Source organism: Bacillus rossius, chromosome 2 (assembly GCF_032445375.1).
Source record: "Bacillus rossius redtenbacheri isolate Brsri chromosome 2, Brsri_v3, whole genome shotgun sequence".
Taxonomy (NCBI): Eukaryota; Metazoa; Arthropoda; class Insecta; order Phasmatodea; family Bacillidae; genus Bacillus; species Bacillus rossius.
In genome coordinates, this window is record NC_086331.1 from 40,138,457 (window position 1) to 41,291,889 (window position 1,153,433).

The following is a 1,153,433-nucleotide window of genomic DNA, read 5'->3' on the forward strand; positions in this document are numbered from 1 at the left end:
TTCTTTAAGTATGGTCGATACTTTCACGATATGCGAGTAGTTCCCTCTACGAACAGTTGCCACCATCAGTCTTAGCCGGTCAACCAATATGTTTGGATCTTTCCATGATGTGGAATCAATCTCTTCTGCAACCATCTTCATTGCTTGTTTATTATAAATATTATGATCTCTGGTGTCTTCCGTTTTAACACTAACCTCAGGGTTACTTTCATCATCTAGCCAGCGATCATCACAAGCTTGATCAGATTTATTTATTATAACACGACGTTTCCATCGCTTCGGTCTCAGGACACCACCACAGTCTTCTGTCTTGTCCGCTTTAGGTTCTGCATCTCAGTCTTCGATCACGACGACAGTTTCAGAGTCACTGTATCAATCACCGTAGAAGACAACGTCTTCACCCAGATTACCGTATGAACTCGTTATCGTTGATGGTGAAGTGTCTTCATCGCCTGTATGCTTCCTTTTCAGGAGTCCATCATTTTTACAAAGTACGGTCGATCTGCAAAATATAGGCTTGAATGTATTCCCACTTTTCACGGTGTTGATACCTTCATTAGCTTCAGTCTTCCCGAAACCATCAACATCCTTCAATATTTGTTTCTCGTCACGATCGACGTGCTACGGCTTCCATCTTTTCTACATTAATAATATTATTTGTCTTAAAATCTCCGCGTCCGTGTCACTATCACAGATGTAAATCATCATCATAGCTGTCATCAATATTATCATGAGCTGCATCAATATCACTCATTTTATGATATCGTTTCCACATTTCAGTTGTCAGTGATTAACCACAATCTATGATCTTGTGAGCTCCATTCTCATTTTCTTATTTAATCCTTCAACCCATCATCCCAAACACAATTATATCATCTTAGTATATAGAAGAAAAAATCATCAAAGTTCCTTTCATTTAATCATAGGAACCGCATCATCCTTTCCACCTATAGTATATTTTCTTGAGCCCAAGAGTCTTTCATTATATAGGGCCTATACCATGCAGTGTTCTTCAAGAGATGTGGTATACTACCAGTTCTACATACAAATCCATCCTATCAATAATTTGTTTACTCAATAGAGAAAAAAATCATCTCGTTATTTTTACGTGTTTTACTAAATTATCACTTCGACTAAAATAACTACCACACCTAGTAATTTATACAAAGGACACTTTGTCCAAGACATTTTAACCATCATCTGTCTGAAAACAACCATGTCCCATCTATATCACAAAGTAAACGAGGGTTAGTGGAGATAGGTCAAACAAGTGCTAGTCACTCATAGGGTAAGAACCATGTGTTCGATACCTATCTCAGTCAATGTAGCATCTATGTATTTTTCTTACCTCATGTAGAAAAATATGTTCCAATGCATACGAATTTAAACTTATTCACGTACGACCAGGCAAAGAATTTAAATTCAAACACGATAACTTCAAAGAAAATTTAAAAAAATTCTCAAGGATAGAGGCAGAGACTTCTCGATCGAGACACGCATACCGCCACCTGCAAATGAACATTGACCCCTCGCGCAGGAGTTGCAAGCTTGCAGAATGCTGCGGCAGTCATATGTTTGCTCGAGTCATACACACATCACGACGCTAGTCTTCCCACTCATTTCACGTAAAACTCCAGTGAAATCGTAATCGAGCATACGTAAAGTACTTGCTGGTACCACTTCAAAGTATGCATCACTGAACCAGAGCAGAAAATCTGCCTACGAATGTATAACTCGATACTATAAAAAAAATTTGTAGTGTATATAACAGATTCAAACCCAATAGCATACTCCTTACTCTGAAAATTATAAGCGACAAAATATTTTAAATCATGACCCCGGCTAGTATACATTTTTTTCGTGAACCCTAAATTCATGTTAGTAATCAGTACGAATGTGTGAGTAATTCGGACGAATAATCGCTTACCAAGTATCCAGAGTATTACTGTTACAGCCCAGCCAGTGCACCAGCTTACTCCGAAGTGTACGCAATTGATTAACATTATTCAATTTTTTAATATCACCTCCGTAGTGTACACCAATATATGACAGGTTACGATTTAAGACCATAGATTTCCCACAAGTATGTTATGTATATTTCGGGGAGTAATAAATTATTATTTTTGAAATAATAAATCAAGTTCCTATCAGATTTGCTCTAATGTTACGGCATTACCTGTACCTGCACTTTAAAAAAACATCTCCCATAAAAATCTTAAGAATGCAGATGGCATACTCAGACTGTAATAATTTTAGCACAAAAAAACTGTCTTCAGCATTATTGGTAAACAAAATAATACACACAAACAAGACAAAACGGACATTACAAATCCGACCTAAATTACGTGTCACATGAAGTTTATTACATTAAGATAAACGATGTAGGTTAAGAAAAATAAATAAAAAAAATTCTTTAATACAATAATTTATTTTAAATTGTACATTCATACACAATAAAATCTGACACTGTATGTATATATATCGTATACATTTTCTCAGTCCTTGCAACATTAATTTTTATTAAAATAAATTATTATATTTCGTTTTAAGAGTGACAAAATACAGCTAATTCATACAGATCACGATACATCAGATCAGGAGTGTAACACCTTAGAGGACCAGAAATTATACTAGAAACCCGTCTTTACAAAATTGATAATGTTTTTTCAAGTAAAATTTTCGTGTAACCTGTACACCGCACTTCTCACACAGAAATTTTACACGGTCATGATTTCTTCTGCAGCCATGCCTTTCATGGATGCGTGTACTTCGTAGTCGTTCAAAACGTTTACCACAGTAGCGGCATTGATACAGATACTCATCGCAATTATCATCGCTTCCCCGATGTACAACTTGCAAATGAACTTTACTTTTACAATGCCTAATCAAATTACTTTTGTTTGTGAAATGTACACCACATGGATCACACGGAAATGTCAAACGATTAACGTTTCTTCTACAGACATGATTTTCATGTCTTCTTGCATGTTGTCGGTATTTAAAACTTTTGCTACAGTACGTACACAGATGTTCGTTAGTCGTTCTTGAATCACCAGCCATTGAAGTTTCCTTCGAGGACGAAACGAAGTTCGTAGAGTTTTCCTGTGTAGCCAGCACCACCGGCATTAAAGTCTCTCCTGCTGACGGTATCGCGACTGTTGAAGTCTCCTCTTGTGATGACGTCGTCGTTGCCGACGGGATCTGCACCTTCTCCGTCATAGCTGACGTCAGGGTTCCCGTAGTCGATGGTACAACATCCATCAAGTTCATCGTTTTAGATGGTACAGATGCCATCGAGTTCACAAGAACAGGTAATTACGCGTCTTATGCACCAGAAGAATCAAACTAGGTGATCCTTACACCGTCGTCGTCGCCAGTAACAAACTGAGCGACCTGCTGTCTAGGACTCGCTTATATACATGCAACGGTTGGAATAATACGCTAGTCAAATCAAGAACCAATTACTATAATACTCGAGTTAATACATCATCCATTGCTATTACTAAAAAAAATTAGGAATTTCAAGGAATAAAAGTTTAAATTATATATTGAAACAACTAATCTCTCATCCTACATACACGGTTCATTTAGACTTACTAGAAGGATTAAGAGTCTCTGAACAATGGAACTTTCAGAAACCAAACATAGTTTTAACTACTCAAATTTAAATTTTATTATGTACAGCTACACATAACCTCCAACTGACTCCAAATGTCTACAACACATTTCTAAAATAATTTATACAATACCGGGCTAGGTCCAAAGTCAATTATTTTTGTACCTCTCATCTGCAGTTCAGGGGTTCTTCAGTGTTGATATAGCTACAGACAAGACATGCTCAGTACCATACATCTTCAAAGCCTTCAGAGTCGATCCTTGTTAAGCCTTATGACAAAAGTTTCCGAAACAAGAGTCCTACTCTATAAGTTTACTATACACTTTTATGCTTTTCATAGCACACATCGATAAATATCTTCGTAAATAACCCAAAATATTATCAGACCACTAGCATTCTATTTATGCACATACAGTAGGACACCAACATATCCATCGAAACAAGTCCATTCTGCATTAAGCTCCTCACTTATTTTCATCAGTCTACTCGGCTACACTCAGCACACAAAAACTAAAATGAAGTCAATTAACAACCTAGTATTTATATACATCCAGTCATTTAACAGCATACCGATGGCTAGTTAAATAAGATTGATAGTGATCATGTTAGCAAAGTTTAAATTTATATAGGACCAGGGACCCATTGAACCTTCAGAACCGAGCTACACATACTCAGTGCTGGATGCAAGTTTTTTCTACACTCATTTGCCATCACTCATATTACATCATAGACACTTGAGTCAACACTCATTTTCCATCAATAACATGCAATCAAATGCAAATTAACGATCATCGTCACTCAATTGGACACTCATTTTACATCATTAACATGCAATCAAATGCAAATTAACGATCACCTACACTCATTTTCCATAATCGACACTCAATTCGACACTCATGTTCCATCATCGACACTCAATTTGACACTCATTTTCCATAATCGACTCTCTATTCGACACTCATTTTCCATAATCGAAACACATTTTCCATCATCGACACACAATTAAACACTCATTTTCCATCACCGACACACAATTCAACACTCATTTCCCATCATCAAAACTTAATTCGTCACTCATTTTCCGTCATCGACACTCAATTCAACTTTTTTTTCCGTCATCGATACTTAATTCTAGATACTCTTTCCTTCTTCGACACTCATTTTCCATCATCTACATACAGTAAAATGGAAACTTTCTATCATCCACACACACACAGATATATATAAATATATTCATACTCATCTCAATTCTTTAAAGTAGCAAACACATGAACTTTATTAGGGCATGAATAACGACACATTTTAATAACAATTTTTAAAATTATATTTATATCAAAAATACAAAAGTATAAAATTTCATCAGTCAATAAACTTTACTAACTTATTATATATACCCTGAAATTCTAAGTTCATCAAGAATAGTCCACGTTTCTTTGATAACTGATAAAATTTCGTCATCTTGCGAAACAAGTAAAAGTCGCAACCTGTTCGTTAACACGTTCGAGTCTTTCCACGATATATAATCAATTTCACTTGATGCCACCATCTTCTTCGAATGTTTGCTGAACATATTCTGAAAATCGTTGTAATAATATTTATGATAATCTGTATCATCATCATCGGTGCTGTCCACATCTTTATCAAACACACTGACATCTTCATCTTGCATATCACAGTATTTCTAATTTTTTGACATTGGAGTACCATCATTGGCATCAAGCTTACTTGCTAATTTTCCAAAAAATTATTCCAAAGTCCGTAGAAGTCTACTATAAGACGACTTGTCACTTTTTCTGGAGATGTTACTTTCATTATCTTCTACCCTACTTATATCTTCGACACCAATTAAGCTATTTCCTTCCTCAAGACCTGGAGATATTTTTAACACAATCGCTTTTAAGGCTAGGTGGATCAATTTCATTGTAAGACATACTGTCCCCGAGCATAGAGTCTTCATCTACGTACGTTATCTCCTGCGCGACCTTGGCTTTACAAGTTTTATCGTGTCTTTTTAAATTATCTCTTCGTGTCAACCGCCTACCACACTTGCAACAAATTAGTATTTGACGGAATGGGCTTTTAACACAACCATTCTTTTCATGTCTACGAGCAATATAGCTTTTATCAAAGAATTTGCTACAGTATGAACAATGGCCTTCAGATCGAGATCGATATCTGAGTATCGTACCTTCACTACACTGTACGTAGTCCATAATGGATGAATAGCCACTAAAAGTATCTTTAAGGTACTTCGTATTTTTATGTATGAACATTCATCAATTATTTACGAAAAAAGATTTTTTATCCCCTCAATTTGAAAAAAAAATCATGTTCCACGTAGTTTTACTACCCACCTTCATATTTCCTCATATGTTATGTTGTAAAAGCAACCAAAGTTGGTTGTAGGTAACGGAATGCTCACTCACGATCTGTTGAAAAAGGTGTGCTTCCCTAGATCTCAAGAGGAAGAACATTGACATTATTTAAAAATTAGTGAATAATATCATGGCCTAGCAAGAATCACAAGATAATCTATTCACATATTAGGAACCATCATGTATCAGTTGTCTGTATAAGTAGTCTCTGTTGTCTGTATAAGCAGACAATGTTTTGTGTGGGATGCGGGATGCTCCCTAACGATAGCAACAGGAGTCGTTATTCATGCCCTAATAAAGTTCATGTGTTTGCTACTTTAAAGAATTGAGATGAGTATGAATATATTTATATATATCTGTGTGTGTGTGGATGATAGAAAGTTTCCATTTTACTGTATGTAGATGATGGAAAATGAGTGTCGAAGAAGGAAAGAGTATCTAGAATTAAGTATCGATGACGGAAAATGAGTGTTGAATTGAGTGTCGATGACGGAAAATGAGTGACGAATTGAGTTTTGATGATGGGAAATGAGTGTTGAATTGTGTGTCGGTGATGGAAAATGAGTGTTTAATTGTGTGTCGATGATGGAAAATGTGTTTCGATTATGGAAAATGAGTGTCGAATAGAGAGTCGATTATGGAAAATGAGTGTCAAATTGAGTGTCGATGATGGAACATGAGTGTCGAATTGAGTGTCGATTATGGAAAATGAGTGTAGGTGATCGTTAATTTGCATTTGATTGCATGTTAATGATGTAAAATGAGTGTCCAATTGAGTGACGATGATCGTTAATTTGCATTTGATTGCATGTTATTGATGGAAAATGAGTGTTGACTCAAGTGTCTATGATGTAATATGAGTGATGGCAAATGAGTGTAGAATTAACTTCCATCCAGCACTGAGTATGTGTAGCTCGGTTCTGAAGGTTCAATGGGTCCCTGGTCCTATATAAATTTAAACTTTGCTAACATGATCACTATCAATCTTATTTAACTAGCCATCGGTATGCTGTTAAATGACTGGATGTATATAAATACTAGGTTGTTAATTGACTTCATTTTAGTTTTTGTGTGCTGAGTGTAGCCGAGTAGACTGATGAAAATAAGTGAGGTGCTTAATGCAGAATGGACTTGTTTCGATGGATATGTTGGTGTTCTACTGTATGTGCATAAATCGAATGCTAGTGGTCTGATAATATTTTGGGTTATTTACGAAGATATTTATTGATGTGTGCTATGAAAAGCATAAAAGTGTATAGTAAACTTATAGAGTAGGACTCTTGTTTCGGAAACTTTTGTCATAAGGCTTAACAAGGATCGACTCTGAAGGCTTTGAAGATGTATGGTACTGAGCATGTCTTGTCTGTAGCTATATCAACACTGAAGGACCCCTGAACTGCAGATGAGAGGTACAAAAATAATTGACTTTGGACCTAGCCCGGTATCGTATAAATTATTTTAGAAATGTGTTGTAGACATTTGGAGTCAGTTGGAGGTTATGTGTAGCTGTACATAATAAAATTTAAATTTGAGTAGTTAAAACTATGTTTGGTTTCTGAAAGTTCCATTGTTCAGAGACTCTTAATCCTTCTAGTAAGTCTAAATGAACCGTGTATGTAGGATGAGAGATTAGTTGTTTCAATATATAATTTAAACTTTTATTCCTTGAAATTCCTAATTTTTTTTAGTAATAGCAATGGATGATGTATTAACTCGAGTATTATAGTAATTGGTTCTTGATTTGACTAGCGTATTATTCCAACCGTTGCATGTATATAAGCGAGTCCTAGACAGCAGGTCGCTCAGTTTGTTACTGGCGACGACGACGGTGTAAGGATAACCTAGTTTGATTCTTCTGGTGCATAAGACGCGTAATTACCTGTTCTTGTGAACTCGATGGCATCTGTACCATCTAAAACGATGAACTTGATGGATGTTGTACCATCGACTACGGGAACCCTGACGTCAGCTATGACGGAGAAGGTGCAGATCCCGTCGGCAACGACGACGTCATCACAAGAGGAGACTTCAACAGTCGCGATACCGTCAGCAGGAGAGACTTTAATGCCGGTGGTGCTGGCTACACAGGAAAACTCTACGAACTTCGTTTCGTCCTCGAAGGAAACTTCAATGGCTGGTGATTCAAGAACGACTAACGAACATCTGTGTACGTACTGTAGCAAAAGTTTTAAATACCGACAACATGCAAGAAGACATGAAAATCATGTCTGTAGAAGAAACGTTAATCGTTTGACATTTCCGTGTGATCCATGTGGTGTACATTTCACAAACAAAAGTAATTTGATTAGGCATTGTAAAAGTAAAGTTCATTTGCAAGTTGTACATCGGGGAAGCGATGATAATTGCGATGAGTATCTGTATCAATGCCGCTACTGTGGTAAAATTTTTGAACGACTACGAAGTACACGCATCCATGAAAGGCATGGCTGCAGAAGAAATCATGACCGTGTAAAATTTCTGTGTGAGAAGTGCGGTGTACAGGTTACACGAAAATTTTACTTGAAAAAACATTATCAATTTTGTAAAGACGGGTTTCTAGCATAATTTTTGGTCCTCTAAGGTGTTACACTCCTGATCTGATGTATCGTGATCTGTATGAATTAGCTGTATTTTGTCACTCTTAAAACGAAATATAATAATTTATTTTAATAAAAATGAATGTTGCAAGGACTGAGAAAATGTATACGATATATATACATACAGTGTCAGATTTTATTGTGTATGAATGTACAATTTAAAATAAATTATTGAATTAAAGAATTTTTTTTTATTTATTTTTCTTAACCTACATCGTTTATCTTAATGTAATAAACTTCATGTGACACGTAATTTAGGTCGGATTTGTAATGTCCGTTTTGTCTTGTTTGTGTGTATTATTTTGTTTACCAATAATGCTGAAGACAGTTTTTTTGTGCTAAAATTATTACAGTCTGAGTATGCCATCTGCATTCTTAAGATTTTTATGGGAGATGTTTTTTTAAAGTGCAGGTACAGGTAATGACGTAACATTAGAGCAAATCTGATAGGAACTTGATTTATTATTTCAAAAATAATAATTTATTACTCCCCGAAATAAACATAACATACTTGTGGGAAATCTATGGTCTTAAATCGTAACCTGTCATATATTGGTGTACACTACGGAGGTGATATTAAAAAATTGAATAATGTTAATCAATTGCGTACACTTCGGAGTAAGCTGGTGCACTGGCTGGGCTGTAACAGTAATACTCTGGATACTTGATAAGTGATTATTCGTCCGAATTACTCACACATTCGTACTGATTACTAACATGAATTTAGGGTTCACGAAAAAAATGTATACTAGCCGGGGTCATGATTTAAAATATTTTGTCGCTTATAATTTTCAGAGTAAGGAGTATGCTATTGGGTTTGAATCTGTTATATACACTACAAATTTTTTTTTTTATAGTATCGAGTTAAACATTCGTAGGCAGATTTTCTGCTCTGGTTCAGTGATGCATACTTTAAAGTGGTACCAGCAAGTACTTTACATATGCTCGATTACTATTTCACTGGAGTTTTACGTGAAATGAGTGGGAAGACTAGCGTCGTGATGTGTGTATGACTCGAGCAAACATATGTCTGCCGCAGCATTCTGCAAGCTTGCAACTCCTGCGCGAGGGGTCAATGTTCATTTGCAGGTGGCGGTATGCGTGTCTCGATCGAGAAGTCTCTGCCTCTATCCTTGAGAATTTTTTTAAATTTTCTTTGAAGTTATCGTGTTTGAATTTAAATTCTTTGCATGGTCGTACGTGAATAAGTTTAAATTCGTATGCATTGGAACATATTTTTCTACATGAGGTAAGAAAAATACATAGATGCTACATTGACTGAGATAGGTATCGAACACATGGTTCTTACCCTATGAGTGACTAGCACTTGTTTGACCTATCTCCACTAACCCTCGTTTACTTTGTGATATAGATGGGACATGGTTGTTTTCAGACAGATGATGGTTAAAATGTCTTGGACAAAGTGTCCTTTGTATAAATTACTAGGTGTGGTAGTTATTTTAGTCGAAGTGATAATTTAGTAAAACACGTAAAAATAACGAGATGATTTTTTTCTCTATTGAGTAAACAAATTATTGATAGGATGGATTTGTATGTAGAACTGGTAGTATACCACATCTCTTGAAGAACACTGCATGGTATAGGCCCTATATAATGAAAGACTCTTGGGCTCAAGAAAATATACTATAGGTGGAAAGGATGATGCGGTTCCTATGATTAAATGAAAGGAACTTTGATGATTTTTTCTTCTATATACTAAGATGATATAATTGTGTTTGGGATGATGGGTTAAAGGATTAAATAAGAAAATGAGAATGGAGCTCACAAGATCATAGATTGTGGTTAATCACTGACAACTGAAATGTGGAAACGATATCATAAAATGAGTGATATTGATGCAGCTCATGATAATATTGATGACAGCTATGATGATGATTTACATCTGTGATAGTGACACGGACGCGGAGATTTTAAGACAAATAATATTATTAATGTAGAAAAGATGGAAGCCGTAGCACGTCGATCGTGACGAGAAACAAATATTGAAGGATGTTGATGGTTTCGGGAAGACTGAAGCTAATGAAGGTATCAACACCGTGAAAAGTGGGAATACATTCAAGCCTATATTTTGCAGATCGACCGTACTTTGTAAAAATGATGGACTCCTGAAAAGGAAGCATACAGGCGATGAAGACACTTCACCATCAACGATAACGAGTTCATACGGTAATCTGGGTGAAGACGTTGTCTTCTACGGTGATTGATACAGTGACTCTGAAACTGTCGTCGTGATCGAAGACTGAGATGCAGAACCTAAAGCGGACAAGACAGAAGACTGTGGTGGTGTCCTGAGACCGAAGCGATGGAAACGTCGTGTTATAATAAATAAATCTGATCAAGCTTGTGATGATCGCTGGCTAGATGATGAAAGTAACCCTGAGGTTAGTGTTAAAACGGAAGACACCAGAGATCATAATATTTATAATAAACAAGCAATGAAGATGGTTGCAGAAGAGATTGATTCCACATCATGGAAAGATCCAAACATATTGGTTGACCGGCTAAGACTGATGGTGGCAACTGTTCGTAGAGGGAACTACTCGCATATCGTGAAAGTATCGACCATACTTAAAGAACTTCGGAACGCTGGCTACATACAATAATCATTTGATTAACTGTCAAGTGTGTACTAATGAAAAATAAAATGAATTATTTATATTTTAAAAAAGTATGATTTATTTCTTGTATCCTGATTTCCAAATAAGCCTGTGTTTCCGCTACTGTATGTGTGATCATTCCGTATCCTGTGTGTACTGTGTGTACGTTACGATTTCCTGTGTGTACATTTCGTTTTCCTGTGTGTACATTCCGTTTTCCTGTGCGTACATTTCGTTTTCCTGTGTGTACATTTCGTTTTCCTGTGTGTACATCCCGTTTCCTGTGTGTACACTCCGTTTCCTGTGTGTACGTTCCGTCTCCTGTGTGTACTTTTCGTTTTCCTGTGTGTAAATTCCGTTTTCCTGTGTGTACATTACGTTTTCCTGTGTGTACATTCAATTTTCCTGTGTGTACTGTGTGTAAATTCCGTTTTCCTGTCTGTACTGTGTGTTCATATCGACGTTTCCTGTGTGTTCTGTGTGTACGTTCCGTTTCCTGTGTGTACATTCCATTTTACTCTGTGTCGGTGTGTTCATTCCGTTTCCTGTTTGTACTGTGTGTACATTCCGTTTTTTTTCTGTTTTTTTTTTTCTATGGTTGAATGTGTTTTCTTTGTTTAATGTACGTAGTAAAAATTTTTAATTGCTGTATATTGTTTGTATGTCCGGAGCGGTGTCTTCGGCGCAGCGCTCTCTGCCGCGTCCAACGGAGGAATGATAATAGATTTCCCCCTCCATGAGGCCCTGGTGGAGGCGGGGCTAGCGCTTCCGCCGGTGAGCGGACATGCGCGCTTGCAAATTTTTCCCTCCTCCCCTGCTCCACTCCCACCCTGAGCTGGTACCTCGTCACGGTCGAGCGATCTCTCGCCGCCTCTGTGCTGGCTTTTTGAAAAATTATTCAGTATCTAATCTGAAAATTTTTTTCATTAAACTTAAAATATTGAATTTTTTTATAAATGTAGACAATTTTTATTTTAAATATCACTTTTTATACATGTAACGCATTATTATTTAAATTATCAATTTTTTTATAAATGTAACATATTATTGTTATTTCAAATATCAGTTTTTTTATAAATGTAAATAACTTTTAAATTGTAAATTTTTTCCCTGCTACTTTTTTTTTATAACTAATAGCATTTAAAATCAAACAAGAATATTTAATATTTTTTTTAAACTTTAATTTAGTATAGTGATGGCGGATTAATATAACATACACACATAAATTGGATTTATTTTATTTCCAAGAATTCCCCGTCCGGTACCAGACGATTACAGAGGACGCATTACAATGATGAAGTGTAGTTCATTACATATAGTTCTGATTGTATATTTTCTTTATAGTCTTACACACCACATATAAATTTTTATGGGTGATAAAAAATATAACACGTAATTTTGAGTCACTGATGATTATGATTATTTAGTTCACACTTGATTCAAATAATAGTTTTTATAAAGCTACGGAACAATAACTGACGCAACAGGAGTGACAAAACTTGAACACTGTAAATATTTCACGCTATACTTGTCGTCACGTAGATCACTGTTCTTCTGTGGACTCTGGTATAGAGCGATGGCTATCCGTACATTTCGACACGGGATGATGATGAGGTAGCAATGACGACGGTGTAGACATTGTAGAACTTGACATTCGGCGTGATGCAATTGACGATAGTGGCGTTAATGGTCTCGACGGTGTGGGAGATGACAAAGATGGAGATCCGTCACGAGATGTATCAGGCTCTCGGGCAGCACCAGCAATGGTTGTGTGGGACAATGACACCTCACGTGATGGTCCATGGTTCACGAACTGACGAGAGCCCGCCTCTCCAAACACTTGACGGGCAGACTCCACTGGTGAGAGGTCACGATCGGAGGATCGACCCCATGGCTCCTCTCGCGACCAGCGTCGTCCCTGTCGTCTGCAGCACTCGATGTCATACCAGTTGTGAAGGTATGTTTCCTCATCCTCTGCTTCACTTGGTATGACCTCTAAAGGTATGGTCCTAATACACCACAAGCAGTTGAAATAAATGTCATGGCGCGAAGACATAATAACCACACGAGCCCTTCAAATTTCTTCTTAGCTTACAAATTCAACTGTGTGGAGTGAAGCGGTAGAGCCTACATAGTAGAGAGCTGCAGGATGTGTAACAATGATGGTTAACGTAGGTGGTGTTGTGAATAAACCCGTGACACTGTTCCTTCCAACTAATAACTGCCTCCGGACCGGTGTTGCGCCGCAACTCGCACCTTACTGAGGAGTAGTCTGGTTCCGAGCTTATAGTTTCAGTCGCTGATGCAGCCTTAAGTGTTTCGAATGTTGTAGGGAATGTACTGTCAGGTCTTAGATAATGGACGACACAATCTACCTTGTTGCAGGATGTCTCGATGATGTCCGGAGCCTCCTCGTCACAATCACTGGTCCAGTGATGACCGAAGTTGCAGACCTCTAGTTGGAAGTATCCATCCTTGGTGATGTAGTTCACACGGCGGAATCCCGGCGTTACTTCCGCGTACTTTGCAGACGGATCGAACGGCATTTGCTTGAATTTGTAGCAGTAGCTCTATACCCACTCGACTATGTGTTGACTGCTGTGTCTAGGGTGTTGACCTCAATTTATACCGATAGGACCCCACTTATTACGTGAAAAAAACAAAAATCCGTCTCCTCGACACGATGTAAGTACTCGGCGTCGACGGACGTCTCCGCGGCAAGAAGTAAGTACTCGAGGAGGAGGAACTGCAGGTAACCCGGGTCCGACAACAGGTGTATTTATACTCTACACAAAATAGGGGAGGAGGAGGGTAGGGGTGGGAGAGAGATGGAGGGAGGGGTGGGAGAACAGCAGCAGTAGTAGTGGTGGTTGGTTTTTTTACGATATAAAATAATAATAAAAACAAATGGGTTGGTGAGGGGGGGGGGGAGATATATGTGCTATGAAAAAAAGTGGTGGGGGTAAGTCAGTCTGCCTGCAGCCACCATTGAGGAAGGAGCCTGTCGCCATTATTAATTTTTTTTGCACCCGTCGGGTTCGAACCGAGGACTTCGAACTCCGTGTCTAAAAAGTACGTTTTTTAAAAAAAAAATATATTAAAATTTTATTAATTTAATTTTTTTATAATTTTTAAAAAAAATTAATTAAAATCGGATAATAAATAAAAAAGTTAAAGATGGAGGACGTAACAGAAATTGCAACGGTGACGTCATAATTCAAAATGGCGGATCCAAAATGGCCGCCGGGGTCAAGGTCAAAGGTCAAGGTAAAGGTCATCCAAGATGGCCGCCGTGACGTCACAATCCAAGATGGCGGTCGGCACCACAGGCACCACAGCCTGAAGCCTGCCGCAGAAGGAACTATTATATACTACTGGTACTGTTTTTTAAAAGTGATGTTGAATATTTAAATACGATTTCGACGAACAAAAGAATAAATACTTGACATTATACTAGTAATCAGATTTTAAAACGCAAGAGTAATTAACATTTATTGCCCAAAATTCTAACTCTCTTTCCTGTAACTCCTCTCCTGGGAGTAATAATAATTTGATGACTGTTTATTTATATGAAAACTTGTTCATAATTATATTTAAACTATAAGTTAATGTGGTTTTTATTGCTTATTACAACAAAAATTTCGGCAATAAAGGTTAATTATTCTTGCATTTTAAAAATCTGATTTTTAGTATCATTTCAAGTATTTATTCATTTATTATTAAAATAAAAATGGTTCCATTATATTCATATAGTATGCAATCATTTCATCAATGTTTTGTTATGACGTTGTCACGTTAAACTATCGTCCGTAAACCGACTTTACAGACAACCAATTTTTTACTTTTTTAGTTTGGTTTTCTATCAAAGCATGTTTATTTACTTTTTTTAATCTATTTATTTTAAGAGAAGTACACTTAATACAAACAAAGGTAATTACTTAAATTAGATAACTTACACTGATCTATGGCGGTATTAGCCACTTCAAAAAATGTATAAAATTACACATACAGATTCTTGCGATTTTACAAATAAATTATAGCTAATTATTAAAACAAAAATATATTTTCTTTCGACAATTCGACAAGATTATGATGCTGGTAGACCACACACAAATTACTTGTAAAATTTATTGTAAATCATGTGTATTTTCACCAAAAAATTCTTGCCAGCTAGTTTCGAACTTTTTGTAAAAAAAAGTATACAAATTTTTTAATGTAGCCTATCTATTGTTATACAGTATAGGCTGTTCACGGAAAGTTTAGATCTTTTGAATTCAACATTAAAAAAATGTCCCTACCTGACTCTGTATGTCCTTAAAATTTAAAGTAGGTACTCGCCGACTGTTATAAAATGCGTTGTGTTAATATTGAGGAGGCGAAACTAGTTGCACTGTGTTGTGCATACTTTGGTAGACACACGCAATCTAGAATTTAAGCAATGCCTTACAAAAATTGTCTATTTGAACACCCTCTTATAAGTCTTCACTACTTTATTTTCCATTGAGTGCTTGCCTTAGGATCTAAATATTATTTTACTGGAACTTTGCCGTTTTACGCATCTTAAAAAAACCTATTCCGGTTCCGGTTATGTTAAACTGTCCTTAAACTTGTGAAGTATATGAATAATTGCAAATTGTACCAGCGTACTGTTTATTGTATTTTAAAGTACTTAATAGCAACCATATAAATATATTGTTTTGTATTGCACTTCGCAGTACACATTTATCATTGCCCATATATGGTTCCCTTTGCTTTTTTCCAGAAACATCAATGACACCACGAGTACACAGAAATGTGCATATTCCTTCAAAGGGAGACGTATTGTTGATATCGGCTTCCTTTTCCAACACTTAAAAGACTTAGTTTATCACGTTCCCTTTCATTGTTCATTGAAAAATATGATTCCCATTTCCGAGAAAAGAAAAGGCCTGAATTCGGGAATAGTACTGAAATGCCAAATGGGCGATTTGAAATCCACCATTTGGACTAATATAAAACGGAGCTCTACATCCATGGATGTAAACAGTGCTGCTGTGTCAGCATCATTAAGTACTGGTGGAGGACAGTCTCAGCTAGAAGAAATAATGACTACAATGGATATCCCATGTATGACACCTAACACATTAAAAAAATATCATGACAATTTGGAGGAACATTGGGTGAAGGCTGCGCAAGCTGAAATAAAAACAGTTGTGAAGGAATAAAATGAAGAGGCCAAGAAACGTGGTCACATAGGACATGATGGCATTCCATTACTCACAGTTGTAGCTGATGGTGCCTGGGGGAAGAGATATTACAGAAACAACTATACTTCACTTTCTGTTGTAGTAAGTACCAAATCTGTACGATTTTATTTCTTAAAAAAATATAAATAGTATCGAATTTGTACTCCCGCTTTACTCCATGAAATGCAGAACATTTTCATTCTCCCTTGTTTACAGCATGACATTTAAGTGGATGAGTTTAGAATATGGTTCTTTTATGTTTTACATTAAATCGGACAACTTTGTTCATTTAAAGAGTAACTTGCTTTTATGTTTACATTATTTTATTGTAAATTACTGTGTTTTAAAACTGATTATACAGAAAACTGAAAACGTTTGCATACATCTATTTGTCAAGAGGCCTGGAGACGTAGAGCTTTTTAGTGTGAATCAGCTTGTATGCGTACCTATGCGCGTATCTCAGGAAGTAAACGGTGTGGGATTATGTTTTTTTTAAAATAAAATTTAAACATTTAATATCTAGGGATGATATTTTTAGTTTTTATTCTATTTAGTATATGAAAAGAAAAAAATTGTGAAAATTGTCAAAAAGCGCATATTTAAATCTTACCTGCCTAGTTTCCTTTAAGCGATAGAATAAAAATACAAAACGGAATTAGTTTAATCTGTCAGCTCTTATAGTGTGTATTAAAGTGATATAGTTACTGATATAATTCTCATTATTGGTGTTTGCGTGAGAGCTTGTCGTACTCGCTGCGTCCTACTCGCCAGGCTAACAGTTAGGGGCTACGAGCTTGGACGCGCTGGCTCCACAGGAGACTTAATTAAAATCAGTAAATGTTACGATATGTCCAAGTTTAACATGTAGGTCACATTGAAACGAAAAGTAGCTTAGATTGTGGTATCTTTAACATTTTGGAACAAAAACATTTGTTTAACATTTTCTTCAATTTTATGGAATTTTAATTTTAAGAGTGTTTTAAGAAATAACTTGATAACTTTTCATCCCATTGTCATAGTTTGTATATTTCGGGTTAAAAATATTGTAATCAACGATGTCATTATAGATGAGAAATTAACCTGCAAAGCATAATTCAAGAAAACACACACACACACACACACACACACATATATATATATATATATATATATATATATATATATATATTCACCTTTAGAAATTTTGGAAAATTATTGTAACCCCTGATCAGGCTGGTCGAACTGGGAACTGAACCTTTGCCCGTACAAATGCGAGCTCCGTGGGCTACAAATCCTCAGTCTCGTGTTAAAAACATTAACTAATATATGTGTGTTTCATGTTCCACGTGGTAGTGTAGTTCAGTTTTAATGCCTGATCTAACCCCACATAGCAAAACCATATGATTGAAATAATGTACGACCGAAAATTGTTCGATGTGTATTTCACACTCAATATTTATATTTCCCAGAACCACAGCACTGTTCTGAAGCCGATACTCATACTTCGCTTGGGCTAATAGAACGTGAGGTTCCAGATTTGACTACCATGTATCCTACAGAATGACTGCGAAATTTGTGTTATAAACATCACACACACCACAAATTTACTTTTACTGAATAACTTACGAATTCGATAAATAAATTAAATAAATAAAAATGGGCACACAATTTGCTTTTCTCCACGACAAACTGAGTTCAATTCCCGGCTGTATTAATGTTGGTGCTCCATTTCCTCTTCGCAACATTGTTGTTGTCACATTTAACCTACTAAGCACAGCTCAAATCTCTAAGTGAATTGTTATATTCTTAAGCATTCTCTGGTAAAGACGATCTATAAAACTTTATGATACTTTTGTTTCCACTTTTTTTTACAGGCGGCACTTATGGGCTTTTACACAAGAAAGGATATTTTCATCGGTGTAAAAAACAAGTTTTGTACAATTTGCACCAGGGCTGAATCAAGAAAGACACCACCACGTGATCACACTTGCAGCAAAAATTGGAACCAGAGCTCCTCAAGTATGGAAGCAGCTATAATTGTGAAAGGATTTTTGTCTAACGAGGCTCTTTACGGGGTGAGGTATGCAAAACTAGTAGCAGATGGTGATATTAGTGTTAATAAAAGAATCCTTGATGCAAAACCTTATAAGAACATTACTGTAGAGAAAATTGAGTGCAGGAACCATTTGCTGAGAAACTATTGTAAAAAACTGAGAGATGTTGTAAAAATTAGTGATGGAGGTCGTTATACAGTTGGGCTAAGGAAAGTCTTTGGGGATAGCCTTATGAGACTAAGGGCTGCAGTTACGAAGGCGGTGCAATACAGAAAATCTGAAGATTTGCAATGGAACGAAACAGTAGATCAACTGAGGAAAGATATTTTAAATATATCGCGACATGTCTTTGGAGAGCACACATTATGTAAGAAACGCAACTATTTTTGCACAAGCGAAAATAAACCAAATGAGATAAATCTAGTTCCTGAACTAAATAAATATGGCCTGATGGAAAAGCTTGAAGTGGATGCCAGATATCTAAGTCGTAATACTTCTAGTTTCTTGCAAGATGTAGACACTAATGCTGTTGAACAGTACAATAGCATAGTTTCCAAGTTTGTTGGTGGGAAAAGGATCAATTTTTCACTCTCCAATAGTTACAATATTAGATATACAGCAGCAACTGTGCAACATAACACAGGTGTGGTACATTATGTCCTTCATAAAAGCATACTTGGTAGAAGTCCTGGCATATTCTGCAAGACAGCCCAACTGAAAAGGAAAAGAAAAGTTGCGACTGCAAAGAAAATACGAGACACAAACCCTAAAGTATCGCGTTATCTATGTACTAAAATAAGAAAAAAAGTGACAAATGATCAGGATAACGGAGCAAATGCCCAAAGGCCAGATATGTCTGCTGAAGACTACGAGAAAGAGAAGTTAGAGTTCCTTAAGAGCTTGCAAAAGACCAATGAAGAGAGAAAATCACTGGAACGTCTTACGGTTATGGAGCGACACAGTGGTGAATGGATAGAACAGAGAAGAAAACTGTTAACAGCTTCTCATTTCGGAACCGTTTGCAAGAGAAAATCAACTACAGGATGCGAGAATCTCGTTAAAACAATCTTTTCCAGTAATAATGTGCTTGTGCCAGCAATGCAATATGGTCAGGGACATGAGCAAGATGCTATAAGAGATCTTGAAAGAAACCAGAATATCAAAATTACAGAATGTGGCTTATTCATTGACAAATATATTCCATTCATCGGCGCTACTCCTGATGGCATAGTAGGAAACGACACCATTATCGAAGTTAAGTGTCCTTCATCTATTGCTGACATGAAACCTGAAGAAGCTATAGCAGTAAATAAATTGCAGTGTATAATTAAATCCGAGAAAGGTTTCGAAGTTAACAAAAAAAGCAATTATTACTACCAAGTCCAAAGTCAGCTTCACATTACCGGAACGAGGTATTGCCTTTTCACAATCTGGACAAAGAAAGGAATACTGGTGGTACGTGTTGAACGAGACGATGCTTTTTGGAGCAATGTTATGGAAAAGAAGTTAAAAACATTTTACTTGAACTGTCTTCTACCAGAGCTAATTGATCCGGGGCACACGAGGTCAATGCCAATCAGAAATCCGGATTACATTCTAAAGGCTCAGACTGACCTAAAAATGGCGCTACAGAAACGGCGCTGACCATATCAGCATTGATATATTCACATAACAGTGTAAAAGATATAAAACTATTGATAAAGTTTGAAAGTTCTGTTAAACAAAAGTTTTAAATATATCTGTCATAAATTAACGGAATACTAATTTTGATATATTAACTATGCTAAGTTATCTGTCTTCAGCTTATAATTTAGTTCTTAATTTTTTGTGCATGCTAAAACAATACTGAAATATATAATGTATTTAGTTTGACACAAAATGTTGGTTTATTGACTGATACTAAATGCACATAATATTGATTTTTTTTTTTCAATTTTAAAATATAACGTGACAAAACCACTTAAAAAGAACTCAAAACATTTATGTGTATGAAAACATAAACAAAATTAATCATTACTTTTAATCTATATTTATTGTTACAGACGTTTTTATGTATTGTAATTTACAAGTAATTTTTTTATTTTCTAAGAATTTATGTATCTCAGCTGAAATGCTTTTTTTCCACTGTACAGTGTACACACACACACATGAACGTTGATCCTGACTGTACTATGCTTGTGTGTTATACCAATTTGTTTTGTAAATATATTGTTATGAATTTGTATGAATATAGTGTACCATTGTGTTATTAGGCCCCTACATGTCTACAACCCTACCGTAATATTTTTATTGACTATGGATTTTGTTTGTCTAAACTGTTTCTCAAGCAGAATTACATGTGTAGAAAATTTATATATATATTTGGCTGTACTACTCATAGCAGTAACAAAGAACTTACTTCATTGTTATTTTAAGTCGAACAGGTCAACGTAAAGCAGAATTCCAGAAATTCAGTGTAATGAAGGAATTCAATAAAATAAATATATAAAACTTAAATTAGAAATAAAAACATCTTCAAAACCCAAATTTTTCATTGACTTACCTGAAAACCTTACAACGCAAATTTTATGTAAGTAATTTAAAGTCTTTTTAATGGCCGAATTTGACGTGTTATGAAAATTACGTGACAACGGTACAGTGTTTTCAAGAAATGCAGTGTGTTTATGTGTAACAACATGAGTGATGACTATGTGTTACACTTTTCAGAATATTTGTGTTCGTGTAAGTGGAAGCATCTCAATCAACTTAAATTATATTTTAGTTTAACAAGAAATTATATTGTGGACCCCTATATGATATTACTGTCAATATACCAGCCGATTTGTTGTTTGGCAGTGGTCAAAGTAAACCTCGCACTTACAGATTGTAATGTCTGGAGTATGAATGCAGCACAAGGCTAGCCAAACAATATCTTATAAACACCATAATTACTGAAAATATTATGAATATCTAATTTTTTATTTTTTTATTATATAATTATTTTTTCCCAATATGTTATTGAAAAACTATTTATACTGATACACTTATCCATAGCGCTGAGATATAAAAACAAACCAGCTATAAAACCAGGGAAAAATCCTGTGTTACTAGGTCTATACAAACTAATGTCAAAGCAGAACAGAACGACACACAGACAACACCTTCTGATTGGCGCGGTGTGTTACCGATAGTAGCCGTGACAGATCACATGTCTGAAATGCGAGGCTACTGAGCCTAGGCCATACGGAAGAATTTTCCCTCCCGGTCGCCTGTGAGATAACAACTTCGTTGGGAGAGGGGGAGGGGTGAGGTTCATAAATACCGGTTCCATGCATGGTCGACGGGTGAGGGGTAACCAAGGGGTGATGGAAATCCTCACTGGTCTAGAGAGGGAGTAAGGCATTGTACTTGTGTGTAAGTGGGGCGCCTGGCTCTAGCGCGTGGTGTCGGTATCGAGCCACCATCTCTGAATGTGACGTCACGGCCACCATCATAGATGAGCCTAACGGGACACAGCGTAACGGGACACAGCGTAACGGGACACAGCGTAACGGGACACAGTGAAACCGGATAAGTAGAACATGGCGGCCATATTTGATCCGCCATATTTAAATCGAGCGCCCCACTGATTATGGGAAATTTTCGTCACTGTCGGCATATTTGTTTTTTATGTTCCTCTGGAGGCCGCCATTTTGGATACGGTCGTCTTTGTTTCTGTTGTTTGTTCCTAGACAGCGCCAGCGTCGCTCTGTCTAATCACATAATGTCGATGTTCCATTACCTACCATAGCTATAATGTTCCTTATCGACATATAAAATTAATTTTTTTATGCAAAATACTTTGGAAGCGTTGTGATTCTAACCAGCGCAGCTCTGATCGCTAGGTTGGAAAACATACGCCTTTAACCGCTCGGCTATCGAGAAATTTACCAGACTGAGAATTAAATAAGGTATATAAAAAAATAACATGCATATTCGGAATTGAAATTTTGTTTTTATTTTAAGTAATAGAGCACTACCTGTTCGAGACAGAACTGCCATCTTGGATTATGAGGTCTCCGTTGCAATTTCCGTTACGCCGACAATCTTTAAAATCCGCAATTTTTATGTTAGAAAAACGGGAAAAAATTTAAAAATCATAAAAAAAATTAAATCATCGAATTGAAAAATAATAATTTAATAAAATAATACTTAAAAACCACTGTTGCACTGATCGTTACAGTCACCATCTTGTATTATATATATGATGCATGTTTCGTTTCGTCCAGCCATCTCGGTTGAGTACGATGCCATCCTTACACTTTACGTTACGACCACCATATTGGATCCTATTAATGTTGCATTAATCGTTATGGTCGCCATCATGAAATTTAGACACCATTTGGGAAAACTCGTAATTTTTATGTTTTGAAAATCGGGAAAAATTCTAAAATTCATCAAAAAATTAACTTATTAGAATACTGATTGATTAAATAGTTTTCCGTTCTTGGTTCGAATCCGCTAAGAGTAAAGAAATCAACAGATCCTTTCTACACAGAAGCCACCTACAGACTGACCTACCTGCACCAATAACAAGGTATACATCGTCAGCTGGTATGACGTCATATCCGCCATCTTGTCTTCGCCCGCTGGAGACCACCTGCTTGTTTTGGTCTGCTAGAGTGGTCAGGCGACATGTTAGTATAATTTTCTGTTCACCATACATTTAACTTTCGACTGTTGGAATTAAACTTTGACCTTGAACTTAGACCTTGACCTTGAAATTTGACTTTGATCTTGACATTTAACCTTGACATTTGATCTTGACCTTGAAATTTGACCTTGACCTTGAAATTTGACCTTGATCTTGAACTTTTACCTTGACCTTGAAATTTGTCCTTGGCCTTGATCTTTGACTTTGACCTTGACGACCATCATGGATCCGTCACTTTATGTTCAGTACATGCTACCAGAAGCTGCCACCTGCTAGTGGTCATTGCCACCATCTTGTTTTCGTCTGCTAGAGGACACCATATTGTGTGTACTCGTCTTTCCATCATGCTAGTTTTATTCTAACCTGCTACAGTGCAATTATTTATTTTTACTGACGTGCCCGCCATCTTGAAATTTGGGCGCCATCTTGAAATAATTTAGTTATTTAGCTAGAAATGCGGGAAATGTTCCAAAAGTCTCCGAAAAAATCAATTAATAATATACAAATTGAATCAATGGATTCCTGTCCATGGTTCGATTCTTGACCAGTGACAGTTGTGACTTATTATTAAATAAATTTTAGGTTCTGTTTTCCATTACTTTTAGGGGAAATTATTAATCATTCACTCTACGAAAATCAACTCTTGACAATATTCCAGACCAACGAATAAAATACAGTGCTAATTAGCCTAACATGCAAGTCTCATTTTACATTAGTGTGAATAACACATAAGCCGTTCATGTACAAAGCCACACATACAGGCCAATTGTCTTCAGACCATGAGACCGAGTCATGTCAATATCAGACGTATAGGCTAGTAATTTCAGGACCGCATAACCTTCTTCGTCTTTAGCTAATTATATTAAATTAGTCCATCGTGACATTTTTTAGACATACTAAAAGACCAAGTGCCCTTGAAAAATATTTAAGTAACAGCAAGAGGTTTTGAACTAGTAAATATTCAGTCACTACATTTTCTACTACGAGCAATCAACAAAAAAGAAGCACTGGCCACGAAAAGACAGCACATTTGGAAGCACCGTCAAGGAAAAGGCAGCACCGTCATCGAAAAGGCAGCACATTTGGAAGCACCGACAACGAAAAGGCAGCACCGACAACGAAAAGGCAGCTCATTTGGAAGCACCAACTACGAAAAGGCAGCACCGCCACCGAAAAGGCAGCACATTTGGAAGCACCGACAACGAAAATGCAGCACCGTCATCAGAAAGGCAGCACAATTGGAAGCACTGCCAACGAAAAGGCAGAATATTTGGAAGCACCGACAACGAAAAGCCAGCACCGTCATCAAAAAGGCAGCACATTTGGAATCACCTACAACGAAAAGGCAGCACCGTCATCGAAAAGGCAGCACATTTGGAATCACCTACAACAAAAAGGCAGCAACGTCATCGAAAATGCAGCACATTTAGAAGCACCACTAACGAAAAGGCAGCACATTTGGAAGCACTGACAACAAAAAGGTAAACCGTCATCGAAAATGCAGCACATTTGGAAGCACCGACAACGAAATGCAGCACCGACAACGAAAAGGCAGCACATTTGGAAGCACTGACAACGAAAAGGTAGCACCGTCATCGAAAAAGCAGCACATTTGGAAGCACCGACAACGAAAAGGCAGCACCGACATCGAAAAGGCCGCACCGACAACGAAAAGGCAGCACCGCCAACGTAAAGGCAGCACATTTGGAAGCACCGACAAAGAAAAGGCAGCACCACCAACGAAAAGGCAGCAAATTTAGAAGCACCGCCAACGATAAGGCGGCACATTGGGAAGCCGACAACGAAAAGGCAGCACCATCAACAAAAAGGCAGCACCATCAACAAAAAGGCAGCACATTTGTCATTGGCTCTAATATAATTGGCTCCAATATTCATTGGCTCCAATATTCATTGAGTCCAATATTCATTGGCTCTAATATTCATTGGCTCCAATATTCATGGGCTCCAATATCAATGGGCTCCAATTGCTCCAAATGCTCCAACAGGCTACAAACGGCTACATCAGTCTTTTGGCTCCATCAGCATTTTGGCTGCAACAGTCTTTTGGCTCCTATAGTCATTTGCTCCAATAGTCATTTGCTACAATATTCATTGGCTCCAATATTTATTGGCTCCATCAGTCTTATGACTCCACCAGTGATTGGCTATAAGACTACAAAGATTCCAGAACGCACGGTCAGGAGACTGCATAACTAATTGGCCACGTGGCTACGAAACTTTATGTCTCTATTTGACCACAATAGCACCATTCAGTATACTACGTGACTACGAATATTCAAGTTTACGATACTGCGAAGATACAGAGCTACGAAGCCTCTAGAAAACGAGTTTACGTGACAGCGAGGATACAGAACTACAAGTCTGCATGAGTACTTGACTACGAAGCTACTCGACTTCAAGGCTCCATTTGCCGCATCTGTCTTCGTCGAAATTTTCTCTTTTGCTCCAACTCCACCAGCAGCATTATGTTATAATATTACAAGACTACTTGCTTACGTAGCTTCAAGTCTACGAGGCTACTTGGATACGTAGATACAATTCTACGAGGTCCCAAGACTTCATGACTACACGACTTAGAGCCATGAGGTTACGAGATTACTTGACTAAGAATCTTCAAGTTTACGAGACTGCGAGGCTACAGTGCTAAGAAGCTTCTAGAACACAAGTTTACGTGACTGCTTGGATACAGGAATACAAGTCTGCATGAGTTCTAGACTACAAAGCTACTCGTCTACAAGGCTCCGATTGCCGCATCTGTCATTAACGGAATTTTCTGTTTTGCTACATCTGTACCATCAGCATTATGTTATAAGAATACAAGGCTTCTTGCTTACGTAGCTTGAATTCTACGAGGCTCCAATGCATCATGACTACGAGTCTACGAGCCATGAGGTTACGAGACTATGCGATTGCAACTCTTCAAGGTTACGTGATCGTGAGGCTATAGGACTACGAAGCTCCCAGAACGCATGGTTACGAGACTGCATAATTAATTGGCCTCGTGGCTACAAAACTTTATGTCTAACTGACTACAATAGCACCATTCAGTGGACTACATGACTACGAATATTCAAGTTTACAATACTGCGAAGCTACAGAGCTACGAAGCCTCTAGAAAACGAGTTTACGTGACTGCGAGGATAGAGAATTACAAGTCTGCATGAGTACTTGACTACGAAGGTACTCTACTAAAAGGCTCCAATTTCCGCATCTGGCTTCGTCGAAATTTTCTCTTTTGCTCCAACTGCACCAACAGCATTATGTTATCAGATTACAAGGCTACTTGCTTACGTAGCTTCAAGTCTACGATGCTACTTGGATATGAAGCTAAAATTTTACGAGGTCCCAAGACTTCATGACTACGAGACTTCGAGCCATGAGCTTACGAGATTATGTGACTACTAATCTTCAAGTTTACGAGACTGCGAGGCTACGGAGCTACGAAGTTTCTAGAACACAAGTTTACGTGACTGTGTGGATACAGGAATACAATTCTGCATTAGTTCTTGACTACGAAGCTACTCGTCTACAAGGCTCCAATTGCAGCATCTGTCTTCGACGGAATTTTCTCTTTTGCTACATCTGTACCATCAGCATTATGTTATAAGATTACAATGCTACTTGCTTACGTAGCTTCAAGTCTATGAGGCTCCAATGCATCATGACTACGAGACTACGAACCTTGAGGTTACAAGATTATGCGATTGCAATTCTTCAAGGTTACGTGATCGCGAGGCTATAGGATTACGAAGCTTCCAGAACGCATGGCTACGAGACTGCATGATTAATTGGCCGCGTGGCTACGAAACTTCATGTCTCTAACTGACTATATAGCACTATTCAGTGGTGAGAGTTAATTTATATCATGCAAAGGTACTTGCTGCAAGTAGTTCCGCTTTTCAATATCAGATGACATAACATGTTTCTTTTATAGCGGGATGCGGGATGCTCTCTATCGATCGCATAAGAAGGATGGCTTCGATAGTCTCCAAGGAGAAGGAAGTTCGTCCTTCCTGTTAGTGCTTCTCAGATTTCTTACGGTCCTACATATTGGATTGCGACGTAACGGCAGCCATCCGGGATGGGTGTGACCTTGACCTTTGACCGAAACCGCAGAAATAATCGCAAGCACACGGATTAACCATCAAAATATGATTAGAATAATCAGGAGCACACGGAGAAAACCACCATAATATTGACATGGGTAATCAAATGCACTCGGGGAAACCACCACACGTTATCTCTGATATCATAAAATTACAGGGAAAAAAATATTTTATATAAATAAATAATAAAAAATTTAAAATGAAAAAAATACAAAATTACATATCATTCTGACTTGTACTAGAACTCTATTTTTGTTCAACAATAAAAAGTTCATAAGCTAGCAAATCTCTTGGTGTTACTAAAATATTTTCAAGGTCACTTGTTCTTTTAGTATGTCAAAAAAAATTCACGATGGACTAATAGAATTTAATTAGCTAACGACGAAGAAGGTCATGCGCTCCTGAAATGACTAGGCTATACATCTGATATTGACAAGACTTGGTCTCATGGTCTGAAGACAATTGGCCTGTATGTGTGGCTTTGTACATGAACATCTTAAATGTTATTCAGATTAATGAAATTTTAGTCTTTCATGTAAGGCTTATCGGCACTGTATTTTATCCGTTGGTCAGGTATATTGTCTTGAGTTGATTTATGTAGAGTGAATTATTAATAAACTCCGCGAAAGGTAATGGAAAACTGAACCTTAAATTTATTTAATAATTATTTACAACTGTCACTGGTCAAGAATCGAACTGTGGACACGAATCCATTGATTCAATTTGTATATTAATAATTGATTTTTTCGGAGACTTTTGGAATATTTCCCGCATTTCTAGCAAAATAATTACATGATTTCAAGATAGCACCCAATTTTTAAGATGGCGGGCACGTCAGTAATAATAAATAATTGCACTATAGCAGGTTAGAATAAAACTAGCATGATGGAAAGACGAGTACACACAATATGGTGTCATCTAGCAGACGAAAACAAGATGGTGGCAATGACCACTAGCAGGTGGTAGCTTCTGGTAGCATGTACTGAACATAAAGTGACGGATCCATGATGGTCGTCAAGGTCAAAGTCAAAGATCAAGGCCAAGGACAAATTTCAAGGTCAAGATCAAAGTTCAAGAACAAGGTTAAATTTTAAGGTCAATGTTAAATTTCAAGGTCAAGTTAAATTTCAATGTCAAGGTCAAATTTTATGGTAAAGGTCTAATTTCAGGGTCAAGGTTAAAGTTCAAGGTCAATGTCAAAGTTCAAGGTTTAAAGTTCAATGCCAACAGTCGTGGTTAAAGGTATGGTGAACAGAAAAATATACTAACATTTCGCCTGCACACTCTAGCAGACCAAAATAAGCAGGTGGTCTCCAGCGGACGAAGACAAGATGGTGAATATGACGTCATACCAGCTGACGATGTATACCTTGTTATTGGTGGAGGTAGGTCAGTCTGTAGGTGGCTTCTGTGTAGGAAGGATCTGTTGATTTTTTTTGCTCTTAGCAGATTCGAACCAAGGACGGAAAACTATTTAATCAATCAGTATTCTAATAAGTAAATTTGTTGATGAATTTTGGTTTTTTTCCCGATTTTCTAACATAAAAGTTACGAGTATTCCCAAATGGCTTCTAAATTTCAAGAGGGCGACCATAACGATAATTGCAATACACACCGCGCCAATCAGAAGGTGTTGTCTGCGTGTCGTTCTGCTATGACATTAGTTTGTATAGACCTAGTAACACAGGATTTTGCCCTGGTTTTATAGCTGGTTTGTTTTTATATCTCAGCGCTATGGATAAGTGTATCAGTATAAATAGTTTTCCAATAACATATTGGGAAAAAATAATTACATAATAAAAAAATAAAAAAATAGATATTCATATTATTTTCAGTGTGTTTATAGGATATTGTTTGGCTAGCTTTGCGCTGCATTCATACTCCAGACATTACAATCTGTAAGTGCGAGGTTTACTTTGACCACTGCCAAACAACAAATCGGCTGGTATATTGACAGTAATATCAGATAGGGGTCCATAATATTATTTCTTGTTAAACTAAAAAATAATTTAATTTGATTGAAATGCTTCCACTTACACGAACACAAATATTCTGAAAAGGGTAAAGCATGGTCATCACTCTTATTGTTACACATAAACACACTGCATTTCTTGAAAAAACTGTACCGTTGTCACGTAATTTTCATAACACGTCAAATTAGGCTAATAAAAAGAATAAATTACTTACATAAAAATTGCGTTTTAAGGTTTTCAGGTTAGTTAATGAAATATTTGGGTTTTTAAGATGTTTTTATTTCTAATTTAAGTTTTATATATTTATTTTATTGAATTACTTCATAACACTGAATTTCTGAAATTCTGTTTTACGTTGACCTGTTCGACTTAAAATAACAATAAAAATAAATAAAAAAAATTTAAAATGAAAATAAAATTCAAAAACAGATAAATAGATTCTGATAGCTTAAGAACTTTTTATTGTTGAACAAAAATAGAGTTCTAGTACTAGCCAGAATGTAATGTATTTTTGTATTTTTTTTCAATTTCAATTTTTTATTTTTATTAAATAGTTTTTTCCCTGTAATTTTATGATATCAAAGAAAACATGTGGTGGTTTCCCCGAGTGCATTTGATTACTCATGTCAATATTATGGTGGTTTTTACTGTGTGCTCCTGATTATTCTTATCAATATTTTGATAGTTAATCCGTGTGCTTGCGATCATTCCTACGGTTTCGGTAAAGGTCAAGGTCACACCCATCCTGGATGGCTGCCGTGACGTCTCAATCCAAGATGTAGGACCGTATAAAATCTGAGAAGCACTAACAGGAAGGACGAACTTCCTTTTCCTTGGAGACTATCGAAGCCATCCTTCTTATGCGATCGATAGTGAGCATCCCGCATCCCGCATAAAAGAAATAAATGTTATTTACCTGCAAGCAACACGTTATGTCATCTGATGTTGAAATGCGGAACTACTTGCAGCAAGTACCTTTGCATGAGATTAATAAACTCTCACCACTAAATAGTGCTATTGTATTCAGTTAGAGACATGAAGTTTCGTAGCCACGCGGCCAATTAGTCATGCAGTCTCGTAGCCATGCATTCTTGAAGCTTCGTAATCCTATAGCCTCGCGATCACGTAACCTTGAAGACTTGCAATTGCATAGTCTCGTAAACTCATGGCTCGTAGTCTCGTAGTCATGATGCATTGGAGCCTCGTTGACTTGAAGCTACGTAAGCAAGTAGCCTTGTAATCTTATAACATAATTCTGATGGTACATATGTAGCAAAAGAGAAAATTCCGTCGAAGACAGATTCGGCAATTGGAGCCTTGTAGACGAGTAGCTTCGTAGTCAAGAACTCATGCAGACTTGTATTCCTGTATCCACGCAGTCACGTAAACTTGTGTTCTAGAAGCTTCGTAGCTCGGTAGCCTCGCAGTCTCGTTAACTTGAAGATTCGTAGTCACGTAATCTCGTAACCTCATGTCTTGATGTCGCGTAGTCATGAAGTCTTGGGACCTCGTAGAATTGTAGCAACGTATCCAAGTAGCCTCGTAGACTTGAAGTTACGTAAGCAAGTAGCCTTGTAATCTTTTAACATAATTCTGCTGGTGCAGTTGGAGCAAAAGAGAAAATTTCGACAAAGCCAGATGCGGCAATTGGAGCCTTTTAGTCGAGAAGCTTCGTAGTCAAGTACTCATGCAGACTTGTAGTTCTGTATCCTCGCAGTCACGTAAACTTGTTTTCTAGAGGCTTCGTAGCTCTGTAGCTTCGCAGTATCGTAAACTTGAATATTCGTAGTAACGTAGTCTACTGAATGATGCTATTGTGGTCAGTCAGAGACATGAAGTTTCTTAGCCACTAGGCCAATTAGTCATGCAGTCTCGTAACCATGCATACTGGAAGCTTCGTAGTCTTATAGTCAAGACTGATGAAGTCACTAGACTGATGGAGCCAATGCATATTGGAGCTAATTAATATTTTAGCCAATGACAATTGGAGCCAATGATTATAGGAGCCAAAAGACTGTTGGAGTTAAAAGACTAATAGAGCTAAATGACTGATGAAGCCCTTTGGATCATGTAGGAGCATTTGGAGCAATTGGAGCCCTTGAATATAGGAGCCAATGAATATTGGAGCCAATGAATATTGAAGCTAATGAATATTGGAGCCAATGAATATTGGAGCCAATGAATATTGGAGCCAATAAATATTGGAGCCAATGAATATTGGAGCCAATGAATATTGGAGCCAATAAATATTATAGCCAATGAAAATTGGAGCCAATGAATTGAACCATACTGTGCGCAAGGTATGTTCAAAACGTCACAGCATCCTTCAAGCTGAACCAGCCAAGGATGATTTAAAAAAAAATGGTAAAATAGGTTTCTTAAGAAAGAAGGAGGTGTAGGGGTAATTACGGCGCACCATCTAAAGAATAACCCAAGATCTATGCAAGACTAATATTTATTCACATTAGCAACAACCTCTAACATAACAAATATATAAACCGATGTCTCGAGCGTAACAAAGTATTAAGGTTAATACATTAAGGTGTATTCTTAGTAGTCCATCATGATTAAATGATCAAAGAAAGTTATCCTAGCTTTTACCATAAAGACACACATACGATACGCAAGACATAGGTGTATACAACTAGGCATACTTTAAACAATACATCTAGATCATGGCGCCAAAAAATAACATCAGGTGGTGATGCAATCGGTAAACGAGATTAGAAACCAATATCTGTAAACCAGCCTACTTTAACCAGGTATTTATAATGTTTCCCAGTGACCTGCAGTCAGACCAGATATTTAAATCAAATTCACAACACACTAAATATTGACGGCGCGCAAGCCATATGGTCATGGGCGAAGAGAGAACAACTGATTATAAACGAGAACTTAGAACGTGGCCAACGAAAGGGAAAAAATGACAAACACAACTTTAGGTTAACTAGCCACTGCATACCAACACACACTTTATTAAAGTTCTATGTTACTTACGCCCATGACCACGGCTTCGACGTCACCAAGTGCACAAGTGCACACACCAAACGTCAAGGCAGACTGCAGGTAGCGACACCGCTAGTAGCGGGTTTATATAATAATTAACTAGGGGCGGAGAAAGCACACATAGGAGAGGGGAAGGAAGGGGGGAATTAGCCCGAACCGTCCAGACTGAACTGGCTTGACCGAGCACACTCCAGCGGAGGGGTGGCAAGGAGGGGCAAGGGAGGTGAGAAGGAAGCAACCACAGACACAGAGAGCGCAGTCACGTAGCAGTCGGAGGACAGTGAGACGTGAGTAGACACGTAGCAGCCAGCGGGCAGGTGAGACATGCGTAAGCAAGGCTCAAAACCCCCCGCTCTACGAAGACTTCCAGGCGAAGAACTTTAGGCAGATGTAGTAACTTCTATCCACCGAAGTAGCCGACGTGGATATGACCCAGCATGTCCAGAGTCCATGCGTAGAAATTCAGCCATCCATCCGGGGTTCCGCCTTCCGGTAGAAGCTCTGCAACTCCCAGAGTCCAGCTGACTAAACAAAACTTGTGTGTGTAGTCAGTTCATAGTCTATTAATCTCTGTCCGGCACCAACACATAAATTCTTCTAGTAGTCACATAACGGGCCGAGGAGCATCGGAGCAGCCAAAAACTAACCAGTCCATTATAATGGTCATACCCAGCTCACTCGACGAAAAGATGCAGGAGTCTGAGCTGGTCCGCGAATATCCGGCTGTCGTGATGAGTCCATCAGCGAACCAGTCTGGTCCTTGCGGCAGCAAACAGAATCTCCACTGCTCCATCCGGAGCGGAACCCCACCAGGCACATGAAGAGAGCCAAGTAGCTTTGGCTGCCAAGACAGTATCCCAACTGCAGTGCCTTCCAAGGCGGGCCCAGCGAAAGAAGAAGCGCTGCAACAAACTCGAAGAGGGATGTGAGGAGGGATAACACAACGGGGGTGCTTACCCCTCAGACATATGAACACCTATCTATATCAAAACACTAACATAAAACATAAGCATATTACAACCTCACAATAAAATGAAGATAAATATATACTCACAAGTTAAATAAGTATAAATAATGCACAAAGGATAATCTTCATATCTTTACAGTTACGCATGGTAAAGCTTCAAATGTGAGACATGACATTTTCTCTGCTTACCCCTACGGCCTTGCTGCGACAAAAGTACTGTGTTCCTCCCCAAAAAACGCGAAATGACGTAAGGTCCTACGTAGGGCGGAATAAATTTGGATCCTACTTGATTACTTTTAGAAGGGAGAGAAAAATTCCTGGCCAAAACTATATCTCCAGTGGTAAAGGGGGGATCTAACCTACCACTGTTATACCTGTCACAAACAGATTCTCTAGCTTTCTGAAGATTACATGCTACTGAATCTAACACTTTCTCCATGGCATCCTGTTCCAATGGACTGTCAATGGAGAGTAAACCCCAAATACTTAACAGGGGATGGGTGAGCTCTCGTCCCAAAAAGGGGATGGAAGGTGAGAATCCTGTGGAGGAATGTACAGCACTATTGAGAGCTATGTTGATGAATTCAAGATCACGATCCCACAAGGTGTGGTCGTGGCGGTAGTGCACTGTGAAAATGGACTTTAACACCTTCTTAACTCTCTCAGACATGTTGCCCTGAGGAAAGTAAGCACTGCTGAAGACAGGTTTGATGGCCCACTCAAGGCACATCTCACTCCACTCAGAAGATCTAAAATAAGTGGCGTTATCTGAAACAATCACTGAGGGTGCACCAAAAACCTTCCAAATATGACGTCGCAATGCTAAGGTTATTGAGGAGGCTTTGAAATTACGCAAGGGAAGCAAAAAAATAAATTTAGAAAATATATCCACCACAACAAGCAAACAAGTGTTTCCTAATTTAGAACGTACCAAAGGTCCAAAGATATCTACATGCACCGTATGCCAAGGAGCGATGGGTGGATCAGCATCATATAATCCTAATTTACTATTTTGAGGTGGTTTGGAAACCTGACACTTATGACAACGCCTAACATACTGACGCACATCCTCTCGTAAGCTAGGCCATGCAAAACGGTTGGCGATCTTCTTGAAGGTCTTTTCCATACCCAAATGGCTACCCAAAAAGGCATCGTGATAGTAACGAAGTACCAATGGTCGTAATGAGACCGGAACAAAAACCTTTCTAGCATGTCCTGATTTACTGGTGTAGTAAAGAAGACCCTGTTCACTCAGGTAGGGAATCCTGCTTCCTGATTCTATCTGCTGTTTCAGACTCAGACACTCGTCATCGGATGCTTGTTCCTCTTTAATATTAAGATAGGACTGAGGAAATACACGACAAACATTAGTCTCAGCGATGTCAGGAGATGGAATGACGCAGAACTTATCTGGATCAAACATGCGTGAGAGGGAGTCGGCTACGATGTTATCCGTCCCTCGTACATGGTGAATTTTAAACCTGAAACGAGACAAACGAAGGATCCATCTGCCTAGTTTTCCTAACTGGTTAGGATGATTAAATAACGAACTCAGAGCCTGATTGTCGGTAAAAAGGTCGAATTCTGAGCCCTCTAGATATGACTGAAATTTTTCAACTCCAAATACACAAGCCAACACTTCTTTCTCGTACACACCCAGCTTTCTTTCACTGTCTGAGAGTGTGTGGCTGGCATAGGCAATAGGATGGAAGGTATTGTTGATGTGATGGCCTAAAACGGCTCCTAGCGCGAGTGAGGATGCATCCACGTACAATGAAAACCTCACGTCAAAATTAGGCAGAACCAGAATAGGTGCAGAAGCTAAACAGTTTTTAATGTATTGAAAGATTTTTCCTGTTCAGAATTCCATTCAAAAGGTGCGTTCTTTTTACGCAGTTTATTCAGTGGGGCTGAGACTTGGGCAAGATTAGGAATGGAACGGGCATAGTAGCCTAACAAACCTAAAAAAAACTCTGTACTCCCTTTACGTTCTTAGGGCGAGGAAAATTGACTATAGGGGCTACCTTGTCGGGGTCCATAAGCAAACGGCCATCGGAAACCACAAATCCTAGGAATTTAACTGATTTCTTTCCCAGGGTAATCTTGTCAGGGTTTGCAGTCAAGCCTGCATGCTTTAAACGAGTGAAGACTTCTCGTAGATGAATTAGATGATCATAAAAATTGTCACTATAAACTATGATATCGTCTAAATAATTGAAAGCATACTTAAATTTGATATCATTCAACACGTGATACAGAACACGGCTTAAGGCTTGACTTCCAAATGAAGCTCCCATGGGAATCCGGTTATATTGAAATTGCCCCCAAGGGGTGGAAAAGGCAGTAAAACCTCTACAGGTAGGATCAATTTGACACTGGTGAAAACTGGCATTTAAATCGATAACTGAAAAAATGCGCCTTTTGCCTAACTGCTGCAAAGTCATCTTTACAGTAGGTAATCCAAAATTGTCCATAATTATTTTCTTGTTTAAAGGAAAAAAGTTATGTACAAGGCGGTAATCAATACCATTCTTTTTGGCTACCAGAAAGGTGGGCGTACTATAATTAGAAACAGAGGAGGAGAATACATCTGCTCGAAGAAGCTTATCTAGAATCTCTCTCATTTTAAGCTGTAGAGGAGGATTGGGCCTAAAAAATTTGGAATGCACAGGTATGTTGTCTTTCAACTGAAATTTGTAGGGTACCACATTGCAACTCCCTATGCGAGTCGTAAAGACTTCCGGAAACTCGGCTACTAAGGCCTTCATTTTATGATCCTCATCACTGACATCATCCGAAACCAGAAGCTTAAACGCACTACGATCACCTGATTCTAATTTCAATGTTAAATTAGGTTCAAATCCAAATCTAAGTTCGTGATGTGAGAAATCTATGACTGCCTGTGAGTGCCCTAAAAAGTCTAATCCTAAGATGAAGGGGTAGGACAAATTAGGAACTACAAGGAACTGCCAATCCCACGACAGGCGATCTATCTTGAAGTGTAAAACAACCATGGAATTGGAGGTGATAATGGAATTGTTAGCTACACAGATTTTAATCTCAGCCTCATGCTGAATGTGACTTTTCAAACCCGGGGTAGAGCTACTTAATTGCCCTAAAAAGGACTCACTAATCAAACTATTGGTGGAACCTGAGTCAACAAGAGCCGAAACGCTTTTATCTCACAGGGAGATAGACACAAAGAACAAACGTGAATCAGAAGTGGCTTTCATGTTATGAGAAGGATGGGTGCGCCGACCACTCACACGGGCTACCCCAATCAGTTTCCCGGACACTGATACCTATAGTGCCCCGCTTTCTTACACCGAAAGCAGGTTCGAGAAGAGCTGTCCCTAAGCGGCTCAGTACAACATGAAGCCATATGTCCATACCGACTGCAATTGGCGCATCTAACCGATATATCTCTGGTGACTGCCCCAAAAGGCCTCGGATTAACTGTCGTGATCCCTGGTTGAGTTACACCATCCGATGAACAAGTACTAACCGCATTGACCTGAGTCAACCTGCCCCGCGATGACTGACGCCCAATTGGAAAGGTGGAGGGACCTGGAGAGGCTGCTGAAGGAGTAGAAAATACTGAAGGAAATTGTTTTACATAATTATTCATAGCTACAATATTGCTGTCTACTTCGCTGCTCCAACGACGCAAGTCCAACATATTTGTAGGAGCGGTTAACATGATACTATGCTGTAAAATCAATGGTGAAATATTGTTAAGGATGACCTGAACTAATTGCGCTTCTGTTAATTTTAGCTCTAAAGCCTCGGCATAGCTGGACACTGAATTGATAAAATCGGAAAGACTTTCTTGTGGTCTCTGAAACCTGTAGACTAGTTCCTGTTTACATGCTTCTAAAATGCGCGGAGGACAAACCAGGGAAACCACACTAGCCTTAAAGGCGCTAAAAGTAAGCTGAGATTTAATCGCTTCCGCGAGTAAAGGTAAGAAGGCATCACCGCATTTCCCCAAATATGCCTTCAAGAAATCTGACTCACCTAATAACATTAACTTGTGTACTCTAGCCGCTTCATGAAGCTGAGACAGAACCAGTTGTGGGGAACTACCTTCTAACCTAGGCAATCCCTTTAAAGCATTAAGGAAAACCTTTTGATCTAGGCTAGAGGGAGCATGAGTCTTGGTAGTGGCGGAAGAAGGAGCTGCGGATGTATCTACATTGGCCCTTAAATGATTTATTATTTTAACTCTAAGTTCTTTTACTGTTTCGGAATCATCATACTCTATTTAATTTTCATTCAAATAATCAATAAGATCACTACGTTTTAAAGTATATACCCAACCTACAGGGGCCGCAGAAGTTGCCATGTCTCCCGAGTGCGCACACCACCAAAAAATATCCTGATCCTAAATCCTTACACCTCCACTATAATTGCTCTTAAGGAGCAGAGTGGCGCAGCTTGAACCATACTGTGCACAAGGTATGTTCAAAACGTCACAGCATCCTTTAAGCTGAACCAGCCAAGGATGATTTTAAAAAAAAATTGTAAAAAACAAGGTTTCTTAAGAAAGCAGGAGGTGTAGGGGTAATTACGGCGCACCATCTAAAGAATAACCCAAGATCTATGCAAGACTAATATTTATTTACATTAGCAACAACCTCAAACAAAACAAATATATAAACCGATGTCTCGAGCGTAACAAAGAATTAAGGTTAAAACATTAAGTTGTATTCTTAGTAGTCCATCATGATTAAATGATCAAAGAAAGTTATCCTAGCTTTTACCATAAAGACACACATACGATACGCAAGACATAGGTGTATACAACTAGGCATACTTTAAACAATACATCTAGATCATGGCGCCAAAAAATAACATCAGGTGGTGACGAAATCGTAAACGAGATTAGAAACCAATATCTGTAAACCAGCCTACTTTAACCAGGTATTTATAATGTTTCCCAGTGACCTGCAGTCAGACCAGATATTTAAATTAAATTCACAACATACTAAATATTGACGGCGCGCGAGCCATATGGTCATGGGCGAAGAGAGAAAAACTAATAATGAACGAGAACTTAGAACGTGGCCAACGAAAGGGAAAAATTTACAAACACAACTTTAGGTTAACTAGCCACTACATACCAACACACACTTTATTAAAGTTCTATGTTACTCACGCCCATTACCACGGCTTCGACGTCACCAAGTGCACAAGTGCACACACCAAACGTCAAGGCAGACTGCAGGTAGCGACACCGCTAGTAGCGGGTTTATATAATAATTAACTAGGGGCGGAGAAAGCACACATTGGAGAGGGGAAGGAAGGGGGGAACTAGCCTGAACCGTCCAGACTGAACTGGCTTGACCGAGCACACTCCAGCGGAGGGGTGGCAAGGAGGGGCAAGGGAGGTTAGAAGGAAGCAACCACAGACACAGAGAGCACAGTCACGTAGCAGCCGGAGGACAATGAGACGTGAGTAGACACGTAGCAGCCGGCGGACAGGTGAGACATGCGTAAGCACGGCTCAGATTATTGTAGCCAATGACAAATGTGCTGCCTTTTCGTTGAAGGTGCTGCCTTTTCGTTGTCGGTTCTTACAAATGTGCCGCATAATCTTTGGCGGTGCTTACAAATCTGCTGCATAATCTTTGGCGGTGCTTCCAAATGTGCTGCCTTTTCGTAAGCGGTGCTGCCTTTTCGTTGTCGGTGCTTCCAAATGTGCTGCCTTTTCGTTGTCGATGCTTCCAAATGTGCTGCCTTTCTCAATGACGGTGCTGCCTTTTTGTTGTCGGTGCTTCCTAATGTGCTGCCTGTTCGTTGGCGGTGCTTCCAAATGTGCTGCCTTTTCGATGACGTTGCTGCCTTTTCGGTGTCGGTGCTTCCAAATGTGCTGCCCTTTCGTTGGCGGTGCTGCCTTTTCGTTGTCGGCGCTTCCAAATTAACTGCCTTTTTCGTTAGCGGTGCTGCTATTTCGTTGTCGGTGCTTCCAAATGTGCTGCCTTTTCTATGACAGTGCTGCCTTTTTGTTGTCAGTGCTTCCAAATGTGCTGCCTTTTCGATGACGGTGCTGCCTTTTCGTTATCGGTGCTTCCAAATGTGCTGCCTTTTTTTGGTCGTTGCTTCCAAATGTGCTGCCATTTCGTTGGCGTTGCTTCCTTTTCGTTGTCGGTGCTTCCAAATGAGCTGCCTTTTTGTTGTCGGTTCTTCCAAAAGTGCTGCATTTTCGATGACGGTGCTGCCTTTTCGATGTCGGTGCTTCCAAATGTGCTGCCTTTTCGTTGGCGGTGTTTTCAAATGTGCTGCCTTTTTGATGACGGTGCTGCCTTTTCGTTTACGGTACTTCCAAATGTGCTGTCTTTTCGTTTCCAGTGCTTCCTTTTTGTTGATTGCATGTAGTACAAAATGTAGTGACTGAAAATTTACTAGTCCAAAATCTTTTGGTGTTACTAAAATATTTTTCAAGGTCACTTGGTCTTGTAGTATGTCAAAAAAAATTCACGATGGACTAATTGAATATAATTAGCTAACGACGAAGAAGGTCATGCGGTCCTGAAATGACTAGGCTATACATCTGATATTGACAAGACTTGGTCTCATGGTCTGAAGACAATTGGCCTGTATGTGTGGCTTTGTACATGAACGGCTTATATGTTATTCAGATTAATAAAATATTAGTCTTTCATGTTGGGCTTATCGGCACTATATTTTAGTAGGTGAGTATAGACGGTATGGGGGCGTGGGTGGGGGTGGGGGATTCAGGGATTCGAGGCGGCCATCTTGGATTATGTCACTTCCGGCGGCCATCTTGGATTACGTCACTTCCGGTAGGCATCTTGGATTACGCCACTTCCGGCGGCCATCTTGGATTAGATCTTAACCTTTGACCCCGGCGGCCATTTTGTTTTAATCCGCCATTTTGTTTTCCTGAACATCCCGACTTTTCGAGTTTCATCCGCCATCTTGAAAATCTTTATTTATTATCCGATTTTAATGGAAAAAAAATTTAAAATTTATAAAAAAATAAATAATAAAAATTTTAAAATAAAATTTAAAAATATATTATTTAATAAAATTTTTATTAAAAAACCTATGCATCGAGTACCCCACTCCTCTACATTACGAATACACCATCTAGTCCTCACTCCTCTGTTACAATGACATCGTCATTGAACACCCCACTCATACCTGTTACAATTTTTCGTTACATCCACCATCTTGGTAAATCATAATTATTAACTTAGAAAATCAGGGGAAAAAATATATACCATTGTTGTCTGCTGGAGGCAGCCATCTTATTTAGTGGAGACTGCCATCTTGATTTCATCTGATGGGTGTCGTCATCGGTTGTAGGTTTATAAAGTATGTTAGTGTATGTAAGGTCGAGTTACAATTCTCTACCAACATTGTTATGAACCTTATAGACCAAAATCCACAGAAAGCACAAAATCTAGTCATTTTGTTGTTATAACCGACATTCTTTCTTAAAGTCTTATCATTTATAGGTTTTAACTAAAATATATTTTATCAACACTATCGTTGTGGATGCGTTAGTAAAAGTAATGATAATTAAAAAAAAAACATTTATTACACCATCTTAGCGGACCAGAAATTTTTCAGAGTCCTAACTCACAAGTATTATTCTCTTCTCATGTTTGCGTACTCGTGTTTTTAAAGCTGCATGGAAGCAGATATTTTTAATGTCTACGTATAATTACATTCCTAATCAAGTCCATGTTTGGGTGCCCGTGTTTAAAAGCTTCATGGAAGCAGATATTTTTAATGTCTGTGTATAATTTAACTTTTATAAACAAGTTCATGTTTGCGTACTCGTGTTTTAAAGGCTGCATAGAAGCAAATATTTTTAATATCTGGGTATAATTATATTTTACCATTCTCTAAGACATTTATAAGTATTAGTACCTAGGATGATATAGGTGTTATGTTAAAATAATAAACAATTTGACGGAAGCACATTCATAGAAAAGGACGCACAATCGGAAGCACAATCAACAAAAAAGGAAGAACATTTGGAAGCACAATCAACAAAAAGGAAGCACAATCGAACATTTTATGTTTCAACTTAATGTCTGATCACTATAGTGTATATGATGCAGTTACAACACTCACCTCAGCCATTACCCACTGTCGCTAAGAGCAAAGCCATTACCTACTGCCACTAATAGATGCACTTCATATCAAATGAAAATATTATTTTTTTAAGTCGTGGCAAGAAGTCGAAGTAAATAAAATATTAAAAAAAAATTACACTATTTAATAAAAAAACACACACACTCCTTCACACCATCTTCTCCCCCATTGTTAAAAGAATACAATTCAGAAGGCAATACCGACCCCCTTCACAACACCCCGCTCCGCAGTAGGTACTTTCCATACTAGCCATCAATTACTCTGCCCACACAAGTATACAAGCATCACGCAGCTCCAAAGCTTCCCTTCACAGCAGCAATATCCTCCACAGTCAGAGTGGAGGTGTTCACAGGTACATCTGCGATGTCTTCCCTGGACTCTTCGTCTTCATCCATCGCAAGAGTTTCTTCCTGGCCGCTAACCTCCTGACAGTACGCATAGAACTCATCCTCAACAATCTTCTCATATGTGGCCCGACACATCTTACTAGCTCTGTTGATAACTACGAAAGATACATCCTGAGGCTGCAATTGTTCAACTGTCCCCACCCCTCTACCCTTTCTATTGCAGTCCTGTTCGTGCGTGCCAAGCACACACGTCACTGACGCACGGCCTTTGACGTCAGCAGACCTACCCCCTTCCCCCTGCGAATCAACAATCCACACCCCAAATAGCTGCATCATTTAGACCTGTCGCCACGCGTCCCCAGCCCCTTAATACCATTTTAAGCACCTTCGACCAAAATCCCGACACCTGGTAACTAGTGAAAAGTTTCAAACAGCACATTAATAAATACATTTTTTATTTATTTTAGACTTGCATTTATTAATATAAAAATCACAACATTTCAAAACATTAAAATTTATATGGCATCAGTCGATTTTATTCAACTGATTTTCACATTTATCGAATCCTAGCCACTTCACAAACAAGACATCATCTTTCTAATATATCAATTTTTATACTTTATAATCGCTTGGGTACTTCGTAGGCTGAATTTCTTCCCCATAGAATCTGCCACATATCACCGAAAATCGTAAATATTCCAAGTAGTAACATCTCGGATGGTAATTACGTATTTTAACAACACGGCATATTTATGTCAACCATTTATAAATACATACAAAATATTCCATTCTGGCTCTAAGTTTTACTACGCCTAGTTTATTTGCATCAAAATAAACAGTTACAGGAGTGAGTTCTATTTTACATTAACAGGCACCATGCCAGTTTTTCTGTATTTTCTGTAACATATAAATCCACATATAACTCCCTTTTGCTGCGAAATCCCTTCACATGACTTCCTTCAGAGCAGGAATAAATCATTCATCCACCCATCCTTTATCTCGGTGAACATAGTTGAATTATTTATTTCGAACAAGGCTACAAGACTACTTGGCTACAAAGTTAAAAGCTACTAGGTTCCAATCGGCTACGTGTCTACAATACTACCAGGCTACAAGACCACGAGGCTACAAGGATACATCAAACACATAAAAAAAAATCTGGGTATAAAAATACCAATTCAGCAAATTTAAAGCTTACTTTAGAGCCGAAACATCCCTGAAATATGTATTTTATGCTTCCTACAAGACCAAGGGGTTTTGATCCATTAACTATTCAGCCCTGGCTACGGACCTGACAACAAACATTCAATGAAACGGACACACATTTGGATAAAACATTCAACTCAGTAGGATACGATATCTAGGATACATTAGTTAAAATACTAAACGAAACGATAGAATCCGGCTCAAGCCGGCTACAATGCCTCCATCCACATTTGGCTCCAAATGATTTTAGCTACAATGTAGCACGTACCCGCCAAAATTGCCGGAAAGACGTTAATATGAATCTCCATTTTGTTAGTCATTTATTACGAATTTTACATCTTTAAGTTAGAAGTTGTACTACGAGAACCCAACCTTAGCTAGAAATTAGATTACATTAAAAAAAACAAATTTTTTTTATCCAAAGTATAATTTGGTTTTTCACTTTTATACACATGCAGACAAAACAAATTATTATTTTATGTTGCATACATTTCTTATTTCACGAAGTATAGAGCATATTTGTTTGGTATTGGGAAAATTTTCTTAATTTTTGCGAGGCAAGTAGAAGTCTTAACCTATCTTTAAATATGTTAAATTATTCCCATGTGGCATAATAAATATTTTCGGCTTCTAGCATCTTACGTAAATTTTCATTAATAATACTTTTAAGACCTCTAAAGTTCCGTTTTTAATACCAGCCTCAAAGCCATTAAAATTGTAACCACCCCACTGACCATCATAGGCCTAATCTGAATAATTTAGTTTAATGAGTCGTTTCCATCATTTTGGTTTAACACTTTATCAGAGTATTCGATCTTGTGAGCTTCAAGTTCTTAATCATAGTCTTAGTTCTTGTAAGCTCCAGGTGAATCATAGCAGTCTTTGACCTTTTCAGCTGTAGGCTGTTCTAAAGTGCTCTGAATTTCATGGAGGCGACTAGATCTTGGTGGAAATTTTGTTAATTACCCATGAAAATGCTACTTTCTTCGTTAACTTTTAGTTCCAAATAATTAGCAAGACCTGGGATAGTACTATTAGAATCATCATCTTCACATTTCTCGTGATCAATATAGTCGTCTAATATTTTGCTACCATTTTACTTCCTTGCTTTTATAGTCACACAATTCTTAACATTACCCAGCCTCGTTTAACCAGACCTCAAGGAGGGAAAGAATCATGTTACAAACGAGTGTTTCTCGGCTGTACTTAGCCTATTTAACGAATGAGTAATGGATAATTTTATTCAAGTACCACCTGATTAAAATGCGGAAATTTCTTATTTGGTGTCAGGAATTCACAATTAAAACGGAGATCTCTCAATATATTCCAAGATCCACACAATTCACAAAAACCGCATATTTCAAGACCAAGAACAGGAGTTTGAAAGATGTTCTTTTCTCTTCTAGAGCGACTCGTGATGTTACAATCATCTGGTTTTCGTCGATGCTATAGATGTTTATGCAGGCGCGAGGATTCTGTTTCTCGAACAGAGGTATCTAGCGAAGTGGATTGGGAAACTCGTTGTTAGTGAAGTTGAACTTCCCCTCCAAGTCATTGTAGCACTGATTAACATGCTCAGATGCTCACCCGCATCTAACTTGACCAAAATTGCACACTTAAAACATATGTGCTCATCTAAGTATTTACAGATTGACCACCACATATTTTTCTTTGATGCAGGTAGGTATTTCGATGTAGGAGCTAGATCGAATTGGATCAAGCTTGTTAATGTGTAGTTGTAGTCGCTTAACACCAGACAAAGACCATCCGAACCCCTTTAATAATTAGTATTCTTCCTCTTTACATATCTTAATGATGTATTCAGTAATGACATCCTCCACATCACGAATTGCAAAGAGTGGAACATTCGAGGATTTGAAGGCTCTCTTGTCTTCACACGTACCCATTGGCTTTTCACAATTGCACTCAAGCGCGATGAAATACTTGAGTGGACCATCCTCTTTTTCCTCTAGAAGTTAGCTTATTAGTTTAACCTTGATAGAGTCCAAGTATGTACATGTGTCCTTGACAGAACTGGTGTTATTTTCTACCACACAAGTCTATAAGTTACCCCAGATCCCCACTTCTGCAATGATGAAGTAGTGGATGTTGACCAAAACCCGCCTCTGTCACCAGCAATGTTCGGCTGGTGCTTGGCTTAGGTATGACTACAGGCTTAAGCGCTGCCATTTTCTGCTTCTTAGTTGATAGTGGATCAGGACCCTTGCACGCTTTGGTATGTGCATTCAGCTTACCAGCCTTGGCGAACACTTTAGCATAGTTCCCACACGAATACATTTTATGGCTAGGGTTGAGACCGCAAGCCGTCTTCTCATGATGTGTGACATGGCTGGAATTTTTCGAAGGTTTTGAAGCAGAAGCTACACCAGGTGACTGAAGTCGTGAGGGCAGCACCAGTACATGTTGTAAGATATTACCGCAATTTATCACTGCGAGCAAACATCTTTCCACACAAATGAAACTGCTTGAAGTCATGCTGCTGGTTGCCAACACACTGACGTTCATAACGGTAGCAGTTATTAGCTGCCGTATAGGTAGCAGGGCAGAAACGTCATTTCTGCATGGTTGTTGTCATCACAACAATCGGTAGTCTGTGCTCAATGCACGGAACACACGAAGGAAGCCCGACGTACGGAGAACTATAACAGAAGTCTTAAGAAAGCAATGTAGCTACCCATTACATGAAAATGTTTGCATACATAACTTCAAACCTACAAAATACAGCTTTAACAAACCAATCCATTTAAGCACTACCTTACCCCGAAAAAAAATCTAAAAAATCACTAAAATGTTAAAGTACTGTAACTGACAAGTTACACAGAAGTAGTCAAAAAATATTCAAGGTCCTGGTAACTGGTAACTTTTACAAATTTTTAAGTACAGAGAAGCATTTAGCTGAAAATATTCAAAGCCCTATATAGTTACTTTTTCAAACAAAATATTAAGTACACAGAAGCATTTAGCTCAAAAATATTCAAAGTCCACACAACTCCCTCTCCACACAAATGTTTAAGTACAGAGAAGCATTAAACTGAAAAATATTTAAAAGCCAGTACAGCTACATTTTCACACAATAGTTTTAAGTACACAGAAGAAGCTAGCAGAAAAAAATGTTCAAAGTTCTGATAGCTAACAAAATTATTTAAAAGATCATATAGATATCTATCTACAAAAGGAAAAAAATTAATACACAGCCTCAGATCCACTCATTTACACAAAATCCAAAAAATTAACCCTCAAACTACAACTAATCATACTACCACTCAATATAACAAAGAAGCCCCTTGCTTGAAACCAACCAAACTTAAAAATTGTTACAATTTTAGCATAAAACGTAGCTCATGTGCAGGTTTTCATAACTCCTGAGTTTCGGTAGGTCTGTGATGTGTGAAGGGGTATGGTGTATAACATGTAGCAACCATGCAACAAGTATGATTAACCTCTATACCTTGGACCAAGTATAACCACTATTGGCTTTCCCAATTAGAGATGGGGTCGCGAGGTACTTTCACAAACATGACTCATCTCTCAAAAATGTCTGAGAGCGTGAGCTATCCACAAAAGTCTCAAGCAATTCACGGCATCGTGGACCCATGAGTCCATCAGCACACAACCATTATCTACACACACAGTTAAACTTCTACATGACAATACTTGACATGGTAAATGTTATAGTTGTGAAAGTAAATAGTCAGAAAAATTGAAATCCAATACTTATTTGGATTCAGAACATACACATACATGTGCGAAACTAAGCATGGGACTTGAGCGAAAACATTAGTTGCTCACGAAACATTTTGTGTAAATAACTTCATACCTACAAACCCACATTAAATCCATAATTCATAGTGATAAATTATCAAACCAAACCACAACACCATCAAATTAATCCACACATTAGCATATTGCAGCTACCCCCACCACCCTTTGAATTCAATCTAACATAAAAATCACTCAAATACCACCAATGTAAAAATTACAAGTCGAAAAATTATGCTTTAAGAAAAAATGACGGTTACAACAACAAAATGACTGTGGATTTTGTGGAGATGGAGTAATAAATGTTTTTTAAATTATCATTACTTTTACTAACGCATCCACAACGATAGTGTTGATAACATATATTTTACTAAAACCTATAAATGATAAGACTTTAAGAAAAAATGTCGGTTACAACAACAAAATGACTGTGGATTTTGTGGATTTTGTGGATTTTGTGGATTCTGTGGATTTTGGTCTATAAGGTTCATAATAATGTTGGTAGAGAATTGTAACTCGACCTTACATACATTTACATACTTTATAAACCTACAACCGATGACGACACCCATCAGAAGAAATCAAGATGGCAGTCTCCACTAAATAAGATGGCTGCCTCCAGCAGACAACGATGGTAAATATTTTTTCCCCTGATTTTCTAAGTTAATAATTATGATTTTCCAAGATGGTGGTTGTAACGAAAAATTTTAACAGGTATGAGTGGGGTGTTCGATGACGATGTCATTGTAATAAGAGGAGTGAGGACTAGATGGTGTATTCGTAATGTAGAGTAGTGGGGTACTCGATGCATAGGTTTTTTAATAAAAATTTTATTAAATAATATATTTTTAAATTTTATTTTAAAATTTGTATTATTTATTTTTTATAAATTTTAATTTTTTTTCATTAAAATCGGATAATAAATAAAGATTTTCAAGATGGCGGATGTAACTCGAAATGTCGGGATGTTCAGGAAAACAAAATGTCAGATAAAAACAAAATGGCCGCCGGGGTCAAATGTTAAGGTTTTATCCAAGATGGCCGCCGGAAGTGACGTAATCCAAGATTGCCGGCTTGAATTCCTGAATCCCCCACCCCCCACCCTTGCCACCATACCATCTATACTCACCTACTTATTTTATCCGTTGGTCAGGTATATTGTCTTGAGTTGATTTTCGTAGAGTGAATTATTAATAAACTCCGCGAAAGGTAATGGAAAACAGAACGTAAAATTTATTTAATAATTAGGTACAACGGACACTGGTCATGAATAGAACCGTGGACAGTAATCCATTGATTCAATTTGTATATTAATAATTAATTTTTTCGGAGACTTTAGGAATATTTCCTGCATTTCTAGCTAAATAATTACATGATTTCAAGATGGCGCCCAAATTTCATGATAGCGGGCACCTCAGTAATAATAAATAATTACACTGTAGCAGGTTAGAAAAAAACTAGCATGATGGAAAGACGAGTACACACAATATGGTGTCCTCCAGCAGACGAAAACATGAGGGTGGCAATGACCACTAGCAGGTGGTAGCTTCTGGTAGCATGTACTGAACATAAAATGACGGATCCATGATCGTCGTCAAGGTCAAAGTCAAAGATCAAGGCCAAGGACAAATTTTATGGTCAAGGTCAAAGTTCAAGATCAAGGTCAAATTTTAAGGTCAAGGTCAAAATGCAAGGTCAAGGTCAAAGTTCAAGGTCAATGTAAAAGTTCAAGGTCAAGGAAAAAGTTCAATGCCAACAGTCGAGGTTAAAGGTATGGTGAACAGAAAATTATACTAACATGTCGCCTGCACACTCTAGCAGACGAAAACAAGATGATGGTCTCCAGCAGACGAATACAAGATGGCGGATATGACGTCATACCAGCTGACGATGTATACCTTGTTATTGGTGGAGGTAGGTCAGTCTGTAGATTGCTTCTGTGTAGAAAGGATCTGTTGATTTTTTTTTGCTCTTAGCGGATTCGAACTAAGGACGGAAATCTATTTAATCAATCAGTATTCTAATAAGTTAATTTGTTTATGAATTTTGGATTTTTTCCCGATTTTCAAAACATATAAATTACGAGTTTTCCCAAATGGCATCTATTTTTCAAGATGGTGACCATAACGATAATTGCAACATTAATAGAATCCAATGTGGCGGTCGTAACGTAAAGTGTATGGATGGCATCGTACTCAACCGAGATGGCTGGACGAAACGAAACATGCATAATATATATAATCCAAGATGGTGACTGTAACGATCAGTGCAACAGTGGTTTTTTAGTAATTTTTATTACATTTTTATTATTCAATTTTATTATTAATTTTTTTTATTTTTAAATTTTTTCCCGATTTTACAACATAATAATTGCGGATTTTAAAGATTGCGGGCGTAACGGAAATTGCAACGGAGACCTCATAATCTAAGATGGCGGTTCTGTCTCGAACAGGTAGTGCTATTATTACTTAAAATTAAAACAAATGTCAAGTCCGAATATGCATGTTATTTTTTATATACCTTATTTAATTCTCAGTCTAGTAAATGTCTCGATAGCCGAGCGGTTAAAGGCGTATGTTTTCCAACCTAGCGAACCGAGCTGCGCTGGTTCGGATCACAGTGCTTCCAATGTGTTTTGCATAAAAAAATTAAATTTAATATGTCGATAAGTATCATAATAGCTATGGTAGGTAATGGAACATCGACCTTATGTGATGAGACAGAGCGACGCTGGCGCTGTCTAGGAACAAACAACAGAAACAAAGTCGACGGTATCCAAGATGGCGGCCTCCTCCGGAACAGAAAAAAATAATTTGGGGACAGAGACGAAAATTTCATCATAATGAGTGGGGCGCTCGATTTAAAGATGGCGGATCAAAGATGGCCGCCGTGCTCTACTTGTCCCGTTACACTGTGTCCCGTTACGCTGTGTCCCTTTACACTCATCCAAGATGGCCGCCGTGATGTTACAATCAGAGATGTTGGCTCGATACCAACACCACGCGCCTGCGCCAGGTGCAGTAGCCCCATTTACACACTACTTATTGTGTTGTGAATTCTGCTCATCTCTCCACCCCTCAACGGCCAAAGTGCCGCAAGGCCAATTTCTCATCACTGAGACCGAGCCTTAAGATGATAATTATATCTAGTTTGAGTTATAACTCACCTTTAATAATTTTATTGTTTATGAATTTAATACAGAGTAGTTAGGTTATCAAAATTAACATATTGTCTCTGTTTGCACCTCTTGCAATGGGCTCCGCCTTTGAATAGGGAGTAATGTGCCATTATTTGGTGAAACTAAATACGCACTTGAATATTTTTCAGTTGGGTGTTAAAATAGTTTTTACTCTTCTCATGGTGGTAAGGGCTGCTAACCAGGCTGGTCAGCACCTGAAATTTTTCCTCGAGGGATATTCCTTTCTTATGCTGCCTCGGCAGTGGATTATGATTTATTCTCCCTGCACTCATGTACATGAATATAATTATTTTTTTCACCTCCTGCGGCTCCGACACGTCCCGTCAGCACGCCTGAAGCATGGCCGCATTTGGTTTCAGGAGGGCTTCTGCAAATTTTGTCTTGGCTCTCGGATTCAGTTCCGGAGCACTAAGGAACGTTTGGCGCAGAATTTCGCACCGAGTTCGTGCCACACCACCAGGAGCTCAAACACAGGCCGTCTGTATTCACTATTTTCTGCTGTTCTGATAACGCAGTGCCAAGGTATCTGATGTGTGTTTACCGCCATCAAACCTGGTGATATCTTTTGGTCCACGCCCACGCTTGTGGTGCCACTTTAATACACCATTTGTTGAAAGCCCTACAAACTAAATTATGCCTCCCAGCACGATAGTAATCGAATTTTCCGCTTAGGGCCCCAGCTCCCAAGATATCTTTCTTTAGGATTTAGCTAACGATATTTCTCCTCAGGCCACCACATAGATGCCCCAGATCCTCCCCTATACTACTCGGTGCTTTGGCGACCATCTTGCAGCTTCTCAGCAAACTTGTTGTTTTCTTAGTTAATCTCTTCATTCATGCCTCAGCACCACTTCCTTGGTGGTAGGCCTCCAACATGGCCCCTCTCTGGAGCTCATCCACGTAAAGAAATAATCCCTGCCACTGGCACATTCTGGTATACTTCCGCCATGTCTTCGGGCCAGGGTTTAACGACACGTTCTCTCTAGACAGCCAGGCCAAATTCCGTCTGCCTTCACGCCTGTTGGAGTAGCGTCTTCCGCGAATTTAATGCCAGCACTTGTCCAACACCGTGGTTGAATCGAGTTGCCCGGTTATTCAATGGGATGTAATCCCAGCACAAAAAAGATTCTCTCATTTTTAAACTTTTAAACTTAGGTCTTCACAACATATAGGAATCTTAGTATTTCCTTTATTTTTTTCTTGCCTTTTCGGGTTGCAGCAGTTGATTTCTCCCCCACAGCGGTAAGTTGGGTGCGAGACCTGTTTTATCCTGCTTTTTTTTGTTTAATCTTTTTCATTAGTTGATTTTTCCCTGATCGCTTTCTTGTATTATCACTGCGTTACCTTCGGTTTCGCAGTGGGGTTAAAACCTACAGCGCAAGGCTACGGGTCCAAGAGTATCACATCTTTCGGCACACCACATCACCAATACGCCATCTCCCCTTCAGATGACATGGCTTTCGCCTTCTGTTCTGCCCTGTTCCCCAGCGCAGATGGTCTTGTGGGGGCACTAGTCTTTGCTCATCTCCGCCAGCTGTGGACGCAGAGATATAAGTCTCTGCAAATGGTATTTTCGTAGTTATTTTGCAAGAAATTATCTACAGCTCAAATCATTGCATCACCCAAAAGCACAACTTCCAGACATTTAAGCTTGAAAAAGAAGAGTAATTAGAGTGAAAAAGTACTCACTCAAATTGTTTTCATATTTGTTTTATTTTTAGGTTTTATGTTTCGTTAAATCAATATATACATCATAATTTAATGAATTATGACCAAAGGCTTAAATGTTTTGTAAATTAAATTACACTGGCTGGTCCTTAGAAAAAATATATAGTTTAAACTTTACTGTATTTAACAAAATGAATTTATTTATTATCTTGATCTTGTCCGTACTCTTTCTGTAATTTTAGCAAAAATTAACCAAAATATAGTATTCTACTGATAAATTCTCTACAATGTTCAATTCATAAAAGTCAAACAGATTTCCCTAATTTTTATTATTTTATTTTGTTTTTTTGTTTTAAGATTTCATATTTCCGAGTCATTCCACATTTATGCTCTTCCGGTGATGTTGTTTCCACAAAAATTAATTCTGCTCCTCGACTTTACACTTCTGGATTTGTTACTTTAATTGTATTCGCCAGTACGCCTTCCAATATGTAATATCTGTAGAAGCCCTACACCAAAATGGTAAAGCCACGCATAAGAATGTATTTATTTTAATAATTTATTAAATAAAAATTACACAATAATTTTTATTTATCATGCAAATAAATTATATAAGTAGTATATAATAGGGCATCCGGGGACAGGGTCAAGGGGGTGGATTGTGTGGATTGTTTAAATTGTTCCACCGAGCGCAGGGTCCAGGGTGAGGTGCCGAGGTGCCGACCGCCATATTAAGTTGTGACGTCACGGCGGCCATCTTGGATGTGTGTGACCTTGACCTTGAACCCGACAGCCATTTTGGATCCGCCATCTTGGATCCGCCATCTTTAAATCGAAAGCCCCTCTCATTATGATGAAATTTTCGTCTCTATCACCATATTGATTTTTTTCTGTTCAGTTGTTTTATTTCTGCTGGAAGCTGCCATCTCGGATACTGTCGACTTTGTTTCTGCTGTTTGTTCATAGATAGCACCAGCGTCGATCTGGATTTTATTTATGTTCTACTGGAAGCCGCCAACTTAGATACCGTCGATTTGTTTATGCTGTTTGTTCATAGAGAGTGCCAGCATCGCTCTGTCTCATTACATAAGGTTGATGTTCCATTACCTACCATAGCTATTATGGTCCTTATCGACATTGTATTAATTTAAATTTTTTAACAAAATACATTGGAAGTGCTGTGTTTCGAACCATCGCAGCTCTGATCTCTAGGTTGGAAAACATACGCCTTTAACTGCTCGGCCATTGAGACATTTATCAGACTAGAATAAAATAAAGTACCTATATATAAAAATAACATGCATATTCGGACTTGTAATTTTGTTTTAATTTAAAGTAATAATATCATCACCTGTTTAAGACAGAACCACCATATTTTATTAAGACGTAACAGTTACAATTATCGTTACGGTCGCCATCTTAAAAATCCATAATTTTTTATGCTAGAAATTCCGAAAAAATTCCAAAAAAAAAATTTAAAAATTGCTTCTTCAAAATGTTTAGTTATTAAAAAGATTTCGGTCCTCGGTTCCATTTCCGCCGAGAGTAAAGCAGTAACTTATTAATATATTTAAAAAATTCTCAATAAAAAAGTAATAAAATATCTTAAGTCACACCCGTCATTTTGAATTATGTCAGCACTGTATCAATTATCGTTATGAACGCCATCTTGAAAATCTTTAGTATCCGATTTTAATGAAAAAAATCCAAAATTCATTAAAAAATGTACTTATTAGAATACTGATTGATTAGATCAATTCCCGTCCTTTGTTCTAAACCGGTAAGAGCAAAAAGAACAACAGATCCTTCCTCCACAGAAGCCACCTACAGACTCATCTAACGCCACCAATACCAAGGTATACAGGTATATACCGTCAGCTGGTATGACGACATGTCCGCCATCTTGTCTTCATCCGCTGGAGACCACCATCTTGTTTTCGTCTTCTAGAGTGTGCTGATACCATCTTGTGTGTGTACTTGTCTTACTATCACTACCATCATGATAGTTTTATACTAACCCGCTAGAGATCAGTAATCATTTATTACTACTGATGTGCCCACCATCTTGAAATTTGGTCACAATCTTGGATTCGAGTAATTATTTAGCTAGAAATTAAGGAAAAAATCCAAAATTCATTAAATAAATCACTCATTTATTTACATATTGAATCGATGGATTCCTGTCCTCGGTCTGATTCTTGACCAGTGACAGGTGTAACTAAATATTAAATATATTAAATATTTTATTTTCCATTACCTTTCGTGGAATATATTAAATATTCACACTAAGAAAAACCACCAGATAATATACCTGACCATCGAATTAAATACAGTACCGCTATGCCTTACATGAAAGTATAATTTTTTGATAGTCTGAATACCCTATAAATCGTTCGTGTACAAAGCCACACCTACAGGCCAAGTGTCTCCGGACCATGAGACCGAGTCATGACAATATAAGACGTATAGGCTAGTCATTTCAAGACCGAATGACCTTCGTCTTTAGTTAATTACAATCAATTAGACCATCGTGAAATTTTTAAACATACTAAAGGACCAAGTGACCTTGAAAAATATTTTCCTAACACCAAGAGGTTATGAACTAGTAAATATTCAGTCACTACAGATTTTACTACACGCGATAAAAACAAAGGAAGCACCATCAACAAAGAGGCAAAACATTTGGAATCACCAACAACAAAACGGCAGCACATTTGGAAGCACCATCAACAAAAAGGAAGCACATTTGGAAGCACCATCAACAAAAAGGCAGCACATTTGGAAGCACCATCAACAAAAAGGCAGCACATTTGGAAGCACCATCAACAAAAAGGAAGCACATTCAAAAAAGGCAGCACATTTGGAAGCACAATAAAAAGGCAGCACATTTGGAAGCACAATAAAAGGCAGCACATTTGGAAGCACCATCAACAAAAAGGCAGGACATTCGGAAGCACAATAAAATAAGGCAGCACATTTGGAAGCACCATCAACAAAAAAGCAGCCCATTTGAAAACACAATCAACAAAAATGCCGCACATTTGAGAGCACCATCAACAAATATTCCGCACATTTGGAAGCACCATCAAAAAATGTCTGCACATTTGAAAGCACAATCCACAGGCAGCACATTTGGAAGCACTATCAACAAAAAAGGCCGCACATTTGGAAGCACAAGTTACGAGAACTAAGTCTTAGTTAGAAATCAGAAAACAAGAAATAAAAACATTAAATTTTTACTTTAAATATTTAATTTATTTCTTAAAATTATACTAATGCTTGTAAAACAAGACATTATCGTAGGTAGCCACCTTTTCTTAGTTCTTTGAGTATGAAGGATATTTTTTTAATGCACGAATAGTTTCCTGCACAAAGCGAGCCATGTAGAAGTCTTAGTCGGTTATCCAATATGTTTAAATCTTTCCATGAAGTTTAATCAATATCTTCTACCACCATCTTACTCGTTTGTTTATTATAAATTGTTTTAATATCGCAATCGTCCCAGTGATCAGAATAAGCTTTATCTGATTTATTTATTATAACACGTCGTTTCCATCGTTTCGGTCTCAGGTCACTACTACAATCAGTTTTTGTATTTTTGTAATTTATTTATTTAAATTTTTTGTTTGTAAATTTATGTTACAAAGAAAATGTGTGGCGGGATTCTCCGTGTGCTCCCGATTACTCATGTCAATGTTATTATGGTTTTCTCCGTGTGCTCCCGATTATTCTTGTCAATACTTTGATGGAATTTTCCGTCTGCTTGCGATCATTCCTGTGGTTTCTCCAAGTGCTTATGGTTATATCTGAGAAACCGATCTCTCCATGAAGGAGTTTTACTCTTAATGAGACATGTCATTTTATTTAAGGTTACATTTAATTAGTGAATTTCTGCTACTAAATTATCACTTGCAATATTTTTTTATCAAGTGGAATTTAAAAAAAAAACATTACTCAGTCAAATAATATACCATGAGACATCTTTGAAGCACTAACGTACAAGACGAACTTCCTTCTCCATGGTGTCTAGCGAAGCCACCCTTCTTTTGCGATCGTTAGTGAGCATCCCGCATCCCACATAAATAACTAAATAAATTATGACTCAATACAACATGTGGCGACATGTCGTGCTAATAATCGGAACAACTTGTAACAAGTTCTTTTGTATGAGGTAACATTAATTCTCGCTGATGAAATATTAAAAAAATTATATTTTAGTAATGGATCTAATTTAAAACACTCAGTTTTGCATCTGGCATTAGTCTCATTAACTAATATGAATCCTGATTCGGTGTCTGACGTTGTATTGAAAGGACACAGGTGTAAGTTTTGCAATAAAGAATTTATCTTGAGAAAGAATGGAAGACAACACGAGAAGAATGACTGTGTTAAAAATCCACTACGCAATATGATAAGTTGTGTTCGATGTAGCAAGTCGTTTACGTGGAGAGAGAGCTCAAAAATACATGACAGAACTTGTAATGCCAAGCCTGCGTACAAGCTAGAGGACAAAGAAAGTTATACTAGACTAAGGAAGAGTGATCTGCATTACGACAATCCTTGTCTTGGGAGAGATTATGTAAGTGGCTCTTCCGATCTCGACAAAGAACTTCAATTGAAGAACGTTGATGATTTATGGAAGAATGAAGACAATGGAAGAATCCTTAACGTGAAAAATGAGAATACATTCCAGCCGAATTCAAGTAGATCTTTCCTACTTTGTAAAAATGATGGACTCCTAAAAAGGAAGCATGAAGACGATGATGACAACTTCGACATCATCGATATCGAATTCTTACGGTAATCTGGGTGAAACGATGCCTTCAACGGTGATTACTACAGTGACTCTGAGGCTGATGACAAAGGCATATACTGTGATGAAGGACCTAAATCTGACAAGATCGAAGAATGCCGTAGTGACCTGAGACCGAAACGATGGAAACGACGTGTTATAATAAATAAATAAGATAAAGCTTGTTCTGATCACTTGGACGATTGTGATATTAAAAGTTTTTATAATAAACAAGCGAGTAAGATGGTGGTAGAAGAGATTGATTACACCTCATGGAAATATCCAAACATATTGGATAACCGACTAAGACTTCTACATGGCTCACTTTGTGCAGGAAACTATTCGTGCATCAAATAAATTTCCTTCATACTCAAAGAACTAAGGAAAGCTGGCTACCAACAATAATGTCTTGTTTTACAAGCATTTGTATAATGTTGAGATATAAATTAAATATTGAAAGTAAAAATTTAATGTTTTTAATTCTTGTATTCTGATTTCTAACTAAGAATTAGTTCTCGTAATATGTGCTTCCAAATGTGCGGCATTTTTTTTTATTGTGCTTCCAAATGTGTGGCATTTTAAGATTGTGCTTCCAAATGTGCTGCCTTTTAGTTGATGGTGCTTCCAAATGTTGAAATATAAATTAAATATTGAAAGTAAAAATTTAATGTTTTTAATACTTGTAATCTGATTTCTAACTAAGACTTATTTCTCGTAACTTGTGCTTCCAAATGTGCGGCCTTTTTAGTTGTTGGTGCTTCCAAATGTGCTGACTTTTTTGATTGTGCTTCCAAATGTGCGGCCTTTTTGTTGATGGTGCTTCCAAATGTGCGGCATTTTTGTTAATGGTGCTCCCAAATGTGCGGCATTATTTTTGATTGTGCTTCCAAATGTGCTGCTTTTTGTTGATGGTACTTCCAAATGTGCTGCCTTTTTGTTGATGGTGCTTCCAAATGTGCTTTCTTTTTGTTGATGGAGCTTCCAAATGTGCTGCCTTTTTATTGGGCTTCCAAATGTGCTGCCTTTTTTGATTGTGCTTCAAAATGTGCGGCCTTTTTGTTGATGGTGCTTCCAAATGTGAGGCATATTTGTTGATGGGGCTCCCAAATGTGCGGCATTTTTGTTGATTGTGCTTCCAAATGTGTTGCTTTTTTGTTGATGGTACTTCTAAATGTGCTGCCTTATTTGATTGTGCTTCCGAATGTTCTGCCTTTTTGTTGATGGTGCTTCCAAATGTGCTGCCTTTTATTGTGCTTCCAAATGTGCTGCCTTTTTGTTGATGGAACTTCCAAATATGCTGCCTTTTTGTTGATGGTGCTTCCAAATGTGCTTCCTTTTTGTTGATGGTGCTTCCAAATGTGCTGCCGTTTTGTTGTTGGTGATTCCAAATGTTTTGCCTTTTTGTTGATGGTGCTTCCTTTGTGTTGATTGCGTGTATTAAAATCTGTAGTGACTGAATATTTACTAGTTCATAACCTCTTGGTGTTAGGAAAATATTTTTCAAGGTCACTTGGTCCTTTAGTATGTTTAAAAATTTCACGATGGTCTAATTGATTGTAATTAACTAAAGACGAAGAAGGTCATTCGGTCCTGAAATGACTAGCCTATACGTCTGATATTGTCATGACTCGGTCTCATGGTCCGGAGACACTTGGCCTGTAGGTGTGGCTTTGTACACGAACGATTTATAGGGTATTCAGACTATCAAAAAATTATACTTTCATGTAAGGCATAGTGGTACTGTATTTAATTCGATGGTCAGGTATAATATCTGGTGGTTTTTCTTAGTGTGAATATTTAATATATTCCACGAAAGGTAATGGAAAATAATATATTTTTTATATATATAATATTTAGTTACACCTGTCACTGGTCAAGAATCAAACCGAGGACAGGAATCCATCGATTCAATATGTAAATTAACGAGTGATTTATTTAATGAATTTTGGATTTTTTCCTTAATTTCTAGCTAAATAATTACTCGAATCCAAGATTGTGACCAAATTTCAAGATGGTGGGCACCTCAATAGTAATAAATGATTACTGATCTCTAGCGGGTTAGTATAAAACTATCATGATGGTAGTGATAGTAAGACAAGTACACACACAAGATGGTATCAGCACACTCTAGAAGACGAAAACAAGATGGTGGTCTCCAGCGGATGAAGACAAGATGGCGGACATGTCGTCATACCAGCTGACGGTATATACCTGTATACCTTGGTATTGGTGGCGTTAGATCAGTCTTTAGGTGGCTTCTGTGGAGGAAGGATCTGTTGTTCTTTTTGCTCTTACCGGTTTAGAACCATGGACGGGAATCGATCTAATCAATCAGTATTCTAATAAGTACATTTTTTGAAGAATTTTTGATTTTTTTTATTAAAATCGGATACTAAAGATTTTTAAGATGTCGTTCATAACGATAAATAATACAGTGGTGACATAATTCACAATGACGGGTGTGACGTAAGATGTTTTATTACTTTTTTTATTGAGAATTTTTTAAATATATTAAAAAGTTACTGGTTTACTCTCGCCGGAAATCGAACCGAGGACCGAAATCGTTTAAATAACTTAACATTTGAAGTAGGCAGTTTTTAAATTATTTTTTGGAATCTTTTCTGAATATCTAGCATAAAAAATTATGGATTTTTAAGATGGCGACCGTAACGATAATTGTAACAGTTACGTCTTAATACAAGATGGTGGTTCTGTCTCGAACAGGAGATGATTTCATTACTTTAAATTTAAAAAAAATTACAAGTCCGAATATGTATGTTATTTTTATATATAGGTACCTTATTTAATTCTCAGTCTGGTAAATGTCTTGATGGCCGAGCGGTTAAAGGCGTATGTTTTCCAACCTAGAGATCAGAGCTGCGATGGTTCGAATCACAGCACTTCCAATGTATTTTGTATAAAAATTTAAATTTAATACAATGTTGACAAGGACCATAATAGCTATGGTAGGTAATGGAACATCGACCTTATGTGATGAGACAGAGCGACGCTGGCACTATCTATGAACAAACAGGAGAAACAAACTCGAGGGTTTCCAAGATGGCGGCCTCCAGTAGAACAGAAAGAAAATACAGAGCGACACTGTCGCTATCTATGAACAAACAGCAGAAACAAAGTGGATGGTATCCAAGATGGCAGCCTCCAACAGTACAGAAAAAAAATCAATATGGCGACAGAGCCGAAAATTTTATCGATTTAAAGATGGCGGATCCAAGATGGCGGGTCCAAAATGGACGTCGGGTTCAAGGTCAAGATCAAAGGTCAAGGTCACACACATCCAATATTGCCGCCGTGATGTCATAATCCAATATGGCGGTCGGCACCTCGGCACCTCACCCTGGACCCTGCGCTCGGTGGAACAATTTTAACAATCCACACAATCCACCCCCTGGACCCTGCCCCCGGATGCCCTATTATATACTACTTATATATACTTGAACATGAACTCCCTTATATAAATACACTTGAAAATACTCTTGAAAATGTTTATAGACACAATTTATAATACTTATATTCAAAATAAATGTATGCTTTAATAGACATGGACCACTATTCAATATCAATCATTAAAGTATATGATTTAAAAGCACGTACATAATTTTTATTTGTATGTAGTCTTCTTTTCATTCTAAGAAAATTTCGTGGCAATGTGCACGCGCATCGTAAAAATTCACCATTATATATTTTCCATAACGCGCTTTAAGTACTATAACTAAAGAAAAAAATTTATTATTTCCTGAAATTTCCAATATATATTTGTCCTCAAATATAATTTTTAATGTAAGGTCAAAGTAATTTAGATTTAAAAAGGGGCTGGAGAAAAATTCTCCCGAAAATGTCACTTTACCAAAGCCAACCGTTAGACACCTCACCCATGGCCCTATCTATAGGCATAGGTACTTATATTCCAGATGGGGTAGAATATGTTTGGCAGTTATACAATTGTTAATGTGTCCTTTTGCAGGTATTCTTACACCAAAGCATATATTTAAATATAAATACACCAACAGGTGACTTCCCCAGCGGTCAGTTCAGTTTGTTTACATTCATCACGTCTTAGTAAAATATGTGTAAAATAAAGTCAACTTATTCACAGATTTGTTTCTAGCATATTTGTATATTTTAAGAATAAACAGTTATTTAATTATGTTGTGTGTTATGTAATTGTTAATGTTGTATATTTTGCCTTTTTGACGTGACAACGTCTAATAAATCGATGAACGCCGGCTGCACGCACGAAAAAGGATGACTCATTGTCCCGTTACTCACATTGTCCCGTTACGCACATTGTCCCATTGCGCACATGGTCCCGTTACGCGGTGTCCCGTTACTCTCATTGTACGCTGGCGCCGCATCTATCTGTCTTTCACTCGATTGGAACAACCATCGATTTGACTTTTTCGAGGCACATTAAACTTGAAACACTCCCATTCGTTTCCTACTTTTCCTATCATCGTCCTATCCTTAACAGAATAACACAGATTGGAAGAAGTTACATGTATAAAAGTTATTGTTAAAATAATTTATTCGTTAAAGTATTAAACATATTTGAATTAATGAGTGCAAATAAAAGTAAATTTATCAATTAAATTGTAGATTTCATTTCACTCATTTGTATCCATACAAAATAGTGATAATTCAATAAAAAATATTTAATTAAAGAATGCAATCATTTCATCAATGTTTTGTTAAGATGTTGTCACGTTAAACTATCGTCCGTAAACCGACTTTACAGACAACCAATTTTTTATTTAATAAACATGCCTACAAACTTTCTGACCATTTCTGGCAAATTAAGTCATAACTCCAAACAAATATCAGATGAAAACATGTGTCAAAAGAAATACAAAAATATATCGCCACAAATAGCTGCGGCTATAATTAATTTCCATTTATTGAGTAATTTATTATTCCGGCGTTGTGTGGTGTGCATACCTGTATATCACTTGTCAAAATAGTTTTAATTATTAGATTGGTCATAACTAAACGTTTTAGTGTAAAATTATGTTTGTGGAATGAGGTGCATAATGAATCAAAGACTCATAGAAATTTTGTTGGATAAACTGCTATGAGACGAAAACTAACATGCTTTGTTTCGTACGATATTTTTTGCCTCTGTTTCCAACTGTCAGAAAAATTCCAGTAGGCAAGGTTGCGTTACAACAAGGTCCGGTTGGTTTCCTTATCTGCGTTGTTTTCCGGGGAATGGTCCGGTCAACGATACAACACAAAATGGTGCTTCATCAAGTAAAATGGCGAAATTCTGGGTGAAATCGCCTAAAGTTGAATAATTACATCCAGAACATATATTTGCACTAAAATATTAGTACGGAGTACTAAACATTGTTTATTGGTATTTTTAAGCTGCTGAATTACCGTTTTGGTATATATTTTTTTGTTTTGTTTGTTTATAATTACGTCTCGTAAGTGTTAAGTTTTCTCCATAACTTTTTTTTTTTTATTTTAAGACTCCGTGTATGTTAATTTTGTTCATATTATTTGGTTTTTCTTAGTTAAAAGACCGTTTACTGTTTCTACAGTATTTTCAGTTGGCATAATGTGATTGGTTGCCGAATCGGCTTTCAAAGGATCTAACTTTTTGATTGTTTGAAATTTTCGAATGTTAAGTCCGTTTCATTTTGGGAATTAGATTGGAAATAAGGTCGTGGATCAAGGTATAGAAATAATTTGCGTTACTTTAGCCAAGTGCGTCTTTTCCTGGCCCGATTAACTGTCAAAAGTTGATTTTCGCACAAAACGTCGTGTACTTGTGATGTAATGTGCCATTACGTAAATTGTATGACTATTTGTGCAACTATTGGGGCCATAAATAAGATTTACATCGAATTAAGTGATTCACAAGTATAAGTTTGAGTTAGGGGAATACCTTTAACAGTAATAACATCTATTACACATTCTTAAGACGTGATGTATTTTTAATTTTCAATTTTTTTTACAATATTTTACTATTATCTAAAACTGGCTATGAAATGTATTTGTTACTTAGTGTAAATGTTTTACTTTCGAAAATAAGACATAATATATATGCCACTATAACATACGATAGTTTCAGCCAAATTCAAAGGTATACTATGGTTTTTATTCCATAAATAATCCTTACAGGTCCGAGTTATAGAAGAAAAATCTGCTGTCCAAAAAGGGCCCTTTATCTGGAATACAGTATGCTATCACAGGGTAAGACAGTTTGGCTGCAGGTTCATCACGGTAAAATAAGTCGTAAATATGTAGAAATGACTTATAGGTCTAAAGTACTTCCCAAAGCTGTTAAAAGCCACTTGATTTTGGAACTTGAGATATTTGTATATTGAAGATAATTGAGACTGTATTTAAGATTTTAATGCTAAGCGCCTGGATTATTTTTAGTTTAATAAATTTTTACATCAGCCGCAAAATACGTCACAATTTTAAAAGTAATTTTATTAGAGTAATGAGGGGTAACAACACTATTTCTCACACTTGTTGAGGTGTAAACTATACATTTGTTCGAATGTCAAAAATTACGAAGAAGGTTCTTAACTTAACCGCAAGTTTTCTATAAACGCTAGAATAAAATATAGAACGAAGAACTGCAACGCCTAGCAGGTGGCAACACGCACAACACCCAGTATGCTAACAGATGCAACAAATAAGGGGGACTTATTATAGAGGAAGATACACAACTCGAAGATAACCTGAAGAAAATACTTAGATACAATTGAAATTAAATTTACCACAAGATAATTTTGATGCACAAACTAATAAATGCTAAACAAACACTACGTGTCATGAATCACCGTTAAAAAAAAAAAAAATGTCGCAACTTAATATTTAAAAAAAAATCTTCTCCTAAAACAAAACTTCATTCAGAAGAATATATTGCATATAGTCTCTCAAATATGACGGTTCTACAAAATAGTTACAGTGGTTACTATTTTCGAACTGTCGCCGTTGCATATAATCCCTTATAATGTTTGTTTACGAATGCTTAAAACCACGTGAAACTCTTGGACAAAACTGTCGACAAACAACAGTGGCAGGACACGCAGAGCACAAGGTTGGTCCCCCTGATACTTTAACGGTTGTTTATCGCCTTTAGTAGGTGTATATAGTAGGTATGGGGACACCAGAGGCAGGAGGGGGAGCCGGGGAGCCACGGCAGCCATCTTGGATTGCATCACATCCGGTGGCCATTTTGGATTACATAACTTCCGGCGGCCATCTTGGAGTATGTCACTTCCCGCGGCCATCTTGGAGTATGTCACTTCCGGCGGTCATCTTGGATTTGACCTTACCCTTTGACCCCGGCGGCCATTTTGTTTTTATCCGCCATTTTGTTTTCTATAACATCCCGACATTTCGAGTTTCATCCGCCATCTTGAAAATCTTTATTTATTATCCGATTTTAATGAAAATTATTTTTAAAATTTATAAAAAATTAAATAATCAAAATTTCAAAATAAAATTTAAAAATATATTATTTAATAAAATTTTGATTAAAAACCTGCGTATCGAACACCAAACTCCTCTACATTATGAATACACCATCTAGCAACTCACTCATCTGTTACAACGACATCGTCATCGAACACCCCACTCATACATGTTACAATTTTTCGTTACACCACATTCTTTAAAATAATTTATTATCAAAATAAAAAATATATACCATCGTTGTCTGCGGAGGCAGCCATCTTATTTAGTGGAGACCACCATCTTGATTTCATCTGATGGATGTCATCATCAGGTGTAGGTTTATAAAGTACGCCAGTGTATGTAAGGCCGAGTTCCTATCCCGTACCAGCATTATTATGACCCTTATAGACAAAAATCTACAAAAATCCACAAAAAACCTCAAAAATCCACAAAATCCATAAAATACACAAAAATCCAGTCATTTCGTTGTTGTAACCGACATTTTTTTCTTAAAGTCTTATCATTTATAGGTTTTAACTATAATATATGTTATCAATACTATCGTTGTGGATGTGATAGTTAAAGTAATGATAATTTAAAAAAAAACATTTATTACACCATCTTAGCGGACCAGAAATTTTTCAGAGTCCTAACTCACAAGTATTATTCTCTTCTCATGTTTGCGAACTCGTGTTTTAAAAGATGCATGGAAGCTGATATTTTTAATGTCTACGTATAATTACATTCCTAATCAAGTCCATGTTTGCGTGCCCGTGTTTACAAGCTGCATGGAAGCAGATATTTTTAATATCTGTGTATATTATCACTTCTATAAACAAGTTCATGTTTGAATACTCGTGTTTTAAAAGCTGCATGGAAGCAGATATTTTTAATGTCTGCGTATAATTACATTTTACCATTCTCTAAGACATTTATAAGTATTAGTACCTTGGATGATATAGGTGTTATGTTAAAATAATAAACAATTTGACGGAAGCACATTCATAGAAAAGGACGCACAATCGGGGGCACAATCAACAAAAAAGGAAGTACATTTGGAAGCACAATCAACAAAAAGGAAGCACAATCGAACATTTTACTTTTCAACTAAATGTCTGATCACTATAGTGTATATGATGCAGTTACAACACTCACCTCAGCCATTACCCAATGTCGCTAAGAGCAAAGCCATTACCTACTGCCACTACAAGATGCACTTCATATCAAATGAAAATAGTATTTTTTAAGTCGTGACAAAAAGTCGAAGTAAATAAAATATTTAAAAAAATATTTAACACTATTTAATAAAAAACACACACACTCCTTCACACCTACTTCTCCCCCATTGTTAACACAATACCATTCAGAAGGCGTTACCGAACCCCTTCACAACACCCCGCTCCGCAGTAGGTACTTTCCATACTAGCCATCAATTACTCTGCCCACACAAGTATACAAGCACCACGCAGCTCCAAAAGTCTATATCCCCCCTTCCCTTCACAGCAGCAATATCCTCCACAGTCAGAGTGGAGGTGTTCACAGGTACATCTGCGATGTCTTCCCTGGAATCTTCGTCTTCATCCATCGCAAGAGCTTCTTCCTGGCCGCTAGCCTCCTGACAGCACGCATAGAACTCATCCTCAACAATCTTCTCATAGTTGGCCCGACACATCTTACTAGATCTGTTGATAACTACGAATGATACATCCTGAGGCTGCAATTGTTCAACTGTCGCCACCCCTCTACCCTTTCTAATGCAGTCCTGTTCGTGCGTGCGAAGCACACACGTCACTGATGCACGGCCTTTGACGTCAGAAGACCTACCCCCTCCCCCCTGTGAATGAACCATCAACACCCCAAATAGCTGCATCATTTAGACCTGTCGCCACGCGTCCCCAGCCTCTTAATACCATTTTAAGCATCTACGACGAACATCCCGACCCTTGGTAACTAGTGAAAAGTTTCAAACAGCACATAAATGAATACTTTTTTTATTTATTTTAGACTTGCATTTATTAATATAAAAGTTTACGCATTTCAAAACATTAAAATTTATATGGCATCAGTCGATTTTATTCAACTGATTTTCACATTTATCGAATCCTAGCCACTTCACAAACAAGACATCATCTTTCTAATTTATCAATTTTTCTACTTAATAATCGCTTGGGTACTTGGTAGGCTGAATTTCTTCCCCATAGAATCCACCACATATCACCGAACCTCGTAAATCTTCCAAGTAGTGTTATCTCGGATGGTAATTACGTATTTTAACAACATGGAATATTTATCTCAACCATTTATAAATACATACAAAATATTCCATTTTAGCTCTAAGTTTTATTACGCCTAGTTTATTTGCATCAAAATAAACAGTTTCGAGGAGTGAGTTATCTTTTACATTAACAGGCACCATGCCAGTTTTTCTGTATTTTCTGTAACATATAAATCCACATATAACTTCCTTTTTGCTGCGAACTCCCTTCACATGACTTCCTTCAGAGCAGGAATAAATCATTCATCCACCCATCCTTTATCTCGGTGAACATAGTTGAATTATTTATTTCAAACAAGGCTACAAGACTTCTTGGCTACAAAGCTACAAGCTACAAGTTTACAATCAGCGACGTGTCTACAATACTACCAGGCTACAAGACCACGAGGCTACAAGGATACATCAAACACATAGAAAAAAATCTGGGTATAAAAATACCAACTCAGAAAATTTAAAGCTTAATGTAGAGCCGAAACATCCCTGAAATATGTATTTTTGCTTCCTACAAGACCAAGGGGTTTTGATCCATTAACTATTCAGCCCTGGCTACGGACCTGACAACAAACATTCAATGAAACGGACACACATTTGGATAAAACATTCAACTCAGTAGGATACGACATCTAGGATACATTAGTTAAAATACTAAACGAAACGATAGAATCCAGCTCAAGCCGGCTACAATGCCTCCATTCCCATTTGGCTCCAAATGATTTTAGTTACAATGGAGCAAGTGCCCGCCAAAATTGCCGGAAAGACGTTATTATGACTCTCTATTTTGTTAGTCATTTATTACGAATTTTACATCTTTAAGTTAGAAGTTGTACTACGAGATCCCAAACTTAGCTAAAAATTTGAATACAATAAATAAAACAAACTTTTTAATCCAAAGTTTAATTTGGTTTTCACTTTTATACACATGCAGACAAAACAAGTTTTTATTGTATGTAGCATACATTTCTTATTTCACGAAGTATAGAGCATATTTGTTTGGTATTTGGTAAATTTTCTTAATTTTTGTGAGGCAAGTAGAAGTCTTAACCTATCAACCAATAGGTAGAATATTTCCATGTGGCATAATAAATATCTTCGGCTTCTAACATCTTACGTAAATTTTCATTACTAATTCTTTTAAGACCTCTAAAGTTCCGTTTTTAATACCAGCCTCAAAACCATTTAAATTGTAATCACCCCACTGACCATCAAAGGCCTAATCTGAATAATTTAGTTTAATAAGTCGTTTCCATCATTTTGGTCTCAACACTTTATCACAGTATTCGATCTTGTGAGCTTCAAGTTCTTAATCATAGTCTTAGTTCTTGTAAGCTTCAGGTGAATCTTAGCAGTCTTCGACCTTTTCAGCTTTAGGCTGTTCTAAAATGCTCTCAATTTCATGGAGGCGACTAGAACTTGGTGTAAATTTTTTAATTTACCCATGAAAATGCTAATTTCTTCGTTAACTTTTAGTTCCAAATAATTAACAAGACCTGTGTAAGTACTATTAGAATCATCATTTTCACATTTCTCGTGATCATTATAGTCGTCAAATATTTTGCTACCCTTTCACTTCCTTGCTTTTATAGACACACAATTCTTAACATTAACCAGCCTTGTTTAACTAGACCTCAAGGAGGGAAAGAATAATGTTACAAACGAGTGTTTCTCGGCTGTACTTAGCCTATTTAACGAATGAGTAATGGATATTTTTATTCAAGTACCACCTGATTAAAATGCGGAAATTTCTTATTTGTGTCAGGAATTCACAATACAAACAGAGATCTCAATATATATTTCGAGATCCACACAATTCACAAAAACTGCATATTTCATGAACAAGAACAGAAGTTTGAAAGATGTTCTTTTCTCTTCTAGAGCGACTCGTGATGTTACAATCATCTGGTTTTTGTCGATGATATAGAGTATTATGCAGACGCGGGGATTCTGTATCTCGAACAGAGGTATCTGGCGAATTGGATTGGGAAACTCGTTGTTAGTGAAGTTGAACTTCCCCTCCAAGTCATTGTAGCACTGATTAACATGCTCAGATGCTCACCCGCATCTAACTTGACCAGAATTGCACACTTAAAACATATGTGCTCATCTAAGTATTTACAGATTGAACACCGCATAATTTTCTTTGATGCAGGTAGGTATTTCGATGTAGGAGCTAGCTCGAAGTGGATCAAGCTTGTTAATGTGTAGTTGTAGTCGCTTAACACCAGACAAAGACCGTCCGAACACCTTTCATAATTAGTATTCTTCCTCTTTACATATCTTAAAGATGTATTCAGTAATGACATCCTCCACTTCACGAACTGCAAAGAGTGGAACATTCGTGGTTTTGAAGGCCATCTTGTCTTAACACGTACCCATTGGCTTCTCACAATTGCACTCAAGAACGATGTAATACCTGAGTGGACCCTCCTCTTTAATTTCCTCTAGAAGTTGGCTTATTAGATTAACCTTGATAGAGTCCAATTATGTACATGTGTCCTTGACAGAACTGGTATTATTTTCTACCACACAAGTCTTCAAGTTACCCCAGATTCCCATTTCTGCAATGATAAAGTCGTGGATGTTGGCCAAAACCCGCCTCTGTCACCAGCAATGTTCGGCTGGTGCTTGGCTTAGGTATGACTACAGGCTTAAGCGCGGCCATTCTCTGCTTCTTAGTTGATAGTGGATCAGGACCCTTGCACGCTTTGGTATGTGCTTTCAACTTATCATCCCTAGCGAACACTTTAGCACAGTTCCCACACGAATACATTTTATGGCTAGGGTTGAGACCGCAAGCCGTCTTCTCATGATGTGTGACATGGCTGGAGATTTCGAAGGTTTTAAAGCAGAAGCTACACCAGGTGACTGAAGTCGTGAGGGCAGCACCAGTACATGTTGTAAAATATTACCGCAATTTATCACTGCGAACAACAATCTTTCCACACAGATGACACTGCTTGAGGTCATGCTGCTGGTTGCCAGCACACTGACGTTTATAACGGTAGCAGTTATTAGCTGCCGTATAGGTAGCAGGGCAGAAACGTCATTTCTGCATGGTTGTTGTCATCACAACAATCGGTAGTCTGTGCTCAATGCACGGAACACACGAAGGAAGCCCGACGTACGGAGAACTATAACAGAAGTCTTAAGAAAACAATATAGCTACCCATTACATGAAAATGTTTGCATACATACCTTCAAACCTACAAAATAGTGCTTCAACAAACCAATCCTTAAGTTAGCACTACCTCACCCCGAAAAAAATCTAAAAAATCACTAAAATGTTAAAGTACAGTAACTGACAAGTTACACAGAAGAAGTCAAAAAATATTAAAAGTCCTGGTAACTGGTAACTTTTACAAATTTTTAAGTACAGAGAAGCATTTAGCTGAAAATATTCAATGCCCTATATAGTTACATTTTCAAACAAAATATTAAGTACACAAAAGCATTTAGCTCAAAAATATTCAAAGTTCACACAACTCCCTCTCCACACAAATGTTTAATTACAGAGAAGCATTAAACTGAAAAATATTCAAAAGCCCGCACAGCTACATTTTCACACAATAATTTTAAGAACACAGAAGAAGCTAGCAGAAAAAAATGTTCAAAGTTCTGATAGCTAACAAAATTATTTAAAAGATCATATAGATAACTATCTACAAAAGGGAAAAAAATGAATACACAGCCTCAAATCCACTCATTTACACGAAATCCAAAAAATTAACCCACAAACTACAACTAATCATACTACCCCTCAATATAACAAAGAAGCCCCTTGCTTCAAACCAACCAAACCTAAAAATTGTTACAATTTTAGCACAAAACGTAGCTCATGTGCAGGTTTTCATAACTCCTGAGTTTCGGTAGGTCTGTGATGTGTGAAGGGGTATGGGGTAAAAACATGTAGCAACCATGCAACAAGTATGATTAACCTCTATAGTTTGGACCAAGTACAACCACTATTGGCTTTGCCATTTAGAGATGGGGTCGCGAGGTACTTTCACAATCATGACTCATCTCTCAAAAATGTCTGAGAGCGTGTGCTATCCACAAGAGTCTCAAGCAATTCACGGCATCGTGGACCCATGAGTCCGTCAGCACACAACCATTATCTACACACAGAGTTAAACTTCTACATGACAATACTTGACATGGTAAATGTTGTAGTTGTGAAAGGAAATAGTCAGAAAAATTGAAATCCAATACTTATTAGGATTCAGAACATACACATACATGTGCGAAACTAAGCATGGGACTTGAGCGAAAACATTAGTTGCTCACGAAACATTTTGTGTAAATAACTTCATTCCTACAAACCCACATTAAATCCATAATTCATAGTGATAAACTATCAAACCAACCCACAACACCATCAAATTAGTCCACACATAAGCATATTGCAGCTACCACCACCACCCTTTGAATTCAATCTAACATAAAAATCACTCAAATACCACAAATGTAAAAATTACAAGTCGAAAAATTATGCATGAGTTCAAGTATGGAGGTGATCTCATCCATATCAGTATAGGCTCCTACACAAAAAGAAACAATTAAATATATCACCCCGGCCACCAAATCATTTAGACCATCCCAAGACACATATAATATCTCTTATGCTGCCATTATTCTGAAAATCACAAGATTCTTTGTTTTTAACACCAGATACATAGTCAATATCCTCATCATCTTCTCAGATATCATCGACACAGCCATCATCATGATCAACATACTCATCCAGATTACTGTCATATTTCGTAATCTTAGGCGTCTAAGCTTTTTCTTTGTCTTGAAGCATCCTTTATAAGTGTCCATCCATTCTCAAAGTTCGAAGGCTCTGGAGAAATGGGCTGAAACATATTCTCACTATTCACAATAATGATACTTCCACCATCTTCAGTCTTCCTTAAACCTTCCACATACTTAATTTCAAGTTCTTTGTCTAGATCAGACGAGCTACGAACATTCATCCCAAGGAATAACATTCATCAGTGAGCATAACTTTACAAGTCTTGCAATGTCGTTTTAAGCTCTTTCTTAGAATAAAATACCTGTCACAACGATCAAAACTTAACATTTTATATAGTTGCTTTTTGACATCATTCCTTCTCAATGTAAAACACCTTTTACAATAACTACACCAGTGACATTTTCACGACGTTAATAGCATCGATCCAGAATCCATATTAGTTCCTACGACAATTGTTAGAAGCAACCTGAAAGTTCAAACGCAAATACTAAACTTAAATAGAACATTAAAATAACTATCAGCGAGAGTTAATTCCGAATTTTAAATAATACATGTTTAAGTAGTTCCGCTTCTCACCAACATATTTTGCAGCATGCTGATTTAAAGTACTTAATTATTTATTTCTAATGAAGTAAACCTTATACAAAGTACATAATATTAGTTAAGTAAACATAAATGTTACCCACACATGACTACAAATGTAGTCAATTCGGCAGCGAATGTAACCAATTTTCTCCATCTGTCTACAAATGTAACCCTGTAGCCTATGTATTTCGATCTTCAACCCACTTCGTTTCAGAGTATGATGGGTGTATTCATACTGTTTATAAAGCTATGTTATTATGTAGCATGCAGGATGTATATTTGATGTTTGCAAGAGAAGTAAGGATTCAATAGGTATCAAGGGAAAGAAAATCAAATTTGTGTTGTCCTCATAACAAGCTACCTTTTGCTTATATGTAACAAAATAGTGAATTTTAATCAAGTGTCATCGTTATTTTCATTTGTTTAAACTAACCGAAATTCTCAGCACATAACCAGACACATGTAGAAATAATCTGACTATGGTGGATTATTACCACAGAATTCACTAAAAAATGCTATGTAAGAATCAATTTTATTTCTAAATAAGGTCACATTCGCCAGTTCTAAGAGAGAACATTATGGAGGATGTATACTTGGTGTTCGCAAGAGAAGTAAGGATTCGATAGGAGTAGATAGAAAATGTATGTATGGCGCCACCGGCTCCCGGCTCAAGATTGGAATTGACTAATCGATTGTGAGCCAACTTCGGTAGGATCGATATATCTCGTCGGGTAACTTCGGGCGTATTCGTTGCGGAGGGGGAGGTGGATGGTGAGGGTGTGTGTGTGTGTGTATGTTTCTAAATGAGGGAGGCAGGTAGCGCTAGTGTCGCGCGCCGGAATTATTTTTACAAGTTTAAAAATGTGAGTGGGGGCAGCGGTTGGATTCGAACCTTCGTTTCTGGATCGTTAGTCCGTCACGCTAACCACATTTTTATTTTTTTTTTTTATTTTTTATTATTATTAGTTTATTAGTTTATTGTGATATCATGTGCATGTACATAACATTACAGCTCACATCAGATTACAGTCAGCACAAATGGGTTACACGATACTGATACCTCGCCCCTGCGGATTAACACAGTCCCACACCATCTGTACAAATTTCAAAACATGAAAAGGTAATGTCCAAACCTCCTTCTTAACGTATTGTTTTTTACCATAGACCATCTGTCACGTCGTAGCTGGGATATGAAGTCCCGCAAGAAGTATGGCACTTGAGTTTTGAGCACAAAAGCTATCAAATTCGCCATCAGCCACACAGCCGCCCGCCTCTTCACGGTAGGGAAGGCCGTGATGTCGAGGTAGCACATGCGGTCCGCGCACACGTCCCGTGGAGGTAGGCAGAGCAGTCTGGAAAGTTTGGTTTTACACCACTCCCACAAGGGGCGCGAGAATGAGCAAGCACATATGCGATGGAGGGCGGTGTCACGGTAGCCACAGAGTTCGCAGTGGTCATCCTGGGATAACGCAATGCGTTTCTTGCGATAAAGGGTGGGTGTCAGGTCGTTGACAAATGTGAAAGCTTCGGCACGGAGATGAGTAGGTAATTCAGGATCAGAAACGTTTTTCCATATGTTCAGCCAACGCAAAGAAAGGATCTTATTCTGAATATTCGGCACAGAGGGTGTTGCTCGTCGCTGGAAACCATACAGTTGTCTTGTGGAGACATGCGTACCTTCGGGAAGTTCGGAAATCGTCGTGCGAAGGTGATCGGCGGCGGACTTGTAGTGTCGGGGTAGGCGCTCCCTGGCGCCCCATGCGGCTGTGTACAAAGCCGAGGAGCGACCACCCTGTAAGACACGTTGTATGACGCATTTCTGGAACAAGGCTCGTACTTTTTGCTCATGCTCATTGAGTCCGAGACCACCTTTACTGACAGGCATCGTCAGCTGATCGCGGCTGACCTTGAAGAGGAATCCTTTCCAGATAAACCATCCAATGTATTGCCTGATTTGAGCTGCAATCGCAGCTGGCATGGGGAACACCTGTGCCATGTACCAGAGTTGTGAAAGGGAGTACATGTTAACGATATATACACGTTGGATGATGTTGAGGTTTCTAAGGTGTGACTCAAGCAGGCTACCACGAACATTCCGCACCACTCCGTCCCAGTTCTCTTGAATGGTATGACCGATGTCACCCGTGAAAAGTATTCCAAGTGTCCTGATCGCATCCGTAGACACGAATGAATGCTGTGGCACAATCACATCTGGCGCTGCTTTCAGATTCAACACTTTGGTTTTCGCGAAGTTGCATTTTGCATGCGTTGCCTTGTGGAAGGCCTCAAGAATAGCATGAGCGGCCGTGAGTTCATGGTCACTACGCACAATGACCGTAACATCATCTGCATACCCAATGCACGTTAAAGGATTCCCTTGAATACTCAGTCCTGAGAGAGTAGAGTTAAATTTCCTTATAAGGGGCTCAATATAAAGGACGAAAAGTACCATCGAGAGCGGGCACCCTTGTCGGACAGAGGAGCGAATCGGAAATTTGTCACCAAAACAACCATTGATGGACATCTTCGAGGTTAGGTTCTCACGGAACGTGCGTAGGACAGCTCGAACTGTCGGAGGGAAGCAAAGGTGCTCGAGCACCCTGTCGAGGAAGCTCCATTGCACCCGGTCAAAGGCCTTCTCAAGATCAATGTTCAGGAGGGCGACAGCGCCCGGCGTTGTGCGCGCCAGGAGCTGCACATCGCGGAGCGCAGAAGTGCCATGTGTGATGGACGTCCCCTTCACAATACAATGTTGGTCCGGCCCGATGACATCAGACAGCGCTGATTTAATACGATTGGCATACACCCGTGCGATGATTTTGTAGTCAGCACACAGAAGCGTGATAGGCCTATAGTGGGCTACTTCACGTGGCTGTGGTACCTTGGGTATGAGCACAATGATTCCCTCTGTTTGCGTGCTGCACAGACGCCCTCGTCGAATGACCGTGCGCGCCATTTCGCAAAATTCCTCTCGAATCGTTGGCCAATAGTGCTGGTAGAATTCGTAGGGGATACCGTCCACACCAGGGGATTTGGTTTTTGGGGCTCTCCGAACGATGTGTGTGATCTCTTCGTCAGTTGGGTCGGCCTCCAGATGGTGCTGTGCTATGTCGTCAAGGCTGCTGTCATACACATCGAGGAATGACGTCCCTTCATCATAGTCAATGTCGTGGTCCGCATAGAGTTCCTCGTAACTACTTGTAAATGCTGCGAGGATGGTTGTGGAATCCCTTACGACCGTGCCATTCGCGTCCACAACCGAGCTGATGTGCCTTCGTGTACGCCTCTTCCGATCTCGCATGAGGGAGTGAATGCTAAGCCTTTCTTGCTGTAGCGCACTCTTGGTGTTATTGAATACAATGCGACTTTCCATGTTCGCTCGGTGTATGGCGATGATCCGTTCCTTAAGGCGACGGGCTTGATCCCTCGGATTGGTAACTGCGGTTGGATGCGTACTTAATTCCCGCAGGGCCCTCTCGTGCAAATAGAGAAGGGAGTCCTGCTCCCGTCTACAACGCCCGCCATGGTGCTTAAATAATTTGGCCAGACCTGGTTTGACGCAGCCATCCCACCAATCCGCTGTGTCCGCGTACCTCTGTTTACATCGCAACCAATGAGACCAGCGCCGATGAAAATCATTGTCCACTTCAGTTTGACCCAACAAGCGTGTTTGTAGTCTCCAGTAGTTACGCCCAGGTGTGGGTGAAACCTCCGGAGCAGCCACAGTACAAACGACCATGTAATGATCTGTGACAGCCACTGGCACCACATCATATGATCGCGCGTTGTGTCGATGCGTGCGGGACATATAAAACCTGTCTAGGCGCGAACTAGATGAATAGGCATGAAAGGTGTAATGTGGTGTGGGTACTTGAAGAATGTCGACCATGTCCTCCACATCAATGGCAGTAACGAGCTCATGCAGTACCGTGTTAATGGGGTAGTGTCCATCAACGTGATCACTGGGTGTAATTATACAATTGAAATCTCCACCTAGAATAAGACCCGTGCCATCATTCCTTATAAATGGAAGGATTTCCTGGCGAAAAAATTCCTGGCATTCTGTTCGACGCTGAGAGCCAGAGGGGGCATAGACATTCACACATTGTCCGATAATGCTCCTGCCAGTAGCGCTGGAGGGATTGAGCGCTATGAGTGTGCCAGAGATTATCCTCCCAGATGCGTGCGCTCTGATGTGCGTGAGTTCAAGATGGTTCTTTGTGACAACAATGGTTCCTCTCCCTTGAGGGCCGATGTTGGGGTACACATTATATTGGTCAAAATATGGTAGCCGCTCTAGCGCACACTCTTGTAAAAATAGTACGTCGATAGCGTGCGCACGTACAATGCTGTGTAAAGCATGAAATTTGAAAGGAGCTTCAATTGCACAAATGTTGACAGTGGCAATTGTTAAAACTCTAGTCATCCGCTACGTCTTTGCTACTAGCTACGTCATTCCCTCCCCCACTCTGTTCCGTTATGCTGATCGCGCCCCCCTTGATTTGCTCGATCGCATGTTGGGCAATGCGGAGTGAATATTTACGTTGTGAACGCGGGCTGTCCGGTAGGGCGGTGTCGCGACTTGGACTGCGACTCGCATGACGGGCCTTTTTGTCCTTGCGCCCGCTCGGGGGCCGTTCACGCCCACCGGACTTTTTGCCTGAGCGGGGGTTGGTGGAGTGCGCCTCCTGTGAGCATTCGGACATTCCGTCATCCTCCATGTCAATGGGCGTATCGAGTCGTATATCCGGGGCGGGCATGTCCTGTTGAGTCGGAGCAAGAGGTGATGCGGTAATGGTGGACAGCAGAGTTTTGAGTGGGACCGCCTCATAAGGCCTCTCCTCCCTGTCTTCTGACGTCAGAGTATGTGCCGGCGGATGTAAGCTCGCCCCAGAGGTGGTGGGCCGGTCCCGCACTTCGTGCGGTTCTGTCGAGCGACTGCTCTGCGCGCCACTCTGCAGTGTCTGCGCCCACGTGCGCGGCGCGCCCGACCGCTCGCGCGGAAGAGTGGGGCAGGCCGCGCGGTGGTGTCCCGCCTGCGAGCAGTGACTGCAGGTCTGGAGTTGTCCGTCATACACTACGAACCCGTGATGCCCATCGACTACCAGCTGTGAGGGAATATTTTGATTGAGTTCCATTTTCACTATTCGTACCCCTGTCTTGGCTTTGAACTTGCGATACACCCCCCACATTTCGTCCACGCACGTGTGTATCTTTCCGTACGGAGTGAGCGAGTAAACAATCCGTTCATTTGGTACTTCCACGGGAATGTTTACGACCCTGACGGTTTTCAGGTTGTCTAGCGCCAGTTCTATGTCTACTTGTAGTGACTCACCGCTCGCTGCGTGTATCTGAGACGTTCCGCCGGTCTCTCGGATGATCCTCTCGCAGTGTAGTAGTGATGTCAACTTCACAAAGATGCACCGTTGGCGTCCGTCGACCTGTACAGCAATCACTTCGTCATCCTGCAGCCCAAGGGTCTCGTCGAGCCATCGGAGTAAGTCCAACGCGAGCGGTTTGGTTTGACACTTCACGCGAAGGGTATTCACTCGTGGGGTCGGTAAGAAGCCTTTAGAATACGTTACGTGTAAGCCGCACGACACTTAACTCGCTCTCGCACTAAACCAGGAGAGTAACAGCGCACGAGACACGTCGCGTCGCACACGTCCGCTCACCACGCGAGCACGGGGCGGACTGCCCACAGGACCACGACCACAGTTGATAATATAAATACTAAATAAGGAAGATATTATTCCACTAGCGCCACATTTGAAATTTAAAAAAAAAATATTTAATAGAGGGCGCCGCCATGTTTATTTATTTTATAGTGGTAGACGGTAAATTTAAAAATATCTTGTCGACTGCTAGGGTCCGCCATCTTTTTTATAGACGTATACATTGATTTAAAAGAAAAAACTTTAAGTCTTATAGTAAAGCCCTTTTTGTATAGTACTTGCCGCCATATTGGTTTTTATAGTACAAGCGACGAATTCAAACACCAGAGATTATTTTGTTATAGTGTTAGCATATGTTTTTGCTATAGTACTAGTGGTTTTTATAGTGTTATGTTATTTTTGCTATAGTGAAAGAATAATGTTTCGTTATGCTGCTATAGTACTAACAAATAATTTTTATAGTGGTTGTTAAAAAATAATAATTATAGTAGAATCTATGTTTTGTTTGTGTAAACTTGCCAGCCACACTCCCTACAAATGTTTTTTTTCGGTGATACAATTGTTACTGAACATAACCTAAAAATGTCAAGCGACACCACAGATATAAAATGTTAACATGTGTTATGCGGAGCTCCATCACTCACCTATCCTGGTTGAAGGTCCGCAGGCAACTCAAACAGTAAGCTACTTGCAGTCAGGTAAATACTGCCAAATAGAGTCTGCTCTGTGAAAGTCTACCCCACCCCCACCACCAGTATGCTTAAAACAAACACCACCATACTAGCTATGACTAAATACCCGGAGCAACATAACCTCAAAAAATGCACCATACTAGCTATGTCTACCCCACCACCAGTATGCGTAAAAGCCCCGCCATACCAGCTATGACTAAAGAAACATAACCTCAAAAATCCCGCGCAGAGAGAGCGAGATGTTGTCTGCTGGAGCGTCACTCATAAACTGCGCAGTTATAACCCCACACATCATATTAGAAGCATAATAATGTCTTTAAAAAAATGCTTTAAGTAATAAGCATAGTTAAATTTTATAATATTAGGAAAACAGAAAATAAAAATAGTTAGGACCCCTACAGTTAACACGTAGCGTTAAGTAATTAAAAATAAAATGTAGATGCGGCACGATCGACATAAGTTACCGAAGTAATAAAAAAATATAAAATAAGCATACATAAAAGAAAAAAACTCACGGGAATGCACACCCCACCCACCATGGCGACGTGTAACAAATAAAAACGCAGACGAAAAGATATATTAAAAAAAAAATAGTAACACCTACGTACGCTGTGTAGAGTGCAATCCGCACAACCGACAGCGTTTAACGATAAGTTAACTTATAAAATAGGTATATTACAAAGCTTGAGCGGCCCACTCACGAATATGTTTTAGTGTTATAAGCATAGTTAAAACTTAAAATAATGTAAAGCAAGTTAAGTATTAAGCATAGTTACTATTAATAAATATTATACAAACACTGTGTAGTAAATGGCTCTCGGCCAATGTGTTAAGTATTACCTTACGTCGAGTTACAAACGCCGTGCTGGAAACCTCGCTCGTGCGACCAGGAATGTATTAAGGAACCCCTACAGGTATCACGAAGCGTTAAGTTATTAGCTGCGGCACGAATGCCAGAAATAAACTATATAGGCATAGTTAAAAAAAAAGTACGCAAAGTTAAAATGAAAAACAGTTCTATTCCTCCAAATAGAGCTCTGAAACATGTACCAATAAGCATACATAAAATAAAAACTCACCGGAAAGCATCCCGCCAACCCCGGCGATATGTAACAAATAAATTTAAATAAATGTTGTACAAACATCCGTGTAGGAAAGAGTGTTGAACGAACGCTCGTGCGCCGCTCGTGCGCCGTAGCGTTAAGTAATAAACAAAATAAAAATAAACTGTAGATGCCGCACGATCACCAGAAACAAATTACGTATGTTACCGAGGTAATAAAAAAAATAAAATATAGGCGCCACCCCCACTCCTAGTATGCTTAAAACACCCACCCCCAAGTATGCCTAAAAGAAATCCCACCATACTAGCTATGCCAAAATCATTTGCAACCATGCTTAAAAACCCCCACCATACTAGCCAAGAATAAATGGAGTGCCACATACACACACCGCCATCTTTAATGTCACAGAGGAGAGCGAGAAACGTAACATAAAATATGCTTGAAGTAATAAGCATAGTTAAAATTATAATATTGTAAAGACATAAAAATTAGCATAGTTTAAAAACGTAGATCATCATTTAATAGTACAGGACCAGATAACATATACCATAGCGACAGCATGAATAAGCATAGTTAGGACCCTACGTTGCAGCAGTTTTGCGAAGCGCTAAAAGCAAAAATTAAACGCTACAGTCAACACGTAGCGTTAAGTAATTAAAAATAAAATGTAGATGCCGCATGAACGCCAGAAACAAATTACATATGTTACCGAGCTAATAAAAAAAATAGCAAATAAGCATACATTAAAAAAAAATTAACCGGAACGCATCCTGCCCACCCCGGCGACTTGTAACAAATAAATTTAAATAAATGTTGTACAAACGCCCGTGTAGGAAAGAGTGTTGAACGATCGCTCGTGCGCCTTAGCGTTAAGTAATAAACATATTTAAAATAAAATAAAAACCGCACGGAGTGGGCGAAGACCCAGAAAAAAACAAGAACACCGACCCGCTCAGCTGCGACACGAAGAAAATAAGCATACATAAAATAAAAACTCACCGGAACGCACCCCGCACACCCAGGCGACGTGTCATAAAAAATAAAAAAAGTGCAGACGAAAAGATATATTATTAAAAAAATAGTAACACCTATGTAAGCCGTGTGGAGAGCAACCCACACAACCGACAGCGTTTAACGATAAGTAAATTTATAAAATATATTACAAATCGGGAGCACACGTCTGTACTCCGTACACGCACTCTGAAAACTGTTGACAAAATTTCTCGTTCGACGAAAGCCACCGAGAAAGTAAAAGCTGTTTTTCGACCCTGGCCCGCGCGCTATAGTAGCTTACAGGAGAGCCTAAGCGTGGAACACAATAAAAAACGTACAGCCCAGTAATACATGAAACCGCCGAATGCATGTGACAAAAACCTTAAATCAAGTGTAAATAACAACCAAAATGATATAGTAGACATTCAGAAACGCAATACTGCGCAATGCAGATAAAACCTCAGCAGCGAAAACACCCATGAAATAATACTCGCTTAATGAGACACCATGATGCAAAGAGTAAAAAGACATCCCTATACGTAAAATAAAACAAACGCGGAACCGCGAAAAAACATTGATATGACATAATAAAATAAACCATCGACAGCAAGAAAGGTTATAAAAATACTAATTCAGTTACACATTGAGGAAATAAATAAGGACGGACCCCCCCAAATACCACTAGGCTAAACACAACCCATAATTTAATCACAATAAACCAAACCCAGTCTTTAAAAAATCTATCTACGAGAACAATATCATGAAAATACCACACTCTCAACACACCAAATGACATGGCCCGATAAATGACAACACAAATAAATATCAATAACCATAAATACCTACATAATCAAAATATGTTATTAAGCAACCGAAACATACACCACAGCCCACATAAGACCTCGCGAACGAACGACACAACACCAGAGACAAAACATGCTATTCCCATTTATTAAAAAGACACACATACGAGTCTTGAGTGCTAGCCGAGCTAGTATACATTCATTAATAAATAAAATCGGTTATAGTATTTGTGTAGGCAATATATAGGTAGTACAAAGCGATATAACCACAAGACGAAATTAAATATAGTAATAAAGTGTATGTATAGCTATTAAATAATAATATAAGTAAGTAAAACGTGTTATACCCTAAACTAAATATGTTAATGTTTAAACTCTTATGGTCATACTTTGTAGGAATATAAACGGTCTGTGTAATACAAATGCTTATCATCAGCTCTGAGTAATTTGTCCTTCATATAAGTAAACATAGCATGTTATTCTAATAAACTATGTATCATTATAAAATAGTTATACCATCGTTACTAAATAATCATACAAACAAACATTACCAGCTATCAATCCCTCCCTTTCGCTCATGACATAGTGTGTGGTGTTCTAAATAAGGAGTGTTGACACCCTGAATATTATATGAGTCATGTTGTACAGTAATAATGCTTATAAGATTATTGTGAACTTTCCGTCAAGGCTAGATAAAACACAATCTCTATATAGTGGTAGATGAATAATCAGAGACCAACTATAGACTTCATACTAGTATATAATAATAATTATGGATATATCGGGGTAAATAAAAAACCTATATAACTACATTCCAATAAGCATAGGAAGCTCTAGCATTAATAACAAAACGTAAAATAAAAGTTTACTAGTTCAGTTAAGAATCTATATTCTACTACTATGCATTCCATTAAGCATAGGAAGCACTATAATTCCATTCCGACGAAACCTGAATAGGACACACCAGTAATGTTTGTGAAAGAACACACGATGATATTCGTATAAATAACCACTTAGCCAAAATCGTTTACAGACATAGCAAACACCGCTTCAACGATGGTCCAGGACACGACAGACGCCTCGGCGGACCACTAGTAACTTTCACTTGCCTGGAGGGCAGACGTAAATAACACAAACACGCAGCGCCCTCCAAACACAAGCCTCCAGCAGGATAAAATAACCTATTAAAATATGTAAAAACACTAGGATGCCTTGCAAACTATTAATTACACCACCCATGCCTTTAAATCATATATCGTGAACGACGAAGCCCGACAACAACTTTCAAGTGACAAGGAGTAAAGAAGGAAATAATAAATACATGAATGTAAACATGTGGTGTACGAATACTCATTGCCCACCAACTATGTACTACCTACTAGTGCGAATCCATTTATTGCCAGACATAAAATAACTAATTTTTTTTTATAGAAAATATCTTTACATTAAAATAAATAAGTATTGAAGTAACTGAAGCGTGTACACAAACAAAACTGTATATTTCTCATCATAAACGTCCCTTGAATTTGTACCCCCACATATATAATTCGTTAATATTACCGTAATAAATAACAAGACAACTCGAAAAAACCAACCATTGCCTACAGGCATATTGCAACCTACATCGAAACGAGCACAAGACGCAAACCCAGATACTTCATAAACCCACAGAGATGGCCAGGAGAAATTACTTTCCACATACTACAGATGCTGTACTAAAAAGACACAATATGCCAATGAAAACAGGTGTAACCGCCATAACTGAAAGTATTATATAAAAGAAACAATACATTAATACCACAACCTCAAAAAAAAAACACAAAACAGGAGAATGAACTAAAAGAGCAATTTCAAAAGCCTAAACTAAACAGAAAATTAGGTAAATATTGACGTATACACATGAGAGTACAATTAAGTAGAAATATATATATTCAAAAAAATTACATTACCTAGCGTAAGAAAAAACGCATTCAGAAAGACCAGACATCGCTTCCCCCTCGCAAAAATGTTCAATGGCAATAGTCACAATCCCTAATAGCATACATGTGAAATAGAAAGAGTTAGACACCGACTTTAAAGAGACAACTACTCGTTAAAGACGCGTTAAAGTTAAAGGACTAAGCTAAATTAATATAATAAAGCCACATATACGTTTGCGACAAAACACGTTTCCTGTACTAAATGTCACATCCCAAATAAATCAAATTCATCATCTAAAAGAAAAAGGTTTGTGTTCACCTAAACGAAATCTAAGTTAAAAAAAACCCATATGCAAGAGATATTCCGCATTATAATTAAGTATATTGAAAGGAATTGCGAACTCTAGAGACCCATGGTCTTCGCACAAGTAATTTTAATTATGTATGTTCGCACACAAGTCGAGGAAAAATGGATAAGTGTAAGAAATTTGATGTTTGCTTAAGTGCTATGTAGTGACAAGAAACGATAAATACGGAATTATGTATATTTAGATACCAACCATACAATTATAACAATTTAAATACGAAACATATTAAAAAAAAATCCTCGGGTATGTCGTATATCTAGAACCATACTGTCACCACTAGTTGCCTGTACACATAATGAAGTATTAATAAAAACATCTAGTGGTTACAAACAGAAATATTACAAAAAAATATGCACTTAACAATGACTTAGGTTATCCAGAAGCATATAGATATAAATATACAATTAAAAAGCAAACCAAATTACCAATAATATGGAATCACTTCAAAAAAGTAAACAAAGTTCAGACATTACAAACACAGATAGGTGAAAAAAACGCAAATAGATCAGTAAGATGAAGCTTCAAAGACCAATTCCCTCGCGGATAAAGGATGATAATGATTGCAGTAGCACACATTGTCCCACATATATATCGATACACAAGGTTAGATCGTAACACACACACACACACGCACGACTTCCAGGATGTTTCCACCATCATGTTTGGAACCTTTATACTTATTTTAAATCTAAATTTACATTGATTAACAACGAGAACTGTAATATATAAACAACAGAACCGATAGTAGCTAAACACAAGAACACTTAAAAGAATATTCTCCATCACTGTCACAAATCCATCCGTGAAATAAAAAAATGAAGCAGCCAAGAAAAAAAGTATCGATATAAAGACCTTAAACTCTGCCGGCCACCGCAGCCCAGCACGAGTTGCAGACGTGTCCTTCACAGACAGAAGGGGTTGCCAGTGCGCAACCAATATTTAATTATAGTAAAAGGCGCATCTAAAAAATCAAACATGTACGTTAAACCAGGCTAGCAGTCTCATAGTTTAAGTGAAAACAGGCCGGAACACAACATGGTAACATAATATTAGCTATTCCTAAACCTTAAATACATACAATGTAAGAAATCGCACTAGCCAACTTAACACTCATATTCCACAAAACGTAACTTCGCCGAGTTACAATGACACACGAATATATGCATGAATGGTAGATAAATACTATACAAGACACAAAAATTCAAAACATATTTATCAAAGTACCCTTTCAATACTAACCCCAATGAAGCAGCAAATTCCATTACACCCCAAGCATTGTATATGAAAGTAAGCACATATCACAATTGAACTAGAAAAAATAAATATAAAAAAAAGCTAGCGAACACACAGACAAATATTCATCATAGCACCATTGGGTGGAAATAAGATAGTACCATCAATTTCATTCTTTCCACCCAATGGTGTTATGATGAATATTTGTCTGTGTGTTCGCTAGCTTTTTTTTTATATTTATTTTTTCTAGTTTAATTGTGCTTACTTTCAATGGAATTTGCTGCTTCATTGTGGTTAGTATTGAAAGGGTACTTTGATAAATATGTTTTGAATTTTTGTGTCTTGTAGAGTATTTATCTACCATTCATGCATATATTCGTGTGTCATTGTAACTCGGCGAACTTACGTTTTGTGGAATATGAGTGTTAAGTTGGCTAGTGCGATTTCTTACATTGTATGTATTTAAGGTTTAGGAATAGCTAATATTATGTTACCATGTTGTGTTCCGGTCTGTTTTCACTTAAACTATGAGACTGCTAGCCTGGTTTAACGTACATGTTTGATTTTTTAGATGCGCCTTTTACTATAATTAAATATTGGTTGCGCACTGGCAACCCCTTCTGTCTGTGAAGGACACGTCTGGCAACTCGTGCTGGGCTGCGGTGGCCGGCAGAGTTTAAGGTCTTTATATCGATACTTTTTTTCTTGGCTGCTTCATTTTTTTATTTCACAGATGGGTTTGTGAAAGTGATGGAGAATATTCTTTTAAGTGTTCTTGTGTTTAGCTACTATCGGTTCTGTTGTTTATATATTACAGTTCTCGTTGTTAATCAATGTAAATTTAGATTTAAAATAAGTATAAAGGTTCCAAACATGATGGTGGAAACATCCTGGAAGTCGTGCGTGTGTGTGTGTGTGTGTTACGATCTAACCTTGTGTATCGATATATATGTGGGACAATGTGTGCTACTGCAATCATTATCATCCTTTATCAGCGAGGGAATTGGTCTTTGAAGCTTCATCTTACTGATCTATTTGCGTTTATTCACCTTTCTGTGTTTGTAATGTCTGAACTTTGTTTACTTTTTTGAAGTGATTCCATATTATTGGTAATTTGGTTTACTTTTTAATTGTATATTTATATCTATATGCTTCTGGATAACCTAAGTCATTGTTAAGTGCATATTTTTTGGTAATATTTCTGTTTGTAACCAATAGATGTTTTTATTTTTACTTCATTATGTGTACAGGCAACTAGTGGTGACAGTATGGTTCTAGATATACGACATACCCGAGGATTTTTTTTTTTAATATGTTTCGTATTTAAATTGTTATAATTGTATGGTTGGTATCTAAATATACATAATTCCGTATTTATCGTTTCTTGTCACTACATAGCACTTGAGCAAACATCAAATTTCTTACACTAATCCATTTTTCCTCGACTTGTGTGCGAACATACATAATTAAAATTATTTGTGCGAAGACCATGGGTCTCTAGAGTTCGCAATTCCTTTCAATATATACTTAATTATAATGCGGAATATGTCTTCCATATGGGTTTTTTTAACTTAGATTTCGTTTAGGTGAACACAAACCTTTTTCTTTTAGATGATGAATTTGATTTATTTGGGATGTGACATTTAGTACAGGAAACGTGTTTTGTCGCAAACGTATATGTGGCTTTATTATATTAATTTAGCTTAGTCCTTTAACTTTTACGCGTCTTTAACGAGTGGTTGTCTCTTTAAAGTCGGTGTCTAACTCTTACTATTTCACATGTATGTTATTAGGGATTGTGACTATTGCCATTGAACATTTTTGCGAGGGGGAAGCGATGTCTGGTCTTTCTGAATGCGTTTTTTCTTACGCTAGGTAATGTAATTTTTTGAATATATATATTTCTACTTAATTGTACTCTCATGTGTATACGTCAATATTTACCTAATTTTCTGTTTAGTTTAGGCTTTTGAAATTGCTCTTTTAGTTTATTCTCCTGTTTTGTGTTTTTTTTTTTTGAGGTTGTGGTATTAATGTATTGTTTCTTTTATATAATACTTTCAGTTATGGCGGTTACACCTGTTTTCATTGGCATATTGTGTCTTTTTAGTACAGCATCTGTAGTATGTGGAAAGTAATTTCTCCTGGCCATCTCTGTGGGTTTATGAAGTATCTGGGTTTGCGTCTTGTGCTCGTTTCGATGTAGGTTGCAATATGCCTGTAGGCAATGTTTGGTTTTTTCGAGTTGTCTTGTTATTTATTACGGTAATATTAACGAATTATATATGTGGGGGTACAAATTCAAGGGACGTTTATGATGAGAAATATACAGTTTTGTTTGTGTATACGCTTCAGTTACTTCAATACTTATTTATTTTAATGTAAAGATATTTTCTATAGAAAAAAATTGGTTATTTTAAGTCTGGCAATAAATGGATTCGCACCATAGGCGTGCGCACGGTAGGTGCCACAGGTGCCTTGGCACCACCATTTGGGTTAACGTTATTTTATTATTTACAAGCAGAAATAATACATACTTACAAAAAACCATATTATTTCCAAAAAAAAATATGTTTTCCAGTCATGTCGAGTTACAGATATGTGCTCATAACACTATCAGTATATCAATTATCAATCGAACCAACTATACACACGGAAACAAGCCAGTTGCAATTACTTGTGTTGTACACGCGGGCCGCGGCTACGAAACTTCTGAAATGTAAATACTTCTCCTAGTTCTCCTCGAATTACATAGAATGCGCGCTCGGTGTCCACTGTTCACTCCACTCGGCAGGCGCACGGAATAATAGCCGCCGTCCGCCAGGTAGCACTACTGTGTAGAGTACACGAGTACAGCCTGTATTTGTTACGTGGATCACTCATTAATTAATTATCATTTTATTTTCACTAGTTGACCGTTTTTATGGTTCGTTAGTTGCTGTATATATCTGTCTGTATGATGTATAAATGGGTGATTAAAATTAAAAAGTCGGATCCCGAAAAGGATTACTCGATGACTTATATGCAGTCGCCGACAAAACATTTTCGTTGTATTCCAAAAGTTAAAACTTTTGCCCACTCTTATTTGTGTATTTTTATTATTTTAATATTTAACATATTTGGGGTATGTTACAAAAACTCCCTTGATTTGTTGATTTTAAAACTTAACATTTGAGAATGTTTTTTCCAGCTTTTAATTGGCGTCTTCAGAAAACATGTAAGTACGGTTTTTCAAAGCCACCAGCATGAATTCCGTGCAAACAATTTGTGCAATTTACTTTATGGCTCAACAAAGCTTTAAACTGTAAATAGTTTAGTAGTTTTCCTGGCGATTAAAACCTTCAAATCCATAATTTGTCATAAAAAATGTTAAAATTTTTACATCTGTGGATTTAATGTTTTTGTTCGGAAACACCTTTAATAGCACCATTTTGCGCTTTAAAATTCAAATTTTTCCGGGGGAGGCCCCCCGGACCCCCCGCTTTGGCTTGGGTCCGTGAATGACAGGGCTGTTGTGTAATCTGGCACCACCAATACTGAAGTCCTGCGCACGCCTATGATTCGCACTAGTAGGTAGTACATAGTTGGTGGGCAATGAGTATTCGTACACCACATGTTTACTTTCATGTATTTATTATTTCCTTCTTTACTCCTTGTCACTTGAAAGTTGTTGTCGGGCTTCGTCGTTCACGATATATGATTTAAAGGCATGGGTGGTGTAATTAATAGTTTGCAAGGCATCCTTGTGTTTTTACATATTTTAATATGTTATTTTATCCTGCTGGAGGCTTGTGTTTGGAGGGCGCTGCGTGTTTGTGTTATTTACGTCTGCCCTCCAGGCAAGTGAAAGTTACTAGTGGTCCGCCGAGGCGTCTGTCGTGTCCTGGACCATCGTCGAAGCGGTGTTTGCTATGTCTGTAAACGATTTTGGCTAAGTGGTTATTTATACGAATATCATCGTGTGTTCTTTCACAAACATTACTGGTGTGTCCTATTCAGGTTTCGTCGGAATGGAATTATAGTGCTTCCTATGCTTAATGGAATGCATAGTAGTAGAATATAGATTCTTAACTGAACTAGTAAACTTTTATTTTACGTTTTGTTATTAATTCTAGAGCTTCCTATGCTTATTTGGATGTAGTTATATAGGTTTTTTATTTACCCCAATATATCCTTAATTATTATTATATACTAGTATGAAGTCTATAGTTGGTCTCTGATTATTCATCTACCACTATATAGAGATTGTGTTTTATCTAGCCTTGACGGAAAGTTCACAATAATCTTATAAGCATTATTACTGTACAACATGACTCATATAATATTCAGGGTGTCAACACTCCTTATTTAGAACACCACACACTATGTCATGAGCGAAAGGGAGGGTTGGATAGCTGTTAATGTTTGTTTGTATGATTATTTAGTAACGATGGTATAACTATTTTATTATGATACATAGTTTATTAGAATAACATGCTATGTTTACTTATATGAAAGACAAATTACTCAGAGCTGATGATAAGCATTTGTATTACACAGACCGTTTATATTCCGACAAAGTATGACCATAAGAGTTTATACGTTATCATATTTAGTTTAGGGTATAACACGTTTTACTTACTTATCTTATTATTTAATAGCTATACATACACTTTATTACTATATTTAATTTCGTCTTGTGGTTATATCGCTTTGTACTTCCTATTTATTGCCTACACAAATACTATAAGCGATTTTATTTATTAATGAATGTATACTAGCTCGGCTAGCACTCAAGACTCGTATGTGCGTCTTTTTAATAAATGGGAATAGCATGTTTTGTCTCTGGTGTTGTGTCGTTCGTTCGCGAGGTCTTATGTGGGCTGTGGTGTATGTTTCGGTTGCTTAATAACATATTTTGACTATGTAGGTATTTATGGTTATTGATATTTATTTGTGTTGTCATTTATCGGGCCATGTCATTTGGTGTGTTGAGAGTGTGGTATTTTTATGATATTGTTCTCGTAGATAGATTTTTTAAAGACTGGGTTTGGTTTATTGTGATTAAATTATGGGTTGTGTTTAGCCTAGTCTTATTTGGAAGGGTCCGTCCTTATTTATTTCCTCAATGTGTAACTGAATTAGTATTTTTATAACCTTTCTTGCTGTCGATGGTTTATTTTATTACGTCATATCAATGTTTTCTCGCGGTTCCGCGTTTGTTTTATTTTACGTATAGGGATGTCTTTTTACTCTTTGCATCATGGTGTCTCATTAAGCGAGTATTATTTCATGGGTGTTTTCGCTGCTGAGGTTTTATCTGCATTGCGCAGTATTGCGTTTCTGAATGTCTGCTATATCATTTTGGTTGTTATTTACACTTGATTTAAGGTTTTTGTCACATGCATTCGGCGGTTTCATGTATTACTGGGCTGTACGTTTTTTATTGTGTTCCACGCTTAGGCTCTCCTGTAAGCTACTATAGCGCGCGGGCCAGGGTCGAAAAACAGCTTTTACCTTCTCGGTGGCTTTCGTCGCACGAGAAATTTTGTCAACAGTTTTCAGAGTGCGAGTACGGAGTATAGACATGTGCTCCCGATTTGTAATATATTTTATAAATTTGTAGCCAATTTCAGCAAGCCCCGGCGGCCCGCCAATACTTTCCCCGCCTTCCCCTTCTTAAACTTGCCCGCCCCACCTCTAGTCCAGCGATGCCGCCCCTCCTTCCCCTCTTTTCTCCTCCTTTCCCCTGTGTACCGCGATTTTAGCGCCCCTATCGGCTTAGTTTGTGCTGGTATTTAAGCCCCTGGCCTGAGGCTATTCCTTGCAGTCATCGCTCCCTCTGAGCTAGGCTGTTTACCGACATGTGCACTACGAGCTCGTTCTGACACCGTTACTATGCCCGTCGGTTCCTTGATCGCCCTTATGGCAGTGGTTGTAAGCCGTTACTATGTTTGAACATAGAGCCGCGTCTTTATTAGCTGCGCCTTATTAGCTGCGCCTTTTTCCTTTTTCAAACACAGCAAGTGGTCTGTGTTCGGGATTTGCGGATTTCTTCGGGCGCGTTTTCATTAGGTGTTTTTATTTTGAGGTTGTTCTTGGACTTTCCGTTTTTTGCGGTGTCTGTCTTTGACGGTCTTTGTGCTACACATGTCCGGTGTTTCTATTGTAATTTCGGGTATAGTACCTCCTTACGTTCTTAAATTTGCTAGGGGCTGTTAGGCTCATCTAACTTTAGTAGGAGATGCATTCTGTTTTATTCGTGTTGTGTATTAAGAGTTCTTAAGGGGCCCGCCTCGTGGCCGACTTTTTCACCGCTCGAGCTCAAGAGTTGTAGTTGTTCCTCCAAGCAGGGTGGCGAGTCGAAGAAACACACTGCACAGGGAGGAGTGTTAGTCGGGTGGGGGGGGGGGGACACAGCTCCGGCCACCTTCCTCTTCCTTTCTTTCTTGACGCAACCTTGAGCGCAGCGTGGCTGGAGGGGAGAAGGCAGAAAGGCAGACGCAGAGAATGAGAGAATGATATCAGGCCGTGGTGATAGGAACGTGTAGCTGGCGACCGCTCGCTTCCCTGTCCCCAGCAATGCATATTTGTGTTCTGTATAATCTATACGCTAGGCTATCCGTACAAGACGCACAGTATTAGCCTGTATTACGCCAACAGTTTCCCAAATTATAATGCTCTATCTTCTTATTATAGAAACACAAGTTTTGCATTTTTTAAGATCGATATAACATTACCTAAAAGTACAGACCTACTAAATTACTGGTAACTGAATGATACAATTTTTTAGCTCTGCTTGAACCCATAAACATGCCCGGTTTAATAAATTTTCCTGTCATTAAACTTTAGCCTAGATTTAACTTACATCGGTTTAAAAAACCTTGTTCTAAAGAGGTAAAAAAGGTAAACACAATTTATGATGAAAAATAATTTTTTGAATTGGTTTTTAAAGGACTTTGAAGAAAACTATTTTTTTTTTTTTAAATTTTGTTGATAACCGAATCTGGAACATATGTTTCGTACGTTGGCGTTTCAACTTCTTATACTTCAGAATTTAATTCTTCAGTTATTGTTTGTGTAGGTTAGGTACGTTTATTCTTCATTTAAACTAAGCCCATCACACAGCTGCCAAATTTATGCTATACCTTCAATTATACCCATGGGGATAAAAATGAGCAAAAGTTTATCCAGCAGAAGTGAAGAAATAATTAGTTACTCCATACACACGATACCTAGAATACTAACAGAAAACCAGCCAACGTATTTGCCGACAAATTATGCTTATTGGGCTAGGATAGACATGTTAATGTCCATTCAACCAATTACTGAAAATATATAAAAATCTCACGGTGTATTTAAAAATAATGTAACCTGGTGGATGAACTTGGTATTTAATCTTCCTGACTTCACTTGCAAAAAATTAAACAAATTTGTGCGGTGTTAAAAAAAACAGAGCAATTTTAAAATTAATGAAGTTTGCTTAAATTTAGTTTATTTATTATATATTCGTAAGTTTACATAAATAAAACAGCTCATTCAACTAATTCACAATATTAAGTGTGCTATTTTTATTGTACTAATTCCAAATGGTCCCGATTCACATATTTTATACGCACGTACATACTGATTGGTTACTAACTTATTCTACTACTTAAAGAAAGTGTAACTAACAATTTTCGTTAACAAGTGAGACAAAGAAACACGCTCAGTTTAAGGTAGTAGTTCGCATAGTAAACTTAAATCTGAAGTGAAGGAAAACCATCTCGCATTTTCGTTTAGACTAACAGGCATGGGCGTCGCAACCGGGGGGGACGGGGGGGGACACGCCCCCCCCCCCCCAATAATAAAAGTCTTCAATTTCGTCCCCTCCAATAATATATTTAGTTTCGTAGTTATATTATTAATATCATTTCTGTGATATAACCCATATGTTGCGCATGGTGCATTTAATCCAATCGTGGTAATGTGAGCACTGTTTTTTTACAAATTTGTTCTCTGAAAATATTTTTTATAAAAAATAAATTACATATTGCAACCAACTATAATTTGAATATTTAGGAAAGAAAGATGCCTATAAACCACCCTTTTGCACCTTCAAACCCCAATTTTTCCCGGGGACCCCCCGCTTTTTTGCCAGGGGATGGATATTCCTCAACAACTAAATCAATTGCAGTCCCCCCCAAAAAATATATCCTTGCGATGCCCATGCTAACAGGTGTGGGATTTCTATGATTTGCTAAGTTTATTCAGTAATAATATATGGAGAATAATTTCCTAATAAATATAGATAATTAATTATTTGTTAAAACTACTTGTATGAAACAATCAAAACAAAAAATAAGCTATAAATTTAATGTTATTATAACAATAGGATAAACAAATAAAATATATTAGTAGGTATTTGCTGTAAGCATATTTTTTGAATCAGTAATATTTTATCGAAAAAAAAATTATTTTCCATTACCTAAGTTGAAAAATAGCGCGCTTTATAGACCCACAACCAAGTCTATGGAAACTTTAGGAGGAGATTATGTTTTATCAGTAGAGCAATGCTATGACTATTTAAGTTTACCAAATATATTTCAGAATAGTCCAATACCATAAAATTTAATTTGGCAAACTAATACGTTTCCTAATGTTTGCATATGTTAATATGTACAGGTTTATGTTCTTACACGCGGGTCAATCATCTTGACAACATTGGCTCGTGATTAAAGCAGAAAAAAATAAAACACGCTATAGAACGGTTTTAACTAATATTTCCGGTAAGAAAACCTTTACTCCAAGTGTCAAACCTCTTGAAAGGGTGCTGAAATGCTACCCACACGGGAGCAGGCGCGCTAACACAAAATTTGTATGGAAACTGCTAAGGGAATGGGTATCTTAAGGGCCTGGCATTATTTTTACGTCATTGAACAAAATTATAATTATGGACCGCTTTAAATTCACAAAGTATTAATACATGTGCCCTCTTAAATTGTTTTTATTTGAATGCTACATGCTGAAACTTCTATATGTAGTCGCAATCATCATAAATGTATATATACATTTGATATGTAAATATATCTATGTATTTACACATATACACATATAAATGTGTGTGTATATAAAACTAGATTTATTTTTGTTCATATTTTTTCCCATGTAGAGTTGGTTGAAAACCAATGATTTTAAACGAGGGATCTTACAGTACAATAAGTTCAAATTAAAGTTAAACGGGAATTATCCTGGTCTCTGGGTTGTAGCCGCGTCCTTGGTGAATAATTCACCGACGTTTCGGTCGACATTTTAGTCGCCATCATCAGGGAGAAGTTACCTACAGTTGAACGTACCAAATTTAGACCAAAGTATCACTCACTCAGATTTACTACACATGTAATTTACGTAATAAACAGTAGAAAATCAGTCATGGCATATCTCATTTTTATGGTTCATGCTTTTCCCAAATGTATGTTTCATAAGGTATGTGGAAATATTGTTTTGTTGTTTACTACATAATTGACAATCTACAGGGCCCATTTCTGTATGGTTCTAACAGCTACAACGACAAATATAATAGGTGATTACGCTAATTGAATTGTAATTATTTCGTATGCTTTAGCCCGAATCAAAAAATAAGGAACTTGTGTGTCGCTGTCATATTAGCACTTTCTTAAGCTTGGCCAAGTTTTTGGGAATATACACTTTTGGCTGATATTCGTCCACATGCTCGTGTGAATACTACCGCGCAGACTGATTGTACATATATACCCTAAAAATATGTGTAAGGAACGTGCGGAAATCATTTTCTTGTTAACTTTTGAATTGGTAAATGTTAATTTTCAGAAAATATACACATACAGCATTGTACAAAGAGAACTATAAACAAAGATAAAAAATTGGTAAACACATATTTATGTATTTATTTGCACAACAGTATGTTACATAAAGGGAAATAAGAAGCCATTTTTTTTAGTAAGAACATAAAAGAGTTATTTTATTAGGTCTATTTGCCCACGTAAACAAATTAACTAATGATGTCTAAATTGGTATCAGTGACATACTAAAGTTTTTAAAATTATTTATTCTGGTCCTATTTATAAGATCACTTAGATGCCTGTAAAGATTAGTTTACATACGTAAAGCAATTACACCTTAAGATAAATTTGGGCGTTCTTTTTTTCTGCCAACAATTTGTAAGATTCATTATTTGATTTAATAAAAAAATTATCTTTTCTTAAATGAAATGTCTTTTGAATTATTGCCTAACTATCGCATATTCCATACACAAAATGTACATCGAAGTATAACTTGTTTTTTTCTTTCTGAATTTACGTTTTGTAGGTAATGGTAACAAAAGTCACACACTTCAGACACGAAAATGTTTTACTTTATAATTTTTTATGCAAAATCAAACTTCATTTTTTGAATTCATATGCTTGAATATAACACAAACACTTTTTTATCTATCTCAAATACGATGTAATTTTTATTCCAAATTAAAGATTAAAATTAATTAATACCACTCTGTCACATTTTCATGTAAAAAAACAAGGTTTAAAATATTGTTTAAATCAATATTTAAATTATGATGAATCATTGTTTAACATCCTTTGTATTTAGTATATAGTAGTTGAATACGTTATTTTATTAAATGTTTCCAATAAATGGAGTGATGTGCTATTTATATTCTTATTAATAACAGGGACATAATTGTGACAAAGTAGTCAGTAAAGTGACAGAGTGGTAGGTAATTAAGTACCTGACATACAGACTTAATGTTTTAACATTTTGTTGAATTACTACGACAACAAAATATAATATATTTTTTTAAAAGCTACTTAAAACTTACTTGTTGTAGAATCAATCAGTCTCATTATCTCTCTTTAGCCTAATAAACTTGGCTGATCAAACTCGTAATAAACGCACCTTTATCTTTTGACTTCCTTACGATGTGGAATTATTGTTAGCAAAGTTAAAAACATCACGTCTCTTACATCAGTGTCACCAATAGTTTTGTAAAACATCACTCTAACATCTCAGTCTTCATCCACACCGCATTTTAGAACACATGCTGTAAGTAACTGTAATCGACTTTTTTATTAGGAATTTCCACTAAAAATTTGAGTACCATTATTTATTAATAAGTGGTGAATCTTATCCCTAGTCAGTTATAATGAAGTACCTAGAGTTATGTCCCCAAATTTTTCCAGCTTAACAAAAGGTTGTTCATCTTCATTTTCTGAAGTAAAACTAAACACAGTGTCATAAAATCCCTTTGTGGGGCCTCTAATTATGATAGTTTTATCATCCAAATCTGAGGTTGGAATGTCGACTTCTGTCCTTCAACAAGCTCCTGTCACTTTTTTCAGGTAGTAAACGTTAAGTTTTCATATTGCAACATTAACAAAATTTGTTGCAAAAGCAGCTCAACATCCGGTAATTCGACGTTCAGGCTGCTGCTGAGTGGAACTTGCAAATGTCATCAAAAGCTGGACGATATTGTCTTTACTAACAAAAAAGAGCTTTGTATTTGTGAATCATCAACACTGTCATATATATATATATATATATATCCTTCTACGTCGTCAGCAACTAACTCCATAGCTATCACCGAATTTAAAAAATAATAATTTGCAGGTCAAACTTTGAGTCCGTATTATTCAAAGAATCTTGTAGTAATGAGATGAAAATTATATTTTTGTTTGTATATAGTTGCCGGTCCATCAGAAGAAAATGTGGACAGACTTGACATACGGCGATTCTTTTCGGACATAATCAAGTACCGGATGAAGGTGAGCCCAGATAGTGGTGAGCCATGATTAAGGTCAGAAGTCACAGTACAAATGGAAGTGACAGAATTAAAGTACTTCAATACTGCTGTATGCAAAGTTACTTGCTTACGCGATCCTCTAAAATACACTGACTGAATTTCTTCACGGTACTTACAGGCATAGTTTTCGCTGCAATCAATATGTAAAACAATTTCGGTTTCGGTCAATCCATTTATACAGAGAGCTAAGATGTTACTCGTCAAAAATATAACTCGATCACGAAACATACTACTCAGTCAAACTTGTCTTGATAGAGGTGTCCCACGACAGAGGTGTAAAATAGCATAGTTCGAGATTCTCAGCCTTTACCTAATTATAAAGTGTACATCAAACTCGACACATACGACAGTTTTAGTTTCAACAATAAAACAATTCTGAGTATAAACTACAAAACATTACAAAGTATTAACTTCCGTGACAGAGCGGTAGCCTAATAAACACCACCTGCTTCCACTCTCTCCTAGCGACTGGCTCGACTCCCTAGGTGCAGAGATGCACGGCACAGTGCAAAGGGAGACAGGGAAGCCGCACTGCTACCTAGCACTCAAGGTCAAAATAGCTAAAGCGCATTATTTGTTTTGTAAAATGAGTGACAGAAGATAAAAACAAAAATCATATACAGCAGAAACACCCGGTAAAAAGATCACAATAAGTGAAAAAAATAATGTAAATAAGAATGCCATTGTAAGATATTGTAAGGGTATATCTTAATGAGATTTTTTAAGAAAAAATGATTAACTAAATATTTTGGACGAATACAGATTTTTTTGGTGAAGACGCATCATTATCAATGGAAAAACGTCCCATTTACAATTTAAATTTTTAATAATAAAATTTTAGGTTTTCCATACCATGAAATATTATAGTGTTAAATTAAAACGGAGTTTATATAAATCAATTTAATTGTCATTAAATTTTGAACACAGGGGTGTGCCATATTACAATCCTTATAATATAAAAATAAAACATAGTCACTATCTGTTCAGCAGTTTAGAAACCTTGAGCCATAGGCGTGCGCACGGTAGGTGCCACAGGTGCCTTGGCACCACCATTAGGGTTAACGTTATTTTGTTTTTACAAGCAGAAATAATACATACTTACAAAAATCCGTATTATTTCCAAAAAAAAAAAAATATGTTTTCCAATCGCGTTGAGTTACAGATATGTGCTCATAACACTATCAGTATATCAATTATCAATAGAACCAACTATACACACGGAAACAAGCCAGTTGCAATTACTTGTGTTGTACACGCGGGCCGCGGCTACAAAACATCTGAAATGTAAATACTTCTCATAGTTCTCCTCGAATTACATAGAATGCGCGCTCGGTGTGCACTGTTCACTCCACTCGGCAGGCGCACGGAATAATAGCCGCCGTCCGTCAGGGTTTATTTAAAAAAAGAGAGAAAGTTTAGTTAGTTAAAAGGATAGGCTTACTCGATGACTTATATGCAGTCGCCGACAAAACATTTTTGTTGTATTCCAAAAGTTAAAACTTTTGCCCAATCTTATTTGTGTATTTTTATTATTTTAATATTTTACATAATATTTAAGGTATGTTACAAAAACTCCCTTGATTTGTTGATTTTAAAACTTAACATTTGAGAATGTTTTTTCTAGCATTTATTTCGCGTCTTCAGAAAACATGTAAGTACGGTTTTTCAAAGCAACCAGCAAGAATTCCGTGCAAACAATTTGTGCAATTTACTTTATGGCTCAACAAAGCTTAAAACTGTAAATAGTTAATAGTTTTCCTGGTGATTATAACGTTCAAGGCCATAATTTGTCATAAAAAATGTTAAAATTTTTACATCTGTGTATTTAATGTTTTTGTTCGGAAACACCTTAAATAGCACCATTTTGCGCTTTAAAATCCAAATTTTTCCGGGGGAGGACCCCCGGACCCATTTTAGGCTCGGGGTCCGTGAATGACAGGGCTGTTGTGTAATCTGGCACCACCAATACTGAAGTCCTGCGCACGCCTATGACCTTGACACTAGTGACGAAGCAGTCCACTCATGTTTGTAACTATGGGCATAAAAATCTGTTGTATCAGGGTCGGCAAAAGCTATTATGCACTTTCAATCACTTTCTGAGGGGATTCTCTTATGGCCATACCTCGTGAATAACGAGGATCGATTACCTCTGGTAGTAAACATTCCATAAAGAAATCAGTGAGTTTTTCTTTCATTTGTTTTTCCCAAAATGTGTCGTCTGTATGTGTTTTCTGCACTGATATTCCCTTCGGTGTCCTTACTACAAAATAGCAGTACTGTCGTTGTGAAATATGAAAGTTGGCCTTGCACTTGGTACATGTATGGGTGATGTTCCTTAAGTTGGAGTTGGTTATCCTTGAGTGTACAGTAAGTCACTTTCTTCTCTTCCACTTCTTCTTGGGGAGTGAGGTTTCTTGCAGTTACTGGACACTTCACTTCAACTATTGCATCGCTCGCTACCAATCAGGCCATCAAGTGTCGCAGCAAGCCATAGTAAATCTGGATCAACTAAAAGACCAGCTGGCTCTATTTTCATCTCCAGTAACATCTGCAGCTATGTAATTGCTAACTGCTCGTTAGCTATGCCGTAGTTGGTCACTGCACATTCTGAAAATTCGTTATACAAAAAACAAGTGACAGTTTTAGCACGTGGCGTGCTTGCCCGCAATCTGAATATTTTTCCAAAAATTGATGCAGTTATTAGCTTCGATCTTTCAACAATCCACAATGGTGAATTTCTCTGCGATTTTGTTAAATGCTCTAACTTTTGTATTTCTGCTTTATTTAGTGTTAATTGCGCAAGAAAATCTTCCTTCCTTTTTTCAAACAGGACGTCATCGATATCTGGAACTGGAATTCCAGACGGTACTTTTCCGTAATGTATATCTGATCCTGAAAATTCTAATTTTCTGCGTCTTGGCTTCTCATTAATCTGTTTCCTGAAACGCCGTTTCTTTGTAGAACTTTCTTTTGATGTTCCTGTTGTTTAATAAACTTGCCCGGGCTACTGCATGTCATTTTCTTGTGAATGAATCGTTGCGATTTGCCACAAGTGTTATGTGAAATAACGGACAGTTCAGTTCTAGTTTGATAACTACCCCTAAGGGCGAAGTTTACCCTTTTGCCTCCAACATGTTTACACAACACACTGTTAAATCCTTCAACCATGTTAGTATTTACATTATGTATGAGGCTGTTAGCGTGATATGCCACAATATTTTTAGCAGCAAGTTTATCTTCCCAAATCCCAACACTTTGTAAATCAGGTAACAGATTATTTTCTTCTTGCTTAGGACCATTACAAAAGTAGTTCCGGTCATTGCAAATAAATTGGTCCCCAAATAAATGATACGGGCCATTATCGATGTCTTTCCGAAGACTGCGTGAGGATAAGTTTTGACATGTGGTGGAATGACACAGAATGGCTGAAACAAGTTCTAAAGATGAGGGTTAATATGCTAAATTTATAGTGAATGGCCTTAAAAAATTCGTATTATCGTAGTGCACTAATATCTCGCGTCACTTCACAGGAAAGAATAAAAACAAGTATTTTCTCGCATATCTGTAACGATTCATGGAATATCTCTATATTTTAATATCTAAATGAGGAATTACTAATATTAATGTGCTGTGATGAGGTTGAACCCAAGCTAAATGATAGATTCTTATTCACTTCAGACACACACAGAACGTGCGCGTAGACCCCCTGAACATTAAGTAATGATATGAGCCCTAAAATGAGTGATGATAGACTGCGATGCTAACACGCAAGAGAATATTGCAAGAAAACCCACGTTTGAATAATGAAGAAAATACGGCGACAACCTCATTCCGATTCCAGCCTGGATTATATTGACGGGGTGCTTTTGTACTAGCCATTCTGAATATTGTGCATGAGGTGCACAACATTTTTGTTTGTACATTGAACTTTATATGATAAACACGATAACATTTTAGTAATTACTTCAATTTGTGTATCGACATTTTACGAATATTTCATGTTCAAGAGAAACAAAGTGGGCATATTTTCTTTTAACTACATGGTGCGTGCAATAAGCAATATGTATCTCGTAAGACGTATTTTCAAAGTGCAATTGTCGTTACTTACTCTAATGGTTTCTTCTCGGATACTGTTGCTGTAGAACAACTAGGGTCGGCGTTACATTCTACATCAGCATACAGTATGTGCGAAAGATTTATCCTCGGATCATCTCCCTTCAGATACACATTCCTAAAATAAATTCATTACTAGTAATAAATTTTAATTACACGTTTCCTTTTAATAAGCACAGCAAGTTTAAAAAGGAATGTTACCTCAAATTTGCAAGAATTTAACGAACAGTTTTTTCGTCAATAGGCCCTAACGTATTATTACATTAAAGGAAAGTTTCACAAAAAATGCTGATAATCCTTCTATTATTTAATGTTAGTTATATAGTATTCATTATACATAAAGCATATAAAAAGACAGTGTTCAAGAATATCGTAAATAGATTAAACGTGGTATACGACAATTGGCCAATTTTTATCAAAGCTTTAAAACTGTTATTGTTATGAATATCGATGTTTAAGATGGTAACATAAAAAAAAAGTTTTTAAATTTGAGATATTTGCTAAATATTTTCGTTATAGTGTTTTGGGTGGAAAAATTGTTTTAAGTATAATTCACAAGTAAAAATTAACAAGCAAAATTTAGGATTGCAGCTAGCGTAGCATCGGTAGGCAATTCATAGTTGACGGTCAGCAGCCCGGAGTCGCCAGTCAAAATTACATAACATGACCAAGGGAGTGTTTTATTAAACATCATAGTGAAAGATTTTCCGATTGGTGAGAATATTTTGGGAGCTGCCGTTCGGGCAGTCCGAAATGAAGTTCGATGATATCCCACTGCTCGACTGGCGACTGCTGGACTGCTGTCTGTGGAACAATTTATTTATCTCCGACTGCCGCTTGCCGGGTGCCGGTTGTCAAACTGCGGACTGCGCATTGTAAAAAGACGTCGAAACGCCCGGCGTCGCCTCTTCACAAGCAAAATAAACTAAAATGTGAACATTTATTTCCAAATGGTTTTATTCTGCGGGCTATAATGTCAGGCATGCAGTCCGACTGCCGGGCTCGGGTGCTTGATGAGAATGTAACGAGAGACGAGTATGCACAGACGATAACTTGTTTCCGCTATGCATAACACGCTAGCGCAGAGAGAGGTTTTGGTGACACGACTTCCAGAACCACGTGTTACCCTTGCACGAATGTTGCTAGACTCTGACGTTTCTAGCTTGAATCACTGGAAAAAACATAGACGTGTTACTAATCATACGGCCAATAATAACATGCAACAAATGCTTATTATGACTCTTATTATTCTTGTTAGCTGTATAAAAGTTTTCAAATGTGTAGAGGTGTTCCCACTGCAAACTATCACGGTAAGCCACGGGCAGCCGGCAAAAAAAAAATTGTGACTGTAGTGACAAGCTTGTATGTCCAAATAAAACTTACACTGTCTAAAATACTGCAATGCTAAAGCACGTTTGCAAACACAGAACAGTTTGTAGACTAGCTAATTGCTTTGGGCACCAAATTCTGCTTACCAAGTACACCCCCACCCCCGGGTATAAACACAAATGCACTTCTTATTCTTAAGTTCATTCGCCATTGCATTTTTTAAATACTTTTTCCATTTTACCTCAAATTCTTTATTTCAATTTGACGTTTTTAAAATGGTGAAATGCACCTTTTGGTAAAAGTATTAGTTGCATATAAATTTAAACCATTAAAAATATTAATGGGCACATATAAAATAAAATAAATACATAACTGACAAAGCCATATAATATTTGATTTGAATATAACACATAATGAAATATTATTTACTTATTCCCCACGATTTGGCGTTTCCTTCCTTTAATAATTTTGTTCTTCTTCCGAGGTACATTCAGTCGTAACCTGTCTTATGACCCCGCCTGCAGTCATGCTGAATTCCCGTGCCGTTCGGCCGCTACACAACTGTGGAGTACGCGTGTACTCAGCCCGGTGTGGTGTCCACAGGCCCGCCCTAGCCGGGGTGGGTATTCAGTCCGGGCGAGCGAAGCACGAGTGAAAGAGGACGGAAAGAAGAGGCAGCGCGGAGACCCCCCCTTCCACCCGTCGTGCCTTCCAAGGTCAAGCGGCCGTGGCGGCGCCACATGCCGGGAAAAACATTCGCGCAGCACACGTCGTAGAAATCACGGTTTTTCTCAAAATTTTCCGTTGTGACCTAGTGCAAATTATATACGCAGCGAAAGAAAAAGGATTGGTGCACTATCCAAAAGTGGTTTTATGCAATAGTAATAAAAACTTTGAGCTTGGCGTGCCTCTGAAAATACGCTAATTAGGCGTATTCGGCATGCATTTACTAATCGACTATATGTCTGAGACATCTTAAACAACTTTAGGATCATGCCCGGTACCTTAATCTCTTTTATATCTGAAATCGGTAATCGCATGTCAAATAGTTTAGATAAAAACAATTGATTGTTAAACCTCTGCAGCTCACTTAGCACTGCATGTAGGCGGGCCCCTTAATTACAGATATTTATACGGGTATATTTATAATTGTTTATGATAATTTACTTAGCTACCAAACACTTGAATGGCGTACATAAGTATGCGTTTAAGGCATGTACTGTTCGTACAAGTGCGTTGATTTGTATATGCGCTCTAACTTATCGTATTACTAACGTTATTAAGGCTAAGGTCTAGAGGAAGTAAGTCAGATTTTGCAGACATATATGTGTGTTGCATTTGTAATTCGTATGTGACTGTGCGCCCGTAATTATAGCGCAATTCATATAGACATGGGCGTTTAACATAAATTTGTTTTATATGAATGTATCTATTTCCACTATATAAATATCTTATACATTTGTTATTTGTGATGATATTGTTCTGAATTGTTATAAAATAAAATATATATTTTGGTACCTCTTGTATTAAGTTTGTTCGTTAGGGTCAGCCCCATTACGTCTTTAACTCACACTTACAGTGCTTGCCGAACTAGTGTTTCACTAGTGAAGTGTATAAGGGTGATATGTCCGCTTAGTGGTTGTGGCCGACCTGGTGTGTCCGGATCGGTTACAATTACTGCGCAACTCTGCTCGGGCAGCTCTTACAGTGTGTGTTCTGTTTTTTGTTCCATGGCAACTTCCGGGCGTGGCGAGGGTACTGGATGGGTCTATCGATTGCATAAACCAGACCTAATCCAGTATCTAGAAGAAAATGGGCTGCCTACAGACCCCGCCGAAACCATGGCCGACTTACGTTCACGTTTGATTACGTATATCCGAGACTCCCTGGCGGACACTCCTGGCATCCAAGTCGGAAATCCCAGACCTACTGATATTGAAGTAAGTGTCACTTCAGACCCTTTTTCACACAAGTTATTCCTGTCCGTTCTTAAGAATGTGCCCACACTAGAGTCCAGTGACCCTAAACAAGTTTTAGACTTTTTCTTACAAGCGGATAGGTTACATAAGTTACAGCTTATTCCGCATGACTCATTCCTTAAGGCCCTATTGTCGAAATGCACTGGTGTTTACGTCAGTGCGTTAACAGATACAATTGTTAAGAAGGAATCGTATGCAGCTTTTAAAGCCGCTATTCTTCAATTTGTGTGTCCACCCCTGGTAGTTGAACATTGTAAGCGAGATTATGTCTTGCGCCTTCAACTGTCCAACGAGACAGTTTCACAATACGTTGACAGTGTACTATCGTATGCACAGGTGTTAGATTTAAGATACGACGAAAAAGAACTCGTCGAACTTATCTTGGGGAATGTGTGGCCTGAAGCCATTAGCTTGGCAAGTATGTTACCTCTGCCGATTACGTATGAAACTTTACGTAAGTGGGCAAACGACGTGGACACACGGTTTAATGCTCGGCGAAGGTTTTACCAGTCTGCTTCAATCGGCGGGAACGTCCAGCTTATCAATAGTGACCGTAAAGCCAAGGCTGCGGCTACGTCTATGTACCACGATAAAACCCTGCGGCATACTGTAACTCCGACCCCGGAGCGGTGTGTTATGAGCGATCATCGCGAGCCGCGCGCCGCGGCTAGGGTAAGGGCGCCCAAAGCTGACTCCGGCGCGCGCTGCGTCACCGCTGAGGTGGCGCGGCAGGGCGGGCAACCCGACCTAGAGTTTGTACACCGTAGATGTGCCAACTGCACGCAGTTTGGTCATGCAGTTGTTAACTGTTCGGCTCCCAGGGTAGAAATAAACAACCGCACGTGTTTTAAATGTAAACAACCAGGACACTACAGGGCTTTGTGTCCGGAAAACCGGCCTTGACGGGGCGCAAAAGAGGTCGCCGCCGTCGTTTTCTCCGCAAAGCCTCTTTTCATAATAAAATCTATTTACATTTCCTTCAAGTCCAAATTCAGAATAAGTATTTCCCGGCCCTGGTTGACACTGGTGCCACGTGCTCCGCCATAAGTTTAAATTTTTTGAATAGTCTAAAGGCTTTATTTCCAAAATTAATAAACTCCACGTCATTTGTGCGACAACCTACAACCATATGCGTTGCTAATGGTAATTGCATATCCTCGGAAGAGTCCGTAATCTTGCACTTTAAAATCAAACACTTTTCGTGGTCGTGGTGTTTTGCTGTGGTCCCCGGGATAAATCCCGACTTCATTTTAGGCTTGGATTTCTTAAGTCATACGTGAGCCATATTGGATATAAACAAACATGAACTTTTTTTTTATTTTGCTCAAACTTGTAAAATTCCCTTACAATTTAAACAGGATTGCGAAACTATATTTGTTTGCCCAGAGGTACACAATCATGTACCCGCTTGTTCTCTCGAAGAAGTGGTTTCGCGTTATCCTGACGTCATTACTAAGAATATAGGCAAATGTGACGTGTTACCGTATCGATTCTACCTTATGGATGAAGTCCCGGTGCGGAGTAAGGCATACCAGGCCTCACCCCCAAAGCTCCAGGCTATGCGTGAGATTATTGAAAACCTCCTTAAGGCTAAAGTAATTACAGCATCAAATTCAGATTTCAGCTCGCCCACATTTTTAGTGCGTAAAAAAGACGGGATTAGTTGGCGTTTGGCTCACAATTATATTCCATTAAATAAAAAAATTATTTACAACGACGTATATCCCCTTCCGACAGTAGAATGTGCACTGCAACATTTGGGTAAAGCCAAAATATTTTCCATCATTGACCTTAATAATAGTTTTCATCAGCTTCTGTTAGACCCGGCTTGTAGAAAGTATACAGCGTTCTCAACCCCCTTTGGACATTATGAGTTCAATAGGATACCCATGGGGGTAACATTTGGGTCTCAGGCCATGAGTAGAGTCTTAGATCATATATTAGCCGATATCAAGTATAAATTTGTGTTTAACTACATTGATGATATAATCATATATAGCAATTCGATGCAGGAACACATTACTCACGTGACCGAGGTCCTAGATCGTTTGCGGAGAGCTAAGTTGACCATTAATCCCAAGAAGGTGGAGTGGGGTAAGACGTCAGTCACCTTTTTAGGGTACGTTATTCATCAGGGACAATTGCTTATGAACCCAGAAAAGATTGCCCCAATAACACAATTTCATAGGCCTATAAATGTTAAGGGGATTCAACGCTTCCTAGGTTTGATAGGATATTTCGCTCGGTTCATTCCTAACTATGCCACCATTTCCGCTCCCTTAAACGAGTTACGTAAGAAAAAGGTAACGTTTAAGTGGGAACAGGCACAAGAAGAAGCCTTTAATAAATTAAAAAAGGCCATCAGCTCTCCTCCAGTCTTGATCCTTCCAGATTTTGACAAGAGATTTGCCGTACATGTGGATGCCTCAAGTATAGCTATGGGCGCTGTATTAGGACACTTGGAAGGGAATAAAATGCGACCTATTTGCTATGCGAGTAAGACCCTATCAGAATCAGAGCGCCGTTTAGGGGTATATGAGAAAGAAGCCCTAGCGTGCCTATTCGCCTTGGAAAAATTCGAGTCATACCTGGATAACCGGGAGTTCGATTTATTCACGGATAATCAGGCCCTAAGCTGGTTATTTAACCATCCGCAGCAGTTAGGCAAGTTAGGTAGATGGATTCTGAGGTTATCACGATTTAGGTTTGTAATACATCACCTTCCCGGTAATCAGAATATTGTTGCAGACACCCTTTCTCGTATGTTCAACCCTGACGAGTTCAATATAAATACAATCTCAGAAACAGATAATGTGAATAGCATTAACGCTTTTAGACTTTTTCCAGAATCCTATATAAATATCCGCCAGTATCAACAAGATGACTTATTTTGTAAGGAATTAATACGTGATATTAAGGCTAAGAAAACAAATGAATTTATAGTTGAAAATGGATTGATATATCATACAGGTAAAAATGGTAGGGCACGAAGGGCGGTGGTACCTAAGGTCCTGCGCCCTATGATCCTGCAGTATTTTCACACTTCTCTTATAGGTTGTCACCTAGGGATTGATAAAACACTTCAACGTATTTCTTCTCATTTTTTTTGGCCCGAGATGCGCCAGGATACACGAGAGTTTGTGAAAACCTGTATTGATTGTCAACTCTCTAAGCCCCCCCACAATACTAAGAAGGGTTTGTATGCGGCTGACCCACCTAAGGCTCCATGGCATTGCATTCATGTCGATATCTTTGGGCCACTAACACGGTCAAAGAAGGGCAATGTGTGCCTTTTAGTAGTTATTGATATCTTTACCAAATTTGTTATCCTGCTACCTATGCGTAACATGAAGGCTGAAACCATAGTAAGATCTTTAGCAGATTACGTTTTTAAATTTTTTGGACCTCCAAATTTGATAGTTTCAGACAACGCGCCTTACTTTCAGTCCGCTATTTAAAAAGACTTTGCTTTCCAGTGGGCCATTAAACCTATTTATAGCTCTCCATACTTCCCGCAAGGGAATATGGTTGAACGGGTAAACAAAGTGATCAAAAGTATTCTTATTTATTTTTATCGACATGATCAAACCTTGTGGGACACCGACATCCCATTCCTTAATATAGGGCTCAATTCCACTCTTCATTCTGCTACTGGGTTCCCTCCCTGCGTTCCATTCCTGGGCAGGGAGGTGTCCCACCCTCTCCTTAACCAATGGGGTCTTCCTCCCATAGATTCAAACTTGGATGCCAGGGAGCTGGAAGACATTTTAGATTCTGTTTCTTGCAACCTTACCAAGGCACGCCTAGATGTTGCCCAGGCTTATAATAAGAATAGGAGTGACCATGCTTATCAAGTAGGTGATCTTGTTTTAGTTAGGAGTTTCAAATTGCCTAGTTTAGCTTCGCAGCTCAATGTTAAGCTTATGCCCCCTTATGCAGGTCCTTTTGTTATAGATCGTTTTCTTGGTAAGAACACTGTTCTGCTTAATGATTGTAAAAATCCTAGAAAATCTCGCAAGGCCCATGTGGAGCAGATAAAGCCCTTCTATGGCAATAAAGCAGTTTAGGAGCCCCTTTTTTTGTATATGTAGGTATAAGAGTGTTCTCTCCATGTTTGTTCGGTGCTGTGCGGCTCCCCCCCACCTCTGTTACCTGTTTTAGCCTGGTCGCGCCCGCCCTTGTATTCTTCTTCGTCCTTTCCTGGCGCAGTGACGCCGGGGCTAATCTTCGTGGGATCGCCTCGTCGGGACAGTGACAGAGACGTCTGCTTGATCCCGTTGTTCTCCCTCCTGCTAGAGTGTACCTCGCCTGCGGGATGGATTTCTCGTCGAGATCAACACATCGGTCCACCCCGGAATGGGTGGCGTGAGTGGATGCAAGATTAACTAGATTCTGGCTTTCTGCGTTTCTCCGACTTCCCGAGTCTGGTGGATGTCTGGAGGCGTTTGATTCGGGTCAGCGATCGTTTTCTGTGCCTTTTCTTGCAGGCCTCAAGAGGGGTACCGGTGGGATGGTTAGCCGCTCCTTGGCGCCCCCATGAGATGATTTTGGTACCTGTGCCTGATATGTGTTATGACTGACCCTGCTACTGTGAACGTTTATCCATGCTGAAATGGGTCAAGCTCAATACAACTTCAAACCTAGATGATGTGAGAAAATTCGACGTAGTCTTACCAGTCACGCTTCAAGATTAATGATTGCTCAGAGACTGGACGTTGCCAAATCTTTTTGCACTGACGTTCCCCGCAGGCTTGAGGAGCTTCAGGAGGGGGGGGGGTTGTAGCCAATTTCAGCAAGCCCCGGCGGTCCGCCAATACTTTCCCCGCCTTCCCCTTCTTAAACTTGCCCGCCCCACCTCTAGTCCAGCGATGCCGCCCCTCCTTCCCCTCTTTTCTCCTCCTTTCCCCTGTGTACCGCGATTTTAGCGCCCCTATCGGCTTAGTTTGTGCTGGTATTTAAGCCCCTGGCCTGAGGCTATTCCTTGCAGTCATCGATCCCTCTGAGCTAGGCTGTCCACCGACATGTGCACTACGAGCTCGTTCTGACACCGTTACTATGCCCGTCGGCTCCTTGATTGTTCTTAGGGCAGTGGTTGTAAGCCGTTACTATGTTTGAACATAGAGCCGCGTCTTTATTAGCTGCGCTTTATTAGCTGCGCCTTTTTCCTTTTATAACACAGCAAGTGGTCTGTGTTCGGGATTTGCGGATTTCTTCAGGCGCGTTTTCATTAGGTGTTTTTATTTTGAGGTTGTTCTTGGACTTTCCGTTTTTTGCGGTGTCTGTTTTTGACGGTCTTTGTGCTACACATGTCCGGTGTTTCTATTGTAATTTCGGGTATAGTACCTCCTTACGTTCTTAAATTTGCTAGGGGCTGTTAGGCTCATCTAACTTTAGTAGGATATGCATTCTGTTTTATTCGTGTTGTGTATTAAGAGTTCTTAATTACAGATATTCATACGGGTATATTTATAATTGTTTATGATAATTTACTTAGCTACCAAACACTTGAATGGCGTACATAAGTATGCGTTTAAGGCATGTACTGTTCGTACAAGTGCGTTGATTTGTATATGCGCTCTAACTTATCGTATTACTAACGTTATTAAGGCTAAGGTCTAGAGGAAGTAAGTCAGATTTTGCAGACATATATGTGTGTTGCATTTGTAATTCGTATGTGACTGTGCGCCCGTAATTATAGCGCAATTCATATAGACATGGGCGTTTAACATAAATTTGTTTTATATGAATGTATCTATTTCCACTATATAAATATCTTATACATTTGTTATTTGTGATGATATTGTTCTGAATTGTTATAAAATAAAATATATATTTTGGTACCTCTTGTATTAAGTTTGTTCGTTAGGGTCAGCCCCATTACGTCTTTAACTCACACTTACAGTGCTTGCCGAACTAGTGTTTCACTAGTGAAGTGTATAAGGGTGATATGTCCGCTTAGTGGTTGTGGCCGACCTGGTGTGTCCGGATCGGTTACAATTACTGCGCAACTCTGCTCGGGCAGCTCTTACAGTGTGTGTTCTGTTTTTTGTTCCATGGCAACTTCCGGGCGTGGCGAGGGTACTGGATGGGTCTATCGATTGCATAAACCAGACCTAATCCAGTATCTAGAAGAAAATGGGCTGCCTACAGACCCCGCCGAAACCATGGCCGACTTACGTTCACGTTTGATTACGTATATCCGAGACTCCCTGGCGGACACTCCTGGCATCCAAGTCGGAAATCCCAGACCTACTGATATTGAAGTAAGTGTCACTTCAGACCCTTTTTCACACAAGTTATTCCTGTCCGTTCTTAAGAATGTGCCCACACTAGAGTCCAGTGACCCTAAACAAGTTTTAGACTTTTTCTTACAAGCGGATAGGTTACATAAGTTACAGCTTATTCCGCATGACTCATTCCTTAAGGCCCTATTGTCGAAATGCACTGGTGTTTACGTCAGTGCGTTAACAGATACAATTGTTAAGAAGGAATCGTATGCAGCTTTTAAAGCCGCTATTCTTCAATTTGTGTGTCCACCCCTGGTAGTTGAACATTGTAAGCGAGATTATGTCTTGCGCCTTCAACTGTCCAACGAGACAGTTTCACAATACGTTGACAGTGTACTATCGTACGCACAGGTGTTAGATTTAAGATACGACGAAAAAGAACTCGTCGAACTTATCTTGCGGAATGTGTGGCCTGAAACCATTAGCTTGGCAAGTATGTTACCTCTGCCGATTACATATGAAACTTTACGTAAGTGGGCAAACGACGTGGACACACGGTTTAATGCTCGGCGAAGGTTTTACCAGTCTGCTTCAATCGGCGGGAACGTCCAGCTTATCAATAGTGACCGTAAAGCCAAGGCTGCGGCTACGTCTATGTACCACGATAAAACCCTGCGGCATACTGTAACTCCGACCCCGGAGCGGTGTGTTATGAGCGATCATCGCGAGCCGCGCGCCGCGGCTAGGGTAAGGGCGCCCGAAGCTGACTCCGGCGCGCGCTGCGTCACCGCTGAGGTGGCGCAGCAGGGCGGGCAACCCGACCTAGAGTTTGTACACCGTAGATGTGCCAACTGCACGCAGTTTGGTCATGCAGTTGTTAACTGTTCGGCTCCCAGGGTAGAAATAAACAACCGCACGTGTTTTAAATGTAAACAACCAGGACACTACAGGGCTTTGTGTCCGGAAAACCGGCCTTGACGGGGCGCAAAAGAGGTCGCCGCCGTCGTTTTCTCCGCAAAGCCTCTTTTCATAATAAAATCTATTTACATTTCCTTCAAGTCCAAATTCAGAATAAGTATTTCCCGGCCCTGGTTGACACTGGTGCCACGTGCTCCGCCATAAGTTTAAATTTTTTGAATAGTCTAAAGGCTTTATTTCCAAAATTAATAAACTCCAAGTCATTTGTGCGACAACCTACAACCATATGCGTTGCTAATGGTAATTGCATATCCTCGGAAGAGTCCGTAATCTTGCACTTTAAAATCAAACACTTTTCGTGGTCGTGGTGTTTTGCTGTGGTCCCCGGGATAAATCCCGACTTCATTTTAGGCTTGGATTTCTTAAGTCATACGTGAGCCATATTGGATATAAACAAACATGAACTTTTTTTTTATTTTGCTCAAACTTGTAAAATTCCCTTACAATTTAAACAGGATTGCGAAACTATATTTGTTTGCCCAGAGGTACACAATCATGTACCCGCTTGTTCTCTCGAAGAAGTGGTTTCGCGTTATCCTGACGTCATTACTAAGAATATAGGCAAATGTGACGTGTTACCGTATCGATTCTACCTTATGGATGAAGTCCCGGTGCGGAGTAAGGCATACCAGGCCTCACCCCCAAAGCTCCAGGCTATGCGTGAGATTATTGAAAACCTCCTTAAGGCTAAAGTAATTACAGCATCAAATTCAGATTTCAGCTCGCCCACATTTTTAGTGCGTAAAAAAGACGGGATTAGTTGGCGTTTGGCTCACAATTATATTCCATTAAATAAAAAAATTATTTACAACGACGTATATCCCCTTCCGACAGTAGAATGTGCACTGCAACATTTGGGTAAAGCCAAAATATTTTCCATCATTGACCTTAATAATAGTTTTCATCAGCTTCTGTTAGACCCGGCTTGTAGAAAGTATACAGCGTTCTCAACCCCCTTTGGACATTATGAGTTCAATAGGATACCCATGGGGGTAACATTTGGGTCTCAGGCCATGAGTAGAGTCTTAGATCATATATTAGCCGATATCAAGTATAAATTTGTGTTTAACTACATTGATGATATAATCATATATAGCAATTCGATGCAGGAACACATTACTCACGTGACCGAGGTCCTAGATCGTTTGCGGAGAGCTAAGTTGACCATTAATCCCAAGAAGGTGGAGTGGGGTAAGACGTCAGTCACCTTTTTAGGGTACGTTATTCATCAGGGACAATTGCTTATGAACCCAGAAAAGATTGCCCCAATAACACAATTTCATAGGCCTATAAATGTTAAGGGGATTCAACGCTTCCTAGGTTTGATAGGATATTTCGCTCAGTTCATTCCTAACTATGCCACCATTTCCGCTCCCTTAAACGAGTTACGTAAGAAAAAGGTAACGTTTAAGTGGGAACAGGCACAAGAAGAAGCCTTTAATAAATTAAAAAAGGCCATCAGCTCTCCTCCAGTCTTGATCCTTCCAGATTTTGACAAGAGATTTGCCGTACATGTGGATGCCTCAAGTATAGCTATGGGCGCTGTATTAGGACACTTGGAAGGGAATAAAATGCGACCTATTTGCTATGCGAGTAAGACCCTATCAGAATCAGAGCGCCGTTTAGGGGTATATGAGAAAGAAGCCCTAGCGTGCCTATTCGCCTTGGAAAAATTCGAGTCATACCTGGATAACCGGGAGTTCGATTTATTCACGGATAATCAGGCCCTAAGCTGGTTATTTAACCATCCGCAGCAGTTAGGCAAGTTAGGTAGATGGATTCTGAGGTTATCACGATTTAGGTTTGTAATACATCACCTTCCCGGTAATCAGAATATTGTTGCAGACACCCTTTCTCGTATGTTCAACCCTGACGAGTTCAATATAAATACAATCTCAGAAACAGATAATGTGAATAGCATTAACGCTTTTAGACTTTTTCCAGAATCCTATATAAATATCCGCCAGTATCAACAAGATGACTTATTTTGTAAGGAATTAATACGTGATATTAAGGCTAAGAAAACAAATGAATTTATAGTTGAAAATGGATTGATATATCATACAGGTAAAAATGGTAGGGCACGAAGGGCGGTGGTACCTAAGGTCCTGCGCCCTATGATCCTGCAGTATTTTCACACTTCTCTTATAGGTTGTCACCTAGGGATTGATAAAACACTTCAACGTATTTCTTCTCATTTTTTTTTGGCCCGAGATGCGCCAGGATACACGAGAGTTTGTGAAAACCTGTATTGATTGTCAACTCTCTAAGCCCCCCCACAATACTAAGAAGGGTTTGTATGCGGCTGACCCACCTAAGGCTCCATGGCATTGCATTCATGTCGATATCTTTGGGCCACTAACACGGTCAAAGAAGGGCAATGTGTGCCTTTTAGTAGTTATTGATATCTTTACCAAATTTGTTATCCTGCTACCTATGCGTAACATGAAGGCTGAAACCATAGTAAGATCTTTAGCAGATTACGTTTTTAAATTTTTTGGACCTCCAAATTTGATAGTTTCAGACAACGCGCCTTACTTTCAGTCCGCTATTTATAAAGACTTTGCTTTCCAGTGGGCCATTAAACCTATTTATAGCTCTCCATACTTCCCGCAAGGGAATATGGTTGAACGGGTAAACAAAGTGATCAAAAGTATTCTTATTTATTTTTATCGACATGATCAAACCTTGTGGGACACCGACATCCCATTCCTTAATATAGGGCTCAATTCCACTCTTCATTCTGCTACTGGGTTCCCTCCCTGCGTTCCATTCCTGGGCAGGGAGGTGTCCCACCCTCTCCTTAACCAATGGGGTCTTCCTCCCATAGATTCACACTTGGATGCCAGGGAGCTGGAAGACATTTTAGATTCTGTTTCTTGCAACCTTACCAAGGCACGCCTAGATGTTGCCCAGGCTTATAATAAGAATAGGAGTGACCATGCTTATCAAGTAGGTGATCTTGTTTTAGTTAGGAGTTTCAAATTGCCTAGTTTAGCTTCGCAGCTCAATGTTAAGCTTATGCCCCCTTATGCAGGTCCTTTTGTTATAGATCGTTTTCTTGGTAAGAACACTGTTCTGCTTAATGATTGTAAAAATCCTAGAAAATCTCGCAAGGCCCATGTGGAGCAGATAAAGCCCTTCTATGGCAATAAAGCAGTTTAGGAGCCCCTTTTTTTGTATATGTAGGTATAAGAGTGTTCTCTCCATGTTTGTTCGGTGCTGTGCGGCTCCCCCCACCTCTGTTACCTGTTTTAGCCTGGTCGCGCCCGCCCTTGTATTCTTCTTCGTCCTTTCCTGGCGCAGTGACGCCGGGGCTAATCTTCGTGGGATCGCCTCGTCGGGACAGTGACAGAGACGTCTGCTTGATCCCGTTGTTCTCCCTCCTGCTAGAGTGTACCTCGCCTGCGAGATGGATTTCTCGTCGAGATCAACACATCGGTCCACCCCGGAATGGGTGGCGTGAGTGGATGCAAGATTAACTAGATTCTGGCTTTCTGCGTTTCTCCGACTTCCCGAGTCTGGTGGATGTCTGGAGGCGTTTGATTCGGGTCAGCGATCGTTTTCTGTGCCTTTTCTTGCAGGCTTCAAGAGGGGTACCGGTGGGATGGTTAGCCGCTCCTTGGCGCCCCCATGAGATGATTTTGGTACCTGTGCCTGATATGTGTTATGACTGACCCTGCTACTGTGAACGTTTATCCATGCTGAAATGGGTCAAGCTCAATACAACTTCAAACCTAGATGATGTGAGAAAATTCGACGTAGTCTTACCAGTCACGCTTCAAGATTAATGATTGCTCAGAGACTGGACGTTGCCAAATCTTTTTGCACTGACGTTCCCCGCAGGCTTGAGGAGCTTCAGGAGGGGGGGGGGGTTGTAGCCAATTTCAGCAAGCCCCGGCGGCCCGCCAATACTTTCCCCGCCTTCCCCTTCTTAAACTTGCCCGCCCCACCTCTAGTCCAGCGATGCCGCCCCTCCTTCCCCTCTTTTCTCCTCCTTTCCCCTGTGTACCGCGATTTTAGCGCCCCTATCGGCTTAGTTTGTGCTGGTATTTAAGCCCCTGGCCTGAGGCTATTCCTTGCAGTCATCGCTCCCTCTGAGCTAGGCTGTCCACCGACATGTGCACTACGAGCTCGTTCTGACACCGTTACTATGCCCGTCGGCTCCTTGATCGCCCTTAGGGCAGTGGTTGTAAGCCGTTACTATGTTTGAACATAGAGCCGCGTCTTTATTAGCTGCGCTTTATTAGCTGCGCCTTTTGCCTTTTTCAAACACAGCAAGTGGTCTGTGTTCGGGATTTGCGGATTTCTTCGGGCGCGTTTTCATTAGGTGTTTTTATTTTGAGGTTGTTCTTGGACTTTCCGTTTTTTGCGGTGTCTGTCTTTGACGGTCTTTGTGCTACACATGTCCGGTGTTTCTATTGTAATTTCGGGTATAGTACCTCCTTACGTTCTTAAATTTGCTAGGGGCTGTTAGGCTCATCTAACTTTAGTAGGAGATGCATTCTGTTTTATTCGTGTTGTGTATTAAGAGTTCTTAATTACAGATATTCATACGGGTATATTTATAATTGTTTATGATAATTTACTTAGCTACCAAACACTTGAATGGCGTACATAAGTATGCGTTTAAGGCATGTACTGTTCGTACAAGTGCGTTGATTTGTATATGCGCTCTAACTTATCGTATTACTAACGTTATTAAGGCTAAGGTCTAGAGGAAGTAAGTCAGATTTTGCAGACATATATGTGTGTTGCATTTGTAATTCGTATGTGACTGTGCGCCCGTAATTATAGCGCAATTCATATAGACATGGGCGTTTAACATAAATTTGTTTTATATGAATGTATCTATTTCCACTATATAAATATCTTATACATTTGTTATTTGTGATGATATTGTTCTGAATTGTTATAAAATAAAATATATATTTTGGTACCTCTTGTATTAAGTTTGTTCGTTAGGGTCAGCCCCATTACGTCTTTAACTCACACTTACAGTGCTTGCCGAACTAGTGTTTCACTAGTGAAGTGTATAAGGGTGATATGTCCGCTTAGTGGTTGTGGCCGACCTGGTGTGTCCGGATCGGTTACAAATTTACTTATCGTTAAACGCTGTCGGTTGTGCGGGTTGCTCTCCACACGGCGTACATAGGTGTTACTATTTTTTAATAATATATCTTTTCGTCTGTATTTTTTTTTGTATTTTTTATTACACGTCGCCGGGGTGTGCGGGGTGCGTTCCGGTGAGTTTTTATTTTATGTATGCTTATTTGCTTCGTGTCGCAGCTGAGCGGGTCGGTGTTCTTGTTTTTTCTGTGTCTTCGCCCACTCCGTGCGGTTTTTATTTTATTTTAAATATGTTTATTACTTAACGCTAAGGCGCACGAGCGATCGTTCAACGCTCTTTCCTACACGGGCGTTTGTACAACATTTATTTAAATTTATTTGTTACAAGTCGCCGGGGTGGGCAGGATGCGTTCCGGTGAGTTTTTTCATGTATGCTTATTTGCTATTTTTTTTTATACCGCGGTAACATATGTAATTTGTTTCTGGCGTTCATGCGGCATCTACATTTTATTTTTAATTACTTAACGCTACGTGTTGACTGTAGGGTTTAATTTTTGCTTTTAGCGCTTCGCAAAACTGCTGCACCGTAGGGTCCTAACTATGCTTATTCATGCTGTCGCTATGGTATATGTTTTCTGGTCCTGTACTATTAAATGGTGATCTACGTTTTTAAACTATGCTTATTTTTATGTCTTTACAATATTATAATTTTAACTATGCTTATTACTTCAAGCATATTTTACGTTACGTTTCTCGCTCTCCTCTGTGACATTAAAGATGGCGGTGTGTGTATGTGGCACTCCATTTAGTCTTAGCTAGTATGGTGGGGGTTTTTAAGCATGGCTGCAAATGATTTTGGCATAGCTAGTATGGTGGGATTTCTTTTAGGCATACTTGGGGGTGGGTGTTGTAAGCATACTAGGAGTGGGGGTGGCACCTATAGTTTATTTTTTTTATTACCTCGGTAACATACGTAATTTGTTTCTGGCGATCGTGCGGCATCTTCAGTTTATTTTTATTTTGTTTATTACTTAACGCTACGGCGCACGAGCGGCGCACGAGCGTTCGTTGAACACTCTTTCCTACACGGATGTTTGTACAACATTTATTTAAATTTATTTGTTACATATCGCCGGGGTTGGCGGGATGCTTTCCAGTGAGTTTTTATTTTATGTATGCTTATTGGTACATGTTTCAGAGCTCTATTTGGAGGGATAGAACTGTTTTTTCATTTTAACTTTGCGTACTTTTTTTTAAAATATGCCTATATAGTTTATTTCTGGCATTCGTGCCGCAGCTAATTACTTAACGCTTCTTGTTACCTGTAGGGGTTCCTTAATACATTCCTGGTCACACGAGTGAGTTTTCCAGCACGGCGTTTGTAACTCGACGTAAGGTAATACTTAACACATTGGCCGAGAGCCATTTACTACACAGTGTTTGTATAATATTTATTTTTTACTTGACGTAAAATAATAGTAACTATGCTTAATACTTAACATGCTTTACATTATTTTAAGTTTTAACTATGCTTATAACACTAATACATATTCGTGAGCGGGCCGCTCCCGCTTAGTGCAAACGTAGAAATCCATCGAAATGTCACGTGAAAAAATAGGAGCACTCAGAGAAAACCATCAGGGTGAAGATGTCGTTTATAAACATCATATATTATCAATTTTTTTAAAAAGTTCAAATTTAATCCTGCAAAGAGTTCACAAGCTGACTTGTGCCAGAACTTTCATGTTCCTTAAGGAAAGAGTTCACAAGCTGGCTTGGGCTAGAACTCTCATGTTGCTTACAAAGAGTTCACAAGCTGACTTGTGCCAGAACTCTCATGTTGCTTAAGCGAAGAGTTCACAAGCTGACTTGTGCCAGAACTCTCATGTTGCTTAAACAAAGAGTTCAGAAGCTGACTTGTGCCAGAACTCTCATGTTGCTTAAGCAAAGAGTTCACAAGCTGACTTGTGCCAGAACTCTCATGTTGCTTAAACAAAGAGTTCAGAAGCTGACTTGTGCCAGAACTCTCATGTTGCTTAAGCAAAGAGTTCACAAGCTGACTTGTGCAAGAACTCTCATGTTGCTTAAACAAAGAGTTCACAAGCTGACTTGTGCCAGAACTCTCATGTTGCCTAAGCAAAGAGTTCACAAGCTGACTTGTGCCAGAACTCTCATGTTGCTTAAGCAGGATTAAATTTGAACTTTTTAAAAAAATTGATAATATATGATGTTTATAAACGACATCCTCTCCCTGAAGGTTTTCTCTGAGTGCTCCTATTTTTTCACGTGACATTTCGATGGATTTCTACGTTTGCTTCAACTTTACTGTGTCAGAATTTTTTTTTTGTGTGCTTATGCTTTTTTACTTGACTAGAATTTGATGATTTTCTCTTGATACCTATCGAATCCTTACTGCTCTTGCGAACACCAAGTATACATTCTCCATAATGTTATCTCTTAGACCTGGCGAATGTGACCTTATTTAGAAATAAAATTGATTCTCACATAGCATTTTTCAGTGAATTCTGTGGTAATAATCAACCATTGTCAGATTATTTCTACATGTGTCTGGTTATGTGCTGAGAATTTCGGTTAGTTTAAACAAATGAAAATAACGATGACACTTGATTAAAATTCACTATTTTGTTACATATAAGCAAAAGGTAGCTTGTTATGAGGACAACACAAATTTGATTTTCTTTCCCTTGATACCTATTGAATCCTTACTTCTCTTGCGAACACCAAGTATACATACTGCATGCTACATAATAACATAGCTTTATAAACAGTATGAATACACCCATCATACTCTGAAACGAAGTGGGTTGAAGATCGAAATACATAGGATACAGGGTTACATTTGTAGACAGATGGAGAAAAATGGTTACATTTGCTGCCGAATTGACTACATTTGTAGTCATATGTGGGTAACATTTATGTTTACTGAACTAATATTATGTACTTTGTATAAGGTTTACTTCATTAGAAATAAATAATTAGGTACTTTAAATCAGCATGGTGCAAAATATGTTGGTGAGAAGCGGAACTACTTAAACATGTATTATTTAAAATTCGGAACTAACTCTCGCTGATAGTTATTTTAATGTTCTATTTAAGTTTAGTATTTGCGTTTGAACTTTCAGGTTGCTTCTGACATTTGTCGTAGGAACTAATATGGATTCTGGATCGATGCTATTAACGTCGTGAAAATGTCACTGGTGTAGTTGTTGTGAAAGGTGTTTTACATTGAGAAGGAATGATGTCAAAAAGCAACTATATAAAATGTTAAGTTTTGATCGGTGTGATAGGTATTTTGTTCTAAGAAAGAGCTTAAAAAGACATTGCAAGACTTGTAAAGTTATGCTCACTGATTAATTTTATTCCTTGGGATGAATGTTCTTAGCTCTTCTGATCTCGACAAAGAGCTTGAAATTAAGTATGTGGAAGGTTTAAGGAAGACCGAAGATGATGGAAGTATAATTATTGTGAACAGTGAGAATATGTTTCAGCCCATTTCTCCAGAGCCTTCGAACTTTGAGAATGGATGGACACTTATAAAGGATGCTTCAAGACAAAGAAGAAGCTTAGACGCCTAAGATTACAAAATATGACAGTAATTTGGATGAGTATGTTGATAATGATGATGGCTGTGTCGAAGATATCTGAGAAGATGATGAGGATAATGAATATGTATCTGGTGTTAAAAACAAAGAATCTTGTGATTTTTAGATAAATGGCAGCATAAAAGATATTATATGTGTCTTGGGATGGTCTAAATGATTTGGTGGCCGGGGTGATACATTTAATTGTTTCTTTTTGTGTAGGAGCCTATACTGATATGGATGAGATCACCTCCATACTTGAACTCATGCATAATTTTTTGACTTGTAATTTTTACATTTGTGGTATTTGAGTGATTTTTATGTTATATTGAAAACAAAGGGTGGTGGTGGTAGCTGCAATATGCTTATGTGTGGACTAATTTGATGGTGTTGTGGGTTGGTTTGATAGTTTATCACTATGAATTATGGATTTAATGTGGGTTTGTAGGTATGAAGTTATTTATACAAAATGTTTCGTGAGCAACTAATGTTTTCGCTCAAGTCCCAAGCTTAGTTTCGCACATGTATGTGTATGTTCTGAATCCAAATAAGTATTGGATTTCAATTTTTCTGACTATTTCCTTTTACAACCATAACATTTACCATGTCAAGTATTGTCATGTAGAAGTTTAACTGTGTGTGTAGATAATGGTTGTGTGCTGACGGACTCATGGGTCCACGATGCCGTGAATTGCTTGAGACTTTTGTGAATAGCTCAGGCTCTCAGACATTTTTGAGAGATGAAACATCATTGTTAAAGTACCTCGCGACCCCATCTCTAATTGGAAAACTAAACAGTGGTTGTACTTGGTCCAAGCTATAGAGGTTAATCATACTTGTTGCATGGTTGCTACAAGTTTTACCCCATACCCCTTCACACATCACAGACCTACCGAAACTCATGAGTTATGAAAACCTGCACATGAGCTGCGTTTTGTGCTAAAATTGTAACAATTTTAAGGTTTGGTTGGTTTGAAGCAAGGGGCTTCTTTGTTATATTGAGGGGTAGTATGATTAGTTGTAGTTTGTGGGTTAATTTTTTGGATTTCGTGTAAATGAGTGGATTTGAGGCTGTGTATTCATTTTTTTTTCCTTTTGTAGATAGATATCTATATGATCTTTTAAATAATTTTGTCAGCTATCAGAACTTTAAACATTTTTTTCTGCTAGCTTCTTCTGTGTTATTAAAATTATTGTGTGAAAATGTAGCTGTGCGGACTTTTGAATATTTTTCAGTTTAATGTTTCTCTGTACTTAAACATTTGTGTGGAGAGGGAGTTGTGTGGACTTTGAATATTTTTGAGCTAAATTCTTCTGTGTACTTAACATTTTGTTTGAAAATGTAACTCTATAGGGCTTTGAATATTTTCAGCTAAATGCTTCTCTGTACTTAAACATTTGTTGTGTGGACTTTGAATATTTTTCAGCTAAATGCTTCTGTGTACTTAAACATTTGTTGTGTGGACTTTGAATATTTTTCAGCTAAATGCTTCTCTGTAATTAAAAATTTGTAAAAGTTACCAGTTACCAGGACTTTGAATATTTTTTGACTACTTCTGTGTAACTTGTCAGTTACAGTACTTTAACATTTTAGTGATTTTTTAGATTTTTTTGAGGGGTAAGGTAGTGCTAACAAAAGGATTGGTTTGTTGAAGCTGTATTTTGTAGGTTTGAAGTTATGTATGCAAACATTTTCATGTAATGGGTAGCTACATTGTTTTCTTAAGACTTCTGTTATATTTCTCCGTAAGTCGGGCTTCCTTCGTGTGTTCCGTGCATTGAGCACAGACTACCGATTGTTGTGATGACATCAACCATGCAGAAATGACGTTTCTGCCCTGCTACCTATACGGCAGCTAATAACTGCTACCGTTATGAACGTCAGTGTGTTGGCAACCAGCAGCATGACCTCAAGCAGTGTCATCTGTGTGGAAAGATGGTTGCTCGCAGTGATAAATTGCGGTAATATCTTACAGCATGTACTGGTGCTGCCCTCACGATTTTAGTCACCTGGTGTAGCTTCTGCTTCAAAACCTTCGAAAACTCCAGCTATGTCACACATCATGAGAAGACGGCTTGCGGTCTCAACCCTAGCCATAAAATGTATTCGTGTGGGAACTATTCTAAAGTGTTCGCCAGGGATGGTAAGTTGAAATCACATACCAAAGCATGCAAGTGTCCTGACCCACTATCAACTAAGAAGCAGAGAATGGCCGCGCTTAAGCCTGTAGTCATACCTAAGCCAAGCACCAGCCGAACATTGCTGGTGACAGAGGCGGGTTTTGGCCAACATCCACGACTTCATCATTGCAGAAATGGGAACCTGGGGTAACTTGAAGACTTGTGTGGTAGAAAATAATACCATTTCTGTCAAGGACACATGTACATAATTGAACTCTATCAAGGTTAATCTAATAAGCCAACTTCTAGAGGAAATTGAAGAGGATGGTCCACTCAAGTATTACATCGTTCTTGAGTGCAATTGTGAAAAGCCAATGGGTACGTGTGAAGACAAGAGGGCCTTCAAAACCACGAATGTTCCACTATTTTAGTTCGTGAAGTGGAGGATGTCATTACTGAATACATCTTTAAGATATGTAAAGAGGAAGAATACTAATTATTAAAGTTGTCCGGATGGTCTTTGTCTGGTGTTAAGCGACTACAACTACACATTAACAAGCTTAATCCACTTCGAGCTAGCTCCTACATCGAAATACCTACCTGCATCAAAGAAAAATATGCGGTGGTCAATCTGTAAATACTTAGATGAACACATATGTTTTAAGTGTGCAATTCTGGTTAAGTTAGATTCGGGTGAGCATCTGAGCATGTTAATCAGTGCTACAATGACTTGGAGGGGTAGTCCAACTTCACTAACAACGAGTTTCCCAATCCACTTCGCCATATACCTCTGTTCGAGAAACAGAATCCTCGCGCATGCATAAACATATATAGCATCGACGAAAACCAGATGATTGTAACATCACGAGTCGCTCTAGAAGAGAAAAGAACATCTTTCAAACTTCTGTTCTTGGTCTTGAAACATGCGGTTTTTGTGAATTGTGTGGATCTTGGAATATAATGAGAAATCTCCGTTTGTATTGTGAATTCCTGACACCAAATAAGAAATTTCCGCATTTTAATCAGGTGGTACTTGAATAAAAATATCCATTACTCATTCGTTAAATAGGCTAAGTAGGCTACAACCGAGAAACACTCGTTTGTAACATGATTCTTTCCCTCCTTGAAGTCTGGTTTAACAAGGCTGGTTAATGTTAAGAATTGTGTGTCTATAAAAGCAAGGAAGTGAAATGGTAGCAAAATATTTGACGACTATAATGATCACGAGAAATGTGAAGATGATGATTCTAATAGTACTATTCCAGGTCTTGTTAATTATTTGGAACTAAAAGTTAACGAAGAAAGTAGCATTTTCATGGGTAATTAAAAAAATTTCCACCAAGTTCTAGTCGCCTCCATGAAATTGAGAGCACTTTAGAACAGCCTAAAACTGATAAGGTCGAAGACTGCTATGATTCACTTGAAGCTTACAAGAACAAAGACTATGATTAAGAACTTGAAGCTTACAAGATCGAATACTGTGATTAAGTGTTGAGACCAAAATGATGGAAACGACTTATTAAACTAAATTATTCAGATTAGGCCTATGATGGTCAGTGGGGTGATTACAATTTTAATGGTTTTGAGGCCGGTATTAAAAACGGAACTTTAGAGGACTCATAAGTATTAGTAATGAAAATTTACGTATGATGTTAGAAGCCGAAGATATATATATTATGCCACATGGAAATATTCTAACCTATTGGTAGATAGGTTAAGACATCTACTTGCCTCGCAAAAATGAAAAAAATATACCAAATACCAAACAAATATGCTCTATACTTCGTGAAATAAGAAATGTATGCAACATAAAATAATAATTTGTTTTGTCTGCATGTGTATAAATGTGAAAAACCAAATTATACTTTGGATAAAAAAGTTTGTTTTATTTATTGTAATCTAATTTCTAGCTAAGGTTGGGTTCTCGTAGTACAACTTCTAACTTAAAGATGTAAAATTCGTAATAAATGACTAACAAAATGGAGAGTCATAATAACGTCTTTCCGGCAATTGTGGCGGGTACGTGCTACATTGTAACTAAAATCATTTAGAGCCAAATGTGGATGGATGCATTGTAGCCGGCTTGAACCGGATTTTATCGTTTCGTTCAGTATTTTAACTAATGTATCCTAGATATCATATCCTACTGAGTTGAATGTTTTATCCAAATGTGTGTCCGTTTCATTGAATGTTTGTTGTCAAGTCTAGCCAGGGCTGAATATTTAATGGTTCAAAACCCCTTGGTCTTGTAGGAAGCATAAAATACATATTTCAGGGATATTTCGGCTCTACAGTAAGCTTTAAATTTGCTGAGTTGGTATTTTTATACCCAGATTTTTTTCTATGTTTTTGATGTATTCTTGTAGCCTCGTAGTCTTGTAGCCTGGTAGTATTGTTGACACGTAGTCGATTGGAACCTTGTAGCTTGTAGCTTTGTAGCCAAGAAGTCTTGTAAATAATTTAACTATGTTCACCGAGATAAAGGATGGGTGGATGAATGATTTATTCCTGCTCTGAAGGAATTCATTTGAAGAGAGTTCGCAGAAATAGGGAGTTATATGTGGATATATAGCCTATGTTACAGAAAATACAGAAAAACTGTCATGGTGCCTGTTAATGTAAAAGATAACTCACTCCTCGAATCTGTTTATTTTGATGCAAATAAACTAGGCGTAATAAAACTTAGAGCTAAAATGGAATATTTTGTATGTATTTATAAATGGTTGACATAAATATGCCGTGTTGTTAAAATACGTAATTACCATCCGAGATGTTACTACTTGGAAGATTTACGAGGTTCGGTGATATGTGGCGGATTCTATTGGGAAGAAATTCAGCCTACCAAGTACCCAAGCGATTATTAAGTAGAAAAATTGATAGATTTGAAAGATGATGTCTTGTTTGTGAAGTGGCTAGGATTCGATAAATGTGAAAAACAGTTGAAAAAAATCGACTGATGCAATATAAATTTTAATGTTTTGAAATGTTGTAAACATTTATATTAATAAATGCAAGTCTAAAATAAATAAAAAATATGTATTCATTAATGTGCTGTTTGAAACTTTTCACTAGTTACCAGATGCCGTGATGTTCGTCGAAGGTGCTTAAAATGGTATTAAGAAGCTGGGGACGCGTGGCGACAGGTCTAAGGCCCGAATTCAGAGTTGACCTTCGAAAGCGCATCCAACTCTCATTCATCTGGCAGACTCTCCACCTCTCATACTTCAAAAACGCCTTTCGAATGACTGCCAGCTGAAAGCTTGTTCCCATCCACTTTCAGTGAAGATCTGGCAAAATGGCACAAAAATTTTCTTAGATCAAGTACTTGGAGTGTGTGTGGAAAAGCGCCCTATTTCATTTCGATTGTCTTTTGTTTGCTCTCCCGCTGAAAATAATATTTTGTTTGGATTGGACACGAGGTTAGGGTTACCAGACACTGATATAAAAAAGGACGACATTCATCTCGCAAAAGGAGGACATTTCACTAAAAAGGAGGACAATATATATTTTTTTTAAAAAAGCCATGAATTAATTACAATGGAGTACGATATTTTACAATGTTTTGGCATTTAATACAGTTTCAGTATAAAGAATCAAACAAACTACGCATCGCATATACAGCAAATTAAAAACACGTGCTTCTGCATGTGCTGCTACCTGTCAAGCTGTCATAGAACTACTTACTAGTGTGATGACTCTGCGGACAGCGCGCGCTTTGCCCAGAGTGTAACTGCAGGAATTATCTCACTTTATAAAAAAGCCGGACATTTTGGAGCATTATGGAAAATCCAGCCGGACGCAAAAAAATACATAAAAACCTCCTTTTGCCGGACGTCTGGTAACCCTACACGAGGTTGAGAAATTTTCTTAAGATGGATACGTTGCCTAAAATTATAGTGTTTTCTCCAGATGAAAAAGCGATTATTTTTGATCTCGTGAAAAAGCACAAAACCGTAATCGAAAACAAAACAAAAAAAAACAGATGCAGTTTCTTACAGAGAAAAAAAATTGTGTTTCGAACTTTTGATCCCGACAAAAATCAAACGGGTCTGCTAAATTTCTTATATACCTTCACGGAACTGGATTTGCATTTTTAAGATCATCAAAAAATTCTAAAACCTCGTCAATGTGATTTGGAAATTCATCCAAATATTCTGCAATCGCTACAAAACACGTGTCTGATGCACACTTTGTGGGCGAAACGATTTCTTTAAAAACGCATATATAATTCCAAAACATATTTTACATATCTGCCATATGACAAAAATGTTTTAAACAATTACAAACATACATGAACACGTTTTTATGTGGGAATTATATATTAAAACCATCAACTGCTCCGCCAATTTTCAACTGAACAGGCATTCGAATGAGCTTCAGACCACATTCACTTTCAAGTGGTTGGCTCTCCTTATTCAGCAGTCAACCAACCACTGAAAAACGTCTCTGCCGAGCAGCTTCAATGGAAAAGCCTTTCGGTGTGTGGATAACTGTCGAAAGAGCTCTCTGAATTCGGCCCTAAATGACGCAGCTATTTGGGGTGTGGATGGTTCATTCGCAGTGGGGAGGGGGTAGGTCTGCTGACGTCAAAGGCCGTGCATCAGTGACGTGTGTGCTTGGCACGCACGAACAGGACTGCAATAGAAAGGGTAGAGGGGTGGGGACAGTTGAACAATTGCAGCCTCAAGATGTATCATTTGTAGTTATCAACAAATTTAGTAAGATGTGTCGGGCCACCTATGAGAAGATTGTTGAGGATGAGTTCTATGCGTGCTGTCAGGAGGCTAGCGGCCAGGAAGAAGCTTTTGCGATGGATGAAGACGAACAGTCCAGGGAAGACATCGCAGATGTACCTGTGAACACCTCCACTCTGACTGTGGAGGATATTGCTGCTGTGAAGATAAGGGGGGATATAGACTTTGGAGCTGCGTGATGCTTGTATACTTGTGTGGGCAGAGTAATTGATGGCTAGTATGGAAAGTACCTACTGCGGAGCGGGGTGTTGTGAAGTGGGTCGGTAACGCCTTCTGAATGGTATTGTAAAAACAAGGGGGGAGAAGATGTTGTGAAGGAGTATGTGTGTTTTTTATTAAATAGTGTTAAATATTTTTTTAAATATTTTATTTACTTCGACTTCTTGCCACGACTTAAAAAAATACTATTTTCATTTGATATGAAGTGCATCTCGGAGTGGCAGTAGGTAATGGCTTTGCTCTTAGCGACAGTGGGTAATGGCTGAGGTGAGTGTTGTAACTGCATTATATACACTTTAGTGATCAGACATTAAGTTGAAACGTAAAATGTTCGATTGTGCTTCCTTTTTGTTGATTGTGCTTCCAAATGTGCTTCCTTTTTTGTTGATTGTGATTCCGATTGTGCGTCCTTTTCTATGAATGTGCTTCCGTCAAATTGTTTATTATTTTAACATAACACCTATATCATCTAAGGTACCAATTCTTATAAATGTCTTAGAGAATGGTAAAATGTAATTATACACAGACATTAAAAATATATGCTTCCATGCAGCTTTTAAACACTGGCATGCAAACATGGACTTGATTAGGAATGTAATTATACGTAGACATTAAAAATATCTGCTTCCATGCAGCTTTTAAAACACGAGTACGCAAACATAAGAAGAGAATAATACTTGTGAGTTAGGACACTGAAAAATTTCTGGTCCGCTAAGATGGTGTAATAAATGTTTTTTTTTTAATTATTATTACTTTAACTATCACATCCACAACGATAGTATTGATAACATATATTTTAGTTAAAACCTATAAATGATAAGAGTTTAAGAAAAAATGGTGGTTACAACAACGAAATGACTGTGGATTTTTGTGGATTTTATGGATTTTGTGGATTTTTGTGGTTTTTTTTGGATTTTTGTAGATTTTTGTCTATAGGGTCATAATAATGCTGGTACGGGATAGGAACTTGGCCTTACATACACTGGCGTACTTTAGAAACCTACACCTGATGATGACATCCATCAGGTGAAATCAAGATGGTGGTCTCCACTAAATAAGATGGCTGCCTCCGCAGACAACGATGGTATATATTTTTTATTTTGATAATAAATTATTTTAAAGAATGTGGTGTAACATAAAATTGTAACATGTATGAGTGGGATGTTCGATGACGATGTCATTGTAACAGAGGAGTGAGGTGCTAGATGGTGTATTCATAATGTAGAGGAGTGGGGTGTTCGTTACGTAGGTTTTTAATCAAAATTTTATTAAATAATATATTTTTAAATTTTTTTTTTAAATTTTGATAATTTAATTTTTTATAAATTTTAAAAATAATTTATTAAAATCGGATAATAAATAAAGATTTTCAAAATGGTGGATGTAACTCGAAATGTCGGGATGTTCAAGAAAATAAAATGGCGGATAAAAACAAAATGGCCGCCGGGATCAAAGGTCAAGATCAAATCCTAGATGGCTGCCAGATGTGACGTAATCAAAGATGGCCGCCGGAATTTATGTAATCCAAGATGGCCGCCGGAAGTGACGTAATCAAAGATGGCTGCCGTGGCTCCCCGGCTCCCCCTCCTGCCACCGGTGTCCCCATACCTACTCTATACACCTACTGCCTTTTCAGTGGAACTGGTCAGCAAGTTAACACATTGTCGCGGTTAAAAAATTTCCAGTGGTAACGAGTTGCCTTAGTTTGTGATGTAGTCGTTTTTAAGCTCACTCTGACGGAGGCTATGAATGTCATCAGTGGTAACGAGTAGCCTGAGTTTGTGATGTTGTCAGTTTAGGCCTACTGGTCGTGATGCTGCCCGACTTGTTAGCAAGTCGGTAGTGTCATAAATTAAAAATGTAAATTTCGTTTGTGTTTCCAAGGTTAGGAGAGGCCCCTATGTTAGTTTTAAAGTGAATGATCCAGAAATGGTTAGCTTATTTCAAAATGTGACTACAGAACTATCTTTTCGTAGCTGTAATAATTAATTCTGGTTTTATATGCTCTTGAGTTAACGTATTAGAAAGGATTAGGTAAAGTTTGGTGAATCTCTCTCTCTCTTGTTTAGTGATTTTGTAGTTATTATGTTAGTCATAATTGTGATATAGTGGTTGTGAATATAAATTTCAATTTTAATCATGATCTTTATAGACTGCATGTTCCTTGAGAATGGTTATGCTTATTAGAATTGAAAAATAATTTTTATTTTTTAAATTAGTGTTAAGTTATTTTTAAAAATCTCCCTTAATTCATCGCTTACGCTGTTAGAATAAACAGTAAATTTACGGACATTCCAACGAAGAAACACCCGTAAATAAACTGAACGCTCTTCGTATTTCTGTAAAACGGAATCTCCGTAAAATTACGGTGGAATTAGAGGGAGAGAGAGATAGCTGTGCTGTCGCCCCTCTCTCTCATTCACCGTTTAGTACCCTCTACGCATGCGCGTAATTTACTTCGGCGTACTTCGGCCTACTTTGTGAACTATCGTTTGTTTTTTACCCATGTATTCCGTGTTTTGTTTTGTTGCTGTTTCTTAAGGCGATTGGTGCACGGTAAAAAACGGTCACAGGCCCGAAAACAATGAATTTTGTATCATATGACCACTAAAGAGTCTAGATGCCTATGTGGGTGACCGTTACTATGTAGGGAGGTCAGGAGCTTAGTTCCAGCTCGTCAGTGGCGAGATGGCCTTCATACGGGAAGGGTGTCGCTGGTGGTCGCTCTGCGGCCTGCCATCTAGCGGGAACTAACAAAACCTCGAAGGTTGTATCTCGCTCTCCCTCTAACACACAGCCGATAAGGTTCTAACGTGCCCGGAGGAGGGGAATGTTTATCAGTTTTCTCTTTCACTCATTCTTCGCCATGGGGAGGCAGAATGGATTATTTTTTGTCCGCAACTGCGCAGACGTCATGTGGCCACTCCCGCACTCTTCTCACTCAACTCGCTCATTCTCTCACACTATTTCAATAAATCTTTTCAAATATTCAACATCAATACTTCAAACCATTGCGCTTCCTACGGATTAATTATATTTCATGCAAGTGCCCGAATTCAGCTGCAAAAAAAAAATAAAACGCGTAGTCAATTTTTTTTTCTTCAAAAACCTTCCCAAACACTGTGTGTTAAAAAAAATTCTGAAAGCCCATTTTTTTTAGATAAATGGAAATTATAAATCACCTACGCCACAAGGAAACATTGTGCTTTAATATTATGTAAAGAAAACACCTCTTAGTTTAATAGTTATGTAAAGGTGGTGTGATATGTTTTAGATGTCGCACCATCTTATCATCCATGTAGAAGAGTTACCCGAAAAGCTAACAAGACTATTGCCATGGAAATGGAAATATGTTTAAGGAAATATTTTTCAAATGTTTGTAAACAGTAAACAACATATAAAAAATCTTATAACTGTAAAATTAAAATACAAACAACCCTATAGCAAATTTAATTTCAATATGAAAAAGTCTACAATAATGTTTACAAGAAACGAAATTGCAATAGCAATACAAAAATATCGCAATTTTGTTACATTGTTAATATATATATTATTTTTAATAAAGGCAATAAAAATGACATACTCAATATTTGGAATACAATATATACCTTAAGCCCTACATAATTGATACGATATTCACAATAAATGCTTTTCTTAAATATAGTAATTAAAAAACATCGTAAATAAATTATGAACATACATATTATGGTGAAGGAAAGTGGACACTATCACACTGAAAATTCTTAGAGGGTAGTTTTCCTCATCTTATTTCTTTCTTTGCGTTTTTGGTCTTGTTCGTTAAAATATTTCATGTTCAAATACTTGATACGCATGTACGTTCTTGTCCTGACAAAACAGTATATAACTTCTTCTGGATATTTATTTTCAGTAGTTCCGCAAATAATTTTAGTCAGTGATTCAAAAATCCGCTCATTTTTGCACAAATTGTTGCCATGAATATTATTAAAACACATTTCAGTGATCTTTATTAATTCAAAAAATTCATTAGTGGGACATTTTAAGTTACCCTTTGATTGTACATGTATCCAGCTATCGTCCTCCGAATTGAAATCCGTAGTGCCAAGGTCAGGATATTTATTTCTGAAACGGTGAGCTATATAGCCAGAAACATATTTCAGCCCTTCAAGAGAAATTTCGTCACTTGAAAGGGGCCTGGCCCTAAATCTAAGTCTATTTATTCCTTGCCAGCAAGATCTATTTCATTTAAAGGTGATTTCTCTTGAAATGTCTTTGTAAAATACATTTCCTTGCACAAAAGTAGTTCTGTAATTTCATTCTGATAAGCACTGTCCTGTTACATTTCATTTGACGAAAAATCACTTACCAAACACATTTCGTCTGTCTTCTCATCCGTGTTTTTCCGTTCAGTAAAAACTGCTGCAGAATGTTTTCACAATATGTAGTTTATAATTCTGTATTTAAAGTAAATGGGCGACAGATGCGTATTTTATTACATGCTTTATATTAGCTTCACCTGTATGTTTGTTTGTCTGTCCGTCTGTAACTCTTTCGACTAAGAGTGAACGGCTTATCACTGTAAAATATCCCTCTAATTTCATCACGTTCGTTAGCCGAGTGGTCAGTCCGCCCCGTGCTCGCGTGGTGAGCGGACGTGTGCGACGCGACGTGTCTCGTGCGCTGTTACTCTCCTGGTTTAGTGCGAGAGCGAGTTAAGTGTCGTGCGGCTTACACGTAACGTATTCTAAAGGCTTCTTACTGACTTTCGCAGGACCATCATGGCGACTTGCCAACCGACCCCACGAGTGAATACCCTTCGCGTGAAGTGTCAAACCAAACCGCTCGCGTTGGACTTACTCCGATGGCTCGACGAGACCCTTGGGCTGCAGGATGACGAAGTGATTGCTGTACAGGTCGACGGACGCCAACGATGCATCTTTGTGAAGTTGACATCACTACTACACTGCGAGAGGATCATCCGAGAGACCGGCGGAACGTCTCAGATACACGCAGCGAGCGGTGAGTCACTACAAGTAGACATAGAACTGGCGCTAGACAACCTGAAAACCGTCAGGGTCGTAAACATTCCCGTGGAAGTACCAAATGAACGGATTGTTTACTCGCTCACTCCGTACGGAAAGATACACACGTGCGTGGACGAAATGTGGGGGGTGTATCGCAAGTTCAAAGCCAAGACAGGGGTACGAATAGTGAAAATGGAACTCAATCAAAATATTCCCTCACAGCTGGTAGTCGATGGGCATCACGGGTTCGTAGTGTATGACGGACAACTCCAGACCTGCAGTCACTGCTCGCAGGCGGGACACCACCGCGCGGCCTGCCCCACTCTTCCGCGCGAGCGGTCGGGCGCGCCGCGCACGTGGGCGCAGACACTGCAGAGTGGCGCGCAGAGCAGTCGCTCGACAGAACCGCACGAAGTGCGGGACCGGCCCACCACCTCTGGGGCGAGCTTACATCCGCCGGCACAAACTCTGACGTCAGAAGACAGGGAGGAGAGGCCTTATGAGGCGGTCCCACTCAAAACTCTGCTGTCCACCATTACCGCATCACCTCTTGCTCCGACTCAACAGGACATGCCCGCCCCGGATATACGACTCGATACGCCCATTGACATGGAGGATGACGGAATGTCCGAATGCTCACAGGAGGCGCACTCCACCAACCCCCGCTCAGGCAAAAAGTCCGGTGGGCGTGAACGGCCCCCGAGCGGGCGCAAGGACAAAAAGGCCCGTCATGCGAGTCGCAGTCCAAGTCGCGACACCGCCCTACCGGACAGCCCGCGTTCACAACGTAAATATTCACTCCGCATTGCCCAACATGCGATCGAGCAAATCAAGGGGGGCGCGATCAGCATAACGGAACAGAGTGGGGGAGGGAATGACGTAGCTAGTAGCAAAGACGTAGCGGATGACTAGAGTTTTAACAATTGCCACTGTCAACATTTGTGCAATTGAAGCTCCTTTCAAATTTCATGCTTTACACAGCATTGTACGTGCGCACGCTATCGACGTACTATTTTTACAAGAGTGTGCGCTAGAGCGGCTACCATATTTTGACCAATATAATGTGTACCCCAACATCGGCCCTCAAGGGAGAGGAACCATTGTTGTCACAAAGAACCATCTTGAACTCACGCACATCAGAGCGCACGCATCTGGGAGGATAATCTCTGGCACACTCATAGCGCTCAATCCCTCCAGCGCTACTGGCAGGAGCATTATCGGACAATGTGTGAATGTCTATGCCCCCTCTGGCTCTCAGCGTCGAACAGAATGCCAGGAATTTTTTCGCCAGGAAATCCTTCCATTTATAAGGAATGATGGCACGGGTCTTATTCTAGGTGGAGATTTCAATTGTATAATTACACCCAGTGATCACGTTGGTGGACACTACCCCATTAACACGGCACTGCATGAGCTCGTTACTGCCATTGATGTGGAGGACATGGTCGACATTCTTCAAGTACCCACACCACATTACACCTTTCATGCCTATTCATCTAGTTCGCGCCTAGACAGGTTTTATATGTCCCGCACGCATCGACACAACGCGCGATCATATGATGTGGTGCCAGTGGCTGTCACAGATCATTACATGGTCGTTTGTACTGTGGCTGCTCCGGAGGTTTCACCCACACCTGGGCGTAACTACTGGAGACTACAAACACGCTTGTTGGGTCAAACTGAAGTGGACAATGATTTTCATCGGCGCTGGTCTCATTGGTTGCGATGTAAACAGAGGTACGCGGACACAGCGGATTGGTGGGATGGCTGCGTCAAACCAGGTCTGGCCAAATTATTTAAGCACCATGGCGGGCGTTGTAGACGGGAGCAGGACTCCCTTCTCTATTTGCACGAGAGGGCCCTGCGGGAATTAAGTACGCATCCAACCGCAGTTACCAATCCGAGGGATCAAGCCCGTCGCCTTAAGGAACGGATCATCGCCATACACCGAGCGAACATGGAAAGTCGCATTGTATTCAATAACACCAAGAGTGCGCTACAGCAAGAAAGGCTTAGCATTCACTCCCTCATGCGAGATCGGAAGAGGCGTACACGAAGGCACATCAGCTCGGTTGTGGACGCGAATGGCACGGTCGTAAGGGATTCCACAACCATCCTCGCAGCATTTACAAGTAGTTACGAGGAACTCTATGCGGACCACGACATTGACTATGATGAAGGGACGTCATTCCTCGATGTGTATGACAGCAGCCTTGACGACATAGCACAGCACCATCTGGAGGCCGACCCAACTGACGAAGAGATCACACACATCGTTCGGAGGGCCCCAAAAACCAAATCCCCTGGTGTGGACGGTATCCCCTACGAATTCTACCAGCACTATTGGCCAACGATTCGAGAGGAATTTTGCGAAATGGCGCGCACGGTCATTCGACGAGGGCGTCTGTGCAGCACGCAAACAGAGGGAATCATTGTGCTCATACCCAAGGTACCACAGCCACGTGAAGTAGCCCACTATAGGCCTATCACGCTTCTGTGTGCTGACTACAAAATCATCGCACGGGTGTATGCCAATCGTATTAAATCAGCGCTGTCTGATGTCATCGGGCCGGACCAACATTGTATTGTGAAGGGGACGTCCATCACACATGGCACTTCTGCGCTCCGCGATGTGCAGCTCCTGGCGCGCACAACGCCGGGCGCTGTCGCCCTCCTGAACATTGATCTTGAGAAGGCCTTTGACCGGGTGCAATGGAGCTTCCTCGACAGGGTGCTCGAGCACCTTTGCTTCCCTCCGACAGTTCGAGCTGTCCTACGCACGTTCCGTGAGAACCTAACCTCGAAGATGTCCATCAATGGTTGTTTTGGTGACAAATTTCCGATTCGCTCCTCTGTCCGACAAGGGTGCCCGCTCTCGATGGTACTTTTCGTCCTTTATATTGAGCCCCTTATAAGGAAATTTAACTCTACTCTCTCAGGACTGAGTATTCAAGGGAATCCTTTAACGTGCATTGGGTATGCAGATGATGTTACGGTCATTGTGCGTAGTGACCATGAACTCACGGCCGCTCATGCTATTCTTGAGGCCTTCCACAAGGCAACGCATGCAAAATGCAACTTCGCGAAAACCAAAGTGTTGAATCTGAAAGCAGCGCCAGATGTGATTGTGCCACAGCATTCATTCGTGTCTACGGATGCGATCAGGACACTTGGAATACTTTTCACGGGTGACATCGGTCATACCATTCAAGAGAACTGGGACGGAGTGGTGCGGAATGTTCGTGGTAGCCTGCTTGAGTCACACCTTAGAAACCTCAACATCATCCAACGTGTATATATCGTTAACATGTACTCCCTTTCACAACTCTGGTACATGGCACAGGTGTTCCCCATGCCAGCTGCGATTGCAGCTCAAATCAGGCAATACATTGGATGGTTTATCTGGAAAGGATTCCTCTTCAAGGTCAGCCGCGATCAGCTGACGATGCCTGTCAGTAAAGGTGGTCTCGGACTCATTGAGCATGAGCAAAAAGCACGAGCCTTGTTCCAGAAATGCGTCATACAACGTGTCTTACAGGGTGGTCGCTCCTCGGCTTTGTACACAGCCGCATGGGGCGCCAGGGAGCGCCTACCCCGACACTACAAGTCCGCCGCCGATCACCTTCGCACGACGATTTCCGAACTTCCCGAAGGTACGCATGTCTCCACAAGACAACTGTATGGTTTCCAGCGACGAGCAACACCCTCTGTGCCGAATATTCAGAATAAGATCCTTTCTTTGCGTTGGCTGAACATATGGAAAAACGTTTCTGATCCTGAATTACCTACTCATCTCCGTGCCGAAGCTTTCACATTTGTCAACGACCTGACACCCACCCTTTATCGCAAGAAACGCATTGCGTTATCCCAGGATGACCACTGCGAACTCTGTGGCTACCGTGACACCGCCCTCCATCGCATATGTGCTTGCTCATTCTCGCGCCCCTTGTGGGAGTGGTGTAAAACCAAACTTTCCAGACTGCTCTGCCTACCTCCACGGGACGTGTGCGCGGACCGCATGTGCTACCTCGACATCACGGCCTTCCCTACCGTGAAGAGGCGGGCGGCTGTGTGGCTGATGGCGAATTTGATAGCTTTTGTGCTCAAAACTCAAGTGCCATACTTCTTGCGGGACTTCATATCCCAGCTACGACGTGACAGATGGTCTATGGTAAAAAACAATACGTTAAGAAGGAGGTTTGGACATTACCTTTTCATGTTTTGAAATTTGTACAGATGGTGTGGGACTGTGTTAATCCGCAGGGGCGAGGTATCAGTATCGTGTAACCCATTTGTGCTGACTGTAATCTGATGTGAGCTGTAATGTTATGTACATGCACATGATATCACAATAAACTAATAAACTAAAAAAAAAAAAAAAAAAAAAAAAAAAAAGTGGTCTAAGGCGCGCGACTTCTGAGATGTCAGCTTACGGATTCAGCGATCGTGGGTTCTACTCCCGGCCACGCCGGAAAAAGAGAATGTTTTTTTTTTCTGGTAAATTCTAAGATTATATCCATACATCTAACTGTAAATGATTCGGAGAGACTTTACCATTTCTTTGTGACGTTTCAACTCCAAATAGTTATCTCAGATGGTAATAGGTAGTGTCGGTAACTTATTTCCCTATGATAATTATACATAAATATAGTTTAAAAAACTAAAAAAACATGCTTTTAAAGAATATCAAACTAAAAAGTTAAAAATAAATATAGTTTAAAAAACTAAAGGAACATGCTTTTAAAGATTATCAAACTAAAAAGTTAAAAATAATTTTAAAATTTAATTTATGACAATAGTATATAAGCAATACTAGTATAAATGAGAAACAAACCTTGGGCCGCTTAATATACAAAAAATATGGCACAAAGCGCCTCAAGCTTTTTTTCTCATTTATACTAGTATTGCTTATAAATTATTGTCATAAATTAAATTTTAAAATTATTTTTAACTTTTTAGTTTGATAATCTTTAAAAGCATGTTTCTTTAGTTTTTTAAACTATATTTATTGATGTTCCATACCTCTAATATACGGACAGAGAAAAAACCACTCTAACACATCTTAGTTCAGTTTAACTGTTAACAAATATTTAGGTTAACAGGTCCTATACATATTTCCGAATGTTTTACTGACTGAGTTATACTGGACATTAATTAAATTGATCGCTGATATTTATACTTTTGAACGAAATTTTGAATTTATCATTTTATGTAAACTCTAATGCGTTAAAAAGTGTAACGCAACACTACACACAGGTAGTGATGTCTAGTGCACTGCCCTATGCACATTAGTTAACAAAAAAATATAATGAAATATTAATTACTGATAAATAACACCTTGATGTCGTGATACAAGTAACACATGCTTATCTGATATTTATCTCAATTAGAATACGAAATAGGAAGATAAAATAATTAACTGATTTTAAGACTGATTTAATACTTACACAGTACAGTGCATTTTGAAGACAAATGGGTCATAAGAAGCGAAAATCGTACTCGATTAAAGGACGGTATGGTGTTCGGTATATTAAGGTTTCCCTCAAAGTAACGGTTTCAGAATGCTTTTAAGATATTATTTACATCCCAATATAAGTTTAAAACATTCTTCTTAAGAGTGTGCTTCGTAGCATTAAAAAATGTGCCTTAATTATTTTGCAAATTTATCATTGTTATGGTGACGATGTCAGGGGTTTTCGTAATTTTTTTTTAGAAATATAGTACAGTATTAGCAACTACGTTAAGAACTGTTATTTTATTCACACAGAGAAAAGAAATACAAAATGCTAAAATTTGGCGTTTGTCTTTTTATATACTATATAGGTTTGTTATTATATGTGTGTTGTAACATGTATAAAAATGTTAAATATATTCAACAATATTTGGTAATTATATATATTAAAAAACTTTTATGTACGCGACTTGAAACTACGTGAAAGGTTTTCAGTCTATAAAGGCCTTTTCTTTTTTTTAAAAATTATTTTTTCTTATGCAAAAAATTAATAAAATTGGAAGTTTCTTACATTGTCAGTATATGCATAGCATTACAGTTATTCCAAACAATTCTCTACCAGTGTTTACCTAAGGTTTGCATGTTACGTTGGTTCTTATACTAATACACGTATATTACAAGAGGTTTGTAATAGATTAAATGAGGTAAGTAAGAATTCGTTTTTATAAACGTTGTGTATGAAATTATAAATTTTGAGATGTATAATAACAAAAAGAAGTGCGTTCCGAAGACATATGTCGGTAGTGTTACCCACTGAAACATTATTCCCACTTCAACTCTCTGTAAAAATAAAAGTATGGGGTTGAATGCGTCAAAAGGGGTATATAAATAAAATTTGAGGCTTCCTCCTTATTTCATACGCTAGTGTCCCCCACTTACAATTGCAAACAAAAATTTTTCCTCGATGTTGTAATTTACTCTGCGCAATCACAAAAAATTTTGGCAGTAAATAAGTATTTAATTTTTAAATATGAAAGCATTCATGTTTCGAAAAAAATATTAAAGCGATGTGGGGAAAAATGTTTATAGATACTCCAGTAAAATTTTCAGTTTGATTGTTTTGATAGTTTTGGAGCTGTTGCGAGTTTAGTTTGGAGGATTCTCGGCCGCGCGAGGCGAGTTTGGCTCTTTTTCATTTTCTTCCAGCGTAGGAAGCCGATACCCGGCTTCACCTCGCATTCTCTGCTGGCCTTCCCTTGTCCTCTCCAGATGTATTACTGTATATTAGCTCCATGAGCGCGACCTTGAAGGCCCTCAGCGCCACGTCGCGGGGACATTCTTCCCGGCGGCGAGAGTTTTACACGCAGCACTAGAACTGTCACTCCAGAGGGCATGTTTTGAGTCGGATCGTATCAAAAACAAAAGGATATGAAAATATATACATAACTCAATAGTGTTCTGCCAATTATGTTTTCATTTTCATTTCAATTTATTCTTTAAATCGCTCCTGAAGTAGTCCAGCAGTGATCAATGGAAATTGTCAATATTAAACTGTAATTTTGACGATGAAAATTTTTTCTTCTTACTATTCGTACACTCGTTTCTTGAACTATACTTAAGTTTAACATAATTATGTGTTTTCTAAATAATTCTGGCTTGGAATAAAAATAAATGCATTTAAAATGACATAACTCAGTAAAAAAAAGTTTATAAAAAATATCCTAGGTATATTATGTCTTAAAAAGAAGCATCAAAAATTAATATGTACAGTTAAATTAGTTTTGTCGTAATATTTTCCATGCACCAATCGCCTTAATTCGCATATATATGGAATTGTTCAAGAGATATTCTTAGTGATTTTATATTAATTATTTTTGAAATTAAGTTTACTATTTTTAAGATTGATAAAATACCAGCTTACGTAATGAAAAAATAGCTGAGTCTAGAAGTTTACCGTGGTCAGCCATGTGTGGAAGAGAGAAAGCAAGCAATTTTTCGAAGTTTTATACAATCGGAAGAATTTTGTGAGTCCATGCGCAAGGTAAGTTCAATTAGAATATCTGTTTTTATTTAAATAAATTATATTATATATAAGTTTTTAATCCCATCAATAATATAACCAGGTTAAGCGCATGGTGTTCAGACACGCAAGTTTCGGTAAATATGTAGTTTAGCGGTATTTGCGAAAAAAAAAATGTTAAAAATCCGAAAATACTTTTATCATTATGCATATTATGCTCTTTCACTTCCTCTTTTCATTAAACCCGGCGGAGATAAGAAATTCCAAATACTTTAGGAGATGTAAAAATTTTTAATTTTCATAGTTGAACGATATTTGTTAAAAAAACATTTAAAAATTCTGAAAATACTTTTATTCTATGCTCTTTAACCAAAAATGCAACTTTTATTCAACTTACAATCTTTATTTATTCTACCTGAAGTTTCAATTATGTTCAGGATCTAATGATGTACTTAATTGAAACAGTAAGCATTGTGTACCACAGGGTCAAAATGTACAGTTTAATGCCATCAAGATCAAGAGCTCAACTTAGATACGCGATACGGAACTTTTACCATTAAAATTGAACAACTTGAAGTATCAAATATCAGCTTAGAAAATGATTTGAAAACAAGTCAGGAAGTAAAAAAAATAGCCATTTGAAAGTTTTGTTTTCTTATGAAAGTATCCTTCAGTATTATCTAAGCATGTCTTCTTTGCTCTAATTTATTATGCTTGCACATGTTCAAAACAAAGTCAGTATGCGATGAACATTAACAATGTACTTTCTGATGAACAAAATTTGTTTCTGGTTTTATTAATGTAATTTTTATGTACTAATGGATTTTATTTTGGGACTATGGACTTTTTTTATGCATGCACTTAAAAGCTTTTGTTTCGTACTAATTTACCCAACCAAAATTGACAAATGGGGTTAAAATAATGTTTATTGTTTCCTGGCCACCCGCTGTACTCTGTTGGCAATGTGCTAAAGCAGGTGCTCTTCAGAAAGTATAAAACTATAATTTTGAGATTTCTACTTTTGTGTTCCTCTCATTATGTTTAGCATTTTAAAAATTTCAATTTAAAAAATGCTGTTGTAATTGGTAAAGTGCATTCAGAAGGAAAAAAGTTCATCATTCACTCATAAGAAAAATGTTCATTGTTCCAGAATAAAATCTAAACAACGTAAGTCACGAAAATAAATGCAGAAAAGGATTTGGCTTTCTTAAAGTATGTTGAAATGTTCATCACATTCATTTAATTTTTTGAAATTTGTTATTAACAAAATAAATTAAAGAAATAAATTGTATTTCAGTAATTCTGAAGGAAAGATGCTTTCATTCCTGAAAACAAAAGTTTTAAAGATGCTTTTTTTTTTTAATTATTCTCGTGTTTTCGAAACAATTTCTACGAGGGTGGCTGCAAATTGGTGTGAATAGGGGTCACATTAGTTTGTGAAAAACATTAAAAATAATTAACTGTGTTTTTCTGTACCTTCTTACCGGTAACCCTGCTGAGATCTGATTATAAGAGGAAAATGTTAATAATTCTCTTTAATAGATTTTTTCGGTTAGGTCAGCTACATTATTAATGTAACCGAATGAACATAACCAACTTTTCATCTAAGTAAATTTTTGCCTGATTTCCCAAAATTCACTACTCTACATAATTACCTTGTTGTAAGAATTAATGTACAGCAATTTAAATATCTAAATCAATATTTGTTTCATGGTAATATATCAGAACTAGCCATTTCTCTCGACTTCAAAGGTCTTAAAATTTAAAAAGTTTTCAGAAATCAGGGGATAAAAAGGAAGTTCTTTTATGATAATGTTAATATTGACAATTTTACAGATTTCAAGTATGGCTGATTACATAAGAAACCTTTCACTTTCCTCTCAAAAACACTTAAATTCCTCCAGAAAAACCCTTACTTTTACTGGAAAAACCTTTACAATATTAAAACCACAACCAAATGGGACAGGGGTGCCTAGCACCCGAAGAAAATTAAAATTAGGGGTAGACTGAAGGTCAAATTAATCTCACCGTGCCCCTGGGGCCGGTTCCCTACCTCAAAATGTGGGAGGTTAAAACTAAGTTAAAAGGGGACCTAGTCCCCACAAGTCACTGACTTACTACAGCTAAGTGAATTTAAGTGAGAAGTCAGATCTAGTCTGCCTGTACATCAAATTAATACAAAAAACTTGGATGGACTATGTTTTCAGGGAGCCTAGCTCCCTGCGGTCTTTAAATATATTCAAACTTAACCATTGTACTCAAACTATAATTCGGTGAACCTGGGAAGTAACCCCTTCCTAACTTTACTTAGATACATAATAATAATTTTTATAGGCAGGCTGCCTGTTCCGAAGATAACCCAGTCATAGCTGCCCTCCACCTGATACTTTAAGTGCCTCAGAACTGCATTCTTAACAAAGCTATTATTATTAACTAGTAGTTTAATACACGTTATTCTTAAAAATTTAATACTTCACCATCTCCATAAAGTAACAGCTAATAACAATTAAACCAATTTTGAAATTGTAATATTGAAAGAAACATTATAAAAAATGTTGTCTAAATGTATAGTAAATGTGTAAATTTCGCTGTGGGTATTTCAAGTTAAATAAGACCACACAATACAAAGTTCTGCTTTCTTTTAAACGGGTCTCCTTTGTCAAAACATTTGTTGATTCGTATAAATCGATTTGACTTTGAAAAACTCGAGTGTACTTAGACCCATTCTAATGGATTTATAGAATAAAAGCAAAATAACTTATCAGTTAATATAAATTTGTGGGCGCCAACAACTTCTAAGAAGTTGTAATTGTAAGTAAACAATAAAAATGTGTTAATACGTAGACTTGAATATGAATGACACAATATACGTATCGTGATCGGAAAATAATAGTTATCAATTTTCAGTGATATTCAATTACTACCAACTGACATTCATAATTTGTTTCATACCAGTAAAATAGCATCAACCTCATTGAACCTGTTTTATTGTAAGTCTCCAATCAGTGAGTGTTTACTATACAAAATAAATTAAATTTTTTTATTATCCTGACCATTCAGTAGGTAGAGCTGGGTATGTCGTGGTAAAATTCGCTAGTTCGTTATATTAGATTACATACAACATTTAAACATTAACTCAAGTTGTACTCGTCTTAAGCATTCTGGTATTGGCGAAAGGGGTATTTACTGATTTTACGTGATTTTAACTATTACGGTGTGTTAGTTTTGCAAAACTAGTAAGTTTTACTAGATTCCTTTATAAATATATGACCGACCTGTAGGAATAGTTCATTGTACTAGAACTATGCATTACGGTTTCTGTCTTCTTTATACGGGGTCGCAGCAACGAATATTCCGCGTCTTCATCCTTGAAACGCCTCTCCGCTATTCCGTGTCTTCGTCCTGGAAACGCCTCTCCGCCTTTCTACGACTTCGTCCAGGGAACGCCTCTTAGCAATTCCTCGTCTTCGTCCTGGGAACGCCTCTCGTTGATTCCAAGTCTTCGTCCTGGGAACGCCTCTCGTGGTTCTTCTTCGTCCTGGGAACGCCTCTCGTTGTTTCCGGATGGTCTCGTACTGTCGATTATTCGGTATATATCTTTCTTCGTCCTGGGAACGCCTCAATATTTCTTCCAATCTTCGTAGTTGTGATTCATATTCTTCATCCTGGGAACGCCTCAATGTTTCTTATAACCTTCATATAAATCGTAATTCTTCATCAGGTCAATAAATATTTCCAAATTATCAATATTATCAATTTCTTCTATTATTTCATGCTATTTTTCAAAGTATTTAAATGTCTTAATTCAATTTATTTAGTAATGTAATTTCAGGTCTTGCTTCTACGAAGGTTCCTATATGAATTCCCATTTTCGTTTTTTTCACTTAAAATTCCAAACAAACTTTTATTTTCCAGCAATAATTTTTGTTCTACCGTCTTAGACCAATACCAGATAGTTTTACAAACTTTTAGTCATTTAATATTAAACATGAAATTTGAAAATACAATCCATATTGGTTAAACAAAATATCTCATTCCTTGAACAAATAAGTTTTACATTAAAAATATATACCTACACAATTATTGACTTATGGTTCATAGAGAAATAAAGACATGTACACTGAAGTGAAATTATAAAATATGACACATTAATTTTGTTCCTCCATCTTGTTCTATAAAGTTTCCAAGTCCAACCTTTATAGAATGACCCTCCGAAGAATGTCTACATTGGGTATGGTGACACTATACACTGGAGGTATTCTTCCAACAACAATAATACATTATTTACAAAATTGTACTTTAACACATATCATAGTTAAATATTTACAAGAATTAAATACAATTAACACTCAAACAAAAAAACAACAAAACAATTCTCAATTTAATATGTACATGTTTTCTAGTTTAATTATAGCTAAACAATTGCATGACATTTTTGTTTTGTTTCGTACGAAGTACATATATCAACATTTCACGTTATACAAATATTATGCATTAATATCATCAGTGCGTGTGTAATCAAAACAATTATTCAAATAAACAATTACTTTGCCCCTCCAAGCTTTAATTAAGGGTATGTTTGTCAGTCAAGATGAAAATTTAACTCTCTATCATCTTAGGGACTTTATAAATTCTTAATTGTGTTACATTGTAATGACCTATTATTTTTCCTGTGTCAATATCTGCTAATTCGTAACAGTTTTCTCTTATAACCTTAGTTATGCTATAAGGACCTTCATATAGTAAGAAAAGTTTCTTTGTAACTAATTCCCAAAATTGACTACTGTAGTTAGTTCTCTTTAACACTAAGTCGCCACAAGATAAATTAATTTTGTTTGCCGATTTCAGTCCTCTTCTGCGCGCGTCGGCGGCAGCTACTAAACGAGCTTTTACCATGTCTTGAATTCCTTTCAGTGTTTCTTCCAGATCCTTTTTCTCGTTACTCGGTAGTGCTGCAGTATGTTTAGACAATATCACTTCAGGAATTAGAGTAGATCTCTGTCTGGTAAGTATTTCATGCGGTGTTAAACCTGACGAACTATGCACTGTATGGTTTATCACGCATTCAATGAAAGGAATTTTATTCCTCCAACCAATATGTGATTCGTGGCAAAACGACCTCAGCATGTTCCCTAATGTTCTCATTACGCGCTCTACTGGGTTTCCTTGAGGATGGCTTATAGAAGATGTGGTAGGAATAACATTTAATTTCTTCAATCCTTCCTGCCAAATTTTTCCTGTAAATTGTGTTCCTCAGTCTGACAAAACGGCACACGGTTGTCCAATTTCATTTATGAATTGCTTGACTTTTGAATATACAATTTTACCGGTGGCGTGAACGATTGGATATAACTTAGTATATTTTGAAAATATATCCATCATGACAAATATGTATGTTACTTTGGCTGCAGAACTCGGTAGTGGTCCAAACAAATCCACTGACACTAACTTCAATGGCGCTTTGGGAATAATAGATTGTATTTCGCCTACCATTGTCTTGTGTGAACTCTTGGTCCTCTGACATAGATCACAGGAAGATGTGACCTTGGCGACAGTTTTCTGTAAGTTTGGCCAAAATATTTGTCTACTCAATGACTCTGCTAATTTTTTTGATCCGATGTGTCCCCAAATTTCATGCGTTTCTCGAATTAATTGTAATATTACTTGCTTAGGTATAATGGGTTTCCATTCGTCTTCAAATTTCTTTTTGTTGCGATTTTTATAAAATAGAATACCATCCTCCGAAATACAATATTTAAAATGTATTTTGTGAGTTATTTCGGTATCTTGTAGCTTACTCGTTACTAATTTACAAAAATCATCTTCAACTTGTAATGTTCCTAAATTTTGGACAATGATTGTAAGCAATTTATTTTGTTTAAATTTATCCGCTAGCATATTCGCTACTATATATTCCTCCGTGCGATTCTCGTGTGAAGGTACATCGGAAGATAAATCTGGTATTCTGCTAAGGTTCTCAGCAACCAAATTTTCCTTACCCTTAATATGTTGGATGTGTATGTCGAATTCTTGCATGAGCAAACTCCATCGAGTTAATCGACTGCCAAAAAGGTTTCCAGTTTTTTAACATGTCAGTGCTTGGTGATCGGTTAGTAATTTAATTCGTTCGCCTAAAAGTAAGTCTCGAAATTTTTGTAAGGACCAAATGATGGCTAAAGTCTCCTTTTCGGTGACAGTGTAATTTCTTTCAGCGCTGTTTAACGTCCTACTGGCCATAGCTACCGTCTTTTCTACTCCAGTTTCGTCCAATTGTGCTAATTTCGTACCCAAAGCATAATCAGAAGCATCTGTATATAATAGGAATTCTCATCCTTGTACTGGATGGTATTTAACTTTTTCTTTAAGAAAAATGGCTTTCAAATATTCGAATGCTGTCTGTTTGGTTGTTTCCCATTTCCACACTCTATCCTTCTTCAACAAGCTAAATAGTGGTAACGCCACCTGTGCGATTCGGTTATCATAGTTTCGATAGAATCCGATAACTCCTAGGAACGTTCTTAGTTGATTTACATTTTTCGGAACAGGAAAATTTGTTATGGCGTGTAGCTTATCTGAAGATGTTTTAATGCCATCTGGAGTAACTATATGACCTAAGAATGGTAACTCCTGCCTACAAAACACGGACTTAGATAGTTTAACAGTCATGCCTGCTTCCTCCAAGCGAGACAAAACTAAGTGTATGTGTTCCAGGTGTTCTTCAAAACTGGTAGATGTAATCAGTATATCGTCCACATAGGCTCGTGCGAAACTTCTACATGCTGGACCTAGTGTTTCATCTAAACATCTAGTGAATTCTGCAACAGCATTACAAAGTCCGAATGGCATCACTTGAAAAACATATTGGTAGTTCTTGAATAGAAAAGAAGTATACTTTTGAGAATTTTCTTGAAGTGGAATTTGCCAGTAGCCCGCAGATAAATCTAAGGTAGTAAGAAATTTTACTCCTTGATATAGTCGTAGTATATCACTCGTAGCATGTGGACTATCTCGATCTCGCCACGTAATTTTATTAACCTCTCTAGCATCTAAACATAATCTAACCGTTCCGTCCTTCTTTCTAATACAAATGATTGGGTTTGCATAAGGGCTAGCTGCTCTTTTTATGACTTTCCAATCTAACAAGTACTTCTCAGCTTCGTCTAAATATTTGGCCGGAATGGGATATGATTTCTTGTGAAAAGGCTCTCCCTCCTTAATTTCAATTTTAGCTTGGTATAATTTGTTTATTCCGGGTTTGGCAGAAAAAGTTTCCCTATGTATTAATAAGACTTCAAATAAACGTCTTTTTAATTTTTCGTCATTTAATGATATCCCTAATGTAGCATTTTTCAAATCTGCCTCTAAAGCTATTAAATCATTAGTGGTAATACAACATATTTGTGCTTATTTTTTTTCCTTCTTTAATATGCATAAACAATGATCAGTAAATTGCCAATTTTCCGCAGTGGTTGATGACAATCCGTCGTCATTAGTAGTAACTAGCCATCCTCCAAAATCTAATATAACTTTGAATTTAGTTAGGAAATCAGTACCTAGAATAATGGGTTTCGCCAATCCTTTCACAATTAGTACTGGTACTAACTTAGTTGTTCCAAGTCCATTCACTTCTAATAAGGTCTGTTTGTTGATGATCGGGCTAAATTTAGTAGTCACACCTATGATCTTTAAGTTCGGTACTGGCAGAATAGGTAATTTTACCCCTGTACTTTCAATCATTTCAACGCAGTCAGAACTGATGCAAGAAATTTCAGCCCTGCTGTCTAATAATACCGGAACTTTTACTCCGTTTATCATTAAAGTGATTTCAGGACATAAAGCTTCTTTGTCGTTAATCGCGGTTTCTTCGCTTGTTTCATCGCTTAAAAATTCCCTGTCGATGTTATTTAACATTATAGTGCATAACTGTTTAGGATTCCTTCCCATTGACATATTCACCGTTTTCCCGCTAGAGTTATTTTTGACTCCATTCTCTAATTTTGGGTTAGACGTTCGGAGTCTATCCTCTCTAACCCTACTTAGTTTAACGGTTGTGTATGTGGGTTAGCCTCTTGTGAATGCCATGTCGCGTTGGGATTAAAATCACGGTTGTTAAAACCCATTACATTACTTCCTCCTTGTACGTTCTGTGTTGAATTTTCAAACATAAGTTTCGGGTTTGGTACCCACACTGGTGTTTTACCTACATTACATGCGAATTGATCCCTTGGTTTGTTTCTTTGTGTAGGAAATATTGTATTTGTCTGTTCCTGTGGAGTATTTTCAACTGCATGTACGTCTTGTGTCATCTGTGTCACAGCCCATCCTGCGTTCTGTGTGTTTTTACAACAGTCGTCATTTCTTCTCCAATTTCCCCTCGTTTGTTGTCTTGAAAATTTATATTTCCTATCTGATTCCTGATAATTATTCTTATTATAATTCTGGTTTACCATATTTCCAAAAATTCCTCCTATTGTATTGATTTCTGTCATACCAATTTCATTTATAATTATTGAATCCCAATGTGTTAACTCGCAGTGGTCTCTGTTCTCCTGTATTTTCAAATTTTCTTTGGTGCCAATTTGAATACAGAGGTACATTTTTTTTAATATTATGACGAACTTAATGTGGTTCTCTACATTCGTATGTTTCCCTGTTTGCCGTCGTTCTATCTAGCTTTTCAAGTTTGTCATACACTAATAGTTGTTCCTTAAATTCTACAATATTTGAAAATTGTCTACCCGCAAACTGTAATTGATATTTAATAGGTAGTTGTGATAATATTAGTGCAACGAACTCCGCATCCACCATTCTGCAATCTAAATACCTGGTTCGTTCGTACATTTCACTAACATGTGCTTTTAAACTTTTATTTTTCTTGTCGAATTTTTCTGCATGTAACTGGTTTCTTAGATTACTCTGAAATTACTTATACTTACAAAATTGTTGTGTGAATAATTTCCTAAATATTTCATACTCTGTAACAGTATCTTGTAACATTTCCCACCAAAAGAAAGCTGTATTCTTTAAACAATGTCTCACACATTTCAACTTATCTGCTTCGTGTAAGTGCGAAAGTTTTACAATATTCTTCAAATGCTCTCAAAAATCGCATGGGGTTTTCCGTGCTAATCCCGGAGTAAGTTGGTATACTGTCTAACCATTTCTTAGCTGGATGATGTAAAGCTAATGTCGGATCTGTTATAGCTGTTTGAACGATGCTATTATTCATATCCGAACCTCGAATGATTCCTACGGAATTAGTCAAATTAATAGTTTCCGGTATTGTAGTTTGTGAATGTACTACATCTACTTCTCTATGAGTTCTGACGGTATTTCGCAACTGCATTTCCTTTTCTATTTCACCGATTCTTCCTTCTACTCCCTCAAATCTTACTTCATTACGTCTGTTTGTCATGTCTATCTTTTCCTCGACTATATTTACCGCTATATTTTTACATCTACTTTACATTCTTTCATTTTTTCGTCTACTTTCTCTTTTACTTTAGATAGATCCTTCTAACCTATCACATACTATAGAAAATTTTCTTTCTGTGTCAGTTATCATTTTACTCATGGCTGTATTAATTTGCCAAAAATTTTCCAATATTTCCTGTTTTCCTGTCTACGTTTCTCCTCCTCTTCACGTTTTTCCTGTCCACGTTTATCCTCCGCTTCGCGTTCTTTTTGTTCCCGTTTCTCCTCCTATTCACGTTTTTCCTGTCTACGTTTCTCCTCCGCTTCGCGTTCTTTTTGCTCCCGTTTCTCCTCCGCTTCGCGCATGAACATAAATATTTGTTCCATCCCTGATGGGGTAGTTTCCCTTATTCTGGTATCTACTTCGCCTGTTTGCAGTGTTGGTACGTCGCCCTGTCTGATGTTCATGTCTATTTCAATTTGATCTGCGTTTTCAGATGGACCTGTTTCTGATGTAGCCCTTGAGTTATTTCCCCTTAAGAAATAAGTGTTCCTGTTTTCGTCAGACATCATGTGTGTGGGACCTCTAAACTTGAGTTAAAATTTCCACGTTGTTGTAGTCAATATACTTTGTGCTAATCCTTTGAGCTATAGCCCCGCGTTGTGGTAGCCAATCTAAATGGGTCTTCTTTGTCAAAACATTTATTGATTGGTATAAATCGATTTGACTTTGAATAACTCGAGTGTAATTAGACCCATTCTAATGGATTTATAGAATAAAAGCAAAATAACGAATCAGTTAATATAAATTTGTGGGAGCCAACAACTTCTAAGAAGTTGTAATTGTAAGTAAACAATAAAAGTGTGTTAATACGTAGACTTGAATATGAATGACACAATATACGTACCGTGATCGGAAAACAATAGTTATCAATTTTCAGTGATATTCAATTACTACCAACTGATATTCATAATTTGTTTCATACCAGTAAAATAGCATCAACCTCATTGAACCTGTTTTATTGTAAGTCTCCAATCAGTGAATGTTTACTATACAAAATGATTTAAATTTTTTTATTATCCTGACCATTCAGTAGGTAGAGCTGGGTATGTCGTGGTAAAATTCGCTAGTTCGTTACATTAGATGACATACAACATTTAAACATTAACTCAAGTTGTCCTCGACTTAAGCATTCTGGTATTGGCGAAAGGGGTATTTACTGATTTTACGTGATTTTAACTATTACGGTGTGTTAGTTTTGCAAAACTAGTAAGTTTTACTAGATTCCTTTATAAATATATGACCGACCTGTAGGAATAGTTCAGTGTACTAGAACTATGCATTACGGTTTCTGTCTTCTTTATACGGGATCGCAGCAAACGAATATTCCGCGTCTTCATCCTTGAAACGCCTCTCCGCTGTTCCGTGTCTTCGTCATGGAAACGGCTCTCCGCCTTTCTACGACTTCGTCCAGGGAACGCCTCTTAGCAATTCCTCGTCTTCGTCCTGGGAACGCCTCAATATTTCTTCCAATCTTTGTTGTTGTGATTCATATTCTTCATCCTGGGAATGCCTCAATGTTTCATATAACCTTCATATAAATCGTAATTCTTCATCAGGTCAATAAATATTTCCAAATTATCAATATTATCAAAATCTTATATTATTTCATGCTATTTTTCAAAGTATTCAAATGTCTTAATTCAATTTCTTTAGTAATGTAATTTCACTTCTTGCTTCTACGAAGGTTCCTATATGAATTCCCATTTTCGTTTTTTTCACTTAAAGTTCCAAACAAACTTTTATTTTCCAGCAATAGTTTTTGTTCTACCGTCTTAGACCAATACCAGATAGTTAAACAAACTTTTAGTCATATAACATTAAACATGAAATTTGAAAATACAATCCCTATTGGTTAAACAAAATATCTCATTCCTTGAACAAAGAAGTTTTACATTAAAAATTAATACCTACAAAATTATTGACATATGGTTCAAAGAAAAATAAAGACATGTACACTGAAGTAAAATTATAAAATATGACACATTAATTTTGTTCCTCCATCTTGTTTTATAAAGTTTCCAAGTCCTTTATACTTAACACCATAATTTTTCTTAAAATATCAGCATGAAATCTTGATACAATTTTGGACATGCCCCATTGCTGGTCATAAGAAACCTTAAATTTGGACAAAAACATTTATTTCCAAAAAAAGATGAACTTGCAAACACAGAAAACAAGCTCAAACCAGCCAATGTAAAAAAAAAAAAGCACAGAATTCTACTGTATTTTTTGTACTGTTTATATTTTAATTCTTAGCACTATCTGCTTTTATTTTGTTTTCTGTGTGTTTGCACATTTATGTATTATAATTTTTCTCAGTTATTTTCAGGTTTCTTAAGACATACAGTTATACAGCTATGGTTTATGTTCATAATTTTTTTTAAATCAATCTTACCCAATGCAGTAACCATTCATGTATGTATGTAGGCTACACACACAAAAAAAAAACTACAAATGAAAAGATACATTGAAATTTTGGCATTACTTTATAAAAAATGTAACTTACCTCCACAACCATTCTTATCCCTAAACATCATCTACTCAAAGTAACTTTATGTAACTATAATACATATGACTATACTTGACATAGCAACCAAGTTTATTTATATATAATAACACTGATTTACATATCCCATTATTTGTTTATTAATTTTATAATTATAAATAAATAATTATTTTTCTCTTCTTTTTACATTTTGTTGTATTTTTATTTCTTTTGTCTTACTTATATTTATTCAATTCCTTCCCATTTACTTTATTTTATAATAAATTTGCATCTAAACAACATTGCCCATGTTATTAAAAAAAATTGCCAGTTTCACCCATTGTAGCCATAACTTTACATCCCCCACCCATGATCCAGTTCTACCAACATAAAATACCTACCCCCTGGCTTAGAATAACTTTCCACTGATAGCCTAACTTTAAACTAAACTAACTTTACTCATTACCTGCCGCTTTGTTAATTTCTGCCAACTAAATAGCCTGAACAACCTACATTTTTTTCCCCCATATTTTTTTTCCCAATTATGTTGAATTTGCTTCTTTTTTCTGCTAAATTCTTCTGTTCTTGCCTTCCCTGCTGCCTCCCACTTATTATTATCTTCATAACCATAACAACCGAGTTAAATAATATACATCCCATAACTTTTTGATTTATTTTTAATTGTTTTCAACCTTATCATTGGTTTTTTTTACAAGCAGACTTTTTTCACATACTTTATTGTATAGTAAATTTACTTTTTAACTACCCTGCCAATGTTATTAGAAAAAATTTCCAGTTTCATCCGTCGTAGCCATTACTTTACCTCTCCCCCACCCATGATTCAGTTCCACGTACATAAATATATATGATAAATGCTGTTCTGCTAAAGTCTGCCAACTAAACCGTCTGACCAATCAGCATTATTATTGTTATTTACCTCAATTTGCTTTACTTAAGTTTTAACTCTTGTGCTGCTCTTATGTTTTGTTTCTGTTAAATTCTAAAGTTTTTACACCCCATGCTACCTTCTGCTCATAAAAACTAGACAATAACTACATAAACACAAAATTTTAATCCAACCACACTCCACCCAGTTAAAATAAAACCTACACAATTCCAACCAAACTTGTCCCCCCCCCTCCCCCCCACCCAAATTAAAAAATCTTAAAAAAAATTATAATAATTGCAATAAACTTCACCTTTTCCATTGTTTTATTTTCCTTATTATTAAGTATCTTTCCCCACCATCTGAGGTAAAGTCTTGTGGGTTTTAGACACTTAGTTGACCAACAATTAGTTTTATAATGTTTAGCTGTTTATTTTTTTAACCATCAGCTAGTGGCCAAATTTTCTATCTGTACTTGAAATATCTTAAGCTTTGAGGGTATTAGACACCATTCTTTAAGCATCATGCAAGCTCTTCAAGCAAACCAATACTTTTCTTTTTTCAAAGTTTTTATTTACTCAGTTTTTGTTTGTTTTTTTCTTTTGCAGGTCTGAATTTTTTTAAGTTTGTGAGGGTTAGACCTTATGAATATTGGCAAGTGTTTTATGTACTAGTATTTATTTTTCTTTCCAAAGTATAACATGAGATACTTAAGGCATGCTTGGATTTGCAAAAAGATTAGGCCAGTGCCAATGTCTGCTCTGAACTTTTAACTCCAATTTCTCCATTGCAATAACTGAATGCTTGTCCACAAGATTTTTTCTTGCTTTGGCATGTTTACTCTTCCAAATTAACATCTAGCATCACTTGGTTTGTGTACAGGACTGACCTGAGGTGTCTGGGTGGTAGGGTCTGCCATGAGCAGACTTTTAGTGCGCTCAAAGGCTGCCACCCTTTTTATCTTCATTTTATCTGTTGTTTGCTTTTTGAAATAATGCCTGGCCAAAATGGCAAATTGAACATAATAATTAACTTAACTCCCCTAATTATTTAAAAACCTAATGAGGAGTGGGAAAGACACCCCTACCCGGTTCAGCCCTGCATACAACCATACAACAGGGCTTGTGCATTAACTGTAGGCCAGCATTCAGAAAGATTAAACAGTCAGGTTAACTAATATGCTCCTGCCCCTGTCGTACCGCTTCCTGGAGTTGGCTGGGGGGAAGGGGGTCGCGGCGTACATGACTGTACCCTGGCTGGGGCTTGTAGGAACTTCAATACATCCTGGTGTCGAAGCTTGATTGGTCTCTCCGAGGCTGGTCAAATGTGCTCACCCTCATATGGCGGGGCATCCTACTTAATAAAAAGGAAAATAAAACAATGAAAAAGGTGAAGTTGATTGCAATTATTTTTTTTTTTAAGATGTTAAGGGGGGGGACAAGATTGGTTGGAATTGTGGAGGTTTTATTTTAACTGGGTGGAGTGTGGTTGGATTAAAATTTTGTGTTTATGTAGTTATTGTTTAGTTTTTATGAGCAGAAGGTAGCATGGGGTGTAAAAACTTTAGAATTTAACAGAAACAAAACATAAGAGCAGCACAAGAGTTAAAACTAAAGTAAAGCAAATTGAGGTAAATAATAATAATAATGCTGATTGGTCAGACTGTTTAGTCGCAGACTTTAGCAGAACAGTATTTATCATATATATTTATGTACGTGGAACTGAATCATGGGTGAGGGAGAAGTAAAGTAATGGCTACGATGGATGAAACTGGCAATTTTTTCTAATAACATTGGCAGGGTTGTTAAAAAGTAAATTTACTATACAATAAAGTATGTGAAAAATGTCTGCTTGTAAAATAAGCAATGATAAGGTTGAAAAGAATTAAAAATAAATCAAAAAGTTATGGGATGTAAATTATTTAACTCGGTTGTTATAGTTATGAAGATTATAATAAGTGGGAGGCAGCAGGGAAGGCAAAAACAGTAGAATTTAGCAGAAAAAAGAAGCAAATTCAACATAATTGGGAAAACAAAATATGGGGGAAAAAAATATGTAGGTTTTTCAGGCTATTTTGTTGGCAGAAATTAACAAAGCGGCAGGTAATCAGTAAAGGTTATTTAGTTTAAAGTTAGGCTATCAGTGGAAAGTTATTCTAAGCCAGGGGGTAGGTATTTTATGTTGGTAGAACTGGATCATGGGTGGGGGATGTAAAGTTATGGCTACAATGGGTGTAACTGGCAATTTTTTTAATAACATGGGCAGTGTTGTTTAGATGCAAATTTATTATAAAATAAAGTAAATGGGAAGGGATTGAATAAATATAAGTAAGACAAAAGAAATAAAAATACAACTAAATGTAAAAAGAAGAGAAAAAATAATAATGTATTTATAATTATAAAATAAATAAACAAATAATGGGATAGATAAATCAGTGATATTATATATAACTAAACTTGGTTGCTATGTCAAGTATAGTGTTATGTATTATAGTTACATAAAGTTACTATGAGTAGATCATGTTTAGGGATCAGAATGGTTGTGGAGGTAAGTTACATTTTTTTATAAAGTAATGCCAAAATTTCAATGTATCTTTTCATTTGTAGTTTTTTTTTGTGTGTGTATCCTACATATATACACAACTCACCACTTATTCATGTATTAATATATACCTCATGGATGAAGACAAGATTGCATGGTTCAGTCTTTGAATGGTTACTGCATTGGGTAAGATTGATTAAAAAAAATTTTATGGACATAAACCATAGCTGTATGACTGTATGTCTTAAGAAACCTGAAAATAACTGAGAAAAATTAAAATACATGTATGTGAAAACACACAGAAAACACAATAAAAGCAGGTAGTGCCAAGAATTAAAACATCAACAGCACAAAAAATACAGTAGAATTCTGTGCTTTTTTTTTACATTGGCTGATTTTAGCTTGTTTTCTGTGTTTGCATGTTCATCTTTTTTTGTAAATGAATGTTTTTGTCCAAATTTAAGGTTTCTTATGACCAGCAATGGGGCATGTCCCAAATTGTATCAAGATTTAATGGTGATATTTTAAGAAAAATTATGGTGTTAAGAAAGCAGAATTTTGTATTATGTGGTCTTATTTTACTTGAAATACCCACAGCGAAATTTACACAGTTACTTGAGGGCGTACCGGTGTTGAGATGGGAATATCGGTCGAGATTAATGGCGCCACCACGTGAGTGGGCACGTGGACCCGGCTGGAAAGCTCTTAACTCAGGGCGTTACGTGGCCCGTGTGCGGCGAGATATTAGCCCTCCTGACTTTTTACGTATCACCTGTCCCTAACTAGGCCCGCTCTCAGCGTCGGGCACGCTCCTTATTATCGCAGTGGGCTCTTAGGGCGTCCCACACGCCGCTGACCAGGTTAAGGACCCACGTGGTCCCCCGAACACAAAACACGTAGTTAATTGGTTTTTATTTTACCCACGGTACACGTCCTTACACGATCCTCCGTTGATACAGCTTTAAACGCCCGAGGCACGAATTAGATTAGGTGAGGAAGCGAACCACGCACGTGGCCGCCTCAAGGTACAGACACATCCGCCCTCGGCCGGCGGGAGAGAGAGACTGGGCTGAGCTCATGGCTTGCGGGTGGCAACATGGCGCCCCTTCGCGCCAAACACAATTACCGTTACACTTTGCTGTAGCGTGCCCCGGGTTACTATTAGAAAATACATAAATCCTTTTACAATAATTATTAAATTACTTCCATGTCCAGACCGTCTGTAATAATTACTTATAAGCATAAAACATGGTTCAAATGAGTTGCATGCTAGTTTCTCCGTCGTCCACTAGGGAGCGTCCTTGTTCGTGCTTGGACTAATTAAATAACAAAAGATCATGAAGTTATTAATTAAAAGACACTCACATGCATAGCCATCGTTACACTGTTTTGGGGCGGAAAGAAAAAGGATTACAATATTAATTAATATATATTAGGGGTGCGGCGCACTGCATCTAAGCGCCCTCTTGCCGGGCTAGCAACACACGCACACACGAGCGGGAGGTTTGAACAGAGATGGTGTTTGGGGCGGTGGCATATCGGGCTCAAAGGTAGCCGCAGGCCCGGACGACGTCATACTTTACACCTAGACAACATTTTTTATAATGTTTCTTTCAATATTACAATTTCCAAATTGGTTTAATTGTGATAAGCTGTTACTTTATGAATATGGTGAAGTATTAAATTTATGAGAATAACATGTTTTTAAACTACTAGTTACTCTAAACTTGATATAGTTAAAAATATATGTTGGTACATATTAGACAGATAAACTCAGACACCAATTGACCGATCATCATGAAAGTTGGCATATCAAAGTGTTTTTTCATGGAGAGGGTTTTTATGCTATCCATTCTAGTAACTATTCACCAGACAGCACTGTAGCACACAAACTTCTAGACTTTTCAACCGTCACCATGGGTGAATTCATTTTTATAACAGAAAATCATAGATCATAGACATACAAACATTAATTGTATGTCATTTCTCAGTGTCCACCAGGAACAAATTTTAAAAATGGGGGCAACCATTGATCGTAGTATGTACCAGGATCAGTAATTTAACAAGTTGATGATAAAAGCATGATCAATCAAATTAGGTAAATAATTTTTATAATAAAATTAGTACATTGTTTGTTACCAACTACTCACAAAATCTCTGACATACATTGTATAAAAATTAAGGAATTAAATTTAAATGTTATTGGTAAAGGGTTTTTAAAACATTATTTTATTTAAGTAATTGACTTGTATTTTTAATTCAAATGAAGTATTGGCTCCACGTTGTGTTATGTTTTATTGCAATTCATCGTATAACTTGTTCCTTTGCATGCATTCTTTTTGTATTCTTTTATTTCTATTTTGTTTCAATACAGCTTGTGTTTGCTTTTAGTTTATTTTGGGACATGAGGCGAAATGCTTATTTCTTAGGGATGTGTGCTTAGTTTAAACTTATTGCTACTAATTCTCAGTAAATTATTAAACTAGGTTTACTTTTCATCTTATTCCAAGTCTCCTGCACAGATTTAGATAATAAATAGTCAGCTTTTGGGGGTTTTAACATTGATAAAAAATTTAAGACTGGCTGAAGTAAGATGGCTTGCAAAGTTACATAAAATGGTGAGTGAGTGGTTGTCATATATTTTTGCCACATCCATCAAGTTACCCGGGCAAACCTAGCACTACAAATTTTTTAATTCTGCGTTTACCCATTTACACCTAGGTCTACCCAATGTTGACTGGGTTATGTAAGAAAAACAAAATATTTGATAAATTCAGTTCATTGATACCTTAACGAACTTAATCCATCCAACTAACCTAATTTAACCTAACGTAACAATACCTGACATAGGTAGTACTCAAAATAATGATGCAGCATCTAACAAGTATATGTGCAGTATGCTTACACAGTTCTATAGGAATTCTGAGCCCACTGCTACAGTTAGAGGCAAGCTGCAATGTTTTTTTTACAAGTGATTGGTTTTTGTTCTATTAGTATTACCACTTAAAAGTGAGGGTGAGATATACCTAACAATTTTTTGTTGTTGTGAGAAATGCTAAGCACAATCTTTTAGATATTGCAGCCTGTTGCCTAGGTAACAATGCTGTTGCTTGTTTGCCTCTACCACATGGATACCTGGTGTAATTCATAAAGCATTCACTCTGTATACAAAAAGGAAATTTAACAAGCCATAAAATCATTTCAAGCCATTTAATTGTGGGATAAGGCTTATTCATAAAATTGTTAAGTAGCAAACTTACATTTTTATTTTAAATCCAAGTTATTCATACATTTTGGGTATTTATGTCAGCAGTTAAACTGAAATCAAAATACATTTACAGCATATTCTTACAGAATATGGTTCTTTTATAAACTTTTTTTTTTCTTGTGGTTACATTGTCTAAATTGGTGTAGATTAAAGTATGGTGGTAAATCAGTCATGTCTATCAACTAATTTATCATTATTGTGTTCAGTCATGTCTATCAACTAATTTATCATTATTGTGTTCACACTATTTTATTTACATAAAGTTAGGAATGGGATTCAACAATTATATGACAGTAAATATATTATGTTATAATATACTATACACATTACTGGTATTAATTAATTATAAATTTACTTTTTATTTTTCTGAATGTTAAATTATTAATTGTGTCTGAATTTCAATATAGTTCTTTTGTCTTCCGGTTATCAAATTTACTTTCCTGTATGCGATGTAATTATGTTTCTCTGTGATGGAATCTATGGTGACTGTGGTCATCACTGAGAGAATGTACTTATGTGGCAAGGGTTGGGACAGATGTGGTACCTAGTAGTTTGACTTTCATGATTGTTGTAGCTTCCCATCGTAGCCAAGTTTATTGTTACTGCTAGCCTTTTGAATTTTTGCTCATACATATATTTACAGTATTTATGTCCTTGTTTTCCTTGTGTGCCTTTAAGATTGCATAAATTTATAGTTGAAATAAGATGCATTTTTTTAAATTGAGAGTTAAAACATTTACAAGGATTGGTGGAAAACATGCATTAACTATTTGCCTAAAATGTGAACTTGCAGGGTTTTTTTATAAGTTTTGTGGCTTTTAATGATTTATATGGTATTATTGTTTTCCAGGGCCATCTCCCTACTTCTCGGAAGTTTATCTTGTTTGTGGACAAGAAAATGTCCCTAGTAACATCAGACATAGTAAGTGCTCTCTGTAGTATTTGCATTTTTAATATTCAATATCCTATTTCAGTGGCAAAAGCATTGGAATTCATTCAAAGGTACATTATAAAATCAAATTAGTATTATATTAGGAGTTGTGTGTTAATGTAAAATATTATCACTGAAAATTTAAGAAATGATGTTACTGAGCATTAGGAAAACCAGGTGTAAATTATTTATAGTTATTTAAATTTCAATTTGATTGTAGAAATTATTGCAGATATTTCAATGAATTCATATTAAATCGTTTCATTTTATTATCATCATTATTATTATTCTTTACACTTGCAGTTGGGCTTTCACCCGGTGGCAAGGAGCTCCCCTCGCTATCTCACTCTCCCAACTCTTGAAGTCACCTGAAGTCCTTTCCTCCTTTCCCATCCAGTACCCCTCCCTCATGCCCATTCCACTCTCGCCCCATTCTCACTAGAAACACCTGCCTTCCTCGTTCAGTTTGTCTCCACTCCCTCGGAATCTTCCATTGGTGATCCCTTCTCCCTCTTTGTACTCCCCTCATTTCTGACATTAATTATTTCTTAACAACTTTTCCTAAAACTACAATAAATTTTTATTGAATTTAATCCCTTGAATTATATATCTTTGCTAGATACAATATTTTATGGTTTTATTTTTAAAGATGATTTAGATTTTGAAACAGGAGACTTTAATGTCATTGTTAATTAATTTTATACATAGAGGTGGTATGTTTTACGACAATTGATACATAATAAATACATACTTCAATATTTATTAATCCTATTTTGACCAATATAGGATGCTTTTTTACATAAAAATAATTATTTAATATTTATGCCTTAAACAGAACTATTCTGAAAAAAAAAAATTACAAGGGATTGTGTGATTTGGAAATGTACAAACATCAGGAGTTTAAAAATGAGTTACTAATAAGAGATGATAGCACAAATATGGTAAAAATAAATTTTTGCGATGTATTTTGATGCTAAATTTTGCAACAAGCTTTACGCTGACAAAATGATATTAATTGAATGAATATATTTACATTTTTGTGATTTACTAAAGTTTTGCTAACAAATTGATTTCTAAATGAAATTTGGAGATTAATGACATTTCATGTTTGATGTTTCATGGTGAATTGATATGCTTTCTGGTTTCATCCAATTTTACCATATACGTAATCTTGTCCGTAATCATTGCTAAAACACTAATTGTTAACAGTTTTGATTTTCAAGATATTGAATACTTAATTTCCTTTAAAAATGCTTGTTGAAAAATATATATATTTTTTTCTATTTTGAATTTATCTACCTCTTAAAATAGTATGAATATTTTTGTATCATCAAACTCTTCCTGCGAGCAATGAAATGATTTTAAGCTTTCTTATCATAATAAAATAAATGGCAACCTAAATGAATGTACCCAAAAAAAAATTAAAGAAAGAAATGTTCTTGTAACTTTAACATTATCAAATAGTACTTGAGCATAATGCGAGATCGCATGTGATTTTGATTGATATCATGAGCATTTAAGTCTGAAACAAGCTATCTAACAGGTGTTATTTGCCTTACTTTATTAATTAGCAAAACTAATTATTTGTGATATTGACATAAGAACATGTAGTCAGCAAACTTATTTGACTAAATTATATGTTTTTGATAGAAATCTAACATATAGAGGATGTGTCTGAATGTGACTGAAAACTTGGGCTTTATTTTCCACATACTTTTGTGATTTGTTGCTACCCCCTAATTATTTCAGGAAATATTTACAACAGTGACACAATTCATGGTTGTTGTTGAGCTCATACCCAGTGTTTCATCTTAAATACTTTCACTATTATTAACAATAAAAATATTGTTCAGCCCCAACCAAAGTGACGTATACAAGCCTTGAAGCAAGTCAGAACATAAGTCGTACAAAGGTTATTTTGTTGTAATGAACCTGTAGCTGAAATTTGTTGGTCAGATACAGACACATCCTGTACAAAAACTTGTTTTTATTTATGTATAATCATAGAACGTTATGACAATCTACCTAGTAAATAAATACATATGACACCTTTAATCACGTGCCAATGTGGTGAATAAACAGGTGTGTGCTTGCTCTGTCAGCTATGAAAACATATTTTTTTTTATCTTTCAGTATCATTAATTGCAAGTCTTATTTGACAAACACTTTTCTGTACAACCCACATTTTATTTGGATAGATAATTTTATATTGATTTTTATCAGTTTATACAACCTTCCCCTGATAGTCATAAATTATGATTTTATTATTTTTCAGGTCCATGATGAAGATTAATCCTACTGGATAAAAAAAAGCATCAAGGAAACCCTAGAGTTGGAACTTCGAAGAAAGTAATAGATACAATTACTAAAATTGTTGAATTGTCAAAGCTGTTGGATTATTTGTACATGCAGATCTGTGTGGTGTTTCAAAATTATTATTTTTTAATTATTGTGATTAAAAAATTCTAATAAGAATATTTTACATTTATATTTATTTTAAATGTTGGCTTATATTAACAATGCATTTTGTAAATAAATATTTATAAAGGTATAGCTCGTTTATTTATTTTAATTTTTGTAAAATTGACCAGCACATAAACCAAGGAACAGTGTGCTACGATATTGGTTATTATGTCTTACAATGGCATATTCTGTACGTTAATCAAGTAGCAGTGCTGCTAAGTATTATGTTTTTTTTTGTTGTTTGATGTTTCAATTCTGTAACAGAAACTAACATGTCTAAAACTTACTGTGGGAATTTTTAGCAAAAAAACTTTGGGATTTACATATCATTTTAAGCTCTATTAGTGTGTTTTTGCACTAAAATAATAATAAATAAATTTTCATTGATTTGCAAGATATAATGTATATAGATAAACTGAAGCGTCATTCAAATGTCAGGAATATAAATTATTTAAGAATAGTAAATGGATATTTATTCAAATCTAGATTATTTAAGTACAATATCTATACTTTTTATTACTTCACTAGTTAACATACTTTTTCATTGTAGTATAAACACTGGTCCTACTTCCTACAAATATATAAACTTTAAAATTTTAAGGTTCATATGCTTTGCAATTGTGTCTTTTACACTTAACCAATTTGGTTACAGTTTGAAACATAGGTAGCCCATATACTGAATTAACACAATTGCTATAGAGTAACTTCTCATTAAAAAGTTTCCAAAAAAACCCATACTTTGGTACTTTTTATACTTTATGCCTCAAAGTGTGTTGCTTTGTAATGATTTTTCACTGATAAAAAATTCCACCCTTCAGGGAGGGGTGATAAGTATCATAAAAATACCTCACAAGTAGGCTAAATGAAGCATAAGGCAAGGCTGGGTATCCTACTAATCTTTAAATTACGTAATTTTTTGAGCTTAAAAGTTTATTATGTAATGAAGTCTTTGCTACTTACCTGATTTTGATAAAATTTAAAATAGAGGATTTCTATCTTATAGATTATAGTCTAACAAATAATGGAGTTAATGTAAGAATGTAAGTAAATAGAATATTTTCAACTATGACATTTGATCATATTAAGATAAAGAATCCCAATTTTTAATTGGGAAGAAGTCAGGGCTTAGTGTATTCTAAATGGCTCTTTCTGACTTCTTATACATGCAACAAAATAACAGATTTTATTTAACTGGATTTTCCACACAAAACCCTCAACATACACTGTATATGATTAAAAATTCCACCTCTGAATTGGGTTTATAATAGAAAATGGTATAAAGTAATTTATTTTATGTGAATTGTAAAATGTCCAAGTAAAACATGTAGTGCCTTAGAGTTATGTTATTGCTCCAAAAGTAAGCTATATAGTTATTATAAGCACAAACATTAAGAGTGCTATGTATGTAATTGCATTCTTAAATAGCACGACTTTACTGTAAATATACTGGTTACAAATTACCCAGAGAATTTCATAAATTTACATGTACTACACCATGGAAAATAACTTTATCTTTGTAAATTTTACATCAAGTGCTGTAAACATATTGGTAAAACCATATTTTTATGCTACGGAGTTTCAGTAATTATTACAGAACTTTTGTAAATTTGAGGAACAATCTGTATTCGAATATTACGAAGTTATCGTATATTTACTGCATTGGTTTTGAAATTTACGAAGAATCCGTATTTGAATATCACAAAGTACTTGTATATTTACGGTATTAATCGTAAAATTTACGAAGAATACATTTTTTAGTATTACGAAGTACTAGTATATTTACGGCATTGGTCATGAAATTTACGAAGAATCCATATCTGAGAATTACGAAGTACTAGTATATCTACGGCATTGGTTGTGAAATTTACGAAGAATCCGTATCTGAGTTTTACGAAGTACTAGTATATTTACGGCATTGGTCGTGAAATTTACGAAGAATCCATATTTAAGTATTACGAAGTACTAGTATATTTACGGCATTGGTCGTGAAATTTACGGAGATAATGTTTTTTTCTTTAATGAAGTAACCGTAAATTAACGAAGACCACCGGAGAATTTTTAACCGGTACGTTCCGTAAATTTACGGTGAAAATTTCTAACAGTGTACTAGACGTACCGTACGGGATGACGGACATATTCGTTTCGATCCCAGAATGTAAACTATTTTATCAAATTATGTGGTATTGTAAGAATAAACCTCTTGTTACCCTAAGCGAGTATGTCCTCTGAGTTACCGCATCCCCCCCCCCCCCCCCCCCGGCTCAATGAAGTTAAAGGAAAGTCATTATAGATTTGGATTAATTGATTTCTGATTAATTTCTTTTATTTATTTATTTGAATTTTTATTCAAATTTTGAACACCGCGTTATATTTTGTGGAGGCGCCGCCGGGTAGGTTCTACCTCTGGAGAGAGATGGAGATTTTTACAAGTGATTTTAAGGTTGATTATTAAAGGTAGTTTCAATTTCTGATAGTGTTTACTTCAGGGTTACGATTTTAGTCTGTTTACAGGTCCTGTATGTATTGAAGTGAAGGAAGTATTTAATATTTTCTTTTGCTAAAGTACGTAACAGGAGTTTGTTTACAGTGTGTTTACTTTTGGTTGTGATTAAAGTTTACATGTTAAGGTGTTTAACGTCATTGAGATTTATTGGAGATTTATAAGGGTTAACTACGCAAGGAGAATACATTTGTTAAAAATAATAATCAGATCAGAATACAGAAGTTATTTATTTTAAAGAGTTTATGGGATATTATGTTAATATTGAAGTTATAACAATAGGATGTAGGTAGGAAAAATTAGTGAGTTATAATGTTAAGATTGAGTTCGTAAATAAAGATTGCATTTTAAGTACTCAACTGTAGGGAATGGTCTAATTTATAATTTACGTGCTTGATAAACTTAATACAAAAGTTATTTATTTAATTAAAAATTATTTTAAGGCAATAGGTTAAGATAATTTAAAATTTCAATAATTTATCTCCTAAACGGCAGTATTTAAATTGAAGTTTGTTTTTGTGAGCATAGGAGATATTAATATTTAAGTCCATTTAAAAGTATGAGGTAAAGCATTTGAGAAGAAAATAGATACTAAGAACGAATTAAGCGTAAAAGAGGGTTTATTTGAAAGATATATGTTACAAAGGAACAGCATTAATGTGTTTTAATAAGAAAATGTTGAGAGTTGTTTCAGAACGACGGGTCCGTGAAACATTCTGCAGAGTGAACACGAGACCTGGATGTGTTGCTATCTAGCGGTAAACGGCAGAACTGACGAGCGACGGTTGGAAGACCTGGGGCCTGTTTAACAATGTTTACAATTTACAAGTTTACAAGTTACAAGTTACCGGTGATAGATATAGAAGTACTTGTAAAATGTGTTCCACAATAAAATACTTAATACTTGTAATCTTTGGCTAAGTTTACTAAACAGCTGATCAAATTTTACAATTTAACATCATGAACATAACATCAAAGATAGGATCATAGTTTTGCCTACTTTGTTTCTGGATTCACGTAAAATATGCCACCTTATAGCGTAATAAACGACAGAAAAATTGCACTATTGATGAAAATCAAATAAGAAAAGGAAATATTGTTTGGTGCATTTTCTTCTTCTCTTACTAAGCAAAGTAAGGCTGATAAATGGAGAGAAATTCATAAAATTGCACAGTCTGTTGACTTAGTACCACATCAGAAGGACTGGACATATACAAGAGATGTACTATGGTCAAATATGAAGTTAGCGCGGTAGTGACCAGCGCGTTTACAACGGAAACATTTACGTTGCAAAATGTCTGTAGCCGGTTGCGTACACTCAGACGTGGAGTGTTCATACACGCAACAGTTGGCACACCTCCCACAAGAGTCTAGCGGCAGAAATACTACCTTCCTGCAATTGGCTGCAAATGCCGATCCTCTCCGAAGTTGGCCGATCAGGAGCGCCTACCCCCTGGATGTTTTTTATTTTTACGCGCGCGTTTCTTCTCTCCAGTATAAAAATGCCACACAGACTGTTTAGTGGATGGTTGGTTATATTAGGTAACTATAGCTACATTAAAAATACTGTAAAATTATTTTATGGTTGCTTAGCAAATAACTTTTTAATATGTAGCTATCCAGCGCTAGTAAACCGTTTACATGATTTCCAAGTTTCTTTAATGTAACTATCCTAACCAAATCAACCGTCCACAAAGTTTTAAAGTATTTATAATGTAGCTAACCTAACCTAATTGACCATTAGTTATCATGTCCTTACCTAAAAATTACAATTTAATTAATTAATTTACTTTTATTTGCATTCATTATTCAAATATATTTATTACTTTTGAAATGTAACGTGCTCGTATTTATTTTTACAAGTACAAAAGAAAATACGCACCTGCCGGGATTCGAACCGTCAACCTTACGAATAGATGATAGCGCCGCTGAGCGCTCAGCTACGAGGCCAATATTTGATAATTAAAAGTTTCAGATGACATATAATCGTGCCGCCGGCCCCGGAACGAGCCTGAGCGGTGCGGCAGCCGGCCCCGGAACGAGCGTGAGCGGTGCGGCATTTGCAGCCAGTTGCAGGAAGGTAGCATTGCTGCCGCTAGACTCTTCTCACCTGAACCTGACAGTACCAATCGCGGGAGCATTAATTGGCCCCGCGTCGGGACTCGTAACACATGACGTAGTAACAGGTGAACGAACTTCGCCAGGATGGGCAAAGGCGGGTTCACGCCTCGGGGTGCGAACTGAATCTGAATTCGTATCAGATGTTAACAATTCTTTATGAATGGAGTGACGTGCGGGTATAACAGTTGATAGGCAAAAAGTCAAAACATCCTCATGATATTTTTTTTCTACATCGCCACTCCACTTCCGAAGAGCTTCTAGACTCTCGGGGGGTGACAACATCGCACAGTTCTGCAATACTAGAGGCGAAACATTCCCTAAAATGATCTGCACTTACTCCTGCTCTGGCAAACCGAATTCCAACACTTCCGCGTTAGATATGACGGAGTTAACAAAATGAAGCAGGGGCTCGTTAGGGCCCTGAAAACTGAATACCAAGTCTCTTTTGCATGTCTCCATGACTCGAGGCGGAAACACGAAATGCAAGACAGACTTCTTAAACTGATCAAAGGAATGGCTGTTTGAAATAGCATCAGTCAAAATCTGGACATAGGCATATCCACACAGGCTTAACATTGTCTTCACGAACTCGCCCTCACTGACGATCTGTAAGCTCGCAACCCGACTCGCCTCAATCAAAAAGTCGATCACCGACTTTTGAACTTTACCCTCAAGACGTGGAAGTGCCTTAATAGAGGAAAAAAACCATTTCAAGTTAAAATGCATGTTAGTGGGACTCACGGAAGCTGGGGCTGCCGCGCCTGGGCGGAGTCCGACGCTCTGCAGTTCTCCCGAACATAGAGAACCAACATCGCCCTGAGCTCAGCTACGGTGTTGGACTCACTGAACTCTATGGAATTCTCGGTCAAGTACTCCTGGAGATCGCCTCGCCACAACGTATAGATCCAGGAGGTAGCAGAAGTCCCCAAGGCTAATAAAACAAAAGATCAAGACACACCAGAAACAGACTCTGCAAGCAGAGTAGCGCAGAAGTTGAAGTGTGCCGGGATCAGTCCCAACCCAGCAATCTCCGACTGTGCGTTGTAGCCACGCAAACACAAAAAATAATTATAAATAAAAAACGGCTCTATGCTGGAATAGAGACCAGGTAATGTGAAATGTATGTGTAACTGTCAGTTTCAAAATAAACCACTGATGATAGAGTAAATTAACAAAACCAATGAATAACAAATTAACAGTGTAAATGAACAGACTAAGAAACTAAACAAAGTACAGAACCGAAACGACAAGGAGGCAGGGCTCTCAGGGGCTTAAATATATGAGTCTATAGCGCAATACGCATGCGCGAGAAACCTGGAGGGAGGTCAAAGGCGAGCTAGGGGAAGGGATGACGACAAAAGTAAGTCAAGAGTGGAGAGGGGAGGAAGGTGACCGCCATGCCGAGACGTCTTCAGATGATGACGGTGAATTCACTTCAAATTTTTTTGAACATATGATTATCCAATTTATAAAATATATAATATATTTGTAACTGATAACTTCTAACTACCCGGGCCCCCCTTATTATTATTTCTAATAATAGTAATTTTGTAATTTCAAAGATTATCAAAAGAAAATAATGCCAATATTAATAAACAATGTAACGGGTAAGCTTTAAGCAAACATATTTTGTCTTTCACTTCAAATACGATCCAACTTTCTAGTTTCTACTGTAAGAACTGTGCCGGAAATTAGGTATTTCGGCACGTTTTTTTAAATTTTTATTATAATTTTAAATTATTTATGGAAATTTGATTTTCTATATAATTTGGTTACAATTGGGTGATTTACAATTTGTTAGGCTGGTGTACTCTACGTACTTACTTTGCTACAGTGGCCCGAGGCACCTTTTCTCAGGGACCAATCTGATCTTTTGCAAGTCTAAGACGTCGTTAGCAGCCCGGTTGACATTTCTCCTGCTTGCAGTCACGTTCCCAGCCTGTAAGATTATATACCTTCATGACTAAATTTGCGCACAACAGCTCTGGACGCGTTGTTACCCTTTCTCAGAGACGAGCTTAGAACAGCCATTCCCATCACGCATACGTCTTAGGTTCACTCCTAGAAAGTCAAGTTAGGACACTCGTTCCCAGCCTCGTTGCGTTTCTTGTCAACCCTCACCCCCCCAAGCACCCCACCTTGGTTCCCAGAATTTAGCCCAGGATCATTGCCCTGACGTGAACCCGGCAGGCAGTGGCCGACTTCAAGGACTATTTGCCACAGAAAAAATATGTGCAAAGATGGACCACACACGTCATCTAGCGGAAGAAATAGTAACTTCTTCTCTTGTCGTCAGCGAGTGGAGCTGACGCCCGCGACACCTGGTGGCGACATTGCCAACCTTCCTTTTTCTTTCCTCTGTAGGCCGCCAAAAAGCAGAACCGACTGCGCCATTAGCCCCAGGCTGTAGCAAACGTCTCGGGCAAGTCGATCCCTATTTGTTTCACTACAGTACACAGTATGGTAGTTATTTTTTTTAAGTTATTTTTTTGAAATGATGGAAACGTCGGCGCCTGCCGCGTATCCGCGATCTTCAGATCCGGACTTGCTACGCTTCAGAAGCTATACGGCAACTTCCCTGTCTGGTGAGTTACTATCAGCTTTATTCCACGACCTCCACTTATCTTTTTGCGGGCATTTTCTGCTCAGTTTGATAACTGTCTGTGCACTAGTTCTGATCATCTTTGATTCGGACTGTTCACAGACAGGGTCCAAGAGCCGGATGCAGACTTAGCATTTTCACTTTCTTCCTCTTCAACAAACAGGCGCCCTGGCACCATGTTGACTACTGAACTTCGGGCAGCGAACCACCGACCTCCGGTGCTACAGTATTTATGAACCGTTTTTGAACAATCTTTAAATTACTACGTTCGAATAAATAAGAATTATATAAAACTTTCGTCCTGGATTTTAAGAACTGACACTGGGATGGTTTATTTTTTTATTGGTTTATTTATTTTTAATGTAATTTTTTATAATCTAATTTAGGGCCGGCCCATATTTTTTTTAACAAACCGAGAGCTCTTTAATTATTTAATTGAAATTGTGTTTTAACACATTTTAATATATGTTATATGTTTCCTTAAATAAATATGGAGTAATAATATTAAGACGGAATCACACCTTCTTTCTGTTCATTCCTCATGTCCTTGTGAAACTAAAAGATCCACCGTTACAGCAGTGTATAATGTTAATGGTATTATTGATGTATTTAATCTGATTTACCTACACTGCCACAAAGTAACAAAAAATGGTAGTATTTAGTGTGATTAACTTTTTATCTGCTTTGTTTTGATTAATGAACAATGTTGTAACAAAAATGATAATCAGAGCGCAGTGCTGTAACAGAACTAATAAAATTTTAATTAATTTTCCTTTGTGTTTTCTGAGTATACAATTGTTACTATTTCGCCCACTTAAAGCAGCTCCTAAAACTTTTATAACTAAATTAATATAAAGTTTTTATTAACTACACAAAGACAGTAACAATATAATAATTCAATCAAACATATTATTGATAAATAATAATGCGTTTTATAAAGTCTTCCAGTTCTACGTAACTACTAACAACCTGTGTTTTAAAACCAAATAAATAATATCCATAAATTGGTTTAAGCTTGTCGTGTTCAATCATGCCCCATCGCTCTAGTTTTAGGTGTTGAATGAAGTCGTGCTTCTCCGGCAGTACCGTCGCACACAACGTGAACTGTAGTGCTTTTGTGAGAAGCTACAACCATCCGCACTGGCACATTCGTGGGAACAACTTCATCCAAATATTCACAATATCGTCGTCTTCTATGTCGATGACTGCGATGTTCATAATTCTTGCAGTTCGCAGATTTACCCAGTGCCATATTGGTCTGTCATAAGTGCACAATATTATTCTGTTTTAATGTTACCACGCCAATTAAAAATATCCGTCCTTTCAATGTGTATCTTCTTGTATGCCATTGCTATAATGTAATTTAGAATTCATAATCAGGTGTGAAGGTAATTACGTATGGGACAATTGCTACAATTGATGTAGCCAGTTTACATTTAATTGCAATACTCGCTTAGGCAGTAGGCAGTAGTATTGTTTCTTTCTTTGGAGTGTTTTGTAAAGTCGGCTTGCTGTAATGTGTCTGACTTCTGGGTGTTCCTGAACTATCGTGGGTACAGTCTGGTATGGCGTCCAATATTGAGCTGGTAGTATGTCAATACCATTAAGTACTTCTCGCTGCAGTAATTTCTTTGGCTCGTCATTGTGTAATATGTCATTCATTACATTTACAGAATAAAAAGCATTTACATTGTCTTAAATGTAAATTTGTCCGAGCCCACCGTCACTTAAAAAAATTAGTTTTTCAACGTGTGACACGTAAAATATGTCTTCAGTAGAAACCATCCAACATAAATTGTTAGACACACTTGTAAGATATATCGCAGTGAAAACATGTGTTCTAAGGTACAAAAGTTTTGACAGAATGACTGTATTGATTACTTGAACTCATGTGTATAAGTCAATTTTCTTTGTACATGCGTCATCGGCATATTGTAATTTTATGATTCCAATTTTCTTGGATTGTACAGTGCTTAGAAGTGATAACGAGTATTTTTATTTGTTCCATTGTGATAAAGTGCGAGGCGTATTACCATCATTCCTGTCACAGTATAAATGGAAAATTGCGTTTCAGATACGTATTTTATACGGCTTGAAATTCGGCGATATAGTCCAAAATAGCTTGAATATCATGGTTCTCTTGCACTACACATGTTACATCGTCTACGTATACTCTTAACACTAACCGGCCATGCATATGGTGCATGGTTTATAACTTGTCATGTAGCTTTCTGCAAAGGAGCTCTAACCCAATATCAAACAATATCATGGGATAACAGACATCCTTGCCGTACAGATAAGATAATTTTAACAGGAGCAGTGCAAAACCCATTTATCTATACATGACACCCTACTGCAGTGTATGTCATTTATATCCAGTTTATAATAATTTCTGGGAAATCCACACGTTGCAGCACAACACAAACTCGTGGCTTCTTCATTTTAATGCATAATCAAAGCCTAAATGCATAATGGCCACATTTATTTTGCTTGTTATCGTTAGCACTTGCTTGTCCCTAATTGCACTGAGACTATGAATAATTGTGCGTCTGGGTATAGAACGGTTTTGACCAGGCACTATTACCCTGACCCTACCAAGCCGTTTAGCATTTAAACACATTATGATCTTCAGTCCATCCCCTACAAAGTCTATAGTCTGTTATATTAGTTTGCGGATCGTGTCTTTGGCACTATAAAAATAAGACCTTTTGGTAAAGCACTCAATCTTAATTTTGCAGAACCAATATAAGTGACATTTTCATTACTCGCCAGTGATGTTTAAACATCTAAACTCGGTAAAGAGCAGATTTATATGTTCTCAAGTTGAAAATAAACGTATAATGCGAAACTCCTAAATGAAATTAAACGCAAAATTCTTTAAAATAATGCCAAGCGTGAGCTATACGAAAAGTATTAATTGTAGGGAAAAACAGTAAAACATATCCCCTTTTTAAAAACAATATATAATTTTGTTACAAAGATGGTTATAACCTAACCAAACCGAATCCAACTCAGGTAGATTATGTTAATATTTGAAGTTATACTTCTTTAGGCGCGTTATGAAAAATATGATGAAATTGAATTTTTTCGATGCGCGCGCATCTTTCAACCGAATTTTCACAAAATACGATTAAAAATTATATCTATGCTTTTAAAACGTAAACTTTAGTGATTGATATTGAAAACTGGTCCAAATCATTAAAAACATTTACTTAGTGTGCATATTAGTGATTTAGTGACATAAATTATGTTCATAAAATATTTAAAGTGTATTTTAAAGTAAATTTATTTAGGTAAGTTTAGGATATACTTTTTTATACGCGTTAAGAAAATATGACGGAAGTGAATTTTTATGATGCGTGCGTATAAAGCAACAAAAAAATTGACAAGATGGAAAATGGTCACAAACAAATAAAACTATATAATATGTGCTTTAAAATCATATACTTTAGTGATTAATGTTGAATACCTGACCATATAATTCGAAACATGTCTTTATTGTGAATATTAGTCATCGAAGTTGATTTATAAACTTTTTCAATTTTTTTTATATAAGTAATATTATATTCCCGTACGTTTAGTAAAAAATTAAAATTAATAAATTGTAAAAAACATTCAGTATTTTCATTTATTTTCATTGTTAATCAAAATGAAGCTTGAATATTTCAAAAAATTAATAATTTATTTTATACAGGTGTTTATACTGTCACGAACGAGAGAGACCGGACCATGATGCCAGGTTCGGAGCTGGCTGGTGGCCCCGCACGGTCACTGACGTCATGCGTCATCCATTTTCGTAAGACATGCCATGCGTGTCTGGCCGGAATACAAGGGTCGTCGCTACCCCGCATCATCTCCCCAACCACGCGTGGCACCAGGCCTCGCGCGATCGGCCGATGTCCTTCTGGACGCTTCGGGCATCGGGTCGGTGCGGGATGACTTGACTCGTCATTCCGGGTCGTCACGTGAGCTAACAATGCTCTTCTCGACACTTCGGGAATCGGGTCGGCACAGGATGACGCGACTGGCCCCAGCCTTACTCGTCACTTCTAGAAGGGCGCCAGGTTCTATATAAGCGTGGACGCCGGCCTCCGCAACGGTGGCTCGGCAAAGGGAAGTGCGGCGGTGGCGACGGAGTGCCTCGGCAAGATGGAGTGAGCTCCTCGGCGAAGGGAGTGCGACGGCGGTGACGGAGTATGACGAGAGTTCGGCGACGGTCCACGAGGAGTGCTGCGGTAAGAGTTGCGCGAGGGGTGAGCCCCAGCGAGGTGTACGGTGTGTATGGTCTTGAGATACTGAGTGCGGTTAATTGATTAGTAGGCATTTTAAATAAGATTAAGGATTATTGTTGTAATTATTATCAGTCAATAAAACTGTGCAAAAATTATTATTAATAATTGGGCTATCCCTATACGAACCCAGTTTTAGTAACAGTAGTTAGTTTTAAGTGGAATAATTTTTAAATTAGTGTTAGGATTTAGTTGTGGGTTAGGTTAGCCCATAGGGAATATTACAGTTTAGTCATAATAGAGTAGTGTTAGGCTTATATCATATGTTGACAAGGAATATGGCCGCCGACTTACTAAAAAACGTAATGGCTTTCTTAACTAAAATCAATAATAAAAATGAAAGGGGCCAATAAGAAAAGAAGAGCCCAAATCAATAACTGCCAAAAGAAGATGAAGTATAAAATGAAGAACTGCCAAGAAGAGATGAAAAATCAAATTGACAATAGCCAACAAGAGATGAAGAATGAAATGAAGAGTGAAATGAAGAAAAACCAAAATGAGATGAAGAGTTGTCAGGAAGATATTCGTAATGGACTTATGGTTTCTCAAGAAGAATTATAGAAAAATATGGATGAAACCAGTATTCAATTGGAATGGAACGTGCAGTGTTTGGAGCAGCATCTTGCAGAACAAGAGCAACAGCTAGTTGAACATGAAGAAATGGTGGCACAACAGCTAGCTCAGCTCAAGCAAACCACCGAACAGCGTGTAGTAGTTGTAACTGAAGAGTGCCGTTGGATGATCAAGGAAGCTACATCGGTTACGAAAATGAGCAGTTATTCTGGAGACGTGAATGTGAAAGGCACAACTGGTCACCCAAAAATTTAAGCCACCTTTGATGGCCAATTGTCATGGGCTGTCTACATGTGACTGTTCGAGGCAGCTGCTGAAGTGAATAACTGGGACGAGGAAGAAAAGGCTACGTAACTCGTATTGGCCCTGCTAGTATCTCCAATAGAGCTGCTGTAGACCATACCAGTTACAGAGCAGAAAGACTATGGAGTATTGGTACAGGCCCTTGAGCTGAGGTAGGGCGACCGACACATGGGCGAGGTGTTAGAATAGCCCTGAAGACAGGTCAACAGAGATGTTTTGAAATCCTCCAAGAATTCGAAGCCGACATTGAGCGGCTCGTGCACCTCGCCTACCCAGAAGGACCAACAGAGTTCTGCCAGCAGCTAGGCACTAGTGCTTTCATAGACGGGCCAGAGATGCGGAAGTTCAAAAATCTCTTCTTCTAGCCCGCCACAAAAATATCCGTGATGCTTTTGTTCACGCCCTGGAAATGGAAGGTGCCTGCATTGCCTCAAGAAACATGAGAGTCAGAGCGAGACAGCCTGTGATAGATCCTTGCCACCAAGCGAATGGCCGCTCGAATACATACTAAGGGATTATACTCGGCACACTAACGTAACTTTTGAATGGATCTCAGTTTGGGGAACAAGGGGACGACAGCGGTTCTTCGATTGTAAATAAACTGAGACACATTCAGCTCGTGTATTTGAATCGTGGTAGGAAATCCAAGAGAGAAGGACAATGCTATGAGGCAGCGATTGAACCAGAAATAATTTACTGGTCCGATGTAGAAGAGGTCGTCCACAATATTTCGCATGTCGAGAGAGAGAGAGGGCATGTCCAGCATGACTGCACGAATTTTGTTAGGAAACCGAAGGAGGAAGGACATCGATGCGACGATGGGATAAAGGAGGGTGACAAATCGCAGGTTAAAGGAGCAGAAAGTAGCCTACGGTGTTCTGCGTATCGACAACGCCATATTCTATGGAGACGCCCGGAAAGGGAACGGGCTCATCAGGGTTGCCTGATGGAAAGGAAAGCACCACAGCAGCAGGTGCGGAAGAGCGAGACCCATAGTAATCGCGGAAGGTGATCTATGGTCCCAAAGAGTCGGAGGACGTCCATGGTGTTACATCTGCCAATAATTGGGCCATATAAAGTACACCTGTCCAATGCATAGAATTGTTTCGCAGAATAGCCTAAAACTGCACAGTGTGTCCTGTTCGGGACGAACAGGTTCGAAGAGGAGGCAATGTTACGAACGCGAGAGAGCGGACCACGATGGCTGGTTCGGAGCTGGCTGGCGGCCCCGCACGGTCGCTAACGCCATGCGCCCATCCATTGACGTAAGACATGCCACACATGCCTGGCAGGATTATAAGGGTTGTCAGTAGTATATAAAAGGGGCTCTGCAGACTGGGTTCTGGGAGTGGTGCCGTGGTACCGATCGCATTCTTGGATTGTGATGTCATGGCGACCATCTTGGATGACACTGACCTTGACCTTTGACCTTGACCTTGACATAAACTTTTACCTTGACCTTTGACCTTCAAATTTTGCTCAAAATTCGCCAAAATCAGCCAAAATTTCCAGTTTTATGAAGAAGAAAAAAACCAACAAAAAACCCTCAAAATTTTGAAAAATTAAAAATGCTTATTTTTGAGGAAAAATTACCATTTCGAAAGAAAATTTACGTTTTTTAGTTCTCAAAAATACCTTCGTCTTGAAATGTCCCCATAGTAGCATAAGAATCCATGTCTACAGCCTCCCATAAGCTAGTGATGGGGAGCTTTGACATCGACATCGACAGCCGCACATTTATTTACGACCACCATCTTGAAAATCCGTAATTTTTATGTTAGAAATTTGGAAAAAAAATTTCAAACCCATAAAAAAATTTAATCTTTCAAATTTAATAAAACATTTTATTTGAAAAACGAAATTACACCATGCAGTCCTCGGTTCGAAATCGGTGAGGACAAAAAAAAATTGCGACAAATCCTTCCTTCACGGAAGCCGTCAACAGACTGACCCCCCACCACTCATGACATAGTATATATATATATATAAACAGCTAGTATGATGTCATGTCCGCCATCATGAAAATCTTTATTTGTTATCCGATTTTAATGAAAAAATCTAAAATTCATTAAAAAATTAATTATTAAAATACTATTTTAAAATCTTCTTACATCATGAAAGCCTCGACTCTAACTCGGTAAGAGCAAAAATAAAAAATAAAATGTCGTTTGATCCTTCTTCCATGGGAGCCACCTGCAGAATGACCGCATACCACCAATACCAAGGGGTATATTGCCTGCTGGTATGATTTCATGACCGCCATATTGTTTTCGTCTGCTGGAGACCATCATTTTTAGTTTTACACGCTGGAGTACAGTAATAATTTATTATTTCTGTGGCATCCACCATCTTAACATTTGGATGCCATCTGGAAAACTCGTAATTATTTAGCTAGAAATTCGGAAAAGAATCCAAAATTCATTAAATAAATTTACAATCAACATATTGATTGATTTGGTCAGTAACTGTCGAAGCAATACTTGATCAAAGCAATATATTTTTATTTTATGTAAAAAAAATGAATTTAAAAAATCATGTTCAAAATTCTAAAAGTGGCATAAAATCCTCTACTAAAAAAATCCTATAAGTCACAATGACCAGCATCTTGGAAATTCGTAATTATCATCCTAGAAGTTCAGGAAAAAGTTCTAAATTATAATTTGCAATCAATATACTGATAAATTAGATTAACGTAGGTCCTTACTACGATCCTGGATTATGCAAAAAAAAATACAGTTTATCATAATAGTGACAGGTTCGCGAAATAAAACACCACAAGTTCTTTCACAAAATAAGATTTATTTAATAATTTATATTCTAGGATCACTTGCGAAGGTTAGTAATCTTATAAAAATTTATGTCTGCATAGGCGTTAAATGAGTAATTATTAGCTCCAATCGGTTTATTCTAGACAGAGTCCAGCCAGAACATTTACTGACACAGTTCTCCTCCTCATGACAGAGTTACTCGACAACATGTTTAACAGTTTGCTTCACATCGTCAGAATTGTAAATTACTGCACCCAATGTCTTGAATCCACATTTCTTCACTTTGCCATCCAATGGATATGGCTTTTCATATATAAGGTCCAACCACAAGATTTATTTTAATGGGCTGTTAGTTGTTACGTGATCAGTAAGCTGATTGATTATATCCTGTCTGATATCAAGAAAACTACAAATGTATTTCGACCCACTTAACGTATTTAGATAATAGTAGTCTTTCAATGTTCCGCGAAATGCAGACTGCGCCAAGTAGAACCCATTATCATTCACTTGTAATGAATCGAACATAGTCTTAGGTTATTTTCATGTTCAGCTGTATTAGCAATCGGTTGCTGCACATCGATTTCTTTGCTTGTACGCGTACGAGTCTACAATCTAAAGCGAGGAGTCGAAATTTCTGCAGGTAGTTCAGCGGTAGGCGCACGGTTTCACCTTTTAATTTTTTTCATGTCGTCGCAGACTGTTAATACGTGTAAACCAAACATGGCACACATCGCAGCGAAACTCCATACGAGAAGGATTCTTCATGCATTTACTCCGCTCATGTGTTCTTGCGTCATGGGAAAATGCGAACGACATATCGCAGTAGCTGCATGGATGTCTAGTTGATGAAGTCGAACCTTTCAGACCCGAACCAGATGCTGTTGTTGCAGCAGTTGTACCAATTCCCGGTGTACTCATATGCAAATCGATGCATAGTTGTTGTATAGAAACCTTTACTTTGTACCGCGCAGCAGGACCTCTGCATGTCTTCAAGTGTCTTTTCAACTTATCAGGCCTTGCAAATTGCTTGCGTCATTTATTATAGCTAAAGATTTTGCGAGGGGGATTCTTAGCACATTCTCTCTTCTCATGTCGACGAGCATTGCTGTTTGAGAAAATCTTGTCGCAGTAACGACACCGATAAACGTTAGTTGTTGCCGAACTACCAGCCATTGAAGTCTCCATCGAGGGTGAAACAGTGTTCGTCAAGGTTTCCTGTGCAGCCATCACTACCAACATTAAAGTCTATTCTCCTGGTAGTACCACGACTGTTGACGTCTCCTCTAGTGTTGTCGACGACGTTGTCAACGGGATGTGCTCCATCTTCGACGTCGCTGACGTCAGGGTTCCCTTAGTCGTTGGTGTAACCTTCATCGAGTACGACATTACAGACCGTAAAGATAACATCGAGTTCAAAAGAACAGGTAATTACACCACTTATGCACCAGATGAGAAAGGTGATCCTTACACCATCGACGACAGTAACAATCTGAAAGTCCCTACGTCTGGAGGACTCACTTATATACCCGCGGCCAATCGATTAATTTAAAACAAGAACCATTTACTATAATACACCTGGGTTATATACACCATGAGCACTGTAGGCACAAAAACATTGAAAGTACATATGTGCGAATGATATTTAATAAAAGACGTACTAAATTCTATATTTATTCCCAACAATATACATAACATGAAAAAATACTTTTTATTCTATAATCCTCACAATACATATCACAGGTTTCGTAGATGTATAAATTTTCGCATTTTGCGAACCAAGTAGAAGTTTTATCCCATTCACCATACGTTCGGAATGTCTCTTGATGTACAATATGTCTCGTAAGCTACTAATTCCATCCTATTTACATATGTGTTATTAATATTCTTAAAATCCCCGAACCCTTATCACTATCACAGTCTCAAAGTCATCATCATTAAAGTAGCTATCGTCAATATTATCATGAGCTGCATCAATATCACTCATTTAATGATATCGATTCCACATTTCAGTTGTCAGAGATATACCACAATATATTATCTTGTGAGCTTCACAATATTCTCTATTGGTTTCAAGAAATGGCTAGCTCCATTCTCATTTTTTTTAAAGCCAGTGTGTCCAGGTTTATTATTCAGTCATTCAACTCATCATCCCAAACACATTTATACCATCGAATTAGAAAAAAAAATTCCTTTTATTTAATCTTAGGAACCGCATCATCCTTTCCACCTATATTATAGTTTCTTGAGCACAAGAGTCTTTCATTATATACCATGCAGTGTTCTTCAAGATATGTGGTATACTACCAGTGTAGTATGTAAATGGGCATCCTGTGCCAGGCGCCAGGCGCTGGTGCCGGGTGCAGAGTCAATGACCGATTCCTCTGACGTCACGGCGGCCATCTTAAATGACCGTGACCTTGAACTTTGACCTTGACCTTGACCTCGGAGGCCATTTTGTATCCGTCATCTTGGATCCGCTAACTTTAAATCGAGCGCCCCACTCACTCATGATGAAATTTTCGTCACGGCCGCCTTAATGATTTTTTTTCTGTTCCGCTGGAGGCCGCCATATTGGATACCGTCGACTTTGTTTCTGCTGTTTGTTCCTAGAGAGCGCCAGTGTCGCTCTTGATTTTTTTTTGTTCCACTGGAGGCTGCTGTCTTGGATACCGTCGACCTTGTTTCTGCTGTTTGTTCCTAGAGAGCGCCAGCGTCACTCTGTCTCATCACATAAGGTCGATGTTCCATTACCTACCGTAGCTATTATGGTCCTTATCGTCATATTAAGTGTAATTTTTTATTCAAAATACATTGGAAGCGCTGTTATTCGAACCATCGCAGCTCTGATCTCTAGGTTGAAAAACATACGCCTATAACCGCACGGCCATCGTGAAATTTACCAGACTGAGAATTAAATAAGGTGTATATAAAAATAACATGCATATTCGGACTTATAATTTTTTTTTATTGGAAGTAATAATAGCACCACCTGTTCCAGTCAGAACCACCATCTTGTATTAAGATGTAAATGTTTCAATTATCGTTACGGTCACCATCTTGAAAGTCTGTAATTTTTATGCTAGTAATTACGAAAAAATTCCAAAAAATATTTTAAAAATTGCTTTCTTCAAATGTGTATATATTTAAACGATTAAGGTCCTCAGTTCGATTTCCGACTAGAGTAAACCAGTAATTTATTAATATATTTAAAAAAATGTCAATAAAAAGTAATAAAAACATCTTACACCACACCCGACATTTTGAATTATGTCACCACTGTATCATTTATCGTTACGGTCACCATCTTGAAAATCTGTAATTTTTATGCTAGTAATTCCGAAAAATTCCAAAATTCATTAAATAAATTTGTAATCAATATACTGATTGATTAGATCGATTCCTGGTCTTGGTTCGATCCCTGGACGATACAAAACAACTTTAATTAAAAAAATACTACAAAAGTGACGTGTTTTAGAAAATAAAAACACAGCAATTACTTTTAAAGAACAAAAGTTTTTATTGCATAAATTCTACACTACTACAAGTACAAAAAAAAAACACAGTCAAATTACTAAAGTCTTGTAGTTTTCTCGATTCAAATAATCTTCTTATGGTACGAAGTATGTCCTTTACATGACTGTAAATGTCTATTTAGTTTATCAGGTCGACATATTGGTACACCACAATTTTCACACAAAGACGAATTATCGACTTTATTTAAAGGACAGTGATATATTTCATATCGTTTGCACATTGAATATTTGCTAATGTTTTGTTACAAAATATACAGCTTGATTCTGATGAATGTACAGCCAGTCTATCACAATTCCTGAGGTGTCGTTTTAATCTTCCATAGTGTATAAACTTGCTTAAACACCTGTTTCACTGATATTTAATGGGTTCAGAGTAATTACTACAATTGTGTATTACATAATCCCGTAATTTTAAGTTTTTGATCTTCTCACAGTACGTACAGTTGGGTGATGGAACACCGTTGGATGCTCCTTCCTTCATCAATGTCACTGGAACTGTTGACAACCATTGTGACACTGCTGAAATGTTAACTTCTGAAACCTTTGAGGTCTGCTCTGCGGAATATGTTGCACGCGTCGAAATCTCCTGCTGTGCTGAGAGAGTAGGTGTAGCTGTAGACAACGTTGTCTTCGGGCTCTGCACTGATGATGGTAGACCTTCGTACCAGGTCGGTGTTGATAGTGGTAAAGATGCCATCGAGTTCTCAAGAATAGCAAGAAACTGGTCTATTACATGAGTGAAGTCTGACTATCCGATCCGTTCATCGCCACAGCCAGAGACGGACTGAAGTTCATATCACCAGGGTCTCACTTATATATTCTCATTAGCTGGTACAACACATGGGTCAAAACAATGACCATGTTCATTATACTTGCACTTAAGTTTCTCGGAAAATTTTTATAATGACGATGCAAGCTATCGAGACGTGAAATTTGTTTACTACACTTCTTACATTGAAACTATGTTCTTTTCAGTAAATTATTCGGACAACTGCTTCTTTTATGTCTGCGCGCGCTTGAAGTGATAGTAAATGATGCACAACAGTATTTGCACTGACGCAATGATCGCTCTTAATTAATTGAAGTATTCAATGCTGATGTTGAAACTTCAGCTGATGGTGGAACAGCACATATCGTTGTCTCCTTGGCAGCCGGTATCGGGATCTCCGACTCCATCATCGTTGCTGTCATCGAGGTCCCCGCTGCTGTCGGTAAACAGTCTATCCCGGTCGACATTGGAGCAGTAACTAAATCTAATGAAACTTTATGAAGAGAGCCGGTCCGTACTGCACCGCGGCCAGAGGTGAACTTAGGGTCCAGTCTCTGAACCTCGCTTATATACCCGCTGTCGAGCGGTTTAATACTTGAGTCAAAATATTGTCTGTATTTAAAAATAATTTTTATTAACTTCCTGAAAAATATAGAAATAAAAACAGACAAGTTCAAGTTTAACACATTTATTTATAAAAATTACACAAATACATATTAGGTTAAGGAAATAAGCATTTTCGAAAGCAAAGTCTTTAATGCCGCACGAACTGCCTCGTCGACTCTGGTTCCAACTGGTTCGCAGGTCACGGGATCAGGAACACAGGTTTCAAGCTGGTCATCTTCTGCGACGTCGATATCTCTAGCGAGACATGGTCGATGACATCTGTGACTACGTCTGCGCCTGGGCTTTGACTCAGTGCTAGTTGGGACAGATTTACTGCCTGAACTTCGACGACGAGTCGCACGTCGTTTGGATGTCTGCGAAGAAGCATCACAGGTCGAAACAGGTTGTAACACGCTCATGTTTGGTGTTGCACGTGCAGATGAGGCGACTACCTAAGCGATGCTAGCAGGAAGGATTGTGTGCGGTCTCATGTGATAGACGGCGCAGTTTCCATGTTCGCAACAATCTGATAGCTGCTGAGTCGGTTCGTAGATCACAGGAAAGTGCGCAAACCGCCAATGCTGAGCACCTCCATCACAGGTTTCTCTATATGTACGTAGATACCCGGCATCCCAGTAGCTCTACTTGACACTGATGAAGCTACGTCTTACGCTCACTTACACGTTAGCAGGATAAAATGTAAACATCTTCGTGCAGGTCGAACATCAACTGAAGGCACGAACGGATGTACGCCTTTTAAATATGAAGGCTCCTACTAACACTGTATGTGCCATTTCTGCATTAACTGCGAGTTTGTACCGGCACATACTCGTTCAAAATTGTCACGTGTCTGTACATCATATATTGCACTAAGCTTGCGCAGGGCAGTACACCTGTAGTCGGTCTGTAGGTCTACAATTTCAACAGGAGCTTCACACAACTTGTTCAGCCATTTAATATGTTCAGGTCGGGCAACATAAATTATTTCGTTTTGAAATAATAAATCTTCAATAGTGTTTTTCACTTGGTGGTATGGAATTTTACCTTCGTCCCACTCCAGGCCATGGTAGTATTTACATAACCATTCGTTTGTGCGTTTACTTTTTTCGTCTAGTAGTTTCCAGGGATACCGAGGTCGGAACATGCGAGTTAAAGTCTTGTCTCCGGAGGTGACGCTAATTTCCTTTAGCACGAATCCATTTTGGCTCTGGAAACCTTGCAGGTTGCAGTCATCTTGTCGCTCACATTGCTCGGTCGTAACTGAATTATTATCGAAAACGAAACAGTATTAATGTCAGGACTTTCACAAGTTTTTCTCGACAAATGTACGATGCAAGCCAATCGTGAAGAATCAGACAAAAAAAATATAGGTGTTTGGTGGAATATTTCCGCTAATTGTTATCTCGATCCTACAGTCGATGATGTTTGAATTTATTCGAGCATCCTATTTGTAAACGTCAAACACCATTAACAGAGCCTTGTTCTTGAAACTGTCGGGACTCGGTATCGCTGACTGTCTCCGCCCATAGTAAGCTTGCTGAAACTTGGCGTATATTTGATATGCGAGAAGAAATCTTCCACTTTCAAAGTCCATGTTCATATCAACATATGGATAGCTTCCGCTGTTTGAAAATATTTTTACATTACGTATTTGACAGTTATCAAATACGGAGTGACTTACTCCTGCATTTATCTGTCTTCTCGTTTGAAGCCAGACGATGATGTATCTTGGTTTTTCCGTAGCGAAGCTGGACTTTACTTTGACAGGTCCGCCCAACTGTGGTAAAAAGTGCGTTCTACTGAGTCTATTAGAGGAGCCAAACGGTCTTAGATTCAAAAATGTTTACCTCTATTCCAAATCGTTGCAACAGCCAAAATACCAGCGCCTAGCTATGGTTCTACAATCGGTAGATGGTCTGGAGTATTTTCCATTTAATTATAATGCGGATGTGTTACCTCCAAGCGAAACAAATGTCAATTCTGTGTTTGTTTTAGACGATGTAATGTGCGAGAAGCAAGGCATACAAGAGTACTTTTCCATGGGCAGACACGCCAAGGTAGACTGCGTTTACCTGTGTCAGACGTACAGTCGTATTCCAAAACATCTCCTACGAGACAACGCAAATGTCATAGTACTTTTTCGCATGGATGAACTTAATTTACGCCACGCTTTTGACGATCACGTAAATACCAACATGACATTCCAGGAATTTAAAGACATGCACTCCTTGTGTTGGAAAGACGAACACGGATTCCTAGTTATAGTCAAAGACTGGCCTCTATATAAGGGCAGGAACAGACGAGGTTTCGATCAGTTTATGGTCAAACATGAGTCATAGCATTTCGAGAATCGGTCGTAGCAGTCGAGACTTAGTGACTGCTCTCAAGTCTCATGACGACGATATCTGCAAATACATTATACTACTGGCTCAAAAGGTAGAAAGTGTGAAAAACGAATTACTAGAGTATCTCGTTGCCTTCGACCTGCGTGTGGAAGCCTCGGATTCTCGCATTCGCGACATGATCGAAGTATCGAATGCACAAAGACGTGACGATTTGAGGTTTTTTCAAAGTAGTCTGAAAGCATCACTAACTCACTTGTCAACAAATTCAGATTTAGCCAAACACAAGAATGAAGTTCCTGCGAACGAATAAAAAAGTATAATAGGAGGTCTTGCAATAATTTTTCAGCCAGTAAAATGTCGGACCTGGCCAGTGACCTTCATCGAGCTATACAGTCTGTTCGTGAAAAATATCTACTTGCTAGAAGAACCAGACTTGTACGTGAGATGGAAAATGAAGAGATATTTAAACCAATCACTAGTCGCCTCGACGAACTTAAAAATAAGGAAGAACCAGTCATCATTGTGAAGAGAGAAGTTGAAGATGAAATGCCAATTGTAAAGAAGAGAAAGGATGAACCAGATCGACAAGAGGACATAACGAATACAGAATCCATGCACAAGAAAAAAATACCGAAAAAGGGACACCATGTTAATACAATGGTCCGGCCATACCTGATATCGCTTACTAGTCGGAATAATGACACGACCTATAAAGTGTACAGAAAACTTAATAAGTGGTTCCTCGATGCTAAAGAAATAGACTTCTACCAGGAAATATCGTGTGCGCAGAAGAGTTTAAAACGCGTGGGACTCAGGGTCTGTACGAATTGCTGTATCGCAGGGAGCCTAAAGGATATTCTCACAAAGACTTACAAGAGTACAAAAAACTGCTAGAACTAACCAATGCACATTTTCGCGATAACGAACAAGAGAGAGAACAAGAGACGAAGATCATGAAAAAATCGACATTCTCGCTAATCTCTTCAGTGAACAAGAAATACATGGTGAAGGTTTAAAAAAGCTAGAAAGTGGTCAGATATTTGACTATGTATATTGGGACGACCCCTATGAATAAGTTGATCGCCTTTGAATTCAACATGCTTTGCTTAGTGTAGGAAACTATTCGCACATCAACGAAATAGTCTCCACACTTGAAGAACTGAGGGAAGCCGGCTACATACAATTGGTGGAACCGGAATAGCTCGCGAACTTCATGCTCCTGCTAGACGAAAATACCTTCGTCGCGAGGTTACAGTTCGTGGAATTGATGATTTATTCCAGGCGGACCTTGTTGAGATGATACCGTATTCCTGATTAAATAAATGTTTCAAGTACATGTTGACAGTTATCGATGTTTATAGCAATTTCGCTTGGGCTAGACCTGTAAAATCAAAGACTGAATCTGAAGTAGCCAAGGCCATGGACAATATTTTGCGTGATAGTCGTGTACCGTCGCACCTGCAAACGGACCTCAGGAAATAATTCTACAATGCAACCTTCAAGGCTTTGATGAAGAAGTATGGTATTAAACACTTCTCTACATTTAGTAACGTCAAAGCCTCCAATGTCGAAATTTTAACAGAACTTTGCTTTCCAAGATGTGGTGACTGTTCACGGCTAACGGAAATTACAAGTGGCTTGACATCTTGCCGAAACTAATAAGCGAGTATAATTCCACGGTGCATTCTACCACCAAAATATACCCAAAGGACGTAAAACACAATGGCCTGCTTCGTACAGTGTTTTCCAACACGAAGAAGAAAGATACACGAAAGCTTAAAGCTAACGTCGGTGACATTGTGCGAATCTCCAAACAGAAAAAATGTATATTCGAGAAAGGTTTCACTGCGAACTGAAGTCCCGAACCTTTCCGTGTGACACATGTACGTGAATCAGAGCCTAGGACCTACTAACTAGAAGATTTGGACCACAAACCTATCCGTGGTGGGTTCTATGTCGAAGAGATTTAGTCTATGTTGTATCCCGATACGTACTTGGTGGGGGAGATTATAAAACGAAGAAATAGTTGATCCTACATCAAGTGGTGGGGCTATCCACCTCGCTTTAATTCGTGGGTGGCAGATGCAGAAATAGAGAAATCCAGAAGACTTTAGTAATTTGTCTGTGTTTTTTTTACTTGTAGTAGTGTAGAATTTATGTATTTTTTTTGTTTTTTATAAGAACTTGCGGTGTTTTATTTACTCAACCTGTCACTTTTGTGGTATTTTTTTAAATTAAAATTGTACCGTATCGTCCAGGGATCGAACTAAGGACAGGAATCGATCTAATCAATCAGTATATTGATTACAAATTTATTTAATAAATTTTGGAATTTTTTCGGGATTACTAGCATAAAAATTACAGATTTTCAATATGGTGACCGTAACGATAAATGATACAGTGGTGACATAATTCAAAATGTCGGGTGTGGTGTAAGATGTTTTGACGTGTCCCGGCAGCAGCGTCGGGTGATGGAGTGGCATGAGGTGGGGCGACAGGCCCCACTGGTAGGTTGGCAGCTGCTCCTTGACGCACAGATATTGGTCTAACCTGCCCTCTTGCTTGGTATGAGCGAAGATAGGGGAAAGGGGGGTAGTAACAGGAACCTTGAGCGAAATCCCCGAAGGGCCGCTCCGAGGGGGGGAAAGGAGTCTAGAGCGTAATCCCGAAGGCCGCTCCAGGGGAAGAAGGACGCTAGAGCGTAATCCCGAAGGCCGCTCCAGCAAAGGATTCCAGAGCGTAATCCCGAAGGCCGCTCCGGAGGAAGAGGAGAGAGAGAGAGAGTAGGGAGAGGAGAGGAGAGCAGTAAATAAACACCAATTCAATAATACTGCTATATTTCCCCAGATTTCTCTGGGGTAAGGATCTCTGGCTAGGCACATTTCGACCTAGCTTAAATACAGCTCCTTCAGACATTGGTCACTGACAAAGCGACAATCTTTCCCCAATACAGAAAAACAGGCCATCCTGTGCCCTCCCCAGTAATTCACACACTAGGATATTATTTACTTATAACATATATAGCACTGACACACATTTTATATTATACAGTCATTAATAAATCTATATGCACTGCTATAACCATTCAAAAGATGCGTGCTGCCATCTATGATATGTTCGCAGCACCACTCGTAGCCTATATCCCACGGCTGGTGTAGAGAAGCCTGTTGGGATACGGCTTTCTTGGCGCAGCGGCCATGTTGGTTGCAGAGAGAGGCCGAGGACAAATATAGGACACAACAATTCGCCCCCTCCCTCTGTGGCCTCGGCCTGGATCGTTGCACCTGCCAGAGGTCAGTACGCTGGGCTTCAGTCCCAGGGCTGACCTCCCTACACTGGCCACTGCACTATGCGGAGGCTAGTCGGTAGCGGGCCGGTCTGACCAGCCGGTCCCGTGGTCTGAGGATTCTGGAGGCACAATCTTGTCCCGGTGAGGAGGGACTAGCAGGTTCCTGGGGTTGCGGGGTATTGTTGACAGATCTGTTTTCTGTCTCCATGGCTGCAGGTGAATCTTGTTCTGGGGAATCCATAATCCTCGGTCTTGTAAGGACTCCCTATTCCAGTTGCACCCTGCTTTTAAGGAGGCATCGCTCAACGACTGTCTCCACGACTGCATGGTGGATTTCCCCTTTGGGTTTCCTCCTTTCTGACGCCATTGAAAACCACTGCCTGAGTTATTTTGGCTCAGCTTGGTTGTGGCCGAGCGTGGGGAAGGAGTTTCTTGGGGTCGCTGGTCTCCTTGCGTCAACACAACCATAGGTTGGTCTCTGTGTTGTTCAGTGCAGATTCCAGGATTAGGGTTAACACCACTTTGATTAGGGGCGTTCGGATCACCCATTCCTTTGGTGCCCCAGTTAAGAGTTCGGCGGGACGTTCGTCCGAAGTGTATAGTTTTATCTTCGAAGTCCAATGTCGCCTGCTGCTGGGTGAGCCAATCTTGGCCCAACACGAGTTCTTCTCGAAGGTCCTTCGCGACCAGACATGGGATCTCCATCTCCACATCGGCTATGCAGCATTGTACCACAGCATTGCCCAGTAAGGTCATGGTGGATCCCTGGGTGGCAAGCTGGGCCATTTGGGGTTGGGACTTAATAGGGGTCCCTGTTCTCTGCACAATACTCTCGTGCACAAAATTAGTGGTGGCGGCTGAGTCGATAAGAGCCTGAATGGGCTGTGAGTCCACTTGCACCTTGACTCTTGGCAGTTCTTGTTGTGGGTGGTGCTGTACGCACATAAGGCTCGGGGTCGGTCTACTTTCGAGCCGAGCTTGGGAGTTGAGGTTTTCTACCTTCGGTGTAGGGGTAGGGCTCGTTGGCACCACCCTTTCCCTCCAGGGGTCTACTGTGTTGAGGCTGTTCCTTTCAGACTGTTGGCAGCGGAGCACCGGGCAGTCTTGATGAAAGTGCTGTTCAGGACAGTGCCAACACTTAGGCAATCTTTTGTTGGGGGTAGCATATTCCTGTACCGGGGTTGGTGGTGACCACGGTTTGCGGGTTACAGAGCCCCTAGTTTCGAGACAGTCTCGCTGCACGGTAGGGGCTCGAACCATAAGTTCGGATAAATTCTCGGGAGGTGGATGCCGCAGAAATGCCCGAAGGTTGGGCCGCACCAGCTCCAACAAGGTAGGAAGAAATTCATTTGGGTCTCTCCCTGGGTGTAGCCTCTTATAAAGTTTTCTTTTCTGTAGTAAGAAACTTTCGACATCCTCTCCTTCCTTTTGTTTGGTACCATATAATTGGGCAGTAAGATTTGCCAATCTTGATTGGTTTCCAAACTGGTTCAGAAAGCTCCCTGTGAACTCTTCCCAGGTGTCATACAGCCCTTCATAGTTATTCCACCATCTAGAGGCTTCCCCAAGTAGTAATGGACCTATCTGGTCCACCCATTCGGTGGGGTGGATTGCATGTGCCCGTAGGGCTTGCTCCCATTGGTGTACAGCTTGCACAGGGTCCTCATGATCCTGACCCCTAAAGGGCCGAGGTACACTTGCAGATCTTGTACTTGAAGGTAAAGTGGGATTCACTCTACACTGGGCGCAGGTAAACGACATCCCAGCAAGGTCCAGTGGTGTATCTTCCCAGCCTAGACAGGCGAGATGGTAGTCGCGCTGGCAGGCCTGGCAGGTGACGAGAACTAGGGCTGTCCCAGGGCAGTTCGGCGCAAAGCAGCGCCGGGGAGCTGGAACTGTTGGCTTCTTCTCTACCAGAAGTTGTCTGCAGGGCTGGCATATGTGGATATACGCCTGTTCAATGACTTGTTCCACGATACCAAGGCATTGTAGGTGAAACTGGGCATTGCAGCATACACAGGAAACGCTGGGTCCATCCGGTACACTGCAGCGGGGTGCTGCACAGGATCCAGAAGACATCCTTCAGTTGGGTTGGGCGCCACCAGGTGTTTTCTGCACTCCTGGAAGTGGGTGTTGGTCCGGCAGTGATGCGAAGCTCTAGCAGCGATAGGTCGTGGTCCTCAGCCTATCCAGACTGTTGCTGGCCCCACGTTGGGCGCCAAATTGACGTGTCCTGGCAGCAGCGTCGGGTGATGGAGTGGCATGAGGTGGGGCGACAGGCCCCACTGGTAGGTTGGCAGCTGCTCCTTGACGCACAGATATTGGTCTAACCTGCCCTCTTGCTTGGTATGAGCGAAGATAGGGGAAAAGGGGGTAGTAACAGGAACCTAGAGCGAAATCCCCGAAGGGCCGCTCCGAGGGGGGGAAAGGAGTCTAGAGCGTAATCCCGAAGGCCGCTCCAGCAAAGGATTCCAGAGCGTAATCCCGAAGGCCGCTCCGGAGGAAGAGGAGAGAGAGAGAGAGAGTAGGGAGAGGAGAGGAGAGCAGTAAATAAACACCAATTCAATAATACTGCTATATTTCCCCAGATTTCTCTGGGGTAAGGATCTCTGGCTAGGCACATTTCGACCTAGCTTAAATACAGCTCCTTCAGACATTGGTCACTGACAAAGCGACAATCTTTCCCCAATACAGAAAAACAGGCCATCCTGTGCCCTCCCCAGTAATTCACACACTAGGATATTATTTACTTATAACATATATAGCACTGACACACATTTTATATTATACAGTCATTAATAAATCTATATGCACTGCTATAACCATTCAAAAGATGCGTGCTGCCATCTATGATATGTTCGCAGCACCACTCGTAGCCTATATCCCACGGCTGGTGTAGAGAAGCCTGTTGGGATACGGCTTTCTTGGCGCAGCGGCCATGTTGGTTGCAGAGAGAGGCCGAGGACAAATATAGGACACAACAGTTTTTATTACTTTTAATTGACATTATAAAATAAATTAATAAATTACTGTTTTAATCTCGTCGGTAATCGAACAGAGGAACGAAATCGTTTAAATAACTACACATTTGAAGTAGGAAATTTTTAAAATATTGTTACGAACATGACATTGGTCGGGACAAGTGCAGGTGCAGAGCTGGCTGGCGACTGCCGCAATATATGCACCGCGCGCGCCTGGAAGATAACAAGGATTGTCCTCTCCTTCCCACAACTCCCCGCGCGGCGCCCTGCCTTTGACACATAACTGACACCGGACAGCTGGGAGTTGCGGGCCGTCGACATGTGTTTTCGAGAGATTTCTGCCGTCGGGACGGCTCAGGTGACGCGACTGGCCCCGGCCGCTCTCGTGAGTTCTGGAATTGCGCCGGGGCCTATATATATGCCCGAGGACGCCGGCCGGGGAGAGTCAGTGGAGTTCAGAGAGAGAGTTCAGGCGGGAGCCTTCCCGCAGCGGAGCTTCTGGGGTGGTAGAGCCGCGGGTGCGGCAGAGTGGCGAAGTCCTTAGACGAAAGTTCCAGGGCATGAAGTGAGTACGTTCAGTGGAGTCGGGAGTTTTCCCACGGCGGAGTTTCCGGGCAATTGTGTCGCGGGCGCGGCTGAGTCCCGAGCGAAGTTCCGAGCGAGGCGCCGAGCGGATCCTCGGCGAAGGCAAGTGTCGGTGGCGGCGGAGTGCGGCGACGAAGTCCCGTGGCGGAGACCCACGATGGCTGCTGCGGCGAGAGTTCCGCCAGAGGTGCAGCCCAGCGAGGTGTGTGGATTATGAAAACGAGTGACTGGGGAAGCAACATTTTTAAGTGAAATTTATTATTTGCCATTTTTAATTTTTTGTAAGTGACATAAGTAGTGGCAATAAATAAAACAGTGTGTGTGATAAAAATCTTTAATTGTGCTATCCTTTACGAACCCGCAGTTAATCGTTTAAATATTTTTTTGGAAATGTTTCGGAATTACTATCATAAAATTTACTGATTTCCAAAATGGTGACCGTAACGATGATTGCAACATTTACGTCTTAATACAATATGGTGGTTCTGACTGGAACAGGTGGTGCTATCATTACTTCCAATAAAAAAAATATAAGTCCAAATATGCATGTTATTTTTATATATACCTTATTTAATTCTCAGTCTGGTAAATGTCACGATGGCCGTGCGGTTATAGGCGTATGTTTTCCAACCTAGAGATCAGAGCTGCGATGGTTCGAATAACAGCGCTTCCAATGTATTTTGAATAAAAAAATTACACTTAATATGACGATAAGGACCACAATAGCTATGGTAGGTAATGGAACATCGACCTAATGTGATGAGACAGAGTGACGCTGGCGCTCTCTAGGAACAAACAGCAGGAACAAAGTAGACGGTATCCAATATGGCGGCCTCCAGCTGAACAAAAAAAATCAATAAGGCGGCCGTGACGAAAATTTCATCATGAGTGAGTGGGGCGCTCGATTTAAAGATGGCGGATCCAAGATGACGGATCCAAAAAGGCCGCCGGGGTCAAGGTAAATGTTAAAGGTCTTCACGGTCATCCAAGATTGCCGCCGTGACGTCAGAGCAATCGGTCATTGACTCGGCACCCGGCACCAGCGCCTAGCGCCTAGCGCATGATTCCCATTTACATACTACTTACCAGTTCTACAGACAAATCCATCCTATCAATGATTTGTTTACACGTTAAAAAAAACCTTCAATTTATTTTTCTTCATTTATTAAATAATAAGTTCGACTAAAATAATTACCACACCTAGTAATTTCTACAAGACTTTTTAACCATTATCTCGGTAAACAACCATGTCCCATCTTTATCACAAAGTAAAAGCTGGTCAGAGGAGATAGGACAAATGACAAGTGCTAGTCACTCATAGGGTAAGTAACATGTTTTCGATACCTTTCTCAGACTTTGTAGCAACTATGTATTTTTCTTACCTCATGTAGAAAAATATCTTACAATGGATACGAATTTAAATTTTTTCACGAGCGGTTAGTCAAAAGTAACTAAATTCAAGCACGTTAACCTCAAAGAAAATTTTAAAAATTCTTAATGCTAGAGGCAGAGACTACACGATCAAGACACGCCTACCGTCACCTGCAATGAACATAGACCCCTCGCGCGGCAGTTGCAAGCTTGCATTATGCTGCGACAGACAGATTTTTGCTCGAGACATGCATACATGACGTTGCTAGCCTTCCAACTCATTGCACGTAAAACTCCAGTGAAATAAAAAACCAGCACACGTAAAGTACTTGATGGAACCACTTTAATGTTTGCAATACTGAACCAGAGCAGAAAACGGACCTAAGAATGTATAACTTTCAACAACAACAAAATATTTGTAGTGTATATACCAGAGTCGAACCCAATACCATACCCAATACTCTGGAAATTATAAGCAACAAAAATGTACACGAACCGATCTGCTAGTATACAGTTTTTTTTTTTCATTTATCCTAAATTCATGTTAGTAATCAGTAAGATCTTTGAATATATATACTGTATAGAAGTCGCGAGTGGATAGGATTTACTCTACGTTTTTCAGAAGCGTATGATGAGCAGCTTGGGAACTTCACCGCTGCAGTGCGCTGCCGTAACGCCCTGTATGGTCTTAGTTGTTATTTACACGTTAGAACGCAGCTATGTCGCCCGCTGTCATTCCCCGCACCCCCCATCCATCATTCACTGCAGCTCAAGGTCGTTCAACAGGAGGGGGAAGGGGTGTTTGAAGAGTTCGACACTTGTCCGCTAGGGACCACCACCAGTCGATGCCCTAGAGATGGTGGCGATTGCGGCGGTGAATTAACCAACTACCTCAAAACCGTATTAGAAATTTTAACTTGGGCTGGCGACTTCTATACAGTATATATATTCAAAGGTAAGATGAAGTGAGTTACTTGGACGAAGAATCGCTTACCATGTATTGAGAATCTTACTGATACAGTCCATCCAGTGTACCAGCATATTCGATAGTTTGGTTAATCGGTTACCATTTTCATTTTAATATCACCATCATAGTGTATTTCGATATATGCCAGACTATTATTTTAAGGTCATACAATTCCCAGAGGTCTATTAGTTTTATTCCGAGGAGTAATAAATTATTTCATAGAAACAATAATAAAACAAGTTCCTATCAAGTTGGCTGTAATGCTTCGTTATTACCTGTTCCATCACTTCACCAGCTTCATCACACACTCACACAAAGTACGTGCTTAACACTCAATTGTTACGAATCTGAATATCCCCCCAACCAATTCACATAAAATTTTTTAAGAATGCAGATGCCATACTCAAGCAAAAATTAATGATGTTTGCAAAAAACTGCCTTCATCATTATTGTAAAAAAAATACTCCTACAATTTTTTAAAAGTTTTAATAATTTGGTGCGCTTCGGGTAGTTTTGGAACAGTTATGATGCAGTTTATGCGATGGTGTAGGCAGGGTTACTTAAAAGAACAAGTAGTACAGTTAGTGCACTTGATGCACTACAGACAGGTAGTTTGGGAACAGCTACAATGCTTTGGTGCGCATAGTGTGGGCAAGTTGTGTCGGCAAAGTAGGATAGTTCTGTTATTCTATGCCATGTGACTGTTTCGAATATGTCCTTGTGGTCGGTGGAAAAAAAAAATGATTTTAGACCAATAATTTTAAATATCCGTATTTTTCATAAAAACAAATGACATGTAAGTACAGAATAAATAAAACGTACAAAAGGAATGAAAAATAAATTGTATTTACTCGTGAAAATAAAAATAGAATAAAGGAAGCATATGGGTAAATGAAGGTTAGGCCTACCTTGTAAAGCTTGGTATACATACAAAAACCGCATCGTTGGTATCAAACCAGGGGCTAAAACTTCAACACGCAATAGTTATTAGACACCTACAGGCACACAGAAAAAAATATATTTTTATTTATGCTGTTTAGGTACACTATTAATCTATACTAATATTATAAAGCTGAAGAGTTTGTTTGCTTGTTTGTTTATTTGAACGCGCTAATCTCAGGAACCACTGGTCCGATTAGAAAAATTCTTTCAGTGTTGGATAGTACATTTATCGAGAAAGGCTATATTATATTATCAATAACATTAGGGATCCTTACTAAAAGTCCAATTTAGAATCCAATGCGTTGGAAGGGGTTAGATACAACATGCAGTACACGTACGAAGTGTGTGTTGACAATGCCGCAGCCACATAGAAGTTTATTTCCTATTGCCTATTAACATTGTTGCCACGCACTAGATGCCTTATCATTCTTAATTTCCCCATACAAGGAAAAACCCCCGTGTGATATTAACAACGAAGCAATCAGTACCCTCATAAGAGTTCAATTAGTATTTAAATACTTTTTATCACTTTCAATCGCAGACCTAAACTATTGTTTTTTTTCCTCTCTCTGTGTTTAATTTGTATTTTTTTAAAGCCCTTTTTTAAAAGTTAATATAATTTTACAGACTTGAAACTTCACAGTAATGTTCCTTATGTTACGCAGGATGACATTTTCCGAAAATTAGATCCCATGGGTTGTTAAAACCAGGCAACAGTGGGTACTTTGTCTGCATGAGAACACGATTTTGCATTGTTCATGCCTTCTGCGTCTCCATGGCAACGGGCATCGCGCGGCAGTGGCGTACCCACAAGGAGGGGCATGTATAATGAGCGGTGCAAGAGTGATCTGCCTGTAGAATGCCGTAGCGAAGTACGAGTACATCAGTTGTACGTTGCGTGCACGAGTCGGGAAACGATAGGTGCTATTCATTTTCTCTCCGGTACATTAAACAGCATTGTAATAAATTTTCACTGAATTTTTTTTATTCACCTTAACTGTAAATTGGAGATGTGGCTTAATTTTTTCTCATTAGTATAGCCGTGCGAAGCCGGGTCGGGCAGCTAGTGATATATATAAATATATATACATATATACATATATATCTTTAATTCAAAAGTTGTTTCTAAATTATCTAAGTCTTTGATAGACACCTCTTTTCAATCGTTACCTCCAGTCCGGAAGGGCGGGAGGACAAGGGGTGGAATCTCAGAAAGTGGTTCTAAAGTTCGTGAAACAAAAGTGCTTTTATTAACAAAACTTGTAATAACAACATCACATCCTTCAATACACGCATGCTCAGATATGACAACCTTCTGATTTATTTTTACGATTACAGCAAGTGCCCACGATGTCTGTGAACAAAAAATATAATTAACAATATTGGATCACAAATTTATTTTACACACATTAAATTAACGCCTTATTATAAAGCAAACAGCAAATTATATTAGCAGAAAATATGAACATCAAATCATTTGGTTTTTGGCACATTCAATATTACGTTAAATAACTGTACTAACATGAATATAACATTTGCCAAACATATCAAATTACAATTAGAGAATAAGAAAAGTGAAAGAAAATAATTAAGGAGAACTGACATGAAATCGCTTATAGTACAGTTAAATATTATCTGTAACTAGTTTACCCAGATAATAAAGAAATATCGATTAAACTTGAAATACATTATCCCTCATCGTGGTCTGATTCTTTAAAGTTATTAAACAGTGTTTCTGGTGTAAGTCTCAATACCAAATTTATGACACAAAATGTTTACGTTCTTACACACACTTGTAGTCAGCGAGTCGTATTCAAAAGTCTCCTGATTACTGACAGCGGTAAGCCCCGCCATTATTGCGGCGAGAAGTCTGTATCTTTACTCGCCTCGTCAGTCGTTCTACGAAGTAGCTGCGTACTGAAGTTTACACAGGAGTGCTCGTTACATTGATCGTGTAGTCCGGGAACTTATAACAGTTCAGTCGAATCCGTTACGTAAAACTACGTTGGTTACGTTACGGTAAGCTTCAACGTATTGCAAGTTGGTACACTTTACGTTATGTGGTACTCGACCTCTCCTCCGTCTCTTGCCAAACTACCCCACTGCCGTTTTACTTTCAACACCAGTCAAACATTTACTTATCCCGTAACCTTTACGAGACAGATCCCTTCATTCTACAGACGAGGCAAATTTTCTGTTTCCTCACTCTGCGAAAATTCTAAGTCCAAACTAATTCGGCTTGAATTTATTCTAAGTCCCTCGTGGACTTGTAATATTTCTACTGGGTTGAAAATTTTTCAGAGTCCCTTAGGGACTCAGATTCTGACGGCGTCTCTTACCGTTTTCTTCCTGAAGAGGTCGGCACTTCGTCGGGCGGCGTGACGGAGGAGGCCGGTGGTGTAGATCGTCGTCACTGCAGGTTCATGCTGCTGGGCCAGTTGGAGACTGCCTGCAGAAGCTTTTCTTTTTTCCTAACCTAACTAATTACAGTAGTATAGGAATGGGGCTCCGGGCACACGGCTTCTGGCTGTGGTGTCTGTGGTGTTTTCCGCCATCTTGGATTGTGACGTCACGGCGGCCATCTTGGAGGAGTGTAACGGGACACAGCGTAACGGGACAAGGTTGACCTTGACCCCGGCGGCCATATTGGATCCGCCATCTTGGATCCGCCATTTTGGATGACATCATTGTGTGTTCTCGAAAATTCCGGCGATGTGTTTTCCGCCATTTTGAATGATGACGTCAACGTTGCAATTTCCATTACGGTCGCCATCTTTAAAATCTTTATTTATTATCCGAATTTAACAAAATTTTTTTTAAAAATTATAAAAAAATCCATTTAATAAAATTTTTAATAAAAAATATTTAAAAAATATACTTTTACGGCATGGAGTTCGGAGACCTTGGTTCGAACCTGGTGAGGGCAAAAAAAAATTAAAAATGGCGACCGATCCTTCCCTCGCAGTGGACGCAGGCAGACTGACTCCCACCACTTTTTTTCAAAGCATATATAACATCATCTAGTATGACGTCATGACCGCCATCTTGTCTGCGATGCTGGAAGCCATCATCATTGTATCGTCGGCTAGAGTGCACCAACGCCATGTTATTTTAATTCTTACCCGCTAGAGTGCAGTAATCATTTATTACTAAGGTGTCCGCCATCTTGTCATTTGACCGCCATCTTGAAAATCCTCAATTATTTAGCTAGAAATTCGGGAAAAGTTCCAAAATTCATTAAATAAATCACTCATTAATTTACATATTTATTAGATCGAATAAGGTCCTTGGTTCGATCCCTGGCCGATACAAAACAACTTTAATTTTAAAAAATACCACTAAAGTGTAAGGTTTGAGTAAATAAAAACACCGCAAGTTCTTTTAAAAAATACTTTTATTACATACATACTACACTACTACAAGTACAAAAAAAATACACAGACAAATTACTAAAGTCTTGTGGATTTCTCGACGTCTGCATCTGCCACCCACGAATTAAAGCGAGGTGGAAAGCCCCACCACTTGACGTAGGACAGTCCATTTCTTCGTTTTATAATCTTCTCCACCAAGTACATATCGGGATACAACGTAGGCTGAATCTCTTCGGCATAGAAGCCGCCATGGATAGGTTTGTGGTCCAAATCTTCGAGGTAGTAGGTCCTAGGCTCTGATTCACGAACATGTGTCACACGGAAAAGTTCGGGACTCCAGTTCGCAGTGAAACCTTTCTCGAAGATACCTTTCTGCTTGGAGATTCGCACAATGTCGCCGACGTTAGCTTTACGCTTTCGTGGATCTTTCTTCTTCGTGTTGGAAAACACTGTTTGAAGCAGGCGATTGTCCTTTACGTCCTTTGGCTTCATTTTCGTGGTAGAATGCACAGTGGAATTATACTTGCTTATTAGTTTCGGCAAGATGTCAAGCCACTTGTAATTTCCGTTAGCCGTGAACTGTCGCCACATCTTGGAACGCAAAGTTCTGTTAAACCTTTCGACAACGGAGGCTTTGACGTTACTAAATGTAGAGTAGTGTTTGATGCCATACTTCTTCATCAAAGCCTTGAAGGTCGCATTGTAGAATTCTTTCCCGAGGTCCGTTTGCAGGTGCGACGGTACACGTCCATCACGCAAAATATTGTTCATGGCCTTGGCTACGTCAGTTGCAGTCTTTGATTTTACAGGTCTAGCCCAAGCGAACTTGCTATAAACTTCGATGACTGTCAACATGTACTTGAAACCTTTATTCAATCGGGAATACGGTATCATCTCAACAAGGTATGCCTGGAATAAATCATCAATTCCACGAACTATGACTTTGCGACGAAGGTATTTCCGTCTAGCAGGAGCATGAAGTTCGCGAGCGATTCCGGTTCGACTCATTGTATGTAGCCGGCTTCCCTCAGTTCTTCAAGTATGGAGACTATTTCGTTGATGTGCGAATATTTTCCTACGCTAAGCGAAGCATGTAGAATTCTAAGGCGATCAACTAATTCATTAGGGTCGTCCCAATATACATAGTCAAATGTCTGACCACTTTCTAGCTTTTTTAAACCTTCGCCATGTATTGTTAGTTCACTGAAGAGATTAGCGAGAATGTCGATTTTTTCATGATCTACGTCTTTATATACACCACTATCTGTATCGTTATCGCGAAAATGTGCATTGGTTAGCTTTAGCAGTTTTTTGTACTCTTGTAAGTCTTTGTGAGAATATCCTTTAGGCTCCCTGCGAAACAGCAATTCGTACAGACCCGGAGTCCCGCGCGTTTTGTACTCTGCTACGCGCACGATATTTCCTGGTAGAAAGTCTATTTCTTTAGCACCGAGGAACCACTTATTATATTTTCTGTACACTCCGTAGGTCGTGTCATTATTCCGGCTCGTAAACGATATCAGGTATGGTCGGACCATTGCATTAACTTGATGTCCCTTTTTCGGTATTTTTTTCTTGTGCATGGACTCTGTACTTGTTAAGTCCTCTTCTTCTCGATCTGGTTCATACTTTCTCTTCTTTACAGTCGGCATTTCATCTTCAACTTCTGTCTTCACAATGAAGGCTGGTTCTTCCTTGTTTTTAAGTTCGTCGAGGCGACTAGTGATTGGTTTAAATATCTCCTCATTTTCCATCTCACGTGCAAGTCTGGTTCGTCTAGCAAGTAAATATTTTTCGCGAACAGACTGTATAGCTCGATGAAGGTCACTGGCCAGGTCCGACATTGTACTGGCTGAAAACTTATTGCAAGACCTCCTTTTATACTTTTTTATTCGTTCGCAGAAACTTCTTTCTTGTGTTTGGCCAAATCTGAATTTGTTGACGATTGAGATAGTGATGCTTTCAGACTACTTTGAAAAGTCCTCAGATCGTCCCGTCTTTGTGCATTCGAAACTTCGATCATGTCGCGAATGCGAGAATCCGAGGCTTCCACGCGCTGGTCTATGGCTACGAGGTACTCAAGTAATTCCTTTTTCACCCCGTCTACTTTTTGAGCCAGTAGCGAAATGTATTTGCGGATAACGTCGTCATGAGACTTGAGAGCAGTACGTAAGTCTCGACTGCTACGACCGAATTTCGAAATGCTATGATTCATGTTTGGCGATAAACTGATCGAAACCTCGTCTGTACCTGCCCTTATATAGAGGCCAGTATTTGACTATAACTAGGAATCCGTGTTCTTCTTTCCAACACAAGGAGCACATGTCTTTGAATTCCTGGAATGTCATGTCGGTGTTTACGTGATCATCATAAGCGTGGCGTAAATTAAGTTCGTCCATGCGAAACAAAACTATGACATTTGCGTTGTCTCGTAGGAGATGTTTTGGAATACGACTGTACGTCTGACACAGGTAAACGCAGTCTACCTTGGCGTGTCTGCCCATGGAAAAGTACTCTTGTATTATGCCTTGTTTCTCGCACATTACATCGTCGAAAACAAACACGGAATTGGCTTTTGCTGCACTTGGAGGTACAACATCGGTATTATCGCTAAACGGAAAATACTCCAGACCATCCACAGATCGTAGAACAGTTGCTAGGCGCTGGTACTTTGGCTGTTGCAACGACTTGGAATACAAGTAGACGTTCTCGAACCGAAGACCATTTGGTTCCTCCAGTAAACTCAGTAAAACACACGTCTTGCCACAGTTTGACGGACCCGCCATTATGCATCGTACGGCAGAAGGCAACAGTAAGCCATGTCGTGATTCATGCGCACTAAATACATCGTCTTGCGTAATGCGCACGGGCAAACACACGTCTTGCTTGACGACCTGCATTGTACTAAAGTAATTGTATAAAAGAAGCGTATTTATACTTTCTGGTCAGTTGTGCGTAATGATTTGAAGAGGTAAGAACAAAAAATACGTCGGTGCAGGACTTGTGAACTCGCTGATAAACAATCTACCATTCGAGCTACACATTCCCGGCTACAGATTTTGCGGCCCCGGGACTAAACTAGCGAAAAGGTTAGCTCGAGGTGACGTGGGCATTAATTCTCTCGACGAAAAGTGCAAGCAGCACGATATCGCATATTCATTTAACAAGGATCTGGAATCTAGGCACAGAGAAGATCAGATATTGGCACAGGAAGCCGAAGATATAAGCAAATCGCCGGACGCGGGACTAGGAGAGAAAATCGCAGCGTGGGGCGTATCTAAAATCATGAAGGCAAAGACGAAATTAGGACTGGGTGCTCGTCGAACCAGCTACATCAAGTCAAAGACTAACTCACGCAAGACCAAGAAGCGCAAGATCGGTGCAGGCGTGCAAAAAGCCAAGCAAAAACTACAGACTCTCGACAAGAAGATTATAGGAGGATTTCTTCCTTTGCTTTTGCCTGCATTGGGTGCTCTCGGTGGCCTCATCGGTGCAACGAGCGGTATAGTGCGGGCAGTCAACACTTCGAAGAATGAGCGCAAGCAGTTAAAAGAAGCACAGCGACACAATGCCAGCATGGAAGCCATTGCCATCGGTAAAAAAAACGGCGCAGGACTGTACTTGCATCCTCACAAGACAGGACGAGGCATGAGAAAGAAACGTGTAAAGAGAAAATCCTAAGTTCCCTACCGAAACGACCGCTCACCAACGTAGATTTAATAAAGTACGCACGCAAACTGAAAATACCAAATTTCCGCGGCGTGTTTATGCGAGACACTTTGCCCACCAAGCCAAAGACACGTGAGTGCGCCATAATTAATTTAGACACGTCAGCGGGTCGAGGCACGCACTGGGTGGCCTATGTAAAGACTGGAAACATGGCCGAGTACTACGACAGTTTCGGCAATTTGAGGCCTCCGCCAGAACTGCGACAGTACCTGGGCCGGTCCACTAAATTGTTTTACAATTACGAAACGGAACAGAAGCCTAATCAAACAAACTGCGGACACTTGTGTCTTCGCTTTTTAACAAACAAAAATTAGCTGACAAATAAAAAAAATGCTACTTAAAGGTTGTGCAGTGATGATAATTTATTAGTCATGTCGATAACACTTACCCTGACAGGTCACGCATCTGAGCTGCGGGCGGTTCATTTCCCGCCTCTGGATTTAGTCGGAGAATGGTGTATCGGACTCGTAGATTTTCAAACGTATAATGCCATACCTAATATCGACGAGGAAAACTGCAAGATCTGCTTCCTGAAAAGCGATGGGACCGCTCATGAAATACAGTTACCTGTTGGCTCTTACGAAATTGACGACATTGCAAATTACATCAGGGATATGTTACCACAGGATGTAGACTTTCAACTGCGTGGAAATCCAAACACTCAAAAAAGTATTCTAACATGCAGTGAAAATGTCGACTTTACGAAACCTGGCACCATAGGTACCATGCTCGGATTCGAATTAAAGGTGTATGATACAGGAAGAACGTACGAATCTACGCGCGCAGTAAACATTTTGCCTGTGAATGTCATAAGAATAAACTGTAATTTGGCAAGTGGAACGTATCTCAACGGAAGACTAAGCAACATGCTGCACGAGTTTTCGCCGATGGTCCCGCCAGGATATAAACTGGTAGAAGTACCGCAAAGTATCATTTACGTTCCAGTCGTCGTGAAGTGCGCACACGAAGTCGTCGTCCGAATCGTTGACCAGCGAGGACGATTGGTGAATTTTCAAGACGAAGAAATTACATTACGTCTGCACTTGAAGCGATGAGCATAAAGTTCGTAACACCGAACAGTTATAAAAGAAATCGTATTGCCTTGAATAAGAACAGTTCTCTACCAGACATCGGTGCATTAACACCTGACAACATAAAGTATCTTTTCAGTATTGGACAAGTGCCGAATAAATATGGAAGACGATATCCTCAACGTGGAAGATCCGGTCATTTTTGAAGACAGCATTACGAAAATGGAATTGCACGAGTACCAGCCTTTCCTGCTCGGACCGTACGCACTACCATCGGAAGTACGCATTGCAGTACAACACCAAGATATTTGTACTTTACCTTCGCAGTCATTTCTACGTATAAGAGGCACGCTTACAAAAGCGGATGGTACGCACCCGACAACGACATCAATATCCTGCAATGGTATTCTACACCTAATCGAGCGCATTACATATGTACTCAATGGTGTCGAGGTAGACCAGACGAGAGATGTAGGCATAACATCTGCTATGAAAAATTACCTTTCGCTCACTCTAAATGAACTGTCTGCTGCAAAGATGGCTGGTTGGGCTCTCGAGGATGAATATAAGCTTCCGGTTTATGCCGAAGGGAAGTTCGAAGTTTGTGTTCCTCTGTCCATGCTTCTTGGATTCGCTGAGGACTACAAGCATATAATCATTAATTCGAAACAAGAGCTCGTACTGCTTCTAGACAACACGTACATTAATGCAATTGTCACCGCTGCAGAAAACCCTCAAGATGTCTCGCTAACACTACAGTCTATCGAGTGGATGCTGCCCCACATCCAAGTGAGCACCGTTGAACGAGTCAAGATGTTGAAGAACATAGAAAATGGCAAGAACTTCGATGTGCCATTCCGATCCTGGAGCCTGGAAACTTATCCTGGCTTGCCTCATAGTCAGCGTATCAATTGGATAGTAAAGTCCAGCTTCGCTACGGAAAAACCAAGATACATCATCGTTGAGCTTCAGACCGGAAGGCAGCTCAATGCAGGAGTAAGTCGCTCCGTATTCGATAACTGTCAAATACGCAATGTAAAAATATTTTTAAACAGCGAAAGTTATCCGTACGTTGACATGAACATGGATTTTGAAAGTGGAAGATTTCTTCTAGCATATCAAATGTACGCCAAGTTTCAGCAAGCTTACTATGGGCGGATACAGTCACCGATACTGAGTCCAGACAGTTTCAAGAACAAGGCTCCGTTAATGGTGTTTGACGTTTCCAAACAGGATGATCGAATAAATTCAAATATCATCGACTGTAGGATCGAGATAACGACTAGCGGAAATATTCCCCCAAACACCTACGCTTTTTGTCTGATACTTCACGATCGGCTTGCTTCGTACAATTGTCGAGACAAACTTGTGAAAATTCTGACTTAAATACTGTTTCGTTTGCGATAATAATTCAGTTACGATCGAGCATTGCTAGCGACAAGATGTACTGCAACCTGCAAGGTTTTCAGAGCCAAAACGGCTTTGTTCTCAAAGAAATTGCCGTCACCTCTGGAGACAAGACTCGAACCCGCAGCTTCCGACCTCCGTATCCTTGGAAACTACTAGACGAAAAAAGTAAACGCTCGAACGAATGGCTATGTAAATACTACCATGGCCTGGAGTGGGACGAAGGAAAAATTCCGTACCACCAAGTGAAAAACACACTTCAAGATTTACTAGTTCAAAACGAAACAATCTACGTTGCCGGACCTGAACAGAAGAAATGGCTGAGCAAGTTGTGCGACGTTGGAGCAGCTGAAATCGTAGATATACAGACCGACTACGGCTGTCCTTCCCTGCGCAAGCTTAGTGCAATATATGACATGCAGCCACGTGACAAGTTTGAACGTATCTGTGCCTGTACAAACTCGCAGTTAATGCAGAAATGGCACACACAGTGTTAGTAGGAGCCTGCATATATAAATGGCGTACCTACGTACATGCCTTCAGTTGACGTTCGACCTGCAAGAAGATGTTTACGTTTCATCCTGCTAACGTGTACGTGAGCGCAAGACCTAGCTTCAGCAGTGTCGAGTACAGCTACTGGGATTCCGGGTATCTACGTACATATACAGAAACCTGTGATGGAGGCGCTCAGCATTGGCGGTTTGCGCACTTTCCTGTGTCCTACGAACCGACCCAGCAGCTGGTAGATTGTTGCGAACCTGGAAACTGTGTCGTCTATCACATGAGACCACACACAATCCTTCCTGCTAGCATCGCTGAGGTAGTCGCCTCGTCTTCACGTGCAACACCAAACATGGACGTGTTGCAACCTGTTGCGACCTGTGATGCTTCTACGCAGACGTCCAAACGGTGTGTGTCTCGTCGTCGCAGTTCAGGCAGTGAATCTGTCCCAATTAGCACTGAGCCAAAGCCCAGGCGTAGACGTGGTCACAGACGTCATCGACCATGTCTTGTCGGAGTTGTCAACGTCGCAGAAGATGACCAGCTGGAAACCTGTGTTCCTGATCCTGTGGCCTGCGAACCAGTTGGAACCGGAGTCAACGAACCAGTTGGAACCGGAGTCGACGTGTCAGTTCGTGCGGCATTAAAGACTGTGCTTGTGAAAATGCTTGATTCCTTAACCTAATATGTATTTGTGTAATTTTTATAAATAAATGTGTAAAACTTGAACTCGTATGCTTTTTATTTCTACAATTTTTAGGTACCTAATAAAAAAATAATTTTAAATAGAGACAATATTTTGACTCATGAGGTATACCAGTAGACCGTGGGTATATAAGCGAGGTTCAGACGACTGGACCCGCAGTTCACCTCTGGCCGCGGTGCAGTACGGACGTGCTCTCTCCAGTAAGTTTCGTGAGATTTAGTTATGTCGACCGGAATAGAATGTTTACCGACAGCAGCGGGGACCTCGATGGCAGCAACGATGATGGAGTCGGAGATCCCGATACCATTTGCAGAGGAGACCACGGCAGCGGAGAGCTCAATGGCTGAGGTGTCGACAGCTGTGGAGATCCCGATACCTGCTGCAGAGGAGACAAAGATACGTGCTGTTTCACCATCAGCTGACATGTCATCATCTGCATTCCAGACATCAATTAATGAAGAGCGTACATCGCGTCAATGCAAATATAGTGGTGCATCAATAACCTGCAGTAGGTCTCTGACAATCTCTCGAGAGACATATAAGTGCGACAAATGCGATAAGGTTTTTTCGCATTGTAACAGTCTGGACAGTCACAAGATTATGTGTATAGGAAACGAATCAAGTGATAGTATGCTTCCATACCATCAGACATCATCATTTATTGCCTTACCTGAGGCGATAGTCAACAAAAGAGCAGTAGTCAATTGCCAAAACTTGAAGGACCAGTTTTGTTTTAAATGGAGTATTTTGGCAAGATTTGTCGAGGGAAGTCATCAAAACCGTGTTGATAAGAGGTATTATGCTTTGGAGAATAAGTACAACTTCGATGGACTGTGCTATCCGACACCATTAAATCAGATAAAAGTTTTTGAGAAAAATAACTCTGAAGTCTCAGTTAATGTGTATGCGCTAAATGAGGATAATAAGGTGTGTCCGATTCGGGTAACCAAACAAGAAAGAAAAAATCATTTCGATTTGTTGCTTGTGACAAATGAAAGCGGTTCTGCACAGTACTGCTACATCAAAAACTTCTCCCGACTTGTGAGACCCCAGGTTACAAAACATCAAAAGAAGATTTATATGTGTAAGATGTGCTTTAAGTATTTCGCTAATCGACCTCGAAAATCAGGACTCACAGCTATACAGTGTCTTGAACAGCACAGGATTAAATGTGGAAATAAATCTTAACCAAAACTTTAGAAATTTGTCTGTGTATTTTTTTTTGTACTTGTAGTAGTGTAGTATGTATGTAATAAAAGTATTTTTTAAAAGAACTTGCGGTGTTTTTATTTACTCAAACCTTACACTTTAGTGGTATTTTTTAAAATTAAAGTTGTTTTGTATCGGCCAGGGATCGAACCAAGGACCTTATTCGATATAATAAATATGTAAATTAATGAGTGATTTATTTAATGAATTTTGGAACTTTTCCCGAATTTCTAGCTAAATAATTGAGGATTTTCAAGATGGCGGTCAAATGACAAGATGGCGGACACCTTAGTAATAAATGATTACTGCACTCTAGCGGGTAAGAATTAAACTAACATGGCGTTGGTGCACTCTAGCCGACGATACAATGATGATGGCTTCCAGCATCGCAGACAAGATGGCGGTCATGACGTCATACTAGATGATGTTATATATGCTTCGAAAAAAGTGGTGGGAGTAGGCCTGCCTGCGTCCACTGCGAGGGAAGGTTCGGTCGCCATTTTTAATTTTTTTTTTGCCCTCACCAGGTTCGATCCAAGGTCTCCGAATTCCTTGCCGTAAAAGTATATTTTTTAAATATTTTTTATTAAAAATTTTATTAAATGGATTTTTTTATAATTTTTAAAAAAAAATTTGTTAAATTCGGATAATAAATAAAGATTTTAAAGATGGCGACCGTAACGGAAATTGCAACGTTGACGTCATCATTCAAAATGGCGGAAAACACATCGCCGGAATTTCGAGAACACACAATGATGTCATCCAAAATGGCGGATCCAAGATGGCGGATCCAATATGGCCGCCGGGGTCAAGGTCAACCTTGTCCCGTTACGATGTGTCCCGTTACACTCCTCCAAGATGGCCGCCGTGACGTCACAATCCAAGATGGCGGAAAACACCACAGACACCACAGCCAGAAGCCGTGTGCCCGGAGCCCCATTCCTATACTACTAATTACTAAGTGTGTTTGGGAGTGGTCTGGGTAGGGAAGACTCTAAGTGCGTCTCAGGCCGAAGCCTATACGCTCTAGGCATGCAGGTTATGAACCATGCTGGAGAGGAAGCATGCATCATGGGCTAGGAGGGGATTGGCCATCCATGGCAAAGTTTTAGCCATGACTAACTCCCCTCACTGACTATTCTAAGTAAAACTAGATAAGTTGGACCCAGGTAAAACCTGCATAGACACAGGGAAAACCCTGGGCACTGACATGCGGGATGCAAAATTTCATGCATTAATTACAAGCAGGTTGGTTACAGGAACAGAAGGATGGTTCTGGAAGAAGAGTTGGACAGAGTAGAAAGGCTACTATGCAAGTGGGCGGGAGCTTGGACATTTTGTCCGCATTTGGATTTGGTGGAACTGGTTGTTTTGGGGGCGACTTTAGTCGTTTCCCGCCAGGCTGCCAGCCAGCCGAATAGTTGAAGAAAATATGATAATTAATTATACGACCGCAGCACCCAGGTTGCCCCAACTGCCGCGGTCGTGTATGCCGACTCATTGTGCTGCCAGCCAGGGCATGTCAATCATCGGCTAGTCCAATGTTGCTTATTTGCGCCGCAGGACGTGGTCAGGCACATGGTCAGACACCTATTAATCTATGGTGAGTCTACTCACTGAATAATTATATATAGTTTAATCTAAGGGTCAATAAATGTCAGGATACATGTGTATAACGTTTAAGTATTCATTAGAGCCCCACTGGGCCAAAACGCGACTGGTTTCATTAGAGCCCCGCTGGGCCAAAAACACGACTAGATTCAGCGAGCGGCTCGGCGAGTGTACTGGGGGGTTGTGGGAGGCCTTAATTCCGACACATTATGCTGCCAGCCTGGGAATTTTCGCCGCAAGACGTGGTCAGGCACATGGTCAGAATCCTATTGATTAATACTTAATGTTATAACTTAATAATAATATTCTGAAAATAATAATATTCTTAAAATTAAATTGGACGAGCTGCCAGAAATACGAGTGTCACTGTGCGTGCTACAGCTTAGGCAGAACTTTCTCGCCAGTCCGCAACCGCAGTGTTGGGGTCTGGCCTCGGCCGCGCGCGCGCTGCGCTGTGATTGGCCGGAGCCTCTAGCCAATCGCAGGCCACTACGGCGGCGGGTGCGCTAGAAGTGATTTCGGTTGTTTATACTTCTGATCTACGTTCGGATCATAGTTTCCTAGAGAAGTAATATGTGGATTCAGACTATTTACGCATTTATCATAAAAAGTCTGAGTTGTGTGGATGTAAAAGTCTTGCAAAGTTTCCGATCTGGTTTCACGATGCAATGCTTCGACAGGGCAGTACACTGGGGAGTCTGTGGCGATTCGAATGCATCTATTCTGAATTCGCTGTAGTTTTATTAAGTGTGTCTTTGCTGCAGTGGCCCATACAGGGGCTGCATACGTGATTATTGGTCGTATGAGGGCTTTGTAGAGCAGTAGGCCGGTTTTGACTCTGCTGCCACATCGTCTACTCATAACTGGATACAAGGAGCACAGTCTAGTCTGAACCTGTGCTCGCTTAATGTCTATGTGATGGTGCCATGTTAATTTCCTGTCCATGTGTACACCTAAGTACTTTAATGCGCCACGTTGTGCACCACTGTTCTATTTCAGTGAGCGCAACTTGCAGCCTAGTCGTGGCCAGCTGTAGGTTATGTAATCTGCTATATAGGACAGTATCGTCCGCATATCAGCCTAACTTGACGAGTCTATGTGCGGGGCGTGAGTAGGAGTAACGAAGGGGTTCTGGCTCAATGTAAACATAGAAATGTAAACACAGCGCCAATACCCCCATGGGCGCCGCCATCTTGTTTCATGGGGGCCGCCATCTTGTCAAGTGGGGACCGCCATTGTTGTTGACATTGGTTACCAGGGCGCGCCACCGTCTGCTGGAGGCCGCCATCTTAGTTCAGCCTTTAGTTACGGGAGCGCGCCACCAGCGCTCCGAAGGCGGGAATTGTATACAAAAAATCCTGGGCGCTAGGTGGATTCGATCCCGGGGACGCACCAACGTCGTGGTTAGGAGACGGACGCCTTGACCACTAGACCACGGGACCATATGAAGTATGGGGAATTAAATAACGAACATATGCTTTAAAGAAGCTATGCTTAAAAGAAGCTATGTCGTTAAAATTTCGAAAAGTACCCGCCATGTCTTAAAAAAATATATGCTTAAAGACCCCACCATACTAGCTATGCCTATAGACCCCACCACTCCACAATCGCCGCCATGTCTAAATTTCGAAATATAAATATGTATATAAACCCACACCCACCCCCACCCCCAAGTATGTCTAAAAGAAACCCCCGCCATACTAGCTATGCCTAAACCGCTATGCTTAAAATACCTGCCATATTGTATGCTTAAACCGCCATGTTTAAATGTCAAAAGCCCCGCCACTTGGGAAACACTTTTGACCATAAGTCGTATAGAGGTTGTCACCTTATTTTTTCCTTATGAACCTGCAGCCGAAGCTTGTCTGTCAAATCTAGACTAATTCTTTATAGCAGGGAGCCATCCCAGAAGTTGCCTGCAGTGAATACGGGAAGAAACCACGGGGAAACTGACATCATCCTGACACAGGGACTCGAGTTGTGTGCCTTGCCACTGTGCCACCTCGTGCAGCGAGTGAAGTGATTGGCTCTCGCTGATTCTTAATGCCTACCCAGGAAAACGCACGGTGTGCAGAACCTCAAGAAAAAAAATCAAGCAATTTAAAAACTGCTTAAGTATCGTGCTTGTGTCTATTTACAAAAAGTATTTAAGAATACGCTGAGGGCGGAAGAGTAGTTCTGTTTCGGTGTTCCGTTTTTAAACTGTATTTTTAGGAGAGTAGAAAGACTTAGGCGTGTGTTTTCTGAATAAGGTTAAGGCATGAAACACTCGGTAGAGATTGGGGAAATCACTTAAGGGACCATCATTGCAAATTGATATTTATTTCTCCACAATAAACTTAATGTAATGGTTACCGCTGAAATATCACAATTGCACTGTGTACTGTGCTAGTGGGCTCGGGACTGGAAGAAAGAATGTAGGTGTAGAGGGAGTTCCAGCTTCTGCACAGCACGCCAATATGTACTTCAATGAATATGCGAGACATGTTTTTATTTCTCTCATTTTAGACAATGGTGAAATCCGAGCCGAAGTATGAGATATCAAGGTATTTTTCTTGTTGCGTGTTTCTCGACATCGCACCTGGGTATAAAATGTGAATATGAGACTAGATAACAATTTTAAACACATATTTATTAAGCATGTCAAGTTGTGTCGATGTGGTTACGTTTACTAGAAAGAAAAAAAAGTAAGTTTTATTATTCAGTTTACACTCAAAACATTATTTTCACATTTTAAATTAACGGAGCAAGGATTTCAAAATGTTCCTTCTCTGTGAAGAGCACACCCATATGTCATGTAGGCTACCTGCAAATGTTCCTTGAAAGGCGTGTATGCTTTTATCTCAATATTTAAAATATTTGTGAAACACAATCAACTTTCTACCAGTAAATTAAAAAAAAAAGACATTACCTTGAATATTTTTACATAGCTTATTTTAACAAGATTTTTGACTCTAGTTTGTAAGTATAGGTAACCGTTAGAAGACTAATAAATTTCTAACGATTTAAATGTTAATGTTAAAAAATTAATATTTCAGGCCACTTCATTGTGTACTTTTAATTTCTCGCTATTAAATTAACTAAATATGATTTGTGTGTCAATACAAAGAGTTTTACGAATTAAAAGGTCTGTAGTGCAATCTGAAGACCCATAGAGACCATGAATAAATAAATGTAAACCGAAAAATAAAGTACTTCCATATCAGAAGTAATAAGAGTAAGTCAAATCTCACTTACTGATGATATGATTAAGTATTTTACTAAATATTATTTGAATATATTTATCATGCTCGCAAGTAACTTGTAATTTGTTTGAAGCATATCTTAATATATATAAATCTCGTGTCACAATGTTTGTCCTCAATGGACTCCTAAACCACTTAACCGATTTCGATGAAAATTGGCATTTATGTGTAATTTTTTCCAACTTGAGAGATAGGATAGTTTTTATTTCGATTAATGGTCTTAATCTGATAATTTTAGAGTTTTCTAATGTGATGTATGTATGAGTTGGCAGAAAATCACCACTGCAACGGCTGTAGCATTGTTGATGCTTCATTCGTCTCCATGGCAACGACTATTTCATTGTTAGTGTAGTCCTCATCACTCATTAAATACAGACCACCAATTTTTAGATATATACACTGGTAGAACAAAGTCGGTCGGGCTTTGAAAGTGATATAAATTATTCAAATTAAGAAGACAATTACTAACTACATCTGATTTCTAAAAAGGTCCAGTGAACTCTTTACCAAGTCAACCGATTTCGATGAAAATTGGCATTTATGTGTAATTGTTTCCAACTTGAGAGATAGGGTAGTTTTTATTTCGATTAATAGTCTTAATAATTTATAATTAATAATAAACTGATTATCAATGTTGATTGGTGTTTAAGCCCGGGAAACAGTGGGTACTTCGTTTCCATGACAACGTTGCGTGCTTGAGAGTCGGGAAACCATCGGTGCTATTCGTTTTTTCTTCGGTACATTACAAAGCATTGTATTAAGTTTTTGTCAAAATTAATTAATTTTCATTTTATTTCATTTATTATAACTGTAAATAGGAGATTTGGTCTCATTTCCCCCCCCCCCCCCCGCGACACCAATAAATACAACCGTGCGAAGCCGGGTCGTGCAGCTATATATATATATATATATATATATATATATATATATATATATATATATATATATAAGCGAAATACCACTCACTGACTCACTCATCACGATATCTCTAAAACTATACACCCGATTGACTTGAAATTTAGCATTGTTACTCATTTTGTGATGTAGACGCTCACTAAGAACGGATTCTGCGGAAATCCGATCCCAAGGGGAGTTTCGGGGGCGTAATATATCAAAATTTCCAGTTTTTGTTAGGAAATCACCATGGCAACGGCTGTTGCTTTGTTGATGCTTCATTCGTCTCTATGGCAACGACTATTTCATTGTTAATGCAGTCCTTATCACCATTAAAATTTTGCGGGTACTTTAAATATCAAAAATTGCCCTTTTTTCAAGTATATATATTTTCCAGACTTGAAACTTCACAGTAATGTACCTTATTTTACGCAGGATGACATTTTCCGAAAATTAGATCCCATGGGTGGTTAAAACCAGGCAACAGTGGGTACTTTGTCTGCATGAGAACAGGATTTTGCATTGTTCATGCCTTCTGCGTCTCCATGGCAACGGGCATCGCGCGGCAGTGGCGTACCCACAAGGAGGGGCATGTATAATGAGTGGCGCAAGAGTGATTTGCCTGTAGACTGCCGTAGCGAAGTACGGGTACATCAGTTGTACGTTGCGTGCACGAGCCGGGAAACCATCGGTGCTATTAATTTTCTCTCCGGTACATTATACAGCATTGTAATAAATTTCCACTGAATTTTTTTTTATTTACCATTACTGTAAATGGAAGATGTGGCTTAATTTTTTTCCATTAGTATAGCCGTGCGAAGCCGGGTTGGGCAGCTAGTATATAATATATTTGGAGTTGAGGTGCCAAAAGTCCCTAAATATAGACGTGATTGATATTTTTAATTAGTTTCCGGCTTGATCTCTCATTGGAAATAGCGTCACAACATCCCCACGCAGCGGCCCGATCCAGCCCGGACGTCTGTTTCCACCGTGGAAGTAGCTCGCTGGCTCCACAAAGTTGGCAGCAGTGGCGGCGGGCGGGCGGCCCCTATCTCGGTTTGTTTCTGCTGGTCACCGCTGATTAGCGGCATTCACTGTGAACAGCAGCAACCGGAGAAGCATAATGCACTTGTCAGTGGCAAATATAGTTGAATGCCGCGTCGTCGTCGCCGCACGGGGCAGGAACACGCGGGAACGATAATCGCCGCAGTATCGCGGTGCTCGGATTAAACGAGTTCAATGCGAAGTGCTTTTATTGGAGTCCATTCATGAAGCGCTTTGATTGGCAGGGGATTAACGCGGCAAGTATCGGGTTTTTGACTACCTGAAGTAACAAAGCGAGTAAAGAGCCGTTATTGGAAAAAAATATTGACATTTTGCTGCCTGGCTTTGCTTCGAATGACATTTAACGGGAATAGTATCCTAAATTATTTCAATACTATTATTTAATGAATAAAGTCAAGTTTTTTAATAGTTTAATAACTTACTCTCTTGTTTTGTGAACATAAAATGCCAGTTTATTCATAATGAATTAAAAACACGAAATTATATAATAAATAGTTTAAATAAAATCTTTTCATGTTGCCTTTATATTTTTGATGTGTTAACATCTTAGCTCTCGGTTACTGCATTTGGTAGGAGTATTTTCGTGCAAATGGAACGAAGGTCGATGAACGGCAATGTGGAACGAAGATAGCGGACCCATGTGTAGTATATAGCATTTTTGTAACAATTTTGTTACATATTAAACTTATAAGTGTGCCAAATGAAACTTTATGTTAGTAAATATACCCTGAAATATATTTATAATGGAGTGCAAAGTACGCACAACGACTCACCTTTATATTTTATACACTGAAAAATTTAACTTGCGTACGTAATCTCAATACAGCTAGATATACATGTCTCAATGACCTGAATATTAATGAATAATGAGCTGTTCCTGATTAAGACTAGCACTAGAGTGAAAACTAGGAAATAACCAAAAAGTTATGAATGTTTGTTTGCAGTGGTGTATTTGGAAGGTAGAATATGCACTGGATAATACGACTTATGAAGTAATAAACATGTATTATACTAGATCCAGACTACCTGTGCCCCACCCAGAAGACAATCCTGGATTCGCCCTAGTTTATTTGGCTAGATTGGAACTTTTTAAAATAGATTAAACATGTCGTTTTCTTAACCATTATATTTACCGAGATTTTAAGCCATAGATAATTGGTTATAATCAATATTCTTACCAACACTAATACAAGAACATTTATGTGACTTTGGATCAGAAACATGAGGCGTTTTGCACACCTCCATTCGCTTTAGTATATATATATATATATATATATATATAATATAAAAATGTTGTAAATTGTTTTTGCTATAGGTCTTGTGTTAAATTCAAGAAAAGTTTCTCTTGGTCATCGGTTCTACAGAAAAGTGCTTTCAAACGCCCTGTAATGCGCCGCAGCAAAACAAACGCTAGCGCTTCGCTGTTTTTGTTTCAACTCGCGATCACCGCACAGCGCGCTGGGCAAACTGACGTCACGGGGTTGACATGTACGAGCCAGCGGCGGCGGCCGGCGGCGACACTCGTGTAGAAATTCTCTTGAGCAAGCCATACCTGCGTGCTGTGGGAAGACTTATTGTTTGGACTTTAACTACATGCAGCCTGTTTTTTTTTTGTGTCACGAATAGAAGACATGCCGGGTCTGCTTTACAACGCAGCGTTCTGACAAGTAAGTGTGGGCCTACCCTGATTCTCAACCAAGCACCGGGTTGAATGTTATTGGACTAGCGGCGCGGTGAAATACTGTTGGATTTTTCATGAAGTTTCGTGTAAAGCAAACTCATTAGAATAAAATATAAACAGTTAAAACTCGAAGAATAGTTTTCCTAAAAGCACGTCAGTTGTGGCAGTAATAGTTCTGCGTGCTTGTTGACTTCAAACCTTAAACTACGTCATCCTTCTAGAGTACGGTGCGACGGCTGTGGGTGCTGAGACCTGCCTCGCTGAGCTTAGCCCAATTTGAATACTTACGCTCGTTGAAACTGGACAAACAGACCTAGTGCGCGGAAACTTTCTTAATATCAAGGAGGAAAACCAAAAAAGATAAACTGGACGGTTTAGTTGGTCCGGGGTAACAAAATTAGGACTCTGTTTATATTTTTATTTAAAATATATATATTTCTTACATTTTATTCCCATCTGTTGTAAAAATTTTGTTTGGTAACAAATTAGTTGTTTAAGTATTCTTTTTATTAGTATTATATTTTTTGTACTGTTTTTCGCGAAGGCTGCAGCCCGTAAATTAACGTGAAGTTGTGTTTTTGTAAATTAACTTCAAGTCCATGTCATGCCTCAAATATCGTGTGATTAAACATGCTCAGGGCAGTAATATATTATCTTATTTCTGGCATCATCCTGTCCGGTTTTTGTTTCATAGTTTCCACGCTTTTTAGACATCATAGACGACTGCGCACCCTGACTCGTGGTCGGAGTACCTCGAGCTACGCCTCAAACACTCAAAAAATACACAATAAACTACTAAGTAACAAAATAACTTCTATATCCTCGGTTGGTTAAGAAAGCACATGCACATTACAATAATATTTACGAAAGTTCATGGGTGTCTTAATCAAAAGTTGAAGTAAGATATAGTGTTCAGAAAATATTAGTCATCAGTATTTATGGTCCCTAAATTTGTAAATTCATAGTTTTTATGCGCACCTGGCTATCTATCACTCGGTCTTGCAAGATAAGAACTCTTGGGACCTCTGAGTTTAGTAGAACATAAAAATTTTAAAAATTCGTTTCTAAATTTGGATCAAATATCACAGACGGTCTCATCAAATAGTATATAAAACCAAAATTAAATGTGTGGGTGTAATAGTTTGTAAAAAAAACATTAATTCAGAGATTAAATTTTCAAGTAAAAAATATATAAGGTGAATTCAGTCAAATTAACATCACAAATCACCGTATCCGTTGTAAAATATTATAGTAATTGATGTAAGCAAGCTAGAACTGTCAATTCCTCTTATATCGTATACTCTTCTTCAGTCCATCAATACTGAATTTAAATGGTATTTGAAACCAATAGTGATTGAAAATTCCAATACTCGTACTTTAACTTCAGTCATATCATATTACACATTAATTGTGTCAGCATTATATATAAAACTTCCAGTAATTTTTTTTAAATCTTGATTTTCTAGTACATTTTCATTTGACTAACCAACTAAGTTACACATAAATGCATTAAATCCAAATAAAACATAATTTTTCATGTCCATAGACATAACATTCTGTTATGCAGTTTCGCACTGCGTAACTATACGACTACCAGGCAGCGCCCCTGGCTATCTGATGGATACCACCCGCAGCACAGGGGCGCGCAATGTTCGATTCCTGCGCGCCGGACGGCAATGCATCGGGGCCGCTCGGGCCGCTTCGACTCCGCCCGGCTTCGCGGGCTTCGTCCGGAACAACCAACGATGACGCACTTCCGCCGGCGGGTATCCAGACTATTCCTCGGTCGGGACCCGGCGGACTATATAAACCAGCCCAGCCAACGCTTCTGCAGGAAAAGGGGAGAAAAGAAAGAGGTGTTCCAGCTGCGCTTCGGTGGAGGATGGCGGTGTCCCGAAACTGCTCTACCAGATCTTCGCATCAGCTGTGGCTAGCACCTAGTGCAGCCCAGCGCTCATCACCCAAGCTGTGGTTAGCACTTATTAGTGCTACCCAGTGATAAAGATTGGTGCCTGTGTGCTAAATGCACACAGGCGGTAAATGTTGACAGTGTGTAAGTGAAAGTTGACGACCGACGACCTTGGCAACACCCGGGGAGTTAGATCCCCTGTAGCCTAGCCCGAACCCGGCTAACTAGCCCCGGGGGACGGTCAGTGGGTGGACCCAAGTGGTAGGCGACAAAAGAACAGGACAATGACCAGCGAAACTGTCGACATGGCAGTGAGCGAGGCCCCTTCAGGGCCGAGCTCTGACGACACAAGTGGGTGGACAATGGCCACCGGCAAGCGCGCCAAACGCCTGCACACGGAGGTGTCCGGTGCTGTCAGCGACGACGAGGCGGGCCCCTCCCCCCGCCCTCAGCAGCCAACCACGACCGAGGCCGCCAAGAGGGCGCCACGCATAAAGCCCCTGTTTGTGTTCCTGGATCAGGGACACCAGTACCCGCGGGTGTACACTGCCCTGAAACAGGCAGTGTTAGAAAAATTCACGTGCCAAAACCGCCGCCGTGATGAAATTCAGGTTAACGTGGCATCAGTCCCCGACTACCACAGGGCAGTCAAAGCACTGCAGGCCATCGGTGTCCAACACTCCGTCCTCCTACAGAGGGACGAAGTGCCTAAGAAGTTCGTGTTGCGCGGGGTGCACCGCCACACGCCATCCGAATTCCTCCAGGAGGAATTCAGTGCCCTGAATCTGCCGGTCCAGAACCACTGGTTCCTGGAGAACCGGCAGCGACGCGAGAAGTGCGATGCACTCGTGATCGAGGTGCCTCAGAGCTGCGACTCTGAGCGCATCTACGGCCTTAAGGAGTTCGCCGGCATGCTTGTGCGTGTCGACGACTACCGTCGCCCCTCAGGCCCCTCTCAATGTAGCGTCTGCCAGCGCTACAACCACGTTGACAAGGCCTGCCACGCAGCCCCTGTGTGCCGGTAGTGTAGCGGGCCACACCGAGCACCCGACTGCCCCAATGGGGGCAACCTAGAGTTTAAGAAGTGCGCGCACTGCAAGGAGGCACACTGCGCTAACTACAAGGGCTGTCAGGTCTATAAAAAAGAGACCCGCAGACACCTTCCGCCCCAGGTGCGCAAGCAGCGCGAGCAGGAATCTCGCCGCGACTTGCGCGACAACAGGCGAGCTGCAATGCAGCCCCAGCCGCAACCGTCGCATAGGGCCAAAAGGCTACTTCGGCCCCCCAAGGCACAACCGCTGGGGAACACCGAGGTAACCCCCTCCTCAGAGCTTCGGCGACTACCTGCAGCAGGCAGGTGGCAACCGATTTGCGCCCCTGGAACAACACTGCGAGCCCAGCTACAATGAGCTGGACTACCCAGTGCTGGCAAATTAACCCCTGGCAGCGGAAGGGGTCCAAAAAGCATCCGATAAGCCACAAACATGGCCAAGGCAAGCCCCCACGACCCACCCAGGACAGGCCCCCGCAGCCTGGGCCGGACAGGCCGCGACAGCCCGCCCAGGAGAAGCTCGTGGCACCCAAGGCTGCGCCAGCTCTGGCGAGGCGCACGACCGCATTCTCCCGGCCGCAGGTAGCCCCCGCACCTCAGATTAGCATGGCGGTAGACGCAGCTCCAGTGCTGCCAACTGCACCGCCCGCGCCCCAACAGCAGCCAGCCACGAAACCAGGCTTGGCTGACTTCCAGAAAGTGCTCGAGCAGTCGCGCACTTTCAACACGGATGCAAATCTGGCGGCCACAATTGTCCCCATGTGCCAGCTCATGGTTATATGGTGCGACCCAACTGTTGCCCTGACAGAAAAAGTCCACGCAATGATGGGCTTCGTCCAATCCCTGGCTGCCAAGCTCAATGGCAGCCACTAAACAGGCCCCGAGTTGCATTACAACCCCGGCCGATAGGTTAAGTCTACATTCCCTCCTTTTCTGGAATGCACGAGGCATAAAACATAAATTACCGGAATTCATCCACCACCTGGAAAAATATAAAATTTAAATAGCTGCGATTAACGAAACACACTTGCAGCCGACCGACCGACTGACTATACTAAACTATACAGTTTATAGGCACGATAGATAACAAAATAGATGGGGAGGAGTAGCTCTCGTAGTTCACCGTAGCATTAAACATACTGTATGCCCACTACCCATTTTTCAAAATTTAGAAGCTGTTGGAATAAGCTTAAACATTAACCAACAAAACATTAAACTCATTTCAATGTATGCTCCACCAGGTAGGTACCTCAGTATGGCGGATCTGGATGCCCTGTACGGGGCCACTCCGAACTTCCTCGCTGTAGGCGACATTAATGCGAAACACCTGGAGTGGAATTGCAGGCGCGCGACGGCAAATGGCGGGATTCTCTATGCGCATCAACTTGATAAAAACTATCAGGTTCATGCTCCTACTGAGCCCACATTTGATTCAGGCAGACTGAACCAGCTGCCAGACATCCTAGACATCGTGCTTAACAAGCGTATCACCTCGGGATTCTAACTCGAGGTCGTAGAGGACATGTCGTCCGACCATTTCCCTGTACACTTACATTTCGACAATGCGAACACGGAAACCAACCCGCCACGTAAAATTCGGGACTACAAACACGCCGACTGGGAAGGATTTAAAAATTAAGTCGCGCAAAATTTGTCAGACATCGCGGACATTAATAATAGTGAAAGTTTAGACACCGCAATAACTAAATTTACTGCGGAAATCCAGGATGGTATTAACCAGTGCATCCCAGAAAAGGAAGTTATGTTAGTACACGACGAGCTGCCAGTATACATACGCGACTTGATATCGCGCAAAAACAGACTGCGTCGTGAATACACACGACGACGCACTATCCAAACAAAACAAAGAATAAACGAATTACAAATAATTATTTCAGACGAAATCTCACTGTGGCAAAGCAGCCAGTGGGAAGCAAATATCGCTCGTTTAAATATTCAGGACGGGAGTGCCTGGACTATGACGAAGCGATTTTTAAATAAATCTGAAAAAATTCCGCCCCTTCAAACCAATAATGGCCTAGTCTTCAAACCCCTCGACAAGCACAAGCATTCGCAAATACGCTGGAAACAGCCTTTCAGCCAAACATGGTGCCTTGCGATAGGCAATACACAGCGCAAATTTACCGCGAATTACGCGAAAAATTGCGCCAGCCCACTATTTCTGAGCCTCTATTAACTCAGGCACAGCAAATCAATCGAGCTATTAGGAAAATGAAGCCGCGAAAAGCACCTGGGAATGACGGCATACAAGCTTTTGTTCTCAAACAGCTCCTAGATGAAGCCCTGGAATATTTAGCTGAATGCATTAATGCAATGCTCAGGCTCAGAAGTTTCCCCTCCCAGTGAAAGGAAGCTAACGTAATAGTTTTCCACAAGCCAGGCAAAGATAAAAAAACTGACCCAAAATTACAGACCAATAAGCCTGCTTAGTACTGTGTCAAAAATAGCCGAAAGCATAATATTGCATCGACTAAATTGCCACATACACGGAAACAACTTGCTGCCAAATGAGCAATTCGTCTTTCGTGGTGCTCATTCAACCGTCCACCAGCTAGTGCGTCTAACTGAAGAGATTACTAGTGCATTTAACGTTAAAGACTATGTTCTCGCGACGTTCCTAGAAGTAGAGAAAGCCTTTGACAGAGTGTTTCATGCAGGGCTTCTCTATTTCTGATTTCCCTGACTGCTATGTCAAGCTAATCATGTCATACCTAGCAGGCAGAACCTTCAGAGTATCAACCGAAGGAGCCACATCAGACCTAAAACAAATCAGAGCAGGAGTGCCACAGGGCAGCATCCTAGGCCCTGTTCTATTCGATGTTTACGTGCGTGACATGCCACGCCAGTAGGAGTAACGAAGGGGTTCTGGCTCAATGTAAACATAGAAATGTAAACACAGCGCCAATACCCCCATTGGCGCCGCCATCTTGTTTCATGGGGGCCGCCATCTTGTCAAGTGGGGACCGCCATTGTTTTTGACATTGGTTACCAGGGCGCGCCACCGTCTGCTGGAGGCTGCCATCTTAGTTCAGCCTTTAGTTACCGGAGCACGCCACCAGCGCTCCGAAGGCGGGAATTATATACAAAAAATCCTGGGCGCTAGGTGGATTCGATCCCGGGGACGCACCATCGTCGTGGTTAGGAGACGGACGCCTTGACCACTAGACCACGGGACCATATGAAGTATGGGGAATTAAATAACGAACATATGCTTTAAAGAAGCTATGCTTAAAAGAAGCTATGTCGTTAAAATTTCGAAAAGCACCCGCCATGTCTTAAAAAAATATATGCTTAAAGACCCCACCATACTAGCTATGCCTATAGACCCCACCACTCCACAATCGCCGCCATGTCTAAATTTCGAAATATAAATATGTATATAAACCCACACCCACCCCCACCCCAAGTATGTCTAAAAGAAACCCCCACCATACTAGCTATGCCTAAACCGCTATGCTTAAAATACCTGCCATATTGTATGCTTAAACAGCCATGTTTAAATGTCAAAAGCCCCGCCACTCCACAACCGCCGCCATGTTGTATGCTTAAAACAATTGACGCCATGATGTATGCTTAAGGCAAACCCCACACCAATATGCTTAACCGCCATGTCTTTAAATAAAAAAAAATATGTCTATAAACCCCCACCACTCCACAACCGTCATATTTAAATATGCTTAAAAGAAGCAACCGCCAAGTTTTATTCGAAAATAAACATCTCCAACCCACCACAACAAGTATGCTTAATCGCCATATGTAATATCGCTATGCCTATAAACCCCCCGCCACCCCACAACCGCCGCCATGTTGTATGCTTAAAACAATTGACGCCATGATGTATGCTTAAAGCAAACCCCCCACCATTATGCTTAACCGCCATGTCTTTAAATTTAAAAAAAATATGTCTATAAACCCCCACCACTCCACAACCGTCATATCTAAATATGCCTAACCCGCCATGTTGTATTCGAAAATAAACGTCTACAACCCCACACTCCGAGAATGCTTAATTGCCATATCTAAATTTCGAAAAGAAATAAAATACCGATATATTAAAATTTAAAAAAATACAGTCATACTAGCTATGCCTAAACAGTTAACTTTCGAAAAGCAAACCACAATGCTTAATTCCCAACCGCCATGTTTCAGTATGTTTAAAAGCCCCGCAATACCAGCTATGACTAAAACAAACATAACCTCAAAAATCCCGCGCAGAGAGAGCGAGATGTTGCCTGCTGTAGCGTCACTCGTAAACTGCGCAATTATAACCCCACACATCATAATATAAGCATAATAATGTCTTTAAAAACAACACTGTGTGTGTGCAACACGCCAAGTAATAAGCATAGTTACTACTACTTTACGTCGAGTAAAATAAATAATAAAAATAAAGAAAATAAGCATAGTTAAAAGTTTCAATAATATTAAGCATATTTAAATGTAATAAAATTATTACAAACACTTTGTAGTAATTGGCTCTCGGCCAATGTGTTAAGCAGTACTTTACGTCGAGTTACAAACGCCGTGTTGGAAGATTCGCTCGTGCGCCGGCGACCAGGAATGTGTTTACCTGTTGGGTGACAGTGAAAGTGTTTTCCACAGAGAAACAAGGTCAGGCCATCGCTGCGTACAGGAAAGGAGCAAGCACAAGGAATATACAGAGGTGGAAAAAGAAATAATGTAGACAACACACGGGTAAAAAAGAATGCTGGTTTTATTTAACTTTATGTATAAAACATGTGTGGCGGACAACTCCAACCCAGAAGGCCCCGCCAACTCTTCAACTCCCTCGGCGCGCGGTCGAGCCATCGCTGCGGCCAACTTCAGGCTCACGTTCCCGCGGTGGCTGTGACCCTCCCTCCTCCGTAAAGAACAGCTCAGCTAGCTCTCCCGGTATAAGGGCTGACATATCAGCACAAGTTGTTACAGCCATCTCGTGTTGGGGAGATCTGCAGAACAATACATATGCAGTAGCCACAGCATACCCCAAGTGTGTAAAACATTTACGTTAACATTTCTAAAATAAATTACATTAGCCTTTGTAAAAGAGGAAAATAAAGTATATAAACATGTTTAGATAATAAATTCCATTTTTAAAATAGATTACGTTAAGACTTGTAAAGAAGAAAATTAAATTACATAAGCCTTTGTAAAAAATAATTATATAAATTATATTAACATTTCTTTTTGTTAAATAAATTACTTGTGTAAAAGAGATTACGTTAAGACCATTCTAGCTTTAAATGAAAATGAAGTATGTGTGTATAAATTATGTTAAAGACATTCTAACTTTAAAATTAAATTATATAAACAGATAAAAAATTCCATTTTTAAAATAGATTACGTTAAGAAATGTAAAGAAAAAAATTACATTAGCCTTTGTAAAAGAGGAAAATTAAATTACATGTTTAAAACAAATTACGTTAAGATCATTCTAACTTTAAACATGTTTATAAAATACGTTAAAATCATTCTAGCTTTTAAACAATTATGTTAACATTTCTTTTTCTTACTGTGACATACCATTAGGTTATTCTCCACGTGCAATGGTGGGATGATCGGAGCGCTAGGCCACCCCATCACTCGGAGACGACAGCATAGCTGAACGTAACAATAGGAAAGGGCTAATCATGGTCCGGGGAAAGGCGTAGGTCCTTATGTCCCCAAGGTAGAGTGCTGACACCGTCTTCAGAAAGCCAACACTTATCATCTCCTGAAGACAATGCTACCTTGGTCACACACTCCGTAAACACAGTGTGGCCTCGCGATCGGAAATGGTGTTGGGTCGCGAGAACCCGTGAATTTTGAAGCAAGCATTCCAGGTATTGAGGAAACAGGAGTGAACGCAGTGCGCTGGCCTTGATTCCCTTCGCCTTACACGTAGAATAACCGTCCTCCATCTTAAACGCGTAAAGTTTCGGGCGAAGACCAACAAACTCCGTGATGACATTGCCAGCGGCCTCATCCTTCATCACCCCCGTTACACCCTTATTAACCAAGGGGAAGCATTGCTCATTACCTGGAGCATAATTTGATGTATTGAAACGTGAAGCTAAATCGGGACGAATCGAATCGTAAATGTCGTCACACACAACATGGTAAATTAAAGAATCCGTGTCCGTGTACAGGAGATGCAGTGACTGTGGAGGGAATCTCTTTTGCATGTATTTATGGTGAAAATCGTAGAGGACTAATTTTGATAAATCTAAAATGGCGACACCTGTGTACAACGGTCTATCAAAGGTAATCGTCCCTTTAAGCATCTCTATGAGGACTAAACTCTCATCGATGATTCGCCGAGCCTTGAATGTCGGACGACCAATCAGCTCAGCCGCCCCATAAATGGAATCGTATCGTGAAACAATGCGTATATCCTTATGCTTTCGCGTATTTTCCAAACTTTTTCCGTAAACCGAGTTCGACAGTAATTAAAAAAACGATTTCTCAAAGGGGTTCGCAGCCTGGGCACGACGCTCAGCATTAAAGGCTATATAGTCCCTCATCCAGGCCGCCTGCGCAAACTGCAGCACGCGGTGAACCTGGCCGATGACCGCCCCATACTGAACGTAGTGCCGCAGTGTTTTGGCATGAACAATATATTTAGTACGCGGCACGAGAGTTAACAGTAATTTACTCATATGCCCGTTTGGCGGTACGCCATTCACAGGGGCCAGAGGCAGATCTGATAGGCGATCGTGACAATCATCGGGAAAGGTCAAATCTACTTCCGCGAAAAATGATGTATCACCATCGATGTCAATGGTGTTGAAATCCCAACTCGTATACTCATCCCTGGGAACCCATTGGAAATTACCCACAGGAAGCTTATCCAACATTGTGTGAGCATACAGTGCGTTAACATCGAAATAACAGATGTACGAAGACGGAAGGCTCGGGTCGTGACTGGACATGTACACATTGTTAGCTTTCGCGTTTGTAATACCTCCACGAACGGCAGACTCTAGGAAGAGGTATATGTCCGGGTCGGTCACAAGTTCAAGACGCACACCGGTTTTAATTAAAAGTGCATCCCATGCCAGCGAGGGAGCGGTAATGTAATGAGCGGGATCAAGCAAATAATGCTGTAGGCAAACGAAACGGAAAGACTCGAATATATCGGCCAGCAAACAAGTATCCACCTTAAGGTAGCTAAGTGCGTACTCTTTCAATGTGGCACAATAGAATACGTCCCAAGCCTTTTGAGCGTGAGTATAGTCCAGATCACTCACGTACGTGCCACTCATTACGTTATGGAACGCATCCTTTGGTGGTAGCGAGGCAGTCTGCAAATGCTCACTAGACTTAACAAAGTCATAGGGAAACACACCTTTACGCGTAGCTAACTGAAACTGTGCGTCATCTGGAAACATTGAACGGGTGAGTTTCAACTGATCCGGCGTGAGATTGCCAGCGAAAGTTTCCAGGGATGAATTTAAAAAGTTAAGTGAATCAATAAATCGAAGACGCACAGCGCGCACGCCTCCTTGCGCATTATCTGAGACATGTATGTATTTAGTAATACATTTGTAACTCTTTAGAGTTACGCCTAATACTTTGACCTCGCCGGGATTCTCCACAACAAAGGAATCGTCCGGCTGTGCAATCCGCCGCGAAACTAAATGCTTCATTAAAAAGTGGGCATCATAATTTTGTAAATTATGGAATACCGCGACAAGCTGTTTCTTTTGCATCCTGAACGCCAGGTTGCATTTCGAATGGGCATAACCACGTATTTCACCAGTCAAATGGCAGTGATCGAGCACCTTCTGCCCAGCCAATACCTTCTTACAGATATGGCAATGTGTTTGACTCGCAAGCCTTGCAGAGACGGCTGGAGTCGGCGTCTTAATAGGAATGGTCTTTGAATATATATCACATACCCACTTTGTCATTGAAACTAATTCGGCGACCATTTCAGCAATACAATTATCACCCTCGAATTGCACATACTTGGTCAAAGAGCTATCGTATCCACACACTAACAAAATGCTGCATGCATATGGTACATGTTCGTTTACCCGTGTGGTATTAGATGTCTCATCACCGGGTAAACAGGTGGATATCGGCTTGAGGTATGACTCAGTGTCACAGTACGCAATAAAGCCGAGGCGATCCTGTTTTGCAATATTTGTAAACTGTAAATATTTGTTCTCCTCTGTAGGGAAACAGGAACGCACTGCTTGATGCTGGCTGCAGAGAATAGTGTGTGAAGTTAACCTGTCTTCACTTGTAAAGTATTGAAGACAGCGCTCGCAAATCCATTTCTTACAATTACCTCGGGACAGTTGTGAATACAATAATCTGGTCAGACTCTTAATTGTTACACAGTGTAGGTGCTCTGCAGCGCCACTAGAACGAATCGCTAAAACATTTACATGTCTCGCTCTTCGCTCAGAGGATACGCGAAGAGGTTGGATAGAGGATACAGATTTGCCACTAAAACATTCATCAACAATACTCCCCTTACTGTCTACGCAAGCATAAACATTAACGGAAATATTATTGTTCCTCTCGAATGTCTTAATCTGATGGAGAGTGGACGGGAAACTCAAACCAGACGTATTGAAAGCCACAAGTGGATTCGGATACGAACTGGCTCGGTTAACATTAGCTTCCGCCGGCATCACACCCGCCATAACGGCATACAGAAAGCAATGCTGCTCGGGACATTCAATATTGACACAAGCTTTCCTATTGGATAAAAACATCGGTAATTTCGTGTGCGGCGCCCCAACGGTGAAAGCCCTATAGCTTGAAACATGTACATCCATGTTAATCAATCGCTGTAGAGCCCACCCACTGCCACGAGCAGCGAATTCGCTAACGTTCCTATTGACTTCCGGAATGAATACTGAATCGTAGATTTCCCCTACCTCATCAGAGAGCATCACCGCGGCTGAGTGTGTTGTAAAATGAAATGTCTCACTCTCGCCTCCCTCCACAGATTCCTTAACAAATGAAGCCGAGAGTGAAATGTAGACTTTAAAAGGGCGTACCAAGACGGAAGTTAAGGCCAGAAAGGGAACCCTACATCTCTGTAGAAACCGGTCCAAATCGGGATCAATAGACTCAACATCATTTCCGATCCGAAAGTCCACTATCCGGTTAGCAAAAGCAGAGTCCAAGATAACACTCTTCACGCGGCTCCACCCCGGACGCCCGCGTGCTGTCGCGAGTGTCCGATGTGGAAGCCTCACTGGGACGGGGTCGCTTCGCCTCGGGGGGAGTAGACATGGCGAGGAGGGGATAGACGGGAAGTTACGTTCAGCGGTACGAATAACGTTCTGGAAACATAAACAACATTTGTTAATATTAAAGGAAAGGGTCTTGAGCGAAGCCCAAGCTACGTGAGCGCAAACTATGTGTCGCTGTAAACATGACTGAACGACTGTGAACATGTTACTCTGCGCGCGTCATAAACGCGACTGAGCGTACTCCCCTCCACTCCGTGTTGTCATGGCAACAAGCCTTTCCCCGCCCCGCAGTTGGGGAGGGGAGCCTGCCCAGCCCAGCCAGTGGGAGGGACCATGTAGAGACGTAGAATTAACACTAGCGGATGAGACTTACCTCACGTAGCATGCGCCGACATCAAATGCAAGCAATCACCTCCCGACGGCGGTATTTATACATGCCCAGCTAGGTCAGTCCGGGTCGGACACACTTTCACCACACGTCCGTAAACATGTACGTCACACGGACGTTTTCCGTCTTAAGACAAAATTTAGTGTGAACACATTTAAAAAAATACTTATGTGGTTAGCAAGGTCACGAGTAAACACATTAGTGTGGTTTGCAAGGTCAAGTGTGAAGACATTTTCAAAAAATATTTATGTGGTTTGCAAGGTCAAGTGTGAACACATTAGTTATTTATTTGGTTTGCAAGGTCAAGAGTGAACACATTAGTGAGGATGTCAGGGTCAAGAAGACAGAAAAATACATCGAGACATTTTTTGTTTGTTTTTAATAGCCCACACCCGTTGGAATAGAGTTACAAACTTGTTACATATAAAAGTTACATTGAAATTAAAAGTTACATTGAAAACAATTTTATGTATTAAAGTTACAATTTTTTTACGTATAAAATAATACAAAACGTGAAAACAATTTACATATAAACGTTACATTGAAATTAATAATTACAAATTTACGTATATAAACAATTTTATGTATAAAGGTTACATTGAAATTAAGTTTCAATGATATTACGTATAAAATAAAAGTTATGTATAAAATAAATTATATTTTCTTTAAAAGGTCTGTAAGTACTTTGCGCAGTGCGGTTCTGGCAATGTCTAACACTCTTTCGTCCATTGCTTGGTCACTGCTCACCGCTGGACCCAGGTCGCCCTCATCCAGGCCTCGCGCTCTGCGGGCGGAAGGGCGGCGTCGGCGTCTCGGCTCTACCGGCGGCGGTGAAGTCTGGCTGCAGGCGGGCAATGGCGGCTGCGTCTCGAAGGCGTGTGCGTAGACCTCTGCACTTGTTGCGGGTAGAGTTGTATCGGTGCGTAGCATACTAACGCAGCACTCGCCGAAGCCGGGGCAGGGAATCACTTCTAGAGGCAGGTCTTCCGGTCTTGGGTTGTGTATATGTTTCTTGTGCACGGTAGAGTCACAATCTTCCGTAACATGTCTCAACGCGCCCTGACTCCACTTGCTACACTCTACACTGCCTACGCTTGGAGTTACATCTGGATACGTGTTCCGGGGATTAAAGCTAGCCATCTTTACACCGTCACTGTTTCCGCACTACTGTTCACGCACGGACCTGCGCGTCTATTTAAAACAATATTTACCAGATAAATAATTAAATGTATTATGCAATCACGGCATTCGGAACAGTTCATTGCATCATCTGTTACTTGGGTATTTAGATACGAAGGCATTGGGATGTTGTTTACTCTGGACCACCGAGCTATATTTATACCGACATCTCACCGCTTGCGGTGACCTTGAAGCCTACCCCTCCTCCTCTGACATTTCCGCCTTATCATTGCTCTCGGCAATGTTTTCAATCATCCATGCTCTGAGCAGCGCTGCGTTGAGGCGCGACAATACCGGTCTTGTGCCTCTGCGGTTGTTGCTGTACGTTTTATCTAATAACTTTAATGATGGGCAGCCATATTCACTTTGAACGTTCACTATGCGCACATGTTTGCGACAATGTTTAGCTAGCCAACGTTTCTGTTCAGCCCCGGCGACCATTATAGTTCCACTCAGGTGCGCCGTCAATATGTTTGGCAGGCTTGTGTAGGGAAATATTCCGTCTTCCCATTTCAGATTGTGGAAGTTGTTGGTGAGCCACGTGTTTGTTTGTTGATGTTTTCTAATCAAATGTTCCCACGCAAATAGTGGTTGAAACGAGCGCGTAATCACGTTCCCTTCCGCGTCTGCGATGCTAACTTCCTTAACGATAAACCCGTGCTGTGAGAAGAAGCCTTGGAGGTTAACACACTTCGCCATGGCGGCTGAGACACGACTGAACATACATCGCGTTTAGCTCATTATTTTAATACTTTGATCCCTCGGGTTGTACGATACTAATCTATCGTGTAGAATAATTGCGTATGCCTGTGTTAGCGGCGGTATATTGTTTGCTGCGGTAATGTCTATTTTACAATCTATGACGGTTGAGGTCAGTTTTTCGTTTTGACGTGACACGTCGAATACAAAGAGAGGGGCCTTATCTTTAAATCCCTCCGGGTCAAGTAGAGGCGTATTTAGTCTACCGTAGTAGCTCGCTTGAAAGTCCGAGTACATATTATATGCAAGTAGGTAGTATCCATTCGTAAAGTTTATTGCTAGGTCCGAATATGGATACGCCTCGGAATTAAGATAGGCCTTGATATTTTGTAAATTACAATGGTCGAATTTAGATTTGTTTGCGGCTAGAACATTATGCCTGCCGGTTTGAAATGCCACTATTATATAACGAGGGCGTTCGCTGGAGAAACTAGATTTTACAGCCCAACTGACGCTCTGTGATGGTGGTAAACTCGGGTAAACTTCTACTCCCCACGATCTGAAAGTCATATCTATGTCGCGGCCTTTTTCAATCATTTTCAACAGCCGTGTGCGCTGGGCGGGGCTTACCGTTACATGCGGAACAAGCCAGTTGATAGATTGCAAACTTAATGTCACTTGCTGTGGCTGATCGCTTGTGTCCATTATAGCGTTAATATAACTGTTTGCGGTGATTATAACGAGCGTTTGTTTACAATTTATTAATATTTGTTTATAGTCTTCTGCAAAGCCTAGCAACTGGTTCAACGGAACGCATATATCAAACTCGCCTTGCGCTGTAAGAGGTAAACTGTAGTCGCCGTCCGGACACCATCCCGCCATCTTATTTACGGATTTTTCATCACACGTGCGCGATAAATAGTTTTTCACAGTTGTCACAATTCCAATTTCACGTACCTCGTCGATTGTCACGCCGTTAAGTTCGAATGATATTCGATTTATCATATGTAGTATACCATTGTTTACGATTTTTGCATTGTCTGGTTTCTGCCCGTTTGGTTTCGTGAATGCACCGCGAATTCGCAGAAACGATTTAGCAATGTGCGTATACACGTCAGAGTTTTGTATTGCTATAACTATCTCGGAGCTTGGCTCGTACGGTCCCGCAATGTATGGTTTGTACGTGTGCATTTCACATTTTGAGACTGCATCGTCAAACTGCGGTGATTGTTGCACATCTAGTATACTATATTCCATTTGGAAATACTTTGAAACCTAATTTTTCTAGGAACCTCACGTTGGCAGGTGTTAACCGCTTGATGTTTGCTTTCGTACTGGCTCTATGCTTGCTCACCCCCGCCCCTTTATGCAAACCAAAGTATCTTACCCCCATACTTTTTTCAAATGTAAGCGTAGTGTAATCACCTCGTTTCTAAAGTTGATTAATTTACCGTTCTGGTCTACCACTCTAATAACCAACTCTCGTATTTGTTGCTCGGTAAACGGACTGTAAATGAGTGTTTGGGGTGTATCACTGAGCTTATATCCTGGAGGAACGTTCGGGGAAAATTCGTGTATCGTACTGTTTGGTTTTCCATTAAGGAAGCTGTGGCCAATAATATTCGCCGTGATTCTAATCACGTTTACCGGCATCACATTTACGGGCTGGGTCGACTCGTGAATTTTATTCGCCTCGTAGACTTCCGGTTCGAATCCAAGCATCGGGGCTAGGGAACAGTCGCCGGTGCAGTCGATTTGTGCATTGCTGTGCAATACGCATTGTAGAGTGTTTGGATTACCTTTCAACGAAAACATTACGTCTGTGGGTAGGTGTTGTTTAATATACGTTTCAATGTCTAAGACTTCGTAGGAACCTATAGGTAATTTAATTTCTCGCGTCATCTCTTCGTTCTTCAGCTTGTACCTAAACATCCGGTTGTTTTCGTCCACGTTCGGGATGGAATTGTATACGGTAAAATCCATGAGAGCGAGCTGCCATAACACGTCACTTATGTCGATCGGTGGGAAGTGTGTTGAACACAGTTCCGATGTGTTTCCACTTAGTATTAGCGTGATGGACATGTTCTTTCGAAGCCGGTTCTCTTATATACCGAGATGAGAAACTTTATGCACAAGTGTCCGCAGTTGAATGAGTTTAACTTTTGCTGTCTATCGTAATTATATGTTATTTTGCAGCCTCTCAGGTATCGCTGCGTTTCTAAAGGGGGCGGCAGGTCTCCAAAACTATCGTAATACCGAGCCGTACGACCGGTCTTGGTATACGCTACCCAATGCGTTCCGGGCCCCTTACTCGTATCTAAATTAATAATACCGCTCTCGTTGTGATATGGTTTTGTGGGTAATTTATCCTTCATAAACACATTTCTAAAATGTGGAATTTTTAATTTCCTAATTGCTGTCTTTATGTCTGTGGTGGTAAGGGCTCGCTTTGGCAGGTTACTCAGTATCCTCATTTCCTTTTCCCGCCCCTCTTCCTTCTTCTCCGCTTGACCCCTCCCCCTGACTTTGGGTAGGGACGCAGGTATAGGCCCGAACCGTTTTTTGCAAGCGCCCGCATTTTACTATTGTGCTGTGCGTTGTTTACGGTCTTGGCTATACCCGCCGCTCCGCCAATCAGACTGCCTAGCGCTGCCAGCGCTGGGAAAATGAAAGGTAGTAGCCCGCCTTTTTTCGCGCGGTTTTTCTTTGTTGAGACACCGCTGCCAATCTTACGTTTTACTCTCATTATCTTATTGACTCCCCACGCTGCAATCTTTTCACCGAATTTCGTTGCGGGATTCTTTGCTATTTGTGCGGCTTGGTTCGCTAATATACCGTCGGCTATATGTCTGTCACTTTGGTTATTACTTTTAGAATAGCTAATATCGTGGAGATGACACGCCTCGTCAAGGGAGTTGACTCCTGTATCTCCGCGTGCTAGCCTCTTGGCGAGTTTCGTTCCCGGACCGCAGAAATTATATCCTGGCAGATGTACTTCTACTGGCAGCTTGTTAATAACAGAGTTTATTATTCCTCCACCTCTTTGTACCTTCTTTCGTGTACAACGCATAACACTATACTGATTCGAGTTGGTATAAGTACGCTGTTTTTATAGTTTTCTGTTTAGTTGCGTAATGGATGTAGTGCCACAGCGCGAGTCGCTGCCTGTGCGGATTACACAGGCTGATGAAGCCAGTGCTCGCGAGTCGCGGCATGGTTCTTTATTACCGTCGACAATAAGATGTTTGATTGTTGGTCCGTCCGAATGCGGAAAAACGTGTGTCCTACTTAGTTTACTCGAGGAACCGAACGGTCTTCGGTTCGAGAATGTGTATCTATATTCAAAATCGCTGCACCAACCAAAGTATAAACGGCTGGCTACGGTTCTTAGAGCCGTGGAAGGTTTAGGATTTTTCCCGTATACGGAAAATGCTGATGTGGTACCTCCTAGCGAGGCCAGGGCCAATTCAGTGTTTGTGTTTGACGATATAATGTGTGAGAATCAAGGAATCATACAACAGTATTTTTCTATGGGTCGACACGCACATGTTGATTGTTTTTACCTAGGTCAAACTTATGGCAGAATACCTAAACATTTGCTTCGTGATAATGCGAATGTTATCGTGCTTTTCCGCATGGATATGCTTAATTTGCGATATGCCTACGATGATCATGTAAACAGTGATATGGAGTTTCGCGCGTTTAAGGATATGTGCTTCTTGTGTTGGAAAAATGAACATGGTTTTCTTGTTATCGTAAAGGATTATCCTTTACTTAATGGCAGGTATCGTTGTGGTTTTGATCATTTTATTGTTGCGAGTCATTGAAGGATGTCCTACAGCGTATCAAAGTTTGGCGGTGGTCCTCTGAAACGTCAGCTTGACTCGTGTATATCTCGCGATCTTGATGGGAATTGCGATTTGGGCGGAAAACGTTTAAAGCGTGTGGGTATGCCAAAGGATGCTGGGGATGGCGCGAGTAAACATTATATCGACTCGGTCGCGAGTGTAATCACTCGCAAGGTGACGGAGGAGCTGTTGCGTCGGTTTACGGAGCTCAATTTGTCGTTAGTCAATGTACGGGATGTGCAGGTTGGTATTATCGAGTTTTTACGTAATATGGAGGTGAAGGAGCAGCGGTCTGTGGACCAAATCAATTCTCGTCTGTCGGTACTGCCAACAAAGTTGGGTGATATGTATGTTACTTTGTTGGAGAATAAACTCGATCTATTTGAGAATGCGATTATAGAAAAGGTAAATGGTATCTTGGCGGAACTGATATTGAAACTTACCGCTAGTGGCGCTGACATTTCGCAACGTGTTTCTCAATTGGCTTGTACTATTGGTGTTGTTAAGAATGGTGTTGATGGATTGGTTTCTGCATCGACTGCGAGGACTGTTGCTAAGCGGCCCACACCTCCGAGACCGCCTCCTAAAACTTAGACATTTTGTATATAAAAAGGCTTTATGCCGTATGGTTATCTTCAGTCATGTCTGCCGAGGCAAACGCTTTAGATCATGTCATACGGAACATACGTGCCAAATATATTTTGGCTAAGCGAGCGCGAATGGAGAGGGATGCGATTGATTAGGAAATGTTCAAGTCTGTTAATTCGCGTTTGGATAGTCTTGGACAGTCGTTTGTGCAGTCTATCCCGCAACGTGATATCGTTCCGAAACAAGAGTCTTCAGAGGTGAAGCCGGAACCGGTAATGAGTGATGGTTATGATTCTGACACTAGTATACGTCGCAATGTTATGAATGATTCATTGGGTGAATTACAGTCTTACTTACGGAGCTACAACCTTCGCTCGGGTGATGGGACCTACGGTCTCTATAAACGCAACAACCATTGGTTCTTAGGGGATACGGAAGTATTTTTTCACGATAATAATTTAATTCGCGTCAACGAAGAATTGATACAGCCTGCTCCCGGCTTATTCGAATTATTGTTCCGCCGAGTGCCGCACACCTACTCCGATTCTGCCTTAAAACAATACGGACATTTACTAGATATTACAAATGCCTATTATAAAAGAAATGATCCTGCGACGAAATGATATAAAAGCAAAACGCATGCAAAGTTTGATATCATTAAAGGATTGTTTCCGAATATTGACTCATCTCAGCGAGGAAGTGGCTTGTTACCAAAAACATTGGATTTGCAACGCACAAAGCAATTTATCTATTGGGACAACCCGAACCAACTTATTGCTCGCCTCAGATTACTAATGGCCTCGCAAGCTGCTGGCCATACCGGACATAGCAACGAGGTGATATCTATTCTTGAAGAGTTGAAGGAAGCTGGATATATCGTAAAATGAGTGTCGCACAACGTGGGATTTCTAATGAACTGCATCGCGGAGTTCGCAGAATTTTTCCTCGTAGACGTGTGTTGACATATGGGCTTCGCGATTTATTACAGATTGATTTGGTGGAGATGATTCCGTACAGCAGGTTAAATGGCGGTTTCAAGTACATCCTTACTGCTATAGATGTTTATAGCAAACGTGCTTATGCGGTTCCAGTTAAACGAAAGACGGGAATATTAGTCACCGCGGCCATGAAGAGTATTTTAAATGAGGCGGGAAGTTTTAAGAATATTCAAAGCGACGCTGGAGCGGAATTTTACAATAAACATTTTCAAGCCTTAATGCAAAAGTACGCAATTAATCATTACTCTAGTTATAGCGAAGTAAAGGCGTCTGTTGTAGAACGTTTTAATAGGACTTTAAAGGATATGCTTTACCGTGAGTTCTCGGCGCAAGGCAATTATAAGTGGCTTACACTTTTACCGAAATTACTTTCTGTCTACAATAATAGGTTCCACCGCACTATAGGCATGGCTCCGAATGCTGTGAGGGATAACTCTTTGCTACAAACAGTTTACAGATATGTTAAGAAAATAGATTCTAGACTGTTAAAGGCTCGCGTGGGTTCGTACGTACGTATATCACAACTCAAGACAGTGTTTGAGAAGGGGTTCAAACCGAGGTGGTCGCACGAAGTTTTCAGAGTGGTCAGAGTTATGAATAATTTTCCATGTGTGTTTCATTTGAGTGATTTGGACGGTAATGAAATTAAAGGCGGATTTTATGGTCCTGAGATTCAGGTAACTGCATATCCCGATAATTATTTAGTGAATAAAATTCATAAAAAGTGTGGCGAACGTTTCCTAGTGTCGTGGAAAGGTTTTACCGTTTCCGTAAATACTTGGGTTAATTACCGTGATGTTAGCCGGTAGGTTTGTGGGTCTTTCCCCCTCCGGCTTTGTTTTTCGGCCTCGCCGCCTGTGTCCGGCATAACAACTTGCCCCCTGGGGCGTTCGCGAGCGCGTCCGGGAGTGCGCTTTCACTTTCCCCCTCCGGCCACGCGCCGCATCGGTAAACAATTTCACTTGCGCCAGACTCTGTCAACAGGTCCCCTCAGACGCATCGCGGCCACCGGTGTGAGAACATGCTTCCCTACACGACATTTATTTTGTTACATGTCGCTGGGTGGGTGGGGGTGCGTTCCGGTGAGTTTTTATTTTTATGTATGCTTATTGGTATGTTTCAGAGCGCTATTTGGAGGGATAGAACTGTTTATTTATTTTAACTTTGCGTACTTTTTTTTAACTATGCCTATATAGTTTATTTCTGGCATTCATGCCGCAGCTAATTACTTAACGCTTCGTGTTACCTGTAGGGGTCCCTTAGTACATTCCTGGTCGCACGAGCGGGGCTTCCAGCACGGCGTTTGTAACTCGACGTAAAGTACTGCTTAACACATTGGCCGAGAGCCAATTACTACAAAGTGTTTGTAATAATTTTATTACATTTAAATATGCTTAATATTATTGAAACTTTTAACTATGCTTATTTTCTTTATTTTTATTATTTATTTTACTCGACGTAAAGTAGTAGTAACTATGCTTATTACTTGGCGTGTTGCACACACACAGTGTTGTTTTTAAAGACATTATTATGCTTATATTATGATGTGTGGGGTTATAATTGCGCAGTTTACGAGTGACGCTACAGCAGGCAACATCTCGCTCTCTCTGCGAGGGATTTTTGAGGTTATGTTTGTTTTAGTCATAGCTGGTATTGCGGGGCTTTTAAACATACTGAAACATGGCGGTTGGGAATTAAGCATTGCGGTTTGCTTTTCGAAAGTTAACTGCTTAGGCATAGCTAGTATGACTGTATTTTTTTTAATTTTAATATATCGGTATTTTATTTCTTTTCGAAATTTAGATATGGCGATTAAGCATACTCGGAGTGTGGGGTTGTAGACGTTTATTTTCGAATACAACATGGCAGGTTAGGCATAATTAGATATGATAGTTGTGGAGTGGTGGGGGTTATAGACATATTTTTTTTAAATTTAAAGACATGGCGGTTAAGCATAATGGTGAGGGGTTTGCTTTAAGCATACATCATGGCGTCAATTGTTTTAAGCATACAACATGGCGGCGGTTGTGGGGTGGCGGGGGGTTTATAGGCATAGCGATATTACATATGGCGATTAAGCATACTTGTTGTGGTGGGTTGGAGATGTTTATTTTCGAATACAACTTGGCGGTTGCTTCTTTTAAGCATATTTAAATATGATGGTTGTGGAGTGGTGGGGGTTTATAGACATATTTTTTTTTATTTAAAGACATGGCGGTTAAGCATATTGGTGTGGGGTTTGCTTTAAGCATACATCATGGCGTCAATTGTTTTAAGCATACAACATGGCGGCGGTTGTGGAGTGGCGGGGCTTTTGACTTTTAAACATGGCGGTTTAAGCATACAATATGGCAGGTATTTTAAGCATAGCGGTTTAGGCATAGCTAGTATGGCGGGGGTTTCTTTTAGACATACTTGGGGGTGGGGGTGGGTGTGGGTTTATATACATATTTATATTTCGAAATTTAGACATGGCGGCGATTGTGGAGTGGTGGGGTCTATAGGCATAGCTAGTATGGTGGGGTCTTTAAGCATATATTTTTTTAAGACATGGCGGGTGCTTTTCGAAATTTTAACGACATAGCTTCTTTTAAGCATAGCTTCTTTAAAGCATATGTTCGTTATTTAATTCCCCATACTTCATATGGTCCCGTGGTCTAGTGGTCAAGGCGTCCGTCTCCTAACCACGACGATGGTGCGTCCCCGGGATCGAATCCACCTAGTGCCCAGGATTTTTTGTATACAATTCCCGCCTTCGGAGCGCTGGTGGCGCGCTCCGGTAACTAAAGGCTGAACTAAGATGGCGGCCTCCAACAGACGGTGGCGCACCCTGGTAACCAATGTCAACAACAATGGCGGTCCCCACTTGACAAGATGGCGGCCCCCATGAAACAAGATGGCGGCGCCAATGGGGGTATTGGCGCTGTGTTTACATTTCTATGTTTACATTGAGCCAGAACCCCTTCGTTACTCCTACTGGCGTGGCATGTCACGCACGTAAACATTGAATAGAACAGGGCCTAGGATGCTGCCCTGTGGCACTCCTGCTCTGATTTGTTTTAGGTCTGATGTGGCTCCTTCGGTTGATACTCTGAAGGTTCTGCCTGCTAGGTATGACATGATTAGCTTGACATAGCAGTCAGGGAAATCAGAAATAGAGAAGCCCTGCATGAAACACTCTGTCAAAGGCTTTCTCTACTTCTAGGAACGTCGCGAGAACATAGTCTTTAACGTTAAATGCACTAGTAATCTCTTCAGTGAGACGCACTAGCTGGTGGACGGTCGAATGAGCACCACGAAAGACGAATTGCTCATTTGGCAGCAAGTTGTTTCCATGTATGTGGCAATTTAGTCGATGCAATATTATGCTTTCGGCTATTTTTGACACAGTACTAAGCAGGCTTATTGGTCTGTAATTTTGGGTCAGTTTTTTTATCTTTGCCTGGCTTGTGGAAAACTATTACGTTAGCTTCCTTTCACTGGGAGGGGAAAATACTGAGCCTGAGCATTGCATTAATGCATTCAGATAATTATTCCAGGGCTTCATCTGGGAGCTGTTTGAGAATGATAGCTTGTATGCCGTCATTCCCAGGTGCTTTTCGCGGCTTCATTTTCCTAATAGCTCGATTGATTTCCTGTGCCTGAGTTAATAGAAGCTCAGAAATAGTGGGCTGGCGCAATTTTTCGCGTAATTCGCGGTAAATTTGCGCTGTGTATTGCCTATCGCAAGGCACCATGTTTGGCTGAAAGGCTGTTTCCAGCGTATTTGCGAATGCATGTTCTTGTCGAGGGGTTTGAAGACTAGGCCATTATTGGTTTGAAGGGGCGGAATTTTTTCAGATTTATTTAAAAATCGCTTCGTCATAGTCCAGGCACTCCCGTCCTGAATATTTAAACGAGCGATATTTGCTTCCCACTGGCTGCTTTGCCACAGTGAGATTTCGTCTGAAATAATTATTTGTAATTCGTTTATTCTTTGTTTTGTTTGGATAGTGCGTCGTCGTGTGTATTCACGACGCAGTCTGTTTTTGCGCGATATCAAGTCGCGTATGTATACTGGCAGCTCGTCGTGTACTAACATAACTTCCTTTTCTGGGATGCACTGGTTAATACCATCCTGGATTTCCGCAGTAAATTTAGTTATTGCGGTGTCTAAACTTTCACTATTATTAATATCCGCGATGTCTGACAAATTTTGCGCGACTTGATTTTTAAATCCTTCCCAGTCGGCGTGTTTGTAGTCCCGAATTTTACGTGGCGGGTTGGTTTCCGTGTTCGCATTGTCGAAATGTAAGTGAACAGGGAAATGGTCGGACGACATGTCCTCTAAGACCTCGAGTTAGAATCCCGAGGTGATACGCTTGTTAAGCACGATGTCTAGGATGTCTGGCAGCTGGTTCAGTCTGCCTGAATCAAATGTGGGCTCAGTAGGAGCATGAACCTGATAGTTTTTATCAAGCTGATGCGCATAGAGAATCCCGCCATTTGCCGTCGCGCGCCTGCAATTCCACTCCAGGTGTTTCGCATTAATGTCGCCTACAGCGAGAAAATTCGGAGTGGCCCCGTACAGGGCATCCAAATCCGCCATACTGAGGGACCTACCTGGTGGAGCATACATTGAAATGAGTTTAATGTTTTGTTGGTTAATGTTTAAGCTTATTCCAACAGCTTCTAAATTTTGAAAAATGGGTAGTGGGCATACAGTATGTTTAATGCTACGGTGAACTACGAGAGCTACTCCTCCCCATCTATTTTGTTATCTATCGCGCCTATAAACTGTATAGTTTAGTATAGTCAGTCGGTCGGTCGGCTGCAAGTGTGTTTCGTTAATCGCAGCTATTTTAATTTTATATTTTTCCAGGTGGTGGATGAATTCCGGTAATTTATGTTTAATTCCTCGTGCATTCCAGAAAAGGAGGGAATGTAGACTTAACCTATCGGCCGGGGTTGTTATGTAACTCGGGGCCTGTTTAGTGGCTGCCATTGAGCTTGGCAGCCATGGATTGGACGAAGCCCATCATTGCGTGGACTTTTTCTGTCAGGGCAACAGTTGGGTCGCACCATATAACCATGAGCTGGCACATGGGGACAATTGTGGCCGCCAGATTTGCATCCGTGTTGAAAGTGCGCGACTGCTCGAGCACTTTCTGGAAGTCAGCCAAGCCTGGTTTCGTGGCTGGCTGCTGTTGGGGCACGGGCGGTGCAGTTGGCAGCACTGGAGCTGCGTCTACCGCCATGCTAATCTCAGGTGCGGGGGCTACCTGCGGCCGGGAGAACGCGGTCGTGCGCCTCGCCAGAGCTGGCGCAGCCTTGGGTGCCACGAGCTTCTCCTGGGCGGGCTGTCGCGGCCTGTCCGGCCCAGGCTGCGGGGGCCTGTCCTGGGTGGGTCGTGGGGGCTTGCCTTGGCCATGTTTGTGGCTTATCGGATGCTTTTTGGACCCCTTCCGCTGCCAGGGGTTATTCGCCAGCACTGGGTAGTCCAGCTCGTTGTAGCTGGGCTCGCAGTGCTGTTCCAGGGGCGCAAATCGGTTGCCACCTGCCTGCTGCAGGTAGTCGCCGAAGCTCTGAGGAGGGGGATACCTCGGTGTTCCCCAGGGGTTGTGCCTTGGGGGGCCGAAGTAGCCTTTTGGGGCCCTATGCGACGGTTGCGGCTGGGGCTGCATTGCAGCTCGCCTGTTGTCGCGCAAGTCGCGGCGAGATTCCTGCTCGCGCTGCTTGCGCACCTGGGGCGGAAGGTGTCTGCGGGTCTCTTTTTTATAGACCTGACAGCCCTTGTAGTTAGTGCAGTGTGCCTCCTTGCAGTGCGCGCACTTCTTAAACTCTAGGTTGCCCCCATTGGGGCAGTCGGGTGCTCGGTGTGGCCTGCTGCACTACCGGCACACAGGGGCTGCGTGGCAGGCCTTGTCAACGTGGTTGTAGCGCTGGCAGACGCTACATTGAGAGGGGCCTGAGGGGCGACGGTAGTCGTCGACACGCACAAGCATGCCGGCGAACTCCTTAAGGCCGTAGATGCGCTCAGAGTCGCAGCTCTGAGGCACCTCGATCACGAGTGCATCGCACTTCTCGCGTCGCTGCCGGTTCTCCAGGAACCAGTGGTTCTGGACCGGCAGATTCAGGGCACTGAATTCCTCCTGGAGGAATTCGGATGGCGTGTGGCGGTGCACCCCGCGCAACACGAACTTCTTAGGCACTTCGTCCCTCTGAAGGAGGACGGAGTGTTGGACACCGATGGCCTGCAGTGCTTTGACTGCCCTGTGGTAGTCGGGGACTGATGCCACGTTAACCTGAATTTCATCACGGCGGCGGTTTTGGCACGTGAATTTTTCTAACACTGCCTGTTTCAGGGCAGTGTACACCCGCGGGTACTGGTGTCCCTGATCCAGGAACACAAACAGGGGCTTTATGCGTGGCGCCCTCTTGGCGGCCTCGGTCGTGGTTGGCTGCTGAGGGCGGGGGGAGGGGCCCGCCTCGTCGTCGCTGACAGCACCACCTCCGTGTGCAGGCGTTTGGCGCGCTTGCCGGTGGCCATTGTCCACCCACTTGTGTCGTCAGAGCTCGGCCCTGAAGGGGCCTCGCTCACTGCCATGTCGACAGTTTCGCTGGTCATTGTCCTGTTCTTTTGTCGCCTACCACTTGGGTCCACCCACTGACCGTCCCCCGGGGCTAGTTAGCCGGGTTCGGGCTAGGCTACAGGGGATCTAACTCCCCGGGTGTTGCCAAGGTCGTCGGTCGTCAACTTTCACTTACACACTGTCAACGTTTACCGCCTGTGTGCATTTAGCACACAGGCACCAATCTTTATCACTGGGTAGCACTAATAAGTGCTAACCACAGCTTGGGTGATGAGTGCTGGGCTGCACTAGGTGCTAGCCACAGCTGATGCGAAGATCTGGTAGAGCAGTTTCGGGACACCGCCATCCTCCACCGAAGCGCAGCTGGTACACCTCTTTCTTTTCTCCCCTTTTCCTGCAGAAGCGTTGGCTGGGCTGGTTTATATAGTCCGCCGGGTCCCGACCGAGGAATAGTCTGGATACCCGCCGGCGGAAGTGCGTCATCGTTGGTTGTTCCGGACGAAGCCCGCGAAGCCGGGCGGAGTCGAAGCGGCCCGAGCGGCCCCGATGCATTGCCGTCCGGCGCGCAGGAATCGAACATTGCGCGCCCCTGTGCTGCGGGTGGTATCCATCAGATAGCCAGGGGCGCTGCCTGGTAGTCGTATAGTTACGCAGTGCGAAACTGCATAACAGAATGTTATGTCTATGGACATGAAAAATTATGTTTTATTTGGATTTAATGCATTTATGTGTAACTTAGTTGGTTAGTCAAATGAAAATGTACTAGAAAATCAAGATTTAAAAAAAATTACTGGAAGTTTTATATATAATGCTGACACAATTAATGTGTAATATGATATGACTGAAGTTAAAGTACGAGTATTGGAATTTTCAATCACTATTGGTTTCAAATACCATTTAAATTCAGTATTGATGGACTGAAGAAGAGTATACGATATAAGAGGAATTGACAGTTCTAGCTTGCTTACATCAATTACTATAATATTTTACAACGGATACGGTGATTTGTGATGTTAATTTGACTGAATTCACCTTATATATTTTTTACTTGAAAATTTAATCTCTGAATTAATGGTTTTTTTACAAACTATTACACCCACACATTTAATTTTGGTTTTATATACTATTTGATGAGACCGTCTGTGATATTTGATCCAAATTTAGAAACGAATTTTTAAAATTTTTATGTTCTACTAAACTCAGTGGTCCCAAGAGTTCTTATCTTGCAAGACCGAGTGATAGATAGCCAGGTGCGCATAAAAACTATGAATTTACAAATTTAGGGACCATAAATACTGATGACTAATATTTTCTGAACACTATATCTTACTTCAACTTTTGATTAAGACACCCATGAACTTTCGTAAATATTATTGTAATGTGCATGTGCTTTCTTAACCAACCGAGGATATAGAAGTTATTTTGTTACTTAGTAGTTTATTGTGTATTTTTTGAGTGTTTGAGGCGTAGCTCGAGGTACTCCGACCACGAGTCAGGGTGCGCAGTCGTCTATGATGTCTAAAAAGCGTGGAAACTATGAAACAAAAACCGGACAGGATGATGCCAGAAATAAGATAATATATTACTGCCCTGAGCATGTTTAATCACACGATATTTGAGGCATGACATGGACTTGAAGTTAATTTACAAAAACACAACTTCACGTTAATTTACGGGCTGCAGCCTTCGCGAAAAACAGTACAAAAAATATAATACTAATAAAAAGAATACTTAAACAACTAATTTGTTACCAAACAAAATTTTTACAACAGATGGGAATAAAATTTAAGAAATATATATATTTTAAATAAAAATATAAACAGAGTCCTAATTTTGTTACCCCGGACCAACTAAACCGTCCAGTTTATCTTTTTTGGTTTTCCTCCTTGATATTAAGAAAGTTTCCGCGCACTAGGTCTGTTTGTCCAGTTTCAACGAGCGTAAGTATTCAAATTGGGCTAAGCTCAGCGAGGCAGGTCTCAGCACCCACAGCCGTCGCACCGTACTCTAGAAGGATGACGTAGTTTAAGGTTTGAAGTCAACAAGCACGCAAGCCACAACTGACGTGCTTTTAGGAAAACTATTCTTCGAGTTTTAACTGTTTATATTTTATTCTAATGAGTTTGCTTTACACGAAACTTCATGAAAAATCCAACAGTATTTCACCGCGCCGCTAGTCCAATAACATTCAACCCGGTGCTTGGTTGAGAATCAGGGTAGGCCAACACTTACTTGTCAGAAAGCTGCGTTGTAAAGCAGACCCGGCATGTCTTCTATTCGTGACACAAAAAAAAAACAGGCTGCATGTAGTTTAAGTCCAAACAATAAGTCTTCCCACAGCACGCAGGTATGGCTTGCTCAAGAGAATTTCTACACGAGTGTCGCCGCCGGCCGCCGCCGCTGGCTCGTACATGTCAGCCCCGTGACGTCAGTTTGCCCAGCGCGCTGTGCGGTGATCGCGAGTTGAAACAAAAACAGCGAAGCGCTAGCGTTTGTTATGCTGCGGCGCATTACAGGGCGTTTGAAAGCACTTTTCTTTAGAACCGATGACCAAGAGAAACTTTTCTTGAATTTAACACAAGACCTATAGCAAAAACAATTTACAACATTTATATATATTATATATATATATAAACTAAAGCGAATGGAGGTGTGCAAAACGCCTCATGTTTCTGATCCAAAGTCACATAAATGTTCTTGTATTAGTGTTGGTAAGAATATTGATTATAACCAATTATCTATGGCTTAAAATCTCGGTAAATATAATGGTTAAGAAAACGACATGTTTAATCTATTTTAAAAAGTTCCAATCTAGCCAAATAAACTAGGGCAAATCCAGGATTGTCTTCTGGGTGGGGCACAGGTAGTCTGGATCTAGTATAATACATGTTTATTACTTCATAAGTCGTATTATCCAGTGCATATTCTACCTTCCAAATACACCACTGCAAACAAACATTCATAACTTTTTGGTTATTTCCTAGTTTTCACTCTAGTGCTAGTCTTAATCAGGAACAGCTCATTATTCATTAATATTCAGGTCATTGAGACATGTATATCTAGCTGTATTGAGATTACGTACGCAAGTTAAATTTTTCAGTGTATAAAATATAAAGGTGAGTCTTTGTGCGTACTTTGCACTCCATTATAAATATATTTCAGGGTATATTTACTAACATAAAGTTTCATTTGGCACACTTATAAGTTTAATATGTAACAAAATTGTTACAAAAATGCTATATACTACACATGGGTCCGCTATCTTCGTTCCACATTGCCGTTCATCGACCTTCGTTCCATTTGCACGAAAATACTCCTACCAAATGCAGTAACCGAGAGCTAAGATGTTAACACATCAAAAATATAAAGGCAACATGAAAAGATTTTATTTAAACTATTTATTATATAATTTCGTGTTTTTAATTCATTATGAATAAACTGGCATTTTATGTTCACAAAACAAGAGAGTAAGTTATTAAACTATTAAAAAACTTGACTTTATTCATTAAATAATAGTAGTGAAATAATTTAGGATACTATTCCCGTTAAATGTCATTCGAAGCAAAGCCAGGCAGCAAAATGTCAATATTTTTTTCCAATAACGGCTCTTTACGCGATTTGTTACTTTAGGTAGTCAAAAACCCGATACTTGCCGCGTTAATCCCCTGCCAATCAAAGCGCTTCATGAATGGACTCCAATAAAAGCACTTCGCATTGAACTCGTTTAATCCGAGCACCGCGATACTGCGGCGATTATCGTTCCCGCGTGTTCCTGCCCCGTGCGGCGACGACGACGCGGCATTCAACTATATTTGCCACTGACAAGTGCATTGTGCTTCTCCGGTTGCTGCTGTTCACAGTGAATGCCGCTAATCAGCGGTGACCAGCAGAAACAAACCGAGATAGGGGCCGCCCGCCCGCCGCCACTGCTGCCAACTTTGTGGAGCCAGCGAGCTACTTCCACGGTGGAAACAGACGTCCGGGCTGGATCGGGCCGCTGCGTGGGGATGTTGTGACGCTATTTCCAATGAGAGATCAAGCCGGAAACTAATTAAAAATATCAATCACGTCTATATTTAGGGACTTTTGGCACCTCAACTCCAAATATATTATATACTAGCTGCCCAACCCGGCTTCGCACGGCTATACTAATGGAAAAAAATTAAGCCACATCTTCCATTTACAGTAATGGTAAATAAAAAAAAATTCAGTGGAAATTTATTACAATGCTGTATAATGTACCGGAGAGAAAATGAATAGCACCGATGGTTTCCCGGCTCGTGCACGCAACGTACAACTGATGTACCCGTACTTCGCTACGGCAGTCTACAGGCAAATCACTCTTGCGCCACTCATTATACATGCCCCTCCTTGTGGGTACGCCACTGCCGCGCGATGCCCGTTGCCATGGAGACGCAGAAGGCATGAATAATGCAAAATCCTGTTCTCATGCAGACAAAGTACCCACTGTTGCCTGGTTTTAACCACCCATGGGATCTAATTTTCGGAAAATGTCATCCTGCGTAAAATAAGGTACATTACTGTAAAGTTTCAAGTCTGGAAAATATATATACTTGAAAAAAGGGCAATTTTTGATATTTAAAGTACCCGCAAAATTTTAATGGTGATAAGGACTGCATTAACAATGAAATAGTCGTTGCCATAGAGACGAATGAAGCATCAACAAAGCAACAGCCGTTGCCATGGTGATTTCCTAACAAAAACTGGAAATTTTGATATATTACGCCCCCGAAACTCCCCTTGGGATCGGATTTCCGCAGAATCCGTTCTTAGTGAGCGTCTACATCACAAAATGAGTAACAATGCTAAATTTCAAGTCAATCGGGTGTATAGTTTTAGAGATATCGTGATGAGTGAGTCAGTGAGTGGTATTTCGCTTATATATATATATATATATATATATATATATATATATATATAGCTGCACGACCCGGCTTCGCACGGTTGTATTTATTGGCGCCGCGGGGGGGGGGGGGGGAAATGAGACCAAATCTCCTATTTACAGTTATAATAAATGAAATAAAATGAAAATTAATTAATTTTGACAAAAACTTAATACAATGCTTTGTAATGTACCGAAGAAAAAACGAATAGCACCGATGGTTTCCCGACTCTCAAGCACGCAACGTTGTCATGGAAACGAAGTACCCACTGTTTCTCGGGCTTAAACACCAATCAACATTGATAATCAGTTTATTATTAATTATAAATTATTAAGATTATTAATCGAAATAAAAACTACCCTATCTCTCAAGTTGGAAACAATTACACATAAATGCCAATTTTCATCGAAATCGGTTGACTTGGTAAAGAGTTCACTAGACCTTTTTAGAAATCAGATGTAGTTAGTAATTGTCTTCTTAATTTGAATAATTTATATCACTTTGAAAGCCCGACCGACTTTGTTCTACCAGTGTATAGTTATTTACCTGTATATATCTAAAAATTGGTGGTCTGTATTTAATGAGTGATGAGGACTACACTAACAATGAAATAGTCGTTGCCATGGAGACGAATGAAGCATCAACAATGCTACAGCCGTTGCAGTGGTGATTTTCTGCCAACTCATACATACATCACATTAGAAAACTCTAAAATTATCAGATTAAGACCATTAATCGAAATAAAAACTATCCTATCTCTCAAGTTGGAAAAAATTACACATAAATGCCAATTTTCATCGAAATCGGTTAAGTGGTTTAGGAGTCCATTGAGGACAAACATTGTGACACGAGATTTATATATATTAAGATATGCTTCAAACAAATTACAAGTTACTTGCGAGCATGATAAATATATTCAAATAATATTTAGTAAAATACTTAATCATATCATCAGTAAGTGAGATTTGACTTACTCTTATTACTTCTGATATGGAAGTACTTTATTTTTCGGTTTACATTTATTTATTCATGGTCTCTATGGGTCTTCAGATTGCACTACAGAACTTTTAATTCGTAAAACTCTTTGTATTGACATACAAATCATATTTAGTTAATTTAATAGCGAGAAATTAAAAGTACACAATGAAGTGGCCTGAAATATTAATTTTTTTAACATTAACATTTAAATCGTTAGAAATTTATTAGTCTTCTAACGGTTACCTATACTTACAAACTAGAGTCAAAAATCTTGTTAAAATAAGCTATGTAAAAATATTCAAGGTAATGTCTTTTTTTTTTTAATTTACTGGTAGAAAGTTGATTGTGTTTCACAAATATTTTAAATATTGAGATAAAAGCATACACGCCTTTCAAGGAACATTTGCAGGTAGCCTACATGACATATGGGTGTGCTCTTCACAGAGAAGGAACATTTTGAAATCCTTGCTCCGTTAATTTAAAATGTGAAAATAATATTTTGAGTGTAAACTGAATAATAAAACTTACTTTTTTTTCTTTCTAGTAAACGTAACCATATCGACACAACTTGACATGCTTAATAAATATGTGTTTAAAATTGTTATCTAGTCTCATATTCACATTTTATACCCAGGTGCGATGTCGAGAAACACGCAACAAGAAAAATACCTTGATATCTCATACTTCGGCTCGGATTTCACCATTGTCTAAAATGAGAGAAATAAAAACATGTCTCGCATATTCATTGAAGTACATATTGGCGTGCTGTGCAGAAGCTGGAACTCCCTCTACACCTACATTCTTTCTTCCAGTCCCGAGCCCACTAGCACAGTACACAGGGCAATTGTGATATTTCAGCGGTAACCATTACATTAAGTTTATTGTGGAGAAATAAATATCAATTTGCAATGATGGTCCCTTAAGTGATTTCCTCAATCTCTACCGAGTGTTTCATGCCTTAACCTTATTCAGAAAACACACGCCTAAGTCTTTCTACTCTCCTAAAAATACAGTTTAAAAACGGAACACCGAAACAGAACTACTCTTCCGCCCTCAGCGTATTCTTAAATACTTTTTGTAAATAGACACAAGCACGATACTTAAGCAGTTTTTAAATTGCTTGATTTTTTTTCTTGAGGTTCTGCACACCGTGCGTTTTCCTGGGTAGGCATTAAGAATCAGCGAGAGCCAATCACTTCACTCGCTGCACGAGGTGGCACAGTGGCAAGGCACACAACTCGAGTCCCTGTGTCAGGATGATGTCAGTTTCCCCGTGGTTTCTTCCCGTATTCACTGCAGGCAACTTCTGGGATGGCTCCCTGCTATAAAGAATTAGTCTAGATTTGACAGACAAGCTTCGGCTGCAGGTTCATAAGGAAAAAATAAGGTGACAACCTCTATACGACTTATGGTCAAAAGTGTTTCCCAAGGCTGGGCTACGTCTTTTAAGAAAGAGCTTAACATATATTTTTTGTAAATATTAGAGAAAATATTTAAGATGGTAAGTAGGAGATGAGATGAGAATTGGATAGAATCCCAGCGGAAGCAGTGATCTCGTGGGAGGGCTCACACTATCTCCCAGTCTGACGCAACTTCCGCGTAACGCCGCTGCTTGAGTCTCTGACAAGAATATTGCTTAAAATTCCACGGTTCTCAAAAATAGTACCAGTGATGCCCATTTCCCGACCAGCGTCACATTTTCGCATGTTTATGGACACTGCGAACCACATGAAGTAGTTTGCAGTCACTGTCAACCGAACTTTCTGAGAACTTTCAAATTTGAGACAAGTTACATGGCACTAACTATGCGTGTTGAACTGGCCGCTGCGATGGCAGACGCATGCGTCCAGCAGCAATGGATCAACCACGTCGAGTGTCTATACCAAGCCAAGCGGTGGTCCAGCGGTCAGATCACTAGCGTGGTTCCATTCCCAGGAGGGAAACGAGGTGGACGTTGCCTGAGCCAGTCGTCCTTCGGTGCTTCACTGTCATTTCACAGGGTTGCAGCAGAAGCATTCCACGTCACGACCACTGGCTACTGGTTATCTGGACCTGTTATTTCTGCAACTACCCAGCCTACGTTTAATAACGATATTGTCATCACCAAAGCATTGGTATTAACGAGAACTTAGGAGTCTTTTAGCAAATTTATTTTTCTAGTATGTTGTTTCGTAATCCATTTTCCCCATTACGTTTTCCCAAAGTTGTTAGTCCTGTAAAAATGGTTTGTCCGAAAATCACTGACAAATATTTTTCATAAATCTAAGATTTAAATTTTCATATTTCTATTCAGAATGTTGAAAATGGCGAAAACTCGTCTATTCAGAATACATTTTAGGCATGAGACTTCTGGTACAGATTATGGACAGCAATCAAGGGAATTTCATTTTACACTTATATTCATTTCTTCGCCATATAATGTTATGGATACCGATGAAATGACTTAGTTGTCCTATGCATGACACGAAGACTGCGCGCCAGTCAAAAGCCTTGCGCTTAGAGGCGAAACCGCAATAGAAGCACCAGCGAGCGTCGAACTTATCATAACGCCTTACAAACACAAATTTATCCCTGACTACGATAAACGATTTTGACGCAAACGCTTTACGAAAAACGGTGTCAAGAAGAAATAGCGGCAACGTGTGCCACGTTTCCTGCTCTAAAGTAATCGAATCAGGATCAACTTGGTGGGAAGTGAATGGCCACTCCTTTGTGGTAGGTTACAGCAGGTAGAAAGAAACATGTTTGGCATTAATCTTTTCTATGAATAATTGCAATACATATAATCTGTAGGGTATTTAATTAGAAGAAACAATGAACTTTAGGAAGTTATCATAAAAATCGTAGTTTCTTAAACATTTGTGTTGTATATACACACATAACTTTGATATTGATGCCTTAGAATTAAATCGAATAATGATATACATAATATTACATACTCTGAATATTGCATTGTTATAAGCATACTCATAGTAACAAATCCTTCAAAGTTATGAATTACTGGGTGTCGTATGTATATGGATTTTATGAACTATAGAAACTATAGTCAACACTCACATATATCCCCATATATATATATATATAAAAATTCCTCTTCTCTGGAAAAAAAAAATTCTAGAAACTGCATGAGGAGAAAATTAATGTGTTAAAATAACGTTCCCTGTCATCAAACATTACATTTCATTCGAAGCACATCCGAAAGGTTATTTTTTCCGCCCGAATTTCAACTGACAGCAAAAAATTACGAGTTTTTTTTGTGTGTGTTTGAGACGTTTATAGATTCAATTGGTTTTTGGCTTTAATTTTTTTTTGAATCGGCAAATAAACCATTTGAATCCTCGATGCTTGCAAATAGGTTATACTCATAGTTACGCACCCAGCAACGCTGGGGCCGCGCTGGTTAAGTCTTCTGTTCATTAGCCTCCCATCAATATGATTCGTGTTTATTTCCCAGAATTTTTTGTAAGTGGGAAACATATTAGACGTTGTCTCGTGAGCAGCTGTGTTTTCTCGCAGTACTCCTGATTCCCCAACCATTCATTTAGTCGATACGCTTCTGTCAACCTATCACCAATCATCGTCTCTGATGACCCCACTGTCGATGAGACGTTAAGCCCATTCATTCAAGCAAGTTTGGTCGGACCTCAAGAATGAATAGTGTAATGCTCTCAAAAAAATATGTGGTAGTAGTTCTCGAAATTAGTTCCACGACCCACCACCAGAGCGTTCCGCCAGTCCGCGTGACGTCACACGCCTACGTCATCGCCAAAACACCCGCAGAATTTCAATCGAGAATTAATCTTCCTAATTTCTGTGAGCATTTATCTGAATCAGGCGTTTGTTTGTGTGCATAGGGGTTGGTTACCGAAGCGGAGCAGGAATGTTTGAGACTTACGTGCACTGCATTGGTTTTTTCCTCTCCCCTCTTGGAATTCGCCCACCCCTTTGCGGGTGATACCAACATTGCAGGCTGAAAAGCACGCGCGCCACATGACCGGCAGTCAGTCAGCAGCCGGGCGCCGCGCGCAAGGGATCGATACCAGTGTTGCCAGCCCACCCGCTCGGGCAAGCATCAGTCAGCCCTCTGGGGTCGTCCGCAACAGCGCCTGCCGTACGCCGATAGACGACGCACCATCCTAATGTAAGTACGCCCCAGTTATCATACGCTTCCGTCGATCCTTATGCACGACCCACCTTCTCCCACGCTCCAGCCTTGCTTTGCTAGCCTCCTGGCTTCCCTTTAGCATCATAACCCTTCCTCTTAAGTTCTCAGGTGCCAGCACGGGGCCGCCGAACTTACGATTCGCATCGAGCGGCAAGGATCAATACCCAAGAAACGATACCGTGCCACCAGTGGTTTGCGTGTCTGTTCAGCTGTGAACTCACCACATTCGATTATTCTCTCCACTCCTTCCCCCTCAACGGTAACGTTATTCAAGCAAGCAGCTGTATTCTTTTACTGTTGCCAAACGATCTCAATAAATTTGCATTGTGTTTAGGTAGTTATAAATTTACGAACACTTTCAAGCAAATTTCCCGAAATTTGATCGACACTTTTATTTTATTTCCTTAAAATACGCATAGTGATAAAAATAAAAATTGTATCGCATTTAGTACTACCTGAACTTATTTAAAGATTTTCATCACATTATGTGCGGTTTTCCCCCCAGTTTTTTTAGGCAAGCAGATAAGTCTTCAATACGTTCTAAAATTAAAAAAAAAATTCAAACCACTTTTTTCATTTTATTATTGAATTCAACTTAAATTTTATTGTTTTGTTTTTTAAGCTACTACCCTACACTGTATTAATTTTTTTAAGGCTAGTATGCCATAATTATACATTCGAAATAGATCTAGTTAGAATAACTTTTAAGAAAAAATTAAAGGAAAGTGAATAATATTTTTTTACTTATTCTAAAGGAAAATTGGATCTTATCGACGAATAAAAATAGTTTAAAGCGGATAATATAAATCAATTTTCACATATAGTAACCTGTTAATATTGTCGAAAATATTATATGGATATATTTACGTATATCCTAGTAGCTTCTGGCGTCTAAAAGTACCGTATAGAAGTGTGTGCTAAAGCAACTATTCATGTAAACTAGATAAAAGAGCACATGAATAGGCAATGTAATAATTACAAACCTATAAATCCCAACATGTCCATTTCCAGGGTATAACATTCCTTTGATAAGCCTTAACTTGAAGCTTATTATACTTTACAAGAGAAAAATAAAATTTAAGTATTTAATTTAATACTAAGCTTAAAATATATTTATTCAGAAGGCCTGAAAAATGTATTTGTTAAAAATATATAATTCGAACATTATAAATTAATTTTATACAATAGAAAATTTATTGGTTACCTATTTAGCGAAATTTATATTTATATTAAATAAATTATTTTGAATGTTATTGGCTTCCACAATTTCTACTAAACAGCAATTTTCTATTGAATAAATTTTATTCTGGTTCTTGTGAGTCACGCCATCTTGAACAGCTTTTACTGTGTGTAATATTTAGCTACTCAATTCTTACACCCACATTTATCCTGTTTGCATGTTTTTATTGGTAGAAAATATACAAGATACTCCGTGAAAACATAATATACATAGCATTTGCATTTTTTTTTTTCATTTTGTTTAACGTACTTATATTTTAACCTCAATTCCGAATATATAACACTGTTTATAATGATTTCATGAAGTGATATTGGCAAAGATTTTGGTGGTAAAATAATATTTGTAGTGAATACGGGAAGTAATTTCGTAAAATGCTAATATTAGATAAAAATGCCGAAATTTTTTGGATTACATTTACACGAATGGTATTGTGGTTTTCAAATTAGACTTCAAATATCTGATTAAATATATTTATGTCTGCACGTAAAACGACATTTATGAAAAAATTTAGATTCGCGATTTAATACTCACCACGAATTTTTGAGGAAATCGATAGACCTACATGTCACACTATGCTGTTATTTCTCGACTAAAATTTAATTTCGAGCTTGGCTGGGCAAAACTCTATAATCGTTGAGCTCCAAAACCTATTATTACCGCATTGGCGTTTTCATTGACCACATAGGTGGCGTGGCGGTATTGTGCCGTTCTGTGAAGGGAATAGTTTGTAATAGTAGGTAAACACAGTAGTGTACTTGCCAATGAATTTACTATTGCTGCCCTTAAAAAAGTGTCTGTGTTTAATTTTACCTATCTGACAAACTTTACCCAGCCCGTCTTCAAGCATGTCCATTCTTTTTGTCGTGTTTGTTATAGATGGCCTTCCTTTGACACGTCTTCCTCGGATTTCAAACTCAGACATACAAGTTATAGCTTGTGACATGGTAATGAACACAGGATATTTTTAATCACGAGAGAACATGAAGTTTCCCTGAAATATTCTCATTACTATAAGTGCTTAAGCATAGCTTTAGTAAACACAGTGCTAGTGTTCCACATGTAATTCGTCTGCTGACGTGTAAATCTTTGTTCTAAACGTATGTGTTCATCCCAGGAACTTACTAATTTAATATTCATTATTATTTATTTCTGCAGTCTATGAGAGATAGTAGAAAAAAGACAATTCCATGACATGTTATTTCTCTATGCAACCCAATGCTTTAGACCTCTCTAGACTTTAATGAATATAGAAATGTTGTTTTGGCAAAAAAAAATGTATGTATTAATGAGTAATGGTAGAATATCTGGAGGAGATTGGATTTTTGTAAGGAAATCTGATTAGGCTATATTGATTTACTGCATTGGTGGTAGATAGTTTTGCATATTGATCGTCGCATTAATGATGATTCTTTGACATTTAATATGAGGATAAATTATAGGGCAGTTATACAAATAACTTTACTCAGGAGTGAATTAAATTGCCAAACTCCGTATATGTATGTTCTTCCTATGCTATGCGTATGCATATAGACGGTATTACTCAAAAGCGTATTTTGAAGCTAAAATATTGCCGAATATATATTCTAATTAGGAGAGAGTAATAATATTACAATTAATCTAATTAACAACTTTTATTCTAAAAAAGAATTATAAACTTAAAACAAATTTCAGTTAAACCACTAATTTTGTCTGTTCACTCAAGAACATACCAGCAGTCTTGTGATTTGAAGCTTTTGCTTACCGATGTCTATCTAGCCGGATAGTTATCAAAGAAATACCCTGATAAAGTTATATTTGTGCTGAAGAGACATTACTATTTGTCAACTGTTAATAACTGTTGTAAATCATTGTTCATTGAAATACAATTGACTATTACAATGGCTCCAACTTAAATCCCGATCATTAACAAGTATAGTTTTTCTATGCTATGGATTAACTATAAGTATATTCGAAACCAATGTTTAATATTGTGTACACATTTTACAATTTTGCTTTAAGATTCTGAATAGTTACGAAAATACGTTCAAACTAATTACTTTTCAATTTTTATGTGCAGAATTAATGACACATAAAGAGCTTGATTTGCTTGTTAATTAAAGGCAGTTATTGTTTCTAGTAGCATTAGTCATCATTGGTCATTGAAATATTTAATCACTTTCTACCAACAGTTTGTATTTCAGTGTGTTTGAAAAATTAGAATTATTCTATTGGTAGTGATTCATAGGTAAACTTAACATGCATATATCAAATATAAAAATACATATACATACAGGTAATACATTAGCATTATTTCACTTAGGGGCCCACAATTTCATTGATAGATTGTTATTCTATCATTAATACGTAATATTTAGGCAAAACACAGTAAGTTTTATGATGGATAAATGTTTCTACATCATAGTATAAAAATGATACTATAAATATAACGATCATGTCAATTTAGTACCATAATTTGGGTGGTCACATAACCACTTACTTGTTAAATTTTGCTAATATTATCATCGTGCAAGTGAATGTTAGTACTTGTGACACAATACATGCAGAATTTAAATTAAATTATTAATGGTATTGTTTAAGCGGCCTCAAGAGATGGAAATTACCGCTGGCCATATGGGAACACCAACCATGGAATTACCACACCGCAAGCCGGGATGTAACAAAGTGCGTCACTGTGACAGATCGTTTACCATTCATTCCTTACAATATATTTACTAATGGTACTTACCAACATTTTATTTGTTTTCTTCGTCTAACTCAGTCCATTTTTCTACTAAAACAGCCGCTGTTACTAACAACCAAGATTCTCTCTTCTTTTCTCGGTCTTTAAAATCTTTGCTTTTTGTGTCATACAGAAACGGGTATTTTTGTACTTCCAAAATTATGTGTTCACTGTCTAAATCCATTATGCGGCACAACACCTGAAATAGCACAGTGAAAACATTGTGAAAACACGGCTACGAATTGACCACGGTGCATTCTTGAGCGGGCGACCTTGAAGACGCGCCTACCTGTCCTCTCCCCGGCGGGAATTCCAGCTGCGTCTGGCCGGTCTCATTCTCCTTGCTGCTGTTCATATTACTGGCGTGATTTCACGCAGGGATTCTGCGCACGTGTAGCCTTAGCCTAAATATGATCGCACCTGTGTTTTCGTACCATGTGCGTCTCTGCCTTGTACGGGAGCAGATAGCAGTTCCCGAAACGTCGATTGTTTCTGTTTTTAAAAATCTATTATGTTTGTTTTGCCTTTTCATTTTGTCGTGTTTTTGTCTCGTTTCAACTGTTGTGCCGATTTTTTTTTGGGTTCAATATTTTTGTGCTGTCATCATTTGTGGGATTTTTTCGTTCTCTTCGGTTTTTTGGAAAACTATTGTGTTTGTTTCGTCTTTTCGTTTTGCTGTGTTTTTGTCACGTTTCAAATGTTGTGCTGATTTTTTTTTTTGGGTTTAATATTTTTGTGCTGTCATCATTTGTGGTTTTTTTTCGTTCTGTTGGTCCATTTTCTTTGTTTTTCTTTGTTTGTTGACCATATTCCTGATATGGAATATTATGTGGTGTTTATATCCTGTTGACAACAGCAATTTTTTCTTAATTTGTGTTTTTGTCTTTTGTGTTTTTTGTAGTTTTCTTCTACAGACATACATGTGCTTTAGCAATGGCGTATGTCCAAAAGCTTACATCAAGCCTATGATGGTCGTTTACTGACCAAATCACACACCACAACCCAAACCGGGCGCAGGACTTATAGAGATCCAAAGTTAATTATGCTGAATAAATATATATAATACACGATGAAATTGAAATTTATTGGATTCACGGATGGTTCAATATTTAATAATTCATTTTGAGTAATTAACTATCGCTGGTTCCTAGCCTAGGAATCAAATGTAAAAAAAGAAACTGATACTTGCATCTTTGTTTTTTAATAATCCTATAAATTCCATATTAAACAAATCTCTTATGGTAAAATAAACCAATACACCTTTAAATGCCCCTTAGGGCTAATGTTGTACCAAATGAAATCCATTGCAAATCTGTACAACAGAATTTTGAATAATTTCATAAATTATTATTTATAAATGACTTATTAAAAAGTATTCTTCAACATAGATTATTGTAAGTGAAATAGTAAATACATGCATTGGAATTTTAAAGAACACAATGACAGGGGTAATTATTGTAAACATAAAGGATACAGCAGTTAACATTTGGTGCCGGTTACGGCAAGTGCAAATACTGGTTCTGGGTCTCTGACCACGTATATACACCCAAGCTATGGTATTTCGATCTACTGATATTTCTTGATGAAGAAACAAGTGTTACCAGGGTTACAGAGACTTAAGAAGACGAATCAGCACAAGACACTGAGGAGAATGTAAGTAACTTGTTATTGTTTTTATTGTAAAACTCTAATCATGTTTTCTTGGAGGGGTACACTCCCCTCATTTCTGATGTAGTTAGTGAAGGTTTGACGCACTTGCTGTCCTTCATACCGATCCCTGGATTTAGACTGAAAAGGTGACACCATAGGTGCAATTTCTCGCCACTCACCTGGATGAAATGCACATTTGTCAGTATCCCCTCGATCAAATGATAACTCAGTCACATAGCAGGTGTTTTTCTTTTATCAAGAAATTATGTAAAAAACAGTATGCTAAAATTATGTCTTCTTTTTCCACGCTAAATAAGGTTGTGGTATGGAACACCCTAAACCTCGTAGCATAAATGCCGAAAGCATTCTCTACGGATCTTCTCTCACGAGAGAGTCTGTAATTATAAATGCGCTCTTCGTGTAATATGTTTTTCAAGAGATAGGGTTTAAGAAACTGTTTGTGGAGGCCAAATGCACTATCAAACAGGAATACATTGGGGTATGTTATTATTATTTCCAGGTAGTGGGAGTAGTATATAATAGCCGGAACTGGGACTGGCTTCTGGCTGTGGTGTCTGTGGTGTTGACCGCCATCTTGGATTGTGACGTCATGGCGGCCAGCTTGGATGGTTGTGACCTTGACCTTTGACCTTGACCTTGACCCCGGCGGCCATTTTGGATCCGCCATCTTGGATCCGCCATTTTGGATGACGTCATTCTGTTTTCGAAAATTCAGGCATTGTGTTTTCCGCCATATTGGATGATGACGTCACCGTTGCATTTTCCGTTACGGCCGCCATCTTTAACTTTTTTATTTATTATCCGATTTTAATGAAATTTGTTTTAAAAAATATAAAAAAATTAAATAATAAAATTTTAATACATTATTTATAAAAATTGTACTTTTACGACACGGAGTTCGGAGTCCTAAGTTCGAACCCGACGAGTGCAAAAAAAATTAAAAATGGCGACCGATCCTTCCCCCGTGGTGGGTGCTAGCAGACTGACTCCCACCACTTTTTTTCAAAGCATATATTTCGTCATCTAGTATGACGTCATGTCCGCCATCTTGTCTTCGATGCTGGAAGCCATCATCATTGTATCGTCGGCTAGAGTGCACCGACGCCATGTTAGTTTAATTCTTACCCGCTAGAGTGCAGTAATCATTTATTGTTGCTGTGACACCCGCCATCTTGTCATTTGGCCACCATCTTGTCATTTGGCCGCCATCTTGAAAATCCGCAATTATTTAGCTAGAAATTCGGGAAAAGTTCCAAAATTCATTAAATAAATTTGTAATCTATATACTGATTGATTGGATTGACTAAGGTCCATGGTTCGATCCCTGGCCGATACAAAACAACTTTAATATATTAAAACAGTATCACTAAAGTGTAAGGTTTGAGTAAATAAAAACACCGCAAGTTCTTTTAAAAAAAACTTTTATTACACAAATTCAGTACACTACTACAAGTACAAAAAAATACACAGACAAATTACTAAAGCCTTGTGGATTTCTCGACGTCTGCATCTGCCACCCACGAATTGAAGCGAGGTGGAAAGCCCCACCACTTGACGTAGGACAGTCCATTTCTGCGTTTTATAATCTTCTCCACCAAGTACGTATCGGGATACAATGTAGGCTGAATCTCTTCGGCATAGAAACCGCCATGGATAGGTTTGTGGTCCAAATCTTCGAGGTAGTAGGTCCTAGGCTCTGATTCACGAACATGTGTCACACGGAAAAGTTCGGGACTCCAGTTCGCAGTGAAACCTTTCTCGGAGATACCTTTCTGCTTGGAGATTCGCACAATGTCGCCGACGTTAGCTTTACGCTTTCGTGGATCTTTCTTCTTCGTGTTGGGAAAAACTGTTTGAAGCAGGCGATTATCCTTTACGTCCTTTGGCTTCATTTTCGGGGTAGAATGCACAGTGGAATTATACCCGCTTATTAGTTTCGGCAAGATGTCAAGCCACTTGTAATTTCCGTTAGCCATGAACTGCCGCCACATCTTGGAACGCAAAGTTCTGTTAAACCTTTCGACAACGGAGGCTTTGACGTTACTAAATGTAGAGTAGTGTTTGATGCCATACTTCTTCATCAAAGCCTTGAAGGTCGCATTGTAGAATTCTTTCCCGAGGTCCGTTTGCAGGTGCGACGGTACACGTCCATCACGCAAAATATTGTTCATGGCCTTGGCTACGTCAGTTGCAGTCTTTGATTTGACAGGTCTAGCCCAAGCGAACTTGCTATAAACATCGATGACTGTCAACATGTACTTGAAACCTTTATTCAATCGGGAATACGGTATCATCTCAACAAGGTCCGCCTGGAATAAATCATCAATTCCACGAACTATGACTTTGCGACGAAGGTATTTCCGTCTAGCAGGAGCATGAAGTTCGCGAGCGATTCCGGTTCGACTCATTGTATGTAGCCGGCTTCCTTCAGTTCTTCAAGTATGGAGACTATTTCGTTGATGTGCAAATAGTTTCCTACACTAAGCGATGCATGTAGAATTCTAAGGCGATCAACTAATTCATTAGGGTCGTCCCAATATACATAGTGAAATGTCTGACCACTTTCTAGCTTTTTTAAACCTTCGCCATGTATTGTTAGTTCACTGAAGAGATTAGCGAGAATGTCGATTTTTTCATGATCTACGTCTTTATATACACCACTATCTGGATCGTTATCGCGAAAATGTGCATTGGTTAGCTCTAGCAGTTTTTTGTACTCTTGTAAGTCGTTTTGAGAATATCCTTTAGGCTCCCTGCGAAACAGCAATTCGTACAGACCCGGAGTCCCGCGCGTTTTGAACTCTGCTACGCGCACGATATTTCCTGGTAGAAAGTCTATTTCTTTAGTACCGAGGAACCATTTATTATGTTTTCTGTACACTCCTTAGGTTGTGTCATTATTCCGGCTCGTAAACGATATCAGGTATGGTCGGACCATTGCATTAACTTGATGTCCCTTTTTCGGTATTTTTTTCTTGTGCATGGACTCTGTACTTGTTAAGTCCTCTTCTTCTCGATCTGGTTCATACTTTCTCTTCTTTACAGTCGGCATTTCATCTTCAACTTCTGTCTTCACAATGAAGGCTGGTTCTTCCTTGTTTTTAAGTTTGTCGAGGCGACTAGTGATTGGTTTAAATATCTCCTCATTTTCCATCTCACGTGCAAGTCTGGTTCGTCTAGCAAGTAAATATTTTTCGCGAACAGACTGTATAGCTCGATGAAGGTCACTGGCCAGGTCCGACATTGTACTGGCTGAAAACTTATTGCAAGACCTCCTTTTATACTTTTTTATTCGTTCGCAGAAACTTCTTTCTTGTGTTTGGCCAAATCTGAATTTGTTGACGATTGAGATAGTGATGCTTTCAGACTACTTTGAAAAGTCCTCAGATCGTCCCGTCTTTGTGCATTCGAAACTTCGATCATGTCGCGAATGCGAGAATCCGAGGCTTCCACGCGCTGGTCTATGGCTACGAGGTACTCAAGTAATTCCTTTTTCACCCCGTCTATTTTTTGAGCCAGTAGCGAAATGTATTTGCGGATAACGTCGTCATGAGACTTGAGAGCAGTACGTAAGTCTCGACTGCTACGACCGAATTTCGAAATGCTATGACTCATGTTTGGTGATAAACTGATCGAAACCTCGTCTGTACCTGCCCTTATATAGAGGCCAGTATTTGACTATAACTAGGAATCCGTGTTCTTCTTTCCAACACAAGGAGCACATGTCTTTGAATTCCTGGAATGTCATGTCGGTGTTTACGTGATCATCATAAGCGTGGCGTAAATTAAGTTCGTCCATGCGAAACTAACTATGACATTTGCGTTGTCTCGTAGGAGATGTTTTGGAATACGACTGTACGTCTGACACAGGTAAACGCAGTCTACCTTGGCGTGTCTGCCCATGGAAAAGTACTCTTGTATTATGCCTTGTTTCTCGCACATTACATCGTCGAAAACAAACACGGAATTGGCTTTTGCTTCGCTTGGAGGTACAACATCGGTATTATCGCTAAACGGAAAATACTCCAGACCATCCACCGAGCGTAGAACAGTGGCCAAGCGCTGGTACTTTGGCTGTTGCAACGACTTGGAATACAAGTAAACGTTCTCGAACCGAAGACCATTTGGTTCCTCCAGTAAACTCAGTAAAACACACGTTTTACCGCAGTTGGACGAACCCGCCATTATGCAACGTACGGTGGACGGTAATAATATACCATGTCGTGATTCACGCGCACTAAATACATCGTCTTGCGTAATGCACACTGGCAAACACACGTCTTGCTTGACGACCTGCATTGTACTAATTTAATTGTATAAAATCAAACACATTTATACTTTCTGGTCAGTTGTGCGTAATGACTCGAAGAGGTTAGAACAAAAAACACATCGGCGCAGGACTCGTGAACTCTCTGATAAACAATCTACCATTCGAGCTACACATTCCTGGCTACAGATTTTGCGGCCCCGGCACGAAACTAGCGAAAAGGTTAGCTCGCGGTGACGTGGGCATTAATTCTCTCGACGAAAAGTGCAAGCAGCACGATATCGCATATTCATTAAGCAAAAATCTGGAATCCAGGCACCGGGCCGACGAGATATTGGCACAGGAAGCCGAAGATATAAGTAAATCGTCGAACGTGGGACTAGGAGAGAAAATCGCAGCGTGGGGCGTATCTAAGATCATGAAGGCAAAGACGAAATTAGGACTGGGTGCTCGTCGAACCAGCTACATCAAGTCAAAGACTAACTCACGCAAGACCAAGAAGCGCAAGATCGGTGCAGGCGTGCAAAAAGCCAAGCAAAAACTACAGACTCTCGACAAGAAGATTATAGGAGGATTTCTTCCTTTGCTTTTGCCTGCATTGGGTGCTCTCGGAGGCCTTATCGGTGCAACGAGCGGTATAGTGCGGGCAGTCAACACTTCGAAGAATGAGCGCAAGCAGTTAAAAGAAGCACAGCGACACAATGCCAGCATGGAAGCCATTGCCATCGGTAAAAAAAACGGCGCAGGACTGTACTTGCATCCTCACAAGACAGGACGAGGCATGAGAAAGAAACGCGTAAAGAGAAAATCCTAAGTTCCCGAAACGACCCCTCACCAACGTAGATTTAATAAAGTATGCACGCAAACTGAAAATACCAAATTTCCGCGGCGTGTTTATGCGAGACACTTTGCCCAGCAAGCCAAAGACACGTGAGTGCGCCATAATTAATTTAGACACGTCGGCGGGTCGCGGCACGCACTGGGTGGCGTACATAAAATCTGGAAAAAAAGCTACTTACTACGACAGTTTTGGAAATTTACGCCCTCGGCCCGAACTGCGACAGTACCTGGGCCGGTCCACTACGTTGTTTTACAATTACGAAACGGAACAGAAGCCTAATCAAACAAACTGCGGACACTTGTGTCTTCGCTTTTTAACAAACAAAAATTAGCTGACAAATAAAAATTGCTACTTAAAGGTTGTGCAGTGATGTTAATTTATTAGTCATGTCGATAACACTTACCCTGACAGGTCACGCATCTGAGCTGCGGGCGGTTCATTTCCCGCCTCTGGATTTAGACGGAGAATGGAGCATCGGACTCGTATATTTTCAAACGTATAATGCCATACCTAATATCAACGAAAAAAATTGCAAGATCTGCTTCCTGAAAAGTGATGGGACCGCTCATGAAATACGGTTACCTGTTGGATCTTACGAAATTGACGACATTGCAAATTACATCAGGGATATGTTACCACAGGATGTAGACTTTCAACTGCGTGGAAATCCAAACACTCAAAAAAGCATTCTAACATGCAGTGAAAATGTCAACTTTACGAAACCTGGCACCATAGGTACCATGCTCGGATTCGAATCAAAGGTTTATGATACGGGAAGAACGTACGAATCTACACGCGCAGTAAACATTTTGCCTGTGAATGTCATAAGAATAAACTGTAATTTGGCAAGTGGAACGTATCTCAACGGAAGACTAAGCAACATGCTGCACGAGTTTTCGCCGATGGTCCCGCCAGGATATAAACTAGTCGAAGTACCGCAAAGTATCATTTACGTTCCAGTCGTCGTGAAGTGCGCACACGAAGTCGTCGTCCGAATCGTTGACCAGCGAGGACGATTGGTGAATTTTCAAGACGAAGAAATTACATTACGTCTGCACTTGAAGCGATGGGCATGAAGTTCGTAACACCGAACAGTTATAAAAGAAATCGTATTGGCGTGAACAAGAAGAGTTCTCTACCAGACATCGGTGCATTAACACCTGACAACATAAAGTATCTTCTCAGTATTGGACAAGTGCCGAATAAATATGGAAGACGAAATCCTCAACGTGGAAGATCCAGTCATTTTTGATGACAGCATTACGAAAATGGAATTGCACGAGTACCAGCTTTTCCTGCTCGGACCGTACGCACTACCATCGGAAGTACACATTGCAGTACAGCACCAAGATATTTGTACTTTACCTTCGCAGTCATTTCTACGTATAAGAGGCACGCTTACAAAAGCGGATGGTACGCATCCGACAACGACGTCAATATCCTGCAATGGTATTCTTCACCTAATCGAGCGCATTACTTATGTACTCAATGGTGTCGAGGTAGACCAGACGAGAGATGAAGGCATAACATCTGCTATGAAAAATTACCTTTCGCTCACGCCAAATGAACTGTCTGCTGCAAAGATGGCCCGTTGGGCTCTCGAGGATGAATATAAGCTTCCGGTTTATGCCGAAGGGAAGTTCGAAGTTTGTGTTCCTCTGTCCATGCTTCTTGGATTCGCTGAGGACTACAAGCATATAATCATTAATTCGAAACAAGAGCTCGTACTGCTTCTAGCAAACACGCACATTAATGCAATTGTCGCCGCTGCAGAAAACCCTCAAGATGTCTCGCTAACACTACAGTCTATCGAGTGGATGCTGCCCCACATCCAAGTGAGCACCGTTGAACGAGTCAAGATGTTGAAGAACATAGAAAATGCCAAGAATTTAGATGTGCCATTCCGATCCTGGAGCCTGGAAACTTATCCTGGCTTGCCTCATAGTCAGCGTATCAATTGGATAGTAAAGTCCAGCTTCGCTACGGAAAAACCAAGATACATCATCGTCGGGCTTCAGACCGGAAGACAGCTCAATGCAGGAGTAAGTCGCTCCGTATTCGATAACTGTCAAATACGTAATGTAAAAATATTTTTAAACAGCGAAAGTTATCCGTACGTTGACATGAACATGGACTTTGAAAGTGGAAGATTCCTTCTAGCATATCAAATGTATGCCAAGTTTCAGCAAGCTTACTATGGACGGAGACAGTCACCGATACTGAGTCCCGACAGTTTCAAGAACAAGGCTCCGTTAATGGTGTTTGACGTTTCCAAACAGGATGATCGAATAAATTCAAACATCATCGACTGTAGGATCGAGATAACGACTAGCGGAAATATTCCACCAAACACCTATGCTTTTTGTCTGATACTTCACGATCGGCTTGCTTCGTACAATTGTCGAGACAAACTTGTGAAAATTCTGACATAAATACTGTTTGGTTTTCGATAATAATTTAGTTACGACCGAGCATTGCTAGCGACAAGATGTACTGCAACCTGCAAGGTTTCCAGAGCCAAAATGGGTTCGTGCTCAAGGAAATTGCCGTCACTCACGACGGCCGGACTCGAACCCGCAGCTTCCGACCTCCGTATCCGTGGAAACTACTAGACGAAAAAAGTAAACGGTCGAACGAATGGCTATGTAAATATTATCACGGACTAGAGTGGGTAGAAGGAAAAATTCCGTACCACCAAGTGAAAAACACACTTCAAGATTTACTAGTTCAAAACGAAATAATCTACGTTGCCGGACCCGAACAGAAGAAATGGCTGAGCAAGTTGTGTGACGACGGAGCAGCTGAAATCGTAGATATACAGACCGACTACGGCTGTCCTTCCCTGCGCAAGCTTAGTGCAATATACGACATGCAGCCATGTGACAAGTTTGAACGTGTCTCTGCCTGTACAAACTCGCAGCTAATGCAGAAATGGCACACACAATGTTAGTAGGAGCCTGCATATATAAATGGCGTACATATGTACGTGCCTTCAGTTGACGTTCGACCTGCAAGAAGATGTTTACATTTCATCCTGCTAACGTGTACGTGAGCGCAAGACCTAGCTTCAGCAGTGTCGAGCACAGCTACTGGGATTCCGGATATCTACGTACATATACAGAAACCTGTGATGGAGGTGCTCAGCATTGGCGGTTTGTGCACTTTCCTGTGTCCTACGAACCGACTCAGCAGCTGGTAGCTTGTTGCGAACCTGGAAACTGTGCCGTCTATCACATGAGACCACACACAATCCTTCCTGCTAGCATCGTTGAGGTAGTCACCTCGTCTGCATGTGCAACACCAAACATGAGCGTGTTGCAACCTGTTGCGACCTGTGATGCTTCTACGCAGACGTCCAAACGGTGTGTGTCTCGTCGTCGCAGTTCAGGCAGTGAATCTGTCCCAACTAGCACTGAGCCAAAGCCCAGGCGTAGACGTGGTCACAGACGTCATCGACCATGTCTTGTCGGAGTTGTCAACGTCACAGAAGATGACCAGCTGGAAACTTGTGTTCCTGATCCTGTGGCCTGCGAACCAGTTGGAACGGGAGTCAACGAACCAGTTGGAACCGGAGTCAACGAACCAGTTGGGACCGGAGTCGACGTGTCAGTTCGTGCGGCATTAAAGACTTTGCTTGTGAAAATGCTTGATTCCTTAACCTAATATGTATTTGTGTAATTTTTATAAATAAATGTGTAAAACTTGAACTCGTATGCTTTTTATTTCTACAATTTTTAGGTACCTAATAAAATTTTTTTAAATACAGACGCTATTTTGACTCATGAGGTATACCAGTAGACCACGGGTATATAAGCGAGGTTCAGACGACTGGACCCGCAGTTCACCTCTGGTCACGGTGCAGTACGGACGTGCTCTCTCCATTAAGTTTCGTGAGGTTTAGTTATGTCGACCGGAATAGACTGTTTACCGACAGCAGCGAGGACCTCGATGACAGCAACGATGATGGAGTCGGAAATCCCGATACCGACTGCAGAGGAGACCACGACAGCGGTGGAGATCCCGATACCAACTGCAGAGGAGACAAAGATACGTGCTGTTCCATCATCAGCTGAAGTTTCACAATCTGCATTCCAGACTTCAATTCATGAAGAGCGTGCATCGCATCAATGCAAATATTGTGACGCATCATTTACTAGAACTTCAAATGCGCGCAGACATGAAAGGAGTAGCTGTCAGAATAATGCTCAAAGAATACTGTTTCAGTGTATAAAATGTAATAAACTAATTTCACGTCTCGACAGCTTACATCATCATTATAAAAAATGCTCCGAGACGTATAATGAACATGGTTATTGATTTGACTCATGTGTTGTACAGGCTAATGGGACTATATAAGTGAGACCCCAGGTGATATGGACTTCAGTCCGTCTCTGGCTGCGGTGATGAACGGCTCGGATAGTTAGACTTGTATAACATAATGGACCAGTATCTATCTATTCTTGTGAACTCGATGGCATCATTACCAGTATCAACACCAACCTGGATCGAAGGTCTACCATCATCAGTGCAGAGCCCGATGACAACGATGTCTACAGCTACACCTGCTCTCTCAGCACAGCGGGAGATTTCGACGCGTGCAACATCTTCTGCAGAGCAGACCTCAACGGCTTCAGAAGTTAACATGTCAGCAGTGTTACAATGGTTGTCAACAGTTCCAGTGGCATTGATGAAGGAAGGTGCATCCAACGGTGTTCCATCATCCGGCTGCACGTACTGCGAGAAGATCAAAAACTTGAAATTACGTGATTATTACGCATTAAATATCAGTGCAACAGATGTTTAAGCAAGTTTGTACAATATGGAAGATTAAAACGGCACCTCAGGAATTGTGATAGACTGGCTGTACATTCATCGGAATCAAGCTGTATATTTTGTAACAAAACATTGGTAAATATTCAGAGTGCACAACGACACGAAATATATCACTGTCCTTTTAATGAAGTCGATAATTCGGCTTTGTGTGAAAATTGTGGTGTACCAATATGTCGACCTGATAAACTGAATAGACATTTAAAGTCATGTAAAGGACTTAGTCCGTATAGTAAGAAGACTGTTTCAATCGAGAAATCCACAAGGCTTTAGTAATTTGTCTGTGTATTTTTTTGTACTTGTAGTAGTGTACTGAATTTGTGTAATAAAAGTTTTTTTTAAAAGAACTTTCGGTGTTTTTATTTACTCAAACCTTACACTTTAGTGATACTTTTTTAATATATTAAAGTTGTTTTGTATCGGCCAGGTATCGAACCATGGACCTTAGTCAATCCAATCAATTAGTATATAGATTACAAATTTATTTAATGAATTTTGGAACTTTTTCCGAATTTCTAGCTAAATAATTGCGGATTTTCAAGATGGCGGCCAAATGACAAGATGGTGGCCAAATGACAAGATGGCGGGTGTCACAGCAACAATAAATGATTACTGCACTCTAGCGGGTAAGAATTAAACTAACATGGCGTCGGTGCACTCTAGCCGACGATACAATGATGATGGCTTCCAGCATCGAAGACAAGATGGCGGACATGACGTCATACTAGATGACGAAATATATGCTTTGAAAAAAAGTGGTGGGAGTCAGTCTGCTAGCACCCACCACGGGGGAAGGATCGGTCGCCTTTTTTAATTTTTTTTGCACTCGTCGGGTTCGAACCGAGGACTCCGAACTCCGTGTCGTAAAAGTACAATTTTTATAAATAATGTATTTAAATTTTATTATTTAATTTTTTTATATTTTTTAAAACAAATTTCATTAAAATCGGATAATAAATAAAAAAGTTAAAGATGGCGGCCGTAACGGAAAATGCAACGGTGACGTCATCATCCAATATGGCGGAAAACACAATGCCTGAATTTTCGAGAACACAATGACGTCATCCAAAATGGCGGATCCAAGATGGCGGATCCAAAATGGCCGCCGGGGTCAAGGTCAAGGTCAAAGGTCAAGGTCACAACCATCCAAGATGGCCGCCGTGACGTCACAATCCAAGATGGCGGTCAACACCACAGACACCACAGCCAGAAGCCAGTCCCAGTTCCGGCTATTATATACTACTAGTGGGCTAGGAAGTGGTAAGCTTAGTACATTTTTAACCGTTTTTTGTAGAAAACAGTGCTTTTTATTACTGCAGCATCGGAAACGCATCCATTATTACCTGCATATACATAAATGAACTCGTATTTTGCGTTGACAAAGTATTTTACTGAAAATGTTTTTGTAATTGTTGTACAACCTTCCGCTTCTTGTTGACTTTACGATCTCAACATGCTTTACATCTGCAGCTTGGGTCCGCCATGGCGATGATGTGACCCCGTTAGCCAGTCAGCAATAACTGCTGGGGATTTGCTTCATCATGCATTTAATTTGAGCCTGAGCCATTGGCTGATGTATTACTGTGAGGGTTGTTGGTTTGCAGCTCCAATAGCATGACTGAAGTTCCGCCTATTTGCAAGTTGACCCGAGTTGATCCTATAAAGATTAGGGTGTTACGGATAATAATTAAATATGATTGGATTATAAAAATTATATTTATATGTAATATTATTTATTCAAAAATTATATTAAACCCTTTTTTACGCCTTAGGGCGGGAATTTCACAAAATGTTTAAATTGAGATTGGTAGTTTTATTAGTTGATTATTTATTGGTTCCTAGTGTAATCTTTTTAGGCTTGTTCTGAATATAAAATTAATTATCTTCAAACGATAATTAACCCTTTTTTCGCACCTTAGGGGATGAATTTCTTAAAATGGTAAAATATTAGTGGGAAGATTTCGTATGTTTAATATTGGTACCCAAAATAATTTGTAATTCTTAATATCATTCGAATATATAGTTAATTATCTAAAAACCATACTTACAATTTAACCCCTTTGTGGTTGAATTATGCAAAATATAAAAATTATTGTTGTAAGATTTTGTAGGTTAACTATTGGTACCTTAAATTATTTATTAATATCTATTAAATTTGGAGATATAATTATTAATCTTAAAAAAAGTTATATTTACCCTTTTTTCACTCCTTAGGGGTTGAATTTCCCAAAAAGTAACAATTATGTTTGGCAGTTTACTTATGTTTATTATGGTAGCCAATATGATTTTTTACGCTTAATAATCTCGGATATAATTATTAATATTTAAACATACTTACCCTTTTTTCACCTTTTATTATAATATAAAAATTGCTGTTTTGAGTTTTCGTCTGTTCATTATTGTTACCGAATATCATTAATTATACCTAATGAAATTTTGAGATATAATTTTTAATCTTAAAAACATTTTCATAAACGTTTTCATCTCTTAGGGGTTGAATTTCGCAAAATATAACAATTGTGGCTGCTAGTTTGCCTATGTTAATTATTGGTACCAACTATCTTATATTGTGCTTGACTTATTTAAGAGTTATAATTAAATATCATTAAACCATATGTATACCTCTTTGCCCCCTTAGAAGTGAATTTTTTTTTATTTATATAAAGCCTAATTTTTAAGTTAGCCAGAACCTTTCTAACAAAAAAAATCATCAACAACTGTCAAGTAGTTTTTTGATTGATGCCATAAAAAACAGACAAACACTTAAATACGACATTTTTGAGTTCTCAATAATATAAATAGCCAATTCCAAAAGTTTTTTTTTTCATAATTTCAAAAAAAGTAGAGACTTCTTGTCTTAAACAGTTTTCTTATTACTGTAGACTGTGGAGATCACAAAACTATATTTTTAGTGTAAGTTAATGTCTGGCTTGCCTGACCTTGTGTATGCAATCTGCTGGGAGGGGGTTGTTCCGTGATTGTCTGAGGCTGTTGACCAATCACAGGCGTAGTTATCGCTTATTTGTTGAACTGTGTGTCCAATCAGGAAGTGGTGATTCTTTTTCTGCACGCTGCAATTATTTCACGATGCTAGCTAAGAGGTGAGCTACACTTGAGCCAATGGGTTTTCTCAGAGTTATTTCGTTTTACCCCACCAATGCATTCCATCAATGCTCTATTTACGAGGCATCACCCCTCGCCGTCTTTAATGACTTCTATTTCTATGAAACGTTGAGCCACAATTCATTTAACTGTTGTTGATTTTTTTTGACGTGACAACGTCTAATAAATCGATGAACGCCGGCTGCACGCACGAAAAAGTGTCCCACTACGGATGTCCCACTACGGATATGTTCTGTTTGCTCATTGTACGCATGCGTGGCATCTCTCTTCATGCTCATTGTACGCATGCGTGGCATCTCTCTTCATGCTCATTGTACGCATGCGTGCATCTCTCTTCCACTCAATTGGAACAACCATCGATTTGACTTTTCAATCATATTTTCGTCGTTTGAATTATTAATATTATGTAATTTAACGATCGTCCACCGATTTTCAGCACAATCGGTACGGTTATTTAAAAGTAATGTTGAAAATTGAAATACGTTTTGAACCAACAATGGTGTTTTACAGTTATGTACACATAATAATTCAAATTACACCCGGGATCTTTTGCACAATGTTTTAAAAAATATTGTAACACATTATAAAATCGTGTTAATACTATACCCCTACCATGAACAAAGTTTTTATAAATATATATAATATTTGAAACTACCTTATTGCAGTATGGCCTCGTGGGTGTGTGGTAAGCGTACCTAACTCTTATACTAAAGATTGTCGGTTCGAAACCCGGCAGCTGCGAATTTTTTTTTTCTACTTGTAAAAATAAATATGGCGCACGCAACAGTTCAAAAGTAATAAATATATTTGAATTAATGAATGCAAATAAAAGTAAATTTATTATTTCAATTGCAGATTTCATTAAACTCCTTTGTATCCATACAAAAATAGTGATAATTCAATAAAATTGATTTAATTTTATTCATAAAAGTATGCATAGGTAGATTTTATCATTCAAAAGATTTAAAAATTAAAAAAAAATTCTTCCTCAAAGAATTTTATATTTTTAATGCCTAAATGGTTTGGTTGCAAAAACCTATTACGGCTCAGTCTCAGGCCGAATATGATATTTCCTTTTCTTCTGGATCAATCATTTCATAAATGTTTTGTTATGACGTTGTCACGTTAAACTATCGTCCGTAAACCGACTTTACAGACAACCAATTTTTTTTATAAATATTATTTTAATAAAGAAGCCACACGATTGATTCCTCAGTGTAACGTGTGTACTTGAGTCATATGTGGGGGTTAATAGGATGATCAGTGTGATCACAGTATGCACAAATAGAGCTCCAGTTGTCAAGGCCGCGCCTACCCGGGCTCACATACGGTGTGGAGAACTTCAGCAAAAACAACGCCTATTAAAAATTGCTCAAGATATATACGCGTTGTGATTTTTTACGAAAAAAAAACCAAACATAATAATACGCTGAGGGTGGATGAGTAGTCCTGTTTTCAAATTTTGTTTCGAATCTGTATTTTTAAAGATTAATTATAGCTAAACATTGTATTTTAAGAATACATTTTAGGCACGAAATAACCGGTACAGATTATTGTAAGCACTCAAATGACTTGCATTACACCATTATGTTCATTTCTCCACTACGTAATGTTAAGGTTAACACTCAAATCTCGTAGCTGGCCTACGCACGACGGGAAGATTGCGCGCCAGTCTACAGCAATGCTCTTAGGGGCTATATCGCGCTAGAAGCTCTAGCGAGCGCTGCACTTAAAATGCCACCTAACTAAGGTAAATAGGCGGGCTCCTTAAAGACAACTGATACACCGTCCTATTAACATATTAATAAGAAGTGTTGGGGGCCGGCGAAGTGAAAAGGTAGGTGGTGGGGTGACGTGCGTCAGCGTCGACTAGGCGCCAGGACGAGTGACGTCATTTGTCCCTTGCCGAGGTCGCACAATGTGGATTGTTCCTTAAGGTCTTTTCACGCCATAAAATAATTCATTAAATCCAATCGATTGAAATCTAGGGCTCGTGTAAATGGTCTTCAATGATAGGATTAAAAGAAAATTGAAAATGTCTACGAAAAAGGAGTTTCACACATCATTCCCAGTTCTGCAACTGTTTTAATGAACATGTATTAAATAAACACTTTTTTTATAAAGAAGGTTTCCTTTTTTCTATAACAAGATACTACAATTTATTTATTTTACTAAACGTTAAGAAAATAGATACACCTATTTATTTTGCATTAAAAATTTTTCTTCACTATGTGTTACTTTAAGCGCACCCGAAATTTGGTTTTCTGGGATTTCGGAAAAATTTTACAGCCGTGAAAAACCATCGAGCCTTTATAAATGATGGATGAAATAACCCTATCAAGAAAATATAGAAAATATTCAAAACTGACACATTTAAATGATTTGGATCATTATATATCTTGGTTATCAAAATGGTGGTGGTTGTGACTTTTTTCGACTTAATTTACCGTTCAAAAAAATTGTTCGAAAAAATTAATGTGATTTGAAGGAAATTTTGATAAAGTAAAATTCCTTATCTTTCTCGCATATTCTTTCAGTCCATCAGGGCTTTACGCAAAATTGATAAAGGTGATGGGACTGATAAGAGAATTATAGATTGGAACCATTCTTTTAAACAACTGAAAATTCAATATTCTTTAAACCAACTTTTGAGCACACAAATGTTTACACTCTCTCACAAAAACACATATATAGCTTTCAAACCACAAAACAATGGCCGTCTGGTGATAACTTACGAGAAAATAAAACAAACATATTTTTGCCACTATTTCCTGAAGTGAAGGGAATTATGTGTACCAATATTAACCACTTCATTTGTTTTGAATATTGTAAACTATTAGCAGCTGTATAACAAACCGGCGAATATTTTTTCTAATAAGCTTTCGCGCTTGTAAATCATGATTGAGGATTTCATTCCCCTTTAGTAATCATTTTTGATGTATTTTGTTTCATAATGCTGCACTATAATTGATTTTTAATTAAAGGTTATTATAAATAAACTTGTCGGAAAACTGTGGGATAACTGAGTTCGTGAAATGCATAGCCTTACATGAATGTCAGAGGCTATAGTTTAATTGCCTGACACGTATGAAACACAAAATACACACGATATTTTATGGCAGTCGCTGGGTTTAATTATTGTAATCAGTGTCCCAATAATTATATAGAAGTTTCACTTTAAGAAAATTTTCGGAATGTTCTTAAACATGAGAAATACGTTATTAACCTATACATTAGCATTATATAGTTTATACAAAAACAAATATAAGAGGTAAACAATACTTATATCAAACGTGCATTATTAATGAAAAGTTACGAAAGAAATGTTAACATTTTATATGGCTGTGTCTCCCAAATGTTCGCCAAATGTTTTAATTTTGTACAATTTTGATTTAAGAGATAAAACATGAATAATTACTATTAAGCTCAAGAAATATTATATGTATTTTATCATAGTGTACATGATACCCAAAGGCCAGGAAATGGCACGTGGTAGCATTTTTTTTATTTCCTTGAACGGTAAAAGATACAAAAGGTTTTATTTTTAAATAACTGGCTTCGATGAAAATGAGTACTGCATGTCACCCTTTGGGACTATGTGTTTGAATATATTAGTGTAGCCATTGCCAGTCGAATTACTGATCAGTATTTCTTATCTCCATTACTCAAGTATAAGCTCACTATGTAGCTAACTTAGTTTGTTTAGCTTTGTTTAAGTGAAGTCACAAAGTACTAACAAGATTTAATAATGTTCCACGAAAGTAGCATTGAATTAATATTTCCCTCAAAAAGAGTCTGCCAAATAACTTTAGGAAGTTTTGATATAAAACTTTATAGTTAACGGAATGTTTGGGACTTTGCATGTTTCGGATTTCCGAAAGTGCCGTATAGTGCGGAGTTATCTCCCGCGATAACTAAACACTAAGTTGTAAAGAAAAGCTGGTGTTTGGCAGCAATTATTTTTAGCAGAAACATACGGATAAACAAATAAAAAAATACACAAGCCCTAAATAAATTTTTATGGTATATTTTAAAGATATTTTCCTTAATCCAAATAAAAATAGGTGTACTTTAAGAAGAGGTTTGGGTTAGGCAGGGACCTAGGTTCGTCTCAGGCCTGTAGGGAAGTTTCGCATGTATTTTGTGCTTTATTAGGGGCTTGAACAGCCATTACAGCGATAAATACCATGAATAACTCCCATATCTTACACATTGTAAAACTCCATTAACCATAAAAAAATCGATATAATACAATTGATACAAATATTAACATGACTAATAAATAATAATAATAAAAGGTTTTACAACAAGCCGATATCTAGACTAAAACTATGTTAAGTTGTGCCCAGGTCCTTTGTACGCTTCTGAAAAATCGAAGGCTGCGTCGAACGCTTCTGACTACCACTTATATGCGAACTGTAATATCGTTTTTGAACTAAGCTGAAAATTATAGGTTTTTAGCTAAGTTCCATTAATTGGTTTAAGTCCTCACATTCTTCGTTCGTACCGGACCATCGGGCATTTCGGACCGTTAGATGTAGGACTATCGGAAGTTGACAGTATAGTTAGATAATTATATGTAAATAACACTTGAAGATCGATGTTCTTTTCTTACCTTCGTCTGTTGTCCTAGTCAATTTAGTTCACTTCCCATACACTTACGTCTTGATCGTCTTTCCTAAGATTTTAGATGCAGCTGGAAACCGGATGGATGGCGGGTGCAGCCAACTACCACTAAGGCCAACTGATTGCTAAAATTACAGAATTGGATAAAAATATTAAAGCGAACCAAGCGTTTGAAGTGCCCAACAGAAGTGTATTTTCTTCGTTCTGGGGCACTGGCTCATGGCTAGGGTTTCGGGGATTCACGGCGGCCATCTTTGATTAAGTCACTTACGACAGACCTTTTGGATTACGTCACTTACCACCGCCATCTTGGATGACCTTGACAATAACTTTGACCCCGGCGGCCATTATGGATTATGTCACTTCCGTCTGCCATCTAGGATTCCGCCATTTGGTTTTATAAAACATTCCGCCATTTTGTTTTCTAGAACATTCTGCCACTTTTATTTATGATATCACATCCACCATATTGAAAATCCTCAATTATTAACTTAGAAAATTGGGAAAAAAATGTAGAAAGTTGCAAAAAATTATATAAACATTTCTTAATAAAAACTTTGATGACACCATCATCGAGCATCCCACTCCTGTGGGTTGGAATTTTCGTTACGATGACATAATTGTATGGCCCAATCCTGTGCATTGCAATTTTTGTTACTACACCATCTTGAAAATATATTTATTATCAAAATAAATAATAAAAAAAATTAATACAATTATACAGGCATCGTCTGCTGGAGGCAAACATATTTTTTAGTGGAGTCCGCCATGTTGATTTTATTCTGGTGGCTGTCGTCATCGAGTGTCAGTTTCTAAAATATGTCAATGCTTGCAAGGTCGAGTTTCTATCCTCTACCAGTGGTGTTACGAACCTTATAGACCATAAAAATAAAAATACACACTCATTTTAATAAATATTTATACCATTAAACTCAGATATATGTTATAATTTTTTCAAACAAACCGTGTCATCGTTGCGGATGCGATAACCGGTTTTTTTTTAAGTAATCATAAAAAAATTAATTGGTAAATTTAATTTATTTACTCTATCTTACACCGTTCAGAACCAGAAATTTTTCAGTGTCCTCACTGTCTTCTTAGCATGATCATGTTTGCGCATTCGTATTTAAAATCTGCATGGAAGCAGATATTTTAAATTTTTGCATATAATTACATTTCACTCTTCTAAACCAGCTCGTGTTTGCGTACTCGTGGTTTAAAATCTACATGGAAGCAGATATTTTAATGTTTGCGTATAATTGCATCATTCTTTTCTGATATAAGTTTAATTATGATTACCTTTAGAAATGAGGTTATTATATCAAAGTAATAAGCTGTATGTAAGTACAATCATATTATATTATAGCCTTCATATTTTTTGAAATAAAGCCAGGCTTTTCACAACATAAAATCCTCAAGAAGAGAAAAATATATACAAAAATTATCTATATACAAAAAATGGTGACTACATTCAACAAAACGAAAATATACTAATTAAAAAACAGAAACTATATACATAAAATGGAAACCATATACAAAAAAGGGAAACTATATACTTAAAACCGGAAACTTTTTACCAAAAATGTAAACTATATACAAAAACGGGAAACTATACAACAAAGGAAACCATATACAAAAAACGAAAACTATACGACAAAACTGGAAACTATTCAACAAAAAACGAAAAATATATAGAAAAGATTGAATCTATTTACATAAAATATATTTATTTGTCTTGCAGAGTATTTTATTTGTTCCCTCTCCACGAGAGAGACAAAATACATAACATATTTTACATTTAAACCAGATGTCTTTCTGCTGTAGTGTATACAGTTATAACACTAACCTCAGCCATTACTGCCTCTGCGTGATGCACTTCACATCACATTAAAATACTATATTTTTAATAGTCGTGTCAGAAATTCGAAGTAAATAAACTATCTAATAAAATCACACAACTAAACATAATCTTCTCCCCATGACTAATGACGTTCAAGAGGACATTATAGAACCCCTTCACAATATCCCGCTCCGCAGTACTTTCCATACTATCCATCAAATGCTCTATTCACACAACTATTCGCGCACACAGCTCCAAAGTCAATAGTTCGGGATACATGCATAATTTCCCTACCACCACAGCAGAAATATCCTCCTCAGTCAGAGTATAGGTGTCACAGGTACATCCACGATGTCTTCCTAGAACTCTTCATCTTCCTCCATCGCAAGAGCTTCTTCCTGGTTGCTAACCTCCTCCCAGCTCGCATAGGACTCCTCCACAACAATCTCCACATAGCTGGCACGGCACATCTTACTAGCTCTGTTGATAACTACCCATGATACGTCCTAAGGGTACAATGATTCAACCTTTCCCACCCATCTACCATTTCAAGTCCAGCGTGTCCATACATCCCAGCGCATACACCTCTGACGCACGACCTTTGACGTCAACAGACCTACACACTCACCCTCGCACTGACCCTTCCCAGCCCTAATAGCTGTGTCATTTAGTCCTGTCTCCACTTGTCCCTAGCCTCCTAATACCAAGCACCTTCGACAAGAATCCCGGCCTCGTAAATAGTGAAAATTTTCAAACAGTACGGGAATAAATAAAACAAATATTTATTTAAAACTTGAATTTATTAACATAAAAAATTACAAATATTTACACTACATTATAATTTATACATCAGTAGTGGTTATCCAACTGTTTTAAGATTTATCATTTAAAAAACAAGCGATCATCTTTCCTACGTATCACATTTACTACCAAATATTCGTTTGGGTACTTTGTAGGCTGAATTTCTTACTCGTTAAGTCCTCCATGTATCGCTGAACCTCATAAATCTTCCATGTTATAACATCACGAGTGGTAATAACATATTTTAACTAACAAGGAATATTTGTGTCGACCATTTAGAGATACGTACAAATTCTTCAATTTTAGCTCTAAGTTTTCTTACGCCTAGTTGATTTGCATTATAATAAACAGTTTTCAGGAGTAAGTTATATTTTTAATTTACAGGTGCCATGTCAATTTTAGGTGTTTTCTGTTATTATAGTTATTTAGTAATACCAGTAACATATCAAAACCACGTATAACAACCTTTTGCTGTGAACTCCCTTCACATGGTTTCTTTAGAGTACGATTAAATATTTCAACCACCCATCCTTCTAACTTGGTAAACATATAATAAGTATGTATTCCGAATAGGGCTTGATGACTACAGGGATACCTTAACACCATAGAAAAAAATCTTGGTATAAAAATACCAATTTAGCAAATTTAAAGTTTACTAGAGAGCTGAAACATCCCTGAAATATGTATTTTATGCTTACTACGAAACTAAGGTGGTTTGAACCATTAAATATTTAACCCTGGCTACAAAATTGACTACAAACATTCAATAAAAAGAACACAAACTTGGGCCGAACATTCAACTCGGTATGATACGATCGCTAGGATACATTCGCTAAAAAACGAAAGGAAACTATAGGATCCAGCACAATCTGACTACAATGGCTTCATATACATTTGGCTCCATCTGACTACAATGCCTCGATCAGCATTTGGCTCCAAATAATTTCAGTTAAAATGCTGCATGAAATCGTCGCGATTGCTAGTAAGCCGTTGTTATTACTCTCCATTTTGTTAGTCATTGATTACAATTTTTACAGCTTTAAGTTAGAAGTTTTACTACGAGAACTCAGTCTTCACTAGAAATTAGATCACACAAAAAAAAATATTTTTTATCCTTAATATAATTTATTTTTTCACTTTTATACACAGACAAAACAAGTAAATATTGTATGTCGGATGAGCCTCTTATTTCAAGAAGTATAGGCCATGTTTGTATGGTATTGGATAAATTTTCATCATTTTTGCGAGGCAAGTAGAAGTCTTAATATACCGACCAATATGTTACAATTTTTCCACGAAGTGCAATAAATCTCTTCGGCTGCTGCCATATTCCCTACATTTTAATTACTACTACTAATTTTTAAGATCTCTAAAGTCTCCTGTTTTAATACCAGTCTCAATGTAATTAAAATTGTAATTGTCCCACTGACCATCATAAGCCTGATCAGAATAATTTATTTTAATGAGTCGTTCGGTTCCTAAAAAACTTGTTCTCAGCACTTTATCACAGTCTTCGATCTTGTGAGCTTCAAGTTCTTCATCATAGTCTTCGTTCTTGTCAGCTTCAGGCTGTTCTACAGTGGTCTCGAATTTCATGGAGGCGACTAGAACATAGAATAAATATTGTTTCTAATTTCACATGAAGATGCTACTTTTTTGGTTATCTTTCAGTTCCAAATAATTAACAAGATCTGGGACAGTACAGCTATAATCAGCATCTTAACATTTCTCGTGATCATGATAGTCATATAATATTTTTCTATCATCATTTCCTTGCTGTTATATACACACCCATCTTATTATTAACCAGGCTTGTTTTACAGGTATAGGGCTTGGCTAGACCTCGAGGGGTATGAGAATCATCTTACAAGCAAGTGTTTCTCAGCTGTACTTAACATAGTTATCGAATCAGTATTGGATACTTTTATTTAAGTACCAATCATTTAAAATGTGGAAATTTCTTATTTGATGTCAGGAATTCAAAAATACAAATAGATATATCTCAATATATTCCAAGTCCAATATAAAAATCTTAATGAAGCATATATGACTCAAGAAAAACTGGAAGGATATTACATTAAATTAATTTTTTTAACTCAGATTCATACCCCTATCCGAATATCGATGTTGATTTTACTAATGGTCACACCCAACCCACATATATGAAACACAAATCAACATATTTCAAACAATTATTCACACAATCCACAAAACCTGCATATTTTAAGACCAAGATCAGAAGATCGAAATTATCTTCTTTTCTCTTCTAGAAGTGACTCATGCTGAAACAATGTTCTGGCTGGTTCTCGTGCTGAAACAATGTTCTGGTTCTCGTCGGTGCTGTAGATGTTTATGTAGACACCAGGATTCTGTTTCTGAAACAATGGGATCTGACGAAGCGTAAAAGGAAACTCGATGTTATTGAAGTTTATCTTCCCCTCCAATACATTGTAATGCTAATTATTATGCTCAGATGCTTACCCTCCTAAAACTTGACCAGGTTAGCATACATAAAATGTATGTGTTCATCTAAGTATTTAAAGATTGCCCTCCACATATTTTTCTTTGATGCAGGTAGGTACTTAGTTGGTGGAGCTTGCTCGAAGTTGATCAAGCTTATTTATTCTAAGTTGAAGTTGCTTAACAGCTTGCAAAGTCCATCCGGATCTCTTTCCTTGTAGTCTCATTTCTTTTTGCAGATCTTAGAGATGGATTCAGTAATGGAATCGTCCACCTCATGTACAGTGAAGAGGTGAACATTCATAGTTTTAAAGGCTGTCTTTTCTTCACTTGTACCTATACACTTTTCATGGTCGCACTTAAGCATGATGTACTTGAGGGGACAACCATTCTCCCCAATATCCTATACATGTTGGCTCACTAGTTTAGTCTTAATTGAGTCCAAGTATGTACATAAGTCCATGGCAGAACTGGTGTTATTTTCTGCCACATAAGTCTTCAAATTGCTACGGAATCCCACTTTGGCAATGATAAAGCTGTGGACATTGACCAAACCTGCTCCACTGGTGCTTTGCTTAGGTATAGGTGAAGGCTTGAGCATCATCAATCTCTGTTTCTTGGTCGGTGGAGGAGCAGGCCCCCTGCACACTTTGGTATGTGATTTCAAATTTCCAACCCTGCCGAACTCTTTAAGCACAGTTTTCACATGAACGCACTTTATGGCTTGGGTTGAGACCAAAAACCACCTTCTTGTGATGCCAGACATCACAAGCATAGGCAAAGGTCCTGTAGCAGAAGTAACACTGGGTTTTGGATATTATGTGGACATCATAAGTACATGTTTTAATATGCTGCTGCATATTATCGCTGTGAGAAACCATCCTGCCACGGCTGGAGGTCAAGCTACAAGTTGTCAGAACACTGACGTTCTTGCCAGTAGCAGTTTTTAGCTGCTGTAAAGGTAGCAGGGCGGAAACGATATTTTTGCATGGTTGATGCCATCACAATAATCCGTAGGCTGGTATCAACATATGGAACACACAAAAGGAACCTCAATGTACAGATTACTATAACAAAATTAATGATAAAACAATGTAGCTGTTACATGAAAAAGTTTGTATTCATAACCTCAAAACTACAAATTATCAAGCTATTAAATTAATCCTTAAGTTAGCTCTACGTTGCCTGAAACTAACTAAAATCAATAAAATGTTAAAGTACTGTAACTGACAAGCAGTAGCGTTTCCAGGGGGGGGGGGGCGCTTCAGAGGCACGTGCCCCCCCCTCCCCCCCGAAAAACCAGTTGTCTGCTACATTGATATTGCCGACAAAAATGATTGTTTCTGCAAACTGCACTGCAAGTAAAGTCTGTGTTGTATTGAATGCATTCATGAGTGTGGTAAATGTTTGTTTTCATATAGTTTGTAATGGCAACAATGTTAATATAATCGCTACATCGACATAAAATTTATGTTTAGGACAGGTAGAAGTAAAAATATATTTTATAATCCTTGTGTCATGGAGCGCCTTCCTATACGACTTGACTATTTCACTGGCTGTGGCCGGCATGTGAGCTCTCCTAATATTGGAAGGCAGCCGTGGAATGTACTGGCGAAATGGGTTAAGGGGAAGAAGGGGTACACCACCTATGTCACTGGAGCGGAGGTTCATCCCTTCCACCATGCTACCTGCTTACATGTCTCGATACACCGCGACGGCGTGATATTGTTGAAGCGGACGGACTTGAAGCCTTGTGTGAGTGGTCTACGCCTGTGCTTCGTTTAGACATTTTATGATGTATTTATACTGTGGTTAGTTAAATTCGTTCTGGAGAGGTTATGGTACGTAATTAGAATTCATATTTATTAGTAGTTTTGTTTTGTTTGTGCTTACTTAGTCTTAGTTCCTTATTTAATAAAAAAATTAGTTCAGAGCCAGGGGTTTCTAGGTACATGTAAAGTAAATGTAAATGAAGTAAATGTTGATAGCGCTAGTGCATGGATGGACCTATAACCATTTTTATACACTTTATCCATTATGTGTATTACTGGATTGTGTGACATTAAAAATCTTTTTACAGGATTTCCGAAAAAAAAAGCGGATGAACATAAATAATATCGACTCGTACTTTCAACTGATTCCAAAAAAAGAGTATCAGTCACTAGACGACAACTCTCAGCATCATCATTATGAATGCCTTCATGCTGTCACTAACAAAAGTATTAACGAAAATACAAGTTTGTTTAATTCTATTTTGTCACTATTTGTTCTCATATGAGTGTGTAAAATTGACATTATAAAACTTAAGGCTCTGCATTGATAAAGCCAGTGAAATGTAACTGTCACTTCACCATAACTTATAGTAATTATTTTTTGACAGTTTAACAAAATGTACATATTAAAACAATAATTAATAATGCTGGGATGCTATAAGAGTTTAAACTAACATTCCAATATGACCTAACACCACTCATTTCTAAAAAAAATCTACAAATTTGTACAAAATAATTTATACAAATATTATTTTATTGTTTTAGGACCAGTTACAGGTGAAACAGTCATCTGTGAGTCTTCTAGATCTAAGGTTCTTACGACAGACAACAGTGCACACAGTGAGTCCACAACCTTCGAAGCACGTCCAAAGGATGTTCTTACAGAGTCAGCACCAAAGAACCTGAATGATATAGCCGATTTAGGACTCCATGCTGGGAAAAAATTAGATGATTTCACCAAGTGTCTGCTCCTTGAAAAGCCATGGCATCCGACGGATGACTATTGCTACCCGTACTCAAGACACTCAAAAGGTGAAGGGAAAACTGTTAGACGGTATATTTCTAAATCTTGCTACATTTATAAATATCATTCGCTAGTATACTCTGATGTCAGTAAAAGTTCACTTTGTAAATACTGTGCTCTTTTTGCACAAGAATAGGTTGGACACAACAAAGGTTACAAAGTTAACAGACTTCTAACGGAGGCTCTTACAACTTTTAAAGACCTCACAGCAAAATATGTCTATTTAGAAACACACGAAAGAAGTAACTACCACCAAATTTGTGTTGCATCAGGCAAGGATTTCCTCAGGACATACAAAGCTCCTGAAAAATAAATTCTAAATCAAATTAGTTCTCAGCGACTACTGTTAGTTGAAGAAAGTCGTGCCAGGCTACACACAATAAAAGAGACGATTATATTTATGGGGCGTCAAAATATCTATTTTAGCGGTCACAGGGACGATGCGGAACTGTGTTTAGATTCCGAATCGACAGCTGTAAACAACAAAGGTAATTTTAGGGCGTTGCTTAACTTCAGAATTCAGGCAGGGGATAAAAAACTAAGGTAACTTTTACAGAATGCTTCTTCTCGTTCTACTTACATCAGTATGACTACACAAAATGTCCTAATTAATTGCTGTGCAGAAGAAAAATCTAATGTGATTTTTGAATGAATTAAGAATTCTAAGTACTGGTCAATCATTTTTGACGAAACAAAAGACAGAGCACATGTCCAGCAAATGACGCTCATAGTTAGATATGTATATAACAGCACTGTAAGGGAAGATTTCATATTCTTTGTAGATGCATTTCAATCATTGCGGAATGAACATGTAGATAATCAAGGCCAAAATGTAGTTCGAAAAGAAGTAAGATTAACAGGGAATGCTTTAGCCCGGATAGTTATTGACTACACAAAGGACCTTGGTCTTGATCTCAACTACTGTTTTGGTGTTGGTACAGATGGATGTGCAGTTTAGACTTCCGAGAAATGTGGTGCTGTGTAAGAAATTCTCCGGGTTGCTACGAATGCCAAGCATGTATCGTGCTACAATCATGCATTAAATAATTCTATCTCAAAATCATCAAAGGTTCAGAATGTAAGAAATGCTATAGCTGTTATGAAAGAAGCTATTGCTTTCTTCATTCAGACTGCTAACAGAAATGCTGTCTTGGAAGATCATGTAGGCTCCCAACTTATACGCTTGTGTGAAACTCGCTGGGTTGAAAGGCATGATGCTGTTATCCTTTTTTTAATGCCTTGCCAAAAATTGTAGAAGCCTTGGCAAAAATCAGCGAGTGTTCCGAATCTGAGTCTGCAAAAAAAAGCTGTGCTCTGTTCCAACTCTGTATGCAGCACAGAATTCATTTTTTCATTAATTATTTTGATCGATGTACTTAAGCGTACTCTGCCACTTAGTCGTCACTTACAGTCCCCTTTGCTTGATTTGAGAGGAGCCTCTGTTGCTGTACAGGATACACTGGCTACACTGCGTACACTGAGACATGATAGTGAGATATGTTTTTCAGTATTGCACAAAGATGCCACATGTACAGCTACTCAGCTAGGAGTTCACCTCACAATGCCACGCCTTGCTGCAAGACATATGCACAGAGCAAACTACGACACCAACAGCACCGAGGAATTCTACAGGAAATCCATTTACATCCTATTGTTGGACAATGTCATAACTGACCTGGAGCAACGATTCTCACAGAATTCGTTACAATGTTATGATTTGCGCCTTTTTTTGCCTATTTTCATATTGAAGGATGGTGACTGTGACTTTGAGTCAAGGATAAGAGCTCTTGTTGATTGTTACAGCCCTCTTCTTCAAGAAGGTGTTCGAAATGGCAGAACTGTTGCTACTGTTCTAGATGGTGAAATGAGTATTTGGAAGGAAAAGTGGAAGAGAGAAAGCAAACAAGGCCACCAATTTCCAGAAACTGTGCTTAATGTGATTGACTCTTGCGACATTTATTTCTAACTATTCGACGCTTCTTGGAAATACTACTCACTTTGCCTCTCAGTGTTGCAAGTGCAGAGAGATATTTCAGCAGCCTACAACTTGTTAAATCATGGCTACGAACGCGAATGACAGAGGTGAGGTTGAATGGCTTGTGTCTGTTATTTGTTCACCGTGATGTAAATGTTGATGTTGAAAAAGTTCTAGAACGTTTCTCTAAAGGGGGTAAACGAAGGATCGCACTGGATTTTATTTTGTAATGGGCATGTATTTTTCTAGGATGGTCGCCAAATAGAATTTCAATCAGTATTCAATACAATTGTTTTTTGTACTAATATTTATGTGAATAGTAGTGACTCAGTGACTGACAATTTTAGTAGGCTACTATGTACATATTAGACTGTGTAACGTGCATTAAAATGTGGAAATGAACATATTCAGTAGAATAAAATTTTTTTTTGAGAATGATGTGTTATTGAAACTGAAACCAATAAAACATTTTAATACAATGAATTTCTTGTAGAAATATAAAATCTGGTGGTTGATGTTATGTGTAGTGTTAGTAGATTAAATACAAATTAAGTAATTGTATTGCATATTTTCTCTAGCTACTCCGAAATACTAGAGTGCCTTCTCCGAGGTGAACCTCTCGATCCGCCACTGCTGATAAGTTACACAGAAGTAGTCAAAAAATATTCAAACTCCTGGTAACTGGTAACTTACACAAAGTACAGAGAAGCATTTACCTGAAAAATTATCAAAGTCAACTTAGCTACATTTTCATACAAAATGAAAGTGCACAGAAGTAGCTAGCAGAAAAAAAAATGTTCAAAATTCTGATAGGTAACAAAATTATTTGAAAGATCATATACAAAACAAAAAATGAATACACAACTTCAAATATACTCATTTACACGAAATCATTAATTAAAACCCACAAACTATAACTAATCATACTACCCCTCAAGATAACATAAATTAACCCTTGCTTAAAACTAACCTAACCTAAAAAAGGTAAAATTTGAGCAAACAACATGGCTCATGTGCATGTGTTCAAAAAAACTTATGAGATTTGGCAGGTCTGTGATGTGTGAAGGGTTATGGGGTAAAAATATATTAACAACCTTGAAATAAGTATGATTAACCTCTACAGCAATGACCAAGTACAACCAATATTGACGTTGGCAGTTAGAGATATGGTCGTAAGGTACTTCCAGAATCATGACTCATTGCTCAATAATGTCTGAGAGCCTGAGATAGCCACAATAGGCTCAAATAATTCATGTTATCATGGACCCAAGTGTCACTCAGCAAACATACATTATCTACTCACACAATTAAACGTCTTCATGGCAATAATTGACATGGTAAATGTTATAGTTATGAAAGGATATAGTTAGAACAATTAAAATAATTTAATTCATTTTTGATTCAGAACAAACACATGCATGTGTGAAATATAGAATGGGACTTGAGCAAAAACATAAGTTGCTCATGAAAATTTTTGAGTAAATAACTTCATACCCACAAACCCACATTAAATCCATAAATTATAGTGATGAATTATCAAACCAACCCACAAAACCATGAAATCAATATGCACATTAGCTTATTGCAGCCCCACCGCCCCTTGGGATTTCAAACTAACATAAAAATCACTCAAATATTACCAATTCAAAAATAAAAGGCAAAAAATATGCATGAGTTCAAGTATGGAGGTTATCTTCACCGTACTAGTATACGTTCCTACAAAAAAGAGAAACATTTAAATGTATCACTCTGGCCACCAAATCATTTACATCATCCAAGATACATATGATATCTCTTATGCTGTCATTATTCTCAAAATCACAATAATCGTTTGTTTTAACACCAGCTGCATAGTCATTATCCTTATTATTTTCTCATTTATCATCAACACAGCTATCATCATGATCAACGTTCTCATCCACATTACTATAATATTTCTAAATCTTTGACATCGAAACGTCTTCTTTGTTTTGAAGCATCCTTTTAATGTGCCCATCAGTTTTCAAAGTTCGAAGGCTCTACTAGAAATGGGAAGAAACATAAGTAGGGGTAATTAAGGAGTTCTGAGACAGTGGAAACTGCTCAGGGAGAGGGGTAATAAACAGCTATTTTAAATAGACCCCCCTTTGAGGGGGGTTAGGAGAGGGGACATTGTTGTTGACATGGCATGTGGGTATTCAACCAAGTCATCTGCTGGTGGCCACAATCTCATTGTCATCTGCTGGTGGCCGCCATCTTGTGGTCGTTTGCTGGTGGCCACCATCATGTTGACATCCACCATTTGGTTTTTAAGTTACAGTGGTTTGTACAAAAAACCTGGCGGTGTCAGGGATTCGATCCAGCAGTCATGAGTACGTCGAGATTAATAATAAGAGACCTTAGCCACTAGACTATGAGGTCAGTTGAAGAGTAAAGAGAAATAAAAAATTTATAAGAAATCAAAGTATGTCTTTAAGGCAATAGTACTAGCTATGTTTAAATTTTAAAAAAATATTGGTCGCCATTTTTATTCTACCTGACACTTACAGAGGGCACCGCATTGAAAAATAGAGGCTACCATTTTTAATTCCACCTCTTGCTCCCAGAGGGTGCCACATTTAAAAAAAAATGCCACCATCTTTAATTCCACCTCTAGCTTCCAGAGTGTGCCACATTTAAAATACATCTTTTGTTATTTTGTGTTTTTGGTGTGGGGGAGAGAGTTGATCATCTAAGCGTTGAATACTACTATTCCAGCCACATGTGAAAAATTGTATTTTCAGGAGAGTCTTCTGTTTGCCATGCGAACATACTTTATTATTGTTCTTTAAATACACATCTTTTTAAAACACTGGGGAGTGATAGGAGACTGAGATTTTCAGGAAGAGTATAAAAAGAATGTCCATATGTCGATGTGTAATCAAATTATAAGAACTTTTGGTAATATTTAACAGAAAAATGAACTAAAATGCCAAATTTTACAACATTATTACATTCACAGCATGACTCCAAATAAGGAAATATTTACATCCGAACATAGTATATTTTTTGCTTAGTAAAATGTTTTATTAAAAACATACTGTTGCCGCGGGAAAGCTGGTGGAATTCTCGTACGACGAATAGCTGTTTTTCGCTTCTCTGGCCCCGCAGCGGAGCTCAGCGCGTGGTCGATGTCGACCAGCAGGCCTGCTTCCCCGAACGGGCTAGAGGGAACATTCCTCGGAGGGGTGGCAGCGTTGGTTTGGTCATGTTTGTTTGCGGGAGGGGAAAGGAAGGGACAGGTGACGCGGAATGTGAAAGAAAGGGCGGGGTTTCATTTTTGCGAGGGATGAAGTGGACCTATTTCCCTAACCCGCCGAATTAAAATACTTGAAGTGATACAGTTTGGTTTGTATTTAAGTGGCAAACGTCTGGTATTCGGTATTTTTATACGTAGTCCTATCCAAGCATGGAGGGCAAAATCGACAGGTGAAGAGGTTAAAAGGGGTGTTTTCGACTGTGTGCGCCTCGGAAAAGTAAGAAACCTACTTCCCTTGATGCAAACATAAGTGAAAGGTAAGCTACAAATTTACTAGTAAGAAGAATAACCAATTTTTTTTTATGTTGGTTAACTATTAAGAGTCTATAAATGTCAAAAGTCAATGTCAAATAACAATATCTGTGTAAAATAATTTCATGTCATAAATGTTTCCTAAAGGTCGGGCAACATTCGCAACAGCACACGCACAACACACGCACGGAAGTTTAATGTGCCAAACAGATAGCAGCTACTACATTGGAAAATAGCGCACGCACAGAAAATTAGTACGTAAACGGCGCGCAGAAAGTTATCGAACTACTAACGTTTCTCCGAACTATGCGCCGAATTTCTGTGCTTTATCATTCAGCAAACATCAAACATAAACACAATCTCAGCGGTACAGAGTAGTTAGCGATTGTTTTGATATGTGAACTTTAAAGATAATAATAAAGTGAAAGTATGTTAAATGTGGTATTTATTTGCGAGGCAAAGAATGCTTTGTAGTTTATTATTTCGTGTTGTTCAAAACTAAATGGCGAAATCAACTGCCTTACATAACATTTGAAATAATTTTTTTTCTGTTAAAATAAAGGAGAAAATAAGTTGGAAAATTTTTTGAACAGCTGTGTTGTGTACCAATGTCGCTTCGATTTCTGTGCTGAGCATGTGCGACAGTGCTTTTTCTATGCTGTTTGCGTGCTATCGCAAATTGAGCATATGCTTTTTGATACTTTAGGCTATTTTTGTAGGTTATCATAAAATATTCTAAAATTATTGTATGCTTAATTGTTTAGTATTTGATTTTTTAAATCTCAAATGAGTCTACCGTTGTTAAAAAAATTGATTTTTAAAAATCTCTATATCGGTATACAGGCGCAATACATTTCTAAGCTCATATTTGTTCTGGAATTTACTGATGTTTACAACTATTTTGAATGGAATAAGTAAAGTGTTTACTAAGTGGTTAACAAATATTTTTGTCATTCGAACCATACTTTTCCAATCATTGCAGTAATGATACATCGTATCAAAAATAGATTATAACAAAAGGTTCAGACATTAAAATTGTTCAATTCATTTGAACTTAATTGTTACTGTGCGTACAAAGCAACTTATAAATTTATTTGATCTTCAAAAACAATTTTTATACTCCTGGCAAAAAAAGTTTATGGAATCATAAATTGTTTCTGACAGATAGTTATAACATAAATATTTAGAAAGTTCATGTTAACACCAAACGGATTTGGTACTATGCCTACTAAGGAAGTTATCTATTTTTTGATCATTGAGCCCTTACGTTTTACACCCCTTGCAGTAATGGTTTGTCTTTATCAAAGAAAGTTTCAGCGAAAGTTTTAGATGATATATATAAAGGTATAAAAAAATTCTGAAGGGTGTTAAGAATATTTTTATCATTAAAACTCTTTTTCACAACTTTTATAAACTAGTAGTATATAAAAGGGGCGCCGAGCGCAGGGTGCAGGGTGTGGTGCCGAGTGCCGCGCCACATCTCTGACGTCACGTCAATCTGTGACGTCACGGCGGCCATCTTTATGAGCATAACGGGACACAACGTAACGGGACAAGTAGGACATTGACCTTTTACCCTCAAAACATGCCAAGATTGGGCAAAAATTGCCCAAAATTCTTAAAAAATCGCCAAAATTTCATTTCTGTTGAAAAAAATTCCGCCAAAAAATCTCAAAAAATTCCACAATTCGAAAATTTTTCTTTTCGAGGGAAAAATTCCCGTTTCGAGGGAAAATTTCCCGTTTTTAGTCCTTAAAAATCCCAGCGGCTAGAAATGTCCATATAGAGGCTTAAGCATCCATGCCTACAGCATCCGATAAGCCTCTGACGTCGTCATGGAATATGCCATTTTGGATTATGACGTCACCGTTGCAATTTTCGTTACGGTCGCCATCTTTAACTTTTTTATTTATTATCCGATTTTATGAAATTTTTTTAAAAATTATGAAAAAATTTCAGTGATAAAATTTTAATAAAAAATATTCAAAAAACATACATTTACGACACGGAGCTCGGAGTCCTCGGTTCGAACCCGGTGAGGGCAAAAAAATAAAAATAGCGACCGATACTTCCTCACAGTGGCTGCAGGCAGACTGACTCCCACCACTTATGTGAAAGCATATATATCGCCAGTGAGCATGACATCATGTCCGCCATCTTGAAAATCCGTAATTTTAATGCTAGAGATTCGGGAAAAATTTAAAAACCATTAAAAAAATTAATCAACCTAATTATAAAATAAAAAAAATCCTTTAAACCACCGTTGCACTTTTCGTGACGGCCACCATCTTGAAATCACCCGCTGGAGATCACCATCTTGTTTTCGTTCGCTAGAGTGTGTTGATACCATGTTAGTATAATTATCTGGTCACCACAACTTTGACCCTGACCTTGAAATTTGACCTTGACCTTGAAATTTGACCTTGACCTTTGACCTCGACCTTAAATTTGAACTTGACCTCGAACTTTGTCCTTGACCTTGAAATTTGACCTTGAAATTTGACATTGAAATTTGACCTTGACCTTCAAATTTGACCATTATCTTGAACTTTGCCCTTGACATTGAAATTTGACATTGACATTGAAATTTGACCTTGACCTTAAAATTTGACCTTGACCTTGAAATTTGACTTTGTCCTTGAAATTTGACTTTGTCCTTGTAGACCATCATGGATCCGACATTTTATGTTCAGTACATGCTACCAGGAGCTACCACCTGCTGGAGTACAACATCTTGTGTGTGTACTCGTATTATAGAGTACATTTCTATCTAGATAATTTTATTCTAACCCGCTACAGTGCAGTAATCATTTATTACTGAAAATCGGCCGCCATCTTGAAATCATGAAATAATGTAGCTAGAAAAGCGGGAAAAATTCAAAAATTCATCAAAAAAATCACTCATTAACATACATTTCGATGCGATCCGCTCCAGTCCTTGGTTCGATACTCGATCAATGCAATAATGTTTAATTTTATGAAAAAAATAATAATTTCAATAAACCACGTTCAACATTCTTAAAGAGACTTTAAATCCTCTACTACCATCATCCTATCAGACATCAAGACCACCATATTGGAAATTCGTAATTGTAATGCTAGAGATTCGAGAAAAAGTTAAAAATTCATTAAATAAATTTGTAATCTATATACTGATTGAATAGATCGACTAAGGTCCTTGGTTCGATCCCTGGCCTATACAATACAACTTTAATTTTTAAAAAGTACCAGAAAATTGTAAGGTTCGAGAAATAAAACATCACAAATCTTTTACAAACATAATATTTATTACACAATTTCTATCCTACTACAGAACCATTTACGAAAGCCAGCAATCTTATAAACATTTAGCCCTGCATAGATGTGCAACGACTACTTCTTAGCTCCAACAGCTCCAAATGCTCCAAATGGCTTTAACAGCTCCAAATGGCTCCAAATGCTCCAAATGGCCTCCAAATGGCTCCAACAGCTCCAAATGGCTCCAAATGCTACAACAGCCTCCAAATGCTCCAAAAGGCTCCAAATGCTTCAAAAGGCTCCAAATGCTCCAACAGCCTCCAAATGCTCCAAATGGCTCCAACAGCTCCAAAAGGCTCCAAATGCTTCAAAAGGCTCCAATTGCTCCAACAGCTCCATCTTCAATAGGATCCAACTGATTCCAATTACTTTTCTTATCGAATTTGGCATGATTACTAACATGTCTTTATTAGTATACATTTTGACTGGCAGTGGTAACGTATTTTGCACTTTTAAGTTATGTGTTATTTAAAAATCAGATTTCTATAAATGGTAGGTACCATTTGGAAAGAAAATATTTTTATTTTTCTTCAAGTTTATACACAGACATTTAATATAAGCCATTATTGTATGTAGCCAGCTTCCCTCAGTTCATTGAGTATGAAGGATATTTCTTTAATGTTCGAATAGTTTCCTGCACGGAACGATCCATGTAGTAGTCATAGCCTGTCAACCAATATGTTAGGATCTTCCCATGACGTATAATCAATCTCTTCTGCTGCGTTCATCATCCTTGCATGTTTATAATAAAAATTACTATATCTGGTGTCTATCGTTTTAACACCAACCACAAGGTCACTTTCGTCATCGTGCCAGTGATGATCACAAGCTTGATCAGGATAATTTATTTTAATTACGACATTTCCATCGTTTTGGTCTCAAACCACCATCACAGTCTTCGCTCTTGCATGCTTTTGGTGCTTCAGCACAGTACTCAATCATGTCAGCATTAGATGTGTCAGCACAGTCATAGTTCATGCCAGCTTCTGATATGTCACCACAGTCTTCAATCATGTCAGCATCACAAACTTGACCAGGATAATTTATTTTATTACGTCGTTTCCATCGTTTTGGTCTCAGACCGCCATCACAGTCTTCGATCTTGCCTGCTTTATGTGCTTCGGTACAGTATTCAATCATGTCAACCTTAGATGTGTCACCACAATCTTCAATCATGTCAGCTTCAGATGATTCATCAAAGTCTTCGACCTTGTAAGCTTCAGGTGGTTCTCCATCTTTCACATTTTCATGGAGACGACTAGATATTGGAGTAAATATATTTTCATTTCTAATGTGGTTACAACTTCCTTCGTTTGTTTTAAATTTTAAATTATTATCTTGATCTAGATCAGTAATTTTAGCATTATCTTTTTCGCCTTCGTTCCTCTACCGCGATGTTGCAGCCCAGTCTTCGTTATCTTTATTCATCTTAATTGTACAGGTCTTGTAATGTCTATCCAAGTTATATCTTCTACCAAAGGTTTTGTGACACTGACTGCAATGAAAAGGTTTTTGACAAGGACCTAAATTACACTCGCTTCTCTCATGTCGTTTAGCATTCTTTCTCAAGGTAAACACCTTGCTACAGTATCTACAGTGATGACGTTTTGATACAGCAACAAATCCCGAATCAGGATTCATATTAGTTACTGAGAGACTAATGCCAGACGCAAACTAAGATTTTTAAATTAGATATATTACTTAAATAGAATTTTTTAATTATTTCATCAGCGAGAATTAATTTATCTCATTCAAAGGTACTTGTTGAAAGTAGTTCTGCTTTTCAACAACAGATGTCGCCAAATGTTACTTGAAGGTAAAATAATATTTAGTTCTTATATGCGGGATGCGGGATGCTCACTAACGATCGCAAAAGAAGGATGGCTTCGCTAGACTCCTAGGAGAAGGAAGTTCGTCCTTCCTGTTAGTGCTTCTTAGATTTCTCAGAGATTATTATTATTTGACTGAGTAATGATATTTTTTTTAATTTCCACCTGATAAAAATATTACAAGTGTTGATAAAGTAGCAGAAATTCACTTATTACATGTAACCTTGAAAAAAAAAATGACATGCCTCATTAAGTAAAAAAAATCCTTCATGCAGAGATCAATTTCTCATCTGTAACGTGAAGCACTCGGAAAAAACCTTAAGATGTCGAGTCAGGAATAATTAGAAGCACTCGGAGAAAACCATCAGATGTCTAGTCAGGAATAATCAGAAGCACACGGTGAAAACCCATCAAAATATTGTCAAAAATAATATGGAGCACACGGAGAAAACCACCATAACTTTGACAGGAATAATTCGAAAGCACATGGAGAAACTACAAAAGTTTTCTTAGATATCATAAAATTACAAAAAAATAATAATAAAAAATTTAAAATAAAAACTAAAAATACAAAAAAAAACAACCAAATCGGCTAGCTCGTGATCATCTCATTGTAGTGCAAAGTTAGAGTTCCAGTACAAGCCAGAATTTTTTTTTAGGTTTTTTTTTTTTTTTTTGGTAATTTTAGGATATCTAAGAAAACTATTGGTGGTTTCTCCGTGTGCTTTCGAATTATTCTTGTCAAAGATATGGTGGTTTTCTCCGTGTGCTCCATATTATTCTTGACAATATTTTGATGGTTTTTCTCCGAGTGCGTCTGATTATTCCTGACTAGACATCTGATGGTTTTCTCCGAGTGCTTCTAATTATTCCTGACTGGACATATTATGGTTTTTTCCAAGTGCTTCTGGTTACAAATTAGAAATTGATCTCTGCATGAAGGATTTTTTTTACTTAATGAGGCATGTCATTTTTTTTTCAAGGTTACATGTAATTAATGAATTTCTGCTACTTAATCAACACTTGTAATATTTTTATCAGGTGGAAATTTAAAAAAAAATATCATTACTCAGTCAAATAATAATAATTTCTGAGAAATCTAAGAAGCACTAACAGGATGGACGAACTTCCTTCTCCTTGGAGTCTAGCGAAGCCATGCTTCTGTTGCGATCGTTAGTGAACATCCCGCATCCCGCATAAAAGAACTAAATATTATCTTACCTGCAAGTAACATGTGGCGACATCTGTTGTTGAAAAGCAGAACTACTTGCAACAAGTACCATTGAATGAGATAAATTAATTCTCGCTGATGAAATAATTAAAAAAATTCTATTTAAGTAATATATATAATTTAAAACTCTTAGTTTTCGTCTGGCATTAGTCTCTCAGTAACTAATATGAATCCTGATTCGGGATTTGTTGCTGTATCAAAACGTCATCACTGTAGATACTGTAGCAATGTGTTTACCTTGAGAAAGAATGCTAAACGACATGAGAGAAGCGAGTGTAATTTAGGTCCTTGTCAAAAACCATTTCATTGCAGTCAGTGTCAGAAATCCTTTGGTAGAAGATATTACTTGGATAGACATTACAAGACCTGTACAATTAAGATGAATAAAGATAACGTAGACTGGGCTACAACATCGTGGAAGAGGAACGAAGGCGAAAAAGATAATGCTAAAATTACTGATCTAGATCAAGATAATAATTAAAAATTTAAAACAAACAAAGGAAGTTGTAACCACATTAGAAATGAAAATATATTTACTCCAATATCTAGTCGTCTCCATGAAAATGTGAAAGATGGAGAACCACCTGAAGCTTACAAGGTCGAAGACTTTGATGAATCAAATGAAGCTGACATGATTGAAGATTGTGGTGACACATCTGAGGCTGACATGATTGAGTACTGTACTGAAGCACATAAAGCAGGCAAGATCGAAGACTTTGATGGCGGTCTGAGACCAAAACGATGGAAACGACGTAATAAAATAAATTATCCTGGTCAAGTTTGTGATGCTGACATGATTGAAGACTGTGGTGACACATCAGAAGCTGGCATGAACGAAGACTGTGCTGACACATCTAAGGCTGACATGGTTGAGTACTGTGCTGAAGCACCAAAAGCATGCAAGAGCGAAGACTGTGATGGGGGGTTGAGACCAAAACGATGGAAATGTCGTTATTAAAATAAATTATCCTGATCAAGCTTGTGATAATCACTGGCACGATGACGAAAGTGACCTTGTGGTTGGTGTTAAAACGATAGACACCAGAGATAATAATATTTATAATAAACATGCAAGGATGATGAACGCAGCAGAAGAGATTGATTATACATCATGGGAAGATCCTAACATATTGGTTGACAGGCTACGACCACTACATGGATCGCTTTGTGCAGGAAACTATCCGAACATTAAATAAATATCCGTCATACTCAAAGAACTGAGGGAAGCTGGCTACATACAATAATGGCTTAAATTAATTGTCTGTTTATAAACTTGAAGATAAATTAATATATTTTCTTTCCAAATGGCATCTACCATTTATCGAAATCTGATTTCTAAATAAAACTTATAACTTAAAGGTGCAAAATACGTTACCACTGCCAGTCAAAATGTATACTAATAAAGACATGTTAGTAATCATGCCAAGTTCGATAAGAAAAGTAATTGGAATCAGTTGGATCCGATTGAAGATGGAGCTGTTGGAGCAATTGGAGCCTTTTGAAGCATTTGGAGCCTTTTGGATCTGTTGGAGCCATTTTGAGCATTTGGAGGCTGCTGTAGCATTTGGAGCTGTCTTAAGCATTTGGAGGCTGTTGGAGCATTTGGAGGCTGTTGGAGCATTTGGAGCCTTTTTGGAGCTGTTGGAGCTGTTGAAGCCATTTGGAGCTGTTGGAGCATTTGGCGCCTTTTGAAGCATTTGGAGCCTTTTGGAGCATTTGGAGGCTGTTGTAGCATCTGGAGCCTTTTGTAGCATTTGGAGCTGTTGGAGCTTTTTGGAGAATTTGGAGATGTTGGAGTCATTTGGAGCATTTTGAGCTGTTGGAGCCATTTGGAGCATTTGGAACTGCTGGAGACATTTGGAGCTGTCAAGTATTTGGAGGCCGTTTGGAGCATTTGGAGCCATTTGGAGCTGTTGGAGCCATTTGGAGCATTTGGATCTGTTGGAGCTAAGAAGTAGTTGTTGCACGTCTATGCAGGGCTAAATGTTTATAAGATTGCTGGCTTTCGCAAGTGATTCTGTAGTAGGATAGAAATTGTGTTATAAATATTATGTTTGTAAAAGATTTTGTGGTGTTTTATTTCTCGAACCTTACACTTTCCTGGTACTTTTTTAAAATTAAAGTTGTTTTGTATCGGCCAGGGATCGAACCAAGGACCTTAGTCGATCTAATCAATCAGTATATAGATTACAAATTTATTTAATGAATTTTTAACTTTTTCTCGAATCTCTAGCATTACAATTACGAATTTCCAATATGGTGGTCTTGATGTCTGATAGGATGATGGAAGTAGAGGATTTAAAGTCTCTTTAAGATTGTTGAACGTGGTTTATTGAAATTATTTTTTTTTTCATAAAATTAAACATTATTGCATCGATCGAGTATCGAACCAAGGACTGGAGCGGATCGTATCGAAATGTAAGTTAATGAGTGATTTTTTTGATGAATTTTTGGATTTTTTCCCGCTTTTCTAGTTACATTATTACATGAATGCAAGATGGCGGCTGAATTTCAAGATGGTGGGGGCACCTCAGTAATAAATGATTACTGCACTGTAGTGGGTTAGAATAAAATTATCCAGATGGAAATGTACTCTATAATATGAGTACACACACAAGATTTTGTACTCCAGCAGGTGGTAGCTCCTGGTAGCATGTACTGAACATAAAATGTCGGATCCATGATGGTGGCCAAGGACAATGTCAAATTTCAAGGACAAAGTCAAATTTCAAGGTCAAGGTCAAATTTCAAGGTCAAGGTCAAATTTCAATGTCAATGTCAAATTTCATTGTCAAGTGCAAAGTTCAAGGTCAAGGTCAAATTTTAAGGTCAAGGTCAAATTTCAAGGTCAAGGTCAAAGTTCAAGGTCAAGGTCAAATTTCAAGTTCAAGGTCAATGTTCGAGGTCAAGTTCAAATTTCAAGGTCAAGGTCAAAGTTCGTCAAGGTCAAATTTCATGGTCAAGGACAAAGGTGTGGTGACTAGATAATTATACTAACATGGTATCAGCACACTCTAGCGGACGAAAACAAGATGGTGATCTTTAGCGGGTGATTTCAAGATGGTGGCCGTCACGAAAAGTGCAACGGTGGTTTTAAGGATTTTTTATTATTTAATTAGGTTGTTTAATTTTTTTGATGATTTTTAAATTTTTCCCCAAATCTCTAGCATTAAAATTACGGATTTTCAAGATGGCGGACATGACGTCATGCTCACTGGCGATATATATGCTTTCACATAAGTGGTGGGAGTCAGTCTGCCTGCAGCCACTGTGAGGAAGGATCGGTCGCTATTTTAATTTTTTTGCCCTCACCGGGTTCGAACCGAGGACTCCGAGCTCCGTGTCGTAAAGTTATGTTTTTTAAATATTTTTTATTAAAATTTTATCACTTAATTTTTTTTATAATTTTTTAAAAAAATTTCATTAAAATCGGATAATAAATAAAAAAGTTAAAGATGGCGACCGTACCGAAAATTGCAATGGTGACGTCATAATCCAAGATGGCATATTCCATGACGATGTCAGAGGCTCTTCGGATGCTGTAGGCATGGATGCTTAAGCCTCTATATGGACATTTCTAGCCGCTGGGATTTTTAAGGACTAAAAACGGGAAATTATCCCTCGAAACGGGAATTTTTCCCTCGAAAAGAGAAATTTTTGAATTGTGGAATTTTTTGAGATTTTTTGGCGGAATTGTTTTCAACAGAAATGAAATTTTGGCGATTTTTGAGGAATTTTGGGCAATTTTTGCCCAATTTTGGCATGTTTTGAGGGTAAAAGGTCAATGTCCTACTTGTCCCGGTAAGTTGTGTCCCGTTACGCTCATCCAAGATGGCCGCCGTGACGTCACAGATGGACGTGACGTCAGAGATGTGGTGCGGCACTCGGCACCACACCCTGCACCCTGCGCTCGGCGCCCCTATTATATAATACTTAAACTGTTGGTAGATTCTAAATTGTTTGAGACAAGTGTTTTTCATAATACTTAAAATGTTTACTAACTCTGCGATAGCAGGAAACCTGCGCCCTGCTCAAGGCGTCACGAGTATCCGTCTCTTGGACGACCGCATCCTTATATGCTTGCCACCACGCATTACGTAGGCTACTGCACAATTTAATGTTATTAAAACATTAACAAAATTAAAAATTTTAATCTATAATTTTCCATGGAAACGAACCGATGGTTTTATGACTCTTTTAATTTATGCACAGGAAAAGACTGAAGCTTCAAGCAACGTCTTGCGAAAATAAGGGAACTTTCAAAGAATTTTAGTTTACATCAAACCATCCTGAAGTAGAAGAATTTATTGGTTCTCATTTCCAGTTTTCAAACAGAGACGAAATTTAATAAGTCGTAGAGGTAAGTAATTTTTGCAAAAAAAAAAATTAAGAAATTTTTTATTAAGAGTATTTCGATTTAAATTAGACATGTTAAACTTATATGTTATCCTTCGAATAATGTTGTTTTCACTTAGTGCTTTATCCCACTGTTTTTATTTTTTGGGTGCATTTATAAAATTAAATTGTAATTATATGTATAACATTTATATATATATAATCGATTTGTAATTTCGCAGACACTCATTAGTGTGCATTTTATTCCATATTTTTTAAATACTTTGTAATTTAAATGATATTAGTTAACACATAAATTAATTTCCTAAATAATAGTAAAACTGGGTGGACATTACTGAAATGATTTCATTCCAGCCTTATTTACAGGAAATCCACAGCTCTCAAACAGCTGCCACCAGATGATTCAAATTATTGATCTAGGACAGATTAACCAATACGAGGCTGAATCTATACCACAACTCAACAAACAGCCTATTGACCAGTTCTCCTATTGTTTACGAACGCGAGGTATGTTGCATAGTTAGCATATAGTGACGTTCAAAAATATTTCTTGATTCAGTAGTGTGTTAATTATTTTTTAAACAACAATAACGCGTTATTTAAAAGGTTATTGTAATGGGTAAGATTGATTAATTTTTTTGTATAAACGCTATTGCTGGTTACCCGGCGTGCAATATTAGATACCTCAATAATTGACAAGAAAATAAAAAAGGTGTATAAAGAATGACATCTACATTTCATATTATAAGTATTTAGATAATTAACGATGCACATTTCAATATGCTTTGTAAAGTTGACTTATAGTGAAAAATGAAACATTCTTCGTCCAAAATAATCATTAATTTTGAACAAAAAAATTTCTAAAGTTCTTTGAACAAAATAATAATTTAAAAAACATAATATATAAAAGTATTTGCATACTTTTATATGCTAAACAAAGAATTTTTTTTAATAAAATATAATGATTTTTTGAAATACTAAAGCATTAAAATTATAGAAATAGAATATGATTATTTTTCGTCACCATTTTACAATTTTTTTTAACATAATTGAAAAAAGTAGCAACTATATAATATTAAAGGGTAATAAAAAATTACTAATGTTAGTTATCTAAAAAAAAAAAACTTTGTACTGAAATCTAATAAATAATTTTTGAATAAATCTAACTGTGTTTTTATTTCTAAAGATAATTTACCACAAAGAACATAAAAACAACGCTTTAAATATATCTATAAAGTAAAAGAGAAAATCTGCAAATAACTTTTAAGGAAATACGATCCTAAAGGCCAACTAGTAAAAGCCACATTAAACGCCCTAAAATTGTGAGGTCTGGCAAACAGAATCGATAATTTCAACCTCTTTAACTAACATTTGCTTTAAATATATATATGAAATTCATTTTAAAATACACTTAAATTGTTTTGATATTTTCATAAAAATGCGTTAAGAGTTTTCAGGTTTACAAAACTTGAGACTCATGCATCACACCTACAGTGAAAATAAAAATAAAAATAATAAATTTATAAACCTAATATTTATTTCACTTCTTTTTATGCCACGGAAAAATAATGCTTACATGTTTGGGATATAACTAGTAAAAACATACGTATTAAAAAAAATTACAATCATTGTTTTCAAATCTTTAAAATATTGTCGTACAGTTAAATCGTATCACTTGAAGTCAAAAGTCCCATTTTAATTCGCGTTAATGTAATTATGTGTATAAATAAACAATTTACATATACAACATTAATGTCAAAATCATATTAATATTTTTATATTTGATTTCCTTCAGTTAGTTATTAACATTCATTATAAGAAAAATATTTTTTTTTTTAAATGTTATAATGCTACCTTTATCCAAAATGTAATATTGCCATAGTTTTTCTTGCAATATATGTATTTTATAGATTAGAGTGGCCTGTTAAAAACCACACACCCTTATACTGATTTGAAAATGTCATATGCCAGCCTGATTGCTATGTTTTAGGCAGTAATTGCACATTAAACATATGCTTGTTTCCTTAGAAAAACTGTGCATTTGCATTTTTTTAAGCTTAACTATTATTTAAACAAATATAAATGTATAAACGAAAAATGAAGGTTTCTATTTGTGTGATATAATTATTTAAAAATGTAGAAATTTTTTTAGTTTTTGTGATTTTTGTTTACAGCAGTCTGACATCGGCACTGAAAATGTTGAGCAATGTGGCAGTATGATTTACAATGCTACAGAAGTATATGATAGCAAGAATACTATCTCCGAAGGAGACCCAACGAATAAAAGTCACAGTTTTATGCCTGAAAATAAAAAAAAAAACATTAGAAGGGTATCGTATTGTAGACATAGAGTACATTCTAAGAAAGATGACAGAACTTGGAAACCACAATCCTGCTTTCGGATACTCACTTGACAATTTAAGTTCACCAAGTAAGTAAGACATGGTCTTCAGTCTGTTTTGTTTTTTTGAGTGCAACATGAGCAACGGCAGATTTTCAATGCATACACATGATACAAAAATTGCATGAACACACAGGAACGTAAATTCCAGATCTGTTTCTGTGCAACCGCGTTGCTGCTTAAATGCCGCAACAGCGCGATTAGCAACTTTTCCCCACACACATGCCCCAAGGCCAACCAAAGGTTAATGCCTACCTCTCCGCTTATTCCCCGGGCAATGTGTGAGTTCCATTAAAAAAAAAAAAAAAAAAAAAAAACAATTAAGTGCAGTCATTATTTACTTTCATGGCTATTACTCATTACCAAGGATTACAACCCCCCTTCCCCCCATGTATACATTCAATACATAGTTATCCTACCAAAAGTTATACAAATATATATATATAATCTGAAATATACTTTAAAGAGATAAATTTTCTATCAGTCCTGTGCGCGCACTTTCCCTAAACTCGTTTGCTTGTGGGTGATACTGTAGTCCTCGGAATATTCAAACAAAAGTACGTGAACTGTCTCCATGCACTCCATCAAAATTAGTACCATGCGGACCCGACTGAAATAACAAGTACATTAATGTTTATCCACCAAAAATGTATTGGCTGGGCCTGAGTAAAGACAAATTACGTTGCTAGTCACCGTCATCTTCAGCAAAACATATTTCACAGCCCCGAGCTTCGCCTATTCTAGCCATAACAAGAATTAGCGTCGACACAAGAGTCTAGCGGCAGCAATGCGATTTTTTTTTTTTTTTTACCTAACCTAACTAAAACTAAGTGTATTTTGGAGGGGTCCGGGTTAGGGAGGGACCTAGGTGCGTCTCAGGCCGAAGCCTATACGCCTAGTCATGCTGGGATTAGCCATGCAGGGAGAGGGTCGCATGCATCATGTGCTAGGAGGGGATTGGCCAGCCATGGCAGCGATTGGCGCCATGACTAACTCCCCTCACTCTTAAATCTAGACTATAACTAGAGATAGGTTGGGCCCAGGTAAAACCTGCATAGACACAGGGAAAACCCTAGGCACATTCATGCGGGATGCAAATTGGCATGCATTACGTGTAGGAATTTACAGGAGACAGAGGATGGTCTGGATGAAGTGTTGGACAGAGTAGAAAAGAGTCTACCATGCGGGGGTTGGGCACTTGGACTCGTGGTCCGCTTTACTAATTTTCCAGTACTGGATTTAGTGACCAGGGACGCAAGCGCCCCTGGTGGTGAGTGGTTGCACTGACCACTCACTCCGCCGCCAGTCAGCACCTAAAAAAACTAAGAAACTAAGACAGAAAACAGATAAATGACTTACAAACTAGGCATTTCGTTACGAAATATGCAAACACCCAACTCATGGATGGACGTGCAGTGCTTAAGATAAAACTACAATAATAACTATAAATATTATTTTTTATTATTTTTATTTTATTTTATTATTTCCCTACCTTCCTGAAACTGGCTGCAAATGCCGATCCTCTCCGAAGTTGGCCGATCGGGAGCGCCTACCCCTTGGATGTTTTTTATTTTTACGCGCGCGTTTTTTCTCTCTAATATAAAAATGCCACATAGACTGTTTAGTGGATGGTTGGTTATATTAGGCAAGTATAGCTACATTAAAAATACTGTAAAATCATTTTATGGTTGCTTAGCAAATTACTTTTTAATATGTATCCAGCGCTAGGAAACCGTTTACATGATTTCCAAGTATCTTGAATGTAACTATCCTAACCAAATCAACTGTCCACAAAGTTTTAAAGTATTTTTAATGTAGTTAACCTAACCTAATTGACCATTAGTTATCATGTCCTTACCTGAAAATTACAATTTATTTAATAAATTTACTTTTATTTGCATTCATTATTCAAATATATTTATTACTTTTGAAATGTTACGTGCTCGTATTTATTTTTACAAGTACAAAAGAAAATTCGCACCTGCCAGGATTAAAACCGTCAACCTTACGATTAGATAATTACGCCGCTGAGCGCTCAGCCACAAGGCCATATTCGATAATTATATTTTCAGATGACATATATATATATATACACTTTTTCGTGCGTGCAACCGGCGTTCATCGATTTATTAGACGTTGTCACGTCAAAAAATAAACGAAAATGCACGATCGGATGTTTTGCTCTCTCGTCAGTGAAAAGGCTTCGCTTCAGGCTTCCCGTTGCGGGATCGTGCCGCCGGCCCCGGAACGAGCCTGAGCGGTGCGGCAGCCGGCCCCGGAAAAGCGTGAGCGGTGCGGCATTTGCAGCCAGTTGCAGGAAGGTAGCTTTGCTACCGCTAGACTCTTCTGCGTCGACTCCTTACTTTGAGCATGTTGACTGGGGCCCCAGCTGGTGGTCAACGCGCCTCTCCGCCGCTGCCACACCACGGGCTGGACGGTCTCACCGAACCATCCTCCTGCCGTGGTCTCTCGCTCGCAAGTCCGTTCCGCACACTCGCGCGCAACAGTTGAGCGCGTCACTCGGCTACGTCACCATCGAACTTCTTCGTTCACCCTCGGGTACGCTCGTAACAACCAAACCCACACATCACTAGGCGGCCGTTGAGCAAACGATTTCATTTTCATTGTGTCCTCCTAATGAAATTTAATAATAAAAAAAGAAAAAAACCTTATAAGCAAAACTATTAATAATTAAATAACAATAATCAAAACAATAAATAAATTATTAATTACAAAAAATAATTAAATGCAAAACTAAACAAACGCTTCTTAAAAGAAAACAAGCAACAGCCAACTAAATAGCAAAGAAAGTTACCGAAAACGTTAACATCTGTAATAATGATTGTAGGAGGAGGATTTTCTCATTTATAATAAACTAGCTGCAGTACCCGGCTTTGCCCGGGCTGAACACCGGGTGATATATTGTCCGCGAGTTACAGCAAAATGGATAGCGATATGTCCAGTGTGGTAGACATTAAGAAATGACACATAATTACTGTTTGTGTATCTGTGACCTATGGTTTTCTGTTTACCCATAACGATCGGTTGTAAGGTTTAGCAGTTGATGCGCTACAGCGCCATCTAGCGGCGATTTACAAAAAAAAATGGTTAGTATAAAAACCTTCTCCATGATAAAAACACTTCGATGTGCCAACTTTCATGGTGATCGGTCAAACGGTGTAAGAGTTTATCGACGTCACACATGCCAACATCCAATTATATACATTCTTATATTTCGAAATTTGGGGCTTTCACTTTTGCGGAAAGTGGATGTTCAGGACCTCGAATGGTTTGTGTAGAGGTACATAGTGAAGCACTCATAGAAGTAAAACATTTGTTTTTAAATGTTTTTATTTTAGTCTCTGTGTAATTTTATCTTTGCCTTATATTGAAAATTATTTCCAAATTTTGTTCTCTATGAATATTTCACTCTAGCTTAGACGTTAATTTTATTACTTTCTATAAATATGTTTCTTGATTAAAATAATTATTAATGCTTTGTTTGGTATTGTCCCATTAAATTCGGTGTTACTATACTTATGTATTGTTCCTGAGAGATAACACTTAAGAGATTATTATTCTTGGAGGCTAGGGCACAATTAATATTCCGCTTAAACTATATTTGCGATTTCAAGCGATATATCGATGAGCTCGGAACAAGGAAAATTAAAATGTTTATTTTTTTTTAAAAATTTGGAAGCTTAGTTTTGGATTGTTCTTTCGACGGCCAAGGGATTAAGATACATCGTTAATAAGTTCCATGTAATTTGAGATTATAGAATCAAAGAATCAACGTGTAAAGTTTTAGAAGCAATTAATGAACTACTAAAACCAGGAATAATATTGATACATTTCAAGAAACCCGATACTACTAAGTATTAGAAGAGGTAGTGACCAATTATGGAGCATGACATCAAGACCGTCGATTGGTACAGGCAGCGTTAATTAGCTTGATACCAGAGAATCAAATATGTCCGTGAAGCAAGAAAGAAGAGATGCCGACCCACGCCGCGAAGGAAGGATGTCGATCTACTAGAGGAGACATCGCGGACGACGGGATCCGAGGCAGCATCCACTACGACGACTCCAATTTTACCGACGTCAAGTTCAGAGGGAGAGGACCGGAGGAGTAACCTAACATTCGACTTCGGCAGTTGCAGAGCCAGCAGCACAGGAAGGAAGCCACGGAGTTTGAAAGGTTTTCCAGAGCATTCCAAATCGTGTAGCAGTTCGACGAGGTTTGTTTCCCAACCAAAGGTATCCCAAACTGCATAAAGTTCGTGTTAACCTTTGATACTGAACAGTCACAAGATTTATAATTGTTTTATTATTTGACCCACAAATAATTAGTCAAATTTGTTCAAAAGAAACTATGGTGAATTAAGTGTTATCTCACAGATTTGAAATGTCATAAGTTCAATCCAATAATGCTATTCATAAAAGTAATTATATAAATGTCCACTCTCCAATTGTAAACTGAGTTTGTATGCTACTATTAGTTCTAAGTCCAAAGGTTCCTATAACTCTTGCTCTTCGACTGAGTATTATAAACATCTTTGGTTTGAAATCTAACATAAACAAACTACCAAACTTAAATACTACGAATATCATCAATAAAAAGATGATGAGCTATATTGATCTGGAATATTTGTAAATGATAATCACTTGTCACGTTTTCATTATTTTAGTACGCAGTGTAAATGGGTATGTCTGTGTAAATGTGTATTGTCACCAGCGTCACAATTAATTACGTTGGTAGTAAAAATTCAAATTTCAATACACCTTTCATTTTCAGCATCTCTGTTACACTGATGTTCATGACCACTTCACAGCTTACAGATGTTTTGAACTACTATACTGGACTAATTAATGAATAACGTTAAAGATAAGATATTGTTTTTGCAAAAAGGTCTTATTCGTGGATTCAGCCCTTAGAAGAGTGAAATTAATTAAAGTACATGTATACTTGGATATCTTCATCTCTATATATTAGTTTCCATAGATTCGGTGTATCAACTGCAGGTAATAATTGTAGTTACTTTGTAGGTCTGCGCCTATTGAACTGGTGACTAACAAAGGGGCTAGATCCATAAATCTGTCTGTTCATCTCGGTGACTGACATTTGGAACACTCCATCTCAAAAGAATAGAATTTTGAAATTCCTGAAATTGTCGAAATTTTGTGGCTTTGTTCCCAGAGGGGGGGGGGGGGGGGGGGGGCTGGGGGTTTCCGGACCCTGAATGGCTCGAAAACACTTAAAATCGAAAGAGATAGATTTTTAAAATTTTTTAAACTTTCGAAATTTGGTGTCTTGAACCACCTGGGCGGGGCGGGGGGGAGGAGGTGACGTTGAAGACCCCGAATGGCTCGGAAACACTCCAAATTGAAAGAGATATAAAGGAATATAAGAATGTAGGCATTTACTGTACTCCTATCTACCATAATAACAATATTGACAAATAGAAAGCTTATTACCTACATATGAATACTTATCTAAATTAATTAATAAATAACTGTATGTTTAAGAATTTACGTACATACATAATATTAAACATCAAACTATACACACACACACAAAAAAAAAACTAAGGAATTTGTGAAACTATTTTTTATTTGTCATAATGTTTAAAACATTTATAGGATTTGTTTATATGTAAAACTGTGGTGGCAATATTCCGCTTATCCAAAGGAGTGTAGAAATTAATAGAGATATCACTCCCTGTAAACATCACAAAACTTTGAATTAAGTAAAAAAAAACATAGTCCAAAATGAAACAAAAAGTATAAATAACAACTAATTTGACAAAAAAATTTATACAACTGGAATGACAATGTTAACATCCGCCTGAAATTTAATAGAAGTAGGTAGGTAAGAATATATATAAGAAATTAAATGAAATTAAAACATACATAAATATAATTATCTCACACTCAACCAAACATAATGTTTAATATGAAATAAAGGAAGATGGCAATTACACGTAACTATTCTAATTAATAAAAAAAATCAACTTTCCTGAAATAGTTAAATTCAAATTTTTCAACAATATATTACATAATTGATAAATATTTCTGGTCTTCGGTCTCGGCAGCCCTAAGACTCTTGACGCTCAGCAGATAAATTATAAACACTAAACCAAACTCCTTGCAAATAAGTAGGTACTGTAAAAAAATTACAATATTTACAAATAGAAAATATTAGTAGGCCCTACCAACCTATGAATAAATTTCGAATAAATTTATATGTTTAAGAATTTATGTACATACATAATATTAAACTTGAAACTATCCACACAATAAAAACCTTAGAATGTCAGTGAAACTAATTTTTTTTATTTGTCAAAATACTTAAAAAACGTATGTTTCCAAAATAAAACAAAGTATAAATAATGACCAATATGACAAAAAAAAATTGTACAACTCGAATGAAATTGAAAACATACACATGAAATTTAAAAGAATTATGATTTTCCAAGGTAAGGAGAAAAAATATATATAGAAGAAATTAAATAAAAAAAATGGGCGCGTGTACTTAGGTACGCGCATGAGAAGTTATACTTCTTTGGCATCATTAAAAAATAGTTTTTAATTGCATGCAAAAAAATTGCGTGGAGTCCCTCCGCGTGGAAGAAGTGAAACTTCGTAATGTGGAAATGAAAATAGGAATGGGTAGAAATTGATTTTTAGTGAAATCATATTGTATCAAATCAAACTAAAAAAATAAAGGAAATAAATTTGTAACGATTCATAGATTGATCTTCAGAGAGAGCGAGACACCTATTGAATGTCTATAAAACTAACTTTTCTATGAGAGCAGATTTTCATGAAATAAATCATGAAATCATTCAACGATAAAAGCTGTTTATTTAAGTAAGCGGACGGGTTCGCCCTAAGGAGAATAATGACGCGGCGAGACCTCCTGGCCATAGAGAAATGACACACACTCACTATTTATGTCTCTATGAAACATTACTTTTTCTGCAATTTAAATTGTAATATACAAAAACGGTATTGAAAATTGAAACAAATATGGCGACACTACAAACTGTCAAGATCTTTTTTTTCTTACTCTCTACTTAGTTCCTTACAATAGCAAAACGTAACGTAATGGCTTGAAAGCTATTGCTCGGCAGACATAGAGGAATGACACTAACTGTTTGTATATCTATGACACACATTACATAAAATTAAGATATATTTTTTTAACCCGTTTAAAATTTATTTTTTTAGACAAAATATAGCTTATGTTCATTCCCAGGATATAATCTATCTCCTTGCCAAATTTCATTACGATCCGTTCAGCCGTTCAGTCGGGAAAAGGTAACAAACAGACAGACAGACAGAGTTACTTTCGCATTTATAATATTAGTAAGGATATGTGTTAGAATAGGTATTCTGTGTATGTCTTCGAAAACATATTCAAAAATGCATGTCAAAGTTTGGGATGGATAGAAGAAAGTTGTCAAAAATGACATTAAGATTCAGTGAAGGAAGAATCTGAATTAGCTGTAAAAAAAGATCTTGATTAAAATTGTATTCTTCTTTTGACTGATGTTTCTGATGGCTTTTGGTCAAAGAGATCGTACCTAACTCAGTTAAATTATCTTTCCGGTGTGTCAGCAATAGTAGGATTCCATACAAGAAAAGTTTTGTTTATGTTCGTAAGAAACCAATTTTGCTTCGTTTGTGGTCGAGCTTTAAATCAAAAGCTCTGGCAGCATGGAAGCTATTATAATTGTTAAAGGTTTTCAACATAATTAATCAATTCACAATGTAAAATGCATCAAAATGATAGCCGATGGTGACAGTAGCTGTAATGAGAAAATCCTAGAAGCACGACACTACAAAGATACAACAGTTGAAAAGATTAAGTGCCAAAATCTTTTGTTTTGTAACTATTGTACTTAACTGAGAACTCTGTCAAAACAAAGCAGAATATGGTTCTTAGCTCTAAGAAAACTGCTGTCTCAAGAAATGTTGAAATTGCAAAGGGTTCTTACCGAGGCTGTCAAACACTGAAAGAGTGGAGAAGAACTCACTGCCAAGAATATAGCAGTAGTATGTAAATGTATGTCCGATCGCAGGGTTAAGGGTGTGGTGCCTGAGGTGCCGACCGCCATATTGGATTGTGACGTCACGGCGGCCATCTTGGATGATCGTAACGGGACACAGCGTAACGGGACAAAGCGTAGCGGGACAAGTATATCACGGTGGCCATCTTGGATGAGTGTAACGGGACACAGCGTAACGGTACACTGTGCGTAACGGAACAAGTAGTACTGTGACCTTGACATTGACCCCGGCGGCCATTTTGGATCCGCCATCTTGGATGACGTCATTTTTTTTTCTCGAAGATTCTGGCATTTTGTTTTCCGACATTTTGAATTATGACGTCACCGTTGCAGCTATCGTTACGGTCGCCATCTTTAAAATCTTTATTTATTATACGATATTAATTTAAAAAATTAAAATTTAATATAAAATTCAATTAATAAAATTTTAATAAAAATATCAAAAAAAACATAAATTTATGACACTGAGCTCGGAGTCCTCGGTTCGAAACCGACGAGTGCAAAAATAAAAAAATGGCGACCGATCCTTTCCCCGTGGTGGCTGCAGGCAGACTGACTCCCACCACTTGTTTCAAAGCATATATTGCCAGTTAGCATGACGACATGTCGGTCATCTTGAAATTTGGTCACCATCTTGAAAATCTTTATTTTTTATCCGATTTTAATGAAAAAATTCCAAAATTCATCAAAAAATTAAATTATTTGAATTCTGTTTGATAAGATCGATTTTTGTCCTTGGTTCGATTCCCGACGAGAGTAAACAGTCGATCCTTCCTCCATGATAGCTACCTAGACTGATCTACCACCACCAATACCAAGGTACATATATCATCAGCTGGTATGACGACATGTCCACCATCTTGTCTTCATCCGCTGGAGACCACCATCATGTTTTCGTCTGCTAGAGTGTGCCGATACCATGTTAGTATAATTATCTGGTCACCATACCTTTGTCCTCAACTGTTGACATTGAACTTTGACCTTGACCTTGAACTTTGATATTTACATTGAAATTTGACCTTGACCTTTTACCTTGACCTTGAACATTGACCTTGACCTTGAACTTTTACATTGACCTTGAAATTTTACCTTGACCTTTAACTTTGACCTTAACCTTGACATTTAACCTTGACCTTGAAATTTGACTTTGTCCTTGTCGACCATCATAAATCCAACATTTTATGTTCAGTACATGCTACCAGGAGATCCCACTTGCTGGAGTTCACCATCTTGTGTGTGTGTACTCGTCTTATAGAGTACATTTCCATCTGGATAATTTAATTCCAACCTGCTACAGTGCAGTAAACATTTATTACCGAGGTGTCCCCGCCATCTTGAAATTTGGACGCCATCTTGAAATCGTGTAATTATTTAGCTAGAAATTCGGGAAAAAAATCCAAAATTCATAAAAAAATCACTCATTAATTTACATATTGAATCGCCGGATTCCTGCCCTCGATTCGATACTTGAACAGTGACAAGTGTAACTTAATATAAAATAAATTTAATATTCTGTTTTTCCATTAACTTTCGCGGAGTTTATAAATCATACTCTCTTCAAAAATAAAACACAAGTCAATGTACGACAATGTTCGACGAATTAAATACATTGCCGATAAGCCTAACATGAAAGTCTAGTTTTTCGATAATCTTAATAACCTCTAAACCGTTCATGTACAAAGCCATACATACATATAGACCAAGCGTCTTCGGACCGAGAGACCGGGTCATAATCAATGTCAGACGTATAGACCAGTTATTTCCGAACCTCATAACCTTCCTCATCGTCAGATAATTATATTCAACTGAACCAACGCATCATGTTTTTTACGCTTACAAGAGGACCAAAAATCCAATTAAAAAAGGCACCACCATTAACAAAAAGGCAGCACATTTGGAAGCGCCGACAACGAAAAGGCAGCAAATTTTGAAGCACCGTCAACAAAAAGGCAGTACATTTGGAAGCACCGACAACGAAAAGGCAGCACATTTGGAAGCACCGACAACGAAAAGACAGCACAACTGGAAGCACCGACAGCGAAAAGGCAGCACCATCATCGAAAAGGCAGCTCATTTTGGAAGGACCATCAATAAAAAGGAAGCACATTTTGGAAGCACCATCAACAAAAAGGCAGCACATTTTGAAGTACCATCAAAAAAGGAAGCACATTTGGGAGCACCATCAACAATAAAGGTAGCACATTTGGAAGCACAATAATCAAAAAGGCAGCACATTTTGGATGCACCATTATAAAGGCAGCACATTTTGGAAGCACCATCAAAAAAGGAAGCACATTTGGAAGCTCTATCAAAAAAAAAGGCAAAAAGGAATCACAAGTTACGAAAACTAAGTCTTAGTTAGAAATCAGAATACAAGAAATAAAAACATTAAATTTTTAAAATTTTAATTATTTTGTTTTTCTTTACATTATACAAATGCCAGTAAAACAAGCCATTATTGTATGTAGCCAGCTTTCCTCAGTTCTTTGAGTATGAATGATATTTCTTTGATACACGAATAGTTTCCTGCACAAAGCGAACCATGTAGATGTCTTAGCCGGTCATCCAATATGTTTGGATCTTTCCATGATGTGTAATCATTCTCTTATACCACCATCTTCCTCGCACGTTTATAATAAATATTATGATCACTGATGTCTTCCGTTTTACCACCAACCTCAGGGTAACTTCCATTTTTGAGACAGTGATCATCACAATCTTGATCAGATTTATTTAATATATCACGTCGTTTCCATCGTTTCGGTCTCAGGACACCACCACATTCTTCGATCTTGTCAGCTTTAGGTGCATCATCACAGTCTTTGTCTTTGTGAACAGCCTCAGAGTCACTGTAACAATCACTGTAGAAGGCATCGTCTTCACCCAGATTACCGTAAGAATTCAATGTTGATGATGTCGACGTGTCTTCATCGTCTTCATGCTTCCTTTTTAGGAGTCCATCATTTTTACAAAGTAGGAAAGATCTACTTGAATTCGGCTGGAATATATTCTTATTTTTCACGTTAAGGATTCTTCCATTGTCTTCATTCTTCCATAAATAATCAACCTCCTTCAATTTAAGTTCTTTGTCGAGATCGAAGGAGCCAGGAAAATTATTGTCGTAATGCAGATCACTCTTCCTTAGTCTAGTAGATTCATCGTTATCCTCTAGCTTGTACGCAGGCTTGGCGTTACAAGTTCTGTCATGTCTTTTAAAGCTCTCTCTTCACGTAAACTACTTGCTACAGCGAACACAACTTATCATATTGCGTAGAGGATTTTTAACACAGTCATTATTCTTGTGTTGTCTTTTATTCTTTCTTAAGATCAACTCTTTGCTGCAAAACTCACACCTATGTTCTTTCGATACAGCGTCAGATGCCAAATCGGAATTCATATTAGTTACTGAGACTAATGCAAGATACCAATTGAGTGTTTTAAATTAGATCCATTACTTAAATAGAATTTTTCCATATTTCATCAGTGAGAATTAATATATATCATGCAAAGGTACTTGATGCATGTAGTTCTGCTTTTCAACAACAGATGTCGCCACATCTTGCTTGCAGGTAAATAATATTTAGTTCTTTTATGCGGGATGCGGGATGCTCACTGACGATAGCAAAAGAAGGATGGCTTCGCTAGACTCCAAGGAGAAGGAAGTTCATCCTTCCTGTTAGTGCTTCTTAGATTTCTCAGAGATTATTATTATTTGACTGAGTAAAGATATTTTTATTCAATTTCCACATGTTCACTAGTTAAATGTAACCTTAAATAGATTAACATGACTCATTTAGTAAAAAAATTCTTCATGCAGAGATCAATTGCTCATCTGTAACCAGAAGCACTTGCAGAAAACCATCAAAATATTGTCACGTATAATCAGAGCACACGGAGAATACCATCAAAATATTGACAAGAATATTCAGGAGCACACGGAGAAAACCACCATAATATTGTCAAGAATAATCGGGAGCACACGGTGAAAACCACCATAATATTTGACAAGAATAATCAGGAGCACACGGAGAAAACCACCATAATATTGACAATAATAATCGGAAGCACATGGAGAAAACATCCACAAGTTTTCTTTGTTATCATTAAATTACAGAAAAAAAATTAATAAAAATTTAAAGAAAAAAATTCACAAAAAATTCAAAAACTGATTCTGCTAGCTTGTGAACTTCTCATTGTTGAGCAAAGATAGAGTTCTAGTCCAAGCCAGAATCAGTTTTTGAATTTTTTGTGATATTTAATTTTTTATTTTTTATTAATTTTTTTTCTGTAATTTTTTCGCTGTCGGTGCTTCCAAATGTGCTGCCTTTTCGTTGACGGTGCTTCCAAATGTGCTGCCTTTTCGTTGTCGGTGCTTCCAAAGGTACTGCCTTTTTGTTGACGGTGCTTCCAAATGTGCTGCCTTTTCGTTGACGGTGCTTCCAAATGTGCTGCCTTTTTGTTGATGTTGCTTCCAAATATGCTGCCTTTTCGTTGTCGTTGCTTCCAAATGTGCTGCCTTTTTGTTAATGGTGTTGCCTTTTTGATTGGCTTCTTGGTCCTCTTGTAAGCGTAAAAAACATGATGCGTTGGTTCAGTTGAATATAAAAAGCTGACTATGAGGAAGGTCGTGAGGTTCGGAAATAACTGGTCTATACGTCTGACATTAATTATGACCCGGTCTCTCGGTCGGAAGACGCTTAGTCTATATGTATGTATGGCTTTGTACATGAACGGTTTAGAGGTTATTCAGATTATCGAAAAACTAGACTTTCATGTTAGGCTTATCGGCAATGTATTTAATTCGTCGAACATTGTCGTACATTGACTTGTGTTTTATTTTTGAAGAGGGGATGATTTATAAACTCCGCGAAAGGTAATGGAAAAACAGAATATTAAATTTATTTTATATTAAGTTACACTTGTCACTGTTCAAGTATCGAATCGAGGGCAGGAATCCGGCGATTCAATATGTAAATTAATGAGTGATTTTTTTTATGAATTTTGGATTTTTTTCCCGAATTTCTAGCTAAATAATTACACGATTTCAAGATGGCGTCCAAATTTCAAGATGGCGGGGGCACCTTGGTAATAAATGTTTACTGCACTGTAGCAGGTTGGAATTAAATTATCCAGATGGAAATGTACTCTATAAGACGAGTACACACACAAGATGGTGTACTCCAGCAAGTGGTATCTCCTGGTAGCATGTACTGAACATAAAATGTTGGATTTATGATGGTCGACAAGGACAGTGTCAAATTTCAAGGTCAAGGTCAAATTTCAAGGTCAGGGTCAAATTCAAGGTCAAGGTCAAATTTCAAGGTCAAGGTCAAAGTTCAATGTCAACAGTTGAGGACAAAGGTATGGTGATCATAGTATCGGCACACTCTAGCGGACGAAAACATGATGGTGGTCTCCAGCGGATGAAGACAAGGTGATGGACATGTCGTCATACCAGCTGATGATATATGTACCTTGGTATTGGTGGTGGTAGATAAGTCTAGGTAGCTTTTTATGGAGGAAGGATCGACCGTTTACTCATGTCGGGAATCGAACCAAGGACGTTAATCAATCTAATCAAACATAATTCAAATAAGTTAATTTTGTGATGAATTTTGGAATTTTTTTCATTAAAATCGGATAATAAAAAAAGGTTTTTTAAGATGGTGACCAAATTTCAAGATGACCGACATGTCGTCATGCTAACTGGTCATATATGCTCTGAAACAAGTGGTGGGATTCAGTCTGCCTGCAGCCACCACGGGGAAGGGATCAGTCACCATTTTTTTATTTTTGCACTCGTCGGGTTCGAACCGAGGACTCCGAGCTCCGTGTCATAAATTTATATTTTTTTAATATTTTTATTAAAATGTTATTAATTGAATTTTATTATAAATTTTAAATTTGTTTCAATTAATATCGGATAATAAATAAAGATCTTAAATATGGCGACCATAACGATAATTGCAACGGTGACGTCATAATTCAAAATTTTGGAAAACCAAATGCCGGAATCTTCGAGAAAACAAAATGACGTCATCCAAAATAGCGGATTCAAGATGGCGGATCCAAAATGGCCGCCGGGATCATTGTCAAGGTCACGGTACTACTTATCCCGTTACACATAGTGTGCCGTTATGCACAATGTTCCGTTACGCTGTGTCCCGTTACATACATTGTACCGTTACGCTGTGTCCCGTTACACTCATCCAAGATGTCCATCAAGATTATAAAAATCCAAAGAGACGACAATTTATGGAAACATAAAATGGGAAATGAATTTCTACAGTTTTAAAATGACTGCATGGTACCTGACCCTAGCTACGCCAGAACTATGGAGATAAGCGATGTAGAGTAAGTAAAACAATGAAACGCTTATAATTATCAGTGTAAAGATAAAATGCAAGCAGTGTAACCTCTTAACAAATTAAAATCAATAAACAAATGTACATAATTTTAAAACAAATGGATGTGAATTTTGTCTAAATAAGTGTTATTTGTACTATTATTCTTGAACATGTAGAATATAAAGTTACAATAATTGATAAATATATGGTGTGAGAATCTATTTAATATCAAAAGGGTAAAATTGACACAGACATAAAAGGTATTCCTGCAATTAACTTCGAAAATCATACATTGTTTTGGAAATTATTTTTTCTTCTTATTTTTAGTACGATATTTCTCATTTTTTAATAAATAAATGCATAGACCTATATATAATTTATACTGAAATATAACCCATGTATATTCAATGTTATTGCGATGTGTGTCCACAAGTTTTGGTGGTGTGTCACATATGAACAAAAATAAAGACAAAAACAAGTTAATGTTATTGAGAATTAAAAATCTCCATTTGTAATGCAGTATGTTAAATTATTATTGTCTTTATCATTTAAAATATGTATTTTTAAAATCAAAGGGCATTTCACAAGTAAATTCAATCACATCACTCCAAAAGTACTAAATATATTTTACAGTTAATAGTTACCTAATTAACAAGTACAAATATATGCGAAAATTTAAGAGATCTTCATACAACGTTTTTGGAAATACTTTACTATTTTTCGTTTAGGTAAAGTAACAAAGGAAAATAATTTTAAGTGCTTTGTTTTATTAATTTGTATTTATGTTAACCACACCGCTCAAAAGAATAAAATCCGTAGGCAGTTGGGTGCAGCTGACTCTCGGGTCGAGGAAGCAGGTTTCATAATACACTTGAACCCATTGAAATAAAATTTTAAGAATTCAGCTATACAATGTAAATAAATGAAAAATGAATTTATGTAAGGCACTGGACTTGCATTCCGAAGTATTAGAGTTCGAATCCCGGTTGAGTCATTCAAATTTCGGTTTTGTGCATAGTCTTTAAAAATGGCTGAAATTTTTTACAATGTATAAGAGTAGGCAATTGTAAAATTCGGTAATTTTCGATTATTTCCGGAAAGTTATGTTGAATACGTCTTTATTTAAACAATAATTCAGGCCATAAATAACATAGTTTATGTGCAAATAACGATACATATTTACATCTATGGATTTTTTTATATTTCTCATTCTTTACCTTGGAGCTTATTAAATTTCAGGCATTATAAAAATTTTCATGCTTTCAAAGACATAAACTTTCATAAAAGTATGTATTACTCAAGACAGCTGAGGACCGCCTACAAACGCTTATCGCTGAGCCTGCAGGAAAGCACTCCCGGCGAAGCAGGCGAGCATGTTCCTCCACAGCTGGTGAATGCACATTTAACGAAAGGAGGGGTGGTAACCTCGAGCCTCCCCACCACGGCAGCTTGTCACACCTACGTCATAGTCGCATCTGCCTATCTGACTCCGCCACGGGCTGTAAACTACACCTCCTGGAGGGCAGAAACACGTGGCTGGCTCTGCTCATAGCACATTTGCGGATACACAACCTACGTGACTGACCGCGCCACTCCGAGGGGCGGCACAGCTTTTTTAACCAAACACGGGATTAACCACCACCCGATAAAAATTGCTGATTTAGAGCACATTAAGGCCACCAGTATAAATATTCGCAATAAAAATTCACATGTCTGCATGTCTGCCATCTCCAAACTCCCTGATAAGCCTCTTCTCACTAGGGACTTGAATAAATTAATTAACCACAACAACATTTTTGTCATAGCTGGAGACCTAAACAGTAAAAACACAGACTGGGGCTGCAATCGAAATAATCCCGCGGGTAGAAAACTATTTGAGCATGCTGCTACTGACAACTACGAGATTTTCGCGCCCAACTCGCCAACTTGTTATCCCAATTGCGGGGACGCACCAGATATTTTAGATATTGCCCTTACAAATATCCCGAGAGATCGGGTTACTTCTGAATCATTAGACGAGTTCGACTCCGATCACTTCCCAGTGTTAATCCAGCTAACTTTTAATGCACAATACTGCACGGCGATCTTCAGCCGAACTTATGGCATTACATACTGGGATAGTTTCAGCAATGACCTGGGAGGAATATTCGATAAAGGCCCCGGAGATAAACTCTACTGACGAAATAAACACACAGGTGAAGCTTTTCACTGACACAATTACAGATGTCCGCAATAAACACACACATGTAGTTAACGAAAGAGACATTACTCGCATTTCCTACCCAGACGTAGACATTTTGATAATCGTGAAAAGACCGGTGCGTAATAATTTTCAACTCACAGGAACGCTGCAAGGAAGGGCAGAATACAACCGCCTGTGTGGGCTACCAGAAGTGAAATGACATCACCCAAAAGGACAGCTAACCCCTCCCATGTATTGATAACACAATTGGTACACCGTCTGTCACCAGATCTCTGCACTGGACCTGAAGAGTGGTTACTGGCAAGTGTAGTTGCACCCCGAGGATAAGGAGAAGACTGCTTTCATGACAGGTAGTGGCCTGTTCCAGTTCACTGTGTCACAATTTAGGTTATGTATTGTTCCTACAATTTTTGAGAGATTGATGGAACTTATCTGGCATGGCTTGACTTGGAAATCATGCCTAGTATTCCTGGACGACATGATTGTGAAGAGAAAAACTGTGGAGGAACATTTGCGAAATCTCTAGGATGTATTTGACAGGCTTTGCCATGCCCAACTTAAGTCCTAAGAAGTGCTTCATGCTCCAGTGTGAGGTTACATTCATGGGGTATCACAGGATGGAGTGCGAACAGATCCTGAGAAGATTCATTGTGTTGAGAAATGGCTCCAATCTAAGGATAACCATGAAGTAAGGAGTTTCTAGGGACTAATACCTACTATATGCGGTTTGTGCCTGGGTTTTCGACAATCGCAAAACCTTTGCATCAGCTGACTGAGGACATGAGACAATTTATATGGACTCCGGCATTTGAGACAGCATTTTAAGACCTCGAGGAATCCATGTTTACTAGCCCTTTACTTGCCTACCCCCATCAAAATGGAAAGTATATTCTCGACACAGATGCAAGCGACATGGTTTGGATGCTGTACTTCCCCAGGTTTAAGGTGGAAATGAACGAGTAATAGCATACTACAGCAATGTTTTTTCTAAGCCCGAACAAAACTATTGTGTCACAAGACGAGAACTCTTGGCTTTAGTGAAGTCTCTGCAACATTTCCACAAATATTTATTTAGGAGAAAATTCCTTTTACGCACTGACCATGCTGCACTTAAGTGTCTTATACAGTTGAAAAATCCAGAGAGACAACTTGTTCGGTGGATTGAACTGATACAGCAATGTGATTGTCAGTTAGAACACAGGAAATGCCAAATTCACAGCAATGCCGATGCCCTCTCCCAAACACCTTGCAAGCTAGGCTGCAACCATTGCAATAAAGCAGAGAAAAATGAGGGAATTGTAGATATTTGACGAACAACAATAACTAATGGGGAAGATAAATGGGATAATGCCAGCTTGAAAGCAGTGTAGCATCAATATCCTGATCCGGTACCTATTATAAGCTGGCTAGAGAAATGGTACTGGACATCCACTATGGCATGAAATCTCCAGTGACCTAAGGGCTGTGAGAGATTACTGGACACAGTGGGATTTCTTGAAGATGGTGAATGGGCTGCTAATGAGAGCATGGGAGAGTCCAAATTGAAAAGTTGTTACCATGCAAATACTCCTTATAAAGAGTCTAGTGGCAGAGGTATTGAAAGAAATCCATGATGGTATCTCTGGTAGTCATCTAAGGGTAGACAAAAATTTAGCCAAGATACGTAAGTTTCTACTACTGGTTGAGGTGTCGCCAGGATATGGAGGCTTGGTGTATACAATGCGAAGCATGCTCGGCTAAAAAGAGGCCACAATACTAAAGTCGTGGGAAAATGAGGGCCTACGATGTAGAGGTCCCTCTACATCGGTGGACCATTTCTCAAGACTGAAGATGGTAATCGGTATATTCTGGTAGCAATTGATTACTTCAGCAAGTGAACAGAGGTTTTTGTACTTTCTAACCAAGAAACCACTACCATTGCGGATGAAATATTTAACAACTTAATTTGCAGATTTGGGATACCAATGGAGCTCCACTCAGACCAAGGTTGAAATTTCGAGTCGACTATATTTCAGGATGTGTGTCGATTGCTGGGAATAAATAAAACCAGGACTACTGCCCTACATCCTCAGTTAAATGGCATGGATGTAGAGGTTCACCAGAACTATTGAAGAACACCTTGCCAAGGTTGTGACTGAGCATCAACAGGATTGGGATCAACACATCCAGTTGTTCCTAATGGTATATAGGTCTGTCATTCATTACTATACCGGGCAGACCCTTGCGAGTATTATGTTTCGACAGGAGTTGAGACTGCCCTGTGATGTCAAGTTTGGTCATCCTCACAGATAGCCGACCAGCACCACTGATTATGGTGTGTCGTTTTTTCTTGTAGTGATGACGCACTATCTGTTGGCGGCTCCACGAGGAAAGATTAATTTGCCAAGATTTATTATCCTGAGAGGTCTTTGAGTTGTATTTCTCAGAGGAGTTTTGTTACGTTTCGAAGAAGAAAAATGGAACATGTCACGTTTGGTTACTTTTTTCACGTATAGGACTTACTCATTTTTTACACCCAGTTTAATCGCGCACTTCATGTGGAGACGCGTGCCGCAGCCCGCACATTTTAAAAACTCTTGACTTCCATAAAAAAAGCTTCTCAAACACCAAAAATTTGCACAGAATTGCACATAATTATTAAGACGGATACAATTGATTAGCAGCCAGTAGCAGGTGGATACACACACATCCTTCTCCTACGAGCGCAACACCAAGACTGATCGCCAGTCTGTGACTGGCGCCTCACCGTGACATATATATAATATTTAAAATTCTGTTACTTTTTTTTTCATATATACTTTTAAATTCTGTTTTTTAACGTAAATATATTAGTCGTACTAACTTAGAAACGATACAAAATAATTAAAGTATTTCAATGATTTCTTGAAAGTTTCGATGCGAGTCATTTGCTGCTTGCATGCATCGCAGTCTTATCGAACAGACTCAAGTAACTCCTACAACGGACCAAAATTAGGTTTCACTGTTGCACTCTTGACTGAATATTGTAATTATTTCAGATAGCAGTTTAACAACGCCGATTAAAAAAAAGTCTGCATTTCAATAATTCGAACCTTCAACTAAGTTTCATTGCAGTTAAACGATGCTTCATCAAAAATAAAAGGGTGTGTGTAACTCAGTACATGTTATATAAGTGAAACATTTTTGGCAAGTCAAACCTCGACTCGTAAGTATATCGTAAGGGGTAAAACGACAGTAAAAAAAAAGAGAGAGAAAGAAGAAATTTTTTTTAAATGTACATGAATTAACAAAATTATTACTCATTTCAAAATAACTGCTGAGGATATAAATAATTATTGTATAATTAATAATAATTAATCAAAAATAAATATTACTCACTGTTTAAATAATACACCATAATAAATAATATTAAGATTCTCAATTTATAAACATTTTAAATATAACGGAAATTCGATAATTTTTATTCTCAACTAAAGTTATAATATTACTTAGTATTACTCAGCAAAACCCATTATAGAATTCAATTTCAAGTTAACAGAGCTCGTGAATTAATCAATCAAAATTTACTAATTGACAATAAATATTACTCGCAGTTGAATTATTGAAAGTATAACAATTTTTCGTAGAAAATATCAAAGCTAGGAATGATTATAATAAATTATATTTTTATTTAATTTTATATTATATATATATATATATGATGTCTGATCGAGCATTGTTCTGCAAATACACCTTATCATTGAGTTACAGTGCAACAGATTTTGCCAATAGGCTACATAGACATACCGCAATGTATTCATAGACATTGATAATGTTCTGCCATGGAATTAATGAACAATGGGTAACATGTCCGCCACTCCACGACGCGGTAAATAAATGGCATGGACCTTCCTCACAGCAATTCTTTTCATTATAACCATATTGCTATTAAGTGAAAATAAATTACCAGTAATATTCTACGCACGGGATTTGTTTAAACATTTTTTAAACTAGCTTATTCTCAGTTGGACTTGACATATGTACACGATCGTGGGCTCATAATTATAATACGGTGTGTGATTTAGGTAATCAAATATAAATACATTGCAAATAGTTACCCTGTAAAACTAAAGCTTTAAAAGCATTATACTAGCAAAAAATTTTTACCATACAGCTTAAACATTATTCATATAACACTGCTTAACAATACTGATTTACACAAGTAATTAAAAAAAATTACGTAATTAAAAGTACACCAATTTTTTGCGCGGTGTATATTAAACTCAAACCACGCTGTGTTGCCCTCCGCCCAAGTCGATCGAATCCCGGGTAAGACATGGCTGTAATTTGTATTGTCTTAATAACAACCTTCATCCAACACTACCATTCCTCCATGACTCGGGGTGACTTAAAACTACAACATTAAGGGGGGGAGATTGTTGCACACTGGTGACTGTCCAAACTTGTCAGTGTGCCATCAATCTTTTTAAAAAAAAAAAAAAAAAGTCGGGGTGGCGTCAGGCAGAGGTGGGTTACAACTGGTGCGACCCGCCTATCCCTGAAGCATGGCAGAGTTAAAGGGGTGCAACCCATTTCAGATCATGATTTTATATTTATATTAATCACTGATAAACTTTTATACTTTTTCAATGGTTTAACTTTCACGAATTGAAAAACATATGCAGTGCATACTTTTTTTCATAATTAGCTGCCAAAGTTACATTTTTAACATTTTTGGGTTGTTCAAATAAGGAGAATTTAATTTATTGCAGAACTGAAACTTTTAAGGTTTAACTGCAATTCCACTGGCTACTTCATTATATGGTTTGCATTTCTATCACAAAAACTCATTTAATGTTTCTTGGCTGTCAAAATCATAACTAATTTGAGAATTTTGAAATGCCAGGTAAAATTAATTAATATTTACTGAAAGAAATTCAAACCATAAACCTGAGCCACACGCCGCCACGTGGAGCCCACGGCCCGTCAAGATCTCTGCACCGTCCGCAACAGTTTATCATCAGAAATCGTTTCACAGCAATGTTTTACGCACTCTGTACTCCTACAGAGTAGCGAAATACCGAAAAAATTCGTGCTCCGTGGCGTACACCGTTTCACTCCACAAGACTTTCTCCAGCAGGAGTTTGTCGCGGCGGCCATACCAGTCCAAAACTGCTGGTTCCTCGAGAACAGGCAGAAGCGTGAGAAATGTGACGCGCTTGTGATCAAGGTGCCACAGTCCTGCGACAGCTCAAAAATCTATGCACTGCGCGAGTTCGCCGGGATGTTGATACGAGTGGACGACTACAGGCGCCCCTCAGGCCCCAACCAATGTAGCAACTGCCACCGTTTTGGCCATGTAGGCAAAGGCTGCAAAGCCAGCCCGGTATGTAGGTGGTGCAGCGGCCCCCATCGCGCTCAAGACTGCCCACAAGGGGGGGGGGGGTGGCAGACCACAAGAGGTGCGCACACTGCAAGCTGCAGCACTGCGCCAACTACAAGGGCTGCGAGGAGTACAAGAAGGAGAGCCGCAGGCACCTTCCCCCCCAGGTCCGCAAGGCGCGCGAGCAGCAGTCCCGCCGCAACATGCGAGCCAACAGGCAAGCGGCAGCGCAGGCCCCGCAGCAGCGACCAGCGCCTCTTGGACACTTCGGCCCACCGAGACCGAACCCATGGGGGCCCCCAAGGCACCCCCCGCCCCCGACACTAGGTCAGTACCTGCCCACGAATGATAACAGGTTCGCACCCCTGCAGCAGCAGCAGCACTGGGAGCCCAGCTACAACGAGCTGGACTACCTGGTGCTGGCAAACCACCCCTGGCAGCGCGGGAAGAAACAGCCCCAGCACAGGACATACAAAAGAACGCCACTGGCCACAAAAACGGCAAGGGAAAATACCCCCAGCCCACGGAGGACAGGCCCCACCAGCCAGCCCAGGACAAACTGCTGGCAGCCAAGCCTGCCCCAGCAGTCCAGACAAGGCACACACCCGCGCCCGCACAGCCACAGGCAGCTCCTGCACCTGTGGAGACCATGGCGGTCGAAGAGGCCCCAGCGCGGCCAACTGCCCCGCCCGCGCGCCGCGAACAGCCGGCCCCGCAATTAGGTTTCGCGGACTTCATGAAAGTCCTCGAGCAATCCAAGACTTTCACCACTGACTCGAACCTCGTAGCGACCTTAATACCCATGTGCCAACTCATGGTAATCTGCTGCGACCAATCTGTGCCTCTGGCGGACAGAATACAAGCCACAATGGGCTTCGTCCAAACCCTTGCTGCCAAGCTCAATGGCAGTAACTAATCTAGACCCGAGCTGTCACACAACTCTGGCCAATAGTTTTAAGTTACAATCCCTCCTATTCTGGAATGCACGCGGCATTAAAAATAAAACACCGGAACTAATAAACCATCTGGATAAATATAAAATTAAAATAGCTGCGATAAATTAAACGCACCTAACACCGACAGATAAGCTGACTATACTGAACTTTGTAATATATAGGCGCGACCGCGATGCACGAGGCGGCGGAGTGGCCCTTGCTGTCCACACAAGTGTACAATACTCTGTTTGCCAGCTCCCCGACTTCCAACACCTCGAGGGTATAGGAATCAACCTAAACATAAATAGAAAACCGATTAAACTAATCTTCATGTATGCTCCACCAGGTAGGTCCCTCAGTGGGACGGACCTGGACGCTCTGTATGGGGCGGCCCCGAGCCTCCTCGCTGTAGGCGACATAAACGCCAAACACATAGAGTGGAACTGCAGGAGCACTACAGTGAACGGCAGACTACTCTACACCCACCAACTTAATAGAAACTACCATGTACATGCTCCCTCCGAGCCCACACATGACTCAGGCAGACTGAATGACATGCCTGATATTTTAGATATCGCCCTGAACAAACGTGTCAACACGGGATTCGAACTCGAGGTTGTACACGACATGTCATTGGATCATTTCCCAGTTCATCTGATCTTCGATGGCGCCAACGTAAATTCTAATCCACCACGAAAAACCAGGGACTACAGAAATGCGGACTGACAAGGATTTAAGAACTATTTAACAATAAATCTCCCTGATGCGACCGAAATAAACGTTGAAAATGGCGATAACCTAAATTCCGCGATCCTAGAGTTAACAAATAAAATCCAGGATGGTATTAGCCAGTGCATCCGCAGCTTGATTACACAAAAAAATCGACTGCGGCGCGAATACACACGGCGTCGCACACAGCAGACGAAACGCCGAATAAATGAATTACAAACAGTAATATCCGAAGAAATTTCACTCTGGCGAATCAGCCAGTGGGAAATTAAAATCGCGAGACTCGACACCCAGGACGGAAGCGCCTGGATAAGGACGAAGCGAATTTTAAACAAAACAGATAAAATCCCTCCCCTACAAACAAACAATGGCGTAGTCTTCCAGCCACGTGACAAGGCACGAGCTTTCGCCGACACACTGGAAACAGCATTACAGCCCAACATGCAGTGTATTATACTACACCGAATTAACGTACACATTCACGAAAGTAACATACTGCCGAATGAACAGTTTGGCTTTCGCAGTACACATTCGACAGTGCATCAGTTAGTGCGCCTGACTGAGGAAATCACAAGTGCATTTAACGTACAAGATTACGTATTTGCTACGTTTATAAATGTAGAAAAAGCCTTCGACAGAGTGTTCCATGCGGGGCTAATCTACAAACTTTACCAAACAGGATTCCCGGACTGCTATATCAAGCTAGTCGCATCATACTTAGCAGGCAGAACCTTTAGAGTATTTACTGAAGGAGCTCTATCTGACCTAAAAAAAATAAGAGCAGGTGTTCCACAGGGAAGAATCATAGGCCCCGTGCTATTTAATGTATATGTCAGTGACATGCCGCGCCCCGCACACCGCCTAGTAAAGCTGGGCTGCTATGCAGATGACACAGTGCTGTATAGCAGGTCCCACAACCTCCAGCTAGCTACAAACAGACTACAAGTCGCGCTCAATGAGTTTGAACGATGGTGCACGACTTGGCGCATCAAAGTAAACACAACTTAAGTCAGAGACTATTGTGTTTACCCGCAAAAATCTACCGCCTGCAGAACACAGGCCGCAAATACTTTAAATTTGACGAACAAACACCGCATAAGGATGTAGTGAAATATCTAGGCCTATACATGGATAGGAAACTACTCTGGCGCCACCACATTGACACTAAGCGAGCACAAGCGCAGGCTAGGATTAGTGCACTATATCCAGTTATGAGCAGGCGATGCTGCAGCAAGGTTAAAACCGGCCTACTGCTGTACAAAGCTCTAATTTGCCCAATAATCACGTACGCAGCCCCAGTCTGAGCAAAAGCTGCCCCTACACACTTACTCAAATTACAGCGAATACAGAACAGGTGTATTCGAATCGCTACCGATGCCCCGAGATACTGTCCAGTAGAAGCATTGCATAGGGAAACCGAGTCGGAAACTCTGCAAGACTTTTAAATTCGTACAACACAAACTTTCTATGATAAGTGCGAATACAATTTAAACCCACATGTTTCCTCACTTGGAAATTACGATCCAGACGTAGCACAAAAATACAAACGCCCGAAATCCATCCTGGCGCACCGACCCCCATAGTGGCCTGTGATTGGCTGGTAGCTCCGGCCAATCACAGCGCACCTGCGCGCGATTTTTTTTCCTAACCTAACTAAAACTAAGTGTATTTTGTTTGGGAGGGGTCTGGGTTAGGGAGGACTCTAGGTGCGTCCCAGGCCGAAGCCTTAACGCCTATTCATGCTGGGTTTAAGCCATGCAGACAAGGGAGCATGCATCGTGTTCTTGTTCGGGGATTGGCCAGCCATGGCTGCGATTGGCGCCATGACTAACTCCCCTTCTTAATTCTAGACTATAACTAGATAAGTTGGGCCAAGGTAAAACCTCCATAGACAGAGGGAAAACCCTGGGCACTTTCATGCGGGATGCAAAATTTCATGCATTAATTACGAGCAGGTTGGTTACAGGAAACAGAAGGATGGTTCAGGAAGAAGAGTTGGTCAGAGTAGAAAGAGTCTACCATGCGGGGGTTGGGCGCTTGGACTGTTGTGTCCGCTTGTGTGGTTTAGTGGCACTGGTTTTTTTGGGGGCGACTAAGTCGTTTCCCCCCAGCTGCCAGCTAGCTGAAACTTAAGACTAAGTTGTATTCTAAATCTAAGTGACATGTGTTTAGCGCATGTGTGAGCATTAAATGTTTTAATTACGTTAATTATCCGCGAGCTGAGACATGGACCTTACTCCGGAGAAACTATAGCTTCAGGTCGCCTGTCGCCTGTCAATGGCTGTCGGCACTTAGAGAAATTAGTTCGTCCGTCATTGCTTAACCCATTATCACAGCATCTACGCATCCAGAGCTACGAATAATTAATCTAAACAGTGTATCCAAGAGTTGGCGCGTCAGGAATCACTCAGGAAGAGGACACAGCACTTGTCGCCTGTCGCCAGTAAGGGTAGTCGGTCGGTCGCGAAACTATCCAATTCCTTCATCGCGAGCCCTTTAGCCCCAACTTCTACGCTTAATTTCTACGAGTTTGTGGGCGTGTAGTATTAACTGTAAATGTGTGTAAGAGCTGCCAGCATACTTGTGTGAAGTGCACTAGGAGAACTGTGTATTTTAAAAACACGCCTGCCCTCGCTATGTTAAAGTATAGGGCAGAATTTTCTCGCCAGTCCGCAACCGTTTGGTCTGGGTCTAGCTTTTTCGGTGTAGCCTGTGCACCCAGAGTGCGCAGGCAGGTAGAGTGTGTGACGGTAACAGGTAACGGTATTATTTACGACCGACACCCGGGGAGTTATATCCCCTTCAGCCTAGCCTGAACCCGGCTAACTCAGTCCCGGGGGACGGTCAGTGGGTGCTCACGAGTGTGAGGCACTGACGAGAACTACAGCATAATGACAGTAATGGACGCAGCAATTCCCTCCCCTCAGGAGGACGAGACGCAAGGCGACTGGCAGACAGTTGCCACAAAAAAGGTGAAGAGGTCGCACCACGAGATGGCGACCTCTCCCGCGACCGAGCAGGTGGGTCCCGCCACCCAAACCCCCCCCCCCCCCCTCCAATCAACAGCCACCCGCGGCAGTACCCAAGGCCCCGCGCGTGAAACCGCTGTTCGTGTTCCTGGACCAGGGACACCAAAACCCGCGGGTCTACCACACGCTGAAGAACGCCCTCACTGAGCATTTCACCTGCTCAAACCGCGGGAAGGACCAAATACTGGTCCACACCGCCACCATCGCGGAGTACACGCGAGCAATCAAGGCCCTTCAGGCCATAGGCGCGCAGCACTCGGTGCTTCTCCAGCACCACGAAGTGCCAAAAAAATTCGTGTTGCGAGGCGTACATCGCCACACGCCCTCGGACTTCCTCCAAGAGGAGTTCGCCGCCCTCAACCTTCCAGTCCAGAACCACTGGTTTCTGGAAAACAGGCAGAGACGCGAGAAGTGCGACGCGCTAGTTATCGAGGTGCCGCAATCGTGCGGCAGCGAGAGGATACAGTCTCTGCGCGTATTTGCTGGTATGCAAATCCGCGTAGATGACTACCGCCGCCCAAAGGGACCATCCCAATGTAGCAGGTGCCAGCGCTTTAACCATGTGGGGAAAGGCTGCTGCGCGGAGGTTGTGTGCAGGTGGTGCAGCGGCCCACACAGCGCAACCGAATGCCCTACTGGCGGGCAGCAGGAGCACAAGAAGTGCGCCAACTGCAAGGAGCCACACTGCAGAAGGTGGCGGCGCGACTCGGCCTTGTATACCGGGCAGCCCCGGTAGTTTGCTGCATGCTGCCCTTTGCAGTTGGCGCAGCGAACATATTCGCGGTGGCCCCCGTGCGGATAGTCTGGAGCGCGGTGCGGGCCGCTGCACCAGCGGCAGACTGACTTGGAGTTGCAGCCCCTACCCACGTGTGAAAACCGTTGACAGTTGCTACACTGATTCGGTCCTTCCGGGTGACGGTAGCTCTCCACTCTGATGCTCATTCCTGCGAATTCTCTGATGGCGAGAATTTTGTCGCTGTCGTATGTCTGAGGGACTTCGCCGACAAGCTTAACGGATTTCTGGCGCGTATGCCTGTTTTCCAGGAACCAGAACGACTGCACAGGCAGCCGCATGTCCTGGAAGGTTTCGGCAACGAATTCGGTTAGGGTCTCCCGGTGGACTCCCCTAAACACGAACTTGTTCGGAATTTCGTCCTTCTGTAGAAGGACAGAGAATTGGGCACCAATGGCCTTAAGGGCCCTAATCGCTGTTTGGTATTCGGGCACGCTCGCGGTCTGAATCTGGAGCTGGTCGCGGCCACGGTTGTACACCGTGAACTTGTCCTGAAGGGACCCCTTCAGGGCGCGGTAAATTGCCGGGTAGTTGTGGGTGGCGTCCACGATCACGTACAGCGGCTTGATTTGGCTCCTGCCAGGTTTGGTCACTGCCTGTGCGGGCTAGTCGGTCGCTGCCGCGGGCGCAGGGGGCGGAGGGCCCTCGTCCTGGCCGTCCATTGCTGCGTGGTTGCGCTTAAGGCGCTTGTCGGGCACTGTTTGCCATTCTCCGTCGCCATTGTCTCTCAGTTGCGGTTCTGATGTTGATACGTACATGATGTCAGTTGTCTGTGGTCAGTGACAGCCTAACTGCACTCGCCTCACCCACTGACCGCTTCCCTGGTACCTAGTTAGCCAGGGTCGCGGCTAGGCCAAAGGGTGCTGCACCCTGGGTGTAAGTAGTGCTGCTGGTTGCTGTATAGTCATGTGTCAACAGCACAACTGTTACCCCTGTGCGCTTGGAAGCGCACAGGTAAGCTTCTGCGGGCTGTGTAGCACTAAGAAGTGCAAACACAGCTTGTAGCTCTCTTCAACTCTTCACTCCACGCTGTGGATTGAAGGTCTTGTAGAGCAGCTCCTCAGGACATCCTCTCTGCTCGGCAGCCGGGCGACGAATCACCTGCGCAATTATTTTTTTTTTCCTAACCTAACTAAAAACTAAGTGTATTTTGTTTGGGAGGGTCTGGGTTAGGTAAGACTATAGGTGCGTCCCAGGCCGAAGCCTTTACGCCTATTCATGCTGGGTTTAAGCCATGCAGACAAGGAAGCATGCATCGTGTGCTTGTTCGGGGATTGGCCAGCCATGGCTGCGATTGGCGTCATGACTAACTCCCCTATCTTAATACTAGACTATAACTAGATAACTTGGGCCCAGGTAAAACCTCCATAGACAGAGGGAAAACCCTGGGCACTTTCATGCGGGATGCAAAGTTTCATGCATTAATTACGAGCAGGTTGGTTATAGGAACAGAAGGATGGTTCAGGAAGAAGAGTTGGTCAGAGTAGAAAGTGTCTACCATGCGGGGGTTGGGCACTTGGACGGTTGTGTCTGCTTGTGGTGTTTAGGGGCACTGGTTTTTTGGGGGCGACTTAGTCGTTTCCCCCCAGCTGCCAGCCAGCTGAAACTTAATACTATTTTGTATTCTAAATCTAAATGACATGTGTTGTAGCGCATGTGTGGGCATTAAATGTTTTAATTACGTTAATTATCCGCTAGCTGAGACAAGGGCTTTACTCCGGAGAAACTATAGCTTCAGGTCGCCTGTCGCCTGTCAATGGCTGTCGGCACTAAGATGAATTAGTTCGTCCGTCATTGCTTAACCCACTATCCCAGCATCTACGCATCCAGAGCTACGAGTAATTAATTTAAATAGTGTATCCGCGAGTTGGCGCAACAAGGAACACTCAGGAAGAGGGCACAGCCCATATCGCCTGTCGCCAGAAGGGCAGTCGGTCGTACAGTTTGTATATTAAGCCTGCGTGAAAGACTCTGTCAAATGCTTTTTCAACATCTAGGAATGTAGCAATTACATAATCCTCGATATTGTATGCGCTAGTGATTTCCTCTGTGAGGCGGACTAGTGGCTGTATTGTAGAGTGCGCTGCGCGAAAACCAAACTGCTCGTTGGGCAGGATGTTATGTTCACGTATGTGTATATTTAACCTATGTAATATAATACGTTCGGCTACTTTTGACAGCGTACTTAAGAGACTTATTGCTCTGTAGTTTTGCGGGAGGGATTTGTCTTTCCCTGGTTTGTGAAAGACAATGACATTTGCCTCTTTCCATTGCATTGGGAAGTGCTGTAATACTAATATTGCATTAATACACGCAGCTAAGTATTCCAACGTTTCGACTGGGAGTGTTTTTAAAACAATAGCTTGGATGCTATAGTTTCCGGGGGGTTTTCTGGGTTTCATTCGCTTAATGACACTTTTAATTTCTTGTGCAAAGGTGAGTGTCGGTTCCACTAGCACTGGTTGTTCTAGTTTAGTGCGTAGTTCCCTGTATATGTGGGCAGTGAATTGCCTATCTCAAGGCTGGTTGTGCGGCTGGAATGCAGTTTCCAGTGTTTTTACAAAGGCTTCTGCCTTGTCCGCGGGTTTGAAAGCTATTCCCGTGTCAGTTTGTAGGGGAGGAATTTTCTGTGATTTATTGAGTATGCGTTTCGTCATAGTCCAGGCGCTATTGTCCTGGATTTTAAGTTTTGAAATTTTGTGTTCCCATGTGCGGGCGCGCCAAAGGTCTATCTCTTCCGATATTACCGTCTGTAATTCATTTATTCGGCGCTTGGTTTCGGCCTGTCTGTGTCTCGTGTACCGTCTACGTAGGCGGCTTTTTTGTGCTATTAATTGCGAGATGTATGCTGGCAGCTCGTCATGCTCTAACCTAATCTCCTTTTCTGGTATGCACACAGTTATCCCGTCCTGTATTTTTGTTGTGAGGTCAGCTATCGCTGCCTCCAATTCGTTGCCTGTTGTGATATTAAGCTCTGTCGCGTCAGGCAAGGCATGTATTAAATGATTTTGAAAGCCCCTCCAATCGGCGCGGTGATAGTCTTTAGTTTTGCGGGGCGTGTTGGTTTCTGTGTTCGCATTGTCAAATAGAATGTGAACTGGGAAGTGGTCTGAGGACATTTCATGTACCACTTCCAGCTCGAAACCTGTATTAAAACGCTTATTAATAACTATGTCCAGTATGTCAGGAAAAGAATTTATTCGGCCTGTGTCATGAGTAGGCTCTGAGGGAGCATGTACATTGTAATTTCTGTTAAGTTGATGCGTATAGAGCAGTCTACCGTTCGCTGTAGTGCGCCTGCAGTTCCACTCTATATGCTTAGCATTTATGTCCCCGATAGCCAGGAAACACGGACCTACATTGTATAAAGCCTCCAGGTCTGCCACGGTAAGTGATCGGCCTGGTTTAGCATATATGGATATTATTTTGACTTGTTGTCTATTAATGACCAGGTTAATGCCTACAGCTTCTAAGTTAGGGAACTGTGGGAGCTGGCATTCTGTATGTTTAATGCGCCTATGTACAGCTAAAGCTACGCCTCCACGTCTGGCGCCGTTATCCCTATCGTGCCTATAGATGACATAATTTAATATAGTAAGTCGGTCTGCCTGCTGCAAAAATGTTTCGTTTATTGCCGCGATATCAATTTTAAAATTATTCAGGTGATAAATAAATTCTGATATTTTATTTATAATTTCACGTGCATTCCAGAAAAGGATTTTGTATAGACTATTATTATTTCCGGCCGATTGCGTTTGGTTCGGACCGGAATTATTTGCTGCCATTGAGGCGAGCAGTCAGGAGCTTTACGAAGCCCATGGTGGCCTGTATTTTGGCTGTGAGCTCCGTTTGCGGATTGCACCATATGGCCATTAGTTGGCACATTGGCATTATGGTCGCGGCCAGGTTGGGGTCTGACTTGAAGGTCTCGGATTTCTCCAAGACCTGGAGGAAGTCCTCCAACACTGGTTGTTTCGTTTGTGCGGGCTCGGGCGCGGGCTGGGGCGCCGATGACGGCCCAGAGGTGGTGTCAACTGCCATTGCATCGGCAGGTGCAGGCGAGGCCTGCTGTGGCTGAGCGGGGGGGGGGGGGGGCCTGTTGCTGCCTGCTGGGCGTCTTGGCCGGTGGCTGCGGTGCGGGAGTCGCAGGTGTGTCGCGCGGTTGGCGGGGGGCGCCCTTGCCATTCTTGTGGCCGCTCGGGTGTTTTTTAAAGTGCGGTTTGGGCTGGCCCTGGTGCTGTCGGCGTGGCCGGTAGTCATTTGCGTAGACAGGCCACTCCGTCTCGCGGTACGTCGGCTCCTGCGCGAGGGGCGCAAACCTGTTTTGCGCGGGCTGAGGAAAATATTGACCCAGGTTCGGGGGCGCTGGGTGGTTCTGGTGGGCCCGAGTGCTGGCGCGGGTTGCCAGGTTGCTGGCCTGAGGGGCCTTGTGGCTGGGGCGGTGTTTGCGCTGCCACTGCAGCACGCCGATTTGCGCGCATGTCGAATTTGGACTGGCGCTCTCGCTCGCGTCGTGTTTGTGGCGGTAGGTGTCGGCGTGACTCAGCCTTGTAGACCGGGCAGCCCCGGTAGTTGGCCGCATGCTGCCCTTTGCAGTTGGCGCAGCGAACATACTCGCGATTGCCCCCGTGCGGGCAGTCCGGAGCGCGGTGCGGGCCGCTGCACCAGCGGCAGACTGGCTTCGAATTGCAGCCCCTGCCCACGTGCGTGAACCTCTGGCAATTGCTACATTGGTTCGGTCCTTCCGGGTGACGGTAGTTTTCTACTCGAATGTGCATACCCGCGAATTCGCGGATGGCAAGGATCTGATCGCTGTCGCAAGTCTGAGGGACTTCGACCACAAGCTTGTCGCATTATTGTCGCGTGTGTCTGTTCTCCAGGAACCAGAACGACTGCACGGGCAGTCGCATGTCCTTGAATGTTTCGGCCACGAATTCGGCTGGGGTCTCCCTGTGGACTCCCCTGAACACGAACTTGTTAGGGATTTCGTCCTTCTGCAAGAGGGCGGAAAACTGTGCACCGATGGCCTTAAGGGCCCTAATTGCCGACTGATATTCGGGCACGCTCGCTGTCTGGATTTGGAGCTGGTCGCAGCCGCGGTTATACACGGTGAATTTGTCCTGAAGGGACTCCTTCAGGGAGCGGTAGATCGCCGGGTAATTGTGGGTGGCGTCCACAATCGCATACAGCGGCTTGATCTGGTTTCGTCCGGGTTTGGCCGCTGCCTGTGCGGGCTGGTTGGTCGCTGCCGCGGGCGCAGGGGGCGGAGGGCCCTCGTCCTGGCCGTCCATTGCCTCGTGGTGCCGCTTGAGGCGCTTGTCCGGCACTGTTTGCCACTCGCCGTCGCCAGTGTCTCTCGGTACGGCCGCTGATGGTGTTGTCTCCATGTCGTCAGTCAGTGTCAGTGACAGCCTATCTGCACTTGCCTCATCCACTGACCGCTTCCCTGGGACTTAGTTAGCCAGGGTCGCGGCTAGGCCAAAGGGTGCTGCACCCTGGGTGTAAGCAGTGCTGCTGGTTGCTGGTAAGTCTAAGTCAACAGCACAACTGTTACCCCTGTGCGCTTAGAAGCGCACAGGTAACCTTCTGCGGGCTGTGTAGCACTAAAAAGTGCAAGCACAGCTTGTAGCTCTCTTCAACTCTTCACTCCACGCTGTGGCTTGAAGGTCTCGCAGAGCTGCTCGTCAGGATGTCCTCCACCTGCGCGATTTTTTTTTTTTCCTAACCTAAGTTAAAACTAAGTGTTTTGGGAGGGGTCCGGGTTAGGGAGAGACTCTAAGTGCGTCTCAGGCCGAAGCCTATACGCTCTAATCATGCAGGGGGTACCATGCAGAAAAGGGAACATGCATCGTGTGCTAGGAGGGGGATTAGCCAGCCATGGCAGCGATTGGCGCCATGACTAACTCTCCTCACTGACTATTCTAGACTAAAACTAGATAAGTTGGGCCCAGGTAAAACCTGCATAGACACAGGGAAAACCCTGGGCACTTACATGCGGGATGCAAAATTTCATGCATTAATTACATGCGGGTTGGCTACGGGAATAGAAGGATGGCTCAGGAAGAAGAGTTGGAAGAGTAGAAAATATCTACTAAGCAATGGCGGGCACTTGGACATTTTTGTCCGCATTTGGGTGTTTGGTCATGACTGGTTTTTAGGGGGCGACTTCGTCGTTTCCCCCAGGCTGCCAGCCAGCCAGGTGAGCTGAAAGAAAAGAAAGGTACATCTTACAACTATAATTTATATGGCCGCAGCACCCAGGTTGCCCCAGTTACCACGGCCATGTATGCCCGACACACTGTGCTGCCAGCCTGGGCATGTCAATCATTGGCTAGTCCAATGTTGATTATTTGCACCGCAGGACGTGGTCAGGCACATAGTCGGGCACCTATTCTTCGATAGTGAATCTGCTCACTTAATTAAGAAATAAACATTCCTATGAGAGTGGGGAATTTGTGTGTTGGTGTATTCATTAGGGCCCCGATGGGCCAAAAATCAATTAGGGCCCCGCTGGGCCAAAAAAATTCATTAGGGCCCCGATGGGCCAAAAAGCATGTTTTCGCCGGGTGCGGGGGGGGGGGGGGGGGTATTTAATTCAGTCACAATGTGCTGCCAGCCTGAGCATGTCAATCATTGGCTAGTCCAATGCTGCATATTTGCACTCCAGGACGTGGTCAGGCACATGTTCAGAATTTTATTACTTAATGCTAATATAAGGACTTAAAGTTATGTCTTAAGAAATTAAAATGCTTAATACTAAGTCTGGAGCTGCCAGAAATACGAGTGTAAAAACTGCGCGATTCTTAAGCAGAATTTTCTCGCCAGTCCGCAACCACAGAGTTGGGGTCGGGCCTCGGCTGAGCGCAGGTGCGCTGTGATTGGCCGGAGCCTCCAGCCAATCACGGGCCACTACGGTGGTCGATGCGCCAGGATGGATTTCGGGCGTTTGTATTTTTGTGTTTCGTCGGGATCATAATTTCCGAGTGAGAAAATATGCGGATTTAAACTATTTACGCATTTATCGTAAAAAGTTTGTGTTGTACGAGTGTAAAAGTCTTGCAAAGTCTCTGACTCGGTTTCACGATGCAATGCTTCTACAGGGCAGTATCGTGGGGCGTCTGTGGCGATTCGAATGCACCTATTCTGAATCCTCTGCAGTTTTATTAGGTGTGTGGGGGCAGCTGTTGCCCAGACTGGGGCTGCATATGTAATTATTGGGCGTATTAGAGCATTGTACAGCAGTAGGCCGGTTTTAACCTTGCTGCCGCATCGTCTACTCATTACTGGGTATAGTGCACTGATCCTAGCCTGCGCTTGCGCTCGCCTAGTGTCAATGTGATTGCGCCAGAGTAGTTTCCTATCCATGTGAACACCTAGATATTTCACTACATCCTTATGCGGTATTTGTTCGTCAAACAAACGTATTTGCGGCCTGTGTTCTACAGGCGGGAGATTTTTACGAGTAAATACAATAGCCTCTGATTTCGTTGTATTTACTTTTATACGCCAAGTCGTGCACCATTGTTCGAACTCAGTGAGCGCGACTTGCAGTCTGTTGGTAGCTAGCTGGAGGTTGTGGGACCTGCTATACAGCACTGTGTCATCTGCATAACAGCCCAGCTTTACTAGTCGGTGTGCGGGGCGTGGCATGTCACTGACATATATATTAAAGAGTACAGGGCCTAAGATGCTTCCCTGTGGTACACCTGCTCTTATTTGTTTTATGTCTGACAGAGCTCCTTCAGTAGATACTCTAAAGGTTCTGTCTGCTAAATAGGACGCGACTAGTTTAATATAACAGTCTGGAAATCCTGTTTGGTAGAGTTTGTAGATTAGCCCCGCATGAAATACTCTGTCGAAGGCTTTCTCTACGTCTATAAACGTAGCGACTACATAATCCTGTACATTAAATGCGCTTGTGATTTCTTCTGACAGGCGCACGAGCTGATGTACTGTCGAGTGTGTACTGCGAAAGCCGAACTGTTCATCCGGCAGTATGTTATTCTCGTGGATGTGTACATTAAGTCTGTGTAGTATAATACTCTCCACGACTTTAGACACAGTACTTAGCAGACTGATAGGTCTGTAATTCTGTGGCAGTGTTTTATTTTTACCTGGCTTGTGAAAGACTATAACTCTAGCCTCTTTCCACTGTGAGGGAAAAATATTTAACCGAAACATTGCATTGATGCACTCGGCTAGATATTCGAGTGTTTCGTTCGGGAGTTGTTTGAGAACAACAGCCTGTATGCCGTCATTCCCGGGAGCTTTTCGCGGCTTCATTTTCTTGATAGCACGCTTTATTTCTTGCGCCTGTGTAAGTAAAGGCTCAGAGGTTGTGGGCAGTCGCAATTTAACACGGAGTTCGCGGTAAATTTGCGCCGTGAATATCCTGTCGCAGGGCTGCATGTTGGGCTGGAATGCTGCTTCCAGTGTGTCGGCGAAAGCTTGTGCCTTATCACAGGGCTGAAAAACTACACCATTGTTTGTTTCAAGGGGCGGGATTTCGTCCGATTTATTTAAAATCCGCTTCGTCATTGTCCAGGCACTTCCGTCCTGGGTGTCGAGTCGCGCGATTTTAGTTTCCCACTGGCTGCCTCGCCAGAGTGTGATTTCATCTGAAATGATTGTTTGTAGTTCGTTTATTCGGCGTTTCGTCTCTTGTGTACGACGCCGTGTGTATTCACGCCGCAGTCGATTTTTTTTTGTGAAATCAAGCTGCGGATGTATTCTGGCAGCTCGTCGTGTGCTAACCTAACCTCCTTTTCTGGGATGCACTGGCTAATACCATCCTGGATTTTTTCTGTTAGTTCTAATATCGCGGAATTTAAATTATCGCTGTTTTCAATAGTTATTTCGGCCGCGTCGGGGAGATTAACTGCTAAATAGTTTTTAAATTGTTGCCAGTCCGCGTTTTTATAGTCCCTGATTTTTCGTGGCTGGTTGGAGTCTATATTTGCGTCATCAAATTTTAAATGGACAGGGAAATGATCCGATGACATGTCATGTACAACCTCGAGTTCGAATCCCGTGTTGACACGTTTGTTCAGGGCGATATCTAAAATATCAGGCATGTCGTTCAGTCGACCAGAGTCATGCGTGGGCTCTGAGGGAGCATGTACAGTGTAGTTTTTGTTGAGTTGGTGAGTGTAGAGTAGTCTGCCGTTCGCTGTAGCGCGCCTGCAGTTCCACTCTATGTGTTTGGCATTGATATCGCCTACAGCAAGGAAGCTCGGGGCCGCTCCATATAAAGTATCCAGGTCTGCCTCGCTGAGGGACCTGCCGGGTGGGGCGTACATTGCAATTAATTTAATTTGTTGCCGATTTATATTTAAATTAATTCCTATAGCCTCCAGTTGTTGGAAATCAGGGAGCTGGCAGGCAGTGTGTTGTACACTAGTGTGTACAGCAAGGGCTACTCCACCGCCTCGTGCGTCTCGATCGCGCCTATAAATGACATAATTTAATATTGTCAGCCTGTCTGTCGGAGTCAGATGCGTTTCGTTTATCGCAGCTATTTTTATTTTATGTTTATCCAGGTGGTTGATAAATTCCGGTAGTTTATTTTTAATGCCGCGTGCATTCCAGAAGAGGAGGGAATGTAACTTAAGACTAGTGGCTGCGTGTGTGCTGCAACTCGGTGCCGAATTATTGTAGGTCATCGACGACGACCCCAGCAAGCGCACACACGCAATCTATGGTGGCACGTATTTTGTCGGCCATGGATTTGGAAGTGTCTAGCCAGATGACTAGAAGCTGGCACAGAGGGCCGATGGCACTCTGCAGTTGGGCGTTGCCTCTGATGGCCTCGTGGGTGAGGATGACCGCCTGGATGTCCGCGAGCTGCGGTGCCTGGGCGCTGGTGGACGGTGTCGGCTGGGCAGTTGGCAGCTCTGGTGCTGCATCGACTGCCATTGCTGCCACGGGTGCGGCCTGCGGCTGTGTGGGGGCTGGCGTTCTCTTCGCCGGTGTTGGTGCTGGCTTGGTGGCTGTCAGCTTGTCCTGGGCGGGCTGTCGGGGCCTGTCCTGGGTGGGGCGCGGGGGCTTTCCTTGGCCATTTTTGTCGCCCGTGGGGTTTTTCTTGAACCCCTTCTTCCTCTGCCACGGGTTGTTGGCAAGCACTGGGTAGTCCAGCTCATTGTGGCTGGGCTCCCAGTGCTGCTGCAGGGGCGCAAACCGGCTCCCGCTGGCCTGCGCCAGGTAGTCGCCGAAGCACGGCGGCGGTGGGCCCCAGGGGTTGTGTCTTGGGGGGGCGTGATGTCCCTGCGGTGTCTGTTGTTGAGGCTGGGGCTGGTTGGTGGCGCGCGTGTTGTCGCGCATGTCGCGGCGGGACTGTAGCTCCCGCTTCTTTCGTTCTTGGGGGGGAAGGTGCCTCCGTGTTTCCTTCTTGTACGCACTGCACCCCTTGAAATTGGCGCAGTGCGGTTCCTCGCAGTGAGCACACTTTTTGTGCTCCTGCTGGCCCCCGTGCGGGCATTCGGTGGCGCAGTGCGGGCCACTGCACCATCTGCAGACTGGTGCCGCACTGCAGCCTTTGCCCACGTGGTTAAAACGTTGGCAGTTGCTGCACTGCGCAGGGCCCTTTGGTCGCCTGTAGTCGTCCACGCGAATCCGCATTCCAGCGAATTCGCGCAGAGCCTGTATGGTCGCTGAGTCGCACGACTGCGGCACCTCAATGACGAGGGCGTCGCACTTCTCCCGCCTCCGCCTGTTCTCCAGGAACCAATGGTTCTGGACGGGCAGGTTCAGTGCGGCGAACTCCTCTTGTAGGAAGTCCGTTGGTGTGTGACGGTGTACGCCGCGCAGTACGAATTTTTTCGGTACTTCGTGCTGTTGCAGAAGCACCGAATGCTGCGCACCAATGGCCTGAAGGGCCTTGATCGCACGCGTGTAGTCCGCGATGGTGGCGGTGTGGACCATGATTTCGTCCTTCCCGCGGTTTGTGCAGGTGAAGCGCTCGGTGAGGGCGTTTCTGAGTGCATGGTACACTCGCGGGTATTGGTGCCCCTGGTCAAGAAACACATAGAGTGGCTTGACGCGAGGGGCCTTGGGCGCTGCCGCAGGTGGCTGTTGGTTGGGGGGGGCGGGGCACGCCTGCTCGGTAGAGGAAGAGGCCGCCATCTCGTGGTGCGACCTCTTCGCCTTTTTCGTGGCGACTGTCTGCCAGTCGCCATCGGTTGCATCCTCCTGAGGGGAGGGCATTGTGTCGTCCATTTCTGTCATACTAAGTCCGTGCCTCACACTCTAGCGCACCCACTGACCGTCCCCCGGGGCTAAGTTAGCCGGGTTCAGGCTAGGCTGTAGGGGATCTAACTCCCCGGGTGTCACAGAGCTCGTTGGTCGTCAATAACTTTATACTTAACCTTTACAGCACAACTGTAATCGCCTGTGCGCACTAGGCACACAGGCACCTTTCAAGAACGTCTGCTGCCAGCCGTGATAGCACCGAGAAGTGCTATCAACAACTGCACAAGCAAGACCGCTGGATTTTTTTTTTTTTTTTTTTTTCCTAACCTAACTAAAACTAAGTGTATTTGGGAGGGGTCCGGGTTAGGGAGGGACCTAAGTGCGTCTCAGGCCGAAGCCTATACGCCTTAGTCATGCTGGGATTAGCCATGCAGGGAGAGGGTCGCATGCATCGTGTGCTAGGAGGGGATTGGCCAGCCATGGCAGCGATTGGCGCCATGACTAACTCCCCTCACTCTTAACTCTAGACTAAACTACTAGATAAGTTGGGCCCAGGTAAAACCTGCATAGACACAGGGAAAACCCTGGGCACTTTCATGCGGGATGCCAAATTTCATGCATTAATTTCAGGCAGGTTCAATACGGGAGAAAGAAGGATGGTTCAGGAAGAAGAGTTGGTCAGAGCAGAAAGAGTCTACCATGCGGGGTTTGGGCGCTTGGACTTAAATGTCCGCATTGTTTGTTGTTCTGCAGTTCTGGATCTTCTGACCAGGGACGCGAGCGCCTCTGGTGGTGGCTGGCCACACCGGGCCACCCACTCCGCCTCCAGTAGCACCTAAACTAAAAGAAGAAAATTAGAACACCTTACTTACTAAACATACACAAACGGAACATATTTCACTATGTGTACGCTCTGCTAGTGCGGAGCGTAGGCTACATTATTTAAGATATCTTAAAGCTAATAACTTTATATGAATTAAACTATTATATTTTTGGTATTTTATTTGATTTTTTTGTTTTTATTATTTTTAATTTTTCTCTCTTAGCCTAATATATTATATTACTTTATTTAGTATCTTAATATCTACGCACTTAAATATAGTGGTAGAACTGCCAACATATAAAGTCACAGGCGAATGGGAACAGAGCACTCGTATTGTTTTAAATATTCAAAATTTTAAGTAGTCATGCCCTGCAGCAGTGGTACCCATCGGAAAGCAGCATGCCACTCGTATCGGCAACCCCAGCTCGATCGGTGTTTATTTGCACTAACTATCCGGGCAAACACGTATCACAGGACACGACTTCTACCACTAATTTTAAATTATATCGTCGCGACGCACCACAGGCCTACCATGCCCGGCAGCAAGCAGCATGCCACTCGTATCGGCATCCCCAGCTCGATCGGTGTTTACTTTCACTGAATGCGAGGGCAGAGGGCAGGTTTAATGCAGTACGACACTCTTTGTCGCTACGTTTGGTAGCCTAACTATTTATTATTGTAATTAAGTATAAATTAACTTGAAGTTTCATTTTAATTCACGAGTAGTATTTTCATTGGCCGGACGAGTCGGCCAACCACAGCGCAGCTACGGGGGCCTGTGAGCCAGGATTGAAACCGGCATTTTATATTTCCGATGCAAATCCGGATCTTTGTCGCCAAGGGAGGAAATAAACGGATTTTCACTTAATTTACATTTATCATAGAATTTCTGAGTAGTCCTTACATAGTAGTCCTTTAATAATTCGAGTTTTAGCTCCCTATGCATGGCCCTGACGGGACAATACACAGGTGCTTCAGTCGCGATACGAATGCTCTTGTTCTGTATTCTCTGTAGCTTTTTCAGATGGGATTCTGCTGCTGTTGCCCACACTGGTGCCGCATAGGTAATAATGGGTTTAATTAGCGCGTTATATATGGTTAATCCGTTTTTAACTGAGCTACCTCGTCGTCGACTCATGACTGGATAGAGTGTCATTAATCTCGTGAATGCCGCCTTTCTTTTTGCTTCTATATGGTCGCGCCATAGTAATTTACGATCCATATGTACGCCTAAATATTTTACTACGTTTTTGTGCGGTATTTCTGCATTGAATAGCGTTAATTGCGGCCTATTTTCTAGTGGCGGGAGATGTTTCCGCGTAAAAACAATGGCTTCGGACTTTGTAGGATTAACTTTAATTCGCCATTTCGTGCACCAATTTTCTAGTGAGTTTAACGCAGTTTGAAGCCTTTCTGTTGCAAGATTTAAGTTGCGTGACCTACTAAACAATACTGTATCGTCGGCGTATAGGCCGAACTGTACTAGGCGATGCTCAGGTTTAGGCATGTCGTGTATGTAAATGTTAAATAAAACGGGCCCCAGTATGCTACCTTGCGGAACGCCTGCTCTGATTCGTTTCTCGTCTGACAGTGCCCCCTCTGTAGTGACTCTGAACGAGCGATTGGCTAAATACGAGGCTAATAATTTTATATAGCAGTCGGGGAAATCGGCTTGGTATAGTTTATAGATTAAGCCTGCGTGGAAGACTCTATCAAAAGCTTTCTCTACATCTAGAAACGTTGCTACATTATAGCTGTTCCATGTAAACGCTGTTACTATTTCTTCCGTCATGCGTACTAGTTGTTGCGTAGTGGAATGCGCGCTGCGAAATCCGAATTGTTCATTCGGCAATATGTTGCGTTCTTTAATATGAGTATTGAGTCGTTGCAAAATTATGTACTCAGCTACCTTTGACATTATACTTAGTAAGCTAATTGGCCGATAGTTTTGTGGCATTGTTTTATCTTTACCAGGCTTATGAAATACCATTACGTTGGCCTGTTTCCATTGTGAAGGGAAATATTGCAATTTAAACATGGCATTTATTAATTCAGCTAAGTACTCTAAAATTTCATCAGGCAGTTTCTTAAGGACAACTGCCTGTATGCCATCTATTCCCGGAGCTTTACGCGGTTTCATACGTTTAATAGCCTGCTTAACTTCCTGCGATTGAGTTAGATAAGGCTCTGAAGTTAAAGGCTGATTTAGTTTTATTCTTAATTCCCTATATATCATTGCATTAAATATTGGGTCGCAGGGCTCGATATTAGGTTTAAATGCTTCTTCTAATGTGTCCGCGAATGCCTGTGCTTTATCTATTGGTGTATAAGCGACTCCAGTATGGGTTTGTAATGGAGGAATTTTATCTGTCTTGTGGAGGAACCGCTTTGTCATACTCCAGGTGCTACCATCTTGCACCTGGAGCTGGGAGAATTTCGCCTCCCATTGGCTGTCCCTCCACAGAGTTATCTCATCGGAAATTATTCTTTGTAATTCATTAATACGCGCTTTAATGTCACGCTGTCTACGCCTAGTATGTTCGCGCCTTAGTCTACTTTTCTGTGATATTAAGTCCCTTATGTATACCGGCAGCTCTCCCTGCTTAAACTTAACCTCCTTTTCTGGGATGCACGAGTTTATTGCAGTTTGTATATTTACTGTGAGTTCTGTTACTGCTGTTTCAATACTTTCTTTAGTTTCTAGGTTGGCAGCATCGGCTGCGGGCACGTTATCTAATAGATGCGTCTGAAAGCCTCGCCAGTCAGCTTTTTTATAGTCTTTGATTTTTCTCGGCGGATTGGTGTCAGTGTCCGCGTCATCGAATATTAAATGTACTGGGAAGTGGTCAGACGACAGTTCATGGACGACTCTGAGTTCGAATCCCGTTTGGACTCTCTTATTTAAAACGATATCTAGTATGTCGGGGGTTTGCCTTAGTGCTCCGCTATCGTGTGTGGGCTCTGAGGGAGCATAAACTTGATAATTTTTATTAGACTCATGCCGTTGCAGCAGGAAGCCATTGGCTGTGTTGCTCCGACAGTTCCAATCCTTATGCTTGGCATTAATATCGCCAACTGCTAAAAATGCAGGAGCTGAGCCATATAATATGTCCAGCTCATTCAAAGTGAGAGACCTACCCGGCCGTGCATACATGGAAATAAGTACTATGTGTTGGTTGTTGATTTTAATATTTATTGCAACAGTTTCTAATTCATTAAATGCAGGTAAATAAAATTCTGTGTGCCTAATGCTTCTGTGGACCACTAAGGCCACCCCTCCGCTTCTGGTGTCACGGTCGCGCCTGTAAACATTATAGTTTGATATCGTTAATCTATCTGTTGGTATTAGGTGAGTCTCATTGATGGCCGCGATTTTAATCTTATATTTTAGTAAATGATCTGTAAACTCGATTATTTTGTTTCTAATTCCTCGTGCATTCCAGTAGAGGATGGTACCTAAACTACTGTCTACGGGATTAGTGTTCGTGACAGGACCTAAATTAGGGGTGTGCGGCATTGAAGCTGGCCGCTAGTGTCTGCACGAAGCCCATGGTGGCTTGTATCTTTTCCTCAAGGGACATGGCCGCGTCGCACCAGATGGCCATGAGTTGGCACATTGGCTCAAGGGCCTGGGACAGGTTTGGGTCCTCAATAAATGTTTTGGACTGGCCCACGACCTTTAGAAATGCCTTAGGGTCGGGACCTGGCTTACGAGTGGAGCTGGGCTGCAGCGGAGCAGTTGGCAACACTGCAGGCGCTGACTCGATCTGCATTCCAGTGTCCTCGTGCTCGTGATTCACCCGGGGCGCCACTGGGATTGGCTTCGTGCGTGGTGCGATGGGGGGAGGGGGGGCGGGGTGCTGCGGGGCAGGCTGTACCTGCCTTGGAGCAGGCTGTTCCTCCGGGGCCCTCTTCCCCTTTCCATTTTTATGTCCCGAATGGTGTTTTTTCGGGGCTCTCTGGGGCTGTGGCTGCCCTCTGGGCCTCCAAGAGTTGGCCACAACAGGGTATTCCAACTCGTACCTGTCGTCCAGCACCGAGTACTGGTTGGGGCTCTGCCACTGTTGAGGAACAGGGCAGCTGGGGCCGCGCCATACCTGTCTGGGGGGCTGGGGCTGGTAGCTGGACGAGCCAGCTTGTTGTGACTGAAAGTGTGTTTGCGCCGCAGCTGCAGCTCGCTTGTTTTCGCGAATTGCACGCTTTGACTGCAGCTCCCTTTCCTTGCGTTCCTCCTGCGGGAGATAGCGCCAGTTTTCACGCTTGTAAGCCTGGCACCCTCTGTAGTTGGCGCAGTGCGGGCCCTTGCAGCTCGCGCACTTTGCCTTGTTCCTGTCCCCTCCCTCGGGGCAATTCTCTGTTTTATGGCCCTTGCTGCACCAGCGGCACACAGGAGATGCTCTGCAGCCTTTCGTGGGATGCCCAAAACGCTGGCAGTTGCCACACTGCATGGGACCTTTCGGGTGGCGGTAGTCCTCGACACGAATGCTGAGGTTACAGAATGTTTTTATGGCGTAAATCCTATCTGAGTTTACGGCCTTCGGGAGCTCAACCACAAGTTTATTTATTGGGCGCCTGGTTTGCCTGTTGCATAGGAACCAGAAGTTCTGTACGGGCAGGCCCATTTTTACGAACTCTGCCTGGATAAATTCTTTGTCGATGCTGCTGTGCACCCGACAAAAGACGAATTTATTAGGGATCTCGTCTGGCTGCAGTAGAACAGAGTGCTGCACACCTGCCTGCTCTAATGCCTGTACTGCACGATGGTAGTCCTCTATCGTGGCAGTGTGGATCATTAATTGATCGTGGCCTCGACTTACGCACGTCCATGTCATATGGAGAGCTGCGTCCAGTGCAGCTTTGATGACCGGGTAGCTGTGGCCTTGGTCTACAAATACAAACAGGGGTTTTATCTGTACTTTCTTTGCCTGAGGGGCAGGGTTCTGTGGCGCAGGGATCGTGCCTGTATTTGCACTCGCAGTCGGCTGGCTGGCTGAGGCGCCGCCCTGTCGCCGCAGTTGTTTGCGCGCACGCTCAGCGTGCTGGCGCTTGATGGCGGGGTTGGAGAGGGGGGGACGCAGCCTGTCGCGGTTTTCCCCTCTTTTCACCTTCTTGCTCGAGACAGTGATGAATCCGTCATCGCTGCTCATCTCTGCCTCGTCCTCGCTCGGCAAGGGCACATTGATTCCCTCCATCTGTATCTCTGTACTGTTATTTCTCTGTACAGTAGACATCCTACAACACACTCGCACCCACTGACCAACAAACCTGAAATTAATCGAGGTTTGCGGCTAGGCTGTAGGGGCAGCTACGCCCCGGGCGTTTTGTGTGCTTACACTCTTAGCCTATATTCTCTATACCACCTCTGTCCTGTGTACAAGTACACAGGCTATACTAGTGCGCGGAGCTCCTCTTCTCACGTCCGTCCTCTCTCGCGTCACCCGCGCAACCAAGACCGCTGGAGCTGCTCCGGGACACGTCCGTCCTCTACCAAGGCGCCTAAAAACGTCTCCACCTGCGCGCAGCCGAGGCCAGACCCCAACATCGCGGTTGCGGACTGGCGAGAAAATTCCGCGCAGATCGACACTCGTAATCTGGCAGCTCCTGATTTAGAATTAAACATACTTATTTTAAGTATAATATTAAGTATTAATTAATAGGATTATTACCATGTGCTTGACCACGTCCTGCGGTGCAAATAAGAAACACTGGACCAGCCAATGATTGACATGCCCAGGCTGGCAGCAAAATGTGTCGGGCATACATGGCCGCAGCGACTGGGGCAACCTGGGAGCTGAGGTCATATAATTAAATCTATGTTTTCACTTCACTTGGCTAGCTGGCAGCCTGGCGGGAAACGACTAAAGTCGCCCCCGAAACAACCAGTACCGCCCAAATACAATGCGCACAGCAATGTGCAAGCCCCCAACCCCCCGCATGGTAGACTCTTTTCTACTCTGTCCAACACTTCATCCTGAACCATCCTTCTGTTTCCCGTATTCAACCTGCTTGCCAATAATGCATGAATTTTTGCATCCCGCATGTAAGTGCCCAGGGTTTTCCCTGTGTCTGTGCAGGTTTAACCTGGGCCCAACTTATCTAGTTTTAACTTAGAATAGTCAGTGAGGGGAGTTAGTAATGGCGCCAATTGCTGCCATGGCTGGCCAATCCTTCTCCTAGCACACGATGCATGCTCCCTTTCACGCATGGCTAACCCCTGCATGATTAGAGCGTATAGGCTTCGGCCTGAGACGCACTTAGTCTCTCCCTAACCCAGACCGATCCCAAATACACTTAGTTTTAATTTAGGTTAGGAAAGAAAAAATAAAGAAAAAAATTCAATGTTTTACGAAAACTTTGCATTATTATTCGGCCTTGAAATTTTACTACCATCGCGGCCAAAAATGTTCTAACTCAGAAATCTAATTTTAAAAAATTCGTGTCTTGCTATAAGTTCCATCGTGTGATTATTGTGAACATTTTTTCTACTTAAAATACCGCTGAGACTGCAAAATAAATTAACTTAAACATTGCCTAACTCAGACCAGACAGCTAATCCCAACAATTTTTAACTTTTATTAAATAAATAAATAAAGTTAATGCTGAAAAGAGACACTTAACACGCATCCAAGAGAACTTAGGTTCGAAACCTGTTCCAGCACTTCCGGTTTCTGTTTTCCATGGTTTCCTGAAATCTTTGCATGCAAATGCTGGGAGGATTACCTTCAACATCCCTTACCGTTTTTCTACGTGTTACCTTCTACACTGAACTTTTTACCGACTAGACATAAGCCCTGAATAAACAATATTAAATGAATAACTATAAGTAGTATAGGAAATTGGATCCTGTAACAGGCTTCAGGCTGAAGCAGCCGGTACCGGGATTCAGTCTGTGGAGTGTGACGTCTCAACGGTCATCTTGGTCTCAAAAATGACTCAAAATGAATATAAATTCTTTTAATGTCTCTATTTTTTTTTTTAGGGAAAATTCCCGTTTTGAAGGAAAATTTCCCGTTTTATTCATCGAAAACTAATAAATTCAGAAATGGAAAAACAGCATAAAACTCTTACCTTAGAAAGAACCAAAACTCCCCAAAGCGGCTTAAAATCCCCTTCCAAAAGCCACCCTAAGACTCTGTCGGCCATCTTGGATAACCTTGATCTTCACGATAATATTTAAATTCTATAATTTTAACCAAAAAATTCCAAAACAATTACAAAAATATAAAAACCAATTCTTACTTCATTTGTTTAATTACTTAATCGAATTCGGTCCTTGGTTCTATTCCCGGCGAGAGTAAACATTAATAATATGTAAGGTGGTTGACCCAAATAAGGCCATGCTTTTAATAAGGCCACCTATCGATATCTTGAAAGGTACATTGAAAACACCATAGGAGGCAGCATTTACTTGATCTGCATTGGAGCAGTATCTGATGGCTATGTTTTGAACTACTTGCTCTCGTTCGTTGTAGACCATATTGAGAGCAATGTTTATGAGGTGTGTGTGTTATAATATTTAGTTTCGATATCTGCGTGAAAATTAGCGATAAGTAGAATTTAAAAATAATGATTTATATGTATTCTTGCACTATAATAAGTGCTCTTTAAGCATATGTCATAGTATATTCTAAAAGTAATAATGTAATGCTGTGCCGAATAAGGCCATGTGTGGCCTTATAAAGGTCTATGGTGGCCTTGTTAGGAGCACAGGGTACTTTATTCAAGATTCCAAACTATTTACACATTTAAACTTTTAGGTACCTAGTGTCAAAGAACTTGTAGTAGCTGCGATGCATTTAAAATAATGGTATAATTTTTTATAAAGATTTTATGGTGTCACTAATTCTATTGTTAATATTTTAAAGATAATATAATTATAGCTTGACAAAACTTTTATTTGACCAGTACTAATATTGTTACAGTTACACAGATAATAAATATTCTATGATCTTACGAAACATAAAATTATTCTTATACGTTTTAATTACAGATAAATATGGCTCCCGTGCAGTCAAAAGTGCGGAGAGCTCAGTGGACAAGTGAGCAAATGAATGCAGCCATATCAGCCGTCCGCAGTGGGAATGCTATGGGATAATTTGTGCCACCAATGATTTTATTCAAAGGCAAACGACTGAAACCTGAATGGGAAGAGAACTTGCCACCAGGGTCCATTGCTGTAATGACACCAAAAGGAAGCATGACATGTGAAACTTTCTCAAAGTGGATTGAACATTTTGCTAAGTATAAAGCCAGCATAGGTAGAACACTGTTAATCTTTGATGGCGCTTCCTCGCATCTAGATGCGAATATTGTTTCAGCTGCGGAGACATAACATAACTTTGTTTTGTTTACCTAGCAATACTACCCACGAGCTGCAGCCCTTAGACAAATCAGTTTTCAAGTCATTCGAATTTTTTTGGGATGATGAAGTCTTGAAATTTTGGATGACTCATCCTGATCGAAAAATAAATTGCAGCACATTTGAAAAAATATTTTCCACAGTATGGCTCAGGTCTATGACTCCAGCAAATATAATCTCAAGATTTAAAGCAACAGGAATTTACCCTTATAACCCTGATATTGTCCCTGAAGTAGCATTTGCTCCTGCCTCTTTGATTGACACTCAGTTCACAAATGATGGTCCCGATCTAACCTGTGTCTCAGAAGACACTTCACAAATTAACAGGGAACAGATAGGCCTACCTTATTCTGCATCACCACACTCAGAATCAGAAGATTAACCCTCAGTTTCCACTTTAAATGTTCCTTTTCAGTATGTTTCTTCTTGGTCAACTGTGTTAGAACCTAATGTTACAAATGTGTGTGCTGCAGTTCGTGCACCGACTGACACTCTTTCCTCTACTCCAACATCAACACTTCTGGTCGAACACTCTCGGTAATCCTTACCACACCAAAGTTGAAATCACAAAAGACCCAGCGATGTAAATCCATCAATTCGAAGGCTCGAAAAGTCGTTAAATCTTTATTTCAAGAAAAAAATTCAAGAGCAGTGACTAAATAGCCGCGAAATAAAGTGCCGAATAATCTACGCAACCAGGTAGGGAGACTGACTTTAAGAGAATTGTCACAAACAAGCACCACTGGAACTCTGTCACAGCCAAGCACCACCGGAACTCTGTCACAGGCAAGCACCAGCGGAACTCTGTCACAGCCAAGCACCAGAGAAACACAGCATAGCAGAAAATTCAAGACATCTGACAGCTGGTACTGCTTCCTTTGTGACCAAGATAGTCTTGCTGATATGCGACTCTGTGAAAGTTGTAAGCAGTATGTGCACGAGGAGTGTGTTGGGTTGTCAAAATCAGACAAAGAGATCTTCTATTTTCCCCAGTGTGCCTAAAATTTTTTTGTGCCATTGACAAAAAGCTACATATTATTAAGTTTATAAAATCTTCAGAATTTGTTCAGCTTCGTGTGTGTTATAATAAATGCTAAGTGTGTGTTGGACGGATTAATCAAAGAGATTTTGCATTGTCCTCCATTTGCCAATTTTTTGCTTTAATGAAAAGTCATTTTTAAATATGTAGTACCTTCAGAGTTTGTCAAGCTTCTATTGTGTTCTTTTTTAACAATTAAATACCATTCTATACCTGTTCCGATTTTTTTTGTAACTTGTCTTTTTAAATATTATTATGTGGCCTTATTTGAAGCACCTCCCTCCTAATAAGGCCACTTTGCACTTTTTCGAGTAAAAATAAATATATGGATAACTGTGAACATATTGGAGTTAAGAATTTTTCAACATGATTAGAATGGATCAAACAAGTTTTGATAAAATTGTGTAACTCCTATTATTTATTTGAAAAAATTTAAAAATTCATTAAAGCTTAAGGTGGCCTTATTTGGGCCAACCACCTTATATTTAAAAACGTCGCAATAAAAAAATATAAATAATAAAACTATCTTACATCACACCCGCCATCTTGAATTATGACGTAACCGTTTGATTTTTCGTAACGGCCGCCATCTTCAAAATCTGTAATTATTATCAGGAAAACCCTGAAAAAAATTTAAAATTGATATAACTAATTAATAACATTTTATAAAAAACACTCCGCCATATTAAATTAAGATGTAACCGTTGTTATTTTCGTTATGCTCGCCATATTATAAAACCTTAATTATTTAGCTGGAAAATCGGCAATAAATTAAAAAAAAAATAAAAAAATATTTAATGAAAACCATTCCGCCATCCTAAATTCTGACGTCATGATCGCCATTTTGAAAATATGTTATTATTATCTGATTTTAATAGGAAAATATTTAAAATTTATAAAAATCATAGCTTATCAAATTTTAATAAAATTTTACTAAAACAAGCACTTATATAATAGAGTCCAGGGTTAAATCCCGTTGAGAGCGAATTTAATAAAATGACGACAGATCCTTCCTCCACGGAATGCACTGTGGAATTGTATTCGCTTATTAGTTTCGGCGAGAAGTCAAGCCACTATTAATTTTCGTTTACCGTAAAACATCGCTACATCTTTGAACGCAAAGTTCTGTTAAACCTTTCGACAGCGGATGCTTTGACATTACTAAATGTAGAGTAGTGTTTGATGCCATACTTCTTCATCAAAGTCTTGAAGGTTACATTGTAGAATTCTTTACCGAGATCTGTTTGCAGGTGCGAAGTACACGTCCATACGTAATACATTGTCCATGGTCTTGGCTACTTCAGTTGCAATCTTTGATTTTACATGTCCAGCCCAAGCGAACGTGCTATACACATCGAAGACTATTAACATGTACTTAAAACCTTTATATATTCAGCCTGATCCATTCATTATGGGGCCCTTTGAGGCCAAAATGCCGAGGCTCGGCAGTCAAACCCCCCAAAAAGGTTTTAAACGCATCTGCTGTTGCCCGCAGATTCAGCCAATTAAATTGAGGATGCACTGTGGCAGGGTTACGCCTGGCATTGTCCTCTTCAGTTAAGGCGATGCTATGACCAGAGGTTGAGGCTACCCATCCCAACAGCGGTTCCCACGTGGAGGCAGAGGATTGCCACTTGGTGCGGAGAGGCTATGTATTCGCATCCTTGCACCCATTCCGTGAACCTGTTGGATCATGCCTCGGATACTAGAGCCGGCAACAGCTCCGACACCTCAAGGGACAATCACCTTCCCCGCAGGGTCAGGTCCACTCCCGACAGGATGCATAAAGAAACGCTAGGGAATGGTTGAATACGATCGGAAGGTTACGATATGATTTACTAGGATACGATCGGCGGGATATAATATGTTCAACTAGAATACGGTCTTCAGGATGCGATAAGATACGACTAGCAGGATACGATAGGATATGGTAGGATAATATTTGCTTGATAAAATAGGAAACGATCGACAACATATTATTGGCAGGATACGATATGGTAGAATACGATCGGCAGGGTATGATTGGATATAATAGGGTACAATTGGCCGGATATTATATGATTTGGTTGGTAGATAAAAAATATGTTGCGCCATTTTCTTTTTTTCGGAAATGGATTGAAACATCAAATATAAACGGTAAAATATATATGTGAACTGGACGAGCCTGGTATGGTAATGTCTTATATAGGTACTCCGTGGATGCTTTAGGACCAAAATCTTTAATATAGTTATGTAAGAATGCTACTAAGTAAAAGTCATTAATCTGTTTGTTAAATAGTTTTATTAATTTTTCGGAAAAAAAAACATCAGATAAAAAAATCAATGCTTTTATTTTCTGAATCTCGCTTCTCTAAGGTCTTTTAGTATGTAAAATATCTCATATTTGCAAGAAAAGTCTCTCGAACAAAGAAAAGCAATTAAATGTCTTAGCCTGTCAACTAATGTGTAATTTGCCTCTTCTGTAGTAGTTTCCATTTTCTTCACACTTTTACTCTCAATATTCAGCAAATATATTTAGTCTTACGTATGTTTTTTTGCAGGCCTCAAAAACATAATCTTTATCATTTTAGCTTTCATCATCATTACTATAAGCACTGACATTTCCATTTATCACTTACTTTCCACATTTCTGGTTTCAGGACATCATCGCAGTCATCTGTCTTGCCAGCTTCAAATTATTCTATATTGCTCTTATTTTTTGTAGAGCTGCGTAACAAAATATTCAACAGTGAATTCTGTAGGAAGATCAATACATTTATATCTCATCAACATTTTATTTCTGTAGTACTATATCTTGTTTCCATTTCTTCGATGCTGGGATCTTACCAAATTTCAATGTATTCAATGCAGCTGTCTATGTGTGATGATTTATTCTAATTATATACACATGTGGCCGAAGAAATATATATTTTTCTAAGCAGACGAAAAAAGCGTTCGTTCACAGGCATTGCGGATTTTTTTAAAATTATTACTTCGTAAGCATTATATTCATTTTTATATCTATGTTTGATAAAAGCTAACCATATAATTTGTTTGTATATGTTTTATGAATATGCAGTTTATATATATCTTTTTCATGTAATATTTACATAGTACGGTTTTGCAAGATTTTGTTGGTTTTATCCATGTGCTACTTGTGTATTTTTTATGCAAGACTTCTGTTGGTTATCTTTGTGTGCTCTTAGTTCTTCTTGAAATATCAATTTTCTGTGGAATTATATTATATCAGACTTTATATAGATCGTGATTTTTTGTTCCCAAATTAGCACTTATAAAATTTTCGATCATGTGAAATTCAAACCAAAATATTCATTACTCAGTAGATTACTGTGCCTTAAAACCACTGAAAAATCATATCATGCAAGACTATTCCCCTTCTTCCTTGAGGTTCAACGATGCCCTTATTTTCTCTGCGACTATGAGAGAGCATCCTACATCCCATATAAAAATAAAAAATTATAAATTAATTTCAACACAACATGTGGCACCATATGTTGACAAGTATTGAAACTATTTGCAAAATGTTTCTTCCATTACATAAATTTAAACTCGCTGAAGAAATATTCAAATGTGCACATATAGGAGCTATAGGGGTAAGTCCCGTATCTCCGGATGGCACCTAGCGTTGGACACTCGTACTATCTCGGGAAGTCACAACGCATTCGATTAAAAAACGTGTTTGGAAGGGGCGCGGGGGAGCGTAGTGATACAGGGTCGTGGTATGCAAATTGCCACGACAGGAGCGAGCCGTGGACTGCGGTTTTTGACAGGAAAATATCGCGTCACATAGATATAGGTGAGTGTTAGTGCCAAGTTTTTGTGTTAAAGTGTTTATGGTAATTGTTAATAGAGGAAGTGTTCGATTATAATTCGTAGTCTGTAAAAGTTTTTGTTGTTTTCCAAAACAGTTTTGGTATAGAACATGTAATTTTGTCGATTCCCTGTCCCACACTACCGGACACCAAGTTGTCCCTTAACACCGGACAGTGAACCAGTTAAGTGTTTATATTTATTTTATCAATTGTTGTACTTTTTTTAGAAGATAAAAAAACGGAGAGAAATCGAAATGGAAGAGACGAAAAAGAAAGGAAGAAGTGGGGAAGTTTGCGTGTTTTCCACATATTTAGCCTTTGCTGGTAGCTCAACTACGATCTGCGATGCAGAACTGTCCAACAACTTCGTCTCAAAAGGATTCACGTACCCTCCTAAAGAATCTACCAACTAACCAACTGTCAGCAGTCCTTAACCATCGACGAGCTTAATTTCAGATTGTTATCCAGATTGTCCATGAATTGTCGCCATTGCCAGATGCTGCCAAAAATCGATCAACGGCTCGGAAAATAAAATGTGAAAGAAGTGGAATTCTAACATCATCACCATACAAAATTTCTTTTGAAGGAAACAATACTGAAAAGAACATTAAGGAGAAAAATAAAAGAATAAGAACTAAGTTCAATACAGCAATAGAAGAGAAGGCGAAACAAATCAAAGGCGTGAAGACTAAAAGAAAAAGTAGAGATAAAGCTCACAATAAGGAACCATCAACTAAAATATCTGAGATAGGAAGAACTACTTGCGTAGTGTGCTCAAAGGACTATGACGAAGACTGGATACAGTGCTCCAGTCGCCATGGGTGGGCTCAAGAAGCATGTGCAGACATTTCTGAATGTGCAGATTCCTACATATGTGATCCACGCAGGATGTTTTGAAAATGTCTGGTGCATGGTGTTGTAAGTTCAGTCCGTGGCTGGATTATTTTTTATCAAAGTTTAATTGAGGTTTCTAAATATGTTTATGCAGAAGTTGCATTTTTGTTTATTTGTTTCGATTTCAAACTTTGTTGACTTAACGAATTCATAAATAAAGTTACATTTCAAGAAGTAGTTTTTATTTCATAATCTGAAAATCTTTGGTGTCTGTCACTAGAGGACTACCCCCCAAAATTGAATGAAATTTTTCATAAATAGGAGTGTTCTAACTCGAGTGTATAATTTTCTGTTTCAATTATGGAAGAAGATAACGAAGTTACATCAAGAACAATCTGTACGGTTCCCAAAAATCAGTAGTGTCTTCGTCACCGTATAGTTGTCGTAATTATGACATTAAGTTCACTAAAACAAACTATTCACGATGTCACGAAAAAAAATTGTGCAAAAAGCCATTTGCAGAAAATGCTAAGTTGGGGCTTTTAGTTTGGGAAAAGTGATAACTTAAAAATACATAAATACTAAATACCTATGCAGGTACACTTTATGGTCCGCTGAGAATAAGTCAGTGTTTGGGCCGAAGGTATATGGAATTGGTATAAGTAAATCTTTGCACTTGGACATCTGCATCGCCTACATTGAAAGTTGATGATATTCCAGCAACAACAAAAAATTGAAACATGATAAAAAAAACTGCAGGAAGAAGAGGTTGATTGTTTCCTAAGATGTGACATGAAGAAATTGAACTGTAGATTTTTTCTGAATATTGACAGTAAAAGTTGAAGAAGATGAAAAGAACAAAGAAGAAGCATATTACACATCAAAGACCGATCCAGATGTATTAGTTTAAAGGCTAAGGCTTCTGATTGCTTTTTTATGTGCAGGAATCCTTTCTTAAACATATGAGATATCTTACATACTTAAATTCCTTAGAGAAGCTGAATTCAGAAAGTAAAAACAATTTTTTTTTAATCTTATATATATATATATTCAAATATTTAAGTATTTTACTTAGTAGCATTCTTACATACATACATTTAAGATTTTGGTGCTTAAAGCATTAATTGAGTATATAAAACTTTATCATACATAATTTTTCAAGTTTACTTGTATATTTTACAGTTTAAAATCGATGTTAGTTAAGTCGTATCCAGACGTTTCTGACCAATCGTATTCTGTCGATAGTATATTAATCCTATTATGCCGATCGTTTTCTACTGTATCGAATTGTATCCTGCCATATCCTATTGTATCTAGTCTATCGTATCCTATATCCTGGCGATCGTTTGCTATTGTTTCATTATAATTATAATCTAACTTATTTTGAAGATCGTATCCTACCGAGTTGAACGTGTGCTCGTGTATACGATATTTTCGTTAAAAATGTGTAAGTCCAGTGTGTAGTCAGAAAAAAAAAATGGTTCAGCATCTCTTGGTTCTGTTGTAAGCATAAAACACATTTCACGAATACTTTGTACTATAGTTATAGTAAAACATGCTTAGTTATTTGCTCAGTAAGCGTGTATGAGTCTATATCTATACTGTAGGACTGAATATTCTCGTATTTTCTACGTGAACTAGGTCACTGCTGGTTTGAGAGGTTATAAGAATATCGAAACATTTTCTTGATTTTGGATAAGATTGGCCTACACGCATGACATTGGGTATGACTTGGTTGAAATGAATGTCAAGTAGAGAAGAAGGCCGCGTGGTTCAGAGACGCTCGTTCTATATGCCAGACATTGAATATGACCTGGTTGAAAGCTATGTCAAGTATCGATAAAGAAGGTCTCGTGGCTCGGAGACACTTGTCCTATATGGTTGTAATTGGCACTCTAGTTATCACAAGGTGTACCATATACAGCCTCCATGGTAGGCATAATGATATTGCGTAAAATATTTATTAAGTCAGACAGATGTCTTGTATGTAGTCATCGAAGACGACCATGTTGTACAAATAATATAAATTTTATTTATTATTTTAATCTTTAACTTTAATATATTTTGTAACCTAAAAGAGTCATATTAAAATGTAATCCCAAGTTTAAAAAAACTTAAGGAAACAGGCATTACACTGTTTTTGATACCATGTCTCCTACCATAACCGCAGTTGTACCGACAACGTTGGATTCCTAAGCTGACCTCCGTAGCGTATTTGGGTGCACACTGGCTTACGTTGCGAGGGATACTGGGTTCGAGTTACGGATGAAGAATGGGTGTAAAATATGGACTGCTTGAAAAATATATTCGAGACATTGATAATGGTGAAAATAATAATTGATTATAGTCTGGTTGTAACTGTAAGGTACAGACGATTTATTAATTCAAAAATAGGGCATTGGTATAACATGCGGTTAGTTATGTAATTTTTGACGTGGTGCAAACCTCGTCAGTAGATTTTCCTTTACTTTTTTTACCAAGATATTATTGGATTATACAGTATGTAAGTACTTCAAGCAAATATATACATTATACATTTTATATGTTTATGTTATTGCTATATTATTAAATACATATGTAGCTCAGTCCATTAGATTGATTATTTCATATAAGGCGTGCATATATGATATAATTTTTCTTAAAGTAATATAAAGTAAAATAAACTATGTTTATTAAGAAATTATGTCCAAGAATTATCATAGGTGTTAAAAAATAATGGTATTACTATCCTTTAATACTTTTTTATAATATATGGTCATCTAATTTGTGCAGAAAGTTTATAGTATTAAATATTTAGTTAATGTGAACAAAATGGGGAGTATTTTAAAAATATTTCTTGTTGAAAATCAGGTCCAAAGCCAAGATTAAATTTTAAAAGTATATTTTTACTTTTATTGGAGAAGTTAATATTGTTTAAAATATCCATATGTTTCGTGCTGGTTCATGCTGCCATCTACGAGTGGTGGTGGCAATCCACGTTTACGATTCAGGCAGCGAATTGTAGCGGTGAGTGGAGAAATTACGTCCTAGAAAAGCGAATATTTATTACGCTCGGCACTGACCGGCGTGTCGCATTGTCGTGTGGTTTTTTTAAAGCCGAGTTTTTAAACTATGGAAGAAACGCCATAGCGCAGTTAATACATATCATACGTTTATTTGCAACATGAGAACTCATGACTTTGCTCGTTACCAAGGTTAGATGTTTACACATCTCTGGCTAGTACGAAAAAAACTCGCCCACATTTTTAAAATTTTATTTTTTAAATCGTATTAAAATTTCATAACTTGAAAATTTATCTTAAAACACGCAACGTCAAAACTAAATTAAACTGAGTAACAAAACTCCCATGTGCGAATCTCAGTTTGTTGGGGTACATATTAATGTTTGATTAATTACTTAAATTTTTGCATTAACCTATTTAAATCAAATTTTCATTAAAATACGATAGATTAGTATTTGAGATGGTAGATTTGTAAATATTTAGGGGCCAAACTATGAATTATTTAATGTGATGTTTAGCAACAGCGTCCTCCTTTGCGCTACAGCCCCTCCTGGAGACGCCCTACAGCTGCAACGACTCTAGGGCGCGGGAGCGGACGGTGGCGCCTCGCGCTCCGAACGGCGCGGCGCTTCTCGGAATCGCCGCGGGCTGACGCATCGATCCGGAAGATCTCGGGTCGGTCGGGATTGCTTGGGAAATAAAACGCGGGAAATAGAGCTTAGGGAGGGGAGGGGGGCCTTCACCGGTAACGCGAATAGCACGCACCGACATTGGACCTCCGTAGCTCAGTCGGCTAAAGCGCTTACGGCGGCGCGTTCTGGTTTCGATTCCCAGGTTAACACACAGACTTGTGCGGCATTTTTGGCTGTAAGTTCACACTGAGAGTAAGTTGCATAAATAAATAAAATCTAAACGTTTCTTCGACTTGGGGTTTTTTTTTACAGACATTGGCGTTAATGAAATGAAAGTCAGGGGGCGACAGTAGTATCTTGTGAATACCGATTAGCTAAAGGAAACGTGCGCCACGTTTTCCCTATGAGAAAAATGGGTTTGACCCCATCGGGTATTAAACTAAAACGTTTCAAGTCAATAATATTTCTCAGAACACTAGTGTCTGCTCTTGTGTTTGGTATAAAAAAGTTAAACATGGTGTAAATAATACTGGTCAATCTCAAAGGTTCTCATCCGGGGCGGACCCAGGGAGGGCACCGGTAGACTGGACCTAGTATAAACCTGTTTATTACTTCAGAATTCGTATTAACCAGTACATATTTTCCCTCCTCGGTGAAGGGAGGGAGCACGTGTCCCAAATATCTCCCCTAAATCCGCCACTGCCTATCATAACAAACAATTAAATAAATTTTGCAAAACATTTAAATAATGTGATCGGTCTAGCAAATAAGAGAATATTCTCGCGAACTGCAAGTTATCCTATGGTGTGAGAATAAAATTTCAACTACGACATTGAGTACATGTTTAATTAGTTCTTTAAGTACTGAAACAAACCACCAAGTGGGGCACACATCTAGCCTGGAGGGCTCTAAACCAATTTTTAGTGGGGCATTTACTACTGCTCCCACTCACATCTTCTCACCTCACCTCATACAATTCAACCTAATCCCATCTTACATCATTCAACCTCACATAAACCCATCAATCCCAGCCTACATCACATCATCTCACTTAATCGGATTCCACCTGAACTCAAATCACCTCACTTATTCCAGTTCACGTCAATCCACATAATGCTTTCCTCCAATTGGCCGGGATAACAGGTTTGGTTGGCAACACTGAGCGTCGATTTCATCATAGGAATAACAGGTGGAGGACAGGTAAACTGAAGCACAGACTTCGTAAACTGTGCGAAGGTACATTTCTGACTAATAGCGTCTGTAAGCAGCTGCAAATAGGCGGCTCCACAGAGGCTGAGCAATGCTTTCAGAAGCTCATGCTCGCTCACTAGGTTCTGGCTGGCCAAGCGTCCAGCGGCGCTCAAAATTTCTAGAACCGCACGTGGTTCACTACCATCCAGCCTGGGGAGCAGCTTAAAGTTTGAGAAAAACATTTTCTCATCAAATCGGGAGCTAGTAGGGTTCGTACTAGCAGGGGCGGGGGACTGCCATGACGGTACCTCATCCGACGATTCCCAAGCGCTTCGCACGTGACGGACCAGCAAGGCACGGAGATTTGCCACAGTATCGCTCTCCTCGAAGGCAAATTAGTTCTCCATAAAGAAATCTACCAGCTCGCTCCGGCGCAAGCGGTATATCCATCCAGTAGTAGTAGTCCCCATGATGCATGAAAAAGAGGGCAAAATTCACACGTAAACACACTGTCCCTAGCAGAGTAGCGCAGTTGAAAACCTTGCGACGCCTACACATGTCGGGTCCTGGACATGGCTCTCAACTGCCAGGACAAAATACCAAGCTGTATTCTAGTATACAGTGGACAGTGGAAGGGTGTGAATAAAAACTATAAAACTGAAAATCATGTGTTACAAGTGCGTGGATGGCTTTTATAAAGTCAGAGCCACAATGGATGATAACAGAAATAAATCATCGAAATTTTATAACAAACTGCCAAATAATGCATAAATGATTAACTTCAGATAGCTTATCATACATCTAAGGTTATAAAAGTTCGTGCTATTATACAGTAACAAAAATTACCAAAAGGCATCAAGTCTATAGTATAATTGAAATATACAATCACAAAAAAATGGTTGCACGTGCACGAGAATTTAGATTATTCATTTAATGATATATATAACTTACTTACATGATTAAACTATAGTTTTTTAATGGGATTTATAATAACGCAATTTCCAAAACATATAATGAGTTGCAAAGATAAGAAGACCAAGGAATAGCTAGCAGTGGAGAAAAACGCAGCGTAAAGCTGTATTTTGATTTGTCGATTGGGGCTCGGCCCAACGCTATGCTGACGACAAATAACATACATTAAGATTCATACCAAAACACTTTAATTTAAGGCAAATAATGATTAACAGTGTAATTTCCATCTAAGCCTACAGGGAGCTCTGAATTAAGCTTGAAACAAAATTGTAAAAAAAAAAAAAACGAGTGATCGCGGACGCGCCAGCGGGGCAGAACTACAAAGTTAAACATAATTAAAATTCAAAACAAATGACACGCACGAACTAAGCTAAAACCGAACATTATTTCCAGGGTGTCGGCCATAAGGGAATTTTGAAAAAGTTAAGGTAAATAGAGGGAAAAAAATATCAACATTAATTTATGATCAGGGCCTTCGCCCGACCCGCACAAGGCAACAAAACAATTACATTTGTCCCCCGAGGTCCGTCACTCGGCCTATTGTAGAAGTACCTACTACCTAAACTACAATGTCGATCAGCCTCAAGACCGGGGAATTCAAGTCTTAAAAAGACTCTGCGCAGGTTACCGCGCGTGGGGGCGACTGAAATGCTGTCCCTTGGAAGGGCAGCCCTTTTGGATTTTTCTTGCAATGGTTTGTTTGCACAGCGACTGGAAGGGCAGCCCATCCAATTTCTGAAAACATGTTTCTTTAAGTGTTTAAATAATCCTGAAAACTTGCCTTTGGAAGGGCAGCCCATCAGGATTTTTTTGACAGTAGTGTTTTTGAAAGGTTTGTCTGAATTGGTGCCCCTTGGATGGGCAGCTATTCAGGATTTTTCTGACAGTGGTTCGTTTGCAAAGTGACCTGACCTGACTTAACATAACCTAACCTAAACAAAATTCTAAATTCGCCACAACTCAAACAAAAGTCCATTCATAATTTATACATCAACTGTTTATACATAAGTGGTAAAGTCTTTCAAACTGTTAGCGTGCACGTGAATAAAAAATCGTTCACAAGAAAAAGTTATGAGAAAAATAAATATATAAATATAGTCCAGAAACTATAACCATTGCTGAATTCTTCTGCCTAAAAATTTCGCTATCACAACGCATTATGATGTGATATATATATCACATTATGATAATGTGATATATATATATATATATAACACAACAATTTCATTAGCGAATTCGAAATTCCAAAGATTTTTTTTATAGTGACGTAAAACAGTAAACGTTCATCCAGAGAAAATTTTTAACGCAACCATCATAGGTAGTGGAAAGTCAAAACACGCTTCCACAACTTGTGCCAACGAAGCAACAGGAACTTGCACCACAGTACCGCAGCGAAGAACTTCGTGGCAGCAATCAGCGTGACAGTCCACATCAGGAGAATGACTTCACAGGACGCGGCGGAATCAGGCGTCCCCGACACCTGATTGGCTGGACTCTTCCCCTCGCACCTCAGTCGAGTGGGAGGCATGCCAACAGGGGCGAGGGGATCATGAGCGCAGCAAGCGCCCCGATTCAAGGCAGCTGCGACAATCAGCCCATAGGCATCTCGTAAGGTGCATAAGTCAAGGGCAGCAGCGCCGCACGAGTATCGGCCAGTCAGCAGCGACAGCAAGGCCGGGGTAGCCAGTCCAGACGGCTCCTCAGGCCGACTTGGGGTGGTGCGGGACTGCACAGACGGCGCCATCGGTGGCGTCCACAGGCGGCTTTGCCGCGCCGGCTCTGACAGCAGCAACAGAGGGGTGTGAGAGGCACATGGTGAGGCATCCGTACAGGATGCACCAGCGGACAGGCGCCGCCACCAACAGGCAGGCGGCGTCTCAGGAAACAGGCAGGTGGTCGGTTACAAGGCGGCCTCAACGATCGACCGCGTTACGTCATAGCGGACACAGCAGACAGGCACGCAGACAAGTCGGGGGCGGGCAACGGCGGGTGGGCGGGCAAAGTATTTTCAGTTCCGCAGCTCCATTTAGTCCTCTTCTGAGTGTGACGTCATCGAAAAAAAAGGAGTGGGAAGGTGGCACACAAACCAAGCTGTAAACACAATACAACGCGAACACCCGAACAACAACTATAAAATAAAAACAAAACTTTACATGTTATAACCCTTTAATTGCGCTACACGCGCCTTTTTAAATTTACCCTTACAATTAAGCTTACGCAAAAGCACAGTGTTCTGGCCCAAAAACCTATCAATGAAAAAAGGGGCCCACATAAGGGGTGATCAATTTCGAATTGATCTGATCAATAAGACTAGGGAGAACATAATTTTTAACAAGAACTAGGTCACCTACATTGTACTCATGGGGTCTCCGCGAGGCATTATACAAATCAGCTACAGCCTCACGTACTTAAGTAAAATTACACCTCACATCCTCAAGCACGGCCTCCAGGGAGTCGTCAGAAGCGGGCTACAGGGGGCGGCAGTCCCAACATGTTTAAGGGCGGGTAGGTCAGCTCTCTACCAAAGTACGGTATTGAGGTTGGATAACCGATGGCGGAATGCACCGGGGAATTCAGGGCCACATTTATGAAGTCAAATTCACTGTCCCAAAGTGACTGATCATTCCTATAGAATGCGGTGATCACGCTCTTAAGCACCTTATTTAAGCGTTCCGACTAATTTCCCTGAGAAAAGTAGGCGCTGCAGTATGTGGGCTTAATGGCCCATTAAAAGCACATGTCCTTGTACAGTACAGATATAAATTCGCAGGCATTTTCACAGGTGATTATAGCTGGAGCACCGAAGATTTTCCACACTTGCTCCCGCAAAGCTATGACAATGCTAGCGGCCTTCATATTTATCAAGGAAATAAGAATAATAAATTTAGTAAAAATATCTAGAATGACTAAAATACAGTTACTACCCTTCTTAGATCGTGTTAGGGGCCCGAAGATGTTAATTTGCAACACGTGCCACATTATCCGTAAACCACCATAATCAGTAACAAACTGAGAGTTCCATCGGCTGTATTTAACTTTTAGACTCACAGTCACTGGTGTAATACATAAATCAAAACAACCACAGTTTTAATTTTTCATGTAATTTTTTAAATATTAGAGAATTGCCATTGAATTTAAAGAAAAGAAAAGTTCAAATCCTATTAAAACTCGTAATCGCACAGTTTTAATACCCGATAAATTAAAACTTACTTGGTGGCCAACAGTCTCTGAGCCAAGGGATCTAAAATAAACTCATTGCAATTCAGACTACTCAAATAGTAGTATGTTTTGGGGGCTCACAGGAGGAGCCAGAGGAGCTGACCGCCATCTTGGATTGTGACATCACGGCAGCCACCTTAGATGACCGTGACCTTGACCTTTGAACTTGACCTTGAATTTGTCCTCCAAAATTTGGCAAATTTTGCCCAAAATTCCTCAAAATTCCTCAAAAATCGCCCAAATTTTGATAAATTAAAAATTTCTCTTTTCGGGGGAAAAATTCCTGTTTCGATGGGAAAATTTCCCGTTTTAAGTCCTTAAAAATCCCAGCGGCTAGAAATGTCCAAATGGAGGCTTAAGCATCCATGTCGACAGCCTCCGATAAGCCTCTGACATCATCATGGAATATGTCATCTTGGATTATGATGTCACCGGTGCAATTTCCGTTACACCTGCCATCTTTAAAATGTTTATTTATTATCCGATTTTAATACAAAAAAAATTAAAATTTATAAAAAAAATTATTAATAAAATGTTAATAAAAACTATTTTAAAAACAAACATTTACGTCACGGAGATCGAAGTCCTCGGTTCGAACCCAGTGAGGGCAAAAAAAATGGCGTCCAATCCTACCCCCACAGTGGCTGCAGGCAGACTGACCCCCACCACTTATGTCAAAGTATATATTGTCACCTAGTATGACGTCATGACCACCATCTTGAAAATCCGTAATTTTAATGCTAGAGATTCGGGAAAAATTTCAAAATTCATTACATAAATTGGCAATAAACATACTGATTGATTTGATCGATTCCAGTACTTTGTTCGATCCCTAGACGATGCAAAACTTTTAATTTTATGTAAAAAATAATGATTTTAATAAATAATGATCAAAGTCATAAAAGAAGCATAGTTTCCAAATCAACAATCATCCTATAAGCCAGTACGACCGCCATCTTTGAATCGTTTAGTTATTTAGCTAGAAAGTCGGGAAAAATTCGAAAATCCACCGAAAAAATCACACATTACTTTACATTTTGAATCGATACTAGGTTCGATCTCTGAAAGAAGCTAAAAATAAATTAAATTTAAATATCAGAAAGTGTCAGGTTCGAGAAATAAAACACCACAAGCTCTATTAAAAAATTTTATTTCATAATTTCTATCTTACTACACAAACACTTGCGAAAGCCAGCAATCTTATAATCATTTAGTTCTGCATCGGTGTGAAATGACTAATTCGTAGCTCTAATCGGTTTATACTAGACAGAGACCAACCAGATCCTTTTCTGACATAATCCTCCTCTTCTTGACAGAGTTTCTGGATACCGTGTTTAATAGTTTGCTTCACATCGTCAGAATTGTAAATTACAGCAGCCGATGTCTTGAATGCACACTTCCTCACATTTCATCAAACGGATATGGCTTTCCATATATACAGTCCAAAAACAAGTTATATTTCAAAGGTCTGTTTGTTGCTACATCATCATTATGTTCTGTCTGATATCATCAAGAAAATTACAAATGTCTTTCGACTCACCTAAAGTTTTGAGATAATAGTAGTCTTTCAATGTTCCACGAAATGCAGACTGCGCCAAGTAGAAGCCATTATCATTCACCTGTAGAGCACCGATCACAGTCTTAAGTTAAGTTACATGTCCAGATGCCATATCAATCGGTTGCTGCGCATCTGTTTTCTTGCTTGAACGCTTACGAGTCTCCAATCTAAAGCAAAGAGTCAAAATTTCTGCAGGTAGTTCAGCAGTAGGCGCACGGACTTCACATTTACAGTTTTTCTCATGTCGACGCAAATTATAAATTCGAGTAAACCATTCATAACACTCATCACAGCGAAACTTCATGCGAGAAGGATTCTTTTTACATTTACTCCTCTCATGTCTCCGTACATCATGAGCAAATGCAAACGTCATATCGCAGTAGCTGCAAGGATACCGCAGTGATGAAGACGAGCCTTTCAGACTCGATCCAGATACTGACGTTGCCGCCGTCGTACCATTTCTAGGCATACTCTTATGCATATCAATCATTCGCTGTTGTATAGACACCTTTACTTTCTGCCGCGCAACAGGTCCTTTGCATGTCTCCAAGTGTTGCTGCAAATTAGCATTTCTTGTAAATAGCTTACGACATTTCTCACAGCCAAACATTTTTCGATAAAGGTTCTTAGCACATTCTCTTTTCTCGTGTCGTCAAGCATTGCTGTTGTTTGAGAATATCTTGTCACAGTAACGACACCGGTGTTCGTTGTTTGTTGTCGAATCACCATCCATTGAAGTCACCATCGAGGGCGAAACAGCGTTCGTCGAGGTTTCCTGTACAGCCAGCACTACAGACATTAAAGTGTCTTCTGCTGGTGGTATCACGTCTGTTGAAATCTCCTCCAATTTTGACCTCGTCGTTGTCAACGAGATCTGCTCCTTCCCGTCGTAGCTGTCGTCAAGGTTCCCATAGACGATGGTACAACCTCCATCGAGTTCGTCGTTAAAGTCAGTAAAGATGCCATCGAGTTCGCAAGAACAGGTAATAACGTGACTAATGCACCAGAAGAAACAAACTAGGTGATCCGTACACCGCCGACGACAGTAACAAACTAAGCGAACTGCTGTCTAGGACTCGCTTATATACATGCACCGGATGGAATAATACGCTAGTCAAATCAAGAACAATTTATTATAATGTAAGTGTCAAAACAACATTAAAAATAGAAGCACCATCAACAAAAAGGCAGCACATTTGGAAGCACCATCAAAAAAAAAAGGAAGCACATCTTGGAAGCACCGTCAACGAAAAAGCAGCACATTTGGCAGCACCCTCAACAAAAAGGAAGCACCGTCAACGAAATGGTAGCACATTTGGAAGCACCGCTAACAAAAAGGCAGCTCATTTGGAAGTACCGTCAAGAAAAAGGCAGCACCATCATCGAAAAGGAAGCACATTTTGGAAGCACCGTCAACGAAAAGGCAGCACATTTGGAAGCACAGCCAACGAAAAGGCAGCACATTTGGAAGCACCGACAACGAAAGGGAAGCACCATTAACGAAAAAAGCACATTGGTCATTGGCACCAATATTCATGGGCTCCAATATTCATTGGCTTCAATTGCTCCAAATGCTCCCACAGGCTCAAAAAGTCTCCATCAGTCTTTTGGCTCCAACAGTCTATTGGCTCCAATATTTATTGGCTCCAATAGTCATTGGCTCCAATAGTCATTGGCTCCAATATTCATTGGCTGCAATATTCATTGGCTCCAATAGTCATTGGCTCCATCAGTCTATTGATTCCATCAGTCTAGTGACTCCATCAGTCATTGGCTCCTACAGTCATTGGCTCCAACTGTATTTTGTCTCATCAGCTCCAAATATATTTGGCTAGAATTCTATGAGTCTAAGAGACTATGAGGCCACAAGACTACGAGTCTAAAAGGATCTAGCTGGTTACGAGTTATACATGGCTACGAGACTGCATGGCTAAAAGACTGCGTGGCTAAGAAACTACATGTCTTTGAAGCTACAAGAATACAAGTCTACTCGGCTCCAACTACTACAGCAGCATTATGTTATTAGATTGCATGACTACTTGTTTACGTAGCTACAAGTCTACGAGGCTTCTTGGCTACATAGCTACAATTCTACGAGGTCCCAAGACATCATGACTATGCAACTACGAGCCATGAGGTTACGAGACTACGCGACTACGAATCTTCAAGTTTACGAGACTGCAAGGCTACAGAGCTATGAAGCTTCTAGAACACAAGCTTACGTGACTGCTAGGATACAGGACTTTAAGTCTGCATGAGTTCTTGACTACGAAGCTACTCGTCTACAAGGCTCCAATTGGCGTATCTTTCTTCGACGGAATTTTCTCTTTTGCTCCAACTGCACCATCAGCTTTATGTTATAACATTACAAGGCTACTTGCTTACGTAGTTTCAAGTCTACGAGGTTCCAATGCATCATGACTACGAGACTACGAGCCATGAGGTTACGAGACTATGCGATTGCAAATCTTCAAGGTTACATGATCGCGAGGCTATAGGACTATGAAACTTACAGAACGCATGGTTACGAGACTGCTTGACTAATTGGCCGCGTGGCTAAGAAACTTCATGTCTCTAACTGACTACAATAGCACCATTCAGTGGTGAGAGTTAATTTATCTCATGCACAGGTACTAGTTGCAAGGAATTCCGCTTTTCAACAACAGATGACGCCACGTGTTGCTCACAGGTAAATATTATTTATTTCTTTTATGCGGGATGCGGGATGCTCACTATCTATCGCTTAAGAAGGATGGCTTCGCTAGTCTCCAAGGAGAAGGAAGTTCGTCCTTCCTGTTAGTGCCTCTCAGATTTCTCACGGTCCGCCATATTGGATTGTGACGTCACGGCGGCCATCTTGGATGGGTGTGACCTTGACCATTGACAAAAACCACAGGAATGATCTTAAGCACGCAGAAAAAACCATCAAAATATTGATAAGAATAATCAGGAGCACTCCGAGAAAACCATCAGAAGTCTAGCCAGGAATAATCAGAAGCATTTGGAGAAAACTATCAAAATATTAACAAAAATAATCGGGAGCACACGGAGAAAACCACCATAATATTGACCAGGTTAATCAGAAGCACTCGGAGAAAACCGCAACACGTTTTCTTTGATATCATAAAATTATAAATAAAAATAAATTAATAAAAAATTTAAAACAGAGAAAATTACAAAAAATACATAAATAGATTCTGCTAGCTTGTGAACTTCTCATTGTTGAGCAAAGATAGAGTTCTAGTACAAGCTATTTGTACTAGTACAAATATACTATTAGTACAAATACTATTTGGATTACACACATAGTTAATCTTAACTCCAACTGGCTTCAAATGACTAAAACATACGACTACGATATTTGACCATATACCATACTAGGACCAAAGACAGGAATTTTACCCGTCATTCCCAGTGCAGTGTTGATATATCTACAGTTAAGACATGAGCTATGTCGAAAGAAATGTCCTCAGCATTATTAAAAATCGAGGTTCTCAGTGTTGATTCTTGCAATGCCTTATGATGAGAAGCCTCCGAACCATAATACATACTCTTCATTCATAAGAGATGTGTTACTGCTTGACATACTACGAATTGACAAATATTTTCGTAAATAACTTAAAATACTATCAGGTCACCAGCATTATTAACACACATACAGAAAAAGTAGGTATATATAGTTCATATGGTGGCAGGGGAGGAAGGAGGGGGATTAGGAGATTACATCAATTCCTACGACCATGCACGCACGAAAAAGTGTCCCGTTACGTTTATCAGCCATGTACGCACGAAAAATGTCCCGTTACAGTAGATGGAAAAGGCCGATTCAAGGACAGGCGCAGCATCCAGGAACCGACCTTGAACATTGACTTTGACCTTGAACATTGACCTTGAACCTTGACCTTGACCTTGAACTTTAACTTTGACCTTGAACATTGACCTTGACCTTGAACTTTAACTTTGACCTTGAACATTAACCTTGAACCTAGACCTTGACCCTTGACCTTTAACTATGACCTTGACATTTGACCTTGACCTTGAACTTTGACTTTTGACTTGACCTTTGACCTTTAAGTTTTGACCTTGAACTTTGACTTTGACATTGACCTTTGACCTATAAGTTTTGACCTTTGACCTTTAAGTTTGACCTTGACCTTTAACTTTGACTTTGACCTTTAACTTTGAACTTGACCTTTAACTTTGACCTTGACCTTTAACTTTGACATTGACCTTGAAATTTGACCTTGACATGAATTTTGACCCTGACATTGAAATTCGACCCTGACCTTTAGCCTTGCGACCCTCGATGTTGCCAACCTCTTGGATGACATCATCTAATCCATGCTAATCCATATGACAATCTATGCTAATTCGTAAGCTAATCTATGCTAATCCGTATGCTAATCTATGCTAATCCGCATTCCAATCCGTATGCCAATCTATGCTAATCAATGCTAATCCATATGCCAATCTATGCTAATCCATAAACCAATCTATGCTAATCCCTATGCCAATCTATGCTTATACATCCGCCATTTGGTTTTCTAGAAAAAAACCTACGCATCAAACACCCCACTCCTCTACATTACGAATAAACCATCTAGCATCCCGCTCCTCTGTTACTATGACATCGTCATCGAACACCCCACTCATCACTGTTACAATTTTTCGTTACACCGCATTCTTTAAAATGATTTATTATCAACAAAAAAATATATATATATAATCGTCTGCCAGGGGCAGCCATCTTATTTAGTGGAGATCACCATCTTGATTTCATCTGATGGTATCATCAAGTGTAGGTTTTTAAAGTACGCTAGTGTTTGTAAGGTCGAGTTCCTATCCCGTACCAGCATTATTATGACCCTTATAGACAAAAATCCACAAAATCCACAGTCATTTTGCTGTTGTAACCACCATGTTTTCTTATAGGTTTTAACTAAAATATATATTATCAATACTATCGTTGTGGATGCGATAGTTAAAGTAATGATAATTTAAAAAAAAAAAAATTATTACTCCATCTTAGCGGACCAGAAATTTTTTCAGAGTCCTAACTCACAAGTAATATTCTGTTCTCATGTTTGCGTACTCGTATTTAAAAAGCTGCATGGAAACAGATATTTTTATTGTCTGCGTATAATTACCTTTTACTATTCTCTAAGACATTTATAAGTATCAGTACCTTGAGGGATATAGGTTATAACAATTAAAAAATAATAAGTAATATGTAGGTAAAATCTTATTTATTAAATTAAGAACATAAACTGAAACAGAAAATATACAAAAAAAAAACAACAGAAACTATACACCAAAAATGGAAACTATACAACAAAATGAAAACTATAAAACAAAAAATGGAAACCTTACAACGAATGGAAACAGAAACCAAACTAACAAACTATTTACAGCAAAAACTATTTACAGAAAAAAAATAATTATTCGTCGCCTCCGATATAGCCGTGGGGGACCGTGCGGATTCCGTCTTCACAGATTAAACGTTTGTCATCCTCCCACGTTATGGCTAGCTTATTGCTGTATTTGCTGTACAGCACATGCTTTCTCGACCGTATGGCTCTAACACCTGCGCTCCTTGTGCGGTGGTCTTGCAGGGCATCCGCGTAATCACCGAATGTGATGTGGTTTTTGACCACACAACGCTGGATGCCCTTAGCCTTCTTCTCAACCTTGCCACCGCACCTGTATGCATAGAGTTTGGCCCTCAGACTGACAAACTCGCTCATTACTTCTCCCCCACATTAATCTTTGAATTTGCCAACAACTTTCTTGTTGATGGGGGAGAAGCATGGGTGGTCAGGAGGGTAGTAGCTGGTGTCGAATTCAGACATGAACTTAGGGTCGGCTCTTAGATCATGGTAGAAGTCCTGTGTTTGAATCTCATACACAAAGCTGTCTGTATCTATATATGCCAGATGAATATTTTCCTGATATTTTGGTTTCATAGTATTATAGTGGAAGTCGTACATGAGTGTTTTTGATAGATCAAGTACTGCGAGTCCGGCATAGATCTGCTTGTCGAAAATGATGGTCTCATGGTTCAGGTGGACAAGAGACAAGTTTGGCTCATACATCGTGCGGTCCTTGAAGGACGGACGACACACCAACTTCTTAAAACGCTTCTCGGAGCACACCAACTCCATTTTGAGCCTCCGTCTCTTGTTCTCCATCAGTTTGCCAAATGAAGAGTTCACAGCGAGCTTGAAGAACTCCTTCTCGAACTCGTTGGCTGCTGCTTTGCGCTTGTTGGTGTTCAACCGAATATAGGGCTCCAACCATGCCGACTGCTCAAACTGAAGAACTTTATGGATTCTTATGATTTTTAGACCATGCGATACTGCCTGCTGTAGGTTTTTATAGTGAACGATGTAGTGCTCTTTATTTTCCAGCGTTGTCATCAGCTTTGATTGCTTTGAGCCGGGTGGACACTGATTAATGGGAAGAAATGGCAGGTCTTTGTGTCTTTCGTGGAGTTCGTGAGGGTACTCCACATCACACTCGATAATGTAGCCTGTGGGGGAATTTTCCGGAATAGACATGACATCAATTGATGTGTCTCCCCATTGGAAATGACGAATGGGGAGCGGCAGAGACATCACCCACCCGTACAAGTTGTTTGCTTCAATGTACTCCAGGAATGTGGATGGCTTGGAAGAATCATGTGTTTCTGGTACGTAGGCGTTATTGGCTATGCAATGACGTTTAATGCTTTGCGCTACACCACCACGAATACGAGCCTCCACAAACATATACATGTCGTAATCTGTGAGTAGCTCTAGCTGTACATCTGTGGTTCGAAGCATCGCGTCGAAAGCGAACCCAGGACAAGAAATGTAGTGAGACGGATCTAAACTATATGTTTCCAAGCAAAGACTGCGAAAATTCTCGAATACGTCCGCCAATATCAGAACATCCGTCTTCAGGTACAAGTCAGCGTATTCCCCCAAAGTAGCACACTGAAACTTGTCCCAGAAATTTTGTGCGTGAGCGTAATCTGCCTCGGAAATACCAGTATCAGTCAGAATATTAAAGAACTCATCGATGGATGGAAGACTAGTATCGTCTTGTCGAGCAAAAGAATCAACGAAGTCGTATGGGAATACTCCTTTGCGGTTAAGCAATTTTAACTCATCAGGAGCGAAAAACTCAGCAGTACTTATAAACTTGTCTGCAGGCAAGAACTCGGCGAGCGAAGCGAGACCCCGATTCATAAAACGGAAAGTATCAACAAACTGGATACTGAACCTATCGCATAACTTTTTGGAAAAAGTTATCAGCTTCTCTTCTGAATTAGGAATGATGAAAATATATTTAGTATCATACCCCAACTTCCTGATAATGAAGTTCTGGTCGTATGACAGGTTGTGGAAGAACACAATCAACTTTTTCGGTCTACCCCTGAGAAGGTTGCAGTCATTACATGCAGCCCCAATAAATTCGCCGGTGAAGTGATTATGGTCATGAACTTTCTTTACAGCCCCTCCGAACTTTCCCCCACAGTAGCAACAACACCTTGCTTGCAGAAAAGCAGTGTTCTGTGCATGTGTGAGCGAAGTCATAGGAACAGACGTAGAAAAGATTTTCTCGACATCCTGACCGATTTCGACAATGCGAGAAATGAATTTATCTTCTGCATCACACCCCCTGTATACTTCAGGCTGTGAAGGAAGTGAAGAAGTGAGGTGTGCAGGAATGTCTGTATTATCTGCTTTCACGTAAATGCAGTAGCTGTATGCCTTATGCTTTTGGTACTGCAGCGTACATGACTCATCAGGATTCGAGTGACACGTATGGATTTTCTCCAGAATAGCTTCAAAGTCGTAATATACCACGATGGGCATCTTATCAGCATGATGGAAGTTTTTGAACTTCAGAACAGTAGGCAAGCCATTTTGATCGAGCGATGGCATTTTCATCCTAACAGCAGCATGCTTTTTGCAGAACTCACTGTGTTTTGCCAAACACTGAAGACCAGTGAGCCCACTAACCCTTTCCCGATCATCATAATGCTTGAAGCATCTTTTACAGACATGAATAGCATCATGATGTGAAGTGATTTGGGACCGAACCAGGGCAGAAAAATTAGTGATGTAGGTGAAATGGGACGAATTGTCATTAAACAAGAGCAGAAGATCGAAATGATGTTCTTTTTCCTTAGGAGCGACTCGTGCAGGTACAATGTTCTGGTTCTCATCGATACTGTAGATGTTGATTGAGACTCCAGGGTTATGTTTTTCGAACAGAGGTATTTTGCCGGATTGTAGTAGGAAACTCGATGTTGTTGAAGTTGAATTTCTCTTCCAAGTCATGGTAATGCTGGTTCACATGTTCAGGATGCTCACCTTCCACATACTTGACCAGGATCGCCCACTTAAAGCACATGTGGTCTTCAAGATTTTGCGGATTTATCACTGCGTATTTGTCTTTGATGCATGTAGGTAATTCGATGTAGGAGCTTGCACGGAGTGGATCGAGCTTGTTTATTCGTAGTTGAAGTAGCTTAACGGCCGACAAAGTCCATCCGGACCCCTTCCCCAAGTAGTCTTCCTCCTCCTTGCAGATCTTAGAGATGGACACAGTAACTGCCTCCTCCACCTCATGAACTGTGTAGAGGGGGACATTCATGGTTTTGAAGGCCCTCTTGTCTTCACTGGCATCTACTGGTTTTTCGTAGTCGCACTCGAGCACGATATTGAATTTGAGTGGTCCGTTATCTTCAATCTCCTCCACAAGTTGGTTTATTATTTTGTTCTTGATGGAGTCCAGGTACGTACAAATGTACTTGGCAGAACTTGACGTATTAACAGCAATGTAAGTCTTCAAATTGCCCTTGAATCCTACTTCAGCGGTGATGAAGCCATGGGTATTCGCCAAACCCGCGCCGGTCACCACCTTTGTTCGGCTGGTCGATGGTTTAGGCAGTACTGCTGGCATAACTGCTGCCATCCTATGCTTCTTTGTCGGAGGCAGAGCATGCCCCTTGCACACCTTGATGTGGGCTTTCAATTTATCAGCCCTGACGAACTCCTTGGCACAGTTGTCGCAGGTATGTGCTATGCGGTTAGGGTTGAGACCACAAGCAGACTTCTCATGACGTCTAGCAAAATCAGCACGGGCGAAGACCTTATAGCAGAAACTGCACCGCATGCCTGATGTCGTGGCGACAGTTCCAGCACATGTTGACAGGTGCTGCTGCATCTTGTCGCTGCGTGCGACCATCTTTCCACACAGATGACACTGCTGGAAGTCACGCTGCATGTTGTCAGCACACTGACGTTCGTGACGGTAGCGGTTGTTGCCTGCAGTGAAGGTAGCAGGGCAGAAACGACATTTCTGCACGGTAGATGCCATCACAGCAATCGGTAGTCTGGTCTCAATGTACAGAACACGCGAAGGAAGCTCGATGTACGGAGAACTATAACAGAAGAATTAAGAATACAATGTAGCTAGCCATTACACGAAAACAAACATAACCTCAAAACTCTAGCCCTCAGGCTAACTAACCCAAACTGTTAGCAATGTTACTAAATAAAAAAGTTGCAAACATAACCTCAAAACTCTAGCCCTCAAGCTTACTAACCTAAACTCTTACCAATGTTACTAAATATAAAAATTACAAAAATAACCTCAAAACTCTAGCCCTCAAGCTTACTAACCTAAACTGCTAGAAATGTAACTAAATAAAAGAATTGCAAACATAACATCAAAACTCTAGCCCTCACAGCTTACTAACCGAAACTGTTAGCAATGTTACAAAATAAAAATAGTTACACACATACCCTCAAAGCTGTTCCTTCATGTACAGTCCTAAAAATGGTAGAATATTTAAAGTACCGATACATGTTAAAGCTGAAAAAATATTCAATGTTAACTAAAAATTATTGATTACATAACCTCAAAACTACTCTAATGCACAACCTAAAAATGTTATAATATTTAAAGTACTGTTAAATGTTTAAGCTGAACAATTCCTGGTTATCCACACATATGTGTACAGAGAAAAAAACTAGCTATCTGATAACCTACGAAAAAGCTGAGAAACATAAAAATACTAACGAAACATATACCATACCTCAGAAAACGATGAAGTGGAGCTGCAGAAGATGATGTAGCGTTGGCGGTAGGAATCGTGGTAGCAGCGAAACTCACTCACGAACTAACTCACTCAAACTCTAACAACACACTGAAGCTCCGACAGCTAATCCCGGCCTTTTGTAGCCTCGGAACTCCTTTTTTAGTGTAGCCAATAGGAACAGAGCATTTCTGTTGTATCCACCAATAGGAACGTATTACGTGGAAGGGTAGGAATGTGGGGGAGTACCATTGTCTTCGGAAAAACCCAGCATGACTCGAGCACAGGTCGTAGCATGTCTGTGAGGGGTGGGGGGATAGAAATTTAACCCTGTAGCCTGTGTATTCCTATCTTCGCCCCACTTAATTTTATAGTATGATGGGTGTATTCATACTGTTTATAAAGCTATGTTATTATGTAGCATGCAGGATGTATACTTGGTGTTCGCAAGAGAAGTTAGGATTCGATATGTCTCAAGGGCAAGAAAATCAAATTTGCAAGACCACCGCACAAGGAGGGCAGGTGTTAGAGCCATACGGTCGAGAAAGAATGTGCTGTACAGCGAATACAGCAATAAGCTAGCCATAACATGGGAGGATGACAAACGTTTAATCTGTGAAGACGGAATCCGCACGGTCCCCCACGGCTATATCGGAGGCGACGAATAATTTTTTTTTCTGTAAATAGTTTTTGCTGTAAATAGTTTGGTAGTTTGGTTTCTGTTTCCATTCGTCGTATAGTTTCCATTTTTTGTTTTATAGTTTTCATTTTGTTGTATAGTTTCCATTTTTGGTGTATAGTTTCTGTTTTTTTTTGTATATTTTCTGTTTCAGTTTATGTTCTTAATTTAATAAATAAGATTTTACCTCCATATTACTTATTATTTTTTAAATGTTATAACCTATATCTCTCAAGGTACTGATACTTATAAATGTCTTAGAGAATAGTAAAATGTAATTTTATGCAGACAATAAAAATATCTGCTTCCATGCAGCTTTTTAAATACGAGTACGCAAACATGAGAAGAGAATATTACTTGTGAGTTAGGACTCTGAAAAAATTTCTGGTCCGCTAAGATGGAGTAATAAATTTTTTTTTTTTTTTAATTATCATTACTTTAACTATCGCATCCACAACGATAGTATTGATAATATATATTTTAGTTAAAACCTATAAGAAAACATGGTGGTTACAACAGCAAAATGACTGTGGATTTTGTGGATTTTTGTCTATAAGGGTCATAATAATGCTGGTACGGGATAGGAACTCGACCTTTAAAAACCTACACTTGATGATACCATCAGATGAAATCAAGATGGTGGTCTCCACTAAATAAGATGGCTGCCTCTTGCAGACGATGGTATAAATATATTTTTTTGTTGATAATAAATCATTTTAAAGAATGCGGTGTAACGAAAAATTGTAACAGTGATGAGTGGGGTGTTCGATGACGATGTCATTGTAACAGAGGAGCGGGATGCTAGATGGTTTATTCGTAATGTAGAGGAGTGGGGTGTTTGATGAGTAGGTTTTTTTCTAGAAAACCAAATGGCGGATGTATTAGCATAAATTGGCATACGGATTAGCATAGATTGGTATATGGATTAGCATAGATTGGCACACGGATTAGCATTGATTAGCATAGATTGGCATTCGGATTGGCATATGGATTAGCATTGATTAGCATACGGATTAGCATAGATTAATTTACGAATTAGCATAGATTGTCATATGGATTAGCATGGATTAGATGACGTCATCCAAGAGGTTGTCAACATCGAGGGTCGCAAGGCTAAAGGTCAGGGTTGAATTTCAATGTCAGGGTCAAATTTCAAGGTCAAGGTCAAATTTCAAGGTCAAGGTCAAAGTTAGAGGTCAAGGTCAAAGTTAAAGGTCAAGGTCAAACTTAAAGGTCAAAGTCAAAGTTCAAGGTCAAGGTCAAAGTTCAAGGTCAAGGTCAAAGCTCAAGGTCATAGTTATAGGTCAAGGGTCAATGTCTAGGTTCAAGGTTAATGTTCAAGGTCAAAGTTAAAGTTCAAGGTCAAGGTCAAAGGTTAAGGTCATAGTTAAAGGTCAAGGGTCAAGGTCAAGGTTTAAGGTCAATGTTCGAGGTCAAAGTCAATGTTCAAGGTCGGCTCCTGGATCCTGCGCCTGTCCTTGAATCGGCCTTTTCCATCTACTGTAACGGGACATTTTTTCGTGTGTACATGGCTGATGAACGTAACGGGACACTTTTTCGTGCGTGCATGGTCGCAGGAATTGACGTTATCCCCTAATCCCCCTCCCTCCTCCCCTGTCACCATATGAACTATATATACCTACTAGAAAACCACCAATATATGTTATATATATATATTAACTAATTTCCATTCTATATTTGACTTCAAGGAATTTGCTCGGAACTCCGGAACTGTCGCGGCACTCACGCGTCACTCCGCGGAACTATTGCCGCACTCTTCGCCGAACTCCGGGTACGCACGTGGCACACGTCACGGGACTCCGTCGCGGGACTTCGTCGCAGGACTCTCGCCGCATTCCTCGCCAAATCTCGCCACCCTCCTCTCGGAACTCTCGCTGAACTCCGTCGCAGGACTCTCGGCACTCACTGTCACGGGACGCTGTCGCCAAACTGTCGCGGGGCCGGTGTCGCTGCTTAATTACCTGGGCGTCCTTCTCGAACCGACGAGAGCCGCCATAACGAGTCACGTCATCCTGGGTGGACCCGACGCCCGAACAGCATCAATTCACGCTGCTCCGTGCGGCTTCCCGCGGAATTTCCAAGGCGATGGATAAAAGTGCCGAGGGAAGACGATTCGCGGGGAGCGGAGGGTGGAGAGGGGTAGAAACGACCCTTGTAATCCGGTGAAGCACGCGTGGTATTCCTTACATCAGTGGATCGCACGTGCAGGGCCGTCAGCGAGCTCCGAACCTGGTATCACTGTCTGGTCTCTCGCGTTCGTAACAATATTTACCTCAACAGAATATGTATTGAAATCTGTTAGCAAGAATCGTGATTAATTGCAACTAGTTCTTTTGTATGAAATTAATTAACTCTCGCTCCTGAATTGAGCTATTGTTGACAGCTGGAGCCTTGTAGACTCGTAGCCACTTGATCTTGTAGCTTTGTAATTTTGTAGCCATGTAGCATCGTAGCCCTAGAGCTTTGTAGCCAAATGTCGTTGGAGATGTTGGAGTAAATGGCAGCTTGAGTCTTGAAAACTGGTAGCCTCGTAGTCCTGTAGTTTCGTGGCCATGGAACCTCGTAGACTTTTAGCTTTATAGACTCGTTGACTTGTGACATTATAATCTCGTAGACTTGTAGCTTCGTAGCCTCGTAGCAATGTAGCATCGTACCCATGTAGCTTCGTAGCCATGTAGCCTCGTAGCCATGTAGTTTCTTAGCCAGTTCTAGCCTTGTAGTGGCGTAGCCTAGTAGCCTCATAGACTTGTAGCTTCGTAGCCACGTAGCCAAGTAGCCATGTAGTCTTGTATTCCAATGGTGTTGTAGATGATGATGTCAAAGACATTAGGAGTCTTGAATACTTAAGCCACGTAGTCTCGTCACCTTGTAGCCTTGTAACTTGTATACTTGTATGTTCCTAACAAAGTAGCCTTGTTGTCTTGTAGCCAAATGTTGTTGGAGCTGTTGGAGCCAAAGAGTGTTGGAGGAATTGAAGCCTAGCGTAAATTGGCGATCGTATCCTACCAAGTTAAATGTTCGTGTTGTAACACCCCTCGAGCCTCAAAATTGAATTATTTTGAATTTTTTAAAAAGAGCCTTGGAAACTTGCTGGACAAAAAAAAATAAGTTAAATAAATTGATTTACCAGAGGCGGCACGAGGTGGGGAACAAACAAAATTTAGGAACTTCCTGTAACAAGCAAGGAGGAAGTTGGTGGATCGTTAAAATCAATAAATAAAAATTACACGATTATCTTGATCTATAGTTTCCCTGTTTTATTTGCCCTGATGAATTATCTTGTTTCCATTACTTTACATACAAAAGGTTTTAACAAGTTCAAAGATTTAAAAAAAAAAAAAAGAAAAACGAAAAGGGGCCGGCCCGCGATTATTTAAAACAAAGTACATTGTATTGATACATTATTACAACTTGCAATGTTCTACTACATTAAATTTGTCGCTGATTAGTTTACCATATCAGTGGATTAAGTGGATAGTCACTTATCGCTGGTTTGTCTTTAAAAAAAGGGGGGGAATAGAAATAGAAACCATATCACCCGAGTCTTCCAGGTGTGGAGTTAAAAATGCCGAACTGTAGAATGGAAGGAAGCTGCTTCTTCTAATGGGTGGATCTCGGACTGCCGAAAAACATACTGATGGACAATTCGTCCACCAGTAGTTGCTGGATCTCGAATCTAGCTGAATATGTGCATCGCTGGGAGGTCGAACCCCTGACAAAACAGGGGAGTTGCCTTCAAGCTGCCATCGCGGAGTCAGCCATGGTCCGTAGCTCGCGATTTGCGCGGCTGGGCGCGGATGATTTCTTCATAGTTAAAAAATTAAAAGGGAAAATTTCAAAACAAAAAAAATTACTAACACTATGCAGACAGACTAATCTACTTGAATTTAGTTGAGGGATAGCATCCCTTATTTAGGACGATTACATAGTCGCTAGCGGTCGGATGAAGTCTTCCAGAGTCTTCTGAGCTCGCCGGAGATCTGTCTGCAAACGTGACGCGCGCTGATCTGTGTCGCGGCAAACCGCGTCTCGTAATTAAAAAGGGGCGCCGGCTCTTACAGGTGGAGGGGGTCTGGGCCGCCGAAAGATTCCGAACTTGCCCGAATGCGGGCGGAAAAAAAACTCTGGCAGGAGTTTTGAAGTTGGCATCACTAGGCGACAGTAGAGAACTCTGTCGGAGGGGTCTGAGTTGAAAACAATCGACTCGCCCACGGCGTCCATATAACTCAAGGGAAAGCAGGTGCTGCTCTCTGGCGCCCTAGAGGGTAGGCTAGCGGAGAAGTTCGCGACTTGGTCGCTAGGTAGCGCTTGCGATCAGTTTTGGTGCACTCGTTTTTTGCGAGGAGACCTTGAGGACGGTCACTGTTGCCCAGGGGGTTACGACCGGTCATTGGTCTTACTTGGAACTGAGAAGGGGGGGGGGGGTGAGGGTAAAATGCAACGCTGCTGGGAATCTACGTCCCGTCGTGCCTGCAGAGGAGCGAACTTAACACTAATACGTGATGAAAAAGGCCAATCTCAGCTCGTCTATGAGAACTGGTCGCCTGCAAGCTACAGGGTTGTCTATGCAGTTTGGGTCTCGAAGAGAAATGATATTACAGGCTTGAGGCGTGACTGAAGGCGGGGGAAATGGTAAGCTGTCTGCCAGTCAGGGATTAGGCCAGCAAAATATCCGATACGCCGATGGGAAAGGGGCTTCAGAGCACTGAGACAAAGTTTAACTCAGAGGAGTACACCAGACTAACAAAGTAAAATCACACTATAGTAGAGAAAATAAAATTTCCACACAAAAAAATTTCAAATCATAATAAAAATTAAAAATATATCGTGTCGAAATTACTAATTAACGGCACAGTGTAAACGTACATCCTTTTCGTTAAATGCTTTGTAGTGAAATCTGTATTTTCGTATCCCTCTGTTGAGATCGTTATTTATTGACACAATTTTATCCCTTTGGTTGGATCGTATCTCTGTGATGATAATGGTAATACATTTTTGCTGGTCCGAGCCCTGGATTTCCCAGGAGGAGCCAGAGGAGCCGAACGCCATCTTAGATTGTGACTGCATGGCGGCCATCTTGGATTACCTTTACTTTCAAAATTTGCCAAATTTAACAAAAATGACTCAAAATTTGCCAATATTTGCCATATATTGGCCAAAATCCACCATTATTTAAAACTTTATGGATTATGACCTTACAATCACCATCTTGAAAATTCGTTATAATTATACCTGGGAAAATAGGCAAAAATAAAAATTAATAACAAATATATAAATTTAAATTTAAAAAAAGCCATCTTGGATAATGGCATCACACCTGCCATCTTGAAAATCTGTAAATATGATCAGTTTTTAATGGGACTAGACTGAAAATTTTTAGATAAAATTTGATCAATCAAATTTTAAATATAATAATATTGATTTACAATTGCACTTTTGTCATGGAGTCTTCAGTTCAAAACTGGTGAAGAAAAAATAAAAATGATGACAGATCCTTCCTCCACGAAAGCCACCAACAGACTGACCTCCCACCACTAATGCCAAGGTGTATATATCACGTTCTAGTATGTTGCCATTTCCGCCATCTTGTTTTTATCTGCAGGAGGCCACCATCTTTTTTTCGTTTGCTAGATTATGCTACCACCATATTAGCTTAATTTTAACCTGCTAGAGTGCAGTAATCATTTATTGCCAGGGTGTCCGCCAAATTGCAAGCCATCTTGGAAATTCTTAATTATTTAGATATAAATTTTTGAAAAATCCCAAACATTATCAAAAAATTGGCAATTAATAATTGATTGGTTTTATCGAAAACAGTGCTTAGTTCTAACCTTGTTCGATCCAAAAAGTTATTATTCTAGATAAAAAATATGAATTTCAATAAATATTTTGAAACGTCCTAAAAGAGGTTTAAATTACTCTACTACTAGTATCCAGTAAGCCGATGAAAACATATTGACTACAGTCTTGAAAATTCGTATAAATTAACCTAGAAATTCATGAGAGATTAAAAAAAACATAAAAAAGTTAATCATTAAAATAATAATTATCTCGACCCATTCCCATCATGAATAAATTCACAGTCAGTGATAAGTAATTACTACTCGAAAAATTTTAATTCTGTTTCTCATTATTTTCTACGAAAAACGACACTAAACAATATACCTGTCATACGAACTAAATATGTTTTTCGCTGTATCTACCATGAAAGTCTAATATTTCGATAACATTAGACATTTTTTTTTAACAGATCATGTCCAGTGTCAGGCGTTTAGCACAGACATCTCTGAACCACAAGATCAACCATGTACCGAGTACAGGAATAATATCCACAATATATGAAAAGAAAGCACATTTTGAAGAACAATTAAAAAGGAAGCACAGTAGTATAGTTTAGACGGAGCTGGGACAAGGATCCAGGGGGTGGATTGGAGATTGTTTACATTGTGACGTCACGGCGGAGCAAGCGTACAATGAGCGTAATGGGACACATCGCAACAGGACAAGTAGATCACGGCGGCCATCTTGGATGGATGTGACCTTGACCTTTGATCTTGACCCTGGCAGCCATTTTGGATCCGCCATTTTGGATCTGCCATTTTGGATGTCATTTTGTTTTCTCGAACATTGCGGCGTTGTGTTTTCCGCCATTTTGAATTATGACGTCACCGTTGCACATATCGTTCAGGCCGCCATCTTTAAAATATTTATTTATTATCCGATTTTAATTTAAGTAAATTTTAATGTATAAAATAATTAAATAATAAAATATTAATATAAAATATTTAAAAAAAATACTTTTACGACATGGAGCTCGGAGTCCTCGATTCGAGCCCGACGAGTGCAAAAAAATATAAATGGCAACCGATCCTTCCCCCGTGGTGGGTTCTGGCAGACTGACCCCCACCACTTTTTACCTTACATATATATCGTCAGGTAGTATGACGTCATGTCCGCCATCTTGAGTTTGTTTGCTGGAAGCCACCATATTGTTATCATCTGCTAGAGTGCACTGACGCCATGTTAGTTTAATTATTACCCGCTAGAGTGCAGTAATCATTTATTATTACTGTGACATCCACCATCATGTCATTTGGGTGCCATATTGAAAATCCGTAATTTTAATGCTAGAGATTCGAGAAAAATTCCATAATTTATCAAATAAATTTACATATTATTAGAATACCGATTGATTAGTTCGATTCCTGTCCTTGGTTCTAAACCGGTAAGAGCAAAAAGAACAACAGAGCCTTCCTCCACAGAAGCCACCTACAGACTGATCTACCGCCACCAATACCAAGGTATACAAATAGATATACCGTCAGCTGGTATGACGACATGTCCGCCATCTTGTCTTCATCCACTGGATACCACCAACTTGTTTTCGTCTCCTAGAGTATGCTGATACTATGTTAGTATAACTTTGTCCTCAACTGTTGGAATTGAACTTTGACCTTGACCTTGAAATTTGACCTCGACCTTGAAATTTGACCTCGACGTTAAAATTTGACCTTGACCTTTTAATTTGACCTTGACCTTGATCTTTGACTTTTACCTTGACGACCATCATCGATCTGACATTTTATGTTCAGTATATGATACCAGGAGCGACTGCCTGCTAGTGGTCATTGCCACCATCTTGTTTTCGTCTGCTGGAGGATACCATCTTATATATGTACTCGTCTTACCATCATGCTAGTTTTAATTCTATCCCGCTTCAGTGCAGTTATCATTTATTATTACTCAGGTGCCCATAATCTTGAAATTTGGACACCATCTTGAAATCATGTATTAATTTGGCTAGAAATGCTGGAAAAATTCCAAATTTCACCGAAAAAATCAATTATTTATTTACAAATTGATTATATCAATTCCTGTTCTTGGTTTGATTCTTGACCAGTTACAAATTTAACTAAATATTATATAAATTTTAAATTCTGTTTTCCATTACCTTTCGCGGAGTTTATTAATCAATCGCTCTACGAAAAACAAATCAAGTCAATACACCTGACCAACGAATTAATTACAGTACCGCTATGCCTTACATGAAAGTATAATTTTTCAATATTCTGAACAACCTATAAATCGTTCATGTACAAAGCCATACATACAGGCCAAGTGTCTCCGGACCATGAGACAAAGTCATGACAATATCAGATGTATAGGCTAGTCATTTCATGGCCGTACGACCTTCTTTGTCTTTAGTTAATTACAGTCAATTAGACCACCGTTAAATTTGTTTTCCTACTAAAGGACCAAGTGACATTGAAAACTATTTTAGTTACACCAAGATGTTTTGAACTAGTAAATATTCAGTCACTACCGATTTCACTTCACGCAATCAACAAAAAGGAAGCACCATAAACAAAAAGGAAGGATATTTTGGAAGCACCATCAACAAAAAGGCAGCACATTTGGAATCACCATCAACAAAAAAGAAACACATTTTGGAAGCACAATTAAAAAGGCAGCACAATTGTGAGCACCATCATCATAAATGCAGCACATTTGGAAGCACCATCAACAAAAAGGGAGCTCATTTGAAAGAACGATCAAAAAAGGCAACACATTTGGAAGCACCATCAAAAAAAGGAAACACATTCGGAAGCACCATCAACAAAAAGACAGCACATTTGGAAGCACAATCAAAAAAGGCAGCACATTTGTTAGCACTATCAATAAAAAGGAAGCACATTTTGGAAGCACCATCAAGAAAAAGGCAGCACATTTGGAAGCACAATCAAAACATGCAGCACATTTGGAAGCACCATCAACAAAAAGGCAACACATTTCGAAACACTATCAAAAAAGGCAGCACATTTGTAATCACCATCAACAAAAAGGAAGCACATTTTGGACGCGCCATCAACAAAAAGGCAGAACATTTGGAAGCCCAATCAAAAAAGGTAGCACATTTGGAAGCACCATTTACAAAAATGTCGCACATTTGGAAGCACAAGTTACGAGAACTAAGTCCTAGTTAGAAATCAGAATACAAGAAAAAAAAATAAATTTTTACTTTCAATATTTCATTTATTTTTCAACATTATACAAATGCAAGTAAAACAAGACATTATTGTAGGTAGCCAGGTTTCCTCAGTTCTTTGAGTATGAAGGATATTTCTTTGATGCACGAATAGTTTCGTGCACAAAGCGAGCCATGTAGAAGTCTTAGCCGGTCAACCAATAACTTTGGATCTTTCCTTGAGGTGTAATCAATCTTTCCATGAGGTGTAGTCAATCTCTTCTACCACCATATTTCTTGCTTGTTTATTATAAATACTTTTAATATCACAATCGTTCCAGTGTTCAGAATAAGCTTCATCTGATTTATTTATCATAACACGTCGTATCCATCGTTTCGGTGTCAGGAAACCACCACATTCTTCGATCTTGTCAGATTTAGGTGCTTCGTCATAGTCTATGCCTTTGTCATCAGCCTCAGAGTCACTGTAGCCATCACCGTAGAAGGCATCGTCTTCACCCAGATTACCGTAAGAATTCGATATCGATGATGTCAAAGTGTCTTCATCGTCTTCATGCTTCCTTTTTAGGAGTCCATCATTTTTACAAAGTAGGAAAGATCTATTTGAATTCGGCTGGAATGTATTCTCACTTTTCACGTTGATTCTTCCATTGTCTTCATTTTTCCATAAATCATCAACGTCCTTCAATTGAAGTTCTTTGTCAAGATCGGAAGTGCCACGAACATAATCTCTCCCAAGACAAGGAAAATTACTGTCGTAATAAAGAACACGCTTCCTTAGTCGAGAAGATCCTTCGTTGTCCTCTAGCTTGTACGCAGGCTTGGCATAACAAGTCTTGTCATGTCTTTTTAAGCTCTCTCTCCACGTAAACGACTTGCTACATCGAACACAACTTATCATATTGCGTATTGGGTTTTTAACACAGTCATTCTTCTCGTGTTGTCTTCCATTCTTTCTCAAGATAAATTATTCGCTGCAAACTTACACCTGTGTCCTTTCAATACAACGTCAGACACCGAATCAGGATTCATATTAGTTACTGAGACTAATGCCAGATGCAAAACTAAGTGTTTTAAATTAGATCCATTAGTAATTAAATATAATTTTTTACATATTTCATCAGCGAGAATTATGTTACCTCATACAAAAAAAACTTGTTACAAGTAGTTCCGATTATTAGCACGAGATGTCGCCACGTGTTGTATTGAGTCATAATTTATTTAGTTCTTTTATGTGGGATGCGGGATACTAACTAACGATCGCAAAAGAAGGTTGGCTTCGTTAGACACCAAGGAGAAGGAATTTTGTCTTGTATGTTAGTGCTTCACATATGCTTCATGGTATATTATTTGAATGAGTAATGTTATTTTTTTAATTCCACCTGATAGCAGAAATTCACTAATTAATGTAACCTGAAATAAAATGACATGTCTCATTAAGATTAAAACTATTTCGTGGAGAGATCGGTTTATCAGAAAAAACCCGAAGCACTTGGAGAAACCACAGGAATGATCGCAAGCAGACGGAAAATTCCATCAAAATATTGACAAGAATAATCAGGAGTACACGGAGAAAACCTTCATAATATTGTCATGGATAATAGGGAGCACACGGAGAAAACCACTACACTTTTTCTTTGATAACATAAATTTAGAAAAAAATTAAAAAATTAAAAATAAATAAATTACAAAAAATAAAAAAATTACTCTGCTAGCTTAAGAACTTCTCATTGTTGAGCATGAATAGAGTTTTAGTCCAAGCCAGAATCAATTTTTTATTATTATCTGTAGTGACTGAATATTTACTAGTTCAAAACCTCTTGGTGTTACTAAAATATTTTTCAAGGTCACTTGGTCCTTTAGTATGAAATAAATTTCACGGTGGTCTAATTGACTGTAATTAACTAAAGACGAAGAAGGTCATCCGGTCATGAAATGAATAGCCTATACATCTGATATTGTCATGACTCGGTCTCATGGTCCGGAGACACTTGGCCTGTATGTGTGGCTTTGTACATGATTGATTTATAGGTTGTTTAGATTATTAAAAAATTAGACTTTCATGTAAGGCATAGCGGTACTGTATTTAATTCGTTGGTCAGGTATATTGACTTGAGTTGTTTTTCGTAGAGTGAGTGATTAATAAACTCCGCAAGAGGTAATGGAAAACAGAATCTAAAATTTATTTAATATTTAGATACACCTGTCACTGGTCAAGAACCTAACCAAGAACAGAAATTGATATAATCAATTAGTAAATTAATAATTGATTTTTTCGGTGAATTTTGGAATTTTTCCCGCATTTCTAGCTAAATAATTACATGATTTCAAGATGACGTCCAAATTTCAAGATGGCGGGCACCTCAGTATTAATAAATGATTACTTCACTGTAGCAGGTTAGAATAAAAACTAGCATGATGGTAAGACGAGTACACACAAGATGGTGTTCTCCAGCAGACGTAAACAAGTTGGTGGCAATGACCACTAGCAGGCGGTAGCTCCTGGTAGCATGTACTGAACATAAAATGTCGGGTCCATGATGGTCGTCAAGTTAAAAGTCAAATTTCCAAGTCAAGGTCAAATTTCCAAGTTAAGGTAAAATTTCAAGGTCAAGTTTAAATTTCAAGGTTAAGATCAAATTTAAAGGTCATGGTCAAATTTAATTGTTAGATATCAAGGTCAAGGACAAAGTTCAATGCCAACAGTTGACGACAAAGTTATGGTGACCAGAAAATTATACTAACAAAGTATCAGCATACTCTAGCAGACGAAAACAAGATAGTGGTCTCCAGTGGATGAATACAAAATGGCGGACATGTCGTCATACAAGCTGATGGTATATATACCTGTATACCTTGGTATTGGTGGTGGTAGATTAGTCTGTTGGTGGCTTCTGTGGAGGAAGGCTCTGTTGTTTTTTGCTTTAGCGTTTTTGAACCAAGGACAGGAATCGAACTAATCAATCGGTATTCTAATAATATGTAAAAATTTTTGATGAATTTTGGAATTTTTCTCGAATCTCTAGCACTAAAATTACGGATTTTCAAGATGGCACCCCAATGACAAGATGGCGGATGTCACAGTAATAATAAATGATTACTGCACTCTAGCGGGTAAAAATTAAACTAACATGGCGTCAGCGCACTCTAGCAGATGATAACATGATGGTGGCTTCCAGCAAACGAAGACAATATGGCGGACATGACGTCATACTACCTGACGATATATATGCATGGTAAAAAGTGGTGGGGGTCAGTCTGACAGAACCCACCACGGGGTAAGTATCGGTCGCAATTTTTATTTTTTTTTGCACTCGTCGGGTTCGAACTGAGGACTCCGAGCTCCATGTCGTAAAAGTAAATCTTTAAATATTTTATATTAATGTTTTGTTATTTAATTTTTTATATACTTTTTAATTTTTTAGATTAAAATCGTATAATAAATAACGATTTTAAAGATGGCGGCCGTAACGATATGTACAACGGTGATGTCATAATTCAAATTGGCGGAAAACACAGCGCCGGAATGTTCGAGAAAACAAAATGACGTCATCCAAAATGGCGGATCCAAAATGGCGGATCCAAGATGGCCGCCAGGGTCAAGGTCAAAGGTCAAGGTCACATCCACCCAAGATGGCCGCCATGATCTACTTGTCCCGTTGCGCTTTGTCCCGTTACGCTTATTTTATGCTTGCGCCGCCGTGATGTCACAATGTAAACAATCTTCAATCCACCCCCTGGACCCTTGTCCCAGCTCCGGCCAAACTATACTACTAAGAACTATCGGAAGTACATACGACAAAATGGAAGCCAAATCAAATAAGGAAGCAAAACAAAAAAGGAAGCAAAATCGGAAGCGCATTCAACAAAAGGGAAGAACGTCAACTAGAATGTAGTACAATTGGAAGTACAATCAACGAGAAGGAGGAACAGTCACCAAAATTAGAGAACAGTTGGAAGCAAAAACCAGCAAAATAAATCAAAATAAAAAGGAAGCATAATCAACAGAAATGAAGCATCTTAAAAATGAAGCACATCTGGAAGCACAATCAAACTAAGGAACCTACTTTTAAAAAGGAAGCACAATCGGAAGCACAATCAAACTAAAGGAAGGACAATTGGAATCACAATCAACGAAAATGAAGTACAGTTGGATAATATTTACGTATTTTCAAGATGGCGGACGTGACGTCATAATTTAAAATTTGCGTAATATTTTTAATAAAATTTTATTCAATATTTTTCATTAATTTTAAAATTTTTACAATTTTACACAATAAAAATTACGAATTTTAAGATAGCAGCCATAGCGAAAATTGCAACGATGACATCACAATTCAAAATATCGTATGTGACCTCGGCGGCTTCTGGCGACTTGTCGGGGAATTCAAGCCACTTTGTGGAATTAACGTTTTTTTTAACACATAAAAATATTTTGAAGTTTTTCGAATTAAATTTTTTTTAAGAATATATTACCCTGGAAAATGTAATTTCTGAATTTTTATTTTTTGAGCTATTTTGGTTTGTTTGTTTTTCTAAACACTGGAAAGATTGCCGAATTTTGGCGAAATTTTGGCCAAATTGTGCGAATTTTGTGAAAATTTAGCAAGTTTTGAACGTCAAGAAGTTCAAATTCATTGGCCAAAATTAAGCTCATTCATGATGGCCGCTTGAATCAAAACCCAGGATGGTGGATTGCCAATTCAACTCTCACTCCAACTCAAGCTGCCAGAGAAACTATTATATACTACTGACGACTAGTGATTGTTTGAATGTATCCTCATTTTCCATTTCAACGTGCAAGTCTGGCTCTCCTAGCAGTTCATCACGAACAGACTGTATGACACGATGAAGGTCACTGGCTAAGTTCGACGTAGTACTGGCTGAAATCATATTACAAGACTTCCTTATATATGTATGTTTTAGTCGTCTGCCGAAAAATCTTCCATGTGGTAAGCATGGTCTGTTTTCGTTACCAAGCGAGTTAGTCGTTCATTCAGTCTTCTTTGAAAGGCCCTCAACTCGTCACGCTTTTGTGCAGTCTATACTTCGATCATGTCGCGAAATCGAGAATCCAAGGCGTCTACTTGTTTGTCGATGGCTAGCAGGTACTCTAGTTATTCGTTTTTCACACTTTCAACTTATTTTGACTCAGTAGCGAATTTGTTTCCAGATATTGGCGTCATAAGATTCGAGAAAAGTATGGAGTTCGGTCCCACGATGGCTACGACCGAATTTGGAAATGCTATGACTTATATTTGACTATAAACCGATCGAGACTTTGTATGTACCTGTCATTAAATAGAGGCCAGTCCTTGACTGTAACTTATAATACATGATAGTTTTTCCAAAATCAGGAGCACATATCTTTGAATTCCTGGAAAGTTATGTCGGTGTTTATGTAATCGTCATAAGCGTGAAGTAAATTAACATCTTTCGCGTTGTCTCGTAGCAGATCTTTCGGTATGCAAATGTATGACTGGAATAGATTAGTTTTATCCGAGTGCTCCTGATTATTCCTAGCTAGATATCTGTTGATGATCTCCAAGTGCTTCTGGTTTCATTGTGAGAAATCTATTTCTGAATGAAATATGTTTTACTTAACGTTTCATGCAATTTTATTCAGAGTTACATTTGATTAATGAAATTCTACTACTGAATCAGCAATTACAACATTTTTATCAGGTGGAATTCAAACAGAAATATCATTACTCAGTGAAATAATATATGATAAGACAATTAAGAAACTCTATAATGAAAGACGAACTTCCTTCTCCTTCATGTCTAGCGAAGCCCTCCTTCTCTTGAGATCACGAGAGAACATCCCGCATCAAACATTCAAAAAGAATAATATTTGCCACTACGCAACACGTTTCGTCATCTGTTGTTAAAAAGCAGAACTACTTGTGACAAGTCTCGTTTATGAGATAAATAACTCTCACTGATGAATAATGAAAAAATTCTATTTAAGTAATTGTTCCAATAGAAAACATTCAATTTGCATGTATCATTAGTCACAAAAGATGCCATGGAACCTGGTTTGTTGTCTGCGGCTGAATCGGAAGGATGCCGCAGTAGACACTGCAGCAAGAATTTTGACCTGAGAAGGAATGCTAGACGACCCGAGAAGAATGTTTGTGTTAAAAACCTACTACGCAAAATGTTAAGCTGTAATCGGTGTAGCAGGTTGTTAACACGAAATGACAGCTTAAAAAGAAACGGTATAACATGTAAAGCCAAGTCCACTTATGGAATAGAGAACATTGATATAGACACTACAATAAGGAAGAGTTATGTAATAAGCTCTCCTGATCGCGATGAAGAACTTAAATTACTTTGAATTTTAAAGATTGTGGGCATTATTACTGGAGGCTGGTAGATGAGGAATTGAAGCTAATTTAGAATTTGCATCATATTAATTGAAATTATTATTTTTTACATAAAATAATTTTTTTTGAATCGATAAAGTATCGAACAAAGGACAGTAATTGACCTAATCAATCCGTATATTAATGGTAGATTTTTTTTTATGAATATAGGGATTTTTTTCCAAATTTCTAGTTAAATAATTTTGGACTCTTAAGATGGCGGTCGCGACATGATTATACAAGATGGCGGAGAGTTTTTATATAAATTTTTATACTTTTTTTAAATTAATTTTAATTATTTCCTTATTTTACGGCATCAAAAATACGTATTTTTAAGATGGCGACCATAACGAAAATTGAAGTGATTAATTCAAATTTGAAGATGGCGGGTGTGAAGTAAGAAATTTTTATATACAATTTTAAAATTATTATTTATAATTTATAAAATAACACAAGTATGCAAATTTTTTTGAAAATTTTTTTGTTAAATGGTTAATATTTGTTTTAATTGTCTTAAAAGTAATAAAAAACGGTATTCATATGATATACACCACGTCTTATTTATCAGATTTAGATGATATAGTATTTGAATACGAAAAAGAACAAAAATTTTATATAATGAATGAGAATTATTTTAGAATATTTTATAAAGTTTTATTGAGTCTATAGCTATTAAAATACAACATTAAGGTATACATGAAGAAAAAATTAATAATAACGTTTTCTTTTTGAAAAAAGGTGCGTTTTGTTGGTTTTCGTTTATGATTTTTTATTTCACATATGTGTTTCATCCAGCAATAGTCCGCCACAATATTAACGTCCCAACGGCCTTGATATCTTCTTTCCATCTCTTTTATGTCCTGATGAAACCGTTCACCTTGTTCTTCACTGTAGTCGCCTAGATTTTTTGGGAAACAATCAATGTGAGACTTCAAAAAAAGAATTTTCAGACTCATATCACAGCCTAAATTTTTATAGGCGTTTAACATTTCCTGGACAATATTTTTGTACGCACGATCGTTTGTGTTGCCTAGAAACTTAGATACGACATTGTTAAGCCATGCCAGGAATATCGTTCCAAGATTATCATCACTTTTTCAAATTCTGTATACCTAATCAGTTTTCTGATATTCGGTACCGTAAATATTCCCTCCTTCAACTTCGCATCAGATAAGCTAGGGAAACATGAACAAAGATACTTGAAAGTACTTAAAAGTATTTCCATCTTCGGTAATGCCTTTACGAACTGTTTGATCAAACCAAGTCTGATGTGAAATGGTGGAAGCAATATTTTTTCGGGATCCATCAAGCTCGGATTGATGACATTTTTTACTCCAACTTTCAATTCCATTCTAATTGTTTAATCATTTTTTTTCCAATGTAAATTTCTTGCTCTACTGTCCCATTCACTAATATAACAGGGGAATTTTGTGTAGCCTTGCTGTTGAACAAGAAGCATGCATATTATTTTTAAGTCACAGCAAACTAACCTTTTGTGTTCAGTGTATTTTATTTTCTCCAAAACATTTTTCAAGTTTTCGTAAGTTTCTTTAAGATAAACTGAATGAGCTACAGGTATCGATGCAAATTTATTGCCGATATGCAAAAGGACATAATTTAAGCTTCTTTTTGAAGAATCTATAAAAAGTCGCCATTCTTGTGTATTGTATTCGATATTGAATTTTTGTATTAAACCGCCCATATCACAGCAAAATACTAAATTATACTCTTTCTTAAAATACTCCACAAATTCTTGTTGTCTGCTTCGATACCAGTAAAATGTAGTTGCAGCATCTAATAAATTGTTTTCTTTTAGTCGAGAACCGAGAAGTTCTGCAGCGTCCTTAGGTAATCCATGATCCCGTACTAAATCATTCAGTTCTTGCTGTTTTAAAGGTCGAGGGTTATTTGTAGGGTAAAAAATTTCACCACTGCTTTGCAGATGATCACTTTGTTCTGAGTTTTGTGATGAAGGCGTTTCGAAGCTGTTAGTGTTAGTAGGAACTGGTATGGGTAATTCGGGTCCATGTGGAACTGGATTTGTTACAGACGAAACAACAGGAAACACAATTTTGGCGCGGTTTTTAGAATTGTATCCTGTTACATTAGTCAAACAAAAATAAAAATCATCTGTATGATTTTTTTGTTCCCGCCACAACATAGGAATACCGAATGATAATGATTTTGATTTACCTTAAGTCCACGGTCTTAACACTTCAACACATAGCCAGCATACTGTATGTGGAACCCACTGTTTCTCTTGGTAACATAACGTCATTCCGAAGTAAGTATAATACGCATTTTTTACAAAGTCTTTTATTTTTAATCTTTGCTTTACTATTGTATATTGTCCGCAAATACAGCCAAATACCTTTGGATTGTTTTTGCCATAGTTACAGATTTAATAAAACAATCCTTTATTACACTTTTTTTGCAGTTTAAAACACTATGATTAGTCATAGACTACATAATCGTTTTTTAATACTTTTTCTCACAGGGGAAAGGCAGGTTAGTAACAATAGACTATAGTATGGTGGGTCATAGAGCATAGAATAGAAATATAGATCATGGAATCAATTTTGTAAAAAAAAAAAAACGAACTTACCGATCTAACAAACTATTATATATTTTTCTATATGCAAAAAGAATGTGACGTGATACGTTAAAACAAAGTTTATAGTTTGCTATATACAGACCAACAGCTACATGTTTGTGATAAATTTATTTAAAAAACTTTTTCATCGCAGACCTGTGTAATTATTAATAAATTACTTGTTTACTGTCGCTGGGAGTCTAACCAAGGACCAAAAACGATTAAGTAACTAAAAAATTGATGTAGGAAATTATTTTATATGTTTTTTTGGAATTTTTTTGGTTATTCTTTGGGCAAAAATTAAAAAAAAAAATATATGAATATTTTTTTTAATGTTCAAGGTCCTGATATCAGAGGCTTATGACGGCTTGCTTTTAGGAGTGTTAAGTTATTTCTAGGAATTTGTTGTTCATTCTAAGGCAAAAGCCTCTTGAGGTTTTTCGAATTCCTAATTTTTGTATTTTGAGGAATAAAAAGGGGAATCTTCCCTCAAAACGAAAATTTTTCCCTCGTTATAGGGAGTTAGTAATTTTGAGTAATTTTTAGTTATTATCGGTACAGTTTTAGGAAATTTAACACCAAATATGGCTGCCGTGAAGTCACAATCCTACAGAGCTGTTGGCTCTATGCTTCACAGCTTTAATCCTGGGCCAGATAATACATTTTTATACTACTCTCACCAGCTGCTAAATTTCTGCGAAACTGAAAACTATGCTGTCTATCACACGAGGCCGCACACGATCCTTCCAGTCAGCATAATAGATGTAGTCGCTTCGTCTGCAAGAGCAACCCTAAAATTGGACTTGTTGCCACCTGTTACGAATGCAATGCATCTACACAGAATTATAACAGACAAGTGTCTCAACGTAGCTCTGCCAGTAATCCTCTCTCAAAAAGCATAAGATAAAATCCAAGTTGCAGTCATGGGCACAGATGTCGTCGTCCAGGTCTCACCGAAGCAGTCATCGCCGAAAGTATTGTCTAAGACAATGACTAACCGGATACCTATTTTCCTGCACCCAAGACCAGCAAAACAATTGGGACTGGAATGTACGATACAGCACCCAGAGTCGATGAAGCAGTCCTTGCAGCATTAAAAACTTTGCTTACGAAAATGCTTAATGCCTTAACCTAAAATGTATTTGTGTATATTTAAATAAAAATTTTGAAATTTTAAGTTTATGTGTTTTTATTTCTAGAGTTTTAAGGTGCCTGCATTTTAACCGAATTTAAAAAAGACGAGAGAAAGTAGCTGTTTTGATAATGCAGTATACCAGCAGCCATGGGTGTATAAGTAATGTCCAGAGACAGGACCTTCAGGCCACCTCTGACTGTGGTGCAGTATGTATCGTCTTGTTTGACTAGTCTGGTGCATAAGTCTCGTAATCTTCTACTGTTTTGAATTTGATGGCGTCATTACCATATTTAATGACGGCATGGATATAAGTTGTACCAACGGTGATGCAGATATCATTGACAGCAGAGCAAATAACTGCGATAATCCCGATGGCAGGCGTACAATCGCCATCAAAAGCCCCGATGACAGCAATGCCGACGACATTGGAGATACTGTTAACAACGGTATCAATAGGTATACCTGATGTTGCAGGACTGCAAGAGACATGTGTGCCACCAACTACAGATGAGACATCAGAGACTTTGTAAATTGAAGTTTCGTCACCAACCTCGGAGATTTCAACGTGCAGCGGACGTTTATTGAAAATTTCTACCTGCCAGTGTAGTTTCTGAGGTACATCTTTTACCACAACTTCAAGTGCTCGCAGACATGAAAGAAGCAGATGTCCAAATAATGAAAAAAAAAAGCCACGGTTTTAGTGCGACCAGTGTAATAAACAAGTTGGATGCTGTGGTAACTTTAAAAGGCAACTTATAACATGAATTAAATCTCTGGCATTGTTTAGGAAGACATATTAGTGCGAAAAATGTGATAAGGTATTTTCACATTTTATCAGTCTGGGTAGTCACTAGAAGATGTGCACAGAAATACAAACAGGTACTAGTATGCCTCAATACCATAAACCTCCATTATTTATTGCTTTGCCTGAGTCGATCGTCAACAAAAGAGCCGTAGTTTACTGTCGGAAACTAAATAATAAGTCTTATTTTGAATGAAGTATTAGGCAAGATTTGTCGAGAGAAGTTACGAAAATCGTGTTGATAAGAGGTATTATATTTTCAGGATAAGTACGACTTCAGTGATCTGGACCATCAACCTGCATTACATCAGATTATGAGAAAAAATATTCTTAAGTGTCATGTTATGCGCTAAATAAGAACAATACTTTGTGCCCGATTTGTGTAAATAAACAAGAAATGAAACATTATTACAATCTGTTACACGTTACAAATAAAAACAATGTCGCACATTACTGTTACATCAAACACGTGTGTACTACGTGACACTAACGCTCCTGGTAGAAAGTACTGTATTTAAAGATGACTACCTCCAGCATACCAAAACAAGATAGCGACTCTGATGCCATAATCCAATATTGCTGCATCCAGCAGACAAAAACCTGTTGGCAGACTTGACATCATACTTATTGCCGTAAAAAATACATAGGCATTGGTGGTGGAATGTCAGTCTGTCAGTGGCCTCCGTGGAGGAAATTTTCATCGCCGTTTTAATTTAATCCTTACCGGGTTCGAACTGAAGACTCCAATCTTCATGACGTCAGTGCGTTTTTAAATTAAAAGTTTATTAAATTTTTATTGAAATGATTGTTTTATGAAATTACAATATTTTCCGAATTTTTGAACAATAATTACGGAATTTCAAGATCCTGGTCGTGGAGTCATAATTTCTAAATAAATGTATGTTTTTTATCAAAAATTTTATTATTAAAATCTTTTTTATAAATTTTAAATTTTTCCCCGATTTTTTCCGGTTATAATTACGGATTTTCTATATGGTGACTATAAAGACAAATTAAACAGTGGCGTCATAATCAAAAATGGCAGCCATGACGTCTTATTGGTCTGTCAATTGTCTTGAAGAGTTTTTTTGGACGCTTGAAGATGAGGAAATTAACCTTCTTTGAAAACATTTTAAGTCTGTGATATTTTTTGAGGGCTAAAACTGGAAATTTTCATTCAAAACTGGAACTATTCCCTCAAAATAGGGAATTTTTTTCCCCTGATTTTATTTGGCGAATTATTTTTCCTAAAAAATTGCTATTTTGGGGAATTTTGGCGAGTTTTTTTTATAAACTTGTAGAATTTATGGCAATTTTTGGCAAATTTTTAATGTCAAGGTGAAAGGTTAAGGTCATCCAAGATAGCCGCTGTGACGTCACAATCCAAGATGGCGGACCGGCACCAAGTGCCTCACGCCGAATTCAGTCCTCGGACGATTCGTGAGGTTAAACATATGAACAATTTCTTAATATTTACTTTGCTGTAAAATGAATTTGCGTTCTTCCCGCTGACATTAAAAAATAGGCTAAATATCAAACAATCTTTGAAAATTGAAAACCTTTCGTTTTGAAAAACACCTCATGTTTTAAATGTGCTTACTGCATATCTTGAATGAAATATTAACCAACCACTTTAAATGAACGTTCCTTGCGCCAAATAAATAAGGACATACGAAGAAATCAAAGCAGTTAAGACTTATTCTTTTGTAACACATCCAAACCAGGACCAGCACGGTGTGTTATATCTAAAGAGAAATGTTTTGTAGTCAACACAAGATTGTGTCTTCAAGACAAAAGGAAAGATATAGTTACGATAGTATTAAAAATCTAAAGAAACACTGAGAAACAGATATTTAGAAAGAAAAATATACAGGCCTTAAATATCCATCACTGTTGATTACAGCAGCTATCCATTCTGCCAAAAAAATCTTTACACATTTAAACAAAGGGGTTCCTATCATTAAGATTACAAAATGCAAAAAAATGTCTTTTAATAAATAAATATATATTCAAATACTTAGAATCTAATATTGCAGACGAATTTTTACGATCCAACTATTGTAATCCCTCCCCGATTTTTAAACTCCTGCTTTACTAGACTGAATTACACTGCATAATTTTGTTATATATTCTCACATATTCAGTAATTTACAAAGAAAAATTTTGTGAAGTAATTCACTAAAAATTATTCCTCGCTGTTAGACCTAAGGCTGCCGAGAAAGCTTCCGCAGCGAAAACCAAGTGGCATGATAAACTACGCATCGTAAAAAGGAAGGTAAGCCTAGTGCATAAAATTATCAGGACTGACTGTGGTTGCAAGTAAACTGTTTCGATTCAAGGTTGACGGAATTTAAGAAGGTACTATATTAGATGTATCCCTGAGTGGTAAGAAAAATTTAATCTGTGCCAGTGCTCATGGATGTTGGTTGAACTTAAATATTTTACGGCAGGGAGTCGCTTTTAGCGTATTGGATTGAATTGAATGTGAGGCATTAGCCGTAGTAGAAGTGCTAACACCGTCGTAACCGAGTGCACTGCGTCAACTTTACTACGTTCCTGAAACCGTCGAGCTCGCTTGGCGATAAACTTTGAGGTGTCTGTGTGTGGTCAAGATACTCCTCTTTCCAATGATAAGAGTAATCAATTTTTAGGCTGGCTCTTGCGTAGGCTGAGGCCAACTTAATTTTTATATAAGTTTGTTTAAAATTAAATTTAAGGTTTTGCAAAGAAGCACTGTCCACTTTACATTTAATACTTAAGTCGATCGACTTTAGATCTGTGTACCACACACACACATACGCGCGAAACTCCGCGGTATCTTGTCTAAGTAATACTGAGCGGAAAGGACAAAAATCATCAGTTTTTATCGATAATTACGCTGCCCGTAGTTCCCACCAGCACAATGCGATGCAAACTCAAGGACCTATTAGCGAGCTGACTATTTATGCTAAGAAACTAACAGCACTTACGTCTATGAGTCTAACAATTTAGAAGTGATTGAGGTGAGATGATAAGTCGCTTTCTTTACCATCCATTTTTCCTTCCTTGTACACGTATGTTTTGGTTATATTAAAGACGTTTCACATCCGAACAAACTCAAAACTGGTATCAAATTCAGAGATCGTATGCATGCTCAGCTGTCGAAAAAAATTATGATGCAATGAAAAAAGGTTAGTTAAAAAAATTAATACATGAACAAAAAAAAGAACCAAAAAGGGTCAAAATAAGGTTGACAAAACAAATTTAAACTTAATGTTAAAGATAATACAACAGACTACATTGTCAGTGTTACTTAAAGCGTAGCAATGTGAATGAGTATCATAACGGCAATGAGTGCTGCAATGTATCTGAGTGTTATGTAAAGGAACTAAATGTCATATTACGAGTGTTTTAATACATGGTGAAAAATTATATTTTAAAACCAATTTAGATTTATGATATAACCTTTTAATAATGTAAGTAAATGTAATAATACAAGTGAGTCTTGTAAATATGAGAGTAGAATATAATAGAAAGTCCGGAGACACGGAGTCGGAGTGAGGATTGACTGCATGTCCGCCATATTGGGTTGTGAAATCATGGCAGCTATTTTGGATGACCTCGACCTTTTGACCTTGACCTTGACCTTTGACCCTAACATTTCCCTTCAAAATTTACCAAAAGTGACTCAAAATTTGCCCGAATTTGACCAAAAATCCCAAAATTAAAAAAATTTAAAGTTTCATATTTTGAGGGAAAAATTCCCGTTTTTAAGGAAAATTTCCCGTTTTTAGTCCTCAAAAATACCACTGACTTAAAAAGTCCTCAAAGCAGCTTAAAGTCCGCATATAAAAGTCACTCTCAAGGGGATTGGTGCACCAGCATAATTGTAAAAGAAACAATATATTTATTTATGATTCAGCTATAATATAAGATTTTAAGCATTCTGGTGTATAGTAGATATTTTTTAGGTTTTTTTAACCAAAGTTATGGTCAGTTTTATGGAATTTTCAACATTCCTAACTAATTCAAAAAATATAAAGACTTGAGTGGTAAAACTTTCGTAGGTAATTCTTCAAACATGAGAGATTTGATTAAAACTATAATTGCAAATGTAATCATTATTAATTGATTGTATTTAAGATTTTAATTTTAATAATTTAGCTGTTACAAAATAACGTGACATTCATTTGCAAGTTTTAAAGCATTCACGTTTAAATTATAATTTAAAATCCTTTTAGTCTGTCGTCTGAAGGATTGACATTATTTTAGCTTTTAGTTTATTGTAATCGGACCTCAGATACAATGGTAGTGACCAGAGTTTAGGCAACGTGTGGCAAAGCGTGCTGGACTGTAGAGACCCCTTTCAGCAGTTTTTGGTATTTTTTGCAACCAGTGCTTTCTCTCGACTCCGTCCTGCGCTCGCCCTCTGTTGTTGACGAATGGGAGACGGGAGAATAAAGATAATACCTGTTTGAAGGTCAACGCACTTTTCAGAAGACAATTAAACGTGTTTGGTGTAGCATACAAGAACAGATCGTATTACTATCAGCTGCAGGGGCAACTCAACATTTTTAGTGTAAAGTACGCTACACTTGTTTTATTTTGTGATTTCGATACAGAATTTATTTCTGTGAAACGAGATTTTCAATTTTGGTGAATTGAAATGCTCCCAAAGCTAAAATGTTTTATCTGGAATGTGTATTGCCTGAAATAGCTGATCCCAGGCACAGCCGTGGTATAAGGTGCAGAGATCCAGACTACATTAGTGAAGCACAAGAAAGAAAGCAAGTTGCCAAGGAAAAATTCCAAGGAAAAATACAACAGATTGCGATACGACGTTTGCTGCCTTAATACAATACTACCGTGTAAGACAAATCCGTGCATACTATTATTGATTAATATGTTGTTACAGTAAATCTAGTGAAAGACACATTCACACTATTAAATGTTCGTTAAAATAACATTTATTTGTATCACAACTAACGAAGTCTTATGACGTCAAAACCACGGTGATCTTGTCATTCAAGAAACTAAAATTATTTATTTCATCGTTATTTTCATTCGGGGGATGTTCTAAATTGTCTTTGAATGTATTTTTCTGCCATTATTTTTGATGCTTCAGTGCTTTTCCGACAATCGTGTTAGTCCCTAAAACGATTTTAATTGCAAATAATGTATATTTTGAAAAAAAAATGTAAATGATAACCGAAATATTTTATGAAACTATATAATAATATAGAATACATTCACATTGTAAAAAATCTGTTTATTATCTTTTTCTCATTTTATAATTAAATATGAAAAAGAACTGACATTTAAAAAAAAGTTAATTTTTAAATTTTGTGTATACAAAAGTCAATCACGTTCATTCGTCCGGAATTCTACAGCCAATCAGATTGCCAGAAAAATTATATTCGTCCGTCAAAAGCTTGCCAAGCTTATAAACTTTCGATGGACGGAAAGTTTAAACCAAAATCTTAAAAATATTTGCATTATTTTAGAAGCTTTGGAAATGTGTTTATTTGTTGTGTAAAACAACTATTTTTTTAAGTTTTTATTATTCGTAAAACTGTTATAGACATAAGTTTACTATTCATTTAACCATATTATAAAACCTATCAGGTTCCTGAATGTATTACAAATCTTTATGTAAACGTGTTAACAATATTATCCAAAAACAAGTACGATACACATAACCTTACAGGGCGCGAAATTGGGCGGTACAGTAATTATTAGTCTAAAAATGTGAGAGTTCAAAATAACTAAGGTAGATAGTAATGTGTTCATATTTTGCTGCCGTGCAAACGAATTTTTAATTCTTATTTTTTCGTGCTTTTCTTGTGACTTGACTTAAAAAACAAACACAAAAGCCCTTTTCAGGGACTTAAATAATTTATAATTGGCCACATTCCTATTCTACGTCTGATGTTTAGTGATTAAAAATTTATTAGTTACAGTGTTGTGTTTTAATTTATGTAAAATATAGACAAATCACTTGCTATGATTTTTTTTTGTGGCGAACACTAAAGAAATGTGATCATTCATTCTTATTTCGTTATTTAGATGCTTGAGTGTTTTTATGAATTTTTGTTCATTGTTCATGTCAATTGTTGTTTATATTTTTCTAAACGCTGTCTTGTAACTCTGAACTACCTATTTTAGAACATCGACAAAAAATATTTATTACTTTTTTTATATTTGTCAAATAATTTGTCTGATTTGATGGTGTAAGATTATTCAAGATTAGGAATGTATTTGATAAATACATTTTTTTCATATCTGTAATAATTAAAATATATAAATAGCTCTTTGATAAACAGTGGTTTTGAAAACCTTATTACAGATTTAACGTAACAAATAATTCTTTTAATTACATATAAATCTTTCTGTTGACAATAAATGCATAAATTTCTATGGGCATGATGATCACCGCAATTTGCACCCATTACTCCCAAACAACTGCTTCAATAGGTAGAAAATCTTGGTCGAGTTCATTAATGGGCAAAATATGACTAATGGTGTCAAATTGGGGATGGTTTTTCGAAAAAAAGATGAATCACTGTAACTGACTGAATACAAAATCTTTAATCATTTTAATTTATTATTGTGTACGAGAATCAGGCCTCAAAAATTGGTCTGAAACTTTTTTAATACAGCCAACCGTTACAGCAAGGGGTGGAAAAAATTTGGTTTCCCGTCAAAACATTTGTAGCTCGCATAATAAGCATAGTACCAAATACGTTTGAAGTAATTTTAATTATTCTAAATACCATCAAAAACTTTTGTCACTAACAAATTTTGATGTTACCTACCAACCATTACACTGCAAGGGCTAAAAAAAATTTATGAATTGTTAAGTAGATACATTATAAAATCTATTCAAAGTTATTTTTAACCAACAATTTATTATCTAACACTTTTGTCTGAAAATGTTTTTGATGCGACTAACCGTTAGAGCAAGGGTTAAAACAACATTATTTTGAGGGGGGTAGGGAAATCGTTATTTCCTTAGTACACCTACTGTAAAATCCGTTCAAAGTGTTTGTAACTATTCTTTATACTATCTCAAACTCATGACTGTCAACATTTTTGACACTAACAAAAATTACTACAAAAGGTTTAAAAAATATTGGCTTGAAGAAAAAAATTAATTTGTTTTCTAGTATCACACAGTATCTAATACATTCAAAGTTATTTTTTTATAATGGTATTATTATTATTCAAAATTTTAATATTATTATAAAATACGTTTTACTGAAACAATTATTGATTCGAACAACTGTTACAGAAGGAGGTTGAAATAAAAGGTTCAAATGACAAAAAAAACAACAAAAAAACAATATCCTGATTAGCCAAAGAATAAAATTCATTAAAAAATCATAGAAATATTTGAATTAATATTATTTCTTTTTAAGAAATTTTTTTTGGTCTTACCAACCAATTTTGCAAGGATGAAAATCAGAGAGGGTGAAAGGGGGAAAAACGTAACTCTCTTGTTTCGCACAGTATTAAATGTCTTTTTAATATTCTAATATTAAATAAAAATATTGTCTGAACCAATTTTCTATACCAACAACTATGGCTATAAAGAGTGAAAAATAAGGGTTGAGGGACAAAAAAATTCTAATTCTCTAAGTAGGTATAGTGTCAAATCCATTTTAACAGACAGACTGTTTACAGTTTATATTTCATTATCTTTATTATTGTTTTAAACTAATTGGTATAATTTATGATAAATCATATTTAATGCGATGATTTTTTTCTCGTATGTTAGGAGGACAACCATTTCACAGTCATATAACACAACACTACTTCTTATTATACCTATTTAGTTTCAGGGTCTTCTGAATTATTATTCCTTGGAGTTTTATTCATTTTGCCATATATTTGCGCGCACACACCGATATTTTATTAGATACTTTTTTCACCTTTCAACTACCTCGCCATTGAGGAATGACTGAGAAAACCTTACAGCTCCTTGGTTGCTGTGAGCAACCAAATTCAACGGAATTTTTTTTTTTTTAGAAAAAATGATTAGAGGAAAGTTTTGGGCATTGCTTGGGGAAGACGTTGCTCGGGCTGGGGCTTACCAACTCCTTGGTTGCCCGCTCGAGTGGCTGAAGATACGCGTCACCCGTGATTTAATTAGATAGAGAGCCATCTTATGAAAGTCTTGAGATAGTATTTTCTGACATTGTATGTCAGAAATAGGGAGTTACGACGTCTTTGTGAAACACTTCCGCGTCGGTCGCTTTCGTTCATATAGTGCCTCAAGATGACGGTTGCAGCACTACACTATGAATATTTACGACGTTTAGTGGGATCCAATTTGACTATAAAGTTTTCAGTACAAGAGGGATGCTGGTCTTCTATCCAATTACCAGTGTAGCTGAGTACCACCTGGAGGTCCGACAGATAAAATAAGTTTGTTCCCGGCTCCACACAGCTAGTTCCGGAATTTTATTGTGTGCCCTCTCGCATTATCAGATATAAAGTTACAAAGGTGCAGGTTTCTATCAGGATGGTAATTTAAATCTCCTTTAACTAGGGTTGTCCTCTTGTAAATTAGGGTCTGTTATATATATATATGTGTGTGTGTGTGTGTGTGTGTGTGTGTGAAAATTATCTCAGCACTACCCGTCTTAGAATCATACAGTCATTGAATATATTTTGGTATCTTTTAATCATGTGTATTTTATTAAATGGAAATTGAACTCTATGGACCTGACCAATAACATTATGCAGAGGTACATCCCACACTTAATACATACAGTATTGGTTTCAATAGAAACAAGCTCACACTCGCTCTCACACATTCAGTGGCGTGCTAGCTGGAATAACCGCTTGGTAAGTTCACGAGCAGTATCTTGCCCTGTCGCCAACGAGGGATGAGAGAGATATTCACAGCAGAACCCGAAACCAGATATTGATCTTCGAAAATTACACCTGAGAAATATAATTGTAAATTGCACATATCTTAGTGCCCCCATATTATAAACATTTAGGACACCATCCAAAGTTTTTTAAAACCTTCTAAATATTATCTATAAAATAGTGTATGAACCAGTTATTGATATGACCAACCCTTACTGCTATGGGTGACCAAAATACGCATGCGGAACAACAAATTTACTATACCCTAAGTAGATACATTATCCAGCCTTTCAAAGTATTTGTAAATTTTCTAGTTAGGACCAAAATATTCTGTTTAAATTGAGAAGATGTTTTATCAATTTTTTTTCAATTTGAACATATATATGATGATTTGGATACAAATTTTGCAAAATGTATAACAACTTCGAAGTCTACACGCGCCTGTAAGATTAGCCGAAAGGAATTTTTTTTTTAGTTTGAAACCATGGCAGCTTAGACTACAATAAAATTAACGAGTAGTGATTTAAAAACTACATTTAAACATGCATGGCTACGCTAATCTCATTGGTTTTGGTAATGTACTTATGTTTATGATTTTAAATTAATAACTGTCAGTAGTGTATATTGGGGGCTACTGGCACATGGCGCCGGCGCGTGGAGCCGGAGCCGAGCCACATCTCTGATTCTGACGTCACGGCGGCCATCTTGTATGAGCGTAACGGGACACAGCGTAACGGGACACAGCGTAACGGGACACGTAGATCACGACGGCCATCTTTGAACTGCCATCTTTAAATCGAGCGCCCCACTCATTATGATGAAATTGTTGTCTCTGTCGCCATATTGATTTTTTTCTGATCATGGAGGCCGCCATCTTGGATACCTTCGACTTTGTTTCTGTTGTTTGTTCCTAGATAGTGCCAGCGTCGCTCTTGATTTTTTTTTCTGCTCCACTGGAGGCCGCCATCTTGGATACTGTCGATTTTGTTTCTGTTGTTTGTTCCTAGATAGCGCCAGCGGCGCTCTTGATTTTTTTCTGTTCCATTGGAGGCCGCCATCTTGGATACCACCGTCGACTTTGTTTCTGTTGTTTGTTCCTAGATAGCGCCATCGTCGCTCTGTCTCATCCCATAAGGTCGATGTTCCATTACCTGCCATAGCTATTATGGTCCTTATCGACATATTATATTTATTTTTTTATGCATAATACATTGGAAGCGCTGTGATTCGAACCAGCTCAGCTTTGATCTATAGGTTGGAAAACATACCCCTTTAATCGCTCGGCCATCGAGACATATACCAGACTGAGAACTAAATAAGGTATATATAAAAATAACATGCATATTCGGATTGAATTTTTTTTTAAGTGTTAAGTAATAATAGCACTACCTGTTCGAGACAGAACCACCATCTTGTATTAAGACGTAACTGTTGCAATTATCGTTACGGTCGCCATCTTTTAAAATCCGCAATATTTATGTTAGAAAATCGGGAAAAATTTTAAAAGTCGTAAAAAAAAAATTATTGAATTAAATAATAAAAATCTTAAAAAACACTGTTGAACTTATCGTTACGATCGTCATCTTGAATTATATAAATTTACATGTTTCATTACGCCAACCATCTTGGTTGAGTACTATGTCATTGTTACACTTTATGTTACGACTGTCATATTGGATCCTATTAATATTGCAACTATCGTTTAGTTCGCCATCTTGAAATTTAGACGCCATTTGGGAAAACTCGTAACTTTTATGTTAGAAAATCCGGAAAAATTCCAAAATTCATTAAAAAATTAACATATTAGAATTCTGACTGATTAGATCGATTTCCATCCTTGGTTCGAAACCAGTGAGGGCAAAAAAACAACAACAGATCCTTCCTCCACAGAAGCCACATACAGACTGACCTACCACCACCAATACCAAGGTATATATCGTCAGCTGGTATGAAATCATGTCCGCCATCTTGTCATCGTCTGCTGGAGACCGTCATCTTGTTTTCGCCTGCTAGAGTGTGCTGACATCATGTAAGTATAATTTTCTGTTCACCACACTTTTAACCTCGACTGTTGGCATTAAACTTTGTCATTGAACTTGAATTTTGACCTAGATCTTGAACTTTGACCTTGACCTGGAACTTTGACCTTTACCTTGAAATTTGACACTGACCTTGAACTTTTACCCTTACCTTGAAATTTTTTCTTGGCCCTGTAATTTAACTTTGACCTTGACGTCCATAATGGATCCGACATTTTATGTTCAGTACATGCTACCAGGAGCTACCGCCTGCTAGTAGTCATTGCCACCATCTTGTTTTCGCCTGCTGTAGGACACCATCTTGTATGTGTACTCGTCTTACCATCATGCTAGTTTTATTCTAACCTGCTACAGTGAAGTAATCATTTATTACTACTGAGGTGCCCACCATCTTTATTTTGGGTGCCATCTTGAAATAATGTAATTATTTTGCTTGAAATGCGGGAAAAATTCCAAAAATCTCCGATAAAATCAATTATTAATTTACAAATCGAATCTATCAATTACTGTCTACAGTTCGTTTCTTGATCAGTGAAAGTTGTAACTAATTATGAAATAAATTTTATATTCTGTTTTCCATTACCTTTCACGGAGTTTATTTATCATTCACTCTACGAAAAACAAATCAAGTCAATATACCTGACCAACGAATTAAATACAGTGCCGATTAGCCTAACATGAAAGTCCATTTTTTCAATAATCTGAAAAACTTATAAGCCATTCATGTACAAAGCCACATATACATGCCAATTGTCTTTAGAATACATAACCGGGTCATGTCTATATCAGACATATACACCATGAACTCAGTACAAACAGGAAAACGGAATGTACACGCAGGAAAATGGAACGTACACACAAGAAACGGAGCGTACACATAGGAAACGGAACGTACAAACAGGAAACGAAACGTACACACAGGAAACGGTATGATCACACATACAGTAGCAGAAACACATGCTTAGTTGGAAATCAGAATACAAGAAATAAAACGTTCTTTTTCAAATATATATAATTCATTTATTTTTCAATAGTACACACATGTCAGTTAAACAATTTTATTATTGTACGTAGCCAGCTTTCCAGAGTTCTTTAAGTATGAACGATACTTCCTCGATATGCGAGTAGTTTCCTCTACGAACAGATGCCACCATCAGTCTTAGTTGGTCAATTAATATGTTTGGATCTTTCCAAGATGTGTTATCAATCTCTTCTGCTACCATCTTCCTTGCATGTTTATAATAAATATTATCTATGGTGTCTTCCGTTTTATCCACAACCACAAGGTCACTTTCGTCATCGATACAGTGATTATCACAAGCTTGATCAGGATAATTTATTATGTCGTTTCCATCGTTTTGGTCTCAGGCCACCATCACAGTCTTCGATCTTGCCTGCTTTAGCTGCTTCAGCACAGTCTTCGATCACACCACCAGCTTCAGAGTCACTGTAGCAATCACCGTAGAAGGCATCGTCTTCACCCAGATTACCTTAAGAATTCGTTATCGTTGATGTCGTAGTGTCTTCATAGTCTTCATACTTCCTTTTTACAAAGTATGGTGAATCTACTGATTATTATCGGATTGAATGTATTCTCACTTTTCACGGTGTGGATACTTCCATTAGTTTCATTCTTCTCGAAGCCATCAGCATCCTTCAATTTATGTTTTTCGTACGATCGGGTGAGCTAATACCATCACGCTCAGAACAAGGAAAATTATTGTCGTAATGCAAATCACTCTTCTTTAATCTAGTGGACCATCGATGTTCTCTATGCCGTAAGTGGGCTTGGCTTTACATGTTCTACCATGTCTTTTTAAGCTGTCAATTCACGTTAACAACCTGATACACCGATTACAGCTTATCATTTTGCGTAGTGGTTTTTAACACAATCATTCTTCTCATACCGTTTAGCATTCTTTCTTAAGGTAAACACCTTGCTACAGTATCCACACTGATGTTGTTATCATACAGCTTCAGACATCGAAGGCTCCAAAAGTCACCAATTGCTCCTAAAGCCTTTTGTTTCAACAGCACCAATGATATTTGGCTAAAATGCTATGAGGTCCCAAGACATCACGACTACGCGACTACGAGCCATGAGGCTACGAGACTACGTGACTACGAATCTTCAAGTTTACGAGACTACACGACTAAAAGACCATGTGGCTACGAATCTACATGTCTATGAAGCTACAAGGATACAAGTCTCCTCGGCTCCTAATGTCTGCAAGTCGACATGGCTACAAGACCACTTGGATACAAAGCTTCAATTCTACAAGTCTACAAGTCTCCACCAACTACCTTCGAGTGTATAAAGCACCAACTACTCCAGTAGCATTATGTTATAAGATTACATGACTACTTGTTTACGTAGCTACAAGTCTACGAGGCTCCAATGCTTCATGACTACGAGACTACAAGTCATGAGGTTACGAGACTACGTGATCGCGAGGCTATAGGACCACGAAGGTTCCAGATCACATGGTTACGAGTCAGCTTGGCTAAAAGACCGCGTGGTTACGAAACTACATGTCTCTAACTGACTACAATAGCACCATTCAGTGGTGAGAGTTAATTTATCTCAAGCAAAATAACCTTTTTAAAGAAGTGTCAATTATTGTCAACAGATGACACCACGTGTTGCTTACAGGTAAATATTATTTATTTCTTTTATGCAGGATTCGGGATGCTCACTAACGATCGCAATAGAATGCCGCCTTCGCTAGTCACCAAGGAGAAGGAACATCGTCTTGCATTTTAGTGCTTCACAGATGTCTCATGGTATATTATTTGACTGAGTATCTGAATAAAATTACCTGTCTTAACCAGCAAGTTCAATGCAGTTTGTCTCAAATCATATTATTTGACTTAGTAATGGTTGTAAATTTTTTGAATTCCACCCGGTTAAAATATTGTAAGTGTCAATTTATTAGCAGAATTTCACTAATTAATTGTAACTCTGAATAAAATGACATGACTCAGTAGGTAAAAAATCCATCATGTAGAGAGCGTTTTCTCAGAATAGAGAGAATCACTCGAAGAAACCACAGGGATTATTATAAGCACACGGAGAATACCACCATAATATTGTCAAGAATAATCATGAACACTCGGAGAAAACCATAAGATGTCAAACCAGGAATAATAAGAAGCATTTGGACTAACAATCAAAAATTATCAAGAATAATCGTGAGCACACGGAGAAAACCACCATAATATTGAAAAGGATAATCAGAAGCACTCGGAGAAAATCACCACACCTTTTCTTTGATATATTTAACTACTGGGAAAAAAAATATTTAATAAAAATAAATTAAAAAAATTATAATAAAAAAATTGCAAAAATACATAAAATTCTGGCTTGTACTAGAACTCTATCTTTGTTAAACAATAAGAAGTTCACAAGCTAGCAGAATCGTACGAAGAACATAAATTTCAGGATGCTGATGGCTTCGAGAAGACAGAAACTAATGGAAGTAACAGCACAGTGAAAAGTGAGAATACATTCAAGCTGATAATCAGTAGATCCACCATACTTTGTAAAAAGGAAGTATGAAGACTATGAAGACACTACTTCATCAACGATAACGAATTCTTAAGGTAATCTGGGTGAAGACGATGCCTTCTACAGTGATTGCTACAGTGACTCTGAAGCTGGTGGTGTGATCGAAGACTGTGCTGAACAGCTAAAGCAGGCAAGATCAAAGACTGTGATGGTGGCCTGAGACCAAAACGATGGAAACGACATAATAAATTGTCCTGATCAAGCTTGTGATAAACACTGTCTCGATGACGAAAGTGACATTGTGGTTGACGATAAAACGGAAGACACCATAGATAATATTTATTAAAAACGTGCAAGGAATGTGGTAGCAGAAGTGATTGATTACACATCTTGGAAAGATCCAAACATATTGGTTGACCATCTAAGACTGATGGTGGCATCTGTTCGTAGAGGAAACTACTCACATATCGAGGAAGTATCGTTCATACTTTAAGAACTGTAGAAAGCTGGCTACGTACAATAATAATTTGTTTAACTGACAAATGTGTACTATTGAAAAATAAATGAATTATTTATATTTGATAAAGTACGTTTTATTTCTTGTATTCTGATTTCCAACTAAGCATGTGTTTCCGCTACTGTATGTGTGACATTGCGTTTCCTGTGTGTACGTTCCGTTTCCTGTGTGTACGTTCCGTTTCTTGTGTGTACGTTCCGTTTTCCTGCGTGTACATTCCGTTTTCCTGTGTGTACGTTACATTTTCCTGTGTGTACATTCCGTTCTCCTGCGTGAACATTCCGTTTTCCTGTGTGTAAATTTCGTTTTTCTGCGTGTAAATTCCGTTTTCCTGCGTGTACATTCCGTTTTCCTGTTTGTACTGAGTTCATGGTCTATATGTCTGATATTGACATGACCCGGTCTTGTATTCTGAAGACAATTAGCCTGTATGTGTGGCTTTGTACATGAACGGCTTATAGGTGATTCAGTTTATGGAAAAATTGGACTTTCATGTTAGGCTAATCAGCACTGTATTAAATTCGTTGGTCAGGTATATTGACTTGAGTTGTTTTCCGTAGAGTGAATGATTAATAAACTCTGCGAAAGGTAATGGAAAACAGAATCTAAAATATATTTAATAATTAGTTACAACTTTAAATGATCAAGAATCGAACCGTGTACAGGAATTGATCGATTCGATTTGTAATTTAATAATTGATTTTATCGGAGACTTTTGGAATTTTTCCTGCATTTCTAGCAAAATAATTACATGATTTCAATATGGCGCCCAAATTTCAAGATGTTGGGCACCTCATTAGTAATAAATTATTACTGCACTGTAGCAGGTTAGAATAAAACTAGAATGATGGTAAGACGAGTACACATACAAGATGGTGTCCTCCTGCAGACGAAAACAAGATGGTGTCAATGACCACTAGCAGGCGGTAGCTCCTGGTAGCATGTACTGGACATAAAATGTCGGATCCATGATGGTCGTCAAGGTCAAAGTCAAATTTAAGGCCAAGGACAAATTTCAGGGTCAAGGTCAATGTTCAAGGTAAAGGTCAAAGTTCAAGGTCAAGGTCAAAGTTCAAGGATAAGGTCAAAGTTTAAGTTCAATGTCAATGTTCAAGATCAAGGTCAAAGTTCAAGTTCATTGGCAAATTTCGTTGCCAACAGTCGAGGTTAAAGGTATGGTGAACAGAAACTTTTACTAACATGACGTCAGCACACTGTAGCAGACAAAAAACAGATGACGGTCTCCAGCGGACGAAGACAAGATGGCGGACATGACGTCATACCAGCTGACGATATATACCTTGGTATTGGTGGTGGTAGGTCAGTTTGTATGTGGCTTCTGTGGAGGAAGGATCTGTTGTTTTTTTTTGCCCTCACCGGTTTCGAACCAAGGAGAGAAATCTATCTAATCAGTCAGAATTCTAATATGTTAATTTTTTAATGAATTTTGGAATTTTACCCGATTTTCTAACATAAAAGTTGAGTTTTCCCAAATGGCGTCTAAATTTCAAGATGGCGACCATAACGATAGTTGCAACATTGATAGGATCCAATATGACAGTCGTAACATAAAGTGTAACAATGACATAGTACTCAACCAAGTTGGCGGGCGTAACGAAACATGTAACATTTATATAATCCAAGATGACGACCGTAACGATAAGTTCAACAGTGGTTTTTAAGATTTTTATTATATAATTCGATTATTTAATTTTTTTATGATTTTTTAAATTTTTCCCGATTTCCTAACATACAAATTGCGGATTTTAAAATATGGCGACTGTAACGATAATTGCAACAGTTACGTCTTAATACAAGTTGGTGGTTCTGTCTCAAACAGGTAGTGCTATTATTACTTAAAATAAAAAAAATGGTTGTCAGTAAAGTCGGTTTACTGACGGTAGTTTAATGTGACAACGTCATAACAAACCATTGATGAAATGATTGATCCAGAAGAAAAGGAAATATCATATTCGGCCTGAGACTGAGTCGTAATAGGCTTCTGCAACTAAACCATTTAGGCATTAAAAATATTATATTCTTTGAGAAAGAATTTTTTTTTTAATTTGAATCATATTTATTGAATTATCACTATTTTGTATGGATACAAAGAAGTGAAATGAAATGTACAATTTAATTAATAAATTTACTTTTAGTTGCATTCATTCATTAATTCAAATATATTTATTAATATTGAAATGTTGCGTGCGCCGTATTTATTTTTAGAAGTACAAAAAAATTTTTTACACCTGCCAGGATTCGAACCGACAACTTTGAATTGAATGTTTGAGACGTTGACCACAAGACCACGAGGCCATACATGAAAATTAGTTGTTCATAATTATATATATATTTATAAACTTTTTTCAGGGTAGGGGAATAATATTATTTCGTTTTTACAACACGATTTGATAACAAATACGCATCCCAAATACACCAAACTTATTTATAATGTGTTACAATATTTATTAAAACATTGTGCAAAAGATCCCAGGTGTAATTTGAATTATTACATGTAACTGTAAAACTCCATTGTTGGTTCAAAACGTATTTGAATATCCAACATTACTTTTAAATAACCGTACCAATAGTGCTGAAAATCGGTGGACGATCGTTAAATTACATAATATTAATAATTCAAACGACGAGAATATTATTGAAAAGTCAAATCGATGGTTGTTCCAATCGAGTGTAAGAGAGATGCCACGCATGCGTACAATGAGCAAACAGGGCACATCCGTAGTGGGACATCCGTAGTGGGACACTTTTTCGTACGTGCAGCCGGCGTTCATCGATTTATTAGACGTTGTCACGTCAAAATATTCAAGTCCGAATATGCATGTTATTTTTATATATACCTTATTTAATTCTCAGTCTGGTATATGTCTCGATGGCCGAGCGGTTAAAGGGGTATGTTTTCCAACCTATAGATCAAAGCTGAGCTGGTTCGAATCACAGCGCTTCCAATGTATTTTGCATAAAAAAATAAATATAATATGTCGATAAGGACCATAATAGCTATGGCAGGTAATGGAACATCGACCTTATGTGATGAGACAGAGCGACGATGGCGCTTTCTAGGAACAAACAACAGAAACAAAGTCGAAGGTTTCCAAGATGGTGGCCTCCAGTGGAACAGAAAAAAATCAAGAGCGCCGCTGGCGCTATCTAGGAACAAACAACAGAAACAAAGTTGTCGTGTAGTTACAGACAAGGTTGCAATCAGTTTACCTTCAAACATGAGTCATAACATTTTATAAATTTGGTCTTAACATTTGTGCTACCGAACTTCATTACGTTCTCGAGTCTTACGATGCTGATATCCACAAATACATTTTCCTAATATCTCAAAAAATAGAATGTTTGTAAAACAAATTACTGTCATACCTGCTTAACATCGATCAGTGCATGGAGGCCTCTGATTCTCGAATTACCGATATGATCAATGTTTCGAATGCACAAAGATGCAATAATTATTAACCAATATGCAACTCTAACTCATTTGGCAACGAAACAGATCTTGATATACATAGCAAAAATGTGATTGATTCCAGCATGGATGAAATTCCTGCCGATGAATAAAAAGTACGAAAGGATGTATTTCCATCTGTTTTCAGCCAGTACAACGTCGGACTTGGCCAGTGATCTTCTTCACGATAAACTGCCTGTCCATGAAAAAAATCCACTTGCTAGAAGAGCCAAACTTTATGTGAAATGGGAAATTAATCAATAACTCTTCGTCTCCATGAACATTTGGAATAATCACACATCACTATAAATACTGAAGTTGATGACGAAATACCAATGTGGCGACAGTTAATGGCTAATGGAAATTACAAGTTTCTGGATACATTGCTATAACTAGTAAACAAATAGAACTCCACGGTGTTTGCCCCACAGAAATGAAGCCCAAAAAGTAAAGGATGATCGCCTCCTTCGTACAGTTGTTTCCCAATACGAAGAAGAAAGATCCACGAAAGCATAAAGCTAACGTCGGTGACATTGGGCGGTTCTACAAACAGGAAGGCATCTTGGAGAAAGGTCATTTTGCTATAGGGAGCCTAGGCCTCGAATATTTGGACCACAAGCCTATTCGTGGTGGCTTCTGTACCGAAGCGATCCTATGCTTCCACAGGTTGGCACTGAACCTTTACAGTCACACATACAACGGTTATTAGAAATGGAAGAAGAAAATGTTCCCCTATCGACACATATGTTGGGCGCTGTAAAGAACAGGATTAGCACAGACGAAACTACACCCTTTGAATGAAGCAACGACACAGATAGAAACACTGCAACAACCAACATGGAAACCACACGCCAACATAAATCAAGAGTGAATGAGGGCTTGGCGCAGGAGAATAATGCCGAAGCCGCCAGTGGTGCCATGTCGGCAGGCTTACTGAAAGTGTCAACACATGATGCAAGTAGCCATACACCTAGCGAGGCAGGTCCACTGTTTGTTCTCGGGTGGGAAACGGCCAGCTTATATCGCAACCAGCGAACAGAGAGAACATATTGCAGTGACAAACCGGAAACTCGGACTCGTAGAGCACGGAACAGATGGAGACCCAGATCGGCAGCCCCACGTAACCAGTCGAGAAGTACTCTGAGCTAACTTCAAACATGTGTGACAAGAAGATAGAGCCACCTGCAGCAATGCATCAAGAAGCATGCCATGTGGCATCATCAGTGAGGATGGCGGTGACATCACTCCAGGTACTGGTCCCAGACAAAGGAGCGGTAGCGCAGCCGATCTCAGTGGCCGATAGTGGCCTCACGTATTTGAGCCAACAACAGCTGGGCAAGGATATGCCAGGTAAGAGTGGGAGGAGGGGACCAACGACCGGCTGATTAGCCAACATCGCGGCAATCAGAAAGTAAAAGCGAGTGCTAGCCGTCCATAAACCACTCGTGCGAGTCGGCTGGATTCTTTGGAAATAGCCGAACGGGCCATTAATACAGTGAAAAATTGCAAAGGTAATAAGAAAAATAAAATAAACCTGACTTATGCCGAGTGTCAGCGATTGCGAAAGTAGCTGATTTAGAAAGAAATATGAACAAGAATGCGATTGAATTTGTGAACTAGAATGCAATTTCTTGCTTATCTAAGAAATCGTACCAGAATTCGTAAATTAATTCTGCAACTATAATGCGTATGCAAATATTAGTTTCTTTGGGGGGGTTGGGGGGGGGGAGAATGCAATTGTTACAAGAGCAGGGTTCATACGGGAAAACCTACACCGTCATCGTAACGGCTGTAGAATGTCTGGAGATTTATGGGACCTCAGAATTATAAACATTTATGCTCCCTCAGAGTCGCAAGGAAGGAGGGAACGTAAATTTCTGTACAATACTGTCATTGTGCAATTCATACAATGTACTTATCAATGCCTTGTGCTTGGAGGGGACTTCAATTGCTTTATAGACCACTGAGATCACATCGAAGGTGTTTACTCTGTTAATATGCCACTACAACAATTAGTTCGATAGCTACATCTAAAATACATCATCACTGACTTGCACAACAACACACGTCACTATACCTTTGCCACCATGAACAGAAGGACAATGCTTGACATGTTTTACGTACATAAAAGCCTTAAAACAGATCTTGTTTCATGTTGTGTACTTCACACGTCTGTAAGTGATCACAACATAGTTAAAATTGAATATAAAGCATTTAATAAGGTCTGGTACAGAGGGAAAGGGAAATGAAATACGAAGCTTTCGTACGACTCTGGAATTAAAGATGTCTTCCGGAGAAGCTGGGACACATGTCAAAACCGGCAGAATAGATCCTCAAATATCGGGTTGTGGTGGGAACACTGCATCAAGCCAGACAAGTGATGTTTCATTCAGATTCACGCGAGAAACACAGTGGAGCAAAATCGTAAAATTCTTTATTTTAAGGAGAAAATGTTAAATGAGTTGAAGGAAAAAATGGATCAAGGACATCAGATATTAAATCAAATGCAAAAAGTGAAGTGGAAAATTATGAATATGCAGTGTCAGAACTTAAGTGACAGGAAACTGCTTTTATTTGATCTGAAAATAGGCGAACGCGAGAATCTGAGTCTTTATCTGAGTGATAAAGAACAACACAAACACTGTAAATTTCTCAAAATGAATATATGTGAAACTTATGGAAATGTTCGTGAAGACCAACACACAATTGTGAAAGTTTTGCATACCAACTATTCAAATATTCTTTAAATTATTCATGCATTGGGGAATTTTGATTGAATGCAGTTTTTTGGACATGCAATGGCATATGTCAAAAAAAAATGCATTATTCAAATATGTACATAACGGAAGATACACATAGTCAAGCCAAGCTTTATGACACTGTAGAATGCATTTCAGTCACGAACAACCGCAACACTTGACACTAGCATTAATAAATGTGGAAATTGTGGGAATAATAAAAGAACTACTCCTTAGGAAATCACCAGGGACCGATGGTTTTGGTTATGAACTGTACATCCAATATTAGGACATTATTGCTAAAGACTTGTGTGACATGGTACATTGGGTTCTGAAAATTGAATAATTGAGTGTTTCACAAAAATTTCTTTTTATGATAGGTCCAAAGACGCAATCCTCAGCTAAAAAAACAGACTATAGACCGATAACTTTGTTAGCAACAGACTACAAGATAATCATAAGTGTAGTCGCCAAAAGTCTTCAGAGGATAATGGCTAGTTTAGTTGAGCCAGGTCAAAACTGTGCAATACCCGGCCGCACAATTATTCATAGCCTCAGTGCGCTCAGGGACGATCAGGTACTCGCGATAACTAGAAAAACAATCATGGCCATTATACATTTAGACTTTGAAAAATATTTGACTGAATAAACGAAGATTTTGTGTTAGCCGTTAAGAATCATATGGAGTTTTTAGAAGCTGTAATTAACTGGATTAAAATAACATTTATAGGAGCTAGGTCATGAGTATATTTTAATGGGTTTTTCACTGCTCCTATTAAAATCAACTGATCTGTCCGGCAAGGATGTCCACTTTCCATGATATTGTTTTAATTGGACTTTGCAGGAAGCTACATGACGAGCTACACACCATGGACCCTATATGTGGCATATGCGTATGATATAACATGTGCTGTGCGTGCCTCACGAGATATACAAGTTATACTGTACTGCATCTCCGAATTTTAGGCGGATCAAAAATGGCCGCCGGGGTAAAGGTCAAGGTAACACTCATCCAAGATGGCCACCATGACGTCACAATCCAAGATGGCCGCCGTGATGTCACAATGTAAAAAATCGTCAATCCACAGCCTGAACCCTGTCCCAGGATCCCCTATTATACAGGATGTATCAAAATTCATGTTACAACGCTTGAGGGTAGAAAGCTCTTATTATTTGCAACCATTTTTGCCAATAAACATGTTGCCGGAAACGCGTAGTTAAGCCCCCGTAGCCCCAGGAAGAGTCAGCGTAGGTAACCCGTTGTAGAGTGTTATGTTGTGGATGTGCGGGCGTTCGAGTAGAGAAATAACCTTTTTAATCGTGGCACAGATTTTAATTTCACTCTGAAATCAATCACAGCTTCGGGTTTGTTTCATAACATTGAAATTGTTGCATACTTTTTAACAACGTGACAGCCTTAAGCAACGGCTCAAAAACACGCCCACCTTGAGCGACACAGAGATGGCAACGGCGAATCATGTTTACACGGATACGTTGGAGCATGTGTGTAGTTGACCTTATGATTTCGAACGGTTCAATGATTCGCTGTGTAAGCTCTTCTACCGTTTCTACTGGCGTAGCGTAGATAAGCCCATTTACGTAACCCCACAGATAGAAATCTAACGGGGTTAGGTCCGGTGACCTTGGCGGCCATGCGACAGGGCCCGCTCGTCCAATCCATCGGTTTGGAAATGTTTGGTTTAAATACTCTCGCCCTTGCAGGGAAAAATGAGGGGGCGCCCCGTCATGTTGGTATCACATCACAAGTCGGACATGCAATGGAACCTCTTCAAAAAGACCTGGTAGTTCCTTCTGAAGGAAGTGAAGGTATCCGGCACCGGTAAGTCGTGGCGGAAGAAAAAAAGGCCCGATGAGTACGCCGTCAACAATACCGGCCCAAACATTAACTGAAAAACGTTCCTGGCGAGCTGTAACACACGTTGCATGCGGATTTACATCATTTCACACATGACTGTTGTGCGAATTGAGAATAGCGTCTTGAGTGAACTTGGCTTCATCGCTGAATAAAACCGCTAACTCGGGGTTCCTCAATACTCTTTGAATGTACCAACGAGAAAAGGTCATGCGAAGAGGATAGTCCGCCGGACCCATGTGTTGCACTTTTTGAAGGTGGTACGGGTACAAGAGTTGCTCATGAAGAACTCGCCAAACAGCCATTTTGTCAGCGTCCATATCGGAACCTTCTGCCCTTGTGTTTGTATCCGGACTCTCCTCAAATCTCTGAAGTACATCTTCTTCAAAACTGGGAGTACGAACCCTGCGTGGAGCACCAGCATTTGGTCTTGTGACGGCACATGTACCAGTATCACGCATTCGCTGAGTAAGTCTTGCAAACATGGTGTGAGCTGGAATCCTACGACCCGGATATCGTTCTTCGCACAGACGACGAACGGCTCGTCCATTTCGTCTAGCTTCCCCGTAAACAAGCAGCATGTCCGTGTACTCACTAAACGTGTACTCCATTGAGCTCCACTAAAACGTCGCCCTTTTCAAAACCACAGCGAAAGAAATAACACCACGAGTTTGCTTGTACGACAGAACAGTCAACGACAGAAAACCAGTGATATCAAAACACACAGCGACACTACGATGTCACGCTTCGCAGTGCTATGGCACGGCACGAACGGAAGAAAAGAGTTGAGGGCGCCACCAATGGAAGTAAAAAGGTGCGGGGGTCAGCATTCGACATCGTACAGTCCTCTCGAGCGCTGCCCGGCGTCGTAAACACGCAATTCACCACAGCATCGTCTGTCTCGCACAAAGCCCAACGGGTTGCCTACGCTGACTCTTTCTGGGGCTACAGGGGCTTAACTACGCGTTTCCGGCGACATATTTACTTGCAAAAATCGTTGCAAATAATAAGAGCTTTCTACCCTCAAGCATTGTAACATGAATTTTGATACATCCTGTATAATAGGGGCTCCTGGGACAGGGTTCAGGGTGTGGATTGACGATTTTTTACATTCTGACATCACGGCGGCCATCTTGGATTGTGACGTCATGGTGGCCATCTTGGATGAGTGTTACCTTGACCTTTACCCCGGCGGCCATTTTTGATCCGCCATCTTGGATTCGCCATTTTAAATCGAGCTCCCCACTCACTCTTGATGAAATTTTCGTCATTGTCGCCATATTGATTTTTTTTTGTTCCACTGGAGGTTGCCAACTTGGATACCGTCGAGTTTGATCTGCTGTTTGTTCCTAGAGACTGCCAGCATCGCTCTTTATTTTTTTGTATGTTCCACTGGAGGCCGCCATTTTGGATACCGTCGACTTTTTTCTGCTTTTTGTTCATAGAGAGCGCCAGCGTTGCTCTGTCTCATCACATAAAGTCGATGTTCCATTACCTACCATAGCTATTATGGTCCTTATCGACATTGTATTTAATTTAAAATTTTATACAAAATACATTGGAAGTGCTGTGATTCGAACCATCGCAGCTCTGATCTCTAGGTTGGAAAACATACGCCTTTCACCGCTCGGCCATCGAGACATTTACCAGACTGAGAATTAAATAAGGTACCTATATATAAAAATAACATGCATATTCAGACTAGTAATTTTTTTTTTTTAATTTTAAGTAATTTTTGCACCACCTGTTCGAGACAGAACCACCATTATGTATTAAGACGTAACTGTTACAATTATCGTTACGGTCGCCATCTTGAAAATCTGTTATTTTAATGCTAGTAACTCCGAAAAAAATTCCAAAAAAATATTTTAAAAATAGCCTACTTCAAATGTTTAGTTATTGAAACGATTTTGGTCCTCGGTTCAATTTCCGGCGAGAGTAAACCAGTAAATTATTAATATATTTAAAAAATTCTCAATTAAAAAGTAATAAAAACATCTTACACCACTCTCGTCTTTTTGATTTATGTCACCACTTGTATCAATCATCGTAAAAGTTGCTATCTTGAAAATATTTATTTATTATCCGATTTTAATAAAAATAGTTCAAATATAGACAAGAATAATTAGGAGCACACGGAGAAAACCATCATAATATTGACATGGATAATCGGGAGCACACGGAAAAAACCGCCACAAATTTTTTATAACATCAAATTACAAAAAAAAAAATGAAAATTACAAAAAATACAAAACAATTCTGGCTTGGACTAGAACTCTATATTTACTCAACAATGAGATGATCGCAAGCTAGCAGAATCAGTTTTTGTATTTTTTGTAATTTTGTAATTTTTTTTTTTTTTTGTAATTTCATGTTGTCATAGAAAATGTGTGGCGGTTTTCTCCGTGTGCTTCCGATTATCAATGTCAATATTATGATGGTTTTCTCCGTGTGCTCCTAATAATTCTTGTCTATATTATGACAGTTATCTCTGTGTGCTCCTGATTATTCTTGTCAATATTTTGATGGCTTTTTCCGTGTGCTTGCGATCATTCCTGTGGTTTCTCCAAGTGCTTCTGGTTATTTCTGAGAAACCAATCTCTGCATGAAGGAGTTTTACTCTTAATGAGACATGTCATTTTATTGTAGGTTACACTTAATTAGTGAATTTCTTCTACTAAATCAAAACTTGTAATATTTTAATCAGGTGGAATTTAAAAAAAATATCATTACTCAGTCAAATAATAATATGCTCTGAGAAATCTGAGAAACACTAACTGGAAGATCAAACTTCCTTCTCCTTGGAGTCTAGCGAAGCCATCCTTCTATAGCGATCGTAACTGAGCATAAAATAAATATATAATATTTACCTGCAAGCAACACGTTGTGTCATCTGTTGTTGAAAAGCAGAATTACTTACAACAAGTACCTTTGCATGAGATAACTTAACTCTCGCTGACGAAATATTAAAAAAATTCTATTTAAGTAATGATTTTAATTTAAAATTCTTAGTTTGCATCTGCCATTAGTCGCAGAAGGTAACATGTACCCTGGTACGTTGCCTGTAGCTGTATCAAAACGACATCACTGTAGATACTGCAGCAATGTGTTTACCTTGAGAAAGAATGCTAAACGACATGAGAGAAGCGATTGTAATTTGGGTCCTTGTCTTAAATCATTTAATTGCAGTCCGTGTCAGAAATCCTTTGGTAGAAGATATTACTTGGATAGACATTGCAAGAACTCTACAACTTAGATGAATAAAGATAACGAAGACTGTGCTCCAACATCGCGGAAGAAGAACGAAGGCGGGAATATTAGACGACAATAATGATTACAAAGAATGTAAAAAAGCTAATGCTAAAAATACTGATATAGATCAAGACAATAATTTAAAATTTAAAACAAACGAAGAAAGAAACAACCTCATTAGAAATTAAAATATATTTACACCAATATCTAGTCGTCTCCATGAAAATGTGAAAATGGAGAACCACCTGGAGCTAACAAGACCGAAGACTGTGATGAATCATCTAGAGCTGACATGATTGAAGACTGTGGTGACACATCTGAGGCTGACATGATCGATGACTGTGCTGACACATCTAAGTCTGACATGATTGAGTACTTTGCTGAAGAATCTAAAGCAGTCAAGATCGAAGACTGTGATGGCGGCCTGAGACGAAAACGGTGGAAACGTCGAAATAATATAAATTATCCTGATCAATATTATAATGCTGACATGATTGAGTACTGTGCTGAAGCTCCTAAATCATGCAAGCGCGAAGACTGTGATTGTGGCTTGGGACAAAAACGATGGAAACGACGTATAAAAATAAATTATACTGATCAAGTTTGTGATATCACTGGCACGATGACGAAAGTGACCTTGTGGTTGGTGTTAAAATGGAAGACACCAGAGATAATAATATTTATTATAAACATTCAAGGTAGATGAACATAACAGAAGAGATTGATTATACATCATGGGAAGATCCTTACATATTGGTTAACAGGCTAAGACTTCTACATGGTTCGCTTTGTGCAGGAAACTATTCGAGCATCAATAAAATATCCTTCATACTCAGAGAACTGAGGGAAACTGGCTTTATACAATAATGGTTTCAATTAAATGCATGTGTATAAACTTCAAAAATTTAATATTTTTTTCAAATTGGATTTTATCATTTCACGAAATCTCATTTCAAAATAAAACTTATAATTAAAAGGTGTAAAAAAGTCACCACTGACAGCCAAATATGTGTACTAATAAAGTCATGCAAGTAATCTCGTCAAGTTTGATAAAAAAAAAGTAATTGAAATCAGTTGGAGCATTTGGAACTCTTGGAGCCTTTGGAGCTCTTGGAGCTGTTACATCTGTTAGAGCATTTGGACCTGTTTGAGCTGTTGGAGCATTGGAGCTTTTGGTGCATTTGGAGCTGTTGAAGCATTTGAAGCTGTTGGAGCTGTTGGAGCTGTTGCAGCTTTGGAGAATTTTCAGCTGTTGATGCATTTAGAGCTGTTGGAGGTGTTGTTGCTGTTGGAGCTGTTGGAGCTGTTTTTGCTGTTGGAGCGGTTGGAGCTGTTATAGCTGTTGGAGCATTGAAGCTTTTGGAGCATTTGCAGCTGTTGGAGCTGTTGGAGCTGTTGGAGTTTTGGAGCATTTGGATCTGTTGGATCTGTTGGAGTTTTTTGAGCTTTTGGAGCATTTAGAGCATTTGGAACAGTTGGAGCTGTTGTAGTTATTGGAGCATTTGGAGCATTTGGAGCTGTTGGAGCTGTTGGAGCATTTGGAGCTCTTGGAGCTTATGGAGATTTGGTGCATTTGGAGGTTGTTGGGGCATTTGGAGCTGTTAGACCTGTTGGAGCTGTTAGAGATGTTGGAGTTGTTGGAGCATTCAAGCTATTGAAGCTGTTGGAGCATTTGGAGCTGTTGCAGCTTTGGAGCATTTGGAGCTGTTGATGCATTTGGAGCTGTTGGACCTGTTGGAGCTGTTGGAGATGTTGGAGTTTTGGAGCATTTGGAGCTGTTGGAGTTTTTTTAGCTTTTGGAGCATTTAGAGCATTTGGAACAGTTGGAGCTTTTGTAGTTATTGGAGCATTTGGAGCATTTGGAGCTGTTGGAGCATTTGGAGCTGTTGGAGCATTTGGATCTGTTGGAGCATTTGGTGCATTTGGACCTATTGGAGCTGTTGGAGTATTTGGAGCTGTTGGAGCTGTTGGAGCTTTTTTGAGATGTTGGAGCTGTTGGAGCTGTTGGAGCTTTGGAGCATTTGGAGTGGTTGGAGCATTTGGAGCTGTTGCAGCATTGAAGCTTTGGGAGCATTTTAGCTGTTGCAGCTTTGGAGCATTTGGAGCTGTTGGAGCATTTGGATCTGTTGGAGAATTTGGTGCATTTGGACCTATTGGAGCTTTTGGAGTATTTGGAGCTGTTGGAGCTTTTGGAGCTGTTGGAGCTGTTGGAGCTTTTTTGAGATGTTGGAGCTGTTGGAGCTGTTGGAGCTTTGGAGCATTTGGAGTGGTTGGAGCATTTGGAGCTGTTGCAGCATTGAAGCTTTGGGAGCATTTTAGCTGTTGCAGCTTTGGAGCATTTGGAGCTGTTGGAGCATTTGGAGCTGTTGGAGCTGTTGGATCATTGACTGGAGCTAAGAATTAGTCGTTTCACGCCTATGTAGGGCTAGATGTTTATAAGATGGCTGGCTTTCGCAAGTGATCCTGTAGTGGAATAGAAATTATGTAATAAATATTATGTTTGTAAAAGAACTTGCAGGTGTTTTATTTCTCGAACTTGACACTTTTCTGGTATTTAAATTAAATTAATTCTTTGCTCTGCTCATAGATCAAACCAAGTATCGATTCAATATGTACATTAATGATTTTATTTTGATAAATTTTTGGAATTTTTCCCGCATTTCTAGCTAAATAATTACATGATGTGAAGATGGCATCCCAATTTCAAGATTGCGGGGAATCTCAGTAATAATAAACGATTACTGCACTCAAACGGGTTAGAATAAAACTAGCATGATGGTAATGATGGTAATGATGGTAAGACGAGTTCACACACAATATGGTGACCTCCAGCAGACGAAAACAAGATGGTGGCCTCCAGCGGACGAAGACAATGTGGCGGACATGGTGTCATATCAGTTGACGATATGTATAGACCAGAGGGCGGATCCAAGATGGCGGATCCAAAATGGCCGCCGGGGTCAAGGTCAAAGGTCAAGGGCACACTCATCCAAGATGGCCGCCGTGACGTCACAATGTAAACAAATCGTCAATCCACGCCCTGAACCCTGTCTTAGGATCCCCTATTATATACTACTTGCGAACAACAATCAATAGAGTGTGATTTTACAATTTTCAGTGACGAGTGTGATGGTCATACAGCTCAGACTTTACGAACGTCTGATCAAATGAAAAGACTCGGGGTTAACTGCAAAACGCTATAAAACCCAACAATACTTGACAACTCGGAACACACAATAGAAACATGCCGAGGACGCACGATAGAATATAGTACAGGGAAGCTATACTTACTCCAACGAGTTCATGTTATTAGTATCTTCATTGTATCCAAACTTAGGTATTTATCGCACATCTTTCCACTACCATCGAGCCTTCACTCACGTCTTACCATGTACGAGGAGTGTCTATTAAATAACCGGACTTATGTTGCTTCCAGCAGACTGCGAGCGTGCCGCGACATGTTAGAACATGACTGTGTCTGATCGTCCTTACCCCACCCTGAGCTTGCTAGTCAAGCCAGTAGGTCGCTCAGTTTGACTGTATCAGTTGATTGAATTAGTCTACGCACTAGTGACGCTTCGGAAAAATGCCAAGTGGTCCAGACAGAGGAACGGGTTAACCTCAAGTTTCTTGTTAAACTAGGGAAATCTGCCACAGAAGCTTATGCAATGTTGAAAGAAGTCTATGGGATTGAATGTTTATCCCGCACAGAAGTTTTTGAGTGGTTTAAACTGTTTAAAGAAGGGCGTGAAATGACCGAACACGATCGGCACCCAGGACGATCCTCAAATTCAAAAACGGACGAAAACATTGAAAAAATTGGTAAATTAATCCGCACTGATCGTCGTTAGAGCATCTGAGGGCTTTCTGAATGACAGAAATCGACAAAGAAAGTGTTGGACAGATTTTGCATTAATCATTTAACATGCGGAAGATTTGCGCAAAAATGGTGCCAAAAGTACTCACTCCCGAGCAAAAGGAATCAAGGCCGGACATTTGTACTGACATCCTAAACAACATCGCCACTAATCCAGATTTGTTAGACAAGGTGATTACTTGGGATGAATCGTGGTTTTTAGTTTCGATTCCTTAACAAAGAGGCAATCCATGCATTGAAAGAGCCCAAGATCGCCAAGGCAAAAAAAAAAATCCAGGATGAGCAAATCCAAATTTAAAATATGATGATTGTCTTTTTCAAAATTCATGGTATTGTCTACGTGCACTGGGTACCCGAGGGTTAGACGATCAATCAACATTTCTACATCAAGGTTCTGACGGCCTTAGGTGAGCACGTGAGAAGACAAAGACCCGATTTGTGGAAGACCAAATCCTGGATCCTTAACCAAGACAATGCACTGCCTTGTCTGTGAAAGCGTTCCTCGCAAAATACGGCATCACCGTTTTCTAACATCCACCGTATTCGCCCAACCTTGTCTCCTGTGACTTTTTCTATTTCCCAAGGTCAAGTCCACGCTGAATGGGACAATATTTGAATGTGTGGAAGCGGTTAAAGCAAAAGTGACGGAGGTTCTCAAACAGCTGACAGACGAGGACTTCCAGGACTGCTTCCAACAATGGAAACGTTGTATGGAGTAGTGTAGGGATCACCAAGGGGAGTACATTGAAGGTGCTAAAACGTCTGCTGTAATTGGTGACGAATAAAAAGTGTTATGACTTCAATCCGGTTATTTAATAACCATACCTAGTATGTCGGACGGTTTCTATGGAATTTATATATGTTCCACGTCACCAGCACCTAAGTTTACTTTCCTACAATTGCTGATGGGCTAGGACTAATTGGCATTAAAGCTAAGGTAACGAGACTATTTATTGTCAAATTAAATTAAGGTCCTTTTACGAGAAGGGGCAAATGTTTGATGGTGTTGACAGACTTGCAGCTGAGTATCGAACGGCATACTAGACTGTACACGCAATCATTCAGAAACTTACCGAAGGCGAACATGTTACAGCTAGCCGAATCAATAAAATTCTACAAAGAAAGAAACCCTGAATAGCGCCTTATCCAGTGCTGCAATTAAATTTTAACTGGTTACAATTATGACGGGATCTATTCGATCCGGCATTAACCATCACAACTGCGGTCAACTGCTAATGAATTAAAGATCAAAATTATTCCAATGGCATACAAGAGAAAGAAGATACATCTTGAGAGTACGAATATTTGACACTGGTGTGGGGACATAGACACCGCCTACCACAGGGTAATACCATGTTAATATGCTAGAACATTATGGCGCTGGGTAAAACTCCACATTGCTACGATTCTAGATAATGAAATTTTTAAATATAAGATTCAATTTGTTTCCGCATGTGTGCCAGTGCGGAGTTTTGTGGCTTCTCATTCAAACCCTACAGTACGTGTTATATACGACAGTGCCGCCGGACACACTGGACTTCTTGCAACATCTCAGACTACAACGATGGGAGCTAATTCAAAGTTATGGACAAACCATATTTAGGTTTTAAGCATGGTTTTTTACCAGTAGAATTGCTCTGGAGTACTAAATAGATAGGACCAATAATTGAACTGTCATGATCCCAATGTATATTTAATATAGGTAATGTATTCTGTTTCTAAAAACAAAATGAAAATTAATGGCAGTGCGTATGATTTCTAACCCAGAGATCCGAGCCGTCATGGTTCGAATCACCACACTTCCAATGTATTTTGTATAAATATTAATTGTTATATGTCGATATAGGCCACAACAACATTGGCAGGCAATAGAACATCGACCTTACATGCATGAGACAGTGCGATGCTGGCGCTCTCTGGGAACAAACAGCAAAAACAAGGATGTCGCTATCGAAGATGGTGGCCTCGATCAGAACAGAAAAAAAGCAAGATGACTACAGAGACATTATCCAAGTTGTACGCCTCCAACAAACGACCAAAAAATGGCCGACATTATGCCAGAGTCCAAATGTGATGTGAAATTCAAGATGGCGGACGAGTAATCAGAATTCAAAATGGTGGAATAGCCAAAAGTGCAACGTTTGTGGAGTGAGGTACTCGATTTCAATATGGCGAATGAGGTTAAAGGTCAAATTAATATGTCAATATGGCGACCATAACGAATATTCCAACGGTGATAGCCTCCAAGAAGGTGGTTGTTATTTCAATATAAAAAATAGTGGACACCGCCACCAAATCTAGCATCGGTATTAACACCCGGAGCCCCCAATGTATATTAATAAAGTACGATATTCACTTTGGCCATTACAGTTATACAAACAAGACATATTTCCAAAGTACTGTATATCGAATACATTAAATTAAAATGATTCTTAAACGCATTACGCCCATATCGCCTGATCGAGTGGCGTAAATCGGGGGGTGACAGTTTACCTCATTTAGTGATGCATTAGTTTATGTGCCTGACGTCACGCCCGGTTGCTATACGCAACGCGCCATGCTCAGTTGGTCGAGGCTGAAGTCCTTGCAGACTGCAATTAAAAAAGGTAGTGAACAACAACAGTGGCCTGAAGAGCCACATAATGTAAAATAATTCAATGTGAACTATGTAACATCTCCTTTTATTTAACCTCAGTTATACATCTAGTAAAACAGTGTTTTTTTATTTAATTTTAATAAAAAACTAATAATTGTAGGAGTCCTTATACAAAATGTGCGAAAGTTAGACAAACTTTAACTGCAGTAACATAAAGAAAAAAATAATTTGAAAGAGCAATTCGATTGAAACCATTAAGTAATTCCCATTGTTTGGATAAAATAACATTTAAAGTTGGAATTGAACGAAAATTTTATTATAAGTATTAGAAAAAATTATGAAAGATTGATCTATGATATTTATTAAACGAAATTCTAAGCCACCGCAAAAATATTTCGGGGTCTTTAAATGATTTCTTAAAAAAATATTTGCGTAAAAACACGTAAAAAAAGATTTATAGAAAATATTGTTTTCACCTAAATGTTTTAAGGAAATTACTTTGCTACATCGAAAAATTTGTAATGTTGCAGATTAGTTTTTTATTGAACATCATCCGAATTTTGAATGTTCTATTTTAAATAATTTATCAATTATTTACTATTAAAATAATGTTTAGCTTTAACTTTATAGATGTGCATTATACCAGCCTTGAAAAGTGCTTTATACCACAAGTCGTTTATAGGTTTTTATTTAACTTATATTTTTTGTGATGAAACAGTGTAAGTTTGTCGGTCGAATTCTGACTCAGCCTGCCTACCACTTAGGGATTTTCTTATATTTATTAAACTAACAAGGAAACTGCTAAACTTTCAATTTACTGTGATCTTGCCCCTTCTTCTTCTGTGTGAGCGTTATAAAGGTGGTTTCCTTTTTATATTGTGTGCATGGAGTTTGTGTTGTGTCAGTTTTCCGTGCGGGGATGAATGAAATGTCACGAAGAATCGCAGGTTTTGTCTAGGCAGTTAGCAGCGTTGTGGAGCTTCGGTAACATAATTAAGTATTCGTTATTTGTTAATACGGATCGTAGGCTTTCGTGGCCCTTTTCTGTAGTTACTTGGCTTCTGAGTTTTACCCGCTTCTGAGGTTAAATATTTCACGGGATTTTGGTCTGCTACGCCAAGTAAAATAAATTAGCAAGCACTTTTTTTTTTAAATTTCATTAGTAGTATGTATTGGCCAGTCCGGGCACAGGGTTCAGGGTAGAGGAGTTGGAGCCGGGGTCAAAGACCGATTGCTCTGACGTCAAGGCGGACATCTTGAATGGTCGTGACATTGACCTTTGACTTTGACCTTAAATTTGATCCACAAAACTTGTCAAAATTGTCCAAAATTGGACAAAATTTGCCAATAATTCCTCTAAATTAGTCAAAGTTTTAATTTTTTTTTGGAAAAAAATTCCGCCAAAAATTCACAAAAAATTCTACAATTCAAAAATTAGGATTTCGAAAATCCTCAAAAGTCGTTTTACCTTAGAAACCAAGAAAATTCCTAAAAGTAGCTTAAAAGTCATAAGAGCTAGCCGCTTTAAGCCGCCGAGCTCATGACTTTGAAAATAAGGATGCCATGGCAGCCATTTTGGATTATGAAGTCACAGTTGCAATTATCGTTACGGCCGCCATCTTTAAAATCTTTATTTATCATCCGATTTTAATCAAAAAAATTTAAAATTTATAAAAAAATTCAATTAATAAAATATTAATAAAAATATTTAAAAAACAAACATTTACGACATGGAGCTTGGAGTACTCGGTTCGAACCCGACGATTGCAAAATAAAATAAAAATGGCGGCCGATCCTTCCCCGTGGTGGGTGCTGGCAGACTGACCCCCACCACTTTGTTAATACTATATATATCATCAGGCAGTTTGACGTCATGTCCGCCATCTTGAAAATCCGTAATATTTATGTTAGAAAATTAAGAAAAATTTAAAAAACCATCAAAAAAGTTAATCAAACGAATTAAATAATAAAAATCTTTAAAAAACACCATCGCAATTTTCGTGACGGCCGCCATCTTGATATCATCCGCTGGAAACCACTATCTTGTTTCCGTCTGCTAGAGTGTGCTAATACCATGTTAGTATAATTTCCTTGTCACTATACCTTTGTCCTCAACTGCTGACATTGAAGTTTGACCTTGACCTTGAAATTTGACATTGACCTTAATCTACGACTTTGAGCTTGACTACCATCATGGATCCGACATTTTGCCTTCAGTACATTCTACCAGGAGCTACCACATGCTAGTGATCATTGTCACTATCTTGTTTTCGTCTGCTGGAAGACACCATCTTGTGCGTGTACTCGTCTTACCATCATGCTAGTCTAAGTTTGACCCACTAGAGTGCAGTAATAATTTACTATTACTGAGGTGCCCGCCATCTTGATTATTTGGGCGCCATTTTGAAATCATGTAATTATTTAGCTAGAAATGCCGGAAAAAGTCCAAAATTATTTTAAAAATTGACAATAATTCTACAGATTAATTCGATCCGCTCCTGTCCTTGGTTCGATACTCGATCGATGTAATAACATTTAATTTTATGTAAAGAAACAATAATTTCAATAAACCATGTTCAAAATTCTTGAAGAGACTTAAAATCCTCTACTATAATTATCCTATAAGCCATCAATACCAACGTATTGGAAAATTCGTAATAATTAACCTAGAAATTCAGGAAAAAGTTTAAAATTCATTAAATAAATTTGCAAACAATATACTGAAAGTAGGTCGACTAAGTTCCTTGGCACGATCCTGGACGAAGCTAAAAAAAAATTAATTTATATACCAGAAAAGTGTAAGGTTCGAGAAATAAAACACCACAAGTTCTTTTACAAACATAATATTTATTACACAATTTCTATCCTACTACAGGATCACTTGCGAAAGCCAGCAATCTTATAAACATTTAGCCCTGCATAGACGTGCAACGACTACTTCTTAGCTCCAACAGCTCCAAATGCTCCAAAAGCTCCAACAGCTCCAACAGCTTTCACAGCTCAAAATGCTCCAAATGCTCCAAATGCTCCAAATGCTCCAAATTCTCCAACAGCTCCAAATGCTCCAAAGGCTCCAAATGCTCCAACAGCTCCAACAGCTCCAAATGCTCCAACAGCTCCAACAGCTCCAAATGCTCCAACTGCCTTCTCTTTCAACAGCTCCAATGATATTAGGCTACAATGCTACGAGTCTAAGAGACGACGAGGCTACAAGGCTACGAGTCTAAAAGGATCTAGCTCGTTACGAGTTATACATGGCTGCAAGACTGCATGACTTAACGACCGCATGGCTACGAAACTACATGTCTATGAAGCTACAAGGATACAAGTCTACTCGGCTCTAAAAGCTCCAACAGGTCCAGCACGTAATGTACGCAATGTACGCGCAATACATGCAATTTACGCGCAATAAATGTAATGATTACACAGTACACACAGGAAACAAAATGAAGAAATAGTACACACACAGGAAAAAACGGAATGTACACACAGTACACACAGGAAACTGAACGTACACACAGTACAGACAGGAAACGGAACGTACACATAGAACACACAGGAAACGGAACGTACACACAGTACACACAGGAAACGGAACGTACAGACAGAAAACGGAACGTACACACAGTACACACAGGAAACGGAACGAACACACAGGAAACGGAATGATCACACATACAGTAGCGGAAACACAGGCTTAGTTGGAAATCAGAATACAAGAAATAAAAACATTAAACTTTTACTTTCAATATTTAATTCATTTCTTAACATTACACAAATACAAGTAAAAGCCATTATTGTATGTAGGCAGCTTTCCTCAGTTATTTGAGTATGAAGGATATTTCTTTGATGCACGAATAGTTTCCTGCACAAAGCGAGCCATGTAGAAGTCTTAGCTGGTCAACCAATACGTTTGGATATTTCCATGATGTGTAATCAATCTCTTCTACCACCATGTAACTTGCTTGTTTATTATACAAACCTTCCATATCACAATCGTTCCAGTGATCATAATAAGCATTATCAGATTTATTTATTATAACACGTCGTTTCCATCGTTTCGGTCTCAGGACACCGCCACATTCTTCGATCTTATCAGCTTTAGGTGCTTCATCACAGTCTATGCCTTTGTCAACAGCCTCAGAGTCACTGTAACAATCACTGTAGAAGACATCCTCTTCACCCAGATTACCGTATGAATTCGATATCGATGATGTCGAAGTGTCTTCATCGTCTTCTTGCTTCCTTTTTAGAAGTCCATCATTTTTATTAAGAATGGAGGATCTACTGAATATAGGCTTGAATGTATTCTCACTTTTAACTGTGTTGATACTTCCACAAGTTGCAGTCTTCCCGAAGCCATCAGCATCCTTCAATTTATTTCTTCGTCACGATCGGGTGAGCTAATACCATCACGCTTAGGACAAGGAAAATTATTGTCGTAATGCAGATCACTCTTCTTTAATATAGTGGATCCATCGATGTCCTCTATGCCGTAAGTAGGCTTGGCTTTACATGTTCTATCATGTCTGTTTAAGCTGTCAATTCGTGTTAACAACCTGCTACACCGATTACAGCTTTACATTTTACGTAGTGGATTTTTAGCACAATCATTCCTCTCATGACGTCTAGCATTCCTTCTCATGACAAAATCCTTGCCACAGTATCTACAGCGGATTCCTTCCGATTCAGCTGCAGATAACAAACCATGTTCCATGGTAACTTCTGTGACTAATGTTGTTTTCGAAATGGAACCATTTTTAAAACAGAATGTTTTAAATATTTCATCAGCGAGAGTTAAGTTATCTAATGCAAAGCGAATTGATGCAAGTAGTTATGCTTGTCAACAACAGATGTTGACACATTTTTGCTTCCAGGTAAATATTATTTATTTTATGTGGTATGCGGGATGCTCACTAATGATCGCAAAAGAAGGAAGGCATCGCTTGACATCAAGGAGAATGAAGTGGGTGCTTCGTGATAGTGTTTCTCTTCCGTCTTATCAGATATTTTTGGACTGAGTAATGTTTTTTATTTTTTAAAATCCACCTTATAAAAAAATGTCAGTTCTGATTTAGTACCAGAAATTAACAATTTATTTGCATCACAGGATAAAATGACATATCTCATTAGGTAAACGTCCTTCATGCGGAGATCAATTTCTCATCTGTAACCAGAAGCACTCGGAGAAAACCATCAGAGGTCTAGTCAGGAATAATGAGAAACACTAAAAGAGAACCATCAAAATATTGTCAATAATATTCAGGAGCACACGGAGAAATCCACCATTATTCTTGACAAGAATAACCAGTATCACACATAGAAAACCATCAAAACTTGCATCAATTCGCTTTGCATTAGATAACTTAACTCTCGCTGATGAAATATTTAAAAAATTCTGTTTTAAAAATGGTTCCATTTGGAAAACAACAATAGTCACAAATGCTACCATGGATCATGGTTTGTTATCCGCAGCTGAATCGGAAGGAATCCGCTGTAGATACTGTAACAAGGATTTTGTCATGAGAAGGAATGCTAGACGTCATGAGAAGAATGATTGAGCTAAAAACCCACTACGTAAACTGTTAAGCTGTAATCGGTGTAGCAGGTTGTTAACGCGAATTAACAGCTTAAACAGACATGACAGAACATGTAAAGCCAAGCATACTTACGGCATAGAGGACATCGATGGATCCACTAGATTAAAGAAGAGTGATCTGCATTACAACAATAATTTTCCTTGTCCTAAGCGTGATGGTATTAGCTCACCCGATCGTGACGAAGAACATAAATTGAAGGATGCTGATGGCTTCGGGAAGACTGAAACTAATGGAAGTATCAACACCGTGAAAATTGAGAATACATTCAAGCCTATATTCAGTAGATCCTCCATTCTTAATAAAAATGATGGACTCCTAAAAAGGAAGCAAGAAGACGATGAAGACACTTCGACATCATCGATATCGAATTCATACGGTAATCTGGGTGAATAGGATGTCTTCTACAGTGATTGTTACAGTGACTCTGAGGCTGTTGACAAAGGCATAGACTGTGATGAAGCACCTAAAGCTGATAAGATCGAAGGATGTGGCGGTGTCCTGAGACCGAAACGATGGAAACGACGTGTTATAATAAATAAATCTGATAATGCTTATTATGATCACTGGAACGATTGTGATATGGAAGGTAAGTATAATAAACAAGCAAGTAAGATGGTGGTAGAAGAGATTGATTACACATCATGGTAAGATCCAAACATATTGGTTGACCGGCTAAGACTTCTACATGGCTCGCTTTGTGCAGGAAACTATTCGTGCATCAAAGAAATATCCTTCATACTAAAATAATTGAGGAAAGCTGGCTACATACAACAATGGCTTCTTTTACTTGTATTTGTGTAATGTTGAGAAATAAATTTAATATTGAAAGTAAAAATTTAATGTTTTCATTTCTTGTATTCTGATTTCCAACTAAGCCTGTGTTTCCGCTACTGTATGTGTGATCATTCCGTTTCCTGTGTGTTCGTTCCGTTTCCTGTGTGTACTGTGTGTACGTTCCGTATCCTGTGTGTACTGTGTGTACGTTCCGTTTCCTGTGTGTACTGTGTGTACGTTCCGTTTCCTGTGTGTACTGTGTGTACATTACGTTTTTTTCCTGTGTGTGTACTATTTCTTCATTTCGTTTCCTTTGTGTACTGTGTAATCATATCATTGGAGCTGTCGAAAGAAAAGGCAGTTGGAGCATTTGGAGCTGTTGAGCTGTTGGAGCATTTGGAGCATTTGGATCCTTTGGAGCATTTGGAGCTGTTGGAGAATTTGGAGCATTTAGAGGATTTGGAGCATTTGGAGCATTTAGAGCTGTTGGAGCTGTTGGAGCTGTTGGAGCTTTTGGAGCATTTGGAGCTGTTGGAGCTAAGAAGTAGTCGTTGCACGTCTATGCAGGGCTAAATGTTTATAAGATTGCTGGCTTTCGCAAGTGATCCTGTAGTAGGATAGAAATTGTGTAATAAATATTATGTTTGTAAAATAACTTGTGGTGTTTTATTTCTCGAACCTTACACTTTTCTGGTATTTAAATTAATTTTTTTTAGCTTCGTCCAGGATCGTGCCAAGGAACTTAGTCGACCTTATTAATCAGTAAATTGTTTGAAAATTTATTTAATGAAATTTGAACTTTTTCCTGAATTTCTAGGTTATTATTACGAATTTTCCAATATGTTGGTATTGCTGGCTTATAGGATAATTATAGTAGAGGATTTTAAGTCTCTTTAAGAATTTTGAACATGGTTTATTAAAAATTATTATTTCTTTACATAAAATTAAATGTTATTACATCGATCGAGTATCGAACCAAGGACAGGAGCGGATCGAATTAATCTGTAGAATTATTGTCAATTTTTTAATTAATTTTTGACTTTTTCCATCATTTATAGCTAAATAATTACATGATATCAAGATGGCGCCAAAATAATCAAGATGGCGGGCACCTTAGTTATAATAAATGATTACTGCACTCTAGTGGGTCAAACTTAGACTAGCATGATGGTAAGACGAGTACACGCACAAGATGGTGTCTTCCAGCAGACGAAAACAAGATGGTGACATTGACCACTAGCATGTGGTAGCTCCTGGTAGCATGTACTGAATGCAAACTGTCGGATCCACGATGGTCGTCAAGCTCAAAGTCGTAGATCAAGGTCAATGTCAATTTTTAAGGTCAAGGTCAAACTTCAATGTCACCAGTTGAGGACAAATTTATGGTGACCAGAAAATTATACTTACATGGTATTAGCACACTCTAGCAGACGGAAACCAGATAGTGGCGACCGTAACGATAATAGCGCAGGTGACTTCATAATCCAAAATGGCTGCCATGGCATCCTTATTTTCAAAGTTTTGAGCTCGGCGGCTTAAAGCGGCTAGCTCTTAGGACTTTTAAGCCACTTTTAGGAATTTTCGTGGTTTCTACGGTAAAACGACTTTTGAGGATTTTCGAAATTCTAATTTTTGAATTGTAGAATTTTTTGAGAAATTTTGGCGGAATTTTTTTCTAAAAAAAAAAAACATTTTGCCGAATTTAGAGAAATTTTTGGCAAATTTTGTTCAACTTTGGACAATTATGGCAAGTTTTGATGATCAAATTCAAGGTCAAGGTCAAAGGTCAAGGTCACGACCATCCAAGATGTCCGCCTTGACGTCAGAGCAATCGGTAATTGACCCCGGCTCCAGCTCCTCAACCCTGAACCCTGTGCCCGGACCGGCCAATACATACTACTTTCATTGTCATATGCAAATGCAGGTATGCACGGGTGGTCATAGAAACACCCTTAAGCAAGTACAACAAAGATGCATTCATAAACACACTAGGGATAAAATGTTACATATCAGAAGTAGGTAACTGATACTCTAATGATGGCGACCTAAAGGATGACCGAAACGTTGGTTTAATCTTTGCCTTCGACGCGGCTACAACCTAGAAACCAAGCAACTTCGTTATACATTGTTTAGTACAGTTCACCTAGGAAAGGTCACCTTTCAGCGGAAGATAAAAACTCTGCGTCGTTGTGTATTATACTTTCATTTTAGGTTAGTTGTCTTTTTAGAAGAGAGTTGGTTAAAAAAAATGTGATCGAGTCGTTCAGAACTTGCCTCTGCTGTGTAAACATCTAAACTCAGCTGCATGTAAACTTATGTTGCTTATAAACTTTTGATACGAAACTCGGCCAAGAAATTTAACGTAAAATTTGTTATAACAATGCGGAGCGTTATAAACATATGAAAAGTATTAATTTCGGGGGAAAAGGCGAAATTTTTTTTCCCTCTTTAAAACCTAAATATCTTATGTTTAATTTATGTTACTTTAGTTTTTGTGGTTATAATTATTTAGGCGAGTTGAAGATAAAATTATGGTATGCACCAGAAATGCAATGAAATTAGCGCGCATTACACAACAGAAATCTGACAGTTTGAAAGTCTAATGCACATGCATGCAGAAACTGCTATTAGTCCAGTCACTTTAGCATAAAAAGGGGTCAACCTCACAATGAGAGATAATAAGCTGAATTTTTGTGTATATCTTCATTTTGGTGTTCTAAAATTTTTCTCAAATGTCTCATAAAATCTCGTGTCTGCGTCGAAAATTATTCAAGGTCAAAGGTAAAAAAAAAAACAGTTTTTCGCGATTATATCTGTTTATATTTCTCGGATTAATGTAAAACATCTTCAAAAAAATTATAGAGCATAAAATTTGTGACAGATTATAATTGAAACTTTTTTTCATGCGGTCAACCGTTTTCAATAAATTAAGATATATCTACAACTAGTATTTCATTTAATATGTTTTATTTACACAAAGCAGGTAAGTATTATTAAATGAATATATTACAAATATGTTAAATGTCATTAATACAATGTAGTAATTGATTAATACAAATAATTAAAAATTCAAGGTCGTGTTCACATATATTCCCCGTTGACCTTGCATTACAGTACATATGGCTGAGCGCTGCGCGCTCACCACCCTCTATCGCAAAAACGTTTGAGCGCATGAAAAAAAATAAAAAATAAAATTTGTCGCAAATGAAAAGCTGTACAAAATTTATGAGAGACGTTAACATCATTGGAACAATAGAAACCGAGATAATCGCGAAAAACTATTGTTTTTTTTTACCTTTGGCCTTGAATAACTTACGACGCAGACATGAGATTTTATGAGACTTTTGAGACAACTTTTATAACGCCAAAATGAAGGTATACAAGAAAATACAGCTTATTATCTCTCATTCCGAGGTTGAATATTAATTTTACTGAACTATTATATCCACAATCCGAAGTCGTCAAGATCATGGTCATATAGATAGGTCTGACAACATCATATACTATGCATTTCCGTGTCTCATCCGCTTAGTAAAGCTTGCAACGGCCTGGGAACTAACGGCACTAGTAGTAATGGAACCCATTTTTAACATTGTTTTAAATGGGAGTTTTGTTTATAATATGATATTATTCCTAATTCTGTCTCATTTTTGGAAATTATATCCAAGAATATATTTTTTTTCATTCTTTTGTGTGCTTGTAAAAACCTAGTTTGTATCAATGCCTTAAAAATTTCCGCATTTATCAGTTACGTAAAAGCGGTAAGAGAATTCCTCGCTCTTGACTTGCGCCTGGTTGTAATAAAGTTTATAGCTGAAAACCGCCTTTTTTCCGTTTGTATATCTACCTTACAACCCAATTAACGGAAAAAAATAGGAAGCTGCAGTACCAGGAAAAGTTAGAGTTAAAATCTTACTTAGATAAAAAGAATTACTGGATTAAAAATCATAGTTGTGAGAATGGCACTTGCTTGAAGAAAAGTGTAAAGGAAACGAATATTCTTGATTTAAATACGCAAAAAACTTTTAAAACATGTTTTTCTATGGTAGATCCCAGTTGGTTTGAGTTCAGCAATCTCAACACTCCAACTTTTAACCAGCAATTGAGGCAAAGATAGAAGTTATTTCTTTTCATGTAAGTCCTCAAAAGATCCCAAATAATAAAAAATCCAATATTGTCACCAAAGTTTGAAATTGAACAGACTTTAAAAAATATTCCCACTTTCATACGAAACTCCCCTTTAACGCAATAACTTCAAATAGCTTCCAGTCAAGAATAGGTGCAGTGTACCAAGTGTAATAAATGGGCACATGAAGACTGCATTTCCGGTGACACTCTATTTTATGTGTGTTTCAGATTCGAGAAAAACTTATGAAGGTGACCTTGTTTACGGACGTATATTGTTCAAAGAAACAAGTTAGTTAACTTTTATTTTTGTGTTTATTTTATATTGATATATTGTTATTGGTTATTTTATATTTCCAGATTATTTATTACAAGCTTTTGATATTTGTGTTGTGCCAACTTGCCCCAATAGCGGGGCAGGTTGGCACGCTTGACTGTACTTCAGTAAAAGTTGTTCTGAAAACTTAATATTTTCATTTACTTAAATCTAGTAATTTCAATATGTGGTTTAATGTCTATTCTTTTTGTTAACGCCACGAAACTTTAATGTATTTTAATATCATATCTTTAAAAAAGAAATTAACTAAAAGTGTGCCAACCTGCCCCGGTCTCCCCTTTCATACAAATTGCTGAATTCCTGATACTAAACCTTGACTTACAATATTTTAATCAGGTGGAATTCAGGAAAAAATAACTGTTACATAGACGAATACTATGCCATTTAACAGCTGGGAAACAGTATCATAAAACACGCATATCCTCCTCCTTGATATATAGCGAAGCCACCCTTCTTTTGCAACCGTGATTGAGCATCCCGCAAATCACATGACAAACTGACAATATATACCTCAACACAATGCGTGGTGACATCTGTTGGCAAGAATAGGAACTACTTGCAACACGTTTCTTGAATGAGGTAAATTAACATTCGCTGACGAATTAATTAAATGTATATATTAAGAGATATAATACTATCAAAAAATTTTTGAAAGTGAGTATGTTTGACCTTGGTTGGATCTTTTCTGTTTGAACTATGGAATATGACTTTAATGACATATCAAGGACAGTCAGAGTAGTTCCAAAATAAGTCATGTCATCGTCGGCAAATATGTGTCGGTTCTGTGGAATTTCGTTCACAAAAACAAACAAAGATAGAAATCATGAGAAAGGCAATTGAGCAAAGCGTCCTTTGCAGAAAGTTTTACTTTGCGACAGTTGTGGCTTTCAGTTTGGACGAAGTGATAAATTGAAAAAAAAAAAAAAAAACACATTAAAACCTGTGAAGTACTCTTTTTACATCTACTGAGAAAAAAATCAGTGTTTGGACCAAATGTGTGTGGATTTAGATAAATAATCACTCTTGGGCATCTCCATCGCCTTCATTAAAGTATAATGAGATTCCAGCATTAATGAAATGAAAAAAGGTATCGTACTGCAGTAAGAAAATGATTAAAAGTTTTCTAAGATGAGTCATGAAGGATTTTTTCTTCCTATATAATAATCTGATGGATATGTAAAAGGATATATTTTACTTGGGCTAAAGAAATAATAATATTACCGGAAACCATGACAACAACAATATATTTTCAGACAATAAGAACAATATAGAAGAATTTAAAGCTACAAAGCAAAAAATAAGTGTGATGCACTGAGGCCAAATTGATTGAAACAAGTTAAAGTGAATTATTCTGATCAAGCTTTCGATGGTCACTAGGACGATAATGAAGGTATATTTGAGGCAGGTATTAAAATGCAATACTTCAGAGATCTTAAAAATAATGAACATACATTGAAGACGGAAGCAGCAGCAGAAGAACAAGTTATGGGAAGATCCTATCATATAGATCGATCGTCTAAAACTGTTGGTGGAATCGGTTCGTGGAGGAAACGACACGCACATTGATGACGTAACCTTATACTTAAAGAACTTAGGGATGCTAAATAGGGTAGGGTGGGGCTATTTGAGTACCCTAACATTAAAATCAAAAATTTTACATTTTAAATCGATTTTAAAAAATTATTTTTGTTAAACATTGTAATTGCACTTATTGAATTACATGTATCTCAGTTATAGAAGTCGTATCTATCAAAATACATACTACAGAAATAAAAGTCAAACCCATTGTAAAATATGTCAATAATAGAATATGTGGGGCTATTTGGGTTTCGCAAGGGGCTATTTGAGTCGTTAAAATTATATTTAATTCTGGAGTAAATGAGCTGTTAAATAACATAAATTGTGCTTCGAAGTTATCTGCAAGTCCCTTAAGGCAATCTTTCACGTACAAATGTTTCCTACTAAATAAAATGTCTACTAAGACCATGTTTAAAAAGTAAACAGAAACACGAGTTTTCATATGCATTAAATGCATTTCCCACAAACAAACATTTTCTGACCGACAGCTCCAACACAAACTTCATGATACCAGCGAGCACATTGCTGACAAGCTATCCAGTCACCTTTCTTCAGCGATTCCAAGGATTTATAACGTAGGCTACAAAAACTACACGGTGTGTTATCAGTTCCTTCGCAGTGCATTGATACTTCGTTTGGATCATCATCAGAAGATGAATTTGTAGATACTTCACGTAAATCTTCAGCTGGACAGTGAACACTTCTTGCACTGGAATTTTTCTTTAGTTTCTTGCATGGTTGTCCTTTCAATAGTTTTATTTTTCTCTTTGCTCTACAGTCAGAAATATTATCTTATGATGTCAAAAGTAGAGATTTTTGTTTTCTGTTTCCTTGTTTTTTGTTACTATTTGTTTTAACTGGCGTTGAGAGAATCTGTGAAAAATCTGGAGACTTTGAAGACAACTGCTTCGTGGTTAAAGTTACAGTAGATATCTCGGAGGAATCACGATCTTTTTGTGTAGAAGCACATTCTCCAGAAAGTGGAGTCGATGGAATAGAGCTCTCTAGCCCAGGTAGTTCTTGCTGTGTGTAGAAAAGTGTCGATGGTAAAAATGTCTCTTCAGGGACTATTTCAGGATTGTATGGATGTATTCCTGTACATTGAAAACCTTTGTCTGCAAGAGCTGGTGTTGCAGTTCTGAGCCAGGCCTTTTTGAACAGTTCCCCAAAATTGAACTTGCTTATCTTTCCACCTGGTTGGCTATGGATATACTGCGTGGCTTCAGCATGATAGTGTGTTTTGAGAGTCTTAAACACAGTTCTGTCCATGGATTGAAGCACATGAGTTGTGTGCGGGGGCAGACAAAGAAGTTCAATGTCATTTAGTTCACAAAACTCCAAGCATTCGAGGGAGCAGTGAGAAGAATGTCCATCCAGCACGAGAATACATTTTCCGGGAACCCTAAAAACATTAAAATGATTTAATCAAAAGAGAAATCTGTCCTCGTTTATGTACCCAGACTCCGACATTTTAACTACCGTTCCTGATGGCATGTGCTCGTGATACTCTTGTCGGAAACTAACACCCTTAAATATCACCATTGGTGGAATATACTGACCACTTGCACTGCATGCTGCAACTATTGTAACATTTTCCCCACGTTCTAAACTGGTGATAGATGTTACTTCTCTTTTCCTTTTTGGAGCTACAACTTTGACTGGTCTATTGTTCATAGGTAGGCCACTTTCATCAACATTATAAATGTTCTGAGGTTTACAGTTGACTCCAATTTTAAGAGTTGTAGTTTGAAGCAAAGAATAAAAGTCATTAACCGCACCTTTATTCACCCCTGCAGCACGAGCCTTTGAAAGTCCTTCGGGTTTTCTCAACGATAATTCAGGATGTCTTTTCATAAATGAAAGGAACCAATCTTTCCCTGCGATTCCAGATTCTCCCCATGGATGTTTTATACTATTTGACACAACATACTTGTAAAGAGCACGACACACTCCTTTTGAATCACATTCTAATCCTCCGTTGGATAAGTTTATCAGTCCCAAAACAAGTTCCTTCTCTTGTTTGTCACTTAACACTGTTGGGTGGCCAATTTTTTTCTTTCTTGAAAGATATTCTTGGAGGTGATGCTCACTGTACGATTGTCGAAGTCTTTCTGTATACACACTTCTCCTCAAAGTTTCATATGGTATGCTGAAATGAACTGCTACCGCTCTCACGCTTAAACGGCACTCCAAGACAGCTTTGGATGCTAAATTAAGCTGCTCACTTGTCCACTTTAAATATGCACCAGTCCTTTTGTAAGTGCGAACCATCTGAAAAAAAAACAGTGAGATAAAATTACATAATATGGTGTGCAACAAAACTTTTTCATATAAATGTAATGTAATATAATAAATATTAGCAAAAACCATCTTTACATTCAATAAATATTTCCTTGGTATCACAACAAACACTTTTGTGTTGACCCAAATAGCCCCAGAAAAACTACTCAAATAGCCCCAATTACTTTAAATCACAAAATTAGCAAAATATTCAATTCATTTAAAATAATTCTTGCTGTGAATATACTAAGAGACTGACAAATTTTTCTTCTTTCTTTTGACATATAACACTTACGATAAAGTTTAACGTTACACTTGGATATCACTATTTCACCGGGTATTAAAGTTAGAGTTTAATATTTCAAGACAGTGAGATGATTACCTTGCGCCGTTCGCCGCCCGTCCGTACACAAAATATCACATAACATCCGCACACAACATGTCCGTCTGCTCAGCACAGCCTTCTTCTCGCTTCTGAAGTCCAGTCCGTGCCGATGATGCGCGAGTTATTGCGCAGTAGCCGAAAGTCTTATTTCAACTCAAATAGCCCCACGACCCAAATAGCCCCACCCTACCCTACATACATTAATCACTTGTTTTACATGCATTTATATCATATTGAAAATTGAATCAATTTGTTATATTCCAAAATTTATTTATTTAATTCTTGTAATCTGATTTCTAACTTAGACTGAGTTCTCGTAGTACCCTGTAGTATCCTACCAATTGTATCCCTGCGAAAGTATCCTACTCTGTCCCACCAATCGTATCTTAAGGTATCCTGCGAGAGATCGTAGACTTCTAATGAGATCATACACTGCGATGAGAGTGTATTTTTGCGAAGGGAACATATCCCTCTGATGAGATCGTATCACTGTGATGTGATCGTATCTTTGTAAACAGATCGTATCCCTGCAATGAGATCGTTTCCCTGGGATGAGATTGTTTCCGTGCAATGAGATCGTATTCCTGCGATGAGATCGTTTATCTGCGATGGAATCATATCCACGTGATTAGATCGTATCCCTGCAATGAGTTCTTGTCCGTGTAATGATATCGTATCCATCTGATGAGATCAAATCCCTGTGCTGAGATCATATCGTTCTGATCAAATTATATCCCTGTGATGAGATAGAAACCCTGTGATAAGATCTTATCTCTCTAATGAGATCGTATCCTTGTGATAAGATCGTATCCCTGTAGTTAAATCGTAACCCTGCTATGAAATCATATCATGGCATTGATATCGTATACCTATGATGAGATCTAGTCCATTTAATGGGATCATATCCGTGTGATGATATCGTATCCATATGATACGATGGTGTACCTCTAATGAGATCTTATCCCTGTGATAATATAGTATCCCCGTAATGAAATCGTAACCCTGCGATGACATTTTATCTCTACAATGAGATCATATCCATGCGATGGGGTCTTATTCCTGAGATGAGATAGTGTCCCTGAGATATGATTGCATCCTAACGATAATATTGTGAGCTCGTATCACTGCGATGAGATCTTATGTTTTTTATTATATCGTATCCCTGCAATAAGATCATATCTCTGCAATAAGATCATACCCATGCGATGATATCGTAACCCTGTTATGAGATTAAATGTCTGCGATGAGATTGTTTCCTACCTAGTTAAAATTTCGAACAAATGTTTGTCCTTTTTATTTAGTTTGCTTCCGTTTTTAATTTTTTTTTTAAATTTGCTTCCTTTTTTAATAGAATGAGCATCAATATGTTTATATGATTTATTATTGTATAACATTACGTGGTTGTGTAATACAAATTTGAATAAACAATGGTGCTGAAACAAAAAAAAACATCAGTTACTAACGAAAGTAATGAATATGTGAATATAAATAATAAATTTAACCTATTTTTATTGTTTTAATTTAATTTTAATTGATAAAATGTTGAATTATTTCTGGGTTTTGGCTCTACCTTTCTTTGTAATAACCAAAGTAGTTAAAATAAATATTTTCTTTTAAAATTTTTTTCTTTATTTTCAGAGTGCAATTAAATTTAGTTTATCAATACTATTACAAAACTGTAAGTGTCCATCTGTTTATTTGTTCATGCATGATTTAAAAACTTCTAGACCGATTTTGTTGAATCTTTTAAGATTTGAAGCCAACAATTAGACTTTTAAACTGGTTTATTTTATTGTCCTACAATGTTGGGAGTTAGAGATATAAAAATTAAACCTAATTATTTTTACACTTCTTAGCGAGACCCGTCCGCTTAGTGAAGCTTGTGCCGGCTAGCAAACGAATGACGCTAATAAAAGGTAATTTATAAGTTTCCTCAATAGATGGTGTTGCCTTGAATTTGAAACGCTCTATCGCTTGGTGCATCCGTCATGAATTTTTTGACCATCATGCAAAACTATTGAACCAATCTGTATGAAACCTTATGAGTGTAAAAGCTTATGATTATACCTACTATCATGTACATATTTTATCTCGCTATAACACGAGAGCCGCTTGAGAGAAGAAAAAAATGTTAGGAGAAAAATTGTTTTGAAATAAACATGGCGTAAACGATATTTCACATTTTGTTGGTTATATAAAGAATTACCTCACCTTTCACATATTTTCAAAAATTACTACGAAACTAAGAGATTTATGTTGGCCATTGGCACACGATTACATTCATTTCGAATGGCTAAACTTGAATAAGGTTAATGTTGTAAGTTAAGGAATGATTTTAAAATACATATAACAATTTTTAAAAAAATGTAAGCGTGTTTTTTAAGTACTGGCCAGTGATGTGTAAACATCTAACCTCAGTAACAAGAGAATTTATAAGTTATCATGTTGCAAATAAGCATTTAGTATGAAAATTTAGCATAGAATTATTTTAAATTATGCCGAAGGTGATAAACATACGAAAAGCAATCATTTAAGTTTTTTTTATTATTTTGGAATTTCGCATGTTACATTTTGCCCGAATCGAATAAATTTTATTTAATTATAAAAATCTCATCTCCGAAACAATCAAGTGGGAGGTAATAAACTAAGGGGAAATAATTTAGAAGTAAGAAAGAATAACCTTCAAAAGAGGATGAAAAGTTTTTTAGCTTTGGCTTTATAAAAAAATGATAATTACTAGGGTGAATATTTTTGGATAAATTTGATATATTAGTATTAAGCGTAACTATTAATCAACTTAAACGTGTGATATGAAAAATGATAACTTTATATACATTACATTTTAAGTTGCGATTGTTTCAAATATCTTAAAATAATGTAGGTGTCCGTAGTAATATAAAAAATAGGATGTTTAATTTAAATCATTATATACATAAAATAAAATGAAATGAAAAAATAAATGCCAGAGATGGCAAAATATAAATAAAAGTCAAATACGTGCGTGTTTCCTAAATTTTGAAATAGGCTATCACATAAAATATAAAAAGATAAGTGTGATTTCATTAACTTAATATATCTCCGTAAACACTAAAACGAGAGTTATAAAATGGGCGTACTTAAACTATATTTAAAATTAATCAATATTACTATTTACAATAGTAAGAGGCGCGTTGGTCGAGTAATTAGAACATTCACATCCCCTCCCCCTTCTAAGACGACCCGGTTTCGATTCCCGGTGGAGTCAAACCCAGATATTCGCAAGTGGGAAATGTGGCGGACGATGCCATGCCTGTGGGTTTTCTCGGGGTACTCCCGCTTCCCCTACAAATTCATACTCCATCTCATCACCCCTAATAAATGGCAGCCGTCTTCTACGAGTGTCAACCAAATTTCCTCCACGTAGATCCTACCTCAGGTGGGACACTATGTGTCGGTTATAGAGGTTCTTTTTACAGCGTTACAAATTTCAACCTTATATAGTTTTGTTATGAAAGTAATCTTAAATATATCTTAAATGCAATTAGATTGTTTTTATTTTAAAGCATTGGAATTATTAAAAAATATTTCTCACATTGGTGTAATATCAGCAATATTCTGAAGTTGCCACGAGAGTAGTCGTGGGTTATATGCTAGTGTTTTATAACGCGAGAGTCCCTCAAAACCTAAATTATCGAATGTTTGATATTTTAGAAGTTAGCATATCTTAAAGATTTTTTTGTCAATCTGTTTTAAATACGATTTAATCTTAGCATAAAATTACTAGATCATTAATGCATAAGTTCATTTAATTATTTTTATTGAATTAATTTAATATTGTTTTTGATAAATTTTTATTGTAAGTTCATAGCTAAATCCAGATTATGTTATTTAAGGCCTAACTAAAAGGATATAGTTTAAAATTCAATAGACTGAGCTGATCTGTAATTAAGTATGTCGATGGTTTAACAACAATTTTAAAGCAGATAAGAACCCTGAATTGTTTAAGAAAGTGTTGAACGATTCCACAAAACCATGTTCTTTCCTGAGATTTTTGTAAAGATTAATTTATTAAAAATAATTTATGAATAAGCATGTGTGAAATATTAAAAATGTTAGTAAATGATTTAATTTACATCATGTTAGATGATTATTGAATATTTTGGCTAAAAGAAATTGTGGCTAATCGGTATGGCATGAGCGAATATTCTATTGTCTGTCAATAGTTAAACATTAAAATTGGTTGTTGTACGAAGTATAAAAATATCTTATGATATATTTCACATAATTATTCTTCTAGTGAAACTATATTTATATATATTTATATCTTAGTGTCTTGAATATCTTTATTTTCAACTGTCTATTATTTACCCCGCTGAGTGAGTTGATGCACGAGCTCCCGATGGGAGTGCTAACCGGAGCCGCAGTATCCTCATGGAAGTTGCCGATCTATAAAGACTGCCTCTTGGCAAAAGTTGACGTATATTTCCGATGTAAACTTTTTTTAATCGACTTTAACATAGTTTTTTAATGCTTGCTTGGATCCAACCTTATTACTGTGTTCAGATATAATGAGTCATAAGGTTCAAGTTTGAAAGGGTTTTGATATTGGCGTTCCTTCTGGGCGTTTCTCAGTTTGTTTAGGTATAAACATTTTATAAAACTGTTAAAGCTTGCTTTTTTGCATTTTATGTTTTGGCACGATCTGGACTCCGCTAAACCGTGATTCATTCCAGGAGAAATATTTTAATGAAAAAAAATGGCTGTTCCCCAATGATGATCTTGTAGCGTCTTGTAGCTCAGTATCTGCCTTTCTTTGTGTGCTCTTAAACTTATGTTTTAAGCATGATAATTATTATATTTTTAGTTTTTTGGGGGGTTACAATATAACTGACTTGTAGATATTTTAATTGTTAAAACACTTTTGTGCTACTTAGGCTAACCTACCCCTCATTTTTCCTATCTATGACTTTTGAGGTGCCCTCGATGAGATGTAAAGTTCTTTGTGCTATTGGTAATCCCTGAGACGTAGGCAACCTGCAAGGTCTCAGTAAAAAAAATACTCATCACACAAAAAAGCTTCGCTTTGATAAAATAAAAGGTGTGCGTGGAGTCAACGCACGAATAAAGTAAAATATAATGCTTACTAGTTATAGATAGAGATAAAAATTATATTATTTTTAATAGAACAAGATATGATATTTAAAAATAGTAAGACGCGGGTATGATCTCAAATGAAATAACTCTTTTCCACACAAATAAGTTGTAGATTCTTTGAATAAAAATAATTGTATTAAATGTTTTCTCGTACATTTAAAACCAACTATGATTTTTAATAATTCTTAAACTTGAAGCTTACCGATAATTAGGTAGTTTATACAGCTTAACTAATTGTCCAATAGACGTGTGTAGTCTGAGGTAGGTATCTGGCATGTGAAAGTGACAACATGGCATACGAATAGGATCTAGCTCAACGCTGCTTTGTTGAACCACAGTAAGTCAAAACTACAATTTTTATCATAAAATATTCATGCCTCTTATTTGAACGTAACATATTTACACACTCGTGGGCTCGTTACTAAAATACGATGTGTGATTTAGTTAATCAAAGAATAATTATTGACAAATAATTTCCCATGTCAAACTAAAGCGTGAAAAGCATTATAGCAGCAGAAATTATAAGTTGCATAGCTTAAACAACTTTCACATAAGATTGTTTAACAAACCTGATTTCCACAAGTAATTATATTAATAATACATACTAGAAAGAACAATATTTTCTTTCGAATATGGCCCATGGCACGGCGTACAACAATAAGCTCAAACCCCGGTGTGTTGCCCTTTGCCCAAATACTCCCTAAAGTAAGTAAGGCGGATCCCTACCGCCATGACCCGCCTATCCCTGCAGCATGGCGGGGTTCAATCTTAACCGCACGCCACCACGAGGAGCCCGCTCAAGGCTGCTCCAGCGATCATTGACCACGTAAACGGGCCCGGAGTGGGGATAGCGCAACATCTACCCCAAAGAAACAACCACGCAGATGAAAGTGCGCAAGAGGGCATGTGGTGTGCAAATGCGCAAGTTCGCGAGAGCGTGAGAGTGCAAGAGCGCGATAGTGCAAGAGTGAAAGAGCGCAAGGGCGCAAGAGAGCAGGACAGCCGCCGCCGATCCATCATATTGCCATCCGGGGCAGTTAGTGTGTGCGAGACCAGAAACCGAAGTTTCTATAACTCGCTTAGTGCATTGTAAATCAGGTGCAACCCACACTTTTGTAGAATCACTTGGATCAACGGGCGGGGCGCGTGTCTTGTTGGATAAGTTTGGCACACGGGCCTGTGTGTGCGCTGGTAGGTTGTGTAATGCTATATTAATTCCGTGTACCTAATTCGGCGGGGGAGAGAAGCTCCCCACCAGCTAGATCGGCTAACTGGCGTGATGTAGTGTCGTGTTGGTGTGCAATAGAGGCTTGTCGGTGTGCTGTAATTTCAAGTGACCTAGTTAAATTCGGGTGTGGCGTGTAGTGTAAAGCTGTGCAAGCCGCTCCTACGAACCCCTGGGAACACAGAAACATGCTAGGGTAGTTAGCCCATTATTGCATGTAACAACAGATAGTTCAGGCCGTCACTCGCACAGGCATATCATCGTGTGGTCGTGTTGGTGATACGGTAAAAGAAATTACATAGATTAGTAAACCACTGGCCGCCTGAAGGACCGAACTATTGCGTTCCAATATAGTTCGGTCAAAGTTAGGCTAAACCAGTATTGCTGTAGCTAGCCCCCAGGCTGTTGTCTTCTAAACCTGAAAAATAGAAAGTGAAATTAATAAATGAAGGTCGTCCTATTCTATTATTGTTCGAGCAGAGAAATGCCCTCGTCCAGTTTTTTTTCTTCATTTTTTTTCATTATTATATTTTTTTAATTTATTATTATTTTTTTATTTTTTTTATTTATTATTTTTTTTATTTTAAATCTAGACTTAAAGCTACTGTACATGCCCCCAGAGCCCTGCCCTGACAGGCATGCATGCCCTTCGGCCCAGATCCCCAGCGAGGGCTGGGGCAGCTCCCTCTGCCAGTTCACCTGCATGATTCTGCCTTGACAAGGTGCTACGACGTGTATGTGGATTGTCGCGCGTGTTGTAGTGGTGTGACTAAAATGTTACGTACCCCGGGGAAGGGAAAATAAATATTTATTAGGTGATGATAGATTTACGGAACTAGCTTTTTTAATTCAAAATCCCATGCCTTCCGAAACGCGGCCGGCACTGGAGGTGAAGCCTGCCAGGCGGGTCTCGCCCTTCAGGCATAGGGAGTTAGCCCTAACAACACTGGCAGTGAACCCTACGTGGGTCAAAACCTACACCTGCATGCTTCGGACCATTTTGAATTAGCTAGGAGAGAGATTTGCAGAGAAGTTAAGAGAATTAATTGGCTATTATTAAGTGGTGAGGTAGGAGTGTATTTTATTATAATGATTCAAAATCCCATGCCTTTCCGAAACGCGGCCGGCACTGGAGGTGAAACCTACCAGGCGGGTCGCGCCCTTCAGGCATAGGGAGTCAGCCCTAAACAACAAAGGCAGTGAACCCGAGGGGGTTGTACATACCTCTGCGTGCCTCGGACGATTTTGAACCGAAAGAGGTGCAGTTAGTTATGCTGAAGTTATTGTAACTTGTATTTATTTGTTGATTTTATTATTATATATATAAATTATTATTATTTCACAATTCAAAATCCCATGCCTTCCGAAACGCGGTCGGCACTGGAGGTGAGGCCTACCAGGCGGGACGCGCCCTTCAGGCATAGGGAGTCAGCCCTAACAACACAGGTAGTGAACCCGAGGGGATTGTACATACACCTGCGTGCTTCGGACCATTTTGAATTGTATAGGCCGTGTAAACTTTAAACTTTAACCTGTAGGCTCCGCGCGGTGTGAACACGCCCGGAGCTGGAGTGCGAATGCCTTGGGGTCGGGCGGAAAAACAGTTTTGTTTGGAGGCCCTCAGCGCCCCAACCAATCAGAGAGCTTCTAGGCCTGTGATTGGCCGGGGCCCCGCAGGCCGCTGCACGAGGTGTTCGGGATGCTATTTTATGTAATTTTAAAGTTATTGAAGACTTTTTAAAAACTGAATCCATGTCGCTTTCGTTTTTAATATTTATCGTTTTAATTTAAACGAGGTTTTTTATGTTTACGTTGCTCGGACGGGTCGTAAATCGCTATTGAATTTATCAGTGCGTTCTCGTGCTGTGGTAAATCTAGGTACATTTTGTTATTATTCTTTGATATTATTTCGCGGATGTGCGGAATTTTAAGTGCGTTGTGAATAGTTTCGTTACTCGTAAATCTATTGCAATCTAAAATGGCCCTTAGGAAATTATTCTGTTTAACTTGTAGCCGATTTATATGGTGATTTGCAGCATAGCCCCAGACCTCGCATCCATATAGCAACTGCGGGCGTACAATTTGAGTGTAAAGTTGGAGTTTTTTCCTGAGTGGTAAATTAGGTGCTTTTAACATTGGGTACAGGCTTCTTAAGGATCCTGTTGCAATGTTTGTTGCTCGAGCGATGTGTTTTCCCCATAGTAGTGTTCTGTCTAGCGTGAATCCTAGATATTTTGCCTGTGTAACATTGGGAATCGGTTGATGAAAAATTTCTAGCTCCCTGTCTGGTCTACTTCTACGTTTTGATATTACAAGCGTGGTTGATTTTGCTGCATTTATTTTAATTCGCCACCGAGTGTAGAATTGCTCAAGTGCTGTCAGCTGTCGTTGGACGCAAACCATGGCATATTTCAAGTTTCCGGATTGTTTAATTATGGCTGTATCGTCCGCATACATCTGTACGTAGGCGTTTTCGTGCGGTATGTCGGCTGTGTAAATATTATAGAAGAAAGGAGAGAGAGGGGAGCCCTGCGGCACCCCAGCTGTAAGTTCGTGAGTAGACGATTTAGCCCCGTCCAGAGCAACATAAAAGCTACGACGCCATAGATAGTGGGCCACCAGGTAAATATATGTGTCTGGGAGATTAAAGTTTATGAATTTTTGAATAAGGCCCGGAATCCAGACTTTGTCGAAAGCTATTTCTGCGTCGAGCATTGCCATCACAGTGTAAGCTTTAGATGTGTTATTAAATCCGTCGGTAGCAGCTTCTACGATTTTTATTAAGGGGTGGATTGTTGAATGACCTTTCCTGAAACCAAACTGAATGTCTGGAATCACGTTGTGTTCCTCTGCGTGTGCTTGAAGGCGCGAGAGTAATGCTTTTTCAAAAATTTTACTCATGCTGTTTAAAAGGCTATGGGTCGCCTGTTTTCTGGAATGGCTGGGTTTTTCCCTGGTTTAGGTATTGTGATTATTTTTGCTAGTTTCCAGGAGTCGGGGTAAGTTTTATGTGTTAGTATAGCGTTGAATATCGCCAGTTAATATTCAAGTGCCTCTAGAGGAAGTTTTTTAAGTATTTCGTAGTTTATTGCGTCCGTGCCGCCTGATTTTTTGTTCGGACTGGCTTTAATTAGTTTTAAAAGTTCCCTTAATGTTATTGGTTCAGGGACAGATTGCGTGCCTGTTTGTAGAAAGTTATTTACCGCTTGTGTTGTTGTTAGGGTGAACTGCCTGTTATTTACGTCCGTGTTCGGGGAGAATTGTTTTTCTAGTAGGTGTGCGACTGCGTTGGCCTTGTCTTCTGCGATGTATTTAGCCCCGGTGGCTGTTGTAATAGCTGGAGTTGAAATAAATTTTTTCTTACCGCGGAGCCTGCGAGAAAGTTTCCACATTTCCTGCGGTTTTGTGGCTACTTCGTTTATTTAGTTTCCGATTTGATTTATTTTTTCCTGTTTTAATTTGCGCTGTACGAGATTATTTAGTCTATTGTATTCGTTTCTGGCTTCTGGTGTGCGGAGTCTTTGTGCTCTGTTTCTGGCTTGCCGCCTAATAGAAATGTGATAATCCAGATCGGGGTAGTGTGTTCTAGTTAGTGTACTGCCTTTTTGTTTCAAAGCGAGAGTGTTTTTTAATGGCATTTTTTACTGTGTCTGTGAAAAGTTTTACGCGAGGATTTATTTCGTCAGGTGAACTTATTTCTGGGGGCTGATTTAGTGTGTCTAAAAGTTCTTCCTTAAACCCGTCCCAATCTGTAATCTTTAGGTTATTATTAAATAGTTGTATGTTGGATGTAGCATAAAAAGTTATTTGTGCTAGCACCGGTAAGTGATCGGAGTTTAGTTCATCTAAGGTTTCTGTATTTATCTGAGCGTTTGGTATGTTTGTTAGGGCTATGTCTAAAATTTCTGGAGTGCCACCACTTACTGGATAGCATGTCGGGGAGTCAGGCGCAAGAATGATGTAGTTTCCTGCTATCGCGTGGCCGTGTAGAATGTTCCCGTTGGCGTTTGTTTGTGTGCAGCCCCAGTCAGTGTGTTTGCTGTTTAAGTCCCCTGCTATAAAAAATTGATCCTCGACTTCCATTAATTTATTGAGGTCCTGTGGTGTAAGTGGGTCTTGTGGCGTCTTGTATACCGCTGACATGCAAACATGTGAATTATTATTACGGACGTTTATGCTGGTGGCCTCAATGTGTTGTAGTACATTTATAGTTATCGGGTGGTGGTGAATTCCGTGTTTAATTAGTATGGCTGTACCGCCGCCGCGGAGTACGGGGCGGTCTGTTCTGTATATTGTGTAACCGCATATGTACGCTCGCATGTGTGGTTTTAGAAAAGTTTCAGAGATGAAAGCGACATCGATTCCGTATACAAAAAGTAACTGTTCCAGTTCATAGATTTTATTTTGGAGGCCATGTGCATTAAATATTAGAACCTGTAAAGACTTCCCCGGGTTCTGTGCCATTTTAAGGTGTAGCGAGATTCAGGATTGCGGATAGTAAGATGATCTGTCGCTTAGATACGTCTGTTTCAGCTCGGATGGCGGCGTAGTGTGGAGAGAGTGTAGCGATGAGTTGTGAGAAATTGCAGAGTTTCAGAATCTCTGCCAGCTCAAACAGATCACCGACGGTGTTACACTCTATTCTGTTCTGCGCTGGAGTGTGTGTGGTGCGTGGTTCTTTCACGGCCTGCGAGTATTTGCGCTCCGGTCGTGTCAGCTCGGTGGTTGTTGTTGTTTGTGGCTTGTTGACTACCTGGACGCGCGGCTGTGCGTGAGCGGGGCAGGTGGGGGGGAACTCCACCTGGCTGTGCGTGGCTGGCGCTTGTTGTTGTGGCTGTGCCGGCACGTTTTGTTTTTGTGACCTGCTCGCCACCATTTTCAAGAAAATTGGACACTGCTTCCAGGCTGCAGTGTGTCCCCGCACTTTGCAGTTAAAACAGAATTTTTCCGAGTCGTCAGACTTTTGACAGTCCTTTCGGGCGTGGTTTTCGCCATACCTTAAGCATCGCGGTGGTTTGCTGCAGCGAGTGTGGGTGTGGTCAAATTCTCCGCATCGCTTGCACTGGGAGATGTCCTGTGGGCGGGATTGGTATTTCTGTACGGAAACCGAAGTGTAGTGCAGAGTACGTACTGCCAGGATGTTTAAATCTGAAGCAGCGACGGTTGCGCAGAAAGTCCCTGACCTGAAGCGGTTCGGCTGTCCTGTCGCGTTTTTGCGTGTAATTTCGAATTTCCGCACGTCGTGAACTACGAAACCTTTTGCTGTTAGTTCCGCGGAGATGTCTTCTTCGGCGACCTCAGGGTACAGGCCCTTTATCACCACTTTGGTGTTACGCTCGTCTGGGTGCGCGAACGTGTGGTGGAAAATTTCATGAGTTTTTAGGTAGGAGAGGGCCCGTGTGTAGCCCTCTCTGTCATTGAAAGTGAGACGCAGTTCTCTCCTGCGTGTGATGGTGTTGCGGAAGGCAATGTTGTTTGTGTTGAGGAAAGTTGCAATTTCCTTCAGTTTTGCAACTTCCCTGACCATGATCGGTACCCCCTTGTACCTACTTCCGGCCGCGGTTGTGGACTGTGGTTGAGACGGTGTTTGTGTGTCGGTGGGCAGGTTTGCCAGCGCGTCGTAGCTGTTACGTACAGGGATCGCGGAAATCCCTGCCACCTGTGGTTGTGCGGAGTCGCGTCCGGTTGGCCGCGCATCCTCGCTGTTCCCCAGCACCGTTACCCGTCGTCTCCCGAGCGACTGGCTCCGGTCATGCGCATTGTTTTTCCGCGAGGCCTTTTTCCCCCCAACCTGCTGAAATTCGCTGTCGTCGTCGGTTCGCTCCCTCTTTGCGCCTGTGTGCTGTGTTTCCATGGCCACGGCCTGTTCGAGAGTTGTTGTTGTTGCCATGTTCCTACCCTTGTCGCGGTACGCGGGCTATCCGACCCGCCGGACGCCTAAATACCTAAAACAGCGGTGGCTGACCAACACCTGGTGACAGGAGAGGCTATGCCTTAGGGAAGCTGTCTTCCCTGCACCGCTGCCTGGTGCGAAGTGTGCGACTGAGCAGGACAGCAAGTATGCTGCATTATTTGTACCTTTCCCTGCCGCCTGATTTATCGGTTCCCCTACTACATACCTAGGTTTTCCCCCTTATGCCATCGGAATTTACGTAACGCTAAAAAATCGTTACCCCTTCAGCAAAGAAATTTCACTATAAAAAGTAGCTTGTGTCATGTGACCCAGAAATGGTTTTGTCGCCATCTTGTTCTGGAAGAAGGAAGAAGTTTCTTGTCCGAGCTTCTTGGCGCTTTGGGCGAGAATATAAAGCCGTTCGCAAGCTGTCGAGAGAGAGATAGTAGGAGGGGAAACCCTCGGAAAGACTCGACGACTAGAAGACCACCAAACCGCCACTCGCTCCGGATCGTCACTATGTCCGTAGTCGTGCTGCCACCAAGATCGCTTACGAAGAATTATGTTTGTATGTTATCGTTACTGAGTTAATGTGGTGAGTGAGAATTATTTCGGGAAGCCAGCAATGAGACTTCAAATAATTTTCAAGCTATGGTGATAGAAATATTATGAGAGAGTGTCGTTTGGACTAGCCATTTTTCGCAGTAATCTTCGTCGATATTACTGATATGCAACGAGTGTTCTAAGGACTAAGGATCCTTCTTTGCTGGTTCAGCATTAGCGCTGACGAATCTGTTGAGCTGAAGTTGGCGAGTAGTAGGAAAATAAATACATTGACATTCGTGAGTCTCGTGTTTTTCGGTCTTTGTCGGCAAGGCAGTTCAGGAACATACATACGATACGTATGTTACGTATGATTTGTTACATTATGTTCCGTAAGGAATTCACCTATGCCTTTTTGAAGTCCTCCCATCTGTTCCAAATACATTCTTAAAATTCAGAGCTATGCCTTGTAGTTTACATTGACGTCCATGGTGGATTACGTCAGGTGTACGTAAGGGGACTTAGTATTTCCGCCTCTGACCACAGTGTTACATAAAGATGTTTCGTGATTGCCAGATAATTTTACACCAGGTCATTTAATCTATGTGTCCTAGATATAAACTACTTGTGTTCTGCCGTCTGCTAATTGCTTTTTTACGAGCTGTACAGGCACTTAGTTTTTGTTTAGGCTTAGCCGCCGAAATGGAAGATTACCTTGGTGTGGCACTCCGGGTGACTCAAAGACTGCTAGCTGTGAGCGTTGCCCGCGCTAGACTCCGGCTTGAACAAGCCATGGTGTCGGCCGCCATCGGACAGCAAGAGCTCAGAGTGGAGGACTTCTCTGAACAGATTTATTATAAAGCGAGTTGTTATTTTGGATTGTAGGCACCAGTTGTCGAGCGCAGACTTACTGCTTTCTCATTCCTTTTCTCTTTACCATATTATTATTATTTATATGTGCTCTAATCATTGTAGTTAAAAATGGCCTTTAATATATGATTTTAAAATTTTTTGTTCGAGGCACTTAATATTACAGCTTTTTGATATATATGTTGCTTGAGTTGTGCCATATAGATTTTACTTGTGCCATTTTGAAGATTTAAAGCCATTTTGTAAACAATATACCTAGTATACCTAGAATTTATTGAAATAAGTATAGGAATGGACATCCGAGCGCAGGCTTCAGGCTGAGGAGCGAGGAGCTGACCGAGCTCTGACGTCACATCCATCTCTGATGTCATGGCGGCCATCTTGGATGAGCGATACGGGACACAGCGTAACGGGACGATTAGTAACGTGACCTTTACCTTTGACCTTGACACCGGCGGCCATATTGGATCCGCCATATTTAAATCGAACGCCCCACTCATTATGATGAAATTTTCGTCTCTGTCGCCATATTGATTTTTTTCTGCTCCGCTGGAGGCCGCCATCTTGGATACCGTTGACTTTGTTTCTGCTGTTTGTTCATAGAGAGCGCCAGCGTCGCTCTGTCTCGTCACATAAGGTCGATGATCCATTACCTACCATAGCTATTATGGTCCTTATCGACATATTAAATTTAATTTTTTATGCAAAATACATTGGAAGCGCTGTGATTCGAACCATCGCAGGTCTGACCTCTAGGTTGAAAAACATACGCCTTTAACCGCACGGCCATCGAGACATTTACCAGACAGAGAATTAAATAAGGTATATATAAAAATAACATGAATATTCGGACTTGTATTTTTTTTAATTTTAAGTAATAATATCATCACCTGTTCGAGACAGAAACACGATCTTGTATTAAGACGTAACTGTTGCAATTATCGTTACGGTCGCCATCTTTTAAAATCCGTAATTTTTATGTTAGAAAATCGGGAATTTTTTTAAAAATGTTTAAAACAATTATTTAATTGAATTAAAATATTAAAACCTTTAAATTACCGTTGCACTTTTCGTTACGGCCGCCATCTTGGATTATATAAATTTTGCATGTTTCGATATGCCCCACCATCTTGGTTGAACAAATGCCATCAATACACTTTACTTTACGACCGCCATATTGGATCCTATTAATGTCGCAATTATCGTTATGGTCACCATCTTAAAAATCTTTATTTATAATCCGATTTTAATGAAAAAAATTCCAAAGTTTATCAAAAAATTTACTTATTAAAATACTGATTGATTCGATCGATTCCCGTCCTTTGTTCGAAACCGTTAAGAGCAAAAAAGAATTTAAAAATTGTCGAAAGATACTTTCTCCGTGGAAGCTACCTAGACTGACCTTACACCACCAATAACAAGGTATATATAGTCAGCTGGTATGACGCTATGTCCACCATCTTGTCTTCGTCCACTGGAGACCACCATCTTGTTTTCGTCTGCTGGAGGACACCATCTTGTGTGTGTACTCGTCTTACTATCATTACCATCATGCTAGTTTTATTCTAACCCGCTAGAGATGCAGTAATCATTTATTACTACTGAGGTGCCCACCATCTTGAAATTTGGTCATCATCTTATATTCGTGTATTTATTCAACAAGAAATTTGGGAAAAAAATCCTAAATTCATTAAAAAAATCACACATTAATTAACATATTGAATTGATAAATTCCTATCCTCGGTTCGATTCTTGACCAGTGACAGGTGGAACTAAATATTAAATATATGTAATATTTTATTATTCATTACCTGTCGTGGAATTTATGAATCATTCACTATACGAAAAACAACTCAAGACAATATACCTGACCATCGAATTGAATACAGTACCGTTACGCCTTACATGAAAGTCTAATTTTTCGAAAATCTGAATAACCTATAAATCGTTCATGTACAAAGATGCGCATACAGGCCAAGTGTCTCCGGACAATGAAACCTAGTCATGACAATATCAGACATACAGGATAGTCATTTCAGGACCCTATAACCTTCTTCGTCTTTAGCCAATTACAGTCAATTAGACCATCGTGAAAATGTTATACATACTAAAGGACCAACTGACCTTAAAAAAATATTTTAGTAACACCAAGAGGTTTTGAACTAGTAAATATTCAATCACTGCATATTTCACTACGCGCAATCAACAAAAAAGGAAGCACCATCAACGAAAAGGAAGCTCAAATTGGACGCACCGTCAGTAAAATGGAAGCACATTCTACAAAACGAAAGCTCATTTAACGAAAAGGTGGTACATTGTCACGTACATGCAACTCGGTAGGATGCGATCGTCAATGTTAAGTTAGGATATATCTCCATCAGTCTATGAATTTATCACTTTGTAGTTCCATAATTAATTTGCTCAAATATTCATTGGCTCCAATAGCCATTGGCTTTAACAGTCATTGGCTACAATATTCATTGGCTCCAATAGTCATTGGCTCCATCAGTCATTGGCTCCAATATTCAAAGGCTCCAATAGTCATTGGCTCCATAAGTCATTGTCTCCAACAGTCTTTTGACTCCAAAAGTCATTGGCTCCAAAAGTCATTGGCTCCTACAGTCATTGGCTCCAACTGCCTTTTTTATCATCAGCTCCAATGATATTTGGCCAGAATGCTACGAGTCTAAGAGACTATGAGGCCACAAGGCTACGAGTTTAAAAGGATCTAGCTGGTTACGAGGTAAACATGGCTGCGAGACTGCATGGCTAAAACACCGCGTGGCTACGAAACTACATGTCTTTGAAGCTACAGGGATACAAGTCTACTCGGCTCCAAAAGCTCCATCAGCTCCAACATGCAATGTACGCAATGTACGCGCAATACATGAAATTTACGTGCAATAAATGTAATGATCACACAGTACACACAGGAAACGAAATGAAGAAATAGTACACACAGGAAAAAACGGAATGAATAAAAATCGAAAATATTTATTAATTTTTTAAAAATTTTAAATTTTTTTTTTAAAATTATGGATAGATGCATAATTGTATAACCATGTCCAGGATTCTGTTGAGGAGTAAGGGCCAAGTGTCTTTTCCACCATCTTGAATATAATTACGTCATAGTAATCATCTTGAATAACTCTTAAATTTACTGCGGCTGCCATCGTGAGGTACTATGATAATATTTTATATACCATTTTGGAACTTATAAGACTCTGGTCACCACTATTATAAAATCCACGAAAAATAATTCAATAAAATTGTATACACCGCCACCTTAGATGCAATAAAGAATCTAAGCATCTAATATAACATAAGTAGTATTAAAAAGGGGCTCATAGGACAGACTTCAGAGGAGCTAATAAGCCAACCGCTAACTTGAAGTGTAACTTATAGGTCGCCATATTGAGTAACCTTGAACTTAACAAATTAAATTGATCGCCATCTTATATTCCGACATTTTGGATTACACTATTATGGATTACGCCATCTTAGATTCCACCATTTCGTTTTCTAGAACTTTCAATCATTTTGATTTCTAGAATTTTCCGCCATCTGTAAATCTAGCGCCCTACACCTAAACTTAGTTCTTTTCTTTACGAATACTATGTTGAGAATCTATACTTTTAAGTTAGATAATTGGGAAAAATTTTAAGTTTTATCAAAAAATTATGTAATAAAATTTTACTTAAAATCACGATTCCAAAATTAAGAAATTATGACTGTCACTGTTGAACATTTCGTCAGGGTCACCACCTTAAAAAACTGTAATTTTCAGGCTATACAATTGGGAAACAAATTTAAATTAATAAAACTATATTTAAAAACTATTTTGAAAAAAACTTAACCAAATTCTTTCTAATGTCATTGAGATCTCGGATCAAATCCGGTGAGGGCCAAAAATAAATTATCCTCCCCCTGTGGTGGCAGCTGGTAGACTGACCTACACTACTTTTTCCAATACATATATGAAGTGAAATTTACCTCCCCCCCCTCCTCAACCAACCCTATCACCAACATTGTTTTAGGCTAAAAATATTGTCTCGCTGCCCCGGACATCTTCAGTTTGCATCAGTTCCCCTCCCAGTACCAGCCATATAGCGATTATCCATCTTAATTGACATAGACGTTTACCTTTGACCTTAACCTTCACCTTTGATGATTACCTACATATTTGACATTGATCTCGACCGTTGACTTTAAACTTTCACTTTTACCTTGACCTTGTCCTTTACCTTTGACTATCACATTTTATTCAACCATCTTTAATAATTTCATCAAGACATCAGGACCCCCACTACATAACATTGCACTTTAAGCAATGATCAAATCACCATATATTGCCCCACTCCATGAAGTTGTACTTTTCCTTACGATGACATCATCGAGCACTCAAATCCCAAACATTGCACAAGTGCCCTCTCCTTGACGTGGCATTTTTCGTTATGTTGACATCCCCATTGAGAGCCCTAATCTTTAATTTGGCACTTTTCGTTACGCTAGAAACTTCCCACATTTTTGATTTCGACTTATAAAATTTTGATGCCACGTCAGACATTTTGTTTTCGTCTGCTGGAGGTCATCATTTAGGATTTTGATTTCACAGCCACGATCTTCTTTTCGTCTGTTAGAGCCCATCATATTGCATTCTGACATCACAGTTACTTTTTTAAATTTTGAAGACATAGCCCTAATATTGTTTTCGTTTGCTTGAGATCACTATCTTGAATGACATAATGTCCGCCATATTTGTTTTTAGTGCTTGGTACTAGGAGTCCAAGTACACACCTAGTTTGCTAGAGTGTGCCACCATCATATTAGTTTAATTTTTACCCACTAGAGTGCAGTATTATTTATTTCCATAGTGTCAGAAAACGTGTTGACCATTTTGACCGCCATCCTGCAATTCTGTATATTTTTACCATAATATTCAGTAAAAAATTTTAAAATAAAAAAAATCACCCATTAATGTAAATTAATTGTTTCGATCGATTTCAGACTTCAGTTCAGGCATCGGTATATGCTAAAGAAAGGTAATTTAAGTTAAAAATTCCTTTGTTAATAAATTATGTTAAAAATGTTCCTACATCAGCTTAAATTCCCCATATGCCAGCTCACAGTAACCACTGATTTCATATTGGCAGTTATCTTGAAAATCTGCAATTGTTAAACTTAAATTTTCGGAAATATTTTAAAATCACAAATAAATTAACTTATTAATATAATGAATGACTCCATATATTTCCGTCCTTGGAATGATCCATGCTCTTAAAAAAAAGTAAATTAAGCACAATATATATATATATTTGATTTAAATCCTCACTGAAAACAAGGGCTCAATATAAAACAACTGTCGTATTAAATATGTTACACTATTACTAGTATGGAGGTCGTATTCGATACACCTTATGACTACTAGTGTTTCAAATAGAAGTATAAAGACCAAGCGAATCCGAATCACCCAGGTCCTGTTTTTTGATATTTACAATTCCTTTCAACCAATTCATGTCAAATATCAGGCATATAGACAAAGTATATCCGAAACATGACAACTTCGATTTGGACATTTGACATTTATTTCAACGAGTCATGAACAAAGCGAGGCATAAGACCTTCGTCAACAACTATCATACCTTTAAAAAAATGACCTTTTTAAGCAAACATGACAAGACAACAGTCTTCGAACTGTCTGATCTACATTATACATTAAATCTATTACAAGAGAATACATGAACTATCTAAGCAAGTTTGACGCTTAGTAAAGGCCCAAGCATTAATGGAAAATATTTTACGCTTACTACAAGACCAAGAGGTGCTTGACCATTAAATCTTTAGTATTGACTTGATGCGATCGAAATTATATAACATGATCTGGCTTCAACAATATTTTTTTTCCAATCAATGATTTATTTACAACATCGAGTTTGAATTGTAAAATTTATATGTTAACTCGAAGAACCAGGTATGCTAATGTTTTATACTCTTCACGGAATCTCTAGGCACCAAAACATTTGATGTAAGTATGAAGAATCCTATAAAATTAATGTTGTTTTTATTTAATTATAAAATGTATTATTAAATTTTTCTAAAAAAAATTCATCAGACCAAAAATACAATTTTTTTCTATAAATATTTAGTCTCTGAGGACTTGATGTATGAAAGATATCTCGTATTTGCAAGAATAGTCTTCTACACATACAGACGCAATCAAATGTCTTAGGCTATCAACTTATACATCTGGATCGTCCCTTGATGCGTAATATATCTCTTACGTTCTTGCCTCCGTCTTCGTTACATCATTAGTATCAATATTAAGAAAATCTATACAGTATTCTGTTTTATTGCCAGCCTCAGAATCACTATCGTTATCATCGTAGCTACCAGCATCATCGTTACAATGAACAGTATCAGTAGTATATAAATGGCGGAGCTGGCCCTTATTCATGGTTGTAATGTGTGGTGGTGTCTGCTGCCGACCGCCATATTGAATTGTGTCATTATGGTGGCCAGATATGATCTCCTTGACACTAACATTTAAACTTGACCTTGACCTCGGAGACCATTTTGGATACACATTTTGTTTTCCGCCATCTTGGATTCTAAAACTTTCGGCCATTTCTTATTATGATATCACATCCGCCATTTTGAATTATGATGTCACCATTGTAATTTAATTTCCTGCCTCCAACTTAAATACCACCATCTTGAAATCGGAGATGCATCGTTTGTTCTAAAGTCGTTTATCCTAAAAATTAGAACAAACGTCTTTAGAACAAATGGCTTTAGGACAATTGACTTTAGGACCAATGGTTTTAGGACAAACGAATTAATGACAAACAATTATATATGGTCGATGAATTTTTGCTCTCAGTTTTACAACAAACGAATCAAGACAAACAACTTTAGGACAAATTACTTTAGGACAAATGAAATTAGGACAAACAACATTAGGACAAACGACTTTAGGACAAGCGAATTAAAAAAATGACTATGACAAATGACATCAGGACAAACGAATTGTATGACAAACTACATTAGGACAAACGAATTTACTAAAAATGGCTTTAGGACAAAAAATTTATTATTGGTGGTAGTGAATATTATTTGATTTAGAATAAACCATTTAACAAGGATTTTTTAATTCCCTAATTATTATTCGGGAAAAAATACTTTGCTCGACCTATCATTATTAAAAAACTTCCTTTAACTTGTAGAGCAATTTTATCACAAAAAGTTTAACTGCATATGTTAACAATTTTCCGACTTCTAACACTATGGGTGTTAGGCAACACATTGTTATCCGGACTGTGCATGGCCCACCAGGATTTTAAGCAGAATTTACCTGCCCTGGAAAAGGGGGGGGGGGGGGGGGTAGTAGAACCATTTTGTTCTCTGTTTTTCTTTCAATTTATTTTCTTTTGTTGGTGAGAATGATACATTTTTAAAAATATATCTTTATATATATATTTCTTGTGTGCGTGTGTATGTCACTGAACTCCTCCTAGACGGCTGGACCGATTTCGATGAAATTTTGTGTGTGAGTTCACGGGGATTCGAGGATGGTTTAGATTCACAATTGGATATTTTATCTCGATTCTGAGTTAAAAAAAACTAAAAAAAAAACACGCTTTAAAAGCAAATATTGCAACGCATTATTAGAAGCCATTAAGTTTTGCTATTGTAAGGAACTAAGTAGAGAGTAAGAAAAAAATAAAGATCCTGACTGTTTATAGCGTCGCCATGTTTGTTTCAATTTTCAATACCCTTTTTGTATATTACAATTTAAATTGCAGAAAAAAAATCATGTTTCATAGCCACACAAATAGTGAGGATGGTTTGGATTCACAATTGGATATTTTATCTCGATTCTGAGTTAATAAAAACTAAAAAAACACGCTTTAAAAGCAAAAATTGCAACGCATTATTAGAAGCCATTAACTTTGCTATTGTAAGGAACTAAGTAGAGAGTAAGAAAAAAATAAAGATCCTGACAGTTTATAGTGTCGCCATATTTGTTTCAATTTTCAATACCCTTTTTGTATATTACAATTTAAATTGCAGAAAAAAATCATGTTTCATAGCCACACAAATAGTGAGTGTGTGTCATTTCTCTATGTCCACGAGGTCTCGCCGCGTCAATTTTCTCCTTGGAGCGAACCCGTCCGCTTAATTAAATAAACAGCTTTTATCGTTGAATGATTTCATGATTTATTTAATGAAAATATGCTCTCATAAAAAAATTAGTTGGATAGACATTCAATAGGTGTCTTTCTCTCACTCTCTCTCTCTCTCTCTCTGAAATGTATGTAGCTTTCTCGCGGGTCAGTAATGCAGACAATCTTTACATTCTAGCTCGAGACGGAAAAAACAGTAAATGTGGTTTACAAAGACATTTTATGAAGTGTCTTCCCGTCATTACATTTGAAAGTAGAAACATATTTACTCAAAATTTAGGTAGTAACATATTTTTATTGCAAAGACTGAAATAGAGGTGAGAAAAATTATAATTTGTGAACATAAGAAAACTACTACAACTGTATCAACTGTTATGTTATAATGTTTAAATTTCTAAATGGTGCAAGATAATACAAAATTCCATGCGGAAAAAGTCGTGGGCAGCAGATACGTATAGTTATAGGTGTGGGGCTATGCATGCTGATTTTTCATACACTGCATGGATGCGAACATGTAAGAATAATCTATCTATCTTACTATAATAAAACAGTACTTTTTCTGTCTGTCTGTACGCGATTTTGATGAAATTTTGTGTGTGAGTTCACGGGGATTCGAGGATGGTTTAGATTCACAATTGGATATTTTATCTCGATTCTGAGTTAAGAAAAACTAAAAATACATGCTTTAAAAGCAAAAAAACTAAGCATTGTTGATAATTAGCCTCCATGGCAACGGGCTTTTGCATTGTTGTTGCCTTCTGCGTAACCATGGGAAATGTTTTTGGTAACGGCAGTGGCGTGCCCAAGAGGAGGGGTATGTATAATGAGAAGATACAAAATGTCCAGCGTAGAAAAACTTACCGCCATATCCATATCTCACAAAAAGTACATTTGGGCAGGACAATGTCTGTCGGGTCCGCTAGAAAGATATATAGAAAGATAGAGATATAAATAGAAAGATAGAGAGAGTTATAGAGATATACATAGAGAGATAGGGAATTAGAGAGATAAAGAGAGATGCTTAGTATACGTTTAAAAAATTACAAAAAAAAATTGATTGAGGCATTGCAACGTATGCCGGGCATTATCTAGTTTTTATATATATTCGGATTTCGGTGTGGGGGGGGGGGGTTTGTTTATAAAGGTCCCTGAAGCCCTCGACACGGAGCTATGTAAGACTCCGAACCACGAGGCATACTTTTACTGTTATGACAGTGCTGTTTGTTGCAGGTCATCAAATCTGTGTAGTATTTCAGCTTTTATGGACCCTTACAATAGCTGCGAGAGATAGTATAGGAAGTAAAGAAAGTAGTCTGGAAAGAATTGATCCAAAATTGTATTTTTGCACTGTGGTAAAGTCAACTACGCTTACTAGTATTAAAAAATACCCTTATAGACATTGTAGTTCACACCAAGCAAATGCAAATTACACTTAGATGGATGACGGAAGTCCATTCTAATGTTTCAAATAAACGCAGTTTCAACCGTAGATGTTTGGTAAACCTACTAAAAATAGCTTTAAACCTACAGACAGTGGTTTAAAAGCCTTCTAAATTTTATTTGAAAAGTGAAATAGGTCATTAAAATATTAAATAAATAATATTTATTTTCTCGATTACGGATGAAACAACTCGATTACGGATGAAACAACTCGATTACGGAATTAAAAATAAGATTTCTATAAACTAAAGAGCTCAATGCGAAAAACATCTGCATAAATAAATGTTTCGCCTTAATTTTTAATTTTTAATAATATACATTTATAAAGAGACTAGCGTAATTTTGAACAAATCCATTACATTAAAATAATTATTACAGACTTTTAGCGTTGTATTATTTATTTATCCTCTTTACTGACGTAATGGCAGAGTTAACGCTTTTAGCCTTATCTTTCACTAAACCTCAGTACTATACGAGTACACAAAAATCATACTTAATAAACTTAATATATTAAACTATTTTTCAGAACTAAAGAACATAAACACAATTTAATAACATTAAAAATTTTATGAACTTAAAACAGGAACACAATAGTTATGTGGTTACAAAAATTACACATAAGTGGATGTATTTCGCAACCTTATGTTTAAACTTGGAGAGAGTTTTCGAGCCTAGCAACTCTGCACGGAGCCGGTTTCAGTCACGCGCTGCAGAAACAGGGAAGGAGTTGGAATAGTAATCCGTCTTGTGAGCGGGAATACAAAGTTTAAGGTCCAATTTCGAGCGTATATTAAAATTATGGGAATCATTTAACGAGACGAGTCGGTTGCTCAAATAATCTCGATTTGAACTTACAATTTTTTTTTATAATTGAGCGTTAAAAGATTTAAAATACGTCTTGCATGAAGTCTTAATCATCCAAGCTGTTCATAATACTCTGACAGATGTTATCGAGACTTCAAACTTATAATCAACCTAAACATGTATTCTTGATCTGTTGTAACGTTGATGCCCAATTTTCTGTTAAATTGTCGTACACCACATAATAATAGTAAAAAATGGGTAGTACAAGAAACTCAACTAAAGTCACTTTCACACGAAACGTAAGTAAATGATTTTGTCTGCGAATAGAGTGTAGTACAGATGATTTTTGCATACATTACTCACATGCTGATATTAGAGTATTGATTCTCAAATGCACGCTGCGAATAGGCGGTAGGCCTGAGTGTGTTGTTGGGTTTCCCGCCTGCCGGCCGTGTCATGTCATTCTCAAAAATTATGAATAGCAATGGCCACTCTCTACAACTAATGCGTTCTTTCACGACCTCACATGATGCACTATGACCATTAAAGTCATGATTGTGGGTGGTTTCATTTAAACATTACATTTATGTGGCCAGCGATTGTAGCCTCGTGCCCAGGAGCTTGGGAATGAAGGAACTTTTGTCAAGACCTGAGCCCCACAGGCGCCAATGACTATAGGAACCAACAGACTGTTGGAGCCAAAAGGCTAATGGAGCCTTTTGAAAATACTTTTGGAACCAAAAGAGTGATGTTGTCAATAACTGATCGAGACAATGAATATTGGAGCCAATGAATATTGGAGACGATGAATATTGGAGCCAGTGAATATCGGAGCCAATGAATATTGGAGCCAATGAATATTGGAGTCAATGAATAGTGGAGTCAATGACTATAGGAGCCAAAAGACTGGTGGAGCCTAAAGACTGATGGAGCCTTTTGGAGCCTGTTGTAGCATTTGGAGCAATTGGAGCCAATTGATATTGGAGCCAATGAATACTGTAGCCAATGAATATTGGAGCCGATGAATATTGGAGCCAATGAATATTGAAGCTATTGAATATTGGAGTCAATGAATATTGGAGCCAATAAATATTGGAGCCAATGAATATTGGAGCCAATGAATATTGGAGTCAATGAATATTGGAGCCAATGAATATTGGAGCCAATGAATATTGGAGCCAATGAATATTGGAGCCAATGAATATTGGAGCGAATGAATATTGGATCTAATGAATATTGGAGTCAATGAATATTGGAGCCAATGAATATTGGTGCCAATGAATATTGGAGCCAATGAATTTTGGAGCCAATAAATATTGGAGCCAATGAATATTGGAGCCAATGGCTATTGGAACCAAAATACTGTTGGAGCATTTGGAGCAATTGGAGCCATTTGATATTGGAGCCCATGAATATTGGAGCTAATGAATATTGGAGCCAATGAATATTGGAGCCAATGCATATTGGAGCCAATGAAAATTGGAGCCAATGAATATTGGAGCGAATGAATATTGGATCTAATGAATATTGGAGTCAATAATTATTGGAGCTAATGAATATTGGTGCACATGAAAATTGGAGCCAATGAATTTTGGAGCCAATGAATTTTGGAGCCAATGAAATTTGGAGCCAATAAATATTGTAGCCAATGAATATTGGAGCCAATGGCTATTGGAACCAAAAGCCTGTTGGAGCCTTTTGGAGCCTGTTGGAGCATTTGGAGCAATTGGAGCCTATTGATATTGTAGCCCATGAATATTGGATCTAATGAATATTGGAGGCAATGAATATTGGAGCCAATGAATATGGAAGTCAATGAATATTGAAGCCAATGACTATTGGAGCCAATGATAAATGAGCTGCCTTTTCGTTGGCGGTGCTACCTTTTCGTTGTCGGTGCTTCCAATTGAGTTGCCTTTTCGATCGCGGTGCTGCCTTTTAGTTGTCGGTGCTTCCAAATGAGCTGCCTTTTTGTTTACTGTGCTGCCTTTTCGATGTCGGTGCTGAAAATACGTTTTAGGTGCTTCCAAATGAGCTGCCTTTACGTTGGCGGTGCTGCATTTTTGTTGACGGTGCTTCTAAATGTGCTGCCTTTTTGTTGGCGGTGCTACCTTTTCGTTTACGGTGCTTCTAAATTTGGTGACTGTTTGTTGGCGGTGCTGCCTTTTCGTTGTGTGTGCTTCCTTTTTGATGATTGTGCGTAGTAAAAAATGTATGTGATTGAATATTTACTAGTTTAAAACCTCTTGGCGTTACTAAAATATTTTTCAAGGTCACTTGGTCCTTTAGTATGTATAAAAAATGTCACGATGGATTAATTGAATATAATAAGATAACGACAAAGGTCATGCGGTCCTGAAATGTCTAGCCTATACGTCTGATAATGACATGACTCGGTCTCATGGACTGAAGACTATTGATCTCTATGTGTGGCTTTGTACATGAACGACTTATAGGTTATTCAGATTATTGAAATATTAGACTTTCTTGTAATGCACAGCGGTACTGTATTAATTCGTTGGTAAGGAATATTGACTTGAGTTGTTTTCCGTAGAGCGAATGTTTAATAAACTCCGCGAAAGGTAATGGAAAACAGAATATAAAATTTATTTAATATTTAGTTACAACTGTCACTGGTCAGGAATCGAACAGTGGACAGGAATCCATCGATTCAATTTGTAAATTAATAATTGATTTTTGCGGAGACAATTTGGAATTTTCCCTGCATTTCTAGCTAAATAATTACATGATTTCAAGATGGCGGCCAAATTTCAAGATGGTGGGCACCTCAGTAATAAATGATTACTGCACTGTAGCAGGTTATAATAAAACTAGCATGATGGTAAGACGAGTACACACAAGATGGTGTCCTCCAGCAGACGAAAACATGATGTTGGCAATGACCGCTAGCATGTGGTAGCTCCTGGTAGCATGTACTGAACATACAATGACGGATCCATGATGTTCATCAAGGTCAAAGTCAAAGATCAAGGTCAAGGTCAAATTTTAAGGCCAAGGTCAATTTTCAAGGTCAGGGTCAAAGTTCAAGGTCAAGGTCAAAGTTCAAGGTCAAAGTTCATGTTCAAGGTCAAAGTCAAAGTTCAAGGTCAAGATCAAATTTCAAGGTCAATTACAAAGTTTAATGCCAACAGTCGAGGTTAAAGGTATGGTGAACAGAACATTATACCAACATGACGCCAGCACACACTAGCAGACTACAACAAGATGGCGGTCTTCTGCGTACGAAGACAAGATGGCGGACATGACGTCATACCAGCTGATGGTAAATTTCTTGTTATTGGTGGTGGTAGGTCAGTCTGTAGGTGGCTTCTGTGGAGGAAGGATCTGATGTTATATTTTTATTTTTTGCCCTCACCGGTTTCGAACCAAGGACGGGAATCGATATAATCAATCAGAATTCTATTAAGTTAATTTTTTGATGAATTTTGGTATTTTCCCGATTTTCTAACATAAAAAATACGGATTTCCAAGATGGCGTCTAAATTTCAAGATGGCGACCATAACGATAATTGCAACATTAATAGGATCCAATGTGGTGGTCGTAACGTAAAATGTAAGAATGACATGGTACTCAACCAAGATGGCGGGTGTAACGAAATATGTAACATTTATATAATCCAAGATGGCAACCGTAACGATAACTGCAACAGTGGTTTTTAATATTTTTATTTAATTCGATCAAATAATTTTTTTAATGACTTTTAAAAATTTTCCCGATTTTCTAACTTAAAAATTGCGGATTTTCTAGATGGCGGGCGTAACGAAAATTTCAACGGTGACGTCATAATCCTAAAAGAGGCCTTTTGGAGGCTGTAGACATGGATGCTTAAGCCTATATCAGGAGTTTCGTGGTTTTTAAGTCAAAATGACTTTTGTGGTTTTTCGAAATCCTAATTTTCTCTCGATAAGGGAATTTTTTCCTCAAAAACGGGAAATTTTCCCACGAAAACGGGAAATTTTGAGTCATTTTGAGTCAAAAATGGCCGCCGGGACGTCACAATCCAAGATGGCGGACAGATAATCACAATCCACATCCTGAATCCTGTTTCAGGAGCCCCCAATATATACTACTCACCCCAAAATATGTGGCTAGATAGAAGAAAGGGTGCGGGCGACACAGCACATGGACTTAAGTTGGTCCACACCAATTTTTTTTAGGCTGCATAAAGATTAAAATACCTGAGCTAATTAAATATGTGTACACCAATATCTCCGAACATTTCCTAGAAATGTTACTCTACAACCATATTCATATACCTTAACCTACTAACTTACAGTAAATTAGTGAATTTTTATATTAACCATAGTTTCATTAATAAAGTTTCAATCACCGCAGGATGATCGTATATGTAAGGTCAAAGTAGAAAAAGCTTATATATATATGGACACCCTCACTAAAAATTACTTTATCAGGCAAGCAGGTGTGGCAGCATTATTAGCATTTGCAATAATGGCGCACAAGTTGGCCTGCCCTACATTCAAAAACTAGTGTATCTAGTTGCTATAATTATGCTTGCAGTTATAAATGTTCTTATCAGTGTGCTTTGGCATGTATTTCAGTAATAATTTTTTTTGTGCTGTGATATAAACAAATAAAATTAGTTTCTTGTTTTAAAGGCTAAATAATTAATTGGTGAAAAATAATTATGGCATTAATGGAAATGTTATTTTTCAGCGAGTGAATTATTTTTAAAAGTTTAACCTAGCATGAAATGACATACTGTGTGTAAAATGACATACTGTGTCATTTTGCCTTGCGTGTCGATATGTCATTTTACCCACATTTCTACACTGCCACAAAGTTAATTTTTCGGGAACAAGGCATCCATTTTAACATAAGTATGAAACCACACAAATAAAATGCATATTTCACAGAACATCATGGAACATTATTATTTCTTTTCACTAAATATTATTTAACATTCATTTGGAATTGAAAAAAGGACACAAAATTATTTCTGGACATACTTTTAAAGGATTCACATCTCACTGAAAAACTATGCAGCACAGCTAACCACCATTTTTGTAGCACAACTGATACCAACTTTGTAGAAATTACACGCCCTTAGAAAAACTGTCAGCCATTTTGTTTTCATGAAACAGCCACTGTGTCATTTTATCCTAGTATGTCATTATAAGCCAGGTTCCCCTACGAGATTATCTACTAGACTGAACTAATGGTGACTAGCCAACTAGAAAATAAAAATTTATGGAACACTCAGGAACTTTAGGGATCACATCTCTTAATTAATTCGCGGCTAGATAGCTTGCTAATAAAGTCGCGGGCGATAAGCTCCAGCAAATTGCGACTGCAGTTATGACAGGAGGACGTATCTCTCGATCTAAAGAGCTGAATGTTGATAAAATTTTGGTCAGAGGTCCAGAGGCTTTGGGAGTGGGGTAACACGCCTCTGATTGGCTGGACATAGTGCGGGAGGGCTCGCTCCTCCTACCAAAAGAAAAAATTACGAAGGTTAATCACGCTCTTAAAACAGTGCGCTCTGTCGAATAACAGGCAGAACTGATTCGAAGTTAGTACGCAGGAGTCCCGCGAGGGGGAACTAGCATAAGCCTGGTCCTTATGTGACCAACTGGTGCGCCCTCTGTCGGGAAAAAAATGAACTAGAGAGTGGATAGGTGACCCATACAGCACACAATGTTTCAGTAACATGTCTGTGATATTGCAGTAACATTACTATGTTTCGAATAGATTACATTTCAACTGTCATGTTTCTGGAATATTTCATAAACATTTCATTGAACACATAGTACTCATGTCTATAAATGAAGTTTCAGATACATTTCAGCAAGATTCGTTTGGCAATATTACATTGTGGTTGATTCTGAAATGTATCTGAGACATTATATTGAAACTTCCCATCATACTTGTTGGCACTGAAGTTTAGAAATCTTTGATGTCTTTGTGTATTATTTTTTTGTTTTGGCGCAGTATTTTGGTACTTGGATTTTTATATGTGGTGAATAATTTGTAAGTTTGAACATTATTTATTTCATGTAAGTTTACTATTTTTTGGTTTTACTTTCGCACTTAAGCAAGTATAGAAACAATCTTATATGCGTCTTTGAAATGTGTAACGCTGTAGGATAAAAGATAAGAATGTTGTGGAATGTATTTTTTTGTCTTGTGTAGGCTTATTGTGCTCAAACATTCCCGTGCCATATTTATATGTGCGCTGTTTTCAGTCTGATTTTTAATTTATGTAATGCCTTAACAGGATATTCGCGATTTAATAAAATTTCTAAAGCATCTAACAAGTTTTCTACTTACTGTAACTATTCCGCTATATGGTCGTTGACTGCAGAACATGAATGCTAATGTATGGGTAAGTCCCTTTAATGTTATCTTTAGTTAAAAATCACACAAATATAGGCTTATAGGTTCCTAAATATTTTGGTTTTAATAGCATTTGATTAAACCAAGTTATTTTATTCAGTTATCACCTTCGAGCTTTTATAATATACTTAATTAAATATATTTGACGTCGTACCTCCTCTTTATTTAAACAAAAACCCGGGTCACAGCCCTGTTCGCGGCACAATATTCCAGCCATGGCCCTGGTAGTGCCACCACTCGTCACCAGATGGCAGTTGTAAATATAAAACTACAATGTATTATAGTTACGTTATATATGTTATTATTGTAAATATTTATGAAGATTATTAAGTGTAGATTGTAAGTATGATTTGTAGACTTGTAAATAATATTGTAAATGCAAATGATCCAAAGGGATAGGAATATGTATTATTTTAACACAAATGATTGTAGATGAAACGTGTAGAAATTGTGCGGGCTAACAAGCCTAGACAGCTCTCCTCTCCTAGCCAATTTGGGAGAAGAAATGCCATTATAAGCTCTCATCTCTCCCAGCCAATCTGGGAGAATAAACACCAATTCAAGTAATAGTGGAATTATTGGAATACCTTTCTCTCCCTCTTCCAAGCTAGCGACCCCTAGTGAGACCGCGGGCTTCCTTCTCTCTCATCCTACCTCCCTCTGCCTACCCATCCGCTAGCGACTCTTTGTGAGACCGCGGGCAATCCTCTGCTAGCGACTCTTCGTGAGACCACGGGCATCCCTCTCTCCCACTACCAACCTTTCCGCTAGCGACTCTTCTGCTTTCCGCTAGCGACTCCTTGTGAGGCTGCGGGCATCTTCCTTGTCAGCACGTCCTCGGTTAGCTGCACTAGGCCGAACGGTCCACTCCCGCCTCAGAGTGTGAGGCTGCTCTACCCAAGAGCTGGCGCCGGGCAAACATCACCACTACCGAACGACCGAGCGACGTCCACCCCGTCTCCACATCTTCATCAGAGACGAGGCCGCGACATATTTCATAACCTATAATATGTAGTTAAGGGTAATTTATGTTTATTTACTGTGCACAACACATAAATTAATTATGTTGTGTTTATTTTAAATAAATATTGAAGTGTTTAATTTGAAATAATTTACAATTCTACTGGTTAAGTAATTATTTTTATTATGTTCTGCACTCTGTAGTACTTACATCGTATGTTGTAGGCCTACGTATTACTATTAATGGAAATTTAATAAAGCCTGCTATTATATCTGGCTTGTCATAAATGTAATTTATTGTAAGTGAATGCACTAGGCCTGCACATATAATAAGACAGCGTTTTCATTAATTGCCATTTTTTTTAACAAAGTTATTTCTGCAAACTGGCCTTCATTTTATTGGTGCACTGGGATTGCAGCGCAAAATAATTGAAATAAATTTTGTCCTTTACAAGTCTTCGAGTTGTGTTGTACTATGCATAAGCATCATTGGTATTTCTATTTAAATTAATTTTTCTTATGCTAAATTATGGTAGTAACCAATTATGTTTGATTTGGAGAGTTTGACAAAACCTAATTCCATCCATTATATGACAATAAAGGAAACACATTTAATAATCATTTATTAGATTACATGTGTAAAGTTATGTAGTGGCAGCAATTTAAATGATGAAAATAAACATAAAATGTGCACTACACAGGATAATATTGAGAATCGGCTCAAAAAAATTACTAGAAATTTTAGAGTATTCTTGCACAAAAACATGGGCTGAATCACAGGCACTGTTCACACAGACACTTATTAGGAAATCATTAGGATTTTCATGATAAATTTAAGTTTTCTTTTAAAACTTTGCTTAAAATGTGTTATTATACAAGGTCATGGGTCTCTTTGCATTAACCAGACACCATTAAATTGATTATTAGGAATGTAAACATCATGTTAAGAAATTCCCAGTGAAGAAGTATTCCTGCTTAATAAGTTAGAAAAAAAATGCATAGGTTGCAATACCAATTTGTCCCTTTTAAGATGCTTTCTGTTTTGAAATTTATCATTGGCTTCAGAAACTTTTATTTTCTGTTTGCATGTTAATTTAAAAATTAATAATGAAACAACTTAGTGTCTACATGTTTAAAAATCTCACATACATGTCATAATAATTGACCTGAAACAAGTTAAAAATAATTGTTTTTTTCTTTTCTTTTTTTTTTTTCAGAAAAAATCTCCAAGAACATCTGCATAGAGAGTCAGTTAAAAATTTCATGTATTGTTTATATAAAATATATAGTTTTTTTATTAAAGTCTACTTCTCAGACTACGTTGTTTTTTGTTATTGAAAATACCCCTTTGTATCTTTGCCTCTATTTTTAAGTATTCAAATGGAAAGAACCTGGTTTGACCTGGTGTGGCTTTCTGATTATGGTTATACATGGTTCTAACTTACTTAAGGTGCATTCTTGGCTAGTTTCATAACATAGATCATAAAATTTACAATCCAAAACCCTATTGTCTGTTTGAATATGTTTCTCTATCTCTAATGACTTCGTGGTTGACGAGTTAGGCCAAACTAGCTATACCTTCCATTTTGTACAAAGTATAACTCGCCATGCATATTATTTTAAAATTTGGTACTGCATATTACAAAATTATTTATATTAGTTGTTTACATAAATTTCTGATATCATTTGAATATAGTTTGTGTGGAAGTACTATTGTGTTAATATTATTTTGTGTATATACTTTGAAAAATTGGATTTTAGAGCCCCTATACACTATTGCCATATTGTATTTGTTGTTTTATTGTTATTTAGTCAATTTGGTAGTATTAGAGTCTGGTACGCTGACCTGGGAAAACATCTGATGTCTAATTAGATTAATTAAATTATTTCTTTAAGTTGGTTCATATATATATATAAATACATACACACACACACACACACACACACACACACACACACCTATTTAGCTCAGTTGGGTGGAGAATATGGTTTCATTAATTTCCATGAATTGTTGGATTTTGTCGGCAGGCCATTTTAATTTTACATATGATAGAAATTATAAGCAAATTTTTAATTGGTTTTTCAGCAATTGTACAAGCCAAATTATTAAGTAATATAATCAATTATCATTACATTAAAAACGACAAAAATTTACATTATATGCCCTACCAGAGCACATCTTTAAAATAATCTCAAACAAAATAATATTACAATATCTATTTTTTTATATAATCAAAAAATGACACATTACTAAGGACAAGCATAACTTAACGAAAACAAGAAGATGCGAACAAGATCATATCAATCCACCGATTAACACTTTCTAAGGGAGTGGTCAAGGGGCATTATTCACAAAGTGATCAAGAGGAAGTGTACGAGGGCATGCTGTGATGAATTGGAACACAGTAACTGCACTTCACTGCAACTAGCTGACCAATTCAGCTGTAACATTATGGTATCTATTAAAGTGCAATACTCTTATAAATTATAAATATACCCTCAGTCATCCTAATTTCCAGAGGTATTTTAGGTCACATGATACATTTTATACGTATTTCAAAATATTTATGGAAATATTTCGTTTAAATGTTTCATAAATATTGATGGGACATAAGTGGAAACATTTCAGAAACGTTACCACTTGATGTTGCAGGGAGGTTTCATTGAAATATTTCACAGGGCGGACATTTTGACGTTTCTGAAATATATCCGAGATGTTTCAGGTAGGTTGCGAAATGTTTCAAAAATGTTACAATGTTTCAAAAGTTATATTTCTGAAACATATCTGTAACATTTTGTGCTGTATGGGGACTGCCGCTAGAGTTCGCGGAACTAAAGTTAAGTAGTTGTCTTTTCTTTACCACGAGATGGCGAAAGCAGTCATTTCGCCGGCGAGCGAGGTGTGATAGAGGAGGCGAGGTTAATGGCCCAGGTTGTTGCTCTGGGCAGTGTTACTGGAAAATATGGATGGGTTGGGGTATGCTAGCTCGTGAGAAATCTGTTATGCTGGACGACGATACGTGCCCGAAGGCACTGGAACATTTGAATAGGGCATGACTGTAGCTGCCAACTTAACCTGAGCTCTAGAAAATGGGCTGCTGTGGGAGGCAGCTGAGAAAAATGGTTCCTGTCTTGAAGTCGGGCATAGTTACTGGTTGCGTTCGTGACCCGAGGCGGGGAGAAAAAGTGATGGCTGAAACTAGCTTGGCGATATTATATCATTGTATAGATTTAAGCATTGCGAAAGATTCGCGGGACTCAAGTAGGAAAGATTTCATCAGGATGCATAATGGTCTGACAGAGTTTATGTTGGAGAATAGAGGTGAAATATAAATTTGTGCCAAACATTTCAAATTTACGGCACAGACTCCCCCTCTGAAAGGCTGAGCCAGGGTAAGCGACCCAATGAGGAAGAAAGGCAATAGAGGTAAACATATACTTATTAGTATGTCAATAGCTCAACTGAGCTATTTCATATTAAAGTTAACTTACATACTGGAGTATTTGGTAAATATTTACCAAAAAGCTTAATAACTAAGTGGTGCCACTTAAAACTAAAATCTTACTATAGAAAATAGTAGTTTAAATCATCTTAATATAAACATCTTATCGTAACATCTTATTTTAAAAATGTTGTAGTAGCACTCTTACAAACAAATAAAATGTATTTTTACTACCTACAATTAGGACTTAGGATTTTTGTTTATATTTTCAACACTATGTGTTGGGGATGGCATGCCGATGTTTAAGTTGACACTCCTTGAGTAGGAGGTAAAGAAAAGGGTGCCATATTTCATATTAGGGTGCACTTTTTTTAGGTGAGAAATTTGTACACATCTAACATAGGCACCAGAACTAGAGTCGGCTAGTGCGAACGTTACTGGTGTTAAAAAGCATTGGTTTTGCCATGGGCCATTCCAACCATAAGCTAGCTTGGCTGATCGTTAATTGATCGCCTTGCTTTGGGTGTATGCTCTGCACAACACCATATAACCTACCTTGTAGTGATTGGGTGAACATTTCTGATTGTATTTTTTCCTGCTAACCTCGTGGGCTAGGTTCAGGTTTCTTTGAGCTCTTCTCCAGACCTCTATTATATTGCGAAGGTCATCTGGTAGCAGCTCATGTAAGGACCAGAGTTTTGAAAGTTGAGTATTGGGTTTGTAGGTGAACATGAGTTCAAACGGTGTGGTTTAATGACCTTCATGTCTGGCATAAATAAATGCTATTTGTAACCAGACTAGGTTGGAATCCCATTTGTCCTGCAAGTTCGCATGATATTCTACTAGAGCAAATCGGATGTTCCTGTTGAAATTCTCTACAGGCGAAGGCTGTGGGTAGTATGGCAATGTAGTTACATGTTGGATGCCATGTGAAAAACACATATTCTTGAAGATTCTTGATTTAAATTGAGTCGCTTTATCTGAGACAATGATTGATAGCATTCCGGATAATTTAAAAATTTAATTTTGCAATGCTTTTATTGTTTTTTGTGTGGTGGCTCTCCGAAGGTGTATGAGCCATACAAATTTAGAAAATGCATCGATATAGACTAGGCGCATGGAGTGTCCAGTTTTTAAATGTGGGAATGGTCCTACAAAATCAATTAATATTTTTTTCATGGGCCTTTCGGCCACACAAGAAGTAAAAAATTCAAAATTATGTTTTCTGATATGGTGTACTAAGTGCACATAATTTACATTATTTTTAGTCTTTCCGTAATATCTTGGCGCATTCTGTCCCAGATAAAGTGTTGGCGTATGCCTTCAATTGTTTTGTAAGTGCTCAGAAATACTCCAATGGGGGAGGAATGGAAATACCGAAAAACCATGTCCATTTAATTTTGCGGAAGTGAAATTCTGTAATTTTTGCATTGTTGTGTTCGTCTATACAGGAGTCTCTTTATAAGCTTACAATATTTAGGTGTTGATCATGAATTTTTTGTTTGATAATTTCCGAAAGTTTTGGGTCTGAATTTTTATGTGACTGCAAGTCTGAAAATTCCAACAGGAAATCTGTGAGAAGTGTGTTGCATGAAATTGGAGGTTCGTCCAGAATATTGGAGTTAGAGGGATTCTCGAACATTCAAGAGAGAGTATCTGCCAGGATATTTTTTTATCCCTGAATATGTTGAATTGTAAATTTGAGGGAAGAAATGTTCGTTATCCATCTGCCAAGTTTCCTAGTTGCTTGGAGTGGGCCAGAAGCCAAGAAAGAGCCTGATTGTGAGTTTCTAATAGAAACTCCTTGTGATTCTATGTACTGGCCAAACATGTATATTCCAAAAACAATAGCGAGACACTCGAGTTCGTATATCGACAAAGCTTTCGTCTCGTGATTGGTTAGAGTATGAGAGGCAAAGACTATTGGTTGTCTGTGATCTACGAATTCTTGGGACAGTATGGACCCAATGGCGACACTCGAGGCATCAGTCTGTAAAATAAAAGGTGTGGTGATATCAGACATTCAAAGTACAGGGGGACTTGCTATAGCTTGTTTTAAATAATTAAAAACTTTGTATTGTTCTGGACCCCACTTTAATTGTGTGTTTCTTGCAGAAAGCAAAATTGGGAATACATTTTGAATATAAATTTCCATGCCAATAAACATTGTAATCTTTTTTGGGTCTTTTGGTGGTAAGAAATCAGCTATTGCTTGTGTGCGGGCCGGGTCAATCTTAACTCCTCTACTATAAATTAAATGCCCCAAAAAGGAAATTTCCGAGATTGCAAATTTGACATTTTTGGTATTGACAGTGAGTCCGGCTTTACACAGCCAGTCAAGGACTTCAGACAGGTGAATTTATATGCATTTCGAAAGTCTCACAATAGACGACTACATCATCAAGGTAGCTGAATACAAATTTTTTAATTTTAAATCATCGAAAACCTGGTCGAGTAGGCGGGTTAATACTTATGCGCCTTTGGCTAGGCCAAAAGAAACTACCTTGTACTGGTACAAATTCCATGGGATGGAAAACCCTTTAATGTCTTTTGATCCACGAGTTAATGGTCTCTGGTGATATGCAGAGTTAAGGTCGAAAACACTAAAGAATTTGGCTTTGCTGAACCAATGACAAGCTGAATTGAAATCTGGTAAGGGCACCATCTCTATTTATATCTGCCAGTTGACCTTTCTAAAGTCAAAAACTACTTGGTGACCTTGACCTTTAGGCACCAAAAATGCTGGAGAGGCAAAGCTGGAGGTAGAGGGTTCGATCACATCTTTGTCCAATAGACTTTCTATGGGTTCGCGCATAATTTGCATCTTGGGGCCTAATAGTTAATAAGGATTACATTTTATTGGAGATTCGTCCAAAAGTTTTAGCTCATATTGTACTAAAAGTGTCCGCCCTAGGCTTTTTGTTAATATGTCTGAAAAATCATGACATCAATTTTTGATTGTTTTTCTCTGGTCTGTATTGAGGTGGTCGAAGGACAACTCATTTCCATAATCAATTCCAGTCTCAATTGTTTTCACATTAATCTGATACCTGCTTGCAGGGGAAACAAAGAAATGATAACTTCTTTATTAAATTGAAATTTGAAATTTGCTGCTTGCAGATCAATTATCAAGCCGTTTTTGACCATGAAATCGGATTCGAAAATGAGATCCGTTGCTTAGTCTTGCCATACTAGAAATGTAAAATTCCTGGAAAATAAATCAATTTTAATTTTAATGAAAGCTACCGTGTTTACTTTCAATGGTTGTTCTGATGCATGCTTATGGGTTCAGTTTTCTCAAATAAGTTGTCTTGTTGCAAAATCGTAAGCAGTTGCCCTGAAATAAAGCTACGGACATAGCCTGTGTCGATAAGTCCTAGTATTTCGTAAATCCCAATTGAAAAGTTGGCATAGGGTAAAACAAACGGTTGCTTTGCAAAAATATTGTGGCAGATCCTATTTGCCAGAAATATTAGGTTCCATACTTGTGTTGCAATGCTGTATGAAGACTAGATATTTTTTTTACCTTTCGACCCTTTTGTTTTATTGTATAATTTTTAATTTTCTGTTCTTGTTTAATCTTAAAAATTTTGCGGTGTCAGGTGTTTTCAGTTTACAAATTTCGTGACATGGTTCGTCGGCTGGTCAATTTAAATGTTCGGGTACGAATCTGAATGAGTGATTAAATTGTGTGTTTGTGTTAGGTGACCCAGAAAACTGTTTTCGGGGCCACCTCCTTACTGTTTTGGGTGGAAAATCTTTTGTTGTCTGTTTTATACCGACATTTTTCTATAGCATTCACTGATATGTGCCAGTGTGTGCAATATGGTCTCTGTTCATTTAAAAAATTAGACTGGTAGGCCAGAAATGTTTAGACTAATTTTGGTATGTGATTAAGTGTATTTACTCTTATTTTCTATGCTGGGTTTAGGGTTTGGTTGGGCAGTAGGTAATTGCTGGTTTCATTGGAAATTAGTGAACTCGAAATTTATGTTGTGAATCCAGAGATGGCCTAGTTCTGCAAATGTTTGTGGTCTGGCCTGGAACACTGCACGTGAGCGCTCTGCAGGATTCATGCCATCAACGATAGTCGACACTATATATCTCTCTCTGATACGCCGAGACGAAGAACTTGTGCGTCCTCTTTTATATCTGACACATAATGTGGCAAGGCTGCGTTCTTTTGCTGCAGTCTGTTCTACCAATCTAATTTTAAATTCGTGAGGATATAGGCTGGAATAAAAAAACTGAGTAGATCAGCATGATGCTGATCAAAGGTTAGATTATTTTCTATGGCCATGGAGGTTTGCTCACTCAGTGGTGGCTGTATTAAGAGTATCGGGTATGTTACCCTTTTGGTACAAATTAAGAAAGTGACATAGTAATTTAATTGATTCTGTAGGTTCTAACCCATTAGTTTCTGGGAAACCAGATAGTAATCTTTCTATGGGGTGGAAAATTCTTCCATAGACCTGATATTCACATTCTTGCGCTGCAGGTCTGGGTACCTGGGTTTGCACTTATGTGGGGTAAATTCTCTGTGGCTGTGAGAGATGGGGGTGGATTCGCGGATGATAGACCATTGGTGGCGATGGTAGGTAGGTAGTTGAAGGACTGACTTTTGGCAGCTGGAGGTGTGGCCGTGAAATTGGTGGCACAGTCACTGACTGTGGCACAGTTGTTGCCAAGGTACATGGTAAAGGCTGGGAGAGTGGTAGATCAAAGGCGAAAGGGGAAAGGTGCCGATCGGGAGTGGTTTGGAGAGAGGAGAAGGCCTACTGAAATTGGTAGTAGGGGTTGTAAGTGGCTGCTGCAGTGAGGGGAAGATACATTGGTTGGGAGGGCTGAGATGTGAGCTCGGGCATGGGACAAGTAATATAGGTAGCTTTGGTGACGGTGTTGGATATCGGTGCCATAACGGTCGAGGAGGGGAAGGTCGGATGGCATGTGAGGGAAATTGTTAGGATGATGAAGGCCTGAGAGTTTGTGGTATTGGTAAGTGAGATTTCAGGTTCATGTCGGATGGCAGTGGCTGTGGGTCTGTTTTTGAACTGGGAGGAGATAATGGCCTTGATTGGTCTACTGATATGGTGTTTGTGACAGGTAGGGGTTGCTGGGTACTGGAGTTCTGGTCTTCGGGTTAAGAGGTGTCTGTTGAATAGAGTTTAACTTCGCTCTGAACCTATTTGTGAGGACTGGAATTTGCCTTTGGCATTCTTAAATTTCAAGCCTGTAAATACCATGCAATATTTTGGTGGAGAAGATCAGGAGATTGCCGAACCTTGTGGCCACATGTGAAAGTTCTTCTAACATCCATAGAATGTTTGTTTTATTTGTCTCTGTGGACAGGCTATACATGTAGGTGACGATGTCATGAAATTTGCTACAAACTACATTAAATTCGTCTAAAGTATCTAATGTCAAGTTTGCTGCTGATGACACTGTTTACTCATCACATGCAGCTCTGAGTCATTTCTTCAGTATCTGGGCATCACCTGAGGTAGGTTTCCCCCAAAAATAAAGTTCATATAAGTCGATAGACACCGTTGTGGAAGCAGATGAAGTAGTTAATTATCCAACGGAATTTTTGAACTTACTTGATCTGCCAGCGATGCCACCACACATTTTAAAATTGAAAATAGGTGTGCTAAATATGTTGCGAAATATTAATCAGCCAAAACTGTGAAACGGCACGCGACTCGCAGTTAAAAAATTTGTGAACAATGTAGTGGAAATAACGATTTTAGCAGGGCCTTTCAAAGGTGAATATGTCCTCACACCTAGAATTCCCATGATCCTGGCTGATACACCATTTCAACTAAAAAGATTTCAATTCCCAATTCGATTGTTCGCAATGACAATCAATAAAGTTCAAGGTCAATCTTTAGAATTGTGTGGTTTAGATCTAGATGCTGATTGCTTCTCACATGGACAAATAATTATGTTGCCTGTTCTCGTGTCGGCAAACCAAATGGCGATAATATCTACACAGACAATTGGAAAAAAAAAATATATTGTATACCCACAAGTATTGCAAAATTAAACTTCTTTGAAATGTATGCTTTGTTTTGTCCCTTATTTCTCCTTAATGCATACACAATGTGCCACCGCGAAGCGTGGCAGGGTACGGCTAGTAAGACAATGTCCTGAAAACAGTGCTATCTTGTTTATTCGCTCTGTAAACACACTTTGGCCTCGTGATCGGAAGTGATACTGATTGAAGAGTTCCCGGGAATTTCGAAGCAAGCAATCCAGGTACTGAGAAAACAGAAGAGATCGCAGTACGTTGGCATTGAAACCTTTGGCTTTACAAGTAGAAGACCCATCCTCCATCTTAAACGCATAAAGCTTGGGTGAAGTATCCCTACTCAGTGATTATTCTGTCAGCAGCTTCATCTTTCACCATTATTTTTACAATCTTGTTAACTAGGGGGAAGTATTGCTCATTACCTGGTGCATAATTGGAAGTATCGAAACATGCCACTTAATTGGGGTGAATTGAATCATAAATGTTATCACACATGTGTTAAATCTAAGAATAATTATCCAAGTAAAATTGTTACAATTAAAAAGGGTTGTAAAGTGTTTAATTTAATGTAATTATAATGAAATGAAAATCATAGAAAACTAATTTTGAAATATCTTAAATGGCGATGCCAGTGTAAAATGTTTTATAAAGGTCATAGAAAGTTTCTGATACTCTATGGAACAAAATTTTCATCGATGACCGACCAATCAGCTCTGCTGCGCCATTATCGAACCATAACGTGAAACAGCAAATTTATCCCTATGTTTTTTTTTTTTTTTAATTTGCTACACTTTTCCCATACAATGTGTTGGGAAATAATTTAAAGAAAGATTTTTCGAAGGGATTCACAGCCTGGACGTGACGTTCGCAATTAAAATGTATGTATTTCGCCCTTCAGGCTGACTATTCCAAAGAAAGATGCGATGAACATTGTCGAGGATAGCTCCATACAGAACGTAGTGGCGCAGTATTTTCAAATGGACAACATTGTTTTTTCAATGGCGCGTGAGTAAAAAAGAAATTTACTCATTTAGCTATTTGGCATTATACGATTCTCAGGGACCAGAGACAGATCTGATAGGCGGTCATGACAATCATCGGGGAAGGACAAATCCATTTTCACGAAATACGATGTACCCCATCTATATTTATGGTGCTGAAATCCCAACTCGCATATTCATGCCTAGATACCTAGTGTTATTTACGACAGGAAGTTTGTCCATCATTAAGTGAGTCTACAATCCATTTACATCGAAATACAGATGCAAGATGATGAGGGGCTCGGGACTTGATTGAGCAATGAAATTTTATTGAATTTCATGTGGTGGTGACTAACGATTGTTATACCTTCACGTACAGAGGACTTTAGGAAGAGGCATATGTCGTCTATCAGCCTACAGTAAGTCTTTACATCCGCCATCTTGGGAATTTGTATTTATTGAACTAGAAATTCGGGTAAAACAAAAATTCATTTAAAAAAAATTCAGTTCTTAAAATAATGATTAGTGCGATAGATTTCCGTACTTCATTTGATTCTCGGCCTGTGATAAGAATAACTAAAGTAAAAAATTAATAAATTTTATATTAGGTTTCCCATTACCTTTCGTGGAGTTTATTAATCATTCACTCTTCGAAAAACAACTTTAGACAAAATACCTGTTTGGCGAAATAAATATGTTGTCGCTATGCCTAACATGGAAGTCTAATTATTCCATACATATAATCCATACCGACCAGTACTGTAAAATGCTATATGTATAGGCCAAGTCTCTTCGGACCTCAAGACCAGGTCATTAATATTGTCAGTCGTATAGACCAGTCATTTCCGAACGTCATGACCATCTTCGTCATTAGATATTAAAAAATATTTTTACCAGTAAAGATAAAGTCTTCGAACTGCCAGACCCAAAGTGTCGATAAAATCAATTACAAGCTTTTAGACCAATGGAACATGTTGTACGCTTACTAAAGGAACAAATTTTTTATAAATACAAAGAGGTTTTTGACTAGTAAAAATTCAGAGCTACTTCAGAGCTACTACAGAATTAACAACGCACATTTAACGAAATAACACACATTAATCAACAGAAAGGACAAACAGTACACACGGCACACACAATAGACCCACAGTACACACACTGGACATACAATGAACACACAGGAACTCACATTTAACGAAAATGACGCACATTTAAAGCACAATCAACGAAAAGGAAGCACAATCAGAAGCACAATCGACAAAGAGGGAAAAAAATCATAATAAATGAATCTAATTTAGAAGCACAATCGAAACAATGGAAGCATAATTGGAAGCAGAATGAAACAAAAGGATGCAAAATTGGAAGCAAAATCAAAGAAAAGGAAGTACAATCTACGAAAAGGAAGTACAGTAAGAAAGACAATCGACGAAGAGGAAGCACATTCATAGAAAAGGAAGCAAATTTAGGAGAACAATCTACGAAAAGAAAGAACATTTGGAAACACAATCAACAAAATGGAATCACAATTTTGAAGCATTATCAAAGAAAAAGAAAGCACAATCAAGGAAAGGAAGCACAATTGGAAGCACAATCAATGAAGAAGAAGCACAATCAACAAAAATGAAGCACAATTTAAAGCACAATCTACGAAAAGGAAGCAAAATTGGAAGCACTTTTGTCAAAGAGGAAGCACAATCAACGAAGAGGAAGTTCAATGGACGCAAAAACTAGGAAAGTAAGAACAATTGGAAGCACGTTTGTCAAAGAGGAAGCACAATCAACGAAAAGGAAGCATAATTAAAAAGGAAGCACATTTCTTAGCACAATAAATAAAGAGCACATTTGGAATAACAATGAAAAAGAAAGTAAGTTGCATTACGAGAATTAAGTCTTAGGTAAAAATCAGATTACAAGAAATAAAACATTAGGTTTTTGAAGTTTTAAGTATTTATTTATTTCTTAATATTATACACATCCAAGTTAAACAAGTATTTATTTTATGTAGCCAGCGTTCCTCAGTCCTTAAGGGCTCTACCTACCCGGGCACACATACGGTGTGCTGAGCGTCAGGAAAAACATTGCGATTTCAAAACTACTCAAGATATCCGAGTGGGGACTGCTTACTAAAAGCATTTAAGAGTTCGCTGAGGGGTGAAAAGAACTTTTGTTTTCGGATTAAGTTTTTAAACTGTGTTTTTAGAAGAGTTAAAATGGCTGAAACGCATGTTTTAAGAGTAATTTTTTGGCGTTAAACAACTGGTACAGATTCTTGGAAGCACTTAAGGGACTTGCATTAAACATTTATCTTCATTTCCAGGCAATATAATGTAACGGTCACCGCTCAAATTTCACAGTTATCCTATGAGTACGAGAAGTCTGCACGCCAGTTCAGAGCCTTGCGCTTAGAAGCTATACCGCGCTAGAAGCACCAGCGAGCATCACGCTTATCATCCCGCCTCACTAATACACATACACTCCTGATGAGGCGGACCCCTTAAGTATGGAGGCTAATTCGTCGATGTGCGAGTATTTTCCTCTATGAAGCGATGCCACCAACAGTCTCAGGCGACCAACCAATATGTTAGGATCTTCCTATGACATATTATAAATTTATTCTACTATCGTCATCTTCCTGGAATGTATGTTATTAATATTTTTAAGATCGCCTTCGTCTCAGAGTTCATCATAAGCTTGATCAAAATTATTTATTTAAACATGCTTTTTCCATTGTTTCGGCCTCAGGGCTTCATCAGAGCTTTCGTTCTTGCCAGTTTTAGGTTCATAATAACAGTCTTTGCTTATGTAACCAGCCTCAGAGTCACTGTCACCACATAGTAGAAGTCATCGTCTTCACCCAGATTACTGTAAGAATTCGTAATCGTTGATATCAAAGCTTCTTCATCGACTTCAAGCTTCCATTTTTAGAGTCCATCATTTTTACAAAGTACAGAGGATCTACTTGATTTCGGCTTGAATATATTATCACATCATTTTAAGGTTTCTTCCATTTTCTTCATTTTTCCATAAAGCATCATCGTCCTTTAATTTAAGTTCTTGGTCGAGATCGGAAGAGCCATGAACATAATCTCGTTCAAGACAAGCAAAATTATTGGCGTAATGCAGAACAATCTTCCTTAGATTAGTAGATCCATCGTTGTCTTCTAGCTTGTAAGCAGGCTTGGCGTTACAAGTTTTATCGTGAATTTTTAAGCTCTCTCTTAGCGTAAACGACTTGCTACAACGAACACACCATATTGCGAAGTGGACTTTAAACACAGTCATTCTTCTCGTGTTGTCTACCATTCATTCTTAAGTTAAATTCCTTGCTGCAAAACGTACACTGGTGTTCTTTCGATACAGTGGCAGACACCGAAGAAGGATCCATATTAGTTACTGTGACTTATTGCAAAGTTTACTGAGATTTTTAAATTGTAACCATTACTTTAATTCAATTATTTTAATATTTCATCAGTGAGAGTTAGTTTTTTTATACAAGAAACATATTGCAAGTAGTTCCTTTTCCCACAAACAGATAGCATCACGTGTTGTGTTGAGGTAAATGTTACTTTTTTATACGGGATGCAGGATGCTCACGCATGGTCGCAAGAGAAGGAAGGATTCGCTATACATCTAGAAGAAGGAAGTTTGTCTTGAATCATAGTGCTTCTCAGCTGTCTCAAAGCATATTATTGGACTGAGTAATGTTTTATTTTGAGTAAATTCCACCTGATTTAAATATCGTAAGAGCTGATTAAGAAAAAGTAATTCAGCAATTTATATTAAACTTTGAATAAAATTATATTCCTCATTAATTATTTTTTTTTCATGCAGAAATTGATTTCTCAGAAATAAGCAGAAGCACTCGCAGCACATCAACGGAAGTCTCGACAGGAATAATGAATGGGCACACGAAGAATAATACTGTCCTAATATTGGCTGGATTAATCAGGAGCACACGGAGAAAATTGACGCACGTTTTCGTTAATATCAGAAAATCACAGAAAAAACAAAAATAATAAAAGTAATATGAAAAAAAAATGAAAAATGAAAAAAAAAATCTGGCTTGTACTAGAACTCTATCCTTGCTCAACAAAGGAGAAAGTTAAAAACCTTATTGTTTCATGAAAAACCGTTAGCATAATTTTTTTTACTATACACTGTATTAAGGTAATCGTATTGACAGTATCTAGCCCACAAAACCAACTCCACCGAATTCTGTTAAGTCTTTCAGATTCTGTTATTATTATTATTATTATTATTATAATTATTATATTCTCGTCATTCATTTACGATGTGGCCTATCCCATCCTTTTAATTCCGCCATACGTGGTCGGCTATCTGGACGAAATTGGTATTATAAACCGTAACGTTAAATTATTCCTCCTTGGTGCGCCCGCAGATCCTTCCATTTCTGTTGCATGATTAAACGTCTTTAGGCCAAATAATTTTAGGTCAAATAAGTTTCCGAAAATTATTTTATTACAAATGAATTTAGGCCCAACGATTTTTGGTTATTTGGTAGAAAGTAACTTTATTTCTGGCAATAGGAAGTGCTTGCACATTTAGCTCTTTCTATCTTTATCTACCACACTCTTCGAACATTCAACATGGCTAGAAAACTTAACTTTAGTTTAGCGGATTAAACAAGTTCTTTATTTGCTTGTTATTTACATATTGCTTCTCTGGCGGTTATTTTAATAAGCGAAATTATTGAATGATTATTTTATTTTCTGGTTAATTCGTTTAATAAATACCCCATCCCTGGAAAAGTCCAATAATGTGCACCACATGTTTTATGTGAGTGTCTTGTCATACTGTAGGGCACAGAAAATATATCTTGTTACCTTATGTCGGTAATCCAAATGTTCTGTTGTGCACACACTGTAACAGCGATAATTGGAAGAATAAAATACAACAGGCAAGCGCAATAAAAGTCTCATCTAAATGACAGTACAATAATTAACTGCAAATTTAACCCAAAGCATTTCGAAAATAAATTCTTTTAGATTTATTGTAAATGTTTTTTATGCACGCACTAGTAATTTCACATTAATTAGTGTTTTATTGTAACCAAAACAATAATAATCTATAAAAACACATTGTAGGATAGTACTAAAAAATAACAAAAAATTTGTGCAAAAAATGGCCTTCAAAAAACTGACTCAACTATTTGCTAAATAAATTGCTTTTTGTTTAATTTATTGATTAGTATAATTAAAGTAGTTTACATGTATTATTTAATTCAAAACATAATGCTATGAGTCTGAATTATAAATTATATTTTCCATCATCTCTACCACTATGCTTTCACTTACATTGTTTTTATTTTTACAAATGCAAAACAAGTTTTATATTAGTGAGCAAATTTACAATTTACAGCTATAATAATCTTGTAAACTGCAATTCTGTGTGCATTTTAGAAATTTTTGTATGTCTAAATAAAGGGTTGTAAATTATTGCTCTATAAACGCATATAGCATAGCTGGATGTAACTAAAACATTCTACTATTTGCTAAAAGTATCTCTTAAAAGATCAGAGTTAATTATTCTAAAAACAGTTTTAGGCCAAATACCTTCAAGCGAAATTATTTATGCCAAACGACTTTAGAGGAAATAATTTAAGTTCAAATGACTTTAGGCCAAATATGTTTAGGTCAAATGACTTTAGGCCAAATAATTGTAGGTAAATAAGTGTCAAAAATTATTTTAGGCCAAATGACTTTATGTCAAACAATTTTAGGTCAAATGACTTTATGCCAAACAAATTTATGTCAAATGATTTTAGGCCAAATATGTTTAGGCCAAACATCTTTAAACCAAATAATTTTAGGCCTAATAACTTTAGGTAAAAAAAGTTTAGGCCAAGTGAATGTTCTGAAACAGTTTTAGGCCAAATATTTTAGGTCAAACAACGCGCTCCCCTTTTGATTTCTCAGACATAGCCGAACAACAGGAGTACCAAACGCGTCTCATGTAAATGCCTCAACGCTGAAGCGGTGACATTTCCTCCGAGACAGGAATTATTATCGCCTGTGTTTTTTAGGTAGTTTTTCTTTAGACGAGTAGAAGGTGAAATTTTTGTATGCACCAGAAATGCATTGAAATAAGCGCGCATTACTCAACGGAAATTTAACAGTTTAAAGTCCACTGCTACAGCTACGACTCGAATTTGTGAAGAGGGCGTACCCACGGGTGGCAACATGCGCCCATTTATATTTACTTTCGCGAACATTGGGGGCTGTACTAAGGATATTGGTGAGCCAAAGAAAACATTATGTTTGTTAAACTATCGCGGCATACATTTTGTAAACTTGATTAGTCAAAACAATTTATAATCATGACTTTAAATTATGTGCAATTTGTAAGCAAGGAAAATTGTGCTGGAAAAAAACATGGCGTCAAATATATTTAAAATTGTGTTACTTAACTAAAACACTAAGACCGTGGCGCTATCTTTTAAGCATTTTTCAAGCTTAAAGTTGCAGTCCAATAGATACATTAAAACAAAGATAACCTGAAATTTTTTTAAACACCTATTATAACACTATGTAAGTGTATGTTTATTGGTTTTTTTCCTTAAGCGACAGATATCAGTCAGTAAATACTTCCTACTGTGCCGGAAATTTGGTATTCAAGCACGTTTTTTTAATGTTTACATAATTTTAAATTTTTTTTGGAAATTTTTTTTAAATTTATAATTTGGTTGCTTTCGGTGATTTGCTCTTTGTAAGGCTGGTGTACTCTCTTTAGTTAAACTTTGTGCCAGTTAGACCTTTGAATATATATACTGTATAGAAGTCGCCAGCCCAGGTTAAAATTTCTAATACGGTTTTGAGGTAGTTGGTTAATTCACCGCCGCAATCGCCACCATCTCTAGGGCATCGACTCGTGGTGGTCCCTGGTGGACAAGTGTCGAACTCTTCAAACACCCCTTCCCCCTCCCGTTGAACGAACTTGAGCTGCAGTGAATGATAGGTGAGGGGTGCGGGGAATGACAGCGGGCGACAGTACTGCACTCTAACGTGTAAATAACAACTAAGACGATACAGGGCGTTACGGCAGCGCACTGCAGCGGTGAAGTTCCCAAGCTGCTCAACATACGCTTTTGAAAAACGTAGAGTAAATCCTATCCACTCGCGACTTCCATACAGTATATATATTCAAAGGTTAGACCGAGGCACCCTTTCTCAGAGACCTATCTGAGCATTTGCAAATCTAAGACGTCGTTGGTGGCCCGTTTAACACGCAGGCACGTCCCAGGCTTGTAATATTTTTCACTTAATGACTAAAACTGCATACAGCAGCTCTGGATGAGCTGTTACCATTTCTCAGAGACGAGCTGACCATAGCCTTTACCGTCACGAATACGAATTAGGTTCTCTCCTCGAAAGGCACGTCATGGACGCTCGTTCCCAGCGTCGTTTCGCTTTTGCCCACTCCCTCCCCCCCCCCCCCCCCCCCGCGCGCCATTCAGTTCTGAGAATCCAGCTTCGGAGCATTGCCCTGCCGTTAACCCCGCCAAGTGTTGGCCGGCGTCAAGGACGACTTGCATAAAAAATGTGTGTGCAAAGTTGGACCACCCCACGACATCTAGCGGCAGAAACAGTAACTTCTTATCTTGGCCACCAGAGTGCAGCTCCTGACTGCCCCTTTATTCCCTTGTTATAGCAGACGTCTTGACGAGTCGATTTTTTTTTATTTCAGACACCCCTCAACAGGTAGCGCTAAAGTCGGCCAGTGCTACCAACTTCGACACATCTAAGTCAGAGTTTTTTTATGATGCCCACTTGGGGAACTTCGGACGTCCCAGTCCCCCCCTCCACATTTGATTGAACATTTACTTTTATTTACGAGACGCGGTTCTTCGCGAGACACTTCGCATCGCGACTGCAGACAGATAGTTTGCGATTATCGGCGAGTCGACGAGACACTGCAAGACTTCCATCCGGCCGCAACCGAGATGTAGTCCATTAAATAAGCGATGCTATCCCTGTGATCTGCTTTAAGTAGTTTAGTCCGTCTGCATAGTACAAAGTGTAATAGTTAGTTTTCTTTTAAATTATTTCTATTGAAATGGTGGAATCGTCCGCGCTCAGCCGCGTATTCGCGGCATCCAGTCCCTGGCTGGCGACGCATCGGAAAACAGAAGCCAACTCCCCTGTCTGGTGAGTTATGATCCGCGACTTTCCCCAACCTCCCCTTAACTTTGCGGGCATTCTCTGCCCAGTTTATACTGTCTGTGTACAAGTTCTGATCAGTTTTGATTCGGACTGTTCGCAGACAGGGTCCGAGAGCCGGACGCCAAATTGGCATTTTCACCACCCTTCCTCAACAACACACAGGCGCCCTGGCATCATGTCCCGCGTGATCTCCGGGAAACGAAGCCCCGACCTCTAGTGCTACTGTATCTTTCAACCTTTTTTTGAACTTTCCTAAATTACGCCGTCAGACGAAGTTCATCATATAAACATAATTTCTGGACTTTAAGTACATACCTATACTGGGATAGTTTAAATATATTTGTATTTTTTTATTGGTTTATGTATTTTTTGTGAATGAAACTTTTTATAATTGAATTTAGGGTCGACCCATATTTTTTTTTTCGAATATACCTGAGATCTGTTTAAGTACGTAATTGATATTGTATGTTTATATTTTTTAATATCTGTTATAAATTTTCCTTGAATAAATTTGACGTAACTATATTCAGACAGAATCACACCTTGTTTCTGTTCATTTCTAATAACATTGTGAAACCTTAAAGATCCCCAGCACACTACAATCATAACATAACTTATACAGTTTGAGCTGATTCAACATTTACGATTTAACAGTACACATTTCATCACGAAATTCTTTTATTCAACATGATGGCGAATATACGAAGGCTAACAATTTGGTGTCTCTGCAGAATGATGTATGCTGCTGTATATCTATATTTCAAGGTTAACCAAGGATTGTAAAAATTGCAATTCATATTTTTTTTAACTTTGTAATTATTTATTTTTATGAACATAAATTATAGCATAATGTATTAATTTTTATGTACTATTATAAAGTTTAGTTTGGCACACCAATACGCTAAGTACATTCCCCAGAGTTCGCAAAAGATAATTTATACGGATGAATCACGCGGTCCACCATCTTTTCGAGATTTCTGATACATCCACGGCACCATTTTCATACATTTCCGTTTCAATAGACCGGTTTCATTCACGAAATTACACCTTTCAATTGCCGTATACTGAGAGCAAAGATGTTTCATATAAAAAAAAATAAACAAATAAAATCCGCTGATGCTCTAACACGGATTATTTGTGGACGTGACGCCAGTTGAATGAATGTTAGATTTGTCACACACACGGAGCAGTTATGTAAGGGCTGTGATGTGTTGTGTCGCCCGCAGGTCAGCCGAAGCAGCTCCTGTGTCGCCGGGCGGGACCGGCCTGGGCGCGGGAGACGATGGGGCCATCGTGGGCGGTCCGCGCACTCCGCAGCAGATCGCCGCCCAGAAGCGACTGCAGCAGACGCAGGCCCAAGTGGACGAGGTGCGTGTCCGGCTCGGCGATCAGCTCCCTCTTAAAGATATTGTTAGAGTCCAGGTGGGGTGTATGCTAGCGAAGGCCATTGGCCTCCATCGTGCTAACCTAACCTAACCTAACCTAACCTGTGTCTGCAGTCGGAGTGAGGAGCCAGAGCCGATGTATGTCATCTTGGATTGTGACGTCACGACAGCTTATAGAATGACCTTGACCTTGATCCCGGCCGCTATTTTTGACTAGCCATCTTGGATTCCAATAGTTTGAAAAATGACTTCAGTTCTGCCATTTTATTTCTCCATTTTTGATTCTAGAAATTACCGCAATTTTGACTTATGATGTTACTGATGCACGTTTCCTTACGGCTGCCATTATGAAAATCTGTAATTTTTTGCTAGAAAAAATGGAAAGAAATATTTAAAATTGATAAAAAAATATTTAATAAATAAATTTTTAAAAACAATTTAAATAAAACTGGTTAAAAAAACGAAGTTTCATCATGGAGCTTGGAGTCCTCGGTTCGAACCTGATGAGGGCAAAATAAAAATGGCGAATGATCCTTCCTTCATTGTAGCTGCTGCCCAACTGACCTCCTACCACTTATATCAATTCATATAAATATTACATCAGTTAGTGTGACGTCATGGCAGCCATTTAGTTTCGTCTGCTGGAGGCTGCCATCTTATCTCTGAAATATGTTTTTTCGTCTGCTAGATGGCACTACCACCATATTGGTTTAATTTTTACCCGCTTGAGTGCATTCGTATTTATTGCCAAGGCGCCCGTCATCTTTTAGGTCCTCTGGGCCACTATCTTAGAAATTCGTAATATTTTAGCTATAATGTCGGGACGAATTAAAAAAAATTATAAAAAAAATCACTCCTTAATTTACTGATTAATTTACTTGATCAATGCAAAAATCAAAATTTAATTAAATATAAATTAATTTACCATAAAAGCAACTGGTTCAAGAAATAAAAAACTATTTCTTTTGAAATCAAAATATAATAAAAAAAAATACTTCATTAATGATACACTACTATGAAAAATAAGCAAAATAGGTAATACTTAAATAACTTAAACAACTTTTGTTCAACATTAATTTAAACATTTAATTTTTTGCAGTTCAAGACACTGTATAGCTGTAAAACACAATTTTCGAGGTTGATTAACGAAATACCTAAAGCACATCTACACACATTAATCTTGGGCTGATTTTTGTAACTTGAGGTTTCACAAGTCGGGAAAAGTTTATGATGTAACAGTTGTGTGCAGCATTGTTTTCATTTGTCACAAGCAACAGATTGAATGGTCTTTCATTTCTTGTATAGTTACACCAATCTAGCACATCTTATTATCCTCATTTAGTACATACACTATAACTGACACTTCAGAATTGTTCTTCTCAAAAATATTTTATATTATGTAATGGAGGTGGATAGTCATGACAACTGGAATCGGTCTTATACTCCAAAGCATAATACCTCTTATCAACACGATTTTGGTGACATTCCTCAACAAATCTTGTGAAAATACTCAATTTAAAACCAAAATGTTCATTCAGATTCTTACAGTTAACTATTGCTCTTTTGTTGAAGATCGACTCAGGCAAAGCATTAAATGACGATGCCTGATGTTATTGAATCATAATAGCTCTTATTTGTATTCCTGTGCACATTTTCTGGTGACTACCCAGACTGTTACAATGTGAAAATACCTTATCGCATTTGCCACACTTATATGTCTTCCGATGCAATGACAGAGATTTACTGCAAGTTATAAGATGCCTTTAAAAGTTATCATGATGTACAAATGGTTTATTACACTTGTCGCAATAAAACAAAGTTCTTTGAGTATTATTTGGACATTCACTTATTTCATGTCTGCGAGCCCTTGAAGTTGTGGTAAATGATGTACCACCATATTTGTACTCGTGCGATGAACGTCCGTCTTGTGGTAAATTATGTACCACCGTATTTGCACTGGTGTGATGAACGTCCATCGTTCGTTGAAGTCTCCGAAGTTGCTGGCGAAACTTCAACCATGGAAGTCTCCCATGTCTTCTCTGCAGCTGGTATCACAAGATGCTATCGGGATATCAGATTTTGTAGACGGCACTGCCATGGGAATCTGTGATGGAGACTACGTCGCTGCCATCTGTGTCCCCGACATCGCTGCTACCAAAGCCTCTGTAGCTGATGGCGTAACTGCCATCGAGGTCTCCGCTGCCGTCGGCGTCGCTGCCATCAATGTCTCCGCCAACATAGAGGTCTCCGCTACCATCGGCGTTGTTGACATCAGATTATGCTCTGCTGATGGTAGGCCTTCCATAAAGGTCGTAATTGGAACATCAACTGAATCTTACGTAACGTACTGAAGAGAGCCGATTCGCACTGCACCTAAGCCAGAGGTGGACTGAGGGTCCAGTCGTCTGGATCTCATTTATATGACTGTGGTTGCGAGTACGCCATGTGAGTCAAACAAATTCTTTCTTTATATTTTTTAATTAGGTTAAAATGCAGGTACCTCAAAACTCTATAAATAGAAATACAGAAAGTTCAAATTTTACAAATTTATTTTTAAAAAATACACAAATAACTTTTAGGTAAGGTATTAAGCATTTTTTCATGTAAAACATTAACACTGCACAAATTGCTTCGTCGACTCTGGGTACTGCCTCATCGATTCTGGTTCCAACTGGTTCACGGGACTCGGACACAGGACCACAGATATCCGACTGGTCATCTTCTTTAGCAATACTTTTGGCGACGACTGCTTCGGTGAGACATGGACGACGATGCCTGCGACCATGGTTGAAACTTAACTTTAATTCAGTGCTTGTTGAGATTGGATCACTTGCAAAGCTACGACGAGATTTGTGTCGTATGGAAGTCTGTGTATATGCATCACAGGTCGCGACAGGTTCCAACTAGTCTAACTTTGGTGTTGCACGTCCAGACGAAACGACTACTTTTTCGATGCTGTCTGGAAGGATTGTGTGTGGTCACCTATGATAGACAGCACAGTTTATAGGTTCGTAGCAATTTAGCAGCTGCTGATTCGGTTCGTAGGGAATAGGAAAGTGCGAAAACCACCAGTGCTAGGCACCCATATTAAAACTAGGTCTTGTACTCATGTAAATGTTGGCAGAATGAAAAGAAAAATATATTCTTGTAGGTCAGACGACAACTGAAAATACGAACCCTTGCATGCATTTTATATATTCGGGCTTTACTCATACTACTAGTGGCATTTCTGCATTAGCTACGAATTTATACAGGCACATTCTGTCCAAACTTGTCTTGTGGCTGCTTGCTATACATTTCACTAAGCTGCCTGGGGAAGGACATATGTAGTCGGTCTGCAGATATAAAATTTCGGTGCCTCCATCGCAAAACTTGCTCATCCAATAATTCTGCTTAGGTCCGGTAACATAAATGATGCCACGTGGATTCTGTAGTAGTAAATCATCTAGATTGGTTTTCACTTGGTGATACGAAATTTTCCCTTCGTCCCACACCAGGCCATGGTAGTATTTGCTTAGTCATTCATTTTAGCGTTAACTTTTTTCGTCCAGTAGTTTCCAAGAATATGGAGGATGGAAGGTGCGGGATTGGGTCCTGCCAATGGAGGTGAAAGAAATTTCCTTGAAGATGAATCCATTTTGGGTCTGGAAACCCTGCAGATTTCAGTACATCTTGATACTGCACCACTCTCTACCTCCCTTCACAACTTAAGTTATGTTATTAAGAGGAGGCATGAGGATGCTGAAAGCTCGTGGACCAAGAATCATGAAGTGTTTTGATGTGAGAGGTTAGTTTGAGTGTAAATAAGGCTGTCTGGTCATGCACACTTACATTACACAATTGGGGTATTAATTAATGATTAATAAAAAAAATTTCAGATGAACAATTTATTTCTAATAAATTATAAATAAATCATTTACGTTTTATTACACCTTGATCATTTACGTAATATCAAAAGTTGAATATCATTCATCATTAATTTTTTTTGTTGTTAACATTTTAACATAGTAGTTGTTTAGACATACTAATATTTAATATTATTTTTTCTTTTAGCTAGGGGCCCCGCTAGCAAATTTTTACACATATTTATTAAGAGACAAACCTTTTAAAACAAAAAATATTAATTTCTACTACATGATTAATTTTATAAATTACTTATTACATTTTTCTTTGTTTATAAATATATCAACATATTTTTAGTCCAAGTCGTTACGCTTTTTCGTTGTTTCAAAAATTATAAATGAGATAAAACGTTGTTTCGTTGGTCCAAAAAATTTCATTAAAAAAAAAAAGAAAAACATGGTTGACGAAAATTCCGATGAGATTAAGTCCACAAAAAAAATTCCACTTAGGGTAACGTTGTATACAAGGTTAGTAATTCATGTTAAAAAAATAAAAAAAAAGCTGCCGGCTTTCCTAATACTTGTGTGCGGTCACTTCATTGCTTCAGGGCCGATGAGGACAGGCCTCACCACCACAGCACAAGGGGGATCAAGCTAACCGCATGGCCGGTAGCGTGGACCGCACTTCAACACACAAGAAGTAAAGAATATTAAACACGCCCGGCGCTACAAACATTACCAGACGTTCATAATAAATAGTACTACAAAACTTACCACTAAGTGCGGTTTAAAGATGCTTAATGCATGTTGAAAATCACAAACTCCCACAAGAATGAATTTTGCTTTAAGTTAACATGGCGTCAAGGTGCTGGAAAAGGGCCGTTAGTACTTGCTAACGGCTAGACGAAGAAGAACATTGAACATGGTACTCGTAGAGAGTACTTTTTGAAATACCACATAAGAATCGATTATTACTGGACCATTTATTCTATCACAAAAATATTGACTTATAATTCCTGAAATATACCTTCACATATTTGCTAAAATAATTAAATTGTAAACACATTATTCATAATAGATTTAAAAATACATTGACACAATAAAAAAAAACTTGACGTGTTGAAACATTTAAATTACACATAATTATAATTATTATAAATAATTTGAACTTTTTTCAGAATTAACTTTTAAATATTTAAATGACATATTAAAATTAACAAATACCAATATTGAATAATGAAAACGTGTGGAAACCAGTTCACCATTAAAAAAAAATAATAATAATAAGTAAATAAGTTGAGCAAGAGCCACCAACATTACAATGGCACAATACTAGCAATGCCCAGTCAAAACAAAATTAATCTTTCAAAATGAACCAAAATTTCTGACAGAATTTTCATAAGCTTGTCTCAAAAATTGTACGCTGCTAACCGACCGTTAAGTATCACACAAAAAGCAAGTTTTGGTGGAATATTTCCGCTTGTCTAAATCTCGATCCTACAGTCGATGATGTTTGAATTTATTCGGTTATCCTGTTTAGAAATTCGTACTCAATATCGGCGACTGTCCACCTTCATAGTACTCTTGATGAAACTTAGCTTACATATGATATGTGAGAAGAAATCTTCCATTTTAAAAGTCCATGTCCATGTCAACATATGGGTAGCTCTCACATTTTAAAAATATTTGTACATTACATATTTGGCAGTTACCGAATACAGAGCGGCTCAATCCTGCATTGAGATGTCTTCCAGTCTGAAGCCCGATGAAGATGTTTCTTGGTTTTTCTGTAGCTGAACGTTATTATCCTGTTGATAGGCTGACTTTGAGACAAGCCAGGATATGTTTCCAGGCTCCAGGATCGGAATGGTACGTAAATATTCATGCCATATTCTACGTTCTTCAGCATCTTAATTCGTTCGCTCGTGCTCACTTGGACGTGAGGCAGCAACCATTTGATTAACTGTAGTTTTAGCGAGATATTCTGCGGGTTTTCTGCAGCAGTGACAATTGCATTAATGTTGGCTAGAAGAAGTACGAGATCTTGTTTCAAATAATTGATTACATTCTGGTAGTCTTTAGCATACCCAAGAATCGTGTACAGAGGAACACACACTTCGAACATACATTTGTCATAAAAAAGTAGCTGTATTCATCCTTGAGGGCCCAGCTGTCCATCTTTGCAGCAGACAGTTCGTTCGGCGTGAGCAAAATATAATTTTTCATTACAGGTGTTATGCCTATATCTCTTACCAGGTCTACCTCGCCGCCATGGAGGACATGTATAATGCCATCGATTAGGTAAAGAATGCCATTGCAGGATATTGTCTGCGTTGTCAGATGCATGCCATCTGCTTTGGTCTTATACATAGGAATGAATGATAATATAAATAAAGATATTTTGGTGCTGTACGGCAAAATTTACTTCAGAAGGTAGTGCGTACAGCCCAATTAGGAACGGCTGGTACTCGTGCAGTTCCATTTTCGTAATGTTGTCAGCAAAAATAACCGGGTCTTCCAAGTTGAGAATTTCATCTTCCATATTAAGTCGGAACTTTTCCAATACTAAGAAGAATCTTTACGCGCTCAGGTGTAAATGCACCAAAGTCTGGTAAATAACTGGTCTTTTTCACCCCCATGCAATCTATACTAATATTATAAAGCTGAAGAGTTTGTTTGTTTGTTTGAACGCGCTAATCTCAGGAACCACTGGTACGATTTGAAAAATTCTTTCAGTGTTGGATAGTACATTTATCAAGGAAGGCTATAGGCTATATTACATTATCAATAACATTAGGGATCCTTACTAAAAGTCCAATTTAGAATCAAATGTGTTGGAGGGGTTTAGATACAACATGCAGTACACGTACGAAGTGTGTGTTGACAATGCCGCGGGCGCTAGAAGTTTATTTCCTATTGCCTATTAAAATTGTTGCCACGCACTATATACCTTATCATTCTTAATTTTCCCATACAAGTAAAAAACACCCGTGTGATATTAACAACGAAGCAATCAGTACCCTCATAAGAGTTCAATTAGTATTTAAATACTTTTTATCACTTCAAATCGCAAACCTAAACTATTGTTTTTTTTCCTCTCTCTGTGTTTAATTTGTTTTTTTATTGCCCTTTTTTCAAGTATATATAATTTACAGAATTGAAATTTCACAGTAATGTTCCTTATGTTACGCAGGATGACATTTTCCGAAAATTAGATCCCATGGGTGGTTAAAACCAGGCAACAGTGGGTACTTTGTCTGCATGAGAACAGGATTTGTATTGTTCATGCCTTCTGCGTCTCCATGGCAACGGGATCGCACGGCAGTGGCGTACCCACAAGGAGGAGCATGTATAATGAGCGGTGCAAGAGTGATCTGCCTGTAGACTGCCGTAGCGAAGTACGGGTACATCAGTTGTACGTTGCGTGCACGAGTCGGGAAACCATCGGTGCTATTAATTTTCTCTTCGGTACATTATACAGCATTGTAATAAATTTTCACTGAATTTTTTTTATTTACCATGACTGTAAATGGGAGATGTGGCATAATTTTTTTTCCATTAGTATAGCCGTGCGAAGCCAGGTTGGGTAGATAGTTTTTTATATTATTTCTCGGTGTCACTAACATTATACCTATCACAATAAGTGCAGACTAAGTGTAGGCTAATTTCTTCGAAAATTCTCAAGCATCATCGCTTGTCAAAGATACTGACGACGACTTCGTGTGTGCTCTTCACGACTGGAATGTAAATGATACTTAGCAGCACTTCATACAGTTTAAATCCTGGGGGGCCATTAGCGAAAACCCATTTAGCATGTTGTTTAGTCTTCCATTGTTTACATTTTCTACATTGTTTCGATCAGTTTATCGTCAAACATGAATAATAGCATTTCGAGATTCAGTTGTTGCAGTCGCACTACTGAATTGCATACTATTGTGGGGTCACACGACGCCGATATCCGGAAATACATTTCGCTACTAGCTCAAAAATAGAAAGTGTGAAAAACGAATTACTAGAGTACTTGCTAGCTCTCGACCATCGAGTATAGACCATGAATTCTTGAATTCTTGACATGATCGAAGTATCGAATGCACAAAGGCATGATGATTTGTGGACTTTCCAAAGTAGTCAGAATGCATCATTTACTCACTTGAAAACATAAACATATCTTGTCAACCACAGGTAAGAGGTTTCTGCGGACGAATAAAATGTATAATAGGAAGATTTTAAATATGTTTTCAGCCAGTACAATGTCAGATTGGCCATTGGCCTCCATACTACTATACAGTCTGTTTGTGAAAAATATCTACTTGCTAGAAGAGCCAGACATGCACCTAAAATAGAAATAAAAACAGTCACTAGTCGTTTTGACGATCTTAATATAAAGGAAGAGCCACCCATCACTGTGAAGACCGAAGTTGATGATGAGATGCCAACTGTAAAGAAAGGGAAATATGAACCAGATCGAGAATAAAATGTCTCGACAAGTACAAATTCTATGCAGAAAAAAAATTACTGAATCGAAGATGCCAAGTTAATGCAATAGTTCTTCCATACCTGAGATATTTCACGAGTTGTATATTGACACGACCTATGGAGTGTACAGAAAACATAATGAGTGGTTCCTTAGTGTTCAAGAAATAGACTTTTATTAGGAAATATTGTATGCATAGATATGTTCACAACACATGGGACTCCGGGTCTGTACGAATTGCTCTTTCGCAGGGAATCTAAATGCTACTTTCCACGAGGATTTTCAAGATAACAAAAAAGGCTATACCTAACCAATGACATTTTCGCGATAACGATCCGGAAAGTGGCATTTATAAATATAAATATCATAAAAAAATTTACCTTCTCGTTAATCTATTCAGTGAAATAGTAGTACATGGTGAATGTTTATAAAAGCTAGAAAATTGACAGTACTCTGAATATATCTATTGGGACGACCCAAATGAATTGGTCGACCTGTTAAGACTTCTACATGCTTGGCTTAGTACAGGAAACTATTCGCACATTAACGAAATAATATCCATATTGGAAGAAATGAGTCGAAATGGAATCGCTCGCGAACTTCACGATCCTACAAAACAAAAATACCTTGGGCGCAAATTCATAATGCACGAAAAAAAACATATTTCAGATCCAAGATGGCAGCCTCCAGCAGACGGAAAAAAGATGGCTGCCATGTCATACTGGCTGATGTACTATATGCGTTGGTATTAGAGTTGGGAGGTCAGACTGCTAGCAGCCACCATGCGGAAAGGATTCATCGCCATTTTTATTTGGCCCTCATCAGGTTCGAACCGAGGACTTCAAGCTCCATGACGTAAGTGCGTTTAAAAATTATTTTTATTTAAATTATTTTTAATAATGAATTATGAAAAATAAGTTTTAATTTTAAAAATTTCCCCAATTTTTTAGCAAAATATTTACATGTTTTCAAGATGGCAGCTATAAGAAATAGTGCAATAATGACCTTAGAATTAAAATTGCCAAAATTTCTAGAATCTAAATTGGCGGAAAACAAAATAGTTAATGTGACATCATAATTAAAATAAAAGTATCCAATTTGACAGGTCCAACCAAGATGGCAGAATCCGATATGGCAGATCCCATATGGCGGCCGGGTCCAAGATAAAAGGTCAAGGTCATTCTAGATTGCTGTAGTGACATCACAATCCAATATGGTGGACATCGGCTACATTTCCTCACTCCGAATACAGATGCAGGACGTATCAAGATATACTACTGACTGAGTAAAAGATCTTTACAATATGACAGTCATAGAATACGAATAATAATTCATAAACAAAAAATGCATTTTCCAATATGTCTGTCATAAGATACACTCGATGTTTTGATTCAAAACAATTATTTTTAATCCTATAGTTGTAATATCCGATCTATTATTTATTATGTAAAAAAATCAAGCAAAATGCTTATTTCAATATGGTAGTCATAAATTCCTTTCAATGTTTTTAGTATAGGAATGTAGGTCCGAGCCCTGGTTCTGGCTCGATCAGCGAGGAGCTGGTAAATTACTGACCAATACTGATGTATTGGCAGCCATCTTGAAATATATCACTATTGAAAATTTCGTTATGTATGACATCTTGGATTCTGACATCGTGGCGGCCATCTTGAATAATGTCACCATTGCACTATTTTCTATGGTCACCATCTTTAATTCTAATGTCATGTCCATCTCGGATCTGATGTCACAACCATTATCTTGTTTATTTTTTTCTGCTGTTTGTTCTTAGATAGTGCCGGCATGCTCTGTCTCATGCACATAAGGTAAATTTTCCATTACCTACCAATATTTTTATGGTTCTTAACGACATATAAAATTTATTTTTTAAACAACATACTCAGGAACTTACGTGATTCAAACAATGCTTGCTCGGACCACTAAGTTGCAAAACATACGCCTTTGACCACGTGGCCATTGAGACATTTACCAGACTGAGAATTAAATTAGCTTTTTAAAAATAACTCATATATTCGTACTTCTAATTTTTTAATTCATATGAATGATATCATCACCTGCTAGAGAGTGCTGCTGCCATATTAGTTAATTTTGTTAGCCTCTAGAATGTAAAAATTATTAATTTTTAGGGCGTCTGCCATTTTTTCGGCCATTTTGCCCTTATCTTGAAAATTTGTATTTATTAACTAAACACAAAAGAAAAATTCAAAAATGCATCGAAAATAGTTTATTAAAAAAATATTGATTCGATTGTATCATGTCCGTGGTTGATACCAGGCAGTACGGAATTAATACAATTGATTAATTATATATTAAACAGTCTAAGTTCCAGGCTACAAAAAAAAAACAATATCACAAGGAACAGCAGGACAGAGGAGAAATTAGTTAGCACACACCAAGTGATAGTCATGCATTATTTAAGGGCCATGTATTCGGAACCCGCCTTAGGTAATGAATTTTTGAAATGTATTTTTTCCTTGTGTATAAAATAACTGACGGAACATGTGAAGTTATAAGGTTCCATGTACGACGAGTCATAGTTAATAAAATCGAGCTCACTAACCACAAAGTTTTTAAAAAATTATCAAAGCTAGATTCAGAGGCTATATGAATGAGACTCGGCTGCCAGCGCGTGCTAAAAGACTTTGTCCCTGCGCGCAGGGAGAGATTTGTAAACTTGCAGAAACGTAGGGGAGGCCAGCTGTCCTTAAGACATGCAATGTCCCACTCCCAGGCTATCTCGCTTAAAGTAAAATCAACTTTGAAATTATAAACCATTATATGAACTGTACTTGTTGGAATCGCTTTAAAGTAGGAAAACGAAATGAGAGTAGGATAATTGCCCACCAAAGTAACATTTTCACCAGAAAAATATTGTAGTGCATGTGATCGAACATGGAGTCGAACCCAGGCCATATGCCACAAAAATGATTTCACTACGAATGATAAGAAACAACAAATATTTATACAGGCCAAGTGAATCGGAACCATGAAGTATTTTTCGAAGATAATCGACCAACATTTTAAACAGATAATGTTCAAAGTGAGGCGTATAGACAAGGCAGCGTCTCTAATCAACGAGTCCAATCATGACCAGAGTACATGCTTGACTATGCACATTTAACAAAACGACACACATTTAACGAAAGAAAAGTACATGCAATGGACACGCAATGCACACACTGTACATGCAATGCACACACTGGACAAGTATTGGACACGCATTTGACAAAAAGGACACAACCTGGACACAAGTCGAGAGAACTCAGTCTTAGTTAGTAATCAGATTTAGAGAAATAAAAAAAATTCATATTTGCAGGAAACGAACCAGGATACACATTACCTTCCATGACTATTATCAGATGCATACCGAGATTTTTAATTAGAAAAATATACTTAAATACGAATTTGAGTAATCCATCATTTAGAGTTTATTTGCAATTTCGAAAGACTCTTGGCCAAGTATTTAGTTTTTTTTTACCACACATGTTGTGTTAGGCTGTACTATTTTTTTCTAATCTGTGATGCGGGATGCACACTCAGTTTAGAAAGAGGAGGACTTCGCTAGATCTCAAGGGAAGGGGAATCGTCTTGCATGGGAGTTTTTATCAGCTGGCTCAAGGCATAGTAATCGACAGAGTATGTGACCGTGTCTGGTCACAAGACGTTAAATTAAATTTCCACCACCAAACATTTAAGGACATGAAGAAGCTTACCTTCCATGTTGACGTGTAGGAATAAACTGACCTCTTGTGACGTCACGACTCATAGATAGGCTACGGCTGTGTGCGGCAGAAGACAGTGCACTTTCTAACAAAATACCATAGACAAAGTGGAGACTTCATTCCTACACAACATCGAATTCAGTGTTACCAACTTCGGATTTAGCAAGAAGAAGAATAAATCCCGGAAATTGGTTGTTTATCGATTATGTGAACTGGTATGAAGATCTTTCTAGAACATTCGAAAATCATCTCTATTAATCCCGTGATTGGAGGGGCAATAAGAGGGAGGGGTGGGTGAGAAATGGGTATATAAGCCCGGGATTTTGATCAGTTAAAGATGGAGCAGCAGGACCATCACCAACATCATTATGAGGCATTAGAGAGAGAGAGAGATTGACAGAAGACAAGGTGTTTTGGAGAGCTAAGTATGAGTGTTGTAATTATTTGTTATGATATGGCCAGTAGAGTTTAAAGTTTTGATAATGATGAAAATAACTTTGAGTAGTTACCATTGGACTTGTGTTTTGTGCGAATATGATGCACCTGTTTAAACTTAGTGTTGCTTTAGGTGTTCATAATGTGGATTGGCACTTAGTCAATTTTGTTGCACCTCCTGTGCATTTTGCTTGTTGTTGGCGGCCATATTGCTTTCAATAATTAATTGATTTTAGCTCTCCAAAGACCTTTTCCTTGCGAGTTGATTAATAGTATGTTTATTTTTGGTTTAAAGTCATTAAGCATTTAAAAGTACCTTGTAATAAATGTTGGCTCTTCTAGCCCAGAGTTTTTGAAACCAAAGAAAGTATTAAAGTCAGGAATATTTATTGTGTGTAAATTATAAAATATTTGTTATTTATGAGATATCTCTAGTCAATTATAATATATTTTTGATATATTTATGAGATCTAACAATTTTTGTACATTTTTGTGAGATATAAAGATAAACAATAAACTTGGAAAATATATTTGATGTGTTCGGTCAATGTTTTTGCCACCTTACATTTTTCAGCATAGGTTTTTGATGTTCACCTTGATTTTGAATTTTTAATATGCAGGTTATGCCCCATCTGGGCAAGTATTTACCTTGTGGAAAGTAACAGGGATTTGTGCTTGCAGTGGGAGTTGGGACTCTGATGGGGCCCGGCCTCAAGTAATAAATAATTTACTTTGTTAAATTCCACCTGAAAAAAAAAATTTAAATTCGTTAACACGAATTCAGCAACCAAAAGAAAATCTGAACACAATTGGAAATCTCATATCGAAAATTAAAAAAAATGCAGGAATAGTTTTTGTAAGAATAACTAGAAGCACTCGGATGATATCAGCAAAGCCTCGCTAGGAATAACTAAGAGCACATGGAGAAAACCAACAGTAGTCTCACCAGGAATGACCAGAATCACTTGGAGAAACAACAAAATAGTGACAGTAATAATCAGGAGCACACAGAGGAACACAAAAAACAAATACTGACAGGAATAATCAGGAGCAAACAGAGAAAACCAACCTACATCTTGCCAGTGGCGTAGCCAGGATTTGTGTATTGGGGGGGGGGGGAGGGGCGTTAAGAAGCATGCCTCCCCCCCACCCCCTTTAAAATGGAGAAGTCCGGGGGTCCACCTCCGGAAAAATTTTGGATTTTAAGGAGTAAAATAGTGCTATTTTAGCAGTTTTCGGTACTTAACTTTGAATATTGTATTGGTAAAAATATTATTAATTTTTTAATAAAAAAATGGTTTGAGTGATGAAGTAAGAAATTAATTAAAGATATTTTTATCAATCCAAGTGCCTTGTTTACGTCCACTCAAAATCATAAGTCATGCTCGAAGCTCGACAATACAAAAAAAAAAAAAGGAATAAAAAGGGTTGGGTTTTGGCAGAACTGATCTATTCCTGGAAACAATTAGCTTTAGCTTGAAGAGTTACATGGCACCATGTCGTCGTCTCAATACTATACACACACAGCGATCCTTACACTTTTGGAAGCCCAGTCAACACCTGCTTATAATTACTGCGCTGGTTAAATACAGTAGGTGTAAGATATTTGAAAGCTTGGGACCCGTAACGGCTTCACAACCTTATAGCTTCTGCTCGTGACAGGGGTAGGGGAAGGGAAGGAGAATCGGTAGGGCTCGCTTACTCTTCCCCTCCAGTGCAGTGGCCGGTGATAGCAGTAAGACACCCAGGATTTTAGCTAACCTGCTTTCAGATAAGAAAAAATAATTAGGGCTAAGGGAGGGGGGAGTGTTAGAGCCACTAACCCCCCCCCCCTTGCTAACCCCTGCGTCTTGGTATACAAGCTAAGAGTATCAAGAAAAATTAAATTAAATAAAAATAAAAAACAAAATCTTGTGTAAAGTCAAGCCAACTTACAAGATAGACATGATAGAGGACAATGATCGCACTACTAATCTAAAGAGGAGTGTGCTGCATGATAACAAGAATTTACCATGTCTTCTACTTGATTATGATCATAACTTTCCTGATCTCGACAAAAACATGAATTTAAAGACGTCGATGGCTAAAAAAAGCCTGAATACAATGGAATTACCATATCCGTAAACAATGAGAATGCATTTAACCTACATACAAGTGGAACCCTGGAACTTTGGAAAACTTATCGTCACTTAGAAATAAAGCTTGAAGACGATGAAGAATCTTCGACATTAAAAAAATTCAAAATCTTAAAGTAATCCAGGTGAAGATGAAAATGTGTTTGTTGTCAATGATAAGCTATACTAGTAGTATATAATAGTAGTTCCTCCGGCGCCAGGCTTTAAGGCTGTGGTGCCGGTGCCGGGTCAATGACCGATTGCTCTGACTTCACGGCGGCCATCTTGGATGACCTTGACCTTGAAATGGACCTTGAACTGGACCTTGAATGTGCCCTTTACCTTCAAAATTTTCCAATATTTGTCCAACATTTGCCAATATTTGCCCAAAATTCCTCAAAATTCGCCAAAATTTCCATTTTTTGGAAAAAAAATTCAGCAAAAAAATGTCAAAAAATTTTATAATTAAAAAATTAGGATTTTGAAAAACCTCAAAAGTCTTTTTGTCTTAGAAAGAACCCGAAATAATAAAAGTGGTTAAGCCGCCGAGGTCATGATCTTGAAAATTAGGATGCCATGACAGCCATTTTGAATCATGACGTCACCATTGCAATTTCCGTTATGGCCGCCATCGTGTAAATCTTTATTTACTATCCGATTTTAATGAAAAAAATTAAAAATTCATTAAAAAAATAAATTAAAAAATAAATATACATTTAAAAAACAAAGATTTATGAACATGGAGCTCTGAGTCCTCGGTTCGAGCCGGTGAGGACAAAAAAAATGGCTACCAATCCTTCCCTCATGGAGGCTGCTGGCAGTCTGAACCTCACCATTTTTTTCATATCATATATAATAAGGTAGTATGACGTCATGTCCGCCATCTTGAAAATTCGTATTTTTTATGTTAGATAATCGGGAAATAAAAAAAATTAATAAAAAAATTAATTAAAATCTAATAAAAAATCTTTAAAAACATCGTTGCACTTTTCGTTACAGCAGCCCTCTTGAAAAACAGTAATTTTTATGGTAGAAATTCTGGAAAAAATTTCAAAAATTATAAATAAATTTTAATGATCACATTTTAAATAAAATACTATTTAAATACGTACTTACGCCTTAAAGTCCTTGGTTTGAACCTGGTAAGATCAAAAATAAAGAAATTTAGATGGATCGTTCTTCCATGGAAGCCACCTGTCGACTGGCCTCCCTCCACCAATACCAAGGTATATATCAAAAGCTGGTATGATGTCGTACCCGACATCTATTTTCATCTGCTAGAGGCCACCATCTTGTTTTCAGCTATTTATGTGCGCTGACGGCATGTTAGTGTAATTTTTAACCACTAGAGTACAGTAATCATTTATTATTACGGAGGCATCCGCCATCTGGTCATTTGGGTGCTATCTTGTAATTGCATAATTATTTAGCTAGAAATTCGGAAAAATTCCAAAAATCACCAAAAAATTGAAATCAATATACTAATTAATCCGAACAGTCCCAGTCCTAGGTTAGATCTCTAACCGAAGGTAAACATAAATTGAATTAAAATACCAGAAAAGTGTCCGGTTCGAGGAATAAAACACTGTAAGTTCTTACACACGAACGAAATATTTATTACATAATTTCTATTCTACTACAGGAACACATACGAAAGCTATCAATGTTATTAACATTTAGCTCACAATAGGCGTGAAATGACTAATTCTTAGCTCCAAACGGTTTATACTACACAGAGACCAACCAGAACCCTTACAGACATAGTCATCCTCTTCTTGACAGTGTTTCTGGATACTGTGTTTAACAGTTTGCTTCACATCGTCAGAACTGTAAATTAGTGCAGCCGATTTCCTTAAAGCATACTTCTTCACTTTGTCATCGAAAGGATATGGATTTCCATATATACAGTCCAACCACAAGTTATATTATAAGGGTACGCTGATTAACTATTTTCTGTCTGATATCGTCAAGAAAATTACAAATGTCTTTTGACTCAATAAACGTATTTAGATAATAGTAGTCTTTCAGTGTTCTACGAAATGCAGACTATGCCAAGTAGAAACCATTATCATTCACCTGTAGAGCACCGATAACAGTCTTAGGTTTAGTTTCATGTTAAGACGGCATACCAATCTGTTGCTGCGCATCTGTTTTTTTGCCTGTACGCTCACGAGTCTTCAACCTAAACCGAGGAGTCAAAAATTCTACTGGTAGTTCATCAGTAGGCACACGGACTTTACCCTTGCATTGTTTCGCATGTCGTCGCAAACTATCAATACGTGTTAACCAAACATGACACTCATCGCAGCGAAACCTTATACCAGAAGGATTCTTCTTGCATTTACTCCGTTCATGTCTTCGTGCTACATGGGAAAATGCGAACAACATATCGCAGTAGCTGCAAGGATACCGTGGTGATGAAGACGAACCCGAACCAGATGTCGATGTTACTGCAATTGTACCATTTCCAGGCATACTCTTATGTACATCAATCATTCGCTGTTGCACCGAAACCTTTACTTTCTGCCGCGCAGCATGATCTTTGCATGTCTTCATGTGCGTTTTCATATTATCTTTTCTGGCAAACAGCTAATGACATTTCTCTTAAAATAGTATGTAAATGTTCCCGCTGGCACAGGGTCCAGGGTGTGGTGCCTGTGGTGCTGAACACATTCTTGGATTGTGACATCTCGGCTGCCATTTTGGACTCAAAAATTCCTCAAAATTCCTAAAAAATTACTCAAAATGACTAAAATTCCCGTCTTGAGGAAAAAAGTTTCTCGTTTTCTTCCTAAAAAATTCAAAAATTAGGATTTCGAAAAACCTCAAAAGTCTTTTGCCTTAGAAAGAACACAATTTCCTAAAAGCGGCTCAAAAGTACTAAGAGCTAGCCGCTCTAATCCGCTGACGTCATCTAGGAGTATGACGTCATCGTTGAAATTTCCGTTATGGCAGCCATAATGAAAACATTTATTTACTTACGAAAAAATTTGAAAAAAAAAATTAAAATTAATAAAAAATTTATTAAGTAAAATTTTAATAAAAATATTTTTAAAACTTACTTTTACGAATTTTTGGTTCGAACCTGACGAGTGCAAAAAAATTGCGACTACTCCTTCTTCCAATGAAACCGCTGGCAGTCTGTCTCCCCCCCCCCCCCCCCCCCCCCCAAAAAAAAAAGTTAAAGTATATATATCGTCACCTAATATGATGTCATGTCCCCCATCTTGAAAATCCATAATTTTAATGATAGAAAATCGGAATTTTTTTTCAAAAATCTTACAAAACTTGGTAAATATTTACTTGGGCGGTATTTCCGAAAAAAAATGTTAAAAATCCGAAAATACCTATATTTTATGCTCTTAAACTTCCTCTTTTCATTAAAAGTGGCGGAGGTAAGAAATTCCAAATACGTTAGGAGATATCGAATTTTTAAATTTCATCATTAGAGTTGAGCGGTATTTGCAAAAAAAAAATGTTAAAAATCCGAAAATACCTTTATGATATGCTCTTCAACTTCCTCTTTTCATTAAAAGCGGCGGAGATAAGAAATTCCAAATACTTTAGGAGATATCGAATTTTTAAATTTCATCATTAGAGTTGAGCGGTATTTGCAAAAACAAAATGTTAAAAATCCGAAAATACCTTTATGATATGCTCTTCAACTTCCTCTTTTCATTAAAAGCGGCGGAGATAAGAAATTCCAAATACTTTAGGAGATATCGAATTTTTTAATTTTGCAATACAAGACCTGTGGAACCATTCGAGCGGCGCCATTTTTGTTATTTTGCCGTGTGTTCGTGAGACGTGAATACGTGAATCGTGAATGCGTAATTAATAAAATGGTTGATTAGGTCAGGTCAATTACATTATTAATACTTTCAAACTAAGCCGACATTAAAAATTATTTTGTGAATTAATTTTAATGGCTGTTTAGTTTTAAAATATTTATAATGTAACTGACCTGACCAAACAAACCCGGACAAAGGGTGAACAGTAAACTAAAATGGTCGATTAGGTCAGGTCAGTTACATTATAAATACTTTCAAACTAAGGTGATATTAAAAATAATGTGAATTAATTTTAATTATTCCTTAATTTTAAATTATTTATAATGTAACTGACCTTACGTAACAAACCCGTAACAAAGGATGTACAGTAACAACTGAGGTAAATTTTTTTGTTACTAATTACTTGCGCAACAATATCAAAATAACAAATAAGACTTTAAAATTAGAAACGTTAAAAACTCACCTAAGTTGGAGGCGGTAATTAAACACCGTTTTAAACAATAATTGAACTAAATAATCACGTATTAGTTAATTTGAATTCTGGCCTATCACGAAAAATCACGTGACATCATTATCCAATAAAAAATAAATACTCGTACGTAAACAAGAAACAATGGTCCACGCACGCCACAGGAATGCGCTGGTTTTGTGCTGAAATTTAAAAATTCGATATCTCCTAAAGTATTTGGAATTTCTAATCTCCGCCGCTTTTAATGAAAAGAGGAAGTTGAAGAGCATATAATAAAGGTATTTTCGGATTTTTAACATTTTTTTTTCGGAAATACCGCCCAAGTAAATATTTACCAAAAACTTAATTAATCGAATTTAATAATAAAAAAGTTAATAAAATTCTATTTTAAAGCCATTGTTGCACTCATTGTTACGGTCGCCAATTTAGATTATATAAATGTTGCATGTTTCGTTATGCCTGCCATCTTGGCTGAGTACGATGACATCGTTGCACTTTATGTTACGACCGCCATATTGGATCCTATTTATGTTGCATGTTATTTACGGTCGCCATCTTGAAAATCCGTAATTTTATGCTAGATATTGCGAAAAAATTCCAAGAAATATTTTGAAAATTGCCTACTTCAAATGTTAAGTTATTGTAACGATTTCGGTCCTCTGTTCGATTTCCGGCGAGAGTAAACCAGTAATTTATTTAAATAATTAAAAAATTCTTAATGAAAACATCTTACACCTCACCCGACATTTTGAATTATGTCACCACTCTTTCAATTATCGTCATGTCCGTTATCTTAAAAATCCGCAATTTTAATGCTACAGATTTAGGAAAAATTCCATAATTGATTCAATAAATTTGTTATCAATATACTGATAGATTCGATCTAATCCCGTCCTCGGTTCAAAACCGGTAAGAGTAAGAAAACAAATAAAACAACAGATCGTTCCTCCACAAAGGCCACCTACAGACTGAACAACCACCACCAATAACATGGTATATATATCGTCAGCTAGTATGACATCAAGTCCACCAGTTTGTCTTAGTCCGCTGGAGACCACCATCTTGTATACATCTGCTAGAGTGTGCTGGCGACATGTTAGTATAATTTTCTGTTCTCCAAACCATTGACCTCGATTGTAGGCACTGAACTTTGACCTTGAACTTGAAATTTTACCTTGAATTTGAACTTTGATCTTGACCTTAAACTTTGACCTTGACCTTGAAATTTGACTTTGACCTTGACAACCATCATGTATCCGACATTTTGTGTTCAGTACATGCTACCAGGAGCTACCACATGCTAGAGGACATTGCCAACATCTTGATTTCGTCTGCTGGAGGTCACCATTTTGTGTGTGTACTCGTCTCACAATCATTATCAACATGCTAAATATATTCTAACCTACTTAAATGTAGTTATCATTAATTATTACTAAGGTGCCCTCCAACTTGAAATTTGGTCGCCATCTTATAATCGTGTAATTATTTAGCTAGAAATGCGGGAAAAATTCCAGAATTCACCGAAAACATTACTCATTTATTAACATAATGAATCGATGGATTCCTGTCCTCGGTTCGATACTTGAACAGTGACAAGTGTAACTAATGGAATTTAAAAATCATTCTCTCTTCAAAAATAAAACTAAAGACATTGTACGACAAAGTTCGACAAATTTTATACGTTACCGATAGGCCTAACATAAAAGTCTAGTTTTTCGTTACTTATAATAATCTCTAAACCGTTCATGTACAAAGCCACACATTCATATATATCAAACGTCTTCGGACCGCAGGAACGGCTCATAAAAAATGTGAGATATATAGACCAGTTATTTCAGAATCTCACGAACTTCTTTATCGAAATATAATTAAATTCAATTAAAACATCGTATCACGTTTATAAGCTTACAAGAGGACTAAGATTCCCATAAAAAAGGCAGCACATTTTGGAAGAACCATAAACAAAAAGGAAGCACCATCAACCAAAAGATAGCACATTTGGAAACACAATAAAAAAGACAGCACATTTTGGAACCACAATAAAAAAGCAGCACATTTTGGAAGCACCATCAGCAAAAAGACACCACATTTTGGAAGCACCATTATAAAAAAGGCAGCATATTTTGGAAGCATCATCATCAATAGGACAATTCATTTTGGAAGCACCATCAACGAAAAGGCAGCACATATGGAAGCACAATTAATAAGGCAGCACATATTGGACACAATATCACACAATATACCCAACATTAATAAAAAAAGCACATTCTACAAAACGAAAGCTCATGTAACGAAAAGGAGGTACATTCTCAGGTACATTCAACACGAAAGAATGCGATAGTCAATGTTAAGTTAGGATAGAATGTCTCCATCAGTCTATGAATCCATAAGCTTTTTGTTCCCTAAGTCATTGGATGCATCAGTATGTTGGCTCCAAAAGTCATTGGCTCCTACAGTCATTGGCTCAAACTATTTTTTGCTTCAACAGTTCCAATGATATTTGGCTAGAATGGTACGAGTGTAAGAGACTTAAAGGCTACAAGGCTACGAGTCTAAAAGTATCTAGCTGGTTACGATTAATGCATGGCTGAGAGACTGCATGGCTACGGGGCTACGTGGCTACGAAACTACATGTCTATGAAGCTACAAGGATACAAGTCTACTCGGCTCCAAGTGACTGCAAGGCTACATGGCTACAGACCACTTAGCTACAAAGCTTCAATTATACGAAACTACAAGACTCCTCCAACTGCCTTCGACTGTATAAAGCTTCAACTACACCAGCAGCATTAAGTTTTAAGATTACAAGACTACTTGTTTACGTTGCTACAAGTCTCCGAAGCTCCAAAACATTATGACTACGCAACTACGAGCCATGATGTTACTTGACTACGTGGCTACGAGTCTTTAAGTTTACGAGACTGCGAGGATACAGAGCTACGATGCTTCTAGAACACAAGTTTATGAGACTGCGAGGATACAGGACTACAAGTCTACATGAGTACTTGACTACGAAGCTACAAGTCTACAAGACTCCAATTGCTACATCTGTCTTCCGCTGAAGTTTCTCTTTGGCTCCAACAGCTTAAATGCTCCAAATGCTCCAAAGGTTCATAGCTTAACAGCTACAACAGCTCCAAATTTATCCAAAGTTCCAACAGATCAAAATGCTCCAATGCTCCAATGCTACAATGCTCAAAATGCTCCAACAGCTCCAAATGCTCCAACAGCTCCAACAGCTCCAAATGCTCAAATGTTCCAAATGCTCCAAAGGTCATAGCTCCAACAGCTCGAAATTATTCCAAAGCTCCAACAGCTCCAAATGCTCCAATAGCTCCAACAGCTCCAAATGCTCCAATAGCTCCAACAGCTCCAAATGCTCCAAATGCTCCAAAGCCCCAACAGCTCCAAAGTTCAAAAGTTCCATCAGCTACAAATTCTCCAACTGACTACGGCTCCATCAATCAATGAAGTCAAAAGCATTTGTCTCCAAATAGTCTTAGGCCTTGCGCTATTTGACTACAAGGACCAAGAGACTACGAAGCTACGATACTACAGAACTGCTTGTATAATGAGTACTTGAATATGAAGATACACGTCAACAGGCTCCAATTGCCGCATCTGTCTTCGACAGATTTTTTCTTTTGCTCCAACTGCTCCAACAGCATTATTTTATAAGATTACGAGGCTAATTGACTACGTAGCTACAAGTCTACGAGGCTCCAGGGTATCATTACTACATGACTACGAGTCATGAGGTTACGAGACTATGCGATTGCGAGTCTACAAGGTTACGTGATCGCGAGGCTATAGGTCTACGAAACTTCCAGAACACAAGGTTACGAGACCTCTTGGCTACAGTACTACGTAGCTAACAGGATACGAGGCAACGTGGCTTCGAGACTACTTGGCTCTAACTGACTACAATAGCACCATTCAGTGGTGTGAGTTAATTTATCTCATGCATATTAACCTGTTTAAAGTAGTGTCGATTATTGTCAACAGATGAAACCTCATTTTGCTTACAGGTTAATATTATTTAGTTATTTTCTGTGGGATGCGAGATGCTCACTCACAATCGCAAAAGAAGGATGGCTTTGCTAGACACCAATGAGAAGGAAGTTCGTCTTGCATTTTAGTGCTTCACAGATGTCTCATGGTGTATTATTTGACCGAGTAATGGTTGTTTATTTTTTGAATTCCATCTGGTACAAAAATTGCATGTGCGAATTTACTAGCAGAAATATCACGAATTGAATGTAATTCCATTAAAAATGTCATGACTCTTTAGGTAAAAATTCCTTCTTGCAGAGAGCGGTTTCTCAGAATAGACAGAAGCACTTGAAGAAACCACAGGAATAATCAGGAGCACATGGAGAAAACAAATCATAATATTGACAACAATAATCGGGAGCACACGGAGAAAACCGCCACACGTTTTCTTTAATATCACAAAATAAAAAAATATATTTTATAAATAAAAATTATTTAGTAAAAAATTTAAAATGGAAAAAATATTCATAACAATACATAAACAGATTCTGCTAGCTTGTGAAGTTCTCATTGTTGAGGAAGGTTAGAGTTCTAGTCCAAGCCAGAATTTTATGTGAATTGTGCTATTGTAGTCAGTTAGAGCCAAGTAGTCTCGTAGCCACGTAGCCTCGTGTCCTGTTAGCTATGTAGTACTGAAGCCAAGCAGTCTCGTAAACTTGTGTTCTGGAAGCTTCATATACTTATAGCCTCGCGATCACGTAACCTTGTAGACTCGCAATCGCATAGTCTCGTAGCCTCATGGCTTTTAGTCACGTAGTCATGATGCCCTGGAGCCTCGTAGACTTCTAGCTACGTAGCCAGGTAGCCTTGTATTCTTATAAAATAATGCTGTTGGAGCAGTTGGAGCAAAGGAAAAAATTCTGTCGAAGACAGATGCGGCAATTGGAGCCTGTAGACGTGTAGCTTCATAGTCAAGTACTCATTATACAAGCAGTTTTTGTAGTATCGTAGCTTCGTGGCCTCTTGGTCTTGTAGTCAAATAGCGCAAGGACTAACACTATTTGGAGACAAACACTTTTGACATCATTGATTGATGGAGCAGTAGACAGTTGGATAATTTGTAGCTGATGGAACTTTGGAGCTTTGGAGCTGTTGGGGCTTTGGAGCATTTGGAGCATTTAGAGCTCTTGCAGCACTTGGAAGTGTTGCAGCTTTGGAGCTTTTCAGCATTTGGAGCTGTTGGAGCTATTGGAGCGTTTGGAGCCGTTGGAGCTTTGGAACAATTTGGAGCTGTTGGAGCTTTTGGAGATATGAAACTTTGGAGCATTTGGAACTGTTGGAGAATTAGGAGCTGTTGGAGAATTAGGAACTGTTGGAGCATTTAAGCTTTTTGAAGCGTTTGGTGCTGTTGGAGCATTTGGAGCTGTTGGATTTTTTGGAGCTGTTGGAGCTTATGGAGCTGTTGGAGCATTTGGAGCATTGTAGCATTTGGAGCGGTTGGAACTTTGGATAAATTTGGAGCTGTTGTAGCTGTTGGAGCTATGAACCTTTGGAGAATTTGGAGCATTTGGAGCTGTTGGAGCATTTGGAGGTGTTGGAGCCAAAGAGAAATTTCAGCCGAAGACAGATGTAGTAATTGGAGCCTTGTAGACTTGTATCTTCGTAGACAAGTACTCATGTAGACTTGTAGTCCTGTGTCCTCGCAGTCTCGTAAACTTGTGTTCTAGAAGCATCGTAGCTCTGTATCCTCGCAGTCTCATAAACTTGAAGACTCGTAGCAACGTAGTCAAGTAACCTCATGGACGTAGTTGCGTAGTCATAATGTTTTGGAGCCTCGTAGACTTGTAGCAATGTAAACAAGTAGTCTTGTAATCTTAAAACATAATGCTGCTGGAGCAGTTGAAGCTTTATACACTCGTAGTCAGTTCGAGGAATAGAATTGAGTGATTCGTAGAATTGATGCTTTGTAGCTAAGTGGTCTTGTAGAAATGTATTCTTGCAGTCACTTGGAGCCGATTAGACTTGTATCATTGTAGCTTCATAGACATTTAGATTCGTAGCCACGTAGCCACGTAGCCATGCAGTCTTGCAGCCATACATAACTCGTAACCATCTAGATACTTTTAAACTCGTAGCCTTGTAGCCTTTAAGTCTCTTAGAATTGTATCATTCTAGAAAAAAATATCATTGGAGCTGTTGAAGCAAAAGGTAGTTGGAGGTAGTAAGAGCCAATGACTTTTGGTGCCAAAAATTGTTGGTGTCAATGACTGATGGAGACAATGACTATTTGAGCCAATGACTTATGGATCTAAAAACTGATGGATTCATAGACTGATGGAGACATTGTATCCTAAATTAACATTGACGATCGCATCCTACCGAGTTGAATGTACGTGAGAATGAACCTCTTTTTCTTTACATGAGCTTTCGTTTTGTAGAATGTGCTTCCTTTTTATTAACAGTGTGTCCAAAAAGTGCTGCCGTTTTGTTGATGGTGCTTCCAAAATGTGCTGCCTTTTTGTTGATGGTGCTTCCAAAATGTGCTGCCTTTTTGATGGGAATCTTTGTCCTCTTGTAAGCGTATAAACGTGATACGATGGTTTAATTGAACAAAATTAGGTTTCGATGAAGAAGTTCTTGAGGTTCGGAAATAACTGGTCTATACATCTCACATTTTTTATGACCCGGTCTTATGGTCCGAAGACATTTGGTCTATTTGTATGTGTGGCTATGTAGGGGAGGGTGGGGAACAGTGAACCATTTCTTTTTAATTTGGCAATATGGCAAAAATTTATGTTACATTTGTATTTTTGACTTTGTAATTGGTTTGGACATATATTTAACTTTTACGTGCACTTGTAAAATGGTTAAAATATATTTTTTCTTTTACTTGAATTTCAACTATTTTTAAAAGTGCACTGTGGTTCACTGTGCCCCAGTCATGGGGTAGAATGAACCACACACTGGGGAACTATGAACCATATTTTTAATTTACATAAATGCATAATCAAACACTACAAATACACAAAAAAAACAGTATTTACATTCATTACCCCAGGTATTTAACAAAACCATCACAAAAACTAACTGTCATGTTGAATTTCCTTCGACTAAAAATAGGTTTTAGCTAATATCCAAGTTATTAAAATGAATACCAAAACTAATGTATGAGTTCTGTCTTTTGGTGACGCCATATTGTTTAGGGTTTTGTAGAAGCATCTTTATATAATCATCAGGTAGTGTATATATTTTGGTGTTAACAGTAGATGGCAAATAAAAATGTCATTCCACTGTTGTGCTTTTCTTTAAATATTTAACTTCGAAATCACCATTTTCGTCCTTGTCTTTGACTATTTGAGCCACATAAAGAACTTCTTTCTTCGGATATTTCTCATCTTTCAGCTACCATTACCTAATACTAATGTTATCAGTTGATGACATTCCATCATCAAAATATTTTATGGCTGTTCCATCATCTAAGTCTGAATCAAACTTCATTTTTTTCCTTGCTTTACTTGTGTCTTTGTTTTTTTCCCCTTCTGTTTATTTTTTTTCCTTTTTTCGATTTCATTTTTCACTGGTGTGTCTGTTGCTATAATACTCTTGCCTTGTTTCCTTCCCCTCTTTTTTCCCTGTTCTTCAGCATTTGGATATGCCCTTATATCAACTGGGGAGCACTTAGGAAACACAGATTTTTCTAATCCTATATTTGGTGTCTCCTGCAGAAATTTAACAGTTGAAGAAGCTGTGTCCAATTTTTGGAACTACACTTGATTAGTTTGCTGAAACATAAATATTTTAAATCTGTTCGTAATTTACTCGTGTTGCTTTCTATAGGTCTGTCATCTGGTGAAGACGTGAAGGAAGTAATTTTGTTAACATCACAAGCAGGTGCTTGGGATGTGATCTCACCTGATGGCAAATTAAAGTTAATGCCAGTATCAGAATCTTCAGGTGGAGATCTGTCAGTAACCTGACTTGGTGCAAAGTCATCTTCTGTGAATATATGACGGTCAAAAGGAAAAATGCCAGTCTTCTTAAAGCCAGATTTTATGTTTGAGGGGTTGAGAGCTCTCTCATGTGCAGTGCTTACGCATTCTGCAATATTGTAGATGGTAACAGGCAAAGCTTTCCTAAAAATAACAGACTGTATTGCACCTGCATAATATGTCTTGAATGGCCCGTAACAAGAAACATCCAGAGGTTGGAGCCTATGTGATGTATGAGGTGGTAGAGTGAGGATTGTCACTCCATTTGTTTTAGCAATGTCTAATGCCTTTGGATCCAAATGACTTTCATGGTTATCTAAGATTAACAATGATGGGTTGTCCTTGCTACTTGTTGAGTGCTTCACAAAATGTGTCATTACTTTTGCAAAGTTTTCTCCAGTCATCCATTCACTTTTCTCACTTAATGCTAAAGTGCCACATGGTGCTTTCTCAAACATGACATCTGTAACTTTCTTTCGAGGAAAAATAATTAATGGGGTAACGAATTTCCAGCTGCATTTACTATACGACAAGTAGTAACTAGAATCCCCTTCCCTCCACTTGTGGCTTGGTTCATTTACTTAAACCCTTTGCCCGCTATCACATTTTGCAATTTATCTGGTACAGTTTTGGTGCTGGTCTCATCCAAATTGAAGATTCTAGTACCATCACAAAACTTGGGTTCTCGCTGCAAGACCTCCTGGAGGTTATCTTAAAAAATGTTTACATTGTGCCTGTTAAAAGATGTTGCACGTGATAATGAGCAAGCTTCAGGTTTTCTAATTGTCAAGGTGGGATTCCTCTGTCTGAAACTATAGAACCATTCTATACCAGCTTCCATATTTCTTTCCCAGTTGTCTGGCACATCAATGTCATTACTCTTAGCCAAGTTATATGCTAGCTGACGACATTGTGTTGTAGTCAAGCCATAACACATATTTGCACACTTAACCAAATAATGTACTAACTTATTTTCTTGCTGGGTAGTGAAAATTTTTTTGTTGCAAAAATTAGGCTCAAAGCTCATGGAAGCAGCATAAACTTTAAAACATACCTGCGAAATGTGGAATACAGTATACCAAATTTCTCAGCAAATTTTCGTATTGAGTCTTTCCCATTGTTATGGTCCTCGAGAGCTCTTTTCATCAACTCTCCATCAGGTTGACGAGTGGTTTTCTTCTTTGGTTTTCGAGCCATTCTATATAATTAAAATGAATCTGAAACAGAGAAATTATTATCATTCAAATATGTTCAACTAATTCTGTATTATAAATTTGTCTAAAAATTTATACTAACACCATGTCAAAACCAACATTATTAAACATAAGTTGCATAAATATATCCTTTAGTAATTATCTAGAACAGTATATGTTGTTAAGTAACATTCATTAACAAACATTGCCCAAAATTCCTTATTTAAAAGGTGGAAAATAAATGTGGGGTACAGTGAACCACGGGTTCATAGTTCCCCAGTTAAAATGGTTCACTGTTCCCCATGATACCAAAATGAACACATTTCTCATTTTTAGGTTATGTTAGGTAACCAGGAGGTTTAAAACATGCATACACATAGTAGAGATCTATGTAGTTGAAAAGAGTAATACATCCAATTTATAAATTAAAAAAACATAAATGTTATTAAGAATATAGTTAAGTAAGACAAAATCTTGTTTCTTACCTTTAAAAATGAAAAAAAAAATATCCACACACCAAAATGCAGCATAGAGATTCACACATTCTTAAACAAATAAAGTAACTTTTACTGCTTAACTGCTCTCTTACATTAATGTCAAAATTTCCTTAATAGCAAAAATTATTTTTTCATTGGTTCACACTACCCCATGGTTCACAGTTCCCCAACCTTCCCTACATAAACGATTAAGAGGTTATTCTAAGTAACGAAAAACTAGTCTTTTATGTTAGGCTTATCGGCAACACATTTGACTCCTCGAACTTTGTTGTACATTGTCTTTAGTTTTATTTTTGAATAGGTAATGATTTATAAACTCCATGAAAGTAATGGAAAACAGAATATTAAATTTATTTAATTTTTAGTTACACTTGTGACCGTTCAAGTATCGAACAAAGCACAGGAATCCATCTATTCAATATGTAAATAAATGAGTTATTTTTTCGGTGAATTCTGGAATTTTTCCCGCATTTCTAGCTAAATAATTACACGATTCCAAAATGGCACTCAAATTTAAAGATGGCGGGCACCTCAGTAATAATTTGTGATTATTGCACTCTAGCGGGTTAGGATAAAACTAGCATGATGGTAATGATGGTAAGACGAGTACACACACAAGATTGTGACCTCCAGCAGACGAAAACAAGATGTTGGCAATGTCCTCTAGCAGGTGGTAGCTTCTGGTAGCATGTACTGAACACAAGATGTCGGAGCCATGATGGTCGTCAAGGTCAAAGTCAAATTTCAAAGTCAAGGTCAAATTTCAAGTTAAGGGTCAAATTTCAAGGTCAAGGTCAAATTTTAAGGTCAAGGTCAAATTTCAAGGTCAAATTCAAATTTTAAGGTTTAGGTCAAAGTTTAAGATCAAGGTCAAATTTTAAATTCAATGTCAAAGGTCTTGCCTACAGTCGAGGTCAATGGTTTGGAGATCAGAAAATTATTCTAACATGTCACCAGCACACTCTAGCATACCAAAACTAGATGGTGGTCTCCAGTGAACGAAGATAAGATAGTGGACATGATGTCGTACCAGCTGAAGATATACATACCTTGTTATTGGTGGTGGTAGGTAAGTCTGTAGGTGGCGGGTGTATACCATTTTTCCGAGCTCCTTTTGTTTGAAGGACCACTTGTCCGAGCTCCTTTTGTTTGAAGGACCACTTGTCCGAGTGACCACTTGTCCGAGCGGCCAACTCTCCGAGCTTTGAGGGGCGGATGGTGTCTCCCACCCGCGCGACCTTGCTCCGCCCTGCCTCCTCCTTGACAGCCAATCCCAGCACGGCCGATAGGCCGCCAATCAGCAATAACAGTTATCACACTGGGAGGTGGCTACCGAAACTAAAACAACTCTTATAATTACATACATAAAGCCGCTTAGTCGAGCAGGCATGGCCCTAGTCGCCCCGAGAGTCGAGCACATTCTCGACACATTACCGTTTAAGATAAAAATTAACGTTTCAGTTTCAAAAACGTGTCTTAACGTACACTTTTTTATAAATATATTTTGAATATTGATGTATTTAAAGACATTTGTTTCAATGTTGTTATTTAATTTTTATATATAAAAATTTTTTGATCTTACGACAGAGTAGTGACTAACTAAGACAAATGAAAATATACATTCATGCCTTACCTTAGACATGAATCCTTTAAGCCCTACCTCTAGCAATAAAAGCCGGTATGCATTAAACTACGTCACATTGATCAGCAAGCTTATTTATCAAAGCAGCGTTTCTTATTTCCATGGGTCACAAACAGCTATAAAGATTATTTTTATAAACAATATATTCTTTTCTATAAGTTTTTTTCTAACAAAATACTTTCGCTTCATGGCGCATTAACTAATTCTGTTAAAATATGTCCGAATGTAAACGAATGTTCACAAATACGATTTGAGATCAGAACCTTTCTGACCTTTAAGAGTTGCATACTATTTTCACACTGCACATTAAAAGTAAATTAAAGATTTTTTTAAAGTTTGGTATATTAATTCCGTAGTAAATTGATACATTTTTTGCAAAAAAAATCCTTTTCTATACACTTAAAAATATTTGCAAATTGTATGCTAAGTGAACACAAAATAATCGCTTTCGGCAAGTCTACAGGTGTTCTTCTAGAACGTTTTGGAAGAATATTTAAACTTTCGGAACATTTTGAAAACTTAATGTTCATAAAATCCTTCTTTATTTTCTCCAGTATTCCAAATTGATCGATTATATTTTTTTTTTCATATTTGAAACATCGGAAATGTTATGAATGGTTTTTAGATCAATGCATCTAGCATTTAAATAACTTAAAACGAACTTCATGCTATACCTACTAGTAGATAGTCATGAATAATTTTTACCTTCAGATACATTTACTTCCTTGGCCAAGTATTTGTCACATAAAAATTTGTTTTGGATAAAGGTTTTAAGGTAATGTTTAAATGGTTTGCTGTAAGTTTAAATGGATTTAAAAGTACAGACAGGAAGGAAGTTTTAAAAAAAAAATTTACTTCAACCTCTATATTTTTAACCCCATTGAATCCTCTGAAATGCCTTATCAAAAATTGTTTAGCCAAATATTTAAATAATATCTACGAATCAATAAATTAAAACAGATTTGGTTGTTTACATATTAAGGTGAAGTATCATGAAGGGGAAGGGGAAATCCACCTCACTTTACCTCAATGACATTAACAATAAGAAACATAAAAAAAAACAATGGGCCTTGTAAAGGGACAGGCAGAGTGCCAGACGTGTTGTGCAACCCCTAAAGAAATAATCGTAAATATCAGAAATACAAAAATACACAACTTTATTATTCTTTAAATCAAGCCCCATATGAATGTTGAGGGGCAACACATAACAAGAATTACGAAAGAAAGAATTACGTAAACAGGTACTGGAGAGCAATACAAATAGCCAATATACAAATGTAATGTGCTAACGTTATTTAAATCAAGCAATTGCAGTTAGAATGCTGTCTGTCCGGTCGTGAGAGGTGCGGCGGAGAAAAAACGGCAAACGCCCCAACGGAAAATGGGTCGAAAGCAAAAAACAAATTCAAAGAAATGCACAAGGTAAAACACACTGGCAATGCAAACCAGGAAATTACGAAACAAATTCGGTGTCCAGCAAAAATTACTTTATGAGGCCAAAAGGAGGCAAGCCAAACATGACGCAGAAGGCAAACTACAGATTTATCACGGGAAAAAAAATGTAAGACACCGACCAGAGAATACCTCGTTGCCAAGCGTAACACGGCGCGACGCCGAAGCACCCCTCATGGCGATCGCTCCCGGAACAGAACAGAACGAACAAAATAATTACAGCCCTATATATAAAAAATCCAGATGGCGCTAGTGTCGCATTCAGTAGGCCTGGAAGGAGGCGCCTACGTCACGCCGACGTCAGAAGGGATGGCGGTAGGAGGTTTTTAGGGGAACGAGGGAAGGGGAGGAGCCGGCGGGCGTCTGAATGCCGAAGCGCACGTTGCAAATTCCCGCTCCCTGGCGAAGCCTTCCGCAGGACGATGAAGCAGATGAAGGCGACGATACGAGGAGCGACGAGTAGAGTATCTTGTATGTGGTTTCTTCGAAGTAGAGTGAAAACTCCGCGACGTCAGTAGGCAGCTGGAGTACAGATGGCTCGCGCGCACCAAGTCCAGTCCGCAGACGTGGAAAGCCCCGAACAGGACTGCAGCGCCCGGAGCACCCCAGCAGCGCGGAACGGCGATAAGCAGGAAGAAGTATCTAAAGCACAATCAATGAAGAAGCCGCCACACGACACAAGCGCAAGCGCCCGCCCCCAAAACACCACAAGGGCTGGTGGCAGGCGAACGAGAAGGGGGGAGTGGCCGTATTGGAGAATAAGAGCAGCAGCAGCTTCCGATCAAGCCCGAAACTGCAAGTCTCACAGGGCATCACCGCCGGGCGCAGCAGTGCACGGAGGGGAGGTTGCTCGCAGCGGCGCTCGAAAAGGGGCGCCAGCATACTGCCACATCACAAACACTCCGATGAAGCGCGCCACAGCAGGTATCACTGCTCGACGAATCTCTGGGCTAGGCAGGGGCTGCGCAAACAGTACACGGAAGTCTCTATCACTACGAGAGGGCCCACCTCGTAGGAGACAACCATGTTTTCGCAAGATCTATTAGCTGCACTCTTCCGAGGTTCTGTGCCTGCACCTCAAAGGTAGTATCAGAATAAACCAGGGGATGGATCTGTTTTACATGGTAGTGAAGCTGCCATGGACCCCAATGGACCTGGAATATTTACGATATTCAGACGCGGCACGGTTCTAGAGAACCCACGGCTACGCACAGTGGTTGAGGAGACCCATCTCAACATGCTACGCCACCACAGGCCTCCAGCCGCCGAATACCCCAGGACACCACCAGTGCCAGCCCCCCCCCCCCCCCCCCCACTGTGGGCCTGGTAAATACCGACACGGCCCGTACCTTTCACATCACTGGGACCCCTCGGTCTCCCAGATGCTCGTGATCCAGCCGAGGATTATCCAACCTCTGCTAGCTTTGCAGGCTAGTGCCCGAGCATTAAAGTAGCTCACGACTGCCACTCGTCATCAGAGCGGGGACTCCTCTGAGTGTGCTCCAAGCGATCGGAGCACCTCTGCCACCACGAGTCCATCTCCATAATCTGATCCAGGGCCGTTTAAGAAAACCTCAGTGGGGATCTGTCTCTTCAAAGGATCAGTCCCATGGTACCCTTCACTTTCAGGTATAGTGCGTCCCCGGCACCACCTACAGTCCCAGCGACCGCCGCCCTCAGCCGCATAGATATCCTCGGTTACTCACCTCAGACTCTCCCCCGCCACCGGGTTACAGCCTCGTTAGATAAGGCCCGGGTTGCGCCTGACCACTGCGACCCTCAGGACTCTCAGCGGCCCTTCGCTATTCCATGCACACCATTTGGTTCATCACTATGAGCTAGGTGTCTTGAGACACCACCTAGGGTTTGGGGGTCCAAACCCCCCGATAGCTTTTCGGCAGGTCAGGGCGCAGCCACCCATCCACAGCCTACTAACCTACTAGAATTCCCGTTTCGACTCACCGAGGAAGTCAGAGGATCGGGCACTCCCGGCAGTGTATCAACACTGGCGCCGCGTGAAGGCTATGGGTTGCCGTAAGCAGGAGAGGCTATATATTCGCATCACCTGCCCGTTTCGGTAACCTGGCGAGAGCATCACTCAGATACTAGAGCCGGCTACAGCTCCGACACGTCGTAGGTCAGCAATCATTCCCCGAGGGGACCCAGGCACCTTAGCCAGCCGTAGGAGACAACCAGCAGGAGAGGCGGGCACACCAACGAGAAGAGATGTCACTGTCGAGGCTTACGTCCATAACACGTAGGAAGCAGGAGCCGCCAGAAGAGCGTGACGCAGGCGGTGAAGAGTGGACGTCTCCTCTTTTCGCTGGGTGATGACTGAAGAAGAGCGGCGAAGACGGCTCGCCAGCAACAGGATAATGGAGTGGCGGAGAGGAAATCACAAAGAAAAACATACAACACACTGCGCCATCCACAAATACTAAAAAGATACCTTCCCAATCACACAACTTATTTTCCAGTGCACTGGAAAGATTCACATAATTTAATATGGAATAAATATACAATAAAAAATAAAATACATTGTAAAAAAATAGCACCCCACTCAGCCAACAACCTTTTTATAGAGCTGTGCTGCCATACTAGTTGCATACTGTAAACACTTATTAAAAGATTATTAGGACATAAATAATAAATCAGAATATGGCTATTACTGTTAAAATACAAGTCTTAAACTATCCCTATAAAATAATTCCAAACTTCTATGGGAAAATTTTGACAATAAGGCTAGACCAGAGCAAACAGCTCCAGATGAATATTCATAAATGACATGCCGGTAAAATCAATAAAAATACAACGGGAGAGAAGACCTGCTAAATACTTACTAACAAAACAACTTACATGTTAAGACACATAAACTTTCAGCTGGCTTACATGGCACTTTTTATACCTGGATTTTTTTTACAATCCTGGAGAAGTACAGTATTACTGCCCAAAAAACGCACAATAGTGAACGGGCTCTCATATGGGGGAAGCAACTTAACATTGATCTCTGCCGCTAAAGAAGGGAGAACGTATGAACGCACCAGTACAATATCGCCAACCTTAAAACCATGGGGCTGCCTAGTTTTGTTGTACTGCGTCTCGACAATGTGGCGGGCCTTCTGGAGATTACAAGGAACAAGATCAAGAATTTTCTCGAGGTCAGCCTCAGTTAGGGCGGAGCTTAGAGACGGCAGTCCCCAGATATTCAGGAGAGGGTGAGTGAGCTCGCGGCACAAAAAGGGAATGGAAGGAGGAAAACCGGTGGCGGAGTGCACTGCAGAGTTAAGACCCATGTTAATGTAGTCCATATCAGAATCTCAAAGTGTCTGATCTGAACGATAAAAGGAAGTGAGAACCCCCTTGAGCACATTGGTGACATGCTCTGACTGGTTGCTCTGAGGGAAATATGCCGAGCTATAGATGGGTTTAATTGCCCATTCAAAGCACATATCCCTGTAGATGTATGACTGGAAGTATCATGCATTATCAGACACGAGCATGGCAGGGGCTCCAAAGAGCTTCCACACTTGTTCCAGAAGGGCTTTGACAATCGAAACTGCTTTCATGTTTTTTATAGGTAGAAGTATGACAAATTAAGTGAAAATATCGACCAAGACAAGCAAACACATATTACCCTTACGCTAGCGCGTCAATGGTCCAAAGATATCTAAATGGACAACATGCCAGGGTCCACTGGCGGGTCTGCACAGTACAGGCCCACCCTAGTGTTTTGGGGTGGCTTCGAAATCTGGCAATCATGACAGGATCTGACAAATGCCGAACATCGTTGCGAAGATCCAGCCAGTATAAATGCGCAGAAATGCGGCGGAAGGTTTTATCCATACCAAGATGCCCTCCGATCAGAGACTAATGGTAGTATTTAAGTACCATAGGCCTTCATATTAATTGCACAACTGCCTTACGAGCTCGACCCGAGCTGCCAGTAAAATAAATCAGACCCTGTTCCTCCACAAATGGGACCACTTTCTTGTCTCGCAAGTCCTTACGGATTTTCTGACAAACGACAACGTCAAGCTGACACTCGCGAACATTAAGGTAGGACTCCGGGAAAACCTTGCACACACATAGGAGTTCATCGGGACTAGGTGACTCGTTCTCTTCAACCAAAAACTCCTTGGGACAAAACATCCGCGAAAGCGTGTCGGCCACTACATTGTCGGCTCCTCGAACATGATTGATAACAAAGTTAAAACGAGAAAGACGAAGTATCCAACATACCAGCTTGCCCAGTTGTTGAGGATGGTTACAGAGCCAGCTCAAAGCCTGATTATCTGTAAAAAGATCGAATTCCCTACAGTCGAGATAACATTCGAACTTTTCCAAGCCGAACAGGCAGGCAAGAGCCTCCTTCTCGTAAGTACCTAACTTTCGTTCAAACTCCAGTAACGAGCGGCTGGCGAAGGCTATTGGCCGGAGTTTGCCCTCTTCCAGGTGACCAAGAACTGCTCCTAGAGCAATGGACGAGGCATCAACAAACAGGGCAAAATGCTTGCTGAAATCAGGCAGGACCAGAATGGGAGGAGAGCCCAATTGAGACTTCAGGGTAACGAACGCCTTTTCCTGTTCCGGGCCCCAAACAAAAGGAACGTCCTTTTTACGAAGGGCATTTAAGGGGCCACAAAGGGCAGCAAAAATCTTGATGAAGCGGGAATAATCCCCAAGCATGCCCAAAAAACGTTGCACACCCTTGATATTCTAAGGTATGGGGAAGGCGACAATGGGGGCAACCTTATCCGGGTTCATGAGCAAGGAGCCCTCGGAAATAACATAGCCCAGGAACTTCACGAACTTTTGGCCAAGGGAAATTTTCTTAGGATTGACTGTAAGTTTGGCAGCACGAAGGCGAAGGAAGACCTCCCTAAGGTGGTCAAGGTGCTCCTCAAAAGAATTGCTATATACAATAATGTCGTCGATGTAGTTGAAAACAAAACGAAATTTGAAATCACTTAGCACGTGATCAAGCACGCGGCTCAAGGCCTGGCTGCCAAAACTGACGCCCATAGGAATTCTGTTAAACTGGTAATGACCGAAAGGGGTTGAAAAGGCAGTATATTTACGGCAACTTGGGTCCAACAGACATTGGTGGAAACTATTATTAAGGTCGATAACAGAAAATATACGAGCCTTGCCCAAGTGCTGTAGAGCACTCTCCACTGTAGGTAATGGCCATCTGTCATCAATAATCTTCTGATTAAATTCCTGGAAATTGTGAACTAAACGCCATTCGGTACTGTCCTTCTTGGGTACTAAGAAGGTTGGGGTACTGAAATCGGATGTAGATGGGGTAATAACATCGGCAGCCAACAATTTTTGAATAATATCTTTCATGAACTGAAGTTTCGGGGGTGACACCTTTATATATCTGCTGCGAACGGGTACCTCATCCCACACATAGAAGCGATAAGGCAGTACATCACACCTGCCAATCTTGCGGGTTATCACATCCGGAAACTCGCTTACTAAGTCAGTGATAGCCTGATCGGATTCGTGACTCGTCAGTTCCTTACAGGACATGACAATGGGCACGCGTCTTTCGTGCCACAGCTGAATTTTTATAGATGATGCAAAACCAAAAGACAACTCGTGTCTATGCAAATCCAACACGCAACGCGTGTTACTTAGGAAATCGAGACCCAAAACAAAATGAGATGCAAGTCCAGAAACCACAATAAACTTCCAAATCCAAGAAAATCTGTGAACTTTAAAATGTAAAATCACCGAGCGACGGGCGCGCACGATGTCGCCATTGGCCACGGAAATGATTACATCAGGTTCATTGACAACGAAACGCTTCAAATGACGATGCTGGCAAAGCAAACTGTCAAAACATGCCTCACTGATGCACGAACAAGTGGCTCCAGTATCGACGAGGGCGGGGTTAAAATTGCCTAGTACAAGCATGGGAAGAAAATGCAAAAACGCTTGAGGAAAGGATTTGCGCATAACACGACGACTATGACCCTTCCTGCGTGTCGTCAATGCCGGTTTCCCGGACATTGGACTCGGTAATGGCCCGCCTGACCGCAGCGTAAACACCCCCTATCGCCAGCATTAACTCGAGAACTAGTCCACTCGGCCGTAACGTGTCCGAAAACACAACAATTAGCACATCGGCCACGGCCGCGAGTATCAGTCCTAGCGGGGAGCGCGGCTGCGTTATTCACGGCCAAGTTCAAGGTCGCGGCAAGGGGCGGCTCGCTTACACGAGCAAGCGCCGCGCCGCTCGACACACCGCGGGGGCTAGCAAGCGCGACAGGCGGCTCGCTTACACAAGCATGGATACCGCCGGTCGGGCGGCCACGCGGACGGGCCGGCCCGCCGGGAGACTCGTTCACATGAGCGCGCACCCCGGCGCGCGTGGCGACATGCGGGAGCAACTCGTCGAACGAATGAAGTAACATGTCACTCACTGGGGCGCGTCCCTTGAAAACCTGCGCGGTGTCGCCGTAACATGCACTTCTGTCAGGTGGTCGCGCATAAGTTGCATGCCGACAGTCAGTCATGCCGACATGCCTGGGGGGAAAATATTCTCTACTGAAAGATGGCGACTTAGAGTCAGCGCCGCGCGTAGACTCGGGAAATTCAGAGCGGTATTTGCTTGCCGCAGAGATACGGCTTTCTACCTCGCCGCCCCACTCACGTAAGGCATTCAGGGTAGATGGAGGTGTCAACATAGCGCAGTTCTGAAGCACCACCAGCGCAAGATTACCTAGGATCAACTGCACAAATTCCCTTTCAGGAATTCCCAAACTCAAAGCATCGGCATAATCACTAACAGAATTTACAAACTGAGTGACAGATTCATCGGGCTTTTGAAAGCGAAAAACCAGCTCTCGTTTACACACATCGAGAACACGGGGCGGACAAACAGTGTGAACCAACTGTCTTTTAAACGCCGCGAAATCGTCGCCATGTGAAATAGCCTGCGTAAGAAGTTGCACGTAAGTGCCAGTGCACTTACTCAGTAGGGCTTTCATGAAAGCCTCAGCAGGAACCAAATTCAATTTAAACAATCGCTCCGCGGCGATCACAAAATCCAAAGCGGCACGCGGCTCGCTTCCGCCCAACACAGGGAGCGGCTTTAAGGCTACAAAGAAGAGCTTCTGATTAAAGGAAGCATCCGTGGGCGGACTCACGTCAGTAGGGGACTGCGGTGTCCGGGGCACAGGAATAGCTGCACACGATTCACGCACGAACTGAGCGTTGCGCGCGCGAAGCACCGCCACGGTGTCCGTCGCCGAAGCCTCTAATTGATTTTCTTCGCAATGTTGGATGAGTTCCTCCTTGTGCAGCTTATATAACCAGGCAACCCCCGGCGAAGACATGGCTCTGAAACAGTAAACACAACAGCAAAAACACTCTGCTAGCAGAGTTGCGCAGAATTTGAAGTATCGTGAAGGGGAAGGGGAAATCCACCTCACTTTACCTCAATGACATTAACAATTATAAACATAAAAAAAAAAACAATGGCCCATGTAAAGGGACAGGCAGAGTGCCAGATGTGTTGTGCAACCCCTAAAGAAAAAAGCGTAAATATGAGAAATACAAAAATACACAACTTTATTATTCTTTAAATCAAGCCCCATATGAATGTAGAGGGGCAACACATAACAAGAATTACGAAAGAAAGAATTACGTAAACAGGTACTGGAGAGCAATACAAATAGCCAATATACAAATGTAATGTGCTAACGTTATTTAAATCAAGCAATTGCAGATAGAATGCTGTCTGTCCGGACGTGAGAGGTGCGGCGGAGAAAAAACTGCAAACGCCCCAACGGAAAATGGGTCGAAAGCAAAAAACAAATTCAAAGAAATGCACAAGGTGAAACACACTGGCAATGCAAACCAGGAAATTACGAAACAAATTCGGTGTCCAGCAAACATTACTTTATGAGGCCAAAAGGAGGCAAGCCAAACATGACGCAGAAGGTAAACTACAGAATTATCACGGGAAAAAAAATGTAAGACACCGACCAGAGAATACCTCGTTGCCAAGCGTAACACGGCGCGACGCCGAAGCACCCCTTATGGCGATCGCTCCCGGAACAGAACAGAACGAGCAAAATAATTACAGCCCTATACATAAAAAATCCAGATGGCGCTAGTGTCGCATTCAGTAGGCCTGGAAGGAGGCGCCTACGTCACGCGGACGTCAGAAGGGATGGCGGTATTTGGTTTTTAGGGGAACGAGGGAAGGGGAGGAGCCGGCGGGCGTCTGAATGCCGAAGCGCACGTTGCAAAGGGATTTATGAATGTATTCGTCCTTTAAACTCCAGTTTTGCATCCATAACAACAATAAATGTTTACATTAAAAATTGTTTCATACAAATTTTTTACATAATATATATGAGGAGAAGAGACAAGTAGAATGATTTTGACAGTGTGCCTACTAAGGATGCTACGAATTTTTTTCCCCTTCAACAATATTTTTTACACCACATGCTGTAATTTTGGTCGTATATAAAGTATTTAAGTAAAATGTAATAATAGGTAGAAGTTTTGAAATAAAAATAATAGAATTTATTGTATAATTTGTACAATAATTATTATTTTTTATTTCAACCGCTATTTTAAACCTCTTGCAGCAATTGTTCATATTATTGAACAGTTGTTTAAGACAAAAAAATTACGATAGTATTTATAGAGTTACAAGTGCAAATTGAATGGATTTGATGGTGTAGGTACCTAGTTAGAGAATTTTGAATTCTTTTTTTCACTTAACCCTGTTATTTCCACCCTTTGGAGTCGTAACAAAAATTCGTTTCAACAAACGTATTTGTCATACCTCTTAAAGAAATATAATGTCGGTATATGGATACGATATTTATAATGTTAAAGAAGTCATAACGATTTTTCTGTTTTTCTAAAACTTTCCCTATCTGTTCCACTTTGGTCGGATTATGCCCAATAACGAACTCGGCTTAGATTTTCCATTTATTTGAGAAGTGATTTGTACAAAATTGCGGCAGCTATTGCGTACATAAAATTGTGATGAAGCTATTTACAAATGTATTTAAATACTTTTGAGCTGACTATGGTTTTCCGGTGTATGGAACATGAAAAGAAAAACTAAATTGATATTTTCCGGAAGTCGCACTATGTTTATGGCTACAATTGCTTGTGTTTCTTCCAAATATACCTAATTGTGACACGAAACAGCTATAGTTCGTCATAATTTTATGATATAATTTTAAACAGAAAAATCTTTCGCTGGAATTTTTGGAAACAGTTTTAAAGGTGTTTTCGTTTGCTAGAACCCGATCTAGCTAGTTTCTGACTGTAGGAAAAATATTTTAAGAGCTACTTTCAATTTTAGATACTAAAACACATTATAAAAGCGGTTGAATGACATCAAGGTTGTAGCCATATCACAAAAAAAAATGTTCTAAAAAGTATTTGAGTTATTAAAGTGTTGGTATAATGCAAGTGTTTATCTCACCACGCAGTTAAAAGACTATAATTTTCATGTGTGTCACTTCAAACATAGGCTATATTAACGATTGAAATACAGCCATATAAAGGATCACACTTTCATGTGCGCCATTTGTTTTGATATGTTATGTACATTAATCATTTTTAATTTTTCCGATACGTTTTATAGAACTATTATAAGCCAATAATGATATTATGATTAAGTCATAAATATATAAACAAATGAATGTTTGTATGTTTGTCCTCTATGCATTCATAAAACATTGATCCGATTCTGATTAAAGTTTATCGATATAATACTGTGTATTCTTTTACGAAAACTGGTGCATAATTATATATTTATATTTATGTCTCATTCAAACATTTTTTTAATCAGGGAAAAGATAATGGAACATTTAACAATTACACTTTATTTTGCTTTATCAAGTCTATTATTTGCTCTGTTACTGGAAAGTTATTCAGGGAACGGTTTGCAAATAACTTCAACTATTGGAGGTACTAGGACAACACAAAGCATAAATGCCCGCTTAAAAAATAAAAGGCTGCACGTATACAAGTGTGCGAGTATGCGAAGTCGAAAACGCAAGTGTGCAAGTTACAACTAGCATATAGCATGCTACGCTACGTACCTAACCCCCCTTCCCCCTTTTACCATCTTCCCATTCGACCGCTTGTGCATGCGATGGAGTGGCGTCGCCGCATACGCACTCTTATCTCCTTTACCGGTCCCTCCCTCCCACCTTGTACCTAACTATTCCCCTCGCCCGATTAGAATTTTCGTAACGCTCGAAAATTTTAACTCCCTGCACAAAAAAAAATTTGCTTCAAAAGATTACAGTTTACGACCCTTATAGATTCGACTTTAAAAAAAGTTTTCTTGAGATTGTAACGTATTTTGAAACCTGAGTTACATAGTTAACAGTCGTGAATGTCAAGACTGGGTTGGTTAAAAATCCCTTTGATTCGGTTCGCTTTTGCTCCATTATCTAATATTTTATTATAAATGCTACCACAATATGTAATGTGAAGTATATATATAATTTTCAAATACGTAAATACAAACTTAAAGCAAACTTCTATGTGTATCATGAAAACTTAATATAATTTATATTTTGTCCTGTTTATGTATGGCTAATGTAAATAAATACTTTCAAACATATTTTACTTCACGTCAATATTACAGTTTCTGGCCCTCCTATCTTACTGGTCAGTTATGTACGAGTGTAAGGGCGCGGTTACACGGGACCCTGAACTACTTCAGGTGAACATGTTTAAGTAAACACGTTTACAAACGCGAAAGTGTGCGGTTACACGGTAGTTGCTGAAAAGTGTGTTTAGCTCTAAAAGCGATTGTCTACTGTCAACGAATGACTGTGTTGTTGATCTCTATTTTTTAATTGCATCCAGAAAACGCGGGATTTTCTCACTTGTTTATACAGCATTATCAGCAGAAATGAAATGTGTTTACATATTGCTCAATATGTTTTTACAAATCGGGAATTCAAACATGCACAGTAAAATTTTTAAACTTATTTTTTATTATTTTTTGAGCGAGAGTACCTATCTCAGTTTTAAGAAAATTAAGGTCAGGATAAATTAAAAAATATGTATAATTATCTGTTGGTTTTTTTGTTGCATTCGGTAAAATATTACTCGAACTTGTGCCAGAAACACTTTCCATCTAGAATTTCTGCAAAAGACTGTTTATATTCTAACCAGCCAATCAAAGGCTAATGTAGAAGATATGTCGATCTGAACTACTTTGCCAACCTGTTTAAGTTAAATGAGAAATGGCCTCGAACGAAACATGTTCAGACTGTGTGTAACCGCACTCAACAGCTGAACATGTTCACCTGAAGTAGTTCAGACTCCCGTGTAACCGCGCCCTAAGAAAGCTGTTGTTAATGGATAATCCTTACTAATATTATAAATGCGAAAGTAACTCTGTCTGTCTGTCTGTCTGTCTGTCTGTTTGTTACATTTCCCGACTGAACGGCTGAACTGATCGTAATGAAATTTGGTAAGGAGATAGATTATATCCTGGGGATGGACATAGGCTATATTTTGTCTAAAATTATAAATTTTAAACGGGTTAAAAAAATTATATCTTAATTTTATGTAATGTGTGTCATAGATATACAAACTGTTAGTGTCATTCCTCTATGTCTGCCGAGCAATAGCTTTCAAGCCATTGCGTTACGTTTTGCTATTGTAAGGAACTAAGTAGAGAGTAAGAAAAAAATAAAGATCTTGACAGTTTGTAGTGTCGCCATATTTGTTTCAATTTTCAATACCGTTTTTGTATATTACAATTTAAATTGCAGAAAAAAATAATGTTTCATAGACACATAAATAGTGAGTGTGTGTCATTTCTCTATGTCCACGAGGTCTCGCCGCGTCAATTTTATCCTTGTGGAGAACCAGTCCGCTTACTTAAATAAACAGCTTTTATCGTTGAATGGTTTCATGATTTATTTCATGAAAATCTGCTCTCATAAAAAAGTTAGTTTTACAGACATTCAATAGGTGTCTCGCTCTCTCTGAAGATCAATCTATGAATCGTTACAAATTTATTTCCTTTATTTTTTGTTTGATTTGATACAATATGATTTCACTAAAAATCAATTTCTACCCATTCCTGTTTTCATTTCCACATTACGAAGTTTCACTTCTTCCACGCGGAGGGACTCCACGCAATATTTTTGCATGCAATTAAAAACTATTTTTTAATGATGCCAAAGAAGTATAACTTCTCATGCGCGTACCTAAGTACACGCACCCATTTTTTTATTTAATTTCTTCTATATATTTTTTTTTTCTCACTGCCTAGGGCACTCATAATTCTTTTAAATTTCACGTGTATGTTTTCAATGTCATTCGAGTTGTACAATTATTTTTGTCAAATTGGTCATTATTTATACTTTGTTTCATTTTGGAAACATACGTATTTTAGGTATTATGACAAATAAAAAAAAAATTAGTTTCACTAACATTCTTAGGTTTTTATTGTGTTGATAGTTTCAAGTTTAATATTATGTAGGTACATAAATTCTTAAACTTATAAATTTCTTCGAAATTTATTCAGTATATTTGTCAATATTGTTATTTTTTTTACAGTACCTACTTATTTGCAAGGAGTTTGGTTTAGTGTTTATAATTTATCTGTTGAGCGTCAAGAGTCTTAGGGCTGCTGAGACCGAAGACCAGAAATATTTATCAATTATGTAATATATTGTTGAAAAATTTGAATTTTACTATTTCAGTAAAGTTGATTTTTTTTATTAATTAGAATAGTTACGTGTAATTGCCATCTTCCTTTATTTCTTATTAAACATTATGTTTGGTTGAGTGTGAGATATTTTTATTTATGTATGCTTTAATTTCATTTAATTTCTTATATATATTCTTACCTACCTACTTCTATTAAATTTTAGGCGGATGTTAACATTGTCATTCCAGTTGTATAAATTTTTTTGTCAAATTAGTTGTTATTTATACTTTTTGTTTCATTTTGGACTAGGTTTTTTTTTTACTTAATTAATAGATTTGTGGTGTGTACAGGGAGTGATATCTCTATTAATTTCTATACTCCTTTGGATAAGCGGAATATTGCCACCACAGTTTTACATATAAACAAATCCTACAAATGTTTTAAACATTATGACAAATAAAAAATAGTTTCACAAACATCCTTTTTTTTTTTTGGTGTGTATAGTTTGAAGTTTAATATTATGTATGTACGTAAATTCTTAAACATACAGTTATTTATTAATTTATTTAGATAATTATTCATAGGTAGGTAATAAGCTTTCTATTTGTCAATATTGTTATTATGGTAGATATGAGTACAGTAAATGCCTACATTCTTATATTCCTTTATATCTCTTTCGATTTGGAGTGTTTCCGAGCCATTCTGGGTCCTCAAAATCACCCCCCTCCCCCCCCCCAGGTGGTTAAAGCCCCAAAATTTCGAAAGTTTAAAAATTTTTAAAAATCTATCTCTTCGATTTTAAGTGTTTTCGAGCCATTCAGGGTCCTCGAACCACCCGCCCCCCTCTGGGAACAAAGCCCCAAAATTTCGACAATTTCAGGAATTTCAAATATCTATTCTTTCGAGATGGAGTGTTCCAAACCATTCGAGGTCCTGAACATCCACTTTCCGCAAAAGTGAAAGCCCCAAAATGTCGAAATATAAGAATATATATAATTGGATGTTGGCATGTATGACGTCGATAAACTCTTACACCGTTTGACCGATCGCCGTGAAAGTTGGCACATCGAAGCGTTTTTATCATGGAGAAGATTTTTATACTAACCATTTTTTTTTGTAACTCGCCGCTAGTTGGCGCTGTAGCGCATCAACTTCTAAACCTTTCAACCGATCGCCATGGGTAAACAGAAAACCATAGGTCACAGATACACAAACAGTAATTATGTGTCATTTCTTAATGTCCACCACACTGGACATATCGCTATCCATTTTGCTGTAACTCGCGGACACTATATCACCCGGTGTTCAGCCCGGGCAAAGCCGGGTACTGCAGCTAGTTACTTATATATTTAAATCTATTGGAATAAAATATTTTACTAAAAATCGGGACTAACTTAAATTATTACATCCTCTCCAGTAAAAACGATAGCGATAAAATTTTACAGTAATTTGGTTTTCAATTACTCATTAAAATATTTCAGAAAATTTGGAACGTTTGCAAGATGTTCGGAAATTTCTGGACATAAATTTGTTGAGTGGCAGGGAATGAAAATAAAATCAATTATTGTTATTGAATAAACATATTTACGGAAACGCAACCCTAAAATGTTCCAGGTGCGTACGATAGCGTGCAAATTTGAATTTCGCGCTTATGCGGGTGGCTCTCCACTGTCTGAAAGGGCATATGATTGATCGCCATGATGTTCAAATGCTTCGCGGAAAAGAATACGTTAGAGATATATATATACGCATAAGCTTGTAGCTGAGTTCTACAGTTCCAGATAAATTTTACTTATAACTAGCCCAGAGACATTTTTGTCATGTATTATTTTGGTAGACAAGAAATGTACACAGCCAAATCTAATCCGGTTGTCATGCCGCGTCGTAATCTATGAGGCAGTATAGGGCGGCTGCGTTAGCACTGCGCTGGTGAGAACGCGCTTTTCCTAAATTGTTCACCGAAGGGAACGCAGACATGTAATTTTTTTTCTGTTCGGAAGGAGCTTTTTAAAATCGCTTCTAGTGTTAGGAAAGAAGCGAAGTCGTAAACAAGTGTTGCACGTTCCTGAAATACTAGCAGACCCGGCCACGCGTTGCTGTGGCTGAGTGATTTAGAAAGGATTTAAAAGACATAAAAGACAAAATTTAACACATATTAACATAACGTTTTCAATTCTATTTTATTATTAAATACTCTGATTACCTTTACTTATAATAAATCACTGTTCATTTTATTAATAAATACTCTGATTAGTTCTAACTATAATAAATCACAGTTAAAGTTTAATGAAGCGCGAATCGGTGTACAATATTTTTGGTCAACCTATCTTTTGTTAACAAAAATAAACTTGATGGGCTTCCTACACGTGAACATGCTAAGTGTAATTGCCCATGGGATAAACATGGATTTTCTAAGTCTAATCCGCAAATAGACATTATTTGGCTTTGTGATTTATTTATAGTCATCGCAAAAGCCAAACGAATGGGGAATTGCAGTCTTTTGAATGGTATTGGAAAATTTTATGGCATCATTGGAATACGTGGTAGCAGAACGATTTCTCCTTTAAACTTTTCTGTCAAAATAGTTGCTTCGAGAACATTTGCGGTGATTTTTTTGATAACCAAACGTGTGCCATTGCATAGTTTAGGGGGGTTCAAATTACGCACAATAATAATCGGTGATCCAATTTTTAATTGAAGATTGTGTGGTTGCATTCCTGATATGTCCAGAGAGTTTAAGTATTCAATTGGAAAATTCACTGCCTCGTTTTCATCTACAGTAGCGTCAATTGACTTAAACGACATCAAATCACCTGGTAATAATTCTTGTATATGGTAGTTAATTCGATCCACATCAACATTTTTTGCTGCCAAAATAACACGATTACTTAGCCAATTGTGATTTTAATAGTTATTTAGTAGATCCGGAAATACACTCTCGAGCAGTGTCACGATATCCATCTCGAATGACCTTGACCTTCAAAATTTGCCAAAAATCTGCCAAAATTCACCAAAATTACCAGTTTTTTGGAAAAACAATTTCTCTCAAAAAATTAAAAAAAAAAATTTAATTCAAAAATTAGGATTTAGAAAAACCTCAAAATACTTTTTTCCTTAGAAAAAACACTAATTCATAATAACGGCTTAAGCATACAAGTCTACAGCCTCCAATAAGCCATTTATAGGAATTAGGATGTCACGACCGTAATCTTGGATTATGACGTCACAGTTTAAATTACCGTTACTGCCGCCATCTTGAAAATCTTTGTTTATTATCCGATTTTAATAAAAAAATATGCTAAAATTTATAAAAAATTAATTAAATAAATTTTACTAATAAATATTTACCACATGGAGTTCGGAGTCCTCCGTTGAAAACCAGCGAGGGCAAAAATAAAAACTTGACTAGGTTCTTCCTCGACAGAAGCCGCTGGCAGACTGACCTCCCACCAATTATGTCACGGTATATATATCGTCAACTAGTATGACATCATGTCCACCATCTTGAAAATCCGTAATTTAAAAGCTAGTATATCGGGAAAAAAATTAAAAATTCACAAAAAAAAATTTATATTGAATTTTAATAAAAAATCTTTAAAAATAATGATACGGTCGCCATCGTGGATAATATAAATGTTGCATGTTTCGTTACGCTCATCATCTCGGTTGAGTATGATGTCATCGTTACAATTTCGTCATGCCCACCATATTGGATTCTAGATCGTTGCACTTTTCGTTACGACCGATATCTTGAAAAACTGTAATCTTTGTGCTAGAAATTCGGGAAAAATGTTAAAAATTATAAAAAATTAATTAATAAAAAATAATTAAATATTATTCAATACATGGACCTACGTCTTTGGTTCGATTCCGGCGAGGTCAAAAAAAAACGACAGATCCTCCCTCCTCATCGGCTAGTATGACGTCACATCCTCCATCTTGTTTTATTCTGATGGAGGCCACCATATTGTTTCAACTACTAGAGTACACCACCATAATGTTAGTTTAAATTTTACCCGCTAGAGTGCAGCAATAATTTATTATTACTGTGGCACCCACCATCTTGATATTTGGGCACCATTTTGGAATTGTGTAATTACTTAGCTAGAAATTCGGAAAAAAGTTCAAAATTTATAAAAAAATAACTTATTAATAGACTAATTGATTCGATCAGTTCCTGTCCTTGGTTTAATCCCTGGACGAAGCAAAAAAATAACTTTAATTATAAATACCACAAAATTGACAGGTTTGAAAATAAAACACCACAATTTATTTAAAAAACATAATTATATTACATAATTTCTATTCTACTACAGATACACTTACAAAAGTTGACAATTCAATAAACATTTAGTACTGCATCGGCGTGAAATGACTAATTCTGAGCTCCAAATGGTTTATACTAGACAGAGACCAGCCAGATCCTTACTGACATAGTCTTCCTCTTCTTGACAGAGTTTCTGGACATTATGTTTAACAGTATGCTTCACATCGTCAGAACTATAAATAACAGCAGCCGATGTTTTGAAAGCACACTTCTTTACTTTGTTCTCGATCGTATACGGCTTACCATATACACAATCCAACCACAAGTTATATTTCAACGGTCCGTTTGTTGCTATGTCATCATTAAGCTGATTGATTAGACTTCACGCTTACATTTTTTTTCGCACGATGTCGCAAACTGTCAATGCATGTAAACCAAAAATTGCACTTACCGTAGCGAAACTTTATACGAGAAGGATTCTTCTTGCATTTATTCCGTTCATGTATCCGTACATCATGAGCGAATGCAAACGAGATATCGCAGTAGCTGCAAGGATACCGCGGTGATGAAGACAAGCCTTTCAGACCCGATCCAGATACTAACGCTGCAGTTGTGCCAATTCCCGACATACTCTTATGAACATCAATGTATCGCTGTTGCAGTGAAACCCGTACCTTCTGCCGTGCAGCACGAACTTTACGTCTTCATGTGTGTTTTCATATTATCTTTTCTGACAAGCTGCTTATGGCATTTATCACAGCCAAACATTTTGTAAGGAGGATTCTTAGCACATTCTTTCTGTTTGAGAAAATCTTGTCACAGTAACGACATCGATGCTCGTTAGTTGTTGTCGAATTACTAGCCATTGAAGTCTCCATCGAGGGCGAAACAACGTTCATCGAGGTTTCCTGTGCAGCCAGCACTGAAGTCATCAAGCTCTCTTCTGCTGGTGGTAGCACAACTGTTGATGTCGCCTCCAGTTTTGACGTCGTGTTTGCCAACGGGATATGCACCACAATCGTTGACGCTAATGCCAGGGTTCCCATAGTCGATGGTACAACCTCCATCGAGTTCGCCGTTAATGATGGTAAAGATGCCATAGAGTTCACAAAAACAGGTGATTACGTGACTTATGAACCAGACGCGACAGACTATGTGATACTTACATCAGTAACAAACTGAAAGTCCCGTCGTCGAAGGACTCGCTCATATACAAGCAACCGACTAAATAATTCGCTAGTCAAATCAAGATCCATTTAATATAATACATAATTTTAAAATAAGCACATTAAAATAAGGTTACACATTTGAAAGCAAATTCTACAAAATAAATGGGCATGCAATACACGCACTTGCAACTTTCATCACAAAGTTAACATTTAAATTTAATTCAAGCGAATTATCAAGCCAATGTCACACACTAACATCCTATTGGTCATACTATTCTCAGAATCTCACAGTCTTATAAATCACATAATATATGGAAGGACTCATTATTTATAATACACAACATTTTAGTCGTTGATCTTTAAAAAATACAAATTTAAAAAATAAAAAATATAAGTACATGTTAAATCGAAGAACCAGGTTTGCTAATGGGTTATATACTCCATGAACACTGTAGGCACAGAAACCTTGAAAGTACATATGTAAGAGTGATATTTAGTAAATGTCGTACTCAATTGTATATTTCTTCTGGAAAAAATTCTTCCCAAAGAATAGTTTTTATTATATAAACCGCACACTTCTTAGCACATGTTTCTTTGATGATGTATAAGTTTTTGGTATTTTGCGAACCAAGTAGAAGTTTTAGCCCATTCACCATGCGTTCGGATTGTCTCTTGATGTACAATATGTCTCGTGAGATACTAATTCCATCTTCTTTACATATGTTTTATTAATATGCTTAAAATCTCTGAGCCTATGTCACTATCACAGTCTCAAAACATCATCATCGTAGCTATCAACATTATTACCATGAGCTTAATCAATATCACTCATTTTATGATATCGTTTCCAAATGTCAGTTGTCAGGTATTTACCACCATCTATGATCGTGTTAGCTTCACATTATTCTTTATATTTTTCAAGACACGGCTTGCTCCATTCTTAATATCTTTAAAATCCAGTGTGCCCAGATTTATTATTTAATCCTTCAACACATCATCCCAAACACAATTAAATCATCGAATTATATAGAAGAAAACAATAAAGTTTCTTTTATTTAATCTTAGGAACCATATCATCCTTTCTACCTATACAATAGTTTCTTGAGCGCAAGAGTCTTTTGTTGTATACCATGTAGTGTTCTTCAAGAGATGTGGTATTCTACCAGTTCTATATACAAATCCATCCTATACATGATTTGTTTCAACATTAGAAAAAACACCTTTATGATATGTTTACGCATTTGATTAAATTATCACTTCGACTAAAATAAATGCCACACCTAGTAATTTTCACAAAGGACTCTTTTCCCAAGACATTTTAACCATTGTCTCTGAAAAAACAATTTTCCTTCTATATCACAAATTAAAAGCGGGTTAGATGATATAGGACAAATGACAAGTGCTAATCACTCATACGACCATGTGTTTGATACCTATCTCAGACATTGTAGCAACTATTTATTTTTCTTGATTCATGTAGACAAATATCTTCCAATGCATTCGAATTTCAAATTATTCACGTACGACTAGTCAAAGAACCTAAATTCAAGCACGTTTACCTCAAATAAAATCAAAAAAATTCTCAAGGCTAGAGGCAGAGACTGCACGATCGAGACACGCCTACCTTCACCTAAAAATGAACATTGACCCCTCGCGCGGGAGTTAAAAGCTTGCAGAATGCTGCGACAGCCAGATGTTTTCTCGATACATGCATACATCGTATCGCTTGCCTTCAATGTCATTACACGTAAAACTCCAGTGAAATCATAATCCAGCACATGTAAAGTACTTGCTGGAACCACTGCAAAGTATTCAACACTGAACAAGAGCATAAAACCAGCCTACGAATGTATAACTTTCAACAACAAAAAATTGTAGTGTATATACCAGAGTCGAAACCAATACCGTACAAAATACTCTGAACATTATAAGCAGCAAAAATGTACAACAAGCCACCTGCTTGTATACATTTTTTCATGTACCCTAAATTATCTTTAGTAATCATTTATGAAGGAGTAACTTGGACGATGAATCGCTTACCATGTAATGAGAATCTTACCGATACAGTCCATCCAGTGTACCATCGTATTCGATAGTTTAGTTAATCAGTTACCGTTTCAATTTTTAATATCAACATCATAGTGTATTTAGATATATGCCAGTCTATGATTTTAAGGTCATAAAATTCCCAGAGGTCTATTAGTTTTGTTTCGAGGAGTAATAAATTATTTCATAGAAACAACAGTAAAACAAGTTCCTATCAGGTTTGATCTAATGCTTCGTTATAACCTGTGCCATCACTTTACCAGCTTCATCACACACTCACACAAAGTACATTACTGACACTCATGCATAAACAAATACAAATCCCAATATCTTCCCATAACCAATTCCCATAAAAATTTTAAGAATGTAGATGCCACACTCAGCTAAAAATGATGTTAGCAAAAACTGCCTTCATCATTATTGTTTTAAAAAAAATACTCCCAATGGAGACAAAATGGACATAACAGACCAGACCCAATTACCAAATTACTTGCCACCCATAGTTTATTACATTAAGAAAAAATGGAGAAGTACACCAAAAAAAATAAATAAATTTCTTCAATGCTATTATTTATTTCAAATTACACATTTACATACAGTAAAATCTGACACTCGTGTACATCGTATACTTTTCTCAGTTCATGATACATAAATTTCCTCTGAAAAAATGATTTTAGTTTGTTTTAAGAGTGAATAAATACATATAATTCATACAGATCACGATACAGATGTTCAAGTTTGTTACACTTTAGTGAACCACAGATGTCGATGTTAGAAACCAACCTCCACAAAATTTAGAATGTTTTTTCAAGTATAATTTTCGTGTAACCTGAACACCGCACTTCTCACATATAAATTTTACACGGTCGGGATTGCTTTTGCAACCATGACTTTCATGAGTTAATGTAATTCGTCGTAATACAAATCGTTTACCACAGTAGCGACACTGATATAGCTAACCGTCACAATTAGCATCGCTTCCTCGCTACGCAACTTGCATATGTACTTTGCTTTTACAGTGCCTTATCAAATTAGTTTTGTTCGAGGAATGTACACCACATGGGTCACATAGAAATGTCACGCGATTAGTGTTCCTTCTGCAGACATGATTTTCATGTCTTCTTGCATGTTGTTGATATTTAAATCTTTTGTAACAGTACATTCACATATGTCTTGTCGATAGTTCTTGAGTCATAAAAGGCTCGGAAAGTATGATACTTCCATTGTACTCTGATGTTGTCGACAATGAAGTCCCGAATGTTGCATGAGCTGGAAATTTCCCAGTAAAAGGAGCTGAAGTAGACACAACTGACGCAGAAGCTGGAAATTGTTCACAAAATGTTTTATTTGCCAAAATTCAATGTAGTAGCAGATTTTGAGGTCTCCTCTGCTGTCGATAATGCACACATTGAAGTCTCTTGCAGTGAAGAGTCAGTAAATGCAGCCAACATCGGAATCTCTGGAGATAGTAGCCTCGTTACCATAGGAATCTCTGGTGCTGTCCTCATCGATGACATCAGGATCTGCTTCGTCATCTTAATCGCCCTCGTCAGGGTCCCCACTGACAACACTAGGCCTTCCACCAAGATCCCTGCAGTCGTAGAGCCCGCCACCATCGGGAACTGTCCAGATGTCAATGTCGCTACCATCATATACACATGAATATTCATAAACCAGACTTATATGCTGACTAGTCAAACTAACTTATCTGCACTGTACCACAACCAGAGGTGGACTGAGCGACCTGCAGTCTAGAACTCACTTAAATAACAGTGGATGCAGGGATAATATGTTAATCAATACATCATCAATTGGTAATACTTTAAAAAAAATTTTTTAGTAATATCAGGGAAAAAAAGTTCTAATTATATATTCAAACAACTAATCGCACAGTGCACATACCGGGCACATTTAAGCTTACTAGAGGACCAAGAGTCTCTGAACATTAGTGCCTTCAGATTCCAAACATAATTTAAACTACTGAAATATAAATTTGATTATGCTCAGCTTCTCAAATGGCTACAGCACATGACTATAATTTTGATCCGATCCCCAGCTAGGACCAAAGTCAATTATTTACATCTCTCACCAACAGTTTATGGCACCTACAGTGTTGATATACCTACAGCCAAGACATGCTCCGAAATGCTCCAACAGTTCCAAAGCTCCAACAGCTCCAAAGCTCCATTAGCTCCAAGGCTCCAAAGCTCCAACAGCTCCACAACTCTAGCTCAAAATGCTCCAAAGCTCCAATGTTCCAATTGCTCAAAGTACTCCAATTTCTCGAAGTGCTCCATCTACATTTGGCTCCAACTGATTTCAATTACATTTTTTTGATCGAACCTGTCATGATTACTTGTATGACTTTATTAGTTTACATTTTGTCTGTTAATGGTGATGATATTTCCACCTTTAAGTTATAAATTTTATTTCTAAATCATATTTCAAGAAATGATAGAACCCAATTTGAAATAAAATATTATTTTTTCTTCAAGTTTATACACATACATTTACAGTTGAGAACATAAAAACGTACGGGCTATAATTGAAAAGTTAAGAATCAGTGGACCGGCAGCGTGATAGTGGAGTATGTAGACGAGGGCCGTATATGATGCAATGACAGACAACTGAGAAGTGTTTGGTTGAAGGTGTTCTTGCTCTTAGCCTGTGAAAACGAGACTCAGACCTAGGCCATAAGGACAAAAAATCTTTACTGTTTAGCTGCAAGTGCGGTCTTGTACCAGTACAAATGTTTTAGGTACACATATAAACATGAAAAAGCGTTATCGCCACAGCGATAACGTTATTATCGTCAAACAAAGGAAAAAGAAAAAAGTTTAATTTTAGTCCGATTTGATGACATGATCAAGCGGATACCTATAATCGATCATTTACCCTGTCAGTTGGGTTTATTAAAATTTATTTGTGGTTATGGAAAATGAAACAATACCTCATTGTTCCATAACATTTGATGTCATGTTACCTACAACACACATTCCACACCCAATCTATATATAGAACAATGGGAATGATTGTTAGTCCTCCGACTCTACAACAACGGATTAAGTGTAAACCTAAGCCTTACAATCAGTTCGTTGTAGTGAACATCTTGTCGAATGCCTTAACAATAACATGGTAATTTGTTCTGTAAGTTAGTTATTTATCGTATCCCGAGACACGGCATACATCCCAAGCTGTATCGTGGAACCATTCCACCTATTACGACTCTAAGCAACGGTGTCAGTGATAGTACTTCTGCTCCTCAAGATCGACTAAAGTTCATTTCTAACCAGTGCATGATTGCGGGTTGCTATCCAGAATTTCGCCGCGACCTGTGATATCATCGGCCTGAAACATTAATATTAAACTGTTTATGATATCGTCAATAATCCATTACCAAATTTGGATAAGTTGATGAGGTAAACTGAGAAAAGCGCATGTTTACACTGCGATACGCTTTAATATACTTTTTTCTCCAAAATTCCCTATTTTCGTGGCAAACCAATTTCCTTAACGGGATACAAGAGCCAGTCCTGTCAGTCGTTATCCGATAGAGCGCGCGGGTGTCGCGAATGTGCAGCGCTCGGCTGCGGCGAGGCTTACTCCGCGCGCGGGGTTGCCAAGTCGTCAGTCGCGCGCTGGCCGCTGTCGCAGTGCCTTGGTTATCTGCCTCCCTGCTACCCGATATGTTTCCTCGCGGCCAGACACCAGCTTCGCCGGGATCCACGGCCTTCACATGCTGTGCGCGTGCTATTTTACATACCTTTTCAATTAATAAGTTGTCAACTACAATTTCTTCGCTGAAACAATTTATTTATTTGGGATTTAGTTACTATTTGAAGAGTGGCTTATAGCGAGAGATTCTGATGTATAATCTCGGCCCGGGTATGATTTTGTGGTCTAATTTTGAGCATAAACCGAAAACAATAAAAAAATAATTCCCAGTCTTATAACTCTAATCGATTAAAAAACCTTTCACTCGATAAGAAATAACGTTATTTAATTGTACTAAATGTTTTACTAAAGTGATGTCTGAAATACTTCCTGAAATGTACAGGAACAAAACTATACAAAATTTAATGCTGTATTAAACAATGATACTCTGGCCAGATTTTTTTTGTGTAATTTTACAGAGAGTTCACAAAGATAGTTTTTATGTATGTACATTAATGATACCGTTGAAAGACACCATTAAAAAATTTATACAATATGTGCACTATTTAAATAAATATATTAATTACATATAATTTAGCATAACATTAAAGATTGAAATGAACATGTTGACATACGTTTTTAAACAGAGAAATTATAGTCTTTCAAGCACATTCACTGCTACGATACACATAATATTACTTTAGTAAAAGAGGTGTCTATATAAATTTATAATAAGTTCTAATTTAATCTACAAATAAAAATAAATTATGTTTTTGATAACCCAAACTCTAAAAAAAATCGTATTGGTTTTACAATCAAAATATGATCATAATATTATCTACACTGTTATATTAGGACTGTGTCAAAAACAGAAGAAAACATGCATAACATTTAGGAAACCAAAACTGAAGTAATCTGTTTTATGTTTTTCTTTAGTGATTTTTGAGCTTCTTTTACAAAGTCAGGCTCTCGCGCATTTAATCTTCGGGTATTTAATGGATCTGCTATCTCTGGCAGTAAGCACTCCGCAAAAAACTGTTATAGCTTTGACAGCATGAGTTTTTCCCAAATTTCTTTGTCGAACAAAATTCTTTCAACATGGAAATCATTTTTCGTATGAACTACAAAGTCGTAATAATTTCTACTGCAGACGCCAAGTTGACCTTGAATCTGGTTTTAAAAAAAATGTGGGTTTTCTTTAGACGCAAATCTCCAAGTTTTTCTTCGATACACGTTTTTTTTTTCTTTTTTGAAATATAGTCCTTTAATTTATCGTCACCAGCTGAAAATAAGCATTTAACTTCCAGCAAAACCATCGACTGCCACTAGTACATCTGGAGATATTCCGAGAAATGAAAAGATTGGGTGCACAAAAAAAGCCACAATCTTCGACTTCGACATTTTTAGTTTGGAATACATATTCTTAGCCACATTTTCGTTAACTCGTCCAAACTGAACGGCTTTGGAATTTATCTCCCTGTGATACAAAATTTATTTTACTAGACAGTGACAGGATGTATGTGTTCTTTTTACCACAAAACCGAAACTATATGCTGTAAGTCTGTTCATAGAAGCATCCCTCCATTTAGTGTTCTCGTGTTGACCAACAGTACTTCCTTCTTTCCAACTCATTAATATTTTTTTAAGTTGTTGCATCCCAATTCAGGTTTTCGAGGATAAACTTCATCTTTGTATCAAGTTCTTCAGGACTCAACACGTCTTCAGGACACAAAATGTCTTCAGCACTTGGACCATACTCCAAATCAGGACCAGGAGTGTTGTTTGGTCTTCTCTTTTTATTTGGAGGGCCATCTTCATGCTGGAGACAGCTAATTTTTAAAACTGTTTGGAAGTATTTTCCTGGGCTTCGACCAAATTTGTTTTTCCATGGGATGAAGTGCCACCTAGGACCTCTGACATGGGCCAGTCCAGCTCCCATACAACGAGCGTGATAAGAGCCTTTTTTTAGCAAAGTGTACCCGTTTTCCACCTGAAAACAGCTAACATACTCATATATCGCTCAACCTAATTTTTAGTTTTGTTAAGTACGAGTCTATCAGATTTCATTACCATAGGATCAAGAGCCTTTTCAATAGCTTCCATAATCCCGGACTCTTTCACAAATGTCACAAAATTTTCATTGGTATTTTTTCTATTTCAGTATTCTACACGGCAGTTTTCGTGACAACCGAATACATGATGAGGACCATTTTTTATGTCAAGTTTCAATCGAACGATATATGTACCAACAAGAGATATTCCAGCAATTTCGATTGCTTTTCTAGCGCCGAATTTAAATCTTACTATTGTTGATTCAAGCAAATGACGCGCAGATGGTGGAAATGACATATTTCTGGAAAATTTGTGAAAATGGTTTTTTTACAATGTGGTTTGCACACTCAATTTTTATGACTTCCCTTCCGTAAGGAACTCGCTGCTTTATTCTAAAGTAAACACTGAATCTCCGTCACCAAAATAAGTATTTTAACAAGTGCTGCTCAACACTCCCGCAGAACCCTTCTACTATTATAGTTTGTTCCATTACAGTGCTTGGACCACTATAGTTTTTAAAGCAAAGATGTTCATTCGCCTTTTTGTCTTTGAGTCTTGCAACTGGGCATGCGAAGCGATACTTTGTTTTCACTCCCAGGTACAAGAGTTGGTTTGTTTCGGCTCTGATAATGCAATTCTTCAAAAGAAAAAAAGTTAACATGCACATTTTGACTGGATTTTGTAAGTACTGAAATATTTTATTTTATGAACAGACTATAGAGTAAGCATTGGTGTAAACAGGAAGATAACTCACCACTCCACTTGAATTGAAACTATGTCAGTCAGTTTTCTTATTCCAGCCGCCGCGCCGTCCCCTACGACACTAATATGTGGTATATTATTTTCTACGTTCCCTATGGCAATAGCTAGTTTTTTTCCCATTCTCTATCATTTTCTTGGAAAGTTGTCTTTGCCGAAACTAAATAAAAAAATCATCGTAGTAGTAGCGTTAAGAAAACTTATGCAAATCACATGTACACATATTTCACTACACAAACCTATCACATTATAGGGTTGTGCGAATAGTGTATTTTGGTGGTCGAAAATTTTGAATCGAACAGGAATTTTTTTTTTAATTTATTGCGAATAATTTCAAGGTCAAAAATTATCTTACATTTTCACTTAGATACATAGATACTTAGATACATAGATACATAACAATACAGAACACATGTAGTGAAAAAGTAATACTATATTAACTTTTGCAGACAAAGTAAAAATTGTACCATGTTTATTAACTATTGAAGCAATGTAAACATCATTAATATGCACATTTCTCAGATAGAAATATTAAAAAGTTCAGTGTTGTACTTTTTAAAATTAAAATCCAAATTCCATGACCGCAATGAATAACGGAGGGGTGGAGGGGAGTTGAGAATTTGTAAAATTTGAAGGAAGTAGGCTGGAAAATAACTTGTTGCACTCATGGGTGCCACGTGTTGAGATCCTCTTCAAGAGAACTATACTACCAGCCAGCTTGTGTTAGCTACCCAAGGTCGACGGCCCACTGTTGAGATTCAGCGCTTCGTTTCGTGTTGTCACTGGGCGTCCTCACACGTACATACCCACACCACTTGAGGCAGACATTCCTCCAGCTGCCCGAAAGTAGCGGCAATCTCCTGATAGTTCTGTAGATCTCTTTCCAGGAGTGTCACGTGAAGGCTGACATTTCACGAATGTGGTAGCACGGTCGTGGGCGGCGAGTGCTAAGAGATGGAGTTATCATCTTGTAACGCGTATATTTATAAATGTGTTTGTATGTAAATCTGTTTAGTTTCGCTATTTAAGACGTATTTATCTTAAAACGTTCATTGGTTACCAAAAAGGAATCAGTAGGTAGAAACCAGAGTCTATAACTGTAACTGCCATTTTTACTTCCACGTATTATTATCATAACGAAAAAAGCAACCGTTTTTGCGGAGCGTCACAATACGACTGGGCACATAGCGGCGGTGAGGACTGCCGTACACACAGTGTGTGAGGTAACATTTCGTGAAATATACCTTGCATTATTTGAATGCTGATATTGTTCCTGTAGATGCTAGCTGCCAGACGAACGGTCACGTGTCACGGCTTGTTTTGGTATCAATTCAGGTCCTACATGTACTTGTAGGTTATCAGTTTTTTTCTTATAAGACAGCCATCTATTAAGGGAAATAAATAGTTAGATATAACAGTGTATTATTTTCGTGCTAGAGAAGGTTGAATACGGATTCAAGAGAAAAAAAAATGTTTTTATTAGGTTAGATCGGGGATGGTCAAAACTAGTCCAAATGACAATAACGATGCTTTTACCTGGAATCGTGAAGTGTCGTATGATTAAGAGTCTACTGTATATCGACAAATAAGAAATGACGACTATAATATCTTATGAAAAAAAGAGAAGTTTGGCTTCACCTGAGTAACAACCAGCAACTACAGATGTGCCTGTAGATATTAGCAATTTTAATCTTTGATATTCGACTTCCGAATGTGAATAGTTCATAAATAACTGCGCAACTATTCGTGTTTACGAATATCCGCACACCCCAATACATTTTCCATTTTTTGTGACTAATATTGGTATTATAAAATTAAATAAAATACTCATTTTTAGGCAACTAATAAGATTTTCAAACTGTTGTCTCATTGCTATGTGGATTCATTCAATGTAGCTTCCTAAGTAAAAACAAAATAATGCCTGATAAAGGGATTTATCTTTAAGTTACATTCAGAAAGTCGTCTAAAATTTTTCAATTATTATTCTTTCTCCTCCGAAGAACAGAAAAACTTAAAATGTTATGTAATAATACAATGGTATATGTACCTACCGGCTGCTTAATTTACTGAGCCTTTTATTTAATGTAAACCTTAGCATGCAAGTATGAAATCCATTATGAAACTTTTCGCACAGCGGATCTAAGCTGTTCCATAATATGTAAAATATATTTAACCTATCTTAGGTAAAAGTTTCAAGTTTCCACTTTTGGTTCACATTGTCTTGAACTCCAACAAAATGGAGGGGGGGGGGGGAGAGAGAGATCTCAGAGCTAGTGCACTGAGATTCTCAGGGTAGACGAATTAAGTAAAAATTATTGACGGAGTAACGAATGGTGCTAAGAAATTAAGTTTTCCGCTGAATATGGGTTGAATTCCCCAACGTAGCCATGTTAATTTTTTAAGTCTTACACATAGGAACTGAAATAATATATATTTAATTGTAAGGCACAATATTTTTTATAAGCAGCAATTAATTTAAAAGTTGGCTAATTGTAACTAACAATTTGGCTTGGACAGTATAATACTCAAGTGAATGAAAACAATACAACCGAATTGAGAACCTCCTTTTTTTAAGTCGGTTGAAATTAACTTAAGCTGAGTATTTTTTGCCTAACTTATACTTACATAAAAATAAACGCATTTCTTGAATCAGGATAGTTTAGTTTGCAAAGCGTCACTTAATCACATTTCAAATTGAAAAAATTGGAAGTTCATGTAAAGCACATTATGGCACAAAATATTTTTTGCCCAAAAACACTTTACAGTAAATGGAAGAAATAATTAAAACTATAAAAAATTTGGGTTCACATTCTCTTCAAACCTTTCGCTTTTCGCAGTACATCCATGCGTCTCTGAATTGATAGCACTGTTCTTAGCTTTCTTCTCGTCGTTGACACAGTACTCCGCACCTTGCTGATTATTTACTGGCACGGAGGAAGTGGGGTCAGATTCTGTTAGCCGAGGATGGGTCCGAAGTGATGGCAACACGGCAGCCGGCTGCACGCTCCCGCGCGCAAGACAGGCGCAAGTGAACCTACTCGCGGCCAGAAAAAATAGCTGAAAATGCAAAATACGAAATATTTCTTGTTCTAATAAATTTAGCAGTATGCCACCGCTTACTTTTTTATTCTTTACTTTAAAAGGAAAAAATGTTGCAGACTCTAAATATTTGTATATCTTACAGCCTGTTTTTTAGACCACTTTTTCGGTTTTCCTTAATTTTAAAAACTTAAAATAAAATAATTATCAATATTTTTTCTACAATATTAATCTGACAGATGATTTCTGTTGTAAAACTGCAGCAAACAAGCCAAGTACGAAATTCTTATCTGAAAAATTGTAGAAGATGTAGAAAACACTTTTTAACCTACAATTCCCTATCAAGTCGCCGAACCAGGGACGGCCTTAACCTAAACGTGCAATTGTTATCGTGCTATGCGACGCGGTTATCCAAATTCGTTTTTCCCTCATTAACATTAATCATGAACCTAAAACATATTCCCTGATAATAATTTTTATTGCCTCGTGTTAAATGCAGTGCCATGAGGATAACTAAATAATCCAAAATTAGGTATTGTCCATTGGTATAAATTGGGGTAAGAGTGGATAAAATCCATCATTGATGGATAAACTATCGTAGAACCCATACACCATGTGTAACAATCACTCTGGAGATTCTGGTGCAGCATATCGGTGGAAGGCTGAGGAGCTTCGTAAGGAGCAAGAAAAAGAAAGTCTTAAGCAAGACGAGGAGCGAAAACAAAGGAGGCACAACAAGAATAGCAGCGGCGACGGGACCAGGCTTTGATGGCATACGCGCTGGCGCTGAATCAGCAGGAGCGGAACCGTCCACGCAATACCTGGACAAAGTAACAACTTTGGAAGCGAAGTGAAGTTAAGTGAGTTGGCGCTCTGTCGCTACCTCTTAATTTGTACACGACCCTCACATTCTCAACTCTGATCTCTTAAACTACTTCCGCTAATGTATTATAGATTGTAATTAAAAACTCATACTTGAGTTTATGTTATTTTTATTTCTTAGTGTACGATAACTTACTGCTAAGTTCTGAGCATACGTGTACTTTTCTCAAAACATCACGAGACTTATTTAGCTTCCTGATATTAGTTTAACCATCGAACACATTACGCAATGTGATCACTACACGTAGTAAGACGATTGTAGGGCTAACGTTTTCGGTTTAAAAGACACCGTAGTGCACGTTGCTAGCTATTATCAAACAATTTATCTCCATGTGCAGCTACAGGTAGAACTGTAATTGTCGACAACCTCTTTGGGAACATTGTGTCTCAGAGTTCGGTCGTTACTCATGGATCAAGTTAACCAACCCTTATATAGACATCTCAAATTCGTATACTAGAAACACATAGAAAGGTAAGCACCGAGCTACCCTGCCGGCATATGGCGTAGTGATATCCATTTATGTATTCTGTGCTATGACTTAAAATCATACTTACGGCATTCAAACATAAGTTCTTATATTTTGGTTGCTAAAGGACATCGCCTTGGAGTCTGTCGTATGCTTTGAATCTGTGCTTAGATAACTCCAATCATCACGTCCCGCAGCACAATTGTAAGATCAATGTTACGTGCTATACAGTGACTATTAGCTCCTGTATGCACTCCTACCTGTGCTATTCACACATCACCAACCATTACCTATGCCTCGCAGTACCTTTGCTTCACAACTCTGTCATTCTAAAATAATAGGAGTAGAAAGAAGTAAAACTACAAAATTATCCAACACATTAATTTATTAAGATAAACATCACTTTGACAAGTTTCACACTTTACCTGGTATATTACGCCCGGAAACACTCACATTACGAACAATCTCTAACAAAACTTCCGTACCTGTGCGATCACCCGTTGCGTAATAATCCATAACGTCTGGATTATTTTGGTGTACCTTGACGATGACCTCCTTGAATAGTTCTTAACATTCCTTCATTAGAATCACCGGTACCAGTTAATTGGACACCACCGAACTCACGTGCAGGGAACAGTAATGATGAAAATGTTTTTCTTGCACTCGCGTTTAAGAGTTTCTGCGGCATTCTCCTTCCTTCCACACGAGCAGGTGTCACCAGCAGCGGCCCATCATTTGTTCGGTTGAACCCGCTACTTGGCAATCCTCACGAAATTTCTTTCCCCTGGTAGGATGGTTCCGAATATGTGAGCTAACCGGTCTCAATTGATGAGCAGGTGGTCGTCCTCAATCCTCCATCCTCGTGGCGTCAAAGTTGTAAAAATAATGGATATTTTTATGATAAATGATTCTTTGACCACGTCAGTAAACTTTCATTGCTATGATAATAAACAATCTATATTTGTTTATGCACTTAAATCTTATGATGTATGGTGTATAAGGTGTTTGAATCCCAGCAACTGCGATTTTTTTTGTACTTGTAAAAATAAATACGGTGCACGCAACATTTAAAAACTGCTGATGATCTCCGAGTGCATTTTGTTATTTGTGTGAAATCGTTCTCTGCATGAAATATTTTTTTTACTTAATGAGTCATTTAATTCAATTCAGAGATACATTTAATTCGTTAATTTCTGCTTCTAAAAAAGCACTTACAATTTTTTACCCGTTGGGATGTAGACAAAAATATCATTACGTACTCAGTCCAATAATGTGTGATAAGACGGATGAGAAACACTCTAATGCAGGACGAAATTCCTTCTCCTTGATGTCTAGCGAAGCCCTTCTTCTCATGCGATCGCGAGATGGCATCCCACAACCCACATAAAAAATATAATAATGAAAACTACGTAACATGTGACATCATCTGTTGTTGAAAGGCTGAACTACTTGCGACAAGTTTCTTGTAGGAGATAAATAACTCTCACTGGTGAAAAATAAAAATATAAACCTATTTTAGTAATTGCTCCAATTGAAAACTCTCAATTTGCATCTAACATTACTCATATGAACTAAAATGGATTCTGGTTTAATGTATGCGGCTGAATCTGAAGGACGCCGATGTAGATACTGCAGCAAGGGTTTTGTCCTGAGAAGGGATGTTAGACGTCACAAGAAGAATGATTGTGTTCTACGCAAAATGTTATGCTGTAATAGGTGTAGTAGGTTGTTAACACGAATTGACAACTTAAAAATACACGTAGAACATGTAAATCCAAGCCCACTTACGGGATAGAGAACATTAATAAAGATACAACAATAAGGAAGAGTGATATTATTAGCTCTCCCGATCGCGACGAATAACTTAAATTGAAGGAAGACTGAAACTAATGGAATTATCACCACCGTGAAAAATGAGAGTACAATGAAGCCCATATTCGGTTAGATCAACCATACTTTGAAATAATGATGGACACTTAAAACAAATATTTTAGATGGTAAAGGAACTTCTACGTAAACGATTTCGAGTTCTTACAGTAATTCATGTGAAGACGCTGACTTCTATGGAAATGGCGATAGTGACTCTGAAGCTGGTGCATGGATTATGACAGTAAAAGAGATAAATTATTCGTCATGGGAAGATCCTAACATATTGGTTGACGGGTTAAGAGATTCTACATGCTTCGCTTTGTGCAGGAAACTATATAAACATTAAAGAAGAATCCCTAATAGGTACTCAAAGAATTGATAATGGTTTGTTTTACATGCATTTGTCTAAATAAAAATCATATATTATATCGAAGATTTTTAAAAGTAATTGTTATTTCACGAATTATGATTTATTGGCCTGAGTTCACGCTACTGCATGTTCAATGTCTGCATTACATGCCCATTGCATGTCCTGTGTGTGTGCGTGTGTGTGGATGTGTACTGTGTGTACTGTGTGTTTAATCCGTGTCTGCTGTGTGTACTAAGAGTTCCTTCCGTTTCCTGTGCGTGCTGTGTGTACTGTGTGTTCATTTCGTGAGTCCTATGTGTTTATTCCGTTTCCTGTGTGTATTGTTTTTTCATACCATTTCCTGTGTGTACTGTGTGTTCATTCCCTTGCCTGAGCATACTGTGTGTTCATTCCGTGTGAACTGTATGTTCGTTCCGTTTCCTGTATGTACTGCATGTTCATTCCATGTCTACTGTTTGTTCTGTGTGTTCATTCCGTCTCCTTGTGTACTGTGTGTATTATGTGTCCATTCCGTGTCCTGGGTGTGTACTGTGTGTGCATTCCGATTCCTGTGTGTACTGTGTGTACTGTGTGTACAGTGTGTACTGTATGTTCATTGTGATCTTTTTTTTTTTAATCTGTGTCGTTTCGTTAAATGCGCGTAGACAATTCTGTAGTAGCTCTGAATTTTTACCAGTCAAAAACCTCTTTTACTAAATAAAACATTGTTTAGCTATTTTTGATCCTTTTGTAAGCATTAAACATGATCCGTTGGTCAAACTGCTTGTAATTGATTTGATCGATACTTTAGGTTTGACAGTTCGATGATTTTGTCTTTACTGGCTGAAATATGTTATATTAGCTGTCTATGAAGATGGTCATGAAGTTTGGAAATGTCTAGTCTATACGCATGACATTGTTCATGACCTGGTCTCGTGGTCCGTAAGCACTTGGCCTATACATATAGCATTTTACATGAACTGATCATAATGTATTTTAAGTATGGAAAAATGATATCTCCATATTGGGCATAGAGACAATGTATTTAATTCGTTGGACAGGTATTTTATCTAGAGTTGTTTTTCTTAGAGTGAATGGTTAATAAACTCCACGAAAAATAGTGGGAAACAGAATAAAAAAAATATTTTAAGCTTTAGTTATCCTTATCACTGGCCAAAAATCACGTCGAAATTAACGAATTTTCAAGGTGTCGGGCATTTATGCTTTATGGAGGCCGCTATATAAAGAACTTAAACTACTTTTGAAAATTTGAACAATATTTATTGATATTGTTATTTTCTACATAAAATTATTTTTTTGCATCATCCAGGGATCGAACCAAGGACAAAAAACGATCGAATCATTCAGTAAATAAATTGCAATTTTTTTTAATGAATTTTTGAATTTGTACTGAATTCCTAGCTCAATAATTACGAACTTTCAAGATGGCGTACAAATTTCAAGATGGCGGGCGCCTTAGTAATAATAGATGAAAACTGCACTCTAGCAGATAAAAACACTCTAGCAGACTAAAACAAAATGGTGGTCTCCAGCATACGGAAACAAGATGGCGGAAATGACGTCATACTGGCTGGCAATATAGATATATGTACCTTGGCCTTAGTGGTGGGAGGTCAGTCAGTCAGTGGCTTCTGTGAATGAAAGGATCTAATATAATTTTTTTTTTAATTTTTGACCTCACCAGGTTTGAACCAAAGACGTAAGTGCGTGTTTTAATTATTATTTTATTAAAATTTGATTCATTATTTTTTATAAAATTTAATTTGTTCCAAATATACATATAACAAAAAAATTACGGATTTTCAATATGGCGGGCGTAACGAAAAGGGCAACGTTTCTAGGATCCAAGATGGTGACCGTAACGAAATTTCCAACGATTATATCATACACGACCAAGATGGTGGACGTAACGAACTGTGCAAAGTTTTTAGAATACAAGATGGCGACTGTAACGAAACGAGCAACGATGCTTTAAAATATTTTATTAAAATTTAATTCGTTTTTAATTTTAATACGTTTACGATTAAAATCTGATAATAATTACGGATTTTCAATATGGCGGCCGTAACGAAAATTGCAACAGTTACATCATAATACTAGGTGCAGCTGTGGAATTTAACCTCCTTTTAGGAATATCAAAGTCATTGGCATTTTTAAGCACTAAAGCGGAAAATGTTTCTCTCAAAACATGAATTTATCTCGCGAAATAGAGAAATGTGATTATTTTGTTTGTTTCTATAATTTAAAAAAAAAAATAATAAAAAACTGGCAAATTTGGCGGATTTTGGCGAATTTTTGGCAAATTATGGAATTTTTTGGCAAATTTTGAAGTTCAAGGTCAAAGGTCAAACCAATCTAAGATGGCCGTCGTGACGTCACCATCCAAGATAACGGTCGGCATCTCAGCACCTCTCCTTAAACCCTGCGCCAGGAGCCCCATTTACACATCACTGGAAACGTTTTTTGAGAAAAAGAAAATTAACTATAGCTCGTTTAATATTATTAATTTTGTATCAGTATACAGATATTATATTTCATTATAGAAGATCTAACAACTAAAAAATTTTGTTAAAATATTATTTTATATGACTAACTATAACTCTAAGGGGTTGAAAAAACAAGGGCTAGATGACAAAAAATAGATGTTACAATTGTTTGTGAACCCTATAAATATTGTCTAAAACTTTTGTCTGAAACAACTTTTGATGAAATGATCAATTTCTGCCAGGGGTTAAAAAAAACAGGGGTTGACTCAAAATATAATGTCATAATACCGCACCATGTTTACTATTAAATTCAATGTTATTTATTTTAAAACTTTTAACAAAAATCTATGTTTTTTGTATGAACAACTCTTACAACAAGCTGAAGAAAAAAACTATGTTGAAGAACAAAATTACAGACACGCTATCAAAACCGTTCCAATAGTTTATAAATATCATAAATACTATCAAAACTTCTGTGTGAAACTATTTTTATACAACTATTGTTTCTTAGTGTGTAAAGCCATAGGTTTAAGGACAAATAAATCCATAACTTCCTTAATATGTACACTACAAAATCTGTTTCAATTTATTGTAAACTAGCTGCCCGACCCGGCTTCGCACGGCTATACTAATGGAAAAAAATTAAGCCACATGTCCCATTTACAGTAATGGTAAATAACAAAAAATTCAGTGAAAATTTATTAAAATGCTGTATAATGTACCGGAGAGAAAATCAATAGCACCGATGGTTTCCCGACTCATGCACGCAACGTACAACTGATGTACCCGTACTTCGCTACGGCAGTCTACAGGCAGATCACTCTTGCGCCGCTCATTATACATGCCCCTCCTTGTGGGTTCGCCACTGCCGCACGATGCCCGTTGCCATGGAGACACAGAAGGCATGAACAATGCAAAATCCTGTTCTCATGCAGACAAAGTACCCTTTGTTGCCTGTTTTCTACCACCCATGGGTTCTAATTTTCGGAAAATGTCATCCTGCGTAACATACGGAACATTACTGTGAAGTTTCAAGTCTGTAATATATATATACTTGAAAGAAGGGCGATTTTTGATATTTAAAGTACCCTTAAAATTTCAACGGTGATGAGGACTGCACTAACAATGAAATAGTCGTTGCCATAGAGACGAATGAAGCATCAACAAAGCAACAGCCGTTGCTATGGTGATTTCCTACCAAAAACTGGACATTTTGATATATTACGCAAACCTGCCAACTCTCACGACTTTGGTGTGAGGCTCACGATTTTAAAATCCATCTCACGCCCTCACGCCAAAATAGTGTTTCCTCACGATTTTTTGGGGCCCCAAGATTTTGTTTGTAAAAGTTACAAAACAAGTTTTACGAAAGCTTAAATTAACGAGTTTCCATCAATACTCGAGTCACGTAAAGGAAGCAATTTTGCGTTTTGTAGCATGTGCCGTGCTGATTTTTCTATCTCGCATAGTGGAAGAGGAGACATTGTGAAACATGTCGCTACAAAAAAACACAACTAACACGTGAAGTGTATTGCTTCCAGTAAAATAATTAATTTTGCTGTGAACAGTGATAATAGTGTTACACCAGCAGAATGTTATTTTACATCTTTTTTAGTTGCGGCCCTGCATGATCACTACACGACAGCGCTAAATTATGTTCAACTAAATTAAATCTGCAACCTATAAATTGTTGAAATAAATTTTGAAGCAGAGACCATGTAACATATGTACAGGTATGTCACTTAAATTTAAAGATTCTCATTTGTTGTTTTTTATTTCTAACTTGTATTTATGGGCCTGAAAATTTTTATCGAGGACCTCATGATTTTTTTAATTTGAATGTTGGCAGGTCTGATTACGCCCTCGAAACTCCCCTTGGGATCGGATTTCTGCAGAATACGTTCTTAGTAAGCGTCAAAATCACAAAATGAGTAACTATGCTAAATTTCAAGTCAAACGGGTGTATAGTTTTAGATATCTCGTGATGAGTGAGTCAGTGAGTGGTATTTCGCTTATATATATATATATATATATATATATATATATATATATATATATATATATATATATGTTTATATATATAGATACAAGTCCTTGTCAGAATTGTAACGGGAGAGGAAAATTATTGATGGTCCGAAAAATTAAAATTAATTAAAAATAATAAAAATAATTCCAGCAAAAGATAAAAAAAACAAATTAAACACAGACAGAGGAAAAAAACAATTGTTTAGGTTTGCGATTTAAAATGATAAAAAGTATTTAAATAGGACTAATTGAACTCTTATGAGGGTACTGATTGCTTCGTTGTAAATATCACACGAGTGTTTTTTACTTGTATAAGAAAATTAAGAATGATAAGGCATATAGTGCGTGGCAACAATGTTAATAGGCAATAGGAAATAAACTTCTAGCGCCTGCGGCATTGTCAACACACACTTCGTACGTGTACTGCATGTCGTATCTAACCCCCTCAAACGCATTTGATTCAAAATTGTACTTTTAGTAAGGATCCCTAATGTTATTAATAATATAATATATCCTATAGCCTTCCTCGATAAATGTACTATCCATCACTGAAATAATTTTTCAAATCGGACCAGTGGTTCCTGAGATTAGCGCGTTCGAACAAACAAACACCAAACTCTTCAGCTTTATAATAATAGTATAGATATCCTCAACATTATTTTAAAAATTGGACTGAAAAAAACTTTTGAAAAGGCGTTGAAATTTGTTGCAAGGGGTTGAAAATACAGGGTTTTAAATAAAGTAATTTCAAAAACCTTCGTACTGCCAACATTATCGAATTGGTTGAAGCTTATTGCAAACCATCTAAACATTATCCTAAACCTTGATCCAAAATTAATTTTTAAACCACCACATTAGTCTAGGAATGAAACATAGTGTTCGTAGGTGAACAAATTCATAACTTCCTTAGTAAGTATAGTATGAAGTGGGTTTTCAGTTACTTCGATGTTGGAAGCATTGAATTTAAAAAAAAAATTATTGTCTGTAAAGGCGGTTTACGGACGATAGTTTAACGTGACTACGTCATAACAAAACATTGATGAAATGATTGGTCCAGAAGAAAAGGAAATATCATATTCGGCCTGAGACTGAGCCGTAATAGGTTTTTGCAACCAAACCAGTTAGGCATTAAAAATATTATATTCTTTGAGGAAGAATTTTTTTTATTTTTATATCTTTTGTATGATAAAATCTACCTCTGCATACCTTTATGAATAAAATTGAATAATTTTTATTGAATTATCACTATTTTGTATGGATACAAAGGAGTGAAATGAAATGTACAATTTAATAAATAATTTACTTTTATTTGCATTCATTAATTCAAATATCTTTATTTCTTTTTAAATGTTGCGTGCGCCGTATTTATTTTTACAAGTACAAAAAAAATCGCAGTTGCTGTGATTCAAACCGACTGGAAGTTAGCCTTGTTGACCGCACGGCCATGAGGCCATACTTGGAAAATAACAGTTTCAGCTGTTATATACATATTGTAAAAATTTTGTTCACGGTAAGGGAATAATATTATTTCGTTTTTATAACACGATTTTATAACAAATACACCAAACTTATTTATAATGTGTTACTAAATGTTTTAAAACATCGTGCAAAAGATTCAACATTACTTTTAAATAACCGTACCGATTGTGCTGAAAATCTGTGGACGATCGTTAAATTACATAATATTAATAATTCAAACGACAAAAATATGATTGAAAAGTCAAATCGATGGTTGTTCCAATCGAGTGGAAGAGAGATGCCACGCATGCGTACAATGAGCAAACAGGACACATCTGTAGTGGGACATCCGTAGTGGGACACTTTTTCGTGCGTGCAGCCGGCGTTCATCGATTTATTAGACGTCATGTCAAAAAAAACTTTTAAAACATTTTTGTTGCATGGAATATTAAAAAAAATATAATCGATCAATTATTAAAATTGAAGAACATAAATGAAGTTATGTAGGCATACAATTTGTTCTCACAATATTCCAGAATTTTAAAGAATATTCCAGAACATTCCCGAAGAAATATGTATTTCGAAATTTAACTGCGCCTGTATGCTTTGCCGATAGGAATTTGTTAATGTTGTTTTAGAATAAAGTTTTTAATTAGTTCATATGAATTGAACATTAATATATTACAAAATGAGTTGTACGTAGTTTACTACGGGACTAATGTGCAAACCCTTTTAAAAAAAGCTCATACTTACTTTCAATGTACTGTGTAACAAATAGAATGCAACTTTTCAAAAGTAAGAACGGTGTTGTTCGCCAATCATCAGTATTTAAATTTAAAATATTTACACTTACATTCGGACACATTTCAACAGTTTAAGTATAATGCATCGTCATGCTGGGAGTGTGTTGTAAGAAAAAACACAATAAGGATGCTGCCTTGAGAAATAAGTTCGCCGATTTCCGTAATGTAGTTGAGTGCACGCCGGCTTTTAGTACGAGGGGTAAAGGCTGTCTTAATTAGTTCCAACTCTATCATAGAATCAAGAAATTTCCATGTTAAAATTTAATTACAAACTATTCAAGATATCATTAAACGTTTAACATTCAAAATATTTAAAAGCCCTTTTTAAGTCATGTCTTGGAACCCTGCTTCAGTCGATAATGTGCTAAGACCGAGAGTCTGCTCTCCGGGCGTCGCTTTATGTACGTAATTGTACGAGCGGTTTTAGTTTCGGTAGACACCTCCCAGTGTGATGACTGTTATTGCTGATTGGCGGCCTATCGGCCATGCTGGGATTGGGAGGAAGCAGGGCGGAGCAAAGTCGCGCGGGTGGGAGACACCATCCGCCCCTCAAAGCTCGGAGAGTTGGCCGCTCGGACAAGTGGTCACTCGGACAAGTGGTCATTCGGAGAAGTGGACACTCGGACAAATGGTAGGCCCCCGTAGGTGGCTTCTGTGGAGGAAAGATCTGTTTTATTTTTATTTTTAGCTCTTACTGGTTTTGAACCGAGGACGGGAATCAATCGAATCAATCAGTATATTGATTACAAATTTATTTTATGAATTTTGGAATTATTCCCAAATCTGTAGCATTAAATTTACGGATTTTCAAGATGGCGGACACAACGATAATTTATTCACTGGTGACACAATTAAAATTGTTGGGTGTGGTGTAAGATATTTTTTTGAGAAATTTTTAAATATATTAATAAATTACTGGTTTACTTTCCCCGGAAATCGAACCGAAGACCGAAATCGTTTCCATAACTAAAAATTTGTAGTAGGCAATTTTCAAAATATTTTTCGGAATTTTTTCGGAATTTGTAGCATAAAAATTACGGATTTTCAAGATGGCGACCGTAACGAAACATGCAACATTTATAGGATCCAATATGGTGGTCGTAACGTAAAGTGTAACGATGACATCATACTCGATCAAGATGGCAGGCGTAACGAAACATGCAACATTTATACAATCCAAGATGGCGACCGTAACACTGAGTGTAACAATTGGGTTTTAAGCAATAATATAATTTTATTTAATTATTTTTAAAATCGATTTATTCATTTTTTAAAGATTTTAAAATTTTTCCGATTTTCTAGCATTAAAATTATGGATTTTTAAGATGGCAGACATGATATCATACTAGGTGACGATATAAATACTATGACATAAGTGGTGGGGGCAGTCAGTCTGCCAGCGGCTTCCTTGGAGGTAGGATCAGTCGCCATTTTTTTTTGCAATCGTCGGGTTTTAACCAAGGACTTGTAAAAATAAGTTTTTAATTTTTTTTATTAAAATTTTATATAATGATTTTTTTTATTAATTTGATTTTTTTTTAATTTTTTGTTAATAAATAAAGATTTTCATGATGGAAGCCATAACGGAAATCCTAGATGACGTTAGTGGCTTAGAGCGGCTATCTCTTAGGACTTTTAAGCCGCTTTTAGGTATTTGTGGTCTTTCTTAGGCAAAAGACTTTTGGGTTCTTACGAAATCCTAATTTTTGAGGAAGAAAATGAGAAATGTTTCTTCAAAACGGGAATTTTTGAGTCATTTTTGAGGAATTTTGAGGAATTTTTGAGTCCAATTAGCTGTCGTGATGTCACAATCCAAGATGGCGGTCGGCACCAAAAGCACCACTCCCTGGACCCTGGGCCAGCGGGAACATTTACATACTACTCTCACAAACAAACATTTCACGATTAAGGTTTTTGGACCATTCTCTCTTCTCGTGTCGTCGAGAATTGCTGTTGTTTGTGAAAATCTTGTCGCAGTTACGGCACCGATGTTCGTTAGTTGATGGAGCTGTTGGAGATTTGGAGCTTTGGAGCTCTTGGAGCCTAGCTTACATTGGTGAGATCGAATTTATGAGACGAGATCGTATCATTTTGCATCAATTTTTTCGATCATATGTGATTTTTTAAATTGTGGTTTTAACTCGTGTATTCTAGTAAATGGTTCTTGATTTGACTAGCGTATTATTCTATCGGGTGCATGTATATAAAGTTCTTGACAGCAGACAGATCAGTTTGTTACTGTCGACGACGGTGTAAGGATCACTAGTTGGTTTCATCTGGTGCATAAGTCGCGTAATTACTTGTTCATGCGAAATTGATGGCATCATGACTGACTTTAAACACCGAAATTAATGGACGTTGTACCATCGCCTACGGGAACCATGACGTCAGCGACGACGAAGAATGAGCAGATCCCGTTGGCAACGACGACATCAACATTGGAGAAGACTTAAACAGTTGCGCTACCACCACAGAAGAGACTTTAATTTCTGTAGTGCAGGCTGCACAGGAAAACTCGGCGAACTTCGATTCGCCCTCGATGAAGACTTCAATGTCTGGTGATTCGACAACAACTAACGAACATCGGTGCTGTTACTGCGACAAGATTTTCTCAAACAACAGCAATGTTCGACGAAACGAGAAGAGAGAATGTGCTAAGAACCTTAATCGTAAATATATATATATATTTTTTTAGAAATGTCATTAGCAGTTTGCCAGAAAAGATAATATGAAAACGCACATGAAGACGTGCAAAGATCATGCTGCGCGGGAGAAAGTAAAGGTTTCGGTGCAACAGCGAATGATTGATGTACATAAGAGTATGCCTGGAAATGGTACAATTGCAGTAACATCGACATCTGGTTCGGGTTCGTCTTCATCACCACGGTATCCTTGCAGCTACTGCGATATGTTGTTCGCATTTTCCCATGTAGCACGAAGACATGAACGGAGTAAATGCAAGAAGAATCCTTCTGGTATAAGGTTTCGCTGCGATGAGTGTCATGTTTGGTTAACACGTATTGATAGTTTGCGACGACATGCGAAACAATGCAAGGGTAAAGTCCGTGTGCCTACTGATGAACTACCAGCAGAATTTTTGACTCCTCGGTTTAGGTTGAAGACTCGTGAGCGTACAGGCAAAAAAAAAAACAGATGCGCAGCAACAGATTGGTATGCCGTTTTAACATGAAACTAAACCTAAGACTGTTATCGGTGCTCTACAGGTGAATGATAATGGTTTCTACTTGGCATAGTATGCATTTCGTGGAACATTGAAAGACTTCTATTATCTAAATACGTTTATTGAGTCAAAAGACATTTGTAATTTTCTTGACGATATCAGACAGAAAATAGTTAATCAGCGTACCCTTATAATATAACTTGTGGTTGGACTGTATATATGGAAATCCATATCCTTTCGATGACAAAGTGAAGAAGTGTGCTTTAAGGAAATCGGCTGCAGTAATTTACAGTTCTGACGATGTGAAGCAAACTGTTAAACACAGTATCCAGAAACTCTGTCAAGAAGAGGATGACTATGTCTGTAAGGGTTCTGGTTGGTTTCTGTGTAGTATAAACCGTTTGGAGCTAAGAATTAGTCATTTCATGCCTATGTAGGGCTAAATGTTTATAACTTTGATAGCTTTCGTATGTGTTCTTGTAGTAGAATAGAAATTATGTAATAAATATTTCGTTCGTGTGTAAGAACTTACCTTGTTTTATTCCTCGAACCTGACATTTTCTGGTATTTTAATTCAATTTATGTTTACCTTCGGTTAGAGATCTAACCTAGAACTGGGACTGTTCGGATTAATTAGTATATTGATTCCAATTTTTTTGGTGAATATTTGAATTTTTCCCGAATTTCGAGCTAAATAATTACACAATTACAAGGTGGCACCCAAATGACCGGATGGCCCATGCCTCCGTAAAAATAAATGATTACTGTACTCTAGTGGGCAAAAATTACACTAACATGCCGTCAGCACACTCAAATACCTGAAAACAAGATGGTGGCCTCTAGCAGATGAAAAAAAATTGACGGGCTCGACATCATACAAGCTGATGATATATACCTTGGTATTGGTGGAGGGAGGCCAGTCGACAGGTGGCTTCCATGGAAAAACGATCCATCTAAATTTCTTTATTTTTGCTCTTACCAGGTTCGAACCAAGGACTTTAATGTGTAAGTACGTTTTTAAATAGTATTTTACTAAAAGTGTGATCATTAAAATTTATTTATAATTTATGAAATTTTTTACAATATCTCTACTATAAAAATTACGGTTTTTCAAGAGGGCGGCCGTAAGTAAAAGTGCAAAGAAGTTTTTAAAGATTTTTTATTAGATTTTATGTAATATTTTTTATTATTTTTTAATTTTTCCAGCTTTTCTAACATAAATATTACGGATTTTCAAGATGGCAGACATGACGTTGTACTACCATTTTATATATATGCTATGAAAAAAGTGGTGTGGGTCAGTCTGCCAGCAGCCATCATGAGGGGAAGATCGGGCGCCATTTTTATTTTTTTTGTCCTCACCGGGTTCGAACTGAGGACTCCGAGCTCTATGCTATAAATGTTTGTTTTTTAAATATTTTTATTAAAACTTTATTTTGTAATATTTTATTAATATTTTTCCTTAAAATCGAATAATATATAAAGATTTTCAAGATGGCAGCCGTAACGGAAATTGAAACGGTGACGTCATAAATCAAAATGGCTGCCATGGCATACTAATTTTCAAGGTCGTGACCTCGGCGGCTTAAAGCTGCTAGCTCTTAGTACTTTTAAGCTGATTTTAGGATTTTGAGTTCTATCTAAGACAAAAAGTGTTTTCAGGTTTTTCGAAATCGTAATTTTTTAACCCTTAACTTGGCAAAAAAGAAATAATCCTAAATTTTTTAGCAGAAAAAAAAAACTTCTTGCTACTTTTCACAATCCTTTATATGACAAAATATATATTTGTTTTTTCCCCCAATATTTATTGGTTTTTAAAACAAAATTATTTTTGTTACATGTATGTAACATTACTAGCTATACAGTCCATATGTTTACATCGATGAAAATTAAACAAATATGATAAAAACCTAATATAACTGCGGAATTACATTCAGTTTTGACAAGAAAGTAAAATATAATTTCAATTTAAAAGAAATACTAAATATTTACAAAAACAACACAAAAAACTAGATATTGATAAAAACACAGTCTTCAAGTCTGTTTTGACATAAAACCAAACCAAACAAAAACTTTCACATAATGCAAATTTTGTATAATTTTTTTGTTTTACTGAAGCAAAAACATCTTATAAATCACATATATACTTACTGCATTATCTACATTTTCTTATTATGAAACACCAAAATACAGTTTCGCTTTTCTGTAAAGCAAAGGTGTAGTTCGCATTTCTGACACGTTAATGAAGTCATTCCTTCCTTGCAGTAACGCCATCTCCCTCTCGATGCATGTAGGGAAAGATGACCCACGTTGTCATATTGAATGTCTGCTCCAGGTTTTGGCACAACAGGTTTCTTCAATTTCTTGGGTGGCGGTGGTATGTTACTACTACTTGGTCTTCCACGCTTGGGACGTTTATACAAAATAAGTTCATCTGCAATCTTCCTTCTAAACTCTTTCAGGGAATCAACTGGTTCTTCTGATCTTGAGAGCATATTATGGTGTCTTCTGTAAAACAGCCATGCATTGTTGACACGGATATCCAGTAACTGGGAAAAAATTCCCATGTACCATATGTGTGTTCGAAAACCAGTGCGATATAAGGCCACAAGCATGTCGGATAAATCGACACCACCCATATGAGCATTGTAATGCTTGACTATTTGAGGACACGGCACATCAATCTTGCTTTTTCTATCTTTACAGTAACGTTGTATTGATGTTACTGGACTAACAGAAACATAAGAACTACCAAGTATCACTGCTTTGTTATCATACCACTTTACAATGGTAACACATTTGTCATTATCTGACATTTGTTCACAACTTCCTCTACCTTCTTCCTTCAGGTTCTTGTCAGACTTCAGGCTGCAACCACGTAACCTGTTGCTTCTCAGAGTTCCAACACTGAATATGCCATATTCACTCCGTAAGTAGTGAATTAGCTGTGGGGTACAAAAAAAGTTGTCAAAATAGATAACTGAGCATGCTTGATTTGGGATTGATTTACACAGTGATAACACTACTTTCGCTCCATGGCCAAGGGAATTTTCTGCAGCTGAGAAGAGAATACCAGAAAATGTATCTTCACCAGCATATAGCATAACTGGCAATGTTACAAATGTGTAACATTGACAGAAATTGTTTTCGTTCTACATAGCTGGCAGTTTTACATATTTGTAACAGTGATACAAATGTGATTTTATGCTACTATTTTATCTTAGAATTTCCTAATATTTGGCTTACAATTTACATAAAGTATTATATTTCAACAACATAATTTTAGTTTTAACATTTATGTACATTTTCTTTATAAATCAAAAATTTACTTACCTCATGTGTGCGTCTGTATTTCGTTCTGCCTGCCATTGTGGCAACTGTCGGAACACCACTCATAAAGTTTGTTTGGTAATACATAGATGGCTCTATGTGCTGCAAGGGATGTCAATATAGGTGTGTGAGTGCACAGCACAAAGAACAAAGGAAAATTTTTACAAGGGAAAAATAAATAAAATAAAAATTAAAATGTTTCGTATAAGTCACATTGCCAAGAAAAGGGTAAATGATCAAATTTTTTGAAATTTATCGGCAGAATTATTTTCCAAGAAAAAAGGAAATTTTGGCGAATTTTGAGTTATTTTGGGCAAAATTTCGCAAATTTTGGACACATTTGGGCCAATTTTGAAGGTCAAGGTCTCAGTCAAGGTCAAGTACTAGGTCATGGTCATCCAAGATGGCCGCCATGACGTCAGAGCAATCGGTCATTAACCCGGCACCGCCTTAAAGCCTGGCGCCGGAGGAACTATTTTATACTACTTATACTGAAAGCTACGATGATGGAAACAGAGACTTTGATGCTGACAATAAAACAGAAGACTTCAGAGATCTTAAAAAATTTTAAATAATTAATATTCCAGGAACATGATGTTTGTAGAACAGATTGATAAAACTATGCAACCTAAATTTCTATGATTCTCTGATCTAAGGTGCTCCAAAGGTATGTGTGTATATATATATATATATATATATATATATATATATATATATATATGCTCTGATTCCAGATTTGCATTCCATTGTTTCCTATCACGTACAGATTTTATTTACAAATTAAGGAAACTCATTTTTTATTTAAACATAAATTTTACGAAGGGAATTTTCATTGAGAAGGGAAATTTTATTTTGGTAAGATGGAATAATTGACAACTCTTGTTGCACCCAGCTGGCTTTAGGAGGGAAACAATAATTAATTGTTTACATGCTGTGGTGTGAGGTTATAATTTGTGAAATGATTTCCCGTAAGTGTTTAAATAACCCAAACGTGTTCTCTTATATTTGTGGTAGTTATGTAACTGCTAAGCAAAGACAAGACAACAGTAATTTTGTGAGAAATGTATATTATGCTCACTTTGGCATAAAGCTTTGTGATCAAGACAAAAACTGGGCACCGCACAAGGTATGTCGTACATGTGTCGAGGGACTGAGACTGTGGAAAAATGGCGTAAAAAATCAATGTCCTTTGCAGTTCCAATGGTCTGGTGGGAACCACAAAATCATATTAATGACTGTTATTTCTGTATGGTTTATGTTCATGGTCATGATGTTAAAACTAAGAAGGACATACAATATTCGATCATTTCTTCGGCCATACGACCCGTTATACATCGTGAATCTCTCATATCCCCGTTCCACCTCCCATTCTCGAAAATATTAAACAGGAGAGCAGTTCAGAAAATGATTGGGAAATTCCTGATGATTACAATTCCGAAGAAAATTCTGCGCCAAAATTATTCAATTAAAATTAACTTAACAATCTAGCTCGTGACTTAAATCTGACAAAGGGTGCTACTCAATTGCTTAGATCAAGATTGAAAGCAAAAAATGGGGTTGTCTGTAAAGTCGGTTTACGGACGATAATTTTACGTTATAACGTCATAAGAAAACATTGATGAAAAATTCCATCCTTTTTAATTTTCAAATATTGTTTACAGTGTTTGAAAATTTAATTTAAAATATTTGTTTAAATATAATCACGAAACATTAGTTATAGAAATAAACTGAAATAAAATCAATGTCAATAAATTGTTAAATGAAAATGACTTAATTGGACAAATAAATCAAATTTTTTTAATTGCTGCTTTTAAAAAGCCCGCCTTAACCTGTTTGATTTTACAGAAGATTTTCTCGCACGGTGGTTGGCTGGTTCTTACATGCTGGGCTCAGGCGGAACGTGACAATAAGTCATGCTTTTTCGTGCGTGCAGCCCGCGTTCATCGATTTATAAGACGTTATGACGTCAAAAATCTCTTACTACCTGGAGTTTCGTTTTCTTGGTATAGGACTCAAGAGAAGGTATTAATAAAATTCTTTAAAGAAGAAAGTAGTATATAATAGCCGGAACTGGGACTGGCTTCTGGCTGTGGTGTCTGTGGTGTTGACCGCCATCTTGGATTGTGACGTCACGGCGGCCATCTTGGATGGTTGTGACCTTGACCTTTGACCTTGATCTTGACCCCGGCGGCCATTTTGGATCCGCCATTTTGGATCCGCCATTTTGGATGACGTCATTGTGTTCTCGAAAATTCAGGCATTGTGTTTTCCGCTATATTGGTTGATGACGTCACCGTTGCATTTTCCGTTACGGCCGCCATCTTTAACTTTTTTATTTATTATCCGATTTTAATGAAATTGGTTTTAAAAAATATAAAAAAAATTAAATAATAAAATTTAAATACATTATTTATAAAAATTGTACTTTTACGACACGGAGTTCGGAGTCCTCGGTTCGAACCCGACGAGTGCAAAAAAAATTAAAAATGGCGACCGATCCTTCCCCCGTGGTGGGTGCTAGCAGACTGACTCCCACCACTTTTTTTCAAAGCATATATTTCGTCATCTAGTATGACGTCATGTCCGCCATCTTGTCTTCGATGCTGGAAGCCATCATCATTGTATCGTCGGCTAGAGTGCACCGACGCCATGTTAGTTTAATTCTTACCCGCTAGAATGCAGTAATCATTTATTGTTGCTGTGACACCCGCCATCTTGTCATTTGGCCACCATCTTGTCATTTGGCCGCCATCTTGAAAATCCGCAATTATTTAGCTAGAAATTCGGGAAAAGTTCCAAAATTCATTAAATAAATTTGTAATCTATATACTGATTGATTGGATTGACTAATGTCCATGGTTCGATCCCTGGCCGATACAAAACAACTTTAATATATTAAAAAAGTATCACTAAAGTGTAAGGTTTGAGTAAATAAAAACACCGCAAGTTCTTTTAAAAAAAACTTTTATTACACAAATTCAGTACACTACTACAAGTACAAAAAAATACACAGACAAATTACTAAAGCCTTGTGGATTTCTCGATTGAAACAGTCTTCTTACTATACGGACTAAGTCCTTTACATGACTTTAAATGTCTATTCAGTTTATCAGGTCGACATATTGGTACACCACAATTTTTACACAAAGCCGAATTATCGACTTCATTAAAAGGACAGTGATATATTTCGTGTCGTTGTGCACTCTGAATATTTACCAATGTTTTGTTACAAAATATACAGCTTGATTCCGATGAATGTACAGCCAGTCTATCACAATTCCTGAGGTGCCGTTTTAATCTTCCATATTGTACAAACTAGCTTAAACATCTGTTGCACTGATATTTAATGCGTTCAGATTTATTACTACAATTGTGTATTACATAATCACGTAATTTCAAGTTTTTGATCTTCTCGCAGTACGTGCAGCCGGATGATGGAACACCGTTGGATGCACCTTCCTTCATCAATGCCACTGGAACTGTTGACAACCATTGTAACACTGCTGACATGTTAACTTCTGAAGCCGTTGAGGTCTGCTCTGCAGAAGATGTTGCACGCGTCGAAATCTCCCGCTGTGCTGAGAGAGCAGGTGTAGCTGTAGACATCGTTGTCATCGGGCTCTGCACTGATGATGGTAGACCTTCGATCCAGGTTGGTGTTGAAACTGGTAATGATGCTATCGAGTTCACAAGAATAGATAGATACTGGTCCATTATGTTATACAAGTCTAACTATCCGAGCCGTTCATCACCGCAGCCAGAGACGGACTGAAGTCCATATCACCTGGGGTCTCACTTATATAGTCCCATTAGCCTGTACAACACATGAGTCAAATCAATAACCATGTTCATTATACGTCTCGGAGCATTTTTTATAATGATGATGTAAGCTGTCGAGACGTGAAATTAGTTTATTACATTTTATACACTGAAACAGTATTCTTTGAGCATTATTCTGACAGCTGCTCCTTTCATGTCTGCGCGCATTTGAAGTTCTAGTAAATGATGCGTCACAATATTTGCATTGATGCGATGCACGCTCTTCATGAATTGAAGTCTGGAATGCAGATGGTGAAACTTCAGCTGATGATGGAACAGCACGTATCGTTGTCTCCTCTGCAGTCGGTATCGGGATCTCCACCGCTGTCGTGGTCTCCTCTGCAGTCGGTATCGGGATCTCCGACTCCATCATCGTTGCTGTCATCGAGGTCCCCGCTGCTGTCGGTAAACAGTCTATTCCGGTCGACATAACTAAACCTCACGAAACTTAATGGAGAGAGCACGTCCGTACTGCACCGTGACCAGAGGTGAACTGCGGGTCCAGTCGTCTGAACCTCGCTTATATACCCGTGGTCTACTGGTATACCTCATGAGTCAAAATAACATCTGTATTAAAAATTTTTTTATTAGGTACCTAAAAATTGTAGAAATAAAAAGCATACGAGTTCAAGTTTTACACATTTATTTATAAAAATTACACAAATACATATTAGGTTAAGGAATCAAGCATTTTCACAAGCAAAGTCTTTAATGCCGCACGAACTGACACGTCGACTCCGGTCCCAACTGGTTCGTTGACTCCGGTTCTAACTGGTTCGTTGACTCCGGTTCCAACTGGTTCGCAGGCCACAGGATCAGGAACACAGGTTTCCAGCTGGTCATCTTCTGTGACGTTGACAACTCCGACAAGACATGGTCGATGACGTCTGTGACCAAGTCTACGCCTGGGCTTTGGCTCAGTGCTAGTTGGGACAGATTCACTGCCTGAACTGCGACGACGAGACACACACAGTTTGGACGTCTGCGTAGAAGCATCACAGGTCGCAACAGGTTGCAACACGCTCATGTTTGGTGTTGCACATGCAGACGAGGCGACTACCTCAACGATGCTAGCAGGAAGGATTGTGTGTGGTCTCATGTGATAGACGGCACAGTTTCCAGGTTCGCAACAAGCTACCAGCTGCTGAGTCGGTTCGTAGGACACAGGAAAGTGCACAAACCGCCAATGCTGAGCACCTCCATCACAGGTTTCTGTATATGTACGTAGATATCCGGAATCCCAGTAGCTGTACTCGACACTGCTGAAGCTAGGTCTTGCGCTCACGTACACGTTAGCAGGATGAAATGTAAACATCTTCTTGCAGGTCGAACGTCAACTGAAGGCACGTACGTATGTATGCCATTTATATATGCAGGCTCCTACTAACATTGTGTGTGCCATTTCTGCATTAGCTGCGAGTTTGTACAGGCAGAGACACGTTCAAACTTGTCACATGGCTGCATGTCGTATATTGCACTAAGCTTGCGCAGGGAAGGACAGCCGTAGTCGGTCTGTATATCTACGATTTCAGCTGCTCCGTCGTCACACAACTTGCTCAGCCATTTCTTCTGTTCGGGTCCGGCAACGTAGATTATTTCGTTTTGAACTAGTAAATCTTGAAGTGTGTTTTTCACTTGGTGGTACGGAATTTTTCCTTCGTCCCCCTCTAGTCCGTGATAATATTTACATAGCCATTCGTTCGACCGTTTACTTTTTTCGTCTAGTAGTTTCCACGGATACGGAGGTCGGAAGCTGCGGGTTCGAGTCCGGCCGTCGTGAGTGACGGCAATTTCCTTGAGCACGAACCCATTTTGGCTCTGGAAACCTTGCAGGTTGCAGTACATCTTGTCGCTAGCAATGCTCGGTCGTAACTAAATTATTATCGAAAACGAAACAGTATTTATGTCAGAATTTTCACAAGTTTGTCTCGACAATTGTACGAAGCAAGCCGATCGTGAAGTATCAGACAAAAAGCATAGGTGTTTGGTGGAATATTTCCGCTAGTCGTTATCTCGATCCTACAGTCGATGATGTTTGAATTTATTCGATCATCCTGTTTGGAAACGTCAAACACCATTAACGGTGCCTTGTTCTTGAAACTGTCGGGACTCAGTATCGGTGACTGTCTCCGTCCATAGTAAGCTTGCTGAAACTTGGCATACATTTGATATGCTAGAAGGAATCTTCCACTTTCAAAGTCCATGTTCATGTCAACGTACGGATAACTTTCGCTGTTTAAAAATATTTTTACATTACGTATTTGACAGTTATCGAATACGGAGCGACTTACTCCTGCATTGAGCTGTCTTCCGGTCTGAAGCCCGACGATGATGTATCTTGGTTTTTCCGTAGCGAAGCTGGACTTTACTATCCAATTGATACGCTGACTATGAGGCAAGCCGGGATAAGTTTCCAGGCTCCAGGATCGGAATGGCACATCGAAATTCTTGCCATTTTCTATGTTCTTCAACATCTTGACTCGTTCAACGGTGCTCACTTGGATGTGATGCAGCATCCACTCGATAGACTGTAGTGTTAGCGAGACATCTTGAGGGTTTTCTGCAGCGGCGACAATTGCATTAATGTGCGTGTTGGCTAGAAGCAGTACGAGCTCTTGTTTCGAATTAATGATTATATGCTTGTAGTCCTCAGCGAATCCAAGAAGCATGGACAGAGGAACACAAACTTCGAACTTCCCTTCGGCATAAACCGGAAGCTTATATTCATCCTCGAGAGCCCAACCGGCCATCTTTGCAGCAGACAGTTCATTTGGCGTGAGCGAAAGGTAATTTTTCATAGCAGATGTTATGCCTACATCTCTCGTCTGGTCTACCTCGACACCATTGAGTACATAAGTAATGCGCTCGATTAGGTGAAGAATACCATTGCAGGATATTGACGTCGTTGTCGGATGCGTACCATCCGCTTTTGTAAGCGTGCCTCTTATACGTAGAAATGACTGCGAAGGTAAAGTACAAATATCTTGGTGCTGTACTGCAATGCGTACTTCCGATGGTAGTGCGTACGGTCCGAGCAGGAAAGGCTGGTACTCGTGCAATTCCATTTTCGTAATGCTGTCATCAAAAATGACTGGATCTTCCATGTTGAGGATTTCGTCTTCCATATTTATTCGGCACTTGTCCAATACTGAGAAGATACTTTATGTTGTCAGGTGTTAATGCACCGATGTCTGGTAGAGAACTGTTCTTGTTCACGCCAATACGATTTCTTTTATAACTGTTCGGTGTTACGAACTTTATGCCCATCGCTTCAAGTGCAGACGTAATGTAATTTCTTCGTCTTGAAAATTCACCAATCGTCCTCGCTGGTCAACGATTCGGACGACGACTTCGTGTGCGCACTTCACGACGACTGGAACGTAAATGATACTTTGCGGTACTACGACCAGTTTATATCCTGGCGGGACCATCGGCGAAAACTCGTGCAGCATGTTGCTTAGTCTTCCGTTGAGATACGTTCCACTTGCCAAATTACAGTTTATTCTTATGACATTCACAGGCAAAATGTTTACTGCGCGTGTAGATTCGTACGTTCTTCCCGTATCATAAACCTTTGATTCGAATCCGAGCATGGTACCTATGGTGCCAGGTTTCGTAAAGTCGACATTTTCACTGCATGTTAGAATGCTTTTTTGAGTGTTTGGATTTCCACGCAGTTGAAAGTCTACATCCTGTGGTAACATATCCCTGATGTAATTTGCAATGTCGTCAATTTCGTAAGAGCCAACAGGTAACCGTATTTCATGAGCGGTCCCATCACTTTTCAGGAAGCAGATCTTGCAATTTTCTTCGTAGATATTAGGTATGGCATTATACGTTTGAAAATCTACGAGTCCGATGCTCCATTCTCCGTCTAAATCCAGAGGCGGGAAATGAACCGCCCGCAGCTCAGATGCGTGACCTGTCAGGGTAAGTGTTATCGACATGACTAATAAATTAACATCACTGCACAACCTTTAAGTAGCAATTTTTATTTGTCAGCTAATTTTTGTTTGTTAAAAAGCGAAGACACAAGTGTCCGCAGTTTGTTTGATTAGGCTTCTGTTCCGTTTCGTAATTGTAAAACAACGTAGTGGACCGGCCCAGGTACTGTCGCAGTTCGGGCGGAGGGCGTAAATTTCCAAAACTGTCGTAGTAAGTAGCTTTTTTTCCAGACTTTATGTACGCCACCCAGTGCGTGCCGCGACCCGCCGACGTGTCTAAATTAATTATGGCGCACTCACGTGTCTTTGGCTTGCTGGGCAAAGTGTCTCGCATAAACACGCCGCGGAAATTTGGTATTTTCAGTTTGCGTGCGTACTTTATTAAATCTACGTTGGTGAGCGGTCGTTTCGGTAGGGAACTTAGGATTTTCTCTTTACACGTTTCTTTCTCATGCCTCGTCCTGTCTTGTGAGGATGCAAGTACAGTCCTGCGCCGTTTTTTTTACCGATGGCAATGGCTTCCATGCTGGCATTGTGTCGCTGTGCTTCTTTTAACTGCTTGCGCTCATTCTTCGAAGTGTTGACTGCCCGCACTATACCACTCGTTGCACCGATAAGGCCTCCGAGAGCACCCAATGCAGGCAAAAGCAAAGGAAGAAATCCTCCTATAATCTTCTTGTCGAGAGTCTGTAGTTTTTGCTTGGCTTTTTGCACGCCTGCACCGATCTTGCGCTTTTTGGTCTTGCGTGAGTTAGTCTTTGACTTGATGTAGCTGGTTCGACGAGCACCCAGTCCTAATTTCGTCTTTGCCTTCATGATCTTAGATACGCCCCACGCTGCGATTTTCTCTCCTAGTCCCGCGTTCGACGATTTACTTATATCTTCGGCTTCCTGTGCCAATATCTCGTCGGCCCGGTGCCTGGATTCCAGATCCTTGCTTAATGAATATGCGATATCGTGCTGCTTGCACTTTTCGTCGAGAGAATTAATGCCCACGTCACCGCGAGCTAACCTTTTCGCTAGTTTCGTGCCGGGGCCGCAAAATCTGTAGCCAGGAATGTGTAGCTCGAATGGTAGATTATTTATCAGAGAGTTCACGAGTCCTGCGCCGATGTGTTTTTTGTTCTAACCTCTTCGAGTCATTACGCACAACTGACCAGAAAGTATAAATGTGTTTGAATTTATACAATTACTTTAGTACAATGCAGGTCGTCAAGCAAGACGTGTGTTTGCCAGTGTGCATTACGCAAGACGATGTATTTAGTGCGCGTGAATCACGACATGGTATGTTATTACCGTCCACCGTACGTTGCATAATGGCGGGTCCGTCCAACTGCGGTAAAACGTGTGTTTTACTGAGTTTACTGGAGGAACCAAATGGTCTTCGGTTCGAGAACGTTTACTTGTATTCCAAGTCGTTGCAACAGCCAAAGTACCAGCGCTTGGCCACTGTTCTACGCTCGGTGGATGGTCTGGAGTATTTTCCGTTTAGCGATAATACCGATGTTGTACCTCCAAGCGAAGCAAAAGCCAATTCCGTGTTTGTTTTCGACGATGTAATGTGCGAGAAACAAGGCATAATACAAGAGTACTTTTCCATGGGCAGACACGCCAAGGTAGACTGCGTTTACCTGTGTCAGACGTACAGTCGTATTCCAAAACATCTCCTACGAGACAACGCGAATGTCATAGTGCTTTTTCGCATGGACGAACTTAATTTACGCCACGCTTATGATGATCACGTAAACACCGACATGACATTCCAGGAATTCAAAGACATGTGCTCCTTGTGTTGGAAAGAAGAACACGGATTCCTAGTTGTAGTCAAAGACTGGCCTCAATATAAGGGCAGGTACAGACGAGGTTTCGATCAGTTTATCACCAAACATGAGTCATAGCATTTCGAAATTCGGTCGTAGCAGTCGAGACTTACGTACTGCTCTCAAGTCTCATGACGACGTTATCCGCAAATACATTTCGCTACTGGCTCAAAAAATAGACGGGGTGAAAAAGGAATTACTTGAGTACCTCGTAGCCATAGACCAGCGCGTGGAAGCTTCGGATTCTCGCATTCGCGACATGATCGAAGTTTCGAATGCACAAAGACGGGACGATCTGAGGACTTTTCAAAGTAGTCTGAAAGCATCACTATCTCAATCGTCAACAAATTCAGATTTGGCCAAACACAAGAAAGAAGTTTCTGCGAACGAATAGAAAAGTATAAAAGGAGGTCTTGCAATAAGTTTTCAGCCAGTACAATGTCGGACCTGGCCAGTGACCTTCATCGAGCTATACAGTTTGTTCGCGAAAAATATTTACTTGCTAGACGAACCAGACTTGCACGTGAGATGGAAAATGAGGAGATATTTAAACCAATCACTAGTCGCCTCGACAAACTTAAAAACAAGGAAGAACCAGCCTTCATTGTGAAGACAGAAGTTGAAGATGAAATGCCGACTGTAAAGAAGAGAAAGTATGAACCAGATCGAGAAGAAGAGGACTTAACAAGTACAGAGTCCATGCACAAGAAAAAAATACCGAAAAAGGGACATCAAGTTAATGCAATGGTCCGACCATACCTGATATCGTTTACGAGCAGGAATAATGACACGACCTACGGAGTGTACAGAAAACATAATAAATGGTTCCTCGGTGCTAAAGAAATAGACTTTCTACCAGGAAATATCGTGCGTGTAGCAGAGTTCAAAACGCGCGGGACTCCGGGTCTGTACGAATTGCTGTTTCGCAGGGAGCCTAAAGAATATTCTCACAACGACTTACAAGAGTACAAAAAACTGCTAGAGCTAACCAATGCACATTTTCTCGATAACGATCCAGATAGTGGTGTATATAAAGACGTAGATCATGAAAAAATCGACATTCTCGCTAATCTCTTCAGTGAACTAACAATACATGGCGAAGGTTTAAAAAAGCTAGAAAGTGGTCAGACATTTGACTATGTATATTGGGACGACCCTAATGAATTAGTTGATCGCCTTAGAATTCTACATGCATCGCTTAGTGTAGGAAACTATTCGCACATCAACGAAATAGTCCTAATACTTGAAGAACTGAAGGAAGCCGGCTACATACAATGAGTCGAACCGGAATCGCTCGCGAACTTCATGCTCCTGCTAGACGGAAATACCTTCGTCGCAAAGTCATAGTTCGTGGAATTGATGATTTATTCCAGGCGGACCTTGTTGAGATGATACCGTATTCCCGATTGAATAAAGGTTTCAAGTACATGTTGACAGTCATCGATGTTTATAGCAAGTTCGCTTGGGCTAGACCTGTCAAATCAAAGACTGCAACTGACGTAGCCAAGGCCATGAACAATATTTTGCGTGATGGACGTGTACCATCGCACCTGCAAACAGACCTCGGGAAAGAATTCTACAATGCGACCTTCAAGGCTTTGATGAAGAAGTATGGCATCAAACACTACTCTACATTTAGTAACGTCAAAGCCTCCGTTGTCGAAAGGTTTAACAGAACTTTGCGTTCCAAGATGTGGCGGCAGTTCACGGCTAACGGAAATTACAAGTGGCTTGACATCTTGCCGAAACTAATAAGCGAGTATAATTCCACTGTGCATTCTACCACGAAAATGAAGCCAAAGGACGTAAAGGATAATCGCCTGCTTCAAACAGTTTTTCCCAACACGAAGAAGAAAGATCCACGAAAGCGTAAAGCTAACGTCGGCGACATTGTGCGAATCTCCAAGCAGAAAGGTATCTTCGAGAAAGGTTTCACTGCGAACTGGAGTCCCGAACTTTTCCGTGTGACACATGTTCGTGAATCAGAGCCTAGGACCTACTACCTCGAAGATTTGGACCACAAACATATCCATGGCGGCTTCTATGCCGAAGAGATTCAGCCTACGTTGTATCCCGATACGTACTTGGTGGAGAAGATTATAAAACGCAGAAATGGACTGTCCTACGTCAAGTGGTGGGGCTTTCCACCTCGCTTCAATTCGTGGGTGGCAGATGCAGACGTCGAGAAATCCACAAGGCTTTAGTAATTTGTCTGTGTATTTTTTTGTACTTGTAGTAGTGTACTGAATTTGTGTAATAAAAGTTTTTTTTAAAAGAACTTGCAGTGTTTTTATTTACTCAAACCTTACACTTTAGTGATACTTTTTTAATATATTGAAGTTGTTTTGTATCGGCCAGGGATTGACCTTAGTCAATCCAATCAATCAGTTTATAGATTACAAATTTATTTAATGAATTTTGGAACTTTTCCCGAATTTCTAGCTAAATAATTGCGGATTTTCAAGATGGCGGCCAAATGACAATATGGTGGCCAAATGACAAGATGGCGGGTGTCACAGCAACAATAAATGATTACTGCACTCTAGCGGGTAAGAATTAAACTAACATGGCGTCGGTGCACTCTAGCCGACGATACAATGATGATGGCTTCCAGCATCGAAGACAAGATGGCGGACATGACGTCATACTAGATGACGAAATATATGCTTTGAAAAAAAGTGGTGGGAGTCAGTCTGCTAGCACCCACCACGGGGGAAGGATCGGTCGCCATTTTTAATTTTTTTTGCACTCGTCGGGTTCGAACCGAGGACTCCGAACTCCGTGTCGTAAAAGTACAATTTTTATAAATAATGTATTAAAATTTTATTATTTAATTTTTTTTATATTTTTTAAAACAAATTTCATTAAAATCGGATAATAAATAAAAAAGTTAAAGATGGCGGCCGTAACGGAAAATGCAACGGTGACGTCATCATCCAATATGGCGGAAAACACAATGCCTGAATTTTCGAGAACACAATGACGTCATCCAAAATGGCGGATCCAAGATGGCGGATCCAAAATGGCCGCCGGGGTCAAGGTCAAGGTCAAAGGTCAAGGTCACAACCATCCAAGATGGCCGCCGTGACGTCACAATCCAAGATGGCGGTCAACACCACAGACACCACAGCCAGAAGCCAGTCCCAGTTCCGGCTATTATATACTACTGAAGAAGACTCTCTGGTTTATTGTTGTGATATTGAGGGTTTATTGAATTTCTTTTAAGTCACTTACAATACAAGTGAGTGGAGGCTATTTATATACTCGTCCAAAAGTAGTCTCAAAGGTGTAATTTTAAAAAAATGGAAATTACTTTTGTTCATTTCACATTGCGCATTCAGCGTATCTCAAGGAAACATTTGAAAATCTCAAAGTTCTGCTTAAATGCTTGAACTATGAAAAACATTTTTTGTACAATTTGCGGTGATTTAAAATTTGTTGCTATGCTACTTGGTCTACAATCTGGCAACACAAGAATGCAATTTTTTATTTGAGTTTGGTACAACAGAGCCAAAGACAAACAATGGAAGCAGAGAGACTATCACAAAAGAAATATCCTTGCAACACAGTTCATAGAACATAATAAATGTACCACTTGTTCAAGAAACCAAATGAATCAAGCATTTGAGAAACAACATAAGTCACAAACAACAGATTTTACAGAAAGTGAATAAAACGTAATAGTCAATGGCACGTGGCAAAATATGTATATGTGATACTATGGATACATTACAACGTTAATTTACTTCTCTTTAATGTAAAAAAGAAGTACATTGTATTTACAACCCCCCCCAAAAACTATATTTAAAAATGCTGGACTTAATGTATGTTGTTTCTCAATTTCCTACATAAACTCAAAATATATTGTTCTGAAATGTGCTATTTTTGCTTTAAGGTAGTCATAATATTCCACAAAACATAATATTTATTTGCGTACACAAAGTAATACTATAAATTTGCTTAGAACATAAAAAAATACCAATAATTATATGAATATAAATGCATTCAGTCCCTAATGCACTAATCTTGCTGATATGAGAAAGTCTATACGATGTAGGTTTTTAGATCTACCTTTGCATATGCGGCCTACACCAACTTTAACATTGAGAGATCACTTTTTAATACAAATAAGTATGCACACATCCCTCTTCAAAATGAACTATTTGCTGATGATGTGCGGTAAAGTCTACATTGATGTGATTAATCATCAGGCTGGTTTTGCGTTACTTCAGTTACACATGTTGGCCACAAGAATAATTCATTATAGAATGACTGGCAATCTTCTGTGTGTGGCAAGTAGTTTTGCAACTTGCGGAGGTCATCTATTTTGTTCTGGTTGATAGGGATGCAACTTGCAGGATACACCCTGTTTTTTGGAAGAACAAGGTCCGCAAGTGTGCAATTGAGAACCCTAAAATGGTGCTTGACAAGGGAATCAATAAATGGCCGTGCCACAACAAGTCCAGCATTGTCACTTGCATAACTGAAGTGCATGAACTGACTTGGTTTAAAGCTTGTTTTCTGGTCTCTAGGCACAGATTTTCCATAGGACTGTTGTGACAGCACATTCCTCTTAAAATACTTGGGCCACCATTGCTTGAAGTCGAGAATGCTGATGGAATCTGCTATTACAACCGTGAAGGATCTCTTGCAGGATGAAGTTACAATTATCTCAACATACTCCTTGATGGTGTACACTCTGTCGTACTTCTTGATTTTTCTCTTGAGTACTGAGAAATCCCTATCGCAGGGCAGGAAAGAGTGTCCTCTTATTGGGAAGTAATGTTCGATATGTCTAAAACGTTTAAGAGAAGTCAAAACAGACAACATTCTGATGAATGTATGGTTCTTATTTTGTGCGCTGCACCCATCAGAAAATATGTACAACTCTTTGACTCCCTTCAATGACGTATTCAAGAACTCCAAAACAAATGAACATACCTCATTAGGCCCCTTTGTTCCAATTCCCTCATGGTACACAAAGAAAGTTACATTGCCATCTTTGAGATTATGTATGCAGAAAACACTGATGGTTAACTGTCTAAGGTAAAACACCTCCTGGACTGGAATGCAAGGCAACTGTAAATTCTGCATGAAATCTATGCAAATGGCTCCCAAATCACCCGTTTTATCAGCTTTGATTATCTCGCTGATTTCCTTTATTTTCGCTGAAAATTTCTTAGCCCGACGCAAATGCACACATGTTTCTGCTTCAGCAACTTTCTTTGCTTTTTGGTTTAAAAAGGGGCTTTTAAGTTTTATATCCAACTCCTCACAAGTCGCACATGTATCTACCTGGGGTTGTCCAAACGACAGAGAAAAATGCTCTCTGAAAACTTTCAGATAGAAGCGATAGTTTGCAGCTGACATTTCAGGGTACTTCTCTTGGAAGAGCGAGTACATGATCTTGACGTCTAGCTTCTCGCTTAAGTAGTGGTATTCTTTGCTACTGTAGTGTGATATTTTAACTGGAAAAGAGGATATATGCTGTTTAATAGCATCTATTACCAACCCTGATTTGGTATTACCTGGGATTGATTTCCCACGCATATCATGTGGACTTTTACCTTCAGAGAGCAACTTACAGAGTCTACGAACACGTTCCTCCGAGATAGCATGTATGTAACAAAAAGCTGTTTTACATACTTGATGTTTTCCTGAACTCGTTGATATCTCATATACATATGTACATCCTCTTGATGGTTTTGAAGAAGCTTCCTTTGAAATGCGACGTCTACGTCGCATCACCTTTTTTGTGGAAATAAGACTCTGGAGGTAACAATCCTGTTCATTTTTGGTATCTAAACTTGTAAATTTGTTAAAGACCTCTTCTTGTTGAGGTGGAGATACAACCGAGAAACATTTTCGTCTGCATCTGCAACACAGAGAATAATGTCAGCATAATTTTTCTGCAATTATTCCTTGTGCACTAACAACTTGTCAGGTCAATTCATTGTGCATTAAAGTATTGTTAGAAGTACTTATGTGCATTATGTTGTCTCACAAAAAATGTAATAAAACTCTACAAACGTACACAAATTTTATATCGATAAAACTTGATAAAAAATTAAACAAAATATGCAAAACATCTATGAATATCTAAACGTTTTTTATGCAACTGAATTGAACAGAATTTCATTTAACCAAACATTACATATTTTTTCAGGAATGTTTAGAAATAAGTGTAAAATATGGTGTGCTTATGGATTCAAAATGCATATAGTTAACTTACTTGCAATTTTCACCCTGTTTTTTTGCAGGGATTTCTTTTCCACTCCAACTAGTATATGCTTCACACTTTACACGTGCTCTTTTTATCTGTTCAGACTTATATCTAAATGTATTTCGACACCCTTTCTTGCGCTTTTTACTGTCAGTCACACATTCATTGTCACTGGAAGGTTCCATATCTTAAGCACAACAACAAACACATCAAACTGTTTCTTTGTCTATGGTGTTGAAACTACATTACTACAGTACCATAGACAAATAATATTTCACCATGCATCAGTGTTATCTGGTGAGAATAGCTTTGAGGCCAGCCAAGAACTACCATATTGGATTTTATAATTTTTCATCACAGCTTCTGTTATGTGTATAGAATGTTTCGTTACGACATAACATAAATTAGAGTTTACCAAATTTCATAAGATGATTATAGTTTTTATATATTTAATATTTTTAATGTGGCAGCTCTGTTCTAAAATATATAAAAATACAATATTTAATGGGGACTGTTCCTGAAATAATAATAACAGCAGCAGCAGCAGATCAACACTGGATTCATAAAATGCACTATGTTATGACTTGTAGTTCCAAAAATGAAGTTACAAAATGCACATTTCTTTCATAGTAAAGTTATATCCTATGGCTTATCGTTATAAATCGAGTTACAAAATACACATTAATTGCTGGTTATAGTGATAAATGTAACAATTGAATATGGCGAGGCATGTCCGGCCTTAACACACTAAATCTATGGCTATACAGGAATAAAGCAAATTGGTGCTTTGTGGTGTTTGAGCGGGGTATTTGAGAAACAACATAAGTCCTGGACTTGTGTTGTTTCTCAAATACATAGCAATTAGAGAAGGCTATATCTATGCAATGATTGTGTGGACCTACGTGGTTATTTGCCAGCATGTACAACTACCCTCCAACAAACTGTTATTGTTGATAACTCATTTTCGCCAAAATGTGGACTTATGTTGTTTCTCAAATTCCCGATTCCAATATACTATTACCTCCTATTCACATTCAACATGGATTAATGAAGCAGTTCACTAAAGCTTTTCCATAAGAAGGTGACAGCTTCCAGTATTTGGTAACAAAATTTCCGAAAATATCTTATGGGACCCCAGATCAGAAAATTAATGAAAGACAGTATTTTCAAAAATACAACGTATTCTATAGAAAAAAAAGCCTGTTTTTTTAAAGATGTTGTGGCCATCTTTTTTAGGTAACAAATATCATTCAGAGTACAAAAGAATAGTTTAAGAAATGTTGGAGGATTTCATGAAATTAGGATGTAATATGAGTGTGAAACTTCTCTTCTTAAATTCATATATTTATTTTTTCGCTGCCAATCTCGGCGATGTCAGTGCAGAACAAAGAGATTGGTTTTACCAGGACATAGAGAACACAAAAAAGAGATAACAGGGAAGGTAGTATGTAAATATGATGGCGGACTACTGTTTCATGCTTAAAAGAGATGGCACTGCTAAAGGAAGATAATCGAGGAAGAGAAGTTTCAACCGACGTCAGAGAGATCTTAAAGTGAAATCAGCGAGGACGATGAATTGAATTGTCAGATACCGATGAGTTTTCGTAACAGACATAGAATTTTGAAAAGAATATAATATATTATACAATTGTCCACTATATAGCAAGTGCATAAAAAATACTTCTAAAATAACCTAACAGTTGATAAAATTATTCACAAATCAACTAGGTAGCCTCCAAACTCAAAGAGTGAGGAAATTTGGCTACATAAAATAATGACTTGTTTTACCTACTGGTGGATGAGTATAAAAAATAAAATATATTTTGCATTAAATTTTTTTTCGAAATATGATATCTATGATTGAGTTCTCATAATACAGCTTATTAATTCCTTTTGTGATATGACAACGTCTAATAAATCGATGAACACCGGCTGCACGCACGAAAAAGTGTCCCGTAACTCACATTGTCCCACTACGATATGTCCGGTTTCGCTCATTGTACGCTTGCGCCGCATCTATCTCTCTTTCACTCGATTGGAACAACCATCGATTTGACATTTCAATCATGTTTTCGTTGTTTGAATTATTAATATTATGTAATTTAACGATCGTCCACAGATTTTCAGCACAATCGGTACGGTTATTTAAAAGTAATGTTGAATTTTCAAATACGTTTTTGTACGAACAATGGTGCTTTCAGTTACACATAATAATTCAAATTACACCCGTGATCTTTTGCACAATGTTTTAAAAAATTTTGTAACACATTATAAATAAGTTTGGTGTATTTAGGATGCGTATTTGTTATGAAATCGTATTATAAAAAAGAAATAATATTATTCCCCTACAGTGCTGAGATCTACAGTGACGGACGCGAACCGAACGAATCGCGCAATATATCCGCTTCCGCGGCAACCAGGCACTCGTTAATACATATTTTTCTTTGTTTATCGCGAGGGGCGTTATTATTAATGAATTATAAATAAAATGTCTTGCATGGGGCCACAATTTCATATCATTTTAAAGCACTGGAAGACATAAAAACGTAACATATTCTCGACGAATTTTAATCTCGGCCCCAGCGCACCACGAGCGTCTGGTTGGGGGTACCCGCCAGTAGGCCTAAAATAATTTGGCCTAAAATTAGGCTAAATATTTTTAGGCCATGTGACTTTATGCCAAACAATTTTAGGTCAAATGACTTTACGTCAAATATCTTTATGCCAAACGACTTTAGGCGAAATAATTTTAGGTCAAATGACTTTAGGCCAACCAAATTTATGTCAAATGGCTTTAGGCCAAATACATTTAGGCCAAACATCTTTAGGCCAAATAATTTTAGGTTAAATAAATTATATTATGTCACTTTATGCCAAATGCCTTTAGGCGAAATAATTTTAGGTCAAATGACTTTAGGCCAAACAACTTTATGTCAAATGGCTTTAGGCGAAATCAGTTTAGGCCAAACGTCTTTAGGCCAAATAATTTTAGGTCAAATAAGTTTCAGAAAATTATTTTAGGTCAAATGATTTTAGGCCAAAATTTTTTGGTCATTTTGTAGAAAGTAACTTTATTTCTGGCAATAAGAAGTGCTTGCACTATTAGCTCTCTCTATCTCTATCTAACTGCCACATGCTTCGTACATTCAACATGGATAGAAAACTCAAAATAAGTTTAGCGGATTAAACACTGATGAACCTTTTTGTTTGCAAGTTTTTTGTTTGCTTGTTATTTACATATTGCTTCTCTGGTGGTTATTTTAAAAGGCGAAATTGGCGAATGAATATTTTATTTCCTGGTTAATTCGTTTAATAAATACCCCGTTCCTGGAAAAGTCCAATAATGTGCACCACATGTTTTATGTGAGTGTCTTGTCATACTGTCCTTATCACAATTGTGTGGTTTGAGTTGAGTGAACCAGAATAAATTAATAAATAACATGAGTATGACTTGTTTAGCTATATTTTACTTAGGTGATAGGTAAATTTCCCTAATAAATAACTAACAGTATCAGTATCCAGTAGACTACCTAACTGAATACATAAAACCAACTGTAAACATAACATCAATAAACAACACGGAAACTATCTTTGGTCTACCATCTGGCGATCTCGGATTCGGTCCTTATCCTTGGCTGAGAGAGATTTTGGAGAAAATAAAAACGACAGTGGTGCCGTCTGGTTCCGAGTGAGGGTATTATGAAGTAGGCGGGTAATATGGAATAGGTGTATATCTCAGCTGTAAGGTGCTGAAACCTGTGAGAGAGCGGTCGAACTAGACCCCTGTGTTCGCTAGAGGCCATGTATTCAGTCGCATGAACGTCGGTCATGTATGGGCAGTTTTATAATCAATTGTTTGGTTTTTGCAATTGGAAAGTTTGTGCAGCTGAATGTTTCAAACATGTTAACAGTATTTAGAAGTTTCTTAACACTGTTAATCATGATGTATGATTAAGAGTAAGAGACCGCAGTGTTATTTCTAAGAATGTAGTCTTTCATTTTCATCTAGTATAGGAGAAGGCAAATTTTAAACATGGCGAGTCGGGTAATATGGAATACCTTCTATAACATTTTACCTGACGAAAGTGTAGGAATTCCATATTGACCGACATTTGATAAAAAAGTAAATGTATGCTATGAATGTTTATTTAACGTGTAAGAAAACAAATAGAAATATTTATATTCCAGTTATTGTAAGAAATTAGTGTAATTACAAATAATAAATAGCTAGGAATTAGGTAAGTGTAAATTGTTTTCAAGCTTAATATCGTTGTATGTAAGGCCACTTAAAAAAACAATTATTGCTATAGCGCTAAAAATAACGCATGCAAAAAGAATGCAAATTAAATATTCTAATGGCACTCGTTACAGCGTATTCTTTAGGGAGTTTTAATTTTTCAATATTGCCAATGCACGTTCGCACATTTGACAGAAAAGAAGTCACCTAAAGTAGCCTATTAGGCTTATGCAATGTTTTTCTGTGCATGTGCCAAATTTGAATGCAACTTTTAGGCATCGTACATGTCACCTTGTGCTAATACATTATCTGTGTAGATGCTAAATAAATTGTTGTGGAGCCTAAATCCAGGTTTTTAACTTCTTATGACGACCATTACAACACAAGGGGTTATATAAGCTACAGTCTGTTTTTTTCTCTCTTCCAGATATGGATAAAACGAAATAAGACAAAACTAAGAAAAGGAAGCTATGTTAGGAGGATCAAATGGCAAAAACAATTCGCGCTGTTAGGGAGAAGAAGATGAAATACCTCAATGCATCTAAAGTGTTTCAGGTACCAAGGGATACACTCTTTAGACTTGCCAACATTAAGGAGCTTGACACCAAGAAAGCTGCATCTACAAAACTTTGTCGTAAACCATTATTGACTCCTGAGTTGGAGGACTTAATTAGTTGAAATGCAAGCTATGTTTTATGGCCATACCCGCAAAGATGTTTTTGTATTATCATTTCAGCTAGCTGTGCGCAATATCATAGGCCATCAAATTGGACAAAACGACAGAGCAGGGAAAGATTGGTTTCATGGGTTTATGACAAGGAATAAGAGTAGTATATAATAGGGGCTCCGAGGACACGGGTCCGGGGTGAGGTACGAGGTGCCGAGCCACATATCTTAATGTGACATCACGGCGGCCATCTTGGATGAGTGTGACCTTGACTTTTGACCTTGACCTTGACCCGGCGGCAATTATTTATCCGCCATCTTGGATCCGCCATCTTTAAATCGAGCGCTCCACTCACTCTTAATAAAATTTTCGTCATGACCGCCATACTGATTTTTTTGCTGTTTCGAAGGAGGCCGCCATCTTGGATGCCATCGACCTTGTTTCTGCTGTTTGTTCCTAGATAGCGCCAGCGTCGCTCTTGATTTTTTTTCTGTTCCCCTGGAGGCCGCTATCTAGGATAACGTCGACTTTGTTTCTGCTGTTTGAATATAGAGAGCGCCAGCGTTTCTCTGTCACATCTCGTAAGGTCGATGTTCCATTACCTAACATAGCTTGTATGGTCCTTATCGACATATTAAATTAATTTTTTTATACAAAATACATTGGGAGCGCTGTGATTCGAACCCTCGCAGCTCTGATCTCTAGGTTGGAAAATTTACGCCTTTAACCGCACGGCCATCGATACATTTACCAGACGGAGAATTAAATAAGGTCTATATAAAAATAACATGCATATTCGGACTTGTAATTTTTTTTTAAATTTTAAGTAATAATGAGCACCACCTGTTCGAGACAGAACCACCATCTTGTATTAAGACGTAACTGTTGCAATGATCGTTACGGTCGTAATCTTGAAAATCTGTAATTTTTATGCTGGAAATTCCGAAAAAATTCCAAAAAATAATTTAAAAATTTCCTACTTTAAATGTTTAGTTATTTAAACGATTTCGGTCCTCAGTTTGATTTCCGGCGAGAGTAAACCAGTAATTTATTACGATATTAAAAAACTTCTGAATAAAAAGTAATAAAAATAACTTACACCACTCCCGTCGTTTTGAATTATGTCACCACTTGTTTTAATTATCGTGAAAGGCACCATCTTGAAAATATTTATTTATTATACGATTTTAATGAAAAAAATTCCAAAATACATTAAATAAATTTTTAATCTATATACAGATTGATTAGATCGATTCCCGTCCTTGGTTCGAAACCGGTAAGACAAAAAACGACAGATCCTTCCTCCACAGAAACCACATACAGACTGACCTCACACCACCAATACCAAGGTATATATATATACTAGCTGCAGTACCCGGCTTTGCCCGGGCTGAACACCGGGTGATATATTGTCCGCGAGTTACAGCAAAATGGATAGCGATATGTCCAGTGTGGTGTACATTAAGAAATGACACATAATTACTGTTTGTGTATCTGTGACCTATGGTTTTCTGTTTACCCATGGCGATCGGTTGAAAGGTTTAGAAGTTGATGCGCTACAGCGCCATCTAGCGGCGAGTTACAAAAAAATGGTTAGTATAAAAGTCTTCTCCATGATAAAAACACTTCGATGTGCCAACTTTCACGGCGATCGGTCAAACGGTGTAAGTGTTTATCGACGTCATACATGCCAACATCCAATTATATATATTCTTATATTTCGACATTTTGGGGCTTTCACTTTTGCGGAAAGTGGATGTTCAGGACCTCGAATGGTTTGGAACACTCCATCTCGAAAGAATAGATATTTGAAATTCCTGAAATTGTCGAAATTTTGGGGCTTTGTTCCCAGAGGGGGGCGGGGAGTTCGAGGACCCTGAATGGCTCTAAAACACTTAAAAAGGAAAAAAAAAAAGATTTTTAAATTTTTTTCATTTTTCGAAATTTTGTGGCTTTAAACACCTGTGGGGGGGGGGGGGGGGGGGGGTGATTTTGAGGACCCAGAATGGCTCGGAAACACTCCAAATCGAAAGAGATATAAAGGAATATAAGAATGTAGGCATTTACTGTACTCCTATCTACCATAATAACAATATTGACAAATAGAAAGCTTATTACCTACCTATGAATAATTATCTAAATAAATTAATAAATAACTGTATGTTTAAGAATTTACGTACATACATAATATTAAACTTCAAACTATACACACCAAAAAGAAAACTAAGGATGTTTGTGAAACTATTTTTTATTTGTCATAATGTTTAAAACATTTGTAGGTTTTGTTTATATGTAAAACTGTGGTGGCATTATTCCGCTTATCCAAAGGAGTATAGAAATTAATAGAGATATCACTCTGTGTACACACCACAAATCTTTTAATTAAGTAAAAAAAAAATCATAATCAAAAATGAAACAAAAAGTATAAATAATAATTTGACAATAAAATTTATACAACTGGAATGACAATGTTAACATCCGCCTGAAATTTAATAGAATTAGGTAGGTAAGCATATATATAAGAAATTAAATGACATTAAAGCATACATAAAATTATCTCACACTCAACCAAACATAATGTTTAATATTAAATAAAGGAAGATGGCAATTACACGTAACTATTCTAATTAATAAAAAAAATCAACTTTACTGAAATAGTAAAATTCAAATTTTTCAACAATATATTACATAATTGATAAATATTTCTGGTCTTCGGTCTCAGCAGCCCTAAGTCTCTTGACGCTCAGAAAACTCTTGACGCTCAGCAGATAAATTATAAACACTAAACCAAACTCCTTGCAAATAAGTAGGTACTGTAAAAAAAATAACAATATTGACAAATATAATGAATAAATTTCGAATAAATTTATAAGTTTAAGAATTTATGTACCTACATAATATTATACTTGAAACTATCAACACAAAAAAAACCTAAGAATGTTAGTGAAACTAATTTTATTTATTTGTCATAATACCTAAAATACGTATGTTTCCAAAATGAAACAAAGTATAAATAATGACCAATTTGACAAAAAAATTTTACTCGAATGACATTGAAAACATACACGTGAAATTTAAAAGAATTATGGGTGCCCTAGGTAGATAGAAAAAAATATATATAGAATAAATTAAATTAAAAAAATGGGTGCGTGTACTTAGGTACGCGCATGAGAAGTTATACTTCTTTGGCATCATTGAAAAATAATTTTTAATTGCATGTAAAAATATTGCGTGGAGTCCCTCCGCGTGGAAGAAGTGAAACTTCGTAATGTGTAAATGAAAATAGGAATGGGTAGAAATTGATTTTTAGTGATATCATATTGTATCATATCAAACTAAAAAAATAAAGGAAATAAATTTGTAACGATTCATAGATTGATCTTCAGAGAGAGCGAGACACCTATTGAATGTCTGTAAAACTAACTTTTTTATGAGAGCAGATTTTCATGAAATAAATCATGAAACCATTCAACAATAAAAGCTGTTAATTTAAGTAAGCGGACGGGTTCGCCCCAAGGAGAAAATTGACGCGGCGAGACCTCGTGGACATAGAGAAATGACACACACTATTTATGTGTCTATGAAACATTATTCTTTTCTGCAATTTAAATCGTAATATACAAAAACGGTATTGAAAATTGAAACAAATATGGCGACACTACAAACTGTCAAGATCTTTATTTTTTTTTCTTACTCTCTACTTAGTTCCTTACAATAGCAAAACGTAACGCAATGGCTTGAAAGCTATTGCTCGGCAGACATAGAGGAATGACACTAACAGTTTGTATATCTATGACACACATTACATAAAATTAAGATATAATTTTTTTAACCCGTTTAAAATTGATATTTTTAGACAAAATATAGCCTATGTCCATCCCCAGGATATAATCTATCTCCTTACCAAATTTCATTACGATCATTTCAGCCGTTCAGTCGGGAAAATGTAACAAACAGACAGACAGACAGACAGAGTTACTTTCGCATTTATAATATTAGTAAGGATATATATATATATATATATATCGTCAACCGATATGACACCATGTCCGCCACATTGTCTTCGACAGCTGGAGGCCACCTTCCTGTTTTCGTCTGCTGGAGGACACCATCTTGTGTGTGTACTCGTCTTACTATCATTACCATCAGGCTAGTTTTATTCTAACCCGCTAGAGTGCAGTAATCATTTATTACTACTGAGGTGCCCACCATATTGAAATTTGGTCACAATCTTGGATTCGTGTAATTATTTAGCTAGAAATTCGGGAAAAAAATCCAGAATTCATTAAATTAATCACTTATTAATTTACATATTGAATCGAAGGGATTCCTATCCTCGGTTAGATTCTTGACCAGTGACAGGTGTAACTAAATATTATATATATATATATATATATATATATATATATATATATATTCCATTACCTTTCGTTGAATTTATTAATCATTCACTCTACGAAAAACAACTCAAGACAATATACCTGACCAACGAATTAAATACAGTGCCGCTATGTCTTACATGAAAGTCGAATTTTTCGATAATCTGAATAACCTATAAATCGTTTATGTACAAAGTCACACATACAGGCCCAAGTGTCTCCGGACCATGAGACCGAGTCATGACAATATCAGACGTATAGGCTAATCATTTCAGTCACCGCATGTCCTTCTTCGTCTTTAGCTAATTACAGTCAATTAGACCATCGTGAAATTTTTATACATACTAAATGACCAAGTGACCTTGAAAAATATTTTAGTAACACCAAGAGATTTTGAACTAGTAAATATTCAGTCACTTCAGATTTTACTACGTGCAATCAACAAAAAGATACCACATTTGAAAGCACAATAAAAAAAGGCAGCACATTTGGAAACACAATTTACGAGAACTAAGTCTTAGTTAGAAATCAGAATACAAGAAATATATACATTAAATTTTTACTTTCAATATTTAATGTATTTCTTAACATTATACAAATGCAAGTAAAACAAGCCATTAATGTATGTAGCCAGCTTTCCTAAGTTCTTTGAGTATAAAGGTTATTTCATTGATGCACGAATAGTTTCCTGCACAAAGCGAACCATGTAGACGTCTTAGCCGGTCAACCAATATGTTTGGATCTTTCCATGAGGTGTAATCAATATCTTCTACCACCATCTTACTTGCTTGTTTATTATAAATACTTTTAATATCACAATCGTCCCAGTGATCAGAATAAGGATTATCAGATTTATTTATTATAACACGTCGTTTCCATCGTTTCGGTCTCAGGACACCGCCACATCCTTCGATATTATCAGCTTTAGGTGCTTCATCACAGTCTATGCCTTTTTCATCAGCCTCAGAGTCACTGTAGCAATCACTGTAGAAGGCATCGTCTTCACCCAGATTACCGTAAGAATTCTATATCGATGATGTCGAAGTTTCTTTATCGTATTCATGCTTCCTCTTTATGAGTCCATCATTTTTACAAATTAGGAAAGATCTAACTGAATTCGGCTGGAATGTATTCTCACTTTTCACGTTAAGGATTCTTCCATTTTCTTAATTCTTCCATAAATCATAATCGTCCTTCAATTTAAGATCTTCGTCAAGATCGGAAGAGCCACGAACATAATCTCTCCCAAGACAAGGAAAATTATTGTAATGCATATAACGCTTCCTTAGTCTAGTAGATCCATCGTTGTCCTCTAGCTTGTACGCAGGCTTGACGTTACAAGTTCTGTCATGCCTTTTTAAGCTCTCTCTCCGCGTAAACGACTTGCTACATCAAACACAACTTATCTTATTGCGTGGTGGATTTTTAACACAGCCATTCTTCTCGTGTTGTCTTCCATTCTTTCTCAAGATAAATTCTTTGCTGCAAAACTTACACCTGTGCCCTTTCGATACAACGTCAGACACCGAATAAAGATTCATTTTAGTTACTGAGGCTGATGCCAGATGCAAAACTGAGTGTTTTAAATTCGATCCATTACTTAAATAGAATTTTTTCATATTTCATCAGCGAGAATTAAGTTACCTCATACAAAAGAACTTGTTACAAGTAGTTCCTATTATTAGCACGAGTTGTCGCCTCGTGTTGTTTTGAGTCATAATTTATTTAGTTCTTTTATGTGGGATGCGGGATGCTCACTAACGTTCGCAAAAGAAGGGTGGCTTCGCTAGACACCAAGGAGAAGGAAGTTCGTCTTGTACATTTGTGCATCACATATGTCTCATGGTATATTATTTGACTGAGTAATGGTTTTTTTTTAATTCCACCTGGTATAAAAAATTGCAAGTGCGGATTTAGTAGCAGAAATTAACGAATTAAATGTAACTCTAAATTAAATGTCATGACATATTAGGTGAAAATTCCTTCACGCAGAGAGCTGTTTCTCAGAATAGACAGAAACACTTGAAGAAACCACAGGAATAATTAGGAGCACACGGAGAAAACCATAAACATATTGAAAAGAATATTCAGGAGCAAACGTATTGACAAGAATAATCGGGAGCACACGTAGAAAACCATCAACATAGTGGCAAGAATAATCAGGAGCAAATGTATTGACAAGAATAATCAGGAGCACACGGAGAAAACCATTACACTTTTCTTTGATATCATATAAGTGAAGAAAAAAATTTAATAAATAAAAAAAATTTAAAAAAATTAAAAATGAAAAAATTTACAAAAAATACATAAACTTCTGGCTTGTTCTAGAACTCTATATTTGCTCAACAATGAGAAGTTCACAGATTAAAAAAAAAAAATCATTACCACATGTATCTTTCTACTTGTTTTTCACATGTATTTTTTTTTAGTGAAGTATGAATTTTCATCATTTTTTTTTGTGAACCAAGTCTTAACATATCATCCACTATGTTGATATCTTCCCAGTCTTATGAAATCAAACTCTTCTGCTGCTGTTCCCATCTTATTTTCACTGTCAATATTTGCATAATCTCAAGTGTCTTCATCGCTAGCACCAGTCTCACCAATTGAAAAAAATCCCGACTATATTCATCTTTGTCATCATTACCCATCCATTACAAGTGGTTTCATAATTATTTATTATTTTAACTCAATGTTTCCAACAATTTAGTTTCAGAGCTTTATCATATTCATTCAGTGTTCACAAGTTCACGGAGACAAGTATAATTTAATGTAATTTTTTTTTAAATTTCCCCATGAATATTCTACTTTCTTGAACAAAATATCTCAAAAAATGCCAGTCACATTCAACAAAAAGACAGAAAAGGTGTAAAACAAGTCACAAAATCTAAGCACTCCTTCACGACACAGTATAAGTGTGTAAAAAAAAAAGTTGTTTTGAATGTTATAAATTTATTTCAACAGTTAGCATTAAATAATACAGTTATCTTCACATTATGTGTCGTTGTAAATTTATATTTAATTTATATGTGAATGTAGGATGTCTTCTCAAAGCCACAAGAGAAGGAAGGTTTCGCTCAACCTCAAGCAGTGAAGGAAAAAAATGTTTAGCATTATTATCATTGTACCGTTTCACTGCAGACTCCGAGAAAATATATGATTTTATACGAATCTACAGCTCGAATAGTCCCTCTGTGGGGAGCGGTATTTATTAACTAGAATCTCGTTGGTATACAATGGTTATATGTGTGCGTTATGATCTGCAAGTCAACTTGTGTGCTCTGAAAGCTCAGCCCCCCAGATTTATACTCCATCATAATGTAAACATGATTGAACATATTGATGCATACCATCAGATGTAATACGTGGTGCATAGCTGCATGCTTTTCATAATGTCTGGAGGTCTCCCGGCTGTTGTATGAAAACCATTAACATAAAATTAAAAGAAAGCTACAAGAAAATCCATCTTTACAGACTACTAATTAAAAAACAATTTATGGAAACAGTTATATGAGTCACACGACGGCAGTATATAAACCATATGTCCCTATAAATGCTTGCTAATAAACAGTATTTTTTAGGTTTTATATATATATCGATAAAAGGCTTAGATAAAAAAAGCCAACAATTCCACAATTTCAAAATATACACCAACGCCCATGCATACTTTAGAAAAAATTCTGTTGCAACATACCCCCAAACATTCTTAAAATGATTTCTGCTGACACATCCGAGCATAACATAAAAAATTGTCTTATGCAGCTCTAGATCATTTTCGAAACAAATATTTTACCACAAGCAGACTGGAAACGGTGACACAGACTATCATTTCAGCAAGCAGACGTACACACGGGTCAATGTCAGATGAGCAAACAAGCAACAAAAATAATAATTTCCTCCTCTCAGTATTTAAGCAATCTAAAAAAATTGAATTGAAAGTGAACATTTACGCAAACAAGCACAGCCACCTCCCCAAGACCAATTTTGGGTACACAAGAGAATTTAAGAGGTTTAACATGCACAAAAAAATATATTGGATTATTTATCGAATAAGTTTATTTAAAATCTACATGCAACATATTAAAAAAAACAGTAATACGTGTTATTTCAACGCGATAATGCAAGTCAACAGAGGCGATCGGTTCGCAACGCACTTTGCCGCGCAGTCTGACTAGAAAGAAATAAGCTTAACAAACCTGTTTCCTAGGCACAACTTTTTCACCCCTCCATCACACAGTAACCACATGCACGATCTGAATGGCTAATAAACATAGTAGAGACGGAGCGTCCTGCTCGCACATCCGTCAGTGCATGGCGGCGAGAGAGCCCTCACCGCTCTGGGGAAGAGATCTCACATCGCTGGGGGTGAGATAACAAGTCCATACAGGACCAAACACCCATGAATGAAACAAAAGTGTTTCAACTTGTGCAAACACTAAAACTCTGGCAAGTTATGTATTGAATATATCTTCCAATGCATTCACTTATGAAAGTCGAACACGAAATTAATATATAAGAGATGCTAAAATAACCATAGCATGCATTGAACAAATTTACAATATATTTCTTGTAGTACATCAAAACATTGTGAAATCTTCTACTCTCGAACCCTCAATTTAAAAAAAAAACCTTTAGCCAATGAGAGACGAGAATCAGCTACATGACCATTTATGCTCATTTGGATGGGAATATATTTTTTTTGTAACATTATAAAACTATCACACACTGGTATTTTAAATAAAATCACAAATAATGATCAAAAAAGTTACTCATTCCCAAGCCTTAGTTTAAAAAAAATATAACATATCAATGAGTTGTTTACGTCATTACAGACAAAATACTGTAAAACTCGAGACTTACTGTTTATCATGCAAAAAACACTTTATTATTTCAACCAAACTAGAAGTGTAGGAAGATTCGGAGGATGATACATATCAATTCTGACACATTTTGCCGATGTTCCTGGAACCAACCCTTTTTTTCACAACCATTTAAGAAAAAATCTCTCCCTCTCCCCCCTCCTACAATTATGCTGCTTCGCCCATCATACTAAAATTCTGTAAGAGCAAAAAAACAAAATACTTTCCTTAAACCTTACGGCAGAAATTTCATAAATCCTAGAATGCTATTACTGCATCTAGAAATTATTAGAAAGGCAACAGATTAATTCACATAATATTTAAATTTTGCGAAGATTGGATGGTACCAGAATCCATACTGCAACACCGGCGGACTCGACACTCGAGTCTTTCCTAGAATTGAGCTGACGGATTGCCTCTGGAACGCCCTTGTTGCCTTCAACGACTTAGAATTAATACTTTTATCCATCAAAACCAGCAACAGTTTAACTAAGCAAACATACACCCCACACCCCCTCAAAAAAAAAACTTACGTATTTCACGTACTGGCTCGTGTCCATGACTATCGCGGACAAATGTGAAAATATTACAAACATCAAAATGGTTGACATACTAATTGTTATTACTCTTGTTCACATAAAACAAACATAAACCAATTACAGGAGCAAGCAATTTAAAATATATACTTTTTATAAGACGTTAATGCACTAAACTGTACTTCTCTGCTCTCATTGCCAACTTAACTGGATATTTACTTAACAACTTTAAATTATATGCATTTATAAGCAGGTGTTTCTTAAAGGGTTAACTTCAAAAATGTAAATTGATGGTCTGCCATCACAAAAACATTACTTGCCTATAACTATTTTTCTTAAAATTTATTTCAAACCAATATTTTTAGCATATGTATATGATTTATCGGTAGGCCTGATATTAATCAAATCAAATAACCTATTTCAGCTTTAGAATTATGTACGCTAACTTCTAGAAAATTATTTTATTTAAAAAATACAGCTGTATTTCTTTATTCTAACGTAAACCCTTTTCAAGAGCCATGTCACCAAAGAAACATTTTAAAAACTTGTTTTACTGACATACTAACTAATTGCGTGGCTAAAGTATTCTGTTAGATAACATTCATTAATTATCATTAAAAATTCCATTTAAATCGTTGGCCAATAAAATATTTCACCGAAGGCTATTGATTAAGTTAAAGAATCTTGGCAAATTGCTCTTTATTTGCATTCTTTTAAAGTTGCGCCTTTCGTAAATGATTACATTTAATTATAATAAAGAGTAAAACCATTTTCTTATTGCTTAGGTACATGTTCACCACTCTTCCACGAGATGTTGCGCTTCACACTGAAAGCCACTGTCTGGCTTGTCTAGCTGTAAAAGAGGAAACGCAGGCAGCTGAAGACTTCAAAAATAAGGCAGGGATGAGAGACCGCGCTTCCAAGAATGTCCCTACCTGCTAGGTTTATGTTTTGCGATATGGCATCCCACCCCCCTTCCTGTAACGGGACTCCGGAGATTATCTTACAGGCGAATGACCAAGCCTCATAGAAAGAGAGGTCCCACGCAGGACAGAGACGGAAATAAGACTGACCCTTGCTGGCGGAGCTTATGTGCTGTCGGTGCTTCCTTTGATTCCAGAGGTTCCCGTGCTGCGGGTGTTTTCGGTTATTCCTTTGATTCCGGTGCTTATGTGGTTTCGGTGCTTTCTGTGCTTCCTTTGATTATGGTGCTTCCGGTGATTAATGTGCTTCTTTTGATTCCAGTGCTTAATGTGCTTCTTTTGATTCCGGTGTTTAATGTGCCTCTTTTGATTCTGGTGCTTAATGTGCTTCCTGTTCTTCCTTTTCTTGAGTGCTTCTGGTGCTTCCTTTGCTTCCGGTGCTTTATTTGCTTCGGATGCTTCCTGTGCTTCCGTTACTTCCTTTGCTTCGGTGCTTCCGGTGCTCTATTGCTTCCTTTGCTTCCGGTTCTTCCGGTGGTTCTGGTGTTTCCTTTGCTTCCGGTGCTTCCGGTGCTTGCTTTGCTCCCGATGCTGCCAGTGTTTCCGGTGTTTCGTTTCTTCCTTTTTTATTGTGCTTCCTTTTTTTAAATGAGCATCGATATGTCTGTACTCATGACATCATTGTGATTGTGGTTTAGAGATTATTAGTTTATATGCCTGAGATTAAAAATGGTCTGTTGACATGGTACGAAGACATTTGGTCTATACATCTAACATTGTATTAGACCTGGTTGGAAGGTATTCCAATTTTTGAAAAATTATATTTCATTGTAGATACAGCTACATCGTATTTATTTCGTCAGATAGGTTTCTTGTTTAGAGTAGTATTTATTGTAGATAATTTTTAATAAACTCCACTAGAGGTAATGGGAAACAAAATTTAAAATTTGTTTTAATTTTAGTTACTATTATCACTGACTGGGAATCTAACCAAGAGCAGGAATCTATTGAATCAATCATTATTTTAATAAGTAATTTTTTGATAAATTTTGTATTTTTTCCTGAATTTATACTTAAATAATTACATAATTTTAAACTGGTGACCATGATGGCTTACTTGAGGCTGGTAGACGAGAAACCTAAGCCTCTTTTAGGACTTTTTAACGTATTTATTGAAAAAGTACATTTTTAAATAAAAATTAAATTTTTTGTATCAGTCAGGTATTGAACCGAGACGATCGAGTCAATATTTATTTTAATGAGTGATTTTTTGATGAATTTTGGAATTTTTCCCGAATTTATAGTTTCAATAATACAAATTTTGTAGATGGCATCCAAATTATAAGATGGCGGGTGGCATGACAGTTCACTGTCACTTAATAAATTAATACTGCACTCTAGCGAGTAAAATTTACACTAAGAACAATATGGCGACCTTCATCAGATGTAAACAATACGGTGGCATCCTGCAAACGAAAACAAGATGGCCGCCATGACCTCATACCAAATTATGTAATATAAGCCTTGGTATTAGTGGTGGAAGGTCAGTCTGCCCGTGGCTTCTATGGAGGTATGATCTGTATCTGTCGCCATTTTTTTTATTATTGACCTCACCGGGCGATAAATCTATTACTTAAGTGCGTTTTTTTAATTTAAATTTTATTAAAATTTAATTAATTATTTTTATACATTCTAAAATTTTCCCCAAATTGCTAGCATTCAAATTACGGAATTTTAATATGGCGTACGAAATTAAAGATGGCGCATGTTTTTAAAATTAATATTTTTTATTTATTTTGATAAATTAAATTTTTTTTTCCCATTGAAGTCTGATAATATTTATGAATTTTGAAGATGGAGACTGTAACGATAATTTCAACGTTCAAGTTGTTTTAAAAATAATAATAAAGTAAATTTTTATAAAACTTAAAATTTTTACGCTAATATTAGATAATAAAAAAAGTTTAAGATAGTAGGCATAACGAAATTTGCAACATTAAACTTTTATTAAAATTGTATTAAGTAATTTCTTTTATAACTTTAGTTTTTTCAATAAAATCAGATAATACATCAAAAATTCCAAGATGACGGACATAATTCAAGATGTTGGCCGTAAAGAAAAGTACAACGGTGTTGGCAAAGGTGGCTTTGAGCGGCCTGACCATGGGAACTTTCAGCCGCAATGGAAACATTTCGATATTTAGAATTTTTCGGAAATAATAACGGGAAATTTTTTCTCAAAATGGGATTTTTTATTTTTCAGATTTTTTGAGAAATCTGGCGGAATTTTTTCTAAAATATTTGTAATTTTTTAGGAATTTTGAGAAATGTTTTGGCTACTTTTGAAGGTAATCCAAGATGGCCACCGTGACGTCACAAATTCAAGATGGCGGTCATCTCCTCAGCTTCTCCCTGCGGTGCCTGTCCCAGTACCGCCATTTACATACTACTCTGGTTTATTTGTTGAAAAAATGTGGTTTATTTGTTGACTTGACATACGGGTTTCTAGGGGCAAGTCCTGATGGCTTATTGAGGACTGATAATTCAATCATCGAAGTGATGTGTGTTTCTTCAGCTATTGGAATAGGTCTCAAAGAACTGGCCAAACAGTAGAAAAGTTTATATTTAGAAGAAAAGGAAGGCAAGCTAACGCTGAGGATAACACACAATTATTATTATCAAATTCAAGGGACACTGAAAATTTTAGAACGAGAAGCTTGCTACTTGAAAGTTATGAGTGACCTAAAAGAAAATTTGCATATTGAAAAGGTTTACAGAGGATGTATATCTATTTGGAGAGATAAATGGTTCCGAAACTTCGTCGAGTCCATATCCACTGCTTGTTGCCGGAGATTGTTGAACCAAATGTGAGCCAAGGTAAACCTATTCGTGAACCTGAATATATATTAAAAGCGCCAGTAGAACAGAAGAATAAACTCCGTGTCAATGAGGTGAAAAGTGTATGTAAGTAATAATTCAGTACAAAAAACATATATAACTTACATGACAGTTAGGTTAAGGTTACCTTGTAGACTCATTGCATTTTGAGATCACAATTCAGAATATTTCTTGTAATTTTACTTAAAAGTGAATCGGTGGTTGATTTTAGAAGTAACTGATTTTATTTGTCAGTGATTTTTCAAAAATCTAAGTAAGTTAGGGTACTGATTTAAGAAAAGTGTTTGAGTATTTTTGTTTTGTAGATAAAATGATTATTATTTCTCGTCAGTTGAGTGCATTCATTCACTCTACAGCCGGTATATGTAACACAAAATTTCTTAGTGTTAACTGACTACCTGTTTTTACTCCTTAACTTAGATCATTGAATAATAACTTTAAGATGTAACTGATAATCATTGTAGAACTTTGTAATTATATTCATACTCTGTGAACTCAAATTGAGACTCCACTGTCCCAAAATCTTAATTTTTTAGTTCCTTAGACTGCAATTAAGTCAAAGTTTTACAAGATGCTTTTTTTTGTTATTAGAAAATGATATTATTTAACACTGCCAAGTTATTTTTGCCTATTCACAGACTTAGAATATGGATTATTTAGGAAAACCGTGTTTATAGTAAAATAATAAAAAGTATTCCTTTGGATTTGTGAACTTTAGATCGCACAATCCACCACAGATGGCAGCACCTTGGTAACACATTTCCGTTCCATTTACGAAATTACTTCCACCTTATCGCCTTATGCCGAGAGCTTAGATGTTACACATCAATAAAAAGTTAAAACGCCATTTTTCGGATCTTTGGAACCTCTGCAGTTACGAATTTAAAAGAGTGCTGAATAGAATAACTTCTAGGCACTCGTAAAGACAGCATTGTAGCATTGTTAAAAAAAAACATTTTGTGGGGGCCGCACATCTTTTTACATTTTAAATTAGGCCACGTTTATTATGTATCGACTTGCATCGGCTGCCTAGAGGACAACAGGACATTATGGTAGTTCAGTCTGCCGTGACTCTGACAAGTACCATCCAATTTATACGCAGGAGATTAAAGAACACTTCAAGTATCATTGCATCTTAAATTTAAGTTTGGTAACTGAAACAATAACATACGGTTTGAATTCATTTTAGTTGTGATTATGAAGGGAGAAATTATCATGCAAAGACGCAATCTCTTTAAGACTTTTCAGAGCTATTATATAACATGTATTTACTTACACTTCCAACAAATAAATAGGGTCTCCGTAGATCAGTTTACAATTATTGCTAACTTGCATGACTAATTGTAGAAGTAATAAAGATAGATCAGTGCATATGTTGGCTGGGTGGTTGAATGACTGTGGGTATGGATACGCGTGGGAAGAGTAACAGCAAGCCAGCGAACTTGCCACCACTGCGCTGGACCGACCGACCAAGTCACAGCCACGAGGTATGGGGGCGACTGTCAGTACATCTGGTAACACTGCTGCGGCTGTATGACGCTGCAGGTGGGGGAAGGTCTCAAGCACGCGGGTATCTGCAAGGCTTAATCGCGCAGCAACGATACATCCTCCTCCTTCGACAGCTGGCTCTCGAATGAGCGCTCCGTGTTTTTTTTTTTCTGACGAGCTCCCATATCCCGCTATACCACCAGCATGAACCCCTGTGGGCCCTCCAGCATGCATGTTAGTAGCTAAGAGCGGTTGGAGTATGGATGCGTTTCAGGGCAAGCCATATACGCTCCAGTCAGGGTTTTTATTGTAAAAAAGTCGCATGCATCGCGGCTGTAGCAGGGTTGTCTGGTGCCACGGCTGCAATTGTGGCCATGGGCACACCCCGAAGAAGGAATAGTCAGATTGAAGGGCACAGGAAATCCAACATTTGTATACAGCATAGACATTGCTTCACCTGGACAATGGAATAAAGTTTGAAAAACTAGTTTTTATTATTGTCAGAAAGGATGTTATATTATTATGTTTATCGAGGATGAGACAAGTAAAAACTAACTTTAATGCTACACATTGCATACATCTAGATATTTCATAATTCAGGAAATAATATTGATTTACGTGATTTATTTTGCCCCTTATTATGAATTGAGATCATGTTGGGTACAGCTCCATTCCTTTGCATTCTCCTCAGCATACCAATCAGCACTTTGCAGCTTATGCGTTGTAATCAACACTCTTTTATTTTATTCTGTTTAATCATCAAAACAAACCAATAAAAAGTAAATTTGTGCTTAGATGCTTGTGAATATGAATACTAGAAACAATTTTTATGAAAGTCTAAATATAAGCAAACTTCAAGCTAGTATTTACATATAAAATGTTTATGAAATTATGTGATGAAGCCTTGGACAACTTACTAAACTAGATAAGTTAAATTTAAACATGATTTTTTAACTTAAATAAAAGAATAATAAATTCTTTTAATGATTCATGCAATGGGAAATTTTTATTTATTGCAGTTTTTTCAATATACGCCATTGCAGCAATGGCGTATGTCCAAAAAACTGCAATAAATCAAGAATAATACAGTAAATTAAAATGTAATTGGTTTTGACTGATTGCTAGGGACCGGAAAAATTCGCGGTTTCGATAGCCTTCAGGATAGACTGCACATTCCCCTGTACACTTGGGAAAGTAACGCAAGTTCATTGGCTGCCGACTTGTAAGTCGTCTCAGCTGGTTTGTCCGTGATTCGATCCTTCTTTGGTTGAGGTTTTATAACTGGTTGAGATTTGTCAAGTGTCAAGACGAACAGTAAACCAATAGCAAAAACATATAAAATGTATATGTGTTTGAATTTTATCATATCGCCGAATGAATCTGCGAATTTTTACGGTCTCTACAGATTGCTATCTTATGAAAGCACAAGGTTAATATGTAGAGGTATTTTTTTAATAGTGAACCTACCAGACTGTTTTTGTCATTGGTAACCTGCTGTGTTCATCGGTGTTTTCGTCATTGTGTTGTCCATAATATATGTTTGTCTCCATTGTTGTGTTTTCTGTATGGCCCAGTTTGTGGGTTGTCTGCATTTCTCGTTGTTGATACGGTTTCGTCGTTGTTAGGCCACTGTATCCGTGTGTACTGTTATTATTCATGACCAAATTACTTCCACGGAATTATTGTGCTGTCTGATTATTTTAAGTTTGGCTGTGTTCGTCTGTGCTGTGATTATTGTATTTTTTTTTATTACATGCTTGGTTTCATCTTTGATCAATATTTTTGACATGGTTTATGTTTCCATTTTGCATTTCTGGTTTTACATATCTGAGTTTTCCATGAAAAACATTTCCAAACTGCAATGACGTATGTACAAAAAAAAATATCTTAAATTACCAAGTCCCATCGCATAAATCATTTAAAGATCGTACAAAAATTATATAATAATTATTTCACCAACGCAGATTCAGACCATTAAATATATTTTAAATTAAATTTTTACGTTTGTCAATATTACACATATGCACTTAATTTCATACACGGAAAAAATGTAGCTTAAAATACTTAACGCAAATTTTTCATAAATATGGTGAAAACCCTTAAAATTGGTACAATAAAACATTCTCGTCATTCTGCATCAGAATTTTGAGTTATGGAACAAAATAATTTAAACGCCAAAAAAATGGTAAGCCATTGCAATTCAATGTTCCGAGACATCGACAAAAATCAGTAGTTGCCAGCTAGCACAATTATTAATTATAAATATATAGGATGCTTAGTGCCCCAAGCCACATTAATATAAATTTTCAAAAATCGATTCTTAGTATGTGCAATATACTTCATTTAGTGCACTACGATGTATTGACTAGTAGTACAAGGCAACATTCTCAATTATGAATGCCAAATAGCTAGAGAGGTGATGGATAATAGTTTTCATTTTATAGGTGCTATAAAATGCTTCAAAGTGATTTATAAGCTATTAAATACTACAATGTGGTTTATCTTCTAATAAATAAAAATCGATACGCACCCATATGTTCCCTATGGAACACAAAACGGCTGGACCGATTTTGAAGAAATTTTCAGGCAATCTTCAGATTAGCCCAGCAGGTGATCCTGTCAAGTTTAGTAGCGTATCAACTTTATGGCGCTGCGGCGCATCAACTTCTATCTTACAATGGCAGAACCATATCTACCGGGCTCTGCTAATTAGCTATAAAATGCTCCAATCAGGCTTTAAAGCAGAAAAATTTGATTGCCATACAAAAATGACTTGCTGCAAAATTTTTTTGTAGATATCAAAAACATTTTCCAATACAAAGTCAGTAATTGTAGCCAACGTTTTTCCAAGTGAGATGCACCAACTTGTAAAAAAAAACTTTCATCATCCAGTATTTTTTTGTGTATTTCAATTTTTCGTCATACTGAGTGCATGCACTATTTGCTTGACTCGACAAATTAAATAACACGTGAATGGGAACCAGTTGTGACATGGAGAACAAACTGACGCTACTTTCTAAGCGACACGTAGGTTTCATCAGTAGCGGTTGTTAAAATGCATGTTGCCATTATCAACTGTAGGGCACAGAAAATATATCTTGTTACTTAATGTCGGTAATCCAAATGTTCTGTTGTGCACACACTGTAAAAGCGATAATTGGAAGAATAAAAGACAACAGATAAGCGTAATAAAAGTCTCATCTAAATGACAGTACAATTATTAACTGCAAACATCACCAGCTATAATTTAACCCAAAGCATCTCGAAAATAATTTCTTTTAGATTTATTGGAAATGTATGTTATGCACGCACTAGCAATTTCACATTAATTTGTGTTTTCTTGTAACCAAAACAATAATATTCTATATAAACACAGTGTAGGATAGTACTTAAAAATAACAAAGAATTTGTGCAAAAAAATGGCCTTCCAAAAACTGACTCAACTGTTTGCTAAATAAATTGCTTTTTGTTAAATTTATTGTTTAGTATAATTATAGTATTTAACATATATTCTTTAATTGAAAACATATTGCTATGAGTCTTTTTTATAAATGCTATTTTCCATCATCTCTACCAATATGCCATCACTTAAATTGTTTTTTTTTTTTTTTTTTACAAATGCGAAACAAGATTTATATTAGTGAGCAAATTTGCAATTTACAGCTATAATGATCTTGTAAACTGCAATTCTGTGTGCATTTTAGAAATTTTTGTATGTCTAAATAAATGGTTGTAAATTATTGCTCTATAAACGCTACAGCTCAACATATAGCATAGCTGGAAGTAACTAAAACATTCTACTATTTGCTAGAAGTACCTGTTAAAAGATCAGAGTTAATTATTCTGAAAACAGTTTTATGCCAAATACCTTCAAGCTAAATTATTTATGCCAAACGACTTAAAGAGGAAATAATTTAAGGTCAAATGACTTTAGGCCAAATACGTTTAGGTCAAATGACTTTAGGCCAAATATGTTTAGGTCAAATGACTTTAGGCTAAATACATTTATGTCAAATGACTTTAGGCCAAATAAGTTTAGGCCAAACGTCTTTAGGCCAAATAATTTTAGGTCAAATAAGTGTCACAAAATTATTTTAGGCCAAGTGACTTTATGTCAAACAATTTTAGGTCAAATGACTTTAGGCCAAATAACTTTATGCCAAACGCCTTTAGGCCAAATAATTTTAGGTCAAATGACTTTAGGCCAAACAAATTTATGTCAAATGGTTTTAGGCCAAATATGTTTAGGCCAAACATCTTTAGGCCAAATAATTTTAGGCCTAATGACTTTAGGTCAAAAACGTTTAGGCCAAGTGAATGTTCTCAAACAGTTTTAGGCCAAATATTTTAGGCCAAACGACGCGCTCCCCTGGTGGGTGATTAAAGCCGAAATTCTTTCTTAAACTTACTTATACTTATTTTATTAACTGCAAGGGCATTTTTCTTAAATTTTACGTTTAATTTCACGACGAACAAACTTCGTCGTTAATTGTGTAATTGCGAAAAAGAGTAAAACATTCTCGACGATCTTGAAGTTAAATAGTAAACATTTATAAAAGATATAGTTAAAATAATCTCTTCGTTAAAGTAATAAACATATTTGAATTAATGAGTGCAAATAAAAGTAAATGTATTAAATAAATTTTAGATTTCATTTCACTTCTTCTTTGTATACATACAAAATAGTGATAATTCAATAAAAATGATTCAATTTTATTCATAAAAGTGTACAATCATTTCATCAATGTTTTGTTATGAGGTTGTCACGTAAACTATCGACCGTAAACCGACTTTACAGGCAACCAATTTTTTTAATGTTCTTCCTAATGTGCTTCCTTTTTGTGAATGTCCTTCAAAATGTGCTCCCATTTTGTCAAATGTGCTTCCAATTGTGCTTCTTTTTTTAATATAATTTTTAAATTACTTCCTTCTTTGAATGTGCTTCCAAATGTGGTCCCTTGTTTTAATCTACTTCTAATACTGCTTCCTTTTTTGAATATCCCTCCTTCCTAATGTGCTTTCTTATTGTAGATTGTGTTTCAAAATGTACTTCCTTTTTGTTGAATATGCTTCCAATTTAGCTTCCTTTTTTATTATGCTTCCATATGTGCTTCCTTTTTTAATGTGCTTCCAAATGTGCTTTCTTTTTTAATGTGCTCCTAAATGTGATTCTTCTTGTTGTATGTGCTTCCTTTTTGTAAATGTACTTCCAAAAGTGTTTCATTTTTGTCGAATGTGATTCCTTTTTGTCGAATGTGCTTTCTTGTTGTGAATATGCTTCCATGTGTGCATTTTTGATTGAACTTAAAATGTGATTTTTTTGTCCAATTTACTTTAAAATATGCTTCCATTTTTTTAATTTTTTTCTTATGTGCTGCCTTTTTGTAAATCTGCTTCCATTGTGCTTACTTTTTGTCGAAAGTGCGTCCAAATGTGCTGACTTTTTTGGGTGTACTTTTAAATGTGCGTTCTTTCGTTAAATATGTGTAGTCAAATCTGCACTCCGGAAGGATGACTTAAATATTCCAGCACCACTTGGTCCGGTTCTAAGCATTAAGAATTTTTAAGGGATTCTTAGTCCTGTAGTAAGCATAGAAGTAGTATGTAAATGTATGTCCGGCGCCAGGGTTCAGGGTGACGAGCCGAGGAGCTTACCGCCATCTTGAACTGTGACATAACGGCGGCCATCTTGGATAACCTTGACCTTGAATATTGACCTTCAAATCTTGTCAAAATTTGCCCAAATTTGCCCCAAAAATCCTCAAAATTGGCCAAAATTTCCATTTTGTTTTAAAAAAAATTCCAACAAAATATCTCAAAAAATTTGAAAAATAAATAATTCTTTTTTCGAGAGAAAAAATCACGTTAAAAAGGAAAATTGCCCGTTTTTATTCCATAAAAAACCAACGGCTAAAAATGTCCATATATAGCTATGCTTTAGCATCCATGTTGTGCCGGAAATTAGGCATTTCGTCACCTTTTTAAATTTTTTTTCTATAATTTTAAAATTTTTGGGGTTTCTTATTTTTTTTAATTTATCTGGTTGTTAATGGGGGTGATTTACTATTTGTTAGGCCGGTGTACGCCACGGATTTAAACTTTGTGCCAGTGGACCGAAGCCCCTTCCCAGGGGGCCAATCTGATATTTTGCTGTCTAATGTGGACATGGTCCGCCCGGTTGAAATTTCTCTCGCCTGCAGTCACGTCCCGAGTTTGTAATTTTAATTCCCTGCATGACCGAAACTGCATAGAGCAGCTCCTGGGCTGCAAGCTGCTACCTTGTAGAGACCTGCTGAGAATAGCATGTCTCGTCACGAAGCAGTCTCGAGTGGAGCTGCGTTCCCAACGGAGTGGCGTTTTCTGTCCCCCCCTTCCTCTCTCTCCACATCACTTTAGTTCTGAGAAAACCAGGAGCAGTGACCTGACATGAACTTAGCCAAGAGACCAAAAGAGACCTCCGCGAAACCTAGCAGCAGAAAAAAGCAACTTCACCCATGGTGGCCAGCGAGCCGAGACTACGCTCATGACACCTGGTGGCAAGTCAGCTCACCACGTCAAGTAGTTCCCCCTTACGCCGCTAGAAAGCAGCGTCGCGGTGCCATAAGGCACCGTGCTTTCTTCTCCTGACCTGTAGGAGTCGATTGTTCGTTGTTTTCGTTTCCGTCCGGTAGAGAGCGCGCATGTCGTGTTCTTGTCACGCCCGCCTCGGACTCCTTCGGAAATCTTCGGCTTAGAACCGAACCTTCCCCCCTCCTCCCTAGGGCTTTAGCGCCTGTTTTAATTAGAAACCTCGTCCGCCCTCGGGGACTCTGTCCTCTGATCGCGGCTACTGACCACGTGTGCTCGACGTCCTCTGCACTAAGAGGCCTTTCGCGGGAACGGCGATTTTCGGTTGCACTAAAGATGTAGTCAGTTGCCTAAGGGATGTGATCCCATTTGTACAGTAGCCAGGCAGAGGTAGTTTTTAGAAAATTCATGCCTAGTTAAATTTTTTTTATTTATATTTAATTCCAAAAATTCTGGTTTCCTTCGCGCATCCGCGGATTCTCGGTGCGCATCATCCTGATGTCGGCGCGAGACACCTCGCGAGCCCTGTTTCCACACCCTGTTTGGTGAGTAATACGTTTGTTTTTTGTTTTTTTTTTCTCTCCCCAAATTCCCGTTGTTGGCTTTCGCGCCAACTGTGTATGACTGTCTGGACGCAGGTCTAATTCGTTTTGAATTTGGGCTGTGTTTCAGACAGGGTCGAAGTTATGGAGGAGAGAAATTGCTCCCCGCATGATCTTCGGGACCTCCAGCTGATCCCCCCCCCCCCCCCTTGTTAGAAGAGTTTGGCCGGCTGTCCGAGGTCATCCTGGAAAGACCCGGGTGATATAAAATATAAATATATTTTTACTTAAATAGAAGGAACTAAATCAAAGATACCAGCGAGCAGTGTTTTAAGGACGTCATCCTTAAGAATCTGTAAAATCGAGGAAACTCATAAATATATGTAATTGTTGGGACATTCAAATTTGGTGCAATTTTTAAATTTTTGATTATGTAATAATTTTTGTTAAGGTGTAATATGTATTATTTTAAATAATCCTGGGGCGCCCCCCTTTAACATTGTTAATTATTAAGATTTTTATTGTCAGGTTTGAATAATACGAACACAAAATTCCATAATAATAAACTAGGAAACCCTATAGACCAAGCTACCAATGTTGTGTATTCATTTATCAGATACCTTCTTCATTGTAACGATCCACGAACTCCCAAGTTATTAGTGTGCAGGGAGTCTAAATTTTCTCTTGTTCACCGTCTCGTGCCCCCTCTGGTAATTAATTTTTATTTATTAATATTTTGCCCAGCAGTTTCCGAGGACTCTTTGATTAATTTAAAATAATATAAAAATTGGGCACGAGGGGCGTTTCAATTGGTAGCAGAGCATGGTTTGGTCTATAGGCATACCTAGATAAAGTAGGCATACCTAAAATAAAATATAGAATAAATAATAAAAAGGAAAAATTTTAATTTTTTTTTTGTGGTCTCAATTTTGTAATAATAACATTGTAAACTGATCGCTGGTACACCCGGTAGTTATATTGCTTTTCAATTTTAAAATTTATTTTGAGTTTTACGTCCCACTGTGATTGAGTTTGCGCGCGGTGAGACACCGCGCGGCCCCGTCGCGTCGGTGCGACGTCCTTCAGTCAGCGTGCCTTATCAGGCACGCGTGTCATTCTCCCTGTCATCCTCTTCACCCCTCCCCTCCACGCCTCACCGGCTGGTGGAGGCAAGGTCATGTCGTTGCCCCCGTTTCCGGCAGCGATACTGCATTGCAATCTAGTTTGTTCCTCACGGCCGACAGTGCCCTGAGTTGGTCTAAATTCCTCCCTTTATCTGTGTTTTTTTTTATAACACATCCGCCTGCAAACCTGGCAATCTTTGTGTAAAACAGATAATAGAAGTCCTTTCGGACATCGTGGTAATTTTTGTTTTGTCTCTCGGCGCCTTCCGCGCGCCGACATGTTATCTCTCCACATGACAGGGCCGCCAACCGCGCGGAACCTCCTCTCCTCTCCCGTGTGCTCCACCCATGGGCCACGTATTTTGTAAACAAACTACCCATGCTTTGTATGTCCTAATAATATAATTTTTATGTCACAAAACAAGCACTATAAATAATCTATACTGCATTAAATATAGCAGCAAAGTATTTTCTTAATCTAGGGAAACGTAAATTATAACATAATATATTTATATAACTTATAATAATATAAAAAAAATACAAATAATATGATAATATAAACCTTTTGTTTTAGCTAATGTTAAGAAACTTCCATTGTTTACATTTTCTAAGTATCATAAAATTAACGATTAAGTATTTTAATAGTACATAAAATAAATTTATAAAGGGTCCATTCATTAAGTAATATAAAATAAGAATATGCTCATAAGTAATTTTAACAAGTACTCTAATTCTATTGCATCGTTCACAAGCAAAGTGAATATACTTCGACGTACCATTTCATTGTGTCACCATACACATCCATGTGCCTAGCTGTTGTTTAGATTTATTTCGTGATCACCCAAAGAGAGGTGCTATCACTCATGCCTTTAAGAAAAGGCCTGAATTAAATTGTTTATATACACGGGTTGAATCCCCAATACTTTTACGCTAGTCATGAGGTGAGGAATTTATTGTAAGATAAGAGTACTATACCTTTTTTTTAACGTCGAGTTTTCTATGAGCAATTTACCAATTAATCGAAGAATGCAAGGTAAAGGATAAATAATATTTTTGTAATTATGAATTTTGAGTAAACAATTTATTAACTTTTATATTTTTTGGATCGGTGTTAATTTCCTTTATAAGGTGGTGTACAGCTATGTATTCAAAACATCTAAATTTTTTTCATTATCCATTTTTCATCCAAATTTGTTTATCTTTCGGGTTTCAAACCCGAACTAACTCAGGGGTGAAATTCCCTCGTAGGTCTCTCTGCTTCAGCCTGAGGGTCTGATCAACCGTCAGAGCTTGAACATATTGAGCCTATTTGAGTTAAGAAATGTAGGTATCCGGGACAGAGGTGTACTTCGCTTTTTAAGCAAGTCATAAAATCATATCATTCGTCTGATCCATCGTCAGATTGTGCAGAGCTATGACTCAATGCCTTCGACTTCTTATGGACAGCGAAACAATTATGTACAGGGGTTATATTCCCAAATTTAGTTTGTAAGTTACGGGTTACCATACCCATTTACAGGGGTTACAATCCCCATTAGTCACTGAGTGCTCAAGGACGCATTTCCCTTGTTTCGGCCTCAGTGCTTTTCGGCCTCCCTCATAGCGCCCATTTTGTGTTCCAACACGATATCCAAAATCTGAGATCAACGGGATGAATTTCATTTCATTAATATAGCAAAGACATAAATAGTTGTAAGCATACAGGTACTTTGAGGTTAAGCTTAAAATTTTTTTTTATTTATTAAATGATTTTAAGGATTTATTTTTAATAATTTAAACCAAGTTTAATTGGACTCTATTTAATTATTAATCTTGTCTTGGACTTATAAAGTGTTACAGTCAAAGGTCATGGAATTAATTCTGCTTTATTACAAGTAGTAGGGCAACAGACATATTTTTTTATCTTTTCTATTTGCTCAATAATTATAATATAATCACGCATATAAAAATAAGCATTCCCCCTAAATTAAGCAGCTACGAGGTGACTTGTCTCATTTTAATATTTAAGGTAATCACCGAGAGTGGTGAAATACTTTCAATCCCCAACGAGAGGTCCACTAAATTAATTTGGGTTTGTTTAAGCATCCCGTTTCTAGGCTAGCACTTTCGAGGTAATTTAAGATATTTAAATTTTTAATTTTTTTTTACTTACGTAAGTTCAGTCTTTAAGAAGTTACTTGATGTAAATAGTTTTAATGTTTTTTAACTCAGAAATACCTCTCTGATATTTTTTGAATCTTCATGAATCTTGTTCCACGATTTCATATATTTAATTTATGATTACGTTCCTTTTTTTTAATAACCATAATTCGTAAAGTAAGCAAGAATAATGTTTGTAGTGTTTTTTTGTACTGATTTTGCGTTAATACTTGTACATGTTTATTTCTTTATTTTCCTTGTATGTAAATGTGATGTACAGTGACGTACATAGAGTCTGAGCACTGAAGCTGTCACATCTAGCCATTTTTATTTTTTCTTTTGCATTCTACCCCAAAGTTGTATTTGTTTTACATCGTTATCGATGAGATTGTTTATTTAAGTAAGAGCTACGTGACTTCCAGACGGCAAACTGGTTTATTTTATGTGTTTTTCTAAAATAAGAGCTATGTAAAGCTAGCCAACGAGCGGCGCAAAAGTTAGGGTCCTCTGAGCCAACGAGCCATGACCAAGGTCCTCTGAGTGAAATATCTCATGACCATTTTCGAGTGTTCTTTGGGTTACATTCCCACCACTCACCTTTGGACGGCCTATGTTCAAACCCCCTCTCAGGCAGTGCGAAGTCTATCAGCAGTCATGGAAGATCTAACCGCTCCATTATAATTTATCCCTTTTTGATTTATAATTATTGGTTTATTGCATTTTACATTTCTTTAAATTATTTAAGTTTGAGTGCGAAGAGTCGTTAATTTATCGTTTTGTTTGCAGAAATCTTTTAAATAATAAATATTAGTTATTAATAATAAACATCAGAGTGGTATGTGCTGAAATTTCTTAATTTATCGAATATTTAATATTTTTTTAATTCATTTTTTCCTACGGATGGTTGATTTGTTGGGGTTTTTCATCCCCAATCATTTAAAATTCCTCCAAGGGAATTCCACCCTTAGGTCCTGTGTCACTCTGGGACTGAGGCTCTGTTTCGCCTTCGGGCAAGCAGCAAATTTGACTGTCTTCTCCATCGCCTGACTGTGCAGGGCGGAGTCCCAATGCCTTCGGCTTCTTATGGAAAGACTATTTTCAGGGGTACACAAATCCCCACCTTTCATAACTGGCACCCGACGGACCAAGTTCCGGTTCCGGCCCAGTGTTTTCGGCCCGCCTCACAGCTCCCATGTTTAGAGTTTTGTCACGTGACATCATTCCCAACATCTGAGATCAACTTTCCTAATTACATAATTCACCGTTAAGGGTGATTTAGACAATTATTATACACCTTGGATTTGAACAAAATGTTTTTTTATAAGTAGTAGGATACAGGCGGACCTGGTACTAGTTTTACTGAGCAGTGTAAGTGTTGTTTTTTTATTTTCCCTATATGCTCCGCATTCAAGCGGGGGAGTATGTGCCGGAAATTAGGCATTTCGTCACCTTTTTAAATTTTTTTTCTATAATTTTAAAATTTTTGGGGTTTCTTATTTTTTTAAATTTATCTGGTTGTTAATAGGGGTGATTTACTTTTTGTTAGGCCGGTGTACGCCACGGATTTAAACATTGTGCCAGTAGACCAAAGCCCCTTCCCAGGGGGCCAATCTGATATTTTGCTGTCTAATGTGGACATGGTCAGCCCGGTTGAAATTTCTCTCGCCTGCAGTCACGTCCCGAGTTTGTAATTTTAATTCCCTGCATGACCGAAACTGCATAGAGCAGCTCCTGGGCTGCAAGCTGCTACCTTGTAGAGACCTGCTGAGAATAGCATGTCTCGTCACGAAGCAGTCTCGAGTGGAGCTGTGTTCCCACCGGAGTGGCGTTTTCTGTCCCCCCCTTCCTCTCTCTCCACATCACTTTAGTTCTGAGAAATCCAGGAGCAGTGACCTGACATGAACTTAGCCAAGAGACCTAAAGAGACCTCCGCGAAACCTAGCGGCAGAAAAAAGCAACTTCACCCATGGTGGCCAGCGAGCCGAGACTACGCTCATGACACCTGGTGGCAAGTCAGCTCAACACGTCAAGTAGTTCCCCCTTACGCCGCTAGAAAGCAGCGTCGCGGTGCCATAAGGCACCATGCTTTCTTCTCCCGACCTGTAGGAGTCAATTGTTCGTTGTTTTCGTTTCGGTCCGGTAGAGAGCGCGCATGTCGTGTTCTTGTCACGCCCGCCTCGGACTCCTTCGGAAATCTTCGGCTTAGAACCGAACCTTCCCCCCTCCTCCCTAGGGCTTTAGCGCCTGTTTTAATTAGAAACCTCGTCCGCCCTCGGGGACTCTGTCCTCTGATCGCGGCTACTGACCACGTGTGCTCGACGTCCTCTGCACTAAGAGGCCTTTCGCGGGAACGGAGATTTTCGGTTGCACTAATGATGTAGTCAGTTGCTTAAGGGATGTGATCCCATTTGTACAGTAGCCAGGCAGAGGTAGTTTTTAGAAAAGTCATGCCTAGTTAAATTTTTTTTATTTATATTTAATTCCAAAAATTCTGGTTTCCTTCGCGCATCCGCGGATTCTCGGTGCGCGTCATCCTGATGTCGGCGCGAGACACCTCGCGAGCCCTGTTTCCACACCCTGTTTGGTGAGTAATACGTTTGTTTTTTGTTTTTTTTTTTCTCTCCCCAAATTCCCGTTGTTGGCTTTCGCGCCAACTGTGTATGACTGTCTGGACGCAGGTCTAATTCGTTTTGAATTTGGGCTGTGTTTCAGACAGGGTCGAAGTTATTGAGGAGAGAAATTGCTCCCCGCATGATCTTCGGGACCTCAAGCTGATCCCCCCCCCCCCCCTTTGTTAGAAGAGTTTGGCCGGCTGTCCGAGGTCATCCTGGAAAGACCCGGGTGATATAAAATATATATATACTTTTTTACTAAAATAGAAGGAACTAAAACAAAGATACCAGCGAGCAGTGTTTTAAGGACGTCATCCTCAAGAATCTGTAAAATCGAGGAAACTCATAAATATATGTAATTGTTGGGACATTCAAATTTGGTGCAATTTTTAAATTTTTGATTATGTAATAATTTTTGTTAAGGTGTAATATGTATTATTTTAAATAATCCTGGGGCGCCCCCCTTTAACTTTGTTAATTATTAAGATTTTTATTGTCAGGTTTGAATAATACGAACACAAAATTCCATAATAATAAACTAGGAAACCCTATAGACCAAGCTACCAATGGTGTGTATTCATTTATCAGATACCTTCTTCATTGTAACGATCCACGAACTCCCAAGTTACTAGTGTGCAGGGAGTCTAAATTTTCTCTTGTTCACCGTCTCGTGCCCCCTCTGGTAATTAATTTTTAATTATTAATATTTTGCCTAGCAGTTTCCGAGGACTCTTTGATAAATTTAAAATAATATAAAAATTGGGCACTAGGGGCGTTTCAATGTCTACAGCATGCGATAAACCTCTGGCATCATCATGGATAATGACGTCACCGTTGAAAATTCCGTTATGGCCGCCATCTTGAAAATCTATATTTATTAACGGTTTTTAATAAAAAAAATTTAAATTTATAAAAAATTTAAAAATCAAAAATTTTATTCAAAAAATAAAAAAAAAACAATTGTTAAAATTGTTATTACGGCTGCCATCTTGAAAAACTATTTTTATATAAGAAAATCAGGAAATATTTTAAAATTTATAAAAAAATTAATCAATCGAATTGAATAAAAACTTAATAAAAAAAATTTTAAAAAATTAAATTCACATTTACTCAATGGAGCTCGGAGTAATCGGTTCAAACCCGACGAGGTCAAAAATAAAAAAAAAGGCGACAGGTCCTTCCTCCACAGAAGCTATCGGCAGACTTACTTCCCACCACTTATGTCAAGGTTCTAGTATGACGCCATGTCCGCTATCTTGGAAATCTTTATTTATGATCCGATTTTAATGAAAATATTTTTAAAATTTATAAAAAAAAATATTCGTATTAAAAAACAACCTTTGCATTTTTTGTTACGACCACCACCTTGAAAATCGTAATTTCAATTCTAGAAATTACAAAAAAATTCCAAACTAAATTAAAAATTACCTACTTCAAATGTTTGGTTCCGTAATGGATTGCGGTCCTCGGTTCGATTGCCGACGAGAGTAAACCAGTAATTTATTAATATATTGAAATATTCTCAGTAAAAAGTAATAAAAACGTCTTATACTACACCCGACATTATGAATATTTTACATCTGTATCAATAATCGTTACGGACGCCATCATAAAAATCTTTATTTATTATCCGACTGTAATGAAAAAAGTTCAAAATTCCTCAATAAATAACTTATTAGAATACTGAATGTTTAGATCGATTCCCATCCTTAGATCGAAACTGGTAAGAGCAAAAAATAAAAAATAAAACGACAGATCCTTCCTCTATGGAAGCCACCTAGACTGACCTCTCACCACCAATACTAAGTTATATATCGTCAACTGGTATGACGTCATGTCCGCCACACTGTCTTCGTCCGCTGAAGGCCGCCATCTTGTTTTCGTCTGCTATAGTGTGCTGATGCCATGTTAGTATAACTTTATGTTTATCATAACTTTGACCTCGACTTTTGACATTGATCTTTGACTTTGACCATGAACTTTTCCTTGAGCTATATCTTTGACCTTGAACTTTGACATTGACCTTGAAATTTTACATTGACCTTGAAATTTGACCTTGGCCTTGTATTTTGATCTTGACCTTGAACTTTGACCTTGATCTTGGACTTTAACCTTTACCTTGACATTTGACCATGAGCTTGAAATTTGACCTTAACCTTTAAATTTGACCATCATGGAAAATACATTTTGTGTTCAGTACGTGCTACCAGGAGCTACCACCTGCTAGAGGACATTGCTACCATCTTGTTTTCGTCTGCTGGTGGGCACCGTCTGGTGAGTGTACTCGTCTTATAGAGTGCATTACCATCATGCTAGTTTTTTCTAACCCGCTAGAATGCAGTTATAATTTATTATTACTGATGTGCCTGCCATGCGGATATTTGGATGCCATCTTGGAATCGTGTAATTATTTAGCTATAGATTCGGGAAAAAATCCAAAATTCATCAAAACATTCACTCATTGGAGTAATGATTGACTCGAAACTTGGTTCGATCCCTGGACGATATGAATTTTTGTATACAACATAAATTTAGCATAATAGTTTCAGGTTAGAGAAATAAAACACAAACTTATTTTACAAACATAATATTTAATACTTATTTTTCTATACAACTACAGGATCACAATCAACGGTTAGCAATCGATAAACATTTAGTTCTACATACACATGAAATGAAAAACTCTTAGCTCCAGTCGGTTTATACTAGACAGAGACCAACCAGACCCTGTAATGACATAGTCCTCCTTTTCTTGACAGAGTTTCTAAATACCGTGTTTAACAGTTTGCTTCACTTCCTAAGAACTGTAAATTACTGCAGCCGATGTCTTGAATGCACACTTCATCACTTTGTCATCAAACATATATGACTTTCCATGTATATAGTCCAGCCACATGTTATATTTTAAAGGAACGCTTGTTGCCACATCATCAGTAAGCTGATTTATAATATTCTGCCTGATACCACCTAGGAAAATAAAACTAATGGCTCGAAACGATTCAACAGCTTAAAAGCTCCAACAGCTCCAAAGCTCCAACAGCTCCAAAGCTCCAATTAGCATTGTCTCCATCAGTCTATGACTCTAACAGTCTTTTGGCACCAAATCTCTAAGCTCCAACATTTTTTAAGCTCCAAAGCTCCAAAGCTCCGACATCTTCAAAGATTCAAATGTTTCAACAGCTCCAAAGCTCCAAATGCTCCAACAGCTCCGAAGCTCCAACAGCTCCAAAGCCCTAAAGCTCCAAATTCTCCAAAGCTCCAAATTCTCCAACAGTTACAAAGCTCCAACAGCTATAAAGCTCCAAAGCTCCAACAGCTCCAAAGCTCCAACACATAATGTTCACGCAATTGACATGCAATGTACGCGCAATACGCGGAATGAACACACAGAACACACCATAAACGGAAGGAACACGCATTGTCCACGCAATTGACGCACAATACACGCAATGTACACGCAATTAACGCAGTGTACACGCAATGACTACGCAACGTTCACGTAGGTCAAGCATTTAATGAAAAAGAAGCACATTTGGGCGGAAATTGTACAAAACGGAAGCGCATTTAACGAAAAGGAGGTGCATTCTCAAATACATTCAAGTCGGTAGGATGCAATCGTCAATGTTAATTTAGGATATAATGTCTTCAACAGTCTATGAATCCAACAGTTTTTTTTTTCCGAAGTCATTGGCTCCAACAGTCTTTGGCTCCAACAATCAATGACGTCAAAAGTATTTGACTCCAAATAGTCTTAGACCTAGCGCTATTTGACTACATGACTAGGAGTCTACAAAGATACGAGACTACCGGACTGCACATCTACATGAGTACTTATTTACGCAGCTACAAGACTAAATGGCTCCAATTGCTGCATCTGACTTCAGCGGAATTTTCTCTTTGTCCCCAACTGCTCCAGCAGCATTATGTTATAAGGTTACAAGGCTACTTTGTTACGTAACTAGAAGACTACGAGGCTCCAAGGCATCAAGAATACGCGACTACGACTCATAAGGTTACGAGACTACGAGTCTACAAGGTTACGCGTCTACGAGCCATGAGGTTATGTACCTAAGAGATTACGCGTCTACAAATTACGAGACTGCGAGGCTACAGGACTACGAAGCTTCCAGCACACAAGGTTACGTTATTGCCTGGTTGCATGGACAACGAGGCATCTAGGACACAAGGCTACATGGCTAAGAGACTACTTGGCTCTAACTGAATACAATAGCACCATTCAGTGGTAAGAATTAATTTATCTCATACAAAATAGCCTGTTTTAAGTGGTCCCGATTCTTGTCAACAGATAATGCCACGTGCTGCTTGCAGGTAAATATTAATTAGGTCTTTTATGTGGGATGCGGGATGCTCACTAACGATTGCAAAAAAAAAAGGATATCTTCCCTACACACCAAGGAGAAGGAAGTTCGTCCTTCCTGTTATTTTGTTTCAATTCCATCTGATAAAAATATTGCAATTGCTGATTTAGTATCAGAAATTTACCAATAAAATGTAACCTTGAATAAAATTACATGACTTATTAAGTACACAAGCCTTCATGCAGAGTTCGGTTTCTCAGAAGTAATCAGGAGCACTCGGAGAAAACCATCAAAATATTGACGAGAATAATCGGAAGCACACGGAGAAAACCTTCACACGTTTTCTTTGATATCATAAAATGACTAGAAAAATATCATAAAAATAATTATAATAGAAAAAAAATTATAAAAAATTTCAAAACAGCTTCTGCCAGCTAGTGAACTTCTCAATTGTATATCAAGGATAGAGTTCTAGCACAAGCTGGCCTTTTTTTTTTTTTGGCGATTTTTAGTGAACATCCCGCGTCCCACATAAAATAAATAATAATTATTTACCTGCAAGCATCACGTGGCGTCTTCTGTTGACCAGAATCGGGACCACTTAAAAAAGGATATTTTACATGAGATAAATTAATTCTCACCACTGAATGTTGCTATTGTAGTCAGTTATATCCAAGTAGTCTCTTAGCCACGTAGCCTTGTATCCTAGATGCCTCGTAGTCCATGCTACCATGCAATCACGTAACATTGTGCTCTGGAAGCTTCGTAGTCCTGTAGACTCGCAGTCTCGTAACTTGTAGACGCGTAATCTCGTAGGTTCGTAACCTCATGGCTCGTAGTCGCGTAACCTTGTAGACTCGTAGTCTCGTAACCTTATGAGTCGTAGTCGCGTAGTCTTGATGCCTTGGACCCTCGTAGTCTAGTAGCTACGTAACAAAGTAGCCTTTTAACCTTATAACATAATGCTGCTGGAGCAGTTGGAGTCAAAGAGAAAATTCCGCTGAATTCAGATGCAGCAATTGGAGCTATTTAGTCTTGTAGCTGCGTAGTCAATTACTCATGTAGACGTGCAGTCCTGTAGTCTCGTATCTTCGTCGACTCCTAGTCATGTAGTCAAATAGCGCTAGGTCTAAGACTATTTGGAGTCAAATACTTTTGACGTCATTGATTGTTGGAGCCAAAGACTGTTGAAGCAAATGGCTGATGGAGCCAAACGACTGTTGGAGCCAATGACTTCGGAACAAAAAAAATTTGGATTCATAGACCATTGAAGACATTATACCTATCCTAAATTAACATTAACGATCGCTTCCTATCGAGTTGAATGAATGTGAGAATGCACCTCCTTTTCGTTAAATGAGCTCCCGTTTTGTACAATTCCCACCCAAATGTGCTTCTTTTTCATTAAATACTTGACATACGTGAACGTTGCGTAGTCATTGCGTTTACACTGCGTAAATTGCGTGTACATTGCGTGTATTGTGCGTCAATTGCGTGGACAATACGTGTTCCTTCCGTTTATGGTGTGTTCTGTGTGTCTGCGTGGATTTGGAGCTTTGGAGCTGTTGGATCATTTGGAGCTTTGGAGCTGTTGAAACATTTGAATCTTTAAAGATGTTGGAGCTTTAGGAGCTTTGGTGCTGTTGGAGCTTTGGAGCTTTAAAAATGTTGGAGCTTTGGAGCCAGAGACTGTTGGAGTCATAGACAGTTGAAGCCAATGCCAATTGGAGCTTTGGAGCTGTTGGAGCTTTGAAGATGTTTGAGCTTTAAAGCTATTGGAGCTTTGGAGTTTTTGAGCTTTTAAATCATTTGGAGCCAAATAAATTGTTATTTTCATTGGCGGTGTCAGGCAGAATATTATAAATCATCTTACTTATGATGTAGCAACAAACATTCCTTTAAAATATAACATGTGGCTGGACTATATACATGGAAAGTCATATATGTTTGATGACAAAGTGAAGAAGTGTGCATTCAGGACATCATCTGCAGTTATTTAAAATTTTAACTATGTGAAGCAAACTGTTAAACATGGTATCCAGAAACTCTGTAAAGAAAAGGAGGACTACGTCAGTAGAGGAACTGGTTGGTCTCTGTCTAGTATAAACTGATTGGATCTGAGAATTAGTCATTGACGTATATGTAGAACTAAATGTTTATATGATTTCTAACCTTTGCAAGTGTTTTTGTAGTATAATACAAATTAAGTAATAAATATTATGTTTGTAAAATAAATTGCTCTGTTTTATTTCTCAAACCTATCACTATTATGCTAATTTATGTTATATTATATTAATTTGATATCGTCCAGTCATCGAACCAAGTTTCGAATCAATCATTACTTAAATGAGAAAATGTTTTGATGAATTTGAGATATTTTCCCGAATCTATAGCTAAATAATTAACCGATTTCAAGATGGCGTCCAAATTTCTGGATGGCGGGCACCTCATTAATAATAAATAATTACTGCACTCTAGCGGGTTAGAATAAAACTAGCATGATGGTAATGCACTCTATAAGACGAGTACACTCACCAGACAGTGTCCTCCAGCAGACGAAAACAAGATGGTGGCAATGTCCTCTAGCAGGTGGTAGCTCCTGGTAGCATGTACTGTACACAAAATGTCGGATCCATGATGGTCATCAAGGTCAAGGTCAAATTTCAATGTCATAGTCAAATTTCAAGGCAAAGGTTAATTTCAAGGTCAATGTCATATTTCAAGTTCAAGGTTAAATTTCAAGATAAAGGTCAAATTCCAAGTTGAAGGTCAATTTTCAAGTTCGATGTTCAAGTTTAAAGTTTAATTATCAAGGTCAAGTTTTATGTTCAAGGTCAAAGTTCAAGGTCAAGGTCAAAGTTCAATGTCAACAGTCTAGTTCAAAGTTATGATGAACATTAAGTTATACTAACATGGCATCAGCACACTAAAGCTGACGAAAACAAGATGGCGGCCTCCAGCGGACGAAGAGAGGTTGGTGGACATGACGTCATACCAGTTGACGATATATGCCTTAGTATTGGTGGTGAGAGGTCAGTCTAAGTGGCTTCTATGAAGGAAGGATCTGTCGTTTTTTTTTTTTGCTCTTACCAGTTTTGAACCAAGGATGGGGCCGATCTTAACAATCTGTATTCTAATAAGTTATTTTTTAATAAATTTTTAACTCTTTTTCATTACGATCGGATTATAAATAAAGATATTTAAGTTTTCGTCCGTAACGATAATTGATACAGATGTGAAATAATTCAAAATGTCGGGTGTAGTGTAAGACGTTTTTATTACTTTTTATTGAGAATTTTTTAAATATATTACTAAATTACTGGTTTACTCTCGTCGACAATCGAACCGAGGACCGAAATCGATTACGGAACTAAACATTTGGAAGTAGGTAATTTTTAATTATGTTTGGAATTTTTTTGGAATTTCTAGCATTGAAATCACGGATTTTCAAGGTCGTGGTCGTAACAAAAACTGTAAAAAAAAATTTTTAATACGAATATTTTTTTTTATAAATTTTAAAAAAAAATTGTCAAAATCGGATCATAAATAAAGATTTCCAAGATATCGGACATTGAGTCATACTTGCTGACGATATATATATATATATATATATATATATATATATATATATATATATATACAACTTTACATAAGTGGGGGGAGTTCAGTCTGCCGAAAGCTTCCGTGGAGGAAGGACATGTGCCATTTTTTTTTATTTGTGACCTCGTCGGTTTTTTTTATTAATTTTTTATTAATTAATTCCGTTGATTGTTTTTTTATAAATTTTAAAATTTTTCCCAATTTGCTAACATAAAAAATCCGGATTTTCAATTTGGTGGCCGTAGAGAAAATAGCAACATTTGTTTTTTTTTTTTTAATTCTTTTAATCAAATTTCTGATTATTCAAATTTTTTATAAATTTTAAATTATTTTCAGTAAAAATTGTTTATAAATTTAGATTTTAAAGATAGCGGCCGTAACGGAAATTGCAACGGTGACGTCATTATCCATGATGACATCAGAGGCTTATCGGAGGCTGTAGACATGGATGCTTAAGCTTATATATGGACATTTTTAGCAGCTGGTATTTTTATGGACTAAAACGGACAATTTTCCCTCGAAACGGGATTTTTTCACTCGAAAAGATAATTATTAATTTTTCAAATTTTTTTGAGATTTTTTTAAAAAATTGTAATTTGGCAAATTTTGAATGTCAACGGTCATGGTCAAGGTCATCCAAGATGGCCGCCGTGACTTCACTGTCCAACGTGGCGGTAAGCTTCTCGGCTCCTGGCCCCGGACATACATTTACATACTACTCATAGATCATCCAAGTTAGACGGTTTATTTGATTGTAATTGATTTTATCCATACTATAGTTCTGGCATTTTTAAGACTCTTGTATTGTCTGCTTTAATGTTTTATATTTGTGTGAAAGATATAACAGGTATCGTCCAAGAAGGCCTCGTGGTTTGGATTCGTTTGTCTATATGCCTGACATTGTACATGGTCTGGCCACGTGGAACGGAGACGCTTCTTGTATATGCCTGCAATTGTACTTGACCTGACTTCGTGGTTTGTACTTGCAGTTAGCACTCTATTTTTTTAATTAAAGTTCACTGAATACAACCTTCATTGTAGACGTAGTGATATTAAGTAACATATTTATTCAGCCAGTAGTAGCCATTGTTTGCAGTGAGGATTATTAATTAAAGAAATTTTTATAGATTAAATTACTTTTTGCATCACCAAGGATCTTAACATGTATTGAAATTATTGGAATAAATCATTATATTAATAGGTGTTTTTTAAAGAATTTTTAGAATTTTTTCAGAATTTCTAGGTTGATTATTCCGAATTTCCAAGTTGGCTTTATATACTGTTGCGATCCTCCGCAGGGTCTCCGGTAAATCCCTAAGCTAAAACATGATTATAACTTTGGGGGTAAAAAAGGAAATGGTAGAGCACTATCATGAGGTAACCGAGACCTAGTCTCCTACCTATAGAGGTAGGATAGGGAAAGACGAACCTAAAGAAAACATAGTTAAACAATTCAGGCACACGTTTATTTCATAACACATACCCTTAGTTCACAAATAAATAAACTCTAATAAATTAATAAACAAAAATAACAAAAAAATAACAAAAAACAGTTAATAAGAACAACGTGATGCAGGCCGTCCCACATTTAATTCAACATTACTACTTATCTATTGACGACATGGCCGTCCTCCCTTCTCACGCAACTCAGCTAAGGTTACGTCTACGATCAGACCCCTACTTGCATGAAATCAACAAGGCTCCGTTTCCCGAACTACTTTTCCAAAGAAAACAATAACAGCATATCTACATTATTTTATGTTGAACATAACCAATTAGGTTCTGGACGGAGACCGTCCAGTAAGAAGCTCCGTCCCACGAGCCATCACTAGCCAGTCACTTACCCTCGACTCGTCACGGCCCCGTACCGACGTGGATCACCCTTCTAGAGAGGTCCCCCATGCGAAAAAAGTCCCAGTCCCTCCCTGGAAGAGAGTTTTACCTCCAAAACGAGGTCACAAAGAAAACTTTCACAGGGAAAAATTTAGCAACGAAAAATGGCCGGCCCACCGTTCACAAAGAAAAAAACCAAACACGCCTCGTAGACGATTCCTTGTTGCGCATTCGCGTACCTTCCCCTTCCACTCTCTTGCTGCTTCCTTGTTCGAGGCAAGCTTCCAAACTCGGACGCCAGATTGCGACACCATACAGGACAGTGTCCTCAAAACGTGTTCACAAAGGACTAACGTAGCGGAAAAACAACCAAGAGAAAACAATACCTGGCGCGACGCAGCGGGTTTCGGGAACGGCGTGTCGCAACATCTCACCGGGCCCTGGCCAGTGACCCGCGAGAATTAGCTAACCACGCAGCCTCGCAAAATCCAGCTGTTCCCGCAAACTACAGTCACAGCAACCTATATTTCACCACCCGTGTGTCGCAATCATCAGGCCGAGCCCGGAAACGTGAATGTAACCAACGAACGTTACTCAGACGGGATACAAAAATAAAATAAATTTAAAAATAAATTAAAGAAATTTTCTATCCGTGACAATATGTCATAGTCGGCTTACTGTAGGATGGTGGTTGAGTAATTAAAGCTTCTTTTAGGATATTTACCATGTTTTATTAAATAAGTGTCTTCTTTACTTAGAATATATTTTTTGGATCAAACATGGATACACTCAAGAATATGAATCGATCGAATCAATCAGTGTAATATTGAGTGAGTTTTTGAAGGATTTTCAATTTTTCTTGAATTAAAACTAAATAATTACACATTTTCAACATGCGGTTAAGACACAGACAAGAAGGCGAATGTCAAGGTAATAATTAAAAGTGCACTCTAGTAGGTAAACTTTAACCTAATATGGTGGCAGCGCACTCTGGCATGCGATGTGTGTACTAATTTTCCAAGTAACGAGAATTTTAACCATATGGCGGCAGAGTCCTCTAGCAGACGATGTGTGTACTACGTGACACTAGCGATCGTAGTAGCAAGTACGATGGCAGCTATGATGTAGTTATCCCAAATGGCGTCCGCCAGAATACGAAAACAAAATGGTGGCTGTAATGTCATAATCCAAGATGACTCACTCCAGTATACAGTCAGTTACACAAGAATGTATAAGCTATATCTTCAAAATTAGGGCTCGGGGGTAGCGGGGGGTGGTATTTTTGAAATCAGGAGACACATCTCTATCATGCATCGATGTTAACTCCTAAGCCGTTACGCTCGACCCATCAGAGTGTAGTAGCAGCTGCACGAGTTGCAGCGTAACGTCGGTCCGATGCACATTCAATGCACATGCAGCCTGCTAGCGGACCGATCGAGACCTAAGCTCATACAGGTATAAACGTGAGTTGGGATGCCTACTGGACGCAGTGTCACGTCAGCATATTCCATATCAATGAAACCCATAATTATTGCATAGTAATTTCATTTAACAAACCATATAAATTCAAAAGGAGGCTAACCAAATGAATACTAATAATAACAATTATTTCCATTTTTGATTCACGTGTAAGATGGAGGTTCCCATCCCTATGTTTCGTGCTGGTCTCAAACGGGTCCTGGCGAGATTGGTGGGCTGAAAATAGATAAATTAACATTAATTTCGTTGTAGCTTACAAGACGTTCTGAAGGGCGCACACGACAACTTGGTTGACGGATCGTTGATATGAGTTTGCAGAAATGATATACTCACGTCTTAAAAATACCTCGGCCATTTTCAGTCTTTTATCGGTCTGGGATTTGGATCCAGTAGCTGCAAATGGAATGAAACAAAATATGAAATAAAGTTATTAAAGAGGTGCTCCATCCCTGGAAGGAATGCGCAGGAGAAATATTAAAATGCATAATATAATTATTTGAATATTGGATACTTACATAGAGAACAGACGTTGATGTCGAGGTCTTCTGTCACAGGTTTGCCCTGGATGAACTTGTTTATGGGGTGAAGTTTCTCGTGCTAATGCATTCAATGAAGAATTTGTTGACCTCATATAGTGGCCTGGTGATACCGGATCCAGGATATTAAAGCGAAAAATTTTAACTGACTGACGCAAATGGAGGCTAATTCTGGAATAAAATCAAACCTTCCTGCTTGTGGTTGAACCCCCATCAGTTTTGTCATATTACATCAACTGTAATGACGGATACAATTGTTTTCCTTCAATTCCGACGGTGATTCGTATCCTGTTCGTTTTTAAACTGGAGTAAAGTTTGTACCTAATATGGTCAGTAATCGAGGACTACAATGTGCATACGCCTGGAAATGCTAGTTTTTTGAACTCCGTACAAGATAACCTTGCGTGCCAGTTAGGTGCTCCGTGTCTTGGCTGCACCATCGAGCTATCGATACTGTCAGTGCGACACAAGAGCGCACTACAAGCTGTAACCTCAAAGTTACGGCTCGGTGGGAGCGGGGGGAGGGGTGGGGGTGATATTTTTGGAATCAGGAGACATAAATCTATCATGCAACGATGTCAACTCCTTACCCGTTACGCTGGACCCATTAGAGTGCAGTAATTGTTGCACAAGTGGCACCGTAACGCCTACATCTGCACGTCGGTCCGATGCACATTCAATGCACATGCAGCCTGCTAACGGACCGATCGTGAACTAAGCTCATACAGGTATATACGTAAGTTGGGATACGTACTAGACGCGGTGTCGCGTCAGCTTATTCTATGTCAATGATACCAAGAAGTATTGCATAATATAATTTATAGTATGCAATTATTTCGACGATTACCGTAAATCTTGCAGTCAACGCAATTTATACAAGTTTACGCCATAGTTAAATGAATAATGATATGCTGTTTGTTTGCAAACACTGGAGTAGAATGTGTACCTAAGGTGGTCAATACTCTCGACGATTACAAAGTGCATACGTTTTGACATGCTTACTTTTTTTAACTTCGTACAAGCAGTTTAACTTGCACGCCATATCAGCTGCTTCTTGTCTGCTTGGCCGCACCATCAAGCTACCGATAAGACCGTACCGCACGTGCCTATCCGAGGCTGCATCGAGATCTCGGTAACCCAATGGATTGAGATGCAGCGACTGTGCTATCTTTGAAGAAAAAACCATGTGTTTCTACTCAGGCGTATCAACAGTGGCTTCAGCCCGTTACAGAGCACGTCGCAACATACAAAAAGTTGAGCTCGCAACGGATTTCTCATCTTTGTATAATGCAAGCCTGAAAGCCCGTTGCACATAGCAACGCGCGTGTAGACATTCTTTTTAATTAATTAACCACACATAACGCACACGCGTTGAACTTCCGTGAAATTCTCAATAATATTATTATGGACAACCACTAACATTAATACCGAGCAATACGGTTATCGTTATCCTCATAACGTTCATACTTGCTGCCTCAAGCAGAGGGCATGTCTGACGTCACTATCATTGCTGAGTGCCGGCATGACGACGGATCGTAACAAAGACACTGTTCACGTCATGTTCAGTTATGACCTGCGTCAAGCTTGTGTACGTGTACGACACATGAACACACACACGCACACACATACAAGGAAAACGTGTTATGATTTCAGTAAATGTCAGGAACGTTTTAAGATAAAGTAATGTGTGTAACAGAGGTCTGAGAGCAGGTGAGCCTGGCTCAGGTATGGTAGATTGTTGACGTTGACACTAGCCTAAGGATCGATGTTACGTTACTAGAAGTCAAAGTTTTGCGCCAAAGGTGTTCGTTAGCTCTGCAGTGTTCATCTTCTTATCTTTCTGCAACACCTGAGAGTCTTAATTTGCAGAGATTCATGCCTAGACCTTTAGTGGAGTAAAAATAAAAAAAGGTGGAACTAATTCCCACAAAAACGTTTTTGGTCTTAAACTAATCCTTACATGCTCGCTTATTCTGTGCTGAAAATATACATGAATATCACTGTGCAAAAAAAAAGTTATTTGCATTATTGTCTAGGTCTGTATTTATCATAACTTGTGTAAAGAGCATGCAGATTTTTTATTTCGTTCTTTGTTTTCAGGTGGATGGCATCTGCATCTGAAAAATTCTAAGATATAATATCTCCAAAATGAATGACGAAAACTGTTTCTTGTGCTCCGACATTCTTGGTGATGGTGCTGCATGTGTGAAACTTACTGCTAAAGGTCTAGCGGGCATTATAAATGCTAGCATACAGCGAGAAGATGAAGTACATAAACTCTTGAATCCTATGCCTACAAGTATTGTGAAAGTACATAGTGAATGTAGACGTGTGTGTATATATCAACCCACTAAAAATTAAAAGTGATGCAAAAAAGAAGACAGTACAAGAACCGACTGCTTCGACCAGCTCAAGACTGTTGCGTGGAAGTGTACAGTCATTCAGTTTCAAAGACAATTGTTTATTTTGTGGAAGTTTAATAACAGATAGTGAATATCGAAAAAAATCTGCCGTTATACCTGTGCGTACTTTTCAGTTTCAAGAGACTATTGTTCAGATATGCAATACTAGAAGTGATTTGTGGGCAGCAAATGTGCATGCCAGATTACTGTTTGTTATTGACTTACCTGCTGCAGAAGCAAAGTATCACCAAGTATGCAGTATTAATTTTAGGAAAGGAGATTCCATTGCAATTAGATACAGACATGAAGAGAGTAAATAAGTTTCTACATCAATGGGACGTCCTCATGACACTGTTAAGCAGGAAGCTTCGGTAAGATTATGTGAATGGTTACAAGAAAATAGTGAAGATTCAATGACAGTTCAAGAACTAGCGAAAAAGCTGCAGGGTTTCTTGCCAGAAGGAAACGAGCCTTACAATCCTCGTCACCTCCAGAAAAAGTTGAAAGAGTGGTTTGGGAATGAAATCACAATTTCATCTAAAGATGGGAGACCGAATATTGTAACCTTTGGGAGAACTGTTTCAGACATAATTTTGGATTACCACTAACAGACAAGACTGGCAGATCCTAATCAAGAAAAATTTCGAATAATCGAATCAGCTGCAAAATTGATTCAAAGTGAAATTAATTTGTTGTGTAGCAGTATGGATTTGTATCCTAGTGCATCAGATATTGCATCCCTTGAAGAAAACAATAAAATCTTACCACCTGTCTTACAGACATTTATGGACACCCTTATGACTAAGACTGGAAGTGATTTAAAGAAAGCTGCGATAGGCCAGGCTATAATGCAAGCTTGCCGGCCTCGTTCTTTAATATGCCCGATTCCTCTTGGCATTGGTGTACAGATTCACAGAGATTTTGGATCTCGTTTACTTATTGATGAACTGTATAGGCTAGGGTTTAGTGTATCGTATGATGTGGTACAATGATTATTACAGTCTTCAGTTATGGAGGAAAGGAATGTATATGTGATACCATTAGGCTGCTTTCCCCAATGGGTTGCTGATAATGTTGACCACAACATAGTCATCTTGGATGGTCATAACACTTTTCATGGAATGGGTATTATAATGTGCACATCTGAAGAATATGGTAATGCATCATATTTGCTAACAGAACAAATTAAACGACTGAAAAATCGCCAACTTGCAAATGAATTTTCAAGAAAAGCGAAGATACCACTGCACTTCATTCAGTCCCCGAATTATACAACCACGAATAAACTCAAATTTAAAAGATTGGTTTATGAACCTATTACAAATAATATGCTTGATGTTTTGTGGAGCTGTAGTAAATTATTTGGACAACCCCGTCCAGGATGGCTAGGGTTTATGCAAACTTTTGTTGTGGGTGAGTTTTCTGGTAAAACAGTTAATTCTTTCCTACCAATGATCTACTTAAATCCAACATCTCACAGTTGTGTGTATACAACATTGAAGTTTGTATGTGAGGAAGCAAGAAGGCTGAATGTAGCTACTCCCATCGTAACATTTGATCAATGGTTGTGGATAAAGGCAATGGAAGTAATTTGTTCCAATAATGAAGGTGAATTTGATAACATGGTGGTTCGACTTGGTGGATTTCACACACTAATGTATTTTCTAGGAACTATTGGTGATTTGATGGGTGTATCAGGCATTGAAGAAGTTTTGCAGACTGTATATGCTACAAATACAGTGCCACATATGTTAACTGGGAGGCTAACTTGCGTGCACTTAGAGGGCATTTCCTCATTTCTTCAGCATTGACAGCTCTAATAATTGCAGATATATTGAATTGCAGTTCACAAATTGAAGACAATGCTGACACAAATGCAAATGATCGCTCATCAAGTAGCAATATGTGTGAACCTATGGAAGTACCAATGGATGGAGACCTACACTTAAACTATTTGATGGAACTTCATGATAAACTGATCAGAGGCGAAATTGATTTGAAGGAAGTAACTTTATCAACTGTTCTCTTGAAATTGTCTTCGCTTTTATAAAAAGGAAACATCTTCTGAAATCGCAGAGTCGCACTTCAAGAATTTGGATATTGTATTTTAACATGGTAGGCATAGTAAAGACATTTATTTGGGCAGAGCGAACAGGGAATTTTGAAATGCACCTACAGGCAGTAGAACATATGCTTCCCTTTTTTGCTAGTTTTGGCCATAATAACTATGCGAAATGTGCACGCATATACCTACAACAAATGAGAAAACTGAAAGAAACAAATCAAGAAGTATTCAAAATGCTGAATGATGGTCACTTTACTGTAAGGAGTCACGAAAGGAAATGGGCCGGTGTCTGGACCGATATGTGTATTAAACAAACACTAATGCGCTGTACTTAAAGTCGTTCAGGCATAACTCACGGTGGAGGTATGACAGAAAGTCAACGTGCAACATGGGTTATGAGCCATTCAAGATGTAGTGAAATAGCATATGCTATGAGTTTGATTACAGGCATTTCTCGTATTAGCAGTGAGCAACATACAGAAATATCTGATGCCAGGATGGCGAGGGACTTTCAAGATATGAAGGCAATCATGGAATTTGTGAATTTACACAATCCATTTAATAATTGTTATTCTTCTGATTTACGGAATATTGTCAGTGGTATTACTGATAGTGAGAACAAAGTGACTGCAGAAATTGCTGATATTATTGGAAGAAACATTCAAGACAAACTTACTGGAAAGTGTTTCAAAAATGTGACCATGTTTAAATCCGAACAAGTCGTGATTATGAAAGTATTGAAGAAGGGTATTATTATTGCTGGCAAAACCCAGCATATTGATACTCATCTTCTGACTCAAAGGATGCTCGTTTGCCTCTCCTTGGATAATACCTCAAACGATGCAAGGGAATACTTCAGTTATGAGCTGTCTACTGTACTACCATCATTATTTCATCCAAGTACACAGTTAATGACAAAAACTGACAAATTATCATTAGCAAGAGCACTTGATAGTATTGCTATACATCAATCGAAACGTTCTCAGACAAATGAACGTACATGCTTTGTCCTTGATGGTGGGGCGTTGCTTCACAAATTAGCATGGTCTAAAAGTGGCACTTTTGGTAATGTGATAAGACAGTATGAATCATACGTTGCCACGCAGTATGGAATAGCAACTATAGTTTTTGATGGTTATCTTACATCAAGTACTAAAGATATGGAGCCAAATCACGAGTGAAGCAGTCAGCTGTTGCCGTTATATTTGATGAAAATTCACCTGTAATTATCAAAAAAGAAACCTTTCTTTCCAACAAGGAAAATAAACAACGATTTATCAATTTGCTTGGACAGTATTTTCAAGATAAAGGACATTCTGTAAATTATGCAGATGCAGATGCAGACACGTTAATTGTCAAAACAGCTTTAAATATTGCTGAAGAACGGCACACCACTGTAGTAGCAGATGATACCGATATCTTAGTCTTGCTACTATACCATTCCAGTAAAAACATTTCAATGCAGTCTGCTACACACAGTGATCATGTACGTAATATTCAAGGCATGCAGAAATCAATTGACAAAGAAGGTTGCAAGATTATACTTTTAGCTCATGCATTAACAGGGTGCGACACTACTAGTGCGCTCTTTGGTAAAAGTAAAACTTTTGTGTTTCAACATATTTGCAAGTTGGATACATTATGCAATTGGGGTTCTGTATTTGGCTCTCAAAAAAATGTGAGTAGGGATTGGTTGCAAAATTATTGTATCACTGTATGGTGGAAATTTTAACTCATGCACCTTGAATACGCTTCGTTATGACCATTACATAAAGAAAATAGCTTCTTCAAAGAAGGAATTCGATATTTCCCGTTTACCTCCAACCGAAAATGCAGCAAAATACCATCTGCTACGAGTGCATTTGCAATGCATTGTTTGGAAAACGCTAGACACGACAGCAACAGATCCTTCTTTATGGGGATGGCAGAAGGTAAATGAAGAATTTCAGCCAATTATGACAGGTATTTGTCCTGCCCCAGACAAGGGCGCCCATGTGATAATTTGTGGGGGGGGGGGGGGGGCAGACTTAGGGTTATGAAGTATTTTTAATATTTTGGAAGACTTAACTGCGGCTTGTTACTAGCCATAAAATAGTTCCAGTTCTGACCCTATTAAAATTTTTTGTCCTGTTACTAAAATACTAGACCACAGTACTAGCAACAAAAATGCAGGAATACAGTCCTTATACTTTTGCAGCGTCTCAGGTACACGGATATCAAGAATACAGTCCTTCAACTAATTGCTCTCTTTACACATAAATAAATGTCGCGTACAAATTAAATTAAAATAATTATAAAGTTTAAAACGTGTTGGTCAAAAGATTTAACTTTGGCAGAGAAACGATTTAAATATGTTATCACAGTCAGAAAACAGTTGTCTTTAAATGTAAGACCTGAACTACGCTTATAATTATAGTCAAAAATGTTGTTTCACAATTAAATGAATATTACTATGTTTCGATATTAATCATAATTGCTTATCATTTAGAATTAGCACAGATGGATTCAGTAGTCAAGGACTATAAGTTTATTTATTGATAGAAAAGCGCAGAAAAAAATAGTTTATTATTTAACTAGACAATTTAACCAAACAGTATTTAGAGGTTAAGGAATTAAGTGACACTAAAACCAATGAAAATAATCGAAAATTTCTAAATGCTGACATAACTCATATATCAGCTTTCCACAGAAGAGTTTAGTTCGGCGCAATTAATCCACACAAAACTGGACACTATGTCGACGCGTATTTTAAGAATATAAGAAGATCCACGTCGCAGTATAATTTTTTTTTTCGTGTCGTGTGGTGCGGGCCCCCATTTGTGGTGCGGGCCCATAGGCTACAGCCTAGATAGCCTGCGCGTAAATACGGCCCTGATAAACCCTTAAATAACATGTTCAGTACTTAACTTCAGAATTAAGAGTACATAAGAACCTCGATTTTACGGAGCCCGGACTCAACGAAGCCGCCATTTTACGAATACATTTTTCAGGAACCATCTAAAATTCGGAAAATTTGACACCAAAATATATTTAATAAAAAATAAAAAAAAACACTATGAAAACATATAAAAATATTAATTTTAATGCACAGCGTATTCATATTTTTAAGCTAATACAACAGCCATTTACCGTTAGTGAATATTGTATAAGTTATTGCGGCATAAAACTCAAAATCTAAAAGAAAAAATGGACTAGGTACACTATTTGTCGCAAAGTTCGAAATTTATTCAATTGAAAAATTATGTCAAGACCGTAAAAATATTTATTTTACCGCAAATGAACTATACTCAACATTCCTTACCCATTCCAACATTTCCAGCTCGTGAACATAGCAACTGAGCTTGAAACCTTGTGAAGCGTGAGAGAAAGAAACGATATTGAGTACCTACTTCCTCTCCTTTCCGCTAATATCCAGCAACCTATGCCATTAGGCATTATCTTGACATGTGTCGCATTCATTACCTTCGCTGCATCGGTTTACCAGTAAAAAAAACGCTCAAAAATGGTATAAGTGACGCAGCAAGTATACGTGACGAGCGGATTTTTAACTAAGCTTTTTTTTAACTTACTATACAAACAAATAATTCCCTATGGCTATCACAAATTCAAGGGCTTCTCGCACTTAAATTTACTGTGTTTTTAATGAATGTCTGTTGTTACAGAGCAGCGTTTTTCTTCACCAAATAAGCCTATGATTAGAGACCGTAACAATTCGCGGATTACTTTCGAGACAGCCTGGAATCCAAACTCGTTTAGCTTAATGCTGCGTCAGTGATTGGACCGCAATTTACCTGAAGGACTCTGAGCCAATGGCAAACACTCAACAAAAGAATTATCAAATAATAAGAATCGCAATAAACAGGTGTCCCGAGTCGGTAGCCAATAGCCAGGTCATATTTGCCCGAGTACATAGAGAATTGTGGAGTCTATCCTAGTGGTCATTGAAACCGCGAATTTTTCCAATCCCTACCTATGATCACTTTTATGAAACAGTACAGGTGTACACTGAACTGTGTGCTTGTTCTCCTCGATTATGTTACTAAAAGTGCGTTCATTAATATTTTTCAAGCCGATCTGTTAAAGATTAACTGATAAATATGATATGGTGAAGTCCATAAAAATGCAAGGCAGGGAATTCTTCCAGCTCATCAAGCCTACCCTGGATAGTCTCGTCTGTGTTCAGTCGTCTCTGGCAAGGAGTGGACAAGTTTGCAAACTCAAAAATAAATTTATTTTAGTAGCACGCATCTTACGAATAGGAAAGATATCCAAGAAAGGCATGTCGGACAACCTACTGTCACCACACAAAAGTTAACATGATGCAATGCGTGGTGCAACTGTGTTTAGTCGCTGTGATGTCACTTTTATATCACTCGTGCAAAAAGGCAAGTTGTGGAATGTTAAAAAAAAATAAGGGGAACGCAGGGGAGGGCAGAGGGCAGACGGCAGTCATTGTTTTTACTATTTAATATTATATATATATATATATATATATATATATATATATATTCCGTTCAATAAATTATAACATGTGTCTTCACGGGGTGGGGTTTAAAAATTTATGAAGATAACGATTTTACGAATGCAATCCAAGCGACCATGAGCGTACGTAAAATCGAGATTCCAGTGTAAATTGCTTCCGAGTCTACTGAAGGTAGCGGAATCCTTATCTCTTTAAACACTTTTGAAGGGAAAAAAAGGTTTTCCTCTAAATTCAATATTCCAACATAAATTTTACGTTGTAGACTTTTCTGAACAATAATTCTTATTTGAGTAACTTTAAAAGTGTTAGCTTACCTTAAAAATTGTGAATATTCTGAGCGGATGTGACGAATGAGGAAAACTAAAAAACACTACATAATAACAATGGTTTTTATCTTTACACTTTTCACTGATTTATTTACACTTAAGTTATTTATACTGACTGAATACACTAAAATAAATCTAGACCAGATGCATAAAACTGTAGACCTAAAGACTATTGAAAAATCTGTTTTGAGATGTTATTTGTGAACATACACATTATTATGACGAAAAAGTAGCAAAACATTTCGCCGTCTACAAGTACATGTCAACTGTCACGTCGTTTAACTCTGACTTGTCTAAATCTGTTGTGTTGTGTTATCGCGTGAGCTTGGGCAGGATTACGAAGAGGAATGACTCGCCACGGGCGTTGCGCTTGAACAGCGTTTACTCCCTGTTCACAACACCTTATATCGCAGCAGCAGAAACTAATGCTTGAACTAACACAAAAAATGAAGTAGACATGTAAAAAACGATATACAATAATATCTTCGTGTTGGACCACTTCTACATAATACCGAATTTAAATAATTTTCTTTAAAGTAAAACACCTGACTACACTATATAGTTTTTTCTTTCCCTGAAAACTAGGGGGGGGCCACGGCCCCCCCTTGCCCCCGGGTATGGGCGCCCTTGGCCCCAGATAGTCTGTTAAATATGATACATTAGTAGTATAGGAATGACGGACCTGCGGCAGGCGGCAGGCGGTGGATTGATGATTGTCGGTCCGCCATCTTGGATTGTGACGTCACGGCGGCCATTTTTTACTCAAAATTCCTCAAAATTGACTCAAAATGACTCAAAATTTCCCGTTTTAAGAAAAAAATTCCCGTTTTCGAGGGAAAAATTCCCGTTTCGAGGGAAAAATTCCCGTTTTTAGTCCTTAAAAAACCCAGCGACTAGTAAGTCCTAAAAGAGGCTTAAGCATCCTTAACTCAAGCCTCAGTTAAGACTCTATCAGGACTTGACCTAGACCTTTGACCTTGACCCCGGCGGCCATTTTGTATCCGCCATCTTGGATGACGTAATTTTGTTTTCTCGAACATTCCGGCGATGTGTTGTCCGCCATATTGGATCATGACGTCACCGTTGCAATTTCCGTTACGGCCGCCATCTTTAAAATCTTTATTTATTATCCGATTTTAATGATTTTTTTAAATTTATAAAAAAATTCAAATAATAAAAATTTAATATTAATTATTTATAAAAATCATACATTGACGACACGGAGTTCGGAGTCCTCGGTACGAACCCGACGAGTGCAAAAAAATAAAAATGGCGACTGATCCTTCCCTCACAGTGGACGCTGGCATACTGACTCCCACCACTTTTTTCAAAGCATATATATCGTCACCTAGTATGACATCATGTACGCCATCTTGAAAATCTTTATTTATTATCCGATTTTAATGAAAAAAATTCCAAAATTCATCAAAAAATTCACGTATTTGAATTCTGTTTAATTATATCGATGTACGTCCTTGGTTCGATTCCCGACGAGAGTAAACGGTCGATCCTTCCTCCATGAAAGCTACCTAGACTGATCTACCACCAACAATACCAAGGTATATATCGTCAACTGGTATGACATCATGTCCGCCATCTTGTCTTCATCCGCTGGAGACCACCATCTTGTTTTCGTCTGCTAGAATGTGCCGATAACATGTAGTATAATTATCTGGTCACCATACTTTTGTCCTCAACTCTTGACATTGAACATTGAACTTGACCTTGAACCTTGAACTTGAAATTTGACCTTGACCTTGACCTTTAAAATTGACCTTGACCTTGAAATTGGACTTTGTCCTTGTCGTCCATCACGGACCCGACATTTTATGTTCAGTAGATGCTACCAGGAGCTACCACCTGCTGGAGTATGCCATCTTGTGTGTGTACTCGTATTATAGAGTACATTTCCATCTGGATAATTTTATTCTAACCCGCTACAGTGCAGTAATCATTTATTACTGTGACACGCCATCTTGAAATTTAGATGCCATCTTGAAAATCCGAAATTTTAATGCTAGAGATTCGGGAAAAAGTTCAAAATTCATTAAATAATTCACTCATTAAAGTAATGATTCATTAGATCGATTCCCGTCCTTGGTTCGACCCCTGATCGATACCAAACAACTTTAATTTTAAAAAATACCACAAAAGCGACATGTTTGAGATAATAAAAACACAGCAAGTTCTTTTAAAAAATACTTTTATTACATACTTCACTACTACAAGTACATAATAAACACAGACAAAGTACTAAAGTCTTGTGGATTCCTCGATTCAAACAGTCTTCTTATTGTACGGACTAAGCCTTTTACATGACTTTAAATGTCTATCTGATCCGTTCATCACCGCAGCCAGAGACAGACTGAAGTTCATATCACCAGGGTCCCACTTATATATTCTCATTTGCTGGTACAACACACGAGTCAAAACAAGAACCATGTTCATTATACTCACACTTAACTTTCTCGGAGCATTTTTTATAATGAAGATGTAAGCTATCAAGACGTGAAATTAGTTTTTTGCACTTATTGCACTGAAATTGTATTCTTTTAACATTATTAGAACAACTGCTTATTTCATGTCTGCGAGCAATTGAGGTGATAGTAAATGTTGCGTCACAGTATTTGCACTGTCGCAATGTACGCTCTTTATTAGTTGAAGAATCCATTGCTGATGAAACTTCGGATGATGGTGGTATCACATCTGTTGAAATCTCCTCCAATGTTGACGTCGTCGTTGCCAACGGGATCCGCACCTTCTCCATCGTAGCTGTCGTCAAGGTTCCCGTAGACGATGCTACAACCTCCGAGATCGACGTTAAAGACGGTAAAGATGCCATCGAGGTCTCAAGAACAGCTAATTGACACGAATTATGTACCAGAAGAAACAAACTAGGTGATCCTTACACCGCCGACGTCAGTAACAAACTGAGCGTCCTGCTGTCTAGGACTCGCTTATATACATGCACCGTATGGAATAATACGCTAGTCAAATTAAGATCCATTTACAATATTACTAGAGTCAAATCTACAAATTAAAAAAAAGGATAATTTGATCAAAAAAAATTCGATCTCTCCAATATACGCCAGGCTCCAAGAGCTACAATTCACGTCATCAGATCCATCTTCATTTTGCTCCTATGCTTCAATTAACCATTAGCTGCCAGAGCTCCAACAGCTCCATCAGCTCCAACACGTAATGTACGCAATGTACGCACAATACATGCAATTTACATTCAATAAATGTAATGATCACACAGTACACACAGGAAACGGAACGTACACACAGTACACACAGGAACCAAACGTATACACACAGTACACACAGGAAACGGAACGTACACACAGTACACGCAGGAAACGGAAGGTACACATAGTACACACAGGAAACGGAACGTACACACAGTACACACAGGAAACGAAACGTACACACACAGTACACACAGGAAACGAAACGTACACACAGTACACACAGGAAACGTATACACACAGTACACACAGGAAACGGAACGTACACACAGTACACACAGGAAACAGAACGTACACACAGTACACACAGGAAAAGAAACGTGCACACAGTACACACAGGAAACGGAACCTTCACACAGTACACACAGGAAACATAACGTACACACAGTACACACAGGAAACGAAACGTACACACAGTACACACAGGAAACGAAACGTATACACACAGTACACAAAGGAAACGGAATGATCACACATACAGTAGCGGAAACACACAGGCTTAGTTGGAAATCAGAATACAAGAAATAAAAACACTAAATTTTTACTTTCAATATTTAATTACTTCTCAACATTACACAAATACAAGTAAAAGAAGCCATTATTGTATGTAGCCAGCTTTCCTCAGTTCTTTGAGTATGAAGGATATTTCTTTGATGCACGAATAGTTTCCTGCACAAAGCGAGCCATGTAGGAGTCTTAGCCGGTCAACCAATATGTTTGGATCTTTCCATGATGTGTAATCAATCTCTTCTACCACCATCTTACTTGCTTGTTTAATATAAATACTGTTAATATCACAATCGTCCCAGTGATCATAATAAGCATTATCAGATTTATTTATTATAACCCGTCGTTTCCATCGTTTCGGTCTCAGGACATCGACACATTCTTCGATCTTGTCAGCTCTAGGTGCTTCATCACAGGCTATGACTTTGTCAACAGCCTCAGAGTCACTGTAACAATCACTGTAGAAGACATCCTCTTCACCCAGATTACCGTATGAATTCGCTATCGTTGATGTCGAAGTGTCTTCATCGTCTTCATGCTTCCTTTTTAGGAGTCCATGATTTTTACAAAGAATGGAGGATCTACTGAACATAGGCTTGAATGTATTCTCACTTTTCACGGTGTTGATACTTCCATTAGTTTCAGTCTTCCCGAAGCCATTAGCATCCTTCAATTTATGTTCTTCCTCACGATCGGGTGAGCTAATACCATCACGCTCAGGACAAGGAAAATTATTGTCGTAATGCAGATCACTCTTCTTTAGTCTAGTGGATCCATCGGTGTCCTCTATGCCGTAAGTAGTCTTGCCTTTACATGTTCTACCATGTCTTTTAAAGCTGTCAATTCGTGTTAACAACCTGCTACAACGATTACAGCTTAACATGTTGCGTAGTGGGTTTTTAGCACAATCATTTTTCTCATGATGTCTAGCATTCCTTTTCATGGCAAAATCCTTGCCACAGTATCTACAGCGGCTTCCTTCCGATTCAGCTGCAGATAACAAACCACGATCCATGGTAGCTTCTGTGACTAATGTTAGATACAAACTGTCAGTTTTCTCCAAACGGAACCATTTCTTAAATAAAGTTTTTGAAATATTTCATCAGCGAGAGTTAAGTTATCTAATGTAAAACAAATTGATGCAAGTAGTTCTGGCTGTCGTCAACAGATGTCGTCACGTGTTGCTTGCAGGTAAATAATATCTATTTCATTAATGTGGGATGCGGAACGCTCACTATCGATCGCAAAGGGAGGTCGGCTTCGATAGTCTCCAAGGAGAAAAAAGTTCGTTCTTCCTGCTAGTGCTTCTCAGATTTCTCACGGTCCGACATCTTGGATTGCGACGTCACGGCGGCCATCTTGGATGGGTGTGACCTTGACCTTTGACCGAAACCGCAGGAATGATCGCAAGCACACGGATTAACCATCAAAATATTGATAAGAATAATCAGGAACACACGGAGAAAACCATCATAATATTGGCAAGAATAATCAGGAGCATACGGAGAAAACCGCCACAAGTTTTCTTTGATATAATTAAAATACAAAAAATAAAAAATTAAAAATTAAAAAAAAAAATTCAAACATTCTGGCTTGTACTAGAACTCTATCTTTGCTCAACAATGAGAAGTTCACAAGCTAGCAGAATGTTTGAATTTTTTTTCGTTTTTATTTTTAATTTTTAATTAATTTTTTGTTTTTTGTTTTTATGATATCAAAGAAAACTTGTGGCGGTTTTCTCCGTGTGCTCCTGATTATTCTTGCCAATATTATGATGGTTTTCTCCGTGTGCTCCTGATTATTCTTATCAATATTTTGATGGTTAATCCGTGTGCTTGCGATCATTCCTGCGGTTTCGGTCAAAGGTCAAGGTCACACCCATCCAAGATGGCCGCCGTGACGTCGCAATCCAAGATGTCGGACCGTGAGAAATCTGAGAAGCACTAGCAGGAAGGACGAACTTTTTTCTCCTTGGAGACTATCGAAGCCGACCTCCCTTTGCGATCGATAGTGAGCGTTCCGCATCCCACATTAATGAAAAAGATATTATTTACCTGCAAGCAACACGTGACGACATCTGTTGACGACAGCCAGAACTACTTGCATCAATTTGTTTTGCATTAGATAACTTAACTCTCGCTGATGAAATATTTCGAAAAATTAATTTAAGAAATGGTTCCAATTGGAGAAAACTGACAGTTTGTATCTAACATTAGTCACAGAAGCTACCATGGATCGTGGTTTGTTATCTGCAGCTGAATCGGAAGGAAGCCGCTGTAGATACTGTGGCGAGGATTTTGCCATGAGAAGGAATGCTAGACGTCATGAGAAGAATGATTGTGCTAGAAAACCACTACGCAAGAAGTTAAGCTGTAATCGTTGTAGCAGGTTGTTAACACGAATTGACAGCTTTAAAAGACATGGTAGAACATGTAAAGGCAAGACTACATACGGCATAGAGGACACCGATGGATCCACTAGACTAAAGAAGAGTGATCTGCATTACGACAATAATTTTCCTTGTCCTGAGCGTGATGGTATTAGCTCACCGGATCGTGAGGAAGAACATAAATTGAAGGATGCTAATGGCTTCGGAATGACTGAAACTAATGGAAGTATCAACACCGTGAAAAGTGAGAATACATTCAAGCCTATGTTCAGTAGATCCTCCATTCTTTGTAAAAATGATGGACTCCTAAAAAGGAAACATGAAGACGATGAAGAAACTTCGACATCAACGATAGCGAATTCATACGGTAATCTGGGTGAAGAGGATGTCTTCTACAGTGATTGTTACAGTGACTCTGAGGCTGTTGACAAAGTCATAGCCTGTGATGAAGCACCTAGAACTGACAAGATCGAAGAATGTGTTGATGTCCTGAGACCGAAACGATGGAAACGACGTGTTATAATAAATAAATCTGATGATGCTTATTATGATCACTGGGACGATTGTGATATTAACAGTATTTATAATAAACAAGCAAGTAAGATGGTGGTAGAAGAGATTGATTACACATCATGGAAAGATCCAAACATATTGGTTGACCGGCTAAGACTCCTACATGGCTCGCTTTGTGCAGGAAACTATTCGTGCATCAAAGAAATATCCTTCATACTCAAAGAACTGAGGAAAGCTGGCAACATACAATAATGGCTTCTTTTACTTGTATTTGTGTAATGTTGAGAAGTAATTAAATATTGAAAGTAAAAATTTAGTGTTTTTATTTCTTGTATTCTGATTTCCAACTAAGCCTGTGTGTTTCCGCTACTGTATGTGTGATCATTCCGTTTCCTGTGTGTACTGTGTGTATACGTTTCGTTTCCTGTGTGTACTGTGTGTACGTTTCGTTTCCTGTGTGTACTGTGTGTACGTTATGTTTCCTGTGTGTACTGTGTGTACGTTCCGTTTCCTGTGTGTACTGTGTGTACGTTTCGTTTCCTGTGTGTACTGTATGTACGTTTCGTTTCCTGTGTGTACTGTGTGTACGTTTAGTTTCCTGTGTGTACTGTGTGTACGTTCTGTTTCCTGTGTGTACTGTGCGAACGTTCCGTTTCCTGTGTGTACTGTGTGTGTACGTTTCGTTTCCTGTGTGTTATGTGTGTACGTTCCGTTTCCTGTGTGTACTGTGTGTATACGTTCCGTTTCCTGTGTGTAATGTGTGTACGTTCCGTTTCCTGTGTGTACTGTGTGTACTTTCCGTTTCCTGCGTGTACTGTGTGTACGTTCCGTTTCCTGTGTGTACTGTGTGTATACGTTCTGTTTCCTGTGTGTACTGTGTGTATGTTCCGTTTCCTGTGTGTACGTTCCGTTTCCTGTGTGTACTGTGTGATCATTACATTTATTGCATGTAAATTGCATGTATTGTGCGTACATTGCGTACATTACGTGTTGGAGCTGATGGAGCTGTTGGATCACTGGCAGCTAATGGTTAATTGAAGCATAGGAGCAAAATGAAGATCCATCTGATGACGTGAATTGTAGCTCTTGGAGCCTGGCGTATATTGGAGAGATCGAATTTTTTTTGATCAAATGATCCTCTTTTTTAATTTGTAGATTTGACTCTAGTAATATTGTAAATGGATCTTAATTGGACTAGCGTATTATTCCATACGGTGCATGTATATAAGCGAGTTCTAGACAGCAGGACACTCAGTTTGTTACTGACGTCGGCGGTGTAAGGATCACCTAGTTTGTTTCTTCTGGTACATAAGTCGTGTCAATTAGCTGTTCTTGAGACCTCGATGGCATCTTTTCCGTCTTTAACGTCGATCTCGGAGGTTGTAGCATCGTCTACGGGAACCTTGACGACAGCTACGATGGAGAAGGTGCGGATCCCGTTGGCAACGACGACGTCAACACTGGAGGAGATTTCAACAGATGTAATACCACCATCATCCGAAGTTTCATCATCAGAAAATGGATTCTTCAACTTATGAAGAGCGTACATTGCGACAGTGCAAATACTGTGACGCAACATTTACTATCACCTCAATTGCTCGCAGACATAAAAGAAGCAGTTGTTCTAATAATGTTAAAAGAATACAATTTCAGTGCAATAAGTGCAAAAAACTAATTTCACGTCTTGATAGCTTACATTTTCATTATAAAAAATGCTCCGAGAAAGTTAAGTGTGAGTATAATGAACATGGTTCTTGTTTTGACTCGTGTATTGTACCAGCAAATGAAAATATATAAGTGGGACCCTGGTGATATGAACTTCAGTCCGTCTCTGGCTGCGGTGATGAACGGATCGGATAGACATTTAAAGTCATGTAAAAGGCTTAGTCCGTACAATAAGAAGACTGTTTGAATCGAGGAATCCACAAGACTTTAGTACTTTGTCTGTGTTTATTATGTACTTGTTGTAGTGTAGTATGTAATTAAAGTATTTTTTAAAAGAACTTGCTGTGTTTTTATTATCTCAAACCTGTCGCTTTTGTGGTATTTTTTAAAATTAAAGTTGTTTGGTATCGATTAGGGGTCGAACCAAGGACGGGAATCGATCTAATCAATCATTACTTTAATGAGTGAATTATTTAATGAATTTTGAACTTTTTCCCGAATCTCTAGCATTAAAATTACGTATTTTCAAGATGGCATCCAAATTTCAAGATGGCGTGTGTCACAGTAATAAATGATAACTGCACTGTAGCGGGTTAGAATAAAATTATCCAGATGGAAATGTACTCTATAATACGAGTACACACACAAGATGGCATACTCCAGCAGGTGGTAGCTCCTGGTAGAATTACTGAACATAAAATGTCGGGTCCGTGATGGACTACAAGGACAAAGTCAAATTTTAAGGTCAAGGTCAAATTTCAAGGTCAAATTTCAAGGTCAAGGTCTAATTTCAAGGTCAAGGTCAAATTTCTAGGTCAAGGTCAAATTACAAGGTCAAGGTCAAATTCAAGGTCAAGGTTCAAGGTCAAGGTCAATGTTCAATGTCAACAGTTGAGGACAAAAGTATGGTGACCAGATAATTATACTACATGTTATCGGCACACTCTAGCAGACGAAAACAAGATGGTGGTCTCCAGCGGATGAAGACAAGATGGCGGACATGATGCCATACCAGTTGACGATATATACCTTGGTATTGTTGGTGGTAGATCAGTCTAGGTAGCTTTCATGGAGGAAGGATCGACCGTTTAATGTCGTCGGGAATCGAACCAAGGACGTACATCGATATAATTAAACAGAATTCAAATACGTTAATTTGTTGATGAATTTTGGAATTTTTTTCATTAAAATCGGAAATAAATAAAGATTTTCAAGATGGCATACATTTTGTCATACTAGGTGACGATATATATGCTTTGAAAAAAGTGGTGGGAGTCAGTATGCCAGCGTCCACTGTGAGGGAAGGATCAGTCGCCATTTTTATTTTTTTGCACTCGTCGGGTTCGAACCGAGGACTCCGAACTCCGTGTCGTTAATGTATGATTTTTATAAATAATTTATTAAATTTTTATTATTGGAATTTTTTTATAAATTTAAAAAAAATCATTAAAATCGGATAATAAATAAAGATTTTAAAGATGGCGGCCGTAACGGAAATTGCAACGGTGACGTCATGATCCAATATGGCGGACAACACATCGCCGGAATGTTCGAGAAAACCAAATTACGTAATCCAAGATGGCGGATACAAAATGGCCGCCGGGGTCAAGGTCAAAGGTCAAGGTCAAGTCTTGATAGAGGCTTAACTGAGGCTTGAGTTAAGGATGCTTAAGCCTCTTTTAGGACTTACTAGTCGCTGGGATTTTTAAGGACTAAAAACGGGAATTTTTCCCTCGAAACGGGAATTTTTCCCTCGAAAACGGGAAATTTTTTCTTAAAACGGGAAATTTTGAGTCATTTTGAGTCAATTTTGAGGAATTTTTGAGGAATTTTTAGGAATTTTGAGGAATTTTGAGTCAAAAATGGCCGCCGTGACGTCACAATCCAAGATGGCGGACCGACAATCATCAATCCACCGCCTGCCGCCTGCTGCAGGTCCGTCATTCCTATACTACTTACATTGTTCCTGTCAAGTTACAATTGATGAACCATGTTATAATATGAGATGTACGTGCCGCAAATATGGACTCTCATGTACATCACTATGCAAAAAATGTTGCGGGAAAGATTGCAGAAACACAGCAGGAAAAGATGATGAAAGGGAATATCACGAACTGGATATTTAGTAATATATGTTAAGATGAAAGGTTAATATTTTTTAAATATTTTGTTTCCTTAAACCGAAGAACACTTGGATTTAGTATCTATGTTATTGAAACATTGACTAGTTTGTTATAATGAAGTAATATGTGCTTAATTTGTTTTAACCAGATATTAATTTACATTTTTAATATTTTGTTCTTTGGTGTATTTTATACAAAAGTAATTACTAAAATTTTAGTGGAAAATTTTGTTTAAATAGCTGAAGAACACTTAGACAAGACATATCATTGAAACAGCGCCTACTTTGTTACTATGAAGTAATTCTTGAATAATTTTTTTTGCAGTCACATATGAATGTATATTTTTAACATGTTGTTGTTTGGTCTGTTTTTATTCAGAAAATATTAAAAAAAGTCTTTGTGGTAATTAGTTTCACGTTCAGGTGGTTTTTTTCTCTATTTCTACTCTACTACTTATCCAGAAGCGTGCCAGGAGGTTGGCGACCATCGTTAGTGGTGAAAAAATTCAACTGCATTCTGAGCCAAATGCATCTCAATGCATCAGGTTGACATTGCAATGTCGAAATTCCTATTCTCGCCTGATGCTGCATCTAGGAATTATGTACCGTACGTTATTGTGTTCCAGACTGTATTAATAAAATATGGCAGATCCAAGATGGTGGACATGATGTCATACTATATGTAATAATATATTCCCTGATATTAGTGGTGGGAGGCCAGTGTTGGTAGCCTCCATGGAGGATGGATCAGTCGCCACTTTTTTTTGTTCTAAGTCCGAACTACGAAGTCTACGACGTAAGTGCGAAATTTTTTTATTGTTTTAATAATTGTATTTAGTATTTTGTATTATCTTTATTTTAAAAATATTTTAAAGCTTAATCATTACGAATTTCCAAGATAGTAGTCAAGACAACATAATATCAAAATGATGGCAATGAAATAATCCCAATGATATAGGTCATGAACTCAGTGGCTCTAGGTGGCTTATTTTTAGAATTCGTAATATACTTTTAGGAATTTTAAAGCCACCGATATTTTTTCAGGACTAACATGGTAAATTTCCCCTCAAACCGGGATTTTTTTTCATTGAAAAGAAATATTTTACTTCCTATATTTTTTGGCGCAATTTCTTTTCTAAAAAACTGAATATTTTGGAGATTTCTTTTGGAAAATGCTCAGTTATTTAAGGTAATTTAAAGCAAAAATTGTATGTCAAGGTCAAATATCAAGGTCAGTGTCATCCAAGATGGCCACCGTATCATCATAATCCAATATGGCGGACATTGGCTTTAGCTCCTCGCACCGGCACTAACAGCCGGACATACGTTGATACTACTGATATTCATTTATATTCAGCCATATGTCATTTGTTTACTTGCTGTTATTGTCAGTTTGGTCTACTTGCAAGTAAATTTTAAAATAATATGAATTGAATTAAATTTTTCACAAAGATAAAATCGGATAAGAATACAAACCATAATAAATCAGACTTATTTGTGTTTATAATTATACATGGTTAAATTCGGTAACATTTTCTCATTGGCAACAATTGGTGGCACACAATTCGTTTGTGTAAAAACAACTAATAATTCTATTATTTTTTAAATTTAACTCTGATACGAATGTGGTGATGCACTGTAGAGCATAAAGTTTGGGGTTTGCGGAGTGTAACGTGCGCTTTCTGTGTGTTTCAGGTGGTGGATATTATGAAGACCAACGTAGAAAAAGTGCTCGAAAGAGATCAGAAACTGTCGGAACTGGATGACCGAGCAGGTGCGCAATATTGTGTTAACAATTACGCTCATTTTTCTTGATGCTCAGTCATAACTTTCATTGAAGGAGTATTTATAAATTTTTAACTCGATACCTCCGCTGAATTTGTTATTCTGCCACAATTATTTATATCCGATGTTCACATAGTGTAATATATTGGGTTAAATACTTCGCGCAAGTGATAATAATTGGACAATTTACGCAACGTTTTAAACCCAAAATATTATCCTAAGTGAATTTATGTTGAACATATTAATCACGGAACAACAAATGTAAAGCTATACTTATATGTTTATCCCTTAAATAAAAGTAATTATGAAAAAATTAAAAATAAAATCAATATTTCTCGTAGGGTAGAGCCTTAATATGTCTTTTTTTTTGTTTTTAACAGATATTCTATTTTGGTTTTAATAAAAATATCGAATAATATAGGGATTTTTTTTTTATTTTTAGTTGGACTAACGTTTTTTGTTGCGTAGTTACTTATGACTTTTTTAAATGTTTTAACAACTTGTAGTGTTATTTGATACATAATCCGTTCTCATGGAACATGTTCTAAACAACACGAAACTCTTTACGCGCCAATATTACAAAATTTGTCAGCCTTGATTTTAATGGATTGGAACATGTATGTCATTTTCAGCCAAGCGGGGTTGGGATGGTTATATTTTATGCAATTAAAGTAAATTAAATGTAATATGTATGTCCCAGATTATCTGATAAATTCTAAACTTAGTCATTTGTCAAATATAGGTATTTATTAAAAAGTATTGACATAGACAGGGAGAGGATCGGGATACATCTGCCGTGAAATTACGCAGAATGGAGGTATTTTTTTTTGTAATTCGTGTTGTTGGTTTACATGAAAAAAGTCTAAGATTTACACATGTACTGTAATACACCACACAACAACCACCTGAACAATCTCGAAACGTCCCGATCTTATCTGCTCTCCAAGTACTTTTAACACAAGGCGAGTAAAACTAGTTTAGTGGATAACTTAAAGTCAAACGTCAGTTTTTTTTAATTATTAATAAATATTTCTACCAGTTTTTATTTGTAAATATTGTAATAGTTTTAAAAAGGATAATAAAACAGCGCACATTTTATTTAAAAAATTCGTACTTAGACGAGTAACAAAATAATAGCAATGACTAGTGAGTAAAGATAGAAGTGAGCCAGGCTTTAATTTGACAAGCTGGCAAAAGCAAGTTTTGAGTAAACGCGTCCGTGTGATTTAATTAAACAAGTTGGTTCGCAACAAGTAGATTCACAGACTAGTGGCTTGTAAAATCGCATATTTCTGTGAAATGCTCACGTGTGTGGAAAGTTCTGATCCAACCTAAGATAATTTAGTAAAATACAAGTGAATCAGACAAATTAGGAAATGCTGTTTCTGTTTCTGAATACACAAAATAGTTTTATTTTCCTATCAATATTATTTATCTTCCTGTTAATTTAAAAAAAAAACATCATTATCAATATATAAGGACGCTTGTTCATTTTACGATTGGTGACACCTTAACTTAAAATATTCAGCCATTTACAAGCATTATAAAAATATTAACTTTTTCCTGCAACATTCCTAATAGGCTTAAGTTATAATGAACAAGTTTATATTGCAAGTGCAGTTGTAGTGGTATACTTTTGTCGTGATTCTCTTGCTATCTGTGTTTTTATGGGAGGTTGAAGTGACACGATGGGGACATTTCGGTATTGTTCGTGCGTATAACCTAATATGTGTGAATCTTTGTTTTTCCGAAAGCACACCGCTATCGCTCGGAGCTGGCACGCGGATACCAATAAAACAGAAAAAAATATCACGTGCGCTAAACTCAGATATTACAGCATTATAATAACTACTTAACTTCATTTTTTTAACTGTACAACGTCCCATATTTATACAAATAGAAATTAATTCCTTAATTAAATAATATTAGCTCCATCGTGTGACAAAAAATCATCACAGTGAACTAGCTGTTAATTGAGAATGCACTATTTGCAGGTTTAACGCTTGTGTTCCCACATTAACATTATTTTAGTATTTTTGTAATAATTTTTTATACGTTTTATTAACTACATACATAAGTTCATCCCTTAGCCTTAAAAATTACTTTATGTTTGTGGCATAAGTATGAGGACAAGATAAAACTAAAAAAATATATATTTTAATACATGGAGATGTTAAAATTAAAATACTTTAATCTAACCAAAAAAAATATAAATTTCAAGAAACATTTTAAACATTGATGTGGAAGCTAGTTTTATCTCTATCCTCAACGTTTTCCAAATTTGAATGCCGTATTTGGTTAGAAACAGAATTGAAACAGCAGTCTCACAAAGATATACGTAATAATATAATATTTGTGTTAAACTTGAATATAAGAATAATTTTTTTGCAGATGCGTTGCAACAAGGTGCTTCGCAGTTTGAACAGCAAGCCGGAAAACTAAAGAGGAAATTTTGGCTTCAGAATCTAAAGGTATGTACAATGCATATTACTCAAATTAAATATGTAAGATTTTTCATCGTTTCCCTCACAATTATAACTAAATCAGTTGGAAACCTTTAAATATAATTTTTAAGAACAAGTGTTTTCAATTGTTTAACTATTTTTTTTTTTACATTTAAAGTAGTTTTAATAAATGTTTATATCATAAAGACGTATCGAATGATAGGAAACATTTTTTTAAGTCTATAGTTTTTGTTATTACAATTGAGTAAGTAATAAGTACTTAAAATAATGCGAATTTCATGAATTGTTTAATTTTATGTTAACCAAAATTATGTTTCCTTCGTTATTTAATATTAACATATTTTAAATAATGGCAAATAACTAAGTTCATAATTTCTAAAAGCAATATCCGAAATTTTCATTACATCGTAAGATATGCTACATTTTTAAATTCGTCATTAAAATTTTTTTTTTTTTTGTAAATCAAAAACAGAATAATAATTAAAGTTTAAATTGTTCAAAAATAATTAATATTAAGTATTTTATTTACCAGTTTATGACATTTATACAATTATGTTTGAAATATAATAAACTAAACATTTAAATGAATTTAAAAGTAGTTGTAATTATAATTTTCAGGCAAAGATCATACAACTTATAAACTAATGAACGATAGTTAACAAAACAATTAAATTGTTTAAAAAGTGAAATCTCTAGAAGTATGTGAAACGAGGCAAACTTTATATTATTTATAGTAATAATAATCAAATTCAGAAATATATATAGATTAGCATACATAAATAGTTATTATTTTAAAAAAAAAGTTGATTTTAAAGTTCTTATTTAGATAAGACCAATATTTACTACTGTAAAATACTTATTTAATTAAAAATAATGTGAATTCAATTTTCACTTATGTTCTTACTAAGATTTTTTTTTTTTAATTTTTACTATCAAACTCATGTATAATGACTTAAACACCCATCTAAGGTCAACTTATACCCTTGAACAAAACTGGAGTATCTTATCTATAACTAAATTAAATCGAAGAAATAAATAATTGTTTTCAAATTTAATTTTAGATTTATTTTAAAAATTAACATATGTTTTCATTAATTACTTCTCATTTACTTCTGCCTGAAAAGTTGAACATTTGATATTGATTCATACTGATATTGATAACAAAAAAAATAATTTTTAAAATTCCTTTTATAACAAACGTTGAAGTATATACACTTAGAATAATTCTTTGAGTTCCGTGGTTCAAACCTAGAGAAGTACTCTTCACTGCCAGCGAAGCTTACATACATAATCATCACATAATATTATACAATTTTTTTGGATTAAATTAAGTAAAAATTACTACTTGAAGCATTTAAATAAGCGAAGTCTGTGACGACTTCGGCTCTACCAGGAAAGTAATGCACTCGTCATCGCAATGTCGACATGCAAATTTATGATTGCACCCCTCTTTAATTCCCACTGAACCACATTCTTTCTATTGAGATAATGTAACCCCCATTCCCCCTCCCTTTTATTAAGATTTTCAATTAAGGATCTCTTGAATAAGTCACACAAAGCAAAGGGGTCTAAAGTACAAGGAGTATAAGTGGGGAAAATGCAGTGCGACGAGGTATCAGTTTAAAGTTAAGTGATAGTGAAAAGTGTATTAAAAATGGGAAATGTCTGCAAACAAAAAATTATGAAATTAAAACTTCTTTTTAGAAAAGGATTCAAGGTATGTACTTTGAGAAATTGAGCCTTTGAATTCTCCATAACTCAGTGTCTGCATCTTCGGGTTAAAACTTGAAAGATATTTTGAGAGTTTTATTAAATGATCAATAAGGGTTTATCGTCTCGTCGGTCATAAGAGACGGTGAGGGTTGATGACATTAGAATGGAGCATTTTCGTAATGAATGGCTCTGGGAGACACGATTACCCTGAGAAAACCTCAAATGACTCACGGCAACGTTCGGTAAGTTCCCCACTTGCGGAAAATCCCAGATGTAACCCAAACATGAATCGAACCGTGAGAGTGATCTGAAAATTCAACCACATTGGTCACCCACCTAGAGAGATGACATCATCATTATTCATCTTTGCAACGATAAACGCCTTTCTTGCCTGGGCTGCGAGAATTTTCCATTTTTGCTTTAGAACTAAACAGTTGCATTTTTTGCATGCGTTTTTGTGTAAATGATTGAATTCCTTTTTTTTTGTAATAGTAGTATTTAAAAGTTCCTCCTGTGCCTGGTGCCGGTGCTAGGAGCTAGAGCCAATGTTCACCATCTTGGATTATGACGTCATGTCCGCCACCTTTGATTTAGCCATTGTGTTTTCTCCATTTTAAATTGTGACATCACTGTTGCAAATTTACTTACGGCCACCAAATTGAATATCTGAATTTAGTATCGAAGCAAATTTGAAAAATTAAAAATTATTAAAAAATAATTAATAATAATTTTAATAAAAGTTTTCACCATTTTTTCACCATTTTAAATTATTTGCATTTTATTAATTTTTTTCTTTGGTTTGTTTTTACGTTCCTTCCTACAGCTTGAGGTCATTTACAGAATGACATAAAAACAATAATAAAATCATACATTAACATTTAAAAACACACAAATTTTATATTTAAAAAAAACCTATAGATTTTATGATATACATAAAGTGACAATAGACTTGAAAAAACTATACACAGATGTGAAAAAAGTTCAAAACAACAAGATTTTTTATTATTTTACAGCCTAAGTTATGATATTAAAAAATATTTTACAGCAAAATTAAGCAAAAATAGTATAAAATGATTGTTTAAATATTAAATTTTTTAACATCTTACTCAATGTTTTGACCAGAATACGATTACATTTAAAATTTTATTGACAAAAGAAATAAATCCAAATTTTATAATAGGTTCAAAATAACTTGATGTTTAATTTCCTTCCCAGTGAAAGAATATAATTCGTGACAGGAATTATTATAGTTTTTAATAAACTTATTTATTAAGCTATTCTGTTTACTTATATTGAAATTACCATTTGTTCTATTATTAAAATATGAGAATCTTTAGCAAATTTGCGATTTTAGAGCTGAACAATCAAATATTAAAAAAACCATTAATGAGAAATAGAGCATCATTCTTAGAACGTATTGTGAAAAGAGAATTTATTTTAGAATTTAATAAAAATGTAGTATAGTCAAAAGGGATTTCGGATGACTGAAAATTGTCATATATATACTTATATATATATATACACCCAAATATTTTTTTCTGGATATTTTATAGTCTTTTGGAGTCCTTAGTAGTAATTTAATTCCATATTACACAGCAGTACTCAAAAGTTGATCTTATTAAAGTGAAGAATAAACACAATTATGAGTCATGTGTTGTTGCGGAAAATGTAATTAATTTGATTAATCCAAAAGTTCCAGCGGTACAACTATGTACACTATCAACGTGCAGATAAAATAAAGTTTAGTATTTTATATGACACCTAGATCTTTTATGTGGTCCACACGTTTAATGTCGGTACTTGAAATTTGGTTATTATAGGTAAGAAGGCATGTTTTCCTTGTGAAAACAATACAAAAGAGTTTTTCCATAGTTAAGTGACATACAATTTCTAGAGCACCATGCATGAACCGCTAATATATCATGTTAAAGATCTTCACAATTATTATTACTGCTTATAGTTTTGTACAATTTGATCTCGTAAGCATACATAAACAACTTAAAATTTTTATTACATTTTTAATATCATTTATGCCAATATTAAAAAGAAGAGTAAATAAGTTACAGCCTTGAAGAACACCCGACGAAACAGGGAAGCTTGTAGATAAAACATTCGCGCCTCTGACTGAAAAGTTTCTATTTGTGAGATAATTTGAAAGCCATAATACATTCAACTTGTCAAAACGTAACCTGCACATTTTTTTAAGAATTAAGTTAGGTTGACATTTATCCAAAGCTCTACCCATATTATAATAGAAAGCATCAGTTTGCTGTCTGGATGTTATAGCTATTGCAGTAAAGATAATTTACATAACCAAACAAATTTTCTTCAGCACATCTTCCAGCTTCAAATAAATATTGCTTTTCTGAAAATATATTTTAGAGATGAAAATTGACATAAATATATATAATTTTATCGAAAACCTTTTTAGAAACTATATAAGATGTGTAGGTTAGCCGGTCCAAGACCTATCTTCCGGCTGTGAATTGTGATTGTCGGTCCGCCATCTTGGATTGTGACATCCCGGCGGCCATCTTGGACTCAAAATTCCTCAAAAATTCATCAAAATGACTCAAAAAATACCTTTTTGAGAAAAAAATTCTGTTTTTTTTCTCATAAAATCAAAAATTAGGATTTCGAAAAACCTCAAAATTATTTTGCCTTAGAAACAACACAATGTCCTAAAAACGGTTTAGGCATCCATGTCTAAAGCCTCCGATAAGCCATTTCTAGGAATAAGGATACCATGACCAACATCTTGGATTATGACGTCACCGTTGCAAATTCCGTTACGGTCGCCATCTTGAAAATCATTATTTATTATCCGATTAATGAAAACAATTATAATTTATAAAAAAATTAAAATACAAAATTAAAAAATATAATAATAAAAATTTAATAAAATATTACTTAAAAATCACCGTTGCACAAATCGTTATGGTAGCCATCTTGGATTATATAAATGTTGCATGTTTCGTTACGCCCTGCCATCTTGGTTGAGTACGTTGTCATGGTTACACTTTTCGTTACGACCATCAAAATTGAATTCTATTAATTTTGCAAATTTCGTTACGGTCGTCATCTTGAAAAACCTCAATTTTAATGCTAGAAATCCGAAAAAATTCGAAAAATAATTAAAAAATTGCCTACATCAAATGTTTAGCTACTTAAACGAATTGCAGCTGGGTTCGATTCCCGGCGAGAGTAAACGTCTGATCCCTCCTACACACAAACCACCTACAGACTGACCTATCACCACCAATAACAAGGTATATTTCGTCAGCTGGGATGATGTCATGTCCGCCATCTTGTCTTTGTCCGCTGGGCATCTTGTTTTCGCCTGCTAGAATGTGCTAGTTCCATGTTAGTATAATTTTCTGTTCACCATAACTTTGTCCTCAACTGTTTGCAATTATTTATGACACTCATCGCAGCAAAATGTAATGCTAGAAGGTTTCTTCTTGCATTTGCTCCGCTCATGTCTTCGTGCATTATGGGAAAATGCGAACGACGTATCACAGTAGCTGCAGGATACCGTGGTGACGAAGACGAGGCTTTCAGACCTGATCCACATGTTTACGTTGCCACAGTTGTACCATTGCCAATGGTTAACTCGAATTGACAGTTTGCGATATAATGCGAAAAAATGTAAAAGTGAAGTCTGTGCGCCTACTGCTGAACTACCTGCAGAAATTTCGATCCCTAGCTTTATATTGGAGACACGTCAACGTACAAGCAAGAAAATCGATCTGCAGCAACCGATTTCTATGACGTCTGAACACGAAAATAAACCTAAGACTGTGTTCGGTGCATTACAATTTAACGATAATAGCTTCTACTTGTTGCAGTCGGCATTTAGTGGAACATTCAAAGACTACTAGAATATTAATACGTTTAGTGAGTCGAAAGACATTTGTAATTTTCTTGACGATATCAGACAGAACATAATCAATCAGCTTACTGATGACGTAGCAACAAACGGACTTTTGAAGTATAACTTGTGGTTGGACTGTATACATGGAAAGCCATATACGTTCGATGACAAAGTGAAGACGTGTGCATTCAAGACATCGGCTGCAGTAATTTACAGTTCTGACGTTGTGAAGCAAACTGTTAAAAATGGTATCCAGAAACTCTGTCAAGAAGAGGAGAACTATGTCTGTAAAGGTTCTGGTTGGTCTCTGTCTAGCATAAACCGATTGGAGCTAAGATTTAGTCTTTTCACGCCTATATGCAGGGCTAAATGTTTATAAGATTGCTGGCTTTCGCAAGTGTTCCTGTAGTACAGTATAAATAATGTATTAAATATTATGTTTGTGAAAGAACTTGTGGTGTTTTATTTTCGAACCTGTCATTTTTGAGGTATTTTTACATAAAGTTATTTTTTGTATCGCCCAGGGATTGAACCAAGTTTCGAGTCAAACATTTCTTTAATAAGTGAAATTTTTTAATATTTGGTATTTTTTTCCTGAATCTTTGTCTAAATAGTTACAAGATTCCCAGATTGCGTCCAAATTTCAAGATGACGGGCACCTCAGTAATAATGAATGATTACTGCACTGTAGCAGTAAAGAATAAAACTAGCATGATGGTAAGACGAGTACACACAAGATGGTGTCCTACAGCAGACGAAAACAATTTGGTGGCAATGTCCTCTAGCAGGTGTTAGCTCCTGGTAGCATGTACTGAACATAAAATGTCGGAACCATGATGGTCGTCAAGGTCAAAGTAATTTTCAAGGTCAAGGTCAAAGTCAAATTTCAAGGTCAGGGTCAAATTTCATTATCAAGGTCAAATTTTCATGTAAAGGTCAATTTTAAAGGTCAAGGTCAAATTTCGATGTCCAGGTCAAAGTTCAAGGTCAGGGTCAAAGATTATTGCAAACAGTTGAGGAAAAAGTTATGATGAACAGAAAATTATTATAACATGGCACTAGCACAATCTAGCAGACGAAAACAAGATGTCTAGCGGACGAATACAAGATGGCGGACATGACATCATCCCAGCTGACGACATATACCTTGTTATTGGTGGTGATATGTCAGTCTGTATGTGGTTTCTGTGTAGAAGGGGTCAGTCTTTTACTTTGGCCGATAATCGAACCGAGAAGCAAATCGCTTAAGTAGCTAAACATTTGAAGTAGGCGATTTTTAAATTATTTTTGGAATTTTTTCGGATTTCTAGCATTAAAATTGAGGATTTTCAAGATGGCGACCATAATGAAAATTGCAAAATTAATAGAATTCAACTTGATGGTCGTAACGAAAAGTGTAACCATGAAAACTTACTCAACCAAGATGGCAGAGCATAACGAAACATGCAACATTTATATAATCTAAGATGGCTACCATAAAGATTTGTGCAACGGTGATTTTTAAGTAATATTTTATTAAATTTTTATTATTAAATTTTTTTAATTTTGTATTTTAATTTTTTTATAAATTATAATTGTTTTCATTAATCCGATAATAAATAATGATTTTCAAGATGGCGACCGTAACGGAATTCGCAACGGTGACGTCATAATCCAAGATGTTGGTCATGGTATCCTTATTCCTAGAAATGGCTTATCGGAGGCATTAGACATGGATGCTTAAGCCGTTTTTAAGACATTGTGTTCTTTCTAAGGCAAAATAATTTTGACGTTTTTCGAAATTATAATTTTTTAATTTTTGAGGAAGAAAACGAGAAATTTTTCCTCAAAACGGTAACATTTTAGTTATTTTGAGTCATTTTTGAGGAATTTTGTGAAATTTTGAGTCCAAGGTGGCCGTTGTCACATCACAATCAAAGATGGCGGACCGACAGTCACAATCCACAGCCAGAAGCCAGGGTTCGGACCGGCTAACTTATACTTCTTATATAGCAAAAAAAAAATGGTTTATAGTTTTCAACATATATATTTTTTTCCTTTATACAATTTTTATAAAAAATCTTGCTTACGTCACACCTGCCATCATGGATTCTAGAAACGTTGCACTTTTAGTTACAGACACCATCATAAAATCCGCAATTTTTTATTAGATAAATTAGGACAAAGTTTAAAAATTGTACAAAATTAAATTACTAAAATTTCAATTTAAAAACTCCCTTTTGTCATGGAGTCCTCTGTTCAAGCCGGCGAAATTATTCGATTACAAATAGCGATCGATCCTTCCTTCACGGAAGCTACCGGCAGACTGGCCTCCTACCACTAATTTCAACGCAGATATTACATCAGCCAGTATGACATCATGGCGGGCATCTTGTTTTCGTTTGCTGGATGCAGCTATATTGTATCCGACCAATTGTTTTCGTCTGCTATAGGGTGCTGCCGCCATGTTAGTTTTATTTTTACACAATAGAGTGCAGGAATAATTTATTGCTAGGGCGCCTGCCATGTTGTTGGCTATTTTGGTAATTCGTAAATTATTTAGCTATAAATTCGGAGAAAATTCCATAATTCATTAAAAAATCACTCATCAATTTACTGATTGAATCAATGGATTCCTGTCCTTGCTTCATTGCTTTGTCAATGCAAAACAGTTAATTTAATAAAAAATAACATAGAAGTGACAGGTTCAAGAAATAAAATGCAAGTTATTTTACAAACAAAAATTTAACTTCATAACTTTTACTCTACTACAAGTAGCTACACCGAGACATGCAAATAATATAAGTTATACTCTCATTTAGCATAGTCTGCTTGTTCTTAGTTGCAATCGATCTGCATGGCTAAGTGACCATCTGCTTTCTTATCCTTGGTATGCTTCTTATTCATGACAAATTATTTTCAATCCCATCAATTAGAGACTGTTCTATGCCATGCGATAGGTAGAGAGCAGTTTTTCATTGTCTTGAATGATATTTTCTAAGTCTTGTCTTAAAATGGCTCATGTATACTGTAAGTGCATTCCAGCAACAAATTATTCCTCACAGAAAGATCGATTTCCAATTCTTCTTTAAGTTTATTGACAATATCTTTCGTGGTATCAGTTTGAAAGGTAAAAACATATTTTTGCACAAAAGAGCCATTCAGGTATTAAAAGTATTTTAGCAGTCCATGATAAGCCGATTTTGCCAGGTCGAATCCATTTTCATTCGGCGTCAATGCTCCAAGAAAGGTCGTGAGCTGTGCTGCACGTTGGGTCGATGTCGAACCTTCTTGCAGCAGAACTTTTCTACTGTTAGAACCATTGCGCGTGCGAGTCTCAACCTTAATTTGCGTGGCAGACTGCAACACTAGCTGGTCCGCAGTAGATGTACGGACTTCACCTTTGCAGTTTTTCTCATGTCATCTCAAAATGTCAGTAAGAAAAAAACACACATGACACTTATCACAGCGAACACCAGACATGATAAATTCTTTGATCATTCTTTCTTCTCATGATTCCGTGCATCATGAACATATGCAAACGTTTTCTCACAGAGGTGATCTGAAAATATTGTTACGATTTACTGCGGGTTCGTAAAGTATAACCCAATTAAAGATTTTTATCACACACAGTTTTATTGATGGCCACTACTTATGTAACTTACAAATAATCTTCTAAAATGGCAAATAATTAATTGCAGTTAAAAATAATGTTGCTTCTCCAGTCACTCGTTTATAACAATCCACACACCTCGCTGGGCCGCACCTCTGGCGCAACTCTCGCCGCAGGACCCCTCGTGGATCTCCGCCGTGGGACTAAGTCACTGCACTCCGCCGCCGCCGCCGCACTTGCCTTCGCCGAGGGTCCGCTCGATGCCTCGCTCGCAACTTCGCTCGGAACTCCACCCCGCCCGCCACACTATCGCCCGGAACTGAACTCTTCGCCCTGGAACCTTCGTCCAAGGACTTCGCCAATCTGCCGCACCCGCGGCACTATCGCCCCGGAAACTCCGCCGCGGGAGAACTCCCGACTTAACACTCCGAACTGACTGACTCTCTCGAGGCCGCCGTCCTCGTTTTATCTATCAGCTGCAATATCCAGAACTCGCGAGCGCGGCCGGTGCCAGTCGCGTCATTCCGTGCCGACCCGAAGGCAGAAATCTCTCTAAACACGTGTCGGCGGCTCGCATAACTCCGCAGCTGTCCGGTGTCAGTTACGTCTCAAAGGCAGGGCGCCGCGCGGGGAGTGGTGGAAAGGAAGGGTAAAAGCGACAATCCTTGTTATCTTACAAGCGCGCGCTGTGCATCTCATGTTGCGGCAGCCGCTAGCCAGCTCTACACCTGCATGTGTCCCGACCTTGCTCGCGTTTGTAACATTGCCCCCTCCTTAAACATTTTCGTCCCGAACAGATAACACTGTGCTGTTGTGAGACACGCGGCGAAGCCATCCTACGCAGCGGGCAGGTGTTCTCAATATGGCCCACTTCCTGACAGATGTAACATTGCGGCCATCCTCCGACTCTTCGAATCTGTAGGCCAGCTTTGCAGTGACTATGGGTCTCGCTCTTCCGCACCTGCTGCTGTGGCACTTCCCTTTCCATCAGGATACTCCGCTGAACACGTTCCCATTCCGGGCACCTCCCTTGAGAATGCCCTTGTTGGCACGCAGAAACATAACACCGCAGGCGACTTCCCATTCCTTTAACCAGTAAGTTACCACCCTCCTTAGTCCCGCTTTCACATCGATGTCCTTCCTCCTTCGGTTTCTTCACATGATTCGGGCAGTCATGTTGGACGTGCCCTCTTTCTCGACACGTGTAACATCGTGGGCGACATCTTCTCCATCGGACCAGTAGACTCTTCTCTTGTTCGATCGTTGTCTCACAGCGTTGTACTGCTCTCTTGGTCATTCTAACACGATTCGGATTCTCGCGCCAGATGTGTCCTAGTTCTTTGCAGACGAAGCACCGTTGTCTTCTCTTTGTTTCCTGAGATTGAGATCCATTTAACAACTTCTTCAGTGTCGCAAGTATAATCTCTTCGTTGGTATCAGAGCGGCTATTCGCTTGGTGGCAAGGTTCTATCATGGCCTGTCTCGCTCTGATACTCATGTTTGTTGAGGCAATGCAGGCAGCTTCGATTTCCAGGGTGTGAACAAGAGCATCACAAATGTTTTTGTGGCTGGCCAAACGAAGAATTTGCTGAACCTCCACATCTCTGAGCCCGTCTATAAAAGCACTAGTGGTTAGATGCTGGCGGAACTCTGTTGGTGCCTATGGGTAGGCGAGGTACACGAGTCGCTCGATGTCGGCTTCGAACTCTTGGAGGGTTTCCGAAGATCTCTGTTGACGTGTTTTCAGGACTATTCTGTACACCTCGCCCATGTGTCGGTCGCCATACCTCAGCTCAAGGGCCTCTACTAATACCCCATATTTTTTTTGGTCTGTAATTGGTATGGTCTGCAGCAGCTCTAGTGAAGATCCTCGCAGGGCCAAGACGAGTGCCGTAGCATTTTCTTCATCGTCCCAGCCATTCACTTCAGCAGCTGCCTCAAACTGTCACCTGTAGACAGCCCACGACGATTGCCCATCAAAGGTGGGTGGCTTGAATTTTAGGTGACAGGTTGCGCCTTCCACCTTCACATCTCCATTATTACTGCTCCTTTTCGTAGCCGAAGCAACTTCCTTGATCATGCGACGGCACTCTTCAGTTACAGCTGCTACTTGCTGCTCAGTGGTCTGCTTGAGCTGAGCTAGCTGTTGTGCCATTCGCTGTTCGGTGGTGTGCTCTAGTTGGGGCAGCTGTTGCGCCACTTGTTCTTCTTGTTCTGATACAGGTTGCTCTTGTTCTGCAAGATGCTGCTCCAAACACTGCACTTTGCCTTCCAATTGGATGCTGGTTTCATCGATCAACTTTTTTATTTCTTCTTGTGCAGCAACTATTTCGTTTCGCATCTCTTCTTGGTTTTTCTTGATGTCCTCTATCTCTGTCTTCATAGTATTCTTCATCTCATCTTGGCAGTTATCAATTTTATTCTTCATCTCGTCCAGACTATTCTCCATTATCTCCTGGCAGTTATCAATTTTATTCTTCATTTCTTCCTGACTGTTATCAATTTTATTCTTCATTTCTTCTTGGCTGCTCTTCATTTCTTCCTGGCCACTCTTCATGTCATTCTTCATTTCTTCTTGGCCACTCTTCATCTCGTCTAGTCTATTTTATATTTTCTCCTGGCCACTCTTCAGTTCGGCCAAGAATGCCAGGACATTCTAAAACTCATTGGCAGCCATATTTCTAGTCCACATGTACTTCAAGCCTAACACTAATCTCTTATGACGACACTGTAATTTCTTCTACGATCTAACCAAAACCCCTACTAAACACTAACACTAATTTCACAACTACTACACTTAAAACTAACTACAGTTCCTAACACTTGTTGCAATCTCGAAAATTAATTAAATTTTAATTCACTTTAAACTAATCTTAAATTATTTAAATTAGGGCTATCCCACTTCTGACACCAAAATGTTACGATTTACTGCGGGTTCGTAAAGTATACCCCAATTAAAGATTTTTATCACACACAGTTTTATTGATGGCCACTACTTATTTAACATAAAATTATCTTTTAAAATGGCAAATAATTAATTGCAGTTAAAAGTAATGTTGCTTCCCCAGTCACTCGTTTCTTACAACCCACACACCTCGCTGGGCCGCACCTCTGGCGCAACTCTCGCCGCAGCACCCCTCGTGGATCTCCACCGCGGGACTCCGTCGCCGTATTCCGCCGATGCCGCCACACTATCGCCCGGAACTGTACTCTTTGCCCTGGAACCTTCGTCCAAGGACTTCGCCACTCTGCCGCACCCGCGGCACTATCGCCCCGGAAACTCCGCCGCGGGAGAACTCCCGACTGAACACTCCGAACTGACTGACTCTCTCAAGGCCGCCGTCCTCGTTTTATCTATCAGCCGCAATAGCCAGAACTCGCGAGCGCGGCCGGTGCCAGTCGCGTCATTTCGCGCCGACCCGATGGCAGAAATCTCTCTAAACACGTGTCGGCGCATCGCATAACTCCGCAGCTGTCCGGTGTCAATTACGTGTCAAAGGCTGGGCGCCGCGCGGGGAGTGTTGGGAAGGAGGGGGGAAAGCGACAATCCTGGTTATCTTGCAGGCGCGCGCGGTGCATCTCATGTTGCGGCAGCCAGCCAGCTCTGCACCTACACGTTCGTGACAATATGTTGTCTGTTTTCCTCGAGGTACCCTTACTTTTTAATGCTCTTAACTCGAGTCTTCTGCAATGTCACTTTCGGTCGTTTGGGATAAGCACTTTTTTCTTAGCTTATGGTAGGTTTTTTTTTATTTAAATTGTCATTTCTTACAAAATACTTGTGGCATTTCTTATAGCTAAAATGTTACAAAATGGATTCTTCGAACATTCTCTCTTCTCGTGTCGTTGAACATTATTGCCGTTCGACAAATTCATGTCACAGTAACGACGCCGATACTGGGAAGACGCCGATGCACCTTAAGTGGACATTATTGTTGCTAGTGGTGATGCAGTCATTAATGTTAGTGGTGATGCAGCCATTGAAGTCTCCTTCGAGGGCAAAACGTCATTCATCGAGTTTTCTCTGCAGCTCACACTGCTGGTATTAAAGTATCTTCTGCTGGTGGAACTACACCTATTGAAGTCTCCTCTATTGTTGTTGTTGACGATGGTACACATTCCATCGAGTTCTGTATAGTTGTCATCGACGATGTCAAAAGGATCTGCAACGCCGCCGTCACCACTGTCATCAGGGATTGAACTGTCGATGGTAGAATATCTATCAAGGTCGCCATTGGAAATACAACTAAATATCAGAAAACGTACTGAATAGAGTGCACCGCACTACGTTCAGAGATAAACTAAGAGCCCTGATGTCTGGTACTCAGTTACATGCCCACTTGAATAATATGCAAGTGAAAACACGATCATTTTAGATTTATATTGATGTCAAAACAACATCAAAAAAGGAAGCGCATTTGGAAAAACATTATTCAAAATAAGAAGCACATTTAAAGCAAAATAAAAAAGGAACCAAACTTGTAAGCAAAAATTAAGATATGGAAAAACAATAAAGGAAGCACATTTTGAAGCACAATCAACGAAAAGAAAGCACAAATGGAAGCACAATCAACGAAAAGGAAGCACACTCGTCAAAAAAGGACACACACTGGACACATAATGGATACACACTCGTCAGAAAGTTCACAAACTGAACACACAATGCACATACTCGTAAAAACCAAAAAAGACACACACAATTGGACACACACTCGTCAAAAAGGAAGCCAATTTGGAAGCAGACTCAAAGAAGGAATAAAATTATTATGAACATTTAAGTAAGTAGGATATGATTTCAGGAGTATGATACGATCGCCAATCTGTGGTATACCCCAATGTTCCAACTTACTTTGGCACCAACAGTATTAGACTCCAACTGCTCACAACATCTGTCTACATGGTTACAAAGCGAATAGTCTTCAAAGCTATATGTCTATGAGGCTCCCATTACTGCATCTGTTTTCGGCTCCAATAACTGCATCTGTCTTCGGCTCCCACTGTCTTTTGGTTCCAACTGCTCCAGCGACATTTGACTACAAGATTACAAAGCTACTAAGTTACGAAGCTACATGTCTACGAGGCAGTGAGGAAACTTAATTATGCGACTACGAGACTGCGAAGCCACAAGACTACAAGAATACGAGACTACGATGTTACAGGACTATATGGCCACAAGGCTCCGAGGCTGCAAGGCCACAAAACTACAATGCTACGAGTCTACAAGACTGCGACTGGCTACAGGGATAAGAGTCTACAAGGCTCCAACTGGCTTCGAGGCTACATGGCTATAGTGCTACAAGTCCATGTGGTAACACGACTACGAGATTACGAGACTGCAAGGCTACAGGACTACGAAGCTGCAAGAACACAAGGAAACAAGGCTATATGGCTACAAGTCTGCGAGACTACAAGGCTACGAGTATACAAGGCTCCAAATGGCTAGGAATCTACAAGGCTTCTACTGGTTACAATAACTCCATTCAGAAGCGATCTTATTGTAGCCTGCTACCCCGTGCCGGGGCGAGCAGCCCACGTCCTTCCCTACCAGGACAGCCAGTTACAATCATTCTGTTTGAACCCAGCTGACTGACTTTACCATGACTAGTCGCGTAGACACGGTAGGGACGCAAAACTTAAATAAAATGCTTGATTATGTGTTGAGTAGATTATTGCAGCATTTGTAAATTTATTCTGACACATAAAAAAAAGATAAATTATAATACACGGACTACTTACAGGTGGCATAAAATGCATAAAAGAGACATAATAAAATTACAATCCTGACGTGATGCCCGGCCGTAGCGATCACGTTACCTACAACACCAAGGCCTTGCCTTCGCATAAGTCTAAGTCCGTACTTGAAAGACGCGGGGGAGAGGGTGAGTCCACACCAAAACTTGCCTACCGTCCCAAACCAACTTCTTCTTCCACCAATAAAAAGTTAAAGTTTTACTTACAGTAATTCTCGCCGTGTAGTAGAAATTTACCAAAACTGTAGTGCCTCCGAGTACCTGAGATGTATACTCGGCGTAGGTGACACATGTAGCACAGTCAAACGGCAGCGGTCTTCGCACTTGGGGACGAGCCGCATTAACACTCGTGTCTCACGAAAAGTTTAAAATCGCTTACGTTAAATACGTTGCCGTTCCATCCAAATTTTAAATAAAAATCAGCTGTTGCAGGCCGCGGCAACGATAGTTCCGCGTAGCAGTCTCCAGGGTTAACCGTTCACAACGACCGTGTGGGGCGCGTCCCTACTCCCGTGCACGGAGATACCCCGACACCCCTTATTCATAGCTGTTCCGTCGGCGGTCAACGCCCGCGAGCCACTGTCCTCGCTAGAGTCCAAATTTCTCTCTCCTGCATACGTCACACTCCCGTGACGTCATCTACCTCCCTCCGCTAATTCCCCCTCTTTCATACGTGGACAAGTCTATTCAACAGAGGTAAATGGCCGCACGGAAAACCAAAGTCTTTGATTAATTTTAACTGAGAGTTCTGAAGACATAAATAAAAATAAATATGAAATCATTAACTAAAAAAATTACGTTAACATTAAACATTAAATATAATTAAACATTAAACATAATAACATGAGACACCAGAAGTGTTTATTAGAGTCCAAAAATCCAGCTACCTGCCAAAAATTACAGCAAACATTACAATATGTAAATACAAAAGACTCGCTTAAACACTTTCAAAAATTACGAAATATATTCTTACAATCATAATATAAATATAAATATGGATATAAATGTATATATCTTTTTTGACTTATTTACGTCACAGCTCATTTATATCAATTGGAAACCAATTTCGATTCGGACTACCCCCCGACAATAGGGCTTCAACTGTGAAAGGTGAGCCTTTTTCACCCGAAATTGGTTCCCACATTCTTCTAACAAAACGGTAACGGTCCCCAAAAATTTCTTACTGACATAAGGACCCCCAAAGGCATACATAAATTTTGCCGTCTTATGCTTGCCTTTATCGCTAAGATGGTGCTCCCTACACAAAATTTCCTGGTTTACTGTAAACGGGTTTGGCGACCGCCCTTTATTATACTGACCCCTAACTACCTCCTTACACTTTTCCAAATTCATCGCTACATCTACCCACACTTCTTCCAACTTACGCGGGCTATGAATTAACAAATTCTCCGGCGAAAAACTTGTTGCAAGTATTTCTGATTCTTGCCAGCAGTTGTCGCCGAATTCTGTGTTGTACAGGCAGTCGCTTTTTCTTCTGGGATGCGAGAAGATCGCATGAGAAGAATTGCTTCGCTAGAAAACAAGGAGAAAGAAATTCTTTTTGCATGATAGCTGTCATGTGGAAAAAAAATTATTTTAAGTGCTGAATTGGTAACAGGAATTCAATTTCGAAACTCTGAATAAAATTCCTTGTCTCATTACAAAATAAATATACTTGCAGGGATTGTTTTCTCAGGAATAATCAGGACCGCAAGGATAATACAATCAAAATATTACCAGGAATAAGCAGGAGCACATGAAGAAAACTGACAGTAGGGTCGTCATGAATGACTTGAAAAACTCGGAGGAAAATCTAAATTATTTGCAGAAATAATCAAGAGCACACGGAGAAAACCAACACATGGTATCCTAAATCAAGATCAGTAACCACAAAATAAATTTAAAAAGTTAAAAATATTCAAAAAATTCTAGCTTGTGCTAGTACTCTATCCTTGCTGAACAAAGTAACAGTTTAAAAGCTGGCAAAAGCTGATTTGTAATTTTTATAATTTTTTAATTATTTTTTTTGTGATTTACTGAGTTTGATATAGGAAAATGTGTTTTTGTTTTCTGTGTATGGTCCTGATTATTTCTGCCAGTATTTTTATAGTTTTCTCCGTGTGGTCCTGATTTTTCCTGCCAATATTTTCGTTAGTTTCTCCATGTTATTCTGGTCAGTTATGACAACCCTTCAACTGGTTTTTTCCGTGTGCTCCTGTTTATTCCTTGCAATATTTTGATCGTTTTCTCTATGTGGTCCTGATTATTCCTGAGAAAACAATCCCTGCATGTGTATTATATTTTGTAATAATGCAAGGAATTTTATTCAGACTATCGCTGGATTAGTGAATTCCTGTAAACTAATTCAGCACGTACAATTTGTTTTCAACCAGGTAGAAATGATACAAAAAATATTCATTACTCAGACGATTACTTGCCTTGAATCAGCTATCATGCAAGAAGAACATCCTTATCCTTGATGTCTAGCGAAGACATTCTTGACTTGCGATCATGAGTGAACATCCCACTTTCCACATGCAAGAGCGAATGCCGGTACAAAACAATATATGCGATAACTGTTGGCAAGAATCGGAACAATTTGCAACATTGCCTTATGGTCACATATCCTCGTAGTCTTGTAGCATTGCAGCCATGTAGCCTCGAAGCCAGTTGGAGCCTTGTAGACTTGTAGTCTTGTAGCCAGTTGGAACATTGTAAACTAGTAAACTTGTCTCGTAGCCTTGTAGTCTTGCTGCTTCGCAGCCTCGTAGTTTCGTAGTTATATTGCCTCACAGTCGCGTATACTTATAGCTTGGTAACCAAATAGACTTGTGATCTTGTAGTGAAATGTAGCTGGAGCAGTTGGAGACAAAAGACAGTTCGAGCCGAAGACAGATACAAAAATTAGAGCCTCGTAGACTTGTAGCTTCGAAGCCAAGTAGGCTTGTAGCCGTGAAGCTAAATGTCGTTGGAGCTGTCAAATTGTTTAATTCTTTGCCAAGATACGTTTGCAGATGTTTTGGTGCACACACATTTGCAAATTGTATGTCTTGGGTTATGTCGGTTGCATTCTTCTATTTCACAGGTCTTGCCCAAACGAACTTGCTATACAAATTAATAACCATCAAAATGTTCTTGATACCATTATTTGATCGGGAATATTGTATCGTTTCAACAAGCTCTACCTGGAATAAATCATCAATTCCACATACTATGACTTTGCGATGAAGGTATTTCTTTCTTGCAGGAGCATGAAGTTCGCAAGCGATTCCTGTTCGATTCATAGTTATGTTAACAGCTTTCCTCAGTTCTTCGAATAAAGAGACTATTTATTTGAAGAGCGAATAGTTTCCTTCACCAAGCGAAGCATGTAAAAGTCTTAACCTGTCGACCAATTTGTTTGAGTCGTCTCAATATACATAGTCATTGTTCTGACCACTTTCTAGCTTTTTTAAACCTGTACTGATCGCTATCACGAAAATGGGATTAAGCTAGCTCTAGCAGTTTTTTGCACTCTTGCAAATTTTTGTGAGAATACTCTTTAGGTTCCTTGCGAAAGAGCAATTCGTACGTACCCGGAGTACCGTGTATTTTTGCTCTTCTATGCATATAATATATCCTGGTAAATAGTCTGGTTATTTAGCACCGATGAACCTCTTATTAAGATTTCTGTACACTCTTTATGTTGTGTAATTATTCAGACTCGTGAAAGATCACAGGTGTAGCCTGACCTATGCATTAACTTGGTGTTCACATTTATGTAATTTTTTCTTGTGCATAAACTCAGTACATGTAAAGTCCGCTATTTAAGAGGTGGGTTATATTCCCTCTTCTTAATAGTTCACGTCTTGTCATAAACTTCTGTCTTCAAAATGATAAGTTGTTGTTTCATATTTAAATTCGTTGAGACCACTAGTGATTTGTTTAAATATATTTTAATTTTACATTTCACATGCAATTCTGTATCTTCTAGCAAGTAGATATTTTTCACGAATAGACTGTATATTATGATGAAGATCACTGGCTAATTCCGGCATTGTACTTTCTAAAAACATATTGTAAGACTTCCTTTTGTACTTTTATTCGTCCACAAAACTTCTTCACTGTGGTTAGCAAGATGTGTTTTCTTTGACAAGCGAGTTAGTGATGCGTTTAGGTTACATTGAAAATCCCTGAAATTATCATGCCTTTGTGCATTAGATACTTTGATCATGTCGCGAATTTGAGTTCCCAAGGCCTCCAATCACTGATCGATGGAAAGCAGGTACACTAGTAATTCGTTTTTCTCACTTTATACTTTTTAACCCTGCAGTAAATGTATTTCTGAATATCGGTGTCGTGAGATCTAAGAATAGTATGCAATTTGGTAGCACATCTGCTAAGCCCGAATTTCGAAATGCTAGGAATCATGTTTGACGATACACTGATCGATACCTTGCCAGTAATGCCTTTATGTAGAGGCCAGTCATTGGATATAACTAGGAATTCATGCTCGTTTTTCCAGCATTAGGACCAGTAGTATGTAAATGGGCATCCGGGCACTGGCTTCTGCCTGAAGTGCCTGGTGCCGATTGCCATCTTCGATTTGTGACGTTACGGTGGCCATCTTAGATGACCTTAAACTTTACATTTTACCTTGACCTTTCACCTTCAAAATTTGCCAAAATTCGCTAAAATTCACCAAAAAATTCCATTTGTGTGAAAAAAATTCTCCAAAAATTTAAAAATCCTAAAATAAGGATTTCGAAAAACCCCAAAAGTCTTTTTGCCTTAGAAAGGACACAAAATTCTAAAAGCGGCTTAAATGTCATAAGAGCAAGCCACCGAGGTCATGACCTCGAAAATTAAGATGACATGGCAGCCGTTTTGAATTATGATGTCACCGTTGCAATTTTCGTTACAGCCGCCAACTTGAAAATCTTTATTTATTACCTGATTTTAATGAAAAAATTAAAAAAAATTATAAAAAAATTGATTAATCAGATTTTAATAGAAAAAATTTTTAAATGAACTTAAGTCTTGAAGTACTCGGTTCGAACCCAGCGAGGGCAAAAACATAAAAAATAGCGATCGATACTTCCTCCACGGAAGCCGCCTACAGACTGACCTCTCACCACATATGTCTAGGTATGTATATATATCGTCAGCTTATATGACATCATGTCCACCATCTTGTTTTCGTTTGCTGGAGGCCACCATCTTGTTTTCGTCCACTAGAGTTCGCTACCGTCATATTATTTTAAGTTTTACCTGCTAGAGTGCAGTAATAATTTATAATTACTGAGGCGCCCGCCATCTTGAAATTTGGGCGCAATCTTGGAATTGTGCAATTACTTAGATAGAAATTCGAAACATTTTTAAAATTCATTAAATATATTTGCAATCAATTTACTGATTGATTCGATCCGTTCCAGTCCTCGGTTTGATCCTTGGGCAAAGCAAAAAAAAAATATATAATGTAAAAAATAATTAATTCAATAAATCATGTTCAACTTTCTTAAAGAGGCTTAAAACCCACTACTTCCAGCCTCCAATAAGTTGATATGACGGCCATTTTGGAAATTTGTATTTATTGACCTAGAAATTCGAAAAAATTCCAAAATTCACCGAAAAAAAAATCACTCATTAATTTACCAATTGAATCGATGGATTTGACCCTTGATAAGTGTGACTAAATTTTAAATAAATTTACATTTTGTTTTCCATTACCTTTCGCGGAGTTTATTAATCATTCACTCTACGAAAAACAAGTCAATACAATATACCTATCCGACGAATTAAATACTTTTTTGATATGCCTAACATGAAAGTCTACTTTTTCGATACTTAGAATACCTCAAAAACGTTCATGTAGGAAGCTAAACATACATATAGACCAAGTGTATTCAGGCTGCGAGACCGGATCATGAACAATGTCAGACATATAAACCAGTCATTTCCAAACCTCATAACCTTCTTCGTTGTCAGCTAATTATATTCAAATTAAACCAACATAACAGGTCTAATGCTTAGAAGAGGACAAAGTACCCCTGAAAAATGATTTATTAAGACAAAGAGGTTTTGGACTAGTAAACATAAAGAGATACTACAGATTTGAATGAGTACACGTCGTTTAGCCTAAAGTCATTTACCCTAAAATGTTCTTTAGGCAAAATGACTTTAGGCAAAACGACTTTAGGCGAAATGACTTTAGGCAAAATGACTTTTAGGCAAAACGACTTTAGGCAAAACGACTTTAGGTAAACTGACTTTAGGCCAAATGACTTTAGGCAAAACGAATTTTAGGCATTACGATTTAGGGCAAAACGACTTTAAGGGAACTTAAGCAGGCGATTATAATTTAAGGCAAAACGACTTTAGGCACAACGACTTTAGGCAAAACGACTTTAGGCAAAACGACTTTTAGGCGAAATGACTTTAGGCAAAATGACTGTAGGGCAAGCTAAACAGATGCCTAGAATTTTAGGCCAAACGACTTTAGGCAGAACGAATTGAGGCAAAATGACTGTAAGGTTTGATCACTGACCGAGAATGTGGAGTGGTGCTATGCGAGTTTAGGCAAAACGACTTTAGGCAAAACGACTTTAGGCAAAACCTCATTCGGATACATAAATTTAATCTCTAAAATAATCATAAAAATACTTCGTACACATTTGGCGCATAGATGGCGTGACTAGTAGTATATCTCTTAACAACATGTTTAGCACAAGTAAAGGATCATTTAGTTCAGTTTAACCATAACAGGTGGCGCTACAAGTCATATTTACAACAATGAGCATGCTGGTTTAATTTCCGGTCACAAGGCTGCGTATAAGTAAAAAGGAAAGCAATTTTATGAATATGCGTAAAATGTAAATTGATTATATTTTAATGTTTATAAGTAATAATTGTTTATAATACTAGTTCAGTTTAATATATTAGATTCGCAGAACTAATTTTATTTTAAGACATTTGAGCTTTGTTTGAAGGTATACATTTTATTTTAATTTTCATATATATCCATGATTTTGCTGTAGCACATGATGCATATTTATTTAATAGAATGTACTAGTAAAAACTGTTATCGCAACAGATATTCGGCAATCCATGGAAATTGCAGACAGCATCCTACAAAATAGCACGACACTATAACAAAACAAAAACAATTTTTTATTAATAATAAAATTTTATAGTTTAATGTTTCCCTGGACATGAATTACTTAAGTGAGTATAAATTAACGGAAGTTAATTTTAAATCCTGTTATAAACATAAATTCATTAATTTTCATAATTGAGTACTTATTGCACTATAACGTCTATGTGAACATCTATATAACGCACTGAAACCTCGGACTACATTGTTCTTGTTTTAGAAAATATCACTGTTATAAACACGAACGGCAAGAAATTTGTAGTTAATGTGTTTTTCTAACTTAGTTAAATTAAAAAATGAAGAATAAAAAAAGAATATTATATATATAAATATAAATATATATAAATGTATATATATATAGCAGGTCGGCTGGCCTCATTATTTTACTTTGCGATACCACATGGGAATTATCGTAATGTAAAATAACCCAGAAGTATATTACAATCTAAAAGCTGATCGTTTTACTAATTACATTTATTCTGTTAGGATTAATAAATCTAATGTGAAATGAAACATAATAGGCTTGTAACTACGATCATACTGCATGCCATAATTTAAATATGTTACGAGACTGAGATAAGTGAATTATATGCGTGTTCTGTTAAGGTATATAGTATGTTTGTGGTGTAGTCAACTTATTTATGTATCCAGTAATTTTTTTCTGAAACAGTTTGAGCTTACTTTATATTTCAATTTTATACGCACATACCAGCAGTGTCTCTCTAGCCAATGGTTGCTGTCGCTCACGAAAATTTTTTTTCTCTGGCCCAATCAGAAATCGGTAACTTTTGCACCGAACTTTCGTGATTCGCTTTCAGACTTTTTACACGGTCAAAATCGTAATTCCATCAATCATGAATAAGAAATGTATTTTTTCACGAAATATAACAGCCTTTGTTAATTTCATTTTACTATAGTGCTTAGAAATACATATTCTGAAAATAACAATTTTTTAAATGATATTATACACTGGATTTTCTATGGTATGTGTTTTGTTTTTTGGTAAATTTTTATATTCATGATTATACATGCCTAGTTGAAAATTTCATTATTTTCTATTCGTACGTAGCCTACTAGAAACCTTTTCTTAAAAATCTGGTAGGCTGAATAGGCGTTGAAAAATACATGTTTTATATGTTCATTAAATATTTCCTTCTTCATTTGTCTGATGTGTTGTGGCCATTTGCAAAACGTTGGAGGCCACAAATCCCTTATAAAAATTATAATATTAGTAGATCTTTTAGAGGCCACAAAATCACTTTAAAAATATTGATGATGTGAATATTGCCAAGCTTATTCTGTTTGAAAGGTAGCTCGATAAACTGACATTTCAATGGCAAAGTAATTACGTGACCTATTTCCAATTTCGGTACATAATGGTCAAATCAGAAAATTCAATTTGTTTTTTATTGTTTGTATAGGTACTAATATTTTTCCCGTGCGGTTTGTGATCCTCTGTAGACATTTTACGTTTTTTTTTAAATTTAAAATCATTTATGTTTGTTTACATTTTTTTCATGTTTTCAAACTTATTTTTCTTGCATGGGAAAACTCAATAAGGGACAAAATTATAAAAGATCGCCAACTGATTGATCACGAAGGGACAAGGGACGAAGGGACAAGAAATATGACATCACAGGGTTTTGTGGACCAATAGGTGAGTTGTTTACAACGGACATGGCATTGGACAAGTCAATTGTAGCAGGGCCTTAACGGTATCCAGATACATTAACCCGCACTGTGACATCGAGTCATTCTGAAAACCACGAGTCTGTTTAAATAAATATATTTTGTTTTTAAAACACGAACCACTAGGACAAACCACGAGGACGAACTTTAGGTGACGATTCCTCTTTAAAAAGTAGGTAAACATAAAATTCACAACTATTAGCCCTCGTAAATGCCAAATATATTTAAACAAATCTTTAAAATGGAATTGAAGCACAAGTTTATTGCTAGTAACGCCGATATTGGAAGATATATCTCAAAGTTTCCGGATAATGCATCATGGAACGAGGAAATGCAAAACACGATAACTTCGGGGGCGTTATAAACCAACTTTAATAAAACCAAGGGGATTAGTAATCTACCACTTACGGTTAACCAAAAGCTCGCTTTTTTATACATGGCACAATCTGTAATAACCTAGTACAATATGTGAGCAAAGCGAACAATTTCTTGAAAACTGTGGCGTGTGAGTTAACATCCAGATAAGTGTCCTATTTGGCTATTTTAATTTGGCACCGAGTCACGAAACTCTAAATTAGTGACCTTTACAAGTCGGATAGCTGTCCTTTCCTGGCGTCTGCATTTTATTGTATTGATGTAAATATCCGTATATGGAACTTATTCCGGTTAGGCATATTTCAGAATTTTTAAAGGCGTTAGTTTCCCCATTTCTGAAATCCGGATAGATAGGTATCTCGAATGACTAACTTGTGTTGTCCAATTGGAAAAATCCGGATACCTGTCTAAAGTAAGTGCTTGGCTCCAAAATATGGTTATTAGAAACATTTTCAGTAATACGTATGTGTTTATTCTGCGTTTAGATTGCTGTATATATAATATCGCAGGAACCATTACACAAATTTTAACCTACTTAATTTCTTGGGACCTATACGCCATATTCGCTTCAAATTTAGATTTCAAATATATATAATACAGAAAAGATAACTTTATGATGAACAAGAAGATAATGCATTCTCTTTTTTTCAAAATTGAACTATTTTAAATTATGTTGCTAATATCAAATCCCCTGAAATGTTTGACACATTTTAACAACCAGTCCGCTGTGCTAGAACGAAATTGTTATTTACGTAAATTTATTAATTCACTAGCTTCTAAGATACTTAAACATATAATATAAAACTTTTACTTCATAACATGAGAACTCAACAGCCTACTTGTGACAAATTTGGTAGTCAAGTAATGCAACAAAATACAACACTATAAGTTTTCAGAATATGAGGCAATTATATTAAACTTTTCGGCCAACAATAATGTTTCGTTTATTATCTACGTTAAACCACCTTTAATTGTGACACCAATGTATTATTTTCGTCTTATTTTGTAATCATTCGTCTCAAAAATTAACACTATTCCATAATCTATAAATATAAGCGAAATACCGCTGACTCATCACGAGATCTCCGAAACTATACGTCCGATTGACTTGAAATTTGGCATGCATATTCCTTTCCGGATCAGGATCGTAACGTCCGTTTATGTAGGCATATGTGCTCTGCTACCCGTGCGAATCCGGGGCGGGTTTCTAGTTTTTAACATTACGTAATCGATTCGCGTCAAATCAGTCATGCAATTAATTATATGGTATTCGACATTTACGTTTTGTTTTAAGAAAGACACTTTTATTTTCAAAATAACAAATATTCAAGCATATTTCTACCAAACTGATGGGTACTCAGCCATCGTATACTTAAGTATTATTATTTTCGTTTTACTATAGCTCTGTGGTGCCCATGGTTTGCTAGCAGGGTTTACTGTTCAACTCCTAGTGCCAGTACAAGGGGACCATGGAATAATTAATAATAATAATTACTGTTTAATTTTGAAACTATATTATGGTAGCTAATAATTAAATAACATAAAATGTTTTATAAGGTTTCGTAAAATGTAATCATAAAACGTAGTTGTACCGTAATCAAAAACAACGCCGAATGCCTAATTGGCAACAACGCCAAATCACGATGTGATATCACTGTCGAATCACAAAGTGACCTCAACACCGAATCACGAAGTGACCACAACAATTTATTGCCCTCAACGGCCAATCCTTAACTGACCACAACGCTGAAGTCCATATTAATTACAACGCCAAATGATTATCCCGAATCTTGAGTGGGCCACAACTTCAAATTTTAATCTAGCTACTTACCTCCCAAGCTTTTAAACTCTGTTCTAAAACCAAAGTAGGCCTATACATTTCATTGTGATCAAGTAATTCTGAAGATGTTACAACCTCAATATTTTATACAAGATAATACAGCTTTCAGCCAAGCAAATAAACTGGTGTCTGAATTTTTAGATCACATTTTTCTCTTACTTAATTAATTTAAGAATAATTTGTAACATGATATAATTGTTTTGTTTTGCGGCGAGTAGGACAACTACAACAATTTATCGCCATCCTTTTCTTTCCAAAATGCTTGTCCTTCATGTTTGTGTGTGTATGTGTGACGGCAAGCGTTTGGAAGCGCAGGATATCGGGTCTCTTACCGCTTATCTCTCATTTTCCCCCCCTTCAACATCGCGCGCTGCTGACGTCACGTAGAGGATTCAGACCTAGCTTGCCGCTTGCTAAGCCGCCGTACACACTGGCAAAGTGAACTCGTCATTGTGAAGAAAGTAATTAACCAAACTGCACGAAATTTTTAGTTTATATTTCTTAATATCCATAGCCGCCAAAGGTTCAGTTGTTACGACCTTAAAAACTTTAATACGGCAGTAAAAAAAAATAATACACGAAAAAGTGTTTTTAAGGTTTATGAAAAGTTTTAGTATCTACAATTTTTGTTACCAAATTATTATGTATTCCTGATTACTCTAACTATGTAATGCAAGAAAACAAAATGTGCATCAAGGGTCAAATATCAAACCGAAGTTTACTAAATATTGATAAACATAACTATTTCCTCGAAATTGCCTTGTATGTTTTCAGGTTCTATTCGCTCTGGCACATGCACAATGAAAAATACCTTCAAAATTGTAGTATTCCCAGTATTTCATACGATGATTCCACCAACGGAACAACATGCACAAGTCCAATATCACTAGAAGCGATCAATAATCTGGAAGTTTGCAGTAATTCAAAATACTTGCATACACTTCAATATAACTCTTGATATTCTTAGATAGTCTTTTAAAGTTTCATATTAGGTCTCAAAAGAATAATTATATAAACCAATATAAATTGACAGTCCTTTTCAGTCTGGTTCATGTCAATTTTTTTTATTTGCCAGCTAAATCATTCTTAACAAAATTTTAGTTTTTTTTACTTCGGACTGCGCTTGTTTTAAACATAAAATATTTAATTACAAAAATTATTTAGTCTATAGAGCAAAACATTAAAATTTCCACAGATATGCTATGGAAAAGCATAGAGTAATGGTGTAGTTTACCATAAAATTATAAATGGTATTACTAAAACAAATATATTAATTAAATTGTCTATACAAACAAATTAAGTACAATTTCATTACAAATTCTTAGGAACTTTGCTAAAAAGCATATTTCGTAAGTTTTTGTAACGCGATACAATTGTACAAGTGGGAGCGCGCGTGAAACTCGAAAACATACAAGACGATTCTGAGCAAACGGCTATATCCATCAACGATTAGTAAACGTCTTTTTGATATTTGATCCTTAATGCACATTTCGCATACTTTTATTACATTTCTAGTGTAATCTGGAGAGAAATATCGTTCCATAACAAACATTGTACCAAATCACCTGCCAAACCTTAAAATCACTAAGTGACTTTTTTTCCTGCCGTATTATATTGTATGAGGCATTAAAAACTTACCCATTACAGGCTATGTACATCAAGGAATAAAACAAAAAAAAATTTAAAAAAAATGTTTGGAAGTTTACTTCTTCACAATGACGAGTTTATTTTATCGCGGCATACTGCTGCCTTGGCCAGGCAATATCAGCCCTATCTCAATCCTTCAAGTTACGTTCGACGCCTTCAGCCAATGAATGCCAATGAATACCTTGGGCAGTTGGCATATAGCTCCGCTCCCCTTCTCAGACAGCAGGCAGTAGCTTAGTAACCTGGTCGGCTGGGGATGAGATTTGCCAACCAGCCTGCTTACCAAGAACCATGAGTCCATGACTCTCGACACATTGATAGAATCTTTTCTTAATTAGTCCATCAAGTATCACACCAATTCATTATTTTAAATTCACACCACGTCAATGTAAATGTCAATTTTCATAAAGACAATTTAAAATTTTTGTAATATACACTTCTCTGACTGATTCAGCTTAAGCGCAGTTTACCATATGATGTTATCTATTTTTATTATTATTAATTTAAAAAACTTTCCAGGAAGTCCACTTTACACCATTAAAAAGTCGAGCTTTAGTTAATGTTCTTAAAAGATAAATCCTGTGGTTTTTACAGGTTTCCAGCCAAAAAGGAAACAAAGTGGAAGTAACATTTAAAATATGCTGTTTCATTAAGCGTGACAGATTTTTCTTATGACTAATGCCTTCATACAAAACAGAATATTCTTGAAGTTGACGCAGTGTAATACTCTGTAACAACTCAGAAGGTGATACGAGGTACCCTCCATGAACAAAGTCATCAGGTGAATTAGCGGGCACATAAGTTCTGTAATGTAGAAGTGTTTGATTTTGAATCGACGCTGTTGGAGTGGTAGTAAGAGTTGTTTTACACATTTCACACTGAAACTTCTTCAGACATTTCATTGCTGAGTATCCGGCAAAATAATGTATTGCATTATCCTTAAGCGTTTTTCGGCTATCAGGTCTAGGTGTCCTCAAATCATTTGTAGGAAGACAATCTGGAATGAAAAACATATTTTATTTCTTATTAAAGGTAGCTGATGTTTATTTATACATCAACTGTTACGTTTACCTGAAGATATGGTCGAATTGCATTGAGTTCTCACTGTCACTGTCATCGTTGATGAACATGGTACTTCATCATTGTTTAATGTCACATCTCCTATCTCGGAAAATTCACGAGTCTCCCCTGTGAAAGAGAAATCTCACTTCCACATAAGCGAGATTGTTGATTTTTTTTTTCAAGGGATATTTAAACAAAAGTGAAAAAATGAAATAATTTTAAAAAATCCGATGCTATACTTAATTATACTTTGAGAAATATAGATATAATAAAAATTTTAAGTTGTGAATTATTGCTGGCAACAGCATAATGATGGTAGTATGAAATCTCTGTGAATCTGGAGGGGAAAAAAAACTTTGTGCTGAAATCTAAAATATAAACACGCTCATCAATGACTTACACACTGACTCTGTAATGCTTGCATGGAGGTAAGAAGAGGAGTATGCATGCAGTGTATTGGTGACGACAAAGAGTTGCAAGTTAAGCTCATTAACTTAATAAGTTTTGTGTGTGTAGGTAAGGGAACACTGGAATTTTTGACAAAAAATTAAATTTATAGATTTATAGATTTATCAATTAGCGCCTTAGGCGCCTTACAAATCTAGTGTTGGTGTCAAGAACCATTCATATCAAACATTTGAGTGTAAGCCAAATGCGCAAATGCCTCCTCCTTGGTATCTGGAGACGCAAAAGTATTTATTATTTTTATTCATATAGGATTGTACAGTTAAATTCCATTACAACAATTTTATATACCTACTATCAGAACCGTCTTGCATTGTCGGGGGGAACGATGCTGACTAGAAATGCATAACAGTCATTATTGATGATTTTATTTGATTTTAGCACTCGGAGAAATAATATATCACACAAAAATAATATGCAAAGTAATTACCTTGACATAAACCACGAAACTCCAAGTTCATGTCATCATTCACTTCAGTTGTCAATGAAGTTATTTTTCCATCTTCTGGTAGGATTAAATTTTCTTCATCAGCCTCGCAATTGGCTGAAGAAGGTGGCATCAACAGTCTGACGGACATGTTGTGCTGCATATTTCTTCTAAATTGCTGGGCAGATGGATTTGAACCATGACCACATCTCTGGCGAATAACAGATAATAGGTTTTCAAGTGGATCCTGTTGTAGCCGTGACGTCAAGAGGAAATGTATGCCCTCTTCTTTCAGATCTTTCCACAACAATAGTACACTAGTTATTGTTAATTAAAAGTTGTTAAATGTTGGCGGTGATTTTTTTTCTTGTTTGCAATTTACCAGCCTGCAATCCACTTCTTGACATGATTAAATTTTTTTTGGGCTCCGGATTAGACTCTGAAAGTGGTTTTCTTTGGGGAATTGGCTCAGTTGTTGATTTACTGTTTAAATTGTCGAATAAATTGTTCATCTTGCAGACAAATTCCGCTGTAGCTATTGTTTCTTTAACATTTGTACATTCAGCCGTTACTGAATGTTACATTAATGCTGCGTAAACCGAATGGCTGAACACCTGTGCAGCTAATTTTACACTTAATTTGTTGAAAGAATTAGGATGAATGTGCCTTTCACACAACTTAGGAACTGCTCTCGCAGTTTGCGACAGCGAATCGCTGCATGCCAATTTTTCAATAGCCCTCCATGTTACAATTTCACCATCCACTATAAAATCATTTTTCATCAAATTATTTCTGACAAATTTCAGGAGATGTTGTGTGTCGTAAATCACATATATTTAATGTTCTCCGAACATCATGTAGGGGCAATGTTTTGTGACTCCTAAACACTCTAGTCTTTTGGTTGGATGTACCCTGGTCACTGCGAGACAGCCTTGCGCGGCGGTGTTATCAGCCAGATATCGGCTCCATTACTTACTAACCCCCTCCACAACCTGACGCGCTCATATGACCGTCTGCTGGCAGTGTGATCTGCGCAGGTTCTTTTCCTTGTTGTCCTACTCGCCGCAGCGCGTGCCACTGCCTCGCACTCCCGCTAGCCCTGCCATATCGTGGCTGTTAGGCCAACTATTTGAATAACGCCCCAGAATCACGAAAGTATTTCTCCATATTGAAGCGACTTCTATCCATATACATATTCAATGCCGCCACCGAGACCACACTACGACTCTGTGTCCACGGACCGGCTATACTATACTACTGTGTGTCATAATTCATTAAGATGTTTTGAAAAGCCGTGGCAGACACTGGGTAGCATACATATGTGGTATTTAATCAAATTACCTTTTTTGAATTGACCAAGGACCGAAGCAAAGACAGGAATCTATCGATTCAATCAGTAAATTAAAAGGTAGTTATATATATATTTTTTTGTAATTTTTCCTGAATATATAATATATAATTGTAAACACAAGCACGTGACTACTTGGCTGATTATTTAAAATAAGTGGAAATAAATACAAGAAGCTCGTACTCTATGCATGTGAAAATTTGGAAATTCGTTTGTGGCATTTAAAGAACAATCAAATTTTAGACACAACATTTTATTTGTTACAAGACATGATTGAAAACGTTGTAAAATACAATAAACTAATGTCACACGTATCATGAAACAAAATTAATTATTTTAATGATTACTGTTCACAAGCCATGTAAAACATCTGAAGCCTAGTTGGCCACACATGTTTCTTAAACTGACGTATCTCAAAACAAGTTTAACATTAAAATGGTCGTTACAATATCTCTCACGTAGAGCAACAAAAAGAGTAACTACTAGTTTTTGCATAACTGAACACAAGTTCAAGGTCTAGTCTAAAATATGATCGGCCGTGTACATCGTACATCAGACCTAATTCGCTACGATCCCAAAAATCGTTAAACATCCAAAATTAAATTTGATATCGAATTCCTGTTGATGAGCATGTCCATGCAATGAATAACACCAAATCCTTTAATTTCTTGTGTTACAAGATTGTGAATGCTATACCCAACATTACCAACATCGTGACACAAATGACTAGTATACAGGCTATACTATCGTCAAGCACGCCAATAAACTGCAGTCAACCCCGGACTGTCACGAACAAAGCGTAGTAAAACTTAAACATTAAGGCTTCTGAACCATCAAAAAAAGCAATTACAATTCAAAAACTAAAAGATAAGGCAAATATATGTTATCGCACTCAACAAGGTTACAAGAGACCTATCCTGCTATCGATCAAAACGAAAATAATCAACCTCACTTTAAGCTTAGCTTCCTAATTCCAGTTGCTTCAAGAGCTCGAAGACGAAGAAGCAATATGTCTTACTGCCTTTAAAACCAAATCTACGATATCACTCGTACGCATGCACGCAGAGGAACGAACCGAATCAGGAGGGGTAGGGAGGGAGAAGTAAAGCTAAACGGGAGGGGAAGAGCACATCAGAAAAAAACAAACCGTCGTTTTGCGGTGCGCACTTCAAAAATAACGAATCCTATCCTGGCTCCCAGTTCATATTACTGTTACTAACGTGAGCAGGGCCGCGGCGCGTGCAGGTTCGGAGCTGGCTGGCGGCCCCGCACGGCCGCGGATGTCACGTGGCCGCCACAACGTGAGACATAACGCGCGCGCGTGGTAGATTACAAAGGTCGTCGCTTCCCCCCTCCTTCCATCCGCTCCCCTAGAGACGCTCTGTCTTTGCGGCGTTATCTCACCTTGAAGCTGGGGAATTCCGCGGGCCGCCGACGCCTGTCTCGATATTTCTGGCGTCGGGTCGGCGCGGGATGACGCGACTGTCCCAGCCACACTCGTGAATTCTAGAAGTGGTGGCTGGGCCTATATAAGCCCAGGAAGCCAGCCTCCAAGTTCAGTTGGGAGTTTATCCGGGTGATAGTGCCGCGGGTGCGGCGAGAGTCCAGAGCGAAGTTCCGAGCGAAGCGTCGAACGGAGCCTCGGCGAAGGGAAGTGAGATGGCGGCGGCGGAGTGCGGCGATGGAGTCCCGCGACGGAGGTACACGAGGCGTACTGCGGCGAGAATTGCGCCAGAGGTGCGGCCCAGCGAGGTGTGCGGTGTGTAAAAACCGAGTGACTGGGGAAGAAACTTTTTTGAGGTGTATTTGATTACTAGGCAGTTTAACAAGATTATTTGTAGTGATGTAAATACTGGCAATCAATAAAACTGTGTAGTAAAATCTTTAATTGGGCTATCCATTTATGAAACCAGTAGTTTTCCGAAGACGAATTATTTTTAATAATTCGTAACATTACTAATATCCAAGATTGCGGACAAGACAACTGACAAGATGTCGGGCGCCTTGGTAATAAATACTTAAACACTCTAGAGGTTAAAATTTTAACCAATATGGCAACAGTTCACTCTGGCAGACGATGTGACACTAACGCTCCTGTTAGCAAATACTGAAATTAAAGACGGCTGCCTCAAGCAAACGAAAATAAAGATGTCGATTCTGATGTCATAATCCCAGTTGAAAGCTTGCAGCAGACCAAAACAAAATGGCGGATGTTACGTCATACTTGCTGCCGTAATATTAACATTGGTATTAGTGGGATGTCTGTCGGTTGGTGGCCCCTGTGGAGGAAGGATCCATTGTAATTTTTTTGCCCTCACTGGTTTCGTACCATGGAATTTGAGTTGCATGACAATAGTATGTTTTTTAATTAAAAATTAATTAAAATTATTTTTAATGATTTTTATTTATTATATTTTCTTGCATAATAATAACAGATTTTTAAGATGGCAGCCGGTACGGTTTTTGCAACGTTTACATCATAATTAGAATTAGTGGAAAGCAATATGGGGAATGTAACTTCATAATACAAGATGGGCTCCAATATGTCGGATACACGATAGTGGGGTCAAGGTCAAAGGTGAATTTCATAAAAAATGTCCGCTTTGATGTCACAACCCAAGATGACGGATATCGGCTCCAGCTCCTAGCACCGGCACCAGGCACAGGAGGAACTATTTTATATTTATATATATATATATATATACCTATATATACACTACTTATATATTTTAACTCATTTCAGTTTATTTGAAAATAATATTTTGGTAATAAGACAAAGACAAAAAATTTAATCTGACGTCTGATAAACAGCATTATAAATATTTTATATATATTTTTCTTTTTTTGCTGCTTTAAATTTGCAGGCCAATGTTTAAAAATCTAATTATCAAAAGCTTAAGTTATTAAAAACAAGGTACAGTTTATTGATAACACTAAGCTCACCATGGTGGATAGTGACAATGTCATGACACCAAGGTTTGTATCAAGGTTTAATACCGCCTTTACCTTTCGTACTACTTACATATTGTGTGAATAGTAAACAGCAATACACACACAATAAGCAGTCTCGATTATATCGTGGTTTCATTTTACTCGTCCAAACTAAGCATAATTTGCTTTTACATAATCAGTCATCTTTGGTCTATAACAAATCCTTTGGTGGGTTTACGTGAATAGTTGACCACTTTTTTTATAACTCGCTCAAGGTCTTCAAGGGTGTGTCAAGAGCAATGTGTTCCAATGATTAACGTGAATCACAAATGTACGTGCTTCATGTATACTTTTATATCTAATGAACTCGCGAAATAATCGTGGCTCTAACTGTTAGTAGAGGCATACAAAAGTAACTTTATTATTTGGAAAGAGGTTGGAATGTAGAAAATTATACACCTAAACTTCACTTTCATTGAGCTATGATATTTTCGCCATGCCTCGAAGGACCAGAAACCAATTAAAAATTACCTAATCACATGCAATTATACGATAAAGTAGAATATATCAGCAGCAAAGGCTACAATAGACACCGATCTTTTGGTGTGCAAGTATGTGGAGTTCATCCTTTTAACCAGAAATAAAAGCGATTTTTTCTGGTCTCGATCGTAGTGTTGTTATTGTGTTTGTGTGTTAATGTACCAAATAATGGATCATTATAATTTTTTATTTATTTGTTTGCAGATGATGATTATAATGGGAGTGATCGGCCTTGTAGTACTTGCTATCATTGTAGGTAAGTAATCGATTGTATTGTGTTTAAATAATTTAAGTATTTTAAACATTCCATTAAAACTGAGAAAAAAAATCATTCCTCATGTGGTTTTCATCTTTAGTAAAAAGCTGTACTTTCAAGTGTTACTTTACAGATTGTGGCTTGGATTAAGAGCTGAGGCCGCATCACCATCGTTGTGATATAAAACTCCGGCTATCACAATCACTACAACACCACATAGGGCATCCGCTAGGCTTTAAGGCTTGGTGGCGTAGCGTTGAACACCATCTTTGATTGTGACGTCATGGCAGCCATCTTAGAGTAAAAAATGACTCAGAATGACTTAAAATGACTCGAAATTTCTAAAAATGTTTCTATTTAGAAGGACGAATTCCCATTTTTAGGAAAAATTACAAGTTTTATTCCTCGAAAATTCATAAGTTCGGAATTTGAAAAACCTCAAAAGAATTTTGCCATAGAAAGAATACAAATACCCCAAAGAGGTTTAAAACTCCTAATATCAAGCCTTCTAAGCCTCTGACGGCCATCTTCGATGACTTTGAAATTTACCATAAAATTTAAATACTTTAATTTTTAACCTAAAAAATTGGAAACAAATTCCAAAACATATTAAAAGAATCGCTTACTTCAAATGTTTAGTTACTTTATCGATTTCGGTCCTCGGTTCGATTCTCGGTGAGAGTAAACATGTAGTTTATTAATATTATTAAAAATTCTTGATATGAATATAAAAATTTATATAAAAATTTCTTACATCACAACCGCCACATTAATTATGATGTAATCGCTGGAATTTGCTTTACTGCCAGCATCTTGAAAATCCAAAATTTTTATGCTTAAAATTCGGGGAAAATTCCATAGCAATAAATATACTGAACGATAATATAATTTCTTGTTATCGCTTCGATCCTTGGTCTAAACAAAAAATAATTTTAGACAAAAAAATACTTATATAATAAAATATGGTGAAACGTCCTAAAATAAGCTTATTTTTCTAGCCAACCAGCCTCCTGTAAACCAATATTTCCGCCATCTTGAAAATTCGTAATAATGAAACTATCAATTTGGGAAAAAGTTCAAAATTCATCAAAAAAATAACTCGTTGTTCTACTGATTGAATTGTTGGATTCCTGTCCTTGCTTTAAACCTTGACTGGTTCAAATATTTTAATTTTATGTAAAAATACTTATTTAATAAATCATGCTCAAAATCCTAAAATTAACTTAAGTTCTACATAAAACAGCCATTAGTTAGTCGAAATGGCCGCCATTTTGGAAATTTTTACTGATTATTCTAGAAATACGGAAAATTCCAAAATTCATCAAAAATTCACTTATTAAAATAATGATTGGCGCAATAAATTTCCTTTCCTTTGTTTGATTCGCGGCCTACGATAATGATAAATAAAGATGAAATATTTTTTTAAAATTCTGTTTCCCATAAACTTTCGCGGAGTTAATTAATAATTCACTTTAAGAAAAACAACTCTAGACAAAATACCTGTGCAGCGCATTAAATACGTAGTTGATATGCCTAACATGGAAGTCCAAATTTTGATACCTAGAATACATTCCGACCAGTTCATGTAAAATGCTATTAGTATAGGCAAAGTGTCTTTGAACCACCATACCAGGTCATGAACAATGTAAATCGTATAGACCAGACATTTACGAACCTCATGACTCTATAGTTAATCTAACATACTTCAACCAGTCAAGAAAACTACTTTGAACTGTCAGACCTAAAGTATTATAAATCACTTACAATCAATTGGACCAACGGAAAATTTTTCATGCTTACTAATGGACCAAGAATCCCTGAAAAATGTTTTATCAAGACTATTAGAAACAAGAAGGCCCAGTTGCTCGAATTGCGGAAAAGGCGGACACACACTAGAAAAATGTTTCTTACGAAAACCCGATAAAAATAAAGGATGGAAAAAATATGTACACGTAGGAGAGCTATTTTGTAAAAATTGTAACACTACAGGACACACAGACGCGAATTGTCGACGTAAACAAAGAGATGACAGAAAGACTTTTCAGCCCCACAAAGAGGAGAGAAACAGGGGAAACTCCATATGCTTTGAGTGCGGTAAACCGGGACATTATGCCCGAAACTGCTTTAACAAACACGGAAAATACAACAATAACAATTTTGCCAAAGGAAATGATTATCCAAATCAGTACAGGTATGACCAAAGAAATCACAAGGAATTAGGATATATTAACAAAGGAGGGCGAGAGGATAGACCTTCCTATACCGAATCGCGATTATGGAAACATGGGGAAAACGCGGGAAACTATAAGGGGGGCATTACGAGCAGCGGTATATGCACCCTAAGGAGCCGAACACAGACAGCTGCAATAGAAAATCTAGAATAGAGTATGAACAAAGTAACGACGATGCTATCTGTACCAAGAGTAGTATAGTTTCTTTTAAGCTAGATGAAATACGTGAAGCAGTAGACTGCCTTATAGACACAGGGTCCGACATAACACTAATCAGAGAGAATGTTCTAAATAAGAGTATCCTATCGGCCAGTGATAAAAAGGAGAAGACTAAGATTCGCGGTTTAGCCACCAATATAATGGCTACAAAAGGGACTGTTAATTTAAACTTTTGTTTACCATCTTCCACAGTAAGATATAAATGTCACATTATAGAATCCTGTCCTCATGCCTGTATTTTGGGCAAAGATTTTCTAAGTTTTACTAAATCTGTTGTGGATTTCGAATGTAATAGACTGATAATCAACAAGGAGCAAATCCCATTTTGTGAAGAAGATCATGCTGTCAAAAATATGAGAATTCATGTACCATCTAGGTGCGAAAAAATAGTGCAATTAAATGCTAGCAACGAAGGATTAGGACTAGTAGAAAAACGAGAAATAGAAAAGGGAGTTTATCTAGGAGATGGATTGACGGAAGTGATAAATGGCAAATGTTTATGTTCTATATTAAATACTAACGAACACGAAGTAGAAGTAGATATGCCCGTCGTTGAATTAGAGGAAATACCCTCTACAGCGAAATTGTTGAGTATTCAAAATTCCGATAGGGAAAGGCAAGAGAAATTGGAATCGATGTTAAGGGTAGAACATCTACACGACACAGAAAAAAAGCAATTGCTAAAATTATGCAAAGAGTTTGTAGACATTTTTCACTTGCCCGGTGATACACTCACATGTACTCCGACCATGGAACATAGTATCCCTACAGGTGCTGAGACGAGGCCCATTAATGTAAAACCATATCGTTTTCCGGAAATTCACAAGGAGGAAATTAAAAAACAAGAGACACAGATGTTAGAACAGGGTATTATCAAACCCAGTCTGAGCCCTTGGAACGCGCCTATATTAGTGATTCCAAAAAAACGAGACGCTTCCAATCAACAGAAATGGAGGGTCGTTGTAGATTTTAGAAAACTGAATCTTGTGTCAGTGGACTCGGTGTATCAGATGCCGAATATTACAGAAATATTAGATCAATTAGGACAAGCAAAATATTTCTCGACCCTAGATTTGGCTAGTGGTTATTTGCAGGTAAGGATGAAACAGGAAGATCAACCCAAAACCGCATTTAGTACCCCGACGGGTCACTATGAAATGTGCAGAATGATGTTTGGGTTAAAGGGAGCTCCTGCGACCTTTACGAGATTAATGAACACTGTTTTGTCAGGACTAAATGGAATTAAATGTCTTGTTTACTTAGATGATATCATAATACATGGCCAATCAGTAGAGATACATAACGACCCGTTAAGAGAGGTTTTCACTAGAATGAGAGAGCATAACCTTAAGCTACAACCTGATAAATGCGAGTTTTTACGCACGGAGGTAACGTTTTTAGGACACATGATTAGCGACGAAGGCGTGAAACCAGATCCGGAGAGGGATACCCTAGACCAAAGAACGCTAAAGACATCAAAATGTTTTGCGGATTAGCCTCGTATTACCGAAGATTTATACCGAACTTCAGCAAAATTGCAAAACCCCTCTACAACCTTGTAAAAAGTGACGTTCCCTTTATCTGGGGAGACGAACAGGAAACTGCATTTAACACCCTAAAAGAAATCCTGACCTCAGAACCAATTTTACAGTATCCGGATTTTAATAAACCGTTTATCGTGACAACAGACGCTAGCAAACTAGCTATAGGAGCCATTTTGTCCCAAGAAGAAGTAGGTAAGGACAAGCCCGTCGCCTATGCCAGCCGTACGTTGAATAAGGCGGAGGTCAATTACTCGACGACTGAGCGCGAAATGTTAGCGATAGTGTGGGCTGTAAAATATTTAAGGCCCTATCTATTAGGTCGCCATTTCATGGTGATAACCGACCATAAACCTCTACAATATGTTTTTAACGTAAAAGACCCTAGTTCCAGGTTGTTAAGATGGCGGTTAAAATTGGAAGAATATTCATATGAGATTAAACACAGAGCCGGTAAAACTATCATGCATGCCGATGTGCTGAGTAGGCTTTGCGAAGTAAAAGAAATGGAGGAATCGACAACAGACGAATCTCACTCTGTAGAGGATAGCACTGAGAAACAAGAGGGTGAATTATCCACGGTAAGGAAACGGGAAATTATTAAGGAATTTCACAACACACCGATAGGAGGCCATCAAGGGATCGCCCGAACATACGACCGAATAAAACAATATTATAAGTGGAACGGGATGAAAACAGACATAGAAACCTATATTAGAAGGTGTGACTCTTGCCAAAGGAATAAATTAACGCGGCCTTACATAAAAATGCCGCTTGAAATTACGGACACGCCTAATGTAGTATGGGAAAAATGTGCTCTCGACATTGTGGGACCACTAGTTGAGACTGCCAATAATCATAAATATTTACTAACGTTTCAAGATCTATTATCCAAGTATACGGTAGCAATACCCCTTTTCGACCAAACAGCCGAATCGGTGGCGCGAGCTTTTGTAAACGAAATAATACTAAGATTTGGTATACCACAAGTGATAATCTCAGATCAAGGAAGCAATTTTACAAGTGATCTGTTTAAGAAGGTGTGTAAATTGTTAAAAATTGCCAAAATCGAAACAACTGCCTATCACCCTCAATCTAATGGGAGTCTAGAGAGATGGCACCGTTCCCTCACTGAATTTTTAAGACACTTCATCGCCACCAACCAACTCGATTGGGACGAATGGATAAATTATGCCACTTTTGTCCATAAAACTACGCCTCATAGGTCCACGGGATTTACACCCCATGAATTATTATTTGGTACATGACCTAATATTCCTGGCATCCTACAGAAGGACTTTATAGAAAAGAATTATAATTATGAGGATTATGTCAAAACCTTAAAAACAAAATTGCAAGAGACTTTCAAATTAGCAAAAAAACATTTAATCATCTCTAAAGAAATAAATAAAAGGAATTATGATCAACATGTGAACCAGCACATTTTTCATATTGGTTATCAAGTCCTTCTGTATGACGAGACTGTCAGAAGAGGTAGGTCCAAGAAACTGTCCAGCCAATATGTAGGCCCCTATAATGTTGTAAAAGTAGAAGGAGTAAATATAACCATCCTTACCAAACGTAAGAAGCTTGTGAAGGTACATGCAAACAGGTTAAAGCCGTACTTTTAATTGGTATGTTACAGTCAACTCATTTTTACCCTGTTGCTGAACCCTGAACATGTGAGTGGAGTGTCATCAAGACTAGACATTCAAATCACTAATATTGAAGAAACTTCGGGACTGTACTACGAACATAACGGCAATGGACGATTGTATAATACTGAATGGAGATTAATCTCCTATTTAAATTTAAGTCAGCCTGAAAATAATTGTAATACGATAAGACGATATGTAAGTGTTGTAAATGAATTATGCAATAAGGAAATTCCGGTGTATAAGGGTAAAACTCTATGTTCTAATACTATAACAAAATTATCAAGCAGGTTAGACGCCACTGCGCGCACCATAGAAATTATAGGAGGTATAACCAAAGACCATGTTAGTCCTAGAGTAAAAATAAGTTTCTTTCCATTTAACCTAATAGGGCAATTGAGTAAAGTGATTTTTGGTACACTAGACGAAGAAGATGCAGAATTTTATAATAATAAAATTACGAAACTTGAGAGCGAACAATTAGCTTTCTTAAGCTGAGTAAGGAACAAATTTTTATTGTAAAATCGACCTTGCAAACCATGAACCGAACTGTTAAAGACTTAAATGAGAATCAGCAAATGTTAGCTGACCAACTAGTAAAACTTACAGATGAGATAAAACGCATAAACTTGAATGTAACCGATGCTTTATCTCACCATAACCTGCGAATACGAGTAAACGAGCATTTGACTCTATTAAATCAAGAAATTGAAACCCTTTCATTTCAATGTGAATCTATTTTGAATTCCATAATAAATGCATTTAAAGTGATTTTAAACCCTTATATTATAACACCACAAAAAATCGTTGAATATTTCAATGCATTTCAATCTACTCATTCTTGAGAATTTAATCTACCATTACCAGAAGGAACAATCAAAGATAGTTCCCTTCTTAACCTGATGGAGCTGGAAGTGTTTAGCAAAAGGAACATTTTATGTTATGTAATTAGACTACCAGTAACTGATCATTTATTTTTTGATATATATAGAATCATTCCATTGCCTGTAAAAATGAAAACTGCCACAAACAAATATGTTTTCATAGATCCGGAAACGGATTATATTATGATGGAACACTCAAAACAGTACTACGCAAAAATAAGCAAGTATGAATTGAGTAAGTGTAAAGTAATAACTAAAACTCTTAGAGTGTGTAGACAAACCTTTCCATTGATCAATACTTATGCACGGGAAGATTGTGCAGCCAAATTATTGTATACTACAGGTCCTATACCTAGCAATTGTGTTAAGAAAATAGAAGAGCTAAAGCAGACCCTTTGGATTCAGCTATAGCACAATGAATGGTTATATATTGCGCCAGATAAAGAAACAATTACTATAGTTTGCGATCAAACTGGCTTTCTGGCCGGATTACAATGGTCATCGTTACCCCACTGCCCTCCTCAACCCCCATGCATCATCCTGCCTCGGTGCTGTTATCAATAGCTGAGTGGCCTTGGGAATTCCGGGGGACGCCACATGGAAGTTTCGTGAGCAAGCGACACCATTCTCGACTGAATGGGCGTCGGGTAGGCCCAGGATGACGCAACTCGTCCCAGCTTCTCTCGTTGGTTCGAGAAGAGCGCCAGATTACTTAAGCAGCGACGTCAACCACCACGTAAGTGTCGAGAGGATTTCGAGCGAAAGGAAGGGTGAGACACCCCCCACCCACCCTGGGAGTGGCGCGACGCGGAGTTCGACTTGATCGTGAGAGTGCGGCGATTGAAAGGCGTGAGACTTTGTGTGTGGACAATCGTGAGTTAAGGGGCGAACCACTATTGAGTCTAGCGAACTGCGAATCTTTAAAGACACTAACTGACTTTATATAAACATTTTTAACGACCAGTGATTTGTGATCGGACATTTTTAAGTAAAATTATTTATTATTAGGTCATAACAATACTTATATGAATATATGTTAGACACCTCAATATGTAATATTAAATAAATACAATTTTTTTTTTAAATATTAAATTTAATGTACTTATGATTTTGTTGTGTGTAACACATTCAAAGATGAAACGATATAAGAGTAGTATGTAAATGGCGGTCCGGGCACAGGTGCCAGGCGCTGGTGCCGGGTGCCGGGTAAATGACCGATTGCTCTGACGTCACGGCGGCCGTCTTGGACACAAAAAATCCTCGAAATACCTCAAAAATAACCCAAAATGTTTTAAAATGACTTCAAATTTCCCGTTTTCGAGGGAAAAATTCCCGTTTTGAGGGATAATTTCCCGTTTTTGCCATGAAAAAATTAAAAAAATTCGGAATTCAAAAAACCTCGAAATACTTTAGCCTTAGAAAGAAGACATAATCCTCGAGACGGCTTAAATTCCCCATGACCAAGCCGCCCATAAGCCGCTGGCGGGCAGCATTGACCTTGACCTCGACCATAAAATTCAAATTCTTTAATTAATGACCAAAAAATTTCGAAAAAAAATACAAAAAATATTATAATAAATTGCTTACTCCAAATATTTAGTTACTGAATTGAGTTCGATCCTCCGTTAGATTCCCGGCGAGAGTAAACTAGTAATTTAATAATATATTTAAAAAATTCTCAATAAAAAGTAATAAAAATGTCTTACACCACACACACCATTTTAAATTATGCACCACCGTTGCAATTTTCGTTACGGCCGCCATCTTGGATTCTATAAGTGTTGCATGTTTTGTTACGCCCGCCATCTTGGTTGAGTACGATGTAATCGTTACACTATTCGTTACGACCATCTTGTATTCTAGACAGTTGCACTTTTCGTTACGACCGCAATATTGGAAAACCGTAATTTTTATGCTATAAATTTGAAAAAAATTTCAAAAATTATAACAATAAAATTATTAATTTTTTTTTTATAAAATACAATTTTAAAATATACTTAGGCCTTAAAGTCCTCGTTTCGTACCCGGTAAGAGCGAAAATAATTTTTTCTTCGATAGTTTCTTCCTCCACGGAAGCCACCTGCAGACTAACCTCCCACCACTTATGTCAATGTATATATATATCATTAGCTAGTACGATGTCATGTCCACCATCTTGTTTTCGCCTGCTGGAGGCCTCCATTTTGTTTTCTTTTACTAGAGCATGGTACCACCATTTTTGTTAAAATTTTACCCGCTAGAGTTCAGTTATCATTTTTTATTACTGAGGCGCCTGCCATCTTGAAATTTGGGTGCCATCTTGGAATTGCGTACTATTCAGTTTGAAATTCGGGAAAAATCCATAATTCAATACATAAATTTCAACCAATTAACAGATTTATTATATCAGTTCACACCCTTGGTTCGATCCCTGGCCGATGCAATAATTTTTATTTTTTTTGTAAAAAATATCAATTTCAATCAATCATGATCAAAATTCATAAAGATGCTTAAAATCATCCACTACCAGTCTTCAGTAAGTTGTTCTGACCGCCATATTGGAAATTTGTATTTATTGACCCATAAATTTAAAAAAAAATAATAATTTTCATCGAAAAAATCCCTTATTAATTAACTGATTAAATCGATCGATTCCTGTCTTCGGTTTGATTCTTGACCAGTGTTAGGTGTAACTAAATATTGAATAAATTTAATATTCTGTTTTCCATTACTTTTCGAGCACTCTGCGAAAAAACAACTCAAGACAATATACCTGTTTGACGAATTAAATACGTTGTCGATAAGCCTAATATGAAATTATAGTTTATCGATACTTAGAATAACCTCTAAAATGTTCATGTACAAAGCAATCCATACATACAGACCAAGTGTCTCCGGACCACGAGACCGGGTCATGAACAATGCCAGTATTATTGGCTAGTCATTTCCTGACCTAATGACCTTCTTCGTCGTTAGCTTATTACAGTCAATTAGATCATCGTGAAAGATTTTATACATACTAAAGGACCAAGAGACCTTGAAAAATATTTTACCAAGACAAAGAGGTTTTGAACTAGTAAATATTCAGTCACTAAAGATTTTACTACGCACAATCAAAAAAAAAAAAGGAAACACATTTTGGAAGCACCATCAACAAAAAGGAAGCACAATCAAAGAGGCAGCACATTTGGAAGTACCATCGACAAAAAGAAAGCACAATTGGAAACACAATAAAAAAGGAAGCACATTTCGAAGCACAATAAAAAAATACAGCACATTTGGAAGCACAATCAACCAAAAGGAAACACAATCAACAAAAAGGAAGCACTTTTGGAAGCACCATCAACAAAAAAGGAACCACAAAAACAAAAAGGAAGCACATTTGGAAGCACTATCAAAAAGGAAAAAAGCCCCGCCATCTGAGGACTGCTTATATACCCGCAACCGACGGAATAATATGCTAGTCAAATCAAGAAACATTTACTAAAATATACGAGTCAAATAAACATTTAAAAAAGAAGCACATATGATCGAAAAAATTCAATGCGATGGGATACATTCTAGTCTCATGAATTCGATCCCACCAGTATACGCTAGGCTCCAACAGCTCCAACAGCTCCAAGCTCCAACAGCTCCAAATGCTCCAAAGCTCCAACAGCTTCAAATGCTCCATCAGCTCCAAAGCTCCAACAGCTCCAAAGCTCCAAATTTTCAATAGCACCAAATGATCCAAAAGGCATTGGCTCCAACAGTCATTCGCTCCAACTGTATTTGGCTCCAACTGTTTTTTGCTCCAACAATCAATGACGTCAAAAGTATTTGACTCCAAATAGTCTTAGGTCTAGCACTATTCGACTACAATACTAGGAGGTTACGAATCTACAAGTCTACAAGGCTCCAATTGCTACATCTGTCTTCGGCGGAATTTTCTGTTTGGCTCCAATTGCTCCAGCAGTATTATGCTATAATATTACAAGGCTACTTGGTTACGTAGCTACAAGTCTACGAGGCTCCAAGACTTCATGACTACGCGACTACGAGCCATGAGGTTACGAGACTACGTGATTACGAGTCTACAAGGTTACGAGACTGCGAGGCTACAGGTCTACGAAGCTTCCAGAACACAAGGTTATGAGACTGCGAGGCTACAGAACTACGTAGCTTCCAGGACACAAGGCTTCGAGGCTTCGAGGATACATGGCTCCAACTGGCTACAATAGTTACAGTCAGCGACGAGAGTTAAGATATCTCATGCAAAAGAACTTGTTGCAAGTAGTCCCGAATATTGACATAAGATGCCGTCTCGTGTTGTGTTGAGACAAAATTAATTAATTTATTTTATGTGGGAGGCGGGATGCTAACTAACGATTGCAAAATAAGAAAGGCTTTGCTATACACTTAGGACAAGGAAGTTCGTCCTTCGTGATATTGTTTCTCATCAGTATTATCACATATTATTGGACTGAGAAATGATTTTCTATTTAATTAGAACTGATAAAAATATTGTAAGTGCTGATTTAGTAGAACCAGAAATTCACTAATTAAATGTAACTCTGAATTAAATGGTATGTCTCACTAGGTAAAAAATCGTTCATACAGAGATCTAGTTCTCACAAATAATCAGGAGCAGTCGGAAATAACCATCTGATGTCTAGCCAGGAATAATTAGGAGCACTCTGATAAAACCATCTATATATGTATATATATTGTCAGAAAAAAGGAGCACACTGAGAAAAATCGTTAATTTTCCTTAGTAACAGATCAAGCACCGAAAAAATTAAAAAAATTATAAAAATAAAATAATAATAACAAAAAAATGGATTAATAAATTACAAAAACTGGTTTTTGTCAGCATGTGAACTTCTCATTTGTTGAGCAAGGATAGAGTTCTAGTACAGTCTAGAACTTTTAAATTATGGATTTCTAATATGTCGGCCGTAACGAAAAGGGCAACGGAGTTTTTAAAGATTTTTATTTAAATTTTATTAGTAAATATTTTTTTTATAATTTTTAAAATTTTTCCCGATTTTCTAGCTTTAAAATTACAGATATTTAAGATGACGGACGTGACGTCATACTAGCTAACAATATATATATATATATACCTTGACATAAGTGGTGGGGGGTCAGTCTGCCTGCAGCCACCATGAGGGAAGGATGGGTTGCCATTTTTATTTTGTCCTTGTCGGGTTCGTACCGAGGACTCCGAGTTCCATGTCGTTAGTGTAGGTTTTTTGAAAATATTTTTTATTAATATTTATTAATTAAAATGTTTTATAAAATTTAAATTTTTTTCATTAAATTCGGATAATAAATAAAGATTTTCAAGATGACGGCCGTAACGGAAATTGCAACGTTGACGTCATAATCCTAGATTACGTCAGCGGCTAAGAGCGGCTAGCTCTTAAGACTTTTAAGCCGCTTTTAGGATTACGTGTTCTTTCTAAGGCAAAAGTATTTTTATTCGAAATCCTAATTTTTGAATTTCTGTGGAAGAAAACGAGAAATTTTTTCTCAAAACGGAAATTTTCGAGTCATTTTTAGTCATTTTTGAGGAATTTTGCTGAATTTTTGAGTCCAAGATGGCCGCCATGACGTCAGATCAATCGGTCACTAACCCGGCTCCAGCTCCACAGCCTGAAGCCTGTGCCCGGACCGCCATTTACATACTACTATAACGCTTAGAACAAATATGATTTTCTTCATAAAAGGTTAAAATAATAGCTCTTACCTGTTTCTTTACTTAAAGCTTGTTGACTAAGCTCTACCACACGTCTCCATCTTGATAAAGACATGTTTTCACAATATTAATGCTTAATAAAAACAGCTAGAAAATAAACAATGGAAATCCAAATCATAGCGCATTCTTGTGTTGAATTAACTATACTTGACATTGGCTCTTCTAGCAGTGAAAAACATAGAGGAACCTTCACCAATGTCTACATTGGTTATTATTACAATAAGTACGTTTGTGTTTATGACATGACATTGGTCCACTAGAAAACATTTTCTGTCGTTTCCTTTAAAGTTTGACCTCGGTTGTTATAGCATCTAAAAGTTGGGAACTATTGTAGCCGATTACATAACCTATCTCATTTTCATGAAAAATTTACATTGGTTTTTCTTTCATTATTCCACAGATCTATTTTGTACCGCTCTACAAACACATTACAAATTTGGACTTCTTCGAATATTTACGATTCTTCAAGCCATCAGATCAAACAATTAAAATATATGAATAAACTGACGTGATCATAGAACTTCAGACAGTTCAAAGATATTCCACATGTAAGTAAAAATGTAATTCCGTCATAACAAGAGCAATTTAAATATCACTGGTGACTGTGAGCTTGGAACCTAAAATAATGTGACGGTCAAATTTTTTTAGAAAAATCAAATTCGCTTATTGGAAGAAAACTTAAAAAAAAATGTATTTTTTTTTCAATTGTGTGCAGCTTGAAACACAGATATTTCTGCCACAATTGTTTGGAATTTTTTAACAGAACGAAGGAAAAATAAATATTATTATACTTTTGAAGTATTCTCCGATGCCACATACATGTCCATAGGAGTATATAATAGTATGTCCGGCTACAAAGTTCAGAGTAAGGAGCCGAGGAGTCGACCGCCATATTGGATTTACACGTCACAGCGGCCATATTAGACGACTTTGACCTTCAAAATTTTCCATAAAAGACCATAAATGACCCAAAATTATCCAAAAATTCGCCGATAATCGTCAAAATTTTCAGATTCTAGGAAAAGATTCCCCAAATAATATCAAAAAATCGGGAAAATAAATATTTCCCTATTTTGAGGGAAAAAAATACCCTTTTTGAGGGAAAGTTTCCCATTTTAGTAAACAAAAATTGCCAGAGGCTTGAAATGTCCTCTAAGTAGCTAAAATTCCTCATTTATAAGCCTCCAATAAACCTCTGCTCACGTTTGACCTAGACCAATAGGATGCCTTTGATGCCATTATTATTTATGTCGTCAGTGTTTAAATTTTCTTTACTACCGCTATCTTGTAAATATGTTATTATTTTCGGAAAATAAATGTACAAAAATTAACATTAATATAAAAGTTATATAATAAAATTTAAATAAAGAACATTTAGCCAATTTACAATTATGACATCAAGATCACCATCTTGAAATTCCATAATTATTATCCAAAAAATTCGGAAAAAATAAATTAATTACAAAATGGTTTGAAATATTTTTAGTTAAATTTTAATATTAAAAAGGCACCTTACATCATGAAGACTTTGATTCGAACCCTGTGAAGACAAAGTAAATAAGACGACGAATCGTTCCTCCACGGAGGCCACCGACAGACTGACCTCCCACCACTAAGACCAATGTATTACGGCATTTAGTATGACGTCACGTCCGCCATCTTGTTATGGTCTGGTGGAGGCCGCCATCTTTGATTATAATGTCACATACAACAACATGTTTTCAGCTGCTGGAGGTCGCCATCTTGGATTATGACATCACAGCCACTAACTTCTATTTGTCTGCTGGAGACTGTCATCAAGTACTGTATTATGACATCATAGCTATCATCTTGTTTTCGTCTGCTAGAGGCAGCCATCTTTATTTATAGTACCTACTTGCTACCAGGAGCGAAAGTTTCAAGTAGTACACTTGTCGTCTTCCAAAGTACAATGCAACTATCTTGTTTTCAGTACTCAATACAAGGAGCACTAGTGACGAGCACTAGTTACATGTAGTACACACATCAATGACCAGAGTGCACAGCCGCCATTTTGGTTTATTTTTTACCAGTTAGAGTGGAGTAGCATTCTTTGCCAAGGCGTCCGCCATTTTGTTGGTTGTCTTGGCCGACATCTTGAAAATTCTTAATTATTTAGTTGGAAATTCAGTAAAATTATCAAAATTAATCAAAAATTTACTCATTTATTTAGTGATTTATTTCAAGTATTACTGTCCTTACTTCGATTCTTAGTTAATACAAAAAATAAAAAAAATATTTAAATATTACTTCAATTTATTGCAAAAGTCATAGGATAAAGAGATAACACAACAAAATTACAAAAAAAAACAACATAAATCCTACACTACTACAGAAACTCATGCTTAAGTTATCAGTCTAATGAATATTTAGCTCTGCATTGGCTTGAACTGACTAATTCTTAGCTCCAAACGGTTTACTGAGGGCAGAGATTAGTCAGATTCTTTACCTTCATAGTCTTTTTCTTCTCGACATGGTTTCTAGATACTGTGTTTATCAGACTGCTTCACATCTATGAAATTATAAATGGGATTATTCAAGACTTGATTACGCGGTTTGCCGTGTACACAGTACAACTAAACGTTATATTTCAATGATCCGTGCGTTGCTACTATATATGTAATATTATTTAAAATGTTCTGCTTGATGTCATCAGAAAAACAATAACTGCATTTTGATTCACTAAAAGTATTCGGATAAAAATAGTCTCTCAACGTTCCACAAAATGCAGATTTCGCCAAGTGGAATCCATACCTTCAATACACCAAGCACAGTCTTAGATTTAGATTCATATCCAAAATCTGTTATTGTGCTTGTACGCATTCGAGTCATGAATCTAAAGCGAGGAGTCGGATATTCTGCAGGAATTTCAAAAGTAGGCACACTGCAATACTTGGGCAAAGAGCCTTTTTTAGAAATACTGAGTGTGGTAGTTTTTTTTGTCTCAATGATAATTTAATAAAACACTTAAATGATAGATTGTTTGTTAACAGTGTGAAAAAAATTCATAGTCAGGATGAATTTTGGTTTGGAGCTGGTAGTATACCACCTCTCTTGAAGAACCCTACCTGGTGAACAATGAAGGACATTTGTGCTCAAAAAACTATACTATAGGGGAAAGGATGACGAGGTTCCTAAGATTAAATAAATACTACTTTGCTTTCTTTTCCTATGCAATTCACTGATTTAATTGTATTTGAGAGGTTGGGTTGAAGGATCAAATAATAATACTGGAAAAACAAGCTTGTACAAAAATTGAAATAAAATATAGAATAAAGACAATTTACGTAAATGTTCAAACTTAAAACACTCAATTCGCATCTGGCATTAGTCGCAGAAGCTACCATGTATCCTGGTTCGTTGTATGTAGCTGTATGAAAACGACATCGCTGTAGATACTGCAGCAAGGAGTTTACATTGAGAAAAAATTCTAGAAGTGAGTGTATTTTAGGTCCTTGCCAAAAAACATTTTGTAGAAGTCAGTGTCAAAAAACCTTTGGTAGACGATATTTCTTGAATAAACATTTAAAGAACTGTACATCTATGCTGATAACGAAGACTGGTCTACAAAACTAAGGAAGAGGAACGAAGGCAAAATATTAGACCACTTAAATTATTACGAAGAATGTAAAAATGCTATTGCTAAAAATATTATCCTAGATGACGATAAAATTTTAAATTTAAACCTAACGATTAAAGCAGCAACTTCATGAGAAATGAAATGATATTTACACCAAACTCTAGTCGTCTCCATTAGAATGTGAAGAACTGAGAACGACCTGAAACTGACATGATCGAAGACTGTGATGACGTACCTGAAGCTCACAAGTTCGAAGACTGTGATGATTCAATGATACCAAAACGTTGGAAACGAGGTGACCAAGCTTGCAATGATCACTCGGTTGTTGACGAAAGTGGCCAAGAGGCTAGTGTTAAGATGGAAGATTCCAGAGATCTTGATAATAATATTTATTATAAACATGCAATGAAGATGACAGCAGAAGAAATTAATTATGCATCATGGGAAATCCTAACATTGGTTGACAAGTTAAGACTTCTACATGATTCTCTTTGTGGAGGAAACTATTCGCACATCAAAGAAGTGTATTTCATACTCAAAGAACTAAGGGAAGCTGGCTACATACAATAATAACTTGTATTACTTGCATGTGTATAAATTTAAAAAAAAAATAATATTTTGGATTTCAAAAGTAATTGTTTTTTTCCTCTAATTCTAATTTCTATTTAATGCTGAGTTTTCGTAATACAACTAATAACTTAAAGATGTAAGAATCATCACTATTTACAGGCAAAATAGAGAGTAATAATAGTCATACTAGCAATCAGGCCAAGTTCGATCAAAAATGTAATAAAAATCATTTGGAGCTCAATGTAGATGGTGCAGTGGGAGCATTGGAGCTGCTGCAGTAATTGAAGATTTGGAGCTGTTGGAACAATTGGAGCATTGGATTAATTGGAACACTTTGAGCAGTTGGTGCTGTGGAGATGTTGGAGCATTTGGAGGTCTTGGAGCTGTTGGCCTGTTGGTGCATTAGAAGATGTTGGCTAGTTGGAGCACTTGGAACCCATAATGTGCTTAGCATCTCTTATGTTATATTTTTATAGTTAAGATTATAAAATGTTATTTTGTAAATGGCGGGCATTGGAAAAGATACAAAACAACTTTAAACCTCAAAGATTACACCAAAGGCCCAACAACGAATAAAGTCAATGTCTCCCTGAAAACACTTTAGGGACATTGGATCGTTAGCTTCAAATCATTGAAAAAAATTATGTAGGTTCGTCTAAAGCTGTGCTTCTACTTATTTTGCTTTCATGATTAATTGCATATTGTGAGGAAAAAATATTATTCTTACAATAACCAGTTGTTTAAATATAAATGTTTATTACTTAAAGTTTATCATAGATCTAAAACATTAATAAATTGTAATTTATAATATGGGTTCATACCTCTATGAGTGAAGCCCGTGAATGCTAAATAGTAAACAAATAGCCAATTTACATATTCAAGCTTTCCTGTTTTTCTTAGAGTTAGAACGTCTAGTTATTGAAAACACCAAAATAAAAAAAATTAACACTTAGACCGGCGATTATACAGTTTTACCTATCACATTTTATCAACTGCTGGCATCCTGTGGCGAACTGGCCCACTGCGGGTTTTACGGAGAATTTAGAGGTAGTATTGTCTGGAGTGATAATTTCTGATGGAGCCTGGATACCTGGTGGCGCCTTAGTAGCCTTTGGGTACCAAGGACCAAGGTAAACCGCAATCTCGTCTCGAAGTCTGGGATACCAATTCTTGGAACCTGTATGTAAACAAGCCAAATCCAAACGATTATACCTGCTTCACAGCCAGTAGTTAAATAGACATAAATGCCCACAAAAGGGAATAGTCGGCGAAGATAATGGGTGTAGAAAACTCACCAATACAGGATGTTGCAGTGTGGCTCAGGAGAAGTCTCGCCGAGGTGCCCACGTAATCCGGGCGTAACTGGCATGGTGGACGCGGAAGCACTCATAATTTAAATTTAACCAAAATTTAGTAATTAAAAAATTCTCCACCCTAAAGCACAGTCTGACTGATAGCTTTTTAAAAGAATAGGGAAAGCATCCCTTGCCGAGGCGACTACATCCTTGTAGTAATAACGAAGTTGATTCTTGCTAAGGGCTGGCCGAGAAACGATGCTGTAAGTGCGGAGTCACGCGTATAAGTCCCTGGCATGGCACCTGTGATGCTTAATTAAATCAGCGCTTCGCCTTGGAAGAATGAGGGGGATACTTCGTCTATGGGGCCGAAAAGTTCCAAAGATGTCGAAAGGAGGGATCGAGAAAAACTGGCTTCGACAGCATGACGTTGGTGTTAGTGCCCGATCGCAGCACAATCTACTGGGGAGTGCCCGAAATAGAGAAGAATTCGACTTATACATATCGCACGAGACTACTTCAAAAGCATGGGGCTTATGGAGGAAACAGATGGAGTGCTCTGGTGGCTTGGAAGAGAAAATCAGGAGAATGTTGGTGTCTGAGTTGCTAGGGGGCAGGATGTGTTGGGCCAATACTCGAAGCATTTGATAACTCTGCCGCTAGAGGTCAGAGGCGGTACATTCGAATACCAGTGTCGAGACCATGAGACAGGACGTCGCTGGCCGGGGTTTAGCACTGGTCAATGCTTTGGGTGGTGATTAGAGGAAAAGAGGGTAAAGGGGATGCTGGCTCGTGAGAAAAGTCTTACCCCGAGCATATATACATGCTCGAGAGCCCTGGAACCTTAGAATGGGACATGAGTCTAAGTGCTCATCTCAAGGGAGCTCTGAGAAACTGGCTGTCCTGAGAAACTGCAGCCACAAGCGGTGCTATGCTGGTCACGAAAGCTTGTTGACTATCAATCGCCATTCTTGTGCTGGGGTGGGGAAAAAACAAGACGAAATCTTGCCTCGCAAAGAGTCGACAAAATATCAGATACAGCACTAGGAACGACTCGAGGAACCTGCCGAACAAAAATTAAGTGGGAGGTTACAGTGGGTTGAACAAGTTTAAATTTTAGTTATGAAATTCCTGCTAAAATGATGGTTCAAAAGTCAAATTTAAAATTGTGCTGAAAATCACTATTGTCGGCACAAGAGCGATTGGAGCACTTGGAGCATTGGATCAGTTAGAGCTGTTGGAGCATTTGGAGCTTTGGAGTACTTGAAGCTGTTATCCGATTGAAGCAATTGGAGTATTTCGCTATTGGAGCAATTTGTCCTTTGGTGATGTGGGAGAATTGGAGCACTTGGAGCTGTTGGCTAGTTGGAACACTTAGACCATTGGAGCAGTTAGTGCATTGACCTTTAGAGCCAATGACTGTTGGAGCCAAAGACAGTTGGAGCTTAAGACTGTTGGAGCCAAAGACCTTTGTACTTTTCTTGGCGATATCTGGTAGAACATTATCAATCAGCTTACTGATGAAGTAGCTACAAACGAATCTTTAAAATATAACTTGTGAATGGACTGTGTATATGGTAAAACATATCAATTCCAGGAAAAAGAGAAGTGTGCATTCAGGACATAGGCTGCTACAACTTGCAATTCCAATGATGTAAGGCAGTCTGATAAACATAGTATCGATAAACTCTGTCGGGAAGAAAAATACTATGTAGGCAAAGGATCTGGCTGGTCCCTAACTTCAATAAACAGATTGGAGCTATGAATTAGTCATTTTAATCAGATGCAGAACTAAATGTTTATAAGATTCGTAACTTTTACAAGTGTTTCTGTAATAGAATAGAAAATATGTAATAAATTATATTTGTAAAAAAGTGTCATCTTTGAATGTGTCACTTTTAAGTAATTTTTAATTAAATATTTTTTTGCATTGACCAAGAATCTAACCAAGGATATGAATCCATCGATTCAATCAGTAAATTAATGAGTTATTATTTTTAATGAATTTTGGAATCATATCGAATTTATTGGTCAATTATTACAAAATTTCAAGATGTCTTTCATATCAGCTTATATAAGGCTGGTAGGTGAGAATTTAAGCTTCATTTAGTATTTATTTGTATTGTTATTCTTTACATAAAATTAAATTTTTTTGCATCGAACAGGTATAGAACAAAGGACGGGAATCGATAGAATCAATCAGTATAATAATTGGTGGTATTTTTAATGAAATTAAGCATTTTTCCCGAATAAACAATAGGTGGGGCCACACAGTTTATTTAGAATAACCTGATCCAGTACGTGAATGCATAAAGGTTACTGAATGCATTAAAAAACTTATGTAGAAATGCAGCATTTTCTTTGTGTTTTTACAGCATATTTCTTAAACTTTTGCAGTAATTTATTTTTATTGTAGCGTTTTTTCGCCTCAGTTGCATGTGCCGACAGACGGGGAATCTTTGCCGTGAGGCAGGGTTCTTTCTCGAGGTGATTCCTCTTACCCCGCCCAATCATTGCGTCACTAATTCATACCGCCAGTGCTGCATCCACATTCCACCACCTTCATCATCATCATCCAGGAATGAGCAAGAGTCCTTCCGAAGTAGAAAAAAATTAAAACAAAGAGCAATAGTAAAATATGGATAGCTGGTGCAATGTTATTCTTTTGGAATTACGATTTGGTGGCTTACTCAGTTGTGGCTTACCAATCAAGATGGATTGGCCATGTTCGGGCGTGGCCGCCGCTCGTTGACGATGATCGGGACCTCGTAGACCATCTCCGGTAACATTCGTATTTTTCATCCTCAATATTGCCCCATGGTTCGCTAGTTGTGACTGCGCTTCGACTGCGAAGCGCATTACCATCGCCGGACGCCATATTTTAGTTTTTTATGGCATTGTTTACTTCTATAAATATAAATCCTTATGATCGTTCCTTAAAATTTTTAGGTAAGTTAAGAATATTTCGGTGGTAGGCGGATTCGAAATCCTGATTTTTGTATCATCAATACAGTGCTTTAGACAGCAGGGCTACCGAATCAAGATGGATAAAACTTGATTTATATTGTATAAACTAAATGTTTAATAAACGGGAAAATTATCTCACATGTTTTAGTTTACTCTTAAAAGCCAGAATATTTATTTCGACTGGTGTACTTATTTTTTTCAAAATTGTCCATAGTTACCCCAGAAACTTCAATATTAAACATATTTTATTATTCATGACTGTAGTAGCCTAAGTACCAAACGTTTTACCAATATGTCAACACTTTTAAGGCCTACGAACTTACCACTTGTTTGATATTTTAATGGTATTAATGTAGTCTACATTTATATTGGAAGGAAAATGTTATACAAATAAAACACAGCAAGTTTTATGTAAATAAATATTTTTATTTTCATTATTTTTCATATATGCCTAAACAGTATAGTACATTAATTACGAAAGTAAAGCCATAAAACAATTTTTTACACTACTAGTAATCATATTCAGAAAACAATTATCGTAATAAGCGTATTCTACACTATATTTAAAAATATACATATTTTACAATATGATAATAACTATTCAAATAGAATGCTAACATATTAACAACAAATGACGATATTTCTACTCTACAAATCCATAAGACTCGGTATGAATTCCATCCTGGCAAATTATATGTTTGTCATATTGCCAGCTAAGAGCAAGTTTTTTATACACTCCAAAAACCGCTCAAACTTGTAAGATCTTATTGAATTTACATTTACTTGCGTCAGGCAGTGCTGCTCTAATGCTGCTTCATAGTCTTAGAATTTTATGTGGTTCTTCACATCACACTTTTGTATTCCTTTGGCCTTATTTATGATGTTACTCCTGCACTTGTATGTGTAGAGTTTTAACCGCAAGCCTAGGAAATCGTAGATGACCTGTCCTTCGCACTCGGCCTTAAATTTGCCCACATTTTTCTTGTTGGTGGGCGAATAGCACGGATGGTCGGAAAGATACCTGGAAGTGCCGAAGATTTCCGGCAATGTGGACGCATCGGTGCACGCTAGTTCGAGGCTATTTCCGTATTTTGATTTCATTACTTCATAAGGAAAGTAATACGTCAGAATTTATATATATATATATATATATATATATATATATATATAGAGCACTGTAAAACTGGCATATATGGGCTTGTCAAAAAAAATTATGCTTCACATGAAAATGAGTAAGGTTTTCAATATAGACAGAACGATCCAGGAATGTAAGTTTGGCTATTAGTTTTTTTTTTATTCTTTGGTCAGAAAATCCAAGCTCCATACGTAGTTTTGCGTTTGTCTTCTAAATTATTACCAAAGCTCGAATGTTTAGCAAGTTTGACAAATTCATTTTCAAAATAGTTTTGAATAGCTAGGCGTTTCTTGGTGTTCAGGTCGACAAATGTTTTGAGCCAACACGTCTGATCAAAATCCAACACTCGATGTACTTTCGTTATTTTAAGCCCATGTTGTATGTACTGCCTAAGGCTAAGATCCTGAGTTTCTCGCGAGCGGGCAAAGACACGCGTAGTTATCTACGTCCTAAACAGAGCGCACCATAGAGTAAGTAAAGGGAGAGGCGCCACTCCCATAGTATTGATCGTTTGCTTAAATTTGTAAATAAAACCATTGCGATCATACCATTTCTTTGCAACTTGACAACGAAAAAATGCCAGATACAACCTGAGAAAGGTTTAGCGCGTGATAGTTGGCACCTTTGTAGTCACCATAATATTTTATATTTTTTCGATAGAGGATACAGATATTGTGAAATTGCTTTATGTTAGTCCTTATAATGGGACGTTCCACAAAAGAAAAAAAATTCTGCAATAGAAAAAAACTCCTTGGTTCAAAGTGGATTTGAACCCGCGAACACCAGGCCTGAGAATACTCGTTTCCTTACGCCTTTATCCGCACGACCACCATTTCATTTTAAAATTTTTGGTTATAAGTGTGTTTACTTATATAATACTTTTCTGCACTAGTAAAGTTCAAATTATATAGCCATATTGAAACTGATGATCGTTTAGTAATGAATTTAAATTCTGTTTATTATATTTATTTTCCACTATTATATATATTTTTTAATTTTCAACTTCAAAAACTACAGAAGTAGCTAGCAGGTAAAATGGAGAACGACAGGCCAACGTCCTATGATTTTCGTTTTCGGCAATATGCCACGCAGCATCTAGTTTTAAGTGACATTTTAAAAATATAATCTTTCACTTTCAAATCCCATTATTACCACGAGACAATACAAAGATGGCCGTATGTAATTATAACAACTGGATATGTAATAAACTAAAGAGATCAAAATTTGTAATATTTTTTTTTCCGATGTTGGTGAAACATGGTATGATCCAATTTTTAAGGATTCAGTTTGTCCTATCTACTGTCACCCCCCTGGAGCGCACTAGCAGTATGGTTGAACGATGTATCGACGCGCGGAAAAAAAAGGTGTGGGGGGGGGGTGGGAAAAAGGGCGCTGTTCTCAGAATTCTTATCGCCCAACGGGGTGTCATGTTTACGACCGGTCAGGGAGAGGGGGGTGGGGGAAGGGTGTACTCTGCCTCGGCGAGCATTTAGATTTCCAATCCCTTTGCCTCTCTGTCCATGTCCCTCACACCCACCCAAGACTACTCGATCCTCAACAAAGCGCAAGAGAATAAATATTACTATTTGTGGTACATTTCAGTTAGAAACCCGTACGTAACCGAGTGCAACCCAAGGTAATTATAATAAATATTAATTTGGTGCACTACACATATACTATATACAAATTGTATGTTTTACTGCGGTGATTATGTGGCCAAAACTATCAGATTTGGTCTCTTTTGCAAGAACGCTTGTTCACAGCTAACCACTTCATTCAAAAAAGTTGGTCAGTAATTTAGTTTTCCTGCCCCTGTAAAAAAAAATAATAAATTTTAACTGTGTACTACAAAGGTTTTGCGCTTCTACAAATTTTCTTTCTTTACACATTTTATCACAGGTGTGTGTGTATGTGTATTACACAAACAGCTGAACGTTAACCATCTAATAGCATGACGTTATGTTGCAAAGCGGTATTATTTGCTATATTTTATATCTGATTAGAACTGTATTTTTCTGTTCAAATATATATATATATATATATATATATATATATATATATATACAGGCGAAATTTTTATATTATCGGATAATTTTATGTAGCTGAATATCTGTCTTCAAAATATTGCAGGGGTTATTGCATTAATTTTAGTGTTTTAAATGTATTATGTTTTTATTTATGTATGTATACATGAGGCTAGGGCTAGAAAAAAGATTTTTTTTGCTTTTTTAGCTGACCTGTGGCTTTTGATTACACTTCCTTTTTTATATGTGATGTTTAAAAACGATGTTATTAGTAAATCTCCCAGCATTCGTATTTCTTGTAAAAAACATGATCATATCTTCGAAAATTAAGCTATCATTTAGTAATTTATTATTGCAATATATATACTTTTGTATGCCAGTCGCGTCTGGCGAAATGAGGAGCTCCTTCACGCTATCCCTACTGGTGACATCAAGCATCACTGGTAGTTCGTCTTTTATGTATGAACTTGATGTCAAAGAGGCTCGAAATAAACATCATTTGTAACTAATAATAATAATTTAATTATGAAAGGGCCACATACTCGAAGAATCGCCTTCTCTACGCAATCAAACGTGTTTTAAAATATCTAAGGAGTAGGCTACACGTCATAGGTTGTATAAGAATATTTCGGAGGGAGCTAACCAAGGATATTTTATCGTGCATACAGATAAAGTGGTATTTTAAGAGTAGTATTATCCCCCCCCCCGTAACACAACCAACAAACTGATGGATTTATTGGCACATCCGTACATAAAAAAAACACTGCTCCAGAATCTGCACCTGAATCGTCTTAGTGGGATAAAAGTGTACATAAATTACGATCACTGAGGTTATACAGAAGGTAATCAACCAGAGTAAGTGATTAGGAGCAAGGAATACTAATCCAATAAATATGCCATTGATATAATTTAATGATAATTTTTACTCACGTTTTAGAAGTTGATATTGCTAAATAGCAAATTTTCATTTTAAAATATTGTAACAATGAAAAATTGCGAACCAATAAACATTTTTGCTTAGTATATCATTTAATTATGTCTTAAGTAAAATGGAAACTAGATATTATCAGTACGAAATATTTGTAAGTAAAAAAAAATTACATAATAAAATACTTACATTCATACAAAATACAAATATTTTTTCTTAGATATACAAGTATAACTACATTTCATTTTCGGCCAACGAACATATAGTTATGCTTTGGGCCCTGATAATAATACATAATTACATTTTAATTTTTCACCAAAAGTACATGAGGCACAAATGTCAATTAATCTTAAAACACAATAAAAATATACCCGGTCTACATTATATTTTAATAAAAACACCAATACAAAACTAATTTTAACTGAACATTTTTTGGAGATATGCATAATTTTATTAAAATTAATCAGAAAGTAATGCAGTTACATGTTTGCAACCTTACGTACTTCACTTGCCTTTGACGAATCCGGATAGGTTCAATGTTTAGCCAGCCGAAAAGGATGTATAGATTTTATTTTTAAACGCATGTGAAATCAGTTCCTTTTTTTTAACACTTCATCGCTGTCACGTGAATTTACGGCAACTTACATTACTATTGTACTTTTGTTTTGTAGTAACGATCGGTAGGCTAAATATGTACATGTGTTTGTTGAAACTTCGTTTTAAACATCCATATCCATAAATTAATTTTGTCAATTTATTTATTGATACCAGTAAAATACAGAACAAATTATATTTATTTTACGTCCTCTTATATTATTTAAATGATATGATATATAAAATATGACCAAAAAAATTTTAAATGAAGACGTATTTTAAACTTCAAGGACGCGAGAATTACACAGATTCATTTACTTGGGTATTGCATAGCATACTTCACGTTTATTTCTGACAGTCTTGCAAAGTCACTTCCAAAGTTTCTATATACAAGTATATTCTTCAGGCGAATTCGGACACGGCATTATAATCTTTCATTATATCTAGAAGACGTGTTCTTACATTTGCTTGGAGTTTTAAATTTTTTTTTAAAATAATAAAGTCAATTTTAAAGTTTAACTCCATTGCAGAAACACTTACGCAATATATTTGGTGGTTCTCTGCAAGTGTATTTTGTGTTTTATTCTAGTTGGATAATGAAGTCAATCTGAATTTATTGCCTTTTTTTCAGATTTGTTTATACATTAGATGTATATAAATATTAAAATTTATGTAACAGGATAAATCTTAAATGGTTTGAATAGTTATCTATAATGACTGAGTTGGTTTGTTCATTAAAAGCCTTTCTTTTTTACTGTTCAAGTTGGATTTCTTTATAACTGAAAAAAATTATCACGTAACTAAAAAAATGAATAAAAGAGCAAACTTCTGTTCGTATGTAGGTGTTAATTTTGTTACCGTTTAAATCATGAAAATAATGTAATACAATTTGTTCTCTAGATAATTATATTTATAAGTAAGGCTACATATTTCAGTCATTACCATGGTACGACTTCCGGAAAAGTTTTACATATATTTTTTTTTACAGAAGGTACCGGAGCTTGCAGTTTGCGCAGAAAGGAATTGTATTGTTTGTGAGAGTTCTCTGTTGGCAGTAACACATATGATATATGTTTGATGTTCTGTTTCCAACTCATCGTTAAAACTAAATTTTACAGACTGATTATTATCCTTTTATTTAAAATCTAAGTTATTTACAGTGTTTAAAATATGCTTTCTTGCGTTTAAGAATATTTCGTTTTGTTTTTATGATGTTTGAGTCACCCGCAAAGAAATTGTTATTTTATAGTGCTTCTTTCGCAGTTTTTTTAATTTTGGTCTTGACAATGGGGAATCAATTATACAGGCTGTGCTAAATAGATAGATTATGCTTTATGTCATTAAGATCAAACTCTTCTATTTTTGTGCATTTTATAGTATTCCTAGTTTAGTTAATTTATCCAACAATATATTTATACAATCAAGGCCTTAGATGCTTTATAAAAAAAACTCAAGTAATTCCTAATCAGTTGCCGTTTATAGATTTATTTTGTAGAAAATAAGCAGTATGTGTTTTAGTGCTTAGAGTTGATGTAAAACCATGTATTAAATTTGAAAATATTTTGTACTTTTCATACTTAAAATTATCATACAATTTTCAAATATTTTTGGATATAATTAAGGACACCTGTATTTCGCGAATACATCTCGTGTCAGGCTATTTCACACATAACTGTAGCTTTTTTCTTAGAGGTTTGGCGAATTGCGGGCGTGCAGCAGTACGGTAACTACGTTCTCATTGGCCCCGTCAAGTGCTGGAAAACAGCCTTCACCGACCACAGCCAATTATTACAACAAAAATCTCCAGTGTTTTGTAAAATACCTTGACACGAAATGTATTCGCGAAATACAGGTGTTCCTAGATATAAGACGTAATTGCTCTCGGACGATAATTTTCTTTACTGATATTATCACCTTTCTTATGCGGGAGAATAGTTTTTGTAGTCTTGTGATTCCCATTCTGAAAGAATTCCAATAATGGAATATGTGTTTATTAGAATAAATGGAGAAGTGTATATAATATTAGCAAATGGATCATTAAAAATATGAAAAGAAATTATAAAAAAATTACAAATTACTCTACTGCACATAAATCACAGATTTTAAAAAGCCAAAATTACTATAACATTCAAAATATTACATAGCGTGCAATGTAGAAAACACGAATGCATGTTGTCTAAATGAAATAAATAAAATATAAGTCTGCGGCTTTAAAAACCAAAGAAATAAAATGTTTCATAAATATTCAACGCTTGTAAGGGTACAACTATTATACTGATAGCACATAGTTTTTCTAGTACATCATACAAATTCCTAACAAGGCGCGCGCGCACACACACACACACCCACACACACACACACACATATATATATATATATATATAAATTGTGTTACACTTTAATACATTTGGCCATGATTTAAACCTAATAAATAAACAATGCAAACAAGCGAAACTCTACAGAGTATCGTCGAATAAAATCTGGGACAAAAGTAAATCAATATTTTAGTGCTGAATACAATTCGAAGGAAATGGAAGTTTTTTTTAGTATTATAAATGATCATACAAGGATTGCTGATTTGGTTTTGTATTAATTTTGAACGTAAAACTACCCCGAAAATATTGAATAAATTTTTCAGTTAAGCTGCATATAAACTGAACTGGTTTGCTAGCTGTCTTGCCATCCACTGAGAAAAAGATTTTGTTGGTGTAAACAATATTTGTTTGGCACAACCAAATCATTTGTTTATATATGAGCAATTAAATATTTTGTTGTTGTGACAAAATCAATTTGTTGAGCAGATTTGTTTGCTCCAAACATTTCATGTTCGGTTGGCCCAACCAAATCATGTTTGGTTGGCCCAACCAAATCTCTATCCTCATCTTACCAAATATTGTGTTGGTTCAACCAAATGTTTGGTTAGTACAACCAAATGGATTGTTACCATTACCAAATATTTTGTTGGTTCAAACAAATGTTTGATTATTCCAACCATATTGCTTATATCATTACCAAATGTTTTGTTGGTACAACCAAATGGCTTGTTACCATTACCAAATATTTTGTTGGTTCAAACAAATGTTTTATTATTACAACCATATTGTTTATATTGTTACTAAATGTTTTGTTGGTTCAACCAAATGACTTGTTATTACCAAATATTTTGTTGGTTCAACCAAATGTTTGATTGGTACAACCAAATGACTTGTTATTACCAAATATTTTGTTGGTTCAAACAAATGTTCGATTATTCCAACCATATTGCTTATATATTTACCAAATGTTTTGTTGGTTCAACCAAATGTTTGTTTGGTACAACCAAATGGCTTGTTACCATTACCAAATATTTTGTTGGTTCAAACAAATGTTTGATTATTCCAACCATATTGCTTATATCATTACCAAATATTTTGTTGGTTCAACCAAATGTTTGTTTGGTTCAACCAAATGGCTTATCATTACCAAATATTTTGTTGGTTCAAACAAATGTTTGATTATTCCAACCATATTGCTTATATCATTACCAAATGTTTTGTTTATGCAACTCAATTGTTCCTACTAGACTTTATTAATTAATGGTCACATGCCCAACAACAGCTTCAGCAGTGGGCATTAACAAAAAAATCAAAATTATACATAAAAAAAAATCTTTTATCGTTCTTTGAAATAAAAATTTACGTATTTTGCCCATTAATTATCTAATACACCAAACTCTGTATAACTGAAAACGTGGGATGCACTGTTGTTTAATGTTCATAATGATGACTACAGCATAACATTATCAAAATGACTGTATCCTAAAAGTTGTGATTGAAAATTTAAGACATATCAAGATACCAATTAACTTCAAGTACATATTTTTATTAAGTTCATGTAGTTATTTCCGTAATTACTACAATGTACATACTTTAAATTAGTCATTAATGTTCACATAATCTAGTCTTTTTTATTCAAAGCACAGTTATTACCCTGAGCTCAAAATTAGTGGTTTTTGACCCTCTGCCCACTTCACTCTTCCTCTTACCAGTAAGGTCTTAAGTTATCAAAATTACATATTGTCAATTCACACGTAACACATAAGATCCAGCTGATGGTTTTTCAAAATTTTTGTGTTTTAACACCTACCAAGGCAAATGCCCAAGATAACATGGTGTTCGAAGGCTTTTGATGTACATCAAAATTAACTTAGGCCTACTTTAATTATTCCCTACTTTCAAAAAACCGTAGGCATATAACCTTTCCCATAAGCCATGAAAATGGGGTTGGGGTGGGAGGGGGGGGGTGGATAAGACCCCAAATGGCTCGGAAACACTCCAAATTAAAAAAGAATAATTTTTTTTAAATTTTTCAAAATTTTGTTGTTTTGAACCCCTCTCCCCACAGTTGTGGGGCCAGTCGACTTTTGGCATATTTCCCACCATAGCCGGACTCATGAATATACAATAAAAATGGTTATTGCCTATAGCAAAAAAGTATGGTTTATTTGCTCTTATGCCCCCTTTGTCCTTCCCTTTTTCCTGGTCAGTCATAAAATTACTGTATTATCATCTGAGTATAAATTCAAAATTTTAGTTCAACATGAGAATTAGAATTACGTTATATTGACTTGCAAGATTTTATTACGTAGTTACAATGGCATGTGGTGGAATAATTGTGTGGGTAAGCTGTCTCACCCATTCTCAACCTTAAAATAATTTGAATTTCTAGGTGCAAAATGGGGCTATTTTTGCAGTTTTCCTGGTAGAAGTATAAGATGCACTTTATTCAAAGTATAAATTTTTTTACCTGTCAAATAACTCCAGCTGCTACAACCAGGAGCAAAATTATTAACTTTTCTGAGACAGAAACTATTAAAGTTATACTGAAATATGAATATAGGGTTGTATATTATGTAACAAAACATACAAATACGCTCACAAAAATATAATACGCAGGCCCGCCTTATCCTTAGGCAGAGCTCCGGCGCTTCAGTTTCAAGTCCTAAAAGCCGATTAGGGGAATGAGATGGAAATTGAGAAACGCTGGAATGTATATGCGGGGTAAACCTAACAAGTTTTTTTCACATATGTCAAGGAAAAACTTTATATAAACGACTTTAAAATTAGAAAATAAAGACAACGTTAAGGAAACATTTTCTATTTTTTCAAATTTTTACTAAAGCGTACACAAAAATTAACTTGACGAGATTTTTTACATCAGCCGAGATCATTTTTTACACCATTTTAAATTTATATAGTAAAGACAAAAGTTAAACAGTTTCGAAAACGAATTAAAATCAGAACTCAGAACATTGCAAACAACGCAGTGGCCAGGTTGAGAGTCCTGCTTCCTCCTGGACAGCATACGCTGCCGAACTCACAGCTTACCTTGTTGGTACATAGACAACAGTCGCAGATGAAGTTTACACTGGTTAGCACTTCAAACGAAAACACAAAACAGAATAAAATGGTCATAAAACGGACAGTGTGTTTATTTTAAATACGTGTTGTGGAATGACAACTTGTATTGTACGTTGTACGAATAATATTTGTATTATGTTTGATTGTTTGTTGAACGACACAATGCAACTGCCTGCCGACGCGCGCTAGGGCCAGTTGCTGTGAGAACAGCGCACCTTGCGCGATATTTACCAAAGTAGTCTCACGAAGATACATGAACCCTTCCCCTCCAGTTTACACGTTACCATGAAAACTGGGTGGCACGCTATCTGACGCGCCCGCTACGGTGATCGCATCGCTTCGCAGGATGTTTCAATTCAATCCATAACGCGCACTGATATTGTTACATTAGCACACGAGATGAGATTACCACATAGCAAAAAATATTACATTATGCCAAGCAACATAACAGGGTAAGCACTGCTTACCTAGCGTCTATTGAATACACGCCAATGCGTAGCTACAAGTGAAGCTAATAAAAGTGAGTAAAAATTTAGTTTTCAACTTGGCAATAAATGTTCGTTATCGATAAAAGGTATAATAAAATATTTTCTTATGTTATCCAAGCTACGTCAACTCTTTAATTGGTATTATTGATGCAATTAGAATTTATCTTAAATATGTACAACTGTTTTGCCATGATCCAGATGCTGCTGCTATGTGGCTATTTACCTTTTATATGTAGGCCTTGTGATGATGCCTACCCGCTGGGGTTCCTACCCCAGGTAGTTGTTTGGCTGCTCTCGGTACCGACGAGGGTTGGGTATACACACACATGCAATGACCTTTTAAAGCCCATGGCTTTTGGAGGGCATGTTGTCAATTTAATTACATAAATAAACTTAAAATTAAATAAATAATCCAGTTATTTTTTTTAAATTTACTAACTAAATTCAATATTTATGAATTAAGATCCATTTATAAAAATAAAACTTAATGACATAATGTAGGTTCATGTTCAACATGCGCCTGAAAAAAAAATAGAAATACATATCATTAGACAGTATTACGCTGAAATGTAAGACAAAACACAAAATAAGACATTTAGAAGAATATCCCAATTAAGTTATAACATTTTAAAATTAAATATCTTTGATACAGTAATGGACAGTAAATGATTTTTGTTTGGTTTCTAATTCTAAATAGTATATAGCAAGTACATGGTTAAAAAAGTTTAAGTAAAAATACTTGATCGACAATTAAGTATATAAAATCATTGACCAGTCAAATAATGGTCCAACCTCTGAATGAAATATAATACAGTAGAACCTCGTATTTACATATTTCAAGGGACCAGGAAAAAAATATGCAATAACTGGGAAAATGCAAAATGAGGGAAATGTTCAAATTTTTTTTATCATCTCACTAAATGGGAAACTATAAGAAAATATACACCACACTAAATAATATGTCAGAGACGGTTACGTTATTATATATTAACTATAACTTCACTATATCACATAATTAAAATTATAAATATATCCAATATATCCGTTCTTCATTATTGCCGCAAGTTAAACATGAAATTTGCTGTTCTTGTATAAGAAATGAGACTGTTGAAGCATCTTGATATAGCCACTTGGTCTGCTGAAATTTTGTAACACAATTGATTTTTGAACTTTGTATTTAATTACGTGTTAAAGTTTTATTATTTCAGATTTTTTGAGAAATAATACTATAAAACGATCGCTACCGCCATCAAAATAATTGTTTACGTTGAGGAATAGAAGTTAAATTGCCATTGCATTGTTTGGATATTCATTGCAGCCATTTGACTTTTCAGAATGTTTCTAATGTGGTAAAACGAATATCGCAGAATATGCACGAAGATGCCATATTTATAGGAAACTCGTATGTTGCTTAAAACGTATTTTAATAATGGAACTGTAATCCGCTCTTTTGTGTATTTAAAACGCAAGTTTTCACCTTTATTTTCATGCATAATACATTTAAGATTAAAGGGGAACGCTAAGAAAAGAACTTATTAATTTTCACATTTACGTCACCATACGTTTGGTTCATAGCCGTATGGTGTACAATAGCATGTGACACAAAAAATAAAGTAAGTTGTTTACAATGGCGAACGAAGCTGTGGTGACCGTACACTCATACAGTAAATTAGGTAAATATGTAGTTGAGCAGTATTTGCGAAAAAAAATGTTAAAAATCCGAAATTACTTTTATTATATGTTCTTTAAATTCCTCTTTTCATTAAAGCCGGCGGAGATAAGAAATTCCAAATACTTTAGGAGATATCACCGTTCTTAATTTTGCTATAGAAGACCTTTGATACGTTATCAAGATATTCGAGGCCAAAGGTTACAAAATGTTCTTTCTGTAAATATTATGTTTCCTGTGTCAGGCAATATTTTATACAATTAACCGTTCTTGAGATAGGGTTTGAAGAGTCGAGAGAGTTTAGCCACATGCACGATAATGCAAGCTCATCTGCAGAATCCAGTATTCAGTACAATTTATAAAGGGAATTACTCACAAAAATAAGATATTTATTTCCTAATAAATAATAATAATAAAATTTGAAAACATAAATATGTTCCAATTAAATTTTGATCATAATTATATTTTAAGTAGAATAAAATATAAGTGTTTCTTTTAACTGTTTAAATATTTGAATATACACATATTAACATGTTTATCTCTAAAACAAGGGGACCCTAACAAACCTTTATCAAAAGTTGGGGCAGATATTACATTAAGACAGGCTTCGTTTTCAAGGCATCACACTCTGTATACAAGCCTATACTTAAGTTACATATGTATCTTTGCAATGATTGACGTTCAATTTTAAGTGTAAAGGATGACTTGTTTTTATATACAATAAATCTACTTCAAAATGTGATAGTGTTGTGCATGGGTTAAAAACTTTAATAACTTCAATTAGGTATTGACCTTTCCTATTTATCGTAAGTTAGGCAGATGTTCCATTGTTGAGACTTGTTTCATTTAAGGTTTGTTAATGATAATATTTTTAATGAGTAATTTAACTTTATATATTGTACTACGTAATGGATTGATTCTACAATTGATCTTGCTTGATTGTAAATATGTCTATCTCGAGAATGGTTGTTTGTATAAAATATTAGCATTGCCCAGGCTGAACACAGAATGAAGGGTCTTTTTTTAAATTGTATGCAGACAGTAACTGCCATCTTAGTTTTAATGTCAAGTATGCAAAATTTCATCAAGAACTGCCCAAATTCGGATTCAAGGGGTAGAAAGAGTGATGTAAAAATGTGAAAGATCTGTGGTAGGTGTTGAGAGGGGGGTAGGAAGGGGTAAGGGGGATGAGAGAATGAGGAAAGTAGTGCACCAAAATCATGTGTATTGAATTAATTTTTGTTTAAATCAGATGTAGATAATATTGATTTTCTTTTTAACATCCAGTGTGCAACATTCTTTTAAACAGGACAAAATATTTCTTTGAAGGGTAGGAAAGAAATATTTTCTCCCTTAATCTCATGTTTTCATCGAACATATTTTCTTCAATAATATGTTGATGATGAATAACTATTTTATGTACCTCAACTGATTAAAATTACCAAGGAGAAACAAAAATCTACTTTAAAGGATAGTAACGTGAAATAGAAAAAGGTTACGTTAAAGAGTAATTTTTTTTTAACATCAAGATGAAAAATTTCATCAAGCAGTGAAACATTCTCCTTAAAGGGTTGTGAAAGTGGGAAGGAGTAGTGTTTTTAAGTATCAGGTATTCAATAAACTTCCTTTTGTGAAAATCATATGTAGACAGTAATGTACTTCCTCTTTTGAACATGAAGTGTGCAAGATGTTATCACGTCATACCAGCATTATATTGTAAGTAGTGGGAAATGTAGATGGGGTGTTTTTTTTTTATCCTCATTGAGAAAATTTTATGGGAGTATATTTTAACTAAATGTAGACTGTTCATTTTTCCTTTAAGGTGAACACCAGGCTCGCAAAAATACTACATACTGCTTTAAAGGTAGTGAGGGTAAATAGGGGTGTTTTTTCGAAATTTCAAGTATCCACTGAGATGGAGATTTTTTTTAAATCTGACATAGTTTACCTTTAATATTAATTTTAATGATAAGTGTGGAATAGTTCATTAAAAAGTATTAAATTTGAGTTTTAGAGGATGGGAAGAAGGGATGGGTGTATTTTTGTTCATGTAGAAAGTGACCTGCAATTTTTTACAAATTATTTATAGACTTTAAATTTTCCTTTATTTTTAATGCAAAATGAACAAAATTCCTTCAAGTAGTGTCGATGTATGTTTCGATGGGTGGAAACAGGGGATGGCATTGGCATAACCGAACAATTTTTTTTCCTAAATTATAGGTATGTTGAACAATAACTTTCTTCTTATTTTTAGTATCGTGTGTGCAAATTTTCATCAAAAATCATTTCTCCCTTAAAGTGTGGTAACTAGGAATGTGGGTAGTTTTTCAAAATCTTGCATAGACAGTGAATTTCCTTGTATCTCAAAAGTCAAATATGTAAAATTTCACAGATTTGAGAACAATGGTAGAAAATTGTATGCTCTACCATATGATGTTGATGTAAACAATATCATAGGGGTTATAAAAAATTTATATCAGTCTTAAGTTTCCTTTGTGGCATTGATAATTACTATGTGTCGTTTTGCACAGCTAAATCTTTAAAAAAACAGATAAAATTGCTTGAACATAAGTATGACTAATTTGATGCCCAAGTTTCTAAATATTACATTTCTATGTAATGAAAATACCTATGTTTGTTACAATAATAATGATTTTTTCATTTGGAATTTGTTAATCAACTACTCAAAAATGGTAGTAATGTATTTGAAACATGGAACTACATCCTGAAAATAATGAAAACAATTTTTTGGGATGATCTAATTTTTTTTAGATTTACCAACCTAAATGTAGAGCTGAATAAATTCTGGAAAGAAAAAAAAGAAGAAAAAAAAAGAAAAAAAAACTAATGTACATGTAATTACCACTGCCAAATAATGAGGTTCAAGTGCTGGAAATTCTTTGTTATTTTCAGTGAATGTCTGAAACATGGTTCAGCCAGGTTGCATGCACTCAAGTCTTTCTTTGTGTAACCTACTCCATAATTGCTTTATACTTACACTGTTATGAAGCCATACCCTTCGTTACCTACCCAAAACTTGAAACTTTTTATACTTGGTCATTCCTTGATGCACTTGTGAGACCCCATTGTAGGTGCCTGCAAACTAAAAATTTATGCTAAAAGGTAAACTATTAATTACTATGTAACGTTATTTATGTTAATTCACTCATAACTGCATCACTGGTCGTGAATAAATCTTTTAATCCTTATTTGTCTCCATGTTACTCACAGTGCATATTCTTGCTTACAAATTATATAGGATAAAATATTTAGAGCCAAAATTTTATGAATTTATTTTCTGTCAATTTTTGTTTTCAAAAATATATTTTCTGTTTCTATTGGCCTAAGTGCCTTTTCATGTGCTGTACAAGATATTGTCTACAAGTAAAACCATAAAGGAAATAAAAAGGTAACCCTCGGATTGAAAACCAATAAGCTATAAACTTGTATAAATGTTTTGAAATGTTATATGTAAAATCTCAAGTGCCATAGAATCACATTGGAAACATAAAACATCTTGGGATATAAACATACAAATACATACATATATGTACACACATATACATACAAGAAATTCTCTACAAATCTGATCTTGGGTAATATACACACATTTATAAATTAACATAAATAAATTTAAGTCTTAATATTTTATATGTTGGCTTATGCTTGGGTAGAGATTCCCCAATAAAAATATTGGTTTCACATGTGATACTGGGTCCAATTAGTTTGCAGCTAGGCCTACCTATATTGAGGTCTCACTATGTATCAAGTAAAGACCAAGTATAAAAATGTTTAAAGTTTTGATTAGGTAACACAGAGTATGGATCATAACAGTGTGAGTGTAGTAATTATGGACTTTGTTACACAAAGAAGACTCGAGTCCATGCAACCTTCTGACTGAAACATGTTTATAACTTTAAAGTTTCCTGAATTCAGTGAAAATCACAAGAAATTTCACACTATGTTCCAGCACTTCAAACATATATTTTGACAAAGGCAGATACATTAACATTTTTTTTCAGAACTTTTTTATATCTTGATTTATGTTGGAAATCTAAAATAATTATCATTCCAAAAATTTATCCTGATATTTTTTGGATGCAATTCAGTACATGTTTGAAAAACACAACAGCCATTTTCCAAATGAAAAAATCAAAAAATTTGTGAAGGAATTGTGGATATTAAATTGGTTGCAATTATTATAATTCAGCAAAATTATGTGTAATTCGAGATTTAGTTGTACAAAGTGATTTTATTACTGTAAAAATATTAGGTATGGTACCTTGAATTTGACAACTTACTTCTGGATGAATTTCTGTGTGACTGCCAGTTACTGAGGCATTGAATATGGTGCAGCAGGAAAAAATTACAGAAAAAAGCAGTGATGATATTTGATTTTTTAAGGAAAATCTCTGCATCCACAAAAAAAACTAAACTTTCTTCCTCTGTGCAGAGATTGCCCTGAAAAACAGTAAAAGCCACAAATATAATAAACAACAGATTAAAATAAGTCAAATTTTAGTCATGCAAATTGTCCACATACATATTTGGTATGTCTCTCTGGCTTGTTAAATTTTAATTCTTTTTTTTTATTTTCAAAAAAATACACATTACTTTACTGTGGGACTCAACATGTCTGTGTGACGAATTGGAAAAAAAATTTGGGACAAATTAACGACCCGATACCAGCCTATAATTAATGACGACAACAAGATCGCATTACTTGCATCATTACCACCCCTACTTTCTAACAGAACAAGCGCAGGAATATGGGGGTTTTATGCGGGGAACTTGTTCTCTGTAACTACAATTTTCGCGGTACCGCCAAGTTCACTTGAATCCTACATATTCAAGTGTACTTCTCGATACCGCAAAAATAATTTTCGCGGTATTGTTAAGTTCACTTGAATCCTACCTATTCAATTGTACTTCTCGATACCACAGAAATTATTTCCGCGTATCGTGAAATTCACATGAATCCTACCCATTCAAATATACTTTTTGATGCCGCAAAAATAATTTTCGTGGTATCGCCAAGTTAACTTGAATCCTACCTATTCAATTGTACTTCTCGATATCACACAAATAATTTCTGCGGTATCGTGAAATTCATATGAATCCTACCCATTCGAGTGTATTTCTCGATTCCACAAAAATTATTTCTGCGGTATCAGCAAGTTCACTTGAATCCTACCAATTCAATTGTACTTCTCGATACCACACAAATAATTTCCGCGGTATTGTGAAAGTCACATTAAGCCTTTACATTTAAGTGTAATTCTCGATACCACACAAAAAATATGCACTTGTTCAACAAATACTCTAATTCTACATCATTTCCAACTCTTAACACACACTTTCACCTATCAACTATCGTTCTCTACCCTATCTACCATCACCATCAAACAACATTCTCTAATCTGTTCTTCTACTTTTATTTCCACTCACCTGTCTTTTTTCTTTCACATTTTCCCTCCATAACATACCACACACCATGACAATTTAACTGCCACCCGTCTTCATTCACAACTACATTGATACCAACCTTTCAACATTTTAACGCCCACAGTGATACCAACATTTACAAATTTTTCATTGGTAAAGAACACTATTCCCTTCAAATTTAAGTATTAAATACACATATTTAAAACTACTACAATAAACCACTCCCGCTTTAACTTCCAAAACTACCCCTAACATCACAAATCACCAACAAACACGCATATAGTAAAACAATTACGTACATCCAGTTATACCAACTCTATAACTCTCACATTTTATACTAACACCTTTGTCCTACTAATATGACATCATTATTTTCCCCTCCGGTTTTCTCAACCAATAAGAAATCTGGTATCGAGAAGTTCAATTGAACCCAAAAAATTTTTCATATATTTAATCTAAGTAGCTAAACACAAGCAAGTTTATAATATATATTACTATATATATTAAAACCTATTTTTATATATGTTTGCATGTCAAACACATAAAACATTAAAGTAACATAGAACACTTTACCTAAAAAAAAAAACATTCAAACTATTGTAGAGTATTTTTAAAGTAGCTAACCAAACCTAACTGGCCATATTCGTAATGTAACAGTATTTGGAATACCTAACATAACCATACTTTAAAATGGCCAATTACTGGTAAACTACTTCAAGTAACCCAAGACACCCTTCATACTTTAAAATGGCCAATTACTGGTAAACTACTTCAAGTAACCCAAGACACCCTTAAGTAATGATTGGCAAGCAAGGACAGGCAGTAAAAAATTAGCATTGTGAAATTTTTTACATTAATGTAGCTCTCCTTTTACAATATTTTAAACAACTAATGAGCTAAACTAATAAACCGCTTAATACGTAAACTAGCACATCTGAAAACAACATGAAATACACTAATGCTGTTTTATGAAACTATCAAAGATAATTCAGAGAACTCAAAAATATTTTTTTTATAAATTTAAATTTTTGTTAATACCAGATAAGTGAAGATTTAAGATAAAATATTTACTGGTAAATATTCTCTTATCTAGAGGATAGCACTGTTCAAGTATTAAGTAGCTGACAGTTTCAATGGTTTGATTGTTATGTACAATAGAGGTAAATGTTTCGTATTGCATATCCAAGTTAACCCTGTGATCCTGATGCAATGATCCTGGGGCCTATTCCACCAATAAACTTTGCAACTTTTCAATTTGCACTTTGCATATAACTGAAAGGTGCAAAGTAAATGTGTTCCACCAAATTTTTTAACCTCTTTGCATTCCTACAGCCAGTCTGTTAAGTCTTTGCATTATTTTATTCATTGTTTACATTACTGTTGCCTAGTTTGTAGTTTATAGAGTGCATGATGAGTAAGAAAATAGAAGTTGTGCATAAAAAATTAGCAGTATTAGAACTTCTAAAAAAAAAGATATATTATTTGCAAGTTTCTCGAGTAGGTACTTACAGTAACACAGAAACAAAAGGTGAAGGAATGGACTGACGTTCTTTTAAAAGCACAATGAATATCATTGTCAATCATGAAATTTATTCATAATCTGTACACTTTCCTTACTGGAACTCTGTCATCTTCATCAGCTTCATCACTTGAATGCAATAAAATACGCCTCATTTTCCTTCTTTTACTTTTGTAGGTTATGTGTTTATGTTACTACCTATGTTTTCATTTCTCTCAACCACATTAAATTAAATAATTACTTAGATGCTAAATTTATAACAAACAACACTTTTAACCACCTCAAACAAATTAATTAAATAAGATCACACAATAAAAAGTTAAACTGCAAAAGCAAAATGATATTTGCAAATATTGTTAGATGAGTTACGCAGGGAGAGATTATTGTGGAACAGAAACACGTTCAAAAGTGCAAAGTCTTTGCACTTTTCGCTTTGCACTTTTCAAGCTTTGCTTTACGAATTCTAATTTTCGTGGAACAGAAGTAAGAAAGAAAAGTGGAAAGTGCAAAGTTGCAAAGTTTATTGGTGGAATAGGCCCCTGATGGCATGATCCTGTACACCTGATCCTGTGGTACATGATGCTTATTTTTTAGCAGTGTGGAGGCGCGTACAATCTACGCTTTTCGCGCCATAGCGCGAAACCTGACGTAATTTATCTTATTCGTAACTTATTTTTTACATCAGGTTTCACGCGAAACACCTCCCCACTGCTGAAAAAAGCATCATGAATTACAGGATCAAATGTGCAGAATCATGCCTCAGGATCAAAGGTATATCTGAAAACACCTGGATACGCAATTCGGAACTTTTACCTACATAGAGCAGTTAAGATTCATAATATTTAGCAAAATTAAGGAAAGTATAACTTACAAGTAGAATCACGTACAGATGTGAGAATGAATAATTTTAAAACATATTTCAATAGACATGCATTAAAAGTTGTCTACTTAGTTCTATGACTTTGTCAGCCCACATCATATAAGATTTAAGCTTAATTCTGAAGGGGACAGAGTTTTCTGAAGAAAAAACTAAATGCTTATCTTTTTAAACCAATACTTGACATTTAAGCGAGTGATAAGGTCAGAGTTGTGTATTACAAATACAGTGATATGATAATGATTGTTGGTTTTTGTGTCGGCAGCATTAAAATACTTATAAACAGTGTGGATGGTTGATTAGTTTTACTGCTTGAAATTTTTTTTAAATATTCAAATGGTTGGCAAAGCATTATCAATTAACCTATCCTAACCAACCAATCATTGCAGTGAAATCGAATTATTATTGCTTCAATTTTGTTACTTAATGCACATAACCTCTGAGAAAGATAATTATTAAAAATATTTTAAGCTAATGTCTGACAAGTGAGGCTTCATGCTAATTTTAGTTTTAAATGTGAAAAGTGTATTCACTGTTTTACTTAGATATTTATCAGTAACTATTCTGCGAAAAGGCATTGGAATGCTTCACATAGTTTAGTAATAATTTACTGAGTTTTTAGGTTAGGTACGTTACAAAGAGTGAATGAGAATGGTTAAGATAGGTTAATTACATTCATACTGTGAAATTATGTGAATGGTTATTTAGGTCAGGTTAGCTACATTAAAATTCTTGGGTAATTATCTGAATTGTTGGTTATTAATTACATATTATAACTACGCCAACCGAAACCTTCACATACCTATATTTTATAGTAATTTTAATATGTCCAAACTAACGTAATCAATAATGTACAAATTTAATAGTTTTAATTTTGCTAAGCAAATGTGAATTCACCCATATTTGCAGTTATTTTTGTATAAAACATATACTAACCACACGTTATAACGGTAAATTGCTGGTTAACTAGTTGTGAAGTATTTTAACGTATTAAACATATTCCAACCACACGTTATAACGGTAAATTGCTGGTTAACTATTTAAAGAATCACACCACAGTTTCACAAAATATTTACCAGCAAATATATAGATAGAAGAGGGGGTGAAGTTAATATTTATACAAGAACCGCGCCTAGACAAACAACATAGCCTACATGGAAAATATTTCACTTACCTGCAACAAGTCCAATTAACTGCAAACACCCCAATCTTCCAAAATTATCTTGGTTTACTCATCAACCATTTTTTAGATCAGCACTTGCTCACATACAAACGGATTTTTTTTTTTTTTTTTTTTGGATAGTGGCCTACAGCATGAAGCCCACGGCCATAGTTCAGAGTGTCGGGAGCATGTTAATCAGAAGAGGAGACTAGAGAATAAACTACATCTTCTTGGTAGAGGCCCATCTACCGAGGGTGGAGTAGGCCGTGGAGCATGGAACAAGGAGTTGGGGAGGGCCGGCCACCAAGGAAGTTACAAGAGCAACCCCAGGGTTACAAAATGATGCCATTGGACAAAAAGTAAGCGATGATTGCCAAATATGCAGCGTGGGTGGAGGTGTATACCATATTAGGGTATGATAGTGGGGACGGCAAGTCCAGTTCCTGAAAAGTACGTAGGAGGTGCGTTCTCGCACTCAAACGGGGACATTCCAATAAAAGATGCTGAACATCTGCGACAGGAGCCCCACAAGGGCAGGTCGGATGGGGTGTCATGTTCAATCGACAGAGGTGCTCTGGAGTCAGAAGATGCTCGGACCGAAGACGGAAGGACATGACCGCCTGACGGCGAGAAGCATATGGGGGAAGCGTTTTGTAAACTGGAACCGTAGAGGGATGGAGAGAAGGGTAGAGTGATGAATGCGTGTGGGCATAAGCAATCCAATCCTGGAACATAATCTCCTTGAAGTATCTCTTCACGAGAGGGAGCAGAGGCTGGTACGAGGCGGGTTGTACTAGGTGACCGGTGGATATGGCTAAATTGGCCATCTTATCGACAGTTTCATTTCCCCCCAAACGAACATGGCTGGGAACCCAAAGGAACGTAACAGGGCCCGAATGTGGTTCAATTTGAAGGCAGAGGTGTTTAATACGTAAGAGAAGCAAGTCGGAGGTCTGATGAGAAGAACAGAGGGACGTGAGAACGCTGGCAGAATCTGAAACAATCAAGGGAATGGGAACCACGTGCGACAGAATATATTGTAAGGCCATAAGTATTGCAAGCGCTTCGGCATAGTAGATGGAAGTGTAATCAGGAAGCCTGTAAAGTCCAGATCGACCGTGCGAGGAGTCAAACCATGCGGCACCCACACCATCCTGACGTTTAGAGCCGTCCGTATATATGCGAGAGGCAGAGGGGTATGATGCAAGAAGGTCCAAGTATATTTGCCGAAGCACCGCGGGGGGTTTGTCCTTATGACCCTCAATACGAACCAAGGGGACATAAGTAAGAACATCAAACGAGTAGCAGTATTTATAACAATACAGTCCGGGATCAATGGATCGAGCAGCTGTAAGAACTGGAGTGGGAATGTCATATAGGGCGTCCATAGCCCGTCGTAAACCTGGCATCTTTACGATACGAAGGTGAACCCAATGGCGGGCATATAGCATACGGCGAGATAAGGATAATGGAATAAGGCCTAGTTCAATGTACATATACATGATAGGTGTGGATTTAAACGCACCTAGGATGATTCGCATAGCATTATTCTGAAGTGTTTCCAACCTTTGCAACTGGGAAGTGGACGCGTGCATTAATACCTGGCTACCGTAGAGAAGGATCGGTCGGATAGTAGAAATGTAAAATGAGCGAAGACTACGGACATCAGCCCCCCAAGTTTTCCCCGCTAGAGCCTTAAGGAGGTGTAACCGACGAGAGCATTTATCAATGACATAATTAATGTGAGTGATACCGAGCATTCGTTGATCTAAGAAAACACCAAGGTATTTGATGCACGTGACTATAGGTAAGGGAACACCATCCAATGAAATAGCTTGAGCAGGCATCGTAACCCGTTTTCGTGTGAAGTGAATTATCTTCGTTTTCGATAGGGACAGACTGAATCCATGCGTTCCCAACCAATGTTGAGCCTTAGTGAGTGCAGCTGAAAGAGTAGTACTAGTGTCAAGAATAGTAGAACCACGATACCACAACACCACATCATCGGCGTACGCAGTCAATTTAGCCGAAGTTCCAATGTGAAACATAAGGTCTTGAGTATAGAGAAGGAAGAGAAGAGGGCTAAGAGAGCTTCCTTGCACTAATCCCTGGGACACCTGGCGGGTGTAAGGTGCAGGTCGTACCATCCGCGGTGTATAAGTACGAGAAGAGAGTAAGGCAGAAAGGATCCTGATAATCTGACTAGGAAGTCCTAATTTATATAGTTTCGAGTACAGGATGGGAAGTTGGACATTATCAAAAGCCGCAGATATGTCCATGAATATGGTAGAGAATATCTCTTTACGTTGAAAGGCTAAACGAATTTGAGAGTAAAGGGAGCAGATTGCATCTTCAGTGCCCATACCAGAACGAAAGCCAAATTGTTCTGGACGAAGGAGGTTATGATACTCAAACCACCACACCAACCTATTTTTGAGTAACTTCTCAAATAATTTAGCCAAGCACGAACGGAGAGCGATAGGTCTATAGGAGGTGGCCTCAAGAGGAGACTTGCCTGGTTTAAGTATCGGAAGGATGTAGAATTCGCGCCAGCTAGGTGGAATAATGCCCAGCCGTAGAATGAGGTTAAAAATGTGCAATAAGAAGGACTGCGCATTTACAGGAAGATGACGGATCATACTATAAGTAACCAAGTCCGGTCCGGGTGCAGAATCAGGCGTAGTCTGGACACATTGAGAGAGTTCTGAAAAAGAAAAGTCTTGTAGGAGCGAGGTACAGTCCGTATCCTTTGACGTGGGGCGAACCGGAGGAACGTCATCGATGAAAGGCGGAGGAGAAACTGTAGGAGGAGCGACCAGTGACATGAAGTCATGGAGTAAGTGGGGAGGCAGAGATGCCCAGGCCGTGGATGTGAGACTATGTCGAAAAGTATTGAATTGTCGCCATAACGTTTTCAGAGAGGTAGAACGTGAAAAAGATTCACAGTAAGATTGCCAGTGAGCTTGTTTACGTTTTTTCCAGGTTAACTTAGCAAATGCTTGGGATTTTTTAAGAAGTATAAAGTTGTCCAAAGTAGACCGTGTTTTGTACGTCCGTAAGGCGTTTAAGCGCTGCCGATTGGCACTGGCACAGTGTTCATCCCACCATGGAGCCTTACTTTGTTTATGTACAGGACCCTTTAACCGGAATGGCATAGATGCGCAAGCTGCTTGGAAGAGGTTATTATAGAAGCTAGAGTATAAGTGAAGGAGGTCATCATTGGAAGAGCAGAAAGTAGCAGCGGTCCGAGATGAAAGAAAAGTATAATACCAGTGTGATTCTGAGTGCCATTGGGTAGTGGGGTGTGACGTGGTGATAAGAATAGGGAAGTGGTCACTGCCCCAGTTGTCCGAAAGAACCTCCCATTTAAAGTTGCCAGCCAGATTAGACGTTATGAAAGAGAGATCGATTGCAGTAGATGACGCAGTAGGAGGACCCATCCAGGTGTGTTGTGTACCATTTAATAGAATATAAGGAGACGTATGTAAATAGTCAAGAAGATTGATCCCAGCTGCATCATTAGATTTGTTGCCCCAGAAAACATGATGGGCATTAAAATCACCCCCAATGAACACAGCACCATCGAATTGTTGAAAAAAGTCTTCCCAATTTTGAGATGTATACGAAGATCGGGGGTGGACATAAATCGAGACTATGGTGAGGGGAACATCATCAAGGAGGAGCCTGATAGCGATAGCATCTACGCGTTGCATAGAGGGAGGGAAGGACACGTTAATTTCCGTGCTGGGATGTCTTCGAGAGACCAGAATGGCCGTACCCCTATCCAACTTTTTCGAGAGGTATAAGTTATAGCCGGGAAAAGTAACATGATGTCCTGAATTTAAAAGAGTTTCTGTAAGAAGAACTGCATCACATGAGACTGTAGAGAGAAAATGGAGCAGGGGGAACCGATTAGCCGAAAGAGATTGCGCATTCCACTGAAGAAGCAAGAAGGGGTGTTTGAGAAGCATTGTTAAACGAGCACCTGGACAAAAGCCGCGATGAGGCTTTCTTTGTCGAAGGCGTAATCAGTTTCCTTTTTAGCTGTAGCTATCATAATTTCAATGGTATCGACCAATGACTTAAGTTTTTCCATGTTAAGCCTTAATCGTGTGGAGTGTGGAGGTGGAGCTATGTCAGAAGAGGAAGTGTCCTGAAGGGCATCCTGTGAAGGATGACGCGTATGCATCATAGGGGGAGAAGAGGACAGTCCTCCGTCGGGAGGCCCCGGCAGTGCCACACCATTGGTGATGTCAGGCGTGTAGGGCCGAAACTGAGAATAATAATGTTGAAGATTGAAAGAATTCTGACTTGTCACATTCGTGATCGGTGGTACTGCTTTATAGCAAACCCTGTACCCATCCGGTCGAAGGGGTGGATTCGAGGAGTCGGAGTGAAGAGCCTGTGCGTAAGAGTGATCAGAAATGGGAATGTGTTGTGGACCGATAGGTGAAGGCTGCGTCAGAGGGGGGAAGCTGGTGAGTCTCGGCAAGTGGTGGGGATCCATACGATCTTTAGGTAATGGGTATATCCGACCAGTAGCGCGCTGTACCTGCTGTCTCGCATCCGAATATGAGAGATTATTGTAGGCCATTACCCGTTTTATTTCCCTCTCAAATTCCCAAGCAGGGCACTTAACCTTGTCCGTGGAGGGGTGGTTACCCCGGCAGTTGACACATAATGGAGAATCGTTATGGGGACATGTATCCAAGGAGTGCTCCTGAGAGCAAATTGCACATGATAGAGCCTTAGATCGACATAACTTGAGCGAGTGACCAAAGCGGTGACATCGATGGCATTGAAGGACTGACTGAACACGAGGTTTGACGATGAAACGCTCTTTAAAGATGGCAATATATTCGGGAAGGGTTTGTCCCTCAAACGTCACTTTAACCAGTTTAATGGGTACCCGGGTATCTGGAGCTATATATTTAGTCAACCGCTCAAGATGTATGACGCGTTGAGGGGACTCGATACCCTCTAGCAGATCGTCAATGGCCACGTCCAAAGGGATGCCATAGATCAATCCCTCCCGCTGGATTAGGCCTTGGGGAATAAGACATTTAACCTGAAGTGACTTGACTTGCTCTGAAGTAACGAATTGGTTCGCTGCCTGTAGGGTAGCGAAGGTAATCTTCAGCCTGTTAGGCCCCGAGCGCTGAATTTGGACAATATAAGGGTTAGGATGAAGTTTTTTGCCAATGGTCAAAGGGTGTAAGTTACCTATATTATGTTGCATTGATTCTATCAGGACAATATATGGGCCAGGATGGTTAATGGGGTAACGACACTCTGAACGATGAACATACCTGTTATTAGGAGAACTGTGTTGCTGTGGATCTGCAATCTTATGAGCCTTAGCTTGTCTATCAACTTCAGTAACTTCCTCAGTTAGCAATTTCCTCTTAGTTAAACTACTATTATCCACCTCCATAGTTAAATGTTCGGTAACCTGCAAATTTACATCATGCTGTAATTCACTATCCAGACTGACCACAGATTACAGTCTCTGTGAACTGTCGCACTCGATGGTCCAAGCCTACATCACATACAAACGGAAACGAGGAAATAAATAACCTGATGCCCACAATATTCAATTTCCAGCACCGTCACGGAGTTGCTTCAATAACAATAAAACGGCATAGCCAACAAAATAAAAACCGGAAAGTAGTGTCGCCAACCAAATGGTTTAGTTGCGCTAACAAAATATTTTGTTGGCGCTACAAAATATTCGTTTAAAATGTTATAATTTAAGCAAACATGCTGTTTGTTTAGAAAAATAATACTGATTTGTTTGACTGAACCAAATATCTGTTTGAAGTGTTGGACCAAACAAATAACTGCTTGGTGCAACAAATAATTTTTAAACAAATAATTTGGTTTAGAGAACATGTGTAGTTTGTTTGGAACATTTTACGTTTAGTACGGTCAAATAAACGATTGGTAGGATCAAATAAATATTGTTTGAACGAAACAACCATCATGCAAACAAATATATTTTGTTCATTGAACCAATCCTTTTTCTCAGTGTCGTAAACATGACTTTGAGTCTGATTGGCCATGTTGGTGATATGCACGATTTTCAAGGCTGTCTCCCGATATTATATATGTGTTTTATTTTTATACAAAATGAAGCACGAATATGTTTTATATTTCTTGTGTGAGATACTAGTTGCAAAGATGTTGCAGTTTGATTTTATGGGTAGTGAATCAGTGGTATAAAATAACTTCATTTATTTTTTCCCGATAACATCTTTTTGACATTAGTATAATATAATCACTCGCCAAGCAGAGAACCTTATTTTTTGTAGTCATGAAAAAAATTGTTTGTATTCAATATCAGCTCATAACTTAATATTGCTTATGTGTTGTGTTTTGACCGTTTCGAAACGATAATATTCCCGCCTGAACTCCTGCGATATTAGAGCCATCTAGTGAGTAAACTCGGAACTAATTGGAGCTCTAGCGGCAAACTGTTGAACTCGTTCCTTTCATCAGCGGCAAGTGACAGTTAAATCACAATATTTTGTACTCAGATTATTTAAATTCTGTACGTTGTATTAAAAAAATTAATCGTCAGAATTGTTCATTGTACCTCCTTTAAGTTGTGTGCAAAGTAACAGCCGTGTACCGTTTAAATATATACCTAATATTTAGTTTTGAAAATTAGAAAATTAAAAATAATAAGAAAAAATTTTTTGAGAAAATTTTTATCATCATATTTACAAAATTCAAAGTTTTATTTACAATTCTGCCGTTTATTATTTTTTTATCTACTACGATATTCATGGGAGATATAATTTTCTTGGAGGCTGCAAAACTAAGGATCTTAGCCTTAAGTATTCGATAGTGAATGATGTAAGTATTCATGGCTTCCAAGTGTCGTCAGTAGCTTGATATGGCGCGGGCCATGTGTACACTGCTTCACAGGCTAGTATCGGTAGATCTTTGTGCTCGTTTTTGAATTCAGGCGGGTATTCGATATCTACCTCCAGAATGTAGCCAGTCAGAATATTGTCAGGTATCGTCACGACGTTGATTTCAGTGCCAGAAAACTTGAATTTTGAAACTGGTACCAGAAAACTTATGGCCCAGCCATATAAATTGTTGGCATCTACGGACTTCAAGTAGGTAGATGGCTTGCTGACATAATATGTCTTTGGTATGTAGGTATTGTTTGCCTTGCAGTATCACTTAATGCATTTTGACTCATCAATATGGATGCCAGCTTCCAGGAACAATTACATGTCGTAGTCAGTTAGCAGTTCTAGCTGGACATTATTAAATCGTAGCATGACATCAATGGCAAAACCGGGTGCGCTGACATAATGGAAGCAATTAAGACTGTATGTATCAACACACAGAGAGCGAAAATCTTCAAAGACATTACATAGAATAATTACATTAGTTTTCAGGTACAGGTCACTGTATTCTCCCAGAATATTACACAAGAAAGTGTTCCACACCTTTAGGGCGTGAACATATTCGGTTTCAGTGTTGTTAGGGTCGGACAGACGATTGTAGAAGGACTCCAAACTTGGTAATTGCGTCTCATCAAGTCGTTCCCATAGGTCCACGTAGTCGTACGGGAAAACCTCTTTCCGTGTGACTTTATGAAGGTGGCATGGATTGAATAATCTTGACCTACTGTAGAATTCCGATTTAGGTATGTATGTGGCGAGCGAAGCCAGCGATGGGCTTATGAACCTACACATATCAATGCATTAGTAGAAAATCCATCGCCAAGCTACTTAGAAAATGTTATAATTTTCTCCTGTGTATGTGGATTGATAAATACATATTATGTATCGTATCCCAGTTGTTTGATTATAAAGTTCTCATTATATATCAAGTTAATAAAAATACCACAAGCTTCTACGGTCGCCTACGAAGCAGATTACAGGAATTGCCGGATGCATCGTGGTGCTTTCCAGTAAAATGATTACAGTCTTCTACTTTTCCATTGTTGGTCGTGAATTCCAAGGTGTATTAAGAGCATTTCTGAGCCTGGGCATGGCTTGATTGTTCAGCATTCGTAAGAGACAGCATTGGTTTGTAGGACTAATAAATCTTCTGGACTTTTTGGCCAGTCTTCATGAACCTCTTATCTGCATTCGAACCTAGATATACTATAGGCTCTTGCGGCAGCGAAGACGTCAAAGCTGTAGGAATACTGTAATTGTCCACCTTTATATAAACACAAAAACTGTACGGCGCATGCTTTTGACCGGCATATGTAACGGATTTTCAGGGTTTGGCTCGCAGGTATCTACAGGCAGAAGCATAGCCTCAAAGTCACAGTAGGCTACAATCGGAAGGTTTTCCATGTTATTTTAGTTCTTAAACTTGATCATGGCGGCTTTCCATTCTCGTCAGGCCTTATTTTAATGACTGGTCGTCGAAGTAACTGAAGAACCGCTTACTGATACGTATATATTATCTTGGTGAGCTGTAAGCTGCGGCCGAGTCGAGGAAAAAATTTATATAGCAAAAATGTGAATGGTCATTGCTTTTCACCAACAACAGGTCAAAATTTTGGCTGTCTATTCTTCTGTCACACGAACAGGAATGACTTTCTTCTAGTTGAGGTTGTAAACATCACCGACACTGAACAGTTATTCCTCTCGAACACTCTGATATGCTGTAATGGTGTCGGGAAGTCAATGTCAGAGAAGTCAATTTTAAGTTTCACGTCTTAGTTCATTTTTGCCAATACGTTGAGGACTTTCACCTATAAATTTTGCTTGTATAGACCAATTAAAACAGCAGTGGTCGCGAAAATTCTTCGGGTTATAGCCGCTTTCTTGTTCTGCACAGATATGGGTAAATCAACGTATGAAGAGACGCGCAGTGGATAGTTGAAGATATCTTACTGAAGTCAGAATCTAGCCTGAAAATTTAGATGAATACATGTCCTCTTCCTGGCATATCTCCTTTATACAGTCCGCAGCGGCTTTCGTAGCTTATTGTGACTTGTACACAGGAACACTAGGTGTTTTAAATGTTCTTTGGTCTGTACTTCCTTCATGAGTAGCTGGTTTGCCATAATCAAATTTAGAATTAAATTAAATTTGATGGGACCAAAACGATCTACTTCTTCAGAATCCTGGGGAATAATATTTTGTTCCATTTCACCGAGATTTGTACACATGTCTTTGGCAGAATCAATAAACTTTTCTGCAACATGCGTCGATAAATTGCATTTGAAAATATTCTCTACCTTGATGAAGCCACTGATATTTATATTGCCAGAACTTAATTTGATCCTAGGCCATTATGATCGCTCAAATTATGAAGCTGTTGATAATCTGGTATAATTGACGACAAAGTAGGACGAGGTTTGTCTTTCTTTGTCAGTGCCTTCGTAACACGGGATTTTTCGGAGGCGGAGGAAGTATGACTTTGCAAGTCTTGTGTTGTCTTTTCAAAGCATCTCTTCACGAATACGTGGCTCCGCATCTTTCGCACTCATGGGTCATGTGGCTAGGATTCTTCATACATCAATTTCTTTAATGTCTTTGGGCATCTTGACTGAATGTAAATGCTGAAATACAGTAGCAACAGAAAATTAAAGGCACGGCTAACGATGATGAAGCGGATGTTGAACCTCCAGGATCCTCCAATGGCATTGAAACAGACATTGTAGCTGATGAAGCCGCAGTCAAAGGCACACCAACAAATGTTCGCTTCAAATCTGCAACCAGAAAAGTATTGCATGTGTTTAGTATGACAAAACTTTAAAGATATATAAATTTTATACATTTTACTTTTGAGGATCATTCATTAACTTACCAGTAGAAGGAACAGATGTCAAATCAGTGATCACGAACAGGAATGCTGGTATGGCAGGATATAATATCAAGCGTACTGAATTACTCGACGCGAGCCTGAAACAGAAATAAACTAGCTTCATTTATTGTTATCTGTAAATGAAAATAATCAAATCACAAAATTTTTTTTTGTTGAACTTACATACAAAACAGAAGGACTCGAACCGAAGGCAATAAATTCAATAGGATGATGGATTTGCCATGGATCACACTGGTAACCAGTAGCTCGACGTCGAAATCACTTGAGATCTGTAACATAATACAGTGTAAATTCTATATAACGACACTTAACGGACTGAGCATTTTTCGGTGTTATAGAAAGTGGTCGTTAAGGGCGCCGTCTGGACAATGGAAGGAAGCCACTGTAGACATTTACCTCTATATCTCTCCTTTAGAAAGAACTTGAGATTTTCATTTTTTGTTTGGGCAGGAAAGGAGTAAAAAGAACATTCGACGTCGGTCTGGTGGATTTAAGTTGTTTCATACCCACCTTAACACTTTTGCGACCCCGCCAATATCACGAAAATGGCTCTTTTCAACCTATTTTTTGTGCAATAAGAATCGTCAGCATTTAAGGAACTCACCAGGCAGACGCGCCCTAGACCTTATTGCATTGATTCCTGCATTTAAACAGGCATGTCACCGCGGAAAATCTTCTGAGGCACCAATAAAGGTAAACGTATGCACGGGCGCAACTGCTAGCCACCTCGTGGCGCCCACTGTAGCTGTACCGGCAGCCGGCTGCTATCTCTCCCGCCGCGGAGGCGTGGCGCGTAGACGTGATGAAGGGGGGGGGGGGGCGAGGACATGCCTGCTCAGGGCGATAGTGGCCCTTCTCCTCCTCTTCCCCCTGTCGGAGGAATAACTGAAGAAGAACGTGTAAAGGAATTACGGAGTGATATTCACAATGGACCATTTCATGTATTCGGGGACCATTCAAAGTGCAGTGAACGAGAATACTTTTGTGATGGTTCTAGAAGCACAGAAGAGAATATAGTTCCAAGTATGAAAAGTATGGGCATGTGGGATGAAATAATGTCAGCAAATAATCTGGTAGTTCATCATGCAGAAAGTCTCTTGAAAAACATGACAACAAATAGAGCTGTGTCTTTTAATAATACAGTTGCAAAGTTTGTTAGTGGTAAAAGAGTGAACTTTTCTCTCCGTGGTGGATACCTTACCATAAGTGAACTTTCAGTTATTTCGTGCAATGCAGATGGTAACGAACAAGCCGAAATTCACAAAAAATTCACAAATCACAGTCCTGGTGAATATTAAAAAAAAAAAAATATTTAAAAGCAAAAAAAATAAAAAATTCTACTGAAAAAAGAAGAAAAGAGGCGCTTGGAAAACCCCACAAAGAATACTAACAAGAAAATTAACTTTTCAGAAGACTCACATTATGGCAATGTTTCTCAGATACCAGACATGAATCCTGAAGAATACGAAAAGAAAAAAGGAGAATTTTGGAGAGGACTGCAGTGTAACAGCAAAAAAAATTCAGGATATCCAGTCATCAACCACTGGACAAAGGCACTGTATCTTGTGGAAATGTGAAAGAGCAAAGCGTCTGGCGGCTTCAAATTTCGGAAAAATATGTCAAATGAGAGAAACAACACCGCGCTCTAAAACAGTTCAATCTATTTTATATTCAACCTTCTCTGGAAACAAAGCAACTAAATATGGAATTGAGAACGAACCGCATGCAGTCACTCAGCTGGAACAGGAGCTGGTCTTAGTCATAATTCCTTCAGGACTTTTCATCGACGAAAATATAAAATTTCTAGCAGCATCGCCTGATTGGCTCATTAATAGTGATGGCATCATTGAAATCGATTGCCCTGCAACTGCTAAGACTATGCTTCCTGAAACGGCAATTCTGGACAAAAATTTAATTTCAACTTAAATATTGGGTTTTACAATGTACTTTTTATAGGACTAGTATTGATACAGGTAATATGCCAAGTGTCATTCTGATTGGGAAATGATGTTTAATAAGAAAACCAGTTTAAATGTGCTCGTGCATATGTGTGTGGTGAGTTTGAGAAAACTGAATGCAGAAGGTGATTTCAAAAAGAACATGTAAAATTGGTATCTGCATAAATAAGAAAGTAAAGGTGTGGACATTGTTGGAAAAAAAATGTTTATTTTTGGACTATGTAAATACATTCAAAAATTTAATTAATCTTTAACACAGTTCAATATTTAAAAACAATTTTATTTTGTGGGTTATCTCTATGCATTATTTTCTTCTTCTATTTTATTTGGTTTGTGGATTCTTAGGAATATTTCGAAGAAAGACTACCTATTGTTATTGAAGCCGTTTCCAAAGTGCGACTGCAGGTAAATTTTAAGATAATTTTTCGTTTAATGTTCTATAGATACCGAAGCCATCGTGAAATCAAACGTTTGTGTGTATATACATATATAACTTATGGACACGATACTGCCTTAATTGTGCACAAATAATTTCCAAACTGATAAATAAAATATAGTAATAAAATCTTGGTCGAATTCCTTAATGGGCATAATCCCACCAAATGGGTAAAATGAGGAAGGTTTTGATTAACTTAATAATCGCTTTAAATCCCATAGTATGGCAAATATTGCATCGTTTGAACGTATTATAACTCGTAGGAGTGATACCAAAAACCTTTGAATACATCTTTTGATACGACCAACCATAAATGCAAGTATCGGAAAAAACATGAGTTTGAGGACAGAAGAATTCTTAACTTCCTTAGTAGATACATCATCAAATCTGTTAGTATTGTTTGTAAATGTTATAATTTTTAACACAATTTTTTGTCTGAAACAATTTTTGATAAGCCAAACGATTGCTCAAGGGGTTGTAAATAGCAAGGGTAGAAATATAAAAAAACTCAATTCCCATACCATGTACAATATTAAATATGTTCTTATTTATGGTAAAAACCTTAAAAAATAACAATTAATGTTAAATGTATAGTTTTATTTTTTATCTAAAACTTTGTTCCAAAACAATTTTTGATTAGACTGCAAGAAGTTGAAAAAAAAATGTCACTAGGAGATAAAAAGAACTAAACAAAACTTCCGTACCATGTACCTACATTATCAAAGTCATTCATATTTGTATTTAACTTTCTATATATTGTCAAGAACGTTTATATGAAGTAAAATATTATGTAACCAGCCATTACTGCAAGCCGTGGGAATAAAAATGGTTAAAAGACAAAAAAAAAATCAGAACTTTTTAGTTGATATACTATCAAAAATGAAATAATTTATTGCAAAATTCCTAAATATTATCCAAAACCTTTGGCTGAAACAATTGTCGATACGACGAACTATTTACAGTTATAAGAGAGGTTAAAAAAAGTTTTATAGTTCCTATAAAATATGTTGAAATTTTTTTTTACTATCTTCATATTATCATAAACAATGATCCAGAGCAAATTTTTTTTGTGACCACTTATTAGTGCAAGGTATGAAAAGTAGTGTTAGAAGGTAATAAATGCGTTGGCGTAATATGAAATACATTCTATGTTATTCAGTCCTGGATGAATTGAACTTAATCTTTTAAAATAGTTTTGGGCCATGGAATAAGACAGTGTTCATTCGATCAATTTTGAATATTGTAGAACGAACAGGATGCTTAAAAAGTTTCAAAAGTTTATAGAAGTTTTTGAACATTTCATGAAGCAATAGTTACTTCTAAATCTACCTAAACCTGTAGTCTGTGCCGAGAGAGATGGATTTCGTTTACTCAATTTCTCATACTGGAAAAACTGTGTAGTGCAGTGTTTATGAAGAAAGTTGAATGACAAAAATTTATTTTGCAGCTGCCTTGAAGAAAATCTTTTTTTGCTGTAAAGTATATTTTTTATTTTGTTACTTGAAGATTTAATATTATTGAATAAATATTTTTCTTTAATGATTTAGATTCTTTTCATTTGTTATCAAACTTTTTTTAAACTTATCTACTTTTTATTTCATACCAAACATTCTTAAACTTAACAAAAAAAAATTCCATTATCAAAACTCAAAATGTAACAGCCGTTAGTAAAAATGTGTGCCTTTGAAATTATTTTTATTTAAAATATCCCTACTACTGATTTTGGTCTGGAAATTTTCCTGTTTGCCTACGTATTTTTGACACCCTTGTGACTGAATAAAACTGCCCGCGCCCTTGGTGCAGAAATGCTGTTAATTTAGTAACCGATCAAAATTTAAAAAATATATATACATAAAAATTAAGAAAAAGTTCAAAAGTTAAACATTTTTGGTATTAAATATATGTAAATTAAAATGCTCATTCACAGCGTGGCTGTACTGGTGGCACCATAGAGGTTTTCAAGTAGTTTTGTGAATAACCGGGAAAACATCACATTGTAATCAACCATCAATGTAAGTAGTGTCCAGACATGTATTTCTAAGTCAGTAATTCAGACAAAATTATTTTTTACGTATGCAGTCACATTTGTCTGTGAGACATATACACAATAACTTAGTGTTAACACGTTACTATCAACCACTAAAATAAGAATTTTGCTATATCGCTACACTAAACATATATGCAATTGGCACGCCGGCTACGGTAAACTGAAGGACAGGACCCAGAGTGATTCAGACACATGGCAAGGCGGCAGGGCGGCTCTTATCTGGCCAGCAGTGTCGGCGTGGGGAGGAGGGCGGGTACTAGTGGGGTGGGGCAGTGAAAAGGAGATAAGAGTAGTTCCGAATGTCGCTACTCAGCTCCGAGCAAGAACGACATGCTACGTACGCGGTCACGCGTTTACTCTCTAGCTAGACGGCGCCCTTAAATGGAGAGAAATAAAAGATATAATTTTACTATTCTATAATAATACGTATTTACATATATAGTACACATTTTGCACACAAACTCATACAAATAACAACACTTATTGTATGTAGTCTGTTATCTTCGTCTGATGTTTTTTGCTGCTCCAATATTTTAATTGTATTTTCTTATGTATATTACTGATATCTTGGAATACTGCCGGATCACCTTGATTATATAAGTGTTTTAGAGCGTGCATCAGATGGAGTTAAACTTTCTAATACAGTCATCCAGGATTCGGAAGATTACTACTATACTTTTACACGTTTAGCATTTCTGTTGACGCATTAAAAGAATTTAAATGTTGGTGAACATTTTAAATGCATAACATTTTGAAAATATCAATTAAAAGTTGCTTTAAAAGCATACTGTAATTGCCATTTTCAAACGGCGTTGTAGCCAAGAAATATAGACAAATCTCCATTATGTTTTAATAGGAAAAAATTGTAGTTCCTCGCCAGAAACTTTGTCGCTTTGTCCCCCATTGTCACCGCGACAAATCTCGAGTATTCTTCCTAAACCGAAGGCACTGCACTCGTTTATAGCATACTGCTCGGCGCGCCTGACTGCCCTGTCTGTGTGAGAATGGAACAAGAGATACTCGCGGTTCCTATCTTGGAATGCGAAGAAGCGTCAAAGAGGAGACGAAGAAAGATTGCTTCCTGACCCGGCGCGCCGCGGCGTTGCTGCGTAAGCTCAGATTACGAGGAAGTATTACCACCCTCGTAAATAACCAAAGAAAAAATTTTTTTGTTGTAAATTTGTAAATGTTCTATTTTCCTAACTCTGCTAATTTAATGTGTTTTAAAGGATAACTATATAAGAAAATAAGCATAATTAAGTTGTAAGTAAGTTTATGCAAAGTTAATTGCAATTTTTAATGCAGTAATAAGCCGCACGATGACTAGTTGTTAGACTGTAAGGTATAACTAAGTGTCTAAATTTAGGCTGTTAGGGTGTACAGAGAATTTCAATCCTCCAATGAATACATACGAATGTGTTTAGATGTAGCACCAAGACTTGGTGACCAAGTACTAAACAGCTATATCGTATTTGTTACCACTTCGAAAATTCCAATTCATAGACAGTGTTAATGATTTTGGTGGCTGCTACCAGTGTAAAAAAAAAATAAGAACTTAATTATTTATGTCAATTACATCATATTTCTGCACGAATTAATTATTTTGAAATGATTGTTGCTATAAGTTGACGCTTCATTTTCAACGAATATCCAAAAACTTATTCCACAAATTCCAGAAATTAGTTCAATTGCAATAATGTAACTTTTAAGTTCCAGAAAATATTGAAATTTTAACTGGACAAATATGTGAATAATAACTTTTACATTCAAATTCTGGAACACATTATTAATTTTTTTTTTTTTGTATTTTGTAGGACTATATCAACTCTAAATGTGCACTACTGTATCTCATTTATGTTCACGTCGTTTGTTATATTGTGTATATGTTGTATATGTGATTGTGTTAATGTATCTTGACCAGTGTACCTTGCCGTGTGTTCTTTTTAGCCTACATTGGTAAAAATAAAACCACTGTAACTTATGTACTGGTACTTAATCATGCAATTATGTAAATTAAAATTGTTTTCATAGGATAAAATGTCTGTGCTATACAACAGGAAAACCAAGAACAACCTCTGTGTTGCTGTAGTTTATGTAATTTTTGTTTTTCATTGTCCTTCTGTTGGTGATCGTTGTGGAAGTAGCTGAGAAACCGAGGTCGAGGTAGTCCACAGGAATGACTATCGCTCGTTACTAACGCACTAATTACATAATGTATAAAAATTGTGCGTGGGTGCCACGCATATTACAAGTGACATTTAGTTCCATACTACATGCCATTTTGTTTACGAAATGCGAACTGTGTTGCTATCAACACTACGTATTTTTTATTTGTACTTGTGGCTGAAATTGGGTATTACTAATTTATATATGATAAACAAAATTGTTTGTTGAAAACGCAAAAAATTTGGTTCTTTTTTGAAAGAAGCAAATACATCATTGTTATTTTATACAGTAATACTGTATTATGTACGGTGATTATAATTGATTAAAATTATGATCCATATATAGGTACTTAATCGTATAAAATGTGAACTAAGCTACTACGAAGATTGAAAAAAGAACTGTTGGCGACTTCAGCGTGTATCTTAGAGTGAAAACTACGGACCTATAATTGTCCTGCGAAATATCTTGCTTCGACTATTATGCTGGACCACGAACTTCAGGGTGAGGGATATCTAAATCAAGAGCCCCATAATTCAAATTTCATAATACCTTGAAGAACCTGGGTATACATTATGATAGTCAAACTCCGAATATAGAGTTGATGTCTAAGGATCTACTGGTTATTTCTACTGCTACCTACCAACAAACGTCATGACAATGAAGACATTTATGGAGTGTCATGACTATATGTTATGGTTGGACGAATAACTCCACGATATCCTTTGACTTATGTTTGGAACTACAGAAGGATTAAAATGGTATGAAGTTACTGTTAATTGACAGTGTAAATATGTATGTGAAGTGCTTTAAAATATTAGTAGGTACTCCAAACGACGTGTTGCTCTGTAGATTTATTCCTGATTAATTAACGTAACATCAATATTTTAATTTTCAATTTGCTGCACCATTTATTGTGAAGTAATTTTCTATAACTATCATCAATGTAGAAATGTTTATTGTAAAGTGCTTTACCCTAACTGACAAGCCTGTGCAAGCTATATTTTGTTTTATTTAACTTGGAGTTCTCTGTAATTGATTAGGCTAGTCTAGAGTTGGTTTATATAATCCCAGATAAAGCAAATGAAATGAATTTAAACTAATTTGGAATGTTAATATCTCCGACTTTGATTTTACATTGTTTCTCATAGAGGAAACTGAACCTTGTAATTTGGCGACATGTACTTCATGTTAAATTCAGTGTCACATCCAGAGATTAGAGAAATATACAGATGGAGAATAAGGTCTGACTTTAGACGAGGGGGTTTAGATTATCGTATTTTGTCCGTAGTATTTAAAGATAATAAAAAAATTGGTTGTCTGTAAATTTGGTTTACGTACGATAGTTTAACGTGACGTCATAACAAAACATTGATAAAATGATTGCATACTTTATGAATAAAATTGAATCATTTTTATTCTAATATTAAAAGAATAAACACTTGAAATCATACTAGTAATCAGATTTTTAAAATGCAAGAATAATTAACCTTTATTGCCGAAATTGTTGTTGTTATTAGCAATGAAAACCACATTAACTTTTCACTTCACTTTATAAACAGTCGACGAAACAGTTAACTTGTAGATGACTTGTAATTAATTTTAAAAACTGGTGTTTAGCTATAAAGTTTAAATATAATTATGAACAAGTTTTCATATAAATAAACTGTAATCAAATATCTATCATCAATTATATGAATCACTATAATTTTTTAGTCAATTGTAACATAAGCTATTATTACTGCACTCGTCGACAGCGTAACGGAACACAGCGTAACGGGACACTTTTTCGTGCGTGCAGCCGGAGTTCATCGATTTATTAGACGTCACGTAAAAAATAGTTTAGTTAAAGTACTAAATTTAAAATCTACTTTTGAAAAGCCCGCCTTAACCTATTTAATATACTTAATAGTAGATTCATAGGCCAATCTAGTGGAAGAGAGATAGATGCGGCGCAAAGGTACAATGAGCGTAACGGGATAATGAGTCATCCTTTTCCTTGCGTGCAGCCGGCGTTCATAGATTTATTAGACGTTGTTACGTCAAAAATTAATATTTACACTTATAGAAATTATTAACTAATTTGGAACATTTTCTATCATAGTTCCTAGCTTCGCATTACAACCATTTCAAAATGTATTCAAGTTAAAGTGTGGTATGTATTATAACACCATTTTTTCTTTTGTGATTAATATATACTAATATGAAACAAGACTAAATAGGATGAGTGAATCGCTGGAGTGTACATATATACGTATGCGTAGCACTGTGGCTGTGGCTTGCAACTGTTATTGTGCGTCCGTGGTCTCGGGAAGGGTTTATCTTGACATGGGGCCCGCAAGGTGGGGGGAAGAAAGATAACACCTCGTGAATGGTGTGGAGAAGACCGTATGAGAGCGATAACTGACACATTTTTGTCTCCTCCTTTCGCTCTCTTCGCGGTCACACACACTCACATACCCAAATGCAGATGCCAGGCGCGAGCTGAGAACTTGCTGCTCTGATGAACGCTCTTAATAAAACCTTTTCGTCCATACACAAAGATATTCTTTTTCTCGTCATGTGCAAGTTCATCATACAAAAACAAAACACAAAATTTCTTAGAATCTCCTGTACGTCAGTTGAAGTAAACACGTGCTAGATAATACAACAAAACAGCATGAAAAAGAACGTACACAGCTGCAGTTCTTATCAACTTCGGCAACTTAGAAAGTACGGCTTAATGATTTATAATGCCGTATTGTTGTCGTTAAATAGAGTGAGCGTGACGCTATATAGAGTGTATTATTGTATAGAAAACAAGGTTAACCAAACAAAGTCAAGCAATTTCGACGTTTTAAAGAGTTTTTCGTTTAATCGAGTGACGTTATAAAGAGTTATACTGTATTTACATTTAAAATTTAAATTAACAGTCTGCTGTTACGATAAATGTTCATTAGTTTACGGTTTTCGGAAACAGAAATATATTTTAATTTATGAGGAGCCTTGGCCTAACATATTGTAGGTAATTAACAGTCATGTGTAGCCTTGATAGCATACTAATTTCTGAGTTAGTAGATTATTCTTACTAGAGCTTACATACTGTGTTAATTTGCGTCTCTGATTAATTTATATTTGTTAATTCAGTACCATATAAAGTTTATATTTAACAAAGTGGAATTAAAAATAAATAAAAATTCTAAAAATTAATTTTTTTTATTTGTAAAATTTTACTAAAAAATACTGTTCTAATATTTTATTACAACAATTTTTTGGACTTTGTGTTATCAAATTGTTAAAGTCTACATTTATACTTACATTCAGTAGTTGAAACGGAGACTGTTACGTCAAAGGACAAGGACTCCAAGCGGAATATTCAGCTGGAAGAGTTCTCAAACACTCACGCAGATAGATACCTGAAACAAATAAAAACCACGCTCCTATTTAAATATGTGTGTAGCTGTATATAGCCTGTACTCGAACCAAGAGCCTCTGCTGGCATAGAGCGCACCTACCAACTTGTAGGCATCTAATATGCTTTTCGTAGAACACTGCAAGCTCAAGTATAAACAGCTATGAAATGATAGAATGCTCTAAGCATGGTTGCAGTCTCGTTGCCGCATCGTAAATCTCACGATCAGACGGTGGTGACGTAGCTACGCGCCGCTGCGTTGTGTTATCTCGAGCAGCTGACACCGGACATCGGACCCGCTCAAAAACTTTCTTTTGGAATCGGCATCGCTAGGACTGTACAGTGGTTCGATTCGCGACAAGAACCTTTAACTTGAGTATAAATGACTCGGCAGGCAAGAACAAAGACAATAACAACTTGCAATTATATATTAATAAAAAAACTGTTAAAAATAATTAATTGCAAAATATTTCTGACTTACCAAATAGCTCGTAAATAAACTGGAAATAGACGAAAACAAAGCAATAGGAAATCTACTACATACCTTCAATTTACTAACGCGGTATCGCACAGACTAACGATGTGAACGCTAGTAAAGTTCGTCGCAGTGTAATGCCCCCTGTGTTGATTTAACCCACTTTACTTCTGTAAGGCCCTTCACAGTTACAGAGTTAAAATTCTCCCTGTCATGCGCTTCTGAATCGTTAATGGGCGCCAGTATCCGAAAGTACCCAAAATAAATATTTATTAAATACAAATATAAATTTAATACTTATCATATTACGTTTATTAAGCATTTAAAAGATATTACATTTAACATTATTAACATAGAGAAAGGTTTCAAAGCTCAAAGCAATATCCAAAACAAATTTAGCAGTTAAGTAACATGAAAGATATATAAATTTGACACAAATAAAAACGTAAACAAATACTGAAAAAAACATAAACAAATTATTTACATTAAAGTTTCAGTGTTCTGTGAACTGATGTAGTATCACACATGCCGCTCTCGGCCTTCATTTCACCCAAAATTGCACAAAATTTGGTTTAGTTCAGGTCGTACCAAAAATTTCAATTCAAACACTGAAACATGACAACATCAAACGATGGTAGCACTGCGATGACGCGACAGTTGAAGAACTGTAACGACTTTCGCCATCTTTATTTCCTTCTTCGGAACAGGCAGCTGCTATCTCGTGACCTTCGGGAAACAGACACCTGCTGTTGATATTGGAGGTATCAGTTACCTCGTTGAAGGTCTCGAGAGCGTAGAAGAGGATTAGCTCCGCTGCAGGATACAAGGTATGAGTTGGTTCTGTAGGAAAACTCGAAGCTGTGAACATGTGAAGTGTGGCGGTTATGCAACAATACCGCTCGTGTGCAGATACACGTCTCCGCTGGACGCTGCTGGACGGTACGGGACGTAACGTCATCCGTGCCGTTAGTGCCCCTCGATGTCTCATCACGGACATCAGTAGCCTTGGACAGCTGGATTGGCAGCAATCATTCCGGACAACCCATGCCCGGAAGCTGCCTCACGGCCGCTCCACCCCAGGACTGCGGTGGGACATCATGCCCACGGCCTGACAGACGTGGTGGACGCTGTCACTGCTGCTCTACTGCCCATGCAGTAGATGAGGACGAAGAAGACGTCATCACGGTCCGTAGATCGTCTGCGCACTTGTGTACACATTCGACACTTCCTTACACATAAGCCTCTAAAAATCACCCGCGCTCTTCAACTATAAGCGTCCAAGTGAAACACCTTGTACAGTCTATTGAAAATCGCTGCAAACACTTGAACGGAAAAATCTCTTCTTTTTGTTCTACCGTAACTAACCTTAAATAAAGTGTAAGCAACCTTGGTTTAAAAATGAACAATGTAATTTTAAAATAATATCTCCTTAAAATCTTATACATATATCATTAACTTATAAACAACAAAAATAGTTTAGATTTGTTTAGATATCATATGTTCGCAAATCTATAAGTTTGTTTACAAACATTATAGCAAACACTATATTATTGAACCTGGCAGAAATAATATATTCTTGGTTCTGCCCACAATAATGTTTATAAATATATTACTGTTTGTTAGGAATAACACATTCATATACACATGATAAAATTATAATATTGTTTTTCACAATAAATACATTAATATTTACAACACATTTATGTTAATGATTAAAATACAGTTCATTATTTTGACTGTTTTAACTGCCCTTTAGCAGTAATTAAATTATCTGTCCTTATTCTGACAATAGGTAAATAAATTTTTTTTTTAGTCACATTTCTTAGGTTTTGACAAACCTTAATAATCACTACATCACAAGGCCTTTAACATTGCCTTAAAATTTACATCACAATAATTACAGCACTGAAGAAACTGAAGAATCTTATTACAGCAGACTGTGAAATAAAGGGTTTTAATGAGTGATATATGTGTGTGATGTAAGTCAGTGATGGTGAAAATAAATCGTCGATTAATGTTTATATTTATTTTATTTCAAAGATAAGATAGAAATGATCTCTCTAGCTAGACAGATAGCTAGATATTTCCTCTTGTGTGATAGTTAGTTAATTGTGGATGAGATTAAATATCCACTTAAATAGTAATCCTGTGGGATTACAATCCTAGTCAGAATAGTTTGCTACTGAGAGATGAAGAAAGTGTTATACATGAGGATGCCTAGGAAATAGGTAGGTAAAAAGGCTGTAGACTGGATCCTAACAAGGTAAGCCACAATTATAAGTTGCTACAGTGTTTGTTTACACTCAGTGTGTCAGGATGTCTGTGTACAACATTTCATTGCCTAGGTATACAGTAGCATCAACATACAGTCTGTTCTGATAGTGTACAGTAGAATCACTAAACTTTTGTGTGTGAACCGAACTATTAGGTGCTGTCAATAAAATGTACCTACAGTACACAAGGTTCACAGTACATCCTTTAGGTTACTGCCTAAGGACATGAGCATTTGCTCTCTTACTGAACCAAATAAATGCTATGAAGTCTGCGCTTCACCTAGCCGAAATCAACTGAGAACAAACAATACAATAAATAAACTCAGCTGACTAGACACCTTAACATTCCGGTATAAATTCACCGTTACACACAAATATTAATTGTCATTCTAGGTACAATTACATTACAGTACACATAAAGCTGATTTAGAGAATACTCTGTTGTTAAATATCTTGCACAACTGGTGCATAGTAGGCCCTTAAATGATTAATGTTATAGTTCCCCACGGTGATACCTGTTGACACTTCTTTTAGGGTGTAACAGTTCTCCCGATGTATTCGAAGAATCTCATATGGTACACTGTAGAGTAGGAACAGCTTTTTTGTTACATTTTCCCACTTATTACTTGTTGGCGCAGTCCTTAGGAGAACAAGGTCACCGACCTTTAAATGGTGAAGCTTGTGACCGGCTTTCCGCTTCTTCCTATTCCTGGCTCCTAAATGTAATTTTGCCCTTATTAACTCTTCTATTTCCTCTCTGCTAGGAAGTTTATCAGATTCAGTGTTGTTGTCGCAAGTAGGTAGGTAATGGGTTGGTATCGCCGCCGACCGAACCAGACATATAGCCTCATGGGGAGTAACGCCGGTAGCGGTGTGTACTGTGTGATTTAATACACACTCAATAAATGGCAAGTAATCACGTCAGCTTTGCTGTGCATCATGACAGTAGGCCCTAAGCAGATTTCCTAGTGAACGCATCTGCCGCTCCACAGGATAAGGCGCCGATCCAAGGGGGGGGGGGGTGATAGAGGCGATCGCCCCCCCCCCCCCCCCCCCCCCTCTTCTTCAAGGGAAGCAATGTCGATGATTTAGCCAAATACATAAAGACCCGCGCAATATCTTACATTAAACCGAAATATTGATAGCTGTGTGCCACATTGACACAGAGTAACTTTACTCTGGGCATGTTTCCTTCATCCTTCAACTTTTCAGCTGTCCTGAGCTCAAGGGAAAAGCGTGGTTTGTCATGTTGGAAGGGGTGGCGGGCGACAAACTGGGCTGTCCCGTTACTGGAGTGGAGGGTGGAGTGAGGAGAGTTGCAGTGCGACCACAACCAACCCCCCCCCCCCCCCCCCCAACTATACGCCACGCCAACAGACGACGGCCTTGCCTTCTCGTCAGTAACCTAATAGTAGTATATAATAGGGGCTCCGAGATTAGGGTCCAGGGTCCGGTGCCGGTGCCGGTGTCCGCCATCTTGGATTGTGACATCACGGCGGCCATCTTGGACGAGCGTAACGGGACACAGCGTAACAGGACACAGTGTAACGGGACATAACATAACGGGACAAGAAGATCACGGCGGCCATCTTGGATCCACCATTTTGGATGATGTCATTGTGTTCTAGAAAATTCAGGCATTGTGTTGTCCGCCATATTGGATGATGTCGTCACCGTTGCAATTATCGTTATGGTCGCCATCTTGAAATTTGGACGCCATCTTGAAAATCTTTAATTATTATCCGATTTTAATGAAAAAAATTCCAAAATTCATCAAAAAATTAACATAATAGAATTCTGATTGATTATATCGATTCCCGTCCTCGTTTCGAACCCGGTGAGGGCAAAAAAATAAAAATGATGACCGATCCTTCCCTCGTGGTGGGTGCTGGCAGACTGACTCCCACCACTTTTTTTCAAAGCATATCATATATATCTTCACCTAGCATGACCCCATGTCCGCCATCTTGAAATTTGGACGCCATATTTAAAATCCGTAATTATTTAGCTAGAAATTCGGGAAAAATTCCAAAATTTATCAAAAAATTAACTTATTCGAATTCTGTTTGATTAGATTGATTTACGTCCTTGGTTCGATTCCCGGCGAGAGTAAAAAATAAAAAAACAATAGATCCTCCACAGAAGCCACCTACAGACTGATCTACCAAGGTACATATATCGTCAGCTGATATGACGTCATGTCCGCCATCTTGGCTTCATCCACTGGAGACTATCATCTTGTTTTCGACTGCTAGAGTGTGCAGGCGATATGTTAGTATAATTTTCTGGTCACCATACCCTTGTCCTCAACTGTAGGCATTGAACTTTGACTGTGACCTTAAACTTTGACCTTAAACTTTGACCTTGACCTTGAACATTGACCTTTACCTTGAAATTTGACTTTGACCTTTGACCTTGACCTTGAAATTTGACCTTGACCTTGAAATTTGACTTTGACCTTGACCTGAAATGTGACCTTGACCTTGAAATTTGACATTGTCCTTGTCGACCATCATGGATCCGACATTTTATGTTCAGTACATGCTACCAGGAGCTACCACCTGCTGGAGTATGCCATCTTGTGTGTGTACTTGTATTATAGAGTACATTTCCATCTGGATAATTTTATTCTAACCTGCTACAGTGCAGTTATCATTTATTATGGAGGTGCCCCCCGCCATCTTGAAATTAGGCCGCCATCTCGAAATCGTGTAATTATTTAGCTAGAAATTCGGGAAAAATTCCAAAATTCATTAAATAAATCACTCATTAACTTACATATCGATTCGATCCGCTCCAGTCCTTGGTTTGATCCTCGATCGATGCAATAATGTTTAATTTTATGAAAAAAAAAATAATTACAATAAACCATGTTCAACATTCTTAATGAGACTTTAAATCCTCTACTACCATCATCCTATCAGACATCAAGACCACCATATTGGAAATTCGGAATTGTAATGCTAGAGATTTGGGAAAAAGTTCAAAATTCATTAAATAAATTTGTAATCTATATACCGATTGATTAGATCGACTAAGATCCTTGGTTCAATCCCTGGCCGATACAAAACAACTTTAATTTTAAAAAAGTACCAGAAAAGGGTAAGGTTCAGGAAATAAAACACCACAAAGTGAGTATTACTGCAAATGAAGGTAACTTCCGCGCCCTTCTTTGATACCGTATCCAGTTTGGTGACAATGAACTAAAAGACCATCTACAAACAGCATCATCTAGAGCAACTTTATCAGCAAAACCACACAGAATGAGTTGATTGGTAGTTGTGGGGAAGAGATTATTTCACAAATTATCAAACATGTGCAGGATTCCAAATTTTATAGCACCATGCACCATGTTCGATGATGCTTCACATGAATCCCAGTTAACACTTGTTATGAGGTATGTACACAAAGATTCAGTGCACGAAGAATTTTTAAATTTTTTAATGTTCGACAATTTGTGAACAGTGAGGAAAAGGACCAAGATGAAGTATATGAACCAACTGTAAGTGGCAAAGATATTGGGCAAGTAGTACTTTCTGCTCTAAAGCATCACTGTCTTGACCTAAGCCATTGTGCTGGCATATGCACAGATGGGTGCAGTGTCATGGTGTCAGAAAACCGTGTTGCTGTGGCTGAAGTCAGGCGAGAAGCTGTGAATGCTGTTCACTGTCCACGTCACAATCATGCTCTTAATTTGGCCATATCAAAATCTTCCAGCATTCAAGCAGTTCGAAATACTATTGCAACAATGAAAACGATTATCTCGTTCTTTACCGCATCATCAAAACAATCAGCTTTACTCGAGAAAGTTTTATGTCATCAACTCTCTGGACTGTGTGAAACTCGTTGGATCGAATGACACGATGGCGTTTTGCAGTTCCGAACATCTCTTCCGAATGTAGCTCAGGCTTTAGAGTGTGTCGCATCTTGGAAAGATGCTAAAAGTGCTTCAAAAGCAAAGACTTTTTTGACTGCACTTTGTGAGAGTGAATTTATTGTCACAGTCATCTGCTTATCTGATGTGCTGGGAGATACTCTTCCTTTGAGTAGACTATATCAGAAGACTTTCATAGACCTTAAGGTTGCCCAAGATATTCTGGCAGATACTCTTTCTGTTCTAAATACAAAACGTACACAGTGCGAAGAGCTATTTTCTCAACTTTTCAACGAAGCTGATGGTCTTCCTCAGGAGCTTAGTGTAGATTTAACTATACCTCGACTTGTGAAAAGGCAAACACACAGACAAAATTACCAATCAACGAACCCTGTTGAATATTTCCGAAGAGCTGTATTCATTCCCATTCTGGAGCACATTGTCGAAAATTTAAAACATCGATTTTCGGAAGAAACGCAACAGCTTCACAGCCTGTCAGCTTTGTTACCAACTTCCTCTCCTAGTCAAGTAAATGTCAAAAAAATGTCTACAAAGTATGGCTCTCTCCTTGGAGTGAATGGGCTAGAATATGTGGAAAGACAAATTAATGCCGAGGTTCCATCATGGGAGGCGAAGTGGACCCGTGAGAAAGAAATTAACAAAACAATACCCTCCACAGCTCTCCATGTTCTCGCTTCGTGTGACGAGGAGCTGTATCCAGGCATCTACATTCTCCTGAAAATCTTAGTTACCTTACCCGTAAGTGTCGCTTCAGCAGAGAGAACATTTTCAACATTGAGAAGACTTAAGACGTGGTTGAGAACTACCACAAAGGAAGACAGACTGACCAGACTTGCATTATTGCATATCCATTATGGCTGCGAGATTGATAAAGAAAAAGTCATTGATCGCTTTGCAAGCAAGAGAACCTGCAGGATGGAATTCATTCTATGATGGAGAAAAACCGATGTTTTGCAACTTCTTGTTATGGAGAATAATTATATGTACGGGACATTTTAATTTTTGTTATTACTACAAATATTATGCCCATTCTTTAATTTATGTATTTTATTTATTATTTTCTGATAACTTTATCATTTACCAAAACTAACTTTCTGTGAAAAATTTTACCGACTATACCTTAAGTGTATTTGACATTTTAAGCACAAAATTGCTATAAAAAACACCATTTTGCATGCGAAAATCTATAATTTTTCCGTAAGGTGGACCCCAAGACTCTCCCATTTTAAATACTTTTGAAACCTGCATTCGCCCCCCCTGACATCAAACGCTGGATCCGCCCCTGCACAGGATTGACTGTTGGTACTCTTTTCTGAATTGCAGTAGTGTAATTTATCCCCATGTCTGGTCCATGGATCAAAGATCGGGGCGTATCACCACTAATCCTGATTATTTAAATGCCGTCTCATTGGCTTGGCTAGCCAATGCAGCGCTTGAGTTTGATAGCTGCTGTTGCTGCAGCTGTCGTAGTTGATTGCTGTTGGGAGTAATTGGTGTTTGCCGTGCAAAGTATCCTTGTTGATTCCTTGACACGGACGGGAGGAAGTTGAGAGTGGGGAAACTCGTCACGCTGTTCGCTGACTGGACGGCTTCAGCTCCACTGGGAGGGAACACCAGCTGTTGCTGCTGCTCCGGTGATTTCGGCAATCGGTATTGGTACCCCTGACGTGGTGATCTTGGTCGCCCTTCTAGGTACTCGTACCGGGGGGGGGGGGGGGCGCTGTTTGTGTCCCTCACAGCGCTGTTTCTTGTTCCGGTACAGGTTAAGGCTCGGCTCGTCCTCCTCACTGCAAAGACGACTCTGCTTTTCGCTCCAGCCGTTCGTTTTGTGCTGTCTGTGCTGCCAGTTGTTCAATTTTCCATTATGGTGAAATTTATAATTAGCGGTGTTGACGTGTACTTTTGGCTGGTCACGTTGCCACTGTTGATAAAGTGGAGGTGCCTTTTGTGCCGGTGCTTTCTCGTGCTCCGAGCTGCTAACACGCGCCTGCCGCTCTAACCTGTCGAAAGCTAATAACTGTTCTCTGATCTCAGTTATGTTTGAAAAATTCCTCCCTGTTAAATGCAGCTTGTACCTATGAGGTAATTGTCCTAGAAACATGGAAATAAATTCCTCATCGTTCATAGGTAGGTCTAAGTACCTAGTGCGCTCAAACAAGAAGATAGGCTTCAAGAGACTTGTTTTTCTTTTGATAAAAATTTTCACCATGCAATCTGGCTCTCAGGTTTTCCTGTATGCGTAAGCTCCAAAACTGCTGTCTAATCTGAGCTTGGAAGTCAGCATAAGTGTGAGTAGATGATTGTATAAACTACCACCAATAGTATGCGTGTTCGTGGTGGGCAGTGTTCAAACATTTTTATTTTTCGTCGTCGTTCAGCTTGAACATAGCTCAATATACCTCAAATTTTTTTAGGAACCTCATCGGGTTCTCATTTTCCCCTCCAGCAAACCGTGGTATGGCCTCTGACCACTGTCTGGCCGGGTGGTGCATAACAGCCACTTGGTCAAGTACAGGAGCTGCATGTGGTATAGCAATTAGGGAAACAGACTCTGGCACATTAGCCATAGGCACAACGGCGTTTGTATTCTGTTAATCCAGTAGGTTGTCTAACCTAAGGGTGAGCATTCTGTTCTCTAACTGCTCTACTTGCTCCTCCAATTGGTTTCCTAGTTCATCCTGTTTGCGAGTAATATTTGTAATCTGATTGTGCATCTGTTGGTTACGATGCTCCACTACCTCGTTTATCTCATCCAGACCACAGTGGTTATTTGAAGTCTGTTGTGCGACTTTTTCTAGACGTCCTGAAATACTGCTTACCTGCTCTTTTTATTAAATTATACTATACTACCTGTACCCTGCCACGCTTCGCGGTGGCACATTGTGGTTACATGGATGAGAAATAAGGGACAAAACAAAGCATATGTTTTATTGAAGTTAAATTTTGCAATAATTGTGGGTATACAATATATTTTTTTTTTGTTTTTCCGTTGTCTGCGTAGATAAAAAGGATATCTGGTTTGCCAACACGATAACAGGCAACATACAGTCGTCCATATGAGAAGCAATCAGCATCTAAATCTAAACCACACAATTCGAAAGATTGACCTTGAGTTTTATTGATTGTAATTGCGAACGCCAATCGAATTGGGAATTACAATATTATAAATTGAAATGGTGATTCAGTTGGGATCATGGAAATTCGAGGAATGAGGACATCTTTACCTTTGAAAGGCCACGTTAAAATCGTTGCTTCCACGACATTGTTCATCAATTTTTTTAACTGCGAGTCGCGTGCCGTTGCAGAGTTTTGGCTGATTAATATTCCGCAGGAGGATAATTGGCACACCTATTTTTAATTTTAATATGTGTGGTGGCATCCCTGGCAGATAAAGTGAGTTCAATAATTTCGTAGGATAATAACTACTTCATCTGCTTTCACAACGGTGTCTAACAACTTATATTTAATTTCCTCACTTTGAATATTGGATTGAAACACGATATTAATTTGATATACATCTTATTCTTCGCGGCCAGGATAGTTCGTTCACTGAGCCAGTCATGATTCCCATAGTTAATTTGAATATAAGGAAATACTTTTTTCGATCAGTTCTTCTTTCGATGTTACTAAATTTAAAAATAAAATATTAGGAAATTATATTCATCTTGACGTCTCATCGATTGGCAGCTGTCTGTTCCCAATGTCCAGTAACTGCCGTGAAAATACCTCGGCTGATTGATCGTTTTGCAGCTGGGCGCAGAATACTAATCGTAGTCAACTTAAATGTATGTACGTGTCGCCACATTGTTGAATATTATTTCAGGCAAGCATTTATTTTGTCCGCTAGTGTTGATCTAGAAATTTCAGGCAATGTTTGCATAAAATCTCCTGCGAGCAATATCAATGCATTCCCGAATGTTAAACGTTTCCACGCAAATCTCGCCTCGATCGATCAAGAGCTTCAAGAGACTTTTTACGTATCATCCTGCATTTATCCTAAACAATGAGCTTACATTTTTGTATTTTAATACTTTTCCCCTACCGGATGCTTTGGAAATATTGCACTTATGAGCCTCGATGATCTGCACGTTTAATTGCAACTTCAAAGCTGAAAAATCAATCCTTCGACCTGGTAACAATGTCGCAGCTATTCCAGACGAAGCGAGAGCTAAGGCTATGTAATTTTTTGATCGAACCGCTGTCAGAATCAATCTGTTAAGGAATGTTTTTCCAGTTCCTCCTGGCGCAACCAGGAGGAAGGTCCCCCCAGCTCTGCCATTTATCATTGGCATTATGTGATCATAAATTCCTTTCTGTTCACGCGTTAATTTGGAAATGTTTGATTGGACATATGTCTGGAGAACACCAGTGTTTTAAATCTGTTCATGGCGCCAATCCACATCGAATGAAGCAGTCGCAGCTCGGTCGGGTGTTGGCATTCCCAATTGACTAAGAACTTTATTTGCAATAGCTAAAAACTTGTCTTCAATATTTATCAAGGTTTCTTTGTAAATACATTCTGTAAATTCCATGGACATATTGGTATTTTCTATGCGTACACTATACAAAATATCCTCAGCCATTTGCGATTGATGTCTTACCCATAACTTTGTGGGAGATAAAGGAAAGCAAGCGGTCAATATGATTGCGAAAAATCCGCGAATTTGGTTTGGATGTGCCATGCTGCATGCGTCATTAATACATATATCCCACTGTTGGTAGTTTTCTTATAAATTCAGGATTTGACATGCACTGCGCAAAAAGGCATGTGTAATGCCGTCAAAATTTTTCAGTTGTTCGAAAGAACTAGGACCAGGCACATTTACCAAAAGCATGCGAAATAAAAAACATTCATCCTGATTAGGATGCACTGTATAAAATCTACCATTTGTATTTTCTCTGAAAATGCCAGGTTAACCGTTGCCTGCCCCTCGTCTGCGCTGTACGAATGATTTTTTGATTGCATTTCACGTATAGTAAAAGGGCACCTCTGAGTACATCAGAGTTCTGTCGAATGCTTCTTCCTGACATAAGGTGAAAAAAGCAGTCAGAAATGTACCAGGTGAATTAAGGGCTCTTTGCTCGACATTTACATGTGTGAAATAAATGCGCTGTCCATTCTCTAAAAGAACTGCTAAGTGAACCACAGCTGGATAGCGTCCATGCATGGGAAATGAAAAAAATTCGCCATGCAGCCTCACTGCTGCTTAAGTATCTTCAAGCCTGGTATTGTGCAGTTTTATCGATAACTCTTACTGCATTTCTGTCACTATGTTCTGGTTTCACAAAAAAACTGCCATATCACTCTCTTTATTCACATTTTAACAGATGTATTCAATCGATTTGACAGAATTACAATATTCTACGTTTATGTGCGCTTTGTATGTCTTTGAAAACAGAGGCAAATGTGTGACCACCCAACTTTTGTCTACATCAATGACACCATTTCGTATGTGTATAGTTGACGAATTACCGCCATATTCAGTTGATCGTCTCCTATACGGAGGAAATCCATCGTCTCCTGATACTGTGTTGGCTGTGAATGCTCGAGGATATTGCTGATGACACCTGTTGGGGTCACTTAGGCCATTACTGCCCATTACCTTGGTGCCGACTTATGTAGTGCAGTGCGCCGACCGGCCCGCGCCCAACGATATATCGATAGACGTGAGAGAGCGCTATCGATGCAGGATGAAGGAAAGCTTCGCCGATTTATGGATATAACTTCGGTAAAAATTTACAGTAATACTTTTAAAAACAATGGAAGGCTTGTTTTGTCTGCTCAAAATTGTTCACTGTGCAATCACGCCAAACTAGTTGGCCTGTCCGGTCTTTCGGTTTTGGCGCGCGGAATTCGCGCGGGAATGGTCCGGGCAGCTGCGAGCAGCCCACTGACTCAGCAGTAGAACTCAAGCCTCCGGGAGAGACGCATGCGCCAGGACACATGGAGCCTTCGCCAGCAACTCGACGCGCGCCAGACGAGCTTTTCTGATGCACCGGACAGGTCAGCAACTGGGCAGCACCATGTACGAGAGTGGTTTGTAAAATAAACCCCGCGAGTGTACTTCATAGTTTATTTCCATTCTCTCTTTACATTCCTGTAGTGACTAATTACTGTGTGTGTGACGCCTGAGACGGCCAGTAAGGACACAAGAAGTCGACTCTGCAGTGGGTTGGCTGCCTCCAGCCTCGTAGCCAAAAATGATTCTGGCTTTAACTAGAACTCTATCGTTGCTCAACAATGAGAAATTTACAAGCTATCAGAATCAGTTTTTGCATTTTTTGAAATTTCTTTATTTTAAATTTAATTTTTTTTTTTAATTTTATGTTATCAAAGAAAATGTGTGGTGGTTTTCTCCGTGTGCTCCCGATTATTCTTGCCAATATTATGTCGGTTTTCTCCGTGTGCTCCTGATTATTCTTGTCAATATTATGATGGTTTTCTCCGTGTGCTCCGTATTATTCTTGTCAATATTTTCATGGTTTTCTCCATGTGCTTGCGATCATTCCTGTGGTTTCTCCAAGTGCTTCTGGTTATTTCTGAAAAACCGATCTCTCCATGAAGGAGTTTTTACTCTTAATGACAAATGTCATTTTTTTAAATTCAAAGTTTAATTTAATTATGATTTTCTGCTACTAAATCTACACTTGCAATCTTTTTATCAGGTGGAAATTAAAAAATTATCGTTACTCAGTCAAATAATAATATGCACTGAGAAATCTGAGAAGCACTAACAGGAAGGACGAACTTCCTTCTCCTTGGCGACTAGCGAAGCCATCCTTCTTTTGCGATCGATAGTGAGGCAGGCGCCTTGACCACTAGACCACGGGACCAGATGAAGTATGGGGAATTAAATAACGTACATATGCTTAAAAGAAGCTATGCTTAAAAGAAGCTATGCTTAAAATTCGAAACGCACCCGCCATGTCTGTAAAATTTAAAAAATACTAGCTATGCCTATAGACCCCACCACTCTACAAACGCCGCCATGTTTAAATTTCGAAAAAAAAAATATGTCTATAGACCCCCACCACTCCACAACCGCCATGTCTTTAAATTTCGAAAAAAAATATGTCTATAAACCCACCCCCACCCCCTAAAAGAAGCAACCGCCATAATTAAATTTGGAAAAGAAAATACCGCCATGTCTTAAAAAAAATGCTTAAAAGAAGTTATGTTTAAATTTCGAGAAAAAAAAATATGTCTATAAACCCCCCACCCCAAGTATGCCTAAAACCCCCACCATTACGCTTAACCACCATGTATTTAAATTTAAAAAAAAGCTAAAATAATACAGTCATTATAGCTATGTCTATAAAACCCCACCCCATATAATAGCTATGTCTATAAAACCCCACCCCATATAATAGCTATGACTAAAACCCTCCACTCCGAGTATGCTTAATCACCATATTTAAATTTCGAAAAGAAAGAAAATACCTCCATATTTAAATTTAAAAAAAAAAACAGATATGTTTATTAAATTACCGCCATACTAGTTATGCCCAAACATTCATATATAAATTTCCAACAGCCATATATAAAAATTTCGAAAATAACCCGCCATATTAGCTATGACTAAAGAAACATAACCTCAAAATCCCGCGCAGAGAGAGCGAGATGTTGCCCGCTGGAGCGTCACTCGTAAACTGCGCAATTATAATCCCCACATCATATTATAAACATAATAATGTTTTTAAAAAAATGCCTTAAGTAATAAGCATAGTTAAAAACAATGTGTTAAGCATTTTTAAAATCCATAATATTGTGTAAACAATGTGTTAAGCATTACTTTACGCCGAGTAAAATAAATATTATAAATATTAAGCATAGTTAAAAGTTTTAATAATATTAAGCATATTTTTTTACAAAACATTGTGTAGTAAGTGGCTCTCGGCCAATGTGTTAAGTATTACTTTACGTCGAGTTACAAACGCCGTGCTGGAAGCCTCGCTCGTGCGACCAGGAACGTATTAAGGGACCCCTGCAGTTAACACGTAGCGTTAAGTAATTAGCTGCGGCACGATCGACATAAGTTACCGAGGTAATAAAAAAAATAGCAAATAAGCATACATAAAATAAAAACTTACCGGAACGCACCCCACCCACCCCGGCGACGTGTAACAAATAAAAACGCAGACGAAAAGATATATTAAAAAAAATAGTAACACCTATGTACGCCGTGTAGAGTGCAATCCGCATAACCGACAGCGTTTAACGATAAGTAAACCTATAAATTATATTACAAAGCGGGAGTGGCCCGCTCACGAATATGTTTTAGTGTTATAAGCATAGTTAAAACCTAAAATATTGTAAAGAAAGTTAAGTATTAAGCATAGTTACTATTATTTTACAAGTAAAAAATAAATATTATACAAACAATGTTTAGTAATCGGCTCTCTGTCAATGTGTTAAGCATTACTTTACGTCGAGTACAAACACCGTGCTGAGAGCCCCGCTCGTGCGACCAGGAATGTATTAAGGGACCCCTGCAGTTAACACGAAGCGTTCAGTAATTTAAAAAAAAATGTAGCTGCGGCAATATCGTCAGAAACAAATTACGTATGTTACCGAGGTAATAAAAAAAATAAACTATAGGTGCCACCCCCACTCCTAGTATGCTTAAAACACCCACCCCCAAGTATGCCTAAAAGAAACCCCAACCATACTAGCTATGCCTAAATCATTTGCAGCCATGCTTAAAAACCCCCGCCATACTAGCTAAGACTAAATGGAGTGCCACATACACACACCGCCATCTTTAATGTCACAGAGGAGAGCGAGAAACGTAACGTAAAATATGCTTGAAGTAATAAGCATAGTTAAAGTTATAATATTGTAAATACATAAAAATAAGCATAGTTTAAAAACTTCGATCACCATTTAATAGTACTGTACCAGATAACATATGCCATAGCGATAGCATGAATAAGCATAGTTAGGACCCCTGCAGTTAACACGAAGCGTTCAGTAATTTAAAAAAAAATGTAGCTGCGGCAATATCGTCAGAAACAAATTATGTATGTTACCGAGGTAATAAAAAAAATAAACTATAGGTGCTACCCCCACTCCTAGTATGCTTAAAACACCCACCCCCAAGTATGCCTAAAAGAAACCCCAACCATACTATCTATGCCTAAATCATTTGCAGCCATGCTTAAAAACCCCCGCCATACTAGCTAAGACTAAATGGAGTGCCACATACACACACCGCCATCTTTAATGTCACAGAGGAGAGCGAGAAACGTAACGTAAAATATGCTTGAAGTAATAAGCATAGTTAAAGTTATAATATTGTAAATACATAAAAATAAGCATAGTTTAAAAACTTCGATCACCATTTAATAGTACTGTACCAGATAACATATGCCATAGCGATAGCATGAATAAGCATAGTTAGGACCCCTGCAGTTAACACGAAGCGTTCAGTAATTTAAAAAAAAATGTAGCTGCGGCAATATCGTCAGAAACAAATTATGTATGTTACCGAGGTAATAAAAAAAATAAACTATAGGTGCTACCCCCACTCCTAGTATGCTTAAAACACCCACCCCCAAGTATGCCTAAAAGAAACCCCAACCATACTATCTATGCCTAAATCATTTGCAGCCATGCTTAAAAACCCCCGCCATACTAGCTAAGACTAAATGGAGTGCCACATACACACACCGCCATCTTTAATGTCACAGAGGAGAGCGAGAAACGTAACGTAAAATATGCTTGAAGTAATAAGCATAGTTAAAGTTATTATATTGTAAATACATAAAAATAAGCATAGTTTAAAAACTTCGATCACCATTTAATAGTACTGTACCAGATAACATATGCCATAGCGATAGCATGAATAAGCATAGTTAGGACCCCTGCAGTTAACACGTAGCGTTCAGTAATTAAAAAACAAAATGTAGCTGCGGCACGATCGTCAGAAACAAATTACGTATGTTACCGAGGTAATAAAAAAAATAGCAAATAAGCATACATAAAAAAACTCACCGGAACGCATCCCGCCCACCCCGGCGACTTGTAACAAATAAATATAAATAAATGTTGTACAAACGACCGTGTAGGGGAGCTGTAAGCCTGTTCGCGCACCGCAAATAAGCATACATAAAGGAAAAACTCACCGGAATGCACCCACTCAACCCCGGCGATATGTAATTAAAATATAAAAACACAGACGAAAAGATATATTAAAAATAGTAACACCTATATACGCCGTGTGGAGAGCAACCCGCACAACCGACAGCGTTTAACGATAAGTAAATTTATAAAATATATTACAAAGCGGGAGCGCACATCTGTACTCCGTAGACGCACTCTGAAAACTGTTGACAAATTTCTGGTGCGACGAAAAGGAAAGCTGTTTGTCGACCCTGGCTCGCGCGCTATACCAACTTGCAGGAGAGCCTAAGCGTGGAACACAATTAAAAACGTACAGCCCAGTAATACATGAAACCGCCGAATGCATGTGACAAAAACCTTAAATCAAGTGTAAATAACAACCAAAATTATATAGCAGACACTCACAAACGCAATACAGCGCAATGCAGATAAAACCTCAGCAGCGAAAACTCCCATGAAATAATAATCGCTTAATGAGACAGCATTATGCAAAGAGTAAAAAGACATCCCTATACGTAAAATAAAACAAACGCGAAAATAAAGATATGACGTAATAAAATAAACAATCGACAGCAAGAAAGGTTATAAAAATACTAATTCAGTAACACATTGATGAAATAAATAAGGACGGACCTCCAAATACCACTAGGCTAAACACAACCCATAAGTAAATCACAATAAACCAAAACCAGAATTTAAAAAAAATTTATCTACGAGAACAATATTATAAAACTACCACACTCTCCAACACACCAAATGGCATGACCCGATAAATGGCAACACAAAGAAATATCAATAACCATAAATACCTACATAATCAAAACATGTTATTAAGCAACCGAAAAATACACCACAACCCACATAAGACCTCGCGAACGAACGGCACAACACCAGAGACAAAACATGCTATTCCCATTTGTTAAAAAGACGCACATACGAGTCTTTAGTGCTAGCCCAGCTAGTATACATTCATAAATAAATAAATTCTTTATAGTATTTGTGTAGGCAATAAATAGGAAGTATAAAGCGATATAGCCACAAGACGTTATTAAATATAGTAATAAAGTGTATGTATAGCCATTAAATAATATATATGTAAGTAAAACGTGTTATACCCTAAACTAAATACCTGCAGGTTTATATAGTCAAACTTTGTAGGAATATAAACATAAGTCGTTTAACGGTCTCTGTAATACATATGCTTATCATCAGCTCTGACTAATTTATCTTTCATATAAGTAAAATAGTTCCCGGCTATAAACATAGCATGTTATTCTAATAAACTATGTATCATTATGAAATAGTTATACCATCGTTACTAAATAATCATACAAAGAAATATTAAGTGTTATCCATCCTTCCCTTTCTTTCATGACATAGAGTGTGGTGTTCTAAATATGGAGTGAAAGAATATTATATGAGTCATGTTGTAAATGCTTATAAGATTACTGTTCACTTCCCATCAAGGCTAGATAAAAACAATCTCTATATATGGTAGATGAATAAACAGAGACCAACTATAGACTTCATACTAGTAAATAATAATTAAGGATATATCGGGGTAAAAAAAATAACCTATATAACTACACCCAATAAGCATACAAAAAAATATTAAGTGTTATCCATCCTTCCCTTTCGCTCATGACATCGAGTGTGGTGTTCTAAATATGGAGTGAAAGAATATTATATGAGTCATGTTGTAAATGCTTATAAGATTATTGTTCACTTACCCATCAAGGCTAGATAAAAAACAATCTCTATATATGGTAGATGAATAAACAGAGACCAACTATAGACTTCATACTAGTAAATAATAATTAAGGATATATCGGGGTAAAAAAAATAACCTATATAACTACACCCAATAAGCATAGAAAGCTCTGGCGTTAATAACAAAACGTAAAATAAAAGGTTACTGGTTCAGGTAAGATTATATATTCTACTACTATGCATTCCATTAAGCATAAGAAGCACTATAATCCCATTCCGACGAAACCAGAATAGAACACACCAGTAATGTTTGTGAAAGAACACACGATGATATTCATATTAATAACCACTTAGCCAAAATCGTTTGCAGAATAACAAACATAGCAATTCCATGTCTCAAACACCACATCGCTTCGGCGATAGTCCAGAAAACACAAAAATTATATCTGCCTTCCCCAAGAGACCGCCACAGTCGCCTCGGCGAAACTCGTGAGGTCACCAGTAAGTAACTTTCACTTGCCTGGAGGGCAGACGGTAATAACACACACACGCAGCCGCCCCCGAAAACAAGCCTCCAACAAGAAAAAAATAATATATTAAAATATCTAAAACAAGGATGCCTTGCAAACTATTAATTACACCACCCATGCCTTTAAACTAAGTAACGTGAACGACGAAGCCCGACATCGACTTTCAAGTGACAAGGAGTAAAGAAGGAAATAATAATTACATGAAAGTAAACATGTGGTGTACGAATACTCATTGCCCACCAACTATGTACTACCTACTAGTGCTAATCCATGTATTGCCAGACATAAAATAACCAATTCTCTTCTATATAAAATATCTTTACATTAAAATAAACATAGTGTCAGGATAATACTAATAATAAGTATTGAAGTAACTGAAGCGTGTACACACACAAAACTGTATAATTCTCATCATGTTCCTTGAAATTCTACCATCACATATATAATCCTTTAATATTATCATAATATAGTTACCAGAAATAACAAGTCAACTCGAAAAAACCAAAACAACGCCTACATGCATATTGCAACCTACATCGAAACGACCATAAGACTCAAACCCAAACACTTCATAAACCCACAGAGATGGTCAGGAGAAATTACATTCCATATACTACAGATGCTGTACTAAAAAGACACATGTATGCCAATAAGAACAGGTGTAACCGCCATAACTGAAAGTATTATATAAAAGAAACAATACATTAAATACCACAGCCTCAAAAAAACACAAGACAGGAGATTGAACCAAAAGAGCAATTTCAAAAGTCTAAACTGAACAGAAAATTAGGTAAATATTGACGTATACACATGAGAGTACAATTAAGTAGAAATATATATTTAAAAAAATACACTACCTAGCGTAAAAAAAACTCATTCAGAAAGATCAGACATCGCTTCCCCAACACAAAATGTTCGATAATAATAGTCACAATCCCTAATAACATACATGTGAAATAGAAAGAGTTAAAGACACAGACTTTAAAAAGACAATCACTCGTTAAAGACGTGTAAAAGTTAAAGGACTAAGCTAAATAAATATAATGAAGCGTGCGACAAAACACGTTTCCTATAATAAATGTCACATCCCAAATAAATTAAATTCATCATCTAAAAGTAAAAGTTTTTTTGTTCACCTAAACGAAACCTAAGTTCAAAAACACATATGGAAGAGATTTACCGCATTATAATTAAGTATATTGAATGGAATTGCGAACTCTTGTTCGCACAAATCATTTTAATTATGTATGTTCGCAAACAAGTTGAGAAAAAAATGGATTAGTGTAAGAAATTTGATGTTTGCTCAAGTGCTATGTAGTGACAAGAAACGATAAATACGGAATTATGTATATTTAGATACCAACCATACAATTATAACAATTTAAACACGAAACATATAAAAAAAATCCTCGGGTATGTCGTATATCTAGAACCATACTGTCATCAGTAGTTGCCTGTACACATAATGAAGTAATAATAAAACATCCAGTGGTTACAAACAGAAATATTACAAAAATATACACTTAACAATGACTTAGGTTATCCAGAAGCATATAGTTATAAATATATCAATTAAAAAGCAAACCAAATTACCAATAATATGGAATCACTTCAAAAAAAGTAAACAGAGTTCAGACATTACAAACACAGAAAGGTGAAAAAACGCATCAGTAAGATGAAGCTTCAAAGACCAATTCCCCTCGCGGATAAAGGATGATAATCATTGCAGTAGCACACATTGTCCCACATATGTATCGAAACACAAGGTTAGATCGTAACACACACACACACACACACGACTTCCAGGATGTTTCCACCATCATGTTTGGAACCTTTATACTTATTTTAAATCTAAATTTACATTGATTAACAACGAGAACTGTAATATATAAACAACAGCACCGATAGTAGCTAAACACAAGCACACTTAATAGAATATTCTCCATCACTTTCACAAACCCATATAAAGACCTTAAACTCTGCCGGCCACCGCAGCCCAGCACGAGTTGCCAGACGTGTCCTTCACAGACAGAAGGGGTTGCCAGTGCGCAACCAATATGTAATTATTGTAAAAGACGCATCTAAAAAATCAAACATGTACGTTAAGTCTGGCCATCAGTCTCATAGTTTAAGTGAAAACAGGCCGGAACACAACTTGGTAAAATAATATTAGCTATTCCTAAACCTTAAATATATACAATGTAAGAAATCGCACTAGCCAACTTAACACTCGTATTCCACAAAATATAAGATCATCGAGATACAATGACACACGAATATATGCATGAATGATAGATAAATACTATAGAAGTCACCAAAATTCAAAACTTATTTATCAAAGTACCCTTTCAATACTAACCCCAATGAAGCAGAAAATTCCATTACACCCCAAGCATTGTATATGAAAGTAAGCACATATCACAATTGAACTACAAAAAATAAATATAAAAAAAAGCTAGCGAACACACAGACAAATATTCATCATATCACCATTGGGTGGAAAGAAGATAGTACCATCAATTTCATCTCTACAGCCACATGCATTAAGAAAATATATATATATATATATATATATATATATATATATATATACGTTTATTAACCTCACAGGAATCTTTTAGTGTATAATCGTTGTGTAGCAAAATTAGGAGGATAAAATTACAATGTATTTAAAAAATAAATCTAATTACAACTATTAAAAAGTATGTGCGCTAACTCACAATTGTAAAACCATTAATGAAAAACCTACAAAACCTCTCTCTTCATATCTCTCTCTCTTTCTCGCTCTCTCTTTATCTCTCTTATTCGCTCTATATACTGGTTGCGAAATTCCACGATTGATACAATTAACTTAGAGATAACCCCCACACCGATGCATTGTAACGTCAACTACATTCCGCTTTTGAGAGGGAAACGAGAGCAACTCGAGAACACTCGCAGGCTCACAGCAACGTCCGCCACATTTACACACAGAACTAACCACTCGTACCCACCGGATGGGATACGAACCCCGAGCAAAAGGCAAATACCTCCGCTTAAACACAATAACAAGTGATCTAAATATAGAACGATAGTGCTAACGCGAGCAAACACATTGGTTAAAAACTTTTTAAAGTAATGGAAGCAATACGCTCTTCAATTCTGTGTGTCAACTCTGGAAAATCATTACGTAGCGGCGGCAATATTTTACAACATCTTTTATAAAGAACCCTAAAGGAAAAAAAATCTCAAAGTAAACGATGAAAACAAAAAAACGTAGTATTTGTCGGTCGATGGTAGTGAAATAATGTGAGATAAAACATTAAAATAATGTTAAATAAATATAATAATTTTTACTATAAAATGAATCCACGTATAACCACAAGTTTTTGATACTAAATCAACAAATCAACATAGATTTAAATTAATTAAAAAGTTGTAATAATAAATTCTTAAATAAATTTATTTCCTTTAACAAATTAACATATAGGTTTCAATTAATTAAAAAAATAGTTTAATGCAAAATTCACCGACGTTTCGGTCGACATTGCAGTCGCCATCATCAGGAAGAAATTATCTACAAAGTAGTTGTAATAATAAATTCTTAAAATAAATTTATTTCCTTTAAAAAATTAACATTTAGGTTTCAATTAATTAAAAAAATAGTTTAATAATTTTTAATTACTGAACGCTTCGTGTTAACTGCAGGGGTCCCTTAATACATTCCTGGTCGCACGAGCGGGGCTCTCAGCACGGTGTTTGTACTCGACGTAAAGTAATGCTTAACACATTGCAGAGAGCCGATTACTACACATTGTTTGTATAATATTTATTTTTTACTTGTAAAATAATAGTAACTTTGCTTAATACTTAACTTTCTTTACAATATTTTAGGTTTTAACTATGCTTAAAACACTAAAACATATTTGTGAGCGGGCCGCTCCCGCTTTGTAATATATTTTATAGGTTTACTTATCGTTAAACGCTGTCGGTTGTGCGGATTGCACTCTACACGGCGTACATAGGTGTTACTATTTTTTTTTAATATATCTTTTCGTCTGCGTTTTTATTTGTTACACGTCGCCGGGGTGGGTGGGGTGCGTTCCGGTGAGTTTTTATTTTATGTATGCTTATTTGCTATTTTTTTTATTACCTCGGTAACTTATGTCGATCGTGCCACAGCTAATTACTTAACGCTACGTGTTAACTGCAGGGGTCCCTTAATACGTTCCTGGTCGCACGAGCGAGGCTTCCAGCACGGCGTTTGTAACTCGACGTAAAGTAATACTTAACACATTGGCCGAGAGCCACTTACTACACAGTGTTTTGTAAAAAATATGCTTAATATTATTAAAACTTTTAACTATGCTTAATATTTATAATATTTATTTTACTCGGCGTAAAGTAATGCTTAACACATTGTTTACACAATATTATGGATTTTAAAAATGCTTAACATATTGTTTTTAACTATGCTTATTACTTAAGGCATTTTTTAAAAAACATTATTATGTTTATAATATGATGTGGGGATTATAATTGCGCAGTTTACGAGTGACGCTCCAGCGGGCAACATCTCGCTCTCTCTGCGCGGGATTTTGAGGTTATGTTTCTTTAGTCATAGCTAATATGGCGGGTTATTTTCGAAATTTTTGTATATGGCTGTTGGAAATTTATATATGAATGTTTGGGCATAACTTGTATGGCGGTAATTTAATAAACATATCTGTTTTTTTTTTTAATTTAAATATGGAGGTATTTTCTTTCTTTTCGAAATTTAAATATGGTGATTAAGCATACTCGGAGTGGAGGGTTTTAGTCATAGCTATTATATGGGGTGGGGTTTTATAGACATAGCTATTATATGGGGTGGGGTTTTATAGACATAGCTATAATGACTGTATTATTTAAGCTTTTTTTTAAATTTAAAGACATGGTGGTTAAGCGTAATGGTGGGGGTTTTAGGCATACTTGGGGTGGGGGGTTTATAGACTTTTTTTTTTCGAAATTTAAACATAACTTCTTTTAAGCATTTTTTTTTAAGACATGGCGGTATTTTCTTTTCCAAATTTAATTATGGCGGTTGCTTCTTTTAGGGGGTGGGGGTGGGTTTATAGACATATTTTTTTTCGAAATTTAAAGACATGGCGGTTGTGGAGTGGTGGGGGTCTATAGGCATATTTTTTTTTTCGAAATTTAAACATGGCGGCGTTTGTGGAGTGGTGGGGTCTATAGGCATAGCTAGTATTTTTTAAAATTTAAAGACATGGCGGGTGCGTTTCGAATTTTAAGCATAGCTTCTTTTAAGCATAGCTTCTTTTAAGCATATGTAAGTTATTTAATTCCCCATACTTCATCTGGTCCCGTGGTCTAGTGGTCAAGGCGCCTGCCTCGTAACCAGGACGTTGGTGCGTCCCCGGCATCGAATCCACCCAGCGCCCAGGTTTTTTTGTATACAATTCCCGCCTTCGGAGCGACGGTAGCGCGCTCCGGTAACTAAAGGCTGAACTAAGATGGCGGTCTCCAGCAGACGGAAAAAAGATGGCGGCCCCCAGTGGCTGCTACGGTGGCGCGCCCTGGTAGCTAATGTCAACAATAATGGCGGCGCCCAGGCTGTTATTGGGGCAATGTTTACATTTCTATGTTTACATTGGTCACAGTAACGGCTTGTCACTCCTACTATTTAGAGCAATCACGAGAAAATTTCCGTACTGTGGTATAAATTATAAAAAAATTAATATAAACCATTAAAATAAAGGAACTGGTTTTATACTTAATAACGGACCTAATTCCCCCCAAACCAGTAAGTAATTAGAGCATATTTAACGAAACGACAAACAGTCAACACAAGAAAATATCACATCACATTACAATAACACAATACTCAAATTGAATACAGTACACACACAGGACACACAATGGATATACACTACACAAACTGAACACACCGTACAGACGCTGTCCTTCCGATTCATCTGCAGGCAACGAACCGGAATCCATATTAGCTTCTGTGATTAATTGTAAAATCTTTCTTAAATGTTTTTAAGTGGAACAATTACTAAAATAGAACCATTAATATTTCGTCAGTGAGGGTTAATTTATCCCATTCAATAACTTGCGATGGAAGTTAATATTCCTGCCAACAAATGGCGCCATATGTTTTGTTCGATATAAATATTATTTATTTTTATGTGGAATGCGTTTGCGGGATGCACTCTCACGGTCGCAAGAGAAAGAGGGCTTCGTTAGACATTAAGATGAAGGAAGATCGTCTTGCGTGATAATGCTTTTCAACTTTTTAAGGGCATAGTATTCGATTGAGTAATTATTAATGTTTTTTGTTCGGATTCCACCTTATTTAAGTATTGTGAGTGCTGATTTAGAAACTATAATTTAACAATATTTACGAAACTGAAAAAAATTAAATGCCTCAGCAAGTAAAATAAAATTAATGCAGAAATTGATTAATCAGAAATAACCCCAAGCATTCGGAGAATGGGTAGATCCTAACATATTGGTCTACATGTTAAACTTATACATGCTTTGCTGTCTGCAGAACACTATTTGCACATCCAAGAATTAGCCTTCACACTGAAAGAACTGTGGGGAACTGGCTACATTAAATAATAACTTGTTTTACCTGCATCTATATTAATTTAAAAAATTATGACATTTCTGTTTTTTTAAAAAGAGATTTTTATATTTCACAAAATCTAAGTCGTAACTAAGCCTGAGTTCTCGCAGCTGCATGTTCAATGTATGCATTACGAGTTCATTTCATGTTGTGTGTGTGTATTGTGTGTTCATTGCGTGTCCTGTTTGAGTACTTTGTGTCAATTGTATGTACTGTGTGTGTACTGTATCTTCATTGCGAGTCCTGATTATTTGTTCTGGGTGTTCATTGTGTGTCCAGTGTGTGTGTACTGTGTGTTCATTGCATGTCCAGTGTGAGTACAGTTGGGTCCATTGCGTGTCCTATGTGTGTACTGTGAGTCCATTGCGTGTACTGTGTATGTACTGTTTTTTCAGTGTGTGTGGACTGTGTGTTTATTACGTATCTAGTGTGTGTACTGTGTGTTCATTTTTTGTGCGGTGTGTGTTGTGATACCATTGTGTGTGTATTGTGTGATCTTTGGTTTTATTGAATGTGTGTCGTTTCGTTATATGTTCGTAGTTAAATCTGTTGTAACTCAAAATAATTACTAGTTCATAACCTCTTTGGCCTAATAAAATATTTTTCATGGATTCTTGGTTCTATAGTAAGCATAAAACCTGTTCCTTTGTTCTAATCGTTATAAGTAGTTTTTTATAATAATTTATTTCACAATTCGGAGACTCTCTCTCTCTCGAATGCTCTAAATATGTTATATTTGTTATCGGTGTAAAAGGCCTTGTGGTCCAGAGACTTGTGATCTATACGCAGTATATTGTACATGGCCTGTTATATGGGTCCAAAGACATTTGGACTACACGCCTAACATAGTACGAGACTTGGTTGAAAGGTATTCCAAAAATCAAAAATTAGACTTCCATTGAAGGCACAGCGACAAAATATTAATTTAGACAAATCGTTATCTTGTACAGAGTCGTTTTTCGTAAAGAGAATGATTAATTAACTCCACGAAAGTTTATTGGAAAGCAGAATAAAAAATTATTTGAAGGTTTAGATTGTCTAACCATTGGCCGACAGTTAAACCAAGGACGGAAATCCTTCGAGTTAATCACTATTTTAATAGGACTTTTTTTTTATAAATTAAAATTTTTTTTCCACATTTCTAGGTTAATTAATACAAATTTCCAAAATAGCAGCCAATATGTCATAATCGGCTTACAGGAGGTTCGTAGACTAGGAACATAATATGCTTTTATTGAATAATTTATGTATGTAAAATTATTTTGTTTTTGCATTCTCAAGTAACGATCCGAAGACATGAACATATTAATTGCAGAATTTAAACAAATTTTAGAATTTTTCCCGAATTCAAAACTAAATAATTATTAATGAGGAAGCCCAAATTTAATGATAACGTGCACCACAGTAATGGCAGATTACTGCACTCTAACAGATAAAAATTTAACTAATGTGGTGACAGCATCCTCTAGGAGACGATGACTTGTTGGCAGCCTCCAGCAGACTAAAACAAGATGGTGGCCTCCAGCAGACGAGAACCAGATTGCAGACGTGGTGTCATATTAACCAGCGATATTTACTTTGGTATTATTGGTGGGAGGTCAGTCTCCCGGTATCTCTCGTGGCAGAAGGATCCGTCGCCATTTTTATTTTTACATTCAGCAGTTAGGAATGAACTCTTTATGAGGTAAGTGGGTTTTTTAATTTAAATTTTATTAAAATTTGATTAACTATTTTTACATAATTTTTTTATATAATAACTACCAATTTGCAATATGGCAATCGTGACGTCATAATCCGAGATTGCGGAATATTTTAATTTTTTTTTAATTGAGAAATTTTTCTTGATAAATACGGATTTTCATGATAGCGGTTTTAATGAAAACTAAATCGTTTATGTAACTATTCAAAATGACCGCTTTGGCATTCTATTGGTTTAGGTATGATGTCCTCAGAGGTTATTGGAGGCTTGTAGATGAAGACTTTAATCCTCTTTGAGGACTTTCTAAGTCGTTGACATTTCTTTGGCTAAAAATGTGAAATTTTCCCTCAAAACAGAAATTTTACCTCAAAATAACGAATTTGTTTTATTTTTAGAGATTTTTTGGCGATATTTTTCAAAAAACTGGAAAATTTGGCAAATTTTCACGAATTTTTGACAAAGTTTTAAAACTTTTGAGTAATTTTAGGCCAATTTTGAATGTCAAGGTAAATTTCAAACATCAAGGTAAAGTTTAAAGGGTAAGGTTAAAGGTCACTGTTAAAGTCAAAAGTCGAGGTCATATAAAATGACCACCGTGAAGTCACAATTTAAGATAGCGGACATGCACTTAATCGTCATTCCTACGCTTTTCTTGCCGGAAATACATTTCCATGTTAATATTTACTTTAAACCATTAATTTTTAGTTTTTAATAACTAAAAAATAGCAAGATTATTTCATAAATTATATTCAAAATGTGGCATTTTAGCTAAGACTGAGTAAATAAGAGCCTAGTATTTAATATTTTTTAGGATATTTGGTACATAGACTACTACAGACGTAAATATTTAAATAAGTTTAAAAGGCTTCTGATGCAATGATAGTCGAGTTTAAAAAAACATTATGTCGGAATATATATTCTGGCATATAGTGTGAACTTGTTAAACATTTTAAGAGTGCTGAAGAATAATTTAACGCTTCATTGGGAACATATTAAGCAAATTTCATCTGTTTGGACTCAGTAGCCGTGCTGTCTAAGACGTGCTATTGATGATCCAATTATTGTTGTTTCGATTCCGTCCACCACCGACATATTCTTACCTTATCTAAAAAATTTAAGGGACCTTAATAATGATTTATATATTTATCAATTTTTACAATAGGTGTAATCGATACCATAAAAAAATATGGCGTCCGCGACGGTAGTGCGCTTCGCAGGCGAAACTCGCACAACTAGTGAACCATCGGACAGGATTGTGGATGAAAAAGACGAATGCTACCGAAAATTTTTTTTTTTTTTTTTTCCTAGCCTAAGTTAATTCTAAGTGTGTAGGGGAGGGTCCAGGTTAGGGGAGGACCTAAGTGTGTCTCAGGCCGAAGCCTATACACTCTACCATGCGGGTTTTTAACCATGCAGGACAAGGGCGCGTGCATCGTGTGCTATTGGGGTTTACTGGCCAGCCATGGCTGCAATTGGCGCCATGACTGACGCCCCATTGGTCGCCTAGCTTAAAAGCTAGCTAATGTGACCCAGGTAAAACCTGCATAGACACAGGGAAAACCCTGGGCCGGTTCATGCGGGGATCAATTAACATGCATTAAGCAAGCAGGTAACTACTGGACAAGAGGAAGAAGGGTCCCGGTAAGAAGAGTTGGAGGGGCTGAAAAATCAACCATGCTGGAGTTGGGTGCTTGGGCCTTGCGGCCCGCATTTAAAGGTTGGGAACTCCTGGGTTATTATTAACCAGGGGCGCAAGCACCCCCAGGGGCGGGCGACTTCACTCGTCAGCCCAGCCACAGCTGCCCAGGCAGCCACAGTTAAAACAGAAGTGGGCAGACGAGCCAGTAAACCGGCTCGAACTGCTGGCTCTCGGAGCGAAAGGCAGCCTGACATTGCGCCATCTTCATCTTCCTTCTTCCAGTCAACAGCCAACGACCTTTCAAGCCAGGGTGGGGGTAAGTCGTTCAGGCGAATGAAGTATCTTGCGAGTCGGACCCTCTTGCCCCCCAAATTCCCGGGTCGGTTGAAGGTCGCGCCGCCCAGGCTACCACTGGCTCCAACAGGGCCCCAACTTGAAGGCGCCGCCATCTCTTCCTTCAGAATTCCGACGCTGTTCAGTTCCGTTGCGCGCGCGGCAGTCCACAGTTCCGCAAGTTCCAGCCCGCAGTTCGTCTACACTTCGCTACTAAGGCACATCGAGCTCCCCTGCGGTGCCTTCGCCGACGAAGCTGCTTTCTGCCGCGCGCCGAGCTACATTCAGGCTACCTTTCTCCCCGACAGCCGTGATAACGACTCCACAGGCCGGCCATTGGTCCGCGGACTGCTATTGGTTATTCACAGCCACCCCAGCGAGATTGCAACTCTCGGGCTGGGCTCCCGTATCCGCCACCCGCGGGACGCGGTCGGTAGCAGATGGCGCTGCTAGGCCGCCCCCAGCACGCACACAAAACCAACACGCACTGCCAGCCTTCGGTTACCCAATAGGTCGCAGGGAACTCCCAGCCAACAGCCCGCGAGAGAGATGCGCACGCCCCGAGAGACGACCACCGACAATGCTACCGAAGATGATCGACGAGGACCCGATCATAGTCAACGAGCGGCGGACACGCCCGAACATGGCAGATTCCTCACTATTGATAAACCACAACTGAGTAAGCCACCAAATCCTAGTCCCATAAGAATAACATTGTACCAGATTTCCCTTTTTCCATCTACTAGCAATCATTACAAATTATTTTTAAAAAAATTTAAAACGATGTTATGGTTTTGTTGTTGTTTATTACTGTATCGGATCATTAACCCTCCTTCCCTATGCAGAGACTGATTTCCAAAAATGCCACTCCCCATGCCGAATTCTCAAAAGTAAGCCTAACACGCTCTTGCGCTCTATGTGGTCGACACGTTAAGCCTTTGTGCAGCCATTGATTTGCTCCAAATATGAAACTGTTTAGTCTTACAGCGAATAATTGGAAATACACTGTTTTGCTGTAGATATAACAGTTTAGTAGTTAACTGTTTATTCGTTGTCAACAAGACGTAAATACAAAATAAATTAATCTCTATCTTAGAACCATACAAGCCTAAGTTACAATTGGGGAAATTAACGAGGGATTAAAGAACTGCCCTTTCAATGATACTGTGTCATACATCAAAATATGTCTTTATGAGGCTGGCTAAAGGAGTCATTTATTTATTTCATGTGAAGGACTTTTTTCCACCAGCCACAGGTTCATTTTATTTTAACTGGAATAACGTTTGTATGGCTGAATGGAAGCTATTGGCTTAGACTCATAACTTTCAATAATTATTTAAAATATACTTCGGATAGTCCGATGATATGGTTGAATGAAAAATAAAATAATTTTTAGGGCGTAATCGACAATAAAATAATAAATTGGCTCGTGTACCTCTGAGGTACAGAAATAATACCGAAGTTACATTGAGCCGAACTTATTTAGTCACAAGGTCACGTTCATTGGGGGGTATTGCACGTGATTGGGAAACCATGTCTTCTTCTTGTTTATATCTGGCTCAGGGTCTTCAAGGTCGTGTGAATAGCACTGTATTGTAATCATCAACGCGGATGAGTGTGAATAATAGCTTCAAGACTATTTTGGATTTATCCATTACATGTTTGTTTGTGCGGCGACAGTGGGAGCGAAGTGTGTGCCTCCAGTGGGTCGAGCATGGTTCTTTTCCTCGCCACCGTCAAAGCGACGACGCGTCGCCGGTATGACGGCGGAGTTATGACGGCCACGTGAAAATGCGAGCACGGATCCGATCGTCATATCTCTCCCGTTATCGCTAAGGCGCCTTACCTACGATGGCTTGGCAGTCGATAATATGCAGAGGTTGGCAGTGAATTTACAGAAAGGATGTGTTTTATTTGGCAGTTGGTGTATCTGGTAGCAATTTACAGCCAATAGAAAACTACCTACACGAAAACAAGATTGTGGACATTCGTAAAACTTAGGCATGATGTGTCTATCGAATTATATATTTTCCACAACTATATTCAATATTTATATAATTTTTCACTGTACGCCTGTTGGTTTTCCGTAAATATAAGTTTTACAGACTATTTTTTTGCTCAGTAAAACACCCGTCACGTCTCATTCTCAAAATATAATAAAATCATTGTACATAGCAAAGTCTTTTATGATTATTAAAAAGTACATAAGAAGGATAAGGAGTGCATTAGAAACTGTGAAAGTTTGTAGTTTTTAATATGAAAATATTATTTAGCGATCTTGTGAAACGTGTTGCCCGTTATTATTAATTTCGTTTTCAATGGTCAGTTATTATTACTTCAAATCATATGATGAAGAAAAAAAAATATTTAAGAACACTTTTGTGACTCGACGTGGAACATTACAATACTAGACCTGATTTAATCATTATTTGGTAATTTTCGTCACCGTTAAAGTTAATTTGCCGATTTGAAGGTACCAAAACAACTCGGTGTGCTACACGTCCCACCGTTCAAAAAATACTACTGTTATATTTAATTACATTATCCTTAGACTTGTTTATAGCATATTTTCTAGTGCACTGCAAGTTTTATTCACACTATTTTGTACCGTAGCATATGTATTGGGTGAATACGCTGATAATATTATATATTTAGCATCTTGCAAGCTTGAAACAATATAACACGAAGTCGGTGTTGTTAATTAAATGCCTGAATATAATTTATTAAGTGAACTGTAGTTGACAGTATTGTGTCTGCATTTTATAACTACCAGAAGAGTAGAGGAACTAAAAATACCCTTTAACGGAATTAATTACTTTTTTTTCACATAAGCCGCTCCTATCACAAATTACTATTTCCGTATGAACTATAAACACTAAACCTCTTAACTCTACGTGTTTGTATTATTATTATATTATTTATTTGTAGTATTTGAGCGAATCTTAGGTGGATAAAATACGTTTCAATATGCGATACAGCAGGAGCAAACCTAGCCACCAACGAGGGTGGGGAGTATGCCTAACCTAAAAGTCACTAAATGTTTGGAGGAAATGCTTTGTGTTTAAAATGCGATAAAACGAAGGTTTAAAATAACCATCAGACTACTATGTATTTATCAGCGGCACTCTTGTGTATTTTCAACCTTATCAATGCATGTATTTTATTTTTACAAGTGATTTTTTTTTATTACACGTATGGAAGCTGAAGGGAAAATGAGTTGTTTTCAGAAGTTTAATAAGCCACACGCTTATAGGTGTTTTACACTTAACTTTTATACAGAATAATTAACTAATGTGATGTTATCTTCTATCTAGTTGAAATATTAAGTTATTTTGTCCAAACCTTTATTTTTTTATTAGGTGATTTGACAAAAGTAGGCAGATTGGCAGTTTTTTTTTAGTAGATATGATATATTTTTGGTAAACTGAGTATTGTGCAGTTAAAAATATCGAGAAAAAAGAATCAATGTGTCTTATTCACACGAAACATAGAAACTATTTATTTATGTGGCGTGATTATTATCGGAAACAAGTTGTTTCAAAGTTTGTTCAGAGAAAAACAACTTTTTTTTTAGATACATCGTATATCTCACATACATAATTTCTGAGTTAATAGAATTCAGGCAAAACCTTAAATATCACGAAAATACATTATTTAACTTATTTGAAAGAATTATTTTCCAGTATTAAATGAAAGTTACACACGTAGTCGGCTGTATGACGGTATGACGGGTCTACGACTGACAAGCCATTGTGCCTTACGTATGACGGGCATGTCGTAACTAAGGCGTCTTTCAGGAGGCGAAAAAAGATCCATGCTCGCTTTAAGTAGCGAAGCGTCATACCGATGACGCGTCGTCCCTATGACGGGCGAAAAAGAGAACCATGCTCGCCCGGCAGGTGTCAGCGAGACAGCAGGGGATGGTCATGAAGGACGCGTGTGCTTGTGTGTTCGCAGTGAAGTTCATGCCCGCATCCACACCGCCGCCCCCGGTGACATATGCCAGGGACGCCGAGAGCTACGCGCATGTGCCGGAGTTGGCAGCGCCGCCCCAGGCTGCCGCCGGTGGAACCGCGGCTCCGAAGTAAAACACATTCAACACCAAAAGTTCATTTTCCTCCATACTCACTTCATGCTGCAAATATTTCAGACACGTTCTTTCCGTTCACCCATTACGCAACGGACAGGGATTTTTTTTATTTAAAAAAATCTTGTTTCATGCAGGATAAAGCCTGAAATGATTAAAAAACTTAGGATTGAAGTAGGATGCTTAGTCTGTATGGCGAATTGTTTGTCGGTTACATTTACTACAGGGGTGATTTGTTTCTAAAATAGCTCTTTTACGTTTCCTAAGTATGGCCTTCCTGCAAACATTTTTAAAGAGATACTTAAAACTTATAACAAATGCTTGCTGTGAGGTTTTTTCACAATTATCAAATCTGTTAGACTTCTAGAGAAAAATGTTTATAGTTGATTTAGAAGATATTAATAATAATTTTATTATATATAGTAAAACATGTGTTGTATGTACTTATACTATGAAATAGCTAGGAAACAAAGCCTAAATTTATTTTGTATTTTCCACAAATCATTGAATTTAATATCCCATTATGTGTATAAGAATAATATTTGAGTTATCTTTGTTTCAACATAATTTTTTTTTATTTATTGTAACTGAAAACCATTTTAACATTCAATATACATATAATCGAAATGTGTTAATTTAAAGTATGTAGGGGAGAGCAGGGTAAAGTGGCCATCCTAAGATAAAACGATACATAAATTTTATATGGTAATTAAAATTGAAATATAAAATAACCCTTCATATAATATAGTTTTCGTACAATCAAAAATATATTAATTTCTTTATGTCTTGCAAACCATTATTTTTTTAATTAAATTTTAAATTTAATCGTACCAAATGGCCACTTTGCCCGCATATGTCGGGTCAAATGGCCAGTCAATGGCCATTTTACCCGACATAGGTAAAAAATTAACACAACTCATTATAATAATAAATATAAAACCAAGGTGAGTATATCAAATTTGTTAGCAAGTTCAGGAGATAGACTTAAAAAATTAAATGTTTCCACATTATCTAAATTAAATAAAATTACGAACTAAAAACCCAACAAAACGTCATTAATAAAATAATTGCATTTACACTATCTTAACAAACAGAGTGCTAAATTTTAAGTGTCTTCAAATAAAATGTCTTGACTTTATTAAAACAAAAAACAATTAAAAATTAAAACCTAACCTATCAAACATAACTTAAACAGTTTAGGGGCTACAGCCTTCACATAAAAAGTCACCATTTTCCTCTTCGCAGCAAGCACACTCTTCGTGAGCCCAGCGGTGACATCCGGAAAACCTTATCCACACTTCATTTGTTTTTGAGTTTGAATATGCTTATTCACAATATAAGCAGTCAGCGTCATCGCTCTCACCATCATTCTCTTCGTTGAAAAGGCTTCGCCTACTGTTGGCAGGTTTTTTCATCATTTTAATTCTATTTTTTGGTGGGGGTTTGAGATTGTTAATGTTTTGTTTTGACTTTTGTTGCTTGTTTTAGTTCTCTTTTTGTTATTTTGGCATTCCCTTTTAGACTTCTCCTCCAAAAGTTCTCTCTTGTACGGACTCGAAGTAAGAATCGCTGCTTTACCTTTCTTACGGTTAGTTTTGCGTTTGGTGATGTTGGATTTTGGCAAAGGTAATATATCTCTTGGAGATATTGCAAATGATGTGCTTGGTTCAGAACCCGTCACTGGACTCTTATATAGACATTTGCTAATGTTTTTGGACTTTTCTCTCTTAGTTGATCCATCTTCACAGCCAACTTCTACATCTTCATCACCAGTAATTGTATCTTCACCGCCATCAACTTTGTATTCACCTACAGCAGGTGTACCTTCACCAACATCAGCTGTATCTTCACCATCAGCAGCTGTACATTCACCGTCAGTCATCGTACCTTCACTACCAGCAGCTGTATCAACTACACCACCCACTGTTACATATTTTCCTTGAGCTATTTCTTCACCGCCATCAGACATTGCATCATCGTTACTGCCAACTTCTACAGGATTAACATTGGCCAATAAAATATCCGTGGGTTCTGCAGTGAAAAAATCTGAGTCGGAAAATATGTTAGGGTCCAGCGGAACAATACCACATTTCCGAAAACCATTAATAGCTATAGCTGGCAAAGCTGCTCGTAAAAATGCTTCTCCAAGCAGCTTTCTTACTTGGAACTGAGTACACGAAAACAACACACACACATTGCCATACACGTTAAACATTTATAGTGCAGATGAAAAGAATTAAAATGTTCACTAGTTTCTTTAATCATTTAGGAATACATAAATAGAGCTAAGTATACAGTTCGGGCAAAGTTAACATACGGTCGGGTAAAATGGCCATGTAGTCGGACAAAGTGGCCAGTCACCTGGCCACTTTGCCCTCTGAGACGCCATTACACAAAAACTAGCGGGGGGAAAAACCTACTACATCTTCTACAGTTATTAATTTGTGGTTTTAAAGTATAAAACTTGCTCTTTTCGCTAGGCTATATTAAATAATTATGGCATTACCAAGCAATTACACATGACCAACAGTAATTATCACTTACCTTACATCAGAAATAATAAAAACCGTAAAACCTTAATAAATCAAGTAACTTTCACTGCAAACAGGCCGGGTGCTCTCAGAACACTAATGGCGTCTATTACAAATGTTTCACATCCTCGCCACCAGACTTCAGCACTCACCAGCGGAGTAACGGCCAATGGCCACTTTGCCCGCCCTGGCCACCTTACCCTGCTCTACCCTACATGACATAAAATTGAAAATAAGGTTTTTCATTAAAAAAATTTTCATTTTGCATTTACATTGTTTATGTGTTAATCTCATTTGCATTTCGAATAAGTGACGTTTATTTGCTTTATAAAACATTTGTACAAAATGCTGTTTCATTATTGTGTGAAAAAATAATGAAAAAAATCGTAATGGTTTTCTAAGTGTCATTATAATAAGGTATTCAGATAAATACTTTCTTAATATACAAGAGGTTTTGGAGCCCTACTTTGTGAAAAAAGAAAGCATATTTCAAAATTATAGATTATCAAGGACATTTTTTAGAACTAAAATTACAATGAGTCGTCAAATACTTTCTTGGCAAATACGTATATTTTTTATGCTAGCAATAATTTTCAATGAGAAATTAATTCCTTAGTTGCAAAAATTGTTTATAATTAACTATTACTCCCGTACATTTATAGATGTGAAATTAAGATAGCAAGTCTATGTCTGCAACATAAGGAAGTTTTAATGTTAATTAAAAAACTAAACATCAGTTGAATATAGTTACAATCAAAATGTTTTGATATCAATAAGGGTTTCTAAGATTATATGTTCATACGGATTTCAGATTTGGCTATTTAAAAGTTTTCAGGTATTTTCACTGTCTGTGAGTGTCCGTAAATTAATTTTGGCATTTAAAGACATTTCTTAAATCATTAATTTTCTGAGTTAATATGTTACTGTGTAGTTTGTGCAAACATATATGTCAACATATATATCAAGTATATACATAATGAAGTATATACAAAATATACGGAGATTATTCTAATGGTTTTCATTTGTAAATTTTAGTGAAAATAGTTAGCCTTTTTTTAATGCGTAATAGATCAACTGGCTAAGACTTAAGCTATGGATAATATTTTGTAAACAATTTTTCCTGGAAAGACCTTATTTAACACCAAAATTAATTTCAAACGAAATCCGAGGCATGAACTTTTGTGCAGGTTTTGAAATGAAATGCACTGCTTTTGCACCATCCGGCTAATAAAACTTGTTGGAGAAAAAATAATCTCGAACTGAGTTAGTACGTGGTGGTGCGGTATACAGTAAATTAAAGTTGATAGCTTATTAATAATTATATGTATAGATTTTCTCATGTATGTTTGATTTATAATTAGAGTTATAACTTTAATATGTGCATTATGGCGTTGTTTTATCCAAAATGTGATGGAAATCAAGATGCAATAATGAATCATCTAAGGAATTTTAAATTTGATGTTTGATAGTAGCATTTTGTTATTTATTAATAACATTATATTATAAACGAATATAAATTGTGTTGTTTCAAGACATGTTAACACATATTTAAAAAGTAAGTTGAATGACTTCTGTATTTAACGAAGTATGAATGCTTGTAAAGACAGATAAATTTATTGTGTACAGTGTTAATTTTTTAATGTACGCTCAGAAAAAAATCAATTATTGTTGATTGTTATAAAATGCCAAAAAAAATTGCATTACTAAACGAAAATAAATAGAAACAAAACTCAGACAGCTAAATTCAGACAGAACAATGAATTAATTAAAATGAAAGTTATATGAATCAATAGATATTAATGTGTTCACAAATAGTATTTGTTTTCTTAAATCTTTTATAACAATAAACGTTGAATGTATGACACAGTGTGGTTTCAATATATAGAAGTCTGAAGATATGAAATTGTTTGACTATTGTATGTACGGTGTATAATAAGTATTTATAGCATATGAACTATACTGAGATTATGTTACATATATGGTGAAGAATATGACTAATATAAGTACCAAAACTATTAGATTGGAAACAAATTATTGTAAGTCTTAGATATTATAACAATAAATATATAGTATTGGTTTATTTGCGATTATTACTTTACCTTATACATATGATAATATTGTATAAACAACAAGGTTTTCTTATATTTTAACTTATCCTGACATACATCAAATTACAGTCACGATGAAGTTAATTTTTACCCACTCGTTACACAGGAGCAGGTTGTTTGTTTGTATGTGTTCATTTACAAGCAAAAACAAAGATCTAAGTTTTTTCACGTCGTAACTACAATTTTTAGATACTAATAGACTTAAATGTTTTTCCGTAATATTCATTCAACTTTCGGGCAGTTTGACTGACTGTGCACATTAAATGATCAACAAGATAATTTTTAATTGGTAATAAAATTAATTTGCTTTGATAAATGTTTTTGCAAATAATGTTTTTACTATAATATGCATACTATAGTAAATTGCAATCTCAGAAAGATGCTAGTTTACTTTTTTCGTCAAGTACAAATCCATTTATCATGCAATAAAAACAATTTTTATGTTTATCATGGTTGCAAATTTAATAGAATTTCAAATAACCTCTTATTTGAATTTTTGATAATACAAAACCTTGTGTTGAACCTTTTACTTATTTGAAGCTAACTTTAAATGAGTATTTTATATCTGCAATCATAAAAAAGTATTTTTAAAGTACACGGGAGATGTTGCACATATTCTAAATAATAAGCATAATAAAGGGCTATAATCCTTCTGTTTGAGCTGCTAGTATGAAATTTGGCGACCATTTTAAATACTTAGTATATATTCTTTAAGTCTTCAATGGAAGATAATTTCTCAAACATCCAGAATTCTTGAGCATGTCTTTTATTCGGCTAATCTAAAATAATTACGTTCTTATTTAATTAAACATAATTTGAGAAAAACTATCAAGGTTTAACCATTTTTTACAATTCTAATTACCTTTTAAGATTTTTAAAATTTTAATATGTGTGTAACATATATAATATTTTTTTAACAAAATGACAATAATAAAATACCAACAAATACAATATATTTTTATTAAGTAATTTTTATATGTAAAATCTAGAATTCCTAATTGACATTATAGACAGTAATTTTATTATTTTTAATGATTTTATGTGTCCAAAAACCTTTCGCTTACTTATCTATAAATATAAAATACAACAAACATTTAATTATTTTTCACAAATTATTGTTTTTTTTTTTTTTTTAATTTTTGAATGATATGATTTTTCCCACATGTCTATGTTGTTGACCAAACAATGATAAACCAACGTCAACGTTAAGAAAACCATTGGCTGAAAACTAGCAACGTTACTTGCATTGAGTGTATTATTTATTTATTTTCCTGTATATGCACTCAGTGCAATAATTAAGTCCAATAAGCGAATGTGTTACAATTATCTAGAGTTTTCTCAACACTAAGAGAATTTACGGTCAGTTTTTGTTATAAGTGAAGCACACTCTGACAAAAACAAATTAAAGTTTCTTTAAATCCACTCTACACACAACATCTGGTACGTATTTATTTGTGTTCATTTTCTGGGTGTCTTTATGTCGAAATATTAGTTTTTGGATCCTTAACCAACTAATATTTCCTCCATAGTTTTGATTCGCATTTAAGACAGTTTGACCTTTGGTAGATTTCGATAGATGGCAGGAACACTTGCAAGTATTATATTCTTAATTTTTTTTAATTTTCTTGGATTTTTTTTGTTAACATTTTTCGTTAATATTTGGCATATGCTGCTCTCGTATGACTTGTACAAGATATTATTAAATAAACATAAACCATAAGCCTATCAGCTTCACTAAAATACTCTTATATCTTCCAGATACTAATTTAACCAACGCCTTGAAAAGTGTTCTTACTGTCTGCAACTACAAAATTATAAAGAAAAGTCAGGAAACGTGAAAATTTACAAGGAGAATTTTAATGTGAATCATGGATGGGTATAAATAAAATTAATATTTTAACTTAGTATATAATCATAGCTCCAGATGTTTTATAGACATTGCTATAGAAAATTCATATTATTTCACAGATTTAACCTTTAACTATGAATGTCACCAATGCTTGCATATCATCATTAGGAAAAAAAATCAATGGTGCAAAGGTAATTACAAAACAAAAATGATTGTTCGATGTACAAACCACTTATTACTCAATGCCATATTCGATGTTTACAAGAATCTTTTTAACGCCTGTATTACGAATCTCTCAGTAAATTGTGTTAATGCTCAGCTGTATTGTAGAAAGTGTATGATTCTTAACAACATTTATCTAGCAGCAGTCTCTCTTATGAAATTTTACACCTAAGTACACATGTTGGTGTGTATTATTTTATTTTTGTGCTCAAGTACATATCCTGTCAGACTTGGAAAAGGACAATTTCAATTATTTGGTAAAAATGCCAAATATGTTGCTGTATTTTTATTTTATGGTATATAATTTACATATGAATGCATGTGCAATTTTCAACTTAATGCCAGATGATGTTACTCGCAATTTAGTGATTAAAAAATAAAAATAAAAATTTGTAGTACTTCGCAAAACATTATTTTGTATCCAACAATTGGTATCAACTAATGTGTTACTGGAGAGATTTTTTAATATTTTATTACCTTTAAATGACAGAATAACAACTTGTTACAATCTGAATGACTAGTAGAGTACCGAACAAACTAAAATAACTTATAACAGCTGGAGCTGGCCCTGGAGTATGAGTAGGTGTTGGTGTCGGTGTCCCCTATCTTGGATTTAACATCCCGGCCGTCATCTTGAATTACCTTGACATTGACTTTTGACCTTGACCCTGGCCACCATTTTGGATTCTAGAACTTTCCACCATTTTTAATTATTGCATACACTGGTCACAACTAGTGGGGGTGATAATGTACAATGGCATCACGACTGGTGGGGCTGAGGATATACACTTGTCACGACTGGTGGGGGCGAGAAATGGTGGTCTCCCGCGTCGAGATCACCTGCTCCTCGTGATGCCACCTCTCAGTCACCGACCAAGAAGAGATCTCCTGCAATCAAAACAATTTACCGATAGAAACTTATTGTGCTTTTTATGAAATGTTAATAAAATTAGTTTAGTGGACGAGGTGGTTAAGCGATCAGAATTCTAATTTTTCCACAGTGGTTAAAAATTTACCGAGTCGAATAATTTAGTGGATTCCTATATACCTTTCTTTGCCAGGAATATATTAATATTTTATTCTGTATGCTATACAACAGCCCATAAAATATCCCTATTCTTTGCAGAGTCTGACCGAGCCACTTAAAACTTTGTTTCACCGGCCATGTTGGATTTGTAATTTTTGTTTCATCCTAAATACCTTTTTGAAGAAATTTTTTGGAAAATGGGACCATACAGTTAAGATCGCGTGCGTTTTATAGCAGTAGGAAAACAGTAAATGAACTTCTAGTGAATGAGCATGAAGCTATTAGTCAAATAAATATTTTATCTACTTGTATTTGCTTAAAATTTGAGAAATATATGGTTGGGAAACAATTGCATTTTTTATTTATCTAAGTATTATGTTCTAATTTTTTTACAACAAAGGGAACTTATATAAGTTAACTAAAAATGTGTAATACACGAGTTAATGCTCTCAATTCATGCTAAGATTTAAATATATATTGGCCTAGGATGTACTCAAAATCATTTAATATCATCTATGGGAATAATAAAAACATTAATAAACTATTAAATGTACTTCTTTAAGTAACCAGAAACAATAAAAAATCGTAGATTCCAATTAATTTTGAAAAACACCCCTTCAAGGTAATTTGCCTTTGCCAAGAATGAATATTTTATGGACTCAACGAAGTTCACCAATCTCGAGTGATAAACAAATGCCGATGTTTTTTACATCTTTTCTGGACTTAATATATCGTTGACCGCAAGGTCATGACAGACGGACACATATCAATAGCACAATGAATAATAATGATGAAATGACTCGGTGGTGGCCTATTATAAGCAACAACACCAGCATTTACCTGCAGCGATTCCGGTAAACCGCCGTGGAAAACCGAAATCAGGGTGAGTTGACTGCGATTCAAACCCAGGTCTCTAAAATGCGAATACAATCTTCTCACCGCCTTTATTTCAACACACATAAAATACTAGTGCCATACAGGAACAGTGCCTTGTGGCTTGTTCAAATTTGCGATCTTTTAACCTCTGGTATCCCCATCGCCATCTTGGATGACGTTGTCCTCGATGTCAACGATGGCGATATCCAATATGTTGGCGGTGGTGTCATCCACGACGGCTTTAATAACGTCATGCAAAATGGCGGCAATGACGTGAGAGGTCTAAACATGGCAAATATATCCACTGTTTCCGGAAGCATATTATCTAACTAATTAAACGTACGCCCTCTAGTCCTTGGTATTCTTTAAGCGAGGCTCTGAAGATGCAGGGGGTGGCCCCATCCTGCGCCAAGGCGGGTGGCCGGTAGTGCGGCGAGTCCTCGGGCAGCAGGAAGTAGGGCAACTCCTCATCGTCTGGAGGGCTGCCCGCCGCTTCGTCCACTGCAGGGAGCAACAAACACATTTCCCTCGTTCAGAAAGGCTTTCAAGTGATGCACTAAGGCCACATAAGGAATGGATTATCGCAGGATGTGTGTTTTTCTCTAAGATAAAATAAATATAGCTAAGCATATTAAGTATAGCATAACAGTCACGGCTATTCTATGTAGGTTCATTTTAAAATTATATATAAACACGCTAAATATTTATTAAGTGAAGAGAAAGTGTGTGTATTTAAAAGGGGGGGGGGGATGGTCGGTGTGGCAAAATACTGTAGTCCGATTACCATGGGAACTTTAGTTACTTTTCAAAATTCATACTTATAATAAAAACCTTCGAGGTAAAAAGTCTATACATTAAATCAAATGATGAAAAAAACTATTGGAAATAGGTATTTACATTAATGACAATTCAAAAATATGGGTTGGCAGTAGGCCTGTGCGAATATTCGAATTTTCGAATATCAAAACGAATAGTTTATTATTCGTATTCGATTCGATTTCGAATACTAACACTTCGAAAAAACGAATATTCAGTCATTTACGAAAAAGGCTGAGCTGTATCACTACATCTGGCCACGTAAAGCCTGTTGAACACAGTAATTCTAGGCTTGCCATAACTTCTCCGAGCCAAACCGGGACAGCGGATGACCGTGAGGGGGGGACACCCCTCGGGGAAAAATTATGTTAAATATTAAACCTTGAAATTCCCATACAGATAAACACATTTTTCGAACAACTGTTTTGTATTATGTTTTACATTAAAATTATTTACATTATAATTAGTATTAGTATGTTCATAAAACAAAAAAAAAGTTATTTCCCCATTACAAAAAGTTCATACAATTGGCTTGAATGTAATTATTTCAACATGTCCTTTTTACTTTTAATTAGTTCATAAAGTCTGAGCAATAGGGATGCAAATTTACTTTGCATGTTAACAAAAAAAAATCCCTGTCGTCTCCCCAAAACGTTGTTCATTAATGAAAATTTTTCTTTCTACAATTGCCGATGTACCTGGCAAACAAAACATATATATTCTAAAACCCTGCCAAGATTTGGAAAGTTGACACCTTGAACAGAGAAGTGATTAAAGAGCTGCGTATATTGGCTGGTAGTTCTGTTCAACCTGTTTTCATTTTTTTAATACATTTTTTGGCTGTTAATTGCCGCTGACCGGGACACGGACAAAACCGGCTTGGACACCGGGACAACAGCTTCAAACCGGGACTGTCCCGGTCAAACCGGGACGTATGGCAAGCCTAAGTAATTAGGAGCGATAACTAACGTATTTTAGGTAGAAGAATGTCGTCAGGTCGTTTAAAATAGATTTGAACTGTCAGCATACTGATAAAGATAAATACGTGTCTGTAAAATCCATACAACCGGGACGTTACAGGTGACAGTTTTCAAATTATAGGGTGAAACATGGTTTGTCGGCACTGTAATTTCGTTCCGAACGTGACGGCGAAGAGAAAGAAAATTGTACAGACCATGTGGAAAACATCTGGCCTACTCACAGCAAATACTCCAAAAGCCTAACATGCTACGTCAATGTTTTTCAATAGGATAATACACAGTAAACGACCGGATGCAGGTGGCAAACCCCCCCCCCCCCCACTTAATAATCTTCCCACCCTTCCCAAATTCCTCACGTAGTGACAGCTCAGGCAATTATCCTGTCCCGCGCGTCAAAAAAAAACTCTTGCCAAGAACTTACTTAAAAGCTTGCGATCACGTTACATGGTGTACCAAGATTGTGAAGTAAATGTGTTCTCTATGATGGTAGATCCACGGTTCAAAGATTCACTAATTAAGGATGAAAATAAAAACAAATATATGGGTTGAAAATTTGTGCAGGGAGGTATGTAAGCTGTGTAAGCTGAACACAGTAGGTGAAACTATAACTGAGACAAGTGAGGCTAGAAGTAAAATGCCTATTAAGAAGTCATCTCTGTGGGCTTACGTGAAACCTTCAACAGCAGCTCAGTCTACTCTTGCAAGCTACGAAGAAACTATCCAAGGAGAAGTAAACGAATATCTGGCAGCACCCTTAATCCCAAAGAATGAAAATCCTTTCAGTTTCTGGTCAGAGAAGGGGCGCACTTGTTTCCGAAACATAGCTGTGGTAGCAAGAAAGTACTTGCCTATACCTGCCACACAAGTGTGCAGTGAGAGACTTTTCTCAACAGCTGGCAACATTGTGACGTGTAGAAGAGAGAGAGTCTACTCCCCGAAAATGTAGAGCAGTTTGTGTTTCTCCACAAAAATTTAAATTAGCTAATATGTAGTGACGTGACAAGACTCTTTTTAAAACGAACTAATTATAAAATTGGAGAACCTTAAAATTTTAAGTACTGTCAGTTTTTTGATTCTACATACATTGTATCAGTAAATATGTAGCCTACCTGTTATCATATTGTAATGTGATGTGATATAACATGTTTTATGGGATTTCAATTCTCATTCCAATTGTTCGAACTCAATATTCGTATTCGAGAATAATTTGGTATTCGTATTCGAATTCGATTCGAACTAAAAAACTGATATTCGCACAGGCTTAGTTAGCAGTATATAATAGCCGGAGAAAGCCCAGGAGTAGGAGTGTCGTGCCGGTGCAGATGTCCACCCTCTTGGATTGTGACGTCACGGCGGCCATCTTAGTCACCAAATTCCTTATAATTGATCAAAAATTACTCAAAAATACTCAAAATTCCTAGCAAAAATCACAGTTTCGAGGAAAAAATTCACGATTTTAGTTAAAATTTTCCGTTTTATTCCTCAAAAATTAAACAATTCGAAATTCGAAAAACCTCAAAAGACTTTATCTTAGAAAAAACCAAAGTTTCACATTAAGGCCTAAATTCTGATTGTGCAAGCCTCCAATAAGCCTCTGGTGGGTGGCATTGACCTTGATCTTGACTATAAACTTGAAATTCTTTAGTAAGAAAATAAATAAATATAATAATAAATTCAAAAACTGATTTAAGTATATTCATTTTTTAAATATTTATTGTTTTCTTAATTTAATATTCACTTTTCATCTTTATCAAAATTTTTCATTAAATTTTTTCATTTATTTTTATAAATATTTATTATTTATCCTATTTAACAATAAATATTAAAATTAAATATTTTTATTTCATGTTCGATTTTAATTTATATCACAAATTTTTTATTAAATGTTTTATTAAATTTATTTATTTATTTTGTTCATATTAAATAACCAATTATATATATATATATTTAACATTATTAATTAAATATATTTAGTATTAATTGTATTAAATAATAATATTTTAATTTATATCAATAAATTATACATACGGATAGTTACCTCAATTATATTGTAGCACTTGAAAAAGTTTATAAGCACAATTTTTTTTACTTATATTTACGAATAGTAAATAAAATTAATCAAAATATTCCATTTATATCACTACTGAATAAAATTTATTAGCACATATATAATTCGCACTTGTATGAAACTAAAACACGTTTTGTGAATGTAGAAACTAGAAACACGTGGATAAATATTATAAATATAAAAACAGTTATCAGAGGCGACGAGCGTGCCAACATGCGCGACTAATGGAGGTTCTATTTCTATTTTGTTGGTAGCTTTTTTTCGAGACTTAATGAGCGGTTTAGCGGGCAGCTTCAACCTGTTATTTTGGTGTTACAGTGATGCGTGCGCATCTTAAAATTTCACTCTCATCATTTTTTCATAACGCGCCTAAAGGAGTATAACTTCAATAAAAGAAAAAAAAAATACCTACCGATGAGTTTAGAACTACGGCCCTTCTGCATATTGACCGCGTAGTATAACCACTGATCTGACAGAATGTTACGAAGAAAATGTGTATTATATTTGATGTAACACCAAAAAAATATATATTTTTTAAAACCTTGGAATTTACTCTTTAATATGACTATTTTATTTTACCAAAATAAATTTTATCGTAATTTCAGTATCATAAAGATTCATTTGGCACACCAACACGTTTGGTATATCCCCTAATATGGGTTTATGTTCATACACGTGGGTCCGCCATCTTCCTATGAAAATGTCGTTATATGGTGCGTGCGCAGCTTCAACCTGTTAATTTTGTGTTACAGTGATACGCACGCATCTTAAAATTTCACTCACATCATTTTTTTTCATAACGCGCTTTAAGAAGTATAACTTCAATAAATATGCTAAATTATTATTCTAATTTATAATTTTTATTATTTAGTAATTAGTAATGTAATAATTTATAATGCATTTAATCATAATTACGGGAACAAAACCCCATTCGCATAAGTACACTTGGGAAAGTTGATGAACACAATTCCTTACACTAATGATCATAATCAAGAAACATTTTTAATTATATAAACCTGTATTCAATATCAATCACTGAAGTATATAATTCAAAAGAACACACATAATTTTTATTCTATGTAGTCTTTTTTTTCCTCCTGTCAATTGTTGCATGGCGTGCACGTAATAATAATTTCGCACTCATCATGTTTTTTTTTTTTTTCATAACGCACCTTAAAAAGTAGATACATATACATCATTAACTAGTGACTAATAAAAATTAATGTCAATCATTGCAGAACGCATCTGTTTTAGCCGTTTACATATAACGGAAAAAACACATAGTATTTTACATACAAATCTTAGGTTTAAAATAAAGAATACTATTTTAAAATAATTAGAATATGTATAAAAAAATAATAAACAAATCATACAATCATTTTTATACCCGTGAGGTGTAGTTATAAACTTAATATACATTTGCTTATATAAAATCCCGTTAAACTAAACGATAAATAAAACAACAGTAGTGTAGGAAAGTATTTCCGGAAACTGGCTTCTGGCTGTGGAGTGTGATTGTCGGTCCGCCATCTTGGATTTGTGACATCAAGGCGGTCATCTTGGACTCAAAATTCCTCAAAAATGACTCAAAATGACTCAAAAATCCCTGTTTTGAGGAAAAATTTCCCGATTTCGTCCATAAAAATACCAGAGGCTGAAAATGTACATATAGAGGCTTAAGCATCCATGTCTACAGCCTCCGATAAGCCTCTGACGTCATCATGGATTATAACATCACCGTTGCAATTTCCGTTACGCCTGCCATCTTTAACTTTTTTATTATCCGATGTTAATCAAAAAATTAAAATTTATAAAAAATTTAATTAATAACATTTTAATAAAAAATATTTAAAATACATACATTACGGCACGGAGCTCGGAGTCCTCGGTACGAACCCGGTGAAGGCAAAGAAAATAAAAATGGTTACCAATCCTTCCTTCACTGTGGCGGCTGACAGACTGACCCCCGCCACTTATGCCAAAATATATATCGTCACCTAGTGTGACGTCATGTCCGCCATCTTGAAAATCCGTAATTTTTCAGTTAGAAAATCAGAAAATAATATAAAATCATAAAAAAATTAAAAAATCTAAAAAACCAATGTTGCACTTATCATTAGGGTCACCATCTTGGATTATATAATTGTTGCAAGTTTCGTTACGCCCACCATCTTGGTTGAGTACTATGTCATCGTTACACTTTATTTACGACCGTCATATTGGATCCTATTAATGTTGCATGTTTCGTTACGACCGCCATCTTGAAAATAATAATTTATTATCCGATTTGAATGAAAAAAAAGTTCAAAATTCATCAAAAAATTAACTTATTAGAATTATGATTGATTATATAGATTCCCGTCCTTGGTTAGAAACCGGTGAGGGCGAAAAAAAAAATAAAAAAAAAAACAGATCCTTCCTCCACAGAAGCCACCTACAGACTGATCTACCACCAATACCAAGGTATATATCGTCAGCAGGTATGACGTCATGTCCGCCATCTTGTCTTCGTCCGCTGGAGACCATTATTTTGTTTTCGTCTGCTAGAGTGTGCTGGCGACATGTTAGTATAATTTCCTGTTCACCATACCTTTAACCTTGTCTGTTGGCATTGAACTTTGTCATTGGCCTTGAACTTTGACCTTGACCTTGAAATTTAAAATTGACCTTAATAATTTGACCTTGACCTTGAAATTTGACCTTGTACTTGATATTTGACTTTGACCTTGCCATTCACCATGGATCCCTCATTTTATGTTCGGTACATGCTACCAGGAGCTACCACCTACTAGTGGTCATTGCCATCATCTTGTTTTCGTCTGCTGGTGGACACCATCTTGTGTGTACTCGTCTTACCATCATGCTAATTTTATTCTAACCTGCTACAGTGCAGTAATCATTTATTATTACTGAGGTGCCAGCCATCTTGAAATTTGGGCGCCATCTTGAAATCATGTAATAATTTAGCAAGAAATGCGGGAAAAATTACAAAAGTCTCCGAAAAAATCAATTATTATTTTACAAATTGAATCATGGATTCCTATCCATGGTTCGATTCTTGACCAGTGACAGTTGTAACTAATTATTAAATAAATTATAGATTCTGTTTTCCATTATCTTTCGCGGAGTTTTATTAATCATTCACTCTACGAAAAACAACCGAAGACAATATACCTGACCAGCGATTTGAATACAGTGCTGCTTGGCCTAACATGAAAGTATAATTTTACAATTATCTGAATAACCTATAAGTCGTTCATGTACAAAGCCACACATACAGGCCAATTGTCTTCAGACCACAAGACCGGGTCATGTCAATATCAGACATATAGACCATGAACTCAGTACACACAGGTAAACGTAATGTACACGCAAGAAAACGGAACGTACACACAGGAAATCACAATTTACACGCAGAAAAACGGAATGTACACGCAGTAAAACAGAATTTACACACAATAAAACGGAATGTACACACAGGAATACGGAATGTACACCCAGGAAAACGGAATGTACACACAGGAAAATGGAACGTTCACACAGGAAACGGAACGTACACATAGGAAACAGAATGATCACACATACAGTAGCGGAAACACATGCTTAGTTGGAAATCAGATTAAAAGAAATAAAAATTACTTTTTAAAAATAAATAATTCAATTATTTTTCAATAGTACACACATGACAGTTAAACAAATTATTATTGTACGTAGCCAGCGTTCCACAGTTCTTTAAGTATGAACGATACTTCAACGATATACGAGTAGTTTCCTCTACGAACAGATGCCACCATCAGTCTTAGTTGGTCAACCAATATGTTTGGATCTTTTCAAGATGTGTAATAAACATCTTCTGCTACCATCTTCCTTGCAAGTTTATAATAAATATTATTAACTTAGGTGTCTGCTGTTTTATCGACAACCAAAAGGTCACTTTCGTCTTCGAGCCAGTGATTATCACAAGCTTGATCAGTATAATTTATTTTATTATGTCGTTTCAATCGTTTTGGTCTCAGGCCACCATCACAGTCTTCGATCTTGCCTGCTTTAGCTGCTTCAGCACAGTCTTCGATCACGCCATCAGCTTCAGAGTCACTGTAGCAATAACCGCAGAAGACATCGTCTGCACCCAGATTACCTTAAGAATTAGTTATCGTTGAGGTCGAAGTGTCTTCATAGTCTTCATACTTCCTTTTTACAAAGTTTGGTGGATCTACCGAATATCGGCTTGAATGTGTTCTCACTTTACACGGTGTTTTTACTTCCATTAGTTTCAGTCTTCTCGAAGCCATCAGCTTCCTTCAAATTATGTTCTTCGTACAATCGGGTGAGCTAATACCATCACTCTCAGGACAAGGAAAATTATAATCGTAATACAGATCACTCTTCTTTAGTCTAGTGGATCCATCGATTTCCTTTATGCCGTAAGTGGGCTTGGCTTTACATGTTCTACCATGTCTTTATAAGCTGTCAATTCACGTTAATAACATGATACACCGATTACAGCTTATCTTTTTGCGTAGTGGTTTTTAACACAATTATTCTTCTCGTACCGTTAAGCATTCTTTCTCAAGGTAAACCCCTTGCTACAGTATCCACACTGATGTAGTTTTGATACAGCTTCAGACATCGAAGGCTCCAAAAGGCACCAATTGCTCCAACAGCCTTTTGTTTCAACAGCACCAATGATATTTGGCTAGAATGCTACGAGGTCCCAAGACATCACGACTACGCGACTACGAGCCATGAGGTTACGAGACTACGTGACTACGAATCTTCAAGTTTACGAGATTGCATTACTAAAAGACCATGTGGCTACGAAACTACATGTCTATGAAGCTACAAGGATACTAGTCTCCTCGGCTCCAATTGGCTGCAAGTCGACATGGCTACAAGACCACTTGGATACAAAGCTTCAATTCTACAAGTCTACAAGTCTCCACCAACTACCTTCAAGTGTATAAAGCATTAAATACTCCAGCAGCATTATGTTATAAGATTACATGACTACTTGTTTACGTAGCTACAAGTCTACGAGGCTCCAATGCTTCATGACAATGAGACTACGAGCCATGAGGTTACGAGACTACGCGATTGCTAGTCTTCAAGGTTACGTGATTGCATGGCTATAGGACTACGAAGCTTCCAGATCACATGGTTACGAGTCAGCATGGCTAAAGACCGCGTGGCTACGAAACTACATGACTAACTGACTACATTAGCACCATTCAGTGGTGAGAGTTATTTTATCTCATGCAAAATAACCTGTTTAAAATAGTGTCTATTATTGTGAACAGATGACATCACATGTTGCTTACAGGTAAATATTATTTATTTATTTTATGCAGGATGCGTGATGCTCACTAACGATCGCAATAGAAAGATAGTTTCTTTAGTCACCAAGGAGAAAGAAGTTCGTCTCGCATCTTAGTGCTTCACAGATGTCTCATGGAATTATTTGACTGAGTATCTGAATTAAATTAGCTGTCTTAACCACTAAGTTCAATGCAGTTTGTCTCAAAGCATATTATTTGACTGAGTAATGGTTGCTTATTTTTTGAATTCCACCAGGTAAAAATATTCTAAGTGCAATTTATGAGCAGAATTTTACTAATTAAATGTAACTATGAATAAAATAACATGACTCATTAGGTAAACAATGCATCATGCAGAGAGCGGATTCTCATAATAGAGTGAAGCACATAAATAGATTCTGCTAGCTTGTGAACTTATTGTTGAACAAAGATAGATTTCTAGTACAAGCTAGAATTTTATGTATTTTTCTAAGTAGTATAGGAAAGCCGGTACTGGCACAGGGTTCAGGGAGTGGAGCCGAGAGCCGAGCCACATATCTGATTCTGACGTCACGGCGGCCATATTGGAGGAGTGTAACGGGACACAGCGTAACGGGACAAGTAGGACATTGACCTTTGACCCTCAAAATTCGCAAAAATTGCCCAAAATTCCTCAAAATTTGTTAAAATTTACATTTCTTAGGAAAAAAATTCCGCCAAAAAATCTCAAAAAATTTCACAAATCAAAAATTTCTCTTTTCGAGGGAAAAATTCCCGTTTCGAGGGAAAATTTCCCGTTTTTTAGTCCTTAAAAATCCCAGCAGCTAGAAATGTCCATATGTAGGCTTAAGCATCCATGTCTACAGCCTACGATAAGCCTCTGACGTCATCATGGATTATGACGTCACCGTTGCAATTTCCGTTACGGGCGTTATCTTTAAAATCTTTATTTAATATACGATTTTAATGAAAAAATTTTAAAAATTATAAAAAAATTCAATTGATAAAATTTTAATAAAAAATATTTAAAAAAAAAAAATTAACGACACGGAGCTCGGTGTCCTTGGTTCGAACCCGACGAGGGCAGGAAAATAAAAAAAATGACGACCGATCCTTTCCTCACAGTGGCTGCTGGCATACTGACCCCCAACACTTATGTCAAAGTATATATATCTTCACCTAGTATGACGTCATGTCCGCCATCATTAAAATCCGTAATTTTTATGTTAGAAAAAAAGGAAAAATTTTAAAAATCATTAAAAAAATTAATCAACCTAATTAAATAATAAAAAAAACCTTAAAACCACCGTTGCACTTTTCGTGCCGGCCGCCATCTTGATATCACCCACTGGAGATCACCATCTTGTTTTCGTCTGCTAGAGTGTGCTGATACCATGTTAGTTAATTATCTGGTTAACACACCTTTGACCTTGACCTCCAAATTTGACCTTCACCTTGAACTTTGACCTTGACCTTGAAATTTGACCTTGATGTTGAAATTTGACTTTGTCCTTGAAATTTGACTTTGTCCTTGCCGACCATCATGGATCCGACATTTTATGTTCAGTACTTGCTACCAGGAGCTACCACCTGCTGGAGTACACCATCTTGTGTGTGTACTCGTATTAAAGAGTACATTTCCATCTGGATAATTTTATTCTAACCCGCTACAGTGCAGTAATCATTTATTACCGAGGTGCCCCCGCCATCTTGAAATTCGGCCGCCATCTTGAAATCATGTAATAATATAGCTAGAAAAGTGGGAAAAAGTCCAAAATTCATCAAAAAAATCACTCATTAACCTACATATCGATTCGATTCGCTACAGTCCTTGGTTCGATACTCGATCGATGCAATAATGTTTAATTTTATGAAAAAAATAATAATTTCAATTAACCATGTTCAACATTCTTAAAGAGACTTTAAATCCTCTACTTCCATCATCCTATCAGACATCAAGTCCACCATATTGGAAATCCGTAATTGTAATGGTAGATATTCGGGAAAAAGTTCAAAATTCATTAAATAAATTTGTAGTCTATATACTGATTGATTAGATCGACAAAGGTCCTTGGTTCGATCCCAGGCCGAAACAAAACAACTTTAATTTTAAAAAAAGTACCAGAAAAGTGTAAGGTTCGAGAAATAAAACACCACAAAGTCTTTTACAAACATAATATTTATTACACAATTTCTATCCAACTACAGGATCACTTGCGAAAGCCAGCAATCTTATAAAAATTTAGCTCTGCATAGACGTGCAACGACTACTTCTTAGCTCCAACAGCTCCAAATGCTCCAAATGGCTCCAATAGCTCCAAATGGCTCCAAATGCTCCAAACAGCCTCCAAATGCTTGACAGCTCCAAATGTCTCCAGCAGCTCCAAATGCTCCAAATGGCTCCAACAGCTCCAAATGCTCCAAATGACTCCAACAGCTCCAAAATGCTCCAAATGGCTCCAACAGCTCCAAATGTTACAAAAGGCTCCAAATGCTACAACAGCCTCCAAATGCTCCAACAGCCTCCAAATGCTCCAAAGGCTCCAAATGCTCCAAATGGCTCCAACAGCTCCAAAAGGCTCCAAATGCTTCAAAAGGCTCTAATTGCTCCAACAGCTCCATCTTCAATTGGTTCCAACTGATTCCAATTACTTTTCTTATCGAACTTGACAGGATTACTAACATGTCTTAGTAGTATGCATTTTGACTGGCAGTGGTAACGTATTTTGCACCTTTAAGTTATAAGTTTTATTTAGAAATCAGATTTTGATAAATGGTTGATACCATTTGGAAAGAAAATATATTAATTTATCTTCAAGTTTATACACATAAGTAGTATACGAATGTATGTTCTGCGGCAGGCGTCAGGCTGTGGATTGGGATTGTCTGTCCGCCATCTTGGATTGTGACGTCACGGCGGCCATTTTTGACTCAAAATTCCTCAAAATTCCTCAAAATTGACTCAAAATGACTCATAAATCCCCGTTTTAAGAAAAAAATTCCCGTTTTCGAGGGAAAAATTGGGTACCCGCCAGTAGGCCTAAAATAATTTGGCCTAAAATTAGGCTAAATATTTTTAGGCCATGTGACTTTATGCCAAATAATTTTAGGTCAAATGACTTTAGGTCAAATATCTTTATGCCAAACGACTTTAGGCCAAATATTTTTAGGTCAAATGACTTTAGGCCAAACAAATTTATGTCAAATGGCTTTAGGCCAAATACTTTTAGGCCAAACATCTTTAGGCCAAATAATTTTAGGTCAAATAAATTATCTTATGTCACTTTATGCCAAATGCCTTTAGGCGAAATAATTTTAGGTCAAATGACTTTAGGCCAAACAACTTTATGTCAAATGGCTTTAGGCCAAATCTGTTTAGGCCAAATAATTTTAGGTCAAATAAGTTTCCGAAAATTATTTTAGGTCAAATGATTTTGGCCAAACAATTTTTAGTCATTTGGTAGAAAGTAACTTTATTTCTGGCAATAATAAGTGCTTGCACTTTTAGCTCTCTCTATCTAACTGCCACACGCTTCGAGCATTCAACATGGATAGAAAACTTAAAATAAGTTTAGCGGATTAAACATTGATGAACTTTTTTGTTTGCTTGTTATTTACATATTGCTTCTCTGGTGGTTATTGTAATAAGCGAAATTGTTGAATGAATATTTTATTTTCTGGTTTATTCGTTTAATAAATACCCCGTCCCTGGAAAAGTCCAATAATGTGCACCACATGTTTTATGTGAGTGTCTTGTCATACTGTCCTTATCACAATTGTGTATTTGAGTTGAGTGAACCAGAATAAATTAATAAATTACATGAGTAAGACTTGTTTAACTATATTTTACTTAGGTGATAGGTAAATTTCCCTAATAAATAACTAACAGTATCAGTATCAGTATCCAGTAGGCTACCTAACTGAATACATAAAACCAACTGTAAACATAACATCAATAAACAACACGGAAATTATATTTGGTCTACCATCTGGCGATTTCGGGTTCGGTCCTTATCCTTGGCTGAGAGAGATTTTGGAGAAAATAAAAACGACAGTGGTGCCGTCTGGTTCCGAGTGAGGGTATTATGGAGTAGGCGGGTAATATGGAATAGGTGTATATCTCAGCTGTAAGGTGCTGAAACCTGTGAGAGAGCGGTCGAACTACATCCCTGTGTTCGCTAGAGGCCATGTATTCAGTCGCATGAACGTCGGTCGTGTATGGGCAGTTTTATAATCAATTGTTTGGTTTTTTCAATTGGAAAGTTTGTGCAGGTGAATGTTTCAAACACGTTAACAATATTTTGAAGTTTCTTAACACTGTTAATCATGATGTATGATTAAAAGTAAGAGACTGCAGTGTTATTTCCAAGAATGTAGTCTTTCATTTTCATCTAGTATAGGAGAAGGCAAATTTTAAACATGGCGAGTCGGGTAATATGGAATACCTTCTATAACATTTTACCTGAAGAAAGTGTAGGAATTCAATATTGACCGAAATTTAATAAAAAAAAGTAAATGTATGCTATGAATGTTTATTTAACGTGTAAGAAAGCAAATATAAATATTTATACTCCAGTTATTGTAAGAAATTAGTGTAATTACAAATAATAAATAGCTAGGAATTAGGTAAGTGTAAATTGTTTTCAAGCTTAATATCGTTGTAAGTAAGGCCACTTAAAAAAAAAACAATTATTGCTATAGCGCTAAAAATAACACATGCACAAAGAATGCAAATTAAATATTCTAATGGCACTCGTTACAGCGTATTGTTTAGGGAGTTTTAATTTTTCAATATTGTCAATGCACGTTCGCACATTTGACAGAAAAGAAGTCACCTTAAGTAGCCTATTAGGCTTATGCAATGTTTTTCTGTGCATGTGCCAAATTTGAATGCAACTTTTAGGCATTGTACATGTCACCTTGTGCTAGTACATTATCTGTGTACATGCTAAACAAATTGTTGTGGATCCTAAATCCAGGTTTTTAACTTCTTATGACGACCATTACAACACAAGGCGTTATATAAGCTACAGTCTGTTTTTTTCTCTTCCAGAGATGGATAAAAAGAAAGAAGACAAAACTAAGAAAAGGAAGCTATGTTAGGAGGATCAAATGGCAAAAACAATTCGCGCTGTTAGGGAGAAGAAGATGGAATACCTCAATGCATCTAAAGTGTTTCAGGTACCAAGGGATACACTCTTTAGACTTGCCAACATTAAGGAGCTTGACACCAAGAAAGCTGCATCTACAAAACTTTGTCGTAAACCATTATTGACTCCTGAGTTGGAGGACTTAATTAGTTGAAATGGAAGCTATGTTTTATAGCCATACCCGCAAAGATGTTTGTGTATTAGCATTTCAGCTAGCTGTACGCAATATCATAGGCCATCAATTTGGACAAAACGACAGAGCAGGGAAAGATTGGTTTCATGGGTTTATGACAAGGAATAAGAGTAGTATATAATAGGGGCTCCGAGGACACGGGTCCGGGGCGAGGTACGAGGTGCCGAGCCACATATCTGAATGTGACATCACGGTGGCCATCTTGGATGAGTGTGACCTTGAACTTTGACCTTGACTTTGACCCGGCGGCAATTATATATCCGCCATCTTGGATCCGCCATATTTAAATCGAGCGCCCCACTCACTCTTAATAAAATTTTCGTCATGACGGCCATATTGATTTTTTTGCTGTTCGTCTGGAGGCCGCCATCTTGGATGCCGTCGACCTTGTTTCTGCTGTTTGTTCCTAGATAGCGCCAGCATCGCTCTTGATTTTTTTTCTGTTCCCCTGGAGGCCGCCATCTAGGATACCGTCGACTTTGTTTCTGCTGTTTGAATATAGAGAGCGCCAGTGTTGCTCTGTCTCATCACGTAAGGTCGATGTTCCATTACCTAACATAGCTTTTATGGTCCTTATCGACATATTAAATTAATTTTTTTATACAAAATACATTGGAAGCGCTGTGATTCGAACCCTCGCAGCTCTGATCTCTATGTTGGAAAACATACGCCTTTAACCGCACGGCCATCGATACATTTACCAGACTGAGAATTAAATAAGGTCTATATAAAAATAACATGCATATTCGGACTTGTAATTTTTTTTTAATTTTAAGTAAGAATGAGCACCACCTGTTCGAGACAGAACCACCATCTTGTATTAAGATGTAACTGTTGCAATGATCGTTACGGTCGTAATCTTGAAAATCTGTAATTTTTATGCTGGAAATTCCAAAAAAATTCCAAAAAATAATTTAAAAATTTCCTACTTTAAATGTTTAGTTATTTAAACGATTTCGGTCCTCGGTTTGATTTACGGCGAGAGTAAACCACTAATTTATTACGATATTAAAAAACTTCTGAATAAAAAGTAATAAAAATAACTTACACCACTCCCGTCGTTTTGAATTATGTATTATATGTATTATATTGATGCACGAATAGTTTCCTGCACAAAGCGAACCATGTAGACGTCTTAGCCGGTCAACCAATAAGTTTGGATCTTTCCATGAGGTGTAATCAATCTCTTCTACCACCATCTTACTTGCTTGTTTATTATAAATACTTTTAATATCACAATCGTCCCAGTGATCAGAATAAGCTTTATCTGATTTATTTATTATAACACGTCGTTTCCATCGTTTCGGTCTCAGGACACCACCACATTCTTCGATCTTGTCAGCGTTAGGTGCTTCATCACAGTCTATGCCTTTTTCATCAGCCTCAGAGTCACTGTAGCAATCACCGTAGAAGGCATCGTCTTCACCCAGATTACCGTAAGAATTCGATATCGATGATGTCGAAGTTTCTTCATCGTCTTCATGCTTCCTCTTTATGAGTCCATCATTTTTACAAAAAAAAAAGATCTACTTGAATTCGGCTGGAATGTATTCTCACTTTTCACGTTAAGGATTCTTCCATTGTCTTCATTCTTCCATAAATCATAATCGTCCTTCAATTTAAGATCTTCGTCGAGATCGGTAGAGCCACGAACATAATCTCTCCCAAGACAAGAAAAATTATTGTAATGCAGATAACGCTTCCTTAGTCTAGTAGATCCATCGTTGTCCTCTAGCTTGTACGCAGGCTTGACGTTAAAAGTTCTGTCATGCCTTTTTAAGCGCTCTCTCCGCGTAAACGACTTGCTACATCAAACACACTTATCTTATTGCGTAGTGGATTTTTAACACAGTCATTCTTCTCGTGTTGTCTTCCATTCTTTCTCAACATAAATTCTTTGCTGCAAAACTTACACCTGCGCCCTTTCGATACAACGTCAGACACCGAATAAAGATTCATTTTAGTTACTGAGGCCGATGCAAGATGCAAAACTGAGTGTTTTAAATTCGATCCATTACTTAAATAGAATTTTTTTATATGTTATCAGCGAGAATTAAGTTACCTCATTCAAAAGAACTTGTTACAAGTAGTTCCGATTATTAGCACGAGTTGTCGCCTCGTGTTGTATTGAGTCATAATTTATTTAGTTCTTTTATGTGGGATGCGGGATGCTCACTAACGTTCGCAAAAGAAGGGTGGCTTCGCTAGATACCAAGGAGAAGAAAGTTCGTCTTGAACATTAGTGCATCACATATGTCTCATGGTATATTATTTGACTGAGTAATGGTTGTTTTTTTTTTAATTCCATCTAGTATAAAATATTGCAAGTGCGGATTTAGTAGCAGAAATTAACGAATTAAATGTAGCTCTAAATTAAATGTCATGACATATTAGGTGAAAATTCCTTCATGCAGAGAGCTGTTTCTCAGAATAGACAGAAACACTTGAAGAAACAACAGGAAAAATTAGGAGCACACGGAGAAAACCATAAACATATTGAAAAGAATATTCAGGAGCAAACGTATTGACAAGAATAATCGGGAGCACACGTAGAAAACCATCAACATAGTGGCAAGAATAATCAGGATCAAATGTATTGACAAGAATAATCGGGAGCACACGGAGAAAACCATTACACTTTTCTTTGATATCATATAAGTGAAGAAAAAATTTAATAAATAAAAATAAATTTAAAAAAATTAAAAATGAAAAAATTTACAAAAAATACATAAACTTCTGGCTTGTTCTAGAACTATCTTTTCTCAACAATGAGAAGTTCACAGATTAAAAAAAAATCATTACCACATGTATCTTTCTACTTGTTAGTTCACAAAGTATAGTACATGTAATTTTTTTTAGTGAAGTATGAATTTTCATCATTTTTTTTTTGTGACCCAAGTCTTAACATATCATTTAGTATGTTGATATCTTCCCAGTTTCATGAAATCAAACTCTTCTGCTGCTGTTCCCATCTTATTTTCACTGTCAATATTTGCATAATCTCAAGTGTGTTCATCGCTAGCACCAGTCTCACCAATTGAAAAACATCCCGACTATATTCATCTTTGTCATCATTACCCATCCATTACAAGTGGTTTCATAATTATTTATTTTTTTAACTCAATGTTTCCAACAATTTAGTTTCAGAGCTTTATAATTAGGGACACCTGTATTTCGCGAATACATTTCGTGTCTAGGTACATCGTAAAACACCGTAGTTTTTTTCTTGTAGTTATTGGCTGTGGTCGGCGAGAGGTGTTTTCCCGCACTTGACGGGGCCAATGGGAATGTGGATACCGTACTGCTGCACGCACACGATTCGCCATTACTCTAAGAGAAAGCTACAGTGTTTTGTGACATACCTTGACACGAAATGTATTCGCGAAATACAGGTGTCCCTATTTATCATATTCATTCAGTGTTCACAAGTTCACGGAGACAAGTATAATTTAATGTAATTTTTTTTTAATTTCCCCATGAATATTCTACTTTCTTGAACAAAATATCTCAAAAAATGCCAGCCACATTCAACAAAAGACAGAAAAGGTGTAAAACAAGTCACAAAATCCAAGCACTCCTTCACAACACAGTATAAGTGTGTACAAAAAATAGAGTTGTTTTGAATGTTATAAATTTATTTCAACAGTTAGCATTAAATAATACAGTTATCTTCACATAATGTGTCGTAGTAAATTTCTATTTAATTTATATGTGAATGTAGGATGTCTTCTCACAGCCACAAGAGAAGGAAGGCTTCGCTCAACCTCAAGCAGTGAAGGAAAAAAATGTTTAGCATTATTATCATTGTACCGTTTCACTGCAGACTCCGAGAAAATATATGATTTTATACGAATCTACAGCTCGAATAATCCCTCTGTGGGGAGCGGTATTAATTAACTAGAATCTCGTTGGTATACAATGGTTATATGTGTGCGTTATGATCTGCAAGTGAACTTGTGTGCTCTGAAAGCTCAGCCCCCCAGATTTATACTCCATCATAATGTAAACATGATTGAACATATCGATGCATACCATTAGATGTAATACGTGGTGCATAGCTGCATGCTTTTCATAATGTCTGGAGGTCTCCCGGCTGTTGTATGAAAACCATTAACATAAAATTAAAAGAAAGCTACAAGAAAATCCATCTTTTCAGACTACTAATTTAAAAAAATTAAGGAAACAGTTATATGAGTCAAACAACGGCAGTATATAAACCATATGTCCCTATAAATTCTTGCTAATAAACAGTTTTTTTTGGTTTTATATATATCGATAAAAGGCTTAGATAAAAAAAGCCAACACTTCCACAATGTCAAAATATACACCAACGCCCATGCATACTTTAGAAAAAATTCTGTTGCAGCATACCCTGAACATTCTGAAAATGATTTCTGCTGACACATCCCAGCATAACATAAAAAATTGTCTTATGCAGCTCTAGATCATTTTCGAAACAAATATTTTACCACAAGCAGACTGGAAACGGTGACACAGACTATCATTTCAGCAAGCAGACGTACACACGGGTCAATGTCAGATGAGCGAACAAGCAACAAAAATAATAATTTCCTCCTCTCAGTATTTAAGCAACCTAAAAAAATTGTATTGAAAGTGAACATTTACGCAAACAAGCACAGCCACCTCCCCAAGACCAAATTTGGGTACACAAGAGAATTTAAGAGGTTTAACATGCACAAAAAATAATTTGGATTATTTATCGAATAATTTTATTTAAAATCTACATGCAACATATTAAAAAAAACAGTAATACGTGTTATTTCAACGCGATAATGCAAGTCAACAGAGGCGATCGGTCCGCAACGCACTTTGCCGCACAGTCTGACTAGAAAGAAATAAGCTTAACAAACCTGTTTCCTAGGCACAACTTTTTCACCCCTCCATCACACAGTAACCACATGCACGATCTGAATGGCTAATAAACATAGTAGAGACGGAGCGTCCTGCTCACACCCCGGTCAGTGCATGGCGGCGAGAGAGCCCTCACCGCTCTGGGGAAGAGATCTCACATCGCTGGGGGTGAGATTACAAGTCCATACAGGACCAAACTCCCCATGAATGAAACAAAAGTGTTTCAACTTGTGCAAACACTAAAACTCTGGCAAGTTATGTATTGAATATATCTTCCAATGCATTCACTTATGAAAGTCGAACACGAAATTAATATATAAGAGATGCTAAAATAACCATAGCATGCATTGAACAAATTTACAATATATTTCTTGTAGTACATCAAAACATTGTGAAATCTTATACTCTCGAACCCTCAATTTAAAAAAAAAAACTTTAGCCAATGAGAGACGAGAATCAGCTACATGATTATTTATGCTCATTTGGATAGGAATATATATTTTTTGTAACATTATAAAACTATCACACACTGGTATTTTAAATAAAATCACAAAAAATGATCAAAAAAGTTACTCATTCCCAACACTTAGTTTAAAAAAAAATAACATATCAATGAGTTGTTTACGTTATTACAGACAAAATACTGTAAAACTCGAGACTTACTGTTTATCATGCAAAACACACTTCATCATTTCAACCAAACTAGAAGTGTAGGAAGATTCGGAGGATGCTACATATCAATTCTGACACATTTTGCCGATGTTCCTGGAACCAACCCTTTTTTTTCACAACCATTTAAGGAGACTTTCCTTAAGCTCACTTTTCATTGGTCAACTAAAAAATCTCCCCCTCTCCCCCCTCCTACAATTATGCTGCTTCGCCCATCATCTTAAAATTCTGTAAGAGCAAAAAAACAAAATACTTTCCTTAAACCTTACGGCAGAAATTTCATAAATCCTAGAATGCTGTTACTGCATCTAGAAATTATTAGAAAGGCAACAGATTAATACACATAATATTAAAATTTTGCGAAGATTGGATGGTACCAGAATCCATACTGCAACACCGGCGGACTCGACACTCGAGTCTTTCCTAGAATTGAGCTGACGGATTGCCTCTGGAACGCCCGTGTTGCCTTCAACGACTTATAATTAATACTTTTATCCATCAAAACCAGCAACAGTTTAACTATGCAAACATACACCCCACACCCCCTCAAAAAAAAACACGTATTTCACGTACTGGCTCGTGTCCATGCACTATCGCGAACAAATGTGAAAATATTACAAACATCAAAATGGTTGATATACTAATTGTTATTACTCTTGTTCACATAAAGAAAACATAAACCAATTATAGGAGCAAGCAATTTAAAATTTATACTTTTTATAAGACGTTAATGCACTAAACTGTACTTCTCTGCTCTCATTGCCAACTTAACCGGATATTTACTTAACAACTTTAAATTATATGCATTTATAAGCAGGTGTTACTTAAAGGGTGAATTTCAAAAATGTAAATTGATGGTCTGCCATCACAAAAACATTACTTGCCTATAACTATTTTTCTTAAAATTTATTTCAAACCAATATTTTTAGCATATGCATATGATTTATCGGTAGGCCTGATATTAATCAAATCAAATAACCTATTTTAGCTGTAGAATTATGTACGCTAACCTCTAGAAAAATATTTTATTTAAAAAATACTGCTGTATTTCTTTATTCTAACGTAAACCCTTTTCAAGAGCCATGTCACCAAAGAAACATTTTAAAAACTTGTTTTACTGACATACTAACTAATTGCGTGGCTAAAGTATTCTGTTAGATAACATTCATTAATTATCATTAAAAATTCCATTTAAATCGTTGGCAAATAAAATATTTCACCGAAGGCTATTGATTAAATTAAAGAATCTTGGCGATTTGCTCTTTATTTGCATTCTTTTAAAGTTGCGTCTTTCGTAAATGATTACATTAAATTATAATAAAGAGTAAAATCATTTTCTTATTTCTTAGGTACATGTTCACCACTCTTCCACGAGCTGTTGCGCTTCACACTGAAAGCCACTGTCTGGCTAGTCTAGCTGTAAAAGAGGAAATGCAGGCAGCTGAAGACTTCAAAAATAAGGCAGGGATGAGTGACCGCGCTTCCAAGAATGTCCCTACCTGCTAGGTTTATGTTTTGCGATATGGCATCCCACCCCCCTTCCTGTTACGGGACTCCGGAGATTATCTTACAGGGGAATGACCAAGCCTCATAGAAAGAGAGGTCCCACGCAGGACAGAGACGGAGATAAGACTGACCCTTGCTGGCGGAGCTTATGTGCTGCCGGTGCTTCCTTTGATTCCAGAGCTTCTGGTGCTGCCGGTGTTTTCGGTTATTCCTTTGATTCCGGTGCTTATGTGGTTCCGGTGCTTTCTGTGCTTCCTTTGATTATGGTGCTTCCGGTGATTAATGTGCTTCTTTTGATTCCAGTGCTTAATATGCTTCTTTTGATTCCGGTGTTTAATGTGCTTCTTTTGATTCTGGTGCTTAATGTGCTTCCTGTTCCTTTTCTTGAGTGCTTCTGGTGCTTCCTTTGCTTCCGGTGCTTTATTGCTTCGAATGATTCCTGTGCTTCTGTTACTTCCTTCGCTTCGGTGCTTCCGGTGCTCTATTGCTTCCTTTGCTTCCGGTTCTTCCGGTGGTTCTGGTGTTTCCTTTGCTTCCGGTGCTTACGGTGCTTCCTTTGCTCCCGGTGCTTCGTTTCTTGCTTTTTTTTATTGTGCTTCCTTTTTTTAAATGAGCATCGATATGTCTGTACTCATGACATCATTGTTATTGTGGTTTAGAGATTATTAGTATATATGCCTGAGATTAAAAATGGTCTGGTCACATGGTACGAAGACATTTGGTCTATACATCTAACATTGTATTAGACCTGGTTGGAAGGTATTCCAATTTTTGAAAAATTAGATTTCATTGTAGATACAGCGACATCGTATTTATTTCGTCAGGTAGGTTTCTTGTTTAGAGTAGTATTTATTGTAGATAATTATTAATAAACTCCACTAGAGGTAATGGGAAACGGAATTTAAAATTTGTTTCAATTTTAGTTACTATTAGGGATCACTGACTGGGAATCTAACCAAGGGCAGGAATCTATCGAATCAATCATTATTTTAATAAGTAATTTTATGATGAATTTTGTATTTTTTCCTGAATTTATACTTAAATAATTACATAAATTTAAACTGGTGACCATGATGGCTTACTTGAGCTTGGTAGACGAGAAACCTAAGCCTCTTTTAGGACTTTTTAACGTATTTATTGAATAAGTAAACTTTTACATAAAAAAATAATTTTTTTGTATCAGTCAGGTATTGAACCGAGACGATCGAGTCAATATTTATTTTAATGAGTGATTTTTTTAATGAATTTTGGAATTTTTCCCGAATTTATAGTTTAAATAATACAGATTTTGTAGATGGCATCCAAATTATAAGATGGCGGGTGGCATGACAATTCACTGTCACTTAATAAATTAATACTGCACTCTAGCGAGTAAAATTTACACTAAGAACAATATGGCAACCTTCATCAGATGTAAACAATATGGTGGCATCCTGCAAACGAAAACAAGATGGCTGCCATGACATCATACCAAATTATGTAATATAAGCCTTGGTATTAGTGGTGGAGAAATCTATTACATAAGTGCGTTTTTTAAATTTAAATTTTATTAAAATTTAATTAAATATTTTTATACATTTTAAAATTTTTCCCCAAATTGCTAGCATTCAAATTACGGAATTTGAATATGGCGTACGAAATTAAAGATGGCGCAAGTTTTTAAAATTAATAATTTTTATTTATTTTGATGAATTAAAATTTTTTTCCCATTGAAGTCTGATAATATTTATGAATTTTGAAGATGAAGAATGTAACGAAAATTTCAACGTTCAAGTTGTTTTAAAATAATAATAATTAAATTTTTATAAAATTTAAAATTGTTTATGCTAATATTAGATAATAAAAAAAAATTAAGATAGTAGGCATAACGAAATTTGCAACATAAAACTTTTATTAAAATTTTATTAAGTAATTTCTTTTATAATTTTAGTTTTTTCAATAAAATTAGATAATACATCAAATATTCCAAGATGGCGGACATAATTCAAGATGTTGGCCGTAAAGAATACGGCAACGGTGTTGGCAAAGGTCAAGGTCATGTCCTCGGTGGCTTAGAGCGGCCTGACCATGGGAACTTTCAGCCGCAATGGAAACATTTCGATATTTTGAATTTTTCGGAAATAAAAACAGGAAATTTTTTTTCAAAATGGGATTTTTATTTTTCAGATTTTTTGAGATTTCTGGCGGAATTTTTTCTAAAATATTTGTAAATTTTGAGGAATTTTGAGAAATGTTTTGGCTACTTTTGAAGGTCAGTGTCAAAGGTCAAGTTAATCCAAGATGGCCACCGTGACGTCACATATTCAAGATGGCGGTCATCTCCTCAGCTTCTCCCTGCGGTGCCTGTCCCAGTACCGCCATTTACATACTACTCTGGTTTATTTGTTGAGAAAATGTGGTGTATTTGTTGACTTGACATACGGGTTTCTAGGGGCAAGTCCTGATGGCTTATTGAGGACTGATAATTCAATCATCGAAGTTATGTGTGTTTATTCAGCTATTGGAATAGGTCTCAAAGAACTGGCCAAAGAGTAGACAAGTTTCTATTTAGAAGAAAAAGAAGGCAAGCTAACGCTGAGGATAACACACAATTATTATTATCAAATTCAAGGGACACTGAAAATTTCAGAACGAGAAGCTTGCTACTTGAAAGTTATGACTGACCTAAAAGAAAATTTGCATACTGAAAAGGTTTACAGAGGATGTATATCTATTTGGAGAGATCAATGGTTCCGAAACTTCGTCGAGTCCATATCCACTGCTTGTTGCCGGAGATTGTTGAACCAAATGTGAGCCAAGGTAAACCTATTCGTGAACCTGAATATATATTAAAAGCGCCAGTAGAACAGAAGATTAAACTCCGTGTCAATGAGGTGAAAAGTGTATGTAAATAATAATTCAGTACAAAAAACATACATAACTTACATGACAATTAGGTTAAGGTTACCTTGTAGACTCATTGCATTTTTTTGAGATCACAATATCAGAATATTTCTGGTAATATTACTTAAAGGTGAATCAGTGGTTGATTTTAGAAGTAACTGATTTTATTTGTCAGTGATTTTTCAAAAATCTAAGTAAGTTAGGGTACTGATTTAAGAAAAGTGTTTGAGTATTTTTGTTTTGTAGATAAAATGATTATTATTTCTCGTCAGTTGAGTGCATTCATTCACTCTACAGCCGGTATATGTAACACAAAATTTCTTAGTGTTAACTGACTACCTGTTTTTACTCCTTAACTTAGAGCATTGAATAATAACTTTAAGATGTAACTGATAATCATTGTAGAACTTTGTAATTATATTCATACTCTGTGAACTCAAATTGAGACTCCACTGTCCCAAAATATTAATTTTTGAGTTCCTTAGACTGCAATTAAGTCAAAGTTTTACAAGATGCTTTTTTTTTGTTATTAGAAGATGATATTATTTAACACTGCCAAGTTATTTTTGCCTATTCACAGACTTAGAAGTAGTATATGATAGCCGGTCCGGAAACAGGATGCAGGATGTGGATTGTGATTGTCGGTCAGCCATCTTGGATTGTGACGTCACGGCGGCCATCTTGGATGAGTGTAACGGGACACAGCGTAACGGAACACAGCGTAACGGTACATAACGTAACGGGACAAGTAGATCATGGTGGCCATCTTGGATCCGCCATTTTGGATGACGTCATTTTGTTTTCTCGAACATTCCGACGTTGTGTTTTCCGCCATATTGGATCCTATTAATGTTGCAATTTTCGTTATGGTCGCCATCTTGAAATTTCGATGCCATCTTGAAAATCTTTAATTATTATCCGATTTTAATGAAAAAAATTCCAAAATTCATCAAAAAATTAACTTATTCGAATTCTGATTGATTGTATCGATCACGGTCCTCGGTTCTATACCGGTGAGTGCAAAAAAAAACAAAAAATGGCGACAGGCTCCTTCCTCAATGGTGGATGCAGGCAGACTGACTCCTACCACTTTTTTTCAAAGCATATATATCGTCACCTACTATGACGTCATGTCCGCCATCTTTAAAATCCGCAATTTTTATGTTAGGAAATCGGGAAACATTTTATAAATCATTAAAAAATTATTTAATTGAATAAATAATAAAAATCATAAAAACCACTGTTGCAGTTATCGTTACGGTCGCCATCTTGGATTATATAAATGTTGCATATTTCGTTACGCCAGCCATCTAGGTTGAGTATTTTGCCTTTGTTACAAATATCATAAATTCCGCCATATTGGATCCTATTAATAATGCATTTATCGTTATGGTCGCCATCTTGGAAATCCGTATTTTTTATGTTATAAAATCGGTAAAAATTCCAAAATTCATCAAAAAATTAACTTAATAGAATTATGATTGTTTATATCGATTCCCGTCCTTGGTTCGAAACCGATGAGGGCAAAAAATAAAAAAAACATCAGTTCCTTCCTCCACAGAAGCCACCTACAGACTGACCTACCTCCACCAATAACAAGGTATTTACCATCAGCTGGTATGACGTCATGTCCGTTATCTTGTATTCATCCGCTGGAGACCACCAACCTGTTTTCGTCCGTTAGAGTGTACCAATGCCATGTTGGTATAATTTTCTGGGCACCATACCATTGTCCTCAACTGTTGGCATTAAACTTTGTCATTGACCTTGAACTTTGACCTTGACCTTGAACTTTGACCTTGACCTTGAACCTTGACCTTGAACTTTGATCTTGCCCTTGAACTTTGATCTTGCCCTTGAACTTTGACCTGTCCTTGAACTTTGACCTTGAACTTTTACCTTGACCTTGAACTTTGACCTTGACCTTGAAATTTGACCTTGACCTTAAAATTTTACCGTGACCTTGATCTTTGACTTTTAACCTTGATGAACATCATGGATCCGTCATTGTATGTTCAGTACATGCTACCAGGAGATACCACATGCTAGCGATCATTGCCAACACCATTTTTCGTCTGCTGGAGGACACCATCTTGTGTGTACTCGTCTTACCTTCATGCTAGTTTTATTCTAACCTGCTACAGTGCACTAATAATTTATTACTGAGGTGCCCGCCATCTTGAAATTCAGCCACCATCTTGAAAATCCGTAATTTTAATGCTAGAAATGCGGGGAAAATTCCAAAAGTCACCGAAAAAAATCAATTATTAATTTTTAAATTGAATCGATGGATTCCTGTCCACGGTTCGATTCCTGATCAGTGACAGTTGTAACTAATTATTAAATAAATTTTAGATTCTGTTTTCCATTACCTTTCGCGGAGTTAATTAATCATTCACTCTACGAAAAAAACTCAAGTCAATATACCTGACCAACGAATTAATACATTGCCGATTAGCCTATTATGAAAGTCTAATTTTTCAATAATCTGAATAACCTATAAGCCGTCCATGTACAAAACCACACATATAGACCAATTAATTGTCTTCAGTCCATGAGACAGAGTCATGTCATTATCAGACGTATATGCTAGTCATTTCAGGTCCGCATGACCTTCTTCGTTAGCTTATTATATTCAATTAATCCGTCGTGACATTTTTTATACTTACTAAAGGAACAAGTGACCTTGAAAAATATTTTAGTAACACCAAGAGGTTTTTAAACTAGTAAATATTCAATCACTACATTTTGTACTACGCACAATCAACAAAAAAGGAAGCACCGTCATCGAAAAGGCAGCACCATCAATGAAAAGCCAGCACATTTGGAAGCACCGACAACGAAAAGGCAGCACCGCCAACGAAAAGGTAGCACATTTGGAAGCACCGACAACGAAAATGAAGCACCATCAACGAAAAGGCAGCACCAGCAACGAAAAGGCAGCACATTTGGAAGCACCGACAACGAAAAGGAAGCACCATCAACGAAAAGGCCGCACCGCCAACGAAAAGGAAGCACATTTGGAAGCACCGACAAAGAAAAGGCAGCACCGCCAACGAAAAGGAAGCACATATGGAAGCACCGACAACGAAAAGGCAGCACCGGCATCGAAAAGGAAGCACATTTGGAAGCACCGACAACGAAAAGGCAGCACCGGCATCGAAAAGGCAGCACATTTGGAAGCACCGACAACGAAAAGGCAGCACCGGCATCGAAAAGGAAGCACATTTGGAAGCACCGACAACTAAAATGCAGCACTGCCAACGAAAAGGCAGCACATTTGGAAGCACCGCCAACGAAAAGACAGCACATTTGGAAGCACCCCCAACGAAAAGGCAGCACCATCGACGAAAAGGAAGCACATTTGGAAGCACAAGTTACGAGAACTAAGTTTTAGTTAGAAATCAGAATACAAGAAATAAAAACATTAAATTTTTATAATTCAAATTATTTATTTTATTTCTGTACATTATACAAATGCAAGTAAAACAAGCCATTATTGTATGTAGCCAGCTTTCCTCAGTTCTTTGAGTATGAAGGATATTTCTTTGATGCACGAATAGTTTCCTGCACAAAGCGAGCCATGTAGAAGTCTTAGCCGGTCAACCAATATGTTTGGATCTTTCCATGATGTGTAATCAATCTCTTCTACCACAATTTTACTTGCTTGTTTATTATAAATATTATGATCTCTGGTGTATTCCGTTTTAACACCAACCTCAGGGCAACTTTCATTATCGAGATAGTGATCATCACAAGCTTGATCAGATTTATTTAATATATCTCGACGTTTCCATCGTTTCGGTCTCAGGACACCGACACAGTCTTCGATCTTGCCTGCTTTAGCTGCTTCATCACAGTCTATGTCTTTGTCAACAGCCTCAGAGTCGCTGTAGCAATCACCGTAGAAGGCATCATCTTCACCCAGATTACCGTAAGAATTCGATGCCGATGATGTCGAAGTGTCTTCATCGTCTTCACGATCCTTTTTAGGAGTCCATCATTTTTACAGAGTAGGAAAGATCTACTTGAATTCGGCTGAAATGTATTCTCACTTTTCACGTTAAGGATTCTTCCATTGTCTTCATTCTTCCATAAATCATCATCATCCTTCAATTTAAGTTTTTTGTCGAGATTGGAAGAGCCGCGAACATAATCTCTCCCAAGACAAGGAAAATTATTGTCGTAATGCAAATCGCTCTTCCTTAGCCTAGTAGAGCCATCGTTGTCCTCTAGCTTGTACGCAGGCTTGGCGTTACAAGTTCTGTCATGTCTTTTAAAGCTCTCTCTCCGCGTAAACGACTTGCTACATCTAACACAACTTATCATATTACGTAGTGGATTTTTAACACAGTCATTCTTCTCGTGTTGTCTTCCATTCTTTCTCAAGATAAATTCTTTGCTGCAAAACTTACACCTGTGTCCTTTCAATACAGCAACAGTCACCGAATCAGGATTCATATTAGTTACTGAGACTATTGTCAGATGCAAACTGAGTGAATTAAATTAGTTACATAACTTAAATAGAATTTTCTAAATATTTCAACAGCAAGAATTAAGTTACCTCATACAAAAGATATTGTTTCACGTGGTTTCGATTATTAGCATGAGATGTCGCCACGTGTTGTCTTGAGTCATAATTTATTTAGTTCTTTTATGTGGTATGCGGGATGCTCACTAACGTTCGCAAAACAAGGATGGCTTCGCTAGACATCAAGGAGAAGGAAGTTTGTCTTTCATGTTAATGCTTCTCAGCTGTCTCAAAGCATATTATTTGTCTGAGTAAAGTTATTATTTTTTAAATCCACCTGATAAAAATATTGTATGTTCTGATTTATTGACAGAATTTCACTGATTAAATGTAACTCTGAATAGAAATGACATGACTCAGTAAGTAAAAAATTCTTCATGCAGAGATAGATCTCTCACAAATAATCAGGAGCACTCGGTGAAAACCATCAGATGTCTAGCCAGGAATAATCAGAAACACTTGGAGAAAGCCATCAATATAATATCAAGATTAATCAGAAGCACTCGGAGAAATCCATCAGATGTCTAGTTAGGTATAATCAGAAGCACACGGAGTAAACCGCCATAATACTGTCAAGAATAATCGGAAGCTCACGGAGAAAACCACCATAATATTGTCAAGAATAATCAGGAGCACACGGAGAAAACCATCATAATATTAACAATAATAATCGGAAGCACACGGAGAAAACCACCATAATATTGACAAGAATAATCGGAAGCACAGTGAGAAAACCACCACAAGTTTTCTTTGATATGATAAAAATACAGAAAAAAATATTTAATAAATAACAAAAAAAAATAATAAAAAATTTTAAATGACAAAATAAAATACAAAAATACAAAATTCTGGCTTGTACAAGAACTATATCTTTGCTCAACAATGAGAAGTTCACAAGCTAGCAGAATCTGTTTATGTATTTTTGTATTTTATTTTGTCATTTTTTTTTTATTATTTTTTTTGTTCTTTATTAAATATTTTTTTCTGTATTTTTATGATATCAAAGAAAACTTGTGGTGGTTTTCTCCGTGTGCTTCCGATTATTATTGTTAATATTATGATGGTTTTCTCCGTGTGCTCCTGATTATTCTTGACAATATTATGGTGGTTCTCTCCGTGAGCTTCCGATTATTCTTGACAATATTATGGCGGTTTACTCCGTGTGCTTCTGATTATACCTAACTAGACATCTGATGGATTTCTCCGAGTGCTTCTGATTAATCTTGATATTATATTGATGGCTTTCTCAAAGTGTTTCTGATTATTCCTGGCTAGACATCTGATGGTTTTCACCGAGTGCTCCTGATTATTTGTGAGAGATCTATCTCTGCATGAAGAATTTTTTACTTACTGAGTCATGTCATTTCTATTCAGAGTTACATTTAATCAGTGAAATTCTGTCAATAAATCAGAACATACAATATTTTTATCAGGTGGATTTAAAAAATAATAACTTTACTCAGACAAATAATATGCTTTGAGACAGCTGAGAAGCATTAACATGAAAGACAAACTTCCTTCTCCTTGATGTCTAGCGAAGCCATCCTTGTTTTGCGAACGTTAGTGAGCATCCCGCATACCACATAAAAGAACTAAATAAATTATGACTCAAGACAACACGTGGCGACATCTCATGCTAATAATCGAAACCACATGAAACAATATCTTTTGTATGAGGTAACTTCATTCTTGCTGTTGAAATATTTAGAAAATTCTATTTAAGTAATGTATCTAATTTAAATCACTCAGTTTGCATCTGACAATAGTCTCAGTAACTAATATGAATCCTGATTCGGTGACTGTTGCTGTATTGAAAGGACACAGGTGTAAGTTTTGCAGCAAAGAATTTATCTTGAGAAAGAATGGAAGACAACACGAGAAGAATGCTGTGTTAAAAATCCACTACGTAATATGATAAGTTGTGTTAGATGTAGCAAGTCGTTTACGCGGAGAGAGAGCTTAAAAGAACATGACAGAACTTGTAACGCCAAGCCTGCGTACAAGCTAGAGGACAACGATGGCTCTACTAGGCTAAGGAAGAGCGATTTGCATTACGACAATAATTTTCCTTGTCTTGGGAGAGATTATGTTCGCGGCTCTTCCGATCTCGACAAAAAACTTAAATTGAAGGATGATGATGATTTATGGAAGAATGAAGACAATGGAAGAATCCTTAACGTGAAAAGTGAGAATACATTTCAGCCGAATTCAAGTAGATCTTTCCTACTCTGTAAAAATGATGGACTCCTAAAAAGGATCATGAAGACGATGAAGACACTTCGACATCATCGGCATCGAATTCTTACGGTAATCTGGGTGAAGATGATGCCTTCTACGGTGATTGCTACAGCGACTCTGAGGCTGTTGACAAAGACATAAACTGTGATGAAGCAGCTAAAGCAGGCAAGATCGAAGACTGTGTCGGTGTCCTGAGACCGAAACGATGGAAACGTCGAGATATATTAAATAAATCTGATCAAGCTTGTGATGATCACTATCTCGATAATGAAAGTTGCCCTGAGGTTGGTGTTAAAACGGAATACACCAGAGATCATAATATTTATAATAAACAAGCAAGTAAAATGGTGGTAGAAGAGATTGATTACACATCATGGAACGATCCAAACATATTGGTTGACTGGCTAAGACTTCTACATGGCTCGCTTTGTGCAGGAAACTATTCGTGCATCAAAGAAATATCCTTCATACTCAAAGAACTGAGGAAAGCTGGCTACATACAATAATGGCTTGTTTTACTTGCATTTGTATAATGTACAGAAATATAATAAATAATTTGAATTATAAAAATTTAATGTTTTTATTTCTTGTATTCTGATTTCTAACTAAAACTTTGTTCTCGTAACTTGTGCTTCCAAATGTGCTTCTTTTTCGTCGATGGTGCTGCCTTTTCGTTGGCGGTGCTTCCAAATGTGCTGTCTTTTCGTTGGCGGTGCTTCCAAATGTGCTGTCTTTTCGTTGGCGGTGCTTCCAAATGTGCTGCCTTTTCGTTGGCAGTGCTGCCTTTTAGTTGTCGGTGCTTCCAAATGTGCTTCCTTTTCGATGCCGGTGCTGCCTTTTCGTTGTCGGTGCTTCCAAATGTGCTTCCTTTTCGATGCCGGTGCTGCCTTTTCGTTGTCGGTGCTTCCATATGTGCTTCCTTTTCGTTGGCGGTGCTGCCTTTTCTTTGTCGGTGCTTCCAAATGTGCTTCCTTTTCGTTGGCGGTGCGGCCTTTTCGTTGATGGTGCTTCCTTTTCGTTGTCGGTGCTTCCAAATGTGCTGCCTTTTCGTTGGTGGTGCTGCCTTTTCGTTGATGGTGCTTCATTTTCGTTGTCGGTGCTTCCAAATGTGCTGCCTTTTCGTTGGCGGTGCTGCCTTTTCGTTGTCGGTGCTTCCAAATGTGCTGGCTTTTCATTGATGGTGCTGCCTTTTCGATGACGGTGCTTCCTTTTTTGTTGATTGTGCGTAGTACAAAATGTAGTGATTGAATATTTACTAGTTTAAAAACCTCTTGGTGTACTAAAATATTTTTCAAGGTCACTTGGTCCTTTAGTAAGTATAAAAAATGTCACGACGGATTAATTGAATATAATTAGCTAACGAAGAAGGTCATGCGGACCTGAAATGACTAGCCTATACGTCTGATAATGACATGACTCGGTCTCATGGACTGAAGGAAATTAATTGGTCTATATGGGTGGTTTTTTACATGGACGGCTTATAGGTTATTCAGATTATTGAAAAATTAGACTTTCATAATAGTCTAATCGGCAATGTATTAATTCGTTGGTCAGGTATATTGACTTGAGTTTTTTTCGTAGAGTGAATGATTAATTAACTCCGCGAAAGGTAATGGAAAACAGAATCTAAAATTTATTTAATAATTAGTTACAACTGTCACTGGTCAGGAATCGAACCGTGGACAGGAATCCATCGATTCAATTTGAAAATTAATAATTGATTTTTTTCGGTGACTTATGGAATTTTCCCCGCATTTCTAGCATTAAAATTACGGATTTTCAAGATGGTGGCTGAATTTCAAGATGGCGGGCACCTCAGTAATAAATTATTAGTGCACTGTAGCAGGTTAGAATAAAACTAGCATGATGGTAAGACGAGTACACCTACAAGATGGTGTCCTCCAGCAGACGAAAACAAGATGGTGGCAATGACCACCAGCAGGCGGTAGCTCCTGGTAGCATGTACTGAACATAAAATGTCGGATCCATGATAGTCGTCAAGGTCAAAGTCGAATTTCAAGGTCAAGGCAAATTTCAAGGTCAGGGCCAAATTTAAAGGTCGAGGTCAAACTTCAAGGTCAAGGTCAAAGTTCAAGGTCAAAGTTCAAGGACAGGTCAATTTTCAAGGGCAAGGTCAAAGTTCAAGGGCAAGGTCAAAGTTCAAGGACAGGTCAAAGTTTAAGGGCAACATCAAAGTTCAAGGTTAAGGTTCAAGGTCAAGGTCAAAGTTCAAGGTCAAGGTCAAAGTTCAAGGTCAATGACAAAGTTTAATGCCAACAGTTGAAGAAAATGGTATGGTGCCCAGAAAATTATACTTGCATGGCATCGGTACACTCTAACGGACGAAAACAGGTTGGTGGTCTCCAGCGGATGAATACAAGATGACGGACATGACGACATACCAGCTGATGGTAAATACCTTGTTATTGGTGGAGGTAGGTCAGTCTGTAGGTGGCTTCTGTGGAGGAAGGAACTGATGTTTTTATTTTTATTTTTTGCCCTCACCGGTATCGAACCAAGGACGGGAATCGATATAAACAATTAAAATTCTATTAAATTAATTTGTTGATGAATTTTAGAATTTTTACCGATTTTCTAACATAAAAAAAACGGATTTCTAAGATGGCGACTAAATTTCAAGATGGCGACTATAACGATAATAGTATCATTAATAGGATCCAATATGGCGGAATTTATATGTGTAACAAAGGCAAAATACTCAACCAAGATGGTGGGCGTAACGAAAAATGCAACATTTATATAATCCAAGATGGCGACCGTAACAATAACGGCAACAGTGGTTTTTAAGATTTTTATTATTTATTCGATTAAATAATTTTTTAATGATTTATAAAAATTTTCCCGATTTTCTAACATAAAAATTGCGGATTTTCAAGATGGCGGACATGACGTCATAGTAGGTGACGATATATATGCTTTGAAAAAAAGTGGTAGGAGTTTGTCTGCCTGCATCCACCATTGAGGAAGGAGCTTGTCGCCATTTTTAGTTGTTTTTTTTGCACTCACCGGGTTCGAACCGAGGACGGTGATCGATATAATCAATCAGAATTCGAATAAGTTAATTTTTTGATGAATTTTGGAATTTTTTTCATTAAAATTGGATAATAATTAAAGATTTTCAAGATGGCGTCGAAATTTCAAGATGGCGACCATAACGAAAATTGCAACATTAAATTCATCCAATATGGCGAAAAACACAACGTCGGAATGTTCGAGAAAACAAAATGACGTCATCCAAAATGGCGGATCCAAGATGGATACCATGATCTACTTGCCCCGTTAAGTTATGTCCCATTACGCTGTGTTCTGTTACGCTGTTTCCCGTTACGCTGTGTCCCGATACACTAATCCAAGATGGCCGCCGTGACGTCACAATCCAAGATGGCTGACCGACAATCACAATCCACATCCTGCATCCTGTTTCCGGACCTGCTATCATATACTTCTCTTAGAATATGGATTATTTAGGAAAACCGTGTTTATAGTAAAATAATAAAAAGTTTACCTTTGGATTTGTGAACTTTGGATCGCACCATCCACCACAGATGGCAGCACCTTAATAACACTTTCCGTTCCATTCACGAAATTACTTCCACCTTATCGCCTTATGCCGAGAGCTGAGATGTGATTCACATCAATAAAAAGTTAAAACGCCATTTTTCGGATCTTTGGAACCTCTGCAGTTACGAATTTAGAAGAGTGCTGAATAGAATAACTTCTAGGCACTCGTAAAGACAGCATTGTAGAATTGTTAAAAAAAAAAAAAAAAAAAAAAAAACATTTTTTGGCGGCCGCACATCTTTTAACATTTTAAATTGGGCCACGTTTATTATGTATCGACTTGCATCGGCTGCCTAGAGGACAACAGGACATTATGGTAGTTCAGTCTGCCGTGACTCTGACAAGTACCATCCAATTTATACGCAGGAGATTAAAGAACACTTCAAGTATCATTGCATCTTAAATTTAATTTTGGTAACTGTAACAATAACATACCGTTTGAATTCATTTTAGTTGTGATTATGAAGGGAGAAACTATCATGCAAAGACACAATCTCTTTAAGACTTTTCAGAGCTATTATATAACATGTATTTACACTTCCAACTAATAAATAGGGTCTTCGTAGATCAGTTTACAATTATTGCTAACTTGCATGATTAATTGTAGAAGTAATAAAGATAGATCAGTGCATATGTTGGCTGGGTGGTTGAATGACAGTGGGTATGGATACGCGTGGGAAGAGTAACAGTAAGCCAGTGAACTTGCCGCCACTGCGCTGGACCGACCGACCAAGTCACAGCCACGAGGTATGGGGGCGACTGTCAGTATATCTGGCAACACTGCTGCGGCTGTATGACGCTGCAGGTGGGGGAAGGTCTCAAGCACGCGGGTATCTGCAAGGCTTATCGCACAGCAACGATACATCCTCCTCCGACAGCTGGCTCGCGAATGAGCGCTTCGTGTTTTTTTTTCTGACGAGCTCCAATATCCCGCTATGCCACCAGCATGAACCCCTGTGGGCCCTACAGCATGCATGTTAGTAGCTAAGAGCGGTTGGAGTATGGATGCGTTTCAGGGCAAGCCATATACGCTCCAGTCAGGGTTTTTATTGTAAAAAAGGCCCCTGCATCGCGGCTGTAGCAGGGTTGTCTGGTGCCACGGCTGTAATTGTGGCCATGGGCACACCCCGAAGTAGGAAGAGTCAGATTGAAGGGCACAGGAAAACCAATATTTGTATACAGCATAGATTTGCTTCACCTGGACAATGGAAAAAAGTTTGAAAAACTAGTTTTTATTATTGTCAGAAAGGATGTTATATTATTATGTTTATCGAGGACGAGACAAGTAAAAACTAACTTTAATGCCACACATTGCATACATCTAGATATTTCATAATTAAGGAAATAATATTGATTTACGTGATTTATTTTGCCCCTTATTATGATTGAGATCATGTTGGGTACAGCTCCATTCCTTTGCATTCTCCTCAGCATACCAATCAGCACTTTGCAGCTTATGCGTTGTAATTAACACTCTTTTATTTTCTTCTGTTTTATCATCATAAAAACCAAAAAAAAGTAAATTTGTGCTTAGATGCTTGTGAATATGAATACTAGAAACAATTTTCATGAAAGTCTAAATAGAAGCAAACTTCTAGCTATTATTTACATATCAAATGTTTATGAAATTAAGTGATGAAGCCTTGAACTACTTACTAAATTAGATAAGTTAAATTTAAACATGTTTTTTTAACTTAAATAAAATAATAATACATTCTTTCAATGTTTCATGCAATGGGGAATTTTGATTTATTGCAGTTTTTTCGATATACGCCATTGCAGCAATGGCGTATGTCCAAAAAACTGCAATAAATCAAGAATAATACAGTAAATTAAAATGTAATTGGTTTTGACTGATTGCTAGGGACCGAAAAAATTCGCGGTTTCGATAGCCTTCAGGATAGACTGCACATTTTCCTGTACACTTGGGCAAGTAACGCAAGTTCATTGGCTGCTGACTTGTAAGTCGTCTCAGCTGGTTTGTCCGTGATTCGATCCTTCTTTGGTTGAGGTTTTATAACTGGTTGAGATTTGTCAAGTGTCAAGATGAACAGTAAGCCAATAGCAAAATCATATAAAATGTATATGTGTTTGAATTTTATCATATCGCCGAATAAATCTGCGAATTTTTACGGTCTCTACAGATTGATATCTTAAGAAAGCACAAGGTAATATGTAGAGGTATTGTTTTAATAGTGAACCTACCAGACTGTTTTTGTCATTGGTAACCTGCTGTGTTCATCGGTGTTTTCGTCATTGTGTTGTCCATAATATATGTTGGTCTCCATTGTTGTGTTTTCTGTGTGTTCCAGTTTGTGGGTTGTCTGCATTTCTCGTTGTTGTTGATACGGTTTCGTCGTTGATAGGCCACTGTATCCGTGTGTGCTGTTATTATTCATGACCAAATTACTTCCACGGAATTATTGTGCGATCTGATTATTTTAAGTTTGGCTGTGTTCGTCTGTGCTGTGATTATTGTGTTTTTTTAATTACATGCTTGGTTTCATTTTTGATCAATATTTTTGACATCAGCTATTTTAACTTGTATGGTTTATGTTTCCATTTTGCATTTCTGGTTTTACATATCTGAGTTTTCCATGACAAACATTTCAAAACTGCAATGACGTATGTACAAAAAACTATCTTAAATTACCAAATCCCATCGCATAAACCATTTAAAGATCGTACAAAAATTAAATAATAATTATTTCACAAACGCAGATTCAGACCATTAAATATATTTTAAATTTAATTTTTACATTTGTCAATATTACACATATGCACTAAATTTCAGACACGGAAAAAATTTAGCTTAAATTACTTACCGCAAATTTTTCATAAATATGGTGAAAACCCTTAAAATTGGTACAATAAAACATTCTCGTCATTCTGCATCAGAATTTTGAGTTATGGAACAAAATAATTTAAACGCCAAAAAAATGGTAAGCCATCGCAATTCAATGTTCCGAGACATCGACAAAAATCAGTCGTTGCCAGCTAGCACAATTATTAATTATAAATATATAGGATGCTTAGTGCCCCAAGCCACATTAATATAAATTTTCAAACATCGCTTCTTAGTATTTGCAATATACTTCATTGAGTGCACTACGATGTATTGACTAGTAGTACAAGACAACATTCTCAATTATGAATGCCAAATAGCTAGAGAGATGATGGATAATAGTTTTAATTATATAGGTGCTATAAAATGCTACAAAGTGATTTATAAGCTATTAAATACTACAATGTGGTTTATCTTCTAATAAATAAAAATCTATACGCACCCATATGTTTCCTATGGAACACAAAACGGCTGGACCGATTTTGAAGAAATTTTCAGGCAATCTTCAGATTAGCCCAGCGGGTGATCCTGTCAAGTTTAGTAGCGTATCAACTAAATGGCGCTGCAGCGCATCAACTTCTATCTTAAAATGGCAGAACCATATCTACCGGGCTCTGCTAATTAGCTATAAAATGCTCCAATCAGGCTTTAAAGCAGAAAAAATTGATTGCCATACAAAAATGACTTGCTGCAAATTTTTTTTGTAGATATCAAAAACATTTTCCAATACAAAGTCAGTAATTGTAGCCAACGTTTTTCCAAGTGAGATGCACCAACTTGTAAAAAAAAAAACTGACATCATCCAGTATTTTTTTGTGTATTTCGATTTTTCGTCATACTGAGTGCATGCACTATTTGCTTAACTCGACAAATTATTTAACACGTAAATGGGAACCAGTTGTGACATGGAGAACAAACTGGCGCTACTTCTAAGCGACACGTAGGTTTCATCAGTAGCGGTTGTTAAAATGCATGTTGCCATTATCAACTGTAGGGCACAGAAAATATATCTAGTTACTTTATGTCGGTAATCCAAATGTTCTGTTGTGCACACACTGTAACATCGATGATTGGAAGAATAAAAGACAACAGATAAGCGTGTTAAAAGTCTCATCTAAATGACAGTACAATTATTAACTGAAAACATCACCAGCTATAATTTAACCCAAAGCATCTCGAAAATAATTTCTTTTAGATTTATTGGAAATGTATGTTATGCACGCACTAGCAATTTCACATTAATTTGTGTTTTCTTGTAACCAAAACAATAATATTCTATATAAAGACAGTGTAGGATAGTACTTAAAAATAACAAAGAATTTATGCAAATAATGGCCTTCCAAAAACTGACTCAACTGTTTGCTAAATAAATTGCTTTTTGTTAAATTTATTGTTTAGTGTAATTATAGTATTTAACATATATTCTTTAATTGAAAACATATTGCTATGAGTCTGATTTATAAATGCTATTTTCCATCATCTCTACCAATATGCCATTACTTAAATTGTTTTTTTTTTTACAAATGCGAAACAAGTTTTATATTAGTGAGCATTTTTGCAATTTACAGCTATAATGATCTTGTAAACTGCCATTCTGTGTGCATTTTTTAAATTTTTGTATGTCTAAATAAAGGGTTGTAAATTATTGCTCTATAAACGCTACAGCTCAACATATAGCATAGCTGGAAGTAACTAAAACATTCTACTATTTGCTAGAAGTAGGGGAGGACGGGGCAAGTTGGCGATGTTAAGAGTTCACCATTTTTTATAATTTTAATTTTGGAAATATGATTTCCTTCTTTCCAGACACTATTAGAATAGTCTTTTGTCGTGGTGTAACTACATGAAAAAAATCTATATTTCTATATTATCTCAAAAATTCTGCCCTTTTAAAAATATAATGCAAATGTGCCATCTTGCCCCGTTACCGGGGCAAGATGACTTTGGGGTAAGATGACATTTTTGACACAAGTTTAAACATATTTATTCTTAGAATGCAAACTACTGTAAACTAACTAATTTAACATTGTTACATGCGTTTTTACATATAAGGCATGTTATTAAAGGCTTGGTTTGTTGAAAATTACAATTAATATTTAACTTACATAACTAATTCAGAGTTGGTGTTTTATAAACAATAATCGCACACAAATTTTCCTCCTTCAAAGTTCGAGCAGTCCTCGTGCCACCATGTGTGGCATTTGCAACACTCGATCCAGTCTTCTGATGGAGGATTGACATAAATCTCATCACACACTGGACACTGCACTTCGGATATTTGAGCTGAAGTCATGCCTGTCGAAAGTTGGAGCTTCTTGGATTTTTCTCGAGAATCGAGCTTCAGTTTCTTAGTAACAGTTCCTTTTTTGGCTTCTCTAGACTCTTGTCTTTGTTGCTTCAAACGTTCTTGTTCTATCCTCTGAGCTCTCCTCTGAACCAGAATCGCTTTCATGGGTGAGCTTGTGATGACACTTGCATTTTGCTTATGAGATTATAAAGCTCAGAAAATCAAACAAAAGTTATAAAAGAGTTGTATGTGGATACCACAAAAACCGTATAAAGCACTTGGGGCAAGATGATGAGTCGTCATCTTGCCCCAGTCAACTTGCCCCGATCAGCAATGTTATTAGTATTGGATCTTTTCGCTAGGAAAAAAAATAAAAGGTTAACAATATATAGTGGTTAAGAAAAGTATATAGTCAAAGGTAATAATGTGTGGCATTGAATATCCAAATATCTTACCTGTTTGTCCATGATATATTACTTCGAAGTTCTTGAAAATTACAATACGTCAGACCAAATGTACGAACATCATCTAACAAACAACTAAATGGTCGCAGCGGCTTCACTGTGCGATTCTTTAGTGCCCACCAGTGTGGAGCGCTAGTAGTGTCTGTTAGGTGGTGCTATCTAGTGCCATGACGTGGAAATAAGTCATTCGTCATCTTGCCCCGCTCGTCAACTTGCCCCGTCCTCCCCTACCTGTTAAAAAATCAGAGTTAATTATTCTGAAAACAATTTTATGCCAAATACCTTCAAGCTAAATTATTTATGCCAAACGACTTAAAGAGGAAATAATTTAAGGTCAAATGACTTTAGGCCAAATACGTTTAGGTCAAATGACTTTAGGCCAAATATGTTTAGGTCAAATGACTTTAGGCTAAATACATTTAGGTCAAATGACTTTAGGCCAAATAAGTTTAGGCCAAACGTCTTTAGGCCAAATAATTTTAGGTCAAATAAGTGTCACAAAATTATTTTAGGCCAAGTGACTTTATGCCAAACAATTTTAGGCCAAAAGACTTTAGGCCAAATAACTTTATGCCAAATGCCTTTAGGCCAAATAATTTTAGGTCAAATGACTTTAGGCCAAACAAATTTATGTCAAATGGTTTTAGGCCAAACATCTTTAGGCCAAATAATTTTAGGCCTAATGACTTTAGGTCAAAAAAGTTTAGGCCAAGTGAATGTTCTCAAACAGTTTTAGGCCAAATATTTTAGGCCAAACGACGCGCTCCCGAAAAATTCCCGATATGGGGGAAAATTTCCCGTTTTATTCCGTAAAAATCCCAGCGGCTAGAAATGTCCTGATATAGGCTTAAGCATCCTTAACTCAAGCTTCAGTTAAGCCTCTATCAGGATGTGACTTTGACCTTTGACCTTGACCTTGACCCCGGCGGCCATTTTGGATCCGCCATCTGGGATGACATCATTTTGTTTTCTCGAACTGTCCGCCATTTTGTTTTCCGCCATTTTGGATGATGACGTCATAGTTGCAATTTCCGTTACTGCCGCCATCTTTATATTTTTTATTTATTATCCGATTTTAATGAAAAAAAATTTTAAATTTTTAAAAAAATTCAATTAATAAAATTTTAATATATTTTTTTAAAAAAATGAACTTTTAAGACACGGAGCTCGGAGTCCTCGGTTCGAACACAACGAGTGCAAAAAAAAATAAAAAAAAGTCCGATCCTTCCCCCGCGGTGGCTACAGGCAGACTGACTTACCCCCACCACTTTTTTTCATAGCACATATATCTTCACCTAGTATGACGTCAAGTCCGCCATCTTGTCTTCGATGTTGGAAGCCATCATCAATGTATCGTCGGCGAGAGTGCGCTGACGCCATGTTAGTTTAATTCTTACCTGCTAGAGTGCAGTAATCATTTATTACTAAGGTGCCCGCCATCTTGAAATTCGGCCGCCATCTTGAAATCATGTAAAAATGTAGCTAGAAAAGCGGGAAAAAATCCAAAAATCATTAAATAAATCACTCATAACTTACATATTGATTCGATCGATTCCTGTCCTCGGTTCGATACCCGATCGATGCAAAAATGTTTAATTTTATGTAAAAAATAATAATTTCAATAAAACATGTTCAACATTCGTAAAGAGACTTTAAATCATCTACTACCATCACCCTATCAGACATCAAGACCACCATATTGGAAATTCATAATTTTAATGCTAGAGATTCGGGAAAAAGTCCAAAATTCATTAAAAAAAATTGTAATCCATATAATGATTGATTGGATCGACTAAGGTCCCTGGTTCGATCCCTGGCCGATACAAAACAACTTTAATTTAAAAAAATACTAAAAAAGTGTTAGGTTTGAGAAAATAAAAACACTACAAGTTCTTTTAAGAAAATTTTATTACATAAATTCAATACACTACTACAAGTACAAAAAAAACTGACAAATTACTAAAGCTTTCTGGATTCCTCGATTCAAACAGTCTTCTTATAGTATGGACTAAGCCTTTTACATGACTTTAAATGTCTATCCAATCCGGTCTTCACCGCAGCCAGAGACGGACTGAAGTTCAAATCACTTATATAGTCTCATTAGCCGGTACAACACATGAGTCAAATCAATAACCATTTTCATTATACGTCTCGGAGCATTTTTTATAATGACGATGTAAGCTATCGAGACGTGAAATTAGTTTATTGCACTTATTGCACTGAAATTGTAATCTTTGAACATTATTAGAACAACCGCTTCTTTCATGTCTGCGAGCATTTGAGGTGATAGTAAATGATGCACCACAGTATTTGCACTGATGCGAAGTACACTCTTCATTAATTGAAGTATTCAATGCTGATGAAACTTCAGCTGATGGTGGAACAGCACATATCGAAGTCTCCTCCAGTGTTGTCAGAGGCGTTGCCAACGGGATCTGCTCCAACATCGTCGGCGCTGACGTCATGGTTCCCGTAGTCGATGGTACATCCTCCATCGAGTTCGACGTTAAAGTCGGTAAAGATGCCATCGAAGTCTCAAAAACAGGCAATTACACGACTTATGCACCAGAAGAAACAAACTAGGTGATCCGTTACACCGTCGACGGCAGTAACAAACTGAGCGTCCTGCTGTCTAGGACTCGTGTATATAAGTAGTATATGATAGCCGGAGCTGGCCCAGGCGCCAGGCGGTGGTGGTGGGGTCGGCGTCCGCCATCTTGGATTCTGACGTCACGGCGGCCATCTTGGATTTGTGACGTCACGGCGGCCATCTTGGATAGGCGTAACGGGACACAGCGTAACGGGACACACCGTAACGGGAAAAGTTATTACGGCGGCCATTTTGGATCCGCCATCTTGGATCCGCCATATTGGATGATGTAATTGTGTGTTCTAGAAAATTCCGGTGATGTGTTTTCTGCCATATTGGATGATGACGTCACCGTTGCAATTTTCGTTATGGTCGCCATTTTTAACTTTTTTATTTATTATCCGATTTTAACGAATTTTTTTTCTGTTCCACTGGAGGCCGCCATCTTGGATACCGTCGATTTTGTTTCTGTTGTTTGTTCCTAGATAGCACCAGCATCGCTCTTGATTTTTTTTGTTCTGCTGCAGGCCGCCATCTTGGATACCGTCGACTTTGTTTCTGTCGTTTGTTCCTAGAGAGCGCCAGCGTCGCTCTGTCTCATCACATAAGGTCGATGTTCCATTACCTACCATAGCTATTATGAACCTTATCGACATTTTAAATTTAATTTTTTATGAAAAATATATTGGCAACGCTGTGATTTGAACCATCGCAGCTCTGATCTCTAGGTTGGAAAACATACGCCTTTAACCGCTCGTCCATCGAGACATTTACCAGACCGAAGATTAAATAAGGTATATATAAAAATAACATGCATATTTGGACTTGTAATATTTTTTAATTTAAAGTAATTAAGCACCACTTGTTCGAGACAGACCTACCATCTTGTCATTTGGCCGCCATCTTGAAAATCCATAATTTTTATGCTAGAGATGCGGGAAAAAGTTCAAAATTCATTAAATAAATTGACAATTAATATAATGATTGATTATATCGATTCCTGTTCTTGGTTCGAAACCCGTGAGGGTAAAAATAAAAAAAACATCAGATCCATCCTCCACAGAAGCCACGTACAGACCGATCTACCGTCACCAATACCAAGGTTCATACATCGTCAGCTGATATAACGTCATGTCCGCCATCTTGTCTTCATACGCTGTAAACCAACATCTTGTTTACGTCAGCTAGAGTGTGCCGATACCATGTTAGTATAATTATCTGGTCACCACACCATTGACCTTGACCTTTGACCATGACCTTGAAATTTGACCTTGACCTTGAAATTTGACCTTGACCTTGAAATTTGACCTTGACCTTGAAATTTGACTTTGACCTTGAAATTTGACTTTGAACTTGAAATTTGACCTTGACCTTGAAATTTGACCTTGACTTTGAAATTTGACCTCCACCTTGAAATTTGACCTTGACTTTGAAATTTGACCTTGACTTTGAAATTTAACCTTCACCTTGAAATTTGACCTTGACTTTGAAGTTTGACTTTGTCTTTGTCGACCATCATGGACCCGACATTTAATGTTCAGTAGATGCTACCAGGAGCTACCACCTGCTGGAGTACGTCATCTTGTGTGTGTACTCATATTATAGAGTACATTTTCATCTGGATAATTTCATTCTAACGCGCTACAGTGCAGTAAACATTTATTACCGAGGTGCCCCCCGCCATCTTGAAATTCGGAATCCATCTTGAAATCATGTAATAATGCAGCTAGAAAAGCGGGAAAAAATCCAAAATTCATCAAAAAAATCACTCATTAATCAAAATATCGATTCGATCCGCTCCAGTCCTTGGTTAGATCCTCGATCGTTGCAATAATGTTTAATTTTATGAAAAAATAATAACTTCAGTAAGCCACGTTCAACATTCTTAAAGAGACTTTAAAACCTCTAATACCATAATCCTATAAGCCATCAAGACCACCATATTGACAATTCGTAATAATTAAACTAAAAATTCAGGAAAAAATTAAAAATTCATTAAATGAATTTGCAAACAATATACTGATTAATTAGGTCGTCTAAGGTCCTTGGCACGATCCTGGACGAAGCTAAAATAAATTTAATTTAAATACCAGAAAAGCGTAAGGTTCGAGAAATAATACACCACAAAGTCGTTTACAAACATAATATTTATTACACAATTTCTATCCTACTACAGAATCACTTGCGAAAGCCAGCAAACTTATAAACATTTAGCTTTGCATAGACGTGCAACGACTACTTCTTAGCTCCAAATGCTCCAGCAGCTCCAAATGCTCCAACAGCCTCCAAATGCTCCAACAGCCTCCAAATGGCTCCAAAAGCTCCAAATGCCCCAACTACCTTTTCTTTCAAAAGCTCCAATGATATTGGGGCACAATGCTACGTGTCTAAGAGACTAGGAGGCTACAAGGCTACGAGTCTAAAAGGATCTAGCTGGTTCCGAGTTAAACATGGCTGAGAGACTGCATGACTAAAAGACCGCATGGCTACGAAACTAAATGTCTATGAAGCTACATGGATACAAGTCTACTCGGCTCCAACACGCAATGTAAACACAGTACACACAGGAAAACGTAATGTACACACAGGAAAACGTAATGTACACACAGGAAAACGAAAAGTACAAACAGGAAAACGAAATGTACAAACAGGAAAACTAAATGTACAAACAGGAAAACGAAATGTACACACAGGAAAACTAAATGTACAAACAGGAAAACGAAATGTACAAACAGGAAAACGAAATGTACAAACAGGAAAACGAAATGTACAAACAGGAAAACGAAATGTACAAACAGGAAAACGAAATGTACAAACAGGAAAACGAAATGTACACACAGGAAATCGGAACGTACACACAGTACACACAGGAAACGGAATGATCACACATACAGTAGCGGAAACACAGGCTTATTTGGAAATCAGGATACAAGAAAAAAATCATACTTTTTTTAAATATAAATAATTCATTTTATTTTTCATTAGTACACACATGACAGTTAATCAAATGATTATTGTATGTAGCCAGCGTTCCGAAGTTCTTACAGTATGGGCGATACTTCCACAATATGCAAGTAGTTTACTCTACGAACAGATGCCACCATCAGTCTTAGCCGGTCAACCAATATTTTTGGATCTTTCCATGATGTGGAATCAATCTCTTCTGCCACCATCTTCATTGCTTGTTTATTATAAATATTATGATCTCAGGTGTCTTCCGTTTTAACACCATCCTCAGGGTTACTTTCATCATCTAGCCAGCGATCATCACAAGCTTGATCAGATTTATTTATTATAACACGACGTTTCCATCGCTTCGGTCTCAGGACACCACCACATTCTTCGATCTTGTCAGCTTTAGGTTCTGCATCACAGTCTATGCCTTTGTAAACAGCCTCAGAGTCACTGTAGCAATCACCGTAGAAGACAACGTCTTCACCCAGATTACTGCAAGAACTCAATATCGTTGATGTCGAAGTGTCTTCATCGACTGTATGCTTCCTTTTCAGGAGTCCACCATTTATACAAAGTATGGAGGATCTGCTAAATATAGGCTTGAATGTATTCTCACTTTTCACAGTGTTGATACCTTCATTAGTTTCAGTCTTCCCGATACCATCAACATCCTTCAATATTTGTTTCTCGTCACGATCGGCGTGCTAAGGCTTCCATCTTTTCTATATTCATAATATTATTTGTCTTTAAATCTCCGCGTCCGTGTCACTATCACAGATGTAAATCATCATCATAGCTGTCATCAATATTGTCATGAGCTGCATCAATATAACTCATTTTATGATATCGTTTCCACATTTCAGTTGTCAGTGATTTACCACAATCTATGATCTTGTGAGCTCCATTCTCATTTTCTGTAAAAGCATATGAGTCCAGTTTTATTATTTAATCCTTCAACCCATCATCACAAACTCAATTAAATAATTGTAGTATATAAAAAAAATCATCAAAGTTCCATTCATTTAATCTTGGAAACCGTATCATCCTTTCCACCTATAGTAGGTATAGTTTCTTGAGCCCAAGAGTCTTTCATTATATATACCATGCAGTGTTCTTAAAGAGATGTAGTATACCACCATTTCTACATACAAATTCATCCTATCATTAATTTGTTTACACATTAGAAAAACCTTCACGCTATTTTTACGTGTTTTATTAAATTACCACTTCGACTAAAATAATTACCACACATAGTAATTTCTACAAAGGACACTTTGTCCAAGACATTTTAATTAAAATCTGTCTGAAAAAAGCCATGTCCCATCTATATCACAAAGTAAACGAGGGTTAGTGGAGATAGGTCAAACAAGTGCTAGTCACTCATAGGGTAAGAACCATGTGTTCGATACCTATCTCAGTCTATGTATTTTTATTACCTCATGTAGAAAAATATGTTCCAATGCATACGAATTTAAACTTATTCACGTACGACTAGTCAAAAGTACATAAATTCAAGCACGCCAACCGCAAAAAAAAAATTCTCAATGATAGAGGCAGAGACTTCTCGATCGAGACACGCCTACCATCACCTGCAAATGAACATTGACCCCTCGCGCGGGAATTGCAAGCTTGCAGAATGCTGCGACACTCATATGTTTTGCTCAAGACATGCATACATCTTATCACTAGCCTTCCAACTCAGTACACGTAAAACTCCAGTGAAATCATAATCCAGCATACGTAAAGTACTTGCTGGAACCACTTCAAAGTATACATCACCGAACCAGAGCAGAAAATCAGCCTACGAATGTATATCTTGCTACCTACAAAAATAAATGTGTAGCACATATACGAGAGGAGTCGAACTTTACATACCATACTCAATACTCTGATAATTATAAGCGGCAAAATATTTTAAATCATGACCCCGGCTAGTATATATTTTTTTTCATGAACCCTAAATTCATGTTAGTAATCAGTACGAATGTGTGAATAATTCGGACGAATAATCGCTTACCAAGTATCCAGAATCTTACTGTTACAGCCCAGCCAGTGCACCAGATTACTTCGAAGTGTACGCAATTGATAAACATTATTCAATTTTTTAATATCACCTCCGTAGTGTACACCAATATATGACAGGTTACGATTTAAGACCATAGATTTCCCACAAGTATGTTATGTTTATTTCGGGAGAGTAATAAATTATTATTTTAGAAATAATATATCAAGTTCTTATCAGATTTGCTCTAATGTTGCGGTATTACCTGTACCAGCACTTTACCAAAACATCTCCCATAAAAATCTTAAGAATGCAGATGGCATACTCAGACTGAAATAATTTTAGCAAAAAAAAAACTGTCTTCAGCATTATTGGTAAACAAAATAATACTCAAAAAAACAACAAAACAGACATTACAAATCCGACCTAAATTACGTGCCACATGTAGTTTATTACATTAAGATAAACGATGTAGGTTAATAAAAATTAATAAAAAAATTCTTTAATTCAATAATTTATTTTAAATTGTACATGCATACACAATAAAATCTGACACTGTATGTATATATATCGTATACATTTTCTCAGTCCTTGCAACATTCATTTCTATTAAAATAAATTATTATATTTCGTTTTAAGAGTGACAAAATACAACTAATTCATACAGATCACGATACATCAGATCAGGAGTGTAACACCTTAGAGGACCAGAGATGATGCTAGAAACCCATCTTTACAAAATTTATAATGTTTTTTCAAGTAAAATTTTTGTGTAACCTGTACACCGCACTTCTCACACAGAAATTTTACACGGTCAAGAATTCTTCTGCATCCATGCTTTTCATGGATGCGTGTACTTCGTAGTCGCTCAAATCGTTTTCCACAGTAGCGGCACTGATACAGATATTCATCGCAATTATCATCGCTTCCTCGTTGTTCAACTTGCAAATGAACTTTGCTTTTACAATGCCTAATCAAATTACTTTTGTTTGTGAAATGTACACCACATGGGTCACACGGAAATGTCACACGATTAGCGTTTCTTCTACAGACATGATTTTTATGTCTTCTTGCATGTTGACGGTATTTAAAACTTTTGTCACAGTAACAGCACCGATGTTCGTTAGTCGTTCTTGAATCACCAGTCATTGAAGTTTCCATCGAGGACGAAACGAAGTTCGTAGAGTTTTCCTGTGTAGCCAGCACCACCGGCATTAAAGTCTCTCCTGCTGACGGTATCACGACTGTTGAAGTCTCCTCTTGTGATGACGTCGTCGTCGTTGCCGACGGGATCTGCACCTTCTCCGCCATAGCTGACGTCAGGGTTCCCGTAGTGGATGGTACAACATCCATCAAGTTCGTCGTTTTAGATGGTAAAGTTGCCATCGAGTTCACAAGAACAGGTAATTACGCGTCTTATGCACCAGAAGAATCAAACTAGGTGATCCTTACACCGTCGTCGTCGCCAGTAACAAACTGAGCGACCTGCTGTCTAGGACTCGCTTATATACATGCACCGGTTGGAATAATACGCTAGTCAAATCAAGAACCATTTACTATAATACTCCAGTCAATACATCATCCAATGTTATTACTAAAAAAAATTAGGAATTTCAAGAAATAAAAGTTTAAATTATATATTGAAACAACTAATCTCTCATCCTACATACACGGTTCATTTAGACTTACTAGAAGGATTAAGAGTCTCTGAACAATGGAACTTTCAGAAACCAAACATAGTTTCAACTACTCAAATTTAAATTTTATTATGTACAGCTACACATAACCTCCAACTGACTCCAAATGTCTACAACACATTTCTAAAATAATTTATACGATACCGGGCTAGGTCCAAAGTCAATTATTTTTGTACCTCTCATCTACAGTTCAAGAGTCCTTCAGTGTTGATATAGCTACAGACAAGACATGTCCAGTACCATACATCTTCAAAGCCTTCAGAGTCGATCCTTGTTAAGCCTTATGACAAAAGTCTCCGAAACAAGAGTCCTACTCTATAAGTTTACTATACACTTTTATGCTTTTCATAGCACACATTAATAAATATCTTCGTAAATAACCCAACATATTATCAGACCACTAGCATTCGATTTATGCACATACAGTAGGACACCAACATATCCATCAACACAAGTCCATTATACATTAAGCTCCTCACTTATTTTCATCAGTCTACACTCAGCACACAAAAACTAAATGAAGTCAATTAACAACCTAGTATTTATATACATCCAGTCATTTAACAGCATACCGATGGCTAGTTAAATAATATTGACAGTGACCATGTTAGCTAAGTTTAAATTTATATAGGACCAGGGACCCATTGAACCTTCAGAACCGAGATACACATACTCAGTGCTGGATGCAAGTTAATACTACACTCATTTGCCATCACCCATTTTCCATAATCGACTCTCTATTCGACACCCATTTTACATAATCGAAACACATTTTCCATCATCGACACACAATTCAACACTCATTTTCCATCACCAACACACATTTTCCATCATCGAAACTCAATTCGCCACTCATTTTCCGTCATCGACACTCAATTCAACACTCATTTTCCGTCATCGACACTCAATTCAACACTCATTTTCCGTCATCGATACTCAATTCAACACTCATTTTCCGTCATCGACACTCAATTCTACATACTCTTTCCTTCTTCAACACTCATTTTCCTTCATCTACATAAAATAAAATGTAAACTTTCCAACACCCACACACACACACATAGATATTAAAATAGTCATCCGCAACTCAATTCTTTAATGTAGAAAACACATGAACTTTATTAGGACATGAATAACGACACATTTTAATATTAATTTTTAAAATTATATTTATATCAAAAATACAAAAGTATAAAATTTCATCAGTCAATACACATTACTAACTTATTATATATACCCTGAAATTCTAAGTTCATCAAGAATAGTCCACGTTTCTTTGATAACTGATACAATTTCGTCATCTTGCGAAACAAGTAAAAGTCGCAACCTGTTCGTTAACACGTTCGGGTCTTTCCACGATATATAATCAATTTCACTTGATGCCACCATCCTCTTCGAGTGTTTGCTGAACATATTCTGAAAATTGTTGTAATAATGATTATGATAATTTGTATCATCATCATCGGTGCTGTTCACATCTTTATCAAACACACTGACATCTTCATCTTGCATATCCCAGTATTTCGAATTTTTTGACATTGGAGTACCATCCTTGGTATCAAGCTTACTTGCTAATTTTCCAAAAAAATATTCCAAAGTCCGTAGAAGTCTACTATAAGACGACTTGTCACTTTTTCTGGAGATGTTACTTTCATTATCTTCTACCTTACTTATATCTTCAACACCAGTTAAGCTATTTCCTTCCTCAAGACCTGGAGATATTTTAACACAATCGCTTTTAAGACTATGTAGATCAATTTCATTGTAAGACATACTGTCCCCGAGCATAGCGTCTCCATCTACGTACTTTATCTCCTGCGCGAGCTTGGCTTTACAAGTTTTATCGTGTCTTTTTAAATTCTCTCTTCGTGTCAACCGTCTTCCACACTTGCCACAAATTAGTATTTGACGGTATGGGCTTTTAACACATTCGTTCTTTTCATGTCTACGAGCATTATAGATGTTATCAAAGTATTTGCTACAGTATGTACAATGTCCTCCAGATCGAGATCGATATTTGTGTATCGTACCTTCACTAGTCTGTACGTACTCCATAATGGTTGAATAGCAACTAAAGGTATTTTTTAGGTACTTCGTATTTTCATGTATGAACATTCATCAATTATTTACGAAAAAAGATTTTTTTTTCTCATTTTGAAGAAAAAATCATGTTCCACGTAGTTTTACTACCTACCTTCATATTTCCTCATATGTTATGTTGTAAAAGCAACCAAAGTTGGTTGTAGGTTATGGAATGCTCACTCACGATCTCTTGAAAAAGGTGTACCTCCCTAGATCTCAAGAGGAAGAACATTGACCTTATTTAAAAATTAGTGAATAATATCATGGTCTAGCAAGAATCACAAGATAATCTATTCTCATATTAGCAACCATCATGTATCAGTTGTCTGTATAAGCAGTCAATGTTTTGTGTGGGATGCAGGATGCTCCCTTACGATCGCAACAGAAGGAGGGCTTCGCTAGAACACAAGGGGAAGGGAAATCTTCGTGTGTGATAGCGTTTCTCAGTTTTTTCATGACGTAGTAATCGTCTGATTAATGAACTTTTGTTTTTGCCTGATTTCCACCTGTTAAAATTCTTTTTTAAGTGTTGATTTGATAATATGACTTCGGAAATTTAAACGAAACTCTGAATAAAATTATCTGTCTTAGACACCAAGAACAATACAGTTTGTCCTTCATGTTAATGCTTATCAGCTGTCTCAAAGCATATTATTTGTCTGAGTAAGGTTATTATTTTTTAAATCCACGTGATAAAAATATTGTAAGTGGTGATTTATTGACAGAATTTTACTAATTAAATGTAACTCTGAATAGAAATGACATGACTCATTAAGTAAAAAATTTTTCATGCAGAGATAGATTTCTCACAAATTATCAGGAGCACTCGGAGAAAACCATCAGATGTCTAGCCAGGAATAATCAGAAACACTTGGAGAAATTAACAAGAATAATTAGAAGCACTCGGAGAAAACCATAAGATGTCTAGTCAGGTATAATCTGGAGCACACGGACAAAACCACCATAATATTGTCAAGAATAATCGGAAGCACACGGAGAAAAACACCATAATATTGACAAGAATAATCGGAAGCACACGGAGAAAACCGCCACAAGTTTTCTTTCATATCATAAAATTTCAGGAAAAAATAATAAATAAAAATTAATTAATAAAAAATTAAAAATAAAATACAAAAAATACATAAAATTCTGACTTGTACTAGAACTATATCTTTGCTCAACAATGAGAAGTTCACAAGCTAGCAGAATCTGTTTATGTATTTTTTGTATTTTATTTTTAATTTTTTATTAATTAATTTTTATTTATTATTTTTTCTTGAAATTTTATGATATGAAAGAAAACTTGTGGCGGTGTTCTCCGTGTGCTTCCGATTATTCTTGTCAATATTATGGTGTTTTTCTCCATGTGCTTCCGACTATTCTTGACAATATTATGGTGGTTTTCTCCGTGTGCTCCAGATTATACCTGACTAGACATCTTATGGTTTTCTCCGAGTGCTTCTGATTATTCTTGTAAATATATTTATGGCTTTCTCCAAGTGTTTCTGATTATTCCTGGCTAGACATCTGATGGTTTTCTCCGAGTGCTCCTGATTATTTGTGAGAAATCTATCTCTGAATGAAAAATTTTTTACTTAATGAGTCATGTCATTTCTATTCAGAGGTACATTTAATTAGTGAAATTCTGTCAATAAATCACCTCTTACAATATTTTTATCAGGTGGATTTAAAAAATAATAACCTTACTCAGACAAATAATATGCTTTGAGACAGCTGATAAGCATTAACATGAAGGACAAACTGTATTGTTCTTGGTGTCTAAGACAGATAATTTTATTCAGAGTTTCGTTTAAATTTCCGAAGTCATATTATCAAATCAACACTTAAAAAAGAATTTTAACAGGTGGAAATCAGGCAAAAACAAAAGTTCATTAATCAGACGATTACTTCGTCATGAAAAAACTGAGAAACGCTATCACACACGAAGTTTTCCCTTCCCCTTGTGTTCTAGCGAAGCCCTCCTTCTGTTGCGATCGTAAGGGAGCATCCTGCATCCCACACAAAACATTGACTGCTTATACAAACAACAGATACATGATGGTTGCAAATATGAGAATAGATTATCTTGTGATTCTTGCTAGACCGTGATATTATTCACTAATTTTTAAATAAGGTCAATGTTCTTCCTCTTGAGATCTAGGGAGGTACACCTTTTTCAAGAGATCGTGAGTGAGCATTCCATAACCTACAACCAACTTTGGTTGCTTTTACAAAATAACATATGAGGAAATATAAAGGTGGGTAGTAAAACTATGTGGAACATGATTTTTTCTTCAAAATGAGAAAAAAAAATCTTTTTTCGTAAATAATTGATGAATGTTCATACATGAAAATACGAAGTACCTAAAAAATACCTTTAGTTGCTATTCAACCATTATGGAGTACGTACAGACTAGTGAAGGTACGATACACAAATATCGATCTCGATCTGGAGGACATTGTACATACTGTAGCAAATACTTTGATAACAACTATAATGCTCGTAGACATGAAAAGAACGAATGTGTTAAAAGCCCATACCGTCAAATACTAATTTGTGGCAAGTGTGGAAGACGGTTGACACGAAGAGAGAATTTAAAAAGACACGATAAAACTTGTAAAGCCAAGCTCGCGCAGGAGATAAAGTACGTAGATGGAGACGCTATGCTCGGGGACAGTATGTCTTACAATGAAATTGATCTACATAGTCTTAAAAGCGATTGTGTTAAAATATCTCCAGGTCTTGAGGAAGGAAATAGCTTAACTGGTGTTGAAGATATAAGTAAGGTAGAAGATAATGAAAGTAACATCTCCAGAAAAAGTGACAAGTCGTCTTATAGTAGACTTCTACGGACTTTGGAATATTTTTTTGGAAAATTAGCAAGTAAGCTTGATACCAAGGATGGTACTCCAATGTCAAAAAATTCGAAATACTGGGATATGCAAGATGAAGATGTCAGTGTGTTTGATAAAGATGTGAACAGCACCGATGATGATGATACAAATTATCATAATCATTATTACAACGATTTTCAGAATATGTTCAGCAAACATTCGAAGAGGATGGTGGCATCAAGTGAAATTGATTATATATCGTGGAAAGACCCGAACGTGTTAACGAACAGGTTGCGACTTTTACTTGTTTCGCAAGATGACGAAATTGTATCAGTTATCAAAGAAACGTGGACTATTCTTGATGAACTTAGAATTTCAGGGTATATATAATAAGTTAGTAATGTGTATTGACTGATGAAATTTTATACTTTTGTATTTTTGATATAAATATAATTTTAAAAATTGATATTAAAATGTGTCGTTATTCATGTCCTAATAAAGTTCATGTGTTTTCTACATTAAAGAATTGAGTTGCGGATGACTATTTTAATATCTATGTGTGTGTGTGTGGGTGTTGGAAAGTTTACATTTTATTTTATGTAGATGAAGGAAAATGAGTGTTGAAGAAGGAAAGAGTATGTAGAATTGAGTGACGATGACGGAAAATGAGTGTTGAATTGAGTGTCGATGACGGAAAATGAGTGTTGAATTGAGTGTCGATGACGGAAAATGAGTGTTGAATTGAGTGTCGATGACGGAAAATGAGTGGCGAATTGAGTTTCGATGATGGAAAATGAGTGTTGAATTGTGTGTTGGTGATGGAAAATGAGTGTTGAATTGTGTGCCGATGATGGAAAATGTGTTTCGATTTTGTAAAATGGGTGTCGAATAGAGAGTCGATTATGAAAAATGGGTGGTGGCAAATGAGTGTAGTATTAACTTGCATCCAGCACTGAGTATGTGTAGCTCGGTTCTGAAGGTTCAATGGGTCCCTGGTCCTATATAAATTTAAACTTAGCTAACATGGTCACTGTCAATATTATTTAACTAGCCATCGGTATGCTGTTAAATGACTGGATGTATATAAATACTAGGTGGTTAATTGACTTCATTTAGTTTTTGTGTGCTGAGTGTAGACAGATGAAAATAAGTGAGGAGCTTAATGTATAATGGACTTGTGTTGATGGATATGTTGGTGTCCTACTGTATGTGCATAAATCGAATGCTAGTGGTCTGATAATATGTTGGGTTATTTACGAAGATATTTATCGATGTGTGCTATGAAAAGCATAAAAGTGTATAGTAAACTTATAGAGTAGGACTCTTGTTTCGGAGACTTTTGTCATAAGGCTTAACAAGGATCGACTCTGAAGGCTTTGAAGATGTATGGTACTGGACATGTCTTGTCTGTAGCTATATCAACACTGAAGGACTCTTGAACTGTAGATGAGAGGTACAAAAATAATTGACTTTGGACCTAGCCCGGTATCGTATAAATTATTTTAGAAATGTGTTGTAGACATTTGGAGTCATTTGGAGGTTATGTGTAGCTGTACATAATAAAATTTAAATTTGAGTAGTTGAAACTATGTTTGGTTTCTGAAAGTTCCATTGTTCAGAGACTCTTAATCCTTCTAGTAAGTCTAAATGAACCGTGTATGTAGGATGAGAGATTAGTTGTTTCAATATATAATTTAAACTTTTATTTCTTGAAATTCCTAATTTTTTTTAGTAATAACATTGGATGATGTATTGACTGGAGTATTATAGTAAATGGTTCTTGATTTGACTAGCGTATTATTCCAACCGGTGCATGTATATAAGCGAGTCCTAGACAGCAGGTCGCTCAGTTTGTTACTGGCGACGACGACGGTGTAAGGATCACCTAGTTTGATTCTTCTGGTGCATAAGACGCGTAATTACCTGTTCTTGTGAACTCGATTGCATCTTTACCATCTAAAACGACGAACTTGATGGATGTTGTACCATCCACTACGGGAACCCTGACGTCAGCTATGGCGGAGAAGGTGCAGATCCCGTCGGCAACGACGACGACGTCATCACAAGAGGAGACTTCAACAGTCGTGATACCGTCAGCAGGAGAGACATTAATGCCGGTGGTGCTGGCTACACAGGAAAACTCTACGAACTTCGTTTCGTCCTCGATGGAAACTTCAATGACTGGTGATTCAAGAACGACTAACGAACATCGGTGCTGTTACTGTGACAAAAGTTTTAAATACCGTCAACATGCAAGAAGACATAAAAATCATGTCTGTAGAAGAAACGCTAATCGTGTGATATTTCCGTGTGACCCATGTGGTGTACATTTCACAAACAAAAGTAATTTGATTAGGCATTGTAAAAGCAAAGTTCATTTGCCAGTTGAACATTGAGGAAGCGATGATAATTGCGATGAATATCTGTATCAGTGTCGCTACTGTGGTAAACGATTTGAGCGACTACGAAGTACACGCATCCATGAAAAGCATGGATGCAGAAGAAATCTTGACCGTGTAAAATTTGTGTGTGAGAAGTGCGGTGTACAGGTAACACAAAAATTTTAATTGAAAAAACATTATAAATATTGTAAATATGGGTTTCTAGCATCATCTCTGGTCCTCTAAGGTGTTACACTCCTGATCTTATGTATCGTGATCTGTATGAATTAGTTGTATTTTTTCACTCTTAAAACGAAATATAATAATTTATTTTAATAGAAATGAATGTTGCAAGGACTGAGAAAATGTATACGATATATATACATACAGTGTCAGATTTTATTGTGTATGCATGTACAATTTAAAATAAATTATTGAATTAAAGAATTTTTTTATTAATTTTTCTTAACCTACATCGTTTATCTTAATGTAATAAACTACATGTGGCACGTAATTTAGGTCGGATTTGTAATGTCCGTTTGTCTTGTTTGTGAGTATTATTTTGTTTACCAATAATGCTGAAGACAGTTTTTTTTTGCTAAAATTATTTCAGTCTGAGTATGCCATCTGCATTCTTAAGATTTTTATGGGAGATGTTTTGGTAAAGTGCAGGTACAGGTAATGCCGTAACATTAGAGCAAATCTGATAGGAACTTGATTTATTATTTCTTAAATAATAATTTATTACTCTCCCGTAATAAACATAACATACTTGTGGGAAATCTATGGTCTTAAATCGTAACATGTCATATATTGGTGTACACTACGGAGGTGATATTAAAAAATTGAATAATGTTTATCAATTGCGTACACTTCGAAGTAATCTGGTGCACTGGCTGGGCTGTAACAGTAAAATTCTGGATACTTGGTAAGCGATTATTCGTCCGAATTATTCACACATTCGTACTGATTACTAACATGAATTTAGGGTTCATGAAAAAAAATATATACTAGCCGGGGTCATGATTTAAAATATTTTGCCGCTTATAATTATCAGAGTATTGAGTATGGTATGTAAAGTTCGACTCCTCTCGTATATGTGCTACACATTTATTTTTGTAGGTAGCAAGATATACATTCGTAGGCTGATTTTCTGCTCTAGTTCGGTGATGTATACTTTGAAGTGGTTCCAGCAAGTACTTTACGTATGCTGGATTATGATTTCACTGGAGTTTTACGTGTACTGAGTTGGAAGGCTAGTGATGAGATGTATGCATGTCTTGAGCAAAACATATGAGTGTCGCAGCATTCTGCAAGATTGCAATTCCCGCGCGAGGGGTCAATGTTCATTTGCAGATGATGGTAGGCGTGTCTCGATCGAGAAGTCTCTGCCTCTATCATTGAGAATTTTTTTTTTGCGGTTGGCGTGCTTGAATTTATGTACTTTTGACTAGTCGTACGTGAATAAGTTTAAATTCGTATGCATTGGAACATATTTTTCTACATGAGGTAATAAAAATACATAGACTGAGATAGGTATCGAACACATGGTTCTTACCCTATGAGTGACTAGCACTTGTTTGACCTATCTCCACTAACCCTCGTTTACTTTGTGATATAGATGGGACATGGCTTTTTTCAGACAGATTATGGTTAAAATGTCTTGGACAAAGTGTCCTTTGTAGAAATTACTATGTGTGGTAATTATTTTAGTCGAAGTGGTAATTTAATAAAACACGTAAAAATAGCGTGAAGGTTTTTCTAATGTGTAAACAAATTAATGATAGGATGAATTTGTATGTAGAAATGGTGGTATACTACATCTCTTGAAGAACACTGCATGGTATATATAATGAAAGACTCTTGGGCTCAAGAAACTATACCTACTATAGGTGGAAAGGATGATACGGTTTCCAAGATTAAGTGAAACGAACTTTGATGATTTTTTTTTCTATATACTACAATTATTTAATTGAGTTTTTGATGATGGGTTGAAGGATTAAATAATAAAACTGGACTCATAGGCTTTTACAGAAAATGAGAATGGAGCTCACAAGATCATAGATTGTGGTAAATCACTGACAACTGAAATGTGGAAACGATATCATAAAATGAGTTATATTGATGCAGCTCATGACAATATTGATGACAGCTATGATGATGATTTACATCTGTGATAGTGACACGGACGCGGAGATTTAAAGACAAATAATATTATGAATATAGAAAAGATGGAAGCCTTAGCACGCCGATCGTGACGAGAAACAAATATTGAAGGATGTTGATGGTATCGGGAAGACTGAAACTAATGAAGGTATCAACACTGTGAAAAGTGAGAATACATTCAAGCCTATATTTAGCAGATCCTCCATACTTTGTATAAATAGTGGACTCCTGAAAAGGAAGCATACAGGCGATAAAGACACTTCGACATCAACGATATTGAGTTCTTGCAGTAATCTGGGTGAAGACGTTGTCTTCTACGGTGATTGCTACAGTGACTCTGAGGCTGTTTACAAAGGCATAGACTGTGATGCAGAACCTAAAGCTGACAAGATCGAAGAATGTGGTGGCGTCCTGAGACCGAAGCGATGGAAACTTCGTGTTATAATAAATAAATCTGATCAAGCATGTGATGATCGCTGGCTAGATGATGAAAGTAACCCTGAGGATGGTGTTAAAACGGAAGACACCTGAGATCATAATATTTATAATAAACAAGCAATGAAGATGGTGGCAGAAGAGATTGATTCCACATCATGGAAAGATCCAAAAATATTGGTTGACCGGCTAAGACTGATGGTGGCATCTGTTCGTAGAGGAAACTACTTGCATATTGTGGAAGTATCGCCCATACTTAAAAACTTCGGAACGCTGGCTACATACAATAATCATTTGATTAACTGTCATGTGTGTACTAATGAAAAATAAAATGAATTATTTATATTTAAAAAAAGTATGATTTATTTCTTGTATCCTGATTTCCAAATAAGCCTGTGTTTCCTCTACTGTATGTGTGATCATTCCGTTTCCTGTGTGTACTGTGTGTACGTTCCGATTTCCTGTGTGTACATTCCGTTTTCCTGTGTGTACATTTCGTTTTCCTGTTTGTACATTTCGTTTTCCTGTTTGTACATTTCGTTTTCCTGTTTGTACATTTCGTTTTACTGTTTGTACATTTCGTTTTCCTGTTTGTACATTTCGTTTTCCTGTTTGTACATTTCGTTTTCCTGTTTGTACATTTAGTTTTCCTGTGTGTACATTTCGTTTTCCTGTTTGTACATTTCGTTTTCCTGTTTGTACATTTCGTTTTCCTGTTTGTACTTTTCGTTTTCCTGTGTGTACATTACGTTTTCCTGTGTGTACATTAGGTTTTCCTGTGTGTACTGTGTGTACATTGCGTGTTGGAGCCGAGTAGACTTGTATCCATGTAGCTTCATAGACATTTAGTTTCGTAGCCATGCGGTCTTTTAGTCATGCAGTCTCTCAGCCATGTTTAACTCGGAACCAGCTAGATCCTTTTAGACTCGTAGCCTTGTAGCCTCGTAGTCTCTTAGACTCATAGCATTGTGGCCCAATATCATTGGAGCTGTTGAATGAAAAGGTAGTTGGGGCATTTGGAGCTGTTGGAGCCATTTGGAGGCTGTTGGAGCATTTGGAGGCTGTTGGAGCATTTGGAGCTGCTGGAGCATTTGGAGCTAAGAAGTAGTCGTTGCACGTCTATGCAAAGCTAAATGTTTATAAGTTGGCTGGCTTTCGCAAGTGATTCTGTAGTAGGATAGAAATTGTGTAATAAATATTATGTTTGTAAACGACTTTGTGGTGTTTTATTTCTCGAACCTTACGCTTTTCTGGTATTTAAATTAAATTTATTTAAGCTTCGTCCAGGATCGTGCCAAGGACCTTAGACGACCTAATTAATCAGTATATTGTTTGCAAATTTATTTTATGAATTTTTTACTTTTTCCTGAATTTTTAGTTTAATTATTACGAATTTTCAATATGGTGGTCTTGATGGCTTATAGGATGATGGTAGTAGAGGTTTTAAAGTCTCTTTAAGATTGTTGAACGTGGCTTATTGAAGTTATTATTTTTTCATAAAATTAAACATTATTGCAACGATCGAGGATCGAACCAAGGACTGGAGCGGATCGAATCGATATGTAAATTAATGAGTGATTTTTTTGATGAATTTTGGATTTTTTCCCGCTTTTCTAGCTGCATTATTACATGATTTCAAGATGGCGTCTGAATTTCAAGATGGCGGGGGGCATTTCAGTAGATGTATTTGGTTCGTATGAGAGCACCGGAGGACGGAGGGGATTATGGGATTATGTCACTTCCTTCGACCATGCACACACGAAAAAGTGTCCCATTACGTTCATCAGCCATGTACGCACGAAAAAATGTCCCGTTACGAGTAGTTGGAAATAGGGGGTTCAAGCACAGGCGGAGGATCCAGGATCCGACCTTGAACATTGTGACAACTGGTTTTTTTATTTATTATTATTTTATTTGATTTTGATTTGACTTGTTACTGCTACCAAATTATAATGAAATAAATATTGATATTATAAAATTATTTGTTTATGTAAGTAAAATGCTTGACTGGAAACGTGTCAGGGTAAACCAGGTTCACAACAGAATACACCTCATTAATCATTATTACGTAAGTCCTGAGGAACTTAGTTTAGTAAATGACAACAACATACGTATCTTCATCTATTAGTGGTGATATATTTAGTTAGAAAATACATTTAAACTAAACAAAAAACAATGACTCATATGAAGAGGTAAACAAAAGTCATAAAATTATCATTAAAATGGAATATTTGTTATCAATAGTAAACCTAGGGTGCACCCAAATTACAGGCTAATAATGTTAAAAATTACTTTATATTAGTTATTTAATTTTTCTAATAAATTTAAATATCATGTTATATCCATAATTAGGATTTTACTAATTGAGTCTATAACTTTACATGTAGATTAAAAACTTCTTCAGGAACAAAACAAAACATATTACAAAAATACTTCATTTAAGTAATTAAATTCCTTTTTTGGAAACATTAGGTAATTAAAATCTTTTGCCCAACATTAGGCGACGAAAGTCTTTTTCTTTTGTAAGCGTTAGGTGACGAAACGTTTAGACGACAAACAATAATAATAATTCATTAAAAAAAGAACGGACTTAGCTGAAGATGATAAATATCTGTGACATGTTCAAGACGAAAACTTGTACAGCAGCCGGCGCAGAACCATGCTTCCCGGGCCGACAGGACGTAGATTCAATTCAAAATGTTTGAAGGTAGGTTAAAGAATAACCCAAACGTAAAGAACTTGAAGAGGATCCAAAACGTTAACCTCCTGCAACATAAGGTTGCAGAGAAACAAAAATTAAATAAAAAAAAAAGGCAACAACAAAAAATACTCTCACTCTCTCTCATGCTTTCTCGTGACTTACCGAAATCGGAGGCTGAAGAAATTTACACTGACTTTACGTCATCTTGTAGAACCAAATTAAAACACCACTTCTACATGAGATGTCTACCAAAAAAAAACTATGGTGCGAAAAGTACATTAATCAACCACCATCACTGACCGGAGCCATCTTGGCGAATGCCGAGAACAACGGACGAAACGTGTAAGTAATTCTAAAACAATGGAGCATCGGAAGCTTACCGAACTGCCACCAGGTTGCGTGGACGGTACTAAAAAAAATGCTCTAGGAAAAAAAATGGTCTAGAGTACAGATTTTTTATATGAAATCACGTGAAGAAGCGAGGAGAAACTGCAAGCAACTGCTGACAATCACGTGGACAGCACGCCGGGACACGGCGGACAAGCGGGCGTTACTAAAATCTCTTAGGCTAGCACAGAACATCCGGCGAACAAATGGAAGGCTTTGATTGAAGCCAAACGAAAAATAGAATTGTGTGCTTAATGGAATATAATACAATATTAAAAGTAAATATCATTTATAAAATTAAAATTAAAAAAAACTAAATTAAGTTTAAAATGTAATTAAACACAAGTAAACATTATAAGACTCAATATAAAATAATTATTAGGTACAGAAAACAAAAATAATTTTACTATTTTACGAGTGCCGAAACATGAAACGGCACAGACTACTCCCCTTAAAATAGACGCTACCGTCTTAAAAAAAAATTTTAAGTTTTATAAGTTGCCATCAAAAACAATTCAATTTACCCAAAAGAAAAGAGACATAAGCATTAATAATGTCAAAAATAAAAGTCTATATTAAACATAGAAATCAAAAATAAATCATTATACTGCTAAAAAAACAAACAGCACAGACACGAGCTTAAAACCCAGTTAATTACTGAGAAACAATAGAATATTATCCTTAGAAACTCAATACTCAATGAGGAATATACACCTCTACATCAAAATGGGGACTACTCACCCCTGCATCATAAAAAAAAATACTTAAATGCTCGCTCAAGAAAATTATAGAAAACTTGGTCTCGACATCAACATCAATTAGCTGAACGTAGGATGCTCACATACCTGCGAGAGAAAAATCTTAAAGCTAAAGTGTAAATTAATCGAAGATCAGACTACTAAAATACCGAAACTTTTTTAATGTGTGATTGTAGAACAAACAGGACAGAATGGTGGTACAAGTACCCAGGACAACCAGTTACATACTATATATTTAAAAGAGGACCATACCTCATATAAAATGCCCGTCGGCTTATTCAGAATAGTGGGGACTCCTTACCTCCTACTTATTCAGCTTAATGGGGGGTTCTCCTACCTCCTCCATATTAACATAATTGGGGATTCTCTACCCCTTCTTATTATAAAAAAAACTTGGGGATTCTCTACCCCTTCTTAAATCCTGGTCACTAAAATCCTGATCTTATGATACCGCTCTGAAGACTGCAGCTCAAACAACACATGAAGATAAACATGAGCCCAAACGAAAGGAAACAAAAATCTTTAAAATGCTTATTCAGCGACAACACAAAATTGAAAAATAAAAAAAGAGGAAACGGTCGTCCAAAGGTGAATGACTAAGTCCCATACCTTAGACACTCAAGAAATAATTTAGCACCTGCAAAAGCAAGCTTGACCACTAACACAAAATGTAGCATGAACAAATTTAAGATTCAGCAAAAGGAAAGTGAATAAAACTACTGCCTGTAATTAATCGAAGAAAATGTTATAAGAAGAAATCAAAAGTAGAAACCATACCTTACAATGAAGAATGTGCCACTATACGACAATCCCACCAAGCAGAACTCCACTACACGAAATTCACCAGAAATGGCTGAAACGGCGAGTCGCAGCAACACCGAGCCGAAGCCGCAACCACCCTAGCAAACTCCATGCAGCAGACACCCCACAGGAGAGATGCCCTACAGCAACAACCTAGTACACAAAATCACACAGGAAAAATACCTAAGTTCAAAAAATGTTAAACACAAATTTGAAAAATGATTAAAATTGATGACACTACACTGTGTAATGTGTAGAACACATGTGCAATGGCTGTATCGTGTGGAATATGAACAAGACACACAACACCTACACAACACACCACATCCCCACATGAACTAACAAACACATAACCTACAAAACAGAAATTTCAAAAGGTATATATTTTGGATGACAAGACAAAAAACAAAACAGATTTATTAAAATGTTATTTTAAAAGATGACACTAGCAAGACAAACAAACTAGAAAAGAAATGAATCAAAGTAAGCACCCAAAAAAAATATTAATTATTATTTAAAAACAAATAAAATCACAAAATATATTAATCTAAATTTAAACTATTATTAAAAATGAGTGATTGGATCTTCCATGGCAGATATATGGTTTGATAAAAAAAATTACTGAGGCCTGCAAAAAATGAAAAGTGCTGGTGAAGCCTAAACACTTCTCAACAGGACTTGGCACTGGCTCACTGGCTCTGGCTCAGAGGACCTGCTTAAAATAAAAAGTTTGCTCTCTGGCTAAACTTGACCAAAGTCAACAACACAATTAAAACACAACCCAAATATCGTCTGGAAGTCTCTTACTCCCACAGTACAAAATTGTATACATTAAAACTATAAAACCCTTTAATAGTGCTTAAGGAAAAGATTCAAAAGAGAAAACGACAAAATTCTAACAAGACAACCATTGACCTTTAACTGCATCTCACTGAAACAAAATAATTAAAACAAAACCAAAGCAAAATAGTGAAATTAAAATAAAAAATTAATAGGCTCAAGAAAAAAAATTCAAATTAAGATCAAACACAACCTGAAAAAAAAATTACTCAAATACTTGATTCAAAGATAAGTTTACTGGAAATTAAATACTTATAAGACAACTTCATTACCTCAATTATTAACTTGTGCAATAAAAAGCACTAGAACACACATTAAATGAACTCATTTGGAAAACGGCAAAATGTCTCTTGTAAGAAATTAGATAAAATACATACCCAAGATGACCTACAACAAAACATGGGCAAGGAAACAACATTAAAATTATTAAAGCCACCTGCCAAAAAAAAAAAGAACTTATTAAACGATGGCAACAAGACAAGAAAATATACCTATCATGGTTAGATTATGAAAAACGTGCCCCAAATGGTGATACACGAAAAGTAAACAAACATCACATCAATTAAATATTACTGAAGAAACCACAGACTTTTCAACATATGGCAATCTGCAAAAAAAATCAGAAACATGGAATTGTTATGAAAACGAGAAATAATGCTTACACAGTTCTCTCACGAACAAAACCTGCAATCTTATAAAATTGAAATATCATTTAGAATTATATTAATAAAGAATATGCAAATTATGGAATTATAACCACAATTTATAGGTTAAAAGGAATATAAATTTTAAAACTCTAAAACAACTTGCGACAAATTAAACGACAATTACCAAACATAACCTCAATCTTACATGATTAACTAAAACAAAAAAATATCAGTGTTGAAATTAATCTAGTTGATACACCAAACCTTAAATTACGTGTAATGAAGAACACGAGAACTCATGAAAATAAAACATGAAGATAACAAATGACTCTCCAAAAAAAAATATACGAAAATACATACCCCAAATGTAAACTACTAACCACATGAAAATTCAAACTAGGAAAACCCTACAATCAAACTTACTTCCCAAAACTAACATACAAATAATTAAGACTTGTCGCGACAACTTAAAACTAGGTACCATGGTTTTTTATATTTTATTTTATGTGCACAAACCTGTTATTACATTACCTTTACTTTAGGCACATCTTAATTTATTTAGCAAGTTTCTTGGGACTCAAAGACTAGGATCAGTGGGTGATCAGGCCACGATCGACTGAGTCAAGGACTCTAAAGACACTAATTCGCTAACAGTGGACCCGAATGGTGGACCTTCAACTGAAAGCAGGAATAAGTGTTAAAAAAAATAACTCTCCACACCTTAACTCCTAAATAACATACTAGGTTACTACAAATATAAAACCCTCCAAAAAAAATTACATATACTCATGATTTACTAAAACACGAAAAGAAGAACCACTATTTTAAGAAAATGCCTAACCTGGACATCAAAGTCAAGCCAAAAAAAAAAAATGAAAATGACAAATAAGAACCGAGAACTACTAATGTCAGAAGTAAACACACCACAACATTGGGTCAGTATGAAAGTACTACATTCAAAGTTGGCAGCACTGTACTGCGAAAGACTCCATCTTGGCTGGGAATTTTTTTTATAAACAAACTGCAGGAGTTCAAACAACGAAAGTAAAATTCATATTGAACGAAGACAAAATCACACATTAACTTAATATTAGCTATTAAATAATTATAGTTCCCCTATTAAATAAATGGCTTACTGTAAACAAAACGACGTATCAAGACAGATAAAAAAAAGACAACTCTCAACATATCCACTAGAGATAAAAATAAGAGGCTCTACCATACCTTGTAATTCTTTTAAGAAACAATATTATAATCCACATAATAGTTGGGAATAACACCGATACAATAAGTCTCGAGAGAAGCACTAGGAAAATTCTGTTATATTACTGTGTTAAACGCAAGATACAAACGATCGTTCTAAAACTCATAATTTAAATAATGAACGTACTCGATTAACTCATTACACTAGCGACTGAAACGCAACATAGACTGACAAGAATTAAAAAAAAAAGACGTGTGCGAAGACGTGATGCGACCTTGGCGACGCCTCAAGATAAACACCTGCACCAAAGCACTTCAACATGCAAGACAAAGCACTCGTACCACATACTACTGAATTAATAAAGACATAATTAACGAGTCGTTTCGTCACCTTTACACGAATATATATGTGGAAAACAATAACTTAAAAAAAACTCATTTAACCTTCAATTATGAATAAAAATAAAGTCAATATATATTATAATGAATTTTTGTTTAAAGGTTAATAGAACATATCAAACATTAAAAAAAAACAATTAACTCACATCATAAAACTTATTTCTTTCAAAATAATAATATTATCTATAGACTCGTAGAAAGTAACCACGCTCTGCTACCATCTTGTGACAACTGGTTGTTTGTTTATTATTATTTTATTTGATTTTGATTTGACTTGTTACTGCTACCAAATTATAATGAAATAAATATTGATATTATAAAATTATTTGTTTATGTAAGTAAAATGCTTGACTGGAAACGTGTCAGGGTAAACCAGCTTCACAACAGAATACACCTCATTAATCATTATTACGTAAGTCCAGAGGAACTTAGTTTAGTAAATGACAACAACATACGTATCTTCATCTATTAGTGGTGATATATTTAGTTAGAAAATACATTTAAACTAAACAAAAAACAATGACTCATCTGAAGAGGTAAACAAAAGTCATAAAATTATCATTAAAATGGAATATTTGTTATCAATAGTAAACCTAGGGTGCACCCAAATTACAGGCTAATAATGTTAAAAATTACTTTATATTAGTTATTTATTTTTTCTAATAAATTTAAATATCATGTTATATCCATAATTAGGATTTTACTAATTGAGTCTATACTTTACATGTAGATTAAAAACTTCTTCAGGAACAAAACAAAACATATTACAAAAATACTTCATTTAAGTAATTAAAGTCCTTTTTTGGAAACATTAGGTAATTAAAATCTTTTGCCCAACATTAGGCGACGAAAGTCTTTTTCTTTTGTAAGCGTTAGGTGACGAAACGTTTAGACGACAAACAATAATAATAATTCATTAAAAAAAGAACGGACTTAGCTGAAGATGATAAATATCCGTGACATGTTCAAGACGTAAACTTGTACAGCAGCCGGCGCAGAACCATGCTTCCCGGGCCGACAGGACGTAGATTCAATTCAAAATGTTTGAAGGTAGGTTAAAGAATAACCCAAACGTAAAGAACTTGAAGAGGATCCAAAACGTTAACCTCCTGCAACATAAGGTTGCAGAGAAACAAAAATTAAATAAAAAAAAGGCAACAACAAAAAATACTTTTACTCTCTCTCAAGCTTTCTCGTGACTTACCGAAATCGGAGGCTGAAGAAATTTACACTGACTTTACGTCATCTTGTAGAACCAAATAAAAACACCACTTCTACGTGAGATGTCTACCAAAAAAAACTATGGTGCGAAAAGTACATTAATCAACCACCATCACTGACCGGAGCCATCTTGGCGAATGCCGAGAACAACGGACGAAACGTGTAAGTAATTCTAAAACAATGGAGCATCGGAAGCTTACCGAACTGCCACCAGGTTGCGTGGACGGTACTAAAAAAAATGCTCTAGGAAATAAATGGTCTAGAGTACAGATTTTTTATATGAAATCACGTGAAGAAGCGAGGAGAAACTGCAAGCAACTGCTGACAATCACGTGGACAGCACGCCGGGACACGGCGGACAAGCGGGCGTTACTAAAATCTCTTAGGCTAGCACAGAACATCCGGCGAACAAATGGAAGGCTTTGATTGAAGCCAAACGAAAAATAGAATTGTGTGCTTAATGGAATATAATACAATATTTAAAGTAAATATCATTTATAAAATTAAAATTAGAAAAAAACTAAATTAAGTTTAAAATGTAATTAAACACAAGTAAACATTATAAGACTCAATATAAAATAATTATTAGGTACAGAAAACAAAAATATTTTTACTATTTTACGAGTGCCGAAACATGAAACGGCAGAACATTGACCTTGACCTTTAACTATGATCTTGAACATTGACTTTGACCTTGAACATTGACTTTGACCTTGAACATTGACCTTTAACCTTGACCTTGACCTTTAACTATGACCTTGAACATTGACTTTGACCCTGAACATTGACTTTGTCTTTGAACATTGACCTTGAACCTTAACCTTGACCTTTGACCTTGACCTTGACTTTTGACTTTGATCTTGAACATTGACTTTGACCTAGACCTTGAATTGAGTCCTTGACCTTTGACCTTGACCTTGAAATTTAACTTTGACCTTGACCTTGAAATTAGACCTTGACCTTGAAATTTTACCCTGACATTGAATTTCGACCCTGATCTTTAGCCTTGCGACCCTCGATGTTGCCAGCCTGATGACGTCATCTAATCCGTATGCTAATCCATATGCTAACCTAACCTAACCTAACCTAACATAATCCATATGCTAATCTATGCTAACCTAACCTAACCTAACCTAGCCTAACCTAACCTAACCTAATCCATATGCTAATCTATGCTAACCTTACCTTACCTAACCTAACCTAACCTAATCCATATGCTAATCTATGCTAACCTAACCTAACCTAATCCATATGCTAATCTATGCTAACCTAACCTAACCTAACCTAACCTAATCCATATGCTAATCTATGCTAACCTAACCTAACCTAACCTAAACTAATCTAATCCATATGCTAATCTATGCTAACCTAACCTAACCTAACCTAACCTAACCTAACCTTACCTAACCTAACCTAATCCATATGCTAATCTATGCTAACCTAACCTAACCTAACCTAATCCATATGCTAATCTATGCTAACCTAACCTAACCTTACCTAACCTAACCTAACCTAATGTAATCCATATGCTAATCTATGCTAACCTAACATATCATAACCTAACCTAACCTAAACTAACCTAACCTAACCTAACCTAACCTAACCTAATCCATATGCAAATCTATGCTAACCTAACTTAACATAACCTAACCTAATCCTATTACTGTAGCATGTTTCGTTATGGCAGCCATCTTGGAATCGTGTAATTATTTAGCTAGAAATTCGGGAAAAAATCCATAATTCATTAAATAAATCACTCATTAATTTACATATTGATTCGATCAGTTCCTGTCCTTGGTTCTATACTCGATCGATGCAATAATGTTTAATTTTATGTAAAAAATAATAATTTCAATAAACCATGTTCAAAAATTCTTATGAGGCTTAAAATCCTCTACTACCATCATCCTATAAGCCATCATGTCCGCCATCTTGGAAATTCATAATTTCAATGCTAGAAATTCAGGAAAAAGTTCAAAATTCATTAAATAAATTTTGTAACCAATAAAATGATTAATTAGATCGACTTAGGTCCTTGGTACGATTATGGATGCTGAAGAAAAAATAAATATAACAACAATTTAACATAATAGTGACAGGTTCGTAAATAAAACATCGCAAATTCTTTTACAAAATAAATTTTATTACAAAATCTATATTTTACTACAGGATCACTTGCGAAACCCCTGCATAGGCGTGAAATGACTAATTCTTAGCTCCAATCGGTTTATAGTAGACAGAGACCAACCAGAACCTTTACAGACATAGTCCTCCTCTTCTTGACAGAGATTCTGGATACCGTTTTTAACAGTTTGCTTCACATCGTAAGAACTGTAAATTACTGCAGCCGATGTCTTGAATGCACACTTCCTCACTTCGTCTTCGAATGGATACGGCTTTCCATATATACAGTCCAACCACAAGTTCTATTTTGATGGACAGTTTGTTGCTACATCATCCGTAAGCTGATTGATTATGTCCTCTCTGATATCATCAAGAAAATTACAAATGTCTTTTGACTCACCTAACATATTTAGATAATAGTAATCTTTCAATTTTCCACGAAATGCAGACTGCGCCAAGTAGAACCCATTATCATTCACTTGTAATGCACCGAGCACAGTATAAGGTTTATTTTCATGTCCAGACGTTGTAGCAATCGGTTGCTGCACATTGGTTTTCTTGCTTGTACGCTTACGAGTCACCAATCTAAAGCGAGGAGTCGAAATTTCTACAGGTAGTTCTTCAGTAGACACACGAACTTTACCGTTGCATTTTTTCACATGCCGTCGCAAACTATCAATACGTGTAAACCATTCATGACACTCATCACAGCGGAACTTTATGCGAGTTGGATTCTTCTTGCATTTACTCCTCTCATGTCTTCGTGCTACATGAGAAAAAGTGAACGACATATCGCAGTAGCTGCAAGGATACCTTGCTGATGAAGACAAGCCTTTCAGACCCGATACAGATACTGACGTTGTCGCAGTTGCGCCATCTCCAGGCATACTCTTATGAACATCAATGCATCGTTTTTGAATAGAAACCTTTACTTTCTACCGAACAGCAAAACCTTTGCATGTCTTCATGTGCGTTTTCATATTATCTTTTCTGGCAAACTGCTTATGGCATTCCTCACAAACAATCATTTTACGATAAAGGTTCTTGACACATTCTCTCTTTTCGTGTCGTCGAGCATTGCTGATGTTTGTGAAAATCTTGTCACAGTAACAACACCGATGTCCGTTAGTTAATAAATCACCAGCCATTGAAGTCTCCATCGAGGCTGAAACGAAGTTCGTCATGTTTTCCTGTGAAGCCAGCACCACCGGCATTAAATTCTCTTCTGCTGGTGGTACCACGACTGTTGAAGTCTCCTCCAGTGTTGTCAGAGGCGTTGCCGTCGGGATCTGCTCCAACATCGTCGGCGCTGACGTAAGAGTTCCTGTAGACGATGGTACAAAATCCATCAAGTTCATCGTTTTAGACGGTAAAGATACCATCGAGTTCACAAGAACAGGTAATTACGCGACTTATGCACCAGAAGAAACAAACTAGGTGATCCTTACACAGATATCGTCAGTAACAAACTGAGCGACCTGCTGTATAGGACTCGCTTATATACATGCACAGGATGGAATAATACGCTAGTCAAATCAAGAACAATTTACTAAAATACTAGAGTCAAAACAACATTAAAAATAGAAGCACCATCAACAAAAAGGAAGCACTTTTGAAAGCACCATCATCAAAAAGGAAGCACATTTTGAAGCACCATCATCAAAAAGGAAGCACATTTGGAAGCACCAACAACGAAAAGGCTGCACCATCAACAAAAAGGAAGCACATTTGGAAGCACCGACAACGAAAAGGCAGCACATTTGGAAGTACCGTCAACTATAAGACAGCACAATGGAAACACCGACAACGAAAAGGCAGCACATTTGTCATTAGCACCAATATTCATTGGCTCCAATATTCATTGGCTCCAATATTCATTGGCTCCAATATTCATTGGCTCCATTATTCATTGGTTCCATCAGTCTATTGATTCCATCAGTCTAGTGACTCCATCAGTCATTGACTCCTACAGTCATAGGCTCCAACTGTCTTTTGTATCATCAACTCCAAATATATTCGGCTAGAATTCTACGAGTCTAAGAGACTATGAGGCCACAAGGCTACGAGTCTTAAAAAATCTAGCTGTTTACGAGTTATTCATGACCGCGAGACTGCATGACTAAACGAGCGCATGGCTACGAAACTAAATTTCTATGAAGCTACTTGGATACAAGTCTACTCGGCTCCAACACGCAATGTACACACCGTACACACAGGAAACTGAACGTACACAAAGTACACACAGGAAACGGAAAGTACACACAGTACACACAGGAAACGGAACGTACACACATAACACACAGGAAACTGAACGTACACACAGTACACACACAGGAAACGGAACGTACACACAGTACACACAGGAAACGGAACTTACACACAGTACACACAGAAAACTAAACGTACACACAGGAAACGGAACGTACACACAGTATACACAGGAAACAGAACTTACACACAGACCACACACAGGAAACGGAACGTACACACAGGAAACTGAACGTACACACAGTACACACACAGCAAACTGAACATACACACAGTACACACATATAAAACGGAACGTACACACAGTACACACACAGGAAATGGAATGTACATACAGTACACACAGGAAACGGAACGTACACACAGTACACACACAGGAAACGAAACGTACACACAGTACACACAGGAAACGAAACGTATACACACAGTACACACAGAAAACGGAACGTACACACAGTACACACAGGAAACAGAACGTACACACACAGGAAACGAAACGTACACACTGTACACACAGGAAACGGAACGTACACACAGTATACACAGGAAACAGAACGTACACACAGACCACACACAGGAAACGGAACGTACACACAGGAAACTGAACGTACACACAGTACACACACAGGAAACTGAACGTACACACAGTACACACATAGGAAACGGAACGTACACACAGTACACACACAGGAAATGGAACGTACATACAGTACACACAGGAAACGAAACGTATACACACAGTACACACAGAAAACGGAACGTACACACAGTACACACAGGAAACGAAACGTATACACACAGTACACACAGAAAACGGAACGTACACACAGTACACACAGGAAACAGAACGTACACACACAGGAAACGAAACGTACACACAGTACACACAGGAATGGAAACGTATACACACATTACACACAGGAAACGGAATGATCACACATACATTAGCGGAAACACACAGGCTTAGTTGGAAATCAGAATACAAGAAATAAAAACATTAAATTTTTACATTCAATATTTAATTACTTCTCAACATTACACAAATACAAGTAAAAGAAGCCATTATTGTATGTAGCCAGCTTTCCTCAGTTCCTTGAGTATGAAGGATATTTCTTTGATGCACGAATAATTTTCTGCACAAAGCGAGCCATGTAGAAGTCTTAGCCGGTCAACCAATATGTTTGGATCTTTCCATGTTGTGTAATCAATCTCTTTTACAACCATCTTACTTGCTTGTTTATTATAAATACTGTTAATATCACAATCGTTCCAGTGATCATAATAAACAATATCAGATTTATTTATTATAACACGACGTTTCCATCGTTTCGGTCTCAGGACATCGCCACATTCTTCGATCTTGTCTGCTCTAGGTGCTTCATCACAGTCTATGCCTTTGTCAACAGCCTCAGAGTCACTGTAACAATCACTGTAGAAGACATCCTTTTCACCCAGATTACCGTATGAATTCGCTATCGATGATGTCGAAGTGTCTTCATCGTCTTCATGCTTCCTTTTTAGGAGTCCATCATTTTTACAAAGAATGGAGGATCTACTGAATATAGGCTTGAATGTATTCTCACTTTTCACGGTGTTGATACTTCCATTAGTTTCAGTCTTCCCGAAGCCATTAGCATCCTTCAATTTATGTTCTTCCTCACGATCGGGTGAGCTAATACCATCAAGCTCAGGACAAGGAAAATTATTGTCGTAATGCAGATCACTATTCTTTAGTCTAGTGGATACATCGGTGTCCTCTATGCCGTAAGTAGTCTTGACTTTACATGTTCTACCATGTCTTTTTAAGCTGTCAATTCGTGTTAACAACCTGCTACAACGATTACAGCTTAACATGTTGCGTAGTGGGTTTATAGCACAATCATTCTTCTCATGACGTCTAGCATTCCTTCTCATGGCAAAAATCCTTGCCACAGTATCTACAGCGGCTTCCTTCTGATTCAGCTACAGATAACAAACCACGATCCACGGTAGCTTCTGTGACTAATGTTAGATACAAACTGTCAGTTTTCTCCAATTGGAACCATTTCTTAAATACAGTTTTTGAAATATTTCATCAGCGAGAGTTAAGTTAACTAATGCAAAGCAAATTGATGCAAGTAGTTCTGGCTGTCGTCAACAGATGTCGCCACGTGTTGCTTGCAGGTAAATTATATATCACTAATGTGGGATGCGGAACGCTCACTATCGATCGCAAAGGGAGGTTGGCTTCGATAGTATCCAAGGAGAAAAAAGTTCGTCCTTCCTGCTAGTGCTTCTCAGATTTCTCACAGTCCGCCATCTTGGATTGCGACGTCACAGCGGCCATCTTGGATGGGTGTGACCTTGACCTTTGACCGAAACCGCAGGAATGATCGCAAGCACACGGATTAACCATCAAAAATATTGAAAAGAATAATAATGAGCACACGGAGGAAACCATAATATTGGCAAGAATAATCAGGAGCACACGGAGAAAACCGCAACAAGTTTTCTTTGATATCATAAAAATAAAAATAAAAATTAATAAAAAATTAAAAATAAAAACGAAAAAAATTCAAACATTCTGCTAGCTTGTGAACTTATCATTGTTGAGCAAAGATAGAGTTCTAGTACAAGGCATAGACTGTGATGAAGCACCTAGAGCTGACAAGATCAAAGAATGTGGCGATGTCCTGAGACCGAAAAGATGGAAACGTCGTGTTATAATAAATAAATCTGATAATGCTTATTATGATCACTGGAACGATTGTGATATAAACAGTATTTATAATAAACAAGCAAGTAAGATGGTTGTAAAAGAGATTGATTACACAACATGGAAAGATCCAAACATATTGGTTGACCGGCTAAGACTTCTATATGGCTCGCTTTGTGCAGGAAACTATTCGTGCATCAAAGAAATATCCTTCATACTCAAGGAACTGAGGAAAGCTGGCTACATACAATAATGGCTTCTTTTACTTGTATTTGTGTAATGTTGAGAAGTAATTAAATATTGAATGTAAAAATTTAATGTTTTTATTTCTTGTATTCTGATTTCCAAATAAGTCTGTGTGTTTCCGCTAATGTATGTGTGATCATTCCGTTTCCTGTGTGTAATGTGTGTATACGTTTCCATTCCTGTGTGTACTGTGTGTACGTTTCGTTTCCTGTGTGTGTACGTTCTGTTTCCTGTGTGTACTGTGTGTACGTTTCGTTTCCTGTGTGTACTGTGTGTACGTTTCGTTTCCTGTGTGTGTACTGTGTGTACGTTCCGTTTCCTGTGTGTACTGTATGTACGTTCCATTTCCTGTGTGTGTACTGTGTGTACGTTCCGTTTCCTATGTGTGTACTGTGTGTACGTTCAGTTTCCTGTGTGTGTACTGTGTGTACGTTCAGTTTCCTGTGTGTACGTTCCGTTTCCTGTGTGTGGTCTGTGTGTACGTTCTGTTTCCTGTGTATACTGTGTGTACGTTCCGTTTCCTGTGTGTACTGTGTGTACGTTTCGTTTCCTGTGTGTGTACGTTCTGTTTCCTGTGTGTACTGTGTGTACGTTCTGTTTTCTGGGTGTACTGTGTGTATACGTTTCGTTTCCTGTGTGTACTGTGTGTACGTTTCGTTTCCTGTGTGTGTACTCTGTGTACGTTCCGTTTCCTGTGTGTACTGTATGTACATTCCATTTCCTGTGTGTGTACTGTGTGTACGTTCCGTTTCCTATGTGTGTACTGTGTGTACGTTCAGTTTCCTGTGTGTGTACTGTGTGTACGTTCAGTTTCCTGTGTGTACGTTCCGTTTCCTGTGTGTGGTCTGTGTGTACGTTCTGTTTCCTGTGTATACTGTGTGTACGTTCCGTTTCCTGTGTGTACGTTTAGTTTCCTGTGTGTACTGTGTGTAAGTTCCGTTTCCTGTGTGTACTGTGTGTACGTTCAGTTTCCTGTGTGTTCTGTGTGTACGTTCCGTTTCCTGTGTGTACTGTGTGTACGTTCCGTTTCCTGTGTGTACTGTGTGTACGTTCAGTTTCCTGTGTGTACGGTGTGTACATTGCGTGTTGGAGCCGAGTAGACTTGTATCCAAGTAGCTTCATAGAAATTTAGTTTCGTAGCCATGCGCTCGTTTAGTCATGCAGTCTCGCGGTCATGAATAACTCGTAAACAGCTAGATTTTTTAAGACTCGTAGCCTTGTGGCCTCATAGTCTCTTAGACTCGTAGAATTCTAGCCGAATATATTTGGAGTTGATGATACAAAAGACAGTTGGAGCCTATGACTGTAGGAGTCAATGACTGATGGAGTCACTAGTCTGATGGAATCAATAGACTGATGAAACCAATGAATAATGGAGCCAATGAATATTGGAGCCAATGAATATTGGTGCTAATGACAAATGTGCTGCCTTTTCGTTGTCGGTGTTTCCAAATGTGCTGTCTTATAGTTGACGGTACTTCCAAATGTGCTGCCTTTTCGTTGTCGGTGCTTCCAAATGTGCTTCCTTTTTGTTGATGGTGCAGCCTTTTCGTTGTTGGTGCTTCCAAATGTGCTTCCTTTTTGATGATGGTGCTTCAAAATGTGCTTCCTTTTTGATGATGGTGCTTTCAAAAGTGCTTCCTTTTTGTTGATGGTGCTTCTATTTTTAATGTTGTTTTGACTCTAGTATTTTAGTAAATTGTTCTTGATTTGACTAGCGTATTATTCCATCCTGTGCATGTATATAAGCGAGTCCTATACAGCAGGTCGCTCAGTTTGTTACTGACGATATCTGTGTAAGGATCACCTAGTTTGTTTCTTCTGGTGCATAAGTCGCGTAATTACCTGTTCTTGTGAACTCGATGGTATCTTTACCGTCTAAAACGATGAACTTGATGGATGTTGTACCATCGTCTACAGGAACTCTAACGTCAGCGCCGACGATGTTGGAGCAGATCCCGACGGCAACGCCTCTGACAACACTGGAGGAGTCTTCAACAGTCGTGGTACCACCAGCAGAAGAGAATTTAATGCCGGTGGTGCTGGCTTCACAGGAAAACATGACGAACTTCGTTTCAGCCTCGATGGAGACTTCAATGGCTGGTGATTCAACAACTAACGGACATCGGTGTTGTTACTGTGACAAGATTTTCACAAACAACAGCAATGCTCGACAACACGAAAAGAGAGAATGTGTCAAGAACCTTTATCGTAAAATGATTGTTTGTGAGAAATGCCATAAGCAGTTTGCCAGAAAAGATAATATGAAAACGCACATGAAGACATGCAAAGGTTTTGCTGTTCGGTAGAAAGTAAAGGTTTCTATTCAACAACGATGCATTGATGTTCATAAGAGTATGCCTGGAGATGGCGCAACTGCGACAACGTCAGTATCTGTATCGGGTCTGAAAGGCTTGTCTTCATCAGCAAGGTATCCTTGCAGCTACTGCGATATGTCGTTCACTTTTTCTCATGTAGCACGAAGACATGAGAGGAGTAAATGCAAGAAGAATCCATCTCGCATAAAGTTCCGCTGTGATGAGTGTCATGAATGGTTTACACGTATTGATAGTTTGCGACGGCATGTGAAATAATGCAACGGTAAAGTTCGTGTGTCTACTGAAGAACTACCTGTAGAAATTTCGACTCCTCGCTTTAGATTGGAGACTCGTAAGCGTACAAGCAAGAAAACCAATGTGCAGCAACCGATTGCTACAACGTCTGGACATGAAAATAAACCTAATACTGTGCTCGGTGCATTACAAGTGAATGATAATGGGTTCTACTTTGCGCAGTCTGCATTTCGTGGAAAATTGAAAGATTACTATTATCTAAATACGTTAGGTGAGTCAAAAGACATTTGTAATTTTCTTGATGATATCAGAGAGGACATAATCAATCAGCTTACTGATGATGTAGCAACAAACGGTCCATCAAAATAGAACTTGTGGTTGGACTGTATATATGGAAAGCCGTATCAATTCGAAGACGAAGTGAGGAAGTGTGCATTCAAGACATCGGCTGCAGTAATTTACAGTTCTGAAGATGTGAAGCAAACTGTTAAAAACGGTATCCAGAAACTCTGTCAAGAAAAGGAGGACTATGTCTGTAAAGGTTCTGGTTGGTCTCTGTCTAGTATAAACCGATTGGAGCTAAGAATTAGTCATTTCACGCCTATGCAGGGGTTTCGCAAGTGATCCTGTAGTAAAATATAGATTTTGTAATAAAATTTATTTTGTAAAAGAATTTGCGATGTTTTATTTACGAACCTGTCACTTTTATGTTAAATTGTTCTTATATTTATTTTTTCTTCAGCATCCAGAATCGTACCAAGGACCTAAGTCGATCTAATTAATCATTTTATTGGTTACAAAATTTATTTATTGAATTTTGAACTTTTTCCTGAATTTCTAGCATTGAAATTATGAATTTCCAAGATGGCGGACAGGATGGCTTATAGGATGATGGAAGTAGAGGATTTTAAGCCTCATAAGAATTTATGAACATGGTTTATTGAAATTATTATTTTTTTTCATAAAATTAAACATTATTGCATCGATCGAGTATCGAACCAAGGACAGGAACTGATCGAATCAATATGTAAATTAATGAGTGATTTATTTAATGAATTATGGATTTTTTCCCGAATTTCTAGCTAAATAATTACACGATTCCAAGATGGCTGCCATAACGAAACATGCAACAGTAATAGGATTAGGTTAGGTTATGTTAAGTTAGGTTAGCATAGATTTGCATATGGATTAGGTTAAGTTAGGTTAGGTTAGGTTAGGTTAGGTTAGGTTAGTTTAGGTTAGGTTAGTTTAGGTTAGGTTAGGTCATGATAGGTTAGGTTAGCATAGATTAGCATATGGATTAGGTTAGGTTAGGTTAGGTTAGGTTATGTTAGCATAGATTAGCATATGGATTAGATTAGGTTAGGTTAGGTTAGGTTAGGTTAGCATATATTAGCAAATGGATAAGGTTAGGTTAGGTAAGGTTAGGTTAGCATAGATTAGCATATGTATTAGGTTAGGTTAGGTTAGGTTAGGTTAGGTTAGCATAGATTAGCATATGTATTAGGTTAGGTTAGGTTAGGTTAGGTTAGCATAGATTAGCATATGGATTAGGTTAGGTTAGGTTAGGTTAGGCTAGGTTAGGTTAGGTTAGGTTAGCATAGATTAGCATATGGATTAGGTTAGGTTATGTTAGGTTAGGTTAGTTTAGCATAGATTTGCATATGGATTAGGTTAGGTTAGGTTAGGTTAGGTTAGCATATGGATTAGCATACGGATTAGATGACGTCATCAGGTTGGCAACATCGAGGGTCGCAAGGCTAAAGGTCAGGGTCGAATTTCAATGTCAAGGTCTAATTTCAAGGTCAAGGTCAAAGTTAAAGGTCAAGGTAAAGGTCTAAGGTCAAGGACTTGGTTCAAGGTCTAGGTCAAAGTCAATGTTCAAGATCAAAGTCAAATGTCAAGGTCAAGGTCAAAGGTCAAGGTTAAGGTTCAAGGTCAATGTTCAAGGTCAAAGTCAATGTTCATGGTCAAAGTCAATGTTCAAGGTCATAGTTAAAGGTCAAGGTCAAGGTTAAAGGTCAATGTTCAAGGTCAAAGTCAATGTTCAAGGTCATAGTTAAAGGTCAAGGTCAATGTTCAAGGTCGGATCCTGGATCCTCCGCCTGTGCTTGAACCCCCTATTTCCAACTACTCGTAACGGGACATTTTTTCGTGTGTACATGGCTGATGAATGTAACGGGACACTTTTTCGTGTGTGCATGGTCGAAGGAAGTGACATAATCCCATAATCCCCTCCGTCCTCCGGTGCCCTCATACGAACCAAATACATCTACTCACCTCGGTAATAAATGTTTACTGCACTGTAGCGGGTTAGAATGAAATTATCCAGATGGAAATGTACTCTATAATATGAGTACACACACAAGATGACGTACTCCAGCAGGTGGTAGCTCCTGGTATCATCTACTGAACATTAAATGTTGGGTCCATGATGGTCGACAAGGACAAAGTCAAACTTCACAAAGTCAAGGTCAAATTTCAAGGTGAAGGTTAAATTTCAAAGTCAAGGTCAAATTTCAAAGTCAAGGTCAAATTTCAAGGTGAAGGTCAAATTTCAAGGTGAAGGTCAAATTTCAAAGTCAAGGTCAAATTTCAAGGTCAAGGTAAAATTTCAAGGTCAAGGTCAAATTTCAAGGTCAAGGTCAAATTTCAAGGTCAAGGTCAAATTTCAAGGTCAAGGTCAAATTTCAAGGTCAAGGTCAAATTTAAGGTCAAGGTCAAATTTCAAGGTCAAGTTCAAATTTCAAGGTCAAGGTCAAATTTCAAGGTCAAGGTAAAATTTCAAGGTCAAGGATAAATTTCAAGGTCAAGGTCAAATTTCAAGGTCAAGGTCAAATTTCAAGGTCAAGGTCAAAGGTCAAGGTCAGTTGTGAGGTGACCAGATAATTATACTAACATGGTATCGGCACACTATAGCTGACGAAAACAAGATGTTGGTTTACAGCGTATGAAGACAAGATGGCGGACATGACGTTATATCAGCTGACGATGTATGAACCTTGGTATTGGTGACGGTAGATCGGTCTGTAGGTGGCTTCTGTGGAGGAAGGATCTGATGTTTTTTTTATTTTTACCCTTACCGGTTTCGAACCAAGAACGGGAATCGATATAATCAATCATTATATTTATTGTAAATTTATTTAATGAATTTTGAACTTTTTCCCGCATCTCTAGCATAAAATTTATGGATTTTCAAGATGGCGGCCAAATGACAAGATGGTAGGTCTGTCTCGAACAGGTGGTGCTATTATTACTTTAAATGAAAAAAAATTACAAGTCCAAATATGCATGTTATTTTTATATATACCTTATTTAATCTTCGGTCTGGTAAATGTCTCGATGGCCGAGCGGTTAAAGGCGTATGTTTTCCAACCTAGAGATCAGAGCTGCGATGGTTCGAATCACAGCATTTCCAATATATTTTTCATAAAAAATTAAATTTAAAATGTCGATAAGGTTCATAATAGCTATGGTAGGTAATGGAACATCGACCTTATGTGATGAGACAGAGCGACGCTGGCGCTCTCTTGGAACAAACGACAGAAACAAAGTCGACGGTATCCAATATGGCGGCCTGCGGCGGAACAAAAAAAATCAAGAGCGATGCTGGCGCTATCTAGGAACAAACAACAGAAACAAAATCGACGGTATCCAAGATGGCGGCCTCCAGTGGAACAGAAAAAAAATCGTTAAAATCGGATAATAATAAAAAAGTTAAATATGGCGACCGTAACGAAAATTGCAACGGTGACGTCAACATCAAATATGGCAGAAAACACATCACCGGAATTTTCTAGAACACACAATTACGTCATCCAATATGGCGGATCGAAGATGGCGGATCCGAAATGGCCGCCGTAATAACTTTTCCCGTTACGGTGTGTCCCGTTACGCTGTGTCCCGTTACGCTTATCCAAGATGGCCGCCGTGACGTCACAAATCCAAGATGGCCGCCGTGACGTCAGAATCCAAGATGGCGGACGCCGACATCACCACCACCGCCTGGCGCCTGGGCCAGCTCCGGCTATCATATACTACTTATATACATTAACCGGTTTAAATAATACGCTAGTCAAATCAAGAACAATTTACTAAAATACTAGAGTCAAAACAACATTAAAAAAATAGAAGCAACATCAACAAAAAAAGAAGCACATTTGGAAGCACCGACAACGAAAAGATAGCACCGCCATTGAAAAGACAGCACATTCGGAAGCACCGACTACGAAAAGGCAGCACATTTGGAAGCACCGTCATCGAAAAGGCAGCACATTTGGAAGCACCGACTAGGAAAAGGCAACACATTTGGAAGCGCCGACAACGAAAAGGCAGCACATTTGGCAGCACCGACAACGAAAAGGCAGCACATTTGGTAGCACCGACAACGAAAAGGCAGCACATTTGGCAGCACCGACAACGAAAAGGCAGCACATTTGGAAGCACCGATTACGAAAAGGCAGCACATTTGGCAGCACCGACAACGAAAAAAGGCAACACATTTGGAAGCACCGACTACGAAAAGGCAGCACATTTGGAAGCACCGACAACGAAAAGGCAGCACATTTGGAAGCACCGACAACGAAAAGGCAGCACCACCATCGAATAAGGAAGCTCATTTTAGAAGCACCATCGAATAAGGAAACTCATTTGGAAGCTCCATCAACAAAAAAGGCAAAAAGGAAGTACAAGTTGCGAGATCTAAGTCTTAATTAGAAAACTGAATACAAGAAATAAAACATAAAATGTTTATAATTTTAATTATTTATTTTATTTCTTTACATTATACAAAAGCAAGTAAAACAAGCAATTATTGTGTGTAGCCAGCTTTCCTCAGTTCCTTGAGTATGAAGGATCTTTCTTTGATGCACGAATAGTTTCCTGCACAAAGCGAACCATGTAGAAGTCTAAGCCAGTCAACCAATATGTTTGGATCTTTCCATGATGTGGAATCAATCTCTTCTACCACCATCTTCCTTGCACGTTTATTATAAATATTATGATCTCTGGTGTCTTCCGTTTTACCACCAACCTCAGGGTTACTTTCATTATCTAGCCAGCGATCATCACAAGCTTGATCAGATTTATTTAATATATCACGACGTTTCCATCGCTTCGGTCTCAGGACACCACCACATTCTTCGATCTTGTCAGCTTTAGGGGCTTCATCATAGTCTATATCTTTGTCAACAGCCTCAGAGTCACTGTAACAATCGCCGTAGAAGGAATCGTCTTCACCCAATTTACCGTAAGAATTCGATGTTGATTATGTTGAATTGTCTTCATCGTCCTCATGCTTCCTTTTTAGGAGTCCATCATTTCTACAAAGTAGGAAAGATCTACTTGAATTCGGCTGGAATATATTCTCATTTTTCACGTTAAGGATTCTTCCACTGCCTTCATTCTTTCGTAAATCATCAACCTCCTTCAATTTAAGTTCTTTGTCGAGATCGGAAGAGCCAGGAAAATTATTGTCGTAATGTAGATCACTCTTCCTTAGTCTAGTAGATTCATCGTTGTCCTCTAGCTTGTATGCAGGCTTGGCGTTACAAGTTCTGCCATGTCTTTTTAAGCTCTCTCTTGGCGTAAACGACTTGCTACATCGAACACATCTTATCATATTGCATAGTGGATTTATAACACAGTCATTCTTCTCGTGTTGTCTTTTATTCTTTCTCAAGTTAAACTCTTTGCTGCAAAACTCACACCTATGTTGACAATATTATGGTGGTTTTCTCCGTGTGCTTCCGATTATTCTTGACAATATTATGGCGGTTTTTTCTCCGTGAGCTTCCGATTATTCTTGACAATATTATGGTGGTTTTTTCCGTGTGCTCCTGATTAAACCTGTTTAGACATCTAATGGTTTTCTCCGAGTGCTTCTGATTATTCTTGACTAGACATCTGATGGATAATTCGTGTGCTTGCGATCATTCCTGCGGTTTCGGTCAAAGTTCAAGGTCACACTCATCCATTATGGCCACCGTGACGTCGCAATCCTAGATGGTGGACCGTGAGAAATCTGAGAAGCAATAGCAGGAAGGACGAACTTCCTTCTCCTTGGAGACTATCGTAGCTATCCTTCTTATGCGATCGATAGTGAGCATCCCGCATCCTGCATAAAAGAAATAAATATTATTTACCTGCAAGCAATACGAGATGTCATCTGATGTTGAAAAGCGGAACTAGTTGCAGCAAGTACCTTTAAATAATATAAATTAACTCTCGCTTACGAAATATTTAAAAAATTGTATTTAAATAATGGTTATTAATTTAAAACTCTTAGTTTGCATCTGGCATTAGTCTCGGTAACTAATATGAATTACGATTTAGGATCTGACGCTGTATCGAAAGAACATAGGTGTGAGTTTTGCAGCAAAGAGTTTATCTTGAGAAGAATAAAAGACAACACGAGAAGAATGACTGTGTTAAAAATCCACTATGCAATATGATAAGATGTGTTCGATGTAGCAAGTCGTTTACGCGGAGAGAGAGGTTAAAAAGACATGGCAGAACTTGTAACGCCAAGCCTGCGTACAAGCTAGAGTACAACGATGAATCTACTAGACTAAGGAAGAGTAATCTACATTACGACAATAATTTTCCTGGCTCTTCCGATCTCGACAAAGAACTTAAATTGAAGGAGGTTGATGATTTACGGAAGAATGAAGACGGTGGAAGAATCCTTAACGTGAAAAGTGAGAATATATTCCAGCTGAATTCAAGTAGATCTTTCCTACTTTGTAGAAATGATGGACATCTTAAAAAGGAAGCACGAAGACGATGAAGACACTTCAACATCATCAACATCGAATTCTTACGGTAAATTGGGTGAAGACGATTCCTTCTACGGTGATTGTTACAGTGACTCTGAGGCTGTTGACAAAGACATAGACTATGATGAAACCCCTAAAGCTGACAAGATCGAAGAATGTGGTGGTGTCCTGAGACCGAAGCGATGGAAACGTCGTGATATATTAAATAAATCTGATCAAATTTGTGATGATCGCTGGCTAGATAATGAAAGTAACACTGAGGTTGGTGGTAAAACGGAAGACACCAGAGATCATAATATTTATAATAAACGTGCAAGGAAGATGGTGGTAGAAGAGATTGATTCCACATCATGGAAAGATCCAAACATATTGGTTGACCGGCTAAGACTTCTACATGGTTCGCTTTGTGCAGGAAACTATTCGTGCATCAAAGAAAGATCCTTCATACTCAAGGAACTGAGGAAAGGCTTGTTTTACATGCTTTAGTATAATGTAATGAAATAAAATAAATAATTAAAATTATAAACATTTTATGTTTTTATTTCTTGTATTCTGATTTCTAATTAAGACTTAGATATCGCAACTTGTACTTCCTTTTTGCCTTTTTTGTTGATGGAGCTTCCAAATGTGTTTCCTTATTCGATGGTGCTTCCAAAATGAGCTTCCTTATTCGATGGTGGTGCTGCCTTTTCGTTGTCGGTGCTTCCAAATGCGCTGCCTTTTCGTTGTCGGTGCTTCCAAATGTGCTGCCTTTTCGTTGTCGGTGCTTCCAAATGTGCTGCCTTTTCGTTGTCGTTGCTTCCAAATGTGCTGCCTTTTCGTAGTCGGTGCTTCCAAATGTGTTGCCTTTTCGTTGTCGGTGCTGCCAAATGTGCTGTCTTTTCGTAGTCGGTGCTTCCAAATGTGCTGCCTTTTCGTTGTCGGTGCTGCCAAATGTGCTGCCTTTTCGTTGTCGGTGCTACCAAATGTGCTGCCTTTTCGTTGTCGGTGCTGCCAAATTTGCTGCCTTTTCGTTGTCGGCGCTTCCAAATGTGCTGCCTTTCCGATGACGGTGCTTCCAAATGTGCTGCCTTTTCGATGACGGTGCTTCCAAATGTGCTGCCTTTTCGTAGTCGGTGCTTCCGAATGTGCTGTCTTTTCGATGGTGGTGCTATCTTTTCGTTGTCGGTGCTTCCAAATGTGCTTCCTTTTTTGTTGATGGTGCTTTTTTTTAATGTTGTTTTGACTCTAGTATTTTAGTAAATTGTTCTTGATTTGACTAGCGTATTATTCAAACCGGTTAATGTATATACACGAGTCCTAGACAGCAGGACGGTCAGTTTGTTACTGCCGTCGACGGTGTAACGGATCACCTAGTTTGTTTCTTCTGGTGCATAAGTCGTGTAATTGCCTGTTCTTGTGATTTCGATGGCATCTTTACCGACTTTAACGTCGAACTCGATGGAGGATGTACCATCGACTACGGGAACCATGACGTCAGCGCTGACGATGTTGGAGCAGATCCCGTTGGCAACGCCTCTGACAACACTGTAGGAAACTTCGATATGTGCTGTTCCACCATCAGCTGAAGTTTCATCAGCATTGAATACTTCAATTAATGAAGAGCGTACTTCGCATCAGTGCAAATACTGTGGTGCATCATTTACTATCACCTCAAATGCTCGCAGACATGAAAGAAGCGGTTGTTCTAATAATGTTCAAAGATTACAATTTCAGTGCAATAAGTGCAATAAACTAATTTCACGTCTCGATAGCTTACATCGTCATTATAAAAAATGCTCCGAGACGTATAATGAACATGGTTATTGATTTGACTCATGTTTTGTACCGGCTAATGAGACTATATAAGTGATTAGAACTTCAGTCCGTCTCTGGCTGCGGTGAAGACCGGATTGGATAGACATTTAAAGTCATGTAAAAGGCTTAGTCCATACTATAAGAAGACTGTTTGAATCGAGGAATCCAGAAAGCTTTAGTAATTTGTCATTTTTTTTTGTACTTGTAGTAGTGTATTGAATTTATGTAATAAAATTTTCTTAAAAGAACTTGTGGTGTTTTTATTTTCTCAAACCTAACACTTTTTTAGTATTTTTTAAATTAAAGTTGTTTTGTATCGGCCAGGGATCGAACCAGGGACCTTAGTCAATCCAATCAATCATTATATGGATTACAAATTTGTTTAATGAATTTTGGACTTTTTCCCGAATCTCTAGCATTAAAATTATGAATTTCCAATATGGTGGTCTTGATGTCTGATAGGGTGATGGTAGTAGATGATTTAAAGTCTCTTTACGAATGTTGAACATGTTTTATTGAAATTATTATTTTTGACATAAAATTAAACATTATTGCATCGATCGGGTATCGAACCGAGGACAGGAATCGATCGAATCAATATGTAAGTTATGAGTGATTTATTTAATGATTTTTGGAATTTTTTTTCGCTTTTCTAGCTACATTATTACATGATTTCAAGATGGCGGCCGAATTTCAAGATGGCGGGCACCTTAGTAATAAATGATTACTGCACTCTAGCGGGTAAGAATTAAACTAACATGGCGTCAGCACACTCTCGCCGACGACACATTGATGATGGCTTCCAGCATCGAAGACAAGATGGCGGACATGACGTCATACTAGGTGAAGATATATGTGCTATGAAAAAAAGTGGTGGGGGTAAGTCAGTCTGCCTGCAGCCACCGCGGGGGAAGGATCGGACGTAATTTTTATTTTTTTTTGCACTCGTTGTGTTCGAACCGAGGACTCCGAGCTCTGTGTCTTAAAAGTACGTTTTTTAAAAAAAATATATTAAAATTTTATTAATTGAATTTTTTTTAAATTTTAAAATTTTTTTCATTAAAATTGGATAATAATTAAAAAAGTTAAAGATGGCGGCAGTAACGGAAATTGCAACTATGACGTCATCATCCAAAATGGTGGAAATCAAAATGGCGGAAAGTTCGAGAAAACAAAATGATGTCATCCAAGATAGCAGATACAAAATGGCCGCCGGGGTCAAGGTCAAGGTCAAAGGTCAAGGTCACATCCTGATAGAGGCTTAACTGAAGCTTGAGTTAAGGATGCTTTAGCCTATATCAGGACATTTCTAGCCGGTGGGATTTTTACGGAATAAAACGGGAAATTTTCCCCCGTATCGGGAATTTTTCCCTCGAAAACGGGAAATTTTTTCTTAAAACGGGGATTTTTGAGTCATTTTGAGTCAATTTTGAGGAATTTTGTGTCAAAAATGGCCGCCGTGACGTCACAATCCAAGATGGCGGACAAACAATCCCAATCCACAGCCTGACGCCTGCCGCAGAACATACATTCGTATACTACTCACATACATTTAATTTAAGCAATTATTGTAAGTAGCCAGCTTCCCTCAGTTCTTTGAGTATGAAGGATATTTCTTTAATGTTCGAATAGTTTCCTGCACAAAGCGATCCATGTAGTAGTCGTAGCCTGTCAACCAATATGTTAGGATCTTCTCATGAGGTATAATCAATCGCTTCTGCTGCGTTCATCATCCTTGCATGTTTATAATAAATATTATTATCTCTGGTGTCTGTCGTTTTAACACCAACCACAAGGTCACTTTCGTTATCGTGCCAGTGATTATCACAAGCTTGATCAGGATAATCTATTTTATTACGACGTTTCCATTATTTTGGTCTAAACCACCATCACAGTCTTCGCTCTTGCATGCTTTTGGTGCTTCAGCACAGTACTCAATCATGTCAGCCTTAGATGTGTCAGCACAGTCTTCGTTCATACCAGCCTCTGATGTGTCACCACAGTCTTCAATCATGTCAGCATAACAAACTTGATTAGTATAATTTATTTTATTATGTCGTTACTATCGTTTTGGTCTCATACCGCCATCACAGTCTTCAATCTTGCCTGCTTTAGGTTCTTCAGTACAGTACTCAATCATGTCAGCCTCAGATGTGTCACCACAATCTTCAAGCATGCCAGCTTCAGATGATTCATCAAAGTCTTCGACCTTGTAAGCTTCAGGTGGTTCTCCATCTTTCACATTTTCATGGAGACGACTAGATATTGGAGTAAATATATTTTCATTTCTAATGTGGTTACAACTTCCTTCGTTTGTTTTAAATTTTGAATTATTATCTTGATCTAGATCAGTAATTTTAGCATTAGCTTTTTCGCCTTCGTTCCTCTTCCGCGATGTTTTAGCCCAGTCTTCGTTATCTTGATTCATCTTTATTGTACAGGTCATGTAATGTCTATCCAACTAATATCTTCTTCCAAAGGAGATCTGACACTGACTGCGATGAAATGGTTTTTGACAAGGACCCAAATTACACTCGCTTCTCTCATGTCGTTTAGCATTTTTTCTCAAGGTAAACACCTTGCTACAGTATCTACAGTGATGGCGTTTTGATACAGCAACAAATCCCGAATCAGGATTCATATTAGTTACTGAGACTAATGCCAGACGCAAACTAAGAGTTTTAAATTAGATATATTACTTCAATATAATTTTTTAATTATTTCATCAGCGAGAATTAATTTATCTCATTCAAAGGTACTTGTTGCAAGTAGTTCTGCTTTTCAACAACAGATGTCGCCACATGTTACTTGCAGGTAAATAATATTTAGTTCTTTTATGCGGGATGCGGGATGCTTATTAACGTTCGCAAAAGAAGGATGGCTTCGCTAGACTTTAAGGAGAAGAAAGTTCGTCCTTCCTGTTAGTGCTTCTTAGATTTCTCAGAGATTATTATTATTTGACTGAGTAATGATATTTTTTTTTAATTTCCAACTAGTCAAAATATTACAAGTGTTGATTAAGTAGCAGAAATTCACTAATTATATGTAACCTTGAAAAATAAAATGACATACCTCATTAAGTAAAAAAATCCTTCATGCAGAGATCAATGTCTCATCTGTAACCAGAAGCACTCGGAGAAAACCATAAGATGTCGAGTCAGGAATAATTAGAAGCACTCGGAGAAAACCATCAGATGTCTAGTCAGGAATAATCAGAAGCACTCGGAGAAAAACCCACAAAATATTGTCAAGAATAATATGGAGCACACGGAGAAAACCACCATAACTTTGACAAGAATAATTCGAAAGCACACGGTAAACCACCAAAAGTTTTCTTAGATATCATAAAAATTACAAAAAAAAAAATAATAAAAAAATTTAAAATTAAAACTAAAAATATAAAAACAAAATCGGCTAGCTTGTGAACATCTCATTGTAGTGCAAAGTTTTTATTTATATTTTATTATTAAATTTTTTTATAATTTTTAAAAAAAAATTCATTAAAATCGGATAATAAATAAAGATTTTAAAGATGGCGACCGTAACGGAAATTGCAACGGTGACGTCATAATCCATGATGACGTCAGAGGCCTATCGTAGGCTGTAGACATGGATGCTTAAGCCTACATATGGACATTTATAGCTGCTGGAATTTTTAAGGACTAAAAAACGGGAAATTTTCCCTCGAAATGGGAATTTTTCCCTCGAAAAGAGAAATTTTTGATTTGTGGAATTTTCTAAAATTTTTTGGCGGAATTTTTTCCCTTAGAAATGTAAATTTTAACAAATTTTGAGGAGTTTTGGGCAATGTTTGCCCAATTTTAGCGAATTTTAAGGGTCAAAGGTCAATGTCCTACTTGTGTCGTTACGCTGTGTCCCGTTACACTCCTCCAAGATGGCCGCCGTGATGTCAGAATCAGATATGTGGCTCGGCTCTCTGCTCCACACCCTGAACTCTGTGCCAGTACCGGCTATCCTATACTACTTTTGTAATTTTTTTATTTCAAATTTATTATTATTTATTTTTATTAAATAATTTTTTCCCTAGAATTTTATGATATCAAAGAAAACGTGTGGTGGTTTTCTCCGAGTGCATCTGATTATCCTTATCAATATTATGGTGGTTTTCTCCGTGTGCTCCCGATTATTCTTGTTAATATTTTGATGGTTTTCTCCAAATGCTTCTGATTATTTCTGGCTAACAATCTTATGGTTTTCTCCGAATGCTCCTGATTATTCTTGTCAATATTATGGTGGCATTCTCCGTGTGCTTCTGACTATCCCTGTGGTTTTTACAAGTGCTTCTCTCTATTCTGAGAAATATCTCTCTGCATGATGGATGTTTTACCTAATGAGTCATGTCATTTTATTCAGAGTTGCATTTAATTAGTGAAATTCTGCTAATAAATTGATACTTACATTATTTTTACCTGGTGGAATTCAAAAAATAAACCACCATTACTCGGTAAAATAATATGCTTTGAGACAAACTGCATTGAACTTGGTGGTTAAGACAGGTAATTTTATTTAGATACTCAGTAAAATAATATGCAATGAGACATCCGTGAAGCACTAACATTCAAAACGAACTGCCTTCTCCTTGGTGACTAGCGAAGCCATCCTTCTATTGCGATCGTTAGTGAGCATCACGCATCCTGCATAAAATAAATAAATAATATTTACCTGTAAGCAACATGTGATGTCATCTGTTCACAATAATAGACACTATTTTAAACAGGTTATTTTGCATGAGATAAAATAACTCTCACCACTGAATGGTGCTAATGTAGTCAGTTAGTCATGTAGTTTCGTAGCCACGCGGTCTTTAGCCATGCTGACTCGTAACCATGTGATCTGGAAGCTTCGTAGTCCTATAGCCATGCAATCACGTAACCTTGAAGACTAGCAATCGCGTAGTCTCGTAACCTCATGGCTCGTAGTCTCGTTGTCATGAAGCATTGGAGCCTCGTAGACTTGTAGCTACGTAAACAAGTAGTCATGTAATCTTATAACATAATGCTGCTGGAGTATTTAATGCTTTATACACTTGAAGGTAGTTGGTGGAGACTTGTAGACTTGTAGAATTGAAGCTTTGTATCCAAGTGGTCTTGTAGCCATGTCGACTTGCAGCCAATTGGAGCCGAGGAGACTAGTATCCTTGTAGCTTCATAGACATGTAGTTTCGTAGCCACATGGTCTTTTAGTAATGCAATCTCGTAAACTTGAAGATTCGTAGTCACGTAGTCTCGTAACCTCATGGCTCGTAGTCGCGTAGTCGTGATGTCTTGGGACCTCGTAGCATTCTAGCCAAATATCATTGGTGCTGTTGAAACAAAAGGCTGTTGGAGCAATTGGTGCCTTTTGGAGCCTTCGATGTCTGAAGCTGTATCAAAACTACATCAGTGTGGATACTGTAGCAAGGGGTTTACCTTGAGAAAGAATGCTTAACGGTACGAGAAGAATAATTGTGTTAAAAACCACTACGCAAAAAGATAAGCTGTAATCGGTGTATCATGTTATTAACGTGAATTGACAGCTTATAAAGACATGGTAGAACATGTAAAGCCAAGCCCACTTACGGCATAAAGGAAATCGATGGATCCACTAGACTAAAGAAGAGTGATCTGTATTACGATTATAATTTTCCTTGTCCTGAGAGTGATGGTATTAGCTCACCCGATTGTACGAAGAACATAATTTGAAGGAAGCTGATGGCTTCGAGAAGACTGAAACTAATGGAAGTAACAACACCGTGTAAAGTGAGAACACATTCAAGCCGATATTCGGTAGATCCACCAAACTTTGTGAAAAGGAAGTATGAAGACTATGAAGACACTTCGACATCAACGATAACTAATTCTTAAGGTAATCTGGGTGAAGACGATGTCTTCTGCGGTTATTGCTACAGTGACTCTGAAGCTGATAGCGTGATCGAAGACTGTGCTGAAGCAGCTAAAGCAGGCAAGATCGAAGACTGTGATGCTGGCCTGAGACCAAAACGATTGAAACGACATAATAAAATAAATTATACTGATCAAGCTTGTGATAATCACTGGCTCGATGACGAAAGTGACCTTTTGGTTGTCGATAAAACAGAAGACACCTAAGTTAATAATATTTATTATAAACTTGCAAGGAAGATGGTACCAGATGATGTTTATTACACATCTTGGAAAGATCCAAACATATTGGTTGACCAACTAAGACTGATGGTGGCATCTGTTCGTAGAGGAAACCACACGTATATCGAAGAAGTATCGTTCATACTTAAAGAACTGTGTAAAGCTGACTATGTACAATAATAATTTGTTTAACTGTCATGTGTGTAATATTGAAAAATAAATGAATTATTTATATTTTGAAAAGTAAGTTTTATTTCTTATATTGTGATTTTCAACTAAGCATGTGTTTCCGCTACTGTATGTGTGATCATTCCGTTTCCTGTGTGTAAGTTCCGTTTCCTGTGTGTACGTTCCGTTTCCTGTGTGTACGTTCCGTTTCCTGTGTGTACGTTCCGTTTTCCTCCGTGTACATTCCACTTTCCTTCGTGTAAATTCCGTTTTCCTGTTTTGTAAATTCAGTTTTCCTGGGTGTACATTCCGTTTTCCTGCTTGTAAATATTGTTTTCCTGTTTGTACGTTCCATTCTCCAGCGTGTACATTCTGTTTTCCTGTGTGTACTGAGTTCATGGTCTTTATGTCTGATATTGACATGGCGCGGTCTTGTGGTCTGAAGACAATTGGCCTGTATGTGTGGCTTTGTACATAAACGGCTTATAGGTTATTTAGATTTTTGAATAATTATACATTCATGTTAGGCTAATCGGCACTGTAATTAATTAGTTGGTCAGGTATATTGTCTTGAGTTGTTTTTCGTATAGTGAATGATTAATAAATTCCGCGAAAGGTAATGGAAAACCGAATTTAAAATTTATTTAATAATTATTTACATTTGTCACTGGTCAATAATCGAACCGTGGACAGGAATCCATTATTCAATTTGTAAAATAATAATTGATTTTTTCGGAGACTTTTGTAATTTTTCCCGCATTTCTACCTTAATAATTACATGATTTCAAGATGGCGCCCAAATTTCCAGATGGCTGGCACCTCAGTAATAATAAATGATTTCTGCACTGTAGCAGGTTAGAATAAAACTAGCATGATGGTAAGATGAGTACACACAATATGGTGTCCACCAGCAGACGAAAACAAGATGGTGGCAATGACCACTAGCAGGTGGTAGCTCCTGGTAGCATGTACTGAACAGAAAATGATGTGTCCATGATGGACGTCAAGGTTTAAGTTAAATATCAAGATCAAGGTAAAATTTCAAGGTCAAGGACAAATTTCAAGGTCAAGGTTAAAATTCAATTTCAAAGTCAAAGTTCAAGGTCAAAATCAATGTCGAGGTCAATGTCAATGTTCAAGGGTAAGGTCAAAGTTTTAGGTCAATGACAAAGTTCAATGCCAACAGACAAGGTTAAAGGTATGGTGAACAGGAAATTATCCTAACATGTCGCCAGCACACTCTAGCAGACGAAAACAAAATAATGGTCTCCAGCGGACGAAGACAAGATGGCGGACATGACGTCATACCAGCTGACGATATATACCTTGGTATTGGTGGCAAGTCAGTCTGTAGGTGGTTTCTGTGGTGGAAGAAACGTTTTTTTTGCCCTCACCGGTTTCGAACCAAGAACGGGAATCGATATAATCAATCATAATTCTAATAAGTTAATTTTTTGATGAATTTTGAACTTTTTTTCATTCAAATCGGATAATAAATAAATATTTTCAAGATGGCGGTCCTAAAGAAACATGCAACATTAATAGTATCCAATGTGACGGTCGTAACATAATGTGTAACGATGACATAATACTCAACTAAGTTGGTGGGCGTAACGAAACATCCAACATTTATATAATCCAAGATGGCGACCGTAACGATAAGTGCAACAGTGGTTTTTTAAGATATTTATTATTAAATTCGATTATTTAATTTTTTTATGATTTTTAAATTTTTTCCGATTTTCTAACTTAAAAATTACGGATTTTCAAGATGACGGACATGACGTCACACTAGGTGACGATATATACTTTGACAAAACAGGCGGGGGTCAGTCTGCCAGCCGCCACAGTTAGGAAAGGATTGGTAGCCATTTTTATTTTTTTGTCCTCACCGGGTTCGAACCGAGGACTCCGAGCTCCGTGCCGTAAATGTATGTTTTTTAAATATTTTTTATAAAAATTTTATTAATTGATTTTTTTATAAATTTTTATTTTTTTAAATTTTATCGGATAATAAAAAAGATAAAGATGGCGGGCGTAACGGAAATTACAACGGTGATGTCATAATCCATTATGACGTCAGAGGCTTTTCGGAGGCTGTAGACATGTATGGTTAAGCCTATATATGGACATTTTCAGCCTCTGGTATTTTTATGGACGAAATCGGGAAATTTACCCTCGAAACGGGAATTTTTCCCTCGAAAACGGGATTTTTTTTGTCAAAACGGGGATTTTTGAGTCATTTTGATTCATTTTTGAGGAATTTTGAGGAATTTTTGAGTCCAAGATGGCCGCTGTGACGTCACAAATCAAAAATGGCGTACCGACAATCACAATCCACAGCTAGAAGCCAGTTTCTGTAAATACTTTCCTACACTTCTAACAACGAAGATCATTATTCACGTGAATTGTTAATGGCATGTTACGTCCAAGGGCTCGAATATTTTCTAGAGAAATCTTAGTTACAGACGTTTAGTGGCAAACATGCTTGATAAGGACCGATAGCTCAATGCCTGGAGTAAAAATTCAATATAAAATATTATTAAGAACACAGATTTGAGGTTGGAATCACGTCGATGTGGTTAAAAAAACTGACGCTGCTCTGGATTCTAACACGCATTTTAGGTTGATTGTGAATAAATACTACCTATTGTAGCTCTACCTATGGTGCGACTTCCGAAAATGCTTTATATAGATTTTAGTTTCATGGTCCATAGATCCCAAAAACATCTTGAACTCAAAGGATTGTTTAAATATACATTTATATATCACATTTTTATTGACTCTATAATTGTCATAATTTTATACAAATCACTTCTAAACTGATATATATATATATAAACATAAATATCAAGTAATTGAAAATTCTGGTCGAGTTCTTTTAAAGAGTTAGAAATGGGCTAGGTTTTTCTCAAAGTAGAAAAAAACATTATAAATCTAATAATATGATGAATGTCGCATCCGTCTTATTAAAAATACCAAAAAGGTTTTCCTAAATTCATTTTTGATACGACCAACTCTAACTGCAAGGGGGGGTGGGGGGGGGGGGGGACAAAGTTTGGATGAAACAAAAATTTATAACTACCTTATCATGCACAACATCGAATCCTTTTAGGTATTTCTAAATTACTATTGTTTTTATCTAAAACTTTTATCTCACATAATTTTTGATAAGACGGACCATTGCTGCAAAGAGTTTAAGAATAACAACATGAGTTAAAAACAAAAAAAAATCATAACTCCATTAGTAGACACACCATCGAATCTATTCTATTTGTTTTTAAATATTATAATTTTTATCCAAAACGTTTGTCAAGAACAATTTTTAATAAGACAAACCATTACTGCAAGGGTTTAAAGTAAGAATTGAAGGGCCAAAAAAAACTCTCTATTTGGTCTTACCATCTTATTCATTCAGATTTATTTTAAATCTTATAATTATATATCTAAAACGATCATCTGAAACACTTTTTATAAGACGAAGCATTACTGCAAGGTGTAAAAGAAATGGGAACAGGAATAATATAAAGAAATAAAATTCCCGTATAATATACACTATCGAACTTTCTTATTTATTTTAAACTTTCTAAATATAATCTAAAATATTGGTTTCAAGCAAACTTTTAAGTAACTAACCATAACGTCTAGGCACTGATATAACATGGGTTGAAAACCACAAAAAAATATAACTTTTTCATTAGGTATTCTTTTAAATCCGTTATAAATTATTGTAATTATTCTAAACATTATCTAAAACCTATTTCCGTAAAAACAGGGATTGAAATAATAAAATTCTTACCACCAAATTCATAGTCATTATCTAAATATTATATTAAATTTGGTACAATACTGGTTTTTATAAGTCAAAAAAAAGTGTAAGGAATGAAAAATTGTATCTGAAGTTCAAAAACATTCTTAACTATCTTAGAAGGCATTGTTTAAAATTTTTTCTAAGGTTTTCAATGCTGGGTGCATAATTTAATAAATTTGGAACATTTTGGATGCATGGCATTGAGAAAATGTATAACCGATCTTTTTGGATTCATGGAATTCAGAAAATGTTTTACAGATCATTTTGGAATAGGGTAGCCCGGGGCTATATCGATCATTTCAGATTAAAACCCGAAATTCTGTTAAAATAACAATACATTTTATTTTTATATTAAAGGACATGACACACAGATATCTTAGCTACACATTAATATACTTTAAAGAGTTTCCTAAGCAATCCTAATGGGAAATAAAAATTTAAAACTTAATGTGTGTAAAGTACAAAATGTTTCACATGTGCGGGGTAATTCCGATCATAGTTGGGGCTATTGCCGATCACTGACACTAACATGTTTTTCAGGTGCACTTTCCACAGATAAATTGTTTTTTTTTTTTTTTTTTTTTTTTTTTTTTTTTTTTTTTTTTTTTACCAGCAGCACCTACACAAATCTCGTGAAACCACTTTTTTCATTTCTGGCACCGTATCCAGTCACCTTTTGATGCACTCTGTTTGGAAAAATATCTTAAACCACAGAAGTCACAGGGAACATTTTCCTCGTCCTCGTCCGAGATCTCAATGGAAGATTCTTTATCACTGGTAGAGAATATTTTTTTGATGACTTTTTTTTTTTGGCCTAGATGATATACTGGCTGTAGGTGTACTTTTCTCTCTTGAAAACTTCTTTCTCTTTTTTTCAACTGCCTGTTTAACTCCTTCGTCAGATGTTAGGTGGCGTGGTCCAGGTTTCTTTCTTGTCTGTTTCCTAGTCACACATTTCTGAGGTGTTGGCATTACTTCTGCAAAGGGTGACTCTTGTTTTCCAGCAGGAGACATTGTTTGAATGGATTCATTTTAGGTTTCTGGGGTATGTGGAATTGACAAAAGACAAAAACACAAATAATTAAGCAATTTTCTTAATTTGTGTTTTTGTCTTTTGTGTTTTTGTAGTTTTCTTCTACAGACATACATGTGCTTAGCAATGGCGTATGTCCAAAAGCTTGCATCATGTCATAAAACATTCAAAGATACATTAATTCAGGTAGGCCATAAAAAATTGTTTCAAACAAAATTACATTAACATTTTTCAAAAGTAGCCTAATTAACGAATGAGAAGCTATGGCACGACCATTTATATCGTTTGTCACAGCAACAATAAGATGGAATTAACTGAAAGTCTCTTAACACAAGACGAGTGGTTTTACCAAGCAATAGTTTATGCTGATCATAAACCAATAGGTACCAATTAGCATTACGTAGGTTTAATCAGATTTTATACAGCATAATTTTTAACTGTTTATTTTACATGGTTGCTTACTTAAATAATCGTTTCGTTGGTTAGTTTCGGCAACATTTTGCATAATGTTAATGATAATGACATCTAAATATTTTTTCTGAACTAAATATTAAGAAAACATTTCCTCAGCTCAGGCGGGGTTCGAACCCAAGCCATCTAGATTCCGAGCCGCGCAATACCATTTCACCACCGTAACAACTGGTACTACATTAACATTAAATGTAAATATTAACATTTTTGTTTAATGATAGCAATTATTTAGCAAAATAGAAACAAAAATAAATCATGTTGCATTATTTAAACAAACATTAAAGGCAAAACCTAATTTTCCAGCAAATTTTATATGTTTTTTTCTGTTTACTTAACACATTTTTATTGACTTCATATGAGTTCTGCCACAATTCTACGATTTTTCAAATTAATTAATAAGTATAATCAAGTGATTAGTCTAGTCTCAGTATCAGTGATCGAAATAGCCCCGAATGTAACCAAATTCGAATAAAATAGCCACTCTACAACCACTCAGAATTATGACAAAACTAAAATGTACGATAAAACGGAAGTCTTGCAAGTAAACACACCTGATTAACCCACGGCGAAAAATTAAGTCGTTTAAATGTTATGCCTTAATTTGTATAGCTAGAAAGTTTAATTTGGCTAAATTTTTCAGTTGTGGTACATACCTTCACCGAATAAATCCAACGTCGCAGCCGAATCTATGTAGCAATCGCAGACACATTACAATAAACTTCTTCCGCAACCCTTACCTAATAACTGTACACATCATGGCGAAGCCAATGCGCAAGATATGTGCGCAGTGTGACAAAATACTTGGTGTGTTCGGAATAGCCCAGTGTTCGAAATAGCCCCGGGCTACCCTATAGAAGAATATATAGAATCTCATGTACATAAAGTTAAAAAATTTTCAAGAATTTATATTTTATATGTTTTTATAAATGTATGAAGCTTCAATACCCATGTTATGTTTTAGTTATTATTAAAATTATGTTATAGTTAATATTCATTGTGTTAAACTTAACTCTGCACTACAGTTTGACCAAACGGAACTCTTCAAAAGAGTTAATGAGTATAGTATCCATTGTGAAGGGATTTAATGCTGGCTGCACTCGAGGAAAAACGGTACCAGAAAGGGTGACTGACCCTTCTCTTTCTTTCCATCCTGGTCAATGAGAAGGTCGTTATTCAAGGCCAGTTAAATATAAAATCCAAAACTATTTTCAAAATATTTTAATAATGTTAAATCTGGTCAATTAAACTTATATTTCGGTGTATGAATGAAAAATTTACGAAATGCTATCGCAATAAAACTCTGCTCACAACTGTTAATGCCCTTGTGTAGTTAAAAAACGGTTTATATTAATTTTTATATTCAATTCTTGGAAGCTGCTTTAATTGGGCGAAAAACCAAACAATATATTCAGAGGTACACAAGGGAGAAACATAAAAATAATTACTTCTCACAATATAACGTAGAAAATGAATCGTATTAGAAGAAATAAATAAGAAAGGAAGAAGTTTACTTAAAGAACAGGATGACGCGACTGGTATCATCCGCGCTCGTCACTTCCAGAAGGGCGCCAGGGTCTATATAAGACTGGACGCCGGCCTCCGCGACAGTTGCTCGGTGAGTTGTATTGAGCTGCTCGGTGAGTTGTAGTGAGCTCCTCGGCGAGGAGAGGTGCGACGGCGGCGACGGTGTACGACTAAATTTCGGCGACGGAGATCCACGAGGAGTGCTGCGGCGAACGTTGCGCGAGAGGTGCGGCCCAGCAAGGTGTGCGGTGTGTTAAGTACTTGAGATACCGAGTGCGAGTAATTGATTAGAAAGCATTTTAAGTAAGATTATGTAATAGTATTGGAAATATTAGGAGTCAACAAAAATGTGCAAAAAAATAATTGGGCTATCCCTATACGAACATAGTTCTTCCCACTCAAAGATTTTTAAAATCGTAACATTATTCTGAGTTTTCTTCAGTAATTATACAGAATTTATGTAAGTTAATTGCATCTTTTATATTATAACCAGTAAAATGAATAGTATCAAAGTGTGTTTATTAATGATTAAAAATCTGTTTTATGTAAAGTAATTCGATACACTTACAGTTTTAAGCAGAAAAATAAATATTTCCACGTAGGATTTTGAAACCTGGTCACCTCTGAAAATATGTATAATAGGCCTTATGATAGTTTTTTTCAACCCGCATCTAAATTATGTTTTTGTAGACTATAAAACATTAATAATAATTATATTAGCAAAGAGGTGCATAACATCTTCATATCAGTTAAAATGAAACGCAGATGTTACTGATTTTGTGTTATTTAGTCTATTTACTGAAGAAAAAATACTTATTAGATTATATTTCAGTCTGTGTTTGGCTATGTGTAAGTTATATGTGTAATTTTTATATAAAATATTGTTACGAGGATAATAGAGGTGAAGCAACGAGTCAGGCCTGTCAGCCAAGTGCACAAGCCAGCGCAGCGTGGTGTTCATGGAAGAACCAGTGACACAGAGGCCACTAAGTCAGCATATTACGTTTTTTTACTTTAATCGTTTTTAATTTAATTTAAATTCAAATAGTATTATATATTTTTTCAAATCTATTACATAAGGTTTATTTATTTTTATTTATTTACTTTCCTGACTGAGGCAGTTTGCTCTAGTGATATAATGTAGAAGTTGGTATGGACTAGCAGAGATTATTTCGAAAGATCTATAAGCAACCAGACATAAAATAAATGGTTATTTAAAATTTAAAGCAAATTATTAGAGATGTTAAAAATTTTCAATATAGTTACTATAATTTTATCGGGCCAATAAATATTACGTGTGTGAAAGGAACAGTTTACACAATGAGTTGATACTGTAATTTCCGCCAGAGCATGTGAGTGACATAGCTATCTCGGCGGGTGGAGTCGGCGGAGTGAGGGGAGACTGAACGAGATGTCAGAAATCAGTTGGGCACGAGACCAGACGTTCGCCTTTCCTTTCGCGCGCTGCATTGTTGAAGTTTAGGTTTGGTAACACATTCTTTTTAAATATGAGTAATTACATTTATTAACATGTGATGCGTAAGGTGTTTGAAGAAAAAGTTTAAGATTCATGTAGTGAACTAGCTGCTGTGAGCTTGAAGGAAGCTTTTGAGATTTCCCATTGGCCCACTGCTTTACGGAACTTTATGTTGGGATTATGAAAGCCTGAGCGAAGAAGAGCTTTGGGCATTGGATGAGGTGTTGCTCGTGATGCCGATTTGTAGAGGTGATGTGACGCATCAAACACTTAATGTGTCCCATCCTTCACGAGCAATAGTTGATTTCAACTACATCTCTGGACGAGCCTAATTCGCTAAGAGAATTTTCCTTGTAAATTATCGTAAAAAACCATTGAAAATGCTTTTAAGTCCAGAAACATCGAACCTCCTATAAAGTATAAAACAAACAGAATCATTTTTTTTTTGTAAAAAGTATCACTAGTGGTGGAATTGACGGAAATTATTAATTGGTAATTTTTGTGGTGACATTAGAAGAAAACCTTAAATTGAACTTTAGCGCGGCCAAAATAATTTTTTTTTGAGTTTAAAATTTTAAATGTGTAAAATTTTATATAAAGTGTATTGAATATCTTTGTTACATTGATCAGTAATTTGGAAAAGTTAGCTATTTGCCTTTTTGTCATGTTTAGTAAATCACTGATATTTTTAATGATAATTAACAGGGTACAAATTAAACGTTAAATGTTTAAAGAAATTTTTAAATAGAAGTTTGGTAATTCGTGTTATGTTTTAAGGATAATTATAGTATTTTATTTTGTACATTTGTTAGGAGTACATTGGGCATAGCTCCTCATTATTGTGAGTATAATATATTGGTATGTCCAAGCCCAAGGTTCAGGATGTGGTGTCGGTGTTGTTGGCCGCCATATTGGATTCTGACATCACGGCAGTCATCTTGGATGACCTTGGCATTGACCTGTGACCTTCACCCAGGCCGCCATCTTGGATCCGCTATTTTGAATTCCACCATTTGGTTTTCTGCCATTTTGTTTTCTAGAACTTTCCGCCACTTTTAATTATGATGTCATCGTTACATTTTTCGTTACGGCCGCCATATTAAAAATCATTAATTATTATCAGAAAGATTTGGGAATAATTTTAAAATTTATAAAAAATATTTAATTAATCAAATATTAATACAATTTTAATTTTAAAAACCTTACATCACGCCAACGGCAGACTGACCTCCCACCACTAATGCCAAAGTGTGTGTGTGTATAAATATATTTATATATATATATAGTCAGCTAGTATGACATCATGTCCGTCCGCCATACAGTTTTCGTCTGCTGAAGACCGACATCTTATTTTCGTCTGCTAGAGGCCACCTTCTTGTTTTCTGCTTATAGAGTACACTACCACTATGTAAGTATAATCTATATCGGCTTGAGTGCAGTAATAATTTATTACTGTAATGCCTGACATCTGGAAATTTAGCCGCCATCTTAGAAATTCGTTTTTTTAGCTATAAATTAGGAAAGAATTAAAAAATTAATTTCAAAAATCACTTATTAATGTTTTGGTTAATTCTATCGATTCCTGTCTGTGATTGATACTTGATCGACGCAAAAATTTTAATTTTATGGAAAAATAATTAATTTAAATTAATATGGTGAAAAGACTTAAAAGAAGCTTAAATACCTCTACTATAAACATCCAGTAAGACGATGGTGACATTTATTGACAACCATCTTGGAAATTCGCAATTGTGTTTTAGTAAATAAGAAAATATTTAAAAAATTCATTAAAAATTCCCTTATTATTTTTTCTTAATTGATTAGATACATTTCGATAGTTTATCGATGCAAAAATTTTTTATTTTATATAAAAATTATTAATTTCTTTAAATATGGTTAAAAGTCTTAAAAGAAGCTTGAATTTATTCACTCTAAACCTTTAGTATGTCAATGACGACAAATAAGCCACTATATTGGAAAGTTTTATTTTTCTAGCAAAAAATTCGGAAACAAAATTCCAAAAATTATCACAAATTTACTTATTAATAAATTTATTTCTATGATCCTTGCTTGATCCAATAAAAATATTATTTTATTTGAAAATACTATTAACTTTTGATAGGTTTAAGAAATAAAACACAAGTTCTTTAAAATACAAAAAAAATTATTACATAAATTTTACATTACTTAAAAAAGTAATGATATTAGGTACCTAATTATTTAGAATTGTTTGATTTAAGCTTCGGCTACCTACAAATTAAAGATAGTCGCTAATATGTCTTTACATGTCTTTTCAGTTTATCAGGTCGTCTCATTAGTACATTACATTTTTTACACACACAATAATTATCGACTTCATTAAAATTACAATGGTGTATTTCATGACATTTTCCACTTGGCATAATTACGAATATTTTGCCTCAGAATATACTGTTTAATTTTTATGAGTGTTTAACAGTCCTTTGCAAATCCAAAAGTGCCTTTTTAATTTTCGATAGTGTACAAACTGGCTACAACGCCGGTTTCATTGATATTTAATGCGTTCAAAAATGTTATTACAATTTTGTATTAAATAATCACGAATTTTGAAGTTTTTGATGATGTCAGTTACTGATTTCTGAATTGATGACATTGGCATTGTTGACAACCATTGTAACACCTGTGAAATGTCAACCTCTAATGTATTCAAGGTTTACTCTGCGAAAGATATTGCACGTGTCGAAATCTCCTGGAGTGTTGGGAGATTAGGTGTAACTGTTGACATCATTGCTATCTGGCTGTGCGCTGTTGATGATAGGCCTTTCATCCAGGTCGACGTTAATAGTGGAAATGATCCCATATATTTCTTAAGAATGGCCAGATACTGGAATACTATGTTAGATAAGTTTAACTATCCGATCCGCACTGCACCGCAGCCAGAGGTGTACTGAGCGTCTTATTGTCTGGGCCTCACTAATATACTCCCAGTCGCTGGTACAAACCATGAGAAAAAAACCTTTTTGTGTTTGCAATTAACTTTACCAGAGCAGATTTTATAATGTCGATTTAGGTTATCGAGATGTCGAATTAGTTTATTACTTTTTATGCATTAAAACAGTGTTCTATGAGCAATATTCGGGTATTTCTTTTGTAGTGAATAATACGTTACAGTATTTTCAATGGTGTGATGAACGTTCGTCTTTATTTGAAATCTCTAAAAATGATGGCGAAACTTCAGCCGAAGGAACAGCATATTTCGTTACCTCCTCTGCAGCCGGTATCGGGACCTTCAACTCCATCAACGTCACTAACATCGTAGTCTCCGCTGCTAATGGTAAACTGAGAATCAAATTTTTTCATTGTAACAGCAGCTTAATTACTCTAAACATACTGAAGAGAGCCCATCCGTACTGCACCCTGGTCAGAGGTGGACTAAGGATACTGTCGCCTGGCACTTACTCGGCGGTTGCTGGTATGTTACTTAAGTCAAAACAATACATTTAATTAAAAATTAATTTTTTACTGGGTTTAAATGCAGATACCCTTAAAACTCTATAATTGGTATGTAATAGTTCTTCCTGCGCCAGGGTTCAGGGTTGTGGAGCTGGAGCCGGGTCAATGACCGATTGCTCTGACGTGATGGCGGCCATCTTGGATTTGTGACGTCACGGTGGCCATCTTGGATGACCGTGGCCTTGACCTTTGACCTTGAACATTGACCTTGACCCCGGCGGCCATTTTGAATCCGCCAACTTCGATCCATCATGTCGGATGACGTCATTTTGTTTTCACGAATATTCCGGCATTTTATTTTCCGCCATTTTGAATTATGTTGTCACCGTTGCAATTTCCGTTACGGACGCCATCTTTAAAATCTTTATTTATTTTCCAATTTTTATGAAAAAAAATTTAATTTATAAAAATTTGCAATAAATAAAATTTTAATAAAAAATATTTTAAAAACATTTTTTTACGACATGGAGCTCGGAGTCCTTGGTTCGAACCCAGTGAGGGGAAAAAATGGCGACCGATCCTTCCCTCACAGTGGCTGCTGGCAGTGTGCCGTGTATTAGGGATTTAGGCACGTTTTATATAAAATTTTGTAATCTTAAATATTTTTGGAAATATATTTTTTTCTCTCATCTTATTTTCTTTACGGTCCGGGCCCTCAGCCTCTGTTCTCAGAGGAGAGCTGATTTTCTTTCCCAGCCTCATGCTAGGCTAGCATTCTGGCTAATATTTCTCCCGCCTTCAGGCACGTCAAGGGGCCAGTAACTTTATTTCTTCGCGTGACCACTTTTGCCTAGAGCAGCTTGTGAAGCAGTGTTGAGCCCTGATAACTCTGTCACGAATCAATATAAGGTACACTAGTAGCAAGACACGACAGGAGGATCCCGTGGGCCTTGCATCCCACAGACCATGCGTTTTTAGAAGCCATCCCCTCCTGCTCACCCACCCTTTCTTCTCAGAAGTGAAGCTAGGAGCGATGACCGCTCGGGTACGTTAACCGAAGTCAAGGCCATCTCAGGCTTGACAGCCGCAGTTACGATTCTGGACTTTAACGACATCTAGCGACGGCTGTGGTCACTAACGCCACTTGTGGGCATCGGCAGCGCCGACACCAGCGCTCGCGCGGAGGTAACGACAACCTCTCTCCCCCTTATGTCTCAGGCCGCTAGGTGGCACCACTGGTTACTCCATTACCCCCTAGCTTGATACTCTCATAGGTCACTAGTCGATTTATTAGTACTTCTTCTCGCCACCAAAAGATAGCGCCTCAGTCGCGCTGTCACTCCAGTAAGATCTAATTTTTTTTTTTGCCGGACACCTTCGGGTGGACTCGGTAATTTTCGGCTCAGAACATACCCCACCTCCCATTCTCTAGAGACCCCGCGCTTATGATATTCTGGTGATATCCCGCTCTGAACTTCCTTCGGTGCGCGCCTCCTGACTGACTGTTACCGTTTGTAACTGCGATCTTCGGCGAATCATCGACATCGCATCGTATATTATGTAGTATCCTCAGACTAGAGGGATGAAGTCCCTATCTAAAATTAATATTAACCAGTCAGTAGTTTAGTTGAAATTAGAGAACCTTAGTTTTTTTTTGAAATTATATATATACATATATTTAACTCATGATGACTTCTGTGTCTACCGCGCATCGTGGTTCGGGTTTTCGGAGACGAGACGCCCTCTCCTGAGCGCCAGGACCAACACCCAGTTTTGGTAAGTCTTGATGTCATCCCCCCCTTTAATTTTCCTTCTATTGGCCTTTAGCGCCATTTAAGTATACTGTCTGGAAACAGGTCTAATTCTTTGGAATTTGGACCTCTGTTTCAGACAGGGTTCCAAGTTTGGGGCAGCCAATATCCTCTGCCAGGACCCACTGGAGTCGGTTCCTGAGCAGAATCCACCATCTTTAGACCTACTACCTCGATCACCGTCTACCTACAGCCCCGGGTGATACCCGCCTAATTCTATTATTCTATTCACGAACTCAAAAAAAAAAATTGTGTAACCCAGTTAAGACAGCGGAGAATAAAAGCAAGTCGAGGAGAAGAAATTTATATTATGTTTTGCAAGGACTATATGTACAACCCTTAAAGTTACCAATGTTGATTTCATTAATGTTCTTAAGTATTGTTATTTTTGATAAACATTCAGGGCCGGCCCGATAGTAAATAAGTTCAAATAATATAATATAATAAGAGTAATTGTGAGGAATTTAAGTAAGATCACTTATCAATGAAAAACAGATGTTACTAAGGAAAATTTAATCTATAAAAAAAGAAAGTACAATGTTTAATAAAATAAGGAAGTCTATAGATGTAACAGTTGTTTTTATTTATTTAATATAAGTATAATAACGATCCTTTTTCTCCCAAGTGTTCGTAGGGAGTCTCTAAATTTTCTTTGTTTACTCCTAGTGTCGCCTCTGATGTTGACTTTGATAGCTATTAATTGAGGGCCCCAGTATTCAGAGTTTCCAAATCTTTTTATCTAATTACTTATTTATTCTTTAAGACACTTGGGGTTTTACAAAATGGTAGCAGAGCATGGTTACGTCTATAGGCATACCTAAGTTGAAAGTTCATACCTAAAATTAAAATAAAAAAAAATTGAATAAAAAAATTGTTTTTTATATTTTTTTTGTCACTTAGAATCTTTTTGTAGTAAGTAATTTGTGAACTGTCCGCTGATACACATAGTAGCTAAATTGACCTTTGAATTTTAAAATTATCATAAGTTTTGCTGCACTTCAGTCTCTGTGTTTACATTTGAGCGTGCGCCAAGAGCCGCTGGCTGGCTGACCGCCCACGCAACTCAGCCCGCGCGCGTGGCTTATCAACAGAGACGTGTCCACTGGACAAGATACCCTCCCTCCCCCCCACACCCTTAGTTAAAGGCGCTGCGCACCAAGGTCAGTCCTGCCGGCTGACGTGACGTTCATTGTAGGTACCGTGTTGTGCAAGCTAACCTGACAGCTTGTTACACCCGAGTACACTGTTCGTTTCCCGACGCACATAATAATAATAATTTATGAAGGCACACACTTCCTACGCAATAAAGCAATTGTTTTAATCAAAAGCTATATTTAAGTGTATCTTCATTTTTTTTGAGCATATAATATTTAAATGCTGTTTACATAGTCTATACATAATAAGATTTAACTTTTTAAGAAAAACCTCATGTTTAGTTTCATATCATTTAAAAGGTGTATAGACATTAATTTATATACCTTATAATTTTAATACTACTTTACGCCGATCAGTTAATATTAGAAGTAATGTAAGCATAGTTACGCTATTTACTAGTGTACCAAGTAAGTTTTACTAGACATTATTCATAACATATAAAGATTTAATTTTACGAGAAGTTTATTTTACAAAATTATCCAAGGTCAGAGATAATAATTATAATGACTATAATAAGAAATAGAAATTTATTGTATTCTATACATACAGGTTTACAGTCAATTTAATTCTAAAAGTACTGTATGCATCGATGCTATTGATTATTGTTTATTACTTTTCCAAGATTTGCATCCATCCATGTGCCTAGCTTTTGTTTAGATTTATTTCCTGATTACCCAATGAGAGGTGTATTCATTTTAGCCTTCGACGAAAGGTTCCTAAATTAAGTTGTTGTGGTGTAGGTTAATTAATCACATTTTTTATAAGCTAGTACGGAGATGATGATTACCTAGGACGTCAAGTCCATTTGTTTACATTGAGTATTTTAACCAGTAACTGAACTGTATATTCATAGTTTCTCAGACTGTATTGAGTGTTAACTAATTTTGTGTTATTGTTTCAATAAGATTTCTAATTTGTTTTATTTTCATGAAGAATTATTTTTTTTTTCTTTCACTGTACAGCTACGTAAATGGAATTTGAGCCCAGTAGCTGATAATACATTTGTGCATCTAGATATTTAATGTTTTATTTTAAATTCTATTAATTGTCTTGCTCACTCACTCTAAAATTAGAAGCTATTTTACATCATTGTGATAGTATTATTTTATTTTGTTTTGCAATTGTGACTTCCACGGTGGCATTAAGGTTTAATTTTTGTGTATTTCTAAAGTCGAACTAGGTCACGCTCACCACAGTGCAGCACTATATTCAGGCGTTAAATCGCGAGAGGTCCTCTGAGCCAATGAGCCAAGACCTGGTCCTCTGAGTGAAATATCTTATGACCGTTATCGAGTGTTCTTTGGGTTCCATTCCCACCACTCATCTTTGGACGGCCTATGTTCAAACCCCCTCTCAGGCAGTGTGAACTTTTGTGGCCACCATGGAAGATCCGACGGCGAAAATAATAAATTTAAATTTAATTATGTTTATTACGATTATAATATTAGATGTTACGATTTTAAACATATGTATAAATTAAATTTGAGTGCGAGGATTAATATTAATTATTATTTTATTATAACTACAATTAATAACTGGATAAATGAACTTTTAAAATAAAGTTTATCAAATAAAATATTTTTCAGAATCTAAATATTATGGTTTTTACACAGTCTGTGATGTTTTAATTTTTTTTATATTCATCTAAATTCGTTGCTCTTTCGGGTTTCGAACCCGAGCTAACTCAGGGTGAAATTCCCTCGTAGGTATCTTTACTTCAGCCTGTTGGTCTGATCAACCATCAGAGCTTGAACATATTGATCCTATGTAAGTTAATAAATGTAGTTTTCGGGACTGAGGTGTACTTAGCTTTTTGAGCAAGTATAAAATTATTTAATTTAGTTTGATCCATAGTCAGAGTGTGCAGGGCTTGGACCCATGCCTTCGACTTCTTATGGACAAACGAATATGTACAGGGGTTCTCATTCCCATTTAGTTTTTAAGTTACGGGTCTCCATACCCATATTCAGGGGTTCCAATCCCCATATATCACTGAGTGCTCAAGGATGCATTTCCCTTGTTTTGGCCTCAGTAATTTCGGCTTTCCCTCACAGTGCCCACTTTGTGAAGCTACACGATGTCCAACATCTGAGATCAACGTGATTCAATATTTACTTTATTAACTAATTATGTGTGATCATTATATATAATTTTAGATTTATCATATGCTAAATATTGAAATTTTATTTTGAGTCTCTTGACCTAACAATATTTGAAACTTACTTTATTAATATTGCACCCACAATAATAATCTATAATTATAAATTTTCTTTAAGAATAAGTATTTTTCTAATAAATTAGTTTAAAGTGACCCCACTAGTAATTGAGATTATCTGTAAGGTATTACCACCTTTAACAAAAACGTTTCTTCATTTGCCTCTATCTCAACCCGACTCCCTCTCTTACTTAACGCGACTGCAGGTGCCGACGCGCAGCAGCCGTGCATCAAATGTTAGTAGTAGGATACAGGCGAATCTGGTAGCTCGTCCTACTGAAGTTTTTGGTTTTTGTTTTTGCTTTCCCCTAAGCTCCTTTAACGCGGGGGAGTATGTGCCGTGTATTAGGGATTTAGACACGTTTTATTTAAAATTTTGTAATCTTAAATATTTTTGGAAATATATATTTTTTTCTCTCATCTTATTTTCTTTACGGCCAGGCCCTCAGCCTCCGTTCTCAGAGGCGAGCTGATTTTCTTTCCCAGCCTCATGCTAGGCTAGCATTCTGGCTAATATTTCTCCCGCCTCCAGGCACGTCGAGGGCCGGTAACTTTATTTCTTTGTGTGACCACTTTTGCCTAGAGCAGCTTATGAAGCAGTGCTGAGCCCTGCTAACTCTGTCACGAATCGGTATAAGGTTCACTAGCAGCAAGACACGACAGGAGGATACCGTGGGCCTTGCGTCCCACAGACCATGCGTTTTTTGAAGCCATCCCCCTCCTGCTCACCCACCCTTTCTTCTCAGAAGTGAAGCTAGGAGCGACGACCGCTCGGGTACGTTAACCGAAGTCAAGGCCATCTCAGGCTTGACAGCCGCAGTTACGATTCTGGACTTAAACGACATCTAGCGACGGCTGTGGTCACTAACGCCACTTGTGGGCGTCGGCAGCGCCGACACCAGCGCTCGCGCGGAGGTAACGACAACCTCTCTCCCCCTTATGTCTCAGGCCGCTAGGTGGCACCACTGGTTACTCCATTACCCCCTAGCTTGATACTCTCATAGGTCACTAGTCGATTTATTAGTACTTCTTCTCGCCACCAAAAGATAGCGCCTCAGTCGCGCTGTCACTCCAGTAAGATCTAATTTTTTTTTTTGCCGGACACCTTCGGGTGGACTCGGTAATTTTCGGCTCAGAACATACCCCACCTCCCATTCTCTAGAGACCCCGCGCTTATGATATTCTGGTGATATCCCGCTCTGAACTTCCTTCGGTGCGCGCCTCCTGACTGACTGTTACCGTTTGTAACTGCGATCTTCGGCGAATCATCGACATCGCATCGTATATTATGTAGTATCCTCAGACTAGAGGGATGAAGTCCCTATCTAAAATTAATATTAACCAGTCAGTAGTTTAGTTGAAATTAGAGAACCTTAGTTTTTTTTTGAAATTATATATATACATATATTTAACTCATGATGACTTCTGTGTCTACCGCGCATCGTGGTTCGGGTTTTCGGAGACGAGACGCCCTCTCCTGAGCGCCAGGACCAACACCCAGTTTTGGTAAGTCTTGATGTCATCCCCCCCTTTAATTTTCCTTCTATTGGCCTTTAGCGCCATTTAAGTATACTGTCTGGAAACAGGTCTAATTCTTTGGAATTTGGACCTCTGTTTCAGACAGGGTTCCAAGTTTGGGGCAGCCAATATCCTCTGCCAGGACCCACTGGAGTCGGTTCCTGAGCAGAATCCACCATCTTTAGACCTACTACCTCGATCACCGTCTACCTACAGCCCCGGGTGATACCCGCCTAATTCTATTATTCTATTCACGAACTCAAAAAAAAAAATTGTGTAACCCAGTTAAGACAGCGGAGAATAAAAGCAAGTCGAGGAGAAGAAATTTATATTATGTTTTGCAAGGACTATATGTACAACCCTTAAAGTTACCAATGTTGATTTCATTAATGTTCTTAAGTATTGTTATTTTTGATAAACATTCAGGGCCGGCCCGATAGTAAATAAGTTCAAATAATATAATATAATAAGAGTAATTGTGAGGAATTTAAGTAAGATCACTTATCAATGAAAAACAGATGTTACTAAGGAAAATTTAATCTATAAAAAAAGAAAGTACAATGTTTAATAAAATAAGGAAGTCTATAGATGTAACAGTTGTTTTTATTTATTTAATATAAGTATAATAACGATCCTTTTTCTCCCAAGTGTTCGTAGGGAGTCTCTAAATTTTCTTTGTTTACTCCTAGTGTCGCCTCTGATGTTGACTTTGATAGCTATTAATTGAGGGCCCCAGTATTCAGAGTTTCCAAATCTTTTTATCTAATTACTTATTTATTCTTTAAGACACTTGGGGTTTTACAAAATGGTAGCAGAGCATGGTTACGTCTATAGGCATACCTAAGTTGAAAGTTCATACCTAAAATTAAAATAAAAAAAAATTGAATAAAAAAATTGTTTTTTATATTTTTTTTGTCACTTAGAATCTTTTTGTAGTAAGTAATTTGTGAACTGTCCGCTGATACACATAGTAGCTAAATTGACCTTTGAATTTTAAAATTATCATAAGTTTTGCTGCACTTCAGTCTCTGTGTTTACATTTGAGCGTGCGCCAAGAGCCGCTGGCTGGCTGACCGCCCACGCAACTCAGCCCGCGCGCGTGGCTTATCAACAGAGACGTGTCCACTGGACAAGATACCCTCCCTCCCCCCCACACCCTTAGTTAAAGGCGCTGCGCACCAAGGTCAGTCCTGCCGGCTGACGTGACGTTCATTGTAGGTACCGTGTTGTGCAAGCTAACCTGACAGCTTGTTACACCCGAGTACACTGTTCGTTTCCCGACGCACATAATAATAATAATTTATGAAGGCACACACTTCCTACGCAATAAAGCAATTGTTTTAATCAAAAGCTATATTTAAGTGTATCTTCATTTTTTTTGAGCATATAATATTTAAATGCTGTATACATAGTCTATACATAATAAGATTTAACTTTTTAAGAAAAACCTCATGTTTAGTTTCATATCATTTAAAAGGTGTATAGACATTAATTTATATACCTTATAATTTTAATACTACTTTACGCCGATCAGTTAATATTAGAAGTAATGTAAGCATAGTTACGCTATTTACTAGTGTACCAAGTAAGTTTTACTAGACATTATTCATAACATATAAAGATTTAATTTTACGAGAAGTTTATTTTACAAAATTATCCAAGGTCAGAGATAATAATTATAATGACTATAATAAGAAATAGAAATTTATTGTATTCTATACATACAGGTTTACAGTCAATTTAATTCTAAAAGTACTGTATGCATCGATGCTATTGATTATTGTTTATTACTTTTCCAAGATTTGCATCCATCCATGTGCCTAGCTTTTGTTTAGATTTATTTCCTGATTACCCAATGAGAGGTGTATTCATTTTAGCCTTCGACGAAAGGTTCCTAAATTAAGTTGTTGTGGTGTAGGTTAATTAATCACATTTTTTATAAGCTAGTACGGAGATGATGATTACCTAGGACGTCAAGTCCATTTGTTTACATTGAGTATTTTAACCAGTAACTGAACTGTATATTCATAGTTTCTCAGACTGTATTGAGTGTTAACTAATTTTGTGTTATTGTTTCAATAAGATTTCTAATTTGTTTTATTTTCATGAAGAATTATTTTTTTTTTCTTTCACTGTACAGCTACGTAAATGGAATTTGAGCCCAGTAGCTGATAATACATTTGTGCATCTAGATATTTAATGTTTTATTTTAAATTCTATTAATTGTCTTGCTCACTCACTCTAAAATTAGAAGCTATTTTACATCATTGTGATAGTATTATTTTATTTTGTTTTGCAATTGTGACTTCCACGGTGGCATTAAGGTTTAATTTTTGTGTATTTCTAAAGTCGAACTAGGTCACGCTCACCACAGTGCAGCACTATATTCAGGCGTTAAATCGCGAGAGGTCCTCTGAGCCAATGAGCCAAGACCTGGTCCTCTGAGTGAAATATCTTATGACCGTTATCGAGTGTTCTTTGGGTTCCATTCCCACCACTCATCTTTGGACGGCCTATGTTCAAACCCCCTCTCAGGCAGTGTGAACTTTTGTGGCCACCATGGAAGATCCGACGGCGAAAATAATAAATTTAAATTTAATTATGTTTATTACGATTATAATATTAGATGTTACGATTTTAAACATATGTATAAATTAAATTTGAGTGCGAGGATTAATATTAATTATTATTTTATTATAACTACAATTAATAACTGGATAAATGAACTTTTAAAATAAAGTTTATCAAATAAAATATTTTTCAGAATCTAAATATTATGGTTTTTACACAGTCTGTGATGTTTTAATTTTTTTTATATTCATCTAAATTCGTTGCTCTTTCGGGTTTCGAACCCGAGCTAACTCAGGGTGAAATTCCCTCGTAGGTATCTTTACTTCAGCCTGTTGGTCTGATCAACCATCAGAGCTTGAACATATTGATCCTATGTAAGTTAATAAATGTAGTTTTCGGGACTGAGGTGTACTTAGCTTTTTGAGCAAGTATAAAATTATTTAATTTAGTTTGATCCATAGTCAGAGTGTGCAGGGCTTGGACCCATGCCTTCGACTTCTTATGGACAAACGAATATGTACAGGGGTTCTCATTCCCATTTAGTTTTTAAGTTACGGGTCTCCATACCCATATTCAGGGGTTCCAATCCCCATATATCACTGAGTGCTCAAGGATGCATTTCCCTTGTTTTGGCCTCAGTAATTTCGGCTTTCCCTCACAGTGCCCACTTTGTGAAGCTACACGATGTCCAACATCTGAGATCAACGTGATTCAATATTTACTTTATTAACTAATTATGTGTGATCATTATATATAATTTTAGATTTATCATATGCTAAATATTGAAATTTTATTTTGAGTCTCTTGACCTAACAATATTTGAAACTTACTTTATTAATATTGCACCCACAATAATAATCTATAATTATAAATTTTCTTTAAGAATAAGTATTTTTCTAATAAATTAGTTTAAAGTGACCCCACTAGTAATTGAGATTATCTGTAAGGTATTACCACCTTTAACAAAAACGTTTCTTCATTTGCCTCTATCTCAACCCGACTCCCTCTCTTACTTAACGCGACTGCAGGTGCCGACGCGCAGCAGCCGTGCATCAAATGTTAGTAGTAGGATACAGGCGAATCTGGTAGCTCGTCCTACTGAAGTTTTTGGTTTTTGTTTTTGCTTTCCCCTAAGCTCCTTTAACGCGGGGGAGTATGTGCCGTGTATTAGGGATTTAGACACGTTTTATTTAAAATTTTGTAATCTTAAATATTTTTGGAAATATATATTTTTTTCTCTCATCTTATTTTCTTTACGGCCAGGCCCTCAGCCTCCGTTCTCAGAGGCGAGCTGATTTTCTTTCCCAGCCTCATGCTAGGCTAGCATTCTGGCTAATATTTCTCCCGCCTCCAGGCACGTCGAGGGCCGGTAACTTTATTTCTTTGTGTGACCACTTTTGCCTAGAGCAGCTTATGAAGCAGTGCTGAGCCCTGCTAACTCTGTCACGAATCGGTATAAGGTTCACTAGCAGCAAGACACGACAGGAGGATACCGTGGGCCTTGCGTCCCACAGACCATGCGTTTTTTGAAGCCATCCCCCTCCTGCTCACCCACCCTTTCTTCTCAGAAGTGAAGCTAGGAGCGACGACCGCTCGGGTACGTTAACCGAAGTCAAGGCCATCTCAGGCTTGACAGCCGCAGTTACGATTCTGGACTTAAACGACATCTAGCGACGGCTGTGGTCACTAACGCCACTTGTGGGCGTCGGCAGCGCCGACACCAGCGCTCGCGCGGAGGTAACGACAACCTCTCTCCCCCTTATGTCTCAGGCCGCTAGGTGGCACCACTGGTTACTCCATTACCCCCTAGCTTGATACTCTCGTAGGTCACTAGTCGATTTATTAGTACTTCTTCTCGCCACCAAAAGATAGCGCCTCAGTCGCGCAGTCACTCCAGTAAGATCTAATTTTTTTTTTGCCGGACACCTTCGGGTGGACTCGGTAATTTTCGGCTCAGAACCTACCCCCCCTCCCATTCTCTAGAGACCCCACGCTTATGATATTCTGGTGATATCCCGCTCTGAACTTCCTTCGGTGCGCGCCTCCTGACTGACTGGTACCGTTTGTAACTGCGATCTTCGGCGAATCATCGACATCGCATCGTATATTATGTAGTATCCTCAGACTAGAGGGATGAAGTCCCTATCTAAAATTAATATTAACCAGTCAGTAGTTTAGTTGAAAGTAGAGAACCTTAGTTTTTTTTTTTTGAAATTATATATATACATATTTTTTAACTCATGATGACTTCCGTGTCTACCGCGCATCGTGGTTCGGGTTTTCGGAGACGAGACGCCCTCTCCTGAGCGCCAGGACCAACACCCAGTTTTGGTAAGTCTTGACGTCATCCCCCCCTTTAATTTTCCTTCTATTGGCCTTTAGCGCCATTTAAGTATACTGTCTGGAAACAGGTCTAATTCTTTGGAATTTGGACCTCTGTTTCAGACAGGGTTCCAAGTTTGGGGCAGCCAATATCCTCTGCCAGGACCCACTGGAGTCGGTTCCTGAGCAGAATCCACCATCTTTAGACCTACTACCTCGATCACCGTCTACCTACAGCCCCGGGTGATACCCGCCTAATTCTATTATTCTATTCACGAACTCAAAAAAAAAATTGTGTAACCCAGTTAAGACAGCGGAGAATAAAAGCAAGTCGAGGAGAAGAAATTTATATTATGTTTTGCAAGGACTATATGTACAACCCTTAAAGTTACCAATGTTGATTTCATTAATGTTCTTAAGTATTGTTATTTTTGATAAACATTCAGGGCCGGCCCGATAGTAAATAAGTTCAAATAATATAATATAATAAGAGTAATTGTGAGGAATTTAAGTAAGATCACTTATCAATGAAAAACAGATGTTACTAAGGAAAATTTAATCTATAAAAAAAAGAAAGTACAATGTTTAATAAAATAAGGAAGTCTATAGACGTAACAGTTGTTTTTATTTATTTAATATAAGTATAATAACGATCCTTTTTCTCCCAAGTGTTCGTAGGGAGTCTTTAAATTTTCTTTGTTTACTCCTAGTGTCGCCTCTGATGTTGACTTTGATAGCTATTAATTGAGGGCCCCAGTATTCAGAGTTTCCAAATCTTTTTATCTAATTACTTATTTATTCTTTAAGACACTTGGGGTATTACAGCAGACAGACCCTAACCACTTTTTTCATTGCATATATATCATCAGGTAGTATGACGTCATGTCCGCCATCTTGAAAATCCGTAAGTTTGAATACTATAGATATAGTAAAAATTCCAAAATTCATTAAATCAATTTTTATTCAATATTCTGATTGATTAGATCGATTCGTGTCCTTCGTTCGATCCCAGGATTATGCAAAACATTTAATTTTATATAAAAAATAACAATTTAAATAAATCATGTTAAAAATCCTAAAATAGGCTTAAAATCATTTCTACCATCATTCTATAAGCCATTACGACTGCCATCTTGGATATTTGTATTTATTGACCCACAAATTTATAAAAAAATTAATAAATTAATAAAAAATCAATAATTAATCTACCTATAGAATCGATACATCGACAATAAACAAAATTAAGTAATTTCAGGTAAAGGTTACAGGTTTGATAAAATAAAAAACCCCACAAGTTCTTTTAACCAACAAACATTTATTACATAAATTCTACACTACTACAAGTCCAAAAATATTGGTTGTCTGTAAAGTCGGTTTACGGACGTTAGTTTAACGCGACAACGTCATAACAAAACATTAATGACATGATTGATCCAGAAGAAAAGGAAAAATCATATTCGGCCTGAGACTTAGCCGTAATAGGTTTATGCAACCAAACCATTTAGGCATTAAAAATATTATATTCTTTGAGGAAGAATTTTTTTTTATTTTTTAATCTTTTGCATGATAAAATCTACATCTGCATACTTTTATGAATAAAATTGAATCATTTTTATTGAATTATCACTATTTTGTATGGATACAAATAAGTGAAATGAAATGTGCAATTGAATTAATAAATTTACTTTTATTTGCATTCATTAATACAAATATATTTATTACTTTTGAAATTTTGCTTGCCCCATATTTATTTTTACAAGTACAAAAAAATTCGCAGCTGCCGGGTTTCGAAACGACAACCTTTAGTTTAACAGTTAGGTACACTATCCACACGCCCACGAGGCCATAATAAGATAATGTAGTTTCAAATGTTAAATATATAAAAACTTTGTTCACGGTAGGGGTATAATATTAACACGATTTTATAACAAATACGCATCCCAAATACACCAAACCTTTTTATAATGTGTTACAATATTTTTTTAAAAACATTGTGCAAAAGATCCCGGGTGTAATTTGAATTATTATGTGTAACTGTAAAACACCATTGTTGGTTCAAAACGTATTTGAATTTTCAACATTACTTTTAAATAACCGTACCGATTGTGCTGAAAATCGGTGGACGATCGTTAAATTACATAATATTAATAATTCAAACGTCGAAAATATGATTGAAAAGGCAAATGGATGGTTGTTTCAATCGAGTCGAAGAGAGATGCCACGCATGCGTACAATGAGCATGAAGAGAGATGCCACGCATGTGTACAATGAGCAAACAGAACACATCCGTAGTGGGACACTTTTTCGTGCGTGCAGCTGGCTTCATCGATTTATTAGACGTTGTCACGTCAAAAACAATCAAATTACTGTAGTCTTGAGCATTTCTCGATCACTTAACTTTCTCGGAACATTTTTTATAATGACGATGTAAGCTATCGAGACGTGAAGTTAGTTTACTGCACTTGTTACATTGAAACTCTGTTCTTTTCAGTAAATTATTCGGACAACTACTTCTTTCATGTCTGCGCGCATTTGTAGGTTTAGTAAATGATGCACCACAGTATTTGCACTGACGCGATGTATGCTCTTCATTAATTGAAGTATTCAATGATGATGTTGAAACTTCAGCTGATGGTGGAACAGCACATATCGATGTCTCCTTGACAGCCAGTATCGGGATCTCCGACTCCATCATCGTTGCTATCATAGATGTCCCCGATTCTGAAGGTAAACAGTCTATAACGGTCAGCATTGGAGCAGTAACTAAATCTCGTGAAACTTACTGGAGAGAGCTGGTCCGTACTGCACCACGGCCAGAGGTGGACTGAGGGTCCAGTCGTCTGAACTTCTCTTATATACCCACGGTCTACTGGTATACTACATAAGTCAAAATATTGTCTATATTTAAAAATAATTTTTTTAAGGTACCTAAAAATTATAGAAATAAAATCATACAAGTTCAAGTTTTACACATTTATTTATGAAAATTACACAAATGCATATTAGGTTAAGGAATTAAGCAATTTCGCAAGCAAAGTATTTAATGATACACGATCTGCCTCATCGACTCCGGTTCCAATTGGTTCTATGACTCCGGTTCCAACTGGTTCGCAGGTCATGGGATCAGGAACGCAGGTTTCCAGCTGGTCATCTTCTGCGCCGTCGACAACTCTAGCGAGACATGGTTGATGACGTCCGTGACCACGTCTGTGCCTTGGCTTTACTGCAGTTTTAGGACAGATTCACTGCCTGAAATTTGACGACGAGACGCACGCCGTTTTGGACGTCTGCGTAGATGCATCACAGGTCACAAAACGTTGCAACACGCCCATGTTTAGTGTTGCACGTGCATACGAGGCGACTACCTCAGCGATGCTAGCAAGAAGGAATGTGTGTGATCTCATGTGATATACGGCACAGTTTCCAGGTTCGCAATAATCTAATAGCTGCTGAGTCGGTTCGTAGGACACATGAAAGTGTGCAAAGCACCAATACTGAGCGCCTCCATCCCAGGTTTTTATATATGTACGTAGATACCCGGCATCCCAGTAGCTGTATTCGACAATACTGAAGCTAGGTCTAACGCTCCCGTACACGTTAGCAGGATGAAACGTAAACATCTTCTTGCAGGTCGAACGACAACTGAAGGCACGTACGGTTGTACGCCTTTTATATACGCAGGTTCCTACTAACACAGTGTGTGCAATTTCTGCATTACCTGCGAGTTTGTACCGGCACATACTCGTTCAAATTTGTCACGTGGCTGCACGTCATATAATGCACTAAGCTTGCGCAGGGAAGCACAGCCGTAGTAGGTCTGTAGGTCTACAATTTCAACTGACGCATCACACAACTTTCTCAGCCATTTCTTCTGCTCAGGTCCAGCAACGTAAATTATTTAGTTTTGAAATAATAAATCTTCAATAGTGTTTTTCACTTGGTGGTACGGAATTTTACTTTCGTCCCACTCCAGGCCATGGTAGAATTTACATAGTCATTCATTCGTACGTTTCATTTTTTCGTCTAACAATTTACAAGGATACGGAGGTCGGAACGTGAGGTTTCGAGTCTTGTCTCCGGAGGTGACGCTAATTTCCTTGAGCACGAATCCATTTTGGCTCTGGAAACCTTGCAGGTTGCAGTACATCGTGTCGCTAGCAATCCTCGGTCATAACTGAATTATTATCGCAAACGAAACAGTATTTATGTCAGAATTTTCACAAGTTTGTCTCGACAATTGTACGATGCAAACCGATCGTGAAGTATCAGACAAAAAGCAAAGGTGGTTCGTGGAATATTTCCGCTAGTCGATATCTCGATTCTACAGTCGATGACATTTGAATTTATTCGATCATCCTGTTTGGAAACATCAAACACCATTAACGAAGCCTTGTTCTTGAAACTGTCGGGACTCGGTATCGGTGACTGTCTCCGCCCATAGTATGCTTGCTGAAACTTGGCGTACATTTGATATGCGAGAAGAAATCTTCCACTTTCAAAGGCCATGTTCGTATCAACATATGGATAGGTTTCGCTGTTTAAAAATGTTTTTACATTACGTATTTGACAGTTATCTTACTCCTGCATTGAGCTGTCTTCCAGTCTGAAGACCGACGATGATGTATCTTGGTTTTTTCGTAGCGAAGCTGGACTTTACTATCCAATTGATATGCTGACTATGAGGCAAGCCAGGATAAGTTTCCAGGCTCCAGGATCGGAATGGCACATCGAAGCTCTTTCCATTTACTATGTTTTTCAACATCTTGACTCGTTCAACGGTGCTTACTTGGATGTGGGGCAGCATACACTCGATATACTGTAGTGTTAGCGAGACATGTTGAAGGTTTTCTGCAGCGGCGACAATTGCATAAATGTGCGTCTTGGCTGGAAGCAGTACGAGCTCTTGTTTTGAATTAATGATTACATGCTTGTAGTCCTCAGCGAATCCAAGAAGCATGGACAGAGGAACACAAACTTCGAACTTTTATTCGGCATAAACCGGAAGCTTATATTCATCCTCGAGAGCCCAACCGGCCATCTTTGCAGCGGACAGTTTATTTGGTGTGAGCGAAAGGTAATTTTTCATAGCAGATGTTATGCCTACAACTATATCTCTCGTCTGGTCTGCCTCGACGCCATTGAGTACATATGTAATGCGCTCGATTATGTGAAGAAAACCATTACTGTATATTGACGTTGTTGTTGGATGCGTACCATCCGCTTTTGTCAGCGTGCCACTTATACGTAGAATGACTGCGAAGGTAAAGTACAGATATCTTGGTGCAGTACAGCGATGCGTACTTCTGAAGGTAGTGCGTACGGTCCGAGCAGGAAAGGCTGGTACTCGTGCAATTCCATTTTCGTAATGCTGTCATCAAAAATGACTGGATATTCCGTGTTGAGGATTTCGTCTTCCATATTTATTTGGCACTTGTCCAATACTAAGAAGATACTTTATGCTGTCAGGTGTAAATGCACCGATGTCTGGTGGAGAACTATTCTTATTCACGCAAAAGCGATTTCTTTTATAACTGTATGGTGTTACGAACTTTATGCCCATCGCTTCAAGTGCAGACATAATGTAATTTCTTCAACTTGAAAATTCACCAATCGTCCTCGCAGGTCAACGACTCTGACAATTTCGTGTGCGCACTTAATGACGACTGGAACGTAAATGATACATTGCGGTACTTCGACCAGTTTATATCCTGGCGGGACCATCGGCGAAAACTCGTGCAGCATGTTGCTTAGTCTTCTGTTGAGATACGTTACACTTGACAAATTACAGTTTATTCTTATGACATTCACAGGCAAAATGTTTACTGCACGCGTAGATTCGTTCATTCTTCCTGTATCATATACCTTTGATACGAATCCGAGCATCGAACCTATGGTCCCAGGTTTTGTAAAGTCGACAATTTCACTGCATGTTAGAATCATTTTTTGAGTGTTTGGATTTCCACGCAGTTGAAAGTCTACATCCTGCGGTAACATATCCTTGATGTAATTTGCAATGTCGTCATTTTCGTAAAAGCCAACATGTATCTGTTTTTCATGAGCGGTCCCATCGCTTTTTAGGAAGCAGATCTTGCAATTTTCGTCGTCAATATTCGATATGGCATTATTAGTTTGAAAATCTACGAGTCCGATACACCATTCTCCGTCTATATCCAGAGGCGGGAAATGAACCGCCCGCAGCTCTGAAGCGTGACCTGTCAAGTTAAGTGTTATCGACATGACTAATAAATTATCTTCACTGCACAACCTTTAAGTAGCAATTGTTTTTGTCAGCTAATATTTTTTACTTAAAAAGCGAAGACACAAGTATCCGCAGTTGGTTTTATTAGGTGTCTGTTCGGTTTCATAATTGTAGAACAATGTAGTGGTCCGGCCAGGTACCACCTAAGTTCTGGCGGAGGCCGTAAATTTCCAAAACAATCGTAGTACTCGGCCATTTTTCCAGACTTTATGTATGCCACCAACTGCGTGCCACGACCCGACGATGTAGCTAAATTAATTATGGCATGCTCACGTGTCTTTGGCTTGCTGGGTAAAGTGTCTCGCATAAACACACCTCGGAAATTTGGTATTTTTCGTTTTCGAGCGTACCTGATTAAATCTATATTGGTGGTATTGGTATCGTTTCGGCAAAGAACTTCGGATTTTTTCATATGTTTTTTCTTATGCCTCGACCTGATATGTGAGGTTGCAAGTAGAGACCTGCGACGTTTTTTTTTTTACCCATGGCAATGGCTTCCATATTGGCATTGTGTTGTTGTGCTTCTTTTAACCGCTTGCGCTCATTATTTGAAGTGTTGACTGCCCGCACTATACCGCTCGTTGCACCGATGAGGCGGCCGAGAGCACCCAATGCAGGCAAAAGCAAAGGAAGTAATCCTCGTATAATCTTCTTGTCGAGAGTCTGTAATTTTTGCTTGGCTTTTTGCACGCCTGCACCAGTTTTGCGTTTGGTCTTGCGTGGGTTAGGCTTTGACTCGATGGAGCCCGCTCGATGAGCACCCAGTCCTTATTTGGTCTTTGCCTTCATGATTTTGGAAATGCCCCAAGTTGCGATTTTCTCTCCTAGTAACGTGTTCGACGATTTACTTATATCTTCGGCTTCTTATGCCAATATCTTGTTAGCCCGGTGCCTGAATTCCAGATACTTGCTGAGTGAGTATGCAATATCGTGCTGCTTGCACTTTTCGTCGAGAGAATTAATGCCCACATCACTGCAAGCTAACCTTTTCGCTAGTTTAGTGCCGGGGCCGCAGAATTTGTAGCCGGGAATGTGTAGCTCGAATGGCAGATTGTTTATCAGCGAGTTCATGAGTCCTACACCGATGTGTTTTTAGTTCTTACCTCTTCGAGTCATTGCACACAACTGACCAAAAAGTATAAATGTGTTTGATTTTATACAATTTCGTCAGTTCAATGCAAGTCGTCAAGCAAGAAGTGTGTTTGCCCGTGCGCATTACGCAAGACGATAAAACTAGCGGTCGTGAATCACGACATAGCTTACTGTTGCCTTCTGCCGTACGATGCATAACGGCAGGTCCGTCCAACTGCGGTAAAATGTACGTTCTTTTGAGTTTATTTGAGGAGCCAAACATTCTTAGTTTCGAAAATGTTTACCTCTATACCAAATCTTTGCAACAGCCAAAGTACCAGCGACTAGCTACAGTTCTACAATCGGTGGATGGTCTGGAGTATTTTCCATTTAATAATAATGCGGATGTTGTACCTCCATGCGAAACAGAAGCCAATTCCGTGTTTTTTATCGACGATGTGTTGTGCGATAAGCAAGGGATAATACAAGAGTACTTTTCCATTGGTAGACACGCTAAATTAGACCGGGTTTACCTGTGTCAGAAGTACAGTTCATATTCCAAAACATATCCTACGAGACAACGCAAATGTCATAGTACTTTTTCGCATGGACGAGCTTAATTTACGTCACGCTTATGACGATCACGTAAACACCGGCATGACATTCCAGGAATTCAAAGACATGTGCTCCTTGTGTTGGGAAAAACAACACGGATTCCTATTTATAATCAAACCCTGGCCTCTATATAAGGGTAGGTACAGACGAGGTTTCGATCAGTTTATCGTCAAACATGAGTAATAGCATTTCAAAATTCGGTTATAGCAGTCGAGACTTACGTACTGCTCTCAAGTCTCATGACGATGTTATCAACAAATACTTTTCGCTACTGGCTCAAAAGGTAGAAAGTGTGAAAAACGAATTGCTAGAGTATCTCGTTGCCATCGACCAGCACGTGGAAGCCTCGGATTCTCGCCTTCGCGACATGATCGAAGTATCGAATGCACAAAGACGTGACGATTTGAGGATTTTCAAAGTAGTCTGAAAGCATCACTAACTTACTTGTCAACAAATTCAGATTTAGCCAAACACAACATAGAAGTTTCTGCGAACGAATAAAAAAGTATAAAAGGAGGTCTTGCAATATGTTTTCAGCCAGTACAATGTCGGACCTGGCCAAGGACCTTCATCGAGCTTTACAGTCTGTTCGTCAAAAATATCTACTTGCTAGACGAACCAGACTTGTACGTGAGATGGAAAATGAAGAGATATTTAAGCCAATCACTAGTCGCCTCGGCGAACTTAAAAATAAGAATGAACCAGTCATCAATGTGAAGACAGAAGTTGAAGATGAAATGCCAACTGTAAAGAAGAGGAAGTATGAACCAGATCGAGAAGAAGAGGACTTAACGATTACAGAGTCCATGCACAAGAAAAAAAAATACCGAAAAAGAGACACCAAGATAATGCAATGGTTCGACCATACATCATATCGTTTACGAGTCGGAATAATGACACGACCTATGGAGTGTACAGAAAACATAATAAGTGGTTCCTCGGTGCTAAAGAAATAGACTTTCTACTAGGAAATATCGTGCGCGTGAAAGAGTTCAAAACGCATGGGACTCCGGGTCTGTACGATTTGCTGTTTTGCAGGGAGTCTAAAGGATATTCTCACAAAGACTTACAAGAGTACAAAAAACTGCTAGAGCTAACCAATGCACATTTTCGCGATAACAATCCAGATAGTGATGTATATAAATACGAAGATCATGAAAAAATCGACATTCTTGCTAATCTCTTCAGTGAACTAACAATACATGGTGAAGGTTTAAAAAAGCTAGAAAGTTGTCAGATATTTGATTATGAATATTGGGACGACCCCAGTGAATTAGTTGATCGCCTTAGAATTCTACATGGTTCACTTAGTGTACATCAACGAAATAGTCTCCATACTTGAAGAACTGAGGGAAGCCAGCTACATACAATGTGTCGAACCGGAATCGCTCGCGAACTTCATGCCCCTGCTAGACGAAAATACCTTCGTCGAAAGGTTATAGTTCGTGAAATTGATGATTTATTCCAGGCGGACCTTGTTGAGTTGATACAATATTCCCGATTGAATATAGGTTTCAAGTACATGTTGACTGTCATCGATGTTTATAGCAAGTTCACTTGGGCTAGACCTGTAAAATCAAAGACTGCAACTAAAATAGCCAAGGCCATGGACAATATTTGGCGTGATTGTCGTGTACCGTCGCACCTGCAAAGGGACCTGGGGAAAGAATTCTTCAATGCAACCTTCAAGGCTTTGATGAAGAATTATGGCATCAAACACTATTCTACATTTAGTAATGTCAAAGCCTCTGTTGTCGAAAGGTTTAACAGAACTTTGCATTCCAAAATGTGGCGACAGTTTACGGCTAACGGAAATTACAAGTGGCTTGACATCTTGCCGAAACTAATAAGCGAGTATAATTCCACAGTGCATTCTACCACGAAAATGAAGCCATAGGATGTAAACGACAATAGCCTACTTTGAACAGTGTTTTCCAACACGAAGAAGAAAGATCCACTAAGGCTTAAAGCTAACGTGGGTGACATTGTGCGAATCTCCAAGCAGAAAGGTATCTTCGAGAAAGGTTTCACTGCGAACTGGAGTCCTGAACTTTTCCGTGTGACACATGTACGTGAATCAGAGCCTAGGACCTACTACATCAAAGATTTGGACCACAAACCTATCCATGGTGGGTTCTATGTCGAAGAGATTCAGCCTATGTTGTATCCCGATACCTTTGAATATATATACTGTATAGAAGTCGCGAGTGGATAGGATTTACTCTACGTTTTTCAAGAGCGTAAAATGAGCAGCTTGGGAACTTCACCGCTGCAGTGCGCTGCCGTAACGCCCTGTATCGTCTTAGTTGTTGTGTACACGTTAGAATGCAGCACTGTTGCCCGCTGTCATTCCCCGCACCCCTCATCAATCATTCACTGCAGCTCGAGGTCGTTCAACGGGAGGGGGAAGGGGTGTTTGAAGATTTCGGCACTTGTCCGCTAGGGACCACCACAAGTCGATGCCCTAGAGATGGTGGCGATTGCGGCGGTGAATTAACCAACTACCTCAAAACCGTATTAGAAATTTTAACCTGGGCTGGCGACTTCTATACAGTATATATATTCAAAGCCGATAAGTACTTGGTGTAGAAGATTATAAAACGAATAAATGGACTATACTACGTTAAGTGGTGGGGCTTTCCACCTCGCTTTAATTCGTCTGTGGAAGATGCAGAAATCGAGAAATGCTCAAGACTATAGTAATTTGATTTTTTTTTGTACTTGTAGTGTAGAATTTATGTAATATTTTTTTTTTAAAAGAACTTGTGTTGTTTTTATTTTCTCAAACCTGTAAACTTTACCTTAAATTACTTCATTTTGTTTATTGTCCAAGTATCGATTCTATAGGTAGATAAATTATTGATTTTTTTATAAATTTAATAATTTTTTATATATTTATGGGTCAATAAATACAAATATCCAAGATAACAGTCGTAATGGCTTATAGAATGATGGTAGTAGTTGATTTTAAGCCTCTTTTAGGATTTTAAACATGATTTATTGAAAAAATTATTTTTTTATATTAAATTAAATGTTTTGCATCATCCTGGGATCGAACGAAGGACAGGAATCAATCGAATCAATCAGAATATCGAATAAAAATTAATTTAATGAATTTTGGAATTTTTCCTATATCTATAGTATTCAAACTTACGGATTTTCAAGATGGCGGACATGACGTCATACTACCTGATGATATATATGCAATGAAAAAAGTGGTTAGGGTCAGTCTGCCAGCAGCCACTGTGAGGGAAGGATCGGTCGCATTTTTTTCCCTCACTGGGTTCGAACCAAGGACTCCGAGCTCCATGTCGTAAAAAAATGTTTTTTAAAATATTTTTTATAAAAATTTTATTAATTGCTTATTTTTATAAATTAAATTTTTTTTCATTAAAATCGGAAAATAAATAAAGATTTAAAGATGACCTCTGTAACGGAAATTGCAACGGTGACATCATAATTCTAATGGCGGAAAATAAAATTCCGGAATGTTCGAGAAAACAAAATGACTTCATCCGACAAGGCGGATCCCAGATGGTGGATCCAAAATGGCCGCGGGGGTCAAGGTCAAAGTTCAAGGTCAAGGTCATGTTCATCCAAGATGGCCACCGTGACGTCACGGTCATCCAAGTTGGCCGCCATCACGTCAGATCAATCGATCATTGACCCGGCTCCAGCTCCACAACACTGAACCCTGGCGCAGGAGGAACTATTACATACTACTTCTATAAATAAAAACACACAAAGTTAAAGTTTCACAAATTTGGTTTTATAAAATACACAAATATATATTAGGTTAAGGCCATGACAATAATAGAAAGCAAAGTTTTTAACGCAGCTCGGACTGCCACTTCAACTCTGGGTGCTGCCGCGATGACTCAAGTTCCAACTGGTTCGCTGGTCACGGGCTCAAAACACAGGTATTCGACTGGTCATTTTTGACGATGACTGCTTTGGTGAGATATCGACAGCGACGTCTGTGACCTCGGATGCGACTTGGCTTTGTCTCGGTGCTTGTTGAGATAGTATCACTGACTGAACTACAAGACGCACATTGTTTGGGCGGTCTGCGTCGATGCATCGCAGGTCGCAGGTCGCAGGTCGCAACATGGGCAAATTTGGTGTGTCACGTACAGACGAGGCAACAACCTCGTCGATCCTGGCTGGAAGGACTGTGTGGGGTTTCATGTGAGAGATTGCACAGTTTACAGGTTCATAGCAATATCGCACCTGCTGTGTCGGTTCGTAGGACACAGGAAAGTGTGAAAACTGCCAATGCTGAGTAGCTCCATCGCAGGTTTCTGTATGTGTGAGCAGATATTAGGCATCCCAGTAGCTTTACTCGACACTGCTAAAGCTAGATCTTATGATAACATACACGTTGGCAGGAAACATCTTTTTGCAGGTTGGACGACAACTATAAGCACGAACTTTTGCATTCCTTTTATATATGCAGGCTCCTACTCACACTGCAAGTACCATTTCCGCATTAACTACGAGATTGTACAAGCACATATTCGTACAAACTTGGCGTGTAGCTGCATGGGGCATACATTGCACTAAGCTTGCACAGGGATGGACAGCTGTAGTAGGTCTGCAGTCTATAATTTCAAATGGTGCTTCACACAACTTGCTCAAGCCATTTATTCTGCTCTGGTCCATTGACATAAATGATGCCACGTGGATTCTGAGTAGCAAATCATCAAGAGTGTTTTCAATTTGGTGGTAAAAAGTTTACCTTTGTCCTACTCCAGTCCATGGTGGAATTTTATAGTCACCAGTTTGAGTGTTTACTTTTTTCGTCCAATAATTTGCAGGGCTACATAGGCCGGAAGGTGCGAGTTCGAGTCTTGTCGTCGTCCTCGTAGGTAACGCCAATCTTCTTGAGCACGGATACATTTTGGCTCGGGAAACCCTGTAGATGGCAGTACCTTTTGAAGCTAGCAATACTCGGTCGTAACTAAACTAATATTACAAAATGAAACAGTATTTAATACCAATTTTTACAAGATTGACTTGGCAATTGTACAATGCAAGCAAATCGTGAAGTAACAGGAAAAAATCATAGGGGTTTTGTGGAATATTTCCACTCATCTATATCTCGATCCTATAGTCGATGATGTTTGAATTTATTCGATCATCCTGTTTGGAAACGTCAAACACCATTAATGGAGACTTGTTCTTGACATGGTTGGGACTCAGTATCGGCAACTGTCCGCGACCATATTATGCTTGCTAAAACTTGTCATATATTTGATTTACGAGAAAAAATCTTCCATTTTCAAAGTCCATGTTCATGTCAACATAGAGGTAGCTTTTGATGTTTACAAATAATAATATTTTATGTAATTGACTGTTATCGAATACAGAGCAGCTCACTCCTACACTGAGTTGTCTTACAGTCTGAAGCCCAACTATGATGTATCTTGAATTTTCCGTAGCGAAGCTGGACTTTACTATCCAATTGATATACTGACTTTGAGGCAAGCTAGAATAAATTTCCAGGGTTCAGGATCGAAATGTTATGTCAATATTCTAGATATTTTCTACATTCTTCAGCATATTTATATGTTCAAAAGTACTCACTTGGATGAGAGGCAGCATCCACTCGATAGTCTATGGTGTTAGCAAGACATCCTGTGGGTTTTCTGCAGGAGCGACAATTACATTAATGTGCATATTGCCTAGGAGTAGTACATGATCTTATTTCGAATTGATGATTATTTCCTTGAAGCCTTCAAAGAAACAAGAAGCAAAGACAAAGGAACACAAATTTCTAACTTTCCTTCGGCATAAACAGGAAGCTTATAATCATTCTCGTTGTCCCAGGTAGCACTCTTTAAAGCAGACAGTTTGGTTTGCGTCAGTGAAAGGTAATTTTTCATAGAAAATATTATGCTTATATTTCTTGTCTGGTCTACCATGACGCCATTGATGATATAAGAAATACAATCGATTAGGTGAAGAATACCGTTTAAGGATATTGTTGTCGTCAGATGTGTGACATCTGTCTTTGTTACTATAACTTCTATAAAAAATGAATTTGACGGCAGTGGTAAAGTAATGATATCCTGGTGCTGTAAGGCAATGCGTACTTCAAATGGTAGTACGTACGGACAAAGCGGGAAAGGCTGGTTCTCGTGAAGTTTAATTTTCTAAATGTTGTCATCAAAAATAACCGGGTCTTTCACGTTGAGGATTTTGTCTTCCATATTTAGTCGGCATTTGTCCAATACTAAGAAGAAACTTAACACTGTCAGGTGTTAATGCACCAATTCTTGATACAAAACTGTTTTTTCTTTCACGCTAATGTGATTTATATTATAGCTGTTCGGTATCAACTTTATGCCCATCGCTTCAAGTGTAGACGAAGTGTAATTTCTTCGTTTCAAAAATTCACCAAGCATCCTCACGAGTCACGACGATTGGTTTCGTAAAGTTAACATTTTCACTGTATGTTAGCATGTTTTATTGTGTATTTTGATTTTCAGGTATTTGAAAGTCTAAATCCTGTGGTAACTGTTCCCTGATGTAATTGGCAAAGTCATCAATTACGTAAGAACTAAAAGATAACTTTATATCTTCAGCTGTCCCATACATTTTCAGGAAGCCGATTTTGCAATTTGCTTCATCGATATTTGGTGAGGCATAATACGTTTTAAAATCTGCGAATTTAATACACCATTCACTATTTAAATCCAGAGGCGTAACCTGTCAATGTGTTATAAATATGACTTATTTATTTTTATAAATGCGCAGTCTTTAAATACAAAAATGTTTTTGTAAGCTACACATTTTTTTGTACTTGACTACTCGAAGCCAAAACAAAGGGTTATGATTTTAGCAGTCTATGTATATATGTAGGTATGTTTGTTTTGATGTATGTTCCTCCGTAGTGCCTCAACTATTTATCCGATATTGATAAATAATTTGTTAATCGATTAGTTATTATGGCCCTGGTAACATAGACTACATTTAAACTGACTTTAACAATAGGAGGAGTCGATTTTAACTTGTAAATCACGATTTTAACCGATTTCACTCCTTTTTTTTTTTTTTTGACGTTGGAAAACATATTTTTTTGCAAAGGGCCAAGATTACGCTGCATTAAGTAGAGTAAGAACATAGGAGGGTTTATTTATTAGCGATATAGACCAGCGGAAACTTTTATGCAACCCTCATAATTCATCGTCTTCGATGGAGCTGGAAAGGTTAAGAAATATGGACTCTGCTCAATAATAATTAAATACCCAGTTATCTTCTTGTATCTATTTTTGTTATGTATATCAATCAGGTAATATTTAGCAGAATATAACAAATAATATTAAAATTATGAACAGCCAGATTACAAACATATTATCTACACTACACACATTCACACACCTCCCTCTCATCCTCACATTTTCATACAAACTTACAACTTTACTACTAAGCTTACACTAGTCAACCCGTGCGGAATTCCGCAGTAAGCACCAAGGCATGTAATTGAACAATCAGTACAAATAGCTGTTACACATTGTTTTTACAGAAGTATTATATTAAAACATACCAATAATATACGCGTTTACAAAACCTCTTTAAAAACAATGTTGGTAGTAATGATGGGAACATAGTTCACTTTTTGGTTGTACATATCTTAAGTACTATATGATTCCATGAGAAGTAAATGTAAGAGCTTATGTTTGTAGGTTATGTTTGTAATATAAAATATCAACAGTAATTTCAAAAGTACTTATTTATAAGAAAAGTCTGACGTGCCAGAAGTTTTGGTTAGTGGTATTTTGGTGGAATTTTTAGGTTAAGTTGTAGTTTCCTATAAGATTTCTGTGTCATGATTTCTGTTTATTTTGACGGAAGTACAATTTAAAAAGGAAAAATGTGAATGCTAATATTTCAAGTAGCTATCCCATTCAATATTTATCGAATCCGATTCAATATCTATCGAAAATTCGACGCATCCATTAAAGGACCTCTTCTTAGATGATTTTAAACCTCAAATTAAAGAGAAACTGTACCTTTTTATACCGTGGGTCTAATTTTCGTCATTAGTCAGGACGATAAGCTTTTAAATGATGGGTAAATCATGGGCTTTTGTGAAGGAATAAGAAAGATCTCACGGCGCGACACGAAAACAGGCTTGAGAAATAATACATAAGATTTCACACATACTCATATTAACTACGCCTATGCTGTATCTCGCCGCACTGCCAGTACCCGCGGATAAAGAAGGCAGTTTAATTTTATTTTATTCCGTATACTGAGCAATTGTTTTATCATGAATGTCCTGGTCTATAATGTTGGTAGTACTCAGTCGTCTTTTTGTTGTCGCATCACAGGTTAAAACGGAAAATATTAAAAAATAAATAAAAAAGTTTAAAAACATGTAACCCGACTACGGGAAAAAAAACACTAAAAGGAAAGAAACAAGGTAGGCTCGGTTTGATGTCACTGTCATATTGAGTAAAACAAGTCATGATATGTTAGATATTCCTATTTATTTATTTCTATTGAAATCCTCTGTCACTTCTAAATTTATAACATTATAATTCAATTCTAATGCCGTAGTCGTGCGTTGTCAACTACAGAATTTTTTTTTTCAAAATTGTAACCCAACTGCGGAAAAAACATTTAAAGGTAACAAATAAGTTAGGATTTAATAACTATTATAGTCGTATTATGTAAGATTAAAATTTTTTAATTAAAATTTTCTATCAGTTTGATATAATAACAATATAATTTAATTAACCATACTTGTATATTAAACAAAAATGCTTGCTTGTGTATCAAATTAAAATGCTTGCTTTTTGTAGTTGACAACGCACGACTACGGCATTTGAATTGAATTATAATGTTATCAATGTGGAAGTGACAGAGGATTTCAATATAACTAAATAAATAGGAATATGTTACGTATAAAATGACTTGTTTTACTCAATATGACAGTGACATCAAACAGCACCTACCTTGTTCCTTAACTTTTAGTATTTTTTTCCGTAGTTAGGTTACAGTTTTTTTAAACTATTTTTATAGCTTAAAAGGTAAGGCACAAGTAATCGCAGTTTTATTGGTTAGGCGACTGTTCGGTTTCATAATTGTAGAACAGCGTTTTCACACGCAATTACAGTTGAAGTCCTAAATAAGGTCTCAAATCACAGAAACTGTCGTAGTATTCAGCTCTTTTTCCAGACTTTAATCATGCTACCCATTTCGTGCCATGACCAGTCGATGCATCTAAATTAATAATGGCACACGCACGAGTCTTTGGTTTTTTAGTTAAATTATCTCGCATAAATACTTCTCTGAAATGTGGTATTTTGAGTTTGCGAGAATACATAATTAAATCTATTTTAGTGTGCTGATGTTTCGGCAAAGAACGTGGGATTTGTTCACTCGTTTCTCTCACATGCCTCGACCTAATTTGTGAGACTGCAAGTAGAGTCCTATGCCTTCTTTTACCCATGGCAATGTCTTCCATTATGGCATTGCGTCTTTGTGCTTCGTTTAACTGCATGCGTTCGTTCTTCGAAGTGATGACTGCCTGCACTATACCACTCGTACTACCGATGAGGCCACAGAGAGCACCCAATGCAGGAAAATCAAAGAAGGAAATCCTCTAATAATCTTCTTCTGATGTTCTGTCTCTTTGCTTGGCTTTTTGCACGCCTCTTCCAGTTTTGCGCTTGGTTTTTTTTAAATTAGTCTTTGACTTGTTGGTGATGGCTCGACGAGCACCCATTGCTAATTTGTTATTGGCCTTCATGATTTTGGATACGCCCCACGCCGCGATTTTTTCTCCAAGTACTGCTTCTGGCAATCAACTTATATCTTCGGCTTCCAGTGACAGTATCTCGTCAGCTCGGTGCCTTAATTCCAGATTCTTGCTGAGGAAATAAGAAATATCATGCTGATTGCCATTCTCGTTGGATAATTAATTACCGTGTCACAGTGAGCAAGTCGTTTCGATAGTTTCGTTCCTGAACCACAGAATCTGTAGCCGGGAATGTGTAACTCGAAATTCAGATTGTTTATCAGCGAATTCATAAGTCCTGCACCGATGTGTTTTTTTTCTTAACACTTTGAGTCATTGCGCATAACTGAGCCGAAAGAATACAATTTTGCCAGTACAATGCAAGTCGTAAAGCAAGAAGTGGGTTTGCCCGTGCGCATAACGTGAGACGACGAAGCCAGTGCACGCGAATTTCGGTACGACTCGTTATTGCCTCCTACCGTACAATGCATAATGGCAGGCCCATACAACTGTGGTAAAACGTGCGTTCTACTGAGTTTGCTGGACGAACCAAATGGTCTTAGTTTGAAAAAATGTGTATCTCTATTTCAAGTCTCTGCAACAGTGTAAGTACCAGCGCTTGGCCACAAATCTACGAATGCAGGGCGGGACTAGAGTATTTCACATATTATGATAATGCAGATGTGGTATCTCTTAGCAAAGCAAAAGCCAATTATTAGTTTGTTTTTGATGACATCGTGTCAAGTAGCAAGGAATAGTCAGCACTTTTCCATGGGCAGATTTGCCAAAGAAAACTGCATTTGCTTGTGTCAGATGTACACACGTTTACCGAAACATCTCCTATTAGACAACGCGAATGTCATAGTACTTTTTCACATGCATGAACTTAATTTACGTCACGCGTACGTCGATCATGTGAACACCGACATGACTTAACATTTTGCTAGAAGAGCCAGTCGTACACGTGAGATGGAAAATAAAGAGATAATTAAACTAATTACTAGTCGTCTCGACGAACTTAAAAATAAGTAAGAACCAACCATCACTGTGAAGATAGAAGTTGGTGACTAGATTCCAACTGTAAAGAATAGGAAATATGAATCAGATAGAGAAGAAAAGGACTTTACGAGTACAGAGTATACGCACAAAAATATTATGGAAACGAGGAAATCAAGTTAATGCAGTGGTTCGGCCAGTGGCGTTTATTCAATAGACGCTAGGTAAGCAGTGCTTATCCTGTTGTTATGCTGCTTGTCGTAATGTAATAATTTTTGCTATGTGGTAATTTCATCTCGTGTGCCAATGCGATCCGAACACTGTAGCGGGCGCGTCGGGTAGCGTGTACCGGGTTGTCATGGTAAAGTGAAAGCCGGGCGGGTGATGAGCCCGTGGGGCGGGTGATGAGCCCGGGGGGCTGGAGATGAGCCCTTGTCCCGGGGGGGGGGGGGGGGGAAAGGTTCGCGTTTCTTCGTGAGACTACTTCGGTAATGTTCGCTCAAGGCCCGCTCTACCCAGAGCAGCAGGCCTTAGCTGTGTGTGCGCGCGTCGTGCAACAAACAAATACCGGTACCAAATTTATTTTTACAACTTATAAGGCAAGATTTCATTGTGCAACAGTGTCCGTTTTAAGAAAATTTTATTCTGTTTTGGTGTTTACTGTTTTCGTTTTAAGTGCTAGCCAGTGAGAATGTAAACTTCATCTGCGACTGCCGTCCATGTACCAGCAAGATAAGCTGTGAGTTCCGCAGCGTATGCTGTCCGGGATGGCTTACATAGCTCGGAGGTAATCACAGGTTTAGAGCAAGTGGTTAAAAATTTGGCCGACAGATAGCGCAAAATGTCTGTGTGGGGCAAACACAGACATCTCGGCCCCAGCCGAGAACACAGCCAATGCGTTGTTTGCAGTTTTTTGAGTACTGATTTTAATTGTTTTATTTTTGAAGATAAAAAAAAAGTGTTAGGCAGTGGGGAGACCGACTCCTGATTTAGACATAAAAACAACAGGAAAATCTTTTATTATCTTTAAAAGATTTGTGTAATGGGAGTGCATGACTTGATGTAGGCTTTTAGACTTACGCCATTGCTAAGCACATGTATATGTCTGTAGAAGAAAACTACAAAAAACACAAACTAAGCAAAAACTTGCTGTTAACAGGATATAAACACCACACAATACTCCACAACAGGAATATGGTCAACAAACAAAGAAAAATGGACTAACAGAACGAAAAAAAAAAAACCACAGATGATGACAGCACAAAAATACCGAACCCAAAAAAAATTAGCACGACAGTTGAAACGAGACAAAAACACAGCAAAACGAAAAGTCGAAAACAAATACAATAGTTTTCCAAAAAACAGAAGAGAACGAAAAAACCCCCAGAAATGACGACAGCACAAAAATATTGAACCCAAAAAAATTCAGCACAACAGTCGAAACGAGACGAGACAAAGCATGACAAAAAGAAAATACGGAACAAACACAACAGTTTTCTTAAACAGAAACAAGCGAAGTTTCGGGAAATGCTATCTGCTCCCGTCCTCAGGCAGAGACGCACATGGTACAAAAATACAGGTGGGACTGAGTAAGGGCTGAATTTTTTTGGGTTCAGTATTTTTGTGCTGTCATCATTTGTGGGTTTTCTTTTCGTTATGTTAGGCCATTTTTCTTTGTTTTTTCTTTGTTTGTTTACCATATTCCTGTCGTGGAGTATTGTGTGGTGATTATATCCTGACAACAGCAATTTTTTGCTTAATTTGTGTTTTTTGTAGTTTTCTTCTACAGACATACATGTGCTTAGCAATGGCGTATGTCCAAAAGCCTACATCAAGCAAGGAAAATATTTTGTTAGACATTTTAATTGTAATTAATATTCGAAAAATGAGTGTTTAACAAGCTGCCCATTACTTGGAAATTTTTTTTTGCTTGCCAAGTGCATTTTATATTTATACCAGGAAAACTGCAAATATAGCCCCATTTTTCGCCTTAAGGTCGGGGATAGGTTAGACAGCTTACCCACACAATTACTCCACCACACGCCATTGGGTTCGGCCGTACCTGAGATCTTTCACGAGTTTGAATAATGACATGACCTATGGAGTGTAAATTAAACATAATAAGTGGCTCCTCTGTGCTAAAGAAACATACTTTTTACCAGGAAATGTTGTGCGAGTAGAAGAGCAGACTGTTTGAGACACTTGTGTTGTCTACAGTGGTGGCTTCAAAATTAATTTTTGGGTAGGATCGGACTTTAACACACGGGCGTGTGCACAGTTTTGGGAGATGTAGGTCCACCAGGGGATCTGGCCCACTATCAAAGGGTAGTCTGAGGAATTTTTAAATTTCAGATGCAAAATGGTAAGTTTTGTGGCTTCTGAGGGTAATTTATTTCTCTCTTAAAGTTCGATATGATTAGTATATTAATCATAAGAATTATTATAAATCCTTAATTGTGTCAACAAAATACACTTTAGTGCCTATAAAGGTCACAACATTAATTGTGAGAATTAATCTGGTGATAATATAAGGTAATATCATAACACATTTCTTACTTTAATGAAAATTTTTACAAATCTACAGGCGAATGTATAGTTTCATTTCATTGCAAACTACCCTTCTCAGAAAAGCAAATAACTATAGTTTTAATGAAGATATAATAAAATTTTCTTATAGTTTTTTTTAAAACAAACCTAAAATTTAATATTAATTCTGTATTTTTTATAAATAGTCAATAGTGTTTTAATGGCGGTCCTGCGCATGGCTTCTGGCTGAGGAGCCGAGGAGCCGACCGCCATCTTGTATTATGACGTCACGGTGGCCATTTTGGATGACCTTGACCTTTGACTTTGACCTTAATCTTCTATATTTGCCCAAAATTCGCCTAAAATTAGACAAATTACGCCAAAATTTCCAGTTTTTTAGAAAAAAATCCGCAAAAAAATTAAAAAAAAAAATTTCAATTCAAATTTTCTCACTTCCCGTTAAGCACATTTAGTCTGTGACCAGGCACGTATTTGACGTTCAGGCACGTCCAGTAGGTGACAGTATGCGTCCAGTCGGTAAAAAGGAATGTCTATTCAGCGTTCAGGTACCAACGACCATTAGGTGGCTAGTCATATCTAGTTAGTAGCCAAGCGCATCCAGTAGGGGGTCAAACACACATCAAACCAGCAGTCAAGAGGTGTTTTTACGCCGATACACGACGAACATTTTAACTGTTCATGTACAAAATCATACGCATTGGTCAAGTGTCTACGAACCAAGAGCTTTCATTCACCGATATGCGACCAAAATTTTAAACAGGTCATATTCAATGTCACGACAATATACCAGTCGTCTCCGAACCATGAAGCCAATCATGTCATTATTACAGACTTAACGATCAACAATCAAAAAAGAAAGTACATTTGGAAGCAAAATCAACGAAAAGGAAGCACCATCGGAAGCAAAATCAAAGAAAATAAAGCACATTTGGAAGCACAATCAACTTAAAGGAAGCTCAAACTGAAGCAAAATCAGCGATAAGGAAGAACTCTAATCTTAAAGGAAGCACAATCGCAAGAACAATCAACGAAAAGGAAGCACAATCGATGAAAATGAAGCACAATATACGAAACGGATGCACAATCATTGAAAAGGAAGCACAATCAACGAAAAGGAAGCAAATTCGGAATCAGAATCAACGAGAGGAGGCTTAATCAACGAAAATGAAGCACAACCATCGGAAAAGAAGCACAATTTTATTTCAATTAATTTTTTTAAATTTGATTAATGATTTTTTTTATAAATTTTAGAATTTTTTCATTGAAATCGGATAATAATTAAATATTTTTAAGATGGCGGCCATAACAGAAATTGCAACAGTGACATCAAAATCTAAGATGGTGGTCATTGCACCCTAATTCCTAAAAACGGCTTATCGGAGGCTATAGATGTGGATTCTTAAGCCATTTTTATGAATTTTGAGGCCGTTGGCATTTTTAAGGACTAAAAAGTGAAATTTTCCCTCAAAATCGGTAATTATTTATTAATTTTTTGTATTTTTTCTTAAAATAACTAGAAACGTTTTGTGGATTCTGGCGAATTTTGGGCAAATTCGGGCAAATTTTGGGCAATTTTGGCCAATTTTCAAGATCAAGGTCAAGGTCAATGGTCAATCCAAGATGGCGGTTGGCTTCTCGGCTCCTCATCCAGAATCCGTGCGCAGGACCGACATTTATACAATACTATAGTCTTATTTACAATTTTCAATATTGAAAATGTTTGGTAGGACCGGGCCTACCCGCTGAAGCCGCCAATGGTTCTCAATCTTCTTATAAGGCTTTGAGACTTGGACCTTCAAGGCCTTTGGTAAGAGCCGCATCGACGCCTTCCAGATGTGGTGTTGGGGAAGAATAAATTGTTTAACTTAAACGGAAATAACAACCAATATGTCTTTTGTAAAGGACTGAATATCTCTTAAACTGTATCTTGTCGCGACATAAGGAGAATCGTCTAGTTTTTGGACGTACATTAAGAAGGAATGTTGGCACTTGTTGAAAGGTATTAAAGTAGGACAGGTTTTTGGTAGAAGACCATGTGGAAGGACAGTGATCTGTTGGATTGATCAAGTCAAGCACACCACTGGCTTGACTCTTCCAAAGGTCTTTTAAAAAAAGACGAACACCATAAAAATGGCGAAATATAATCGGTAATGTAGAGTAAAGTCGTTTGGGGTCGCGATGTTTAGCAATGAGCTACACGACTAAGGATGATGCGCTTCATATAAAATCCTGGATGGCTACGGCAATCTGTTTTCAGTATAAATTGAACTGTTATTTAAAGATAACAAAACAGCACCCGAACTGCAAGAATTCCAACAGTTCAATAGTTTTTTAAAGAAACTTCTTTGCTGAGGGGGTAACAATTTTTGAGCGTTACGAAAATTTCCGATCGCATGTGTTAAAATAGCTAGGTATATTGTGGGGGAACTGGGAGAGGAGAGGAATAGTTATGTACATGAGAGGAAACGATAGCAGCAGGGAAAGGTAGAAATGACGCAGCATACTTGTGCTCTTGCTTTATTCTCTCTTGCACTCTGGCACTCTTGAGCTCTCACGCTCTCACGCACTTACGCACTTGCGTACTTGCGCACTTGCTCACTTGCTCACTTTCATATGCGCAGTTGTTTCTTGGGGTTGGACGTCACACAATCCCCACTCCGGGGCCGTTGGCGCAGTCGGTGATCGATGGAGCCAAGACTGGTAGAGAAGGAGGTTGGCCCGAGAGGGCCGGTTTGAGTAACGGTACTTCCAAGGGCTGCTCGTGACGTCACTGCGGCGCAGGAACCGGCCAGCTGAGCTCTCAGCTAAGGGCAAAACCTACATCTTTCACTCGTTTTCACGCCGATACAGCTACTGTGTTGGAACATATATCAAACAGTTTCTTTATATCTCACACAGTTATGTGGCTGTCACAATTTGGAGAGGAAAAATAAATAACTTTGTTACGAGTATATATACATAATAACAGTTTCATGCGCATCGTGTTTCATGCTCGTGCAAGCGATTCGTCGGACAAATTCTAATAATACCTACTCGTATTTGTTTTTTTGTTTGCAAGGTAATTATATTATATTATAATTATACTATGTATGTTTGAAACTTATTTTAAGGATACTCCTAAAGTGACTAAGTGAGCATTTCTGAAGACGGTCATACAAATACCAATAATCTAATAATTTACTATATTGTAGACTAAGACGTTCATTTTTAAGTAGTGTAGAAACTACACGCTGTGTTTATTACCAATTCGGCCTTACTGATATGAACACGAGACGGGAGTGCATAAATTGACTAGAAAAAGAAATAAACCATGGCTAGAAAAATGCGCATACCATTGTATATTGCTCATATGCATGCAGTTATAACATTTTGTCACTCAAACAAGCACATTGACGAATATTAATATATCAGTTACCTTAATTTCTGGTTTTCTGAACAAGCTGTGCAAGCTTCTTCTGCCTTTTCTTTTCCGTGCTTGCAATTTTTGCTTGACGATTTAAATGCCGAAGTCTAATAAAAGTTCTGGTTCTTGCAAACTTCATTAAAACTTTTTTGTTAACATCTGGAAAATGTTCTACTAGTTTCACGAAAAAGTTTCGCACAACACCTTTTCCGTTCTGTAATCCTAACCCGTGATGTGTTTTAAATATTTCTTCAGCATGCTGTACAGTTTTCACAAATTTTGATGACGGGACAGTCAATTTTCCGCGACTCAGTATTTCTATCCATCCATCTATAAAAATCAAAACACACAATCCTACAGTAAACAGAGAATAAAATAAAATAAATCATAGCAACAAATAAAATTATGATAATTACCTTTGTTTTCTGTTTCTTCAATACTTTTTAGATTAGCATCCTCGCTTGCATGAATCAAATATCCAGCTACATATCTTAATGCTTCATTCTCTTCCCATGACGTAGTCAAGGGCGTGAACAAATCATCTTGAACTGCCTCGTTTTCTTCGTTCTTGTTTTCTGGAATGTTTAAATTCAATTCGGTGAACATCTGGCTGGTCAGATATGGTTTTTGCTTCAAACTATCGTCTTCAACACATGCGCCTTGTGGCAGAGGAAGTTCAGATCCTAGTAACATTTGTCTGAACCTGTACTTGAAATCTGTTGGTGTAGGGTTATCGTAAGTACCGCCGATGCTTCTGAGGCGCGAAAAAAAACTTTCAAGTAAGTCCTGGTTTAAGCGACAAGTTATGATGTATTTCAGTGAGTTATTTTTCTGAAGATAATTGTGTAGACCAATTACAGATCGCACAGAAATTAATAAACCTTTCTGAAATGGCATCAATGTTTTGTGACCTACGATTCTCATGTTAAGAACCATCGCCTCCATTTCTGTAATTATTGACAATTGTTCTTCAATTCGAAAACCAAAAGCACTGTGCCACGGCTTACATTTATCGTGAATAAATCTTGAATTCATAACATCAAAAAACTTGTCAACTAATTCAAAGAAGTTACAGATTTCTGGATGTTCAGGATATTTCAAGGAAAGCCGTGTCGCTGTGTGATGCGAAAACAGCTGAACAGCAAATTTTACTTTCTGGCGAGTGTTCCCTTTTAGCTGAATATGAAGAGGAGTAAGTTTTGGAGACAATTTCAATTCTGTGTTTTCAATTATGGCTTGCACATGATCTTTCCTAATAACTGTTCCACAAGGGAGCTGTATTCCATAATCCAAAAAAATATTTCTCAACAACTTAATGGCATGTGGCATGTCTGCAAAAACCCACACAGGGTGGCTACTATGGGGACTTTCAAACGTTGTACTAGCTGGTGTTATATTTAGTTCTTTCCACAAGCCTATATTACTTCCGCCCATGTCACTGACCATCGCAACGACACAAAATGACCGTTCCTCGAGCGCTCTTATAACATCGAAAAGAAGATCATTTGTTATCTTTCTATCGAAGTCGTAAAATATTGGCTGTTTCCACTTTGAAGCTAGTCCTCGAGCCATTATTACTTGTGCGTTTATATTTGGCCCAAGTATTCTATCGTCACTTTGGTCGTAACATAATCTTGAATCTACACTCATCTCGTCAAATGACAGAATTGTTATGCGCTCTGTTTCAGTCATGATTTTAGTCGTAGCTTCAAGGACTGCTAACACTTCAGTTTGAATTCCTGGCATACATTTTAAATTCCTGGTCCATTTTCGAAGAGTTGACAATCCCGGAAGTGGCAAGCCTACTTTATTTTTCATGTAAAGATAGGCTTTCCGAGAAATTGATCTTAGAGTAATTGCTGCTGCTATGTCTTCTTTTCCCCAGCAGCATTTCTTTTTGGTTATGAATCTTTCAATTTGTTTTGGCGTGAAAACATTTTTCAAAATATTCCGCAATTCAGTTTTAACTAATTTTGGACATCGCTTATGCAGAATTTTAATTTTCAATAACTGTTGTTTCAACATTTTGTTTTCCATTTCCAAGCGCTTTTCAGATTCTCGCCTCCGTATTATTTCATTTTCCAGGTCAGATACTTTCATTTTTAATATCATTATTTCATTTTCCATGGCTTGCATTTTCGCTGACAAATAAGCCTCTGAGTTCACATCGTCTTCTGCAACTAACTGACAATTCGGAGTTTTTTGTTCATCATGTACAGTGTTAATATGCACCGAATCGTCCGATTTTCGTGCCTTTACAGATTTGTGTAATTCTTCCACAAGCTTCCTCTTCACGCTTCGCGAACGAAGACGTTTTCCTCTATAGTCTGAAGTGCATTCAGTTTTATTAGGTATGTTTGCATGTGGCACAGAACATTTTTTCAAGACTTTTCTTCTCTTCTGACCGGTCAGTTCCGCTTGTAAGTCTCTTTCAAAGTCCTCGGAAACGAAGTGATCCGAACAAATGCTAACATTCCTCGGATTGAACTTGTCTTTTCTCTTGCAAGCTAACACCCACTTTATTGAAATGTCTGGATCTTCAGGAAATCTATAAAAACATAACGCACTGTCACCACGACCTGAAACGTTTCTGCAGGTCGCAACTGCACAAGCGGGCATTTTTATTACACAGTCACATCCACGACGAAGCACGAAAAAAATCCACTACGGCGTGCGACTACTGATCGCAGCAACAAAAAACTCGCAGCTCTCCCGTTTGTGCGGTTGTAATACCATTAAACTCCGAAACATAAGTAGGATAAGGAAACTACTATAAATAAATATAATTTTAAACCACTCCGATCTAACTACGAACTCATGCCGAAGTAAGGCGGGTAAAAATCGCGGTCTGGAACTGGCAATGCGTGGCAGTCAGCCCTAGACTCGGAGAGGGATGCGCCGCGGTGACGTCACGCGCGACCCTCCGGGGTACCGTTACTCAAAACAGGCGAGACGGCCCAACCTTCTTCTCTACCAGTCTTGCGATGGAGCAGCCTTGAGCGGGCCCCACGTGGTGGCATGTGGCTCAGGTTGAAACCTGCGTATCACGCGATAGGGACCCGCCGGCGCCTGATGCGTTCCCGACTTTAGGGAGTATTTGGGCACAGGGCAATACAACGAAGTATGAGCCTTTAGTTGTGCACCGTGCCATGGACCATATTGGAAAGAAAATTTTATTTTTTCTAGTATGTATTATTAATTTAATTACTTGCGTGAATTAGTATTCTTAAACAGAATTATGTGAGAATTTTTTTAGCTGTGTAACATAATATTTCCGCTGATATAATGCTTTTCACACTTTAATATGACATAGGTAATTATTTGTGTTGAATTATTATTTAATTAACTAATTTACACACTGTATTATAGTTACGAGCCCACGAGTGTGTAAATATGTTATGTTCAACTAAAATGCGTCAATATTTCTCGATCGGAGTGTAGATGTGGGTGAGTGTGTCACAGCAAAGGATCTTTGAGCTAGTTACTATTCGTATGTCATATTATCACTTGAACATGCCAGATACCTACCTGAGACTACACACGTCCATTTTGACACTTAGTTAAGCTGCATAAACTATTTAATAATCAGCAGTCTTCAAGTTCATTACTTATCTATAAAATCAAAGCTTGTTTTAAATGTACGAGAAAAAAATTTAGTGCATTTATTATTCAAAGAATATACAGGTACAGTTTATTTATTTATGTGAAAAAAGAGTTCCTTTTGATATTATTTCTGCTTTATTAGTATTATCAATTATTATAGTTTATTCTATTAAAAATATAAGGAATTTATCACTATATATTACTAATAAACAATAAATTTTACTTCTGTCGTACGTGGACTCCTCGCGCACATTTTTTTTTGTTATCAATGTATACTTACAATTGTTGTTTACACGCAGATCAGTTTTTGTCCCAATTAATGACTTTTTAGTTCAAAGGCTTTGTGTCTACGATGATGAAGTGATAAGCAAGATTTGTCTCATGATAATGGTTAAGAAAACATTGTATTTAAGTCCAGAGTTTGCAACTCTGTCTCTTTCCTCAATGCTCCTGTTCTCAGATGCAAATGAAAAACCAGATTCTGGTCGTGAATGAACGAGTATAACACTTGAACAAATTCTTTCCACAGTGTGTTACTGACCAATGAATTTTCACACTGCAATAATGATTCTTTTCTGCAACCATCAATTAAACTTGTGCAAATTTTCTGTAAGAAAAAAAACGTTTGTTGTTTTACTCATAAATATATAATTCATGTCTTTTTTTTTATCGAACCCACGACCCTCGCAACATGAGAGCAACGAGCTAGCAATCATGTTCATCTTATATCAAGACCTGCGGAATTCACATTTGTCTCTGGCACCTCGCTGAACATTTATTTAGACACTTGCTACAGTACCCGGTGTTGCCCGGGCTGAACTCAGGGTGAAGGGAATTTTTTCCGAAATCAGATGTAGACAGTAATGTTGTCTTCTTAACTTGAATTTCAAATGTGCAAAATAATTTCTATCACTGGCAGAACCCAGCAGACGTTCTGCCCGTGTATAAATATTTACCTCTATACATCTAAAATTAGACGGTATTTATTAACCATAGACTTTATAAATCACTATACAAAAAAGTGGAAAAAAGAAAGTTTACAGATATTGAAAAGATTCCATTATCTAGATAATGCTCGGCGTGCGATGCAGCGTCTCATTTAATTTTATTTTGTAATTTGTTTGAAGAAGTACACATATAGAAAGCATCTATCGAGCTCTTTAAATAAATATATATATCTCTATCTTCATCTATATGTCTATATGTCTATATCTCTAATTCTGTTTTTAACTCTATATATACCTATATATCGTACGCTAATGATAATTTATTCGTTGGTATTACGAATTCTTATACTGCGAGCTTATCTGTGGACTCAACTGATTTGTTTATACAGAAGTAGAGTCATCTTAGTATGACTAACAAAATTTGAAGCAGGTGAGCAACCATAGAAAAATGGCGCCCAACGTGGGGCCCGATAGTGCATAATTTGGTTGATTTGCCAAACCAACGAAGGTTCGAAACAGACCAAATATAAGCGAGTAGGATTGGGTAAAGACACATTATAGCCGTTGTTATACGAGATAACTACAAACTAACATCATGTCTAATGAGGAGGAAACTTATTTCCTAAGGCGTAAGCATTTGAACGGAGAAGGAGCTAGGGTAAATGCAACAGAAATTGTTAACATTGATGAAAACGTAAGTCACAACGCAGAAGTATATCGGAGCATAGGCATAGAACAGTCTAACACCATAGAGGAACTGGACACGAACAATTCTGTAGGAAATACAAATAGTGTTGCTGCTAGTACACCTACCATGGAGGATTTCAGGTTAATCTCCTTGCAAATATCTCAGGGATTACTGGAGGATTTGCGTAAAAACAGAGATCATGCGGAAGAACTGACGCATAAACAATCAGAAGAACTATCGCGTGAATTTGCAGTAAACATAAACAAGTTAATGTGAGAATAACAGAAGTTGAACAACGATTTACCACACAAATACGCGATAACAATAATGAAATGCGAAGTTTTAACGAGTCTGTAAGATTACAATTCTCGGCGGTAGAAGAACAGATATCGGAAGTACAACAAAAACTAATCATTACCAAATCCGTTTGTCAGGAAACCATGAAACATACAGCCGAGGAAAAAGTAACGCAAAACTTGCGTAACACCGAAGCTAGAATCGCAAGCGTAGCCGACGAGTTACAGCACCATAAAATAACGACAGTAGAGGAAATTAGTAGCGTGAATAAAAAAATCGGTCAGTTAGAAAATCGAATGCTAGGAGTAGCGTTGCAAACAACGGACACACCAGTAACTGAGTCTAGTACTACTATACCACTGGAAATACATGATTCATCTACTTCTGTTCCACTATAAGTAGATACTTCAGGAAATGATAACCGATGTAGAACTTTATACACAGCAGGGGGACAACCTGTGGTATTAATGGACCCTGTAGTAGCCATTAGTCATCCTGCACGTCAATGGTCTGAAGAAAAACCTACATTTTCTGCAATATCTAGTGAAAATCATCGCAAATTCTTAAAAACGTTCGAAGAGTATGTAACACGTTTTAACTTAACAGAGGACGAGAAACTTAGATGTTTGAGCAGTAGTTTAAGGTGCACTGCATATTAATGGTGAGAAATGCACAGTAATAGCGTCACTTCTTACGCGCAATTTAAACAAATATTCCTTCATCAGTATTGGAGTCTCAAACTTCAAGGTAACTTGCGTGCTGTGTTGCATAGCGAGAAGTTTGACCCAAAGAGGAATAAAACATTAGAGTCACACCTAAGCGAAATGTTCGAGAGAACTCGATACTTAGATGTAGAAATGAGTTCATAGCCATGAGATATCAACTACATTTATCGGGAAGGAATTTTATATGTATATCGGATTTCAGAGAACAATTACTGGCGTACGATCGATAAGACCGTCAGAATCGAGTCAGCAGTAACGTCCGGGAGGAAAACGAGAGGCCGATAAATCCTAAGGCAACTCCTGTATACCAGCCATGGAACCAACGTCGTAATGACAACTTCGAGAAAAACAAACCTCACACACCACAAGTGAACACACTTGTATGGCGAGACCACAAACAAAAACGTAATAAAAATAAATGGTATGAAAACAAGAACCAAAACTTCCATCAAAGGGAATGGTATTCCAAAGTCTATGGGAGGCGAAATGAGAAGGGTTATTGGCGTAACCAGCCTAAAGATAGTCGGTACAGTTACGGACAGAACAGCCGTCAATCGACACCGTCAAAGGAGAGGCAGGATTACAGTCAACATTGTACACCACACACATCGCCAAAAGGAAATCGCGGATCACCACGGAAAACAGAAATTATACATTCACCTAGGAACAATAAACATATGACGGAATATATTGAGGGAAATAGTGGAAACTATTCCACTAGTTTTCTCCAGAATACGCAGGACACAAGAGTAAACACAAATAGTAGTGGTAACACAAGAAACGAGACGACTTGTGAAGGTATTAGACAACTAGAATACGGTAATAGTTATTACAAAACAGTCGCAGCATCATCGCAAGTTCCTAAATATTTTCAAGAACAAGAACCCGTTAACAAAACTGTGTATTTTTCTAACCCACAAGGAAGAGAATACTTACATCAGGAATAATTCCTTCCACGTCATCAGTACGACATCCCCACAGTAACCCGGTGGAGCGGAAGATGCCTAATTTAAGAACGATTTTAAGGACCTTATAAGATTAGTGGGAAATTCAAAGAGAATTGCTACGAACTGCAAACCTTAGACAGTGGCGAAATTATTGGGAAATATAACATTACACAACTACGGCTGTATCGCCGATCGTCATCTTGAAAAACTATGCTGAAAACCAAGACTTGAAGAATAGCAAATTCGGTAATTTGAAACGTTACGATAAAGAAATATACCTGGAAAGATAGTTAATATGTTTTTTTCTACAGATTAAAGACAGTTCACGTCATTAGCGACACCTGCAATTTGTAGGTTATTTTGGATATTAACCGGATGGTAATATCCTTATGAGCATTTATGTGCTTTTGGTGTCGACGATTTGTTTTAGTCCACTGAGCGGATAGGCCAGTGAAGACTGATTATGTTGTATTGTCGTCGACGTTTATTGTGTCACACCACCGAGTAAGGTGCGATGTGGAATTTATTTATTGTTGTTTATAGTTTGATAGCCTACGCCAGTGTCTGCTAAAATGATGTAGTATAATTATCTAAATGAAAAAAATATATATTTCTTTTGGAACAGTGTTGATTCTACAATTGCGATGTTTCAAGAATCCAAAAACCGTGTCAAGCAAGTCTGATAGTTTACTTCAAGATGAATTCTGACCAAATGTCATACCAATTAAATTCACCATGAACTAATACGTCACTGCCTGATTGCCAACGCTAATTATCATACTACTACACATGTGAATTTCCTAGATCTTATTGACTTCCTACAACGCTAACGCTCCACATGTTAGTTAAATCTATTCCAGGATAATTCCAATTAATCTTTCTCGTAATATACTTCGTTACAATAATAGCACGTAACATAAAAAATAATTTAAAAATAAAAATAGGGACTCATAATTGATTTTGCTAGAGACAGATCTTTATGATGTTTGATTGATTCAAAATGACTAGTTTAGAGAAAATATAATGTATTTAGGATTCGACGATGTTGTACAGTATTAATTTTATTGGAGGTATAATTAATTCACACACTGCTCATCAATACCATGGTTATATTAGTTATGAACATTCCAACTTTTATCGAGAAAGCCTTTTAGGTAGGTAGGAGTGCATACGAATGTTGAAGAGTTATGAAGAAAAGATATGTGTATATCTTGATGAGCATTACATCAGAGACAAACACTGTTGTTAATTGACAATGGTACATTATTGTCAACAATGACATACATATGCTTCTGATCTTATCGAAAGGACTTAAGCTATTCATAGTGAATTGTTAATGGTTATAAATATTGTTGTTGTTAGTATATATGTTTAGGATAAGGTGATTTAAAGACAGCAATATTGGCATTGCATTATGTATTGAAATTCATGAAGGACATGTACTAATTTGTTTTATCGAATTTAACTTAGATAATGGTGTAACACGAATGATAAGAGAGAACATACACTATCTCTCTCCTCTATATACCAATCTCTATACCTCTCTATATATATGCTTCTATAGAGCTCTAAATTTCTATTTATCTAACTTCATAAGTAGTATATAATAGTTCCTCCGGAAACTGGCGCTGGCGCGTAATGTCGGTGCCTGTGTCCGCCATCTTGAATTTGTGATGTCACGGCGGCCATTTAGGACTCAAAATTCCTCAAAAATGACTCAAAATTTCCCGTTTTGAAGAAAAAATTTCCCGTTTTCGAGGGAAAAATTCCCGTTTCGAGGGAAAATTAGGATTTCGAAAAACCACAAAAGTCGTTTTGCCTTAAAAACCACAAAACTCCTACAAATGGCTTAAAACTCCTAAAAGGTATTCGCTTTAAGCCAGTTTTAGGATTCACCATTGCAATTTCCGTTATGCCCGCCATCTTGAAAATCCGCAATTTTTATGTTAGAAAATCGGGAAATTTTTTAAAAATCATTAAAAAAATAAAATAATCGAATTAAATAATAACCTTTAAAACCACTGTTGCAGTTATCGTTACGGTCACCATCTTGGATTATATAAATGTTGCATATTTTGTTACACACGCCATCTTGGTTGAGTACCATGACATTCTTACACTTAACTTTACGACCACCATATTGGAACCTATAAATGTTGCAATTACCGTTATGGTCACCATCTTGAAATTTAGACGCCATCTTGGAAATCAGTATTTTTTATGTTAGAAAATCGGGAAAAATTCCTAAATTCATCAAAAAATTAACTTAATAGAATTCTGATTGATTATATCAAATCCCGTCCTTGGTTCGAAACCGGTGAGGGCAAAAAATAAAAAAAACATAAGATCCTTCCTCCACAGAAGCCACCTACAGACTGACCTACCACCACCAATAACAAGGTATTTACCATCAGCTGGTATGACGTCATGTTAGCCATCTTGTCTTTGTCCGCTAGAGGCCACCATCTTGTTTTCGTCTGCTAGTGTGTGCTGGCGACATGTTAGTATAATGTTCTGTTCTCCATACCTTTATCCTCTACTGTTGGCATTAAACTTTGACCTTGACCTAGAACTTTGACCTTGACCTTGACCTTTGACCTTGACCTTGAACTTTGACCTTGACCTTGAACTTTGACCTTGACCTTGAATTTTGACCTTGACCTTGATCTTTGACCTTGGCCTTCAACTTTGACCTTGAACTTAAACCTTGACCTTGAAATTTGACCTTGAAATTGAACTTTGACCTTGACCTTAAAATTTGACCTTGACCTTGAACTTTGACCTTGAACTTGAACTTTGACCATGGCCTTGAAATTTGACCATGACCTTGATCTTTGACTTTGACCTTGACATCATCATGGATCTGTCATTGTGTGTTCAGAACATGCCACCAGGAGCTACCACATGCTAGCAGTCATTGCCACCATCATGTTTTCGTCTGCTGGAGGACAACATCTTTTGTGTACTTGTCTTTCCATCATGCTAGTTTTATTATAACCTGCTACAGTGCAATAATCATTTATTATTTCTTAGGTGCCCGCCATCTTGAAATCTTGTAATTATTTAGCTAGAAATGCGGGGAAAATTCCAAAAGTCTCCGAAAAAATCAATTATTAATTTAAAAATTTAATCGTTTAAGGTTCGATTCCTGACCAGTGACAGTTTTAACTAATTATTAAATAAATTTTATATTCTGTTTTCCATTACGTTTCGTGGTGTTTATTAATCATTTACTCTACGAAAAACAACTCAAGTCAATATACCTGACCAACGAATTAATACAGTGCCGATTAGCCTATTATGAAAGTCTAATTTTTCAATAATCTGAATAACCTATAAGCCGTTCATGTACAAAGCCACACATATAGATCAATTGCCATCAGTCCATGAGACCGAATCATGTCACTATCAGACATATAGGCTAGTCATTTCAGGACCGCATGTCCTTCGTCGTTAGCTAATTATATTCAATTAATCCATCGTGACATTTTTATACATTCTAAAGGACCAAGTAACCTTGAAAAATATTTTAGTAACACCAAGAGGTTTTAAACTAGTAATTATTAAACCACTACCTTTTGTACTACGCGCAATCAACAAAAAGGAAGCACCGACAAAGAAAAGGCAGCATAATCAACGAAAAGGAAGCACCATCAACGAAAAGGCAGCACATTTGGAAGCACCGACAACGTAAAGGCAGCACCGCCAACGAAAAGGAAGCACATTTGGAAGCACCGTCAACGAAAAGGCAGCACATTAGAAAGCACCAACAAAGAAAAGGCAGCACCGCCAACGAAAAGGAAGCACATTTGGAAGCACCGTCAACGGAAAGGCAGCACATTAGGAAGCACCGACAACGAAAAGGAAGCACCGCCAACGAAAAGGAAGCACATTTGGAAGCACCGACAACGAAAAGGCAGCACCGCCAACGAAAAGGAAGCACATTTGGAAGCACCGCCAACGAAATGGAAGCATATTTGGAAGCACCGTCAACGAAAAGGCAAACATTTGGAAGCACCGCCAACGAAAAGGCAGCACATTTGGAAGCACCACCAACGAAAAGGCAGCACCGACAGCGAAAAGGCATCTCATTTGGAAGCACCGTCAACGAAAAGGCAGCACCGACAGCGAAAAGGCAGCACATTAGGAAGCACCGACAACGAAAAGGCAGCACCGCCAACGAAAAGGAAGCACATTTGGAAGCACCGTCAACGGAAAGGTATCACATAAGGAAGCACCGACAACGAAAAGGAAGCACCGCCAACGAAAAGGAAGCACATTTGGAAGCACCGTCAGCAAAAAGGCAGCACCAACAGCGAAAAGGCAGCACATTTGGAAGCACCGTCAACGAAAAGGCAGCACCGCCAACGAAAAGGCAGCACCATCGACGAAAAGGAATACATTTGGAAGCACAAGTTACGAAAACTAAGTCTTAGTTAGAAATCAGAATACAACAAATAAAAACATTAAATTTTTATAATTCAAATTATTTATTTTATTTCTGTACATTATACAAATGCAAGTAAAACAAGCCATTATTGTATGTAGCCAGCTTTCCTCAGTTCTTTGAGTATGAAGTATATTTCTTTGATGCACGAAAAGTTTCCTGCACAAAGCGAGCCATGTAGAAGTCTTAGCCTGTCAACCAATATGTTTGGATCTTTCCATGATGTGTAATCAATCTCTTCTACCACCATTTTACTTGCTTTTTTATTATAAATATTATGATCTCTGGTGTATTCCGTTTTAACACCAACCACAGGGTAACTTTCATTATCGAGATAGTGATCATCACAATCTTGATCAGATTTATTAATATATCACGACGTTTCCATCGTTTCGGTCTCATGACACCGACACAGTCTTCGATCTTGCCTGCTTTAGCTGCTTCATCACAGTCTATGCCTTTGTCAACAGCCTCAGAGTCGCTGTAGCAATCACTGTAGAAGGCATCATCTTCACCCAGATTACCGTAAGAATTCGATGCCGATGATGTCGAAGGGTCTTCATCGTCTTCATGCTTCCTTTTTAGGAGTCCATCATTTTTACAGAGTAGGAAAGATCTACTTGAATTCGGCTGGAATGTATTCTTACTTTTCACGTTAAGGATTCTTCCATTGTCTTCGTTCTTCCATAAATCAACATCATCCTTCAATTTAAGTTTTTTGTCGAGATCGGAAGAGCCACGAACATAATCTCTCCCAAGACAAGGAAAATTATTGTCGTAATGCAAATCGCTCTTCCTTTGCCTAGTAGAGCCATCGTTGTTCTCTAGCTTGTACGCAGGCTTGGCGTTACAAGTTCTGTCATGTCTTTTTAAGCTCTCTCTCCGTGTAAACGACTTGCTACATCTAACACAACTTATCATATTACGTAGTGGATTTTTAACACAGTCATTCTTCTCGTGTTGTCTTCCATTCTTTCTCAAGATAAATTCATTGCTGCATAACTTACACCTGTGTCCTTTCAATACAGCAACAGACACCGAATCAGGATTCATATTAGTTACTGAGACTATTGTCAGATGCAAACTGAGTGAATTAAATTAGAAACATTACTTAAATAGAATTTTTTAAATATTTCATCAGCAAGAATTAAGTTACCTCATACAAAGGAAATTGTTACATGTGGTTTCGATTATTAGCATGAGATGTCGCCACGTGTTGTGTTGAGTTATAATTTATTTAGTTATTTTATGTGGTATGCGGGATGCTCACTAACGTTCGCAAAACAAGGATGGCTTCGCTAGACATCAAGGAAAAGGAAGTTCGTCTTGCATGTTGATGATCCACAGATGTCTCATGGCATATTATTAATTTGACTGAGTAATGATATTTTTTAAATTCCACCTGATAAAAATATTGCAAGTTTTGATTTAGTAGCAGAAATTATCGAATTAGATGTAACTCCAAATAAAATGACATGTCTCATTAGAAAAAAAAATCCATGCAGAGAGCGGTTTTTCAGAATAGTCAGAAGCACTTGAAGAAACCACAGTAATGATTGTAAGAACACGGGAAAAACCATCAAAATATTGACAAGAATAATCAGGAGCACAAGGAGAAAACCATCATAATATTGGCAAGGATAATCAGAAGCACACGGATAAAACCACTTTAATATTGACCAGATTAATCAGAAGTACTCGGAAAAAAAACCAAACGTTTTATTTGATATCATAAAATTAAAGGAAAAAAATATTTAAAAATAAAAATAAATTAATAAAAAATTTAAAATAAAAACAAAAAATACATAAATAGATTCTGCTAGCTTGTGAACTTCTCATTGATAAGCAAAGATAGAGTTTTAGTACAAGCCAGAATCTATTTATGTATTTTTTGTTTTTATTTTAAATTTTTTATTATTTTATTTTTATTTTTAAATATTTTTTTCCTCTAATTTTATAATATCAAAGAAAACATTTGGTTTTTTTCTCCGAGTAATTCTGATTAATCTGGTCAATATTAAGGTGGTTTTATCCGTGTGCTTCTGATTATCCTTGCCAATATTATGATGGTTTTCTCCGTGTGCTCCTGATTATTCTTGCCAATATTATGATGGTTTTCTCCGTGTGCTCCTGATTATTCTTGTCAATATTTTTATGGTTTTTCCCGTGTTCTTGCAATCATAACTGTGGTTTCTTCAAGTGCTTCTGACTATTCTGAAAAACCGCTCTCTGCATGGATTTTTTTTCTAATGAGACATGTCATTTTATTTGGAGTTAAATTTAATTCGATAGTTTCTGCTACTAAATCAAAACTTGCAATATTTTTATCAGGTGGAATTAAAAAAATATCATTACTCAGTCAAATTAATAATATGCCATGAGACATCTGTGGATCACCAACATGCAAGACGAACTTCCTTCTCCTTGATGTCTAGCGAAGCCATCCTTGTTTTGCGAACGTTAGTGAGAGTAGTATGTAAATGGTCATACTAGATCAGGCCTCAGGCGGTGGAGCCGGGAGCCGGTGTCCGCCGTCTTGGATTGTGACGTCACGGCGGCAAAAATTCCTCAAAATTCCTCAAAAATGACTCAAAATGACTCAAAATTTCCCGTTTTAAGAAAAAAATTTCCCGTTTTCGAGGAAAAAATTCCCGTTTCGAGGGAAAATTTCCCGTTTTAGTCCTTAAAAATCCCAACGGCTAGAAATGTCCTGATAGAGGCTTAAGCATCCTTAACTCAAGCCTCAGTTAAGCCTCTATCAGGATGTGACCTTAACCTTTGACCTTTACCCTGACGGCCATCTTGGATCCACCATCTTGGATGACGTCATTTCGTTTTCTCGAACATGCCGGCATTGTGTTATCGGCCCTTTTGAATAATGACGTCACCGTTGCAATTTCCGTTACGGCCGCCATCTTTAAATTTATTATCCGATTTTAATGAAAAAAATAAAAAAATAATAAAAAAATTAAATAATAAAGTTTTTTATAAAATATTTAAAAAACAAACATTTACGACACGGAGCTCGGAGTCCTCGGTTCAAACCCGACGAGTGCAAAAAAAATAAAAATGGCGACCGATCCTTCCCCCGCGGTGGCTGCAGGCATACTGACTCCCTCCACTTTTTTTTCAAAGCATATATATATATCGTCAGGCAGTATGACGTCATGTCCGCCATCTTGTCCTCGTCTGCTGGAAGCCATCATCAGTGTATCGTCGGCGAGAGTGCGCTGACGCCATGTTAGTTTAATTCTTATCCGCTAGAGTGCAGTAATCATTTATTATTGCTGTGACAACCGACATCTTGTCATTTGGCCGCCATCTTGAAAATCCATAATTATTTAGCTAGAAATTCGGGAAAAATTCCAAAATTCATTAATTAAATTTGTAATCTATATACTGATCGATTAGGTCGACTAAGATCCTTGGAGACGATCTAGGACGATGCAAAAAAAATTAAATATAACATCAATTTAACATAATAGTAACAGGTTCGAGGAATTAAACACCACAAGTTCTTTTACAAACATAATATTTATTACATAATTTCTATTCTACTACAGGATCATTTGCGAAAGCCAGCAATCTTATAATCATTTAGTTCCGCAGCGGTGTGAAATGACTTATTCTTAGCTCCAATCGGTTTATACTAGACAGAGTCCAGCCAGAACCTTTACAGACATAGTCCACCTCTTCTTGACAGAGTTTCTGGATACTGTTTTTAACAGTTTGCTTCACATCGTTAGAACTGTAAATTACTGCAGCCGATGTCTTGAATGCACACTTCTTCACTTTGTCATCGAACGGATATGGCTTTCCATATATACAGTCCAACCACAAGTTATATTTCAAAGGTCCGTTTGTTGCTACATCATCAGTAAGCTGATTGATTACGTCCTCTCTGATATCATCAAGAAAATTACAAATGTCTTTCGACTCACCTAACGTATTTAAATAATAGTAGTCCTTCAATGTTCCACGAAATGCAGACTGCGCCAAGTAGAGGCCATTATCGTTCACTTGTAATGCGCCGAACACAGTCTTAGGTTTATTTTCCTGTTCAGACGTCATACCAATCGGTTGCTGCACATCGGTTTTCTTGCTTGAACGCTCACGAACCTTCTACCTAAACCGAGGAGTCGAAATTTCTGCAGGTAGTTCAGCAGTAGGCACACGGACTTCACCTTTACAGTTTTTCGCATGTCGTCGCAAATTATCAATTCTAGTAAACCATTCATGACACTCATCACATCGAAACTTCATGCAAGATGGATTCTTCGTGAATTTGCTCCGCTCATGTCTTCGTGCATCATGAGCAAATGCGAACGACGTATCACAGTAGCTGCAAGGATACCGTGGTGATGAAGACGAACCTTTCAGACCCGATCCAGATACTAACGTTGCCGCAGTTGCACCATCTCCAGGCATACTCTTATGAACATCAATGCATCGTAGTTGCGCCGAAACCTTTACTTTCTGCCGAACAGCAGGACCTTTGCATGCCTTCATGTGCGTTTTCATATTATCTTTTCTGACAAACTGCTTATGACATTTCTCACAAACAAACATTTTACGATATAGGTTCTTGGCACATTCTCTTTTCTCATGTCGTCGAGCATTGCTGTTTTTTGAGATAATCTTGTCGCAGTAACAGCACCGATGTTCGTTAGTTGTTGTCGATTCGGCATCCATTGAAGTCTCCATTGATGGCGAACCAGCGTTCACCGAGTTTCCCTGTGCAGCCAGCACTAGCGGCATTAAAGTCTCTTCTGCTGGCGGTACCACGTCTGTTGAAGTCTCCTCCAGTGTTGACATCGACGTTGCCAACGGGATCTGCTCCACCATCGTCGACGCTGACGTCAAGGTTCCCGCAGTCGATGGTACAACCTCCATCGAGTTCGTCGTTAAAGTCAGTAAAGATGCCATCGAGTTCGCAAGAATAGGTAATTACGTGATTAATGCACCAGAAGAAACAAACTAGGTGATCCTTACACCGACAACGTCAGTATCAAACTGAGCGACCTGCTGTCTAGGACTCACTTATATACATGCACCGTATGGAATAATACGCTAGTCAAATCAAGAACCATTTACAATAATACTAGAGTCAAAACAACATTAAAAATAGAAGGACCATCAACGAAAAGGCAGCACATTTGGAAGCACCGACAACGAAAAGGCAGCACATTTGGAAGCACCGACAACGAAAAGGCAGCACATTTGGAAGCACCGACAACGAAAAGGCAGCACATTTGGAAGCACCGACAACGAAAAGGCAGCACATTTGGAAGCACCGACAACGAAAAGGCAGCACATTTGGAAGCACCGCCAACGAAAAGGCAGCACATTTTGGATGCACCATCGAATAAGGAAGCACCGACAACGAAAAGGCAGCACATTTGGAAGCACCGACAACGAAAAGGCAGCACATTTAGAAGCACCGACAACGTAAAGGCAGCACATTTGGAAGCACCGACAACGTAAAGGCAGCACATTTGGAAGCACCGACAACGAAAAGGCAGCACATTTGGAAGCACCGACAACGAAAAGGCAGCACATTTGGAAGCACCGTCAAAGAAAAGGCAGCACATTTGGAAGCACCGACAACGTAAAGGCAGCACATTTGGAAGCACCGCCAACGAAAAGGCAGCACATTTTGGATGCACCATCGAATAAGGAAGCACCGACAACGAAAAGGCAGCACATTTGGAAGCACCGACAACGAAAAGGCAGCACATTTGGAAGCACCGACAACGTAAAGGCAGCACATTTGGATGTACCGACAACGTAAAGGCAGCACATTTGGAAGCACCGACAACGTAAAGGCAGCACATTTGGAAGCACCGACAACGAAAAGGCACCACATTTGGAAGCACCGACAACGAAAAGGCAGCACATTTGGAAGCACCGACAACGAAAAGGCGGCACATTTGGAAGCACCGCCAACGAAAAGGCAGCACATTTTGGATGCATCATCGAATAAGGCAGCACATTTGGAAGCTCCATCAACTAAAAAAGGCAAAAAGGAAGCACAAGTTACGAGATCTAAGTCTTAGTAAGAAATCATAATACAAGAATTAAAAACATTACATTCTTATAATTTAAATTATTTATTTTATTGCTTTACATTATACAAATGCAAGTAAAAAAAGTCATTATTGTATTTAGCCAGCATTCCTCAGTTCCTTGAGTATGAAGGATATTTCTTTGATGCACGAATAGTTTCCTGCACAAAGCGAACCATGTAGAAGTCTTAGCCGGTCAACCAATATGTTTGGATCTTTCCATGATGTGTATTCATTCTCTTCTACCACCATCTTCCTTGCACCTTTATAATAAATATTATGATCTCTGGTATCTTCCGTTTTACCACCAACCTCAGGGTAACTTTCATGTTTGAGACGGTGATCATCACAAGCTTGATCAGATTTATTTAATATATCACGTCGTTTCCATCGTTTCGGTCTCAGGACACCGCCACATTCTTCGATCTTGGCAGCTTTAGGTGCTTCATCATAGTCTATGTCTTTGTCAACAGCCTCAGAGTCACTGTAACAATCACCGTAGAAGGAATCGTCTTCACCCAATTTACCGTAATAATTCGATGTTGATGATGTTGAAGTGTCTTCATCGTCTTCATGCTTCCTTTTTAGGAGTCCATCATTTTTACAAAGTAGGAAAGATCTACTTGAATTCGGCTGGAATATATTCTCACTTTTCACGTTAAGGATTCTTCCATTGTCTTCATTCTTCCGTAAATCATCAACCTTCTTCAATTTAAGTTCTTTGTCGAGATCGGAAGAGCCAAGAAAATTATTGTCGTAATGCAGATCACTCTTCCTTAGGCTAGTAGATTCATCGTTGTCCTCTAGCTTGTACGCAGGCTTGGCGCTACAAGTTCTGCCTTGTCTTTTTAGGCTCTCTCTCCGCGTAAACGACTTGCTACATCGAACACAACTTATCATATTGCGCAGTGGATTTTTAACACAGTCATTCTTCTCGTGTTGTCTTTTATTTTTTCTCAAGATAAACTCTTTACTGCAAAACTTACACCTATGTTCTTTCGATACAGCGTCAGATCCCAAATCGGAATTCATATTAGTTACTGAGACTAATGCCAGATACCAATTGAGTGTTTTAAATTAGATTCAATACTTAAATAGAAACTTTTTCATATTTCATCAGCGAGAATTAATATATCTCATGCAAAAGTACTTTATGCATGTAGTTCTGCTTTTCAACAACAGATGTCGCCACATGTTGCTTGCAGGTAAATAATATTTAGTTCTTTTATGCGGGATGCGGGATGCTCACTAATGATCGTAAAAGAAGGATGGCTTCGCTAGACTCCAAGGAAAAGGAAGTTCGTCTTGCATGTTGGTGCTCCACAGATGTCTCATGGCGTAATATTAATTTGACTGAGTAATGATATTTGTTAATTCCACCTGATAAAAATATTGCAAGTTTTGATTTAGTAGCAGAAATTATCGAATTAAATGTAACTCCAAATAAAATGACATGTCTCATTAGACCAAAAAAAAAAAAATCCATGCAGAGAGCGGTTTCTCAGAATAGTCAGAAACACTTGAAGAAACCACAGGAATGATTGCAAGAACACGGGAAAAACCATAAAAATATTGTCAAGAATAATCAGGAGCACACTGAGAAAACCACCATAATATTAACAATAATAATCGGAAGCACACGGATAAAACCATCATAATATTGACCAGATTAATCGGAAGCACACAGAGAAAACCACCACATGTTTTCTTTGATATCATAAAATTACAAGAAAAAATATTTAAAAATAAAAATAAATTAATAAAAAATAAAAATAAATAAAAAAAATGCATAAATTTCTGGCTTGTACAGGAACTCTATCTTTGCTCAACAATGATAAGTTTACAAGCTAGCAGAAACTGTTTATGAATTTTGTTTATTTATTTTTTATTTTTTTATTAATTTATTTTTATTTATAAATATTTTTTCTTGTAATTTTATGATATCAAAGAAAACATATGGTGGTTTTCTCTGTGTGCTTCCGATTAATCTGGTCAATATTATGATGGTTTTATCCGTGTGCTTCCGATTATTATTGTTATTATTATGGTGGTTTTCTCAGTGTGCTCCTGATTATTCTTGACAATATTTTGATGGTTTTTCCCGTGTTCTTGCAATCATTCCTGTGGTTTCTTCAAGTGTTTCTGACTATTCTGAGAAACCACTCTCTGCATGGATTTTTTTTGGTCTAATGAGACATGTCATTTTATTTGGAGTTACATTTAATTCGATAATTTCTGCTACTAAATCAAAACTTGCAATATTTTTATCAGGTGGAATTAACAAATATCATTACTCAGTCAAATTAATATTACGCCATGAGACATCTGTGGAGCACCAACATGCAAGACGAACTTCCTTTTCCTTGGAGTCTAGCGAAGCCATCCTTCTTTTACGATCGTTAGTGAGCATCCCGCATCCCGCATAAAAGAACTAAATATTATTTACCTGCAAGCAACATGTGGCGACATCTGTTGTTGAAAAGCAGAACTACATGCATAAAGTACTTTTGCATGAGATATATTAATTCTCGCTGATGAAATATGAAAAAGTTTCTATTTAAGTATTGAATCTAATTTAAAACACTCAATTGGTATCTGGCATTAGTCTCAGTAACTAATATGAATTCCGATTTGGGATCTGACGCTGTATCGAAAGAACATAGGTGTAAGTTTTGCAGTAAAGAGTTTATCTTGAGAAAGAATAAAAGACAACACGAGAAGAATGACTGTGTTAAAAATCCACTGCGCAATATGATAAGTTGTGTTCGATGTAGCAAGTCGTTTACGCGGAGAGAGAGCCTAAAAAGACATGGCAGAACTTGTAGCGCCAAGCCTGCGTACAAGCTAGAGGACAACGATGAATCTACTAGCCTAAGGAAGAGTGATCTGCATTACGACAATAATTTTCTTGGCTCTTCCGATCTCGACAAAGAACTTAAATTGAAGAAGGTTGATGATTTACGGAAGAATGAAGACAATGGAAGAATCCTTAACGTGAAAAGTGAGAATATATTCCAGCCGAATTCAAGTAGATCTTTCCTACTTTGTAAAAATGATGGACTCCTAAAAAGGAAGCATGAAGACGATGAAGACACTTCAACATCATCAACATCGAATTATTACGGTAAATTGGGTGAAGACGATTCCTTCTACGGTGATTGTTACAGTGACTCTGAGGCTGTTGACAAAGACATAGACTATGATGAAGCACCTAAAGCTGCCAAGATCGAAGAATGTGGCGGTGTCCTGAGACCGAAACGATGGAAACGACGTGATATATTAAATAAATCTGATCAAGCTTGTGATGATCACCGTCTCAAACATGAAAGTTACCCTGAGGTTGGTGGTAAAACGGAAGATACCAGAGATCATAATATTTATTATAAAGGTGCAAGGAAGATGGTGGTAGAAGAGAATGAATACACATCATGGAAAGATCCAAACATATTGGTTGACCGGCTAAGACTTCTACATGGTTCGCTTTGTGCAGGAAACTATTCGTGCATCAAAGAAATATCCTTCATACTCAAGGAACTGAGGAATGCTGGTTAATACAATAATGACTTTTTTTACTTGCATTTGTATAATGTAAAGCAATAAAATAAATAATTTAAATTATAAGAATGTAATGTTTTTAATTCTTGTATTATGATTTCTTACTAAGACTTAGATCTCGTAACTTGTGCTTCCTTTTTGCCTTTTTTAGTTGATGGAGCTTCCAAATGTGCTGCCTTATTCGATGATGCATCCAAAATGTGCTGCCTTTTCGTTGGCGGTGCTTCCAAATGTGCCGCCTTTTCGTTGTCGGTGCTTCCAAATGTGCTGCCTTTTCGTTGTCGGTGCTTCCAAATGTGCTGCCTTTTCGTTGTCGGTGCTTCCAAATGTGCTGCCTTTACGTTGTCGGTGCTTCCAAATGTGCTGCCTTTACGTTGTCGGTACATCAAAATGTGCTGCCTTTACGTTGTCGGTGCTTCCAAATGTGCTGCCTTTTCGTTGTCGGTGCTTCCAAATGTGCTGCCTTTTCGTTGTCGGTGCTTCCTTATTCGATGGTGCATCCAAAATGTGCTGCCTTTTCGTTGGCGGTGCTTCCAAATGTGCTGCCTTTACGTTGTCGGTGCTTCCAAATGTGCTGCCTTTTCTTTGACGGTGCTTCCAAATGTGCTGCCTTTTCGTTGTCTGTGCTTCCAAATGTGCTGCCTTTTCGTTGTCGGTGCTTCCAAATGTGCTGCCTTTACGTTGTCGGTGCTTCCAAATGTGCTGCCTTTACGTTGTCGGTGCTTCCAAATGTGCTGCCTTTACGTTGTCGGTGCTTCCAAATGTGCTGCCTTTTCGTTGTCGGTGCTTCCAAATGTGCTGCCTTTTCGTTGTCGGTGCTTCCTTATTCGATGGTGCATCCAAAATGTGCTGCCTTTTCGTTGGCGGTGCTTCCAAATGTGCTGCCTTTTCGTTGTCGGTGCTTCCAAATGTGCTGCCTTTTCGTTGTCGGTGCTTCCAAATGTGCTGCCTTTTCGTTGTCGGTGCTTCCAAATGTGCTGCCTTTTCGTTGGCGGTGCTTCCAATTGTGCTGCCTTTTCGTTGTCGGTGCTTCCAAATATGCTGCCTTTTCGTTGTCGGTGCTTCCAAATGTGCTGCCTTTTCGTTGTCGGTGCTTCCAAATGTGCTGCCTTTTCGTTGTCGGTGCTTCCAAATGTGCTGCCTTTTCGTTGTTGGTGCTTCCAAATGTGCTGCCTTTTTGCTGTCGGTGCTTCCAAATGTGCTGCCTTTTCGTTGATGGTCCTTCTATTTTTAATGTTGTTTTGACTCTAGTATTATTGTAAATGGTTCTTGATTTGACTAGCGTATTATTCCATACGGTGCATGTATATAAGTGAGTCTTAGACAGCAGGTCGCTCAGTTTGATACTGACGTTGTCGGTGTAATGATCACCTAGTTTGTTTCTTCTGGTGCATTAATCACGTAATTACCTATTCTTGCGAACTCGATGGCATCTTTACTGACTTTAACGACGAACTCGATGGAGGTTGTACCATCGACTGCGGGAACCTTGACGTCAGCGTCGACGATGGTGGAGCAGATCCCGTTGGCAACGTCGATGTCAACACTGGAGGAGACTTCAACAGACGTGGTACCGCCAGCAGAAGAGACTTTTATGCCGCTAGTGCTGGCTGCACAGGGAAACTCGGTGAACGCTGGTTCGCCATCAATGGAGACTTCAATGGATGCCGAATCGACAACAACTAACGAACATCGATGCTGTTACTGAGACAAGATTTTCTCAAACAACAGCAATGCTCGACGACATGAGAATAGAGAATGTGCCAAGAACCTATATCGTAAAATGTTTGTTTGTGAGAAATGTCATAAGCAGTTTGTCAGAAAAGATAGTATGAAAACGCACATGAAGGCATGCAAAGGTCCTGCTGTTCGGCAGAAAGTAAAGGTTTCGGCGCAACAACGATGCATTGATGTTCATAGGAGTATGCCTGGAGATGGTGCAACTGCGGCAACGTTAGTATCTGGATCGGGTCTGAAAGGTTCGTCTTCAACACCACGGTATCCTTGCAGCTACTGTGATACGTCGTTCGCATTTGCTCATGATGCACGAAGACATGAGCGGAGCAAATTCACGAAGAATCCATCTCGCATGAAGTTTCGATGTGATGAGTGTCATGAATGGTTTACTAGAATTGATAATTTGCGACGACATGCGAAAAACTGTAAAGGTGAAGTCCGTGTGCCTACTGCTGAACTACCTGCAGAAATTTCGACTCCTCGGTTTAGGTTGAAGGCTCGTGAGAGTACAAGCAAGAAAACCGATGTGCAGCAACCGATTGGTATGACGTCTGAACAGGAAAATAAACCTAAGACTGTGTTCGGCGCATTACAAGTGAACGATAATGGCCTCTACTTGGCGCAGTCTGCATTTCGTGGAACATTGAAGGACTACTATTATTTAAATACGTTAGGTGAGTCGAAAGACATTTGTAATTTTCTTGATGATATCAGAGAGGACGTAATCAATCAGCTTACTGATGATGTAGCAACAAACGGACCTTTGAAATATAACTTGTGGTTGGACTGTATATATGGAAAGCCATATCCGTTCGATGACAAAGTGAAGAAGTGTGCATTCAAGACATCGGCTGCAGTAATTTACAGTTCTAACGATGTAAAGCAAACTGTTAAAAACGGTATCCAGAAACTCTGTCAAGAAGAGGTGGACTATGTCTGTAAAGGTTCTGGCTGGACTCTGTCTAGTATAAACCAATTGGAGCTAAGAATAAGTCATTTCACACCGCTGCGGAACTAAATGATTATAAGATTGCTGGCTTTCGCAATTGATCCTGTAGTAGAATAGAAATTATGTAATAAATATTATGTTTGTAAAAGAACTTGTGGTGTTTAATTCCTCGAACCTGTTACTATTATGTTAAATTGATGTTATATTTAATTTTTTTTGCATCGTCCTAGATCGTCTCCAAGGACCTTAGTCAACCTAATCGATCAGTATATAGATTACAAATTTAATTAATGAATTTTGGAATTTTTCCCGAATTTCTAGCTAAAAAATTATGGATTTTCAAGATGGCGGCCAAATGACAAGATGTCGGGTGTCACAGCAATAATAAATGATTACTGCACTCTAGCGGATAAGAATTAAACTAACATGGCGTCAGCGCACTCTCGCCGACGATACACTGATGATGGCTTCCAGCAGACGAGGGCAAGATGGCGGACATGACGTCATACTACCTGACGATATATATATATGCTTTGAAAAAAAAGTGGAGGGAGTCAGTATGCCTGCAGCCACCGCGGGGGAAGGATCGGTCGCCATTTTTATTTTTTTTACACTCGTCGGGTTTGAACCGAGGACTCCGAGCTCCGTGTCGTAAATGTTTGTTTTTTAAATATTTTATAAAAAACTTTATTATTTAATTTTTTTATTATTTTTTTATTTTTTTCATTAAAATCGGATAATAAATTTAAAGATGGCGGCCGTAACGGAAATTGCAACGGTGACGTCATTATTCAAAAGGGCCGATAACACAATGCCGGCATGTTCGAGAAAACGAAATGACGTCATCCAAGATGGTGGATCCAAGATGGCCGTCAGGGTCAAGGTCAAAGGTTAAGGTCACATCCTGATAGAGGCTTAACTGAGGCTTGAGTTAAGGATGCTTAAGCCTCTATCAGGACATTTCTAGCCGTTGGGATTTTTAAGTACTAAAACGGGAAATTTTCCCTCGAAACGGGAATTTTTCCCTCGAAAACGGGAAATTTTTTCTTAAAACGGGAAATTTTGAGTCATTTTGAGTCATTTTTGAGGAATTTTGAGGAATTTTTGCCGCCGTGACGTCACAATCCAAGATGGCGGACACCGGCTCCCGGCTCTACCGCCTGAGGCCTGATCTAGTATGCCCATTTACATACTACTAATGAGCATCCCGCATACCACATAAAATAACTAAATAAATTATAACTCAACACAACACGTGGCGACATCTCATGCTAATAATCGAAACCACATGTAACAATTTCTTTTGTATGAGGTAACTTAATTCTTGCTGATGAAATATTTAAAAAAATTCCATTTAAGTAATGTTTCTAATTTAATTCACTCAGTTTGCATCTGAAAATAGTCTCAGTAACTAGTATGAATCCTGATTCGGTGTCTGTTGCTGTATTGAAAGGACACAAGTGTAAGTTATGCAGCAATGAATTTATCTTGAGAAAGAATGGAAGACAACACGAGAAGAATGACTGTGTTAAAAATCCACTACGTAATATGATAAGTTGTGTTAGATGTAGCAAGTCGTTTACGCGGAGAGAGAGCTTAAAAAGACATGACAGAACTTGTAACGCCAAGCCTGCGTACAAGTTAGAGAACAACGATGGCTCTACTAGGCTAAGGAAGAGCGATTTGCATTACGACAATAATTTTCCTTGTCTTGGGAGAGATTATTTTCGCGGCTCTTCCGATCTCGACAAAAAACTTAAATTGAAGGATGATGTTGATTTATGGAAGAATGAAGACAATGGAAGAATCCTTAACGTGAAAAGTGAGAATACATTCCAGCCGAATTCAAGTAGATCTTTCCTACTCTGTAAAAATGATAGACTCCTAAAAAGGAAGCATGAAGACGATGAAGACCCTTCGACATCATCGGCATCGAATTCTTACGGTAATCTGGGTGAAGATGATGCCTTCTACAGTGATTGCTACAGCGACTCTGAGGCTGTTGACAAAGGCATAGACTGTGATGAAGCAGCTAAAGCAGGAAAGATCGAAGACTGTGTCGGTGTCATGAGACCGAAACGATGGAAACTTCGTGATATATTAAATAAATCTGATCAAGCTTGTGATGATCACTATCACGATAATGAAAGATACCCTGAGATTGGTGTTAAAACGGAATACACCAGAGATCATAATATTTATAATAAAAAAGCAAGTAAAATGGTGGTAGAAGAGATTGATTACACATCATGGAAAGATCCAAAAATATTGGTTGACCGGCTAAGACTTCTACATGGCTCGCTTTGTGCAGGAAACTATTCGTGCATCAAAGAAATATACTTCATACTCAAAGAACTGAGGAAAGCTGGCTACATACAATAATGGTTTGTTTTACTTGCATTTGTATAATGTACAGAAATAAAATAAATAATTTGAATTATAAAAATTTAATGTTTTTATTTCTTGTATTCTGATTTCTAACTAAGACTTAGTTCTCGTAACTTGTGCTTCCAAATGTGCTTCCTTTTCATCGATGGTGCTGCCTTTTCGTTGGCGGTGCTTCCAAATGTGCTGTCTTTTTGTTGGCGGTGCTGCCTTTTCGTTGACGGTGCTTCCAAATGTGCTGCCTTTTCGCTGTCGGTGCTGCCTTTTTGCTGACGGTGCTTCCAAATGTGCTTCCTTTTTGTCGATGGTGCTGCCTTTTCGTTGGCGGTGCTTCCAAATGTGCTGCCTTTTCGTTGGTGGTGCTGCCTTTTCGTTGACGGTGCTTCCAAATGTGCTGCCTTTTTGCTGTCGGTGCTGCCTTTTAGTTGACGGTGCTTCCAAATGTGCTGCCTTTTCGCTGTCGGTGCTGCATTTTCGTTGTTGGTGCTTCCAAATGTGCTGCCTTTTCGTTGGCGGTGCTTCCAAATGTTTGCCTTTTCGTTGACGGTGCTTCCAAATATGCTTCCATTTCGTTGACGGTGCTTACAAATGTGCTTCCTTTTCGTTGGCGGTGCTGTCTTTTCGTTGTCGGTGCTTCCAAATGTGCTGCCTTTTCATTGACGGTGCTTCCAAATGTGCTGCCTTTTCGTTGGCAGTGCTGCCTTTTCGTTGTCGGTGCTTTCAAATGTGCTTCCTTTTCGTTGGCGGTGCTTCCTTTTTGTTGTCGGTGCTTCCTAATGTGCTGCCTTTCCGTTGACGGTGCTTCCAAATGTGCTTCCTTTTCGTTGGCGGTGCTGCCTTTTCGTTGTCGGTGCTTACTATTGTGCTGCCTTTTCGTTGATGGTGCTTCCAAATGTGCTTCCTTTTCATTGGCGCTGCTTCCAAATGTGCTGCCTTTTCGTTGATGGTGCTTCCTTTTCGTTGATTATGCTGCCTTTTCTTTGTCGGTGCTTCCTTTTTGTTGATTGCGCGTAGTACAAAAGGTAGTGGTTTAATAATTACTAGTTTAAAACCTCTTGGTGTTACTAAAATATTTTTCAAGTTTACTTGGTCCTTTAGAATGTATAAAAATGTCACGATGGATTAATTTAATATAATTAGCTAACGACGAAGGACATGCGGTCCTGAAATGACTAGCCTATACGTCTGATAGTGACATGATTCGGTCTCATGGACTGATGGCAATTGATCTATATGTGTGGCTTTGTACATGAACGGCTTATAGGTTATTCAGATTATTGAAAAATTAGACTTTCATAATAGGCTAATCGGCACTGTATTAATTCGTTGGTCAGGTATATTGACTTGAGTTGTTTTTCGTAGAGTAAATGATTAATAAACACCACGAAACGTAATGGAAAACAGAATATAAAATTTATTTAATAATTAGTTAAAACTTTCACTGGTCAGGAATCGAACCTTGGACAGGAATCCATCGATTAAATTTTTTAATTAATAATTGATTTTTTCGGAGACTTTTGGAATTTTCCCCGCATTTCTAGCTAAATAATTACAAGATTTCAAGATGGCGGGCACCTAAGTAATAATAAATGATTATTGCACTGTAGCAGGCTATAATAAAACTAGCATGATGGAAAGACAAGTACACAAAAGATGTTGTCCTCCAGCAGACGAAATCATGATGGTGGCAATGACCACTAGCATGTGGTAGCTCCTGGTAGCATGTACTGAACACACAATGATGGATCCATGATGACGTCAAGGTCAAAGTCAAAGATCAAGGTCATGGTCAAATTTCAAGGCTATGGTCAAGTTCAAGTTCAAGGTCAAAGTCAAATTTCAAGGTCAAGGTCAAAGTTCAAGGTTTAGGTCAAAGTTCAAGGTTAAGGTCAAAGTTCAAGGTCAAGGTCAAAGTTTAATGCCAACAGTAGAGGATAAAGGTATGGAGAACAGAACATTATACTAACATGTCGCCAGCACACTCTGGCAGACGAAAACAAGATGGTGGCCTCCAGCGGACAAAGACAAGATGGCTGACATGACGTTTTACCAGCTGATGGTAAATACCTTGTTATTGGTGGTGGTAGGTCAGTCTGTAGGTGGCTTCTGTGGAGGAAGGATGTGATGTTTTTTTTTATTTTTTGCCCTCACCGGTTTCGAACCAAGGACGGGAATCGATATAATCAATCAGAATTCTATTAAGTTAATTTTTTGATGAATTTAGGAATTTTTCCCGATTTTAAAACATAAAAAATATTGATTTCCAAGATGGCGTCTGAATTTCAAGATGGCGACCATAACGGTAATTACAGCATTTATAGGATCCAATATGGTGGTCGTAAAGTAAAGTGTAAGAATGACATGGTACTCAACCAAGATGGCGTGTGTAACAAAATATGCAACATTTATATAATCCAAGATGGTGACCGTTACGATAACTGCAACAGTGGTTTTTAAGATTTTTATATAATTCGATTATTTAATTTTTTTAATGATTTTTAAAAAATTTCCCGATTTTCTAACATAAAAATTGCTGTTTTTTCAAGATGGCGGGCGTAACGGAAATTGCAATGGTGACGTCATAATCCTAAAACTGGCTTAAAGCGACTTGCTCTTAGGAATTTTAAGCCATTTTTAGGATTTTTGTGGTTTTTAAGGCAAAACGACTTTTGTGGTTTTTCGAAATCCTAATTTTCCCTCGAAACAGGAATTTTTCCCTCGAAAACAGGAAATTTTTTCTTCATAACGGGAAATTTTGAGTCATTTTGAGTCATTTTTGATGAATTTTGAGGAATTTTGAGTCAAAAATGGCCGCCGTGACGTCACAAATTCAAGATGGCGGACGCAGACACCGACACCACGCGCCAGCGCCAGTTTCCGGAGGAACTGTTATATACTACTTTCATATCATTCTCTATACCCCACCCTACCTCTCTGTACCACTCTGTCTCTCTTTTATATTTAATTCAATTTAATTGTGTCACGCGTGCGCACTCGTACAACGAAAACAGAATAACTGCCGCTATACAATATGAAATAAAAACATTTGTTTCAAACGACTCTCGGGCTACCTATTTTTTATATCACACACGAATTGAATTTTCGCTGTTAGAATATTATTCAATTAAATTCTGTGAATTATCGCTGTTTCTATTTATTTCATTTAAATTCTGTACGTGTTGTGCTGTTACTATTTTCATAATGCACAGAAAGTTATGACTTATTTTAATGATACTATTATTTATAAAGTCTTATTATTTTGATTGTTATTATTATTATTATGAAATTTTATTATTTAATTTGTATATTGTTCGCCCGCAAAAGTTATTTAAATATATTTTATTAATTATGTATATCTACGAGAGCTATGCTCTATGACCTGAAATGGACTTATATGGACAGTCAATTGAGTATACCCCTCTAAGGACTAATGAACTTAACGAATAAACGATGATTTTATTTGGGGTATTACTTAAAGAAATTTTCATTGTTGGAAATTTTCGTTTTAAATTTACCGCATTTTTGTGTTTTCAATTGTATTAATAAGTGTTATTTACGGTATTTATATTGTAAATTACGCTAACCGATTTTGGTTTCGGCCAATGAGAGGCCGTGTTTTAGATGTGAGGCGTCTAGAACGTCTTAATTAAAGAGTTTGGTTGTATGAAGGCGTCTGATGCCGACGCAAAGCCGCGAGGCCTATTTTAAATTTGAAAGTTAGCTAGCTAGATTATGCCATCCGACACTCAGGATGAGCTTAAACGACGTATAAATAAATAATGTGTAAGATTATAAGGGCATATTCTGACGGATATGTTATTAGGAGTGAAAATCTGTAAGTAAAGATCTTGCATTTTGTATCGCCCATAGACATACCCAGCTGTATGTAATTTCGTCGTAAATAACTCCGATTTGACGACAAACTGATTTGTTTTCACGTAAAAGGTGTCAATTATCCTGAACTACGTCATGAATTGTTAGTTCCAAGATTTAAATTATTATTTTTATTTTGTGATACCCAGAGGTGAAATGGGAGTACAAGTTTCATGTCTCTACCATATAAACTGAGTTAAGCCAAGGCAAATACGAACCCAAATATAAACATAAATAGTAATCATACTAATTAATTGTGCTATGATTTCAAACATTTTTCTGTTATGTAAGAATGCGTCCGTAAAAACATCATTTGATTTGATTTTCTAAACTTACACTAACGAACTTTTGTGAACGATTCATGTGTGCTACGTATTTTCCTGATGTTTTAATTGACATAAGCGCATATCCACGAGTCATGTTCAGTATCGTTAGGATTGTTTTTCTGTGATTTTTATCTAATTATATTAATATTGATTTTTATCTCTACACCTATGTTAGTTGTCCCTGATGAATAGCAATTTTATTATTAATAAAAATCTGGATTCTATCCCTATGTATTGATATATGTTACCTAGCTACCTGTGTCCTAGAGTGTGTGTTTTATGATAGATAACATTTTATGCATGTTTCTAAGGGTCAGAGTACAAGAGTATAACAGTACCATTGACATATATATATGTAAATATATATTTTTTTGAAAAAATAGTGACAGCCAGTGTATATCGTCCCGACAACACACACACAACAAAAGGGTCTATTTATAAATAAACGAGTACTATTAATGGTACTGGCGCCAGCAGTAAGCATACACCAACAAGTTTAGCAGCAGTACAGTATAGTGTACACTCATACACCGAAAACACATGAACTGCCACTAAACTCTATGAAATACAAACATTTGTTGAAACTATTCGCGCGCCACCTATTGTAAATGGTATAGGAACGCATACGGGACAAACCAACGAATATTCCAGACGTGACGGACGCCCAAAACAATAGCGCGTTTGAAATTCAAGGCAGCGCCATCTATTGACGAAGTTCAAAACTGAACTGTTATTAGGGCTGTTAGTTTGCTTGAAGCCGCGAGCTTCACTAACCGGACGGGTCACACCATGGAGAAGGATATGAAGTTGCTAGACTTCACTATATGATCGTACGGCAGACATATCTAAATAGCCCCCACTCACTATTTGTATGTCTATGACCTATGATTTTTTCTGTTATAAAAATCAATTTATCACACTTTCAATCCAATATGGAGGGAATTTCAGATGAATATGTAGCCTATGTGTTAATTACGGTTATAAACTATCTGTTTGCCAAATTTCATTCAAATCCTTTCTCCCGTTTTTGCGTTATTGAGTAACAAACATCCATCCATCAAAACTTTCACATTTATAATATTAGTGGGATGAACCAATTGCCCGGATTGCGGATGGCTAGGTAGTATTAGTTGTTGTTCCTTCAGGACGAATCAAACCTCATACAATCTTAATGAGCGTAAATTCAAATAATAACGCGAATTCTGTATAAGTAGAGCCACAATAATAACCGAGCTTCATTTAATGATATGTAAGACTCAATTCACCTATAATTAATGAAAAATGTTTTGAGTGTTCGTTGGTCGATACCAATCTCGCATCCTTTGGCAGGTCTATCTTGAACGTTAATCAGTACTTCCTCTTGTTTATAACTGGCTCAGAGTACTAAAAATGTGATAAGAGCACTGTAGTTCAAGCATGAATGTGAAGGTGTGTATGAGCTTCAAGTATAATTTGCTTCCCAACAAACATGCGAAATGGTCATTAGTAGGGAGTGGAAAAATTCGCGCTATTAGCGACCTCTAGAATTGACTCCACGTCTCTACTGGTAAACTTTTAATTAAATTATAATATTATTGAGAGTTTCTTGTTGGCTCTAAGTCCTCCAGATTTAAAGTGCACCAATAGCACAAGCAACACCATTATAAAATTATTTGAATTTTAGCAAGTCATGAAATAATTTCGCAAATGTTTCCGGTCTCTAGTCATGAGTTTATCCTCCTTTTGCGAGATTGGCGCTAGGATATAGAAATTACCCTGGTGCAGCTCCATCGGCAGAGACACCGCCGGCTCCAACTCCTGCTCCGAGGAGTCAACCTCGTGGTCCTTGGACCTCCTGGTCCTGGCCTTGAAGGAGGACCGCGCCGGCGGGTGCGCGCGCACCTCCCTCGCCGCGACCTCATCCTGCGCAGGGAAGATGCGATCGGCGTGCGTGACCATCACCTCCACGACGAGCGTCTGGCTGGCTGCATCCTCAAGAGAGGCGCCCCCCTCGGCGGCGCGCAGCAGCGTTGGTGCGAACACGATGCCGAGGTTGCTTGCCGGCATGTTGTTGACGCTTGACTCGAGTGACACGCGCCACAGGTGCCTCATCAGCACGGACAGCGTGAGGTAGAGGTGGTGCGGCAGCCTCTCGACGAGCCTTGCGAGGTCTTGGCACGCCGCCTGCTCGTCCTTGGCCGCCGCGCACTCCCGCCCAATCCTGCAACGTGACACCGGCTTTGGAACCCACTCCATCTTATCAGGGGGCAGCCTGCTCCAGCGCCAGGTTGGAGGGGCGCACAATGGGGCAATAATTTAGGTTAGATTACAAAAAGTGTGAAAAATAAGGCAAACAAAAACATACAATATATTCTAAAAGATTGAAAACAAACGGTTAGTATAAATGTCCTAATTATATAATTTCACATGTATACATTTTAACATCATTTTTATTGTACCTATTATAAATTTTTGTACGACTTAGGTAATAAAATAGTTAAAATAAGCTTCGTTTCGGTACTTTGTCAAAATAATTTAGTATTTTAATTTAATCTACGTGTTTTTTGTTAACTTTGTGTTGCTATAAAACATACACTTAAACACTGGTAGGTAAGTTTTAAAATTAGAAGGGGGGAGGTTTCGCTATTCGCAATCTCTGCCACAGGTGAATAAAGCCTAGATCCATCCCTGCATCTTACCATGATTTCCTAAAGTCACTCCACTTCCTGGGATGGTTTTTCACTAAAATGGTGAAAAATTCAACTATATTTCACGAGTAACACCGGTTACAGATTATAAAAATTTCTTTGTAAATTGACAGGTGTAGTATCTATATAGGGGAGAGAACGGCAAAAGGCCAAGCTAAAGTTCCCTGATTTTCAAACTGCCTTGCAACCGATGTAAAAGTATCAATATTGATAGTATTAATAATCCAACTATTCTAAAACGCAATATAGTTTTTCAGTCACTTAAGAAACAAGTAAAGTACCTGAAAAAATTCATTTCAGACAAATTACCCAAATGGCCACTTAACTTCAAAGTCAAAAATAAATGATAAAAAACGTTTTCACTTAGAAAGTAATGTATTTTATTCAAAAAAAGTTACGGAAATTCACAACACTTGCTAAAATAACTTGGACCAAAGTGCAGTATTTCTAAGGTGCTATGGAAGAAGTTGATAAATTCAAAATTATAATAATGGCAGCCTAAATAAATTAAAATAAATTTATGAATGTTATAAAACTTCAAACAAGGCTATCCTTCAAATAAACATAAACCTACTTTCAATTTTCGCAAATGAAAGTAAGGATTTTTATTAAATTCCAGCACACAGTTCGAGGGCACTAAAGGAATACAAGCGCAAGCATCCAGAACTGTTCCGGTCTACATTATCACAAGATAACTACCCACAGGACAACTGGTATACCGATATGCATCCTACGTCACCTTCTTGGTCGTGGGATGCTGACTATGTGTCTGGTGCTATGGACATGTACGATGATCATTTATTAAACACCACAATGGAAACTACCACCGGAATCAACACCTTGTGAAAGCAAACATGTACTTTGATTGATTCTGCCGAAAAAAGATACATGTTTACACATGCGATTTTGCACTGTATAGAATACATAGTACGCTTTTTTCCTATAAACACACCAAACATTATCGCAACCTTTAAGTACCTCGAGTTCTGTCGGGACAAGACACATGTTCGAATGAGGTGGGATCTAAACAACCATATACTACTGTGCGACATGTGAAGGTGTTTCACTGTAAGGATAAAGAATGTGTTGTCCATTTGAGCCATCCTTGTGCAACTTCCCATGTATGCTCCAAGACCTCGAAACATCCAGAGTGCCTGCTGAAGAATCAGATTATGTCGAATGGTGTGGTGGGGGGACGCATTTCTGCCGTGATCCGCAAATAAAAACACAATAGATAAGACCTCATGATACACCCTGTGTTCAACATTTGTGTCCCGTGGCATGAGCCAGCCTACTACAAGAAAACCAATTCTCTGTGTTTTCATACTTAACTACTCATGTAAGGGGTAGTGTACTGTTCCGGCACTATTTCGCTCCACTCCCCAAATAAATCCAACACAATTTGTGATCCTAGGCATGGGGACCCACCTACTATGAGAAAATGGACTGTTCCTCTCTATGTCAATGCTGCAATCGCATACTACATTTTTTATTTACCCATCTGGTAAATATATATTTTAATAGGAATGCAGTCTCTTGCGTTAACAGTCGAGCTAAATCAGTGACGGTGTGAAGATGTCTACCTTTAATCCCCAGAACATGTATCCAATCATAACTATAGGCATGGGGAGTGTTGAGTAAAGCGAGTGGAGTCAGGAATTGTTGAGACATGTTACGGAAGAATGCACTCTAAACAAATACACAAACCCAGACCGGAAGAACTGCCTCTAGAAGTGGTTGCATGCCCAGGCTTCTGACAGTGCTTCATTAATATGCTACGAAATGATATCATCCTACCCGCAACGCCTGAAGAGGTCTACGCACATGCATTCAACCTACCAGCTACGCAGCTACCGTTGCCTTTCTGTGGACAGAGTTTGCCACTGCAGACTTCCCACCATGTGAGCCCCACATCACAACCACCCCCGAACGTCGCATCGGTAGAGCCGAGACGCAGATGCCAGCATCGCCCTTCCTCCCGCAGGACGCGAGGATGTTATGAAGGAGACCTTGGACCAGTCGTGAGCCATCGTTGTTCAGTATCAGATGAGAGGATTGTAGACGTTGCCATGATTGCACTGTGTAACTTTCTTACAGACCTTGTGCTGCTAATTGGCATTTTTTGCCAAAATTTCAAATTTCAATTTTTAACTATTATTTTACCAGTAATTTTACATCCAAAGCTTGAACTTTTTCCACTCTCTGTACACTCCCATTTAATCATTGTCAGGCTAGTCATCCCAACCGGTTCCCAGCACTATATATGATTTTTGCCGAGTCTTTGCGAGCCAGCCTGTGTCTAATCTTATCCCCACTTTGATGCATGCCCATCGCCTGTTATTCTCCTTCGAGCCGTGATCAAGACTGCTTATTTCTGCGTTTTCCCAGGGCCCTGTTTTTCTCGGAGCTCTCCTGAGGCAAGCACCTAGAGGCACACTCGCGATTCGTTTTAACTGATGTCCCGGCATGTCTTCGGCCTCTGTAGAGCTTAATTTCTCACTGTTGTGCAGTTTGTACCTCGCACCCTCTCCAGCCTTTCTGGGAACACTGCCCACAGCACTAACTGGCCACTATTCCCGGCCTGAGCCAAGGACAGCCATCGGTCTTCGAAAGTATCGCCTCTGCCCTCTAGCAGCGGTTTTGTGAGTTATTTACCCTGGGTGTTTGAACGCCCGCTGAACGCCTGCCCCCTGTTGACTCACGCCACATGCAGTATCCTGTAGTTCTTTTGCGATCCAACTCAGTGCTGCACAAGTATCCTGCATAAACCCCATGCTTTCGATATCGCCTCGTGCGAGAGATGCTCCAGTCGATTCTTTCTTGGTTCGGGCACCCCTCAGTATGTCGTGCTACGATCATCAACTAACACCAACGTCGAGTTATCGAAGTCAGTATTTATCGACCACCCCCTCGGAAATCTTTGGAACCTTTCGGCCTGGAAGCCAAAATCCCCCCTTTCTTTCGAAAGAAAGTGCCTTTATAATTTAGAGTTGCTTCCGCCACGTGGGGACTCCTCGCCGTGCTAGGATCCTCGGCCAGCACACAGCAAGACTTCTGTCGGTCGTTGTTTAAAAATGTAGTCGGCAAGTCAAGGCATGCTTTCCCTAATTTTTATCTTAACCAGTAATTAGTCAGTCTGTGTGCATAGTAGCAGTTGTTATACTTTGCTAAAGTCCTAATTAACCTAATTTATGGAAATGTCCGCGGCAACCTCACGTGTTTGGTGCCTCTCTTCGCCTCGCATCCTGGTGGGTTACCTTCCTTAGCATTATGAGATACTCCCTGTTTGGTCAGTTTTTGCCAACCTTTTTATTTTCCGACCATCACCATTTTTGGTGGGCATCTTTACCCATTTACTGACTGTCTGTGAACCAGTTCTGACCATGTTGGATTTGGGCTTGTTCACTGACAGGGTTCAAGAGCCTGGAGCGGGCATGAGGACCGCTTCCTCGTTCCCTTCCTCGGGGACCCAGGATGGCTAAGGCGCCCTGGTAGCCCGTAACACATCACCTTCGGCCAGCTTATTTCAAATCTCTATACCTCCAAATTCTCAGTGATGTCTACAGCGTGACAATTTAATACTACTTTGAAGAGACTGGAACATCTTAACTATTACTTACGGACTTTAATAACTATAAGAACTTAGAATTAAAATTCTGGGATTGTTTAGTTTAACCTTTTATTGTTTCTAATTCTGTTTAAATATGTCAAAGCAAATCAAATAATAATCTTACCATAGCCAGGCCAGACATTTAATATTATAGATTTAATATATTTGCCAAACTATACAGCTAATATTATATTTAAATATTTTTGGCAAAACATATGTGTTAGTAAGGTTACTTTTTTAATCTGTTTACTGAGATCATGTTTTGTTGGTTTATGTTCAATTAATTAAAAGTAAACTAATTATAGAGGCACAGATATATAAACTACATTGCATTTTTTTATTGTATTTAAAAGTAAAAGGTTCACCAGTTTCCCAAAATTTATTTCAAGGGGACATTTACGTTTCACCAGGAGAAGAGTGTGTGACAATTTTATAAATAAAATATTAATAATGTTGTTTATTATGCTCACTTTTTTCAGTAACTTGGTTTTATTATGTAAAAATGAATTTATAATAAATTTTATAATTTTATAGTTTAAAAGTGATTGTTTTTTACATTAAATTATATACTTTTATAGTTAAATACGTTAATTGTTTTCAGTAACTTGATTTTAATATGCAACCTTTTTTTTATAACTAAAATATGTACTTTTATAGTTTTTTTATATTAACTATTTTCTGTAACTTGGTTTAACTATTTAATTTGCTTTTCACCCCACAATATATAATTTTATAGTTTATATATAGGTATACATATATACACATACAATATTTTGTGTAACATAGTTTGTTTTTACAGTATTGGTTTGTAACTTTTTGTGTTGTCCATCATGTGTGTAGGCTACCTGTTGACTATTTAGTGAAACAAATGTCTTGAATCTTTTTATTTTACCCAGAAAAAAGTTATTTAAATGATGGTAAACTGCATAAGACAAAATAAAGTGTGGTGTTTTCCAGGCTTTAGGAACTAATGTGTTCACTTGGTAAAACAATATACTATATTTGATTTCTAGGTTGTTCTTAAGAAAGGTTAACGCACATCTTCTGTGTCGCTCAAGTACGTGTTCAGAGATGTTTCGTGAAAGCAGGGCCGACCCGGACTCGGCTTGGATAAACACCCACCCGATAATTTTGGTTAAATACTGTCGGCAGTTGCTGGTCGCATACATTAGCTCTCAATGCATGCTACAGGAGGCAATTCTCTAGTTGTACTGCACGACACTTTCTGAACCAGTTTGTTTCCACTGTATTTTTTGAAACAGAATGCGCTACCATAACTGGTGCGGTAATTCCTCTACACGCTAACATAACTGATGAATTAATTATTTTTCGTGCTAGCGTAATAGTCCTTACATCTATTACCTTCCAACCTAATAGTTTTCTTTTAACAAAGCATTCATCTAGTTATCTTATTCCACTAAAGTCGTTGTGTATTCCTGCCCATCCCCATGCTAATGACTGCCAATCTGTTGCCTCCTCTCCCAAACTGCGGAAAATAGGCGGAAGGTGGGTGGAGGGAGAGGGTTCATGGCTGGTTTTGGATACACAGCTCTGCAGAGGGGGCAGATGCGCATACACTGCGCGGGATGTCAGTTGTAATTAAGTCTGATTTTTACATAGTGAGGCATAGGTTGAGCCTGCCAGCACCGGTAAAATTTTCTTCAGTTTACACATAGTTTTATTCTTACTCATTTTTCCCCTACTGTTTACACGAAAGGAAATATATATATATATTCCCGATAAGTATACCTATTGCTGAACGTAATTTTCCATCTCTCGCCTTTCCATCATGTCTTCTCCCTCCAAGGTGAAGTGCTGCTTTCTAAGTAACCTCGAGGCTTCCACTTCAGACTCTCGCAATGGTGCGCGGGCATCCGGGGTGGAGCAATATGGGGCTGACGATCGACCTCCCCTGTAGGGTGTTACCTTTGACATAGCATTTAATAGCAGGATAGTGGACTTTAGGATCGGAATTGATATTGAGATTGTTGACCCGGATTTGTACCAGTTTCTACTGAGATGTAGGGTTCCCTTTATGGCCTTAACTTCTGACTTGATCCGCCCCTTTAAAGTCTATGTTTCATTTTTGGCTTCATTTGTTAAGGAAACGGCAGAGGAAGATGAGAGTGAGACATTTCATTTTACCACACACTCAGCTGTGGTACTGCTCTCTGATGAGGCAGGAGAAATTTGTGATTCAGTGTTCGTTCGTAACTAATAGGAATGTTAACGATTTCGCTGCTCGTGGCATTGGCTGGGTTTTAAATCATTTGATTAACATGGATTTACATGTCTCAAGCTAAATAACTTTCTGGTTGGCACACCGCACACGAAATTGCCGGCATTTTTGTCCAATAGGAAAACTTGTGTTAACATTGAATGTCTCAGGCAGCATTGCTTTCTGTATGCCGTAATGACCGGTGTGAAGACTGCTGATGGTAATGTTAGCCGAGCCAGTTCGGAACAGAATCCACTTGTGGTTTTTAATATGACTGGTCTGACTTTCACCTCCATTCTCCATTAGATCAAAACATTCGAGGGGAACAATAATATTTATGTTCATGTGTATGTGTGTGTGGACATTAAGGCGAATATTAGAATGAATATTTTAGTGGCAAATCTGAGTCCTCTATCCAACCTTTTCGCATATCCTCTGAGCGAAGTGGAAAGCATGTAAATATTTTGTTGATTCTTTCGGGTGAGGCGACAGAGTACCTACACTTTGTAACTGTTAAGAGCATGTCCAGATTATTGCATTCACCACTGTCCCGGGCTCATGCGGAAAAAAACATTGTGAGCGCTGTCTTCAATACTTCTCAAGTGAAGACAGGTTAACTTTACAAACTGTTCTCTACAGCCAGCATCAAGCATCAACCCTACAGAGAAAAAGAAGTTTGTGCAGTTTACATACATTTAAAAACAGGACTGCCTGGGTTTTATTGTGTACTGTGACACCGAGTCATATCTTTAACCAATCTCCACATGTTTGCCCGGTGACAAGTGTTATAATACCACATGGGTAAACGAGCATGTGCCATATGCCAGTAGCATTTTGTTATTATCTTGTTATTTTGTTACTGTGTGGGTACAATAGCTTTTGACCAAGTATGTGCAATTCGAGGGTGATAATTGTATTGCTGAAATGGTCGCAGAATTAGTTTCAATGGCAAAGTTTGTTCGTGATATTTATTCAAAGACCATTGTTGTTAATACATCGACTCCGGCCATCTCTGCAAGGCTTGGGAGTGAAACACATTGCCATATCTGTAAGGAGGTATTAACTGGGCAGATAGTGCTCAATCACTGCCATTTGACTGGCGAAATATGTGGTTATGCCCATTCAAAATGCAATATGGCTTTCAGGATGCAAAATAATAAACTTTTCTTGGTTTTTCATAATTTGCAAAATTATGTTTCCCACTTTCTTATGATGCATTTAGTATCGCGACGGATTGCACAGACAGATGGTTCCTTTTTTATGGAGAACCCCGGCGAGCTTGAAGTCCTAGGTGTAACTCTAGAAAGTTACAAGTGTATTACCAAGCACATACCTGTCTCAGATAATACACATGGAGACAAGTGCACTCTGTGTCTTAGGTTCATAGATAACTTAACTTTTTTAATTCATCTCTAGGAACCCTCGCTGGTAATTTCATGCTAGATAAGTTTAAACTCACCCATTCACTCTTTCCAGATGATGCAAAGTTTCAGTTAGCTATGTGTAGAGGTGAGTTTCCCAATGATTTTGTTAAATATAGTGAACAATTTCAGAATGCTTCTCTACCTATACAGGAATAGAGTTCCATAAAATAATGAAAGATATGGACGTGAGTGATGTGGACTATACTCATGCCCAAAAGGCCCGGGACATCTTCCATTGTGCCGCATTGAAAGAGTACATAATTAGTTATCTTAAGGAGGATACTTGTTTGCTGGCCGATGTATTCAAGTCATTTTATTCGATTTGTATGTAGTATTATTCACTATATCCTGCCCATTGCATTAGCACTCCCTCGCTCGCATGGGATGCTCTTTTCTTTAAAAATGTTGTGCATCTTGAGCTCATTACATACCCGGGCATATACCTCTTTCTAGAGTCTGTCGTTCGTGGAGGTATAACCAACTTAAGATGACATCACGCGAAAGCTAATAACATTTAGATGTGCAGTCACAATCCTTCCCTTCCATCTTCTTACATATGTTATTTAGATGTGAATGTTTTGTAAGCTCACAAAATGTAGGACAAGCTGCCTGTGGTTAATTTGCAGTGGAATCCCAGGTATAAGTATTCGAGTAGGTATTTCAACACCATTGACATAGATTGTGATACATCATATTTGTGAAAGTAGATTTGACATTTCCCGATGATTGTCACGATTGTCTATCAGATCTGCCCCTGGCCCCTGTGAATGGTGTATCACCAAACTGCTGTATGGTTTAATTACTGTTAACACTCATGCAACAGAATGACTATATTGTCCATGCCAAAACACTGCGGCACTACATTCTGTATGGGGCGGTCACCGGCCACATTCATGAGTATTGCGGTTCGAACAGTCGGCCTGGATGACGGATTACATAACCTTTAATGCTGAGCATCATGCCCAGATGCGAATCCCCTAGAAAATATCTTAAGTTACTTTCCAACAGTATGTATAGTTAAAGTTTGGAGAATACACACAAACACAAGTATACGTGTTTCTTCACGGCATGACTCTATTTATGGGGCAGCTGAGCTGATTGGTCATCCGACATTCAAGGCTCGGCAAATAATCGATGACAATTTGGTTCTCATAGAGTCGCAGAATGGGTCGATAACCTTTGATAAGCCTTTGTACATGGGTGTCGCCATTTTGGATTTGTTAAAATTGCTTTCAAACGATTTTCACTATAATTAAATGTAAATAAATTACCTAAACAGTCTCTGCATCTCTTGTACTCAGATACAGATTCTCTGATTTACCATATTGTGTGTGACAACATTTGTGATTTGATTCGCCCCAATTTAGCTTTCTGTTTTGATACTTCCAATTATGTGCCAGGTAATAATCAATGCTTCCCCTTATTAAACAGGGGTGTAACAGGAGTGATGAAGAATGAAGTCGCTGGCAAAATCATGACGGACTATGTGGGTCTTCGCCCGAAACTTTACACATTTAAAATGGAGGATTGCTCTTCTACAGGTGTGTCAAGGCCAACATATTGCGATCCATACTGTTTCCTCAATACCTGGATTGCTTGCTTCGGAATTCCCGGATTTTCACAACTCAATACCATCTCCGATCGCGAGGCCACACTGTTTTCACAGAGTGTGTGAACAAGGTAGCACTGTCTTCAGGAGAAGATAAATATTGGTTTCCTAAAGATGGTGTCAGTACTCTATCTTGGGGACACAAAAACCTACGCTCATCCTTGGACCATATCATGCCCCATCCTTTATTGTTTCCATTCTATCCTTTTTTTACTTTCAGCAGTCGTGACTTCTCTGAGTGCTGCCTCCCCCAGCTTACTTCCAAGGGGTGGTTGTAGGAAAAAAGTAGCGCTATCTGGTCCTCCCGTCCCTTGGTCAAGTCTAACTTGCATCGCCGAATGTGGAGAGTCAACCCGTTGGTATGTTTAAACAAATATACATTTTATTAAAATCTATCGTATTGCGGCCGGTGTTATTTTTTACGATAACGTGTTTATACAGTTCTACAGGTTAGTCTGATTTAACATTAATGATAGCGTGTTTTAAAATGCTAGCCTGTTTTCACGTAAATGTTTGATTGTTTTGCATTCTAGATTATTTAACATAAATGATAGTCTGTTTTCATGTAAATGTTTGATTGTTTTGCTGTCTAGCCTGTTTTACCATAACATATTGGAATGCTAGCCTGTTTTAAAGTAACTGTCCGATTATTTGCAGTCTAGCCTGGGTTAACATACATTATAGGTTGGTACCTTATCCTGGTATGTGTAGTTTGAACTGTGTGTGACATTCTAAAGGTCTTCCCACCACAGCAATGGAGCTGATCACACCTGATGTCGCGGCAGCGTTCTTCGCGGAGGAGGTGCCGGAAGCAATACCATCTGATATTGTGGTGGCCTTTTTCACTGAGGATGTCTCTGAAGGGTCGCTGAATGCGCCTTCCTCTGTGGCTGTCACAGATCTGCCCAAGGGGGTGGTGGAAGTGTAGGAGGGGCCCCCAGGGATGTTTTCCTGGGGACGGTCCCTCACTCTCGATGAGCTACGGGGCTACCATCTAATTCCCCCCTCCACATTCGTCTTAGGGAAAACCGAAATTAAATAAACCTTACATTCTTTAACCCCTCATTGTGTTGTCTACATTATTTCAGTATCCAGTCTGCTATGTATATTACTTGTGGTTATTAATTTACTAGGCACAGTGGCTTGGAGCAACTCTGACACGACCATGTGGCGGCCTGATGACAAAACATGTTTTTACTTTCGCAGGTGAAAAGAGAAACTTGTTTTGACACTGACCCACTAAGATCGCCTGCAGTCTCCCAAGTACCTACATGGCATGCAGAAGTGAAACTCCTACATTTTATTTTAAATATGCTTAACCACTACATGCTGATGGGTGTCTTTACTGTGCTTCATGCTGCTTGGATGGCAATTACTGTAGGAGTCTTGTTTAATTATTTACTTATAACTATGCTAATTTCATTATTATATGTCCACATTTTTTAACTATACTTATATGCATACATGGTAATTTTTTATTACTGACAATAAAAGTATCTTATATAATTTTTTTAACATTTGACACTATAAGTCTTTATTCTACATTTTATTTTATTATTTACTATATTACTGACTATCTACCACTACGGCATAACTATGCTGTTTAAGTGACATTGTTTAATTTCTGAACTGGTACAATAACATGATGGTCTTTGGACGTGGTCTACTACTACAGCAATCCTATTTAAATATGTCTTTATTCTACATTTTATTTTAAATATGGTAATTTTTGTTTTATTACTGACCGCCAAAGTGAGCTATACACGTCTTTTATGCTATGACACAATACTGGTCGATGGAGGATATTCTATTTCATGTGTCATAATTTTATTTCTATCTGAACTAGTACTATAAAATGGCTGGTGCACACTTTGCATTGAGTACCAGCAGATGACAAATAGATGGCGCTCCCTGTACACAAGAGGTTTGTGCTGCTCCCTGGGTTTTGTTTTTAAACATAGCAGTATGGGAGCAAGAGTATGTGACGCCCCCTCGGAGGCGACTGTGTCGCTCTTTGGGAGCAGAGATAAGCCTTTAGATTCCCTGCGAAACAATCAATCTTTTAGATCTGGAGTACCATGTGTTTTAAACTCTTCTCCACATATGATATTTCCTGGTAAAATATCTATTTATTTAAAACCGAGAAATGACTTGTTTTCTGTACACTCCGTAGGTCGTGTCATTTTCCCACTTGTGAAAAATCTCAAGTATGGCCGGACCATTGCCTTAACATGTTTTCGTAATTTTTTCTTAGGCATAAACTCTGTACTTGTATATTCCTCTTCTTCTAGAACTAAATTATATTTCATCTTCTTTGCAAAAGGCATCTTGTCATCGACTTCTATATTCAGAGTGATGTTTGGTTCTTCCTTATTTTTAAGTTCGTTGAGAAAGTTTGTGATTAGTTTAAGTTTCTCGTCATTTTCCATTTCACATGCAAGTCTAGATCTTCCAGTAAGTATATATTTTTCAAGAACAAATTGTATATAATGAAGAAGGTCACTGGTCAAGTCCGACATTGACTGGCTGAAAACATATTGCAAGTTTTCATTTATTACTTTTTATTTGTTAGTTTTTGCTGCATTCAGGCTATTTTGAAAATACCTCAAATCATAAGTTAGTAGTATACAAATGGGGCTACTGGCGCTGACGCTGGCGCGAGGAGCGCGTGTACGGCGGCCATATTGATTTTAAACGTCACGGCGGCCATATTGAATGACCTTGACCAATACCTTTGACCTTGACCTTCGAAAATAGCAAAAATTGGTCAAAATTTGCCCAAAATTCCCCAAAATTCGCTAAAATTTCTCGTTTTTGGGAAAAAAATCCGACAAAAAATCTCAACAAATTTGAAAAATAAAAAAATTCTCTTTTCGGGAGAAAAATTTCCGTTTCGAAGGAAAATTTCCCGTTTTTAGTACTTAAAAATACCAACGGCTAGAAATGTCCATATAAAGGCTTAAGCATCCATGTCCACAGCCTCTGAAAACCAATGACATCATCATGGATTATGACGTCACCGTTGCAATTTCCGTTATGGCCACCATATTCAAAATCTTTATTTATTATCCAATTTTATTGAAAAAAAAATTGAAATTTATAAAAAAAACTAATAAATAAATTTTGATTTAAAAGATAATAAAAAATACCGTTGCGACGATTTTCGTTACGGCTGCCATCTTGAAAATCCGTAATTTTTAAGTTAGAAAATCAGGTTAAATTTTGAAATTATAAAAAAATTTAATTTAATAATAAAAATTAATAAAAAAATATTTTAATAATTTAATGTAAATTTACGCCATGGAGCTCGGAGTCCTCGGTTCAAACCCGGAGAGGTCAAAAAATAATAAAAAATGGCAACAGGTCCTTCCTCCACAGAAGTTATCGGCAGACTGACATCCCATTACTTATGTAAAGGTATATATATCGTCTGGCTTGTACTAGAACTCTATCCTTGTTCAACAAATGAGAAGGGCACAAGCTGACACAAGCTGACAGAAGCTGGTTTTGTAATTTTTTATAAAGTTTTTTTTTTTAATATTTTAAAACTTTTTTTCTGTAATTTTATGATATTAAAGAAAATGTGTGATGGTTTTATCCGTGTTTTCCCGAGTATTCTTTTCCATATTTTGATAATTTTCTCCATGTGCTCCCGATTATTCTTGTCAATATTTTGATAGTTGTCTCCATGTGCTCCTAATTATTCATGTGGTTTCTCCAAGTGTTTATGATTAAATATGTCCTTACATTGATGGTATTCTCCGAGTTCTTATGTTTATTTGCGTGAAATCGATCTCTGCATGAATATTTTTACTTAATGAGTCATGTCATTTTATTCAGAGTTAAATTTAATTAATTGAATTTCTGCTACTAAATCATCACTTGTAATATTTTTATCAGGTGGAATTCAAACCAAATACCATTACTCAGTCATATACAGGTTGTATCCAAATTCATGTTACAACGCTTGAGGGTAGAAAGCTCTTATTATTTGCAACAATTTTTGCGAATAAACATGTGCCGGAAACGCGTAGTTAAGCCCCTGTAGCCCCAGAAAGAATCAGCGTAGGCAACCCGTTGTAGAGTGTTATGTTGTGGATGTGCGGGCGTTCGAGTAGAGAAATAACCTTTTTAATCGTGGCACAGATTTTAATTTCACTCTGAAAGCAATCACAACTTCGGCTTTGTTTCACGACATTGAAATTGTTTCATACGTTTTAACAACGTGAAAGCCTAAAGCAACGGCTCAAAAACACGCCCACCTTGAGCAACACAGAGGTGGCAATGGCGAATCATGTTTTCACGGATACGCTGGAGCATGTGTGGAGTCTACCTTATGATTTTGAACGCTTCAATGATTCGCTGTGTAAGCTCTTTTACTGTTTCTACTGGCGTAGCGTAGATAAGACCTTTTAATTAACCCCACAGAAAGAAATCTAACGGGGTTAGTTCCGGTGACCTTGGCGGCCATGCGACAGGGCCCGCTCGTCCAATCTATCGGTTTGGAAATGTTTGGTTTAAATACTCTCGCACTTTCAGGGGAAAATGAGGTGGTGCCCCGTTATGTTGGTACCACATCACACGTAGGACATGCAATGGAACCTCTTCAAGAAGACCTGGTAGTTCGTTCTGAAGGAAGTGGAGGTATCCGGCGCCGATAAGTCGTGGTGGAAGAAAAAAAGGCCCGATGAGTACGTTGTCAACAATACCAGCCCACACATTAACTGAAAAATGTTCCTGGCGAGTTGTAACACACGTTGCATGCGGATTGACATCATTCCAAACATGACTGTTGTGCGAATTGAGAATAGCGTCTTGAGTGAACTTGGCTTCATCGCTGAATAAAACCGCTAACTCGGGGTTCCTCAATACTCTTCGAATGTACCAACAAGAAAAAGTCATGTGAAGAGGATAGTCCACCGGACCCATGTGTTGCACTTTTTGAAGGTGGTACGGGTACAAGAGTTGCTCATGAAGAACTCGCCAAACAGCCATTTTGTCAGCGTCCATATCGGAACCTTCTGCCCTTGTGCTTGTATCCGGACTCTCCTCAAATCTCTGAAGTACATTTTCAAAACTGGGAGTACGAACCCTGCGTGCAGCACCATCATTTGGTGTTGTGATGGCACATGTACCAGTATCACGCATTCGCTGAGTAAGTATTGCCAACATGGTGTGAGCTGGAATCCTACGACCCGGATATCGTTCTTCGCACAGACGATGGGCGGCTCGTCCATTTTGTCTAGCTTCCCCGTAAACAAGCAGCATGTCAGTGTACTCACTTAACGTGTACTCCATTGAGCTCCACTAAAACGTCGCCCTTTTCAGAACCACATCGAAAGAAATGACACCACGAGTTTGCTTGTACGACAGAAGAGTCAACGACAGACCACCAGTGATATCAAAACACACTGCGACACTGCGATGTCACGCTGCGCAGTGCTATGGCACGGCACGAACGGAAGAAAAGAGGCGTGGGCGCCACCAATGGAAGTAAAAAGGGGCGGGGGTCAGCATTCGACATTGTACAGTCCTCTCGAGCGCTGCCCGACTTCGTAAACTCGTAATTCACCACAGCATCGTCTGTCTCGCACAAAGCCCAACCGGTTGCCTTTACTGAATATTTCTGGGGCTACAGGGGCTTAACTACGCGTTTCCGGCAACATGTTTACTGGCAAAAATGGTTGCAAATAATAAGAGCTTACTACCCTCAAACGTTGTAACATGAATTTTGATACATTCTGTATAATAACAAGCTCTGAGACATCTGAGAATCACTAAAAATCAAGACGAACTTCCTTCTCCTTGGTGTTTAGCGAAGCCGTCCTTTTGCGATCGTTAGTGAGCATCCTGCATCACACATAAAAGAACTAAATAATATCTACCTGTAAGCAGCATGTGGTGTCATCTGTTGACAAAAATCGACAATACTTTAAACGGGTTTATTTTGTATGAGATAAATTAATTCTCACCACTGAATGGTGCTATTGTAGTCAGTTAGAGCCAAGTAGTCCCGTAGCCAAGTAGCCTCATGTCCTGGAAGTTTCGTAGTCCTGTAGCCTTGCAGTCTCTTAAACTTGTGTTTTGTAAGGTTCGTAACCTCATGGCTTGTAGTCACGTAGTCATGATGCCTTGGAGCCTCGTAGACTTGTAGCTACGTAACCAAGTAGCCTTGTAATTTTATAACATAATGCTGCTGGAGCAGTTCGAGCCAAAGAGAAAATTCCGCCGAAGACAGATGCAGCAATAGGAGCATTATAGACTTGTAGCTTCGTAGTCAAGTACTTATGTAGACATGTAGTCCTGTAGTCTCGTATCTTCGTAGCCTCCTAGTCATGTAGTCAAATAACGATAGGCCTAAGACTATTTGAAGTTAAATACTTTTGAAGTCATTGATTTTTGGAGTCAAAGACAGTTGGAGCAAATGACTTTTGGAGGCATTGTATACTAACGTAAAATTAACGAATGCAACCTACTGAGTTGAATGTTCGTGAAAACGTGTGTCCTTTTCGTTAGTTGTGCTTCCTTTTTGTTGAATGTGCTTCCAAATGTGCTTCCTTTTCGATGATTGTGCTTCCGATTGTGCTTTGTTTCGGTGATTGTGCTTCCGATTTCGCGTACTTTTCTTTATTTGTGCTTCCGAGTGTGCGTCCTTTTCTATGATTATGCTTCCGATTGTGCTTCCTTTTCATTGAATGCTTTAACTGCGTGAACGTTGTGTGATCATTGCGTACATTGCGTGTAAAATGCGTGTATTGCGCGTCAATTGGTCGAATTTGCTTCCAATTGAGTAACCTTATTTTTGTGTGCTTTTTTTTAAATGTGGTTTTGACTCGAGTATAATAGTAAATGGTTCTTTATTTGACTAGCGTATTATTCCAACGGGTGCATGTATATAAGCGACTTCTAGACAGCAGGTCGCTCAGTTTGTTACTGTCATCGACGGTGTAAGGATCACCTAGTTTGTTTCATCGGGTGCATAAGTCGTGTAAATTACCTGTTCTTGAGAACTCGATGGCATTTTTACTGCCTACCGTTGAGCTATTTGCAGAAATTTCGACTCCTCGCTTTAGATTAGAGACTCGTGAGCGTATGGGCAAAAAACAGATGAGCAACAACCGATTGGTATGGCGTCTGGACATGAAACTAAACCTAAGACTGTGATCGGTGCTCTACAGGTAAATGATAATGGAATCTACTTGGCGCAGTCTGCATCTCGTGGAACATTAAAAGACTACTTTAATCTAAATACGTTTAGTGAGTCAAAATACATTTCTAATTTTCTTGATGATATCAGACAAAACATAATGAATCAGCTTACTGATGACGTAGCAACAAACGGTCCATTAATATATAACTTGATGTTGGACTGTATATATTGAGAGCCATATCCGTTCGATGACAAAGTGAAGAAGTGTGCATTCAAGACATCGGCTGCAGTAATTTACAGTTCTAACGATGTGAAGCAAACTCTTTAACACGGTGTCCAGAAACTCTGTCAAGAGGAGGAGGACTATGTCTGTTAAGGTTCTGGCTGGTCTCTGTCTAGTATAAACTGGTTGGAGCTAAGAATTAGTAGCTAATTTCACGCCTATGCGAACCTTAATGTTTGTAATGTTTGCTAACCTTCGCAGGTGATCCTGTATTAGAACAGAAATTAAGTAATAAAATTTATTTTGAGAAATAACTTGTGGTGTTTTATTTCTCGAACTTGTCACTATTATGTTAAATTGTTGTTATATTTTTTTGCATCATCCAGGAATGTACAAAGGACCTCAGACGATCTAATTAATCAGTTGCAAATTTAAGTAATAAAATTTTGAACTTATTCCTGAATTTCTAGGTTAATTACTACCATTTTCCAAGATGGTGGTCTTGATGGCTTATAGGATAATGGTAGTAGAGGATTTAAGCCTCTTGAAGAATTTAAAAAATACCTTATTGAAATTATTATTTTTTACATAAAATAAAAATATATTGCTTTGATCAAGTTTAGAACCAAGGAATGGAACTGACTGGATCAATCTGTATATTGATTGTAAATTTATTTAATTAATTTAGGAATTCTTCCCCAATTTCTAGCAAAATAATTATGAATTTCAAAGATGGTTCCCAAATGACAAGATGGTGGGTGTAACAGTAATAATAAATGATTAATGCACTCTAGAGGTTAATAATTAAACTTACATGATGCCAGCACACTCTAGCAGATGAAAACAAGATGGTGGCCACCAGCATATGTAGACATGATGGCGGACATGACGTCATACCAGCTGACGATATATACCTTGGAATTGGTGGTGGGAGTTTAGTCTGCCTGTGGCTACTATGGTGGATGTATTTGTCGACGATTTTTTTGGTCTTACCAGGTTCGAACCAAGGACTGCAAGGCGTAAGTGCATTAAAAATATTATTTTATTAAAATTTAATGAGTAATTTTTTTTAATTTTATAAATTTTTTTTTAATTTCTAGCATAAAAATTGCAGTTTTTCAAAATGGTGGCCGTAAAAAAAAGTGCAACATTTTAGAATCTAATATGGCGGATGTTACACAAATTTTAGCGATGATGTCATAGATTACGGAAAATGCCAAATTTCTAGAATTCAAGATGGTGGTCGTAACATTATGTGCAACGGTGTTTCTTAAAGATAAAAAAAAATATTTATTTTTATAAATTATTATTTTTTCATTAAAATCGGATAATAAATAAAGATTAAAAAATGTCGGGCATGGCGTCATACTCGCTGACGATATATATATATACCTTGAAATAAGTGGTGGGAGGTCAGTCAGCCGATAGCTTCTATGAAGAATTGACCTGTTGCCAATTTTTTTATTTTTGACATCTCCGGGTTTGAACCGAGGATTCCGAGCTCCATGGGTTAAGTGTACATTAATTTTTTTAAATATATTTTCATTTAATTTTTATTATTACATTCGATTATTTAATTATTTTAAATTTTAAAATTTTTCCCTGACTTTCTAACATAAAAATTAGGGATTTTAAGATGGCGGCCGTAACGGAAATCGCAACGGTATTTTATTTAATCTTTTTAATCCAAATTTATTTATTAAGTAGTTTTTTTATAATTTTTAAATTTTTTAATTTAAATCGGATAATAAATAAAGATTTTTAATATGGCTGCTGTAACGGAAATGGCAACGGTGACGTCATAATCCATGATGACGTCAGAGGCTATTCGGAGGCCGTAGACATGGATGCTTAAGCATATATATGGACCTTTCTAGCCGCTGGTATTTTTAAGGACTAAAATTGGGAAATTTTCGAAATTTTCCTTCGAAACGGGAATTTTTCTCTCGATAAGAGAATTTTTTATTTTTCAAAATTTTTGGGAATTTTTTTTTGGAATTTTTTTCCAAAAACGGAAAATTTTAGCGTATTTTGAGTAATTTTTGGCAAATTTTGAACGTCAAAGGTCGAGGTCAAGGGTATAGGTCAAGGTCATTTTAGATGGCCGCCGTGACGTCACAAATCCAAGATGGCCGCTATACACTCACTACTCGCGCCAGTGCCAGTGCCAGTAGCCCCATTTGTATACTACTTAAGTTCTTTGCGCATTTAATGGTTCGATTATTTGACGAATTCAATAATCCGAGGGTTCCATTCGCTGGTCGATGGCTAGGAGGTACTCAATTAATTGTTTTTTCACACTTTCTTCTTTTTTAGCCAGTAGTAAAATGTATTTCCGGATATCGGCATTGTGGGACTCGAGAACAGAATGCAGTTCAGTAGTGTTACTACTACTACTGAATTTCGAAATGCTATGACTCATGTTTAGGGACTGGAAAAATTCACGGTTTTAATGACCTCTAGAATAGACTCCACGATCCCATACATACTTGGGCAAATACCACACGCTCTTTGGCTACTGGCTTGTGAGACTTGTCAACTGGGATGCTTCCCATTCGATACTCCTTGGTTGAAGGTTTTTCATTGGCTAAAATTCCTTCATGTAAAATCTGAGCCAATAACAGTATCAATAGGGAAGTATATGTGTTTGGATTCTAGCACAACACGAAATGAATCCGTGAATTTTTCCGGTCTCTACTCATGTTTGATGATAAACTGGTCAAAATCTTGTTTGTACCTGCCTTTATATAGAGGCCAGTCCTTTACTATAACTAGGAATCCATGCTCTTTTTCCAGCACAAGGTGTACACATCTATGGTATCCTGGAATTTTGTGTTGCTGTTTATGTGATTGTCGTAAGCATGACGTAAATTAAGTTCTTGCATGCGAAAATTTTGTATGATGTTAATGTTGCCTTGTAGCAAATGTTTAGGAATTCGACTGAATGTTTGACGATGTTAGATGCAGTCTATTTTGGCGTGTCTGCCCATGGAAAATTACTCTTGAATTATGTCTTGCTTCTCGCACACTAAGTCTTCGAAACCATTTCTGAATTTGCTTCTTATACACAAGGAGGCACCACATCTGTATTACAAGTAAACGGAAAATACTCCATCCCATCCACCGATCATTGAATTGTGGCCAGGTGCTGATAATTTGCTTTTTAACAAGTTGGAATAAATCTCCACATCTTTAAACTGAAGGCTGTTCAGTTCCTCCCGTGGACTCAGTAGAACGAATGTTTTCCCGCAGTTGGACTGACCCACCATAATGCATCCTACTGTAGATGACAATAGCGAACCAGCCACGATTCGCGCACACTGGCTAAGTCTCTTTGTGTGATGCGCATGAGCATCACACATCTTGCTTGACGACTTGCATTGTACCTCCTAAATTATATTAAAGCAAACACATTCACACTGTCAGTTAAGTTGTGCGTAATGCCTCAAAAACACATTGGTGTAAGACTCGTTACATTGCTTATTAATAATCTGCATTTCAAAACAATTTATTTGTTATGGCCGTTGGTGTCTATAACATACTTAAAATTATAAATATAATTTTCTTTGGAAGTGCCTGGGAGTTAAAAAGAAACAGACTAACAAAACTTAGTATCTCAGTGACGACGCTAAAGGCCAAAAATTAAGAAAAGATAACGCCTCTCTGTAAACACAGTGGAGACTATGAATTAGTAACTTTATATTAATGTATAAAAAATGCAATTTCGTCTATAGGCGTGCTTTGATTTATTTAACTTCTTACGTCTGAATTGTTTCAAAAGGAAATAAACATAATTTGGATAATAATAATTCAACTTTAAAATAACTTTAATAACTTAAATTTATAATAGGGTAAATTTATAATAATAACAATCACAATGAGTTAAGTGTACGACAGGGTTAAATTTTAAATAGGGCCGGCCCGAAAATGATTACACAAATACATTAAGGCATAATTAAAAATAAAACATAGGTAATACAATTTATTAACATATATAGAATTTAATCTCTTTTGTTTCTTAGCTAAGTAATTATATAAAGAGGCGGATTTAAATTTCGCATATTTGCTTGACTTGCTAACATTCTTATTCTTGTGGAAATGGCACGCTGTAGGTGTTACGAAACAAAAAAAGGGCCATGAGTCGCCATGGAGAATTGGGAATTTGAAAGTCCATAGCTAGTGGGTCTGGAGTAGTTATTTATTATGAAAACAGGAAGAATATTTGGCCACAATCTCGGCTACAGTTCTTGGAACACTGTCTGCGAACCAGCTAAATCCAAAGAAATTAGATCTGGTCCGCAGACAGTCGTAAATAGGCACATATGGCAGCAAAAAAGGGGATTATCGGGGAAGAGATTGGGTATTGACCACTCACGAAAACAGGGTGTTGCTCCTTGAGATCAGGATTTATCTTGTCGAGGTGCCCACGAAACTCGGTGCGACACTAGCGCGGTGGATGCGGTAGCACACATAATTTTAAAAAAAATCAACACACTATTAACTATAACACAGACTAACTGTTTATAGAAAGGTAAATAAAAACCATATTTGGGAAACATCCCTTTACGAGGCGACTACATCTCAGTTAAAGTAGTGAAGTTGTATCTAGCTGAGGGCTGGCCGAGAATGATGCAGTCAGTCGGAAGTCGCACCAAGAAGTCCCTGGTATGCACCTGTGTCACTTAATTAAACTCGGTGCTTCGCTTTGAAAGAAAGAGGGGATACTTCGGCTTCGGGGTCGAAAATTTCCGAAGATGTCTGAGGGAGTGATTGAGACAGACAGGCTTAGAGATCTCGACGCTGCAGTTGGCGCCTAATTGCAGCGCTATCTACTGGGGAGTGGCTGAAACAGAGACGAAATCGACTCGCACATCTCGAACGTGACTACTTCAAAAGTAAGGGGCTTATGGAGGAGACTGGTGGAGCACTCTGGTGGCTCGGAATGGAAATACAGGAGAATGTTTGTTGGGTGAGTCGCTAGAGGGCAGGTGTGTTGAACAAGAACTTGGACACCAAGGGGAAGTTGTTGACATCTCCGCCACTAGAGGTAAGAGGCGGTGCATTCGAACACCAGTGGCCAGTCCTTGAGACAGGCCATCACTTGCCAGGGTTAAGCATCGGTCAATGCTCTAATTGGTGATTCGTAGAATTGAGGGAGGGGGTGGGTTGCTGGCTCATGACAAAAGTCTTTCCCGGAGAGCCTATACATGCTCGACAGCCATGGAACATCAGAATGGGGAATGACTGTAAGTGCTCACCTCAGGCGAGCCTTAAGAAACGAGCTGCCCTGGGAAACTGCAGGGACAAGTGGTCCTGATCACGACTACAGGGGGGAGTTTCAGTAGCCGGCCGTGCACTGAGGCAGGGAGAATATGAGGTAGGATGCTAGCCACACAAAGGGTTGGCGAAGTCTCAGATACTGCACTGGGGATGACTCGAAAAACTAGCCCAACAAAAATTATGCAGGAGGTTAAAGTGAGCGGAACAAGTCTTAATTCAGGCTATAAAATTACTTTTAAGATAATAATTGTAAAAAATTTTTAAAAAATTTGCCAAAAATCACTATTGGCGACACACAATCCAGGCCCAGGAACGAAATTAAACATGATATGGGCTTAAATTCCCTTTGACAAAAAGTACAATCAGCATAATTTTTCCGGTTACCTTAGCAAAAATCTGGAAGAGATGCACCAAGTTGAAGAAATATTGGCACAGGAATTCAAAGATATAAGTAAATCGCCAGATGCAGCATTAGGAGGAAAAATCGTTGTGTGAGCCATATCCAAAATCATGTCCAAGACTAAATTAGGAATGGGTGCTCTCCGAGCCAGACCCTTAAAGACAAACTGCGCAAGAATGGAGCAAGCCAAGCAAAATCTACACTCTCGACAACAAGATCACTTGATGATTTCTACCGCTACTTTTACCTGCATTTGGCATCCTCAGCGGCCTCATCAGTGCTACGAGTGATATAGTGCAGGCAATCATCACTTCGAAGAATGAGAACAAGCAGTTGGAGTAAAAATGAATACACAATGCCAGCTTGGAGCTTGGAAGCCGTTGGCATGGGTAAAAACAGCGCAGGACTTTACTTACAACTATATAATCAGGTTGAGGTATGAGAAAGAAACTATTGAAAAAATCATAATTTCTCTGGCGGAACGTCCGCTCACCAACATAGTTTTAATTAAGAATGCTCGGAAACTGAAAATAATACATTTCCGAGGTGTGTTTATGCGAGATAATTAACCTAGCAAACCATATACTCGTAAATGTTCCATTATTAATGTAGATGCATCGTCAGGTCATGGTACACATTGGGGAATATAGTTAAATTATGGAAAAAAAAGGACGAGTACTACAACAGTTTAGTTTATTTGAAACCTCCGTCAGAACTACGAAAGTACATACATGGGACAACACTATGCTACAATTATGAAATAGAAAGTTGCCTAACCAAATAAACTGCGGACATTTTCCGTTTTAACTTGTTAACCAAAAACATTTTTACTTATAAAAGAGCATTCAATTATGTAAATAAGTCAGTCATGTCATTAACACTTACCCTCACAGTCCCTTTCCCATCTTTGGAGTTTGATAGTGTATGGTGTATCGGACCCGCAGATTTTCAAATGTAATGTGCCATCCCGAATATCGACAAAGAAAACTGCAAAATTTGTGTTCTGAAATTCGATGGAACTACTCAAGAAATTCAGTTACTTTTTGGATCTTACCTAATTGCCGAAATTGCAATTTACCACAAGGAATGTAGACATTCAACTGCTTGGAAATTAAAACATTCAAAAAATGCATTCTAACATGTACTGAAAATGTCGACTTTACGAAAGCTGGGTACATAAGTACGATGATCAGATTCAAACTAGCGATTGACGATGCAGAAAACATACGGCCCATGATTGCCATACAAATAAATTGCAATTAGACAAGTGAAATGTATCTCAATGAAGAATATACAACACACTACACAAGGTTTCTCCTATTGTACCACCAGGATATAAACTGGTTGAATTGCTGCAAAGTATCATTTACGTTCCAGTCGTCTTGAAATGCACACACGATGTCGTCAGAATCGTTGACCAGCCAGGACTCTTGGTGAATTCAAAAGAAGAAGAAATAACATTATGTCTGCACTTAAAGCGATGGGCATAAAGTTTGTAACACCAAGCAGTTATAAAAGAAAATTCATTGGCATGCAAAAGATAGGTTATTTACCATACATCGGTGCATAAAAACCTGACTGTGTAACATTTCTTCCAGTATTGGAAAAGTGCCCAATAAATATGGACGATTAAGTCCTCAAAGTGGAAGAACCTGTAATTTTTGATGACAGCATTACGGAAATGGAACTGCGCGAGTATCACCCTTTCCTGCTCGGACCGAACTAGCTACCTTCTAAAGTATGCATTTTGTACAGCAGCAAGATGTCTGTGCTTTGCCTTCGCAGTCGTTTCATCGTATAAGAGGTACGCTGACAAAGGCAGATGGCAAGCATCCCACAATGATGACAATATCAAGTAATGGTATTCTTCACCTAATCGAGCGCATATGTACTTAATGGCATCGAGGTAGACTATACGAGAGATGTAGACATAACATTCGCAAAGATGGTAGGCTGTGGCCTTGAGGATGAATACAAGCTATCTGTTTATAACAAAAGAAAATTCGAAGTTTGTTTTCCTCTGTTCATGCTTCTTGACTACAAGACATAATAATTAATTCGAAATAATAGGTTCTAGCCAACATGCTCGTTATGCAATCGTCACTGCTGCAGGAAACCCACAGGATGTCTCTCTAACACTGCAGTCTATTATGTGAATGATGCTTAACATCCAAGTGAGCATGATCGAAGGTATCAAGATGCTGAGGAATGTAGAATATGCCACGAACATTGCCGTTTTACTCCTATCCTTGAGCCTGGAAATATATCATGACTTGCCTCATTGATTGGATAGTATAGTCCAGCTTCGCTACGGAAAAAATCAAGATACATCATCGTCAGGCTTTAGACTGGAAGACAGCTCAGGCGGGAGTGAGTCCCTCCCTGTTCGATAACTGAGAAATTCATAATGTTAAAATATTTTTAAACAGCGAAAGCTACCATACGTGGGCAAGAACATTGCCTTATGAAATTGAATTTTCTTATAGCATATCAAATGAATACCAAGTTTCAGCAAGCATACTATGTGTCCCAAAAGTTTCAAGAACAAGTCTTCATTAATGGTGTTTGTCTGTTAAAATAAAAGCAATTTTTATTTCCGGAAACTTGTAAGAAACCTGTGAAGGCTGTATGTTTTATTAGTCAAAATTAATTTTAAGTCATTATGAAATGCATTTTTAGTTTAAGGGCATGATGGATAGAAGAAGTGAAGTGAACATACATTTTTTTAGCTAGTGATGTATGATCTCTACACAATAGAAATTTTAGATAATAATTTTAAAGATCCTTATGTCACGTGAAGTTGTTAATCTCCTCTGGTGATGAAACTTTAATATTTTAAAAGATAATATAAGCGAAAAAAATTAAATCTGTAAGAAAACCATTTAAACATAGAGGTAGGCATGTGTTTTTTGAACCTGGATATTTTTGTGGGAAAACATGTGAGGACGTGGATGAGTTTTTAAAACATTTTTAAGAGCTGCAAAAGTAAATGGTTGGAAAGATGAAAAATGCCTGACAACGTATCTACATTTTTGAAAGGAAATGTTTTTAAAGGGTACGACATCTGTGAAGGTATATTAGAGAAAATGGCCACATTTGAATAATTAGCCAACAGATTAGAGGGTGTATTTTTGAGAGTGAAACAAATAGAGGACATAGAATTAGGAAAACAGTTACAAGTTTAGGTAGTAGAGGAACCATTTGATTCATTTGTGTACAAAACATGATGCTAGGATGATTGATGCGAGGTCATATATTTATAGTATGGTTGAAGGCCAGATATTGTAGAAATTTTTTTTTTGCTTTAACCTAATAATACTATGAAACAGTTGTTAGGAAATTTGCGACACATTGAGACTGGGCTGTCCTCTGCTAAGAAACATGATAGGATACACGTGGTAAATCAGAAACAGGAACAAGTGCTTATAAAATATGTCAAGCAATTTCAAATCCTAGAAGGGAAATATTCTTTCTCAACACTAGTATTCAAAAAATTTGCTAGAATTAAGTAGAAAATTAAAATATTTCTTTAGGGATGTTAATGTTATTAGGTTACAGGCACCAACAAAAACCAATTTTAAGACAAAAGGAAGAAATTGTATGACATAAAACCAACACAAAACCACAGAACACAGTAGGATCACAATTTTTTCAGGCAGACCTGAAGTAACACTTACCCGAAAAAAACAGATAGGCCCCATTGGACCTCGGATGGTAGGCATATTTGTTTAAAAGGCACCGAGCGGGTCACTTGGTGAGGGATTGTAAAATGTCGCAAAAGGGAAACTGAGTAAGACGAGAGTCAAGTCTGGGTAACAGCTCGTCTTTTGTCAACAAAATGTCTCTGTTTCAATGTGATGTTATCTTAAGTCAGAAAACAAGAATTGCTGGTAGTGAAATCCCCGTATTAATTGATTCAATTCCCGCGGTATCTCTAATTGAGAACCGATTGGTACCAACCAATCTTTGGAAACAAGCCGAGCTGATGGGTTTTAAAGTTGTGTCCGGACGAATTAAAAACCTTACCCACATGACCAAGTTAAGGTTTAAATTAGGGCAGTATGTTTTATTCTCATGCTGTAGGTGTTTTGAAGCCCCAATTAAAGTAATCATTTTACGATGTGATTTCCTAACAAAATATGGAGCGATAATTACATATCATGGGGACCGACAAATGTCGTTAATCATAACTCATCCTGATTCTTAAGTAAGGACAACAAATACAGAAATCATAGATGCTAAAAGTAAAACAAAATTCTCACACAAGCCAACAAAATCATCTTAATTTAAAAAACTTGTTGATCAAAATGCAGGACATTTTGAAAAACATCACTTATACCAAATAGTGCCAGATAATGTTTTAAAGGTAGGGTGTGTTAGAGTTCAAAACTATTTACGACTAGAGCCTAGGATGCATCAGCTTATTGAAATCAAATTTGTGGGAGATAACCTTCCTGATGAGGTGTTGACAGAACCCAAAGATGATATCTATGACTTGTACCAAGGAGTATTGTAAACCGAGAAAATCATTCCCATATTTGGTTTACCAATACGAATAATCACACAGTCACCCTTCAAAGGGGAATTAAATTAGGATATCTACATGAGTTTGAGGAAACAACCATTATACACGACAAAAACTAACTACTGTATTACAAGTTAGAGAGCAGGCTTATTTTCATGTTTCTAAAATAAACATTAACGCAGAGTTACCTGAGAAAGAAATGAATAGTTTAGATAGGTTACTGTATAAATATCAGAACATTTTAATTTGGGACCCTAGCCAGATAGGGGGAACTAGAGAAGAAATCGGTTTATCTGGATACATGGGACAATGCACCCATATCATCTGTATTTTATCCAGTTTCCAGGGTGATATGGAAACTATTCTAAAAATAGAACAACAACACATAAAAATGGGACTTTGTAACCATGTAATAATAGTTGGTGCTCACAGGTAGTTCTAATCAGGAAATAGGACGACTATCAGATTTGTGTGGTCAACGGTCGTCTTAGCACTATATTGAAGGACAATAAACACCCCCTACCTCAAATAGATGATTTCTTAAGTCACTTAACAATGGCCCAGTATTTTATTCATTTGTTTATGAATTCAAAATAACATCAGCCGAGAGTGGCTAAACAGGACCAAGAAAAGACAATGTTTGTTACCACCGATGGTACTTTTTGTTTCGAAACCCTCCCTTTTGGTTTGAAAACAGCACAATCAATTTTAAACAAAACATGGATAAGACCTTGGATGGACTAAAGTGGGTCTCATTCTTGGTTTATTATGTGGACTTAGCTAAACTCCAACATGCTGTTGCGAGTCTAATACCTCTAATCAATGAGGTGGGTAAACTATCAGTGACAGGTAAGAAGTTAAGTAGACTGGTGAAAATTTTTCTTTGGTAAATGGTGATGTGTACATAAACAACTCTTCCACAGGGGGTAGGAACGAACTATTATTAGTTCCACAAAGCTTAAAAGAAGAAATTTTGAGGGAAAATCATGACAATCCCACTTTTGGTGGTAATCTCGGAGTTGTTCGCACCACAGACAAGATTACACGTCACTACTTCTGGATCAATATGCCAAAAGAGATTCAAGTTTGTGTAAGGAGTTGAAGAGGATGCTAAGACAGAAAGAGGGTACCTCAAAAGAAAGCGGGGTTATTAGAACAAATATTTGTCTGTGACCCCTTTGAACATATTTGCATCGATATTTTAGGCACCTTTCATAAAACAACTTCAGGAAAAAAATATTTTATATTTGCTATCGAATACAATACTCGATGGGCCGAGACAAAAGCCACTCCACCAGTAACGCTAATGAGGTCAAAAAGTTATTGTTAGAAAGTATATTTTATCATCATTTTGTACCCACCCCCATACAGACAGATAGAGAAAAAGTCTTTACTTCAAAAAATATTTACGAGTTGATGAGTCTCATAGATATACGAAGCTTAAAAACAATGGTAAAAGTACCCAATACAAATTAATTGTCTGAACGATTAAATGGAACCTAAAAATGATGCTCTCCCAATATGTGGCGTACTCACAATGCAATTGTGACGAATACACGCCATTAGTCACATTTGCATACAACACTGCTGGGCAAGAACCCTTAAAATTTAGCCTGTTTGTTCTAATGTATGGTAAGGAGCCTGTTATACCCACAGATATTCAATTTCGGTATGCACATTAATAATAATATACACGAAGGTAATTATGGATATTAGAAGTATACAAATGGGGCTCCTGGCACTGGGTCATGGGTGAGGAGCTGAGTGGACAGCAGCCATCTTGGATTGTGATGTCACAGTGGCCATCTTGGATGAGTGTGACCTAGACCTTGACCCCAGCGGCCATTTTTGATCCGCTATCTTCGATCCGCCATCTTTGATGACGTCATTTTGTTTTCTAGAACATTCCGACAATTTGTTTTCCGCCATTTTGAAACATGACTTAACCGTTGCAATTTCCGTTACGCCGCCAATTAGAAAATCTTTACTATCCGATTTTAATGAAAAAATTTTAAAATATATAAAACATTTAATTAATAAAATTTAAAAAAAAAAATATTAAAAAAAATTTACCGCATGGAGCTCGGAGTCCTCGGTTCGAACCTGGTGAGAGCAAGAAAAAGAAAAATGGCGACCGAACCTCCCTCACGGTCTACTGCCAGACTGACCACATCCACTTTTTTCATAACATATATATCATCATCTAGCATGACATCATGTCCGCCATCTTGAAAATCCGTAATTTTATTGCTTTATATTCGGTGATAATTGAAAAAATTATTAAAAAAATTAATTAATCGAATTAAAAAATTAAAATCTTTAAAAAACCGAAGCACTTTTCGTTACGGCAGCAATCTTGAAAATCTGTAATTTCAATGCTAGAAATTCGGGGAAAAAATCCAAAATTCATAAAAAAATCAACCTATTACAATAGGGGAAGGGTGGGCAAGATGGGGTAGTAAAGGATTAAACCACTGTAGCATTAAATGCTGTAATCTTAGAAACCATATTAATTTTTTTCGAATAACATACATACCCTATCAATACATCGGAACAATCAAAATTTGAAAAGTCACATAACATAACGGTAATATATTTTTTCTCCATGCTCTGCTAACAACCCATCTTACCCCTTATACGGGGCAAGATGGGGTTTGATATGGGGCAAGATGGGTTAAAATATTGAATCTTCATTTTGAACAATTAATGCATGTATGTCCCGCTTCATCATCGTCGTCATCAATGCCAGCACATGAACAGTGTGACCATCGACCACAAGATCCACACGATACCCATCCTTCTGATGATTGTGAATACAGATCACCACAATACAAGCACTCCGCATCATCTTCATCTCTGTCCGAGGCACTTGTATCTTCTTTATATACTTTACCTTTCTGTCTTGTTTTCCCTTTCGGCTTTCCAGCGCTGTTTGTGGTTTTCTTTTGTTTCTTCGTGACTACCTTTCTTTTAGTATGAAGGTCTTCTAGTTCTCTCTTGTAAGGAGATGATGTCAATATTGTTGTCTTCCCACGCCTAGCATTTGGCCTTGTTGGTCTTCCTGTGTTGTCAACATGAGGAAAAGGTAAGATATGATGTGGTGGAGTAGTTGTAAACGAACTCGGTGTTGAAGTTGACAATCATGTCGCTGCAACATTCTCTGATGGAGAACTTGAGGGTAGGCCTAGTTCGGGACCAGATTAAGAAGTTGACAGTGATGGCAATGCGATATTCTCTGATGCACGTGTTGAGAGTATTTCGAGCCCGTTTACCCAGGTAGACAAACCAGGATGAGGATTGTTTGTGGATATCGGCGTTGAAAGTTCTTCAGACGCTAGCCTATCCTCAAAAGGAATAACAGGAATAGACCTATTCGTTGTCTCAGAAGGCATATAATAAACATCAGAGAAAACAGTTGGATCCACAGGCCAAATTCCGGTTGTACGGAAACCACTTATTGCGCAGGACATTGTAGCAGCTGTTATGAATGTGCTACCAAAGATTTCTACCACATGGAAGTTCGTGATCACTCTTCCTGGATGAGACCGTAGCCACGTAGTTGCAGATCTGTCATAAAATGCACTGAGAGGTTTCATGAATGCCACGTCAAGTGGCTGCATGCGGTGCGTGCAGTGTGGCGGAAAGCAGAGGAGTATGACACCATTTTCTCGTGCATAATCAATAAGGTGGATGTTCTTCGTGTGTGTGGAATGACCATCCAACAAAAGCAATACACGATTGTCTTTAGATGCATATGTGAACTCAACAACTTTTAATTGAACGACGACAGAAATATGTCTGATTTTTTTCCATCCACTTTTATGACACTCTGCCCATGTTCCAGGTGGAGCTCCATCTAGAAGTTCGGGCTTCATACAGAGCCTTGGAAAAATCAGCATTGGCGGCATATACACGCCAGATGCACTGAAGCAAATTTCCACAGTTATAGTGGTTCCTCTTTCTGCAGAAGTAAGCGCACCAACCTGTTTTCTACCCTTCGCACTTATTATTTTGGACTTCGATTTTGGGACAACTGACACTCCAGTTTCATCACAATTGAACAGTTTATCAGGGGTTAAATGATGCTCATCTACAACACTTGTGAGCAATTCGAAAAACTTCGAAACAAACACCTGATTAAATCCCAATGCTCGTGCGATGGAAGTTGGTTCAGGTTTGCGCAAAGTGAGATCAAGGTGTCTCTTCAAAAAACCTTTTGCCCAGTCAATACCAGCCATACCTTGCTCTCGGTCAATTTTTTTTCTTTTTATTCTTTTCGGCAAGCTGAAATGCTAGTTTTCTTAGTTCCGTAACTGAAAGTCCAAGGAATCTAACTTCCATGTCTTTAAGATAAGCCGCTAGTTCAGCCTCTTCAGACTGAGTAAACACAGTTTGTTTTGGGCCTAACCTATCTTTCAAGTTCACGTCCGGATTATCTTTCACTTTCTTTACTTTTCTCTCTAGAGTTGTTTGGGGAACACCAAAATGTGCTGCTGCTTTGTTGTAGCCTACTCTACAGCTTACAACTTCATTGACTGCTTCTCTCATATTTATTTCAGGCCAACTCTGTCTCTCAGTTTTCCGTTTGTAATTTCGAACCATGGTCTCTGAAACAATGGACCAATAAAAATAAATATTGTTGGCGTAACCACGGAGGTATAAATAGACAATTACACGGCATGAAATTACATCATGACAATAATTTTATTTATCTATAAAAATGTATGGTTCTTTTGCAATTTGTTTAACTTCGACAATTAATTTAATATTCTTCCCTCTAAATAACTTGTACACCCCATAAGTTTAAAATTTTGTAAGGTGTAAGTTCCTAAATTACAAATCACAAATTTAGGCCTACATATAGGCCTATGCCTCGCCATGAAAGGATTCGAAACTGGAACCCCTCGCACCACCGCCCGTCGTGCAACTGAATGTATTAGTCCTAAAGTAATCAGCCCACCGCACAACAATGAACCCACAATTTGTTGATATACCGTCAGGTAGGTAATTATCACTGTTAGTTGGCGGTAAAGTTAGTTGGACATCACTTTCAGAGCAAAGTGTTTGCGATAGAGGGACTTTTAAAAAGTAGCGTAACTTAATTAAATGCAACAGTGTAACGTAAATTACTAAAACATAACTATCACAGATCTTGATTTAGAGTGTATTCCTGTATAAAATAAGCTTTCGAGACTTGTAATCACTACCAATTTAAAGTATAAGCAGCGCAACTGCAAAACACCAGTTATTCTCAGAGTCATCATAAACACAAACACATGGCCATCCAAAACACAAATGCGAGAGAAGGAAACTCCAACAAACCTGTTAGTTTAAAGCGTGATGACATAGTATTTTCTTAATCACGCGTATTTGTATAATCTTTGCACGAGTCAATAGTGACAACACTTCAAAATAAAGCAAAAATTACATCACCACCTTCAAAAAACAAAAAATCACCATAACAAGCACAAGAGAGAGTAGAATCACGCATCACGCTCTTGACTGACAAGGAAAATGTCTAGGGATGTACATTCAGGGTTCCCGCCAGGCAGCAGCACATCACAAGCCCATTAGCAGGCGTACCCCATCTTGCCTCGCTACCCCATCATGCCCCCCCTTCCCCTACTGATTGATAAGATCGATTCACGTCCTTGGTTCGAAACCGGTAAGAGCAAAACAATAAAAAACATGATACTTCCTCCGCAGAAGCCAGCTACAGACTGACCTACCACCACCAATAACAAGGTATATATCGTCAACAAGTATGACGTAATGTCCGCAATCTTGTCTTCGTGCGCTGAAGACCACCATATTGTTTACATCTACTAGAGTGTGCTGATGACATGTTAGTATAATATTCTGTTCACCATACCTTTACTTCGACTGTTGGCATTTAAATTTGACCTTGACCTTGAACTTTGCCCTCGACCTTGAAATTTGACATTGGCCTTGAAATTTAACCACGACCTTGAAATTTAAACTTAAACTTGAAATTTGACCTTTACCTGGAAATTTGACCTTGACCTTGACGTCAATCATGGATTCGTCGTTTTATGTTCAGTACATGATACCAGGAGCTACCACCTGCTAGAGGGCATTGTCACCATCTTGTTTACGTCTGCTGGAGAACACCATCTTGTGTGTACTCATCTTATAGAGTTCATACCATCATGCTAGTTTTATTATAACCTGCTAGAGTGCAGTAATCATTTATTACTGAAGTGCCCCGCCATCTTGAAATTTGGGTGCCATCTTGTAATCGTGTAATTTTAATGCTAGAGATTCGGGAAAAAATCCGAAATTCACCAACAAATTCACTCATAAAAGTAATGATTGATTATATCGATTCCTGTTCTTAGTTCGATCCTTGACCAATGACTGTCATAACTAAATATTAAATAAATTTTATATTTTGGTTTCCATTACCTTACATGGAGTTTATCAATCATCCACTCTACGAGCAACAACTCAAGACAATAAACGACAATGTTCGACGAATTAAATACGTTGCCGATAAGCCGAACATGAAAGTCTAGTTTTTAATACTTAGAAAAACCTCTAAACCATCTAGTACAAGCCATCCATGCATATAGACAAATCGTCTTCGGACCGTGAGGCCGGCTCATAAACAATGTCAGACGTATAGACCAGTTATTACCGAACCTCACGACCATCCTCATCGTCAGCTAATTATATTCAATTAAACCAACATATTATATTTTAACGCTTACAAGAGGACCGAGAATCCCATCAAAAAAGCCAGCACCATCATCAAAAAGCCAGCAATATAAAAAAAGCAGCACATTTTGGAAGCACCAGCAACAAAAAGGCAGCAGATTTTGGAAGCACAATCAAAATGGCAGCACATTTGCAAGCACCATCAAAAAAGGAAGCACATTTGGGAACACCATCAAAAAAGAAGCACATTTTGGAAGCACCATCAACAAAATGGCTGAACATTTTGGAAGCACCATCAAAAAGGCAGCACATTTTTGAGAACCATCAAAAAAGGAAGCAGATTTGGAAACTTTATCAAAAAAAAAAAAGGCAGCACATTTGGAAGCACAAGTTACGAGAACTAAGTCTTAGTTAGAAATAAGAATACAAAATATAAATCATTAGTTTTTATAATTAAAATTATTTATTTTATCTCTTTACTTTGTACAAATGCAAGTAAAACAAGCCATTATTGTATGTAGCCAGCTTTCCTCAGTTCTCTGAGTATGAATGATATTTCTTTGATGCACGAATAGTTTCCTGCACAAAGCAAACCATGTAGAAGTCTTAGCCGGTCAACCAATGTGTTTGGATCTTTTCATGATGTGTTATCAATCTCTTCTACCACCATCCTACTTGCTTGTTTATTATAAAAAAAATTTAATATCACAATCGTCCCAGTGATCATAATAAGCCTTATCGGATTTATTTATTAATACACGTCGTTTCCATCGTTTCAGTCTCAGGACACCGACACGTTCTTCGATCATGTCAGCTTTAGGTCCTTCATCATAGTCTATGCCTTTGTCAACAGACTCAGAGTCACTGTAGCAATCACCGTAGAAGGCATCGTCTTCACCCAGATAACCGTAAGAATTCGATATCGATGATGACGAAGTGTCTTCATCACCTTCATGCTTCCTTTTTAGGAGTCCATCATTTTTACAAAGTAGGAAAGATCTACTTGAATTCGGCTGGAATGTAATCTCACCTTTCACATTAAGGTTCCTTCCATTGTCTTCATTCTTCCATAAATCACCATCGTCCTTCAATTTAAGTTCTTTGTCGAGATCAGAAGAGCCAGGAAAATTATTGTCGTAATGCAGATCACTCTTCCTTAGTCTAGTAGATCCATCGTTTTCCTCTAGCTTGTACGCAGGCTTGGCGTTACTAAGTTCTGTCATGTGTTTTTAAACTCTCTCTCCGCGTAAACGACTCGCTACATCGAGCACAACTTATCATATTGCGTATTGGATTTTTAACACAGTGATTCTTCTCGTGATGTTTTCCATTCTTTCTCAAGATAAATTATGTGCTACAAAACTTACACCTGTGTTGTTTCGATACAGCGTCAGATCCCAAATCGGAATTCATATTAGTTACTGAGACTAATCCCAGATGCCAACTGAGAGTTTTAAATGAGATCCATTACTTAAATAGAATTTGTTTCATATTTCATTAGCCAGTATAAAATTATCTCATGCAAAGGTACTTGTTGCAAGTAGTACTGCTTTTTAACAACAGATGTCGCCACATGTTGCTTGCAGGTAAATAATATTAAGTTCTTTTATGCGGGATGCGGGATGCTTACTAACCTTCGCAAAAGAAGGATGGCTTCGCTAAACTCCAAGGAGAAGGAAGCTCGTCCTTCCGTTTAGTGCTTCTTAGATTTGTCAGAGACTATTATAATATAACTGAGTAATAATATATATTTTTTAGTTTCTACCTGATAAAAATATTGCAAGTGTTGATTAAGTAGCAGAAATTCACTAATTAAATGTAACCATGAATAAATTGACATGCAGAGATCAATTTTTCATCTGTAACCAAAAGCACTCGGAGAAAAACCATCACTTGTCTAGTCAGGAATAATCAGAAGCACTCGGAGAAAACCATCAGATGTCTAGTTAGGAATAATAAGAAGCTCTAAGAGAAAACCATCAAAATATTGTCAAGAAAAATCAGGAGCACACAGAGAAAACCACCATAATATTGTCAAGAATAATCAGGAGCACACGGAGAAAACCACCATAATATTGACAAGAATAATCGGAAGCACTTGGAGAAAACCACCACAGTATTCTTTGATATCATAAAATAACAGAAAAAAGTTAATAAACAATAAATAAAAATACAAAAAAAAATTTTGCTAGCTTGTGAACTTATCATTGTCGTGCAAAGTTAGAGTTATAGTACAAGCCAGATCTGGTTTTTTTGTAATTTCTTGTTTTTATTTTTATTTTTTTTTATTTTTTTTCTGTTATTTTATTATATCAAAGAAAACTTGTGGTGGTTTTCTCCGTGTGCTTCCCATTATTCTTGTCAATATTATGGTGATTTTCTCCGTGTGCTCCTGATTATTCTTGACAATATTTTGATGGTTTTCTCTTAGAGCTTCTGATTATTCCTGACAAGACATCTGAGGGTTTTCTCCGAGTGCTTCTGATTATACGTGACTAGACATCTTATGGTTTTCTACGAGTGCTTCTGGTTACAGATGAGAAATTTATTCTTGCATGAAGGATTTTTTACTTAATGAGGGAGGCTTTTTATTCAAGATTACATTTAATTAGTGAATTTCTGTTACTTAAACAACAATTGCAAAATTTTTATGAGGTAGAAATTTTAAAAAATATTATTACTCAGTTAAATAATAATAATCTCTGAGAAATCTAAGAAGCACCAACAGGAAGGACGAACTTCCTTCTCATTGGAGTTTAGCGAAGCCATCCTTCTTTTGTGATCGTTTGTGAGCATCCCGCATCCCACATAAAAGAACTTAATATTATTTACCTGCAAGCAACATGTGGCGACATCTGTTGTTGAAAACCAGAACTACTTCCAACAAATACCTTTGCATGAGATAAGTAAATTCGCGCTGATGAAATATGATACATATTCTATTTAAGTAATGGATCTAATTTAAAACACTCAGTTGGCATATGGCATTAGTCTCAGTAAATAATATGAATCATGTTTCGGGATCTGTCACTGTATCGAAAGAACACAAGTGTAAGTTTTGCAGAAAAGAAATTATCTTTAGAAAGATTGGAAGACAACACGAGAAGAATGACTGTGTTAAAAATCCAATACGCAATTAGATAAGCTGTGTTCGAAGCAGCGAGTCATTTACGCGGAGAGAGAGTTTAAAAACACATGACAGAACTTTGTAACGCCAAGCCTGCGTACAAGCTAGAGGAAAACGATGGATCTACTAGACTAAGGAAGAGCGATCTGCATTACGACAATAATTTTCCTGGCTCTTCTGATCTCGACAAAGATCTTAAATTGAAGGACGATGATGATTTATGGAAGAATGAATACAATGGAAGGAACCTTAATGTGAAAAGTGAGATTACATTCCAGCCGAATTCAAGTAGATCTTTCCTACTTTGTAAAAATGATGGACTCCTAAAAAGGAAGCATGAAGGTGATGAAGACACTTCGTCATCATCGATATCGAATTCTTACGGTAATCTGGGTGAAGGCGATGCCTTCTACGGTGATTGCTACAGTGACTCTGAGTCTGTTGACAAAGGCATAGACTATGATGAAGCACCTAAAGATGACATGATCGAAGAATGTGTCGGTGTCCTGAGATTGAAACGATGGAAATGACGCGTATAAATAAATCCGATAAGCTTATTATGATCACAGGGACTATTTTGATATTAAAAGTATTTATAATAAACAAGCAAGTAGGATGGTGGTAGAAAAGATTGATTACACATCATGGAAAGATCCAAACATATTGGTTGACCGGGTAAGACTTCTAAATGGCTCGCTTTGTGCAGGAAACTATTCGTGCATCAAAGAAATATCCTTCATAATCAAAGAACTGAGGAAAGCTGGCTACATACAATAATGGCTTGTTTTACTTGCATTGGTAAAACTTAAAAATATAAAATAAATAATTTTAATTATAAAAATTTAATGTTTTTATTTCTTGTATTCCTATTTCTAACTAAGACATAGTTCTCGTAACTTGTGCTTCCAAATGTGCTGCCTTTTTGTTGATGGAGCTTCCAAATGTGCTTCCTTTTTTGTTGGTACTACAAAAATGTGCTGCCTTTTAATGGTGCTTCCAAAATGTACTGGCTTTTTGTTTATGGTGCTTCCAAATGTGCTTCATTTTTTCATGGTGCTTTCAAATGTGCTTCATTTTCTGATGGTGCTTCCAAAATGTGCTTCCTTTTTTGATGGTGCTTCTAATTAGTGCTTCCTTTTTTGATGGTGCTTCCAAATGTGCTTCCACTTTTGATGGTGCTTCCAAATGTGCTGCCTTTTTTATTTTGCTTCCAAAATGTGCTGTCTTTTTGTTGCTGGTGCTTCCAAAATGTGCTGCCTTTTTTATTGTGCTGGCGTTTTGATGATGGTGCTGGCTTTTTTGATGGGATTCTCGGTCCTCTTGTAAGTGTTAAAACATGATATGTTGGTTTAATTGAATATATTTAGCTGACGATGAGTATGGTCTTGAGGTTCGGAAATAACTGGTCTATACATCTCACATTGTTTATGAGCCACCTCGCGGTCCGAAGACGATTTGTCCTTATGTATGGATGGCTTGTACATTTATGGGTTAGAGGTTTTTCTAAGTATTAAAAACTAGACTTTCATGTAAGGCTTATCAGCAACGTATTTAATTCGTCAAACATTGTCGTTTATTGTCTTGAGTTGTTGCTCGTAGAGTGGATGATTGATAGAAATCAATGAAAGTTAATGGAAACCAAAATATATAATTTTTTTAATATTTAGTTACGACAGCCATTGGTCAAGGATCGAACTAAGAACAGGAATCGATATAATCAATCATTACTTTTATGAGTGAATTTGTTGATGAATTTTGGATTTTTTCCCGAATCTGTAGCATTAAAATTACACGATTACAAGATATCACCCAAATTTTAAGATGCCAGGTCACCTCAGTAATAAATGATTTCTGCACTCTAGCACGTTAGAATAAAACTAGCATGATGGTAATGAACTCTACAAGATGAATACACTCAAGATTGTGTCCTCCAGCAGACGAAAACAAGATGGTGGTAATACCATCTAGCAGGTGGTAGCTCCTGGTATCATGTACTGAACAAAAACGACGAATCCATGTTGGATGTCAAGGACACAGTCCAATTTTAAAGTCAATGACAAATTTCATGGCCAAGGTAAAATCTCAAGGTCAAGGTCAAATCTCAAGGTCAAGGTCAAATTTCAAAATAAATTTCATATTTCAAGGTCAAGGTCAAATTTCAAGTTTAAGGTCAAATTTCAAGGTGAAGGTCAAATTTCAAAGTCAAGGTCAAAGTTCAAGGTCAGGGTCAAAGTTCAAAGTCAAGGACAAATTTAAATGCCAACAATCGAGTTAAAGGTATGGTGAACAGAAAATTATACTAACATGTCATCAGCACACTCTACTAGATGTAAACATTATTGTGGATTCCAGCGCACGAAGACAAGATGGCTGACATTACGTTAATCTAGTTGACGATATAAACCTTGTTTTTTGTGGTGTTAAGTCAGCCTGTAGGTGGCTTCTGTTGAGGAAGGATCTGATAGTTTATATTGTTTTGTTCTTCCTGGTTTCGAACCAAGGATGGGAATCGATCTTGTCAATCAGTATTGTAATAAATTAATTTTTTGATGAATTTTGGAATTTGTACCGAATTTCTAGCATTTAAATTACAGATTTTCAAGATGGCAGCCATAACAAAAAGTGCAACTGTGTTTTTAAAGATTTTTTTAATGGATTAAATAATTTATTTTTATTTTTTTAATTTTCCCCGAATCTATAGCATTAAAATTACGGATTTTCAAGATGGCGGACATGACATCATACTAGGTGATGATATATATGCTATGAAAATAGTGGGGGTGGTCTGGCAGCAGCCACCATGAGGGAGGTTCGGTGGCCATTTTTATTTTTTATGCTCTCACAGGGTTCGAACCGAGAACTCTGAGCTCCATGCCATTAATGTTTTTTTAATATTTTTTATTAAAATTTTATTAATTGAATTGTTTGTAAATTTAATTTTTTTTCATTTAGATTGGATAATAAAGATTTTCAAAATGGAGGCCGTAAATGAAATTGTAACGGTGATATCATGATTCAAAATGGCGGAAAACAAATTGTCGGAATTTTCTAGAAAACAAAATTAAATCATCAAAGATGGGGTATCCAATATGGCAGATCCAAGATGGCGGATCCAATATGGTGGATCCAAAATGGCCACCAGGTTCAAGTTCAAGGTCAAAGGTCAAGGTCACACTCATCCAAGGTGGCCGCCGTGATGTCACATTCCAAGATGGCTTCCGTCCACTCAGCTCCTCCCCCAGGACCCAGTGCCAGGAACCCCATTTGTTTTCTACTGATATTGACTTATCAAACATTACAGTATGTTGTGCCACGGAGCAATGGAAGCAAATAAACTATAAGAAAATGTGCGCTTCTTCCTGCAGATAATTATAACAGTTACGGACTTTACAGTCATGAAACAATAAACAATTCAAACATAAAAGCCGGATGAGCTATGATGCCGGTCAAGGGGAAGGCTTGTTCAAGACCCAGTGAACATTCACCAAGGCAAGTAGAAACAAATAGGAGAGGCGTGGCTACACATAACAAAGTTAATTCCACAAAATCAAGAAATGGCACAAGGCCACCACGTGGCAATGCAAACCTCTGAAAAAGTATGAAAAAGCATAAATGCCACGGATACGTACTCTACAAAAATATGTGGTCTCACACCAAGCCCTGAGGGCATGCTAAATGAAACACAAGGCAAAACAAGGATACTGAACTTACATAAAAACTAATTATGGCCATATTGTGCTGGAGAACCAGCATACAAATATGATACTGACCAATTATGAAGGGCGACCATGTCCCCCTGACCAGACGGAGAATCATGACGATAGTGGGCACCGAAACACAAAAGATGTGGTCAGTTTGAAGACTGGGCACTAACAAGGCCGAGCGAGTGACCTACAGGCCTATTTATTTACTAACATAGATGGGGCTAGTGTCACCTTGCATCGGCGGTGAAAGCAAAGGAATGGAGGGGAGGCAAGCCAACTCGTGGGAGGGAAGAAATGTTGGTGGGGGGGAGGCTGTGCTTTTTGACGTCACAGAAGCGGCAGGCCGCTTAATTTTGTTTATTACTATGACATCATCCACTTTCATGACTGCGAACATTTAAAGTGTTAGTGAATGACATTACACAGTATTTTACACTGGTGTGATAAACATCCATCGTCCATTGAAGTATCTAAGTTTGCTGACGAAAATCCAACCTATGGAACAGAACCTGTCGATGCGTCCTATGCATCTGGTATCTCTGCAGTCAGTATCATAGATGCCAAGGGGATCTGAGTATACGTCGATGTCGATGCCATTGAGGTCTCCGCTGCCATCACTGTCGCAGCAATCCGTGTCGCCAAACGACGATGCTAAACCTTCCACCAAGATCTCTGCAGTTGTTGTCATCGCTGCCATCGAAGACTGTGATTCTGATGGTAGACAGTTAATTAAGGTAGTAACTGCAAAACCAACCAAATATCAGACAATGTACAGTAGTGAGCCGATCCGCAACTCATCACGGCCAGAGATTGACAGAGAGTTCCTGTCATCTGGCACCCAATGCTAAACCTATGGCTGCTGGAATAATATGTGATTCAAAACACGATACATTTACATTAATACGCGAATCGAAACAACAATCAAACTATGAAACACAGTAGGATTAACATTCATTCCTGTCAGGCAAATCCTGAAGTGCCTCACACACTACAGTACTAAAAGCATAATGCCTACAGCTACTACATTTATGGGAAAGCCGATTATGACACCATTCCTGCAAATATTACTCTTTCACTTCCTTCACAACCTGAATTGTATAGAGGATACGATGCAGAGGACTAATTCATTTCCTACAGTTTCGAAATTGGGCAGGATGTACAGAGAATATTTTCTATGTCTGTTCCCATGACTCTGCTCTCGTATGCACAGAACACTGCTTTTCTGCAAGAAAAGTGTTATTGCTACTGCAGCACCAAGTTTGGAGGAACTACAAAGAAAGTTCGGGGTCATAATCACTTCAATGGTTGATATCTATAAGCTACATATAATGACTGTAATCTTCTCAGACACAGACAAAAACATATATTGTTTTCTTCTATTACTTGGAATATGATCAGAACTTCATTATCAGGAAGTTGTTGTACGGCACTAAAGATAATTTCATTATTCCTAACTCAGAGGACACCTGATAACTTTTTCCAAGAAGTTGTCTGACAAGTTCAGTATCCAGTTTATTGATACATTCTGCTTCATGAGTCGAGGTCTTGATTCTCGTGCAGAGTTATTGCCTGGAGACATGTTTGTAAATGCTGCTGAATGTTTCACATCTGATGAGCTAGATTTGGCTACCCGCAAATGGGTCTTTCTGTATGATTTTGTCGATTATTTTGCTCCATCGATTAATGAGTTTTACAAAATTCTTACCGATTTTGGGAATTCCAAGGCAGATTATGGATATGCACAAAAGGTCTGGGGCAAGTTTCAGTGGGCTACTTTAGGGGAATATACTGACCTGTACCTGAAGACAGATGTCCTGATCCTGGCAGATGTATTTGAAAATTTTCGCAGTCTGTGCCTGGAGACATGCAATTTTGACCGCTCTCACTAAATTTCCTTTCGTGGATTCGCTTTCATCCCTATGCTGCACAGGTGTAAAATAAGAGCTTTTAACAGATTACAATATGTATATGTTTGTGGAAGCAGGTATTTTGGGTGGTGTAGCACAAAGCATCAAGTACCATTGTGTGGCTAACAACCCATACATACAAGAGACATACGATGCAGCCAAACCATTTATGTTTCTGGAGTAAATAGATGCAAATAATTTGTATGGGTGGGCAATGTTGCTGTCTCTTCCCATTCGTCATTTCCAGTGGGCTGATGTAGATATTGATGTTATGTCTGTTCCTGACAATTGTTCTACAGGCTAAATTATCGAGTGTGATGTGGAGTACCGTCCAGAGCTCCATGAAAGTAACAAAAAATTGCCATTTCTCCCATAAATCAGTTTCTGCCTGGCTCAAAACCAACTAAGCTGATGGCAATCTTGGGAAATAAAGAGAATCACATAGTTTCCTTTGAAAATCTAAAGCAGGCTATATCTAATGGGTTGAGAGTGACCTAAATACTTCAATTCCTCCAGTTTCAGCAGTCAGCGTGGCTGGAGCTGTATATTAAGGTCAACACTGCTAAGCGCCAGTCCACAGACAACGAATTCGAGAAGGGATTCTTTAAACTCTCTGTGAACTCTACATATGAAAAATTGATGAAAGCAATAGATGTAGGCTCAATATGGAAATGGTGTGCTCCGAAAAAATATTCAAGAAGCTGGTTTGCCACCTGTCCTTAAAAGACAGCACAATGTGTAAGCCGAATTTAAGTCTTTTCCACCTGAACCATGAGACTATAATTTTTGACAAACCTATTTATGCTGGACTTGCCGTACTTGATCTTTCAAAGACACTTATGTATGAATTCCATTACAACACAATAAAACCCGGATACTGGGAAAACATTCATCTAGCCTACATGGATACAGACAGCTTTGTTTATGAGATATAGACAGCAATCTTTTACTTTTATCTTAAAGCCAACCCATAATTTAAGTCAAAGTTAGACAATAGCTGCTACACTTTCAGCCACCTTTGCTTCTCCTCCATCAACAAATAATTCGTTGTGAAGTTCAAAGATGACTGATTTTGTCGGTTTTTGGGCCAAACTCTATGCCTACAAGTGCGGTGGCATGGTTGAGAAGGAGTCTAAGGGCATCCAGTGCTGTATGGTCAAAAACTGCATTATATTTAATGATTACCTGTATGCCCTGCATGACCACCGCACAATAAGGGTTCTGTTAGAATCATTCATTCGAAGCAGCATGTGCTCTATAGTGAGTACAAATAAGCTAGCCATAACGTGGAAGGACGACAAGAGCTGGATATGTGAGGATGGCATACATACTGTCCCCCACGGATATTTCAGAGGCGACGAATAAAGTCATTTTCTGTAAATAGTTTTTTTTTTGTGTACATAGTTTCCATTTGTAGTATAGTTTTAAATTTTTGATGTATAGGCTACATTTGTTATATATAGTTTCCATTTTTGAGTATGTAGTTTCTGTTTTTGTGTTGTTTACATATTTCTTTATAAGTTGCATATGTTGTATATCATTTTTGTTTTTTTTCTATATATTTTCCTCTAGTGTGTATATAGTTCGGTTATTTTGTTTTATAGTTTGCCTTATTTTGTGGTATAATTATAATTTTTTGTATATGGTTTCCATTTTTTAACACTTTTCTCTTCTTGAGATATTTTGTTGTTAATAAATTAGGAAGTCCTGATTTATTTCAATAAATATTATTTACCTAAATATAGACTATTATTTTAATATACAACCAGCATTCCTCAAGCAAATTGTACTTAATTTGGTCTCTGAGAAATGAAAATATATAAACCAACATTAAAATATCTGCTTCTATGTAGCTTTTAAATATGAATACACAAATATGTTCCTGCCTAGAAGAGAGAAATGAAAATCCATATACACACATTTAAAACATTACTTCCATGCAGCCTTTGAAAAGGAATACGCAACTTGACAAAGCTTTATGATAGAGTAGATAAATTAATATTTTTTTGAAGAAAAGTTATTACGTATTATTTTTCTAAAATTATTATTACTATCTATAACTATCACATCCGGAACGATGAGACAATTGATTTTATATATGATAAGATAAATCTCCGACTATGCATATAAAATTATATATTATGTGTTAAAAAAAATGGTGGTCACAACCACCATCATAAACATAATAACTGGGATTTTTTATTTATAAGTTTCATAACAATGGTATGAAATAGAAACTCGTTCTTACACACATTGACGTACTTTAGGAACCGACACTCAATGGTGATATCCATCATATGAAATTAAGGTGGTGGACTCTTCCTATTTACGATGGCTGCCTCGAACATATGACAGCTGTATACTTTTATTATTTATTATTACTTATTGTGAAAATTAATGTATTTTCAAGATGGTGGACATAACGAAAAGTTCAATGCAGATGAGTGGGGTGTTTGATGATAAAGTCGTCATGTTTTAAATGAAAATTTTATTTCATAATTTTTTATAAATATTAAAATTTCCCCCAGATTTTAAATGATTATTTTTACATATTTCAAGATGGTGGATGTGATGTCATAATTTAAAATGGGGGAAAGTTCTAGAAAAACAAAAATGGTGGAATGATCTACAAAACCAAATTACGGAATCCAAGATGGCAGCCGGAAATGACGTAATCTAAGTTGGCCGCCATGGCACTCTGGCTCCCGACCCCGGACCTGTCGCACCAGAACGAACCAAATATACCTAATAAAAACCGCTACTAAATGTATTTCAATTATGATTGCCAAACTAAGGAAAACGTTACCAGACAACTTGTAACAATCTCTGCCCCTAAAAAAGGCACAGTTGTAGAAACGTGGTTTCAAGGGTATTCACAAACATTCAATTCCTAACTATAGAGAATTACAAAGTTACTTTGGGAAGGAGAAAGAGGAAAAACATTTATAAGACTTAAGTAGAAAAATTCAAAAACACATTAAAAGTTTTCTCAAATTAGCTAAATCAACAAGACCTAGGGAAATCAATTTTTTTTTTTTCTGAAATCAAGTTCCCGACACTTAAGACCACAGAAACTTAACCAAGCAATCTGATTTTTTAAAAAAAACCTGGCCAATGCAATTTAAAAAATCTCAAAAAAAAAAAAACAGTGGAAAAATTAAACAAAAAGTAATTTAATGCAAAACTCAGCCAAAAACATTTAGTTATTAGTAGATTTACAAAACGTTTTAAATTACTAAGATCTAAGATCGTAACAAAATTCTTTCTACCAACTGCACACAAGCCTGCACTTGCTCTATTTTTATATGATTTGACAACTAACATCTTAACATATCAAAAGAAACTTTCGGTTGAATCTGTATTCCGGTGGCCTGTAAGTTAATCTGTAAGTCCTCTTTGTTTAACTTTTAAATCCAGGTGACAGCCATGGTCGTCAAAAAAAAAATGCAACACTATCAGCCCTATTAGACACTCTCAGCAGAGTGGTGCAGGTATTTTTGTCACGACCTTAATAAACTTCCAAGGTCAAGGCCGACAAAAATTTCCCACACGCACGCTACCAAGAGGGTCAATCACACAGCTGCCCGAAACAAGCTGTCTACACTCGCGATCCCCAAGCCTCAGTCCCCACCCCCTAAAAAATGCAATGTAAGATTAAGTGAATTTATCCAACATGTTATCATCATTAAAATCTTATAGAAAAGCATCTAAGGGGTAACAAAAAATTAAACAAACCATTTAAATTATAAGGTAAATTACAATCGTGAAACCGACCATGGCTCTTGCGTGATACTTTACTATGCCATTTTATGCACATGTTAAACCTTTTGAACTTCCGTATGCTTCATAAATACCAGTAACAAGATATATATATATATACATATACATATACATATAAAATACCTACAAATAATGATTAAAATGTTGTAAATAATATGCATGCCAAAAATTGCAAAATAAAGTTCAGAAAATCTCACGTTATTACGAATACGAGATGTAAAAATAAAACATCTTATTTCATTACCAGGCTGAATAGGGAAAAAAATAGTAATCTAACACACTATCTAAAGTACTATATTTTTAATGGAGTGCTGCTACATCAAAGTTTATAAGTCCTTCTCTGTTCACCATGAAACTTCAACTCAATTATTAGCACGCTTGCCCGACTATCTTTTTCACGTATGATTCGTAATTAATAGTTACATTAATTCGTAGAATTGAAATTTACTGTAAGTGCACACGGTATTTTCATAAACCCGGAATCACACTGCCTGCCCATTTAACTGTTTCCACTTTGTCTCAGTTTGTAAAGGCGGTAAACCTAATTTAATATAATCGCTCAACTTTTTTCCGTTTGCGAGACAACTTATTCATAATTTTTCACTAGCAATATAAACGTCCGTAGCAAAAGTCGGGAACAATCTACACATGTTAAACCTTGTAGCTGACCCATTCAAAGCAACAGCATGCTTCGTCACACTAAAAACCGTCCTCCGAATTTGCTTATTTTCAGTTTCGAACTACTTCAATCTATTTATCGTCGTCAACCTTACTTTACTTTAAGTCGCAGGCGTCCACAGGTTTATCTCGTAACTCATAGTGTGAGTTTCTCGCCGTCGCGTCGTCGTCCACCGCAGGCAGCTCAGACCTCCGCACATGTTGCCGGCCAATTATAAGTCTTCAGGCCGCCGGAAGTTCGCACCACAGCACACTCTGGCGCTGCTAATTTGTTCTTGTACGTCTTCAGGCGCACTCGGCTCGTTACGAAAACCACTGAGGCGTAAATATTTAGCAAGCGTGCCTCAGGAAGCGCAAATTACAACCAGAAAAATAACAAAGTTATTTTAAAAACTGCACAAAAAGAACAATTTAACCAGAATATAAAATTAACAGAATAATAACTAACATTACTAAATTATTACATAGCAATTAAAAATAGCTACTGAAACGTATTTAAATTCTGATTGTCAATCTAAGGACACGTTACCAGGCAACTGGTAACAAACACACAAAGTACACACTTACTGGACACGCAATTGACACACAGTACACACACTGTACAAACAGTACAAATACTCTGTACACACACAGTATATGAAACGAACATGACATACATACAGGACACGTATTTAACAAAAAGGCAGTACATTTGGACGAAAATTCGATGTAGTTTGATACGATCTCTTCCCAGTAATACGATGTCGCCAATATAAGGTAGGCTCCAACTGCTCAAACAGCTTTAACAACTCAAATTGCTCCAATTACATCTACAGATCCAACTGCTTTAAGATCTCCAAAGCCACAATTGCTCCAAAGGTCAAAGTGCACCAATGCTCCAATTGCTCTAACAGCCCCAAGTGCTCCAAAGTTCAAAGTGCACCAAAGTTCCAGTAAGTCCAAGAGCTCTTAAGCTAAAATTAATAAATAACTCCAATTCACCAATTTCTCCAATTGGCCAACAGCTCCAAGTGCATTAAATCTCTAAATGCTCCAATTGCACCAACAGCTCTAACAGCTCAAAGTGCTTCAAAGCTCAAATTGCGCCAATTGCTCCAAGTGCTCCAATTGCTCCATTAAGCAACGGGAGTTACTTTATTTCATACAAAAAAATTGTCGAAAGTAGTTCTGCATTTCAAAACAGATGGCGCCAAGTGTTGCGTAGTGGAAAATATTATTCTCTTTTTAAGCCGGATGCTCTTGCTTGATTGCAAGAGAAGGAGGGCTTCGCTAGACATCAAGAAGAAAGAAGTTCATCTTACATCATAGTGTTTCTCAGCTTTATAAAGAAATGGTATTTGACTGAGTAATTAGTATATATTTTTTTAGTTCAAACCGATTTAATTATTGCAAGTGCTGATTTATTAAAGGGAATTTAGCAATTAATTTGAAACTTTGCCATGTCCACCTCAGTTACCTAGGTTAGCCTCGTGGGAGACACAACAGGACCTTAGCCTCAATGACATTGTTCTGTATGTGTAGAGAAATAAATAAGCAGGGGAAATATGCGTTGACTGGCTCATCATTTGGCTTTTACAACCAACAGATCTTACCAAGAGTATTATTAATTAAATAACGAAAGGAACTGATTTTAATTTTATACAAAAATATGTATATAATTCGGTTCAGATCAATTTTATCAAAAATAATATCATGCACATACTTAACTTACAGATATCATAAATGAGTTTTTTTAATTGGCAATATTCGTTCATAAATATAACCAAGCTTGGAGGCGCCGCAAGAGAAAAATAAAAAATAAAAAATAATTATTAACACATGACTTGCTGCACCATCAAAGCAAATTACTATAACAACGGCAACATTTAAAAATTTTAAATGATTATAACTAAATTTCTTTTTTGTAATTTAATTTGATTATTAAAAAAAATAAAAAAGTTCCTTTCAATTTAAGGATTTAATTTCCGCCGCGATGATAGATTTGCTTAAAACAAAGAGGTAATATTCATGCCAAAACATGCTTGAAGCCGAAAGAGAATTATTTAACTGACTTTCCTGAAATAGTAGGCTGCATCGGGGCCGTGGCAGTAGGCCGAAAATCAGTAGGCCGAAAGGCACTAGGCCGAAAAACTAGGCCGAAAGGCACTAGGCCGACAGGCACTCGGCCGAAAGGCACTAGGCCGAAAGGCACTCGGCTGACAGGCACTTGGCCGAAGGCACTAGGCCGAAAGGCACTAGGCCGAGTGGCACTAGGCCGACAGGCACTTGGCCGAAAGGCAGTAGGCCGACAGGCACTAGGCCGAAAGGCAGTTGGCCGAAAGGCACTAGGCCGAAAGTACAAGCAGTCGACTGATAAATCGATGTTTATATATGTTACTCTAATTTACCTACAGATGACAGTCGTGATTCTTCGAGTTACTCTAACCAAGTCAATAACATCGTCCAGTTTTTTGTTCTCGATCTAAGCCAATGCAAGATTTTGTATGCTGCAATATCCGGTCTGCTATATTTCGTGATACTGAATTTTTTTTTAATGAAAATGAGACAAAAAAAATTTTTTATGTGGTATCGTGATGTAGAATACAGTCCCACCCGGTCTATTGTATTTTGCAATACCGAAAAATTTTTAAATGAAAATAGACGAAACAATTATTTATGTGTTATCGTGAAGGACAATACACCCCCACCCGGTCTATTGTATTTTGCGATACCGGAATTGTACAATAAAAAAATTATATATGAGGAAAGAAAATGTTTTCATAATCACGTTGTGAAGAGTTAAATAGTGAACGATGAAACAATACGAGATAAAGGTAAATTAAATAACGCAAAAAGGAACTATTTCGGTGGAAAATAAAAAATGGTATCGCAAAATACAATACAGCGGGGGGGATTATATTGTAGTTTACGATACCGCATAGGCATGAAAAAAGAAAGCAAAATATATGAAAAGTTTTATTAAAGTTCCCCGCCCCAAACCCCCTAATTTGCCTTGCGTGTCCCGTAAGAATGTAGGGGTGGTAATGTCGTAAGCGACGCCATATTGGTGCCGTCATCAGTATTAGCACGGTATCGTAAAGTGCAAAAGTCCCAATACCTTTAGATAAATAATATTTAATTTACCTATAGATGAATCGCAATTTTGTTTTGAAAGTTTAATAGAAGTATGTATTTATGAAAGTAATCTATTAAGGAAAAAATTATGTGTCTTACCAGAACTAACGAACTGTAAAAAAAATTACTATGATTTAAAAATCAAAAAATTGCAGGCTACGAAAACTAAGATAGAGTAAAAATACGATCCCTATAGACCTGGTGGAAAATCGTAGCACTTTTAAGAGCCAATGGAGCTAAAACATTTAAGCCACTTAAAACAGTATTGTGAAGCCATTGGAGCATAAATATTGGAGCCATTGAATAATCTAGAAAATAAATAATTGACTACGCCCGAAAAGCAATACTAGTATGTGTTTTCATTTAAGTATTTTTTTCAAAATAATGTTTGAAAACTTTTTTGTTAATTTTCTTGTAAAAATGTCACGGTCTGAAAATTCCATTACTTTTTTTTTTCTTAAATTTATTTTACTTTTGTATCTCGTTAGGTTAACGTGTTGGTGTACGTGCGCGTTTACAGGCTCAGCTGGTTGATTTCGACACGCGGGTATTGGAATATAGGTTGCTGCGATAGAAGTTTGCAGGCACCGCGGGCTTTTTCGAGGTTGCGTGGCTTGCTGATTCTCGCGGGCCGCTGGCCAGAACTCGCCGAGGGATTGCACCACGTTGTTCCAAAAAACCCGCTGCGCTACGCTAGTCTCTTGTTTGCCGTTTTGTTAGTTCTGCCACGCGAGGCTTTTGTGTACTCGTTTCGTGGACTCTGTCCTGATTAGTGTTGCCATCTTGCATCCGAGTTTGGAAACGTAGGCAGAAACAATCGAGCAGCGCTAGAGGGGGAAGGGTAAGCTCGCTCGCGCCTGCGCAGAAGGAACTGTCGACTTCGCTTGTTTTGTTTTTCCTTGCGGGAAGGAGGGACAGCTATTTCCCCCGTGGCTAAGTTTTTCCCAGTGTTCGTGTTTTTTTCGGGGTGACCTCGTTCGGGAGGTAAAACCTTCGTCCAGGGAGAGTACGGGGCTTTTTCGCCTTGGAGACCTCGCTGGACGGGTGCTTCACGACAGTACGGGGCCGAATCACTGAGACGAAGTGAGGGTAAGTGATTGGCAGTGATGGATAGCGAGACGGAGCTTCGGGCTGGACGATCTTCGTCCAGTACTTAATCTTTTAAGAAATAACGTAGTATTATTCCATTCCTATTATTTTTTAGTTTAAAACAAATCGACGTCTGGTTATAAACATGAATGTAGTGGTAACTAGGAAGTAGACTATTCCTCAGCGGAGCTGCGGCGACGAGCGAACTACCATGTTGGCCATGTTGTTGTACTGATAATTGTTTGCCGGCCGAATTCAATTTAGTGTGTATTTAATGTATTTATTTATTCATGAATCTATCTGTTAACTTATTTGTTATTAATTTATTTGTTAACCTTTCTTTTCAGAGTTTGTTTATTGTGTCGCCAGTATCGGGTTTAGTTAAAAAAAATCTGTGCTTAAATGAATTAATAATGTTTCTTTTCAGTACATAAATCATATCCTACACTCCCTGTATGGGGAGAAGACTTGGTCTCGGGTACCGCGACTCTACCTAATTACCCCCACCCCCCCTATGTTATAGGTTATTTATTGTTTTGTGTATAGGTGTATGCGGGATGTCTGACGGAGTCCCGTCACAATATTAACTAGTGTGAAACATTTGATTTTAGTTGTCAACTTACTTTGAGGGTACATTAATTAACACTTTTTTCATACATTTTAAATTCTAAAATAATTTTTTTTTAATCATCAGAGATCAAATCAAGTACCTCAATTCCAGAGCAGTGGAAGCAGTGTCGTGTGGAAGCACGCAGCAAATGTGTTGCGTTTTGCTGCTCCACGTATTTTTAGTTTTAACGTTACGGTTGTTTTGTTTAAATTTAATGAATAAAAAGTTTTTGGTTTAGTTAAGTTAGTCACTCAGTCAGTCAGTCAGGAGTTTCTTTTTTTTTGATCAGTTCACCTATTAGGTTTTATTAAGTTTTAATTACGTAAATTTTAATCCCGGTTTAATGCTTATTTAATTAATTTTTTTTTTATTATTTCACCATAAAATTTTTTGTAATGAATCTAAGAGGTTGTGTGGAGTTTTGGTTTAGGAACGATGTTAAAACTTGTGTTAAGTAATGTTGTAGACAGTGCTTGTTGCGGGCGAGGAAAGTCATGTGCTGTGGAGCGGTGAGGGGCGCAACGCTCAGCTGTGCGCTGACCTTGAGCGGCGGACGGCCTGGCGCGGTTCGGCTCGGCACGGCGCGGCATGACTCGTTCCGGCCCGGTGTTTACCGGCCGGCTGGTCTTCCAAGGACACAGATAAGAGTTTCACAGTCATTTTTTTTAATGATTGGTTTATGTGCGTTATTAGTAATGTTGAGAGTAATAATTTTAATAGAATTTATTTATTTTTCATTATAATTATTTTTATTTTGATAATTATTAATTTTTTTTTTGAACTTTGCATTTCGAATTGTAGGAGGTACACAGTAGAATGGATTAGCTATAAGAAAAGTGTGAGGTTTGTTTATTTGTGTATGGGTTGAGGGAATGAACTCCAGGGGAACAGTAAGGTATAATTTGTGTTGTCTTTGAGGTGAAAATTGTTGTTATTGTCCAGCCAGTGGAGCTGAGCTGGGACAATTTGAGATGTCCCTGGGAGAGTAGGGACTGTAGCGCAGACCCATAGGAGATGGGCTGGCTACTGGATTAAGGGTCGGGAGAACCCTGAGTTGTTAGTAGTTTGGGGCAGGAGTTCCCCATGGTAGTACCGAAGTGGCTATCCCGTATGGGATAAGGGTACCACTTCAAGAAATTTTGTTGGTGGGGTTAGAGTCCCCTGTGTAGTGAGCCTATAGTAGATAGGCACTACATCGAAATTTTTGGTTGTCCTGGAGGTAAGTTCCCTGGGTTAAGTTAATGGAATTGTGTTAAATTTAGGAAGGAGGTGAAATGAGAAACATAAGTGAGTTCGTGTACCTGCCTACGTATTAAATTAAACTTTATTGAATTAATTTATGAGAAAGTTTATTGTGTTAAGGATAATGGAAGTGTGTTAATTTTTTTTAAATTTTTTTTGAGTAAAGTATTTTAAGTAATAAAGTTAAATAATGGAGTGAGTGGTGACAGTTATGATTGAGTATTTTTGAATTTATTTTGTTTATCCTACTTGGAATGTAATGTTTTAATTTATTCTCTCAACCTAATTAAAATTTAAATAATGTTTTTTTTTGTACAGTGTCCCTGATATTTACTTTTGACACAAGAGATAACAGTTCAAAGTATTTATTTTAATTACACGAAAATTTGTATTTAGCTTTGTGATACAGAGAAAACATTTTTTTTAATGAGTTGTTTTGTTTGTGCTTGATTCTTATCGGTTTTGTGAAAGTAGTGTTAGAGTACTCAGTTCAGTGGTGACCTGTGAATGACTTCATGTCTAAGAAGACTGAGCATGGTGTTGCTGTTGTTTCGAGGTGTTGCTGTTTCCACCAGACGAGAACAACCAGCTGATTGCTGCCTACAGCATAGCAGATGTTAAGAAGAGATAGTGCATCGATGTACCACATCCAGAGACTTCAACGATTACGTAAGCTATGTGAAGAACTTTCCTTCGTCATGTATGTCCTCCTGACTGAGGACCATGTGTTGTGCAGCCATTAAACTTGTGTGGGAGATGGACTACTGTTTCCTCCCCTGTTGGGTGGTGGGCTGCTTATAACTCATGAGGAGTTATACTGTGGAAGCCCCTTCCCAAATCGGTTTCTGTGTGTATGTGAACTCTCTGTCTTAAAAGAATGAAGAAACTGATCAGCATGGGGCTCGCTTTCGTCGACTTGTGCCGAACGAAGAAATTAGTTACTCTCGGCCAACCAGTGACAGTGCTATTTTTTTTCTCTGCTCTGTAGCTAGTAACTGCAGAGGCGTGTTTTGAAGATCTTGGACTTCATCTAACCCTATGGATATTTCAGGTTCCTTTCCTGATGTTTATCCTTTGTTTTCCTGACTTGTATAGTCCATTCCTTTTCTCTTGGAGGCCAAGCTCCCATTTTTATTTAGCTGTGTTTGTTTTCATTTTATTGACGAATTTATGATCATCTTTGTTGTTGTTGTTGTTGTTGGAGAATAACATGCCCCTGGACTCATCCTTGGTTAGTTATGCTGTTTATGGAACTGATAAAGATGAAATGTGAGGTGGATATTATTTGTGTTACTCAGTCGCTTTATTCAGATGTAAAATATTTGACAACATTGTTTGATAATTATTCAATAGGGTCACTTCACAATTTTACTTAATGGAATAATTTAATTTTTTTTTGTTAATTATCGACCTTGTACTAACATAATGTTTTGATAGGATGTTAAAAAAGAACCCCCCCCCCCCCTCATTAACTTGTTGAAATAGGCTTGAAAGGGTAGTGTATGTTCTTTGGTGAGAATCTGATACTGGTGTTGAAATGTTTGTTCAGTTTCACTGGGGAGACATCCCCGATGACATGCTGCGAGGAAAGCGGGCTGAGGGCAGAACTGCTCTGAAGGCTGTATCCTGGGTGTGAGCTGCAGATCACACTTCAAGGACTCTTCTCTCCAGCTTCAACTAGGGCTGATCTGTCCACGGTTCATGCCTCTCCTAGTTGTATGTCGTACGAGTAGTTTTACGATGTGCCTGCCACCATCGATTCTTACAGGAAAGAATTGTTTCCCGGGCTTTTTACTAAAATTGTATCCTGTATTGTTTTAACTTTTTCAGTTTAGAGTTTGAATTTAATTGTTGTGGTAACACCCAACCTTCGTGGGCTCTCTTTAATTCGAGTAGGCATTTAACTTGTAATTTTTTGCCCCTTGGTTTTATTCATTGTTAGGAATTTTTATGGCTTGTGGGGCACAAGCTCTTGTGGACCGGGGTAATGTCACGGTCTGAAAATTTCATTACTTTTTTTTTCTTAAATTTATTTTACTTTTGTATCTCGTTAGGTTAACGTGTTGGTGTACGTGCGCGTTTCCAGGCTCGGCCGGTTGATTTCGACACGCGGGTATTGGAATATAGGTTGCTGCGATAGAAGTTTGCAGGCACCGCGGGGTTTTTCGAGGTTGCGTGGCTTGCTGATTCTCGCGGGCCGCTGGCCAGAACTCGCCGAGAGATTGCACCACGTTGTTCCAAAAAACCCGCTGCGCTACGCTAGTCTCTTGTTTGCCGTTTTGTTAGTTCTGCCACGCGAGGCTTTTGTGTACTAGTTTCGAGGACTCTGTCCTGATTAGTGTTGCCATCTTGCATCCGAGTTTGGAAACGTAGGCAGAAACAATCGAGCAGCGCTAGAGGGGGAAGGGTAAGCTCGCTCGCGCCTGCGCAGAAGGAACTGTCGACTTCGCTTTTTTTGTTTTTCCTTGCGGGAAGGAGGGACAGCCATTTTCCCCGTGGCTAAGTTTTTCCCGGTGTTCGTGTTTTTTTCGGGGTGACCTCGTTCGGGAGGTAAAACCTTCGTCCAGGGAGAGTACGGGGCTTTTTCGCCTTGGAGACCTCGCTGGACGGGTGCTTCACGACAGTACGGGGCTGAATCACTGAGACGAAGTGAGGGTAAGTGATTGGCAGTGATGGATAGCGAGACGGAGCTTCGGGCTGGACGATCTTCGTCCAGTACTTAATCTTTTAAGAAATAACGTAGTATTATTCCATTCCTATTATTTTTTAGTTTAAAACAAATCGACGTCTGGTTATAAACATGAATGTAGTGGTAACTAGGAAGTAGACTATTCCTCAGCGGAGCTGCGGCGACGAGCGAACTACCATGTTGGCCATGTTGTTGTACTGATAATTGTTTGCCGGCCGACTTCACTTTAGTGTGTATTTAATGTATTTATTTATTCATAAATCTATCTGTTAACTGATTTGTTATTAATTTATTTGTTAACCTTTCTTCTTAGAGTTTGTTTATTGTGTTGCCAGTATCGGGTTTAGTAAATAAAATCTGTCCTTGAATGAATTAATAATGTTTCTTTTCAGTACATAAATCATACCCTACACTCCCTGTATGGGGAGAAGACTTGGTCTCGGGTACCGCGACTCTACCTAATTACCCCCACCCCCCCTATGTTATAGGTTATTTATTGTTTTGTGTATAGGTGTACGCGGGATGTCTGACGGAGTCCCGTCACAATATTAACTAGTGTGAAACATTTGATTTTAGTTGTCAACTTACTTTGAGGGTACATTAGTTAACACTTTTTTCATACATTTTAAATTCTAAAATTACCTTTTTTTAATCATCAGAGATCAAATCAAGTACCTCAATTGATGAATACAAGTTTATGAAAACAGTATGTTTTATCATTTTATAAATTTCTTGGTGTTTGCAAAGTTTTTCGAGATAACAGGCAAGATCGACATGATAGCGGACGCTATGATAAATGACAATCAGGTGAATGCTACGAATATGCTCTAGCGGGTAACATTCGAAGAAAGATTACACTAGCGCTTTAATAATGGTGGTCAATGTGGCTTCCATAACTTTACATTGGGGGAATATATATATATAATATATATATATATGCGCCTTGGTATAGGTGCTAAGGAGTCAGCCTTAATTTTTTTTAAATGTCATCGGCAGGAATGGAATCCTGGAATGTTAAAAGCAGTGACGTAATATTTTTTTATAATTTTTTTAAAAATATATTTTTATACATTACTTTACAAAATATTTATACGTTGTTATTAAATTGCCTTCCACATGATAGAACTAGAGACTCCAAAGTCTATGACACGTTTCAAAATTGAATGAGTATTAAATCATTATCATCATCTACTGTTTTCAGCCTGTGGCTGGGCCAGTCAAGTAAAATGCCTCCATCTTCCTCTATCCTTCCACCATTCCTCATTGTTCACTTTATTCCAACCTTCCCCTCTTTCTTGCACTCCTTTAACTATCTGTTCTGGGCCAGTCAAGTAAAATGCCTCCATCTTCCTCTATCCTGCCACCATTCCTCATTGTTCACTTTATTCCAACCTTCCCCTCTTTCTTGCACTCCTTTAACTATCTGTTCTTCCCATCTCCTCCTAGGTCTTCCTTGTGGTCTTCTTCCTGTGTACTTCAACTCAATCATTTTCCTAGGCAGTCTCTCTTTTCCCATTCTCTGTACATGGCCATACCACTTCATTCTTGCTTTTTCAATGATCTCCCTCAAGTCGTGTACTCCTGCTCTTGCTTGCACTATCTCATTTCTGATCTGGTCTGTACTTGTAACTGCCAACATATTCCTCATAAACTTCATACCCATTGCTCTGATCTTCCCAGCATCACTCTCACTAACAGTCCAAGTCTCTGCTCCATACGTGACTATGGGCACAAAGTAATTATTATACAACACCCGTTTGCAATTTAACGGCACCTCCATCTTTCATACCATATCCCTAACATACCTGTAGGAGGCATCCCCTTGTTATCCTTGCCTTAAGATTTCCTCCCTGTTTTTGCCCCCTCTCTCCAACACACTTCCGAGATACTTGAACGTTTCTACTTTTTTGGCTCAACACCATCTAATTCAATGCGGCCATTTTTGCTGCTTGTCATGCACATTACTTCAATTTTTTTAGTGCTAAATCGCATACCACATTTCTCACTTCCTTTAACTCCATGCCTTTAACTGCTCTTGCACTGCGTCATCCTTTTCTCCCCAAATCATCATTTCATCATCAAAAAGCAAGGCCTTCATCTTTCCAGTTCCAATATTATCTTCCACCCCCTTAAATGTCCTCTCCATCACTATAATAAATAACAATGGAGACAATGCACTGTCCTGCTTCACTCCGTTGACTTATTAAAACAACCTCGTCAACCCTATTCCAGATCTCACTCTGCTTATACTACCCTTATACTCACTGTTCCCTATACCTACTTATTAATTCTTCCTTAATCCCTGCCTTTTCACACTGTCGTACGCCTTTTCCACATCCAGAAATACCATTATTAAGTCCTTCCCAAATTCGTATATTTCCATAAGTTGTTTTATGGCAAAAATCATATCTATAGTAGACCGTCCTTCTATAAATCCATGCTATTTCTCACGCCATTTACCTCTCATGACCTTCCTTACCTTCTTTTCCAGGATCTTCTCATACACTTTTGCACGGTGACACATCAAAGTGATCCACCTGTAATTCTCACATCTTTTCCTGTGTCCTTTCTTAAACACTGTCACTATTATCCCTTTAACCTAGTACTTCGTTATGCACTTTTCTTTCCAAACACACCTCATCACTGAATCCCAATTTCTTCTGCTGCTTTTATCATTTCTACAGTCAACTCATCAATGCCTGAAGCTTTACCATGTTTCATATTTTTCAGTGCTTCCTCTGCATACTTCCATGTTGCATCCTCATCATCCAACTCTGAAAATTTTATTTCTCGTCTGTTCTTTATTCCCTCTCATTTTCGTCTGGGTTAAGCAGCTTTTCAAAATAATTACCTCACAGTAACTTTTCCTCTTCCACCATTCTTACATCTTAATGCGTGTTAGTATCAAAAAGCAGGTATACCTACTATAAAGCCGAACTATTTAAGTTAAAAGGCAAGTTCAGCTAAGTTATGGTTCAAAACCTAGTCCTGAAAAATAATACAAATTTGAGTAATAAGAATTCTTCCAGGTAAAGGGAAAATCTCATAAAATCCCTCGAATATTGGATACTAGTACGGGATACATAGTGTAGATGTTCCAGAGCCCACTATGCTATTACAAGGTAAATCTCCATGGTCGTAAATCCTTTCGCTAAACGAAGCATGCAAATATTATCTAACATTGATACCAATAATAATTGAGCAAATTAAGTTGCAAATTTAATTTCCCAAGTTACTATCTGTGAAAAATTGTAACCCGTTTCCAAAATGATTTCCATAATTTATTTTATTAAATTCTTCCGTCGTGTATATTTCTACAATACACCCAACAATATTAAGTATTGTTTAGAAAATTGTTAACACTGACAATAATTAAATTATTCTAATTTGAATTGGAAAAATCAGCTATATAAAAACGTTAATTACTTTAACTCACAATTTGTGATTAAAGAATTAAATTGACCTAACCTGGTACATGGCATGCACTGTTAGCCTTATGACCAGACTAGACACATTTTTGATGTACACGAATATTTATAGTTAAAACTTTATCATACCTATTTTTTCCTAGCGCAAATCTCTATGCAAGGATGTATGGTGCCTTAAACGTTCATTTACTATTAATTGGCTTTTTATTTTATATATTTACGTTTCACATTTTTTCTGGATGTGGTTTAGTGGTTTAATCATATAATATTTCTCAATGCTTTTTATATTGAGACGTAAGGAGGAATTCTACGAAGCTCTGTAAATTAAATGCATCAAAAATGTCAAATGTCTGCATGTGCAAAAGCATTTAACCAAATTAACAGACAACTTAGAATTTATTATTGTTTTAAAAATCGTTCAGATAACAAAAAAATATATAAAAACATTATTCACCTTAGTGAAATTGCTTGTAGTGTGGAAAAATTATAATCCGGTATAACAAAGAGTCAATTAATTTGAAATTTTCTTAATGAGAAAAAAACTATTATATTAAAAAAAACTAGACCAAAACACTTTTTTAAAGTTTTTCTCTCATTTTCATAATGACTCTCCTAAATAATAGCTATAGTGGTAGATACTTCAAGACAGCTGATATCAACTTTGCGTTACTCTCTGCTTTCATTTTCATAATTACTCATCTCAACGAATACTATTTAGTGTTATACAAATTTTAGACTAATTATAATAAGCGTGCCTTGCTCTCTCCACGCTTTCTCTTACTGACTCTATTCTAATGAATAATCTTTAGTGCTGGAAAATGTAAGACAATAGTATCAATCACCCCACGCTTTTATTTTATTAAAATTAATTGTTCGGTTTATAACTGGAATCTTATTTTAAGGTGATTAAAAAAATAAACTACACAGAGTTGAATTTAATTATATTGTTGTTGAAAAAATAACTTCCTCTTTTTTTACTTTTTATTTCATAGCTTTATGTGTTATTTTATTTTTTACTTTCTAGTTCATATTGGATAATTTATGTTATAAATACCTCAAAATACAAAATAAAACAAAACAAATAGAAAAATGGCAATCACAATGATAATTCAACATATGTATGACCTTTATAGTTGTGCTTGTCCGCCTGATCATTTGTATGATACATTCGTAATGCATTATAAGTTACGTCCTAATGCGTCAAATTTTGTAATATTCATTGAAATGCTACAACAATAAATTTTCAGAGTCTCGACAATTTCAAGGTAAATCCCCCCCCCCCCCTTTCCTATCATCCTCCTCACCCTTCCAGTGAGATTCTACCCGAGGTGGTCCGATGGTTACTTAAGAACTCGGGAGCACGTCAAAATCAGCGTACTTAAATTTTCCTGACTTGGCGGGAGGGGGGCAACTATGAACCCTGGGCCAATTTTACACCATGCACCGGCCCCTTGTATCAGACACAATCCAAATCGAAAGAAAATATATTTTTTTAAGTTTTCCGAAATTTTGGGGGTTGATCTCCTGAGGGCGAAAGGATTGGGGGGGGGGGGGGGGGGGGGCACTCACTCCCGGGATTATTTAGACCTCTTGGATCAGAAACAATCCAAATCGAAAAAAATATATTTTTAAATATCCGAAAATTTGGGGTTATCATCTCGAGGAGGGACTTCTTTCCGACCATGGCCCGGTCCCTTGGATACACAAATAGCATGGTTATTGCACATACCTTGAAATAAGTATCTTTTTCTCCATAGCTCAAAATGAGTGGTTTTTTGCCCTTATGACCCTCCCCTTTTTTATTCGGGTAATAGTTATGAAATTATTGTATTGTCATCGGGATAACATACAATTGCAATGTTTCAAAAAGACGCTATACCTACTTAGAAGTAGGTTAAATTCGACTTCAAAGATTTGATTGAATAGTTACAAGTGAAAATAAAAGCGTGTTACAGAAATAATTAATGAGCAATAATAATTTTACAATTGTGATCATATCAAGAATAAAATCAAAATTACAGAAATAGGATACATGTAAAAATTAAATACTTTCATAACAAATCACATGTTCATATTCGAAGAGCATAAAATTTCACAAATGAATGACAATAGTTGTAGATATATAATAGCCGATACGGGCGCAAAGTTGTAATGGGACCATGACTTGATGGTTTGAGGAGGAGGCTTGCATTCGTGAGGCTGAGGCTAAGTTCGGAAGTGTCCGTCCACCTCTCGATGCCTATCATGGGTGCCTCGGCAGCTATCTTGGATGACTCCAGGTCCGCCATTTTTAATTCAAATTGTTTTGGAAAATCTGGAATTATTAACATATAAATTTGAAAAAAAATTCAAAAATTTATCAAAAAATCATTTATTTAAATACTAATTGACTCGATTGGTTCGATCCTTGTTTAATGCAATAATGTTATTTGCAACTCGAAAAAGTTATACGCATTAAAAAAAATTTGAAAATAAAGTGAAAAGAAAAAAAAACGAATAAAATAATAAAAAGAAATTTATTTTATATACAAAATAAACCAGTCAGGCATTTCACGTCTTCATCAGTCTGTAATACCTTCACCTGGCTACGATGCCTCCACCTGGCTATGATGCCTCCAACTGGCTACGTTGCTTCCACCTGGCTACAATGCCTCCAACTAGTTTCGATGCAGCCACCTGGCTACGACGCCTCCAATTGGCTATGATGCCTCTAACTGGCGACGATGCCTCCTACTGGCTACGATGACTCCACCTAGCTAAGATGGCTTCACCTGACTACGATCCCTCCACCCAGTTAGGAGACTACGAGTCTGTGAAACTACGAGACTATATGTCCACGAAAGTACGAGACTACGAAGCAACGAAGTTCAAGACTCCGAGACTACGAGATAAAGATACTACGAGATTATGAGACCACAAGACCTTGAGACCACGAAAGTATGCGACTAAGAGAGGACGAGACTTCAAGACTACGAGACTGTGGAACTCAGAGCCCAAATGACCAACAGATCAAGAGACCAAGAGCGCACGAGACTACGAATATAAGAGACCACGAGAGTACGAGTCCTAAAGACTACAAGAATGTGTGACGTGTCTTAATGACCAACGGACCAAGAGACCATGAGACCAAGAGATCAGACGCGCACGAAACTACGAGACTATGAGACCACGAGAGTACGACACTTCAAGACTGCGAAAAATGTGTGACTACGAGATTACGAGAACAGATCAAGATTCCACAAGACTACTATACCAAAAGACCACGAGACCATGAGAATTAGCTGTTACGAGTCGACTAGATTTGAAGATTACGAGACTGCGCGATTACGAGCCTAAATGACTAACAGAACAAGAGTGCCAGAGTCAAAGTGACCAAGGGACCAAGAAACCACTAGACCAAGAGTCCATGAGACCACGAGACTTTATCTTTTAAAGACGTCCGAATCTACGAGACTAAGAGACTAAAATACTAAGAAACTACGAGACTGCAAGACTGCGTGTCTTCGTGCCTAAATGACCACCAGACCAAGAGAACAGGTGAGTACGAGACTACGAGACTACGAGACTGCGAGACTGCATGGGTACGAGCCGAAATTACCAACAGACCAAGAGAGTAAGATACAAACCAACTATGAGGCTACGAGCCTACAAATGCCTTCACATAACTGAGCTCCGATTGAATTTGGTTCCAAGTGCATCAATTGCTTTAATCTGCAACGAGAGTTAGGCAAAACAATTGTTGCAAGTTGTTCGTATTCTTGCCATCATTTGTCGCTGTTTTTTGATGGTTGCGGTTTGCTCACTCACGCATGCAAGAGGAGGGCTTCGCTAAACCTAAGGAGACGGGAAATCGTCGTCTTACGGGATCATGGCCTTCAGCTATTTTTCACTTAAATTAATCAAATGAGAAATAAAATATTTTTGTCCGAATTTTATTATTAGTTTTAAATTGGTAACAGCAATTCGCTACCTAATTGATATTCAGAATACAGTACTATGTCTCATTACGAAAAAAAATTCCATGTGACGAATGGCTTTCAGGAATAAGCAAAAGCAGGCGGGGAACACTAACAGACGTCGTGTCATAAATAACAAGGAATCCACGGAAAAAAAAACCCAGAAGTATTGTCATGAACAACCATACGATGAATTATTAGGAGCAACGAACATTTGGATAAAACAAGATATTATAAATACATACAATTCAAGCGATTAATTAAACAACATGGACTAATAGTATATTAATAAACAAACATTAGACCAATGATCATTTTTATAAAAACTCATTTTAAATTATAGAACCATAAGCTATTTGATTATTTTTTTTTACAAATTATAATTACATTATACTACTAAACGACAAATAGAATAAACAAATCCAATGATAAATAACACTATATAACTTAACCAAATAAAGCAATAATTTGAAGTACAAAGAGCTTTACATATGTATAATCAGTAATGTGGTGCATTTCTAACAGCGTAACTCCAGATACTATTTTAAGTTTTAGTAAGATATGGGTAGTAGATCTGTATTGGGTATTACCAGACTTCTCATTGTATTCCTAGAGAAAAAATGGCAAAACGAAAGTTATGTACCCATTAACTTATTGACGTTTATTTTTAACAACACATTATTACTTCGTATTTAAATTCTGTGGAGCGTTTCTTATCTATGATGTTTATCTATTATAAGACAGGATAAACTTGAATGTAAATTACATGTTATTATTCAGAATAGTCATTAAAACCAAATTTAATCATTTTAGTTTTGCGAATTCCATGATATTTGTAAAAATAAATGAAAAAAATAACTCATATTCTTAAAAGTATATGATACTGCCTATTATTGAACAAAATGTCATTCATTTGCATTCGTTGTGAGATAAAACGAACTTTAAAATGAATATTATATTCTACTTAATTTACAATCCTTTAAAATAACACTGCATATAATATAATTTGAAAAAAATTTTAATACTACACATAATTTACAAAACTAGACTTGGCCCGAAAGATTTTTCTAAAATATTTGTTCCTTTGACAATACGTACTATCAAAGTATTTATAATAATTGAATTCATTCATTTTTCCTTTGAGAATTGTACATAATTAATTAAAAAATACTGTATACCCTTGAAATAATTAGACGCGTTTAATTAGATATTGGGATTTGTTGTTTTGAATTATAGGCAAATAAATTTACTGTATCCATTAAACATTTTATAAAAAATTACTTAACTTGGTGTATTCACTCTTTTTTAAAGTGACGGATTTAAAGACCTTGTTGATTTGAAAACTTTTAAGAAAAAAAAAAGTTACTTGTAGATCGAAACTTATGTTCTTTGATAATTAATTGTTATTATGTATATATATATAACAAATATATGAACCAATTATTGATTCTCAATAGTTTGCCATGTTTTTTGGAATTTTCTTGATAATTTACAGATTAATTTACTTCTATAGTTGAACTAGTATTGAAAAGATTGTCAGAAAATCTAACGTACGGTTTGCATTTGATAATTTAAATAAAAAATATGCCTTCCGAAAACTATTGTTCTGAGTCGTGCCGTAAAAAGATTAATTGCGTTAAACTTGTTGGGGTACAATAATCTTTGTGGATCGTTTTACAATAATCCATCTTAAAATAACTCGGCGATTTCAAACATTGCTTTTCTTCTGAAGGTTCTCACTTAACACATTAGCCTAGGTGGAATTAAATAATGTAGATTGTTTTAATCTCCAATATTGAATAAATATGTTGTTAGTAATGGTCAATGTACTGACCCTTATACAACAAAAATTGAAACTGAATACAGTTTTCTAGAAAAATACAGTCCACACGCTATCAAGTCACCAAGTTAATACATTTTCAAAATCGTTTGGAACAAATAACTTAAAAAAAATACAAGTTTAACTGATTAAACATTCAAAGCAAATGATTTACATTTAAATATGACAATAGATTACTAATCCTAAGTTTTCCTTACAACTGTAGCTAAAAATTTACATATATAATGTCATGAACATTTGTAGGGTTGTCCTACAAACCGGACATGCAAGATCGCGATTGTTTAATCTGGCAATTGCTGTCAACCAATATATATTGTGCATATTTGTAACAAGCATATGCTAAGCATATTATTAAATATTTATGCATACTATATATTATCAAAATGTAACACACACTGAGCTTAATCTTGCAATATTTTCGCTCTCCATGTATTTTGTATGAACAAATTAATTTATAATGTCTATAAAGGCCATAAAAACATTTGTAGGAAATATAACACCGACCTTATGTAGATACATAAGACAGGTTGACGTTCACACTAACTAGGAACAAACAGCAAAAACAAACATGGTGAAATCTAAGATGGCTACCTCCAGCAGACGAAAACATGATGGTGGATGTGATGTAAGAAACGGAAATGAACAGGTCGTCATAATTCTACGTGGCGGTCTTGGCCAAGGTCATAATGTCACCGTAACGAAAAGTGCAACTTATGTGAGTGGGGCACTCGATTTCGAAATGTAGGAATTCAATAGGGCGGAATTATATATGGTAGAGTATTCTAGAATTAAAAACGGCGGTCGTAGCGTCATAAGATAGGATGGCGCATCCCAAATGGCTGGCAAGATCATAGGTCACGATCAAGGCATATTTTAAAGTGACATTAAAAATTGAAAATTGTTTCAGGACTGTGTTGCAATAGTGATACAAATAACAGTTCGAAAATTTTCTAGAGCACGACACACATTTTGAGCAATGTTGTATGTCCTGATATATTCGCTTTGCCTCATGTACAAGTGCTATTTTTCAAGTAATAAATACTATCTGTAAATGAAAGCAGACTCAGCTATATGTTTACTGCTGTTTAATTTGCCATATATTACGTGGAATCGTTTTTTTTTACAAATTGTGTACAAGCTGCGGATGTAAAACAGTGTAAATTCTTAGTGCACTAATGTGTTTAATTGCACATGTTTAAGTACCTGGAAAATATTTGTAAATAAATTACTAAATTATAGAAAAAACGTTCTATTACACTGGTATCATCATAAAAAAAATTTCGGGGGAAAAAAACATTGACAAAAAAATTCAGAACTTAAAAAAATATGTGACCGTTATTTTGCATTAAAGAAAAATTTGTGATTTTAATGTTTTGTGTAAAATGTAAACAAACAAAATATGAATTTATTCCAAAACAATTTTTCGGTGAATCAGAATAATTGTATTTTGTTTTAATCTATATATGTGTACGTGTATATATATATGTATATATATATATATATATACATATATATAAGTCAATTGCCGTGCGTTAGTCTTGCTAAAACTCGCAAACGGCTGGCCCAATTCAAATAATTTAATTTTTGTATTATTCACCACAGAAGAGGGGCGGTTTGGGGGGGGGGGGGTAATTAAGAAAAAAAACCACAGGAACAGCCAAAAAATCAAAAAAATTTAAATAGGTATTTTCGTGATAAAATTTCACCATTTCGTTGCAGAAAAAGCCTTCTGGTAGACATACAAACTGTGTTATTTCTCTATGGCCAACAAACCGTTAAGCCATTATTCTTTGCTGAATAATAGGCCTAATCGTGGTGGGCAAGTATTTAGAGAGAAATAGAAACAGAGAGGGAAAAAATGAGAGAGAGATAAAAAAGAGAAAGAAGAGAGTGAAAAAGATAAAGGAAGATAGAAAGACATAAAAAGATAAGAGGAAGTGAGAAAGAGAAAAAGAGAAAAAAAGGAACAGTTATTTGGAGAAATAAAGAGTGATAGAGAACGATATATTGAAAGGGTGAGAGAGAGAGAGAAGGAGAGTGAGAAATAGTCAGAGAGTGTGGGAGAGGAAGAGAAAGGAAAGTGTGGGAGATAAATGGTGAGAGAAGAGAAAAAAAAGAGATTGAGAGAGAATGAGAGAGCGAAGAAAGAGAAAGGGCGAGAATGGAAGAGAGAGAAGGTGAGACTGAAAGAGAAGAAAGAGAGAGAAAGGGAAAGAATGGGATTAGACACAGAGAGAATAGGGTAGAGAAAAGAAGAGAGAAAGATACAATGAGATAGAGACAGTGAAATAGAAAAGGAGAATAAGAAAGATAAAGTGGTAGAGCTAAGGAGAGAAAGGGAGAGAGAGAAATATAGAGAATGAAAGAAAGAGAAAACAATAAAAAATGAAAGGCAAAAAAGAGAAAGTTAGAGAAAGGAAAAGAGAGAAAAAGAGATGTATAGAAATAAATATAGAAAATTATATATATAGGCTATATATGCTTTTTATACCTATACCCTACATACCACATTAAGACGAATTACATGAAAAAATTGAATGAGGCATTGCAACGCATGCCGGGTATAAGCTAGTTCATAAATATTTTGTTTGATTTACATTGTCACGACTGCTTGCAGATAAAGAAAATAAAACGAGAAAGTAGATCACAAAAGCTTATAACAGCACATACTTGGTTGATAATAAAGTTGATATGCAACAATTATATAAGTGGGTGAAGTACTTATTAAAAAACAAAGAAATTGAAAGCAAAATAAGGAATTTAATTAAAATAATTTGCACGTTTATTTCTTGTATGTTGTGATAATAAGTTAATATTCATTACATTTGAGTTTTTTAATTAACTGACTGCAATTAATAAAATATCAAACTTTTTCATTGTATACTTTGCTGTTGAATTTCTGTATTTAATTTCTAATTTTTAACTTAATATAGTTGTAAGAACACGTTTATCTGAAAGTATACATAATTTTCTTCGAATATTGCGACTGTTTATACATCTAACTTTGAAATGTTATTAACTTTTGTAATACATAACATATTATCCATAGTTACACGTGTATAAAATAAGTTTGTAAATTTTTTTGAAAATATACAAGAAAAAGAATTGATATCCGTGGCTGGATGTTACAAAATAATATTACAATCTCAGAAATACATTTTTAAATTTTTTTCCACGTATACAAACACACATACATACGCACGAGCGCGTGTGCGATTCAATGGATACCCATATGTGTATGAGCGCGTGTCTGCAGTATTCACTCTTCCTTGCCATCGGGCGTGCGGGCAGGCCGGGAGGAATGCCGTTATAATCCTCTGCGCGCAGTTAGGTCCAGGTACCCCACCTCTTCCCCGAGCGTGTATTTCACCAATTCAGCCGGGCACACTATCAGACCTGAGGGGGTTTATTCTAAGTTACTCGGAAAGGAATTCCTGATCGTAAAATAAAGATTATCGGAAGATATAGCGTGTTTGATATTGTTACGCACAGGCCATGGGCCCTCGCTAAGGCTACGGCCACACGTGCGTGTTTTCACGCTGCTGTTACAGCGTGTTTTCACGCAGCGTGAGATCCTGAGCGACCGATGGCCACACGTGCGTGTTTTCACGCTGAAGCCTAGCGCGTGATTTCACGCAGAATGAATCCGCTACCCGGCCACATGTGAGCGTTGTATTGTGAACTGGCACCCATCTATGCTTTGCAGGCTTGATTATGAATTCACTAGCTGCCCGACCCGGCTTCGCACGGCTATACTAATGGAAAAAAATTAAGCCACATCTCCCATTTACAGTAATGGTAAATAAAAAAAATTCAGTGAAATTTATTACAATGCTGTATAATGTACCGGAGAGAAAATGAATAGCACCGATAGTTTCCCGACTCGTGCACGCAACGTACAACTGATGTACCCGTACTTCGCTACGGCAGTCTACAGGCAGATCACTCTTGCGCCGCTTATTATACATGCCCCTCCTTGTGGGTACGCCACTGCCGCGCGATGCCCGTTGCCATGGAGACTCAGAAGGCATGAACAATTGAAAATCCTCTTCTCATGCAGACAAAGTACCCAATGTTTCCTGGTTATAACCACCCATGGGATCTAATTTTCGGAAAATGTCATCCTGCGTAACATAAAGAACATTACTGTGAAGTTTCAAGTCTGTAAAATAAATATTCATACTTGAAAAAAAAAGGGCAATTTTTGATATTTAAAGTACCCGCAAAATTTCAACGGTGATGAGGACTGCACTAACAATGAAATAGTCGTTGCCATAGAGACGAATGAAGCATCAACAAAGCAACAGCCGTTGCCATGGTGATTTCCTACAAAAAACTGGAAATTTTGATATATTACGCCCCTGAAACTCCCCTTGGGATCGGATTTCCGCAGAATCAGTTCTTAGTGAGCGTGTACATCACAAAATGAGTAACTATGAACAATTTCAAGTCAATCGCGTGTATAGTTTTAGAGATCTCGTGATGAGTGAGTCAGTGAGTGGTATTTCGCTTTTATATATATATATATATAATATATAATATATATATATACAAGTCCTTGTCAGAATTGTAACGGGCGAGGAAAATTATTGATGGTCCGAAAAATGAAAATGAAATAAAAATAATAAAAATAATTCTAGTAAAAAAAAAACAAATTAAACACAGAGAGAGGAAAAAAACAATAGTTTAGGTTTGCGATTTAAAGTGATAAAAAGTATTTGAATACTAATTGAACTCTTATGAGGGTACTGATTGCTTCGTTGTTAATATCACACGGGTGTTTTTTTACTTGTATGGGAAAATTAAGAATGATAAGGCATCTAGTGCGTGGCAACATTGTTAATAGGCAATAGGAAATAAACTTCTAGCGCCTGCGGCATTGTCAACACACACTTCGTACGTGTACTGCATGTTGTATCTAACCCCTTCCAACGCATTTGATTCTAAATTGGACTTTAAGTAAGGATCCCTAATGTTATTTATAATATAATATAGCCTATAGCCTTCCTCGATAAATGTACTATCCAACACTGAAAGAATTTTTCACATCGGACCAGTGGTTTTGAGATTAGCACGTTCAAACAAACAAACAAACTCTTCAGCTTTATAATATTAGTATAGATTAAGCAAGAACGCTGCTGTGGTTTTAAGTGCTGTGCTGTTGTTTCGTAGGCGTCGTCGTCGGCGGAAGCATTCAAAAAAATACTGGGTCCAACCCATATTGAGTGAAACATCAACGAAAGGAAAATTTGTGCTCTTTCATAATAAACTAAAAGAAAATCCAGACAAGTTTTTTGAGTACTTCATAATGTCCGTTAACTCATATTAAATTACTTTTGTCTATGGTGAAAGAAAATATATCAAAAAGTAACACAGCAATGAGAGAATGTGTTAATGCTGAAGAATGTGCCGAAAAATGTTCATGAAATAACTAAACTATATATATATATATATATATATATATATATATATATATATATATATTATTACACACACACGCGCGCGTGCTTTTGAGTTGACCATGGTTTTAAGGTCTTGGGGTATGAAAAGAAAAACTACATGAACATTTTCCGGAAGTCGTAACATATCGACTACAATGGGTACCTAGTATTTCAGAACAGAACGCGGCGAGAATTCCCGCACGTGTGGCCGGGCATCGACTGAAACGCTGCGTAAAATCACGCCAACGAATTGGCCGCGGTGCATTTTCTTGCGGGCGACCTTGAAGACGCGCCTTTCTGTCCTCTCCCCGGCGGGAATTCACGCTGCGTCTGGCCGGTCTCATTCTCCTTGCTGCGGTTCATATTTCTGGCGTCTTTACACGCAGAATCTCTGCGTGAAAACACGCTCGTGTGGCCGTAGCCTAAGCGGCCCACCACGGCTGCGCCATAAGTAGGGACCGGAAAAATTCGCGGGTTCAATGACCTCCAGGATGAACTCCACAGTTCTACGTACACTCGGTCAAATGTCACCCACTCATTGGCTGCTGTCTTGTGAGACGTCCCAACGTAGCTGCCTGTGATTCGATAAAGCTTTGGGTGGGCGTTTCTCATTGGCCCAGAGTCATCCAGGTGAGTTGTGAGCCAATAGCAGAGGCAGCACTGAGGCACACCTATTTGTATTTTAGCCTATCGCGAAATGAATTCGTGAATTTTTCCGGTCTTTAGCCATAAGGCGCCGTAGCGGAGCCAGTATTATCTCGAGCCTGACGGCGGCGCGTGGCATTTCTCGGCGATCCCCACCCCCCTCCTTCTTCTCCTTCCTTCTCACCTGTTGTCCGCGCGTGCTCGGAGTTGCGAGGCTGTTCCATAGCCGCCGAGTTGCGCACGTGACGACATCTTACCCCAGGAATTTAAGGTTGTTACCTCGAACAAAATAAGGTAAATCTGAAAATTTGGTCATTGATACTAAACACCTTGCTGAACATCATAGGGGAAGGCGGGGTAACTGCACGCACTTAACTTTGACACATTATATTTCTGTTAGTAAAGTTTAAAAAGCAATGTAATTAATTTGTAGCAAAGCGACATTAGGTCAGTTTAAATATAGCCGAGTATTAGTACATTGTTTAAAAGGGAAGTGTGGTTTTTTACTTAAACTATTAAAATATGTATTCCGTACGATTACCCGACTTGAGTGGTAATCGTACGCACTAAATTTATGTTGCGTACTATTACTCTCTATGCTAATTTTGGTGCATAAATATTCCCGAATATTCCCTGAATGGAAATATAATTTTTTTTTAATATGACAATCTACCTAAATAACAAAATACACTTTTTGTTCTATACTGGGGACACAAAAATTTATTTTCTTTTCAAATTAAATACATACATGATTTGATATTTATCATTTATGTACAGTTTTTTTTAAATTTTTCATAGCCTCTAATTCAAGCTTAAAGTTAAGTATTTTTAAAATATTTTTGTAGATACTTGAATGAAATTATATATAGTTTAGAACGTAGCTTACTCATTATTAGCATTGTTAATGAACAAATAGGTAGAGCTAACACAAAACAATACACTTACACACTGACAAACCATAGTTTCAAATATATGGAAAAATTTAATTTCCAACAAAATAACTGATCAAAGTTTTTTATTTGACAAAGAAGTAGACTATTTCAGCATTAAAGTCATTGAAATAATTATACTTTCACTTGACGAAAATCGCATACAAAATTTGAATGATTTTCTGCAGCACTACAGTCTGAATGGACCCAGCCCGAACACCTGCCACAGCGGTACCACAGTTCTCTGTCCTAGCCAAACTCTCCACAAAACATATAGATCTCATTAGTGCCATTTTTGTTGGAAAGATGAAGCCACCATATCCAAATCTTCAATGTCATGATCTTGACAAAATCTTTTGAATTTCCTTTGTTTTTGCTAGAAGAAACGGACGAATCGCTGAAAGTATTTGCCTTCGTTTTCTTATTTTTCATTTTTTTTAGCTTCCCTGTATCATGTTCAGTTTGTGTTTCCTTTTATTTTTCCTCTTTGTTTCCACTTCTTCCACACCATTTATTCTTGGAGTGGCTGTTAGAATTTCTGAACGCCGTTTTCGTGTCAGCGCCTTCCTGGTCCCTGCAGTCCTTGATGTCGATGGTTTTGTAAGTGGGGAAATTAGTATACATATTTGTTTCTTAATTTCATATTGTACAAAACCATTGATATGATCAATTTAAACATAACAGTTACCAAATTTCGTACGGGTGAATGAAACGCAGATGGGGAACTGGTACGCATCCCTGCGTACGAATACCCCAAACGACGCCATGTCAGTTTACTGACAGTCACAATTGAAACGATCACAAAGTACAAGCTCTTACCGCGTTAAATTATAGCAAAAACACCACTAATTATTTATAAACATCTAAAATTCTACATAAGTACACAGATTTTCCCTTACCTCGAATGAAATGAAAGCAGGATTTTATTGGAAAATCTCAAATTTAAAAAAAAAACGAATATCCGACACAATTTATGCCGCACGCCATTGCAACTCGACTAGAACTAAGTTACTCCTTTCACCGCATAGTAGTGCCAGTACTCCTGCGTGCGGCTCCTCTTCTTTAGCCCGATACTGACCTGCGTACCATTACCCACTGTGTCCAGTTACACCGCCTTCCCCTACTGAAATTACCCTATATTCCCATGTCAACATCATAATTGTTTTCGTGCAATAAAGTCGTAAGTGCCCCTAAATGACACAAGGACGCAAATGTACATTCGAAAACTATTTGCATCAACTGACATCCACAGGGATCGATTCAAACTAACCATTGGACCACACGAATGTTATATATAAGCAGACACAGTAATAAAATATACTTGAAGTTAAAATATTATAGATCGAACTTTGACAATTCTCCGAAAATCATGGAATTTATGAAAAAAAAAAAAACATCCATATGTTAAAAAGTACCGCAAATTTCAAAAAATAAGTTGTACAAAATAAATTCCTTTAGATTTAAGCTTTTCAACGGTGTATCTCACACTGCTCTGTGACAAACAGTTACCCAGATACAGAGGCTCAAGTACCAGCGTGCGCCATCAGATATGACTCGGACGGAAGGCGGGATGACATTTTCACCCGTCAATATTCTGTTTTGGTGCTTCTAACGAGCCATTGCTCTAGTAAGATATAAACAGCTTTGTTATACTGTGTAAGTAATTTTACATATGATTTAATTATTTACTACATTTATGATATTAAAATTATCCTCCTGCTTCTCAAAAAACATCTCGTACGATGTTATAACTCTGTGTAGTCATTTTTAATTCAGGTTTTTCTTTGAAATGTCATGCACTATAACAAATTCTTTATTGGCATCATAAGAAATTTTAAATAACAAGAAACAATAACACAGAAACATAGTTTTTGTTCACATACCTCAGCTAACTACATATGATCTGGGTCGTCAATGATGTCTTCAGCTACATTCCAACAACTTCTACCGCTACAGCGTGTGCAAATCATAGAGCACGGAAGGCCAGCAATGCGGCAGGAGCACTTTAATCCACACTCAGATCTACATGCACGTGAGATGAGATGTAGAAGTTCATCGGGAGCTGGTGTCAAGTCACTGGTAATCGGAAGAAGTGTTTGTTGAACCTCACGCCAGCCCCATTTGATTGGTGTTAAGTTATTACCCAGCCAATCCTGGACCTATAATGCAGGGTCAAAATATGATCAGTTGTTAAGGATTTCCAATAAAATTTGCTGTACACACAGATCCTTATAACGTGAGTTGTCTTACCTGCAAGTAAGTCCTGCGCGAGTGTTTTAAAGCTACGGACCTTGTTGGAGGAAGGTTCGCCAGCTCAAAGGTAGCAGTCACAGCTTTTCAGGCCACAGTTCGAGCCTACAGATGTCCACGAAGTTCATTCAGGGTGGATAATTTCTTTGTATGTACATGTGGATAATGAATTCCTCGCCAACAGCAGTGATTACTTCTGCAGTAGCAGATGTGTGGCAAAATATGGAAGCAATGTTCTGGAGATGTGGATTTTGTTTCAAAAGCTTCCAAGGATTAGCATTTTTCTTATGGTTGGACGCACATTCTCCTTGGTGCGAAATTGGCTGTCTCCGTTCCATTGACTCTGGTGTTGTTGGGGATGACAACATCAACTGTGACTGTTCTGTGTCTGTTGGTGTTGCAGCTATGAAGAGTATGTTAGGTAAGAACTTCGGCAATGTCAAGTTGTCAAGAAAGAGTAGGGTGAATCCGTTAGCAGCTATGAGCCGAAGTATTACCATACGGGATGAAATTGTTCCCGTCTGTCCCTAACAGTTGTTTATGCGCATTGGATGGGCCATCCACCACCAAGGTGGTGATTTGATGGAGTATCTGAAGTACGAACTTGCACCAAGGTCACCCTCTTTGTTTGATGAAGTATCAATGCGAAAGACACCCAAGTATTCGCTGCTGCAGATCTTAACTTCCCAACAGTGCATAGACAGAATAAATGAAGTAGCCACAATAATTGTTGATGGTGGTTTTCTTCTACATGAATTTGTCTGGGACCACCCACTAACATATGGTGAAGTCGTTCATTCTTACATACAGTATGTTGTGAAACATTATTCGTCCAGAGTCTTTGTTGTGTTTGATGGGTATGGAGAAAGTCTTACAACCAACGGAGAAGAAAGGAAGCATCGTGCATCACGTAGGTGCTCAAGAAACTTTGAATTCGATAAGAATACAGCTGTCACTACTTCAAAAAAGGATTCCTCAATAACACACACAACAAATCTCAACTCATCAAATTGCTCTCGAAGAGCTTTGAATATATATATATCGTATAACATCGTACGAGATTTTTTTGAGAAGCAGGAGCATAATTTTAATATCATAAATGTAGTAAATAATTAAATCATATGTAAAATTACTTACACAGTATAGCAAAGCTTTTTATATCTTACTAGAGCAATTGCTAGTTAGAATCACCAAAAGCAGAATATTGACGGGTGCAAATGTCATCCCGCCTTCCGTCCGAGTCATATCTGATGGCGCACGCTGGTACTTGAGCCACTGTATCTGGATAACCGTTTGTCACAGAGCAGTGTGAGTTACACCGTTGAAAAGCTCAAATCTTAAGGAATTTATTTTTTGAAACTTTTATTTTGTTATTTGCGGTACTTTTTAACATGTGGATATTTTTTTTTCATAAATTCCATGATTTTCGGAGAATTGTCAAAGTTCGATCTATAATATTTTAACTTTAAATATATTTTATTACTGTGTCTGCTTATATATAACATTTGTGTGGTCCAGTGGTTAATTTGAATCGATCCCCGTGGATGTCAGTTGATGCAAATAGTTTTCGGATGTACATTTGCGTCCTTGTGGCATTTAGGGAGACTTACGACATTATTGCACGAATAAAATTATGACGCCGACATGGGAAAATAGGGGAATTTTAGTATGTTGTTCAGCAAGGTGTTTAGATTCAAAGACCAAATTTTCATATTTACCTTATTTTTTTCGAATTTTTTTTAAATATTAACCTTACACTCCTGGGCTATCTGACAGCCTGGGCCATTAGGGAACATTCGGGATGCTTTGAGACCGAATCCTGAAGACTATATAAGCACGGCCGTTGGCTCCCAGAACTAAAGTTTTGACGCGAGGCGATAGTTCGGCGCGAAGGTGTGAGTTCCGGCGAAGGAGAGTCGTGCGCTGAATAAGGCGAGTGAACCTGGCGAGACCAGCAAGTGCACTGACCGGTGACATCTGGGAAATTTCCGGCGACGTCTGCGGATCAACATGGGAAATTGGCGGCGTGAATCGGCGGACAACAGCGGCTGGACTGGCAAAGGGGCGTGCCCCCGAGGAGCCAGGCTCCAGGAGTGGCGATATCGGCGGTTAATCTTCAAGGACTAAATTAAATGGACAGAGATTGAACTCGTGAGTGTGCTGTTCTTTACAATATAAAGTGTAAATAGTAGTGTGAATAAAAAACAGTCGTATTAATTAATTGTGATATCCTTTTCGAACCCTTTTATCCCACTGAAGTCGTAACAGTACCTATTCTAAGTTACTAGTGGCGTTCTATTATCGTTGGCCGCCGATCGGGAGATCATGACTGCTACTAGGCTATCGGAACCTGAAAACACGATAGGCATCTATAGGGCATCACACTCTTAGATTGCAGTGGGGAAGTAAATTGGCGCATTCTCTCTCTCTCTCTCTATCACACGCCGATTGCCATTAACGCTGTCCTTGTTTATTCTTGCATTGTTGCCAAATAGCATACGAAACTAAAATTTTAATTTTTGGACCACGCTTTTTTGCATATTGTATTACATCGAAACACGCATCAGGAAATGTTTATTTTGCATACTTAATAACATTTTAAGTCTCCGAAAAATTAAAAAAAAATATAACTTCTTCACTGAAAACTGTTTCGAAGTATTCCAAACTGTTTTACATCAATTAAAAATAACCTACGGGTGTATTTCATTCAAATTTTTTGTTAATAAATTCATACCATAGGTCACCACCTAACAAATGTCGAGGCAAAAACTCTTCACGTTTCAGTTATATAATTTTTTTTAATATATTGAAAAGCATTTCCTCGCAAACTAACACATCAAAAAGTTGAACAGCGGCAAAGTTTTTTGCTGTTAAAGATTGATGGGGGACGGAAACGTGGAAAATGTTCGTAATGAATTGAATTAGTTTTTAAAAGCAGGAATATCTCAATTGTTCCTACAGTTTCCGTGTCCATAGCTGTTGAAGACATGTCTTATAAGCGCAAGAGCGCGCGGCAATGCTCACAAACTACCGGCGCAACGTAAGAGGAAACAGGGTGTTTAGATAAGTGAGGTACTGTCCTGCAAGTAAATTCAAAGATAAGTTCTTTCTTGGTCAACTACTTCCTTAGACACAACATTCCCTTTCGGCACAGCCTACAGGCGCAGGTAGATTTCGACGTTCATATTTCTTTACATTGGAATTGGAACAAAAAAGAATTTTTATATCTTAAACCCATGTTTATTCTACTTCTTACGGTAATGGTAACTACAAAATATATTTTAGTCGAATAATTTTTAAAAAGTTTTAAATATATACGAACTAATTTGATAGCGTTCATGGTAACTAATTTTGAATTTTTTTCTAACCTTGTTTTCTCAATCCTTTGCAGCAAAGGTACATATATCAAAAATTATTTAAGACAAATGTTTAAGATTATATTTTTAATATTTGTAAACAGCTTGTATTTGATAGTGAGCTTCATAATATATTTATGATATTTTTTTGGCCTTTAAACTCTCGTTTTTTTAAACCTTGGCAGTAATGTTGGGCGGTATAAAAATTATTTCAGACCAAATTTGTAGGTGATAATTTAATATTTTTAACAATAAATAAGAACGGATTTAATTGTGTACATAGTACAAAAGTGATTTTTTAAATTATATTACTATTTTTTAAACTTTTGCAGCAACGGTTCATGTTAGCAAAAATGTTTTTAACCATAGTTGCGGATAAAAATTATGATATTTAAAAAACATTTTGAGCGGATTTTATATTGTGTCTACTAAGGGAGTTTTATTTTTTTCCCTGTAATTCTATTTTTTTCAACCTTACAGTCAAAGAAAATTTATTTAGACAAAAATTGTTAGTATTACTCCTACGATTTATCATACATTAAAACGGATTCGATATTCATCGTATTATGGGAGTTACTACGATTTTTATGTTTTTCAAAAAACCTTCCCCATTTATACCCAATTAGTCAGATTTTGTCCATGGCCCACTCGGCCGAGATTTTCATTTTTATATTTAATTTATCAGTTTGGAAGTGATTCGCGAAAAATTACTAGTGCTACCGTGTCCATAAAAATGTCTTGTGTGTATATGTATGGATACACATACACATTTTTAGTTGATTTTGGGTTTTTTTTGAAAATAAAACGAAAAAATATAAACATTTTCAGAAAGTCGCACGAGGGTAAAGACTACAATCGGTAGTATTTCTTTAATATGTCCTTAAAATTGGCGAATTATCACAAATTGATAAAAGTGACAAGCAGTGTTTAATAAAGGTTATTTGAAAAAAGATTCTAAAATAATTTTTTTAAAAGCCTTCAAATTATTTCAAGATTTCAATGACATTTTACTCTGCTCAACACATTATCAAGGAATTTCCGTGTTTTTACTAAGAAAATCGGACATAAAACCTACACGGTCGATATTCTTAAACTGAAACTCACTTGACTGAAACAAACGAGGAAGGGAAGGAAATTGAACACATTTTCCTGTAATCCTCTAAGCCTGAAGCATACACAACGCACGGAAAGTTCTAGCTGAACCGCATTCTGCTTTGACTCAGACCATAACATTTCTCTACCGTAGCCATAGCTTAGACATCACCTTACCACACTCAAAACTCAATTTTAATATAATCACATCAGTAAAGGAACCTATATTTATCACAAAAATAACACTTAAATACATTTTTGACATCTCTCAACAACCACAAAAAAGTTGTATTAAAAAAGAAATATAATTATTTATAGAAATAATTATCTTTGTATTTTTCCTTGCTCCTTTTCTAACTCAACATCTTGCTCAAATAATACAAAGGTCTTATATATATATGAATAGAACAAACACATTATTGATTTTCTTTCAAACAACTAGTTAAACTGTAATTTGCTACTGAAAAACTACTTAAGTAAAAAAAGTAAATAAATTAACCTTAACATAGTAGGATTAAAATTGCGTAATAGTTTCAAGGCTTTAATTTGAATTATCCTCCAGAGACAATGTTATCGAAACAAGTTGTACCCCACGTAGAAGCTGCACTAGCTCCATCTGTGTGTGACTAAACGAAGAAGAAAAACCAAATAAATTACTTTAGTTTCATTTCAAAATACGCAACAGGCACTAGGCCGACAGGCACTAGGCCGACAGGCACTAGGCCGACAGGCACTAGGCCGACAGGCACTAGGCCGACAGGCACTAGGCCGAAAGGTAGTAGGCCGAAAATTCGAAAATTTATTTCACTGGGAATATTTATTAACTCTGGCAACCCGCACTAGGCCGACAGGCAGTAGGCGGAAAGGCACTAGGCCGAAAAATTGAAAATTTATCTCGCTGGAAATGTCTTAACTCTTGCAACAGGCACTAGGCCAACAGGCACTAGACCGAAAGGCACTAGGCCGAAAGGCACTAGGCTGAAAGGCAGTAGGCTGAAAATTCGAAAATTTATATCACTGGGAATATGTCTTAACTCTGGCAACCCGCACTAGGCCGACAGGCACTAGGCCGTCAGGCACTAGGCCGAAAGGCACTAGGCCGACGGGCACTAGGCCGAAAGGCACTAGGCCGACAGGCACTTGGCCGAAAGGCACTAGGCCGAAAGGTACTAGGCCGAAAGGCACTAGGCCGAAATTTCGGCCAAATGACTTTCGGCTGCATCCTGGTGCCAATAGAGGATGAGAAAGGCTCTCTCCCGTCCCATACTTAATGGACTAAACCAAGCATGGCCCGGATGTCTCACACCACAAAAGGATCGCTAAAAGAAATTACAAAAAAAAAAGACATCAGCCAAAAATAAATACATAACATGATTCCGGAGGAATAAAGTAAGAAAACTCACCCAAAAGGCGGTAAGCGGTAATCAATTTACCGCATAATCCAGCGGATTTAATCAGTTACAAAGTATTGCGATGTTCACATAATAGCTGACCGACAAAGAAGAAGAAAGGGCCAAGTAAGTAGGTCTTCTCTTAAGAAGCTACACCATAGATATTGACAAAAGATGTCAAACTTGGTGAACAAAAAAATAAACAATGTAGGTATTAGTTCCAAAACGACCAATAATACAGTTAAAGTAATTTAAATTTTAAGGTATTTAAATATTAGTTTTAAAAATGTTAATTGTCCATACATATATTTATATAAATATTTTTTCTTATTTATCTTGAAGCACTTAAATTTATTTAAAAATAAACTTTACAGATTTACATTAATATATGATTAGATAAAAAAAAATTACAAACCAAAGAATTTTTTTTCAATTTTCACAAAATTGAGCCTGCATGATGTCCAGTTTGAAAAAAAACTCATGAAAACAGGTTTAGTACATGTAACGTTATGAGGTGCAACGGCACAAAACTCTAAATAAAATTGCATAACTCATTTATTTTAAAACTCTTTCCTGGAGATTTTGAAACTCGCAGAACATCAGCAGATGTCCCGCCAGGAATATCCAGGAGCACACGGAGAAAAAGCAACAAAAACGTCAGCATGAAGAACTTGGAGAAACCTACAATTTATCCTACCGGAATAAGCAGGAGTACACGGAGGTTTCAGTAAATCAAGATCACCAAAAATAATGAAAATACTAATGAAAATAAACTAAATAAATAAAAGAATAATTAATAAGAAGTTCCGGCTTGTGCTAAAACTCTATCCTTGCTTAACAAAGGAGAAGTTCACAAGCTAGCAGAAGGTATTGCTGTTGCTAAATTCTTTTTACTAAACCAGTACTTAAAATATTTAAATCACGTGGAATTTAAACAAATATAAATTACCTATTCGAATATTATGTCTTTAAAAATCTAAGAAGCACTATCATGCAAATATTTCTTTTTCTTGATGTCTAGCGAAGTCCTCCTCTTGCGATCGAAAGAGAGTACCCCGCATCCCACATAAAGAAAGAACAAAATTTTATGACTACTCAACACTTGGCGCCATCTGTTGTTGAACAGCAGAACTACTTTCGACAAGTTTTTTGTATGAGATAAAATAACTATCGTTGCTGAATGGAGCAATTGGCACACTTGTAGTTATTGGCGCAGTTGGAGCTGTTGGAGCAATTGGAGCTATTGGAGTAATTGGAGCATTTGCAGCTTTAAAACATTTGGTGCTGATGGTCAATTGGAACAATTGAATCAATGGAGCTATTGGTGAAATTGGAGCTTTGGAGCTCTTGGAGCGATTTGAGCATTTGTGCACATTTATCATTTGAAACTTTGGAGCACTTGTAGCACTTGGAGCCTTTGGAGCTGTTGGAGCCTACCGTTTATTGACGAGATCGTATACCTGTTACAAGATCGTATCACTCTACATCGAATTTTCATCCAAATGTGCTTCCTTTTTGTCAGCTACGTGTCCTGTGTGTATTGCATGTTCGTTGCTTATGCTTTGTTTGTGTACTGTGTTTCTATTGTGTATACAGTGTGTACTCTAAGTACAGTGTGAGTACTATGTGTCCATTGCATTTTCATTATGTGCGTACCTTGTGTGTTCATTGTATGTGTACTGTGTGTTCATTGCATGTTCAGTTTGTATACTGTGTGTCCATTGAACGTCCTGTGTGTACTGTGTGTCCATTGCGTGTCCTGTGTGTGTACTGTGTCACCAGTGTATGTACTCTGTGTCCGGTGTGTGTCCAGTGAGTGTGTACTCTGTGTGTATTGCGTGTCCAGTGGGTGTACTGTGTGTATTTTGTGTCCTTTTCTTTTCATGAATGTATGTTGTGTGATTGAATTTGCATAGTCAATTCTGTAGTACCTGTGAATATTTATAAGACCTCTTGGTCTTAATAAAATATTTATCAGATATTGTTGGTCCTTTAGTAAGCATAAAATGATTTCCGTTGCTCTAATTGCTTGTATTGATTTTATCGATAGTATATGTCTGACAGTTCAAAGACGTTCTTTTGACTGCTTGAAATATGTTATATTAGCTATAGACGAAGGATGTCATGTGGTTCAAAAATGTCTGGCCTATACGTCTGACACTGTACATGCCCTGGTCTCGTGGTCCAAATACACTTGACATATACATATAGCATTGTAAATCAACTGGTTGGATTGTATTTCATAAATAAAAAAATAGACTTCCGTGCGATGCAGCGCTACAATATATTTAATCCTTTGAATAAGTATCTTGTAGAGAAATGTTTTTCGTAGATTAGATGATTAATAAACTCCGTGAAATGTATTGGGAAACAGATTTTAAAAACATTATTTTAATCTTTAATTACACTTATCACTGGCTGAGAATGTAATCAAGAACGGAAATATATCTCGTCAATCATATTTTAATATGTTACTTTTTTATTAACTTTGTTTTTTTTCCGACTTTATAGGTTAATTAATTAAAATTTCCAAGATGGCGATCATGTCGGCTAACTGGAGGCTGGTATATGAGGAACATAGGCCACTTTAAGGAATTTGAACATGATTTATTGAAGAAGTATTTTTTGTATAGAATATTTTTTGCATAGATGAAGGCTAGATATCGATCGAATTAATCAGTAAATTAATAAGTGATTTTTTGGGATATTTTTGAAATTTTTCCGGAATTACTAGGTTAATATTATGTATTTTCTAGATAGCTGTCTATAAGTCATCATCGGCTTACCTGAGGCTGGTTGTAGAGGTATTTAAGCTTACTTTAGTGCTTTCCACAATATGTATTGATATTATTATTTTCAACATAAAATTAAAAGAAATTCGCTTCTATTATCGAACAAAGGACAGGAATCCATTGATACAATCAGTATATTAACGAGTGCATTTATAATGGATTTCGAAATTTTCCCCCAACTTTTTGCTAAATAAATACAGATTTACAAGATGTGTCCTAATTACATGATGGCAGGTGCCACAGTAATAATGAATAATTACTGCACTCTAGTGGGAAAAAATTAAATTAACGTGACAGCAGTGCACTCTAGCAGACGTAAACAAAATTTCACCCTCCAGCAGACGAAACCAAGATACCAACCTCCAGCAGATGAAAACAAGATGGTGGACATGACGTCATACTAGCTGGCGAAATATATACCTTGCATTAGTGATGGAAGGTCAGTCTGCCAGTGGCTTCCATGAAGGAAGGATCAATTGCCATTTTTAATCGAATGACCTCGCCGGAATTGAACCGAAGACTCCACGCCAAAGTGCGTTTTAAAATAATATTTTAATAACATTCGATTAATTAATTTGGTTTTCAAATTTTTATTTTTTTAAATTTTCTGATAATAATTATGAATTATGGCGGCCTTTTTATCATAATGAAAGATGGCTAAATGTTTTTTAAATAAATTTGTATTAGTTTTTTTTTAAATTTAATTTTGTTTGCGGTTTTTCTTGCATAAAAAATATATTTATAAGATGGTGGCTATTATTAAAATTGCAAAATTCTAGAATCTAAGGTTGCGACCGCAAAAGTATGCAACGGTTATTTCTTAATTCAAGATGGCGATTTTTTTATTAAAATCACTATTATTAACTTTTTATGAATATTATAATTTTTTCTAGTGTTTTAGCTTCAAAATTACTTATTTTCAAGATGTATGTCATAAATAAAATTTCAACACTGATGTCAAAATTAAAAATGGTGGAATGTTCTAGAAAACAAAATGGCAGATGTGAATTTAAAAATGTCGGAATCCAAGATGGTACTGATTATATGGCCGCCGGGATCATGGTCAAAGGTCAAGGTCAAAGTCAACCTCATCCAAGATGGTTGCCACGATGTCAAATCCAAGATCGTGGTCATTGGCCCTGGCTCCACAGCCAGAAGCCTTGTGCCGGACTAGCTAACCTATACTACTATCGTAAATAAAATATCAAATTAATTCTGTAAAGCTAACAGTAGATACTAAAAGAACGAATAATACATAAAGATATTCTTGCAGCTAGGTTAAATACTATCAGATAATAATATAGTTTATTATTATATAAGCAATAAATATGATTTAGAAATAAAAGAGTGATAAGAATATTAAATACAAGATGGTGGTAGACTAAGTGCATAAGTGCATAAGGAAAAGGAGACAGCATTTTAAAATGAAGATTAAGATGATGAAAATTAAGATAATGGTGGTGAAATTAAAGGTCAAAGTTGATGATTACATAGTCTAAAATGTCGGCGGCTATTTCATTGGTCAAAGGTATGATAATGCAGTCCAAGTCGGCTAAGGCGATGTCATATGTTAAAGGTAGTTATGATATAATCTATGATGATGGTTGTACTGTCGTTTATCAAAGAAGAATATTACATAGTTCAAGATGGCTGAAGTGATTTCATAGGTCTAAACGGATAATGATGTAATCCAAGATGGCCGAAAGTTCTAGAAGTTAAATTGGTTTACGAAAATGATGTAATCTATAATGGCTATGGTGATGTCATAGGCCAAAAGTGATGTTGACATAATCCAAGATGTCATAAGCTAAGAAAGCACTGCTGATGATGACATAGTCCAAGATGATGTCAATGATGTCATAAGTCCAAGGTTATGATGAAAATTTCACATTGTAGTCTCTAGCAGATTAAATAAATATGGCGATGTAACTGTAACGAAATGTTCAATGCACAGGTGTGTGGGCGCTCGATAATGTCGTAACGAAAAGTGAAACACACAGGATTAGGCATTCGATTAAAATATGGTGGGTGTGATGTCATAATTCAAAAGGGTGGGTAGTTCTTTAAAACAATTATATTGGAATCCAAGACGGCTGTTTAAAATGGTGGCCGATGTTTTTTGCAATCTAACATTGGAAGGATATACGAAACCTTAGCTCTAATATAAACAGAAAAATTAAATTTAACTAATATTTTGGACAACCCTGAATCAAATATTAAATGCATGAACTGACCAATCAAAAAGGTTCTCCCATTCTTCATAAATGCTTGTTTGTGTCATAGAGGGGAGGGGAAAATACCAAGCCTATAAGCAGAGGTGCCCACCCCCCCCCCCCCCCCAAACAATATGACTCACCCCCCCCCCCCCCTTACCTAATGATGCGCCACCCCCCCCCCCCCGAAATTTTTATGCCATTTCCTCAATTATTTACTCAATTATTTTATAATATTATACTTTTTTATTATTATATTTTGTCACATTTTGCATTAATTAAAACTGATTTTTAATAATAATTTTGGTCATATCAGGTTGTAATACCCCAAGTGTCTTAAAGCATAATTAAATAATAAGGTTAAAAGATTTGGAAGCTTTGATTACTGGGGCCCTCAATTAATAACTATAAAAGTCAACAACAGAGACGACACTAGGAGTAAACAAAGAAAATTTAGGGACTCCCTACAAATACTTGGGAGTAAAAGGATCGTTATTATATATTAAATAAATAAAAACAACTGTTACGTCTATAGACTTCCTTATTTTATTAATCATTGTTCTTTCTTTTTTTATAGATTAAATTTTCCTTAGTAAAGTCTGTTTTTCATTGATAAGAGATCTTATTTACATAACTCACAATTACACTTATTATATGATATTCCTTAACGTTATTTACGATAGGGCCGGCCCTGAATGACTAACAAAAATTAAAATATTTAAAAACAAGAATGAAATTAACATTGGTAACTTTAAAGGTTGTACATATAGTCCTTCCAAAACATAATATAAATTTCTTCTCCTCGAACTGCTTTTTACTGTCCGCTGTCTTAATTGGGTTACACTATTTTTGAGTTCGTGAATAAAAAGATAGAATTATGCGGGTATCACCCGGGGCTGTAGGTAGACGGTGATCGAGGTAGTAGGCCTAATGATGTTGGATTCTGCGCAGGAACCGACTCCAGAGGTTCTGGCAGAGGATTTTGGTTGCCCCAAACTTGGAACCCTGCCTGAAACAAAGGTCAAAATTCCAAAGAATTAGACCTGTTTCCAGACAGTATACTTAAATGGCGCAAAAGGCCAATAGAGGGAAATTAAAGGGGGGAATGACGTCAAGACTTACCAAAACAGGGTGTTGGTCCTGGCGCTCAGGAGAGGGCGTCTCGTCTCCGCCAACTCGAACCACGATTCGCGGTAGCCACGGAAGTCATCATGATTAATTAAAAAAAAAATAAAAAAAATACTAAATTTCTCTAGTTACTTTCAACTACACTACTGACTGGTTAATAATTTTAGCTAGGGACTCCATCCCTCTAGTCTGAGCAGACTACATAATATACGATGTCGATGATTCGCCGAAGATCGCAGATACAAACGGTACCAGTCAGTCGGGAGGCGCGCACCGAAGTAAGTTCAGAGCGGGATATCACCAGAATATCATAAGCGCGGGATCTCTAGAGAATGGGAGGGGAAGGTAGGCTCTGAGCCGAAAATTACCGAGTCCACCCGAAGGTGTCCGGCATAAAAAAATTAGATCTTACTGGAGTGACTGCGCGACTGAGGCGCTATCTTTTGGTGGCGAGAAGAAGTACTAATAAATCGACTTGTGACCGACGAGAGTGTCAAGCTAGGGGGTAATGGAGTAACCAGTGGTGCCACCTAGTGGCCTGAGACATAAGGAGGGGAGAGAGGTTGTGGTTACCTCCGCGCGAGCGCGGTAGTGTCGGCGCTGCCGACGCCTCACAAGTGGTATTAGTTACCACAGCCGTCGCTAGGTGTCGCTAAAGTCCAGAATCGTAACTGCGGCTGTCAAGCCTGAGATGGCCTTGACTTCGGTTAACGTACCCGAGCGGTCGTCGCTCCTAGCCACTTCTGAGAAGAAAGGGGTGGTGAGCAGGCGGGGGATGGCTTCAAAAAACGCATGGTCTGTGGGACACAAGGCCCACGGGATCCTCCTGTCGTGTCTTGCTGCTAGTGAACCTTATACCGATTCGTGACAGAGTTAGCAGGGCTCAGCACTGCTTCACAAGCTGCTATAGGCAAAAGAAGACCCGCGAAGAAATAACGTTACCGGCTCCGACGTGCCTGGAGGCGGGAGAAATATTAGCCAGAATGCTAGCCTAGCATGAGGCTGGGAAAGAGAATCAGCTCGCCTCTGAGAACAGAGGCTGAGGGCCTGGCCGTAAAGAAAATAAGATGAGAGGAAAAAAAAATTATTTCCAAAAATATTTAATATTACAAAATTTTAAATAAAACGTGCCTAAATCCCTAAAACACGGCACAAGGTAATTTTTCCATCCTGAACCGACAGATGCCAAACTGATTTTGTTGAGGAAAGTGCGGGGTTGCCAATTTGATTTACAAGATCCCTTTCAACTATCAAAGCACCAGAAACGTATTTTCACATTAGAAGCTATAAGTATGTAAATAATATATACATTTTTCTCGTATTTTAACACCCCCCCCCCCCTGAAATTTTAATGACGCAGTCAGCGTCGTTACTCCCCCTTGTGGGCACCCCTGCTATAAGGGGATAGAAGCTGCTACTTAGGAAATTGAGGAACAGGGATGTTTTAATATGAATATTTTGTGGGAAGAATAGGAAATTTCTAGGATATTTGCGGGAATAAAGGAAACTTTTGGGAACTTTCGAGGAACTTGATGATGTCATGAATCTGAATTATAATCCCCAATCCCCTGTACTCGCTACGGCCAAATCATACTACTAGGCCCTCTACACGAAGGCAACTTTCTGCCTCCTAGTGGCATCATTTGTGTTTACGAAAGAAAGCTCTGCTAGGGAGTCCTCGTCTCTCGACATCCTCCGATTTTGGAAACAGGTATCTAATGAGCTGGAAAAGCTCTCTCGGCGATGGTTCGGAAACCTTGCCAGGGAGGTCAATACTGCCAGGCCCTCAGGCCATTGTGTCCCAAAGCCCTTGGCTCAAATTGAGGAACAAATGGCTTAATGGCAATGGTTAGTTTGGACACAGCTTCTGCTATGGAAACGGGTACAACCGGGCGGAAAGATTGTTGTAAACTCCAGGAAACCAGAGCCGGTGAAGTATCTAAGGGACTGGGCGTACGGGTTCAGCTTACCAGCTGTTCCCTGCTTCCTGGACCGTGGCAGTTACCGTGCTAGCTTATGTGCTAACCGACCGTTATATTCCTGCAAGTGCATGAAAAATCAAGGCAGAATTGGTGGACGACCATTGTTTATGCTGGGAATCCCCGCTGCGTTTTCCCTCTACCAGCCCGGTCGAATGTTGAGGTATCGCATTGGCAGTTAGTGGCTCTGATCGCTTAGAGCACATTCTGAATGAGTTACCCTTTTCAATGATGGGCGGTAACAGTGAGCGGCAATACAGCCCTGGTAGAAGCCTTTACAGCTAGCAGAAGATGTATGCACTTCGGCCGAATCGCAGGCTCTCTGGGTAGTCTGAGGGTCCCCAGAGATGTGATAGACGTCGATAATCACCGCGTGATACTCTTAAAATTGGAATTCATATGAGTCAATCACATGTTAGCCGATTGTTTTAAGAGGGTATTGGGGGGGGGGGGGGGGGGGGCAGTTAGCTGGAATGGGTCACCTCAGGCTCTCATTGTAACTCTTGCCCAAACACCTACAGTTCTAGATGAAATTACATATCAATTTTTAAATGGCTCTTGGGAGCTCGTGTTTGTGGCGTTCTAGCCAGAAAGGGAGTAGATTCCATCAAATCCGGCACATTAACCCACTTTACAGATTGTACGTTAATGGCCTTTTACCTTGGAGGTCCCGTCGCCTTAAGCCTATGCACATAACCGTGTGGCATACAACCCAATCAAACAAACAAATCTTGGTAACACTATTTTTGTTTATTGTAGTTACGCGCTCCTCAGAAATTTAACGACATAAATTACAATACAACATTCATAATTCAAATTTTCGTTATCAAGCCATGTTTATGTACAACACTTCATGATATTTAAAACTGACTTAAATAAAACATGTTTAGGCCATTACCATTATTCCTTTTAGTCATTAGTTTATCATTTATGCCATGTACAACGTAGGTGGATAAGATTGTAGAGCATAGACAAAATGTTTCATATGGACCGATTCTTCTCTTCTACGCACGAGGCCATCATTGTCTTACGATTTATCTACAGAATGGTCAAGGTTAACTGATAGTTTGTTTACCTACGGTACAACAAATGTCATAACCTTTTTTTTTTAAATTTAAAACATAAATACACAGAATATATTTAAATAAAATTGAAATGAAATATAAAACTTTGTGTTATAAATGGGCTTAAAACAGTGAAACGAGATTTCATAACAACGCACACATTGCTGTCTGCCATTACACATTTTTTATAGTTATATTGGCAAAGGAGCCATACAGTTATCGACTAAAAACAGGTTGTTTTGCGTAACTTGTGCACGTAGTTTATAGCTATATTCAGACTGTGATGCTCTGTAAAGTTCACCTCACGAACTCCGGGTACAGTCGGAAGGTGAGCAGCGGCTCGGGCAGCTGGCGCAGGTAGAGCTTCAGCACGCTCGCTACCACGTTAGGGTGCAGGCTTGACAAGTCCACCAGGTCAGCGCTGTTCTCGAAGGCCTGACATAGCTTCTCCACCCTCGACTTCACTCCCGAGACCCGGTAGATACCCTACATTCAAAATATAATACAAAATTTATTTAGGGAGATTCTTGGCCAGGCAGCTCAATGTGGTGCAGAGCTTCGAATAATAACACGCCTTTTACAGATGTATTATTATTAAATTAATGTGTTTAGTTAGTAACATAACTAACAAGCCATTTCCATTTTTCTATGGTACTTTCATTTAAGGTTATACTTTTAAACTTACATGTTTTGGAAAGTGAAAATGTCAAAAAACGGGTGTTTTCTAAGAAACTTTTATGTATGAATAATTGAATTAATTTTTTGTAAGTTTGATTAAATCTAAGGGTCACCGCAGGAATCCCACAGAGGCGCTTTATTAATGCGAAGCTGCACACCAGTTCAATGCCTAGAGATTAGAGGTAAAGAGGTATGTGATACCCGAGACATAATCGCCCTTAGCGGCTCCGCGCTTCAAGGACTCGTAAGTAGTATGTAAATGGGCATAAGGGCAAAATGTATTTGCTATGATACTATGGATTTGTTTGTGGTGGCTTCTTGTGGCGGCTTGCCAATCGTAAGGATTCGGCCATGTTCGGGAGTGTTCGCCTCTGGAAGCCTATGATCGGGAGTTCTTCGACTATCTTCTGGTACTTTTGTCTTTTTCATCCGCTATCCTTCACAATGGTTCGCAGTTACTGTCGCCTGTGGTGTACTCTACCGTCTTGGATAGTTATATTTTTATATTTTTCTCGTTATTGGCTACTTATACTCAAAATATTGTTTTATATTATATCTTATGGCGGTTCCTTAAAATATTTAAATAAGTTAAAATTATTTTGGAGTTTTACGGATTCTAACTCATGACCTTCAGATTACCAACTCAGTGCTTTGTCCGGTCGGCTAATATTTAAAAAAAATTACGAAACATTTTGGCTGGCTGGTGATTTTCATCACCGACCAGCCAACCATCTGCCAATATTTATTTATTAATTCTTACAGTTCGAAAGTGTAATTCTATAGTTTTATTTACTCTTCCAAATCGGAGAAAAATTTAAACGTTTACAAATTTACACCAATGCCTGACCCGGGACGCAAATCCAGAATCCCTCGCACTGTAAGCCAGTGTGCATACGACTACGCTACTGAGATTGTAAATATACTGGGTCAACATATCTAAGAAAAGTTTATAAGTGTATACTAGAAATAATTTCGATCTTTGAAATCTTGTACACATGGAAGTGAAAACATACGCCTTTTACCGCAAGGCCATACAGACAGTTACCAGACCAAGAATTAAATAAGAGATATATATATAAGTATATATATAAACACATATTTAAGCATAATTTTTTATCTTAAAGGAATAATAGCATCAACTGCAAGAGGACGTTGTCGCAATCTTTATTATCAGTACTTGAAACTAGGTGCGCTAGTTTACACACATCGTCAGCTAGAGAGTACTACCACCATCTTGTTTTCAGTAATCGATTCAAGGAGCCCTAATGTCAAGTATTTCATATGCTGTTTGCTAGATTGCACTGCAATAATATTAGTATATTTTTACCTGCAAGAGACCCAATCACCTGATTATCATGACATTACCCTTATGCCATATTGTCGACCGTCTTGGCTACCATCTTGAAATCTGTAATTATTGACCTAGATATTCGTTAAAAATTCCAAAATTCATTCAAAAAAGTAATTTACTAAAATAGTGATTGATTAAATCTCTTATCGTCCTCAGACTGATACAAAAAATATATAATATCAGGTAAAATATAATAATTGAATTAAAATTACCAAAAAAAGGGTCATACTGGGAATAAAAAAATTCAAATAAAATTAATTTATTACTTAATTTATACCAGTACAAACACGAAAAATAACTAGCTTTTCTCGATCTATACATTGTTATTAGAAGGCGAAGTGAGTTCTTTGTATGCCATGACATTTGTTTTCAGGCCAGTTATACATAACAGTCAAATAACCATGCATATATATTCAGTTGCCAACACCAAATGGGTGGCTACGTCCATCCAGTCGGTGGCCAGGCACCTCAAGTTGGTGGTTAGACACAACCAGTCTGTAGCCAGACATGTCTTTATGTAAGCTATTCATGTCAAATAAGTGACCATGCACATCAGATGGTTTGCCAGGAAAGCACATCCAGATGATTGGTCTGGCTAGCACGACCAATTCGTGGCATGATACGACAACGTCGGTGGCCAAGCACGCCTATTCAGTGGCAAGGCGTATCCAGTTGGTCGCCAGGCACGTATTTGACGGTCAGGCACATATGGTAGGTGGTAAGGCGGATCCAAATGGTGGCCAGGTACATATTCGATGGTCAGGCATGTCCAGTAGGTGGCAAGGCACGTCCAGTCGGTGTCCAGACATGTCTATCAGGCGGTCCGGCAAATCTTTAGCAGACAGGCACATTCAGTTTGTTGCCTAGAAATGTCCAGATGGTGGTTAGGCACTTCCAGTTTATGTTCAGGCAAAAACGATTTGTTGGTGGCCAGGCACGACTATTCAGTTGTCTTGAACTAATGTCAAGTAGGTGGCAAGGACATCGAGTAGGTGGCAAGGCGCATCCAGTTGGTGATCAGGAATGTATTCGATGGTTAGGCACGTGCAATAGATGGCAAGGTGCGTCCATCTGGTGGCCAGGAATATCTATTCAGTGGTAAGATACATATTTAGCGAACAAGCACATTCAGTTTGTTGGCTAGACTCATCTAGTAGAAGGTTAGGCACTTACAGTATGTGGTCTGGCTAACACGATCAGTGGATGGCTAGAAACCTCCAGTCTTTGGCCAGGCACGTAAGATAGGTTGGAGAGACACATCTGTCTGTTAGTTGTCAGATAAATCCAGTCTGTGGCCTGGCACATACAGTTGTTGGCTAGACACACCCAAGCTGTGGCCAGGCACATCAGATAGGTTATACAGGTACATAAGATAGGTTAGACAGACACATCAGTCAGTTGTTCAGGCTAACAAAACCAGTTTTTGGCCAGACACATCCAGTCAGTGGCCAAACGTGTCTATTCAGAAGTCAGGCTAGTATTTAGCGGTCAGGCAACTCTAGTAGGTTGCCAGGCAAATAAGATAGTTTGGACAGACACATCAGTAGATTGATCAGGCTAGCAAGATCAGTGGGTGGCCATACGCTTCCAGTTGTTGGCCAGGCACATCCAGTTGTTGGCTAGAAACCTGCAGTCTCTGATCAGACACGTTAGGTAACTTGGACAGGCATATCCATTTGGTAGTAAGTCTCATATAGTCAGTAGCCAATAGGTGGAATATTACGATAATTGTAATACCTTTCAAACAATCTATAAACAATGTCAGAGGTGTAGGTCTCGTGGCTCAGAGATGCCTAGTCTATTAGCCTAACATTGTTCGCCGAGTATCGACAGAACAATTACCTCTTGGTTCGGAGATGCTTGGCTTACACATCTCATTGTTCATGACTTGTTTGAAAAGTATTCCAAATAACATAATTTTTCACCTCTTTGGTACTGACTGTATGTGCCTGACCACCAAATGGACATTCCTGTCCAAGCTATATAAGGTGCCTGGCTAGAGATTGGAGGTGTCTAGCCAACAATTTAATGTGCCTGGCCACCGACTTGAATTGTCTGACCTCCACCTAGTCTTGTTAGCCTGACCAACCGACTGATGTGTCTATCCAACCTATCTGACGTGCCTGGCAACTGACGGGAGGTGCCTGACTGTTAAAAACCTACCTTACTACTGAATAGACATGCCTGGTAACCAAATGGATGTGTCGGGCCACCAACTGCGTTTCTTAGCCTGTCCAACCGACTGATGTGTGTTTCCAACCTATCTGAAGTGCCTGGCCAAAGACTGGAGGTCTCTAGCCAACAAACTAAATAAGGCTGTCTTCTAAATACGTGATTGATAGCTGAATAGACATGCATGGTTAGCGACAGGATGCACCTTGGCACCTACTGAATGTGCCGGACCATCGCATAAGTTCTTTCACCAACTGTATGTGCCTTGCCACCTGCTAGACGCGAATTTCTGGCCAATGAACAGACATGCCTTTACCACTGACTTAGCATACCTTGCCACCAACTGTTCGTGTTATCCTAAACAACCGTCTGTATGTGCATTCCTGGCTAACCGACTTATGTGCATGGTCACCAATTGACATGAATGGCTTACATCTAGACATGTCTGGCTAGAGACTGGATGTGACTTACCACCAACTGCAGGTGCCAGACCACTGATTGGATGTGCATGACCGTCGATTACATGCTTAGTAACTGAATAGACATGCCTCGTTAAACGTCTGTCATGTATAATTGGCCTGAAAAAACATGTCATGGTTCGCAAAGGTTTCTCTTCGCCATCTATTAATACTGTATAAATTGAAAAAAAAAATGCTTGTAATTTCTTTGTTTGTATTTTTAGAATTTATATAAAAAAAATTTAATTTTTCTTGTTTTTATTTCTTAAGCATGAAATGTTTTTTTGGAAAATTTTATTTAAATATGTATTAATATCTGATTTTTTTTTGCATCAAGCAGGGATCAAACTTAGTACGAGAATCGATCGAATGAGTAGTATAGGAAAGTATGTCCGGGCACAGGGTTCAGGTTGTGGTTTGTGGCAGTTTCTGCTGCCTTGGAACCTACATCTCCGATGAGGTCACGGCGGCTATCTTGAATGACCTTGACCTTGACCCCAGCAGCTATCTTGGATCCACCATATTGGATCCGCAATATTGGAACCGCCAACTTTAAATCGAGTGCCCCACTCACTCATGATGAAATTTTCTTCACGGCCGCCGTATTGATTTTTTTCTGTTCCGCTGGAGGCCACCATCTTGGATAACGTCGACTTTGTTTCTGTTGTTTGTTCCTAGAGAGCGCCAGCGTCGCTCTTGATGTATTTCTGTTCTGCTGGATGTGGCCATCTTTGATGCCGTCAACCTTGCTTCTGCTGTTTGTTCCTAGAGAGCGCCAGTGTTGCTCTGTCTCATCACATAAGATCGATGTTCCATTACCACCATAGTTATTATGGTCCTTATCGGCATATTAAATTTAATATTTTATGCAAAATACATTAAAAGCGCTGTGATTCTAACCATTACAGCTCTGATCTCTAGGTTGAAAAACATACACCTTTAACCGCACGGCCATCGAAACATTTACCAGACTGAGAATTAAATAAGGTATATATAAAAATAACATACATATTGGGACTTGTAATTTGTTTTAAATTTTAAGTAATAATAGCACCAACTGTTCGAGATAGAACAGCCATCTTGAAAATCCGTAATTTTAATGCTAGTAATTCCGAAAAAAATTCCAAAAAAAATTAAAAAAATTGCATACTACAAATGTTTGGTTTCTTAATTCTTTTCGGTCCTCGGTTCGATTACCGGCGAGAATAACCAGTTAATAATTAATATATTAAAAAATTCTAAACAAAAATTTATAAAAATGTTTTACACCACACGCGACATTTTTGATTTATGTCACCACTTGTAGCAAATATCGTTAAAGGCACCATTTTGAAAATCTTTATTAATTATCTGATTTTAACGAAAACATATTCAAAATCCACCAACACATTAACTTATTAGAATACTGATTGATTAGATTCATTCCCGTCCTTCGTTCGAAACCGGTAAAGGCAAAAAATAAAAAAAAACGGTACAGATCTTTCCTCCACAGAAGCCACCTACAGACTGACCTACCACCACCAATAACAATGTATATATCGTCAGCTGGTATGACGTCATGTCCGCTATCTTGTCTTCGTCCGCTGGAGACCACCATTTTGTTTTCATCTGCTAGAGTGTGCTGGCGACGTGTTAGTATAATTTTCTGTTCACCATACCTTTGACCTCGACTGTTGGCATTAAACTTCGACCTAGACTTTGAAATTTTACCTTGACCTTGAAATATGACCTTGAAATTTGACCTTGACCTTGAAATTTTACTTTGGCCTCGACGACCATCATAGATCCGACATTTTATGTTCAGTACATGCTAACAGCTAGAGGACATTACCACCATCTTGTTTTCATGTGCTGGATGACATCATCTTGTGGGTGTACTCATCTTATAGAGTACATTACCATCATGCTAGTTTTATTCTAACCTACTAGAGTGCAGTAATCATTTATTATTACTGAGGTGCCCGCTATCTTGAAATTTGGGCGCCATCTAGGAATCGTGTAATTATTTATCTAGAAATTCGGGAAAAATTCCATAATTCACCAATAAAATTTACAATCAATTTAAAAATTGATTCGATCAGTTCCTATCCTTTGTTCAATACTTGAACAGTGACTAGTCTAACTAAATATTAAATAAATTTTATATTCTGTTTAACATTACTTTTCGCGGAGTTTATTAATCATTCTCCCTTAAAAAATAAAACACTTGACAATATACCTACGACAATGCTCGACGAATTATATATGTTGCCGATAAGCCCAACATGAAAATATAGTTTTTCGATAATCTGAATAACCTATAAATCGTTCATGTACAAAGCTTTACAAACATGCCTAGTGTCTCCGGACCACGAGACCGAGTCATGAACAATATCAGACGGATAGGCTAGACACTTCCGGACCTCATGACCTTCTTCGTCGTTAGCTACTTACAGCCAATTAGAAAATCGAGAAATTTTTTATACATACTAAAGGACCAAGTGACTTTGAAATATATTTTAGCGACACCAAGATGTTTTGAACTAGTAAATATTCAGTCACTACAGATTTTACTACGCACAATCAACAAAAAGGAAGCACCATCAACAAAAAGATACCTCATGTGGAAGCACAAAAAAAAAGCAGCACATTTTGGAAGCACAAACAAAAAGGCAGCACATTTTGGAATCACGAGCAAAAAAGCAGCACATTTTGGAAGCACAATCAAAAAAGGAAGCACATTTTGGAAGCACAATCAAAAAGGCAGCACATTTTGGAAGTACAATCAAAAAGGCAGCTCATTTTGGAAGCACCATCAAAAAATAGCCAGCATATTGTGAAAGCACCATCAACAAAAAGGCCGCAATTTTTGGAAGCACAATCAAATAGGCAGCACAGTTTTGAAGGACCATTAACAAAAAGGAGGCACATTTGGAAGCACAAACAAAAAAGCATGTGGTACAAAACTAAGTCTTAGTTAGAAATCAGAATACAAGAAATGAAACATGAAATTTTTACTTTCAATATTTAATTTATTTCTCAATATTATAAAAATGCAAGTAAAACAAGCCATTATTAATAGTATAGAAAAGTGGCTCCGGGCACAGGCGCCAGGCGGTGGTTTGTGGCAGTTTCTGCTGCTTTGGAACCTAAAACTCCGATTACGTCACGGCGGCCATCTTGGATGACCGTGACCTTGACCTTTGACCTTGACCTTGAACTTTGACCTTGACCTTGGCTGACATCTTGGATCCGCCGTGTTAGATCCGCCATCATTAAATCGATCGACCCACTCACTCTTGAAATTTTCGTCATGGCCGCCATATTTATTTTTTTATGTTTCGCTGGAGGCCGCCATCTTGGATACCGTCGACTTTGTTTCTGTTGTTTGTTCTTAGAGAGCGCCAGTGTCACTTTTGATTTTTTTGTTTTTGCTGGAGGCCGTCATCTTGGATACCGTCGGCTTTGTTTCTGCTGTTTGTTTCTACAGAGCGCCAGCATCGCTCTGTCTCATCTCGTAAGGTCGATGTTCAGGTACCTACCATAGCTATAATGGTCCTTATCGGCATATTAAATTTAATTTTTTATGCAAAATGCATTCGAAGCGCTGTGATTCGAACCAATACAGATCTGATCTCTAGGTTAGAAAAATACGCGTTTAACCGCATGGCCATCGAGACATTTACTAGACTAAGAATTAAATAAGGTATATATTAAAATAACATGCATATTCGGATTTATAATATTTTTTTTAATTTGAAGTAATAATATCAACACCTGTTCGAGACAGAACCACAAACTTGTATTTAGATGTAACTGTTGCAATTATCGTTACGGCCGCATTGTTGAAAATCTGTAATTTTTATGCTGAAAATTCCGAAAAAATTCCAAAAAATATTTTAAAAATTGCCTACTTCAAATGTTTAGTTATTTAATCGGTTTCGGTCCTCGGTTCGATTTCCGGAGAGAATTAACCAGTAAATTATTAATATATTAAAAAATTATCAATAAAAAGTACTAAAAACATCTTACACCGCACCCGACATTTTGAATTATGTCACCACTCTATTAATTATCGTTACGGATGCCATCTTAAAAATCTTTATTTATTATCCGATTTTAATGGAAAAAAAGGTCAAAATTTATCAAAAATTAACTTAATAGAACACTGATTGATTAAATCGCTTCTTGTCCTTGGTTCGATCCCTGGACGATGCAAAAAAAATATTTTATGTAAAATTAATAATTTCAATAAATCATGTTCAAAATTCTTAAAGAGGCTTAAAATCCTCTACTACCATCCTCCAGTAAGCCGTTATGTCCGCCACCTAAGAAATTTGTATTTATTGACTTATAAATTCGGGAAAAATTCCAAAATTCACCTAAAAAATCACACATTACTTTACATATTGAATAGATACTTGGTTCGATCTATGGACGAAGCTAAAAATAAAATTTAATTTTTATACCGGAAAAGTGACAGGTTTGAGAAAATAAAAACACCACAATTTCTTTAAAAAAAACTAAAAAAATTATTACGTCAATTCTACACTACAACAAGTAAAATAAAAACAGACAAATTACCAAAGTCTTGAGCATTTCTCGATTCATTCAAAGAACTTCAATTGAAGGACGTCGATGATTTATGGAAGAATGAAAACAATGGAAGAATCCTTAACATTAACAGTTAGAAAACATTCCAGCCGAATTCCAGTAGATCTTAACTACTTTGTAAAAATGATGGACTCCTAAAAATGAAGCATGAATACGATAAAGACCCTTCGACATCATTGATATCGAATTCTTACGGTAATCTGGGTGAAGACGATGCACTCTACGGTGGTTGCTACTGTGACTCTGGGGCTGTTGACAAAGGCATAGACTGTGATGAAGCACCTAAAGCTGACAAGATCGAAGAATGTGGCGGTGTCCCGAGACCAAAACAATGAAAATGACGTGTTATAATAAATAAATCTGATAAATCTTATAATTATCACTGCGACGTTTGTGATATTAAAAGTATTTATAATAAACAAGGAAGGAAGATGGTGGTAGAAGAGATGATTTATTATACATCATGGAAAGATCCAAACATAATGGTTGACCGCCTAAGATTTCTACATGACTCGCTTTGTGCAGGAAACTATTCGTGCATCAAAGAAATATCCTTCATACTCAAAGAACTGAGGGAAGCTGGCTACAAACAGTAATGGCATGTTTTACCTGCATTTGTATAATGTTGAGAAATAAATTAAATATTGAAAGTAAAAATTTAATGTTTCAATTCTTGTATTCTGATTTCTAACTAAGACTTAGTTCTCGTTCCACAGCTGCCTTTTTAATTGTGCTTCCAAATGTGCTTCCGTTTTATTGATGGTGCTTCCAAAATGTGCTGCTTTTTTGTTTGTGCTTCCACATGTGGTATCTTTTTGTTGGTGGTGCTTCCTTTTTGTTGATTGTGCGTAGTAAAATCTGTAGTGACTGAATATTGTTACGATTTTCCTGGGGGTCCGTAAAGGATAGCCCAATTAAAGATTTTCTTACACTACACAGTTTTATTGTTAGCCACTACTTATGTCACTTACAAATAATCCTCCAAAATGGCAAATAATCAAATGCACTTAAAAACAAAATGTTGCTTCCTCCAATCACTCGTTCCACACACCTCGGTGGGCCGCACCTCTGGCGCAACTCTCGCCGCAACACCCCTCATGGGTCTCCGCCGCCGCGGGACTTCGTCGCCACACTCCGCCGCTGCCGACACTTGCCTTTGCCAAGGATCCGCTCGTCGCCTCGCTCGGGTCTTCGTTCGGGACTCCGCCGCACCCTTGACAATAATGCCCGGAAACTCCGCCGCGAGAAAACTCCCGACTCCACTGAACTCACTCACTCCCTGCCCTGGAACCTTCGTCCAAGAACTTCGCCACTCAGCCGCAACCACGGCACTATCGCCCGGAAACTCCGCCGCGGGAGAACTCCCAACTGAACACTCCGAACTCACTCAAACTGACTCGAAGGTCGGCCCCACCTCCTTAAAAAGCCCTTGGGTTCCCGTCCAGAACAATCGGGCATGTCTCCGAGATATCGCGCGACCTTCGCCGTCGAAATGCCCAGAAACGCGTCGTGAGTCCTGTCGAAGGACGCGGCGGCTGCTCAAAGAACGCCGATAAACGCAACAAGCATCGGGTTCCCACAAAACGCGTCGATAAACATGTCTGAGTCCTTTTATGCCGCAGTGCGGCCTCTTTTAAGTAACTCGAACTAAGACAGGTGAACGCTGCGAAGGTCAGGATGTCGCGAGATAGTATGACACGAGATACCAGGGAGAGTATGCGGGTGGAAGGGGGCGCAGACTGGACGAACGAGCACGGCTACGACAAGCACTGCAGCCAAGCGCGATCGTAATAATATAAACTTGTTCAAAAATTATTGGTGTTGCTAAATTATTTTTCAAGGTCACTTGGTCCTTTAGTAAGTACAAAAAATTTCACGATAGTCTAATTGGCTGTAATTAGATAACGACGAAGAAGGTCATGAGGTCCGGAAATGAATAGCCTATACGTCTGATATTGTTCATGACTTGGTCTCGTGGTCCGGGGACACCTGGCATGTATGTATGGCTTTGTACATGAACGATTTTAGGTTATTAAGATTATCGAAAAACTAGACTTTCATGTTGGGCTTATCGGCAAAGTATTTAATTAGTCGAGCATTGATGTAGGTATATTGTCAAAAGTTTTATTTTTGAAAGGAGAATGATAAATAAACTCCACGAAATGTAATAGAAAACAGAATCTAAAATTAATTTAATATTTAGTTAGACTTGTCAATGTTCAAGTATTTAACAAAGGACAGGGACTGATCGAATTAATTTGTAAATTGATTGTAAATTTTTTTGGTGAATTTTGTAATTTTTCCCGAATTTCTAGCTAAATAATAACACGATTTCAAGATGGCGACCAAATTTCAAGATGGCGGGCACCTCAGTAATAATAAATGATTACTGCACTCAAGCAGAAAGAATAAAACTAGCATGATGGTAATGTACTGTATAAGACGAATACACACACAAGATGATGTCCTCCAGCAGACAAAAACAAGATGGTGGTAATGTCCTCTAGCATGTGGTAGCTTCTGGTAGCATGTACTGAACATAAAATGAGGGATTTATGATGGTCGTCATGGTCAAATTAAATTTTTTTAGGTTAAGGTCAAATTTCAAGATCATAGTCCAAGTTCAAGGTCAAGGTAAAATTTCAAATTGAAGGTCAAAGTTCAATGCCAACCGTCGAGGTCACAGGTATGGTGAACAAAAATTATACGAACGAGTCGCCAGCACACTCCAGCAGACGAAAACAAGATGGTGGTCTCCAGCGGAAGAAGACAAGATGGAGGACATGACGTCATATCAGCTGATGATATATACCTTGTTATTGGTGGTGGTAGGTCAGTCTATAGGTGGCTTCTGTGGAGGATGGTTCTGATGTTTTTTATTTTTTGCTTGTACTTGTTTCGAACGAAGGATTGGAATCGATCTAATCAATCAGTATTCCAATAAGTTGATGTTTTGGTGGATTTTTTATTCTTTTTCATTAAAAACGGATAAAAAATTATGATTTTTTAAGTTGGTGCCTCAAACGATTATTGATACAAGTCGTGACATAATTTAAAAATGTCGCATGTGTTGTTAATCATTTTTATACCTTTTTCTTTAGAATTTTTAAATATATTAATAAATATCTGGTTTACTCTTGCCGGGAATCAAACCGAGGACCGAAAACAATTAAGTAACTAAACATTTGTAGTATGCAATTTTTTAAATATTTTTTGGAATTTTTTCGGAATGACTAGCATTAAAATTACGGATTTTCAAGATGGCGGCCGTAACTATAATTGCAACAGTTATATATAAATAAAAGATGACGGTTCTGTCTCGAACAGGTGGTGCTATTATTACTGAAAATTATAAAAATTACAAGTTCCAATATTTATGTTACTTTTATGTATACCTTATTTAATTCTCAGTCTGGTAAATGTCTCGATGGCCGTGCGGTTAAAGGCGTATGTTTTGCTACCTAGAGATCAGAACTGTATTGGTTCGAATCACAGCGCTTCGAATATATTTTGAATAAAAAATTAAATTTAATATGCCGATAAGGACCATAATAGCTATGGTGGTAATGGAACATCGACCTTATGTGATGAGACAGAGCGATGCTGGCGTTCTCTAGGAACAAACAACAGAAACATTGTTGACGGTATCCAAGATAGTGGCCTCCAACGGAACAGAAAAAAAATCAATATGGTGGCCGTGACGAAAATTTCATTAAGAGTGAGTGGGGAACTCGATTTAAAGATGGCGGATCGAATATGGCGTATACAAGATGGTGGATCCCAGACAGCCGCTGGGGTCAAGCTCAATCTCAAAGGTCAAGGTCAAAGGTCAAGGTCATAGTCAAAGGTCAAGGTTATCCAAGTAGGCCGCCGTGATCTCATCGGAGATTTCGGTTGCAAGGAAGCAGAAACCGCTATAAACCATACCCTAAACTCTGTGCCCGGACATACTTTCCTATACTACTCGAATAAACCATTATTTTAATAAATTAATTTTTTTATGAATTTTGTATTTTCTTGGTCAATAATTACAAAAAATTAAGATGGCAGCGAAGAAGGTCGACAATATGGTGGATGCCATGTCGATCGATTGTCTGGCATTGTAGCGGGTAAAAATTAAACTTATATAACTGTAGTGCAATCTAGCAAATGGTGTATGTACTACGTGACTCTAGCGCTGCTTGTATCGATTAATGAAAACAAAATGGCTACAACGTCCTCAAGTAGGTGAAGCAATTCTCCATCAATAAAAAAAAAACAATTCCGAATATGTGTTTTTTCAAATACCTTTTTTAATTTTCGGACTAAGACAAATCTCGATGGTTGTGCGTTAAAAGGCGTATGTTTTCCAATTCACAGGTCTGAGCTATCAAAGTTAGAAATCATATTTAGTATACAATGATAAATTAATAATTGATATCATTGGTCCAGTAGCCATAATCCACCCCGAGCTCACGAGGTGAGCGGATGTGTTCTATGCGATGGTTCTCGTGCTTCGTCTCTCGTACTGTGAATGCAAGACTTTGATTAAGTGTCGTGCGGCCGGACATGTAGCATACGCTAAGAAACGTCAAGTATTTCAATGATTATAATTTTTGAATTGTGGAATTTTTTGAGAATTTCTGGCGGAATTTTTTTCTTCAAAAAAATATAAATTTTGGCAAATTTTGAGAAATTTTGGGCAAATTTGAAGGTCAAAGTTCAAGGTCAGGATAAGTTCAAGGTCAAGGTCATCCAAGATGGCCGCCGTGGCGTCATCGGATATGTAGATTCGAAGGCAGCAGAAACCGCCAAACACCACACCTAGAACCCAGTTCCCGAATGCCCAATTCTATACTACCCATTTGCAGAATTGAATCTTCCTATAAATTCCATTCGCTACACTGTGTTGTACGTGCACAAACTATTGAAGTGTGATTTATACAAGAATGTACCGTAGCTCAGCTTCCATATTTCGATCAATACAATGTCTACCCCAACATTGGCACTCATGGTAGTGGTACTATTATTTTCACAAATAAGCACTTAAAGCTTACACACATTAGGGAGCATGCGTCCGAAAAAATAATCGCTGGCACGCTAGTAGTGTGTAAATGACGGAAATGACACTGGCTTCACGGCTAAGGTTCCAAGGTGCCGACCTCCATCTTGGATTGTGACGTCACGATGGCCATTTTTGGTGTCAAAATTCCTCAAAATTGACTGACATTGACTCAAAATTACTAAAAGTAATCAAAATCCCTAAAACTTTCCCAATTTACCTGAAAAATTTCCCGTTTTTGTCCTGAAAAATTAAAAAAATTAGGAATTTGTAATCCTCAAAAAAATTTTGCCTTAGAAAGAACGAAAATTCCCCGAGTAGGGCCGCGACGTCTTGGCGGGTCGACTCCCTAGAGCTCAGCGACCTTGTAATCGACACGTCCCGCCTTGTCTGCTCTGCAGATAACAACGGCCTGGAAGTCTTCATGCCGTTCCGAAAACATTGGTCGAGAACAATCTCACGTACGGTGCAACACAGCGCAGATCTTAATGATACAAAGATGCGATAATGCTTTACGGTAATTTATTATTTAAAGGTAGTGCACCATTTGCTCTACTGGGCAGCTTAGTTAAACATAGTTAAACATAGCTATACAATTCTTTAAAGTTAAGAACTAAATTTGTAACTGTGGGTTGCTGTAGGAAACACAATTAATTAAGACTTGCATGTAACTCCCTCGCTGATGCTTACTTTTCCATTTGGTTTGGCTGAAATGTGAAGACGATCGACATGACACATTCACGCACTTCAAGAACCTTACCACTTTTATGCACACGGGTTGGTATTTTTTCCATAACAGCACTCTGAAAGACCCATTTTAGTCATTTAGAGGGGGCCGAAAACCATATTTATAACAAACCATCCTCGCGTATTTTATAGTTCCCTGTTGTGCTTGCTTTATAAACAAGAGAGGCTCCGGGAAGGAAGCCTTGCGTAGAACCAGCGCTTACAACTAACTATCAGTCTGTGCGCTGCATTTGCTGTTGCCATTACCTACACCTTCAACGTCACCTTTCTTTTGCCAACATTTCTGAAAGGTTAAATTAGTGTCAACCCAGGATTCATCCATGTCAAATATCTTCTTCCCAGCCTCCCTGCACTGTTTCATCTGAGTCAGGTACTGTGATCGTCAAGCAACGTCAGATCTTTCGAGAAGAAGAATTCGCTTATTTTGGCTTCTTTTCCACACAAAACCCATTTCTTTGAGTATTTTACGCAGCGATGTCTTTCCCTAACTCCATCCGATTTTTTCTTTCAAAACTGGCAGTAGTTTCCTTTTTTGTCGTTTTTTTACTGCATAAAATTCGTGGCTAGTGTCTCTGATCACTCTTCTATCAAAGTCATCAACTGACAACAAACGTTTCCCAGTTTTTTTTTTTTTGGCTTGAAATGAATAATTAAACATGAGAGGCTGTTTAACGGTCAAATAAAGGAGTGATATATATATATATATATATATATATATGTAAATATAAACATATAAATTGTAAATAAATAATGTATTAATATAATATACATTAATATATATAATAAAATCATATATATCATAAAATATATAATACAATATATAATGTATATAATGTAATATAATATCATGTAATATAATGCAATATAATGTGTAGCAATATCGGCTACACTTGTAGATAAAAAATATTCTAACAAGCGGTGCAGAAAGTTTGGAAAATTGCCAAATGCAAAACAAACAAACCGCGGGTGAAATTACGGGGAATGCGTTGAAAAACTTATAATGTTGTTGTTTGTTTTTTATTTGGCGTCTCTCTGTTGTGTTTTCGGATGCGCGAAACTGATCTTTGGCTTATACCTGTGTATCGCGCAGCTCTTTCGGTTACATTTGTTAGAGGTACTAGCAGACATTTGTTGGCAGCTTCTTCATCACAACACTGGATTACACTACTTATAATTTCCCTCTCCCCACTATGTATTACTTTATTGTATCTTGAACATCCTGCGTCGGGCTCCATTGTTCACTTCAGACTGAGAGCGTGGCACCTGATGTTTTTGCTATGAACCGCATAGCGGCTGATGTGCGCGCGCAGCTGCTTCCCCTCTCATTTACTCTTCCCCGCTTCCCCGCAAAACGACACGCCAAGACGTCGCGGCCCTACAGTAGCTTAAATCCCCCTTGGCCAAGCCGCCCCTAAGCATCTGGCGGGGAGCATTGACATTGACCTCGAGCATAAAATTAAAATTCTTTTATTTTTGACCAAAAAATATATAAAATATTGCTTACTTAAATTATTTAGTAACTTAATCGATTTCGGTCCTCGGTTCGATTCCCGGTGAGAATAAACAAGTAATTTATTAATATATATAAAAAAACCTCAATAAAAAGTTTTAAAAATGTCTTACGCAACACCCGCAATTTTTTTATGACCCCAACGTTGCAATTTTCGTTACGACTGCCACCTTAAAAATCCGTAAATTTTATGCTATAAATTTGGAAAATTAATTATAATAATTAATAAAATTTTAATAAAATTAAAAACCAAAATATGTATTAAAAATACAAAAACAGCTTTTGCCAGCTTTGTGAAATTCTCATTTTTTGAACAAGAATAGAGTTTCAGTAGAAGCCAGAATTTATTGTAATATTTATCCATTTTTGTTTTTTTATTTCTTATTATTTTTATTATTTATTTTTAGTAGTATGTAAATGTCGGTCCTGGCACTGGGTCAGGGGCGTGAATTGATATTGTCGGTCCGCCATCTTGGATTTTGACGTCACGGCGGCCATCTTTTATGACCGTGAACTTGAATTTGACCTTGACCTTGACCTTCAAAATTTGCCGACATTAGCCAAAAATTTTCAAAATTAACCTAAAATTCCTCAAAATACGAAAAAATTTCCATTTTTGTGGAAAAAAATCCGCCAAAAAATTCTCAAAAATTATGATAAATTAAGAATTACTAATTCCGAGGGAAAAATTTCTGTTTTTGATGGAAAAATTCCCGTTTCAAGGGAAAAATTAACCGTTTTTAGTCCTTAAAAATCACAGCGGCTAGAAATGTCCATATATAGACATAAGCAACCATGTCTACAGCCTCCGATAAGCCTCTTACGTCAACATGGATAATGACGTCACCGTTGCAATTTCCGTTACGCCTGCTATCTTAAAAATCTTATTTATTATCAGATTTTAATGAAAAAATGTATAAAATATATAAAAAATCATTTAATAAAATTTTAATAGAATAATTAAAGTTTCATAGGAAATATATCATCAGGTAGTATGAATTTATGTCCGCAATATTGAAAATCCGTAATTTTTATTTTGAAAATTCGGGAAAAATTCTAAAAACTATTAAAAAAATTAATCAATTCAAATAAATAATAAAAATCTTTAAAAACACCGTTACAATTTTCATTACGGATACCATCTTGGATTATATAAATGTTACATGTCTCGTTACGTCCTATCATCTTGGTTGAGTACGATTTCGTCGTTAAACTTTACTTTACGACCGCCATATTGGATCCTATTAATGTTGCATGTTTCGTTACGGCAGCCATCTTGAAAATCCGTAAATTTAATGCTATAAAATCGGGAAAAAATTCCAAATTCATAAAAAAATTCACTCATTCAAGTAATGATTAATTCGATACATCGATCGATCTCTGAACAAAGGTAAAATAAATGTTAACTATTCCACAAAACTGACAGGTTCGAAAAAATAAAAACACCGCAAGTTCTTTTACAAACATAATATTTATTACATAATTTTTATTCTACTACAGGATCACTTGCGAAAGCCAGCAATATTATAATCATTTAGCCCTGAAAAGGCGCGAAATGACTAATTCTTAGCTTTAATCGGTTTATACTAGACAGAGACCAACCAGAACCTTTACTAAAATATTCCCCCTCTTTTTGACAGAGTTTCTGGATACCGTTTTTAACAGTTTGCTTCACTTCGTCAGAACTGTAAATTGTAACAGCCGATGACTTGAGAGGACTTCTTCTCTAGGTCCTCGAACGGATACGATTTACTATATAAACAGTCCAGCCACAAGTTATAATTTAAAAGTCCGTACGTTGTTACTTCATCAGTAAGCTGATTGATTAGGTTCTACATGATATCCTCAAGAAAAATAAAAATGCATTTAGCTCCAAATGCTCCAACAGCTACAAATGCTTCAACAGCTCCAAATGCTCCAACTTCTGCAAATGCGTCAACAGCTCCAAATACTCCAAATGCTCCAACCGTCTAAACGCTCCAACAGCTCCAAATGCTCCAACAGCTCCAGCAGATACAAAAGGCTCCAAATGCTCCAACAGCTCCAAATGCTCCAACAGCCACAAATGCTCCAAACGCTCCAACAGCTCCAAAAGGCTTCAAATGCTCCAAAAGGCTCCCAGGGCTCAAACAGCTCCAAACCTTCAACAGCTACAAAGCTCCAACAGCTCAAACAGCTCCAAATGAGCCCAAAGCTCCATATTTATTTGGCTCCAACTGATTTCAATTACTTTTTTTTATCGAACTTGACATGATTACTTGCATGTCCTTATTAGTATATATTTTGGCTGGCAGTGGTGAAGTTTTTTACACCTTTAAGTTATAAGTTTTATTTAGAAATCAGATTTCGATAAATGTTAGATACCATCTTGAAAAAAATATATATTAAATTTTCTTCAAGTTTATACACGTACAATTAATTCAAGCTATTATTTTATGTAGCCAGCTTCCCTTAGTTCTTTGAGTATGAATGATATTTGTTTGATGTTCGAATAGTTTCTTACACTAAGCGAACCATGTAGTAGTTAGTCTTAGCCTGTCAACCAATATGTTAGGATCTTCCCATGAGGTATAATCAATCTCCTCTGCTACGTTCATCTTCCTTGCATGTTTATAATAAATATTATTATCTATGCTGTCTTTCGTTTTAACACCAACCACTAGGTCACTTTCGTCATCGAGCCAGTGATTATCACAAACTTGATAAGAACAATTAATTTTATTATGTCGTTTCCATCGTTTTGGTCTCAAGCCACCATCACAGTATTCGCTCTTGCATGCTATAGATACTTGAGCACAGTACTCAATCATGTCAGCCTTAGATGTGTCAGCACAGTCACCGATCATGTCAGCTTAAGATGTGTCACCACATATTTAATCATGTCAGGATCACAAACTTGGATCTGTTGGAGCATTTGGAGCCTTTTGGAGCTGTTGGAGCCTTTGGAGCTGTTGGAGCATTTGGAGCTGTTGGAGGATTTGGAGCCTGTTGGAGCATTTGAAGCATTTGGAGCTGTTGGAGCATTTGGAGCATTTGGAGCTGTTGAAGCATTTGGAGCTGTTGAAACATTTGGAGCTAAATGAATTTTATTTTTCTTGAGGATATCAGGTAGAACATAACCAATCAGCTTACTGATGAAGTAAAAACGTACGGATCTTTAAATCATAACTTGTGGCTGGACTGTTTATATGGAAAATCGTATCCGTTCGAGGACCTAGAGAAGACGTCCTCTCAAGACATCGGCTGTTACAATTTACAGTTCTGACGATGTGAAGCAAACTGTTAAAAACGGTATCCAGAAACTCTGTCAAAAATAGGAGGAATATGTTAGTAAATGTTCTCGTTGGTCTCTGTCTAGTATAAACCGATTGTAACTAAGAATTAGTTATTTCGCTCCTATGCAGGGCTAATTGATTATAAGATTGCTGGCTTTCGCAATTGATCCTGTAGTAGAATAGAAATTATGTAAAATATATTATGTTTGTAAAAGAACTTGCGGTGTTTTTATTTTCTCGAACCTGTCACTTTTGTGGTATTTTTTAAATTTATTTTCACCTTCGTTCAGAGATCGATCCAAGTATTGAATCAATCAATACTTGAATGAGTGAATTTTTTGATGAATTTTGAAATATTTTCCCGGATTTCCAGCATTAAATTTACGGATTTTCAAGATGGCTGCCGTAACGAAACATGCAATATTAATAGGATCCAATGTGGCGGTCGTTACGTAAAGTGTAACGATGTCATCGTACTCAACCAAGATGGTGGGGCGTAACGAAACATGTAACATTTATATAATCCAAGATGTTGGCCATAACGATTGATTAATTTTTTTATGTTTTTTAAAATTTTTCCAGAATTTCTAACATAAAAATTATGGATTTTCAAGATGGTGGACATTAAATAATACTTCCTGATTATATATTTGCTATAAAATTTTAATTATTCTATTACAATTTTTAAAATGATTTTTTATAAATTTTAATTTTTTTTCATTAAAATCGGATAACAAAAAGATTTTCAAGATGGCGGGCTAACTGAAATTGCAACGGTGACGTCATTATCCATGATGATGTCAGAGGCTTATCGGAGGCTGTAGACATGGATGCTTAAGTATATATATGGATATTTCTAGCCGCTGGGATTTTTAAGGACTAAAAACGGTAAATTTTTCCTTGAAACGGGAATTTTTCGCTCTAAAAGAGAATTTTTTAATTTATCATAATTTTTGAGAATTTTTTAACGAGATTTTTTTTCCACAAAAATGGAAATTTTTTCGAATTTTGAGGAATTTTGGGTATATTTTGAAAATTTTTGGGTAATTTGGGCAAATTTTGAAGGTTAAGGTCAATGTCAAATTCAAGGTCACGGTCATCCAAGATGGCCGCCGTGACGTCACAATCAAAGATGGCGGACCGACTTTCTGAATCGACGCCCCGGACCCAGTGCCAGGACCGACATTTACATACTACTATTTTTATTAATTTTAAATTTGGTCTGTTTTTTCTTTGTTAAGGTAACTTGCGTTAGTTTACTCTGTGTGTTCCTGAATATTTCTGCAAATATATATTGATATTTTCCTCCGAGTGCACCTTATTATTACTGTGCTAAACATGTGATGGTTTTCTCAATGTGCTCCTGAATATACGTCAGAAATCGATGTCTGCATGAAATAATTTTTTTTTTTTACTAAATGATTCGTGCCATTCTTTTTATCCAATGTTACAAGTAAATTTTTAATATCTGCCACCAAATTAACTAACTAAATATATTTTTTATCAGTTCGAATTCAAACAAAAATAACAATACTCAGTCCAATAATATGTGATAAGATGGTTGAGAAACTCTCTCACGAAGGACTAGCTTCCTTTTCCTTGGTGTCTAGCGAAGCCTTCTTTCTTTTGCAAACGCCAGTGAGCATCCCGCATCCCACATGAAAAAACAAATAATATTTGCCTGTACGTAACATGTGATGAAATCTGTTTTTCAGAAATACGGACTAATGCAACAAGTTATTTTGTATGAGATAAATTAACTCTCGCTGCTGAATGGAGTCCAAGACAGTTAGATCCAAGTAGTGAGTTAGCCCCGTAGCCTTGATTTCTGGAATCTTCGATTCTTTAGTCTACTGTGTGTACTGTGTGTTCATCGCGTGTATTGCGCGTACATTGCGTGTATTGTCTGTTCAGCGTGTGTATTGCGTGCATATATATGTATTGTGTGTTTAGCGCTTGGATTGCGTGTTCAGAATATTTGTCGAATTTGCTTTCAAGTGTGTTACCCTATTTTGGTGTGTTTGTTTATATGATGTTTTGACTCGGGTATTAAAGTTAATGGTACTTAATTTTACTACCATATTATTCCGACTGTAGCGAGTATATAAGCAGTCCCCAAATGACGGGGCTTTCAGTTTGATACTGTCGTCGACGCTGTAAGGATCACCAAGTTTCTCTCATCTGGTGAATAAGTCACGTAATTTTCTGTTCTTGTAAACTTTATGGTATCTTTACCGTATTTAACAGCGAACTCTATGGAGGTTGTACCCTTGAATACGGGAATCCTGACGTCAGTGCCGACGATGATTCGGCAGATATCTTTGATAAAGTCGCCGTCAACACTAGCGAAGACTTCAACAGACGTGGTACCGACATCAGAAGAGAGCTTATTAACTTCAGTGTTGGCTGCACAGGAAACCACGATGAAAGATGTTTCACCCTCGATGGAGGCATCAATGGATGGTGATTCGACAACATCTATCGTGCATCGATGCCGTTACTGCTACAGGATTTTCTCAAACAACAGCAATGCTCGGATACATGGGAAGAGAGAATGTGCTCAGAATTCTCCTCGCAAAATATTTGGCTGTTATCAATGTAGAAAGCAATTTGCAAGACATAATAAGTTAAAAAAAACACTTGAAGACATGCCAAGGACGTTCTGCGTGGCAGAAAGTAAAGATTGCGGTGCAACAAAGATGTATCGATGTTTATTAAAGTACACCAAGAATAGGTACAACTTCTACAGCATCAACCTGTTCGGGACTGAAAGGTTGTTCATCAACTAGACATCTTTACACTGAAAGACTATTATTATCTGAATACGTTCAGTGTGTCGAATGATATTTGTACTGTTCTTGACTAAATCAGGCAGAACATAATCAGCTTACTTATGACGTAGCAACAAACGGTCCATTAAAATTTAACTTGTGGTTGGACTGTATATATGAAAAGCCATATCCGTTCGATGACAAAGTAAAGAAGTGTGCATTCAAGACATCGGCTGCAGTAATTTACAGTTCTAACGACGTGTAGCAAACTGTAAACCACGGTGTCCCGAAACTTTCACAAGAAGAGGAGTACTGTGACAGTTAAGTTTCTGGCTGGTCTCTGTCTAGTATAAACTGGTTAGAGCTAATAATTAGTCATTTCACGCCTATGTAGGCCTAGATGTTTATAAGATTGCTGACTTTCACATGTGTTTCCTGTAGTAGAATAGAAATTATGTAATAAATATTACTTTTGAAAAAGAATTTTGGTGTTTTATTTCTCTAACCTGTCCCTATTATGTTTAATTTATTATATATTAAATTAACTTTTTTGCATCGTCCAGGATCGTACCAAGGGCATAAGTCTATCTTATTATTCAGTAAATTAATGAGTGATTTTTTTGATGAATTTTGGAATTTTTTTCCGTATTCATAGCTAAATAATTACCTATTTCCAATATTACAGTCATAACTGCTTATAGGAACATGGTTTTCTTGGAAATTATGCACCTTTTATGTCTTACCACCACATTAAATAAAATTGTTATTTTTACATAAAAATATTTTTTTTGCATTGTCCAGGGATCGAACGAAAGACAGCAATCGGTCGAATCAATCAGTAATTTTTTTGAACATTTATTTAATAAATTTTGGAATTTTTTTTCCAAAGTTTTTGGTCAAATAGTTACGAAATTCCAAGATGGTATCCAAATGTCAAGATGTCGGGTGCCTCAGTAATAATAAATTATTACTGCACTCTAGAGGGGTAATATTTAAACTTATATCATGGTAGCATACTCTAATAGCTGAAAACAAGATGGAGGCCTCTAGCAGACGAGAACAATATGGCGGACGTGACGTCATACCAGCTTATGATATATACCTTGGTATTGGTGGTGGGAGGTCAGTCTGCAGGTGGCTTCCGTGGAAGAAGAATCCATCGACATTTTTTTTTATTTTTGCTATTACTGGGTTTGAACCGAGGACTTCAAGACATAAGTGAGTTTTTAAAATATTATTTTATTGAAATTTGAAAAATAACATTTCATTATAAGTTTTGAATTTTTTTTCCAAATTTCTAGCATTCAAATTACGGTCTTCCAAGATGACGGCTGTAACGAAACATGTAAAATTTATAGAATCCAATATGGTGGGCGTAACTAAATGTGCATCGATGGCATCGTACTCAACCAAGATGATGGGCGTAACGAAACATTCAACGATCTATAATCCAATATGGCAATCATAACGATATGTGCAATGGTGTTTTTAAATATTTTTATTTAAATTTATTTAATTAATTGTTTTATAAATTATAAAAAGTTGATTTAATCAGTTAATAAACAAAGATTTTCAAGATGGCGGACATGACGTTATACTAAATGACGATATATACCTTGACATAAGTGGTGGGAGATCAGTCTGCCAGCGGCTTCCGTGGAGGAAAATCGTTCACCATTTTTTTATCATTTTTTGGCCTTCATCGGGTTCAAACCGAGGACTCCGAGCTCCATGTCAAACGTGTATGTTTTTTAAACATTTTTATCAAAATTTAGTTACTTGAATTTCTTTATAAATTTTAAATTTTTTTAAAATTGGATAATAAATAAATAATTTCAAGAATGCGGTTGCAACTTAAATTGCAATGGTGATGTCATTATTTTAAATGGCTGCCATGGCATCCTCGGCGGCTTAGAGCGGCTAGCTCTTAGGACTTTTAAGCTGCTTCCAGAATTTTGTGACCTTTCTAAGGAAAAAAGACTTTTGATGTTTTTCAAAATCCTAATTTTTTATTTTTCAAATTTGTTGAGAATTTGCGACGGAATTTTTTCCAAAAAAACTGAAAATTTTGGCCAAAGTTGGCAAACTTTGGCAAACTTTGACTATCAATGGTCAAGGTCATAAAAGATTGCCGCCGTGACGTTACAATCCCATATGGCGGTCGGCTCCTCGGGTCCTCACCCAGAACTCAGTCCCCGGAGGAAATATTATATACAACCTTTATTTACATTAAAATGAACAGTTAACCAGTGAATTATTTGCTACAGTAACAGGTAAATTACCATTTTTCTGTAACATACCAATCCTTTAGAACCACCTTAGGCTGTTATCTCCCTTCACATGGCTTCGTTTAGAGTATGATTAAATCGTTCAACTGCCCATCATTTATCTGGGTAAACATAGAACAATTATTTATCCCGAACACGGTAACAAGGCTAAATGGCAACAAGGATACATCAAACACATAGAAAAAAATTGTATAAAAATATCAACTCAGCAACGTTAATCTTTCCTGTATATATAAAAAATCCCTTAAATAAGTAAGTTATGCTTACTACAAAAACAAAGGGTTTTTACCATTAAATATTTAGTCCTGGCCGCAGACTTCACTACAAATATACAATGCAAAAGACACATATTTGGAAAATATAATGAACTCGGTTGGATTCGATCACTAGGATAAATTCGCTAAAAAAAAAAAAAGAAAAAAAACGATGGGTTCCAATTACTCTATCTACATTTGGCTCCAAATGATATCTGATAAAATGTTCCAAGAAAACGTCATGGTTGCTGGAAATATGTTATTATTACTCCTTCTTTTGTGAGGCACTGATTATGATTTTAACATATTTAAGCTACAAGTTGTACAACGAGAACCCAGTCTTGGTAAGAAACTAGATTACACTAAATAAAATAAACTTTTTTAACCAAACAAATGTGCAGACAAAAAATCTATTATTATAATTAGCAACCACGTCTTATTTTACGAATAATATACAATATTTGTTTGGTATTGAATAAAATGTCATCATTTTTGCGAGGCTAGTAGAAATCTTAACCTAACGAATAAAATTTTGGAATCTTTCCATGTGATGTATTAAATCTCTTCGTCTCCTACCATCCTAGTTAAATTTTTGTTATAAACATTTTTAAGTCGTCCCACTGGCTATCATAAGACTTATTTTTGTCTCAGCATTGTATCGCAGTCTTCGATCTTGTTAGCTTCAATTTTTTCATGACATTCTTCGTTCCTGTCAGCATCAGGTGCTTCAACACATTCATCGATCTTTTCAGCTTCAGGCAGTTCTAAGGTGTTCTCAATTTCATGGAGGTGACTAGAACTTGGTGGAAATTTGTTTTTCATTTCCCAAAATGCTTCTTTCTTCTTTAACTTTCATTTCCAAATAATTAACAAGACCTGGGATAGTACTGTTATAATCAGAATGTTCACATTTTAGATGATCATTCTAGTCATTTAATATTTGGCTATCGATTTACTTCCTTGCTTTTACAGACACACACTTCTATTCATTAATTCGGTTTTTTATTGTACAGATAGAGGGCTTTGCTAGATTTCAAAGGGGATGAGAACTCATCTTTCAAGTAAGTGTTTCTAAGATGTACTTAAATATTGTTATCGAATGAATATTGTTTATTTTTATTTAAGTAGCTACCACCAGATTTAAAAAAAAATTATTTGGTTTAAGGAATTAATAATAGAAAATGGTATCTTGAAATATACTACAAGTCCAATATAAATAACTCAATGAAAGATGTACGACAAAAAAAAAACTGTAAGCACATTACACTCAATTATTTTTATTAAAATCAGAATCATACCCTTACACGAATATTGATTATGTTTTTACTAATAGCTAATAGTCATACTCATTCTACATATTTTAAACATAGATCAAGGTCTTAAAATCATTAAATCATGCATTTCAAAAAACTAATCTACCAAATCCATCTATTTCAAGAACAAGATCAAAAGAACAAAATTATGTTCTTTTACTTAAGGAGCGACTCGTACTCGTAGAATGTTCTGGTTCTCATCAATGCTGTAGATATTGAAAGAGACACCAGAATTATGTTTTTTTTTTAAAATACAATCTGTCTGATTGGAGCAAGAAAATCGATGTAAGTGAAGTTAAACTTCCCCTCTAAAGCATGGTAGTGTTGATTAATATGCTCGGATGCACGCCGTACTCAAAATGTACGTGGATAGCACACATAAAAAGGTATGTGCTCATGTAAGTTTTTAAGATTTACCGCCATTTTTTAAATGCTGGTAAGTATTTCGATGTAGGAGCTAGCTCGAAGTGGATCAAGCTTATTTATTCTCAGTTGGTCACTAAACAAACTGCAAAGCTATTAAACTAATTCAGCCAATCCAAGCATAAACCTCACTTAATCCACACATAATCCACTAAAACCACACATAAATCACACATTATCCTTATATTATCCACAGAATCGACACATAATCCACACAATCCACACATAAACCACTCTCAATCCAAACATAATTCTTACGTAATCCACCTAATCTACTAAATCCACACATAATCCACACAATCCAAACACAAACTTCAACATCATCAAATTAATCGTCAAATTAGTAATCCCTGCTTAAAACTAACCTAAAAATCACTAAAATGTTAAAGTACTATAACTGACAAGTTACACAGAAAAAATTAAACATATTTAAAATCCTTGTAACTGGTTATTTACACAAATGTTGACATGTTTAGAGAAGCATTAAGCTGAAATAATATACGTCTACATAGCTACATTTTCACACAAATTTTAAGTACCCAGAATTAACTAGCAGAAACAATGTTCAATGTTCTGAAATATAACAAAATTATTTAAAAGACCATATAGAAAGCTATCTACACAAGACAAAAATTGTAACTGTCCCTCAAGATTACATAAAGTAGTCCTCGTTTTAAACCCATCTAACCTAAAAATCGCTAAATTTTTAGCAAAATACATGGTACATGTGCAGGTGTTCAAAACAAATCGTGAGTTTTGGCAGGTCTGTGATGTGTGAAGAATAAGAGCGTTAAAACATGTAAGTAACTTTGCAACAAATATGATTAAACTTTATAGCAAGGGCCAAGTACACCCTTTTGTACATAGCTATTTATATGGTCTTATAAATAATTTTGTTAGATTTCAGAACTTTGAACATTTTTTTATGCTGGCTACTTTTGTGTTCTTAACCTTTTGTGTGGAAATGTAGCTACGTGGATTTATATTATTTCAGCTTAATGCTTCTCTATACTAAACATTTTATAAGTTATCAGTTAACAGGACTTTTATTATTTTTTGACTTCTTCTGTGTAACTTGTCAGTTAGAGTACTTTAACATTTTAGTGATTTAAGGTAAGTTTCAGGCAGTAGTTACTAATTTGACGATTAGTTTGATGATGTTGAAGTTTGTGTTTGGATTGTGTGGAACATTTATTGATTGTGTAGATTATGTGTGAATTGAGAGTGGTTTATGTGTGGATTGTGTGGAATGTGTAGATTAAGTGTGATTTATGTGTGGTTTGTGTGGATAATCTGTGGATTGAGTGTGGTTTAGCGTGGATTGGGTGGATTGGCTTAATAGCTTTGTAGTTTAGAGGTTTGAGTTTATGTATGCAAAATCTATTCATGTGACCGCTAGCTACATACTTTTCTTAATACTTTTATTTAGTTCTCCATACGTCGAGCCTCCATCGCGTGTTGCGTGCATTGAGTAGAGATTACGGATTATTGTGATGGCATATAACATGTAGAAATTTCGTTTATGCACTGCTAACTTTCATTTGGCTAAAAACCGCTATGGACATAAACGTCAGTAGTATGTAAATGACGGACCTGGGACAGGGTCCAGGGTGTGGTGTCTGTGGTGTTTTCCGCCATCTTGGATTTGTGACGTCACGGCGGCAAAAATTCCTCATAATTCCTCAAAAATGACTCAAAATGACTCAAAATTTCCCGTTTTAAGAAAAAATTTCCCGTTTTCGAGGGAAAAATTCCCGTTTCGAGGGAAAATTTCCCGTTTTATTCCTCAAAAATCCCAACGGCTAGAAATGTCCTGATAGAGGCTTAAGCATCCTTAACTCAAGCCTCAGTTAAGCCTCTATCAGGATGTGACCTTGACCTTTGACCTTGACCCCGACGGCGATCTTGGATCCACCATCTTGGATGACGTCATTTCGTTTTCTCGAAAATTCCGGCATTGTGTTAACCGCCATTTTGAATTATGACGTCATCGTTACAATTTTCGTTATGGTCGCCATCTTTAACTTTTTTATTTATTATCCGATTTTAATAAAATAGAATTTTTTTTAAAATTTATAAAAAAATTCAATTAATAAAATTTTAATTAAAAATATTTAAAAAACATACGTTAACGACACGGAGCTCAGGGTCCTCGGTTCGAACCCGGTGAGGGCGAAAAAAAATAAAAATGGTGACCGATCCTTCCACCACGGAAGTCACCTACAGACTAACCTACCACCACCAATAACAAGGTCAACTAGTATGACGTCCTGTCCGCCATCTTGTCCTCGTCTGCTGGAAGCCATCATCAGTGTATCGTCGGCGAGAGTGCACTGACGCCATGTTAGTTTAATTCTTATCCGCTAGAGTGCAGTAATCATTTATTATTGCTGTGACACCCGACATCTTGTCATTTGGCCGCCATCTTGAAAATCCGTAGTTATTTAGCTAGAAATTCGGGAAAAATTCCAAAATTCATTAAATAAATTTATAATCTATATACTGATTGATTAGGTCGACTAAGGTCCTTGGTACGATCTAGGACGATGCAAAAAAATATAACATCAATTGAACATAATAGTAACAGGTTCGAGGAATTAAACACCACAAGTTCTTTTACAAACATAATATTTATTACATAATTTCTATTCTACTACAGGATCATTTGCGAAAGCCAGCAATCTTATAATCATTTAGTTCCGCAGCGGTGTGAAATGACTAATTCTTAGCTCCAATCGGTTTATACTAGACAGAGTCCAGCCAGAACCTTTACAGACATAGTCCACCTCTTCTTGACAGAGTTTCTGGATACCGTTTTTAACAGTTTGCTTCACATCGTTAGAACTGTAAATTACTGCAGCCGATGTCTTGAATGCACATTTCTTCACATTGTCATCGAACGGATATGGCTTTCCATATATACAGTCCAACCACAAGTTATATTTCAAAGGTCCGTTTGTTGCTACATCATCAGTAAGCTGATTGATTATGTCCTTTCTGATATCATCAAGAAAATTACAAATGTCTTTCGACTCACCTAACGTATTTAAATAATAGTAGTCCTTCAATGTTCCACGAAATGCAGACTGCGCCAAGTAGAAGCCATTATCGTTCACTTGTAATGCGCCGAACACAGCCTTAGGTTTATTTTCCTGTTTAGACGTCATACCAATCGGTTGCTGCACATCGGTTTTCTTGCTTGTACGCTCACGAGCCTTCAACCTAAACCGAGGAGTCGAAATTTCTGCAGGTAGTTAAGCAGTAGGCACACGGACTTCACCTTTACAGTTTTTCGCATGTCGTCGCAAATTATCAATTCGAGTTAACCATTCATGACACTCATCACATCGAAACTTCATGCGAGATGGATTCTTCGTGCATTTGATCCGCTCATGTCTTCGTGCATCATGAGCAAATGCGAACGACGTATCACAGTAGCTGCAAGGATACCGTGGTGATGAAGACGAACCTTTCAGACCCGATCCAGATACTGACGTTGCCGCAGTTGCACCATCTCCAGGCATACTCTTATGAACATCAATGCATCGTTGTTGCGCCGAAACCTTTACTTTCTGCCGAACAGCAGGACCTTTGCATGCCTTCATGTGCGTTTTCATATTATCTTTTCTGGCAAACTGCTTATGACATTTCTCACAAACAAACATTTTACGATATAGGTTCTTGGCACATTCTCTATTCTCATGTCGTCGAGCATTGCTGTTGTTTGAGAAAATCTTGTTGCAGTAACAGCACCGATGTTCGTAAGTTGTTGTCGATTCGGCATCCATTGAAGTTTCCATTGATGGCGAACCAGCGTTCGCCGAGTTTCCATGTGCATCCAGCACTAGCGGCATTAAAGTCTCTTCTGCTGGCGGTACCACGTCTGTTGAAGTCTCCTCCAATGTTCACGCTTTCGTTGCCAACGGGATCTGCACCTTCTCCATCGTAGCTGTCGTCAAGGTTCCCGTAGACGATGCTACAACCTCCGAGTTCGACGTTAAAGACGGTAAAGATGCCATCGAGGTCTCAAGAACAGCTAATTGACACGACGTATGCACCAGAAGAAACAAACTAGGTGATCCTTACACCGCCGACGTCAGTAACAAACTGAGCGTCCTGCTGTCTAGGACTCGCTTATATACATGCACCGTATGGAATAATACGCTAGTCAAATCAAGAACCATTTACAATAGTACTAGAGTCAAATCTACAAATTAAAAAAGAGGATCATTTGATCGAAACAAAATATCGATCTCTCCAATATACGCCAGGTTCCAAGAGCTACAATTCACGTCATCAGATCCATCTACATTTTGCTCCTATGCTTCAATTGACCATAAGCTGCAAGTGCTCCAACAGCTCCATCAGCTTCAACACATAATGTACGCAATGTACACGCAATACATGCAATTTACACGCAATAAATGTAATGATTACACAGTACACACAGGAAACGGAACGTACACACAGTACACACAGGAAACGGAATGTACACACAGTACACACAGGAAACTAAACGGACACACAGTACACACAGGAAACTAAACGAACACACAGTACACACAGGAAACTGAACATACACACAGTTCACACAGGAAACTGAACGTACACACAGTACACGCAGGAAACTAATCGTACACACAGTACACACAGGAAACGGAACGTACACACAGTACACACAGGAAACGGAACGTACACACAGTACACACAGGAAACTGAACGTACACACAGGAAACGGAACGTACACACAGTACACACAGGAAACTAAACGTACACACAGTACAACCAGGAAACGGAACGTACACACAGTACACACAGGAAACGGAACGTACACACAGTACACACAGAAAACGGAACGTACACACAGTGCACACAGAAAACGGAACGTACACACAGTGCACACAGGAAACTGAACGTACACACAGTACACACAGGAAACGTAATGATCACACATACAGTAGCAGAAACACACACAGGCTTAGTTGGAAATCAGAATACAAGAAATAAAAACATTAAATTTTTACTTTCAATATTTTATTACTTCTCAACATTACACAAATACAAGTAAAAGAAGCCATTATTGTATGTAGCCAGCTTTCCTCAGTTCTTTGAGTATGAAGGATATTTCTTTGATGCACGGATAGTTTCCTGCACAAAGCGAGCCATGTAGAAGTCTTAGCCGGTCAACCAATATGTTTGGATCTTTCCATGATGTGTAATCAATCTCTTCTACCACCGTCTTACTTGCTTGTTTATTATAAATACTTTTAATATCACAATCATCCCAGTGATCATAATAAGCATTATCAGATTTATTTATTAAAACACGACGTTTCCATCGTTTCGGTCTCAGGACATCGCCACATTCTTCGATCTAGTCAGATCTAGGTGCTTCATCACAGTCTATGCCTTTGTCAACAGCCTCAGAGTCACTGTAACAATCACTGTAGAAGACATCCTCTTCACCCAGATTACCGTATGAATTCGCTATCGATGAAGTCGAAGTGTCTTCATCGTCTTCATGCTTCCTTTTTAGGAGTCCATAATTTTTACAAAGAATGGAGGATCTACTGAATATAGGCTTGAATGTATTCTCTCTTTTCACGGTGTTGATACTTCCATTAGTTTCAGTCTTCCCGAAGCCATTAGCATCCTTCAATTTATGTTCTTCCTCGCTATCGGGTGAGCTAATACCATCACGGTCAGGACAAGGAAAATTATTGTCATAATGCAGATCACTCTTCTTTAGTCTACTAGACTAAAGAAGAGTTATCTGCATTTAGTCAAGTAGACTAAAGAAGAGTGATATGCATTATGACAATAATTTTCCTTGTCCTGAGCGTGATGGTATTAGCTCACCCGATAGCGAGGAAGAACATAAATTGAAGGATGCTAATGGCTTCGGGAAGACTGAAACTAATGGAAGTATCAACACCGTGAAAAGAGAGAATACATTCAAGCCTATATTCAGTAGATCCTCCATTCTTTGTAAAAATGATGGACTCCTAAAAAGGAAGCATGAAGACGATGAAGACACTTCGACATCATCGATAGCGAATTCATACGGTAATCTGGGTGAAGAGGATGTCTTCTACAGTGATTGTTACAGTGACTCTGAGGCTGTTGACAAAGGCATAGACTGTGATGAAGCAACTAGAGCTGACAAGATCGAAGAATGTGGCGATGTCCTGAGACCGAAACGATGGAAACGTCGTGTTATAATAAATAAATCTGATAATGCTTATTATGATCACTGGGATGATTGTGATATTAAAAGTATTTATAATAAACAAGCAAGTAAGATGGTGGTAGAAGAGATTGATTACACATCATGGAAAGATCCAAACATATTGGTTGACCGGCTAAGACTTCTACATGGCTCGCTTTGTGCAGGAAACTATCCGTGCATCAAAGAAATATCCTTCATACTCAAAGAACTGAGGAAAGCTGGCTACATACAATAATGGCTTCTTTTACTTGTATTTGTGTAATGTTGAGAAGTAATAAAATATTGAAAGTAAAAATTTAATGTTTTTATTTCTTGTATTCTGATTTCCAACTAAGCCTGTGTGTGTTTCTGCTACTGTATGTGTGATCATTACGTTTCCTGTGTGTACTGTGTGTACGTTCAATTTCCTGTGTGCACTGTGTGTACGTTCCGTTTTCTGTGTGCACTGTGTGTACGTTCCGTTTTCTGTGTGTACTGTGTGTACGTTCCGTTTCCTGTGTGTACTGTGTGTACGTTCCATTTCCTGGTTGTACTGTGTGTACGTTTAGTTTCCTGTGTGTACTGTGTGTACATTCCGTTTTCCTGTGTGTACTGTGTGTACGTTCAGTTTCCTGTGTGTACTGTGTGTACGTTCCGTTTCCTGTGTGTACTGTGTGTACGTTCCGTTTCCTGTGTGTACTGTGTGTACGTTTAGTTTCCTGCGTGTACTGTGTGTACGTTCAGTTTCCTGTGTGTACTGTGTGTACATTCAGTTTCCTGTGTGTACTGTGTGTACGTTCAGTTTCCTGTGTGTACTGTGTGTTCGTTTAGTTTCCTGTGTGTACTGTGTGTCCGTTTAGTTTCCTGTGTGTACTGTGTGTACATTCCGTTTCCTGTGTGTACTGTGTGTACGTTCCGTTTCCTGTGTGTACTGTGTAATCATTACATTTATTGCGTGTAAATTGCATGTATTGCGTGTACATTGCGTACATTATATGTTGAAAATGATGGAGCTGTTGGAGCACTTGCAGCTTATGGTCAATTGAAGCATAGGAGCAAAATGTAGATGGATCTGATGACATGAATGGTAGCTCTTGGAACCTGGCGTATATTGGAGAGATCGATATTTTTTTTCGATCGAATGATCCTCTTTTTTAATTTGTAGATTTGACTCTAGTATTATTGTAAATGGTTCTTGATTTGACTAGCGTATTATTCCATACGGTGCATGTATATAAGCGAGTCCTAGACAGCAGGACGCTCAGTTTGTTACTGACGTCGGCGGTGTAAGGATCACCTAGTTTGTTTCTTCTGGTGCATAAGTCGTGTCAATTAGCTGTTCTTGAGACCTCGATGGCATCTTTACCGTCTTTAACGTCGAACTCGGAGGTTGTACCATCGTCTACGGGAACCTTGACGACAGCTACGATGGAGAAGGTGCAGATCCTGTTGGCAACGACGGCGTGAACATTGGAGGAGACTTCAACAGACGTGGTACCGCCAGCAGAAGAGACTTTAATGCCGCTAGTGGTGGCTGCACATGGAAACTCGGCGAACGCTGGTTCGCCATCAATGGAGACTTCAATGGATGCCGAATCGACAACAACTAACGAACATCGGTGCTGTTACTGCAACAAGATTTTCTCAAACAACAGCAATGCTCGACGACATGAGAATAGAGAATGTGCCAAGAACCTATATCGTAAAATGTTTGTTTGTGAGAAATGTCATAAGCAGTTTGCCAGAAAAGATAATATGAAAACGCACATGAAGGCATGCAAAGGTCCTGCTGTTCGGCAGTAAGTAAAGGTTTCGGCGCAACAACGATGCATTGATGTTCATAAGAGTATGCCTGGAGATGGTGCAACTGCGGCAACGTCAGTATCTGGATCGGGTCTGAAAGGTTCGTCTTCATCACCACGGTATCCTTGCAGCTACTGTGATACGTCGTTAGCATTTGCTCATGATGCACGAAGTAATGAGCGGAGCAAATGCACGAAGAATCCATCTCGCATGAAGTTTCGATGTGATGAGTGTCATGAATGGTTTACTCGAATTGATAATTTGCGACGACATGCGAAAAACTGTAAAGGTGAAGTCCGTGTGCCTACTGCTGAACTACCTGCAGAAATTTCGACTCCTCGGTTTAGGTTGAAGGCTCGTGAGCGTACAAGCAAGAAAACCGATGTGCAGCAACCGATTGGTATGACGTCTGAACAGGAAAATAAACCTAAGATTGTGTTCGGCGCATTACAAGTGAACGATAATGGCTTCTACTTGGCGCAGTCTGCATTTCGTGGAACATTGAAGGACTACTATTATTTAAATACGTTAGGTGAGTCAAAAGACATTTGTAATTTTCTTGATGATATCAGAGAGGACATAATCAATCAGCTTACTGATGATGTAGCAACAAACGGACCTTTGAAATATAACTTGTGGTTGGACTGTATATATGGAAAGCCATATCCGTTCGATGACAAAGTGAAGAAATGTGCATTCAAGACATCGGCTGCAGTAATTTACAGTTCTAACGATGTGAAGCAAACTGTTAAAAACGGTATCCAGAAACTCTGTCAAGAAGAGGTGGACTATGTCTGTAAAGGTTCTGGCTGGACTCTGTCTAGTATAAACCGATTGGAGCTAAGAATTAGTCATTTCACACCGCTGCGGAACTAAATGATTATAAGATTGCTGGCTTTCGCAAATGATCCTGTAGTAGAATAGAAATTATGTAATAAATATTATGTTTGTAAAAGAACTTGTTCTGTTTAATTCCTCGAACCTGTTACTATTATGTTCAATTGATGTTATTTTTTTTTGCATCGTCCTAGATCGTACCAAGGACCTTAGTCTACCTAATCAATCAGTATATAGATTATAAATTTATTTAATGAATTTTGGAATTTTTCCCGAATTTCTAGCTAAATAATTACGGATTTTCAAGATGGCGGCCAAATGACAAGATGTCGGGTGTCACAGCAATAATAAATGATTACTGCACTCTAGCGGATAAGAATTAAACTAACATGGCGTCAGTGCACTCTCGCCGACGATACACTGATGATGGCTTCCAGCAGACGAGGACAAGATGGCGGACATGACGTCATACTAGTTGACCTTGTTATTGGTGGTGGTAGGTTAGTCTGTAGGTGACTTCCGTGGTGGAAGGATCGGTCACCATTTTTATTTTTTTTCGCCCTCACCGGGTTCGAACCGAGGACTCGAGCTCCGTGTCGTTAACGTATGTTTTTTAAATATTTTTAATTAAAATTTTATTAATTGAATTTTTTATAAATTTTAAAAAAATTTCTATTTTATTAAAATCGGAAAATAAATAAAAAAGTTAAAGATGGCGACCATAACGAAAATTGCAACGATGACTTCATAATTCAAAATGGTGGTTAACACAATGCCGGAATTTTCGAGAAAACGAAATGACGTCATCCAAGATGGTGGATCCAAGATGGCCGTCGGGGTCAAGGTCAAAGGTCAAGATCACATCCTGATAGAGGCTCAACTGAGGCTTGAGTTAAGGATGCTTAAGCCTCTATCAGGACATTTCTAGCCGTTGGGATTTTTGAGGAATAAAACGGGAAATTTTCCCTCGAAACGGGAATTTTTCCCTCGAAAACGGGAATTTATTTCTTAAAACGGGAAATTTTGAGTCATTTTGAGTCATTTTTGAGGAATTATGAGGAATTTTTGCCGCCGTGACGTCACAAATCCAAGATGGCGGAAAACACCACAGACACCACACCCTGGACCCTGTCCCAGGTCCGTCATTTACATACTACTAACGTCAGTGTGTTGACAACATGCAGCATTAACTTCAGCTGTGACAGGATGGTTACTCGCATCGGTAGGAAGCAGCAGCATCTAGAAACATTTACTTGTGCTGTCATCACGAGATCAACCATCCTGTGTTAAATCTGCTACAAGACCTTTGAGAAATCCAGTCATGACAGACAGCATGAGAAGATGGCTTGCGGTCTGAACCCTAACCGCAAATTTAATTATTGTGCAAACTGTGGTAAAGAGCTCATCAGGTTAAAAAAATGTGAAAGCACATAACTAAGTGTGCAAGAGACCTGCTCCACCTCCATTCAAGAAGCAGAGATTGGCGACGCTTAAGCCAGCAGCTACACCTAATCCAAGTACCAGCTTAACAAAAGTTGTTACCGGAGTGGGTTTGGCCAATACCCATGGCTTCTTCATTGCGGAAGTGGGGTTTAGTTGCAATTTAATGACTTATGTGGCAGAAAATAGCATCATATCTGCCAAGGACATATGTACGTTTTTGGAATCTCTCAAGGCTAAACGAATAATCGGACTTGGTGGTTCACTCAAGTAAAAAATGGTGCCTGAGTGCGACAATGAAATATCTATATGTACAATTGAAGACAAAAGTGGCCTTTAATACAATTAATGTTTACCTCTACACAGTTCATGAGTTGGAGGATGGCATTACTGAATCCATCTCTAAGATCTGCAAGAAGGAAGGAGACTTAAGGTGTCTGGAGTGAATTTGTCAACTGTTTATTTTTTTTAACTGAGATTAAATGAGCCTGATCCACTTCGAGCTAGTTCCTACATCGAAATACTTACCTGCATTAAAAAAAAAATGTAATTGTCAATCTGTAAAAACTTACATGAAAAAATACCTTTTTATGTTTGCTATCCTTGTAAATTTTGAGGACGGCGTGCATCTGAGAACTTTAAATAACACTACCATGTTTTATACGGGAATTTAAAATTCACTAACATTGAGTTTCCTACTCCAATCTGACAGATACCATTGTTTCAAAAAACCGAGTCCTGGTGTATCTTTTTTTAAAATCTACAGCATTGATGAGAACCCGAACTTTGTATCAGTACGAGTTGCTCCAGAAGCAAAAGAACATTAGTTCGATAATCTGATCTTGGTCTTGAAATATGCGGACTTGGTTGAATACTGTTTGAAATACGTGAGTTAAAGATTTAAATATGTTGAATTTGTTCAAAATATGTGGAAATAATATAACCATTAGTAAAATCAAGATCGATAATCGTATAGGGGTAACGATTCTGAGTTTTAAAAAATTTGTAATTGGCTTCCAGTTTTTTTGTCACATATCTTCTATTGAGTTTTTTATATTGGAAATGGTATATATTGAGACATATCCATTTGTTTTGCTAATTCCTGACAAAAGATATAACAATTTCTATATTTTTATCTGATGGTGCTTGAATAAAAATATACATTACTCATTCTATAAGTATGTTAAGTACATCTTAAAAACACTTACTTCTAAGATTATTCTCATTACCCTTGAAATCTAGCATAGCGTTCTATCTGTACCAAAAAAATGCTTATTAATGATAAGAAGTGTGTGTTTATAAAAGCAAGGAAGTGAAACAATAGCAAAACATTAAATGACTAAAATGATCACCTAAAATGTGAAGATCGTGTTAATTATTTGGAACTGAAAGTTAACGAAGAAAGAAGCATCTTCATGGGAAATTAAAAAAAATTATTTCCACCAAGTTTTAGTGAAATTGAGAACACTGTAAAACTGCCTGAAGCTGAAAAGGCCGAAGACTGCGATGAAGCACCTGATTCGTAAGGAAACGAAGAACATCATGAAAAAATTGAAGCTAACAAGATCGAAGACTGTAATAAAGTGCTGAAACCAAAATGATGGAAACGACTTATTAAAATAAATGCTTCTAATATGTCTTATGATGGTCAGTGGTGCGATGACCATTTTAATGAATTTGAATGCCGGTGTTAAAACAGGAGACTTAAGATATCTTAAAAGTATAAGTTATAAAAATTTAAGTAGGATGGTAGGAGCCGAAAAGGTTTATTACATCACATGGAAAGATTCCAGCATATTATTCGATACGTTAATATTTCTACTAGCCTTGCAAAAATGATGAAAATTTTTTCAATACGTAACAAATATTGTCTATACTTCTTAAAATAAGACGTGTTTACTACATATAATAAATAATCGCTTGTTTTGTCTGCATGTATATAACATTGAAAAAAAAAAATATTTTTTTTTTGCTTAAAAAAGTTTGTTTTATTAAGTGTTATATAATTTCTTACCAAGACTGGGTTCTAGTTGTACAATTTCTAGCTTAAAAATGAAAAAAAAATCATAATCAGTGCCTCACAAAAGAAAGAGTAATTATAACATATTTTCAGCAACCTTGAAGATTTCGTGCAACATTGTAACATATATCATTTGGTGCAAAATGGGGATGGAGAAATTGTAGCCATGTTGAGCTGGAACCTATAGTTTTTTTTTTTTTTTTTTTTTTTTTAGCGAATTTATCCTAGTGATCGAGTCCAACCGAGTTGAATGTTTTGTCCAGATATGTGTCCGTTGCATTGTATGTTTGTAGTGAAGTCTGTGGCCAGAGCTGAATATTTAATGGTTAGAACCCCTTTGGTCTTGTAGTAAGCATAAAAAACATATTTTAGGGATTTTTAAGCTCTACAGGAAAGATTAAATTTTCTGAGTTGGTAATTTTATTTAAATTTGTTTTACAATGTGTTTGATGTATCCTTGTAGCCTTGTGTTGACGTGATCGGAATAATTAATTGTTTACGGTCTTTCAGAGAAAGAATGTGTGGTTAATGGATTTAATCATACTCTAAAGGAAGCTATGTTAAGGGGGTTAACAGCCTAAGGGGGCTATAAAAACATATATATACATTACAGAAAAATTTGTGTTTTGCCTGATTCCGTAACAGATACTTAACTGCTAAACTGTTTATTTTAATGGAAATAAAGTAGGTGTAAGAAAACTTAGAGCTAAAATTGAACGTATTTCTAAATGTTCGACAGAAATATTCTGTGTATGTAAAATACGTAATTACCAGCCGACATGTTATTATTTAGAAGATTTATGAGGTTCGAGGATACGTGGCTCTATCTATGGGGAAGAAATTCATACTTAGAATATATTATCGCTGGTTTGTGAAGTGGCTAGAATTCGTTTCAACCTAAAAACAGTTAGATAAAATATAATGGTGTTATATAAATTGTAATGTTTTATATGGTATAATTTTTTATGTTAATAAATAGAATTATAAAATAATTAGAAAAAAATTTCCTGTACTGTTTAAAAGTTTTCACTAGTTACACGAAGCCGGCTGTCTTGTCGAAGGTGGTTAAAATTATATAAGGAGGCTGGGTACTGGTGGCGACCATGGAGCTAATATACAGTAATACATCTGGAGAGGACAAGGGAAGGCTAGCAGAGGATGCGAGGTGCAGCCGGGTATCGGCGTTTGTTCCCTGCTTCCTACGCTGGAAGAAAAAGAAAACGAGCCAAACTTGCCTCGCGCGGCCGAAAAATCCTCCAAACTAAACTCGCAACAGCTATGAAACTATCAAAACAATCAAACTTAAAATTTTACAGGAGTATCTATAAACATTTTTCCCCTCACCTCTTAAATATTTTTTTCGAAACATGAATATTTTCATTTTTAAAAATTAAATACCTATTTACTGCCAAAAACATTTGTGAGTACACAGAGTAAATTACAACATCGAGGAAAATTTTTTGTTTGCAATTATAAGTGGGGGACACTAGCGTATGAAATAAGGAAGAAGCCTCAAATTTTATTTATATACCCCTCTTGATGCATTCAGCCCCATACTTTAATTTTTACAGGGAGTTGAAGTGGGAATAATGTTTCAGTGGGTAACAGTACCGACATATGTCTTCGGAACGCACTTCTTTTTGTTATTATACGTCTCAAAATTTATAATTTCATACACAACGTTTATAAAAACGAATTCTTGCTTACCTCATTTAATCTATTACAAATCTCTTGTAATATACGTGTATTAGTAGAAGTTAGAAGTCTTTTCAATAACATGTTCATGTTACAGTCTACTCAACCAACGTAACATGCAAACCTTAGTTAAACACTGGTAGAGAATTGTTTGGAATAACTGTATTGATATGCATATACTGACAATGTAAGAAACTTTCAAAATGATTAATTTTTTGCATAAGAATTAATATTTTTAAAAAATCATAGAATATGCCTTTATAGACTGAAAACCTTTCACGTAGTTTCAAGTCGCGTACATAAAAGTTTTTAAATATGTATAATTACCAAATATTGTTGAATATATTTAACATTTTTATACATGTTACAACACACAAATAATAACAAGCCTATATAGGATATAAAAAGACAGACGCCAAATTTTAGCATTTTGTATTTCTTTTCTCTGTGTGAATAAAATAACAGTTCTTAACGTAGTTGCTAATACTGTACTATATTTCTAAAAAAAAATTACGAAATCCCCTTAAATCGTCACCATAATAATGATAAATTTGCAAAATAATTAAGGCACTTCTTTTAATGCTACGAAGAAGAGAAATGTTTTAAACTTTTTTTGGGATGTAACTAATATCATAAAAGAATTCTGAAACCGTTACTTTGAGGGAAACCTTAATATACCGAACACCATACCATCCTTCAATCGAGTTCGATTTTCGCTTATTAAGACCCATTTATTTGTCTTCAAAATGAATGGTTCGGAGACACAGTCCAAATTTTCCGCTTTGTCGCTTTTTCTCAGAACTGTCGTTGATCGTCACGTTTAGGAAATCTATGAAAAAAAGTAAAGAATTGTACTTACAACTGAAACAACTTCTCTTTGTTAGTTAGTTTTCTTAGGTTTGTCGAAAAGTTAGAAGATTAGTTACTTCTGTTTAAAACATTTGCCACTTTTTTCTGATGCTTCAAAAGTTTTGGGAATTAATTTAATTCACAAATAAAAAAAAAAGTTATTACCTGGGAAAAGCAACGCCATCCGGCTTGGAATTCCATCGATTTGTACAGCCATATGCGCTACAGGAAATCACCATCGTAGCCGCACACCAGCGCATCCACCTCAAGGACAAGTGGGCTGGGGCTGTGTTTCCAGTAGAAATACGCTCTCTTCCTCTTTTTTTTCATCCCTTATTCGCAACAGGCTGGCTTCGCTCTCACCCTACACATGTCCACTCCAGATCTTCTTACATGCTCCTTGGTGGCGACAGGTCTAAATGACGTAACTATTTGGGAAGGGAAGAGTCAGTGTTAGGGGAGGGGGTAGGTCTGCTGGCGTCGAAGGTCGTGCGTCAATGGTGTGTGCGCTCGGGATGCATGGACCGGACTGGAATAGAAAGGGTAGAGATGTGGGAAAATTTGAACGATTGAACCCTTAGGATGGTTTATTCGTAGTTATCAACAAAGTAGTAAGATGTGTCATGGCAGCTATGAAGCGATTGGTGCGCAGAATTGCTATGCAAGCTGGGAGGAGACTACCGACAAGGAAGAAGCTCTTGCGATGGACGGAGTCGAAGAGTCCGGGGAATACATTGCAGATGTACCTGTGAACACCTCCGCTTTGACTGAGGAGGATATTGCTTCTGTCGTGATTGGGATATTAGGCACGGATCCCGAACTATCAACTTTGGGGCTGTGTGTGTGCGAATATGTGTGGACGGAGTATTTATTTGATGGCTATTATAGAATGTACTTTGGGCAGACTATTGTAAATGGGATAGGTAACGCCCTATGAATAGCATTATGTTAGCGAGCGGAGAAGGTTCGTGTGTGTTTTTTTATTAAATAGTTTAAATTATTTTTTAAATAATTAATTTACTTCTAATTCATTTCACGACTTTTAAAAATATATATCTACTATTTTCATGTGATATGATGTGCATCTCGCAGAGGCGGTAATGGCTGAGGTGAATGTTGTAACTGCATCATATACCTACACTATAGCGATCAGGCATCATGTTGAAACGTGAAATGTTATGTGTTGGATATGGTGTCTCTTGTAAAGAGGGAGCACATATAATATTGTTCAAATGTGAATCGTCATATTTGTATGTAGCATAATGTCATCATGCATGATTAAATCTAAATGTGTTTTTTATTTAATTGAAAATTTTAGTTAAACGTATACATACACAAACATATTATATAAAAATGCTTCCATGCAGCTTTTGGAAAGGAATAATCAAACAGTATTATGCTTAGAAGAGATACTTACTTGTCGTTTAGGACTCTGAAATTTTCTAGTCCTGTGACAACTATGATGGAGTAAATAAGTTAATATTTGTTTGAAGACAAGTTATTGTGTATTATTACTATAACCATCGCATTCGAAACAATGAGACGATTAATTTGATAGTTAATAATATATATCTGAGACTATGCACGTAAAGTTTATATATTATGTCTTTAAGAAAACTTGTTGGTCATAAACAAATTTAATTTGTATTTTGTGTTTTTTTTTTGGATTTTTGTGGATTATGTTTGGATTGATTGTGCATTTTTTTTTTTGTTCTTCAGTTTCATAACAACACTGGTGGATGATAGAAACTCAACCCTACATAAATTGACACTTAATGGTGATCTCCAAAAAACAAGATGGCTACCTCCAGCTGATGATGCTGGTATAATTTAATTAAACGTAATTCCTATTTATTTTGATAATAAATATATTTTTAGGATGATTGATTTAACGAAAAGTGTAAAACATATAAGTGGATTGTTAAATGATGAATTCATCAATGTTTTCAATTAAAATTGTATTAAATATTTTTTTTATATATTTACTCTTTTTTCCGAATTTCTAGTTTAATAATTGTGTTTTCAAGATCTGGGATGTGACGTCATAATTCAAAAGGGCGGAATGACCTAGAAGAAAAAAATTCGAAATGATCTAGAAAACAAAATGGTGGAATTAAAGATGGCTGTTGGATGTGACGTAATCCTAAATGACCGGCGGCGTTCAAGGGTCAAGATTATCCAAGATGGCCACCACGGATGCTTGGATCCCCTGCCATCAACCGATGCCCCAGAACGAACTATATTCACCTACTGACATGTGCCACTGCTCTATTTAGACTCTCTCAAACTTCTATCGGAATTGTGATTCTGTCAGCAAAGGAGGTTGCTGATGAATTCCGACAATTTTTGACGTATTGCAATACATAATTCCGCTGGCGAGTGTTCAAAAATAGGTTTTAGACAATCTCTTTCGAATTAAAGCAATTCCGCTTGCCGAATTATTCCGACTTCGTGAAGAATAGGGCCCCAGGATTGCGGATGAAAAAGACGAAAGTGGCCGAAGATAGTCGAAGAACTCCAGGTCATAGGCATAGAGAGGCGAACACGCTCGAACATGGCCGAATCCTTACGATTGGCAAGCCGCCACAAGAAACAACTACAATGCCATAGTCCCATAAGAAATACATTGTGCTGTATGACTATTTACCTACTACTCTCGTGTGCCCAGCAGGGTGGCTACGCTCTAAATTGAGACCCCAGCCGTGCTTGAGGTTTCACATGATAAATATCATTTGGTACTATTAAGCCATTTCTCACAATTTTACTTTTAAACAAAAGCCGCACTGGACGTTGGGAACCTTTTAAAAGAAAAATCACAAATTATTTTGTAGGAATGTGGTTCTAAGAAATTTTCAGTATTAAAAGTGTATGAAACTTACGAGGATATGAAAAATCGCATCGTGAATGAATTACGAGAATATATAAACAATAATATAATCTGAACAACTTGACAGAATTCTATGGGGTTGGTATATCAGCTAGATATTATCATTACGGATACCTGAATGTACAAATATTGTTAATACTGTATATAAGTAGTATGTAATAGCCGGTCCGGCGCCAGGGTTCAGAGTGTGGTGACTGTGCTGCCGACCGCCATCATAAATTGTGACGTCACGGTAGCCACCCTGGATGACCGTGACCTTGCCCTTGACCTTTGACCTTCAAAACTTGCCAAAATGTGACAAAATTTTCCAAAATTTACCCAAAATTGCTCAAAAATCACCAAAATTTCAATTTTTTTTGGGAACAATTCCGTCAAAAAATCTCAAATAATTCCAAAAATAAAAAATTACGATTTCCAAAAAAAAATATCAAAAGTCGTTTTGACATAGAAAGAACTCAAAATCCTAAAAATGGCTTAAGCATCCATGCCTAAAGCCTCCAATAAGCCAATTATAGGAATAAGGATTCCATGACCGCCATATTGGAATATGACATCACCGTTGAAATTTGCGTTATGTCCGCCATCTTTAAAATCTTTATTTATTATCCGATTTTAATGAAAAAAATTAAAAATTAATAAAAAAATCAATTAATAAAATTCTTATAAATAAATTTAAAAAACAAACATTTACAACATGAGGCTCGGAGTCCTCGGTTCGAACCCGACGAGTGCAAAAAAATAAAAAAGGCGACCGATCCTTCCCCCATGGTGGGTGCTGGCAGACTGACCCCCACCACTATTACTCTGCAAATTATTTATTTAGTGGCACCTAGTATGACGTCATGTCCGCCATCTTGAAAATCCGTAATTTTTATGTTAGAAAAATGAGAAAATTTTTAAAAATCATTAAAAAAAATAACTAATCGAAATGAATAATAATTATTTAATAAAATATTACTTAAAAAACACTGTTGCATTTATCATTATGGTCGCCATCTTGGATTATATAATTTTTTCATGTTTTGTTACACCTGCCATCATGGTTAAGTACGATGTCATTGTTACACTTTACGTTATTACCTCCATATTGAATCCTATTAATGTTGCATGTTTCTTTACGGCAGCCATCTTTGAATCGTGTAATTATATAGCTAGAAATTCGGGAAAAATTTAAAAATTCATTAAATAAATTTACAATCAACATACTGATTTATACGGATAGTACCTGTCCTTGGTTCGATACTTGATCGAGTCAATATATTTTTATTTTACGTAACAAATAATAAATTCAATAAATCAAGATCAAAATTCTTAAAGAGGCTATAAATCCTCTACTACCATCATCTTATAAGCCATCATGACCACCACCTTGGAAATACGTAATTTTTTGCTATAACTCGTGAAAAAGTTCAAAATTCATTAAATAAATTTACAACCAATAAAATGATTAATAAGACCGACTTATGTCCTTGGTACGACCTAGATGATGAAAAAAAAATTAAATATAACAACAATTTAACATAAAAGTGGCAGGTTCGAGAAATAAAACAAGACAAGTACTTTCACAAAATAAATTTTATTACATAATTACTATTCTACTACAGGATCACTTGCGAAAGCCCACAATCTTGTAAACATTTAGGTACGCATAGGCGTAAAATGACTAATTCTTAGCTCCAATCGGCTTATACTAGAAAGAGTCCAACCAGAACCTTTACAGACATAGTCCTCCTCTTCTTGACAGAGTTTCTGGATACCTTTTTAAACAGTTTTCTTCACATCAACCGAATTGTAAATTACTGCAGCCGATGTCTTGAATGCACATTTCTTCACTTCGTCTACGGATGGATACGGCTTTCCATATATACAGTCCAACTACAAGTTATATTTCAAAGGTCCGTTTGTTGCTATGCATCAGTAAGCAGATTGAATATGTCCTCTCTGATATCATCAAGAAAATTACAAATGTCTTTTGACTCACCTAACGTATTTAGATAATAGTAGTCTTTCAATGTTCCACGAAATGCAGACTGTGCCAAGTAGAACTCATTATCATTCACTTGTAACGCGCCGAACACAGTCTTAGGTTTATTTTCATGTCCAGACATTATAGCAATCCGTTGATGCACATCGGTTTTCTTGCTTGTACGCTTACGAGTCTCCAATCTAAAGCGAGGAGTCGAAATTTCCTTCAGTAGACACACGGACTTTAGCGTTGCATTTTTTCACATGAGTACTATATAATAGTTCCTCCTGGTACTGGGTCCGGGGTGTGGTGCCGGTGCCGAGCCACATCACTGAATGTGACGTCACGGCGGCCATATTGGATGAGCGTAACGGTACACAGCGTAACGGGACGAGTAGTACTGTGACCTTGGTCTTTGACTTTGACCTTGTATTTGACCTTCAAATCTTGTTAAAATTGGCCCTAAAATTCCTCAAATTGCCCCAAAAATCGCCAAAATTTCAATTTTTTTTGGAAAAACATTCCGCCAAAAAATCTAAAAAACATTGATAAATTAAAAAATTATCTTTTTGAGGGAAAAATTCCGGTTTCAAGCGAAAATTTCCCGTTTTCAGTCCTTAAAAATACCAGAGGCTAGAAATGTCCATATATAGGCTTAAGCATCCATGTCTACAGCCTCTGATAAGAATCTGATGTCGTCATAGATAAAGCCGTCACCGTTGGAATTTCCGTTACGGCCACCATCTTTAAAATCTTTATTTATTGTACGATTTTAATGAAAATTTTTTAAAAATTATAAAAAAATTAAATAATAAAATTTTAATAAAAAATTAAAAACAAAAAACATTTACGGCACGGAGCTCGGAGTCCTTGGTCCGAACCCGGTGAGGGCAAAAAAATTAAAATGGCGACCGATACTTCCACCCCGTGGTGGCTGCTGGCAGATTGACCCCACCACTTACGTCAAAGTATATATATCGTCAGGTAACATGACGTCATGTCCGTCATATTGTCTTTGTTACTGGAAGCCATCATCATTGTATCGTCGACTAGAGTGTGCTGACACCATGTTAGTTTAATTCTTATCCTCTAGAGTGTAGTAATCATATATTATTACTGTGACACCCGCCATCTTGTCATTTGGGCACCATTTTGGAAATCCATAATTATTTAGCTAGAAATGCGGGAAAAATCCAAAATTTATTAACTTAATTACTTATTAATTTAAATATTGGTTCGATCAGTTCCTGTCCTTGGTTAGATACTCGATCGATGAAATAATTTTAATTTTATGTAAAAAAAAAAATTCTAATTTCAATAAACCATGAACAAATTTCTTAAAGAGACTTTAAATCTTCTACTACCCTCATATTATAAGCCATCAAAACCACCATATTGGAAATTCGTAATAATTAACCTAGAAATTCAGGAAAAGGTTCAAAATGCATTAAATAAATTTGCAATTAATATACTGATTAATAATATCGTCTAAGGTCCTTGGGAAGATCCTGGATGATGCAAAAAAATTAAATAAAACACAAATTTAACATAATAGTGACAGGTTAGAGAAAAAAACACCACAAAAACTTTCACAAAATAAATTTTATTACTTAGTTTCTATTTTACTGCAGGATCACCTACGAAGGTTACCAATCTTACAAACATTTAGGTCCGCATAGGCGTGAAATGACTAATTCTTAGCTCCAATTGGTTTATACTAGACAGAGACCAGCCAGAAACTTTACTGACAGAGGCCTCCTCTTCTTGACAGAGTTTCTGGACACAGTGTTTAACAGTTTGCTTCACATCGTTAGTACTGTAAATTACTCCAGCCGATGTCTTGAATGCACACTTCTCCACTTTGTCATCGAACGGATACGGCTTTCCATATATACAGTCCAACTTCAAATTATATTTTAATGGGCCGTTTGTTGCTACATCATCCGTAAGGAGATTGATTATGTCCTGCCTGATATCATCAAGAAAAGTATAAATGTCCTTCGACTCACCTAATGTATTTAAATAATAGTAGTCTTTCAATGTTCCACAAAAAGCAGACTGTGCCAAGTAGAAGCCATTATTATTAACTTGTAATGCACCGAACACAGTCTTAGTTTTATTTTCATGTTCAGACGTCATAGCAATCGGTTGCTGCACATCTGTTATTTTATAGTACGCTCACGAGTCACCAATCTAAACCGAGGAGTCGAACTTTCTACAGGTAGTTCAACAGTAGGCGCACGGACTTCACCTTTACAGTTTTTCGCATGTCGACGCAAATTATCAATTCAAGTAAACCATTTACACACTCATCACAGCGACACTTCATGCGAGAAGGATTCCTTGTACATCTACTCCTCTCATGTCTTCGTTAATCATAAGAAATTCAAACATCATATCGCAGTAGCCGCAAGGATACCGCGGCGATGAAGACGAGACTTTCAGACTCGATCCAGATACTGACGTTGCTGCAGTTGTACCATTTCCTGGCATACTCTTATGCACATCATTCATTTGCTGTTGTATAGAAACCTTTACTTTCTGCCGCGCAACAGGTCCATTGCATGTCTTCAAGTGTTGGTGCTAATAAGCATTTCTTGTAAATTGCTTACATTTCTCACAGCCAAACATTTTTTGATAAAGGTTCTTAGCACATTCTCTCTTCTCGTGTCGTCGAGCTTTGCTGTTGTTTGAGAAAATCTTGTCGCAGTAACGGCACCGATGTTCGTTGTTTGTTGTCGAATCACCAGACATTGAAGTCTCCATCGAGGTCGAAACGTCGTTCATCGTGGTTTCCTGCGCATCCAGATCTGTAGTCATTAAGCTCTCTTCTGCTTGTGGTACCTTGAATTTTGAGGTCTTCTCCAATGTTGTCGTCGTCGTTGACAATGGGATCTGCTCCTTTTTCGTCGTCGCTGACGTCAAGGTTTCCGTAGAAAATGGTAGAACCACCATCCTGTTCGACGTTAAAGTCGGTAAAGATACCATCAAGTTCTCAAGAACAGGTAATTACGCGACTTACGCACCAGAAGAAACGAACTAGGTGACCCTTACACCGTCGACGACAGTAACAAAGACCTGCTGTCTAGGACGCGCTTATATACATGCATCGGATGGAATAATATGCTAGTCAAATCAAGAACAATTTACTATAATCAACTAGAATCAAAACAACATTAAAAATAAAAGCACCATAAACGAAAAGGCAGCACATTTGGAAACACAATCAAAAAAGGCAGCACATTTGGATGCACCATCAACAAAATGGAACCACATTTTAGAAGCACACTAAAAAAAGGCAGCACATTTGGAAGCACCATTAATGAAAAGGCAGCACATTTGGAAGCGCCATCAAAAAGGAAGCACATTCGGAAGCCCAAGTTACGAGAACTAAGTCTTAGTTAGAAATCAGAATACAAGGAATAAAAATACTTAATTTTTATTTTCAATATTTAATTTATTTTTCAACATTATTCAAATGCAAGTAAAATAGGCCATTATTGTATGTAGCCAGCTTTCCAAGTATGGACGATACTTCGTCGATATGGGAGTAGTTTCCTCTACGAGCAGATGCAAACAACAGTCTTAGCCGGTCAACCAATAAGTTTGGATCTTTCCATGATGTGTAATCAATCTCTTCTACCACAACCTTCCTTGCATGCTCATTATAAATACTTTTAATATCACAATCGTCTTAGTGATCAGAATAAACTTTATCAGATTTATTTATTATAACACGTCGTTTCCATCGTTTCGGTCTCAGGACACCACCACAGTCTTCTATCTTGCCTGCTTTAGGTGCTTCAGCACAGTCTTCGATCACGTCGCCAGCTTCAGAGTCACTGTAGCAATCACCGTAGAAGGCATCCTCTTCACCCAGATTACCGTATGAATTTGATATCGATGATGTCAAAGTGTCATTATCGTGTTCATGCTTCCTTTTTAGGAGTCCATCATTTTTACAATGTAGGAAAGATCTATATGAATTCGGCTGAAATGTATTCTCACTTTTCACGATAAGGATTCTTCCATAGTCTTCATTCTTCCATAAATCATAATCATCTTTTAATTTAAGTTATTCGTCGAGATCGGAAGAGCCACGAACATAATCTCTCCCAAGACAAGTAAAATTCTCGTTGTGATGCAGATCACTCTTCCTTAGTCTAGTATATCCATCGTTGTCCTCTAGCTTGTACGCAGGCTTGACGTTACAAGTTCTGTAATGTGTTTTTAAGCTCACTCTCCTCGTAAATGACTTGCTACATCGAACACAACTTATAATATTGCGTAGTAGATTTTTAACACAGTCATTCCTCTCGTGTTGTCTTCCATTATTTCTCAAAATACATTCTTTGCTGCAAAACTTACACCGGTGTCCTTTCGATACAGCGACAGACACCGACTCATGATTCATATTAGTTACTGTGACTAATGTGAGATACAAACTGACAGTTTTCCAATTGTAACCATTACTTAAAAATAATTTTTTAAATATTTCGTCAGCGAGAGTTAAGTTATCACATGCAAAGGTACATGTTGTAAGTAGTTCTGCTTTTCAACAACAGATGACACCACGTTTTTCTTGCAGGTAAATATTATTTATTTATTTCATGCGGGATGCAGGATGCTCACTAACGATCGCAATAGAGGGATGGCTTCGCTAGAGTCCAAGGAGAAGGAAGTTTGTTCTGTCAGTTACTGTTTCTCAGATTTCTCAGGGCATTTTATTATTTTACTGATGGTTTTCTCCGTGTGCTCCTGATTATTCTTGTTAATATTTTGATGGTTTCCTCCGTGTGCTCCTAATAATGCTTGTCAATATTATGATGGTTTTCCCCGTGTGCTTGCGATCTCTCCTGTGGTTTCTCCAAGTCCTTCTGGTTATTTCTGAGAAACCGATCTCTCCATGAAGGAATTTTACTCTTAATGAGACATGTCATTTTGATCAAGGTTAAATTTAATTAGTGAATTTTTGCTACTAAATCAACACTTGCAATATTTTTTTTATCAGGTGGAATTTAAAAAAAACTTTATTCAGTAAAATAATAATATACCCTGAGAAATCTTAGAAACACTAACTGGAAGAACAAACTTCCTTCTCCTTGGACTCTAGCGAAGCCATCCCTCTATTGCGATCGTTTGTGAGCATCCTGCATCCCGCATGAAATAAATAAATAAATAATATTTACCTGCAAGCAACACGTGGTGTCATCTGTTGTTAAAAAGCAGAACTACTTACAACAAGTACCTTTGGATCTGATAACTTAACTCTCGCTGACGAAATGACTAAACGATTATTTTTAAGTAATGGTTCCAATTGGAAAACTGTCAGTATGTATAAAACATTAGTCACAGTAACTAATATGAATCCTGAGTCGGTGTCTGTCGATGTATCGAAAGGACAGAGGTGTAAGTTTTGCAGCAAAGAATTTATGTTGAGAAATAATGGAAGATAACACGAGAGGATTGACTGTGTTAAAAATCTACTACGCAATATATTAAGTTGTGTTAGTTGTAGCAAGTCGTTTACGAGGAGAGTGAGCTTAAAAAGACATGACAGAACTTGTAACATCAAGCCTGCGTACAAGCTAAAGGACAACGATGTATCTACTAGAATAAGGAAGAGTGATCTGCATTACAACGATAATTTCCCTTGTCTTGGGAGAGATTATGTTCGTGGCTCTTCCGATCTCGACGAAGAACTTAAAATGTAGGATTATTATGATTTATGGAAGAATGAAGACTATGGAAGAATCCTTCACGTGAAAAGTGAGAATACACTTCAGCCGAATTCAAGTAGATCTTTCCTACTTTCTAAAAATGATGGACTCCTAAAAAGGAAGCATGAAGACGATAATGACACTTCGACATCATCGATTTCGAATTCATACGGTAATCTGGGTGAAGAGGATGCCTTATACGGTGATTGCTACAGTGACTCTGAAGCTGGCGACGTGATCGAAGACTGTGCTGAAACACCTATAGCAGGCAAGATCGAAGACTGTGGTGGTGTCCTGAGACCGAAACGATGGAAACAACGTGTTATAATAAATAAATCTGATAAAGCTTATTCTGATTACTGGGACGATTGTGATATTAAAAGTATTTATAATGAGCATGCAAGGAAGATTGTGATAGAAAAGATTGATTACACATCATGGAAAGATCCAAACGTATTGGTGTACCGGCTAAGACTGTTGGTTGCATCTGTTCGTAGAGGAAACTACTCGCATATCGACGAAGTATCGCCCATACTTAAATTACTGCGGAAAGCTGGCTACATACAGTAATGGCCTATTTTTGCTTGTATTTGTATAATTTTGAGAAATAAATTAAATATTGAAAGTAAAAATTTAATGTTTTAATTTCTTGTATTTTGATTTCTAACTAAGACTTAGTTCTCGTAACTTGTGCTTCCAAATAAGCTGCCTTTTTTGATTGTGCTTCCAAAATGTGCTTCCTTTTTGTTGATGGTGCTTCCGAAATGTGCTTCCTTTCTGATGGTGCTTCCAAATGTGCTCCCTTTTCGTTGATGGTGCTTCCAAATGTACTGCCTTTTTTGATTGTGCTTTTAAAAAGTACTTCCTTTTCGTTGATGGTGCTTCCAAATGTGCTGCCTTTTTTGATTGTGCTTCCAAATGTGGTGCCTTTTTGTTGATGGTCCTTCCAAATGTGCTGCCTTTTCGTTGATGGTGCTTCCAAATGTGCTGCCTTTTAGTTTGTGATTCCAAATTTTGCTTCCTTTTTTTTTGTGGTGCTTCTATTTTTAATGTTGTTTTGATTCTAGTTGATTATAGTAAATTGTTCTTGATTTGACTAGCGTATTATTCTATTCGATGCATGTATATAAGCGGGTCCTAGACAGCAGGTCTTTGTTTCTGTCGTCGACGGTGAACGGGTCATTTAGTTTGTTTCTTCTGGTGCGTAAGTCGCGTAATTACCTGTTCTTGAGAACTTGATGGCATCTTTACCGACTTTAACGTCGAGCTCGATGGAGGTTGTACCATCGTCTACGGAAACCTTGACGTCAGTGACAACGAAGGAGGAGCATATCCCGTTGTCAACGACGACGCCTCATTGGAGGAGACTTCAACAGTCACGGTACCACAATAAGAAGAGAGCTTAATGACTACAGAGCTGGCTGCGCAGGAAACCAATATGAACGATGTTTCAACCTTGATGGAGACTTCAATGTCTGGTGATTCGACAATAAACAACGAACATCGGTGTCGTTACTGTGACAAGATTTTCTTAAACAACAGCAATGCTCGACGACATGAGAAGAGAGAATGTGCTAAGAACCTTTATCGAAAAATGTTTGGCTGTGAGAAATGTCGTAAGCAATTTACAAGAAATACTAATTTGCAGCAACACTTGGAGACATGCAAAGGACCTGTTGCGCGGCAGAAAGTAAAGGTTTCTATACAACAGCAAATGAATGATGTGCATAAGAGTATGCCAGGAAATGGTACAACTGCAGCAACATCAGTATCTGGATCGAGTCTGAAAGGCTCGTCTTCATCACCGCGGTATCCTTGCGGCTACTGTGATATGACGTTTGCATTTGCTCATGATGTACGAAGATATGTGAGGAGTAGATGTACGAAGAATCCTTCTCGCATGAAGTTTCGCTGTGATGAGTGTGTAAATGGTTTATTCGAATTTATAATTTGCGTCGACATGCGAAAAACTGTAAAGGTGAAGTCCGTGCGCCTACTGTTGAACTACCTGTAGAAATTTCGACTCCTCGGTTTAGATTGGTGACTCGTGAGCGTACTATAAAATAACAAATGTGCAGCAACCGATTGCTATGACGTCTGAACATGAAAATAAACCTAAGACTGTGTTCGGTGCATTACAAGTTAATAATAATGGCTTCTACTTGGCACAGTCTGCATTTCGTGGAACATTGAAAGACTAATATTATTTAAATACGTTAGGTGAGTCGAAGGACGTTTATACTTTTCTTGACGATTTCAGGCAGGACATAATCAATCTCCTTACTGATGATGTAGCAACAAACGGCCCATTAAAATATAACTTGAAGTTGGACTGTATATATGGAAAGCCGTATCCGTTCGATGACAAAGTGGAGAAGTGTGCATTCAAGACATCGGCTGGAGTAATTTACAGTACTAACGATGTGAAGCAAACTGTTAAACACGGTGTCCAGAAACTCTGTCAAGAAGAGGAGGACTCTGTCAGTAAAGTTTCTGGCTGGTCTCTGTCTATAGCCCGTCCCACTCTTAGATTGCAGTACACGGCTTATGGCGCGCGCTTTTGCCAAATCTCTAACACATTACGAATTTCAGGATATGCGTGTCTATGTTATTTGGATCGAACAAGAAGCATTTTAAGATATCATATCGTAATTTATAATATTTTATACTATTTCACATATAAATTTGTAATAATGCCACTTTTACGTAAATTTCAAATAAAAACTACCTATTGTAGACGAAAATTTTTTATAGTTTTCTTTTCTGTTCTAAATATCCCATATATATATATATAATTATATATTTATATCACATTTTCATGGGCCCGATAAATGCCGTATTTTTGGACAAGTCATGTCCAAAATTATAAATAAAATACGGTAATGGAAATTCTCGGTCGAGTAAGTTATGGGAAAAATCCGAACAATTGGTTCGAAATGGGGAAGATTTTTTGAAAAACAGAAAAATCGCTACAACTCCCATAATATGAATAATATCGAATCCGTTTTAACGTATGATAACTCGGATTACCTTATGCCGAACAATGTTTTCTAAATACATTTTTGATACAACCAGCCATAACTGCATGAGTTCGAAAAAAAATTTCACCGGACAAAAAAACGTAACTGCCTTAGTAAACACCAAATCAAATCTGTTTAAATTGTTTGTAATAATATCATAATTATTTTCCAAAACTTTGTCTAAAACAATGTTTGATAAGATGCTTGGTGTTGAGGATAGAAAAATAATTCAAAATTTTGTACCACGATCGCTATTGAATTCCTTCGTATTTATTTCATACATTTTACATATTATGTTCAAGAATCGATTATAATATTTTTTGTTGACTAAGGAAGCCATGTATTTGAAATTGCTTGTAGGACAGAACCCCACTTATCTAAAAACACGACCCTGTTTCCTCTTACGACGGCAGCGCGAGCTCTTGTACTGATAAGACACACCTTTAACAGCTATTTACACGGAAACTGTAGAAGCAATTGAGATGGGGCTGCTTTTGAAAACTAATTCAATTCATTGTAAACATTTTTCTCGCTTTCGTCCCTCATCCATCTTTAACAGAAAAAAAGTTTTCCGCGGGTCAACTTTTTGATGTGTCAGGTTGTGAGAAAATGCATTTCAATATATTAAAAAAATTATTTAAGTGAAACCTGTACAGTTTTTGTCTTAACATTTGTTCGGTGGCGTCCTAAGGCATAAATTTACTAATAAAAAAAATCTGAATGAAATACACATGTGAGTTTATTTTTGATGTGAAACATCGGAATACTTCAAAACAGTTCGCAGCGAATAAGTTATGTTTTTTAATTTTTTCGGACACTTAAAATATTGTTATGTATTCAAAATAAGCATTGCCTGATGCGTAATTCAATGCTTTACAATATGAAAAAAAGCTTGGTCCAAAAATTAAAATTTTAAATTTCGTTTGATATTTGGCAACAACGCACGAAGAAACAAGGACAGTGCTAACGGCAATCGGCGTGTGTTAGAGAGAGAGAGAATGCGCCCATTTACTTCCACACTGCAATCTAAGAGTGGGATGCTCTATAGTATAAACCAATTGGAGCTAAGAATTAGTCATTTCACGCCTATGCGGACCTAAATGTTTGTAAGATTGGTAACCTTCGCAGGTGATCCTGTAATAGAATAGAAATAAAGAAATAAAATTTATTTTGTAAATATTTTGTGGTGTTTTTTTGTCTAACCTGTCACTATTATGTTAAATTGGTGTTCTATTTAAAAAAAAAAATTGTATCATCCAGGATCGTCCCAAGGACCTTAGACGATATAATTAATCAGTATATTAATAGCAAATTTATTTAATGAAATTTGAATGTTTTCCTGAATTTCTAGGTAAATTATTACAAATTTACAATATGGTGGTCTTAATGGCTTAAAAAGATCATGGTAGTAGAAGATTTAAAGTCTCTTTAAGAAATTTGTTCATGGTTTATTTAAAATGGTTATTTTCTTTACATAAAATTAAACATCATTGCATCGATCGAGTATCAAACTAAGGACAGAAACTGATCGAACCAATATTTAAATTAATAAGTTATTTATTTAATGAATTTTGGATTTTTTTCCGCATTTCTAGATAAATAATTACGGATTTCCAAGATGGCACCCAAATAACAAGATGGCGGGTGTCACAGAAATAATATATGATAACTACACTCTAGCGGGTAAGAATTAAACTAACATGTTGTCAGCGCACTCTAGTCGACGATACAATGATGATGGCTTCCAGCAACGAATACAATATGGCGGACATGACATCATGTTACCTGACGATTAATATACTTTGACATAAGTGCTGGGGGTCTGTCTGCCAGCAGCCACCACGAGGTAGAAGGATCGGTCGCCATTATTATTATTTTGCCATCACCGGATTCGAACCGAGGACTCCGAGCTCCGTGCCGTAAATGTTTTTTGTTTAAAATTTTTTATTAAAATTATTATATTTAATTTTTTTATTATTTAAAAACTTATTTCATTGAAATAGTACAATAAATAAAGATTTTAAAGATGGCGGCCGTAACAGAAATTCCCATGTTGACGACATTATCCATGTTGACGTCAGAGGCTTATCGGAGGCTGTAGACATGGAAGTTTAAGCCTATATATGGACATTTCTAGCCTCTGGTATTTTTATGGAATGAAAATGGGAAATTATTCCTTGAAACAGGAATTTTTCCTTCATCAATAATTTTTTTTTGATTTATCAAATTTTTTTAGATGTTTTGGCGGGATTTTTTTCCAAATAAATGAAACTTTTGGTGATTTTTGAGGCATTTTGAGGAACTAGGGCAAATTTTAAATAAATTTGTATGTAAAGTTCAAAGGTCAAGGTCACGGTACTACAAGTCCCGTTATGCTGTGTCCCATTACGCTCATCCAAGATGGCCGCCGTGACAACACTTTCAGAGATGTGGCTCGGCACCGGCACCACGCCCCGGAACCAGTGCCAGGAGGAACTTTCATATACTACTCAGATGTCGTCGCAAACTATCAATACGTGTAAACCATTCATGACACTCATCACAGCGAAACTTTATCGAGATGGATTCTTCTTGCATTTACTCCTCTCATGTCTTCGTGCTACATGGGAAAATGTGAACGACATATCGCAGTAGCTGCAAGGATACCTTGCTGATGAAGACGAGCCTTTCAGACTCGATCCAGATACTGACGTTGCCGCAGTTACGCCATCTCCAGGCATACTCTTATGAACATCAATGCATCGTTGTTGAATAGAAACCTTTACTTTCCGCCGAACAGCAGGACCTTTGCATGTCTTCATGTGCGTTTTCATATTATCTTTTCTGGCAAACTGCTTATGGCATTTCTCACAAACAATCATTATACGATAAAGGTTCTTGGCACATTCTCTCTTTTCGTGTCGTCGAGCATTGCTGTTGTTTGTGAAAATCATGTGACAGTAACAACACCGATGTTCGTTAGTTGTTGTTGAATCACCAGCCATTGAAGTCTCCATGGAGGGTGAAACGAAGTTCATCCAATTTCCTGTGTAGCCAGCACCACCGGCATTAAATTCTCTTCTGCTGGTGGTACCGCGACTGTAGAAGTTTCTCCAAGGTTGACATCCTCGTTTCCGTCGGGATCTGCTCCTTCCTCTTCGCCGTTGACGTTAGGGTTCCCGTAGACGATGGTACAACATCCATCAAGTTCGTCGTTTTAGACAGTAAAGATACCATCGAGTTCACAAGAACAGGTAATTACGCGACTTATGCACCAGAAGAAACAAACTAGGTGATCCTTACACCGATACCGTCAGTAACAAACTGAGCGATCTGCTGTCTAGGACTCGCTTATATACATGCACAGGATGAAATAATATGCTTGTCACATCAAGAACCAATTACTATAATACTCGATTCAAAACAACAATTAAAATACATGTCCACTCAACGAAAAAGACAGCAAATTTGGAAACAAATTAGACAAATGAAATGGACACGCAATGCACGCACTTGCAGATTTAATCACAAAGTTAACATTTAAATTTCATTCAAGCGAAGTATCAAGCCAATGTTACATCATCATATTATCATCCTATTGAACATACTATCATCAAAATTTCACAGTATTATAAATCACACCAGTTATAGAAGGACTTACAGTTTCTAACACTTAACATTTGAGTCATTTTTCTTTAACAAATTCATATTTTAAAATGCAAAATATATGTCCATGGTAAACTAAGAACCAGATACGTAAATATTTTTTATACTTTATGTACACTGTATACGCTAAGAGATTAAAAGTACATATGTAAGAAAGATATTTAATAAAACTCATATTAAAATGTATATATATTCCCATTAATACACATCAGATCAATAAAAAAGAGGTTTTATTCTATAAACCCCGCATTTCTTAGTTCAATTTTCTTTGAGGCCGTATAAATTTTCAGCATTTCGCGAACCAAGTAGAAGTTTTAGCCTATTCTTCAACCATTAGGATTCTCTCTCGATGAACAATCGGTCTCACGTGCTACGGCTTACATCTTCTTTACATATTTGTTATTATTAGTATTAAAATCCCCGCATCTGTGTCACTATCACAGACGCAAAGTCATCATCATCGTAGATGTCATTAATGTTATCATGAGCTGCATCAATATTACTCATTTTATGATATCGTTTCCACATTTCAGTTGTCAGAGGTTCACCACAATCTATGATCTTGTGAGTTTCACAATATTCTCTATTATTTTGTAGACATGGTTAGCTCCATTCTCGGTTTCTGTAAAAGCTAGTGTTTTCAGTATTATTATTTTATCCATCAACCCATCATCCCAAACAAAATCAAATCATTGTAGTATAGAGAAAAAAATCAACAAAGTTCCTTTCATTTAATCTTAGGAACCGCATCATCCTTTCCACCTATAGTATAGTTTCTTGAGCCCAAGAGTCTTTCATTATATACTATGCAGTGTTCTTTAAGAGATGTGGTATACTACTAGTTCTACATACAAATCCAACCTATCATTGATTGTTGACACATTAGAAAAAAAACCTTCAAGTTAATTTTTATGTGTTTTATTAAATTATCACTTTGACTAAAATAATTACCACACATAGTAATTTCTACAAAGGACTCTTTGCCCAAGACATTTTAACCATCATCTCTCTGAAAACAACCATGTCTCATCTATATCACAAAGTAAACGAGGGTTAGAGGAGATAGGTAAAACGACAAACGCTAGTCACTCATAGGGTAAGGAACATGTGTTCGATACCTATATCAGACATTGTAGCATCTGTGTATTTTTCTCACATCATGTATAAAAATATATTCCAATGCATACGAATTTACACTTATTCACGTGCGACTAGTCAAAAGTACCTAAATTCAAGCACGTTTACCTCAAAGAAAATTTAAAAAATTCTCAAGGATAGAGACAGAGTGTACAATATCGAGACACGCCTACCGTCACCCGCAAATGAACATTGACCCCTCGCGCAGGAGTTGCAAGCTTGTAGAATGCTGCGGCAGTCATATGTTTGCTCGAGTCATACATACATCACGTAGCTAGTCTTCCCACTAATTTCATGTAAAACTCCACAGAAATCGTAATGCAGCATACTTAAAGTAGGTACTTTCTGGTATCACTTCAAAGTATGCATCACTGAACCAGAGCAGAAAATCAGCTTACGAATCTATAACTTGCTGCCAACAAAAAAATTTGTAGCACATATACGAGAGGAGTCGAACCCTACATACCCTACTGTGAATGTCCATAGTCTGATAATTATAAGCAGCAAATTATTTTTAATCAAGTACCTGGCCAGTATACATTTTTTCATGTTTTAAAAATTCATGTTAGTAATCAGCAACGAAGGAGTGAGTAACTTGGAGGAAGAAACGCTTTCCAAATATCCAGAATCTTACTGATACAGCCCATATAGTGCACCAGCTTACTCCGAAGTATGGTCAATTGATTAACATTATTTAATTTTTTAATATCACCTCCGTAGTGTACACCAATATATGTCAGGTTACGATTTAAGAACATAAATTTCCCACAAGTCTGTTATTTTTATTTTGGGGAGTAATAAATTATTATTTTAGAAATAATAAATCAGGTTCCTATCAGATTTGCTTTAATGTTACGGTATTACATGTACCTGCACTTTACCAAAACATCTCCCATAAAAAATATTAAGAATGCATATGACATACTCAGACAAAAATAATTTTAGCAAAATAAACTGTCTTCAGCATTATTATTAAAAAATAAATAATACACACAAACAAGACAAATCGGACATTTCAAATCATACCTAAATTACGTGTCACATGAAGTTTATTACATAAAGATAAACGATGTATGTTAACAAGAATAAATAAAAAATTCTTTAATTCTATAATTTATTTCAAATTGTACATTTATACACAATAAAATCTGGCACAACTAATTCATACAGATCACGATACATCAGTTCAAAAGTGTAACACCTTAGAGGACCAGAGATGTTGATGCTGGAAACCTACTTTTACAAAAATTAAAATGTTTTTTAAAGTATAATTTTCGTGTAACCTGTACACCACACATCTCACACAGAAATTTTACACGGTCAGTATTTCTTCTGCCGCCATGCTTTTCATGGATGCGTGTACTTCGTAGTCGTTCAAATCATTTACCACAGTAGCAGCACTGATACAGATATTCATTACAATTACCACCGCTTCCCCGCTGTACAACTTGCAAATGAACTTTGCTTTTACACTGCCTAATCAAATTACTTTTGTTTGTGAAATGTGCACCACATGGGTCACACGGAAATGTCACACGATTAGGTAGCGTTTCTTCTACAGACATGATTTTCATGTATTCTTGCATGTTGACGGTATTTAAAACTTTTGTCACAGTACGTACACAGATATCTCATCGTTAGACCTTGAGTCACCGATGGCTCGGAAAGTAAATTAATTTCAATGTACACTGCTGTTGTAGGCGACGAAGTCACGTATGTTGCATTAGCTGAAGATTTCCTAGTCAACATTGACAGATCGTCTGTACTGGATGTCAAAGAATCCGAAGTATATACGACTGATGCAGAAGCTGGGAATTGCTCACAAAATGTTTTATTTACAAAATGTGGTGTAGTTGCAGTTTTCGGATTTTCCTCTGCGTTCGTTAATGAACACATTGAAGTCTCGTGGAGTGATGAGACAGTAGATACAGCCATCATCGGGATCTCAGGAAATGGTAGTCTGGTTACCATCGGAATCTCTGGAGCTGTCTTAATCGTTGTCATAGGAATCTGCTTCGTCATCATCGCCTCCGTCGTCAGGGACCCCGGTGAAGACGCAAGACCCTCCACCAAGATCTCTGCAGCCATTGACCCCGCCACCATTGGGATTTGTTCCAATGTCGAAGTTGCAACCATTGAGTTCGGATACACATGAATATTCATATACCAGACTTATATGCAGACAAGTCAATTTATCAGATCTGCACTATACCACTACAAGAGGTGGACTGAGGGACCAGCTGTCTAAGACTCGCTTAAATAACAGTGTCCGCTTGTATAATACGCAAGTCAATACATCCTCCATTGTTATTACTTTAAAAAATAGGAATTTTAAGGAATAAAATTTTAAATATATATTGAAATAACTAATCGCACATCGTACATACAAAGTTCATTTAGACTTACTAGAGGACCAAGAGTCTCTAAACAATGGAACTTTCAGAATCCAAACCAAATTTAAATTTTATTATGTACAGCTACACATAACCTCAAACTACTCCAAAAGTCAACAACATATAAATAAATTATTTTATCCGATACCAGGCTAGGTCCAAAGTCAATTATTTTTTGTATCTCTCATCTACAGTTCAGGGGAGCTTCAGTGTTGATATAGCTACTGCCAAGAAATGCTCAGTACCACACATCTTCAAAATCCTAAGCCTTCAGGGTAAATCCTTGTTAATTCGAACGACAAAAGTCTCCGAAAAAAGAGACCTACTTTATAAGTTTACTAGATATTTTTAAGCTTGTCATATCACACATCGATAAATATCTTCGTAAATAAACCAAAATATTATCAGACCACTAGCATTAGATTTATGCACATACAGTAGGTCACCAACATATTTATAAACACATGTCCATTCTACATTTAGCTTCTCACTTACTTCCATCAGGGTACTCGACTACACTCAGCACACAAAAACTAAAAGATGTCAAATAACATAATTTTATTTATTTACATTCAGATATTTAACAGCATACTGACTGCTAGTTAAATAAAGCTGACGGTGAACATGTTAACAAAGTTAACTTTTAATAGGACCAGGAATCCATTGAACCTTCAGAACCTAGCTACACATACACAGTGCTGGAAACAAGTTAATTCTACACTCATTTGCTATATCTGACACTAATATTACATCATAGACACTTGAGTCAACACTCATTTTCCATCATTAACATGCAATCAAATGCAAATTAACGATTATCGACAATCAATTCGGCACTCATTTTCCATCATTGACACTCAATTCATCATTCATTTTCCTTCATCGTTACTAAATTCTCACTCATTTTCCATCATCGACACTCAATTCTTCACTCAATTTCCAACATCGAAACTCAATTCTACACTCAATTTCCATAATGGACACTCATTTCGACAATCATTTTCCATCATCGACACTAATTCGACACTCATTTTCCATCATCGACACACAAATTGTCACTCATTTCCATCATTGACACTTATTTTCCATCATTGAAACTCAATTCTACACTCAATTTCCATAATGGACACCCAATTCGACACTCATTGTCCGTCATCGACACTCAATTCAACACTCATTTTCCGTCATCAACACCAATTCTACATACTCTATCCAACTTCGACACTCATTTTCCTTCATCTACATAAAATAAAATGGAAACTTTCCTTCACCCACACACACTTAGATATATATTAAAATATTCATCCTAAACTCAATTCTTTAAAGTAGAAAACACATGAACTTTACTAGGGTATGAATAACGACACATATTTAATATCAATTTTTAAAATTATATTTATATCAAAAATACAAAAGTATATAAATTCGTCAGTCAATACACATAAATAACTTATTCTATATACCCAGAAATTCTAAGTTCATCAAAAATAGTTCACGTTTCTTTTATAACTGATAAAATTTCGTCATCTTGCGAAACAAGTAAAAGTCGCAACCTGTTCGCCAACATGTTCGGGTCTTTCCACTATATATAATCAATTTCACTTGATGCCAACATCTTCTTCGAGTTTTTGCTGTACATATTCTGAATGTCGTTGTAATAATGATAATGATAATTTGCACAATCATCATCGGTGCTGTTCACATCTTTATATAACACACTGACATCTCAATCTTGCTTTTTACAGGATTTAAAATTTTTTGACATTAGACTACCATAATTGCCTTCAAGCTTACTTACTAATTGTCCAAAAAATATTCCACAGTTCGTAGAAGACTACTATAAGGCGACTTGTCACTTTTTCTGGAGATGTTACTTTTATTATCTTCTACCTTACTTATATCTTCAACACTATTTAAGCTATTTCCTTTCTCATGACCTGGAGAGAATTTAACACAATCGCTTTTAAGACGAGGTACATCAATTTTATTGTAAGACATGTCTCCGAGCATAGCGTCTCCATCTATGTACTTTATCTCCTGTGCGAGCTTGGCTTTACAAATTTTATCGTGTCTTTTTAAAATTTTTATTCGTCTCTACAGCCTACCACACTTGCCACAACTTAGTATTTGCCGGAATGGACTTTTAACACAATCGTCTCTTTTCATGTCTACGAGCATTATAGCTTTTATCAAAGTATTTGCTACAGTATGTACAATGTCCTTCAGATCTATATTGATATTTGAGTATCATACCTCCACTAGACTGTACGTACTCCTTAATGGTTGAATAGCGACTAAAGTATTTTTAGGTACCTCGTATTTTTATGTACGAGCATTCGACAATTATTTGCGACAAAACATTTTTTTTTTCATTTTGAAAAAAATCATGCCCCAAGTAATTTTACTACCCACCTTCATATTTACTCATGCGATGAGTTGTAAAAGCAACCGATGTTGGTCGTAGGCGGTGGAATGCTCACTCACGAACTGTTGAAAAGGTGTGCTTCCCAAGATCTCAAGAGGAAAAACATTGACCTTATTTATAAATTATTGAATACTATCATGGCCTAGCGAGAATCACAAGTTAATCTATTCACATATTAGCATCCATCATGTATCAGTTGTCTGCATAAGCAGTCTCTGTTGTCTGTATAAGCAGTCAATGTTTTGTGTGGGATGCGGGATGCTCCCTAACGATCGCAACAGAAGGAGGGCTTCGCTAGAAGTCAAGGCGAAGGGATATATTTTTGTGTGATAGCGTTTCTCAAATGTTTCATGACGTAGTAATGGTCTGATTAATGAACTTTTGCTTTTGCCTGATTTCTACCTCATAAAAAAGTTTTAAGTACTGATTTGATAATATGAATTCGGAAATTTATACGTAACTCTGAATAAAATTACCTACCTGTCTTGGTCACCATGGACAATGCAGTTTGTCTTACATGTTAATGCTTCTCAGCTGTCTCATAGCATATTATTTTTCTGAGTAAAGTTATTTTTTTTTAAATCCACCAGATAAAAATATTGTTAATGTCAATTTATGAGCAGAATTTCACTAATTGAGTGTAACTCTGAATAAAATGACATGACTCCTTAAGTAAAAAATCCTTCATGCAGAGATCGACTTCTCACATATGATCAGGAGCACTTGGAGAAAACCATCAGATGTCTATCCAGGAATAATCAGGAGCACTCGGAGAAAACCATCAGATGTCTATCTAGTAATAATCAGAAGCATTTGGAGAAAACTATCAAAATATTAACAAGAATAATCGGGAGCACAAAGAGAAAACCACCATATTATTGACAAGGATAATCAGAAGCACACGGAGAAAACCACAATGATATTGACATGAATAATCAAAAGGACACGGAGAAAACCACTACACATTTTCTTCGATAACATTAAACTACAGGGAAAAAATATTTTAAATAAAAATAAATAAATAAAAATGTAAAAAAACAAAAATAATACATAAAAACTCTGGCTTGTACTAGAACTCTATCTTTGCTCAACAATGAGAAGTTCACAAGCTATCAGAATCAAGTTATGTACTTTTTTAAATTTTATTTATTTATTATTATTTAAAATATATTTTTCCCTGTAATTTTATGATATCGAAGAAAATGTGTGGTGGGCTCCGTGTGCTTCTGATTATTCTTGTCAATATCATCGTGGTTTTCTCCGTGTGCTTCTGACTATCCTTGTCAATATTATGGTGGTTTTCTCTTTGTGCTCCCGATTATTCTTGTTAATATTTTGATAGTTTTCTCGAAATGATTCTGATTATTACTAACTAGACATCTGATGGTTTTCTCCGAGTGCTCCTGATTATTCCTGGATAGACATCTGATGGTTTTCTCCAAGTGCTCCTGATCATATGTGAGAAGTCGATCTCTGCATGAAGGATTTTTTACTTAAAGAGTCATGTCATTTTATTCAGAGTTACACTCAATTAGTGAAATTCTGCTCATAAATTGACACTTACAATATATTTATCTGGTGGATTTTAAAAAAAAAACCTTACTCAGACAAATAATATGCTATGAGACAGCTGAGAAGCTTTAACATGTAAGCCAAACTGCATTGTCCTTGGTGACCAAGACAGGTAGATAATTTTATTCAGAGTTACGTATAAATTTCCGAAATCATATTATCAAATCAGTACTTAAAATTTTTTTTATCAGGTAGAAATCAGGCAAAAACAAGTTCATTAATCAGACGATTACTACGTCACGAAACAACTGAGAAACGCTATCACACAAAAAGATATCCCTTCGCCTTGACTTCTAGCGAAGCCCTCCTTCTGTTGCGATCGTTAGGGAACATCCCGCATCCCACACAAAACATTGACTGCTTATACAGACAACAGAGACTGCTTATGCAGACAGCTGATACATGATGGATGCTAATATGTGAATAGATTAACTTGTGATTCTCGCTAGGCCATGATAGTATTCAATAATTTTTAAATAAGGTCAATGTTTTTCCTCTTGAGATCTAGGGAAGCACACCTTTTCAACAGTTCGTGAGTGAGCATTCCACCGCCTACGACCTACATCGGTTGCTTTTACAACTCATCGCATGAGAAAATATGAAGGTGGGTAGTAAAATTACTTGGGGCATGATTTTTTTCAAAATTAAAAAAAAAAATGTTTTGTCGCAAATAATTGTCGAATGCTCGTACATAAAAATACGAGGTACCTAAAAATACTATAGTCGCTATTCAACCATCAAGGTGTACGTACAGTCTAGTGGAGGTATGATACTCAAATATCAATATAGATCTGAAGGACATTGTACATACTGTAGCAAATACTTTGATAAAAGCTATAATGCTCGTAGACATGAAAAGAACGATTGTGTTAAAAGTCCATTCCGGCAAAGACGCTATGCTCGGAGACATTATGTCTTACAATGAAATTGATCCACCTCGTCTTAAAAGCGATTGTTTTAAATTCTCTCCAGGTCTTGAGAAAGGAAATAGCTTAAATAGTGTTGAAGATATAAGTAAGGTAGAAGATAATAAAAGTAACATCTCCAGAAAAAGTGACAAGTCGTCTTATAGTAGTATTCTACGGACTTTGGAATATTTTTTGGACAATTAGTAAGTAAGTTTGAAGGCAATGATGGTAGTCTAATAACAAAAAATTTGAAATCCTGTAATTAGCAAGATTGAGATGTCAGTGTGTTAGATAAAGATGTGAACAGCGCCGATGATTATTGTGCAAATTATCATAATTATTATTACAACGACATTCAGAATATGTACAGCAAAAACTCGAAGAAGATGGTGGCATCAAGTGAAATTGATTATACATAGTGGAAAGACCCGAACATGTTGGCGAACAGGTTGCGACTTTTACTTGTTTCGCAAGATGACGAAATTTTATCAGTTATTAAAGAAACGTGAACTATTTTTGATGAATTTAGAATTTCTGGGTATATATAATAAGAAATTAATGTGTATTGACTGACGAATTTATATACTTTTGTATTTCTGATATAAATATAATTTTAAAAATTGATATTAAAAATGTGTCGTTATTCATACCCTAGTAAAGTTCATGTGTTTTCTACTTTAAAGAATTGAGTTTAGGATGAATATTTTAATATATATCTAAGTGTGTGTGGGTGAAGGAAAGTTTCCATTTTATTTTATGTAGATGAAGGAAAATGAGTGTCGAAGTTGGATAGAGTATGTAGAATTGGTGTTGATGACGGAAAATGAGTGTTGAATTGGGTGTCGATGACGGAAAATGAGTGTCGAATTGGGTGTCGAAGATGGAAAATGAGTGTCTAATTAAGTTTCAATGATGGGAAATGAGTGTCAATAATGGAAATGAGTGACGAATATTGTGTCGATGATGGAAAATGATTGTCGAATTGAGTGTCGATGATGGAAAATGATTGTCGAAATGAGTGTCGATTATGGAAATTGAGTGTAGAATTGAGTTTCGATGTTGGAAATTTAGTGTAGAATTGAGTGTCGATGATGGAAAATGAGTGCGAATTTAGTGACGATGAAGGAAAATGAATGATTAATTGAGTGTCAATGATGGAAAATGAGTGCCGAATTGAGTGTCGATGATCGTTAATTTGCATTTGATTGCATGTTAATGATGGAAAATGAGTGTTGACTCAAGGGTCTATGATGTAATATGAGTGTCAGATGTAGCAAATTAGTGTAGAATTAACTTGTATCCAGCACTGTGTATGTGTAGTTAGGTTCTGAAGGTTCAATGGATTCCTGGTCCTTTATAAAAGTTAACTTTGCTAACATGTTCACGGTCAGCTTTATTTAACTAGCAGTCAGTATGATGTTAAATATCCGAATGTAAATAAATAAAATGATGTTATTTGACTACTTTTAGTTTTTGTGTGCTGAGTGTAGTCGAGTACACAGATGGAAGTAAGTGAGGAGCTTAATGTAGAATAGACATGTGTTAATGAATATATTGGTGACCTACTGTATGTGCATAAATCGAATGCTAGTGGTCTGATAATATTTTTGGTTATTTATGAAGATATTTATCGATGTGTGCTATGACAAGATTAAAAATGTCTAGTAAACTTATAAAGTAGGTCTCTTTTTTCGGAGACTTTTGTCGTTCGAATTAACAAGGATTTACCCTGAAGGCTTAGGATTTTGAAGATGTGTGGTACTGAGAATTTCTTGGCAGTAGCCCCTCTAGTAAGTCTAAATGAACTTTGTATGTACGATGTGCGATTAGTTTTTTCAATATATATTTAAAATTATATTCCTTAAAATTCCTATTTTTTAAAGTAATAACAATGGAGGATGTATTGACTTGCGTATTATACAAGCGGACACTGTTATTTAAGCGAGTCTTAGACAGCTGGTCCCTCAGTCCACCTCTTGTAGTGGTATAGTGCAGATCTGATAAATTGACTTGTCTGCATATAAGTCTGGTATATGAATATTCATGTGTATCCGAACTCAATGGTTGCAACTTCGACATTGGTACAAATCCCAATGGTGGCGGGGTCAATGGCTGCAGAGATCTTGGTGGAGGGTCTTGCGTCTTCACCGGGGTCCCTGACGACGGAGGCGATGATGACGAAGCAGATTCCTATGACAACGATTAAGACAGCTCCAGAGATTCCGATGGTAACGAGACTACCATTTCCTGAGATCCCGATGATGGCTGTATCTACTGTCTCATCACTCCACGAGACATCAATGTGTTCCTTAACGAACGCAGAGGAAACTCCGATACCTGCAACTACACCACATTTTGTAAATAAAACATTTTGTGAGCAATTCCTAGCTTCTTCATCAATCGTATATACTTCGGATTCTTTGACATCCAGTACAGATGATCTGTCAATGTTGACTAGGAAATCTTCAGCTAATGCAACATATGTGACTTCGTCGCCTACAACAGCAGTGTACATTGAAATTAATTTACTTTCCGAGCCATCGGTGACTCAAGGTCTAACGATGAGATATCTGTGTACGTACGGTGACAAAAGTTTTAAATACCGTCAACATGCAAGAAGACATGAAAATCATGTCTGTAGAAGAAACGCTAATCGTGTGACATTTCCATGTGACCCGTGTGGTGTACATTTCACAAACAAAAGTAATTTGATTAGGCATTGTAAAAGCAAAGTTCATTTGCAAGTTGTACAGCGGGGAAGCGGTAGTATTTGTGATGAATATCTGTATCAGTGCCGCTACTGTGGTAAATGATTTGAACGACTACGAAGTACACGGATCCATGAAAAGCATGGCTGTAGAAGAAATCCTGACCGTGTTAAATATCTGTGTGAGATGTGTGGTGTACAGGTACACAAAAATTTTACTTGAAAAAAATTGTTTTTTGTAAAAGTAGGTTTCTAGCATCAACATCTCTGGTCATCTAAGGTGTTACACTTCTGAACTGATGTATCGTGATCTGTATGAATTAGTTGTGCCAGATTTTATTGTGTATAAATGTACAATTTGAAAAAATTATAGAATTAAAGAATTTTTTATTTATTCTTCTTAACCTACATCGTTTATCTTTATGTAATAAACTTCATGTGACACGTAATTTAGGTCGGATTTGAAATGTCCGATTTGTCTTGTTTGTGTGTATTATTTTTTTTACCAATAATGCTGAAGACAGTTTATTTTGCTAAAATTATTTTTGTCTGAGTATGTCATATGCATTCTTAATATTTTTTATGGGAGATGTTTTGGTAAAGTGCAGGTACATGTAATACCGTAACATTAGAGCAAATCTGATAGGAACCTGATTTATTATTTCTAAAATAATAATTTATTACTCCCCAAAATAAAAATAACAGACTTGTGGGAAATTTATGTTCTTAAATCGTAACCTGACATATATTGGTGTACACTACGGAGGTGATATTAAAAAATTAAATAATGTTAATCAATTGACCATACTTCGGAGTAAGCTGGTGCACTATATGGGCTGTATCAGTAAGATTCTGGATATTTGGAAAGCGTTTCTTCCTCCAAGTTACTCACTCCTTCGTTGCTGATTACTAACATGAATTTTTAAAACATGAAAAAATGTATACTGGCCAGGTACATGATTAAAAATAATTTGCTGCTTATAATTATCAGACTATGGACATTCACAGTAGGGTATGTAGGGTTCGACTCCTCTCGTTTATGTGCTACAAATTTTTTTGTTGGCAGCAAGTTATAGATTCGTAAGCTGATTTTCTGCTCTGGTTCAGTGATGCATACTTTGAAGTGATACCAGAAAGTACCTACTTTAAGTATGCTGCATTACGATTTCCGTGGAGTTTTACATGAAATTAGTGGGAAGACTAGCTACGTGATGTATGTATGACTCGAGCAAACATATGACTGCCGCACCATTCTACAAGCTTGCAACTCTTGCGCGAGGGGTCAATGTTCATTTGCGGGTGACGGTAGGCGTGTCTCGATCTTGTAAACTCTGTCTCTATCCTTGAGAATTTTTTAAATTTTCTTTGAGGTTAACGTGCTTGAATTTAGGTACTTTTGACTAGTCGCACGTGAATAAGTGTAAATTCATATGCATTGGAATATATTTTTATACATGATGTGAGAAAAATACATAGATGCTACAATGTCTGATATAGGTATCGAACACATGTTCCTTACCCTATGAGTGACTAGCGTTTGTCGTTTTACCTATCTCCTCTAACCCTCGTTTACTTTGTGATATAGATGAGACATGGTTGTTTTCAGAGAGAGGATGGTTAAAATGTCTTTGGCAAAGAGTCCTTTGTAGAAATTACTATGTATGGTAATTATTTTAGTCAAAGTGATAATTTAATAAAACACATAAAAATTAACTTGAAGGTTTTTTTTCTAATGTGTCAACAATCTATGATAGGTTGGATTTGTTTGTAGAACTAGTAGTATACCACATCTCTTAAAGAACACTGCATGGTATATGATGAAAGACTCTTGTGCTCAAGAAACTATACTATAGGTGGAAGGATGATGCGGTTCCTAAGATTAAATGAAAGGAACTTTGTTGATTTTTTCTGTATACTACGATGATTTGATTTTGTTTGGGATGATTGGTTGAAGGATAAAATAATAATACTGAAAACGCTAGCTTTTACAGAAAACGAGAATGGAGCTAACCATGTCTACAAAACAATAGAGAATATTGTGAAACTCACAAGGTCATAGATTGTGGTGAACCTCTGACAACAGAAATGTGGAAACGATATCATAAAATGAGTGATATAGATGCAGCTCATTATAACATTAATGACATCTACGATGATGATGACTTAGCGTCCGTGATAGTGACATGGATGCGGGTATTTTAAGACTAACAATAACAAATATGTAAAGAAGATGTAAGCCGTAGCACGTGAGACCGTTTGTTCATCGAGAGAGAATACAAATGATTGAAGAATAGGCTAAAACTTTTACTTGGTTCGCGAAATGCTGAAAATTTATACGACCACAAAGATACTTGAACTAAGAAGTGCGGGGTTTATAGAATAAAACCTACTTTTTTTTGATCTAATATATATTAATGGGCATAAATATACATTTTAATATGAGTTTTATTAAATATCTTTCTCACATATGTACTTTCAAGCTCTTGGCGTCTACAGTGTACATAAAGTATATAAAATATTTACGTACCTGGTTCTTCGTTTACCATGTACATATATTTTGCATTTTTAAATATGAATTTGTTAAAGAAAAATGACTCAAATGTTAAGTGTTAGAAACTGTAAGTCCTTCTTTAACTGGTTTGATTTAAATACTGTGAAATTTTGATGATAGTATGTTCAAAAGGATGTTAATAAAATGATGTGACATTGGCTTGATATTTCGCTTGAATGAAATTTAATTGTTATTTTTGTGATTAAATCTGCAAGTGCGTGCTTTGCGTGTCCATTTCATTTGTCTAATTTGCTTCCAGATTTGCTGTCTTTTTTGTTTAATGGACTTGTATTTTTAATGTTGTTTTGACTCGAGTATTAAAGTAATTGGTTCTTGATGTGACAAGCGTATTATTCCATCCTGTGCATGTATATAAGCGAGTCCTAGACAGCAGGTCGCTCAGTTTGTTACTGACGGTATCGGTGTAAGGATCACCTAGTTTTATTTCTTCTGGTGCATAAGTCGCGTAATTACTTGTTCTTGTGAACTCGATGGCATCTTTATTGTCTAAAACGACGAACCTGATGGATGTTATACTATCGTCTACGGGAAACCTAACGTCAGCGGCGACGGGGAAGGTGCAGATCATGACGGCAACGAGGATGTCAACATTGAAAGAAGACTTCTACAATCGCGGTACCACCAGCAGGAGAGAATTTAATGCCGGTGGTGCTGGCTACACAGGAAAACTCGACGAACTTCGTTTCACCCTCCATGGAGACTTCAATGGCTGGTGGTTCAACAACAACTAACGAACATCGGTGTTTTACTGTGACATGATTTTCACAAACAACAGCAATTCTCGACGACACGAAAAGAGAGAATGTGCCAAGAACCTTTATCGTAAAATGATTGTTTGTGAGAAATGCCATAAGCAGTTTGCCAGAAAAGATAATATGAAAACGCTTATGAAGACATGCAAAGGTCCTGCTGTTCGGCAGAAAGTAAAGGTTTCTATTCAACAACGATGCATTGATGTTCATTAGAGTATGCCTGGAGATGGTGCAACTGTGGCAACGTAAGTATCTGGATCGGGTCTGAAAGGCTTGTCTTCATCAGCAAGGTATCCTTGCAGCTACTGCGATATGTCGTTCACATTTTCCCATGTAGCACGAAGACATGAGAGGAGTAAATGCAAGAAGAATCCATCTCGCATAAGGTTTCGATGTGATGAGTGTCATGAATGGTTTACACGTATTGATAGTTTGCGATGACATGTGAAAAAATGCAACGGTAAAGTCCATGTGTCTGCCGAAAACTACCTGTAGAAATTTCGACTCCTCGCTTTATATTGGAGACTCGTAAGTGAACAAGCAAGAAAACCGATGTGCAGCAACTGATTGCTATAACGTCTGGCCATGAAAATAAACCTAAGACTGTGTTCCGCGCATTACAAGTGGATGATAATGGGTTCTACTTGGCGCAGTCTGCATTTCGTTGAACATTGAAAGACTTCTATTATCAAAATACGTTATATGAGTCAAAATACATTTGTAATTTTTTTAGATGATATCATAGAGGACTTAATCAATGCGCTTACTGATGACGTAGCAACAAACGGACCTTTGAAATATAATTTGTGGTTGGACTGTATGTATGGAAAGCCGTATCCATCCGAAGACGAAGTTAAGAAGTGTGCTTTCAAGACATCGGCTGCAGTAATTTATAATTCCGATGATGTGAAGCAATCTGTTAAAATCGGTATCCAGAAACTCTGTCAAGAAGAGCAGGACTATGTCTGTAAATGTTCTGGTTGGACTCTTTCTAGTATAAGCCGATTGGAGCTAAGAATTAGTCATGTCACGGCTATGCGGACCTAAATGTTTATAAGATTGCTGGCTTTCGCAAGTGACCCTGTAGTAGAAAAGTAATTATGTAATAAAATTTATTTTGTGAAAGAACTTGTTTTGTTTTTTTTCTCGAACCTGCCAATATTATGTTAAATTGTGGATATATTTTATTTTGTTTCTTAATCCAGAATCGTACCAAGGACTTAAGTCGGTCTAATTATAAATTATTTTATTGTTTGTATATTCATTTAATGAATTATGAACTTTTTCACGAGTTATAGCTTAAAATTACGCATTTCCAAGATGGTGGAATGATGACGTATAGGATGATGGTAGCAGAGGATTTTAAGCCTCTTTAAGAATTTTGATCATGATTAATTGAAATTATTATTTTTTACATAAAGTAAAAATATTTGACTCGATCAAGTATCGAACCAAGGACAGGAACTGTCCGGATAATTCAGTATATTGATTGTAAATAATTTAATGAATTTTTAAATTTTTCCGGAATTTCTAGCTAAATAATTACACGATTCCAAGATGGCTGCCATAACGAAATATGCAACATTAATAGGATCCAAAATGGAGGTAATAACGTAAAGTGTAACAATGACATCGTACTCAGCCATGATGGCAGGTGTAACGAAACATGCAAAAATTATATAATCCAAGATGGCGACCATACCGATATATGCAACATTGGTTTTTAAATAATATTTTATTAAATTATTATTATTATTCGATTCGATAAGTTAATTTTTTAATGATTTTAAATATTTTCCCTTTTTTTCTAACATAATAATTACGGATTTTCAAGATGGCGGACATGATGTCATACTAGGTGCAGCAATATAAAATTTGCATGGTAAAAGTGGTTGTGGTCAGTCTGCCATCACCCACCATGGGGGAAAGATCGGTCGCCATTTTTATTATTTTGCACTCGTCGGGTTCAAATTGAGGACTCCGAGCTCCATGTCGTAAATTTTTGTTGTTTTTAATTTTTTTATTAAAATTTTATTAATAAAATTTTAATATATATTTAATTTTTTTATTAAAATCGGTTAAAAAATAAAGATTTTAAACATGGCTGACATAACAGAAATTGCAATGTTGACGTCATGATTCAAAATGGCTGCCATGGCATCCTAAATTTCAAGGTCATGACCTCGGCGGCTTAGAGCGGCTAGCTCTAAGGATTCTTAAGCTGGTTTTAGGAATTTGATTTCTTTCTAAGGCAAAGTGTTCTAAGGATATCAGAAATCCTAATTTCTGAATTGTGGAATTTTTATATTTTTTTTTCGTTTTTTTTTTCTTCAAAAAAATGGAAATTTTGGTGATTTTTTTTAGGATTTTTGGGTAAATTTTGGAAAAGTTTGGAAAATTTTGACAAGTTTTAAGGGTCAAATTCAAGGTCAAGGTCAAAGGTCAAGGTCACATCCATCCAATATGGCCGCCGTGACGTCACAATCCAAGATGGCGGTTGGCTGCTCGGCTCCTCAGCCTGAAGCCTGTGCCCGGACCCCCATTTACGTATTACTCAATCAGTTACTGCGCATCTGTTTTTTTGTTATACTCTTACGTGTCTCCAATATAAAGCGAGGAGTCGAAATGTCTGCAGGTATTTTTAGCAGTAGGCGCACGGACTTCACCGTTACAATGTTTGCATGATGTCGCAAACTGTCATTTCGAGTAAACAATTTATGGCACTTATCACAGCGAAACTTCATGCCAGAAGGATTCTTCTTGCATTTGCTCCGCTCATGTCTTCGTGCATCATGGGAAAATGCGAACGACGTATAACAGTAGCTGCAAGGAAACCATGGTGATGAAGACGAGCCTTTCAGACACGATCCAGATACTAGCGGTGATACAGTTGTACCATTTCCAGGCATACTCTTATGAACATCAATGCATCGTTGTTGAATAGAAACCTTTACTTTCTGCCGCACAGCACAGCAGCACCTTTACATGTCTTTAAGTGCGTTTTCATATTATCTTTTCTAGAAAACTGCTTATGACATTTCTTATAACCAAAAATGTTGCGAGGAGGATTCTTAGCACATTCTCTCTTCTTGTGTCGACGAGCATTGCTGATATTTGAGAAAATCTTGTCACAGTAACGACATCGATGTTAGTTAGTTGTTGTGGATTCGCCATCCATTGAAGTCTTCATCGAGGGCGAAACAGCGTTTTCCTGTACAGCCAGCAATACCGGCATTAAAGTTTCTTCTGCTGGTGGTATCACAGCAGTTGAAGTCTCGTCCAGTGTTGACGTCGACGTTGCCAACAGGTTTTGCGCCACCAATGTCTACGCTGTCTTCATGTTTCCCATAGTCGATTGTACAATATCCATCGAGTCAATGTTAAATACGGTATTAGATGTCATCGAGGTCTCAAGAACAGGTAATTACGCGATTTATGCGCCAGAAGAAACAAACTAGGTTTCTTCAAGTGCTTCTGTCTATTCTGAGAAATGGCTCTCCGCATGAAGAATTTTTTACCTAATAAGACATTACATTTTATTTGGAGATACATTTAATTAGTGAATTTCTGCTACTAAATCAGCACTTGCATTTTTTTACCAGGTGGAATTCAAAAAATAAACCGTTACTCAGTCAAATAATATACCATGAGACATGTGTGAAGCACTAACATGCAAGACGAACTTCGTTCTCCTTGGTGTCTAGCGAAGCAATCTTTTCTTTTGCGATCGTTAGTGAGCATTCCGCATCCCACATAAAAGAACTAAATAATATTTACCTGTAAGCATCATGTGGTGTCATCTGTTGACAATAATCTACACTACATTAAACATGTTAGTTTGCATAAAATAATTTAACACTCACCACTGAATGGTGCTATTGTAGTCAGTTAGAGTCCTGTAGCCTCGCATTCTCGTAAATTTGTGTTGTGGAAGCTTCGTAGTCATGATTCCTTGGAGCCTCGCAGACCTGTAGCTACGTAACCAAGTAGCCTTGAAATCATGTAACCTTGTGTTCTGGAAGCTTTGTAGACCTCTAGCCTCGTAATCACATAACATTGTGTTCTGGAAGCTTCGTAGTCTCGTAGCCTCACGATCACGTAACCATGTAGACTTGCAATCGCATAGTCTTGTAACCACATGGTTCTTAGTCACGTAGTCATGATGCCTTGGAGCCTTGTAGGCCTGTAGCTACGTAACCAAGTAGCCTTGTAATCTTATAACATAATGCTGTTTGAGCAGTTGAAGCCAAAGAGAAAATTCAGCCGAAGACAGATGTCGCATTTGGAGACAAGTAAACTTGTAGCTTCGCAGTCAAGTACTCATGTAGACTTGTAGTCCTGTATCCTCGCAGTCTTGTTAGCTTGAAGACTCGTAGTCTTGTGGCCTCATAGACTCTTAGACACATAGCATTCTACCAAATATCATTGGAGTTCTTGAAGCAAAAGGCAGTTGGAGCCAATGACTTTTGGAGCCAAAAGACTGTGGGAGTCAATGACTGATGGAGCCAATGACTTTTGGAGCCAATGACTTATGGAACTAAGAACTGATGGATTCATAGACTGATGGAGACATTATATCCTAACTTAACAATTACAATTGCATCCTACCGAGTTAAATGTATCTGAGAATATACCTCCTTTTCGTTAAATGACCTTTATTTTTGTAGAATGTGCTTCCTTGCATGGTGCGTCCAAAATGTGCTTCCTATTTGTTGATTGATCCATCACATATACTGCCTTTTATTATGCTTCCGAAATGTACTGCCTTTTTGCTCAAGTTGCTTCCAAATGTGCTGCTTTTTTTGATTGTGCTTCCAAATGTGCTGCCTTTTTGTTGATGGCACTTCCAAAATGTGCTGTCTTTTTGTTGATGGTGCTTCCTTTTTTGATTGTCCTTCCAAATGTGCTGCGTTTTTTATGATGCTTCCAAATGATCTTCCTTTTTTGATTGTGCTTCCAAATATGCTTCCTTTTTTATGGTGCTGCCAAATTTGCTTCCTTTTTTGATTGTGCTTTTAAATGTGCTGCCTTTTTGTTGATGGTGCTTCCATAATGTGCGGCCTTTTTGTTGATGATGCTTCCGTATGTGCTTCATTTTGGATTGTGCTTCAAAAATGTGCTTCCTTTTTTGATTGTGCCTTTTTGTTGTTGGTGCTTCCATAATGTGCTGCCTTTTTGTTGTTGTTGCTTCCAAAATGTGCTGCCTTTTTCGTTGAATGGTATTCGATTCTTTAATGTTTTTTTACTTTAGTAATATAGCAAATGGTTCTTGATTTGACTAGCGTATAATTCCATCCGTTGCATGTATATAAGCGAGTCCTAGACAGCAGGTCGCTCAGTTTGTTACAAACGTCGACGGTGTAAGGATCACCTAGTTTGTTTCTTCTGGTGCATAAGTCGCGTAATTACCCTGTTTTTGATACCTGATAGGCATCTTTACCGTCTTTAACTTTGAACTCGATGGATATTGTACCATCGACTACGGAACCATGACATCAGCGACGATGATGGTGGAGCAGATCCCGTTGGCAACGTCGACGTCAACACTGGAGGAGACTTCAACAGTCAAGATACCATTAGCAGAAGAAAATATAATACCAGTAGTGCTGGCTGTACAGGAAACCCCGACGATCGCTGTTTCGCCCTCGATGAAGACCTCAATTGATGGCGAATCAACAACAACTAACTATCATCGATGTCGTTACTGTGACAAGATTTTCTCAAACATCAGCAATGCTCGTCGACACGAGAAGAGAGAATTTTCTAAGAATCCTCCTCGCAACATGTTTGGATGTAAGAAATGTCATAAGCAGTTTTCCAGGAAAGATAATATGAAAACGCACTTGAAGACATGTAAAGGTGCTGCTGTGCAGCAGAAAGTAAAGGTTTCTATTCAACAACGATGCATTGATGTTCCTAATAGAATGCCTGGGAATGGTACAACTGTATCACCGCTAGTATCTGGATCGTGTCTGAAAGGCTCGTCTTCATAACCACGGTATCCTTGCAGCTACTGTGATACGTCGTTCACATTTCCCCATGATGCACGAAGACATTAGCGGAGCAAATGCAAGAAGAATACTTCTGGCATGAATTTTCGCTGTGATAAGTGCCTTAAATGGTTTACTCGAATTGACAGTTTGCGGCATCATGCGAACAAATGCAAAGGTGAAGTCCGTGCGCCTACTGCTGAACTACCTGCAGATATTTCAACTCCTCGCTTTAGATTGGAGACACGTAAGTGTACATTAAAAAAAAAACAGATGCACAACAACCGATTGCTATGATGTCTGAACATGGCAATAAACCTAAGACTGTGTTCGGAGCATTACCAGTAAACGATAATAGCTTCTACTTGGCGCAGTCTGCATTTCGTGGAACATTGATAGACTCCTATTATGTAAATACATTTAGTGAGTCCACGATATCAGACAAAACATAATAAATCAGCTTACTGATGATGAAGCAGCAAACGGACCTTTGAAGTATAACTTTTGGTTGGACTGTATATATGGAAAGCCATATCCGTTCGATGACAAAGTGAAGAAGTGTGCATTCAAGACATCGGCTGCAGTAATTTACAGTTCTGACGATGTGAAGCAAACTGTTAAAAACTGTATCCAGAATCTCTGTCAAGAAGAGGAGGACTATGTCTGTAAAGGTTCTGGTTGGTCTCTGTCTAGTATAAACTGATTGGAGCTATGCAGGTCTAAATATTTATAAGATTACTAGCTTTCGCGAGTGTTCGTGTAGTAGTAAAATATAGATTATGTAATAAATATTATGTTTGTGATTGAACTTGTGATGTTTTTTTTCGAACCTGTAATTTTTGAGGTATTTTTACATAATTTTTTTTGTATCGACCAGGGATCGAATTTCTAGTATTAAAATTGTGGATTTTTAAGATGGTGGCCGCAACGCGAATTGCAACAATTATAGGATCCATATCGTGGTCGTAACGTAATGTGTAACTATGACATCGTACTCAAACAAGATGGCGGGCATAATGAAACATGCAAAATTTATATACTCCAATATGATGACCATTACAATATGTGCAACGATGGTTTTTATGTAATATTTTATTAATTTTTTATTATTCAATTCGAATGATTAATTTTTGAATGATTTTTTTAAAAAATTCCCGATTTTCTAAGAAAGTTATGGATTTTTAAGATGGCGATATGATGTCATACTAGGTGACGATATTTATACTTTGACATAATTGGTGGGGGGAGTCAGTCTGTCAGCGGCTTCCTTGGAGAAAGGATCGGTCGTCATTTTTATTTTTTTGCCCTCACCGGGTTCGAACCGAGGATTTCGAGCTCCGTTCCGTAATTTTTTTTAAAATTTATTTTTATTAAATTTTATTAATTGAATTTTTTTTATTTTTAAATATTTTTCATTAAAATCGGATAATAAATAAAGATTTTCAAGATGGCGGCCGTGACATAAATTGCAACGGTGACGTCATAATCCAATATGGCGAGCATGGAATCCTTATTCCTAGAAATGGCTTATCGGAGGCTTTAGACATAGGTGCTTAAGCCGTTTTTAGGATTTTGAGATCTTTCTATGTCAAAACGACTTTTGAGGTTTTTCGAAATCCTAATTTTTGAATTTTTGAAATTTTTGAAATTTTTTGGTGTTATTTCTTTCCAAAAAAATTGAAATTTTGGGAATTTTTGAGGATTTTTGGTTGAATTTGGGAAAATTTTGGCAAATTTTGGCAAGTTTTGAAGGACAAAGGTCAAGGTCAACTACAAGGTTAAGGTCATCTAAGATGGCCGCCGTGACGTCACAATCCAAGATGGCGGTCGGCACCACAGGCACCACACCCTGAACCCTGGCGCCGGACCGGCTATTACATACTACTTATATAGTTTAAAAATATTACAACGCTTGACTATTTCTGTACATTTTTGTCTCCATGATAAAAATATATATCCGACAAATCCAATCCCATTGAATTATGTCAAATCGTTCAGATTCTTTTACTGTTTTTTTATACTCTTCTAATTCATGCACTATGCGACCTTTCTATCCTCGTAACACAAAATTTTATAATTTCTGTTTTTTTTTTCTCTTTTAGAGCCATGTTATTCTCATTTTTTTGTTAAACATTGGTTTTCTATGAAAATATATTTCGAAAAATGGCTGAATAATTTTTATGTGTATCTATATATATGTACATACATACACTACATAATATATTTTAACAAGACCAATTTTAACTATTTTTTTGATATTTTCTAATAGATATATTTAATAAAGTATAATGAGAAAAAAATACATAATTTACTTATATTTGTATAAAAAATAAAAATGTTCTTTTAAAAGAAACCAACTGACATAACGGGGGGTTTCTTCTCTTGTATACAAGCTAGGTAGAATTGGACAGAAAATTTTCTGCTGCAAGGTAACCGTAAATAAAAAAAAGTTGAAAAATAATTAGAAATATGGTCATAAGATAGTTTACGTCTTTGTAGTAAGAGTTCAACAAAGTTTTTATTGGAAATTCAGAGAATGTATTTAAAAAAGAACGCTTATCATTTGGATAATGTTTTATTGAATAAAACGTTCTATACGCTCCATAAAATCTATCACTTAGGTAAAATAACTTCCCGTGAGATAATAATTATAAAAAATAAGGGTGCTACCCCAAATAATTTCAAATCAATCAGTTTTCAACTGCAAAACGTTTTGCGGTGGTTGTATTGAAAGTTTTCAAATAAACATAGTCCAAAAGCTCAGTAATCTATCTTAGATAATTAGTCTATTTTCAATAAAAAAATTATCTTCAACTTCAAGTGCTTGTACTTGTCTTATAAAATCTTTAACCATTAGACGTATATGTTTCAATTTTATTTTTATTGAGATGAAACATGAAATTTGAAGATAAAACTATGACTAATTTAATACTACTTACATTTTATGCAATTTTGGGATATAGGTAAAATTTTTGTAATGAACTTGATATAATACTTTAAAATTAGGGTCATAACCATTTTGAAAATGAAATATCATATTGACATTATTATAATTTACTAAATAAAACTAAACATCTACTTCATAATTATTAAACCGGATTATTTTCAATTATTTTGTCATGTGGCAAGGAAAGAAAATACAAGACAATATCATTTTACCAAAATAACAAAACTAGTTTCAACAATTTGAAATTAAATTGCATAGTTATATTTATAAATTGTAAGCTTCTTCGTAATTACACCTTAACATGTTTAACTTTGCAAGTAGCGATTTATATTTACGTAATTTTTTACACAATGTTATTTCTAAACAGGTTTTTCTGAATATATTTATTGACATTTTTGGTAAAAAAACAACATTTTTCTCTACTTAAAGGAAATATTTTTGCAGTGTTTCTAAAAATGTAACGGACGTTATTGACCTACACAATTGTATGGAAAATTTACAACATATATATGGAATATTTCCTACATTTGCTTAGGAAAAATTAAAAAGCAAAAGTATGTTACATATTTGTTTGGTAAAGTCTAAGTAAGCTTCTATGCTGTATGGGTTTGTAAGATACGTTTTGAATGTTTAGGTATGTTCCCAAATATTTGTTACAGTAGGCAACACGGTAGCAGACAATGATGTTTGTAAAAAAATGTTACGAAACAATTACGTATAATTTTCTATCACTAGGCGCAATCTCGAAGAACAACTACAGAGTATTCACGGAATGCTAGTTTGCAGCGGCACAGCTGCTGGGAATCACGGACTAAGGACAGTGGTGCGCGGTGACCTTCCACCAAAGATATTACATAGGCCTGCTGTGCGCGAGGTCATCATTCGCTCACGAGCTGCCACCACAACTGCCACTACCAACTGTTGCAAACATTGCCTGGTGTGCTTGTTTACAATAATACTTCGAAAAATTCTAGGTTTTTAAATTATTAATTGTAAAGAAATACTTCAATGTTAAGGAATACTTTGACGCAACACATATTTGAATGCACTTGAAATAAAATATTATTCAACATTTATGATATTGAGACTCGGGCATAGAACTAAGTCAAACGATTTTTTTATATCATAAAAAACTCGCTCACAGCCCTTTTTTGTTAACTTCAAACATATTTTCTACTCAGTGGATTGCGGTGTGTGGTCTACACCGATAAGTAGGCCTACTCTATGGCACGGAGTCTCTATGGTGTGGCCAGTACGGCTATTCTGTTTTAGTGTGCCTTGGCCTCTCGAAATCGCTCCAGGCAAATGTTGGGATGATTCTTTGCTAAAGAAATTGCCGATCCCTTCGCCGACTCTAACGATGACCATGGATTGAGCTCACAGTCTCGTGGACATCGGGGCATTGACGAGGGAACGTCCGCGACAGTCTCCAAAGACCGCACGGCGGGGACTCGCCTTGACGAACAGCCCCCGGCTGTCGATCTCGTCGAGGCAGCGCAGCACGATGCGCGGCACCAGCGCCGACGTCTCGGCCAGGTGCTGGCCGATGTCCACGCCGAAGGTCGTCATCCTGCGCGGCAGGCGCCGGTGGCCGCAGCGGATCGCCAGCCCGCCCATGCACTTCTTGTGGCACGCCAGACCGCACTGCCGGCACGTGACCGCACTCCTTGCAACTCTCGCCACCTCGCCTTACTAACTACTTCCAGGCTTCTGGGTTGGTGGTTGGCTGTGTGATGATGGTATGCCCGATAAAAAACTGCCAATTGTCTGTGAGGATGCCTGCAGTGCTGAAACGTCAGGCATACAGGAATTTTCACGGATGTGTACTAAACCCAGAAGCCAAGAATTGGTCAGTAATTATGGCCAAGAAAACCTCACACCCTATTTGGTCATTGTTATTATTTGAGTGCCCATCACGATAGCTATCTTAAATAAGTTTTTTCTTAAGTTTTCTCAACAGAAGTTTACCAAATATTTTATAATAGCAGCGAAGATTCATGCAAGTGTTCAGAAATATGATCAATAGTTAGTGTGTGTTTCTCAATAGCTAAATGTAAGAAATCATAATAAATAATTTAACAGAAAAATTACATAGTTTTAATGACAAATAAATAATTTTTCAACACTGACTTGAGAGGCTTAGCCTTAAATGATCCAAAAGACGCCACATTGGGTTCCACAGATTTGTATGTCACATAATTTGTTTTTAAATTTTTATTTTGAAAAGTGTTCTTTATTAAGGCGATTGGTGCATGGAAAATATTACGACAAAACTAATTTAACTGTACATATTAATTTTTGATGCTTCTTTTTAAGACATAATATACCTAGGATATTTTTAATAAACTTTTTTTTACTGAGTTATGTCATTTAAAATGCATTTATATTTATTCCAAGCCAGAATTATTTAGAAAACACATAATTATGTTAAACTTAAGTATAGTTCAAGAAACGAGTGTACGAATAGGTTTCATCGTCAAAATTACAATTTAATATTGACAATTTCCATTGATCACTGCTGGACTACTTCAGGAGCGATTTAAAGAATAAATTTAAATGAAAATGAAAACATAATTGGCAGAACACTATTGAGTTATGTATATATTTTCATATCCTTTTGTTTTTGATACGATCCGACTCAAAACATGCCCTCTGGAGTGACAGTTCTAGTGCTGCGTGTAAAACTCTCGCCGCCGGGAAGAATGTCCCCGCGACGTGGCGCTGAGGGCGGCGCTTGTCGGAACCAGGTAGTCTGGCGGAGCTCCGGCCGGCAGGCCGCAGCCTGCGGGTGGGGAGGGGGAAGAATGGGGTGTAGAGGGATGACGAGAGAGGAGACCGAAGAAACGAAGGGTCTGTCAAGGTCGCGCTCATGGAGCTAATATACAGTAATACATCTGGAGAGGACAAGGGAAGACCAGCAGAGGATGCGAGGTGAAGCCGGGTATTGGCTTCCTACGCTGGAAGAAAATGAAAAAGAGCCAAACTCGCCTCGCGCGGCCGAAGAATCCTCCAAACTAAACTCGCAACAGCTCCGAAACTATCAAAACAATCAAACTGAAAATTTTACTGGAGTATCTATAAACATTTTTCCCCACATGGCTTTAATATTTTTTTGGAAACATGAATGCTTTCATTTTTAAAAATTAAATACTTATTTACTGCCAAAATTTTTTGTGATTACGCAGAATAAATTACAACATCGAGGAAAAATTTTTGTTTGCAATTGTAAGTGGGGGACACTAGCGTATGAAATAAGGAAGAAGCCTCAAATTTTATTTATATACCCCTTTTGACGCATTCAACCCCATACTTTTATTTTTACAGAGAGTTGAAGTGGGAATAATGTTTCAGTGGGTAACACTACCGACATATGTCTTCGGAACGCACTTCATTTTGTTATTATACATCTCAAAATGTATAATTTCATACACAATGTTTATAAAAACGAATTCTTACTTACCTCATTTAATCTATTACAAACCTCTTGTAATATACATGTATTAGTAGAAGAACCAACGTAACATGCAAACCTTAGGTAAACACTGGAAGAGAATTGTTTGGAATAACTGTAATGCTATGCATATACTGACAATGTAAGAAACTTCCAATTTTATTAATTGTTTGCATAAGAATTAATAATTTTAAAAAAATCATAGAATAGGCCTTTATAGACTGAAAACCTTTCACGTAGTTTCAAGTCGCGTACATAAAAGTTTTTTAATATATATAATTACCAAATATTGTTGAATATATTTAACATTTTTATACATGTTACAACACACATATAATAACAAACCTATATAGTATATAAAAAGACAAACGCCAAATTTTAGCATTTTGTATTTCTTTTCTCTGTGTGAATAAAATAACAGTTCTTAACGTAGTTGCTAATACTGTACTATATTTATAAAAAAAATACGAAAACCCCTGACATCGTCACCATAACAATGATAAATTTGCAAAATAATTAAGGCACATTTTTTAATGCTACGAAGCACACTCTTAAGAGAAATGTTTTAAACTTATGTTGGGATGTAACTAATATCTTAAAAGCATTCTGAAACCGTTACTTTGAGGGAAACCTTAATATACCGAACACTATACCATCCTTTAATCGAGTACGATTTTCGCTTCTTAAGACCCATTTGTCTTCAAAATGCACTGTACTGTGTAAGTAATAAATCAGTCTTAAAATCAGTTCATTATTTTATCTTCCTATTTCGTATTCTAATTGAGATAAATATGACATAAGTATGTGTTACTTGTATCACGACATCAAGGTATTATTTATCAGTAATTAATATTTCATTTTATTTTTTTGTTAACTAATGTGCATAGGGCAGTGCACTAGACATCACTACCTGTGTGTAGTGTTGCGTTACACTTTTTAACGCATTAGAGTTTACATAAAATGATAAATTCAAAATTTCGTTTAAAAGTATAAATATCAGCGATCAATTTAATTAATGTCCAGTATAACTCAGTCAGTAAAACATTCGGAAATATGTATAGGACCTGTTAACCTAAATATTTGTTAACAGTTAAACTGAACTAAGATGTGTTAGAGTGGTTTTTTCTCTGTCCGTATATTAGAGGTATGGAACATCAATAAATATGGTTTAAAAAACTAAATAAACATGCTTTTAAAGATTATCAAACTAAAAAGTTAAAAATAATTTTAAAATTTAATTTATGACAATAGTATATAAGCAATACTAGTATAAATGAGAAAAGAAGCTTGAGGCGCTTTGTGCCATATTTTTTGTATATTAAGCGCCCCATGCTTTTTTCTCATTTATACTAGTATTGCTTATATACTATTGTCATAAATTAAATTTTAAAATTATTTTTAACTTTTTAGTTTGATAATCTTTAAAATCATGTTTCTTTAGTTTTTTAAACTATATTTATTTTTAACTTTTTAGTTTGATATTCTTTAAAAGCATATTTTTTTAGTTTTTTAAACTATATCTACTATATAAAAATAAGTCGGGTTTTCTTTCCTGACGCTATAACTCCAGAACGCACGAACCGATTTCCACGGTTTTGCAGTCGTTGGAAAGGTCTCGGGCTCCGTGAGGTTTATAGCAAAGAAAATTCAGGAAAAATTCAGGACAAACCAACATTTTAAGTAGATGGCGCCGGTGCGTGATACATTGTTTGACAGCTACTCATTGTTCTCTGCTCAGTTAATTTCATGTGACAAACCGGTATTGTGTTCACTGTGAAATTGTGAAAAAAAAAAGAAAAAAAAAGTTTTTCGTTTCCTAACATTTCAATTGGAAACCATCAAATCAACTACTCATTGTTCTCTGCTCAGTTAATTTCATGTGACAAACCGGTATTGTGTTTACTGTGAAATTGTGAAAAAAAAGAAAAAAAAATAAGTTATTCGTTTCCTAACATTTCAATTGGAAACCATCAAATCAACTACTCATTGTTCTCTGCTCATTTAATTTCATGTGACAAAATGTACGCAAAAGAATCATCTATCTATTACTATAATAAAACAGTAGTTTTTTTTTCTGTCTGTCTGTCTGTTTGTACGCGGTGTTATACAAAACTACTATACGAATTTTAATGGGGTTTTCAAGTTTACTTGAGCGTAGCAGGGAAAGAAATATAAGCTTTATTTCATCAAAATCGGCTCAAGGAAAGAAAATAAATCTTAATTTTATGACATACAATATAATCATTATAAGAAGCCATTAAGTTTTGCTATTGTAAGGAAATAAGTAGAGAGTAAGAAAACAATACAGATCCAAACAGTTTGTAGTGTCACCATATTTGTTTCAATTTTCAATACCCTTTTTGTATATTACAATTTAAATTGCAGAAAAAAATCATGTTTCATAGACACATAAATAGTGAGTGGATGTCATTTCTCTATGTCCACGAGGTCTCGCCACGTCAATTTTCTCCTTGGGGCGAACCCATCCGCTTAATTAAATAAACAGCTTTTATCGCTGAATGATTTATTTCATGAAAATCTGCTCTCATAAAGACACTAATGAATCACCAACATGTTCGATAACAAGAAATTGTGATATGGCAAAAGTGTTACAAGATTGCTCTCTAATCGTTTTGGATGAATGCACGATGGCGAATAAAAAAGCAGTTGAAGCTGTGGACAGGACACTACGGGACATTAGGCGCAATGAAAGGCCCATGGGGAATGTCACACTACTCTTTTCTGGAGATTTTCGGCAAACTCTACCAGTTGCAAGTGGAGGGACTAATTCTCATGCGCAAGAATTTTCCAGTGTTCTATTAAAAGTTGGAGAAGGTGCCCTCCCTGAGCAACACGGTCAGGTGACGCTTCCAGAAATACTTGCCAGAGTCGTATCTTCGGAAGACGAACTCATGCGTTCGGTATTCGGGGATCTGTCAAACATACAACATCAGGAACATACGTGGTTATGTGAACGTGCCATACTCACTCCAAGAAATGACCAAGCTGCTGCAATCAATGAAAATTTTTTTAACGAATTGAATGGGGCTGAAGTGGTTTACACATCGTTTAACAGCGTCCTTAATCAGGATGACGCCACTAATTATCCAATTGAGTTTTTCAGTTCTCTCACTGCAAGTGGTCTTCCTGTTCACAAAATTGTTCTCAAAGTCGGTGTTCCAATAATGCTTCTGAGGAACCTTACTCCCCCAAAATTGTGCAATGGAACCCGACACTGGATGTGGCTCAGGTGAAACTGTTTTCATATCACGCATACCGATCATTCCGAATAACTTCCCGTTCGGGTTCTAGCGCACACAGTTTCCAGTAGCAGTTTCTTTCGCGATGACAATAAATAAGTCTCAGGGTCAGAGCCTTAAGGCAGCTGGTGTCGACTTAAGGTCTGATTGTTTTTACCACGGCCAGATGTATGTGGCTAGCTCGCGGGTCAGTAATGCAGACAATCTTTACATTCTAGCTCAAGACGGGTAAAAGTAAATGTGGTTTACAAAGAAATTTTATGAAGTGTCTTCCCGACATTACATTTGAAAGTAGAAACATATTTACCCAAAATGTAGGTAGTAACATATTTTTATTGCAAAACTGAAATAGAGGTGAGATAAATTATCATTTGTGAACATACGAAAACTACTACAACTGTATCAACTGTTATGGTATAATGTTCAAATTTATAAATGGTGCAAGATAATACAAAATTCCATGCGGAAAATGTCGTGGGCAGCAGCTTCGTATAGTTATAGGATTTTTCATATACTGCATGGATGCGAACATGTAAGAATAATCTATCTAACTTACTATAATAAAACAGTAGTTCTTTTTCTGTCCGTCTGTCTGTTCATACGCGGTGTTCACTACTATACGAATTTTAATGGGTTCTTGCGTATAACAGTCATTACTTAATTATTTGCCTTCAATGCAGTTACCTCATTTCACGTCCAGCGAAGCGGGCGGGTTCGGCTAGTTTATGTATAATTATCATAGGGAAATGAGTTACCGACACTACCTTTTACCATCTGAGATAACTATTTGGAGTTGCAACGTCACAAAGAAATGGTAAAGTCTCTCCGAATCATTTACAGTTAGATGTATGGATATAATCTTAGAATTTACCAGAAAAAAAAAAAACATTTTTTTTCCGGCGTGGCCGGGAGTAGAACCCACGCTCGCCGAATCCGAAAACTTACGTCTCAGAAGTCGCGCGCCTTAGACCGCTCGGCTAACGAACGTGATACAATTGGTGGGACATTTTACAGTGATGAGCCACTCACTCTTAGTCGAAAGAGTTACAGACGGACAGACAAACAAACATACAGGTGAAGCTAATATAAAGCATGTAATAATAAATATAGTTTAAAAAACTAAAGAAACATGCTTTTAAAGATTATCAAACTTAAAAGTAAAAAATAATTTTAAAATTAAATTTATGACAATAGTATATAAGCAATACTAGTATAAATGAGGAAAAAGCTTGAGGCGCTTTGTGCCATATTTTTTGAATATTAAGCGCCCCATGCTTTTTTCTCATTTATACTAGTATTGCTTATATACTATTGTCATAAATTTAATTTTAAAATTATTTTTTACTTTTAAGTTTGATAATCTTTAAAAGCATGTTTCTTTAGTTTTTTAAACTATATTTATTTTTAACTTTTTAGTTTGATATTCTTTAAAAGCATGTTTTTTAGTTTTTTAAACTATATTTATTTTTAACTTTTTAGTTTGATATTCTTTAAAAGCATGTTTTTTTAGTTTTTTAAACTATATTTATGTATAATTATCATAGGTAAATGAGTTACCGACACTACCTATTACCATCTGAGATAACTATTTGGAGTTGCAACATCACAAAGAAATGGTAAAGTCTCTACGAATCATTTGCAGTTAGATGTATGGATTTAATATTAGAATTTACCGGGCAAAAAAAAAAAAATTGTTTTTTTTTTTCGGCGTGGCCGGGAGTAGAACCCACGATCGCTGAATCCGAAAGCTTACGTCACAGAAGTCGCGCGCCTTAGACCGCTTTTTTTTTTTTTTTTTTTTTTTTTAGTTTATTAGTTTATTAGTTTATTGTGATATCATGTGCATGTACATAACATTACAGCTCACATCAGATTACAGTCAGCACAAATGGGTTACACGATACTGATACCTCGCCCCTGCGGATTAACACAGTCCCACACCATCTGTACAAATTTCAAAACATGAAAAGGTAATGTCCAAACCTCCTTCTTAACGTATTGTTTTTTACCATAGACCATCTGTCACGTCGTAGCTGGGATATGAAGTCCCGCAAGAAGTATGGCACTTGAGTTTTGAGCACAAAAGCTATCAAATTCGCCATCAGCCACACAGCCGCCCGCCTCTTCACGGTAGGGAAGGCCGTGATGTCGAGGTGGCACATGCGGTCCGCGCACACGTCCCGTGGAGGTAGGCAGAGCAGTCTGGAAAGTTTGGTTTTACACCACTCCCACAAGGGGCGCGAGAATGAGCAAGCACATATGCGATGGAGGGCGGTGTCACGGTAGCCACAGAGTTCGCAGTGGTCATCCTGGGATAACGCAATGCGTTTCTTGAGATAAAGGGTGGGTGTCAGGTCGTTGACAAATGTGAAAGCTTCGGCACGGAGATGAGTAGGTAATTCAGGATCAGAAACGTTTTTCCATATGTTCAGCCAACGCAAAGAAAGGATCTTATTCTGAATATTCGGCACAGAGGGTGTTGCTCGTCGCTGGAAACCATACAGTTGTCTTGTGGAGACATGCGTACCTTCGGGAAGTTCGGAAATCGTCGTGCGAAGGTGATCGGCGGCGGACTTGTAGTGTCGGGGTAGGCGCTCCCTGGCGCCCCATGCGGCTGTGTACAAAGCCGAGGAGCGACCACCCTGTAAGACACGTTGTATGACGCATTTCTGGAACAAGGCTCGTGCTTTTTGCTCATGCTCAATGAGTCCGAGACCACCTTTACTGACAGGCATCGTCAGCTGATCGCGGCTGACCTTGAAGAGGAATCCTTTCCAGATAAACCATCCAATGTATTGCCTGATTTGAGCTGCAATCGCAGCTGGCATGGGGAACACCTGTGCCATGTACCAGAGTTGTGAAAGGGAGTACATGTTAACGATATATACACGTTGGATGATGTTGAGGTTTCTAAGGTGTGACTCAAGCAGGCTACCACGAACATTCCGCACCACTCCGTCCCAGTTCTCTTGAATGGTATGACCGATGTCACCCGTGAAAAGTATTCCAAGTGTCCTGATCGCATCCGTAGACACGAATGAATGCTGTGGCACAATCACATCTGGCGCTGCTTTCAGATTCAACACTTTGGTTTTCGCGAAGTTGCATTTTGCATGTGTTGCCTTGTGGAAGGCCTCAAGAATAGCATGAGCGGCCGTGAGTTCATGGTCACTACGCACAATGACCGTAACATCATCTGCATACCCAATGCACGTTAAAGGATTCCCTTGAATACTCAGTCCTGAGAGAGTAGAGTTAAATTTCCTTATAAGGGGCTCAATATAAAGGACGAAAAGTACCATCGAGAGCGGGCACCCTTGTCGGACAGAGGAGCGAATCGGAAATTTGTCACCAAAACAACCATTGATGGACATCTTCGAGGTTAGGTTCTCACGGAACGTGCGTAGGACAGCTCGAACTGTCGGAGGGAAGCAAAGGTGCTCGAGCACCCTGTCGAGGAAGCTCCATTGCACCCGGTCAAAGGCCTTCTCAAGATCAATGTTCAGGAGGGCGACAGCGCCCGGCGTAGTGCGCGCCAGGAGCTGCACATCGCGGAGCGCAGAAGTGCCATGTGTGATGGACGTCCCCTGCACAATACAATGTTGGTCCGGCCCGATGACATCAGACAGCGCTGATTTAATACGATTGGCATACACCCGTGCGATGATTTTGTAGTCAGCACACAGAAGCGTGATAGGCCTATAGTGGGCTACTTCACGTGGCTGTGGTACCTTGGGTATGAGCACAATGATTCCCTCTGTTTGCGTGCTGCACAGACGCCCTCGTCGAATGACCGTGCGCGCCATTTCGCAAAATTCCTCTCGAATCGTTGGCCAATAGTGCTGGTAGAATTCGTAGGGGATACCGTCCACACCAGGGGATTTGGTTTTTGGGGCCCTCCGAACGATGTGTGTGATCTCTTCGTCAGTTGGGTCGGCCTCCAGATGGTGCTGTGCTATGTCGTCAAGGCTGCTGTCATACACATCGAGGAATGACGTCCCTTCATCATAGTCAATGTCGTGGTCCGCATAGAGTTCCTCGTAACTACTTGTAAATGCTGCGAGGATGGTTGTGGAATCCCTGACGACCGTGCCATTCGCGTCCACAACCGAGCTGATGTGCCTTCGTGTACGCCTCTTCCGATCTCGCATGAGGGAGTGAATGCTAAGCCTTTCTTGCTGTAGCGCACTCTTGGTGTTATTGAATACAATGCGACTTTCCATGTTCGCTCGGTGTATGGCGATGATCCGTTCCTTAAGGCGACGGGCTTGATCCCTCGGATTGGTAACTGCGGTTGGATGCGTACTTAATTCCCGCAGGGCCCTCTCGTGCAAATAGAGAAGGGAGTCCTGCTCCCGTCTACAACGCCCGCCATGGTGCTTAAATAATTTGGCCAGACCTGGTTTGACGCAGCCATCCCACCAATCCGCTGTGTCCGCGTACCTCTGTTTACATCGCAACCAATGAGACCAGCGCCGATGAAAATCATTGTCCACTTCAGTTTGACCCAACAAGCGTGTTTGTAGTCTCCAGTAGTTACGCCCAGGTGTGGGTGAAACCTCCGGAGCAGCCACAGTACAAACGACCATGTAATGATCTGTGACAGCCACTGGCACCACATCATATGATCGCGCGTTGTGTCGATGCGTGCGGGACATATAAAACCTGTCTAGGCGCGAACTAGATGAATAGGCATGAAAGGTGTAATGTGGTGTGGGTACTTGAAGAATGTCGACCATGTCCTCCACATCAATGGCAGTAACGAGCTCATGCAGTGCCGTTTTAATGGGGTAGTGTCCACCAACGTGATCACTGGGTGTAATTATACAATTGAAATCTCCACCTAGAATAAGACCCGTGCCATCATTCCTTATAAATGGAAGGATTTCCTGGCGAAAAAATTCCTGGCATTCTGTTCGACGCTGAGAGCCAGAGGGGGCATAGACATTCACACATTGTCCGATAATGCTCCTGCCAGTAGCGCTGGAGGGATTGAGCGCTATGAGTGTGCCAGAGATTATCCTCCCAGATGCGTGCGCTCTGATGTGCGTGAGTTCAAGATGGTTCTTCGTGACAACAATGGTTCCTCTCCCTTGAGGGCCGATGTTGGGGTACACATTATATTGGTGAAAATATGGTAGCCGCTCTAGCGCACACTCTTGTAAAAATAGTACGTCGATAGCGTGCGCACGTACAATGCTGTGTAAAGCATGAAATTTGAAAGGAGCTTCAATTGCACAAATGTTGACAGTGGCAATTGTTAAAACTCTAGTCATCCGCTACGTCTTTGCTACTAGCTACGTCATTCCCTCCCCCACTCTGTTCCGTTATGCTGATCGCGCCCCCCTTGATTTGCTCGATCGCATGCTGGGCAATGCGGAGTGAATATTTACGTTGTGAACGCGGGCTGTCCGGTAGGGCGGTGTCGCGACTTGGACTGCGACTCGCATGACGGGCCTTTTTGTCCTTGCGCCCGCTCGGGGGCCGTTCACGCCCACCGGACTTTTTGCCTGAGCGGGGGTTGGTGGAGTGCGCCTCCTGTGAGCATTCGGACATTCCGTCATCCTCCATGTCAATGGGCGTATCGAGTCGTATATCCGGGGCGGGCATGTCCTGTTGAGTCGGAGCAAGAGGTGATGCGGTAATGGTGGACAGCAGAGTTTTGAGTGGGACCGCCTCATAAGGCCTCTCCTCCCTGTCTTCTGACGTCAGAGTTTGTGCCGGCGGATGTAAGCTCGCCCCAGAGGTGGTGGGCCGGTCCCGCACTTCGTGCGGTTCTGTCGAGCGACTGCTCTGCGCGCCACTCTGCAGTGTCTGCGCCCACGTGCGCGGCGCGCCCGACCGCTCGCGCGGAAGAGTGGGGCAGGCCGCGCGGTGGTGTCCCGCCTGCGAGCAGTGACTGCAGGTCTCTCCGCTCGGCTAACGAACGTAATGAAATGTGTGGGACATTTTACAGTGATGAGTCACTCACTCTTAGTCGAAAGAGTTACAGACGGACAGACAGAGTTACAGACGGACAGACAAACATACAGGTGAAGCTAATATAAAGCATGTAAAATACGCATCTGTCGCCCATTTACTTTAAATACAGAATTATAAACTACATACTGTGAAAACATTCTGCAGCAGTTTTTGCTGAACGGAAAAACACGGA

The 1,153,433-nt window shown here is 37.7% G+C and overlaps 1 protein-coding gene across 1 annotated transcript; it reads left to right on the forward strand.

Moving 5' to 3' along the window:
- The first annotated feature begins 250,164 nt into the window (after positions 1-250,164).
- On the forward strand, positions 250,165-791,181 carry LOC134529255 (vesicle-associated membrane protein 2-like). Its single transcript, XM_063363155.1, has 6 exons — positions 250,165-250,299; positions 493,995-494,136; positions 654,274-654,352; positions 656,755-656,834; positions 691,418-691,469; positions 786,441-791,181. Coding segments are annotated over exons 1-6 (486 nt in total). The 5' UTR covers positions 250,165-250,297; the 3' UTR covers positions 786,572-791,181.
- Positions 791,182-1,153,433: the final 362,252 nt, after the last annotated feature.

Bases quoted from the DNA above. Each gene is read 5' to 3' on its own strand.
- LOC134529255 (XM_063363155.1), top strand. The intron at 656,835-691,417 runs GTATGTACAATG...ATTTGTTTGCAG, and splicing joins TTTGGCTTCAGAATCTAAAG to ATGATGATTATAATGGGAGT. The intron at 691,470-786,440 runs GTAAGTAATCGA...GTGTGTTCGCAG, and splicing joins AGTACTTGCTATCATTGTAG to TGAAGTTCATGCCCGCATCC.